We start from the raw sequence: 1153433 nt of genomic DNA on the forward strand, positions 1-1153433 counted from the left end.
ATAGCTTTAAATCAATGCAACTTCTGAATGCTAACAAGGCTTGAAGCAGTGGCCAGAAAGTGACAGCAGAAGTATCTGTGGTGGTTTACGATCTGTTTTTCCTCCCATTCCCTCCCCTCTCCCTCCTCTCCAAGCTGCTAGGTACTCTCTGACTGCTCAGGATTGATGCACCCATTACAGAGACTGTGGGAAAGGTTGGGGAACCTCTTCTCATCCCCATAGCACACTCAACCAGGTGTAGCTTGGACAGCCATGGTTCCCTATGAAGTTCCTCCACTGCCCAGCTGGATCCCTTTAGGAAACAGCCCCCACAAGTCACTTTTCTGTGCAGGGGAAGCCCCCTCGGAGCACCCCATCCAGTGCAGCTGCTGGGTCACTGCTTCAAAAGCCGCCTAGTAATTGTATTCATCAAACTCTGCATTGCAAAAAAGATCTTTAAAGTACTATGTTTTGCACTATTGTCCTTAATGCCGTTGATGAGACTGGGTGGTTTTGGGTGCAGTCTAGGGCAGTCCACAGCCCTCTGCACAGCGGAACCAGGGGAAACAACCCACTTGTGTTGGAGTTGTGGTACCACCCAGATCATCAAACAGAAACCACTGCTCCACCAGGGATGTCACCGTCTCAGCACACACCACGAGGAGAGGGGTGATGACCTTTGCTTTGGAGAAGAGACGCCAGAGCCCGGACCTCAGTTACACTTCTGCAATACAAGGAAACCTTCTGCGGGTGGCTGAGTCAGTCTGTGAACAACCCGCCTGGCATCACCCAAGAAATCAGCTGCAGAGTCAGGTGCTGAAGCCTGCTTTTCTGCGCACAGCTCGGGTGCTTGCAGACACTTGCAGGTGCGTAGGAGTGAGCTCGTCCTGGGAAAGAGAGACCAGTGGACTTTAGATGGGAGAAAAACCATGGCTTGCCATTGCTCCCACGTCCTGCCTGCTCAGGGCAAAGCAGCAGCCAAGCTGGCTTTCAAATCCAAGGCAGCTCCTCTGCAAGAAAGGGAAAGAGGCCGAGAAGAAAGGAGAACTGCATTTTTAAAAATGTTTGCTCCAAGTAACCCCTCCACCTCGGGGTCTCGGGGCTGAAAGGCAGAGAAAAAGGGCTTGTTGACCTGATGTTAACCTTCAGCTGTCGGCCCTTCAGCTCTCTGGTCCTCACATGCGGCTGCTTAATCCGGGAGGAAAAAAAGTACAAAGCCTGCCCAGAGCCTGTGCCGTCTCATTAACATTTGGCTGAAGTGAGATTTTTATCTTGCACTGTGAGGACAGTGGCTCCAGTTTAAATAGCGCTTTCCTCTGCCGTTGCCTTTCTGGGATGTCCCAGCGGTGTAGGGGTTTATCATGGCTTCTGCAGCGCCGTGCTTCTGTGCTGGGGTCCCTGAGGTGATCACCAGCTAGCAAAATGTAAGCCAGGCAGAGGCATTGGCATTTTTTTGGCTTCATGAAAATTTGAAAAGATCTGTCTGTGAGGTTGCATGGTCCTTCTTTTGGCCATCTTGAAGTGGTTCCCAATAGGCACAAGACACAGACCAAACACGGGTTTGGCTGGTGCCTGGAACCTCTTGTTGGGGTTGGCGATCCCACAGGGCCATAAAAGCCAGACTGCAGTGTCCAGCTTGCCATCAACACCCCTTGTCATGTGTATCCAGAAGAAGGGAAGGTCAGAGGGACGGTCAAGGAAGACATCATATGGGAGGGACAACGAGGAGCACATGGCCATCTTGAGCTTCAGCCAGCTGTCTCCTGCCCCCACGCCTGTGCAGACTTCACTTCATTAAACATTAAAGCTCTGCAGTTGCCTGAGCTAGCAAATATTACATGTGGTTCAGCACACATGAAGTTGGCAGGGGGACCTGCTGCCCTGGGGGTTGGCATGGTGCTGGCAAAGATTTCCTCTTCCCGGCTGGGAGCCGGCACTGGTGAAAGCATGTTCCTGTCTGATGAGCGGGTTGGAGTAGGGAGGTAGGCGGCTTTATGCTCTGTAACATGAGCGGTGTGCTTTTGGTGGTGGAGAAACATGGCTGCAGGCTGAATAGGGTTGCATGAGCTTGGATATGGAGCTTCAACCCTCTAAGAGATGGATGATCTGTAGGCTTGGTGGGATTCTTCAGTGGAAGGACCTCTGTTTCTGCTGAGTTTAACAAATCACCCTTTAGCAATAAGTTGGTTGAGGCTGCGGCTTGGTTTCTTTGATGTAGGCTAGCAGCTGAGGACACGCACTACAGGGAGAAATCACTCGCTGTCAGGCTTTCCTGGTGATAAGCTGTAGGACAGCTCTGATCCTGGGAGACCTAATGGGGCAAGACCGGGATCCATGTGGCTGCTTAGCCACGAGTAAGGAGAAACTCCTGTACTAGGTCAGACTAAGGGTCTGAGTCGCTGAGTGTCCTAGGGAGCCTTCAGGGAGCAGTAGGTGCTCCCATGGGCATGTTGCTTAGCACTCCCTCAATTCCCACCCCTTGTCATCTCCTCCAGGAGTGAGGTCCACCTGGGCAGAGTGTGGCCTGTATGTCCCTTCACCAGTCTCTACTAACACAGGTTAAGAGCACAGCCTCACATGCTTCCTAAACAGCATGTGTCTGGTTTTTGTAATTCAGATGATTTTTTTTCCCCACCAACTTGTCCAGTCTCATCTCAAACCCATGTAAATGCTCACAGCTGACAGCATCCTTGGGCAAGTTGTTCCCCAGCTCTGTCCCCCACTGCATGAGGACCTGCGTGCTTTGAAATCAGCTCCAGTTTTTGCACTGGGAAAAGGCAGCAAGCCAATCCCTATCAGTCTTCTTTGGGCCATGCATGATTTCATAGCCCTCTACCATAACCTCTTCAGTCATGTCTTTTCCAGACTGAGGAGTCCTGGCGTGCACAAGTCCTTGCTTGCAGGGAAGCTCCTCCAGACCTTTGATCCTCCTTCATCCCCTTCTCCTTGTTGCCCTATTATATTTTGGGTTTGAGGCTGCAAAGAGGTGCCTTTTGGGGCACAGGTCAGTACGATGGCTTGGCGAGCATGCCTGCCCTGCAGCTCTCAATCCCTCCAGATGCTGCTGTTTCTTGGCTGCAGGCTCTGCCAGCTCCCGTGATCCTGTTTGCTTAAGTAATTGGCACTGCATACCATGCATAACCAGCTTGTTATTATATTTATTTTTTTTATCCAGGATTCTTTCTCCTCTGAAGGGAAGAGGTGGCGTCTGGGTGTTTTTATGAGCATTGGTCTGTCTCCTGACCGCAAAGCTGTCCTCCCAGTGTTAAATCTGCTTAGTTTTCCTGCAGAGACCCACAGTGTGTAAGGGACTGTAGGCAAGAGCCTGGTGTTGTCTGAGAGCTGAAGGGAACACGTTTAGTGCTGTACCAGCTCCTTCCCTTTGCTTTTATCCCAGCTAAAATGTATTTACAAGACAACATAGAAAAGCAAAGCAAGCAAACAAACCTCACTGTGGTCAATTGTCTCCTGGCTTATTTCACTCCGGTAAGCCAGTGATGGACTCAAACTGGAACTTCAAACTTCTTTGAAGGCATTCAGCCTATTATAAAAGCAAGAACCAGTTGCACAGTTTGGGTCCCGAGATGAACTTTGCTGCAGGTGAGGCTGTAATGTGAATCTGTCTTGAGGAATAATAACTCTTTATTATTTTTTTTTGCTACAATTTTTCCTTCCTCTTGGCCTCACCGCAAATCTGTTCTCACCGCTCAGCTCTAATCTTTTCTTTGGCAGCTAAAACTGTTATCTTTATTTTTTCAGGGCTTAGCTTCTTGTGTTAGATCTCTTAATTGGATTTTTACTCTCCTATCCATTTAGTCTCTTCTATGCGTTCAGTAAAACCCTTTAACCCTTCGGCACCCCTCCACCTCACTAACCGGTTACCCTTGAAGGTGCTCCTCTTCCCACAGCACTCTGATTTATCTCCTCTCCCTGATTTGCATGGGTATGGCTTTCCTAAGCAACAGCTGTTGTCTCCAGTCTCACTGTAGATAACATGCTTCATCACCATCTCCTTCACTCTTTGCAGGCTGCAAAGACTTGTTGGGTTTTTACCAAGAATAAGCAAAAAAACCCACATCACCCTTTAAAAGGAGGTCTGTGGCCACTCTAGGGCCAAAAATCATCCACAAATGATGACATTTTAGCTGTGGCTAGCAAAAGGCTGCTGCTTCATCCAGATTCACCTCCCACCTCAGAGGAGATAGACGTCCAGTGAGACCAGGTGTCAGTCCCATATTTCTGTCTGTCTTAAGAATATTAGCAGCCGCCAGAGAGGTGATGTAGCAGTGGGGCTGCATCCACTTCTGGGTCTGCCGTGGGCATCTGGGCTGACCGTGGGCAGGTCGCTCAACCCTTCTGCTCCTCTACATCCTTTTTGGAAAATGCAGATCATAAAATGTGCTTTATTCCACCTCCCATCAATCTTGCCCCTTTGGCTTGCAAGCTCTGCTGGACAGGGTCTTGCCTGTGCAGTGCCTCATGTAACAGGGTCAGGGTCTTCACTGGAGGCTTCGAGCATGCCAAGAATGATCTGATTGCATGGCAGGTGCTTTCTGTACAGCTGCAATGATCTCTGTCCTCCGTACCAGCAATGATCTCTGTCCTCTCCATGAGTAAATCAGTGCAAACCTGGGAAAATAGTGCTTTGATTTATCCAGCCAGAAGATACACCTAAAGCCATCCTTTGAGCACAGGTAAACTGGCAATGGGATCTGGTATGGAGGGGACCTGGGTACCCCATATCCAAAAAAGGGGCTGTTGGGCCATGCGGCTCATCTCATAGGAGGAGGATGGAGCCAAGGCAATGGCATCACGCCACTGGTCTGCTTTTTCGTCATGCTGCAGTGATGCAGTGCTGTGATTTTCAAGCAGCCAGGGTCTTCGCTTGTAACGTATCTTTATTACAACTCAGGGCACAATGAAGCAAGCTCTACTCCAGTCAAGCCCAGCAGTGGCAAAGGTGGTGGAATAAGACCTCTGCTTAGCAAGATGCTGAGATGTAAGTACAAAGGGAGGAAAAAGGGGGATAAGGGATACCAACATCCCTACCACCTGGCTGCTCAACCTAGGTCCAGGTAACTGGGTCTTGACAGGCCTTGATGGACCTGGTGCCTCTCCTCCTTTCATGCTTTTTTCCAGCCTTTTTACAACCTCAGAGCTGTTGTGTTTGTAATGCTGGAGTGTGTTGCCATGGTTAAAGCTCTTATTCACAGCACGGTTAGCATCTTACCTGTGAGACAGATAGATATGGAGGTGGAGATGTGCGTGAATACACGTGTTTACCCTCATTACAGTTCCCACTGGGCACGTGGAAAAACAAATCTGATGGGGAATGAAAACCCTTCAGGGGGAATGGGGAGAGAGGGAGAGTGCCACCTTGGAGGAGTTTGTCTGAGGAAGACATAGGCTAAGCCAAAAGTATGGGAAAGAAGAGATGATCACCTGAGAGCAGGTGATGTGGGGAGGCCAGAGATGGGCATAGGTTTGTGGGAGGTATTACTCAACCAAGAAAATACACAACTTCAAGCCAAGTCTATTCTAAGGGTGTAGTGTCCATGTGGAAAAGTGGGGGTCATGGTTCCTTCCCTGTACACCGTTCCCATGCTGGCAGTGCCAACACAGCCTTCCTCCACACCCCCGGCATTTTCCTGGGCTCTGGTTGCTCTGAATGCTAAAGGGGTTTGCAGGTTTTCTTTTTTCCTTTTTTAGATGTGCTTATCAAATATATATATATTTTCTTAATTTTACTTTACTCTTATTTTATAATATTATTTATTTGAGGTAGGGGGAGATGGGGAATCAGGTCTTTGGCACGTTCCCGCAGGGTATTCTTGTCCAGAGAAAAGTGATAGCAAAAACTTTGGCTTTTAGCCTCTTAGGGTTTTTTGCTTTGGTGTATCAGGCCAAGATCATTTTATTGTTGTTACTTAGAGACTGATTCAGAATAATGAATCTGCTAGGAAAGACGGACCAAGTTCCTGAGTTTTGTGGCTAATGTTATTATACAAGTTTAAACTGATGGGACAGTTCTGAATCGCTTCACTCAAACATGCATCAAATGAAGAATTGAATCAATAACTGCTGGGCCCTCTTCCAGCCCCTCCAGAAAGAGCTGATTGATTTCTCTCTTTCCACCAGCCCACCAGCTTTGGTGGTGGCTAGCTGGTGATTTTGGGCAGCTCCCAAAGGCGTAACCGCTTGAAGGGAAATCACACTGCGATGCTGCATCCAGATACAGTCTTATCCCATCGTGCCACTGCATCCGTGCATGTGATGTTGTATGGCTGTGGATGGGATATCTGCACCGATAACAGTCAGAGCAGCTCTTGCTTGGAGAAGCAAGAAGGGGCAAAACTGAGCCACTGGACCCTGGAAAAGACTACCTGCTTGCTGCCCTGGATGGTTAACTGGTTGAGTCCACTCTGCCCCACCACGGTGTTAGTTTAGCACTTTTCATTGCTATCTTTTAGCCTTGTCACATGATGACACTCATAGTGACATGGTGGAGGAGGTTTCTGCTGGGACCCTCTTCCATTATAATCCTTTCAAAGGGTCCACGTTCAGATGTCCCATCTGTCTGGATGAATGTCCATTGTCCAGCGACACAACAGCTTTGCTGACAGCTGGGCTGCAGGAGAGCTGTGCAAAAGCGGATTTTGTGCTCCTTCCCCATGCTGGCAGCATCTTCAGGTCTAGAAGGAGCTGGTGAGTCTTGGAGGAGGGAGCTGAGCTCACTCGCCCCATCCACCAGCGCGGCCCATGCCTGGACAAAGTATCTCACATCCGTTGATTTTGCCTGGAGGCAGGACACATCTCCCATCTAACATGAGGCACTTGACTATGCATGGTTACACCTGGCTCCTGCCTACGTGGAGGAGGGAGATGGCACCTCCAGCCATCTAAGAGAGAAGTCGCTCTCAAGTGTGTTTTTTCCATTGACTGAAAATCTCCCCAGGAGACTGAGACCCAAGATTAGCTGCCTACATTAAAACCTGAGATAAGAGATGGCGCGCCAGGGGGCTGGAACTTCACTCCTGGCTCAGGTGGGGACAGATGGATAGAGGATAAAGGGGAATGCTTCTAAATCATGTGCAAGAAGTGCAGAAATGGCTCTTTCTCCACCAGAGGAATGCCGGTACAACCCCAGCTCGGTGTTTCTGACAAGCCCCACCGCTGGCCAGGGCTGGCCATTTGCCTTTGCATGGGTGCAACATTGCAGCTCACTGTCATGTGCTGCTACACCATGGCGATGCCCAGCCAGCCAGGTCTTACTTACAATTTTGTTCAGCCCTCATAACCTGCTGTTAAAAGCACTAACAGCACTCGTGGGTATGTCCTTTCCTATCCACCTGGCTCCGTGCTGATACACACCTGTTCTCTTGCCATGTTGTCTGTTCCCTTTGGGAAGACTCCCAGAAATACCCTCGTTTTCTCCCTCCTGTGCTGTGTGTGCCGGTGGGGCTGCAGCCCTGCCTGACATCTGTCACCCTCCCCAAGCTTTGTAATTGGGATGATGGAGCTAATGAGTAGGTGAAATCCATCCCATTGCTTTCTGTGATTGGCGTTCCCCTTATCCTACATTGAGTCAATGGAGAAATCTGGTATCTGAGCCAAACAAGGGACGTCTGTAACCATGGTCCTACTAGCACTGCTGGAGGCTGATGCCAAGGATGAGCAGAGCAACCTCAGAGCCACATGGACACCTCCCTGTGCGTTTGTCTACTCCATAAAGTCACCACAAATTAACTGTAGGTATGTCATGAAAATGAATGAGTTAAAGTCCTTTACAGCCTTGCGTGGGCCATCTTCTGCAGAAACAGTGCCCTTAATTCAATCATACCTCATTTGTGAGGTGCTGTGTCGAGCCCGAAGGCAGGGAATGCAGTCTGGGTGCCTGGCACTGTACAGGCAACATGCGGGTCTGCTGGGAAAAGGCTGCTACAGCTCATCTGTGTCCCCCTGCGGAGCGGAGTGGGGTGAAGACCCAGCCTGGATTCGTTAATTGCTGCTGGCACTGGGTGGCAAGCAAACCAGCCCCAAGTGCTGGCCGCAGGAGTGGATTGCACCTCGGCAGCGTAGCTAATTGATGGAGTGAAATGAGTGTTTGGGAGGTGGTATAATGGAGAGGTGAGTCAGGCACGGCAGCACACGTAGCTGATCCTACGGTTCCTCCCTCCAGCATGCTCAGACCACGCCTCAGGTCTTCTTCTCCCAGGAGCTGGCAAAACCTCAGCTGCCTTCTGCTGGGGAGAATAAATGACAGGCAGCAGGGTTAGCAGAAACCAGGTACACTTATCCCAGCAGCTCAGCATCTGCCCTGGGCATGGAGGATGTTATCCTGCGACTTTGTTCCATGAGCAGGAAGGACATGTGCATAGATGCCTGGGTTGGAGAGTCTAAGTGGCTCGAGGGGAGGAACTCTGCCAGGATACCTGGGTCCCTGTTGTCATCCCTGTTGTCCATCCCCCTACCACCACCACCAAGGTGACATGGTGGTCTCTCTTCAGTATCTACCCAGGCACCTGGACCTACCCCACCTTGGGAAGGAGCCTGGTGGGTCTAACCCTCCCCAGCTGTGGAAAATCAAAATGCACCGGTTCCCACCACTAGCACCAAAGGCACAAAGATGATGGCTGCTGCTTTCACTTAGGTGTGCACCTTGGTAGCAGCTGCACATGTTTGAGCAGGGAAGCCAGCATCAAGGATGGTCCATCTGCATTGTGCACCTGAGTCCCCAGTGCTCATGAGGGGCTTTAGAGCTCCAGTTCTGGGCTCTGTAGAAAACATCTTGCAGGGTCTGGCTGGGAGAAAAAAACACCCTTGCAACTGCATCTGAGCCAGAAAGCATCCCTGAAGCTGTGAGTCTGTGGGTCCATGTCCATGCTGCATGGTCTGGGGCAGAGCTAGGCAGGTGGAAGCAGCCGCACGAGGAGCACCCTGCCAGGGCTGGGGAAGCTCCGTCGCTCCCAGGCAGAGGTGAACCGGGCGCTGGCTCTCCCCGGTGAGGTGACCACCAGGGTCTGGGCTGAAGCCAGGAGGTGGAGAGGACGTGCAGAAGAGCCCAGGCTTCCAAACTCGGTTTTGGCAGTCAGAGGGAAGAGCTCTTTTCCCTTCCCTTCCCTTCTCCACGGCTCTTTTGTTCTCCGCAGCCCAACAGAAGAGGCTTCCAGTAAGCGGCAGGGGTGGGGGCAGAGCCCACCCGCACAAAGGCAGCTCCCCATGGGCTGTGTGACCGCTGTCACGCTTTTTTGCTTAAATAAATGCCAGCAGCAGATGACGTGGGGCTGGTGCTCCCCAGCCCTGGGGCTGATTGGTCCCAGCTCAGGTTTGAACGCCAAGGTGTCCTGGCAACGAGAAGCAGAGGAGCCAGACTTTCCCATCCCCGCTCCTCTCCGGGAGCGCAGCGGGTGCTGGGAAAAGGCGGGCACCGCAGAGCAAGGAGCGGCGTGCGGGTCACCGGCCCTTCCTCCAGGTACCCAATGCGCGGTCCCGGCCTGTAGCCCAGCCCGGACTCTGGAGCTGGGATGAGTTCTGCCCGGTGTGGGTGTTGGGTGTTCGCCGTTGGTGTTGACTTTTCAGGGCACTCAGTCAGCACCTGCACAGACACAGCAGCAGAGGAGCTTGTTTTAAGTGGGAGGACAGCAGGGGAAATCACTGGGGTTTTGGGGTTCTTGAAAGTGACTGTTCAGTGGGGCTTGCGGGAGGGCTGCTTGGGGAGAAGTTGCGTGGGCAGAGGGGAGTCAAGGGGCCTTCAGACAGTTGTGTGGTCAGCTGTCTTGCCCCAGGAGGACAGAGCAGGTGATTTCGGGTAGGTTTGGGTTCTCCTTGCTAATCAAACTCACAAAAGCCCTGCAGGGCACCCAGGGCTAGGAGCTGTACTAGAAGAAGGTGGCTTTAAATTGAAATGAAAGCGCTTTTCCTGCTGATAGAGAGCTGCTCTGCTTTTGCCTCAGCGTGACCCACCTGCACGCCTGTCCCCCTGGAGCCAGGGGAGTGAGGAAGGAAGGGCCCCCAGGGCTCAGCTGTGTGCAGGGAAGTGAGGGGCATTGGGGGGGGCATGCTGTAAAGAAAGGGCTTTTTCCTCCACTTGGGAGATAGAAGCAGAGATGCGAGGAGCTGGCAGGGGGAGGACACTTGCCTGCACAGGGAGGCAACGCTCAGCACAGTGCATTTTTGCACCCATCAAAACCAGCAGAGCCACACGTGTGAAACCCTGTGCCAGCCATTAATGATGGGGCAGGTCTGAACTGTCCAAGATGAGAAACCCCCTCCACAGGGTAACATCCATCCCAGAGGAGCCTCCTGGCTCGGTGGCAGGTCACAAACTTGCAGAAGGGCTGGTGTCCTGCACGGATTCAGTGGGATGCGTTGAAAAGCAGCGCCACAACTCAGAAAAGTCTTGGTGCCGTAATTGGGGGACAGAGTGGGCTGGCAATGCTAAGACCTTTTGGCTCACGGCTTGTGTTATTTATCAGGGCACAGGGCTGGTGGCTGCCTGAACAAGCCTTTCCCATACACCCAAAGGCACTGGGAGACTTGGAGATCCCTCCTAGCATCATGCTTGTAGCAGAAGAGCAGTTCCTCAGCATCCTGGTGGCAGGGAAAAGCAAAGGGCCATCGCAAAATGAGCAGAGAGGGTTTTGCTGACAGCGTGTCAAGCAGAGCTGGAGCAGGAGGGGGATCCTTGGGCTGAGGGGGCATATTTGATTTGCCCCATCCCCGAAACAGCATTTGGAGGCTTTGTCCAGAGATCCCTCGGGAGCACACCTGGCACAGGGCACATGCTTTGGCAAAGTGACTGCAGCCATACAGCTGTTTCCCTCCAACTCCCCAGGCAGATCACAGCTGAATCTGTCCCTGGAGTGGGGTGATGGAGCATAGGAGCCATCCCAGACCATCCTCCATACAGAGGCACAGGGACTTTGGGAGCAGGACGTGACAAGGTCTCCTCTGCCAAAGGAGTCGCCAAACCAATGGTGCAATCACCAAGCAGCCTCATGATGGGAAGCAAACTTCTGGTTATTGCTGACCTGGATTTGCACAGATGACCTGGGGGTGTAAGATTAGCACAGCCAGCCCATCCCAGGGCTGTGGGGGGATTAGAGGGAGGGAAAGGGTCATGCCTGTTACATAGATCATTTTTCACTGTTTAAATGGGAATATGTAGCACAAGTTGTCAGTTGAAAAAAAAAAAAAAAAATCTTGCATCATGCAGTGTTGCCAAAGTTTACAATTTTAGAGGGAGCCTTACAGCAGTATAGGCTTTGCCTAGAAGACCCAGTTGCTGGATCTGTGAGACCAATGATGCTTTTTGTATCTAAATAAAAGTTAAAGAAAAACTTCTGTCTCCTGTAATTAGAGGAGGTTTGACCTAGATGAACCTGGAAATTCAGAATCCTAAAGGTGGATGAAATGAATTGGGTATTTTAATTACTTATTCAACAATCATGGTTTTAGAGCCAATTTTTAAAGTTCAACAACTTGGGACTGGGCGATGCTGCTCCTACTTGGACCAACAGCTCTCCCTGCTCCAGTTAGTTCAAATGAGCCTTGTTTTTGTGAATGGTTAAGCCAACTACATTCTTCAGGCTTTATTAAACCCATGAACAGTAATGTCAGTCTGAAACCCAAGAGAGAGGAAAACACACCCACACCTTGCAGGCCATAAATAGGAATAAATTCAGCTCTCTCTGTATCTCCCCAACAGTTCTGTTGTTGCAGTTTATGACCTGAGAGCTCTAGCCTCAGAGAAGCAGGACTTTCCCAGATAGTCATTAAATAACTTGTCTTTCCTGGTGTTTTATGTGGCTCTCTAATAGCACCTGCTTTTAGTTGAGTGGGATCATATTTTATAACAATCCTTCTGCTCAGTTTGCATGTTTGCAATGACCCCAGCAAGTAAGCACTCTGTGGCTGGTAGTAAATTCACTCCCAGATGTTTAATGATGGTATTTACTGTTGACTGTAGGAGCTACCAGTTTTAGGGCTGTAGTGCCGATGTAGTGATTAGGGTGGGTTGATGGGACACAAGGCAGTTGGGTAATTGCTAGCAATGAGCTAGTGAACTCCCAGGTAATTGCACCTTACCTGGAGAGGTGTGTTGTCATGAGCAGTGTTTTAAAGGCAAAGCTGTGAGGTGTATAAAGGACAGTCATTGACTCCATATGATGGTGCTGAATCATGACCAGGAAATTATCCCTTCTCCCTACCAAGAAAAATAATGCTTGATCTGTTTTCTTTCCTCTTGCTTTCTTAAAGGAGACACTCATGGTAAGACTTGTGTGCCTGTCAGTCCTTGCCCCTTCCTTCTCTTCATACCCCTTAAACACTGTTGAGAAGTAGAGATGCTCTGCTTCGGGACTCCTACAAGTGTCCCAAAAATGGGTCTTGAGGGGAAGAAAGAGAAAGACGGACTCACTCACTGCCCCTGTGAAGGTCTGGCATAGACAGCAGGGAGTCCTCGTAGCAGAGGGGCCCTGGCAAAGCTCACTCACCAGAAGGCTTCAGCATTAGCTCGGATCTCTTCCATAGACACAAGCCCTAAGCAATCCTGGATCCTAGGAAAGCAGACATCATTAACGATGTTATTAAAGGGAGACATCAATTTTACTTTTTATGAATGTGGGATCTGCAGGAGTTCGCACGGTCACTTGCTAGAATCCCATTGGCCCTTAGGCAAGATTTCCCAAGTCCCAGCCATCTCCACACGTGTTTCGGCTACTCAGGATTACTCAGCCTGAGCGTATGCGGAGCTGGTCGTCCTCACCTAGCCCTAACATCTGGGGCTGTCTCCAGCTCTGCATCACCCCAGCACCTGCAGTGTCCAGCCTTGGCACTTTGCGTTTGTTCACCCTGCATAGCCATCAGTGGAGAAGCCAAAATTGCTTTGCCCTCCCTGCTCATGGAGGAGAGGGCTGGAGACTCGATTCCTATAATGCCACCCTCTCCTACCCTGGAAAGGAGTAATCCCCAAAGCAATGATGACACTAGAGTCCCCTAATGCTTCTGGAGTCTTCATCAGCAGGTCCTGGAGGGCTTTGGGAAAGACGCTGTATGCATTATGTCTATTTTATGGCTGGGAGTATGGAAGCAAAGCAGCGGGGCAGAGCCTTGACACACACTGCCAGGAGGAGAGCAAATGGCAGATTTAGGTAGGGGCTTTCCCAGCAGAGCCAAGGGGCTGATAGTGTTGCTCTCACCTCACCCAAGGGAGCAGCTCGTCAGGTGGGTCTGGTACTGGGAACACTCTAGTTGAGTGGCTCATTATCTGCTAAAGCCTTTTCATTTTGCCTTGTGATTAAGAGACAAAGACAGGGAGTGTGTCTCTTCTCTCCATTTTAATGAGCTTTCCTCTCCCTCTGTAGTAAGAGAGAAAAATTGCAGCAAAACCAGCAAAACAATCTTCAGTACAACATTGTTCCAGTGATGGGGAGAATATAAGTAGTTCGTGGGCCCAGGACCACCCAGGAGGGGGGCTGCTCTTGGCCCAACAATGATTTAAGGGGTGTAACAAGTCAGGAGTGCTGACAGTAAAGCTGTGGCAGAGTTATCAATTTTGGGCAACCAGATCAGATATTTCCAGGTACAGGCTGATATAAACAACAGTGCTGGTCCAGGTTGCTGTAGCTCCATTGCCATGCCTGAAGCTGCTCTACTGCTATGGTTAGCAATGGGAAAAGTGGCTTAAGCTGTTCTCATCCCCCAGCCTGATCCAAGCACTCAATCCTCCACCTTCTCTTTTGCTGGCATGAGCATTTCCCTGACTGCCTTATGCAGAGGCACTGAATCTGGCAGAAAAAAATAACTGTTTTCTCCCCTGGGGTTTTTCTACCACTGGACCAGTCCTTGATGCAGTTCTCTGTACCAAGAGTAGTGCTGACGTGATGGAGGGGGCAGCGCAGGCTGTCGGGCCACGACTGCCTGCTTTAACCAGTCCAAAATACCAGCTGAGATGAGAGGTCATGGATGGATTCTTTCCGGTGGTGCTGTTAAGGGACCTACATGTTGATTGTGGTTTTACCAACCACTGCCAGATGTTTGAAATTATTTAGTTTAATCATTGGTCCAGGACCACTCGGTCCAGTGGCAGTGACCACAGGAGCTCTGAGCTGAAGCAAATCCCTTGAAATCTGCTCTCTGATACAAAGATGAGCACCAGGCTTCACAACACCGTTTTTGAACCTGAAGGTAGTGAGGCACAGGCAAAGATCAGAGCACGGGATTCAAAGGCAGGAGCTGCTGAGTGTTGATCCTGGCTCTACTGCCGACTCTTTTTGTCCTGGGGCAAATTATTTAGCTTTCCTTTGCCCCACTCCCATCCCCTTTCCAAAACTTTTGTCACATGAGGGTTGGGGAGAAGCTTGCCAAACGCCTGCTGAAGTGCTTTGAAGATGGAAAGCAATATGCACAAATGGTAAGTTGTACAGGCAATATAAACAAACTGGCTATACATCTCCCAGGCTAGATGAGGAAGAAGGAGGGATTAACTGGTGGGTGGCACCCACCTCCTAATTACAAGGCTTGTCTCCAGATCCCTTCAGTGTGAAGCATCCTCTTGGCTGAAAAATGGCTGATATAGTCACACCTGAGCAGAGGTAGGGGAGGAAAAACTTGTCACACGAGTGAACCGGAGTGGCCAGAAATTTCCTTTGGGAGGAAGGGGGTGAGCAGTGGGTGCCAGCAGTGGGTTGGAGATGGTCTCCTGGACCACCTCCAGACCTAAGGGTCCTGCTCTATCTCCTCTTGCTTCTTGTCTGGTGAGTTTTTCCAAGTGATTGCAACGTGGTCTTGAGGGTTCCACAGAATCTAGGGAAGTCCTTCCTGCAGCTGCTGTTAGACTCCATTTATCCTCTCTGACACCTGATTTAGCAGGGGCGAGCCTCTGGCCTTTTAGTACTCTGTTGGTCCCACGCTAGTTTGTCAACTCAGCAGCACAGCCCAGAAGTGTAAGATTGAAGAAGTAAATTGTGGGTATGCTTTGCTTTCTGAACCTTTGCAGCATTTCTGGGTCACCCTTTGCAGCATTTCTGGGTCACACTTCTAACATGTCTTCACAACAGCAGGAGTTAAAACCTGATGGTGCGTGTGTATGTGCTAAGAAAAGTGAGATATCCACATAATCAGCTACTGTTGGGGTGACAAGAAACACGGCAGATGCCGTGAGGGCTGATGGATCTTCTGAGATCAGCCCCAGCCAGGTGTCTTGGTCCTCTTCCACAACGCCCATGGCTCTTTCCTCACTGTCGCTGCTTGCACTTCACACGTGCTTATGACCTTGCCCTAAGTCTAAGTCATTCTTGCAGGCATAGCACCCTCTGAAGAGCACGTGGGATAGGTTTGCAGGTCTGGCCCCTTGTTTTGGCCGAGTACGACAGCAGTTTTCTGCACAGGCAGGGAAGTGCAGGTTTAGCAGCCTGGGACCAGGGAAAGCAGTTGTGATTTGTGCCTCTGCCTTTGATGCTTTGTATCTTGGGCAAAAATCAGCCCGGACCAGTTGTGTGAAGACATATAAGTACCTAAAAATGCAGGTTGATCATAGAATCATAGAATGGTTTGGGTTGGAAGGGACCTTAAAGATCACCTAGTCCAACCCCCCTGCCATGGGCAGGGACACCTTCCACTAGACCAGGTTGCTCAAAGCCCCATCCAACCTGGCCTTGAACACTTCCAGGGATGGGGCATCCACAACCTCTCTGGGCAACCTGTTCCAGTGCCTCACCACCCTCACAGTGAAGAATTTCTTCCTTACATCTAATGTAAATCTATCCTCTTTCAGTTCAAAGCCATTACCCCTTGTCCTATCACTACACGCCCTTGTAAAAAGTCCCTTTCTGGCTTTCTTGTAGGCCCCCTTTAGGTACTGGAAGGCTGCCCTGAGGTCTCCCCAGAGCCTTGATATCTGCATGCTGTTCATTTTGCTTTTAAGCTGGCTCTGAGAATTTGGTTCTCCATTTGGGAAATAGGAAGATGTCTCTCCTTTTAATAGTCTTCTCCAGCCTGAAAGCCTCTGGGGTAGGAGATGTCCCCGTATGTGTGCGAGTGCATGTTGCAGGCCCTGATCTCAGCTGGAGACTTGTACTGAATCACACAAAACCAGCTCTGGAGCTGAGCAGCCCAAGATGCTCTTTAAGCCTTGCAGAGCTGCATGTAGTGGAGGGTATTTTTTCCCCGCTGAGCATTTGATTCCCGCAAAACTATGTGGAGAGTGGGATATCTGCACCACCTGGGTGTTCCTCCACCGCTCGCTGGGGCCAAGCAGCACCCATTTGCAACCGATGCTTCACCTTGGAAACCCCTGAGGGGTGCCAAATCTATCTGCTGCCTAGTTTCTCTCCTAGTCTGCATTGTAACAGCCTGAGAGATTATTGCCCCAACCCATCCCACTTGCCAGACAGATGTTAGAGACAGTGATGGATATATCTGCTCTCAGATTAAAAAGCTGTTTAAAATGCATCCCCAGCCAGCTGTGGCCTTCTGCCCTGTTAGCTTTTCAGTGCTCTCTTGAAAAAAAATCCTCTTTTTTCAACTCAGCCCTACCCTTTCCTACAGTCTTCTCCTGCTGTTTTCTGCCTGGCAAAGACCCAGCAGCAGCCCCCGAGCAACGTGGCACGTGTAGTGGAAACGACTTTGGCTGACTGGGATGCTTTTGCAGGGAGCCCAGGTGCTGTACACAGTACAGTGGGGAGGAGAAGACGCCTCCGGATGGAAGTTAGAGATCTCCTCCTCCTCCCTTTTTTTCTCCTGGATCCAGCAATTCAGCGGTTGTGTCAGCATAACTCAGTGGCATGGGGATAGGGAGGAGCTGGACCCTCCATAGCATCAAGCAAAAGCTTTGCTCTCAGTTGCCTGTTGCAGGCACCTATTTATGTCTCCTGGTTATGGAGGGAGAAAAGGAGCTGCATGAGGAGGACACCACAGGACAACTCCTTCAGGGAGAGGGTGGACACTTTCTCCTCTGCATTGGACGTTTGTATACCAGCTTGGCCTGCCCCGATGTCTCTTCATGGGCAAGCTCTCCCTCGGCATGGATTTTCCTGCCTTTCCCCAGGGACGCTGAGAGCTAGTCGTCCCTGGGCTGCTTTTCCAGGGCTTTTCATCCTGCCAGAGACTGTAACAGCATGGGCTGTGGTGCAGGTCTCATTCCTTCCATGGGTTGCCCTGCAACAGTGGCAGCAAGGATGTGCTGGTGTCCCTGCCTTTGAACTAAAGGCGGCAGGCTGCCCTTTTGCCAAGGTAGATTTAAAAGTCTAAGAGCAACAATGCTCAAAAAAATACCTCCTCCCTTGGTAGGAGAGCTGGGTGAGAAATTCTGGCTCAGGGCTGATGTTGTGTTGGGACAGGGATGCTGGGATGGCAGCGTCAGTGGGAGAGGGGTGGTGAAGGGGAAATCCTTAACCCGGAAAAGGAACATGTAAATTATGTGTGTTCAGTAGATAGATAAAGCATTACTTCTACCAACACTGTAAATTAAGCCTTTTCTCCCCACCTCCTCACAGATTTTACCAGCTAAACTGGAATTTTCTGTGCAATATTTTTTTTTCCCTACTAAGACTTGAAGGAACTATATTTGCAAGCAGCCAGTGACTTCTTTTTTCTAAAAATCTCAATTTTCCCCTGAAGTCAGCTCAGAGCACCTGTCTCTTGGAAAACTAGGCCCCTTTAAGATGTCTCAGGCTGCTTTGAATCACTAATTGCTTCTGAATAGGCAGGCCAAATGTCTTATCACTTCAAATTCCCATAGCAATGCAAATCTATACAGCTGAGAAGCCTCTTTCCATGCATGGGGGTGATGGGTATAGATAAGGTTTAAAAATGGAAACAAATTCAGCTTGGGATGGGGGTCCTCTTTGTTCCTCCCTGCCCTCAGAGGGGTTGCCAGGGCTACATTTGTTCCCCTGCATCTTTTTTGGATGGAATCCAGCACTCCTTGAATGCAAAGGCAAGAGGTACAGTGGCTGGAGAGGGCTGGATGAGGTCCTAGGTACATACATATTTCATTGCCCATGCCAGGCTCTGTATTGTCTTCTTTCTCTGGTTTCACAAAGGTGGTGTTTTCTAAAACTCCCCCTCATTGAGGGCATCACGCTCCAAGCTTCATCCTGTCTAAAGTTTCTGGCTGTTCAGTTGTTTTCTGCTTTCTCTGAATGCCAGCCAGGCATATTTCCCATGCCTGGTGGGAAAAAGGGGGGTGCTTGGTAGGAAGAGCAGGACCCACCGGAGAGCCCTTTGGAGGTGGCAACATCTGCCATGGCATGTCCTTCTCAGAGTTGTTAAGTGTGTTTTGGGGCTATGCTAGCTCACACAAGGTGTGGGACATGAGCAGCACTTTGAGAGCCTCATCGGTGCTGGGTTGCCTCTGACTCCTTTAACTAACCCACAGCCTGAAGGCAAATCTTGACTATTAAGAGGTGAAAAATCTTGGTGAGCAAGGGCAGCCTAAATCCTCCTTTTTGCTTAGATCGCCTGTTATTAGAGCTGCCTGCCATGTGCCGAGTACGACCGCGCTCAAAAATTGCCAAGAGCTCAGCATTATGGAAGCGAAAGCCAATTTACTGACTGTCCAATAGAAAGGAAGATACATGCTGAATGTGCATCTGTTGGATGATATTTCTATTTCAGGGGTGCTGCTAACATACAAATGGAAAAGGAACTTTGTCTGCATGATTTATGTAGTTACTAGAAAACCTTGGGTTAAGAATACAGTGATACTTTGTAGGCATGTGGTACTATTTATTCTTAGTACAGTAGGTAATAAAAATCTATTTTCTCTTTGGCTTCCCAAGTGAATTCCAGTTGACTGAGATACGTTACCTAACCTACTCAAGTACTCTGGACATGGAGAGCAAATACAGTATCCTAACAAATAATATCTTCATGCAAAATCAATAGCTAATAAGAGATTAGTCCCTTGAAGATGATAACAACTTATCTTTAAAATTAAAAGAAAAATGGCAAAATTTTGTCAAAGAGGAAAAAAACCAAAACTCTGCTCCTCTTTATTTAGGTGTTATTCTTTCTGTGTTTCAGGTGCATATAGGACCCACTTAGGACTTGAAGTAACTAAAGATAACTATTGTTATCTTCATTGTACTTATATAAGAGACAGCTGCTTGGATGCCTTCCCACCAGACCGGGATTTCCAGGGAGGCACAGATGAACTGAGAGGATGTGCCAATGCCCCCCCCCCCACACACACACACCTGGAGCGATTTTAGGCCTCCATTCATCCCTGTTCACCAAAGAGCTTTGACTCAACGGGACCAAAACCCAGGCTTAAATCCTGCAGGGGTTTAAGTCTTTAGTGATGGATTACAGCCCAGGTGTAACTATCTTGCTGAACTGGGGTCTTCATACATAACCCTGGTCTTCCTAGCTGGGGGGGGGAAGATGGTTTTGAGTATAAAAATAACACAGGACGATTAGAAACTAGATAACTTGTCTGTCCTTTGCAGGCTTGTGTCTAGAGGTGGTCTTGGATGCCCAAGTCAGTACCCAAAACAATTCAGGTTTGGGACCCTCCTCATTTCTGCCTGAGGTCCTCACTCGGGTACCACCAAGGCACAGAGCTGCTGCAGGACTGTGCTGTGCTCTGACGCCTGGCACCAGCAACTGCAGCCAAGCAAGGCCATGGGAGAGGAGCTCGGGTTTTGGTGGTGGAGAGGGCTGTGAGGCTGGAGGTGCGGGGCTGGCTGTGTGCAGCATGGGGGTTTATGAGAGCACAGGCTGGCGGGTGGCTTCTGAGGCACGGTATTGGAAAAGCAATTTGCGACCAATGGGAATAGCATGGGTAGAGAGCAGGAAAAGGTGTCCCAAAGGGTGGAAGCCATGCTCCTCCCCAGGCTCCGGCGCCCTCCCAGTGCGAAACTTGGAGCCCAGGCAGGTAAGGAGGGGAAAAGGCAGCAGTGAGAACCGGAAAAACCTGCTCATGCCAGCCCAGGATTCACATTACTCACACTGGTTTAAAACAGGTCAGGTTCACTTTGGCTTCAAGGCAGAGATGGCCAAACTGCCTAAAGGCTGTTTTCAGCCCAGCTTAGAGCAGGTCTGAGCTCCCGCATGTCTGTTTGCTCTGTCACTGCCCCCATGCTCTCCTAACCCACCACCAGTGCAAGGTCTTACCAGGGATTTAAGTCTTTTTAAGCAAAGGCTGGGCTAGGGGCATGCACACGGGCATATTCCCCAGCCTATCTGAGGCATGATAACCATGAGCAGTGGGATCGCATCCGGGCGCTTGCACCTCCTGACCTGCAAAAGGCTTTGAAGATGCTCACACAGCAAGTTTGCTGGTTGAAGCTGGATGGGAGTTGGCTTCTGGGGATGCTCCGATCGCAAAGGAAGAGTGGTCTGCCTCCCCCAGATGCTATCACAGGTGAGAAGCTCGTGGCAGTGGTGCAAGTTGAGGCTGCCCTGCTGCAGGTCTCATCCGTGCTAGCTCCAGGGCTGGCTGCCCCACGCTGCTTCTTCCCACCAGAAGATGGGCCAGATGGGTCAGCCCCACATGATTTATCAGGTTATTACAGTCAACTGGGTGTGAGTAGTGGGGGTGAAACCACACTCCTGTTGGGAAGAAGGAGGAAAAAAGAAGCTAACAGAGTTAGAAATCAGATTGTCCGAGGCTAATGACTGTATCTGCTTATTAGGCAGCAATAACAATAATTTACCTTGAATCGCACTAATCCATCATAACGCTTTGCACCTACCTCATGAATCCTCACCGCTTATCTCACCCCTTTTGTTTGGGGATCTGAAAGCACTTCATAAACATTAATTAATTATTCCTCCACACCCCTGCAAGCAAAGTAAACATTATCCCCATTTTGCAGCAAGGGAAGCTGAGCTCACCTAAGGAGATAATAGCTGAGCAGGGATGCAGGAGCCCAGCGAGCATGTCCCTACCCCAGCTCCCACCACAAGCACCTTTCTGCAGAGGACTCTGCAGCATGGGCATCAGGGGCATAATCTGGGGCAATTCAGACCCTCACCCATGCACGTTTCTGTGCTTACCACCATTTTCAAGTGGCAGGAAAGGTAGAAAATGGGTGAGGGCTGCTCCTGCCTTGGAGATGTCTGCAACACAGAGCTCAGCACTACCTCACCACCTTCAAGCCTCCAACACCAGGACCAGGCACCTGCCAGTGTGAAGCACCTGTCATTATTCACAGTAGGACTCTCCCTTTTTTAATGACTACATTAATGACCCTAATCTGTTGGTGTGAATGTGGTTAATCCCACAGCTCTAGGGACTGGCAGTTCAGAAACTTTTCCTCTCCGCCTCCTCACACCTCGCTTTGCATCTTAACCTAACACTTCAGCACCGGGATGAGCTGGTGGGACTCGTGCAAAGCAGAAGGCACCAACCCCTGTCCTGGCTTGGAATTCTGGCTGCTGTGAGTAAATATTCAGGATACAACAGTAATGAACAAGGCCATCCATCTCCAACCTCTCAGCTTGGGGATGTGACGTGCGTAGTGCCATCCCGAAACAAGAGGCTTGAAGTTAAACCTGTGCTCAAGTGCTTTGATGGTTCTTGGTCCTTGAGGAAGAGGGAGTCTGGCACCATGGATACAGTGTGTGACAAAGGTGTAAATTAAGGGGAGGATGTCCTCTGAAAATAATGAGCCTTGGCAGCAGAGAGGAGGATGAGACCAAAGGTCCATGTGAGGCCAGTGGTAGCCTGTTGGCAGGGGTTTGGGTTTTTTTTTTCCAGAAACCAACTGTTGACTTTTGGAAGCCAAACAGATGCCAGCATCAGAGCGGGAGGAGAGTCGTGTTTCATAGACAAGTCACGGTGGATTAGGTGTAAATGAATCTGCAGCTTGATGGACAAATGGGATCAGTGCCGGGAACCCCATCTCCTGGTGGGGGATGGATTAGTAATGGGTACTGGTGCATTTGCACACAGGGAGGGAATGAATGGCAAGGCAGGGAGGTTTCCAGCATTGCCCTGCCTATAGCACTGCAAGAAAGAGACATCTCCAGGCTCAAAGAAGAGAGGTCAAGCCTAGATAAACACTAGCTTGGTCCCCCATCAGAGAATCACTGAGGCATGAAGAAAAACTTTAACAGCTGCAATGCTGCTTTTGAACCTCCTAGTAAAAGGGAGGGTCAGGAGGTCAAAACTTTCAATGCCTCTGGGAAGGAGAGGACTTTTCCCGGCAAGCCTTTGAAAAACCCAAACTAAATTAGCATGACCACGCTGCTAAATGCTTGGGAAACCCGGGCGGCTTGGGTCGCAGGCTCCCCCAGCAGCAGAGTGGCAAAGAGCTGTTGCATTCTCATACTAAACAGCCATAATTAATGGGGCTATTTCCTACGCGAAAGGCAGATCTTGAGAATCCTACCCAGCACCTGGATGGGAAATAAAAGCTCATGGGATGTGCCCTGGGCATCCTCTCTCCTCCCGACACTGTTGTCCTTTCCCCTTTCTATTTCTCCCATCCCATTTTCTCTCTCTTCACTTCCATCCACCAATGTTTTGGCTGTTTCTTCCTCCTCTGTTCCCAGTGTCGCACAGCTCAAGTCGCTGTTGAAGCGGGGAACAGCAATGAAGCTGTAATGACCCAGCCGTACTCTCCCCTGGGGCCACAGGATGGGAACGCAGGAGCTCCAATCTGATTTTTTTTTCTACTTTTTGTTGCAAAAGGGGTAAGCGAGAGCCCTGCTCCTCATTTTGAGTTATTCACTTCTACTTTGAAGGTAGATTTTGCTGGTTTGGACCTTTTGCAAGAGCCATTCTAGCAAAGAGCAGGCAATGCAGGTTTCTGGAGGATGTAGGGACCTGAGATTTCTGGCTCTGACCCCATCATGGATTTTTACAATGCTGCCGTTCCCCTTGGCTCCCATTCATCTGCACTGTGAGTTTCCCAGGCACCACTTTTCACGAGACCCTTTGCAGGTCATCTCCCTTCACAGCTCCCACCACCGTAGGTCTGGAAAGTAGATAGGCATACACAGACATTGCAGCTGCTGTTAGTGTTTTCAGGAAAGTGCTGTATGCCTACGAGGTGCAATCCAAATACGTAAGAAGACCAATGTAGCCCAAAAGTTTATTGTCTAGGGCTGCAATCCTGCAGGCTGCTGTTGAGCATCCCCATTCCTATTACAGCTGCAGGAGACAAGCGCTCAGCAACTTTTGCAGGCTTGCTGCAGAAGGAGAATGAATACTTCATTGAATAAAACAGGAGGACAGGAAATATATCAAGTTTCAGAGGCCAGAAGGCCTGCCCTTGAAGGAGAACGCCTAGTCTTCCCACCAGACCAAGGTCTCTCCTTCCTGCAAGCCCTAACCCAAGCAGGGCCGCGGGTGGGACTGGTGGGCTGTGGTCTGTGGTATGCTGGCAGTCAGCTGCAGTGGCCCTGTGGTGCTGAACCCCAATTTGGCTTTCCTGTGATGCTGCAGCATCTTTTCTTTCTCATGTCTCTTGTTGTCCTAGAAACAGAGGAAAAAATCCTTCCAGACAAGCCCTTTTGTTACACTTGAGGCAGCATCTTCTGTCTCTTAGCAAAACAGTGTACGGTTGCATAATAAAACCCTTGCCAGAAAACCAACGGTGGGTTCAAAACCTTCCAAAGAAATCTGGAAAAGCTTCACACCCTCCAAACTTTCCCAGTCCTAAAAGTGCTGGAAGGGTCAATAGGCACTTCCCAACCCTGCTACAAGTATATGGGGAGCAACAGGAGGCAGTACTCCTGTATATATATTATAAAAAAAATGTATTTTAATCTATATTTATATATGTGCAATTATTTATATTTTTTTATATATATAGATATATGTACGTCCTCACTTCTGGCTTTGAATTACAGCTCTTGATGTAGGGGGGTCTGCTGAAGAGAAAGTCAACATGCCATGTGGTACCAGCCACTTTTCTCTCCCAGTGCCAGGGCTTCCCTGGAAATGCTGGGATTTTGCCTTTATTTGAGAGGGAAGCTTGTCTTCTGGGGGAAACATGCCCTTCTGTGTGCTGACCCAGGCAAGGGATGCGCTGCGTAATTTCTCAGTGGCACATGAAATGTCATGGCTGCGTCGGGGAAGGATGGTGACTGACAAATTTCCTGAGGCTCGCGGGGTCTGGAGGCGCGTTCCCAAGGTCTCAAGGAGTCCACAGCAAGGGGAGAAGGAGAGGAAAGCACCATGGAGACCGTGCAGCCCTTGTCCCCCAGAAGGAAGGGAACTGAAGCTCCTGCCTCTGGCAGTGCCCAGTGGGAGACGGTGAAATAACAGATGACCTTCAGGCCAGCAAGAAGGTTTGATAGCCCTCATGATGCTGACTGCATCCAGCTCCTGTGGAGACCAGTGGATGCGGGGCACCTCTGAAAATCTGACTTCTCACTCTTTCCTTTTGGAGATCGGCCTGAAAAAGAAACTTTCCTCTACTCTCCCCTTCCAACAACAGCGCAGAGGGTTTTGGCTTTCAGCACAAAGCCAAAACCCAACAGCTCTGCAGATTCCAGTGCCTCAGATACCTATTTCCCCTCATCCCCCACACTGACCATGCAGTGCTGTGCTTGAGCTGGCTTGGGTGACCATCTCAGTGGAGATGTGCTCTGTTAAGAGGAGGTCACCAAGAGATGACCTGCTGCTAGCACACGGTACATCTGTATTCATGAGGGGGTTTTTTTGTGGAAATATATTCTGTGTCTTAAGAAGCCTCAGAGCAAGGAGTCTTCTTGTTGCATTCCTGAGCACACCAGCAAGACAGCATCACCTTCGAAACTCGGATAGGGTTACTATCTCATCTGCAATAGGAAGGCTGCTGGAGAGACCGAAGGACCTGCTTGGTTATAATTCAACTGCTCAAGATGCTGAGATAGCTCCACTCTCCTCCCGAAAGCAGCTTGGCTGCTCAGTGTACAACAAGCATGCGACTTTTCAAAACTTTAAGACGCCTCATTAGAAAACCCAGCGAGGAACCAGCGAATACAAACCCAAAAATCAGTTTGGTCGCTATTCCTGGGTCAGTCCCTGAAGACGGCCTTGGCACTGCAGGAGCTTCTGAGCTTTGGAAATAAACCTGGATGTGGGCTGAGACACCACAGGGGCTGGAGGAGGTCGTCCGTGTGTAGCCAGTCTGGAAGAGCTCACCGGTATGAAACTATCCCCTGGACACTTTCATCCATCTCGGTTGATGAAAGGCATGGAGAACTCTTTGAAGGGTGGGGGATCAAGGGATCACTCAGACGTGCAGGTGCAGAGTTGGAAGTTTATTTATTTTTCGCTGTATTAGCTTTACCTTTTCAAGTGAAAAGGGATTTCCAATCTTTTTACAAGCTGCTCTAGGTAGAAAGATTTAAAACTCAAAATCTTTTTATTAAAATGAAGACAACCATCCTCACTAGTCGCAAACGAACCTCTGCTCAGTTTGTGTCTGATTAGGATCTCAGAAGAGTATCCAAGCTAATAAATAAGATATGTATCTCCTGAGAACAGCTTTTGTTGTTTTCTTATATAGATCTTTGTTCCTCCTGCGCTGTAAGGTCTCCAGGGCATGGCCTGTGTTACAGAGCGCCAGATGTATTATCTGATTTTAGGAGATCATAATTATGAGGAATATGTCAGAACAACAGAAAACTTCATTTAAAAACCCAATTAAAGCTGCCGAGTGACAGCTACATACTCGCGTGTTGCATCACCTCCTAATCCCAGCAGCTCGGATGTGGAGAAATGAAGTTAAGGGTGTCGTAAACCTGAGGAGGTCCATGTGAGATGGGGATTTTTCTGACTATAAGTGAAAATTAATGCACATTTCGTGATGGAGCAGCAGCCCTGAGATCCATTTTAGAGCAGCCACCTCGGGACCCATGGTCTGATGGGTGGGTTATCCTTTCTCCTGAGCAGTAGGACATTTCACAAGATCTTCTGGATAAAGAAATATAAAGTTAACTGTGTGTCCGCCCCGCTGTGGGAGATGCTTGGCACCGGGGTTGCACCAGGCCCAGCATGGCTGGAGCACCCTCGCAGGTGGAGACCCCAGGGATGGGATGCTGAGGCTGATGCCACCACAGTCATCCTCATTGCCTGGCGGGCCGTGGAGGAAGGGCATCGGCATGCAAGGTGGGGGGAGCTTTCGGGTGGGGTTTTTTGGGGAGCTAGGATGGGAAAAGGAGGCGGAGGGAGGAGGTGAGGAGTTTCCAAAGCCTCCGGCGCGGCAGCAGGCACCTGCTTCTTCCCAAACCGGCTGAACCTGTCTCCCTCCCCTCGCCTCTCTGCGGTTTTAGGGTGTTCGAAGCCCCCCGGCCGGCTGAAGGGCAAGGGGCGTGGGGGCTGCGCACACCTCCTGGGCCAGGCCAAGCTCTTCCGCTCCGAAAAAGGGGTTGTTTCCTCCATCCCACCTGGGGACCTGCTGGGGCAGGTGGAGGTCTGGGACCTGCCATCGGACAGGCACAGGATTTTAGGTACGGCTGAGCGCTTCCAGCAGGGAATGAGCCCACCCGCATGGCCCTGCGGCGCTGGGAGCCTGGCATAGAGAAGTACAGTGCGGTTTTGTTTGGGTTTTTTGTTAAAAAAAGGAGAATTTAAGACTTCTTTTAAAAAACGTGATAATGATTTAAGACCTTTTTTTTAAAAAAGAGAGTTTAAGACCTTTTTTTTTAAATAAAAGGAGAATTTAATACTTTTTTTTAAGAGGTTTTTTTTTAAGTAGAATTTAAGACTTTGAAAAATAAATTAAGAGTTCTTTTTAGAAAGAAAAACAAACAGGAGAATTTAAGGCCTTTTTTTTAAAGGAGGATTTTAAACTTCTTTTTTAAAAAAGGAGAATTTAAGCCTTTTTTAAAAAATAATTTAAGGGGTCTTTTTTAAAAAAGAAGAATTTAAGACTTCTTTTTTTTTTCCAAAAAAGGAGAATTTGAGACTTCTTTTCGTAAAAACACCGCGGAGACTAACACTCTGGGGCGCTCGGGGCGGGGGGAGGGGCGGCGCTCACCTGGCCCGGGGGCGGGGCTGGCGGGGGGGCGGGGCGGCGGTAGGGGGCGGGGCAGCAGGTCGCCGCGGCTCCGCGCTGCGGAGCGGAGCGGCGCGGCGGGGCCGGAGCCGAGCGGCCGCCGCCGAAGAGCGGACCCGCACCCGCAGCAGCCGCCGTCGGCGGGCCGGCGGCAGGTGAGTGCGCACCGGCGCGGTGGGGCCGGGCCGGGCCTCCCGGCAAGGGGCCGCCGCCGCTTTGCAGCACCGGGGCGCGGCGCGGCCCTGCCCGCAGCCGGGCCGGCACCCCCGGGAGCAGCCCCAGGGAGGGTGGCGGCTGCTGCTGCTGCTGCTGCTGCTGCTGCGGCCGCGGCGGCGGGGCCGCTGGCCCCGGGTCTGCCCGGAGCGAGCCGCCCCCGGGACAGCCGGCGCCCCGCCCGCCTGGCAGGGCCCACCGGCGGCGGGGGATAACCCCGTTATTTTGGGGCTGCGAAGTGCGACGACCCGCTCGGGCGCACGGAGTGGAGGAGGGGACTTGGGGGCAGAGTGCTTGCAGAAAGCCCAAATCCCTTAACGAGAGCCCGGGCTGGGGTGACTGGGAGCCGCTCTCGGCAGCAGCTCGGCGAGACCCCGAGCCCCTTTGCCGCCCGTGCTGGTCGTGTCCCAGTTGGTCGAGCACTGGGAGGCTTTGCCTCCTGCCTGCCCGGGGCACTGGGAGCTGGCACCGGCAACCCCAGCAGCTCCTGCCACCAGCGTGGCCCACCGAAGCCCCACTGGAAGGAGCGGCATCGTGGTCCCGGTTAGCACTGAAAATGCTGGCCAGAGCCCACAGCGGAGGAGCGGCCGAGGTGATGGGGGCTCTCGGCTACCCGTGCCAGGAGCCCCCCCCTCGCAGTCTGCATCCACGGGACAAAGCTGTCCATCCGTCCTCCCTTCAGAGACCTCTCGGGCAAAGCTGTCTGTCCGTCCGTCCTCCCTTCAGAGACCTCTCGGGCAAAGCTGTCCGTCTGTCCTCCCTTCAGAGACCTCTCGGGCAAAGCTGTCCGTCTGTCCTCCCTTAGAGACCTCTCGGGCAAAGCTGTCCGTCTGTCCTCCCTTAGAGACCTCTCGGGCAAAGCTGTCCGTCTGTCCTCCCTTAGAGACCTCTTGGGCAAAGCAGTCCGTCTTTCCTCCCTTCAGAGATGTCGCCAGGAGAGGGGTTAAATTCCTCGATAAGAGCCTGGCTCCTCGCTGCATACTTCTGATGCCTTCCGTGAACTCTGCCGGCAGGTTGTTTCGTAACTCCGCTTGTGGCTCGCTGCCGATGGGAGAACAAACTCCTCTCCCTGTTTTTTCCCTGCCCTGCAACAGTACTTTGTAATTGCAGGTTAAAAACCCAAACGTGGGTTTGAGAGTGGTATTATGTGGAGGAAGGGGTCACGGCTGTGCACCTCTCACTCAGAGTGGCTGCCTCCGGTACAGCCTGCAGCACTCCCCTCAGGATGGCTGATTTCGGGAGAAATTAGGAAGAGGCAGGTGGAAACGGGTGAGAAATGATCCTAAGAGGCAAGACGGGAGCTTTGGCTGCTCCTTGCAGTAAGCCAGGGCCGGCTCCCAGGGATGCCGGTGCTAATGGTGCGCTTGCGGGCCCTGGCTCGGTGCTCTGCCGAGACTTGCCAGGCAGGCACCGGGCGCCGGGAACGTGTGGCAGCACGAACGCCAGAGCTCACCTGTCAAATAGCAGGGTCGCTGGATCCGGCCAGGATGGAGCAGCAATGCTACACTCACCTGTCCGCTCACCTCACAGGGTAGCTGTGTGGGGTCGCACTCCTCATGCAGCAAGAACTGCAGCTCTTCTTAGGGAGAAGAGAGCAACTGTGTGTGTCCACGTGCTGTAGCTGCAGTGGTTACGAGCAGGAAGCGTATCTGAACACTGCTTGCCTTCCCTACTGAGCAGTGCCGGCGGTGTCTGCTCGGGAAAGGGGCTGCAGGGGAGGGGACATGCTCTTACCTTCTGCTGGTGCTGCTGGAATGCCAGGAATCCTCCGGCACCCTGGTTATCTGCCCGGAAAGCCTGAGCACGGCGCCTGGCCTCCCTCTCAGCATAGCTCTGCTGGCTTCCCTGCAGCCTCTGGAAAGAAATAGCATGGAAATGGAGAAGCCCCCCCACGTGCATACATCTTCCTAAAGCCTTTCTTCCACCTTTTCACAGAAAGCTGCAAGGCCGGGGAGCATGGCTTGCAGCACCTGTGGGTGCCCGGAACCTTGCAGCATTGAGCACTGCGGGTCCAAGGGTCCTGCCCTCTGAAATTTCCTGGCAAGGGGATGCCAATTGCTCTAAAAAATACAACTCTTTGCAAATGGGTGCTAGAAAGACGTGGGAGTTACCTCTATCCAGGGCTTGAAGGGGGGACCTGAGCAACAGTCTGACCCTCAGATAATAAAACAACTTAAGAATGAAGTCTGATTTATTTTAATTTCTTTTTTTTTTTTCCTTATGCTTAAGAAAAGCGAGTTACAGCTGCGCTTGGTAGCTTTGGATACCCGCAGGCCCCAGTGAGCGTGCTGGGGAGCTTGCCAGGCTTGACCAAACTTTTTGGCAGTGGGTGGCGGCTGGCCGAAGCGGTGCAGTGACGGCCGGTCTGAATCATCCCAGGGTGCTCACTTCCCTGCTCTTTGAAATATGACTTGACCAAAAAGGGTAGTGTGGTGTAATTGCTGAAGATACAGGGATTTACTGCACCCAGGCAAATAGAGGAGCTTCTGTGCCAAAGTATTTTGGGGACTGGATGTAAAATGGGGTTGGATGAGAGCTGGTGTGCTCCGGCAACATGCATGCTGTCCACCTCCATAGTGGAGACGTGTCATGGTTGCCTTCACTGTCGCCACGTGCTGCAGAGAAATATTGCCTGAGTGCATCTGCTAGGGTACCCACTGGTTCATGTCATCCATGTTCTTTCAACATGTCTCTGCCCTGTCCCATTTGTGTCTTCTGCTATGGGGAAAACCCTCCAGCGGTGGCTTGGAAGTGACCCAAGCCCATGTTATGCTGACCCCCGTGTGCCGGGGGGGGGTGATGCTTTGGGACCAAATCCAGACAAGGGGTTGATCCTCCCTGGCTTGGAGGCCATAATGTGCATGCCAAGGCTTCAAGAGCAGAGTATTTCCTCGAGTCATGCGATGTTGGGTGCTGTGGTGAGCTAGGAAGAAGGCCGGGTGCTGCTTGACGATGGGTTGCTCTGTGCCCGAGTTTAAATAAAGGCGTGAGAGATGTTTTAAGTATTAGCTCTGCGTGTATGCGTTGGTTTTAAGAGCATCTTTTTAAGGGATGTTCCTCGATCTGTCCCAGCTTGTCTATGCCCTTGTAAACCTGCGTGGTCAAATTAAGGCATAAGCGTGTCTCCACGGAAGGTTTTTAACAAAATCCTATTATTGTAAATGATTGCTAACAATTTTATGTCCTTCCATTTTTCAGATGCCAAGTTCATGAGCTTCTAAAAGCAGCTGATTATCTGGCTTTTTGTGGACTGGAGTCAGCACTTTCTTGAGGGCTGGGGTGCTTCCAGCTGCCCCAGGCTAGTCATCTAGAATAACTCGTTGCTTAAAAAAAAGGAGAAAAAAAAAAAAAAGCCCCAAACCCTGCAACACTACTTACCTGAAGACATGGGTGAATCAGCCCTGAGCTGGAAACTTTGGGGCAGTTGAGCACTGCCTGAATTTGGGAAGGCTTCCCCTGTTGCAGCGCAGGACCTGCTGGAGCTCTTGGTCTTAAGAGCCGAGTGTTCAAACGTCCCCATGTCCCCCCAGGTGCCTCCCGCATAACTGGGAGGACCAGTGATGGGATGCCACAGTGCTCTCAACAGCATTTTAGGGTCCAGTGTCCCCTGTGGAGGTCCCCCATGATGTTAGACCTAGCACTGTGCTCCTGAGCATGGGGAATTTGGAGGCACCTATAGGATCCTGTAGGAGCATAGCTGGGTCAGCAGAGAAGCCCAGTGAGCAACAGCCTCCCCTTTGCTCCCTGCTTTTCCTGCCAGCCCGGGGAAGCCATTGGCAAGAGGTGTGAGCACCCAGCTGGTATTGTGAAGCTGCCTGGCTGAGGGATCGCGGGGAGAGCATTTTTTAGGGTTCTTGCTGGTTTAATGATTCCTGCTAGGAGTATTGCTTTCCCTGGGAGGTGCGAACGTGTGGCAGGGAGCTAGTCTCTGCCTCTGGATGCTTGCCTGAGGTGGCTGCTGGTGTGCAGGGGGTTGGATGAACACCACGGACATTTCTAGATAAGAATAAAGATGGGTTGGGTTGGTGTTTTTGGAGGCTTTGTGGTCGCTGGTTTCACTTGCTGGTTTTTATTTATTTTCTTTTCCAAGTTCTGGCAATGTTTGGAGGTGGCAGTGTTCCTTTCTGCAAAGAGCCACCCATACTTGTGGTGGGAAGGCTGGGTGGACCAGGCAATGGGCTTTTACCTCTTTGCATGTTGTGATAGGTGCTGGCTGGTTCCTGCAACATGAACCCCGCCCTGCTTCTCTGAGGGACAACTTGAGCTTAATTAATTGTCAGAAAGCAGCTCATGGTCTCCTTGGGCTCTTGGCCAGTATGCCCAGGTCTTTGCTTAATGGATTGTGCCTGTAGAAACTCAGGTGTTTCCCAGGCTTGCTCTGAGAATGTCTCTCCTTCCTTTCCTCGCTGCCCTAATTCCTCTGGGATGGGGCTTTCTCAGGGCAGCTCGTCGAGTCCTTGAGGCCCCATCCCAAAGGGGTAGCTCTGCGGGGCTTTCCCAGGGCTAACCCAGCCTGGGCACCAGGTTGTACCATGTCATACCTGGTCCAAGGTATTCCCACCTGCCCCACCATCAGTGGGGAAAAATGCCGTATCTGCACAGGGATTTGTACCACAGAAGGGATTCCTGTAGGGTTTGGTTGGTTGGTTTGTTTGTTTGTTTTTAAAAAAAGGTCCTTTTCTGTTGCTTGTTCTAGTCTTTTAAAAATCTTATAAACTCAGCATCTTGTGTCGTGAAGGGACGTTTGCTCTACCACTCTGGTAGGGAAATATCCCTGCAACCCAGGAGTGAATGCACTAGAAACAGCATTGCTTTGCATCTTTGAGATGCTGCACACCTAGGACTGGTTGTCTATCAAATCTATTTTGCCTCAAGAAATTTTTGGAGTGTTTTAATGCGGTTTGAGGATTGCCCAGGCTGCGACGTTGGACCTGGTGCTGTCCTCTTTGAATTCGTTTGGCTTTTTAATGACCTGCTGGGAATATAAAGAAGCTGGGGTAGGAGGTTCAAAAGGCTGAGTTTCCCCAAAGTGACCCCAGGTGAGCATGAGTTGCATGAGGATTAAGCTCCTAAATGCTTCTGAAAAACCAAGATGTTTTTATTGCATCTCCCTCTCTGTGCAGGCGGGAGGGCTGGCACAGTCCCCGGCACCAGTTCCCATCCCATCTCAGTCCTTCGGGTGTCACTGAGTGCCGGCGGAGCCCTTGACCCCCAGCATTTGAAAGGAGGACACCTACGTGTGGAGCAGGAGATGGAGCCCTTTGCTGGCACCAAAACCTTTTCAGCCAGAGGTTCGCTGCCTCCCAGCAAGGCAGTTTGGGGGATTAAAGTTGGTCACACAGCCGTGATCTCCATCACTTGTTGAAGAACAGTGACTGGTACCCCCTGATGAATGGCCCCTTGCATTTTAGTGCCAGATAGGGGATTGAGTTGCCTCTCCAGAGATGCGCCTCCATTTTAGTGCTTTAAAGAGCTTATTATCTCTGGGTGGTTTCAGGCAGGGATTGATAGCACCTCCACCTAATTAATCATGTGCCAGGTAGTGTGAAAGCAGAGACTTCTAAAATACCCAAGTGCCTTATCAAAGGTTTCAGCCTGGATTAATTCTGGGTCTCTTGTGTATTTGACTCTGCATCTGTGTGTGTGTGAGAGAAAGAAAGGAGCAATTTCAGCTCTCAGCAAATGGTTGTTAAAGGTCTTTTTAATCCTACAAAGTTATAAATAAATATCCGTGGCAGCATGCACCTGCATATTCATCAGTGCATCCTCTCCTCCGGAGACCCAGCAGTGTGTCCTTGGCATGTGGCCGCTTTCCGAAGCAGGGTAGGAAACTGCGAGTTATTCTGGAAATGGAAAATAAAATCTGGAAGGTTTATCCCCAGTTTTGCATTTGCTAATTTGTTAATTACCCTCTCCCCTAGGATGAGAATTGGAGTGGAAAGAGGATTGCTGGTGGCTGACGCCAGCTCTTCTGAAGGAGGGTGGAAGGCAGGTTGGGGGGAGAATATTTGGAGGTCATTTGGCTTTTTCATGTCCCTGGTCCTACTCGGAGGAGAGGTGCAGAGCCTGAATTTTCCTGTAATCCTATGGAAATTAAATCCTTGATCACTCTGAGATGAGACGGGGAGAGTGGCAGGTCAGCGCCTGTCTCTGCTTGCCTTGTAGGTGGTCAAGGTGCATCTCATCCTCTGGGCTGGACTGGGTGAGCATCACGAGGAAGCTGCACTTTGAGGGTCGTTTCTGGCTCTTCTGGAGGCATTGGGAGAAATAGCTCGTTGGTTGTGTTTTCCCCATTTTGGTCTCGCCCTTGTGGGGGGAAAAAATGGAAATTTGGAGGAAACTGAAACACTTCTCCTCCTCTTTGGCTAGGGAGAAGAAAGCAGGTACTTTGGGTACTTCAGAGTATTTCCAAGGCTTAAACAGGCTCTTGCATCTCCAGATTTGCAGCATTCCTTGTGCATCCCGCGTGATGAGAAATATAAGCTATTTTCTGACTTGGGCAATGGGCTGTGTGTAATAACGGGAGAACAGTCACAAATTGCATCGTGCTTTCACTGATGACTGCTGTGGAAGGTGAACGTGGTGGAGATGCTGGACCTGCTGGCAGATGCGTGCTGGGGTTGTGTTTGTGTGTGGATGGTCTGGCAAATACCTCTCAGAGCTTGGCTTTTAAGAGCTGGATTGTGAGTCATTGCCCAAAGACAATGGGCATTTGAGCATCCTGGAGCTGCTGCGCTGGGGCTCGCAGCTGGGCAGCAACTGCAGGTACAGCAGTGCCTTGGCAGCTGAAGAGCAAGCACCATATTTTTTTGTGTTAAAAATAAAGGCAGTAGTTTTAGGGAAAAATTAGGCATCAGACTCAACCCTGAAAGATTTTCAAGTCCAACCCCTAATCCTCAAGGCTGATCTAGGTCAGCCTAGAGCCCAAGGGTACCTAGACCCAGCCTTGCTGGAAGCTGGACACCTAAATACTTCCCCAGCGCCTCTTGGGCTCGGCATCCGGACGGGTTCAGTTGCACGAGAAAAAAGGAGCGTGGCAGTTAAAGAGCCTTTCCTCTTTCCCCTCTAATCTACATGTTGTTGCTAATTTTGCTTCGCCCCCTTGAGAAGAAACTGTGAATTTACTCTCAGCTGCTTTCATGAAGTTGCTCTTCACTTGCGCGTCTGGGGTTGATGGTAATGGTTACAGCAATAGCAGGTGCTGCTAATGTTTCCCTTGCAAACCTTCATCTTTACGGCAGACTTTACTAGCCAGCCTTGCCAGCTCTTCTCCCCCCGTGGACGGTAACCATTAGTGCTGCAAGGGAGAAATACGATGCGTTAAGGTGAGGAAGGTGATCCTTCCCCTTCCAGGCTGAAATGCTGTAATGTGAGTGTGTGCAGTAGGTGGAGGGCTTTTTTTTCCTTCTTTTAATTTATAATGAGCTTTCGGTTGGTTGCTCATCTGCGGGCTGGACTGGCTAGTATACATCCCTGAAATGTCATTGCTGCCTGTGATCCTTGATGTTTCAACGTGGCTCTCAACGCTGGCCCGCCATGACCACAAATCTTGGCTTGTTTAAGAGGAGAAAAAAAGTTCCCCGGCTCCTTCCCAGTGCTGTTTCTGAAGCCTTCATGTGGGTGCAATGCTGTAGCAGACCCAAAAGGTTGGGTGAAAGAAACGATGAGAGAAATCCCCGCAGGTGGAGCTGGGATGGGGTGAGCTTCTTCCGCATCGGCCTGGGGTGGGAGCCTCCCTCCCCTAAATCCTTGCTGAAGGCCATCACCCCAAGGCCCATCCCCATCCCATGTCGCAGCCCTGGGCAGGATTTGTCCCTGGCTCTTCCCACCCTGCCCTGCATTGGCCAGCCTCACCAATACACCCCAGGCATGTTAGCGTGGGTCTGTAATTTTGGGGAGGAAGTAGAGCAGAAAATCCCAAAGCCTCTATTTTGCTCTTAATGGGGGATTGCTGGCACGGTGCTTATGGCTCTCCAGAAGTCTGTCTCTTTGGGCAGTTCCTGCACAATCCTAATGTGTGGGACATGTCCCCCTTGGGGTGCCAGGGGAATTCAGCAGTGGTCTGTGGCTTCAGGCTCAAGTGATGCTTCAGCTCTTGAGCCATGCAAAGGCTACAGGGCTTAGGTTCCTGGTCTTGGCCCTTCAATCTCCTTTGGGTGCAAAAAGCCCTTGAAACATGGATGTAACTTCTGCAGATGCCGAGCATGCATTAGGCATCGTAAGGTGCCCCCAGCAGAAGTAGCTTGCTATTGAAGCCCAATGGAGCCCAGGGGTGTGTGTAGGCTGGGATCCGTCCACACATCTCTGGCAAAGGTGCACCTTCAGAGTACGTTTGCAGTGGTTATCCTTGTCCCCAGCTGGGGTTTCTCTGGCTGTGAAGGAGGGAAGAGCAGAGTCCGCCAAGCCCTCATGCGGTTTTGAAATTACTGATTTCAGTAATTTGCTGATTTTTAGGGCTTGCTGTCAGGTGCACCATGGCAGAGCAGAGAGCTGGACGGGGTATGATGGGTGGAACAAGGATGTGGGGACTATTATGGCCACCCCTAAATAAGCCACTTGGGTGTGAATTAGAGCCCCGTGACTGCTGCTTCCTTGCTCCTGGGTGCTTGCGGCCACCTTGCGTAAGAGCTAGTGGCTTCGATAGGCCTGGGGGGTGAGTAATGCTTGCACACCCTCCCTGTGATGGCGGAAGGATGAAGAACTGCTGCTGTGACCACTCTGGTAGGACTCGTTTGTCAGCTCTTCAGCTTGTTTAACCCCTGTCAGCTCTTTGCACCGGGATGAAGTAACCCATTTGCTGCCTTGGGCTGGAGCCTGTGTCCTGCCTGCACCCTGCTGGCCCCCATGCTGCAGGAGAGGACAATGACCTCTTTGGTAGGTGGCCCTCTTGGCTGCTTTCCACCAGGCCAGGTGATGGTGTCCCTGCAGGATTCTGGGGCGAGCATCCTCAGGACGAGCATGGCACCGTGGAAAGGTCCTGCACCACGTGGCTGCAGGCAGGGCTTTGCCTGGTGCTTCCTGCTGAGGTGGCAGTGACCATTGGTGGTCACCAGAGTCTGCTGCATGGACAGCTCGTTCAGAACCGTGGATGATCATCTCCACCCAGCGTTGGACCTGCCATCCCAGGAAGAGCCACAGCATCAAGCCTTGCCAAGGCTGATCTCTGCCCAGTGTTGGACCCGCCAGCGGCATCAACCCTTGGCCACGGCCTCAACCATGGACTGTGGCATCACCTTCTGGCCTGGGATGGACACGGCATGGAAAGCCCAGCAGAGCTGCTCTATCCCTGCAACACCCCAGCCAAGGGCAGGTGATGCTGCTCCAAAAGAGGGACCGAAGGCAGGAGGACACTCTCGATGGGCTGGAGGGGAGCCTGGACCATGGCCCGTCCCTTCCAACCTGCTGCAGGATGAGCGCTGTCAGGAGGCTTCGGTTCCCCATGCATCTTCTCCATGTTGGGTCACCTCTCCACACCTGAGTAACAGGAAGGCTTCTGTCCCACCAGAAGGTTTCAGCAGGTGGGCAAGTACCATCTCTTCCCTTCGGTGCCCAGGAGCTGGGCCTGGTGCTTCGGGCAGGGAGGGACCTCAGGAAGCATTAAATAGCTGATGGATGCGTCATGGCAGCAGCTGATCTGTGGCGGTGAGTCACGGCCAGCCTGCCAGCACTCCGGCATGCAGGATGGCAGCACGGGGCCACTCCTCCCTCACCACTTGCTCTTTGCTCATGTATTGGGTTTTGTTTTCTTTTTTACTTGTGTGTCTGCATGCAGCTGGGATGATCGTCCTCCCTGGCGTTGGGCGGGAGAGGAGTGAGAGGGTCAAGTTCAAAGCAGGAATGAAATGACCGAGAGCACCCCAGCATCTGCCTGGAGCGCATCCAGAGGGACGCAGAGCTGCTGGTCCCTGTGGACACCTTGGTCCTCCTTGGATGGTGGGCTCATCACAGCCTGCTCTCAAGTACAAATACATCTTTATTTATTTATTATGAGCCTTTATAACTCTACGCCCAGCCCAAACCCTGACCCGAAAGGTTAGTCTGCTGGCTTTTTGCAGTTTTAATTAGGCTTGCTGGGAAGCTCTCCCTGTGCCACTGCTCTCCTGCCTGCCCAGCCCCATGCCTGGCTCTCTGCCGGGGGGGGATGTAGCAAGGGAGGTAAGCAAACCCCCAAAAATGGGTGAAACCTCAGCACTGGCAGGATGCTTGGCTCAAAACCTTCATGCTGGTCCCAGATGGTGCTTGTTGGAAGCTCTGATAGAGGCATTTGGGTGCAGCTGGCCTTGCTGTTGGGTGCAAGATTGTTGTTCTTTTTCTAACCAGCTTTTTTTTTTTTTTCTTGTGTGTGGCAAAATGTGGGAAAAAGGCACTTGCAAAGTGTTTGCAATCCTTGGCTGGAAGGTGCTGTCTCAGCTTCTGAGAGTCCCTGTGGGGGACGTGGCAGGGGGTCCCTGCAAATCAGTGGCAGTCCTTGCTTCTGTAAGGAGGGTGACTGGCCAGTTTTCTTGGCTGGCCGTGTATTATTTCAGGTGCAGGGAGATCACCGAACCCTTGTGAGTCCTGGCAGCCATCAGGATGGCGGTTTTCAGGAGCTGCACAAAACGTGCATCCTCCCACATGTGCAGAAATGCTCCTTCATCTCCTCTTCCTTTAACCCAACAGCTTCGGGGGGGCTGGGAGATGGCAGTGCCAGGAAACAAAATAAAGTGCAAGATCTAAGATTGTTAATTTTTTTAAAATTTTTTTTTAGTGTCAGCATTTGAAATTCCAACTCCCAGTTAGGAAATTTGTTGAAGTCGTAGTATGAATCATCCCTACCCTCAATTTTAGGACCCATCGTGCTGGGAAGGGAGCAGAAAATTAGTCACTTTGTTAATCTGCTTCCAATAAAAATGATTTAGAAATCCATAGTGGGGGAGGGGAGAAATAAGAATAAAATGAGAGTGACTTTTGGGAGTGACTGTCATCCATCCTGGTGCCCACAGCCACCTGCTCACTTCCCTGGGCTGTTTTCAGGGCAGCCAGCAGGGCCTGGCAGCTGCCTGCACTTCTGGTTCATGATCAAAGTGACCTCCTAGGGCAAATACATGCAGAGGCAGCTGGAAACCGGCTTCCTGCTGAGAATCGCTCCTTCCCCAAGAAAAGTGATTCTCACCCCAAAAAAAAAAAAGCCCTTTTCGCTACCTGGTGGTGTAACAAAGGCACCCAATAATTAAAGCAGGCAGCAAAGCTGGGGGGTGGGTGTCATATTTGCAAGCAGAGCAATGAGACCTCCCGCCAGCTGCTGATTTTTTAATGAGTGATGGTAAAGAGCTGGGGGGGCTACAGCAGAGGTGATGCTGGGGGTGAGGTGGAAGTTTTGGGGTTTATTGCCTGGTGGCTTTTAGGGTGCTTTGTTGGGTTTTTTTGAACCAGGGTGATGCTGGTGCAGTGGGATATTGGGACGAGATGCTGCGTGCAGGTTGTGATGTCCCCCCACCCCAAGCAGGGACGAGGAGCATCACTGGTCCCCCCAGATGAGGATGAGCTGCCTTCATCCCGTCAGCTCTGCCGTGAGCCCGGGGCTTTGGGGGAAGAGGGACAGCCAGGCTGGTTTTGAGTGGGCTGGGGGGGCTGATCCTGCCCTGGGAAGGGGCGAGGAGGGAGCAGCCCCAAGCCCTATTTACCACCCCCTTGCGAGGGGCAGATAACACCCTGTATCCAGCAGTGAGCTGGGGCTGGTGACCCCCAAAAACCCCAGGGGTTGCGGCAAGTGATCAGTTAACAGGCACCCCCTGCGCTTGCAAGGATTTAAGGAAATAATAATAAAAACAATTGGATTTTGGGGTGCTGGGGGATGCGGCAGGGAGAGATGCAGGGGGAAGGGATGTGCAGGGAGGGAGGGATGCGCCGGCTGCTTTTTGGGGGGGTTGTCCCCTGTATCAGGAGAAGAGCTGGCTGCTGTCGCTCCCAGCTTTTTGGCGGTAGTGTGCCGCGCACTGGCTGCTGGTAAATGATTGCTGGGGCAGCTGGCCGAGGCGGGGCTGGAGGTTGGTGCCAGGTTTGAACCCAAACAGGTGCCTTGGACTGGCATGCCGGCGGCCATCCCGCTCCTGCACTCGGCAGTATTCGGCAACCACTGGATTTTTTGGGCAAGGTGAGGCTGTGCAACGCGACTCACCCGGCTGGGTTATTTTTTCCTATTTATTTTTAAGCTCCTGGCCTCCCCATGGGGTCGGGGCAGGGGAAGAAGGGTTCGATGCTAGCCAGGTCCCTGGCCAGGGTGGGGGCGATGCTCCCCGGGATGCATTGCCACCCCAAATTTGGTATTAGGGTGCCACAGCAGGGTTGGGGACGGTGGCTTCAGGGTGAGCTGGGTGGTGCCGCGGTGGCACCTGGACTTTGCTCCGTACCGGGGGCCGGTTGCAGCCTTGAATGCGCAGGGTGGGGGGAAGCAGTGCCGAAACCCAGCTTTGAAATGAAATTGGGCTAAACCTTGCAAATTTTAGTGGTTTTGGCTCACAGGGAGGTCGGCCGAGCCCAAGGTGCCCTTCACCCCCACCGGTTTTCCCCGGCCGCCCAGCCAAGGCAAACATGAGCTCAGCGCCAAGGTATTTGTGGTGGCTGCTCCGTGCCCACGTTTCAGAGGTGGGCAGGGGGGTGGCACCAATGGGACGCAGCACCCGCGGGGAACGGCCTCGCCAAACCGTATCTTCCCCAATTTCTCCTTGCCTTTCTCACACTGTGGCTAAAATCCCTCATCGCTGGAGGTGGGACCCTTCGAGCTCTTCCTTTGATTACTCAAGCAGGCAACAAAAAAATAAGCAAGAAGTGGTGTTTAACCTGAGGTTGAGCTTTCTCACAGCCTGGCTGCAAACTTGGGAGGGCTGGAGCTCGGGTGGAAAGGCTGTGACCAGCCGGTTTAGGTTGGGAAAGTGGTTTGGGACCCTCTGGACAGAGAGCCTGGAAACTTCCCATACATGTTCCTCCACCCAGGGCTTTCAGACAAGCCTGATGCTAGAAAAAATAGTGTTATAGGGGAAAAAAGACATATCTTTGTTTGCACAGTGTTTGAAAACACCGTAAGCTCAAATATTTGAGTTGTTTACAGCTTGTGCTTAATTTTTTTTTTTTTCGTTTTTTTTTAAGGCTGTCGCAGTTGTTGAGCTGCTGGAAGAGGCAGGATTTGGGTGTACCCAGGCTAATGGGTGTTATTTTAACGCAGGAGAAGTAACCACCGGGTGGGAGTCGGGCTGGGCCCCGGTGTTGGACAAAGCATCCCCCGGGAGCCCGAGCTTTGCCACGGGTGTTCGTGCCTGGCTCCCCTTCCCAAACCCCACCTTTGGTCACATTTTTGTGCAGAAAGAGGCTATATTTTAATTTCTTAATCCCCCTCTGATAAATTGAGATGGAGGTAAATAGATTAAAATGTGCATTATCTGCACCTTCTCTCAATATCCAGTTGCAAGGGTGGGCAGCCGGCAGTTTCTCCACCTTTTCCAATATTGTTTGGAAGATCCCCTGGTGCCGTGCTGCCAAATTGTCAGAGAAATCGCAGTGAAAGTCCAGCAAACGCATTAAAAGTCTGCACTCGCAGCAGAAATAACCTGGGCATTGTCTTCTGAGCACCGTGTAGGCGTACAAACCCCATCATTTCCCACCACGGGAAGATTTGGACCTGCTGCCTAGACATGAGGGGAAAAAAAAAAAAAAAAAATGTTGGGGGGTTTTGTGTGTTGGTTGTGTGTTGGTTTTTGGTTTGGTTTTTTTTGTAGATGAACGTAGTGTTTTAATAATATCAACAAAAATGCAATCCGTGCACAGGGAGAGATGCAGAGATGGATGGAGGGCAGCAGCGAGCAATTGCTTGGTCCTAGGATACACCTTACGGGATGCTGACATTAAAGATGATTTAATGACGCGGCTCTTAAAGGCTCTCGTGTTCCTCGTTAGCAGTTTGGGATGGAAACCTGGTTTCTTTTCTCCCTGCAGGCAGCCTGTCCTGCGATGACCCAGCACACCTGAGGCCCGGCAGCCGTGGGGATGGAGCTGAAGGTCTGGGTGGACGGGATCCAGAGGGTCGTCTGTGGTGTCTCGGAGCAAACCACCTGCCAAGAAGTGGTCATCGCCTTGGCACGGGCCATCGGTGAGCCATCTCCATCTGCTGGGGGGCTGCCCCTTTGCGGGTGGAGGCATCTGCCAAGGGGACGACCCATCTGCAGGTGCTTCCTTGGAAGAGGAGACCTTGGGTGGGTAGGGTCCTGCTCTGGGGTGGTGGGGACGTCACCAGCTGCTGGCCATGGGGCGGCAGCCTCGGCGTGCGGCTGCTGGCCATGGCTTTCCCCATCTGATGTGCTCACCTCTTCCTGGCAGGTCAGACGGGCCGCTACGTGCTGGTGCAGAAGCTGCGGGAGAAGGAGCGGCAGCTGCTGCCGCTGGAATGCCCGTTGGAGTCCCTGGCCAAGTGCGGGCAGTATGCCAACGACGTGCAGTTTGTCCTGCGGCGGACGGGCCCCAGCGTGGCCGAGCGGCCCTCCTCCGAGGGCACTCCCCAAGCCCCCGAGAGGACATTCATCCGGGCCAGCTTGCCCATCAAGCCCAGGCCCGCTGGCACAGATGCACCCCGTTCGCGGGAGCCGAAAAAATCCATGACCTTCAACTTGGGTCCTACGGGCCCTGGCGACCTGTTTGCTGTGAGCCGCTGGAGGCAGCAAGCACGGGAAGGGATGGACTTGGAGGGCGGTGGGGTCGTCCAGCCCTCCAAGGAGGAGCTGTTTAGGAGGGTGCTGTGGCAGCAGGAGCAGCTGCATTCCTTGGAGGCCCACGGGGACACCCTGGAAACGGACCTACGGCTCTGGGAGCGTGGCCGGCTCGCCGGCCAGGAGGATGAGATCCTCTACCTGGAGCACCTGGTGCGGAGGAACGAGACGGAGCTGGGCGAGGAGGAGTTTTGGCAGAGCGAGCTCCGGCTGGAGAAGGAGTGTGAGCGGGAGCGGCAGGAGCGGGTTAGGAGCTTGCGGGCCAGCCTGGAAGAGTACACCCAGAGGATCTATGAGCTGAGCGCCCGAACCGAAGCCCTGCAGGAGGAGATCCAGTGGGAGATGGCAGAGAGGGCCAAGAGAGGGAAGGAGACCCCTGCGCCCAGCCCCACAGAGCTGGAGGACATGGCCGCCAAGATGAAAAGGGACCTGGAGACCAAGGTCAAGCAAGGCACCCAGCTGGAGAGCAACCTGGCCAGCGTGGAGAAGGCCCTGGAGGAAGCTGAAAGGAACCTGCAGGTAGATAGGACTGGGTTGAGCAGCCCCATTGGGTGGTGGGACCTTCAGGAGGGGATGGGACCAGCTTTCCGGCGGCATGGGGCTGATGGGTTGAGTGGGGTTGGTCCTGGCCCACCTGGCCGGCGAGCGTGGGGCGGGGTGCACAGAGGTGGCTCAGCGGCGGTGACCGCTGTTCGGGGGGACACCACCGCTCTTGCCCAGCCGGCACAGGGTTCCACATCCATCACTCTGCGTGCAAGCTGCGTCTGGGCTGGGGTTCCTGCTGGCTGCTGCGTGGGGAGCACAGCATCACCACACTCAGGCACGGACGATGGTGCTGGAGCAAATGGTCCATGTGTGGGGTCAGTGGTGTTGGCGCAAGGGTCAGTGTCATCTTGGATAAAGGAGTCACGGAGTGGGATAGCGTAGGGCCCTGTGGTGCCTGTGCATGAAGCCTTTTGACCATGCAAGCTGTGTGGGGGCTTGGGCTCATCATGGGGGCTGCACAGTGCGGGGCTGAGCCATGATGCCCGCCCCGGCTCACCTGTCCTGGCTCCCCCTGGCATCAGGGGGTCCAGGCACTGCGTGTCACCTGTCCTCCACCCACCGGGTCCCCTTTGGTGGAGCAAAAGGGAGAAGCTTTTGCCCAGCCAGGCGGTGGTAGCCACCCTTCCCCAGGGTGGCCATGCTTCCAGCATCTCTTCTTGAGCATCTCGTTTGCGTCTGGCATCAACCAGCACCGCGGCGGCCGCCGTTTGGTGGCTGCTCGCACCCTCTTGTGGAGATGCAGTGAAGCAGGGCTGTTCCCAAAACACCACCTTCCTCATCCCCGCTGCCTGGGCACCCTGCAGTACCCCCGAGGTCCCCTCCGCCGGCTCCAGTAGGGTGAGCCCCAGTTGGGGGAGCAGCCCCGGGGGGTGTATGCCAGCTGGTTTTGGGGCATGGGGGGGGACATGCAGCTCATCCTGTCCCCCTCCTTGGTGTATGTTTTGCAGGCCCAGACCCAAGAGCTGGAGGAGTTAAATAAGGAGCTGAGGCAGTGTAATTTGCAGCAGTTTATTCAGCAGACGGGGGCCACGGTGACCATCCTGCAGGCCAGGTCCGAGGAGGATGCCCAGCCGGAGCCGAGCCCGCGTGAGCTGCCAGCCTGCCGGAGAAACGGAGGTCAGCATGCTGCTGCCGGCTCGGCCGGCGGGGCTGCTCCGCGGGACCCCTGCCTCCTCCCTGCCTCCCCCTCCAAGGGGGTCAGCCCCAAAGCCTGGCCAGTTCTGCCCTGGGTGCTGAGGTTAGGCAGCAGGGATGGGGTTTTGGTGCTGGCATGGCAGTCGCTCACCACCCCAGGGGTGTCTCTGAGGCTTGCCAATTCTGGGGCTCGTTCTTCCACCCCATTGAAGCGTCGGGGCTGCTCATAGCCATGGTCAGGGGTTGGATGCTGCATTGCTGCTTTTGGGGCCAGGGCGGCCGCAGGGAGCTTTCCTTCGCAGTATCACTGCATGCCACCACGGCGGTGGTGGCAAAAAGCAGGTGGCCGAGGGCCAGCATCAGCCCCTGGGGGCTGTGGGCTGGTGGGGACAGGCTCTGGCCACCGATGACCTCTTTGTGTTTGGCAAGGGAAGGGTGAGCATGGTGCCCAGGGCCACGTCCGCATCATCACAGGGATGAGAGGAGGTGGTGGGGGGCTTTCATGGAAGGAGATGGGAAAAACGGGGACCCAGCCATTTCTCCTTCGGAGCACCTGGAGAGGGTGATGTGGCTGCCCCACGGCACTGCAGCGGCCATGCCCGGTAAGCACGGGAGGAGGTGCAAGTGCTGCCTGAGCCAGGTGTTTTTCCCCATCCCATAGGTTTTCCTCCCACCGCCAGTGCCGACTCACCTCCCCGGGCCAGCACCAAGCAGCTCCTCAGCCATCCCAAGACCCTGCCGGAGCCCCTGGTGTCCAGCCTGAACCCCGAAGGTGTGTATGTCCTCACGGGCTCCCAGGAGCGCAAGCTGGTCTGGGGAGGATGTGTGGGAAGCAGGAAGAGGCTTTTGCTGCCCAAAACAGGCTGCAGAGAGTGAGCGTGTGCTGGGAGCAGGAGGCCGGAGCTATTTATAGATGCCATTAGGAAGAGCAATGCTTACACCCCGGCAGCCTCTGCTCTGCTGCCAGGGGCTCCACACACTGGCCGTCCGGCTCTCTGCCTGCTAGGAGCTGTGGAGGATGCTCCTCATCCCCTCTCCTGCTGCCCCGCATCCCCCGGGGCTAAGACCTTGCTAGGCTTAAGATGGGGAGGATTTGGCTCCCATCTTTTACGGGAGTCACTTCTGCTCCATCTTGGGGACCTGTTCACCCCAAAACCCTTTCCACCTCCTGTGACCTTTTTTCCACCTTGCACCGCGTTTTTGGGTGCAGCAAAAGCAAGCTGTGATGTCCCTGCCTGCCGTGGCGATGCTGCCTGCATCCCAGCATCCCATTCCTACCCATGCCACCATCCCCTCAGCAAAACCCTTCTGCCATCCTCCTCACGGCCGGAAACGTCCATCCCCATCTCACCAGATGCTGCGGCATCTGCATGTCCATCTCCCAGTCCAGGCTTTGCGCTCAGGTATGTCCCGTTTTCCATTCCCCTTTTTGCAAGCGCTCGCCCACCATAATGGAGTTGCTCAGGTTGTTTTTGTCTTGTCTTACAGTCGTATCAACCAGGCAGAGCATCTGGAGGTAGAAGGGCCTGGCCAGCGAAGGATCAATTGCCTTGCAAGTGTAACTGTATAAATAAACCATATTATATATATATATAATTATTATTTTTTTTTACTGCTTTATATCATGAATGGATGTGGACGGCCAGAGTATTTTTACAGACTGTAAAATAAAACCAGAGACTGATGACACAAAGCAATCCTCTTCCCCTGCGGATGGAAGCGACCCCCTTCTTCTATTTTTTTAAAGTGCTTTCTATATTCAACAGAAAACAGAGGCGCTCCCATTCCACATAGCCTCCTCAGAAGACCCATCCTGCATTCGGAAAAGTCCTTGCTCCTTTGACTAGGGGAGCGAAGCTGAGGTGGAGACTTGCCTGGAGGCTCACCTGGATGGAGCAAGTTAATGGGTTTTACAGCATCTCGCAGCAGCAAGCAGGGCCGTGACAAACAGCCTCTTCTCTGGCTGCAGGGAAGGCACAAGAGCAGCTTTAAGACAAATTTCTGCCCCCCTCTTTTTTTATTATTATAAGAAATCTGTAGTAGAAACCCCCTTCCCACAGTGCGACAGACCAGGCTTCAAGGGAGCAGGGAACACACAGCGGGGGCTTGTTTTTCTTAAATCCACTTAATTTTTCAACTTGTTTTTAAAATAAAAAAATCACAGAATGAGCCCTTCCCCAGTGGCGGCTCAGGTGGGGAGCAGGACTGAAATGCTCTTGGTGACATTTCACTGATTTGTTTTTGGTTTTTTTTTACTTGATGGCCAGTAGTTACTCTTGGTTTTTGTTCATCTGTCCCAGTGGGTCGCCTTGTATTTTAATTGCGAAACCAAAGCAGTTTGGGGAGGGGATGGGTTTGTCCAGGAGGTCCTCGAGCCTGTGTTCAATGCGTCGTATGCAAAAAATGTGACTCGGGCACAGTGTTCGCCGTAAAACCCCACTTTCCCCATACAAATGTAACCCTGCGTGCCGCAGTTTCAATTTTCAATAAATCTTTGGGAAAGGATTTGAGCAAAGTGAGTGTGAGCGTGCTGTTGTGGCCCAGGGCAAGCCGCCCCCACCGGCTCCTGATCCAGTGCCCGACGGGCACATCCGAGCGGTTTGCGTACCCCGCAGCTGCCTCTTTCCTTTCCAAGCCATCTCTTTCCATTTGCCAAATTAAAGCTGTAAGTATTTTATGACCGAATGTATCTTACACACATGCTGCTTTTTTTTGTTGGTTTTTTTTTTTCTTTTTTTTAAATCGCAAAGTGCTTTACAACCAGCAGATGAAGCTTGTTTCTGGTGAGAGGGCGGCCATCTCTGGGATGAAACATGGCAGCGTTTTAATAATGCACAGCAGCAGCTCGAAGCATTTTAGGACAGGAGGCAAAGGGGATGGTGCTCAGCTGCAGGCAGGAGCAGGTAAGGGGGAAACCTCCCATTCACCTTCAAGCCCCTCTGTCTGCACCTGGATAACCGCAAGCGAGAACATCAGCTCTCGCTCTCCATCAGCATCTCCCGAGACTCTGTTGGGCTCTCGTCCCTGGGGACATGCCCCTCTCAAAGCCAATTTTCGAGGTGCCACTGCAGCTCAGCAGGTTGGTCAAGTGGTAACAGAGGAAAGTTTGCTTTGTTGGGAGAGCGCTGGCACAGCTGCATCTCCAGATACGACTGGAGAGCTGCCACAGCAGGGAGATGCAATTCGAAGTTGTCTTTTTTGAATCTGGGAGTGGGAGGGGTGTGGGTTTGGGGGTTGTTTTGTTTTTTCGGTTGTCCCCTCTGCAAACTGCATATCTTGGGGAAAATGAGTTAAAAATACATTTGCTCCATGCAGCCGCATTAAGGAGTTTCTCCTCTGCTTGCTTGATTTTTGGGCTTCTTGTGCTCCTTTTCTGGACTCCCTTGCTTTTAAAATGAGACTCCACCTTGCTAAGAAGAGAAGCAGAGGGTGGTGGAGGTTGTAAAGAGTGTTTCAGTGCTGCTTGGGGGGAAAAACACCCAAAAAACACGTTCAGAAAACCCACTTGCCTTGAACATGCCCAGATTTTGGGATGTTACGTGAAGTCTTCTGCGTGCCCTGAAAAACTGACTTCCGCTGGTTAAAAACTGAATCTTTCATTTTTGGAAGCTACATTTGTAGCTTTGCCTTCTGCAAAATAAATGGGTATAAAGAGAAAAGGGTCATTGCTTACAGCACCTCCCACTGGGAAAAACAGGGCAGAAAATTAATTTGAATCTCTGATTTTGCATGGAATTTTTTGCCCTGCGCTTCTGCTTATATATTATTTGATTATTATTTTTGTGGGTTATTTCTGTTCAGCTGTGATCTGGCAGGCCAAACCAGCACCACTCTTTCGTGGGAAAAAAAATAAGGTTTTAAAAAATGTATGTCACAGCAGATTTTGACCCTGCAGCTGATGCCCCTTGGCTGGGATGCAGGATTTGGAACAGCTGCATGGGATGGGGGACAGTGTAACTTGGCCATGTCCCCCACCGAGGTCTGAGAATCAGGTGTGGGGTTAGGGAGAACACCATGGTCGGGGGCTAACGCTGTTTTTTCAGCTCAAGGCTGTGACATTTTGCAGAATTTTTTTTTCATTTTGTGTCCTACAAACCATCACCCAGCTGCTGCAAAGGCAGCAGTGTTTTCTAAGGTAATAAATTACTTTGATTAACGCCTCTCCCCCTGCCATGGTGCACAGTGCAGTGGGGGGAGAGGCATTAATCAAACTCATTTATTACCTTGGGAAACTCCCCACCCGCAGGTGACCTATATTCCTCCCGGCGTGGGGGGGCATGCAATGGCACAGTGAGCATGCAGGTCCCCATGCGTTATTTAACCGAGCAAGGCTCGATACCCACTCTGGCTCCCCCGCCTTTCCGCTTTTATCCGCTCTAAAGGCTGTGTCAATAATACATTTCTGCCATTGAATATTTTATTGATGGTTTGACTTTTTTGCTGCTCACAATTCCCATTTCAAGGCTGCATGATTGTTCCTAATTAAAATTTTATGCCCTGGGAGAAGCCTTCTTGCTACAGTGGAGATGATGCTGTCCTTTTCTAGGCCACTACAGAGCGGTAGGAAGGAATTACTCATTGTTATGAGATTAAATCAAAGCAAATAAATTATTGTTTTTTCCCTTAAAAAACAAACCAAAAGCCCAGCGTACGGCGCGTACTGGAGAAGGAACAACTGGCTCGCGGGCAAGGCAGGGATCCAAGCATACCGGGTGGCTCAAGGATGCTGTGCCTGGGTGAGCAGAGAGTCGTGTCCCCCCCTGTCCCTCAGGCGCTGCGGGGCAGCTTCTTCCTTTCCCGCAGCAGGCAGGAATGGGCTTCAGGGCCTCCCCCACTTCGGATGCTTCTCACTGCCAGCTCCAGTGCCACCCAAAAATGATGAAGCAGAGGATATACCTGTTTTTCACTGGTGAACAGTCCCAGCATTTTTTTTTTTCTTTCTAAATAAAACCAATCTGCAGGCTCTGTCAGCGCAAGGCACCATTCAGGAGAGTAATTCAGCTGCCTCCAGCCTACCTGGGGCTCTTCTCCTCTCTGCACTATCTGGGGGTTTTTTGTTGTTTGGGTTTTTTTTAATATTGCATAAGAAAAATGGCTCCTAGCTCCTCACCCATCTACTCTGGACTGTGTCAGCTTGTTAAGCCAGGCATCCTCTGCAGATGGTGGCCAGGGCACCAGTGCTGCCCCAGGCCAGTACAGTTTCTCAAGGGCAGCACAGCTGCAGACACTTGAAACACCTCCAATTCACAGTTGTGGATTTGTACAAGTTCCTTTAGGTTTCGGTTTGCCCCTCAAATTTCATCTAGAGTTCTAGAAGCATTTGTGCTGCCTCCCAGCCCCTGGATTTGGCAAGCAGCTTTTAAAGCACATGCTTCAGCACCAGTTACATAAGGAAAGGTGTGAATGACTGGAGGAGAAAATGCCTGTTGGTTTTGCTCCCCAAGTGGTGTACAGATGCTCTGCTGCTTGCTCCTGGACACGCAGTTTCTACAAGGGTAGTTCACTGCAGATGGAGAGGAGGAAGCTATCTGAACTGGCATGCATGTCCGTGCAGGGAATGTTGTCTGCTCTCCCTATGATGGTTTTCCTTTCTCTGTCTCAGGGTAAAGACTGAGTGCATTCTACCTTGCCCTGGGAAAAAAAAATATCATAAAAGCACTAGAGGAGGCTGGGAAATTTTCTTGTTTATGGATGAGCAAGTTTCTCTCCCAACGGAATCTCCTGCCAGCAGAGTCTGTCTTCTTTTTTTTTTTTTTTTTAGGATGTATTATATAAGTCCCTGCTTGCATTTAACTGACTGACTCCACTTAAACAATTTATGTACTCCTTCTATTCCTCACAGACCAGCTTGCTCCTTCGGCAAGGCTCCCCATGTAGGACCTGCCACTGGCACATCTTATAGACAGAACACGATAGGTGCTTCCTAGCATGGTGCTTCAAGCGTTACGCCTGCTCGCTTCTCTCTGCGAAGCACTGAAACGAGAACAAAACCTTTGAGGAGCACAGAGAGTCCCTTCAGCTTAACGGGCCTGACATTCAACATCTCCTCCTCCTCCTGTAAGGCACACCCCTGCCTCTCCCCAAAAATCTTACAGCATCAGTTCTGAGCAAAAGCTTTTAGCACCCAGCTACTTGTTACCAGACTAAGTATCACCTTATGAATTTATTAGCTACTGAAAAACATGAAATTAATGGGCATCTTAGCCCTGGTGTATTTTCTCATTGCTCAGGAGCACTCTGGGGCTCTTGGGCTAGGACAGGGGTGAGGGCACTGATGCTGGGGTTTCTGCTTGAGGGACATCCAGGTCGCACCCTTCTACTCTCCTTTTCAAGCCACCTTCACTGGCTACAGAGGCAAAATAAGAGATGGGAGGCACAGGGCATGCAATGCATGTCAGACGTGTCGCTGAGAAGGCACAGCCTTCCTCTACAGCTGGTCTGGCACCTGGATTACAGTAATAAGCACCCAAACACTGGTTTTGCACTATTTATTGAAGACTTTAGGTGACAGCACAGCAGGTTAGTTTTGAATCATGCAACAAGAATGTTAAAAACAGGAATCGAGCTGTATGCTCTCCCCCACTCCGCTTACTGGAGAGACAAAAAAAAAAAAAGCAAAACTAAACAAACTTCACTTCAACCCCTTGCCTTTGCTGACTGGAGCTGAACAGGATGGTTCCGTAGGTAGCAGGAAGTTGGAAGCATTCATACCACGGTGCTGCTCATGGGAACTGGGACAAGTCTTGCCAGGTGACCTGCGGAGCTGCTTCTGCCAGTGGCATCTCCAGGGGTTAGTCATCAGGCAGCATAGTCCCAAATGCAGGGCTATTTCTTCAAAGAGAAACAGAGCACCTTCATTTTCAGATACAGGTTTGTTACATGTGTGGTCACCTATGAAATGGGGTGGTAGGGGACTGCAGGGCTTCAGTTTCAGCTCGCAGACACACTTGTACATGGGTTTATTTTGCACCAGGTTCCCCCCTCTCCCTGCTCTCCATGTGGCTATGGTGTGCTCCTGCCTGCTCAGGACCAGCCATGGGAAGATGCTGTAGGTGTAGCTAGGGAGGAGGCAAGCCTTCTGGGGCTGAGAAAGCTGCAAACTTGTCCCGTCCCGCCCCCCTCCCCCATCAAAAAAGGCCCATTTATCTTCTGAACAAGCGTGAAAGCAGCTTTGGTAAATTCAGGTGGTTTTTCTCTCTTTCCAGCATGTTTGAGCACCCTGGACTCACCCAGTCTGCGCAGAGCACAGAGGGAGCTGATTTTTCTTGTGGAAGAGCAGATGCTCCTCTGGGACCCAGACGAAGAAATGACAAATGAGCACAGGCAGGAGAGATGGGTACAGGCAAAATTTCTCCCTGAGAGACTTTATCCGTACAGAGGATGTTGCTCTGCCTTCTGTGCAGTTAAATACTTACTGACCAGAGCACTGCCGATTCCTTCGGTTCAAGCCTTTATGATGGTCCAGGGCTACACGTGAGCAGCTCAAGCAAGAAGGGGAATACCCGAGCCCTTTCGGGGAACCTTGGCAGGCTGCGGTGAATCCTAGCTGGCTGTTATGAGCTTAAGCTGCTGATAAAGCTGTGCTGCGCTTCCAAAAAGACACTTTTCAACTACCCAGCTTCTTCACCAGCCCAAAAATTGCAAGAGAGAACTTTGTATGAGAAGCAATCTGCCTCGTCACTTCCTCTGTTTCTAGCGATGGCCACCCTGGGCAGCTGGAGGAGTCCCAGCCCAGCTCGCCTTCCTGCTCCTCGGGGCCATGAAGTCAAGAGTCCCCTGTATGACATCGCAGCACGATCACACGAGGCAGCTCTGCCAATGCCCAGCCAGGGCTGGGGGGCCGACAGAACCCCGGCGCAAGAAGTGGAAAGTGGCAAGCAAAGGCAAGGGGTGGAATGGGAAACAAAATGGCAATGAAAAAGGAAAGTAAGGCTCGTTTCTGCTTTTCATGTAACAGACTAGACTAGAGTCTCTCTTTAAAGGTGACTCATCCAGGGCAATACCAGGCACAGTTTCTTCTATTAACACACCCTTGGCAATAGCAGTTCAGTTAGTCACTGACTGGGTATCAAGACGTCACCGGCTGGGATGAAGCGTCTCCTTTAACTTGGTATGGAGTCCACTAGCACTTATTTACTTTGGAGAAGAGCAGGGGAGGAGAGAGGGGGGCACGCCATCCCTCCTGTGCAACTTTACCACCGACTCTTTGCGCCCACGTGCCGGCACGGCCCGCTCCCCTCATCTCCGCTCCCGCCAGACGCACCGAGCCTTGCCGCAAGAAGCATTAAATCTTTTCACGCTCTGCCGTGCAGCGCGGCTAATTGCAGGGCACGTCAGGGGGTCTGCCGGGCCAAGGATGGGAAACCGCTGGAAGCAGGGCAGTAGCGTTGGATTGGGGGGGGGGGGGGGGGGCGACTCCTTTGCAGGCTGGAGCCCCTCACCTGGGTGGCAGGAAGGGGATGCAGGCGTCGTGGCGTCGAGGCGCGGGTCCGCGGAGGCGAGGTGGCCACACAGCGATATCCGAGGAGCAGGTTAGCCGCTGTCACACGCACAGTGGAGTCGCCGAGAGCACAATGTGCGTTAGTCAGTGGCTCACCTGCTCCTGGAGGGTGACGGGGGGGGGGGGCGGCGGGGCCCACCTGCAGCACAGGAGACACCGGGCAGCGTGAAGGATGGGGGTCGCGGCGCGGAGAGCTGCAGCTCCGCGCACCCACCCCCGGGACACGCTCCCTCGTGCCTGCCCCGGGGTCGGCAGCACCCCGCCGTTCCCGGGGTGGGGGTCCTCTCTTTCCATCACGGCCGCCGCTCACCTGCGCTCCCGCCGCTCCGCCGCTCCCCCCGCCGCCGCCGCCGCCGCCGCCGCCAACTTCTCGCTCTGCCCCGGCCCGGCCCACGCCGCGCGCCGTGGCCCCCCGCCCCGCCCACCCCATCGCGCCCGCCAATAGTGACGCCGCCCGCCCGCCCGCCAGCCCCGCCCCCGCACCGCAGGGCCCAATGGCGTCTCCGTTACCGCCCGCCGGCAGCGGCGGAGGGGCGGGGCGGGGCTGCCCCCCCCCCCCGTCAGTGACAGCGGCGGGCGCGGCGCGTTCGCTTCTGCACGTCGCTGCTGCGGGGAGGAACCATTTGTACCTGTTGAACCGCCGCCCGCCTCCCGCTCACCCCGCCCCGCCGACCCCCCGCCCTCGCTGTTTCCCCTCACGCCGGCGGCCGCTAGCGGCACCCACCTACCCCTCCGCCGCCCCCCGGGAAGCCCCTTACCCCACCCTCCTCCCCGTCCCCCCGTCGCCCCCCCCCCGCTCTCCCCCTTCCCCTCCCCTCCATCCCCTCCCCGCCCCCGCCGCGGCCCGGCCCATGGTACGGTCCGCCGGGGCCGTGCCATCAGGACAGTGTCGGGGCGCACGTAGGCGGTGCGCGCGGGAGGGGGGGGGGGGGCAGCCGTTGGCGGCGCGCGCCGCGGGCGGGTACGGCGGGGTGCTGCCGGCCGTCCTCCCCCCCTCGGCTGCCGCCTTCCACATCGTTGTATTAAATTTTACGTGGTTCTATTAATTTTATTTCTTTTTATATTTTTTTTAACGTTGTCCCCACCGGCCGGGTTGGATGCGCGGAAGACCGGTGCAGCCCTGGCAGTGCTGGGGGGTGGAGACGGTTCCTCACACAGCCAAGGGTGCTGGGGGTCCCTCAGCCTGGGAGGCCCTGCTGCATCCCGGGGCGGTGGCAGTGGCCTGGAGGGGTAAGGGCCCAGACGCCCCGGGAGAGTTCTTCCAGTAACTTCTTTTGCCCCCCAAAAAACGACGGGCAGTTGAAGGCCAGCTGGACGTTGTCAGTGTAACGGTGCACACCTTCCTATGGGGAGAGCTCGCTCTCACCCATCAACCCGCGAGCCGGCAGCCAAGCAAACAGTTGAAACGCTGAAACTTTTAGGGTGCCTCAGCGAGGATTTGCCAAGCACCAAAGATAAGTGCTTTATGGATGGGTGTGGTGCTGTCCCGCGGAGGTGACACACAGAGAGTCAGGCATCGAGCCAGCGGGCTGGCTCCCATCTGCCCAAAGCCACATGCCTTCCTCAAGCAGACCAGAAACCAGAGCACATCTAGGGGAGCAGGCACATTTGGTAGGACCCCCACTTCATCCATACTGCTGATATTCAGGAAAAAAACACTTTGGGTGCCAATGCGGCCACTGACCAAACAGCGGCCAGACACCACGTCCCTGCTGAATTGATAATGCATGCTGTCTAGCAAAAGACACAAGCTCTGCATCCCTTGTGAAAACTTCCTTGGCATCAGCCGTTGCGGCTCTGACGACCGTTTTGCAATCTGGTGCTCTTCTTGCAAGGTGTTTTGCAGGATTTGGAAGCAAAACCCAGCGCACGCTCCCTGATAGCTGGTGACGATTCCCCACCAAAAGGATTTCCCTGCGTGTTTTGCTGGAGCGCTTACCAGTCACCCATGGCTCTGCTGTCCCATTGCCACTGGGGAGGGGGGGACGCAGGGACAGCCCCTCTTCTGCGTGACAGCCCGCACAATGACAGCCTCTGTTGTCGTTTTGTGCGTGTGCTATGTGGGGTTTTTTTGTTTTCACCCAGCAGCTGTAGGGAAAAAGTCACGTATTTTACATCTTCCCCAGCACAGGGCTCGCGCCCGGATTGGAGTGAAATCGGCTGTGGAGCACGCTGGCCCCTGCACCCTCTGGGGTTAGCCAACACAAAAAGCGAGGCACGGCCGTGGAAAATACTCGCTTTGCTTAAAAACCGGTATTTTGTGCGGAGTAACGTGGCTGGGTACTGCCCCAACACCACCCTGCCGGCACCACTGCTTCTGCCTGGCTGCTCCGTGGGGCAGACGTGCCATCGGCTGCTGCGCTCCGCGAAGTCCCTCATCTCTTCCAGGCAGTGCCTTACATTCCAGGTTTTACTTTAAAAAAAAAAAAAAATTAAATCCTTCTGCCCCTGACTGTACACGCACAGAGAAGGACTGTGTTTCGAAGCGGTGCTTGCACAGCTGGCTGCCTGCACAGTCGAGCCCTGCGCATTGCTCAGACCTCCCCGGGTGCCGAGTGAAACCACCCGGTGTGGAGCAGGGCTGGAGGGACGCCAGCCCAGCGGTGCTGCGGTGGGCAAAGCGCTCACCCACAGCCCCAGCGAAGGCAGGACAGCCACTCGTTCCGGAGGTGCCGTTGCCCTGGCGAGGCTCTGGACCTGGGGGCTTTGTGGCAACGCTGGTGGGTGCTGTTTGCCCTCAGCCCCTGCTCCCCCTCTGGCTCCAAACGAGCTCGTGGCTCAGCCCTTAATCTCTGGGATGAAATTTCCTGCTGACGCGGCCAGTGCTGCCCCGGGGAGAGCCCCCGCTTATCCCAGCCCTGCAGCTCTCCCCTTTGTTCCCAGCTGGCTTTCGGTCCCCATGGCGCTGCCAGAGCCACGATGCGTGCGGTGATGGGGAACTGCATCTGCCCATAGCGGGAGCGCGCTGCCGGCTGCCCATCAGCCGCTGGCCCTCCTCGCCTGCCGGTGTGCTGCGGGGACCATGTGTGCGGCCCTGGGGGGGGTGAAGCCGAAAGGGGACACGTGCCCCCATCCTACCCCTGGGGGCCAGCGAACGCCCTACCAATTAACATGCAATTTAAAAGCTGCCCCTTAGCAGCACAGATCTTGTGTTTTCAAGCAGCAGGCACTTGATGTTTACTGGCTGCACCTTTACCAGGGTTTTCACGCCCACCCCGTCCCCCCTTGCCCCTCTCCCAAAGCCCCGAGCAGGCAGGCAGCAGCAAGGCCGGCGAAGGCTTTGCTCCGCTCTGTGTTTCCAGGAGAAGGACCTTGTTTTCTCTCTCCCCCACCACCCCCCATCCGATTCCTGACAATGACCCGAGTGTCTGCAAGGACACGCGCATCAGCTCCCGGTCACGTCCAGTCTGCGAGCCCAGAGCAGGGCTGCGAACCCCCTCCCGCGCCAACAGTGCCAGAGGAGGGGAAAAAACCATCCCTTCCTCCTTCACCTGCCTGCCATCGCGCCGGGGAAACGGGGACATTTGGGTTGGGGCCAGCCACAGTGGAGTTAGAGGCCCAGCCCTCGCCAGCCCCCCGCAGGCCTCGCAGCCTCGACACCCGCACGGCTCGGCGGCCTTTGCCCTCCCCGCCGCCCCCCAGCTTGGGAAGACCGGCCGAAGGGACAGCGAGCCCCCCGGGTATGTCGCCCCTGCTTCTGTGGGGCAACCAGGAGCCGCCGGGGCGGCGGCCGCCGCCCCCGGCCCCGCCCCCGCAGCCCCCCCCGGCCCGGCGCGGCCCGCGGGACCCCGGCTCCCTCCCCTCAGGGCGGTGCGGCCCCGCCCTCCCGCGGCTCCGCGGTGGTACAGCCCGGCGCACCCCTCCTCCAATGGTTCAGTCCCGCCGCCCTTCTTCCCCCTCCCCCGAATGGTTCACCCCGTCGCCTCGCTCCTTCCCCCCCCCTTCTCCCCCCCGCCGTACGTGCGCGCAGTGGTTCAGTCCTGCGGCCGCTCCCGCTGGCGCGGGCGCCGCCGCGACCAGGAAGTGTTCTCGAAACACTTCCGGGGTGAGGGGGCTTCCGGCCGTGCAGCCCGTTAGGCCGGTTCGGCCCGGTTATGTGAGCGTCGGGGCCTTCTCTTCGCGTGAGTGCCCGGCGACGGGGACGGCGACGGGGACGGGGACGGGGACGGGACGGGGGGGGGAGGAGGAGGGGCGGGGCGGCTACCGGGGCCTGCTTGGGCCGAGGAGGGCGGCGGCGGGGAGCGGGCCGGGCCGGGCCAAAGGGGGCGGCGGCGGCGGCGGCGCTGGGCCGCGGGCCGGAGTTGCGCGGAGCGGCCGTTCCCCCGCCGCGGCGGACTGCCAGCTCCGGAGGGAAACTGCCCCGCGGGAGTGTTTATATCCACTTAGTTTTGTTCTTATAAACGTACTAGTTTATTGATTTATTCTCTGAGCAGTCGCTGGCGGCCGTCGGAAGATGCGGCTGAACGGTGCCGCTGCGGGGGGGGCTGCCCCGGCCCGGCCCGCCCCCCCCCCCCGAAGCTGTTTTCCGGGCCGTCCAGAGCCGGACTTCTCGTGGAGACGGTCCCGCGGGGTATAAAGTGACCGAGCAGGCGGCGATGGCCTCTCTGCGCGGGGAGGACCGGGGAGCAATCCGGAGCGGTGGAGGCAGCTTCACTTGCTGCTGCAAAGGAGATTTGCTGAATAAAACAAATTCCTTCGCCCCTCCCCCCACTTCCCGTGGTTTGTGGTGCACGCGTGGGTGCATTTGAAGAAGTTGTAAGCTGTTTCAGTCTTCTACAGCAAAGTCAGTGGGCTTCTCAGCTGACAAACAGAAATGAGGTTTTCATGCAAGTGTTTTTTTTAACGCACGTTAGCTTATTGCAAAAGCGTGTTCAGGCTTAAAAACTTTGCCTTGAGGGACCTGTGTTTACTGACAGGTTTTTAAGCTGTGTAACTGGTGCCCTTCACTGGGTGCCCCATGTTCAGTAGCAGCGGGGTGGGTGTGCTTTTTGTGGTTGTAGCTCCTGGTTTTCCTGCTGGTTGTTGCGCGGATGCGTTGCTGGTGTGTTGTGGAGGTGGTTACTGTGTTATTTCCTTTCTGGAAGGTCAGTAGGTCTTGGTAGCTTTTGTTATGGCTGTGCACAAAAAAAAAAAATCATAAAAGCGCAGGAGGTTTTGTTTGGTGGTGTGGGGTTTTCTGGTTGGTGGGGTTTTTGGGGGGTTCCCCCCCAGTCATGCCCATAAACAGCAGGGAAAGCTGTAGTTAAAGGTGGGAATGGTGTGAAAGACTGATGCTGAAAGGGAACTCACTGGTAAGGGTGACTCTTCTTAAGAAAAGACGCCTGTTGAGAAAGAGAAGGATATGCGGTGTTGCAGAGCATTTGATTCACAGCTGGAAAAGGCGGCAGTGGTTCCAGGGAATTGCCGGATGGGAATTGCATAGAGCTTGGCTGCCGTTTTGCATGCAGAGGTACAAAATGCCCAACTGCTCCTCTGGGTAAGATGCTGCACTTCAAAAGTGCCTTTGCAGAGCCTGTGCGTTGCTTTGTTTGCATTGCAAACTCCCGGAAGAGTGCCGTGTCAGCTCCTGGGGAAGCTTCAGAGGACAGTTTTGGTCCTGGAATTTAGGGTGGCTAAATTTAGGGTAAGGCCAAGATGGGGTAAAGATAAGGACTTCCTTACCTACCCCGTGATTAATTTTCTGTGCCTTATCTGTTAGGTTCTTAGGCGCTTCCCTTATTTAAATCATTGCATGGGCAGTTCTGATAGTGGTATTTTAGGAGTTAATCTTTTTGTAACTTAAACAGGGGAAAGTTGGATCTAAATTTAGATTTAGAGAGCTTTTTTAAAGCTCCCTGTGCATGCTAGATTGGCACTGTGCGGCTCTAGGCTGTAGGAGTCTCATTAATCTGAATACTTTCCCTGCTTAGTTCTCTTACTTTTACCTTTGGAATGTGGGGGCGGCAGATACTAGTAACACCATATCCAGATGTTTTCCAACCAGGTTAAACCATGATTTTTACAACTCTTCTTTTCTCTTCTTTCAATGTAGCATATGAAATTGGAAACAAAGCCAAATGCTTTCTGATGTGTGATGTTGGTTTTCCAGAGGGAACTGAATTTTTTGGTCAATTTAGGGGAAAAAAAAAAAACAACCGAGAAACAAAACCCCAAAATCCCCAACAAACCAACAAATAAAGCGGATGTGCCAATGAGAACTGAAAGCTCGTGTGTTTGAATATTTAGTAGACTTAAGTTTAGTTATAAGTCCGCTTTGGAACATGACTGCTCAATAATTGCCCATGAAATGATCAGTATTCAAAACCACCCTGTGAGAAAATGCAGCTGACTTGTTTTCTTTGCCTGTGTATAATCCCAAATGTTGCCCAAGCAGATTAAAATAAATGCCTTGCCTAGTAGCTCTTCTGTTTCTAAAAAGTAGAAACTACTATAAGAAGTTGGTGATGGAGGAAATCTGTTGGTGCTAGAAAGGAAGGTGTGTACAACTGTGTATTGGGTTTGTGTGGCAAGGTTTTGGTAGCAGGAGGGTTACAGGGGTGGCTTCTGTGAGAAGCTGCTAGAAGCTTCCTCTGTGTCCGACAGAGCCAATACCAGCCGGGTCTAAGATGTTCCTGCCACTGGCCAAGGCTGAGCCAATCAGTGATAGCGATAGTGCCTCTGCGATAACATATTTAAGAAGGGGAAAAAAGTTGCAGTGGGCACAGAAACGGCAGCCGGAGAGAGGACTGAGAACATGTAAGAGAAACAACCCTGCAGACACCAAGGTCAGTGAAGAAGGAGGGGGAGGAGATGCTCCAGGTGCCGGAGCAGAGATTCCCCTGCAGCCTGTGAGGAAGACCATGGTGAGGCAGGCTGTCCCCCTGCAGCCCAGGGAGGTCCATGGTGGAGCAGATATTTACCTGGAGCCCGGGGAGGACCCCACGCCGGAGCAGGTGGATGCCCGAAGGAGGCTGTGACCCCATGGGAAGCCTGCCCTGGAGCAGGCTCCTGACAGGCCCTGCGGATCTGTGGAGACACGAGCCCACGCTGGAGCAGGTTTTCTGGCAGGACTTGTGACCCCGTGGGGGACCCACACTGGAGCAGTGTGCTCCTGAAGGACTGCACACTGTGGAAGGGACCCATGCTGGAGCAGTTAGTGAGAACTGCCGCCCATGGGAAGGACCCACGTTGGAGAAGTTTGTGGAGGACCTGTCTCCTGTGGGAGGGACCCCACGCTGGAGCAGGGGAAGAGTGTGATGAGTCCTGCCCCTGTGGAGGATGAAGCAGCAGAGACAATGTGATGAACTGACCATAACCCCCATTCCCTGTCCCTCTGTGCTGCTGGGGGGGGGTAGGTAGAGAATCTGGGAGTAAAGCAGTGCCCAGGAAGAAGGTGTTTTGAGATTTGGTTTTATTTCTCATTACCCTACTCTGGTTGATTGGCAATAAATTGAGTTAATTTTCCCCAAGTAGAGTCTGTTTTGCCCGTGACAGTAATTAGTTGAGTGATCTCTCCCTGTCCTTATCTCAACCCATGAGCCCTTGTTATATTTTCTCTCCCATCCAGCTGAGGGGGGGGAATGATAGAACGGCTTTGGTGGGCACCTGGCGTCCAGCCAGCGTTAACCCGCCACAAACTGGAAAAGTCGCTCGCTGTTGTAGGTGGCTGTGTTGGCTTCGTGTCAGAATGAGATGGAGCTTGAGTGTGTTTTGCAGACCGTGGCTCCTCTGATGGTCAGAAACCTGCACTTGCGTTCTAGCTGGAACATACTCAGAGTACATTAAAACACTGGGGTAACGTGTAAGGATCTTGGTTCAAAAAACTAAATGTTTACTGAAGGCTTGTTTGATAAACACTTGTTCTGCAGGAAATGCTTAATCTTCTCTGTTCTTAAAGCCAACAGAAAACCCTGTTGCTAATATGGCTTGAAGAAAGTACTTGTAATTGCTCTTTGATTGTACAATTAAAATTACTTAAGGCAGCTCAATGTAAAAATGTAATCTGTCTTAATAGCAAAGCCTAGGCTTTACGATTTACACTGCAGCAGAGCCAGTGCTGTGGTAGGCACAGAGCGCTTGGTGCAAACCCAACTTGGCCCTAGTGAGGTTGTGCCTTTGTGAAGGGAACCTGGGGCTGGGGAGAAGCGCTGGTGCACGTAAAGCGATTGAACACCTGCCATGTACTCATCATTTTTGCGGTTTAATGTTTTGTTAAAATATTGTGAGGTTCTAAATGAGAATTTGAAAACAAGGGGATGTTAAGGAGGATCACGGTGTCTGCCTTTAGTGGACCTAGTGTGCAACCTGTAATGCAAATATTGGATGTGCTGTGTGCAGACTGCAAATGTGTGAATGATGCACCTGCCTGGGGAATTGAAATGGGTTTCGCTGTAAGCGGTGACACCTTGCGTTAGTGGTATTGAGTCCAAAGACAAGGGATCTCTGTCCAGGTTACCCTGCGTCTGCGTTTGCGAGCTGCCTGCTGGGACACATCTTAAATTACTCTGAATAGAGTCTTCAAAGTGCGATGCCGAAGAGAGGATCAGCGGATGTGAGAGCCTCCACTGCTGAAGGGCTGTATGCAGGGTACTGCACACCATGGGATTTCCCAAGTGAGCAAGCAGTGAGGGGTTGGGTACAGTGGGGAGGGCAGGTCCTTGGCACCCCCAAAACTGAAAGCAGCTGAGGTTGCCTCAGTCAAATGGCCTTCGGCGATAACCGGTTGCTTTTTAGCAGTCTGGGCTTTTATGTTACAGAAGCGCACTGTTAATAAGGTTTGCCTCAGAGGGATGACTACAATCTCCTTCTTAATTAAACTTCTGGGTTTACCTAATAATAATAAAAATGCTTCCTATCTATTTTGTATCTGCTGGTTCCAGCTCAGGGCGGGGGGGGCGGGTGTTAGAAAAATTCTGATGTGGTAAGTGGTGGAATGAAAGCTGGGCTTTGGTATAGGTTGGTGAGCTGTCTCAAGTGTATCATGGATGTGTTTGTGTTTCACAGTGGTAATTTGTTTGAAATGTCTCCCATAAGAAAAAAAATTTGGAAGTGCTGCTTATTGTTCTTAAAAAAAATAGGAGAACAAGCTCTCATATTAGGTGTATAATCAACTTTGGTTTCCTTCTTTTTTTCTTAAGAGCAGCTGCCCAATTTGGAAAAGGTTGTTAGTAAAGTAAAATTTGTGGTGTGCTTTAAATTTCAAATTCATTTTATCTCACTTGGTTTCTCCTTGTCTGTTCCCAAATATCCACAAACCAGACTTTTTTAACTGACAGGATTTGATTGTTTGCTGCGATACCAGATTTTCCTTAACTCCCGAGTTTTGCCTCCGAGCAAAGTACAAGCTTGCATTTGCAGCATAAATATGTCAGTTCAGATTGTCAAGTCACAAGTGCTGATTTGTTTGCCTCTGTGCTTAAAGGATATCCTTCCGTGGGGTAGCAGGGTGAGAATAACATGGGTAGTTGTTTCATTCCACAGCAGTGAAGAAATGCATGCTGTTTGGAAATGTAGTTGAGTATATGTTGGTCAGAACTGTGGTTTGTGGGAATCGCTTTTAAAAATAAAAAGATCCTTTTCTCACTGTGCTTATTGCTTTGCTTTAAGGAGAACCAGGGAGCAGGGGAATGAAGGTCATTGTGGTAGCAAAGTGGAGGCTTACCCACGGTTTTACGCCTGCAGTGGCTTTTTTTGGCCTCTGTTGTCCTCAGTGGCTTGGGAGTGCCATAGCTGGCTGGACGTGGCAGTGGTGGGTCAGCAGGAACCCGCTCTATTCCCACAACCTGCCGATGGAGAAGTGATACAGGCAGAAAATCTAAATGCGCTATGTAAATTCCTGCTACGCACATAACAAATACACCTGCCACTGCCCTGCTATGGGACTGTCGTTGCCAGTCTCTGCCCTTATGTATCCTGGCTGTAGCGTTGCGTTGCTGTAGTTAATTTAGGTTTTGGGAGGATATTATGTAATTGAGTTTCAGTTTGAATAATTCATACATATGCACTGCTGAAACTTGAAAAATTCCTAGTGTTTCTTCCTATTTTTTTCAGTTACATCATGGAGTGACTGGCTTTCGATGAGTCTGCGTGTTTTCAGCCAACAATTGTTTTTAAACACACTCCTGTTAACAGCCACAAATTTAGCTAAAAGTTTAAACCTCTATTTAAGCAAGATTCTTGCTGAAGTTAGGAGAAATCTTTACCGAGAACTTGGTTGTGTTGAAGCTCGATCTCTTTTCTTTTTAGCTTTTTTTTTTTTTCCCTGAGGATTGAAGACTCCATTTGCAGTTTAGTCTGGTTTAGCAAAGCCTACATTTTTGAGGCTCTTAAGTGCAGAGCTGTGCTACGTGGCTCAAAAAGGGAGTGTGCAAGTAAAGATATGCATCAAGAGCACTTGAATAAAACATAATGTTTTGTTCCAAAAATTCTCTTAATGCGCAAGATATGTGGTGTGGAGCAGGGAGAGTGGGAGAAGAGCACCCAATTGAAACTTCTTTGCCACGCTTGTAGAAGAATCCGATATTTTTTCTTCATATGAGATATGACATCTAGCTTTATAAGTGTCAATTAATTATATTTTTCCATGACTTGCTTATAGAAGCTTTCAGGGATCTGTCTTTTTTTAATGCTTTGTAGTGTTATATATTAAAAGCTCTGGTTTGATTGTCATTATGAATTTGGATCATGAGACATCTCTCAGTATCTGTCAGTTTTATTGTCAGTCTGTGCTAATGCACAGCAATTAATGTGATTGCATTAATATGCACCAGATCAAGTCTCCTCCTTTCTGTGGAATAATGATTGTGAGGTCTGAGACTTTTCTATTTCATGACAGAGCTGTGAAAAGGCCTTTTTTTAAAAAGACCTAAAATATGGAATCTTTCTTTTTGTTTCTTTTCAATTGAGTGAGAGTATTTTGATTTGAAACACATATTGTCATCCCATTGGGCCTTGTTCAAAGGAGTCCCTTCTTTCAGTTTTGCATTTTATTGCCAGTCTACAGGATGGTTTTGGTGTTTGCAGGTTTTCTATTCCTATTTTCAGTGGGGAGTTCTGGTTATACGTTTTTCTGTCATCCAGGAGCCCAAGACAAAGCTGAATCTTTCACGTAAACTGAGTTTCACAAGTAGCTGGTTTCATCCAGCTCCGTAGGGATATGAAACTTCACATAACGATAACTGCTTACCTGTAGCCACCTCTGACCTGAAACTGGGTAAACTAATCGATGGTGTGAGGAGCCTTTGCTGTAGAGCGATGTCACTTCCACAGTTCACATCTCCGCAAATGCATTGGATGCTCTTCGCCGGGCTGATGCCTGCTCTGCTTGCAGAGGTAGTGCACTGCCTCACTGAAGTCTGCCTTCTTGCAGGGAGCAGATTTCCAATGTCCTACCATGGATGATGACAGCCAGGATGAGCTGATAAACAAGAACGCTGCGCTAGGCAAGGGCAAAAGACAGAGTCTTGCACTCCTCAGTGAAACAGGTAAATGCAGCCTCTGTGCACGTGCCTGTTTCTAGTTCTAGGTTGGAGAACCTATTGGTTTAACGTCCGAAGAGAAGTAAAGATATATTTGTGACCACTTATTTCTTTTTCCCTGACAATTTTTTCGGTTTACATCCTAAAATCTGTATCTCAAACTGCTGGTGTACTTCCCTTGATTTTCTCGGAACAGGCAGCTTTGATACCACTGAGGAAATCTGGGTTTTCACTTCGTATATAACCTCCTGAGCAGGAGTTCTGGTGTGTCCTTTGCTGTTCTGTCTGTCTGTCTGCATCAAATAGGTATTTCCTCTCTTCTTCTCATTTCAAGAAAGCAATGGTGGAAATAGCTGTGATTCAGATGATACTGGAAGTGAGGAGGAAGAAGATGACACTGAGGGAGAGGGAGGTGAGGAGGACAAGGAAGAAAGTGAAGATGAAGAATTAGAAGGTAGGTCTGTTAATGTGTGTTAACAGGCTTTTTTTTTTTTTTTAATAATTGGAGGAAGATGAAAGCTTTTCCTCCAGAAATTAACCATGAAATGTAAATCCACAGATGCTGCTGTGTCAGACCGATGCCTAAATCCTACAGTAATAAACAAACAAGTAATACTCCCCAATTCCTAAGTTTTTAAAGCATTGGTATGTTTGAAGACTATCTGCTAGCCAAAGTGGTGTAGTTGTAGTCAGTAGCAGTGAACTCTGCCCCAGCATGAGTAGAAAAAAAGTCAAAATTGCAACAATGGCTCATGCTGTTTTTTCACTTATGAAAAGTGTGTTTATTTATTTGCTTTGGCATGAGGTTCTAAAGTGAATGTTGTGATGGGGAGTTTTGGAAATAAATTACTATTGCTGTTAAGCCTAGGGGGGAGGGAAGAAGACTAATTTTTCTTTGAACAAGGAGTGTGGATGTTACTTGTTAATTTTACTGAAAACATACTCTGTAGATGCACGTACTTCTGAAACTGCTGCACTCAAATTATTATTTGGATAGAAAAAAATTTTTTTATCACATCTTAAAGCTTGTTGGGAAGGCAAGAGCACAGTTTTCCAAGTTACTAGTTAGACTGATTTGAAAACAGACTAAAAAGTTGACACCAGGTGCCAAAAAGCTTTATTAATCCATTGTTTAGAGTATTCTCTGCTATGTCCAGACAGGAGAATTAAATAGAAAAGACAGAAAGACAAGAAGTCCATTTTCATTATGTGTAAAAAAGAAAAAACAAAACCAAAAACAACAACAACGGCAGCCCCCCCCCCCCCCCCAAAATAAACCACCACCAAAAAACACCAAAACCCAAACAATGAAACAACCCAAAATAAGTGAGAGTGGGTTTTAGGTAACTTTTCACTGCTTCTTGAAAATGTCAACTTAATTCACAGGTTTTAGGGAAAGACTTACGTCTCTATTTTGTACTAAAATTAAAAACACCTTTCAGTAATGTGTGCTGAGTGTTTATAATTAATTTTACTCAAAACCAAGCTTCTTTAAGCAGCCTCCAGCTGGGCACCCAGATCCCTTGACTCTCAAAATCATGATTTACTGGTGAAATCTTTAATCTGTTCTGCAGCTGAGCGTATTGCTGCTTCTTGTCCTCTGGAGTGTCTATTTAAAAAAAAACAAAAACAGGGAAAAAAAAAAGTTGGGTACATGATAACTTTATTATAACTTTATTTTTTAACTTCAGTGTTCAGTGGTAGCCTGACATATCCTACTCTCTTGTTGTTTTGATAATCTGTTGTTTTTCTGCTGTCTGTTCTTTTAATCTCTTGCAAGACTAGTCACGTTATCAGGCTTTATTTTTTGCCAGAGTAATCTATTGCTTTTTAGTGAAGGGATTTAGGAAAAAAGAAAACAGCAAAAATTACTGCCGCAAACTGGGGAGGCTGTGCTTTGCCCTTGCAGCCCTATTAAAATAAGCTTACTTGGAATTTTCTGTGAGCCGGTACCCCATCCTACCCACCCCCTCTGTCCTCGCTGCTGAAGCCCTGCAGCACACACGAGTTGTTTTTCATCTCTCACTTTTTAAGATTGTGAAGACGATGATGAAGAGGAGGAAGAGGAGGAAGAAACTGAGGCCTCTGTGAGGGGAATGACTGATTCTCTGAAATTAGAGCCACACATAAACGGAGTGAACATTTCATCTGATGAGGATGGTGAAAACTGCCCCATTTGCCTCAACACATTTAGGGATCAGGCTGTTGGGACTCCTGAGAACTGTTCCCATTACTTCTGCTTGGACTGCATTGTGGAGTGGTCTAAGGTGAGCTGTTTTGTCCCTGATGTCCTGTGGCCTTCTGATGTGCTCTGCTCTCTCCCCTCTGATCATGCTGTTCTGCTGTAACGAGAACAAAACACTGTGATATTTATATTTGCTTTCTTAAGCTTTTTTACACAGACTTGGGTTACTGCTATATTTGGCAGGATTTGTGTTTGTGAAGTGTGGATCTGTTTTTCTTGTACCCATCCTGATCTGTCCTGTTCTCTGAAAGCTCTAATGTCATAAGCAAGTGTGTTTCTAGGCATCCAAATTTTTTTTTTCAAGTCAAGACACCAGTAATACTGGTTTTCTCTGTGTGTGTATGTATATATTTCTCTGTATATCTATCTCTTGTTGAATTCTATGTTGTGACTGTTGGATGGGGGTCTGTTGTGACAGTGAACTTATAAACATAGAAAAGATATAAAAGAATACTGACTAAATCAGCAGTTTGCTCTCAATTCAGTTTTCAGAGTTCTTTGCCACCTAACTGTGTGGTTCCCATAATCATAATCCAGGGTGAGAATTACAACAAAATTTACTGTGCATGCAGCAGTACCAGTGGTAATTAAATTTAAAAAAAAAAAAATCAAAAAATCACTCTTACTGAATGTATTTGTAAGCCATTTCCAGTTGCTCATTCATCCAAAAGAAAGAAAATGCCCTAAAACATGAACACTATTTCAAGGCAATGTTTGGAAGAACTTTTATGTTGTTTTGGCAGTTGAATAATAATTAAATTACCTCAGTATAATAAATGCTTTTCTAAAAATGTGTGTTTTCTCTGATGCAATAAGTTGCTTGTAAACCAGATAAGTCAGATTAAAGTACTTAAAATATCAAGACCAATAGCCGTTAAAATGATTACTACATTAATTTAATGCTTATTACATTCATAATTGAAGATCACCTTTTTAAAAATTGAATCAAGAGATGTGCTTATTAACTATAAGGGGAAATTTTTTCTTTCTAGAATGCAAACTCCTGTCCAGTGGATCGAATCCTGTTTAAGTACATTAGCATTCGAGCACGTTTTGGTGGTAAAATCTTAAAAAAGGTGAGCTTTCTACTGTAGCAAATAACAAGGCCAGTTGCCACAAAATAGCTATTCAGAGGTTTACACTTCTAGCATGTTTATCTGATATTTGGTATCTGGATGAATTATTTCTTTCCTATTTTAAGATTGCCTTTTAAGGAACTGTTACAATTTTTCTTCCTCCTTAACCATGTTTCCCACAGTATTGTGTGTGGATTGAAGTGTGGCATCATTTGTGATGGCAAAAAGGGTGGTTTTCATAACCTTCATGCCATTCTTGCATAACGGACATTTGACTCTAAGCTGTTCTGCATTGATAAGCCTGTCCACATGGGCAAAATGCCTCGCATACTGCAAGTGCTGTTATAATATGAATAGGAGTAATCTAGGTTATACATGATCTCTTCCTTTATGTCTTGCTACCAGATATACTGTGTAGCGGTTGGGTTTGTAAGGCAAGAGAGAGACAAGGCAATAGTAGAGCTCTTAAAGGCACAGGTTGAGTGAGCTACTAGTTTCTCACAAAAGAATATTGAAGGGTTGTCATTGCTCTTTATTAATAATCAGAAGCATGTTGGTTTTCAGGGGACATTTAGGAGTTTGATGCTCTGTTTTCATAAACTCATGGTTTATTATTGTTTGCATTTTTAACAGAAGTGCGATTTAACATTTAAATCCTCGGGGGGCAGGGGGAAGCTAAGTGTGCTCTATTCTCTTGTCTTGTTTGGGGTTTTTTTTGTTTGACTACTTCTGATCTTATTCTGGAATTTTGGTTTCACCTGTTTTTAAAATGCAGTTTTCTATAGTTGTTGGTATCTGACAGTAGACAAGTTCAGTAAATGTTTTCAAGCATTTGATCATGTCCTACATGTGCTGAATGAACTAAATGAAGGTTCTAGTATGTAGCAGCCATTTTGGTTCATTCACTTTCAGATTTTGCTGCAGGTGCTGTTGATGTGACAATGGATTTTAAAATTCTGCACACTCTGCATAAAATGTGAATTCCTCTTATTTAGATTCCTGTTGAGAACACGAAAACTCAGGGTAATGATGGAGAGGATGATCCAACCTTCTGTGAGGTGTGTGGCAGAAGTGACCACGAGGATCGCCTGCTGCTGTGTGACGGCTGTGATGCAGGGTAAGAAAGGTTGAAATAAATGTAGCACCTGCATGATTGCAGGTGGCAGTGCAGGGCTGGCCAGTGTTTGGTCCACAGGCACTATCTGGTCTGTAGGCTGCCCCTTGCTACTCTCTTCAGGCTCATCATGTGTCCAGACTTGTATCCATGTGCTTATAGCGCAGACATCCCCATGATGTGATGGATCCTTTTCTGGTCATGTAGCAGCATACATGTGGACCGCCCTGCACACATCAGTGCTGCAGACCACCGAAACAAGTGACCGTAGCTTCAAGTGATGAAGATGTTTGTGCTCATCCATGCAACATCTGGGTGCATGGAGGGTAAAAAAAACATACAGCCTTTATGTCACCTTGAGAGGGTTCATGACTTGTCCCAACTGACTGGGCATTAGTGCTGTGTGGGACAAGTGCTTAAGATTCACAATTTCATGAAATTTTGAGGGATTTTCTTTATAGCCACAGCTATTAAATGATTCCCTTACTCTTGCTTACTTCTGTCTCTGCCTAACATATTTTTTTTTCCCCCCTCCTTGATTAATAAAATAAGCGTTTAAGTAGAGGCATCAAGTTACTTGAATACAACTTTGGGCCTAGAGTCTTCTGCTAGAATTTAAAGCTCTTACACTGTTTAATCAGTCTTGCAGCATTATCAGTTTGATGATGTCAGAAGTTACCCATTGAACAAAGAGAGATACTTGCTAGCAATGAATATGTAAAATAATCTTTCAAAAATGACTTCTAGCAAGCTAACTAGATACCTGGTAAGTCTAGTTTTGACTTTGTGTTCTGTAGTATCCACATACACTGATTCACCTTCTGGAGAAGAGACAAACTCAGGAACACTAAATATTATTAAGCGTGTCATCAGAACACTGAGTTTAAAATACTTAACCAAAACTAGTGTTTCATAGGTCTTATCTGAAGTCATGTCTTTCAGTTCTTTCTGAACTTTCATAAGCATTATCTGAACTCAGGGTATTGCTTCAGATTTTCCTTCATGGTCTCTCAGTAGTTCCTCTGATTCCCCCCCCCCCCCCCCCCAAGTCTGATACAGTTTTTGATTTTTATCTTATTTTCCTAAAATAAATTCTTTATAAATGCTTGACTTCTAGAGTTAGCACTTCTGGAAGCACTTCCTGAAGAAAGAACTTGTTTTTACTAGCTCTCCATGGCTGAGATTCACTCTAGAAAAATGTATAATAGCTTGCTTCAACTCCTAGTTTTATTCCTCTACATTTTCTGTCTGACCTGACACTGGAGTGAAAATTTCATCAGTTATTTTTGCCAACAATTCTAAAGCCAATGGAGTCACCCTGTCTTTCTATTGCTTTTAGCTAGATGTGGCTTTCCACAATGTTTAAACTGTGTGGTATAATGCTATTATCTTACGAATTTAAGTTATGGCTTAAGTAATCAAATCTCTTCCCATTGAAACCATTTTCAGGTAAGACTTGTTGGAATGTGACTACGTAACTTTCTGAACTGTGTAGCAATAGCATTAAGATTGGTAGGAATACAAAAGTGCACATGTCTAGATACTTGGACAAACAGTAGAAAAAGGGTTAATTGCATTAGTGGTGTGGCACATTAATGTGTGACTTCACTGAGGTTACCAAGCAGCAAGAAGAGAGTAACACTGATATAGAGATAGGTGTCAAGAAGATGAAGAATAGATGTCATTTTTCTTATTGTTCATGAGTACTGAGACAAAATAGTGAAGCAGAAGCATCCATTCATTCCTTAAAGGTGCAAGAAAGAAGTCCGAAATCAGTTCTTCACTGCTAGTCGCAGAGCCCAAGAGATATGTTGAGGGCTTGTTGGCCAGTCTCTCTTGCCCTCTGTGTTGCACACAAATAATCCTGGTCAGACCACTTGGGCACATGGATTCTTTGTGCTTGTGAGTAGGTGGGTGCAAGAGTGCAAGTAAATGAACCTGAGAGAATGAGTGAGAGTAAAATCAGTTTACTTCGAGTTTTTCTGTAGAACAAGTATCACCTTATACTTCTGTAAGATCTGGCATTGAGTTTTGTTATGATGATTTTCCATGTGACGAGGTTCTTTCCCTATCCAGGGCACTCTAGATAGCTGTTGCAATAGGTTCTCCAGTGTCCAAAGTTTTAGGGCTGAAAGTCTTTGCTTGTCAAGTGGGTCATAACACGACTTCAGAACTCCCAGAGATAATTTGAAAAGTATGTAATGAAGTTCTGCTAGAAGTACTTTTGTTGACATCAGCCTGAACCTAACAATATTATTTGTCAGAATACTACTTTGGGAAATGATCTCATTCCTGGTAGCTGGCAGTTGGAGAACGAGCTCTCCTTTCCCAGAGAAGGAAAATACTTTGCTACTCTAATTTTAAAGTAATGTTTTATTGCAAACATTATTTTTCAACTTCATCTTAAATCTCTGAAAGAGTGTAAAATCTCATCTGCTAAGGTGTACTCTTTCATGCAAGAAGGACATGTTATTCCATTTTTTTATTGACAATTAATATATTTTAGTATAAACATAATATTGGCGGTTTTGACAGTTTAGCTGCAAATTGAGTTTACCACAACATGGTTTGGAACAGGTTTGAAAGACACAATCTGAAGTTGGGGTGATGGGTGGAAGGTAGATTAACAGCTGTAGTATCTCTGGGGTTTTTGTATTGCTATAAAATGGGATTAGAGTGTCAGATAGACGTTCTTTCCCTTTCCTTACTCTGTGGCCAGGCACTGAGATGTGTTAGCAGGCAGTGGATTTTGGCATGGGAAGGTGAAACACAGCGCTTTGCTCTTTTTCCTTTACTTAGTACAGCATTTAACTCTGAAATACATCAGAAATAACAGTAGGGTTTCCCCTTTTAGAAAAAGAACAAAGTTGGTCATAGAAATGTTGCTAATTTGAAGCTGAAACTCTTATTTGAAGGCTGTGGTATCCCTGTGTTCCATGCCTAGGGAACTTGGTCTAAGCACTTGGTTTTCATGGGAAGCATCTCATTTACTTGGGAAATCTGTTTTAATTCTTTTTAGCAGTGTAACTTGAACATGAGTTGCTTCAAAAATTCTGTGCTACTAACACATGTTGCTTTGGCTGGGTTTTAATTGCTGAAAATGGAATTGAACAAATTACAGAACCCAAGCTGGGTAATGTTGAAAGACTTTCCTGGGTAGCTTCTCTGTAAGTGGTTGGTGAAACTGTTCAGTCTAGCTGCTCAGCCTGTTGGGTAGAGAACACTTCAAAAGGCCTACCTAAGGGAGCATCATGCTCTCTTCTTTCCCTTTGAGATTTGATAAGGATGAGCACAGTTCTCAGTTGGATGGTGTTTGGAGGTCAGTTTGGTTAATCTCCAGTCCTGCAAGCAGCTGTATGAAGCCACTGACTGACCAATGCTCTGCAACCTAGCTTGTGCAGTTGTGCAGAAATCCTTATCACCAGTTGTCTTAATCATGTCAGGCATATGTGGGATGCAATGTGTTTATTCAACATAACAAGGCATTGCAGTTGACCTGTGTTTAGTCACGCAAAATAAAATGTTCATAAGTACCAGTAACATTAATACTATGTTGGTTTGCAGGAAACTGATGTTGCTTTCTGATTGCCTGTCTCCCTAGCACCTCAATACTTCTTCCTCTTTGCCACCATGAGTTTTGGCTCTGCACATTTGTTGCAGCTTGGGTTCAAATGGCAAGCAATACACCACACAGCGAGGGAAAACCGCTCACTTTTCTGGGCTTTCTGAGCCTAAAGTGATCAACATACCATCTAGAATTGAAGACCCTTATATAAGTATCAGGTAGCGTTGTTTCTCTGGAGATTGGTGGAAGCAGATGCATAGACCATAGTTTCAAGCTTAAGAAAATGTGTCCGCCTTATGTAGCATGTGGACAGAGGTAAAAGGTTCTCTTCCCTTGGTAAGGAGCACATTGTTTGATTTTTATTTTACTTTTTTTTTTTTTCTTTCCTTTTCTCAAGGTATCACATGGAATGCCTTAATCCACCTCTGAGTGAAGTCCCTGTAGATGAATGGTTCTGTCCAGCCTGTGCCCCCATGGGTGTCAGTGCTGCTGCAGGTAAGGATTTTGTGGTATCCAGTCAAAGTAAATATTTTTCTCCTGGCTTAGATGATGTGAAGCATGTGCTGTTTTGAAGAGATGTTTAACCCCTGGTTTTATCTGTTTTAAATAATTGTTTTGATAGGCATTCTCTCTTGAACCTGAAGAGTTGACTTGAACTCTTGACTGATAAGAGGATCTTGTTTATTAAGATTTTCATCTGTTGAGCTGCTGCTTATAAGCATTCTTTAACCTTCCTGAGGCAAGCCCAGCACCTTAGTGCAACTGCATTGTATTACATTGGAAAGAATTTATTAGTATCCTGATCTCAGATTGCCAAGGTAGCAGCAATTTCTGTGACCTAGAAAATTGTCTTTCTGTGTAACAGTCAGCAGTGGTGTCTGTGCTTATTTCCTTTTGAGAGGATTATGTCTGCTTTGGAGGTGACTGGTTTAAGAAAGGGCATACTAACTTTTTTTTTCGTCCAAAATTCTGGAAATGCTTTCACCTGTAGAAAGACAAGTGACCTGGGCATCTTTTCTTTCAAGATACAGATCATGTCAGTGAAGAAGAGGTTGCTGCCCTCATGGCTGATGTTATTCCTACCACCAGTAGACTACGCCCTCATGTCCGAACCCGAGCTATAGCCAGAACTCGGCAGAGTGAACGAGTTAGGGCAACAGTGAACAGAAACCGGATAACAACAGCGCAACAAATTCAGGTATTTAGGAGTATTTGCTAATGAGCCTCTGGAATAATGTTGTGGAAGAGTTGAAATAAGTCCCCCCTTAAGTAGCTCGGCTGTCTGTGTTGGCTGTCCACAGCACAGTGATTAGTAGTTGTGGAGCTCTTTTAAATTGGGATGTAGAACATGTGCGAATGGAGTGCAGCACATGACCAAGACTCTCTATTTTGAAATCTGTGGTAGCTTCCTCTCTTAATCTGCATTTTTATCACCTCAGCTGTGAGCAAAATTGTATTTTTATTCCCAGTGGCTGTTAATGCACAGTTTGTGCACCAGTTCTGTTTTTTTAGCAAGTTTTTTGCAGAGACAGGTCATGTTTATTTGACATTTGTGTATTTGCTTGTTTGTCCTCCTACCCCCTTTCCCATAGCAGTAGAACCTGTTGGCCACCTTTAGCCAAACTGAAGAGAAAAACTTCAAAATGTTAAGGTTTCTATGTTTCTGAAAATCAGCCTCTTATTGAAAAGAAAAAAACCAGATGCTAGTGTCCTTAATGACGTGGCAGTGTGAGTTCAACTACATTAACAGGTACCAGAGATTCTATGCAAGAAAGTATCCCAAATACCCGAAATCCGTCAAATCCTTTACTCATTGAACTGTTTACTGAAGATGACTGCAGCTGAGATGGTTCTGGATGTTTCTGTTTGCTGGGATAATTACGATCTTTTAGGTGACAATTAGTATGCTGCAAACTGAGAACTTTCAAACTTGGGGATCTCCTGCCTGCTCTGCCCTCTGGCTTTAGCCAAAGCACTCTACCTGTCAGCTACATAAATATAAAAAGCCTTAAATTGCACAGGAGCATATAGTGACTTAGTGTGTAAGCAGAACCTGTAAATAACCTCCATGGGACTAGTGATATGTTAGTTGGTTCTTCATTAATGCTGCTGTTGGATTTGGTAGAAACGTGTGAAATTCTACAACTTTTGAAAGGAAGAGGAAGATCTGGCTTGACATAAAATTGTTTTTCCCTTGGGGATGGTCAACCGTGGGAATAGGTTGCTTGGACAGTTTTTGAACTCTTTATCTTTGGTGGCTTTCAGCACCTGCCTGAAGAAAGGCTTAACCAACCTGGTTTGAATTCAATGTTGACCAGTGAACAGAAATGTCAGACCCTTCTGAGGGACACCCCAAGATCCTGTCCAACCTGAATTACTCAGTGATTCCATGAAAATAAACTTGGTTTCATTTGACAATAACATGCCGTTTTGATTGTATTAAGTCAGTTTTTTTCCAAAGGTAGGAAAATGAGGGAGAAGGGAAGAGTGGATAAAACTAAGTATTTCTTCAAGTTGGTCAGTTGGCTGTGTATTTCAGGTTGGGTCTGCTATAAAGGCTCTTCTTGGAGTGTGAAGCGCAGACTGAAAAAGACTGAGTTGGAGATGGAAGGTCTGACAGATTAAGCTTTGCCTTGTAATCCAGTTGTAAAGGTCAGGTGAGAAAGAAAAAGGGAATGCGCTTGAGATTGTGAAGTGCCTCACTTCATGAGCTACACTTCTATAGTCTGTAACTTCAGGCAGAAGAAATAAAGGTAAATAAAGACAGGCTTAAGGGAAGCAAAACAAAATGCCAAAATCTGGGGGGAAAAGTGGAGGTTTTCCATTATCTTACCTACCTTCTGGTTGGGAAGAACAGTCTATTGTTAATTAGCTCCCCAGAGTTTACCTGTTAAATTTCTCATCAAAATCAGTGGGAGGAGAGAAATTTGTAACAAATCGCAAATGATCTGAATTACAGCAGTAAGTACAGTTTGAAACAGGTGCCATGAATTAAGATCTAGCTTGCGTTAAGTTCTTGTCATGTTTTTTTCCCCTTGATGTAAGGACTTCCTAGAGTGCTTTAGCAGTCCTTAAATTCATTATGTCCTCCATGGTGGAGGTCATCTTATTTGGTTGCCAACCTCCCTGTCTCCAAACCCAGGCCTTTTAATTTCAACTTCAGAAGAGTTAATAAAATAGAAAAACTTGATGAATGATTTGATTGTTATTAATGTTGTTAACATTGTTGTTAAGCAATTACATCTGAGTTGTCAGGGCTATTTGTTGAAAAAAAAAAAACCCGTAGAGGAGTGTTGTTTGAGGTGAAAGGCTGTGCAAGGTAACTGCTAGTTTCTTTCTTTACCTACCTGTTGTTCTAGAAATAGTGTGTAGCTGTCTCCTGCAGATGAGAGGTGGTGCCTGGGGACTTTACCATTGCATAGTAGCGTAAGCCTGGGAGCCCACTACTTCCCATTCAAGAAACCATTCCTAGCTCCACTTCTCAATATGCAGAGATTATTACAAACTATACCTAGAAAGGCGCTATTACTTAGACCCTTTGTCTCTGAATAAAAGTGCATCTTATTCTAGCTTGTACCTTGAGTTGACTGAAACTTAATTCCACTGGTTAAGGAGTGTGTAAGGTGTTGTCCTCAAAGCACAGAGAGATGCTGATTTCAGATCTTTGGAAAGCTTTAGTATTTGGGGAGGCAGTTTGTTTTGTAATTCATCTGTTGTTCTGTAGGTGCCTAAACTAGTGGTGGTTAACTAGATGCACTATTTTAGGTCCTTCTAGAAAAATAAATATGTTTAGGCTAATGTTCAGAGCTCTCCTTACTCCATCCTGTTCTCCAAGTTAGAGAATCTTATGTAGTAGTTACTGGCACCCATGATACTTAAAACAATGGTGTTCTAATAAAAATAGCTCAGCAAAATAGTTTGGAGCCTGCATTAGTGACACTAACAGAGAAGCCTGGTGAAATTACTTCCATAGTAAGATGAATTGAAGCGTATATTTCTGTTGGTATATTCTGTTTTCAAACATTTTGCAGTTTGAAGCTTCTTTGCCACTGCAAGATACTCTAAAGCCATTCTTCTCTAGTGTTTGTGCCACATATACACTTTGTAAATGAACAAGGATCCAATGCATATGCTCTGGTAGAAAGTAAGCACAGTGAATAATCTGAAGCATCAGAAGCATCTTTCCATCTGCTCATATGAAACTTTATCTAATCTTGATGCATTGTAGTTGCCTGAAGAAAGGAGAGGGAGTAGGGACAATGTCCCTGCCTGTGGCAGGGGTCTTTAAAGGTCCCTTCCAACCCACAGCATTCTATGACTCTGGCATTTTAGGAATATGGTTGGTGTGGACATGGCCAACTTAACATACCTGTTGAGAGAAATCTGCTCTTAACCGTCTTTCCAACTGAAGGAAGGAACAAACCTGTGCTGTGTTTGCCCAGCAAGGAGGCTTTGAGTTCACATTCTGAAGCTGGTGGTTCAGAATCCATACACTTCAAATGTGTTTGTTTAAATGTGGTTGACCCTTGAGTATAGAGAGGAAGAGGAATTTGAACCTTTTATCCTGGTTTCAGCTGGGATAGAGTTAATTGTCTTTCTAGCAGCTGGTACAGTGTTATGTTTTGGATTCAGTACCAGAATAACATTGGTAACACACTGATGTTTTCAGTTGTTGCCAAGTAATGTTTAGACTAAGTCAAGGACTTTTCAGCTTCTCATGCCCAGCCAGCAAGAAGGCTGGAGGGGCACAAGGAGTTGGGAGGGGACACAGCCAGGGCAGCTGACCCAAACTGACCAAAGGGGTGTTCCATACCATGTGACGTCATGCCCAGTAGATAAACTGGGGGGAGTGGGGCTGGGAGGGATCGCTGCTTGGGAAGTAACTGGGCATCGGTTGGTGGGTGGTGAGCAGTTGCATTGTGCATCACTTGTATATTCCCATCCTTTTATTATTATCATTATTAGTTTCTTCCTTTCTGTTCTATTAGAGTGTTCTTATCTCAACCCGCGAGTTTTTTTTTTCTCTGATTCTCTCCCCCATCCCATTGGGGAGGTGGTGTGTGAGCGAGCAGCTGCGTGGTGCTTAGCTGCTGGCTGGGGTTTAACCGCGACAACCTTGTAGGAGCAGCCCCTGCTTATCACAATGAAGTGATGCTCTGGAGGGGGACTCACCTGCCATTTCAGTGAATTCCCTGAGGTGTGTGTTTGAAATGCTGCCTCTGGACATGTTTCACAGTATTAGGTAAAGCTGACCTAAAGAATGAGGAGTTTAAGACAAGGGATCTCTACTGCGTTGGCTTTTCAGTCTTTGCTCATTGCACTTTGCTGCATGATGAGCCAGAGGTCAGTTAGGTGGATTTGGGAAAGTTCTTAAGTGAACTTTTTCATTGAGGAAATGTCAGTCTCTGGGATTGTTCTAATTTAAAGAGTCAGTTAGGCGAGCCATGACTTGTAATACTGAGCAACGCTGAAGAGCAAGGTCATGTTCTCCTTAATATGACAGTCAATAGGTGAGAAAGGTCACATAATTGCTTAACTGGCAGCTTGGTCATATGAATCTGGCAGCTTCTCATACGAATCTCAAATCCATTTTTCATCAAATGCTTTTATAACTAACTTGTTGCTGACCTTTAGATACCTGTATCATGTAACTTTTAATCCCCCACACAGCACGTGCCAAGTTACCTCATGTCCTCTCTTCTGGATGAAACAATTGAGGCAGTTGTAGCAGGCCTAAACACAGCCATCTACCAGCGTCCTCTTACACCGCGGGCTCCTACTAGGCAAAAAAGAAAAACAGGTAAGGGCATCAGACACCTCCTGTGGTTCTCATCTGCAAGAATAAAAGCTTTGGGAAGATAAGCCTGAATCATACACAGTACTCCAGATCAGCTGTATGCTGCCACACCTGTGCAGCTACAGAAGTATACCACGTGTTTTCTTCTTTCCCCGTACCGCCTCTGCCCAGAAGTGTCTTGAAGGTTGCTTTTAAATAAATCTGAATGATTTTACTTTTTCTGCTCTGCTGGTTTATACTGTTGCAGCACACTGTAGGTCTCTGAACTGCCTTTGTGTGCCATGGGGGAATGAAAAGGGGAGTACAGGGTAAAATGCAGTGCCAGCACTTAGCCAGATACTTGGTTGTCTTTTGTTCCATCAGGTAGGAGAAAGAAAGTAGGAGGCAAAAAAAGAACTCAGACAAAATCTTCTGCTGGGAAGAAGAGTTCAGGGACACAGCTGAAGAGACGCAAGCATCTGATAAAGAAGAGAAGGGGGAAAAAGATGAGAGTAAGATCACATGTGAGTTTCTGCTAGTGTCAGTATCTGCCATTTTTCAGCCATCTGTAAAAGCACTATAACATGGGATTCAATGGAAAAAGACACTGTCTTATAATGATAGCAGATAACTTTTTTTCTGGTGGGGGTATGCACAGGATGTGTCCAGTGTACTCCAGAAAGATGCTGTATATGGAAACGAATTGCAACTTCCAGGCAGGCCTGCTGGATTTGTTGACAAATCCTGTTACCTGAACTGCAGGGATCACACTGTAAAGCGTGTCCTGCAGGCTTTGTGTTATGCCTTGCCATTCAGCTGTAGTGTTTAATTGGTACTGATGCAAGTTCAGTTAAAATTGCCACCACCTATTCTTTTTAATAGGCTATGGATGTTTGTGTCCGTGTTGTTGCAAACCCAGTTAATCAGCCATAAGGGCTCTGAAAATCCCTTTCAGTTGTGGATAGTGTTCTCACGTGAACTATACTGAATACTTTGTACCAGCTTGACTTTGGTCCTCAGCTACCTTAACTAGAGTTTACATCCTACAGCCAGAACTGTCCCTCCAGCCTTTATTATGGAATTGAAAATTTTGAATGACATTATTAAAGATTTTTAGAAACTTAACTTATCAAGTCACTTAAATCTGATATGTGCAGTCTCTTTATGAAGTGACATATAGGCCATAGTTAGAAGTTTTTAATAAATGCTTTAAAACAAATGTAGAGAATAAATGCACACCTCTTTTGCTACCAACAGTAGTAACCCGATGACTGTACTTAAGTGAAGAATTCAGGGCTTTAAACCCAGGCTACGTGCCTACCCTAATATAGAAATAACCCAATCTCTTTATCTGTGCAGGTGAAAAATGAGGCTACTACTCGCTCCCGTATTGCAAGAACTCTTGGTCTTAGTAAACCTCTGCGTGGAGCCTTGCTTCCTTCCATGTACAAACCAATGGAGCCCTCACTTGGTCTGATGAGAGCAGATATCGGTGCAGCTTCTCTGTCTGTGTTTGGAGATCCATATGAGTTGGATCCTTATGAAAGGTAAGATATCTCTGGATTATTATCAGGGACACGATAATTTCACATGCGTCAGGTTGTTTGTACATGCTACTTTTTGCAGAGTGTAGATCTTGTGTCTGAAGACAGCTTTGGGGACACAGTTCATAATAACACATTGGCCTGTTCTTTCTTTCCTTCTTGGCCAAGTTGCTGAGCTCTTAAAGAATCAGCCTTCTTTAAAGAGGTTTGCTGAAATAATAAGCCTCATGAAAACCTTTAAGATCTATGGGGTTATTCAAAGGCTAGAATCTGAAGGAGCTGGATCCTAATCAGTCATTTTCTATTTATTTTAAGTGAAGATAGCTAGCATATTTGGTATGCAATAAACAGTGACTTCACATGTAATTAAATGGACCTGTGGAATCTTCCATGTTTCTCCTTTTCCAATCTTCACTTTTCCAGACACTTCAAATTCAGGAGGAATCTTACTGTGCCATAGTTTGTGTCACTCTTTAAGCTTTGGATTTTGGGGAGGAGGCATCTGAAATTATTGTTGGTGAAATTTAATTTTCCACTTAAGTCTTTTTGATCCTTTCATAAAAGGAAATTACTCATTTAATACTTTAAAAATAAAAATCTACATTTTCATTTCTGCTAGCTGAATTACACTGTTCTATTTATGTGGCCACAGAAAATAAGTATATTGCACAAATCTTTTTTTAGTGTATCATAATAAAACAAACGATGCTCTCTAACCATACCTGTCCTCGTAGTATTACCTACTTCACCTATTTGACATAAACATTCAGATAATTTCAGGATTCTTGTGTGTGTTCTACCCACAGTAATGAAGAGGTTCCAGCAAATCCAGATTCACCAGTGAGTGCCAAAAGGAGAGTTCTCTCCCAGTCAGCACTGAGGTCTCACCGTCCTGTAGCTAGACCTGTTTCTGTGGGACTTCCCAGGTAAAAATCCATCAAGCTATTTATTTTGTTTAATTTTTCTTAATTTTCTAATGACCTTAACAAAAGAGCAAACTGGGTGATCATCCTGGTTTAACTCTTTTCTTACCCCATGTATTCTGAAAGAGTGTGTGTGTGCGTGCGCGTGCGCCTGCACATGTGTAGATAAATAACCACAGCATTTTATGCAAGAATTCTTTTTATTATGTTGAAGGGCACACACTTATTCCTTCATAATAGCTCTAACTATTGCATTGAAATTTCAGATTGGTATTTCCACCCAAATGTAGCTCTTCTTGCTTTCTGTTTTGGGATTGTTTAGTAACCCCATTAGTAAGTTTTAACTCCGAGTCTCATTAACCTTTAAAAAAATGCTTGCTTATTTGAGAGGGCTGGGGAATCTAATTGCACATCCAGAGGAGGAGGTGAGGGATGTACCCACCTCACCCAATTCTTCTGCCATTTGTTGGAGCTCAGAAAATTGAGAGAAAACTGTTTGTTTGATCCTGCAATTTAACAGTTGCTTTGCTGTCTGACAGATGTCTGTGTGCATGCAAATTGTGTGCTCCTGTGCCTCCCAGGGCCAGGGAATGTTGCTGGGTGCCTGCTGCTGGCAGCCACAGTGGGTTTTCAGGACTGGGGTGTAGGACGCAGTGCAGAGGAGCTGGATACAGGGAGCAGGAGCATGACAAGAAGAAAAGGAATGGGGAAAATGACTGATGCAGGTACCAACCAAGTTACAGAAAACTGCAAGGCTGAGGGAGCTGAAGACTAGGAGAAATAGAGGGAGCTCAGCTTAAATGAGTAAAGGTGTGAGAGGTTTACATGGCTGTCCTCTAACGCATCTCACGGCAAAGGCTGGTTTCTCAGAATTAAGATAGCATATTTCTATGATAACTTGGAATATTTCTCTACCTTTCCCATCTCAATCCCAAAGGAAGGCTTTCAGGAAGTTTTCCATGTCCTCCGAATTATTTGAGTAGCACATTGTTTAGAAGGTAGAACTGTTTACCTGAAATTCAGCTTTTCTGAAGGCTTGATTTACCTGGACTATAGTGAGTTTCCTGGTCTGGCCTGGGTGGCCAATTCTTTTAGCCTTTTCATTTTGTCTCTGTTGTATGTTATTACAGGTTTTTGGTGTACATTGTGTTTGGAAAGCTTGCTTTGTTGTTATACAGAAATGAAATATAGCTCCCTCAAAGATCTGGGTCTATTGGTCCCTTTTGAAGTTGGGGGTTTTTGTGGGTTTTGTTTTTTTTTTTAAAAAACCAAAGAAACAAACACCCAAATCCCACCAACACAGAAGCAAAGAAAGAAAAACAAAAAAGCCACACCCCAACACCAGGAACACTCAAACTTTTTCAGTCCATATTTCAAGAACACAAACCATTAAACCATTTTTGTAAGACTGAGTAATGCATAAAGGGGAGTGTTTGTGTTGTCCTCTGTGTGGGAGCATTGCTGCTGTTTTTCAGTGTAATTCCTCCTATGCCGTGCTCTTAGCTACCCTACCAGTAGGCACCTATGTGTATTCTGACTGGTGCTAAATACTGGTTCAAGCTGCATCAGTTTTTTTAAATAGCAGTGTAGGCCTGAGGAATACATTTGTGATCATGATTTGGTGGGGGGAAGAGAGGCAGCTGCAATGGAAATATCTCTGAAGTGCTGAACAATGGTTTATGCTTCAAAAATGCATCTTAAATGCCCTGGAAAGTTAATCTTGATACACAACACAGTGAGCACCACTCTTAAATAAGACTAAAAGCATTTGCTTACCAAAGGTTTCTGGTATGATTACACGCTTCCCTATCCTGTGATGTTCCTGTGGGAAGTCAGTAAAAGCTTCACCTTCTGTTTGTCAGAGGGAGATGGGGGCTGAATGACTCTAGTGAAGCCAAAACTACAAGTGGACTTCCCTGGCTGACCTCTGTTTATGCCCTTGATTTTGGTTTCTTTTTAATGTAATGTGTGTGTATAGAACAAGTGCTGTAAGAGTAAAGGAAATATAACCCCTCTGAAACATGCAGAAGCAGTGTACCTGCCTTGAGTCCTGATCAAGAAGCAGAAGCTGCCCCTGTGCCTGATCTGTTGGGAAGTATCCTGTCTGGACAGAGCTTTCTCATGATGAGTAGTTCGGATGTGGTCATCAACAGAGATGGTTCGCTGACGGCGAAGAAGGCAGGTAAGGGTTTGGCACTTCACGGTGCAGTTAGCCTCTTTGTTTCATCCACATCTGCCCTGGTCCTACAGGCTGCATGGTTTCAAGCATAGGGATACTCTTATTGAACATTTGAATATGTAGGACAGATTCAATAGTTGCCAGCAGTAATCCGTCTAATAAGATTCTTACGTATGCTCTGAAATAGTGTTACTTCTCTCTTAATTGCAGAGCTGAGATGTTACTGGAGGACTTTGGTTTTAATAGGTAGTTTTCTTCTTTAAAAATACTGCGCTGTAGTTTCATGCTTTGTTGCAAAAAATGGAGGACTGGATAGAGCAGAGGTGCCTTAATACCCAGTTCTTCTGGGATTTATCATGCATTGCTGCCATGCCTGTGAACTGTACTTTGGTTTGAAGAGCAATGTTGAGGGTCTTGGCAAGAAGTTTCTTTGCAAAAGTAGAGCTCTAGAATACATGCTAAGCATCTTCAGCTCTGTCTTCCCTTGGCGTGGTATTATTTGGAAAGAACCTCTTCAAATTTAATCTTAAAGCTTTATTCTTAAAATAAGTACCTATAACATCCTCTGTTACAGTAATTTTTATCAATCAGTGACTACAGGATAATAAATATGAGTCTGGTGATAGCTACAGAACAGGATAATTTATTTCCTAAACATTAGTGTTTACCTCAAAGGTGCAGTTGTCTGTCATTGAACCTTGAGCAAAAGAACTATTGGACTGCCTTATTACTGTGTGTTATGTCTGCAAACCAAAGTGGAACTTAAAATAATTATCTCAGTACTTCTTTTAATGTTGGGGGAAAATGTCCAGATACATACTGAAAAGCTTAATTGTTTGCTTGTATGCCATAGCTCCACTTCATAGAAAATCAGCGAATGACTCGAGAGTGGATGATGGTTCAGGACATAACACCCAACCGAGTACAGTGCACTCAGGGACCACAGCAAGCAGCTCCATTGCTGGACCTTCAGTTTCCTCAGGGCTGAGTACTTGCACCAGACCCTCCTCCTCAAGCTTGTTTTCATCGCCTTCACCCTCACTGAGCAGGATTGAGCCTGCAGCAAACCCTGCACAGACTACATCAGAAAAGGCAACTGTAAAATCAGAATATTCAATGACACCCAGGTCGGTTCAGACTCAGAATATAGGTACTCTGAGCAGGCATGGCTCCAAGTTAGATGAAATGCGCAGATTTAATGGAAACTCTAAAAACTTTGTACCCACTGACTTATCTTCAAAGCCCCTGAGCTGTAACTTGAATTCTGGCTCAAAAGCTGTAACTGTGAGGCAGCCATTAAAACCACCTCCCAAGAGAATTGACATCTTTGAGCTTCCCAGGATACCAAAGATTAAAAAGGAAACCAGCAGCAAGCAGGTGGAGCCCGAACCCACAGGAAGCCAAAGCTGTGACATTCCCAGCTCCTGTATAACCCAGCTGACTGGCAAAGAGAGCACTAATCAGCCGGGAAAGGGTAGCAAGGTGGAAAGTCAGAAGTCAAATGCCAAGGAATCTCAGCAACAAACATGTACAAGCGGGGTGTCTTTTTCTACCAATACAGGTGTGTATAGCGGTTCATCGCTGCTGGGCACTTCGAGGAGCAAAGGCCCAAGCTCTTTTGAGAGTTTTAAAATCAATATTCCTGGAAACACAGGGCATTCCAGCAGACTGTCTAATCCAGGATTTTGTAACACCTTCCGCCCTGTGGACGACAAAGTACAACAGAAAGAGAGTCCTTCATCTCTTTTCTCAGTTAAGAAAAAGCAGGTCAAAAGTGAAATATATGATCCCTTTGAACCAACAGGATCGGACTCAAGTTCAACAAGTAGCAGTCCTGAAAGGCTTGGCTCAGGGATCCCACTAACTAATATTACCAGGACTATTTCCATTGAAAATCCAAAAGTTCAAACATTTCAAACTGTCCGTCGTTTCACCCCTTACATGGTAGAAAATATATTTGGATCTGGGGCTGACTCTGACGTACCATCTAGTAACACAGAGTCTCGTGATGACGTAACAGTAGAAAGCAGAATTGTAGAACAGATCTCTGATACAGAGGAACAAGACAATATGGATGAGGAAGACTTTCTAAGCAGCCCTTGCACTTCATCTGCTGTTAAGCAAATTTCCAATGCAGAGTGTTTAAAGGAGGAAAACAGAGAGGGCCCTAACGTGTTCTTTAATGCTGAAGAATTTATTAGACCCAATAGTAATGTGAAACTAGATCCAGATAGTCCCTCAAAGAATGACAGGCAGCAGAAAGTCCAAAAGGTAGAACAAACAGAGAGGCGATCGCGTTCCAGATCCTGTTCCAACTCCAGCTCCCGAAGCAAGAAGAAGATGAAAAGGAAAAAGGCACTTGGCAAAGAGCATAAGAGATCCCGATCAGGGTCTAGGGATAGAGCACACTCAAGGGACCGAAGCTCCAGATCTACCTCTTGGTCAGGTGGAGAAGAGCATAGCAAAACACACACATTGAAACCCAAGAGCAGGAGGTCTTCTACTGACCGTTCTAGCAGTCACGAACGATCTAAAAAAAAGAAAATGAAGGATAAAACCAAGGATAAAAAGGCAAAAACTTCTTGGTCTAGGGAGAGAAGGAAATCTAGGTCACGTTCAGGTAGTCCTGGAAGTACTTCTGAGTTATATGAAAATAGGAAAAAGAAAAGACGGTCTCGATCAAGATCAAGACGGAGGGAACGTTCCCGATCGAATAGCATTGAGAGGACTAAAAGGCGGAAACACAGGAGAGACAAAAGCTATGAGAGTTATGATAAAGATAGTAGCTTGAGGTCAAGGGACAGAAAGAGATCGAGATCCAGGTCTCGGGAGAGGAGAAAGTGGAGGTCTCGGTCTCGGTCTGCATCTCGATCTCGAGAGCACAAAAGCAGCAAATCAAAGGAAAAAAGACCACAATCGAGATCACGTTCCAAAGAAAGAAAGCACAGATCAAGAGAGACCTCGCTTCCTCCTCCACCAGAAAAGGATCAAAAGTCTCCAGCTGAAAATGTGTCCAGGTGTCTGGAGCAACCCCATTCCTTCAAACAAGAGCCAAAGGAGGAACTAGTACTAGAAGAGCTTTCCATAACCATCCACCCAAATGTCAAACTTGAGGAAATACAGGCTGAGACCCCAGTTCAACTGAGAGAGGCCCAAGAAACTATAAAGGTAGAGCCCATCTGTCAGGAAGTGACCAGGGAAACTGCATTCCCTGTGCCAGAGATCACAAACATTTGTGTTCCAATTGGCAATGTGGATTCTTTCACTGAAACAGAATTAATGAGCAGCAGTGATCCAGCAGTGCTTGGTAGCTGTAGCAATACAAACCTTGAGATTACAGTTAAAATAGAAAATACTGCATTATGTCCATCTCTGATGGAACCAGCCCCAAAGAAGGAAGTGATCATGCACGCTCCAGCTGAGGCTGCACCAATTCAAAGCTCATCTAAAAGCAAAATAACAGATTGCGTGAAGGAAGTTGAAGATGAGTGCCTTGTGTCAAATGAGAAAACTGGTACTTTCAGTAAGCCTGAACTGGAGGTGATACCTCAGGGTCCTGTGTTGAAATCAAAAGCACCAGTGAAAAGAGTTACCTGGAATCTTCAAGAGGAAGAAAGCGGCACATTGTCTGCCGGAAAAGCTCCAAGTAAGTCTCTCTTTTGGAAGACAAAACAGCAGTTGAAGCAGGCTGTATAAGGCTTAGGGTTTCAGTGCCTGGCTAAACCTGGTTTTAGTGTAACACCTCTGTCATCTGAGCTAGGGTAATCCTGTGGTTTCCAATCCTGAGAACTGGCATTTTGCACTCGTTGAAATCGTGAGGTGAGTTGTGTTAATGAATCAGAGAGGACATGCTGTCAGCACAGCTCAGCTAGCCAGCGGCAGCTTGTTCAGCCATGAAGTGCGTATTGCAACCCGATCTCTGAACTGGCAGCCTGTGTTCCACCCTTTCTGCATTTAACTAGAATGGTTGTTTTGCCTTCAGAGTTTATAAATATTTCTCGGAACTGGGAAGCGTGACAAATCTCTATAGCTCGCTCCTGTGAGCTCTGCTAAGCCAAAGCTGCTAGAAGCAGTTTGGCTTGGGACCCTGTGCTATGTGTGTTGACAGAATTGCTTGTGTGGTTCTCGTTGGTTACTCTCATGGAAACCCAGTAAAAAGCAATTGCTCAAGGGGATGATAAGTCCTGTATTATCAGAAGCTTTAAAATGTTGATGACTGCTAAACAAAATCCTTTTATAGCTAGCTGCTTTGTAAGATCCTTTTTATTTTAATTTTTTTAAATATAAGTGGCTTTGAGTCTTTGACCCATTAGGTTTATTTTGGTCTTAAATGTTTTCTTTTCCTTCTCTTGGGGAACCTAGGGGTGCCATTTTACAAACTTCAGCGAGCAAAAGAAGGGGCCTGGAAAGCAGAGGACTTGAATCAAACGTTAAATCAGGTGCAGTTAAATGAGCCTCCTCCAACCAATTATATGATTCCTGAGCCTATGTTTCCTGATCTAGATTCCTCTCAGGTTGGTTCCTATTCTGGCACCCAAGTGTCATGGAAGGCATCCCACCTCATCTGTGCCCTCGTTGTGCAACACCCTCCTCTCATGGCAGAGTTCGCCTTCCTCTGCGTGTGGTACATTTCATATAGCCCATACACCTCAGCAATCCTCTAATCATTTAATCTCCCAGGTGGTCCTTACGGTTGAAGCAGCACATTTTCTTTTAATTCTGCTCTGTACATGAAGCTTCGGTTTTCAGTAGTAACCTGCAGAAAGATGGTGCTGTTTGAGAAGTTGTGAGCTTCTCCCTGATTGTGATCAGGCTGTAACAATTGGCCTGCTGGCATTGGTCCATGCCATCAGTCTGTGCTGTCCACCAGTTAAAAGGTGAATGGGGCTGGTGCTAGCTCCTGGTGCACGGAGACCTAGTTGAGGGCTGGGATGTTAGCCTCCCTGATTTAAACTGGTAATTACTTGCCTGTTTGAGTGGATAAACGGTGTTCTGAAAATCCTGATCTGATGCTCTCTCTTGTAAGTACAAACATTTACAAAATTCTGTTTCACAGGTGTACTGTCAAAATATACCTTTGACGCTGCCTCTGCCCTCAAGCCTTCCCCCCTATGCCCCTGTCAGCCAGCCCACAGTTCAGTTTATCATGCAGGGTAGTCTTCCAGCGCTTGGCTGCATGGCAGGACAGAGCCTGACTCCGGAGCCGGGCAGCTTGGCTACCGCATCTGAACCAGGAATCCAAGCTGCTTCTGTTGGAAATGCAGAAGAAAAGATCAAAGCACCCAAACCTCCAGTGGATAAAACAAAAAACGAGGAAGTGAGTGAATGCTATCAAGTAGCAAATGCGTAATATTAATGAGCTGTTTATTTGAACTTTTAAAGTTTGGGGTTTTAACTTTCTCTGTACTGTATTTTCCCAGCCCCTGTTGTCACTGTTGTTTTTGGTGACTGACTATGCTAACCCAGGAGCGGCAGGCAATCCTTTCTTTGAATTCTTTTGGGACTTACTCCGTTTGATGGTTCCACTTTCTACTGTTTCATCGCAATAAGACAGAGAGGAATTAAAGCATCTAAAATACATTCTTAAAGTTCTGAAACTTTCTTGCGTGAATGTTTGGAAGGGACTTTCCAGAAGCCAGAATGTCCAAATTTCTCTAAACACCTGGTTTTTTCCTTTCCCCTCCAGCTTTGAAATTAATGTCAATTCTCATAACAGTCCTATAGAGAGGTAGGACCATATCTTGCTGCTTATCAGCACTGAAAATGCAGAGATAATAAAATACTTTGGAGATTTTGCAGTGCTAGTCCCTTGCTGCTGAGTTTTGGGTTTGCTGTGTAGACCATCTGCTCTAAGCATAGTGGATGTTAAATGCAAGAACAGGAACTTCTTCACCAATTATTTTACTTTCTACCACAAAATGAAACAGTAAGATACTTTTCCCACTGAACCTCCATTTATGAGAAGCAGTTTTTATGAACTTGTTTTGATAGAATGTGTTCTGATGTTGTCTGTAATCCTTAATTTATAGGGAACTCTGCAATTTTCAGAATGCCTTTAGAGCTACCTGAAACTTTATATTCACAGCTATGACTTGCTGCTTTTAGAATCTGATGCCTTTTGATGGATGTATGTTTACTTCAGAGCTGTTGAAATGGAAGGAGGAGACCAAAATTAATAAGTGGACCTTGTAGTCACTTGCTTAAAACACATTATCCAAGACATAGAATAAATGTTACATAAAACAAGGGTTCCTTGTAGCACAAACTGATACTTGTTTCAAGACTGCAATTTACTGTAAAGGAAATCACTTTGAGGCTAGCTCTTGCTTGGGTCGTTGAAATTGTGGAATGAGTATTTTCATTGTTAGAGCATTTCTAAGAAAAATAGATTCAGAAACCATTCCCAAGACAGCACAAGGTAATGAACTTCTCCTTGCTGTGCAGTACATGAAGAAGCTTCACATGCAGGAAAGGGCTGTGGAAGAAGTGAAACTTGCTATTAAACCTTTTTACCAGAAGAGGGAGATTACAAAGGAGGAGTACAAGAACATTCTTCGAAAAGCAGTGCAAAAGGTAAGGTGGCAGTGAAATGGCAAAGAGGAGCTGTGCAGATTGTTAAATAAGTGGCAGTACTTTGGATTGCACTTGTCAGCTTCAGCAATTACATGCTGTAACCAAGTAGCAGATCTTTGGACTCTGACTCATACTCTGCAGTCTTGTGAAGCAGTAGTTGCTTTAAGCAGGACTGAGTGGTGCCATTGATGAGAGCTGTCAGACTGTTCCTTTTAGAAGGTGGTGGTGTTTTCAGTGGTCCAGAACATTGCTAAGCTTAAGCTGTCTGAGCTGAAATATTACATGGTATGCGCCTTGGGCGAGAATGGTCAAATCTCTCTCATTAAGAACTTCGTCCAGAATTGTCATGCTGTTTCTGATAAAGTGAGAAAATACTTTGTGCATTAATTCCTTGAGCATCTGTGGTGTCCCTGAACTGTGGAAGAGGGCCTTGCAATTTGTCTGATGTTGACTTTTGTCTCAAACCTTAGTGCTGACCAGATCGTGGCTAAAAAAGACCTGATCAGCAGGTAAATTTTGTGAGAGCAAGTAATGCTCTTGTGGTCAAGGCAGTTAAATGATACCTCAGAACTGTATTCTCTCCCTGCTCTGCATTCTTGCTATCACTGAGAAATTCTGTCATAAATCAAAATTAGTGAGAAAATGGCTGCAATTTCACATCTTCTCTGTGACCCATATGAATGTCAAGTGTGGTTTGTGGCAGAGCTGAGCAACACTAGTTGCTGCTAAAGTCACTGTGAACTCTTCTCTGAACACTGAAAAAGTTCTTTGTAGAGTCCATTTTCTTTCTCCCATATCTCAAAATGGGCCCTCAAAACTGCCAGATTCTTTTAATCTGAACATTGGTTCCTCAAAATCATCAGAAGAATGGGAAATCAACACTTCCTTGGTTACCATGTATTGTGTAAAACCGGCTGGACAGAAAAACCTGTAGTAAAAACAAATAATTATGCGTTCAGAGATGTTTCTGCATTCAGTTAGTGCTCAGTAGATAAGCCCTGGGCCATTTCTGGAATGCTTAAAGTAAAATACTACTCTTATCCTCATTGAGTTTTCTGCTTTATGTATCCTGCTATGAGACTGGAGGGCCTGTGTAGGAATCCATTCCCCTGGGATGCTTAGGTCTTCGCTATCATTTGTCTGTTGCCTGCCTGAACTGCTGTAATACTGTTAATTGACCAAATGCCTTTTCTAATCCCTTGTAGATCTGCCACAGCAAAAGTGGAGAGATCAACCCTATGAAGGTAGCTAATCTGGTGAAGGCTTATGTGGAAAAATACAAACATATGAGGAAACATAAGAAATCTGATGGCGAAGATACACGTGAAGTGGAAAACTGAGAGGAAGCCGCAGCCAGCATGACTTGGACTGAACTTATTCTGGCTGTGAACGCTATGCCAGAGGGAATAATAGATCTGCAGTTGCATCTCGTTGAAAATAAAGCACAGAGAAGCGAGATTATAATAGGACTTATCTGCGGAACCTTCTTCTGAATTGTTTCCATATGGGAATGAACTTGGGGGTTTTTTGGATTACCTACAGATGTAGAACTAAATAACAATCAAAAGCCTCAGACCAGCAGAGTAATTCGAGGGGAAACACGGAAGAGATTAATGTTTGGGACTCCTGGATTGCTACAGTTTTCAGGGTTACTTTGATCACATTTTTGGGCTGTGCACCTGTCTTGCTAAAAGTTTGAAACTAGACACCACTTTTCATATGCAGTATATTGAGAGCTGTATACTGTTTCCCTTGTGTTTATTTATCGAAATATGGATTGTCTTTAGAAACTTCTGATTTAATACTTGAAATGTATTTTTAGCCCATTCGATGGTGAGCGAAGCTTTACTTGCTCTGTCATTTGGGGATTGCAGAAATGAGCTAACGTTTATAAACTGACTTCAGAAACACTGCTCAAGCTGTGGTGTTTATTTACGTTCTGTTGGAAGTATCTTGTTAGTGAAAAGTTTAATTTCAGGGTGGGAGACTGTGTTGCACTTCTGTAAATAATGCACTGATGGCTGGTTTTATGTCTGCCTTTCAGGAGAAAACAAAACAAAAAGCAAGCATTGTGAATTTTCAGTAACAAGCTGGAGGGATAAGGTTGAACTGATGTACAAAGCAGAAATGTGACAGAATTTATAAAGTTATTTTGAATGGTTTTAGTCCTATAGCAGGTGTCATTTGTTTGTCTTACAGCTACCTCTTGCCCTGGCTGTTCTATATAAACCTGCACACTTGGCTCTTGGCATAAGGAATACTGTGTTTCTAGAAGAGGATTGGAGTTGGATAAGTAATTGTTCCTTCTCCTCTGTAGGAGGACTGGTTTTCGTATCAAGAAGCAAAGGAGTCCAGCACATGTACTTACTTCTTCCTTTCTTTAAAAGCACTCCTTTTCTGCATGTACTGCAGAGCAACTGATCTTTTAAGTGATCATCTGAAATACAGTCACTTACAAATATATTCGGCACCCTTGAACCTGCCAAAAACCATCATTCCCCATCTAACCATTTAACATTTAACAGGGAAGCTGAAGAGAAAACCATAAAGTTACAACTTATAAACTGGCTTTCCCTTCAGTGGGAACTGAATGTACGTGGCTTGTTGGACCAGATGGCAGGAACATGTCTTACGTGAGGGCTTTCCTAACCACTTAGAGTGCACTTGGAAACTGCCCTCTTTGAGGATAGGCTTGCTGGGTGTCTTCAAAGAGAAAATAGTTAGGCTTTCTGGGATGAGTTTTATAAAGCAAGTAACTGCAGGTCCCCCCCCTCCTTCTGAGCATAGGAAGACTCACAAATAGCAAGATCTTTGATTTCTTGCTGGCATTCCTAACTTTTCAGTGAACTCTGATTTTGATCATAAGATTTTTGTCTGCATACTATAATTTTGGCTGTGGTTCCAAGTAGCTGATGTGGGGACTTTGTTTAAATTTAAAAAAAAAAAAAAAAGTCCATATACCAGTACTGTCTGGACTGGCAAAATGCTTCATGCACATCATTCACCACCCTACAGAAGTGTTTATGGATGAGCATTTTGGAGTTGATCTTCCTTGGCTCTGTTTGCTTCCTGTATGAAAGCACAACCTGAATGGACTACAAGGGGTTGGTAACTTTGGGCTTCAGTTGAAGATTTTGGAACAAATGCTCACTAAAACTGCAAAAGAATAGCTGGAAGAGAAGCTTTAGTTTTAAAGCTAAACTTGTAGCTAGAATATATACCTTGCAGATGGGTGTGGGGTTGTAAATACAAAGACTGCTGATAGATTTCTTGACAAAGTTCAGAAACTTTTATGGCACTGTTGGTACAAGAACGAGAGAATGTGATCTAGTTGGGAATAAACTTAGGCTGGAAACTGGGGACCTTTGGATGTATCATAGAATCATTTAGGTTGGAAAAGACCTTCAAGATCATTGAGTCCAACCATCAACCATGCCCACTAAACCATGTCCTGAAGTACACCATCTACTTGCTTTTTGAATACCTCTAGGGATGGTGACTCAACCACTTCCCTGGGCAGCCCATTCCAATGTTTGACAACCCTCTCAGTAAAGAAATTTTTCCTAATATCTAACCTAAATCTCCCTTGCCTCAACTTGAGGCCATTTCCTCTCGTCCTCTCTCCAGCCACCTGACAGAAGAGACCAACACCCACCTCACTACAACCTCCTTTCAGGTAGTTGTAGAGAGCGATAAGGTCTCCCCTCAGCCTCCTTTTCTCCAGGCTAAACAGCCCCAGCTCCCTCAGCCGCTCCTCATAAGACTTGTGCTCCAGGCCCCTCACCAACTCGCTTGCCCTTCTCTGGACACACTCCAGCAACTCGATGTCTTTCCTGTAGTGAGGGGCCCAAAACTGAACACAGTACTCGAGGTGCAGCCTCACCAGTGCCCAGTACAGGAGGACGATCACCTCCCTGCTCCTGCTGGCCACACCATTTCTGATACAGGCCAGGATGCCGTTGGTCTTCTTGTCCACCTGGGCACACTGCTGGCTCACATTCAGCTGGCTGTCAACCTGCACCCCCAGGTCTTTTTCTGCCAGGCAGCTTTCCAGCCACTCTTCCCCAAGCCTGTAGCGCTGCATGGGGTTGCTGTGACACAAGTGCAGGACCCGGCACTTGGCCGTGTTGAACCTCATACAATTGGCCTCAGCCCATCGATCCAGCCTGTCCAGATCCCTCTGTAGAGCCTTCCTACCCTCCAGCAGATCAACCCTCCCACCCAACTTGGTGTCGTCTGCAAACCTGCTGAGGGTGCACTCAATCCCCTCATCCAAATCATCAATAAAGATATTAAACAGAACAGGGCCCAACACCGAGCCCTGGGGAACACCACTTGTGACCCGCTGCCAACTGGATTTCACCCCACTCACCACAACCCTCTGGGCTCGTTGGAGGAACAATTCTGGAATAACCTGCCTATGAGGAATAACCTGCGTGAGTGAAAAAGGGTAGGTGGTGTGAAAAACAAGCTTGACCAAATAATAGAAGCGACTACACTGTTGCCCAAGAAGATAATGTCAATCTGTTTTGTTCCTCAGCCTGCCTCACTGCTTTAAATTCTTGGTTAGTATTATCCTTGAATTAGCAGTGAAGATAACAGCCTGTTGCAAGATATATTAGGAATGCGTGTACTGTAAGGACTGTTAAATTTCAGTTACCTCTGCACCTGCCATTCCCTGGAAGAGTAATGAAGCTGAAAACTATACCTTCTGCACATGCTTTTCCCTGAAGTTATGTGAACAAGAATAGTGGTTCTTTCATTCTGTCTACTGTTAAAAATAAATCCATCAAATTGTAAGCTGCCCCTGGGGAGAGGCAATGAGAAACACCTAAAAAATGCCTCTTCTGGCATGTTTTTGTAGTATACTGTATATGCTACTTGCACTCTTCCCCTTTTCCCCTTCTTTTTGACCCTCTTAGATCAGCTGCTGCCACCTGTTTAACAGAAGAAATCTTTTTTATTCAACATGTGTGGTAGTTTGGTGATAGCATAACTTCTTGTGAGTGTCCTTTCCCTCCTCTGCAACAGTGGTAACGCTAAAAGCTTCTTTAGCAAAGGCAGGGATGCTACTCTGCCACCACCTTTGTTGGTAACCTCCAGAGCTGTTTTTGGGACACATGCTTGGCCCTGGTATCTGGCCAGCAGTGCTCGGGTTGTTGGGAGCTGCTCTGAGGATGGATGGAGAAAGAGAGGGTGGGGTTCCCGGGCAGAGCACGGGGAGGCGGGGAGCAAAAAAAATAGGAGGAAGTGAAAGAGGCCGAGTGACTGGGAGGATCCAGCCGGTGCCACGCTGCAGGGCCATGACCCAGCCCAGAGCCTGTGAGTAGCCGCCCCGGCTCTTCGCTGCTCTGGTTCAGAGCAGTGGTGGGAGCCCTTGGCTTGTCTCTCTGCTGGCGCCAGGGGAGGCACCGGGCATTTGGGAGGGGGTGAAAGCTTGCTTTCCTGCTGGGCTTGTTGCATGTCCCAGGTTTAGGTGGTGATGCTGAGAACTGACGATGAGTCGGTCCTGAGCAGGGTGCCTTGCGCAAGGGGATGCCGTGCTCGGTGTCATCTGGTGAGGAAGTGAAAAAAGGGAGAGGAAAGCAAATCTGACCATGTTTTGTTCTAGTATTGTGTGATCCCCATCCCACATCCCCTGGCACTCTTCTCACCAGCAACCTTCTCTGCTCTAAATGCCCTCCTTTTGGGGATGTTTTTGGCCGTCACCAAGTCCCTTCTCGTGCGCCCTGTCCTGTGGGGGACCCTACTGTCCCTGCGTTATTCCCCCAGTCTCCCAGGGCTGGGAGCATCTCTGCGGGGAATGGTAGCGTGCATCTGGAGCGGGGGGAGGATGTGAGAGAGGAAGTGTCTGAAGTCACTAGCCCTGGCCTCAACACATCTCCCTAGCTGTGGTCGAGAGCTGAGGGTGGACTGGGCGAGTTATTTGGAGAGCAGCTCTCCCACTGACGGCTCTGCCCCGCCAGCCTGCTGCTGGGATTAGAAACCTGCCAGTTTCGGGGTAGATGCATCTGCGGCTGGAGCTCTTGCAGTGCTTTAATGAGAGCAAAGCTGTTAATGTGATGCTTGGGCTACAGGCCAACATCTGGTGGCCACCGTTTCTTCCTGTGTCTTCAGGCCCAGCCGAGACCCTTGTGCCTCAGCTTTGGCTCCTCTCTTGAGAGGACATAGGACCAGCTCCTATGTCTTGCCTCTGCTTTTCCTTGCTGGCCAAAATGATCCCAAAGTCGTGCAGAGCTCAAGAGAAAAAATGTTCTGCAACCCAAAGGGTGAAAGTCTCTCTTAACCACCTCCCCTGTCCCATGTGTGCAGGTCAGGAGCAGGAGGATGGTTTGCGTGAAGTGACTCTCTCTACCCAGAGGCTGCGCGTGCTGCCACCGGCAGTCCTGAGCAACCCCGGGCTGGAGAGCCTTGACCTCGACAGGAACAAGCTCAGGACCATCACCGGCATTTCTAAGCTTTGCAACCTGAAGAGGCTGATACTGTCCAAGAACGAGATTGTGGACTTTCCCACTGAAATCCAGAGCCTGGTCTGTTTAGAGAAGCTTGAGCTGAATCAGAACCAAATCCGGGTCATCCCGGAGGGGGTTTTCTCCCACCTCCCCAGGCTTAAACACTTGAGGCTGAACAACAACCGTCTCGGTGCCCTCCCCAAGGACCTGACGGCATGTCAAGGCAGCCTCCAGTACCTCAACATCTCCAACAACCTGTTCCGGACCTTCCCCCAGCCTGTCCTGCAGCTGGCACACTTGCAGGAGCTCCATGTGCAGAATAATGCCCTTCGCCAGCTCCCCAGGGAGCTCTTCCAGGGGCAATCCCTGAAAATGTTCAAGGCTAATGGGAACCCCCTCCGGGAGCCACCCAGTGAAGTGTGCGCTGGTGGCATCCATCAGATCCGGAATTACTTCAACCAGCTTCAACACGGTTCGGGGCAGGAGGACAAGAGGGTCAAGACCATGTTCCTGGGGGCCTCGCTGGCGGGGAAGTCCACCATCTGCAAAAGCTTGAAGCAAGGGCAAACCAAACTGGTGCCCAAGGAAGAGCGAACAGTTGGGATAGAGATCAGCGAGTTCCGGATCGAGGACTTCACGTTTCTCTTCTGGGACTTTGCTGGCCAGCTGGAATACTACATGACTCACCATGTGTTCATCACCCCACAAGCACTTGTCATCCTTGTCATCAATCTCCACATGTAAATGCTGAGCTGGTTTGGATTCAGTGGCGTGCGAGAAGAAAAAAGGGGCTGGGCAAGCTTTCCCCTGTGTGGGTTCACACCATTTCCATTGGACCTTGATGCCTGGTCTTCTCACTGCAGGAGTAGCCAGCTCTCCCTCGCCCCCTTTTTGCAGATAACTCTTTTAAATAAGCCACTAGATCTGTGATCACCTTACCAAAGTCCTCTGTTTTGAGGGGTTAGATGAGCATTAACTCCTTATGTGACTTTGCTTTCTGCCTTGGAAATACGTCTTCGAGCCCTCCTATATCTTGTGGTGCTCCCTGAACATGGAGGGAGCATCAGGTTTGGGCTTTGTGGTACAGAGGGATGCTCCCATCCATAGCAGGGACAGACTCTGCTACACCCCATAGCTTTAACTGGCTTAGCTTAAGGATGGGAAACTTACGGATGAGCTTGGATATGGCCCGTGACAGCTTAGGACATCTGAGCTTTTCTCCAGTAAGCCCCTGGGACAGCATAAGGTGCATGGTCAGGCCTGTGCTGGTGGAAGTTGGCTATAGAGCCGGCGGGTTAGATGTGAATTTGGGATTTTCTTTCTCTCCCTTCCCAGGTACCAAACTAACGACAAGACTTTCAAGGAGCTCGTCGGTTTCTGGATCAACAACCTGTCCATGCGAGTCCCAAACTCAGTGGTGCTTCCTGTGGGAACCCACGTGGACTGCTGCCGGGAGGAGGAGGTGGAGGAGAAGAGGTGTGACATCATGGCCAAGATTGCAGCCATGCTGATGGAGAGAAAAAGCAACCTCGCTCACTTCATCGACAACCTGGAGGGCAGCGAGGAGCCCGAGTTTTACGTGGACCAGTGGGAGAGGCTGAAGGAGATGGAGAGCTGCACATTAACAGTAGGCCTGAGATAATCGTGGTTCTTTTTGCTGTCTGTGGTCACCCTGTTGTCTCTGGCAGCCCGGCATGCTACTGGTGATGGTGACCTGGTGCTAATGCATCAGGCTGCTACTGCAGCCACTACCTGGGGCTAGGGTGGATGTAGTAACCCTTGGCTGTGACCTGCTGCGTCCTTGTCCCTGCTCAGCGGTGAGCATCTCCTCCTGTGGCTTGTAGCAAGTGCTTGGGGAGGCATTTACCATCCCCAGGTGATTTTCTGGGAACTGCTGCAAAGCAAAAGTGTGAAGGAAGTGCCCTCTGAAGCTGAGCCAGTGGCGTGTCCCGTCCTTGGTGACCTCTTTGGCATTAGGTCCCTCCTTTACCTTGCAGGCTAAAAGACTCCTCTGGATGTGCTTTTGGCAGGTGTGTGCTTTCTTTCTTCCAGATCTTAAACTTAGTTGCTGTCAACTGCACAGATCACCACGATATCAAAAAGCTCGAGGCCACTATTCTGGAGCATGTGAAGAATGAGGAGCTCTTCCCTGAGGTCGTCAGAGTGCTGCCACCCGTCTATAGGCAGGTGGAAGCTGCCATTGCAGATATCGCACAGGGCGAGGAGATGGCAGACCACGGTGAGTGGTCCATGACCCCCAACGCACCTTCCTGGGAGGACCTGCTGTCCTATGGCTGGGATGGGCTTTCCAGTGCTTGCTGCACCTTCTGGCCCCATTCATGTGGTGGTGGGGTCGCTGCTGAAGACCTTGCAGTGTTATAGCTGGAGCATTAATTGCTACTACCCAGTTCTGTCATTACGAGCATCTGCCTCCAAGGCAGGTACCTAGGGAAAAGCATAGGAAAAGGCCCAGTGTGTCTTCACCAGGAGGCTCTGCCAGCATCTACCAACCTGTGGCTGGAGGTACCTGGACCTGGCCATGTTGTCTGGTTTCTTTCTTTCCAGTAACATTGTTCTTTCTCCCCTTTGCCCTATATAAGCAATTAAAAAATCTTGCAGGAAGGAGCTCCACAGTTTTAATGCTTCTGTGTGGTTTCCAAACCTACATCCCGCTGACTTTATTTAATGGCCCCTACCCCTCCCTAGCCCCTTCTCCGTGTCTCCTGTGACTTAGCAGGACTAGCAGGCAGCCCCAGCTCCTTGCTTACATACCTAAAGCAGGTAGGAACACCACCAGCACCAAGGGTGTCGTGTCTGGCTTCCCTGGCCACTGTAGGATTAGAGGATGAGGAGCAAATGCTTTTCTTTTGTGGAGATAAGCCAGGTTCTGTTGCCTGTCTCACTGCATGACTAAATGACAATATCTGAGGTTTTCTGGCTGGAAACAAACCTGCTCTCTCAAATGATGAAAAAACGCAGTATATTAGCCTCATTTTTCAGCTGCTCTATTGAGGTCCTGGCAGGCTGTTGGCACCACTGAGGCAAGGCAAGACCATGGGAGCTGCAGGATGGCAGTGGGACAGCTGAGGATGGGCAAAGCATTTTGGACCGCAGCCACCAAGCATGGTGCTAGTCCCAGCTGCTTCCCCAGGGATGGCATGGGTGACGTTGGGTGCTGCTGGTGTTTGTTGGCTCTCTAAAGCATCTGCCTTGGAACACTGGTGTCCAAGAGATGTGTGCTGAGCTCCTGCGTCTCCCTCTAGGCATGATGGACCTCCAGTACCTGCTCAGCAAACTCTCCCAGTGCGAGCACCTGGCTAACCTGGGCAGAGAGCTTCTCCAAGACATCTTGCGGTACCTCCACCGCGTCGGGCTTGTCGTGTGGTACGAGGAAATCAAGCACCTGGAAAGCACTGTTTTTCTCCAGCCTACCTTCCTAATAACTATGTTCAAGGTGAGCATGGGGATCAGGACTGTCTTCTCTGCAGGTTCCGAGCTCTGCAGCTTTGCTGGGCTCCTCTCATTGCCGCCTCTTCTCTCCTTCTCTTCCCACCCAGCTCCTTGTGAGGTACCGCCTAGTCCAGCAGCTCGAGAGCATCTCTGTGGACACGCTGATTGGGGAACACGCTACCATCAGAGACAGGTCCAACTGGGTGTGGACTTTCAAGTCAAAGGCAATGCTGTGCCACCGGGCTGTGCGTGCCTTGGTGAAGCACCAGCTCTGTTCAGAAGGGATGCGGGACGTCTTTGAGGAAATCATGGGACACAGGCCCCCCAGCAGGAGAGGGAAGCTCTTCAGCCTCCTGGAGCACTTTGAGCTCTGCCTGGAGGTGAGGCACGCCAAAGCGCTCAACCCACAGGCCAGTGAGTTTGTGCCCGGGAAGCCATGGGAGACAACGCGGGGCCAAGGCGAGTCCTGGTACTTGTTCCCAACCTATCTGAACCAGACCGAAGAGGTCTCTGAGGTGTGGGGAGGAGATCACCCCGAGGACCTCCACATCCGTGCCTACTTCTCACCTGAAATACCTGAGGGTTTCTTCCAGAGGTAAGCAGTGGTCTCCAGCCCTCAATGAGGCTGTGCAGTTCAGGGTTTGCTCGACACGGCACCAGTATGACCGACAGCAAGCCCTTGGCTGTCGAGACTGTATCAGCTGAGGCATGAGGCTATGACTCAGGAGACCAGGGTGGCTTCTCGGCTCTGCCACAGACATGTGGAGCCCTGGATGAACCATTTTGATGTTCGTTACCTGGATGTGAGCAAGGACCATGCTCCTTCTGCTTCACCTTTCATCTGGGGTGGTTTTTGGCTAGTCTGTGCCCATCCAGGCAGTCAGAGGTCTCCCAGTCCCACCTGAGGATGGTCCAGTTTTTACAGGTGCTGGGACTGTTCCAGTTTCTGGAAGGTCTCCTGGCCTTGTGGGGTTCTTGATTTGTACCCAGAGCTTTATCTGATGGTGTCGTGATTTAACCCCAGCCAGCATCTAAGCACCACACAGCCACTCACTCACTCCCGCTCCGAGTGGGATGGGGAGAGAATCAGAAGGGTAAAAGTAAGAAAACTCATGGGTTGAGATAAGAACAGTTTAATAATTGAAATATTGTAATAATAATAGTAATAGTAATGTTGTAATGAAAAGGAAAATAACAAAAAGAGAGAGAAATAAAACCAAAGAAAAACATGTGATGCAAATGAAATACAATTGCTCACCACCAACCAACTGATCCCAGCCCGTTCCCAAGCAGCAGCCTCCTGGCCAGCTTTCCCCAGTTTATATCCTGAGCACGATGTCATATGGTCTGGAATATCCCTTGGGTCAGTTGGGGTCAGCTGTCCCAGCTGTGTCCCCTCCCATCTTCTTGCACAACCCCCCCCCCCCCCCCCCCAGCCTGCTCGCTGGTGGGGTGGGGTGAGATGCTGAAAAGTCCTTGACTCTGTGCAAGCACTGCTCAGCACCAACTGAAAACATCAGTCTGTTATCAACATTATTCTCATCCTAAATCCAAAACACAGTACTATACCAGCTACTAGGAAAAAAATTAACTCTATCCCAGCCAAAATCAGGATAGATGGCCAACTCTGGAAGCAGCTCTTGACTTAAGAGGCTGCTCCTGCTGCTTGAACTTTCAGTAGGGCAGGGTCCTCATTTGGTGTCTGCCTCTGTTTCTACTGAAATTGGGTTCATATTTTTCAAGTCCACCTGCTGCCACACTTCCTCCCAGTGTCAGAGATAAGTGGGGAGGAGAGTGGTGAAAGCTGTGGACGATCTCCTTGCAGGTTCCTGGTGAAAGCTTGTTCCTTCTACTCCACACACTGGGTGGCCAAGGCAACCTGCCTGCTCATATGCAATGGCAAACCTCTGCTGATCAAAGAGAATAACCAGAGGGCCTACAGCTACCTGGAGCTCCGATGCAGAAAGCCGGCAGGAAGGACAGGTAAGGATCCTTATTTCATGACTCCCAACCACATGTCTCTCCTTAGCTGCCACCTCCACTCCTCTGGGCAGAGCATCCCAGAAGCCTCTGCCACGTGTCCTACTCTGGCCAGGGTCCACTAGCAGTTCAATTAAAGATTTCCCCTTTCTCCATGCAACCTGGTCAGGATTCCTCTCAAGGTATCACATGAAAGTGGAAAGTCAAGTTTTCAGTATTCTCATGGAGCAAATGGGTCATCCTTCCCCATAAAGTCCCAGCAGAGTATGGTCTCAGGCTGGGTCTCCAAGTGATAAACAAAAGGGCCATCTGAGTTGGGAAGCGCTTCCAACATATCTTTCAATTCCCTTTGAAGGCTGGTGGGCCTTGGTTAACCTGAGAAACGGAACTGGTCAAGCCATTCTGGCTGTGGTCCGGCAGGCTGGAAGCGATGCGTGCATCACCACAGCATCTCCTGGGCTGCCACGGTTGGGTGGCTGTGAGTAAGGAAGATGTTCTCCTTTTGCCTGGAAGGTTTCCAGTTTGCCTGGGACTTCCTCATGGCGGTTGTCTTCATCGTCCAGAAGCTCGCTGAGGAGTGGCCGGGCCTGCACGTGTGCGTGAAGACGCCCTGCCGAACGGCTGGTTGTCCTGCGGAGCTCATCTGGCCAGACTTGGATGGCACAAGTGCCATGTATGTATGTGCTGCACCGCTCCAAGCTGAGGGCTGGAGCTGGGTGGTTGGTACAGCAATGCTGGTGGGGCTGGTCAGCTTCCAAAAGCCATGTGAAATTAGTTGCAAAACTCACTGGGCACTACGTCGCCCTTCTCCTGACTGTAGTAGCCTGTGTCCCATGTGGTGGTAGCATTTACTTGTGGGGGAAATTCAAGCGTGGAAAAAAAAGGTGAAAAAGTCAAGACTCTGGGGCTCAGGCACATAATGTCCACTCTGGACAGGTGCCCACATGTCCCCCGTTTCATGAAGAGCTGAAGGTGCTCAGGCACCTGGGAAGGCAGCAGCCATCCCACCAACGGCAGGACCTCATGTCAGGGTGGAAAGAGGGAGCCTCTTCCATCGCCTTGGCATTGTCTTCCATGGGAAGTGCTGAGGGCAGCTGCTGCTCCTTCTTCTTCTTCTCGGGGCTTTTTCCTCCACAGGACGAAGGAAGACGTTAAAACCTGTGGGACGTGTGGGCACTGCTTTGGCGCAGAGCTGCTCCTGCCCAAAGGTGAGCCTAATGGTCCTAGTTTTGCGCCGCAGCAGTGCTTGGGGGGGAGGAGGGCTTGAGGGGTTCATGGAGCTGAGGTGCTGACGGTGTCTCCCCATCCCCACAGTGCCCAGGCAGCTGGAGGAGCCCCCGGCGCAGCCCTCTGCTCACTATTACGTGACAAGCTACGGGACCACCACCTTTGGGCCCAGCAGCATCCACGTCAATCGGCAGGTAAGGAGGCTGCCACCTCCCCTTGCTCTGGGTCCAGCATTGATGGCCAGGCTCATCCTCTCCTCTTGCTCCTGAAATGAGGGGGTGCTGCTGCTTCCAGCCCGGGGAGGGGACACCCCATCTTCAGGCAGTGCTCTGGTTACCACGCTCCTCCCTGAGATACCACCACCTCTGCGCCTCGGAGCTGAGCTCTGGGTGCTTCCTGTTGTAGTTACTGCCTTATTTTTCCAGAACATCTCAAGTGAGTAACCCTGGGCCAGCGGGGAGGTGCTCGCCGAAGAATTATTTTTCTTTAGCCAAAGCCAAGCTGTCCTCAACGCGCTTTGCTCGCAAGTCATGTTTGCAGCCTCAGTGCATGGAAATAAATGCATCGATAAATGCATGCCTGCATGCGTGGGAAGTCACCTCATTTACACAAATGTTAACGGGGAGAAGGTGCTGACAAGCGCTCCGCCACGAGCCCTCTGCCAGCAGGGGCTTTGCTGGGACAAGGCTGGCCACGGACCCCCATGGTGTTGGGGGATGGCGGGGGGTGAAAGTCTCAGACTGATAGTGGGGGCAGATGTCCAGGCAACATCAGCAAGCAGGAAGCACCTTTCCATACATATATATTTAAACTTACAAAACTTAAGAAAATAAATCTGTCAATGACCACACTCCACAAACGCACACGTTAGCAGCTGATGGAGGGGTAAAGCAACGTGTCAGCTCCGGGATCAGCCGGTGAAGCTGTCCTTGCCGGGGGGGGGAGAGCGGAGGAGGAAAGGTCCCCACCATAGGCATTCCACCACAGCATTCCTGGGGGGATGCCGGTTTGCACGGCCTCCGATGCCCGGTGGTCCCCCGCCAGCGGGTGCCTGTCCCGGGGGTCCACGGGGAGCAGGGTGGGTGGGAGTCAGTCTATCTGCATGTTGCACTGCTCAATGAGCTCGAAGAGGCTGAAGGAGTCGGAGAGCTGCAAGCTGACGGTGCCGCTGTCGAGAGAGGAGGCTCCCTCCCGCAGCACCTGCTCATACCAGTACTCGCAGAACTTGGGCACCAACTGTGACAGCAAACCGTCAGGGTTATGGGCAGGGTTAGGGGCAGCTGCCTGATGTGGCTGCAATGCCCTGCATGGCCCTGTCCTCCTGCAGCAGAGGAAGGAGGTGTGCGGGGCACCCTATAGCTCCCCCAGACCCTGAGGGTCCCCATCCCTGGGCAGCTGCCTCCCACCCCATCCTGCCCAGCCCCCAAGGGTCCCCTTCCCAGGCACCAGCCCCCCCCCCCCCCATATTTCCCTTGTTCCCCAAGGCTTCCCTTCCCTGGGCACACAGTCTCCCGTCTCCCCCAGCCCCTGAGGGCCCACCTCCTCAGGCACCCAGACCCCCCCTCTCCCCCAGACCCTGAGGGTCCGCCCCCCCCAGCTACTCAGACCCCCATCTCCCCCAGACCCTGAGAGTCCCCACCCCCAGGCCCCAAGGAACCCTCATCTCCCCCAGACCCCGAGGGTCCCCCTCCTCAGGCACTCAGAGCCCCATCTCCCACAGACCTCCAGAGTCCCCCTCCTTGGGCACCCAGACCCCCATCTCCCCTGGCCCCCCGGAGTCTCGCCCTCCCTGGGCAGCAGTGGTGGGTGTTGGCCCCTGTACCTTGACCAGGATGAGCTTGGACTCCTTGGGCTTGGCCTTGGCGAAGGACTGCCCGAAGCAGAGGTAGATGGTGAAGTCAGGGGACCGCTGCCTTTGGCCGTTGCGGAAGTCCCTCAGCTCTGCACAAGGAGACAGGGCTCAGTTTTGGGGTGAGCCCGGATGACACAGAGGGGCTGGGAGGTTTCAGATGCTTGTGACATCCTGGAGCTGGCTCTCACAAGCTCCAAAACCAGGATGGGGGGGATGCCCCTGCCCACCTGTGCAAAACTCATTGAAGTCAAAGATGGGGGTTTCCTGGTCCCGGCAGAGCAGGTTGCGTGGGGGGTCCCCGACGCCCTCGAGCTGCTGAGACAGCGCCCAGAAGACCTTGCACTTCTTCAGGCGGGTGGCAAAGAGCTTGCGGGCACGTTGCTCCAGCTGCAGCCCTGCGTTGCCCAGCAGCTCCTCGGTGAAACGCCGCTGCTTGCTGTCGGCCAGCTCTGCGGGGCTGGGGAAGTGCACCAGGCGCCCGGGGCGCAGGACCACCGCTGGGTCAGACGACTGGTACGCCAGCAGGCACTGGCTGCCCCCCACCTCCTCCTGGTGGAAGAGCTTCCCCCGGTAGTAGATGCTGATGTCCAGGATGGGGATGATGCCATCTGTACCAGGCAGTGATCAGCAGCCGCATCCCCCCAAACCCAAATGGTACCCATCCCCAAAATGTCTCCCTGGGCATTAATAACTATTAATAATTACACTATATTATTTATTATTAATAATTATAATAATTATTTGTAGCTATTAATAATTAATAACCCTCACCTGTGTTATCCTGCGGTGGCGGTGGCAGCGGCACAGGGCTGGTGGCGGGGGCGAAGAGCATCGCCTCCCCTGGGGACAGCCCAGGGACCGTGATGTCTGGTGGGTGGCACGGCAGTGGCATGGCCCCTGCGGCAGGAGACGGGCAGCGTCAGCATTGTGATTTGGGGGTGCAGCAGGGTGGGAGGGGTTGCTTCAGCATGGGGTGCATGTGGCAGCACCCTGTCCTCTTCCCGCCCCATTATGGCAGTCCCACGCGCAGGGCTGGAGCCTGCCCCACAGCACCCACCTGGCTCCTCCAGCAGCATGGGGTCTGTGGGGCTGTAGGCACCCAAGGGGGGCTGCTCCGCTGCGGGCACCCATTGCTGAAATGGCGGCGGGGGGAGGCAGTTGTTTTGGCTGGGGTCTGGGTGAGGCTGGAGCAGGGTGTCCTGGTGAGGAGCATCCCCTGCAGAGAAATCACCGGTGGGAAGGGGCTAGGGTCACCCACCCATGGGGTCGCTCCCCACCCTGCGCCCCACGAGCGGGGTCGGTCTCACCTGCAGTCCCCCAGGATGAGGTCGGGTGGTCAAGGTCACGGGGGGAGATGTCGCACTGCTTCAGCACCCACTGCAGGGCCTCCAGGTCATCCAGCGTCTGGGGCTGTGCGGGGTCAGTGCTGCCTGACACGGGGCACAGCAGGTGGGAGGTCTCACAACCCCAAAACCAGCCCCAGCTGAGCCTACTGGGGTTCCCCCCCCCCCAAAAAAAAACCTGGGGAACCAGCACCTACCTGGGGGAGCAATTTCTGGGGCCACGTCTTGGGGGTTAAGCTCCAGCTTTGAAGGGAAGCGGGATGGGGTCTTACTACTGTGGATGGGGGGGCCCAGCCTTCCCCTGCCCCACGTTTCAGCCGGGTGCTGGGCTCCAGCTCAGGAGCACCCCAAGGACATGGGGGTGCAATGCCTGAGTGGCAGCAGCGGGTTCTCGCCCAGGCCACCATGCCCACCCTGTTACCTGTGGCTGCTGGTGCAGCGGCAGCTGGTCCACCGCAGGGTCAGGGCTGCTGAAATCTCCCTCCTCACCACGCCAGAGCGCGGCTGGAAGGAGAGCGGTGTGAGTGGGGTGCCCTGAGATCGCCCACCCCGCTCCTACCCCCAACACAGCCCCCCCCCGGGGCCAGGCTCACCTGGGGTGATGGCAAAGACCTTGTGCGGGTCGTCACCACAGGTGGAGCGGTCATCCACCAACATGAACATGCGGGTGCTCCTCAGGGCGCAGCGGAAGTTGGTCTTCCACTTGGTTGGGTCCTCGGGGCACCCCTCATACCGCCCACTCGCCTTTGCCCAGGCCTGGGGGGTTAGGGCGGGAGGGGGTGGGGGTGAGCATGGGGACCCTGGCTCCATGAGTGTGGAGGTTTCAGGGATGCCTGCTCTCCCCCCCGTCCCCAATTCCCACATCCCACCCACCTGGAACACCTTGAGCTTGCTCCTGGTCACCCTCATCCCACCCACCTTGACAAAGAGCCTGAGGCTGCTGCATCCCCTCCAGACCCCCACCCTGAAGATGCGAAGCTCTCCCCGGTTGCCCCCATCCCACCCACCCTGAATACCCCGAGGCTGCTGCACGTCACCTCCAGCCCCCCCCCCCCCCGAAGATGCGAAGCTCTCCCCGGTCACCCCCGCCCCCCCCACCTTGAAGACCTCCAGGTCGCTGCTGGTGATGTCCTTCCTGGCGTTGTGCTTCCAGGGGACGCGGAATTTGCTGCGGGCCGGGTCTGTCCAGCGCAGCCCCTGGTAGCTCCCGCTGCTGACGGCGCTCACCAGCCAGGGCCCGAACCGCAGCTTCTGGGCCTCCCTGCGGGCGCGGGGCCGTCACCGGGGGCGGGCGGGGGACGGGGGACGGGGGGGACACCCGGGGTCGGCCACCCGGGAAGGGCCGGGGGGATGCTTACCCCTCGCTCTGCAGCGCTGCCATGGTGCCGTCCGGTGCCGTCCGGTGCCGCAGAGCCCGTGCCGGGGGGGGGGGCGGGGGTGTCACCTCGGCTCGGGGCGCGGCCGCCTCCCGCCCGGCCCTTTTATCCGCCCCCGCCACCCGCTCCCGCTTTCCTGGAAACCACGTGACACTTCCGAAAATGAAAGCGTCGCCGGGGGCCGCCGCCCCCCGCCGCGGGGTGGGGGTGGGGGGTCACACGCACCGGTCCCCAGTGATGCACCCGCGGAGGCGGGGGATGCTCTGGCCCCAGCCTGGTGCACCCTCCCCCCGGGGGGGATGCTGGCCGCGGAGCCCCGCACAACCCCCTCCCCAAATTAACACTAATTAATAATAATAATCTAGACTTCCACCTTGCCCTGCACCGGTGTGGGACGCAGACCTTGGTGGGCAACGGGCAGGATCAGGCCCCCAGACTGGGGGGGGGGGGGGGCAAAACGCCTGTGACCCCGCGCTGGGGTTGCTCCCCATGGGCTGTTGTGGCCCCCAAAAGTGCTGGTGTGGGACAGCTGCACCCCGAAATTAAGCACCGCAGATGAGCAAAGGGGCAGGGGGGTGGCCGGGACACCCCGAAACACTCGGGCTGGGCCCGAAAGCAGCTGCACCCGCCACCGCCGGGGCTTTCCAGGGTGCACCGGTGGCACAGCCCAGGCACGCGGGGCTCAGCCTCAGGGCTGGAAACTCCCGCGCCTTTCTTATTTATTTCTTATATTTATTTTAATCCTTCTTCCTTCACGCTGCCTTGGTTTCCACGCTAAGGACATGCTATGACAAGATGAAAAAAATAAAAGCAAAACCCAGGAGGGCAGTGGGCGCTGGCCTCGCTCCCCGCCTCCGGGAGCTGGTTTTCCCGGCTCTCCCTTTTCCCGTAAAGGTGGGGTGCTCCTGTGGGCCTGGCACTACTCCCAGCACCACGCCCGCTCTCGGCTCCTCAGGTCCAACATCCGCAGAGGTGGGTGGCGGAGCACCCCACCGCCCTTGGCTGCGGCAGGAGGGGGGCCAGGAGCTGCTGGGAGGCAGTTTTTGTGCCTCGCAGCTGCCGCGATGGAATCTGGGGACCGCTTAGGATGCTAAATGGGCATCACTAGCATCACCTGGGGACCGCTTAGGATGCTAAATGGGCATCACTAGCATCACCGGCGCTGCTAGGCAGCATGGTGGCACCGCAGTTTCGTGCAAAAAAAAAAGAAAGGAAAAAAAGGAGGAAAATCAACCCTGGGGTCGTGCATCAGCCCCACGCGTGCATTTCAGGGCTGGCATCACCCTTGCAAAGGGATGAACCCTGTGGGGGTCCCCACCAGCCATGCCAGGCCCCAAAAGCGAGAGGGGGAGCGGGCAGAGGTGGGAGCCAGGTCCCAGTGGCCGGTGCACGGCCGCAGCCCGTCCCCCTCCCCCATAAATGGGAAGCAGGGCCAGGCTGGGGCTACAGCTGGTTTCCAGTAACACGGGTCCCAGGCACGGCTGGCCGTGATAGAAAATGGTCAGCCTGGGCTTCGGACCATTGCGGTGCAGGTTATGTAGATTTTTGCATTAAATTAGAGGAAAATTAGCAAATAACCATGATATGAGGCAGGTCACGCCCAGCCCAAGCATGCGCTCATCCGTGTTGCTCTTCCTTGAGCCCCTTTGAGCTCTGTGGGCAGCGGTAAAACAAAACAAACCACTCCGAGATTTGCAGGAGTTTTACAAGTTTATTACCCAAGGACAAGAGTGGTGGCTGTCAGGGCTGAAGCACGGGATTTTGCCCTCTTCCCCCCTACATTTCTTACTTTTGAGGAAATTTCCCCTTCTCTCCAGGAACTTCTCCCTACTGCTTACTAGGAACCCCTGCACAGTTCTCCCAGACATGGCCCTTTGTTTTCTAAGAAATTTCCCCCTTCCTTCCTAAGAAATCCCCCTATTGCTTTTGAGGAAATGTCTCTGTCCCTTTGCAGGCTATTTCCCTCCCCTTGCTTCCTCCCTTGCTTCCTGGCAAATTTCCTTGTTACTTTCTAGAGTCCTCCATTGCTTTCTAGGAATCTTCTCTCTGCTTAGAGGACTTCTATTGCTTTCCAGGAAATTTCCCCATGACTGTTGCTCCCTGGGAAGTACAAAATTATTTCCCCAAGAAATCTCATTCTTCCTGTCCAGGAAATTTCCCTTTTGATTTCCAGCAATTCCTTCTTTGCTTTCTGAGCAGTTTCCCCTCTAGGAAATATCACTGTTACTTTCTTAAGAAATGTCACTTTTGCTTTTCAGCAAAAAAGCTTTTGGTTTTTTTTTTAATTTCCTCAAATATCAGCTTTTTGCTGGTATTTGAGGACATTTCCTCCTTGCTTTCTAGGAACTTTCCTCCTTTGGTTTCTAGGTTATCCTCCCTATGGCCTTCTAGGAAGTTCCCCCATTGCTTTCTACAGCTTTCCAGAATATTTCCCCCTAGTGCTCTCAAGGAAATTCCTACATTGTCTTGCAGTGAATGTCCCCTTCATTTTCCAGGATATTTTACTGTAGCTTTCTAGGATGGTTTCTCTTTGCTTTCCAGGAACTCCCCTACTGCTTTCCAGGAAATTTCCCTTTTGCTTTGTAAGAATTTTCCCCCAGGGCTTTAGGAAATTTCCTCTTTGCGTTCCAGGAAATTCCACCAGCCAAACCCGACCCACCTTCTGGAACCCGTGGCAGGGGCGTACAGCACCTCCACCAAAATGTATTTAAGGGCAGTAAGCACAACAAAACCCAAACAAACTGGAACCACAAGAGCCATAGTCAGGGCAGGAGCAAGGGACAGGACTGACACGTGGGACAAGGTATGACCAAAAAGAGCCTGGGGTCAGCAGAGGACCCTATGCCTGAGGGACCAGGTAGGACACATGAGGAGTTGACCCCACGCTGGCTGTTGTCCCGTGCCCTGGGGACAAGTGGCACCCCCAGGGAGGGAAGCAGAGGTGTGGGTCTCTGAGTGTATTTATTTACTTTTATTCCTCAATAGTGCAATCACTGCTTAGAGGTTTCTGTTAATCAGGGATTAAGTTGATGGGAATTCTCCCATTTTAAACTCTTATTTTTTTGGCCAGTGGCACCCTGCCTGCCTGGGGGGGCTCTTGCGGGGCCATAGTCACTATCTCCTGCCACCTCCCCAGGTCCTCCTGACTCAGGGACATGTCCAAGCAGCTAAAAATCAGCCCCATTCAGGTCACCAGCTCCAACATGGTGGAAGAAGAGCTGGAGATTCCAGGAGGAAGAGTCAGTTTTACAACAAAGTTTTTTGAAGCATCCAAAATGACAAGGAGACCTTTCCCTGAACCTCACCCCTTCACTGCACCAAATTTGCCTCCAAACGCAACCCCACAATACAAACCTGCACCCCACGCACCCCCCTGCAGCCGCCAGTCCCCCAGCTTCAGGGGGCAATCCTTGCAGGCAGAAGGGCAAGCAGAAATCCCACTACTTTTATCAGCAAGGTTTCTTTTGGGGACCCTCCTTGTAAATCACAAAGCAGCAACGAACAGGGCACCTTACAAAAAAAAAAAAAGAAAAAAAATCTCTCTTTTAATCCACCCAAGGGAAATCCAGAGCAAGAGCAGCATCACAGCACTACACAAAGCACAGACATCTATCACCATCTTTGCACAGATTCCTTCCCAGATACATGGATAAGTCATTAAGAAAAATAAAGAAAAATATTCACATGTGCAAAGTGACAGGTAACAACTCAGCCACAAAACAACTTTTTCGAAGAGAAAAAGGACGCATCAAGGAAGAAGACCCCCAACATACAGGTTTTGCAAAAACCTAACCCAAGAATGTTGAAACAGAGGTGGTTTTCTTTTAAACATTAAAAACAGGGATTTTTTTTTTTAATTAATTTAAATATACATTTGAAACACAAACACCAAGCAAGCATGTGGAGAATAAAGCGAAAAGAAGAAGGAATGAAAAGTTAATTCAACCAGTTTAATTTAAACACCAAAGTTGGATGAATTGCACCAAATGGAATAAATAATGGAGAAGATCACGCTGGGTCAGCAGATCTCACACTTAAGATCATTTAAACTAAAATTAATTACCCAGCCCAAGAGAGTACTGAATGAGGAAGTCCTCTGACAAGTGATGTTAGCTGGGGCAGTGTCCCTCTGAGAGCACAGGTTGTAGGTGTGGATTTGCCCTCTGCCACCCAACAACGATCACCACCCCAGAAGCAAGTGGGATGACGAGTTTTTGTGGTCCAGAGGACCTGACCCCATAATCATGTACACGCAAACACCTCCTTGCTCGGGGTGTGGGAACCCGCTACCTCTTCAACACTGGCTGGCTCCAAACACGCCCAAGTCAAACACCAAAACACAACCAGACCTTGTGTTTTCACCTTGCAAGGTGAGCACACAGGCGCGGCATTTCTAGCACGGCTCCCCAAGGTTGGGCACCGCAGAAGCGGAGCAGGCACCTCCTTTCGCGCACCTGGGGCCAGGCTGGAAAAATAAAATTAATCAGCTAATCTACACCTGCGGCCACTGCTTTATCACCCCAAGGGTGGGCAGGCTGAAGGAATGTAAGTGGTTTCTTGTTGTTTGGTTTTCCCTCCCCACAGCCCCTGCATTAAAAAAAACAAACAAACAAACAAACAAAAAAAAACCCTGAAAAAAAATAACTTGATCCCAAGTTCCTCTCCCTCCCCTGCCTGTAGCCAAACAGTGAAGCACCTTCAGACATTCATGTGATCCCACAGACACGTTCCCTACAGAGCAGACATCTCATCTCTGCACCTCACCCGGCTGTGCCTGTGACACCTAGTTAGGAGGGACATCCCTTTGCTTTAAAATAAAAACGATTACAAAATCAATAGTAGTGAACCCCTTTCCCTTCCTGTGACCTCCAAGAAGTCATCTAAGTCCAACTTGTTTTTGAGAAAGGGAAAAGGGAGGGGTGAAGGTTTCCAGGCCAAGAAACTTGCCAGATCCAGCATCCCACCCGCCGTGCCTCCAGCGGCGATGAGATGAGCCCCCTTTGCGCAGTGCCTGCTCTCGACCCGGGGCCAGCAGAGCCAAGGAGGGGCTGAGGGGACACAGCTGCCCCTCCAGCTCCTCCTCAGATAGCTGTCCCTCCAGCTTCTCCTCAGATAGCTGGCAACTCCAGGAAGAAAGAGGGGGACTGGGGTGGATGAGGCTTCAAGGTTATCTCCTTCCCATCCCTCTTCCTCCCCAAGGCTGGGAGGAGACTTCTGCGTCTGCAAGCCCAGCCTGTGCTTACCAGTGTCCTTAAGAATGACAATTTAAAAACCAAAAAAAAAAGGAAAGGGAAAAAAAAAAAAAAAGAAAAAAGATATGCATAATTGGGTATTGTCCGTGGAAGGAGCAGGAGGGGGCAGGTTCCAGACCGAGACAGAAAAGGGACTCTCCCCCTGCCTGTGTTTGCTCGTCTGGAAACCACATCCCCTCGGCGTCCCTGCGCGAACTCTTTGTGCTGTTGCTCTGACATCAGTCGACATGGATGATGAACACGGAGATGAATTCAGCGCTGCAGAGGGCGGGAGGGCACACACAGGCGTGCCGGGGCTACGCTCGGTGCTTGGGGAGCATGTCCAGCAGGAACTCCGCAATGCCGATGAAGTAGACGACTTGTGCGATGCCAAAGAGAGGAGCAATGACCAGGGCTCGGCAGTATGCCCCTTTCAGGAAGGCCATGGGCCCTTCCTTCTGCCAGATCTTCCTGGGGAGAAACAGGACAGACAGGTAAGTGTCCATTCCACCCCTCCACCACGCCAGGAGAGCCTCTGGCCAGGCCCTGGCTTTCAGCCTCCCTCCAGAGACTAAACCCAGGCAAGCGCTGTCACCTGGCACTGCCTCCATGGCAGATTGTCCACCATCCCCCATGTGCTCTGCGAATAGCCAGGCAGGAACATGCCCTATCCCTACGAATGGCCAGGAGCAGGAGCCTGGGTCTGCATGTAGAGCTAAGACAACTCCATGCTTGCATCAAGAGGTCCCCCCCTGTTCAAAAGTTGGGGCCGGCTCCACCCTCAGTATGGGACACAGCCAGATGGCAAGCGACTCTGGCTACAGCAGCAATACACAAGCAGAGCGCTTGTGTTTTGAGACTCCCTTCATGTTTTGAAGCAGCCAGACCACAGTTTAGCAAAGGGTCAGAGAAGAGTGCGACTGGGGACAGCCCACTCAGACAGTGTTCCTGCAGCCGCTGTTCAGAGTGGTCCCAGGAGGGATACGAGACTTAATGCTGTAGGATTTTCAGACAACAGGGCCTTGGGAGAGACAACCAGAGCATTGCCTCCCTTTGCAGAAATAAAATCTTAAGTGTTATGACTGTTGGGGTTTGGACAGAAGCATTTGAATATAAATGCTATATTTACCTTACTCAAAATAGGAAGAAGTTCCTTTTTATGTACCTATATATATGAACAGTATATAAATCTGGTCATATATCTGTATATCTATCCGTATAGATAGATAGACAAAAGCACAGGTTCAGCAGGAACCTGAAACAGAGAAGTTGCTGGTTGGGTCTAGAAGCTGCACTGACTGCCCGGCAGCGGGCAGCAGATGCCATACATCTGATGTGGTGGCCTGCTTCACAAGGAGTCTTACTTGGTGCAGTCCAGGATTCCTGAGTAGGTGTCCTCATTCACACCTCTCTGCAAGGACTGTAGCCGCGTTTTAATCACTGGAGAGAAAGAGAGAAAAGAGACAGTGGTGAGCACTAGGAATGCAGCATGCTCTTCAGCAGGCAAGAGCCACCCTGAGAGTAATGTCTTTCAAACACAGTCAAAATGAGATCACCAAGAGCACAGACCATTTTCATATATTTATCAGCAAGACTGTATGAGGTTCAACAAGGCCAAGTGCTGGGTCCTGCACTTCTGTCACAACAACCCCATGCAGCGCTACAGGCTTGGGGAAGAGTGGCTGGAAAGCTGCCCGGCAGAAAAAGACCTGGGGGTGCTGGTTGACAGCCAGCTGAATATGAGCCAGCAGTGTGCCCAGGTGGCCAAGAAGGCCAACGGCATCCTGGCTTGTATCAGAAATAGTGTGGCCAGCAGGACTAGGGAAGGGATCATCCCCCTGTACTGGGCACTGGTGAGGCTGCACCTTGAGTACTGTGTTCAGTTTTGGGCCCCTCACTACAGGAAAGACACTACAGAAAGAGGTGCTGGAGCGTGTCCAGAGAAGGGCAACAAAGCTGGAGAGGGGCCTGGAGCACAAGTCTTATGAGGAGCAGCTAAGGGAGCTGGGGCTGTTTAGTCTGGAGAAAAGGAGGCTGAGGGGAGACCTTATCACTCTCTACAACTACCTGAAGGGGGGTTGTAGTGAGGTGGGTGTTGGTCTCTTCTGTCAGGTGGCTGGAGATAGGATGAGAGGAAATGGCCTCAAGTTGTGCCAGGGGAGGTTTAGGTTGGGTATTAGGAAAAATTTCTTTACTGAAAGGGTTGTCAGACATTGGAACAGGCTGCCCAGGGAAGTGGTTGAGTCACCATCCCTAGAGGTATTCAAAAAGCACGTAGAGAAGGCACTTCAGGACATGGTTTAGTGGGCAGGGTTGACGGTTGGACTCGATCTTAAAGGTCTTTTCCAACCTAAACAATTCTATGATTCTATGAAAACAGGGAAAAACAAACCCATTCCTTTACAAACGGATAAAAGAAAAAACACAGCCACCCAAATGGCAACCCCCTCCCCTCACTGTGACCAAGGTTTCCAAGGCTGACTTAAGCTTTAAACGCTTCCAAATTCAGATATCTTTCTGCAAAGTGGGAACTGATTTTCAAATACTCAGCTCCTTCTGGAAGAAGTATCTAAAATATACGAAGCTGCTCTTACACTTCTTCACAACTTGGAGAGTCTGCAATGTTGGAGAGGAAGGAGTTGCTTTCTGGTGTTTTTTACAGCAGAGAAACTGAGGTGGTATTTAAGGCAGATGCTGTGGAGCAGGAGAAAAGGCCCCACACAAATCCGAGGCTCCCCCTGGCTGTCCATGACCATATGCACATAAATGGTCTGCACGCTATCACTCCACACAGAAACGTGCCTTTTCAGGAGCATGTTCGCAGCCATTCCTGCGAAGAATGACTGAAATGAATGACACCCTCTTCCTGACCTACCTAGCAAGTACTGCAAAACCTTCTGTAAGCTGTGGCCAAAGGTAGAGCTCAGCTGAAGCAAACATCATCCGAGCTGAGGCAGCTCAGACAGCAGAGCTCCCCTCCTACAGTACACCTCCCTGCATGCTCATGCTGCGAAGAGGCTGGCACGGTCGCCCTCCTCCTCACCCAGCTCACCTGTGGGCCTCTGACTCCTGTCACTTGGCACCAGGCCACCAGCACAAGCTACTCAGGACTCACCATCGCAAGGATTGACAGCCACCGCAGCTGTACTGCCAGCCACACATCCGGAGAGGAATGATACGTAGAACGGAGCCTTGACATTGGGGTCTTTCTGGCCCAGCTTGTTCAGGTTTGCAAACAGTGGGAAGTACACAATGGAGAATGGGACATCCCTGCGGTGGGGAGGGAGGAAGAGGAAGAAAGAAGAACAAGGATGAGCAAAGTCAGAGCAGGACACCAACAAACTAAGCATCAAACTAAGAAGGGCTGCGAGCATCACGTTGGCAGCACAGCCACAAGTGCAACACAGATATCCCAGCTCTGTGATCTGCAATGCAGACAGGAGCCAAAACTCAGCAGGGACAAAAATGACTGCACAAAGGACAACAGGCCCACAGGAGGCATGCAGCCCTGCAGAGTCAATGGCCTCCCCTTGATTTTCCAACACTCAAACCAAAGACCCCAGCACATGCAGAGGTGAATCGTTTTGTCCACTTTTGCTAATTACAAGAGGTTTCCACTCTGCCCCCCATCCCACTGGGCATTGCTTTAGCTCTGCCTTTGCTAAAGCTAGAGGAGAGTCACTCTGGGAAAGCCCAGGTAAAGAGTGTCAGAGTGAGCACCGGTCCTTGCATCCAACACGCTCCATGGGCCAGAACCCGTTTCACACTCTGGAGACTCAGGCTGACGGTTTTGCTTTGCTAGCTCACAAGGACTTCTCTACAGTGTTAAAATATGGACCATGGGGGAGACAAAAACCTTCCACAGAAAGCAGCAGAATTAAATCTTCCAGTAACAAAAAGGCAGCCTCCCTCACTCCCCTGAACTTCCCTTCTTTAATGCACAAAACCTGTGCATGAAAACCAAACCAAATCAAACCCACACCCCCTGAAGCCAACACCTCCTTTGCAGGCTTGTTCCCTGGATGGCTGGTGCTTTAGGTTCAAGACTGGGAACACCAGTGCCCTGCGCTCGAGCCCACGCCATCCTACCTTAGCAGTGTGGCTCCCAGGCCCTTGTAGAGTCCCGCAATGCCTTTGCTCCGCAGCAGCTCCCTTGTTATTTGTGTTGCTGTGGTGCGCCTTTCAACCGCTGGCTCAGCCGACCCCACCGCAGAGGAAGAGGACAGCTGGGCCTGTGCTGCCATCAGCTTCTTCTGTGCCGCTGGGGAGAAGCAGAGAGCGCACTGGTCTGCAAGATGCTCAACAGCAGTCTCTTTCTGCCCAGTGCCATGGGACAAGGAGGAAGAGCCAGACCTCCAGGTGCACCAAAACATGCAGACTAAGGCCAGCCAGGTGCCCTGCAAGCTTTTGCTCCCAGTCTGCCCATCTCCTTCAGCCTGAGACAACCCAGCTTGTCCCAGTCTTGGAGCTGGCTGCTGCCACACCACAACGCTGTCTGCTGCACTCTCCTACCGACTGGTTTTACCTAAGCAGGAGCAGCCTGTCATGCACAACCTCCGTGGTGCAGAGAAAAGGAGCTGCCGTGAGCAGGCAGATGACAGAACCTGCTTCCAGCTACATCCCTGAGCCCCAGCTAGGACAAACTAAAGATATTCACAAATGAGAGAGGTTCAACAGTTCTGTTCTTTGCTTCCTTCCCTTGAAAGCAATCACTAACCTGGGGAGTTCCTCAGCCACATTTATAAAAGCAACCTGGTTTCTCCCAACCTTTTCAAACTCATGCATTTCTGCTCTTTGGCCACAAGATGGAGAGCACATCAACCTGTTGGGAATCCTTAGGCTGCCACGGGCACACCACAGGTCTCTTGCCACACAGAGAACAGGCTGTTCACAGCAGCAAAAACCTCTTCCGAACCCTCAAATCATGGCTTAATTCCTTCAAACATTTTAAAATAATACGCACAAAGAGGATAAGGTCTGCATTTAAAACGGCGAAGAGAGGAAAGAAAAAGTAAATCTGTGATTATTCAGGAATGCCACATCAAAGGAGAGATTAAAGGACAAATTAGCCCGTTTTCCAGGAAAGACCACAAACATGGTATCTAATGGTGTCATGCAGGGCTCCTGAGGAACGAGGTCATACCCTGGGCTGACCTCTGGAACAGATTAAGGCGATAGCAAACAGTTCTTTCCCCACAGAGTCTCCATGCCAGACTCTGGTCCCCATTCTCACCAGAAATGCCCCACAGTGTTTCAGCCAAAAGGCTCGCACTCCCTCCTGCCTCTGCCTGCCAGCTCCTGCCCACAGCCCCAAAAGCCTGACCCCAAACCTCTTCCAAATCCAGCGTGCCAGGAGAAATTTTATTTACTGTTTCAGACAAGACAACTGCTGCTTTTGTCAGGAAGAAAAAAAGAGAGAGTAAGAGGGGAGACAAGTCATTTGGAAAGGACACATCCCCTTGGGAAGCTGTTGGGGAGGTGCTACAGGGGAGTAGAAGAGAGAGAATAATCAGAAAACAGAGAGATAGAGGAAGGACCACAGGAAAAGCACTGGAGCATGCTAATCCCTTCCTGGGTACCTAGTAACTAACAAGTTTTAATCGTTCACAAGCTGACCACCCTGTTATCTCTCCTGTCTCTCTCCATCCACCAGCAGCATTTGCTGTTTCACTTGCCAAGCCTATTGCTTCAAGCAAAAAAAAAAATCATCACCTTTTGTAATTGCAAGGGCCTCTGCAAAGCCAGGTGAGCAAAGGGTGGGGGTAAGTGACCTGGGAAGAGGAGGAGAAACTTCTGCTACAGCCTGAGATACCTCTGACTTGAGAGAGCAGGGGGAAGGAGAAGGGTTTTCTCTGCTCATTCCCTCCCCCTCTGCCTTGACAGCCCAGTCCCAGCTCTTTCCCCGCTGCCTGCTCAGTGCACAGGGAAGAGAAGCCCACGTACCAATTCGCCCTGCATCCTGCAGCTGGATTTTAAGCATCTCCATGGGAGTGGTGACAATCACCTGGCAGGTACCCGCGCCGCAGCCCGCCAGCATCTCCCGCAGCAGTGTCAGCTTTTTCCTGCCCGAAGAAAAGAGAGAAAGAGTCAGTCGGAGGATGTCGCCTGGAGTAACACTGGGGCAGTTGGGTGCAGGGGCTCAGGGCACACCTCTGACCCTGGGGGTTACAGGAGAGGCAGCCCCCAGGGACAGGGGAACCTGCTTGGCTTGACAGTTCAGCATAGCCCAGGCTCGGCATTTCTGCTGGCATCACCTGATCTGGAGGAAAATACCCATTTTGGGCCCAGAAACAGAATATTCAGAAAATGCCACAAGGCCGGCCAGAACAGACCCAGACGGGAACACACAACTCTCTCCATCCCCAGACAGATTGCTGCAGCTCTCTTCCAGCCCGGCATTGCCCCTGGTCGGGGCACAGCTTTCAGAAAGGGTATCGCTTCAGAGGGCAGCAGAGGACCTGAGCATTAAGGGGGATAAGCAGCTTTCCATCTGCCAGCCTAGTCCTTTAAACACCGTCAACATCCCCACAAACAAACAAACAGAGACCACAGGGCAAGGAGCAAGGGGGGAAAATATTCGAGTTGCTGCTTTGGAGTTCTCCCACAAAAGCAAAATAAACAAACAGTGAACATGAGAGTCAGGGAGGCAGTCCCCCTGTTCCCCCTGGTTAGGAGGGGAACCTTCTTCACCTCACCAGCCTCTCCAAACCTGAAAAAGTAGCCTTTGCACTACACTGGTCCTGCCTGAGGGACAAGGGATGGGATGGACCCGCAGCACTGCAGCTTTGTGCATCTTCTGCACGGAGAACAGGGATTATCAGTGATATGTTCTTGACTAACAAAATGCAGCATTTCACAGCTCCCTCCATCGGAAAGCCATGAAACAGCTTAGCTAAGACGAAAATCACGTACTCAGGATGCAAATGCTCAGAAAGCCTCAGTTTTCAGAAACTGATGAGTTTTTGCCCTGTAAAAAATCTCACCCCTTGGCACCAGAAAACACTGACTGGATTAAAAAAAAGAAGTGCCTCTGATCTGCTCTTATCTAGATGGGGAAAAAAAAAAAAAAAAAAAAAAGGCAATTATAAATCACACAGCCAGAGGGAAACAGCCTCCTCTTTTTTCTGTTTTAAATGCAAGTACTATTTTTACTCCCCCCAGCCCCACTCCTGCAGCAATACCTCATCTTAACCTACCCAAGGCGAGTCCCCACACTATGGCAAAAGCAGTCCCACAATGATAAGCCCTATTCCCTTGCAAAAACAAGCCACGCTCCCTTACTGGGGGTTTCATACGCAAGCACATACAGCACAGTTGTGGCACTGCAGGCCAGCAAAGAAGTTTCAATGCCAACCCTAAAGGAAAGGGAGGGGAGATGCGCCGTAATCCTGCTGGCCCACCATGTCAGCTGGGCCGTTTTCTCCACCCCTCATCTTCTCCAGGGAGGATATCAGAGCAGGGGATTAGAGGCACAGAGCCGCAACGGAGGTTACCAGCGACTAAATATAGAGCTCTCCTGTGAGGCTGAAGGGAGGAATGTTTCACGGTCTCCCCTTTCCAAATTCCCCCACAGATGAGAAGCTGCAAAGAACAGTCCCTCCCACGGAGTTACCCACACAGGCGCTGAAGTGTGTGCAGCAAGCTTTCCAGGAGGTACGCAGGTATCAGGGTGTGCAAATCCAGAGGTCCCCCCTGGCAGTGACACCTGGAGGCAGCCAGCTTGTGCCTCTTGGGCGGCCTGAAGCCTTGGGCACCAGTCTCTGTGCAGCTCAATACAGTCAGCAGCAAGGCTGTACAACCCCTAGTCCAGCCGTGGGAGGAAGCAAACCACCCAAAGGAGCTGGCTGCCAGTCCCTCTCTATGGCACAGCAGAGCACCTCACACTTTAGCAAGAGCCCTGGAGCATCCCTGGAGTACTTGTCTCCTGGCTTTCATCCAGGGCAACCGCTTTGACACCCAGTTCAAAAGATCAGGAAGATTTGCCCTACATGTTCGTTTGTGGACCATTATCCCAGGCAACAAAAGCCGGCCTGGCTTGACTGAACTCCATGGAGCTATGCCAGTGTGACCCAGTGAAGGATTTATGTGCATGGGTGTATTTTAGAGATGTCAAACAGGTACATCAAAAGCATCTAGAACAAGGGCTTTCAGCTTTTGGTTTGCATATCCTGGGAACTGGGGGCAGTCCAAGAAAAAAATAGCCTAAGATAGGCAAATCTTTTGTCAGGAGGTTTAAAATTTGCCATACAGGGGTCAAACTCCCTTTGCAAAACCTCACAGGTCTGCATGTAAAAGGAGTTTGAAAACGGTTCATCTCTAGACGACAAAGGAGTTTAAATATTCAAGGCACCACAGGCATTATCCTCCGTGGTTTAAAAATTGGCACACCTCAACTAACTTCAAAAGCTGCAACACCAGCAAGGATCTGGTCCTACAAACACAGAAACCATCTTTTATCACAGCAAGAGGGTGTTAAATATAACATATACACAATAGCCCCAAATTCTGCACTGGCAGAAATCAGTCATTCCACTTTAACTGACATGCAGTTAATTAGTGACAAATCAACAATGTCAAATGGGAAGGGGAGAAGACTCATGCTCCATCTAAATTAGAGTTTCAAACTAGAACTGAAAAATAAGAAATTCATAAAGCAGGAATGAGAAGTTTATGGAGGGCTTTTCAAGAGCAACACGCCAGTCCAAAGTTAGGATCTCTGAAAGCATTGGTATATCGATGTCACATGGAAGCAGAGTAAGATTTTTTTCAAGGTTCTGAAAAATCTTGACCATGTAGGAGTTGACTGTGCTTGGGCAGGGACCAAAACCAGCCATTCTGGCATAAGGATGACCAGATTTCCAAAGACAGGGAATCTTTGACCTAAGGAAGCATCCATACAAAGCTATATGCTTCTGTTTGCTACCCAAGAGGCTACTGTCCCCAGCTTGGACATCACCTTCCTCACTCATAAAATAACCTCTGCCTCTGTTCTGACAACCCAACGGATTGTCAAAAGCTCCCCGAGAGTTTCAAACCGGAGAAAGTCAGCTGCTTTCAAACAATTTAAATAGTGGGTCTTTGATATGGATTAGAGGACCAACACACAGGAGTTGTCCTTCAAAGGGAGGGCAACCTGTCTGTCACAGCCATGCAGGGACATGCACGCAAACCGCCAGTCAGTCTCTTTAACCCCAACCCCTGATCTTCCAAGAGGGAACAACACGCTATTGCAACCACACTTCAGAAAAGCTGGAGCTATGATGCTGGGAAATGTAAAAGCAAGAAAGTTCATATCACAAGCTCCCTCTCACTTCTGGTGCCAGCTCAGAAATGCCTCAGACAAGCAAAACAAAGCACTGATGTGGGACAGATCCACCTCAAAGGAACGCCACCAGAATAAATGTTGCTCTGGCAGACGTTACTCTGTAGGTTGTATGGTACAATCTACCTCTGGCTGCAGGAGCTCTGTTGCATGTTTGGACTAAGTCAAGAGGAAGGTGACTCTGCCTGCACCCATTATATCAGGTTTGCCCTGGCAGGAGATCCCAAGTGTTTTGTTCCAATACGAACGTCTGTGGAAGTGAACAATGGACAGGGCAACGCGTCTGGGCATGTTGAACACAGACACAACCCATGTTTTGTCCTAAGACATGCGCCTGGAATGGAGACAAAGGCAATACTCCTTTCATGGGTGTATTCTGTGATTAAACAGCCCATCTCTAGCTCCCTCTAGATTAACAGTTGAAAGTGCATTTACTTGCTGGCTGACCTTTGATGTCTACAACCTCAACCCACTGTAATTCCCTGAGCCTCTGTGTGCTAAATAAAAGAGGCCCCCCCCCCCCCCCCCCCCCCCCAGCTATCCCTGAACAGGCACAGTGAGATTATCAGCTCTTAACTGGCTCTTTCTCTAGGGGAAGGGCTGGACTCCCCCACCTACAAGTGTCGGTGGGTTGGATGAGGCTTATCTGCATTAAAGAAGTGCTTAGACATCCAGTGGATAACTACAGGAAAGGCTGCCTTGGCCCACAAGGGTTCCAGCCCAGAGAAAGACCAAAGCGCAGTGTGTACAAGGTGACACAGCAGCTCAGCACCAGGACTAGCAGCATCCCTCCTTCCTAAATCAAAAGCCTCACTTTACAGCCTGTCTATGAGCATTTTGCAGCTGAAGGATCAACCAGGCTATGCAATGGCTACTTAACCAGATGCCACAGAAAAGATGGTCCGAGTATTTTAGGACAGCCTGAAAGAGAAGCAGATGAAGGAAGGAGCCCTGGGGAGACGTATCAGCTGGGAAGGCAATGGAGAGCAAGCTCCAGTCTCCCCAGCTGCATGGGAGAGAAGGAAAAGTGACTTGCTTGTCTCAGGATTACAGTTGGCTATTTCTTTTCTCTGAGCAAAGCTACAAGGCAGGGGAAAGCAGAAAGGAAGAAAACTTGCTGGCATCAGCAAAGACACAACTAATGCAATCGTGCTGGTCTTCCTAGGATTCCGAGCTGCTAAGTCAGCAGATTGCCAGCCTCTGCTCCAGAACAGCAAACAAAACGAAGGTCAAGATTAAAGAGGACAGAAGACATAAGGGAATAACACACCTTGGAGAAGAGCAGCAGGAAACTCATCTAGGGGCACTGGCAAGTTTTTATGAGCAAGAAATCACTTTTATAAAGAAGCCATGAGACACTTTTTACTGCAGCCAGGCAGACTATTTAACTAAGAACTGAAAAATGAACAACAAAACCTGGCAAACACATGCCAAACACAACAGCTGTCTGGCACTCAACACTCTGGAGATAAACATGAAACCTTGGACACTTTAAAGGGACTGGTTTTTAATGAAGTGTTTAACACCCAAATTCACAGAGGACATAAAAAGTAGGCAATACTTACATGTATCAAAGAGGCCTCATTCACTGAGCACCCAAAAATCAACAATGTACTTTAAATGCATGCTGGTGTACTACCAAGTTAAATTGCTTTCTTAGCTTCATACCCAAGTGCTTCACTTAGCCCTAGTGACTCCTCCCTCACATCCTCTGCTCTGGACAATGAAGCTATTTTAACGGAAGCTGTGAGATTATGGGTCTCTCAACACATCCAGCTTCAGAAATCCAGAGGAAAAAAAAAAAAATCCCATCTGTTTCCAGCAGCCTGAAGGTTGGAAGTTTCCCTTCTCTCTTGTGTCCTCCCTTCCCCCAGCCATGTGGTCCAGCCAGCACAGAGTGTCACAGGAACAAGGACCTGCCTGAAGACTCTTCCGTAGGTCACCTCTTCTACTTCCCCTGGGAACTGCAGAGACCCTCAGGCCAAAACCATCACAGGACAATATTTGACCCTTATTGCCTTTCTCAGCAAGGTCATGGGGTGCCCTTGAGGTTTTCCAGTACCTTGGTTTTCTTCCTTTCCTTCACGGCATAGCAAGGGGATTTCCAGCACTCACACAACTCACGCAGGCCTCCCTTATTCCTAAATGACCAGGACAGCCTGGGAGGACCACCAAAGTTTTGTTCCCTCATGAAACAAGAAGCTGTAGCAGTAGGCTGTCATAACCGTCTCAACAGCAAAATAGAAACAGGCAAAGAAGCAAAAATCAAGCCCTGCTAGCCTGTGAGCACACATCCTTCCTGCACCAAAAGGAGGGGAAAAGCATTGTACGGGCAGGAGTGCCCCGCTGAGCTAGCCCCAGGGTGGAGAGGGCTGCAGGAAAAGACATCTCCAGCCTCAGGGAGATGGGTGCACCAACAAGGGCACAAGGTGCCACGTGAGGTCTTGCTGCCCCAGTACTCCACCTCCAGCAGCATCCAAGAGTATGGCCAGGGAAAAGGGAGTCTAGCACAAACCTGCAGTGATACATCCTTGAAATACTCTTCCAGCAATTTGCAGCCAGGAGCTTCCTACGCCACAGGTGGTGTTTTCAGTCTGGCCTTTCAAAAACAAGCTTTATGCCACCTTTTTTCCTAGCAGTTTAAAAGCAAGTTCATTTCAACAGTAAGTTTTTTCAAAGGATTAAAAAAATATATATATTAATGCACACTAAAAGTTGTTGTGTAACTTGAAGCTATTTTGGGTCATGCTGGGTTTGCCACACTCTCTCTGGTCCACACACGCTTCTTCCACTTGCACATGGAAGACACACTTAGCATATTTTAATCAGCAACTACTGACAGAACATGCACATTTTATCAGACAAGGATCTCCAATTCATGCAACACATTTCAAGCAAGACAAGTGCTAGAAGCTTAGCAACAAAGGCATTCAATGTCAAACAGGTCTAGAAGACTTTTGCAGCTCTGAGTCAGAAAAGCACAAGAGCATCCTTTGGGATGCTGGCCTAAGAGCACACTGTACTATGAATGTATAGCAGACAGTCTGGCTTGTACAAAAAGGATGTTGGTGGAGCTGAACCAAGATCTTGGTGGCTCACCATGAAAAAACAGGCCCCAGCCTTACACTGAGCCTAACTCCCTCAGCTGTGCTTTAGACCATATAACACCTTGACTGTTGCAATTACATATCTAGAAATGAAATCACATCGATATGCCAGGCAGCTTGAATTTTCACCTTTCTAATCCCGGGCTATTTTGTTGTTCATACCTAGGCTTTGACTGGAGTTGTGAATAGGTGGCCCAGCCTTGCTATGTGCTAGTAGGTATTGTACCCTGTTTTGCCCTGGGTAGGTGTCCTAGTTTCAGCTGGGATAGAGTTAACTGTCTTCCTAGTGGCTGGTACGGTGCTATGTTTTGAGTTCAGTATGTGAAGAATGTCGATAACACTGATGTTTTCAGTTGTTGCTAAGTAGTGTTTAGACTAATGTCAAGGATTAGTTTCTTCTATTATTAGTTTCTTCTTTTCTGTTCTATTAAACCGTTCTTATCTCAACCCGCAGGTTTTGCTTCTTTTTCCCGATTTTATCCCCCATCCCACTGAGGGGGCGGGGAGTGAGTGAGCAGCTGCGTGGTGCTTAGCTGCTGGCTGGGGTTAAACCGACAGTAGGAGAGGTATTTGGATTCCAGCACTGCTAATCCTGCCCTGTCTTACAAAGACAACTGGGGAGGAGGGGACAGAAGCATCTTAAGGGAGAAACCTGGAGACTGCCAACAGCTCAGCAAGAGGGAGCAAGAGCAAGGCAAACCCTTGGGGGACACACAGCTTCATGATTCACTGAAATGACTCCTTGACATCACTCCTATTTGCCACATGTGCTACACATGGGAAAAGATCCTGTGACCTACCAAAGGCAAGGTAACATGCAACCACTGCAGCATAGCCAGGCACAACGCCCCTGGCAGGTTACATACTCCACCCCCAGGCCTGGGATTTCCCTAGCATGGAGGACAAGGATCCCATGATAAGCAGCTGCCCTGCAGTTTCTAAGGGCACTTATCCTCACTGGTAATGTCATGGCCTTTTCCATCACCCCCTGCTCCCCAAGCAAGGTCACAGCATGCACCAGACCTTCCAGCTAGATCCCAGGTTCATAGCCTATACCACCCACAGCCAGCCTGCAAGGCCTTTTCTTTCCCATCGCATCTTGGAGTGACGTTTCTAGTTAGAAACACCTTAAACCATCTATCACAGCAGTATCAAGGCTCTGCCTCTCTGTCCAGCTCACGCTGGCTACCATCACGAGCAGAGCTGACCAGATTTCATTCATCCAAGCCATGGTGGTTGAATGAGATGAGTGACCCCGACTCCATGTGCTGCCTAGCTCTTGTCGCCTAACTGTGGCCCAAGCTTTCTTTTCTCTAAAGGAGTTAAGAATGTTTCATGTCGAGACACAAAGGCTCCCCACTACCTGAGTGGCATCACACTTCTCCTCCAGGTCACTGTAGTGCCAGTCCCATCAGCACATATGTTTTAGGATAACATGGTGTCTTACTCTTGGCAAAACTCTCTAGCTCCTTTATTCTGAATCAAGCACAGCACATCATCTACGTCATGTGTGGATCAGCCAGGAACCCACAAGTCAAACTAGAAGAGGTCTCAGTAAAAACCTCAGCTGCTTGTGAAAACGGCTGCATCCCACTTACCCAAACACCTGCTCAAAGCCTGCCTCAGCACTGAGAGGCAGACACACATATTTGTCCCATGAGGAAGTCTTTACCTCTCATGGTGCAGGACATGGTACTGACAGACATGTCATGTTTTAATGGCTGAAACATCACAGCAGTGATTGCTCTCAGAGAACACCAAATATGTTGCAGTGCTGGTCTGACTTCTTCCATGGGCCACTCTCTCACTGGTGGTACAAGGTATGGCAGCTTGGCACCCTTTTGTCTTCCCTGTACAATCTGCTAAGACCTCGCTTTGTAGGTGCTGGCAAAGAGCTAGCTGTGCTCCTGTCTACTGCAGTAAGCCAGGGCCCACCGTGTCATCTGCTGCAGGGATCAGACCCACCGCTTGGTAGAAGTGAGGAGCAATGAGGACATCATTACCTCCCACTGTCTGAGCAGAGCACAGAAGAGACATTATTTGAAGAGACAGAAAATCACAAACAGCTGCTAGCCGATGAGTCACACAGACGTATGTTAGCTGCTACTTCAAAAGACTCCAGAACAAAAAAAATTAGGTACATGAAAACACTAGATCCTCAACCTGTGTCAGTCCACAATCTCCACGGAAGTTGTTAAGCCACTGATCTGCAGCAGCCAAGACTGACGTGGTACATTATAGGAAGTCATTAAACCAAGTAATTGTGGCAGAGCTTTGCATCTTCAGTAAGGCTCCACCCCATCAGTGCTGATGGGAAGAATCAGGATCATATCCCAAGCAGGGTGTTTTCTAACTACTGTCACTGAGGACTGAAGACAGTGCCCTTCACTGGCTGTCTCTGGAGAAAGGTCTCAGTCTGAAGGGAGACACAAGTGTTCTCCAAATTGCAAAGGAAATATCTTGGTGAAAACAGCATTAAATATTCAGGGTCCAGCCTGTCTCAGCTGCTTAGCTAGCATCTTTTACTCACATTTAATTCACATGAACCAACCCCCACTTGCAAGCTGAACAGGTAATTTTATTCCTTCAGCATTTATTTGAAGGTCAGCTGCTGGGCAACACTGCAAGTGCCCTTTATCAATTCAGATTCACCACCTCTCTAAAACTATTTTCGAGCTACACAAGGACAAGAGGGATGCTAAGTTTGGGGTCTACAGAACTTGACTTGCCATCTGTTCAAGCCAGAAAGAGCATAACAGCATCCAATAGGATGCTGAGGACAAGGGTCCTCCCAGCAGCTGTTTGAGCAGTGATCAGTGCCATTGGGTTCCTCTCAAATATTTTGCCTATAAATTCTGGATCTGCTAACCTTGGATTAGATCTGGGACTATTTTTAGAAGCTTGAACAAAAAGCAGTCATCCAGTGGAGTGCTTTTCACTTCCCATTTTAGACATTACATCCTTAGCCCAAACGTAATCACCCGCTGAGCTGTTCAAGGTCAACTCCCATTTCAGTCATCACATCGCCCCATTCCACCTTTGTCCTGACGTCTCGCCAGTCTTGTCCCAAGAGCTGGTGTTGTTTAAGTTGAATGCGAAATGTCTGCACCTCTTACTCACCCATCTTTGGAGAGGTGATGCCGGAAGAAGTCATTGGCTGCCAGTTTTATAGCCTTTTCTGGGGTCACTAGAGTCAGGTTCACTGCAGCCCCTGAGCAAGGAAAAGAGGAAAAGGCCATTGGAGAATGAGAATAAAGGAACCGTTAACTGGATCTTTCAGGAATGCATTGTAACTCCTGCTCAAAACCAAGGACTGATGAAGGAGAGCTCTCAATGCATCAAAGGGGTTTAGAAACGTGAAACACCACTGGAAATTAATAGGATTTCTGCCTCCCAACACCTTAGGCTTTTGAAAACATCCCCTGAAGTGTTTCTACTCCATTTGCAATATGTTTTTTGTAATTTCTTTAGCTTTACTACCACTTCCCACCATGCATACATGCATCCTCTTCTCTCATCCAAGGATGCATTCCTACAAATCCAGAAGGATGCAGATCAGACCTTCAACAAAGGAGTATGAGTTGGATTAATAACCAGTCCCAACTCCTTTGCAAATACTTTGTGACGCTGAGAAGCAAAAGCCCCCTGCCCCACCTTGCTAGTGTCCCTGCCCCACCATCACCAAAAGCAGAGCAGCTCGCTTACCAGGCAGCCCAGAAAAGGCAGAGCCATGGAAAGACCTGGAGGTTGGTTGAAAGCTCATCTGCACAGAAGTCCGCCAGCTCTAGAGCAACCCTTGGAGTTAAGTGGCTTCCCTTGTCTATCACCACTGGGTGTCACCCTCAGAACAGCCACCGTTGAAGTGGCTTTTTGTCCACCACAAGCTGCAGCATGCAGAAATTCCCCTCCAAGCACCGTGGTAAGGCTTGCTGGGGGACCTGGGGTGTAAACAAGCATTGGCTCCCCAGCACCCGCTGGAGTGGCCTTTTGTCAGGAGCAACAAACAGCAAATCCCTGTATTGTGCCTGTACAATGAAAGGTCTGCGTGGCCTGGCCGGCTGCTGCAGGCCATGGACACCAGCATTAGTGCAACACAGTGGCTGGGAGGCAGCTTTCAAGCTGCCCTGGGGGAAATGGGGTGAGGGGAGGGCCAGTTTCTTCTGAGCGTACTGGGTTTTGCACCATCAGATTAATGCTCCAGAATATTCTCCTCCCTTTAAATCTTATGGCTCAAGAAGTCCTCCAGTGGATGACCGCAAGCTCTCCCTGCCTGCACTGAAGCATACTGAGCTCCAAGCCCTCTGGAAGAGCTTCGCTTGAGACTTGTTAATGGCCTATAAATACCTTTGCAAGGACAAACACAAATACTAGGGTATACCTTTTGCATTTATGCTTGCTGTAGAGATTTAAACAACTTGTCCCAAAGCTCTGTTTTCCAAAGTGAAGCAGACAGAGAAGCCTGTGCTCCCACTAGGCTCCGAAGACCTGGCAGGGTTCATTTTCAGGAGGTTTGAACACAAGTTGACAGGAGCTATTAGGGCTCAACACACCTAAAGAAAGGCAACTCAATCCTCTGTTCCTCAGGATGGACTCCCCTCCCTCCCCAAACTATTAAAGAACTCCTAAATTAGACATGGAAAGACATAGGTTTAGGGGGACTTCCCTCAGATTAGGAAGCAAAGTTGCATCCAGGACTTCTGGGACCAGTACAACTGGGACCAGGACATGGGAATCCTTAGCTCCACATCCTCTGCTCAGAGGACACATTTCCATCACGCAGGAAATCGCAGCAAGAAAACAGACAGCCTTTGCTGGGCAGGGCTGGGCAGCCCAACGCATTTTCCCCCCTTCCAACTGCCATGTTCAGATTTTGCAGAAAATAGAGTAACACTGCCTTGTAGCAAGCTAAGCCAATGCATTCGTTCCACACTGGCCATGACATCCAACAAATGCCATCGTCTTCTACAGAAGCCAAATTAACTAGCCTGGGAGCAGGGCAGCCTTCTCACACTCCTGGGTTTTTGCAAACTTTTAAGTGTACCAGTGATTGCACTGCTTCAGTGTGATGTGCTTCCTACACATCATGTCCCCCTGCCATGGCTCTTGCACATGATGAAAAGCCACACAGACATGATCCTCACACTCTACCTCCACCTTTTAATGTCAATCATATCAGGATCTACAGAGCAAATCCACACAGCCTGATTTTTAAGTGGAAGTGGTTACCCAGGAAGTGTTTCCTCAAATGCCAAGTTGAAGACAACTTCAACCCCTCTCCTAATGGCTAGAAAGTAAAACACCTGTACATCACTGACATGCAGCATGAATAACCATTTCCTTGGAAAAACAAGGAGAGAAAGAAAAAAGAATAAACCGCTACTCTAACACCAGTGCAAAGGGTTCATTGAAAGAAAGAAAACAAACTCCAAACCATCAAGCAAGAAATGTAAGCAAGAAGTATGCTACTACATGCTGACCTCCTCCAGGAGCCAAGAGGCTTTCACAGCAATTTCTCCTTCAATTGCAAATAAAGCAGAAGGTAAAAACACACAATATACAGAGAAAAGCTAATGAACCTGCGTTTTCTCCTACATCTTTGGTATTTTCAGTAAAGCTGCTTAGCAGAGAATGGATAATCCCTGTCCTCAATAATCCCTAACAGCTTCAATTCACTGGAGGAGGAGAAATTAGATACTTCAGCTGCTGGCTGTATGCTTTCCACGTCGTTTTCTACCTTTTTATAAAATCTCATAGCTCTTCAATTCTAGCTATGCCAATGAGTCTATTTCCCTAATTAAAGTTAACCTTGGCCTATAGGCAATGCTACGTATACCAGAAGCAATGACAGACAAACAGAATGCAAAAATAAATTGCAATCATTAAAAAATATAAAGTATTTTGAAAAGAAGTACAGAAGCACTACAAAGAACAAATCAAGTAGAGGCAAAAGCAGTTGCTTGCCAACTGAACTCATAACTGCCGTCTTCTCACCGAGCCTTGGGTTTTGTTATCAAAATACATTTCTCATAGAAGCCCTTATATACCACCAGCAACCTACATAACAGGGGGATTGAGTCATCCCCAGTGCGGCACTGGTGCACGTGGGAGGTATCATTAGCAGAGGCCAGGGAAGGCTGCCACACTACTGTAGCTGAACTGCAGCTATTCTCCAAACCTCATCAACAGCAAAGGGCATTCCTGCAGCCTGATTTCCTCAGGCTTTCCTTTGGCTCCTGCCAGCTAGGCTAAGCAGCTGGTCTGCAAACAACAGCGGGACTTTCCAGGACATGTGCTGGGATCTATAGGTGGCTTCTGGATGGACTGTAGCAGGGAGCAGAGAGAGCACCTCTCCAAAGTCCCCTTCCACTGGTGTCCACATGGTCCAGGAGCCCACAGGCACCATGGATTCATTCATGTCTGAAGGCAGTACATGGTCATACCTTGAGCACAGACAGGGCTAGACAGCACCACCCAGCTTTGAGGCACTGCTGCTACCTAGACATTACAGAAAAAACATGAGAAAAAAAACTCCTCTTCTTCCTCCCCCAAACAAATCCAAGAATCCCTGTAATTTTTTGGGAAGAACTTGAGAGAAATGTTGGGATTGCCTTATATATCACACAATTCACTATGGGCTACTCACACAGAACAAGGACTGTCTGCCCACACACACCACTTAAGAGAGAATTTGCAGAAAAGCATCCTACAAGCTCGAGCCTCTCTCCTGTCTGCACTGAGGAGCTTTGATTCACACGCAAAGGAGACATGAAGTCACAGAGTGGGAATGGCTGCACCCAAGCAGACCCTTTCTGTCCTCCGACTGAGGCCAAGTGCCCTGCAGGGACAACTGACACGCTTGTGACTCCTCCATGGGGCACAGCAGCTGCCACTAGCACGTTAACATATAATCCTCCCGATTTCATCTTAAAGGCTGAAAATAAGAGCTTGTGAGTCATATAGCAACTTCTGCTGGGGAACTGGGACAGATGGAGGGAGCAGGAACCAATCCCACCATCTGATTTCCATCTTCCTGTCTGCAAGGCTGAGCCGTCTCTTTACCTTCTTCCCACAAAAGTACTCACATTCTTCACAAATCTTGGATGTATTTTACCCACCCGTCCTCTCCCCAAGAGGGAGGGAAGGGCTGCTAATGTCAGCTCACAGAACTGAGGCACAGAGACCAGGATTGCTGTACTTGGAGGACTCACCTTTGTACCCTGGCCATGCTGAAATATCTATGAATTTCTGGAAGGAGCTGGAGCTATTCACAAAAGCCCTCTCCAAACCCAGCCCCCCATTTAATAGTCAGAGGTGACAAGTAAATTCAAGCCACTATCAGCTCCGTGAACACATGGTGTACAAAGTTAGTGGGACATGGACCAAGCTGATGAGACTCATTATGGCTGGTAAAAGCAAGAGCTATGCAAAACCCTCTGCACCCTTTGAGATTTCTGCTTGGGAGTGAAAAGTGGCCTGGAGATGCACATCCCTTCCATGACCTTACGCCTTACAGGACTGAGCTGTCTCTCCCAAAATCCCTGATGGGTCCTACAGTCTCCCCTGTAAGTTTCCAGGAACAGCTTCTTCCTTCTGCTCCCCAGCAAGCAGCCTGCCACTGCATATTTACAGCCAAAGTAAATGCAGGCTCCGTTCCTGGCTAGGAACACAGAAGCAGCCAGCTTCCCAGAAAAACCAAGGGGTAACATGTCACCACTAGCATCGAAGATGCAGCTTGCCAGGGTTCCTCGGGATTATTTGTCTTGTTGCCTGCTCCCAGAAAAGCTGGCATGAAACAGCCAATCCATCCCCAGCATCCACCCCACTTCCCCAAAACACCCACCAGCAAGTTGGGCAAGAGACACTGCCTCAACAGCCAGCGCCTGCTCCCAGGCAGCAGTGTCTGTGTTTCCACAGGAGCTATGGAAGAAGTGGCAAGAGACGCTACTGCTGCCAACAGCAAGGTGCCGGCACCTCCGGACTCCCACTTGAAAAAACAAAGAGTAAGGACTCACTTAATCAAAGTAGTACTTTAATCAGGCTTTATCAGTGAATGAGTGCCACAAAGAATGCTATCTGAACACCTCAGAGATAAAAACTGCATATTCAGGCAATTGAATACCAGTATATAAAATAATCAGAATTCAGTGTCGACTAAGCCAGTTTCAGCCTGTGCTGAAAGCCAAGAAGGTATTCCACATTTTCCTCTGCTACAAGTAAAGTCAGAATTTGGCCTGCTGTTCCTCTCTCCTCAAAATCTTTAAAAACTTTCAAGGATTTTGAAAGGTATAGAAAGGTATAATGTCAACTGAGGAACTCACTGCTGCAACAAACAGCCTAAGCCAAGGAGCCAGGAGATTTCTAGCAGGTTAGCACACAACAACTAAATAGCTGAAGCTCCACCATGAGCCAACCTCTGATTTTCTTACCACCCAAAGGAGTTTTTTCTGGGGGTAGGTTATTTTTAAATATTTTTTTAATTGTAGATTGTCTTAACACTTAAACAAAGCACTCGGGCACACTTGAGAGACAGCTGGTTTTGGAGACAAGCTACGAACTAGATGGGATAGCAGGCCTGACCATGTTGGTGGTGGGCTTTGACATAAATTCAATCATCAACCACAAAGTCAGACACTTAAGAGGTTTGCTACTGACAAAAGTTACTGTGCCCAAGCTGGGAAACACACACATACAGTCCTGAAACGAAGTTCAGCAGCTTCACTTAAACTGCTAGTAAAGATGAACTTCAATAAACGATAAGGTTTAACACCAAAACAGCTAAAGGGAAGACTCAAGCCCTCAAGGTGGAGAGCTGAGCAGACACCTGGCGTGGAGGAGTTTATTTTCAGAAAGAGCTGCACCTTTCAACATCTTAGGATATTGCTAGGTTATTGCTTTATAAACCAGTGAATATGGGCTTTTCCTCCAACTTACACACCAGTGCTTCCAACGCAAAAGCTGCACCGTGCCCGACTCAGCTTTACTTACCTCTGTACATGCCAAAGTAGCCTTCCGACCGAATTGTTTTAATGAGGCAGTCAGACCTGCAAACAAAACAGAGAGAGATAAGCCACAGGAGCTCAAAGGTGGGTGAGAGCAGAGAAAAACAAAACAAATCTCTTGGAATGGTTTTCATTTACAATCTGTCAGCAAAACCCTGAGCCGAGAAGGGAACCGTGTCAGTCGCTGAATGTGCCATTGTTCAGGCCTGAGTCCAATTTCAGCCCCTAATTCACAGGGGCTTTGAAACCTGTGGCTCACCCTGCACGTGCTGTCTGCTTTCTAGAAACACAAAAGGGAAAAGTGTCACTGCAAGGGCTGTTTATCCAGGGTCCCCTGTGGCAAACAAGCATGAGATGTTCTAAAAGCATGAGATGTTCTAACAAGCAGATCCCCATGCGCATGTTTTTAAATCAGCTCTGGAAGGGAAATGAGGGGGGCCAAAACCCCCAATGCTGACTTGCTTGACTTACTCGGTGAAATTCGACACAAGGCACACAAACACTAGATGACCTGAACGCTCAGTCATCTGTGACCTCCCACGCAGATTAAAGCACTTACTTTTAATACCTCGGGTCCCACAGCAGGCAGCGAGCTCTCAGGCTCTCACCCTGGGGAGAGCATGGCAGGGTGCCGCAGAGGTCTGCTCCGAGGGGAAAACTGTCACTGCCTTCGTTTCAACTATATTTACTGCAAATAGGAAAACTGTGCAGAGCGCCAGAATGGCTCAAAGCCTTTCGAAGGCACAGCCGCACACACCTAACAAACCCAGAGGCGCAGTTCAGGAAGGCAGCACAGATACCCTGGCAGAGTTTCCCTCTCTGGACCATGGCTGTGTGAAGCCCAGGCACTGGCTGAAGGTTGGTTTGCTGTCTTTGGGAAGGGACGGGTACCTCCTATGGCCACAGGGGAAGGGAGAGGTGTGCATGCATGCGTAATTAAGGAACAAAAGGCTCTTTTAAGTAGTAATAAGGGAATTGTACCTTATGAAAACAATTATACAATTCTAAGAGATTTGGCAACACAAGGAGTAAACTTCAATCTCCGCTCTGTAGTAGTGCTGAGGTGGGAGAGAAGAAAATACAGAGTTCCCTCAAGGGCTTTATGGCCCTGCTTGGGTCAAGACTGCTCTAGGGTACCCCACGTTATTTGTGAAGAGCCCATCCTGCATGCTGCCAGTCATGGCAACGAGTTTCCCCTCTCTCCTGGGACACCCTGCATTCTTTGGGACCCCATCTTTCATGCACCCTGCCCCAGCTCCTGCAGCTTGCATGCACCCATCTTGTTCTTGGGAGCAGCCCCCCAATTTGTAAGCCCCAGACATCTCAGGGCACCTTTCTTCTATCCCCCCATCAAGCTCTTCCACCACAATGCTGGAGGCAAGGCATTTTTCCTGAGCCAGCGGTGCTGCTCTGAACAAGCCACAGCAGAGAGGGAAGCAGGAAGAGCTGCTCCCCACCATGCTCAGGCAGCCCTGCTACCTCACCGTAAGGCTTGCACGTCACTCCCAGCCCCTCAAGCTGCAGCAGAGCAAGATGGAGCCAAGGCCATGCCCAGCTCCTTCCTCTCCCTGGAAAAAGGGAGCCAACAGCCAACTAAAATTATACATGACATACCTGGGGCAGTGCAGCCCAAAAGCCCAGCTCTCTCCTGCCCTCAGGGCTGCTCCCAAGTGTCTTTGTCTCTTTCAAAGGAAAGGCTCCCCTGATGCCAAAGGTCTCTTGAGCTGAGCAGAAGCAAGGCATGACAGCCAAAATTTTAAATGAACTTGCTGCCTTCCTGGGTGTTCAGCAGACACCTTTGAGATCTGGTATCGATGGGCATACGGTATTTCCCAAAAATAAGCCCCTGTAACTGGGGAGCTCAGACAAGCCCTCCCAAATCCCTAGCTTTCGTAAGGGTGTCTCTCAAGACATGCTCCATGCATGGTAACAGCATCCTCTTAGTGCCTTTCCCTTGCTTGCTTAGGTAGGACACAGGATGGCCTGATGTTGTCTAGAGAATGTGTTATCCCCATTATTTCCTTGTCCCTGCTGGCCCCTCAGCCCCCAAAGACCCTTTCGCTTATCCCCACAGCTGCTGCCAATGCCAGAGGAACACCTCCAGCATTACTCATTCACATCCAAGCTTTGTCACAGACTTTTAGGAGGAGCCTGCTCAAATATACAGGGTAAATCCTGTGTATTCCCTAACGGCGCCTCATCCCACAACAACTCCTGGCTACGGAGCAGATCTGCACTCGACTGCTGGAGGTTAAAAGCCTCTCTCCTACTGAGCCCCCTCTCCAGAGATGAGGCATCCTGGCACACACTCCCAAGGGGAGCCTACAAATCCTCCACCCTGCCCAAACTCCTGTTGCTGTCACCTATCAGGTCAGGGGAGAAGCGACACTCAGGGAGGAGAAGCAAATTGCAGCAGCGGCAGGAGCAGGACACAACAAAAAGGAGAGGCAAGGCAAGATGGGAGGCCACGTCCTGCCAGCACACCTGGGCACACAAACAATGCAGGGAGCAGAGAGCACTGTAACTGTCAGGGGAAGCACCAGTCTGCCACGGCACGCCAGAGCTCATGCATAATTACGTGTCGTCAGCTAGAGCAAGGAGGCCCGGAGACTAAAACCATCAACATACAAAGCATTTCCTTCCTATTCCCACTCTGTCTCAAATTCTCCTGTGCAGGAAAGAGGAAAGTATTGGTGTGGAGGAGCAGGGAGCAGATAACACTACTTCTGAACAATGTGGCAGGAGGACAGGACACACATCATCAGTCCCAGTCCCTTCTACCCCCTCAATGACACCAGTACTTTTGGAAAACTAAGGCCTGACTCCAGTTCCTAGGATAAAGCATCTTGTGCTGAGTGTGGTGCACATTCCCCCAGCAGATACACAGCCCTAAGCATCCTACGCAAATCCCAGGTGAATTTGGTGGGCTGGATATATTCACACCTTCTTTTTCTACAGCACCTCATTTTTTTTGACATAGGACTGCTGGGGTAACTACAGCATGTGTCAACCTGTGACCCTTCAAAAGGTCTGCATGCAGTGCTCTAGACTGGGAGTAGGTGACTGCTTCCTCTTTTTACAACTGACACAGCAAAGGAAGCACCTCCAATATGAGAGCCATGGAAAGAGAAGAGAGGCAGAAATTCCCTCATGCACCTGATTGTGGTCCAGCAGAGAACCAAACAGGGCTCCTTGTGTTTTGGCCCTGAGCCCTGATAGCAGTGAACACGCTGCTCCCAAGCAAGGCATGCAAACAGAAGTGTCCTCTGCAGAGATCTTGCCTGCTGGGCTCAGCAGCCTGAATAGCTGCTTTATTTGCTTTGTCTGCTCAAGCACAGCTTGGTTCAAGATTGTCCCCCAGCTTTCCTGGGGACAGCCCAGTTCCTAGAAATGCTGAACACACCTGAAAGAGGTAACAAAGTGGAAGGACTCCCCACCAAAAGTCCCTGGGAATTCTGCCCATGCGGGTGGTACTCACATGCTGGTGTACATCCGCTGGCCATTCTGCTGGTTCTGCAGGCGAGTTTTTGCCAGGTCAATGGGAAATACACAGGTGACCCCAATCAGCCCAGCTATCCCTCCATTGATCAGCTTGGCAGGTAAACTGTAAGGGGACGAGATGCAGAGAAACAGATGTCTTAGCACTGGCATAACGTCAGGGGAGGGAAAGAGGAAAGAACAGAGCTCTTTTGCATGTCCAGAGTTAACACATCACTGTGCAACAAGGCTGCCCCCCCTCCAGCACGAAGGGAGCTCTGCCTCAAGGCAAAGCGTGGCCCTTGCCATACATAGAGGGGAGGAGGGGAAAGCAGCACATAGCATCAGGACAAACCACTGATGAGTGGAGTGGAGCCAAACAGCTAAGCCACACATCACTAAGAGCAAGGAAAAACCCTGTTTCCCAGGACCCAAGGGTTTCTGTTGTCCCTAGAGGAGAAAAGACAGAGTGCTGGACTGTCTACCACACGGATTGACTTCAGTTAGGGCCTGATGGTATCCAAGCCAGTAGGTTTACTGGCAAATGCTTCTCAGCACCACAATCAGATACACATCTAATGAGAGGTTCGTGACACGTCAGCTGCTACCATCACGTGGGAATGAGCCCAGCAGAAGCGCCCAGCTGGCAGCCAAGGAGCAGACGGCTGCAGCTCCAGGAAACTATTTCCAGACCCACCACCCGGAGCGAGGAGAACACACACAAACCAATAGTCTGGCAAAACCACTGGACTGGCAGCCTACACGGCCGTGATGCAGAGACGTGAGCTCATACCTCTCAGGGAAATCAAAACCTGGCTGGCTGAGTGTGCTTCCAAAACGCAGGGCTTTCTCTGCTTGCCTTTGTGCTCCTACAGGGAATTCTTGCACGTGGAACTGAGTGAAAGCCAGATTAGCCAAACATGGGTTCCCAGCAAATTCAATTACAAAAAATGTCCAGCACTTATATGCTCAATAAACCACTACACAGAGAGACAAAGGAAGCCTGTTTGAGTCAGCTCCCTCCAATAAAGCACAGGATATGGCTCCCTGAACACAGGATGTGTCAGATATTAAACTGACGGCTGACAGCAGTCCTAGATTGCAGCTGGGTGAGCTGGTGAGGCTGAGTCCTCCCACAGCGGGAACGGACATGCTGACTTTCACGACAGTGACTTGATGCTCTGGATGGGGGCACAGGCTGCATTACCCAGTGGAAGCAGCAGCGGTGAGGCTGGCCATGGCATGCTGGGGTGAAGCTCTGCAAACACGCTCTCCCCCAGCGGCATCGCAGAGCGCTCTGCATCAAGGGGCAACTGCAGAGAGGATCGTAAGTGGCCATGCTGAAAGAGCTGCCTCTCAGCTCCAGGCTCAAGGGAAAGGCAGGATATGGAGACTCAGGGTTTCAACTTGAGGTCTCCCTGGAGGAAGCAGACAAAAGAGAGGTGGAAAAAAAATAAAAGTCTTTGCCCACAAGTGCTAAGCATGACCTTGACACCCCAGGGAACTCCTTTCAGCCTCTGCTCTCCTGCAGCCAGAGCTCCTTCCTCCTCAATACCCACACCAACACAACACACACATGCAGCCCCAGGGCTGGCACAGCTGGAAGAAGAGGTGCCAAGGACAGGCAGACAGACAGACCTGAGCTCAGTCCACATCCCCAAACAAGACTGAGATTAAATAAAGCACAGCACGTTAGGAAGGCAGGCCCAAATCAGTGCATGAACTCAGTGCAGGGCCAAGACTGCAAGATCTCACCAGCTTGAGACTCGGTTGCCTCGGGGATCTTTGCACCGCAGCCTGAGAAGGGAACAGATTTGCCTGCAAACTCCTACGCTCAACTTGTGCTCAGGACATGGGAAAATTCCAAACAGTAAGCTTCACATCATGGCGCTCTCCTTATTTAACCCATACTCACACTGAAAGAGGAGGTCAGAGACCAGATAAAAGCGTGTCAAGATGGAGGCACCACTGGGAAGGAGGGTGTTTCAAGGCAGGATCACATCAGCCTCCCCACATTCAGCTCTGAAGTCACTGCTAGCAGGTCACAGACTGCAAGGCACAACCAGTTCCCCTTTCCAGCCTCAGCACTGTCATCACTTCTCTAAGTGTCCCCGAAACACCCAGGGCAGGCAAACACTTGCCTCTCTCAACCTGTTCCAATAGTGAAATCATCACAGGGTTTATATCAGGTGGAGACAGACACAGACACGTGGCAAATATCTTGCCTGCTGGCACCCTAAGTGCAAAAGATTCCATAATTTCAGCACAGACCCCAGCAATAAAGGGGAATAGCCTGATGTGCCTGTGCAAGCCAAAAATTTGGGCAACGTGGGCTGCAGAGAGCCTCTCACTCTGTGGGTGAGAAACCCTTGCTCAACACCCCCATCACACCTGAATCCAACTACCCAGGTTCCCCCATGTGCATGCACTGCAGAGGGAGACTAGTGCAGACAGATTACATGGCAGTATCTGGCAAGATGCTGAGATCAAGTTCCATGTCCACTGCTGCAGAAATGCAATGCCCTTGATCTTGCTGTGCAGCAAACCACTGCTGTGGATTTTAGATTTTTGGTAACAATCTTATTTTGCTAAGGGATGACAAATGCACACTGCAAGCGAAGATGGTTCAGTAGATCCTCCAAGCTTAAACAGATCTCCTTGGCTGGCTGCCTGTGACCACTGCAGACTTGTGGGCGCACAGACAGAAGAGATGACCTAAGCGGGAGACATGAGGGATTTGGGGCACAGAGAAGAACCTGCGACAGAGGGCACTGCACCCAAGTCAAAAGCTTTTTCCCTTGGGGCTAAGTCATCCCACTTTTCACCTCAGTGCTCTCTGCTCTCTCATGGGATGAGAATCCACTGTGCCTGGTCTCTCTGTCCTATTTAGCTTCTGCACAGTTACTGCCTCTCACTATCTAGGTGCGCAGGGCTTAGTGAAACAGGGACAACACAGGCTAGCATACAAATAAAGCCATTTGCTCAGTTTAACACGAGAAGGGATAGAATGGCATCCCAGTTCTCCTAGTGCTCCTCCTCAGCCCTTTTAACTAGTCCCTGTAGCCAGCAAGCTCCTGTTCACACTGCCAAGAGCACATTGGAGGGGCTGGGGGAGATCTTGGAGGACACATCTTCCCTTCCTTGAAAATACCAAGCTTCAAATGGCCACGGACATCTGGTCCTTTTGCTCTGCTGAGGCTATCAGGCACATACACCTGTCAGGCTCCATGGAGGTGAATCTCACCATGCCCTTCATGGGTGTAAAAGAAGAGTGCCAAGTGCTCTCCAAATTGGGTAACTGATGATGGGCAAATCTAGGCACATAAACACACCACAATGCTGTCTTGTTATCAGTGCAGCTCAGGACTGTTTTCATTTGCAGAAGGCAGGCATGCAGAAAGATACCCTAATCATGGCAAACACTAAGAAGGGGCAGCCCTCTTGCCTGTAGCATTCAGGCATTGCCAAGTCCTGGCCCTCTGTCACCAGGTTTCATTCACCCACTGACCCCTCCTGTCCTGAGCTGGTAACCTGGAAAACTAGATGTTAGAAGAGGACCACAGAAAAACCCACAGGAATCCCACAGCATGTAGGAGTCACTTATCTGGGGCAACTTCATAAGCAGCAGAAAGTTAAACCCACATGCAGGACTGTGCAGATCCATCTGACACAACTCTTAGGAAGCTACGGGTATTACTGCATCTTTCCAGAAAACACATCCCAATTCATTTCCAGAAAGGACTCAAATCCAGCCTTTGTATATGCCAGGATCAACGCTCTTAAGTTCCTGCTGTGCACTTAAGTGTCACTGATTATTGTTGGTACTTCACGTTCCTGCAATCACTCAAGCATTGACTGGCTTTAGAAGAAGGGCACAAGGCTGCATCTACGTGGACTTTGTAATTACAAGCACTGCATCCCCTGGCTTTGCTCCCTTGATGGCAGCAAGATGAAGTCAGCAGGTCAAGCTGACCTTTGAAAGAGGAAGCAAAAAGGAACAGACTCATGCAGGGTAAAAAGCATAGGGCAGAAAGAAAAAGACAGCAAGAAAAAAGAACTGAAGAAAGCAGAGATGTGACAACATGGCAAAGACAGAAAATAAGAGAAGGTTGAAAAAAAGCAGGTAAGAAAGGAGCAGAGATGGAATCAGAACTGTTTAAGGCCAGAAGAGATGATCAGGTGATTTCCTCCAACCTCCTATATCACAAAAGAGATTAAGTTTGAAAGACTTTAAAAGAAAAGTCTAAAGCACAACCAACAACTCAAAAATTTTTTAAAAAGTTACCTGATCTGTTTATCAGCCATTTAATTCAAACTTGATCTTGTTAAGAAATGAATCTGTTCCTTCAAATCGTTCCTTAATTTCTTTTTCAGTCACTTCTTTTTCACTTCAGTTTCTTCCTGGGAAAGGAGAGAAAGACACCAAGGAGACAAAGTTGAGACACACTCTTCCTGAAGCTCAGGTCCTACTGGGCAGACTGCAGGGTGAGGCCAGCTGAGGAACAAGTGACTTAAGGGAGCACCTGGTCACCTCAGAGAGGAGACTGAGCTCCAGAGGGAGCCTTATAAACGTGTGTGTGTATATAAATATACAAGCACATATGGAGGGAAGAGCTGCCAGAGTCATCAGGCTCCAGCAGCATGTGAGGAAGCACAGCAGCCAGGCAGTGCACGAGCTCTGCCCAACGTCCAGGACAGCTGTACCCATCACAGCTCTCTCGAACTTCAGGGAGCGTTTCACACAGCACCATGTGGACCTCCGACTCTCTGCAGGTCCACCCAGCCACCCCAAGACAATCACGTGTCATCGCGAGACCCGTTCAGGACTTCCCTCCAACACATACATGCTGTTTCTAAAGGACAGTCCTCAAAAACCTGCTCCTCCAGTCGTTACAATCCTTCCTCTATTTCCCAGCCCAAACGGACAGCCCATGCTCCATCTTGTGCCAACATTGTCTTTTAAGTAGTGCCTCTCCCTCCCCAAGCTATTGATGTGACTTTGCCCTTTGGACCACTCTTTTGAGCTCAGTGTCTACTGGCACAGCGCTGAAGCTCCAAGTCTGCAGGAAATGGTTCTCTCTAAGACTCCTAATTGCTCCTGTTTAACGAGAGCTGGTAGAAGTCACTACACGAAGAAATCTGGACTCTGGAGAAAATTTCAGAAGTGGCCACAACCTTCAGCTTTCTGGAGGTGTCCTTGTCTCCTCCTCACTTCCAACCTGGGAATCAGGTGCCCCACGCTTCCATCAGGCATCTCAGCAGCACTCAGCCACTCTCCTCCTTCTGCCCTTCCAGCTGCCACCTGGGTGGCGAGCCAGAAGCAGAGGAGATATCTTTGCCCTTTGCCTCTGGAATGAAATTTGCCCCTTAATTGCAGATTTCCTAAGCCACACAGAATCTCACATCCAACAAGGTGGCTTTCAGGCTGACATTTCTGCTCTGGAGATACAACCTGAGGGCCAGAGGCATTCCTGAGAATAAAAGGTCCCTGAAAGTGTAAAGAGCTGCTGGTGGTGCAAACAGATACGGGAAGGAGAGCGGGTGAGGTTACACGCAGTTCAGCACTGACCTGCTCCCCTCCCTGTCACATTAAGTGCCAAGGACAGGGCAGCCTGAAAGCACTTGCACAGTCCCATGCTTGGACAACATGAGATTAAAACTGCTTTTTCTGGAGTCCCACATTCAGGTAAAGCCATGAGACCAGCACATAGAGCTCGCTAAGGAAAGGGGCTCCTCTCCAAAACACTGCACACAAACCTCACCCACTACACTACAGTATTACACCTTCCATCCCTTCCGTGACCCCTCTTCAGACAGTTTACCTAATCTGTGGAAGCAGACCTTAAAAATCTCCAGATAAGCTAAGTCTGCACTTTCCGAGTAAAAATCACTTACACCTTTGGCTGCATGTGCTTTCATATGCACATCCACAAGAGTAGTTTGTTTCAGATTAATCTAATTCTCTATCAATTTAACCACAACAAGACCAAAATATAAAAATATAGGAAGACCAGTTGCTGAAAGCCTGTAACCCTGGCATAAACAAGCCCTGAACCGTGAAAACTCACTTGATAATGTCTCTACTCTCAATAGGATATTTCTGTTTATTGAGGCAGCAGCTCTGCCAAAATACATGCACCGAGTGGTCCTGACACCCCACTCCAAGGTCTGGCAAACTCCCCCCTTTGCTGCCTCTGCTGCAGTCTTCCCTGCGGACGGGCATCCAGGAGGCCAGGCACCCATCGCAAAGGGCAAGGCAAGAGAAGACAGCAAGGCTGATGTTCACCACTGACAGGTAGCTGAAAGAGTGAGAGACTGATGGACACACAAATGTATCACAGGGCTGCTTCACACCTGCTGACACAAGTAGGGTGATGGGGGTGGGAGAAGATGCTGCTGCACCGAGAGGAACTTGGGACAGCTGGGTTTAGCTCTCTGCTCTCTTTTTTTCTTTTGACTTTTGGCTTCAGCTCTCCACCTGCCTGGTAACTGCAAAGCCCTCCCCAGCTGTCTGACCCAGCTGGAAAACTGCTGCTGCTTCCCACCATGGAACAGATGCTCCTGCTGCAACTGCACAGCAGGAAGGGGTAAAAACAATCTTCCTGAGTTTAAAACCAGGCAGAGTTACAGGTTTCCTTGGTGCTGGCCATAGGGCCAGCAAATGCTAAGACTAGTATCATCTCCCCTACCAAAAGCTATTCAACTCGCAGACAAGCAAGGGGAAGAGAACGATGTGATCATTTTATAGCAGACACCAGCACTTGATAACTGTTTATACAGCACCTGGCACAACGGAGGCCTGAATGTCCATGGCCAGGGGATTTTAATGCATTAAGAGATTTTAATGCACTGAAGTGGAAAGCTTATTTGAGCTCTGTTTGTTTAAACAGAGCTCCAGCAAATGACCATTTGCAAAACAAACCCAAAGTCACTGCAAACTCCATCTGAGCACTTTGCTGTAATCTACAGAACTCCCTGAGTCCCTTAGAAGATGGTGAATGATTAAGCCTCCAGCGCCCTGGCCAGGGAGTTCCTGGGGAGAGCCGGATCCCAGATCCTCCCAGGGCAGGAAAATAGCTGCAGTCCTGCAGCCTGAGAAGGAAAAACACAGGCTGGGAGGAAAATGCTCGTAATTTTATAGGATATTAAAACAAACAAATCCAGAACAACATTATACATTTAATCTAGAAAGGAAAGAGATTAAGTAAAGACATAAGTATATCTCCCCAGGAACACAGTGCTCTCAGGAGCCAAAAAATGCAAACAAAAGCAGACAAGCAAAGCTTCTGCAGCCAAGCAGGGGTGTAGCTCCAGGGCTTCCTATGGGAGTAGGGTCAGGGAGCAGGGTTTGCATCTTCTCAGGAAACCTCCCATCAGCACCTGCATTGGGGCAGCAGACAAGCCAGCAGCACCAAAAAGGTGCTGACGCCTCAGAAAGTCTTTGTATGGTTAAACTTCACAGCCAGGTGGACAATGGCACTGCTGGAACTGGGAACCTGCATGGCACGAGGAGCAGAGGAGCCAGGAGGAAACTGGTAGCAGATGGGCAGGGGAAACGAGAGCTGCCAGAGACCCACCTCACAGCTGAAGAGGCTGAGCAGCCTTCACAGAAGGGAGTTCCTAAATCAAACATCCCATAACTAAGAGAGCGAGAGCTGCATGGGCAATGAATTATGTGGCGTTAATTCCTTCCTAGAGTGCTGTTAACACAGCTAGGCATGGATTAATGCCCCATTACTCACACACCAGGACGTCCCTTCTACATTTATTAAAATGATCAAGCAAATTAGTTTCAGAGCAACGCACACACCACAGCACAGGGAATCGCCTCTGTGCTAGGCAGAGAAGCAGTGCAAATGGCCCGAAGCTCACACTGCTACACGTAGATAGCCCAGGAGCCTCCTCAACCCAGCCTCTTCCTTTTCCCAGCTCCCAAAATCCAGCTCCAGAGAGCAACAAGAGCAGCCAGATTGGGGGTACCACAACGCAAACCTAACCAGCTTTGGATGTATCTGGTCCTCACAGCCTCAGCCACTGGCAAAATGGTGCTATTTTGCTCCCCTGCCTTGCCACACATCACACACACTCATCCACCTACGCTACACAGATGGTAAGGTTTTCTCCAGGATGGCCAACCTTTGCACACTGCAAACCTGCGGCACTCCTGATCAGCCTGGGACACGGCACTGGACTCTTAACCTTCGGTTCTTGCCTGACCACCTGAAGGAAAAGTGCTTACCAGAGAATCACTGCCCAGCCTGGGGCATGGAAGGGGGCACACGGTTTCATCACATGCCATGTATGCCACCAGCAAGCTTGGATGGAGATACAGGCATCCAACATCTCCACAAGCTGAGACATCATGGGAGAAGAAACAGATTAAGCTTACCCACACCTCTTTGACCACACTCAATGCATTTATTGCCACTGCAATGCCCTATGGCTGTGGTTTGCCACCTCTACCTCCAGCTGCCACTGTTCTGCCCACAGTTTGACCCTGGGGGTCCCCACAGCTCAGCACCCTCAGCACCCTCCTTCTTGTCCTACTCTCCCTCTGCCAGGCTGCCAGAGCCACCGCTGGCATCCTCCAAGCCAGCTACGGGCTCCCAGTCCACCAGCTCCCCCAGTCCTGCCAGCAGCCCCACCCCAAAGGCTGACTCTTCGCTTCTGCCCTCCACCAGCCCTCAGGCACAGACCGTTGTACATGCCGATTTATCTGAGCGCACGCAGGCTGCCGTTTTGACAGAAGACCTTTAGCCAACATCAGCTGTCGCTGCAGCCGAAGGAAGCAATCCCATCCTCTCCCTACACCTAAACATGTGTTCCCATGCCTGCTTTTTTGCCAGCACAAAAATTTGTGTAGAGCGGTCAGACAGGGATGAGACAGAACTGGAGGCCAGCAAATGCTGGAGCTGTCACTGAAAGCATACATTCAGACTACAACCTTGACTTGAAAATAAACAGCAGAAGGGGAAGACAGGACTCCCTTCCACACATTTCCATTTGTCTTGAGAGCAGACAAACTCAGTGCCCCAGCCAGAGAAGCCGACATCAAGAAGTGGGGCTCAGAAGCTGCACCAGCATCCACTGTGTTGAGAGGACACAGCCATGCAATGGCTCACAGTCAGAGAAGGAGGAAGGGGGAGGCAGCGGGGGAAGCCATCAGCAACTAGTACCTGCTGGGAGAAGAGAAACCCTCTGGGATCAGCACACTGCTTGCTTTCACAGCGCAAACGCATTTGAAGGTATGGACACCTTGCCAAGTTTTGCTAACGACTGAAGCAAAGCTGCCATCGCAACAATAAGGTTTAAGGAGTGCAAAGTGAACTGCAAATATTTCCGGAGAGAAGCTGCTTTCTAGATGTGTGCCGGGCACAAAGCGCACAAGGGAGTTGGCACCAGGAAATCTCACCTGGGGAGAAGCTGTTGACTTGGCCCTTGCCTGCTCAGGACATTTCAGGATAGAGGGGATGGAGGCAATCAGCAGCAGTTTCATCTCTGCTGCTCGCTTGCCCTTCAGCCCTCAAAAGCAGGGACTGCCATGAATTTCCTTGCAGCACCAGGCACGGTATTAGTCCTCAATAAAACAAAGCAGCTCTCGAACACGCTGGTGGACGCTCCCCCACTGTCACAGACTGTCACCTCCCCGGCTGTGCAATGGGACAGCATGGACCCTTTGTACCATTCTGCCACCAGGCAGAAGCCCCGGGGCTGCAGACGCAAACTCACCTGCCTCACGGTCAGCGGCCGACTGTCCCCGTACGACACTGGGCTTTGAAAGCACCAAGCCCAGGGCAGGTCCCCCCCTTGCCTCAGGTGAAAAAAGGCCAAAGTCCCAGCGGGGAGGTGCCACGCCACCTGCCTGCACCATAGGCTTGCTCCCACCCCTATGGGGACAGGCTCAGTGGCACAGCGCCCACTCAGCTTGCAAGAGAGCAGGGATGCTGAGCCCCCGCACACAGGGCGCTCACTCCTTTTTCCCGACAGCCCCCCACAAGAGTCCACAGTTCCTGCAGTCCTGTCTGTCCACCAAAACTTACCTCTGCCTTGTGCAGCTTCCCTCCTGCTGGCTGCTCGGGATAGGTGTCCCCCAGCACCCTCCCATCTACAGCCAAAAATGCCAGAGCACGTTCACAGTGAAAACAGTCAGGCTGGCACCCTTGCAAAACAGCAGGCAAACTTTGCCCCCATATCTGGCCTCCATGCTCCTTACAAACTGGGCTCAGTCTGGGGAGCCTTAACTTTTCCATGCTGTGAGACCTTGTGATGATAGAACGCCTCAAAACATCTCCTTCATGTCACAAAGAAATAGGCAAGTTCCCTGGCGGTGCAGGATGGTCCCCAGGCTGAGGGCATGTTACAGAGACGTTTGGCTTTGCAAACACAGGTAGTGGCAGTACAGATTTACCTGGATGCCCACAAAGGGGAAAAAGAGGACCAAAACTCCTGATTAGCAGCAAAGGCTCCTGAGGTCTCATTCCAGCTCCGTCGCTGACTTGCCCGTTACCTTCAGACAGGATTTCCAACCAGAACTGGCAGTCTGAGGAACACCCTGCTCCCAGACAACAGTCCAGCTTAGGAAAAAACAAGCCATGAACAAAAATAGTCCAACATCTTATTAGAGGCACTTGCCCACCACATCCTTTACCCATCCGGAGCAGTGTAGTTACCCATAATGTTGTGACAGGACAGGAGCCACAGCAGGGCCATGGTGGAAGTGTCACAGGGGACAATCCTGCAAGCCCCTGGGACTACAGCAATGTCCTATATTCTGGTACTGCATGAACAGTATTGCAACTATCCTCTCCCCCAGGATTTATTTGAGATTACAGGAAATTCAGAGACCTCATTTACCTTCACACAACAGCAGTCAAGAAGACAAAACAGAGGCAGCAGAGACTGGCCTTGGAAACACAGCCACCTCCACTACTCTCCAAGGAGGGAGAGGGCTCAGCACTCAAGAGCTTCTTTTGAGCTGGTCCAACCAACCCTCCCATCTCAGGGACAAAAGTCCCACCATGTGCTGGAGGCAGCTCTCTCTTTCACCCCCGCCCCAATTTGCCTGCTGGCCTCAGTCAGCAGGACCACCTTGATGCAAAGCAAAAGAGTTCCCAAAGCCATCAGACAGACACTTTACTGCACCTAGCAACAGTCCCTCTGTCTGCTTGGCCTCAGCCACACTGGGAAAAGCCTACCTGGCTGCCAAGTCCAAAGCAAGGATCAGAGTGAGTGGAGCAGCAGGTATTACTGGAAAGGAAGGGGGCAAAAGAGCAGGGAAGGAGGTGGGGATCTTCCTGCCTCTGGGCAGAAGGAGTAGGAAAAACACACCCAGTTTTTCTCCCCTCTGGGCTCTCCGTCCTGCTGGAAGCAACAGGCTGGCCCCCCACTCCCAGTACAGCATCATGCGACTTTGCCTGCTTTGCTGAGAAACCTTAAGCAATAAGTCAAGACAACAAGCATTTTCCATCACCTCTGTGAGAGCTAAGGCTTGGAGAAAGGCCTCCAAAAGGCACTGTGAGCAGCAAGAGAAGTGCCTTCCTGACCTGCAGAGCTTCTCCAGGCCAAATAACCAGCAACTTGCTGAGATTAGTACAGAAGCCGTTTGCCCTGTTGCTTAACAGGGGGAGTCCCATGGAGGCCTCTCCTCACATCAACATGATCTCTCTTCCAGACGAGTCTCCTACCCCTCAGCTCTACTCCAGGACAGCTCAGGAAACAGGGTCCAGTTCGTAAGTCCTTGCACCAGATCACACTCCAGTTACCAGAGCACATCCCACTTCAGCCTGGCAGAAAGGTTTGCAAGGGGCAACTGCTCAATGCCAAGCCATCTGCATTCAAGTCAGATGGAAAGACTCGAGGATAAGGCCTGTGCTGATCTGGAACAAATGCCAGATACGCCCTTTGACTTTGCATGTTGTGGGAAACTGCCCTGGATTGAGAGCCAGAAAGTTGACGCTCATCATGAAACTGGGCTGGGTATCAGCACTGCAGCACACCAAGAGGCCCCAGCACAGATCTGGGACCTGTTATTTTAGGGGTTGCACAGACCTTCAGTCAAGGACAGTCCCTGTCCTGGAGGTTTTGCAGCTGAACTGCAAGACGGGATGAGTGAGGACAGCCATTAGAAGGAGAGATGACTCACCCAGGGTAAGTCTTGCTGTCCAAGACATTGGGGCTGCCAAGCTGAAGGAACCAGAGGGAAAGTTTCAGCAGGACAAATGAGCTTGCAGTCATCTCACTGAGAACACATAGCAGAGTCCTACTCCATAGGAGGGCAACACATTAAAACATTCTCATCAGGCAGTAACTGCAGTGCCTTCCCTCACAGGAGAGAGAGATAACAGGTCTAAAAGTGCTCACAGCACCCCTGGCAAGACGGAGGGGAGCAAAGGAAACCCGTGGGAGCTGTTGGTGCTCTCCCCATCTCAACCTGCCTCTTCTCTGAGTTCTGAAAAAGGCAGTTGGGTCTAGTGGATGACTTTCAAGAGACCTGGCTCCTCTGCTCTGCACAAATGCTGCATCAAGCATGCGACAGCCCTGCTCCCCTCTCATTCCTCTGAACACTTACAACACAAGTAACATGCCTCTGAATTATGGACAACTACTCATGCTCAAAGGCAAACTCAGTCTTGGCTCTCCATGGCTTCTACAGAAACATGGACCAAGAGGTGTAGGAGCCAGAGGGCCAAAACCCCTTGCATCTCTTATCATAAAATCTTCAGTGATGTGGTGATACGAGGTCGGAGCACGGCCATAGCAGAAATTCAGGCCCGGCATTCTGCTTGAAAATAGTGGTGGGCTCCCGCCTTTGGTCTGTAGAGACCTGCAAGTCCCTGCACCAATTCAAAGGGATCTGTAAAAAGTAGCTACAGAACAACTAATCCATACACAAACACAATGAACTATATATATGTGGCAACTTCTAGAGAAAATTATTATTTAAATTAAATTTATAATGGCCTATGGTATTTTGCAGCTGAAGAGCCAACAGTGGAAACACAAGCTAACTGACAGATAGTAAAATTGCCCACACATGATCATGCTGGTGTACAAGCAAGTTTGCAGCTTGGACATCTTTGGATGACATAAGTGGGTGCTTATTGCCAGTGATGCCCCTTTCCAAGTGCCACTTGAGAAATCATGTAGTCACACATCAAACTGGTGTGATTCTAACTATTTTTAAACCCACCTTCCTCCGGATCAGTTCTCCATACCAGTTTTTATGAAATTACAGGTTCAGAGACAGGCAGCATTAGCTGGACAAAGAGGACAGCTTCACTGAGAAGCTGGGAGTCTGGCAGACGGGAGACAGAGCTGGGAAAACAAACGAACTTAGAACTTATATATAGCATTTCCTCTTCAATAATCTGTGGTGGTCCAGAAAAAGCAGAGCTAACTGACGGTGACAGACAGACCAACCCTTTGATCCAGAAGGACTTACCACTGAGAAACTAAATGGTGCAAATCCCTCACTCGGGTGCTCTGCCAAGAGACTGGCAGACTAGAAAAAAGGTTCCCCCCTCCTAATTTAAAATAATCACCATGTACAAAGCAGTAATTAAAAAAAACAGCCAAGAAGCCCAAGGGAAAGAGAGGGTTGGATTCTAGCTCACTAGGTAGGAATGAGGCAGAGCACTGAGTTGAGGTCCTGGGGCGTGAAAGGGACCATTCATTCCGCACCAGCAACAAAACCAAGACTCCTGGCTCTCAGCAGACCAATCTCCTCTGAAAGAAAAGGGGTGCCAGCAGCCCTGCTGGGAGGAATAAGCACCTTTTTGGGCCAAATTGCAGCAGTACCTCCTCAGAGCAACACCCAAACACCCACAGAGCTTTTCCTATTAGATGCCTTGAAGTGCATCCTCCTGGGACGGTGCCGGCTCGCTGCGGCCAAACCCAAGGCTGCAGAGGGGAAGGACTGTCAGGGCAGGTCAGTGCTGTGCCCCAGGTGGTCCTGCCTTGGGGCTAGCATGGGACGCTCAGGATGGACGTGATGCAATGCCAAGGCCTCCAGGACCCCGACGATGGCCCACAGGTCAGAGAGCGTGGCAGCAGCTGTGTCAAGGACTGACTGTTGTGGATGACCACCACCTTCATGTCACAAGACGAGTACAGTTTTTCTCAGAACACTGCATGCAGCCCTAGAAAAGGCTTTTTCTCTTTGAAAGGCAGGGGGGCGGGGGGGAATAGAAACTCTTCTTCTTTTGAGAAGAAACAACTCACAAATCCAAGTTTGTTTCCCCTGCCTTGTGTTTCTTCAGGTAGATGCTGAACAAGACACACACCAGAAATAGCCCCAACTTCAGCTACTCCAGGGTTACAAATTAAGCTCCATCCCCTCCAGCCCAGCAGCCAGCAAGAGGCCTGCTGAGCTGGCTCTGACGCATGGCTGCTCCCACAGCACAGCGCAAGGGAAGACCAACAAAGCTGTTGGGTTAAACTCTACTATGTCAAGGCTGGTCCTTCCTTCTCCAAACTCATCCAAAGCAGCGAACAGAGAAGAGAGAAGGGAACAAAAATCCTCACTGGCTAAAAAAGCTGGCCTGGAAAATGCTCCCGTCTTAGTGTGTGCCAAGTGGCCCACAGCTCTGAGCCAGTGGGCTGCTCTGATCCTGCACAGAAAGCCTCCTACCCACTAAGCCATGCAGTGTCCCTTCCTGCCCCTGAAACAGAGAAAAGAAAAAAAAAAAAAAGAGGAAAAAGAAATCACCACCTCCAGCCAGCATCCGAGGTACCTCAGCAACCATTTCTGCTCCTGCAGACTTCTTCCTTTTTTTTTTTTTTTTTTTTTCCTGCAATGCACCCGTTAGGAGCTGCACGTGGGTACTTCCATACCACCAGCACAACATATACTGTGGCAGCTCCTCACCCCACTAACCACTCACAGTACCTTCATCCAAGCATTGGGCTGTCCCAGGAACAGGCTCTAATGAAGAAGAAATAAATTTATCTGCTCCAACCTGCTGCAGAAGGACTCGTGTGCATCCCCTGTAACTCCATGGAGATCTCACAGAGACTTATTTTCCTATTGTGCCTCCCAGGAGGGCCAGGTCCTCAGCAGATGCAAGCCAGAAGAGCTCATCGTCTCTGCTGGAGCCTGGGGACTTGGTCCCCCGCCAGCTGCAGTGAGAGGGCACATTATTACAAGCACATACACACTTCTGTCCAATTTCATGGGGTTTCCTTGCCCGTCTGCCTGTAACAGCCTCATCTTCTCAATGATGATCCTGAACAAGCTCATGATGACCAGGAACAGTTCAGGCCTTGACAGCCCAAGCTTACTTGGCAAGGGGGAGAAATAGCAAACGAGAAAAGTAAAAAGAGGGAGGGGGACCAGGCAGGATACCTGCATCTCACCCAACAGCTAATTGCAGAAAACCTGACCAAAACTGTGTGAGCACATCACCTGCTTTCTAGCACCACTCTTCCTGCTCCTCCTTCCAGCTCATGTCACCGCAAAGAGCATGACCTGTGATTACTGTAGGAAGGAGAAGAAGAGAAGAAATGCAGGAAGCCTCCTTTGCATGTGTAGTGATCTTGGCTGAAAAGAGCCCTTAAAATGCTTAACTCACTAGTTTTAGAAGCAGTACAGGACCTTACTATCCCACATGCAGGACTACAGGAACAGAGACACACACCACCATCCTGGACTCGCAGGCTGCATCATTCCGGGGTGGTGGAGCACAAACTGGCATTCACCCCCATGACCTGCATCTTCTGGGGGAAAAAAAAAAAAACCAAAACCAAAAACAAACCAACAAAAAACCTGGTGGCAAGCATCTTGGCAGCATCCCACGGGACACTAAGCTCTGTGCGTGGCAAAACCCAGGCCAGAAAAAGGGACTGAGGACCATAGTACTGCAGAGAATGAAACTGCTTGCAACTATTTTTTGTCCTTTCACGAGAAGCTTGCCCTTTTGCAGTCTCGGTTATGAGCAGCGCTAGAATACGCCAGCCACTTCCTCTGCCCCAGGATTCACTGCGGGGAAGCAGGGTAGACAACAAAGCAAAACTACTATCAGTACCTAGTTCATAACCTGTTTGGAGCAGAGTTCAAGCATGGGTTGCTAAAGTTTATTTCTGTATATTTCTGCCTCCCAGCCTGTGTCACATCATGCCGATTCATTCTATAGATCCTTTTCTACAGACAGCACAGAGCATAGAAAATATCCAGGGCTGGCTGTTTAGCAAACCTGCACTGAAAGCTTCCTTCTGTCTGCTGCGCCTGCTGCTAATTCCCTTCACAGCTCTGCTCATTAATAAAAATACAACACAATAAAAGATAACCGCACACATATACACCTTGCCCAAATTCCCTGCATGCTGGCTGATCCTGAGTCACCACCAGCGATTAACTGTTGCCATGCACTGAGGAGGACACGGTTATTAAATTAATAGGGGCTGCTTAACCTGGCTACAAATATACATGAGTTCTTTGTGCCTTAGTGAGCTAATAAGGCATGTGCTAATTACATTAATTCAAACAAGCCCAGCGTGCCCTGAGGGCAAAGGGAAAGAAGGGCACAGCAAACCCAGGCTCTTTCATAATAGCTGTGCGAGAGCAGAAAGTACTTGCCTTGACGTGGCTTTCAAAGGAGAAGCAGAGGAGCGCTGCGGCTTGCACCCTACAGCTTGCTCAGCCCAGCTGCCTCGTTAACATGCAAGAAGCCTTGCTGGTTCACCCAGCCCTTGGTGCAACGATAGACAGGGGATCCCCTCTCCAAAGGGCCAGCTGGCTTGTCCCTTCCAACCTCCGTGGCCCAGAGCACATCGCAAGCCTCGGGGTGACACCCTGCTGCATTGGGACCATGAGCCTGGGACCCTGCAGGCAGCCCCTTTCCCACAGGGACCACGTGGCACCGGCAGCCTCCAGCCACGCAGCAGCACCGGGGGCTGCAAGTCACCCAGCATCCTGCCACGCGCCGCTTCTCACGCAGACCTGTCTCCTCCACGTCCCCAAAGTCAGCCAGGGACAGCTCGGCTGGACAGGCAGCACACAGAAGCTGCAGGGTGAGCTCAACCAAGTTAGGCAATCCCAACCGGCTCCCTAAACCTAACCTGGCAATGGAGGCAGGCGGGCAGGACTGTGTGCACCTCCCATGTCAAAACAGGAACAGAGCCTTCAGAAACGGGAAGGGGAAGGGACAGACTGCAGCAGGGAGAAAGACAGCAGGAAAGAGAGACACGCAATCCCAGCAAGGTTCAGATATGGTCAGAGAGGAGCCTCCCGTCTCTCCAGCCCAAGGGTAACCAGATCCCTCACCTCTGCCACCCCTGGCAAGGAGCCTTCCTCAGCATCAGCTGTGCTCACGCTGAGGGTGTCTGCTAGGCACTGCCACCATCTCTGGGCATGCAAGGGAGGGAGAGGAAGAAGAAAGGAAGTCGGTCATACTTCTTTGCATCTCCAAGGACACGTGCTCACCGAGCACTTTCTGAAGCATGTGCTTGTTCCTGTGAACACTAGGGGACTGTGCCAGAGCACAGAAAAGGCGTGGGGTTTTCTACCCTCTGTTCCCACTTCTTCCAATACCGCATGCATCTGGCGGTACACAGGGTCATCCCCAGGAGGCCTGAAAAGCAACCACCTTTCTCTGGCAGCAAGGACTATGCCATGTGAATTGCAGGGTATTTTAAAGACATGATGCTGACTCTCCTCCTCAAAGAGAGGATATACAATCAGGCACCAGGTGAGACCCAGGGCTGCGGAAGGGTAGTACAATGCAGTTTGTCCTGCACAAAGAGGCACTGGTACAGGCTCAATGCAGTCTTGACAGTGGGTTGGCAGAGAAGATGCAAATATTTTCATGAAGGAAACCATACTAGGGATTTTTAGCCCCTGGAAAGTGCATCTCTCTTAAGCCACATGATTCTCTTTCCCAGCAGAGGCTGTGGTTACTCAACCACTAGTCCAGCATAACTTCAGGCTACTGCCAAAATGGAGGGAGCTCTTCCTTCCCCCAGCTACTAGAGGAACTCATTTCAGACCAGGCCTATTCCCAGGTCAATGCATAGCTGTGAACACACATATGCTTGGGCCGGCACAAAAAGACAGAGGCAGGAGTGAGAAGCAGGGTTGCCCCTCTCAGCAGCAGCCTGCAGCCTGACTGCTGTGGGCACTGGGAAAAAAACCTAAACACCTAATAGACAACAGTAAAATAGAACGAGATTGCCTCCAGGGAAGCCTGGGAGATAAGGGCTTCTGGGTCCTGAACGAAATTATTTAAAAGACCTAGAAACCCAGAGCCCTGTGGGGCTGTACGTCAACTGATAGCTGTCACTCAGAGTCCCAAAGGGGGACTGCATGAGCCTGGCTGGAACAGCAATGTGTCCAGCAAACCCCACACCCTGCCCCTGTAGCAAAGCCGCAGTGCCCCGAGAGAGCCAGCCCCCAACGTGGGTGCCAATGCTAAAATACTGTAGGTTAATGAAACAGGACCCCAGAGTCTAAAAGGACGTAAACCCTCCTGTGTCACCCTCTGGAGTTAGGAGCTGGGCTCCGCGTAAGGCAAGGTGACAGAAGCATTGAGCAGTAGCCACCATGTAAGCACACAAACACTGGTGTACAGGCTGCAAGCTCAGCTGCTCGCTAGAGCCAAGACTGTATTTCAGGTGCCTTTTGTACAAGAGGCCAGACACGGAGAGTAGACAGGATAACAAAAGGACACCTCCCAGCCTCCCAAACACTTTGCAACAGCAGGTAGAGACCTTTCTGAGGAAGGAAGCTTATCTCATTACTTCCCACTGCTGAAGGCAGAATTTGATGAATGCTCCCAGTATGCTAGAAGAAATGCCAGTTAAATGTCATGTTCATCAATATTCCTTGCCTCTCAGCCACAGGAATGGTGATACACGACTGCTGCCGCCAGTCCCTTTGCTGTGGGGGTACATGAACGTACCTGCTCTGCTCCTGCATCACAAACAGCATTTCTCTTCTCCCACCTCAGCTGTTTGCTTACGCCAAAGCTGTTCAGATCACAACAAAATGGTTCCTTGCTAATCGTACATCAGCGGCCCCACAGGGGTCATGTTGTTCCTAAAGAGGTTAGCAGTTCCTCCAGGGAAACTCGTACATGCTCTGTGACAAGCAGAGGAATTGTCGAGGGGACTGCAACACTCAGGAGTCTGTGGGATAATCCATCCACCCGCTCCCTGCTCACCCAGAGCACTGTGAATCAGCAAGCTGCAAGGCAGGCAAGGTGTTCCTAGCAGGAAGACGATATATTTAGGAGGCTACAGGCAAATGAAAACACATGCAGTCCTGCTTACCTAAACACAGCAGAAGGAGATGGGTAACACAAGGAAGGAAAAGGAGTGAGAGGAAAAAAGTGAAATAAGTCGAACTTGGAAAGTCATTCTCTGGACATTAAATGTCTTACCTGGCTACTCTGCATGTGCAGTGCAATGCTGCTACCTGCCAGATGTATATACAAGAATTTACCTGACACATCAAGCATCCTCTGTAAAGCAACTCATCTTGCATTGCTTAAGAATTAGACCTCTTTTCAGAAAGTTTAAAAAAAAAAAAAAAAAATTCATCCCTGAAGCACACCTCACAGCCCTGCTCCAACTACCAGCCACCACTGTCTTGCCAAAGAGTGCATGGCAGGAACGGCAAATAACATTAGACACAACGAACTGTCGTGCCAGCGAGCAGTGTAACAGGCGCGTTGCATTGGGAGACTAACAGCAGTTTGGCCATGCAGGAACCAGACACAACGCTCTGCTCCAGAGGTCCTCGGACAAGGAATTCTGGGCTCCAATCCACAATCCCCATCAGAGCCAGCTGTGGCTACTGACCTGGGAATCTGCCTGCCCCGCGGCAGAGCCCACACAAGAGGTGGTGCAGCACTCTGCTGCTGCCACGGTTGGTGTCAGGACCCCAGGTCTGGTACCAGCTGGGGAAACCATGTTCTCCTTCCCCTGCAAGAGCAGTAACCTCATCAGGGGAGAGGGGAGGTTGGCCACAGCAGCCAGTTCCGCCAGGGTTCATCAGGTTCCCTGACCATGACACGTAAACCCCCTCCCATTCCATATCCTTTCAGGCTACCAGCAAGTTTGTCAGCTCGCGTATATGCAGAGGTGTGTCCAAACAGCACATGCCCTTTGCCATGGCTGATCTGTTTGCTTCCAGCTCCAGACCACCTCAATTAGCACTGTCACAGGTCCAGGTAACCACACCAGCGTGAGAGACAACCCGGTGTCAGATCATGCCGCGGCCTTCCCACAGTCTCACCCACATGCTGAGCAACGTCTCACAAGCTGCACGGCAGCTCTGCAGCCTCTCTCCCATGAGCTGACCCCGTGCCTCTGCAAACTGGCCACGGCTCACCTCCACCAGAACGGCCCAGCAAGCGGGCACAGCCAAACCTCACCGCAGGTGAAGTGGGAGCTCGCTCCACGCCAGGGACCTGGCAGAGCTGCAGAGACTGAGTCAGCGGTGTGCAGCTGCCTTCCGAGCATGTAGAGGGTGCCGGAGCAGCCTGCTCAGCCTCCCCAGGAGCATGCTGGCAGGCAGCACGTCGCACGGTGCACTCAGGCACGCGCCCACACACAGCTCAGCAGCAGCCTGGCATTTCTTCCCCCCTTTCCAAAGCCAAATTCAGACCATCTGTTGAAGTAGTTCTGCAAATCATCCCTCTTTCAGGAAGGGCCGGGGGCTGAGTTTAGTTGTTTATATAGCGTCTGGCATTTCTCTAGCGCTTATCACTTCAGTATCCAAGCTATTTCCTTCAAGCTCTCCGCTAGTTCTGAAGAACCAGAGTGGGGCACCAATGAATCTTCATTTTAAGTTTCTGGGAAAAAAAAGGGGGGGGGGGCATCAAAAAGACAACAGCTGCTCAGGTCATGCACACATTTAGCTGCTAACAAAGCGAATGGGACAGTTCAGGGGAAGGGGGTCAGGCCAACACAATGAGTTTTATGTCCTTTAACAGAACTACTACCCTTAGAAAATAGCCTTCTGCTCCCAAAGGATGAGATGAACCAACAAGTGCTCCCGTTGCCTTACAGAGAAGAGCTCAGCTTACCCAGGACATGGAAAAGGAAGCTACTCCCATCCCTGAGAAAGCCAACACAAAACAAAAAAGGAAAATGAAGCGCCCAGAAGGAGAGACCATTTACTACATCAGATCATATCTTCTGCAACAGCTGCCATTGCTATTGTGTACAAGTGCCAAAACCCTAGAAGTGCTGCCGTCCCTATTTGATTGTAGGGGACAGGGTCAGAGACAGACATTTTACTGCTTATCCAAGGTCATGCTCTGAATCTGTGGCAAAGGAGAAAGCAGTACCCAAATTCACAGTTAGCCCCTGACATATCCTGTCCATAAAACATCCTTCCTTCTTTTTTCTTTTTTTATAAATCCCTAACTATCACAGAGCAAAGAGCACAGCACTGAACAGGGCACCAAACAAGCTCCCAGTCTGCACATGGCCTTGGAGAACGTGTTTCCATCCCACCCTACCCAGCAGGCAACAGGGAACTGCCCTTGTCTCCTCTGCCAAGGCGTGCAGGCAGCACACCCATTAAAGGCAGTAAGGGGTCAGACACCACAGTGACAAGGACACAGTACTCGGCAGCAACAGAAATGGCAGATGCGCTGGTCCAGACTAACCACACCACTTGCTACCGCCTCCTTCCACGCGTTTATCCACACGAAGCCAGTGCTTGCCCTGGCTAGGAGCTTTCACATCACACAGCACAGCCCCTTGACAGAGCAAAAAGGATTCACTGGGAGCTGTGGTTGAATTCAGAAATGAAGGATCATGGCTACTGGACTGGCTTCTGGTTTGATCCAAACTAAGAGCTCACCCACACAGCATCTCTCTCCTACTAAAATGACTTGCTGGAAGTCCCACATCTTTGTGCTCTAATTAAAAAAGAAAAGCACACACCTCCTCTCTTCCCAAAGGCCTCCTCCAAGACAGTTAGTCACTCAGTGCAGCAGCACCGCTGTCCTGTATAAGAGGAGAAGTTTTCCTTCTCCTTCCCTCTCCCCACTTTGTCCATGAAGCTCCTCATATTTGGGACAGCCTTTAAATCGAGAGCATGAGCCTCAACCATGGAGCCAAACTTCAGGTGGGGCACGGACAGTCTTTGATGGGACTTCGGTCATCCCCAGCTGCTCAAATTCATGCCATTGTGGGAAACTCAGCTGAATCAAAATCAACCCCTCTCCTCCTGGCCTCTGGATAAATGCTGCAGACCCAGGAAAGAAAAAAAATCCAGACAGCTCTCCTGATAAGCCACACTCCAGTATCAGCACCAAAGTAAGGAGCAGGGCACAGGGAGGTTTGACAAGGCATAGCCACCCACCCACAACAGCACCACCGAAACAAGAACTGGTTATGAAAAGGTTTAACAAAATAAACTAAGACTGCATTCCTGTGAGCAGCTCACCACAGGCTGCATTAAATCAAGATCAACAGAGACCCCACAAATTAAATAAAGGGTACCCCATCACATTTCTCCTGACACAGAACAAGCATTGCTGCCCGGGTGCCTTTCCCTTCCCCAAGCAAATAATCTCCATGTGGGCAGCCCTCCCAAGACAGCAAGTATTCAAAGCTTTTATGTTTGCAGATGTGCAAGAGAAAACTGCCAGACAGAAATCCAAACCACCCAGAGTGACAAGGTCTTTTCACTGGGTTTGTCTGGGGTTTTGCCTTGTTTTCTAAAGCTTTTGTACGCCCTGTTACTTTATCTTCACAACAACTGAAACTACCCAGCAATCAATACTGCAAGGTTAAAGCAACACCCAGTTTTGCATTGGACAGCTCAATCCACCGCCTCCTTCCTGCTACCTTTGCACTGGAAAGCAAACAGAAGAGGACAGGAAAAAATTATTTATCTGCTGTTAGGATTAGCTGGAGCAACACAGCATTAGCTCTAGCAAGCCACTGTGCTGTTAGCTGGATATGGCCAAAAGACGGTCCCTGCTCCAATCAGACACAGGCCAGAAGACTCAGCCTTGCAGAAGGAGGAAGGCTTCATCAAATCACGGTGCCAGGAAAGCCAAAACACACTGTTCTGTTAGACCTCAGGCACCTCTTCAGCAGCGGAGAAGAAGAGGTGCTTGCAGTCACGTCCCACTGTCTCACTGCAGATAGACAAGGCAACTGGGTCCAGCAAGGTTAGAGTCCATGCAGCCATTTATGAGAAATGCACAATGAAACATATGCAGTGTGTATGATACATTCAAGAGTAAAAAATAAAAACAATGCACTGGCTTGCATAGGCAGCATCCGTACATAGCTCATTTGCCATGATAAGTAATTGATAATTCCAACTCTCCTAACCTTCTGGTAGTGCAGACATTTGGGTACTCCTAAGAAAGCCCAAATGTGCAAACATGGGCATCAAAGCAGACTTTTGCATTTCCTGAAAACACAGTTAAGGATTTAGGTGAACGCATACAGAGATGTAAAAGGAATAATAATCAGTCCTTATGTAACTGCAGTAGCAGAAGGCAGGATGCTGTGATAGGACAGATCCTTCCCCATCCTGCACTGCTGCTGTTGAAGGAGCAGAGCAGGCACTTGTCCACACACAGTATTGCAGATTTAAACAGAGGAGCAGAGGCAGCTGGGAGATAAGCGTGTCCAACCGGAAGCCTAACAGGACGTTAACAAACTTGTAAGTGACAGGCTAAAGAGGCTGTATGCCCAGGCTCTTCCTGTAGCTCGAGGGCTCCGACATGATGGCCCAACCTCAGCTGGTGCAAACCAAATTTGCTCCGCTGCCTCTGCCAGAGCAACTTACTCCAGTCAAGGGCCAAAGTGCACAGCTCTGGGACACCACTGACCTGCCAGCAGCTCTGCTGAAACTTCATTCTGGGGAAAAACAAAACAAACAAACAAACAAACAAAAGACAACAGGGAAAAAAACCACTCTGAAAAAGGACAGCCAGGAACAAGGCAGGCTTAGGAGAAATGCCTCTCTGTTCTGAAAGAGCCTAGAAAAGGGGTAACTGCAGAAACTCCTTTCACAGGACATGAGCATCCTACCGTAATACACATGAACTGCAGCACTCAGGATCACAAGGAAGCTCATTTGTCCCAGCCATTGCAAACCTGATTTGGTTACACATCATCTCCCCAGTGCAGGATCTCCTAACAATGGAACAGAAATATTGTGCTTTTTTCCACCCCTTTTCCTTCCCCCTTGGGGCCTACTTCAAAGCTCTTTTATGTCATTCTGGCAGCACAATATGATCTCAGGCAGATAGAAACAGCCTGTTAAGAGATACACCCTGCACAGGGCATCTTGCTGGCACTGGAAAGTTGGCAGTGCAAAACGTTTGCAGTTCCTTGCCCCAAAGTGAGCCCAGGGATCAAATGACAATAGAAAGCATCGCACTGGAACAAGGCAGATGTGCTGCGAGACAGCACCAAGGGACACGAGTCCCTCTGCAGCTATGTTCAACCTGCTGCTAAACTTTTCTTCTCGCCATACAAGCCCTTCACCTCCCAAATTTCACAAGGACATACCGCCTTCCAGCAGCCACTGTGAATTTGGCGATTGCCCCCCAAGAGCATTTTATTTCCACAGTGGGGCAAAAGAAAATCCAGAAGTTTGCCAGCACCTGTAAAACAAGTAACCCCCAGCCCAGCAGCAAACCCAAAGCCCAGCCCTTTGGAGGACCAGAGATGGAGACCACGCAGCCCTACACCACACCTAGGCGCTCCTTGCCAAGGGAGAAGGAGCAACTCATCAGTCACTCCTCTTCAAGCCTCCTGGCTGCAGATTATTTAGATAGAACCCAGAGTGCCAGGGATAATTTACTATTTTCACAGCATTGCATGGTCATCCCCTACATGGCAATGAGGGTGTTCCCTAGATTGGGCTTTACCCCTCACGGAAAAGCTGTTCTTAGGGGAATCTGCAAAACTGGGCCACCGGTCAGGGATGCTGGATCTAGACGTGTTTAACTCTAGCTAAACACAGCACAACGTTTTCCCACCTAAAAACGCTGCTGTCCTACTCCAGAAAATCTCTCCCTCCTGCTATTTTACAATTCTCAGCATGACAACAGTTACGCAAGAACAACTGTATAGGCACATGAAATGCTTACAGATCCTAAGTGACACTTTCCCCATTATAACATCCTCATCAGAGCACAGCTCCAAATCCTCACGGCTCCCAGGCTTTGAGGGACACCAAACCCCAGCCACTGCATCTCAGTCCCTTCTCTCCATCACACCTTTGCCCTGCTAGAGACCTACAACAAAAAACGCGATGCACAAGCGAGCAGGGGGACTACTTCCACATGTACGTGCTGCTGTCACCTTGGCCAGCCAGGTACATAATTCCCCCGTCTTGCACACTAATTTAAATCTTGGCAGGAAAAGGGGAGCAAATGGCGCTGACAGGCTGTCAGTGATTCCTACCTCCTAGTAACTTAATACAGCACACTACCCCTTCTTAAAATGGCAGCAGGAGGATCTTCTAGGGCACTGGCATCTTAGTAAGACATTAACAAGATTGCTGGGCATCAACCAAGACTGCAGACTTCCCTTCAGAGTGGTGCCAGGCTCCAATTTACGACACAGATTTGCTCCCTGTTCCAACTCGGCCATCCATCTCTGCCACTGATCACCATCGCCCTCAAAACGTAACGCTCCTTGCTATGAAGGGCACTCAGTGAACAAATGAGCCTCAGGGCACAGCACCAGGAGAAAAATTGTACCCGTGTGAAGAATGAGAAGCAGTAGTAGCGTGCAGTTAAAAATTCTACAGGCAAGACATTCAAAGGGGTAAACCCTCATTAAATACTGGAATTTATTTTCTGGTGAAGAGGTTACAGTAACTCCTCCTATTAGACCTCATCTATATCTTTATTTGTAACAGCCTGGAAAGCAAAACACAAGCCGAGGACAAGCAGACAACCGCCATCCAAGCGCCACGCTATGTATCATTATCAGCCGAGTACCACTCTAGTCCGATTGCCTTTTGCTTGCCATTGCCAAGAAGCGAGTTCTTGACAGGCAAAGCCACAGTGACTTGCAGTGATCAAAATCACTGCAGATACAGTCCTAACAGCAGCAGCCACGCCACGAGAGCACAGATCCTAACAACAGCGAGACTCTCAGAGATGAACGTGCTATGGTAAAAACACCGAGTCTTTAACTGTAAACACCTAATACCTAAAACATATTAGGCCAAAGAAATATAGCTGGGATCCTGCTCTGACGTTTGTTACTGACAGCCTGGCAAGGAGTAGAAACTAAAAGCTGAGAAGCCCTGCAGGAGAGAGGCCCGGGGCACTGGAAAATCCGATTTCCACCACTGCGCCCTTACCCAGCAAGGAGCCTGGCAGCTCCGGAGAGCGCAGCAAGAGAAGAGAGGATGCTTGGGGTCCAGTTCCCAGGGTGACCTTGAGGAGATCCCACAGCCTATCCACACCAGCATGTTCCCCATCCATGGGAGAAAGAGCACAATAACCTTGACCTACCTCAGAGAGGCCCAGATCTGGCTTAGTAGAGCCTGGAAGGAGCTCGGATGCAGGACGCTGCCCCGCGACCAGGGCGGCCAGAGGCTACAATCCTACAGATCACCCCAGCAATCAGGAGTCCCGGAGAAACATGCAAGTCGCTTTTGATATAAAAAGCAGCAGCTCCGGGGCACTAAAGGACACGGCTGAAACCGCACACGTGTCACCCGCGATTTCCCCGGCGAGGGCGGGGAGAGGAAGGGTGACACCGCTACAGCCCCCAAAGCCCGGCAAGGGCGAGCCCAGCAACACAGGGGGCACGGGGCGATCTCCCCCGGGCTCGGCTCTGACACACGGGCACCTGCGCCCCCGGCCCCAAATTCGGGCAGAAGGACTCCCACCCCCCGGGATGAGGAGGAGTGGCCGGCCGGGGGGACCGGCATATCCCAGGGTGAGGGGAGCAGGTGGGGGGCCGGGAGGGCTTACAACCCCCGGGGTGAGGGGGGTACAAGAGGGGGCCAGGGCAGCCCGCAGCCCCCGGGGTGAGGGGGGTGCATGGGGGGGGCCATGGCAGCCCGCAGCCCCCCGGGTGAGGGGCCGGCCCCCCAGGGACCAGAGGTGCAGGAAGGGGGTCCGGCACACCCCTGAGGTGAGGGGCCGAGGCGAGAGACGAAGGGGCCGGTGCAGCAGGGGCCAGGCCGGGGAAGGCGAGCGGCAGCCCGGCGGCGGCCGGAGGGGTGCCGGGACCCCCAGCGGCGCCTCCCGAGGGCCGGGGAGGGGCCGCGCCCGCACTTACCGGTCCGGGGCGGGGGCGGCGGCGGCGGGGTTCCCGCCGGGGCCGGAGGCCGGTGCGGCGCGGGGTGCGGAGCTCCTCGGCGCGGCGCGGCCCGGCCCGGCTCAGCTCTGCCCCCGCTGGCCGCGCCCGGCGCAGGAAAACCCGCCGCCGGCGCCGGGCCCTCCCCGCCGGGGCGGCCGCCGCGTCGCCGTGGCAACGCGGGCCGGGGCGGCCGGGCCTTCGCCGCGGCCTCCCCCGGCCTGGGCCCTCCCCGGGGCGCAGCGTGCCCCGGCGTCGAGAGCCGCGGGGGGGGAGCGGGGGTGTCCCTGCCCTCCCCTCGGACAGCAAACAGCCCTCGCCCCGCCGCAGGGCGAGGTGCGCGCTCCCTCACCCCGCCAGTCAGCCATCTTGCAGGCAGCCGGCGGAGCGGCACACGGGTGGGTGGAACGACGGGACGAGTGAAAATTGGGGGGGGGTGGGGAATAATAAATCCTTCATTCCCTTCAAAATAAAGACCAAGCCAGTTATGGGCGGTTGGGTCACCGTGCTGTGCCGCCTGCTGCTCCGCCGGAGAGCCTCCGGGCCACAGGCGGGCATCACGTTCAGGTTTAATAGGCTCCGTCGCGGTTTCAGGAGCGTAATGGGGCCTGAGCCCTCGCATGAGAACATCCGTGGAGACCGTTTCAGTGGGCTTTGGAAACTAAGCAAGAAGGCGAGGAGGACAGCGGTAGCCAGCCAGATCTCTGTGCCCCTTGGGATGGCAGCCACAGGCATGACACCACCGAGGGAAGAGGAAAAGATCTCCAGGGAGTGCATCTGTAAGAGCATCCCTCACGGCTCACGAGCACCGGGCACCACCACGCTATGACAGACGCAGCGAGCGTGGGGTTACCAGCTCTGCACCGAAGGCTCACAGGAGCCAGCGGAGCACGAATAGACAGCCGGTGCAATGAATCGGAGATGATCAGAGAAGAGCGGCTACAAGGGTGGTGGAGTGTGTCAAGCTAATGAGGAGACTGTGTACACGGGAGAAGCGACAACTGTATGGAGTCATGATGAACAGCCCGGAAACATCAGTTGTGCACACACCTGGAGCTTGTTATCACAGCCAGGGACCTGTAGCCCAAGGTGAGAAGAAGATGTAAACCAGAGGTCAGTGAAGCATCGGAAGCCAGTGCTGATGAGTTGGATGTAGGTGAAAAAGGGAGCAGCTCGTGCACTTTTCAACCTGGGCTGGGCAAAGCACAAGAAGATACAGCACAGGAGGTGACAAAGCTCACTCCAGAAAGGTGGTGCCTGACCGAGGAAGGAGACTTGTGCGTCACAGCCATTTTTTTGGTGTGTACTGGATGGGGATCATCACAGGAGCAAAATGCAAGTGCTGTGGGCAGGGAGCCACTGGCATAGTCTACCCAACCCCACAGCCTTGTCTCCACCACGTCCTTGGGAAGGCGCTGGCGGGCACTGACACAGGGCTCCCCTAGTTCGGGGAACGGGGCAACAGAGCGGGGGGGAGCTGTGGTCACCCCTTCCCACTCACCAGCGGCAAAAATCCTTCCTGCCCCCTTCCTTGGTGGTGGTGGGTCCCTGCTCTGCCCTGTTTTGCAAAGGCTTTGGTGGGTTTCACTGCGCTGTACCAGCTCGGACAAAAGCTGAACTGAACTCCGCGTGGATTGAGGGGGATAGATTTTACAATTTATCATAAAGTGCCATCCTATAGATGGTGCTGGTAGGACAGTACCATCCCCTGGCAAAGCAGAGGTTAATGCCATCCAGCTTTACGTTGAGTTTTAAGAGGACTGCAATCACTCATTTTTATTTTTGGTTCTGCTGCATAAAAACAACTGCTCTTTGTAACCTGCGTAGCGCAAAGGACCCATTTCTTCCAGCAGCCTTTAAGAGAGGGGATAAAAAAAGCAGAGGAAGAAAGTTCACATTCAGCGAGTGCCAGGTTGTCAAGGTTTCCTCTGCTCTCAGACACAAATTTTTTCTTCTGACAGACACAAGAGAGATTTAAAAGCGTTTGGTACAAAGTGGAGCTTCAAAAGCAGCAATGTCTGCGTTTGATACGAGGTGATCAGCAGAGCTCAGGACCTCCCGTACAAGGCAACATCATCATCATCATGGTACCTATGGGATCATTACACCAGGTTTGTGCTCAGTTTGTCATAAAGCTGCCCCTACATAAGTCTCAAAATCCGGCGCTGCTTTCAGCCCAGCTGCCAGAGAGGCCATTGGCTGGTTTAGCCCTGCCAAGGACACAGGTCAAGTTCAGTCTGCTGGCAAAGAAAGAAGCTTTCACAAGGTCGCGTTTTTCAGTTTCCTTCCCCATTTGTATTGCTTTCTGTTTTAATAAATTGTGGAGCGCTGTGAAATCCCCAAGTGCCTGATGAGTGTGGGTATTAAACCAACGCTTAAAAAAGCCAAATCGGACAAGTTTGGTCACTGCTCCCTTGGCCCGGTGGCCATCCTGGATGTGATTATCAGAGCGCTGGTAGATGATTTAATTGATAAAGATTGAAGAGGCAGTAACATATAATTAGCACTGGTCAACGTTGTTTTCTGGAAAAATCAATCATCTCAACCGAGCCTGATCTCGTTCTCCATTGGGACCACGGGATGGGTTGCCAAAGGTAACAGCACAGAGGTGATAGGGGAGGCATCCAGCATCCGACTCCTGAGAGTACAGCCAAATGGTATGAATAAAAGTAACAAATGTGGAACAGATCCACAGCTGGTGGTCAGCTTGGATGCCAGGAATCGCCCAGAAACCATTGACCCAGCAGGTCTGGTTTCATTTTCTGTGCAGACAACTTGACGTTACAGAAGTGAGAGGGGATGTGGATGCAGCCGAAGAGTGAAAGGGGTGCGGGAAGGGGACAGCTCTACCCCAAGCCTGGCTCTGTTGTCCCCAAGAGCTCAAGGCTGCAAGACTCTGCAGGTGAACCAGCATACATGGTCTGTCTGTCCCCTCTGGCCGTCACTCCTTGGAAGGAGGTTGCAGACATCTTCTTAGTAGCTACTTGATTTAAATGCCTAACAAATAGCGGGAGGAAAGTCCCTGATGCTCAAGGTACACAAGTGTTCCTCAATTCCCACCAGCTAACTCTCCTGCCGCTTTTCTCCAGCAAAAGCAGGGAAATCAAGGCTCGGCAATGTAATCTCTGAAAAAAAACACAGCAAAAAGCTTTCAGGCTTCCATCATTGATCATCAAGAAGCCAAAAAGGCATAACAGTAGAATTTTCTTCCCTTTGTAAGTGACTTTTAGAGCTGCAGTGTTGACCCTGGAGTGCTAACAGGTAATGTGTCATGAGCTGGCTCGCAAAACACAACCCACAGCGCTGGCGACCTCCAGTACACACCAGCATCTCGCTATGCCTAGCACCCATGGGGCTTCAGCTTCAGGGCTGCCTGACACCCAGCAGCCCTCGTTCCTGCACGCCTGTCCGCAGCGTGTCTCACCACAGCAGTGCCCTGGCTCCTTTGGCAGCTGATGCAGGCACCCACACTCAGCAGAGAGCGCAAGGGAAAGCAATGTCATGCCATGAATGCTTATCTCCCAGATGAAACAGCAAGGCACTTTTGTTTATTGAGTGCCGATGAATGGCGCTGTCTTGGCTGCGAGATCGGCCTCCAGATCCCACTCTGGGCACAGCTGCTGGCAGGGAGCCCACAGCTGCAGCTGCCTATTGCCACAGGAGCCTTTCAGCAGGGCTTACCCCTCATCCCAGGGAGAAATTGCCCCACAGCGTCCCACTATCTGCATCTGCCCCCATGCAGAGGTGGCGTCAGATTTATGGGGCATTGCAGGATAGAGAGCATCACTCTCCTTCCCTGGGGTGCGTGGCCGAGCAATCCCAAACGGTGACGTTTGCTCTGGGATTTTATGTTGTTCCCCACTCTCCACAGCTCGTTTGTTCATCTGCCCTTCCAGCACCAGCAAACAACTAAGGGAAATCTGCAGCCGCATTAACCTGCTTTGCTGTTTCTCAGGGGCAGAAATGTGAGATGGCTCCGTGCTGCCAAGCTGGAGGGTGAAGTGGACACCGAGGACACTGCTATCCTGCCATGGATGAAAATGAAATGGCCTGACCTGCAGGGAGAGTCATGGCTTCCCAGGCTTGCTGCCTCACCAAGAGCTGCCACCAGCTCCTTCAGGGACATGTTATTTTGGGACCCCAAAAAGCTGATGGGTCCATTTGTGACTGCCTCTGCCCTCCAGCCATCATTGATGCACAGCAGTTGTCACCAAATAGCCTGTTTGAGCAGCAGGATCTTCTTTTCCCTGCCCAGGCTGCGACCAAATCATCTGTGGTAAGGGATTTTTGAGGGGGGAGACACTGTGTTTTCTTGCTCCTCAGTGCAGCAGGATGAAAGCCTCGCTGGGATTGTCACTCCGCCTGATGCTCCTGCAGTGCATGAAGGATGTGCCAAGCCCCAGGAGTCAAACCTGCAGTCTTGGGAGGGAGCAGCTACAACCAGCATCACAACCTCTGTTTATTCTCAGCTCTGGCCTTAGGGAGAAGCTAAGAACCACGAGGATTTCCTTTTTCTCCAAGCTGGAGGGAAGAAAACTGAAAACATTTGTCCCGAGCCATTGCTGCTTCCAGAGGGAGTGAAATCCTCTGAGGACTGGGCTGAAGAAGCAGCAAGGTGAAGATTCATACCTAAGCTCATGTCCTCCCCCAGCTATCCTGTTACCACCTCCCTCAGCCAGCTCTCCTGTCCTACTTCTCACTGTAATGTAAAGCTTCTCTTCATCAGCCCCACAAAGCATAATTAGAAGCCTAGCCACCCAGGTTCATCAGCCAGGTCCCTTCTTCACACGGTGGGGAGAGATGGGTATCTCCGTAAGGGCTGCAGCCACCCCCTGCCTGAGCCCCACTCTCTCCTGGACATGTAGATTTGCTGTTTCTAAACCTGGTGATGCTAAACACCTCCAGAAGACCAGGTCTGGCCCATGGCAGAGACCTGGCAGAGCCGGCGTGGCTGGGACACATCTGGGGTTACTCAGATCACTGTGTACTGCCACCTCCTGTTCATACCCAAAACTTTGAGCTCTTGGTGCTGCCTTGGAGCTGTCCAAGTCACTCCCAAGTCACTCACTAAACTCACTAAATGTCTGCAGACAGCATCCCTCAGTCTCTCATATCCCGTTAGCTAAATCAGACCTGCCCAACTTCTCTGTGACATGTGAGGCTGTCCCATATCCTCTGTGACCAACTTACATTCTCTGGTGGCCTCCTGCGGCCCAGCATCTGATGGCCACACAGGGCCTGCCCCAAGATGTGGCTCCACCTGGTGACGGAGCGCATGGGAGCAAGTGCGTGGGACTTTGTGTGCCCAGCCAGGAGATGCCCAGAGATACCTCCAGCTGCAGCTCTCTGCTGAGATGCAGTGGAAACAAGGCGGAGCGGATGTTTTCAAGCTTAACATGTCCAGGGTAGAAATCCCATCTCTTCCTTTGGGCAGTGCTGCCTGGGTTGTTATGGGTCACCATTGAAATGCTCAATCCAGGAGCAAAGCTCGGCCACATGGCTCCAAGGGGTCCAGGCAACAGCCACCTCCAGTGCATGCAAGCATGGTCTCCCCTTATCCATAGGGCAGCTTCAGCTTCAGCAGAAGCAAGACTTGGAACCATCTTGCCTTTCTAGAGAAAGCAAGTAGAGATATCTGATCTGCCTCCTCTGCCTGCTTTGTTTCTCCACATACTCTGTTGCTGCTGTCTTTCTTATTCATCTCCTGCCTGAGAAAGGCAGCCCCAATCTCTCACTCCTTCCATGTGGGAATGCATTCACCTTTCCATATTCGTTTGTTTTTTAGAGGATCTTTTTCCCACCAATTTAACCAATTACTTTCTGAACACAGCATTTACATTTTGGCCTCAAACATCTCACAGCAATGAGTCAGTGTTAGAACGATGCACAGTGAGGAAAAAAGTACCTCCTTTTGCTTATTTGCAGGTGATGTTGGATTATTTAATTTGGTGCCACCTAGTTGACAAACAGTGGATGGCAATCATCTATTCACAGTCTTCGTCCTTTCCCAGATGTAATACTCTGCTGTAAAAAGAATTAAAAATACTCTGTAGTACTCATCTCTGAGCATCCTTCCTGCCCCTTGTACATTTTCCAGATCCACTATCTCCTGTCTGGAAAAGACGAGAACTGCACGAGTGTTCAATGAGCAAACCAAGCAGAAGGATCTTAGCCCCAGCCTCCCAAAGCAACCTCTGCATGGGTTCAACCTACAGACCTACTGCGAGGCAGGAAGGGTAGAGGCTAAATTTTCCATTGTCATGGTGCCTACCTGGTTTCTACCTTTCCCAGTCACTGAGTTCCTTCAAGGTGGCTGAGAACTTGAACAAGCATCAAACTCTTCCTGTGGATTTTCAAGCCACACAGATTTACAGAAAAAGTAGTGCTTTAAGAACATACAGTTCATTTCTGCAGTGTTCAGGAAATGGACACGTGCTTAGTTGTAGCAAAGGCTGTTTTCTTCATTTTAACAACATATAACTGATAAGCATGGTGGACTCACTTCAAGGCAGCCCTGGGCTGGGGCTCTGATGCACCAGTGTCTGAAAACCAGCCCTCCACCCTTCCCAGTGAAAGCTACTCTTGGCTTTAAAGGCTGAAAACTTGCTGTGATCCTCCTTTTGGGGGAAAACAGTGAATTTAAGGACCATCAGATTTCCCTTCCCTTTTAAAAGCAACAGCAGCATGACACTGTCGAGTATGGACACTGTAGGGTACCAAACAGCAGGAAATCTTATCAATTGGCAGGGTATCTTCTAATGCTCCCTCAGTTTTCTATCAAGCTCAGTAGGTTCATGGCTGAACCATCCAGTCCTCAACACACCACAGGTATCTCCTTTCCCTGATCAGAGCAATCCTATGGATGTGCTGAATTTTACGGTATTGTTGTCTGGCCACAGCAGACAAACTGAGCACAGCCCCCGTGGGCTCCCTCCCACCTTCCTATTTCCTTCAGGTCTTTTACTGGGAATTATACAGCATTTTACTGCCCGGACCGTGTAAACAGTTTAACCCCCTGCAGGATATAGTCAGGCTGTGCCTTGTGTTTTTTATAAACTGATTTCAGCTTTGCCCGGGCTTTCATTTCTCAGTAATTTCTTTTATTAAGGGGCTGGAAGCATCTTGCCTGAATTTGTCTCCTGGCAGCTAGAGGACTGGCGTGGTTAGCAGAACCTGGAAGTGGAGGATGGTATGTGGAAAACACACTGTTCACCTCCCAGGACCACTTGGTCATTCTGTTAGAGATCTGCAAGTTTGTGACGTAGAAAAGGGTTTAATTATGAGAGTTAAAGAGGTGCAGATGTTACAGTCAAAAAAGGAAGAGAAAAAACGTTCCCGCTCCCGAACAATTTCCCTTTAATTTTGAATTTTTTTGTAAGCAGGCTTTTCCTGGTTGAAATGTATTTGGGGGAACTTTGGACACATCAAGATTGTGCACAGTAAAAACCACAAAATCTTCCAGATCATCAGTAGGACACTGTAAGGTGCCTAATAGGCACCAGGAAAAGCCAGATAGCTGGAAAGGGACTACTCCAGTATGTGATGAATTCATGAAAGAAGCCAGAAAGGAAAGCAATCTTTTGATTCAAAAGATAAATGCCATGTTGGTTTTTCTTTGCTGCTTCAACCATCTACTGCAGCTGTAATCAGCGTTTCCTGGCCATAGCAACTACAGGCTTCCAAAGGAGTTACTGTGCCTCGAAGAGATTATTGATAAAGATAACACACCTGAAAATAACGTGCTTTCTGTTGACTCTCATCCAGCTTAAATATTTGCTGCCAAGTCAGCTGAAGGAAAGAGCAATCGGTCGGTTGCTCTGATTTCCTGCTAGCACCTCCGTATCCCCAGTTGGGTGCTTGCTTCGGTGTCACTGCAAGGAGAAAACCAGGTGCCAGCGAGGCAGCCCAGCCCAGCAGCTGCCACTCGGCAGTGAAAGACTGGAGATAACAATACTTGTCTGGGGTAGTTACTTTACTTTCCTTAAGTCATCGGCCCAAATCCTGAAGAGCTGTTCTACTGATAATACTGTCTAGGGTTTGGTACCTCCTATCGCCTAGCCTGGTTGTAGCCCATACCTAGAGTAACCTAAACAGCTAGCACTAACCTTCCTCTCTCCTAGCCCGATCTATCTGTTGTCTGGAAGAGCTGTAGCTCTGCCGATGCCTGGATGAGCCCTCCACAGAGTCCAGCCTACCCACCCCTTATTTTGGCATTGCCTAACTCAGCTGTTGCCGGGCCATCACAAACAGAAAGCTACATGCAGCCTAGCTTCATCCCGCTGTAGCTGTGGATGCTACCTTATGCTACCTGTAGACATCCTTAGCATAGCTTTGCCTAGCCAAAAGCCTCCTGCACCTTCACTGGAGGCCAGGCTAAACCTACACACTGTCCCCTCTAAACTAGCCTTGTTGCTTCCTAGACCCTAGTCATATGCTCAGCTAGTCAAACCCATGCCCCGAATGTTGTGTTTCCCGGCTTAGCCCCACAGCAGCCAAGCCAAGCTACAGGGATACCACTAACTCAGCTGCAGTCTGTCCTGCTCTTTGCAGCCAGCAGTACCCAAACAAGAGCTCTTCTCCCATTTCTGTGCAGCACAGCCAAGCTCACCCATGTCTTTCTGCCAGCAAGTTTAAAGGGACCTGGCTCTGTCTAATACCTCGAGGCATTTATGGATTAGCAGACCATGCTGTGAAACAGTTCTTATTTTATTCCCAGTGAGAGCAATATGCCCAAATGCATCTCTCCAAAACTGGAGGAAAGAACAAATACCTCGTTGGCATAAATCAAAATTACAGATGAGAACATATAACACAGACTACCAGAGAAAACGTACACTCAAAAGAGAACTGCTGACTTGAACACAACATGAGACCTGAGGGGCACCATGGCCTAAGAAATCAGAGCCGAGGAAGTCCCTAGGCCCAAGGTGACAACTCAAGTCTGCAAGTCCTTGTCCAGTGCTCTGGACCAGACGCTAATCACTCCATGGCCTGAGATGTTAGACTGGCCTTAAAAAAAAAAAAAAGCAGAACGATTTTATGCCTCTCTTTCAATAGTACTGATGGCAGGTCTGAAACACAGCATCAGGGAAACCACTGATGATTCTTCACAGGGGGAAGAAGACACCAGGATTTCTCAGACCTGTGGCTGCAGGTTGACTTTGGGTGTTGCAACCTGGCATTTTTATACAGACTTTCATTTTTCAGACTGAGAACAGCCCTTTAAATATTGCTTAGAGAGTTATGCTGAATCCAAACCTGTCTTGAAAGAACTGAATTTACGTAGATGACATTTCAAAAAGCTTGCATGAAATTTCCCACTGTCATTAATGGATTGAGGCCCTTTATGAGATGGGGAACAGGAAGAGAAGGGCACCTCAGTACTCAATGGCTGAGCAGTTAAAAAGCAATAAACACTTCCAGCCTTACGCATGATGTTCAGACTGCAAAACTGGGAGGTTAGCTCAGCACAGTTCACGCCAATCCCACAAGTGCCTATTTCACAGCTGGTCAGACCAGTTTTTAAAATGCAAATTTAAGACATGCTTTTCACCAAACTTCATGAGGGGTCACACCTTCACTACTACGCAGGCATATTTCACTGGGAGGATGTGAGGAATATCCCTTTGAAACTGCAAGGGAAATTTTACTTTCAAGTTAGAGTCTCTCCCAGAACAGCAAGGTTATGGATTTTTGTAAAATAAAACTGGAACTCTGTCAAAGACCAGCAGCATGTAGGTGTCATCTAAAAAGCCTGGCAGGTGCAGCAGCCTAAGGACAATGTGAAATTTTATTTGCTCCAAAATAGCTTTTGGAGCAAAACCAAAAAACAACAGCAATTTTGCTAGAAATTAGTTTCTTCTCTTTTCCCCACCAATACTTAGGTTTTGTTTTGGGCTTGAGGGAACTGGAAGAGATTTGGCAGAAAACAGAAAACATTTTCATGGGGAATACAGTTCACATTTTCATGTGAGCAAAACACATCATTAACAGAAATAGCTGAACAGTCCCCACCGCACCATAGGCCTTCATAACACGAGTGTACCTCCACTTTCCCATCAAGCACTGGAGCACAGACAGACCCAAATGCTCACACCCAGTGTTTCCAGCAGAACACAGTTTCAGGAATAAGTTACAAATAAATATACATAACATGAGTATTAATTCATTAAAGGCTACTTTAGCCACTACTGAACTGACAGACACTTCAGTCTCTGAATTTCTCCATGTTTCTGAAAGCTAAAGCTCAAGGTCAAGAACTGGAAGTACAGAAAAGGCTCATAAATACACTCTAAACTGTCTGGGATCGGCAGAAGTGGCATGTGAGTATAGACCCAAGAGAGCTCAGTAGTCTGCTCACAGGTAAATCAGTGCCCAGCTCCTTGGGAAGACACTGGCCCTTGAGGTGGGAGCAGTCCCAAGACATTGTCACTCCGGGTACACAGAGGTAACCCATATGAAACCCAGTTCTTTCTGCTAGGTTCTACATCATAGCCATTGCAGAGTCCTCAGTGCTGCTCTCCTGCTCCAAGCCCACCCGGCGGATGGACTCCCTGTATTTCTGCCGTCCCAGCTCAATGATGGTTTCAACCTCATCAGCAATGTCCTGGCGGCCACTCTCTTTCATGGCTGTAATCAACTTGTTCACACAGTCACGATCCTCCAAGTTTTGCTGAGCCCATGAGAAAAGCATGTCCAGGATCTGCTTATCAAGGTCCTCTCTGAAGAAAGGGGGAAGCACGGAAGTAACCAACATACTCTCCTGACTGGCAACCCAAAGAGGCCTTACCTGAGTCCTAGCCCATGACTGGAGCCCCAGAGAAGCCATCCAGACACACAAAGCACTGAGTGGGCCTGCCTTTTCCCCACCCATCATACAGGAGTTGCAGTTCCCGCACTAAAATCTCTCTAGAAAATTTCTTCCTAATGAAAATATCAAATTAAAGCATTCTGCTTCTGAATGTAAATTCCCCACAGGAACAGTACTTTGGTCATAACAAGTCTCATTCTTTCCTACTGCTCTGGCTTTTTGGTCAGACTGCATGTCCCATGACATGCCACAAGCTCTTTTTGAATAAAGATGATATTCACAATTAATGCCATAGACCACTGCTCATTGTCAGAGATGGAGTCTGGCCAGGAATCCAGATCACAGAACAAAACAGGAATGTGACTCATCTGAACTATAAAGCTCATCAGGTTTGTTATTTCCCAATTTTGTTTTTCAAACATAAAGGTTTGTTTTATAACAGCAAGAGAAAATAATCAGTTTTCCATAAAAGAAGGTAATGTTTTGAGAAGAACCATTAGTCAACCCACCTTTAATCCAGTGAAACAATTCCAGTGGGAAAACTTTCAACCAGCTAAGCATTAATTTATACTCTTACACTGCAGATAGATAGATAGATAGATAGACAGATATAATGCATCACTGTTGATCACTGTGTCCTATCTTACCTGTTATTGTATCCTATGCGCTCAATCTGCTGATAGGTCAAGCCCAGGTTCAGGCCGATGGTCTGCCAGTCAGCTCCCATGCGCCTGGCAATGCTCAGCAAGTTTGCCTGTGTCAGGTAGCCAGTCTCCGCGTTGCCCAGGTTCAAGGGAGGGAAGGAGAAGCCATTCAGGGGACCAGGGTTCTCACCCCAGCGGGGTTTCAATCGCTGTGTCACGGAGAAGAGAGAAGGAGAACATGCTAAACAAATTGTTTTTGTAGAGGACAGTGTCTGGCCATTCAGTCTCTACACTGAAACTTCCTTTCTCCTGCTGGGGAGGAAGGAAAATCTTGGGGATGAAGAGTCAGGCTATAAGAAGCAAGGAGCACTCACACTGGCAATGACCAGCAATGCTCACTGCCTCTGAAAAATATCAAATCATAGTGTTCGCAGTCATAGCTCACACTGGAAATTTCCTTTCTTGTCTTTACAGAGCATTTTTCAATGAACCATCTCCTCAAAGCATATTTACCTCACTGGTAAGAGAGCACTTAATCTAGATTTGTAGTTGAGGTTGCATGTTCCAGAAAGGGATGTGAAATCATGGCACACGATCTCAAGGGAAGCATTCAGCTTCTCAAAAATCAATTAAATTCCGTAAGCAAAAGTTGCATTTCTCACTGTAACATACAGCTAAGCCTTTAAAGGCCAGTGGCTCACACCAGAATACTTATACTTAACGCCTGTATTCAAACCCAGCCTAACTACCTCATCCTAGACCTTTCTTTTTTCCTGCTGCGTGAGCTGTGTGACTAAGAAATTTATAAACAAAACAGACGCTTCCCTTAATTACAGCAAGCTTCCTCCTGTCCTACATCCCTCATTCATTCAAAGGATCCACTCTCTCTGATCACCCATTCAACAAGCCTGTGCTTGACAGGCAAGATGAGTGGGAGAGATGGAGACCACTCCCAGCTATTCATGCTTCTCTTTTCAGAAGAGCTAGCTCATGGTGAGTAGGAAATCTCCATCATGACATGGTTGGGCAGCCATTTCCTGCAGTCATTCATTGCATCCGTTTTCATGGAGGAAGACAAAATTAGCTGAGCAGGAAGGCTGTGCTCTTACCCCATCTAGATTAATTTTTCTGTAGTAGACAAAACAACTCACAGGCAGTTTGATGGGCAGAGTAGCGAGCCAGAGTGAGTCTGGTCCTTTCCTCCTCCTGCTGGCATCTTCAGGGATGCTCTCAGGAACTGCCCCTCGGTAGAAAGAGACCTTTGCAAACAGAAAGCATGCAGTGAGGCTCAGATTCAAGCACAGTGGCCAAGCCTGTTTGCACCATGTCTTTTCTGTCTGGGAAAGAATGAATTCAGCATTTCTCACCTATCCTCAGTCCATAAATATGGCCTCCCAATTAAGTGCAACTTGGGAGAAGCACTTAGGTTCTGCCATAAAGGCTGGACTTACTGCCAACACCCCAAGAGTTAATGGCAGTAATGTAAGTCAGAGAGCTAAGTGATCAGTGATCCTTCCAGACTACTGTTCTTGTTTATTCAGGGTTTAGTCAGTGAAATGCAAAGCCAAGGGAAAGAGGGAAGGAAAAGAGTCATGCCCGGCACTCAGAGATTATTATGAGGAGCACTGTAAAAGTGATGATGATGATGATGGAGGAAACAAAAAGTCAGTGTAACTGGTTGCTCACCTGGCCTTTTACAGCTTGGCCTTTCCTGTCTACAGGGGAGGTCACATAGATTTCCTTCATGTTCTTCAAGTGGGAGTAAAAAATGAACAAGAGACGTCCATCCACACAGTCGGGGCGATCTGTGCAGAGAAGTAGCAAACACTCAACTTGTGCAGAAAAGCGTGCAGCCTTCCAAGCATGGCCTACAGCCCATCATCCACTAGCAGCCTCCATGCTACTATCTAGCTACTATCTACTCCTTCTACTCATGCCTGAAAGAATTGTAATCCCCACTTCCTCACTGGGTGATACACAAAACACTGGCTGTGGAGAAAGCATGTCCTACAGGTGAAAAAGGAGTATGGCCACAAGGTGGAGATGAAGTTCAAGAACGGAAGGCAAGGCAGGCCAAGACATTCAGATGGAGTCAAGTCCATCCTTGGCACTTGCCTCCCATTCTTGGTCCATTCTACCCCTTGGAAGGTAGAATCAGCTGCAATAGTATCCTGTAATGCACAAAAATAGGTCATCTATCTCTTCACCATTTCTGCAGTGGGTGCAGAAATAAGAATAGAGCTAAAGGGAAAAAATATAATCAGGCACAACATTCATATATTTAATTATCTAGAAATTAAGTTAGAGTCCAGCCTAAATCAGGACAGAGGGACAGACTCTGGCCTCATGAACTCCACTGAATGACCAGTGCCCTTTATTATTCTTCATATTGTTGCGCTTAATTTACACCAATAAAACTGAGCTGTATGTTCAGGTTTTGCAGAAAATGGCTCAGTTTGCAGCTGTAACAGGTCCAGACACATTGGGGCATAAAACATCATCTTGAGTTTTGGTCCTGCTCCCTCTTTCCTTCTCTTCTAATGGCTCCATTAGGGGGAATTCTTTGCTCTGGATTATTTCAGAAATACCTTCTCCAAAAAAATATCTTTATATGTCTTCTCTTACAAATGGGCAACATTAATTAGATCACCATGGGCATTTCAGTGTGGTATCTAAGATGCCAGGAAAAGGGCATTGCTGGCTGCAGAACCAGATCAGTCATAAAATAAACACACTTGGCTATTGCCCTCTGCAGGCTTCAACAGCATGAGAGGAAATGAAAGCCTGCAAACAGCACTTTCATAGGGAAAAGTAGACACAAACGTTGGGTGACCAGAGAACGTGCGAAGTTCAATGTCCATGGGTTGGCTGCTGTGAGTAGTGGGTGAGCTGGAGACAGAGAGGCATGCCATGGAGGAGTACAGCCCCCAGCAGAAACATGCCTAGGGATAGAGAAGCACAAGAGGCAGGAGCAGAAAGGAGTCCAGTACTACCATACCCATATCAATGCAGATGCCTCGCTCAAAAGCTGCAAAAAATTGCTCTCCCTCAAACATCTCCACCATGTCAGATGGTTCAGGTCCTCGATAGCGGTCCTGCAGCTTCTTCAGCACTGGGTCAACCTGACAAGGATGACAACACAGGACCCCGTGTTTGGTCTGAAGCATATCTGTCCCGCGACCCATATTCCTACACCCATGATGTTCCCTCTCACTCACTTTCAACAGGGGAAGTCCATTTTACACAGAAAGGATGTAGACAAATGAACAAACACCCACCTGCTCCTATCTCAGGTACATTCACTACAGACAAGGAAGTGGTGCTCTGAGTTTTGTGGCCTCCCTATTTCTCTTTTCAAGTAAAAAGCAGAAAAGCCTATGTGGACTAACAAAGATAGGCCATCCCAAAGCTTTCATTAAAAAAGCATTTTCAGCAATGTTTCTATCCTTTTAACAGGTCAATAACCTTCAAAGACAGGGAGGGATTTACTTCCTACCTTATCCCCCTCACAGTATGCCATTAAAAGACATTTTCTCTGCAAAAAGCCACATGCTACAATAGCACACAGCTGAGGACACCAGAAAGCTCATTTTGGCTTTGCAGACTGTGATCACACTGTCAGACCTGGGGTCTCAGACGCAGTGCAAGAGTCAGCCTAGAGCCGAGGTGTCTATTCTTCTTTCTATTTGTAACAGTAAACCTTCTCTCTCACCCCATGACCATCCCTGGCAGGAATACAGACACCCCCAAACCCCGATCTCACTGTGAGTGCCATTGCTGCCTCCTCTGGAAACAATTTTAGCCCAGAACCCAAGATATAAAGAATCCTTACAGATGTTTATGCCCACAGGTCATTTCAATACAGGAGAAAAAACAACAAAAAAAAGGAGCAACCAGACCAGAGCATTATGCAGAGAGTTGGATATGCAGCCCAGTTCTGGCAGTCTGATAAAATAACCCTCACCTCACTGAGCTGCACTGTCTGTCAAGGTACACGCTCTATAAACACAGATGCACACTTACTTTGCTATCACCTGAAGCAACATGGCTGAGGGCTGATACCCCTAGGGCAGAGGCAGCAGAAGAGAAGGCATGAGTGCTTCCCATCTCCTTCCATACAAAGTCAGCCAGGTTAGCTCAAACTAATAGCATAAACTAACCTCTTGTTGCACTGAAACAGATTAAGGAGGGCTCATATGTTCTGTTCCACTGCTTGAACTCTAAACAGCAAGGAACTTTGGGAAGAGTACCATTTCTAACCACTCCAGCTGAAACCAAAGCAGTGCTTCTGCCCACACTACTAGCCCACAGCATACAAGTGACATGTTAACTTTAATATCTTTGACTGAAATTTAAGCCAACGTGTTTTGCCTCATGTTCACTGGATGTGAACACCACACACATGGCCAGTTACTGTGGCTCAGCTGATTTTAGCAGCCCAGTCCTCAAGGTTCACAGGGCAGGAAATCACTGCGTGGCATCCACTGCTGCATAGAATTTTTCCTTCTTCCCCCAGCTCCCAGTGAGCTAGTGTCACACTACCAACACAGTGTGGTGACAGCATACCCCAGCCATGACCCTGAGGCAGTGAACAGGACCATTTGGTGCACTGCTGCCCTTACATCCTACAAAGGGAGGCCGAGGAAGCTCAGGAGCAAGGCAATGCAACCCAGATCAGACCTTGTGCTTGGGGACACACTGTAGCAGGACTTGCTCGGGGTCCTTCTTCCTCTGCAGGGCAATGAAGTTCACCTGGTACATACGCAGCCGCTCATAGACTTTCTTGGCAATGCCTCCAATGTAGGTCTTGGTGGTGTACCACAGCCAGTACCTGGCAGACAAGGAATTAAGAAAAAGGAGGGATCCTGCCTAGGAAGAGAAGCCAGCATCACACCCACAAGACTGTAAAAAATGATGGGTAGAGACAAAGTGCTAAGCTGGGCCTGATTTGCAAAGCAAAAAGGGAATAGGTACGGTTAATGGCATGACCCCTCGGTCAGAGTGTGGGAAAAGAAAGGCAGAGAAACATCCCAGCTTTTCCTCAGGACTAATCCTGCACTTACCAGGAGAAGTGGGTGACTTCAAACACTGCATAAAGATGGGTGAATTCCAGCACTACCTGACTGGTAATGTCATCCCAGGTTTGGCCCTCCAGGTCACCATGGAGAAGATGCAGCCTTGACCGATCTAAATTTAGCCCTAAAGACAACAACGATCAAGAGATGCTATATCCAGCAGAAGCCTTTATTCATGGCTTTACAAACCCAGCCACAGTTTTGAAAGATTCACTTTTTAAAAGCACCAAATTAAGGCTCATGGCCTTCTCTTCAGCATCCAGGACTGAACTTTGGTCAAAGAGCAGCAATAAAAGGATGAGGCTACTCTAATGCTTCCAGGATATTCTGGCAGAATATGCAGACTTAAACTTATAGTGTGCTGATTTCCACGAACAGCTTCATTAGACAATTCCCATCACCAGTATCTAGAGTTATTAATTAAGTTCTATCTCTTTCTAAACATACATCCCACAGACTTTTCAATCCTTATGCACTTCAGACATACAAATACCAGGTAGTGTTACAATGAAGGCCAAGCCACACCCAAAAAGATTTTACTTCTTCACAAGAAAGCCAGGAAAGGTCAAAGAAAATAGGAATTAGGAGACACAGGGTACTCAGCATGCAAATAGAGGAATCCCTGGCAAGGCTGAGGCTGTTTATAGCAGTATTCAGAGTGGGAGATGGCTTACTGTATGATTGTACACTTTGAACTGCAGTGGCTCATCACCTGATTCGTGAGCAAGGAATAGAGAAGGCAGACCCCTGGAGGCAGCATCTTCATTATCTGCTTCAAGCTATTCCCAATCATGAATCAAAGCGTTTTTACAAAGCATCTCCTCAGTTGGCAGGAGTGCCTCTCCAACCTGTCATACCAAACCCAGCAGTCTAAATATACATGCAGTTCGGCAGAGAAATCCATTTGCCAAGGCCATTCTCCCAGCTTGTGCTGCTGGTCTGTGAAGCCCAGCACTGGTCTGCTGGACCTGAACTACCTTCAGCTCACACCACCCCACACCACCACTCACTCAGCAGACATACCTTGCTGTTCCTCCACGAAAAGCAGCAAGCTTTATTATTAACAGGAGAGGCACACAAAACTCCCAGCTTGCCATTCGTGGTTTTCCACATACGGTGCTTCTCTTTGCCAATCTTGGGAATAAACTGACCTGTGACCCCGGGCGGGAGGGGCAGCTGAATTCTCACTGGCCTGAGAAAATCCACCAGGGAGTCCTGGGAGAGGCAGAGCAGGGGACTGGCTCTGCATCCTGCATCGGCCATGATTTCCTCTATCTCTTCTGCAGAGACTGGCAGCACCTGGGTGTGGAAGACAGCATGGTGAGCGGAGCAGCCAGGCACCCAAATTCCTGCATCACTCACTAGGTTCCCTCAGCACCCAGCAGGCAAATGCTGCTGCTGGGTCAGGGCCCAGTGAGAAATGGAAGCACAGTGAACTTTGGCGGAAGTCTGCTCTAATACTGGTGTCAACCTGGCAAGCTGGGACAGACCGAGGTATTACAATAGCATTTAGCACTATCTAGCAACTCTACAGAACAACTAATTTTAGTGGGGTGGCCTTAGAATTAGATCCACATAAATAATCCTCCCCAGTCTCACTCACTGAGCTGTTCTGCCAGGCTCAGTATGTTTTGCAAGGGAACAAGAGGCAAGATCTCCTTGTATTCCCTTCACAGCAGCCACCTGTTGATCTGCCAGAGGGAGCACTGGCAGATCTGCAAGGAGATCCCTTTCCCACACAGGGCAGCTTGGAGCACAGCCCATTTTGCAGGCAGGGAAGCTAAGGTGGAAGGTGATCTGAGATGGGTCAGCCCATGAAGCATCCATGTCAGACACGAATTATCCTAGGGTGGACATCTCACCTTCAGTTCCCCTATTTGGCATGGGACAACAGCTGCAGTAGGGCTTACCAAAGCTTGTTTTTTAAAGCATGCATACCTGCAGCTTGACACTGCGAGTCTCTTCAGTGACTCCAGGAGGAAAGGTCACTTTGATGTTTGGATCCACACTGGAGAAGAGCAATGTCCCCTCTGTTGGCACTTTGCATTCATTTTGCACAAGTCGAGACACAACAAGGAACCAAGAGAAGTGAAGGACACTACAGTGAGCCACATGCTTCTGTAAAGAAAACAGGGAAAAAGAGAACACATAACCATAACATAATACAATAAAGGCAGGAAAATAAATGCCAGTAACAGCTGAGCAGATGAAAGTACTAGAACAGGGATGAAGCATGGCAGGCTGCAACTCATCAACTTCAGGAGACACACCTCCATGAGAGAGGAAACCTGGAGCTTAAATCCACTACATTTTATAGCAGCTGGTCAAAACACAGCTCACAAGATCTTTCAAACGGGCTCACTCTTGGCTGGGCAAAACCAAAGAGGGGAACAGGAACAACGTGTGTCACTGGTCATTCTGATCTGCTTACCTTTGATTTTCTCTTCTGCTCCACTCTTGTTCTCAGATCACTCCAGCTCTGCCCACTGAAGGTCCGAACTACCACCTCACGCTGGTGAAGGGTTTGAGGGGAGGCATATGGCAGCCAGATCTGCACCTCCTGGCAAAAAAGGATTCCCGTGAGACACCAATAGAAAGGACAAAACCAAGCCTAGCTCTGCTCTGTGGCTTCCTGTGCAGACAAGAAGGGGGAGGGTGAAGCACAGCTTGTATGCAGGGAGTGGAGGAGGAGATAGGAACCTGCTCTGTCCTGCAGCCTCCAGGGAGGTGACAGGAGATGTCAGGTCTGCTATGTAGTGTAACGGCAGGAAAAGTTCAGCAGCTTGTGAGCAGAAAGGGCCAAGCAACTTTTGCAGTGAGTTGCTGTCAGCCATGATGGGGCTGGTGGTGTAAGTACTCACCAGCCTGAATGAAAACCACAGAGTCAGACTTTTAGGGAAGGATGTGAACCATTCTCCTTGCAGGCTAAGGTCAAATGCTGGAACAGTACTTATCCTCTGGCACAGGAGGAGGGTTGTGAGTGAGGAAGGTTATAGCTCAGCTCAAGCAGGAGCAGTGGGGAAGGCAAAGGAGCCAAACCAACACAGTGCCAGAGAAGCTGGCTGTGTCCTTTCTGAGTCTTTGCAGTGGGGCTTCTTTGAAAGGCAGTTCTGCAGCTACTTAAAAGCAGCAGTGATGGGGTTAGCTGTCTCAAAACTCCCAACACTCTCTCAGAAGACTCTGCTGAGCTACCGCAGAGGCACATTGATCAGGAGGTGGCCTGGATGTGTCCTCACCTGCTGGAATTTGACTCCATGAGGCTGCAGCTCCAGGACTGTACTTAGCAGGACATCATGGTGTCTCAGCTTTACCCACTGAGGATCTGGTGCGAGGGTTCGGAAGTAGATCCGCAGAGGGTCAGAGGCAGTCCCCGGTGGAAAGTAGAAATGGATGCCACAGGCCAGGACCACTTTGCAGCCTTCAGAGGTGACTGTAAAGCTTCCAGAAGAAATGCATGAATGTGTGACACCGTGCAATGACTTCAGCCCTCCAAAAATCAACAGCAGAATCTCCTACCTTGTGTTTGACTGGCCTACTGAGGCCATAAGCTCTTATACACACGTGCAATACCCACCATGCACCAATCTTGTCTGGGACCTTGTTACACCACTGTAATATAAACTCTTAATAACAGAGGCTTACCTGTCCTCTCCCGATGCAAGGAAGAGTCTTCGTAGCCCTCCAGCACTGGGTTCATCTGCAGCAATAAGAAGATTTGGGTAGGAGGAGGAGACAGAGGTTACTTAAACAAGGGTAGACAAGAAAGGCTGAACTCGCATTTCAGTTTTGGCTTAATCCTAATCTGACAGAAGTTGCTAACAGAACCCTTCTCACACTGCAGCAGGCTTCAGATCAAGCAGCAGCAGGAGGATGGGAAGAGGCCTAGGGGTCCCAAGACACACTGGAAATGCTGACTGTCCCCCAGGAAAACTTAGAAGCAGGGGGAATTAGAAAATATTTCAATCTACCAACCTTGCAGCTCTCAGGGCCATGTTTCATTGCCTGGGGCCACCCCTGGGAATCAGCGCTTGCTCTTCTGAACGTTAGCACCATTGGGAAACCCTGCTCAGATTCCTGCTCATTCATCACCTTCATTTTGGACAAAGAGCTGCTCCTCTGCAGCCTGGGAACCACAGGAAAGCAGGATGTAACTGCACAGCAGAATGACCTCTTATTGCTCTCTGTGCTTCTAGTATAAGCCACCACAGCCTTACGGCCATGCAGCAAGTCCAAGAACTGGTGCTCACCTCTGCTAAAAATGCTGGACCCCTTTTAGGGGCCTCTCCTGATCTGTTTCCTGTGAATCCCATTTTCACTTCCACTGTAAAACCTTTCCTAGCAAGGCCAATTCCAGGGACCACTCAGCCCTTCGGATGGGCCTTGGGCTCATAAAAACAGAACTAGTACTGTCTGTATCTTTACAATGTAATAATTATTCCAGACAAATAAATACTGATCTGATTCCCCCCTGCTTGTCTTCTCTAATCCAAACCCATCCACGCCATGCTGGGCTGAGTGAGGGAACAGCTGGGCAGAACCCACAGGAACAGAAGCCTTGCAATTACCAGCCTGCGGGGATGGCTCAGTTTCTCCTAAGGGATTGCCTTGGAGGCGCACGAATGGCGAGGTCTGGATCTCGGGAGGGACAGTACGGAGGCAATTGTTCTGCAGATCAAGTCTGGACAAGTTGGGCAGACTGGCAAGCGAGGCAGGGACTGTCACCAGGAGATTGCTGTGGAGATGCAGCCGCCGCAGAGACTTCAAATTGGCTGCAGGTTAGAACAAGAAGTGACCCCCCAACCATGCTGTTAATTGCATTGCACATCAGCTCTAACACCCCTGCCACTCTCCTCATCACGTGTACACACACACATGATAAGGCAAAAGCACAAGAGCCCAATATCTCTTTAGCTCACAAAATAAAGGGGTCCAGGGAATTAGCTGAGAGGCAACGCAGCCTCCTCTGTCCTCTGCTTTTCAGCACCCAGCTACGAGTATGGATGTAAGATGCTTCTGTAACAGCATTAATGACAACCCTGGGCACAAAGTAATACACGACCCAAGAGCCAGGAAGCTGAGCAGCAGAAGTCAGAGCCTGGTTCCGTGGACTGGTCCACACTGGACGGTGTGATTTCAAGCCCAGATTTGCATCCTATTAAACCCCAGCTCTTCTGTTTCCAGTCCTGGGTGCTACCCAAAACCAGCCAGGCAAGATCCTCGGCTATTGTAAATTGTATTGAAATCTTAGCAGTCTTGCTGATCCACAGAAGCAGAAAGCGTGATCCAGAGAGTCGTTAATGCTCAAAGAGACTGACTGAACCAAGCATGTTTCTTCTGGATATCCCTTCCATTTGGTTCTAACGTAACAGATGGTTTGTGCTAGTAACTCTGGGGACAGAGACCAAGGGCCTCAGGGGTCCTAGACTACACCAAAAGCTCAGCAACCCCTTGTCCTTCTTTTCCCCTAGAAAATACTTACCTAAGGAGTCTGGGATGCTCGATAAGCGATTGCCAGAGAGATCCAGCTCTGTGCAGTTGCACAGATTCCCAACTTCTTCTGGGAGGAATTCCAAAGCATTTTCTGAGAGATCCAGGTCCTGCAGCACTGCCAGCTCCCCAATGCTCTGAGGTAAGTCCTTCAGCTGATTTTTCATAGCAGAGAAGAAAGTCAGCTTGCTCAGAGAGCCAAAGTCCTCAGGGAGTGCCACCAGGCTGTTGTGGCTCACCAAGAGCATGCGGAGGCTGGGGAGGTGCAGGATGCAGCTGGGCAAGGTGGAGAGGCTGTTGAAGCTGATATCCAAGTGGGTGAGACACCTCAGGTTCCCAACATCTGGTGGCAAGCTTGTTAGGGAGCCATACTGACATGAACCAAACTCATCCCTGGCATGGCCACCTGGGTGTGGAGGGAAGTGGAGGAAGAGGTCAATATGCTACAGGGATACCTCACCAGCCTCACGTGAGACTCCTTAGCACAGAGACCCAGAAGATGGGGCGTTACTGATCACAATAAGCAGCACTGATTACAAAGTACTCATAGAGAAGTGGGGTTTCTGCTCCTTGCCTCAGTTTCCTGATCAGTGAAAGGGGTATAATGGTGAAGATCTGTTATGAAACCAAGAGATGCCACAGTCAACCAGTAGAGCTCTGCTAAACACATCTGGAGTTGAAGCTCATAAAGAGCCAGGCCACTCCACACATCTACCACCCTTCAGCAGGGTGGCCCATACCCCTCCAAGCCTCCCACTCTCCCTCCCCACCTCTTGGCCACCAGCACCAGTGGCCAACACACAACACTTTATGGACTAAGGAGACATTCCTCACTCTCCAGGCTTTGCCCATGCTGTTGAGGGACAAACAGCCCTGAGGACTGAGATCTGCCCTTGCAAGACTGGAGAGCAGACATGAGCAAAGCAGTGAAAATGTGGAAAAAAAAGCAGGTAATTCAGTATTGTGTAGGCCAGACAGCACAGAGAGGGAAGGATGCAAGTCCCCCACCCCAGCTTATGACACTTAAACTGGAGAAGGGCTGCACCCACTGAAAATAAGTTGAGCAAACAAAAGGAAGATTCCAAAACTCTCCATTTCTTCATCATTTCCTACTCTCCCTCCACTGTTGTCTGTTTGTATACACATACAGCAGCAGGCACCAAAGATTTTTTATACTGCATAATGGCAAAAAATAAAAACAATCAAACCAACGGACACATGGCACTTTGTATGTAAGAAAATCTTAGCAAACTATTTTACAGCATTTCAGGATGCTCAGGTTGTGTGTACATCTCATAAAACAAGCCTGATAAAAGGTACTGCCATTATCGCCACATTGCTAATGGGGGAAAAGACTAATGAAATTATTCACATGGGAAATCTGTGGCAGATACAGAAACAAACCTCAATCTTTTCAGTTTTCAGCTAGAACCCTGAATTCTGGGCACAAACTCCCCCTTTTTCTCTCATTTCTTTTTAAAATTCCACCTCCCAAAAGGCAAGTGATTCAGTCTGATACAGAAATTATACCATTTGTACTGAGATCCTCCTACAATAAAGAGATGAGAAAGTCAAAGAATGATCTAGTATTTATAGGTCTAACAGTTACTACAGCTTGCCAAATTACGTGCACACCCTGAGTCATACTTGTGATAAAATGTTGAGCAGCCTCTTCTGGTCTGTCTTGAACTCTGCTAAACCTATGCTCACTGATGCTAAGCAAGGATTAAGCTAGGATTGATTCAGATGGAAATGCAGCAAAGACAGGTCATTATACCCCCAAAAATGAAAGAGGGGCTGAACATTTACCAAAAATCCAACACCTTCCAATACCCCTGTCCTCGCATAGCTGTGCAAAAAATGCTCTTCTAGAGGATGGCTAAAGAAAATGTTGCAGCATCAACCGAACCAGACTCCAAAAACCTGTCCCTAGGTGGTTGTAGAAACAAAGGAAGGAAGTAAGAGTCTAGAAGCTGTATCTTGCTGAAATCTGCATGCAGCTCTGAGCAAGGCTAAGAACCAAAGCTGTAGTAAGGGGCACTAGAACATAACAATTCCAAGGGCAGTTTGTTCTACAGGTGTGGAGAGGAGGATAAAAAAAAGACCTGCGCCTAGAAAAGATGGATGGTGACAGGCCCAGGAATTTACCTTTGAGCACCAGGGATTTCAGGTGCTTCAGATGAGGAAGGATGCCCAGCGTGGTGCCAAGGAGGTGATCGTTGCTGCTGAGCCGGAGGAACTCCACCTGGACCACCTCTCCCCGTCGCCCCTCGAACAGCTGGAGGAACCGGCGGCAGCCGTCAGGATAAACATCCAGGTTCAGCCTGTTGTCTGCAAGGCAGGAGCCAGCGAGCACAGGAGCCCCTGAAGCCCCCTCCCCGCACTTGTCCCCAAGCCCCAGCAGCTCTGCCATCTTCTGCGTCTTGTCGACGGGGTCCGGACATGCTCTGACTTGCCAGGCAGGCAGGCACCAGCAGCACCACGAGGCAGCTGGGATGAGGAGGAGGAGGAAAGATGGCTCTGAAAGAGAACACAAGTGAACGATGAAGGCCACCTGCCCCAGCCCAGAGTGGCTGGAAACAGTTTATAATCACAGCAAGAGGGCAGGAGGGATTACATGTGTGTTACTGAAAGCTTTGTGGGCAGAAAGCACAGAAATGCAGGGTGACGGATGCCACGGAGGCTTCTCCTCCTAGGGAAAACCTCTGAGTTTTCCCTGCCAACATCTTGCCAGGGAATGGAGCAATTACCCACCATCAGAATAAATAGCAATATTAACTATAAAAGATATAAGTGTAAATGCCTATGCCTTATGCAGATTTCAAAGTGCCTTAGTGGGAAGCTTTACAAGTGGAGGAGAAAACCGGGGCAGGGAGAGCTGAGCCAGGAGCAGAGCTCAGAGGCTGCTCGCAGGCTGCGATGGGTCCTCATCAAACCCGGTTGTGAAACCGGGTGCCAACGGGATAAAAGTGAGCGTAGATGAAAATGGGCAAAGGGCAGCAGAGCAAACGTGGCACGGCCAGGGATGGGGTTAGAAAAGGCATGTCTGTGGCACAGGAGCACTGGACTGCACAGTGGGACTGGGGGTCTTCCAGATTTGCCTCCACAGGGATGCTTTAAAACAGCAAACCGGGCATGAAGCCATGGCCGGCTAGTTACCAGCTAGTCCTTGTTTCCTCCCCTCACAGCACCCTCCGTGGATAAAGAGAAAGGGGAAAAGCAGATCACATAGTGCATGCTAAGAAGGATTTAAACCTAAAGGAGCAGAGGTATGAAATTTGAACAAATTACTTATTCCTCTGCCTTCTTAGTTTGAAGAAGCCTTCATCCACCTAGGACTTTCAAAATCAGCCACTATCATCATAGCACACTGGTAGTGCAAAGATGAGCAGAGGCACCACGTTTGTTTTCATACCGGTAGTCACATTCTTCCAAGTTGCCCATTTCCTGCTCTTTCCACTTCCTTTATCTTTTGCAACTCCTCCTGAGCCTGGCAATTAAACTAGCTTATGGTGTGAATATCAGGAGTTCTTTTTAAACCCTGCCATGGATCAAATAGGTGAATAGAAGTTTCTTTTGAGTGAGTGATGCAGAACTACAAAAAACTTGTAACGGCTTAAATGTCCGAGGCCAGCAGAAGCAAGCTAATGCCCCTGCAACACCCTGAGGAGCAGTGCTTTTTACTGTTAACCTGTGGGACATGGCAGCACTGACATTCCCAAGGCACAGTCTGGGGGGGGAGGCGTCACACCCAGCTCCCTGAAAGAGCAGAAACCTTACGGACACATAAGGACAGGAAGAAAAGGTAAATGGAAACTGCTGCTTCAGTAAAAAGGTATTTCTTACAAAAAAGCTGTACACAACATATACACAGCTCTCTTACAGATACGCGTAAGCAAAAAGACCATCTGCTATAGCTTTGTAAAGCTATTGGTGATGAAGCAACCAGAGGGCAGCTCTGAACTGGCCAGGCTGGAGAGGCTCGGAGACCACAAATGCAGCCTCAGGCCTGCGTACGGGACACGGGCAGGCACCCTTGTGCACAGGCACACACACGTGCACAGGCACACACACGTGCACATACACACATGTGCACATGCACACACACACACTCGCGCTGGGCTGTCCTCACCTGCCCTGCCGCCAGCTCCTGCAGCCCCAGGCCCCCATTACCCCACACCCCACAGGGCCCCCGAGCCAAGGCGCAGCCCCCGGGGACCATCCCCCGCAGGACCTATGGCCGAGCAGCCAGGCCACACGCACGGTGCCCCGCTGAGCACGGCCACGCTTGTCTCACCCCCTCCGTACCCGGTCCCTGGCAGACAAAACCTGGGTCCCGAAAGCCTGGCTGTGGTCGGTTTGGTTCAGCTCAGCCCAGCACAGCTTGGCTCAGCTCAGGCACTTCCTGCAAAGTTTGCAGGCGAGCTGCGCTGCCGGGGCGGGACAAGCCGGAGGAGGTGCCAGATGCAGCAGGCGGCTCTGAGGAACCAGGCCCAGGCATCCTGCTGTCAAGAAAATGTCACAAAATTAGGTTTTCCTAACACCGCCACAGCCTCGGCACCCCAGCTGGTCCCGGTGCAGCTCCCCTGGCCTCAAATGTGAGCTCAGGCTGCAGGGAACAGGAGGCATGGCCAGCTCCTGGTGTTGTGCTCATTCGCTTCAAATTCAGGGATAGAAACGTAGCGGGAGTGGGGGTGCAAGCCTGGAAGGGCACAGGGCTGGGTGCTGCAGAGCCAGTCCTCGGTCCGCCCAGAGCCACGGGGCTCTGCCACTGCTGGGCCTTTGCTGCCCTGCGCACTCCGGGAGGGTACCTGCCTTCCACTAGCTGTCTGGCAGAGAGGGATGCCATTTGGTCTAACACTGCATCCTGGTGAGGCCCCACAGCATTTGTGCTACTCTCCATTTCGCTGAGAGGGGCAAAGCTGGGTTTTTCTGCAACGGCGAGTTTCCACCTGGTGCCTTGATACCGTGGCAGGGCACTGCTGCTATGTAAATGCCCTGGGAGAAGTGCCCTGTGCTCAAAGCTGAACACAAGCTGCACAGCACCGTGAGGGAAATCTCTCTTCCCACAGGGAGTAAGCACTAACCGCTGACCACTTCACTGAAGCACTGCCTCAATTATAAAACTGGGAGCCTGGTTGTTCTCTGGCAGCACCAGGGTTACGAGAGAAGTGGAGAGTGCTCTCACCTGCACAGGGGGTTTCTAGGGAGCCTCCAGGGTGACAAGCCAGGGTCAGGCAAAGCCTCCTCACAGCCCTGCTGCTGCAGCGGTTCTGGTTTATTTGGGTCCAGTGGATTTTGGCACAATATTAGCTTTCCACTTTTATTCATTTCCCTAATCCGGAAAGAAATCAAGCAACCCAAGCACAGGCGGTAACTCTCGTAACCTCGCGGCAAGACCTTACAGCAGGACTACTAACTCCCGGCCTCCCTGGAACAAGAGGGCAGGCGGCCGGCTCCCTCCTGCGGAGAGCTTCTCCTCAGCGGAGGGGCCTGCGCTTCCCGGGAGGCCATGGCCGCGCCCACCCCGCCAGGGCAGGGCAGGGCAGGGCGGCTGGCGTCACCCGGTCCGCGCGGGTGCCGCAATCTGGCGGGGAAAAAAACCAAACTGAAGACAGAAAATTAGTTGCTGAGGCGGATCCCCCCGCCACCCCCTCCCGGCACGCGCCGGACGTGCCCACTCTGCGCATGGGCCGCTGCCGGTGAGGAGGAGGAGGTGGCGGCAAACCCGCGGCTCCCCATTGGGCTGCCCGCTCCCTGCCGGCCTGGCCCAATGGCAGCGCGCGTTGTTGAGGTGTGACGGGAAGAAGGCGTTGCCGAGGCACCACCCCTTCCCTTTCGCCGCCGGGCTGCCGTCGCGAGCGCACGTTCCAGGCCCGTCTCCTCCGCCGCTGCCTCCTCCCAAGTAAGCGCGCGGCGGTCCCGTCCCCCCCATTCCCTGCGGGAACAGTCGCTCCCGGCCCACCCGTTCCAGCCCGCGGCCGCCAGCGAGACTTGGGCGAGGGCACTTGGGGCGGGGGGGGGGGGGGGGGAAGGCGGCCATGTGCTCTCCCGGCCCGGGCCTGGGGCAGGACGGGACAGGCGAAGGCGAGCGCCGCGAGGAGCCCGGCCGGGGCGGGGAGAAGAGGCGTTCGGGAGACCGCGGTGCCACTTCCCTTCGGAGAGGCGTGCAGTGCCGTCAGCGTTAGGCCGGGCCGGCTGCTCGGGCCTTGGGGCAGCCGCAAAGCCGCGGCGGCCGGCGCGGGGCGGGGCGGGGCGAGAGCCGCCGCGGCTTTGCGGCGTTTAATGGGCTGCCTTGTGTGGGGCCCCGTGCTGGCAGGAGACCGGTACCCGGCTTGGCGGGGCGTGGGTTTATGTTTAAATTTCGAGCAAAGCAGTTGTGGCCGGGAGGGTGAGGCTTGCTTCCCCCAGCGAGGAGGTGAACCTGCTCTGGACGCGGAACGGGACCACCGGCACTGACGACCCAGCTGTCTCGTTTTGCAGGATGCGTTACGTCGCAGCTTACCTTCTAGCGGTCCTGGGTGGCAACGAGTCTCCCACGTCAAAGGACTTGAAGAAGATCCTCGACAGCGTCGGCATCGAGACGGACGATGAACGCATGAACAAGGTGGCATTGCCTCTTAATTCCAGGTGGTCGTGTCCCAGTCAGCGTCAGACATGGGAGCCGTTTCCTTGGCTTCAGTGTTTCTTTGGTTGCCTTGATGTTGATCTAGTCTTACTTTGTTCAGGTGTTCGCTGATCGTTACACGTGTGATTTCTAAAACGCTGCTTAACCAGTCAGAGCTATTTTTACAACAGTTTTGTAGAAGTCTGGCTTTCTTATTGAACACCTGTCCTCTGCAAAGATCTGTGTCAGTTGTTGCTGACTTCTGACTGTTCAATCTAATAATTTTCAGTGGGATGGTGGCAGCGGATAAGTATGTGTTGAAAATAAGTTCTGTTCTGACATAATGTATAGTTTGCAATTAATGTTTAATTTTGGAAATTAATGCTGAAATGGTTGTGATGAAAAAAAGCTTTTTAGGAAGAGAGTGTCCTAATTAGAATGTTTCCTGTGATATAATAGACTTTCAGCCTCGTGGATTAAAAATAAATGGCCATAAAAAAAAAAACCCAACTAAAAAATGGTCTTATCACCTGCCCCATACCTGTATGCAGAGTGTTTCCAGAGAAGTGGAGGAAAAAGCAAGTTGCTTTTGCAGCTGGAGACAGTTTTACCACAGGCCCAACCAAACAATGGGTTGACTGAGCTGACAGCATCCTTGTTATGGTTTGGGATGTTGGTTTGAACTCGTGGTGCTCCTGTTTAAATGCCAGGTCTTTCAGCTTTAGCTTGTTTACATTTCTTTAATGCCTTCATAAATTAGTTGTTTTCTCTGATATTCCAATATCCAGAAAGCTTCTCTGGAATTTGTTTTGGTCATGATTAATTAATCCTTTTCTGTTTGCATTGGCTGTATATTAGGCCAGTGTAAATCTAGTGAAGTCTTAAAATCACCTTCCTTCCGGATGAAGCAAGCACACAGGCACAGCATGTCACAGATGGCATGCTCTGTGTAGGCAGAAGGTGCCTGTTGAAAAGCTCTTGGTTAAAGTCCTTTGGCTTTGGCAACTCAGCAGTGTCCAGCACACTGACTCCTGGTAGCAGAGACTCATCAGTAAGGTCTGTAGCATTCTTTTTTTTTTTTTTTTTTTATGTGCTTGCTTGCTTTGGCAGTTTTTGGTTTTGTGTTTTTCTTTCCTCATCCCGGGTTATACAACAATGGTAGTAAAATTGAAGTTTGGACTCTCTGTTCCAGTGCAAGGATACGATAGCCAGCTTGGCTGTAACATTTGGTAACGCTAGGAACAGGACCCTGTGGTTTTTGGTCTAGGGCCCAGTGCTTCAGAGCCTCCTGGTGGGGATTGAGCGAGATAGGTTAACAGTCCCTCAGTGACTAACAGACCATTAGTGGGGCTTCCTAACTGGCTCCACAACATCTGTGCATCCTTCTTTCTGCAAGTTCCTTGGATTTATTATGAATTTATTGTAACAGGTTTCATGAAAAAGCTTTCACAGAAAAGTATAAAAGACTTAGCTGAAGTTTTCATTTTAATGTCCTATTCCTTCCACTGAGAAATAAGGAATGTTGGGGCTGTATAAGCAGCAGGATGGAGGTATTGCACATAATGATTAGTCAGTACTTGTTTAAATGTAGCTTATACTCATGGAGTTTTGAAACTATTAATGTTCTAAACTTAATTTACACAGGTTATTAGTGAGCTGAATGGAAAAAACATCGAGGATGTCATTGCTCAGGGTAGGTACAGTCTCTGAGTGTCACAGATAATTGCCTCTACTACTTTGGTAACTTCGACCTGAGAGTGTAGAATTGCAGCCAATTCCCTGATTTATTCATCAGTTTAGCTTTGCGGTTGAGGACTTCCATGCTGGATCTTGGCTGAAATGACTGAAATCCAGGTCCATTCTAATTCCCTGCTGGTCAGTGCCAGTACCTGCTGGGTTTCGCTTGTGGACCACATTAAACCGGAAGAGCATGTATGAGCTTACTGGTAGTCTGCTCATGATGTAGTTTTCTGGACATGTTGATTGGAGAAAGAATTAGCTGTCCTCCAAGTTCTCTGGGAGATTTTTTTCTTTGTGTTTTACACAACTGGTGCATACAAGTGGGTAAATGGGAAGAACAGACTGTTAAATGTAAATAAGTGTCAATTCACATTAAGGGTACAGTTACACCCTCTGCCATTAATACAAGCCCCTCCAATACACATCTCTTCTAGAGCTCCTTGAGTCTGGCATTTCCTTTTCTCTCAGATAGGACTCTGAGTGCTGACTTCTGTAGAAGCTTGTGTTCTTACCTGCTGCCTCTTACCAAAGCTGGAACTTTAACATTAACTGACTGGGTCATAGGGCTGAAATAAAGCAGAGCTGAGGTAGCGCAAAGAAGTTTCTGATTAATTAATTTCTGGTTTTTTTGCAAGTGTGTAGGCACAAGGGAACTTTTAGGCATATATTTGCTTAAAGGTTGCCAGGACTTTGCCTGGCCTTGCTGTTATGAGCAGTAACTGGACATTTCTATCCATGTAGTCTGAAGACCTAAGAGAGCCATTATGCATGTGCTTACAACACACTTACGCTATCTCTTTCTGTAATACTTTTTCTTTAAATAAATTGTTTCCTAGAACATACTGACATGCATATGAAACATGTTTGTTTACTTGGCTAGTCTATTAGAGCTTGAAGTAACAGGGAATTATTTAGAAACTGATTCTCGGAAATTGGAATACAGGCAAACATACTGTGTACACAACCTCTGAATGCCATGGGAGCCTTGGTATGTGAAAAGCAGATGCCAGAGAACTAGCTAGCTTTCCAAAGATGAGCATAAATCAGAATTCAGTTTGCTAATCTCAAAGGAGATGCAATAGGGTTCACAGGGTGCTGGAGAATTTGTTTAAAATGCTGTACTCTTTGCCATAAATACATCTTTTGCCCCCTACCCCCTTTTCTCCTGTATGCATCCAGGCATGCCCTCACAGTTCTTTATACCATTAAAAAAAAAAGGGGGGGGGGCGGGAAGCCAGTGCTGCCTATATGTTATTTTTGAGGTATATTGAAATTATCAATTTCTGGGCTATTGTGCTGTATTCAGGAAATATATGGGTTTTCTGTATGTGTAAAGTTGGATATGTTTGCCACTATTTTTATATGAGAGTTTTGGAAAAAAAAATAGGGGACTGTGTACAGAAGAAAACTTAATAGTAATGTGCTGTCAGTGTTCTCAGGATAAGTCTTTGTGAATCTTAAACTCTGAGTTTTTTTCACAGAAGAGTTTATACTTTCTTGTCATGGGTGCAGCCTCTTGTTCCTTTCAGCTAATAGTGACAGGCTCAGTCCATGAAACATAGTATCTGTTTTTTTCTGCACTCTCATTTCTCTTCCTTTTCATCTTAGCTCTGTGCCCGCCATGAGCATTTAAATACTTTCTCTTCTGTCCCACTTAGGTAATGGAAAACTGGCCAGCATGCCGGCTGGGGGAGCTGTGGCCGTCTCTGCTGGAGGGGGCTCTGCCGCTCCTGCTGCAGCTGCTGCCCCTGCTGCCGGTAAGTATGGGTGGAGAGGCATTGTTACAGGGCTGCTCTGTTTTTCTCTATTAAAATCTTAAAAATTGAGTCCAAATTTCAAGGCTTTTCTACTTTGGCAGTTCACTATGTGACTGAAGTGTAAACTGAATGGTTACTTTTCCTTTGGGCAATCAGAAGCATTTGCTCTTTATCCACCTTAAGATTGGTCTGGCTTAGAACCGAGAGTCAGTCAGACTTCACTGTGTAAAGCACATCCCTTCAATAGCAGTGTCTGTGTCTCCTTGGTGTTTATATTTGGCTATTGAAAGGGAATGAGATGAACCATGGAGGCTGAAATACCAATAATATGGAAGCTGAGAACACCAAAACATGTATCTTGAAGATCTGTGGTGCAAAAAATGTAAATACTGACCATTGGCTTGGTCTTTTTTTTTTTTTTTTTCCTTCAGCTGAGGAGAAGAAAGAAGAGAAGAAGGAGGAGTCTGAAGAATCTGACGATGACATGGGATTTGGCCTATTTGATTAATTATTTGTTATAGAGAAATTAAAATTCTTTGTTTTAAATGTTTTTTGAGTTTATTATTATAACCATGCAAGTGCTGTTGGATTCAGACAGCTGTTCTTAGAATAGCTCTGAGAAAGCTTTGATTTTTCTCTCTGAAACTGGTATGTGAATTTTATGACAAGCCGTGGGACTGAACTCTCTTAAAGGAATTAGGAAATGGCTAAGCTATGTGAACCTGGATGCTTGTTTTGACACTGCTGTTTCTTAAACAGTATGTGGAAGCTGAATCTACCTGATGTTAAGTTCACCTTCTCCATACTATTTTGCCATCCCAGTTACTCAGGAAAGAGTCCCATCTATTCAGCAATGAAAGGACTTTATTTTTCAGGATCTGTTTAATCAATTCCAAAACATGTGAAATTGAATGGACAGCAAGTCTGAATTAGTCCAGAAACATTGTCATTTCAGAGCTAGTTACAGCAATTAGTTTTTGTAAATGTCTAAAAGCACTGATTTCACTGCTGTGTCAGATTTCCAAGATCTAGGGACAACACCAATAAAATGCTTGACTATGCTTGGATTTCATGTTACATCTGTATGTTTAACATAGAACCTGTAACAAAAAAAAGACTGCATCCTGTTCTGCATGGGACACTGAGATCATGCAAAGGTGCTCTTCATACCGAATGGCTGTTCTGGGGGTATCTGAACCAATAGGACGTGAATCACCTTGATCTGAACAAAAAGAAACTATTTTATGAGGAGAATGGTATTTCTGGAGAACTGAAACTGATCTCTCGTGTGCCCAGAAGAACACATCAACTTGGGAGAACAGTAAATTTTGCTTTTATAAAGTGTCTTCTGCTAGGAGGTGGTTCTGGAAGGCAGCTTACCCTGACTTCTCCAGCAGTCCTGGCTGTCACCGTAAGTAGGTAGAGTACAAGTAGCACATGCGATGATCTTCCCATGCCAAGTCTCCACAGGCAGTGTCAAAAAGAGGTGTCCTGGAGCAGTCTATACTGTGAAGCTTTTCTAACATAGTTATCTGGGGGGGTAGGGGGGAGTGCTAGCTGATACAGCTATGTTGGTTATGCGTCACTGGACAAGGCATGGCAAGTACTTCTGAGAGGAGAGAAGGGTGAAATCCAAGTAGGAAAAACTTTTATCTCCCTGTGGTGTACTAAGAGAAAACACCCATTACTTCACAGTAGCCAAGGGAGCGAGCAGTTGAAAGTTAGATCCTCGGACCTCAAAATGACTGTGATTTGAGCAACTAACCCTTGCTGCCCTTCTGTGCCTGCTGCAAGAAAGTTATGGGAGGTAACAGTGCCAATACCTTTCATCTACTTTGTCTCTTAAGTCCTAGCATGGTGATCTTTGTGGTTGTAATGAAAACTGCTCATGTTCACTCTAGTTCTCTGTCAAGACTCGTAATGGCTGTGGTTTGGCACTGGAGGGGGTGCAGGTATACCTGTGTTTCTTTCCTTGCTGATTTCTCCATTTCAGATCACTGAAAAAGAGTGATTCTTGGATGTGGTTTTACTGAGAGGTAACTCCTGCCACCCTGCAATATTGCCTTGCTTGGCTGCTGCAAGAGCCAAGTCAGTGTTTACACAGGAAGGAACTGCTCTGTCACACCATTCAGCAGGGTTTTTCCATGCACGAAGCTATTCCATGAGCTTTGCTGTGCCCAGGCCTGTGGGATGAGACTGAAACCCGTGGTGCCAGCTGTTGGCTGCTGTGACGAGGGGAGGACTACTACTTTCTTCCCCTTATTTATCTCTATCTTCTGCCATGACCTGTTAAACCTTGAGTTATGGACCGGATCCTGTGTTGGGTGTCCTCCTGTCACCTTTAAATTCCTTCCTGAAAGTGCATCATTTTGATGAAAACTGTTGCTCAATCTGCTTTGTGAAAGAGGACAGGTCCTTTGGTAAACTGTTTAGAGAAGAAACTTTTGGGGGCGGCTCTTGGAGAAAGCACTGAAAATACAGCATCTGTTACACTGCTACAGGGAGCCAATGTATTCTACATAACCACCCTGTGTAGGTATTCCTTGTGAAGGTCAGTGGACAGGTCTACTTCAAGATTTCACACACATTTTACAGAATTTGCTAAAACCGCTGCATGGTGAACGTTTCTTCCGAATGCAAAATCAAAGCATTTTAAGCTTTCTTCCCCTGTACCTATTTATGAAACAGTTGTCACCTGGTGGCTTTGTATATGAGCAGTGATGTGCCTGGAAGACTATTGCAGACTTGTTTGGTGCTCTGGATGGAGCTCACCACTCTGTTCTGCTGATCTCAATGAGCTTTAGCTATGAAGGAGTTGGGATCCCTGCTCCTGCTCTGTGGACACTGTTCTGAATTTTCAGGTGTCACTGATGCCTTTTCAGACTGGGCAATGATTTCCAAAGGCAAGGGTAGCAGTGTGGTGGATGTGTTGTATTCCATGATGCTCTCAGAGAAAACTAGTGCCTGCAAACACTTGGAGTGGTGGCCTAGTCTGTCCCCTTGCAGAATCAATTTTAGCTAGAACAGATTTTTCCTGATTTCATAAAGAAAGGCTCAAAGGCATTGAAGGGAAAGGAAAGGATAGCCTTGTGCTTGGAGATTACACTGGTAACTGATCATTACTAAATTGACGGTAGGGCAGAGTGATTTAGTTATAGGCTTGGCATTGAAACACGTGAGCTTTCCTCACTGCGAAATGCTGCGCCATCTCAAATCAGCTCTGACTGAAAATCATTCCTTGCAAACACCATGGGGCAGGGAGAGTGACATCTTTGCTACTTGGAAAGCAGGGAGAATGTCCTGGACACTACTGGAAAGTCATAAGCAATGGGTCCCTTGGGGCCACTGTCAAATTAACTGGTTTCACTCTTACTACTAAGGCCCAGTTTTGCAAGCCGCTACATGCTTGTACTCAGTAGGTTTTACTTACGTGGGGCAGAGACATCTGTAGTAGCTTTCCTAGAAGGAAAATTCAGTCCCAAGAGAGCAGGACAAGGGGACTACTCCATTGCCTAAGGAGATGCTCCTATGAAGCAAGTCTCAAGTCTTTGACAAAGAATTATCCGATATACGCAAACATCACAGGTAAGAAAAAGACATCACAGTCAGGCTTTGCAGTGATGTTAACGGAACTCGTGTTGGGCTTCATGACCTGTGCCCCAGTCTTGCTGACTACAGGCCAGAATACTAGAGTAACATGCTGAAGACAACAGTGTAACAGGCTGCTGCTCAGCTTCCCTTTAAAATTAATTCCCATTGGCCATCAACAACTGAGGTCTTACCTGAAAAAACAAACAGAGGTTGTTTGCTTGTATGTTATTATCTCATATGTACTAACTGCTCACCATTCATTAGACTGGAAAACAAATGCAACAAAGGGAGATTGCATGAGAAGCTGTCTCGGTGGCATCACAACATGCAAGGGCACAAATGAACTTGCAGTATTCTGATAGGACTTTGATACACATGAAAAGCTGCCATGTAAATCTTGCTGACCTGGTTTACTGCAGGATTATGAGCAATTGCAGAATTATGGCAGTGCTTTCTTATTGAGAAGAAAAAGATTAGTTTTGGGGGATAATTTATTTTTGAGAAAAACACAGTTGTTTGCCAGCCTGTTAGTGCCAGTACCCAGGCGGCATTCTGCAAGAGATTACTGTTCACATGGTTTATTTCATTAACCTGTTTCAACAGGGCAGCATTAACTTCCTCAAACAGGTAACTTTGAGGGTCAAGGCAGAGTGATATAAACAACTCAGGATGAGCTTGCTGTTGAGAAATCAAGTGAAACTAACCCCAGCATTGTCACAGCATTGTTGTTTCTATTTTCCAGACATAGTAGGAACCTTAAAGTTTGTGAAATGCTGAAAAAAGAGGAAGTAGCATTGGCTGGAGAACAAAGCTGTTCTTGTGGTTACAAGTGTTAGGGAGGTATCTGCAAACAAGGTTCAGCATTCAGTTTTGCCACAGATTTCTGCTAAAGTCACAGCCCATTGACTAGTTCTTCCGCAGCACGATCCTTGTTCTAGAAAACACAAGAGACAATGCTTTCTTTGTGTTTGGCTATATGGAAATACCTTTCTGTGTCACCAGAAGCATGGGGTGAAAGCACTATGATTGATTGTCTTGGTGTCAAGGGCCTTTAAGAGGGTCAAAGCTCAGATGTGCCAATGCTCACCTCTTCAGGTGAAGGAGATGAGGGCTGACAAGGGTTACGTAACCACATCAAACTTAAGGGAGGAAGGAAATTACAAAAGCAAGTAGAGGTATAAGAGGAAGGGAAAGAAGGGTGGGTATAGGGCATAAACAGAGGACTTGAGATCAACTGGGGTTAGTTCTTTAGGTGCTCCAGGATGGAGCTAGTGTGTATCAAGGGTAGTTCCTGGCAGCTCGGTGAGGTGGTGGGCTCCAGGGTAGGACGTGGAAGAAAGATAAGGCTTGACTCCTGCCTGTCTGATGGAAGGAAAGCGCAAATGTTTAATGAAAAAGCACTCTGTAGGGGCTGGAGTATGAGGCCTAACTTGAGCTCAAATATTTGATTTATATGAGGGTTACTTGCTGAGTTTGGTTGCTTCAGTCAGCTGTCTGTGAGGCAGTAGAGAGCTGTTCTTAACAACCTGGATGGCCCCTCTGTGGGGAGGGTACCAGCCTCCCTTGTATCCTGTGAAAGGACATTTGGAGTGGAAGGAACAGGAGAGGGGCTACTTGGATGACTGCCACTAATGTAACTGGTGAAATTCCTGTGGGAAGGAAGGCCTAGTTCTGCTTAGTTTGAGAGCTGTTAAGGACAGGTATAACAAGTGTCCCAAATGAGAAACTTCTGACCAGTTATAAGAAAACTAATGCAAATAGATTTATGCCAAGAAGAATTAAGCCTTTTTTTTTTTAACTTTGGTAGAAAGTGCTTTTGCCCCATGTTGAGTCTATTGAAAAACTACTTAAGCTTTTTGTTTTGTATCCCCCAAACCTCCCTCCTGCTCATCTTGCTTCCTCGCTTTGAGTTGAGCAGCTGCTTCTCTTGCTATGCTGATCATTTTGATGTCCCTGTAAACTTTCACACTTATCTAATTGTTTGAATGAATAGTCTGTATTGTTTATGACAAGTGGATCTTTCCAGCTTCTGAAATCTATTTTGATCTAATAGCACTGGCCTCTCACCCAGTGCTGCTCTGTGGTGAGTTGATATGCCGTGGGCTTGCCTGTCCTCAGAGCTTCTGCAGAAGGACTACTGAAAATTGTGGTTGCCCTGACCAAAGGTAAGCGTTTTGGTGAGCTTACAGGCATGTAGAGAAAACTGTTAAGAGAAGGGTAGCAAAGGTAAGCAACCGGGTGTATTTTGGTGAGTTTAGAGGCAGAGAAAGCTGTTAAGAGAGAGGGGTTGCCTTTCTCTCTGTTCTTGCACTATGCCTGTACTGAGCCTTGCCTCCCTCTGGCTCCCCAGCTTTTTATGAAAGAAGAAAGCTTTTCCCTTCCTCTCACGTTTTTTGCCCCTCTCCTGAAAAACAAAGGACTCTACCTGCAGGAAATGCCAAGAACTTGGGAGCAGAGGCCTTCAAGAGCAAGCATGTTTTGTGGGGGGAAGACAGGCTGCTGCCCCGGTACACGGCAAGGCTTGGGGTCCTTGTGAGGAGCTGTAATCCTCTCCTTTCCCACTCGCTCCTCGAAAGAACGGGCTTAGCCTCTGCCGCTGAAGGGAGGAGGCGGTGGTACGGCTGCCGTGCTTCAACGGGCGGCGAATAACCGCAATGACCACAGGGGCCGGCCTCCCTGGGCTGCGGGGGGGGTGGTGGTGTCACCGGAGGAAGGGTTGGAAGGAGGGGCCGGGAGCTTCCCGCCCTCGGCCGGCGGAGGGGCGATGCCACCGCCCCTCAGCTCGGCCCCTCCGCCGGCCGAGGGCAGGGCCGGGGCCGCCTCATATAAGCTTGGCGGCTGCCAGCAGCAACCCAGCGGCAAACCTCGCCGTGCTAGTGACTGTCTCCTTCCGCAGCAGCGACTCCCGGCTCTCTTCCTCCGTCCCGCCCGCTCCGGGGCGGTGTGATGTGAGAGGAGCGCCGCGGCTTCCCCTCCTCCCCCCCGCAACCCCCGCTTTCAGCGGGGCGCGGAAGCCATGTTCCCCCCGGATTCCACCTGGAATATCTCCTTCGCCGGCTGCGGCTTCCTGGGTGTCTACCACGTCGGGGTAGCCAGCTGCCTGCAGGAACATGCCCCCTTCCTCGTCGCCAACGCCAGGAAGGTCTACGGCGCCTCAGCCGGGGCGCTCACCGCCACCGCCCTCGTCAGCGGCGCCTGCCTCGGTAAGCGCGGGGCGGGCGAGGAGCCCTCGGCGCCCGCGGGCGGCCCGGGGTCGGCCTGAGGTGCCGGCGCTGTCACAGCGAGGCCAGCCGGCTGCCAGAGCCGAGCGCTCCTTCGAGTCTTGCCTTCGTAGTGAGGAATTCTTTTGAATTACAACAGCAGCGGGGGGGAATGGTGGTGGGAATAGCGCTCCGCCCTCCTCCTCCTCCTTCCCAACTGCGTGCGGCGCTTTGTTTTTAAGGCCTTTACCGCAGTATTCACACCCGGTTCCTCGCGGGTGGCGTCCGAGGGGGTGTCGGAGGCACCTCGGCCCCGTCAGGCCGTGAAGAACACGTCCAAAATGGGCACCTGGCTCCCGTGGGATGGAGGGCGGGTGAGTGGGTGCCGCTGTGCCCCGCAGCGCGGGTGTCCGCAGAGGGGACCGCTGCCCCACGTCAAGAAGGTATTAAGTCCTGGTTTTGATCCCCACCGTAGTGAAGTGGACTTGTGGGGGTTCGGTTCTTGGGTTTGGCTTGCTTGAATGTGGGGCTGTTGGTGAGGAGAGGAGCCGACCTCTCGCCGTGTGAGTGCCAGCTCTTAGTGGCTGCGAATGGGAGGCGAAGCGGCTGGAGATGGAGACGTCAGGCAGGGTGTTGCGTGTACGGATTAGAGTTGAACTCCGAGTAACTAGGAAATCTGTCTTTATTCTTTCTTAGCGTCTTTATTTCTGGAAGAGGGTTATTCCTTGGGGTGTAGGGCACTGGGAAATTTTACTGCCCTCTGCAAGAGCTACATCACCAGTTTAGCTAGATATTATCTCTGTTTTCAAGTTACAGAAGAAACCTTAAAAAGTTATCTCTGAAGCAGGCACACAAGGTAGTCTGTCCCTGCTTAGGGCATGTCTGGGAAACAGCTGAAGAGAATGGTGTGTGGTGCTTCCTGGTTTTTTTGCTGTTTTGATGTTTAGCCATTTTGCATATGGGGGAAAAGTAAACAAACACATGCTAGAGTCTGTACTTGCAAGCTTTTCTTTTATTTTGAGAAAAAAAAATGCAGAAAAGTATCTTAAACTTGAAAGGGGAATGTGGTGTGAGGGAATCAGGTATATCTGTTTAGTATCAGAGAATTACAAGCCTCTCCTAGAGCCAAGTGAAACCAGAGCTGTTTACTGCTTGAACTCCTCTCACCTTGATCACAGGTGTCTTTCCACGGCACTCCCTGTTCTTTGGGGAGAGGTAGAGTTTTGAGATGTAGCCTTCAGGTAGCAAAAGTTAGCTTTTTCTGTGTAGTTTCATCTGAAGTTTCTCCCTCCTTAGCATTTTGTTTACAGAAATGCCCAATGAAGTGTAACTGTTGCTTCTGGAGCTTGATGGGAAGCTCTTAACAGCTGTTCAAACCCCAGCCTGGGATCTCAAAGGCTGTAGTCATGCCATGGTGCCAGCTTTTATCATGGACAAGGGAAAAGGCCTCCTCTAATCCCTTTTCCTGCAGGGATCCATTTGCTGATAGCTGCCAGGGATTTGGTTGCTTTACTTGCTGTTGCTTCTGTTGGAAGAAGTGGCTGCCCAGTTAGTTCCCTAACTTGGGTGGTCCCTGTGCCACTCGGAAGTGTGGCATGAACATGAGACAGGCTGGCGGTAGTGCCCAAACCCTTTTCCTTGCTCAGATGCCATTATAGTGCTGAGCAAGTCTGTTACCATGTCTACCTTGTTGTTGCTATTTATATGTCCTGAGCATCCACGGTGTGCTAGGCATTGCCTTCAGGGAGTTACCCAGCCTGGTAGAGAGCTTTCTGTGAGTCAGGATTACAATAGGTTTTCCTGCTCCCTGTGAGGTACAAGGGGAGGCATGATAAAGAGGACTGAGTTACGGGTGACCTTCTAGGCAGCATTTACCTCCCTTCTGAAAGAGAGCAAACCATGCTGTTTAAAGCCAGCCAAGGCTTGGATCTTGCATTTTTAAATTCTGTCTGAAGTTTGACTTTTCTGGGATACTTTTCTTTTGACTCTGCTTGTGTGGCTGGCATATATATATCTTGGGTAGAGAGCAGCTCTAAGGCAACAGAGCTGACTTCTGGAAGTAAAAGCAAACGGGTGCTTGGTCGGGGCATGGCATCACTGCACTTTGTCCCTGTCGTAAACTCTCCTGACAGTGCAGATTCCAGGCTGAGGTCCAGGGTTTAGAATGAAATCATAAGGAAGAAGGGGACGGTGGCAGAAGGTACAGCTGCAGCCTGTACTAGGAGAGCAGTTCATCCTAGTACAGGCTGTTGTAGGATACCGAGTATCTGTGTTTGCCATGCAGCTGGTTTCTGTCTGAGAGCAAGTGTAATAGCCCATGGGCTTTGAAGCTTATGGCAACTGCTGCCCTGCACTGTCTGTTGCCCCGTCCATCAAATTGAAATGCTAAATAGTGTGTCTTGATGGATGACAAGCAGAGTGGAATTTTGCAGAAGCCTTGTTTATTTGGCTGTGTGTAGATAAGGCTAGTGCCTTCATGCATCTCTACGTGGCTCTGAACTCAATGAGACTCTACTGTGCAAAGATAAATACTTCCTGGGGAGGAGTGGAAAAACCTCTTCCTTTGGGGTTTTTCTTTGATTCTGATCCTTTGAGACCCTGATCGGAGAGAACAGGAATTTTCCTGGACTTTGGAGTGTAAGATCCCACTTAGTGGTTTCTTTTCCAGCTTTTTCCTTCTGGCCTTTGCACCTGTTCAGCTTGCCTCTGAGCTGATCCTGCCTTCTCCCCGAACTAAGACTACACTGTCGTCATTTGTATATGGCAGTAAGGCTTCACTATGGGCTAACGCTGAACTGAAAGCCCTGACCAAATGATATGCAGCCTTGAGAGCTCCCTGTGGGCTTCAAAGGTGCATTTGAGAATACCAAATAAAACAGCACTGGGCATGCATATTAGCTAGGCAGAGGACCTTATAAATAAGAGGCCAGGAGGTATTTATGGTCTAATATGACCTCACCTAGCTTTTGTTAAGCACTTTACCATTAAGGTGCAGGGATGTTGGATTTATTCTCCAGTGGTATTTTTTTAAAACAGTGGTATTGTCCCGCATCTGAGGTGCTCTCTCCAGCTTTGAGATTATTCTGTTCACTGGCATGAAAAAGCATTGCTATTTTTCCACTAGAATAATTTGTATGGCTATCAGGGTGCATGGGGCAAAGTCTCACATGTTTATGAGTTCCTTGATTGTGCATACTGCAGTGTTGTAGTATGAATCACTTTTTGTCCTGAGGGTTTCCTGGGAAATGGCCTTCTATCATGCCTGTGTCTTCTCTTGGGGCTGTTGGAGTCCAGCACACCAGGAATAGCGCCTTCATATGCCAAGCAAGTGAAAAGTCCTTTTGTGCTGGCTTTGTAGTCTCCTCCTTATGCGTACCTCAAATCCTTCAGCTTTTCACAAACTCCAGGCCTGGAGCTCTGAGGATGCTTACCTGTCTGAATAAATCCTTAAGTCACTGGCCTGGATGAGTAAAACTGGCTTATGTGACATGATGAGACTGTCCTTTTTCAGTCACAAGTAACGCTAAAATGCAGCTACTGTTGGATTCTTAAATCTTAAATACAGAGTAGGGGATATATTTTTGTTAAGGATCTTGAATCATCTCACTCTGGTAAGCTGTATGGGATTTGGTGTGCCTGCTTTGGAAGTGTAGTGGCCTGGATGGATGATGGAATGTGAACCTGTAATTGCTGAAAAACTGTTTTTGAGCTGATGCTAAGGTCCCAGACTGTGCTTGTGACTCATAGTTAACCAACATCATTTCAATTGTCTGTGTAGCATGTGAGTATTATCTTATACAGCTTTCAGCTGAGGGTGGGTTGGAACTGCTGAATTGCTGCTTTTTGGGGGGAAGAGGTGGGCTCTGCTGTCACAAGCAAAGCTGGCTATCAAACGCCTGTCTGTGGGAGTTAGCTGTTCTCCTAAAGCATGACAATGTCAGCAGAAAATGATAAAGCAAGCTGAGGGGATGCTTCTAGTACTAAGAATACAGAGAGGAGGCCATGTACCTGCTAGATTGAGTAGTGTTGTTTGGGGTGTTTGTTGGAGAGCTCTTCTTGGGTTGTTTACAGGATTTGTTTATTTATTTATTTTTAACTAGTATCTTAGCCAGGACTCTGTCTCAGGCTTGACCTGAGATGAAGTAACAGTTATGTGACATTCAGGTTTCCTTGCCAGCTGTCACCATGTGACCACCAGGAAATACGCTGCTGAACTGTATAGACTTTTTCCATTGAGTAGCAGGAGGAAAAAAACCCCAACAAACCAAACCCTCTCTTACCTTTTGAAATTGAGATAATGAACGATAGCAGCATCTTAAATGTTGTGCTCCTGAAATTCGATTATGTGCGTGCAAAGGCTTAAGGGCTGGTCACAGAGATTATTTTTTCTGTGTGTGTGGAGTCCAAGACCAAATCCCAGATTGAGAGAGGGAAATAAATCAGCTTAGTCTCTATGGAGTCCTCAGAGCAATGCCAGTTTATGCTGGCCAAAGCGTGAATCATGAAGCTTATCCTAGGACAAGTATGTATGATGCTGTGTTGTGTGGCTGTGTGAAGAGATCTGTAGATCTCCCCAGGTGCATGAAGGAAAGCTTCACAGCATCTGTGGCTTCTCAAAACTTGAGTCCCTCCCTGCACAGGAGATTGTCATTTGTATCTCCTGCAGAGGCCCTAGCTGGGGAAAAAGTTGTTGAGCTCAGCGGGCCCAGCCCAGTCAATGGAAGGAGAGGCACCCTTATGTACATACATGGAGATGTGGATGTAATTCATGGGGCACCTCCTGGCACTCCCTGGAAGCGGTAAAGCTGCTGCTTCTTCCTCTGGTGGAAAAGAGAGGTGGGTGGGGGAATGTTCTGTGCTGACATAGTTGGGAATGTTCACTGGCTTGGTGGAGAAGCTGCTGTGCCTGGATGAGTGCCATCAGCAGTCACAGGGCTGCAGGCTCTGGTGTCCACATGAGTGAGCTGGCAGCCAAGCAGCCAGAGCACCGTGCAATACCTTTTGCTGGGAGGGAGAGCTTGTTCCTATTGTCTGCCTGGCTCTAATAAGGAAGTTCCTGTGAGGAAAGGTGCTCTTGCAGGCATCATGTTGGATGAGTGCAAGGGAAGCCAAGTAGCCACTTTTAGCAAAAAACATAGTTGTAGCAATGCATGTGTTTATTCTTTTGTCACCTGACATAGACAGTAGGTGTGCAGAGCAGCTTGGTGCCCAGCCTTTCTCTGTCAGCCACAACAACAGCTGTGCAGTCTCAGTGGCAACAGCACAAGCAGTCTTTGCATGGTCATTCTTCTGACCCATAATTTCAGCATCTCTCTTGAACTTGTAGCATGTCCAGGCTGTTCCACTTCTTTCTGCCTCTTATCTCCCAAAACTCTTCAAGGCACCTGCAAGTCCTCCCTATAAAATATGAGATTATGTTTGGAAGTTGAGTTTAGTCCTGATAAATCAAAAACCTTCCTCAGGTTCCTTCCAGGTCCAAACTCCTGCTGCTGTAGTGGTTACAGCAGCTCTGCCTGCATGTCCGGTAGCTGATGGTGTTTGTTTCCTGTCAGAGGGCCGTGCTGCCTTCCAGCACAGTGGGCTTGGGAATGACTGTAGTTCGATGCTAGCCCCCTCCCTGCTCACTCTGGGTTTCTCCAAGTTTCCCTCTATGCCCTCCATGAAGCAGGGATGAAATGTGCACTGGCTTGGCTGGAGAGGATATTCAGCTCTGTGCTTGCTTTGTACTGTACTTGAAGAGGACCATGCAAGGGCTGGAGAAATGGTAATTTGGTCAGCATTCCTCCTTTCCAGAGCTGGAAATGGACAAGCCTCCTAATTCCAGGGCCTTTGCAAAAGCTCAGAAATCTCCTCCTCCAAGGAGCAGTGTGAGCAGGTGACTCCTGTCCACCTTGCTCTCCATGAGGCAAACCCTGCTGCTGGCTGGATTCCAAGCTGGCCACCACTATCCCATTGAGTCCTCTGCGCTTATACACTTCTGATGCCCAGCTCTAATACTTGGCCTCTTTCTTTCTCCTAAATGTTCCTGGGACTTGAGGTGAAAGTCAGGATGTGCCTTCAGGAGTCTGGGAGTTGAGGGAGCCCTTGTATGTGTATTTGCCTTAGGCTGTCTTTCTTGTCAGGCAGGCATAAGGCACCAGAGAGAGTAAGCTGGTGAAAAGGAGGGGTAGAGGAAACGACTCCATGCAGAAGGCCCTAAATAAGTCTATGTCCTTGGGAAAAAGCAGAATGTGTCCTGGAAGTGATAGGGTCTGGGGCAGTAGAAAATCCCTTCCAAGGAGCACATAGAAGGGAAGGAATTGGTGAGCCTTGGAGTGTAGAAAAGATGCTGGAGATTGTTGTAGCTCTGCCTGTTGTAGCTACAAAGGCCGAAGGAAGAGAGGAGAGAGTTTGGCGCTTACAATACAATAGCTGCTTGTGACAGGCCTGATCCTGTCCCTGGGGTTGTGCTGATCTGCAGTACAGTGTGGCTGGGAGAGCTGCCTTCGGTGTTCTGGAGAAAGGGACTCTCCCCAGCTGAAAGGCTCAGAACAAGCCAAGCTCCATGTGATCCCAGTGGTGATGAGTCTGGCTGGATGGCATGCACTTTGTTCTTGGTACTTGGGATACGTCAGGTGTGGAAGCTGGTAGTTTTACTAGAACCCAGGGCTTTGTGCTGCCTTCTGGCACTTGCCCAGACCTGAAATTGTGGTGCTTTCTGGTACAGAAAAAGACCAAATCTACACTGATGGCTTCTGTCTGAAAAGTCCTCTGGAATCGGCAAGCTTCATGAAGTGCCTTCTGCAGCTGTTTCCCAGGCTTTTGGCTATACTGTGCCTGGAGGATTTCTTCTGAGAAAGAACCATTCTCTTCCTCTTCATACACTGCAGTTTCTTTGGATGGATACTGGTTTTGGAAGCCTTTTGGGTTAGGGTTTAAAGGATTGAGTACCATTTTAGCATTGGAGGCTCTGGCAGTGTCTCTGAGCTGCCACTCCTGTGGATTATCTAGTGTAGCATCCTGAAGTAGAGGTGGCGGCATCTGAGGGTGTAAATGAATTAGGGAGCCCTTTACATACGTTAATAGCAAGAGCTGCTCTTGCCAGCTTCATTGAATGCTGCTGATTCAGGGCTGGGCCTGGCAAAAAAGTTATTCCAGTGTATCATGGAGGCAGGGTGTGGATTCAGGCTGCCATAGTTATGTCATGCATGGAGAAAGTTAGAGCCCTGTTCTTCAAAGTGGACTATCAGCACAGGGGGAGTTACACTGATTTATCTAGCCCAGCATTCTTATATAGTGGGATCGGTAAAAACTTCTTTATGGGAACAAACTAACCATTTAACTACTAGCCATAGTTCATTCTGTGTGTGTGAGCTTCAGGTGGACTTTGCTACATCTGTCTTGCTGGTCTCCTTGCTTGTGCACTGCTCAGCCTTGTGGGAAGGGTTGAGCAGAGGCTCTTCCCTTGCAGGGGTCTGTGCACCCCTCTGTGAGTATCTCCTGTCCTGCTCACGTGGTTGTTTTCAGAACCCCAGTCATCTTGATGCCTGGGAGTTGTGGCTCAGGGACCACTGTTGATGTCCGTGGAAGAAAGGTAACATCAGTCTCCAGATATTCTTGTGTCATGGCTCCCAAGGAATGAAGACTGCCTTGTGGTCTGCCTGAAGTTGCGTCCCAGATAAGCTGCTTCGTCAAAATGAGATTCCTTCTAGAGCAAAATGCCCCTGCCTCTCTTCTGAGGACTACTTTGAAATGAAGCTTCTCATTTTTACTTCCTTGCTGGAGCCTGCTCCGCTCATGCCTTGGTTAGTGGGGAAGAGTTCAGGGGTGTAAGGTGACACCTAGCATGCCTGTGTGAGATGGAAGGGTGAAGCAGGCACAGCAAGCAGCGTGCTTGCAGGTGCATGGGGAGGTGCTTGGCATGGATTTGAGCAGTTGTCTAGCTGTGCAAGCATGAGGGAGCTGGGCACGGTGCAGGCTGAGGGGCTATTCCTTTCATTCTGTGCCAGGGCTTTAGTAGCCACGCAAGTGTACAGTGGGAAAGGATGGGGAGAAAGGAGACTGGCTGCTCTTTTCTGCATGACAGAGCTAGCCCTGCCTCTGCTAACATCTCTGGTGAACACAAAACAATTGCTGCCTGCAAGCATGCAGGAGAGCATTCAGCAGGGGTTTGACTGAAAGCCACCAAAAGCTGTGTGGGGGCCTTGTTTTGGTGTTCATGAGCCCACTGAGGGTACAGGCTAGTGTGTGATAAAGCTGAAGGGGATGATGGAGTGGCAGCTATTTCTTCAGGCTCTGGAAGAAAACAATGATGACTGCTCACTCCACTTTTTATCCTTGTGGATCTGTGGTGCATGTGCCTGGCAAAGGTATCTACCGTCCTGTAGCACTCTCTCTTTTTCCGAAGCTTCTTGCCTCTATTGATACCTCCTGTGTGAAGTGAAAACAGTGCAACTTTTCCTTTTCATGAGCTGTTATACCATTTAATTTCTCTCTAATGCAATGAACAGAAATGCAGCATTAAGCCTCATATTAGGGAATTACAGTGGAGAAAGGTGAGGCTTGTGGGGATTGCTGTTGTGGTTGTGACAGAGGATGATCCTGGCTGCCTGAACTGAGCTGCCTCTTGGCCTTCCTATTGATTGTTTCACAGGAGCAGCTGTGCTGTTTTCTGATTTTTGTTGCAAAAATAAACATTCCTGTCCTGGCCGCAGAAACAAAGTGGGCCTCAGCTTGGAGAACATCAGTCGCCTGGTGAGGGTCTGGTGTGCCAACCCTACATTAAGTCTGGTGCAAGGGTTTAGGTTAGAAACGTAATCAAGCCTGGCAGCTCTTGTGCCTGTTCTCCAAAATCCTTTTTGCTTCTGTACAAAGCAGAGCAACCTGCCTTAAGGTGAGATGAGGCATGAATTGTGCATCTGCGCTTTGGCTTGCATGAGGGTCCTACCCTGTAGGTACCAATGGGCAGACAGGCAGGCAACAGTCACTGTGGGCTGCCTGGTGAGCTGCTCTGTGCAAGAGGAAAAAACTTGGGCAACTTAAAAGCAGATCTCCTCCTTAAGCTCCCCATATCCAGGACGTGACAATAATTCTGGTTCATCTGTTAACTGGTATCTAGAGCACACAAAATAACCATCTCTCTTGGCTCAAAGGGGGAAAATGGCTCCTTTTGGTTTGGCTTTTTTTAAACAGCTGAAGCGACCAACAGCTTTTTGCTTTTTTCCCAAATTTTACTTGAAATAGAAGAGCAAACATTTGGGGGACAAACATGTTAATAAGAGGGAGGCTTCTGGCTCTGAAGCAGTTGATGTGGAGACTCAAGAGACTGTTATAAACAATTATATTAATTGTTAATAATTGAGGCCTGTATGTGTAATCTACTGACTGTGGTGGTGTCCTTTCATCCTGTTTTTGTGTTTTGTATCTTTGTATCCCTCGATTTATGTTCGCCTAGGCAAGTTTAAACCCTTTGGTATGTAAGAAAACCTTGAGCTTTGTTAACAGTAGGCACAAAGAGATAAGAAACCTTGAGTTCTGCTGAGCTTCGTGATTAAAACTGGCCAGGGTCAGCTAACTGGGAGAAAAGAGATAAACCACCTGGGATGACCCACACTGCGCATGCTTTAAGAGAAAGGTCAAATAGCGGACACCGTGAGGAAGACTAGCGAAGACCACCAGAGGACGTCCGAAAGACCACCAGAGGCCTTAACACGCATGCGTAACGAACATTATAATATGTTAATGACTTCTCGGAAAGAGGATGAATATGTAACGTGTTTCTCGGAAATCTAATGCATATACATGAATGCTCTGTATTTAGTCTGTACACTAAAGCCTAACGGTGTGCACGATAGGTGGAGCGATCCCCCGTGCAACCAGCGCTGCTAATAAAGAATACCTACTTAATAGTTAAAATTAACTATTGAGTCAATGTCCTTTGAATCAATCTGGCGACCCAGGTGGGACTTTCTCTGCTCGGCTGCAGGACCCGCTGAGAACAGGACTCCCTAGGGTACCCCCGGGATTTTCCCGGAGGGGCTCCTCGCCTCACTCGGATCACTGCGGGAGCAGACAAGAACACCATCGGAAAGAATAAAAGGTATTCTTTAAATTATTAGTTGGGGACCGGTCATTTGGGCTGTCCATAAGTCATAAGATTTACTTATGCAGGATGGCGTATGCCAGGTAGTTGATGCTCTTGGTATACCTTTGGTTTTGGTTTAATACGTGTCTGGACATTTTTGTTGCAGTATACTCTGTATGCTGTTGTGCACTTTGCGTGCTTTTGGTTTAGTGCCCATACATGTATTTTGGTTTCTGGTTTAGCTTTGTTTCAGACCTTTTGGCTAACTGAATGTGGTAAACGACTATTGGATTGGAAACGGATTACGGAGATCATCGTGAGTTTTGAGTCAAAATTGTGATAAAATCGAGTATAAAAAAAAAAAAAAAAAAAAAAAAACGGTGAATTGAATGCTTGGGTGAGTGAGAGGCAGCTGCAAAGTGTGTGTGAAATTCCGATCCGCAGACTCGTATCTCCGTAGGAGGTACGACCGGAGATGAATGAAGTGTGATTGATTTACTGATGATTTGGGACGTGAACTTATACATTACTATTATAGTTATAACTTTGAGCTTGGTTATCTTATTAACCTTGTGTTGTTGTTGTTGGAAGAAGTTCCCTGTCTGGTGTATTCTATAAATGTGGGTATTTGAATGGTGTCTTCTGCATCCAGGAAATGAGTGTAAACCCGTATATATCCTAGAGTGTATGCGGTGTAAACAAAAGCTACAAATAGATTGTGGAAAGGATATTGAATGCCCTAAGTGTCGGGTCTGGGCTTCCTGGGACAAAAGAGAGAGAGTCACGTATATAGCAGGAATAATTTGTGGTTGGGAAGGTAAAAATCAGAGCAAGTAATATGGGAGGTAAGCAGAGCGGTGGAATACTGAAAAAGAGCCCCTTAGGTTGTATCCTAGCACATTGGAAGGAAATTGGGGGACCCCCAGGTGGGAATGTGGATAGAAAAACTCTGATAAAATATTGTAATCAATGGTGGCCCTTATATAAATTAGATGATGATGAAAAATGGCCCTTGAATGGGACACTAAACTACAATACTCTGTTGCAATTGATGCTATTTTTGAGACGAGAGGGAAAATGGGATGAAGTAATGTATGCAGATATGTTTTTCACTTTAAGAAATCATTCAGACTGGCAGAAGAAATGTGGCATTAATTTGGCCCCACAAGACCCTCTCGTGCTAGCGATAGAAAAAGAGCAAAGAAAGAGTACGGGAAAAATGAAAAGATGTTGCTCAGCATGTAGTATAGGACAAAGGTGTATAAAATTAAAGAAAAATGAAGAAAGGATGGAAGAGGACCTCGATCTCTCTCTTTCTGTATTACCTCCACCATCCTCAGAGGGAAATTCCATTGAGGATGCGGGTGCGGAGGAACCTGAGGAAAATACAAAAACAAAAGATTTAGGTTTCACACCTATAACGGCCCGTACTCGAAGTAAGATGGGCCCTATTATTCAGGCTCCTCTGAGACAAGCGGTGGGGGTTACTGGCCCCACTAGAATTAAGATACCATTTACAATGAATGATTTGGATTTATGGAGAGAAGTAGTAAAGGAATACCGAGACGACCCCGAAGGAGTTGCCAAAAGATTCGAGCTGATTGTTAAAAAATCAAGACCCAGATTGGAAGGACATCGATTTAATGCTGGATGCCTTAACTGAGACTGAAAAACAATTAATAATAAAGAATGCACGAACTCAAGTGCAAATTCAAATAACTGCTGGGGTTTTACCCGGTGTAGTAGATAACCACATACCGAGAACCGACCCCAATTGGGACCCTAATGATAACCATGATTACCGATTATTGAAAAAATATCAAGAATGGATAAAAATTGGTATTGAGAATGCAGTACCGAAAGCAGTTAACTGGTCAAGCCTGTACGCAGTAAAACAAGGTCAGACTGAAACTCCCACAGAGTTTCTTGACCGGTTAAGAGCAGCAATGCGGAAATATACTACATTAGACCCTGTTTCTGAGGTAGGGAAACAGCAGCTAGTCTCTTTGTTCTTGGGACAATCCTCAGAGGATATAAGAAGGAAACTTCAGAAATTAAAAGGGACAGAGATAAGGGATTTAGAAAAGTTGATAGAAGAGGCCTGGAGAACGTATCGGAATAGAGAAGGGGAGGAGAGACGAAAAATGGGAACAGCTATTGCCGCAGCTACAGTAGCCGCGCTGGGAAGACAGGATAACTCCCTTCGTGGGAGGGGTCGGGGAACTGGAAGGAGGGGAGGCTCGCGCCAGCCCCTAAGGTCAGATCAATGTGCTTATTGTAAAGAAATAGGTCACTGGAAAGGACAATGTCCCAAGCTGAGTGGAGCACAGGCTGTTGTAGCCAATATCACCTCTGGTCAATGAGGGGGACCGGGGGAATCCACCCTAGCGGATCCACTGGTTAAAATTAAGCTAGGGAAAATAGAACAAGAGGTGGATTTTCTTGTAGATACGGGGGCGTCCTATTCAGTGTTAAATCAAAAGCTGATACCGGAGGATGAAGAGTTTGTGACTGTAATGGGAGCTACTGGCCAGCAGAAAAAGGCTTATTTTCTAAAACCGCTTAAATATAAATTAGGTAAACAAATGGGAATACATAAATTTCTGTATTTGCCCGGATCTCCGAAATCCTTGTTGGGCCGCGATTTGCTAGAACAATTGGAAGCAGAAATTGTTTTTGAAAAAGGAAAAATGAAATTGAAAATCAAGGAGGACCAGCTAATTAACATTCTAAGTTTAGCATTAATACAAACTAAACCAAAATTTGAAGTGCCTCCAGAAATCATTGATCAGGTATATCCTGGAGTCTGGGCCTCCGAGGTTCCGGGAAAAGCTAAAAATGCAGCCCCCATAGTAATTAAACTAAAACCAGGAGCAGAGCCAGTAAAAATTAAACAATACCCCCTGAAATTGGATGACAGAAAAGGAATAAAGGAAATAATCGATAGGTTCCTACAGTATAAAATATTAATTGAATGTGAATCAGAATACAATACCCCCATACTGCCAGTTAAAAAGGCAGATGGAAAAAGTTATAGGTTAGTCCAAGATCTGAGAGCTGTAAATAAGATTACTGAAGATATACATCCAGTAGTTGCAAACCCATACACTTTGTTAACAAAACTAAAAGATAACCAAGTTTGGTTTACCGTACTGGATTTGAAGGATGCTTTTTTTTGCCTGACCCTAGCCACAGAAAGCCAGAATTTGTTTGCTTTTGAATGGGAAAATCCTGAAACTGGAAGAAGAACTCAGTTAACATGGACAGTATTACCACAAAGGTTTAAAAATAGCCCCACTATTTTTGGAAATCAACTGGCAAAAGAACTTGAAACTTGGGTACCTCCGGATAATGAAGGGGTTTTGTTACAGTATGTAGATGATCTCTTAATAGCTACTGAAACCAGAGAAAGTTGTATTCAATGGACTGTGAATCTTCTTAATTTTTTGGGTTTGAGTGGATATCGAGTCTCTCAACAGAAAGCTCAATTAGTCCAGCAACACGTGACCTACTTGGGACTCGTAATCTCGGGAGGACAACGGGAACTTGGGACTGAACGAAAAGAGGCCATTTGCCAAACTCCGGAACCCCAGACGGTGAAAGAGCTGCGGACCTTCTTAGGGATGACAGGTTGGTGTCGCCTTTGGATACATAATTATGGATTATTGGTAAAGCCATTATATGAGCTGATAAAGAAAAACCAGTCAAAATTAATTTGGACTGGGGAAACACGAAATGCATTTAAACAGCTCAAACGAGAGTTAATGAGAGCTCCTGCTCTTGGACTGCCGGATGTTTCAAAACCATTTTGGCTGTTCTCTCATGAAAGACAAGGAATAGCCTTGGGAGTACTAGCACAAAGACTTGGTCCCTATAAACGGGCAGTAGCTTATTTCTCCAAACAACTGGACGAGGTGAGCAGAGGATGGCCTGGTTGCCTTCGAGCTGTCGCAGCAGTTGTTATCAATATTCAAGAAGCCCGAAAGTTTACCATGGGACAGAAAATAACAGTGCTGGTCTCTCATACAGTTTCAACGGTCTTAGAACAAAAAGGAAGCCATTGGCTCTCGCCCCAGAGATTCTTAAAGTACCAAGCAGTATTGATAGAACAAGATGATGTAGAAATTGTGGTTACTAACATTGTCAATCCAGCCTCTTTTCTTAGTGGGACTCTGAATGAACCAGTGATACATGATTGCATAGAAACAGTAGAAGCTATATATTCCAGTCGACCAGACCTCAAAGAAGAACCTCTGGAGGATGCTGAAAACTCCTGGTATACCGACGGGAGTAGTTTTATAAAGCAGGGACAACGTAAAGCAGGATACGCAATCACAACCACCCAACAGGTAATTGAATCTAAGTCTTTACCTCCTGGGACTTCAGCCCAGAAGGCGGAGATAATTGCCCTCACCCGAGCATTGGAATTGGCAAAAGGTAAAAAGATTAACATTTGGACAGATTCTAAATATGCATTTGGAGTAGTTCATGCTCACGGTGCAATTTGGAAAGAACGAGGATTGCTAACTGCTCAAGGAAAACAAATAAAACATGCAGAAGAAATCTTAAAGCTATTAGAGGCTGTAAAGCAACCAGAAAAGGTAGCGATCATGCATTGTCGAGGACATCAGAAAGGAAACACAGATCCAGAAATTGGAAATCGACTGGCAGATTATGAGGCTAGGCGGGTGGCAGAAGAAGCGAAAGCAGAAACATTATCCTTAATACCAGACGGTAAAATCCAAACTGTAAGTACAAATCAAAAACCAAATTATTCAAAAGAAGATCTAAAATTAATTGAAGATTTGGAAGGTAAACTAGAGTCAGATGGATGGGTTCGTTTAGCGGATAATCGTATAGTAATACCATCCAATTTAATATGGACAACAGTTTTAACTGAACACAATAAGACGCATTGGGGAGCAGATACTTTGTACAAGAGCTTAAATCAGAAATTAATAGGACGCAATCTGTATACAATGGTGAAACAAATATCTCAATAGTGTGAAATTTGTTTACGTAATGACCCTAATGTGGCGAATAAAGTAAAGTTAGGAATAATTGGTAAAGGGAATTATCCAGGACAACAGTGGCAAATTGATTTTTCGGAACTCCCAAGAAAAGGGGGGTACCGATACTTGTTAGTCATGGCTGACACATTTTCAGGCTGGCCAGAGGCCTTCCCCTGCCGAACAAACAAAGCAAGGGAAGTAACTAAGATATTGTTGAATGAAATCATTCCTCGTTTTGGAATTCCAGCAACAATATCTTCCGATCGAGGCCCTCATTTTTGTGCCAAAGTAGTACAGCAGGTGAGCAAAACCTTGAAGATAGATTGGCAACTACATACCCCATATAGGCCTCAAGCAAGCGGACAGGTTGAAAAAATGAATCATTTAATTAAACAACAAATAGCGAAAATTGGTCAGGAGGCCAATCTAACCTGGCCCCAATCTCTCCCCCTGGCGTTACTTAGAATAAGAGTAAAACCAAAAACCAAGGAAAACCTAAGTCCCTTTGAAATATTGTATGGAAGACCATATCAGTCCCAATTTACAGGGGAGGATTTAACCCAACTAGGTACAGGACATTTGTATGACTACATGATATCCCTCCAAAAACAATTAGAAAATATAAATAAACAGATTTTGGGAACCAGGGCTAGAGGATTAGATCAACCAATTCATCCCTTTAAACCAGGTGACTATGTATATGTAAAGATCTTTTCAGGACAACCCCTGGAGGAGAAATGGGATGGCCCCTATCAAGTGTTACTGACGACCTTCACTGCCATTAAGATCAAGGAACAGCTGGCTTGGATTCACTATTCGAGAGTGAAGAAAGCACCTGAGAGGCCATGGACGGTCACCTCTACAGGACCCACAGGTCTGCGATTTTCCAGATCATGATAATAACTGAGTTATTACTTGGTCCAAATGAAGCTCGGTGGAACTCGAACTCACATTTCTCCTTGACACAAAACGTTTCCCAAATTCTGAACAGAACTGATTGTTGGATATGTACTCACATGCCAGAATATGGTGGAAAAGGGATCTCGCTGATTGGCATCCCGATACCAAGTAACCACTCCTGGGCCACTCTTTGGGAAAGTACCACATGGTATACTGGCAATGACGAAGTTCAGAAATTAGAAATAACTAGTCCTAAGGCCCAGGAGCCTTATTGCACGTGTGTACAGAGGTGTAATCCACCTAAAGGACTCGGAAAACTTGACTGCGTTAATGGGACGTATGTAGGGAATCACACAGTTTGTAATAAAACTATAGATATTGGAACTTCAACTTCCGTTAATACTACAGCATGGCCAGTGCCAGAGGGAAAAGGATGGTACTGGCTATGCAATGACACTGCCCGGAAAGTTTTACCAAAGAATTGGATGGGAACATGTACTCTGGGAGCTGTAGTACCGAATATGACTATACACAGTTCTCCACCAAAAGGATGGGTGCGAACACACTTTCACAGGTTTAGACGAGAAGTTGAAAATCCTTTAGTAAGGAGACCTACTGCCTTTCACAGCTTTGTCCGATGGTTCCTTCCATGGCTGGGAGTAAGTGAGCTAGAAAAAGCCATAGTTAATATTTCAGCAGTAATAGAGAATCTTGAAAATAAAACAATTGATGTAATAAAAGCCCAACAATTGGAGATATCCAGTTTATCTCAAATTGTACAACAAAATAGAATGGCATTAGATCTATTATTGGCCTCGCAGGGTGGAGTATGTACAGTTATAAACACGAGTTGTTGCATGTATGTGGATCAAAGTGGAAGGATATCCACTGACTTAGAAGAAATTTGGAAACAGACCAAAATACTACATGAAATAGCAAAGGATGACACTTCATGGGGATTTCAGGAATTATGGGATAAATTAACCTCATGGCTACCGAACTTTAAATGGTTAAAGCAAATATTCATAACATTTATAATTCTCATAGCCTTAGGGATAATAGTATGCGTAATGCTTAAGTGTTTCATGTGGTGTAGCCAGAACACCACCGAGAGCTATGAGAATTGGAAGCGGAATAAAATTAAACATCAAGTAGAAACTGGGAAATATTTCGCTCGGTCTCTTGAAAATAACGGAATTATATGATTGCAAAAGAATTTGCAAAGGTATAAAGAAAAGGGGGGAATGATGTGGAGACTCAAGAGACTGTTATAAACAATTATATTAATTGTTAATAATTGAGGCCTGTATGTGTAATCTACTGACTGTGGTGGTGTCCTTTCATCCTGTTTTTGTGTTTTGTATCTTTGTATCCCTCGATTTATGTTCGCCTAGGCAAGTTTAAACCCTTTGGTATGTAAGAAAACCTTGAGCTTTGTTAACAGTAGGCACAAAGAGATAAGAAACCTTGAGTTCTGCTGAGCTTCGTGATTAAAACTGGCCAGGGTCAGCTAACTGGGAGAAAAGAGATAAACCACCTGGGATGACCCACACTGCGCATGCTTTAAGAGAAAGGTCAAATAGCGGACACCGTGAGGAAGACTAGCGAAGACCACCAGAGGACGTCCGAAAGACCACCAGAGGCCTTAACACGCATGCGTAACGAACATTATAATATGTTAATGACTTCTCGGAAAGAGGATGAATATGTAACGTGTTTCTCGGAAATCTAATGCATATACATGAATGCTCTGTATTTAGTCTGTACACTAAAGCCTAACGGTGTGCACGATAGGTGGAGCGATCCCCCGTGCAACCAGCGCTGCTAATAAAGAATACCTACTTAATAGTTAAAATTAACTATTGAGTCAATGTCCTTTGAATCACAGTTGCAGGTGATCTGGATTTATTTAGCTCTCTTGCTGCAGGCTGTGTCTTGGCACTGTTTGTGTCTAGACTTTGCAATGCTCAGTACTGAAGAATCTGAGCCAGAAAGTGTTATGGGCTGAGCCCTTCCTTCAGCATCTGCCTCTGGCTGTGAGAGCTGGCCCTACTTGAAAAGCTGTCTTTTCCTCTTGGTGTTTCCACCTGCCCCACCTGTAAGGTCAGAATAGGTGTTGCTTACCATAGTCTGATAGGAATCCCTAGGAGTTACTCCATTACGGTGTGTATCAGTGCTCCTCACCTTTCAGCAAAGGGGGAAAAAGATTGTTATTTACAGCCGGTGGCCAGGCTTTCTAAGAAATCTGTTTTGCAAAATCATTTGTTTGTTGAGCTTAGGGGTTAAATCCCTGCACAGAGCCCCTGTTGGGAAGGGTTACCTGCCACAGGCAACAGCTGGTTGAGCAGTAGGGCTGTCTGCAGACTGAGTGGGTGTGTGTTGTGTGGTGAGTTGTGTTTTCTACCTATGTATCACCAAAAAGAAAAGAAAAGCTTCCTTCCTGTATCTCTTATCTGGAGCCAAGTCAGCTGAGCTGTTTCTTATCTGATGGCAAAATAGTAGGAGAGAAGGATTGAGTGAAAACCTTAAAATAAATATAAATTAAATATACCTCAGAACAACAAGAATTAGGGAAGTCCCAGAAGAACAGCTTGTTCTGGTACATGGAATTTTTCAATATTACTGGCTTACAGGAAGATTTGCACAGATGTGAAAAGAATTGTTGCCTTTAAAGGCTCCACTGCCAGCTGCCATCCCCCAGCCTCAAATGTTTAAAAATGGGCGGATTTTCTTTGTGTTAAATAGTGGGAGTTATACAACTCCTGGCAAGTGAGGGATAGGCATCCTTTCCACACTCAATGCTTTTAGGCATCTGTCCAGGTTTTCACACTGAAATTAAAGAGCTGTCACTAGCTGTGGGGTACACCTATCACCTGAAAATGTCTTATAAGGGCAGATCATAAGACCTCACTCTCACTTTATTTCCTGCTGGCACGAATTTGTCTTTGAGCCCCCCTTTGACATCCATCCGGCCTCACTGATAGGCAGTCGGAGAACATCTTGGGTCAGGTTCCTATTCAGGACAAGTCGGCCTTTGTTCAGCTTAGGTCAGCTGAAGGTCTGTCTGGTTCTTGCTCTCTTGGGACAACGAGTGGAAACCAGGTTGCTTTAGTGTGAGTGTGGGAAGAGGAACAGAAGTCCAGCCAAGCAGTGGAGTCTTTCACAAACTGAGGTCACTGTGTACAAGAATTGGGGTTGTCCTTGGGTCACTGGCATGTTGCTATGCACTGCTCCTTGGGATGAACGAACGGGCAGTTTCTGGCTACCTGTGAGGAAACATCCAGTAAAGTTCTCTGTTAATTATTTTCTAGGTGTCAGCTTGCAAACTTTTCTTTCGGTGCCTCTTGTTTACAGCTTTAAGTTTTTGGGCTGTTGACAGGACTGTGTTATAATTAGGACTGTATCATCTCCTGGGGAGGGCCAGGCAGGAAAAGCATGTGCATTGCTTACTCTCAATATTTGGAGAAAGGCAGGTGCAGGAGCTGTGTGTGCTGAGCTGCAGCAGCTTGGGGATTTGTGCCCAGGAAGAAAATGGGAAAGCTCTCCTGAAACCCATGCTCATCATTAGAGACTGGCTTTTAGCTCTTCCATGGATGAGGTACAGCAACAGCTGAAATAGCAAGGGACAGGCAACCAATCTAAATTAACCTTGAGGGAGATCATGCTAGTAAATTCCTTCTGACTCATCCTATTCCTAAATCCAGATCTGGACTGGGATCTACCAATGGAAGACACGAGAACGCTAGTGATGCTCAGCAACCATCTGAGTTGAAAGCAAAGTGTGATGATTGTAGTGAGGGACTCTTGCAGGGAGCATCTGTGCTGAGTATCACACAAACATCGCTTGAACAGATAGCTAAGCAGAATTTAAGCAGCTCCAGAATGAGGTCCCTGGTTACAGTACACAGGAGCTGGCTCCTGTCCTGAAAATCTTGCAGTCAAAATAGCTTGGTCATGCCATCCCAAACTAAAAAAGCATTGGGCTCTCAAGGTGCTGAAGGAATGTCAAAAGCACCTGCACTTCCTTCTGCTAGCTGGCTTCCTTTCAAAGCTTTTGGTATTGGTGTGTGTGGCCAGTCTGGAGCTGGAGGTTGGGACTGAGGAGAGAGAGGAGCGGTGCCTCCTGTGTTGCTGATGTGCAGGAAGGAGTCCATTGGAGTTTTTGTCGGTGTTGAATGAGAAGCAGGTTTAGCGAGGATCTGCACAGTTCCGAGCCTGCCCCATTAGTCCAGGTAAGGTATGGCATCTGCAGTCCGGGTGTGACCTCTCTGTCCATGCCTCCTACCAGCAGGGACAGGAGATGCTGTCCCTACATCCATCAACTGTCTGTGCCATCCTCTGTTCTCCATCCCTGTTGGAGAGCCTTTCTTTTAAGCTTGCATCCTGTTTACTGCTGCAGTAGCCAGGGAGCAGGAATGTCCCTGGCACAGAGGGTGATCTTTGTGCTGATATGGAGCTCTTCCAGAGGGAGCTGCAGTGTCATGGGTGAGCCGCAGTCACAGGAGCTGCTGGGTGGAATGTCCAGAATGCCTGCCTCCCTCCTCAGCCTGCTCTGCTCCTATTTTTGTTTGTCTTAGGCTTTTTTTTCCCACTTGAAATACTTTATTGGTCAACTGTCCTTTTGCTGGCTGGCAAATGAATATCAGTGTGGTCTAACGTCAACAGGAGAGCATCATGGTGCCCTTGGTGCAAAAGCCCTGCTGCTGAAGATGCAGGTCTGAAGAGGCTCTTCTTCCCCACTCATCACCCCTCCTGCCATAGGGTGTTTAACCTTTGCGATGGTCCTCATCCTTATGCACTGCACAGGCTTGAAGTGGCCTTTCTGTTTCATCTCAGAGCTCTTAGCTGTGCTTAAGCGTCTTCCAAGCAGCCTGGCTAACATCAGTTTTAGGTGATTGATCTTCAGCTCTTCTCCTTTTCTAGAGGCAGAGTAGCAGCAGGCTGCTGTGGCTGGAGGTGTTTGTATACAGTTATAAATAGCATATGCTGCTTGAATGCTTTTCACGTTAGAGAAGGGTAGTTTAGGGGATGCAAGGCAGCAAAGACTTAGATACTGGGTTATTTTAGAGTCGAGCATGACTGGTGGGGGTGAAAGCCAGTTCTTTAAGGGAATGATCTTGCTATGTCAATATGCTAATGTGAAGCTGGCTTGACATAGCTTAAAAATGAAATGCAAACTAGCAGCTGCCTTCAGGTCTTTTCCCATGGGTAACAGTAACTTGCCCCTTGTAGCCACTGCAGAAGGATCACAGGATGAACCAGCAGAGGTGGAGCAGCTAGTCTCCCTTGTCTGGCAAGGGACACGTTGGGGTGTTTTCAGGACACAGCTGTCTGATGCTCCTTTGCGTCATCACAACTGAAATTCAGATAAGGACGATGGCCCTGCAGTACTCGGGTTCATGTATAACACCACCCACTGGGGCAGTGGTGGGGGCAGGGAAGAAGGGGGATATGGCTTTTCTAATGAAAATGGAATATTCCACATATTAATATAATTTTTAGAGGAATATTGACTTAGAAAATCTGTATAGGGAGAAGTGTTGAATTAAGTGGTTGGTGGGAGAAGAATGAAATGTTTTCCCAGCAAGCAATACCAACTATTAGGGATTGTCTCTGCCCCTTGGTACATACTTCAATAAGGGAAGAGGAACTTAATTTAGCTTTTTCACATGATCCTGTGTCCTGAATCACCAGATCTGTCAAAAACCATGGGAAACTTTTCTGTGGACTGGAATTGGCACTGGACTAGTCCTAGTAATAATTGACAGCTTGTGGCTGACCCCCGTAGGACTCATCTCTCTTGACCACCTCTCATTCAGCTGCTCCCTCTGGCAGGCTGCGAGCAGAATTTGAGCTGGTTTTCCTGGAATAGCACTTCTAGTAGTAACAAAATTAAAACATCTCACCTCTTCTCTCTCCTCCCAAATGTATTTCCAAGAGGACTTGCCATCTGTCATGGAACTAGCTATGTAAATCTGAATCCTTTGGCTGAACTCTCAGCTAGCCTTATTTCCAAGAAAGCTGGTGGTGCTGCATATCACCCTGTGCCCCTTTCTTCCCACAGAGCTGTTCTGCACTCAGCTTTGGTACAAGGCAGCCAGCAAGTCCAACAGAATCACACGTGCCCTTAAATTGAAATATCTCAGAAGCTCCTGTGTGTATGTATGTATGCACACATGTATAAAAAAAAAAAAAACCAACCCCAAAACAACAAACACCCAGAAAGTATTCAAAGAATGAAATTACTAATGAGCAATAATTCTTATTTTGTCTTCTTGGCTGTGAAATGGTGATAGAGCAGGCAGCTGCAACTGAACTCTCCCCTCAAATGCTGAGATGATCTATTTCTTGGCATAGTTAGGACTTCAGTGTTTTGTTTTTCTTAAAAAACTTCCAGCTCACATTTTAGCTCAATCACAAGCTCAATTTAATTGCAGTTGTCTTCAGTACTGCTGTCAAATCTTTCTGCACACTGAAATGCCAAGTCTGGAAGCATCGTTCTCTAAGCACCATCTCTTGGGTGACATCCACACACCCCCAGCATGGTGTTTGCACACAGGGTGAGCTGCAAACTTGACACCCACCCCGCTACTGTATTTTTCAGCTAAGCCAGCAACTCCCTGCAATGCACTCAGTGCAGTGGAGTTTCCTGGGGTCGTGTGGCCAAGGTGCTGGGCTGGGATTCATATGGTTTTTGGCTCTGTTGCAATTTCTTTGTGTGTCTTTCCTCCCCTGGTCAGATGTGAAAGCGTCTTAGGGAACACTATGAGTGCTAATGTCATCGTGCTGATAAAATGTAATTTCTGTGAGGCTGACTTCCTTCTTGTTGGGAAGGATGTTGAACCATGTGGCTACTATCTGGAACAGGCTGGGCTCAATGGCTTACTGCTAATTGAGTAAGTAAGATCAGAATTAGACTGCTAAACATTGCTCTAGGACAGAGCAAAAGACTGGGATTATAGTGCTAAAAATTGCTTCAGAGGGGGGAACTTGGATTTTCTCCTAAGTTGCTACCTCACAGTGCCTAAAATCCTGACCCCAGAGCCTCTGGTCATGTTCCAAGGGTCCGGTTCTGTGTGTACTTGAGCTACTGGTGTTGATGGGTTTCCTAAGCACAGAATCGCATTCCCAGGCTGTGTTGATGGGAAACATGTCACTGGCACACATGTATTGCAAAAGAGTTGGATGTGTCAACATAGCATTGAGAGTGTTGTTGCTCTTATCTTCATTATATTTGTTAACCCAGGTCTAACTTGGGTTCTTTCATTCTGCTGCCTCCTTTCTGCAGTTGCAGGACTGGGTGGGAGAGCAAAATGGAGGGATTTCCAGTTGGCTTGAACTGTGATAGTCTTTCATCTTTCTCCAGGAACTGAACTTCAGTTTGATTGGAGAGAAGTCTGAATTTGTGAAAGCATGTCTCTTTTCTCCTGGTTTCTTTAATTCTTCCCCTCACATTCTTCTTGCATGCATATTCCACATGCCCCTGGGAGTGCAGCGATTGGCTGGTACTTAGAGGAACTGTTGACTTGTATCTCACCATGGCTAGGAGATGCATACAGAAGCAGCAGGCAGTGTGTGCAAAGGGCAGCATGCTGGGCACTGAGGCTTTGGCTTGGGTTGATGTTTTTGTTTTGTTTTCTTCCATCCCCCCTTTCCCACTGGAGAGCTCTGATGTTCTTGCCAGATTTGGCTCCTAGTGACGGTGAGATAATGGGCTTAGCAGATGCCTTCCCTTTTGCGCAGATGGGATGTCTCCTCTCCTCCAAACCCAGCTGGGTCACTGTGTGCAAGGGTAAAGCAGACATGCCTTCATGAGTTGTGCTTGCCATCAGGGCCTAGTTTAGTGCTGTGGAATTGGACACGGAAGGGACAAGACACCAAAGACTCTGCAGGAGGCACTAATTCCCTTATTCCCTAATGGAGCGTAGTGTCTGTCTTGCTCACCTGAGATGTGGCTGACATTCACAGCAGAGCTGGGATCACTTAGCTGGAAAGCACTGTCATTCCTGTTTACTGGCACTTTTGCTTGCAGGCAGATGACTTTTTTTCATGTCAGAAAGAAGAAGATGCTTACTAGAAAAGTTTTAGTGGAAGATGTTTTGAAGTGGATTTAGCCATAAGCTCAAAGCCGTTAAAACATCTCCCTTGTTTTCTTTGTTAGTCTGTGTTTTCACCAGCCCTGCACTGGCCAGTGAAACAGGATTAAGAAAAAGTGTGAGGCCTTAGCCAGATGCCTGTGATCTTCCTTGACTTTATAAAACATATGTAAGATGAGGGTAGCTCTTTGCAGTGGGGGAGTATGAGGGCCAAGACAGCTAACTTCCGTGACTTCTGTAACACTGCTCATATTAGCCTCTCATCTTGAGTTATATATCAGCCAGTGGGGAGAAACCTTTGAGTAAAGCTGTGAATGAGGCTTTTCTATGCCTTATTTATAAAGGAGAAGGCTGGTTTTGCTAGGTGCATTTTTCTTTCTCTCGTTGCAGGTGAGGCTGGTGCCAGCATTATTCGAGTGTCAAAAGAAGCCCGGAAGAGGTTCTTGGGCCCACTCCACCCATCTTTCAACTTGGTGAAGATCATTCGGATCTGCCTGTCCAAGACTGTGCCAGAGAATGGGCATGAGGTTGCAGCGGGACGTTTGGGTATTTCCCTGACACGGGTCTCTGATGGAGAAAATGTGATACTGTCAGACTTCAATTCCAAGGAGGAGCTGATCCAGGTGAATGGAACTTGCTGCAGAGGGCTATGCAGGAACTGCATGCAGCTTTGTTTTGCCTTAGTCTCTGATATCCTTAGTACTAGAGTATAATTGTCAGCACGTGCCAGTGTGGTGTTGCAAGAAGAGTAGTAGGTTCAGTGGGCTTTGATCTCTTCTTACATTCTGGATCTCTTTCTCCCTCAGGCTTGTGTCTGCAGCACCTTTATCCCTGTCTACTGTGGGCTGATACCTCCAACCTTGCGTGGAGTGGTAAGTAAGACTCTTAAGATGCTCCTTCATTAAATAATGCACTAATGAATAAGAAGGCAGAAATGCTGCTACTCAATTTTGGCAGTCTTCTTGCCGGTCTGCTGGCAGCAATTAGCCTGAAGAGGCACAAGAAATTCCCAAATAAACAACTTCCAACAGTGGATGTGTCTTATTTCCACTGCTGCCTGCAGTTGGCTGTAAAAGTCCCGAAGACTAGAGGATTTAACATGATAGTAATATATAGCAATCTGGGCAAGTGCTGGCTGACTTAGCAAATGGTTCTCCTGGCTGCTTGGTACAATGTTCTCCATCACTGAGGCTCCAACCCTCTGTATGTGGAGAGAACTTGGGTCCAGAATAGAAATCATGAGTGTAGTCCCTCTCCCATGTGCCTGATGCTTTCTGCAGGGTTTTAACTAGGGGTGCTGATATCGGACCTCTTTTCCATGGAGTTCTTCCTGTCCTTCCTCTGAGAATAATGTTCTGCTGCCTGCTAGAGCTTTCTTTAACATCCTGTCCAGAGCAATTTCTCCCTTCTGTGTTTGCATGTTAGAAATGAAAACATGTGAAAGCTGTGCAGACCTGGAGTGTCTCTGAATATTGCAGTCATGCTTAAGGGCCTCAGTTGAGCTTGGTCTCCCCTTGTGCTGCATAGGTTAATGCACATGTTAAAAGGCAGTTTGTTTGCAGACTAAATAGTCAAAAGGGAGAGGGAGAACCGCTATTAATGTATGTGTGTCCTGGTTTCCCGTAAGTGACCTGACCAAGATTCCTCAGTCTGTCAGAGCACAGCATCAAATCTGCTTCCACTGCTACCTGTGTCCTAAAAGTGAGGTCAGTTTTGCTCCTGCATAATACACAACTTGGCTGGTTTTGCCTTGTGCAAGCATGTTGGGCAGGGAAGTGACCTAGAATAAATGTCCATTGTCCAGCCCTTCAGAGAAGTGACAGAATCAGTAATTGTTTGGCATTTGCTCAGCAACTGCAGGCAGGGTTTTGGTCCCACAGCTGGTGGGAGCATAGCAGTAGCTCTTGCCTGACACATCTTTGGGGCTAGTTGAGGTCAGTGTGGATGAGGCAAAATCTCAAAATTCCAAAACTGTGTACTATGTAGGGTTTCTGGAATGTGTAGCTGCCCTGGCACACTTGAGGGATGACTTCTCATGTCAAGATTTCTCATGGGGAAAGGTGGAGAGGGAATATATGACACGAGGAAATTAATTCCTACCCCTTCCCTAGAAAACCATGGCTCTTTGTCTCTGAAGGGGGGGCTGGCAAGGGGAGATGTTAAATTAGGTTGGATATGAGCCTAGGAAAAGGTTTTGAAACAGGACTGCATGCTTCCTAGCATGCCTGTGATGACCATTTGCCACAGGACAGACTGACAGGCCTGGTGTGAGGACCAGTTTTCAAGGCAATATGACTGTGTGCAAGGTGTAAAATCCATATTCTGCCTTCCTGCTAATCTTTTTCCAGTGTTCACTTCTCTTAGCTCTGGTAGCCCCATGGAGTGGATGAAGAAGATGGGTGGGAGGAGCTAAAAAAAAAAAGGATTCTCAAATGCCGAGAAATGGAACGGTCAATAATGCTGTCAACACATGCTCTAGCTGTGAACTGTCTGCAGCACGTGGGTGAGATAAACCCCTAACAAGGGTCAACAAGCTAATTGTCAGTTCATGTGAGTGAGGGGCCCTGTGCACAGGGGGACACGATAAGGGAATGGAACTGGGCACCCCAGAAATTACCCCAGTCCATGAACCATCCCCAAAAGCTGCTGCTGCTCAAGCCTCCAGGCAGCTGGTGGCTGCAGCCTGTGTCTCTGTGCTGTTAGGGGCTTTGCAGGAGGTTGGAGAGTGGTTAGGCTCGGGTTGGTGGAGGTTCAGGCAAATCCAGAGAAGTGGCAGCTGATCTTGAGTAAGGAATGGTAATTGGCATTGGCTTGGGGAATGGTGGACCAGAGAGCGGGGTCTGCACGTGTATTCCTAGATTTCCATGCAGTGAGAAGGCTTTGCCTGTCAGCTTTGTTGTAGTTAAGCCTTTCTAATGGCATCCATGCACTCATGCTGCCACCCTCAGGAAAACATATGTTTTTGCATCCTTACCGCAAAACTAGTGTTGTCTTATTTAAGTGGCCAAAACACTTACCTCCATCTTCTTTAAACAAAGCTGGTCCTGCCTGCTTTGCTCTGTTCTCTTCCCACTCAGCCTGTCATGATCTCATCCTTGCAGAGGGAGTCAGCCAGACGTCTCCAGCTCTAGCTGTGCCTAGTCTGGCTTTCAGTGGAGCAGCTTTGGGGAGATGATGACAATGACAGTTTGCTATGGTTGCTTTTGGCTTAGGGAAAACTGATGCCCACTTTAAAAGGGGTGAGGGTTTAATTGATTTTTGGCACCTCTGTTGTCTAGAAAGCATCCTGTAAGCAAGCTGAATGTTACTGTTTCCGAGAGGGTGTACTTCTCCTTGAGTTTAATCTATCCCATCCTTCTGCTTTCTTCACTGCCCAAATTGAGGTGGTGCAGGAGTCTCTATGTCTATCTTGATACTGTGTTTGATGAACAAGGCCTGACATGAGGATAAAATCCCCTGTGCTATGAGTTACTGCTGCTGTAGCCTACAACTGTAATCACAAGCCATCTCCCTTGAACCTGTAGGCTGTACACAGAGGTAGCCCTGAGGTTTAGTTTGCCCCCAAGAAACCTGCTATGCAGTCCCCTCTGACCCTGTTGCCTCAATGGGAGCTGGACTCTTATAGCTGGATTTGATTGCTTTCAGCCCAAGAGCCTATGAACTGTTCCCCAGGCTCAGAGAAGCTGCTTGAAGAGGTCTCTGCCTGTTTGCCATCCAGAGCAAGAGAACAAAGTGCCAAGCACCCTCCAGGCAAAGCAGCTGGCCTTTTCCTAGGCATTGTGCAGCAAAGACCAATATCAGTGGTCAGTCTGCTTATGAGACAAGGCAAAGCATGACACAGAATGGAGTACTTCCTCTTCCAATCAGCATTTCCATGCTCTGCCTGGGTTCAGCCTCTGCCAGCTCAGCTCATCACCCAGCAGAGAGCTGAAAGATGTTACAGCTGCTGCTTATGGGGCTGTGTAGCTCCTGTATGATGATTTGCATTTGAACCCATCCAAAAGGAGGGATTCCAGGCAGCAAATGGCAGGATCAAACCTGGTACAAAATCAGCAGGACTCTTCTGTAACTGAGGTTCACAAGAGCTTGAGTTGCTCTGCAAAGGTCTCAAACTTCCCGCTCTTTTGGCATGACCAACATCCCCTTCCTTTTATCTTCTGCATGTTGCTTACTCTGCCAAAGGCCTGGGATAGGGATTGTCTTGCTCAGCTCCTCGTGCAATTATGGTATTCCAACAAGTACTTTGAATTGAGTACATGCTACTGGGGTTGCCCTTCCTGCAAGGGTAATGCAAATGTGTTTATGGTATGTAGGTACAGAACATTCTCTGATAAGAAGGTGCCCGTTAAGAGCAAAACCCAAGTCCCTTGTGCTCTGTTACCACACCACAGCAAGTAGATTCCAAATGTGTATGCATGTGTTTGGGCTTGCTGCTTGATAGCAACAAATCAGCTGGTTTTACTCGTAGGTAGCAAACCCTCTGCCAGTGGGACTCGTGTCTGAGCTTATTCATTTTAAACACAAGTGAAAAATGGCACAATGTCACAGTGTGATAGCTTAGATCAGTGCTAATTTGCACTGCAGGTGGTTGTTGGTGTGTCATTATTTAATTGGACAGCAGTCAAACCCCATAGGAGATGTAAGTCAGCAGTCACACAAGTGAATATGCCTTTCTCATTGAACATTTGTGACCAACACACTTGACCGTAGGAAGAAAGGGGGATTATAGACAACACAGCTGTGCTATCACTGTTTTTGACTCCTCCAGTGCTGGTGGATGTACTCCATTCTCTTCTGAAGTTGCTGGCACGAATATGAACAGGGACACAGAGTAAAAAAGACGCTTGATCAGTTACGAGAATGAAGAGTGCTTCATTTGTTTTGATTTCAGAGATATGTTGACGGAGGGATTTCTGACAACTTGCCACGATATGAGCTGAAAAACACAATCACAGTCTCTCCATTCTCAGGAGAGAGTGATATCTGTCCACGGGACAGTTCCACAAACATGCATGAGCTGAGAGTCACCAATACAAGCATCCAGTTCAACCTTCGCAACCTCTACCGCCTCTCAAAGGCCCTGTTTCCTCCGGAGCCGCAGGTGAGTTTCCTGACAGCACCAGAACTTGGGGACAGTAGATAGGCACTGGCTATACTGTGCGCTTTAGCAGAAGAAGATTCCAGACACTTTAAGTTTTGTATCTCTTGTTTGTCTGTCTTTTAACCTTGACATTATCAAGCCAGTGACGTGGCAAACCTTGACCATCAGCACAAGGTTATATAGGTGGCTTGGTTTTCTTTTGCTACTGGGATATCTGGAATTTAGGTGGTAGCAGTTGCTTGGAAAGTATTCCCTTGTCGCTCTCTCTAGAGTAGCGTTTGCCAGGAAGTCAGGCTTACTTGTAAACAAGGATGTATCAGCGATCAGAACTAATGTGCTCTTCAGTGTTTTAAGGTCAGGATGGAACTGCCAGCCTGCAGCCAGTGACTGTCTCCTAAAAAGTGCCAATGAAGCCGGTGGCACTGCAAACAGCTTTGCATGCTTCTGAGCAAATGCAGCCTCAGATAGCCCTGGCATTTGGGCATAATAAGCATGCATTCATGAGTTGAATTATTTGGAAAAGTTTTTTCCTGCCGCCTCTCTAGTCTTAGCTGGCTTTATCTGCAAATGCAGTGGCCCTTCGTGGCATCTGCTGGGAAGTACTGTGGGCTGCTTGTCAGAGTGACTATCTGAAGGCTGCCCACAGCAGCATCGCTTCTAGATGGGGAAATGAGGTGGCTGCAAGTCTAAGCCTGTACTTACGTAGGATTCCAGGTGTTGTGTCCCTTCCAGTCTGAATTATACTGGGATTCCCATATCCAATATATTCATGTTATACCTCCCATTCCTGCTCAAAGCCTGGGAAGAGCTGGCAAGGATGAGACTTGTCCTTGGGATAGCTCAGGAGTCAGGAGAATTCCTTGAAAGCCAGCATTGAGCTGGGTGTTTGCTCTGCTCAGCCAGACAATCTCCAAATTACTTGCTCTTGTCTTCCTCTGCCCACAGGTGCTGCGGGATATGTGCAAGCAGGGCTATCGGGATGCACTACACTTCCTGAAGAAGAATGGTAAGGCACTGGGTGTTTGTAGGGTGCACTGAGTTGCCTCTTCTGTGCCAGGCTTGGTGCCTTGGCTTTGAGGATAGTCAATGGTGCATATGAAAGGCAGACGGGCAGAGTTGAGCTGTGCCTCAGATATCAGAATATGGAATTTCCATTAATAAGTCTATTTTAGCACTTCAGGAAGCAGAGGTGGAGTGGACACCTTTCTAGTGCAATGCAGAAGGACTCTAACCACTCTGATACCAGAGTGGTTGTTTTGGCACAACTGAGTGTTGAAGCTACTTTGCACGTGCTCAGTGCTACACCAACACAGTTGTTAGGCACCAGTGCCATTTGGATATCCTGCAGATACCCTGCTCCTTTTTATGTGCAGCTAGGGTATGTCTAATGTGTAGCAGCAGTGCAGAGTGCAGGCACGCCCTCAGCAGCCCCCAGTGCCTAGCAGTTTGACACTACTGTTTCACTCTCTTCTACCTGCAAGCCCTGGACTTTCTTGCCTCCAACTGTTATAGCAGGTTGAGTGTGTGTTTGATGCCATCTAGTGTCAATTTACAGCAGATCAAGCATATTTGTTTGCTTTGTGGTGCATACCTTACTGGGATAAGAGCAGTCATGCAGCTGTGTTTGTGGATTAAGCTGCAGGAGGGAAATCTTGCCTGCAAGATTGGTGACTGGTAGCTTATAGCAACAAAACACTTCCAAACAGCACCCTGCTGTACTTAAAGGGGAAAAGTTGGGATTTCTGGTGGAGAAAGAGAGGATGATCTTAAAGCAGCAAGGTTTCTAACTCATTGTGGTAAGCATTACAATAGATGTAAGCTAAAGAGACTGGGTATGATGTCTGTCTGTCTGAGGGGGGTTAGGGTGAAGTGAGGACTAACACTATAAAGGCCAGGCAAGGCAGGGCAGCTAGTTTGTATCATCCTTATGGTATGACTTCTCTTCTCAGGTCTCCTTCATCGTCCAAGTCCTGCCCGTCCTCTCCTTGCCATAGAAGCACCCCCAGGAGAGAAGAAAGAGGAAGAAACAGAAGATGAGGACCAACTAGAGGACAATACTGCCCTTGCTGTTGTTGAAGAGCACATCTTCGAACACTTGCCTCCCAGACTGAACCAAGGTATGAACCAAAGGGAGAGAGCCCAGGCAATCTTCCTGTGCTACCTGGTCTGCTTCAGAGGATTACTGGGATGTGTGGGTATTGCTTGTGGCTGGGCTTGGCCATACCCAGGGATTGAACTGGCACCCGCTGATGGTTAGATGGAGTTGGGGCCTCTTAGGTAAAGTTGTGGCTTGCCCTGTGGAGGTTGAATTTGGAGAGTTTGACTCATTTGACAGTGTTCTGCATGGTAAGGAGAGCAGGGGATCTTGTTGCTTACTCCTTTCGGAGTCTGATAAAGCTAAAAGCTGCTGTTCTCAGCTGTGCTCTGAGAATTGCTACCCTGAGCAAGACTTCCTTAAGAAGTGGAAGGTGGAGAGGGAACACCTCAGGCTGGGTAACTTCTGGAGTATGGCAAGGAAGAAGGGATAGTTCCATTGGGGGGATTCAGCCATGTTCTCTTCTGTCTTCAGCTCTTCTGGAGGCTTGTGCCGAAAGAAGAAGTTTCTTGACTGGCATCACCAACATGCTGCCTATACGTGTTGCCACAGCAATGATGGTCCCCTATATGCTGCCCCTGGAGTCTGCAGTTTCCTTCACTGTCAGGTAGGCCTTCAGCTGGTTCCCTCAGTGGTGTTCTTCCCAGTGCAGTGAAGTGTTTGATGTAGCTGGTGGAGCATGAATGGACAGAGAGTAGGATCTTCTCTAACTCTGCAGTACCAGAGTTCCTGGGGAAAGAGTTCCTGCCACTTAACATACATATGAAAAAAAAAAAAAAAACCAAAACAAAACCCAAAAAACACAAAACCAAACCCAAAACCCAACTCAAAACTTTTCCTACCTTCATGTGTCATTTAGCTACAGCCAGTACTTCCAGCTTGAAGGAAGATGGCTGTGTGCTGGAACTCGCCCTAGAAAATGGTGATAAATTTTGGAGCCTGGAGAGAGACTTCTGAACTGGGAGTGCAGGGATGAAAGCAAGAAACCACACAAGAGGTGGTTCCCCTCTGGAGCGAGGGGTAGAGTAGTCCCAGCCATTTCCAGCTCTACACTTACACGGCTGGGAAGACAGGTCTGTCAGACTTGTTCTTAGTATGAAGTACTCTATGAAAAGTTTCTGGAAGGAGATAGCTTGTGATAGAAAGGCTTAGGGAAAAACACTTTCCAAATCTGAAAATGGATGAGAAGTATGGAAAGTGCAGACACAAAATGTAAAGATAAGTTCCTGGGCTGTTCTCGACCTTCACAGCTTCTCCCCCTTAATTCTGTGAATGGTAGTATAAAAGGCTTTTAATGCATTTGTCACCAAAAATAATGAGTAACCATTGATAGGAGGTAAAACTAGCATTCTTTTAATCCTATACTTTGTGTGGCCCAACTAATGGTTGTCACCTATCTCTTCCCAGGTTGCTGGAATGGCTCCCAGATATCCCTGAGGATATTAGATGGATGAGGGAGCAGATAACTGAAATCTGCAACTATCTTGTGAAGAAAGCCAAGAAGAAACTGGGCAGCCATCTTTCAGCCAGGTATGGCTGCTTTCCTCCACAGCACTGTTCTGGAGGAGCCCTCCATTTCCCCTTTCACCTTTGACTTCTACAGACTCTACTCCACTGGAGCAGAGCAAATAAGGCACAAATTGACCAGAAGGATTTACTGCCCAGCCTAAAATGCAAATCTGGTCCATGGTCTCTTGGCTTCCTTGGATAGACTCAGCACATGGTCTCCTTCCTTCTTTCCATTACAGGGCAGACCCTGTAATGAAGCTGTTACTACAGCAATAGGGCAGAAGATGTAGGTCTAATTAAAACAATATGCTAGCTTATTCCATCCATCTTCCCTGTAGAAGACAGAGGTGCTTGTCTGTCTGGCATTTGCTGCCCCAGGGTCCCCTAAAAGTTCCTTCCAAGAGGTATTTATGTTCAAGTGACCTTTTCTGCCTCGAGATCTAGGCCTGGTTTAGGGTGGGGAGGCACTAGGGTGGCCAGGAAACACCAGAGGGTTTCCAAATGAGACAGTGCTTTGGGTCTGTGTGCATGCCCGGGCTTCTGAACTGAACTCCCTGCAGTCGGCCATGGCTTGAGGCTGAGGCAAGACTGTATTGCTTGGATGAGGATAGGAAACTGTATTACAGTAGTAGGCAGAAGGTCCCAGCTGTGATTTGGATCCTAGTACAAGGGGGTGATTCTTACCCACGAGAGCTCATGGTCTGAATAATCAAGAAATGTGAGGGGGGAAGACAGGCACACACAGAGACTTCTGACTAAGGTCATGCAGTCAGTGGTAGAGCAAAATAGCTCTATGGTTCTGGAGCTCTGGTCTTGTGACCTGCTCAAGTCTTCCCATGTGCTGATTCTTTGCATGTGTTTGCCTTTCAGGCTTTACTATCACCTGGAGCTTGGAGGGCCCCAGAGCCTGCCCATTTCTTCTACATCGGCCTGTGGTGAAGCACTGCCTATGTGGATGAGAAGCAACCGTTCCCTCTCTGATGTCATGATGAAGTGGGAGGAGTACCAGCGCCAGCTCATGCTGGGCTTACTCTGCATCAATGTGGACATGCAGGCCTCTCTCTTCCCTCGGGAAGGGTTTCAGATAAAGCTTCCACCTCTAGACTGTGCGAAAGAGTGCCTGCCACTCTTCTGAGCCTGCTGCCGTGAGGGGATAAGGGTGGGTGGGAAGGGGAGTGGATGTAGGGTAGGACCAGTCTCATCTCTCAGCAGCGGGCTGCCCTGTGCTCCTGAATATGCTGCAAAGGGGATTTCCCTGGGATGGAGACTGGTGGAATTGACTGTAGCCATTTGTTGCCTGCTGGGCCAGGCAGGGGATCTCTGTGCTCAAAGACACACATGGGCTGATACCTTGCTCTAGACTTGTGTTGAGGCCTGGCCATTGCCCATGTCCAGGCTGATGCTGACCCAGCTGGGCTCTCCCAAATAATGCACTTTGAATTGCTGTTGGCTTTTTACCACCAAATAATCAGGACGTAGATGATGCTCTCACGTTCATACAGCTTTTAGCTTCCTTTGTTTTTTAGAGCATTAGTCTTGTTTTTTCTTAAATCATCTGATATCCCTTAGCTCTTTGTGCTACTGAAAGATGAAGTAGCCTCTTGCCAAACCAGTTTTTCTCATGGCTTCCAAATCTCCTCTTGACTTCATTCTTTGCTGAAGCCATGTCCTTTCCTCTGTCCCTTAACTGCATCCCCACTGGAAGCTGGAGCTGGCCCTGCTGCAGACTGCACTGGGACTGCAGAAATGTAGAAAAGTTATGTATTTATCCTGATTCATGTTGTCACGGTCTCTCCCTTTTTTATTTTTGTCCTCATGGCACTGCTGCAGCTTGAACTCTGAGTGTTAAGTAAGTCATTAAGCCTATTTAGAGAAGTAATTTAGACAGATTTTTTTTTTTCCAGGGAAACGTGGAATTTGAGGCCCCATTCCTGTCGGTGTGAATGGAATTAGTGTGGGGTTGCCCTGGAAAAGCTCAGCCTGACTATCTCGGGATCAGCTTAGCAGCTGAAGCAATGTGAAGTGCTTGTAGGAAGGTGAGATTGTGCAGGGCATGTTATTTTGAGTGGCTTGTGGTGGAGTGTCCCAGCAAGTGCTGGGGAAGTGGCTGCCTCTGACAGGGCTTGGGCTTTGTGCCTTAAGGGACTGTCCAACTGAAGGAAATTCCAAGTGGGTGATACAAAAGGGATCTCCTGCCAAACTCGGGCTTGGCTCTGTCTTTTGCTCAAAGACTTTGGATGTTGAGGCTTTGGAGTGAGAAGGATTTAGGCTTGTAGGTATACCAGCCTCACAGCTTGCCTGTCTCATGTTGTGGCTCACAGGTACACCTCTGCAGCTGGCAATAGCAGGAACATCAGAAGTGGAAGTGAAGTTAGGAGTGGTGGTGCACATGCAGCCCACGTGGAACTGGCTACGTTTGTCTTGTCCCTTAAAAGATCAGAGCTAGTGGGTTTGTAGCAGGGCAGGACTGTGCCTTGTAAGGTACTGCCTTGTCAGTGGTCTGGTTGTGACTTGCTGTGCAGAGGCATGAACTCTCTGTTCTTCACAGGGTGAGACATGGCTTCCTGCGGGAGTTGCATGTACTTAAGCTTAAGTCCTTGCACTATGACAGAAAACCAGCTCCTGGTATCTTTTTCTGCAGCGTGTCTAGCTGCATGAGGCATCTTCTACCTCTCCTAGTACAAACAGCATGCAACTGGCCAAAGCAAACATATGCTGTCTTTGCTGGGGAGCAGGACAGCTGCTGAAGCTGATTACATAGCCTATACATGGAATAGTGATTTATAATCGACTCTTTTGCACCTTTGATTTAGAAAGGGAAAATAACCCCAGAAGTTCTACTAGTAGCTGGAGAATGTAGTGAATCTGCTTGATTGCATCTGCATGAGCAGTGTAGGTGAGGTGGTGGGTGCTGCTTCCTACCAGTGCAATTGTGCACTGGGCATGGGTTTGAGTGTTTGTGGTGGAGACTGTGATAAGCATCAGGACTTTCCTGTGGTGGCTGTTGCAAGCTGGGAGGCAATAGACTGGGCAGCTGTGGTGCTAACTGACTGTTGGGGAGACACCAGTGCAAATACGAACTTGTGACTTAAGAGTATCACCTATGTAACACAAGGGCCTGCATAGCTTATGAAGCAGGCCTGCACTTAATGCAGTCAGATTTAGTCTTAAGCTTCACATAGTTAAGACAATTAGGGAACAGGGAAGTCACTACAGGAAGATAAAAAATAGGAGGATTCTGAAACCAGAATAGGAATATTGGATTATAAAACAAGTCAATCCTGTGATTGTCTAAAGCCTGCAGGAAAAGCTTACTGCTAGATGGATATAACTCTAATTGAAGTGAACCAGCAACAAGCTACTGTCAGGTAGTAGGAGCAGGATGAATTTAATGAAAATTGGAGTTGAGAAAAGGTGTTTATTTTCAGGTTTGGTGTGGGATTTCTTTTCTTCCACTGCTTTCGGCAACCTTCTTTGGGGCAGTGGCACGTGCACGGCTGCCTAGTTTGCCAAATGGGTCTCTCTTGTCCCTAATGCACACAGAGCAATTGGCAAGAATATATAGGTATTTAATGGCAAGAAGTGAAGGCATTTCATCCAGAAGCAAAACATCTTTGAGGGGCAAAGCTGGATAAGGAAAATCTTGTGCTTAGAAGCTGTAGCCCTTTTGACTCTGCCTTGTTTGTGTTAATATATGGGTGGAGAAAATGATGCAGCTGTTTCTTATCCCTTCTTCCTGGACTGTAAAACCACTGAGTGATTATGTAAACCACTAAACTACGAAACAAAATTCTCTTGGCAACAGAGTGCACTAAGAAATTGCAGCTTGGCACCCTTATCCCCTGTATCTCCTCTGTTCTCCTTTTGCATCAGAACTGACTGGGCTGGTGCCACTGTCTTCCAGTGCTCTGATCCAGAAGGCTTGCTGGTTCTGGTCCACGCATTTCAAGAGACTAAATGCTGTGCCTGATAAAAGGCCTGATAAAAGGCCTGAAAAAGAGTTTCATTCTGTGTTTCACCTCATCTGTCGTTTAGTTTATTATATTAACCTCTCAAAGAGAAGCTTTTGTACACTTATAACTGTAACCACAGACCAAAGCCTGGCTTTAAATATAAAGGTCTAACTCTTCAGGGAGGAAACTCCTCTTTTCCCTATGCTAATTTGCAGGGTATGAAGGGATACTGGGAAAGCACCACTCCGTATTAACCCTTTATTTGCCTGTGATTATTCCCCAAGTGATGCAATGGCTGTTGTGTGATAGCTTGTTGGCTTTATAGAGTTAAGCTCTGATGAAGAAACTGCAGATCTGTCAAAAACACCTCAAACTACCCTTCTCTTCCTTAAGAGAAGTTTCATGCATTTGCTTGAAATTCTTGCTGCTCATTTATCACACTGCAATGCATGAAGAAAGCAGGGAAGATCATCTTGCCCTCTGATGCAGAAAAAGGGCTGTGGCTGCTTTTGAAAATAGCTTTTTGTTATGCAGTGCTGCCTTATTTACATTAGACTCCACTTTGAAATCCCTGGAAACCTTGTGATAGGCTCTGGATTGGATATGGAGGGATTTATTGTGATAGTGCTAACTGGAGTTCTTCAAGCCTTTGTTCTATGTATACCTCATGGCATGCGTTATCTTCTGGGCAGCAGTTGCTGATTAATCTACACTTGTCAAGTTCATAGGAACAAGGTAATCATCTGTAGCAGTCAGTCCCTTCAGCAAAATGTGTGGCTGGGCAGCCCAGCGGGTAGTTGCCAGGGCCTTTCTGCTCTCCAGTACATGGTAGTTGAGAGGTCAGGTTCCTGGACCAAAAGTTCATCTTGCAGTCCATGTCCAACTGTCCTTGCACTCACTTGAACTCTGCAAGAGTCCCAACCCTTGCTGTTTCCACTGTTTCACATAAAGGGTCTGTGCATTCAGGAATCCACTTTTTTTTTCTCCTTCCTGTGATACTACTGCTGCTTTTAACAAGGGTTATGGTGAACTTCTTGTGCATCTAACCAGCCCCTAACCTGTACAGCACTGTAGAGTTGTTTTAGGTTGTGTGCAACAGTCTGTATCTATGGCATGCTCTGTAAGCCACAATTCGTGTGCTATGTTGGGTGTGGTTTGCTGCCTGCCATACTGTTAATACTGTTGCAAGCTGATTTTCAAGGGGTAGGAGAAAATACTTCACTTCTGACCACTATCTATAGGACCTAGGAATTGTTTTCTTGTGACTTCTTGGAGGGATGTGTACCTGCAACACTCAGATCAGAGAATAAAAGAGAATCTGCTGTCTGCCAGCACTGGTTTGTCCCTAGTACATATTGTGTATTCCCCAGTGGTTTTGTCCATTTTAAAAAATGAATCTAGTAATTCACTCTCTCCTCTGAGAGAAGAGCTCTTGCTTTCACCAAAGTGGTTGTGGGAGAAATACCTGAAACTCCTTGTGCGTGTTTCCCTTAGGGGTCCATTTCTGCTAAACTCATGCTAGATGTGGCGGGTGGCAGGGCTGAGCGTTGCCAAAGTCAGAGGGCCTTCCCAACAGTTTTCTCAAGCTTTGTTTCCGTCTTCCCCTTAAATCAATGAGAGAATGGACCACCTCACCTGGCTGCCACGTCAGCCAGTTCATTTGTGCCAAACATACCCTGTGCCTTTATGGTGGGTTCTGGCCTGCTTGCCCTCCATGTCCCTGCGGTGTCTGCCTTTCTGAATGTAGTGGTACTTGCTCCCCTTTCCTCTCCCTCCTTCCCCTTGCCTACTGGTGGGATGTCGCTCTGTTTGCAATCTGCAGGCAGGTTTGCTAGGACAGTCTCTAACTGCATCCGTCTCACTGTGTGGATCCGCATCAGTCCTCCTGCACAGGGAGGGGAAACCTCTAATTCCAAACAGATGGCTTAGAAATGTAACTTTGAAATAAATATCTCTTTCTTCTGGGATTTTCTCTTGCTCTTGAAAACAGCATCTAAAGCAGCTCTTTGAGCTAAATGTGTCCTGGGACTCCACTGCTGTCACTGAGTTTTAGAAGACCCTTAAGCACACAACGCGCATGGAGATCCTGTGGAAATTGCTGATGTTGGAGCAGCAACTAGACCAGCAACAGCCTACACAATTCATGTATTTACATGGCAATGTCACTAAGTAGTGTTCACAGTCACTTTAAAAGTTCAGTATTAAATTGTTAATGCTTTTTTTTCTCATGTTTCTTTTTTTCTAATGTTTTGCTGAAGAAAATGTAACTATTTATTTTAGCAGAAATATACCTTCTAATAAAAACTTTCTCAATATATTTACCTGGTTGTGTTAGGTTGCTTGCCTTGCCATTTAAAGGTTTATTAAATATTTTTTGAATGCACTGTATGATGTGGGTTTGTTTTGCTGGGCCCTATCCTGTTCAAAATCCTCTCAGGGTAAACATGCATCAGCATGCAACGCATGGGGTATTGATTGACCTGGAGGTGAAAAATGGTGCATTTTGGCCCAGTTCTGACTTCCTCAAGCCAAAATGCCCTGAATAATACTAGCCTCTGTTTTGTTGGAGCTTTTGGGTAGACCCTGGTTTCCAAGAGGAATTAAGCACCATCTTGTGGGAACTGCAGGTGCTTGGCACCTGTGAAAGAGTTAGGAAAAAGTTATTCTAAAATTTGAAACTTCTCCAATTCAGGTGCATCTCTTGGGGAAACTGACCCTTATCTCTCACGCCTGTTTCACCAGTTGGTGAAATAGATGATGCTGGCTGCTGTGTACCAGTCTGTTTCAGTCAGATACCGAGGTCTGCCCTGGTTAATCTCCAGCTGGGGCACGTGGAAGCTGACAGCCCTTGGACTCTGGGGTGCAAGCCTGCGGAGCCAGCCGTGCATAGCTCTTCTGGTATTGCTGGCTGGGCTGCGGAGCTGGGACCCCCAGGGACAGGGAAAATAACACCACATAGGTTGGGGTTTGTCACTGCAGGTGTCCAACAGGTGCTGCAGGGCTTGGGCTTCCCCCCCCCAGTCTTTTGACAGCAGTAAACTGTAGAAAGATACTTCTTTATGTGCTATCACAGGACGGGCACAAGTGCTGCGATTACTATTATAGCATGCAGCTGATAAAGCAAACTGCTTTTTCACCCCTAACGACAGCAAAAAAAAACCCAAACATCCCAACTCGGTGCCGTTAATCGCTGAGGCTGATTTCTCTTCCACAAATCAGCCTCGGCGCCGGGCGATGCCTGCGGCTTCGCCGGGGGAGCGGCTGCGAGCGGGGCCGGGTGCGCAAGCCCCAGCCTGCCTGTTTCGCGTCCTTTAGGGGATGTTTGGGGCCGGGGCGGGTGTTGCTGCTTGTCCCGGGGAACGGGGGGGGGGCGGCTGGCCCCGGGCGCCCCGCTCCCCGGCCCGGACGCCCGGCGGGTTTTCTCTCGCCCGCCCGCGGCCCCGCTCATTTCCGGGTCGGGGCCGCCTCCAGCGGTAACGGCGGCTCCGCTCGCCCGCGCCCTCGGCCAGGGCGGCCGCAGGTGCCCGCTCCGCTCCCCCCCCGCTTTGCCAGATCAGGTAAGCGGCGTGAGGGGCTCCCCGGGGCGGGCGGCGGCAGCAGCGGGGCGGGCAGGGCGGGCGGGCTGAGGGCGCGTTGTCCCTGGGGACGGGTCCCCTCACCGGGGCGGCTGCCCCCCCCGCCATTTTGTACGGCCGTTGGCGCTCGGGCAGGACCCCCTCAGGGGCCCGAGCCCGCGGCGGGGAGCCGGCGAGGACTCGGCAGGCGAGGTGTTGGGGAGCGGCTGCCCCAGCGAAGGGCCCCGGCCTCGTCGGCCTCCCCTGTCCCTCCCCTACGGCTGTGGGGAGAGCGGGGCGGAGGACTGGGGGGGCTCTGTGTGCTGCGGCGGTCCTTGCCTGTCCAGAGCAACGTACCTGCCTCATCCGCAGCTGCCGGTGGTCCCTTGCCAGCGAAGGACGGCTACGGAGACCCACGTTCCTGTGCAAAGCCGCCTTCTCTACCACACACCGCTCCCGAGGCGTAGCTGGGCCGTGGCCACGGGATGGGGAGTGCAGCCGTGGCCGGGTCTCGGCCGGGGAGCTGCCTTCCCGTCCACCTTCTCCCTTCCTCTGTTGCCCTGAAGTCTGCAGGCTCCTTTGAGGCGAGGTCCACGGGCTTTGGTCTTGTGTGCTGGACCTGAATGGAGATCTTTTATTTTCTCTTTTTTTTTTCTCTAGCATCCTCTGTTCAGGGAATGTTCTTTCTTGCCACAAACTAGGTGCAGATGACACTGCACAGTGAAGATGCCACAGGTCCATATGGCAGCTGCATTAGTGCTGCTTCTCCTTCTCTTTGGAAGGAGAATACCAGAGCTTTCCCTCTCCTAAGACTGCAGCGTCTTTAACATCCCGTGCACATGGGATGCACTTCAGTGAACTTGTGTGTTGAACCTCAGGTCCTTCCTGTAGGACTTCCTGAAAACAGCCAAGGGGAAAAGAGGCCAGTGATCGCCAGCCTCAGACACAGGGAGATGACTGTGCTCAGGAATATCCTGAGGAGGCAGGATGATCCAAACACAGCTTGCTTGTTTAGATGTGACCCGTTGAGTCCTTGCTTATTCTGATGGAGATGATGGCTGTTGTGCATCAAGGGGCTCTCAGAAAACCGGTAACTTCTTGCCTTGCCTTACCCAGGTTCAGGGGCAATTGCATCTTATTTTTCATGTTCTTGAGCTATATTTATTTCTGAGGATCACATAAGCAGGTATATACAGATGAATATATATATACATCTCCTGAGGGCTACAGAAATGGCTTTTCTAGATCAAACAGATAATCAATCTAGTCTGTCCTTTCACTGGCCAATTCAGGTGGTCCAGAGGAGGTTCTGAGAAACTGCAATGGGCTGGAATCCTCTCTTTGCCAGGGCATCCTCCGCACGGAGACTGATGCGGCATAAAATTTTTGGATCCTTCATAAGATGGTATAAAATCTCTCCAAAGATACCCTACTGGGCAAACAATGTTGTTCTCATTTTCCAGAGCATCACTTTTCTCTTGGTCTCTAAGCTGGGTAGAATAAACTGTCTGACTGGAAAGTCTGCTTGGCTGTTTTGTCCATCAAATAGGAAAATTTCTCCCCCCACCCCAGTTTGATGCATCTAATGAATCAAGACCCTACCATCTACTGATCTGAAGATTGTGTTGCAAAGGAGGACTGTCTTTAGCAGCACGCAGATAGGCTGGGGGTCTGCTGTTACTTGTGACTTTGCCAGGCAGCCTCAGAGAATAAACTAATGGGATGAGGACGATTGGCAGTAACATGAATCGTATGGGCACAGCTCCATGCACAATGTTCTTCATGGTCAGAGAGCTTTGCAGATATTGATCCTTATGTACAATAAACTAGGTTTGGTTTCCATAGTATAGCCCATATGTTACTTGCTGTCTAAATCTTTTTGATTTGATAAGGCTGCTCTGGGACCAAATCCTCCCACCTCTCCTTGGAGCTTATCTTGGATTTAAAGAGTGACAAGAAACTTCAGCTGTAGCAAATGTGTCATCTTCCACTGAGCAGAGCAGCATCTTCCCTGTTCCTGCCAGATGCCTTTGCTTGCTGTCCATATAAAGTCTGAGGTGGAGATACTTGGTTTACTTTGAACGCCTGAATCTTGAATGATCCCTTTTGTTGTTGCATCAAAAGAGCAGAACTGCAACAATTAGTAAGGCTTTCTGTCCTTTGTCACTGTGTATCCTTTGAGGTATGGATAGCCCAGCAGCTTGAAAGGGAGATGCTGTTAATGTTCTGATTACCCCTCTTAATATTTTTCTAGCAGTGTTCTCTTCTTCCCATCCTGCATCCTAAAGCTTTAATTTCTTGGCTGATGCCAAGAAGGATTTCCCTATGCATGGGCCTAACTGCACATTTTGCTAAGCAAACCTGACCTCTGCAGCTGTGCAAGGAGCACTGGGGTGGATCCACTAAGTATTCCCTGTGTGCTTCTGCTGTGGTAAGGTGCGCAATGTGCTCTTCTCAGGCCATATGTTCAAAAGTCTTGCCAGCCCTAGGCTTTTAAAAACCATCAGCCAGAGTTAAAAAAAAAAGAAAAAAAAAGGTGCCATGGGATGACATAAGTTGGGGTTTTTTGGTTTTTTGGTTTTTTTTGTTTTTTAAATGAGGTTCTTAATTTGCTTTTGCATGCTGATTTCTGATTGTCTTGGAGATTTCTGCATGTCTGTATGAGCTGCCAGGAAAGCTTGAATCTTGGTATTACAGTTGCCTGCAGGACCTAGGGCCCTCAAGTGGAATAACAAATATTGTGAGCTTTGCGAGGAAACGATGCCAAACCTCAGGTTAATAGCTGTTGTGGGTTGTGCGTAGATTGTGGTACTGTGAACTTTCAAATGAAGTCTGGAGCCATGGTGGGTTTTCCCATGCATCGTTTGGGTTGGAGTAACATACATGACTGGGAAGCCCTGTGGACTTTTTAAGCAGGTGTTTTTCTCTTAACCATGTGTCACAAAGCACTAAAGCAGGAACAAACACTCTCTTGTGCTCTTAGAGGCTGTGACTTTAATCATAGGTTTGTTTTGGAGGAAATAGGGTATGGTACAATGCCCTGGAAGGGTATAGTGCTCTCATCTGGTTGACATAACTGGAGGAAAATCTGTCAAGTAATGGGATTGAGGGCAAAGAGGCTTGTAACATCCCTGCTTTCTATCTAGTGAAGTGTCTGATTGCAGTTAATTTAGCAGAGATGTCATCTGAAGGAGGAGCTGTTGTCCCTGCTTCTGTAGGTTTAATCTCTGTGCTGGTACAAGACTTTGTATCACTTCTCTGCACCAGTTAATGGCCCCATCTGTGTGGAAGGGACTGCCTGGTTCAGAAGGATGTTTGAGGATTACATACACCTGAAAGCCCTGTGGGAAGGTTTGTGTTGTTCTGAGGATGGCAGGAGACCTCTAAAAATGTGACTGGGAGCCATGAACCTCCTGACATCTGCTGTGGTGGTCCAGCGCTGTCTGGGCATGGGGCTGGCCCGAGCTTGTGATGCTGGTAAGATCCCAGCAGATGCAAAGATGTCACTGTTCACTGCAGATGATATGTCATGGGCTGAGGCAACCTGTGTTTTTGAAGAGGAGAGTATGAATAAGGGGAGAGCTCTGAAGACCTCTACTACGGCTTTTTGAAAGAATTAGCCTTGAGCACATGTGCTGGATGAAGGCTAATGCAGTGAAAGCTTGAAAAATGTCAAGTCCATATGTTGTAGCTGTGCAATCAAGGTAGCAGTATCTAGCTGTTTATTGCTTCCTATCTCAGGCTCTTCAAAAGAATAACAGGCAGGATATCTGCAGACCTTTGGAGGAGTAGGACTGGTAGCTGTGGTGTTAAAAATAAAATTGCGGAATGTCTAAATATGTCATTTAGGCTATGGAAAGCAAACCTTTGGGGAAAAATGCAGCTATGTCTGGGCATAGCTAGGTGAGTCCAGCCTCTGGAAAAGGAGGGTTAGAAGCAGACCGCAGTCTAGCTCTAAGCCTTCGGCTGGGCGTAGTGGGAGCTTGAGAGAGGTGCAGGTGCGGGAAGGCACATTTAACACATTATACAGGAAAACTTGGTGGCCTTCACTGTTATAGTAGCTGAATACCTCTCCCTCTCATTCAGCAAAACATCTCTGAGTAAGAGCAGTGCTTTTATCTGCCTCAGTTTCCCCTCTGTAAAATGAAGAGGAGGAAACCAAGCTCATCTCCAGCTGGGAATTTAAGCTGTAGGTGACCTGTAGGTTGACAGCATGATGGATGTTGAAGTCTTCTCTCCGGACAAATGGTCTGACTCCCTGTAAAATAAAATTGATTGGCTTATCTATTGGCAAGGACTAGTGTGGCTGTACTATGTCTAGGGAAGGTGAGCTGTATGCCTGTGCTAGCAGCAGGTGAAAGTGAGATGAGATGTATAAATATTGCTGAGCCTTATTTTCCCCATAACTCTTGCTTGTGGACTAAATGCCCAGTTTTTTGTGGGGTGGGACAGGCAGGCCAGCAGAGCCATCCTGCTCTGGTGTGAATCGCTGCAGGCTGAAGCTCCTGGCCTCTGCCCAGCTCCCCTCCTTGGCAGGTGCAGAGCTGCTGAGCTTTGCCCAAGAAGGAAGATCAGCGTCATCATTGCTTAGATAAGATAAAACGTGACCAAATCCCTGTTACCCTTGGCAGGTGTGGCTAGATGCTGGCTGGGATTTGTGCAGCTCTGAGGAACAGCCAGGCATTGCAGCTGTGGGGAGGTTTGCAAAGCCTCTTTAAAATGTGGAGACTTGATGCTGGAGCCCAAAAGGGAAGGTGGGTGCACCTCAAGGGACAGTAACAGCAAGGGTCTGAGGGGTGTGAGTGAAGGAACAGCCATCCAGTAACCCTGTGGGCAGAAGGACTTCTGCTGTGTGTCCCTGTGCCTATGTCCTGCTGTGGACTGGGGTTGGTGTTGTTCCATGAGCAGCTCCATCAGCTCGGTGTCCTCTGAGCAGGGCTGTGTGGGTGTGCTGGTGTCTAGCAGGGCTGAGGACCTCTTCAGCAGCAGTGCTGCCAGAACCTGTCTCTTCAGCTATAAGGTTTTTGAAGTTCAAAGATGTCTGTTGTCCTGAAATGTGCCCTTCCATCTGAGATCACGGGAACTAGGAAAAGAATTCAGATTTATTGGAGGGAAAAAGGACACAAGTGGGTGTCCCCCCAAATGTACACGTTTCTTCCATTGCACGCTTTGCTCCTGTGCTTGAGAGCTGCCTTTGCTCTTCTTTACTCTCTTTGCCTCTTAAAGGAGTTTGCAAGATCTCTGCTCTATCTTTCCTTTCTCCCAGACATATAGCCAGAGAAGTAATCCTCTGCTCCAGTACAGATGCAAAACCCCCTTTGATTTAATGCATTTCCTATGGCACAAAAAGAGTCTTGCTTCCCATGCAAATCTGGTTGCTTAGTCAAACCTGCTAAATGCAAATGGACCACTTGTAACTGTTACTTCTGGGAAGAGTGGTGTGGCCTTTATGTAAAGCACGAAGATAAGACTTCAGGAGCTCAGAGAGCAGAGCAATACGCAGATTTGTGCTGGAGAGAGGTCAGCATGGCTGTAGTTCATTCACAACCTGTTTCCAGACTTGTGAGGTGGATACTAGGCAGGGGGATATTTCAAGCTGTCAGTATCAAAGAAATGAGCATTTATAGAAATGGATTAACATTTACTAGTTATGGGTGGGTGGGGGTTGGTCAGTTATTCTCTCCCCTCTCTCCTTACCACCTCCCTGCTGCATCCATGTGCAGAATTGGCACCGACTGTGATTTGGTGACTCAACCTGTTCTGACGCCTGGATCCCTTTCCTCTATTCAGGTTGGACAAATAATGTTCAGTCTGTAACCATGCTTGAGAGCTGTTGCTATTGCCCTAGATATGGGGAGCTGTAATGATGCTTAGATTGGCTTAATCCAATTTGATCTGAAAATCCACTTCTCTGAACAATAAATGTTGCATGTGGGGGGTGGTATTCAACTGTCTTTACTAAATCAAAAACCTTTTTGGCATCGGTGGAGGAAGCCCTTTTCTTTTCAACGTGTACCACTAAATGCACAGGATGTGCAGTATGGTTGAATTAGCATTACTATGGGAACTGTAACTTTCTGTGTTTCCTGACCTTTATCCATGTAACACTAAGTATTCATTAATGTGGCTCCAAAATGCTACTTATTTTTTTGTGTTTGATAAGCTTTTTTGTTCTGGTCAATACTAAGAGAAGCTTTGTAAAGGACCCCAGGAGGAGATTAGAGACAGGACAGGCTGCGAGGGAGCAGTTTGCTCCCTTTTTTGTGCTGTTCTAGCAGCATCCCAGCTGAGACCATGGTTCAGTGTTAAGCATCGCCTCTGCAGCAACAGTAAACAAAATGGTGAGTAAACTCTCCTGCTCAGAGGCAGGTACCTCACTTAGTATGGGTTTGTTTGGGGTTTTTTTGCCTCAGCTACACTGCTAGAGCCTGCCCTAAAGGATGTGTGGTCCTGGGGCTGAGGCAAAGCTGAGCCTGTGAGGAGTGGATCATCCTGGTCTGAGAGGAGCAGAGTTGCCCTCTGGCAGCACAGAGCCCTCCCAGACAGCTCAGGGGACCTCCTGCCCCTGTAAAACCTGTATTAATGACAAATGTGATGGTTTGTAGTAATCTTCATGTCCATTTTTTAGTCTGGGTTTTGAAATAACCATCTTAAAATACATGGGGAAGGGCTTGCCTTTACCTTCGCTTTCTGCATGTCCCATCACTTGCTGCTGGGAGGATGGGGCTGTTTGGAACTCCTCTGGTGGCAGGTTGATGAGGTCTCTGCTGTTCAGATACCAGCTGGAGTCTTCTCAGTGGGAGTCAGTGGAACAGTGGTTTTTGCTCTCTGTAGAGGCTGGGCTTGCCCACTTGTGACTTGCATGGCAAAGCTTGTTTGCTGGGCAAATATTATCCTTGAGGGCTGACACAGAAGCATTTGGGGCAGGGATGAGCAAAGGGGACAAAACCATACCAGGTGAAGAGCCAGCCTGCCAAGGTCTCAACATGCTCTTTTTTTTTCTTTTCTTTGTCACCTTCCAAGAAATCCTGAGGCTTAACTAGTGGGAGCTGACACAGCTGAGGGCAACTTCATGCTGCCTGGAGGCCCTGGAGCTGCCATTGAGTGACAAATCCCCATCAGTATCTCCAACTGTCAGTGGGCAGGGGTGGCTTTGCTTCCTTTTAGTGGTGCTGTAGGATAGAGGGACGCTTTGGTCAGTGGCAGGATAGAGGGTGGCATCTCTGGCTGCTTTAGTGAGAAAGTCCTGGGGTGTGCACCCCACCCCTGGGGTGTGTTTTATGGTGCTTTGGAAAGATGGCCCTTGCACTGTCATCTTATGCTTTGCCTTTCTTTTTTCCTAAGCTTCTGTGCTTCTCTTTGTGAAACAGGTTGCCAGCTATGTAAAAGTGGAATTAAACTTGAGGCAGGATTCACAGGGGTAGTTTCCAGCCCTGCCCTTGTTGAAATTGGATGGGAGGTAGGCAGAGAGCTACCTACAAGCACAGCTAGAGTTGCTCAGGGAAGGTGAGTTCAGCATGAATCATCTGCTTTCTTGCTACTTCTTCCCCTCTTGCCTAAGGCAGCTCAGAAACAAGCCCTTCTCCTTCACAGCTGTGCATGAGGCAGGATTACAAGGAATTTACCTTGGGAGCTTAATGGCAGGTTTTATAGTGCTGCTTTCTGAACCGATGGCTACTAGCCTATGTTGGAAAGGGGATGAGATGTGTAGGGAGCATTGCAAACCACACCTCCCAGCTTGGAGCTGCTCTGATACTCTATTTACAGTGGTAGTGTTCGTTCTCTGCTAGCTTTTTGCTGTGGAATATACTGCCGGTTCCAGGGAAGGGGAGTGATACTGTCCCGCCGCTCGAGGTATTTGGGGAGACCTGCAGAGAGAGAAAATGAGGTTGTGCAACAGGGTGGAGAGGAGGGAAGAAAGTCTGTCTTGTTTGGGCAAGGAATTATTTGAGAAGGAAGTCTGAACGAGCTTGCAAGTTGCTGTGTCTCAGCAGTTTCTCCCTAGGAACTTTCTGTTCCAACTTCCTGCTTTTGCTTTAAAGCAGCAGAGTAGAGCTTGCTGAGTGCAGTGGCATTGTATATCACTGCAGAAAATGGCTGTTATTCCTGTGATGGGGGAAGGAAGATTTATTGATTGGTTTTCAGGAGCTGGAGGTGCTTAATTAATAGATGGTTAATGCTTCAGTTTGGATCACCCAAAGTCTCCATGAGTGTTGGACTGAAGAAACTTGCTCTTGGTTCTGATGTGGTTCTGCAGGTTGCTTAACTAATTCTGGTGACTCGTCGATTTGGGAAACTGCTGATTTAGAATAATGGCTGCAATGGTTACATTTTCAAAAGTAAAGGGGAAAAAGTACATGCTTAGAATATGTGGGATTGTGATGTTTTCTTATGAAATGGATGTCTTGAGCTGGTTAGATTAAAAACTAAGGATTTTCTGCGGCATACTTTGTGAAGACTTAGAAATTTTTCTTTAAAAACATCTGTCAGGAAATTTTCCACTCTCTCTCCCAAGCATACCTACCCCCCCCCCCCCCATTTTCTGTAATCCTACACCAGTGTTGCTGCTGTGGGCTTCTGACTCAGTGACAGCTTTTGTCAGAGGGGAATATCCCCCCCTCCAGTAATTTCACCTTTCCCAGAACAGTTGTAGAAGTTGAACAGAAGCACCTCTCAGACAGCATCTGCTTCTGAGTTTGCATCAAATGCTGTTCCTTGCTTTCATTGCTCCTTGCACTAAGCTGTGCCTGGTATGCAGGGAACATGTGCCCTTCAGTTGCGTGTGCTATCCTCCTTTGTGGAGGAGCAGTTCAGGGCTTGTGGCTGCTCAAAACATTCTTTAGTTTTCTGTTGTGTAGAAATCTGAGGCTTTTAGTATTTTGCTGTGATCGTCCCCCTGAATGAGAAAGGGAGAGGATATTTCTGATATCTTGTACGAGATCCTGGAATTCTTGGACATCAGACTGATCCTCTTTTCTTTCAGGAGAGGGAGTGGGAGTGTCGACTCCCTGGATCCAAGACTTGACCTGTGGCCCCCTCAGTGGTCTGACAGACAAGAGGTGTCTCTGCTCAGGGCACGGATTTCATCCTTTTCCAGTGCGCAAATTACACTGGCATTTCAGGAAAGCTGTTTTGCATAGCACAGTCAACACCTCCTTAGCTCACAGGAAGGGATGAATCTTTACCTTTATACCCACTCTTATCTGGGTAGATCCTTAGATGAGAAGGTAACCAAGTGTCACACACCTGTGCATATGGACATTTTCATCTCTGTGAGGCAGAGAATGGGTTAACCGTCTTCTTGGAACTTGGCTTCACCTAGCTGCCTCAGCTCTGTTTGTTGTTTTAATAGCATTTGCAGAAAGGTCAAACTGTCCATGGGTCCCATACCTTGCTCCTGGGCAAAACCAATACAGCACCAGCTGTGAAGAGGCTTCTCCAGGGAGCTGTGGTGCCTAGAAATCCTCTTCATACTCATTCCTTGTCGTTAATCTGTGCAAACCATTTTTTTCCTTTAAGTGCATCTTGCAGATTCAGAGTAGCAAGGTAAAGCTTCTCCCCCTGGTCCCATTGCTAACGTGCAGCCCAGAAAAGATTATAGGGGTGAGATCACTGTCCAGTTCTCAGGATACTGGAGGTGAATTTCCTGGAATGTGGAAAAGGTGCTTGAACTTCATGTGTCCCCCCTGCAGTTGTAGCCCTCTGGATAAGGAGGTGTCAAGTGCTGCAGAGAACTTGCTAGCTCAGCTGAAGAAGAAATCACTGTCTATCACATGTATTCAGTAAGCAGTGTGAGTGGGTGCTTTACCAAAAAGAAGTTTCTCCTTTGAAAGGGGATTGAGTGGTCTGATGTTCTGGTTTGATACTTTATCTGTGTGTGTGTGTGGTGGGGGAGCTATTTGAGGATAACATAAGGCTATGAATTTTTGTTTGTATAAGGCTGATTTCAAGATCAAGGATCTTGATCAACAAAGATAAGGCTCTTGCCCTCTTCTGTGAGCTTACACCTGCAGTACTTCAGGTGAGATGGGATTGTCACAGGATTTTTAGCCTTTGCACAAAGAGGGCACTGAAGTGGCTGAGGAAAACTTGCAGCTGGCCAGGAGGGGCTTGAGCTCAGGACAGTGGGTGGCTGTTGGGAAATTTAATGAAGAAGTGACAGAACAAGATTGGGAGCCAAATAGAGGCATCAGTCAACACCTTTCTCGTTCAGCATCCCGAGGCTGGGTGGCAGAAAGAGCATGCTCATGAAGCTAATACCAGTTGTTTCTCTCTCTTAAAACAGAGGTAGGAACTAGTGAAAAGATGCCTAGAGAGGGTGACTGACTTAAACAGTGACTCCGCTGGATGAGTGTGCATAGGTAACAGCAGCCCAGGAGGGCTTCTGCTGAGGTCAGACAAGGTGCATGGCTGTCAGAGATGCAGATTCTTGTTGGAAAGGAAAATCTTTGTTCTTGTATTACATAGACAGCTAGAATCTGAGGACTCAAAGGGAGGTCCAAGTTGAGTTCAGCACCCAAGTTATGGGTCTGATAGCAGTGATGGTTGTGGGGAGAAGCCTGACCTTTGGCTGTTGGAGTATCAAGTCCAGTTCATAGGACTGTCCTTGGTGAAAATGCAGCAAATGCTGTGGTCCTTGTGGCGGAAGACTCTGTGTACTTGGTGGGTGGTTCCTGCTTGATGAGAAAACAGCCTCTGTTCATGCTGAGGAATGGCCAGGCTGAACCAGCACTGTGTCTCCAACAGCAGCGAATGGCAGATATCCTTGTCTTCCCAGCATAAATGTGTAATGATACTTCCCTAGTACACTCTTTTGGCTGTTTGTGGTTCAGAAAATGTTCACCAAAACAGGTATTTTGTGTGATAGTACTGTATGGACAAACTCGGGGAAGAAAAAAACGGCCACTTCTGCAGCCCGTGAACACCTGTGACATCCTCAGCATCCTGTGTCAGCGAGTCCCATGCTTTAATGGTTTGCAGAGAAGTGCTTCCTCCTGTTTGACATGTAACTGCCACCACCCAGTTTTATCTGAGGCTCCTGGATTCTTTTCTTAAAGAAGACTGTGACTGGGGACAATTCTTCACCATCTCTGCCATTCAGGAATTGGTTACACAGGCAACTCCACAAAACCCAAATTTTTGCATTTCAAGCTTTGTGCATCCATTAGAACCTTTTATCCACTTATTCAACAAAAGGCTGTTTCTGCATAATATAATTTTGCCCTTGAAGTACTTTGAGGACACTGACGGCGTGTGTCTAGCTGTCCATGAGCACAGCACTAAGGTGTGCCTCCTTTCAGCCTGAATTTTCTCTGCAGGACACCAAGTGTGATTGCATTCCCGGGGGCTGAGAAAGAACCTCACATACCAGTGCCTCTGCTGCTCTCAGGGTGTGAAAGGAGTCTCCACTGCAGCATTTCTGCTGATGTGTTCTTGGTGAGCTGCAGCAGCCAAGGTGGTGCTTGTCACGTGTTGAGTTTTCCTGGATGACATCTTAGCTGTTCAATAACTAGTGGCATGAGCCCAGCAGAAGCATGCTGACTTCTGATGGTTGTTGTCTCTGGTACAACCTGCTCTGCACACAAGTGCTCCCTTTACTAAAGTGGCAGTAAAGGCAAGAGGAAATTGCCAGCAATGTCCAATTAAACAAGCTGAGGAGCTGCCCTGGATTTATGTAATTTCCTGTAAAGACTATTTGAAGAGCTTTAAATGCCAGTTTAGGTCTGGAGCTTGTCTTCCTTATGGGTCATTCCTGCGTGCTGCACCAGCCGTTGGAAAAGAGCAGTAGAAGAGAGCAGGAATCTCCTTTGCCTGGGCTCCCAGTGCTCAGTTTTTAATTTGAATCAAAAATGATCCAGCATGTCTGATGTCAAATGCCAAGTCCTCTGTCTTCTCTCTTCGTTTTCCCACATCTGGGCTGGCAAAGAAAGTTTGTTTGCCTCCTGTCTACCTGCCTGGCCTGTAGGTATCACCAGCAGAGCAGAGCACACACTCTGCAGTTAACATGCTTGGTGTTATGTAGGTGTAATCTACCTACTGATTGCTGAACTCAAAGCAGCATCTACCTCCAACTTCACAATGCTGTTAGCGGTGTTCAGCTAATGTGAATAAAGGCTGTATTATCTCTTCACAGCTAAAATAATCTATCTTTCTCAGTTAATTTCTTGAGCTGATTGTCCTCTAACAACCGTGTATTTGTGGTAGAATATTAACAGCAGCGGCATCGGTGGGAAACTTGCTACTGCTCAGAGCCTTTTCTACTTGACTAAGTGAATGATGTTTACTTACTGTTGGTTAACCATGTCCTTTGTGGATGTGCAGCATGATCTCCAGCCTGTGAAAATACAATGAATTCTTCTTCTTGAAGCCAAAGGGTACACTATTGCTGGTTTTTCCATTCCCCTGCCACTGTGGTATGTAAGATGAATCCATATGTTGCATTGTATGAGATGTTGCAATGTTTTGTTCTGTCTCTTTAAAAAAAAAGTTTCAGGAAACCTGTAAGCCTTTATAAAGTAAAGGAATTTGTAAAAATTAGTTGTTTTTAAACTAGCTATTGCTATTTGTCATGTCTTATTGAAGGCATGCTCTTTATTTTCTGAAAAATCAGCTGTGTGCTAGTTATATTGACAGATCCAAGACCATTAGGTGTTTATGGAAAAATGTGGTTTGGATATTGGTTTTAATTGCTGAGAATTAACTCTTGGCCCAAATATTGTTAGAGGAAAAACTGATGCTTTCTCTCTCCAGTCCCCAAGCAAAACAACCCAACAAAGCCAAAAGCCCGATTAGTAGGAGCAGTTCCAGTGCAAACACGCGCCCTCAACGTTTGCAGTGCCAACGCTGTGACGCTGTGCCAGTGTGAGAGAGCTGCAAAGTGTCACTGGCTTGCGATAGGCATGGCTGGGGAGCGGTGTGTGGGTGTGATTTGTGGCAATTTCTGGGGGAAATAATATTGTTTTGGTATGTTGTGGATACCTATCTGTGTTGAAGACTTATTATATTGATGGTTCTTGGCACGTGTTGTGCTGTTGAGTTGTGAAGCATCAGTGAGTGCGGTTTTAAGAAGTTTATTTGTTCATCTCTTGAAATAAATAAGAGAACTGTTACTTGCAGATAGTTGCTTGCAGATAGGAGCATAGAGTCTGCATCAAACAAGTTTCTCTGTGGCCAGTTTGTTTAGCAAAGATCAAGAAGTTGGTATGCAAAGTCATAAAGAAGTGTTCCTGTTTGATGAACTTTGGTGAGGGAAACGGTAAATTGCAGCAGAGCAACTTTTTTAAGATGCTATTCAGAATGACGGAGCCCCTTCCAGTTCTCTGTTTCTAGGATATACCTCTGTATTGTACTGGCATATCCCATGATGAAGTCATCCATCGATATTGCAGCATGGGTTAGCTCAGGGCTATGGAGCTGGGCTAATCTCCTGCTGAGTAAACAACACAAAGGTTCCTGGATTCGTTCCTGTTTCCTTAAAGGGATACAATCAAGTCCAGGCAATTAAAAGAGAGAGTGAGTGAGTAAGTGAAGTGTAGCTCTAGATATTACACCTGATTTCAGGCTCTCTGCCCGGGGTGTGTATAGGTTTCTTACTTTTTTTTTAAAGAAAAAACTCTCACAAAACAATTGATGTTTTTCTAATTTTTCAGTGTATTTCTTTTCCTGCCATTCCCTTTGGGAAGGGAGAACCCAACAACCACCCAAACAAATTCCAAACAATGGAAACAGATTTCCTAGAGAAGGAAAGAGCAAAATTAATTTTGAACAAAGTACACTGAGAAATAACTCTCTTCTTTCTGCTCTCCTCCCAGCCTTTTCAGGCACCATGGCAGAGCCTTTTAAAACAATTTCCACCAAATGGGTGCCCGGTTCCTTTGAGCAGCTTTTGGAAATTCAGCCTGTGTGGAAGCCAGTTTGACATGGAGGTCAGCGTCATTCACTGGCAAGACTTCTGCTCTACCTTCACCTGGTCAGATTTGTATGGGTGTAATTTTGTCAATGCGTTTAGAATACATGCTTTTTGCATGCAGCTAGGATAATAATTGTCAATATGTGTATTTGATCACTGAATCTCACAGTACTATCAAACCTGGTATGTGTAGATGTAGACTGTGTCCTACTAAGAGCACTTTTTGTAGTAATTATTGGCTTTCAAAACATTGGGAGGGAAAGGAAGGTAGAACAAACAGGAAGTGGCATATGTTTGATATAAAAGGGTATAAGGAACTGCGGAGCTTTTATTGCCCTTGTCTTTTAATACATACCTCAGCTGCTCGTGAGTGATGCTCCCATTCCATGACCAAGCAACAAATGCTTTGTACTACCGCATCTTGGTGTGCTTTTGCTGTGCATTTGTAATTTGCTGAAGCAACAGGCTTCTGCTGCAGAGATCCCTTGCCCCAGCCCTTCATCTCCTTCTCTTTGTGTAATGTCTTCTCGTGCAGGGGATCAAACCTATCTCATCTAGCATATGTGTCAAGAGCGTGATCGATGCACACCTAAACACCCAGTGAATTCCATCCTTTAAAGTTGTAAGACTTTTTCTGCACCAGGAGTAGAAAGGAAAGGTTGTGTATTCTTCTGATCTGTTTAAATAAATGGCTTAAATATTTAGCTTTAGTATGGGGGTGGTTTTGTTGTTTCTAACAATATTGTCTTAGGCAGAGATACAGGAGGATGTCTTTTGGGAAACTTCCCAGCAAGTATCTGAGCACTTTAGTTTGTGGTGCACCTTGGACACCTACTATGTACCTGTAACGATTCTTCTTTAATATTTCCTTCCATTACCATGTCACCAAAAATTCAGTGGTATAGGAAAGCAAAAACCTGCCTTCCCTTATAGCTCTACAGGATCCAAATACTGGACTTGCTCTGTAATCCTCGGTAAGCCACTTAGCCAGTTGTGCTTAGTTTTTTCCTCCTTCATTAACTATCTTGCATTGGGGCAGGACTGCTAGGACTGCTGTGTATTCAGTGTGTGTACAATGCCCTGCAGTGACGGGGGTCATCTAAGGACCAGCTGTGGAAAATTTGGCTGCACTCCCCACTTTCCTTTCCTCCTTGTCATCAGGCTGTGGGGGGGGAAAAAAAAAAAGTTGTCATGTGCACATGGTGGTCACGGTCACATAGATAAAGGCTTGGCTGCTGATAGCATTTTAGCCATGACTTTTCTTTACCTCTTTAACACTGCTTACTGCCACAAGAAGAAGCTTTCAGAGACAATAAAGTGGAAACCATGACCCTGTAACGCTACCTTGAAAGTAGTATCTCCCCTTTCCAGGAAAAGTACCTTGGGTCTGTTCTTCTGTTTGTTGAAATTTGCAGTTTCTTCAAGTTCTATGTTCAAGTTTTTCATTCTTCAGCTTTGAGGCTTTGAAACTATTTTGATGCGTGAGTTTCACATGTAATTATCAGTCTCCAGGAACTGAGTCTTAAAATAAAGTGCCAGCTGTCACAAGCATCAGAACCAAACTGGAAGAGCTGACAATCTATAAGCATAGGCAGGTGACGTGACTTACCCAGGGCCATATGGCAAGCTGAGTCAGGATTAAAATGCAAGTCTTATGACTTCCCCAAAGAATGCCATGCCCATGGGATCCAGCTGACTTTCTGGCACAGCTTTGCACAGGACAAACTGCAGCTTATGCCTCACATGGTTAAAATACGCATTTAAGACTGGTCTGAGTTACCTCTGTGTAGAAATACAAGACCTGGTGTTAGCTGTCTTTACTGGCAGTCAAATCTCCTGTTCTATGCTGTGTCTGAGAAGATCTATGTTTGCTTTCCAGGCTCTGGGAAAGTTGTCTTGCAGAAGCAGGTGAACCTTTGTTTGCTGGGCCCCAGCACACACTGTGGCAGGAGATATCTGGTGTAATCCACAGGTCCTGAGACTGGCTGTCCTGGTTTCAGCTGGGATAAGAGTTAATTGTCTTCCTAGTAGCTGGTATGGTGCTATGTTTTGAGTTAGTATGCAAAGAATGTTGATAACACTGATGTTTTCAGTTGTTGCTAAGTAGTGTTTAGTCTAAAGTCAAGGATTTTTCAGCTTCTCATGCCCAGCCAGCGAGAAAGCTGGAGGGGCACAGGACAGAGCCAGGGCAGCTGACCCAAACTGGCCAACTGGGTATTCCATACCATATGACGCCACATCTAGTGTATAAACTGGGGGGAGTGGGGGCAGGGGATCGCGGCTTGGAGACTAACTGGGTGTCAGTCGGCAGGTGGTGAGCAATTGCACTGTGCATCATTTGTACATTCCAATCCTTTTATTATTGCTGTTGTCATTTTATTAGTGTTATCATTATCATTATTAGTTTCTTCTTTTCTGTTCTATTAAACCATTCTTATCTCAACCCATGAGTTTTACTTCTTTTCCTGATTTTCTCCCCCATCCCACTGGGTGGGGGGGGAGTGAGTGAGCGGCTGCATGGTGCTTAGTTGCTGGCTGGGGTTAAACCACAACACTGGCTTTCTCTTGAGCTCAGTATCAGGTTGTTCAGATGTTGGACACTGCCCAAATCTGGACTGTGCAATATCAGAGCTGACCTTGAGCATAGGCAGCCAGACTCCTGGGGTGGGGGAAGAAGGGGCTGCAGAAGAACATTACACACCAAGGCTGGCCAGGGCAATTGGAGCCCACTGGTGCCCCTGTGTCCCTGGCACTTCCGTCTTGCTGGTAGATCTCCCAGGCCCTGGGAGAGGGGTTTTTGGTCTTTGCCACGGTTCCCAGATGTGAAGGTGGCAGGAAACACTTGTTTGAGCTGAAGCTGGGACTCTGTCTCTTGTGGAACGTGTGCTGGTCAAACTGTGTACCCAGAGAACTGGAATAGTCCCGTGAAGCTTTGTCAGCACCCACTGATTGCAGCAGGCACCCCGTTTCTATCAGCATGTTCATGTGAACAGTGATTCAAAGGGAGGCTGGTCAAGTGTCTTGGGAGACGAGGGAGGAACCATGTGGCTCAGGAATTGCCCTAGGCTGACAGTGGCTAGAAGCTGGCAGATCTCTTCAGCAAAGCCTTCTCTGTGCTTGCCCTGCTGTTACTCTTCCCTCACAGGCCGTTCATGGCCATCGTTGAGGGTAAGATGCTGGGCTAGATGAATTCTGCCATGACCCGCTATGGATGTTCTTATGATGGAAATCAACAGCCCAAGAAACAGAGATTGTCCTGACTCCAGGCTAGGTGTGCAAATTAATTCTTAACTGGTGCTGACTCAATGACTAGCTTCCTCTGCCAGAAGAGACCTGGAAAAATTAATCCTGTCAGGAAGTTTTGGTAACAACCCTAAGCTTTGTCACTGGAGGTGGCTTAGCTACGTCTTGCTGGGAGAACCTGGCAGGTTTGCCTGACCAAAAGCATTAGGTGCCCATACCTATCTCCTCTGCCTTCTCCACTTGTGTCAGGCAAGCATGGCCCTTCCCAAGTTAATCTTTCTGCACCCAAGCCAGCTCTGCTGGCCTCAACTTTTGGGTATCAGTCCACAGTTCTAGTGCTCTAGTGACCTCAGCCTCATTCAAAGTTGTCCTTCAGTGATGTTCTGCATCTTGCTGATGAAGCTGCTTCCCCAGTAGTTTGCAGTGAGATCTGTAACTGGGGAAGGTATGACAGCACTTGTTAGACTGAGATTGGCTTTGTGCCTCATCTGCATTTATACTATGCAATGCTTTTACAAATGGGGATGGAGACTAAGAGCTTCTCAGTCAAAGGCCTCTGGGAGAGAAGTCCATGAGACCTGCTGGGGCCCTCTTATTTGCCACTTTGTTCCTCTGCAAATGCTCTCTCGCCATTGAGAGAGCCACATCTAGCTTGAAGCAGCTTGAACAAGAGACTCTGTGCTCCAAACACTGAATTGATGGGCTTGGTCTTCTGCATGTGAGTGAAATACTTTCAGACTCTTGTCCATGTCAGGCTCCCAGCTCTTCTCATTAAGAGGGTTTTAGCTCAGCCAACGTTTGGGAGCTACAGTACAGCTGGGCTTTTGATAAAATGAGGACATGCTAGAAGTAGGGATGTAATGGGTCCGATTTCAGCTTGCAAATGTGTGTCAGAGACAGAACAGAACATCCTCCTCGTACAACCTTTTGTTTGCTGCAGCAGAGCTGGGAAGACGTCTGCATGGGCTGCTCAGGCTTTTGAAATAGAAATGATGAAGCTGATAATAAGTAAGCAAGTTCTTTACTTCTGGGGACCTCGGTGTCTCTTAGGCAGCTAGAGGGATGTTTCAGAAAATGTATTTCTTATTTGTACTTTTTCTTATTCTGGCTGATTTCTGCAATTCTGTCGTGGCTCTTGCTTTGAACTCCTGTTTTGTTTCCTCCCCTGCTGCTGCCTGTGCTCACCTTCTGGTACAGGGTGCTGCTTGTGCTGAGACTGTGTCTTCGTGGAAGGAATGGGTCTGGCAAAAAGCTCCAGCAAGGTGGCCTGTAGCAGCCAATAATTATCATTCATTCATCAGTGTGGCTATGTGATTCCTCACTGTGATCACCTATGCAGCATAGGATATTTGGGTCTTTTTTCTTTTCTTCCAAGGCCAGATTTGCAACTTTTACTTGAATGTGAAAAGTAAGCTGGAGTTCTTTCCAACTTCTTTGTATTAACATGTACAGACTTGCCATCAGAAGCAAGCTGACTGTCCAGCTAATGGAAAGAATCAAGCTTTAGTCTCCAAATTTTGCTGTGTTGGCTCCATAACACACAAAAAAAAGCTTGGTAGGAGGGTTTGTTTGAAAAAGAGCAAGAGAGAAAGACACGCCTTGCCTTCTCGCTTTTCATGCTTTTTTCTCTCCTTTCCTCTGCAGTATTCCCAAAAGCTTGGGTCCAGCTCTGTGTCCATTGCTTGCCAGGGGTGTCTACTTGACTAGAAACGTATAATAGTAGGTAGTCTTCTGCAGAGTTTCAAATAAATATCTTCTCAAGTGACACTAAACGGAGGTGCCCTGAAAAAACACTGATTTGAAAGGGGGAGCAATGTGTTCTGCTTGTTCTTTGAAGCACAACCACCCTCTGGCTCACGAACCAGCAGTAATAAACGGAGTCAAATAGCGTGGTATATAATTGCCTTCTCCATTTGTGTCAGCTTCATGTAGTTCTCCCATGTGACATTCTTCCTGGCCATCATGCTCTTTATCCTCCCGTTGTACTAAGAGTGCAAACAGAATTAACTTGTTTGTTATCACAGCATCTGTACATGGCTTTTAATTTCTTGGAGACTGAAAAAAAAAAACAAACCCAAGCATCAAGCCTTCTTTGTCTAGCACAGTTTAAATCTGCTCTCAGCCTGCTTGCACAGCTCACTTCTGCCCTGCAATGCAGAATGCGTATCTGCAGAAAGGGAAGTCTAAAGCGATCAGTGCAACAAGATTAAAATGTGGTGGTGTTGCTGAAGAAAAGCTGTTGGAGGGTGTTACATGGCATTAGTAAGTCGGAGGGTAGGTTCAAGTAGGGATGTGTTGTATGCATCTTTACAATCACAATGCTGTGCTTAAAGGGGTGCTTTCATTCCTAGCCTTTTTGTTTTACGTTCTTGTAAGTAATGGGAATTATTTTCTTTGGCCTCTGAAATGTCTCCATAGTCATGTGGTTTCCTTCCTATAAAGGTGAACATTTCAGATTAAAATTCTGTTTGGCAGCTTATGAGGTCTCAAAACAGAGGCTGGAAGGCAAGGAGTGCCCAGGTTATTAAATTTTTCCCAGTGTAGAAATTGTCTGACCTTTCTTTGTGCTCTAGTAACATGAAAGGTGATGGAGTTACTATGTGGGAAGCGTTAACAAGAAAATGTCAGAGGTGGAAGGCCAGCCAGGGGACCTGGACGGGAGAGGGCTGGGAGAGACATTCCTTCTTCTCTTTCCTCTGTCACTTGCGCAGATTTTCCTCCTATCTGCCTTCATCCCGCTCTGGGTTCTTGCAGTTGTGATGCAGGTTTGGTGTTCAAAGGTGGCACAGAAAAGCAACAAGAGGAGGAAGAACACATGTTATTACCAGAGGAACCAAGACCAGAGAGAAGCATGGTGGTTGGGGCATCCAGGGAGCTATGCGAGAGCTGGGAGCTAGCCCTGCTCGCAGTGTTCAAGCCCCCTGTCTCAGCTAGTGTGGAACTATCACTGTGCTCTCACACAGATTTACCTGCGTGCTTTAATATTCCCTTCCCATCCTCTCATCCTTGCTGAAACCTTCCGTTGGCACCTGGCTTTCACCAGCAGAGAACTCTGACTGCCTTGTAGGTCTGAGCCAGAGGAGGAGAGATGGCAAAAGAGCATCCTTGCTCGGTGCGGGGTCTGGAGCCCATCACAGTGTGGAGGGTTATGGCTGTGTGGTAGGCTTGGTTGCACCCATGTTGGTGCACAGTGTGTACCTCTGACACAAACTCCCTCCCTTCTGCCCCACTCCTCAGTAACAGATCATAGAATCATAGAATAGTTTGGGTTGGAAGGGACCTTTAAAGGTCATCTAGTCCAGATATGGATGCTGAATATTGTTCTTTCAAAGCGACAAGGCATGTAACTAGATGTGTGGGGTGGAAGTGGAGGGTCATGTTTGACTGGGGTTTCTTTGTTTCCTGCCCTGCAGCTCTTCTGTTTGCCCCTGCCCTGGGGGAAAAGACTTTGAGAAGATGGAGAACCAGAGGGGAGCGCTCTTGGGGTACGTCCGCTGGGAAGGAGAAGCGGAAGGGGATGAGGAGGATGAGGTGGCTCCTGGTGCTTCTCCTTCCAACCAAATGAGCAAACTGGAAGATGTGCAGGTGGAGATGCTCGAGAAGGCAAGGGAGCTCTTCCAGCTGTGTGACAAGGACGAGAAGGGTTTTATCACCAAGGTGGACATGCAGGTGAGGGAAAAAGGCCTTCCCCTTTTCTGGGAGGAGCTGTAAAGTCATGGGTGGCAGAAGAGGGGAGAATATGGCATGTCTTTACTTTCAGCAAGTGTGGGGTGTGCACGTGGGCTCTATCTCATTCAGATTTCTAGGAGCCAAGCTCTGCCACAGCCAGCTGGTACGAACTGAAAATCCCAGGAGGGCCTTGGACCTCCAGGGAATTCCTGGGACAAGTGAGCCTGCAATTCCAAATTTTTAAGGAATGCATAAAATCAAAAAGTTTGCAACAGTTCCTACAAACTTTAAGCATGCAGTGGATGGGAAATCTGGGGGGAAAAAAAACTTGGTTTAATTTAAAAAAACAAAATAAAAGAAGAAACCTCCAAAAACCCATACAATCAACAACAAAAAAAATATCCACCAACCTCTTAACAAAAAAAGCTGTATAACTTTTTTTTGTCTTAATCATAGCTATAGCTTGATCTCAAAAACTCACTTTAGGCCTGAATTACAACTTTGCTCTAGAAAAATGTGGTTTGCTGCTTCTGTTAAAAACAGTATTTGTTAACAGAATCTCTATAGTTCTTTGTGAGTTTTGTTTTAATGGTTTATCAGGAAGGTTACATGTGGATTGTTTTTCTCCTGTCCCATCCCTCCCTCCATCTATAATTAACACTTGGCAGGTCCATGCTGGTTTAATTATTGACTCACTTTGTTTTGGGTTGTGTGATGCCTGATTTTCTATAGTTACATTAATAAATATTTATTAAACTTTTATCTAAATCTGCACGTTTAACAGACAGTAATGAGGGTTTAGCCTACACCTCTTGTTATTTGAAAGCTTCTTTGGGTGCCATTTCACGCTAGGTGCTCTGCACATGCATTATGAAGGGAAATCTCTCTGCTCCTTATCTGTGTTGGGAGGATAATGATACAGTCTCAACAGGCAGAAGATGACAGAAGAAAGCTAGCTCTCTGTTATGGACTGAACATTTTGTTTATGATCTGCAAGTTTTCCTGCAAGAGCTGGGAACTGAATCCAGACACCCACAAGTCTGTCCTCTGTCTCTGGCCAAAGAGCTGGAGTTGGTACCTGGTGTGCTGACAGAGAGCTCTCTTGGGAGCAGCAGTGGTCACAGGAGGCTGGCAGTGCCCCAGGGGGCAGCCACCTTTGGGCAGGGGTGGAGGGAGGCAGGCAGTGAACTAGAAGCAGTGGTTCTGAAGCAGGGGAGGAAGAAGGTTGAGCTCCTGCCAAACAAAATGACCCGAAGTTCCCTCTCTGCAGTCCTGGTTGAATCACCCAGTAATGGAAAGTGTCGCCGTATCAGTGAGTCCAAACAGGTATTTGTGTCATCACTCAGCTGTACTGGCAGACTGTTGCATCCCAGCCAGGATGCAGTGGTGAAAGGGCACATCGCTGTGGGCCAAAGCTGAGGATGGCAGGGACAGGAGCTAGTCACAGGGAGGACTTGAGTCGTGCCTTAATTTTATTTGTTCTTTTGTCTTTGCAGCGGCTCCAGAGCGAGCTCCCTCTAACCCTTGAGCAGCTGGAGACTGTTTTTGACAGCTTGGAACAGAACAATAATGGATACCTGACACCTGTGGAGTTCAGCATGGGACTAGGTAAGAACTGCACAGAGGCAGAGGAAGGAAAAAGCCCACCTGTGACATGATGTTTTATGTTGGTAAGAAAGTGCGGTGGTTCTGCTGAAGCTGTACCTGCTATGCAGGGTAATGCCCCATGCTTATGTGAGTATCACTGGAGAAGGTGTGTGTGTAATACTGCTGTCACCCTTCCTGAGGCTTTGTGTTGCCTTCTTCCACAGCTGTTACCTGCCTACCTGGTAGAGCCAGCTTCTGAACATCTCCTACTGGAGATGGTCCATAACTGTAGCCTGTATCTGGCTATGTGATCCACAGTTGTTCATCTGGATAATGACCCTCATTGCATGAGGGGACAAAAATATGCCTCTTGGCAACTCTCTCCAGCTGGTAGCTGTGCTGTTCAAGGATGTTAGTAGGAGTCCTGTTAGTAGGCTAGCACACTGGCAAATGAACTTTTGTTTTCCTCTTGCTGTTGTCTTTTCCAAACACTAGGAGAATGCTAATCCTATACCAGAGTCATCAACCAGCAGCACAAGCAGTGACAGGGATGTTAAGGAGGAGGAAAGACCATAGCACTAATAACCTTTGTGGGTGGGGGGGTGGCCCTTTTTGGTGCTTCAATTTGAATGGCCAGAAACAGCCACCCCTGAAGGGAGAATCTGTAAAGATTTCCTAGGAATAAACATGGAAAGCTGTGTCTTGGGCCAGCCTGTTCAGGGAATACCTTAACCCATTGAGTGCCTGCTGACAATGCCTGTTTCTGCCTTGTGCCCATGCCTGCAGGGGTCAATCCTTGTTGGCTGGTTCTGGTGCCTTTGCCAGAAACCAGAGTCATCTTGGGAGTGTGGGCTTTCCTGTCCAGCGCCGTGTAGAAGGTGAACGGGCACCATTTGGGCATTGGCATCCACAGTGCCCTCTGTGTTATGACTTGGTTATTCCCAAATCTCATTGTTTGAGGCCTTTGTCCCAGCCATAGCCATAGATGGACATCATGAGGGTACCTGCCTCAGTGTCATTGCTGGTAGAGGTAGTCAAGATTTCTCTCTGTGTCAGCCACCAGTTGTCAGGTACTACTCTCTGTTGGCAGCCTGGCTCCATGGGACTTGCTCCAGTCTAGGCAAAACACTTAATTCTGCATTTCTTTTCTTTATGGTCATTCTTTGTGTCCGGCTTCACTGAAATCCTTTTCAGACTTTGCCCCTAACTCAAGAGTTTGGCCTGGCAAATTGCTGTCTTCCTTCTGGAGTGTGCAGGGTGGAAATCAAGCGAAGCAGTTCAAGCTGCAATCAAGTCTGCTTCTTGGGAGGGCTCCTTGCATGGCCTCTGAGAGGTTACAGGGTGCATCTGCACAACTGATAAAAGCGCATACATTTAAATTGTTTAATTTAAAGCAATCTGAGATCCTTCTAGGATGTCAAAACAATCATTCTCTACCTCAATTTTCCCAGCTGTAAACGAGAGATAATGAGACATAATGACTCTTTCTTTAAAGCAGACATCTGAAGTGCCTAACCTAAGTCCATCTCCTTAATTAACTGTGTGAGCCTCACTGCCTGTATAACTTGCCACACTGCAAGTTTTTTTTACAGCACATTTTAAGAGCGGGAGAGAAGTGGCTAGATTCTGGACACATGGAGCTAAAAAGTGGTGGAGTTAAGTCACTAGAGGTACACAAATAGTGGATATTTTTCCCCTTAGAGCAGCTTCATGTTCTCATCTGTGCTCTGAACATCCTTGGCTCCTGGCCTTGTACTTGGGATGTCATTTCTGCCTTTTGAACCAAGCAGATATGTTTTGGAAAGGAAGAGTAGCTGCTGAAGGACGTCTGACCTCTGTATACAGGATGTAGGTCTGCATTTTGGATAGGATTGCTTGATTTGTTTCTTTGAGAAGAATTTGTTCCCAGGACCAATATTTGTCACATGCCTTGCATAGCATGAAGTTCTCATGTCATTAGTGTCTCAGCATGAAAAAGGATCCAGATAGCTGGGAGCCATCTGTACGTGGGATGGGGCAGGAGGGCATGCTCAGAGGGTGAGTTCATTTTGTTCAGGCACTCTACACAATCCTAGCAAGAGGCGGTCCTTGTCCTGTAGGACTTGAATCAGAACAGATGTAGCACAGGAGAACGGAGGGGTAATGATCTCCTCCTTGCTTTTTTCAAGCTGGGCAATTGAGGCATGGTGCTTTTCAGTGCTGGGCTTGCAGTCCCAGAGGGAGCTTGTGGGATCATTGGCAACTGAACCCACAGCACCGCTCCATGGGAGCAAAGTGACCTAATGCCGCATGCTTCACATGCTGAGAATCCAAGGCCATGGGTGGCAGATCATCTTCACGCAGATGTTAGCAGAGCCCTAACAGCCTGTTGTTGGGCTGGGAGCTAGTTTCAGTCCCAGCGTTGCAGACTGGACGCTGACATCACTCAGGATGTCAGAACAGAGGCTCTTTACTGAACAGGAGCTGCACTCTACAACAGCAGCGTGCAGACAGCTTCTCATGCAGGTCTGTTGGGCTGCCATTTAAATAGCTTATTAAATGACATCCAATTTTACTTTCTTTATTCTCCTTCTTCCCTTCTCCTTCCACCAGGAAAGTTAATAAGGATTGAATTGTGTCAAGGGGCTGGGAGAATGGATCACTCCAGACATGAGGAGACCTTTGAGTCAGGCTGGTCAGATGACTTGGACCCCACAGATGATGATGAAGAGAAACGATTCTGTTCCATGATGGAGCAGCTTGGAACAGCCCAAATGTTTGAAGAGTAAGTAGTAGAGTTGCATGGCATTACTTCTACCCTGTTTTGATCTTGCAATGCCAAAACTTCAAAGTACCAACAAAGACCAAAGAGGTGAACTGAGCTGTTTGCTCTCTGAAACACTACTTGGGCTTTCAGTACTGCTGTCTTGGGTTTTCATATGCCTGATAACAAATGCAATGACGTCTGGGTTTTCTCATCAGTTACCAATTACTTTTAGTGCAGTGCTTTTTGCAAAGAGTTTCCCAAACTAGAGTTCATACCACAGCTGTAAAGTGTAACAGTTTGTGGCGTGGAAGCCCATCTTTATGCAGCAAATGAAAAGAAGCATGTGAGGGTTAGACAAGGTGGGGAGGATGAGTGTGCTGTCTGTTCCAAAATGGTGTGTGACTGTTCACATATGTTCAGACAATCTTAGTTCTAAGACTCTCTGTGAAAGATCTGTGCTCAAGGGGCTGCTTGGGACTGGGCTGATCTTGAAGAGTGTGAAGGGCTAAACTGGGCAAGAGATGCTCACCTGAGCCTTTGTCGTGGTTTAACCCCAGCCAGCAACTAAGCACCACACAGCCAATCACTCATCCCCCAGTGGGATGGGGGAGAAAATCAGGAAAAGAAGTAAAACTCATGGGTTGAGATAAGAATGGTTTAATAGAACAGAAAAGAAGAAACTAAATAATGATAATGATAACACTAATAAAACGACAGCAGTAATAATAAAAGGATTGGAATATACAAATGATGCACAGTGCAATTGCTCACCACCTGCCAGTCGACGCCCAGCTAGTCCCTGAGCAGCGATTCCCCCCGCCCCCCCCCCCCCCCCCAGTTTATATACTAGATGGGACGTCACATGGTGTGGAATACCCAGTTGGCCAGTTTGGGTCAGCTGCCCTGGCTGTGTCCTGTGCCAACTTCTTGTGCCCCTCCAGCTTTCTTGCTGGCTGGGCATGAGAAGCTGAAAAATCCTTGACTTTAGAATAAACATTACTTAGCAACAACTGAAAACATCAGTGTGTTATCAACATTCTTCTCATACTGAACTCAAAACATAGCACCATACCAGCTGCTAGGAAGACAATTAACTCTATCCCAGCTGAAACCAGGACAGGCTTGAAACTTGATATTAATGCCCTTGCATGTGGCCCCAGTAGAGTCTGCTGGCCCCAGTGTCATCCAGTCATTTTTTAGGGCCTTCCCAAGTGAAGCATTATGCATAGCAGGTTCTTACTGATGCACATCTGCTGGGGCTGGGGTGCCCAACTGCATCTGTGGCAGCTCTTTTTTTCAAGCATTGTAGTCCAACAGTGTTGCCAGTTTGCAGGGAGCAGCCCAGGTAGGGGCAGGAGGTGGACAGGATTGGAGACAGAAGCTGAGAGTGAAGGAGTTTGCTGCTTTCAGAGCTGCATCTGTCATGAAACAGATTTTTTTGTCTCATTTGCATTGTGATGCAAAGCACCTGCATGTTTCTTTTAATGCTAAACAGCTTCTGTCCTGAAAAATTCTGGAAAGCTGTTATGCCTCAAATAATGGGCTGACACTGTGAAAGGCCGTATTACTGTTCTGGAAAAACGGTCTCTGCTGTGTATAACTCTGCTTTGAGAAGCATCAGGTCTTAAAGTGGAATTATCCTGTGTTTTATTTTGACTGCTAACTTGCAGTTTTATGCAATGAATTCAGTAGCTACTTCATGTCATGCCTTTGTGCCAAGCCAGCTGTTGTAAAGAAGTAATATAAAACAGAAGCTAATTGGGGTTGGAGCAGGAATCTGAACTATCTTCACTGTTTTTGCTAGAAAGAAATGGGTTTATTTATTAACGGGACTCAATATGTTCTTTTATCTAAAACACAATGTTTTGATGAAGTGCTAATAACTTTTTCAACTTGGGACAGAAAAAGGAAGCTATTGTGCAATGGTAGCAGGGGGAATCGAGCTTTTTGGTTGGGTTTTTTTGTTTGCTTTTTCACAAAGAATATTAAGGGAGACAAATACACAGACAAAGAAAAATATTTGGATAATGTCTATAGGTATAATTATTCTGTATATTTCAAGGCAGTTCCTCCAAAGTACATCATGGATGTAAAAAAAAAAAAAAAATATAAAGCTCTTCCATAAAAAGAATTGATATCTGCAGGTTTAAAGACTCTTTGGGAAAGAGTAAGTTTATAAGTGCTGTGTTCAAGTTGCAATGAATTAAGTGCCAAAACAGTGTTTGCAAACATTATTGCAGGTTCAGAAAAAGAAGACTGGGTTTCCAGGGCTTCTTACATTATTATCCTGATGTGACACCTGAGCAAATTTGCTGCTTTTTTTTGTCCCTCTGTTTCCAAACCTGTAAAATAAATAAATAAGAAGGACAGTAGCATCCACCGGTACAGTCTTGGTGTGAGAAAAACACCTATGTGACATGTGCTAAAATCCCTGGGCTATAACAGTTTGCTGCTTGACCATAGCTCACAGCAAATTTGCGGAGTGTTCATCTCTTTGAGTCTTGGTTTAGACACCAAATGCGTTACTCGTGAATACTTGAAAAAATAATCATTCCAGGTTAGCTTCCTTGATGACTTTTCTCTTTCAGGTGACTTCCTTTATTTTAACCTCGCAGTAGATCTCACTCCACATGCATGCTCCATCACTGTCCAACTTCCCTCTTTGCTATGATGGTGTGATGGAGGTCGTCACAAGAGAAGTGCAGTTTGTCTGTCCCAAGTGCGTGTTGGAGTTCGAATAACAGTCCATAAGATGACACAGAAACTCATTTGCTTTCCTTCTTTCTTGTATGCTTGCTCCAGTCCGCATGAGATTCGGGAGCTCTGGGTTCGGCTACGAAAGGAGCGTCCAGAGCTCTTATCCAATTTTGAAGAGTTTCTGTTGCGTGTTTCATCGTACGTAAGGGAGGTGAATCATGAGAAGGAGTCTATGGAACAGGCATTGAAGCGGTAAGGAGAACATCGTGGCCATTTGCTGTCAGGAATCCGCTGATGCTTGGATGCTGCCTCGAATGCAAGGAGAGACTGAGTTACAGGACGCATAGATTTTTCTTGCTGTAATAAAATGACTCTTTATCTTGATCTGATCCCCATGGCTTTGTTTTGGTCTGGTTAAAATCCCACTCAATGCCACACAGCTGTTAGGGGGATCTGTTTCCACCCTCCTTTCCCGTTTCCTTTCTGTATTCTTTCTCTCTCCTGACCTGTGTGCACCCTGCCTTTTGTAGGAAGGAGACAGACCATGACCAAGCAGTGAGGTGTCTTTACGAAGAAATGGAGCAACAGATCAAAGCAGAAAGGGAGAGGCTGATCTGCCAGGTACCTCATCTCTCTTGGCTGAAGTCAAACTTTCTCTGGTCTGAAGGAGGCGTGGTGGCTCATCTGGCTAAGGAACAGCTCTTACCATGCTGGGTGTTGTATGCACAGCTGTGTGTCTTTACCTCTGCAGGAAGCACTGAGACGTGACAGGAGTAACCTGCTCCAGAAGGAACTAAGCAGCAAAGAGCAGGAGCTGGAGAAAATCCTCTACCGCCAGAATAAGGTAACAGGACCCAAATCCTTTCTAAAGAAGCACTTGCCCTTCTACTGTCTTTCTGCTAAAGCCTTTTCTGACTGAGAATGGTTTTCATCTGCTGAGGGTTGGTACTAGCTAATCTGGTACTAGCTAGACTAGTTCTCTCCTGTCTTGGAAGGTGTTGAAGTGATTGGTTTGTCTTCAACTGTAATGTCTTCCTGTGAATGTTTTGTCCATGCATTTTCTTATGGGCTTTGTTTTCTCTTGGCACAATCTTCCTATCAGTTGTACAATAGGTATTTGGCAAGGAAGATGGGGTAAAAATTTGGAAGTTGTGAGTTTGGAACCTTTTGTGGTGTGTAAGAAAGCTGCGTATGGATGTACAAGAGCCAAATTTCTCTAGTTTGTGTTTTCTGGCTGCTCCAAAATAACCCAGAGTGAACAATTCTGTGACGCTTAGAGCGGTACATACTGTATATTTGCATTTCAGCACCTAATGACATACTGATTAATCAGTTACAGAAAAGATCAAAGCAGAAGCTTTCCTTTAGCCTGCCGTCCCTAGCATGGACATTTGTATGGGATGGTCCATTCTGGATGTCTTTTTCCTTTTTGTCTGAAGAACTGAGACATGATCCCCACAGAAACAAGTCATAGGAGGTACCCGTAAGATGCTGGCTGCTGGGGGTATCCAAGTTGGGTACCTAGCTGTGATGTGGATGAAACAGCACTTCTCTGAATTCATCAGCTCATTGTGCAGCAGCTGGAAAAGCCAGCAAAACTTAGGTGCCATCAGGAAAGATACTGAGAATAAGATAGAGGATGTAATTTTCCTGCTGCCCATGCCCTTGATGTGCCTCAATTAGTGTGTGCAGTTCTGGTCTCCTCTAACTCCACTGTGTCCTTCTTGAGTAAGAAGGTACAGAGAACTAGTATGATTAAGGAAATGGAATATCTGCCTTAAGAAGAGAAACTAGGAAAGCTTAGACTTGATTTTGGAGAGGAGGAGACTGAGGGAAGATATAACTGAGCTTTGTAGACTCAGGAAGGTGGTGGATAAGGTCCACATAGAACTGTTAATCCCTAAATCCTGCAACAGCAGAGGTGAGGGACACTTAGTGAGACCAGTATGAATTTGATTAAGAAGAACATACTTCTTTACACAGAGATTAGTGCTGGATTTTTTGCCATATGAGGCAGGCAGTATCAGCAGTTCAGAAACAGATTGGACAAACAAAGGGACAACAGGCTCGTAAATATTTATTAAAAGGAGTAGTTGAGGATGTGGTCTCTAACATCCCTAGTCTAAGGACCATAGATGCTGGGTGTGTATGAGGAGAATGGACTATAGTTAGGTGTCCAGGCATGCTCCTCCTAGGTAGCATCTCCTCTTCCCATGGGTCAAGGCAGAGTACTGGGCTACATGGACACTTACTCTTACTCGAATGGTAATTTCGGATACTCTTAACTCTGAGGCTTGTATTAAACTACGTGGATAATTGGGTCCCTCTTGTGGCATAAGACCAGTATTGTAATTGCGCTATTCTACGGTATCACTTCCAAGTACAGACAACATAAACGGGAGAGTTGTGTGGGATAGAGATTTCTTAGGGAGGGGCAGGTGTGCTTTACTTAAAGCCTGTCCCTGGGCTTATTGAAAGATCCAAAGGCTGTGGGCAGGGGTTGCTGTTTCTTAGTCTCAACTCCACTGCCTAGCATACATGGTCATGCTCAAATTTTCCCTGATGTCCAAAGGGCTGGAAGTCTCCAGACAAAGCTGGGTCTGACTTGTGCTTGTAGCCTCAGCGGGGAGAGATGTGGGGCTTGTGTTTCAAAGAACCTGTTCAAAGCTCTGTTCACCCCTGCTCACGGCTGTTGTACGCGTGTGCTGGCAGAGAGCAGGGTAGCAAGAAAAAAGCACTTTTATCTTCTGCCACAGTGTGTTGCTTTACGTTCCCTTTGAGAGGGAGAGAAGGTAGGCTGAGACAAAAGGCAAGCTGAAGGTATAAATGTGGAGGCTGACCCTGCCACCTACTACACTGGTCAGAACTGGTTCCTGCCGCTCCTCTCTGGTTGCGAGCATGGATTGTATACTTTTATTTTGGGGCTGTAAGTTCTCAGATGGGTGCCACAATTTCTGCATAGCACCAGCTTCAGCAGAGGGCCCTGGTTAGCTGATATGACTGGCTAGATACTGAAGTGTCAGTACGATTCTTCTTGCAGTGCTCTACTTGTCATCAGAGATGGGTGGGTTTGACTGCTGCATCTATCTTTGACTCCCAGACTACACCAGCCATTTGTGAGGAATCGCATCACTGCTTGAGTACATGACAGCAGGCTTTGAACTTCCCAAATCAGGCTTTTCAGTTGTGCTGGGGTCTTGTGCTGCCTAGAGTGCAGCTGTGCCCCAGTGGCATTTAAACAACATCTCTAGCCTGAGGTCCTGTCTCCAACAGTAGTAAAGGCCACCCAGTCACTTGACTTTGCAGATGTAGTGTGAGATACCCCTAGCACCTGGATATACCCCCTTTCAGCTGTCATGGGCTCACAAAGCCCCCAAACTAGAGGATGCATTTCAAAAACTGTGCTTAATAAGTCCTGACAGACACACCCCTGCTTCCGCCCAAATTTTTCCAGTCCTCCTTTGACCCTCATTTGCACACTGATTTCTACAATGCCTGACAGCAGCAAGCTCCTCACACTGCCTGTAGCATTTCCTCAGCTATGCCTGACTAATTGCATTGCTTGCTCCCCAGTGCTGGCATGAGGAGAAATAATTGCTTCCAATTCACCTTCTCAATGCCACTGGTGGTCCTGTAGACCTAAGTTATGTTTACCTCCTTTCTGCCTTGTTGTTTACATCTGCTTTTTCAGCCTGTTTTTACAGGCATGATTGTAGCACAAAACCCTTCCTCTCTATGTTTAATCCCTCCTCTTCTCCCATTGCAGCTGGAACATCAGCTACAGTCGCTGAACTCAGAGCAGCTGGAGACCCGCGTGCAGAATGAAAGGCTCCGGCACCTGAATGAAAACCTGCTGGAAGAGCTGGAGAAAAGCAAATGGGAGCTGGAAGCAGTGAAGGGGCAATTACAGAAGCTCCAGAAAGAGGCTCAGCTTGAGCAAGAGCAGAAGGACAGGTGGGAATGGACAGGGAAGGGGGTGTCAGAGCAGGGACCCAGGCAGAGAAGGAAGGGTGGCAAGTAGTTAAAGAATAAGGATCTCTAATTAGAAGCCTTGGTCTCATCAGGGGATTGCCTGTCTCTTCTTGAGGAAAAGAATTAACATCCCTGTGGTTTTATGGGCCTAAACAGGGAGTGATACTGCTACCTCCCACCTGCCTTTAGTGGTGTCGTGGTTTAACCCCAGCCAGCAACTAAACACCACGCAGCCGCTCACTCACTCCCCCCCACCCAGTGGGATGGGGGAGAAAATCGGGAAAAGAAGCAAAACCCGTGGGTTGAGATAAGAACGGTTTAATAGAACAGAAAAGAAGAAACTAAATAATGATAATGATAACACTAATAAAATGACAACAGCAATAATGAAAGGATTGGAATGTACAAATGATGCACAGTGCAATTGCTCACCACCCGCCGACCGACACCCAGCCAGTCCCCGAGCGGCGAATCCCTGCCTCCCACTTCCCCATTCCTATACTGCATGGGACGTCACACGGTATGGAATACACCATTGGCCAGTTTGGGTCAGCTGCCCTGGCTGTGTCCTGTGCCAACTTCTTGTGCCCCTCCAGCTTTCTCGCTGGCTGGGCATGAGAAGCTGAAAAATCCTTGACATTAGTCTAAACACTACTGAGCAACAACTGAAAACATCAGTGTTATCAACATTCTTCGCTCTGAACTCAAAACATAGCACTGTACCAGCTACTAGGAAGACAGTTAACTCTATCCCAGCTGAAACCAGGACAAGTGGGAAATGAGTATGTTCATTGATATTTGGCTGGAAAAACAGTGTAAAAAACCCACAGATGTCCCTCAGCCTAAAGAAGGCTTTTGCTCCATGTATTTTCCAGTTCACCATTGCGTCTATGAAGTTCCTACATATCCTCATCTAATAACTTGTGTTCCTGTTTCTGGGCTTAATCTAATAATATGTAGCTAAACATTGGGATGTTTCAGATCCAGATGGCACTGAGCATCCTTCCCATCTCTAGCAGCTGAGGAAACTGGAATGTGAAAGGAGAAAAGGGGTAGCCTGCCCTCACACTGGAGGAGAACAGGAGAGCTGGGGTACAACCCAGCCATCCCAGATCCTGCAGCAGTTCTGCTTCCTCCGAATCCTCCTAGCATAGGGCAGGCCCTTATCTTTGAGCAATACCATGAGTGTCCCCGAGAAAGGGATCTTTGCATTTCCTCTCCCATTAACTTATTTCCCCTTTTAAAATCTCCTTCACCCAGGGATGTGTTTAGAGTCTCCAAGAACATGCAGAAAGAGAAACAAAGTCTCCTTAGGCAGCTGGAGCTCCTCAGGTAAGAACAGGGCTGGGGGGAAATGCTGAGCTCTTGTGCATGTAAGGGGCTGAGGTTTCAGCACCGTACTCATTTTTCCCACAGAAAGCTATGGGAGTGTATTCAAGCAGTGCTCAGACACTGCTTGTTTTTCTAGGTCCAGACAGAATTGTGCAATCTGGCCAGCTCTGGTAGAGTACAGGCTGTGTTATTTCAGCAAGTAATCCCTCCACTGGAGGAATTTAGCCTTTCCTGCTGGCTAAGGGGACCATGTGGAGCCCATTACCTGAGCTGGGATACATGGAAGTCCCAACATGTCTGACAATAAATAACATTTTTATCTGTGTCCCAAGCTTTCTTTCTGTTCTAGCTTTCAAATGTTGGTCTTTACTCCATTTTTGACGAGTGCTTTATTGTGTCTCTCCTGTGTCTTCCTTTGGAGCAGAGAGATGAACAAGAAACTTCGAGATGAGCGAGACGCTTTTGAAGCCAAGAAGCTGGTTAGTCTAAGAAAGAAAATCCTAATTCCCAACCGCCCTCCTTTCATCTGCTGCTGTTGCTGTCACCACTCGGGGGCCTGTCACTTCCACGGGTGACAATGACCTGAGCTCACGAGGCCTGGCATGGTGCTTAATACAGACTTCACAGCATCTCTCTGCCCATGCTGGAGACAAGCTCTGCTGGTTGCTGTTGCCAACTGCCCGGGTTTAACCCAAGGCGCGTTAGCTTGTGACCATCACGCAGACCCGTGCACGGCTGCAGTGGGTGCTGCCTGCTGCACACGTGGGGTTTGTGCGTCGTGACAGGCACTGGGCACATGCAAGGAGGGGAGTGAAGCTGGATGCATCCCTGGAGCTGGGTGGTGAGGAAGAAGATGGATTCCCAGATGTGCTGCTGGCTGACTGGGGCTGGAGGGGCACAGGAAGGTTTTGGAGTTTTTCTGACCCCTTGAGTTTGTAGCAGATGTTTTCAGATGTTCCTCTGGGGCAGCTCCCCATTCCTGTGAACTCTGCTGGGGTGGAGGTGCAGCAGTGAGCCTTGTGTCAGAGGGCTAGGAGAAAGCAGGGGGCCTCTGACATCTGGAACAGTCAACGCCATCTCTGGCCTTTCCTGGTCTCCAAGATAAGTATGAATATGTGATCTATTTTTAATTCTTACTATTTTTTCATGGAAAAGTCTTTGTGTTCCCAAATGTCACTGGCAAGGCTGCTCTGTGCTCTTCTTGGACCCATCCCTGCCACCACGTGTCTTTGCCTGTTCTGCCACCATGGCCCACTTGAAGATCCATAAGTAGCTGCCTTGCATTGAGGACAGGCAGTGGTAGGCTGTGAGAGACTTTCTGGCTGATGTGTAAGGGAACGTGGAAGGAAGCACAGGGATTGTGCCCAGATAGGGGATGAGATGCCCTGCTGGGTGAGAGGCTGGAGTTCTTCTCCACGTGCAGCAGCAGCTGTATAAAATAACTTCAGTAACTGTTTTGGATGGAGGTGAGGTGTGTGTGCATGTGCCTTTGTGTGTGTGTTTCTGAAATCTGAAAGAAGATTCCAGCCCCCCCCCTCCATTTTTAAAGCTGCCAAGTATATGTGTGTGCACCAGAGCTTGGAGAAGTAATAAACAGTCACTCTGTAGCAGACTCCAGTGCAAGCAGCCAAAGAAAATGGTTTGTTCTCCTCTTCCCATGCATAGTGCTTCATAGCTTCTGGGTTCCTGTGGGTGGGGTGGGTGGCCTGTGGAGACCACAGTTCAGGTATGTACCTCTACGTGTGCAAAGCTTGTCTGCTTCTCTATTCTCCTCTCCTTTTCCGCCAGTAGGACCTGCTCAGGGCTGCTCTGAAACGTGACAGTTGCAGGTAGACCTAAGAGAGAGCCTAGCGGAGAGAGTCATAGTACAGAGGAGCCGCTTTCTTCCTTCTCCCTGTCTTGGAAATAGGAATGGGGCAGCAGGGTGAAATCCTCCTATCACCATTGCTCATCTGGCAAGGCCGTGTCATGCTGGGCAGATGAAGCCTGTATTGGAGGAAGGTTTTTTACTTTGTCAGCCAGGACATCTTGTTGGCCACTCTTGTTTCAGTGTGCAGGAAAGCAGGGCTCCAAGGGATTGCAGAGATGCTGCTATCGTCATACCCCTGCAGATCTCCTCTCCAGCCTGTCCCACTGTAAGCAGGAGAGAATATAGCAATAGTTCCCTGCAGCAGCAAAAAGGAGAGTCCAGCCTTCTGATGGGGATCCCTAGTGTGTGACACACTCTCTGCCAGAGACTGTCAGTGTTTTTACAGGCTAAAAAGAAACCCAAGGCCTGAATACCCTCTGTTAGTGCTGGGAAGAGTTGTGTTATTTCTGTGAAATGGAGGTATGATGAACAGTGGTTCTTTCATAGCAAAGATTTTGAAGTGGTTGGAAGGAGGAGCTGGGCTGTATGTGGCTGATAGCAACCCAGCCGCTGCTCCTTTGCACTTCTCAGTGCCCGGCTTAATACCTTGCTCTTTGTAAGAGTTTCCAGCCTTGCCAGGGTTGGCAGACCCTGGCCCCACAGCACTGTGGGGCACTGTTTTGCCCCAGTGGCTAGGTCACAGATAGCAATGTGTGGCTGTTGCTGCCTGTGTGCAAATCACTGCTGGTGCTTTTAAGACCTAGGGGTTGCAGGTTCAGTTTCACACCCATGACCCATCTGGCTATGGAGTTATGCTTGCATGCTGTATGTTGACAGAGCAAATTTCATGTCTGGTCATCATGAAGAGTGATTTGGGACTTTAATTACATTGGACACGTATTTGTATTTCACTGATAAACCAGAATTTTTCCTATTCCACTGATAAACCAGAATCTTTCCAATCCAAAATGCTTGTACATGTGCTGTTGTTGTGGAATCCTTGCCATCGTGTATTGTACAGCTGTGATGTCACGTCTGTCCCTTTACCATCCTGGTGAAAAGCCAAATGTTACACAAACCTGGCAGGCCAATAAAGCATGGCAGAACCAATGGCAAAACATGCCCCGTTGTTTCTCCTTTCTTACCCAGGTACGTACTCCACAGGCTGTTTCCTCTCCAGGTAAGGTGGTGCCAGAGCAGAATGCCTGGGTGTCCCTTTGCTCTGCAGGTGACTTGAAGGTTGTGACTCAGCTCCAGTGGGCTGTAACACAATCTCCTTGTCTCTGCATGTCTAGAGTGCCCTTGAGTGAACCTGCTCAAACTCTGAAGACTTGCTCCTCCATCCCTGCTGGAGAACCACTGGCTGGCTGAACTACAGCCTGATATCAGTGTTGACTGAAGGGTCGCTATGCTCTTGGGGGTCCTTTGCCTTGGAAGATACGTGCTCCACAGTTGTGAGCCTCTCAGTGCTGGATTGTTTCTGTGGCTGGAGCTTCTGTTGAACACCTGTTTTATATGTAAAAATGTTGGAGTTTGTTTTTTTTACCCCCCTCAAAGTTCCTGGTTGGGTGAAGCCCTCTGCGGAGTCCAGAGTGTCTCCTTTTGTAGGACTGCATCGCAGTAAAGGTGTCCTGGGAGCTCTGGTCAACAGAGCAGCTTCTTAATTTTTTTACTTTTAAAATAAGCAAGGGGTTATTGAAGAAATAATCTTTGTAGTCCTCCCCTGGGCTGTGGGGAACACGAAGGAAGGCCTGTCCAGAGCTGCCTGCAGGTGTTTGGTCAGTTCAAAACTGCTGCCAGAGGCAGATCTGGCAGGCTGCAAACTCTTTTTTCCCCACCTTTACCCCCAGAAATAACTTGTGAGGATGTGTCAGAAATCTCCAGACTTACAGAATGAGTACATCTCCCTTTCCCCCAGCACCGAGGCGATGGGCACCTTCCCACACTGTCTCTCCCTTTGTGTTTTGTGTGTGTAGCCAGAGCAGTTAGCCAGTCCATTTGGGGGTGAGGGGGAGCTAGGCTTTAGCATGGCATTTGGAGGAGCTGGCGGGTCAGTTCTCTCTCTGCCACAGGCTTTCCCATGTGGTCTTGGGCAAGTTGCTCATCTTTGACTCTGCTGGGGCTGACAAAGCAGATGTATGGGGGAAAGAGGGTTGCAAGAGGAGTTGTCCTGCTTTCTCCTTCTCTGGGTAGCTGGTAAACACTGGCTGTAGGAAGTGTGTAGTCTGAGGTAAGTAGGAGGAAAGCATGGAGAGGGATGTTCGTGTAAGGCAGAGCATATGCATTGTCCTTTGTGGAGTGGTCTTCCTTTCCTATGGTGCATGTGCAGCTCTGGGTGAGTACCAGTGTAGGAGGGGTACTAGTGCCTTCTGAGGAAGGGGCAACTGGTCTGTCCCACAAAACATCAGCATAATAAAAAGGCAGGTGGGCAAAGAGAGATTCAGCTGTGAGACCAAGTGGAGAACAAGCCACAGAAATAAAAGCTCTGGCTGTCTAGAGGAAGGGTTCAGTTTGGGGCACCACCGTTTTTGATGGATTTTGTTGCAAAGGGGAAAGCAGCAACAGTGATGCCTTCTTGCATGAGTGACATGAGCTGAACTGAGAAAAGCAAGCCCTGTGCTCACCTCTATTCAAGCCTGCTGCTGGGGCACTACCACTGCATGGTGCGGGGCTGCAAGGGCTCCAGCCTTGCCTTGCCTCCCCAAAGTGGTCTGCAGAGGTGGCAAGTGGTTGAACCGGGGCTGGTGAGGTTCCTGGGTCCTAATCACGTTCTTCATCCCTTCTCTTTTCAACTTCCAGGCGCCTCAGAGCAAAAAGCCCTTGTTGAAGAAAGGGTCGGTGCTAGGCAGTTACCTGCTGGACGACAAGCCAGTCAAACGGTTAGATGGGCGTCTGTGTTGTGTTCGTGGTGTCCGTCTGTGCCTGCTGGAGTACCCTGTCAGTCAAGCTCCATCCTGTGTCTAGTTCTCCCACCTTGGTGCTGGCTGGTTGTGGGAGCATGGGGGGAGTGTGCAGCTTGACTGTGGCTCTAGCTGCCTCTTGGCATCAGGTGGTGTCGGCTCAGTATGAAGCTTAGGATGCTGTTAGCTGATTTCCACAGGGGGGTGGTCCCCCTCTGGGCTGCTACTACATGCAGCAATGGGGGGGAGCAAACCTAAATGCCATCAGAAGTTACGGGAGGGTTCATGGGATGGGCATCACAAAGGCCTGCCTCTGACAGTCAGGCAGCTCCTTAAAAATGACTGGATCATCTCCCAAGTGTGCCAGTTCCTTCTCGGGCAGAAATCCTGTCCACTGGCGCCTTATGCCAGAGCCCATATCCCTGGGGCATGGGAGAGGGCAGGAGTTGCACAAGGCTTGTGTTCTCTCTGGCAGCTGGAAGCCCCAAGGAGAGGGCCCAGCTCCAGGTGGGTTCATCCTGCCCATCTCCCTCCGCACCTACGCAGATGCTCACCTGGCACACCAGGCCTCCCCTTCAGCCAGGGTAGGCCAATATGTCTGCGTGGCCAAGGCCTTTTTTTTTTTTTTTTCTTCTTTTTTTCACTCTACATGCAGACTGTGCAGTGGCTTCAGTACCCACATACATGTGCTTGCCTGAACTGTGCTGGCATTAAGCATCAGCCCTTGTGAACTAGTTGTGACCAGCACCCCTAGTTCCTCTGAGAGGCAGGGGAGACCAGCCCAGCCCTGACCTGGCTTGGAGCTGGATCTCCTCTGCAGCTGCTGGTGCCAAACAAGTTTTAAAGGTGGCATGCTTCCCTGTTTCCTACCAGGTCTCTGCAAAAGGTTCCCCTGCTTCCCAGTTTCTCTTGGTGCCAACAAGAGACATAGGTCTAGGCTCAGAGTTTCTTCCAGCTTCAACTTGCCCTTAATTCTTGCAGTTCTGGTAGTGGCATTTAAGAATTCAGCTTCAGGCTCCTGGGCTTGGGGACTGATGGAAAACCAGGTGAATTGCGGAGCAGGGCTGATTCTTGAGCCCAGGCTGGGAGGTTGCTTGGATAGGTCTGAGGCAGAATGGCTGTGTGACTGGCAGACATGCTATCCATGGGATCAGACAACCAAGCTCTCCCACCCTCCACAGCTATTTCTTGCAAAGATCCTGCTAGCTGCTCCTGGCATAAACCCACCGGAAAGGCTTAACAGGTGGAGAAGTCTGGCAGTGAGAGTGATGTGAGAAGGGGAGAAGGATTTGTTGGTCCTATCTCTGTCCCAGTGCTGTGTCGCACCACATTGCTTGAGAAACATGAATAAAGTCCCTTAGATCTGGAGTCACTGTTCAGAAAGTTCTGTGTTTGTGTGTCCCCCCAAAGAGGCTTTTGAGACTCAGTCCCTCATTGTTGCAACTCCTGCCAGCCCTGGGAGATGGGGGCCATTCCCCAGAGCCTGAGCCTGGGAGGATGTGTCTGTTTTCAGTGGGGAGAGGTTCCAGCTGGCCTGGCTCTGGGCTGGCATTTGGGGCAGATGCAGGGGAGACAACCAGGAATGCGAGCTCCCTTTCAGGGAAGAAGTGTAGGCATGGCAGCAGGTGAATTTTGCAGTCCTGATGGGCTGTACTCGCAGGATTGGGAGAGGAGAGTTGTTGCCTTGATTCCTGCACTAGTAGCAAGAGGAAAATGTTGCAGGGAGGTGGGATGTGCTCCTTCTGAAGAGATTGACTGCTCTGGTCTCTGTAATTTGCTTCCAAATGCAACCTGTTGGCCAATGAAGGCAATGGAGACACCTGTGGTGGATAAAGCCCTTCAGTTGAGTTCTAAGCCTTCTCACTCCCTTCGTCTAGTTCTTTAACCATGGAAAGCCAAGGCAGAGCTAAGATGCTGCCTTGCCCCTCAGCAATGATTCCAGTAGTTTAAATCAGTTATTCTAGCTGTTCCTTTGAACATTGTTCCTCCACTTGCCATATCAGCTCTACCCCCAGTGAACAAAGTGCGTCAGCCTGCTCTTGTGTAGGCACAGTCAGTGCAACACCTATTCCCCACTACCACTGCTTGGGCAGGGGTCCTGGGGATTTCTTGCCGTTCAGAGTGCAGTGTGGCTGGTTGGAAGCTTTAAAAAATAAATGTCTTTCGGGTCCTGGCTCCCTTACCTCGGGCCAGGTGTAGATGCAGGCCAGAGCAGAGCCAACACCAGGCAAAGTGACTCTGGTGTGAGCACGTTCACTGCAATTTGCACACCTGTGGCAGGTTTCTGCTGCCTGAACTCAGTAAACACTGCTACAGCAGTGTTTGGAAGTGCTGTTCTGGTTTCCTGGAGCATGGCTGTGTGCCTTCAGCAGAGGGCACTAAGAGGCGCGCACACTGCATGCAGCCTCCCAAGGACGAGCAGCCAGCCCTCGCCCTACTGCCTGCAGTCAAAACCCTTTTCACTAACCTGGAAACCTTTGTTACTTTTTTTCTGTGTGTTGTATTTGGTAACAAAAATAGAGGGGCGCTTGTTGCTGCTTCTTTTTTTTTTTAAAAAAAAAAAAAGCTTATCCTGTTGCCACTTTTGTATGCTTTGCCTTATTTTTCAGTACTAGGGGAAGCGGGAGGCAAAGAATCCTTGAAAAATCCAGAAGGTGGGAATTTTTTTTAATTAATTAAATATATGTCGGCACATATAAGTACAGCATAGCTCAGGTGAGCGGTCTCTCTTTCCCTAGGGGTGCTGCCGATGCCTTAGTCACAGGGAGTATGGGGAGTGTATGTATGAAGTACAGTTCCTGCAAGTGCTGCATATGCACTAATTGGATTGCATTGGTTGTTTTGGGAATTTGCAACCTCCTCCTCTTCCCCTCACCTCCTACCCTCCCACCCTATTTGTGGTGCCTGTGGGCTTTAATACAGACAACTGGCCTCTGCGGACCTTCCCTTCGCCTTCCTGGTGGATGTGGCAGTGGAAGAACCCAACAGAAAGAACTATAAATACTTCCCAGGCAACAGGACATGGCTGAAGACAGGAGAAGGAGGTGGCACAAACTTCAGAGAGAAGAGCAGAGACAAGGAGAGATGGTCATTGGCAGCAGATGCTGAGTGGTTGAAGATGACTTTGAAGGGTGATGCTGACTGTAGAAAAAATGCAGATGGATTAGATGATGCTCCATTGCCTCCTAGAGGACAGCCTGTTGGCACTGAAACCAGGGTGAGTCTAATTACTTGGGGTTCTTCCTCAAACACCTGCTACCAGTGACTTGAGGGTTTCTGACTCTCTTTCCATCTAACTCCAGCTCCATAGGTTTATAGTGCAGGGGTCCAATGCCTAAATCAAAGCACAGTCTGCAGCTGGGCTTTTCAAAACTGCATCCCTTTCTTCCATTGTAGCTCCAGGCAGTGGAACCAGCCAGCTGCTCCCCAGACCGCATCTTTAAAGTGGTGTTTGTAGGGAACTCTGGCGTTGGGAAGAGTTCCTTCATCCACCGCTTCTGCTACAACAGGTTCTTGGCTGAGCTCAATGCAACTGTCGGTAAGTGATAGGGTTCCTGGCTCATCTGGCTAAGAAGAGTGGGAAAGTCAGCCTAGACACTTGCTTTTTGCCCCTATTTTAGCCCAACTAAAGGTAAAGATGGTCTCTCGCCTAATTTCAAATCAATCTTGCAATTTCCCTGAACTAAATAGTGTTGATCTTGGCCATTGCAACGGCAAGCTGCTCTCTCCCCATCCTATCTCACGATCATTGTTACCTTCCTGACAGGTATCGATTACCAGGTGAAGAGTCTGATGGTGGATAACATCCAGGTTGCCTTACAGCTGTGGGATACAGCTGGACAAGAAAGGTAAGCGGTTTCTGTGAGGATGCCCTACTGCCAGGCTCAGTGTAGGAAGCAGGAGGAAAGGGAAAGAGTGTGTGCACCTGGTTTCTGTCTCTGGGGAAAATTTGTTAGCTTCAGAAGGACCAGAGAGGTCACAGCAGCTATTCCAGTGCTGAACCTGCAGCAAAGGTCTGTTTCAGAGATTTCTAGAAGCTGTGGCTGCAAAGCAGGGCCCAGGGAGATCGCTCTGAGGACTGACGGAAAAGTAGTTTTCCAAATGTCTGACCTGCACGCTTGTGGCTTGAGGTAGTCTATCCATAAATCACTGTATGGTGTGGGGTTCGAAGCTCCTCTAGCCCTCAAAGCTCTCCTGCATCAGCCTGCTTCTGGGAAAAGCTGCAGGACAGGGCTCCAGATCAGGACAGAAACGAAGGCTCTGGATAGACATCCTGTTCTTGGATTCAGTTGTGCTACTGCTGTCCCCAGCTGCTCACCACTACTTGCTATTCAGAGGGTGGAAGGGAGTGTGTGAACATTTCCAGATCTGATTCAGACAAAGCCAGCTGAATTAGCTTGACCTGTGGGGAAGGTGATTTGAACTACCTTGCCGGACTCTGTCAGTGAGGTTATTGGCCCCTTCCACTGTTCCTTCTGCTGATAGACTCGTGGAAGTGATAATCCTTGGTGGAGGGGCAGTGTAGCTTTTCGTGACAGTGAATATAGGTTCTCCATTTGAAGGCCTCTAGTTTCAAAAGCATGGGCCATCACTAGATGTTACCAGCACTGTTGGTGAGGACCAGAGTAGTAGAGGACACACTTAACCCTCATCTGCTACTAGAGATGAAGGCTCACCACTACCTTTGTGTAAATTAGATTTTATTTAGGATGCACTTTGAAGCTGAAGGTGAAAAGCTATTTCAAGGGGGCTGCCTCAAGAGCCTGGCAAAAATAAATACTGGGTATTTTGGGCTAAATATGTTATGGGCCCAGGCCTTCAGGAGGCAGCTGAGGTCATGGGAATATTATAATCCTAAACTGTGCCAACAGAGTAATGATGCTGTCTACCTCAGTCAGCTAGACTGTGCAGACCTGGTGGGAATGTACTAAGTAGGAATACCTATTGAAAAGCGAACTATTTCTTCCAAAATCAGGCTTCATGCTGAAGAAATAATGATTTTTGAAAGAACTCCTGTGGTTATTTCAGTGCTGAAGCTGAGCAGTAAGGGGAGTTGTTATGACATGAAATGTGGCATTTTACTGAGGCCAGATTACATCAGAGGCTAAATTCAAGATATTGTCTCTGCAGAAGGACCTTTAGGGTAGGCCCCTGCAGCATTAGCAGGTCTTAGACTTGCAAGAGAGAACTTGGCTCAGTGCTGATACCGAATAGGAGACCTGGGAAGAAGCAAAAACTTTTCGTACTTCTAGAGAAATATTAATTACTTCTAACTGGAGGTGTCCAACTGTGAATATCCTATGGAAGAGATAGAGGAACCCCTTGGAGCATGCAAGGAGAACTCCTTGGTAACTTCCTTGAGACCAGTGCATGCTACATTTGATGTTTCTTCTAGAGCATCTAGCCTGTGCTGTAGTTCCAGAGGTGCACCTTGACTGCCAAGGATAAAGTCTGTGCTTTCTCAATTCAGTAGTTGCCAGAATGTCATACCCTTATTGCAGTGAGAAAGAACATGCTTCAGGCAATCATCTGAAGAGTTCAGGAGGGCCAGTACTTGCTGTGGGTTTTCGTGGCTTTTAATAGAATAGGAGAGCTTGTTATCCTGTGCAGGGCTAAAATACACAGCTCTCCAGTGAGATGTCAGTATTTGTGTTGCATTTAATTCCATCAGTTTGCAATCAGTGTGGTTGTATCATGGCCCTGTCACAAACTGCTTACAGATTTTACGGTTTGGTTTTTGGTTTTTGTTTTGTTTTGTTTTGTTTTTAATTTATCCCCAAAATACAAGTCTGTGGTTCTAACTGGTACCCACAGGACAAAGTAGATATCTGGTGGAAGTTTCTCCTGAAAATTGTGTCTAACTGCTACTGCTAAGCAATGATGGCATTGCTTTATAGATTCAAAACTGGAAACAGACTGTACTGATGCTGAGATCTTAACTGCTGTTTTGGTAGCACTGGGGCAGACATTAGGCACACCTAGTTTATACTGTGGTACAGCTTAGTCTGCAGATTCTTCCAGACTCCAGAGAAAGGTCATAGTTTTTTCCATCCATTTCCTTTTTTACAGGCAATTACCTTTTCCTATCTCACTGTCACACCTAGAGAGATTCTTCTGTTTCTTTCTTCCTGACCTGCAAACATCTTCCTTCCTGCTTTCTCAGCACCATGCGTTTGGAAAGACTCCTGCTTACCCATGGCTGCCTGGCCTGCCTCAAAGGTGCAAGGATCTGACCTGTCTGTCACCAGCCTGTACACACCAGCCCCAGGGGACACATCTCATGCACAGGGGCTGCAAGGCCTTGCAGACAGCCTGTGCTCAAAGACAGATAATCCCATTCCGTTTCTTGTCATTACACAGCCATGGTTCTGAGAGTGCCTTTGGTTTCATTTGGACTCAGGTTTCGGAGCATTACCAAGCAGTATTTCCGGAAGGCAGATGGGATTCTGGTGATGTACGACATTACGGATGAGTGCTCCTTCACGGCAGTGCGGAACTGGATGAGCAGCGTCCAGGTGAGAGCGGGGCCTCGGCGCTCTGACACTGGTGCTGCCACTGCCTTGCTCCAGACCAGCTCCAACAGTCTGTCTGGGAGCGACATTCTCGGATGCCCCAGGAAGTCCTACTGACCTTGGGAAGATGGATTATCAAAGCCGATGCTATGGGTACTGCCTGTGGTAGTCAGTTTGGGACCAGGGACTTCTTGTCGAAGATACCAAAGCCAGCGATAGCCCATTAAATGAGGGAGAGCTGTTTCTATGGCAGACGGTAGTGAGACCTGCCAAAACAGTAGTGTGTGTTTGTAAGCAGCCCATGTGCATTGACAACGTCTCCTAAACGTGGTCATGTCACACCTGTGCTCAGGCAAGGAGATCTCCTGGTGTCCAGCCTATGCACAGGAAAGGGAGACGGCAGCCCTGGTGCATTTAGGCTCAGACCTGCAGCATGCATGCACAGCGCTTTGCACAATCACATCCTGACTCTGCTTTGAGATAAGACGGAAATATTAGGAATAGCTTTTTTTTTTTTTTCCCCACTTGCTTCAACTTTAACAGGTTTTTTTTTTTCCTTTTCTTTTTTAGTTGGTGACTGTGTATTAATACTGTAGTCTGCCCCCCTGCTTTTTATTTCCAAACTCTCAGTAAAAGCATTAATCTGTGGCTTGTATCCGCTTGGGGATACTGTCATGGTTTAACCCCAGCTGGTAACTAAGCACTACGCAGCCGCTCACTCAATACACCCCTGCACCCAGTGGGATGGGTGAGAGAAGCAGGGAAAAACAAGGTAAAACTTGTGGGTTGAGATAAGAACAGTTTAATAGAACAGAAAGGAAGAGACTAATAATGATAATCATAACAATAATAAAATGACAATAATAATAAAAGGATTGGAATATGCAAAACAAGTGATGCACAATGCAATTGCTCACCACTCGCCGACCGATGCCCAGTTAGTTCCCGAGCAGCAATCCCCCCAGGCCAACTCCCCCCAGTTTATATACTGGGCATGATGTCATATGGTATGGAATATCCCTTTGGCCAGTTTGGGTCAGCTGCCCTGGCTGTGTCCCCTCCCAACTTCTTGTGCCCCTCCAGCCTTCTTGCTGGCTTGGCATGAGAAGCTGAAAAATCCTTGACTTTAGACTAAACATTACATGGCAACAACTGAATACACCAGTGTGTTACCAACATTCCTCTACTAAATCCAAAACATAACACTGTACAAGCTACTAGAAAGAAAATTAACTCTATCCCAGCTGAAACCAGGATGGAGACAAAAATACCTGTCTGTGTAATTTAAATAAGTTGTGTGTAGGTGACTCAGAGCTGAAAGGCAGTTGTCAAGGGTGGGTTTGTTTTGATTGTGCCGTGTCTCAAAAACCAAGATCTAAGTGAAATGAATAAGCATAGGTTGGAGGTTTCTAATATTACTAACTTCCACAGGCTTGTTGGGGGGGGGGGGGGAAACGGTGACGTAGCTATTTCTTTAGACTCTAAAAGATCAAAGGTTAAGATTTTCAAAACTACCCAGCCTCTGAAAATCACGCTCGTTTCAGGAAGGTTAAACTGAGCATGCAGAAAATCAAAGCACCTGAAATCTGTAACTTTTAATAATCTCTCTTCTTGTCCTTTCCCCATCTTAGTATTTATCTTGCTTTGAAGCTGTTCAGGTACTGCAAGCCATCCAGGGCAGTCAAGTTCGGAAATAATTTTGCAGTCCTTATTCTGGTGATGTTCTAGTGAGCCAGTGGAACTAGAGGGAATTTTACCAAAGTTAATGGGCTCCAGGAATTGCCTAGGAAAACAGTTCCTACAGATACCCTATACAAGAGTTGAAAGTTGCTTAGCTTGCTTGGCCAGTGGATTTTCAGCAAGGGGTAGCTGAATTTAGGACAGCACAGACGAACAGTACCACACAAAAATTATTGAACTTAATAAGTAGCTCTGCCTGAACTCAAATTCCCAACAGCTTATGGGGCAAACTGCTTTCCTTCAGGGTTGTTATTTCCCAGAGAGGAACTCACGTCCTGTCTCCCCTCTCTCTGCATCCCAGCTGTACATACCAAACATTTGAAATACATTCCCATAGTTTAAGCTTCCTTCCACAAATCCTTGAGGTTATTTGAGGAATGGCTAAAGGGCCTGATCCTGCTGCCACTGAAGGTCTTGTTTTCATGAGCTGGAACAGGATCTGCTCCAAGATACTTCCCTCCCTCAGCTGAGTCTCTAGGGTGCTTTATTCTGTTTCTTTTGCAGGAAGGTATCAAGGATGGAGCTGTGGTCTTTCTGCTTGGAAATAAAATGGATGCTGTGCAGAGAGAGACCCGGAATGTGCCCAAGGTGGAGGGGGAAAGGCTGGCGAAGGTGTGACACTGTGGTCTGCTGCTCGACCTGCTCTGCAGCCTCCCTCCAGCTGTGAGCAGGGCAGCCTGGCTGGCAGGAAGCCCTTCTTGGAGCCCATTTCCAGTATGGTACCTTCCCTCTCCCCTCCTGCCCCCTGTTTCTCCAATGTAAACATGTACTGAGGTCCCTCTGGTACCAGGGAGGATGAGGTGGTGGCCAGCATGTGGCAGACAATGGCCCTTGTGGCACACTCACGTATTTCTCTTGAGGCTTGATGTCTCCTTGCAGCGATGCTCAGTCTTTCTGAGGGGAGCATGTATGGCTGTTTCCCATTTGAGGACTCCCCTAATGCATGCTCTGCAAAATCATCCTGCCTCCTTCCTCACTCCCTGTGTCTGCATGCCCACTGGTACCTTGGCCCCTGGGTGGGTGGAGGCAGGGTGTCAGAGGTGTTCCGCATCTTCTGGACTCTGCAACACAAAGGTAAGAGAATCCAAGTACCCTGGGCAGCTGTTTTATCTTCCCAAATAACTCCCCCTGTGTTCCCTTTTGGACACTCTGGCTGGGCCCCCAATGCTGAAAAAGCATCTCCTTTTCCTGGGTTGGGGAGCAGGGTGGTAACAGCCACCCTCCTGGCCCCAACTGCTCTCAGCAGAGTTCCCAGCGGTGAGGGTGGGCCAGCTCCCAGGGGTGTGGGTGAATGGTGGGGGAGAACTGGCAGCCAACATGGGTGCTTGCTGTGCTCTCTGGCAGGAATACAAGGCTGTCTTCTATGAGTGCAGCGCGATGACTGGCTATAACATCATGGAGCCCATGCTGCACATGGCCAGGTCAGTGAACAGGAACAGTTACCCTGGGACATTTCCCCAGCTGTAGGTGATTGGTGTGGGCTCTCCTGGGGAATGGGCAAGAAGAGGGGGTTGTCAGAGACTGACTTTCTGCCATGTCACAAAAAAGACCTGGAGCAATGTGCTCTTCCCCCTGACTCCAGGTCCTTGTCTTCTGTGCCTGGAGAGTACCAAGTGTGGACTGGACGTTATCTCATGCCAAGCTTTGTCTGGCAGAGCTGGCTGTTGAAAGATTGGGAGTTTAATTTGAATATTTCATCACAAAAACCTTGTGTACTATCCCAGATTTTAAGTTGGCATTTTCAGTTTGAAGTCTGCATGCATCTCTAAGGGTTTTTTCTTCCTTATGTTATTAAGCATTATACAGAATGTGGTATTTTGGTGGCATTATTTTTAAAGGGAGATAAGACACTTTGTAAGGCTGAAAGAAGTTTGCTCTAAGATTTTTAGTTTTTAAAAAAACAAGTCATTTTGAAAAAAGTCTTTGATAGCTTGCAAGAAAAATATCCTTTTGTTTTCTTCTATCCCTTCACCTCCTGCTGCATTATCTCTGTTAAATTCACAGCAGGACTTATCTATTCATTAACTGGGATGATTTACTTACTAGCTAGGTAAATCATGTCTCCCATAGCAAGTGCCTTCAGCGTTCTTTATTACCATGCTGCTGCCTGAGATGGCCCAGACAGGCAAAGCAAACAGTCCGGGATTCTGCCATCAATGCGGGAGCTTGGGAATAAGGCACAGACTGTTCAAGCCCTGGTCTGGTGCACTGACTACTAAGCCATGCTGTCCCCTCTTGTATGTGTCGTTTCTTTCCCTGTTCCCTGGAAATTCATGCTCATTTTCTGTGTGTTGTTTATCTAGCCCAGCTTCCAGAGAAGCCCGGTTGTTGGGCCAGTCACTTTTTACAATCCTAAATGTCTCTGGCTGATGGGGAGGAAAGGGCAGAGCCAAATGCCTTGGCAGGAAGATCTCAGTAACTGGGTTGCATTCTCGATCTGTGCTGCTTGTTCCAGGTTGCTGACAGTGCAAGAAGACAGGCAGAGGGAGAATGCTCTGCAGCTGGAAGATGTCAGCAGGAGGAAAGGGTGCTGCACATAAGGCACATCAGTGTGTCAGCAAGAGACATGTGCCAACACTGTTTCATGAAGCTGGTGTTCCTTTTGAGCAAGCTGAATCTGATGGTATAGGCTCTGCAGAGACTTGAGGAAGCTGCAGCTTTTCCCCATATGGGAATTTCAAGGCACTAAATCAGGCCAAAACGTGCATATGATCTGCACTGTTCAATTTCCCAACTCTGCATGTAGCCCTGGTCTCTGGAGGCCTCTGCTTCTTTGGGGGAATTTGGCTGGTCTTGGCTAATAGCACAAACTGGGCCTTCTGTCTGGAAAGGTCGCTTCCCTGTAGAAGGATGAAGTCTTGTTCCTTTTCTTTCCGGCAAAGAAGTGGCCTAGCAGCAGAGAGTGGAGGACACTGTAGGTGCTGTGTTAAATAGAATTTTAGTGTGAGAGAGAAATAAATTATTTTAAATTTGGGCTAGCTCTAGGTAGTGATCCATCCATCTCAAAGAGCAGCATCTCCTCTTGGTTCTGTAACAGCAGAGCCCAGCCCGCTCTGGTAAGCAGGAAAACCTCCATTGGTTCCTGTAAGATCTGGATCAGGCCGTGCATTTACTGTGAAACTTGGTTTAACTTGCTAATATTGTAGTTAACTGATTCCATATGTGGATATAGTATGAACTGATAAAACGAGTCATCCCGATGGCTTTCTTCACTTTGTTACCCTAATGGACCTTGTCACTGTCCCTCTCTTACTGTTTACAGAACACGGAGCAGTTGCCCTGGGACTCACAGGTGCTGGCACACGCTGCTGATTCATAACCCGTTGCAGGAGCTGTGCTGTACATAGCAGGGGGGCCATATATAGCCTGTTTTAAGGCTGGATGCTGCCTGTTTCCTCCCATTCTCTTATCCTTTCCTGAAGAATCTCCAGCAACTAGGAACTGACTTATCTGCAGTACTGAAAGATCCCACCCTGCTAGCTTGACCATAGTGCTTTCAAACGTACCTGAGCTGGAAGCATAAGGCAGCTGCCTGTGTGAAATGTACCTAGTGAGGCTTTTTCTCTTTGGTGGCCTCGTGCAATAACCTCACTTTCCTGGTGAAGGGCCTGAGAAAGAGCAGGACTGAAGTTGTTGCTGTTGCGCAGGGGCCTCCTTGTCACTAAGGAGTGGGGAAAGCAGGGTGAGGGGAGGCGCGGGCCGAGGTAGGAACTGGCCCCAAAAGTATGCCTCTTGGCATAGCTGTTGCCATGCCTGGGCATGAAGCCCTCGGTGTTCTATGGGGTGTGATGCTTTCTGTTGTGTAGCTCAGTTGCTCTTAAAGCCTTGTGGGATTAAGTGAGCTTTTTCTGTAATGCCCTGTTCCCATTCTTCTTTGAGTCTGTTTCTGCATGTGACTGACATTCTAGGTGCAAGATGTGACACTGCAGCTGTGAAGCAGTCCCCCCAGCCTTGCAGCATAGGGAAGGCCTATATTTATCCACTCTTTCCTCTCTTGGGATAAGGCAATTACTCTGAATGTCTGTTTATTGCACAAATTTCTCGGGAATCTCTCATGCAGGAAAAGTGCTCTGAGTCACCTACAGCCCATCAGTGTTACAAAGAATTTCCGTGGTTCCTCCCGGTGCCTTTTACTCCTGATAGGAAAGAGGAAGTTTTTCTCCAGAAGAACAGGATTCCTGACTAAAAGGAATAGCTAAAAGTAATAAGCTCCTGCTCAGTCCTTACTGCTGGCTGGCTGTGGTTCACGCTGTGTTTAACCGCAGTAATGCCTGCCAGAGACTGGGAATCAGAAAGTTAGAAGGGATCCAGAAGGAACCAGGGCAGCTGGTGTGGAGTCTAGAGTAACACCAGCAGTGCTGCCAGTGGAACTGCTTGTGTTTGCAAGAAACAATGTTTGGGAAGGGAAATCCTCTCTGTTTTCAGAAAGCACCTGTAATCTGAACACAGACGTGGCTTTCTGGCTTTCTAGTCAATGTGGCGTGAAGGAGCACAGACATTATCACCTGTTGAATAGGTCAAACCCACTACCTGAGTTGGGGGAGCTGCTGTCAATGATTTCTCTGCATCACCGTCCAGTTGCAGGTCAATAAGGAGTGGTGCTGACTAAGAACTGGCATCTTTGGTTGGGGCACATCAGTAATGTGAACATTTACTTACCCGCAGCAGCAGGATTTGGGAAGTTGCTGCAGAAGGAAGAGAGCAGTAGGGGGTCTGCTAATGTGGTCTGAACGCGGACCTCCCACACTGTGTACAGAGCACATGAAAGACAAAGGCGTGTGAGATACAGCTGACGCACAAATACAGGCCAGTCTGTGTATTACCTTTATCAGTGCTGTCATGTTGCAGCGAACGGCAAGAACTACCACGTGGGTTTTTTAAATGTACAACCTTAAGCATGTTTTCTTAGTGTGCAAGCAGAGTACAGGCAATAAAGGAATGCTGTCTTACAAATGGTTGTGTTGAGAGATTTCTTTTTTTCCAGGCACTGCAGGAGATTCAGCCTCCCTTCTTCAGTCGCTGACTGCAGTGTGACCTCCCCTTCTCGCCGCTCAGGAAGTGCTGAGAAGCCTGTCCCCCATGGTGGTACAAACAGGAGGTTTCTAAGTAGGGAGAGAGTTGATCAGGAACCCATGTCTCGGAGGCAGCACAGGAGCAATTAATCTCTGGTCTTATTTTTTTACCTCTTTCAAGCAGCCAGAGTTCAGGTGATCAGGCAAGGCAGAGCAGGGAGGAGAAAAAGGGGAGATGCTTCCCCAATGTTTGGGGGCAGTGTAGTGCTTTCAGAGAGGGCACATTCTCACCTCGTACCTATATTTGTAGAACTAAACATTTATTTTAATAATGTCCTGTTCATTCTTTTCACTAGAGTTAGGAATTTGGTTGCTTTTAATCCTTGTGCCCTGGCATGGGTCCAGCTGGATGTTCATGCATTATACAACTAATCTCTCCACAGCTTTGACCAAAGAAATTATCACTCATTTCCCCTGCTATAAATTGATAGCACAAGTAGCTCATTGTAACATCTTTTTTTAGCAGGAACAGGGTGGACTTTTGTTTCAACCATGACAAAGTGGCACAGAGTTTGAGCAGGTTGTGCTTGGACAACAGTAAGCACCAGGGTGGGTTTTATTACTGGATGGTCTTTTGTTGTCTCTCTGTGCAATATTTAAATGTCCTGTTGGAAGACCCAGACACTTATAGTCCAGAGGGGCAGTTTGTTGCTTTTTAAACGTGTCTGATACCAGATCCAAACTAGACCAGGCTTTCCACAAAAGTCCTAATTTTACTACATCCCCTTGTTTTTGTCAGAATCTCTTCTGCCTCTGAACAGAAGCCCAGGGAGCAGCCACCCTCTACGAGTGACTGCTGGAAATTGCAGCATAAATAAAAAGCAAATAATGGGAATATCCTGAGGTGGCATGAGACGAGGGAGGATGCAAAATAGACTCTGCCTGGGGGCTTGTTCCTGTGCTGTATTGGCTGCAGTCTTTTAGTGGACAGGTGACTTTTTGCATATCATCTGTAAGGCATTTTGGAATCGTATCACAAGAAAGTACTCTTCTTATAGCCTGGGAAGCCTTATCCTGGCACGTGCAACAGTGCAGCTATGTATACAATCCGATCTACAGGCAAAGGCAAAACCCCCAGCTGCTCTGATAAGCAACCACGGTCCCACAAAGCTCTGCACACAGGCAAAGGGACCCCACTCTGTCTTGGTTTCCCGTGTCTCTTTCATGTTAATATGCTAAAGATAACATAACAGGATTAGCCTGACAGCATCTCTTTGAAAGCCAAAACAGGGCTGAAGAGAGAGCATTAAGCCACAGTGCTAAGTTTAAAGCTTTCCCACAGGACAAATGCAAGAATTGCAAAGGTTTGGGATGTTGCTTTCTTCTACCTTCTTTATTCCAAGCAGCCTGAACTCCAAGGGACAGTTTCCATTTACGCACATTTAATGAGTTCCTGCTGTGGGGATCATGCAGTCCGTCACACATTTTCTGTCCTGTCACCTTCTTTGGTTTGTGTCTTTTCATGCTCTTTTTACTTAATTGGTTAGTCCCTATATAAACTGACCAAGTACTTAGGCTCCAAGTATAAACATATCTCATAGTTCATGCTACACCTTTAAATGCTCTATTTGGAAATCTGCTCAGTGCCGATAGATCCACAGTCCTGCAGTTCAGAGCTTCGTTAGCTCTTTGAGCCACTGTCGGTCTGCTCGTTACTTATCTGGCTGTTTATGAGTCACAAAAAATTTCAGTTGGCACTGCTACAATAATCCAGCTCCAGACCCTTCAGGCCTGCAAGGCATGCTTTATATGCATATCAAGCCATGTGGTTTAATAAGGCCCCGATCCTGGAAACACAAGCGTAGCTGTCTGCTGCTTCCGAAACGACTAGTCCACAGGAGACCTGACCAGGTAAAATCAGTTTTTTGAAGGTAAACATGTATCTCCAGTAAATATATATTAATAAGCTGAGGACTGGGAGGTGGGGGGGTGCCCTGTAGTATAGCCCACCTTTACCTACAGGGTTTCGCAAGCACATTAGTTGTGCCTAATCATGCCCATTTACTGACCCAAATCTGCCAAGGCGGGAGGTTACATTTGTTCCTATTTGTACACGAGATCTCTGGACATGGCAAGAAGGCAGCGGCCTGGTGCGGCTGGCTGCCCAGGGCTCTGCCAAGGAGGGCTGGGGCTGGGGGTAGGGGCCGGCATCTCTTGTTGCCTCCTGGCTCTGCCACACACTCCCTGCAAGAAACCTCTGGATGTGCAAGTGTGAGCCGGTCCCCTAAGGCTCTATTGAATCACTCGGCTCTCCAGGGGCTCTAAGCTAAAGCTTAGGTAGGATCCCCACGGGCTGAGGAGAGACGAGTTGGTTTACTCATTGGGAAGGACGACATGGTTTTTGAGTTGGGCACATGGGCAGGAGAGGTTAAGTAAGTGTCACAGTCAAGGCCAACACCCAGGAGGTCCTAAACCCTCCCTCCCTATGCAGATCTCCTCTCTTCCCACCCACCCCTAAAAAACCGTGCAAGGCTGCTCAGCTGCCGAGGGGAGCAGGTGAGGGTCTGTCTTCTGTGGCCAGCCTCTGTGCGGGGCTGTTGCTTAGCGCAGAGGTATTTGGGCTGAAGCTGAAATGAGGTAATGGAAGGATGAGGCAGTGTGCCAGTCAGGGCTTGATCTTGATTTACAGGACGTTTCATGGAAAACTCCTTAACCAGCAGGTCTGACGCCTAAAAAATAAAAAAAGAGAAAGAAGCTCCAGCTCGAGTCTGCTGTAACGTGCTGCCTGCGGCAACGGAAACGCCAGCCTGAGGCCCAGGTGGCGAGAGCCAGGGGCCACTGCTACCAGAGGCACGGTTTGGCGGGCTTGCACCGCACCCGCAACCCCCCCGCAGGCACCGCCGAGCCCGCACACCTCGCACACCGCCGGGTTTCGGGGCGTTTTGTTCGGCAGGAAGCGAGCACAAGGAGAAGGCGAGGGGGCGGGAGGAGGCCAGGCCACGCCGCCGCCGCCGCCGGGCCGGGCTGGGCGGGAGGGCGCGGGTGGCGGCGGGAGGCGCCCCCCGAGGAGGCACCGCCCCGCGGGGTTGGGCGGTGGCCCCGGCGGGGCGTCCCGGGCCGGGCTGACCGCGCCGCCCTCCTCGCCCTTCCTTCCTTCCTTCCTTCCTTCCTCCCTCGCTCGGTACCTCACAGCGTGGCAGGTCGGGGCGTGAGGCGGCGCGGAGCGCTGCGGTCCGGCGCGGCTCGCTGCGGAGGGGTGAGGCGGGGCGCCCCCGAAATGGCGGCCGCCTGGGGAGGGTGGGTGCGGGAGGGTCCCTCCGCGGCCGTGGGGAAGCGGGGTGGGGAGGCCGGGACGGCGGCGGGTGCCGCAGGCAGCAGCCCCCGACAGCCCGGCCTGGGAGCGGGGAGGCAAAGCGCTGCCCGTGGGCCCCGTGTATCGCAGCCGGGGTCTGGCGCTCTGCTCGCCCGCGGCGCGCCGGGCCGTGAGGCGACCGCCTGTACCTGGCCGCGGTCTGTACCGAAGGCCAGCTCCATTGCAGCACTGCTTTGCTTCAACGTCAGCGCCCGCTGGCATTGTGCACCTTCACAGGGGCTTGGCTTTTGCCTTTTTTTTTTTGTTTTTTAAAGTGTTTTAACCTGTTGCAGGGGGGAGGCGGGAGGTGACAGAAGGTTTGCGCAGTCCGTGCATTAGGAAGAGTGTTATGAATGTTGCCGTAAGCTTGCAAAACGACATTTATCTCCTTCTGCCCTGCGTTCTGTTAAGTCTCCCTGTTGAACAAGTAAGACTTGGCCTTTATGTTGGTCTCATAGGAGGACCCTTGGAGGTGGAGAAAGGGGAGAGCGAGCCCTTGTTTACCACAAAATCCAGGCGATGTTCCTTTTCTTTCATTTTCTGGAAGCTGAATCAGATGGGAAGCTGATGGCGATGGGTTATTGTTGCACTACGGTGTTGTTTGCCGTGAGGAATCTTTCCCAGTTGCCTTTGCTTCGTGTCTCATGAAGAATGTAAACTGCTGTAAATTTAAAAAAATCCTGACTCTTCCTGAGGGCTTTTGTAGTCAACCTGTTGCAGTATCCTATTGAATTTTAGCAAAGACATATCTTTATTTCAGGCTGTTCTATAGCATCCCTTAAATTACGCTGCTTCACTTCCTTTGTCCCCCTACAGCACTTCCTGGCTTGCTCTGAGAGTTCGCGTGGTGTCTGCTGGAACAAGGGTTAATTAAAATGGCATCACCCATCAGAGGTAATGCCCAGTGGTGGTCATTTTGTTGAAACAGTTTTGAAACAAGTCCCTTTTGCCAAAATGGGTTTCCTTTGCTATCTGTGAGGCATTGCCTAGGTTCTTAAGGAAGTTTTTGGTGTGATAGGATATCTACCGCCAGGTGTTGTTGAGGCTGAAGAGTCTCTTGGCATGTCATCAGTCAGACAAAGGTCCATCCCAGTCCTGCACAACTCTCACTGCTACTAAAGATGACTACCTGTGGTGGAGAGAGCAGAGCATCTGTCTCTTCTGAGCTGTTGCTGAGCTCAACAGAAACTAGAAAAGTCAATGCAGAAGTTTCAGTGTGTTTAGGTTCTCTGAAGGAGTTTGTGTGCCTAGGGCAGGCAGTTTCTGATCTGCAAATTGTTGGAAGCTGGGCAATGTTTGGGGCAGCATCGCTTATGCTTTACCTGAGGCATCTGGTGACAAGTCCCTGTTAAAGGCATTGTGCTGGGTTGCATAGGTGGATCTGGGCTCTGGTTTCATACAGCTGCTCTTAGGTGCCAGTACTTTGAGTCAGATGTCCTTGCTGAAAGCTTGGGTTGCAAGTCAGAGGAGTTGGCAGCTTTTGAGCTCCTCCAGATAACTATCCTGAGATCACATCCTTGCTCTGTAGTGTCCTGATGATGTCTTTGAGTTCCTGACCTGGATGTCTTTCTGTCCATATGCTGTATTTCTGCAAAAAGCATGTTTTATTCCAAACTGTTGCATATATTGATTGGCCTATGGCTTTTTTGAAATAATGGCTTATCTTCTTGGTGGAATCCTTCAGCAATGGAGGAGAATTACTCCCCCAGTTGCCTGGTAAAAGTCCTGGCAGTCCCTGCTGTGTGTTGACTCCAGTAAACCATAAGAACATGCCTTTTCTATGTGCTTGAGGTAATGTCCCACATATCTCATTTTACTCTGGAGTCTGAGGTGGTTATTCCGTCCTGCGGTACATTTTGTGGGAGCTTAACAGTCAAGTTTTCTTGCTCCTGTCTCAAGGCAGGTGTGTTAAAGGAGGATTTGTTCTTAGTGCAGACAGCAGAGCACTAAGAGGAACTTCAACAGCCCAGTTGGGGCTGTGGCTTTCCTCTTGAATTTAATACAAAAGCCGTCATCTGACTAAGCAGGGAATACCAACCCAAGAAGATTTTTCTCCAGTGCTTTAGCTTCCCAGGCCCCCTTGTGCAGAAGGGAAGTTCTTATGCTAGTTTGGAAGTGGGCAGGACTCTGAGGCTGCTCTCAAGTACAGTGAGGCACGCACAGCCAAAATCTTGGCTCTGCAAAGGATATTTTCAGTGCAGCCTCCAAAAGTTTGGGTGTGAGAGATTCTTCAGCAAGGGGGTGGAAAAAAGCTGCTGGTATTCCCTTGTCAAGCAAAAATGCTAGGTGGGAGTGGCTGATGGAGCGCTATCTATCCCTGTTAGGAAGTTTCCAGCAGGCGTGTTATATTATTCCCAGCTAATAAAGGTAGTAGCACAACTCTAGCTGTTGCCATTGCACATAAACAGAGCAGGCAACAACTCCCTTGCTGTTGAGACAGCCCTGAGGGGGTTGAGTGGAGAGCTGTGTCTCCTCTAGTTGAGTCATCCCGCAGGTAAATTCACTCATTGCTTTTACAAAGTTTGGCTTCTGCTCTAAGGAGTGTTTTGGGCTACTTGTTATGCATAGGAGGAAAATACATATTTACATGTATTCGTACATGTAACATCTCTGTCACCGTGTATACCTGTACATGGCAAACAATCCTTTCTGGCATTTCCAGGTGATTTGGTCACTTATAAAGCAATCATGCAGTCCCTCTGTTTTTCTTGTGCCTTTTGTTTAAGACAGAAGCTTAGGAAGATACAATGTGGATGGACTGACTCTGAAAACCAGAAACGGGGAGCTTTGCTTTTTCATGTCCCAGTCTACTAATACTATCCTCATTGACCTCATCAGTCTTGCTCTTGAAAGCTCCTGAGAAGATGCTCTCCTCCTCCCCACTTCTACTCTCTGCTCCTGGGCTCGACACTGGGTTATCTCCAGCTTTCCCTGAATGTGTGCACCAACAGTTGAGGTCATGGAAAGCCTGAGGGAGGGTGACTCCTGGAAATTACAGCTCATTTCAGCTTCCCTGGCTGTGAGGAACAGAAACCTTAGTCTCCCTGGTTGTTTCAAAACCTTCAAGATCCTGAAGGTGAAGACCAGGTCTCCTTCCGTCTCACTTGCTCATCCTGCCTTTCAGACCCTGAACATGATTTTCCTTTTGCCACAGCAAAGCCCAAATGAAATGAATGGTGTCGCTGTTTGTAAAATCGCCCCATTTTCCCATTCTTTTTTGCATGTGCACTTTGGCAGAGCTTTCCCCCAGGATGGTGACCATCTTCCCAACCTGTGAGAAAAGTGCTTTTCTCTGCTGCCCCATGCCTGAACCCAGGGTGTGGAGGGAGAAATGAGGAATGGCAGGGCTGCAGGATGGAGATGAGGTGTTTTGTCAGTTCTGCAGAGACCACCTCATACCATCCCTCCCCATGGCACAAAAACGGTTTGCTGCCAGGCCCTCTTGGCAAGGCTCAGCACTGTAATAGCAGCACTGCTGATGAGCATCTCCCTCGCCAGTGCTCTGCTCTGTCCCGCCTGCCAGACTCTTCTGCTTGTGATCTCAACAGCCTGGCATCCTGGGGAGTGAATTCAGTCCGTCCTATTAGTCCTGCATCCTGGCTACTGCACAGTAATAAAGCTCTTGGCAGAATGAGCAGGAGGATAATTACTATTTTGCACTCCTGGCGTTGCATGGCAGAATAAGAGGTGTGTTTTGGGGTCTGGGCTGCATTTGGATATGACCAACTTGGTCCATGTTTCTAACCCAAGTTCCTCTTGCTGGTCAGGTGGTTGTGGCTCTCCAGTCCGAGCTGGAAAAGTGCTGTACAGCTCGGTAGGTACATTTCAGGCAGTAGTACAATAAGCTCAACATGGGCCTAAAAGTGTAGCCAGCTCCTTAGAAGGATGCAAGCATGAGTAGCTGCCATGACATGCCAGCTGGGGTCTTCATAGAGTTATTGAGATAGATATATATATATATAGTGTGTGTGTGTGTGTATTTCATGCATAGTTTTGATGCCAGCAGTGCTGGACACTACTGGAGGCAGGATACTGGTTTACTGGGATAAGGAAGCACATCAGGAATTATGTTCTGTGGAGGTTAAGGGAGGGTCCTTGGCAGCTGTTTAAATTCATTTGGGTGTTGACCCACAGCCACTGTCAGCAGGGTACAGCCAACCAAATGCATTTTTAATTGTACAGTGAGTTGCACAGTGTGTATTGCCTGCATCCATGTAGGCTGCCGTGGAGTTGCTTTTTCTACCTGCTGAGCATGTACATAAGAGGTGAGTGCATCCGAGTGAGGAAGCATGGACGATGTGGGATATGGCACGGCCTCTTAAGAGAGCTGGAAATGAAAAGTGTGGGAGGTACGAGAGGGGATGTTGCTCAGACCCACCGGTTGTTCCTGGCAGTAGTAATGAGGCTTCTTTGTAAGGAAAAACTGAGCCAGAAGTAGGTGACATAAAATGTTTGGCATTGACTGTTGTTTCTTATCTATGCTGGTACCAGATCTGAATGCAAAAGGAGCAAAGTCCACTTTTCCAACCCAAGTTCTGTTTCCTTTTATAGGAAAGAAAACAGAGCGGCAGGGAGCTGGTTTTAAACAGAGCAGTGGGGAGCTGGGGCAGTGGAAAGAGTTATGAGGGTCCAAGTGCCTGTGTTTTGGTGGAGTTTGTCCCTGTAGCTGCAAAGTGAAAAGTGCACGCTCCTAAGAAGCTGTGGAGTTGGGCCGAAATCTGCAGCGTGTTTCCCAGATGTCTTTGCCACTGTAGGAGAGGGACAGGTTGAGAGGAACAAACACCTGGAGAGACTGTGGGAGAGAGGTCTGGCTGTGCTGTACAAATGGGTAGGGTGAAAGCATGTCTGATACCTCACCCTGGAATACTTCTGCCCCTGTGGGGGAGAAGCAGACCGGAGGAAGACCAAGCAGATGGTTACTATTTTGCACTCCTGATATTGCATGGCAGAATAAGGTGTGTTTTGGGGTCTGGGCCATGTTTGGGTATGACCAGCTTTGTCCGTGTTTCTAACCTAAGTTCCTCTTGCTGGTCGGGTGGTTGTGGCTCTCCGGTCCGAGCTGGAAAAGTGCTGTACAGCTCGGTAGGTGCATTTCAGGCAGTAGTGCAATAAGCTCAACATGGGCCTGAAAGTGTAGCCAGTTCCACTATGGAAGGATGTAAGTGTAAGTAGCTGCTAGTGGGGGCAGGATACTGGTCTAGTGGGAGGAGAAGGGGCAGTCAGGAATTATGCTCTGTGGAGGTTAATGGAGCATCCTTGGCAGCTCTTTAAATACAAGTATATGACTTACCAGCGTAGCTGGAGTACTAACAACAGATTCTTTGGCTCCTTCACTAATGAGATCCAGTTAAAACTGGGACCAAGAGTGGTTTGAGGCAGGAATTCCTGGGGGAGAGGTTTCTGTTTTGTGTGAAGCGGATCATGTTTTGAGCCTCGCTGGCCTGTTACCTGCCAGAGCAACAGCCACGCTGCCTGCGTGGTTGTACAAGTTTTCAGGGAGTGCTCTGACCCTCAGCGACCACCACACTGCAACAATACAGAAAATAGAGGAAGGACATTTTTGGTCAAATTTATATGCTAACAGAGCCAGCTGGCAGATGCCAGCCATGCTGGCATTTCTGGCATGCCAGCCAGTGAGCAGGACTTCTGGAGTGCTGGACCAGGCAGGTGTGAGTCATGGCTTGTGAATGTCAGTATTTCTTCCTAGCTTTGATGGAATCCAGAAGGGAGGAATTCATATCCCATATCTCCCCCTCACATTGCCCTGGAAACAGAGGTCATTTGTTCTTTTTGTCCGTGGTCACTGTAAGCTGCACGCAGAGCTCCTGGGGAGGTGGTGGGGAGCTGTGTGTGCAGTCACAGCGGTGTACGGTGAGTGTAGAAGCCGGGCACACGGACACATGCATGGCAAGCACTGCCTTGGAGCAGCCAGCTCTGGAGCAAGAAGGGGTCTCAGGTGTGTGCATGTCGAGTGCTGTGCGCAAGGAACGTGCATATGGGAAAGTGTTGGGCTTTGTGCTTGTGGGTTCGGCTGTTGTAGCATAGAAGGGATGAGTCCAGTCCTGTGTGGAAGTACAACTTGCTGAGGAGTTGAGCTGCCAGTGAGCTGGAAGCTGTGGTTAGTTGCAGGTCCCCTCTTGCTATATGGAGTAGCCCTCTTCTGTCTTTGTTGGGAGACTTGACTTAGGTGAGAGGTCTGCCAGAGGTGAGATGAAGGGTTTGATGTGGTCTCCAATTTACCTTGCCCACTTGGAGGGTTTTTGGAGAGACAAATTTCCTGTTATCAGGAGGACTTCTTTCTGTTTTTGGGGAGGAGGAACTGTCAGGCTGGTTTCTGCACCTTCGAGTCCCAGTTTGCTGTTTTTTTCCTCCTCCTGAGTAGGGAAAGAGTACAGGAAAGAGTACAAGCATCCCGCTGAGCTCCGGTGCTGTATGTGGGGAATGAGGCTGCACTCAGCCTCAGGGATGGGCTCTGAAGAGCCTAACAAAGGCCTGCTCTATCCATTGTGTGTTCCCCAGTGCTTACCTCCAGCACGTGCAATGTGTCCCGACACAGGAAAAAGGGAATTTAAACCACTGTGCTGACACCAGAAGAAAATCCTAGTTGCTGACTTCACTGGGCCATTTGCCCTCAGCGTTGGTCAGGCACTGGTGGAGCGTGGATCCTGACTCACAGGTGTGCTGCAAGAAGCCTGGAAGGAGGAAAAATCAGACACAGTTGCAGAGGAAAAACTCTGCTTTCACTGTGTCACGAGCTTTACTTTGGCTGCATCTGTCTCCATGTGGAAGAAAACCCCCTTTTAGGAAAAAGGGAAGCCAATTTAGATGAGAGCAGTGAGAGTATCCAAATTAAATTATTGTAGTTATATCAGCATAATTCTTATCAACAGTATATTTACAGTGTGTAAGTGGGAAGCAGATTTCCCTGTGTACGAAGGGCATAATTGCTGCAGATCAGCAGTATCCTCCCAATTTTTGATATGGATAACCATGTCTGGCCAGCCCAAGTCCCCTCTCCCTGTATCACCCTGACCAAATAGTCTTTTTTGTTTTCCTGTGTCTGTGCACACGGTAGTGGTTACCAAGTCAGATGCTGCTACCACTGCAGTGAGGAGTTTTCTGAGTGGCAGGAAGGTGGCCCTGACACCAGAGCAGTCAGTGCTGAAACACCCTTTCATCTGAGGTCAGTCACAGGAGGATTATTTTCTGTGCCAGAATTGCTCTGGTTACTTCCAGCACGAATTTTAGAGTTTTATCTAATTTCTTCAAAAGCAAGAAGTGACTTTTGTTTTCGGCGTTCCTCATCCTTTGATATCCTAGAGGGACCTCATTTTCACAGTGGGCATTAGTACTGACCGAAACTCAGGTCAAAGTGAAGGCAGTTACTCAGTTTCTTCAGAAACTTTTGGCTGTGTTGTTCCTGGATTTTCTCTTGAGTATTTTTTGCTTTTAATGTTTAAGGACTTAGTGAGTGGCTTAACCTACAAATGAACCATGCTGTGGACTGCTTTCCCCCTCCTGCTCACTAATGGCATGGGTTGCGTTGAGAGACGGATAATGAGTCTGCCCCACGCCGGATGTTTGTCATGTTCCTGTCTCTTACACACAGAGGAAAATGCTCTCCTGCTTTCTGCTGAGCTCAAAGAAGTAGTCTGAATGCTGAGTATGTGCCAGTAACGTTTGGAGAGGCTCCCGAGGGAACAAAGTATGTGGTTTCTCCCATCTCCTGAAGTCGTCTTGAGTCTTCCTGATGTTTGAGGGTTAATCCAGGGTGTCCGAGAGTTGTAGAATGAACTACTTTTAGCCTTTAAAATTTTCACCTTTAAAATGACAGGAGATCATATGAGATGATATGGTCCCTCTTGACTTGAAAATTGACCTCCACGGTGGGGGGAGGGGGGGTGGGGAGGATTAAGTTTCAAACTCCTTTTAGGCTTTCCTTTAATGAAGCTTGTTCATACAGGGCTAGGGTAACCTGAGGGTGGGTTGGTGGAGAAATCCTCTGCAGGATTTCCCAGCTTTGGTTGAAGTCCAGCTAGTTTATGCTGGCCTCTGTTAGAGGAACCCTTTCCCAGTTACTTATTCCTGCCCGCTCTAAATGAAGTGGATGATACGTTGAGGCAGACTTGCCAAAGTTTCTGTACTGTTCGTAGCTCTGTACCCTTCATGGAGGCCTGCCCTTTGCCTGTGTGTTTATTTGAAGCAGCGGAGAGGACCCGAGCAAGCCCAGCTCCCTGTTCCTCTGTGTGCAGGTCTGTATACAGACTGGTGGAGTGAGGTGTTTCAGGGAAGTGGTTGATGGCTTGGGGCTGGGGGATTTCTTTAAAGCTTGTTAGCATGTGGTCTGGAGTCAGGGACTTTTTAATCTTTTTCCCTTGCCCCCAGCCTTGGCAAAGGGCCAGCAAGTAATTGCCTGGAGGACAGCCCTTGCCTCCCAGTTATTTATTCACATGCTGATGCCTCCCTGTCAAGTTTGCAGGCGGGTCTAAAAACAGCTGCGTAAATGGTTTTGGTGGAGTCATTAAAACCTGCTACACAAGAGTGAGGCGGAAGAGGGAGGAATGTTTTATTTTTGGCTGGAGGTTGTTTAATTTTTACTGGAGGAATGGTCCTTTTCAAGGCAGCCTTAAGCAGCTTGGATTGAGCACTGTTTCCAGCATTGCTCCTATAGCAAAAGGAGACAGCTAGTTCCTATGAGCTTGGACTTTCAGCTCTGGGAAATGAAATGTCACTTAATTTGCCCTTGACTGTGCTTGATATTTGATCTGACTCTAGTAAAGTGTTTTTAGCTCTGGCGAGGAATATAACTCCTCAAAGCATTCAATGATCACTCCAAAACACCCTCAGAGACACAGACATCAGGGATATATAAGGACTGATGGTCAGAAGAGACTTCTTGGCCATTCCTGGTGCTGCTGTTACCGAAGTGGGTAATTCCAGGCACGAGAGTGTTCCCACGTGAGGTGGCTGTCCTGGGTAGGAAAGGAGGCTTCTGAAGATGGCACCGATATCTCTCTAGCTGCCATGCTGAGGTGAGAGCTGCTGTCGCCCTGTTCTGTGGCTGCATGATGTTCCCTTTTGTCGGTGCGCTGGGGTGCTGCAGGGTGCATTGCCCCATTCCTAGAACTGGAGGTACCATCACTATCACTGACATGCTGAGAGGTTTCATCTGGCATGGGTGGCACCAGCCCTGAGCTAATCAGCAACACGGCTGAAGCGGTAAGACCGCTAACCTTAGTTTCCACTGTCAAATCCCTTCTCAGCTGCTTTTAAAATGTGATTTTTGTGGAGTTGAAACTGAGGCAGGCAGCCTGGGAGAGACCTGTGGGCTGACTCCACAGACTTTTGCTTTGCTTGTTTACACTGCAGAAAGCACGAACAGGAACAGCCTACTCAAAGCAAAACAAGTTTTGTACAAAAGCTAAAGCTGGTGCCAGCTTTTTGTGCACTTCTTGCTTTGTACTGTCTGCAGTCAGGTGTGTCAGGCACAGGCAGGGCAGTGCTAACAAGTAGCTTGAAAACTTTGCGTTTTACAGCTTTGCTTTCTGCAATGGTCTTCCAGAGGACAGAACAGCTCAGTGGGTGGAGGATGGGTGTTGAGGTGTGAGGAGAGCAAATCCACCCCTTCTCTGTGCTGGGGGAGTCACTTGATCTCTCTGTGCTCCTATATCATGCTACCTTTTTTTTCTTTGTTGGGATGCTTTAAGGAGGCAAAGGGTCTTTCAGGCAGTGAGATTATAGAACACTGTGTCATAGAGAGGCTAGAAATGTACCCTGTGGTGACACACCAGCTGCCTGACCTCTCTTCCAAAAACTGCTGCACATATTTTAGACGGTGGGATTAAAGTCCCACAATTTGTTCATGAGCCCGGTGAGGTGAAGATGATGGCCTGCCATGGGATATGCACCTGATACTGTGGGTAGGTAGAAAATCTACTGGCTTTTAGCTAGTCACTTTTTCACTGCACAGATTTGTAGGGAATGAAACTGAAAGTACCTCTGCAATGAGACTGCAAACAAATTTTGAGTGACTGTGCACTAGCTACAACACAGCATGTGTTCTTAGGTTAGTATTTGCCCTGAGCTCAAACCGCAGTGTAAAAACCCCGCTATGTGTAGAGAGTGAACAAATGGTTATCATCGCTGCATTATTCGGAGAGCGCTTTTGTTGTGGTTTAACCCCAGCTGGCAACTAAGCACCACACAGCCACTTGTTCACTCCCCCCCCCCCCCCGTCCCGTGGGATGGGGGAGAGAATCGAGGGGGGGTAGAAAAGTAAAACTCATGGGTTGAGATAAAGACAGTTTAGTAGGACAGAAAAGGAAGGGGAAATACTACTACTACTACTAAGAGAATATACAAAACAAGTGATGCACAGTACAATTGCTTGCCACCTGTCGACTGATGTCCAGCCAATCCCCGAGCCACCATGCCCGCCCCAGCCAAATCCCCCCAGTTTATATACTGGGCATGATGTCACATGGTATGGAATACCCCGTTGGCCAGTTTGGGTCAGCTGCCCTGGCTGTGTCCTGTGCCAACGTCTTGTGCCCCTCCAGCCTTCTTGCTGGCTGGGCATGAGAAGCTGAAAAATCCTTGACTTTAGACTGAACACTACTCAGCAACAACTGAAAACATCAGTGTGTTACCAACATTCTTCTCATCCTAAATCCAAAACACAGCACTATACCAGCTACTAAGAAGAAAATTAACTTTATTCCAGCTGAAACCAGGACAGATTTGAACTGATGTACAGAATTGCCTGAGTAGGCTTTGTGGGAGCTGGGAGGATTTTTAGTGCTTGTTGGCTTGGTCCTAGTACTGGCATGGCTACAGGGCAGGGAGGTTTTGTGAGCACTCCCTGAAGACACTGAGGACCTAGTGGCTTTGCTTCTCAGAGCTGAGCTGAAAATGAATGTAATGAATAGGAAGGGATCAGGCAGAAAGCTGATTCTGCACAAACTGTTTTGTTTAGAAATGCAGTATAATGCTACTGGTAAGTTCTCCAGTGTGGACAAAGCCCTGCTTTAAAAAAAAAAACCACAAGCAAAAAAACCCCACAAACCCCACAATGCCCATGAACAGAGTTGGGAAAATAGAATTTAAAATGCCAATAGCAGGCTGCAGTGAAGAGTTTGTCTTGTCTGTTGGCTAACCCTGACCTATCTGAACTATTGTTCCTCGTCATGGCAAACCCTCATTGCTATGAGCTGTCTGCAAACACACGCCAGGCACTGATTTCTGGTGCTTCAAGAGAGAGAAAAGAGACGGTTATTGTTCCTCTCCTCAGTTCAATGACTAGTGAAGTGGTTCCTGTGTATAAATAGCGTAAAGTGCTTCGGGATCCTTCAGGATAAAGGAGGCCTTATGAGATACAAGAGGATGTTGTTTGATGCAAGAAGGAGTTCCCGTTGGTCGTGCAGTGCATGCTGGTCTCTGGCCTGCCTTCCAGCTCCCAATGGGGACTGGGTGCTTGGAGGGGCCATTTGCTTCCCTGGTCATCCACTTCTGGAAGCAGCAGATGGGGGCTTTCTGCTCTCAGGATGTGGCTGGCTGCATATGTTTTGTTAGGACCAGAAAGCCCTGTGAAGGGTTTTTTGTTTGCTTTGTAGTGGAACAGTGCTAGAGCACAGACACATGCAGTCCTGGGCATGCTCTATCACTCTTTCTTTCTCTCTAATGCTTTCTTTTTCTTAATGGTTGTGCAATTGGTTTTATGCTAAGGTCCCTTTTATCCTCAAGGATCCCGAAGTCAGCCACCACCTTGCCCAGGTTTGACTAACCCCCTCATAGAACACTTAATTCGCAGGTATGTGTGTGGTGCTGAACATGTAAACCCTTGCCGAGTCTGAAATGTATGCTCATTGTTACTTCAGTAAGTCCCTCCCCTGGGGAGTAAACAGTCTAGGAAAAATTAGCAGAAGGGTTAAGCGCTCTTCTGAGAGACAGCTCTTGTCTCAAAGAGCAGATGGCTCCTCAGGTGTATTAGGCACACAGTTCCTCGCTGGACACCTGACTCTCATCAAAATTAGCAGGAGTTAAGGGTCTACATCTCTCTTGAGGGGTCTATTCAAAATGCAGCAGCTCGAGCCAGGGTAGAAGAAAGGAGGGATTTGGCAAGCATCCCAAGGGGTGACAGCAGGACTGTGATGTGCCTGTGGAGATGATTCCTAGACCCAGAGGGTGTTGAGGTGAGATCCTCCCAAACTCCCAGGATGGAATCTTGCTTATCCTCTCTAAGTTCTTCAGAAAGGTGCTCTCCCCGTTGAGAGGTAGAGCCAGGCAGGGTCTGCCAAAGATGGCCAAGAGATCTTCCTTCTTGTTGAATGTAGGTGGCTTTCTAAGTTGTCTCCACTTCTCCCAGAACCACTGTGCACCTTCCTGGTAGGAGCAGGTGATGTGGCTGGAAAACATTGCTTTGTATTCCTCACTTCTGTATTGGCTTTGTGTGGCAAGGTTTTGGTAGCGGGGGGGTTACAGGGGTGGCTTCTGTAAGAAGCTGCTAGAAGCTTCCCCTGTGTTCGAGAGAGAGCCCATACCAGCCGGCTCTAAGACGGCCCCGCCGCCGGCCAAGGCCGAGCCAATCAGCGATAGTGGTAACGCCTCTGTGATAACATTTTTAAGAAGGAAAAAAAGTTGGGACGGCGGTATTCGGCAGCCGGAGAGAGGAGTGAGAACATATAAGAGAAACAACCCTGCGGACACCAAGGTCAGTGAAGAAGGAGGGGGAGGAGGTGCTCCAGGCGCCGGAGCAGAGATTCCCCTGCAGCCCGTGGTGGGGAAGACCATGGTGAGGCAGGCTGTCCCCCTGCAGTCCATGGAGGTCCACGGTGGAGCAGATATCCACCTGCAGCCCGGGGAGGACCCCACGCCGGAGCAGGTGGGTTCCTGAAGGAGGCTGTGACCCCGTGGGAACCCCGCGCTGGAGCAGGCTCCTGGCAGGACCTGCGGATCTGTGGAGAGAGGAGCCCACGCTGGAGCAGGTTTTCTGGCAGGACTTGTGACCCCGTGGGGGGCCCATGCTGGAGCAGTCTGTGCCTGAAGGACTGTACGCTGTGGAAAGGACCCATGCTGGAGCAGTTCGTGAAGAACTGCAGCCCGTGGGAAGGACCCATGTTGGAGGAGTTCGTGGAGGACTGTCTCCTGTGGGTGGGACCCCACGCTGGAGCAGGGGAAGAGCGTGACGAGTCCTCCCCGAGGAGGATGAAGCGGCAGAAAATAACGTGTGATGAACTGACCGTAAACCCCATCCCCGTCCCCCTGTGCCGCTGGGGTGTTGGTAGAGAATGCGGGAGTGAAGTTGTGCCCGGGAAGAAGGGAGGGGTGGAGGGAAGGTGTTCTGAGGTGTGGTTTTATTTCTCATTACCCTACTCTGGTTGATTTGTAATAAATTGAGTTAATTTTCCGCAAGCTGAGTCTGTTTTGCCCGTGATGGTAATTGGTGAGTGATCTCTCCTGTCCTTATCTTGACCCACAAGCTCTTTGTTATATTTTCTCTCCCCTGTCCAGCTGAGAAGGAGGGGGAGTGATAGAACGGCTTTGGTGGGCACCTGGCATCCAGCCAGGGTTAACCCATCACAACTTCTCAGCAGCCCCTAAAAGGCTTGGGGCGAGATCCTTCTGTGCTAGGTACCGTACAGTCAATACTTCATGCCCTCAGCAGCACATGGTCAGTTTAGACAACAGGCAGAAGGAGATAAAGGCAGTTTCCAAGCTGTGGTCTGGGGAATCTCATTCAGCAGTGCCAAATGAGTTGAGCTTCCATGTGAAGGGTCAGGGAGGAGTGTTTTGGACCAAAAACTATTCTGTGTGCCTGCCCCACACACAAGTATAAATGACAGTTCCTGAGAAGGAACTTTGTTGCCTCACTGGATGTCTGGCTCATGTTTTGCCTTCTCCCCAGCCCTAGAGGCATGAGTACTTTGACTTTCTAGCATGTTCCAACATGCTGAGATGGAAAGCAAAACATTCAGCTTTGCATCTTGGGTCGGCTTTCTCTTCTGAAAGGGCAGGAGTGGGGGAGCAGCATGAAGCAGATGGATAAATGGTAGGGCACAAGGGCTGCTTGAGGAGAGTTTGGGCCCAGCCTTGGGACTGAGGACGCTTCAGAGCTATTGCTTGCTTTGCAGGTGATTGTGCTGCCTGTGCCTTCCCTCCACTCCCCAGTTCCTCAGAAAGCTCCCTTGTCTGATCTTTAATTAATGATTCCAGGGCTTTGTTTGGCCTGCTTCTCAATGGCTCAAGTGCTGGATTTCCACTGTTTCTCTCGAGATGTTTTTGTGGTCTACTGTGGATTCACAGTAATGTGAATCAACAAGTTTCTAGCTCTTACCAGAGCATTCCTTTTCATAGGGAATGGAAGCAGGGGTAATCCAAGCTGATTATAAATGAAGGTGTGTTGCCCATACTATGCTAGGTAAAGGCCTGCAGGAACCTCCCCTTGAAGATAATAGGAAGTTAAAATGGTTATGAATTGTGTTAAATTTGATCTGCTAATAAAAAGTAACTTTTTTCTCTTCCCCAGTGGTTTGCAAACATCCCATTATCCCACCCAGGCAAGTCAGGAAGTATTACTGTTTCCATATCCCAGTACCAGCAATAGATAAGAGTTTAAGCCTTAGGCTGTGAAGTAGGTTAGTGTCAGGGTGTAGATCAAGGATCATTAATTCAGTGTCCAAACAGGTTAGGGAGGAAGAATTGCTGTTCTCCTCTCCATCCTGTTGCCTGCAATGCCAATGGAAATGGATTGCAGGGAGCATTGAACCTGCCTGCTGTGGGATGAGGGTGAGATGGCTGAGGATGTGGCAGCACAAACGACTGCAAAAAGTTTGGGACCCTCTATCTTAGAAAAGCAGGGGACAGAGGGGATGCTAGAGGCCATTTTCCAGTACAGCTGCCTTATGCAGCCTAGCTGCCTCCACAGAAATGACAAACCGTAGGAAGACACACCAAGGTTAGAGGGACGGGTTGCTAGCAAGGGCCCTCAGCCTGTTGCTCTGCAACGTGCTGGGTACACTGGAGCACACTTGAAGTCTTACAAAGAGGAGCCAGGGGCTCCTGAGGTAATAGGAGCCAACAGAGAAACACTGGTGAAACATGTCAAAGGAATTAGGGTGTGTTCCTCTAAAAAGATGACATGGCCAACAGCCCAGCTGAAGTGCCTCTGCACCAGTGTATGCAGCATGGGCAACAAACAGGACGAGTTGGAAGCCACGGTGCTGCTAGAAAGCTATGACCTACTTACCATTACTGAAACTTGGTGGGACAAATGACTGGAGTGCTGCTGTCGATGACTACAAGCTGTTCAGAAGGGGCAGGTGAGGAAGGAGGGACAGAGGGGTTGCCCTCTATGTCAAGAAATGGATAGATTGTGAAGAGCTGTCTCTGAAGAATAGCCACAAGCAGGTTGAAAGCTTATGGGTGAGAATTAGAGATCGAGCCAACAAAGGGAACCTTGTGGTTGGTGTTTACTACAGGCTGCCTGATCAGGGAGAGCCTACTGGAGTAAGTCTTCTTACTCCAGCTACAGGAGGCTTGCAGGCTCTCATCCTGCTGGGAGGCTTCAACCACCCCAACATCTGCTGGAAAAGTAGCACGGTGAGCTGTAGACAATCTGGGAGACTCCTGGAGTGCATTGAGGATAAATTCTTAAGCCAGGTAATAGACAGCCCTACCAGAGGGGATGCGTTACTGGACCTGTTGGTGACCAACACAAGTGAGCGAATCAGTGACATCAGGATTGGAGGCAGCCTGGGCTGCAGTGATCACGCACTGGTGGAGTTCGCAGTCCTGAGGGATATGGGTCATGCAAAGACTGAAGTCGGGACCCTGAATTTTAGGAAAGCAAAATTCCAGCTGTTCAAGGAGTTGGTCAGTAGGACCCCCTGGGAAACTGCCGTCAGTGACAAGGGAGCAGAACAGAGCTGGCAGATCTTTAAGGACGCTTTCCGTAAAGCACAAGAGCTCTCGATTCCCAGGTGTAAGAAGTCAAGGACGCCAAGAGACCCGCATGGATGAGTCGAGACCTGCTGGTCAAACTAAAGGGCAAGAAGGAAATACCCAGGCAGTGGAAGCAGGGACCCGTGTCCTGGGAAGAGTACAGGGACATTGCCCAGTTGTGTAGGGATGGGGTCAGGAAGGCCAAGGCGTGGCTGGAGCTGAACTTGGCAAGGGATGCAAAGAATAATAAGAAGGGATTCTGTAGGTATGTCAGCCTGAAAAGGAAGGTCAAAGAAAGTGTATCCCCTAAATGAACACGACTGGCAAACTGGTAACAATGGACGAGGAGAAGGCTGAGGTACTCAACAACTTTTTTGCCTCAGTCTTCTCTGGCAACCTCTCTTCCCCCACTTCTCGAGTGGATGGACCTCGAGGCAGGGACTGGGGGAGCAAAGTCCCTCCCACTGTAAGAGAAGATCAGGTTTGAGACCACCTGAGGAACCTGGACATACATAAGTCTATGGGACCTGACAAGATGCATCCCAGAGTCCTGAGGGAATTGGCTGATGTAGTTGCCAAGCCACTCTCCATGATATTTGAAAAGTCATGGCAGTCAGGTGAAGTCCTCGGAGACTGTGAAAAGGGAAACATTGCACCCATTTTTAAAAAGGGTGGAAAGGAGGACCCTGGGAACTACTGACCTGGCAGCCTCACCTCTGTGCCTGGGAAGATCATGGAACACATCTTCCTAGAAGCTGTGTTAAGGCACATGGAGGACAGGGAGGTGATTCAAGACAGCCAGCATGGCTTCACCAAGGGCAAGTCTTGCCTGACCAACCTAGTAGCCTTCTGTGATGGAGTGACTACACCAGTGGACAAGGGAAAAGCTACGGGTGTCATCTGTCTGGACTTTTGTAAAGACTTTGACACGGTCCCCCACAATGTCCTTCTCTCTAAATTGGAGAGATATGGATTTGATGGGTGGACTATTTGGTGGATAAGGAATTGGTTGGATGGTCGCATCCAGAGCATAGTGGTCAATGGCTCAAAGTCCAGATGGAGATCAGTGATGAGTGGTGTCCCTCAGGGGTCCGTATTGGGACCAGTACTGTTTAATGTCTTCATCAATGACATGGACAGTGGGATTGAGCGCACCCTCAGCAAGTTTGCAGATGACACCAAGCTGAGTGGTGCAGTTGACACACCTGAGGGACGGGATGCCATCCGGAGGGACCTGGACAAGCTCAAGAAGTGAGTGCATGTGAACCCCATGAGGTTCAACAAGGCCAAGTACAAGGTCCTGCACCTGGGTCGGAGCAACCTCTGGTATCAATACAGGCTGGGGGATGAGTGGATTGAGAGCAGCCCTGTTGAGAGGGACTTGGAGGTTCTGGTGAATGAAAAGCTGGACATGAGCCGGCAATGTGCGCTTGCAGCCCAGAAAGCCAACCGTATCCTGGGCTGCATCAAAAGAACCGTGGGTCAGCATGTTGAGGGAGGTGATTGTTCCCCTCTATTCTGCTCTGGTGAGACCCCACCTGCAGTACTGCGTCCACCTCTGGGGTCCTCAGTACAGGAAAGACATGAACCTATTGGAGTGGGTCCAGAGGAGGCCCACAAACATGATCAGAGGGCTGGAACACATCTCCTGTGAGGAAGGGCTGAGAGAGCTGGGGTTGTTCAGCCTGGAGAAGAAAAGTCTCTGCGGAGACCTTATTGTGGCCTTTCAATACTTGAAGGGGGCTTATAAGGAAGATGGGGACAGACTTTTTAGTAGGGCCTGTTGTGACAGGACAAGGGGTAATGATTTTAAACTAAAAGAGGGTGGGTTCAGTCTAGATGTAAGGAAGAAATTTTTTATGATGAGGGTGGTGAAACACTGGAAGAGGTTGCCGAGAGAGGTTGTAGATGCCCCATCCCTGGAAGTGTTCAAGATCGGGCTGGATGGGGCTCTGAGCAACCTGATCTAGTTGAAGATGTCTCTGCTCATTGCTGGGGGTGGGGGTTGGACTAGATGACCTTTAAAGGTCCCTTCCAACCCAAACCACTCTATAATTCTATGATAAATGTAGTAAGGTTGTAGAGAAATAACTCCTGTTAAGTTTGAAGGCACTTTCCTGTGGCTTCTTGCTTATCTGAGGGAAGTACTGTGTTTTTACTGGGAGGTTGAAGCCTTGCTCTAGGAGGGCTGGCAGTGGCAGATGAATTCAGGGGAGCTGTTTTCCAGCAGAGCCTGCCATGGTGCTTAGGACCTGTGTCTTGATTATGCTTCAGCAGGGACAGAGGCTGAAGAAAATGGTGACTTCTAGCATACCTTTCTCTACAGGGGCCCTGCTCTGTTTCGCACTCTATATCCTGGGGCTTGTACGCCCTGGGAGTAGAGGATGGATGTACACAATGAGTTCTGGTACTGTCTGCCCACCTCTTTCCTCTTCCTGGGCAGTTCCCATGGGAGGGCTCGGAGCAATGATCACTTCAAGGCACTAACACCAGCTAGGGCTTCACACTGCACAGAAGGGTCTTCTTCCTGAGCTTTCTCATGGAGTTACTTTCAGGCCTTTTGCACCAGAACGAGCTGTTGTTGTGGTGTGTACACAGCCATGACAGAAATGATAGCAGCATTTACAGGTTGCAGCAGTGAATATAAACCTCTTCTGACAGCTTCCTACCATCAGAAGGTCTTCACACCCTTCACTGCTGCAGTTTGGCTCTCCTCCATTACCCAGTGCACACTTTGCAGTTTAATCAAATGCATTCATAAGGTGTATTCTGAAATCACATGCTCTCTATTAAAAGGAGGACTTGATGGCAAAGTATATTATCTAATATTGATTCCCAAAATAATCTTTGACATAGTTAATAATTCTCTGTATCCTTTTATTTTCTTTTTCAGCTTTCTGCTTTCCTGAATCCAGCAGAGGACCAAAACCAGCAAGAAGAGAAGGGGTGGAAGAAAGCACTTGAAGAGGACTGAACATTTGCACTGGTGCTGTGAGCTGCTTTGGTGCTGAAAGGTCAGTGTCAAAACTGTTGATCCATGTTGGCTATTCATTTGGGGTGGATAATGGCACTCGGTAGTTTTGTAAATTGGAGCTCTTCACTTGCAAGCTTTAGAGTTCCTTTCTTGGGAGGGCTTTACTTAATGACTTCTGCCTGCTTTCTGGGCTGTGTGAGGCGTGCTGGCAAGTTGATAAGCAGCTGGAGACCTTTTCTGAGGATGTTCAGTGGGTAGGTAAAGAGGTGGTGGTAGTATTTTCATCTTACAGAGAGGGAACTTAAGAGAGGTCATGCTTTCAAAGGCTGGAGTTTAGCCCTGCTGGAGAATGAGTTTGCTGAAGATAATGGGTTATTGGCCCACACCTCCATTGGACATACCAAGGGGAGGATGTCTGCTTTGTTTGCTAAGAGCTGCCTCAGGGCCAGTGTTATCTGGGCCAGCTCAGATAGACTCCAGCATAGCTGAACCTTGCACTCCAGGCCAGCAGCGTGCCCACTGGGTGTGTGAGGTGGCTGTATTGGCAGGGGGCTGACGATGGTGGACTTGCAGCCCTTTGGGAGCTGCACTTTCATAGCAGCATAGGTGTAGCGCGCTTTTCCTGCAGCAAGTCTTTCTTGTGTGTGTTGGCAAAGATGTTAGAACTTATCTAACTTCTGGCATACAAGTTATCTATGAAATAGACGTCACTGGTGTGTTGGATACCAATTTTCTTGCTATCATTTAAAAATCAATACTCTAAAATAATGATGCTTTTAATGGCCTGGGAGCTATTTCATTTGCGTTGGCATTGTTTCTTCCCCATCCGTCAGATGCTGCTTTAGGGCAGGTTGTGCAGAAAAAGCCTGCAGGCCTGGCTTTCTTTGCTGTTTAATTACTAATTAAGTACTGTTACTGTGCAAGTTGAGGCAAAGGTACCAAGCAACGTCTGTGATGACTAAATGAATGTCTAGCCAGCAGGAGTGTGTGTGTGTGTGTATGCCACATGCTTTCTGAGCTGGGATGTGGGTGCATGCCTGTATGTGCCTTTGGGCCTGCAAATAAATTACAGTGGTCTGATGGGGGATAACCAGAGCAAGTCCTACCATTGAGATTTTAGGTGGCTCAGCACAACAAAACAGCTGTTTGTCCAGTGCTTGTGTTCCCAGGTGCTCAGCACCTGGAACTGGAGTCAAACTGCTCAATTTCTGATGCTTTCCCATTGTCCGGTTTGTCCTAAGGGTTCAGTTTCAGTAGGATGAGAGCCCAAGAAAATCAGGCCATGGAATGGTTTCACTTTTGAAGTGACCTCTGCCTTGCCTGGCAGTTGTTCACTGTGTGTTCTTACCCAGCTGGGAGGTTGTGGCTTGCAGTCAGGGCAGAATGAGCTCGCTCTTTTTCTTTTTTCTTTTTTATTTTTTTGAGATGTTTGAATAGGTGGGTCATCCTTTCCTTCTTGCACTTCATGTAGGTGCTTCACTATTACTCCATTCTCTTGTACTTCATTACTATAATCTTGCAATCTTCGATGTATTTGAGCCAGCATGCCTCGTAAATGGTTGCCAAAATCGCTTTACCAAGCAGTCCTCTCATTCTAAGTATGGATTTTACTAACTCCAAAAGAGGTTGTTCCAGTTCACTGGCCAGAGTAGCCTATACTGGCAAAAGCACTTTTGAGGCAGTGAAACTGTGGTGTTTTGAGGTTTTTGCCAATACACCAGTCACCTGGAGCCTGTCATGCCTTACAGCTGGCATTTCTCTGTCAGCAGGGGTTCTTGGTGCAGATCCTTACAACATCACTGGGTTTAGAGAAAGGTGAGGGTCCTGCACTGGGGAGGAAGAGGAGAGGCAAGGGACAGACTAAAGGACTTGCCCAAGGCCATGCATAAAGTCTGTGTCAGAGCGGAGAATTGGATTCAAGCTGTTCAACTCCCTGTTTCTTGAATTAATCTTCAAACTGTTACCCCTCCCTTTCATGTGCAGGTTCTGTTGCACTAAGTTTGTCCTTGTTTTTTCCTCCCATCTTTGTGCATTTTGTTTTAGTTAGAGCATTATTTCTCTTTGTCAGTTACATTGCAGTGTGTGTGGGCATAGTAGGAACCTGTTGTTGATTTCTGGTGAATTACATAAAAATACCTCTCTTCATTGTATGACTAAATTTCACAGCCTGTATCCCATGATTGCTTGCTTAAATTTAAGTTGCTGATGAAGCTACTGTCTATTGGACTTGACCAAGTGAACTTCATTGTGGAAGTGCTTTTGGTCTTCTAACCATATTTTCAGTTAGCAAAGCGCTTCCCATTATGAAGCTCATGTCTAATTAGTATGTTTTTATGCATTTGTAAGTACATCTCTGTGGCATAGCTCACCATTTTCTGTCCACTGGAGAGCTCGTTCGTAATTGTTGATGTGATTCAGAATAGACCTTTGCCTCGGTGTTTTAAAATAGAATATAACCATATGTGTTAATTAATGTTGCTGCTTCTTGTCTGGTTTCAAGGGTGATTTGTGTCACTTCTGAGGGTCTGTTATAAAGATGACTGAAGCCAAGAGACCCTGGTCACGTCAGTGAAGTCAGGATGAGGCCCCCCCTGTTCATCCTGGTGCTGTGGCACAGATCAACACCTCTGTGCTTTTTGGGACCACAAGGCTCACAGCCCAAAGTCACCCTTAGCCTGCAAGGCAGATTGTGGCTCCCCTCTCCACTGACGGGGCTCTTTGGGAGAGGCATTTCACTGGTGTCTCCTGCCCTCACTTGCTTTCCCTGAAGACCAGCATAGCTCTCTAAAGCCTGAACCTGTTTTTGCAGGCGACGAGAGACAGCAGGCCACCCTGTGTGAGGCAAGGAGCACAAACACATGACTTCCAAAAAGAGAATCTGGAGAGAGCTGCCTTTCCCTGAATAGCTCGCTGAGTGAGTCATTAAGCATGCAGAGGCAGCCAGTGCCATCAGCTCTGCTCCTGGCTAGGAAGGATAGATCAAACGGGACAGCCCTGATTGCTTTCTGATTCATGGCCTGCTGTCCCTTCGTGAATCACCGTGCTTTATAAACCTGCAGCTGTTCCCTCCCAGCTTTCTGGAAACAGACAGATCCTCTCCTCCCAGCGGTGAAGCCGAGCTGCCTTAAAGGCCTGTATGCAGCGCTCGGTGGAGCAGGACCTGCAGTCTTGAGGGGAATTTCAGACTGTCTGTCATCTGAGTGCAGGTATGATCTCAGCTGTGTGTCTGCCCCCAGAACAAGATGCAGCTTGGTCTAGGATTTCTGAGCTCTCAGATCAGAAGGAGGGACAAGTTAGCATCCCTCGCTAGGGCCCAGCACCTGCTGTATGGTGATATGTGGAAATACCTGTAGTGGCTTTTTTTTGGTGGGGGACATACTTTGAGGGGGAGGAGGAAAGGTTCCTGAAATCCTCTGGAGCAAGAGGGGAACTGGGCTGATGAGCCAGCCCAAGGACAGTAAGTATTGGTACTGTCCCCTGGCTATCAGTGATATGAACCAGGGTCAGTCTCAGCAAACCTGCGGTGCATTTTCCTCTACGTACAGCCCTGATGTTAGAAGGGGTGGGCAAAAAGCCAAGTGCAGCCCTTAGAATCTGTTACTGGAGGGCATCTCTCGGGTCTGGGCTAAAGTATCTGTTTAGGGCTGTGCAGGCGTGTGTGGCTGTGGGAGCCTGCCTCCCTGCTGCCATTCCTGTTCTGTGGCTAAATGAAGCCTCTGGGAGCTGTAAATCTGTCACCTTCCATGAACGTTGCATTCACAGGGCATCCTCTCATTGAGAATTTACAAGTCTGTTCAGTGCATACGGTACCACCAGCACCCATTCCTCCCCACTGCCCCAGGCCTTTTTGTGCTGCCACATGGTAATTAATCTGAGCATTGCTGGAGGTTCTGATCTCTTCCGAAGATAAATCTGAAAAGTTATTCTCCTTGATATATGCCACCATCTCAGAGCTGCTCCCTTTGCCAGTGAAACAGCCTGCTGCTGCCAACTGTTGTTGCCAGATGTTATTCTAGAGAAAAATGTTTTCCTGTGAAATGGTGATGGGGGACAGGCATGGGTGGCACTACTGGCAAGTTCTCACCCTTGCCTTCCCCGTTAGCTCCATTTATTAGTTCCTAAAGCACAGGCCTCGCTAGGGTTTTCGAGTGGGCTGGTGTGAAGCAAAAGGAAACAGTTCCCTGCAAATAAAATACAATTGTGCTGCAGAATGGGCAGCTGCTGTTCCCGGCCTTGGTTCATCTGGCTCTAAAGCCAGATGTTAGCAGTGTAGCGGCAAAAATAATACTGACTGACTGACCCAAACTGATAGCCGCTTGATGTGCGGCCTGGCTGTGCGTACCCATTGCTTGGTTTCTTTACTGTCAGGTGTTTTGCAGTGGACTTGCCAAGGTAGATGAGTGTACTGTGTGGCTGGATTGCAGCTGCAGTGGGTCCCCAGAGGAAACTTGTGTCACTTGTGGGCAGAAGTTTTGTAATCTAAGCAAGCAAGAACTCCATGCCTCTGGAAAAGGGGAGAGGCTGTTTGCCTGCCTGCTTCCAGGGAGATTGCTGCTTTAGGAAAGTGTTTTGCTCTGATATGAGTGCAAGATGTTTGCATTGTTCCCTGCTGGCTGGTAGTGGAGGAAAGGGATGATTTTCTAAATTGATTGCAAGAGAGGTGGTGCGGATTTTGTTGCACTTCTGCAAACTGCCTCACACAGGTGATGCTGGAAGTAATGCTCTGGGAAGTGCCTTTGTCCTGTCTGCCTAGTCAGGCAGTGGTGAGAATATTTTTTTGAGAGGTTCAGACCTTCTGGCATGAACAGGAGGCAGTGAAGTGACATGGAACTGCACTTGCTGCAGACCTACTTCTGAGAAACCTGCTCAAGAGTGTAGCAGATATCTAACACTGCACTGGGACTGACCCACAATGAACTCCCATTCATTAGATATCTGCAGTGGCGTTTTATGCTGTCAGATCATCTGAAGCCAATGGTTAGGTTTCTTCCTCTTAGTAGCAGGGATAGCTGCCCTAGGAGACAGCTGGCCAGTGAGAAGGACCATGAGAAATAAGTGAGTGAAGAAGAAAATTAATTACTCCAACATATTGCTGGGGTTCAAAAGGATACGGTATTTGAGTGGATAACAAGTACATTCCCAATACAGTTGTAAAGATTAAAAATAGCCCAGACTTAGAGAGGGATCTATTTAAGGCAGTTGTAACTAATGCCAGTGAGGAAAGAGTATTTTTTGGAGACTGATTACTCCCTAAATGTCAAAGACAGAGGTTTCTGTTGCTGCTTTCAGAAGCAGCAGTTACAGGCTGCACTCAGGAGCCAGATACCGGGATTTTCTGTTCTGGGATTTCATTTATTTCGGTTCAAACAGCAAGAAGTGAGCATGAACTATATTGAAATTTCCTCACTGTAACATTGATCGCAGTTCATGGTTTTGGCTTGACCACTCACACAATGGTAGCTCTGATGTGTCCACTGCAAGTATTGATCTAAAGGAAAATGAGTCTCCAGAAGTGACAGCAGGATGGGGAGAGAGAAGGAGGATGAAGGCAGTACAGCAAGGCCACATGCTGGTACTGTCTGCCTCCCTTTCACACTGTGAGGTCTCATGCTGTGTAGGTCACCCAAATGGACACAAGAGCTCTTTATCTAAGCAAGCACTGTCTAGCATCCCTGAGGTCAGTTGAATGGCTTGCTCACTGGCTTACTTCAGCAAAAGGTTGGAAGTTTGAGTTCTTGCAGGAGGAGAGTAGTAATGCCGGCCTTTTGGGAGAAGAGGTGTGATGACTGACTGACTCAAGCTTTTCTGATTTTTTTCAGGAACTTGCTGAGCCAGAAAGATGCGTGAGTATACGGAAAAGAAGGAAACATGTGGGACCATCTGTCTCAAGTACCTGCTCTTCATCTTCAACTTCTTTTTCTGGGTAGGAAACTTCAGTATATTTCAGAGGCACTGAGATGGCACTGCAGTTTTGGTGTCAGGGGTGCAGAAATCTTGGGCTTGATGAAGTCTTTGGCAAAAAGTGCTGATGTCACTAAGACACAGATTTCATCCTGTGGGGTGAAATCCCACCCCTTGGGCTTGCCTGCCCAGGCTGCAGAAGTTATGGTTTGACACTGTAGTCTCTTGCTCTTTCTAGGTCATGTTGCCAAGTATAGAAAACAACAGGGAACCTGAAAACATGCTTTGTTTTTTCACCTGGCTTGCTTTTTCAGGGTACTTGAGGACTCCCCTGTGTTGCCATTCCTCCTCTCAAAATGGCAGAAGGAGTCCTGGCAGTGGAGTGGGACAGCTAGAGCAAGGATAATAAACACCTTCTTGCAGCTGGGTCCACACTAGAGCTTCCTAGAGTTGTGCTTTTCACCAGAAAGTTACTGATGCCAAAGGATTGTTTTTTCCTTTGCTGCCTGGGACAGAGAATTGGAATGTCCAGGTCAGACCTTTAAGGAAAACTGTCTGAGCTTACTAGAAGCTGAATAAAACCCTCTGGAAACATAAGGCTTGCAAAGAGAGAAGGGACTGCTAGGAGTCTGGTTGGCTTCTCCATGTTCATTTGCTGCAAGGGTTAGAGTTTAACCAGCCAGGCTGTTTAGCTCCTTGACTGCTTTCTCCCCGGATGTATAGTCTAGGAAGGAGATATTGGGCATGGTTGTCATTTATTGGTAGTATTGCTCCCTGACAAACAGTGGAAAGCTTGCTGATGTAAAGCTGTTTTCTTCCCCTCTGCTGCTAGGTAGCACCCCAATAAATTAGGTGATTTTTTCGTATTTGTCCAGATAACAGTGTGGCTACTTTTGGGAAGGCTCTGGTCCAAGTATGAATTGCTGTGCACAGGTAGGTGCTTCAGATAGCTTGCATCTCAGGCTGTCTGGGGTGCTAAACTAGCCACCTTGAAGCCCAGCCCCACTCAGTGCACTGGGGCCTGCTCCCGGTCCTGGTGAGACCTCTGAGAGTCCTTCCTGTAGTGTAGATCATTTTTGGCTCAGCTTGTGGAGCCGAGGCATGTCCTGGTATCCCAGTCCGGTTACTCTGGGAAGTGAGAAAGTTCACACATCAGATGCCCTTCATTTGCTTGCTTCTATTTCTACCCAGCTGGCTGGTGGGGCCGTGATGGCAGTGGGCACCTGGACCCTAGCTGAGAAGAGTGACTACATCAGCCTGCTCTCCTCCAGCACGTATTCGGCAACTGCTTATATTCTGGTGGTGGCTGGGGTGGTTGTCATGGTTACCGGCATCCTTGGTTGCTGTGCCACCTTCAAAGAGCGTCGGAATTTGCTAAGAGTGGTAAGTTTTGCTTGGTTGTTTTGTTTGGGGGAGGATTCACCCCATTTTCTCTTGAAACATGCTGCGAGGTAGGGAAACATCTTGGTTGTGTTCTGTACCAACCTTATTTGTCCTAGAGCAAATACCACTAAGGCCTCCAGCTCCAAACAGCGGTGCTGCCCTTGTCCTAGGGGGCAGGTTCTACTGCAGAGCATTCCTTTCATCCACCCAAAGAATGTGCTTACCACTGTATGGTTCAAAAGTACAAAGTATAGTCATAATACGTATGCTTTGTGTGAGAACGTCTATTGAAACTACTCAAAACAAAATCTCATGGCTTTTCTCTCTTCCTTCTTTCCTGCCTATCCCATATTCTCTTTTGGAAAATGGGAAGAGAGAGGAAGTGAGAGACCTGTAACAAAACTGGCTTTTAATGACAGTAGATTCAAGCCAAATTAACAAGGTTTTTCACTTGGTTGTTAAAAATCAGAACATTTCCAATGAATGTTTTCTTTAGTTGCAAAAAAATTATTTTAGTTTTGTCTCCACGAAAAAAGGCACACTGTTTTGATAATGTGCCTCTTCTTTTACGCCTTTCCTTGTGTTACTTCCTGAACTCCCTGCTCACCTCCCTACACTGAAGTTTTTGACCAGCCCTAGGGTGTCTATTCCGCTTCCTCCCTCTCAAATCTCCCTCTCAGTGTGGAGTGTGGCAGCAGTTCCTTTTAGTATCTGGGCTACAGTGGTGAGTGCAGTGACTGAAATAACAAATCAGTGGTTCTTTGCTTTCACAGTTACAGAAAAGGATACTTCAGCAACTCTTCACCAGCTCCTTTGCAAATCCTCATTCACCTGACTGTCCCATTTTCCCTCTTTCATTTGGATAGAGGAACAGAAATAGGAGTTGTGAGCAAGCCTGGTGCTTGTACCACTGCTTTGAAGGCCTGGTAATCCCTGTGAGAGGCATGTGAGCAAGCCTGGTGCTTGTACCACTGCTTTGAAGGCCTGGTAATCCCTGTGAGAGGCAGAGTAGGGCTAGGAAGGGAGAATAAAACACAGAGGAGGACACAGTGAGTGCATTGCTAGTGCTTGTTCATTAGGCTCCTGGTCTGTAGCAGTCCATTTTGGCCTTGCTTCACTTACTCTCCATGCCAAAGAGATCTCCCTTTGTCTTTTTGCCACAGCCAGAAGCTATGGATGAAAATCCGTGGGGTTTTCTTTGTTATTCTGCCACAGAAAACTGATAATTGTCTCTTGGGAACAAAAGGTCACTCTGTCTCCTTATACCACGCGTCCTTTTGGAGTGGCTGGTTGTGACAGGCCTATTGTCTCTTCTTGCTTGTGCTCTGCTTTGCTTGCTGGTGAGTAATCTGCACAAGAGATAGGGCTGTGCTTGCCAGGGCTGTGTGAGCCTGGCTGAGGGCCTTTGCCAGGTCTGAGCTCAGACAGTAATCCTGACAGCTTCACAGTCAGTGCCCTGGGGTCTGTGCCAGCCTGTCCCAATTTCTCTCTGTACCAGAGGCCCACATAAATATGGGAGGGAGCACTGTAAGCAGCAATCTCCACTCTCCCCAGTGCCTCCTTGGTGCTTTTAAAAATCAAGTATCGACAGCTTTGGGTGCTGTTTGTAAAATGCATATCTGGGTTTTAGCTTGTTTTTCTGTTGAAGACTCAGGAAGCTGTGAATTTTTTTGCTGCCTTTCTACCTAACTATGAGTTTTATGGGTTCACTTCAAGGCTTTTCATAGTATTTCATTGCTCATCACTCACAGCTGTCCTACTTCTTTTGTGTCATTGCTTATTTGCCTTCCTCATGTCCCTCCTTAGCTGGGTGATCTGCTGAGGCTTGGGCAGCAGATGTGGAGTTTCTCTGGCTCCGTGAGCAGGCATGGCAGTGGATCTGCAGCCTGGCTGGCTGTGATGCTGCAGTCCAGCTCTTTACAAGCACACAAACCACTACTATCTTATGCTTAAGTCAAGATGCATGCTTTCATACACAAAAGTATGCAAGCAGGAGTCTTGGGAAAGGACCCATTGAATAGAAGACCTTGTATGTAAAGAAAGAAGGTGGCTTTCTTCAGGTTTGGCCCCTCACACTGCCACTTCTAGTTAGCTACCTTGGACAGGGAGAAGGCAACACATGTCGGTTATGATTTCTGTTCCTGCTGTTTTTCAGCCTGGAGCCCTCCCACTGAAGTGAGGTTGCTGCTTTAGGAGTATAGTTGCTATATATCTCTTCTCCAGGTAGTAGAAAGACCTCTCCAGAGAGTGATGTGAATTGTAGGGGGGTTGAACCGTGCTTTGGGTTATTCAGAGAAAACACACTAAAGCTTGGTGCTTCACTCAAACACTTGAAGCTGGATGGAAGAAATCTGGACCATGTAGGTCTTGAGGAGACACCAGATAGCCCTGACTCTGGCTTGGAGCCAGAGTAAGAGTAAATTTTGCTCAGAGCCCACCCAAGTCCAGGCATGTGTCTACTACAGGCCTTTGGGTGATCCCACGTTTCTGACTTGTTCTGCAGCCTTTGGGAAGTGAGTAGGGCATGTCCCTGCAGCTCCATGCCAGAGCTGGCCTACTCCTCCCAGAGCAGACCTCTGTAAGAAAGCCCTGCAACTTCTGATGAAGAGCAAGGAGAGCAGCCCTGTGCTCTGTGTGTGTCCAGAGTGAAAGCTGCTGCTCCTCTATGTCAGGATGATACTTGGAAGTGGCCCTGAGGGAATGATGAGACTGAGATAAGGGTAACGATGCAGTGTATCTGTAGAGACAAGTTGGATGCCTGGGTGGCAGATGCACTAACCTCCCTTACAAAGTTTTACAAGAGCCTTGTGACTCAAATTTTTTAAGGTCTGCTGGATACATGTTTGTTTCTATCCACTGTAAGCCAGCACAACAAGCCGAGCTGTGGTGATGCAACTCAGCTCTACCTGAATGCCTCTGACATGACAACACAGAGCAGGGAAAAACAAACAAACTTTCCAGTTCATTGGTTGTTCTTGGTATCCTGCCGCCCTCCTCGGCAGAGAGATGATGTCAGAACAGTTAGGGCATAACTAGGTTCCAACTAAAGAAAGCCAGCCTTTGTGTCAAGGCATGTCAATCCTTTCTTGCCCCCTTTCAACCTCCTGCCAAGTGTTGGGACCAGCCTTTAGCTATCCCTAACTCCACTGCGTGACTCATTCCCCTGGTATGAATGGGTACCTTGTACAGGCATCTGCAGAGATGGTCAGTGTTTGGTCACAGCGAGAGTTTGGGGCTGGGGAATGAAAGCCTGAGATTGTGTCCTCAGATTAAAGCCCAGTCTGCAGATAAAACCCAGCTGTCTGTCCTTCACAGCTGCTGAATCCCAACAGGAGTGAAAGAGGAAGCCTGAGTGTTTGTGTCTGTGTCATTTTACTCCTGCAAAGGGGCTTGCAAATACCTAGTGAAGAAGGGTGCACGGTGGGAGTGTAAGCCTTGTGCAACAAAAGGCATCCATGCTGTGTAGGTCAGCTTGCTATGTCCAGGTCTTCACTGTCCTTTGTGCCAGGGAGAGATGGTTTGATGTCCAGTTACATTTGCTGTTTGCTTCATCCCTTGGGAACAGCTGTTTCTTAAGGTCAGGGGTTGTGGCAGTACATCCCGCCCCCCCCCCCCATCCTGCCAGCAGGAAACAAAACTTCTCCAGGCAGGGAGAAGGGGAAGGAAACCCTGGAGGCTGCAGGTTGAAATTTGAACTGGCCAGTCGAGATGTGCCAGGTACACCGAGGTGACCCTCCTGGCCAATAGAATTAAATGACCACAGGTCAGATTCGACAGGGGTATAAACGGGGTCCCGCTGGAGGACACGTTGGCAGTCCTCCTCGGAGCAGCGGGTCTGCAGTCGGGGACTCCCCCTCGGGCCGGGGCACTGCCCGAGGTAACTCCTCGAGGGAGAGAGCCCTCAGCTTTTAGGTGAGTGATACGCGCGTTTTGAGCCATCGCTTTAAATCTTGGCGATTCTTAAGTCGGCCGTGTAGTATTAATTCTCTTTACATCATTGAGCCTGTGGTTTTATTAGATGTTACCGGACTTCTAACTAACTTTTGCTGAAGAATAAATCTGAGTTTTAACACCTGTTGGATTTTGGTTAGTCATGCATCCGTAACAGGGGTGAAACAGAAAATGGGAGATATTTTGTTTGTTCTGTGTTGGGGAGGCCAACTCTTACAGGGATTTAGCATGAGGTCCTCGTTATGGCTGGAACTGGTGTCTCTTCAGCTTTATCTACAGAAAGATTAATTTAATAGCAGTCATAGAACAGCCTGGATCTGTAAAGAAACTGTTCATTGCTGACCAGGAGCAAGGCAGGGGCTGTGTGTCAGGACAGGGGTTCTCCCTGAAAAGCTTGCTCTTCCTAAGGAGAAAGTAGCCTCTGTCTTCAGGCCTGCCCAGTGCTTTTAATCTAGTACATACATTCCTTCTCATAGGTTTGGCTTCCCTTCCTGTTTGTGTATAGGAACAGTGCTCCCAACAGTTTTCTGTACTGTCCATTTGATTCTCCTTGTGGTAAGCAGGGCACATCCCATTCCATTTCACTGCCATTAAGCCCTTTTAGGAAATACTCATTTTCTCCTCTTAGTCTTCTAAGAGCTCTTCTCTCTTTGGTTTTGAGATACTGAGCTTTTCCCTTTAGATCCTAGTTCAGCAGAACATACAGTCACAGTCCTGAGTGTGAATCAGTGCTAAAGTCCATCTGCTTCAATAGCGCCCTTCATCCTGTTGTTGAGCCCCACAGAAGTCACTGGGAACATAAACCTATGGTTTATGCTTATGCTTAGCTGGTCTGCTGTATCCTTGGTGAAATAGGCCCTTTGTTGCTTTATTGAATCATCATTATAACATATGTTGCTCCTTAGTAACTTGGTGAAATGCCCTAAGCAATATCAAAACAAGCAAAAGTTTCAAATTTTTATGTATTGATGTCAGAATCAGATGTTTTTTATGATATTGAGTGTAGTCATCAGGTTATCCAGCAACCGCTTTCTTTTGTCCAGTGATCTTATCTCAGTTGCCTGCACTTTTCCATTCTCTACATCCCTCTGGCTCTGTGAGTTAAACTCACACTTGCTGCTGCTTGTCTTCAGTTATCCTGTGGTTTGGGGTTGTTTTTTTTTTTAACCTGTGGGATTGTTCCTTTCCTACCCTATTCAGGTCTTAACCCCAGCCCCTGCCTTTGAACACTGCTGCAGAAAAGCATTGATGAAGGGAATCATGCATTTTACCAGCTAATGAAAAGCTGGCTCCCGGCATCTCCTTACATTCTGTTCTAATGTCCTACTTTTCACATTATTTTACAGTACTTCATATTGTTGCTGTGCATTTTTCTCCTGGAGATCATTGCTGGAATCCTGGCCTATATCTACTACCAGCAGGTGAGTGGACATTGGTCCTTAGAGACTCAAACCAGGGAAAGAAAACAGCTGGTTATCGTCTCATTTCTCCAGCCAGAATTGGGCTTGGAGGCTTGGGACCTAGGGTCTGGTTGTGGTTCACCTTTCCACATGTCTGTACTCACTCCCCTCCCCATACAGAAGACCTTGGATTATTTACTGTTTTTGACAAAGTGGTGGTGGTTACTTTAGGGAGGCTGCTCAGCCTTGCTGCTCAGCTCCTTCCTGTGGTTCACCTTTGTGTGCTGTTTTTCTGCAGAGCCTTGTAGAAGACAATTTTTGAGGCTGTGTAGATCTAGGAACTCTCCTAATGCCCTTCAAGGCATAGTGCAAGCAACTGAAATCACGTTAGTGCCACTCAGTATATTCAGGACATAGGAACAGTTCCTGCTGCATCCAGCAAGCTAGATGCCATGCTTTTGAACTGGCAAAGATAATGAATGGTCCAGCAGAGAGGTCCTTTCAGGTCAAGAAGTTTTTGAGAGCTTTACTTAACCAGGCCAGCTGAGGGGCTGGAGAACAGTACAGGCTCCCAACAGCTGCAGTTCTAGCTTGGCACTTTTTGCAGTTACAGAGAGCAGAGGCTTAAGTCATCATTTTGTTTTCAAAGGGAGTTTAACCACCAAGGCACAAACAGCCTGCGAAGTTGCTCTCATGTCTGGAAATTGATTGGAAATGGCAAATTAGGATTGTTGTCAAGTGGCTGTCTGAAAAGCAGCTGGACATCCCATCTTGTTGGCTTCACTGCCAGGTTTCCTTGCCATTTGTTTTTCTCTTAGGCCTTCTGTGCTTTGCCTCACTAAGATGGGCACTGGTGTTTTGCAAGGAGCCAAAGAACCGTACTGGCTCCTGCCGGGGAGATCAGTTGTATGAGCATTCATATTTAACAGGGAAAGATCAATCCTGGCAGGTGTGGCAGAAAGCCAGTGTCCGTCCATCCATCCATCCATCCATGCAAAGGGACGAGGTTCATATGTGACAACGGATGAAGAGGAGCTGATCCTTAGGTTGAAATAAGGGACAACATATTCAGAGCTGTACCCTTGAATGCTTTAGATCACTTGAGGGCATCTCTGATCAATAGCTGCACTTCCCCTTGCCCTCTGGCTGACAAGTCCCCCTTCTTTCTTGGTTGCAGGCTGCTTGCTCTGTTTGCCACTGTTTTTATTTCAGCTCTTGCTTTGGTGTCTAAGGCTTGCGTGTGTGTCTAAACTGTTTCTTTTGTTATCTCTATTCCATGCTGCAGTTCTTCCCCGTGAGCCCGCAGGTAACTGCTTTTCTCCCAAGTAATAATTCTGCTAATGGACTCCTCTTTATTTGCCTCTGATGCCTGCCAGCTGCTGAACCTTTTCCTTTCTTTTTATTACACTAAGTCCTTTGCACTTCTGTAGAGCTTCCCAGCCCAGGATCTCAAAGCATTTTGCAAATATTAGTGAATGAAGCCTCATACCATCTCTGTGAGGTAGGTGTTGTCCCCATTTGAAACATAGCTTTGGAAAAAACAGTGTATTTTGCACAGTTTAGGATAACCAGATGTTTGACTTCTCATTTAGTACTTACTGTGTAGAATAAAAGGTATATAGAGAGGCTACCCCCTTGTTTCATTCGTTGACCCCATCTAAATGGATGTTGACATTGTTTATTGGTATAGGAAACTTAGAATTTCACAGGTGTTGGACTAAGGCAGTGTTGCTGTATGAACCAGGATGACAAAAAAAAGATGCAGCTCTTTGGTGCTTTTTGGCTGTCACCTGGATGGGTGAGAAGAATTCAGCTAGATTAGAAGAGCCTCCACAGGAATAAATGTTTGAATCCTATCACCCGAACATGCCAGTGGTTTATGATGATGCTTTCAGAAATTCTGTACTTGCAAAATCAGACTTCATTTCTCTGTCACTGTTATCAGAGAAGCCTTGTAGTACTTTTGCAATTGCACACTTAATTCCCTCCTGTGGCATCCTTTTTGTTGCCGATACAAGAGCTATTCAAGACTATGTGGCTTCAGTCCAGCATGCCCAGGACTCTGATTTCTTCCTGCTTCTGGACAGAGTGATTTGTTTTTTAGTATTTTGTCACAGGCTTCAGCGGGAGAAGACTATACGTGGTCTCATAGGTGTATTCATATTTAAGCAGGCACAGTTTTGTATTCTCTTTGTTGCAGGCATTTCTTGGCAATATTACATATTCAAGGTGAGGACCCATATGGTGATGTGTAACACAGGCTGAAATTTGATCCTGAAGCACCTCCTTCTGGTTATTAAAATGGAGGCATGATCTGTAATCAATTGGGAATAAGCCTGTCTAGTCCAACCTTGGAGGACGATCTTGAAGGAAGCTGTAGCTTCCACTAGGCTCTCTGCTTTCCTCTTGGAGCAAAGGCAGTGAAACGTATGCAGGGCTCTGGGTCACTCTTGAGGGCTGAGTTTACCTTGTAATTTCATTGCACTTGTCTCTTCCATTCAGCTGAGCATGGAGCTGAAGCAAAATTTGAAGAACACCATGACCCAGAAGTACCGGAAGGAGGGAGAAGAGAGCGTTACCAGCGCAGTAGACAAACTGCAGCAGGAGGTGGGTATCTCTAGAGGAAGGGAGAATTAATGCAATTGAAGGGCTTAAAATCAAAAACACAAAAGCCATTATGGGCTCTTGACATCCAACATACATATGTTTCTTCTGTATGCTGAGTGTACGTTCTGCTCCTTCTGATTCAAGATGAGGTTGGGTGGGGTGCAGGACCTGGGCCATGCAACCGGCAGAATTGTGTGGTGTGACCTCTGAACTGCATACCCAGTAGCACTGGGGAAACAACATCTGAATTGCTCCCAGAGTGAACTGGAGCTGCCAAGTCACTCTGACAGCTGTTTCTACTTCCCACTTCAAAGCTTTGGAGAAATTGCTGACATTTTTCATTAAGCTCCTCAGTACCCTAGAGAGCAAGATGTAATGAAAGAAGAGCCTTCCTGCTGCTGTTGCTAGCTGTGCCTGGCTCAGGTTAGGGCTGCTGCAGTTCTGACAGGCTTTCTCACAGAAAAGACCCTTGTGCACAGGCACTTTCAAAGCATGGGGCCTACTGTACACATACTGCCATAGCAGGTGCATTTGTGGTAGTAATTGGTAATTAAACTTACCCTGTTATCACCATTAATGCTCTCCAGTCCAGTGGTTAAGAGCTGAGGCAGCTGCAGGTGCACTCTGGTTATGGTTCATCCCGGCAGTAACCAAAAGTCACAGCTGCTGAAAGATGGGTGAAGCTGATATTTAATGGCCATTTTGGGGACTCTTAACACAAGTCACTAATAATTATAGTAGCCTAAAAAAAAGCCTGTGAGATAGCTGGAATCTCTCTGCAAAGGAGGGTGAAGCCCAGGGTTTGGTGTGGGAGGCTGGAGGGAAAAGGTGGTTGCAGTGCTTGCCGGCTTCAGCCTTTGCTCTGTGTGCATGCAGTTCAAGTGCTGTGGGAGCAACAACTACACAGACTGGGCTGACAGCCTGTGGATCAAATCTCCAGAGGCCAATGGACGGAAAGTCCCAGACAGCTGTTGTAAGACAATAACCGACCTGTGTGGCCGAAGAGACCATCCTTCCAACATCTACAAGGAGGTAAAGAGCAAAAGGGCTTCAGGGCCGCCTGTCACAAAGTATATGAAGGAGGTGGGGAGGGAGTGAGGGTGTTAGGTTATTGCTGCAAACTGTTGGTAGGCTTCAAAGTCAGTAGGATTCCTTAGAAAGCAGAATTAATTTATCTAATTGAGCATTCAGCCATCTAGGCTATTATTTATATGTAGATATAGAGAAAAATAATGTATTTGTTACTACAGAGTATGCTAGTGATAGGGGGAAGTGGGAGAGGTTGTTGGTTCTGGCAAGAGACTTGGATGTGAGCCCTACATTTGACACAGCTTCCTGTTGTTGGAATTACTCAGTGAAGTGCAGATGGAGATATTTCTGTTCCTTGATTGAGATAGTGGGATTTGACCTACAGCACGAAGAAACAGTGTATGGGGAAGAAAGAGGGCCCTGTAGCAGACAAATTAGGCCAGTTCCAGTGGGCTGCAGTTTGGGCTGAAAAGAAGGCTGGAGTTGGGATAGAGGGGCTTGTCTCTTTTCTAGAAGAAGCAAATTGAATCCCAGACTAGCTGAGTAAGTAAAAGGTAGCTTTTAGACCATTTATTCATCCAGTTTGCATAAGGCTGGTAAAAGTTCTTGCATTTATTTTGGCACTCTCCAGTCCTGTCACGTGTCTTTAAGTTGCTCACTGTGATGCTCTCTATGGGATAGCATAGTCCTTTTTCTCATCAGGGGAACCAGCACCTTCACTGGCTGTATTGAGCCTGGGGAGCAGCAACTGGAGCTTTTTCCTTGTTCCTCTCCCCCTGTCAGTTAAGGAGGGCTGTGGATGAAGAGGTGGCCCCTTCAGAGCAGGTATTTCTTCTCACAGTCTGTGCTTTGAGCAGGACTCAGAAAAGGAGTGTGAATAACATCTGTATTAAGCCAAGCAACTCAAACAGCTAAAAGGAAACTAACCATCTATCTTTGTGGAATGAATAGGGAGATGAAGTCCAGTCTTTCTGATCTACCAAAGCCCCTCTTATGTCCGGCTGCTTGTCTGGGTTTTGCCCTTCAGGAAGAAGGCTTTCCCATAAGGTTTGTGCCTTCCAGGCCAGACCCAACGAGGAAGTGCAGAAAAGAGTCCAAGGGCTGATGAGGTGTTTCTGAGAGTGGAAACCCACAACCGTTTGAGGGGCAGGGCTGGCAATTCCTGTCCTTTCTCTGTACTGCGTGAAGCTGGAGGCAGCTGCCCAGCTGCATTATTAAGAGAGGCCCTGTAGGCTGCCAAGTGTATTGGGTTAGCTCTAGAGGAGAAAAAGCTGCAAGGGGAGGTTTGGATCCACAGTCAGATGCTGAATATCATGATATGAGGTCTTAGAGTTCAGAAAGGATTTTAGTGGCTTTGGAGAAGAAGAACCTAGAAAAGAGTCAGATCAGGGAACAGGAGTAACAGCTTCATATCAGGGCAGCTGGGGCTGACTCTAAAACCTAATGCTAGCATGGGAAAAGTGAGGCCTTTGCCATCCCTCCCTGGAGGGCTGTGTGCTCGCTCCTTCCCTCTGCCTGCATGCCTGTAGGTGTCTGCTCACTGTGAACTCCTGGGGCAGGAGGGCCCCCAGCACCCTTGGGGGCACCACTGTAGCCTACACAATAAATCCCCCTGATGTTACTACCATGGAAAACCTGCCTCAATGGATTAAACAGTTTAACTATTTAAAGGGAACTCTTCCAAAAAAAAAAAAACCCAAACCAAAAAACCAACAACAGAGAATGTTCTTAGTGATTTATTTTTGCCTTATGACAACACAAACTTGGGCCTGAAACAGGAAGGGAGGGGTCATGCTGCCAGCCAAGGATGCAGAGGCAGGCAGAGCCTGGCTTTCCAGGCTCACACTGAAACTCATTGCTGTCATAAATAGAAGTGCAAGGAATTTACCCTTAAAAGGCTCCTGTCATGTTAGAGTTCTTGGTGCTGGATCCACTTAGCTCCATTTCCTTGGCCTTTTGGCCTGACAGGAGTCAATACCCTCTCCAGGCATGTGCTAGGCAGCGAATGAGGGAATCTTTCTCCACATATCTCAGAGAAAAATGACATGCTTCCCTCTGTGTGATGTGGCTGGTTCCTCTTCTGCATTTCTCCTGCCCAGCTGGCAGCTGCCTTGGGTTTGTTCGATGGTTCCTGAGCCAGTAGGTCCAGAGCGATACAAAACATGATGCAGTGTAGCTTTTCCAGTGATGTCAGGGGAAGAGATTGCTCACGGACACCGCTTTTTATAGCGTTGCTTTCAAGGCTCACAACCATTGGATTAAAGTGAACAAGAGGTTAAAATGAAGCTGATTTTCCATGCCCCTCCTTTCACCCTGCAGAGCGGTTGCATTACCAAGCTGGAAAACTTCATTCAAGAGCATCTGAAAATTATCGGGGCAGTGGGGATCAGCATTGCTTGCGTGCAGGTAAAAGGGCTGAGTGGAGTTTTGGGGGTGCTGGACAGAAGTTAAAGGAACTCCAGAGCTGAGGGATGGAAAAAAATTGGATGTTTTAGACTCTTCCCTGCCTGACAAGAAGAAGTTGCCAGGTACTTCGGGGACCCGAGGATTCACTAGCTCCAAAGCAAAAGTCTCTTCTGCCGGTCTGTAAAATTTGCTTCTGGTGAAGGAGTGCAGCCAGCTGGGCAAGAGGGAGAGACTTCTGCTCCAGGGCTGTGGGAAAGGCAGTGCTGGCCATGGCAGGCAGTTTGGCAGCCTGAGAGAGACCTCTTGTGGGGATGTGCCCTGATTGCCCATGCAGCTGAAGAGCCAGTCTGGAGGAGTTTCCTACCCTGGTTCATTAGGATTATTTTAAATCATCCAGAATTTCTCCCTCAGCTGTGTCATATTGAAGAACAGCACTGCGGGTCTGCAAAGGATTTGGGAGAGGGTGATGACTAAAGGGGTAGGATATGGATGCCCCCTGGTCCCATTTTAGAGGGGAGGGCACAGGATATTCTTTTCTTCTAGATGCAGATGTCTCTGGGAGTTCCTCATCTTCCCCTTTGTTCTGGCAAGTAGCCAAATTACACCCCAGAGAAGCTGCTGGTGATTAATTAGGAGGCTTAGCACAGATTATGTTCTCTCCTGCTGCTTATTGCAAACTGGAGTGCAGTATCCCCAGGCAGGAGCTAGCTGCCACTCCAGTCTGGGTTCAGACTGTTAGTTTGCAAGCTGTTGCCTCCACTGCATCCATTTTGTTTTTTCATGCATTTCTTTCTTCTCTTTAAACCCTGTAGATCTTTGGGATGATTTTCACATGCTGCTTGTACAAGAGTTTAAAACCAGAACCATATTAATAGCTGCGGGAACTCTGTTGCTCCCCCTCTGCCACTTCCCTTAGCACCTGCCAACCTGACCACTCTCCACCACCACCACAGAAGTGTCTGTAACCTGAGGACTTGGCTCTGTAATTAAATGTCTCTTGAACCATGCACCGCCTTACCTGCCCCCTTTGGGGGAAAGTCACCCTCCTTGTTGTGTACAAGGCAGCCAGGAGTTCAGCGGGTCCTCTTCATTGTCAAGAAACAAAAGAGCTGTGGATCTTCTGCTAGAAGCTTTAGCAAAACAGTCCCTTGATATAACTACAAAGCAAGATTTATCCAGGGCCATTTCTCTTGAGGCTTTTCCTGAGCTAACATGAAGGTATCGGGATGCTATACAAGAACCATGGTTTGCTCTCTGAGAAGTGGCTCAGCAGCACCAGGCATTGACTGTGAGGACAGATGATGTTTCTGCGCTGAGCTGGAGCTAGAGCTGAGTCTCTCATACATGGAAGATTTCTCTGCCTCCTCCCAGGTGTGCACCAATGTCCTAACACAGCTGTTCTCCACCTGAGAGGATGCCTGCCTGGTTGCTTGGGGCAGGAGCTACTCTCCCTGCTGATCGGGAGCACAACTTGGTGCGGTTGAAATCTTGTCATGATTCTGATGTTGCCAAGATGTGGGTGCCTTAGGATTTCTCAGCAATCCTTCCTCCTCTACCTTGAAGCTTCCCCCAACACAGTGCCATTAGGAGCCACAAGAGGCCTTTTGCCTCCTAGCAATTCTGGAGCAAAGACAATGGACTACTTTCTAACTCTTTTAGGTCTAGTCTGTTTTACTGAGTGGCTTCCAGTGTGAATGAGAATACTTTGTTTCGCCTTACCGGTCCCCTGCTGAGGTTTGGTGAAGACCTGGTCTGTTTGTGGAGCTGGCATATCTTGCTCCCCGTTGGCCTGTTCAGTTAGTGGAAATACCTTCTCACATCTCTTACATGTTGAGAGATGCCCTTGGCTTGATTCTTCTAATTAAAACCTCTAGGCTTGTTCCTCTTGGGCAGGAAATTAATATATACAAATGTTTTATCAGCCTCTAAAGAGATCATTAATCAGCTGAGAGTTTTCTGGCTTTAATGAGATCTGGAAGCCCACTTTACTGGTTACTGCCGAGAAGGTCAGGAGAGTCAGATTCAACCAGTTGCCTCAGTGTACTTGGTAAAGTGGTAGTGCTGGGTTAACTGTCTGTTTGCTGCAGAGGAATAGGTTTTAATTAAATATTCCCTCTGCATTAGAATCCTGGATACATACAGGACATAGACATGACCGCTGCCATGGACTTAATGCTGTCGTAATGCCAGCAGGGTCTTAGCCTGAATTCATAGGATATTGTGTGCCGCTTGTCTTGTTCTCACCTTCCTGGTATGCCTGTTACACCCATGAAGCAGAAAGGGCTGTGGGGTTTTGGTGTTTCTAAGCAGTGAAGACAAGCCCTTTCATAAACAAATTTATTCCCTCTCCTGGCCTTCTAGTGGTGCCAGCTGAGCCCTGTCCCTTAGCAGCAGACAGTTAATGTGAGCAAAATCACCCAGACCCCTAAAGGTCTTGCAGCATTGTGGAGTTTTTAGTTCGCAGAGCAGAAATCTTGGACTGGCGCTAAAGGGTGACAAGTTAAAATTCAGAGCAGGTCAATCTGAATCTCCCCCATCAACATCAGCCCCGTGAAGTAATCCTTAACTAATGCAGAAAGAGAGGTGGAGGAACTGAGGTGTATCCTTGGTTCCACAGCAGTAGGAAAGAGTGGAAAGAAATGTAAGTTATTGTGTAATGAACTAAAGGATAAATCTCTAAATTATTTCTTGTTTTATAATCAAGTTCCTGACAAGTATTGACTACTAACTAAGAAGAAAATATTGAGCATGTTGCTTGAAGCAATATTTCCAGTTTCTTCAGCGTATCTTCATAGCTGCCTTCGCCCATTCCCTTCAAATACATTGTACAGTGTTGGAAGAGGCCAGGAAGAATGAGATATGAACAATAAGTTGGCTTGTGTCCATTGAGTTGTTTTATACTTTTTCTCTGTGTAATATTCATCGCTTTTTTTTTTTTTAACCCAGTTTAAGTCGCTGGCCAATAGAAAAATAAAGCTTAAGATTCTGTACTTACTCTTTGTAACAAAATGGAAGGGGTACCACGAGCTGGATGGGATATATGGATTCCTCAGATCCTGCTGCTGAGGAGCCAGTTCCTCAAGAAGAAGCTGGTCTGAGGGACCAGGCTGAGAAGGAAGCTAGGGAGGATCTGCTTTGCGTCACTGATCTTGCCAGCCTGGTTATGATCTGCTCCCACTGGGTGCTGCAGAGAGCTGAAGTCGCAGAACCTCAGGCTGTCGGGTATTGCACATCAGCCATGGTCTGCGTGGAGGCCTGCACACCCAGCACTGCTGGGTCTGTGGTACACCTAACTGCACTCACGGGGATATTTGGTGACCTCTCTTACCTTGTCACACAGGCTGTGCTTTCTCATCATGTGCAGAGTGCTGAGGCAGTCAGAACAGGACCTTTGCCACCGGGTAACTTACGTTCACCTTGCTGGCCAAGCTGCTGCCTGTAATTACCAGTCAGGTCTGCTTAAGAAGACCAGCTGAGGGTATGACTTGGCTCAGGGCTCTGCTGTGCCCTCCTACGCCCTGTTTCCACTTGCCCCAAATGTTTCCCCTTTCCATCTTGGCAATAAATACATAGATGGGACTGCAGCGGGGCTGCCTCTTCCTACCACTGTGGGACAATGGGGTGTGCGTGGGTGTTGGTGTGTGCTGAGTATTTGCTCTACGTGCTGTAGAGTGGCTTGTAGCCACCTTGTGTCACAGACATGGCAAAAAGAGGGAGCAGATGCGTGCCCTTTTTTATTACCCTTTGGGATTTAAGGTTGAAAATTACACAGTTTCAAATATGCCTATATCCGGCCAGACAGAAATGCCTGCCTGCAGCTAACGGGCATGGCCGCTCGGTGGCTCTCAGGGCTCAGCACAGCGCGCTGTGAATTTGGCTCCTGGAATTCAAGTGAGCGTAATTCAAGCTGCTGGGCTCTGCGGGCAGCAGGGCCGTGGTGTCACCAAGCCCCAGGGAAGCACAGTACAGGTCACGCTGGCGTTCCCTCGCCTGGAAAGGAAGGTCGATCCTTCTAGCCCCGGCAGCATGCCTGATTTTCATGCTGCAGCAAGGCACTGGTCACACAAGACTGAGGCTGAGGGCTTGACCTGGCCTGCGCTCGGCTCTGAGCAGGGACTTCTGCTAAAAAGCCCCCACAGATGTGTTGGCATATGTCAAGGAGACAGACCTGGGTGGCTCAGCAGTGGGGAGACGAGCCAGCACCACTGCTATGGGGCTGTTGTGGGGAAGGCGGATGCACTCCTGAGATGCAGTGGGTAAGACGGGGATGTGGTTACATCCATTTATGAGACCTTGTCCCAAGACCTGTGCACAGCTCTGGCTGCCCATTTTCAGGAGAGGTGAGTTGAAAGTGGAGCACAAACAAAGAAGGGAGGGCTCATCCTTGAGGGCTGTGTACTGATGTGGGGCTGGAGGAGCAGGGCAGGCTGGGCTCCTGCCCACACGCTTGCAGCGGGGGCACAGAAGGTGGCATGGATGGCTCCATGCTAACAGTGTCCCAAACGGCCACTGGGCCACCTCAGCTGTTCTGCCATGGCAGGAAGAGAAATGCCCGCAACTCCCCTCCTCATGCCTCGTCTCATTTCCCCCTGTGTCATTAGGGGTGCAGTGTGGCTCCAGTCACCCTTTCCCACCCCCAAAGGGAAATTAGCCCCCCTTCTGCAAGACTGGCTTGGGGTGGCATCTGTGAAGTCTGTGGCACAGTGTCTTTCAGCATGAAGCAATTGCTTAGAAGCAATTTCTCTTCTTGTTTTAATTGACTTCTTCTGCAGTGCCTGTGATCAGGGTGCAATTACAATCTTACCATCTATCCCCATGGGCCACGCAGCCTCAGGTCTCTGGGTGCTGCCATCTCTCTCGAAGCAGGAGCGCAGATTTCTCCCCCTCTGGACCTGGAGATTTGGGCTGTCCTAATTGCCCTTCACAGCAATTAGCACAGCTGGTGGTCTGCTCTCTTGGGGTGCCCAGGTGGTCAGTACAACTTGCTCAGGAATAAAATGGAGAACAGATGTAGCAGTAAATAGTTTCTGCAAGGGTCCAGCTTTGGGGCAGGTACCCTGTTCCCGCAGTTTCAAAGACGACCCAAGTATTTCACGCTCCCCTGCAGGGCTGCTTCTAACCCCAAACCAGTTAACAAACATGCCCTTTCTGCTCCTGCCGTTTGATTGGGAGGAATTTTGCCCCTGGGGGGGCCTTGATGCCCCTTTCTTTCACCATTTATAAAGCCTCCCTTTGGCGCTCGTTGTAATGTCCTTGTTTTCCTGCTGGGCTAAGGCTGAGCTGGGCTAGGGCTGAGCAGGGCTGCAGCGGTGGAGAGAAAAAGATGAGGAGCAGGCAGCGCTACTCTCCTCCCTGGTGAGATATGACAAATACACCCTGCCTGGGAGATGGCAAAGGGGAATGCTCTCTCCTTTCCTGCTGTGAAACCTCCCCAGGTTTCCATGTGTACGTGTGTGCAGGCACCCCGGGAGAAGATGCCGGGTGCTTGGTGCTGCACCTTATCGCACAGCACCGAGCAGCAACAAGCGATGCCTCAAGCAGCACTGTGGCTGAATTGGAACATGGGTGCACATGAGCAGAGACCTACAGCTTCTGGCATGGCTGGTTTTGCTGTGGGGGCTCCTGCGCTGGCTCCCGTGCTATTAAAGAGCAGCTCTTTGGGCTGCACCGTGTCTCCCCAGCAAGCTGCTTCTGCAGGAGGAGCGTGTCTGCCTGCCGCTTCTCTGCGCCAAAGTCCGGTCAGGAGGAGGGGTGGTGGTTGCGCCCGTGGCGCTGCCCGGCTAGCCAAGGAGGCAACGGGGAGCAGATTCACGTGGTGCCTTCAGAAATGACAAATTCCTTGCGGCGAGGGGGCATGATGCTCTCAAATGAGGTATAATCACATGAACAGCAGGGATGCTGGTGCCAACCAACTTCATTCAGTGACTCATTCCAGCACAGCAGATCATCAGGCACACTGGGGTTTTGAAGTCCTCTTACTCCCTGCAAAAGAGGCTGCTCCTCCTGCTTTCTCGGCTGCCTGCATTAGCAGAAAGGATGCTGCGCACACTGAAGCCATCAGGATCAGCAGCTTGCTCTCTTCTGATTACTGCTCCTGCCTGCAGAAAAGAAGCTGCTGAGCATGAAGCATTTTCAGGCTTCATTTTTTTGAGTAGTGAACTGTCTTGCTGACAAGGCAAGAGCAGTTTCTGACTACACGGTGTAGAGAGAGCCCAGTGCCCCAGAAGGGCCTGATCCTGCCAACAGCTGCTGTGTCACCCCATTGGGACAGCAAAACCCAACCCTCCTCCCTTGCAGTCCCAGAGGTGGCTTTGATGGCTGCAGCACGTGTCTCTGACAGCTATGGAGGGGGGAGCATGAGGGTCACACTGAGCCCCTTGCACCTCTCTGTGGTTAGAGGCCAACCCAAACCAGGCATTGACCCTGGGGTGCAGGATGTGTGGAGCGACACTTCACAACTTTGACCATATGTGTGTGTACATATAGCTGTATCTATGTATCTCCTCCTACCATGCTGGAGGATTTCCACTGCCTGCAAGAACTTTTACAGGTGAGATTTGTATTATTTCTTTGCTCAGAAATGCTGGAACCCCTTTCTCCCAGAAATCTGCTACCATAGTAATGTGCTCGGTCCTTCCAGAGTCGTTGTCCCCCTCTCCCTTCCCAAGGGAGGGACATCCTCTTCCCTGGGGGGTCAGCCAACAGCCAGGTATGCTCCCTGCCTGCCAGCAATCGAAGCCTCAGCCTCTCCTCTTCTAAAGGGCTTCCCAGCCCCAGATTAGCGAGGGACCAAGGTGAATTGTTGTACCACACAGCAAACGGCTTTCTCGTTAACCTAGCCATGCCCTCTTAATGTTCGGCTGCATGTCTCCTGCCTGCCGCTGGCTGTAAATAGACATCTGCCTAACAGCACCTTGCTGATGGCAGGAGGCAAGTGCCTGCATCCGTGCACGGCCATCATCCTCGGGGGGACACAGGGCAGTACCAAAAAGCTTCAGCCTCTTGCTTTGTTTTACAGGAGAAACTGAGGCAAGCGTTTCATCCATGCTCATATGGCAAGTACATGATGGATGCTGGGGCGACCCACGGCGTGGGGGTGTCTGTGCAGAGAGCTGCCCGCACCGCTCAGTAGCACGCTGTACTCATAGCACGTATTTTAAGTATTGACAAAGTCTCCTCTTCCCTGGGAGACCTGCGTGTTCAATCGCCTTTTAACCCTCCCAAGCAGTCTTTACTGACTAGTTGTTTTATACACTTTGATTTCTTGCTGCCTGTTTTAGGATGCAGCGTTAAGCAATGATGGCCTGAGATGTGAGGCACGGGGCTCAGGTTTTGGGATTGGGACTTCAACCGCTATCTCCACGCCTGGAGGATGTAAGCTCAGTTCCCCCCAGACTGAAATAACAGCTAATATCATGACAAAAATGACATCTGAAGGCATGTCCCTCCATGCCCAGTTCTTATGGCTCCTCTCTTGCCGTATTCCTCTGTTACATGCTGAGCATTGTCAGGTACGATTTTATATTTATCTAAATTAAATCTTGTCCCATTTAAACATGCCCAACTCTCTAAGATGTCCCAGGCTAATTCACATTTTGTCCTTTTTTGTGTTTTCCATCCCTCCTCCTCCATCGATCCACAAACATGATCAATGTTATAATTTATTTCCTTTTCCTCCTTTCACCCTCTCCCATGGCTCTGTTCTCTTCCAGGACTTTAATGAAAGTTTTTAATAGCAGTCAGCTGAAGGCTGACCTGCTCTTTCCTTTGCTGAATGCCTCCTGCTCTATGGACAGGCTCATGAATGATTCAGTTGTTTGGGTTCTAGCTGGCAGCTGTGGCAGAATTACTCAAAAGAAACATTTCTGAGGTTTGTCCACACTTCCAAGTTGAACAATCCTGAACCCCAGAGCAGGGAGTGGAGACCTAGATCACAGGACAGCAAAGGCGGCTGCATATTTATTAAATATGATTTTCAACCCCCAAAAACCCAAACCCTAATGTTATTCAATGTATTTTACTATAGTTAATAGCATTGGATGGGGCTATTAAAATCACAGTCCCAACAAATGTGGGCTCTTAGTGCTCTTTTCACCAAAAACCCAAGGCTGCTTTCTGGAAGGAAACTGAATTTCTACGAATGTGGGCAAGAAGAGGCAGCATTTCACAATCAGAGCAGTGGGTCACTGGGCATGCAGTTAAGGTGCTGACTGGGAATATAGGAGCTTGATGTTACATCCCCAGTTTGCCTGGAGGTTTGAGGACACCTCTTGTATTAGGGTTTTTGGCAGAGCTCAATGACCCCTTTAGCAAAGTGACCAGATGTTATCGGAGCTGGTGCTGGATGGGAACGGACAAGCACACAGCACCACAGGAGAAGTCTGTCCTGCACCTGCCTGAGCGAGAGCTGAGCGCTGCACCTGCGAGCCCGCTGCCAGAGCCTGCTAAGCACGGTGGACAAATTAATTCCTATCAGTGTTTCTTTTCCCCCTCTAATCATATTTTCTTTTCCTTGTCCCCTTAGATCGAAAACTTCCTTTTAGTATCTGTACAAGCTGTGCCAAGCCCTGGTTGCAGCTGTACCACTTAAATTCTGCCTGTAATCTAAGTAACAATAAAAATATTGCTCCAAAGGAGTTATGACCCTGCAAAACTGCTGAACTCTGGTGGCACTCCTCTTCTGAAACCAACAATGGGAAACACAAATCGACATCGAACTGCAGCCTCTGGTTTAGCATCAGCAATTTTTTCTAGTTTTGCGTAGCCTGGAGCTTCGAGTAAACTCGATTCTGCTCTTGCAGGCAGAGGTTTTTGGAACATGAATGCAAATAACTTCTGCTCTCCACCTAATGCTGGAGAGATGCTCTTGTTTCACCGCTTTAGGATTCAGAGTCCTTCCCGGAGACAGGGTCCAAGGATGCTTGTCGTCTCCCGGGGGGGGACCACGTGCTGCCAGCCTGTGGGTTAACTAGAAGCAGGAACTAGGCTAGAGCAGAGAGGGAGTTTAGGGTTTGGGGGGAGGGAGGCAGTCCCTACTTTACCTGCTCAGAGCCAGCTCAGGGGAACACATTCACTTTTCTGGCCCAGTTTTTAATGCCACTTTTCCCCAGGAAAGGGTCCTGGAGGGAGCAGGCAGGGAGCCACAGACCCCTCAGGTGCTTCCACTTGCCCCACACACAGACCCTGCAGGCAGGGGCAGCCCTGCTGACACCACCTCCTAGGCATGGGTCAGAAACAACAGGCTGTAATTAAGGCAATTATGCCTTTAATTAGGCATAATTAAGCTAATGGCTTTTTTTCCAGTCTACATCCTTTCTCCTGGATAATGTATGAGCCAAGCTCTGAGCTCCCTTTCAGGGCTAGTAGGACGCAAATGTTCACCCCTTGTTTCCTCCAGCTAATTAATCCTGTCCCCAGTCCCACTAGAGGTGGCAGGAGATGCCCCCAGTTGCTCGTAATGAAGCTGGGACGTGCATGAAGGTTATCTGAAGGCCTGAAGGGACTCCCAGGTGGCTCTCCCAGGTGGGAAGGCCGCACCACTGGTGTTAGCTCCAGCAGCTCTGCAACGAGCTCTTTCCTACGCAGGAGCTGCAGGACAAGCCAGGGATGGGGGATGCATCCTGCATGCTGGAAGCAAGGGTTAAATAAACCCTGCAGTGAACAAAACAAATGTTACATCCTCTCAGCTGTGGCTTGCTCCGGTTTTTATTTCCAAGAGCAAACCCAGCCCCACTGTTACGCAGGTAAGTGCTAATTTGGATGTCTCTGACACCAGAGTGAAGAGCAAGAGATGGTCTCTGGGCCAGAGCAAACATTGCTCCTGCTGGGTAAGTGATAGAGAAATGAAGAGGGAGGAAATACAGAGATGCTTTTTGCTTCAGCCATTTCACAGAGCTGTGCCCATCTCTGTGATGACTTTTTGCAGCTGGCCTCTTCTGCAGGCAGGCTGAAATGTCCACCTGAACTTGCTGTCGAGCATTTGCCTTAGGAGACTCATTCTTCCCACCACACTTGACTAAGAGAAAATGTCTGATGTCTCCCAGAGAGAGGAGCCCTCATCTTGATCTGTTCTCACATGGTGAGGGATGCCAACTCAAACAGGTCTGCGGAAAATGAATTGGAAAAGGGCAAATGGAAAAAGTGGGTTGCAAAGGGGGCAGCCAGGCTGGGGCGCGAGTGGGGTCTCCTCCCGACGGGGAGCAGTGCTGGCCTCTCCCTGTGTTTCCCTCCTGTCATTGCTGGGATACCTTGGGGGCCACTTGCTCTGCATCGTGGGCTGCAGCGGCCCAAAATTATGGGCAGGAATAAACCAGCAGAAACAGGTGGTATCCAGGTAGCAGGAGTGTGAGCAAGGCTTAAGGTGCAAATGGATCCTAGTAGTGCCCTTTGATAGAGTCAGGTGTGAAGTTGGGTGGCACGCTCCGTATCTCTGACTTCTGCTAAGCCAGAAGACCTCCCCAAGGCCAGGTGTGTAGTTAGGTGCAGACAGACATCTCTGCATTTTGAGCCAAGCGCCCTGAGGTCATCCACCCCTTGCTTTGGAGAGGTCACCTGACCTCCTGAAGCTGGGAAGATGCCTTCTTCCTCACCACAGGGGATGGTGTGTTGATTTTACCCATGCATACGCCCCATAACTCGCACCCACTGCCAGCTGCACGGCTGGACACCAGGTTGTACGTCAGCCGTTGCTCCCTGCTGCCTCAGCATGTGGTGGGAGAGGGGCAACCACCATCCTCCCCAGCCGCTGGGCTCCTACCGGTTGGGCCAGCCTGCAGGCTGAGATCCATGCTGATAGGGGCCAGGGATCCCAGCTGGCAGGCTTCATTTGGGGCTGTTGTTTGCTGCAGTGACAAAGCTAAGGCTGAGGAATTGCCTGCAAGCAAGGTCAGCCTTAGAGCTGGTGCTCCCAGCTCTGAGCTCTTTGCGGTGGCCCTGAGCTTGGTGGGGACACTGGCTTCTTGCCACCGGTAAGCCAGTGGTCCCTGCCCACTCCTGCAAGCCTGCTTCTACCAGTTGCAGTGGCAGTTCACTGGTGGCCCTCTGGGAGGCTCCTGCCTGCAGCTTTGGGGTGAGCGGCAGTGCCAGGATCAGGCCCATGGCATCTGGTCCAGCAACCTGTTCATGTGCAGTCCCTGCTTGTTGCTGAGGAGCACTGTGGCCACACTCTCCTGCCCTCGCGGGCAGCTCTCAAAGGCATCTCGGCGCTTTCTAGGCATCCGGCCCCAGTCATCTGGTGGGATTAAATCCAGCCTGTATCACATCTGCCTAAAAGATTCTTGGGGACCTGGGGCTCAGCTGCTCCCTGGAGTAGCATCTCACATTGCCTCTGTAACTCAGGTGCCAACATGACTTTAATACAACTTTTTAAAGAATGCATTTGTATCTAGTAAGCCCTTGAGTACAGCAGAGTCCCTTTTATATTGAAATTCAGGCTCCTCAATAACATTTTATTATGAGGCTTGCTATTTTTGGAATTGCTGCTACTCTGTTATGAGCAAGGAACCTAACATCCTTCGATATGAAATCATTAAGGGCACAGCAGAGTTCATTACAGGGGCATTTCTCTGGATTAAGAACAAATCAATACCACATACTAATATCACAGCCTGGTACCTGGCTTCGGTTGCAAATAGCACATCCAGAGGCAGATACTCTTCTTTTGGCCTCTTGTGCACTTCTTCCAGTATCTTATTTACTGTTTTCCCCCAAGCTGTTGTGATGGATTTATGAGCAGACAAAATCCAAAGGTTGTTTTTCCTTCAGCTACCTGAATAGCGTAGCTTTTAAAATAAAGAAGAAAGAAATAACCAGCTTAAGTTTGTGATATTGCAGTAACCTCACATGCAATATGACTTCCCTGCTTCTGTCGGCGGAGCCCCCTGGAAGCGGAGGTGTGGAAGGGAGCGAAGGCCTGAAGCTCTTTCCGGTTACGTTTAGCTGATCAGAGTTAGAATAAGTTTCAGATGTGTTGAGTTAGGAACACGCCTGGGGGAGGTGAGTTGGGAGGGAAAAAGGGAAAAAAGGATGAGGATAATTTATAAGAAGGCTCCAACAGAAGGAAGAGCTCTTGCTGATCAAGTATACCCTGGAGGAGTCACCTTCTTTTGGGAAAATCTGCCCTGGATTGAGATGTGGGAACAGTTAGAGTTTGTTGGCCTCATGGGCATGCTGCACTGGCAGGGAGTGAGGGTAAGCACCGCCATCTTGGTGGGACTGGGGCAGCATGGCCCCAGCCTCCATGAAGGACCTTCACTCGGGCAGTGCATGACCACCTTGATCCTGGGTGGAAGCTCCAGCTTTGCTCCGGACAATGCAGATCTATGTCCCGGACCTGGCCTGAAGCAGGTTTGCCCATCTGTGGTTTCAGACAAGAGCAGGATAAAAGAGGTTTAACTGTGCTCAGCATGGGGCTGCGGGGTGGATGGGGGATGCCAGGCTGTCAGGAACCACCAGCTGCTCTGGCTGTTGCTCAGCCATCAAGAGATGTGTCTCGAGATGTCTCCTGCTGTAGCTGAAACGGGAGTTTCTCCACGATGCTGCTCCCAGCTATTGCAGCACACAACGTTCATTTGGTTCGGTAGCAGTGCGGGTAGCTGACATGAAAGCTGCTGAGGCCAATGGCATTTGTTTCTCTTTATTTATTAGAAGTAATTATTCATCAGTGGAATTTAATTATTACTTTTTTGCCTTTTAAAAATGTTGCTTAATGGAGGAAAGCAGCCATTTGTCTAGGCTGCATTTAATGCTGAGTGGATCCAAAGGGGGTTTTCTTCAAGCTGTTTTGACAACAATAATAATAAAAAAAAAATCAAGTTGGTGAAGTGTGGAGCTGTAGGCCATCTCTGTAATGATCTGAAGCACTCAAGCCCTTATTAACTTAATGCTTTCATTTACTAGCTCATTCCTGGAGGAAGACCTCCTAGTCAAACTGCTATTGCTCCTTTAAAAAACTAAAGTTAGTAATTGCTTCAGCTTCACATCTCATTATGAGGAAAGGCCTACAGCTGAGAGCAGCACTCATCTTCTTGGTTTTGTTTTTAAATTTTCAGGGGGATGTTCAGCAAAACCTCTTGTTACACCTCCGGCCCAAGTGTTAGCTGTTCCATTGCTGTGTATAAATTTATAAAATCAATTACAGAAGTTCTGCATTTCCACTTTCTTTGGAAACGGGAGGCTTGAGAGTTTGGCTGGATTGAAAACTGTTACTGTATTGATGAAGAGCTGGGCAGATCCTGCCAGCTGGTGGGTGGTGGCTGATCAGTGTTGGTAGGAGCACATCCTCTTTCATCAGTGCAGCCTTTAACCCTGAGTAGTCGACACTGCTCTGATTACCATTTACCCCGCTGTTCCTTTAAGTGGATGTTTTCTCCCTTCCCTCCTCTAGCACTGTCTGGGAAGGAGCATGCTTTCACACACATTACCATAGGGAAGACTTAGTTAAAAAGAAAAAAAAAAAGGGGGGGGGGGTAGGGGGGAAGCACTTTAAGGCAGCTTTGATTAAGTAGCTGGCGATAATTGGGCTTTAGCTGTGTACTTGTACATTCTGGAGAACTGGGGACAGTGATGCTGCTGATCTCTGAATTGCTGCACAAGCTCAGGGAAGCAGCTTTCCATCAGCAGTTCCTGCACTGGGCTCTGCTTACAGTCAAAAAGCGCTTTTTTATCTATTGAAAGCTATTCCATTAGGATTTGAGGGCAGTATATGATAGGGGTCCTTGATAAAAGGGAGGCAAGAAGATATCAGGGGTTGGGTGAGATTAGGCTTTTCCTTGTTGCCCATCTCTGATAGTTTCTGAAGAGCAAGATGAGTGCCATCTCAGAGGTACAGGCAGGGAAACTGAGGCACTGCACCAGTGGCTTGCCCAAGGCTTGCGTAACAAGCCTGTTCGTTCTTGCCAAGGCCTGTCCCTAAATACACACCTTGGGGTGAAGCATTTTTCTGCCTTTGAAAGACACGAGCAATGATGTTACGTGGAGATGTGCAAAGAGAGTCTCCGTTGCTAATGTGACCAGTCTGGAGAAAGCAAAGAGAGGGTGGAATGGGATGGACCCGAAGTACACCAGCGCTGGAGGAAAAATTCCCACTGAGCTTCATCCACTTGCATCGGGTCTCTGGAGAGATGGTGGTAAGGACAGTGACATTTATGTTAATCTCTGAAGTAATTCAAAGCTTGTAGATACCACTGTCGTGAACCACTAGAAAATGTGGAAAGCAGCAGCTCAGGAAAGGTCAGCACCTAAAGGTGGGTGCTGAGCACAGCTCTCCTGCTGCTGGCACTGATTTCTTTCTTTTTTTTTTTTTTTTTTAAAAGCAGTTAATTTCTTGGAGTGCTCCAAGCAGACCTGGTTTTAAAAGAAGGAGGTCTGATTCGCAAAGGGCGGGTATTCAGTATTCATTCTTCCTAGCTCCAAATCCAGCCTGTGGGGTGGGGCATGGGTTAATTCAAAATCATCAGTGCCTACAGAAAGTCTTGACCACAGCCTTGGCTGCTTGCTTTGAAGTTTGCTGTTAACTGCCGGTTTCTTGCGCTCCCCGAAGTATACGGGCTTTTAGCTTTTTGTCTGCTGTTCCATGCCTGCCTTTGATCATATTTGTTCAGCTTCTGAAAGCAGGAAATAATGAATCTGTTTTCTTAAAACGCTTGCTTCGTGTTTGGGAGGGATAAATGAAGGACTTTCCTGCATGGATTTTCTAGCTTGGCTATTACAAGACACAGTGTTTGATACAGGAGCAGATGCATCAGGAAGGAAATTGTGGGGAAACTCATGTGGTGCTTGGGAGCTCTGTGTCTTGCCCCCAGCTACATGTGACCTACAAGCCCAAGACAAGGTGTAGGTCACCAAAACGGGTGACTGACAGAGTCTGGAAGATGTGCATTTGTGGAGAAGGAGCAATAAGATTGCGGCTACAAAACCTAACGCTCTCTGCATGTCTTAGCTTTACATCCCCTATATATTTCTGTAGGGGAGTCTCAAGGAGAAAGAGAAGAGGGTTTAAATGAGACCTACTCCCATGTAAATATTGTGCTGTTTCCAAGCGCTAGCCCAAAGCGAAGCTGGTGGCTGGAGTCGCTGCAGCCAAAGATAACTTCTTACCTGTTTGGTTTTTGTTTTTTTTTTTAATGGCCTTATGTGCTGGAGATGCACATGGCTGAGGTCTGCAGCAAGATCTGAAAGCTCTTTGAGTATCTAAGGCTTGGGCACCTCAAACAGCTTTTCTTAGTAGAACTTAACAAAATGAATTAATCCTGGACACTCGAGTGGTGTAGGGCACCACACGCTACCAGGCCATTTTAAGTCACATTGAAGTTAATGAAAAGACTCCCACAGACTTCAGTGGGCGACATATCAAACCATGCAGCACGGCAAAGCCGGAGTCTCAGCCACGTGCTTGCTCTTCTTGGGTTTCAAACATCTCTATTGTGCCGTCCCTATTGAACAATTAAAAATGCTTTCTCACTGGCTGGAGGAATTGAATAAACATTGGATCTGAAAACAAAGCCATGATGTAAATCATGGCACAAGCACACTGAAGGGGAAATCAAAGCTGTGTTCATCATCCAGGCAGTTGGAGACAGGTAGAAACAACATTATTTTGGAGATGTCTCAACTGAGAAGTTCCAGGAGTAAGAAAATCTCGCTGGCTAATTAAGCTCAAATGGATGTACAGGGGTCTGCTCAGAGAGAGGACTAAGAAGAAGTGCTCTTTTCTTACTAAGATCAGTACTACAGTTAGAAACTCTTTGGAATTAAACTGCTTTTAGAGGTAAATAGGCTATTTAGTTTTGGTGGTGTTTTTTTTTTTTTTTTTGGCAGGAGCCGGGGGAAGAATTGTTTTTTCCTGTAGAGCTATTTGCAGGGAAAGAGGCAGCTCATGTTCTGGATCCTCATAGTTTATTACCAATGAAATGTAGATTTGTAGCCACAGGGCTAGTTAGGCATCTCTATGGAAACATACAGCTGTGGGGTTTGTGCACTGGTTATAATCAGGGTTTTCAGAGTTTTCATTTTTCTTCATACAGACAAGAAGCATATACAAGAAGTCAGACTTTAGTATCCAATTCCAGGCTGCATTTGGGGAAAGGTCATGGGAAGAACAAAACCCCAGCACACACCTCTCAGTAAATCAGCCTGGGGTGAGACCCTCACAAGAGGTTGTTTTTCAGAGCAAAGCTCCTTTTGAAATATAAGGCTTGAGGCTTGTTACGGATAGGCAGAAAAGCACTTCACTTCCTTCCTGCAGATGGACTCAGAATTGTGATCAATAGGGTTTTTTTTTTTTGTTTAAAACTGTCATTTCAAGAACCATAAAGCTTTCCAAGCACACACATACCTTGGTGCTGATGCTCCAGGTAGAAGCAGGATGCTGGACTCCACAAGCAGATTCCTCTGCACTTTCATGACCCCAACTCCCATCATGCGAGTGCCCGAGTGCTTCTCAGGCACTACTTCATTATTTTTAGATGATAGTGATGTGTCCAAGTCCTGCTGGAGGCTGCCCTGGCCCCTGGGAGGCTGCAGCCTGGCTGACAGGTTCTTCCGTTACACTTCTGACTGTGCTTGCTTGCTTTTCCAATATCAGGTTAGCATGATCCCTGCACCAGTCTTTCAAAACAGACTTGAAAATTTTCCAAAACGCTTTACATATAAAATGAATAAACAACTGCAGAGAAGTGATGGGATTTTTGTTTTTTCAGCAGTCTTCCAATTGACAGACTTCTGCATGTAATTAAAGGCTGCATATTCAGTACAATTTCTCTTTTTTTGCCACTTCTGCCTATCTGTTACTTCTGCTGAGGGCTCCTTTTTATTAAGATTCAGGGAAAACCGAGGCTTGCTTTTTTTCCTGTGTATATGCATGTGTCTTTTACATTGGCTTTAAAAAGTATGGTTATTGTGAGCATATTTAATGGCTCTTCTCAAAGAGATCTGGCAGGTTAGAAAGCAGATCCAATACGCTTATGTTATTAACAGCTGCAGAAACAAGCACAGGGAAAATGACAGCGAAAAGGGAATTACTTTCCTAGTTACCAAAAAGCAGGGGTGAAAGCTGGGCTTTATAGACATCCATTGAAAAATTCACTGACTATGGAACAGGATTTAAGCTCTGCTTCTGCTCCTAACCCTCCCAAGGACAAAACTCTTGAGACAACCTTCCATATGAACATGATAAACTGTTTGCTTTGCCACATTACAGAAATGGCTTTTTTGGTCAATGCTGCATTTGCAGACTCCCAAGAAAAAGCTGCGATGCAGACAGGTTGTCATGTGTTGCATGAGCTCATATTAATGCCTTCTGTGACTTAGTCTTGCTACTCGGGTGTTTTTGCTGCTCCTTGTGTAACATCTGTCTGACGCAGTGATACCAGACTGTCATTGGCTTCCACTGCACCCTGTTTTCTGTCCAAGAAACAGCAATGAGAGCAACCAAGGTGGTTTTTCTTTTTCCTTTGAATTTTTGAATGAGGCCTGCTGTGTTTTTGTGAATTGCATCTTCATTGTAAGTATTTACGAGCCAGAGCTTTTTGCATCCGACAACTTGGCATCAGCTTTGAAAAGAAACATGTTATTCTAAAGCAGAAAACTAGATTAGAAAATTGCTTTTGCAGATAGAAACAAAGTACTGTCGGCTCATCTAATCCAGTTCTTTGGCACTGATGCAGGCCAGCTTTCTGCATGGCATAATGCATGGCTGCCTCTGCCAGACGTACCAGCCTGGGCTGCTGCGCTTTCTCAGTACAGCTCACGGAACGAGTGCTCGGCCTGGCATTTTGACCTTTCTGTGAACAAGCTGGCACGTATCTCCACAAAACGCTCCACTGTAACACGGAAAAGTGTCCTACAAGAGTTCCGTTTGGAAAGGTCATCCTATATTTCATAGTGTCCCTTTTAAAAAATAGCCTGAAAAAGAAATGAAGGTTGTTTGTTTTTTTTTTTTTAAAAGTGTGTTTAGCTAGCTAATACAGCAGGCATGCAGAACATAAGCTATCCAACCAACTATGAAACAAACACTAGAATTAATTGCTTAATTCTCTTTGCATTAAGATAAAGCATATGGTTTTAAAATGTCTTCAGTGAAGAACTCCTGAGTATGGGAAACATCTACTATTGCCTTGTACTAAACTGAAAAGCAAGTTCAACTGTAAAGATTGGTGGGGTGATAGCCAAAGGCAAGCTGTCCTGCAACTGATTTTGTGAGACAATCTAGTTTTAAGGTTTTTTACTCCAAGTTTGACCCAGTAAGCACATTAAATAATTACCATCTCTGGAAACCCAGGTTTTGTTCAAACCAATTTCTCTGTAGTTCTTCAGCTATGGAAAAGAATCCACAGAGCTACTTCTTACCCAGCAGCCGGTATGCAAGTGCCAGAAGTTTAACCGTACCAGGGAGTAACAGCCTGCAAGCCAAGAGATTATCATCTGTTCCAGCCTGTTTTCTACAAGGCTGCTGTAAACGACGATTTGTCCTACATTTGTGTCTGGGTTAACACCCATTTGAACATTTGAACAGAATCCTGAGCATGCACAGACGTAGGAATTGGCCTCCTTCATTTTCAGGTAAGGTGGGTGTGTCTGCCTGTGCACCGCCCCCCCCCCCCCCCGAATGATGCGTTTTCTGGATGTCAGAGAACAGTGTGAAACATGGTCCAGCTTTCAACCTGATCGTGTGACAGGAAGGTGAGACCTTTCGGCAGGGTCAGCGCCTGTCTCGCAGCGTAGGTAACCTTCACGAGCCCTGCATGTACAGCTGACCTTTCTGTGTTTCGTTCCACCAGGAGCACAGAGTGCTCTCCGTTGGGCCAGGCAGGACCACACCACATGTGCGGCACAATGTGAAGCCAATGAAATGACTAACAAGTGGAAAGCTTGACATGCGTAGCAGCTACAGAGGGGTGCAGGTGCTTGGCAAGATCAAGACTTTAATCCTGTTCACACCAGCATGCGTAAATTCTCACATCCAGTGCTTTCCATGGGAACACTCATACATGTTTTACCTAAATGAAGGGCACTGCACCATCTGATCCACTGTCTTTTGTAATACAGCAGCCCCGGTGTTTTGTAAGAACTGGGGTAGAGACTGCGAGTTGACTTTAACTGTGGTGGAAAGTGCACTCTGTTAGCTCCAGAAGCTTCCTAATGCCTCATTCCTACCAAACAAACTTACCCGCTTCCCTGTTGCTGGAACCCTGAGCTTCAGTCCCATGCTTCTAGCCCCCTTCCTTGCCTGCCTAGAGCAAAACACTGAACTGGTTACTTAATAGTACTGCTAACCTCAAAGTAACCAGCACAAGGAAAGGGCAAGATCCAAGCATACGCTTAACTCTGTCTAGAAACTGTAGGAAAGCTACAGGGAAAGACCTCCTTTATTTCAACATTTTTATGAAATATAGTAATTTTTCAACATGAACAAACATTTAGTTTTGCTGGCAGAAGCATCTAAAAGTTCACAAAACAACTCCAAACACAGATTTAAAATGAAGCATCTAAACTTTTAATCTCCATATCTTCATTAAGTGGACTTCATCTTTCCTTGGTTTCCTTGAAAGAGGTTACTGTCTCGGGGCAGTATTTTCTCCAGAAGGAAAACATCTCTCAATGGTTGCAGTACAGGTGGCTTTCATCCTTTACTGCCTGAAGTCCAGTTTCAAGTTTAGAATTAGAGATACGTTCCGCATGGCTTACAGCACGGTACTTTTTTCATCTCATTTCTCCAGGGGTGCGTAATTCAAAAGCTTCTCAATCAGATCCACGTGGGCTAGGAGCATTCTGCGGCAGCAGTATCTCTTCAAACCAAGGGCATCCAGGGCATCTCTATTAATGAACAGGAACAACAATAAAAAAAAAATAATGGATGAAGTGAGTCAGAACCACTTGTAAGTGTTCCTAAGCAACATACTGATGACTTTGAGCTTAGTCATAGAGGAAAACTTGTTTGCAGTTCAAACTAAGAAATAGAAATTTAGCATGTGCTGTTAAGGTTCTTTTCCATTTAATGCTGTTGACAGGGTGCTTGCCTGTTCTCTGGCCTGCAAGAGCACACAATCTTCTGTTGAAGATGGCATCTAGCTGACCCAGCTACCAAACTTTCAGAGGTAAGTCTGCAGAACTCCCATAGGAGCAGAACTGTAACAGACACAACTCTTATGAATTTCCTATTCTGAACTACCCCACTCACGAGGGCATATTTGGTCATGAAACAGCAAGGTTAAGTGAGATGCAAGTATTTGGGTTTTGGAAATAAAATTTTAGTCTTCACAGCTGGAAGGAGACTTGAAATATGGTACATTTCTAACCTCAATTATTTAGTTACAGTAATTCAGTCTTCCTTTTACAAGCACCAGTCTGTGGAAAAGAGGAGCTGATCTGGTTAAAAATCTGATCAATCAAGAGGTGTGAATGTGGTAACAGGAACACAGTTCTGAAACAGGGAAGTCTTTCCCACTCCTCTTAAAATCCTTGACAGTCCATAATTAAGCTCCTCCTAGTTGTATGGTAGAAGGTAGCACGAAAGCACCAGACAGTCTCCTGACACAGGAATAAGGAATAGCCTCTCTGAGCATTGTTATCCATGCTATTGTTAGCATCTCTAAGCACCGTTATAACACAATGTTTCTGTAAACTGAGGATGATACTTTCCTACTTCACAAGATAAATTTGTGATCTAAGCCACCTTAAAAGGGTGAGAGATATATAGAAACTAAAATAACTCACAATGCAAACTACCCCACATATGGACGGGATGCTAATCCCGAGGAAGGCTAAAATCCTTTCCAGTTCCCCTATCAAGGCATTCAGTTATACAACCTGTTCCCCACAAATATACAAATAAGGATGTGCAGACTGCTCAACAAGAAATTTGTGTTTTACAGTCTTTCCACTTAATTCCTTCTGAGTGACTGCTTGAGATTCTTACGGCTGCGTAGAGAATGTGTGAGTCATCCAAGCCTAAACCACTGCACGTCTTCTATGGCTATCGCTATCAGACCTCTTAAGGATAGGTGACACTATCCAAGCTCTTTAGCACCAACCTATTAACCATAAAGCCAGTCTGCTACTCCTTCAGAATTTGACATTCATGAAATAGGACTGATCTCAGGTCTTTAGATCTATATGATGCAGTGCAACAACCCAGCATTTGCTTAAAACAAATGTAGTGTCCTGAAACCTGTAATTCTCCTGTAAAAAGAAGCTGATTGATAGATACTTTTCTAATTACAAATGACTGAAAGGAAGCCTCTGCATAAGCTGGACCATGGTAAAAGGTTGTTTGGCTTCAAGCAGTACAGTCTAACTGCATGGAGTCAAATTCCAGCAGCTTCTCTGATGACGTCAATTAGTCCTTGTACCTATCAACAGTTCTTCAAGGGCTTAAATAGCAGGGCTATTCATTTTAGGACTAGCACTTGCAAAAGTTATTTAGGAGAAGTATATGAACACTGTATTTTTTTAAAAAGAATGTTTATAAATAATATCACATGATATCTAAACTTTCCAAAACACTTGAGAACAAAAGCATCTCATAGCTCTAAAAACTTACGTATCTACAGACATCTGGAAAGTTCTGAACCTTCAAATGCAGTTACCAGACATGCAAAATACTAACATTAATCACAACTTTAGTAGTCATACTATATATTTCAGCTAAAATAACTTCAGTTGCATTTCCCTTTTCCTCTAGCTTCCAAGAGCTTGTGGAAAAAGAGCAATTTTAAGGGACAAACAGAAAGGTGTGGGTCTTTTTTAAGTACAAATTGTTTAGACAAGTTTATTTCTTCCATTTTGTCCATCTGTTTCTTAAGCCACCATTAATAGTGATTCTGACGCTGCACTGTAAGATTTTAACTGTTTGATATCTGTAAACTCCGCTTCTGATGTTACAATACCACAACTGCATTAGTTTGAACAGGCATCCCAGAATCACACCAGTGTCCACAGCAATCGTTTTCAAGTGAGCATTTATCAATAACAACATACATACAAAAGCAGAGGAGTAATGAAGACAGGAAAAATATTAAAATGTAATACTTGGAAAGTAAGTCAGAAGTGCTACCAGAATAGCTCTGCTAAATTCCAGTATTAGTGAGAAATGATTAGCAACCCATACTATTTTAATGCTTTTAACTCTATAAATGAAATAAAAAAGATGGTTTTTGTAGGAACTTTCCAAATACCTTTAGTTTAGCAGCTGCAATATTCTACTTGGCTATGGCAGTTAATGTAAAATGCACATGCGATGTAAATGCACTCTAAAAAGGCCACTCAGAAGTAATGAGATTTAAGAAAAGTACTGAACTGGACAGTTTCTAATGAAACTGATAAAGGGGGTGGACGGGAGGGGGGGATGCGGGATGGGACATCCTTCCCCTGCAAACTCCACATCAAGCAGTGAGAAGTACAGAGAACAATCACAACTTCCTACAAGTTTAGATGAGGCTTAAAAAACAAAGCTCTCCTTCCCTGTTTGTTCTGTGCTCCACTGTTTAATGTTTGACAAAATAATATTCTAAAGGATAAGAATGTTTTCAGATTAACTTTAGAGAACCAGCAGCAAAATCTGTGTTGTTAATATATATTCTTCTGACAGTTCATAGACATAAGTCCATTAAAAAAACCTATTAGTAATCCTAACCATTTGAATGCAAAGCAAATACTCTTTTCTCTCTACTTAACAGTTTCAACATCACTTCAGGAAGTCCCTCAACTTCTAACATTTTTTTTTCCCCCACTCCTTCGAATTGCAAACATCTGTGGTTTTTTTCCTTCATACTTAAACTTGATGACAATGTAAATATTTCTCAAGAGTTACCTTCTCAAACCCTTCTGAAGTAGTCCCACCACAGCTAGACCCTCCCTGAACTACTAAAAGACAATTTTGTCTATGCAAAGCATGCATAGACTTCCTAAAATAGAATTGTTAGGACTATCAGTCAGGTGTCTAGAGCAATTAAACTTCCCCTTCCCCCTAGCAAACCAGTGCTTTCAAAAGAGGCTGGCAATTCTGGGTAGCCAATATGAAATGCTTTTAAGAAAACCTAAAATTGCTATACATTCTTAACCATGTTAGTTACTTCTTACGCTTGTAACTTCTTCTTTCTCTCCCCTTTAAAAAAAACCCACATTGGTGTCTAAGTTGACTGCTTGTTTCTTTCCTTCCCGTTCCATATGGAGTTAAATATTTGAGGCTGTTTTGGGTATAAAGGTTATGACTTGGCAACTTTCTGGCTACTACCCAGAAAGATTCAGTAGGGAAACAAGTACTTTCTTACCTATCATAATTTTTAAGCTCTGGTTAAATAGTTAGCTTCAGAACGTATCTGTAGTTTTCAGTCTCTTTATGGCTACTGAGTAATGCCACGATCCTCACTTGTGTATCTTATGCACTGTGCAATTGCATCTAAAATCTGAGTCAAAGGACATACAGAAATAATACCCACCCTTCTGTATATTCTGCTTGCAGAAGGCCGAGATAGGCTTCCCACTTGTTTCCAACTATTTTGCCACACGTGAAGCATCTGACTGGGATGATCATTTTTGCACTGTGGCTGTAACATTAAAAAATACAGTATCAGACCTCCGCAAAGTGACGGAATACTATATTCAAACCCCAGAAAGGAAATTCGCAACTTGTACAAATCTCGAGCGGCAGCTCAACAGGCTACGTGACAGTAAGCGAGACAAGAGGCCGCGTCACGGAGGTAACGGCTTAAGGCCGTGCTTCACCGCCTAACCGTCAGGCCCGCACCGCCTCCCACGCCGGGCAGTTCCGAACAGGGCGCTGGGCAGCGCCGCTCCGCCGGGAGCCGGAGGCCCAGCCCCGGGAGCGGGTTACCCCTGCCCCACGGGCCGGCACAAACAGGCCTAGAGGCGGCTGCAGGGCCAGGGGAGCCCGGGGCTGAGGTCTCGCTCGCCGGGCCAGGCCTCCCCGGAGAAGACAAGACCGGTCCCAGTTTCGCCCGCGAACCCCAGCCTGAGGCGGGGAGGAAGCCCGCGGCCCCTTCAGGCGACTCCTACCGCAACGGCTCCTCCGCGCTCCCCGAACGGCTGCCAGGGCGCTACCAGTGCGGCGAGGCGGGGGAAAGCGCGCCGACGCCGGGCGGACCGACGCGGCGGGCGGGAGGCGGCCCGGCTCACCCCCGTTTCTGCGCAGGGCGGCGAGATGGTAGCGGCCGAGGGTACGGCGTCCCGGGCGGCTCAAGGGAGTGCGCGCGCGGGGCGGGCTTGCCTTCGCGTTTCGCGTGTGGCGCGCTGAGTGGCAGCTGGGGCGCCGGGAGCGCGGAGCGGCGGCACCGGCGGTGCGAGCCACCGAGCGAGCGAGCGCGGCGCCGGCGCCCGCCCCCGCTCCTCCTCCTCCTCCTCCTCCTCCTCCCCCCCAGGCGGGTGGGCACTTGTTGCATTGCGAGAGGGCTTTTGCAGCGACGAGACTTCTCATCCCATCCCGGCTGAGGTACCGGAGCCGTCCGGGGCGGGAAGCGCAACTGGTAGCTGTAGCCCGGCACCCGCCAGCCCCTGTCCGGCGGGAGGGGGGGGCGGCGGCGGCGGCGGGCGGGAGGGGGACTCCGGCGGACAGGGCTGTGGGACCCCGGAGTCGGGGTACCCCGCGGCAGCCCGCCGGTCCGCTCCCTCACGGGCAGGGGCGCCGGTGCCCGCGGTAGCTCCGCGGCCGGAGAGCCCGTCTCCGCAGCGGGTAGAGCCCCCTCCCCGCCGCGGCTGAGGAGCGGCCGGCCGGGGGAGGCCGTGAGGGGCTCCCGGGGGGGCCGGCGGTTGGGACCCCCCCGACTGTCGCTGGCGGCGCCGCACGTCGCCGTGTCGCGCCTCTGGAAAGGCGGCGGCGCCGCGGCCCCCTTTTGGGGCTGTTTCTCGGGGTTTTTTTCCGCCCGCCCTCGGGCGGGAGCGGCTGCCGCCGGGGCTGATCGCCCGCCCCGCTTTCCCGCCGCCCGTCCCGAGGGGTGACCGTTTATTTCTCCCCGGTGCCCTGCCCGGCCCGGACAGCGTTTACTTCTGCGAAGGCAAACTCGCCCTGGAGTCCCGGCCGAGCTGTGGGCGCGACCGCGGCCGCAGGTTTGCCGAGAGTTTGTAAAGTCTGGGGTCAGGTTGGACTCGACGCTGTCCCGTTTAACTTTTCAAGTTGCTCCGTCCTGCCGTGCGCTGTGAACGTAAACCCGAAGCGGTTCGGCGGGGGTGCACGCTGCCCTCGGGGTACTGCCCGCTGTCGTGGGGCACTGCCAGAGACCCAGCCTGGCGGGATGAGCAGCGTTTTCCCGGTTTGCGAGGGACGAGGGAAGTTCCCCTCTCTCGGGGGCGATGGCCGGTTGCAGGCAAAGCAACCGATTTTATTGGGTACCCCAAGCCGGGAAGGTTTGGTAGCAGAGGATAACGCGTCTCGAAATTGTTTACTTGTGTTTCATTAATCTAAGGATTGGGGAAGCATTAGGCACAGGCTGTGTGTGCGCTTAGCAAAGGGAAGCATGCTGTGATGGCTACAAACTTTAGGGACAGACGCTGCTGTTCTGGAGACTCTGGGATGAAGCATTAGTCTGAACACTGTCAGTTCTTATTGTTCTCTTGTTACAGCGTTAGCGTTATGCTGACTGTCCTTGGGCAGAGCAGAAATTCTCCAAAAGTATTTTATTTTGCTGCTAAAGTATCTGTGAGTTGATACAGTGCACGGCGCAGGGCCATTACTGTCAGGCATATAAATAATTGTGTCTTAATGCACAGCTTATGTTAATACGTCTTTCGTGACTATTTTTTGAACGACTGGATTATTGACCCTCTGCACCGAAATGCCAGACCTAACTTGAACCGTAAAAGAGCAAATAGTTTTGTTTTGTTAACAAGTAAGGATTTGAGGTTGTTTGAAAGCATTTTTACAATTCTGACTGCTAGTGAAAAGACAGTAATTTTTGTAGTCCCAGGAACAATTATACGCAGTTGTGAACGGAGCGAATTGACTTGGCATGGAGGGTAGATGAATCTCCTGCGATCTCTAGATTATTATCGTTATTGTTATTGTAGGCTAGCAGGAGCCAAACTGTGTCTTTTCTTTTTCTCCTTTGATTTTTTTTTTTTTGGAGGGGTTGAGAATTTGGAGATCGTGCTTTGATGCATTTTCAGCACCTGGGCTCCAAAGTAATTTTCTTACTGAACTGTGCAGTGAAAGGCAGTTGTGTTTGGAGATGGAAATTTGCAATTGGGAGTGAGAAAGAGGGGCTGTCACAGGGGCTTCATGGCAGAGCCACATCATCATTAGATGTAGGTTAGCATCTTACAGCTGCCTTGTAGAAATGTGCTTGCTTATTTCTTAAAAACAAAACTGAATTTTAACTTTCAGACCTAGTTCTCGTATCTTTTCTTTGGAAAAAGATGCTAAGAAAAATTTACTCAGCTTGTTCTCACAGTGTCACTTTAACTTCGTTATGTCTTTTCTAGATAACCTGCTTTGGCTGGGTTATGGGCTTGGTTCACTAACAGGTCTTTTATGGTTGTAGCTTCTTTGATCCTAGAAAATGTAAGAATTTTTACGATCTATGACCTGGAGAGACTGCTACATACTGAGAACATTCTCTGCTCAACTTCACGTATCCTCTGCTTAATCTGACCGTTTGCCAAACCGCAGAAGTCTGTTTAAAAGAGTTGGGGGGGGATGTACGCAGATGTGACTATTAGGAATTAGAGTCAGTGTTTTATGGGTTTTACGTTTAATCAGCTCATGCTGATTCGGGTGACTGCAGAGTGAGCCATTTGTGGCATGCCACCTTTCAACTCCTCTTTTTCAGGTGAGCTGGGTACTACTGACAGTCAACTGTTGCAGCTTAGTATTTAGTCCAATTTGGTCTCTTCAGCCAGCCTTCTGAAGATGAATGAGGACTGGAAGAATAGGTCTCTTTAAGCATCCTTTGAAGAAGAATTGCAAGAGCTGGAGTCCTATCTCCTAGAACTAATCCTAGAACTGCATGGGTCTTTCTTGTATTAAGTTCTTGTCCCATTTCTGGTCTCTTGCCACCTTCAACAAGCAGCAGTCCCCAGACTGCTGATTCTTAGGGCCTTCAGACAGCCTGGTGGCCAGGAAACCCATTGGAGCAGTCCTCAGCATTGAGCAGAAGAGAATTCCCTAGAAATAGTCGAGTTGAAGTAAGTTTGAGAACTGCAGACTGCTTTTCTGATGTGCTTCTGGAGCAGCTTCTGTCATGTGATGCTTTTGTTGTGGGGTATTGCAGATAACATACCTCACTTCTTGGTTAATGCACTACAGGACTTCTTCCTGTGATCTGAACAACTTTTGAAAGTGTTCTGTCCTACCATCACTATTGGGTTGAGTCTCATTCTTGGCTTTTTTTTGTGGATTTAGACCTACAAAATACAGCTAGGCATGACCGCTCCATGGCATTGTTAGTGATGAGTACTGAAATCCTGGACTAGTGACTCAGGAGTAGATCCTGCTTCCTATTCTCCCACCCAGAAAATGTAGGGAAAATATTGCTACTTGTTTAAAAAACAACCCCCAAAAAAGTCAGTTAAGTGACCTGACTGACTGAACTACTCTTAAAATACTTTTATAGCTTGAGTGGCTGTATGACCTCCTGCAGCTTATGTTGGCAGATTGTGTCTTTTGTGACCTTGTCTCAGTAAGCAGGGCTGTAGGAAGGAGTCGTGGGATCTCTGCACTCATACTGGTAGCGTGAGAAACCAGTGGCTGAGAATTTTTTTTTTTTTTTTTTTTAACTTTGTGGGTTGCAGTCGGTCAAGTTTAGGTGTGCACCCTCACGAGTCTGGAGACTTTTCACCTTTCACTGCTTTTCACCTTCTGTGGTTGTTCCCTTTCTGACTTTGCTTGTTTCTGCATACAGAATCACCAGGACTGAAGACTTGGGTCTTCGAAGATCTGATTTGCCAGTTAGGTAGCAGTGGTGTTCAAGGGTAGTGAATTGTTATTTAAATTCAGGACCTTTTAGAAGAACTTTCAGTGAAGGATTGTTTTGGTACTATTGATCGTGACTTGCAACCTTCTATAGACCTGTGGATAGCCCTGTTGGCTCTGGAGTTAAAAGCTGTTTCCTGTTGCTTCCTGTGGTCATTTAGAGAAAGAATGTTACCAGTTTTCACTCTATCTCTGACTAACATTTCAGAATCGTGTACAAAATCGTGTGCAAAAATTTGTGGTACCATATTCAGTGTTGTACTACTCAGATCTCAACAAAGCCAGAGAGAGAAGAACCCTAAGAGAAAAAGACTTGCATGAGTCTTGAAATGAGTGATTAAATTGGACATTAGTCAGGAACTGAAAAGTGACATGGAAAACTTAACGAATAAATATATAGCAGTAGAGAGCCAGAGCAAGAGGGGAAGATTAAAAAAAAAGGCAAGATGAAAAGACAAAGCTCCGCTGCTGTTTTCTCAGGCACATTCTCCACTCCAAGTGTATTAAATCCTGCAGATTTACTGTTGGGCTTTCTCTAGTCCTGGTTAACTACTCAGAAGTGTGTCATTCATCCCGTTCCACAAAAGGGAAAGAAAAGTGGCTCCCTCTGGAGCTAGCTAGTGTGACTTTTGAAGGACTTCCCTCCTTTCCCTCTAAAGCTTGCAGGCTCAAGGAGCAAAGACTAAGCTGGAATCTTGATTTGTTTTCCCCTTGATTTTTTTGAGCAGGTGGCTTTCTGCCCCATTATGTGCCTGTCCCCTGCCCCCCTCCCCCTCCCCCAGTTGCATATAGCTTTATGTGTGATGGTAGAGAGGTGGGGAAAGCCAAGAAGGAGAGGCAGGGATGATGGAAGGAGGAAAGACTTGTCTACTCTGTAGAGCTTTGCATTGTTTAGTTGCCCTGCATGCTGTTTAATAGCTGCTCACGCCCCTGGATTTAGTGAAACAAATACAGAAGCTGCTAAGCAAGTAGAAACGAAGAGAAACCTCTCTAAGCTGGGGATGTGACTGCAGCTTCACTGTAATACCAGACAAGCCTGATGCTGCTGATTTCATTAAAAGCAACATTCAGGGCCTCAAAGCAGGGTTTAATACTTGCTATATTTTTTTTTTAAATATGCTGACCTTATCTGGTAAGCCTGTAATATTTGTTGCAATGAAGACCAGCTGCTGCATAAATACATATATAATATCAGTTGCCAATTCAGAAAGCTGTGCTGAGACTGACTTGTTTGAAGTGGGGTTGCTATTAAAAGGCAGGTGGCAGGATGTTTATTTTACACCTTGTTAATTGCTTGTTTTTCCTGCTGTAATTGGCTTCCTAATGGGGGCAGAATGCACTTGGTTTTGCACACAAAGCTTCATTAGTGACAACCGATGGAAAGGATTCAGAGGGTGGGATTTATATGAAATACATATAGAGAGAGTAACAGATGTCTTTGCTAAATAGAGTGTATGAGGAAGTCCCATAGATGCATCCAAAAATGCAAATGTTTTTCCATAAAACGATTTAAGGTGTTTTTGTGTTAGATGTAAAGATCACTGCCTATTACTTGAGAAGGGGGCAGAGACTTTATTTTGCTATTTTTGTGGGGCAGAGACTTTGTTCTGCTTCACTGGACAGGAGTTAGGATGCTGGGGTGGTGCTCTGCACTTGGGACTCGGACAGCGTACATGTATTCATAAAGATATCTTTAATGATCTCTGTGGCATATCTAGCGATTGCTTCTGCTATCAAACTGGGAGGAGATGGTGAGCAGTGCTGGTGTTTCGTAGCTTTCTAAGATTTGTGGAGCCTTCCCTGCTGCTTGTGTATGTTAATGCTGTTTCAGGTGTCCTCCCATTCACGCTGGGCCCTTGGAGGCAGGACATTGCTATGGAGAAGCATAGCTGGACCATCTGTACTTTCAGGGTGATCCCAGTTGTGCTTAGAACACAGCTGAGAGCTGAGGTGCTCTTCTAGCTACGGATGGGTGCTCCAAAAAGGCAGTTCTTGTTTTAAGAACTACTTTTTTTTATGTGGTGTAAGGTTCCTTAGTGTAAGACACTGGTCTAAGAATTGTCTGTTGATGGTCATCATGATGATCATCAGAGACCATTGTGTCTGATGCCATGAACAGAATTTTGCGCTGTTTGGTTTAATATGCTATTGTACCTGTAGAGGTTGCTGTAGGTGGCAGGTGGGTGTAGTTTCCTGTGTGTATTTGTACATTTATATGAAATTAATAATGAAAAGGTAAGATAGCCCTTCATGGAAATGGCTTATCATCCTTAACTCCCCCTACCCCCCCCCTTTTTTTTTTTTTTTTTTTAAAGCACTGAGATGGGATTGGAAAAAACACCTGTCTACTCCCTCACTTCTCTGCTTCCTCAGATGTCAGTATTTAACTAGTTTAGGACTGGTTTTATCTGTCATGTTTGTTCTCAGTAAGGTCACTTCAAGGCAAAAGTATAATGTTTGCTAGTCTTGGATTGACATATTTTATAAGAAAAAGCCTTTATTACATGAATATATCACAGCCTAATTGACTGTTTCATGTTGGGGGGGGGGAGAGTAATATCCTGAGGCAGCATTTTAATCGGAAAGATCACAGGAGCTGCCCATCAGTTCTGCTTTTCCAAGCAAGTGTCCTCAGATGACAAAATAATTCCCTTTCGTGGGATAATGCTTTTCATTTCTGCAGAATCTTTCCTTCCAGAGTAAAGGACAGACTGTGCAGTTGAGGTGAGGCCAGGACTTGTCAATTATTAATGCTTCAAGGGAGGAGCCCCAAGATGATGATATTCCATGGTGAGAGCAATATATGCATTCCCATTGAGCTCATGGATGTGTTTTTGTCTCTGATGTACTTCTTGTCTTTGGCTGGGAACTCTTCTCTCTGGGTGTATAAAGAGGTCCTCTCCCATCAAGATTTATCTCTATTTAAAGAGACTGCAGCGAGCCAGTCCTCTTGTGGTAATTTGCCCTGTGTATTGGTTTTGTGTGGCAAGCTTTTGGTAGCGGGGGGGTTACAGGGGTGGCTTCTGTAAGAAGCTGCTGGAAGCTTCCCCTGTGTTTGAGAGAGCCCATACCAGCCGGCTCTAAGACGCTGCCGGCCAAGGCCGAGCCAATCAGCGATAGTGGTAACGCCTCTGTCATAACATTTTTAAGAAGGAAAAAAGTTGGGACGGCAGTATTCGGCAGCCGGAGAGAGGAGTGAGAACATGTAAGAGAAACAACCCTGCGGACACCAAGGTCAGTGAAGAAGGAGGGGGAGGAGGTGCTCCAGGCGCCGGAGCAGAGATTCCCCTGCAGCCCGTGGTGAAGACCATGGTGAGGCAGGCTGTCCCCCTGCAGTCCATGGAGGTCCACGGTGGAGCAGATATCCACCTGCAGCCCGGGGAGGACCCCACGCCGGAGCAGGTGGGTTCCCGAAGGAGGCTGTGACCCTGTGGGAAGCCCGCGCTGGAGCAGGCTCCTGGCAGGACCTGCGGATCTGTGGAGAGAGGAGCCCACGCTGGAGCAGGTTTTCTGGCAGGACTTGTGACCCCGTGGGGGGCCCACGCTGGAGCAGTCTGTGCCTGAAGGACTGCACGCCATGGAAAGGACCCATGCTGGAGCAGTTCGTGAAGAACTGCAGCCCGTGGGAAGGACCACGTTGGAGAAGTTCGTGGAGGACTGTCTCCTGTGGGTGGGACCCCACGCTGGAGCAGGGGAAGAGTGTGATGAGTCCTCCCCCTGAGGAGGATGAAGCGGCAGAAAATAACGTGTGATGAACTGACCGTAAACCCCATCCCCGTCCCCCTGTGCCGCTGGGGGGTTGGTAGAGAATCCGGGAGTGAAGTTGTGCCCGGGAAGAAGGGAGGGGTGGAGGGAAGGTGTTCTGAGATTTGGTTTTATTTCTCATTACCCTACTCTGGTTGATTTGTAATAAATCAAGTTAATTTTCCCCAAACTGAGTCTGTTTTGCCCGTGATGGTAATTGGTGAGTGATCTCTCCTGTCCTTATCTTGACCCACAAGCTCTTTGTTATATTTTCTCTCCCCTGTCCAGCTGAGAAGGAGGGGGAGTGATAGAACGGCTCTGGTGGGCACCTGGCATCCAGCCAGGGTTAACCCATCACACCCTGGCATCTGTGAGTCTCTGAACTCCAATGAAAAGGAATGGGGGGATTTTCTAACTTATTTTTGAAGTCTTACCTCTGAGGCTCTCATAAGTTATGATGGATGTACGTGGAACAAAGAATTAAAGAGCAGGCTCTGCTGAAGGCTATCTTTGGGCCTTTTGGGGATGCTTATGTCTGTATTTAAACCTGATGCTTGGGCTTTTTCTTCTATCTGTCTTCTGGCAGGTCTTGCATCTTGCAAGCCTTCATGGGAGTGGGAATAAAAGATGGTTGTTGTAAGTAGGAGCAAAGATCCATCTTGCTCAGTACCTTGTCTCAGAGAGTGGCCAGTAGTGGCTACTTAAGGAAGCGGGTAAGCTTAAAGCAAGCATGCAGTAGTAATAGTGGGATGCTTTCATTTTACGTTTCATGAAAGTCTGTAACTGTAGTCTTGTTCCAGAACTGATCAGGTAGGGAAGAAAATGCAGGTTTTTTCTTATTAAAACCACTTGCTCAGCTTGGATGTGTCAGCCTGTTGTGTCCAGATTAAGGTGCTGTATGGAAGCTGGATGCCCTAAACCAGCTCCAAAGCTGCCCCTGCTATGTACTGAATCCTCGTGAAAGATAGCTATTTCTGGAAAAGACCCTGTTGGTGTGCAGAGCCTGAGACCTCCCAGTATATGGGGCTTCCAGGGTGGATGTGGGGAGGAGGACAGAGTCGATGCATAGGATATCATGTTGCCGCTCGGGTGACTGGGCTGCTGTGCACCTATCATTGTGCCATACACAGGGAATGTTCCATTGCTTTGTTTATTGAGCTGCTGTTTTTAAAATTAAAACCAGCCAAATGTTTCATAAAATATTAAGAGGCACTGCTTTAGCGTCTCTCATCAGATTAAATATGTCACTTTGTGTGCCCTTAGGGTGATGAAGCCAATCAGCTTGGTCATTCTCTCACCTTAAGGATGCATTAAGGTGACATGCTTCATCTCACAAGGGATGCTGAAGCTATCACACTGCAGAACTGGTAACTGTAGGGGTCCTGTGCTTTAACTGTGGATTCTCAAATGAAATTTTGCAGAAGCAATACAGTTTGCTTTGTACAAGTGAATTCCTTTTTGCTAGAGAAGTTCTTAAAAAAATATTAAGGTAATACAGTGGTAGACACATGCACAGTGACTGCTCTGCGGGAAATAAAGAAATTACAGCATGTTTTGTATGAAACACCAAGAACTGTTATATTTCAGTGGGTGAAGGGGGAGAAGCCTCTACAATCTTCAAACATTCTTTATGAATATGGATTTTGAAGCTATTTTGCTTGCAGGTGAGTTTCTTTTTTGTTTAAGAGCCAGTTCCAGCATTTTAATCACAACACAATGGCACTGGAGTAGCAAAGGGTTGGGAAACTGTGGGGTGTAGTAGTGCCAGGAGTAGAAAGCTGAGCAAGGGTCTCCAGCTTGCTGCAGAGAAGCCCTGAGGCCTGCACGCTGGTGAAACACAGTATGTTGGAGCTGGGACTGAGCTGTGGAGAGCTAGCTTTCACTGAGTTTTCCATCATCTCTTGCTTCTACCCAGCAGTTCTAGCACTCTTCAGCATGTGTAGAGTACTTGGGAATGCTGGAACATACTGGGTTAAATAGTCATGAAGCTTTAATAAACTCGAGATACAAGACCAACTTGATTTCTCAGTGTTCTGGTTGGTTTTGGTTGTGTTGCCTCTTTAAACTCAGTAAGTAATGGCACATGTGGCATGTTACTCTTGCATTCCCACTGCACACAGCTAAATCACACACACGTGCACATCAGGGAGCAGTTATTCAGGAGTCTGTTCTGAAGGGCAGCAGTTCCTTTGTCTGATCTGGTACACTGCTGCTGCTTTGCTTGGTGGTGGTGTCAGGGAATAATAAAATAAAGCCTTCAATCATATGACCTGATCAGAGAGGGTTGTCTGTAGTGATTGATAAGTCCTCTTGGTACAACAGGCTGCTTGAGCTGTGCCCAGGGACTGATGGGTTTGGTTGGGGTTTTGCATTCATTTTTGGCCTAAGTAAAAAGAACAGTGAGATCAAGGTTGCAGTTTTGTTTGCAGCTTGCCTTCAAATCCCTGCCTGATCTCAAATGGTACTTAACTGTATCTACCTCTGCCCTCCCCAAAGCTATTTGGAGAGCACTTTTCCCATCTCCTTTAGGATATGCTGAGTATGTTGAAGACCCCCAAACTATTTTGATTCCTTAAATTGGCTCTCTCCCACATAGGCATAAAACAAAGACATCTTTCCAACTTTAACCCTTGCGCCCCACTGGCCTGATGAGCAGCATGCTGAGTGAATGGACATGGGCTCTCTTCCCTGGGTCATCCCCCCAGCCAGGGCTTTTTTCTGCAGGCCTCTTCTATGACCTTGTCAAGCTACTTCACTTCTTTTCTTGATTTATGATATTTGCCATTCTTAGTAGAGAAGCTAAAAAGCTTAATATTCAAGAAAGTGCTTATATTCTGTGAAAGATAGCTTTTTCTGTTTGTATTGAGAAACCTCTGAAGATGGGGGTGTGTGTGTGTGTATTCTGTTTAGCTCTGTAATAACTGAATTGTGCAGTGGTTTATCTGTAACGTGGGTGAATGTTAGCCATGCACAGTGTTACACAAAGGATGGCACCTGTCTGCATCTGGGCCAGGGGTATATTTGGATGTATTTGCATTTCTGTAAAGGAGATGTATTTTTCTGCTTCTCTGTTGAACTACAGCTCCAGTGCGTGGGGTCAGTTTAAAGCAGAGATGCTCTATCTTCTTAAAATGCATGCTGAACAAATACACTTTCCCTGCTATCCTGCAGAACAAAATGGTATGTGGGTGAGAGAATGGCTTTCCCCCCAGCACATGTGCAGCTGCTTTATGGGTTGAGGAAGGGTTTGTGGAGCACAGAAGAGCTATTGCTGCTGTAGAGAAGTGCCAGTTTGATGCCCTCTTTCAAGCATTCCTAGCTTCAGCCACAGTGGTAGTGGGCTAGGGCTGTGCTGCAGTGGCTCTGCCTGTACTGCTACTGCTGCTTAGGCATTCTGCCTTTGTCAGAGTGAATCAGGACATCTGGAGGAAGGGGACTGTGGGATGACTAGGACTTTTGTCACACACATGAGAAAATTTCTTACTTGGAGAATGGATAATAGAATGCCTTTATACCAGAAAGCAAGAACTGCCCAGAAGATCCTGCTCCCCTGCTAGAGGTGAGGACATGGAAAGCTACACTCAGAAGTAGAAGAGGAGATTTCTTCATCTAGATGCAGTGGTAGGCTTGAGAAGCATTTTTTTTCTGAAAGTTGTCTGTGATCTCTTACTGTTCTATTGGGGTTTTATATTTCTTTGCTCTCTCTGTCAGTAAATGACCATTTCATTTTGGCAGTGCCCTACTGTTTTAATTATGGTTAGGGCCAGTTTATTGTGGACCTGTTTATCATCAGTTTTATTGCTTGCCTGCATTCCTGCTCTGCTGCAGGATTGTCATTGCAGTGCCTTTTGGGTATCCTCTTTGCTGTCAACTGGCCCGACTCTTAGGGCTTGAAAAGCTGTTTGGGGATTCCTCTGGGAGCCTAAGGGAGTTATTGGAAGGAAGTCAAATTCTCCTAAGTTCCTGAGCAAGCTGTTATAAGCCTTGTGGCTGCTGGGTTATTGCCAAGTCCTTTATTCATGGGACCCATGATGAGCCATTGCTAGACATTAATGGTTTCAGGTTCCTTTGTATTATATTATGAAAGGAAGACCAGTTCTGGGCCATTGTTTTGGCCAATGTAAGAACACACAAGATTCTCTGTATCAAAGTATTTACAGTTTAATAAGTCTTGTTTTCTGGCTTGCTTTTTTTTTTTTATTTCCCTACTCGGGTTCTTTCTCCATGCACCCAGTTTACCTGTTGCAGGTTCAGTCCTAGCAATGATTCATCCAAAGTCAGACTGCTTTTGCACCCTCTGGCATTTGGCAACTGGAAGCCCCATTGACCATGCGCAGTACTCATTCTGATGGCAAGTGCTGCTGTGGACGAGCCAACTGTCCTTTACTGCCTGAGTTATTTGTTACAGTGAGGAAAATGGTTCTGATGACCCCTCCTCATGGTATTTCATTAGTGTACACATAACTATATACGCACATACACACACACACACACACAGAGTGTATTAACCCTGCCTTTGCCTGTTGATGGCTAGTTCTGTTAGGCAGGCTTTTGTATAAGTTGCAGAGTTGGTCTGACCCTGCATATTTGCCCCATGTCCTCAAGGCATTTGGCAGTTTGTTATCCCCTTATCTGCCTCTGCAGTGAAAGGGGTGAAAGTCAGAACTAGCTTATTTGTCTCATGGACTTTCCTTTTTCTGCTGCTGGCTCATGGCTTTGTCGTGCTTCATGGTGGACAGTGTTTGGTACAACTGAATTTTGAATAGCTAGTGATGAAGTTTTCATTTCCCATGGGAAGGTCGTACTCCACCCAAACAGCTTTTGTTCTGTGGATGTGTGTCTTGGTGCAATCTTCTGTTTTAGTTTAGTCCAATTGCCCTACACTCTAACCACTTAGTAAAAATTGGGTGTATTAAAAAGTTATCCGGAATAGTACTGAAATGTCAAGAATGTGCATTCAAAGTCATTTCAAATACTTAAAAAGAAATGTGGTGCACTGAAATTGTTTGATACATCTCTCTGTTCGGGACTGAGCTGGGATGGAATCCAAACCAAACCATACCATGCGAGATCCCTGGAGGAAAAAGTGCAAGGCAAATTGGAGGTAGAGAAATCAGTCTGAGCTTTGGTTTGGCTTTGTCTTTGCAGTCTCTGAATGTGTGCCAGCTATGGCTGAACAGCAGTAGGACAAATATTTAGGTGCTGCTGTACAGCCTATGGAAGCTTTTATTCAGTGGCATGCGTTGCAGATTTCATACCAGATCTGAAAAATTGTGTTTCTGTCAGAACCCACACCACTTAATTTCAGCACAATGTTCTGCCAGCCCTGAAACGTGTCTGCATTTGCTCGCAGAGAGCTTGCTTGGATGCAGGGCTTGGTTCCGTCTATTTCTCTCTTTTCTTGGCTTGCCTTCTGCAGATACAATAATAGTAATAATAAAAAGCCCCAGAAAAATCCTCTCCAAAATGTTGCTATTGCAGCTGATATATTGATGATTTTAGCAGTTAAGTTGTTTGTGTTTGGTAGGTTTTTTTGTTGTTTGGTTTTTTTTTTTAATTTGGAACTTCTCATTTTGATTTGAAGTATTTGAAGATTTACATATGATAGCACTACAGTAGAGCTGAATATTTGGTCAGCTGCATGGATATGGGCAGACAAGTCAGGGGACGTGTTTCTGAGCCACAGTTTGGAAGAGCTGGGGTGTAAGGGACTGACTGAAAGCTGGAAGTATTAGGGAAAAAGAAGCTTTTCTGAAATCTGATATGCCAAGCTGCCTTAGTGCTTATTAAGTGTGAAGGGTCAGGGTGGACACAACAAATTTGAGGGACTGGGGAGGGAAGAACTCACAGAGGATGCAAAAAGCCAGGCTGGTGTTTAGCACCTGTGAGCATTAAGTGCATGTGTGTGTGCAGATGATGAGAGCAGAGTGTGACTGTTAATAGTTTTTTAGATTTACTGTGGAACAGTTTGCCTCACTACCGATGCACAGAAAGTTGCTGCTCACTAGTCTGTCCTTGACTTGTAATAGCTGCCTATGAGCCTTAATGTCAGCAAGGATCACTGGAGTGCTATGGATCTGGTACTGTTTATGCAGCACTCAGCCTGCAGCTTGTGCTGAGTGGCATGGACTGGTCTGGGTGTAACAAGGAGGACATGATGTCAACAGGGTGGGAAAATCCTCCTGTGACTTTATATGGCAGACTGCTGTGGAAATACGAGGGAATGGGGAGCTGAAAGTCATGAAGGAAGTCAAAACAGGATTTTATTTTGATGTAGCAGCACGTGGATGGTGGGGGTTGAAAATTCTGACTGTAAATGCTTCAGTTTATCTTCAGAAGTCAAAGGTTTCTCTTGAAAGGTTTCCTTCTAAGACAGGGTGTGCGTAATGTGCATACTGTGTTATGACTGTATGATGTACACATGTAAAAGTGCCTTTCACAGTGTACTGCTGCTGCAGAGCAGATCAGACTGGCTTTCCTTCTCTGCTTATGCCAATGATAACATGCCCCATCCTAACTTGTGAGGAAATCAGTGTTCTGTAATCCTGTGTATAAGGCAACTGGCCAACAGTGTCGAAAACAAAGCCAGCCCTTCCTGTGGTGTTGGATGCTGCTTCTAGGCAGGTCGGAGAGCCAGCTGGGCAGGGAGGCAGTGAAGCTGTCACTTCTGCAACTTTCTTGCTCATGGCTGCTGAAAGGGGCTCTTCTCTGAATTGGGGACAGTATGTGTTTTTTCTTGCCCCTTTCCTCTCTCCCCATCCCCTAATTACTTAAGACAGCCCTGTTGCTTCTGTCAGGGAAGGTGCTGTTTTCTTTTGCAGCTCACAGAACAGAAGAGGCATTGCACATGGTATTTTCTTCCAGACTGTCTTTACACCCCTCTGATTTAATTTCAGATCTGTTTTCTCTTTTTAAAAGCTTCGTAGAGCAAAAGATGAGGCGCTAACGATACAGGAGGGAGGGAGAAGGAACCTTCCCTCTTAATTTTTTTGCTGCTTATTTGTGTCACTGACAACGTAGAACATGGTGTGAGTGTCAGTGTCTCTGTACGCACAGTGGTGTGGAGCAAGTGCCTCGAATTTGAGTCCTATGGGGGATAGCTGAAAGGGGATTGCATGGGCAGGCCTGAAGGAGAGAGGCAAATACTGGAAGCTGGAGCTCTGAGCAGCTGAGAGAAGGGGACTGCAGCTGACCTAGCTCTGTCCCCTATCTGTCTCTTCTTTTCTTTTTTTTTTTTTTTTTTTTTTTCCAATTCTGATAGTAGAGCACAAGAGCAGATACAGTGTGATTTAAGGGGCCTAGCAGGATCCTGAACGCTGCCCTCTGCTTGCAAGAAGACCTCAAGCCTTCCAAGCTTGTTTGTGCTCTTTCATTTCACACTAGTCGTGCTGTTCTCAGTGATCAGCCTTGCCTGCTCTCTGTTTTCTCAGGTTTATACAGCTGCTCTGTCTGAGTTTTCCTGCAATACTTGGGATGTTTCCCTCGCTTCCTCTCTGCGTTCAGTATGTGTATTAGTGTCGGGGGTGTTGGAACATGAAATCTCCTCATACTGTTTTCTTTGTTGTCAGTATGCCATGATCAGCTTGTATTCTGAGAGTACCTACTGGTTATCAGTAATGTTCACCTGTAGGACAAACGTCTGCTAAAAGAGGGCTTATTTTATGGGATGTGAGAAGGGAGGCAGAAAGTGAGGTGCCCAGCAAGTCAGTGAAAGGAGCTATTGCTTGAGTCCAGGTTGTGCTGCCCTATTGCATCCACTTCGCTAGCTTGTGTCCTGTTTGATGCCTTTGTTGTTTCCCCGGAGAATCTGAGCTGATACTTGGTTGAACACAAGTGAGTCACCATAGTGTTTCTGGGTTACTGGTGCTGCTGCATTTCTGAGCTTTCTGTCAGGGAATGAAACTATTCTTAAGTCTCTTATGGTAGAATGATCACAGAAAGGTCACCCATTCATGCACTTGACCCATTACTTTTCCCTGATGTTTGTCCCTTGATACAATATAGTTGCTATTTCCAGAAAGCATTTTTTCCTTAGAAAAATGACAGTTTAATTCTAGAAGAGAGAGAGTTGTCTTTGCTGGAACTTGGCCAAAGGTTGCATTTGTCTTTGTTTACAACCCATACCACATGCACAAAGTTTGCCCTGCTGTTTTCCAGAAGGAGCCACAAAAAAGGTTAAGATACACATTTCTGTGTGTCTCTGGAGATTACTGTGCTTTCACCATTTACTTTCATCTGAATTGAGCATTGCTACTCAAATTTAACCATAGTGCAGGCCAAGTAAGGGAGCATAATATTAATCCTGTTTAGTTGGCCCTGTGTAATCCAGCTGTTCCTAATACACTTTGGCTTGGATTCACGCCACTTAATTGATGGGTCTAAAACAAGAAGTGGAGAGATGCTTATGTCTAGATGATGACTTCCATCTTAGTGGGAAGAGGTGTCCGTCTCTCTCCATTGACCTTAGAGGAAGTTGACTATCATCATCTGCCTAACTTGGGTATTTCACAAGTGCCTAAAACTGGGTTGGATGGAGTCAAGCCTAGCGTTGGAGAGCCCATGCAATGCATGGGTGACCCATTGTGCATGCCACCTTTTGCAGCTTTGCTGCTACTTGGGTTAAAGGAAACTCTGCTTATACTTTTGTAGAGCTGCTAAAAGCTTGGTTCAAGTTGGATCTATTTTCCTTCTCTCTTTTTCTACTATAGAGTCTGGTCCTATGCTGCTAGTAATGTGAAGGGTGATGCCTTAGTTTTGTTTTGCACATGTATCTTGACTAGTTGTTGTGGGTCATTAAGTCTCCTTTGAGCCAGGAAGTGTAGCTGCTGCTGGTAGCAGGTCAACAAGGAGCATTTAGGTGCCATTTGACCTTCAGTGTGGCATAGCGCTTGCCCCTATCTCAGACTGCAGGTGATGGTTACCCAAACTCAGCCAGAGACCTCAATTAAGGCAGAGCCTTGCCTGCAGAGACTCCCTCAGGAATGGCAGAGCACAGAAGGGCCAGAGGATGTCAGTAACATCTACAGGCTCAAGATAACGCTTGATGTGAAACCTTGCAGATTCCTCCTTTCTCTGAACTTTCTTGCCATTTATCACTCATTCAGAATCAGATCGGTCTCCTAGACCTCCCTATCCATTCCCACCCCCAGTCTGAGAGCTGGAGGTAAGCAGAGAAGCAATCTGAGATTGTGCTAAATATATGAACTGGTGGGAAATTAGGTTCTCCCTAACCTTTCCATTAATTATACGTGCTTGTGATGTACGATTCAACCACTGGGTGTCTCTGGGCTATGCAGAGCTCCAGGCAGCATCTAGTCTCTAGGAAGATGGCACTCTGGTTATGCTTGTTTTAGGTCGAAGCTTGTGGCTGCAGCTTTGTTCTGGTTTTGAAGGGCATTGTGTTCTCTTTTAGGTTGGCCACTCACAATGTGGCTTCCCCACTCGTGAAAATGGAGTGGGGTGGCACTGTCTGGTAAGGCAGTGCTGTGGGTTGCAAGTAGTACCTGTCTTGTCCTGTTCAAAGGGCAGTGATTTCCCCAGCCTGATTTTGCTTTACTGCTCTTTCTGAACACCATACCTCTCTTATTGCACTGAGCTGTGCAGAAGGTCTAAGGGAGGAGAATGTTAGCACAGCAGCTTTGCTACCTTTCCCTAACTGATTGGCTTTTTGCTTATCCCTTAGCTGTGGCAAGCTTACTCTTGCATGCACACTCAAGTAGATAATTAATCTGTCTCTCAACAGGGCTCTGCTAGCCACAGTATTTTCTTCAATTCCATGGAAAGAGTTACTTTTTCATTATGATGCTGGAAGGGTAAAAGGGAGCCTATTTTCTGCTTTAAAAATGCCATGATAGAAGGCAAAGCTTTCATTAAACATGCCTGGCTGAATTTATACACTTAAGCATCTGAACTGTGGCTAATATCTTTTGAAAGAGAAGGAAAGAACACAGCTGTAATAGCCAGCATTTTGTGTTTGGATGGTTCATCAGTAGTATAGAAAAATAATTGAATTAATTCCTTCATAGATTTAGGCCAGAAAAAACCAAAATATGAATGTCTGTTGCTGTAGGGTAGTTCTCCCATTCTTTCCATGTTACAACTGTTCAGGAGTGTTGACATCTCAGTGGTTCGGAGGTGGTGGTATCCATGTTGCAGCTTTCTTTGCTGTTTTAAATTACCTGGTAGAAGATTTGCAGTGTAATAGCTGGTGAAACAGCTGACTTGTACCAGGAGCTCTTTCCTGCTGACTTGGTTTTGAATGGGTACCTGGTTATGCTGAATGGTGTTTTGTCATTAAATACGTAAACTTGCCAGCAGCCCGACACATTGTTTGATCCCATCGCTTGCTTATGTGCTATTCGTCACAGACTTCAGTGCACCTTTATGGTGCATAAATGATGACACAGGATTTTGCCGGACTCAAGCTGGGATTTGAGCCTATCTGAGGTGGTATTGATAAGTTTTGGGGGTGGTCAGGATATTACTCAGTGCTTTGCTGAGGGATGTCTGGTGGAACAAGCCTTGGACCTGGGATTAACTGATTTTATAGATTTCTGGCAGTGATTGTAGTAAGATGAGCGAAGGTGGGTATGTCATATTCAAGACTGAATAATAGCAGTATTTTTTTTTTTTTGTCTGAATTGGTTTGGTGGCAGCACTCAGCTACTGCAGTGGATAGGAAAAAAAACACACTGCCAATCAGCTGCTGGGTAATAACTTGTTACACCATGCAGAGCAGCATGCTTTAACAATTGTATGGGAGCTGAAAGTTGTCTCACTCTATAGACATAAAATAATTCTGGTCAGCTGCTTGGTGGCTTGTGTACAGGGCTTAGGCTTGCAGCAACATAAACTGGAGCTCTGTTCATAAATTAAGTACTTAGCTGCGATGTGGGGACAAGTGTTATGTTTATAGCTGCCCCTGCCAAAGATTCATTACAAACTCAGTTACAAGTTGATATGTAGAGACTGCCATAGTGTTTGGCTTGGATAAATACCCCAGTTCTGGATCTGTGGGAGGGTTGGTTCTGTGGTTGCCCAGACCATTTGGATGTAGGATAGAAGTTCACAGTCTGTGGCAGAAGACTGGGAGCTGGGAATCATGACAGTGCTGTCATTTCCATACTATAAGGTCAGAAGAGGATGTCTGACCAAATTAGATGGGGCACCCAGGACTTTTGGAACAGTTAGGGTTGAAAATCATGAATCTGGCAATTGTATTGCAGTTTCAAAAAGATGTTTTCAAATCCGCCCCTTATCTTGGAAACTTTCAACACTCAACCGCATGCAGGCACTAATATGTGTTACAAGACCTGATGCTGGTTTCTGTTTATTCCTCCTCCATTTTCGGTCTATACAGGTTATTTCACTTCCACGGAGGCAGAAGCTTATGTTTTACTGACACCAACCCATGTGGCTGTCTGCAGCTGTAATTGGGAAAGGAAGAGTTATGCTGCTGGATTTTCTTGTCACCACTGCATCTCAAGTAAAGGACTGATTTGGCTGTTGGAAGGTGCAATATAAATTTTTTGTTTAGTTAATTGAAGATATCACATCATGACAAAGAATGTTTATCACAACAACAAAACATTCCTTGTTTCAACTGCCAAACCCACGGTAATGGAGTAGGAGCTGAGCTAAACAGGTCCGCATGGATGTAACGTGGATAAATAGCCACTGCTGAGGGGGTGAAAGAAAGGGGAACTGGGAAGGAATTTTCAAGGTACAGAAAATAAAGATCCTGTATCATTTATTCTCCGGTAATCTGGGTCCCTATTCAGCAAAGCACTGACAAATCCCTATTCAGCTAAGTATTCAGAGGTGCATTTCCAAAGGGTTTCAAGTCTATGAAGGCACAGAGAGCAGCACTTCAAAGGGCTTTCAAAAAATCTATGTGTTATAGGTGCCCTGTACCTACAGAATCTGTGAAGAATTTCCTCTTAGGTCCTGGCTAGTCTCTTTCCTTAAACACCTTGGCTCTGAGACCTGTCTTGCATCCGTCTGGCTTAGCTAAGGCAGAGCAGCACATGTCAAAGTATTTCTCTGAACTGAGGCCTTTATGATATAACAGATCAAAAAAAGAATGATGGGAAACAGTGACCAGAACAGGGTTGTTAGTAGGCCCAAATGACGGTGTAAGCACACAGATAAATAAGGATGCCCGCTGTGCCAGCAGCCCAAGCCCATTGCTGTCTGGTGGCAAGATTGCCCATGTGTTCAGCAGCTCAGGAGTTTGCACTGGGCTGGAGGAGGCAGACCCACGAGGCTGCTTTACTTTGCACAGACGTTCTGCATGAAATACACTGCAGAGATTTGAAGGTGTTACAGTGATTAACTAAATGGGAACTTGGATGACAAAATGATCCTGTTATGCTGCTTAGGCTTGGCAGAAGGAGAGGTGTCGGGGTGCTGCTGCAGTGCGTTTCAGAGCTGTGGGAGTTTGTGACGGAGCGGAGCAGGTGTGAACACTTCAGATCATGACTAAGTGATATCTCGGCTGATGAAGAATGCTGTTTTATTCCCTTCCCTTCAATGTTTTCTTGCAAATCTAATTTGCCTCAATTATGTATTTTTCTGTCTTATTTACGGTTACTGATGGCTTGTAGTTTTGTGTCAGCCTGTTCCTGTTGCAGACATGAAGAGGAGGTAATTAGTCTTTGCTCTGCTGGTTATCGGAGACCCTGTAGCATTAATCACTGCACAAGGAAGGAATGCTCCTGTCCTCGGGATCATGTCCTCTGACTGGAGGAAGATGGGCAGGGAGTGTCTCTAGCATACTTGGAGCTGGGAATGGAGCCCAGGTCTCCTGAGCACCTAGTCCGGCCTCCCAGCTACTGATGCATACACAGGCTTGTATCGTGCTCTTTGCTGGTGTGCTGATTTTTGATCTTTGGTATGTTATATATTTTAGCTGCTGCTGTCTGGAAACAGCTGTTCTCTTGTGGCTATTCAGCTGGAGAATTTTTGAACATGAGTGTGCAAATAAATGGAATGAAAGTAAGACCCCAGGTTCCCATCAGAAGCTGGGATTCTCTTCCTGATGCTTGTGGATGCCTGTGGATTGACACGAAGTCTGGAGGAGGAAAGTTTACAAATGTCTTGCTTAGGTTTCCAAAATTGCTCCAGGCTGCAGATTTGACTGTTTTTAAAAAATGTATTTCAGTATTGAAGTCTCATACAAAGGGGCCATTAATGCAGCTGATGTCTATTTTCCTTATGCCATTTAATAGTTAGGGAAAACCAGAAAAGAGTAGGGCGAGGAAGACCTCATAAAGGATTTTTCTTGCCCTTTTGGCTTACAACCACTTCTTTTGAAAAGTACCAACAACTCATTTCTTAATCTATGTAGGTTTACGGACCACTTCTCAAGGCATTTGAAACAGCTAGCCCAAGTCATTAAGAATATCCTTCATTATACTTAGAATTGGGATTTCCCACTGCCTCTCAAAGGTACGTGTGTATCCATAGAGAGGAGATAAGCTTTACTTCTGGATAAACAGAACTATACTGATTAGATGAAGCTTTTCTGTCATTCTTATCTTCCTCATCTAAAAATACATAAAACCAACCGCTTGCTTTTCTGAGTGTATTGCGTTTGTGTGGCAAGGTTTTGGTAGCAGGGGGGCTACAGGAGTGGCTTCTGTGAGAAGCTGCTAGAAGCTTCCCTTATGTCTGACAGAGCCAATGCCAGCCAGCTCCAAGTCGGGCCTGCTGCTGGCCAAGGCTGAGCCCATCAGCGATGGTGGTAGTGCCTCTGGGAGAACGTATTTTAGAAGGGGTGAAAAAAACTGCGCAACTGCAGCCAGAGTAGAGATGAGTGAGAACATGTAAGAGAAACAACCCTGCAGACCCCCAGGTCTGTGAAGAAGGAGGAGGGGGAGGAGATGCTCCAGGCACCAGAGCAGAGATTCCCCTGCAGCCCATGGTGGTGAAGACCATGGTGAGGCAGGCTGTCCCCCTGCAGCCCATGGAGGTCCATGGTGGAGCAGATATCCACCTGCAGCCCGTGGAGGACCCCACGCCGGAGCAGGTGGGTTCCCGAAGGAGGCTGTGACCCTGTGGGAAGCCCGCGCTGGAGCAGGCTCCTGGCAGGACCTGTGGGTCTGTGGAGAGAGGAGCCCACGCTGGAGCAGGTTTTCTGGCAGGACTTGTGACCCCGTGGGGGGCCCACGCTGGAGCAGTCTGTGCCTGAAGGACTGCAGCCTGTGGGAAGGACTCATGTTGGAGAAGTTCATGGGGGACTGTCTCCTGTGGGAGAGACCCCACCCTGGAGCAGGGTAAGAGTGAGGAGTCCTCCCCCTGAGGAGAAAGGAGTGGCAGAAAAAAGATGTGGTGAACTGACCCCAACCCATATTCCCCATCCCCCTGCGCTGCTGGTGGGGAGTGGGTGGAGAAAACCAGGAGTAAAGTTAAGCCTGGGAAGGAGGGAGAGGTGGGGGGAAGGTGTTTTTAAGATTTGGTTTTATTTCTCATTACCCTACTTTGATTTGATTGGTAATAAATTAAATTAACTTCCCCAAATGGAGTCTGTTTTGCCTGTGATGGTAACTGGTGAGTGATCTCCCTGTCCTTATCTCAACCCATGAGCCTTTCATTACATTTTGTCTCCCCTGTCCACTTGAGGAGGGGGAGTGATAGAACAGCTTTGGTAGGCACCAGCCAGGTCAACCCACTACAGTCCTTTTTGGTGACCATGAAGGGACCTCTTAGGGGTGGAGACTTATTGGGTCTGGCTGAGATGGAGTTAATTTTGCCCATAGCAGCCCTCATAGTGCTGTGCTCTGTACTGGTAGCTAGAAAGATGTTGATAACATGCCAGTGTTTTGGCTACTCCTGAGCAGTGCTCACACGGCATCAAGGCTGTCTCTCCAACATTCCCCCCTCACCAGCAGGCTGGGGTGGGCAAGATCTTGGGAGGGGACATAGCCAGAACAGCTGACCCAAACTGACCAAAGGGATATTCCGTACCATATCATGTCTGCTCAGTAATAAAAGCTAAGAGAAAGGACAATGAGGGAGGACATTTGTTATTACAATATTTGTCTCCCAGAGCAACTGCTGTGCGTACTGAAGCCCTACTTCCCAGGAAGTGGCTGGACATCACCTGCTGATGGGAAGTAGAGAATAAATCTTTTGTTTTCCTTTTCTTCTGTGTGCAGCCTTTGCTGTTGGTTTATTAAACTGCCTTTATCTTGACCCATGAGTTTCTTTCCATCTTATTTTCTCCCCTCCCTGTCCTGCTGAGGAGGGGAGTGATAGAACAGCTTGGTGGGTACCTAGTGTCCTGCCAAAGTCAACCCACCACGTTGAGGCATTTAGATTTTTCAAAGATGGATGTTCTTATTCAAGTGTGTAACTTAAGAAGCACTCCGTATGCTGGATCTAGCTGTTGTACGAAGTCTGTCCAGTAGACAGTGCGGACTCTGGAAGACCTGACCTTTGAGCATGGAAATAGGTACCTGATTTTCAGTTAATTTTGTAACACCCAATGCTATACATGTGAGCACAAACACTGCCCCCTATAAGTATATTTAAAAATATTTTTCCTGCTAACCTTAGGCTTTGGATAGTTAGGCAAGTGTATGTTAATGTTCATTTTTTGTCTAGTAAGAATGCACACAGAAAACACTAGCATTTGCCTTAAAGCCCTTTTTGGCAGAATTTCCTGTAAAGAACGCAAACAATATATCTTGGAGGACAGGGCATTGTATATTAGCATATACATCTTCGTGCTCGCCAAAGTGTTGCCTAATGCTGCAAATAAAACACTGGACTGGTGGCCAAAGATTTATCTTTATTCAGCCTGACTTCCACTTAATGTGCCTACTTATTTTTAACCTGATTGTGTCCCTTTAATGTGTTTCAAAAATGAGTACTTCTGTGTCTTAACTGTGAAAATAATTCAGATGCCGCTGAGGTAGAACAACTAAAATCTACTACTTGGTATAATTTCTTTCAGTCACTTTTGAACAAGCATTTTGGAAGAGATACCAAGCCTTTTGTGTTTTGGGCGTTTTCAACAGATACCTAACTTCTGGGAATTAGGACAAGATTTCCTTGGGTTCAGGTTGGCCCACGTTGCTTTCTACAGAGCATCTTGCATCTTCCAAGTGTGTAGTATTGGCCCCTTGCAATAAATGCAGTGTGAATTAGAGCACGGGCTTCTGTGTGTGCACTGATATTGGACAGTTAATTTGCATTAGGAGTGCATTTTTTGAAGCTAATTCTCCTGATTGTTCCACCTTACTGCACTTAATTTGAATAATGGAGTAGCTTCAGAGTGTGTATTTGATTCCTTTTTGGATAAAACTGAACTGGAAGCTGTGTTCCAGGGGCACATAAGATGCTTATAGTCTAGTCCAAAGTACCCCATCCCAAAATGCTAGTGATGTAGATGATGGGGGCCCTTGGGAACAGCTTATTTGCTTTACGGGTTTATTACTGTTGAGGTAAGGCTAGTGGTGCTCATCTGGGCTGTGTGAGAGGCTAGGTGAGGGGAAAGAAAGTGCTGTGAACAAGCAGTGTGTAGGGCAAAAGTGGAAGGCATTCTGCTTACATACATACTTGAAAACAAGGAAGGTTGGGGATATGGAGGCTGGGTACAGCCTTGGCCGCAGTGACCATGAGAAGGAGCTCAGGATCCTGAGTGGAGGAAACAAGACAAAAAGCAGGATCACAATCCTGGACTTGAAATGAAGTGCCAGTAAACCTTCCTGGAGCTAAGCAGGGTTTTGGTTATATGTATTGAGCACCCAGAGAACACTAGTCTAAAAACTAAATTGGCAAAAACTTAATCTACTGGAATATATATTCTTCCTTTTTAATATGTTCGTATTTGTGTGTAGTTCATAATTTTCTTGGGAACACTGTTCTTTTACTAATTTCTGCCAGAAAAACCTTTTAGGGTTTGGGACAAAAGATCTGCTTTATTGGGGTCAGGTGCATGTGAAAGAGGGTACAGACTCTGACTGTTGCTAGGTTACACTTATGTGCTCACATAGAAAAAGAAATCCCTGTATGTTGGGAGTGTCATATGATAGGTCAAAATATTTCTCTTGCTGCATGATGTCAGTTGCTGCTATTGTGTAATGAGTAGATTGTATGGTTAATTTTTCATGTGATTGGCATTCAGTGAACTCGCCTCTGAGTCAGTCTAATATATGCAAATCTTTCTTGATTCACACAGTGGAAGTGAATAATGCACTCTTCTGTGAATTTGCATTTCTTACAAACTACAATAGGAATAGTAGCAATTCTGAATAAAGCAGATCTGTTGTTATTTAAAGAAATGTAAATTGGATGTCTTGTTCAAAACTTTTGAAATGTGCTTTATAGAACGTGTGTCATTCTCTGTCCTAGCTTCAATATGAATCAGCATAGGAATCCTGTTTTTAAGCATATCCCTGTATTACTGCTATTTGCATCTCTATTCAGGAATTCAGACTAAGGCAAGGGCTAGCTTGTATCCTTTACCCCTGGCGAGAAGATGCAACAGTGCATAGAAGGCAAAAAGTCTTACAGTCTTGCCTCTGAATATTCTTTCATCACATGCTATTGTCCTTGAAAGTCTGTTCTGTGTAATCACTGGAAGACTTGCTAGAGGTTTAATCTTTAACATTCCAGATATTGAGGAGTAACTGAGCAGTCCTGCTCCCCCAATTGAAATGAGCTGCTGTTCTCTCAGTGCAAGTCTCTTGCTTGCACTGCGTAGGGATAACTCGAATGTCTTCCAAACATAACTTCACTGTCCATGTGTCTGTCCTGGGTGATGTCCTGGGAGAAGCCTGTGATTTCTCTGTGCAGTCTTGTAGCTTTTTTTATATTTGGTTTCAGCCCTGCAATGATGGTATTGTGCCATTTATTGCATGTTGAAGCTAAAAGCCACATTAGGGAATACCTATAGGTTATGCCACTGATAAAACAGTAGGTTTTACCTCCTCTGACACTTCTGGGTTTTTGTTCTGTTTCTGGGCTTGATGTCTGTCTGGCATCACTTGTGGTGCTGGGAGAGCAGTAATGCAGCAGGCACAAAACCGTTAAATAACATGGTTTTGTCTTACAAGGGGGTGTTTTAACTTTACCCTAGGCTGCACATCTTTTATTTTCCTGCCGCTTCTAAACCTGGTAGTGTTTTCTTGCTCTCAGTAATATTGTTTGGCTTTGATATTCACCTGCTGCAAGGCTGAAGCTGTAAGTGAATCTCTTCAGAAACTATCATGCCTCTCTCGTTCTTGCTTAATGCATCTAGTAAAATAGGAAATAAAACCCTGTCTAGGGAGCTGTGTATGCTGTGGCTCTTGAGCATGTAACTTCTGCCTTTGCTTGTTGGACTCAGCTGAGCCTTGAGGTGACATCTAGAAGATACTTCTTAAAGCCTTTCAGCTGAGAAATACAGTACTGCTGTGTTTGCCAATGAAGGCTCTTAGGGAGGTAATGAAGGACTGTTAGATGTCTTAAGTGCTCTGTGGCAAAATAGCAATGCCTCATGTACTTGAAGAACACGTAACCTAGAAGATCAAGTCTTTGCTGCCCCTGGATTTTTAAGGAGGACAATGAGCAGGGAATCCCTTAGAAGTTCAACACCATGAAAGAAAAAATTCCAGTCATTTCCCAGTCTTTTTTGAGGGTGATTGTTTTGGGTTTTTGCTTTTAAAAAGCTAGCAAGAACACTTTAAGGATGTGATCTCTAAACGATAGATATTTTTGGTAAGTAAGAATTTAAATCTTTAATTCAGTTTTCTCTAATTGCCTCCTTTTGGTATGGATAGAGAGAGAGTAAACTGACAGCTGTAGGAACTTGGATAGAAGTGACATTTCAAGTAAATTTTGCCTCTGAGGACGGCTAACAGCTTTATCCCCATGCATTGCTTGAGAGATAATGGGACTGTCACAATGTTAATATCTACTGCCGTTTGTTTTCATTGTTTAATGTGCATGGTCACTGGAGCTCATAATTAGAAAATAAGTTCCTTTTAGGAATATGCCTTATAAAGCAGAAGTCAAAATTAGTATTCATTATGAATGCCACTGTGTATATGACTCAAACAAATATGAGCACCTAGCCATTGTTTGCTTTTTTCCATTGCAATCATTGTGTTATTCCCCTTGTGGCTCTTAAATGTTGGCCTGATTTTGACTTCTGTAGATAATTGTCTAATACAATTCTTTGGGAAGGGAGGCTAACCACCAAGTTAATTTTGCTCTCTGAAGTGTTCAGCTTCTTAGGCAGATCTTTCTTTTAAAGAAAGCTTGGGTTCTTGCTGTAATGACTAAACCATTGGGGAATATTGCACACACAGAAGCAAAAACATTCACTCATTCTGATTAATCTCCTGTGTAAAGATGGATTTCAGAATGCAGCTTTTTGGTGGCTTTCATCCATCCACTTTTGTTTAGCATGTTACAGTGCTGATTTGTGCTTTGGTTAGCATTTGTGTAGACTAGACCACTTGGTAGTCTGATCTGTGTGTGTATGTCTGTATGTCAGCTCACTGGTTTTGCGTGTGTGGATTTTGACTGCTGGAAATTCTCTTGGTACAGGCATTCAAATCTACTGTCTTTCTTGCAATTACTATGTTGGCTCTTTTGATGAGAACCAAAGGTGCCCTGTGGGAGAAGTGTTGGCAGAAGAGGACTTTGAACGCCTGCAGCTGGGCTGTTTGTTGCCTGATTCCCCTCATTTCCATTTGATGGCACAGTACCAGGCTTGTTCTAAGACTTTGCTGGTCAATTAATTTGTTCTTTTCTGTTCCCGAATTGGAAACTAATTGAGTACTTGTGAAGGGTGCCAGATTAAACTCAGTTTTTTCTTGGAGTGCCAGTGAAAATGCCTTTCCCTCCTATGTTTCCTTAGGAAACTACACTTGAAAAAATGAGCTTACATGATCATGCTATGTGTGAGGTTGTCAGGCACATGCAGTCACCCCATGCTGACAATGTTTGACTCTGTCAGCCAATTTTAATCAAATTTGTCAGAAGGTGGAGGTCCCACCTTCCCACCCAAGTACCCTTCTTGTGTCCGTTAGCTTTGTGAAAGAGCTGACTAGTGCACTGGTGCTAGCATAGGAAACTTAATAGGCGCGGGTGTCCTTGTCTGTTTTGGACAGGAGAGACTCAAAGTTTGGCCTCTCTTTTGGACAGATCAGAGTCATGTTCCGTGAATGTGTGGTGTGACTTTTTCCCCCTCCTCTTCCTCTTTTCAAAATACAGTTCTGGCTGTAAGGAAGAGGTCTGAGGCTGCAGTTACTTGAAGCTCTCAGGCAATGCTTTTGCCAGCATTTTAACTTTGTTTTCTTTCTGCTGTGATAAAGATGAGTAATTTTAGACCGTGGTCTGGCACAAAAAGGGGGAAAACATTTTCTTATTCAAAACTCACACCAGGATCAGTCTGTGTGCCTTAATCGATGAAGTTTGTAAGCTATTTTGGTGAGTGACAATGACTCTCTTGCACTGCCTTGAATAAAATTCTCCCTCTTTGCTTGAGATAAAGTATGTTCTCTGATTTTCATGGATGTCAGCCACTACTTTCCTTTCTTCCAGACTAGTGGCTGGTAGGGCCATGGAACAACAGGCAACGTATATAGTCCAACACTACACATCAATGCTAGCCAGATCAATGAGGCCAAACAAACAGTTGAGGAATTGCAGGATCTGCATGTTTCCTAATGTAGGCGGGCCTGCTCCCTTGCAAGCTTCGTGGGACACACGGGAGTACAGACTCTAAGATGGGACTCTCTGTTATTCTTTGCTTTAGCAAAGTGTGGGATTTTGGTTTGCTTTTGGTGTTTTGGGATGAGAAGAGTCTAATAAACTGCAGGGTATGTTATTTTAGAATTGGGATACAGTCCCCCTGGAAAAGGAAACGCAGCCTTTCTAGGAGGTGGTGGGGTGTTGTAGTATGCCCCCACCCTTGCATCACAGAGGGGGATGGTTAGGCTTTCAGAATCTGATGGGTTTACGAATAAAAATCTTGCACTCCGTTAAATAGGCAATAGTTTCTCTTCTTTGCAGTATGTGACATCCCATTTCTTGCCCTCCCCCCACCCCCTTACTTGCATACTTTAATCTTTTTGCTAGGAAGTCCACGCTATTGGTTTTTTTGTTTTTTATTTTGCCCCCCCCCCGCCCGTAAAACAGCTTCCTGACCTAGATATTTCATTGCTATTACTTTATGAAATGCTTGAAAAATGTCTAAAGTTCCTGTTTGCCTAGGATTAAATGAACAAGCTGGAATAAAGAGGGTAAGTGCTGTCTTTCTGCTTTCTGAGGAGCACTGATACATTTTTGTATGTTTGTTACTTCATCACCAATACATGAATTCTGCATCAGCTGTCCAAACAAACCCATTGAAAATTTTTTGCACTAACATGTTTCTTCAATTTCTGGGCTCCTTTTCCTTTCCCTTGTGAGAAAAGAAGATTCTTTGTGCAGTTTTGTAACAGGAAAATGTAAGGGAACCCGAGAACTATTAGAAGAGGCAGATGTTTGTTAGCTTTGGGGATATCTGTATGTTGCTGCTGACTTGTGGACTTGAAGTTCAGTTTTAGAAGATTCTCCATGGGGGAGATGTATCCCTCCCCCCCTCCGCTGTCAGGTTGTCACATGCTAATGGCTGACTATTTCTTTACCAAGGCCCTTTTTTGTGGAGTTTAGTTACGGGGAAGATGCTAATTTTAACAAAACAGGAACACACAAACAGCCATGCGAGGGAGTGGTTCTGGGAGCAGGAGTGAGGTGCAGTGAAGGAAGGCTCTCTGCTTTGGATAGCAGTGCTGGCTTGCATTGGTACCTGGAACCTGCTACAACCATGTCTGAGTGGGATGTGTCTCGTGAGGAGCTGGTAAAAGGGTTCCAGGCTCCGGTAGTAGTAGCAGCTGTCTAGTGCTAGCTATGGTCCCTTTCCTATAGGATTGACTACAGGGAACTCCAAGTGAGGGTGCATCTTGCTTCTCTGGAGTTTTGAGATTGTTTATTTCCTTGACACCCACAGGTAATGCTTGCTTTTTTCTTTTTAAAGAAGGAGAGCAAGAAGCAGAAGCCACGGTGAAGGTATTGCAATATGACTTTGAGAAAGAAGGTGCCAGGGCAGTATGTAGTATCTCCCCTCCCCCAGCCCCTTCTCTCCTCTCTATTTCAGAGGTGATGTTTCCTGCCCTGCCTGCTGGGTAACTGGTATGGGATGGAGCAAGAGTAGAACAGAGCAGGTTCTGTGGAACTACTGACAGCTGGTGTCAAACACAGCAAGCAAGCAGTGATGCAGGAACAACCCTTCTGTCTTACGCGTTTCTTTTGAATTCTTGGATGTTGCAATGCTAATGCCATTTGTTCCTAATTCATGTGATTTTCTATCAGGCAATACAAGACATGACAAATGAAGCAGTAGGAATTTCCTTGAGCAGTGTTTATTTTAGTGACTAACATGCCCTTACAAACTCATTAATTTGCTTGCATATCTTGCTATCTAACTGCATTGGATAAGTCTGTGGTCATACAAAGTTCCACGCTATTCTGCTTTAAATAAGCAAATCCCAGTAAAGTAAGAAGGACTGCCATGGTATAACTGAGGAGAGCCTGGTCTTGTCTTATCTGATAGTAGGTCTGCTTTGGGCAATCATGACTGTACTGAGGACAGACAGCAGGAGCAGAACGGCTGGTTTTTGTACAAGTGGTGTACTGTTAGTTTTCTGGTTATTCCCCGAGGCAGACAGGATGTTGCATGTGCACTCTGACCACTCGTTCTTCGGAGGCAACTGGCCCAGAGTCAATTGTTGATAGCTGTAGTAAAAGTTTAGAGGAAGAAGAATCTGATACTTGGTGTATGAAAAGTTGCCCCTAGGAAGGTAGAACTGAACTCCCAAGTTGAGCGTACGTGCTCTATGCCTGACTTACCACTGATACAACAGGCATAATAATGAAACTGTAAGGGTATTTTGGTGGAATAGTTAGTATATGAAGCAGGAGCTGATGAACGCTAATAAATAAAGCATTTTGATCCATTAGAGCCTTTGCCTTCACTGGAAATATTCATATTCTTAAGTTCTTTGTTGGATTAGGGTAATACCCTCTAAATAACCTGGCTGACAGAATAAAGGGATGGAGCTTTAGGAAAAGTATAAGCAATCAGCAGAAATTGGAATTTACTTTTTTTTTTTCAATTTGCTTCTGAGGTTAAAATAACAGGAACCAGATGTAAAATAGCAGATACGTTCAGGACTTGAATTCACTTTGTGGATTTCCATGTCACAGCTCAGAGAGAGAACAAGGCAGAAAGACCCCTGTGTTCTGCCAAAAGGGCAGGAATTTTAAATTCTCTTCTGTTTCTCACTTCTGAGAAACTGAATCAAAAATACCTGTTGCTTGTGTAAGTATCTCTGGCTCATCTACTTGAAGATACTTTCCCAAAGGAAGGGTAGTGTTCATAGCAATTTTTGTTAGATAGTGTGCATTGTTTTTATCTACAAGTAATTGATCTATAAATGTTAAGCAGAGCAACTTTAGAAAATAATAGACAAAATACCCTTATTTTCAACAGAAGCCTTAAATAAAAGTTGTTTAAACTTCTAGGCTACTATTGCTTTTACTGTTACTATAATTAATTTGCTATTTCCTGCCTCTTTGCTACAAGTTGGAAGCTCAGCCAAATATGTTTGGAAGAAGAACAAAAGGGTTTGATTTGCTGAGAGACATAACTTCTTTTGGGGCAAAGAGTGAGCCATCACTTTCTGGTCTTTCTCCTGAAAACACTTCCTTCTCATTGCTATAGGTCTCACTCAAACTACTTTCCTGCCTCTTTCTGTCTTGCTAGAATCTGAGTTTGCAAATTATGACACTGTAATAAATCAAAGTGGGCTGGAAAGGGGGGACACTAATGGAGTTGTGTCTGTCAGCAGGATGTTGTGAAAATGCCTCTTCTAGGGCTGTTTATCTGAATTTTTAAGGGGTTTTCCATGAAAAGTATGATAAATATTCCTTACACAAAGACATCTTTTTGCATTAAAAATCTGTGATGCCTGTCATAGTGTGTACCCCACAGCAAGCTAGAGGTCAGAAAGGTACTGACAATGTAAGTATGGTGTTTTGTTTTGTTTTTAAATCAGCTCTTTTTCTTGGGGATCTCTGAGTTCTGATTAGACCAAGTTCTACATGAAATGCAGTTGCTAGCAGGTGGAAATGAGGATGACACAAACTTGTGTGTGTGGCAGTGAACAGCACAGTGATGTGGTGGAACAGTAAGTGCTGCCTCATTGCTTGCAGTCTAGTCATTACTGCTCTGTCTTCTCAAGCTGACAAAGTAGGAGATGTATTTCATTCCCTTGCTCCTGAATCAGTATGCGCTAAGGGAGCACGATGTTGTGTCATCCTGCAGCAGCTTAGGCTGGCCAATTAAGAAAAAGCATTAGTGAGGGAGCTGAAACTGTGAGATGAGGCATGCCCTTGGAAAAGGGAATTTGATGAGAGATGAGTGAGCAAAAGATGCCTTTGCTTTCAGGAGTGTTGGAGTCATCTGTATGGCAAAGGAAGGAGGAGAAGGGACTTTCCCTGGGCAACATCTCTGGGCTGACTACACCACAGTGTATCGACAGAGTGGCTAGCTCTCCAGTTGACTGAAAAATATGCAGAGCTTTGTTTCTTGGCTTCCTTGGGCTTCCATCAACCCAACTAGAAAAATTACAAAGCAGGGTCTTGCTGAGGAACAAAAAGCTGCTAGTGAAATTATTTAAGTACACGTGTTACAGTTAGGCTGCATTGGGGTGTGAGGGAAGGAGCGTAGCAAGGGTCAGTTCCTAAAGAGAAGTGCGTGCTCTAGTCTTGGAGATGACATGAGAGCTGAATCCCGTTCCTAAGGGAAAGAAATGGTGTCTTTCTGAATGCTATTAGCTGAAAGGAGGGAGAGACTCCCTGCATTGAATCAAGTTTGTGTTCTGTCTCTTCAACTGCAAAGCTACAGACACATCCCTTCCAATCTTATGTGTGTGTGTGAGATGGCTCTCTGGGGACCTTAATGTTGCAGTTACCATGGGATCCAATTCAAAGTGGATTGTCATGCCATCAGAACTAGAAGATATGTGCAAATTCTGTTGTAGCATTTTGCAGAGGTTTGGGATTTTGAATATTTCTTGCAAGAAAAGTATTTCTATTATCTACGTGGGGATATAACAGTTTTGTGTGCTAAGCATTTCTGAAATCAAACTGGCTCTGTGACAGAGAGGACAGCATGGCAAAACAAGTCAGACAGCCTGAAGTGGGTACAGGTAGAAGAATTTTAACTCGGGATACAAGTTTCGTTTCCCCTGGGAGTTGTTGGTTGTAGTGCTTTTGAGTTACCTCTATCCCATTCATATAGTGCACTCATCAAAATCCAAGAAGAATCTTTTTTCCTTACATATTTATATCTCCATCCTTCCCATTGCCCTACTTGTGTCGGCTGACACTTTCACCTGCCACAATACTCAAGAAGAGTCCTCAGCTGAGACTTGGAGGTGCTTGTTCTAGAGAAGACCACTGTGATAAGAGCAATGTGCTGTGTCCCTCGGTCTTGTTTTTTTTTCATCCATGAAAATCGGATGGTTATTCATGCTTGACCCCTACAGTTTAAAACATCTGCTTGTCACCAGAACTTGTTCAGTGACTTTGGACTTAACAGCTTGGGGGCTGAGCTCTAGACGCCCAGGATCTCTAGGTTCCTGTGCTGACAGCGCTTCTAGCACTCACAGCATCTCAGTCCACCAGCACAGTGGAAATGCCAGATGCGCTTCTTTGGAAACTTTTTTGTGTGAAGTTAAATCAAATCTCTAAATTTTAATTGCTAATTTCTTTTAGAAAGAACAGTTTGTCTCTGACCTACATATGGGACTCAAATGTGACTTTCTGGCTCTTAGAAGACTTTTTATTGTTGAAAATCTGAAATAGCATTTAGACTACAGGGATGCTGTTGTCTCTTGTAACTTTTTTTTTTTTTTTCTTTTCTGCTGATAGTGTGTTCTTCATGGAGAAGAAAGCTACATCAACAAGTGGAGAGTTAGGAACTGTTTTATTGGTTGCTGTTTGTAGATCCACTGGGGAATTATAGGAAACCTCTTTTTGAGCAGAACTGATTAGTTTTTTTCTTATGCTGTTGTGGTTTAACCCCAGCTGGCAACTAAGCACCACGCAGCTGCTCACGCACCTCCCTCACAGTGGGGTGGGGGAGAGAATCAGAAGAGTAAAAGTGAGAAAACTTGTGGGTTGAGATAAAGGCAGTTTAATAGGTAAAGCAAAAGCCGCTCACACCAGCAAAACAAAACAAGGAATTCATTCACCACTTCCCGTGGGCAGGCAGGTGTTCAGCCATCTCCAGGAAAGCAGGGCTCCATCACGCCGAACGGTGACTTGGGAAGACAAATGCCATCACTCTGAACATCCCTCCCTTCCTTCTTCTTCCTCCAGCTTTATATGCTGAGCATGACGTCGTATGGTCTGGGATATCCCTTGGGCCAGTTGGGGTCAGCTGTCCTGGTTGTGTCCCTTCCCAACTTCTTGTGCACCCCCAGCCTGCTCGCTGGTGGCGTGGGGTAGAGAACCAGAAAAGGCCTTGACTCTGTCTAAGCACTTACTCAACAGTAATGAAAACATCTCTGTATTATTATTAACACTGTTTTCAGCACAAATCCAAAACGTAGCCCCATACTAGCTACTATGAAGAAAATTAACTCTATCCCAGCCAAAACCAGCACGTATGCCCTCTCTGTAGGAATCTTCTTTTAATTGTTCTTGGTTTTTTGTCTTTTTCCTCAATACAGAAAAAATTCTGGTCTGTGTACAAGAATTTTTAGTGTTAGGGCCTGTAGATTTTGATGACTTGTCAAAAAACAATAACGAGACCCTGAAACACCTCTAGAAACCATTCTTGTCCTATGCAAAAGTTCTGCATTGAAAAATCTTAATTCTTTGTTGCAGTGTTATTGGAATTGTTTAATCTGTTTTGCTCATTTCTAAGGAGGAAGTGTTTTCTGTCCATCAAGTGCACAAGCTATTAAGAAAACTTAACTGTATAATTCCCTAGAGATATGGCATTTTCATAATAACATTACTTTTCAGGCAGTTTCATGCAGATTTTATAAAATATTCCGGGCAGGCCTGTTTCAGGAGCCGGATATAAGGATAAACATGTGCACAGCTGAAGAAGCCAAATTAGAGTGAGGAGTATTGCCAAGGAACTGGAAAAGAGTTGCTCTACTTCAAGGAGAGTATAAGCATTTGTTGCAGGTGACATGAAAATGAGAAAGTCTGCAAAACAGAGAGGAAACAAAGGCTGGCATCCTATATTGGGTAATAAACTGATCGTTCCTCTTATTCAGGGATTCCAAAATACTTTACAAGCATCAGCGAGTGATTTGGTTGTACAGTCATGGTACTTCAGCACTAGTGTGTGTCATTAAAACTTCCATGGATGTTTATGGTAGGACAGTGGTTGATGATTTGGCTTTTGGTTCAGTAGAACATTGTTCCAAAAGGATAAAGGCATTCTTTGCAGAAGAGGCTGTTTTAACGGAAGGCAGAGGAGGATATTTGCCCAAGTCTATGAAATGAACTTTCATTGTGCATGATGTGCCTGAGCCCCTTTCATTCAGGGCACATGCTTTCAGCTTCATAAAGAAGCTGTTTGTACCTGTTTAAAACCTATATTCTCTCAAAACAATTCATACTGCAGTGCATATGGTTCTCCCTCAGGGAAGAGAGAGAATAAACTGAACATCAGATATTAGCTGCAGCACTTAGTGCACTGCTGGGAGGCACTTGGATGTGACAGTGATATAGGCAGTGTCAGAAGCGATGCAGCACAGAAGAGAAAGTGTCTGTGCCAGCAGCTTATGTGTTTGATGTTCACTACAGTATTTCTCTAGAGCACAAGCTATGTTTAAGCACCTAAGCCAAAAGCGTTTTTGCTCCACAGCCCACAACTACTCTGTAAATACAGCTAGAGCACACAGTGGCTCCAGCAAATGCAAGAAAGTAGGGAGGTAGCTCTTTTTAAGACTGAGGCAAGCCGTCTCTGCCAGGAAAACTCACCTCAGCATAGCTGGCAAGCTCCTGCCATCCCTGTGGCGTTTGCTGATCAAAGAAAGTGTGAATTTGTGAACTAATACAATACAGTTTCTTGTTTGATTTTTATGGACAGGATTTTTCCAAAACTTTCTTTGGGATTTAGGAACCTACTTGTCACTGACTTTCCTTGGGGCATAAGCATTGATTCTCTGAGGCTATCTGCAGTGCGTCTGGATGCTGTTCCAGCATCCTTCTGAGGATGCTGGCAATGCTGTATAAGCAATTCATGAGGCCTTACAGGCAAGGGAGAGGAACGGTTTGCCTATGTATATCAACTGCGTATCTGGGGAGGTGGGGGGAAGGCGGTCTCCCCAATGCCTACAGAGTAGGCTATAGCAAGGGTTTGGGACTTGCAGTGGAAAGTGGTGCCAGCAGAAGAAAGCATGTTGATATTGCAAGGGGTGCTGGTGTCAGAGAGTGCATGCCTTGTATACCAGGTTCTTGGTCACTATTTTTATGGAAAAATTCATGTGCTTACTGTGAAATCAACTGTAGTTATCTAGTTTTTTGGACAGCAGGAAAGATGTTAAAAGACTATGGCTTTTCCATCTCTCTCTACTTGCCATAACAAAGCTACTCTGTTCAGTCCAGGCGTTTGAATTCATTTCTAAAAGGGTTTCCTGATACAGAACTTTATATTCCTAGCCATGAAAGATTGAGCTTTAGAAGCACTGTTTAATTTCAGAAACTTGATCTTTAAAAATGCTATGTCTGCGTGGTCACTTTATGTTAGCACTTCGGGCACGTTACTGGGCTGATTTCTTGTCAAAGATAGGCTTCTCTCTGTATCTTGTTCAAAGAGACTTTTACTTCTTTTTGGGGCCTGAAGCCAGTACTGTCATAAAATATGATAATGTCTTCAAACTGACAATTACCTGGAGATATTTTTCTTGGATAAATTCCTCTGCCTTTATTTTCCAGTCCTGTGTGGGGAAACAAGGCAGCAGTATAATTCTTGCCTGCTTTCTGTTTTGTTTGACCATGTTTTATGGAAACCCTTCTTCAAGGGTCACAGTCATGCATTTGAATTGGGACACCGTATGATCTTCTCTGCTGTGCTGGAAGGGCAACATAAAAATGACAGAAGCAACGAGACAAAGTGCAGTGTGAACAAGCTCCAGTAACTTAGTTTTGAAAAGCTTTGTTCAAGGCATCACATAAATATGACAGAAGATGGTTTTATGGTTTAAAAAATGAAGAGAGACTTATGTAGGTAATCTTTGCAACCTAGTAAAGATATCATATTACACAGAAATTGAAGTCTTACAGCTTCCTGTGATCTAAATTGGCATCTAATCTTAGTGAGTAGGTGAAACAACACTTGAGGATGTTGTTTATAGTGATTGCTTTTTTTATCACTTAAGAACAAAGTGGTGTTTTGAAAACCTTCATTATGTGAATCAGGCAAATAAGGCAGTTCAGGTAATAAGTAAAATCTCTGAAGCAATGAAGGAAACTCCATGCTTTACATCATATTTATAATTGGCCCAGACCTTTATTTTGATGTTCTGAATCTAAGTCTGAAAACTGCATTGGGGATAGGAGGGGAGGAGTAATCTGGTTATTAAGAGCAAAATCTCTTTCTGTTTAGAGCCTAAAACTGTATTTTGCCTATTATCTAGCTTTTTTTTTGTTTTCACATCAACAAGTTGCTTTTCCTGCAAAGGAGATGCTTGGAGCAACTTTTTTCTGGTCAAGATTAAAACCTTCAACTTATGTTAATTCTGTGTAACTAAAGCTGTCTAAGAATTAAACATCTAACCAGTCATTTAGGGTTTCCTTCTGCAGATGACAGGGGAAAAGAAAGAGAAAGGGAAGTTGGGGAGGGAGATTCATCCCACCTAAAATAGGGCTTTCCTTAAGATGGGCTACATTGGAGTTGCTGTTTCTTTCCTTTGGCTGTACAGGGAACCAAGATATCCCTCTGAGACTGCATCTGGTGGTTAAACGGCTCAAGTTGCATACAGGTGTTTGTGTGTGCAATTTGAATCCCAAGCATAGTCCTTAGAGCAACAACTGACTTTGTTACAGAAGGTGTACCTTGAGATCATGCAGCGTTTGCAACCAGAGACATTTTACTTTGGAGGCTGATGCTCAGTTTGTGGGGTTCTTATGCTGGTAGCTTACATGTATTTAGTTGAGTGTGATGGCAATTGTGTGAAAGAGACCCAGCTTCAGAACCTGCTTCTCCTGTTGGACAGAGTCTATTTGCAAAGACTCCACAACGTGCTTGGAAGAAGTTCAGTCTATTTGCTTGGACAGTTAACTGCTTACTGTAGTAACGATGAAAAAGGGTGGATTTTGTCAGCACGGTACAACAAAATTTTCATAAAAACAGAGGGAACATATCTTAAATGAAAAAAAGGCTCTTTGAAATAGGAGCTTATGTAAAGTCAAAAGTTTTGGAGCTGGGTGTCAACTCTGAGTTTTGGAGTGTGTTTTCCTCCCCCAAATTCACTGAGTAATTCCACTGTTGTCCGAGTTTTACTGGCCTTTCAGGGTCCAGCTGGCATTCCTTCTGGTAGTTTGTCATTCATTTGGAAGATCAGCTACGGGAGTGAGTGGTTATCTAGCCGTTCTACCATTTTTTGTCCATGTGGGTATATTCTCACTTCAAGTCTCATGTCTTGGAGCTGGTTAAAGAGTGCATGAGGGCCCTGCTGTGAAGACTCCAACAAGTTCAGAAGGGTTTTTTTAGCCTCTCATGGGTGGGCTTTTTCTTCTTCCATAATGGTGTGGTTTTCCTTTCTTCTCATCCAACTTTTTTTCCTCAAATGAATTTAAAAATGCTATAACTAGTAGATAAATAAAAGCAAAACTCAATCTCATGCAGTTGAATGTTGAGCTGCAGACTCACTGTTTGATTAAGCCAGCTTTGATTAAGCCAACTTGTCTGTCAGACCACTTACCTGTCTGTGAAATGAAGATAGCTATCTCCAAGGGGCTTCTGAAGGTAAGCACAGTCAGGATTTTGAGTTCATATACTCAGTGCCCATAGGAGAATGGAGAAGGGGAAGGTATTGCATGTTCCTGCATAACCAGAATGTGTAGTGAAAAGTTGCATACAGCCAGTCTTGCTTTCTTTTCTGCTCTCCCACTTAAGTGTTTTAGCTTGAAAGTTCTGAAAACATTTTACTGACAAATTATAACTTTGAACAGAGATAAGACTTCATTTGTTTTGCTTTTTCTGTTAAATTTCAAGGAGCATCACAGCATCGTATGCTGCTAAGCTGACAAAAAGATCAGTAGGAGAGCACATTTCTCCAGGCAAATTTCCTGACCCAAGACAAAAGCAGCAAAGAACTGTCAGGATATGTTTTTGTCACAGGAACAGAAGAAGAAAACTGGACATCTATCAACTGGTCTTCACAAATGAGTTGCTCTGAAGAAGCATGGTTCATTCCAGCTGGAGCCTGGGGTCCTGTGCTAGGGCTGGCGTAATAGCGGAGAAAGGATTGCTTTCAGGGACTGTCATATAATCCTTGCTGTGCTAGGTGCCAGCAGTGCAAAAAGTCTTGATGGTGGACAGAAATGTGATCTTTGCATTGAAATGACCAACAAATGTGATCTCTTTGCTAAGAGAAGAGTGTCTTTCTCTTCTCCTGGGTTTTTGATGGATGAATCGAATTTCTACAGAGCCTTTCCACCCTGGCCTGTGACTGTCCAGACCAGTCACTTGCTCATTCATGTTGCTACAGAGCTAATTCTGCTTCAACGATGGCTAAGATTTCTGCTGAACCTGCCCTTGATTACCAGCTCTGTTTACCACAAGGGAGCAGTTATTAATGTGCTCTCGTTTTTAAGCTTATTATAACTCCTTCACTTTGATTAATCTCATTGTGGAGCTCTTTACTCTTTTAGCCTGCATAAGATGTATGTCTGATTGTAGAAGTGCCTCCATTGTTTCCCTCCTAGCTGAGGGAGGAGGCAAAAGGGCTATTGATTTTTATATAAAAATGAGTTTAATGAGACTTGTGGGTTGGGCTTGATCCAAGGCTTACTGGAGTTGGTGGTGATCAGTCATTAGATTTCAGGCTCTGGTATCTGACTTACTGCCATGGTGTTTAGCTGTCTGTGTAGAAGGGGTTTTGCAGGTCTTCATCAATTGTTCAAAAGCAGCAAACTATCATGGTGAGGGAGGACAAGGGGATGCATGCTGACCAGATATTTAACAGTTGCTTCTTTTATTCTTGTGATCCTGTTGTCTCGTCTTTCTGTGCATTTCAACCTTGAATGTGCGGTCACAGTGCATATGATAACGAAGCACACAACTCCAGATAGTACAGCAGAGATTTAGCCACAAGCTTTCAGAGAGAAAAGATTAATATCTTTAACTCTGAGATGAGTTGTAATTTGGTAGGTATTAATACATATATTTTTTTAAATGAATATTGTAATGTGAAGACCAGGGAATCAGATAGAGATAGGAAGGGTATAACAAACATGTTATAGTGATGTAATTCAGAGGTTCAACTGTGTCAGCAATTTGGCCAGATCTGGTCTGCAGGCCAGTCCTGTTCTATTTTTCTTGCACACATGTGCAAGTGTTGATGCTTTGCTTACGAGCTGCTGCCTTTTCCTTTAAGAAGGAAAGATTTCTGTGACATGGAACAGAGGATGGCCCACTGCACTGCCCTAAGCCAGCTTGTGGCAGGCATCCCCAAAAGACTGGACCATCTTCTCAGCCATAATTCTCTCTCCAAATGACTGCTGCTTCATTTCTCTCCCTCTCCCTCTGCTTTTTCTCTACTGACTTTTGATTGATTGATAGGTCAACCAAATGCCATCAATTTCCCCTGATAGAAAAGTGTGTGAACAGTGCATCACTCTACCTCTTCAACCCCCAGGAGCTTGTTCTGTACAGAAGCAGGCTTTTTCTATGCCTTGTTACTGCAGATGTCATTTTTCAGGCTGCTTCTTCACTATACAATGTTAGGTAATGTATTTTCAGCTGGAACAAGTTGGTGTGGCTGTCCATTAAAGTATTATATCACCACAAGATGCCATTAATAGAAATGGGGAGAGGAGTAAGTTATCCATGCATCTGCCTTTGAAGGAATGCAGCTATTTCTAAGGTCTTTGTAAAGACAGATTTAATCTGTATGTCTAAAATGTAGTAAACCTAAAGAAAACAGCAAAATAGAGTATTGCTTCTTGGAGCTTACTCTTTTCTGTCAAGCACATAGAAGGAAGACATGGGGTTTTTTGTGTGAGAGAAGGATCGTGAAGTATTTATCTGCTGTGTTTACCGTTAGCAATGGAACTGTACAAATGAAAGGAACAGAGTTCACGTACCCTGTGAATGCTAAATGGAAGTAGGATCTGTATAACAGCTATTGTAAAACTCATCTATTACCTTTGCTTAAAAAGCTGCTGGTCACCCTCTCGGATACATCATTCAGTTTAGTGATAATGAGGATCTGTTTAAACTAATAGCTTTAAAATTCAGGACAGAATTAGCACTTTGTCCTTGACTCTGTCTTATCTGTTGCTGTAACACCCAACGAAGTTCCCACTGGCCTCTTCTCCCTGTTGTCATCAGGTGGCACGTGCAATGCCATCAATGGACAATGCAGCTGGCAGGTTTCTCTGAGACTATCTGCCTTTTTGAAGAGGCTGTCGTTACTCTGTACCTCAGTTTGGTTCAATCTGAAGTGTTATGTAGCTGCCCAGAAATGTACTGGCTTTTGTGCTCATTATGGACCTGCTGAATCTGTTCAGACAGTCTGATGGCTTGTACACACAGACTTGTGTTCGGATGAAATGACAATGTAAAGAGAGCTCCTTTTCTGTTGAGAGTAAGCTTACTGGGGTGGGAATTTCAAAGGCTCACACCTGAGCTTTTCAGTTTTGTCACATGGAATTTCAATGTGGTGCTACATGCCTGATAACTTTGTCTTACCATTTGTTGTTCCCAGTTTACAGGTGCAGTAACTCAGGCTAGAGGTCAAACTGGAGGAGAGGAGTGAGGCAGTGGTTGGTCTACCAAGGCCTGCTTGTGAAATAAACTTCACACACAACTTGTGAAAGTGAGATGAACAAGGAAGCTCTAAACTTTTTGCACGCTCCAGAAGGTGCAGCATTTATGTTTGCTTGTCATTTTGAGGCTTGCTTTAGTCTCATGCATTTTTGTGTAGAGACTGTATGTACCCTACCTCCTCCCCTCCGAAAGAAAAGAAGGTAAAAAGATTGTAGAACTGAGAACAGAGACAGGGGAGAGGGAGAATGCTGGCTCTGTATTTTTTTGAGTAGAAGACCCTGACTGGGAGAAGTAGAAGGCACCTGTGGGCACAGAGAATTTGTACATGCACTTGGGGATGTGTGCAATGGGTTAACATGCTAAAGGCCAACACCCAGTGTATGTAGAAACAGTTGTGCGCTGGTCATTTGTATGAGGGATGACTCTCCACAGAACTGTATGAGCGCTGTTGTCAAGACTCGATGTGTTTTCCTGTGAGTGTAAAGGGCAGCAAACCTGGACATGCACCTGATTTGCTCTGGCTGCTGTGCCTTCATTGAGAACTCAAACTGCAATTGTTCTGTGAGTGAGAGGGGGGAGTAGCCTATAAATGCAGTTGCTGTTGAACTGGGGAGGGGAGAACAGAGAGGAGGTCTGGGTGATTCCCTGTCTGCTCATAGGTTCCACCTTCTCTGAGGATGACCAGCAGCATGTGACCTGCAGGAAGACCTTGATTCAAAGAAACTAACTCAGTAGTTTGATTAACTATTAAGTAGGTATTCTTTATTGGCAGCGCTGGATGCACGGGGGATCGTTCCACCTATCGTGCACACCATCGGGTTTAATTGTGCAGGTTAAGTACATGTTCTACATACATATTCACTAGATTTCCGAGAAATATTATACATATTCATTAGTTTTCCGGGAAACTATTAGCATATGTAAATGTCCTTTACGCAGGCGCATTGAAGGTCTCTGGTGGTCTTCAGGAGTCCTCTGGTGGTCTTCCATAGTCTTCCTCACTTGCCCGCTATTTGACCCTCCTCAGGTGATTCTGCGCAGTATGGTCCTTTACATGTTTTGATACATCAGTGCTTGTTAGTGTTCTTATTATCTAAGTTTTCATTAGTAGTATAGAACCATTTGGCTAGTTTAAGCTAAATTATCTACAAGGACGAGAACAAAGGCAGGAGTTGTTATCTTTTCCGGCCCTATCTATTCAGGCAAGGCCTCTACTTGTGCCTTCTTAACAAGATCGTAAATTCATCAAACATTTAATTAAGTTTTGTGATCACTCATGGTTCCTTCTTACTCATCACTCCCAAGTACCAGTCTCTGACAGGCTTAATCCTTGACAAACACCAGTCCTTGGTATGTAAAGTTACAGAGAGACAATCATTAAGCAATAAGCAGTTCGTTCTCTATATCAGCCTTCCTTTCCATGCCAGCGTGGCTGCTGTGCAGCGCTGAAAGCCTTCAAAGAGAGAGGCCTGTGGCTGCTCCTTCTGCCTGAGCTGCCGAGACCAGCAGAAAGTTGTTACAAGTAACTGGCTGCTTGGTGAGTACTGCTGAAGATCTCTTAACTTCCAGCCTTCCTTGACTTTTTACAGTGAAGCTATTGGAGAGTAGGTTCATCTCGCTGTGGGATTTCCCCGCTTCCCTCATACATGACTACTGCGGACTTTTGCTCCCCCCCACTCCCCAGCACAAAAACAGTGGCAGAGGTCCTTTGTTAGTGCTCAGTTCTGTTTGTGTACAGTGATGCTCTTTGTCCTGTGGTGGCCTTGAATTTCAGTCACTATGAAAGTAGGAGGTGCTGTCAGGGCAAAATAGCTTGCTGCCTGTTTGGCCTGTAGGAAGGGAGGCAGATGGGGTTTGCCCACCAGCCGCTGCATGACCGAGTTTCTGATAGCTTTTTGCAGGCAGAGTGGTTACAGCACTGATCTGCGGGGCACACAGTCACTTCCATGGGGTGTGTTCTGCCCTCTTGAATGAGAGATTAAGCTCAGCTGCCTATACCCACCTCTGCGGTGTTCTAGCAGTGCTTTCTTCTGAAGGCTTCTCTTTGCCTTTTCCCAACAGCATGGCCCACCCAGCGGTGCCTGTGAACTTGGGTCAGGAAGTACAAAGTATTATATTTAAGAGGCTCTCCGCTGTTTAAAGTAGAACTTAAGTTTATGCTTGTTCTTTCCTGGAACTGTTGTAGGGAGAGGACACAAGGACAAAGTGTATAGGAGAGGTGTGAGTTAATCTGTATCTTGATTCAGCTAAGTGCTGGTAAGGTTGCAAGGTATTTACAGTGCCAGTGACCTGATCTGGTTGCAGAAGCGCTGTGCTGTCTAGTAGCTAGTTTTTCTTCAGAGTATGTTTTGGATGTCTGATTGAGAGAGTGCATCCATACCATCCCCACTGCCACTGCAAAGCTCTTACAGTGCCTGCTGCAAGCACGCACAATTGTGTATGCTTTACTGTGTATTGGGTCCAGAAGTGCCATGTGGGTGGTGGAAAAATTTCATCGTGAGGAGAGGCTTTTTGAAATGGCAGAGATGCATCTGTGCTTTTCTAGGACTTGCACTTTTAGTAACTGTGTAATTAATACTGACCTCCCAATTTTTATCTCTTTATGGATTTATTTATTAAATCCATTTGTACTTAGGTGGCAAGATGCCTCTGACCGTTCATGCTTTTGATATCTTTTTACCTAGTCAATAGAAGTAGAGATAAACTGACATCTGGAGATATATGGGAGCTGACAGCATAGAATAGCTGAAACCCTTTCTAATGGACTTGTGCTCTTCCTGCAATCAGAATTCGTGCACATGGCAGTGCTGCTGCTGTGCTTTCTTCTGGCCCAGTTTTCTAAGCGCCTTTGCCCATACAAATTTCTGAAAACTGATTCTTCCTGGGCCTCCACAAGTTGTGCTGTGAGCTGTCACAGAGTGTTTTGCTCATTTGTTCCAGGTGACTTTCCCAGGGTCAAAGTGAGTCGGCTGTGCTATGAGTAGAACTAAGAATATCGGATTCCTGCCTGTTTGACTATAGACATGTGGAAGCTGCTTTGATAGATTGCTTTTTCAGGTGGTGGATCACTTGGTATTTTGGATATATTGAGAAAACTTCCACCTGTGGCTTGTGGTACTAGCAAGTGGATTTTTTTTTTTTTTTTGTTTCTTTAGTATGAGAAAGATAGGTGGGAGGAGTATATATGATTGCACTGGGTGAGATTTTTTGGAGGGTTATTTTCCTTCCCTCCCCCAAGTATTATTCACCATATGAATAGCCCTTCTTTTTAAGAACAATATTATGCTTTCAAAGACTTATAGTCTAGACATAAATTAAACTATACAATGCTAGAAAATTTCCTTCCTTCCTCTGCAACCATTCACCACAAACATCTGTTTCCTTGCCAGTGAAGCCTCAGCATTGAACACTGGTGCATACCAAGGCTATTATTATAATCTGCTATTTGAAATGAATGGAATTTGTTCAGATGAACTACGTAACTGTGTAGTGTATTTTCTAGATTATCCTTAATTTGAGAACAAGATGCATGCTTTGTTAGTTTTCTCTCTTGTTCTGTGCTCTGATATTAACCAGATGAGAATATAATGAAACCATACTAAAGTTGTTGTAGTTAGATTTTTAAAAAATAATTTCATAAGTAACATTGAAATGGCATCTGAAATTTAGCATAGTTAAGTTTGCAGTGCAAGTTAAAAGCTTGGAGACTGTACTATAACAGGCACAATGTCAGGCTATGCATTTAAAAGATACTGTCAAAATTAAAGGCAGTGTATTGAGAGTCTGCCCCCAATGACTTGTATCTTTTGAAGTGTTTGAACTCACTGGTGCTTTAAGGCTATCTTTCTGTTACTTGAAAGTCGCCTGTGTGCCCCCCTCTTCTCCCCCCCGTTATTATTTGATAGTTTTCCTGCACTTCACAAAGATATTTGCTTTTCCAGTAACTGCATTTAAAAAAAAATCCCACTCAAAAAACCCCTCTATAAAACGCCACAAGAATTGATTTCATTTGTGTATAGAAAGAAGAGTGATTAAATGTGTGTGTTTAAAGGGAGAACTAAATGTCTTTTACTGATTTGGAGCTTAATTGGAGTACTGTGCTAGCTATTGAGTTTTACTGATGTCTTGAGTATGTGATAAAGGAGAAAAGGTTGCTTTTTATATTAAGGGCAGATGTATTTGAAGAAAATGAAGACGTTGCATGAAGTGGTGGCTCTGCTGAAGTTCGTGTTTCTTGGATTCCCCCTATAATTGTACATTTAAAGAAATTGCATTATTGTTTGGTTTTCCTTCCTTATCTGTATAGTATCTGAGCACCCGCTAGCATGTTAAGTGACATGATTTAACATGCAGCTTGGTGCAGTTTGTTCCCTTTTTCTTCTGTGTGTGTTTTATTTAACAACAAACAGGCAAATTGATCTTATGCCAAATGCCAGTGGGTGGCAACCCCTCTAAAATCAAATTGTCCTCTCGCAACTCATTGGGAAGCATTTGCTACTAGTGAAGCAGGGCTCTCGGGGGAGTAATATTAGGATTCCCAATAAGGAGCAGAAATATGGGAGTGTATCTTAGAAACATCTTGGGTCATGTAGATAAATAGTAAACATCAGAGATTATATTGTTTTCTCTCCTGTGTCTAAAACTAATGTGGCCTTATTCCAGATGACACATTTAAGAGATTTTTTTTTTTTTTTTGACCCAAGAAGAAAATGAGGGGTCAGCTGCTTAAGTGGTGTAAACACCCAGAGCTCCAGAGAAGACAGACGCTCTCAGTTTAGCCAAGCAGATAACTACAAATTTTGTGTTAAGTGTTTATATTGCCCTATTGGCTCAAGTGAGTGTGCTTCAATTTTTTTTTCATATGTGAGGATCTGGCACTGGAAATTCAATTTAGATTCTAATGGGAGCATGACTAGAGCTGCATAAATGACATCTGCCTCCACATTAGAGTGGTCATCTATGGCAAAGATAGCAACGTGGATTCTTACCTTGCAAATGAACATCCTGATGGCTGGCCATGCACTTGTGTTCTTCTTTCTCTCCTGTTTCCTCTGGCCACCAAGTATAGAGTTGTTTATGCCAAATAGCACAATTTCTCAGGGAGCAATTTTGAGGCTTGCCCCAAACTGCCCAGTTGTTAATGTGTTCCCCTAAATTGTGGGAGACTGGCTCAAATCCCTGCTCTGTGTTGATATGAGAAGGATTTGACCTAGATGTTACGACTGTCCTGGCTGTGGAAAAAGCATCAGCTCGAGCTTGGTTTTTGAGATGCTTGAGAATTCAACATAGGGAGGCTCTGTTGCCTGGGGCTTGTTTTTTCTAAGCAAACAGAACCTAAATGCATCAATAGTTTTGGGTTAGTCAGGTGGTTTTTCACTACCTTACTTTGGTGGAAAGTTCTTTGCCTAAAACTTGAGAGATTATGCTGTCTCGTACTTCTCTGGAGAGAGCTTCCAAGAAGACAAGCCCAAGGGGAATTAGTAGGAATTACAAGGATTCTCATCAGCTTCTGAAAAGGATCCTCCAAGATAATTTTCTTTCTTCAGGAGAGAAAGTCTGAACTTAACTTTCCAGGCAAGTAAAGAGATTGACAAATATGCACAGGGATGTGAAAGGTAATACAAATGTAAACTTATGAACGTATGTATTGCATTTTGTTACTGATATGTATCAGAAAATACTAGCGGAGGATTTCTATTTCTTCACAAATACTCTTGGTTTTTATTATATAAAAATAAACCTTTACAAATTTATAGGAAATGCAGCCTCATTTAATGAACTAATACAGGCTCCAGTTAAAGCAGACTATATTTTCACCTTTTGTAAACTGTGGGAAGTATTTATACTTTCAGGAGTCAATGCCTGATAATGAAGTTATGTAGTTTGGTTAGCCATACTGACCCGTAGCTGAAGAATTTGACCTGGGCAGCGCACAGAGAGTACCTCTCTGTGTCCTGTTCCTCTCTCTACCTGATCTGACCAACTAGACCACAAGGTATTTGCGAAGATTTGTATGTGTATGTGTGGTATGTTGGGAAATATGCAGATTATTTCTGACACCCCCCCCCCCCCCCCCCCCCCCGCATTTGCAAGTAATCTGTCATATGCCAAAAAACTCTCTGATAGATCACACACCAGATTGAAAAGAGCATTGCAGCGTTTGAGGAAGGGCAGGTCCTAGGGAACAAATTTTGGAAGTGAGTGTTGTCTCCTGCTGAGAACAAGAGCAGATGTTGGTGTCTTGGCTACATATAGTTCAATGAATTGCAGTGAGTTCCTTCACCACACCGAGGGATCTAATTAAATGCATAGAGCTCGTGGGAAGAGATGGAAGTGTTTGCAACAACATGGGAAATGAGAAACTTCCCCTGCTGTTGTTTTGGTGTAAATTGGCAGATTCCCAATGAAATCAGTATACCCCCAATAATTCCTAGAATAGGATCTGGCCTACACTGGATCTATGCACAGAGGGTGGTATGTCTCCGAGAGATTATGTAGTTCCTCTTTGTCGAAAGAAGAGTTTTTAATTGCTTTAATTGGTCTGGACAGTAGATATCTGATTCTACTAGTATGTCTGCTACTAATGAAATCTGTGGTAGGTAACTGTTATTTATAAGTAGTCTATTTTTAACAGTGCTGCTGTAACAACTTAAATGCTCTGAGCCCTATGTACAGCGCATAGACCCTGATGGGCTTTTTATGTGTGTTTATTAGATGGGAACAGCACGGTATCTGAGAAGACAATTTGTTACCAGGGTTTCTCTAGGTGGTAAAAGGCTGTGGCTGTTCCCCCTGACTCCTCTGAAGTTTGTTATGAAACCAGACCCTGTTGTATGCTATTCATAAGAAAATCTGAAGAGGGGAATGTTGTTCTCCTGTCTTGCTAGCCATCTCAGCCATTGCTTCTCTACAGGTTGACCTGGCATTGCGGGCTGGAGGGGATATGCTGAAGCAGGTGGCTGCTTATTCCTCACTCTTCTATTTGTAGGTTGTCCAGAGCAAGAAACTTAAAACATTATTTCCTGAAGAATGATAAGTTCTCTGCTGTGCTAGTTGTCCTTTGCACAGGGCTGTTACCTTCCCTTCATTCTGCTTCTGTGAACAAAGTGTTTAAATTGCAAGGTTGAAAAGCCACATTTGTAGATTCTCTTCTTGTCCTTATGTCAGCGTAGGGCAGTGTCTTCTTGTGTCATTTTGCAGATCTGGTGATAGCAAATGCATCAGAATTAGTGCTGTGTAACAAAGCTTGACTAAAAATTATAGCTGTCTAGTGTTAACTTGTGGCACGTGATTTATAGGACGTGGGGGAAGTGGCAGTATCTTCCAACCTTTTCGGCTGGGAGCTGTGTAACCACTTGTCCTTACTGCCATGAGAGCTGATCCTCCTGCTCTGCCTGCCTGGTGGCAGCAGATGCTACCGCAGGGCTTCTTACCCAACCATTCCTTCTTCTCTTCTTCATGTGAGTTCATAGGAATAAGAGCACCCCATCTAGAGTGCGTGACAACCCTGGGGCCTAAATAGGCATGTACAGGACAGAGTATTGTAATGCAGTTGGGATGCATGTGTTGTGCATTGTCTTGAATTCAAGAGACCGATAAGCTTTCACATGCTTCACCCTGTTTGTATTTTGTTGCATGCTTGCAGCAAGCACCCAGAAATGTAATGGTTGAAATTACTTTGGCCTTTGACAGGATTTTGGCTTTTCTATTACTACAGGATTTCTTCTGCTGGGTTTTGTGCTACCTAACGCATCAGCACAGAGGTCCTGACTGAAAGGCTGTCATTGCCATTCAAAGGCCTGTATAGACTAAATTGTGAACGGTTATTGTTACACACAAGTTTTGGAATGGTAACAGCAGGAGCTTAGCAGCAGTAAACTACTCCCAACGGTTTGGTTGTTTTTTTTTTTTAATTAAAAACCAACCAAACAAAAACCCAAACCACAACAAACTTTTCTAAGAGAATTGGGAAATAAAACATGTAAAATGCATTTGATTTTCTCTGTCTTGCTCCAAGACTTGTCTGAGTTCTTTTAAAAATGCTGGCTGTTATTTAAGGATGTTATTAAAGTGCTTGCTTTGGATAGTTTGGATAAATGTAGAATTTAATTTAATTAACCTTCAGCAGTCTGTCTTTCTGCATGAAAAGGTGACCTTTATAAAATGCCAATTACAAACCCAAGAGCCTGCTGCTTGCATTCTTCTGTGTCTATATATTAAAAAAAAAAAAATGTATATATGTATATTAAGAAAGGCACATTAAAACATGTTTAAACATGTTTTATGTATTTAAGGACCCTTTAATTTAAACAGTGGTGTTATATAGAGACATACATGGAAAAACTGTAGCCAGTGGTAGGCTCAGGTTGTTCTAAACATTATGTGGTTAACCAGATTCCCATCCAAAAATGGGTCTAGAGCTGGGGAGGTTTGAGGGCCATCGTCTAGAAATCAGGTTGTACGTATCTGAGTTATAGCAGTGCTTAGAGGCTTTGACAGAGGTCATGATGGCTATGGACTAGCCCCTGTATAGGTATATAGTAAGAGAGATTATTTGACCCCAAAAGCCTGTAAACTCACTAGGCTGAAAAATGTTGGGAAGACTGCGGCTCAGAGTGGGGAAATGACTGCCGAGGTCATGTTGCATGACTGCATTTCTTCTGAACCCCTGCTAAGCATGCTGTCCCCTAGACCAACCTGTCTTTTCTTGTTCTTAGATTCATCACTCATTCACATGCTCAATTTTTCCTGTTTTCTTATGCCAGGCAGTCTAGAAGAGAGACATCTAAAAAGCTTTCCTCAGCTAAGACAAGTGTGAATAAACACAGTTTTTTGGAGAATATGAGGTCAGGTATGCTTGTTAAGTTCCCCAGATTGAATTTGCCTTTAATATGCTCTTGGGGTTGGATTTCAAATGTATTTAAGTTTCTAAAGATGCAAACAGATGCTTAGTAAAATTTTCAAAGGCTTTTAACTTGCTTAGGTGCTTTTCAAAATCCCTTTAGGTGTCTGTGTGCCTTTAATCTCCTCAATGAATTTGCAAATCCTTAGAGCCTGTTGTTCAGCATTCAGGTCTTGAACAAGGTCTGGGGTCTCTGCTTTCTGTTCATATTTCTGTAGGTGTATTTATTGCAGCTGGGAGACTGGTATGCAGACTGTTACTGTGTAAATGCAATGGGTCCCAGTTTTAAATCTGACCCTTAATAGTGCAGGTGTATGATGTTCTCAGAATAATTGTTTTAGACACAGACGGCTTGTGGTTTTTGTAATCGGCATCCGTCCTGTTACAAATAGGGGATCCTGCTCTCATTCTTTGAGAAAATCCCTTCTTCAAATAAAGCTTGTATAGAAGAGAGGTTACTTGAATGTTAAAATATACTTACACTGATTTATAGCATCATACAGCTCACACACAATTACAACCTCACTTTCTGCTGCCAATGGAAACATGATTGTAAACAGATGTGTATTTTAGGGAGAGGGATTCACCCTAGTGTTTGTATCTGTTTCTTGCCTGCTAACTGAATAACTTACAATGGAGATGGATGGCAGAGCTAGTGAAAAAAAAAAAGTGCACTAATTTATTCTTGAAATCCAGCATGCACACTGAGATTACTCAGAAATGTTCCTCCATGGTTCAGAGCTGAAATCAGTCCTGTTGTGATGATAGGTTAGTGGTAGAGGGAAAGAGCTCTTAAGTTTCAGGCAGAACAAGAAGTTGATGGATTTCTTTCCCACAGTGTGTTCGGTTTGAATAACTTGCGTTTGGGCTGCTCATTTTAGACCTGACTCCATTTTAGAACCTGATTTTGAAGCCCATTAGCTCCAGTAAGCTTTGGAAGAGATTGCAAGAATAAATATGCAAGAAATACTGCATGCCAAGCAGTGAGTGTAACGAGGTTTGGTGTGATAGCTGGGAACTGGTCCGTTGGTTTAGGGAAGCTGCATCTCACATTAGAAGCTGTCTCCAGTGTTTCTTATTGCCAAATTATTTTTTTTGTCCTTTGGTAAATGACTATGAGGATGATGTCACTTAGGATCATGGAGGAAATTTTAGCAAACTTACTAATTTAGTAAATAGGGTAAAGGATCTCCACTTGTGGTCTGCAGTGTGAATTTTCATTTTTAAGTGGAAATGCTAAGGACTTCAGTGTCAAATGGAAGCAGTGTGTGGATAAATCTGTTTGAGAAAGCTAATCTGCCAGTTAAGTTTTGTTTTGAGAACCAGTTAGGTTGTTACTTTTTCCCAGTGATTATTTTTTCTTTTTGCGTTTTGCAGGACTTTGTTCATGTAATAAAAAAAATGACTATTAACCCAATGCAATAAAACCTTGCAAATGATGAAATGATTGCTGGGAAATAAATGTCTCTGAAATTTGTACCATACACTACTTATTTTGTTCCTGACGTTTGCTCCATCATGTTCTATAGGTGCTTCTTAGAGAAAATGAAATTTCCCTCAGCCAGCTAGCAGTAAAAAGTAATGCAATCCTTGTCTACAGTATGCACTAGACGATTAAAGGAGGGACCTTTGGAGGCTGAATTTAGTGATGCTGTAGCCTATTTTACTTCTGAAGTTCTTGGTATTCATTTCTCCACTTCCATTATTGCATAACAGTTCTTATCTCTAGTGTCCAACACTGGGACTTTTTGAGAGTCGGTGACAGTTTATTTTGACAGCTTTGGAAAAAAAAGGTTAAAGTGCCTGAACCAACTTGAACTTTCCATTGACCCCTGCCTCTGCTGAGCTTTGCATTAGGCCCTGGAAGGGGCCTGTGGTGGGACCACTGCCCTTGTTCCTAAGTTGTTGTGCAAGGTGGGATTAAATCCTGGCACTGAAAGGACTCTGTGCCGCTTAGACTTGTGCTGTCTCAGCTAGGTCTTGGGAGCTGTGTTACCCTTACCTGTGAAGGCAGGCGACTGTTCTACCATATGGTGAGGAACCGGGCTGGAAAAATGTCTGATTGCAAGGGGCAGTAAATGTAGGTCAGTGGAGGGAGGGAAAGAGGCTATGGGAATGTTGAGCCAGCTCAGTCAGATCTGTTGATTTTGAGTGGATATTTGTATCTTAAGGGTGACGTGGTATTTCAGTAAAGTCTCGGCTGATTTCTGCATGATGTCAGGTTGCTTGCAACTATTGCTGTTCCTGAGACATAGATAAGCAGGTTGCTCTGGTGCATGTGCAAAGGTATTACTTTCTCTGGGAGCCCACTCTTGCATAGCGGAGAGCTGTTCAGATCCTTCTGCCTCATGGTTCCCATGTTTCCTGTAGCCTTTCTGGTGAAAAAGGGTGATTCCCCCCACCCCACCCTCTTGGTGGAATCAGCTTCCTTCTACCTTGTTCTGCAGAGATGCCTTGACTTCAGATCCTGGTGCCAGGAGTACGACTCGGATACTGCACGCTGTCTCTAGTACCTCATCTCTGCTACATCAGCACCTTGCTGAAGGGGCTGGTCTTACTGATTGAGAGCTGCTGTTCTAGTTCATCTGCCTGGCAGTGCAGTGTCCTTCCATCCAGGGTCTTTTTCTTGGCTGCCTGCAGCAATAACTCGAGATCTGCCTGCCATCTGGATGACGCTTCCCACAATATAACCTAGCATTGATTTTTATGTTGGTTTACTGTGTAATGCTGTAAATACATATGGCTGTGTATATCTTTTGCATAACTGCAGCTGCAGCAGTGAGAATGGTGGTTTGCAGGGCTGAAGAGACTTTGAGCTCTGCTGCTAAGTTGCTCTGTGAACTAAGTTGTAGGATGCTTGATGTCTTTGAATGTAGAGGTTTTTTTAAGGCCCAATTTGAAAACTCTTAAATCAGTGGTGTTTTGGTTTTTTTTTTAAGATTCTCTAAATACGTTTTGAAAATGGGGCCCTCTGATAGCATTCCTCCTGTGCTACCTATCTTCATGTTGATGATAAGTCTTTAGGTGCAGCTGCATAACGTGTTTGTTCATAGTATGCCCAGAAATTCTGCATGTGGCCTGCAACACCAGAGAGAGATTTGTATATCTTAATCCAGCTGCAGATCAAGGCTCCAGCTGTGAAGTTGGGAGTGTTTCATCCCAGCTGGGTGATAGATTTACTGTTGGCAATGCTATCAGTCACATTCATGGCAGAGGCTCTCCAAAGCTGGCAGAGAGCATGGGTCACTGCATGTTTTACTGCAAGACACACGTAAAAGCCAAAATGCTTGTATTAACATTTATTAAGCTGTCTGTGTAGCTCTCCTGTTTTTCTGTTGTGCTAGGTTACATCCCAGAACACTTGGGGAACATGTGGTGCTCATTAAGTATTTCTCAATAGGTCACTGACAATCCCAAACTGGTGGAGGTCTGTGGTAACAAACAGAGGTTGCCAAATCACTAGTGTCTGACAAAGCCAAACTGTGCTTGCAGGGTGGGAGCCAGTGCACCTATCATAGTCCTCTGTATTGCCAGTCTTGGAGACTTGGAGATGACACTTGCTCCCCATTATTTTGAGATGTTGCATTTGTTTCCTCATCTCTTGGTATCCAGCTTGGGAATGCTGTCAGATGTCAGCAGCAGCAGCAGGGAAATTGCGGGGAAGCAGAGGTTCATTTGTGCCTAGTTATGCAACCATGGGACGAGAGCGTGATTTGAAAAAGGTAACTGTGTCCGATCCTTCCAGGATCCTTGGTTGACCTTAATTTTAATGTGAAACATGGCTGTTATGTGGAGCTGAGGATAATGATTCAAGCCAGAGACACAGATCCCTAATGGTGACTGTGATCTGTGTTGGCAAATGGAAAACTTCAACAACCCCTTTAAATCTTGTGTTGTATGCTTTTTTCAGTTAACTTTGCTGTCGGTTGCCATAGCCAAATTGATTACTAGTGATTTGAATACATCTGAATAGAGACTGAAATGACACCTATATAGTACTTTAATTTTAGTTTCACTTTAAACTTAAACTTATTCCCCCCCCCCCCCCCCCTTACATATGTTGAATGCAGATTAAGAAAAGTGGGCTGGGTGGAAGATTGATTTATCATAATGTGTCCTGCATATATCATTAACTAAATTTTTGAACAGAGCCGTTATTAGGTGGTTGTTTCTGGTCACTGGGAGCTTGACTTACAAAAAATATTTTGATGCTAAAAGATGCAGCTAGGCACTAATTTAAAGGAAAGGCAGGTCCTATGACATTTAGGCTTCTAGAACAAGTAGATTTCTGACTTTTCCACCTTGTTTGTAGCTGTAGAGCAGGAAAGAGAAACAAACTGTCCTCATTTTTTCAATTCTCTATTTTTCAAGTGAAGTATCGACATTTGGGGAAAATGCACATAGGGGCATTCACTCTTTGGTACTTACTGAAAGCAGTACTTGACACTGTGCTATATTTATAAAGCTCGAGTTAACCTCAAAAGTCAAAGCTGTATTATGTATGCAACTTTAAAAAGAACCTTCTAACACTGAAATTTGGGGTGGGCATTGTTCTCTGGAGTACTTGAAAGGTTATTTGAATGTCCTAAGTAGAATATGGAAGAATTAGGCTGTAACAGAATTCCTTTTAAAAAAATCCTCTTAAATTTAAAACTAGGTTTGCATTCTAAAAATAAGAATTAAGTGAAGATACTTCATGTTGCTTTAAGGAAATAAACTAACTGCTTTTTACTGGTCTTACAGTGAAGACCTTGTTTGTGTTTCAGTATAAGCTTGGAGGAGAAAGAATAACAAACGCCTCTGTCATGGCTTCACTCCAACAAGATACATGAAATCAACATTAAAAACCAGTGCATCAGTGCCTGTCACTGGTACACTGTTCTGCTGTTGTATGGCCACGCGGGGAAGATGAATTAGCTAAGTGAGGAAACGGGTTTCTAAGATATTTTTCTGCAGTCAGCAAAGTTAAGTGAGATGACAGCACTCAACTCATTTTGCTGTATTTAAAGTTTCGAGGTACCTAGAGCTTGAAATACTCAACACCCAAATATGCTTGGGAGAAGTTGATGTGTATTTTTTGGGCTCTATTAAGGTGTGCAGGGGAAAATCAAAGCCATGCTATGTAAAAGGTCCTCAGCAGGGACAAATACTTCCTTGTAATATACTTAGAGCACTTCATGTGCAATGGCTGTAGCAGGATGTAATCTGCAAAAGTTTCTTGTACTGCTCCAGTTCTGTAGGTCTCCTAAAAAATTGTTTGCTTGCATCACAAAATCTTGCCCTTAACATGCCAGTAGTGTGGTTTGGGATTTAATAATAATAACAATTCTGAGCTTTCTGAGATGTCAGACCTCGTTACAGAAAAATCTCCATCAGAAGGATCTTGTTTGCTCCTTTGCATAACTGATGTCTGCTTAGTAAAAATTATTTCTCCTTTTTTTTCTGCATATGTTAACTGGAGATTCTGAACCTGCCTTTTGGCATTAGAAATGCATAGCAATAAAAACGAGGATTGAGAGAGGCTTTGGAAAAAGAACAGGCCCTTCCTCTTGTACCAGCACACAAAGCAGCAGAATTTATTTTAAGACTTACTATCCAGATTGTGTTTGAAAGAAAATTTCATTCACCAGCTGCGTAAAATTGTACCAAATGAATTTAATTTGCTGCTTTCAATTATCAGAGTCTTTGATCTGGTGTGTCAAAATCTAACCTTTTCACCCCTCTTCTCAGAAATGTTCCTGTGTTATGGAAGTGGTGGTAGGCAGAGCTGCAGAAAGACTGATCTTCCACCTCAGTCAAGCACAACTAGTCAGACACAGGGAGTGCAGCAATATCCGGATCTAACTGCCAGGTGCTGTGTGCCCTCAGCTGCTTTCCTAGTAAGCAGTTTCTCTTGGCATGGAATGGATTTGAAGTGTTAAGTTTAACAGTATGCGACCTTCCCTTAAGTCACTTATTTTCGACCTAAGGCATGAGATGCAGGAATCGGCTGGAATCAACTGGCTCCAGCCAACCTGGAGGAGCAGGCTCCTGCCAGAAGGACTGTTTGGGCACTGCATAGGCCATGATTGTGCTGTGCTTGCTCTGCAGTTATTAATGTTTTGGATTTAATTTATAAATTACCTCTTCTGGGAGTACTTGTGAGCCCCAGCAATGTGCTCCATTAGCCATGTACAGCTCATAAACTATGGGTTAGACTTGTCATTCATTAATTTTTCTAATGGCTTTTAAGTTCTTGTCATCTGAATTGCAAGAGTGCTTAGCAGGTCTCAACTGCCATGTGTAAAGGGGCCAGTCCCTTCCCCAAGACAATGTACAGTTTAAGCAGAGAAAAGGTGTGGAAAAAGGTGTGAAAACTTATCCACAGTATATGAATAAAATGCGAAGAAGGGAACTAAGGAATTAGTGGTATGATTTGCAAAGGGGCTGGGTTGGTGGGGTACTTGGCTTTGCAGCACCACAGGGAGTTACACAGCAGAGAGATCACAGAGAGTATAATTTCCATGTGTGGGTGCAGATTTCGGTCATTCTTCCGGCAGCTCATGTAGGAACCTGGAAGGCACACAGTGGTCTCTGTGCACCACATATGATAATTAAATTATTAACAGAAGTGAAGACCACAAGAGTTGAACCCAGTCTGTGCATCGTATTCAGAGCCTTCTAAGGACTTCCTCATTTTCTGGATTAATTGAAGACACACATTTTTCTCCCATTTAACTTCAGCTTTTTTTTTTTTTTTTTGGTCTTATTTTGCATGGTATTTTTAGGCTTAGGTGAAACAAAATTTTCATGCTGTTACCTTTTTACCTTGCCAGAAAGTCCCATTTTCCCACAGTTCAGTTGTAAGATTTAGTGTAGGAAAAGTCAGTAATATTTTAACTTTATAATTATCAATTAATATGTTTAATATTGAGTTGCAAAGGGAAATCTTTTAGCTGAATTAATGACCAATGCCACTACTAATGCTAAACGAGTCCATCAGTATCATGTTGTTATCGTAAATGTCAGGAATTAAACATGATTAGGCCATTAATTTACAGTTGCTACTGTGTCTAATAGTTATTGGTGTTGATTAAAAGGGACGCTGGTAGGGCTGGCAGGTGAAAAGCTTGACCTACTTCTCAAATTTTTGTTAATCTGTTCAAAAATGTTTGACGAATTCCTGAAGAGTTTGAGTGCATACTTGAATTTTTTTGAAATCTGAAGTAGTGGCAATGACAAAACCAAAACACAGTCTATCACCAACTTTGAATCTGAAGTAATGCTTTGACTTACAGTTCAGATAGTAAGTTTGTACTTCACTGAATACTTGTATAATCTTATGTTTGCGTGCTTGGGTTGTAACCTTTATATATTAGGGACTGTGATGATTCTTCTTTATTATATAAGGTGTAGGTGTGTTAACTCAGGTATGAGAGCCTTATCTGAAGTTTCATATATGCTCTGTCTAGGACTTGTGTGACACTTGAAAATGTGCTTGGATTGTAGGTCCAGGGATTACTTTTTGTAATGAACTCAAAATGCTTTTGCAATGTACATCTAGAGTACTGTAGAAAGGGATGGTCCTGACTTCCTCTTGCCCGTGGCTGCGTTTTTCTCATTGTTTTCCTCACGCCAGATTTTTTATTTTTTGCAGAGTTACCAACTTCTCAGCTGATTCTGAATGCTAGTGTCAGCATGAGAGAGGAGACAGGTAAACAGCAGGCAGGTGGAGGGGAGTGTGAGCCAGATTGCGTTTCAGCAGCATCCTACACATCGAGTAAAGTGACCGTGGAACTGCCTCAGGGCCAGACTCTCCTGGCTGTGTCTGTATGCTCTTAGCTGTACCCAAGTACAACTGAGCTTGTTGGAGTATGTGGTTCAGGCTGGTTCTTTAGGTGATAGAGTTTGTACCAGCAAACTAGTGTGGCAAACCAGCATCGGAGGCAGTGTAAGTAATCAGTGGGTGGTCTACTCTGAGGCTGAACCTTGAGCCAATGTGAATGTGTCAATATATCCGTATTTTCTGGTCTTCATAATGATGAGAACCCATGTTTCACAGGTGAGAAAACGTGCGGTAAAGACTAAGATGCACAAAAATCATAGCTTGTGGCTGAGGCATGTATAAACTAACCCATGCATGTTAAAGGTGGACAGTTATGGTGCCTTGTGTGAAGGAGTCACGTTCTTCCTTGATACTGATCTACTATGTAGTACCTGTAACAAAGAAGAGATTATAATAATGTGCATGTACAAGTATACGCATGAACTTGCGCACTATCAGTTCACATTTCCACACTGTTGTGCCTGCTTTCCTCACTGCTATATGAAATAACTGATGTATTGTAAACTGAGGACTGGTCTGTGTTAGAAGCTGGTCTCATTGGAGCATGTTGCACCCCACATGCAGGACAGAGATGTCCTTTTATCCAGCGAATGTCTTTAACTGCTGGACTTCCAGAACTTTGCTTCTCCCAACGTGAAAGTTTTGTTCAGTTGAGAGCCTCTCTGGTACTCCTAAGCAGGGCTAGCTCTGCTTGGAAGAAGGTGCTGTTGCCTAGTGTAACACGCTTGGAAAATGTGCTGTGATGCATCTAAAGGGGGAGCAAAGCTGAAGCTGCATGGATATTGTCACAAAATCAGCTTGGCCGCCTTGTGAGCTGTTCTGAAGTCTCCTTAGTGTTGGTAGGCATTAGAGGATAGATGTCATCCTTGGCGTATGCTCCTGTAGTCTATATGTATTCAACAGAAAAATGTCACTTAGTTGCTATGCTGTATAATGTGCCTGATGCTGTCTGCAGGGCTTGCAGATATATTTATAATGCAAGGGGAACCAGAGGAGCCACCCACACAGCTGAAATGTTTTCAGGAGATAAAGGCTATTAAACTGCTTGAAAAGACCAGTTGGGTCTCTAGAGGGTGAAAAACCAATGTTGACCTTATGGAAACTCTACTTGCTGATCTTACAAAGGAAGTGTTAGCAGAAGAGAGAGATAAGTGTATAATGGAATTACTTTCTGCCTTACAAAATGTGCCCAGTAGCAAGATCTGCAAAAAGTTGTGTGCTCCTTAAAAAGAAAACAGGAACAAGAGGGTAAAGGACGCTTTCTTCTCTTCCCCAATGGCCACTCCTTTTGTGGAATCCAGCTCTTCACATCCATGCTGTTTAGCATTCCCTTGCCTGGCAATGGGACTATCTCACTATATGGGATGGTGATTACTTCTGTGTTTGAGGGCGAGGGCAAATACTTTACTGAATAGATTATAACATTTACTATCCCTGTTAGAGTAGCATAATTGTACTACTCTAACTTTCTCTTGTAGGAGTACAAACTATACTAGTATCAGGCATTCTTATTCTGGGATAATAATGCCAGTGGCTATGAACTGGAAAGCTTTTTCAGTAAAATGTTATTTTTCTGTAGTTGGACTGGTTCCATCACTGCAAAATCACTACCTTGATTAAACACTGCTTATTTCTTATCTGAAGGGAAGTACTGCAGTTTATTTGCTCTTGTTAAGATAGTAACTTTATTTAAACATATTGATGCTTTTCTGAAAGGGCTATTTCTTGCACCCATTGCAACCCTTTTGTTTCATTCCTGTGACTCTCCTTATTGAAGAGAAGAGACTCTTTTGTGTGCCTTTATTGGCACAGTCGTTAGATGGGCACAACTAATAGGGTGAGGGAAGTGTTCATTCAGAAAATATCCTTGTTACTTGATAAATTGGCCAGAACAATGCTTGCTTTTGTATTAATTCCCTGATGGACGCTGCTGACCAATGTAAATATAGTTCCATTTAGCAAGTGAGAGATGAGAGGAACTTGATGAATTTGTTTTTGATGTTCTTTCTCTGTCTCTCCTGGCTTTTAAACTGGAGTTTTTGACATGAGGGTAGAACTGAGGCATGTGAAGTGTCTCCAGTTGGTGACTCAGGGTGTGTGTGTGGACTGTTACTCTGACAAAGCCCCTAAAAAAGGGAGGCTCTGAAGAAGCACATTATGTTTTTTACATTGTACAGTAGGTGCTAACTGGGAGTTATGGAAGTTGTCCTCAAGTTTAATAATTTGCTAACTTTCCCATTTCAAAGTGCCTGTCATGTTCTGTGTAGAAGTTTATATGTAATTATGGCTAGCTAGAATTGCTGAGGGGCTCCTGGGTATGGAGATGAAGAATGTACTACAGCGCCTGGCTAGTTCAGAAGACAAAGTGGGGTGGCTTTTGTGTACCACAGCAAAGGCATGGCTGGTAAAGCAGGTTCCTTAAACTTGACTTTCTTGCAGGTGTAGGAGTGAAGGGGTCAGAGCTGTAGTTAGAATCACTTCCTCTTCCTTGTAGCATGCTGCCTTGCGACTGTAGCTTTATAGCATGGGATTTAGGCCTTTAGAGTACCTCTTGCTGCCACAGTGGGGGTTAGGGTGTGGAGGCATGAACCCTTGCAGTAGTGAAGTTGTTTTTGTGCTAAGAGAGCACAAGATGGGAAAAGCTGTCCTGAGATGGTGAGACCAACCTCCTGCTGCGTTCCATCAGTGTTATAATAAAGTGGCAGTGGGCTTCAGTCTCCTGTTCTTTTCTTGCTTGCTTGATTCTTCTACTCAGAAAGGTATCAGCCCTGGGCTCCCTTCAGGTAGCTTTCTCAGGGGATAAATGCAGGGCTTTCTCAGCTTGTTTTGCTGTATTCTTTTCCCACTCGCCCACCCTGCCTCCCCAGTTGGTTGTTTTTTTTCTTCTGCCCAGAACCTGTAGACCATTGGTTTATTTTATCTTGCAGACACAATTGAAGGAGTTTCCAAGAGGAATGGGTCTGCAGGAATTATTTTCACTAGTCCTCTTTCTTATATGTGCCTAAGGTTCCATGGATTGATATACATTCAAATCCATTAACTCACAAGGTAAAAGGTCAGGCAAATGAGTCTGGGACTCCACTGGAGTGTTTTTGTGAGGGAATTTCTTACAGTACTCCAGAGAACTGTTACCATCAGTATGAACAGGGCATACCTCATTTGTTGCAGATAGAGCCGTAACTGTTTATGTGTGTGACATTTACCTGTGCATATAAGTCATGAAGTCCAGGAAAACATCACTTCTCAGGTGGGGGAGAACGAGAGAAAAATGTCTGTCTGCAGCCGAAGTCCTTCCTGACCTCCCATGGTAAGAAATGACTGGACATACTGCTTTTGAAAGGAAAGATGTTACTGGAGTCATACTAATGAGTGGAGATGTAAGAGTTCAGTTCTTACTTCTCTGCCATAAACTTTTTTGTGTGATCATGAGCAAGATTCTTAGTCTCCTGAAAACCTATAAATGAGGTAGATTGTTTTTCTTCTCTCTCAGCCTCATCTGTTTAAATCGTGATGTCTGTGAGGCAGGGACAGTACACGTTGTGCAGATGTACAGGAGGTGAAAGGGCCCAAGCTATCCTGTCCTGTCTGCTCCCTTGTGCCAACTGTTTTGCGGTAGGTACAACAGCAAGGGCGTGGGAGAGACTGGAAGATGCGAGAGGTAGAGTGACGCTTTGAGGGCTGTAAAGAGGTATTAGTGTAGAGGGGCATAAAAGAATATCTTTAGATATTTAGTATTTGAGAGATTTCAGTTGGTGTAGGAAAACTTTTTTGTTTCCTCATGAATTCAGGCTATGCCTTTATTCATGTGCCTTTTAAAAGTGAGAGAAATGCAACATTATAAAGGCAGAAAGGAGAACCGGGTGGTTCATGGAGGAGGAGTGAGGATGTCAGGCTTTACTTTGGGGCTGATGAGGAAAGGAGAGTGTTTTTGAGTTTACTTTTACTGAAAGCAGTACATGTGAATTGGTGTTAGCAAAACCTTTACACTATGTCTATCGTTGCATTGTAAATGCTGGCAAGTAACACTTACAGACTGCTGGACTCTGTACAGGGCACTGATTTATAGATTTTTTTTTTTTTCCTAGTAAAGGACATCTCCAATGCTAGCTGTATTTAAAGGTGTAGAAAAGAGTTTTGAAAAGTTATGCACAGCAGTTGTCATAATTTACTGTAATACCCTGCTGTTAAGGATAACTAATGAGTGTGTCAATTCCTTGGATATGTTGAGCCAGATCATTAGTCCTTATAAACTGGCCTTGCTTCATGGAGCTGGGGGGAGTTTCATGCGTTTCAGCCCACTTGGGAACCTATGTCCTAGCAAGCATGGCAGGGCTGTGAAGGGCTGAGGGGAAGCTTGAGGTCCCTGGTAGCTTTGTATATGTGCTGGACTGGCACAGAAGAATCTTCAGGGTAATGTGTGCTTTCTTTGCTGTGGAGGATGGCTTCCAAGTTGTTTCAGTCTCATCCTCCTCTTTTCCCACACTCTTCCTCCTCACCATCCCCAATGGTTGGACTTCCCTCCAGGTGGAGGGGTGCAGGGAGGACACAGCTATGTGTATGTTTGTGTGGTAAAGAAATACCACTGGTTCTTTGTATGAGGAACTGTCATGTAATTGTAGGTGCCTTAGTCTATTTGCAGGGAAGTGGAAGGAAGTGGCAACAGGTAATTGTTGATATGAGTCACCTACATTGAGAGATTAAGGTATAGAAAGGAGATAGTATGGAACTGCTAGCTGAATTGGCACTGACTGGAGATGAAATTACGTGCCTGGCTTACTGTTGGGAATATTATGGCATTGGCATATCACAGAAAGCATGGACCGGGTACCAGAAACAACTTGTACTTCTGAGTTTGGGTGTTGTTTCTTAAGCCTCTCTTCTGCTCTGTAGAACATGGGCAACTTTTATCAGCTTATACTTCACAGCCTGCCCATGATGAGGAATTACTTTCTTCCAGCCTGTTCCAGACTTTGCTTGACTTCCTGTGGCTGACTTTTGGCTCTTGTTCCCATCCAGCTGTGAGGTATCATCCCTCTGCCTTATCCTCCCATGGACTGCCTAATGTTAAAGCAGACCAGAAGCGAGAGGATGTTATCTTCATAGCAGGAGTTTACTTATATCTTAAGTGATACAAAGTTTTGATACAGCCACAGCATATTTCTTAAGTATAGTCTCACTGTAGGTAGCAACAGCAGCATTTCTCATAGTTGAAAATTAAATATGTGCTTTGGTTGGCCGTCTGCTCAGGGCAGGAACCAGCTAACTCATGGGCTTCAGACAACCCCAGTGCATCAGTGATGCTTACAGCACTGTATGAGCAGGCATTTCTGTAAGGGGCCTGCTTGCTTTTGGGTTCTGGATTGAGAGGTGTTTTGTCTTCATTAGAGTAGTGCATGCTAGTTGTAATGGATGGGCATCAGCCAAGCATTGTGTTTGCAAGAGAGTACAGCACTAGCTGTACAAAGTGAATAACAACATGCATGTGAAGTGTAAACTACAGAGCAGTTTTAGACTGTGCCGGGCTGAAGATGAGACAGAAGAGCAAAGAGAGATGGCAGAAACTGCTGGGGAGAGGTAAAGAAAGACATTATGGTTGTTATTGACTTATGGGCCTGGTGCGGTTCTAACAAGAAATATGCTGGTTAGCCATAATGCTGGTAGAGCACCAGTGGCCGGTGAACAGCTGTTATCCCTGCAAGTTTAATCTCCACCTGTAGCATTTAAGCTGCCTGACCAACTCTTGTGTGATTGTAGCAAACCACAAGACAGAAGGACAATCTAAGTGAAATGCTTTAAATTTGGATTTTCCTGGGGATGGATGCTTTTTGTCTTCTATAAATTTCTGAAGCTCCAAGATGGGCTCTCTATCTTGTCATAGACTTGTATGGAGCTTTGCTTCCCCCCCCCCCCCCCCCCATATTTTTATATATATATAACATATGTATCTTTTTTTCCTGTTTTCCCCCATTTTTGTTAAGTATAAGCAGGTAGTTATTTGTATGCTGTACTGCCCAGTCTGCCCTAAAAACCCCAGAAATTTCTTGAGGTAGACATAGTAAATAGGTATTGTGAGAGATGATTTCTGCTATCAAAGGGCAGATTTTGGTCTCAATATGGACCAGTTAGTTGGAGTGTTCTTTCTACTGTGCGTGAGAACTGAGGGGCAGAGAAGTAAAGACTCGAGTCCCATTGATAACTGCTTTGCCTTTATAACATGGATCTGGAGAGGAGATAAAGAACTGCATCTGCTGTCAAGTTGCTTTAACTAATATGGTGCAATGCGGCATTATCGTAACTGACTCAGCACAAAACTTTTGAAAACCTCTAAATAATTTAAAGATGTTGATTCCGAAGCCATTTATGGTGTCTTGACTGAGTGTAAAATATGCCAAAATATCTGCAGTGGTTTAAGCCAACCTTCATTTCTACACTGGGACTTAAAGCAAACACAGAAAGCAATCTTGATTCTTCATGAGATGCATTGGGTTTTCCCAAGGTCTAGTGATGCTAACGATTAAAGGAGTTTCTTAAATCCTCCAGAGGGAAGGTGTTTGAGGTACCAGCAATGCGTATAGTTGTTTAGTATCTTTGGTATAGATACCTAGTGTCTAGTTACTGGTTTAGATGCTTTCTAAACTTTGCAAATAAGTGTGGGTTGGAAACTATTATTGATCCTGCCTGAAAGGTGATAATTTGACTCCTGTATAGACCACAAGTAAATTTTCAATGTATTTTGTGCAGTTATCCTATAATGAGCCTCTCCTCTTGTCACTGGGACTATGTGCTTGAGAGTGTTACCTGAGGCATCCAGATTTTTGCAGGATTTGAGAAGGGTAGGCCAGCAGCTTGTGAAGTCCTGGGGATGCTCTGTGACAAGAGGAGGGGTAAGTGTATGTCTAAAGGGGTTTGGCTGGAAGCAAACTGAATGTGAGTGCTCACCCCAGACAGAAGGGGACATGGGCTTACGAGTGTGTGCGGAAATCCAGTAGTTAAGACTGTCAGAAAGTTGCGTAGAGCAACACTTGTCAAAGTGAAGAACTCTTTGGACATTGTGAATGCTGCTGTCCTGGCCCAGATAGATCTGAATTGTGCTTTTGCTTCACCCACTGACTAGGTCTCATCCAGTACTCACGCTGTTGCCAAACACCAGTGCTCTTAAATTACTGCACAGCAGTTCTTCATTTACCACAAAGTGCCTGCCATAGCTGCAGTGATTCTAGCCCAGCAAGAGAGTGTTATGTTGTAATAGCTGGCTGAGGTGCTCACAGCCTACACTACGTTGCTCTGCCAGCACTGGGGCCTGTGGCCAGATCCAGTTACTCTGTGGCCAGATGGAAGATCAGAGGAGAGGGAATTGCTACAACCTGAGATGGAAAACTTACTTGGTTTGTGTGCTTTGGATTGTTGGTTTAGGAGAGCAAAACATCTAGACTTGCCTCAAAGTTGGGAATGCGTTGTTTTAACTCTGTGAAGTTACCACAAAGGGGAAAAGATAGGATAGGTATGTCTTCTCCCTGGAAATACTGTATTAAAAATTGTATGATGTAGTTTACTGCCTTAGAGATTTTCTGGGAGCAAGACATGTGTCTTGGTGTATCCGCAGCAACAAAACTAAGATAACAGTCATTTCAAGTCACTAGCTTAAAAGGAACAGCTGAAAAGCTTTAAAAGAAAAAAAAAAAAAAAAAAAAAAAGAGTGAGTACTTTGCAGAAATTACAGCACTAGAAAACTTAGTGCTGTATCCTTAAGTGTGTCACTTGATTGTTTGGGGTAGGAAATCAAATGACATAGAAACTCTTGTTGTTACCACCAAAATTTCCTTTGCCTACACTGGCTGATTTTCTGGCCTACTTTGCTCCTCCACAGGTGCTTTTCGGTGTTTGCTCAGGGCATGCTTGTGGGATGGCATTTACCTGGCTGTTGCTCACCGTGCAGCTGGGTGCTCACTGGGAGCGTGGGGGTACTTGGTTCATCTCCCAGCTCTGCGGCAGACTCCTTGGGAAGGTCACTTCTGTCTTCCTGCATGATGTCAAGTGTTGTGGATGATCTCAGGGCAGCTTGAAGTGTTGCTGTGACTCAACGTCATGACACAATATTAGGTGGGCCTCTGAAAGAGTGCAGTGTGACCCTGGACCTAGCTAGTAAACCATTAGTTTGCTCAGGCAGTGCTGCATTACCCTTGCTGAGAGAGAGCTTGGAGAGTGGGAAGATCCTGCTGTTGCTGGTGTTGCCCTCCTCATAGTGTCAGAGGGACAAACGTATGCAATATTGTGATACTATAAGTGATGGATCAGCTCTTTGGGAATCGGAGTAACTCCTTTAGAAAATACCTATGATCTCTACTTAAAGGCTTACAGTGAGAGATATTTGGCTATGTCCACTGAGAATATATTTCAGGAGCTAAGCACCTGTCGTATTTTAAAAACACCCTCTGTTTCCAAAAGTGCTGGAACAGTTTTAGGAATCACTGGGCAAGTATTGGAATCAATGCATTTAAACAGTGCTATGTCTATATTTCTGTGTGTGTATAATCGTATATACAAAATTAAATGTGTTCTCTGAAAAGAAACCTCTTCAATGGTGAATTTGAAATAACGACAAACCAGGTTAAGATTTAAACTTTCCCTAACCATTTAATAGCACTTAGATTAAAAAGTATTTACCAGTGCAGGTTTGGCTAGGGCTTTAAAGGAAAATGAAAGTGCTTGAACCACAGGAAATCAATGGCTTAATTGTCTGGAAAAACAGTTCACTGCAGTACCAGGATAACCTGTGAGAGGAGTAGCCTGTTCTGCAGGTGTAGGGAAAATACTTGTCATTTAAGTTTTACAGCAGTATCAGTTCCATGATGTGTAACTTGTGAAGTTGTGAGACTGATTGGGAGTTGAGAATGCCATATAGCTTGGGCTGGGGAGAGATTGAAGAAAGACTAAATGTAGGATGGTGAGATATTGTCTTTATTCTGGTAGAACCAGTCACATTTCCTTACTTTCTTTCACTATAGACAATAATATTTTAAAAACAATTTTAAATATAAAGTTTGTTAAACCTACTTTCTTCTCTTGGTGAGCCATCAAGTTGGGGGCAGTTTAGGTAGTAAATAAATGCTATTTCTGCAGATCTTATTTGGATTTCAATTTTCCTCCAAGGACAGCTTGACATACAGTGAAAATTAAACAAACAAACAAAAACCCCACAACAAAAAAGAAGAAACAAAAAAACCCCCACCCCAACTTTAGTAAAATGGAAATCCATCATTCATTCATCTAAAAATGGCAAAAATTGAAACTTGAATAAATGTATGATTTATTGCATAACTTGTTCGTTAAATGAATGGTGATGTATCATCTTTAACAAATTTGCAAGCTAAACTTTATGGGTATTTTAATCTAAACATCTATATGTTTTCATAGTTACTAAGCCGGGAGAATCAGCCCTTTTCCAGGCATGACAGCTAAAAATGAAAACCAAGTTTAAAACTGCTGACCTTAAGGTTTCATATTTTGGACTGCTAATCACTTTGATTTAGTTATGAATGTTGAAACTATTAAATTATTAGTGCAGGTCATAATAGTGTCTGAATTATGAATGAACGGTCAGCATGAGGCAGCCTCTCCCTTCCGGCAGGTACAGAAGGGTGTCGTGGGAGCTGCTCCTGTGCCCTCTGGTGAGATGTAGCATGTCCCACAGAGAAAGAACCTCTGCTTGTGTCGTGGTTTAACCCCAGCCAGCAACTAAACACCATGCAGCCGCTCACTCACTCCCCCCCACCCAGTGGGATGGGGGAGAAAATCGGGAAAAGAAGCAAAACCCGTGGGTTGAGATAAGAACGGTTTAATAGAACAGAAAAGAAGAAACTAATAATGATAATGATAACACTCATAAAATGACAACAGCAATAATGAAAGGATTGGAATGTACAAATGATGCGCAGTGCAATTGCTCACCACCTGCCAACCGACACCCAGCCAGTCCCTGAGCGGCGAATCCCTGCCCCCCACTTCCCCGTTCCTATACTGGATGGGATGTCACATGGTATGGAATACACCGTTGGCCAGTTTGGGTCAGGTGCCCTGGCTGTGTCCTGTGCCAACTTCTTGTGCCCCTCCAGCTTTCTCGCTGGCTGGGCATGAGAAGCTGAAAAATCCTTGACATTAGTCTAAACACTACTGAGCAACAACTGAAAACATCAGTGTTATCAACATTCTTCGCTCTGAACTCAAAACATAGCACTGTACCAGCTACTAGGAAGACAGTTAACTCTATCCCAGCTGAAACCAGGACAGCTTGTTTCCATGGTGGCTGAGGTTGGGTGGCTCTGTGCCACAAGCGACTGAGTTGGTGCTGTTATCTCTGGTTGTATGTCCAGTGCTGGGCGTTCGCAGAACTCCTTAGCCCCACTTGTGCAAGCCTAGGTAAGAGTGGTGATGTCTGGAAACCTAAATAAATTGTCTAGTGCAACACTCTGGATTTCACATGATTATTAAGACTCCTCAACAATTTCTGGTCTCAAAGTAACCTATTTTATTTAACAATATAGCACAGATCTCCTTGGGATCTAGTTACACTAGATACAAAGGCAGACACTGAGAGTTAGACGACAGTGATGGAAAGCAATGGCTGATGCAGAGGGGCTTTCAGAAGTCTGCAATGTTTCAGCCTCCCTTGTAGGTTTGCCTGCTTTGAGGAGTAACTGCCTTCTCAGGCTACACTGGGACAGTCTCATCCTACCCAAAGGATGGGTTGTTTGTGTTGCTGATTCCATCTAGAGTGCCCAGGGTACATAAGAACTTAAAGCCTCATCCTTCTGCTCTGTATTTGGGGATAAAAGTGAAATCTCTGCAGGAGAAGAGGGAACTTTCTCATGGGTCAGACTGAGACTTGGGAACAGCCAAAGGAGGATCACAGATCTTGCAGCTTTCAGTGCTAAGTGCTGAGCACAGATGCCTTTGCAAGCAGAAACACAGGATGCAAATATTTTAACAAAACCTTGTCAGGCTCAAGCGAGGGATTCAGAGTGCAAGTGCATGTTTAGGGCAGAGTGCTTGAGTGGTGATCTGCTGTTTGGACTAACTCTAATGGAAGTTACATGTGCTCATCAGTTTAAGAGCTGATATGCAAGTGTGCTATAGTCCCATATTCTGGACTTTGTAAGGAATAACTCCGAAGAGTACAATCAGTCCAGTGGTTTTCAGAGACAAGAGTGAAGCACATGTTGCAGGAGTATGGTTGTCAGCGTTAATGCTGATGTAAGGAAGATAAGAATAGTGTAGAGTTCAGGAAATCCTAAAATAGGAGTGGGAAGGGAGTAACTATATATATATATATTTATATATATAAAACATAGGGGAATCTAAGAGTGTCATTCATTCAAGTATTGAAGCTTGTGCAGATATCAGCTAGACATAGCTTATCTAGAAGATTTGTTGGGTTTTGAGTACATGGTGATGGTATGGGCACGGCAGGACAGTTGTAGTGTTTTCTGAGGGTGAAGAGACATCTTGCATCAAGCAATAGGAATTGAAGGAAGAGATTTCAAATAAACAGAATGATTGCAAGTGGTCAAGTGGAGTTTTGTTTGGGGGGAGAGCATGTGGGCAAGAAATACAATGTTACCTTAATTTTAAAACAATAAAATAAAAAAAAAAGCAGGGCTGCGTGGGAGACTGGTGGGTGGTAGTGCAGAGGTGAAACTTGCTGACATTTCTTTTTGGTATTTTTCTCTTAAAAACAAGAGCAAGCAGTGTTCATATCTGCTTTAAAATATATTTTCCACAGCCTCTTGTGTTTAGTAGGACTTCACAGAATAGCTTTTTTTTTTTTTTTTTTGTTACAGGCACTGTCTGCTAATGCAAGAGTACATACAGTCAGTAAATTTCCTAATATAGTTGCAGTAGTTGAAAGCAGAGCAGAGACTGAAAAATGTTCCTTGCCACTGGCGGAGGTGGCTGTGCCTAATCTGTGTGGCACAAGCAATTTCTGAGAGTTCTCTTCAAGACGGGGAACTTCATGAGTTCTACACACGTATGTCCTGTATGCCGTTGTGACAGAAATCGGGGCAATTCCCTGCTACCTGCTGTCCCTGGTAATATCTAGCCCTGGGTATCTGTGTGAGCACTGGCCAAAAGAGGTCACTTTGTAATGCCTCATGGGAAGACCCATGCAGCAAAGCCTTTCCTCCTTTTTAGGGTCACCATCGAATGCCATTGATGATGTCTCTGTTGATAATGGTTCTGTTTCTTGGGATTGCTGCCCAAATGGGTGCAGCTTGGTGTTTATCATGTTATGGGTCTTGCCTCAAAACAGGGAAGGTGAAGCTATTTTCTGGTTTAAGGGGTAAGAAAAAAACTGTTGACTGGGCTCAGAAAATTCAGGCGATATTAGCACATCATGGTACTAAGTGTCTCCTAACTGCTAAATTCACTCTTTGCCTTTTAACAGTCCAGCAAGTCTCACCTCTGTGCCCAGCAAGATCATGGAGCAGATCCTCTTGGAAACATGGAAAACAGAGAGGTGAACGGTGACAGCCAACATGGCTTCACTAAGGGAAAATTGTGCCTGACAAATCTGGTGGCCTTCTATGATGGGGTTACACCATTGGAGGATAAGGGAAGAGTGACTGATGTCATGTACCAGGACTTGTGCAAAGCATTTGATACTGTCCCACACAACATCCTTGTCTCTAAAATGGAGAGATGCGGATTTGACAGGTGGACCGTTCAATGGATAAGGAATTGACTGGATGGTTACATCTAGAGAGTAGTGGTCAATAGCTCAATGTCTGGTTGGAGATCAGTGATGAGTGGTGTCCCTCAGGGGTCTGTATTGGGTCCAGTATTATATAACATCTTTGTTGGTGACGCGGACAGTAGGATTGAGTGCACCCTCAGCAAGTTTGTGGACGACACCAAGCTGTGTGGTACGGTTGACATGCTTGAGGGAAGGGATGCCATCCAGAGGGACCTTGACAGACTTGAGAAGTGGGCCCATGCAAACCTCATGAGGTTCAACAAGGCCAAGTGCAAGGTCCTGCACGTGCGTTGGGCAATCCCAAACATGGATACAGGCTGGGCAACAAGTAGGTTGAGAGCAGCCCTGAGGAGAAGGACTTGGGGGTGTTGGTTGACGAGAAGCTCAGCATGACCTGGCAATGTGCTCTTGCAGCCCAGAAAGCCAACCGTATCCTGGGCTGCATCAAAAGAAGCGTGGCCAGCAGGTCGAGGGAGGTGATTCTGCCCCTCTACTCCGCTCTTGTGAGACCCCACCTGCAGTACTGTGTTCAGCTCTGGGGCCCCCACATAAGGAGGACATGGACCTGTTGGAGCAGGTCCAGAGAAGCGCCACAAAGATGATCAGAGGGCTGGAGCACCTCTCCTGTGAGGAAAGGCTGAGAGAGTCGGGGTGGTTCAGCCTGGAAAAGAGAAGGCTCTGGGGAGTCCTTACAGCAGCCTTTCAATACTTAAAGGGGGCCTACAGGAAAGATGGGGAGGGACTCTTTAACAGGGAGTGTAGAGGTAGGATGAGGGATAACGGTTATAAACTGAAAGAGGGTAGATTTAGATTAGATGTAAGGAAGAAGTTCTTCACTGTGAAGGTGGTGAGGCACTGGAAGAGGTTGCCCAGAGAGGTTGTGGATGCCCCATCCCTGGAAGTGTTCAAGGCCAGGCTGGATGGGGCTTTGAGCAACCTGGTTTTGTGGAAGGTGTCCCTGCCCATGGCAGGGGGCTTGGAACTAGATGATCTTTAAGGTCCCTTCCAACCCAAACCATTCTGTTTCTGTGAAGTAGCAGAAAGCTCTGAGAGATGTCCTGCACCTAGAAACCAGGTTCCTTGACAGTGTGCAGAGAAATACAAGCCCCAAGGAACTGCTGTCCTAGGTCACAGCAGAAAGTCACCTAGATCTATCTCTGACAGCAGTGCCCAGGGAAGAATGCAAGAGTGGGGAGAGCAAGTACTACAGGTGTTTCAAAGCAAGAAAATCAGAGAGCAGGACTTCTTGTCTAGCTCAGGTTGTCCAAGTTCCTGGAAAGCTGAGCTGTCTGTGACAGGTCTTTAATCAGACAATTTGAATTTAGGCATTAGGACTCAATTTACCCTCTGTTGCTAAGGTGTAGTTTCCCCCCTTAAGAACCTGTGAAATTATCCTGAAACAAAATCTAAACAGTTGGGAGTTGTCAGAGACTTCTCTTTAGATGGATTCCAGGTTGTGTGGTGCATGCCAGAGAGCCAGGAAGTGTTTGACACAAGCCAGGACAGAAAGATTAAACACATGCCTCTGGTCTCTGGAGCAGGCTGTGTGGTGTAGCTGGGTTTGAGGGGAGCCTTGTAGCACTAATTGGAGTTACACTCCAGCTGACATTCCGTATTAAAGTTAGTGCTTAGAGGCCCCGTTGTGCTCAGCAACACATGATAAAGAAATATAAACATCTTGTAAAAGATGGTCCCTGGTCAAAAGAGGAGACAAAAAAAAAAAAATCAACCTGAGAATGGAAGTGGGACACAAGCAGACAAAATGTTTTGCCTGGGGTTGTACAGCAGGTCATCTGTGGAGAGGGAAGTGGAGCCCTGGTCTCTCTGCTGGTGGTTTCAGCACATACTTTGCTGAAACTGGACTTTCCTGGGCTCATGTGTTGGATAGGTCAAGGAAAATCTGTGCAATGACTGTCATACTCAAAGATGAGGATTTTGGATGTCTTCTAGACTTGAACAGTAGATTTAGATGCAGCCTATTGAGATTACATCCTCACATTAGTGTAATGCTGCCACTTCTGATGGCAGTGACAATCTCTGTTTCAGCAGGCAGGATTGCAGTCTGAATAGCCATATGTGACGTAGGTTTCATTAACGTTGTTTAACAGGCATGATGAAGATATGGCGGTACCGGGTTATACACAACTGCACAGGCTCACTGGAGTCAGCGTTGTGTGCATGCTTCTGCATCTTCTCTGCCTTATCTCTTGAGCTGGTTGTCAGCTGTGTTGAAAGCATGCGTGACTGCAGTGTAGATACAGCTTCAGATACATACTTTCTCCTGCATTCCTATAGAAGAGATAAGCCATGAAATGTGTTCCTATGCATCTGTGCTTGTGTTTACTGTACTGTACTCTCTAGGGATGCAAATGAATGCTAAGACTGGGTCAGGCCCATAGTCTGTTTAGCTTGTTTTCTTTTTCGCAGTAGCCAAGAGCATCTGCTGAACCAGCCGACACCAGTCCACAAAAGTCACGGGGAAAGAAGGATTCATTTGCATTGTTATTATTAAGGCTTCTAGCTTGTTCTTGCTTCATGATTGAATTTGTTTTTCTAGGAAGAATCTTTGCTGTTATGAGTCACTCTGGCTTAAAAGAAGGATTTTGCTTTCAGCTGCCTTTTGCCTTAAAAGGTGATGTTGCTTCTGGTATTTGTCAAGTTTAGGAAAAATACCCAAATCTAAAAATCATCAGGCAGCTCTCTCTCCTTAAGAAACACTTGATATCTACACCCTTAGTTCTTTGTTTTAGAAAAACCAAAATAAAGCAATGTTTAGGGAATGCATTGCTGATTCTCCTTTGGGGCTTGCTTGATTTATGTGGCAGTGAAATGTCAGACAGCAACACTCCTGCACGTAACAGGGATGAAGCCTGCTTTCTATTGTGCTGAATTTGTAGACCATCTGGAAATTAGTGGCATTAAGCACCTGAAAGAGCAAGATAAAAAAAAAAACAAACCCCAACAAAAACTAGGAGTTACACTATGGCAAACCAGGCACAGTTGATCTACAGACTAAATGTCTTTCGAGTGGGTAGATAAACCGCAGTCTTGGTTGCCTGTGGTCAGTAAGGATATGGCAGTTCTTTTGTAAGGGTTGGCTTTTTAACCCTAAGTAATTTATGGTGGGGCTAATTGCATTGTGCTGAACTAAAATCTTTCTGCAGTTCCAAACTTAATGCTAAGGAGACGTACACTAGCAAAAATCTTGTGGCACAAAACAGTGGTGTAATTCGTTATCCACTATAACAATAAAGCTGCAATGGAAAAGGAAGGGGTTGGTTCTTTTGAAAAGGTTTGTCTACAGTACAGTCCTTACTGCTGCTTCTGTAGGTAGAATTAAACTGTTGGTTGATTGTGCATTTGAATGTTGCTATGCGTTTGAGTATAGCTATAACCTTACTTTTCCCTGTGCAGCATCACTTTGTGCAATTTTACTATTCCCAGCAGAAGGTGCTTTTCACTTGTGGGTATTTGTTGCATAAACTGCTTCCACCAGCTGAGCTTGCTTTGTTGGCATTTGTCAGTCTCAGAAACCTGAATGATTAGAAAGATTTATCAATTTTACTATACCTTGCCATAACCTTCTCCCTGCATAGGAAACATAAGCTTGTGCTCTCTTCTGAATGCTTTCTGTGCATTGTTCCCTGGGAGCAACAAAGCATGTTTCTTGTAATTTATGGTCCACCAGCATCCCAAGGTGCTGTTCCATAGGCAGTCTTTACCTGGACTTTCCTCTGCATGCCCAGCATGCCTTAGTCTCTTGCCATTGCATGTTCACTCCCACTTTATTAGTTTGTGTGTGGATTCAATGAGAAAAAGTCACCTCTTCTAAATGCTTTTTAATTCTGTATTAGAAATGTGCAAGAAGAGATTTTCTCCAATAAGTCAATCTTTATTTGGTGACCTGAGTTTCATTTTAGTAACAAACTTCGTTGAGGTTGAAGAGTGTGTGGGGAAGTACAGAAGGGAGGGGAAGGGGATTGTGAAGCAGGGAGCTGTAATCCTGGATTGAAAAGTGTGTTCCTGAAGTGACTCCTGATCACCACCTGCCTATTTTACTCATGAATCTGTTGTTTTGTGTTGTGCAGTGGCATCACTGAAGGGCCGGCTGTTATTGCTGTGGGAGATCAAAAGCTACTTCCAACTACATCTTGGGTGTCATCTGCAAAACCACCAGTCACAGTGAGTTTCTCCTACACACACTCACTTTTCGCCAGTGAGGATTTGTTAGCTGTAATCTGTGATAATAATCTTTTTCTTTATTTATACTTTGTCAGTTCACTTACTACTGCAAAAAGATTTGATTTACTAATCCCAAGCCAAATGGATACATAACTTCCCCCTCCTCACCCAAAAGGAGGAAAAAAAAAAAAAAGCTCATACTGGAAGCTCAGCATTGCAAACTCTTGTTTTCTGGCCACCTGCACACCTTGTGGTGGGGGGACAATGGAAGACTATGTGCTTTGAGTGTGTGTTCTGGTTATTCATCCAATGGCCAAGATGAGAAATTGACAAAATATTTTGTTCCTGAGAACAGCTTCAGAAAGAAAAAAACTTATTTAAATAAAAAGAGGAAAGAAAATTATTGCTTGGGCAAAGACTATTAAACTTCCCTACTTGTTCAGAGTGCCAGAAGCAAACACATACATGTGTGGCATCTGGTCATAGGCAGTGGCAGGTAAAAGGAGAGGATGTCTCAGTGCTGGAGTGTTCCTGAGCCTGTTCCTAGATACACTCTTAAAATGTGAGGCCAGAATTTTCTCAGTAGTGTAAGAGAGCTAGCTAATTCAGTGCTATTTGGATACCAGATGAAAACTCTTGAAAACCCTCATTCCCTCAAACTCTTAATTTCTACCTAAAAGAAATACAGTGAAGAAAATGCTTCCCTAACCCTACCAGCTATCTGTGAATGTCAACGTAACTTGCCTGTGATTCTTTTGTCAATAATTCTCTTCTGCCAATAACTCAGTAAAATGCACTCAGATTATTTTGATATTTTGCACCCTTTAAAACAATGGCATAACAATTGCTTGCAAAGCCATCTCTGGTTTTCAGACAATTATTTACCTGTCTTGTGGTGGTTGGAAGAGCTGAATACGTCAGTCATGTATCTTCTGTGCAGAATCCATCTGCAAGACTAGAAGGGCAGGAGCAAATCTATGCATGTGCAAGTGTTTGCTTTGAGAAAAACTTGAGGACTCAATGAACAAAAAAAAGTGGTAAGTGCTTAAGGGAGCGTAGGACACTTGTACAATTAAATGGCATTGAATGTTGAGATGGTGTAGATTTTGGTTTATGGGGTTGGGCATAAAGGAAGTAATTGTGCTCAGGTAACTGATTCTCTTAAGAGCTAATGGCAGTAGCAGGAGGAGGCAACGCTTTAAAAGGAAAAGGCCCCAAAATCTTTGTTGTAAGGATATAGGAAAGAGAATTGGACATAAAGTGTTTCTAGCCTTCGTCAATATTGTGGATACATAAATTATATATGACTTGTAAAATAAGAAAAGTTGCTTCTAGTGACCTGTTGTGTTTTGCCTGGAAGGATAGAGCCAGCTTGGAGCATATGTAGAGAATAGTACCTGTCAGAAATTGAATACTGAATGAAAGTAATCGTTTTAATCAAAAGTAGTTAAAAGTGAGGCTGAGTTGAAGGCAAACAAAAAACTGCTCAGCTGGAAGACTGCTTCCAGTGCTGCAGACATGCCCTGAGATGCATATTTTATGTATTAGAAATATCGATCAAGGCCATGGTTGTACCTTGCATGACCACTGTTCTTCCTGATCATTGTGATCAAGATTTCTTAACTCTTTGAATTCCACTCCTTTCTCTGTGACCAAGTACAAAGCACTTGGTGCTGGTGTGATGGGGAACTCAGCATTGTATGAGGTGGTTAGCTTGGCCCTTCTTTCCTTCTGATTTAGTATTGTGCAGGAGTGACTGTTTTAATCACAAAAAAGCTAAAAAGCCATGGTGAGTTCAGTCTCTGTACTCTCATCTGAGCCTGCGAGTGATCTTTGCCTCTGCTGAAGGTAGCATGATCTTGTCACAGAGGTTGCCTATGATTCCCACCCCCCCAGCCTCTTTCCCTGTTAATCACTTAGATCCTTGATCCTGCCTGCAGACATTTTCCCTGATGGATGGATCTTACTGTGGACCATTAATTTGGCTGGGTAAAATGCAGGAAGCAGAAATGGTTTAAGTGAGATGTGTGCTGTGTCAACTGACAGAGAACACTGCTCAAAGGAGAAGCTTCTTGGTGCATGGACACATATTCGGCTGAATCTGCTGGCTGTGGCAAAGACATGCTGGTTTATATCAATTAGCATTCCTGACAAATTATCTGTAGTGATTGTGGGTGTTTTCTTAAGAGAGTGATTGTAAAGGGGTGTCACTGGAAACAGTGACTGTATGCACAATCTGAGATACACTGAGCTTAGTGCTGTAAAGGAGCCCTAGACTTTGTGTTTCTGCAAAGAAACAGCCTAGGCTGCTTTTTGAAGTTTTTGGCTTTCAGAGCAAAACCAGGATTGCTTCCGCACACTTAAGCCTGCTTTCTATTCCTCTTGAGTCAATGTCCATTCCCTTCTGATTCTTTACAGTGCCCTGAGAAAGTTGAATCCCTGTTGAACCCACGGAAGCCACCTCTGCTTGCATCTGTTAAAACTAGTTGGCAGCAGAGGGTGAGGGTGCAGATGAGTGATGTTAAAGGCCTTTTCTGTGCCACAACATTTGGCTACTGCACCCTTGAGAAGGCAGGAGTCTGTGGTTGTACCTGCTTGAGCAAGGCTCCCTGGGGAGTGGGTCAGCCCTGGTGTGATGCTGGATGCATAGTAGTAGATGCTGCACCGGAGCCCTGCTGATGCAGTTGCTTCTAACCTTGACCCATACCACCCTTGACTTTCTGCTCTGACTTGCTTGTTCTTTTGTTTAGCCACTAGACTTTCCAAGTAAACTGCACAAGTACATGCTGGCTGGTATGCCTGTTGAAAGGAGAATGATCTGGTAGCTAATTTAGAGCTCTGCGAGTCCAGTTTCAGCTACCTGGTCTGCTTGCAGATTCCCTCTGAGAATTCAGTAGCATGACATAGTCTCTGTCCAGTTTCCTTTCTGTTAAAGGACACTTTCCACCTTGGATGGGAACTGAGGGTAAACACAGAGCCAGTGAACACTCCAGTATAGTAGTTGAAGAAGTAACATAAGTATTAACCAGGATGTCTTTCTCTAATATTTCTGCACAGCCCAAATAGTACCTCTGAAGTCTTTTTAGCAGTCAAAATGAGGTGATGACCACTGTGTATGGATGGGAAACGCAGGGTTGTATAACATGCCAGTGATATTGAGATGTGAGCATGAGATCCCAGCATCCACTGGGATCCCACTCTGATCACTGAGTGTGTCTCACCTCTCTGAGTGGAAGTGCTTTCTTGGACATGGAACACCAGAAGTTGCAAACAGCTTGGGTTCATGTTCCTCCTGTGGGGTTCCAGTGGCAGGTGCTGCTTTGTTCCTCATGTGGCTATGCCTTGTGTAGTCACATCTGCTTAACTCAGCTGGCCTGCCTGTTGTGTGTTGGCTTTCAGCATTTACTTTAGGGTTGCAGGAAAGTCTTTTACCTTGTTTTCCAAATGTCACCAGGTGAAGTTCTTTTCAGAGCTTGGCTATTTCATGGCTGTACAACCTACCTCAAAATAGTTGCTGTCCCTGTTCTTCAATGAATAGGATCTTGATAGGACTGACAGCTATAAAACATTCCCTCTGAACTCTGAGATGAAAGTGATGCATTTCCTTTCTCCTTCCAGAGGGCTCATCTGCTGTAAGAAGAGGTTTCTTTTTTAAAATGTAACTCACTCCAGGTATCATAGCAGTGTCTATAGCACTCCACGGCAGCATGCTGTGATGCCTCATGCTATGGGAAACTGGGAATATGGGAGTGAAAGGCAACTCTGCCAAGAGGCTTCTGTCTGCATTGATAGGATAGTACACGTGACTCTTGTGGCATTACCTGAGTCTCACTGCTGGTACAGTGGAAAAGGAATAGGGTAAAATCAAGTTAGGGTTCAAATATTCAGATTGCAAGGATACTCCCTGGGGTTTGATCTGCTTGCTTGCTAATGGTGTAGCGTAGGGAACAGAATAGATTAAAGAAGTTTGTTTGGCTCTGCACTGCAAATATATAAGCCAACCTTGCTTTGGCTGCCAGCCCAGGGTGAAAAGGATGGCTGATCACCATGCTCTTTCAGTGTTGACAGCTATTGCTGTCAGGGACAGGTGTGATTTGGGTCTAAGACAGGGATAACAGTGTGAGGGCTTTTTAGTGTGAAGGTAGATTTTAGGAGATAATGCAATTTCTCTGTTCCACAGTAAAGGGAAATAACAGAAATGGTTTTGTGTTCTCTTGGTGCACTTTTCTTAATTTTTATTCATATTGGTCCTAGGATGCAAGGATATTGCTCAAATATTCTAGTACTTAAGAATCTTGGATTATATCTTTGATTCATCCAGTCTCATAACCTGTTCCTCCTCATGCCAAAGCCTTGCAAGGAAGCAGGCAGTTCTGGGATACCACTGGCTCTGCAGAAATAAGTCTGTGTGTTTGGTCCTTATAAAAATGTTTTGAAGAACTGAACAAGAAAGCAGTGTAAGAATTTGGTGGGCAGATTAATTGCATTCCTGTTTCAGGCTGTTTATTCATAGCTTTAACTTTTTTAAGGCAAAAAGGAGGCTATTTTTAGCTTGCTTTTTTTTTTCCTCCATATTAACCCAAACAAATTTCCCTCACAGAGGAGAGGGTGGAGCTGGGAGGAAGGAAGGGTGGAAGTGAAACTGCTTCATTAAATCAGTTTCAAGATCATCAACACACAGTTTTGTTTTCACATTGCAGTTCTGAGCACACAAGAGTCTCTTTACACTTTCCAAAGAGGGGAAGCTTTGTGTACAGAGGGGGAAGGTGAGGGCTCTGAAATGATGAAGTAGTTATGGAAAGCTTATGACTTTTGCTTCCTGAATATTTTTTTCTAGTTACTTCTGTTAGGGTTCATCTGTTATTTCCAAGGAATGGTGCACCTTGGTGACAGTTTGCTCTCACAGCTTCCAACTCCCAGCAAATGCCTCTTATTGCAAGATAAAGGGAAGAATTCTGGTATAAGCAGGAAGGTCATTTAGATATTGCTAAGCCACTAATGATAGAGGTTCTCCCTGAGATCCCTGTGTATATCTGGTAAGAAATGGAACCTGACCTAAAGAGATGAGACGAAGGGTAGGAGGTGAACTGTCAGAAGGGTAACCAAGCTCTCCTGAGCCCTAGTATATATGTTTGGTGGTTTTATGGTAAGCTGCTTCTGAAGTAGAGAGAACAAGAGCAACTCCAACAGCTTCCTTAATAGGTTGATGTGACTTGGGCTTTAACTTTCCTGTGATTACTGACTTCAGTATGCTGCAGAAAGGTTTGCTGAATCCAGGGCCTATGGATCTAGTCTGTAGAAAGGATACATACTTTGGGATTGATTCACAACCTAGCAGCTGGTGCTGCCTGGCCACTGGAGAGCACTGGTTCTTTTTTTATTTCTCTGAATCTCTTGGGCTTTAATGTTGGTTCTTCAGTACCTGTTAGTTTCCACTTGCTCTGTTGATAAGAGCTGAAGGATCTTTACAATGGAACATCTGTGAAGTCCACCTCTGGTGGTGGTGGAGTGGAGAGCTGCTCATGCTGTCCTGTCTGACTGCACAGGCTACTGAAGGTTGGATCCTAAATTACCTCTTCTTGCCATGTGTTGGTCCTGCTGTGTGTTCTTCTGAGCTGTTGGAGAAGCGATGAAAAACAGAGGTTACGTTTGTGTCTAAAGAAGATAAAAACTTTTCTGTTTTAGAAATGAACAGCAAAAAAAACCCCCAAGTAAATCCTTCTCTTCCACTAATAACTGGTTACCAAGTTATTGAACTCTGTGTGTGAGCTCAGAGCTGGAAAGGACAACCTGACTTTCCAAGTCTCAGTCCCAGGGAAGACTCCCTGTTGCTGAGGGATCAACATGGGGTAGGAGCCCTTTCTGTGGACTCTCAGGTTCTCTCTTTATCTGCCTTATTCTCCTCTTCCACTTCTCCTACTGTGAAGCTGCTCCAGATCACAGCTGCTGCATACTCAGATTTTTCTGACCTCCAGCCTGGAAGCGTTCATAGTTGGTTTATCTCATTTCTGCACCAAGATAATCCTATGGTTTAAATGGCTCTTCTCGTTTCTTGCTGCTCCTGTCCTCAGGTGTATTTGCAGGCAGTGATCCTGTCCCTTATCAGGCTGTGTTTTGCCACCTTCAACAAGCCAAGCTCTCCTGAGATAGGCCTCTTATTCTTACCAGCACTTCTGCACACCTATTCAGAATTCAGTTAATCATCTTTGAATTTTGGTGTGACCAGAACTGCTCACATTAAGAGTGTCTGGGAAAGGGCTGCTTTCATTAACACTAATTTCAGCATCCAACTATTAACTGTGGCTTAAACTAGATCACATATTTGAGAACGATCCTCTGGTCTTGCTTTGAAGACATCAAGTAATGGTGACTCTTTCTGCTCTAGGGGAGTTCTGTCAATGGTTGGTTACTTTGATGTTTAAATAGGTACCTTAATTTGAATAGGCTACTTTTAGCCACTGCATCTTGAAATTTCTTTCTTTGTTAGTTTACAGAGGCTTTTATTGTCAGAAATCTGATTTTTCTTAGAAGTGCTCTTATAGACTATGTAAGGCAATTAGTAAATTAAGAGTTTGAATTTCAGAAACTGAGCACTCCTATTCCAAGAAAAGGTCCATTTTAAGGTATCTTTGAGTATCCAAAAATGGCTCACTATCAGCTTCCATCTCCAGATGACACTGGGCACTGCACCAGCAAGAGTATATGCAAAGAATGAAAATAAAGTCCATTATTTATGACCCTTTTTCTGAGCTTCACTGGCTTGTATGAGGAAAGTGGAACTACTTGGAAATACTTTGCCTCCCCCTGGATTTCTGGCTTCTTTGAAGGTTGTCTTGATCTTTGTGAATAATCTTTGGCTTATACATTTGATTTCATGCCAGCAAACTAAACCTTTCTATAATGCGCATTCCTTCAGGCTTTGTATATCATGAAGATCTGAGGGATTTCTACCACTGTTTGGGGTAATGCCATTTTCCTTCTACTGGTGTTGAAGAATAGCAGGGTGTGGTTGTAAGCAAGGCACAGCCTGCCATGCAGAAAGTCAGGGTTTGTTACCTGGCTGTGCTGCAGGCGCTCTGCCTGTCCGTGAGTGAACTGAACAATCCCTCCCTGTAACTGCCTTTAAACTGGGGGCAATGACACTTGGCCTGGCGCAGCTGAGCTCTTGTGCTTTCCTAAACGCTTCTGATGACACACTTACTCTGACTGCTTAGCCATTGGGCTTACAGTTGATGGTGGCACAGGGCTGCTAGTGAAGATCAGCTCATGGTTCACAAAACCCACCTGAAACAGTGATCTGGCTGAGCTTAACGCTCTCACTGTTGGGAGTGGTCACGTTAGGATGCTGGCCAGGCTGGCTATGGTTTTCTGTTTCATTCCTTGTGCTCTCCCAGCCTGGTTTTGGTTCCACACTTTTTCTTGTAATATAGTCTAATTCAGTGGCTTCTAACCTTTTTGGAACAATGGACTGTTGCCAAACACGAAGCTTCTGGCAGACTGAGCTCCTCATTTATCATACATCACTGTTCTCACATTCAGGATGCACTTAATTTTGCTTACTGGAGAGGCTACAAACATTTATTGTGGCCCTGTGAGCTGCTGCTGGGGAACCATTGTGTTACTCTTAGCATAAGGACCGTTTTTCTTCTGCTTCACAGTGCCTTACACTGAAGTCTTGATTAAAGGTGTAGTAATACAAATACATTTGTCCTAAAATCGATTGAGTGAATGCCCCATACCTCTTTGAAAAAACTCAAATACCAATGGATATAAGCTGCCTTCTGGATTTTAACTGAAATCCTACCACGAGAAAATGAATTGCTCTTTCCTTCCTCTTCTCTTAGAGTTTTAGTCCAGAGCTAAATGATTTTGGCAAAATACTTTCAGGAATTTGACTTCCATGATCGTAATTTTATTTACATTAATTAATAAATCCTTTCACAATGACAAGCTTTGGCCTTTGGAAAATGCCCGTGAGCTCCTCCCGCTAAATTACAGTGCCAGTATATGTATATAATTTATCAGATATGTATGTTAAGAAAGCACATATCTTTAAGCGCATTCATCTTCTCTGAGATGGCAGCCATCCTTGTGCTCTGGGCATCCTTTACATCATTTAATGTATATCATAAACTCAGCAATTAAAATAACTTGCCATACATGCTATTGTCCTTGAATAATTTTTCACATGTGCAATTATAGTGCCTTCTACCTTCTCTTTTGAAGTTTTTTTTGGGGGGGAGAAAGTGCTCTTCTGCTTTTAAAAGTATTCTTTTCCTGCTCTGTCACATATAGTGTTAGTTCATTGTGCAGTTCTCTTCTAGTCACTTGCTGTAGTCCTTTAAAAGTACAATTACATAATTTATATAAATTTAGAAGGGGAAAGATGAAGATCTCTGTACCAGTCTATTTTTTTATCCTCTGTGGAAGCTAGGATAAATTCAGGTGAGTGTTCTGGAAAGTAATTAGCATTTGAAATGGAAGTTAAGATTGGACAGTTTCTCATGTGTGCTGGAGGAGATGTTTCTGGAGTCCCCTTGCCCCTTGTCACTGGTAGGAGTAATCTCTCAGTTTTAATAAATGACTGCTGCTGAGTCCTGAAGCAGCTTCCCCATAGCTATTTGTCCTTGCCAAAGGAGAAGGTCAGTGTCTGGTTTACTTTGAATTGAGCGGTTAGTCCAGCCCTCTATTTAATCTTGAATGTGGGCAAGCAAACAGCCTCTGCTTTGGAATTTGGTCTGAATAAGGCTGATTTTATTTGTTTGTACCACAGCAGTGTTCACGAGCCCCAGCTGGCAGCTCATGCTATGTAAGCACTGTACAACTGCAGGACAAGAAAATGGTCCCTAATCAGAGAGGTTTCAGCCTGTGTGGAATAAATGACCACTGCATTAGTCAATGCTTCTGCCTGAATAGAGACTTCATCCTAGCTGTGCCTAACCCTTCCAGATGGAGGGAACACACAGTTTATTCTACAGGCTGGTAGGAGCTCTACTTTTTGCATACATAGTACAGTTGGCCTATCTATAGTAGTTGTCTAATGTTTCCCAGATGTGAACACGCACACAGGATGCTTCTCTTTGTGTAGCACGTGGAGAAAGATGGTGACCAGCAGTGGGCTGCTGGTGTCCTGGTGAAGATGACCCAGTCCTGCCTGTGGTTTTCCCAGAGAACTCCTTGTAAGTGAACAGGGAGAGGAGCTGTGGGCTGTGTGGATTGTTCTTGCAACCTGCTCCCAGCCACCTTTTGTTATGGGACAAAACAGCACCTGGCAGGAGAGGGGTAAGGGAACAGCTTAGGGTTCCCTTCTGTCAGGGGCTGGTCAGTTAGGGCTATATGAGTTGTTCTGCCACACCATGGATTTGGACACTTGCAGTCTACATGACTAAGTTCTACTTTAGGACTAATTTGCCTCGTTCGCTGATAAAAAAATAAAATGATGTTTTAACAGAAATCTGGGGCTTGTCATCTTCCCCTCTGCTCCTGGAAGCTGCATTTAAACCCAGGATTAGGAGCTGAGGGACAGCTCTGTTGACATGAATCTAAGGGAGAATTATTTTGTAAAAGCAAAACTGTCCATCTTGTGAACGTTCCTCTGATGGCTCTGTTCATGCTCTTCAGCATCGCTGAAGTCCTGTTTGTATCAATCTGCAGGCTCAGAAATAGTGTTGCTGCCACATGCATTTTGCTTGCATTTAAAAGGCTATCTCTGCAACTATAAGGGCTGCATCTTGATTCATTTCAATTGGTAACATAGATTGTATAGAAGCTTGGGACTTGTATTCTCCAGAGTAAGATTTCCAGTTGTCATAGTGAGAAGAAAGTGGATTTGTTTTTGCAAACCCCATGTCTGCACTTGAGTCTCAAGTGAGGTGCTGCAATCATTTTGATGCTCAGTGAAATGAGTCCACCATTAGCTGCAGATGCCTACAAACTAGCTGTCTGCATCTGCCTGAGTTATATGGACTCTCCTTCCGGTCAGGAAAGAGAAATAGATATTTTAGGACACAGTTCGTCTGACCCTGTTTTAGACAACTGCTTTAGAAACAGATGAATCCTGCCCTGCAGGTGCCTACTTCTCTCCATTGACTGTAGCAGCATTCCGGGTAACTAGCGCAGATGTTGATGTCAACATTTGCTCAAATGAATCCCATATGAAATATTTCCAGTTTTAAATTTAACTGATTAGGCATTTTCAGTAAAGCGGAGTCCCCAACCAGCAAACACGTTCTGGAGCCCAGGGAGATGGTTGTGTGCTGTAACTTTTTCTACTTTTATTCTCCAGCTCTTTATCTAGAGAATGAAAATTATTCCATCGTGACAGGAACGCTGGCCTTTAGAAAGCTCCTTTTATCTACACAAATACTTTCTGTGGTATTTTTCCACTAGTGTTGGCCTTTTGCTTATCCATCTTAGAGCTGGATTAACTTCAGAAAGGCAGAAGTGCCTTGTATGGAACTCTGAGGCACATTTATTTCTTTGACCAGTAAATCAGTATTATAGTTTCCTGGGGACTGGAAAAGAGGGTATTATTATGGAGTTATACTTCTAAGTCCACTTTCCTGATTGCTGAATTTCCAAGGAAAAGATATAAATCTCCTTTGTGAGGGAGAAGCAGCTATATGAAACAGACTTCAGGGGCCTTATTCTCTTTGTGTTTATGCTTGCTTGCCTCTCTTTTCTCCCTTCCTCCCTTTCCTCAGGTGCTATGGTATATTACTTAATCTCCTTTGAGGTAAGTATAGCTGCTTTGTCACTGTATGGAACGCATTGGTATTCAGAAGAGCTTTTTCCTGTGTCAGAGCCAGTATTTTGTTTCTTTGTAAAACTAACCTTCTTGGAACTCTCCAGCTAATGTTTTTCTTTTCTTCTGTCTTTTATTGACTGTGGTACATTGAGTGTTGCTTCCCTCACCAAATTTTGGGGGTTTTATTCATGACTAATACATCCATTTTATGCAGTAATGAAACTTATTTACAAAGGAGAGTGAAGCTGGTCGCAGGGGCTTGATGGAAGCGACTATAGGAAGCTCACGCTTTCGAGTCATGTTTGTTGTATAGATGAGGTCTAGCATGCGGCAGAGAGGCACAAGTTCTGTGGCTCTCCAGGATCCTTCTGGCTGTGTTCAGATGTTCTCTTCTACAGTTCGTCTGGGGAGGGTTGTGCTGAGGCTAGCTGGAAAAGGTTTAGCTGAGCAGAGAGGATGACGAACTGTGGTCCTGTTCTCCCTGCTGGTGCCAAAGGAGTGGAAATCCCAGCTGATTTGTCCCCTCTGTGTCTCTTTTTGTCCCCACCATTCTTTGACTGCTTGCACTGCAAACTATTTCAAGAAGAAACTTTATTCCTGCCATGCTAGTACAAAAGATAGTGCATGGAGACTTGCATCCCAATTTCCATGCTCCCCTTTCCCACCTTTTTTTCAATTTCCCTCTGTGTTCTACAGTCATTTTAGGAGGCACTGCTGGAGTTCCAGTAACTGAATCTAGTTTTCATGTTACTTTTCTTCCCTTTCCTGCCGTCATCACCTTAGTCATATAGTCTTGACACAATCTTACTGTGTGCATGTTTTAGAAGGCTAGGAATTCACGTGGCATGCAAGGGAGGAAGGATGGCTTGCCTGCATTGCAAGTAGTTATCAGTGTGTTCACGTATGGAAGCTCTCGTTTCATTTCTGCCAGGATCTTCTCATCCACAGCAGATTTTTGGACCACAGAACTAACATTCATGGGACATAATAGGCTGTGCAGGAGCACCTGGGTAGTTCGCTGGGGTGGAGAGGGGATCTTACCTGCCACTTTGGTTCTGGTCTGCACCCCCTGAAGTTCTAGGGAGTTAATATGCTGGGTTGCCTAGGTATTATGGTAGTGAGGGATTAAGAAAAGTAGACAGCTGATTGTGGCTGTCAGAAGAAACAGTCATTTTTGTTTGTCTAGGAATATTATTCCAGAGCCTCCTTGGTTTTGTCATAGATGAAATGTGATTGTAGGTTCTCTGGGTTTCATCTCATGTGCACAGGGCCTGGATGAAATGTTGACCTGTGATTCAGGGTTGAGGACTGGTGTTGTAAGTGTCTGTTCTGGCATCTCGTTAGCAGAGTTGTCTTGTTCACAGCTGGTCTCTTAAAAGATACAGCTAACTTGTCACATCCAGGCCACTGAGTCACTGGTTCAAGAGCTTTCTCAGTGCTGTTAGTTATTTGCAATGAAGTACAAAACACACCTTCAAATAACATTTATTTTTCAGCAATCCACATTTTGAAAACTCTCAGCCTTCTCTTTAATTTGTAGATAATCCAGTCTCAGTTTTGCACCTCCCTGTTGTTGCTTTCCTAGCCTTACAAGAATGCTGTCCAAGCAAAACTGGAAATGGTCACGCTTCGTGACCAGTGAGCTGTTCAGAAAGTTTTGATTCTCTGCCTTGAAAGTGCTGGAAATCTAGTACATAGATGGCAAATCCAGCTACCTAAGCAAACAACCAAAAACACTCAACACACCAGAATTTTTCAAGATGAAGTAAAGCTCTGACAGGAAGAGAGCAGTAGGAGAGAGTTGGTTGTGGGGAAATCTGACAATTTATTTTTGATGTTTTAATTGGATAGGTTGGGAGACAGGGAAAGAAAAGATGGTGCTGGCGACAAGAGTCGTGGAGTCCTGGGAAAGAGGGAGGGAAAGTAATTGTAAACATGACCAGCAAAATAATCTACTTCATGTGCAAAGTCCATTTAAATGTAAATTACCCAAAGTGATTTTTTTTTTTGTGGAATTTTTAGCAGCACGGAGTAGAAAGACAGAAGTATTTTTCCTCTTATTTAGATATGTGATGCAGACAGCTGTAGAGAGCTATAAACATCCCCCATCTTTCTACCTCCTCACACCCACATCTTCCCTTTAGGCTCCTTGGAGCTGTTCCCTGCAGCAATGCTTCCAGGTAGTTACAGTTAGGATGTTCACTTCAGTCACCAGAGCCCTGTCAGGGCCAATTAGCATCCTAATGACTGGCATGTACCATCTTGGTAACACTCAGTCAGTGCTCTGTACCAGGGGACCTAGCCTCTTAAGAACCCATCTTGTTTTATCTGGCCCATACCGGTTGTATAGACCTGTTTTAAAAAAAAAAAAAAAAAGAAAAAAAGAAAATTTCCATTTCATCTTGTCTTCTGAGTCCCAGGGGCTTCAGCACAGAACAAATATACCATCCTTTAGCTAGAAATGATGAATCTTGGCTTGGAGGAGGGGACTTAAATCAAACTGCTGCTCTTGTAGGTACTGAGGACTTTGGGACAAAGCTTCAACTGAGGCTAAGCAATGCAGTACTCATTCTTCAGACCTGTGTTGAATAAGAGCAATCAAAGACCCAGCTGCGTAGTCTTTAAATATTCGGTACCTGGCCAGTATGAGGACTAGAGCGGTGCTTTTCTGAAACTACTGCTACCTTTTCTTGTTTTGCAGTCTGCTGCAAAATCCACTTCATGGTGGACTAGCATCTGTGATCAAACTGTGCTTTTGTTGTTCAATCAAACCAGCGCTGAATGCTGTGCAGAGAACTTTTCTGTAGCACAGACCAGGGCATGCAGGTGAGGAGATTTAGGGGAGGTTTCACAGCTGCTTGGCAAGGTTGGAGCACGGTGGAGCATCCAGGGTGTAAACCTGCCACCCTTTATCAGCATGGAGATTCTCAAGGCTTTGTACTGTGCTGTGCCAGGCTGGGGGGGAACGTATCCTCTGGTAGTGGCGGAGTTAAATGCTGCAGTATGACATCACCCCATTTCTGTGCCGTGTTTTATTGTTCGGTGACAACATACTTACCAGAGAAACTCATGCATCTATCCTGATTTCCAGCCCTAAAAGTCAGTGTTCCTTGTTAACATGGCATTGCTGTCTAATCCTGCCACGTCCTAGCTCTTCAATGGCTTTAATGAAGTAGTGTGATGCCAGGGCCAGCTGGTTGGCACATTGTGTTACAGCTGGCACAGCCACACTGGGTCATCTGGAGGGAGAGGTCAACAGTTTAATGGTCCTTAAGAGGAGCCAAATCACCTGCGATGCTAAATCAGGCCAAAGAGTGGCTGAAGGGCAGTGTATTGTGGTGGTTGGACTGAAGCTGTAGTAGGGAGGATTTCAGTTTATGGGGCTGTGGAGGTGGCACCTTTCACTGGTAGTATAACCTTAACATTGTATTATTTGAAATGGCATTGCTAAGATTCTGAGGACAAAAAAAGTGTTCTTCCCCATTAGAGACAGCAAGTCCCAAGTGTGAGCTCTGAAGAGCAAGTGAGCAAGAATTATTATTATTTTTAAGTTCATAACTATTCTTGAAACACACACGCAAAAATATCCCTGCCATCCCCCAGCCCAGCCTGTGATGCTGAAAGACAGCACATTAACATATCCACATGGTGCATATGTTATTTTTAATGTTGCTGTGAGAATTTTGTCTTTTCCTGAATTTTTTGAATGGTGTTTGCATTTACTATCAGAATGCTGTCATATTGCTATCATGACTATTTAAATTCTAATCTTAATGTTTTGATGTGATCTTCTGCAATGTCACAAGAATTTGATGGCTAAGAAGCCTCCAAGTACACAGACAGGAGCACTGACATTTGGTCAAGTATTTGTGTATATGCATCTCTTGTCTCTTCTGGACGTGTCACCACAAGACCAAAGTTTGTGTCCTGGAGCCCCTTTTCAGAAGTGCCACTTTGAATGTCATGGTATCTGTTATAATCTGGTTTGTATGCACTGAGCCTGCTCTCATTGTGCATGAGGTGTAGTAAACCAGCAAGGCTGACTTACTGCATGCACACAAAGTGCCCAAGACTAGAAGCCTAAAATGGCCCAATGATTTGAACTCTGCCTCTTGTGTTCTCTTATTGTTCATGACTTTGTAGATATCTCTGAGGCTGAAGCCCTCTGTCCCACTCTTGTTGTCCCTGAGCATCCCCAAGTCTGATGTTATAGGCCTCACAAGATCACAATATGCTGCTTTCTCCAGGTCATCATGCATTAAGCCCTACTCAAGGTCACACTTAGTTTTTCTTTACAAACATGAAGGCCAAAAACTTAATCTAAAACATAACCTCCAATGAAAGAGTGGTTATTGTATAATGATCTGTCTTGAGAATCATAGAATCATAGAATCATAGAATCATTTCGGTTGGAAAAGACCTTCAAGATCATCGAGTCCAACCATTAACCATGCCCCCTAAACCATGCCCTGGAGTACCCTGTCCACTCGCTTTTTGAATACCTCCAGGGATGGTGACTCAACCGCTTCCCTGGGCAGCCCATTCCAATGTTTGACAACCCTCTCAGTAAAAAAATTTTTCCTAATATCTAACCTAAATCTCCCTTGCCTCAACTTGAGGCCATTTCCTCTTGTCCTATCTCCAGACACCTGACAGAAGAGACCAACACTCACCCTCACTACAACCCCCCTTCAGGTAGTTGTAGAGAGCGATAAGGTCTCCCCTCAGCCTCCTCTTTTCTAGACTGAACAACCCCAGATCCCTCAGCCGCTCCTCATAAGACTTGTGCTCAAGGCCCCTCACCAACTTGGTTGCCCTTCTCTGGACACGCTCAAGCAGCTCAATGTCTTTCCTGTAGTGAGGGGCCCAAAACTGAACACAGTACTCGAGGTGCGGCCTCACCAGTGCCGAGTACAGGGGAACAACCACCTCCCTGTTCCTGCTGGCCACACTGTTCCTGATACAGGCCAGGATGCGATTGGCCTTCTTGGCCACCTGGGCACACTGCTGGCTCATATTCAGCCGGCTGTCAACCAGCACCCCCAGGTCTTTCTCTGCCGGGCAGCTTTCCAGCCACTCTTCCCCAAGCCTGTAGCGCTGCATGGGGTTGCCGTGACCGAAGTGCAGGACCCGGCACTTGGTCTTGTTGAACTTCATACAATTGGCCTCAGCCCATCGATCCAGCCTGTCCAGATCTCTTTGTAGAGCCTTCCTACCCTCAAGCAGATCGACCCTGCCTCCTAACTTGGTGTCGTCTGCAAACTTGCTGAGGGTGCACTCAATCCCCTCATCCAAATCATCAATAAAGTTTAGGTGCTTAGTCAAGTGTCAAGTATAGATAAAATGGGGAGAGTTGGCAGAGCTGATGAAACAGATGGATGATAACAGGACAGTTTTTCCCCACATTAGTCTGCCCATATGCCTAATCCTGACCTAGAGCTATTCTACCTCCTCCTTCAGAGTAAGAAAGTAGCTAGGTTTCTGTGGCCTGTTTAACAAGTGGATAGTGCCCTGCAGCTTTCCAAAATGTGTATGAGAAGAGAGCATGTAAGCTCCCAGGCAAGGGTTCAGGGGCTCTGATACAGATTTTGGCAGCTATGCACATTTATCACCTGAAAGCCAGGGACTGGTTCGTTGTCCATGCTGCAGAGAGGGACAGAGCCATGGCATGAGCCAGTCCTCCTATACTGGTGGAGCTTCCCAGGCTTCAGAACCATCCGGTTTCTTAAGACTGAAGCTAGAAGCTGAGAGTTAGGGATTCAGGGCTGAGGCTTGAGAGTGATCCTCAACTGCCAGGAAAATATAAATCTCATTGGTGTGACTGTGGACATATCTATTGTGGCCAAATTTGCAAAAATTGTTTAGATCTCCAACTCCCACTGATCTCAAGAGGATTAGGTGTCTACATGGCTTTGTATATCAAAACTGTACCTGCTTCAGTTCTCCTTTTACAAAATCAATAAAATACTACCTCCTCTTTTCAACTCCCAGCCTGGCTGTGTAAAGATGCCAGGGATTTATCCTGAAGATTTGTTTTTATAACAGTGGGGACATGCTCTCATCACAGTGTAATTATTGCCTTATGTCAGAATACAGAACTGTCACTCAAAGGTTTCTGCTCAAGCACATAGTCAAAAGTCAGAGTCTGCAGCTCAAAGTAATGTGTGGTCAAATCAATAATCTGAACACTCTGTGGCTTTCTGTGGTGTAGGACAATTCCCAGAGATTAATGTAAATGTAAAAGCCTTTCTAGTGGAAGCAAACCACAGGATTGCGTGATTGCATTAGACATTTCAAATGGCTGTGTAAAGACTTGGCAACTACATATTTTTGAAACACATTTATTCTTGGTGCAGCTCAGATCCTAGCTCAGTGATGAATTACTTTAAACTTGAAAATGAACTTCTTGTCCTGGTGTCAGGATGGATTATAATCTTAAAGGTGACTTGTAAGAGAAAACAAATATGTATTTGGCTTGTGACTTTTTTCATCATATAATGGGTAAAGAGAGCACGAAAAGCAGATACTTCTTGAAAGAGTCAGTGATGGCTGAAGGACTATGAAAATAATGACTCTTCCTCAGCATTTCCAAATATCAGATCCATGCAGTTCTTTGAGACTTGTAAAATTTGCTTCTGAGTCAAGTTCCCTTTTTTTTTTTTCATGTCCACTTCAATTAAATATTCTGGAAAAAACCCTTTATTTGTTTCAGTGTTTCAGTGTCCTTTCCAGGTAAGATGCAAGAGCTTGCAATGTCTATTCAGAGGACACTTGTGGAGGAGACTTGCAGTTGGCTTTGCCAGTTACTAAAGCTGGCTGCTAAAGAGGTAGGAAACGGAGCACTTAGGGTTCAATTTAAAATTTCTTCGAATACTTGGAAGGAAGAAAGCTGCCATCACCTCACTGCTCACAAAACTCATCTTTTTCAGTTGCTGAGACTGATTTTTAATCCCAGTTGTGGTCCATATCCTTCGTTCTGTACAACTAGTTTTTTACCCAGTGACTGATAAAGTCTTGTCCCAGCATTGTTACTGTAAATTAAACTTAGAAACACAGTCTGATATGATGGCTGATTTTTGTCCCGAAGCAAAGTATCCACCCTAGCTTTTATGCTTTTTGAGGTATGGAGTAGGATGTTTTGCTTATTTCCCCCTACACCCCCATGCTTATTGCTTTTTTCACTCATTCTATATGTCTATTTGAAATATTTGAGGGGTTTTCATGAATCTCTGTGGAGTTAACTGGTGTACCTTGTTCTTGTTAGGATAAATGTTTTGTCATCAATAATCTTCAATATCAATAGTGAATTAATAACTTATGCTCGTGTCTTTTATTGAATTTGTCATCCACATCATTCCTGGTGTGGCATTGTTGCATGGTATTTAGACAAAGCTTTTTGAGGAGTGAAATGCAGCCTCTGTCTGACTTCGACCTTGGGCATGTTGTGGGTAGACCTGTGGTAGCAAATTTCTTGGTCTGCCCAGCTCTAAGAGTCCCTACATAGCTTAAAACTCCTGTGGTTGCAGCAGGTTGAGAGGACACGTGAAAAACTATTGTCAAGTACTATGACTCAGCTAGCGCACTGTAACCTGCTTGATTTACTGTAATACGCTGATGGATCTGACACCCTGACATATATCCCTTGGCCGGTCACATCTGTATTGTGTTGCAAGCTCTGGGACTACTGTGGAAACTAGTAGTACTGCAGTGGTTTTGCATGAAGTAGAAAACAGAACTGCATTTGGTTAGGTATGGAGTAAGCAACAAGTTCCAGTGGGTAGAAATGCTTTTCTATTAAAATATATTCATGCTCTGTTTTGAGTCTTTTCAATTGGCTGGGGATTTGTTGTGAAACAATTCGATGTACTTGTGGCCAGCAAGGAGAGGACTTCTGAGCTTGGTATTGGGATCAGTGTATAAGCTGGAGGTCTCTGTGCCAGGCTTCTGGAATAGGATTGGTAGCAGGACTGCCATGCAACCTGGGATCTGCTGATCTCTGGATGAAAAGCTGCCAAGATATGGTAGTCATGTCACTGATGAACAGCAGGAAAGACTGTACTTTTTTTTTTTTTCTGCTGTTCTTATGCTTCTTGAGCTATGTCTCATCCTGACCAAGGACTCTTGAGTTTAGTCAGATGGGCTAGTTCCTGTGCAGCCCTGGGTGGCTTGGGAAATGAATAGGGAACACGGGGGTATAGTGGCCAGAACATGAGCTTTGAGGACCATACTCTATTGTTGCACATTAGATGAAAGTAGGTTGGTTTCTCTTCTGTGTCTGGGAGGGGCAACAAAGAACTTAAATGCTGTCACTGGCTGCCTGGAAGGCAGCTGTGCCTTTCTGGTCCATTGTGGCTGGCTGGCTGGCTGCAAGCTCAGACAGAACTTTAAACGCAATTCTCCTAGGTTTTCCAAAGTTAAGGCTCCAGGGCATAGTTCTACAATGGTGATCTGCAGAATTTCTAGCTGTGCAGTTCATTCTAGTCTGTGTGGTTCCTGAGACAGTTAATTGTCTGTCAGAGCTGCATGTTTTTTCCCTGTTCCAAGAACATGGTTACAAATACTGTATTTCTGGCTTACTGCTTTCAACATTTTTTCTGCCACCTCAGGGCTTCCTTTTCCACCACCCAAGTGCAAAGCAGTTGTCTTCATTGCCAGCTCTTCGTATCATACGCCTGCCCTCATATCTTGTCCAGTGCAGCAGTGAGACATCACACGCCATCTGATCTGTCAGTCTTGAGTGCTCATTTGTCACGCATTTCCACAATGCCTCCTTCATGTTTTCTTCCATGTCACATCTGGCATCCAAGAGGAGTCCTGGTTAAAGGTCAGCAAAGCTGACAACTTTTCTCATTGTCAGTCTTTCCTTAGCTCTCTCCTCCAGCAGCCACAAGCTAGGAGATGATGAGACAGCCGCTGCATGGGGAATACCTGCAGAGCCAGCTCCAGGCATGGGCCTGGAAGCAGTTGCTCAAGGGAGAAGCTGCTGAGGGTGACAGAAGCTGTCCGTGTTCCCCTTTCTTTGCCCATGGCAGTACCCTGTTGCTGCCCAGGGAGGAGGGGGTGTGGTGGGTGGGAGAGCACTGCCTGGCAGGGTTGGCATGGTCCCGCCAAGCCACTCTGCTCCTGTTCCTCCAGCAGCAGCAAGGCTGCCTCTGCTCAGCTCTCCTCAGTGTTCAATAAGGGCTGCCCTGCTAAGAAGCTTTGAGCTGGCAAGTGATGCCATCATGACAGTCTCCTTCACACGCTTCCCTCGCAGTTGTCTGAATCTGTTCCTTTCCTGGGGACTTAAATGACAAGCCCTTTGGGGCAGGGGTGGTGTCCCCATAACTGTGTCCCACTGGGTTTGGTAAGGTGCTTAGCAAAATATGCAGGAACTCTGAGGTGCTGCTGTGGTTTAAATGCTCAACAATTCCTCCAGTACTTCTACAGCTGGTCACTATATGCTTCATTCAGCTCTGTCCTTCCCTCTTGCCCCCAAGAAGCACAGTGAAATTTAAATTTTGCATAAGAGGGAGTGCATGTTTCCTCATCAATGAGAGAAATAGTGCCAGCTGTGGTTTCAGTACTAATAGCAACCAAAGCCTCCCTAAAAGAGAGTTTTTCTCCCTTCCTCTCCCTTGGCAGACAATTTTATGGACTTATTTTTATCTCGTTATGTTTTATATGCCTCAGTTGTTTGTATACTTTATAAAGCCTCTAAAGTAGAATTATTGAATAAACACCCTAGTGTTGGACCCATGTGTTTCTCATGGCTGGCTTCACATGGATTTTTTTTTTTTAATCTTTGTTTACAGGACACAGTGTATTATACCCCCTCCCAATGCTTGCACTCACCCAGAAGAGCCAGCATCTGCTTCTAATGCTTTTTGTTTAGCTGACTGTAATTCTGTTTTAACCTGGGAATTATTTCTTTTTAGTGTGGCAAAATGATATATCCAGCTCTGTTATTGATATATGTGCATCACAACTGAGGGTCTGATTGAGAATCTGCATGGGACTGTGAATCTTTCAATTGATTTTTGATAGGTTTTGACTGTACCGCTAATTGCCTATCGTTCTCGGTGAATCTGTGCTGCTCTGTTTACTTTGCTTGATGAGATAAGGATCATTCTGTTACTTGGTGAGATGTATTCCCAGGAGTCTTCCTTTTTTTCACCTGTACAATGATCACTTTATATTTTAGCAACCTGATGCTAATAAGTGCTGCAGCATTAGCTGTGTCTTGGAGACAAAGCTGCTGTGGTGCAGAACCTTTTGTGCCCATCGGTCTTGCATGTTCTTCTTGGCCAGGGTATAAATGGGTGACTGTGGGTGCCCTCAGTCTACATCAAAACTCCTGCAATATTACTTTTGTGAAGGGATGACGTGTCACTCTGTCCTTTGCTTATCTTGCCTATCTTTTATGGTCTGTCCTTGTCAATTCCTAGTTACTATTGTGGGCTTTCTCTGTGCTCCCCTTTTTACCTCATGTCCCACTGATATTTTTGCAACTTCTTTTTGTGTGCATTTGGCCTTTCTGTCCCCATTTTTTTCCAGTGGTTTCTACTCCCACCTGTGTGAATGTCACTTTATACATTGCTCCTTGGTGGTTTATGGCTTGTTTTTATGTCCTGTAGCAACGGACAGGCAGCCAGCCCTCCTCTGTGGAGCTGAGTGGGTGATTTTGGTGTATATCCAGCTAGACAAAGATCATCATCTCAGTCTTCCCTGAAGATTACAGGAGCAGGATTTGTATCAGGGTGGTTCACTGATGTAGTCACAATTCAGGTACTTGTTAGGTGAGCGTTCACAGGAACAGATTACAGACTGGTGAGCCTGCGGAACCAAGCAGCTAGACCAAAAGCAATGATGCAGAACCAAGATCCAGTGACGTATGCTTTGTGGCCTTGTTGAAAAGTCCTTGCTCCTGTTTTGAACACCAGGCACTCACTCGCGTAACCCTCTACTTGTAGATAACAGTCTAGGTTGTGAAATTTTAAGTATTGAAAGCAACTAGCTATGTGATGACCTGGGCTGTGTGACTGCTTGCTGGAGCTCTGCAAATTTTCTGTCCTGATCCCTGAACAAATGCCTCTACCTGAACAAACAAACCATCTTCAGATACCCTAGTGTGCTGCTCAAGGTGGAAGGGCAGTGGCTGTGGTCATTGTATCTTCCAAATTGGCCTTTGTGATTCCCCTGTGCTGGCAAATCTGCCCATCGATGTCTGAGTGACTGCCCCACATCACAAACCTAGCCTTAGTGATACCTGATCCTTAGTTTCTCTGCTGAGACTTCGCAGTGACATCACTGCCTTCTGGAAGGGCTGAATGCTTGCCTGTGTGCCCATTTTCTGTGTTCTTGTCTAGGGGAACAACGCTGCATTGTTTGCTGCTTGGAGTCATGTCTGGAAAATACTTCTGGGCATCTCAGGGAGCACCTAGGAAGTCTTTATTATTTCTTGAGAAAGTTGAGCTGCTGCAGAATCTGAATCTTATCTGTAGCCCACATTAATTTATTGCATTTATGTATTGAGCAGACTGCATTCAGTATGTTGATTGAATAGAGAGTTGATTTAAAAACATGAAGTGTTCTGGAGAGAGATTAAACTGTTTTCTTGTTCAGTATTTCATATCTCTCTGCCTGCCATGAAAATTGAAACGGCAAAGATTAATAAATTAATTGACACATTTGCCAGTCTCATTGTAATGATACAGCCAATCCACAAGCAGTGAAATGATGAGTCATACCTTCAAAAGCAGGAGATATTTTTTCAAATCATGAGGTTATTTCACAGTGTTGGGTTTTGTTTTTAATTTGTCTTCTGCTTTATGAATGTTTAGGGTTAGTATTGCTAGGCTTTCTTCTGCAATCAGGAGGAGCAGAAACTTAGTTTAGTACTTTTGTTTTTTTAAAGGCAGGACACTTATGCTCAAGAGGAGACTTACAGTAATAGTAAGAGTTGACAGATCTACAACTTTCTCTGTATCCTTTCAGTTGTGATTTAAAGCACCTTAAAGAAACAGTTCCCTGTGGCAAGCAATGAATAATGTTAATTGAGGATTCTTGAAACAGATGTATAGTTGGCACTTTTTCTCCCATCTTTCAATTTTTTTTTTCCTTTTACCAAATTCAGAAGTTGTTATAATGCCATCAGCCACTGCTTTCTCAGTGTCTATGCACCAGGACCACAGTGCTTTGGACAGGAAACCTGAGCAGGGTAAATTCCAAAAACTTCTTCAAAGGCCCTGTTGCAATTCCTTGTCCTTGTTTGATTCTAGCTATTTGTGTGGGAGAATTGTTTACCTAATATTTTGATGGCTATGTTAGAGCTGTAGTACTGTACTAGGGCCTGATGCTAATAAAACATGATGGTGTTATAAAAATAATCAGGGTAGCCAGGTTTAAAAGCAGTTTGAAGTGTTGCAGAGGTTTTCTCAATACTGAGTGACCAGCTGATAAAACGACAGTTAAAATGCATCATCAGTGAGTGCAAAGTATTGCATGTGAGAAGAAAATAACCTTCTTCCTTCCCTACCAAAAACCCCACAAGTACTCAAGGTAGTGATGATGAGTCATACCTCAACTAACGCTGCTTTGGGAAGGTTGCTTCTAATAAGTCTTTGGAAGCATTAGCTCCGTGTGCTGAGATGATTAAAGAGGCAAATAAAATGAAAGATTTTTTTTCTACTGTGCATGAATTCATCAATTTCAAGACTTGTCAGCCTGGAAAAGAGGTAAATGAGAGGTCGTGGGAGACGGCTAATGAAATCATGAAGAAGGGAGAGAAGATAAATTAGGGAATGAGTGTTCACCTTCTCGTAAATCAGGCATTAGAAACCATCCAATGAAATAAATAGTAGTTTTTAAGTAAATGAAAATATATTTTCCTGCAACACAGAATGGAGCTGTGGAACTCATTGCTACATCATGTTGTTGAGGCTAAAAGCATACACAGACTAGAGAAGTCCATGGAGGAGAGATTCATGGGCTATTAAACAGAATAGTTCAATCCCAGCCCCTAGCTGAGGAGCCATAAGCTTCTAATAGTCAGCTGGAACACTTCAAGGAAAGGGATGCACCAGGATGAAGGTCATGCTACCTTCTCCTAACTTCTGACTCCTTCCATCTTCACTCTTACCTCTTCATTATGTGGGAGTGGATGGTGGGCTGGTTGCACTCGTGTATTCCTGTGGGGCTGGCTGCTTCTGTTTCTAGTTGCTTGGTTTGTGTAAGTCTATGTATCTGAGCAGCTTTACCAGGGTGGTAAGAAACAGCTTAGAGTCATGTGAGCACATTCACATTCCCCATGTCTTCACATATGTGTACACGTTTTTTCTGGAAAGCTTTTCTATGTAATTGGATTGCATCTGTTTTATTTCAAAGAGATAGGATCTTGATGCAGATTACTTCGTGCAGAGAAATCCACGGAGCTGCACTTATGAAAATCCCCACTAGTTGTCACTCGATCCCTATTTTAAAGCTGACTTCAAGACCAATTCAAGCTCTTTTTAGCTTTTGTAAAAATGGTGTCCTGGGCCCCAAATAACAAATAATCTGTGACAAATTTTGCCATGGAGCCTTTCTGAAACATGGTGATAGGAATCAGCTTAAATCCAAGAGGTGGCAGCCTCTGCAAGTGTTGTTCTGTTGGCTTTGGCTTTCTGAATAATTATTCTTAACAGCATGTTGTCCAAGGTCCAAACTAGTCTGGGGCCTGGTGTGTCAGTTGCTGTATGCATGCTGCGTGATAACTCCTTTCTCTGGAGCAGTGATGATCTCGATGGACATGTTCCCTCCAGGAGGAGGAGAAGTTAGAGCAGAATGAAAAAGCTATGGCAGTGCCTCAGTCAGCTTGGGTTTAGTTTTTGATCAATGTCTTCTTGAGTGGAAGTTAGCGAGACTGAAAAGGAGCGGTGGTGAAAGGGTGCCGGCAGTGATGAGGAGGAAGGGACTCTGTAGAGGTGTTATGCAGCTTATTCCCAGGATGGCTTCCTTTCTCTGGTTTCTTTCAGTTAAAAATCCAGGTGCTTGTTCACTGTGAATATAAACTGTTTTACAGGTGCATGTTTTGCCTGCTTTTATTTCTTTGGTACTTGCATTCAAAGCCAGTGTGAATTTGAGAAAAATAATAAATTTCATGAACTTGATAAGCATCTTATTTCTTTTTCCATCTTTAGCTCTGCCTGTCATAGGTTCATATTCAGAGCACGTGTGCTTTATTGTCTGTGTTAGAGGTAGTATTGTGTGAACAAAGCATGTTCTGTACCAGTTGGTACTTGATGCTGTGAAGTTAGGAAGGGAGAGACACTGATTGTCTTGAAGAATTTGCAGTCTGAGTAAATCACAGGAAAATGCAAACATGTCACAATTCAGGCTTTAATTCCTCATTATTTTAGCAAAATTTTTTTGCCTTTCTTTGTTTTGATGGCTGGCAAGTCTGTCTTGTGATTTTTCTCTTCTACCAGACTTGTGTTTGGCCTGCCCCACTCCACAAAGAGGTGCAAGCGTAAACCTGGGTAATAATACCTGGGGATGATGCAGATCATCATTGTCAGGAGAGCTGTGTCATCAGTGCAGGCAGTATTGGCTCCCTTTGCTCTATGGAAGGAGAACATGGACGAGGAGTTGCCTGCTTGGTAGGCTCATAAGGAAAAAGCATTCCCGTCTCTACATGCTTTGGCTTCAGTGAACATATATTATTTGAGGTAGTAGCCAATGATGGAGTCAGTGAGCAAGAGCAATTAGGGTATCCTCTACCCTCCTCTCACATGCTCACTTTGTCTGTAAGTACTGTTATGCGCTCTACCACTGGAATACAGAGCAAAGCAGCCTGTGCTATGTGGCTGGAAAAGTCTGGCATACATTGTTCCTATAAATCAATTGCTGTTTCCAGTCTGTCAGTGCTTAAGTAGTAGGTGAAGCTGTGTTTAAAAGAAAAATAAACAAACAGTGCCCCCCCCAACCCTAAAGAAACCCAAAACAAAACTAAAAATCCACAACCAAAACAAACAAAAAAATACCCCCCAAACCCACGCACAAAACCAAACCCCTCCCATTTTTCAGGATTTAAAGAAAAGGATTTTATTTTCATCAAAATTCCCCTTTTAATGTAATGAAACTGAAAGGATTTGTTTTTCAATGACTTGTTCATTGTAACAGTAAAAGTGTTGTGCTGAGTTATTGCTATAAAATTTAATAGAAAGTATTGTTCAATCCCTTCTCTCTTCTCCTGAAAAGGAGGAAAGAAAATCAGCTCAAACTGAATTGCTCTCAAGGTGTTTCTTCAAGGTTAGAGAATGTTTCCTGCTCCAGCTAGCCATTTCCTTTGAAATAATTATGTTTTGGAAATGCTGTAAGCTCTGGCCATCAAAATGAGTGTCAAGGGAACAAGGGACTGTTCGAAACCAATGGACAGGGCGTTTATGCATTTGTATCCCAGGACTTACTATGTATCATTTATATACTGAGGTAAAATGGGGATTTTTATTTGCATGAGAAACGTGTGTCTTTTTATCTCTATTGTATCAGTCCATAATTTGATTGCTTTGTTGAAACCTTTATTACACATCTTTGTCTAATATTTTCCCCATTCTTTCATTTTCTAGAAGCCATTTGAAAACCATGGAGATTGGGCAATCCCCTCCCCCATATCTTACATTTTAAATGTAGGGGAAAATGATCAGAAACTTTTTATTGCTCTTAATTGCCTTTTAATTATTTTATGCTTTAAGTCTCACCATTCCTCCTTAAGGGTATTGTTCAGAAAGTATTTTAGTAATCCTGCACAAGCAGCATCTGTAAAAGTTTTTGGTAGCTGTTGCCTTGGCAAGGAGGATTTTCACTAATGTAAGCAAATAGCACATGATGAGGTTTGCTGTCACCTGGGCCAGCTTCAGGGAGGCTATTGGGCAAAAGATAGAAACCCAAATTTACACAACACCTAGGAAACAAGTTCCTGAGGCTGGAGCAGCCTAGCCTGGAGATAATGATTGCACTCATAAAGTGACCATTTTCATGGTTTATGCTGCACAGCTCAGAATCTTTATTAGCCAGTTTGATGGCTTCCTTGATCCAAGCCATTTTGTAATAAAATCAGAGGTGCCAGACAGTGACTTCTTAGGTGCTTACATCATGTCTCCTGTGGTGGCAAAAAGTCTGAGGCAGGGATCAATGCATTATAATGCATGAGACAAGTTACACCAGCCTGCCTGCATGCATATGAGAGGAGGGTGCTGCTGCCAAGACCAGAACTTCAGGAGCTGAGTTAGTGCTCCGTGTGACATGGGTGTAATTTGATCTGGAGGGGATGCTTCAGCTCAGTCACTGACTCCTTCATTTTGACAGTTGCACAAAATTTGATCCTACCACAACCAGACCTTGAGCTCAAGTGAAAAATTCCTCTGTCACTCTAACATGAACAATAACGTACATGCTAAACTGAACAACTACAGCTGAGAGAAAGTCTGAAGTGAGGCTGCTTAACTAAATTTAAAGCTTAAGGATCACTTTGAAGAGGAATTTGAGGAGCAGTTAAGTTTTCCAAACAAGGTCGGTGCAGAGACAGCATCTAGATAACTTGGTAGCAAGGTGAGAGAAGCCTGGGAAGTTGCAGTAGCATTGAGGGAGGTTTTACCAGCTTGTCCAGTACACTGGATGTTTGTTTAGTTTGATAGGGCACCACTGCAGGATTAGTCAAATGAAAGTGCATCTTCATATACTGTAATTAAACTCTCAGTAGAATGAGCCTGTATCTCCCTGATTGACACACCTAAAGCATTCTGCTTTTGCAAAGGTTAGTGTTAGCCATAAGACCCACGTAAGTAGCTTAGCTCAAGGCATTGCTATGAGCATGATGTAATCTGGTTGAGTACCTCATGGTGATCAATCTCATATGGGGTCACTCCCCTCTCTTGCACAGAGAAGCAGAGATGATCTGCTGTCTTTGTATGCATGTCTGCAAAAAAACCAGCTAGTGTAGCACACTTCAGGGTTGAAGTTGTGTACAATACTGTCTTGACCCTAGTTGACATTTTGGGTATTCAGCTGTGAATTAATGAGAGTCTGCTATCAGTTCATCCGGGAATCTAGCAAATGAGGAACCGCAGTAATTAAAATCTTGCTGGTGTGAAATCCTACTGAAAATACTTAGCATCTGCCATCCAGCAATTTTTAAATACTTAACAAGCTTTTGACTTTCTCATGAGGAGGTAATCATCAATATCTTCCATTTTACAGAGGCTGGTATACAGAAGAGTCAAATTACTTCCCCTAGTCATATGCAATGAACCAAAGCAGAGTTCTTTGATCAAGATTTTAACATTAATGTTGGAGGTCTTTCCATATATGCAGTAACAGTTATTACAACTCGTAGAGCAAAGTCTTACCTGCTGTAGGTGGAATATGAGTTTTAGGAACTTGCCAGTTGAGGAGAGATCAAGTGGCTTTCTCTGGAAGAACTGAAGAGTCTTACGCTGTTGTGAAAGAGAAGGAGCTATGGCTGTAAATGCACTTCTTCCTCGTGCAGAGATTTTTGATCAGTAAAGGAGCAGAACTGATTGTTGATTCTTAACGAAAGTTTTTTCCTTAATCAAGAGTATAAGGGCACTTATAAAATACAGGTTAGAGCCTTACTTAGCATGTAAACCATATCAACATGCTGTTTGAAATGGCTTATTGTGGAAGCAGGATACTTGAAAGGAGTCAGTTCAGCAATAAAGTGTAGCTTGACCAAGATCTGGTTGAAAAGAATTGAGTAATTGCTGTACATTGTAAAGTATTTCAAGTGGAACATAAAAGACTCCTTTACCTTCATGGAAAGGTAATTGCATTTCACATAAACCCCTGGAAACTTGTAGCCAGAACCTGCCTTTAAGCCTAGGTGGGATGCCAGGGGGAGACATGAGAAAGGGATTTGGTGGTTGTATACCCCAGGTCTACATACTGATAGAGACTCTAAAAGACGATAGGCAAACCTGGATGAGATTGAAGAGAGAAGAAAAAATTATGAAAGAACTGAAAAAAATTTAAATTTAATCTTAACAGAAGTCCCTGCTACTTCAGTGTATTCTGGTATGCTTTTTTTGTGACATCCTGCTTACAAAGCTGTACCTGGAAAACTAAATCATGCTTAGAGATGTAATCTGGAGTTCTGTTATGAGTTTATCTCTAATTCTGACTAAAACATTTAGTCAAAGCAGCTGACAAATACATGTATGGTTTTCCTTATTCTGAGCTCTAGGTTTGCAAAACTCCATTGCAACACCATTACAAGATTCACAGAATTGCCATATTTTAAACATTAAATTGGCTTTTTTTCACAAGGAAGTTCATCATGAAGTCACTGAAATGTAGTTTATTTCTAAGATGGTATATTGTATGTTCTTCTTCATGCAGATGAAATCACTGATCACATACTGCGAGTATTAACTGAACCTGAAACAAAATAAATATAAGCCAATAAAATTTGTTTATCTTCCATTTGAAATGTAGTTGGGGTGGGGGGCTGTGATAATAATTTCAGATGATACAATACAAGTTTGAAGGGTGGGAGGAGGAAGTGATAAGACCCTTCTGTGAAACTTTAGGAAGACTGTAAGCACAATGGTTTTAGTGCCACGACAAGGAATTTGTCCAAGATACCTGCATGAAGACCCATATAATACATTTGTTATTATTTATAGTATTTTATTTAAAGATTCCACCTAGAGGTGGCTGAGTTCCAAGACTTCTGTTGTCCTTAAAGAGTTCAGTCTGGCAGTCAGAAAGTGTGTGGTGATGATTCATCAGGTGTAGTGAGCACGAATACATTTTTGACAGATGCAATTAAGCTGTGTGTCTTAGCAACATTTTTCTTAGCCACAGGTCAATGTACTCTCCGTTTATTCAGGGCTTTCTCTTAAGTGACAAATGGTGCAAGACAGCTGTTTTAGAAATAGGACTCATTTCAGTGTCAGAGGTGAGAAAACACTTTTTGGTGTGTGTAATGGAAAGGCCAATACCAGGGTCCCCACAGAAGGAGCTTTAGAAAGCACTGCAGCTTTATACTACATGGGAGAACTTTCCGTCTGTGAAGCAAGGGGTAGAGAGCACTCCTGGTTCTACTACAGACTCTGGATATTGCAGCTGCTTGGCATGCTGCTGGTGTTCCTGCAAATGCAGGAGTTTGTTCCACATCACCTGTGGGCACAGTGCCAACGTCATATAGCTCCTAACCTCTCTGCTCTGGGACAGTACCTACCTTTTATTCTAGCATGTGACCTGCTTTTACACCTGGCAGCTCTCTGCCCTGCCTTCTCTCCCATTGTCCTCCTGTTGCCATACCTGCTTTCTGGTTGCTTGGCGAGCCACCACGCTTACACCAGAGTATCTTGGGGTCGTAGTCCCCAGTATAGCCCTGAAAACCCTAGTCCAATTTGAAACGTGGAGCTCTTTTTTTTTATAGCCCTTTGGATACCAGACTGTTCGTCAGCATTTCTCAAGTCCGGTTGCCTTTCTTGCTTTGTACCTTGAACTGGAAAACCAGTGGATTAGCCCAATTCAGGGGCCGAGGTCTGCTTGAAACACTGGACTGGAAATGTATAAAAAGGTATACACTAGATTCTCTTGTGAACCATGGTAGCAGTTCCCAGACCTATAGGGAATGTTTTCTTGTGGGGAAAATAAAAAGTTCATCCTTCTTCCCTTAGTCCTTGATCTCTGTTAATAGAGAATAAAATAAAACAGGCATTCTTACAGCATGTCATCCCTTTATCAGGAGTTTATTTCCTGACAAGGAATAGGAAGAAGAACCTTCTTGTTTAGTCGGTATGCGTGCTGCCCCCTGAGAGTTGTAAAAAGCAGATTATTTCATATCTCATGATGGCTTTCAAGCAGTCTTATGTGCTCTTTTGTAACAGTCCTGCAGACCTGTATAAGTATGCAGAAGATGGCAAGGAACAGAGGAATGCATGTCTTCTCTGAGCCTCTGTGTCTCAATAGACATGTTCAGGGGTTAGCAATTGATGGATTGTCTCTAGTAATTATATTTGCAGCCATCTAAAGGCACAAAACATGATTTGGTGTTGACAATTGGAGTTATTTAAAATAACTGTGTTTAAAATGCCAAGCCTGTGGGAACCGTGTTGATTAAGAGAAAAAAATGCCAGATGTTTCAGGCATAGTAGATGTCGAGAAGGGATTAATTAATTATTTGTATAAATATGTATTTTCTATGACTAAAGCTCATATACTGAGAAAAAGTTATTATTTCCACGTACTAAAAGTTAGTGAGGAGAAGTTGTTGAGAAAGTGATTAATGAGTTTTCACTGCGTTGTTACGACTCTCAAACACAGTGACAAGCACGGTGAATTCCAGCTTTCAAGGTCTCATGTTAGATGATGCCCACAATGCCCTTCCTGTACTCTTTAGGTATTTATCTAAGAATATATATATTTACATATGTATATATAAAAAATAAAATAGAGCAGCTTCATAGATGTGGATTTGTAGAACAAAACAGTGCTAAAGGACTCAGCACCCATGTTTGTATATGTTTCAGGGGTGTTTACTTTGGACTAGCTCTAGCTGTGGCTCTGCTGACTGCCAACACGATGTGCTATCTTGCACTGTCTACTGAGATTACTTGTCAATCTGTGCGGCTGTAATCCATGTCTGAATGGGAGCAGTGACTGTGTAGGTGTGGTGTTTTCAGACAGGCGGGTCGTGATAACACAGCCGTGTTTCTCTATGGACGTTTATACAATGTGTATTTGGACAAAGCAGCAGCTGCTGAGATGCTTTTTACTAGCTGCAGTCCTAATTACTCAACAGCTGATGTAAACAGTCATGTCTGAGACAGACCAATTGCCATGTAACACAAAACTTTAATTTAGTTGATTAACTTTACTGTTTGTTGTTTTTTTTTGTTTTGTTTTGTTTTTTTTGTTTTTTTTTTTTTTAAATTTAGATTTTTCTTCTTGAACGTGAAGCATTCTCATTTCACAGTTGCCAGCTTTGATTATTTTGTTAAATGTGGCATTTCCCCTTGGAGCTTTCATGAGTTGCTCAACTTATGAAAGCTGCACACTCTGTCTTCTGAGCCTTGGATGCTACTCTTCAGTATGAAGTGTCTTTGTAGTGTTGTCTGTGTGAGTTCAATTATACCATTAGTTAAAAAAAAAAATCACCTTTAATTTTTAGATTTCTGGAATTTCTCCTTAATTACCTTTAGAAAATTTCTTTCTCTTGATCCTCATTTAAAATCAGTTGATGCAAAGGGATGTGGAAATAGCCTGGTGGAAGGCCAGTTTCCTCTGGCATCTGGAAATTTGTTAAGTATTCTGCTTCCAGCTGACTTGGAGCAAAACCTAAAAATGTTGAAAGACTCCACGAAGGAAAACTCCATAGCCTCACATGTGTATAGGGAGATATTTGACTTACAGTCTGTATTGTTTTGATTCATATTTCAAAACTGAAATATTTCATTTAGATTCTGACATCTGAAGTGTAAATGTAATATGGAAAAAAAAAGTACGGAATTTAAAATAAGGGAAAGTCATTTAAAAATGAAAAGTGAGCAAAACCCTCTTTCTTCTTTTCTTCTGGGAACATTGTGGGGTGGAATGAGTTGTATCTTTTTTTTTTTTTTTTAATATTTTCAACATTGTTTTGATTTTATTAAGCACTAAGATTTCAGCAGAAATGCTTGTTCTGATGAGTTGTGGATCTTTTGAAATGCTGTGTTTTTCTGTTGTTGCTGTTGCTACCACTGCATTACTGTGATGATTTTCACAGAGGCAGAATTTAGATTATGTTTTTACAGTGCTAACTGGAATCCTTACAATGAAGAGCATCTCAATAAGGTTAGTGTATTTCAACACACAGAGAAGCTAATCCTGACCCTGTTGATGTCATTTACAAAACCAAATGAACTTTGCCCAGATGAGGATTTCATCTGAATGCTTCAAGGCTTTGCTTTCTCTGCTACGCTGAAGCTCTTTGTTTTTGCGGCACTTGATGATGTGATTTTATCTGGGTTTTAGGCTTTGCTTTAGATACCAGTTTCTCACTTCTGTTACATATCTTTTTTCTCTTTCCCATTCTGTTGGGCTTTGTTCCTTCACTATGGAGTCCAAATGCAATGTGTGTAAGTCAGGAGGAGGCAGGAATGATATCTGGTTTAGAAATAAATTAAAATGATCCCCCCAATCAAGTCCACCAATTTCATTGACTTCCTCAGCACCATGGCAGAGTTAAGAGTCTGAAGCCTCTTCAAAGAGGCTGTCCTCTACAATGGCAGTTTTCAGCCCAACTAGACTATACTTAAAATAAAGAATAATCTCTGGGTATTATTTCTGTATAGTCAAACACTCTGGAGCTTTACAGGGGGAGTCCCTTTCACACAAGGTTAACCATTTCAATGTCTTTAGTGCCTAAATGCTAAAGAAAATGTTAATAAATCTATTGTTATAGTTCATGTTGTTTCTGGACTTAAGTCATTTTAGCCTTGTGGTACCAGCTGAGGCTCTCTGGAAGAGAGGAGTCTCTCTTCTATCCCAGAGTTCATTTTTCACATGGATTTTGCCAGTAAAGGGGAGTTCTGTTTTATGTTTGAGTTCTTTGTTGTTTTCCAGGGTGTACATTGTGTTCAAGGAAAGGGCAGAATTAATGCGCAATTTCATTAAGCCTGAACCATGAGTTCTGTATCCAAAACTGTGGCACGAAACTAAGCTGGTGCTGGCTGAAGGTAGTGCAGGATTTGGAGGTCACATTATGGTATTGGTGTCTTTACTGACAGGGCTTCATGTGCCTCACAGAAAAGTGGTGGTTTCCTAAGACTGTCTAGCTGTGTACATCACAGGTCTGTGGACATGGGTCTTTGCTAGGTGAGCGTGCGTGCACTCCTCTCCTACGTGGCACAGCCATCTCTCGGGTAACCTGTGGAAATTTCTCTGGCTAGTCTTATATGCTGGAGAGGATTCATGACCTTTGTAATTTTTGCAGCTGTTTGTCTTCTAACTGTATGTATTCTGTGCTGGCAACAGTGTTACACTGTGTCATTATATACAGGTATACCAGGCAGTTGTTGTTGCCTGTTACAGAGTCATGTAGAATTATAATTTTTTGTGTAAATACTCATGATTCCTAATTTCTAACTCTGCTCTATGAAGAGTCTGCTTATAATAAATGACTTCTTTGTGTTTCTTGCGACTTGTTTAGAAAACTTCAGTTAGAAGTGTATTGCTAAATAGCATTCAGCAAGTTAAATGCAGTTGCTGGCTCTTATTATCAGAGGCACAGTTATCTAAGAACAGTTACAAGATGCCTGATTATAACAATGTCTTCCATATTATCCATGCTTGCTCTCTGCAAATGCCAGTTTCTTCTTGAAAAGTGCCGTAGCATTTCATAGCACTCATACATGGTCTTAATGGGAGTGCAGGTGAGGCTGTCTGAATGCAGTGCTTATAATTAACCCTAAGATGTTTGGGCAAACACCTGGACTGTACAAATACACTCTAAACTGTAATTATGCACCTACACAGTTGTGAGAACTGGGTGATTCTACTGTCACTTTGACTTGAAGGCATTATCGTGCTTGCCATGACACAGCTTGATGGCCTCATTCCTGGTCAGGATCTCATTGCACTGTGCTCCCTATGAACACACTGTAAGTGATGTTGAAGAATTTAGCACCTAGATGGGTGAGACAGAAAGGAAATATCATTATACTCCTTTCAGAAACAGGACTTTAAAAATGGTAGGCTTGGGTCAGGTTTATGGTAAAGGAGGAACTGGACCCAGCTCTACATCTTAGGCAAAGGGCTGAGGGTCAAGGCTGCCCATCCTTTGCACAGAGCTCTAGGCTGTTCTGAGATAGGCATTTCCCCAATGTGTTGTTTCAGTGGTTATTTGCTTTTTCATCTTGTTACATAGCTTCAAAAAGTACTTGGCCAGATGGGCCGTTTGATTTGCTCAATGTTTCACTCTTTTATGTTTAGGTAAGTCAATATATGTCAATTTTTCAACTGTAAATCAGAGCTAAAACTTTCCTATTTAATATTGTGCTGTGAGGATAAGTTAAGAGGTTCGTTTCTTTTTTGCTGTGTCAGGAAGAGAGTTAATATAACTTAAAGATGAAAATAAATATTTTGGATCCGATCTTTCCTTCCTTCCTCTCTCCCAGTATTACACGTGTACTGTGTATCTGAAGATTTTGCTCACACCTACCCATTTATGATTTAAGTAACACACATTTTAAATGCATTATCCCTTTTGGATTGCACAGGGTAACACCTGCTTATTCCAACTTTCTTTGACCTTGTTTCATAAGTGTAAGAGGGGATGTTGCTCTTTGGAGGCAGCTTGTTCATACTACTTCTTAATTATTGGGAGAGTGTGTTAAGTATGATGTTGGGTGACTTGAGATCAGAAGTTAGGCTGTAGTTCCCAAAGGGAGAAAATACAATCTTGTGGTTAAGATCAACGGCTGCAGATCTTGCATTCAGTCCCTCTCTTTGTGCATCCTTCAGTATCCCAAAGTCATTAAGTGAGGGAGCTTAAATTTCCCTGTCTAGCCTAGGTGTTGTAAGAATAAATTAATTGCAGTAGATGAGTCACTTGAGTACTCTGGGACTATGGGTTATTTAAAAGCCTAAATTTATCATTAAGGCCAGACTTTTCTAAAGGGCTCAGCTTGGCTTTTAAGCTCATGCCAGTAGTTGTCTTACCACTGTCATTTAGGATTTGTATCACAGTTGTGCCTAGAAGCCCACATGGACATCAATAATGTATTACATGAAGGCTTATTATCCAGGAGTCCTTGCCCTAAAGAACTTGCAGTCAAGTCAGAGGCAATAAATGGATATGAAGAACACAAGACAATGGGGAGAACATGGCAGTGGAGTACACTATATATCTCTATCTGTATCTGCCCAGCCACTTACAGGTTGCTGTTTGTGGTTACTTTTTGGCCTTTCTACCTGATGAGATCTCTGATGCCAGGAGGGGGCCATGAGGATTTTTAACAGATATTCTTATGTGCAGGCACTGCCGGGGGAGAGGAGAGGACAAAACCGGTTCCTGAAAAGCTTTGCAGGTGAATGGTACAGACTGATTTTGGTATAGTGGAGCTGGGAGGTCAGTGTGTGATAGAGGATAAGCGTGGTGAGAAGCCAGGAGGGACCCTAAGCATTAAAACAAGTAACTGAGAGCAGGTGGAGACAGTCATAGGAGTTACTGTGATTGTAGCTTTAAGCTGGGGAGGAATCTCTACAACAGCATTTTAAACAAATGTAAGTAGCACGAGATTGCATTTATCAAGAGATGAGAGGCAGAGGTTTCAGTAGCAAATTTCCTAGCAAGATTGTTGCCAGATTAATGTGCAGAGACCAGTCTGTGCATTGCAAGGTGTATTTCTGCCCTAAATTGAATTATTTTAGCTGTCAGCAAATGCTTGATAATATAGTGAACTGTGCTTGGGAGATTCACTCTTTATATTAGTGTTGTATTGCATTCAGTGTTGAGGCTAGACAGAGCCACTCATCTTTACCTCATGGTCCCACGTGGACTCACTTAACTTAGTCATGAGTGGGCAATTAAATAAGAAGAGAGACCTTGTCAGCTCCAGGCATTAATATAAATCTTGGTGCTTCTAATACGTTTACATGGCTCCCCCAGGTCTATCTGGACTTATAATCATCTCTCTCATTCACAGATCTTCTGGGATATTGACTGCTCACTTTTGCTTTGTAGTTCTCTGAATCAGAATTTGGCCCAGGAGATAACCAGCAGTACATTTTTCTGACAGGCACTCAGTAAGCATAGACATTTGCCCACCTTGGTGTGCATAGGCATTGCCTCAAGTAACACTAAACACTCTGCTGGGGAAACAGGGCTTCATGCTTAACAGGCAGCAGATTTTACTCTCAAATTTCTCTTGTTCAGATGCATTTTACCTTTAAATGGCTTAGAGTTATCAATTCCCAATGGCTGATACAAGACCTTCATGAACAGATTTGGTGATCTTCATTTTATTTAGAAAGAGCACGTGTCTGCATCATAGGGCACTGAATGAATGAATGAGTGGTCAGTATGTTTGTTTCTCACAGGGATTTCAGTAAGATGCTCCTCCTAATTTCTTTACCTTAATCACCTGGAGATGTGTTAAGGGTATAAGTAGTAGTACTGTGGTCCTAAAGCAGGCATACTCCACTAGTTAAGATGGCTCATGTTATGTATAAGCCTTTGCTGATGATCTTGTGGAAGGTCCATGACCTGAATGGAGCTTGGAGTTTGATTTACCCTGGAGAAACATCTTACAGAAGGAAAGACAAGATGCAGACATGCTGGAACAAAATAGCAAAGAGCTGCTCTTTGTGCTGTTATTCTGGACAACCAGCAGTTTTCTGTATTCAAGTTGGTGAGCTACTGCCTATAAACATCACAAAATTGTTTATACAAAATCACACAGAAGCAGGGGAGGGTGCATGGCTGGAGTCTGGTATGGGGTTTGTTTTTTTTCTCCTGGAACCTTAGAAAATGCTTTTTTGATCTCAAAGTTAGGCAGAACTCTTCCATTCATTTCAGCACTCTCATATTACTACAAATAAATAGATAAATGCTGGGGCATAATTTTATAAGTAGTCTGCACTGGGAGGTGAGGACTTGAGCCTTCATACTTCCAAGTAGATGCACATTTTACTGACTTTTAGCAGGAAGATTGCCTGACTGCTGCAGAGCCTTAAAGCAAATGTAATTTCTGGAACTTCTAACCTTCCTCCCTTCCCTCCACAGAAAGCACCTTCGTAGTGTCCACCAGAACAGCTGATACTGTTGCTAGGTCCTTGCATTTCTAGCGTAGATGTGTTGTGAAATCCAAAATAAGCTTAAGAGATAACATTAGCAGAATCAAATATTGTCAGAGACTGATGTCTCTGTAGCTATATAAAGGGCATTGAGACTGTCAGTGTTTATTTTGACAGAGAGACATGGATGCTGTGACAAAGCTTTGTTAAGGTGACTCATTCTATTATACAAAATGATTGGTGTGCGTTTCCTTGCTTCAGCTGATGAATGTTGGTGCAGAGGCAGAAGCTGCCCACTCTGTATCTTCATTGATCTTCTGTTTTCAGATGTGTTTTGAGAACCAACTCATGGCAGGCTGCAGCCAGTGACAGACCAGCTGATGATGACAGTAGGTGACTGGATGGATGATAGCAGCTAGGTCTGGGCGGCCAATGTGTTTTTCAAATGTAGCTTTCAGCACTATGTGGCCGGGCATTTTCTTCGAGTGGCTGGCACAGCCATTCTGTATCACTTTGGGCTCGATTTTGTCCTCATGCACATGTGAACTGTTCACAGCGAAGATGATGAGTTGTGTATGTATGACTGCGAAGGCAGAATTTAGTTCAGTCTTGTGCTAACGCTGAGTGGCAGCAGTTGGTGAATGGCCTCAGTTGCTTTCTATTTTATTACCTAAACCACTGTGAGCTTGCTATGCTCCTTGCCATCTTTCCCTCACCACCTTCCCCTTCTGTTCATTCCAGGTGAGTGCTAATGCAAGCGCTGCACAATCTGTTAGAGCTTTGGGGTAACTCAGAGAAACTGCAATGTTAATTCAAGACACAGCATCAGAAGCTGGCAACATTCCCAACTGATGGAAGATTTATGTGTGTGCGTGTTTGTGTGTATATGTATATAGCCTGACTGGTTGATATTTGATTTTTTTTTTTTAATTCAATTTGGACGATGAACACAACACATCTTCTGTTTCTGCTACTACAGAGACAATATTTACAGCTGAAACTTTTATGGTGACAGTCCCTCAGTAGCATACGTTTCAGAATATTGCTGTGCTGCTGACTACAACCTTTCAAGTCTTTGTGGTAACAACCACAGTAATATTTTCCTTTCCTTTACTTAGGTCCATTATGCTTGAGGTCAGGTACAACCTTGTCAGCAGGTCGGAAGTACTCTGCCTTTCTTGTACTGTTAAATGGAAGGGAGGCTCCCGGCATGGTGCGAATAGTCTGCCATTAGTAAATGGATACAAATTAATTAAGCCTTTGCTCTTTTCTTGCTCATGTTTTATTTTGTTGTTTCCTACAGGAAGGTTTGTTGTTTCTATGCTGAATTGTCAGGCTCAGAGCTCCTTTTCAAGGACCATTTTGTTACTGAGCAGTTCTGAATCCCAGACAAGGAGTTTTGTGGGTGTGTGCAATGCAGACTAGATGCCACAGCAGGAGTTCACAGGGAGCGCCTGCTGACCCACAGCTCCTCACTCCATTTCTGGACTGGAGGTTGTAGCCAGCTGTCTCTCTCTGGAGAGGGAAGTTTCAATAATCACACTGCAGGTGTGAGTCTGTATGAGATTCTGATCTTCAAGACTATACTTATGCATTTGTTTTATCATGCAATTGCTTGCCCTGGCTCCCCAGGACTTATCCTTTTTTTCCTCAGCTAAGCTTCAATATGGTCCATACTCATGGGTCTGGTTTCCTCTCATGAGCAGTCCAGTTAATGGCCATAGAGGGTCTTGGCATTAAGCAAGCACATGAATGTGTGGAGGGCAGGGACTTGCTGTGTGCTTAAGCCCCAGTGTTAATGTGCCACACCTTTTTGTAAGGGATGATCTCAAGTAAAGGTGCTATCATGCCGATGCTGGGTAAATGGGATTTTTGTGCCTGACCCGTAAGTGAGTTGTCCCCTAATTCAGCAGAGATGGAAACAAGTGATGTAAGTTATAGCTAAAATGTGCAGGGAATATTTAATGTAATTAATTAATGTGTAATGTAATTTGAAGAGTTAAAGATAGTTTGCTGCCTTCATATTCCTTCTGAAGTTTTACAGCAAAAGAGGCTTGGTTACCTTCTGTCCTCCGAGTATTGGGCTTTGAATATTCATCCAGCCAATCTTCCTGATTGACTGACAATCCCAGGAGGCTGCATATACACTAACACCAATTCCTGCAGCTGGTTTCCTAAAGGCTGGTGCTGCCTGCCTTTATCTGCAGTGGAGTGGCCACTTGTCCTCTGGTGGAGATGGAGGCCCATATGAGTGACTTCACATCGGCAAAAGCGTAAGACACAAATTCCGTCATTTCTTCATCTTTATATAACTGAGTGCTCTTTTTGAGGTGCTTTGCCAGCAGGTTGCACACGAGTTTGTTGGCAGCAGAGAAGCAATAAGACTCAAGAAGCATTCACCCCGCTCAGGATGTGGATATTCACTGGAGCGCATGATTTATGCACTTGCCTGTTTTCCCAAGAGTGACCTCTTTTGCCAGATTATTCTTGTTCCAAGCCTGTCTTCTCCCAGTGTGGCCCTACAGCCAGTCAGGCTCCTTCCCTATAGCTCTGCTTCAGTCCCTGTGCCCTTGATCACTTAGCTTTTGTGTACCTTCAACCTACAGTTTCTCTCCTGACCCCATCAAATACAGTATTTTCTTATCGGTTTCCCTGCCTTTGCCCAGCCAGTTGCAATTTCCTGCTCCCCCCTTTATTCTTAAATCTTAGTTTGCTTTTCCCCCTGTCCTTGCTGCTCTGTACGAGGTTTTAAAAACGCTTGTGTCTTCATTCGCTTGCCTGTCTCTCCATGGCTGGTGCTTGACTCCTTTCCCTGGTTCATGTGCTGCTTTCTCTGCCTTAGTGACAGCAGGGAGAGCTCAGAGTACTCCCTTATGCTTCTTTCACCTTTGCAGTGTCAAGACCCAGGTATGGCTCAACCTGGAGCTGCTGTTGCAGAGCATCCTGCCCAGTTCCCCAGCCTGGTGTGAGCTCAGTGCAGCTGGACTTTTCATAGGTGTGAGATATCCTAAAGCCTAATGAAAGTTTGCAGAGCCTGTGCAGACTGCAGCACGCAATTGCAGGTGCGAAGCTGCAGTACAGCAGCTGGATTATTCCGGAGTGTGTAAATTAGTCATATTTGGGTGGTTTCTGGCTGCACACTGTCCCTTTTTAAAAAGAAAAATAAGCTGAAATGCTACATGTATGTAAGATGTGCTGCTGCCTTCTGAGACAATGCCGCACTCTGGTGTGTGCATTAGCACATTGTCTAATTAACACTGAAGTTCTTTCTCTCCCCCTGGCATTTGAAGACAGAGGGCCTGAGATACAGTAAATTGGTGCTTAAAATCATCTTTTCCTCCTTTGTTAAATAAGATGATGACATGATAGCAATTTTTTGAACAAGAAGGAAGATAATGTAAGGCTGAGTAGTGAAATCAGCTGATACTAGCCCAGTAGACAGAGCTTTGAGTACTATCCTAAAGGAAGGAAAAGTCAGAAATCAGTAAGAATGCTATTCCCAAGAAAAGAAATAGGGAATTGTCCTTAGCTATGGCAACAGAGAGGAAGGTCATGTGACCCCTTGTTAGCCTACGCAAAGGAAGGTGAAAGTTTACAGATTGCAGATTGAGATTTGCTAATGCCTGATATGTGCCTTGGGAATGACAGGTGAGGTATCCAAGTTGCTGTTGGTGTCCGTGGGTGTGTATAAGTTAAGGTTCTTGCTAGCACGCTTTGTTCTGGGGTGAGATGTAAATGATTGAGGAGAAATTTGTGATTGAAGGGCAGCTGCAACCAACCTCCATCCTGTCTTAGTGGCTGTGCACTGCAGTCAGGAGTGCTATTGCCATGGGAAGTATCCTAGAAGAGCATCATCAAGCCTTGACAGGCATCTTAGGGATTAGAAGGCCTTCTCAGCTGAAGTAATTTTCTTGTTCTTATAATCAAAAGTACTTTCCCCACTGTTTCCTCATCTGAGTGTATCAACAGTGACCCTTGGTGGTTAGAAAGACTCAGTGCCTGCTAGTCTGTCATGCATAGCCTTCCCTTATTCAACCCGTATATCTGTCTCCTGAGATCCTGAATAATGTGGGCTTTGGCTAAAGCATTGAGCATCTTATTTCACAACTGATCAAACTGCTGTTTTAAGACAAAAATTTCCTCTAGCCAGTCCAGTTTGCATGGAATCTTAGCTTTTAAATGGAGGATTTTGGCAGGACGCTTAAATCTCACTCTTGGGTGTTTGGGTCATCGCTGTGACACATAAATTCCACCACTGCTAATCTGACCATAGATCTATAGCATTGTCCTGTTCGAAGAAAAGCACAGGCACTGATCCCCCATCCCTCACTCCATACAAAGAGTTTTGGAAAGAGATATTCTTTAAGGCCCATTTGAATTCATAGAGACTAGCTCGGTGAAATTTGGCTTCAGGCCACAACCTGTTGTTGTCTGTGATTTTCTTTATAGACATCTGTCTGCTATGACAGACTTCCTTCCATCACCGTGTCTTGGTGTAACTATGAGGTGCAGATTCACAGTGAGCTGTTATTCTGATGGGTATAACTGATGACGATGATGATGCTATGTTTTTACAGTTCAGCAATCATTTCTATTCATTCTTGAACCTGGGCTGTGCTTTAAAACAGAATTTAAGTAGAGTCACCACATGTTCATTTTTCAGCCAGCCAATCTGCTTTTTTAATCTTTTAATAAAAAAACCCCTCTTCAGCAGAAGTCAATTTGTTTCCTTGGCTGGCATCTGATTCCTGGCTCATTTTCTAGCCGAGTGGCATCTCCTCCTTCTCCTCCTCTTTACATCTTTGCTTCCGGCTGCTCAGTGTAACACTTAGCACATGATGTGGCATCACTGGAAGCTGTGTTTAAACTATTTGAATCCAGCCGTAGTAGAGTGAGAGTGGAGATATGGACTCATGAGAAAAATTTGATTCATAAGGAGAAGGCATTTCTATGAACTTTTCAATTTGTTCCTGCTCTTCAAAAATAAATTGTTGTTAATTAATGTACATAATACATCTGTATGTTGCTAGACATTATACTAAATGTATACATAAAAGGCACAGACATAGTGAATGTGTATAATAGTGATTCCCGGGGCCATGATTTCTGGTGCTCAATTTCAGACACTTAAAAGGAGCTACAAAGGGGACTTGAAGTTCCTTGATGGAGTTCCAGGACAAGCATTTGCTGTTGCTGCTATTATTTGAGGATACAGTTTTAGTATATGATCTCTCACATGTACCTGTGTTTACATTGTCGGGGAGCTGGACAGAAAAACTCTTGAGACCTTTTCAACCCTCACCTTCAGTAGTGCTTTGGGTGTGCACACACATGTGTCAACTGTATATTGATAAAAAACTGAGGTTTGAATAAAAATCCATGTTTTCCCCTGACTTTCTTGAATGCTACTGCTGGCTGATTTTGGATGTAATACAAATTAGGCAATCATGGAGCTGGCCTGCATGTATCCACTCTTACTAAACTGCATTTAGAGAGAGCTTTGAGGCAGGTGAATGGTTAAAAAAACCCTCAAACTGTCTTTCAGACTGGTGGCCATGTGAGTAATTTGGGAAGGCTCCCCAAGAGGCTTGGAGATCTGCAGCCTTACCACTTTATAATTTGGTGCTAGCTTTCATTATTTCTTTTGCTACAGTTTTTTGCTGTAAACTCTCTCTGCTGGAGCTGGCTGCAGCAGTTGGATCATGGAGGAAAATCAGGAGTTTGGGGACTTTGCTGTCTGAGATTTGTATTGCAAGCTGCTGTGTTCCTCCATAAAATAAGTGTGTATTTGCTATGCCTCCAGTGCAGCGGTCTACAGAGACCTGTGAGGGTGTCCTGTATTCTGTTTTGAACTGTGATTTCCAATTGGGTCATTTGGAATTTATAATTTTGTTGGGTTTATTTTTTACATGAATTATGCTGTTTTATGGTAGGAAGCCACTTAACTTTCAAATCTATTGCATCTTAGAAATGGCACTTAGACCACAACTAAAATTAAATAGAGAATGGGTATGGGAGGAGTGCTTTCAGTGGAAATTAAACAAGATAAAATTTTAAAACCCTACAGTGATATAAAAATAATTGTCCATGTGCACTCTTAGGCTTTTAGTGGTGTGAAGTGCTTTCATAGGACAGTGCATATGTTAATTATAGAATGAATCCTTCGTGTTTATGTAATGCCTGTTGTCTAAGGCTGTAAAAACACTTAACAAAAGGTGATCAAGGCTTTTGCTCTAATTTTACAGAGATGTCTTGCCCTAGATCACAGAGCATGTCAACCGGGGTGGCTCTTTCCCTGGGGACACGTGGTCCATGCCCACCACAATTTATAACCCTAGGTAAAATCTCTCTGAGCCTTATCTCCCTGCTATGCTAAGGACAGATGACACGTGCCAGCACTGCTCCTGGCACCCCAACACGCTGGAACAGCAATCACACACTGCACCTGTGCAGTAGTTCTCAGTGGCGATCCCTACCAGCTAAAAAGCATTTGAGCTCCCTAATCTCCAGCAGTACCCTGCACTGTGTGGATATTAGTGAAAAAGCTTAAAATTTTTGAGGGGGAATAATCATAGAATCATAGAATCATAGAATCATTTCGGTTGGAAAAGACCTTCAAGATCATCAAGTCCAACCATTAACCATGCCCCCTAAACCATGCCCTGGAGTACCCTATCCACTCGCTTTTTGAATACCTCCAGGGATGGTGACTCAACCACTTCCCTGGGCAGCCCATTCCAATGTTTGACAACCCTCTCAGTAAAGAAATTTTTCCTAATATCTAACCTAAACCTCCCTTGCCTCAACTTGAGGCCATTTCCTCTTGTCCTATCTCCAGACACCTGACAGAAGAGACCAACACCCACCTCACTACAACCCCCTTTCAGGTAGTTGTAGAGAGCGATCAGGTCTCCCCTCAGCCTCCTCTTTTCTAGACTGAACAACCCCAGATCCCTCAGCCGCTCCTCATAAGACTTGTGCTCAAGGCCCCTCACCAACTTGGTTGCCCTTCTCTGGACACGCTCAAGCAGCTCAATGTCTTTCCTGTAGTGAGGGGCCCAAAACTGAACACAGTACTCGAGGTGCAGCCTCACCAGTGCCGAGTACAGGGGAACAACCACCTCCCTGTTCCTGCTGGCCACACTGTTCCTGATACAGGCCAGGATGCGATTGGCCTTCTTGGCCACCTGGGCACACTGCTGGCTCATATTCAGCCGGCTGTCAACCAGCACCCCCAGGTCTTTCTCTGCCGGGCAGCTTTCCAGCCACTCTTCCCCAAGCCTGTAGCGCTGCATGGGGTTGCCGTGACCGAAGTGTAGGACCCGGCACTTGGCCGTGTTAAACTTCATACAATTGGCCTCAGCCCATCGATCCAGCCTGTCCAGATCTCTTTGTAGAGCCTTCCTACCCTCAAGCAGATCGACCCTGCCTCCCAACTTGGTGTCGTCTGCAAACTTGCTGAGGGTGCACTCAATCCCCTCATCCAAATCATCAATAAAGATATTAAACAGAACAGGGCCCAACACCGAGCCCTGGGGAACACCACTCGTGACCCGCCGCCAGCTGGATTTCACCCCATTCACCACGACCCTCTGGGCTCGTCCATCCAGCCAGTTTTTCACCCAGTGAATAGTGCACTTATCCAGGCCACAAGATGCCAGCTTCTCCAGGAGTATGCCATGAGAGACAGTATCAAAGGCCTTGCTGAAGTCTAGGAAAATAACATCGACAGCCTTTCCCTCATCCACTAGGCGGGTCACCCGGTCATAGAAGGAGATCAGGTTGGTCAAGCAGGACCTGCCTTTCGTAAACCCATGCTGACTGGGCCTGATCCCCCTCTTATCCTGGAGCTGCCGTGTGAGTGCTGATCTCAAGAACTTGTGAACCATAGACCTAGTCAGTTTGGGAGCTCAGGTCAAATGTGAGCTGGTGATGTGACATCTGTCAAATGGGATGTTTCAGCCATTTGCGCACTTGAAATCACTCTGTGAATCTTAGCTTTCAAAGAAATAGGTAAATGATGAGACACACTGTAGCCTTGCAAGTCCTTTTACTGGGAGGCGAACTCATCATTTGGCCTCACGGGGACAAATTGATGCATGGGCTTTCGTAAAATTGATAGGGTGCCCTTGTAAGCCTATTGTCCTTGAGGGACTTCCTGCAGTTTCTCACCATTTTCAAACAGAAAGACTGGAAGAAGAAATGTCAATTAAACTGAAGCCCCTCCAGGGCAATGCTTTTGTTTATTACGAAGCACTGATGTATGAAATAATAACAGTGCTATAATGATCTGTAAATGAACCACGAACTAGGAGAACGTCCACGAGTATTTTATAACGGGATGTGTTGTCTAAAGTTGCAGTTGGCCGGAATAAATCAATAGCCCATGGAGTGCACTTTTATTTTAGACCTAAATGTGCAAAAGGCAGTTTTAAGTGGCTCTGCTTTTGAGAACACAGACCTTAAAACTTCCTGACTCTAGCTATTTTCAATGCCTTAAGTTGTGCACTAAGTAAGTAGTAATAAATTTCCTGAAAATGTAGTAGGCCTTTCATCTTTATCTGCTGTGACTTATTCAAAGGAGGAAAATAATTATGTCTCCTTGTTTCAAGGAGCATTGTTCAGTGTACCAGTGTTTAATGACTCTTTGGTTAAATACCATTCCCAGCTCATCACTTTTGAGCCATTTGTTGTTTGTCCAAGGTGCTTAAGAAGGAAAAATGAAAAGAATGAGGAAAAGTACAGGTAGCTGTAAATGTTGATGTTTCAACACAAAGATTGGACAGTAGAGGAATTACTAGTTTTGTTGCTTTAGACATCTGCAAAGAACTTGTCATATCATCAAGACTACAGAAGCAAAGAATCTCCTAAATACTCTTGTGGCTAGTGTTCACTTACCAGTTCACTGTCTCTGCAGGGTGAGTATCTTCTTACAAGCCTTCACACTTTTCTGCTTATTGTGATCTTCAACTGCTCCTTTCCCCCATCCTGTTCCTTCATGCCACAGATCGCTTCCCATAGCCGCCTTGGTCTCTGTTGATTCATCTATCCCTTTCCCTGTCTCACTTTAATACGGTCCTTTTATTTTGCATCTATTTGTTGCAAACCACCTTTGCCTAGGTTTAGTGAATACTTTCCTTTTGATTGAAAGTACACACTAGGCTCAGAATACCCTGCCCCACACCAAAATAATTCCTTCTCCCCGTGCCCTGTGATTCTTTCTTGGGCCAGTAGTCTTGCCCCCTGCTAACACCTCTCTGTTCAGTGGGAAGCTCCTTTCCTACAACCCTCTTTTCAGCAGAGAACTTCACCATCATCTGCTGAGACTAGCAGAGCAAGAGAGGATGATGTGTATAGCACATCTGCATGGTGCTTTTCTAGGACTAGTGTATTGTGGTCCTACATAAGCCTGCAAACCCTTGGTGACCACAGCTGAATTCACTGCCTAAAGCTTTTCTACTACAGAGTATCTGAGAGGGTAGGGAAATGCTCTACTTTGGACATCTGGGATGTTCAGTAGTGTTATATGCATTAGATTTCAATCAGCTAATGGAGGCTGTTTCCCTTCATGTTATTTGAACAAGGTCAGATGGACTTGTCTGCATCCATGTTACATCCTGCCACAGTCTCTTTTTTGTGTCTTGCAGAGGAAGCTCCTTTTTTTATTCAGAGCGGTGCCAAAGGCTGTCTCAACTTACCCTGTGCTGACAGGGCACCCGGTGCATGAAAGGCAGTCCTGGAGTGGTGTTGGGTAACTGCACTGGTCTAATGTCTTCTAAGCTCGGAACAGGCTTTGTGCTGGACTGACGTATGTGCTTAACACTGACAAGGGTGCAGAAGCGCACTTTGCACTTAAGAGTAGAAAACTGAGAGGCTGCAGCAGGTTTTCATTATATTCCTGGTATTGCTGCATACCAGGATATGAAATGTTTTTAATTCTAATGAACACTGTTTCATTAAAATGTTGTTTCATTGTTTTTAGTGAAACTGTAAGGAGCTCTTTTCATCTGCCTGTCTAGGATCTGCCTTTAACCAGTGGTGGTTCTTTCTTGGTTGCTGAGGTCTTCTAGTCCTTTTAAGGTTAAAGGTGTATGATGTTTATGGTAGAGGTGGTGGTGGCAAGTTGCTTCTTATCTAAACAAGTGAATTCCTTATATGGCATAGATTTGTTACTGCTGGATCCTCACTGTGAGAATGTAAGTCAGAGCAAGGTTGCTGATGACAAATAAATCAACTGATGACAGAGGCATTTATGGTCCATCACAGAAAACAGAATGGGAGCTGTGATTTATATATTTATTTGCTTTAATAAATATGAAAAAATAAAGAGTGACATTATTCATAGGAGCCCTGGTGGTGAGTGATGATGGTGCAATCTGTACATATCTGGCCAGTAGATGAGTCTTTCTTGGGAAGAAACTCGTGGGCAATGGGCAGCATTTTAAACATACAGGTGGTTTTTAAAAGTGTGTGTGGATGTGGGGGATGGTGTTTGTATGACAGTATACCTTGACAGTAAGTATGAGCACATATGAATAGGAGACAGGTCACTTGTTTCTCTTTCAGACATTTTAGGTAATCCTACTTGTTTTTTTGTTGCGTGGCCATTTGTGTAAGCCAGCGTGTTGTTCCTAGTCCATCCTAGTTCTGTCATTCCTATGACACAGAATCTCATCACTGATACATCATACCTGGACATTTAAGAGTTGACCAGAAAGCAGAGGAGGTAGAAAATTTTTTTCCCAACTTGCGATAAGAAAATTAAGTTGCTTTGATATCTAGAACACCAGATGGGAAACATGCCGGCTCATGGACACAGAGTACGTCTGGACTGGAGGGATTTGTTTGATAAAGCATTGTGGCAAGGTTGGCATCCTTTGGGGGGCTGGTGTGTGCACTCTGTGATGTGTTGTCATTGTGGAAGATTCTGGGGCAAAGCATTCCTCTTTGGGGAGAATGGCAGAATCGCCATCCACGTCCTTGGTTTCTGTTCTGGTACATGGGCAACATACCTGACTATTGCAGAGCAAGAGTTTTGGGGTGGGAAGAAGTAGGAAAGGGGGCTCCCTTCTCCTAGAAGGCTGTCAACCCCAAACGTATAGTCTGCTGCCTAGCTTTGCATTTTTGCACTGTTGCTGAATTACAAATGGAGAAATATCTGTGATACTGTACCATATCAAGAATGCATGACATGAATTCCCATCTCCAGCTGCATACTACGATTGATTTAAGTTCTTTTACCCAAGTTTCTTGGTAAAAATATATAGTATATTTAACCTGACTTTTCCTAAATCTGAGAGATTTTGGTGTTTTTTGGCTCATCTATGTTTATGTCCACATAACCTGAGATGGAAGAGAAGGTTGGGAAAGTTGTACGGTATGGAAAGTGGAGATCACAGAAAAATCATATGCTAGGAGTCACTCTACAAGTGTTACACAAAATCTAGGGCTTATTTCCTCTATGCTTAACTGGGATAAAGCAGTTTAGCTTCACTGATAGCAGCTGCAGTAGCAGTCAGTAATGATCTGGTCTTTTATTTGGGAGAGGGGGAAGAGGACGTAGAACAACGTTCATTGAAAGGAAAAGAGGATGCTTTTGTTCAAAGGGAATGATCTCAAAGGATAGGGAGCATTTCAATTGATGTAATCACATATTTTTGGGTTGCCTTCAATAGCTGTTTTCAGGTAATGATCACAGCAAATTCCCTCTGAGCTGATTCTGCAGTTTCTCAAGAGCTGCCCATCACAGGTACTTCTTCTTGGAGTGTCTTTAGCAGAGACATTAAACAGGATAACACATGTTGAGACTTTGCAGTCCTCCAGATGCTAATACTCTGCTGGTGTGGTTCAGCAGCAGGACTGATGTACTACCTCGCCTTGTCTCTCACTCGAGATGTGTAACCACTGAAATGCCTTTATTAAATAGTAAACAAAAGGTGGGGACTGGTACTTGGAGAGCAAATCAAGCCATGGGACCAACACCTTTCAGTTGTGACAGGCTCTCAGCACTGTCTACTGCAGCAGCCAGAGCTTTATCACACATGTGAGACCAACACATCTGGACCCTCCCCATGTATTTTTCCTCTGATGCCTTCTGGTATTCTTAGTCTTTATACCCAGCACCATTTACTAGCCTGCTGTCTTCTGGGCTTAGAGAGAGAAAACGTGTGCTGCCCCTCTGGCATGAAATGGGACATTTAACAGGGATGGTTTCCAGCGCTGATGCATAGTTTTATCATTGGCAGTGCAACTGAAGTTAGGGAGAGCGAGTGCTGGTTTTAATTCTTGATTTGCAACCATTTTGAAGGCTTAGGGCTTGTATTACAGATTTAACATGTGACTCTTTATAATAAAAATAGTGAGGACATATCTACCTGTTCCTTCTGTATCCAGATTTGGGCTGACTATATATCCTCTTTTATGGAGCACTTATTTCCTAGGGAATGATTTCTGTTATTGCTACTGTTAATAAGATAACTGCTAACTAGGTATCAGTCCCTCCTCTTTCCAACAAGTGCCCTGTGTGTATTACTGCATGTGGAAAATATGGATGTGAGCTTGGAGTTTTGAAAGGCCAACTCTGAGGTGCCCCAAAAGAGCTGATAATGTCAGCTTTGGGGCATAGCAAATGTCTGAAATACCTACAAGGTCTCTTAGGCACTAAAAATCAACACAAATCTTATTTATACATTTTGTTTTGTGAAATCTAATCTTACACACACTAGAGCACACATTACACTTGATTTGTTTGAGATGTCCCTGGACAACTCCAGTAAGGACAGCAATGGGTGAACTTGTTCATAGGCAAGCTGGGGCTCATGCTTTACATAGTGTGCTTAATGGAGGGATGCTCCCCTGCTTGCTATAGGAAAACTTTAAAATAGTGGAGTGGGCTCGCCTTGCTTCTACCTTCTGTACTAATTGAAAAGAGGCAGCTTCTGAATTGCATTACCTTTTGCAATAACGTTTGTAAAGTACTTAAATGACACATTTACAATCACTCTCTTCTTTAAATTTAAATCTTCCCCATTCAGATAGTCACAGCTCAAAAGTCCTGCTCAAGGCAAAAGCACGCCATAAAAACTTAATGCAAGATAAATGGGCCCTCCTGGCTGCTGAGCGATGAGGACTGGATCTATTTGAATAGCTCACACAGACTGCATTTTTCATTGCCTTTAGGCACCTCTTATAGATCTTTCATTCTCTTTATGTTCTTCCTTCTCATGGTTATTATAGTCCAAAAACAGTTAACCAACACTTAGCTAAGGTGCAGAAACTACTGTAGATAAGGATTTGTTGACTTTATACCAGCTTTGACCAGGGTACACCTACATATGTGGTTTAGTAGCTGGTTTTGCAGTTGATACCAGTTAGACTAACCTAGCTCCTCAGCGTAGGAGATACTAGCAATATAAAGATAGGTGTTGCAAGTGTACCTCTCTTTATAGGGAGAGTAATCTTGGAGATGATTAATGCCAGTAGGCTGACTGCCCAAGTTCACGTAGCTCCTCAAATCCGCTGGGATGGGAAGGTGAAGAAAGTTATTGTTGGGAGGAGCCAGCTAATCAGTGCTTTCCAAGCAGTGGAGAACTCTGCGTACACTTAATCTCTTTCTCCCCTTTAAATCTCATTTCATGCCACTATTATGGGGTGTGGTGGGTTGACCCTGGCTGGACGCCAGGTGCCCACCAAAGCCGTTCTATCACTCCCCCTCCTCAGCTGGACAGGGGAGAGAAAATATAACAAAGGGCCTGTGGGTTGAGATAAGGCCAGGAGAGATCAACTCAGCAATTACTGTCACGGACAAAACAGACTCAGCTTGGGGAAAATTAACTCAATTTATTACAAATCAACCAGAGTAGGGTAATGAGAGATAAAACCAAATCTCAGAACACCTTCCCTCCACCCCTTCCTTCTTCCCAGGCACAACTTCACTCCCGCATTCTCTACCAACACCCCCCAGCAGCACAGGGGGACGGGGATGGGGTTTATGGTCAGTTCATCACACGTTATTTCTGCTGCTTCATCCTCCTCAGGGGGAGGACTCATCACACTTTTCCCCTGCTCCAGTGTGGGGTCCCTCCCACGGGAGACAGTCCTCCACGAACTTCTCCAACGTGGGTCCTTCCCACGGGCTGCAGTTCTTCACGAACTGCTCCAGTATGGGTCCTTTCCACGGCGTGCAGTCCTTCAGGAGCACACTGCTCCAGCGTGGGTCCCCCACGGGGTCACAAGTCCTGCCAGAAAACCTGCTCCAGCGTGGGCTCCTCTCTCCACAGATCCGCAGGTCCTGCCAGGAGCCTGCTCCAGGACGGGCTTCCCACGGGGTCACAGCCTCCTTTGGGAACCCACCTGCTCCGGCGTGGGGTCCTCCACGGGCTGCAGGTGGATATCTGCTCCACCGTGGACCTCCATAGGCTGCAGGGGGACAGCCTGCCTCACCATGGTCTTCCCCACCACGGGCTGCAGGGGAATCTCTGCTCTGGTGCCTGGAGCACCTCCTCCTCCTCCTTCTTCACTGACCTTGGTGTCTGCAGGGTTGTTTCTCTTACATGTTCTCACTCTTCTCTCTGGCTGCCGTTTCTGTCTGTCTCAGCAACTTTTTTCCTTCTTAAAAATGTTATTGCAGAGGCACTACCACTATCGCTGATGGGCTTGGCCTTGGCCTTGGCTGGTGGTGGGTCCGTCTTAGAGCTGGCTGGTATTGGCTCTGTTGGACACAGGGGAAGCTTCCAGCTGCTTCTTACAGAAGCCACCCCTGTAACCCCCCCCACTACCAAAACCTTGCCACACAAAGCCAATACATGGGAGGAAGGTTTTTTGAAATTTAACACGAGTGGCTCCTTTATGGTTCTGTAAAAACTCTTAAGTTTCTAATTGCTAATCACTAGTGAAAAACGTGACCAGTAATTTTAAATCCTAATAATTGTGCTTTCCCCAGACATCTGTGTTCACAAAATAATCTGTTACAAAAACTGATTTGGTACCCTTAACAGATATTTTTCATGCACTTTTGTTTCATGTATATGTGACCTTTTACACTCCTAGTGCACACGTGGGTGCTTTTGATGAAGCAGGCAGCTGTCTTTGAACTATTTGAAATAACTGAACAGATGCGTGACTCTGCCACACATCAGCTCAGTGCAAGGCATCCCTCCTGTGCAGCATAAATCAGGAGACCTCAGGAGCAAATATAGAGTGCTAGACTTCTCATTTCTTCATTTATCTTTGCCACATTGTACCCCCCTGGGGGGAATAATATTTTGATGGGTGAATAAAGTACCATTAACTTTAACATTATGATCAATCATCATGACAAAGGAGGACAAGTAGTCTTTGTACCTGGTCTTGCGACTTGTTTAGTCATCAAACCCTTTGCAAAATGAGCGTAAAACACTACTTTATTAAGGCTGTGGTTCCGTGATACAGGGTTTTTGACAGCAGTACCCGTTTTAGCTATTGCTGCCGCTACCTTGCACCCCTAAGGCATAGCAGCATCTCCATCCATTGTTCTGTGCAACTGCACATGCTGCCACCCTGCTCAGGGTGCCAACCTGGCTCACCTTTTTAGAGAAAAAAAACAACAGAAAACACATTTTGGGGAGGGAGGTAGTGGGAGGGTAGTTTTTCTAAAGCTGCCTTGGTTCCCTGGTCCTGTTCACTACCTGGCTTTATGAAGAGCTGACCTGGCACCCCCTGAGAGGAGTGGGCTGGGCTGAGGACAGGCATACCTGTGGGGTGGGAGAAGAGGTGGAGCAGTTTTAAGCCACTGTTTTAAAAAGCGTCATGGTTTAAGCCCAGCCGGTAACAAAGCACCATGAAGCTGCTTGCTCACTCCCCCTGGTGGGATGATGAGGAGAAAATATAAAGAAAGGCTCGTGGGTCGAGACAAGGACAGTGACAGCACTTGTGGTCGCGGGCAAAAGACAGGTTTAATGTGGGGAAGAAACAACATCAATTTAATTTATTACCAATCAAATCAAAGTAGGGTAATGAGAAATAAAACCAAATCTTAAAAACACCTTCCCCCCACCCCTCCCTCTTTCCCAGGCTTAACTTTACTCCTGGTTTTCTCCACCCGCTCCCCGCCAGCAGCACAGGGGGACGGGGAATATGGGTTGGGGTCAGTTCATCACATTTTGTTTCTGCCACTCCTTCCTCCTCAGGGGGAGGACTCCTCACTCTTCCCCTGCTCCAGGGTGGGGTCTCTCCCACAGGAGACAGTCCTCCATGAACTTCTCCAATGCGAGTTCTTCCCATGGGCTGCAGTTCTTCACGAGCTCTTCCAGCATGGGTCACTTCCACGGGCTGCAGTCCTTCAGGCACAGAGTGCTCCAGCGCGGGCTTTCCCATGGAGTCACAGCCATCTTCGGGGGCATCCCCCTGCTCCGGCGTGGGCTCCTCCCCAGGCTGCAGGTGGGCATCTGCTCCCCCGCTCCCCTCCATGGGCTGCAGGGGGACAGCCTGCCGTCTCACCAGGGGCTGCAGGGGCATCCCCTCCTCCGGCGCACCTCCTCCCCCTCCTTCTTTACTGACCTCGGTATCTGCAGAGGGGTTTCTCTCACATCCCACTGCCCTCCTCTGCTGCAGGCTTCTCCTTCTTAAATGTGTTATTGTAGAGATGCTACCACCGTCACTGATGGGCATGGGCTTGGCCTTGGCCAGAGGTGGGTTCAGCTTGTTGCTGGGGAAGCTTCTAGCAGCTTCTCACAGGAGCCACCTCTGCAGCCCCTCCCCCACTACCAAAACCCCACCACACAAACCCAATACAAAAAAGCAGTGAATTGCATGGGGAAACTAAAGCCTAATTTGGTAACCTCTGTTAAGTGTTGGTAGGGCTTCAGCACCGAAGACGTAATCAGGATCCTTCGTTGACAGTGTTCGTAATAGTCCTTTTGTTTTTTCCTTGTTGAGACTTCTTCTTGAGGGGAGAAAATCTTAATGAGAAGCGGGGTGTGTTGCATGGCGGCAGGGCACAGTAAGGATGTGGGCCAGCACGGTCAAGGGAGTGTGAAGTTCAGGGGCTTGCTCTGAGTCTGCTGCCCAGCTGAGAACTGAGGTAGCGCCACCTAATTTTTATCAAGTATCTTTTTCAATAGTAGCCTTTCACAACGACGTAGTACGAAGAATTCTTCAAATATCTTTCCTCCTCTTTTTGCTTTCAGAAAGTCACTGTAGATGTGTCAGATTACAGCTGTGCTTTTCAAAGGGATTACCATACCTTGTAGAGGGATAGATTATTCACTGTTTTTTGGCCTTGGGTTTTCATTTTATTTTTTTAATTTGAACTATCATCCTGCCTCCTCCTCAAGCATAGCTTTCCTCTCCATGAAAGTGGGGAAAATGATGAGTTGATTCTACTGCATTGGAGTTTACTAAGTTGCTGCTTAGAGGCAATTTTCTTGCTTGCTCCTTGGGTGAATGTGGTACGATGGCAATCTTTAATCTAGTAGAAAAACAAAATGTCATACTTCCCCATATTTATTCCTGGGTAGCATTACTTTGTGCTCACTTATGTTCTCAATGTGCACAAACACGTAAGAGCCCACGTGGCAGAAAAAATTTCCAAAATAATGCCCCTTTATAATATGTTAGGAGTTCAGGTCAACTAATTTCCAGGAGGCCCCTGTGAAGAAGTACTGTTTACCTAGGTATATAATTTGCTTGTGTTGCTCACAAAGCTCATTCTCATGCTGAAAAGGCAAACAAGGAAAGAAATCCTTCTGTGGTAGTTTGGAAATTTTATAGACTATCCTAAGAGGACAAATAAGAAGGGATCTGGCCAAAGCAGAAGACAGTAATTAATGGTATAAAGAAGGTAAATAGGATGAATGCAGGCACCTGATCACCTGACATAAGGGGATGGTCAGTGAAAATAAGAAACTGGAAGACCATGTAGAGAAATTCATGGCCCTGCAAAGCAGCTGACCTCTGAAGCTCCTCACCATCACCAGACAAGGAGACCAATTAGCTGGGACTCAGGAAGTCACTAAACCATGCTGGATAAACAGGCATGTCAGATGATAGTGGGGAATGCTGTAGCTCACCAAGACTGTAGGAAGGGGTATAGTCTCCTAGGTTTCAGAGTCTGGGCTAAAGTCTTGCTGCTGTGAATTCAGAGGACCCTCCCTGGCAGCAGGTTATGCCCTATTCAAAGAGCTCTGGGATCTGCTCATGGTAGCTGCTGATGGAGGCAGAGTGCTTCCCAGGACAGAGGACTTCTCAGGATCACTTGTCAGCGAGCAGTGGGGTAAGGATGAAAAAGCCTGGGACCCATCACTTCCTTCACCGCTGTCTCGGACACAATCAAGGAAAATGAGTTCTTCCTTAGCTGGGGATAAGTCAAGCAAGAAAGTGAAGGAGGAAGAGGCTTGGTAGCAAAACCAGTAAGGTGACCTGATCTAACTGGACCTCCTTTGAGCAAGGGGTTGAGCTAGGTAACTTCCAGAGGTCCCTTCCAACCTAAATAGTTTCACACATCTGAGCCTATGAGTTACCACAATACCTTGGAAATGCTGTAGCTGCAACTGCTTCCTTGTGACTAGGTTTGGGCTTTGTTTTTTGTTTTCTTTGTTGTTCTTTGAGGGATACCCAACTTGGGTCTCAGATTAGCCAGGGAAGTCAGCCACCACATCTCCCTTGCCTCCCTGTGCTACTGAGGGAGAAGGGGTCCTCTGTTCAGTGTGAGGTGTTGAATCTCCTGCAGCTCCTTTCTCTGTGCTGATTGTAGAGGGTGTCTGAGGAAGGGAGACAGCTGGCTGAGAGGCCTCGACCTTCCCTTTCCCCTTCCCCTCCATGACTTTCTTTGCTTTTGATGTATGTTTTTGCTGAATGCTTTCTCTGAAACAGGAACATTTATCAGCTGAGCCATGTCAGACTTGCCATGCTCTTACTTTCTCCACACTTTTTGCTCCTCTCCCCCTTTTCCTTCTCTGTCCCTTCTAACCATGCTAATCCACTAAGTTAATATTAATTCTTAAATAGCGAGTGCTGAAATCTCTGTAATTGTCTTGTGCTGCTTTGTGTGTCTGGACAATGTGTTACAACAGCTGACCAGGTTTTGAAATCTTGAGCACTGGGAGTTGAATAGAGCACCCTGGTTCAAGGGAATGGTGTTAATCTGCTAGATGAGCACAGGTTGTAACCTGATGGCTTTGAGCAGCATTTTCCATCTTGGCTGATTAAATGTTTAAGAATTTACCCCAGAGAGAGGAATGGCTCCATGCCATTTCTAAAAAAATCAAGAGGGATTTGCATGCCCAAATGTGGATGTTTTAGGCACCTGAATTTCCATATTTAAGCTCATTGTTTCTGAATCAGCCTGCAAAAGGCCCTATAGCCAGTTTCTATCTGGCCATAAAATCCAGCCTTTGAAGCAAATTGTGCAGCACAAGATCCATCATGTGGTCTCAGCATATGGCAAGACAGAGCATTTTGCTGTTGCAAATCAGTATGATCGGCCCTGCAATACCCTGCTTCCTCCCTGTATAGTACAGTTTAATACACAGCAGAGAGGAGTTAGCTTCTCAGTGAAGATTTAGAAGAAAAACATTGGCCTTGCTGGAGGTGCACAGGCAGCGATCACGAAACAGAGCCTGGATATTTCTCTAGTCCTTTCTGCATGTACACTAGGGGAAAGCTTGGCAAGTGTTTGCCTGCATTGAGATTCTGAACCAGACTCACAGCCATTGCAAACAGATGATCCCAGTCTCTGGCTGAGCTGGCAATGATGAATTTAAGCCCTTGAGATACAAGACTGAGCAGATGCAAGTGACCTTAACTGACATAGAAATGAAGCCTTATCTGCATCAAAGAGGGGGTTCAGCTCATCATCGTCTGCTGTTATAAACAGCAGAAAAGGAGAAAGGCACAGAAACTAGCGCAGGTAAAGTTTACCAAAAGAAGGCAACTAGGAAGAAGACTGGCTAATTTTTTTTTTTTTTAAATCCAACAACCAGAATGCTAACAAACATTTAAGATGTCATGTGACTGAGGTGTGTTTTTTTAGCTATTCTTCCTTCAAGTACTCTTTCCCAAGGATAGTCTTTGCTCTCTGCCTGTTTGGGTTTTGTGCTTTTTCTGTTTTCTTACCACCCCCTTTCAATGTTTCAGCTTTTGCCTTGACCTTCTCTTTGCCCGGTGTGTTTAGTTCTGCATACAGATGGAGCAGTGGATCGTTACCCAGGTTAGTGGGTTGGTCAGTAAGTACTGGGCACTGAAGGCTATCCTTTATTCACAGGCAAGAAAAGAAAAACTTCCTTTTCCGTCAGCAGCATGCCTACCTTACCTAACAGAAACTAGAGCGATTCTCACAAGTTTCCAGGTACAGAAATTGTCTCTTAGTGCATGTGCCTATATTGTGCCTAGCAGAACAGGATGTTGAACTTTTGATTGGAGGTGCCGAGTATGATCAAGGTAGAAAATACTAAGTGTCACTTTTCAGGCCAGAAAAATATGTTTGGGACATGCATGTGGACTTCTACATGTTGGTGGAAGCTGTTCTTGAGTTTGCAGAGGGCGAGGTATGGAGACCAGCAGGGAAGCCTGGTTTGTGTCTTATTTTCTCTGCATGTATGTGAAAGAAGCAGCCTTGTAGGAATCACTGCAATACTAAAGCTGGAATGCAGGTAATTACACAGGGTGGTAACTTTAAATTTCTGGGTAGTCTCGTTGCCTTACAGAATCTTCCCACAGGCATAAAATTTGGCTCCGACATAAGGATTTGCAGGAACGTTCTTCTATTTAACGTGTACAGTGGAAACTGTAGTTTAATTTGTTCGTGTGGCTATCCTCCCTGTGGCCGTTGGAGACTGGTGCCTATTTCCTGATAGTAGTGGGACAAGCAGTGCTTTCCTGTGTTTCCTTGGATGATTGGCTTCCTGGCAAAGGCTGTTTGGGATAGTAGGTCCTGTGAAATGAGAACTCTTTCTTTGCTCTCATCAGAAAAGGCTGTACCTAGATGCTTGCTTCCAACAGAAAGAGAGGGAAAGTAAAGGATAGAAATGTAATGTGAACCAGACTGTGTTCGAAGTGGAAAATGTTAAAGGGCAGGAGTGTCAGGAAAGCACCATTTCCCTTGATGATTGATTGCTCTTCAGCACGCAGTCATGCAGGAGCATGTCTCCTGTAACTGTAGCACCGTGTGCTTTCCAGCGCCCTTGATCTGAAGACCTCAAAGAGCACTGTGAACTTAGATGAGTTAAATCTGTGGCAATTCAGTTACAGAGATGCAATCACCTCTGTTCTACAGACAAAACCGAGGAAGAAAAGTTCAGTTGCTTACCTAGAATCAGTAAGTCATTGACAAAGGTAGGAACTGAATGGGAGCTCTGACTCCAAGTCAAGTATGCAGACAGAAATTAGCCACAATGAAGCTATTAAGCTGGGCTCTGCCCTTGCTTATGTAGTTGAACAAATAAAACTGTTTTTCTTCTGAAGCCATGAGCACCCACTAGCTCCCATGGAAACCAGCTGGAGTGGTGGTAGTTCAGCTGTTCTGCAAATCAGACTCTTGAAAAGCAAGAGATGTTGTACAATTGGTTATGTTAGACCTATTGATCCTTTTTAAAAGAAATGTTGCGTTATGCACAATATTACACAGAAAAAATAGCCTCAAGGGGTTAGAGTATTGGCAAGCTTTCTGAGGCTATTTGGAGTGCATAGAGCAGAATAGGATCAAAGTTGAGCAGAAGAGGTAGGAGATAAGGAAATGACTGGGGAGAAGGTTAGAAGGGCGAATGAGAAATACTGGAGAACGGTGGCAGAAGAGGACAAGTTTGGTCTTAGTGCAGAAGATAGTGGGAAAGTGTGTGCATGATAGCCTGGAAAAAACCCCCAAACAACCCCTACCTTTAAGGAAGAACATGAATTACTTAGCAGAAGGAGAGTTTTGGTGAGGCAGCACAGCCCTAAGGATAGCAGGGCTACTTAGGAGCACAGGACCTTGCATTCTTTTGCCTCCTCTTCTTCCAGTGATGTACCACCGTTGTGCTCTGCCTGTATGCTGTGTGACGGTGCTGTGATCTCGGCTGAGTCCTCCAGGTACTGCTCCAATAAAGTAAGAACAGTCATTTTCCTAAATTTGCAATCAGCAGATTTAAAAAGGAGGGGAAAGAGTAAGAGGCAGGTGAGAACTGTGTAGCTTTGGTTGTGTTCTTTATTCACATAACCAAAATTTTATCCTGGAAGTGTTCCAGAAATGAATCCTTGTCAGCTGACGTAACTCAAAAACATCTTGTTCCCCATTCTTTCCCTTTCCCCCCTGCATCACTAATGTGTAGCAGATGTAAAAAGAAGACAGAATCATAGTGTTTCATGTTATACTGGGGAAATCGGGTATTAGCTGGTTTCAGGCTGTGTTTTGCCACAACCTTGGAAGGGTTGCCTAACTATCCTCTGTGAAGATTGTTGGAAAACTCTGGCTGCTTGGTTTTTTGTATTTGTTGAAAGAAAAGTAAGTAAATGTATCTGTGTGTGAGAGAGAGAGACTGGGTGAGTGCGTGTGTGGGGCGGAGGGGGACCTGAAACCTGTGTGGTTTGTTCCTGCTGGTGTATCAGGATTAGACTCCTGGGCTGTGATGGGAAGCCTGAAGAAACCTCCTTTGAGGACTTCCTATTGGAGAATGCACAGCATCATCATGTCATTGGAAATTTATCACTTGGATGGAAGTCCTGTGTTTCTGCCACACTTTAAATAGATCCTCTTTCTTACTTACAGTAGAGCTTTACTATGAGGGAGTCCCTTTGTGGGAGTTACTTAATAGAGAAAACAGCCTCAGGAGAACAATTGTAGTACTGGTGATGCAAGAACCCCAGTCTAACATTTTTACGTTGTCTCAGGTTTTCCCATATGGCCTTGAATAAGTCAAATAGCCTCTCTGTGCCTCAGGTTGCCAGGAATGAGATAAGGAAAGTGGTACTACGCGACTTGGTGGGCATAGGATGATAAGGTATTGAAACTGGTGAGGTATCCAAAGATAAAAGCCAGTAAGTATGTCTGCCCCCTCCCAAGATGCTTATGTTGTGTTCCTCATTTAAGGTAGCTGTGGAGGCTTTTGTAAACCAGTCCCCTGCAACTTATGGAAAACCCCAGCAAGGGAACAGAAAGCTGCTGAGTTGCTCCCCAGCATTCAGTCCTAGTGTTGAAAAAAATCCAAGAGTATTTCCTGTATCAGGATTTATTTTTGTGGCTCTTCACGTCGTGGACATGCAGTTTACTCTTCTGGTTACTCCTGGCTCTTTGGCTGCATCTCAGAAAACAACTGCCAGCATCAGTGATGAGTTACAAGGGAGCAGGATGGTCTACTGGTCATTTGGGTTAGAGATCAGAGGCTTCAAATGGCAGTGCACTGATCCGTGTTTATCCATGGATCAATACTGAGAGTGAATCCCTGAGCGTTCCCAATACATAGGTATGTAATTGTAGGTGACTTCAGTAAGTCCACGGTGAAATGCATGTGCAGCACTGCTTGAGTAACCCAGGACATGGGGAGCAGGCACTTCTGCAGATCAGGACTGTCTGATTTCATCAATCTGTGCTGGGGCTACCCTAGCTCTTGCTTGCTTTAAGCCTGTGTCTGACAAATGCTGTGATCTACTCAGTTATTAGAGAGCCAACAAGAATTCCAACCTAACATTTCAAGGCACTGAAAAATAATCCTTTGCCCTCATGAAATTAATTCAGGAGAGAAATTATCTTCCAGTTGACTACTACTTTGCACAGCTTTGGTAAGTAGTTGATCTTCATAAAATATGGGTGGATGTAATCTTTGTAAGTTCTGTTTCTTCCTAAAAAAGGACACAACCTAGAGTAGGGGCGTCCCCAGGGAATGAACCTGGGAGCTCTGGATCAAAAAGAACAAATCTGCATTGCTTGTGCTAAATGAATATGTGTGTATTAGCTAGAGGCTTGCAAGTGTCTGTGTTCAGACTACTCTCTAAAGAAGAATAAGGAGCCACAATGTGGCAGTTCATTTCTACCTTGGACTTGATTGCATCATAGTCTTTCAAACCTTCATCATCCTGGGTGCCACTACTTTGTGGTGGAGCAGATGCTGACCTGAGCCCTTTGAGCTGGAAGTTGGAAAGTGTTTCTATCTAAGCCAAAGTGTAGCTGGTGTGGTGACAGCTCATTCCTTAGCCCTGACATGTGTGCTCTGACCACGTGCAGAGAATGCGGAGCACGAGTGTTGGACTTAGGAGTGATGATAGGATCTTTTGGGCCCTGAAATGGCAGAAGATGCACTGGAAAATTGCAGTGCTTTCCAATGGGATTAGAGATGCTCACTACCTCTTAAGATCAGTTATGGATGAGTATAATGTTTGCTGGGTAAAAAACTGGCTGGATGGGCAGGCCCAAAGAATTGTGATGAAGTTAAATCCAGTTGGTGGCTGGTCACAAGTGGTGATCCCCAAGGCTCAGTATTGGGGCCAGTTCTGTTTAATATCTTTATCAATGATTTGGACGAGGGGATCAAGCACACCCTCAGTAAGTTTGCGGATGACACCAAGTTGGATGGGAGTGTTGATCTGCTGGAGGGTAGGAAGGTTCTACAGAGGGATCTGGACAGGCTGGATTGATGGGCCGAGGCCAATTGTATGAGGTTCAACAAGGCCAAGTGCCAGGTCCTGCACTTGGGTCACAACGACCCCATGCAATGCTACAGGCTTGGGGAAGAGTGGCTGGAAAGTTGCCTGGCAGAAAAAGACCTGGGCGTGCTGGTTGACAGCCGGCTGAATATGAGCCAGCAGTGTGCCCAGGTGGCCAAGAAGGCCAATGGCATCCTGGCTTGTATCAGAAATAGTGTGGCCAGCAGGAGCAGGGAAGGGATCATCCCCCTGTACTCAGCACTGGTGTGGCTGCACCTTGAGTACTGTGTTCAGTTTTGGGCCCCTTGCTACAAGACGTTGAGGTGCTGAAGCGTGTCCAAAGAAGGGCAACAAAGCTGGTGAAGGGTCTAGGGAAAAAGTCCTATGAGCAGCTGAGGGAACTGGGGTTGTTTAGCCTGGAGAAAAGGAGGCTGAGGGGAGACCTTATCACTCTCTACAACTACCTTAAAGGAGGTTGTAGTGATGTGGGTGCTGGCCTCTGTCAGGTGGCTGGAGATAGGATGAGAGGAAGTATTGCACCAGGGGAGGTTTAGATTGGATATTAGGAAAAATTTCTTTACTGAAAGGGTTGTCAGACATTGGAACAGGCTGCCCAGGGAAGTGGTTGAGTCACCAGCCCTGGAGGTATTTAAAATATGTGTAGATGTGGTGCTTAGGGACATGGATTAGTGGTGGACTTGGCAGTGTTATGTTACTGGTTGGACTCGATCTTAAAGGTCTTTTCCAGCCTAAATGATTCTATGATTCTATGGAATTATCTCCCCCTCGAAATGCTTGGTGGCCAGTGAGCACTGAGGACGAGGGTGCATGGCTCTTGTAAATGATAGTTGATCCTGCCAAGTCTTTTGTTTTTACAGGTGAATCGGCGAACATACCTGGACCTCATAATGATGTGGAGTGCATCCCTGTCCATCACCACAGATTGGATGTTTGTGCTTTCAGCTTCTGCAGTGTTATCAGGAGCTTGGGCAGCCTTTGTGAGGAGGAGGTCAGGCAGCTGATGGAGATACTGCAGGAAAGCAGAGCATCTCACAGCTGCAACATCAAGGCATATATAAGAAATCTGGATTTCCTGTGGCTAGGATCTCTGGCTCTGCTGCAGATCTGTCGTGCTACCTCAGGCAGATCTCTTTATCCCCCGATGTTTCTTTTCTCTCTTGTTTGTTCCTGTCTTACTGCTGGGAGGGGACTGCATTGTGCCCTCTCTTTGTACAGCACCAGGTTGTATGAGCAGCTGGGGTCTCCCAGCACATCCATCACGCTAATAATGATAGGAAGGAGGGCACCTGTCATAAAAGTCTCCCTACCTTTTAGTTATTAATACATTTTCCTTACTCTCTCTTTTTTCCTTTTTCTTTCTTGCTTGCAGGGGAAAAATAAGTCAGCTATCTTTTATTCCTTCTAAAAGAAATGAGTCTTGACAGGTCTGGAAATGTGTTTCCTGCAGTTAGTCTGTGCACACAGGGGCTGTGCTGGCTCATTTATACACCTACATACCACAGCTCAGACATTTCATTAGCTTGGCATATATGTTTTGTTTGCAGTGATAGGCACATGAAAGTACAACAGGAACAGGGCTGGAGGAGAGAAGAGGGGAGGAGAGGGGATGCATTGCTGCCTGAAAATTGCTGTCTCAATGTTTTATTCCTTACATGTGCAGGACAATCTTCTTTTTATTCTTCTTATTGTTTACTAGCAGTGCTTTCTGTGTACAAGAGCTGACATGGACTCAGATGAATGCACTGTGGCCTGGATGGCTGCTTGTGCCACTCAAAGAAGGTTGGTTTGTGATTTTGGCCGACAGAGGAAGGGAGAAAGGCATGTAGGGGATTTTCCTGTTGGTCAGGAGTGAGAGTGTACCCTGGAGAAAGGAGCATGAGGCAAATACTTGTCAAGCCCTCTCCTCCTCCCGAGTCTCGTCTCTGGTCACTCTTGCTTCTGGGTATCTCCTCCAAGCAGGAGCTGATGTGTGTTGGGCCCTGCATGGGGACTGATGGCTGCAGGGTGACAGGCAGGAGAAGAAGGTGGGGGCTGTGCTGCTGTCTGATTTACATGCCCACAGCAGGGGTTGTCCTTGGCCAAGCGCATCCAGGGTGTTTGTGTGAGAACGGAAATGCAGTTGAAGCTGGTTAGATCAGCATAAGGCTAATTTTAAATCCCAGATACGTTGTCAGTCTTGTGCTGCATAACTCCAGCCATCCTGCTCCCTTTCATCTTGCCACAGCTTCATCTTTACCTTTCAGAGTTGTCCCCCTATTGCTCAGTGCAACTCCTGGGCAACTGGTTTTTGTCCATAAGCCCATTTGTGTGCTTGCAGCTAGAGTGCTGGGAATGTTTGCCCTTGTCAGATCTGTCCCCCTCATTCAGCCAGCTACAGAGCCTGACAGATCTAGGCTTCCTGCCAATGCTTTTGTGGTGCTGTGGTCTCTCAAGCAAAAAGCCACTCTTTTCTGTAGGTAGCACAGGCTGACAGATGTTTTGACTTCTGCTTTTGTCCCTGCCTGGCTGTCTTGGAGACAGAAAAGGCACACTGAATCTAGCGCAGATGGGAGAGATGTCTGCTGGGACCTACCAAAGTTCACACGAAAACTGGAAGGAAGATATTAGTGCCATCTTTATTCCATCCCTACCTCCATCCCCAGCTTGACATGCTACAGGGAGGAGCCACTCTTGGTATGTCAGATCTTCATAATATAATCTAGTTTTGTTCTGTCCTGGCTCTTCTTTCTCTTGAAGGCTGTGTCAGCACTCACGTTCCGCTTGCCTGTGTTTAAACAGTAATCTTTGGGTTTTAGGGTTAGCAAGCTGCTCTGAGGAGCTGCGACTGTTCATGCTTCTCATTGCTTGGGGAATGACTGTCCACTTGGCTGACATCAGAGCTTGAACTCCAGTGCTTAGTGAGAGCCTCTGGTTTGAGCTAAAAAGACTGTGTTTTGCAGATAATTTTTGCTGGGGGGAAAAAACCAAACCACTAAAAGATCTGTAATGACCTTGTGTCTCCTGTGAATATGAAGGGACCTAGAACACATTCTAAAGAGCAGGTGTTCAGTGTTACTCTAGAATCATTGCCACAGCTCATGCTGGTTAAACAATTCAAAGGCAGTTTGCAACCTAATCCCTTTGGTTTGCTGAATATAGGTGAGATGTTTGGATTCTTTTCCTGGTGTCATGGATAGGATCTGCTGTGGAAAGCCACTTTTATGCTGTTGTCTTTGACCAAAAAAATTACTGACCATAAAATCAGCTTTATGGTGTTTGTTTGTTTGTTTGTTTTTGTGTGGTGGGTTTTTTTTGTCTGTGTTTTTTTTTTTTTCCCCTGGAAGCTTGCACCACAGTAAGGAAATTAATAGTGGTGTTCTGTGTGCAATGCCACGAATTATTTAAGGTGCTAATGCCTCTTCAAAGCTGTTGGTTAATTGAACATCACAGAGTTATAGGCCTGATCTGCCAAATGCAAACAGGGTAATAGTTTTTATTTATTTCACAGGATTAAATTCCGATCTTAGGTCTATTGACTGAGTATCTTGGGGCTCAGGGTTTTTAACATTTGACAGTAAATTTTTAGCATTATGCTGAGAAAAAGAGGGATGGGTAGGATTCTTAAAATACTTGTCTGTTGTGTCCTCATCCTTCTGCACTGATGGCATTTGCTTGTTCACCAAATGGTTGTTGTCGTCCTTGCACAAAAAGTATGTTTTCAGCAGATGTCTAGGCAGTGCGAAATTGTAGCAGGTCTGTTGCTCTTTGGTACTGTTTCTTCTTTAAAGTGCTAGACAAACGGTGCTTAAACCTTTGAATCAAGGAATGGTTTTCAGAAGTGCTTAAATGATTTAAGAGTGCAGTTCCCTTTGGCTTCTAGTCAGACTTTGTGCTCTTTAATCTTTTTAGGTGCTTAAAAGACATGCTTTCTTTCCCTCCCCCAAGGGTTTGCTGAATCTGTCTCTCCTAAGTACTAACATGGCCCCTTTTTAACTATAGTGTCTAAGTACTGTCCAGCCCTCAATATGTTATAGCAACAGCCTAGTACAGGAGAAGAGATCAGTGTCTCTATCTTACAGATGGGGAGTTAAGACATGAGGGAGACGGAGTGACTTGCCCCTAGCCAGACAGGGTTTTTGAAGCACAGATACCCAAGCCCTACACTAAATTCCTAAGCAGGAGACTGCTCGGCTTCTTTACAAGGAGGTGCTAAGCATTCTCTGCCATGCCTTCCTGAGTCAGGGCCTTGGGCTCTTCCTGACATGGTCTGTTTGTCCACACATACAAGTGCTTGCCAAAACTGCTGAGGTTTTGTTATAAACTAAAATGTTGGCATCAAAACCTCTCAGGATTGCACTCTGATGAATTATTCTATGTACTGAGAAAAGGAAGATAAGGAGCAGGTAGAGGAGAAGGCATTTATATACAGTAATGTGCATATATCGTTTGTCATTTCACTCATGATGTCTGACAGTGGAAGAACATACAAAGTACAAACTCACTGGTGTTGGGCTCTTTCTCTGGATAGCCCTTCCATTAATGGTGGCTCTGTCATAAGATCATGTTGGGTGAGCTTTGGACCACCTCTGCAGGGCTCACCTATACAGCTTGGGACCTTTGAGCATGAATGGGGATTATAGGGAATCTAAGCAAGCAAAGGTGGGAGTGAGTTTGAAAAGATTCTTGCTTTGAATTTTCTTAAGATGCTGCTTCTTTGGGATGCAGTGATGGTTTGTAATTGTTTGGAACAGCTGTAGCCTTGCTGTTAGGAAAGAAGTGGGGTTTCTGCGGAGAATGTCCTTTCAGGGACAGAGGGGGAAAGCCCCAGCACTGGCCTAGGTTTTATGCCTGGTGTTTTCTTTCTATGGAGACTGCTTCTCTGCAGCTATTACAGCTTGGGCTGTGAACAGTCTTCCCATGGGGAGGAGGACTGGGTGGAGCATAGGAACATTTTTTTCAAATGAGAACTTAATTAAAAATGTTTAGGAAAAAATAATTCTGAAAGTTAATTATTTCTTGGCAGCTTTTAACAACGAACGTGATAGTGTTCAGCATTTTGGCTTTTGTATGCTTTTTACCTTTCTTTTTGAGGTTTTGGTTGCTGCTGCTGCTGTTTCTTTCTCTTTTTTGTTGATAGGTCCTTGGTTAGCCATGGTGTTTTGTGTTGGCTTGACAATGGTGTGTGTCCCAGGGACCGTGTGTTTCAGTTATCTGGTCTGGACCAATTGAACAGCTGTATTCCTCTGGCAGATTGCGTTCCTGAAATGAAAAATATGGTTCTAAGTTATTTTTGTTTATTTTAAATCCTGTTTGGCAGTCAACACTTCATACTTACCACATTCTGATTATGGACAGTGGCAAAACTAGTTTTCTTGAAGTTTAAAAAACCTGAACTATGGTCCTTCATTTTCCTTTTTATTAAAAAAAAAAAAATTCTTACAGTTTTGAAATCTTTTAGAATGCTTTTTGATTGTCTATTTTATGTTGCTTTATTTGTATTTTATATCAAATTTACTCCCCAGAGATGTTCAGAGGAGCACTTGCACGCCAAAGCTGAGCCCATCAGCTAAGTTGGTGATGCCTTTGTTAAAACTTATTTAAGAAAGGGCAAAAACCACCACACAGGCAGAGGAGGAGGGAAAGAAGAGAGTGAGAAACAATAGAGGGAGCACCAAGGTCAGGGAAGAAGAAGGAGGAGGAGGAGGTGCTCCATGGTGGAGCAGGTATTACTTGCAGCCTGTGGAAGACCCACACAGGAGCAGATGGATATTCCCAAAGGAACTTCTGGCTGTGGAGAGCCCATGCTGGAGCAGAGGAAAGGTGTGAGAAGGAAGGAGCATCAGAGAAGAACTGTTACATACTGACCATGTATCTTCATCAATGACATGGACAGTGGGATTGAGCACACCCTCAGCAAGTTTGCAGATGACACCAAGCTGAGTGGTGTGGCTGACATACCTGAGGGATGGGATGCCATTCAGAGGGACCTGGACAAGCTCAAGAAGTGGGCCCATGTGAACCCCATGAGGTTCAACAAGGCCAAATGCAAGGTCCTGCACCTGGGTTGGGGCAACCTCTGGTAACAATACAGGCTGGGGGATGAGTGGATTGAGAGCAGCCCTTTTGAGAGGGACTTGGAGGTTCTGGTGGATGAAAAGCCGGACATGACCTGGCAATGTGCACTTGCAGCCCAGAAAGCCAACCGTATCCTGGGCTGCACCAAAAGAACCGTGGGTCAGCATGTTGAGGGAGGTGATTGTTCCCCTCTATTCTGCTCTGGTGAGACCCCACCTGCAGTACTGCGTCCACCTCTGGGGTCCTCAGTACAGGAAAGACATGAACCTATTGGAGTGGGTCCAGAGGAGGCCCACAAACATGATCAGAGGGCTGGAACACATCTCCTGTGAGGAAGGGCTGAGAGAGCTGGGGTTGTTCAGCCTGGAGAAGAGAAGTCTCTGGGGAGACCTTATTGCAGCCTTTCAATGGTTAAAGGGGGCTTATAAGAAAGACGGGGACAGACTTTTTAGTAGGGCCTGTTGTGACAGGACAAGGGGTAATGATTTTAAACTAAAAGAGGCCAGATTCAGGCTAGATGTGAGGAAGAAATTTTTTATGAGGGTGGTGAAACACTGGAAGAGGTTGCCGAGAGAGGTTGTGGATGCCCCATCCCTGGAAACGTTCAAGGTCAGGCTGGACGGGGCTCTGAGGACCCTAATCTAGTTGAAGATGTCCCTGCTCACTGCAGGGGGGGGTGGGGGGGTGGACTAGATGACCTTTAAAGGTCCCTTCCAACCCAAACCATTCTGTGATTCTCTGACCATAGCCCCCATCCCCCCCGTGCTCCTTGGGGTAGGGGGTGGAGTCTGGAGAAAAACAGTGAAGTTGAGCCTGGGAGAGGGGAGAGGAAAGGTGGTGGTTTCATGTTTGTCTTTTTGTTTCTCCTTACCTGAATCTATTTCACTTGGCAATAAGTAAAGTAATTTTCTTCAAGTCACGTCTGTTTTGCCTGCAATGATAATTGATAAGCAATGTCCCTGTCTTTATCTTGACCCACAAGCTTTCTTGTTCTTATTCTTAATATTTTCTTCACATCCTGCTGGGAGGAGTGAGCGAGCGAGCGCCTGGGTAGACATTTGGCTCTTAGCCGAGGCTAAGCCACCACAGTGAGCAAGAGGTTTAGTATCAAACTAAGCAGGACTCACACTTGCACACTGTTCTGCACTGCAGCTGTAAGCCACAGCTGTAGCTAAGGTGGCTCATTTAAATGAGGAACTGCAGTAAGGTGAGGCTCAGTGCTGGCTTTACGACTCCACCTGGTTGGTTGTCCAGTGTCCTAAGAAGGTTTTTAATGAAAGCAGCCTGCCCCTTCACCCTTATTCCCCTTTTCATAGCTAATGCAAAATACTTCTGACAATGTCTTTATCTACTGAGCTTTTCTTACAGTTTTCTACCATGTATGTGCAAACATTGCATTTCTTGCAAAGGTCTTATGCTGGATGCAAATGGGAGACTTGTAGTCTTTTGTACTTGCAAATAGGAAAGAGGAGCTTGCTGGCTTAGTTAGAGTCAGAAGGGAGGGGGCTTGGAACTAGATGATCTTTAAGGTCCCTTCCAACCCAAACCATTCTATGATTCTATGATCTCTCAGCCAGATATTTTGGTAAGATGGCCTCTTTGATATGAAGGAGGGTAGAAGATTTTCCTTGGTTACCTGGAGGCGGGAGTTGGGCTCCATACAACATAGCTGATCTCAAGAGATCAAATCAAACTAAATTGTGAGATTCTTAAATAAAATAAATAATTCTGAAGAGACCAAGCAAATATATCTTGAACTTAATTTCTCTTTTGACTTTTATGCTGTGTTTGCAGTGGGGGGAGATCAACAATGTGATTGTGAGTGCACGTAAAAATACATTCACTTACGTGTGTGCTGAGACAGTGACTCTTCCATTATTCTTTCTTCACCACTAAAGTAAGTGCTACCCACCTGCGCTAAGATCTTGAGGTTTTCCTCTCCTGCCTTTGCACTTTTTCTCCTATATAGCCTTTTGGTATGTGGAATAAAAAGTGATGCTGGAGGAAAACTGAGAACAGTACAGAAGTTGCAGAACAAGAAATGACAGAGCTTGAATGTGGTGGGCACAGGTGTGTTTTAAGATGAAGGAACAGATCTTTGTCAGTCCCTCATGCAGAAAAAAAATCCCCAAATCAGATAATTGGGGAGTATTTTGCTTCAGGGTCCTACACAGAACTCTGCTTGAATTAGCAGGCCTAAAAATAATAGAGTTGGAGGAGCTACTCACTTCACATCAAGGACTTTTGCAACGTCCTGCAAGTGCTAAATGCTGTGATCTATTATTTATTTGTGAGAGCTGGCAATGCTGTTACATGGTCATACCAGTCATGGTCTCTATACTTCCTACCACGCCTTCCAGATGTGTGTGACCCTGCTGTCAGGAGAAAGTAATTGTGTACATGATCCACATCCAAATACAGCTTTTTTTTTTTTTTCTTCTTTTCTTTTTTTCTGGTGAGTTATATTGATTTTGCAAATATGCACTCAATTAGCGCAGTCTGCTAATTCTAAAAATATGTTTATTTAGCTGTGTCCTTGTTGCTAATGCATACAGTATGACGTTGTGCTAGGAGTTGGGTGACCTTTGATTTTGTTTGTGGACTACAAATCCAGGCCGTTGTAGGCTGGTTCCTTATTTTCTGTATGTTAAGACAGCCCTGTTGTCCTGATGATAATGTACTGATTTATTTGGCAGGATTTGCTTCTCTTAGTAGAAGTAGACTATCTCTATCATCTAATAAGTACAAGCAGGCTTAACAGATTTCCAGGAAGAAGTGTCATGATCACCTAGGCTCCCTGGTTAACTTGGGCTGAAGACCCTCATTCAGCAGTTCTTGTGTCTAGCCCTTAAATTTTTACTTCTGCTGGAGTTTGTTGTCAGAAACCATACTGCTTTCGTTGAGGATCTGAAGTGACAGACAAAGTACCATGCAGTTTATTAATTTGTGGCAGTGGTTAATTACTCTTTGTAAGAAATTATTCAGCTTTTCTTCAGTTTGCATTTTGCCCAGCTTTAGCTTGAATGGTTCTCAATGTGCCCTTTCAGCTATTTTAACAGTTCCTTTCCATTACTGGAAATCATATATCTATATGTGATTATACCTGGTAAATTAGGCAGTTAAAAGTTTCCAGTATTAAGGTTCATATATAGGAGAATGTGTTCCATAGGCTTCCAGTAGGACTAATGGTCATCATTTTTGGGGGGTTTTTTTTGTTGGTTTTTTTTTAATTATGATTTTTTTTAAAAGATATTTTAAAATATATTTCACATTGGAGAACATGCCCTTTGAATTTCCTTCTAGCAGATTTCTATGCCACTCACCCTCTTGAGATGGTTGACCACAACTACAAGATCTAGGAAGACCTGAATGGCTTAAAACCTCCTTGGCAGCTGAACATTACAGATCTGGCTTTTTTGTGAGAAAAAAATGAAAATGAAATGAAATTACATCTATGAAAGCAGATAGTTGCTATGAGAAGGGAAGAAAGTAAATCTCTTTGGGCTCCACATCCTCATTTTCTATGCTGTAGCTACCTTTGTTCTTTAAGGACATAAAAGTCAGGCAGCTTGTTATATAATGTAGCCTTAACATGTGTGTGTATATATATATAGAAATAAAATATTTTGCCTTTTAACACTTTATAGGCATTGCCTTTCCTGGAAACCAAGCAAATGGTGTTAGTTTCCTTGATGTTCTCTGTTAGCAGCCAATGCTGTGTGATCTCACTGAGAGTTAATAGTCTGTTGCAGAAGGAGTATCAAGGCCTTTTGGTTTATCACCTTTACTTTCCTTTTATAACAAAAAACAAACAAGTGGAGAAGTATTTTGTCAAACTACCGCAAAAGAGGCTGATAAGGATGTAGGTGGCCTTAACATAGTGTACCAGGGGAGCAGAAACCGCTGTGGTGAGACTGCTGGCAGTCAGCCACTCTGTGCTGTGAAGTCAGTACAGCTGGGGGCATGTTTGGAGGAGAATAGAGCGTCCCTCCACACCATGCAGATGGACAAGGGAGGTTACAAGTGAGAAGACTTTTGATTAGACATCAAGTCTTGGCTAGCTCTGGTGTAAGGTGGAGCAACTACAGGGCAGCCGGGTGTCTGTGCTGCCATCGTCCTTATGCACTTGGCAGCACCATCTGTCATTCTTTAACAAGTCCCTCCTTGCAGATAGGTGTCTGGTTCTCCAGGCAATGTTCCTCATGCAAGGTGTCCAGCTCCTCCCAGACCCAGTTGTTGTGACCCCCTCTAAACAGCAACTCCATGACTCAAGACTCTTGAATAGCTGCTAAATTTGGATGCCACAGGCTTGCATGCCCATGTCCAGCAGCATCGTTATGTCTGGTTGTTCCTTAGTTGTTAGGTGTTTGGTAGATGCTGAACTCGGACCACGGCACTCGAAGTGAGCAGACAGTTGCAACCATCCCAAGCATGTGAAAATTCGCTTGCCAAGTATTACAGGTGCTTTTGTAAGACCTAAACACCTTGCATTTATGTTCTTTCTGTGAATATTGATGATTTAAATAAAAAAAAAAAAAGTCCTAAGATTTGCAGCTGATTAAAAGAGAGAAGGAACATAGTTGTTTAGATAACCAGGTGTACCCAGGAAACTCATTTACTGGGGTTAATTTTGCCCGTAGCCATGTTTGTGCTATTGGCAAAATGACAGACCTATCACAGGAAACAGTTTCTACTGAATTCTCACCTGGGTGCGGGAGCCCAGAGTTGCCAGCTGTATGAGAGCAGGAAGGGCAGGAGATAGTTTTCAAAACCAACATTTACAATGGTTAGGTGTTCCCACATTCTTCTGGAGTGGCTGCTGTGCTTTGTAATGCTGCAGAAGTGGCATGTTATAAAGAACATTGTGGTAATTTCTGTGTTTGTGGTTCTTTATTTTGTTTGGAATTCTAGAATTCTTTTAATACTTTCAAAATATAAGTGGCTATGCAAGTTGTTGAGTTGCACTGAAATTGAATGTCGTAATACATTTTAAAACAGTTTTGGGAAAGAAACCTAAAGTCACTCAGTGGATGTAGATATTTTGCTGCAGCTGTGAGTGCTGAAGCCCACCATGGCAGGGCTCATTTCATCAAAGTGGAATTCATCTCATCTGTCTCTAGCTGCCTATACTTAAAGCATCTAGGCCAGAAAGTGCTTCAGTCCAGCTATTTCGGGTGCCTATTTTAGGATGGGTAAGTCATGCTCGGATGATGTCTGTCTCTACTGGCTGCAGGGTACATAGAGAACTGGTGTGGATGCTGTGCCTGAGTTCACCCCTGGGGCAGTCCCACAGTCCAGGAGAGCTTGCAGCCTCATGATGTCATTTAAGACAACATTTGTGTGCTGTTGGTTGATACAATTTTTGCTCAGAACAGCACTTGGGCACCTCCTTCTCTTCCCCCCAAGTAGGCGTGTTTTCCTGGAATGAGGCCTCCAGCTCTTACCAGATGTCCCCTTCTGGCTCCAGCTGTGTCAGCTAGCTTCTCAGGGCCAGTGATGATCCCACAGGGATCCAACAGCAGGGCAGTCTGCGGGAAACTGAATCTATCAGTTTATTGTAAACACTTTGCAGCTTTTGGTCTGATCCGTCCTGATGGATTTTACCCCAAGCAGACCCAGCAGCACTTGGACGAATGCTTCCACCAGCAGAGAGAAGGCAGCAACCACTGGACAATACCTTCAGTGGCACTACAGCGTGTAAAGGGAATGTCTTTCTGCAGCCTGAACAGAGGAGATGGCGAGTCTCAGCCTGGTTTCTATCCCCTGGACTGTGCTGTTCTCTAGCTTGTGTCTCATCTTAAGCCTCCAGTGATGTTAAAACACTGTTGTCTCTCAGCTGTGGATGTGCGATAGTGTTGACCTCTCTTGTTCTGCCAAGCTGAGTAAGATGAACCATCAGGGAATGTGATGTGCTTTGGGGGCAGGTGTAACAGGTACCAAGGGGGACTTCAGACAGGATAGCCCTGAGGAAGACTACCTCTCTCTGATGTAGTGAGCACATATAGGTAACAAAAAGTTGGTTGTACCAGGGGGATTTGTGAGAACAAGCTACAAGTTTACTATGGGCATTAGCAGATGATTTCTGTGCTTGCCCATATTCCTGCAGAGTCATTTTGTTTTCTCAGGCTTTACAGTCACAGATGTGGTGAGGCTATAAACACTCTAATCTCTCTCCTTCTTAATTCAGAATTTGGACTCTTCCCTGCTCCATTAAATCCTACATTTAACTTTATTTTGAAGAGTTTTAGTCATAGGAACAGTGTTGGGGACAGAAATGGTACATTTAGTTCTGCTGAATGGATATGGTATTAGATTGACAGTCCCTGTCAGTGTGTAATTGCAGATTAATGGGATGTAGTATGTCATTATGGCAGCTCAATAGCACAAGTTTCAAGCTGCATGCAAGTCCAGGCTTTCATTTCTTGTTAGAGGGGGCTACTCTGACCTGCCTTGCACAATTTTCTCCTTAATCTGTTGTGGCAGAGAATAAGGATGTTTACAGTCCAGGTACTTAATGACCCCAGGAATATGATGCAAGACCAACAGTGTAATTTAAAGGGTGTGAGGAGATGGGGAAGAACTGATACAATATGGGACTGATAGAATCCAACAATGTGCTATAAGGAATGAGATATGTATGAAAAGCTTTATGTTGTGAAATGAGTAGACTTCTGCACAACATCTACCAGTGGATGTGAAAGTATTATTTGTGTCCAAAATGAATAGAGTTGTTCAGCTTTACTAACCAGACCATGAAGTCAAGGGAGGGACCATATTCATGGATTGGAAAGTGAGGGCATTCCATGAATGGGTTATTGAAGTAACTTTCCCAGTTATTGCTGAGTTGAGCCTCTATCAGTACTTTAATACTTCATGTCTTGCAGCAGATGCCTTATGCTGAGCTGGTTGATTTGAAGGTGTTCTCACTGAGGACCACCCTGAAACATTTACCTACCTAAAAAGTACTTTACACTGTGATCAGCCCTCCTTATGTCTGCAGATGAAAATAATGCTGTTTGGGAATTGAATAGATTGTAGTTTGGCCCTAGGGCAGTAGCTGAGTAAGGAACCAAAGAGGTGTTAGAAAGGGCTTCATCACTTTAAGACGTGATAGACCTCCTTCAATTTGTCCTTGTAACACAGCCTGCCAGTGTTGCTGTACAGGTTCCAGGTAAGAGCCGCTTGTTCTTGGACTCCACAACTGACAGTCCTGCTTGTGCAGACAGTGCAGTGTGGACTGCCCTAAGATAGAATGGGTTTTTTTCTTTGATGGGGTAGGGAAAAGGTTCCTGTGGGGGAGTGGGAAGACAAGGTATTTATCCCTCCCTGTCTGACTGGAATCACGTGGAGGAAATGCTAACCATCCCAGAATGAAAGAAATGGCTTGGAAACTTATGTGGCAAGCACAGAACTGCTTCCTCCTTGACAGATTTCAAGGCAGCAGTTGTAGTGCTGGTTAAAGGACACTGGGGAGAAGAGAGAGCGCACAGCTGGGGACATTCAGATGTATGTGACAGATCCTCTGGGAATTTTTCCCCATGCTATGAAAAGTACAGCTTCCACCACGTTTGCTTGTGATGCACCATTTGTTTATGCTTCCGACACTGGCATAAGTATTTTACATGTCCAGTTTGTTCTCTGCCATTGTACAAGTGGAAACTGGCAGGGCTTAGCAAGTCTTTACTCAGAGGATACCAAGTCTGTTGTTGAAGCTGCTGACACAGAGGGGCCAGGGATGCTTCTAGGCAGAAGAAGCATGTCTCTTAATAATCCGATATAGTATGACCTTGACCATGCTTCTGTGTGAGAGTGTTAGGGACCTGTGAAGAGCTCCATTGCTCCTGTGCAAAGCACAAATATACTACTACCATGCCCAAACCTCCATGTCAGAGTAGCAGTGCAGGGAGAGCATCACTGGAGCTGCTATTGCTTCCTGTTCCCTACAAGTAGGTGAGGATGCAGCAGCAAAGTGTGGGGCATGGGGTAACCAGGCTCTTCCTCCTCTCTCTGTTGGCCTGCATGTCTGAGTCACATCTGGGGAAAAGATTGTGAGGAACCCATCAGGGCTAGATGTAATGCCACCCATCTGGGAGCAGGGGTGCAGACTGCAGTTCCTCCAGGGCCCAGGTGTGTTCCTTTGGACCTAGCTGGACCGGGAAGGAGGTGACTGTTCACAGCCACCTGCCAAAGGTTACTGCCTGCCTGGTCTGTGGACAAAGCCGTGGCAGGGGTACCCCCTTATCTGCTCCAAGCACAATCAGGTTGCCTAGCTCAGGTCAACAATTTGTACTGTTTTATATTAGCACTGGTAATTTATTTTTCCTAAATGTCAGTAAGCAATTTTAACAAAAATAACTTTTCAGGCATCACTGTAAGTGATAGCATCCAGGAAGGAGTTGCAGTGAGTAGCTGGAAGATGTGAAACTCTTCTAAAGGTACATGGGGATCTAGGAAAGAAGTCTGTGATGGCCTCAGATTCATAACTCTCTGCCCTTTGCTCAGGGCTTGTTTGACAGAAATGGGTGAACTAAATATTTGTGCATTTCCAGTTTGCAGAAAAAAGTAAATTCTTAGACATAATAAATATATGTGGATAATACCAGAGAACCACCAGGCTACTTCAAAAGAGTGGTAAGATCCTAATAATGCCTTTGTTTAAAAGGACCAAGACACTAATTCACCCCTAGAATGGAGGAAAGTATTTATCATTAGTACCATGCTGCCAGCTTTAGTAGTATGAAAATAACGCAAACAGTCATCTGTAATGCAAATGTTGACGTCTGATTAATAGAGAAAATAACATGAGCAATTAATTCACGAGGGAATAGATCATTATAAATGTAAATTAGATCATCAAAGGGTAAGCCACACAGAAATAAAACTACCCCAAAACAAGATTAATTATTGAAATTCCAGTAAAAAAGGCATCTTTAACAATAGAGTCCTTGGAAGACATGTCATGTGATTCATCAAAATTCTGGACAGGGTTATTTTACAATCCCCAAATTCATTAGCTTCATTATAAATACAATGGGGACATTTATTCCACCCAAGATAGCATGCTGTTTTAGGGACAGAGCACAGCCTTAGCACTAAACTGACTCAGTTCTGATTTATGCACACTGAATTTTTGCTATAGCATATAGTTTGCTTGGGTAAGTCAGGAGGTACCTGCTTGCATTTTTTCAGGGAGTAACGTAGCTTTTACATTAATATATATTTGTTGCTGCATATGATCTTAATTACCCCAAGATACAGTGTTGGAGGAAAGATTGTCTTTCTCGTCAGGGCATACAGTTTTGTCAAAAATTGGTTTCTCTTTTTGCCTCTCAAAAATTTTCAGGTGACCTTGGGCAGATCACTTTATCTCTCTGTGCTTTGTTCTCTTCCTTGGTTTTGAATGCTTCAGCTTAATGATGTAGAACATGAAATTATTTAAAAGGTCTTCATTTCAAGTAATACTAGGAATCTACCCTTGTAAAATCCTGGTCACTTTTTAAAAGCTCAGTTAAAGATGTTATTCTTTTCTAACAAAATAGAGCTTACTGCTCTTCAAGTGCTGTTAAATACTTGAGTGACTTCATCCTTTGAAGATACACAGTATTTTAGCACTGTTTGTAACATTAAAGGCCAGGATCATAATCTGCATCTTTCCTGAGGTTTAATTTTAAATCTTGCTATTATTAGAGACCTACTCAGAAACTTGGCAGTTTTCCCCCTTTCTATTAAAACGAGACTCAATGTGCTTTACTGCAGTAGTTTAAGTGCATTTTGTATGGCATCATGGGAGTGTCCTGAACACTCTGCAGAACTGGTCATATGCAACACCTTGCTCCTTATGCAAAGCCAGTTGGAGTCTGAGATCTGTTGCTGGAATGAGTATTCGAAAGAGTGTCAGAGGGAGGAAAAATATGAGAAGCATCTCTGAAGCTGGTACTGGCAAGAAGGCCTATGGGCAGTCAGGGAATTACTTGTAGCAAGGGTCCAGAAAAAGCTGACAACAAACTTTTGTATACAGGACAGGTTGACAAGAACATTGAAACCGAGACAGAAATCCAAACAACTGTCTCTTGCTGTTCAGTTTCTTCTTTATTTGAGCAAACCAGATTTTCTAAGGATTATTTTGTGAATAAATATTATACAGGAAATGCCATATCTGTCCTTACTTTCTCTTCTTAATAGAAACAAGTCACATAACGCCAGTCTAGGTTAGCTTCTGGGTTAGAAAGTGTCTCGGAATAAGTTTTGCATACAGGTCTACTTAGATTTATATGCTGCTTCGTCTGTCCACATCTTTGTATTACCTTATGTATATGACACCTAGCAGAGAGTCCCAAGTCCTGGTTATGTTAGGAAGTCACGTGGTCACCTCTCTTGAGGTTCAGTTTTCTTTTGGTTTGGCACCTTACTTTTCAATTCAGTTTTGCTACAGTTTTTTCCCCCGCTTTGAAGGACAGGAAGGTTGAAGTCTGTGTAAAAGATGGGTCTCCTCAGGGCCTCTCAGCTGTTAACAAACACAGAGTGTTGACTGGTTCCATATGGGAATTGGCATCTCAGCTGTGGCTTGAAGTTGTTCTCCAAAAAGTTTGCCTTCACTACAAGCCACAGTCAGTAGTTTTTATTGCTCCTGAATATTATTTTCAGCCCTGGCAGGGTTACCTTTTGCAAATAGCACTTGAGTGCTGATGCTTGTGGTGCAAATTTCTGTAGCTGAGAAGGCCACCTGATGGTAAATGTTTCTGCTTCTTCATTCAGTCAAATGGCTTTGAGGCATTTCTTACAGGAATTTAGTTGGAATATTGTATTAGGTACCTTTGTGCTTTTGAGGCTCCAACAGCTAGATTTAAATGCTGTAGAACATATACAGAAAACCCAGGAAATGAGAAACAAATACCTGCCAGGAAAAAACACTTTTGCATCTTTATACTGTCATTACCTCTTAAAAACCAACTCTTCTGGCCTGACTCCTGTGTACAGCACTGCTGTATAGGAAGAAACTTGGCTTTGACTAACCTTTCATTTTGTGCTCCTGAACCTTTGGTGGTATCAGCAAGTCACTTCTACTACTGTAAGCATCCAACTTTAAATAGCAACCTTTTTAGCCTGTAATGGAGCTGTCCCACTTGGTCTTCTTCAGCCTGAGGAAGGGTGAGTGCAGTGCCTTATCCTAAGGACCTGGGAACAGTAAACAGAAATGGTAGAATATGTATTTTTCTGAGATCCCTTAGGGCTGTAGAGAGAACCCTGGAGGGACAAAGGCAGCTGAGAAGAAATGAATGTTGGTAAATGGTATTAAAAACTAGCAGACAGGGAGAGATATATGAGTGCAAGATACACAGAGTTGTTAAGTGAGGGAGCAGACTGTGAACCCAATTTATGCCAGTGGTATGAGGAATAAGACGAGAAAGGTGGCACTCAGTAGGTTCCCTTGGCTCCTCATAAATTTCAAAGTGGCTGCCTTTCCTTTTTTAGTATCCTGTAAAATGCAACCCTGGGAGTGTTAGAAGATGCGCTGGTGAAGGTGATAGGAAATGAGAGAAGAAATTTCCGCATTCTGGCCTTCATTTCCCAGATCTTCAATGATTTGTTAGTCAATTAACTGCAGGTCAGATGTATCTGTAGTTTGTTAAAGCGTTACACGCCAGTAGAGTATGTTATTCAATTTACCTTGTCTGCATCCTCAGAACCACACTTGGCATGACAATGTTTTGGGTTCACAGTGATGAAGAAAAGGATCTTAATTTTTCAGCACCTTCTGTGCTGAAAGACACTTATGCTTTGTATATTTCTGTATTTTTAGTAGGACTGTAAAGAAGTTGCTGTCTAAAATGAACACTTAGAGGCCAGCTAATTCCTAGAAATCATTTTAATTAAGGGGAAGAAGAGAAGAGGAAGGAGAGGCTGCCTTTTGGTGTTCCTACTGTGGATTAGTTGGCTTAAGTCTGGGGGGCCAATGACTGGTACTTCTGATGTTCCTCATCAGGATCCTCGTCCTCTCCCCAGTTATCCAATGCTTCCTCCACCAGTGTTGTCATCTTGTCAGGCCACAGACCCTTGGGGGCTGAGTCTTTTTTAGCTTTGTGCTCAGCACACGTGCAGTGCAAAACGACCATGTGCACCCAGAGAGCAAACACTAGCAAACACTAAGTGCTTGAGAAGTTACCAGTGAGGTGTGAGGAGTTGCTTTGCAAAGCAAGTAGTAGGAATTGTTTTTTAAACTTTGGAAGTCTCTTCCCACTTCGTCCTTGGACATGCAGACCTCTAAAAACTGAGGCCTGGATTCATTTGTCATTGATTTCTCAAGGCACCCAGGAGGCCCGTTGCAGCTCTGTACATTGTATGCTGTGATCCATCCTTGTAGAAAGGTGATGGGAGCCCCAGCATCATGTGTGGGTTTGTTCTGCTTGTAAATAGGCGAAGGTTGTGTCTTGTGATCTGGTTATAAATTCTCTGGAGGTCAGCAGAGGAGTTTGATAAACATCTTGGCCCTTCCATGGGTATCTTCACATGGCCAATAGCTCATCTGAAGTATATATTTTTGACCAATTCTGCATGATCCCTAAGAGTGGCCGTTCTGTTTCCTGGCAATCTGAATTCCAGCCAGATAAGGTCTCAGCTTCACATTGTCCTCTCTGTCCCTCATCTGAGGTAGCTGTTTTTCAAGAGGGTGTTTCTAAACGGTGTCTGCCTACACAAACCTGGCACAGTTATCTATACAGGGTAGGAGAAATCTTCTTAAAGGCATTTAGGAAAGTATTTCCCTAACAGAATTTATTAACTTCAGTGAACTGTCCTCAGTGTAGAGTGTATAGATAAGACCTCATTACCTTCAGGATTGCTCAGTAAATGATCCCCAGGCCAACATTAACTAGCATTCCCCTTTCAGTGACTTGCTGGATCAGTTACGTATGGATTGCCAATGCTTCTGGCTCTTCCATGCCCACTGGAGACCTCCCATTCCCCAGGCACTCTCTGTTTCTGGTTGCCCTGAGGCCATGAGGTCTGCCAGCCTTGCTGTAGCCTTCGGGCCTTGACGTACCTCTGTACTCTGCCCCATGAAATTAAGGGTTTTCATAGCCCCTCTTTATGGGAAACAGTGCGACAGTATAGGTGTCCCTGGCTCTCATGTCTGTACTCCAGAGGCTCTCCAGACCTCCAGGTCTGGGACTCAGGCTTCCTCCCAGGCTGGCAGTGTACCATCTCAACTCTCTGTCTAGTTGCAGACAATGACACCTCAAGCTGAGCTCTCCCTGTTTATTACGGAAATGGTCCAACTCCTCCTCAGTGGCGTCTGGTGATTGACCCATGCCATCCGGTTGTCCTCAGCTGGTCAGGAGAAGCTCAGTGCAGGGGTGTGCGTACGGGTAAGAGAACGCGCTGTCATGGGAGCAGCCGAGCTGCTTCGCCAGGAAGGGTCGCATGGCGTTGGCCAGATGATTTTGTGAGAGAGGCCGAAAGCTAGGAGTTGAGGACCAAAGTCACACTGCAGTACAAGCTTGAATGAGTCACTTAGGTCCACACTGATGCTATGGAGTTTTAGGCAAGTATCTGAAGTGTCTTAAGTTCAAAGCTTAGGTTGAGAGATGCTTAGGCTAGCCTTCTTCCTTCTCTTTTGTGTATGCCATCTAGTTCTGTACTTGTTAGAGAAAGTGCTGTCTCCGAGTGTAGGTGCATGTGTGAGGGTAGTCAGCTCTCACTAAAGTGGGAATGTCATCCTGGCCAGTACTATGCCCATGTTAGTAGTAGTCATAGTATTAATGCAGGTGGGGGAGGTGGGAAATATGTTATTGATTTCTAAAACAGTTAAACTCATTTAGTGTAAGGGCAGCTGTTTCAAAGCTGTATGCATCAACCCTCTCAGTTTCACTCCACTGGCATCACAGCTTTCTGAAAACGAAAGCCTTGTACTGTCTAGGGAGTTTTCTGCTGAACTTTTAATAGCTTTGTGATGAGGTGCTGTGCAATTCAGCAGGTAATTGGCCTGTGTGTAACCCAAAATGTTTCTACAGGAGTAGGTAGGTGAACAGCAGTTTGTACTAATTAAACAATTGCTTCCATTGAGCTGAACATAATTAATGCAACTTGGATAATAGAGAAAGGTAAGTTGGTAATTTAACCGTTGTGGGTTTGGGGCAGAAATGCCAGTGATTTACTCTGTGGCAAAGAAGGAAGCGTTGGGAAATATTGCTACAGAACAACTCAAATGAAAAAGGATCACCTTTGCAGTATGTGTGGCTGCATATTAGACTTGTGCTGAAAGCTTTGTATATTTCTGCAAGGTTGTATGGCAAATTATAGTTAGAGCTGGGAGGGAGTATGTTTGGGTTTTTTGTCTCAAGAAGCTTTTAAGACTTGGAAAACTTTAGTGTACTTACAAGGTTGTGTCATTGCCCAAAGTGCCCCAGCAGTCTGCAGTCTCTCCCCTACTCCGTCTAAGAGTTTTAACTGCCTGGGGTCAAGGCCAGCTCTGACTCAGGGCAGGTTCAGGACCAGGTTCCATAGTGCTTGGCTCCAAGCTCCAGCGTGGGCTGCATCGCAAGGGGAGGGGAGCCAGGAGCCGAGGACGACAGCAAGGCAGGCAGGGCAGTGCCCTTACCACCAATTTGGCAAATCCTGCTGCACCTGAATGAGAGGAACAGGCAAGTCCAGCAATGGTAACCAGGGCTGGCCAAGAGTGCAGTGATCCAATGCATAGGGATGAGGCATGTCCAAGATCAAGCTAGGGCGTTGCAGTCAGGAGCAGCAAGGTAGAGGGCCAGGCACAAGCTTGTGTGAACTCAGGCGAGGCCCAAGGGCTTTGATCTTAAGTGTAGCTCCACAGCAAAGGGGTGAGGGCCCTGCTGGAGGTATATCATGGAACTTTCTCACACTCAGCTGTTTCACAGCAGTCAAGTCTCAGCTTATGGTTATGTCGTTCTAAGGCTGGGCTTGAGTGTGGGCAGCCAGACCCTCAGGAGAGAGGGGAGAGGTTTCAGAGCCTCTTCTGCACCCAGGTTAAATAAAAACAAAAAACCAAACTTCTAAGATTTTCACACACAGAAAAAGAGAGCTGCAGCCTTTTCACCTAATGTTGCCAGTGGCAGGCTGGCCAGGGCACTTTCTGGGACTGAAATAACCACATTCAAGACTTTGCTTGTCCTCCTCACAGATCTCAGCTTGAACTTGTCTCCTACTCCCAAAATTAATATCTTGCTATTCCTGAGATGAATATCTCACTTACCAGGGCTTTGGTTCTTCTTGGCAGGGATTGTTTTTTTCCTAGTTCTTTTTTTACACATGAAATTCCAGCGTGGAGCTGGAAAAACTTTATGAAAGCCAGGCAAATGACAAAACCCTCTTTATTTTAATTCACCTCAATGTTTGTAGGTGTTGTGTATCATCATAGGAAAGAGCGTGTTCATCCGTGGTGTGGCACTGTAATGCCAGTGAAAAATGTGCATTCAACCATATGTTGAAATTTTCTGTGTTTTAAATGCTTGTATCTAGTCCCAGAGCAAAGAAAGCCCAACTGAAGCAGGCATATCTGGAGTGGCTGGGGCAGGATGAAATCTTTATCACCAATCTTGCTGAGCAGAGGCCAGCCAGAAGGGTATCCCCCAGGCACAAGCAGAAAGCATCACAACTCCTTCATTTCACAGGGCCTTGTATCTGAGAAATTCCCTGAAAACTCCTGTTGCCAGCAGCAGTGCTGGGTATTGTGGGACTGATGCTCAGTGAATTCCTGGTAATTTTGTCCTCGCCACTGCTGCTGTTGGGGATGAATCACAATAGTTCAGTTGTCAGTGGAAGCTGGAGAGGAGGGCAGGTGTGGTCCTACACTAATTTCCTCCTTGTTATCACCTGGGTATCTGTCCCTGCTCTCAGAGGTCTGAAGTCATGTGCTGGAGTGCAGGATTTACCTGCCTTTTCTTGTTGTTTCAAATATCTTCTAAGTATCAGCTAAGATCAAAACACCTCAAGTGTTCTTTAGATAAATGGCTTGCTCTTTGTAAGCAAAAGCAAGGATTGAATTGTCTTGACATTTTATAATCCTTCTGGTTTTGCATGTTGCAGCTTAAATGTATTGCAAAAGGCCCCTGTCATTTCTCTGAAGTCTGCTGGATCTCTGCGGACGGGAGTAATATCCTCACTTCCTTGCAGTCTCATTTCTGTACCTGGTCCTGCGACCTTAAGGAGCCTGATGTAAGGTTTTGTTTTCCTCAGGACCGTGATGGCTTCTTGACAGTTTAGGCATACCTGTTACTAAGTTATATCTGATGAGGAAATATGAAAAGATCAAATATGGCTTTATTCTCTGGAATACCTCAGCTACATGAGTTGCTTGAGGGTAGAGCTGGGTGACTTCTTGTCAATTGATACTGTCCTGTTCTCCATGGTACTGCATCTCTGTTTGAGCTGCTGGAATTTATTATTTGTGTCATGAGTTTTCCAGCCTCTGCTCTAATCTTATTTAGTTGTGAACAATCTGTATACAGCATTGACACAAACCGTTTCTATGCCAAGTTAATATGCAGTGCAAGGGAAAACACATATTGATGGCTGTGTTGAATTTGGGAGCCTGTGAAGCTCATCATTCCTGCCTTTTCTTATCAAATAGTAGACTGCACCATCAGGGGCAGATGTATTTCTGTCAAGGGAAAGAAAGAAAATTCAGTCCCTTTCTCTTTCTGCTCTGGTGCTCCAGGAGATGCAGAGAAGAGAAATGTGATCCCCGAGGATCTCCGCAGATAGCGAGAAAAGAATATATAGAGAAGGTGAAACTCAGCTGCAGGATGCCATACCTTGAGGAATTCCAGATTCAATTGACTTTTGATACCTCAGGCTTTAAGCTGTCTTTTGGTAGTAGGCATTGTAGATGATGCTGTCTTCAGGCAGCAGACAGCACCATGCAGGCTCTTCCAAGAACACAGGGGGTGTGTGTGTGGTGTGATGTCAATGGGCAGTCAAGTTCTTATACCAAAATGACTTTTTTGATAGTCACTTTTTTCCGCAGAAATGCCAGAATTAATGATTATTGATGGTAGAAGCATTTTGTCAATTGTTCCCCCCTTGAAAATAAAACAATCCAATTAATAATGCTGCAAGGAAATGTTTCACAAAGGACTGGAAAATGTACCCATTTTGAATCTTGGTGAAAAATAGAGCTTTCAGTGTGCCAGTATTTTTTTAAAAATCGTTTTCTGACAAGGATTCTCTTGGTAAGGAGTCTCACGTATCAGGGGAGGTGAGGAGGTAATGACTATCTGGCCATGGTGTTAGAAGTGTCTTTGTGTGTGAGAGACTGGTGGTGGTGGTACATAATCCTTGCTGCTTAAAACACTCCCAGGTGGGAGTTACCTGCAAAATGCTGCTAGTTAGAGCTTCTCTCCAGCTGCAAGGGCAAGGACTGCGGCTCACGTGGCTGGTGTTCAGGTATTTCATAATCCAGGTTTGGAGTGTTCCCCATTCCTTTCAGTTGCCTCGCAGTTCCCATCAATTGGCTCAGACCTGCTCTTAATCCCGAATTTTGGCCAAGGCTGAACCTTGGGTACCAGGGCAGGGAGGCCTTGAACTAGAGATGCCTTCCCTCCCAGGAGACAGAGTGCCCTGTTAGTTGTCTTTAGGGCATGATGGAAATATCATTTGTTTAATCTGATCTGTTTAACCTTGGCTATACTGCCACTGCCCTTCAGATTTCTGGTTCACATTTGTGATACTTTTTTCTTTCCCCTGGAAACGGAGCTTGCTTCATCAGTTGGAGTGGCTGCTGAAGAGCAGTGAATTCTGCCTTTGTACCAGGCTTTTAAAGAAATTATTTATGATTCTAAGATGATTGGATGTGTTTCAGTGTCAGCACTGGGTATGCATTTTTAAGAATGTTATTGAGACACTTATACAAAAAATCAGCTAAGCATGTTCCTAGGATGTTATTTTATAGTGTTAAAGAAAATATTGAGTGCAGTAGTATTAAATAAAACCTTTCAATTAATTTATCAAAACATTTTTCAGTGCTTTCTTCTTTCCAGGACAGGCAGAATTTAAACAAACACCAAGCAAAGGAAAGGAAGAGAAACATTTTTTTGACCTTACATCTTACATCTCTTTTGCTTTAACTGGGACTAGTTAGGCTGAATACATAATCATAAGCTCAGAGGCTTAATTTCTGTTGAAGGGAACCTCTGTAGCAGGAGTTTGAAAATTCACAGTGTGATTGATGTCAAGCAAGCCTGAAGTTGCATAGGCTTTGAGCTTATTATTTGCAATAATGTGAGTTAACCTCAGTGAACAATCAATGGCCATAGTAATGGGCTAACAGACCATCCAGATTTAAAAAAATGTAGATGATGACAACAAAGAGATCTTGGTTTTTTTACACTTTGAAAGTTAAATGAAAAAGTTTAAAGAAGAACTTTCTGATTAATATTTTGATGGGACCAGTATGGTTTTAAAATTCTTCAACAGAATGGATGCTGACATTCCTTATTAGTCTGGTTTTCTGGCAGACATGAAAAAACAAGTTCATAAAACAAAAAGATTAAAAACAGTGGAAAGGGAAGAAGCCATTTTAGTAATGTTGCCTATAGATATGTTTCATTAGGTGGGGAGTAGAGCTGGTCCTCTGCTTCAGGCAAAAGTCCAGAATTTATTTCTGGGCTATGTGCCTGGTCAGTTGTATCTCTATATGTAGATCTCTGTGCTAGAATGCAAAAGGATTTACAGCAGAGGAGTTAAAGTTGTGGTGGTCTCTAAGAATATAAGTAAAGCAAATTCAGTCTCTAAGAATATAAGTCAAGCTAGATAAGTGATACATAAAGAGAGACAAGCACTTTCTTGGATTGGAAACAAGGCAGAAACTTTGGATAGGTACATTGTAGAAACAATTCCTCCAAGTTTAATTTTACTCAATTTTTTGTTGGTTTTGCTGCTTTTGCCATTTGAAACTGGAACAAGCATGGAATTGTGTTTGTTCTAATAAGCTGGAAATGAAAATAAAGGCACATTTGTCCCAACGAGGTCCTTTTTAATATGTAGAGTTCTCCCAAGGTGTCCTCCTGTTCATGCCTCACTTCTGTAAAATCCTCTCTTGAGAGCTGCTGGGATATAGAGTTTGGACACATTTTTCTGGTTGTGAATAATCTGTTCCTACACTAAGCAGATTTTGTATCTTGCATAGCGCTTTAAGCTCTGTCCTCTGTGCCTGATAAAGTAATGCTGGTTTAAGCAGCAGAAGTGTTCAAAAGTGGGTAAAGACACATCAGTGCAGTCAGTGGTTCATAGTCTCCTTTCTCTTATAGGATTACTTCTTGAAAAATCTAATGCTGTACTTGAATTCTTTAATTTATGCAATAGATTTTTTTTTCCTTCTTGGGACTTCTGAACTGAGAGTGTGCTTAAATGGGAAGGAATGGCCCTATTTCTTCTGTCTGTCTAATCTAATTAATCTATCTCATTTATTCAGTAATTAGAACATACAGATTTTTTTAATTATTTTTTTTTACTCATGAAGTAGAAGACGGAACTGCTGAACATCCATGTTTGTTCCTGTAGAGTCTGTCTGGTTGAATAAAACACATCCTCCGGTGCCATCCTCTTCACTTGAAACAGGTGTTTGAAGTTCACCCTTTTGCATGACTTTGAACTGAGGGCAAGGAAAGCCTATTGGGAAAATAAACTTCAAAGGCCTTGTAGGCCTTTTGAAAGAGTTAAATCACTCTCTGATCTCACTGGTTTTAGTCAGGCTATTAGGTCTTTAAGCATCTTGTCTTTGAGGATTAGTCTGAACTCTTAGTTGTCCACGCCTGATGGCTTCTATCACTCCAAGTGCGCTAATCCTGCCCTAAGCAATAACTAAGGCAGTCATTGCATTGGCATAAACACTCTTGTTATTCTCCTTATAACATTCTCCACTTAAAAGCTTTCCCTTCAAAGCCTTTCAGCCAGTCCATAACTGGGGCGATGGGGGGTGAGGAATGTGGTCAAAGCTGAGCAGAGCCATAGCACTTGATAAATCGCTTGTACTCAAGTTCTCTGGGCTCCTGGAGGAAGGGAAGTGTCACCAAGACACCTTTTGACTAAAACCTGCTGGTAGCAACCTGGCAGAGTCTTGATTCCCAGGCAGTTTGTATTAGAACGGGATCTAACATCTGCACCTGCCAAGTGCCCTGTGGGCTTTGAGAAGACTTCTTGTGTAGTTTAGAAGCAGTATGCATTTGTATGTGAGTCTTATCATGAGAGAAGTGAAGGGCCACAAAGACGATTAAGGGACTGGAACATCTCTCGTATGAGGAAAGGCTGAGAGAGCTGGGACTATTCAGCTTTGAGGAGAGAAGGCTCGGGGGTTCTTGTCAATATATATAAATAGCTGAAGGGAGGGTGCAAAGAAGATTGGAGCCAGGCTCTTTTTGGTGGTGCCCAGTGACAGGACAAGAGGCCATGGGCACAAACTGAAACACAGGAGGTTCTGTCTGAACATCAGGAAACAGATTTTTGCTGTGAGGATGACTGAGCACTGGCACAGGTTGCCCAGAGAGGTTGTGGAGTCTCCATCCTTGGAGATACAGAAAAGCTGTCTGGACACAATCATGGGCAACCGGCTGTAGGTGGCCCTGCTTGAACAGGGTGGTTGGACCAGATGACCTCCAGAGGTCCCGTCCAACCTCAACTGGTCTGTGACTGTGAAGCTAAGTTTTAATACAGAGCATCACGCGGGCAATGACCTGACTTGGGATGGAGGTTTAATTTTCCTGCTGTCTTGTGTCCTCCAGTGCTATGTGCAGTCATCTCATTCTTTTGTACAGTATGGTCCCACTAATGACACCTTTTGCTGTTCTGTTGATTTTTTTTTAAAGTTTTTTTTTTAGTTTATTAAAAGAACCTCCAGTTTCTGTATGCATGAGATTTTGGGGAGATCTCAGCTTTCATTTAAAAATATAAATTAAAAATTAGTCTTTGTGGTTATAGAGAAAAAGATCAAAAGCAGAACTTTCTAAAAAGCCAAAATATTGGGTAATAAAGAGATTCTAATGCTCAGTGTTTTATGAAGACATTTCAATTTTAGGAAGCTGATTTTTTATTTTTCTTTAAATTAACTTGGCAGTGTTAGTTTCTTGTATTTTCTGTTCTTCAACAAACTTTTATTCCCCCAGAAATAATGGATTTATACATTACATATTCTGGATGTGTAGAATTTATGTATGCATCTTTTTTGAGTCTCAAGTCCATGAACTGCTCATATCTGATCCAGTGTTTAATGTGATTCAGATTATGCAAAGAAGCTGATAATGCTACCCTGTTCTAATTAGGTGCTTGAACAAGGGCCTAAGTGGAAACATGCTGTGTGGGATGTTCAGAAGTGCCCATGGGAGAAAGGAGCTTAAGCCCCATTGAGAGTGAAGAGCTTGATTCCACCAGCTTGAGAACGTGATGTCTCCCCCATGCTCTGCTCCCGCTGCTGTCGGCAGGTGTTGTCATTCTGATGACTTCATGAGCCAAGCTATGAGTTTCATGCACCATCCCTTTACAGTCACACTAATGAAAACTCTTATACCTTGCCAGGTTTTTCTCTATTAGGTTTCAATCCAGTGATTTCAGTCCAGTTAATGAGGGAGTCTCTTCTGTCCTTCCCAAAAGACACAGTTACAGAGAGTTGTTTTCCTTGTATTTTGCAAAAGACATGTGGCTTCTGACACACAGGCTTCTGTTTTGCAGGTCCCTGGTTTGCTGGTTGTGGAGAGGCCACCTTGTCAACTGGGCTCGCGTCAGGTGCTCTGAGCTCCCATTCCTGCATCAGGTACGTGAGTGGCTGTGATCAATTTATTGATCTAAAATGAAGTTCTGGGTGGATAATTGCATTTGAACTTAAGGCCTCAGTGGATGGGTTTTTGAAAAGTAGAAAAGACAATCTGCAGAAGCTATTATAATTAATATAATTGATCAGGCTGGTAACAGAGATGTTGCTTACTGCTGATGTGGATTGTGTTTCCTTGTTTCCCTCAGAGTGGGATGGCCTGGAAAGACATTGTGCTGAGCCCTTTGGGTGAGGGGACGGAAGTGGGCATTGAATTATTATCCCAGGATCCTCTTTTTTCTCTTAATATTACTGGCAAACTAATCTAACTTCAAGTGATGTGGGTATTGTTTACCTGAATACTGACAGCAACTCTGTTCTTTCCAAGCCGGATCAATTTTTTACATTAATGATGAAGGCTGATACATTATGAGACTTCACTGTTTAAGAAAAAATAATAATTAAAAAAAAATACTGTCTACTGAAGTCATGCGTGAAATCTGTCCATCTTCATTCTTTCCCCCTTGAACCTGCATCTTTTGTGCACAGTCTATGTATTTTGAATAGGGAAAAAAACCAGCCCTGTCCTTCCAATTATATATGGAATTATATATATGTCCTTCCATCTTATAAAAACGGTGGAGGTGTTGAAGAACATGTTGTGGTAAGGGAAGGACAGATAAACAGATTAAAAAAGAGGTGCTGCAGCATCTGGCATAGTTGCTGTAAGTATATAGCTGATCACCCAGCAACAAATGACTAAGACACCAAGATGTATTTAGGAGAATGTCACAGAATGCTGTCCCTGAAGTGGGGAGAAAGGAAGAAGATGATACATTGGAGTTTATGTTCAGTTCCCTCTAAAGCCCTGTAGAGAAAAATATTTCTGAATCTTCTGGAAACATAAAGCTACAAGTAAAACACTGGCTGGATCCGAAGCGGTGAAGCATTTAAATGGAGGGGTACTCTTCCCCCTTTCTTTCATTTATCTTAAATACTTCCTATTTTGGTCTCCTTTAAACTGTTACAGTGGACACAGTGACCAGCCCCAACCTCCAGTTGAAAATCAGATTTTGTCAGAAATCTGGAAAGAAAAATAATTCCTGGTTTGCAGTTGAAACAAAAATCAGCACTCACTGTTGACAAGCTACTGGAGACACTCAGAAAAGCAATCACCACTGCATGGTGTGCCTTTTAACTGGGAGTTACAGGTGATTATTTAAATCCATGTAGTCTGTGGACTTCTGCAGCACATGCAAACTGAGGATTTGACCAAGGTCTGTGGTGTGAAGTGGTATTGAAGTTGGGATTCTGATGTTAATTGATATTAACTTTTGACTCAGCTGTTCTCATACTCTTAAAAGCTGGTGTCTATCAGGAATTTTTATGTTGCTTGATTTTCAGTGACCCTTCTCCTTCAGCTCCTAGCTGTCTGGTTCTTTGCAGGAAAAGGTATTTTCTTTGCTTTTGTGTGTATCTATTGACTTTGATGTTAGTTACAACTGGAATTAAGATCTGTGCTATATAGTCAACATTACCTTGTGTCCATTGAATTAAATCAATCAAAGCTCAGCGATTTATGCTAGAAAATAACTCTCTTTGTCACTTTTTCACACCTTCTGTTTTCTGCAAAGACTAAAATATCTGTTGTTATTACAGGCCCCTCAGAAGGGCTATTCTGTCCATGTAGGTTTTACAGGTAAACGGAGCAGGTTAATTTGGTAGAGTGGCCATAATTTACCACCTAATAGAGTCTGTAATTGGAGTAGGGGTTTGTTTTGTTTTCTGAATTACTGTGCCAAAACTTGAGAAACTTTGCTTTCAATTCTGAAACTGAATTATAGGTTTAGGCCAAGGAGATGCAGCAAACAGGCTTTCAGCAGCTGGACTGACCCAATTTTCTGCATTGCCAGTGATTATTTTGTTGGTTTTGTGTGATTATATATTTAACTCAAGCAGAGCTTCCAATAGGCAAGGATCAGAGAAGAGTAGGAAGCTTCTTTGTTTGCTTTGTTACTGTAAATATTCACACAGCATCACTGTATAATTTAGAGGATACAGCTCTGAGGGCCATATTTAATCCCTCATCCTTACAGCATTTTGCACAGCTCTGCCGTATAAAGTGTGCAGGAAAAAACCCAAACAAAATCTGTTTCTTTGCAGAAAATTTTTGTATTGAGTCTTTAAGATTGTCTTTACAGACTAAGGATGACCGCTTTTTTTCTGTGGTGTAAGGGCTTCTAGTGAAACACGGTGAATAAGTGCTGGGGGCATCTGTTTGGGCTGATAGCGAATGTATTTGATTATGGATATAGTAAGTGTTTGTACTTTAAATTATATGAAATAAGCGTGAGTTTCCCAAGTAGTATTTCACCATTGAAATTAGGGAATATGAATTGTCATCTCAAGTGCAGCTTCACTGGGAGGTGAGATTTAGCCAAAACAGTCACTTCTGCTGTACAGACGAGGAGATGGAGCGGTGGAAAAGTGGCACACTGTCGTCTTCCTTTCCCTGGCAGAAAGGGAGGAAAATGTCTGCCTATGTCTGTGCAGTACTTATACACAGACAAGGAGTCTAGACCAGAAGCTGTCAGGTTGTAGACTCTGAGGGATTTAAAATGATCTTTGTGCCATGAAAAGACTTTTTGCTCACGTGCCTGATGGTAGGAGTGGAGTCATTGTGGAGGGGAGTGATGCTTTGCTTTCCCTACCAGTTTTTGGTTTTCCTTAGCTCTTCCTGCTTCTTGCCTCACTTCTGACAGGGAGACTGGTTTGCCATGCTAAACACCTTGGGGCTGACAGGATGGAGAAAACCTACAGGCTCCTTTGACAGCTGTAATCAATAAGCAGTGAAAAAATCTCACTTTGAGAGCCCTTTTCCAACTATAAATGGCAACAAAAGTCATGAAGGTGAAACCCTGATTTTAGACCAAACTGTGAAAGCAGAGGACCAGGAATCTGAGCCCAGGGAAAAGATTTGCAAATGTAGAGTTTCTCTGCTCATCTTTGTGCACCTCAGTCAAGGAAGGAACCACACTGTGCCAGACAGTCCTCAAAAATTCCTTCCTCAGACAGCTCATAAACTGGAGCTTTGCTTAGCACATCCCTGTGCTCTTAGGGCAGAAACAGGGCTTGCTGCAAGAGCTTTCATTATCATATTGCAATCTTCTCTGAAGGTCCCACTCACCTTTTGAGAGATGCTGGATTTCTCCAACTCTTGTGAGAGTCACAGGGAGATGAGGAGACTTCATTAATAACATCTAAGCAGAAGCAGGGATCACAATTAGCTTTTTAACCTAACAAGTCTACTTTATTTTAAAAAACAAGTTAATTGTTTCTATGGAAGATAAAAAGTTGTTTCTTTCCAAATAGATTTAATTGCCAGCAAGCCACACTGAAAATGGGAATAACAACTTTTAATTATGATTAGGGATAGACAGAAATTCCTAGAGCACCTGGTTAATCAAAAATAGAGGCTGAGGAGCGCAGTATTTTTCATGCTGTTTTATGGTGACAATGGCAAGACATTCAGAAAGCATAATAGGGAAAGTTAAGTCTAACTGATATGTTCTTGTTTTGTGATGTTGAGTAACTATCAGTATGGGCTCTTACTATCACCTTTGTTTTGCAGGAAGCAATGCATATGCATATATGCGAATAAATATGGCTGTATGCCATATGGCTGTTTTACTCACAACTTAGCTGCTTATTTGGCTGATATGGAGTTTTTATTCCCTTTATCTTACGGGTGCAGCTAGGGAATTTGGTGGTAATAAAAATACAGAGCTCTTGCAATGAGCTTTGTGCTGATAGATCTCAGTGTTTCATGAAGTATGATTAACCTCTCATTGCAGATATGTAACAGAGAAACAAGTTTGCCCCCGTGGTCACTTGGGTGGCAGGAGAACTGGGATGAGGAACCCTGCCGTGGAGTCTCAGCACGGGGCTCCCACTGTCTGACTGTGCAGCCTCTGCTTTGGTTTGTTAATAGAACTGTCAGTGGTATCATTCCTTCTAAGGATGCGGGGAAGGTTTTAGGTTCCCCAGATATTAATCAGGTATCTTTTTGTCAGCACTAAATTCATTTTAAAGAAGAGATACAAAAATAGCACATCCTTTTGTATCAGCTATCATATGTCCTCTGGAAGCATCTTTGCCAAATGCATAAAAGAATGCAATTAATGGCTACCCAAGAGATTTATTCTATTATCTTGACTAGCTTATTTCTAAAGTAGTTTGACATTTTATTTGTCTGACTTATCTGTTGTTGTAGGGAGATTTTGTTTTATTACCCTTGAGAAGGCTGAAATGTTAAACAGGAAATATGGGAGTTCCTTTCATTGCTTTTTTACTATGAAATGTGAACTCACAGACTGGAGCATCAGCTCTGCAGTAAAGGAGAAATCTGGGCTCGTGGTTGGGACAAAATGGTGCTCAGGAGATTTAGATTTGATTACAAACAGTATCCCAGACCCCCTGTGGTAAGCTGCTTATACCTCAATCCTACAAAGCAGTTTTAAGCCCTGCACACCCTACCTCTCAAATGTGAAATTCAGATTGAGCTTTGTCTTCCTCTGGCACCACCAACATCCCAGTGTCTGCAGTCAGCGTGAATGGGCACTGCAGGGAAGGAGTGCACTGGAGTGAATTCGGGTTCCTGCTCCCAGAGCAGACTTAGCTGTAAACAGTAGGACAGATGTCATTTAAAATACCCACTGGTGTTGCTGCTGGATGGGTACTGTCGGTAATGTGAACTATAATGGTAACTATAATACGTTAACAAGGAGTCCATTTACCTGGAGGAGCAAGAGCCATTTTTATGTGGTTGTCTTTTAAACTGAATTTGTTTCTTCTTCAGCCAGTCTAGACATGCTTGACATCAGCTGAAATCTCTTAAATTTAATGGCTGTGGCGTGTTTTGTAATAGTATTCTGGTGACCAGTCCTCTCTGCAGTGCTTCATGATTTCCTGATTCCACCTTCATACATGTACACACACTCTCCATTTGGGAACACAAGTTAAATATTTGATTTGATTATGATCTTTGGGAGGCACTGTAAGTAGGAAGGTTTTTTTGAGTGGCTAGGAGAAAGCTCAGAGAGTCAGATCAGAAGCAAAGAAAACCAATTGAGAGTGGATTTGCAGTTTTTCTGTGTGTGAGCGCACTATTTTAATTTGCATGGCCATTTTGAGTCAAAGAAGATGAAAAGCATCTGATTAATAGAAGTCTGGATAAAGAGATGTGCTGTTATAGTGTTTTTGGAGCCCTGTAGACCTTGGGTTTGGCACACAAAAAACCCGTCCCTTTATCAAGGAGCTTTCTTCATATTGGAGAGAACTGTAAGGTAAATGAAACAAGCAAGTAGAGCAGGCATATATTATTAAGCATGTTTTGTGTGAGTATATGAATATCCACAGTTCTAAAAGGAGTCTAAAACTGAGCTCTGCAAAAATAACTTGCTTTATCTTACTAATTTTTTTGAGAAAAAAAATATAGGAAACTTTAGACCTTCTTGAAGCAAAGATAATTGCACTCTTGCTTATTTTAGTTACATTATCTTAAGTAGGTCACTCACATACTTAAAACCGTGGAAAATTTAGGAAAGCTTAGGAACCTGTCATAAGTGCAGAACCGGGGGACCTTGGTTCCAGTCTCCTTTTACAGATCAGTCCCTGTATTGCTCCAGCATTTTAGCATGGACTGCCTACAGTCAGGGAGAGCATTTACTTGTGTTTGTTTTTTAATCCAGACCAGTGTTAGCACTTCTTTTCTGGGTTGATTGATTTCATTACAAACATGTTTGTTGCAGTCAAGCTGTCTTGTAGCAGCAGTGATGAAAAGATAAAATCAGGCTTCTGAAAGCAATGGTGACAAGATTCGCTCAGAGTGGATAAAGAGGCTGAAAACAGGAACAACTTCATATGGTCAGAGATGGTACTCAATATTGCTTTCTAATTTAGGGTGTGGTTTATGGCTCTAGAAGAATAAGATAAAAATTACCAGCTCAGTTAATTCCTAATTCCTTAAATGGGTGGCCCTGTCTTCAGGTGCTTAGGATGCTACACGTTGCTTGTGTACTGAAAAAGTCTGACCTTTAGTGTCACCTCAGGAGCAGCAGCACTCCAAGCATGTTTATAAACTGCTCTTCCCCTCTTCAGCTGCCTAAGTGGTAGACCTGAGCTCCTCTGAAGATTTGAGTAAAGGGCTCTCTTGAAAATATTTGGCTGCAAAAATACAATGTGGAGAGTACTAAAAAGAGGACTTCTGTCTGAACTGGCTTTGCCCTACTTCACTAGTGTAGATACAAGCTGGTCTTTACACTCCTTGGAGAACCCCAAGAAATATGGTTTTGAAGGTGATGCTAATGGGTATAATACATCTGGAAAATACTAGTATTTCTGAGGTGATGGGTTTTCAGGCATGGCCTATGTTTCCAAAGGCAGTTAAGTGGGATTGCAGTACACAGAACATCTGTTTCAGAATCTTTAGCCTCTGCTAAAGAAAAATCTTTAGCCTCTGCTTTTTGTGCATCTTCTGCTGCTTCCATACCTGGTGAGCTATTGGAAAGTTGGGTGAATTGCACAACCTGATCAGTGTTATCACTGTTATATTTTTTCTGCTTAACTCTACAGTTAATGGACAGGTCATGAAAACTTTTTCCTTTAAGCAAAGGGGCTGAGAGAGACTGCTTTGGACCATCACATGTTTGCTAGCTGGAGCTCTGCCAGTGTAACCCGAGGAGGTTGCAATGGTGCGGAGTCTTTCCTGGAATTCAGGAAAAGATAAGGGAAGAAAAAGAGTTCTGTGCTGTGAGCAGAGAAGTTTGCATAAAGCCCACTCTGTGGTGGAAACAAGTCATGCAAGGTGGTTAGCAGCGTAACTAATTCTTCCTCTCTTCACTATGAAGCCCAGCCTGCACCTCTCTTTAAAAGCAAATGGCAGTTACTGGCAGCTTGAACTTCTCAATGGTGCTCAAAGTAATAGGGTTTTATAAGCACAAGGTATGATGTTTTCCTTCTGTTACAATAGCAGGTAAGCTTTTTATGCCCTTCAGTTTGGCCAGGAGTTCACCAGGCACAGAAAGGAGGGAGCAAGGTAGTAAAGAGGTAGAACCTCTGTTTTTTCTTCTTGGCTGCTGGGTGTAGACTCACAGTGAGGGATAGGAACCACACTAAAGTCCTGATCCACAGTCCTTTCAATTCAAAGACCCTCATCTATTCCAAGAGATTTCAAACAAGCTCCAAGCCTGTCTCCTTCAATCCAGCTTGTAGTATTGTTGGCTGGCCAACTTGGAAAAAAAGAGATATTAAAATAATATCCTGGAGCATGCCCCTTCAGCAATACGTACCCTGTCATCTGCTTGCCTGGTGTTCAGCAGCACCGAGTGGTAGCTATGTTCATTAGCTCCTTGCCTGGTGTAAGGAGAGATCTTCCTCTAGTTTCAACCCACAAACTGTTATGGCTGGTTGCCGGAGGGGGAAATGCTGTGTTCTTTTTATAGCCCTGCCTGTTCCTATTCCTATCCCTATTTCTCCTCAGTGCACTGGATACTTTTGCTTTTCTGGTTTCTTCTGTAAGATCACAGGTTGTAGTGGAAGTGACCCAGGTAGGCAGTAAAGACTTGAAACAAAGTTGAAACAAAATGACCAAAGCTATAGGGAAAGTGAATTTGATTGGGAAGTTTCCTCTGTGTGATCAGCCAAATCCTAAGATCTGTCTACTCCTAGGATAAACTATTTTAAGTTAATTATATAGATATATTCCCCTACGAGGACATTTGTTCTGGAGTAAGAGTGTCTATGTAGAAATTGAACTCTTGAAACCACTTGAAAGTATTTATTCTGCAGTAGCTACTTTGATTAATTTCTAAGCATACCAGGACCTACAGTGATTACAGTTGGCATTCTTCTGTGCTTCACTGCTTGCTTAAAGTAGCTTAGAGAGTGTCCCTAGTAATGAGTCAAGTTCAGAATTGTGCCCTTTCCTTTTATTTAAACTAGCAGAAGCAAACAATCTTCTCGACTCTTCATCTAAAAATGTGTACCACAGATTGAAACATTGCACTGCGTATCTGTGTGCTGACTCCACAGAACTCCCACCCTTTGCCTCCATCTCTTTCTTAACAGTAGAGTTTAAATGTGGAAACAGTTCTTAAGTCGGACAAGGATATTTGGCTCCGAAAATGAGAGGAGGAGGTCAGCGAGACATGAAGGGGATGAGACATGTCTAATGGAAAACACTGGAAAAAGTCAAGGGAAGAGTACTGAGGGAGAGAAAAACAGAAGCAAAGGGAGTGGAAGCAGAGGAGGAAAATGCAGGGAGAGGCTGCAAGATCCCGATGAAATTAAAATGAGTTGTTAATACACAGGAATTGCTCGGTGACTTTGGATAGGCTGGGCTCCCAGCTTTTCAGAGCTGGAGCTCTGCTGGCTTCCCTGCTATGCTGTCCCAGTTCGCTTCAGCAGAGAACTTGGCCTTCATCACCCAGAGGTTGCCATCTGTCACAGCCACCCGCTGGCCTGTGAAGTATTTGTGCCTGTCTAAAGGCACTAACTGCCGAATGTGTGAGCTGTGCTGTCACTCTACGATTGATGCTGTAGCTCAGCTGGGGGCCAAATGGTAGAGTGTCAGCCTAAAAAAAGCCCAAAAGCAGCTCCCACAGCTCTCTCCAAGGTCCCCAAAGGAAGAGGGCAGCCCTCAGCTGCGCTGCAGCCAAGGCCATGGGCAGAGTACCAATTTTTAAAACTGTAAAAAATAAATGCTGTTCATCTCTGTGGTATCATTCATCTGAGGACCTTACAGTTTTATCATTGTCTGGATGAAGCTTCACAGAAATTTGATGAGATAGCTCAGCTATTTCCAACAGGAATGGAAAAAGATACCAAAGGCAAATATCTACAGAATAAACAAGAGCTAGGGATAACCTTCAGCTTGCCTGAGCACATGGGCCCTGCCACTTCCCCTGGGCAGTGTGCACAGTTGCTTCTCCATCAAAAAAGTCTCTCCTCTGCATGGAGCTCATGAACAGCCTTGTGTTCTTTGGTATGTTGGACCACTGCTTCCTTATGTTCTTGACAATCTGCTTACTTTTGGTTCGTTGTCTGCAGTTCTGGTGAGCTGGCATCTTTTACTTGGCCAAGAGCTGACTGGGCTTGGCTGTGTGCAAATGCCTGTGGTCAGTTCTCAGAGGATCTGCTTTGATTCCAGCTGGAAAATGGAGCACTTAGTCTCTCACTGAAGGTCTTGGTTTCAGGTCAGCCCCAAGAGCTTGATATTGCTCCCTTTTCTGGGGTCAACAGAAATTAGTTAATCCTTATTTGGTCCTCATTGCTTCAGAAAGTCTCCCTAGTCCAGGACTGTTTGGCTGGATAGGAGATGGTTAAAACTAACTGCCTACAAACAAATGTGAGTTCACCCTCACCTTCTGTTTATGCTAAGAAAGACATATCATACATATATTAGACTATAGCACTGACCAAAATAACTCCAACACTTTGCACCCAGTGAGCAGCTGATGAATGTGGTGGTCTGTTTAGATGTCACTGCCTTCCTGCAGCCACTGTTTAGAAAAACAATGACAGAAACACAAATAAATTCCTGAAATCAAGAAGTAGTTACAGGTCATGAACAACACAGGGTCAGATTCGAAACTGGTGGAAGTTACTATAGCTTCATTAAAGTTTCATTTATTTACGCCTGCATTATTTTAGCTGCCTGCTTTCACAGCTCTAATTCAGAGCATGGCAATGCAAGTAACTGAATCAGCTAAAGTAAGGTGGCAGTGGACTCTGCTGTGAGGAGAGGAGAGTTGCACTGGGGGGGAGAGTTAGTCCTCTTAAATCAGATATGCTGTCATTACATAGTTATGTGGAACTACAGCCTTAATAGAACGATACAATTTTATACCAGCTCCTGAAATGACTGGTAAATTGTAGCTAAACTTTAATTTACCCACCACCCCCTGCTCTTCATGCTGAGTATCATAATCATGAAAGCTCCTCTCATCTGAAAATGGTCTTAAGAGTTATCAGTATGAGGGCACTAAAGGTAGGCCAATAGCAAGTCATACACTCCGTATCATGAATTCATAAGCTAGTTATCTCCTGCCAGTGGAATTATAAAAGGAAGTTAGCATTCTGGAAGTCCTTTCCATAGTGCAAGTGCATATTGCATTTCTATTAATTTAATAATTTAAGCCTAACTTTTAAGCCTAACCTTTAATAATTTAAGCCTAACTTTTCTGAAAGTGTGGAGATGCTGTTTGTAATGGTTTTGGAAGATGCAAGGTCTGTTTACAGGCTCAGTCTCAACATGTCTTTCTGTTATAGAGCTGTTTCAAATTTAGTTTGAGGTTAAATCTATGCAATTCCTTCAATACAACTGAATAATGCTTCTAGTTCCTCTGAGCTATAGGATTGTGGGGGGTTGACCCTGGCTGGACGCCAGGTGCCCACCAAAGCCGTTCTATCACTCCCACCTCCTCAGCTGGACAGGGGAGAGAAAATATAACAAAGGGCCTGTGGGTTGAGATAAGGACAGGAGAGATCACTCACCAATTACCGTCACGGACAAAACAGACTCAGCTTGGGGAAAATTAACTCAATTTATTACAAATCAACCAGAGTAGGGTAATGAGAAATAAAACCAAATCTCAGAACACCTTCCCTCCACCCTTTCCTTCTTCCCAGGCACAACTTCACTCCCGCATTCTCTACCTACCTCCCCCAGTGGCACAGGGGGACGGGGAATGGGGTTTATGGTCAGTTCATCACGTGTTATTTTCTGCTGCTTCATCCTCCTCAGGGGGAGGACTCATCACACTTTTCCCCTGCTCCAGTGTGGGGTCCCTTCCACGGGAGACAGTCCTCCACGAACTTCTCCAACGTGGGTCCTTCCCACGGGCTGCAGTTCTTCACAAACTGCTCCAGCATGGGTCCTTTCCACGGCGTGCAGTCCTTCAGGAGCACACTGCTCCAGCGTGGGTCCCCCACGGGGTCACAAGTCCTGCCAGAAAACCTGCTCCAGCGTGGGCTCCTCTCTCCACAGATCCGCAGGTCCTGCCAGGAGCCTGCTCCAGGACGGGCTTCCCACGGGGTCACAGCCTCCTTTGGGAACCCACCTGCTCCGGCGTGGGGTCCTCCACGGGCTGCAGGTGGATATCTGCTCCACCGTGGACCTCCATGGGCTGCAGGGGGACAGCCTGCCTCACCATGGTCTTCCCCACCACGGGCTGCAGGGGAATCTCTGCTCTGGTGCCTGGAGCACCTCCTCCCCCTCCTTCTTCACTGACCTTGGTGTCTGCAGGGTTGTTTCTCTTACATGTTCTCACTCTTCTCTCTGGCTGCCGTTTCTGTCTGTCTCAGCAACTTTTTTCCTTCTTAAAAATGTTATTGCAGAGGCACTACCACTATCGCTGATGGGCTTGGCCTTGGCTGGTGGCGGGTCTGTCTTAGAGCTAGCTGGTATTGGCTCTGTTGGACACAGGGGAAGCTTCCAGCAGCTGCTTACAGAAGCCACCCCTGTACAGCCCCCCCCCCCCCCGCCAAAACCTTGCCTCACAAAGCCAATACAAGGGGTTTTTTTGGTTAATTTTGCCAAATTTGGCTATTGCTTTATAGATTAATACAATCTTCCTGAAGGACTGAAGGGAGCTTCAGGTAACAGTATTTTTAAAAATTTTGATAATGTGCAAGTGAAAGATACTTTATCTGAGATGAAGGGTTGTACTGGTTTTTGGTGTTTAGTCAGCCCTTAGTTAGGATTCCTGGACATGTACATGGCAAAGATTTAGATCTTCTTTGCCATTTTGAATTTCTTTAAATTTCTTTTGACTTCAGCAGGTACTAAATCTAATAAGGGCAGGCATGTCACTATAAAATTGAAGCAGAGACAGGAAATAGGCATTTGTCATACAGATGAATTTCAACAAGCTTGATTTCATATTGCTTTTTGAAAAGCAGCCTGGTATGATAAATGACAGCAAATGAAATTCTGCTTAACAGTTGCTGACCTCTTTTGGGGTTTTTTGGGGTTTTTTTTTGGTAGTATTCTGGCAGAAGACACAATATTCAAACCTAAATACAGAAAATAGACTGCAAGCATGTTATGAAGCTTTCCGTGTGTATGAAGAGTGTTCTCCAAAGAACTTTGAGTAACAAGGTCTTGCTAATTACGAGCGATTTTGCCACTGTGTAGTTCTGTTACAAGTGCAGAGGGATAGAAAAATGGAGATTCTCATGAAAGATGTTAGCCATGTCCCTTGATGTACATCTGGAAAGTCCTTGGACTTAAATTGAAATGTCCTCATAGACATTAACATATGTTGGTTGGTCACTGATTCTCTGCCCCCTCTCTTGCCAAACACATAAATAATAATGTTTATCTCCTGACCACAATGGGTAATTTCTATAATTTTATAAGTATTTATTGCAAGGTCAAAATGAAGTGGCCTGCCAGCAAAGCTGAAGGAGGGGAATAGCTCTTCTTTGGAAGGAGAGAAAAGGATGGCCAGATTATTTAGCAGGGAGTGTTTAATGTTGGCTGTCTTCATACCATGCCTTCATTCCATGACACAGAAAAGGTCATGGAAGGGAAGACTTTCACTGCTAGGAAGTCTTTCCAGCCATGGGAGAGCTCTCTTGCGCTGTCTGGGTTACAGAAGATACACCATGTATAGAAGGGTGCAGATTGTCTCATCTCACCTAGTGCATGTGAACAATGAAATCAGAAAAGGTAATGCATAATCCGTGGAGAGCAGCCCATGGAGCTGCTACTGCCAGCTGAACCACCTCCTTTAAAATATTTTTGGGGCACATTGTTAGATGTACATTAACAGAAATACATTTATTAGTATAAGGACACAGAAAAACCTTTGAATGTACTCATCAAGATCAGTCATTCTGAACAGGGAGAAGTCCCAAGTATTCTCTCTGTCTTCTTGTTCTATGGGAAGTCTGTGATAGAGCTAACTGTGAAAAAAACAAGTTTTTAACCAATTTGATATCACATCTGGAAAAAGGTCAAGATACTTTACAGCCTTATTTGTAGTCAAGCAAGCATTGTGCAAAAATTTGCATAAGATGGCATACTCTCTTCATATTACATTTGTATTTATGCATGTGTGTATATATGTATCTTTATTCCTGTAGAAAAGCAGACTGTGAAAACATGATGTTCATTTCTTAGAAACCTCCAGTACAGTGGTCCCTCATATACCTTATGGTTTCTGAGTGTATTATTCCTGTTTTTTTCCATACTCTTTTGTGCCTCCAAGGAAGAGGACAAAGGCCAACTTTGGCAGCAACCACTTTCCTTTTGAGAACCTCTGTTCTTTGCTGCGTTTCAAATGGTGTTATGGGATAGTTTCTAAACCACATTAGCTGAGTTCAAAGAAAGTTCCTAAGCTTTGCAGAAGCTGTCAATTTGCATTGTTTTTTTCCTTTTTGACACAATCTAGTGTCAAAGAGAGTTCAAACTCCAATATGACAGCACGATGGGAAGGTGTTGTGCCTTCTGTCCAATTTAGAAGAATTGCTTTCTGAGTGGGAAGATCTCCAGCATCTCCTAGTGCTGTGAAGAATGCAGCAAGTACAAAGATGCTTTGCAGTAAATGTCTGCAGGAGGCCTGGTGAAGCCTGAATTTGAACATGGCTGAGCAAGTTGAGACCCTCCCCCATATGAAATGCCTCTCAGGGTGGGACTACAAAGAGCCAGTAATCTGCTGTTCTATCTAATTTACTAACAAGAAAACCATGTTTGCTAACGGTTAGTGACTTAATGACTCAGGGAAAGCCCTGAATATGAAGGGAAATACAGTTCCAGATAGCACATTCTGGCTGATTAGTTCATTCCCTTGGACACAGCTGCAGAGTTGCTCTCTCTGTGTATAGTATTAATTCCTACCTCTTGCTTGGAGTGGGGTTTAGATCTCTCCCAGGGTGCATCTCCTGTTCATCCCTGTCCACCTACAGTTGTTGGTGTGATGAGGCATTTGGGCATAGTTAGGCTCACTGAAGGAGTAAATAAAGCTTCCTACAGGTTTTGTCAGTCTCTCATGTACCCTCCACAAGCTAACTGCTCACTTGACAGTCTCTAGACAATTTTGAAATCCCTGTGGCTTCAGATCTGGGTTTCAGTGAAGCTGTATATGCAATTTCTTAACCTTGAACTGTTGTTTAAGCATGTGCTTCCCTAACAGAGCACAAAAAGAGGCACTTAATTTTATGAACATGCTGGTAGGCTTGAGTGCCTATCAAATCAGATTGAGTGGTGTGTCAGTTTTAGGAAGAATTGAAGGGCAGATTTTTACTCCCCCCCCCCCCCCCCATCAGTATCTTGAAAGTATAAGACTTCTTACTAGACTTAAGGAAAAGTCATACTTTTCTAAGAGTTTACATTTCTGAGAGAATAATGGTGGGGTAGGGGGGGAAGTTTTGGGGTAGGGGGTGGTTGCTTTTAATTTTGCTTTTTAACTTACCTCTTCCACTGCAGGATTTAGACTATAATGACAGAATCCATCAGGCATAATGAAGTACCAGCAGGTCCCAGCTTCTGCATTTACCTCATGTCCCATTGTGCTGGGTATTCTGGATGGTGCAGAAGCTGCCATGTAAATCCTTGGCTTGGCAACAGAAATGCCATCCAGTTATCTCAGTGACTGGTCTTTATTATGCTCCATCTAGTTTCCTGATTTCATTTCAGGTTTGCTAACACCTGGTCTGCAAGTGGCAATGACAGCCATAGGTGTTTATAGGCATGTAGCCATATATGTGTGTTTAAATGCACATATGTATACACATTAAATGCTTACACAATTCTATTGCATTATGAGTTACCATCATCTATGGGAGTGGGCTACCAGTGTTTTCTTTCATTGCATTGCTTCTCAAGGTGCCCTAAATGAATGAATGACAATGCATCGACTCAGCGCACATTCTAGAGATTGTTCAGAAGTGAACCAGTTGACTTGACAAGTTCAATTTTGAAAGCAATCTTTTTCAGGGCACTGAAAGATAACAAGTGAGAAATCCTGCCCAGGAAACAAGAGAGACTCAATTTACCAACTGTCAGACAAGTGGCATTAACTTTGAACAAAATGAACACCAGATTCTCTGAGGCTTGAGGTTTCAGTGGAGCCCAAAAGTCAGATACACATATTTGAATGATGCAGAGCAGTGGCCTTTGTGTGGCAAGGTTGTTTTTATCTCCTAAAGTAAAATAATGGCATCCATAAAGGTGACTTTGCTACAGGGAGGACTTACAACCTAGATATTGAAGCAAATATCTTGTAAGATGTGGAGAGTGATGAATTTTAACTGATTGCATTCCTCTGTTCCCTGTGAAAACCTCCTTCTACATTTCATAGCCTGTTTCGGTTCAAATGCTGATCCTATTCGAGGGTGTTTCCAATTTTGTTTGAAGAAAAAAAAGGAGTGATGAGTGTTGAGAAAGATAGGATGTGTTGAGATGTAATATTCTCTCTTGTAGCCTTCATGTAGTGCTTTGAGTATTAGAATTAAAACCCTACAAGTTTGGAAAGGTTCATTAACTTGTTGAGCCAGAACAGGCAGAAGCAGCAGTCAAAGTTTACAAACATGATAGCAGTTTTGGTTTTTTTGGTTTGGTTTTTGGGGGGAGGGTTTTGGGTTAGTTGGTTGGTTGGTTGGTTTTGCTTTTGTTTTTCTTAAAGCATCAGCAGTCTGGCTGCTGTGTTGGATCTGCATCAAAAGCTTTTTGGATAAACGGACACATTTATACCTCCCAGCTTGGAAGCTGGGTCTGTACCGTTTCCATCAGTTAGGGGATTTTGAAGAAACTGCCAGGCAGGTACTTTGCAGAGATGCAGGAGATTATGGCTGCAGGGGATAGCACACCGCAGGTAAGAACAGCTGCAGAATGGCCCTTATCTCTTCCTGCCCGCTGTGTCCGGCGGACGTGTTGCTCTCGCTTTGACCCAATGGTCCTGCTCGCAGCGTGCGCCAGGCCTTGGCATGAGCTGTGTGTTAAGCCAAAACCTGAGTAGGAGCTGAGTAAATAGTCACAATGTGCCTTAAAAAAATCATGCAAGCACGCTAATTCTGCCAGTCGCATTCCTTGAAGTATTGACTTCTACGATGAAATGAGAGGTTTACCTACAAAAAGCCAGATTGGCCACTACATATCTGCACTGAGGACGATTGTGCACCAGCGTGTGCTTCCTGGGGGCCTTGTCCCCAGTGATATCCCTGCATGTAAGTAAGGAGTAATTACTTGCAATGTGGGTGGTTTCATTTCAAATTCTGATAATGCTTTAAAAATGATATTTTACAAGATTAGATTTTAATTAAAAAGTCAAACCAAAGCAGAGAAGTACAAAGGGAGAGAAATGGGGAAAAAAAGCAGTGTTCAGTGGAAGTTTAGATTATGTTTTGATTTTGATACGTTCCTCTGTTTTCAACAGGAAAAACCTCCTCCTCACTATGGGGGAAGGTGTTTTTCAAGCCTTGTCTTGCAAGTTGGAAATTTAAATGCAGCACCATTGCGGGTGCAGGTGACGCTGAAAAACTGGAACAGGACTTAAAATACAGTTATAAAAGACCCTTTATGAAGCAGATTTAGGTAAAAAGTAAGACTCCAATCCTGTATGCTGCCACTTTGATCTTCCTTCTGATGGAGATTACACCCAGCAAATTCAATGTCAGGATCAGATTATAATCTATGGGTTTTTATTTGCTTTACTGTTTAGCATGTTGTGCATCTTAAGCATGGCGGGTCGTTCCAGTTTTGATGTGAATATAGGAGGTACAAAATGGGCTTGTTTATTAATAGGCTAAGAGTACAGGATGAGAGAAAGAGGGAAAGCTATTGATTTGTGATACATGGGAGTGTGCTTGAAAGAGGATTATATGAGGTGCTTTAAAAAGTGGTTATGCAGTCTTCTGCTGGTTTCCTGTGAGGGTTGGTAAATATTTACAAGGTATGGGATAGCCACCACAAATCAGTAGTAGATTCACTGCAACAATTTAAAAAAAAAAAAAAAGTTTAAAATATTTGGTGTTTCTATCCATTTCTCTGAGAATGGGTTTGGGTAGAAGGTTTGTGATAAAAGGCTGTATTGGCTTCTGGTGTTAGGGATTCTCACTAGTAGCTCTTACTGTGCCATGTTGAAGAACTGTTCCTGTTGTGTAGGGACTAAAATCTGGGGATGCAGCTGCAGGGAATGACCTGTGTTGGTAGGTGGGAGGTGAGGGAGGTGGCTAAGTAAATAGAAGCTTCTTCTGCAAACAATATCTTCTCTCCCAGCATAGACACTAAAGACAGTTTGGGTATTTAGAATACTAATAAGATAAGAAGCAATTTTTTTCTTCTGTTAAAGCTATGTGATCTCTAGAATGAAGGACATCTCACTGTGCTCTTGAGTCTGTATAAGAACCTGTCAACTTTTTAGCCTTTGACCCTGTAGATTACAGACAGCTGTAGCTCCCAACTGTGCTAGACACTATTGTACTAGGGACGTACAGACATATAGTTATGGAAGAACACTGCTTCAGAGATCTCATTTTGTGAGCAGATTAAGGCACTCACAAAGTGAGTAAATGCAATTGGTATCTAATGCTATGATTTCCTGGATGCCTGCATGATTTTGAACAAGTATCTTAAGTTCCTGGATCAACAGAATGGAATTCATCTGAGCCATCTGTATAGCCTCTGCCAAAGTAAGCAAGCACTTTGTTCAGGATGGTTAGGCAGGGCAGGTGAGGTGGAGGTGTCACATACATGTACGGGAGAGGTTTGATTGTACAGCCCTTACAGTTAGCAATGATGTTGTTGAGAGCCTCTGGGTAAGAATTAAAGGGATGGAAAACAAAAGAAATGTTGTAGTGAGTGTCTACTACTGATCGCCCAGCCAGCATGTAAGCACTGATTACTTATTCTATAGGCAATTAGGAGAAATTTCTGGATCGGTAGCCCTGTTCCTTATGGGAGATTTCAACCTCCCAGAAATCAACTGGGAACATCATATTGCTGTGACGAGCAGGTCTTGGAAAGTCTTCAAGTTTGTAGGAGGTAACTTCTTGTCACAGGTACGCAGTGAGCCAACTAGGAAAGATGCCCTCCTAGACTTGCTGTTTGTGAATAGAGCAGGACTTGTGGGGGATGTGAAGGTAGGTAGCTGTCTTGGCCTCAGTGATCATGAAATGGTGAGTTTAAATTTTTCAGTGTAATAAGAAAGAAGGACAGCAGGGCTACTACTCTGGACTTCAGGAGAGCAAACTTCAAGCTATTCAGGGAGCTATTTAGCAGAGTACCCTAGGAATCTGCTTTTGAGGGCTTAGGAGTCCACGAGTGCTGGTCAGTCTTTAAGAACCACCTTTTAGAATCATAGGAGCAGGCAATTCCGCTGTGTCGTAGATCAAGCAAGTGGGGCAGAAGACCAGCTTGGCTGAACAGGGGACTCCTCGTGAAGCTCAAGAGGAAAAAGAAAATGCAAGATCTCTGGAAGGTGAGGTCAGGCTTCGCAGGAAGAGCTGTGGTTCGCTTATGCATGGAGAAGACACGAAAGGCAAAAGCTTAGTTAAGTCTGAAACTGGCCAGTGTTGTTTCACATAATAAGAAGGGCTTTTTAAAGTATGTTAATAGCAAGAGGAGGTCTAAAGAAAACATTGGACCGATACTTGTTGAAGATGGCCATCTGACTAATAGGGATGAAGAAAAAGTGGAGGCATTCAATGTGTTTTTTGCCTCAGTCTTTAATAATACTGATAGACCTTGGGCTGCCCAGTCCCCTGAGTCAGAGGACCACGAATGTGGGAACAGTGACTTTCCATTTGTGGACACTGAAATTGTAAGGGATCAGCTGTATCAGCTGAATGTTCACAAGTCCCTGGGGCCTGATGGGATTCATCCCAGAGTACTAAAGCAGCTGGGTGATGTTATGGCAGAACCCCTCTCAACAATCTACCAATGGTCTTGGGAGTCCAGGGAGGTCGCTGCTGCCTGGAAGCTAGCCAGTGTTATTCCAATCTACAAAAAGGGCGTGAGGGAAGACCCAGGGAACTACAGACCTGTTAGTCTAACCTCAGTTCCTGGAAAAATTACGGAGAAGATTATACTGGGTACTGCTGAAAGGCATTTAAGGAATAGCACAATCATCAGGCACAGTCAACATGGGTTCACAAAGGGAGACTCCTGTTTAACTAATCTGATATCCTTCTATAATAAGCTCACCTGCCCAGTGGATGAAGGGGAGGTGGTGGATATAGTTTTTCTAGATTTTAGAAAGGCTTTTGATACTGTCCCTCACAGCATCCTTCTGGACAAGTTGCCCGACTGAGGGATGAGTGGGTTCACAGTGCGCCTGGTGGAAAACTGGCTGAAGGGCAGAGCTCAAAGTGTTGTAGTGAATGGGGCTACATCTGGCTGGGGACCGGTCGCCAGCAGTGTTCCTCAAGGTTCAATCCTAGGGCCAGTGCTGTTCAATGTATTTATCAACAATCTGGATGCAGGAGTTGAACGCACCATTAACAAGTTTGCTGATGATACCAAACTGGGAGGTGTTGTTGACTCCCTTGAGGGACAGGAGGCCTTGCAGAGGGTTCTAGATAGATTGGGGCATTGGGCTATGATTAATGGGATGAAATTTAACAAGTGGAGACCAGTGATGAGTGGCATTCCTCAGGAGTTGGTGTTGGGACCGGTGCTGTTTAACATCTTTGTTGGTGACATGGACCGTGGGATTGAGTGCATCCTCAGCCAGTTTGCCAATGTCACCAAGCTGTGTGGTGCAGTCAACACGTTGGAGGGAAGGGATGCCATCCAGAGGGACCTTTACAGGCTTGAGAGATGGGTCCGTGTGAACCCCATGAAGTTTGACAAGGCCAAGTGCAAGGTCCTGCACATGGGTCGGGGCAATCCCAAGCACAAATAAAGGCTGGGCAGAGAATGGATTGAGAGCAGCCCTGAGGAGAAGGACTTGGGGGTGTTGGTTGATGAGAAGCTCAGCATGACCTGGCAATGTGCACTTGCAGCTCAGAAAGCCAGCCTGGGCTGCATCGAAAGAAGTGTCACCAGCAGATCAAGGGAGGTGATTCTCCTCCTCTACTCCGCTCTCGTGAGACCCCACCTGCAATGCTGTGTTCAGCTCTGGGGCCCCCAACATAAGGAGGACATGGACCTATTAGAGCAAGTCCAGAGGACAGCCACAAAGATGATGAGAGGGCTGGAGTGCCTCTCCTATGAAGACAGGCTGAGGGAGTTGGGGTTGTTCAGCCTGGAGAAGAGAAGGCTCTGGGGAGACCTTACAGCAGCGTTCCAGTACCTAAAGGGGGCCTACAGGAAAGCTGGAGAAGGACTTTCTACAAGGGCATGTAGTGATAGGACAAGGGGTAATGGCTATAAACTGAAAGAGGGTAGATTTAGATTAGATGTAAGGAAGAAGTTCTTCACTGTGAGGGTGATGAGGCACGGGAACAGGTTGCCCAGAGAGGTTGTGGATGCCCCATCCCTGGAAGTGTTCAAGGCCAGGCTGGATGGGGCTTTGAGCAACCTGGTTTTGTGGAAGATGTCCCTGCCCATGGCAGGGGGCTTGGAACTAGATGATCTTTAAGGTCCCTTCCAACCCAAACCATCCTATGATTCTATGATTCTAAGTCCAAATGCTGGATCCTGCACCTGGGACAGAGTAACGCCAGGCACAAGTATGTATTGGGAGAGGAGTGGCTGGAGAGCAGCCCTGCAGAAAGGGATCTGGGGGTGCTGGTTGACAGCAGCCTTAACATCGGTCAGCAGTGTGCCCTGGCAGTCAAGAGGGCAAAACGCATCCTGGGGTGAATCAAACACAGTATAACCAGCTGGTCAAAAGAGGTGATCATCCCGCTGTATTCAGCGCTGGAGCAGCCTCACCTTGAATACCGTGTGCAGTTCTGGGCCCCACAATTTAAGAAGGATGTGAAGGTCCTTGAATGCATCCAGAGGAGGGCAACAAAGCTGGTGAAAGGGCTGGAAGGCATGTCCTATGAGAAGTGGCTCAGGACTTTGTGTTTGTCTAGTTTGGAGAAAAGGAGGCTGAGGAGCGACCTCATTGCTCTCTGCAGCTTCCTGAGGAGGGGAAGTGGAGAGGGAGGTGCTGAGCTCTTCTCCGTAGTATCCAGTGATAGGAATGTTTCAAAGCTGTGGCAGGGGAAGTTTACAATGGGCATTAGGAAGCATTTCTTCACTGAGAGGGTGGTCAAATGCTGGAACAGGCTTCCTAGAGATGTGGTTGATCCCCCAAGCCTGTCAGTGTTTAGGAGGCATTTGGACAATACCCTTAACAACATGCTTTAACTTTTGGTCAGCCCTGAATTGGTCAGGCAGTTGGACTAGATGATCATTGTAGGTCCCTTCCAACTGAAATAGTCTATTCTATACCCCTTGGATGTTATCTCTCTCCTCTTACAGACAGTATTGAGAACAGATCAGATGAATTGTCTGAAAGGTGCTGACAAGCGGAAGGGGAATAGCAGGGAAAAGCTTAGACTGGACATCAGAAGTTAGATGACAGGAGACTCACCCTATCTGTTTTTGAAACGCTATTGAGATGGTCAAAAATGGGAAAAGAAAACAAAAGCAATGAGGCAACATGCAGAGTCACCAAATGAGCAATGGTTTGAGAGAATATGGTCTAGTGTTTTAATCCTTGAAACACGCTGTTCATCTGGAGAGTCACCCAAATGCCTTACAGCAGCTGGGCAATCCTCTTCAAACCATAAGCACATGTGAAAGCTATGCCAGAGGAAACAGCAAATGAATTGTCCAGACACATGTCCTGACTGAGTGTAACACAGAGACATGAGAGATCAGTTTCTTGGAGGAAGGTATCTTTTGAGCCATTTTAATCCTATATGTTCAGCAAATGTTTCCAATAAAACCCTGTACTCTCCCCTTTTCTCCTCCATCAATATTTATTTTAAAATCCATTTTCTAGAGAGCTATAGTTCATTGTTTGTTCTGCTGTATGTCTTGGCATTGGCTAAAAATCCTGTGATTTTAGTGCAATGACAAAGGTAAAGGAAGATCTGTGGAAAGATCTGCCAGAATTGGACTGAAATGTGAAAACACCTCCATGCCCTGTAAACCCAAGCTTATTGATACATGGAGAAGTCTAAGAGAGATGGTGTCAGCCGGGAGCTGGAGAATCATTACACCTTAATCACTCTTTGGTTGCTCTGGGGAGAAGAAACAATTCCTCAACTGGTCATCAGTTTTGTTTAACAATTTATTTTAAAGAAAAAAAACAGAAACAAAAAGAGATCCAAAATTAAGGGGGAAATAAGATTTTTCAAGATTATTCAGGTGTTTGTTGGTTTGGGGGGGTGTGTGTGTTTGGGTTTTTTGTTTTTGTTTTTAAAATTAGCAGTATTCTAGAAGTAAAAAGAAATCCTAGCCCAGAAAGAGTTGAATAAGCACAAAGTTGTTGTTGAGGCAGGGAAATGCTTGTGGCTCAGGGTCAGGTTTTTGATTATGGACCAAAGAATCTTCTCTTTTTTATTAGATGAATGAGGTTAGTGTGTGACAACTATGGCATTGTTTTGTGAAATATAGCCCTTAGACTTCTTTTTGAAGGGAGAAAAAAAAATCCTGCTTGATTTATGGAGAAAAGAGCCTTAAGCTGTAGGTGACATCAGCAATGAAAATGTCAGGCTCTGTAGTGTGTAATACATGACTGTGCTGTGATTTCACTGTATTTAATGTTATGGGACAATAACCAGGACTTCTGCACTTCTGATTACTCATTTTGAATCCAGCTTTTCGAAAGAGAGTGACAGTTTCATATTCCTATGGAACAAAGTGCAGCTACCTTAACTACTGCAAACTTTGGCCTTCCTCCACAGAATTCAGCAGGATTTACTCATCTCCTATGGGAGAACAATAAAACCTTAAGAATATGCGTAAAGAGGGAATTTTCAGAGAAAACTTATTCTATTTGCATCAGCTTAGTTACCAAGCTATCTGCTGGAAAGCTCTTCTCTGTTCCTGATTACAAGGGATATCTTTCATTTTCATCCAAAATCTGTTTACATCCTGCACAGATATTTTGTCCTTCCACTTCTACTCTTAAAAAAAAAGAAAAAAACTATATCTATATATATATCTATCTATATATCTCAAGAATGAAAGCTCTCAATACAGGGGCAACAGAAGGAATACTTTACACTGAGGAAGGATGACTATGGCATTCACAAGTGCCTTGCATGATTGACTTTTTTTGCATTGCATGTTTTCACTTTTCAGCCCCTTCTTACATTATGGCTGAGAGAGATGCTGCTGAATATCTTTGTTCTTATTCACCGGTACATCAACAAATGACGAACAATAAAAATTTGTTTTCCCTGGGAAGAAGTCTCCCTGTTCTTCAGCAAGGATTGAGGTGGCTGGTGCGGATTGAGTCATTACAGGACCTCACATTAGGTTAATAGAAGATCATGGAAGTGGCTTAACACTTCAGCAGTTTTAATACTGGAATTGCAGAGCTGAATGTTCAACAGCAGAATGAGATCATCTCAGCCTTACATTCTGCCTCTGCATCCACTCAGAGGTAGCAGAACATCGGCAAGAACAGGAGAAGCTGCAAATGGATGTGCCAGAATTTCATCATAGCCAAGAGGTGGTGCTTATGTAGGAACAGGCAAGTGACAAAAATAACACCAGTATGTAATACTGGAGTGACTTTTTGGAGTTGCTTCTGACTATCACCTGCTGACTTCATGGAGGTTAAACCCATATAATGGATGGCAAGTTACATCCAGCTGACTCTGCTCTACTAACTGGCCTTGCTGCTTTAATTTTTAGCTATCCCCAGTGTCTTACATGGCTGCATAATTACAGTAGGAAGTGTGGTCCAGTTGGTTTAATACTTTTGTATAAGGTAGTGCACAGAGTTACCATTAAATCTGGTTTTATTCCTGTTTTTTATTTTTGTATTAAAACACGGAAACACTGGTTCAATTCTGCTCATTCGTTAAACTCTGTTGTGATACAGGAGCTGAGTTCTAACGAGCAACTTGGCCGATACGTTTGCAGGCACCTTTTATGGGAGGAAAATGTGAGTTGGAAATAAAATTTCAGTCTCAGGCTGCCACGGGCCTGTCATTATAAAGACAGTTTAAAAATAATGAAAATATTCTCACTGGTTAAAAGTTTTGAATGAGCTATGTGAATTACAAGTGTTAATGCTGGGTTTCCAAAGTCACTTAGGATCAGTTTTATGAAGATACTGCAGTATGTAAAGTTGCAGGTAGATATTTTGTGGAATTAACAAACTTAAATATCATTGAGGGCTTCGAAGATGAGATTTAAAAAAAAAAAAATTTGGCACTTGGCCTGAATCTTTTTAATGAGACCCAATTTTCTAAGGGAAAGGAAATAGCACTTTTGAAAGTTGAGCTCTGTAAACTCTTTGAAGCTGTACATGAAGAGTGGCAAGACATATTACTGCTGTACTTGTTTCTGAAAATGGTACATTTAAGGCACTTCTGAAAAAGGAAAAGGGAAAATTGTATCCAGTTAGAATAGTAGCAGCAAGTTTAAGACCGATGGGAAAACTCCCTTTGATGTAATGAGGAGTAGTGATATGATCTGTGAAAGTGGGATATGGATGAGATTTCCTTATTCCTTTGACTAAAACAAATGTTTGGATTTCTTCTTATTTCATTGGTTGAGCTGAAAAAATGGAGACTTTGCTCTTGTTGCATTTTGGCTCAAACTATGTAGCAGAGCCTCTGAATGGAAAGTAAAATAATAAAAATGAGAGCACGCTAAAAATAAAATTAAAGTCATTTCCAGCTAGCTCTATATAAGCAGTAAAAACAGAAATAAAGGAGATCTCATAGTTTCACCATAGCATCCAGCAATGAAAATCAATCAATTTGAACCAGGTTCATAGTATTAAAACAAACCATCAACTCATAGTAGGAAGTAAAACAAGAGGTGCAACATTCACAGTAAGGAAAGCAGATGGAAAGAGTACGCAGAAGAATGGGAATATTTTAAATACGTTTTTGTGTGTGTGTCCATGATCTTTTATTACAAGAGAAAATCCCGTCAATTAAATTTATATTGTTCATTGAAATCCGATTACATGTACTACACAGTGGGAACGTGTGGTGGATTGACCCCAGCCAGCAACTAAACATCCACCAGTGAATTGCTCACTGCCCGCTGCCCCCCCAGCAGGATGGGGGAGAGAATTGGAAGAGCAAAAGTGAGAAAAAATCAGTTTAATAAGTGAAGCAAAGCTCTGTGTGCAAGCAGTGTGAAATAAAGAATTTATTCACTACTTCCCAGCGGCGCGCAGATGTTTAGCCACTTTAAGCATAGTGCTTCCTTGGGAAGACGAACGCCCTAACAGCAAATGACCCACCTTCATCCTCCTTTCCTTGAGTTTTTATTGCTGATCATGACATCATGGGGTACAGGGTATCTCTTTGGTCACTTGGGGTCACCTGTCCCGGCTGTGTCCCCTCCTGACTTCCTGCCCAACACTCAATGAGAACATTGCCGTTCAAGCCTACTTTGCCTAGTTTTACTCCCAAGAGTCTAGCTGCTGCTGGAGTTCCTATGCCTAGTGGTTGCCATTCATGCTGGTCTGAAGATGGTGCTGCTAGTGTCTGCAGCTGCTGGAGGTTTCTGCTGTACCTTGTCATTCTCAAGACATCCAAGGGTTTCACTTGGCCATTTTGCCAGACTACAGTTTCACCATTTTCTCGGATCAGCTGAATTCCGTAATAAATCCTTCAAGACATGTATCTCTTTGGTCACAACTGGAGATGCTTTGTCTTTTTAACTGCTGGAGTGGCTTGATTTTTGTTGCTAATTTATTTTTACCAGCTGAAGTTTTGGAGTTTTGTTAGAAGTTAGTTCCCAGTGTGTACATTGCTAATATGGGATGGCATATTCATCCCTTCAGCTGTCAACAGAGGCTGTCTGGCTGGACTTGAAGTTAGTTTAATGCGTTTTGATTGCAACAAAGGACTCTAAATCCTCAGCATCGTTGTTTCCTTCATTTGGACATGCTGAATTCCACATGCATGTGAATCTCATGTTTTGGAATAGCTTAATTTTGGGAGTTATAAAGATGCCCTGTCTCTTAAGTGGTGGTTGCCACTTAAGATAGAACTGGACACTCAGTGTGGCTGGGTACTTTTGTTTCCAATGCATAGGCTGTGGCTGTGTCCAAAGCACAAGAGTTAGGGCTTTTGATCAGTACTGGAAATATGCAGGAGGCAGCTCTGAGTTGCACATCAACATTGCATTTAAATGAAGCATTTGCTAATTTTTCCACTACTGCTGAAAAAGCCCAACCCTAATGGTAGCTTTGGTTTTAAGTGTTTGAATTTTTTTTCCCCTGTAATTACACACTTCTGTAATATATCTATATCTATCTATTTTAAATTGAGCGGACACCTATGCATACCTTTAGCTTACTTCTTCCTGAAAATTCTTGGTTTAGAATGATAAAAACAAAGAATAAACAGACATTATTCATAATTGGTACAGAATATCTCCCAGAATACAAGAAATATGGAGCTCTTGAGAGCTGAGAACTGTCTTTATACCATATCCTTATTAATGTCTTACCCGTCCCCACTCTTTTAATGGAGAAGATCTATTTTTAAAGTTTAAAAAATGTGTTTAAAGTTGCTATTTCAGTATACATTTTCATATTTTCCTTTGCCTGAAGCAGCTGATATCCCCCTGAATCCTGAACAGGATATTTGTCTGTGATATTGAACAAGCCTTATAGCTCTACCTGTGTAAACACAATTCCAGTTGCTTCTGAATGCCCTAGCAGTGTGTCAGAGTTAGGTAAATAAACTAACTACATTAATTGCTCCTACATCCCTTGAGTGCTTCCACTTTGTGGGTTTTACAGTAATGTTAATGTATTGTAATCCATTATTATCTGCAAAATTAAAATTTTCTTTCTTTGCCTGCATCTGCCACTGTTAATTCAGAAACTCTAATAAATGCATTAAAAGAGGGAAGTAATAAGCAAAAGAAAGTCCCTCTGGGAATGTATAATTTCACTTTTACTCATGACTCTTCATGCTGGGTTAGAAGAAAATAAGCAGTGTAAACATGCAGTGTTAGCACACCACTAAAGTGAGACTACAAAGCAAAGTTGTAAAACCCTTCTGTAGCTGTTGCACTTGCATTTATTATAGAAATGGGTAGAATGAGACTACGTAAGTGCAGTGATGCGCTGAAAGCAGGTCTCAGGCTCACATCAAAGGTCTGGGGCTCATGTGGAAGCTGTGAGCAGTGTCATGCATTGGAATGGGAAACTGGGTCAGTTGTTTTTATCCGGGAAAATGATAAACCATCAGAAAGCTGAGATCATCAAGGAAAGAAGGAAAATCCCACAGGGACCTGTGTGTGGACACAGCATATCGGTAAGAAAAAAGGTGGCTGAATGGGCAGATGAAGCTTTATCAGTCCCCAGTAGTTTTGATTTGAACACAATTGCCTTACCACCATTTGGGAGCTGGCCGATACTAAACATGCATTTCTCCTGCTAATTTTAATTGCCAGAGGGCATTAGGAGATGTCAGACACAGGTATTTAGTTTAGCCATTGTCTAACTTCAAAGGAGCAGGTGAGCATGAGACAGCCATGACACACTGAACAACTCGAATAAGAGAGAGATTCACAGAATTCCAGGCAGAATAAAGGAAGAAATCAGGATGGGAGCAATATGGTGAAAAAGAAGGAAAGAAAGTGGAGGGGAAGTGGATGTTTTGGGAAGCCTTTATATTTAAAACTTTTTTTGCAAGGCTGGGCTTGGTCAGAAATAGAAGCTGAACTGCCTGGAGCAGAAGAAACATTTGAAAGCAGCATGGCCACCCAAGAGGACCCAGGAAGATAGCTACGTATAGGGTATGTACAGGGAAGCATGTGGCAGAAGCAGCAAATGTGCTTAATTCCATTTGCCAGCGTTGTACTGTATCCTGCTGGGGATTCAGTGGGTCTTCCATGGCCTTTCAGAGGAGATGCTGGTTCAACACCTCACTGCAGATGACACATCTGACAATTGCAATCTACTCAACAGCCTGTCTCGCAGCACCCTGGCCTCGCGGGGGTTCTTCTGTCTTCTCTGCCAAGGAAGCAGCTACAGGAACGCTTGCAGGCTGAAGTGCCAGGGCACAAGCTGTGTAGGGCAGGTAAATAGCAGTCCAGGGGATAGGCAGTGGGCCTTTCCCAATGGGTAGGATGTGGCAAATGTCCTGTTATTTCAATGAGATAATCTTTGCCATTAGTCTAATCACTGTAATTAGTCATGCTGTGCTCCCTGGTGATGTCCCCTGGGATGTGTTTCAAAAATTTCCTCCTGTTATGTGGCTGGAGGGTGCTGGATTTGGGAGTAAAGAACAGCAGCACTGTTACTGTTATCCACCATAACAGGAGAGATCTGAGCAAGGAGGCAGTTGCCGAACATGACTTTCAGCAGCCACAATAAAAAGATATGCATGGGGGAGTGTGGGTGAAAGTTAGGAAAGGAATAAGCTCATTGTGCCGGATGGGATGTATATATTTATACAGGGGCAGGTTAGCCCCTGCTGGGTTGTTTGTCTCAGGGGGTTTCCGTCTTTAGCATACATTCTAGAGGAAGAGTGTCAGTCTACAGCTGCTAGGGTACTTACAAATCCAGGAACAGGCATGTAAAGTTCAGTGATAGGGTTTTTATGCAGACATAAAGCAATTGCAGTGAAATACAGGAGGTTCTTTAATTTCATGAGGCTTAAAAATGGTGATGGCTCACAAGGCCGTACAAATCCCTCTTGATTTTCTAATGTGCAGCAACATTGGGCTTTGCAGAATAAACGGAGCTAATCATTTCTAGGAGCTGGTCTGATCCATTGCTTGAGAAGCTGAGAGCTAGGGCTTGTTCCCTTGAGTCAGTAGTAACTCCTTTCTTCTGTCTTAAAATGTTAATAAACAGAGCCGTGGAACTTCATGGGTGTTTGTAAAGCTTTGTGAATTGCTGCAATGAAAGATTGTCCTATATAAAGTATACAGTATTATTCTTAGACTCCTGTGGGGTAGAGTACCCTCTTGTGTGTATTGGTCTTGAGGGCTGAATAGTAATTGTTGAAGCCTTGAATATTTACAGTGAATTGTGGAAGAAGATAAACTTTCCATTAATGTAGGTAAAGAAACAGATATGCATTTAGTGAACATAAATGTGTATTTGCCAGCCTTTCAAGAACGTAAAAAATGCTATTAAAGTAGAACAAAGCAACTTTAACATTAAGTAGAGCTCCTCTGTAGGAATAAGATAAATATCAGTCAATAAGTAACTGCAAAGCCCCTCAGAAAAGCAATGCTACAGAAATACACACACTCGTGTCCCACATTTCATTAAAAAGCATCAAATGCTGTGAATGTGCTATCAGCAACATCTGTTTCCTGAGTTCTCATTAGGAGATGCTGATCTACATTTAGTTATATTATTGTCTCACTTCCAGAAACCTCAGGTTTCTGCTCCTTTGAAGAGTGTACCAGCAATGCTTTTGGTTTCAGAGCAGGTCATCATTCTGTAGTTTCTCTACTCCTCCCACTGCCTTGTACCTATGAGGCAAAATATTTCTTGCATAGTTCAACAACTATGCTGGCTTATGTGCAGACTGAAGATTTTAGTAGGCAGAGGAAGTGCTTCCAAAGAGGAGCTCTGATTTTTAAAAGTATCTGCAAAAATGACAGCAAGATGGTCCATATTTGTTGTCTCCCCATGATTTCTTAGTTTAGCCAGGAAAAAAGAAATATACTCTCATCCTTTTAGTACATTATAAAAGTTTTACACTAACATAATTGTAATGAAATCAGTAACAATGCAGTGCTGTAAAATAAGTATAATATAATGGAAACAAGCATAGGGGTCCTACTTACCAACTCAGAGCTAAACTTTTAGTGTGAGCATCAAGTTTGGTATTTTTGGTCCATCAATGACAATATTTTGTGTTTAAAACTTTTAACATTAGAGTACTATAAAACCACTGTGACTTCTTTTCATATCCCTGGCATTGCAGAGATCTAATGCTGGTGTCTAACTGATGAATTAGACTCTTCTACATCATCGTTATATATATACCATCACTGGTGCTGTATCTGTAAGAGTAATTCTGGTAATAAGCATTAAGTGATATCATCACTCTTCCAGACAGTCTCAGGAGAAGCTAAAGGATGATGTCATGTCTAAGCAGTCCTTTAATCCTAGATGTATCTTTTAATGTCCTGATTTACATGTGTTTGTGCAATAGTGTGAAGAATCACAGTCTACACTGAAGCTATATGTTTTTTTTTTTCTTGGGCTGTCAATTTTTCCACGTCAGCAGTAGAAACAAATACTTTTCAAGAAAAATGATTTTTTAGATCAATCTCTATATATCTGCATACATATATAGATCATACACATGTATGTTTGGTTTAGCTTTTATAATTTGGCTGGTTTTTTCATACCCATGTCCTAGTCCTAGAAAAAGCTTAGACGAGATTACGTCACAAAAGTTTCTTGGATTGAGTGAGCTTTGTTGTAATTTGTTGTTTGCTTGTTCATTAGAACTTTCCTGTACTAATATCAGCCTTAACACAGTTGCATTTCTATTGCCAGAAATGCTTTTGCCCAAAGAATTGAGTTTTTTTTAAAGTCTACACACTAATATAAATCATACCAACAAAAGACAATGTCATTGCTATAGGCTGTGCCTGTGATAGAATTAGTTGTTTCAGTTGTGCCAAGATGGGTTGTACATGCATAATGATACCAGCAAACCATTTCTGAAGTAGACCTTGCCTGAGGCAGACGTTTAACTTTACATACTGCAAATAATTTCACTGATTTCAGAAAGTAATTGTAAGACAAAATCTTGGCCCCCGCATTCCACAGACTTCAGTGGAGCTAGAAGCCACCCATGGGGTATAAAGCATTTTCAAACTCTGGACTACAGCTGATAGAATCCCTGGGGCTACAACAGAGGTAGAAATTGATCTTTTGATATTGAAGAAGAGGTGAGAGAGACTTGTGGATAAACTGTGGAAAACTTAGCAACAATGCGTAACTTATTATTGATGTGAAAGAGAGAAGGGAATGAACAGAGGCTTGCATAGAAAGTAATAACATTGCCAAAGGGACGGTCTAGGAAAAATGGCCATTAAAGCAGCATTTCGGCTAAATAGCTCTGGAACAAGATTGCATTTGTCAAGAGAGTTTTATCTCTGCAGATGATAGGATGCTATGGATGGCCTATTAGCGACACTATGGGGAAACCATCTGCCAGGCTGAGGTATAGCTTAGGTACAAGATACAAGAATCAAGAGTGAGCTCCAAGATGATGATATTCAAGTTATGGGCTGGTGTAACAGGAAGATGCTGTTATTATTCACAAGTCATGAGGAAAGAAGATAATGGGCAGGAGAGTCTTGGGAAGAAAATTAAGATATCTGCTTTAGCCATGATAACTTCATAGTGATTGCTAGACACATACATAAAAATATAAGAAAACAAGCTGAGACTCCCATTTGAACAGAAGGTGTGTCATTTTGTAAGTCATCAGGATAGCTGGATTTGTGTTTGCAAATGAGATGAAATGTGGAAGGGAAGGAGAAGGAACAAAAAGGCCAATGTAACTATAGAAGAAAACTGAAAGGTGTGGAGCATGAGGAGAGTTCAGTAGAGGACACACTGAGGGAGCACTCGGAGAACTCGGAGAAGGATTCAGGGAATGGTATCTCTGAAGCCGTGAAAAGAAACGGCACAACAGCAGGAGCGTGGCCAAAACTACTGAAGGGCCTAACTAAGAAGTTGTAAAGGTATTGTTAGAAGTCGTTCCCATTTAGTGTAAGAGCATAAGCAAGATGTTTCTAGGCTGGATTTGTTTGAAAGGAATGCTAATTACTGTAGTCATTTCAGAGTGGCTTATGTGTTTTGGCATGGGTTTTTCAAGGTATTTGAAGTTTATTTGTATTATGAAGGGACAAGCTGGAAGGAGGGAAGCTTGGTTGCAGGGGAGGTCCAAGAAGAAGAAGAAGAGATCACCCTCATGAGCAGAGTTGGTTAGAGGAGGAGACCCTTTTCTTGCAGTCATCAATGAATGATCCCTTGCACAAGAAAATCAATGACTTGAACTGTAAATGAGACAGTGACATTGGACTAGTCATGTAACCCTACGGTCTACAACATACATTTAATGAGAACTTGGCTCTATAAGTTTGACTACTTTTTGTGATCTGTTTGAGTGAACGTATGTCTAACTCTGGGTGCATTTGAAAGATGTTTTTTCTGGCATTTGGAAGGCGTGATGGACATGTACATGAGATCCTGAGGGCTAAAGCAGGGTGAGAGCAGTGTCTTCCTGATGTCATGCATCAAATATTGCATGGGACAGGCTGAGCTGCTGCAAATGCCACATGAAGCTCTTAGCCATCCAGGAATTATTCCATGGCTTTCTGGTATCTTAGGCATGCGTTCATGCCTTAGCTGAGAATGCTTATCCTGTGCCCCAGGAGACACATGCTCCTGGTTCTTCTCAGCCAGTTTTGCACTCTCTTGTGCAGTTATCACTGGTACAAGTTAGATTACTTATTTTGCTGCTGTTGTCCTTCTTAAAGTATATTTTGCAGAGATTTAATGGAAATTTTCATCACCTCTTAATACAGTCAGGTTGCTGTGTTCAGATGGGCCAACTGAGGCATTGCATTAATACTGATACAGATGGGGACTTGTTGAATGATGGTATAATGTGAATGGTTTCAGCTAATTAGCACCTGTGTTTCTGTTCCATTTTATTTTCTCCAAGCGAATGCAGTAATGGACTGTCCCTGAAGTTGTTGGAAGACAAGTAGATGGCAAGGGTTTCCTGTCCATAAACACCACTGTGAAAATGCAGTGACTCTGTTCTGCTCTTCCTGAGTATGCTCAGCGCCCGTTAGCATTAATGGGACTTACACATGTGCTGCAAGTGCAACGTGCCCCATAGCCTCTGGGTAGTAGAAACCCTTATCTTGCATTTCCATATTGTGGGCATGGAACAAAAGCTATTGTAAAAACAAATCCACCCCATCCCCCCATGGGTATTTTTTCTTGCTTCTCTCCTCCTGAGAGCTAATTTGCAATGAGACAACCCAAGGCTGACAAAAGAGAGCTTTGTTACTTTCTGCTAGCTTAAAGAGAGACAAGGGGAGACTTCTTGACATGCTGCCATCACTGTCCAGACCTTTTCTAAGCTTTATATTCTCCATCTCTAGAGTTTGTGAGGTGAAAATCACCTCTCCTGAAAATGCGTATAGTTTCCATAGGATGAAATCACTGCCTGCAGGTTAGACTGTAGATCCTGATTTACGAAAGTGTCACTGTATCCAGGTGGCTTCAGACATCTCTGAATTATAAAAGCTGTGATAAATACCGGTATTGGCAAAGAAGCCAGCCAGAGCACTTACCTGCCCTACAGTGCTGTTTGCTGCCCTACCAGTTGCGCCAATGTGATTGTAAATGGGGCTGCACCATGAAACTAGAATGTCAAAATGATGGAGAGTCAGAAATGTGGCAGAAAGGGGAAGGGGTCTTTTGGTCTTTAAGTGACACAGTTTATCACATGGCCCCACAGACGTTTATATGTGCATAATTAAGGTGCTAAGTTGCAGCACAGGGAAGTTAATGAAGGAGCAGGGACTTAGGACAGCCTCATAGTGCCCTTAGACAAATAGCAGAACAACTGATGGATGGATTTCCTGTAGTGCTATTTAATTCCTTTAGGGGGTTTCTGCCAGCATCCTCAACCTTGTGAACCACCTAATTCAGGAGTCAGGTTATTGCAAGTACTGAAGCATGCATTTAAAACCCTAATCCCTGCACCTCTCTTGTACTGTGGCTTGGAACCCAAACTATTTTTGTAACACTGCAAGGTGTAAGTATCAGTAAATGTCATCTGTAAAAAAAAAAAAACCACCTGACAGAATCCCCTGCAATAAAAATTCTGTACTTTGTGGGCGAGGCTGCAGAAGTTGCCAATGTCTGTATAAATTCTTGGAGGGAATTGCTTTGGAGAAAGTCTCTTTTCCTTTACATAGGGAAATCAATCCTCCAGTAATTAGGCATTCAGTGTGGTTGTGACTCCTCCTCTTTATTCTGTCTACTGACAGTCTCTTGAGTCTGAAACATACCACTTGTTCACCCTTTTAGTATCAAGGTGTACATCACACTGCTGGTTTTCAGAATGAGGGAAGAGACAGGGGGCAAAGGAAATGTTTTCCTTGTAGGTGTCCCTGTAGGAAAGAGCCATTATGAATGTCTTTGGTCTTCCCTGGTACCTTCCATAGGCATCTTGGTTGCACAGTACTTCTCAAAACATTTCTAGGTCAAATCAATCTTTTTTGTAGCAGCTTTGACCTCGCTGTTATTTATATATATGAGCAGCTGTTCTCAAGATAAGTGATACAAAAGAGGTAAGGAAAGGAGAGAAAGAGCAACGGGAGGGAGCAACTACTTTTCTGTCTCTACCACGACTGAGAAAGAAGGAGAGAAAAAAGGGAGAGGAGGAGGACATGGCTGTAGTTGCTTTCCCCCTCCCATTACTCCATTGTGCAGCAAATAACCATTTGTACTTCCCCCACTAACTAAGCCACTATTGGAGATGATGATAGCTGATAGGAATAGTCGGTCATGACTGCAGCTAGCAATATTTCTCTTTCTCTCCTTCCCATTGCAGGGAGTGGAATGGTCCATAGCTGTGCAGGGTCCTGCAGATGCTCTCGGGGCAGGGGAGGGGGGGCGGGGGTGGGGCAGGCAAGTGATAACTATCCTTGCCAGCCATTATATTCTTGTAGCTGTACAGGCATGGGGTGATCTCGATGCTTTTCAAATGTTCCCCTTATCATACTCTCATCAGACAGGTACGTCATGCTTCCAGTTTAAGAAATGTGGTTGTAGTGCATGGTCTCTAATCCACGTTACAGAACCATGTTCCTTCTCCATCTTGTATCCTTGGAGAATATACCTTGGAAAAAATGTCCACAGTTACCTCTTATAGACGTTTCATACAAGTTTGGTAGGGGTATTAATATGTACACTGATAATTCTTAAGATTAGAGCCATCTATTCATGATGGTCATTTTAGCAGGTGAAGTGGATGAGTATCACTAGCAGTCCACAAAAGTGCAGGCAGCTTCAAAAATGTCAGCTACTCTTTGTGGATGGTGAAATTAGCCTCCAGAGAGCTATGTGCTGCCCAAGATCATTTCTGGTATCCAAACTATCCTACCCTATTCCCCAAGTGTAAGAAAAGGAAATAGGATTATCGTGACTTTACGGATTAGATTGGAAGCAGAGTAAGTGTCAGTTAAATGATTTACCCAAAGTTAGAGAAGTGGCTTGTGTCAGAGCCAGGGTTTGAATCATAATCATCTGAATCTCAGACTGGGGCTTTAGCCTCCAAAGTAGGCTGTTGTTCTGGAGAAGAAAAGCCTGCAGTCAGTCACAGTTGCAGCTTTGGGGAAGCGACTGGCCAGAAAAATGAGTGTTAGCCAAATGTTTTTCATTTTTGTGTTTGTGTGAGAGAAGCCGTGCGTGCTCTAATTTGGTAAAAATTCAATTTCATCTCTTAATTAGAAGTTGTTGTTATCTAAAAACTTTGCAGCACACCCACATTTCTCCTGACAGCTTGGGCTGTGTGACACAGACAAGCTAGGATGGCTTTAAATGTCAAAATATGCTTTTTATTCTTGTGTGTGTATATATATCAAGGCATTATCAAGTAAAATAAAACTCTGCAGTGTGACAGATTACATTTATTTAATTGTCATCACTCTTTAAATGAATTTATGGCTGTCAAGAGAAATTTGCACTTCTAGAAACATTGGAAACCTTGAATCATCTAGGCTGAAAAAAAAGCCAGGCCTTGCTCTGCATACCTCTTGCAGAGGTACATTGCTGGAGGTGGCTGAGCTGATTGGAATACATTTGGTTTTGAATGCTTTCTCTCACTTTGCTAATTATGTACCAGGCTGTACTTCATGCAGAACTCTGACCATTTTCCTCAGCTTTATCAGTGACTTTTGTTGTTTGTGGGAATAAAGAAGTGGGAAGCTTGTCTCCTGAGAAAGCTGGTTCTTCACGTTGTCCTGCTGGGTGGCCTCTGCTGCTGTGATGTTTGTGGAGCAAGAAGCCTGTGCACCCTGGTGAGTTAAAGAAGGTTTGTGTTCCCTGTTCAGAGGTGGGCGTGAGATAGCAGTAGGCTGGAGCTGGGAATCTATTAGATAAATTGTGCTTAACCTGGACAACCTGGACCAGCTTAGCAGAAGTTGAAGGTGCACTGGCTTCTCCTGGAGGCCACTCACAGGTTCTTGTCCACTGGGCAGCTTTCCAGCCACTCTTCCCCAAGCCCGTAGCGTTGCATGGGGTTGTTGTGACCCAAGTGCAGGACCCGGCACTTGGCCTTGTTGAACCTCATACAATCTCTTATAGGCCTCAGCCCATCGATCCAGCCTGTCCAGATCCCTCTGTCGAGCCTTCCTACCCTCCAGCAGATCAACACTCCTGCCCAGCTTGGTGTCATCTGCAAACTTACTGAGGGTGCACTCGATCCCCTCATCCAGATCACTGATAAAGATATTAAACAGAACTGGCCCCAGTACTGAGCCCTGGGGAACACCACTTGTGACCAGCCACCAACTGGATTTAACTCCATTCACCAGAACTCTTTGGGCCTGCCCATCCAGCCAGTATTTTACCCAGTGAAGAGTATGCCCGTCCAAGCCTTGAGCACCCAGTTTCTCCAGGAGAATGCTGTGGGAAATGGTGTCAAAGGCTTTACTATAAACAATATCCACAGCTTTTCCCTCATCCACTAAGTGGGTCAGATGACACAGTTTGTTTCAAAATGGCACTTTTTTACCACTAAAAATAACTTCCTGTAGTAAAAACAAGAGTCTAAGCCCCAGATGTGCTCAGGAACAGTTCTGTGAAACCTTCACAGGTTTTCAGGCCCTTTCTCTGTTTTGTGTGATACATGTAGGTGTACCTAAGGCCTATGGCTAGGAAAGCTTCTGCACTTTAAGAAAACTCAAATTAAAGACACCAGACAGGCAGGCTGCAGCAGGACCAGGCTTCCCTGAGGGAGGGGAGCCAGCTGGCGGAGTATGAGCTGGCAGTGTGCCCGGGTGGCCAAGAAGGCCAATGGCATCCTGGCTTGTATCAGAAATGGTGTGGCCAGCAGGACTAGGGAAGGGATAGTCCCCCTATGCTCGCACTGGTGAGGCCGCACCTCCAATACTATGTTCAGTTTTGGGCCCCTCACTACAAGAAAAGACATTGAGGTGCTGGAGTGTGTCCAAAGGGCAACAAAGCTGGTGAAGGGTCTAGAGCACAAGTCTTATGAGGAACAGCTGAGGGAACTGGAGTTGTTTAGTCTGGAGAAGAGGAGGCTGAGGGGAGACCTTATCGCTCTCTACAACTACCTGAAAGGAGGTTGTAGTGAGGTGGGCGATGGTCTCTTCTGTCAGGTGGCTGGAGATAGGATGAGAGGAAATGGCCTCAAGTTGCACCAGGGGAGATTTAGATTGGATATTAGGAAAGATTTCTTCACTGAAAGGGTTGTCAGACATTGGAACAGGCTGCCCAGGGAAGCGGTTGAGTCACCAGCCCTGGAGGTATTTAAAAGATGTGAAGACATGGTGCTTAGGGACGTGATTTAGTGGTGGACTGGGCAGTATTAGCTTAATGGTTAGACTCGATGACCTTAAAAGTCTTTTCCAACCTAAATGATTCTATGATCTTTTCCCAGTTCTCTTGATTTGGGATTTCTATGGTTCAGCTCATGGAGAAAGAAGGATTTTTGCCAAAGAGGCTTTCAAGTCAGGGGTTTGGCCTATGAAGTAAGTCTCCGAAATAAAGGCATTTCATGAAAGATGATGCCCTTTGGTGTCTGTCACCCTCTGCATTAGGCAGGAAGGCATTGATTCCCCTGCCCTGCTCTGAGGTGTAAGCTGTAGCTGTTTACAGCTGTAGGACATGGCAAAGGATGTCATTGCAATTATTCTCAAACAGAGCTGGAAATGCAGTATTTGATACACAAATGCAAACTGGGGACTGGGTCCAAATGGCCATAACTTTTAAGTACTTTTCACGTCAGTGTAGATATTCAGGTGTACAAAACTTAAACGTATATTCAGACCTGTCTGAAATTTTCTTATGTGGCATATTGTTTATTTTTGGTGTCTTAAAGTTCTTTTTAGTTTCCCCCTGTCCTTTTACAGAGGTTTGCACCAAACATATTGCAAGGCATAAGCAAGCAGTGGAAGCAGAAGTGAATATTTTCCCTTCCCTTTGATAACGTATGCCTTTCTAGCTCTTGTCTTGATTTGATATTTTCTCTTCCTCATTGTTGCTTGTTTGGGATAATGCATAGTTATCAGAACCATCTCTACCGTAGTATGCCAGGAAGATGGAAAGGCATCTCCTTGAAAATATTCACAAAGGCAGCCCAGCATCTGAAAATTGATGCTTCTCATACAGTAAGAGCTGCAGGTTACATAAAATCTTGTCTTACCAAAGCATGCCTGTGTTAACTAGGTATCTGTAAATATTTCAGATTAATTTTGGGGGAAAGTTTGGAATTTCATGAATTCTGGTATAAAAAAAAAGAAAAAGGTAGTATGGATCAGCTGTTGCCAATTTCGAGAAGGTAGTGGGATAACAATAGTCATATGGCAATGTCTCTGACTATAGAATGAAGAGCATATTTCGAGGCTTAATCCTGTGTTGTGAGGGATCTTTGCAAGTTAGGAATCTTAAAACTGGTTGTATTATTAGGCTTTGTAGTATTGCATTATGCGTGTGTTAGGCAGGCTAAAGAAATGTATGCGCATCAGCTATGGATATATTATTACAAAGTTGCTACTAAGAACCACAGAAGAATGTGAGAAGGGGAACAAGGGAATAAACAGAGGCAAATTGAAACCAAGGCAACTCATCTGATGCCTTAAACATGAATGTCACCAATAATTTCTAGCTAGGCAGAAACAACAACTGCTGTTCCAGTTAGCTTTCCTCCTTCCTTTTAAAATATTTGAGTTTTGTTTACTCTGCAGGAGCATCCTTCTGTGTGCTGCATAGATCCAAAGTCGTATGTTGTCATTTAAGGGTCCCCAGCAGGGATACTGGAGGTGCCAACCTTGGCATTAAATTTTTTACTGTGATTAACAACGCTCAGACTCTGGAAATCTTAAAACTGTGTGGCCTGCTTGTCAGCTGGATCTCTGGGTTGAGAGATGCTGTTCAAATGGAAGTTGCAGGTAGGAAATTACAGACAGACAGCAGCAAGGGCTCCAGCATCACCTTGAGTTCCACTTAAATGTCTTTTTCTGCAGCAGATGTATCACATTAGTCAGGGATTGTTGTACTTTCTGCCTTTTGGTTTCCTCAGATTCATTTACCTGGTTAGGTGCTCTGTTGCCTTGAGAGAAAATCTGTGAATTAAATGCCACAGATAGAATTGTCTTTTCCTTGTGCTGCCCTTCTGGATGCAGATGGGTGCCTTTTGTACACTCACAGCAGCAGCAGCCAGCCAAACTGGTAGGTCACAACACTTTTCTTCAGCCTAAAATGAAGAAGGGGAGACTAGTTCTGATTAAAATGCAGCCAGAGCCTCTAATACTGTAGTATTAATAGCGATGCTGGCCTTGACAAAAATAGCTGTTAAATGGAGAGTAAAAAGCTTTCCATGTTTGCCAAAGTTGTAATGAAAATGGTGGAGCTGTTACAAATACGATGTTCTTAGCTAGAATGATTATGGCTTAACAATTTTCCAATGCATTGCATGGGGTTATTTCCAGCACATTCAGATCTTGGTGTTGTAAAGGTTTAACAGAAAATCTTGACAGTGAGTCTTTATCTGTGCCAGAGGAAAAGGTAAGCAGTGTTTATGAAATCTTTACATTCTTTACTTACCACCTTGATGTTGCTCCCATGCTCATTTGTTGTCATCTTTATATGTGTCTAAGATCCAGCGTATGGCTGTGGATTGCTAAGTTCGGTTGCTGGTGTGATGCAAACTACGTGAGCCTAACAATCCTCATAGCCTTTAAATACACAGGTTGACTCCTCAGCAGGGATAAATCCATGGCGTTCCACAGAAGTGGCTGGAGCTGTGCCAATCTACAGTGCTTGGAGACTGAGCATAATGATGCATCTTTGACGTAAATTGCTACTTTTAGGAAAAATGAGTGTTTACAAGGAATCAAGCATGCATGGGTTAATGCTGAACCGTGAAGCAGGGCCAGAAGTTACATCTGACAGATCTTTGTTAGATGCCAAGGAACTCAGGGAAAATTTAAATACCAGCCCCTGTGATAGTGATAGAACAATAGTAGTTGACAAAATGCACAGAAGTATTTTATGCCAAATGGCAAAATGACTAATGCTGTTCATTTATGATCCACACAGTGGGAAAGTGCATTTGCCTCCGTGTAGCTCTGATTTCAGTTTGTAGCAGAAACTTGGCTCAGTAGCAGAAACATTAACATTGGATGGCTCCAGCTTTCATTAACTGTTGATTCTGTTTCTTATTTCTCCAGAATAGGGGCTGAACATTCCTTGGCATGTTTTCACTGATCTCTAATGGGCTTTGTAAGTGGAGGGAGAAACATGCATGTTTGGAAGTTCTTCTGCTGGCCTGCAGGAATATTGCTTTCTTTTAATTTTTGTGTATTGTGAAGTAAAAGGGGAAGGATAATTAATTTCTCCTGAGGCCAAGAACTGCACAGAACCTAAGGTGGCATTATGATCTTTGTAACTGTAGAGAGCATGTTTCTGAGTATGCAGGACACCCTAGAAATAGTGGACTGCTAATACTTGATAGAGGTTGCTTGTTTATCTCATATTAAAGAGAGCAATTTGGTCTAGAGGAGCATTCCCACTTGCAGTTAGCCAGTGTACCAGGAAATATCCTGCTTTTTATCTTTGGGTGTCTCAGTTGAGGAAAAAATGCAGCATAGCCTTGGCTAGCCTCATCAGACAGCAGTAGAGAGCCTGCTGATTCTCACCTCTTGTTTTGCAGGACTGTGTATGAGATGGGGCTATTGGGTTGCTTAGTTAAGTATATGCTGAAGTGCCTTTCTGAATCCATAGCCTTCCGTGCAGATTATTTTTATGAAGAAATAACAGTAATAGTCATAATAAAGTATTTTCTGCACTCCTGTGAAAATTATGTATTTTTTGCAGAGAAGGTGTATGACTGCACAAAAGAAGAAAGAAATTGGATGTGTATTTTATTGCCTGTTAAGTCAGTGGCTTTTCCAAAGCCTGTAAGTAAGCTAGATACATAATGCCTTTGGAATCCCTACGTTAGTAATAGTGTTTACTACTAACACCTTAGTAATTGTGTTTTGGTAGCTTTGGTGCTCTAAAGACATGCGTGAGGGAAGATTTACAGGGAAGGGTGTTGTGTTTTAATAAATCAGCTGATACACCTACAGAGAACAGACAATCTCTGAGAACTAGTAAACTTCAGGAAAAACAAATTTGTGGAGAGTAATTGCAACATGAGCACTTTCAGAAATTGTCTCCTAAGAACAATTTGATGCACGTGGTAAACACTTGGAAGACAAGAGCATGTACATACGTACATGTCAGAATAAATAGTGTTGAAGCTGCTGTTTTGCTGGTAGCTGCAGTGTGTGTCTAGGTAAGGCTGTCATGCCCTCTAACTGTGTGGGGTGTGTGCAGTGATATTAACCTTCAGGTACTCCTTCCAATATCTGCCTCTCCCATAGCTGCCCTTTTCCAGGGACCTGGTGTCTTCAGGGAGCAGCTGCCCATCTGATCGCCTAAACGGACTGCTCTTGGATCTGTGTTGAATCTCACCTCCAGGTGATCAGACTTTTGCAGAGGCATGCAGATTGTAGGAAATGTCTCAGATTTCTTTCTTGGGTAGTAAGTGTTACATTGTGTGCTGCTGAGAGACTGGTGGGATGCAACCTATCCCCTTGGAGAGATACCCTTTCCAGATTTGATCTATCAGGTAAAAGATGTCTTGTTGTGATTACTCAAGGCTCAGCTGTCTCCTTTGATGATGGCTTCAGTTATTGATCCCTATGTCTATGCTGTACATAAACCATTTAGCTTTCCCAGGTAAGAGCATCTTGCACCAGCTACCGTTCTGGTACCCTTTGGTCAGAACTGAGGGTGTTAGCTGTCCTGTTTTAGAAGCGTAGCTGATAACCCACGAAAAAGTGGCAGCTTTGAGCTAATGCAGTAACAGCTGTCCTCAAGTCTTCTAGCCTACTCTGAAAAATACTGGGCTAACTCCATGCTACTGTACTTACTGTGCACACTGGATATCGTTAGGACTCCCAGATGTGTGGCAGCCCTGGGTAAATATGAAATATTCCACTGGATTTACCTGGGGAACAGTTCAAGTATGGAAATGCTATGCTGAATCAATGGCTGATTCTCACAAATACAAAAAAAATATATTGCTTTCTTAGTCTTCCTCTCTGGAAAGCCTGGAAGTGCTGAAAAATGTTTTAGCATAGCCACTGCTAGTTATAAAAGGAAACTTTATGGTAACGAAGGCGCCTGCTACAAGTCATACAAGCTAAATAGCATTTTTTACATGTACTGCTCAAAATTGGATTACCTGAAGAAGAAGATTAATTTTGTTTGTTTGTTTTTTGTTGAATGCTGCATGTGTGATTCCATTTAGAAAAGTTAAAATGCTGACCATTTATGTTACTGTCTTGTTATGATTGTATTTGGTCTGCCATTTCCTCCCAATTTGCATTCTAAGGAACTGGACTAGGAGCAGTTACATGAATGTAGTAACACAGGAGATTACTAATTCCTTATTTGTACATATATTTTTACAGAGGTTGATGACATTTTAGCTCTTGATCTAGGAGAGTGAAATAAAGAGAGGGGATAAGGGAAGAAATGAAGAGGGAAAAACCAGGCTGTGATCTAAGAAAGAATTTAGGGAGAATATCTACAAGAATTTCTGAAAGAAACCCCTGATTTGATGCATTTTGCATTATCTGACAAGTAACACATAACAATAAAAGAAGCCAAAATTAAAGGTAAACACATGGGAGGTGGGCTTCAGTACTGAATTTAAAATGTTGGCATTTTCTGTTGCTGATTTGATATTTTATTGTTGCAGGGAATTTGGTGTTTCTGTTGCGAGTAGAATAAAGCTTTCCTGCTAACATATGCAACAGCACCACATGCACACCCTCAGATTTCATTGGCAGACAATTCTTTTGTACACAAAAATGAGCGCCCTTAATATTACAGGCATGTTCACTTTCAATAGTTGCACCTCTTTTTGGCAGTACATTCAGATAATATATATATTAAATAGCTGTGTTGCAAGGTCTTGAGTTCATGAAGGAAGGCAGTTCTGAGTCAGAGCAATGTTAGCACAATATCCTTTTTCAACAGTAGCTCGGAGCAAATGCTTTAGGAAATGGTAAAAGAAATAAGACATATAGTGATAATTCTTGAGTGTCCTGACTACTTAGAAGCCATCGAGCAATATGGCTGCATCAGTGCAAGCCCTAAGCAGAGGCTGAGAGATACTACTTCCAGTTTTCCTCTTTGAAACAGGAGTAAGTGCAGATGTCATAACTTGAGCTTTTCCTTGTTTGCAGTCTGGATTTGCATCAGTGCAGGTGGATCAGTTCTAGGCCTCTGCCTCCCAAGTGGGGTTGATTCTGTAAACATCTCACCCCTGTGAAGTGGGTAAGACTTCTTATGGCACTGGGCACAACGTTGCAATGACATGAACAGAAATTAAGCCTGCAGTTAGCAACTGTCCCACACTGTGATTGCAAACCTGGCTCTTGGTAGCTGTACAGGTGTTCGTCTCTCTCATGCATGTGCATTTTGGATGGATAGTGGTGATAACTGTTCATGATTACTTGCACTTGAGGCTGCTGAAGAAGAGGAAAGAAATGCATGTTTGTGGGTGCCTTGTCGTGTTTGGTTTCTGTCTGCATGCAAGTGCAAAATGTTTATCAGGCAGTTAGCTTGGGATCTAAGCTAGAAATACACTCCTTTTTAGGAATCTCTTCCTTTCCCCTCCTTCCTGTCCAAACTCCCCAGAGTGGTGCTAGGAAGTGGCAGCAATTGTTATCAGCTGTCGGGTCATTCCCCTCACTTTCTGTTTAAGCAGGATCCACAGCCTGGCTGTACTTCTTGAACAATAACAGCAAGACCTGGAGATGCCTCTGAGTTTCTGCATTATAACTGCTGTTTATAATAATTTTATATTCTCCCTGAAAATTGAAACTATTAAATTGATGAATTGGTTTCGGATTCCTTTTTCTGTTGGTCTTCAGTTGCATGGACTGTTTAACACCAATGATCGATAGTTTCACTCTAGCTCTTCTCCTAGAAGCATATAAGATCTTTATGAAAAAGTGATTTGGGATTTCTTCATTATGCCTGAAAATGTCTTAAAAGATGCCTTGCATGGTGCTAATTCTCAAAAATGAGATGAGTAGTGTGGATTTTCTGGGAGAACAAAAACTTTAAAACTTGTTGGAATTTGACTCCCTAAATTGCTACTTTTTTCATTTGGTTCCTCGCCTTCCTGCTTTCTTATATATTAAAGCATCTCTGGTAATTGTCATGGTGACTGCTACATTACTTTTGGTGATTTCTTCTTTTGGTACCTAAAAAATGTTTGTGTGCTTTGTGTAGGGTTGGTTGTTTTTTTTTTTCTTTTTCTTGTGACCATTGATCCCAAGCCATTTCCATATGGCATAAAATCAAGGACAGAGGGGAAAAGAATGGCTTTTGAAAGCAAGTGTGTAAATAAATACTTTAAACTCTTCATTTAGAAACAAATCAGCAAATGTTGAGGCCCTCACAGATGGCCTCATGTTGCTACTCCCAGTTTTAGACACTCCTCTGACCGTCCTGCAACATCACTATGTGAACCAGTGAGTTCAGCTGGGAGAATGGTGAATAATTTCCTGTCTGGTGTTGACAGTCTCCAAGGAAGCCTGGTTAAAAATTCATGGAGGCTATCTTGACTCTTCACCTTTGGGTTTTCAAAGAGTTTGAAGCTTGCTGAATAAGGTATTAAAAGCAGAAGGTATTATCAGACAGCTTCAGGTTTGTATTAGTGTAGGGGTTTTTTCCCCTTTGAAGTCTGTTTGGTAGTATGCAAGGGGAACCTTAAATATTCTACTGGAAAGGAATGGGTTTTATACCAGTCCTTTACACTTCCTCATATTTGTGAGAGCCAATAATTTGAGGCACTGTCTGTTCTTGAACTGGTAATAATTTAGCAGGTAGGAAACATGTACTTCCTAATTCTTAGGTGAGAAGTGATAGAAATGGTGAAGCTACTTGCACAGGGTTTTTGTTAGCTAGACTCTGTCTTGGCCTTTTGTAGCTGATGGGGTTTCTGGTGTCTCACTGCAAATGAAAGGGACTTATGGAGAGTCAGCTCATTGCAGAAATAGCAGAAGGCTGTTCACTGTGAATAATCTCTCATAGAGACACAAATTCACAGCAACAGCATTTCTTCTGCTTTGTTTCCCACAGCACTAGGCTAAAGTGGCTCAGCCTTCCGGACACGACAAGCTTGTATTGCTCTTTTATTTGTTTAACACTTTTTACGAGCTTTAGGTCATTGATGGCAGATCTGGCCCACTTAAAGCATGTTTCATGTTCTTCTACACACTGTAATCGCAGCTTTCTCATCCCCCAAGGGGTCTCCTTCTTTGCCATTTTCCTTGCACTCCTCCTACACTTTCTTCATAGACTCTCTGTGAGTATGAAACAGCAAAGGATAGATTCCTAGTACAAGGTCATGCTTAAAACGGCCAGAACCTTCAGAGCTGCAGAATCAGTCTGCATTATGCTAGAGGTTCTCAGTTGTGAGTGATCTGAGAAATATTCCTGTAATTATTCAGTTACTTTTTCATAAATGGAGTACCTCCAGAATGCCAATTACCACAGCTTTGGGTATATTTGGTCAAGAATTTGTGTTTAAGTTACCTGTAGTGTTACGGTTACGCTAGGTATATGTGTATACCATAGGTTCCATTGCAGCTGCTCTTTGAAGGGACCTTATAGGGGTTGCTGCCCCTAAAACTCACTGGGAAGCTTGGTAGGTTATGGCATCTGCTGCTTAATGGTGATCGTAGCTGTCTTCCTATGAACTTGGCAGTCTCACCCTTTGCATGCTATTTCTTTTATCATCCTGAAAACTGTAGATGACGGGGACCATTTTTTAATATAAGATGTGATGTTGAGCCGTTAATTCTTACCTGAGCCTCCACATGCTTCCACAGGGTAAGAACTAATAATTGACTGTGGTCTGTAGTTCTGAGTTTTGTATCGTGCCTCTTGTGTTTTAACCACATATTTCTGAGAAATGCCTACAGTTATTTTTCATTGTCTAAAGCAACATATGAGCAAGTTAAGTCAGTGAGTCTGCTGGTTCTTAGGTATTTGGACCCCTTATGTACGTCCAACTACGCACTTGCTTGTGGACTGTTCTCTGCCACAGTGCTTGTATATTGTGTTGATTATAGTTGATGATGCAAAAATCCAGTTAGTTCTTTTTTATTGTTATTTATTCCTCCACAGCAAGATGAGATTGCATTTTTTATTTCTGAAGTACTCTTGTAGAATCCTGTAGGTTCAAGACAGCACAGTTGTAAAAGTTTCTAGTGGTCAGTATTCTCTGTATGATCTTGAAAAGTTAGTTCAGGTGTCCAGCTCTGATTTGTTGCTAATTATTTATTAAAGACACTTCCACATTTCTGGTTGTTGTATATAAAAAGCCATTGTTGTCCGTTTTGTGAAATTTTGGGGGGTTGCCTTGGCCTTGTGGTTTTCCTTAAAACATGTAGTGATTTCGTTCGACATGTAGTGATTTTTATTTGTGTCTGCAGTCTGTCAGTTAGCTGAAGATGTTATTACATATTCGTGAAATGCAGGCTGGGGTTGGTGGTCTACAAGACAAACCATATAGACAGTCATTGCTCTGAGCTAATCTTATCTCCTGGAGCAAAGCATTTCTGAGGAATTTCTAATTTTGACAACTGGGATCAAATGTCTGACTTCTGAGGGCTGACAATAATGCCAGGGGCTGAGCTGCTTTGTCCTGTTGATAGCAACTGCACAGTTTAAAAACCACACTAAATGCCAGGGAACCATGCATCTTAGCTGGTTAGGTTCAGGGTGTGTTTGTGTTTAGGGTAAGGCATTAGCTTTAGAAATCTTTATGGGGCAGAAATGCTGCGGCTGCTCAGGGGTAAAAATAGTTCTGGGTTTTCAATGGCTGCATTCCATGGCTGGAGCCTGAAATCATGAATCAGGGCTCAGCTCTCGGTCTGTGCGAGACCAACTGCGAGAGCTCTGCAGACAGACACGGGAGGGGAGCAGCTAGCCGAGATGAGTCCGAGCCCAGCACCGCTGATACTCTGGGAGGGACCTGTGTTGCTTGTACACTCTCAGCAAGGTATCGTACGTTAATATTTTGATTTCCAGTAGGAGTGTAGTTACTTGAGTGTGAATAATTAAAAATCTAGTGAACTGTGCAAAATTTCCTACTAAACCAAAGATGACTTTTAAAAAATGTCTGTTCTGAACGAGTTCAGCTTCACAGAGACTTGTAGCTTCACACCTTACAAGCTTCCAGAGACCTGGGATGATATATTGTGATTGGAAGGACGTGCTGCTCATTCCTACCTGAATACTGTTTTGTGTGAGTGTTTGTCCTTGATTTTTGCACGGCAGTTTTTTTCCAGAAATTTTCTAGCTTGGAAGTTCCTGGGAATTTAGATACACAAGTCGTTAGTAGTCTTTTGAACCCTTCCTGCAATAGTGCTTTTTAAAAACATGGATACTTAACTCAAAAGATCTCTCTCAAACTTCCAACTCTGTCAGTGTTGCAGCATGAGACCTATGCAGGTTTAAACCCCGTTTTGACAGAGTTCAGGTGATTATTCTCAGTCGTTTAAAATGTGGCAGAATTTCATGGAAGAGTGAATTTTGTACTTACAGTCAGGACTTTTTGTTGAAAGGGTTGCTAGGATGCTACCAAAGTTTTTGTGACCAACATTACCTTTGAAAGCAGTAAACAAACCCCTTTTTGTTTGGTTGGTTGGGGTTTTTTTTTGTCCCCGAGACATTTCAAATGTGTATCTTCCAGGCCATCAGCAATAGGACTTTGAGAAATTGATGTTCCTGCAGTTTTTGGCATGCCCTGTGAGTTGAGTAACTGTACGATCCTCCTTCCAGAGTGAATTGCTAGATTTCGTGTTGCTAGAAGTACACACGCCAGCCGCGTGTGCAGATTGTCTGGTCTGTTAGTGCCCAGGGCAAAACTATGCGAATCCACACGTGGCAACCTGGCAGCCGGGCACAGCGTTCAAGTGCATTCATCTGTTTTCTTTCTAGGCCCTGGGATGCAGCCGCGCATGCTTGTCTGACACTCTCGGTATATCTACTTGTGCTGATCGCTCGGTGCTACCCCTCCGTGCCCGGCGCAGCTGCAGGCACCTGCCTTTTGCTTTGCTGGCACTTCACACGTAACACAGGCACCTACAGCTGTGCTGTCCCCACGTATTGCTGGGCTTGTGTTAGAAGAGCTTGATAGCTTCGCATGGCGCTGTGTACCAGTGATCTTGCTTAACAAACCAACTGCCAAAGCTATTTGCACCTCGTTTTTTTCTCTTATAGTGCGCTGGCTCAGCTTACTTCCCTAAACATTGCTGGTATTCAAAGTAGACGATACTGTTTTCTCATGCAGCTCCCACATTGTGAGGCTGATCTGTAACAGAAAACCAAAGTGAATTTGGGAAACCTCACATGGAAAAACAACTTTGTAAAGTGAGAAGCACATTGCTCTAAGGTAAGGAGGAAAACTGCAGAAGTCAAAGTAGTTCCATGCAGTAAGCTAAGTTAGTGAGGTGTTAGGTACAGCTGTAGAAGATTAGCAAACAGCAGGAATTTTTAAATCTATATCGTTTTATTTTACTTGAGACATCTTAGTGTGTAAGGCACTGGGCTCTGGTGCAGGACCTGGGTTCTATTTCAGCCTTGCAGATGGAATTGAGTCACCTAATTTTCTTGCTTTTCAGTTCCCAATCTGTGTAATAAGGATGATTTTATAATAGAGGTGTTATGGGAATAAAAATCTATTTAACATGGATGTAAGTGCTAATGCCATCTTTACCCCTTTAATGCTGCCAAATTAACTGCCCATGCACCACTCCTGGGAGGCCCGTCCCGCTTCTGAAACAGGAGTTTTGTGTTCTTCTCACTAATGCCATTTTACAGAGGGTGAATATGGACTGTGGATAGTTTAAAGGATTTTCCAAGAGTTGTATAAAGTCTGAGGACAAGAACAGATGCTGTAATCCTGCCTAGCCACGTCCTATGTGCTGGCCTCACTGTATGTTCCCCTTTTGGGAGGTTTAGTAAGAGTTAGAAATATGTTGCGGGACATTAGGCTGGTCATCAGCACTGCACAAAAATAGTTGAATGGGTATTTCAAAGAAGTGACATGGCAAAACTGCTGGTTAATTGTCCCAATAGCAGAGCTGCTTAAAATAACAAGAACACGAGAAAGTCCTTTCTAACTGCAGCACTTTATCTAATGCCATTTTTGCCTACTGTGGGTAAAGCAATGAGAGGTATCTCAAATATTCAGTCAGTGGTCCCAGATATTATGCGCCCTTTGTGTTAGGAATTACAACACTTCAAACTATCTGCCAGAGTTGTCAGCTAAGGTGAATAACTGAATATCTGGATGTTTGCCCAAGCTGTCCGGATTTAATTATCCTGTGAAACCTCATTAGAGATGAGCTGCACCTGTGATACGAAGAGGGAACTATTTTGAAGGTAGTTCAGACCCTGATTCGTAGCTCAATTTAAAAAATAATCTTTCAGAATGTGAAAGTTTTCGCATCTCTGTGTACTTTGTTACAAGTAACGTTCAGTCCTGATCTGATTTTCTGAGGGGGCAGGAAATAGAGAAGATGCATTTGGTAGCCAAAATGATGTTGACTAATTGGAGATATAGCCTGAAAAAAATTGATAAATGCAATATATTTCACTTCAGAAATAATTAACTGCATAAGTACAAATAGGCCTATAAGAGAAGATCTGGGGCTTATTGTGGTTCACAAGGTGAATTTAAGTCAGGAATGCTGTGTTGCTTCAAAAGGCAAAGCCATCTCGCAATGCAAAACCAGAACATATCGCCCATGAGACCTGTGAAATGATCCATCTCTTTGGCACTTAGTACAGTCTCAGCTGGGATACAGTTCAGATTTTAGGAGCTGCAGTTGAAAGATGTAGATCAGCTGGACAATTTGATACGAGTGCAGTGAGAATGATCAAGCTCGGAATAAAATCTAAAGGGAAAATTGCAGAAATTGGAGTTCTTTGGTAAAGAAGAGATTGCTAAGGATCTTTAACAACATTTTGCAAATCTGTAAATGGCTGCTGGAAAGAGGAAAGCAAGAGCTCTTCTTTGTAGGTGTAGGGTAAGAAGTAATGGGCTTCAGTCACAGAATAGAAGATTCAGATTCATTAATAGATGAAGTAGATGTCTGTCTGGGGTGACATAGATATGACCTGTTCTACTGTCATCCATGTGGTCTTTTCAAATCTCTCCCAATTCTGTGATTCTATAATTCTGCATGATTGTATGCTTTCAGTTGGAAACTGATGTCCTTAATCCTCTGCATCAGACAATGTGCTCAGTGTCTCCCAGAGAACCTGTTCCTGCAGCTAGGGCTGATGCTATTATAGATAATAGTTGCAGGGCAGAGGGAAGGGGTTGGGTGGATATGTAATCTTTTGGCAGTTGTAAACAACGTGGAGACACGAGTCGGGAATGATCACTTATTCTCAGTTTCTCATGGTATTAAAGCTGTAGGAAAACCACTTGAATTGTCAGGTGGTAAATGCAAAACAGGGAAGGACTTTTTCACACTGTGTTTAGTTAACCCAAGGAACTTACTGCTCTTAGATGCATTGAGGGCTGAAAGCAATGAGACAATATCGTGCCAGCAAATCTGTCAAAAGCATGTAAACATAAATATACCAGTGCCAGCTCAGGAATTTCCTGAGACACATGTTGCTGGAGGCAGGGATTGTATACCACGGAGGCTATCACCATGTTTGTGCCCTGTTCTTTTACTCTTGGCACTTGCAAGTGGTGTCTGTCAGAGTTTGAAGGGAGAGCTGGGTCTAAAATTTTTTGAAGGAGGGTTTTCTCTTTCTCCAGTCTGCAGTGCACAGCCTGTGGAGGCATCCACATGCCTGATAATCAGCACATTTAAAATAGCCTTTTGCCTGTCAGGATCTGTGAAGAGGCTGACCAGGATGACTTCTGTTCCCATCTGATAAGTATTCTGTCAGCACTCCCACTTTAATCCGAGAAGCGCAGTGGAACAGTTGGGGTGGAGTGGGAAAAGGCAGCAAAAATTCAGTCCCAGGCATCAGGCATTGTCATGTCTTTGCTGGGAGTTTCAGGGCATGTGCTTCCTAGATTATTTCCAGCCAGAGCTGTGCTGTGAAGTATCAAGTCTTTGCTGTTAAGGATAGCTTCAGAAGCCCCATCATTTCTGAGTACGAAGCTTGGCACAGTTTATAGGAGGAATTGGAAATAGCCAAGAGGTATGTGAGCAAGGTCAAATGAAAACTGCGTAGATGTTATGTGTCAATTTTTTCTCTCACAAAATTGCCCTGTCTTTAGCAGGATGATATTATGAATGATCCTAAAATAATTTCTGTGGCTGACATGCTGCCATTCTGTTAGGATTATGTGTTGTGAGGATGTGACTATGTGGGATTGATATGCCAGGAGGTGGCATGCAAGTAGCAGACTCTTGGTGCTTTTCTGCCTATAAGCTTTCCTCTGCCAACACTAAAACCACTGTGTTGACAAGAGTAAGCTATGAATTTTACCTGTGGGGCAAACAATTCAAAGTGTTGACAGAAGAGGATTGAGTACCATGGCAGAAGCTGTCTGGTAAAAGAACACAAGGCCAGAAAAGGCCATGACAAGAGCTGAGCACCTCTGGTCATGTTCAGCTTGTTACAGAATAAGGTCTGGATCAACCTGCTCGACCACATTGTTAAAGGGAATATTCCTGGCAGACAGTGTGCAGATTGGTAACAAAATGGAAACCAGGCAGAATAATGTCCACATGAGAAGTCCTTAGACCAAGAAAATGCAAGCTGTTTTGTACCCAATAAGACATACACTGATATGGAAGAGTGTCTTCTAGTTCTGGAGCACAATGCCTTGATCAGTGAGCAAAAAGACTGGTGTTTAGATTTGGAAAGGTATTGCGGTAGCTAGCTCTTTTATTAGGAAGCCAAAAATACCTTTACAAGTCTGGAACAAAGCTATAGGAGGCAAGAGTCCTTTGAGGGTTGGCTGCATTGTAGGGCAGTTGTACTTGGCCTAGAATAATCGTCGAAATCATTACTGCAAGTCAAAAAATTGTATACTTGTGAAATCCTCCTCAAAACCGTGTTAATGTCTTTCTAGATATTGTCTCAAGATCCTCTGCTCTGTTTTTCTAACGTCAAACCTGTTAAGACAAAGCAAAAGTGTCCCATAATCTACAGACCCTGAAAAAAGATTCCTCAAATTAAAATTGAAAGAAGAAAACTTCACTATAACATTTCTTCAGCAGATTTCACTGCAGGTGATTCCCAAATAATTTTATAAGTCTTCTGAATTAAAAGGCAGGAACACTTTCAAAAGGAGCTATACTTCGTAGGCATGACAAAAAATTACCGCACTAGGCCAAAGCATTGACCCAACTTATCTGGACATTGGCCAATACTGCATAGCATAGAAGCCCCTCATGTAGTGGTTAGTTTCTCTCATCTTTTAGAAGTAAATTTGGAATCCTGTTTAACGTAAGTGCCAATGTTCTTATGAGCTGTATAGAAGTCCAACCCTAGTGCATATCCTGCAGGGGTCTTGGGAAGGAAGGCCCTTGATTGTGATCAGGCGGTGTAACTATAGCCAGAACTGATGTTACACAAAGAGGAATTTTTATCCTTTGCAGAACTTAGAGCCGCCTGCGAGCTAATTTAAATTAATGCTGTCTGAATTAGTACCTGTAATGGCATCTCATCGTAGACTACTTGAGTCAGCACACCTGAACAGCACACCCTTCTGCGGCCGACCTGGCTGTCCTTGCCTATCCCTGCCCTTAGCAGCCCCTATATCCATTTTGGACCATCTATACCAGAATGATGCTGTCTGGGACAGAATGTGCCTGATGCTGAAAGATCCCCAACTTGTTTTCATAGCAGCTTTGTAGTTGCTTTGTGTATTCTGAACAGCCAAAGCAGCCAGATGAGGAACCAAATAACTGACCTTTTATGTTGCTGTCATGTGCCCACCTTAAAAAAAATTCACCCTGAAGGTTAATAAAATAAAAAAATAAATAATGAAAAAATAAAGCATTTTTATGCAGCACTTTTAAATCCCTTGATAGCCGTTGTGGAAGTGACAAATATGCCCTCAGGGTTTGCAGTATATATTGGGTGTTGCATATACCTTATAATGAATATTCTAGTGGCTATTCTACTGTAGTTATTTCTGAAGTTCCAACTGGAATGGGAGATTTTTCTGCAGGATGTTGTACTTGGTGCACGCTAATTCCTTCTGAACTTTTGATCTGCTTTGCTGAAATGAATTTCCCTGCAGAAGAATTTGCCTTCCTGTTATTGAACTAATAATATGAATGTGTATGTGTTTCCATTTGAAAGGGTTGGTAGCCACAGAGCACAACTCAGTTGTAATAATACTCAAGTTATTATTGTGAAATACGTCAGGTTTGTTTTCTTTTTTCCTGGGGCTGTATTTAATGATGTTTTAAATACAGCAAATTTCCACTCAAAAAGAAGAACAGCTTCTCTCAGTGAAACATTAAGGAAATTCTTCCTTATATTCTCTGTTTCATTACCAGGATTTCTGCAAAGTTTATTTGGAGTTGTTTGTCCCCCAAAGCTATTTTATTGATGCCTATGCCAAAGCAAAAATCATTGGTCAGATGAGAGGAAAAATACATATTTGTAGAGTGACATATCTGCAGCGATATCATCTGCTTTATGGAGAAATGCCTTTTACTTCATCTTGTACATCTGTATCCTTAGCAGCAGGTGCCACTGCCAGACAATTCATCAAAGTTAATGCGATTGCCGAGAAATACTGAAGCCTTTCTTTTTTATTGCTGTGGGAGGTGGTGTAAAGAACTGTGTACTCTGTGGGAGGGGGAAGAGGCTATGCTGACAAACAAGCTGGAAAGGTGGACTTTTCAACTCTACTTCGTTGAGGATTAAGCGTAAAAAACACAAGAGTGTCCTCTCCACGGCTTGTGATGGGGGAGCGAATGTGGGACACCTTGTCTCCACAGGAGATGGGAGCACAAGTTCAGCGCAAAGGGGGCCATCTGGTAGGCAGCGTGGAATACACTTGCAGGAGGGACAGAGATGAGAAGAGAATAGGGATTTTTTCCAGCTGAAATGCTGCCGACTTAGTCATGCTGTCAGCAGAGGCTGGACATTTGCATTCTTCCCTTGGCAGGCGGCTTTGAAAGCAGCGCACGCTGCTTCGCAGATTGGACTGGGCGACTGTACCAGCCTACCCCACCAAGTTTTTGGCTTTACTACCCATAGCTGCTGATGCCTACTAACTGGTGAGCAGCAAGATTTGCTGAGATTTTATGTCTGTCTGAACTTTTGCCCCATGTTGACAAGACTGGTCTGGAGACCAGTGGAAATTGTGAGTTTGCATATGTGTAGCTGGATAGGAAGTAGCCAGGTTTGGGAGGAGGGAGCCTGGAGCTGTAGTAAACAACCCCGAGGAGCACGTGTGCTAGTGCTAAAATGACAAATGGCTAAGAAAGGATGCTCTATGGCACAAGAGGGTGGAAACATTAGCAAAGAGCTAATCTACAGGAAAAGAAAATGGTGCAAAGCAGACAACGATAGAACTAACAAAAACAAATTGCTAGCAATAGATGTTATCATCAGCAGGCATGGAAATGAGGATGCAGCCTGCAAGTATGAATGGAGGCATGCACATACACAGACAGTCCCTTTGATTGGAAGTAGACAGTGCTCAAAACCAGGATAGATCCTAATGCTAAGATGGATGCAAGTTTAGGAGCTGGGAGGCTGTGTCTTTCCCTCTCAACATGCAGCCACACACGTAAGAAGCACCTGTGTTATGGAAAGGACAGGTGGGTCACCTTTTCCTTACATCAACACTTCTATGCACAGAAGACAGCAGCATTGAAGCATCTGAGAAGTTGAGCATGAGCTAATCATACTTGGTGGCAGAACAGCGATGCTGGCTAGTTTGGAGAATGCCAAGCAGGGAACAATTTAAGCCAGATAGTAGGACAAAAGTGACCATGAAATGGTGAGGTCTTACAAGTATTTCATGGGACAAAAAGCTAGGCATGTATACAGTAATATAATTAAGAGCTCAGGACCTGCAGTATGATTATATTAGTAAACCACGTAATTGGCCTTCACAGAAAATATGTAAACAGTATCACCTTGTGATTCTGCCACACTCTCTGTGCAAGGCCATAGCTGAATTAGGAGTCAGCTTAGTCTCAGGGCACCGGATTTAAATCCTATAACCCAGTTTAATTGCTGTTCAGAGCCAAACTTTGTCTAAATTCTACAGTGATGCCAGTGCAATGTTCTTTTCCTTGTCCTTTATATAACCTTTCCTGGTCCTATTTGAAATTGGGAAGTCTGGGTAATATCTATGGAAATTGTTTGGTTTATTGATTTTTTCATGCCCTAAAGTGAAAGGGCTATCAGCACAATAACTTGGATTTATGAAACAGAGATTTGAATTCTAATTTGTTCAGTATTTTAGAAAAGTTGTATTTTCCTTTTTGTGGCCAAGTTCTGACTGTGTTTGAAGCACAGGATCCCCCGTAGAATAAACTTTGACTTCCTCATTTCTTTGTGCTTTTAAGTAGTTTGAGGTGGTTTAATGCTTACCTAAGTGATAATAGTCTTTGTTGTTTTTTCAGGAGAAAGTTTTGTTTCCTGAAATGGCCTGTAGCTGGGATTTTGGACCCAGGAGTCCAATCTCAAAATGTTGTTTTCCATAAAGGATGTAAGTGAGACAGCGCCTTCTTTTGGCAGAGGAGCAAGAAGTGACTAATCACCGTTTGCTGAAAGTGGACCATTATTTATGAAGGCTGCTTAGAGCTTCAAACATGGTGGTCTTGTGTTCAGTAGCATTTGCTTGTGCTTGTATATACCATTCTTCCCCCAAGTTCTATGAATGACTAGATTGAACTGGAAAAGGATCAACGTCTTTTCACTGAGTATCGAATATTAGGGATGTCTCATTAAGGCAAGTAACAGCATTCTTAATGGTAAGTTCATCCACAAGGTAGGACAGGTTTTTATCCATCCACTGGTAGAATCTGACCTTTACAGAAGTTCATCTTTTCAAGTATTGTATGTGTTACAAATTCTTCTTGAGATTCTCATTGGGTTTCAGTTTTGCCCTACATTAGATTGCATGTGAATACTGACAAGAGTTTGGGGAGCTTTGTTTTCCTTTTAAATGGAATCTTATGGCCAAATAAAGTAACATAAACAATTTGAAATGCAGAAAGCAAAGTAGGGTTCGGAGATGTAAATTCAGTTCCCTGGTATAATTTCAATAAACAACCCAACCAACAAAAAGTCCCGTAATCTAGTTCACATGAGCGGATGTTTGGCAGGATTCAGCGTGGTGGGTTTGCAGTCTCTGCTTATCACAGAACCAGGACTGCATGCACCACTGCCACATGCTTCTCTTTTCCCTTCATCCCAGGGAAACTAATTTTGTCAAGAAAAGAAAGTGGGAGGAGGAAATGTATCATTCCAACACAAGCCAGATACCATTCCTGTGCTCAAAGTTTGTTAGTGGAGGCTGGGCTGGGAGATGTCTTATATCCTTCAGCCATCCTATTGCAGATATGTATTTCAATGTCTGGTCTTCCTTTTAGTGTAGATTTTTTTTTTTTTTTAACATGTATGAATTATAAAGCTATTTTCTTCAACAGGCTCAGACACTAAAATGTTTGGCACTGCAGCATCTCTCCTTTGTGTGGCATATACAAGTGGCTCATTAACTGTTCAACTGTAATTTCTTTTTTATCATAAATGAAGAACAGAAGAAACAAGTTGACACCAGAATCTTCCTATAAAATGGAAAATTACTTTAAGATGCCTAAAATTATCATTAGATTTGGAAGCATTTCCCTTTTCCCCTAAGTGGAGAAATCTTCTTTCATTAAAGTTTCAACCATGGTAGTAATGTGGTGAGTGTTAGTATAAATAGTTTTTCAATTGTTATACAACAGTCTATCCTGTTAACCTCCTTGGACTAAATGTTCAGTCCTTACTACCTGAGCTGTAAAAAACAGGAATTCACATGAAGGGTTGCAGTGCTTTTGATGGAGAAGTTTCCCACTTAGGATAACCTACAGAGAGTCTGTGGTCTGAGCAACTCTGAGAGTGGTGAGGTGCTGTGAATACAGGGTAGACAAGCAGAAGAGTTTTAATTTATGAAGGAAACTTAAATGGGCTCATCCTCTGCTGCAGTTAGGGGCTGAGTATCACAGAAATTGTGGGCGTGTAGGGAAATCAGCGTAACAAAATACAGTGGGATATCTTATGGAAGAGGAAAGTAGTATTTATTCAAAAAATCTTTAAATAAGTTGATTTTACCTGCCGACGCTCTTGTCATAGATTTCATTCATCTGCATACTTGTACCCACATGCCCGCAAGCACCAGGAGGTGTATGTCCAAGTGGTCTGGCAAGGATCACTTGTTTGTGACTTAGAGGACAAAGGATGCCAGATGTCAAGTCTCTGGGGTTCTTCCTGATGTAACAAGCGTGGTTTTGGACAGATCTTTTGTGCCCTTTAGGATTCAGCAGCGGTTGCAGGGTGGTGCTTTGCTGCAGAGCCTTGCTTACCCCATCTTCCATAAATCTTAGGCCAACTTGCCACCCATTGCCTGTTTTCCTCGTGCACTAAGGAGGATAGGGCTGGTGGATGTGACACTGCCACAGCCTCGGTGTGGTCTTCGTTAGCAATACAGGCCCTTCTTTTAACCCTTTGTCCTTCTGTTTATTTTGGTGCTTGCACCTATACGTTTCTGTTCAGACTGCATTTATGCCTGTCTTCATATTTCTGTAGTAAATCTCTCCAGGTGAAATTTTTAAGTACACCTGTTGTCCAAACTCTTTTTGCACTGAAGTTAGTGGTAAAATTCTTGTGGATGTCAAAGAGAGAGAGTGAATTGTGTCAGTGCTCAGTAGTTTGGAAAATTAACTCCTTAGAAATCCAGTTGTATACCACCTCTCCCCAAATGGGGGAGGCTTCCCCAACGTCAAGTATGGACTAGATAGAATAATGTTATGACCCTGCTGTAGTTCTAGAAACATAGTGTTGCCTGACCACAGAGAAGCAGTTATGCTTTTGCCTAAAACTGAAAATACATTTTTGTGTGGCAGTGTTTCTACATGGCACCTGTTTTCAGATTTTTGTCACGTGAGAACAACTTTATTTCTTCATGCTTAGCAGAAAGATTTAGACCTCCAGAAAAGTGAACTTTGCGCTGGTGTTACTGTGCTGTCAGGGCTCAGCACCAGGTTGCTTATACATCCCTGTTGTTCTGCATGGTTGCTACCTCTTGGTCACCTTTAGCTTTTGTACCCCTTGGCTAACCTCAGGAGATGACCTCACTTATCTGAAGTTCCAGACAATAACTGGAAGAGAGAGTACTTTGATGCAGGACAGCAATGCCGAGAAGAGCTACTCACATAGCTCAAGAAGACTCTGGTTCCAAGAATCAGTTTAGACTCACTCATGCATACAGAAAAGAGGTACTGACCTTGGGCTTCTGGGAAATTTTCTGTACCACCCCCCTCTTCCTCCACAATTTAGTGTCTCTTGTGGTGCATTAGAGTTATTAATACTAAGTTTATCTGCACAGTATAGTTAGTAGTCTTCTGTGGAGAGTCCCTGGTGATTGCGTTGCATTAGTACTTCAGCTTTTGCACAGCATATGTGAGTTTCATGCGTCGGTGGCTTTTGTCACAAGAGTGCTTGGTTATTGAAACTGTCAAATGAGCCTACCTGCAGTGATTTGAATGCTTGATTAAAACTTGATTTGATTCCTCTATCTGAGCTGAATATTCAGCAAAGAGTCCAAAACACCCCAGTGGACTGAGATGAGGGGAAATGGGAAGGGAAAAGTGGGGAATGAGGGTGGGAGCAGAAAGCAGCTGCTAAAACATTCTGCAACCACTTAGAACTACAATTTAAATTCAGTATCATTTCCAAGCTAAAAACAAGCTTTTGCAAAATTCTCAACTTACGCTACTTGTCGTGGGTGGCTATGAAGACTATTGCCTTTGACAGAGCTGGCAGTGGGGTTTGGCAGAGGGGAGGATATAGAAAGCAAACTGGTTTTGCATGCAAACCCAGTGTTGATGAGGTCTCTGTAACACAACTATAGTGGAAAGGATTAAATAAGTATTTGAGATACCAACTTTGAGGTGGGGTCCTGCGCTAGACTACCAGATTTGGGGGAATATGTGCATGACTCTCTTTTCTCCACAAGCTGAAGAAGAAACCAGAGGCTGTGGAAAAAAGAGTGGGAAAGGAACTAAAAATGTTATGAGTGTTAGAAGGAAACTTCCTGCTCTTTAGCACAATATCCTTGAATATATAACACAGTCTGGAAAGAAATTCAGTTGATACTCAGGTGTCAACTGTCTGGGAAGCAGCAAGTTTCCGAAGTACTGAGGAACAGTTTGGGCCTTAGCCTGTGGCAGGATGGGTGTAAGGACTCTGGCAAGCTCTAGTGAGTCGTTCTAACATCAGCACGGAAGATCCCAAAGCCCACAGAGAAGAACTCAGTGAGCTCTTGTGTGAAATTTCACCCATGGTTTATTATGTGCTTGCAGCTGTCTGGCTTTTTCACCCTACTGCACTCTCTCCAGGTGTTTTCCCGGGACTCACAGTGCAGCACCAAAGGAAAATACCACAAGAAGATCACACAGCTGTATCTGAATAAACCACTTTTGGGGGGTGGTGGACAGCAATGAAATCTTATGACACCGTTAGTAGTGAGCCTGAAGCATAACAGCCAAGCCATTGTGCTGTCAGGTCTTCAGAGGTCCTGGGAGCAATCCTGGTAATTGGTTGTGCTTTGTCAGGTCTCTTACAGAGTCTGACCTAACTTGGTCTGCCCTCTGGATGAACTGGAAAATCTCAGTCAGCAGTACCAAGGAGCTTTGGTTTCCTTGGGAACTTAGTGCTTACAATGTGGGATGGATGCTTGGAGCAGCAGGGTAGGGAGAGCGTGTTATCAGACTGCCCGTCACCTTGTATCTTGAAGTTGCCAGCACTTGGGAGTGCATCACTGAGCGCTGATGGCAGGGACAAGCCAAAAGGCTGTTTTCTTAACTCCTGCTGTTCTTCTCCTGCATCCCCCTCTGTGTCCATCATGTGGTGAAGTTAGCAGATGGGCTTCCCCCCAGGTGACACATGCTTACCTGCAGGGAAGAGAAGCTCTTGTACCAAGTCCCTGGTGAAAGTGCTGCTGCTGGTAGACAGGCAGCTCTGTCACTTGGCAGCAGGCCTCAGAGAGAAGATTACTTTGTCCTTGTTCTTAGTCCTGTTTGCCAGGTTCCCTTCTGATTGCCAGGCTGGTAATGCATGGGGGAGATAACCCTCATTCAGTGAGCAGCAATTCAGTCTGTCATCAAACAGAAAATACTTGGGCAGAATTAAGAGAGCCATGTGCCAAGCTAATTTGGTATCAGGCTTATGGGTGTGGTTCTTTTTTGTTTGTCTTTCTGCAGAGAGGACTGAAATCTTCCATCAGAATCTCCTGCTGTCCCTTACAGGCCTGTTCCCAACTTTTGTGGTCCCCCTCCACATTCTTTACCTCCAAACTAAGCTGCTGCCTCTCGTCTCTCTCCAACAGGCCTCCCAGCAGCAGCGGTTTTGTTCCATTTTCCCCAGCTCACCCATCACCAGCTCTGCAGACAGGGAGACTTGTTTGTGCACTCATTCTCCATGGCTTGCTGAGTTTCCCGGACACTTCAGGTAGTCCTGCCGGTCCAGTCCCATCCCTCCCAACCCCTGACCTCCCCCAAAAGAAATATATACATCATTGCTTCAGAGTGATGTTCTTTTGTGAAATTGGTTGCTTTCTTTGTTGAAAAACAGGATATATCTTTCCTGTTTTGATTCTTGTCTTCTCATTTTCCCCTCCTTCCTCGCTGTTGCTAATGGCTTTGGCTGTGTCTGAGTGTGGCTCCTAACCCCAGAAGGCATAATTGGTTGAGATCCAGGTCACAAATAACACTTGTGTTCACAGGATCTTGTCTAAATAACCTTCAGTGCAGATTCCTGCCATATTGCTTAGTATGCAATGCTAATGTATGCAATACCTGCACAGGTATTAAGACTTCATATATCTGGGAACCAAGATGTCTGTGGACTTCACTTAGTAATATAGCTACAAAGGATCTCTTAACCCACTTTACCATGCAGGGATTCCCACACATACTTGCAAGCATTGCATACCACCAATTTTTTTTATTTTCCTATGACAGAGCAGACGTCATGTCTCTGTTACTTCTTGAATTACTTTCTTGTCTATCTTCTGTAGTGAGTATAACAGGTGATGCACACACGTGTGGGTATATCCACCTAAACCATTTGTACTCTCTGGCCAGAGTATCTAGCTGTGAAATCACTGGATTCATTATTTGGTGCAAGGGCCATGAGAAGAATTTACCATGATACTAATGTGTTTGGGATTTACTAAGCAGTAAGTGCAGAAGAAAACCCACCATTTTGTTTATTGTCCATCTTAAGTAAGCTTCTGAAAGCAATGTTTTCTCCAGTGTTTCAACTTAAGATACAAGTTAGCTGGTTTGATGTTATGAAGAAGTCATTCTTCCCTCACCCTCTGCTGTAGGTATAAAGCGGCAAATGAAGGGATAAAACTGGATGCAGAGGAATGTGAAGCAGTTATGATGGCTGCATGGGGCATGATAGACAGCAGCAGGGTTCAACAAGGAGAGAGGTTTATAGCATTACAGCTGCTGGCTGCATCTTTCCAATGCCCAAACCTGGGTGGAGATCTCTCTATACACTCTAAGGTCTTGCTGTTGCTGAACTTCAGGAAGGCATCATGTTCACAAATGCTTTATTTATATCCACACACCAGGCATACAAAGGGGATGAAATTGCTAGTTGAGTGTGGCTGTGTCAAAGCAGATCTTGCTCCTGTACTTCTTCATGCCTTGGCAGCCTGATACTGGGGTTTGTTTTGTTGCTGTTGCGTTTTTCTGTAGCCATTTGTTGCTGAGTTGTGATTTCCATGTGTCTGTCGCAGCAGAATCCTCAGATGCACAAGGGCCAGGATTTTCACTCAGAAATGTCACATAGGAGATAGTAACCCAAGCACAGAGCAAGGGTCCTAGGCAGTCACAATTCTCCTTGTTACAATCTGCTCTACCCAATAATTTTCTATTTTGGCACAGAAACAAATAAAGAAAACCAGCCAGATTCCTTCTATAAGGCATTGGCTCTATTTGGCGTGTTTTAATACGCAGCGATAATGGTGACCGCTCCGAGCTGTGCTGGCTGGCCTCTGCAGCGTGCTATTCTGTTCCTCTGCAGCGGACACTGCAGGTAGTTTTAATGCTGTCCATTTGGTTAGTGTCTGGCTAAAACATCCCAGACCAAGAAATCAGGCATTTTCACCTTTGTGAAAAATAGTATGCTTTTTCCTTTAGTAACTTGCTGCTGTCTGCTCTCCCATGCAGCTACTGCTTACTTGCTGTCACTGTTCAGCTCATCCAGGGTGACATTGTCCTATTGTTTTGACAATGACCTTAATCTATTTGTGCAGTTTGAAGTAAAGGCTGTGTGGCCAGAGATGGAAATGCATGCGTTTAGGCAGCTTATAATGAAATACAGAGTTTTCACTTCAGCTGCTTTGAAGCCACTGCAAATCAGTTGTTGGATTTGATGTGTCTTCAGGGATGTGAAATGAATTTAGTGGCTTGTAGCTGGTTGTAGTGAATCAGGTGTTCGCCTCATGAAATGCTCCAATATAATCAAGCTTCGTGGGTGGCAGGCTTAGCAGGTATGCCAGTGACTATATCAAACTGGATGTAGCTTCCTCTACCAACAGGGATTTTGATAAACCAAGTTGGAGGCAACTTAACAGACAGATCATTGAGTGGGAGCTTCCTGCCTTGGTTGCCTGTACTGTATGGGTTGTGGACACAGAGGATAGGAGGACTTTGAGTAAATGGCACTGCAGAGCTCAGTTAGGTAGTAGGATCAATAATTTCCTGTTAGCTGGTGTCTCTTAGTGCTGCTGGGGTGGGGGAACAGCCTCAGTACAATGTTAGCATTGTGAAAAATCAAAGTCTGGGATGAAAAATCAATCTGGTGCCTTTCAATAGCAGTAAGTTCAAAGTGGCTGCACAGAAGAGCAGATAGCAAGTTACTCAAGAGAAAGCAAACTATTTCTCATGAATTTGAAAACACTTGATTTGCCCTTGGGAACACGTCATCTGGCTGGAGTGCCTTCCCAGAAAAACTTGTCCCTCGTGAGAGCACTGGTGGGGGGGAAATGGCTGCAAACTCTCCCATCATGCCACGTACTGTCAGAAGTGTCTGCTGAGAGGATGGGACTGGAGCAAGGCACATTGCTTATGTTACATGGATTTTTAGATCAATAGTGGCTCTAAAATGTAGCTAGTTGTGTTATACTTTGTAACATGCTTTTGTGGAGATCCTAGGACTCTGACTTCTTAAATGGAAGTAGCTGTGCACCAAGTATTAACACCAGAAAACTCTTGTCAAAGCCAGCAGATGCACAGTATTTTGCCCTTGCCTGGCAAATTTGCTTCCTTACTTAATGCCAGAAGTCAGAAACAGCACCACATTCCTTTCCTTTTGCCTTTTTGGGCTTGAATTGTCTGGACTCTGTAAACTAATATGTAGCTCAGCATCTACTTCCAGAAGTCATACATTTCCCTTGATTTACATTGTTTAATCAGTGAGGATGTGGTGGATGCATATACTGTGAACAAGATGATCTTTATTGCAATCACTTTTCTGACTGCAAGCCTCAGCTTTCAAGGCAATTAAAAGATAAGCTCACAGGTATGTAAAACTGCCTCCTGCTTGTTACAGTGATAGTGTTTGCTTAGGCTATTTTCTGTTAGTCTCTGCTGTCGTCAAAGCATTTCCTGCTAGCAGTTCCTGCTAGTCACCAGAAGCTTAGTTATATAAATTCCCCTCCTTCTCCTTCCACTGATAGTAGTCTAAGCCAAATCAAGAGGGTTATTCAAGTTCTGTCTATGGATTAATAAGAGTTGAACATCCTGTGGTGGAAGCTGTTCCTGTGTTACAGGAAAAATATTAAAAATAAGGAGTTGCTTATCTAGTGTGGAGCTTTTCAATATCAGTGTAGCAGTGGAGGGAAGAGCCTAGTCATATGGGAGATATAATCAGTATGCATTGGATGAAATATAAATGCAACTTTAGCAAGCTGAAAAAGTAAGCTGTTGTTGAACTGTCTTCAGTCTGTGTTCTTTGTGGATCTACACTGATGACGAAGCGATGAATGTGTGTTGACCTAATGAATAAGGAATGCTGCTGAGGTACAGGGGACTGACTCCATTCCTATCTTTCTCACTGCTCTGCTGAGTAATCTTTCCTTATTTGTGCTTCAGTGCCTTTATGTGTCAGATGGCAGTAACGGTAATAATCTCCATTTTAAAGCTTGTTGGGCTATACCAGTGAAGAGCATACATAGGATCTGGACACAAACGTTTTTTTATTTTCTTCACCACAGGCCAGGAGTGAGAGAAGGAAAGACATAGTTGCTACCTGAAAGATGAGCACCAGGGACTTTAAATGCCTTCTGGAGTATTTCAGAGCTGCCCTGTCCATGGTGCTTTTTGGAGGACTTGAGGTCAGATAATATACCAATTTGTATTGTGCTACTGTGAGACTTCCCAGAAGATCTCAGTGCTTTGTAAGCAACTGTCATTGTGATTTTAGGCCCCCAGTCAGTCACATCTGATGGCCTTTTCTTGTGTTTTGAATCACTTTCTTCTCATCAAGGGGAAGAGGAGAGTTTGTGATGAAATGTTCTCTCTCTTCCATTTCTTATGGTCACTGTGTCTGGTCTTTTACAGTTGCTTCAGGAGTGGAAATGACTGAAAAACCCTGTGATATTTGTATGCTCTTCTCCTCTACAACTCTTTCTGATCTATGGTGGTATTACTTCTCTGCTATTTATAGGTCATACTTTTGCAGAGCTATCAGTGCACAATACTTCTAACTTTGTCAGTTTGTACTTTATATACATCTCAGGTCAACTAAAGTACATGCATTTGTAATGTGATTGATAGTCCTTTGGGCCTGGCCCCTCATCCTACATTCTGGGTGTTCAGCTTTTCAACCATATATCTTCTTTTTTAACATAACTGTGTAAATAGCCTGTGCCTGTGTGGCCATACTTAAACTCTCTATGTCCCTTCTGTGACAAGCCACTTATAATTTGTAATCATGTTTCCATGATTTTTTTATAAAAAGTCTCCGTATACTTTTCCCCTACTGCTTAGGTCTGCCAAAGTATCTCTTCTTGTCTGTCAGGTGACTTACTCTCAGTAAAAATATATTCCTCACTTAAAGTTTGGAATGCAATCCAGACACAGTAGGTCCATCTTCCATCTCTCAGGCAGCCTGTTGTCTTTTCATGCTCTTCTTCCAAAACACAGCGATTCTTGTAGTGTTTCACCTCCTGCCTTGCTCTCAATATACAGCTTGTTTGAATCCTCACTGCGTTACACAGCCCTAACTTTCCTGTAGATCACAGAATTGGAGAATAATTCATGTTGGAAGTGACATTTAGAGGTCATCTGGTCTGGTCCCTTGTGTCAAGCAGGGCCAGCTTTGAAGTTATATTGGGTTGGTCTCTTAAGTTTTGCCTTCGTCTCCAAAGATGGAGACTCCCCGTGTCTCGGAGCCCCTGTTCCAATGTTGGACAACCTCACCGTGATTCCTCCTTTCCCCTTCCCCCCAATATCTAGTGAGAATTTCCCTTATTACAAATTGTGGCCATTCCTCTCCTCCTGTTACTATGCAGCTCTGGAGAGACTGGCTTCATCTTCAGTATACCTTCTCTTTATGTAGTTGAAGCCAGCAATACCATCCCTTAACCCTCTGTTAAGACTGCTCGAGCCCAATTCTCAGCCTTTCATTTATCACATGCTTCAGCTTCTTAAACATCCTGATGCCCCTCTGTTAGCCTTGCTCCAGTGTGTCCATGTCTGTTTTGTACTGGGGAGCCCTAAACTGGCCCCACTACTGCAGACAAGAGTCTTGCAAGTGCTGAGTGGAGCAAGCTAATCACTTCCACTGATCTTCTGCCTTCCTTTCTTTTAATACAGCCCAGTATAGAGCTGATCTTGACCCTTGAGGGCAATTACTGATTTATTTTTAATTTATTGGCTACCAGAACCCCAGCTCCTTCTCCACTAAGCCATTTTCCAGCCAGTTGGCTGGAAAATAATGTACTCTGGTAAATTATACAGAATATAATATGTTTTATGTATTATGTGTTTATTGTCTTAACTGTATTTGGGGTTTTTGAACTTTGTTTTCAAGAGATTAGTATTATCTTCCCATGTTCCTTTTTTCAGTATTTTCTTTATATCTTCATTTTTAACCCAAGGCTTAGTAAATACTTGTAATATCCAGAAAAGTTGTTATCCTCATATAAATTATTTTAGAGTCTTTATTTTCCAGGCACTACTAATCATTCTGCAAAGCTCAGTATCAGGAAATACCTAACTAATGCTTCTCAATATTTGGACCCCAATGTGAGACAACTTACCAGGGCCTGTTTTTCAGAATATGTAAAAATGTCCTGAAGGTACAGCATTGAATCTTAGTGTCAGGTTTTATTGGAGTTTTTTTCCCCCCTTTTGTTATCACTGCAGAACAAATGGAACTAGAGGAGTGAGCTGTATTTTGGTATAACTTGTGGTTCATTTCCATGTTTACTTCCTAAATTCTAATCTGCTACTTCTGTGCAAGTCCCTTGAAATCTTTTAGCAAGAAGGAAAGAACCCAGCTGGAGTTTTGGGACTCCCACAGTGAATTTACAGGATTTGGGGAGTAAGATATTCTTTCTTGCAAATTGAGGCTATTTGATTTGAAATTCCATGAAGAGCATCAGCAAGAGAATACCATGGTGCTGCTTTAGAACTAGCTTTTGGATGAGAAGGCTTTAAGCAAATGTTTTCTGCAGGCTTTGGTCTGAACTCTTCTTTTGAAATGGTTTTTCAGTGCTCCAGTTCTCGGTTCAGTCTTTTTTCTAGGGGCTCTCCCTGTGTTGCTTGTAGAGATGTAAAGCTTGGAAAGCTCCAGGTATCACCATGCTGGGAGGAAGACTTGACAATGCAGCTACTTTCTTAGAGGATGTTATTATTCTGCTTTACCACTGGTGTATTTACTGAACTGGAATGTATTTTGGAAGTGTCAAAATGAAGGCATGCTGCTGTTGTCATGTTGAAGTGCCAGCTCTTCCTCTCCTGCCATCCCTTGCATCCTGACATTTCCTATGTCAAAACCCAAATGTCTTTCTAGTGTCATGGTAATGATTAACGGGTCCTATTTGACCAGAATGTGGAGGTCAAGTTGATTTCCCCTCTGGAAGCAAGGTACCCTGCAGGTTTCTAGAGCAAACAGAATTATTTCCCTATCCCATCCAAAAAGCACTTAAATGTAAATATGACAAAGGATGACAAAATTAAAATCTGTCATCCATACAGATGCCAAACTAGTGCAAAATCAAAAAGGTAACCCAGTAGTCACTGTATCTATTCCACATGAATAACAATAAACACTAGGCTGAAACAGCTTTTCATGGATGGCCTGAGTTGTGTTTTTTTTTAAACAGCATTCCCTACCCTACAGATCAACTGCAAGAGCAGAAATCACAGTCTGCAAAGATACAGTCAGCTCCTGGTCCTGAAGCAGTGGCAGGCTAAGGTGATCTGTCATCAGGAGAGTCACTCATGTCATGATACATTACATGAACAGTGTTTTTATGGCTGTATCCATGTTGCTAAACATGGGACCCACATTTACTGTTAGAACCCTCTTTTCTGGCTTAACTTAAGCTGAATTCTGTGTGCTCTAAAACCCCAACCAAGTTTGGCAGAGCTGCAGTGGTGATAAATTATGGAAATTAAATTTGCCAGCCTAGAGACAGCTGTAAAAACAAGATGGCATGTTAACAGCCCTGTTCCACTAAGGCCTGTGTCCATAACGGATAGCCCCAAACTACTTTATTCCATCGCCTACCTACATAGGCAGAGTTATTATTAAAAGCCTTGTTTAGTCGTGCAGTCAGACTAGTAAGAACAACATGTTCTACTGAATATATATTTCAGTTAATCTGATATGGTTCAACAGCTTTGGTCTTCTGATTCATAAGCCTTTTATAGGCTCATCAAAGATTTCTTAAACGTAATAAATGCTGTCCTATTAAGCTTGACTTCATAGGTACAACACCAAGAGAGGCGCCTCTTTTTCTGACTAAGTAGTAGATGGCAGAAATGTCATTACTGAAGTTTGCTGCTGGGTGGGAGAGCGCTGGAGCTCTGTCTCTATTTGCCTGCAAAGAGCAGAGGAAGTAAGGTAAAGCTAACAGGCAAAGAATGATTAAAATTTATTCCTCCCTGAAAGCAAAAACGTATCCCTAGCAAGGCATCCTCCTGAAGTCCCGTGGTGTTTCAGTAAAGGGAGCACAGAGGAGCTCACTGCCAGCAAGAGGACCCCGAACCACAGGGTGTAGTTGCTTATTCTTTGTCCTAAACCAGAACGGTGCCACGTCCGTCCTCTTCAGTTCATAAGTGCAATGACCATTGCTTCATGAAGCAGGTTTCAACATTTTTAGCTAGTGGTGTTTTATTATATGGTCCCTTTTTGTGCACATTGTGAGGGGCAGAAGTGTTCCTTCTCTTCTCCCAGCAGCACTTGTTAACAAACATGCTTGAAATGCTTTCATCCCTTAGAGTGCTTCATGGAAAATAGGTTGCTTTGTCAGGCCTGTGCCTTCAATAGCTACCCCTGTGAGTGAGCTCTGCAATGCAAACACATAATCATCTCTTTCAAGAAGTCAGTGATCGCTCCAGGATATGTATTCCTGATCTGTATTATTAATTGTTGGTCTCTTCTAATACAACGGCTTAGTTGTTAACATGGAATTGAAACATAACTTTAAAATATCATCAGACACAATGTCCTCACGTAACTGAAAGGTAATAGTGAAGGAACAGTAATTCACAGCCAGAATATCAAGGAACTGTAACCTGGCTTTCTTCTCTACCAGTTCCTAATGACTTTTTCAAATTCCTAGTGGATGGTTAAGGGGGATGTTGGAAATAAGGTGGTCATTCCATCATGCTTGGAAACCCACTAGATCCAGGTTATTTTGGGCAAAATGGGGAAAATAATTACAAAAAATGCCTAGCACTTTGTTCATGCTGTTACAGCTGCCTAGCACTTCGTTCATGCTGTTACAGCTGTAGCCCTGTACTGCATCCAGTGCTGGGGGTCTGGTGCACGTGGGGAGGGGCAGCCTTGGTTGCTGTGGCTGTGTGATTGTGACTGTGCGTTAGCTACGGTGCTCACTGTGGTGGCTGTCGCTGTGATGGCTGTGCTGGGTATTGTGAGCCAGTACATCACTGGGGTGAAAACTCAGCCAAGCAGTCTGCTCCTGGATCCCGTGGCAGGAGGATGGCTGGGTTCCTACAGCCCTAGTACTTGGTGGGAAGGTAAGAAAAACTTCATAGCAGTTTCCTGAAAAGCAGCTGGTCAAAATAATAAGGGTGATGATCCCTAGAAACTAGTGGATTTGAAAAAATTTTTAGACATACTTTCCAACTAAAAGACAATCTACCCATGATGTTTACAAGAACTGCAGCACTTGGGGTTCTGTTGTGCTTGGTTAAAACCAAGCAAACTTGGGCATTAAAGCAAAGCTGGAAGAGCTAAATTTTGTAGGGTAAATGTAAACCCAGGATATCTTCAAATGATAAACCTTCAGAATTAGTTTTCTGAAAGGCTAGTTAGGAACAGGGTGAAATCCTTGGTAATACTGACAGGTGCCAGCAGAGGGCATTTGGAAACTTGGCTTTTCTGCTCATTTATCTTCCTACAGATTAGACCTCCTGTGCAATTTCTGTGTGAGGCTAATGTCCTGCAGTGCTGGTGGCTTCTGTGTTGGTACAAGCCTATGGTGAAGGCAAAACTTAGGGTTTGGGTTTTTTTTGGTTTTTTTGTTGGTTTTTTTTTTAGTTAACATACAGAATATAATCAATAAAATGTGTATTTTTGAGTAATTTCCAAGTTAGCAGAAGTATTGAGCCAGAAAGCTCTGGCTTCTATCAGGAGGCAGTATTTGGGTGTGAGGTGGATAAAAGGTCAGGAGGAAGGAAGTGAAGAAACAGTGTATTCTCTTTGTTTTTTTCCAGTGTTTGTTACATGTAAATTAGCAATCTAAAGTGGAACCTGATTGCTTGATATGAATTACCATATTTAGATATTATTTACACTTCTTCTACTCTACCTACTATCATTGGCACAAGGCTCTCAGCAGTGACCATTTTAGCCCAATACTCTGTCTTGAGTACCAAGAAAATTACACAGGTAGGCATAGTAAAAAAAGACCAAATAGCAACTCTTTGTATTCATGACCAAAAATCCAGTTGCATTTCTGTCCATCAGGGCTTTTGTTACTTGCACTGGGGTATGTAATGTGCAGTACAGAACAGGGGTCTCACCAGCAATACCTTTGGAGAGAGCTGTTGTTAAAACCCAGATCACTGAGTAAATGTGCAAAGGCATTAAAGCATAAGAGCATTTAATAATAATGCTTTTCTATTCTGGGGCTTTGGATCAAGTGATTCCTGTCCATCAGCTTTGAATCAGGCTCTGGCAGCATCTTTCTTGAAGAGGCTTTCACCAGACTTTTTAGAAGACAGTCTCAAGGCGTCTAGTAAATGAGGGCAGGATTGAACCTTGAGACTGGTTTGGCCCTTTCTGTTTCAGTTCTACAGATTGAGGTCTGAAGAGATGGAAACAGATCTAGCTTAGGTCTTAAACCCATATACACACAGGAAAATTTCACTGCATTTTGCATAAAGCCTTTAGTAAAGAATGTAGCAGAAGTGGCAGTAGGACTTAGATCTCTGAACTCTACATGCTCAGCTTTGTTCCACAGTCAGAAATTAGGCTTCATTAGTTTTCTTTGAAAGCTAAAGCATACTGCTAAAATGTGGGGTGTGCTTGTGAAACCAACTGAAGTGCATTTCTCACCTTTGCAGTATGATATATGGCTCCAGCACTGTGAGGCTATGAAGGCTTTCATCTTTTTTAGCTCTTTAGAAAAATGTTAATGAAAATTAGGGAAAGATATTTTTTAAGCTGTGTAAAGATGCATTAAGTGGACCTGTTTGTGGTTCGTTTGCTATCATGCATGCTAAAATATTACAGATGTGAATTTTAATATCAGGGGTGGCTTTATTGCCTATGCTAAGCAACTACATTTGGAGATTATTTCCTCTAAATCTCGTTTGTGGTAAGAGATGATTTATGCTGCCAAATATGATTTATTAAGTATGTCTTGATAAAGTGGATGGAACAAGATCTTTCTGGGAGCCAAAAAGATATTGATTTATAATATAAGTGTCAGTAGCAAAGACACAGTAAAAAAAAGAGGAGCTGAAGGGTATATTTATTGATATATATTTCATATGTACTTTACTTGCTGTAACATCTGCTAACAAAATCCACCTGACACATCCTTATATTTTGTTGTATCCCTGTGGCAGAGCTTTCCATTGGCCTTTTGAAAACGCTAGCTTGTTTGTGAGTGTTAGTTTGTACTGCAGTACCTACCTACATTGCATTGTGCTTCTGCATGCACATGTTATAAAAGAATTCATTGACTTCGTCTGAAATAACTTGCAGAACCCCTAAACTTGATTATTAACATTTGGGTGGTTGGTTTCAAAGGTGTTTACCTGCACCTTTTCAGCACAGATATCTATCAGCTATAAAAAGTTAACTCTTCCTTTGTGGAGACTTGTCATTGTGGCTGAAAAACAACTTGTACCCTTCTTGCAAACATGCTTGAATAAGTTGAGAGAGGGGCTGTTAGAAGAGGGAAGGGAGAGCAGGGCTTGGGGTGGGCTCTGTTCTGAAAGGAGCACAGAACAGTGGAGCAGTTTACTCAGACCTTGGACAAGTGGGTCCTATGCTGTAGTTTTGCATCAGCACGATGGGAATGCAGTGGTTACCACTATGGAAAAGCTGTATGTTTAGGAAATGCAAAGCTGTTCAGTACTGCATGCTCAAATCCAATGAAATTCTTGGCTCCAACTGTGTGGCTAGCAGCTCCTTTTGGTATGTAAAATGTGATTTCTTTAAGCAAAGCTAGAATACTCCCTATGTGATGACAGTGTGTCTCCTTTTCACTATCACCACCTGTCCATACAGTATTTCCCCATTTCTGTGTTGTCTTCCCTTGCTTATACTGAGTGCTATCTGTTACTGAACTACTTCAGGACAATGCCAAGATTACTAGAAATGTGGCAGACCTCCATTTCCATTTGCAGACCTGTCTCAGATGAATCAAGTCAATACATAGGTCATAATACTTGTTCTGGTTGAAGTGAGTTTTCATCCAGCCAGTGTAATGATTGACCACAGGGTAAGTAACATTGGAATGACTAGCCACTTGTAAATTGCTCTTCTAGAAAAAGCAAAAAACACTTTAGTGAAGACTAGTAGTTGTTATAATGGTAATTAACAGTAAAGTTGATCTCTTGCTCAGAAAAGCTTTTTCCTGTTACCCACTGATACCATTAAAAAAGCATCTTAGCATGAGTTATTTATTGATGAGTTCATGTTGATGTTCCTTGTACTCATAGTTGGATTTCAGGTTTGTATTGGGTACCTCTTCCTTAGCATTACCATTATGCTCTTATTACTACTATCATAGAGCATGTCCATTGCCAGTAGTGTTGCACTGATAGCTAGAAACCTCAACAAGACGGTGAGAGATGGTATAAAAAAAAGCCGCTGGAGGGGAAAATTGAAGCACAGAGATTGAATGACCTACCCAGCTCTGGAGGTCTGCATCACAGGTGGAATGGAACCTTAATTTCTGGCTTCAGTCTGAAAGCCTACTTAATTTTTAGGGACAAGTCTTAGTCCTTCTTCTTGTTTCATCTGCAAAGTAGACTGACTCCCATCTTTTGCTTCCTTCTAGCAAAAGGCCAGATCTAATCCTCTTGTTCAGTACATCAGGAGGCACATCAAGTTTTTCAAACTCTACAGGCTCAGTGTAGAAGGGCAGCTGTCAGTAAAGTAGCTGCAAATGTCTGGTATTTAGCTATTTCACGTCTACAGGAAGACTGCTTTAAATTATTTTCTAAATGAAAAAGTTTCTCAGAAGTTTGCCTCTGTGCTCTTCAGACTCATAGGTGGACCTCCCACTGACTTCAGTGGGCGCTGGATTGGCCCACGCAGGGAGAAGGAAAAGAACATTTGAATTTTGGAATAAACACTAGCTGAGCTGATAAATCCCAGTAGCTTTCTCATTGCTATGGCTGCGTGGGTCCCTACCCCAGAGAACCATTCAGCCTGCTCATCTCCTCTCATCTGCTTTAGGGAAATTGCCATGCAGTATTGCGCTGTGCCTTTGTCCTGTGCAGTCTTCATTCAGACCATGCATCTTCCAAAAACACTTTGAAAAACATAAAACAGGGCTATGATGAACAGCCTGATACAGACTAAACTATGGCATTCAGCAGCAATGGGAGGCTATAACAAAACATGTATTTGTCAGCAGTGTCCTGCTCCCCCTTTGCCTGCAAGGAAAAATAAATTTAAAAGCCAGATTCTCAGATGAAGCTGGCTTGGGTACGTGGATTGGCAGGTATCAAATAACACTGTGAGGTGACTTCTGGCCCTTACTGGCTGCTCGCCTTGAGAGAGAAAGGAGCCAGCCGTGCTCCCAGATGGAGGAGCAAGAGGGAGTCTAACATCGCGACGCGTGAGGTTCCTCTGTAGATGCTGAGGCCCGGCTGGCAGCCGGTCCTCCAGCAAGGCTGGTGACAGCATGGGGGAAGGGCATCTCACCTGTGCCATAGCAGCATAAACTACGAGAGTCGAGCCTTGGCATGCATAGCTCAACTGAATCAGGAAAAGAGAGCCCCTACTCAAAGAAAGGGGGAAATGTAAGCAAATCCCAGGGCGCAGTTCAGAAATGCTGCTGCAGATATTTTCCACAGCAGCAACAGGAATGAAAAGGCAGCATATACATGGGGGAGAAATACTTCAGCAGTGATGCTTGCCTGAGCGGAAGCCTCTGCAATTTTAAGACGGTTGGCTGGGTTCTCAATTGGTGTAAACCCATCCAGTGCTTTTGATTTCCTTGTAGTTAAGTTGTTTTGCAGTGGCTGAGAATCTTGCTTATATGTCTGAATCATGACTGAAGAGCATGAGCCTCTGAGGAATTCATATCAAAACCCAATGGTTAATTAGCATATGGTGTTAAAAGCAGATCTAGTTTAAGTGAAGAGCGCTTCAATGCACTTATCTAGATAGAGATTTGATCCTTGATTCTAAAGAAGAAAGATGAGCTGGCAGGTTGCAGCTCAACCCTGACAAAGCCCAACCCAAGAATAAAAAGTTTTAAAATAAACATAAAACCCATGAAATTATCCATTTATCAGGGGTATCAGTGAAGTTCTTAAGATTCTGATTTTCTGTGAAAGTGTATACACTGACACATGCTTATTAATATATATATAAAAATTAATCAGAAGTGTACATAACAGAACCGACCTCAAACCTAAAGGCCCAGGGAGTAATCCAGTCAGGGAAAAGAAACTGCCGGCTAATGCAGGTAATAATATCAGAGAAGAAAAGCAAATTGTGAAGCAAATACTTGCAACAGCATTTTTTGTGACAAATATGTTTGCAACAGACTTGTGAAGAGACAGAAGATTTTCACGTGTATAGAAGGTAAACAGGCACCCAGCTTCCACTGAAACCCATCTTCCCTATTTAATAGATTCCCTGATCCTTTTTTTTTAAAAATGATATACTGTTAAAACCCGGTCATCTCATAGATGATCTGTAAATGGTAACGTAAGACTTTTAGTCACCGCTACATTCACAGTAATTGGCTGCATTGAAAGTCTGCCTTGTAAATACAAGATCATAGTTTATTTGTTGTGTAATGAGTTGTTTTTTCTCCTGTGATGCCAAAAGCTGTTGCCATGAACACTATAAAGTGCTGATTTACTTGCTGTCAAGTCACTCTGGTTATTTACTATCCTGAAATCCTTGCCTCTTCATCTCTTCCCTTTGCATACAAAGGGAGAAAACTGAGAAAGTGTTGTTTTGTTACCCAAAAGAGGTGAGGGCTGTGCGAGTGAAACACTGATTTCCATGAGCAGCCACCAGAGAAATCTGCACAAATGGTGTGCAGCAGCAAAAGCCTTTTGCCAAAACTCCCCTTCAGTGATGAGGCAGAGGAGCAGCAACCGTCAGGTTGCTTGGAGTGGATATGCGGGGGATTTTGGAGGCAGTGCATTTTTCAGTCTAGCCGGTGTCAAGGGCACTGGGCCTGCTATCACACCGTACGGGGACTGGCTGTATTTGCAGGCCTGCTGGTGACCTCTGCCCCATGTGGTGTGACCAAGAGCATCTCCTCCAGCCCCATTGAGAGCAGGTGGTGGTCCCACCTTCCCTTGTTGCTTCATGGGGGCCAGCTGTAGTCTGGAGAAGACCCAAGCCCTCCTCTGTTCCAGCTCTCTTGGAAGGGGGGGATGTCCTGATGATGGTCATGAGGTATGGGTGCAGTTAAACAGGTCCTTTTCTCCCAGGATCTTTTCTTTCTGTTGCAGTCGCAGTTGTGAAGCCTGTAGGGCTGTCTCAGTGGTGTTATGCTTTCCTGACAGCTCAGACTGTTATGACAGTAGCACTGCCTGTTCCAGAGTTTCCCCCTTGAAAGATCCTTATTTAAAATCCTAGCCATCAAGCCGTCTAGTTAGCTAATTGTCAGAGCTTGTCATGCCGTGTAATTAATTTTTGGACAGCATTCAGATGCCTCTTCAAGAGTGTGTAAGGGTATGTGTGGAACTGCATCTCTTCTGCCCTGTTACCGCAAGAATTGACTTACACTTCTTGCTGGTTCAAACAGAGCTGCAGACATCATCACAGGAGGTTTGGTGGAGGATTTAAGATTAGGAGCTTCTGTAACCTGATCCCACAGAAAAATCCTAGCTAACCTTGCTGCTAGTGCAGGGATTTGTTCTCAACTGGCTGGGGGATGACCAAGGGGATTCTTTTAGTCTCATCAACCTGCTGTTAGGAGCTTGCTTATTAATAGTCTGATAACTCTGTCCTGGAAGCACTGAGATGAGACAAGCACCCCTCAAATTAAGGTCTCTGTCTTGGATAGGAAGGATAAGGCTGCAGCATCGTGGATTTGAGAGAGCTGTGCTGCTCACTACTTCTAATGCACAAACACAGTTGTTCGGGTAAACAAACTCCTTCTCATGCCTAAGTGTTCATGCACTGTGAAGACCAGCCTGTCCCTGCCTCTGGCTGAGTGAGGTGGGAATAAGCCCCAGAGCTTCACTGATCTTGCAAAAAATAAAAAGTGCCTGTGTGTATACACACACGTATATATTTTTTTTCTGGGAAAAATGCCAACGTGCTGCTTCTAATTTTGAGGCATTGCCATCCTGGGTACAGTCTATTGAATTCGGGGGTTGTTTTGTTTTTAAAGCTGTGTTATAGAAATTAATGTCAACATAGAAAGTGGTTTTTTGTTTAGAGCGTAATAACAAAAAAATGTCTTTGAGGTTCCCTAAATGCTCAAGCATTATTGCAGCAGAATGTTTTGCTTTTAAACTCTGTGTGCAGCACCTGTGCTGTGCTGATTCATCCCAAGATTTTCAATAGCATCCTGGTGGAGGCAGAATAAAGCATGGCTCTCACTGGGGCCTCTCTTCTGTCAGAACTCAGCATGGTCAAAAAATAAACTTAAATCATGGCAGAGTTGTTGAAGCCAATTCCTTTGAGCTGCTCTCAAACTGGGAGGAAATAGTCCTATAACACTCAAAAGAAATCTTCATCTGCTTTTATGGTACTTCAAGAAGTGTAGACAAGCAGAAATCCAGGACTGAAATGCTTCTGTTAGAGGAATGCAGACACGGTCAACAGAGTCCTTGTGTGGATGAATAAAACAAGATTAAAACACGCCAGAATTAAACTAGTAAAGCCTTGTAGTGGCTTCTGAACACAGCCATTTCTGTTTTTAATGCACATATCAGTAAATACTGGCTCCTGTGCCCATAGCTATGTGCCCTTCTCTGCAGCCCCTTTCAGGACTCAGGAGGCCTAGGTGAGATGACCGCTGAGTTATACACTCTGCTCATTGCTTCTGGTGACAAGAGCTGCTTGTCTTGAAATTCTGTTGTCTTCATCTAAAGGAAGCGACCTCCTTTCTCTTGATTGCTCTCCAGCGACCTCCTTTCTCTTGATTGCTCTCCAGCAATCTCTGATTGACCGCATTTCAGACAGGCCCGGTGACTCTTGGAGTTTTCTTTTTTTGCTTTTGATTTGTTTTAAGAGAGCACCTAGAAGTGCAGTTCATCTTCCTAGGTGGTAAGTAAAAAGGGAGATGGAAGCAGGCTGTGCCCTGAAAAGTGCAAAATGTGGATATGAAAGGCAGAGGAAAAAAATGCTTTTCTCCGTGCTAAGAACTAGGGCCACAGAAAGATTTACAGCTATGCCGTGTAATTACAGGTGGAGTCTGGCAGAGGGCCAGCTGGATTTCTGCAGTGGCTCCCACTGATACAAGGCTCCTGGTCTACCAGCAATGGCCTGTTCTTGTTCCCAGTAGGCAACGGGCTTCCCCTGTCCCTCACTGCTTAGTGGCTTTTTGTGGCTCCAGCCCCAGGTAGATCACTTCCCAGCCAGCTTTCCCTGCCATTTGTGCTTCTCCACCACTTCTCAGGAGCTCGGGACATTATGGCCTGTCCTGGGTTCAGCTGGGATAGAGTTAATTTTTACAGGAACCTGGGAGGTGGAGGGGGGCATAGCCGGGGCAGCTGACCTGAACTAGCCAAGGAGCTATTCCATACCATGTGACATCATGCTCAGTATATAAATGGGGAGCGGGCCGGGGGGAGGGCTCTCGACCTTCGGTGGGGGAGCGTCGGGTTCCGGGTGGTGAGCAGTTGCACTGTGCATCACTCCTTTTGTATATTCTTTCATTAGTACCGTTGTTGTTGTTGTAACCTTTTTTTGTGTGTTGTCCCAGTAAACTGCCCTTATCTCAACCCTCGAGGTTCCAGTTTTTTTTCTTTTCTCTCCTCCGTCTCCTCCCTATCCCACCGGAGGGGGGCGGGCGGAGTGAGCGAGCGGCTGCGTGGTCCTTTGTTACCGGCTGGGCTGAAACCACGACAGTCCTTTTTGGCGCCCAACGTGGGGCACGAAGGGTTGAGATAACGACAGATCTGGCCAGAGCGTGTTGAAACAAATTTGTCATACGCATTTCTTATATTAGATAAATAGATGTTAGTCACAATGTTGATTCATTTGTTTACATGGTGGCGTTTTGTAAGTTCTTATGTGCTCCATGTATTGCCTGTAGTTACGTTTCTCACCTCTGGGAGAGTGATTGGGATTATCATTTTGCTGTACTGGGCAATGTCGACTTGTGAAATGATTACATCACTGGTCATGAGGTTAAACTGGTATCTGTATGAGGCAGTGATATCATTTCCATACTTGGGGCACCTTCTATCGGATTTTATTGGTAATTACACTCAATCCATGGGGAAGTTAGGGGGGGATACTTCCCCCCGTCCGTTTGCCTCCCTTCTCTCCTTCTGACTAATTACAACAGCTTTTGAGAATTTCGAATATCCTTGGGATGCGCAAGCCAGTGTGCTGTTAGTGCTATGCCTCCTGAATATGTTTCAGGTCTTGTTTAGGGCTACAAAAAGGCTCTTTAAGAGTACCACCCAGAGATCTGCCCCAAAGCTGGATATTCATGGGTGGCACAGCATGTGGGAGGATATGGGCAGGTATCTAGAGAACTTCTCACCTCCGGTGGCTTGGAAGTTCACTCCCGAACAACTACAGAACCCTCATGAAGTGGTAGAATATTTGAAAGAAAAATGCTGTGGCTATTCCAAAGACGTACAAGTCACTGCACTGTGCTGGGCCCTGGCCAGTATCTACCAAACACTACTTGATATTAGGCAGCACCCTCAGGGGGAAAAGGGGGAAAAGGTGGAAAACAGGACAACAGGCACCGTGGCTACCCCAACCCCGACAACAGGCACCATGGCTACCGAAACCCCAACAACTGGCACCGTGGCTACCCAAACCCCGACAACAGGCACCGTGGCTACCTCAACCCCGACAACAGGCACCATGGCTACCCCTACCCCAGCAACAGGCAGTGTGGCTACCTCAACCCCGGTGACAGGTACTGCAGCTAAACCAGAGAACCAACCTGTGCCAGTATCAGTCGCCCCTGTACAGAAAAAGAAACACACAAAGAAATCAGTTCGCTTAGTGAGAGATGAAGATGAACCAGGGTCATCGCGAGAACAGGAGGAAGAGGCAGAACCTGAAATAATTACCCGATCTCTATCCCTGAGTGAGTTGCGTGACATGCGAAAAGATTTTAGCCGCCACCCAGGTGAGCACATTGTTACCTGGCTGCTCCGATGCTGGGATAATGGGGCTAGTAGTGTGGAATTAGAGGGTAAGGAGGCCAAGCATTTGGGATCTCTGTCTAGGGAAGGGGGCATCGACAAGGCGATTGGGAGAAAAACACAAGTCCTCAGCCTCTGGAGGCGACTTCTGTTAGGTGTAAAGGAAAGATACCCCTTCAAGGATGAAGTTACATGTCACCAAGGCAAGTGGACCACCATGGAGAGAGGTATCCAGTACCTGAGGGAATTAGCCGTGCTGGAGGTGATTTATAATGATCCAGAAAATGCGCAGTCACCCACAGATCCAGATGAAGTCCAATGCACACAACCGAAGTGGCGGAAGTTTCTACGAAGTGCACCACCAACCTATGCCAACTCATTGGCAGTAATGTCCTGGAAAGAAGGCTATGGACAAACGGTGGATGAATTGGCTGTCCAACTCCGGCAATACGAAGGAAGTCTCTCTTCCTCCCTACGGGCCTGTGTCTCAGCTGTAGAGGAATTGTCCCGAGAGTTCCAGCAATTCAAAGTGGATATGTCCTCCTCCCCACCTGGTCAGGCCCGCATTGCAGCTATTGGGAGTAAGCACTCCTCTGCCCAAGAGAGAGGAGAGAGAAAGTACACACGATGGGCTAACCTGTGGTTTTACCTGCGTGACCATGGAGAGGACATGAGGAAGTGGGATGGACAACCTACCTCAGTCCTGGATGCACGGGTACAGGTGTTGCGAGAAAAAGCAACCAGAAAAGAGGATTCTTCTTGGAAAGCTGCTGCTCCAGTTTCCCGTGAGCAGTCCCCCAGATGCAGTAGATGGGCTGATCCCATTTCTGATCCTCTTGAAGGGACCTCTGATTCACGTGTGCGAAAAGTGAGTAACGGATATTCTAACCAGGATTAGAGGGGCCCTGCCTCCAGCCAGGTGGAGGAGAGGGACAACTGAGTCTACTGGACGGTGTGGATTCGATGGCCTGGCACGTCAGACCCACAGGAATATAAGGCTCTAGTAGACACTGGTGCACAATGCACCCTAATGCCATCAAGTTATAAAGGGGCAGAACCCATCTGTATCTCTGGTGTGACGGGGGATCCCAAGAGCTAACCGTATTGGAAGCTGAAATGAGTCTAACCGGGAATGAGTGGCATAAGCACCCCATTGCAACTGGCCCAGCGGCCCTGTGCATCCTTGGTATAGATTATCTCAGGAGGGGGTATTTCAAGGACCCAAAAGGGTACCGGTGGGCCTTTGGTATAGCTGCATTGGAGATGGAGGAGATTGAACAGCTGTCTACCCTGCCTGGTCTCTCTCAAGACCCTTCGGTTGTGGGGTTGCTGAAGGTTGAAGAACAACAGGTGCCAATTGCTACCACGATGGTGCACCGGCGGCAATATTGCACCAACCGAGACTCCCTGATCCCCATCCATAAGCTGATTTGCCAATTGGAGAGCCAAGGAGTGATCAGCAAGACTCACTCACCTTTTAATAGTCCCATATGGCCCGTGCAGAAATCTAATGGGGAATGGAGACTAACAGTGGATTATCGTGGGCTGAATGAAGTCACACCACCGCTGAGCGCTGCTGTGCCAGATATGTTAGAGCTTCAATATGAACTGGAATCAAAGGCAGCTAAGTGGTATGCCACAATTGACATTGCTAATGCATTTTTCTCCATCCCTTTGGCAGCGGAGTGCAGGCCACAGTTTGCTTTCACTTGGAGGGGCGTCCAGTACACCTGGAATCGACTGCCCCAGGGGTGGAAACACAGCCCCACTATTTGCCATGGACTGATCCAGGCTGCACTGGAAAAAGGTGAAGCTCCAGAACACCTGCAATACATTGATGACATCATTGTATGGGGCAACATGGCAGAAGAAGTTTTTGAGAAAGGGAAGAAAATAATCCAAATCCTTTTGAAGGCTGGTTTTGCCATAAAAGAAAGTAAGGTCAAGGGACCTGCACAGGAGATCCAGTTCTTAGGAGTAAAATGGCAAGACGGGCGTCATCAGATCCCTATGGATGTGATCAACAAAATAGCAGCTATGTCCCCACCGACTAATAAAAAGGAAACACAGGCTTTCTTAGGTGTTGTGGGCTTTTGGAGAATGCACATTCCAAATTACAGTCAAATTGTAAGTCCTCTCTACCAAGTTACCCGGAAGAAGAATGATTTTAAATGGGGGCCTGAGCAACGACAAGCCTTTGAACAAATTAAGAGGGAGATTGTTCATGCAGTAGCTCTTGGGCCAGTCCGGGCAGGACAAGATGTTAAAAATGTGCTCTATACTGCAGCTGGGGAGAATGGCCCTACCTGGAGCCTCTGGCAGAAAGCACCTGGGGAGACCCGAGGCCGACCCCTAGGGTTTTGGAGTTGGGGATACAGAGGATCCAAGGCTCGCTATACTCCAACTGAAAAAGAGATATTGGCAGCATATGAAGGAGTTCGAGCCGCCTCAGAAGTGGTTGGTACTGAAGCACAGCTCCTCTTAGCACCCCAACTGCCAGTGCTGGGCTGGATGTTCAAAGGGAAAGTCTCCTCTACACATCATGCAACTGATGCCACGTGGAGTAAGTGGGCTGCACTGATCACACAACAAGCTCGCATAGGAAACCCCAGTCGCCCAGGAATTGTGGAAGTGATCACGGACTGGCCAGAAGGCAAAGATTTTGGAATGTCGTCAGAGGAGGAGGTGGCACGTGCTGAAGAGGCCCCGCTGTATAATAAACTGCCAGAAAATGAGAGGCAATGTGCCCTGTTCACTGATGGGTCCTGTCGCATTGTGGGAAAACATCGGAGGTGGAATGCTGCTGTATGGAGTCCTACACGACTAGTCGCAGAAACTGCTGAAGGAGAAGGTGAATCAAGTCAGTTTGCAGAGGTGAAAGCCATCCAGCTAGCGTTAGACATTGCTGAAAGAGAGAAGTGGCCAGTGCTCTATCTCTATACTGACTCATGGATGGTGGCAAATGCCCTATGGGGGTGGCTACAGCAATGGAAGAAGAGCAACTGGCAGCGCAGAGGTAAACCCATCTGGGCGGCCGCACTGTGGCAAGATATTGCTGTTCGGATAGAGAAGCTAGTGGTAAAAGTATGTCACGTAGATGCTCATGTACCCAAGAGTCGGGCCACTGAAGAACATCAAAATAATCAACAGGTGGATCAGGCCGCCAAGACTGAAGTGTCTCAGGTGGACCTGGACTGGCAACGTAGGGGTGAGCTATTTATGGCTCAGTGGGCCCATGATACCTTGGGCCATCAGGGAAGAGATGCAACATATAGATGGGCTCATGATCAAGGGGTGGACTTGACCATGGACACTATCGCGCAGGTTATCCATGAATGTGAAACATGTGCTGCAATTAAGCAAGCCAAGCGGCTAAAACCCCTGTTGCGTGGAGGGCGATGGCTGAAATATAAACAGTGGGAGGCCTGGCAGATTGACTATATCACACTCCCACGAACCCGCCAAGGCAAGTGCCATGTGCTTACAATGGTGGAAGCAACCACTGGATGGCTGGAAATATATCCTGTGTCCCACACCACTGCCCAGAACACTATCCTGGGCCTTGAAGAGAAAGTTTTATGGTGACACGGCACCCCAGAAAGAATCGAGTCGGACAACGGGACTCATTTCCGAAACAACCTCATAGACACCTGGGCCAAAGAACATGACATTGAGTGAGTATATCACATCCCTTATCACGCACCAGCCTCCGGAAAAATCGAACGATACAATGGACTGCTGAAAACTACATTGAGAGCAATGGGGGGTGGAACTTTCAAACATTGGGATACACATTTAACAAAAGCCACCTGGTTAGTTAATACTAGAGGATCCACCAATCGGGCTGGCCCCGCCCAACCAAGACTTCCACATACTGTAGAAGGAGATAAAGTCCCTGTAGTGCGCATGAGGAGTATGTTAGGAAAGACAGTCTGGGTCAGTCCCCCCTCAAGCAGAGACAAACCCATCCAAGGGGTTGTTTTTGCTCAAGGACCTGGGTACACCTGGTGGGTGATGCAGAAGGATGGGGAAGTTCGATGTGTACCTCAGGGAGATTTGATTTTGGGAGAGAATAGCCAGTGAATTAGGCTGTATGATATTTAACTGCTAAATAACCTGCCAATGTATGTCATTGTATCTATAGTGTCTATATGCCATATCAAGGGTATTACTGTAAGAATTACCCAAATGACTGAGGGGTGGACTTTGAAACTGAGCCAAGTACAACAGTGATAGAACTTGAACTGGTGCCCAGCAATTTCCTCAAGATCAGCCTCTTCGACCTGCAGGCCAAGGGTGTGGGTTGCACCAAATGTACCGGTCACAAGTTCCAGAGGCAGCATACAACAACCTAACACCTCACACCATCTCTCTTATCCTGAAGAACTGTTACAACAGATGGAGCCCCAAAGTCATGGACTAAATAAAATTGATGGACACATTGGAGGGATAGCCCATCGACTAAGGGAATACTATTGGTGTGTGTGTGTGAGGGGGTGTCCATATACATATATATAAGACAAGGAAAGTGGTAGTAGTTGATTGGAAAATGTAAGATCTGGGCATGATGTAGATGGTATAGAATAAGGGGTGGATAATGTCCTGGGTTCAGCTGGGATAGAGTTAATTTTTACAGGAACCTGGGAGGTGGGGGGGGGCATAGCCGGGGCAGCCGACCTGAACTAGCCAAGGAGCTATTCCATACCATGTGACATCATGCTCAGTCTATAAATGGGGAGCGGGCCGGGGGGAGGGCTCTCGACTTTCGGTGGGGGAGCGTCGGGTTCCGGGTGGTGAGCAGTTGCACTGTGCATCACTCCTTTTGTATATTCCTTCATTAGTACCGTTGTTGTTTTTGTAAGTTCTCTTTTTTTGTGTGTTGTCCCAGTAAACTGCCCTTATCTCAACCCTCGAGGTTCCAGTTTTTTTTCTTTTCTCTCCTCCGTCTCCTCCCTGTCCCACCGGAGGGGGGCGGGAGGAGTGAGCGAGCGGCTGCGTGGTCCTTTGTTACCGGCTGGGCTGAAACCACGACAAGGTCACACACACTATTTTAGCTGACTGTTTAGTAAGAATCTTAACATTTTCCAAACTTGGATGCAAAATAGCACGTGGGCTCTGTGCATTGTTCTGATAGGTGGGGCCAGATGATCTTGACATAATCTCTCTGACAAGGTGGGTAAATCCCACCTGCTGTTTGGCAGGAGCAGAGGAAAACCTGCGAGCTGGTATTTCCCTGTTGGGGAAAGCAGCTGTAAGGGAACACTGCCAGGTTGAGCTCAAACTAGTTATCTTATTATTGAGAACCATTGGGACTCCATGAAGAGACGAGGATGCTTTTGAAGTCAAGTCTGTCTGTTTATGAGCTTCAATAAGCAGCAGAGACCAGACTGTCCCAAGGGCCAGGGAAAGGGGAACCTCCTGTGTAATTCCTCTGATCTGCAGGTTTTGTTATATGGATTTTGTGATTTGTAGTTTAGGATTAAAAAGACCAAAGACCTTTTAAGTATGGATTTCATTCTGCTGATTGTGTCATCGTCCACAGATGTGGAGCCAGCCAGTGTGCAGCAGACCCTTCATCAACTAATTAACTCGACTTGTCAAGCCACAATCAGCTGCTCTCATACTAAAATAATAATGATAAATTCCTCTCATCTGAAGCTGTCAGATTCCAGCTGCATGAGGCATGAGTTTGCAGGATCTGTAACTTACTCCGTGAAGGAAAATCTGATTTGCACCTCTGTCTGGCCAAAGCCAACTTTGGCTTGGTTCCCTTTCTAGTGGAGTTTGCTGTTGGAGGAGCAGCTAAGGCCAGGCCAGGATTATGCTAGGACTCATAGTGGGGCTAATAGCTGCCACCAGACTGCCAGGTGCAGCGTACTGCAGTGGTGTGAGTCCTGTTCGTTTCCCAAGGAGCGTAGGAGTGGAGAACGTGTGCCCTCACTGTGCCAAGCCAGGGGAGTTTCACACTGCTAGAGCTTTTTCTAGTTTCAGTTGCTTATTGATAAGCAGATGTTTGTTAGTTTCTTTTGGGTTGCATTTTTAAAATTTGTCTGAAAGGGGTATGTTTCTGTTGAAATTCTTTCTGTGGTTATTTTATGAGGCAAGAAAGGTGCTGAACATTTCACTGTAGGACAAGGTCTAAGACCTGGCTGAAGGAACAAGTGTCCAGAATGCCTTTGGGACCTCTTCTCTGACCCACAGAGCTGGCAGGCCAGTAGGGAGCCCTCGCAGGCTCTGGTGAGGTTGTCAGCCCTTCTCCCCTCCCAGTTCTTGCAGCTTTAGTGCCTTGTTACATCTGTCCTGTCATACTTATCATACCTATCCTGTCTTAAACAGATCAAGAAAGAAATCCCATTACACAGTGCTGAAGGGAGTCCTGGATTCAACCCTTCTGCCTCTCTGTCTTGCATAAAAAAATGTAATGCCATCTTATCTGAGTATGACCAATTTATAGCAGTCCTGCTCACAACAATATCCAAGCATCAGTGGGGGCAGAAGCTTGCTCCAAGTTTTACCTGGACTAAGAGCAGTCAGACTTTAGAGGTGTTGAGATTGGAAGAGCACCTTGCAATGATTTCAGTGTGGTTTGGATCAGGCTCCAAACACAGTATGCTGTTTGAGCCAGGCAGTGAGTATAATTATCTTCTGGGTATTTTTACTTTTTGCTCTTGCAAATACATTCAGCATCTTGATTCTTGGCACTTGGAAAGCAGCAGTGGTATGGTTTTGGCTTTGTAGTGTTTGACCCCTATAGGAATTGGTAGAGTTGTGTTACAGTTTGTTTAGCTTTTCTATTTCCAAGCAAAATGGAAGCAAACAAAAATGATTGTTTGCTTTATCCAGACAGACTTTGACCAAGGAATTTGTGTAGTCTTCTAAGAAATAATAACTAGCTTTTACTGTAATGAATCTCTTTGCACAGTGCCAACATAACAAATAGAAATTAAAAGTACAGTTTACCCTACAGCATAGGTTTGGGTGACACTTGTAAAAGGCTATAAAGTGTCTAATTAAAGTTTTATAGGCTCATAATTATGCATTATTTGAGAGAAATATCATTAGCAATACCAGAGCTATGCAGAAACTTAATATGGTCTTCAGATACCTGGAAATATGTGTAAAGTAAAGATGTTTCTAAGGATGTCCTCTTTCCCCATCAAATAAGAAATCCTGTCTAAAAGCAGAAATGCAGAATACAGAAATCATGAGAGCTGGTTCTTCTTTCTGCATTCCCTGCCATTTCTGAAAACCATCATGGAATAGATACCCTTTTTTTGTGGAAATGCTCCTAATCACCTTTCAGTTGGCTTCTTGGTGATCTGATGCAGAAATAATTTTTTAGTATATAAATCTGCCTTCATAAAAACCCCTCATAAATATAACACAGTAAACAAACTGCTTGAAGGTCAGACCGCAGAAGAGGTTGACCTTGCATTTTTAGCAGTTTCATGTATGCTAGGGCTTAGATTTAGCAGGATTAAATTTTGCAAAGGTCCTGTGCCAAATGTTTCTTACTGAGTAGGAATAACTGAAAGCCTAGTGCAAACCAATAGGAAACACTGAGCACAAACACTCAGGTAAAGTTTAGGCACAAATTTGTTTTTGATTAAATCCAGAATCTTAGTCAGTGTGCAAACCAGGTGATGACTTTAAAGACTAAACAGATACTTTGGAAGTACCTTCTCAATGAGAGCGTCTAAATTCAGGCACTGATTATCTTTCATTCTTTATCATTAAAGCTCTAAGTTAAGTCCTTATTTCTGTCCAAACAAAGCCCCACCATTAAAGTTAAATAGCATTAAGCGCCTTAATAAGTAGGGGTGAGTTTCTCATTTTTTTTAGACAACTCAAATTTGCTGAATTAGGGCCTCTGTATTATCTTTGGTAACTGAGTTTAGGTATGTTTTGCAAAAAGGGTATCACATCTGTGTGGCCTTGAAATACAGGTGCCTCTTCCTTCTGTGTAGATGTACGTTTCTTTATGGAAATGAACTTATTTACAGATTCTGACAGTGAAATATAAAAAAAAGACAGATTGTGATGATGTGAACAAGTAAATACAGATGTATGGTTTCCAGTGCAGGTGATACTCTTTCTTCCAAAAGAGCATTTTTATTTCAAGCATTATCACTATTATACTCACTAATATGTCTTTTAGGAGTGTAAATCCTAGGCTGTTGTTTGAAATTGTTTACCTGTATGTGTTATCTGTTCAAAAAATATATTTGAAAGTATGTCTGCTGGTAGCACTTCCGAAGTTGTTTTTGACTGTTCACTGTTATGAATGCTCAGAATGGCAAAGCAGAAAGCCAAAGCTTGTGCTTCTACCCAGATTTGGGGGGTGGGGGGGGTGGGATAGCAGAAGCTCCTCTCTTTTTGCTTGAATGGTTACAGAGATGTCAGGGATAAGAGATCCACTGCTGTTTACTTTTACTTTGTGGGATGATATAAGCCCTGTGATTCCTTACAACATCAAGAAAAGGAATAATAGCTGATAACTTAATATATAAAACTACATATAGCCAGTTGCATTTTCTTCATACAGGTCCATTGCATTTTAATGTCAGTATTTTATCATTACCTCGTGTTTTTGTTATTCCCTTTCAAATACTCTTTTAATTTGCTGCAGGCTCTTTAATACTTCAGTTTTAGTTTTAAGCTCTCTCCAGTACAGCTTGCATTGTAAGAAATGCATTGAGTTAGTGTGACAGAACTTCCATGTCATAAAAAATAATGTCCATTTGCTTATTCCAAGAAGTCACTATCTTTCAAGATGAAAAGGACATGTGTTGCTCCCTTAGGGGTTTTATTTTCAGTCCTTTTTTGGAAAAAGAAGTATATTTATCTTTAAGCTAGGATTTTAGAAGGAACCTAAGGGAGCTAGGAGCAAATTGAGGTCTTTTGGTTACAAAGAGAAAGACACAGACCCAGCAAAGCAGCAGCAGAGGATCACTTCTCTGGCCTGCCCTGGGGTCTTGGTGGGCTCGCCCACATCTGTTGACTGAGTTGCTGGTAGGATTGCTCCTTGCCCCATTTCAAACCACCTGAGCTAACTTTGCTTGTCTTGGCTGAAGGCACCTCCCAGCTAGCTCTGCAGGTAGATCTGCGAAGCAGTAGCCTCAAAGATGCGTGCTCAGGGAGTAATTCCTTCCGCTACAGCAGCTGTATACAGAGTCCAGCTCGATCTGCAGCCTTTTAAACACTGCATTTCTCATGCTTATGTACAATCCCACTCACAATACCATTTAAGTGTGTGCTTTACTATTTAAGTACATGAATATCTCAATGCAGTGAAAACTGTGGTTGAGCACTTGCTGAAATGGGCTCTCCGTGACCTGATTCTCAAAAGTGCTGAGCACTCGGATCCCTGTGAGGTCAGTGAAGGCTGCTGGGCCTTCAATTGCTTTGGAAATGGAGCTGAAATATGGTTATATGAACTTTGCTTCATGCTCATATGCTTGCAAAACCCTAGCCCTGTTTTTAAGGATGCAAGACAAGAAGAGAATCCATTTTGAATCTTCAAGGAAAAGTCCATGAAGATGTTAGAAGGCAGACACTATTTAGGGAACATAAATGAATCTTTGAATTTTTCTAAGTCATTGTTTTGTTTTGTTTGCTTCTGCTTTAAAATACCTGCTTTCACAAACTATCAGAACTGTGTAATTTAAAGAGTTTCATGTCTGATTGATTGCTTTATACTTGACAGAAAGATCCTGAGTACCACGTGTATGTTTGAAGTGGTATTTCTTTGAACGTCAGCTGATCTCTCAGGTTAGAGAAAGTAACCTGATTTTAAGAAAACTAGCACATAAATTGCATTCATGCTGCTAAGACCTGCTGACACCGCAAAGATAGGTCTTGACAAAGATTTTCTTTGGGCCACAACTCACCTTGTATAGGATGTCAGATGGATTCTTTATCTCTGTTCTTTCATTCTTTATTACTGAGGGCATTGGCAGAGGAACAGGGCTTCTGCTTCTCCAGGAGTTCAGTGACTGGCACTGCTTGTCTTTCATCTGCTGCAATAATCCTCTCTGTCCAGGATTTAAATATGCAGAATTTGCTGGGGAAACAGGGAATCTCCTTACTTAAATTTTTTATTATTGGACAAAAGAAATCATTAGCAAAGAATAGGATGACAAAAGCCCAGAAAGCACAAATAGCAAGGGAGCTCTGTGGTGCACAGGGGTTTGGGGCCCAATCCCAACTCATTTTTTAAAGAGGTTTTTTTTGTTTAGTCTGACTTGGCACCAGCTCTTCTGCATGCATGTATGCTCTCGTCACTGTTTGAACATGTAGATGCTCAAATATGGGTGAAGGAAATGCTTTCAGTGTGAGTAGTGCACGTACCAATACCAGTGTTTCTGGATGCACAAGCAGAAGTGATGAAAACTGTTATGCAGATCAGAGCATGTAAAAAGCCGTGAGGTTTCTGCAAAAGTAACCTGTGCACAGGCTTAAATAAAGAGTATTGCAAATCATATCCAAAATATTTTCTCTGTGTCTATGATTATGTTATTTCCATAGCAACTAATTATGCCATAAACCAAAGATCATGACTTCAGGTGGCATGTGAGCAGAAGGAGATGAGCTATTAAGTATTGAAGATCCTTTTTTTCCATGCAAATTTCCTTATTTATAAAGAAAAAAAAGAAAGAAAATGAAAAAAACCCCAACCCTGAAGTCTGCTATATAAGTGAAATTGCTTCTGACTGGAATATTTTTTCAAAGTTTTGTTGGAGGCATCAGTAGATCTTTAAAGGAGTTGCAGGTACAACTGTGAATATCAAAATATCTTTGTGTTAGCTGAGGAAATCTCTAGAACATCTGACTTTCTCCTCCTGCCCATGCAATCCAGGGCTCAACCACTTCCCAGCAAATATAGCCTTTTACAGATACTGAAATTGCTAATGGACAAGCAAGGACCCTGGAAATAAAAGGGAAGGTGTGGGATCTTCTTAGGTAGGCGATAAGTTTGAGGTTTCAGTGAAACATCCTCTCTTCTGCTTGACTTGTTAAAAAAAAATGCATATTTCTTTCTACAATAAAAGGTTCTTGAGAGATCCTCAGCTTACAGCCCCATGGTAATACTCCTTGAGCTGGGGAACCTGCTGCCCAGAGTAGGATTGAGAATTGTTTGGTTTACCTGTTTCTTAGGGGGCTGCTTTGACATGTCTTGCTTTTGGTTCAAGAACTGGCTTTATGGCTCCAAGTCTGACTCACTCCTGCCTCTTTTAAAGCCTTTGGCAACACATGACAGCACAGGCTCTTTGCACCATGAGAATTTTTAGGAGAGAGCAGGATTTAGGGAGGAAACCCTTTGGTTGCTTCTTTGCTCTGTGTGGGCTGTCAGAAAGAGGGTTGACATGCAGGGACACTGTCACTAGATTTCTCCATTGCTTAGCCTGTGGATGGAGATGCAGAGAGGTAATTGTACACCGCTGGTTCAAGACCTAGGTCCCCCAGTCACGTTCATAGAATCATAGAATGGTTTGGGTTGGAAGGGACCTTTAAAGGTCATCTAGTCCAACCCCCCTGCCACGGGCAGGGACATCTTCAACTAGATCAGGTTGCTCAGAGCCCCGTCCAGCCTGACCTTGAACACTTCCAGGGATGGGGCATCTACAACCTTCCTGGGCAACCTATTCCAGTGTTTCACCACCCTCATCATAAAAAATTTCTTCCTTACATCTAGCCTGAATCTGGCCTCTTTTAGTTTAAAACCATTACCCCTTGTCCTGTCACAACAGGCCCTACTAAAAAGTCTGTCCCCATCTTCCTTATAAGCCCCCTTCAAGTATTGAAAGGCCACAATAAGGTCTCCCCAGAGACTTCTCTTCTCCAGGCTGAACAACCCCAGCTCTCTCAGCCCTTCCTCACAGGAGATGTGTTCCAGCCCTCTGATCATGTTTGTGGGCCTCCTCTGGACCCACTCCAACAGGTTCATGTCTTTCCTGTACTGAGGACCCCAGAGGTGGACGCAGTACTGCAGGTGGGGTCTCACCAGAGCAGAATAGAGGGGAACAATCACCTCCCTCAACATGCTGACCCACGGTTCTTTTGATGCAGCCCAGGATACGGTTGGCTTTCTGGGCTGCAAGCGCACATTGCCAGCTCATGTCCGGCTTTTCATCCACCAGAACCTCCAAGTCCCTCTCAACAGGGCTGCTCTCAATCCACTCATCCCTCAGCCTGTATTGATACCAGAGGTTGCCCCAACCCAGGTGCAGGACCTTGCATTTGGCCTTGTTGAACCTCATGGGGTTCACATGGGCCCACTTCTTGAGCTTGTCCAGGTCCCTCTGGATGTCATCCCGTCCCTCAGGTGAGTCAACTGCACCACTCAGCTTGGTGTCACCTGCAAACTTGCTGAGGGTGTGCTCAATCCCACTGTCCATGTCATTGATGAAGATATTAAACAGTATTGGCCAAGGCTGAGCAGAGACTGCAGACCTACAGCAGCGTGCGGCTGTCAGGTTAAGAAATCGTATTTTCACTCCCTTTTGCCTTGTGCTTTTAGCCATTTATGTTCATGCAAAATGAATATACAAAAGCAAACAAATCAAAGACTCTGTCACGAGGTTTTTTTCCTCTTAGCTGAAACAGCCATCCTGGCCCTGAACTTTGGTTCACCCTCCATTCAGAAGAGGTAATGTTTCTCTTAGTCTTTGGAAGAGGTACATTTTTTACATAGCCTGCATTGCTGAGTCAAATGTAACCAAACAGGAGCTGCAAAGAGTGCACTGAGGGGGGGAGAGAAGGGATTGCTCACTAGGCACATTGCTGAAGAAGGGGACAGGCAATGCCAAACAGTTTTGGTTAATGCTTTTATGTGGTGATCTCTGTATGTACATGAAATTAAGAAGTTAACCATTTGAAGTGTATTTATCAATTGATCACCCTTAGCTGATTGTAATGCTGTGGTGTGGAACAGAGTTAATAACCCGCAAAAAGCTCCCTCTATTATTGTAGTAATATTTGATCGTAGGCATTTTGTTCGCTGAAACTACTGGGAAAGACTATCACCTCTCATGTGCATGCCTTTGCACACTCCCCTGTTGCAGAACAGGAGCAGTTGTCACATATATACCCTGTGTTTATATAATATATTTCAGTAATAGCTTCTAGCAGGATTTTTTTAAATTTGTTTTATTTCGTGGATCGTTTCTTAACAGTTTTTATGAGATGCTCGCAAACAGGCTACTGAGGTTAATGCAAAGTGGGTTACTTCATTAGGAGGATGGAGCAGGTGTGCAGAGTTTTGAAGACAGTGACAAGAGACATTAGTAGACAGAAAGCCGGTGCAACCATTAAAGGGCTAATGAGACTGAATTAATGAGGGGGTGAGTTAGTGGCTGCATTTTGTGTGACCTGAAGGGGCTGGCACGTTGTGATCATGAGAGTTAAGTCGTGGAGCAGGAGAAGAAAGCAGTATTCAAAATGGATAAAAGGAAGGCCTGATCCAAAGCGGTATCGGAATACCCATTGGTTTCAACTGATGGTTCTTTTGGGTCCAGAGGTATCGTGCACAGAGCAGGGCATGAGGAGGGGAAGCCCTGGACATGGAACAGGGAAAGCAGCAGCGGGCTCTGGAGAGACACGGTGCACCAAGAGGAGCCAAGGTAAGCAGGGGGCCGAAGAGGCCTGGAAAGCAGCTCTCACCCAAACTACGGGGACAGGCAGGTTCCTTAGGTGTCCTCGGTAGAACGTTTTGACACATTGGCCATCAGTCAAGCTCGGAGTACCCACGCAAAGCTCGCTCAGGCCTCGGCCACGGCGGGGACCCGGGCCCAGCAGCACCGCCCAGCCACCGCCCCACCCAGTGCCCACGTGCCCCTCTTCCGCCACGTGCCTCACCCTGACTGGCCCCGGCGCCCGCGACCCCTTCAAAGGAGGAGCGGGGCCGTGAGCAGCCCTCCCGCGGGTAATGGCCGCCTGCCCCGCAAGGCGGGGGAGCGGGCGCGCAGGTCACGGCGAGGACAAGTGGCCAAACTGGGAGTAGATGTGGCGAAGGGAGGTAGGAAGTGTGGCGTGGGGCCTGCGGTGGCTGCAAGCGCGGGGTGAGGTGGCAGGCGGGAAGCATGGGCTGAAGAAGTAGGTGTGTGCCTTCAGGTGGTGGCTGAAGCCTTGGATGAGGCTGTTCTGAGAAGGGGTGTGAGGGATAATGCAGTTAACAGATCTGTTCCTGATGCCCAAACCTTTTACGGTTTCTATCTATTGCCTGGAGCTCATCTGACATCATTAGAGTGCTGCCTCTCCTCTTTCAGCGCCAGGGTTTTGGCTGGAGATGTTGAAGGGTTACCAGCCCTCCACTCAAAGCAGCAAGGGCAGAGTTGTTACAACATAAATGGTAGCATGCCACCAGAATCAACACAAATTGAATCTCTGCCATTGAGACTGCAGTGCTTGCTTTCTTGTGTAGAGGAATCAGTATGAATTGGCCACAGGATGGGAATATACACATGCAGTTGGGGAGAGAAAAAGTAGATGCAAAGCTGAGGTGAACAGAGGTCACTAGGTCCGGGCTGTGATTTTAGCCTCAGTCATTAACAAAAAGTTTTGTGAAAGCTATAATTCACCTGCCCCTTGAGTAAACCTTGTGGGCATAATGGCCCAGTGACACAACACTTCTCAGGTTTATTCTTCTTGGTTCATCTAAGTATTACTTCATTGTAATGGCTTAAATATTGATATGGGTCCCAGCATGTCCCTGCCCCTCTCATCCACTTTCCACCAGGGATGGACAAAAGTAGAGTACATAAGCCCTTCTCTTTTTATTGCTTTTCCCCAGTTCCCATGCAGGGTCTTGCTCCTTCATATAAGCATGTCAGCCAAGCTGTGGTTAGCCTGCTGGTGCAATGTTGCTATCTCAAGGTTTTCCCATTTAGGCTAGTGACTCTGGGTTTCCTGGTGTGGAAGAGTTAATAAAAGAATGATTCTAGAGATGTATAATGCCTGTATCCCAAATGACTCTTTCTAATTAGCTGTTGATATTGGTGTGAGAAAGAAGAACAGCGATGACTTGAGAGCTAAATTTTACACTAAAGTGCCTTTGAAAAGTTGTCATTTCAATGAGGTGTGCTAAGGGATGCTGCTGAAAGGAGGCTGGGGTAAAAGTACCCTTTATTGTAAGGGTCGTGTGGGACCTCTGCCTTCCTCATGCATTTTTCTGCATCTGTCTGATATATACCCACTGTGTGTCAATGTTTATTATTTTTTGTTTAAAAGCAGCTTTTAGAAACTCTCCCTTCTACCTCAGATCTTGGCTTTATAAATTATTCCCCCCATATTAAGGACTGAATTCTCTTGGGAACTGATGATTTCTTGCCTTAAGGGAAGGTGAAATCAAGTAATTTCTACCCCTTTTCTTATCCAGATAGCAGTAAGTGAGCTGCTTTTGAGCCTTCAGATGTCTAGTTTACAGTAAATATGCCAAACTGGCCTCTGTTACGTGCTTGCAATACTGTGGGCACCCTTGTTAAATAATGATTATCTGACTTGACACTGTTTCAACATAATCTGTGTACAGAGCTGTACCCAGTTTTTCTTTTTACCATTTAATATAGAGCTTTGTGCATAGGCATTTCTGTATACTGACAGGGGACATAGAAAATATTTGAGTCACCTTTGGGTTTCCATTGCCAAACTGGTCAAGTTGCCATACAGACAAGGAGGAAGATTGGAGGCAGAACTGTTAGTTGCCATAGGAAAAATAAATGGTGTATTGGAAACTCAGACTGAGCACAGACCTGCCTGCATGGGACTATCTTCAAGTCCTAGGAAAGGAGAACTTCTTTCTGGGGACAGAGTTTATACCGTGCAGGAAAGAGAGGGAGGAAGAGTAGAAGAGCGAGCTCCATCGTGGCTATGAAGTATCTCTGTTCTTAGAGGTAGGGAAATTAAAAAGTGGAAAATTTATAAGTCATCCAAAGTTGTTGAAACAGATGGCGCAGGAGTTATTACTCTTGTGTTTTGTGCTCAAGTTCTTTCTCTCTAAAGCTTGCACCAGGTATGCCCAGTATATTTATAGTTTGCGGAGGAAATGAAGGGAAATAATTAGACTTTAGCTCTGCAGTTTGTAAATTAGCAGAATTAGAAGTTGGTTTGCAAGGGTGAACTGCTCAGGCTGTGTGCAAAACCAGCTCATTTTACTTTTACTAATTTGTTCTTTAATTAATTGGTGCCTATGTCTCTTGATTTGTGCTGAGACTGGCAAGATGCTTCATGCAAGAAACCTATTTTCATCTTGATTAATTCTCTGCTGGGGCAAGGATTTTAAAAAATATTAGCCAGCCATCTTCTCACTTAGCTCCAGGAGCTTACAGTCAAAATCATAAGGCAGAGAGAGGATGAGAGAAGGAAGGCAGAGGCAGGCCATCCCATCTTACTGATGAGGAAGTGGCACGTATGGAGACGAAGTGAGTTACTCGCACAGAGAATTTGGGGCAGGGATGGTAAATGAGTCTTGCTTTCCTGACTATTAATACAGTAATTACCACAGGTTTGGTCAGATTGTTCCTTTCTGAAAAAGTTGTGTGTGGCAGATTTTCAACTCTTTCCTGGCAGTGGGAGTAGCCAGATTTTAGGGAAGTGCTCCCCACCGGTCGGAGTATGATGCCAAGCAGTGAGCTACCGGACAGGGGGAGATGGGCTGCTAGGGAAGCAAATGACCTGGCCGTACATTTTGCTGAGCGATGAGTCCGTGGGACTGAGCGAATTGGGAAAACCCTGGCGACGGATCCGCAGCGGAACGCACGAGCCTTCCGGCAAGGGAAGCACGGCCCGTGCTGGGCCCGCTCCCCCGCAGCACCCCGAACGCTTACGCCTAAGAGATTTTTACAGCAGTTACTTATTCCCGTCTCCTTCGGCAGCACTGCCTGCGTCTCCGGGCAGCGCCTTTTAACGCCGACCGCCCGTCAGGCTCCGTCTCCGTGCTGAGAGTTTCGGAGCCGGCGGAGGGTTGGGCGGACCGCGGGCGGGCAGAGCCGGGCGGCCCCGAGACCCGCCCCGGGCGGGGGCTCCCGCCGCCTTCCCCGCCGGGCCGAGGCTGCGCCCGCCGCCTTCCGAGCCCGAGGGGAGGTTTCTTACTGCAAAGGTCGGGGGGGTGCCGGAGGGGCTGCGAGAGGCGAGGGGAGGGCAGGGGCGGGCGGGGGGCGCCGGGCGAGGCGGCCCCTTCCCCGGCCTCGGCGGCAGGCGCGGGGCCGGGCCGGGGCGCGGCGATGCGGGCGGGCGGGGAGCCCGATTGGCGCGGAGCCTCGGAGGAGTGGCGGCCGCGCTGTGAATGGAGCTCGGAGGCTGGCTTGCCACAGGCTCCCTCCGCACGAAGGGAATACGGGGATCCTTAAAGTGAGCCGAGCGTCTCGGGGCAGAGCGATGGGCCGAAGAGGAGGGGGCCGCGGGAGCTGCTTGCCTTCTGGATAATCGCTGCCCTTGCCCACGAGTCGTGTGCAGCGGCACTCTCTTGTCTGCGTGTGGCCTGCGGAGCCGGGGTTTTATATGGCATTTGCGAGCCAAGCAAGGTCACACTTCCTTTTTTTAAAATTCGTTGCTTTGGGTACAGTATATCTCTCTCTCTTTTTTTCTTCTCTGGTAGCGGGGTGGGCCGGGAGGGACGATCGTGACACCGGAGGGAATGTTTACTTGTGCAGAAGTCTTTCTCATGTGGAAGCACGCTGCTCCCTAACTCCTGGCTAAGCAGACTTCAGTTCACCAACTTTGCTGCCGTACAGCACGTGTAACTTCCTTGACAGGATGGCAGACAAAAGAACAGCTGGTGCAAAGCAGTAGGGGATTTATAGCAAGGAGGAGGAAAGAAAATCACAAACCTTTCACCCACACCATTGACAACCAGCGATTGTCAGAGCAGCAGTTGCGACGGGACAAGCTGAAGCCACCATGCGCAGGTCTAGCACCGATGAGTCGACCTATCACAGGAGCCCTTCCCTGGACAGCAAGGATTACAGTTTCCCAAATGGCGCCTTTCGTCGCTACAGCAGCATGTATGGTGGCCAGTTTGGGGCCACCAGCAACTCTTTTTTTGGATTCCACACCAACCCAGGCCCTAAGGCCACCAAGGCTAAGTACACGTCCCCCAAGGGAAACAAGTACGTTGTCTTTTACCTGGATCTCTCATTTATTTTTCTCCTAGAACTGAAGAGGTGCAGCATGGCTCACAACTGCCTGCAGTGTATCAAGTACCTAATGTTTGTCTTCAACCTCCTGTTCTGGGTGAGTACATGTTTGAAACTGAAAGATGGTTGTGATTGTGTCTGCTTAGTAAGATGGAGGGTGAACTTTTTGCTGCTTTTAAACTTAGAAGTTTAAACTTGGAAGTTGAACAAAGTGGTGCCTAGGCGACCTTTTCTGTGGTCTCATTAATTTGTGTGGACAACCTACTGAGGGTTTCCTTCACCCTCTTATTTCCTGGCCTTCAGCTGTGTTCCAACACCGTGATACAAGGCAAAAGAGTTATAGAGGCCAGTTGCATGAATGCCTTCGTCATTTTGTTCCAGTGAGAGCTGTATGCTCGTTTTGTTGCCCTGATCTTTCATTCTCGCATGTGCTTGCCTCAGAAGTCTTGCACAGTCTTAGTGAAATCACTGAGGCCATCCATGACTTTAAGGTCAAGCACATGCTTACATCCATTGCTGTATCATGGATGGCGCACTTGGTACATCACAACATTAAAGCCCGTATTGAGAATCTCCAGGTGATCATTCTCTGTCCCACTCAGTGATGGGTCCTAGCATTGACATTCCCCCCTGAAGATGTGGCTCTGAAGGGTGGAGGGAGACCAGAGCCCTTCTCACTTTTGGGGCTGCTACTCTATGGCAAGAGCTTATCAAATCACTACGAGGCATGTGTGTGTCAGCAGGACACCGTGATGGGGACATAAGGGTGTGCGTCTCCACATCATCTTTTTAATAAATGACGTGGCTCTCAACAGCAGGGTGGTTGGGCATTTCACTGCCATGAAATGGAGCACAGGCTGTGGACAGAGACTAAAGAAGCTCAGTGGGGGGGGTCAGGTTACAAATGCTGTTTGTCCTGTAAAAAAGGGAGTAGCATGATTGCTTGGGGAGGGGAGGAAGTGATTTCTAGTTCAAAGTCTCCCGTCCAGATTCGTATGTGGGAGGGTCTGTTGCGAGGTCCTCAGAAGGTGCCTTTAAATGCCTTGTTCTTCCAGAGTGGTTTATTAACATGTTGAGGGAAATAAGGGGTATTGTGAAGTGACACTACTTCTGTCCTGGCACTTAAGGAGGGGGTGTGTGTTTGCAGTTGGATGTTAGCATGTCTGTATTACTGATTGTCTGTGCTCTCATGAATTGTCAGAGATACATGGAGGGTTGCGAGTGCGATGGAACGAGCTGTTCTCTAGTGTGTGCTGCTGTACAGCTGTTTGAAACCTGGCATGCTGCAGTGCTGGTGCATCAGAAAACACAAAGTGCAGGCACCTTCTGCTGACCTGAGTCATACCAAGGAGTCATGATATGATAAACTAGGACAAGTGCACTGAATTGGCATGGTACTAACCAGAGCTATGAAACACAAGGAGGGTGTTCTCTTTACACCCTAGTTAAGCTGGTAGAAAGAGTCTTGGTAAGACTGCAGTCTGTCTTTCAACTCTGACTCTGGTTGCTTCTGCATTCCTAAATATTGTCTAATATTTATTGCAGTTTACTCCAGACCTTTCTGAAAAAGACAAACACTATCTTTCTTGCTCTTTTAAGCCTTGTGCCTCTACGGACTGTCCCTGGTTGAGATTATAGCACTGACAGCTGGTTGAAGTGTGCGCTAGAGAAATGCAATAGGATGCTGGCATTAATAGAGCTTTTCAGGGCTGTGCATGGCACTGCTACAAAGGATACTCAATGCATTCTGATTCCTTTTACAATACTCATCTTCCACTGAAGCATATGCATATGATAAGAAGAGGTACTGCTGTAATTAATGTATGTGTATTTACAAAGGCAAGATGGCCCATAATAATATATCTTTGGCATGCTTTTCAGTAGGAAAGCCTTAGTCCTTTGAGAGAGAAGGAAAGGTTTTTGTCTTTCCCCTGAAACCATCAAAGCTATTCTCAAATGCTTAGAGGGAGAAAAAAGACAGGGGTCCCAAAAAGAGAGAATAAGCATATGCCAACTGCGCTCTTCATGAACTAAAGCATACGAGCAGGGGAGTGGGTGGTGTCAAATACTGCAGCACGATTTCTGTTTTGTTTCCCTTTCACATGCTACCTGCACAGCAGGAGTGATTGATGATGATCATATCCAGATGAGGTTTACACAGCATGTAGTTATAATAGATGCAGCTCGTCACCTTCTCACAGTGGAGACAGTAACTAAAAAGAGATGATTTTTAAAAGTACTGGCTTAAGCTGACCTATCTTTAGTAAAAGCAGAAAAAAATTCCCATTTCTAGTGATCAAAAATTTTGGAATGATTACAGGTTGATGATGATGCTGTTCTGTTTTTCAAGTTGTTGTCCGTTATCTGTCATGTTTTACTTTGTGAAATTAAAGGAGAAGTATCTCTGCAAGAAGACAGGATTTCTCTTTGCATACATGTTCACAGAAGTTTTGCTGTCTCCACCTTTCCCCTCCACCCTTCTCTAGGTAGTTGGTTAGTGACAGACAATAGTAAGTAGGAAGAGGACTTGTTTTTTTCATGCTTTGATCTCCAAATAAAAACTGCAGTTATTTCCATGTATAGAGAACAGTCATTGCATTAAATGAATTAAATGCCTATTATAGGTTGTTCCTGCTTTTTATTGTTTTGAGCAAATGCTTTAATTTCCTTCAGAAATCATATTTTCATTTTCTTCTTCCTGTTCCTATTCGTTAACTCCAGTCCATTTAGTGCATCCCTACAGCCTATTTCCCAGTAATTTCAGCTATCTTTCCCACACGTGGCAGGAAGGTAGTCCTCAGTCCTGTGCAACTCTTGTGGGATTGGTGCTGCATTTCTGGGGAGAAGACCCTTTTCTTATAAGTCTGGTGAATTTATAGGAAACAAAATCTCAGAGACCTTGATTTTAAATGTTCCTGGTAAACTTTATTAGACTAGGTGCTGTGTTCATGCTGTAAAATTTGTAAAAGCTGTCATGTAACTGTGAAAACAGAGCAAATTTCTCCTCCCCTTTCTGGCGGTTGAAGGGAACACAAAGCTCCTTCACAGCTGTCAGAGGCTGAGGTGCCTTGTCAGTGTTGGTGCTGAATCAGTCCATTGGTACAACAGACTAGCAGCTATTAATGTAGAGAAAAAATTCTGATAGTCCTAGAATAGCTCTTTTCTCCATGAAGAGTCCTGCACAAATTGCTTGTGGTGCATTTGCAACTACTTTGGGGTATTAAGGTACTGAAACATGGGCAAAATATTATTAGGCAGCAGCGCTGCCGCTCTAATGGGAATTGCCATTCAGAGGCCATTTCCTGGAATAATGCCAGACGCAGAGGAGCCATCATTGTATCACTCCACTGGTTTGTAAGCTCCCGAAATAACTTTTGTCACCTGATACATAATACTTGCCTGACTTCATTCATTTTTATGGACTTCGATTTTCTTTTGTTGAATTGCTGAACGCTTGAGACTAAAGATCACCTCAGATGATCGCAAAGCAGAATATTTTTATTTCATAATGAAATATTTGTATTTCACTGAAATACCCAGGGAAGAATGCTTGTTTTCCACATTCTGTCCTCCAAACATCCAGAGTTTCTTTAGGACAGTCAGTAAAATGAACTATTTTCTTTCTGTGCTTGTAATCCAAGGCTCTGCTTGCCTTCTCTTTTTTTGTTAAAAAAAGGTAAGATATATCCTAAGGGCTGAGAGAGTGCTATAGAAAGAAAAATATCATCTCCTTAATCCCCCTTGGCTTATGCCACCATTCCCACTTTCTTTGACTTCTAACTCCCAAACCTCCAAGGCTCAAAAAAAAGAAATGCACAGAACTGTACTTGGGTTTCTAGTAGCTCTTGCTTTCCTGAAGTGCTACAGAAAACTAGCTAGATTGGTAGCGATTTGCTCACCAAAGAACAGAATACCTGTATCTGACTCTTCAGGTAATGCTTTAACCAACAGAGAAATTCAGTAGAGGACAGAATTTGCAAAATGCTGTTGTTAGAAGACTAGTTACAGAGAGGAGACAGCAACAAAAAGAAAGGAGACAAAAAAGTTTATTATTTATCAAACTTACCACTAATCATTTCTGTGTATGTGTCTCCATTGTTAAAACATACTAAAGCTGTATGCACTCTAAAGAAGTCAAAGTCTTCAAAATGGCATGTGAAGACTCTAATTCCAGCAGGTGGGCTCCCAAAGACCCAGGGAAGTATTCTCTTGTAGCCTGAAAACTTGGGAGTTGCCATCTGCTGGACACACTATGGCTGGGATGAGCAGCTGGAGCTCTGCTTTCCACCTTCCTGCCTGAAGAGATGAGGCAAGGCACTTTGCCATTTGGTTCATATAAAATTCCCAACTGATACAGCCCTGAGAATGATGTATTTGGCTTCTGAGACACAAAGTGCAAATCTGAAATGTATGGAAACACAGAGCCAAGGAAGTGGCTGGTAGCACTACTGGATGCACTAGAATTTGTGTGGAAAAAAAACAACCCAAGAACCTATTTAATCTGATTCCAGGGATCAGCTGTGGGTCTCTTGCTCTGGCTCTGCTGCTGTTGATGGTTCGTGGACCACAGTTTGGGAAGCTCTGCACTAATGAGTGCTGCTGGCCTGGTGCACTAGTGAGTGATACTGCCAGCAGTCCACCTTTATTACTTGGATGTAATTGGAAAGGAGGGGGAAGTGATGAAAATGAGAAATCCCTCATTACTGGCATAATTTTCCTTCCTTGCACTTCAGCTTCAGTGGCACAGATATGTCTTGTAACAACTATCCAAATGTTTATAATATCTGGAAGACTGATTGTGCAGGGCAGCTGGAAAAAGGAACAGCTTGATCTGAAAATGCAGCATGGGGTGTTGGATGGTCTTTGAGTGATCCTGGTCAAATTCAGCCAGAGGGTGGAGGTAGAGGGGTGTCTCTTCATTTCTGTGTACCTCGTTGGGAAACCATCTGACATTGTTAGCTTGGGGGGAGCTGTTAGCTGAGCTTATTCCCAAAGCTGGGGAATTTTGTGAGAGAAGCAGCTGATTTTGTTGAATTGGATTCCTTGTCCTCCATCTGCATCCTCCATCAGTCAGCTAAATGAGATTGATGGCTAAAACAGCCAGAAACTCTACAGATTGTTAGTGGCTGAGGACAGCAATCATTTTGTAGTTATACTTGGCTGCAGTCTTAAGTTGGTGGAAAAAAAAAATTACCAATAGAGCAGTAAGCCATTTTAAAAGCAGGCCCACCATCTCATCATCATTATTTGTGCATGTTCTCCTCTGATGGGCAAGGGCTGCCACGCATCCCATGGAGCTGAGCTTATCAGTTGGAGCTGCTGCATGCTGTTCTGCAGGGAAGGCAGTCACATGTCTACCAGTTGGGTGGTGCTGTGAGAAGACAGTTTGATTAGAAATAAGACAGGCTGTGTATTTTCACATGTATAACAGGTGGATAATCTACGACAAACAAAAATTTGATTAAACAGCAATACAGACTTTGCTTCTGTGTAATTAAACCATGGGAAGTTTACCCAGAATGTCATTTTCTCTAACTGCCTCTGAGTCTCTAATTCTCCTTTGTTACTTACCTCCTCCAGAAACTGCTCAGTCTAATTGACATCTTATCTCTGACTCTGACTCCGTGAGGATATATTTTTAAGGAGCATTGCTTTTAAAGAAAGGAGAGCCATTTGATATGGGAATTACAGACTTCAAAAAATGGCATTTCCATGAGAAGTGGAACTATTGAGGGCTGATACCAAGTGTGAGAGAGATTATTGTATTACCTGATGTCTGATTTATATGGGCACCAATTAGAGCTTTTCCCCATAGCGGTGCCATTCATACAGTCTCTTTCCTGCATGGATTCTGATGTCTAATAGGGGTTGGGGATCATGCTGGAGTCTTATCTTGGCATTGCTAAGGGCTACATTTGCTACCTAAATGCATAGCTTCTGAAAACCTTTAGGAAGTTAATGACTTTGAAAGGGTGCATATCTGTCAAATCAGGCTAACAGTGACAAATGGACTCACGAGTTATTCGTGGGATACTCAGCCAAAACAGTTCAATTTCATAATCTTCTTTTCCTTAGGAAATCAGGCTCAGAAGGCTCTTAATAGACGAGAAAAAAAATTGCCTTAAAGTTGACTATATAATAGATACCATCTTGAAATTGCTCGCTGTGGGCTAGTTCCTGCCTCCGTTACTCATGACAAAGAGTAGCTTCGTTGCTTTAGGTGGGTTTGCTAACCTATTGATATGCTTTTTGGCCATGAGTATTGGCAAGGACCAAGCACCTTGCCTTATAAGTTTTGCTGTCAAGTATATCCACTGTACCTAATTCAGACTTACTTGTAGTACAAAAGACTGAGGAAACCCACCAGTGGATAAACCCACAGGATATGGCACGTTGCAATTTTGGAGAGATTGGCCTTTTAAAAGCAATGAGCGAAACAGCTGCAAACATTATTCCCTCTTCTGGACAACGACAGATACTAAATCTATTGCAGCCAATACTTTGAACTATTCAGAGGAAGACAAAAGGCAAATGAGATAATTTCTGTCATTATTCCTCCTCCTCCATATCTTGGCTTGAAGATTTTTGAAGGCTAGCCAGTGCTTCTTTCTTACATGTGATTTCTCATCATGGGGGCTATAATCAAAGTCAGAGTAACTGCTGCAACATACGCTGTCACCTCACACTTCATTCTGCCTGTGTATTAGATCCTTTTCCACCTCCTTTTGGCCTTTATTTTAGAATATGAACCTTTTGGCCAGGCAGCTGTTTGCAACTCTGTACCCACAGAGTATCTAGAAGAATAAAATCCCAGTCTCAGTTTGTCTCCAGACACTACTGTTTCAAACATGATAGCTATTAATACTGCTATGTGATTTATTTATTTAGAACATAACTTTTGGCTAAGGTAGCAAATCTGTACAAGTTACTGTATGAATAATGTACAGTATCTATATAAAATATATAAAGACACTTCTCTCTGGTATTTATAGAGTAAAGTGAGCACTGCTAGGTCAAAAATGAAATGTGGAGTTGGATGGAATGACTTCTGCATACTCATGCAGATTGGAGACAGTGAATTGTATTTCTTAGTACTGTCCTGTAATTGTTTCTCCAGGAAATGTTAAACCATCACAGGATGCAACAGAAGTAAATGAAATTGAAATTGCAGTCTGTAATTAGACTGTCATACTGTAACACATCTTAAATCTGTCTTCAACAGAAAAACTAACACCCTCCAAAAAACCCTCCCAACCTGCTTCAAGTGTGAATGCATGCAGAACCTTATAATTTAACATGATTCAACTGAGACTTGTTCTAAAGATGCCATACATTTGAAATAGTAGTTTGGATGAGACAGAAGGTTGATGTACAAGGACAAAGGACCAGAATGACTCGGTCTTGTAAGTTTTTATATGAAGACTTTCAAGACTTTTGGGTGTTTGTTTTGTTGGGATTTTTTGTTTGTTTGTTTGTTTTCTGCTTGCTTTTCCAGATTGCTGATATAGCCCTTTTTATTCTTTCCTTGGCCACGATACCTTTGTTTGCTCTCAAGTACTTTCAAAATAGTACAGCAGCAGCTATTGCTCTATGTCATCTTATTCTTGGAGTCCCTCTGATCTGTACAGTTTAGGGGTGGCTGTAAATCCAGATCAGCTTGATCCACACTGGCTTATTATATTAATACTTTGTCTACTCTTGTTTCTGCTCTGCACGTTATGCCATACTTGATTATCTGCTCTTCTCACAAGCAACTTTGTGTTTTCACCCCAATCTATCCTTTATGGGAAAATCCTGGTTACTAAAGCTTCCCTTTCCCCTCCGGCTGTATTTTGTAAACTCCTTTTTCAGAAGTCATCCTCTGTGATGCCTGTAAACACTGCATCTGATGACCACGAAATGATAGTGATTTACTAGTGCTGATTTTGTTTGTTACGCGTGTTCATTGTGCATACCAATTAATCTGTGCTGGCTCTTATTTAATGCTTTTTCTCCTCCAGCACCCCATGCTTACACATTTCTTTACATGAGGTGTTCAGGGAGGAACTTTTTTTTCTGTATATCATTCCTGGCTCTATCCATGGGGACTTTGATAATGTAGAGGCCTCTGGATATAACTTACAGTGGGAGTGAGCTTTCTTGGCTTCCGCTTGTAGTTATTACTAGATGCTTTGTTGGTAAAACTATCAAGTGTCTGCTCCCACTCCATTCAGATAGACAGCAGGCTTCCCCCTGTGCCTAACAGGATTTAGTTTGAGACTTGGAGAACAAGGAAGACAGTGCTGTGAGGAAGGGAAACCCAAACAACCACCTGCCCTTCATGCAGGTGTCAGTTTGCACTTTATTTTTCCGTGTGAAGTTCACTTTCTTTTTTCCTACATGGCTTTTCTTTGTCACAGTGACCAACTTTAATGATGATCAGCCAGCACGAGGTGCAATAGTTGGAATTAAACAACTTAAGTCTCTTATTTAAAACAGGCTTAGCACTTAGGAGCAAAGAACTTAATTGACTTAACAAATGACACTGTGGCAGGCCTATGGTGGGATTACAAAGCCTTTGCGTAAACTGCAGTTACACCAGCAAAATTGTGCTCGTGCCAAGGAAGCTTGTTTTGTTCAGAGGACTGGTGTAGGCTGTAATGGCAAAAAGTGCTTTTGCTAGTATTAGTTGTTCCCCCAGTAGGGGCTTTGCTGGAATAACATGCTGACAATTTTTTTTTTAGCCCACAAGGCTTAAGAGTGGCGATGCTCTCTCTGTGCTGCCATCAGACAACACTGAACCCCAAGAGACCGAATGGAGCTGGGAAGAAGAAAGGCGAATGTTGCCTGAAGGAAATGAGATTTTGTTGTTGCTCAGTGGTTGTAGGCTTTAAACTATGCAACAGCACGAGGAGGCACTACCATCTTAGCTGTGAGCAAGGTGCTTCCCTCAGGAATAGAAAGGAGGGGTGAGAGCTTAATCTCTACGGAAAGAGAGCAGCCAGCAGCTGCTGTAGCAAAATTAGGTAGTTTCTCCAGCTTGTTTTATATCTCCTCCTTCCTTCTTTAATTGCCAGTTGGTTTGCCCATGCTGTCTACACAATATTTAGAAGGGAGAGCACAGAGAAGGAGCTAGATTCTCAGTAAGTATGTTCATTCACTTCTCTACAAGCACCAAGACCAGGTACCCCTGTGCTGCTATGCTTGGAAAGTCTCATCTGATGGCTTCCTCCATAGGAAACAATCTCATGGGCATCAAACCTTCTGAGGGGTTCTTCACCTCCCATGCTGTGGTCTCCCAGTAGTGGTAGCTGCAATTTCTTGTCTTGTTGAAGTTCCTGTGACAACTTGGGAGTCAACCTAGTAGCAGCAAGAGTACAAGTCTCCTTGGGAAACACCATATGTGAGCGTGTTTGGTTCTGTTGAGCATCTGGATTTTCCTCTAGGTCATCTAACTATAGAACATTTCTGTGACATTGCTGATGTTCTTTATTCCCTCAGTATTCACCACTGGCTATTATGAAGGTATATACTGGGTGAGATGGATTTACGACTCTTTTATAAAACATAAAACAGAGCTCTAGTTTGTCCTGAACCACTCAAGCATTCAAAAAACCATCTTGGTTATCTTTCAATAAGAATTTTTTAACACCCCCCACCCCCCGCCCCCAACCCCAGTGAAAACTACACTTTTAGATATGGTTATTCGTGGCCATTTTATTACATTACTTTTTTCTGAAGTCCCTCTACAAATTGACCTTAAGTTATATCCTATCCACCACATTGCTGCTGTCAAGTTTGTAAACATTTGTAAATGGACTGCCTTCATATTGGCCAATTGAACACTTGTACTCTTGTTTTGTAAGTGATGTTTATCCAGGGTTGTAGCACAAATTGTTTACTTACGTCTGAAGAAATCTTTTCACTAATCCATTTGTGGCAGCCTGCAAAGGAGCTGAGGTGACAAGTTTGATACAATTTTCTACCACAAAACAACTGGAACTCCAGATGTGAATCGAGCTCCACTGCCACTTGCAATCTGTTATGACCTCCCATCCTTGAAGACCAGAGTTTTTAACACATCCACCATCTTTTGTACTTGTTATATCCATGCAGAATACTTGGTTGTTTTAGAATGACTTTGCAAACTAGAATAAAGAACCCAGAAATGGTCTAATCCATCCTGTATACACATGCTGCCACTACCAAAGGATACACTGAAGCATCTTTGGGCATGAAAAAGAAGACATCGTTTTGTTGTTTATTCATAGGTCACTCCATGACTTCCAACCATGAGACTTTTTCACTTTTGTACCTTACTAGTACTTTTCTGATGTTTGCAAGCCCCAAATGTTGTAGCAATAACAGTCTGGTGCAGCTTTTTGGCTGGTCTTTCAGTGCAAAGAAAACCAGGAACAATTTCAGTGTGCATGAGTCTGTTCACTGTAGCCCTATGTATTACAACCAGCAAGAGCTCATTTTCAGTTTTTTCTTGTTCTATATCTTTTGCCAGTGGTGGGATTCACTTTGTACTGTGGAGAACATGCTGATTGTATCTTGTGCTGCTTTGGTGCCCTTGACCTCCTCTCCCAACGGCAGATGTGATAAAGGATCTCTATTTGCATCTTGCTTGGTGCGTTAGAGCTCAGTGTCACAGCGTGGAGCACCCCGGGATACTAATCCTCTGTAGTCAGGCTGTTGCCTTCCTGGTGCTCGTTACTACAGAAAGTTGAAACTAGAGCTATATATGATCACAATGTTTCTGGTAGCCAAAGTGAGAAGTGTCTAACACTCCCGGCTAAACTCTTGTGTCCCTTTTCCATGTCAGCATGGCTGCGTTCTGCAAAGACACATTAACATGGCAGCAAAACAACAGGCCTTTCAGGGGGATCATCTGGCGGGTAAAATTACTGCTCCAGTGCCACAGGGAGCTCTCAGGTTCAAGTCAGAGGCAAAGAAACAGCATAGTGAGTTAGGATCTATTTATTTGAAATAAACATAATTGAAATCCTATGTGTAATTTATGACAACTTCCATTTGTATTCCTTGGGTAAATTCACTCAGGACCTGAAATATTTTTACCATGCTCTTATCAATCTGTCTTTTTGAATATGCTCTTGTGTGTCAGTTACAACATGTATCCCTTCTCAGGCTCCAATTTCCGTTTGTAAATAGGTTTTAGGTATATAATTCTTGGAGAAAAATCGACTAACAATCACTGAAAAAAATGTCCTGTTCCTAAGGAGAGTGAATGTCTCCACTTATGGTACTGGTTAAATTGTAATCCTGAAAAAACACAGACTGGATGGTCCCATTTTGTAACATTGCTGACACTAAAGGGATGTTTCATTAGCCTAGAAAACCTTTGATGAAATTCTGGCATTTTTTAAGTACTGAATTTCTGACTGCCTTCATTTCTCAACAAATACTCCATAGGCTTTTCAAAATTAAGGAATAGGTCCTTCTTCAAGCACAGGTTTTGTTTTCCTTTGCTTTCTTAGCTGCTGGTACCTTCCTCTAAGATTCCACTTGCTCTCCAAAAAACTCCAAAAGTTGCAGTGAGTTGTTATTTTGTGGCTGGAACTTGGAAATACTTAATACTTTGTCACTGCAGTTGAAATTTCTCTCTCCAAAACAATACCCAACCCATTCAATTCCCAGCTTAGTATTTTTAGCACAAGCTTCTTACAGTTACGTGTCACTTTCTCTGTAATAGCAGTGTGGATTTCCCTGTGCATGTGTTAGGAGTGCTCCCTTTTGCAACCTAATCCATTTTAGTAACTTGGTAATTCTGATGTGAAATTATGAAAACAGCAGAAGGCCCTTCATTTTAAATCTCACCCCTACTAGCTGGAGGAGTATCTATCTATCTATCTAGTACTTTGTTGTCCCCTATGCTGGGCACTTGTACCCTATTTTCCATGGACTCCAAACAGAACCATCCAACTAAGAAATCTGAAGTTCTCTGGCACGTTCTTCTTCAAACTGGTTGTACTTTTTCATGTCACACTATTTATTTGTAAAAGAACATAGTTTTCCTTTTTGTTTAATGAGGTTTTTACAAATTCTGTAAACATCGCCATTTTTCACAGTCCATATGGGATTTACCTTTGACCCGGGGTTCATTTGGATTCTGAAGTTGTTTGTGACACCAAAAGCATACCCTTGCATCGTTTTCTCTCTGGCGTGCCTTTGTTCAGGAAACATGCATGTAAGGGTGGGCATATTTCAGTGATGATATTACAACTCCCTGGCATGTATGTAGGATGAAAAGTTACTAAGGAGAAGAAAGAAAATGAAAGTTGAAAGCAGTAAGTGGTGTTGTACTGTATACCATTTGGTGTAGCATATGCACTTGCCCTCCATCATGTGGCCGAACAGCTGCACAAATGCTCCATCCTGCTGGTGAGATCTGAGCCAGACCTTGATGCTTTAGAGTCACATTTGGTCCCATCAATACCTGGTTTTGTAGTGCTTCCCTTTGCTTACTGCTTGCGAGTTAATCCTCTTTGTGCATCATCCCATTTTGTCCTAACTGGCAATGCTCTGTTAATTTATTTTACTCCAGCCACATGTTGAGGTTTGGGTTTTTTTCCCCCCGCTTTTATCATGTCTGTAAAAGTGAAAATGCTCTGTGGCCACACAGTGTCTGTGAGCTGGGGACTCTGTAAGATTCACACAGTCTTGGCACATGCTTTGCTGTCTGCTGGTATAATAGGAGCTGTTAGGTTGCACAGCAAGTTATAGGCTTCGGTCCCCATTATGCTCAGTAAAACAGCCATCTTTTTCTCATCACAGATATCATTAGCTATTATGTACTGTTTCAGTCGTTCAATAGAGGTGTCAAATCTTCCAAAATTACCAAACAGGTCCATTTTCCCCAAACATCAGTTCAATTTAACCCTTTTTCTGATGACGTGGCAGGTTGCTCTCAGGTCCAGTGCTGTACACAGTAGTTGTAGTTTGGTTTTGGTTTTGTCCTTGCAGATACACCCTGCTTTGTTCTGTTCCCAAATTAAGCTTTCACCCCTATTGCCAAATGCTTTGTCCATTCTTTCTAAACAATGTTTGTAAGGTGGGGAAGCTGCAGGGGCACAGTTGGTTTCCCAATAGCTGTGGTGTGTTAATTAGATGCAAACCTTTAAGCCTCAGCTACCCATGGACTCTGCTGCAAAGTTTATGTGGCTTCTGCTGCAGAAGATAGGGCAGGCAGTGCCAGAGGGCTCAGATGGTGCTTAAAAGCCTGTCACTGTGCTGCACTGGCTTGTCCAGCCTGTAGCTTCTGAGCCACAGGTGCAGGTGCCTTATAGTTTCTACTGCAGGGGTTGTCACGGGGCAGCAGGGATGCCAGCATTGCTAAAGTGGCTCTGGGACCCCTATAATACCCTCGGCTCAGCCCCAGCCTCCAAGGAAGCAGTGGGACCAGGTGGAAACCCGTGCCATTGCTGTGGAAGGGGGTATATGTGCTGTGGCTTTCAGGCTGGTGCCACATCCTTGTGCCAATTGATACTGATTCCTCCACACAGGCGATGGTAAGAAAGGAAGGAAACAGAGCCTCCCTGTGGTATTACAAGGCTTCATAAGTGTCCTGGTTTCAGCTGGGAATAGAGTTAATTGTCTTCCTAGTAGCTGGTATAGGGCTATGTTTTTGAGTTCAGTATGAGAAGAATGTTGATAACACACTGATGTTTTCAGTTGTTTCTGAGTAATGTTTAGTCTAAAGTCAAGGATTTTTCAGCTTCTCATGCCCAGCCAGCAAGAAGGCTGGAGGGGCACAAGAAGCTGGCACAGGACACAGCCAGGGCAGCTGGCCCAAAGTGGCCAACGGGGTATTCCATACCATGTGACATCATGCCCAGTATATAAACTGGGGGGAGTGGGGGCAGGGAAATCACTGCTTGGGGACTAACTGGGTGTCGATCAGCAGGTGGTGAGCAATTGCACTGTGCATCATTTGTACGTTCTAATCCTTTTATTATTACTGCTGTCATTTTATTAGTGTTATCATTATCATTATTAGTTTCTTCTTTTCTGTTCTATTAAACCATTCTTATCTCAACCCACAAGTTTAACTACTTTTCCCGATTTTCTCCCCCATCCCACTGGGTGTGGGGGAGTGAGTGAGCGGCTGCGTGGTGCTTAGTTGCTGGCTGGGGTTAAACCACAAGAAGAAAGTAAAGCAGGGCTTTATAAAAGGCACAGTAAGAAGCTTTTACAAGGTTATCAAAGCCTTAGATGCATGTTCTGAGATCTCCAGAGCCTTCCAAAAGACTTACAAAAACTTTGTTATGACATTTCAGTGCTGCTTCTGACTTTGTCCTGAGCCGGAAAAGGAGATGCTTAAAAAAATGAACTCTAGGAAACAATAGTTGGGTGTTTACCCCAGACATGTTTTGTGTGGAATGTAGAATCATTTGTTTTATCTGAACGGTTTCATTGCTGCATGTATATGTGTGTGCATGTGTATGAGAGAGTGAGATAACTGAGTTTTTGTGAGTGGGTGTTCAATTTTGGCTAACAAGATCCTATTTCACTTAGAATTTGGAATAACAAGTGACAGCTGTGGGACTTAAAGATGTATTGGGTTTGGAAGTTATAATGATGTTACACCAGAATAGTAGGTGTATATATTGGACAGGCATATTTTGTTCTAGGGGGGAAAATATACATCAAGTTATATGAATATTTAGGGATATTAAGAGAAAATCCTATCAATTTCCTTGAAATAAATAGTACAAGATAAGAGATAAGAGTTGCAAGAGACGCTGTGTATATAAGAGGGATCCAATACAAAATAATTACTTTACCAAGATCCATAGATCATGGAATAGAAAGTCTCAGTAGACTTTTTTGGCAGGTTACCTGTTAGGGAAGGAATTCACAAACCAGGCTATTTACTTACTGTGGAACTATATTTGAAACTCTTTTTAATAAAACAGATTATCTCTAACATTACTGGGGAAGTCTCAAAAGATTTGAAATAAACAATTTCCCTCTACTATCCAATTAAAAACAATACCCGAGACATGGGAATAAATACTTTTGTTCTCAGAAAACCGCTTGAGCAATATCATCAAAGAAAATCCTTGTTTCTATATAGTTGCTTTAAAATCAATACGGTGAGCTAGGCCTCTGCACAGCCAGCATCACTGGATTTGCTTGTGCTGCAGGACCCAATGCTCGTCTCCCTCGCTGGAGAGGCATTCAGCTTGTGTCAGATAGCTTAACTGCATGTCATTAGGTGTGAAAGTGTAAAATTGTGTTGTCTAATACAGATTTTTTTTTAAAAAAGTTGAAGGGGGATTAAATAAAAATGAAATACTGTAATATTTTAGAGTGGCTTTACTTGTAGGATTTTCTTAATTTACTTTTCTACTTAAAATTGAAGACATGATTTTAAAAAATTTCTTATATATAAAATGTGAAAATATTCAGCAGAGCAGAAGTTTTAATCTTTTGGAAAACAACATCCCCTTACAAACTCAGTTATCTAATAGCAGCCATTCCAGGCTATTAGGTGGTTAATAGGTGTGCCAGAAGAGAAAATACATTGTCAAATATTACAGCTGGAAGTGAATTCTGAAAGAGTTGTGCTTTTGGGTCTATGACATTTAGAGTGTATAGTTATATACACATGGTAGGAGGAAGGAAAAAAGAGGATGCTTGAAGAGCCTGTGTGTTTCTTAGCTTTTTCAAGAAGTGTCCACTACTTAGCCATTAATTACTGTATAATTTGTATGATTGGGAATGACTGAGTCATCTGTACTGGGGAGATTTGCTGATACTGACAGTTTTGAGCCTGGTGTGTTCAAAAGGACTACTATGACTTAAATATCCATGTCCTGTTGAATTTCCATTATAGCATCTTTTAGGTCCTTTGAAGTTTTACTCCAAGTCTCTCTCCTCAGACTCTTCAGTCAGTTACAACTTCTTCCAATCTCTACCCCCTACTTCTGCCTGCAGAAGAGGAGAGGAGCTTTGCCCTTGAACAAGGCATCTCTGACATGGATCCAAGAAAGCGGGTCCTCACCTCTCATCCTCCAGACTCATGTGATTCTCTTAGCAAATGTCAAGACTGAGCAGAATTGTTAACCATGTCGTGTGTTGTGTCATATAATCCAGGATTTACATGAAAGGCAGAAGGCTGAAGTAATTTCAGTAGTCTTAGATGCTCTGCTTCTAGTTGTCTGATCAAGTCCTTTTTTCCAAGGGAGGGAAGCCCTAAGAATGGCACAGCGAGACTGAGTTTTCTTGTAGCACTGTGATAACCTTTGTATTGGGTTTGTGTGGCAAGGTTTTGGTAGCAGAGGAGCCAGGGTTAATCCACCACAACCTTTTAGCAGATTGCATTTAATTTTCAGCTTATACCTCTGTGGCTACTGCTGCACCTCATACTGGGGTTGTTTTTTGGAAAACTAGAAAATAGGCTCTGCTTAAAAAAACAGCTGCAGAGGGTTTGGGCTTCTTGTGTCTTGAATAATTTGGGTAACTTTTATAATCTGAGAAGAATAGATCTGCAATTTTACAAAATGACCTACAATGGAGAAATACCACTTTTGTACTGCTTCTGTGGGTGCTGCTGGGCTGGCAGGCTTCCATATGCCCCTCCACATGTCCCTGCTTTGGGACTTGCCCTTTCTTGCTCTTCTGCCTCTGTTGGCAATATATTCTGTCTCTGGAGTTACCCATGCAGGTACACACTGGTGGGTTCATTCTTTGGATGAATGTTGCAATTGTGTAGGTAGTGTTGACAGGGATTTTCTGGTTTTCTTTTTTCTTACTTCATTTGTATAGACTGTACTTTCCTGAGTCTTCAGAAGAAGAACCTGGGGCCATTGAACCAGAGGACCTGTGTATCCCCAAGAGGATTCTGTCACCAAGGAAGTGTTAGTAATGAGCTGTCTCTTAAGTCTTCCACTCTGCCCTGGTTGTTTGTCTCGGTAATTGGTAGGTGCACTCCTCTAGGAAGCCCTAAACTTGCTGTCTGCTTCTTTTGAAAATGTTATTAATTAAGCAGGAAGTTGTATTATTGGCTTGAACTTTATAGCTGCCCTTGACACTCCAGAGGGTTTGTGCAGTGATCTAGATATTGTTTATATATGGCAGTCTTTTTTAATTACCTTTGATCCTAAGTTTTTAACAGTTCCTTCTAATCTACTACCTGTAAGCCTGACAGAAGGATCATGCAACTGGGAGAGTTTAATTCTAGTATCAGGCAGAGCTGAATAAGCTATTAAAAATGTTTACTCATGAGTTATTTGATCAAATTCATAAAATGTGAAAGCAGCTTTACAGAAACAATGTAAAAATGTAGCATAAATTTAGAAATCTCTGCCCTTGCTGCCCCCACTTCAAATTGACTGTTTCAGAGGAGCACGTGCCTGTTAAATAGCATGACAGAGGGACAGAGGCAGCAGCACTTTTGTATTTGGTGCAAGTCTCTAACAAATGCGTAATTTTGATCTTTTGGCAGCATTTGATGTTAATAGACTGCAAGGTGCTTTTTTTTCCTGCAAGTTAAAGTGGTTGGTGATGTGCCTGGGGCTGCTTCCATCCCTCCCTTCTATGTGATTTGTGTAATTTTTAGCAGCTATAGGTCACTTGGTTGTGAAAGGCTTGTCTTCAAAGAGTTAAACATGCCAGTTCTTGTGGAGCATTCTTCCTGCTTCTTTTAGTGAGATCGTGTCTGGGTGGAAGTGCCATGGAGAGGACTGTGATACCAAACCTTGCTCTTGTAGTTGCACATGTGATGCATCTGTTGATTAGTGAGAAATTATGTCACTAGCTAGGGCTGCTGGAGAGAGACCCTTTTGCCATCACTCGTTGCCCAAAGAAATTGTGGGTAGCAGGAAGATCTCATGCATGTACAGACATATGTGTTGGGGCAGTGAGGGAGGCCAAGAGCACTAAGGACCTGTGTGAGAATTTGCATGTATCATTCACAGTCAGAAAGTGTAACTTTCATTTGTATGTCTTACAAAGCACTGTTCTTATTTATCATTTCCAAACCTCTCATCAACAGTACTTATCACAGCTCTTGCCTGCACGGTGATTTCCTCTCGACAGATCTTTAAGCAGCACAAGTGCTGCTGCTGGAGTCTGCTTGGATCCCTTGATTCTGTGAATTTCCTTGATTCTGTGTCTTTTACCCAGCATTTTCCATATTGACTTCAGCTTCTCCTTATCTTCTTTAGGGAAAAGATCCTAAGGAAGGTTTGCTACTGACGCTGCCTCTGCAGAAGTGGTCACCCATCTCAATGTCTCCCTTCTCTTTGTCTGGATGAGTTGATTTAAACATTTCCTCTGGATGGTTTTATTGCAACTGATTTTTATTATTGTTATTATGATCATTCTGAAACCACATCAGCTATATCCTCAGGCTTTTTTCTTTTATTTATTTGGTATTCATTTTTCATCACACAAGCATTACTGCACTTGATCAGACAAGCATTGTCTAATCCGGAGCTCATGCCAGACACCTCAGGAAAAGGTGCTGAAAACCTAAAATGGGCAATTATTCCAGGTAATTTATGATTGACTTATCTGGGGATGTTAAGACCATGTATGTAAAGCCCAGAATGGTGTTCCAGTGCTGTTGAAACCAGTGTGAGAAGCTCTACAGGCTCCAGTAAGATGAGGATTTTGTTGACCATTTGTACCAGCTCTGGAGGTTAAGATAGTAGTTTTTTTAGAAGACATGTACTGGTATAGCTTGGAGACTTTGTAGCGTTATAGTTTTGAAGATACAGTTCCCTCTGTTCAGTCAATACAATACTGTCTTGGTAGGTTACAGGGATCTTTCAGTGGAGTAACCTTCCCAGTGGTTATGACCTAATTTGTCCTTCTGGAATGGCATTCCATCGATTTTTGTCACTCTGCCATGCTCAGGAAGTGCCTCTTTTGTCAAAGCCCTCTTTTACTGGCAGGTATTCAGACTCATCTGTTTTAGCACTTGAGCTTGTCATATTGGTATACAGGCCCTTATTGCTTCTATTTCTGGGCTCGTGCCTTTTTTGCATGCCCACCCCCAACCCCCCCACCCCCCTTTTTTATTCTTTTTTTCAATTCAAGACCTGTAATACCCCGAAAGTATCCAAAATGTACTTCTTCCATTTTGGTCTGTTTTTCCTGGAGTTCACTCATGGGTATTCTGTCCTTGTCTTCAGTTATCTCTTGATTATTGGTTCAAAATTTTAGAAATTGTCTTGTCTTTAACATTGTGCAGTAGGGAATGTTTTGGCAAACAGGACAGTCTACCCGTAAACCCATTCAGATATCTTACCAACTTGACCCTTAAAAGTGAGCACTTGCCTGTGCTAGGAGGAGTTTTATCAACCCCTTAATAAATGCCTGTTTTGCTGGTATCCACAGGAACTAGTGCCTGAGTTATCTGGCAGAAGCATCCTTCAGTTGGTATAATCAATTGCTACATTCCATACCTTCAGACTAATCAGACCTGATTTGACATAAACCCCATGTGTCTGGAGTCTAAATCCAGGATGCACATGAGAGGTCAGGGAAGATTGTCCACAGCGGGTCTGATTAGCACATGGTTTTTTTAGCTTGGTCAGCACTCCTGATTTTGTAACGGGGGTCGTGATTGATGTATTGTAGTTCCCTACGTGTAAGAGAGCTAGTCCATGCAGGCTTTTATTGTCAGACTTTCCCTGCTATCATCAGATGTGGTTTCACTAAATGTGCTCAGTTATAGTGAAAGATGCTGGGTATTAAAATACGTTTAACCAATGTTTATGTTCAACTCTGCAAAATCCAAAGACAGTTCCTTATGTTTGCCTTTTCCTTTCCCACATCTCCACCTTCATTAAATATCACTGATTCATGTCTATTCAGGAAATAGCAATTAGGTACTTTCATCTGGTAAGGCAACAAGCTCCTGATCAACAAAATGCTGCACATCTGTGAAATTCCAGGTCATACAAGGACTGCCAGTCCATGATGCTCCCGTGGTGCTGTTTGCTGCCTGCTCACATGGGGGGATGCAAGGGCTGCTTTCCTATGGTAGCTGCCAGTCCACATCACATCTCAGTCTGTAATGAAACTGTGTGTCACAGAGCACAGGAGTGTTGCAAAGGGTCCCCAAAATTTTGCAGGACAGACAACCCGAGGTGGCAGAGCTGCCTGCAGCCACAAAAGGCAAAAGGGAAGCCCCAGACTCCTTCTTTCTTGCTGCTCTTCCACAAAAGTGATTCCACCTTCTAAGAAGCCCTGGTGTTGTCTTCAGCTGTTTTTTTCTTTTCTTTGTTTGTTTTTATTTTTTTCCCAACTTTATCAGTCATTCTAATAAAGGTTGATATTTTTGCTTACATTCTTGCCCCAGTTACGTCCTTAGGCTATCATGACTACATTTTAGTATAGTAATACCTCTACTTCTGCATAGATATATAAGTTTCCCTGCAACGTAATTTTCCTAAATTGAAGCCCCCCCCCCCCCCCCGGGGACTCATCCAGGTTTGCCAGAAACACATTTGGCAGCATCCTGGAGAGGGACTCTCATTTTCCCTAGATTACTGCCTGAAGTATGACGTAAGAAAAACCTTGCAGATGCTTTGTGCATTAAATAAGGAGCTTTCCCCATGAATTTAAATCTCCTATAGCTTACTTTTTATGATTCAATAGTGAGTTATATTTGCTTTATATTTTGTAATTAGAGGGCAGAACAGATGGCAAACCCTCTGTTTAAAGTGAAGTGTACTGAGTAACCCACAGTGCTGGGTGCTTTGTATCTTGCTAACCAGAATTCGGAGAAAAGTTGTGCTCACTTTTCTCAACCTTGCTCCAAGAGCTTTACGTGGAAACAATGTTAGCAGAAACATTCACCAAATCTCACTTAATAGCAGCACCATTTCTGCTGCTACTCAGGCCAGCAAACTAAATCTGGTTTAGAGTAGCTGGGGAGGATGTTGGGAAACATCAAATATCATGAGCAGAGGCATCCTTATGAGACAGACACTATAAAGTGTCCAGTTTGGCAGCTGGGGAACAAATACGTCATTAGAAGTAAAGGCTTTGGCCAAAATATGAGACCAGCTTAGAAGAGTTCAAAGATTCTTAAGTGAGAGTCTTTTAGTAAAAGAAGGATCTTGATCCTTGATGAATTTCAGTATACAGTACAGCTTGACAACTTCAGTATCCTTGTATCTTTCAATGATATAACAGAATTTTTCATTCCTTTTGTGTTGCTGTGTTGATTTGCTTCATGGAATAGGTGCAGGCAGGACTCCATTTCAGGTGTAGGTAAGCTGATACTTTCCCTGCTTCAGAAAATTGTTAGGAAGCTTCTATTAATGAAATATTTGCTTTTACTATATTTGCTTTTACTTCTGCAGAGAAAGTGTAACAGAGCTGGTAGGGTATTGGACGCTGCAATACCTTGGCTTTGCTTTTTGGAAGAGGTGCCAGATGAACACTCATTCCAGATATGTAGGTACATTCCTTTTCAGGGTAAGCAGGAGCAAAGAAGTGGGAGAAGGCAGTGGAAAACATGTGATTTAGAGTTCCTTGGTGTTGACTTTCTGAGATTCCTTTCCCTTATCAACCATTTAGAAAAGAGTTTATCTGATGTCAGCTGTAGGTCTAGACAGGTGTAGGCACTAGCTGGCAGGTAGGAATTATTACCAAAGATGCTCCTGCATTCAGACTTTACCTATGGGATAAAATAAAGGCCAGTTCAAAGCTCTTCTTTCTCTGACTCTTTGAATTCTTCTTTTTTTTTTTCCTGCCCTAACATTTATCTGGCTGTTTCACCATCATCCATCTATTCCCCTGCCTACACGCTGCATCTTTTTAGCAGCAGTTGTGGTCTGTGAAGTCTATATAGTATCGTGGTGAGAATTCAGAACGAACCAGTGCTATTCTGTACTCTTTTTTCTACCCCCCCCCGCTTCTTCTCCTTCATTAAATTCTCGTTCATTTTCTTCTTTTCTTCTACCAGTGTTTCTTTTGCATCCAATTTTCCATTTTGCATCTAAGCTGGTCCTGCTTTGAGCAGGGAGTTGGACCTGGTGACAATCTGTATCATTCTCTTCACTGAAAACCATCCTTTAAATTGCAGAGTCCACCACCAGCATTGCTAATCATAATGCTTTTATGTGGAAATACCCACATTTTCATGTCACTGTGTGGTGGTCCTATTAAAAGACAAAGCCCCCCATACCTGGAATTTGTCTTATACCTAGGTGGCATCTTGGATTAACAACAATAACGTTAGTTTGATGCTATGCATCAGCCTTTATATCATAGCAGTATTTGTATGTCTCTGGTTAAAATTTAGGCCTTTGATGCACGATTGAATTACCATGTCAGCTGAGTGCTGATGATAGTCTACATATACACTTATAATCCGTGATATATTTGAGGTAACTCTGCTTAGCTTCAGTCATAATGAAAAATTCATATTTCTTGAAGTTATTGGTGCTGAAAGCACACAGGCAGTGTCACAGCAGATGAATTGACAAGTAGTAACCATTTAAACCAAGGAAATCTTACTGCGGGTTGAGACCTTAGTTCAAAGGTTCTGGGTTATGTATTCTGAATCGAGCAGGGTTAGGCTTTGAGTGACCGAATTTCTGTGGATAGATATTATTGTTCTTATCTGCATTGAATAGTGCTGTGTTCAGTTGGTAGCCTTACTGATTTTTGTGATTTTGTTTCTAGTGTGATTTACTAATCTATGTGAAAATGCATCAGAATCTGGTCTGATGAACAGAGGACAGCAGTAGAGGCTTCCCTTCTCTGCCCGCCCCCTCCCGCCCTTGAGTTCAAGACTGATGGCACTTTCAGCAAAGTGCCATCAAAGTAAAATATTTGCTGTGTTTAAGATTGCAGTTCTTCCAGAGAATCCTTACTCAAACTGCTTGGTCTTGTTACCTTAAAGCCCTGAGGCACTTACTTAATATGCATTTTTAGTGAAAAATCTGCCTCTGAATACACTTAGCCTTGGACAGAAAGCTTCAAGAAACTCATAACAGCAAGTAGATGTGGCTTGGAAGCTAGGTGACATACTCCATAATCCCATCCCTTACAAAGCTTCAGTAAAAACGTCCCAGTTGTATTATCGTGTTCACGAATTGTACTGCTACTGCCAGGCAAATATACTTTTCCCCAGCAATCTTGTGCTTATTATCCTCTTTTTTTCTTTTTTTTTTTTTACTTTTTTTTGGGGGGGGGGCGGGAAGGAGGGGCAGCAAGGGGAAAAGGTTGTAGCAGCATTTCAGTCTGACATTCATGCAGCTCTAAGAACTGTGTTTTGTCAACTGCTCTCTGAGCTCCACTCTTTTTACATAACAGATTCTCAGGTTAAGAGAAGCTGGGGGAACAGAAGAGTGTTTCAATGATTAATACCACTGCTGGGCACCAGGATGTCAGATTGCTGCTGCAAAAGAGATAAAAAAAAAAGAGATTGAGGCCAATTTTCTGCTGGATGCCCAAAGGAGAGAAAGTCAGGTTTTTAAAGGTGTTGAGGAACCAAAATATAAAGTAGGTATCTTTATGTCTGCATGTATCTTTAGGTGCATAATTATTTTCAGATAAGCAACCCCTTTCTACTCTTGAAAGATGCTTATTATCCTATAGTGATTACAGAGTTAAGTAATACTTTTAACTTCAAAGAAATCTGTTCCTTTTTTATGGTGAGGAATCAGCAAGGAAAAAATCCCTATTATTATAGAAGTAGGCAAAAAATCCTCAGATGTGGACAAAGAGTGTGAGGAGCCAAATCCCTAGCAATATGCACAGCTGTAGTGGTCTTGAAAGCAGTGATGCTCTGCTCTGAATTAGTTGTGAAGGCTCTCATGCACAGTGCGAGGAAAATGATGAGGCCTGTTTAAAATGGCATCTTGCAGGAGTACACCACCTGTGTTTTCAGTGTTTATCTGTGAGAGGGCAGATGACTAGGAGATGGAAATGGACTTCCATGCTCAAACCTTCTTCCTATAACAGCACATTTCTGCAGTATGAAGCGGTTAAAGAAGTTGGAAGTGACTTTTATTGATGTCTTCTATTTTTAACAAGTAATCAGAACCAATTTATTCTCCTTGATAGGGTAGTGTATAAGAAAGCAGAGGAGAGGCAGCCTAGGGGGATGTGAAGCGTCTTACTAAGGATGTTTCCCCTGATATCTCAAACAAAATTTATTTAACTGTTTGGGGTGGTGTTTCTATTTCCCTTCCTTCACTTCATTTTGTTAAAGCCATGCTATTAAATATTGCTACTGATCTGGATGCTGTTAGGATCAAAAGTATTGTAGGCTGCAAGAATGTGATTACGACTGCATCCCGTAAGAGTTTTCTGTGACACCGTTCTCTAAGGCTGCTGTTCTGGGAGGTTGATCTAACTTCCAGGACAGGAAATCTATACAGGTGACAAATACTCAAATGACTCTTCAAGGTGTTTATGTAGGAGTATGATGCCTTCCAATTGCTTAATTAACCAGTGAACACCTGTAGACACCCTGGTGTTTTCTTCCAGTTGGAAACTATTCATGGATGGGAGAAAGAAAATGGCTTGTACTGCAGTTTTGCATGGATCTGGAAGGTGTGGGGCTGCTCAGCTCTCTAGAGGAAAGGCACTGTTCTCTGCTTCATTACATTCATTAAACTTCATTACAGACCTTAAGTGTCTGCAGCAATGCTAGGGAATCAATACTGCTCTGCGTTTCCTCTGCAAGAGTCATTTTCTGAGCTCTAGTGCACTCTGTGGTACCACTGACCTAATCCAAAAAGGGTAAGAGATACTTAATCCAACAGCTTCTTTATCTTTGTTGCTCCCCACTAATCATGAAGGCCAAGTTCACTCTCAGGTTAAAGATTGAGCTTAAAGACAATTTCTCTGGGAATCCAGCCATTGCAAAGAATTGATTTCACCTGCCCTTCCAGAACCCTGGGCTTCGCCTGGGCACAGCCATCCTTCAACCCTGGCAGAATTCCTCCTCCTCCTCTCCAGCCTCACCTCTCATTGCAAAGCTCTTAGTTTCTATGATAAATAGCACTGCCCACATGCTAAAGTTTTCCCCTATCCGTCTGATAAGCAATCACTTATTGCTGATGACAGAAAACTGCCTACAGAAATCGATAGCTGATGTGTGGCAGCCCTCTCTTCAGGTGAAGGCAGCAGTGAATACAGATGAGGAGAGCAAGTCCCTTGATATGAAGAGGATTTACAGCCTATATTCATGTGGCTAGAAAAGAAAGGGCTTAGGAAAAGCTGATATTTGGGGTGAAAAGATGGGATTGTGGATTTCAGTGTCAGTAGGTGTAAGGGCTAAACAAATAAGGCAGTGTAGATTTGAATATGTAACCACCTAGCATGTGAGACTCAATGTTTTATTTAAGAAATTGTTACAGAGGAGTTGGCATCAGTCTTCTGGGGTATAGGTGTATGTGAGGGTATGGGTTTGGGTAAGGATTCTGGGGCAAGCGCTGGAATGAATTCAAGAGGTGCTTGCTTTCTTAGCACAGCTGGCATGGTGTCTGTGGATGTGAACATTGGAGAGTACAACACTACTTGTTCCTGGTGTTACACATGAGTTCAGGTTCTAGGTGGTTGTAATGATCTGGTCTGACCTTTAAGAATAAATCTCTGTGTGCTCACTGAAATAACTGTTTAAGATACCGGTCAGCCAGTGTAGAAGGGGAGGGGAGCTAGAAAGCAGTGTACCCCTCTGATAGAATTGTTTCTATTGATACTTTGATGCCATCGGATTATTTCCATCTGGTTGAATGTTTGTTATTGTGGAGGAAAAAAACTTTAAATCTCCACACAAAGATGCATTCAAGCCTGCTACTTTCTTAGCTCACACACTAATTCCCTTATTCCTCCAAACTGACCCTATCATGTTTGACATTGTTGGATTTTCTTTTCCCAATACTTTTTCTCTCTCCTCCTCTCTAAGCCATTTCCTCTCTACTTATCCTGCTGTAAAACTTCATTGTTCCCTTAGATTGCGATTGACTCTCTTGCAGCAAGGTGATTTACAACACTTAGCAATGAGCATGTTATATAAAAATTAATTGTATTCTGTTCTACTGTCTGGATTGGGTGGGTTTTTTTGGTTTACTTCCAACTTAACATTCTTCCTTCACCTTCTAACCTATTCTATTGTACAAAAATAAATACTAGTATGAGTGCATATTATCCACTCCAGATAAGATCTTGTGGACTTTATTGTGGACTCTGGCAAACTATTTATTTGTTCTGTGCAGTGTGGATTGATTTTGTTCTTGTCTCCTAGATTTTTCCTTGACTTAGGGATCAATCTAATCTCTAACTTTTCTGGTACTCTGTTCAGTTTTTTTCCAGTTCTCTGATTATATCTGATTGTGGCATTGTTTACAGTGACACACTGTAATTTCATACTTCTTTTTTTTTTTTTTTTTTCCCCTCCTGAGATACAGCATAATTTCCTTTGAGGTCTTCACAAGTGATTGCCATGCTGTGAGCCAATAATTCAGCTGGTAATAAGAATGCCCTGGGCCTTCTTTAATGCATATTTTAACCAACACAAGGTCTCACAACATACCAAGAATTTCACTAAAATTTCATCATCTCTATCTTAGATTTTTATTTGTTCTTGTTGGTTAGAGAGATTGGCATGTAAATATTTTCAAGTCCCTTGAAAGCACTTTTCCTCTGTGATATTACCAACGAATGTACTTTGAATTACCTTGCGGTAACTGGAAGCAGTTGGGACTGCTCTGTCAGATTACACAGGCTCTTTAAAAACTGTACTGCATAGTTTAAATGCACGGGGTCTTCTCCTTTACCTGGCTGTGCAGTTTCAGGGAATGGGGAAGATCACAATGACTGTATTTTACTTTATGGCCCACACCATTCAGTGCAGGGCTTCTCTGAGCAGCTCTTCAATGGCATAAAGCAGTTAGAGCAGAAATATGTTTCCTCCTCTTTTTGGCTGTGCCTGGCTTTCAGGTGGCAAAACAGCAGATATGGTGCAGATCATTGCAAATTATCCTCCTATCTTTTTCCTTTTTAAATTATATACAAAACTTTGTCAAGAATGTTTTTGGTTTTGTTTGCATTGTGCTTAAAGCAGTGGGGTTTCGTTCTTGGTTGGTCCTCAAGCACTACTGTAATGATCCTGATTATTAGGAACAGTAAGATCTAAAAAAGCTAAGCCTCATCAAAAGCCAGTTAAAGCAATTGGAAGGAAGCTGACTTAATTAGCTTTACAGCAGGCCCTTCTCCAAGTCTGCCTATCTACTTAAATAAGAAGTGGTAGGGAAAAGCACTTACAGATTATTTTGTTCTTTTCTCTCTTTTGTTTTGGCCACCATTTGCAAGTGCCTACCTGTCCCAGCTGTCTGTTTTCTCATTGCCACCTCCTCTCAGTAGGATTTACAAACCACACACAAACTTGCAGGAGGTGTTTTACCTTTCTTTTCCCCCCCGCTGAAACCCTGCAAGTAAAGGCAATGTACACTATATTCTCCTTCCTTTACATGGTCCTTCCCAAGTGCACAGTGAATACTTCAAAGACATTTGTTTCACTTAATTGATTTTTCATATATTCTAGAACTGCTGGAACAAGTACATTAAAGGTTTTGATCCTGCAATCAATAAAACTAGTTGTGTGCTTGCACACTTCCATAGAACCCAGAACTATCAGGGCCGGTGAGAGAGCATCTTCTCTGCCAGCAGGAAGGAAGGATTCTGTTTCTTGCACTGAAGTCTCAAGGAAGTTATTTTGGGACCTAGTGTTGCACCACTGATTTCAAGGATTTTTCTCAAATGCTTCAGTGGATGCACAATTACACATAGCCTTTAGATTCCGTTTTCCTGCACTTCAGAAATCACTTACACCTTTTAGTGCCTCCCATTATGACAGTACAGTTCTCCTAAATAGTGAAAAAGGGCATGAGTGGGCATTTGGGGATCCTTACCAGCTCTTGAAGACCTTATGATCTCATTTTAAATGAGGTAGATTACATTTTAATATTAGGCATTTTTTGGAGTAGGATTATTACAGGAGTAGGCTCATTTGGTGGAGGTACACATTTTCATGGTACCAGTGGGATGACATTTTTGTCCGCTGTGACAGTTTTGCTTACAAAATTGTATTCCTAATGTCTTTGTCATCAGAATGCAGCTAAGGAGTTGTCAGAAATTTGTAAGGCAGAAAGAAGATCCTCTCACTCTGAGAGCACTATATTTAGTTGTGCATTAATGCATGTAATGAATGAAGACTTGTTTGCATCTGAGAGGTAAGCAGAGATGCTTCGAAGATGTGCATGGAGCAAGCATATGCAATTGCTTATCAAGAGTTAAGTCCTGTTATTTTCAGTGAGGCTCATGCAGTAAATTACCTGCCAGCGTAAAGCAGATTATTTGATCCTCCCAAAGCATGCAATGTGTCTTTCTAGATGTGAGAGTAGAAAAACAGAGCTCCAGGTGAATATCCTCCACACAAAACCAGAGACTGGCAAGTTTCTATTGTTGATAGCAAATTGACTATTCTCATCAATACTTGCCTCTATCAGAGAAAAACATGTTTCCAGTATTTCACATGCTGACCTTTTAGTGGATGTATATGCAATCTCTGTGTGTTGTTCAAATTGTTGTCACTGACTGGATCCTTAGAAAAAAGGATTTGAGAAAGAGCATTTGGCTGACATCGATAAGAGTTAGTGTATTTTACAGTCCTAGAGTGCTGCGTCTTGCAGTGTCTTTGGCTGCATGAAGTAGCTATCATGCTATCATATCGCGTAACAAGAGTTTTCTACTTGCAGCTCTCACCATTTTCAACACTCGAAATTAATCAGGCTGGGTAAAACACTGTTGTAGATGATTTGAGAAACAGCTGAATGAAACCAGAACTCTCTAAAAATGCATTGATTAGGTTGGCCAAGATCTGCTTCACCTTAGTGACTACAGAGGGAACATCCCTAACAGAAATGGGAAAAAAAGCCTTTTAAGTTTTTGGAATAGCAGGTTCAAAAGGATTGACTTGTGGGAGGTGATGGTGTTATGCAACCCTGGAAGGCACTGAGCAAGAAGGTTGTGCCAGGGCAGTGTGGACCACTGTCTAGTACTTCAGTGGAAGGAGGTAGGATGGCAAAGACCATTTTCACATGAAGAGAGCAAGCCTCATCTAACTGCTTTGAGACAAGAAATTATGTTGCTTTCAGAGACTTATTGGTGGAATCTAATTAAACTACTGCAGAAAAGGAGCTAAAAAATTCTCCTTAAGTGGATTTTTTTTTCCTGGCAATCTGATATGAAATCAGGGGACTAGGAACAGATGATTAGCTCTTTTTTTTGGTTTAGTTTTAAGAGATTAGGAACTACAAAATGCATAATACAGACTTTTGGCATCATTAGCAATTCCTTCAGCTTTATTTTCCCTGTCACTCTGTAATGAGTAATGAACTAAGCTGGTATTAAAGCAAGCTTAACAAGCTATTGCTTTTTAGATTGCAAGTCTCCCAATATGTCCCTCTCCTTGTTATTAATTTTAAATAATTCTCATTTTTGTTGCTGCCTTTCTGTTCCTTGTGAATTTTGCATAACGTTTGTATTCACGTACCTTAAGTCCTCCCAGCAAAGATGGAGTGATTAGGCTCTCTGTTACCAGCTTCCAGGACATAAGAACAAAAGACATTCCCAGGCAATGAAAGGTCAGAAAAAGTATGATCGAAGTCAGAAGTCTACTTTAGAGGCAAGATAGTCTGTGAAATTCACTACTGCATTGAAGTTGCTGAAATTCCTGAAAGGCACTCAAAATTTCATGTCTATTAACAACATTTGTAATTGAGCTGCTGAAAATAGTGGTGAGAGTAAGCCTGAAGTTTATCTTCCTTGAAAGCTATCTCTGGCCACTTGTTTGTAAGGAGGCTGGGGTTGAATCACTGGTCCTGTTCAACTGGCATTTCCATCCAGGTCAAAAAGGGTTTTATTGATGAATAATGGAGATTACTGAGGTCAAAAGACATTCTGGCGTGTGAAGAACTTAACATAGTTTGATCAAAGAAGGTGTGGCAAGTGTAGGACAATGAGGAATGCAATCTCATGTGCTCCTATTTTCCATTTCCCATAAAATAAGAACAGATGATGTCCAGGAAAGGTGGAGGATCACTTTTTCAATGATAAAGGAAAATACTTGGAAATTAACCTACTTGCGCTTGTTATCTTAATGAAGATAGAAAAACCATTTCTAAATGTGAAATTTGGGATCCTGTGTTCCTCTTTTTTTTTCCAAAGACTTTGGCACTGAGGATGCTTAGGTTTCTTGATTCTCTTCAATTGCTGAGTTTCCTGCACATAATAAAAATCTAAATCTTAATGTGTTAAGAATTAAAACACTTACGGGGTTTGGAAGATGGTTGCTACGTGAAATATATTATTTCACTGTGTGCTCTAGAATTTACTCTGCCTTCTCTGAAGCGTCTGCCCCCGTCGGAGATAAGTTACAAGAATAGGTGAATTGCTGGTCTGATTTGAAATTTTCCTATCTAAAAATATAGTAAAGCTAGCAGTGTGAAAAAAGTGTCTTTCTATAAATACAAAATGAATTAAAGGCCAAGATTTTAAAAACAAGTGATTTTTGGATGCTTCTGTTCTGTTGTGCTTAACCTGTGAGCCTCCTTTGAAGGGCATTGATGTCTCAAAAATAAGACACTTGTATCTTGAATGTTGTGTAAAGTTCTGGTGCCTCTCATCTCAAAAAGCCTAGAACAACTGTAAAACATGCTGTGAAGGGAGATGGGAGGATCAGAGCTAGGGAATAGCTTCTAGATGAGGGGTAGTTAAACAGAGTCGATCTCTTCAGTCTAGGAAACAGGTGGCTGAGGATGGACTTGACAGATTTTGTAAGCATAAAATTAAGGGTTGCATGGAAAAGGGCAAGTAAGGAACAGTTTCTTGAAGAATATGTGGCTAAGTCTGTGGATGTTGTTGCTACAGCACATACTGTGGGCAGCATGAGTTCAGAAATGAGAAGATCAGGAATAAAACCTATTAAAGGCTCTGAAATATCAAGACACTTCAGATGCAGGAAGTGCCCAAGAGCTGGAGCCTGAGGCAGGGCTCTGGGGAAGTGTTCCTGTGTGCTGCCTCTGTCCTTGAACTTTTTCTTTCCTCTGGTGTAGGATGTGGTTAGAGATTCACCACTGTTCTGGATGGAAGCTTGTTCTGACTTGATGTAACCATTTCTGAGTAAAATATTTGGCTCTCACCTCCTGAGAAAGAGGCTGTGTAAAACCCTCTCCGTTTAGGCACAAAAAAATAGATGGTTTCAAATCTCTCTTTGCACTTCAGGCCATAAAATGCCAGATTTCAGAGCATTAATTGTAAAGAATGTAAAGAATATCACCTTGCTCTGTGCCTGACCCCAGGAATATGGGATAGCTTGTAGATTAAGGTATTATTTGCTGCAGGCACAAGGATTGGAATTTAGCCATTATTTGAGTAAAAGAGACTACTTTTATGCCAAGTGACAGTGTTAGGTGAGTGATGCCATCTTATTTCTTGATATGAGTGTAAGTGCAATCCCATCTAAATATGGTTCTACATGATAGAGCTTAACAATTTCAGAGAGGAGTCATTACAGACGATCAAGTAAATAGAATGTATTTAGAAAGAAAAAAGCCCAAGAGCTTTAATAGTTATTTACCTGAAGGCTTAGTGCCTGTAGGCAGAGGAATGGTTATCCTGTCAGACTTCTTATGTACCTGTCAGAGTGTTTTCTGCTCCACAGTATACATATTTATACAATCAGACCGAAGACTTAAATGCGAAGGAGCTATTGCTGGCTGTGATATGTGTGTGCTCTCTGATGACAGCAATATCTTCTGAAATAGAAAAGCAATTCCTTTAAAATATGCAAGGCACAAACTTGTTTTGTCTTCACACCTTTAGACAAACACGAAAAAGGAGAGGTGGGAAGAGGAGAGGGAGGGTTACTGTAGTTCTTCTTGGGAGAGCTCCCAGCTCTGTTCAGCCTGGTTTGCCCTCAGGCTAATGGAGCTTTCCCTGTGTAGCACCCAGGAGCCAAAATGCTTGGGAGAGTCAGTCTGTCAGCAGTGCCTGCTCAGGAGATGGACCCTTGGACTGTCATCTTACTCAAGGTATCTGGTTCCTTCAAATGTCACTTTTTAAGATGGGCAGGGTAGCAGAAAGTGTTTCATGTGTCTTGGGGTTCAGTTGTTGGCCTTTCACTCCATTAGGAGGGTTATGCCCGTGCAGCGCAGTACCTTCTTGTGTTAGAAGCAGACTCCACGCATGGAGCAGATCAGTTTAGAGTTGTTTTTTTGTGCATTGCAGCATCACTGAGGTGTCTCAGCTGAAATTGGTACAGCACAAACACTTAGGAAGAGAATTTCTGCCCAGAAAAATGTAAAAAGGCAAGAAAAATTAAAAAGGGGGTTTTCCTCGCAGGGAACTGAGCCCCGTGAGGTTAAATAACTTGCCTAAGTGTCAAACAGGGAGCATGTTCCAAAGACAGCTTTAATACAAATTTGAGTGCGATGAAAAAGCAAGTGCTTGTTTGACGTTTGCTGCTGGGTGTAGGCAAAGTAACCTCGCTACAGCTGAACCACTTACATTAGAGATCTAAGCACCAGCATCGATCCCAAAGGCTCTAAGCAGTGCTTGGCCTGGTACCTCTCCTTGCATCATTTTTCTGCACTTTCCTTAGGTCATTTGACAGGTTGATATGACTCACAGTCTCTGCTCAGAAGAACCTGAAGTGGTAGGAAGAGTTGTAAATCTGCACTGAGGATTGTCAGCAGGGTTGTATTTACAGCCCTGCACAAACACTTCTCCATGTTCCATCTGGGTACAGCACCTCTGGCCTCAAACTTTGCAGAGCACTTAAATTCATTCCCATAGAGAAAAATACGCAAATGAGAAACAAGAAAAAGCATCTACTTATCTATAAATAAAGTCAATGGGGATCATTAGTAACAACAATTTGGCTTTGAAGTTGCTGTGATGCTGGCAGAGGCAACCTCTTAGTTTCCAACCTGGATCAGAGTGGATCCGAAGGCATGGGGCTGCACTGTGGGGTGGCAGTGACAGCAATCTGTTGTGTCGCTGCCTGGGCAGTGTAGCTGAAAAAAGCAGCCTTAGAGGCGCACATACTGTGTCCAAACTGGCTTCTGCCACTTTTACCACCTGCCACTGTTTCCTGTTATTGCACAGGTGTGTTGATATTTGTGTTTATTGACTTTCTATCCAGATATTTAGATATTGGTACAGTCTCCCTTCAGTGCTGCTATCTCTGATGAGTTACGTGCTATATTTCAAAGATTTTTAAAGCCAGAGAATATATATTTTAAAGTGTGGTTTTGATCAGGGAAGTGACTAAGTAAAAGTAACTCCAACCTTATTTCAGAATGGTTCCCTAGTGTATTTTCAAGACATTTGATTATTTTGACAAATACAAGTCTTTATGCTGCTTCTCCCTGCAGACCTTGTAAAACTATGGAAGAGTGGCCTGCAGTCTTTTCTGCCTAGAGCATCTGCTACTTTAACTCATAGGCACAGCCCTGAATATGCAATTCAGGGTCTTTATTACCTGTGCTGCTGTTAGAGACAGGAGAAATGTAGCATGATTTTTCCAATCTCAAAATGAGATTTCTGAACTGTCAGGGGAGAGAAAGCCCATCACTGAGTTGTAAACTGAGCAATAACAGAATGAATGCAGTCTCTCTGCTGTCACTTCTTTATAAACTGATTGCTCCGGTGGTGGGCCTGTTGGTGCTCACAGGGTTCAGCATGGACCCACATCAGAAGATAAGGGTAAAAGGTACGTCTTATCAGAGCAGAGCAGTGCATAAAATATGCATCTGTGGTGAACAATTTGCTTCTTCCTCCATGTGTTATCTTCTCGCTCCTGTCACAGAGGCTGGTATTTCTGTGCCTTATGAAGTCTTGTGCTTCTGGAGAATGAGCATCTGTGTCCAGCGGTTATACTGACAGTAAGCAGAGCAGGAGACTCTATACTGTACTCTTTTTTCACTCCTACCACATGCTGCTCAGGCATGCTGAGACTTAGCTGCTGCATTGCTGATTCGAGATGGAGCTGAAATGTAAAATCGTAGTTTCAGCCTGGATTTCAAGCCCCAGGAACTCAAGAGTCCCTTGATAAAGGGTTTTGTTTCAGATCCTTGCGCAGATGTGATACAGCTGTAATGTCCAAATGGTTTCTGGGTCTGAGTCTTGGCATGGCCCTTCTGCCAGTCTGTGAGCAGGAAGGCAGTTGTCTCCTGTTGGCAGCAAACTTGGATCCAAAACTTCCTGGAACTAATAACAAGTGCTCATTTAATGTGTCTCTGATAACAGAAGCTTGTTTTGGGGGGGGGTTGGGTTTTTTTGTTTTTCTCTACTGATTTAGCAAGTTGCTGCTGAAAATTTTGCAGGGTCTGGAGGAAAGGCAGGGCTGTGAATCCTAATGTGGATGGAGCTAACTCAACACTAACTGAAAGTGCAAACCAGAGCAAAATGCTGTGAAGTTGATATGGAGAGGAGCTGTTTGTTTTAATTTTACCTACCGTGTTACCCCTAGACTCTGAACTCTGAAGCTGGTTGGCAGCTTGTTCATCGGCATTTGGAGATAATATGGAGAGAATCCATGCCTCTTGCACCATCTGAACTCCCTCCTAAGAAGCGTTTGCTAGAGCAGGTGAGGAATGGGGTTTTGTTCTCATGAGCAGTCTCAATATAGATCAAACAGCTTTTCGTTTACATTTTCTTTCTTATGGTTTTCTTTTGGAAGAGGTGTGGGTAAAGAGGTTTTTTGTTAAAAAAGGAAGCTTTTAGGGTTTGTTTAGACTGTGGATTAGTGCTTTGCTGTATTAAGATACAAACTAGTAATGAAATCTCCTATACAATTTTGCTACCTTCCTCATATAGATGGACACTCCTGTCCTGATACTCTTGCATCTATATGGTTGTGAACACAGAGCCACTTCAGACAATTACTGAAACAGAAGTTCCATCAAGCTGAGATGCATGCTCATTGTTTAACAGACATTTAGTTCTTTAGGGACTCTGACTGTGTCCTGACGCAGGGATTTGGAAATCTTTTTCTGGGAGGAGGTTTCCAGGTCTCAGCATTTGGATGACACTTAATTCCCTGTAATCATCAGTGCTACCTCAGGGAAATGACCTTACCGATTTAAGCTGTATTCAGGGAACAAATTTATGAAAGGAGAATGACCAAATAGAAGGCAGTATTTTCTAAAGAAGCCTCTTATTTGGGGTGTTTATTTTGCCATGATCATTAACAGCCTGTACATCAGCTGCTCACAGGTTCTTTGGCTGTTAGGAAGTGTTGGATCTTTGGAGAAATCAAACAGAAGACAGTTTCACTCATATCACTCAATAAATATTTAAAAGCAAGGGGAGAGAAAGAGTTAAAGGAAAGAGAAATGATGTCACAGATTTGATTCTGTCACTGCTATTAGCTGGTATATTTTTACTGATAGTTATAGAGAGTCCTTTTCAGTTTTGTACCATTTGTTTTAAGGTGAAAGTTAATTTAATGGCAAAACAAAAATAACCTGAGATATCTTTGATGCCAACTAATTTGTGAGTGTTTTGACAGTTGCTGAAAACCCCAGTCAGAGACCAAGACCTCCTCAGACCCGGCTTTCTGCACCTTTAACAGAAAATCAGTCCTTAACTCAAAAGAGTTTGCAGTCAAAGTGTCAGAGGAGAGACAACTGACAAAAATGACAAAGGGATGGGAGGGTGTGCAAATAAACAGCAAGCCAATTAAGATTAGCATAATAAGCAATGCAATGAGGTTATTGTAATGCTCAATAATTACACCCAAGTAAGAAACTGATGGGTGGTGAATTTCTTATTTTCTGCTTCAAAGTGATTGAGTTGTTTCCTGCTGTTCTCTACTGTCTGTGTGCAGGAACGTGTATTTTCAAAGCCCTTTCCTACTTTTCGGGTGTGGGAACTTCAGTGCTTGGGCATGTTTCCTTGGGCTGCCAGATACTCAGTTTGATGGAAGCTGTATCCAGAACCGTGGGTGTTCTCAGCTTGTGGAGAGCAGTTCCCAGGATGATTTCAGACATTCTTTTGAGGCTTATGTTTCAATCTCTGCATATTGTGCCTATTTGCGAGTCAGTGTTAGTGAACATACGAAGAGTCTGTTACCACTGGGAGAGGAGTGAAATACCTAGAGTGATCCAGAGATAAAAGCTGCCTACTCTGAATGCAGCCCTCCTTTAATGGTCACATTTGGTGGTGTGATCTGCAAGAGTGATGCTCTGCTCAGAAGGCAGCACATCCAAGAAGGGAAGTCTGTCCAGTAAATGAGGCCAGGCATGTGGGCGACTGCATTCAAAATGTGCTCTTTACTCCACAGACAGCAGGACAGATGGCACTGAAGTTTATGAAATCAGGTAATAGGCTCTGATGGAGAGAAGCATGTTAAACATGTCAATCAACCACAACTTGGAAAGGCCCCATTTGACTACTTGAATAATCAAAGCAGGTTCTCCCAGTGCTGACAAGTTGAAGGTGTGTCATCTTTTCCTCCAGGGCATATAAAATACATAGTAGCAACAGACTAAGAGGGCAGGTTTTTAGGGAGAAAATGAAAGTACATTGATACTCCCTTTGATAGGTATGGCTGTGGAATGAGTTTCCTTATGTCTATATGCTCTGCTGCAGACCCAGCAAAGCCTGACCCCAGAAATCCCAAGTTCCTGCGTTCAGGTTTTAAGTTGACCTTAGTTCCTTTGAAGTAAGGTTGACCTGCACTGGGTTAGAGTCTCTGAAGATCTGCTCCCCAGTTTGCTTGGCTATGCAAAATGTGCAGCTTGTAGCTGTGTGCTGGAAGAGCATTTTTTGAAAGAGGGAAGGTTATCCTCTCTCTTCTTGGTAGTATTTTTCTACAGCTGGCTAATGAGTCCCAGCTCGTGCAGTTGTTATAAGAGAGACCTGCTCAGCTGGAACCTCTGTCAGCTTCTAAGCTACTGCTCTTCATGAAAAGGAATGTATTCTGAAGTTCAGCAAAGTCTTAGAGACAACAGGAGCTCTCTAAGGAAGCTCCGTTGTCTCCAAAGCATGAGTAGTTTTCTCTTCTCTGGCAGTAGACTGTGTCTCGGCTTCAGGTAGGTGACTGCCTCCCTATCAACTCCCCGCAAGCCAGAGAGGAGGGACTGTTACAGGAGAGATGCAGCATAGAAACTTCATAGGACAGAGTGATTTGAGAATTTCCTTCTAGTGCAAAAATCACGTCTGAAGCATACTGGAGGTTTTCTTTCTCACCTCCTGCCATGTGAATGTCTATTTTATCCAGTTCTTTTTTAGCACACGGCTTGGGCTTGTTTTGTTCATGTAATAGATAAATTCAGGTTATGTCACCTCTGATATGAATGTTAGGGTGCAATGAAGGTCAGCTGTGCTCCTTAAGAGATGAGGGTCCGGCACCTGAGTACAATAACACGGTGGGCAGGGCAGGAGTCTGGCTGGCCAGGGTGCATCTCCATTTTACCCCAGCAAGGCAAGCAGGGCCAGGCTAGCGATGGCAGTCAGGGTCACGTGAGAGTCCAGATCATTAGACACATCCCTAGTAATGAGGCTGGTCCAAAGTCAAGCTGAGAAGGGAAGTTGGGGTGAGGACCTCATCCAGTGACACCAGGCAGGTCCATAGTGGTGAGTGAGGCAGGTCTCAGGTCAAGCTGGGAAGTCAGCATGCAGAGCAGAGTCCAGATCAACAAGGTCCATTGCTAGGTACAGGCAGGGCTGGAGCTGGAGACAGACACATCTCTACAACAGCTGAGGCAGGGACTGAAGGCTCAGGGCTGAGCTTAGAGCAAGCCCCTTGGGCAGAGGGGCTGGGGGGAGGCCCTAGGGGAGTCAGGGTGGCTCAGACCTTGGCCTTGAACTTGCATTGCAGCATTTTGTGTTAGAAAAGCTGAGTTTCACAGTTTACATCACTGTCAGGGGAAGAAGAAAGGTTCAAAGCACACTGTGGGGCCTTTGCAGTTGGTACAAACTCCACAGTGGTGTGGATGAGAGGCAAATGCTACTCTCAGATTGGGGCGGGGATCGTTCCCTTACACAAACTATGGGCTGGCCCCATCAGGGAATTGAAGAGCTCTGCTGGCTCTTGAGATGGACCTCGCATTGTCAACTGGGAATTGACATAAGCAAGGGGCTGCTGCTTTCATAGAAAAAAAACCCAAAACAACAAACTACCTTCCAATCTCTTCTCTTGCAATTGTTGGGATAGTGAGACCAGCAGAGCTCTTGTCCAGACAGCTGGGGTTTGAGGGTAGCTTTGGAGTGTCTTCATGTGCTGCTGCAGCAGGAGTTTAAGTTGTTCCTCCATTTCCATTCATCCTTCCCTCGAATGAGTAGTTCAGGCTCCGTGCTAGCAGCCGAAGCAGCATTTCTGTTGTTCGCTTCAGGGGAAGTTGGTAGGCTGAATGGAAGTGTGCATGTGTGCTGCCTCGTTGGGGATCTTCAGTAGTTTCATGCTGCTTTAGATGCTGATGACTATTTTGGCTGGCTCTGAAGGCTGATGGCTTTAGCTTGAATTTTTTTTAGAGCCATTCAATATCCTCATCCTGTTCAATCTCTCAAGAAAGGGAAAACATGCACTCCAGATAAGTGGTGTGTGGCAGAGATAAATCAGCTATAAATTGCTTGATTTCCTTTCAGAGAGTAGCTGCTTTTGCATAATTTTTTCAAAGAATCTTGGAGGGGCATGAAGAGGCAGGGAGTATACCACGCTGTTTCTGTAGCACAGAGACATATTGCCCTTTTTCAAGACTGAAATGCCGACATGCATTTTGTTGTGCATTGCTCAGGAGCTGTCTGCACAGGTTTTACAAGCCTCAGATGAAAGGAAGCAAACTACAGTCAGACGGATGACCTTGAAAGAGTCAGTCAGCAGCAACTTCCTTTGTGCTACCTACAAGTCCGTGGTTGGACTACATTCACTACTCTTCATTCTTAAAAAAGTTACAAGGGTCCCCAACAAATCTCATTTGCCTTCAGTGTTTTTTTGGATGTGATTCAAGGGGCAGTGGGCAAATAGAGGAGCTTAGGAAAAGGGTGGTAGCCCATTGCCTGTGAGCCTCTGCTCTTCAGGGCCGTTGCTGAATCTGTCCTCAGGGTTACCAAAGCAAATCACTGTTTGGTTTGGGGTTTTTTGTTTGTTTGTTTGTTTGGCTGGGGTTTTTTTTTTGGGGGGGGGGTGGTGGTGGATGTAGAGACTTGTCAGCTAGAAATCTGACCTGAACCAATAGTTCATTTCACCCAATAGATACTGCACAGCAGTTGGTATGCTAACTATCTGAGCCTGGTGACAGAAGTCGAAAACAGAGAGTAGCCCTCCATCTGCCAAGAATACAAGAAGCAGGGAGAGAACCCAAAGACAAGCATCTGCTGGCATCTAATGCAGAGATGGAGAAGGAAACTGGGAGGGATCCATGGATGGATCTGAGAGTTGTTTTCTTGCATTTTACAGATGTCTTTTGTTAAAGTACTTGTGTAATGAAGTCTACCTTGTGTTAGCTCTAACCTGACAATGAATAATGTTTGGCAGTGCAGTCATGTTACAGGTACAGTCACAGGGCAGGTTGCATTAGCCATAAGAATCTCTATTCCAAGTCTAATTTAGCTATTCATTGGGAATAAAGAGCTAAAACCACTTCCCTTTCCATAGCTACAGTTTAAAATAAAATGTCTGTTAAAGAGGGATGATGTTGAATAAGAACTCTACTTGAACCATCCCTATTCCTTCAGGGTCTTGAAATCATACTGGTTTAACTGAATAATTCTGCTGTGATCCAGTGCTTTTATCATCAGTTAGTGATGGTTAACCATTGCATGCCTGTTGGGCTTAAATTGGCAGATTCAGGATGGCAGGCAAGCTCTGCTTCTTTGAAGACCATCATGGGAAAAGTATGTCTCTGTGAACCAAAGTGGAATCAGCACTTTTTGTTTTGTTGATTACAGTTGTGGTTTACGCCCAGCTGGCAACTAAACACCATGTGGCCACTCGCTCACTCCTCCCCCCACCCCAGTGGGATGGGGAGGAGAAGCAGAAGAAAAAAGTAAAAACTTGTGGGTTCAGGTAAGGACAGTTTAATAGGACAACGCAAGGAGAGAAGTAATAATAACATTAATACTAATGAAGGAATATACGAAGTGAGTGATGCACAGTGCGATTGCTCACCACCCAGAACCTGATGCCCAGCCTGCTCACATGCTGCGATCCCTTGTTCCCCCTGGCAAGCTCCCCCAGTTTATATACTGAGCATGACGTCCTATGGTATGGAATATCTCCTTGGCTAGTTCGGATCGGCTGTCCTGGCTGTGCCCCCTCCCAGTTTCTTGTGAAAATTAACTCTATCCCAGCTGAACCCAGGACAATTACCTCAGAAAAAAATCCCAAGGGAAGTGTCCTAAAATGCAAAGGGTTAGACAGTGATGTTCTTTCAGTTTCTAAAACATAAGGTTATGTTAAAATTATTTGCATAGAACATGGCTTGAGTGGTTTCAGAAGGAGGTGCTACTTGGTTTTGCAAAGTGCAAGATACTGTGTACTTGTGGAAAGCTAATAGGCAGGCCTCTGATTCTTTGGAAAAGAATGCTAGAGCTTATCAGCAGAAACACAATACCTTTTGGGAGAGGTTCTTTAAAGCTTCAGAGGCATCCCAAACCACATTTTAGATACCAGCTGCTGCGTGTGGCTTTTTCTGCTTTATAGCATGTGTCATTTGAATTGGATGCTGAATCTCCGGCTAGATGTATGGGAGAGTTTTTCTGCCTTTTACACAGCAGCAATATTGCTATCCCTTGGGAAAATAACTTTCCCTTCAAACATTTGCTCCTGAGAAGGATGCTTGAGGCACTTAATGCCTCAAATTTGGGAACGGTAGTTATACTGCTGGAGCTCTGTTATTTTCTTTGGAGTGTGGAACCATTTTTTGAAAGGAAAAGAAAAGGAAAAGCTATAGCTGTGACCAATTCCGGTTGCAAAGCCTGAGAGATAAAAACTATGTTCTCCTGTTGATGGTATGCCAGAGGGAAGAGTTTCAGTCCAGAGGCATCTTCAGAAGCCTGAAGGTGGTCTAAGGGAGACCCCTTAACAAGAACTGCAAGGTTCTGCTCTTGCAGCAGAATAACCTTGTGTATCTGTACAGGTTGGGAACCGAGTGGCTGAGTAGCAATCCTGCTGTCAGGGCCTTGCAAGATGAGGGATGTCAAGCTGAATCTTGACCAACAGCGCACTCTATATGTGAATATGGTGAACTACATGCTGGGCCACATTTAGAGGACTGTGGCTAGCAGATTGAAGGAAATTGTTATCCCTCTCTATTTGAGACTGGTGAGGCTTTGCCTGGTATGCTGGGTCTAGTTTTGGGTCTTCCACTTCACGAAGGATGTCAAGAAACTGAAGCAGGACCCGCAAAGACCAGCTGGCATGGCTAGGGGCTGAGCACATGAATTATAGGCAGAGTTTGAGAGAAATGGGTTTGGGTACTCGGGTGAGGGGAAGCAAAGAGGCCATCAAATAACAACCTACAACTACTTGAAGTGAGTAACAAAAATGACAGAGCCAAACCCTTCCCAGTAATTGCAGGTGGTGTGTCAAGGGTGCTGTGGCCAGAAGTTGCAGCTTGGAAGCTTCACTTAAGAAGAGCTTTTTCATTTGTTTGGTTCTGCAGCTCTGTAATAAGGTACCTGGAGATGATGTGTCTCCATCCTTGGACATTTTCAAGCCTAAGACCAAACCATGGCTGAGCTGATCTAGTGTTGGCAGTAGTCCTCCCTGCAGAATGACATTGGGCTAGAGACCCGCGGAGTGCCCACCAACACTTCTGCAGGTCTGTGTAAACCCTGACCCCTGGCCAGCCCCCTAATCTAGAGAACTAAGGTGAAGTGGGGAGCAGCATCACTGGAGTCATGCTCAGTTTGGTCTCAGAGCACTGAATTGATTGAGGTGGGTCATTGACTCAGTTGGTAACAGGGTAAAGGTGTGTGTTTCTCTCTTGGCATTTCTCCCCAGTTTATTTGACACAAGCCACAGTTGTTGCTGCCTCTGGATGAGACATTATTAAAAACCACTGAGCTAAAAATAGACTGTAGTGAACCAGACTCCCTTGGTTCATCTGACAGCATGCCCTGCTTCCACCTCTTGCCATCAGCTGTCTTTTTTCTTTGAATTAAATCTGGTTTTTTATCTTTTAGAATTTTCTTTCTATTCCTCTTCCCCCCCCCCATGGATTTCATTTCTGTACCACAAGGCTGAGTTTATTCTGGGCTTTTAAAAGTATGGAGTTGTTAGCTGATACGTAGCAATTTCCACTGGCCATGACAAACTGTGGTTTCTGTGATTCAGTCTCTAAAGTTTCCTGGATTTTTAGTGTTTCTTGAAACTTCCAAGAGACTGTATGGTTCAAGGATAGAGCTAGCAGAATGCTTTGGCTTGCTTTATTATGGTTGTGCTCAAGTATTTAATGGTGCTTGTGACCAGCAATTTCAGCTGAAGCAAAATGTGTAGCTGTCAGTTGGTTAGACTACTAATGTACTGTAAGAAAAAGTGTATCTGTAACAAAAATAAATAGGACCATATTCTCAGCTTGGTTAAACTGCCATAGCTTGCTTGATTTCAGTGAGGTCATAATGGTAAAAATTGTATCTTCCTTTTAGGTCTTTTTAACTCTGTATTGCATGTTGGATGGCATTAGGGGGAAAAAAACCCCCAGATAAATGTATCTTTATCATAGTGGAACAGTTGTTAGAGTACTTCAGACAGGACAACTTGCTACATTGTTATTAGTTTGATTAAAAATTGTAGAGAGAAATATAGGTAAGTGCTAATTAGCAGAAGCATGGAACAACTTAGATCTGTTGTCTTCCCTGAAGTTTTCCTATATTCTTAATAAAAAATTTGTTTTATTTAATATCTGGCAGAGTATTATTTGGAAGTTCCATTAACTATCTGGAAGAAGTGATAAGGAAGATAAAAGTTGTGAGGTCCCCTGAATAGTAAAGAAGATAAAGAAATGTTCTAAAGAAACTTGGAAAGCTGAATAGGGGTAGGAATAAGAATGAAATTCATCGTGGTAGAAATCAAGAAATATGTCTTATAAAATAATTTGCACTGATGTTTGAAAGAAACAAGTAATTTCAGAAGTGGTAAACAGGATATATCAGACTGTACATGTCTACAGCATGGTATGGCAATAGAAAGCACAAGCAGGAGTGCAGGCTGTTTTTGTTGAATAAATTATGTCCTATAACAAAGAGATGACAAATTCTTCTTTACCCGTCTTTCAAATAAGATCTATCAGATCTGGTTCTGAATCTTCTGATACCATTGGGGCTTCAGATAGTGTGTGTAAAATTAAATGGGAGAGTCAGAAAAAGCATGGTGGTAGCTGCGAGCAGCATGGTTTTAAGAATCTGGCAGAATATAGTGGAGGAAAACAAGTATGATAACGTGGAGGGTAAAATGAGAGAAGAGGGCAAGGAATTCTTTAACAGTAAATGAACGATTTTTAGAAAGGATAAGTTACTGGGGGAAAAATCTCTTTTTAATCTGTGGAAGTCTTGATGGTGTCACCGTGGTAACATGAAGCTGGATGACTAGGAGGTAAAGTGTACTTAACAATTCTTCAGTGGCTGAGAAGTTACTTAGGGTGAATTAAATAGCTTGCACAAAGTAAGTTCAACAGTAAAGTTCAAAATGAAAGTGGTAGAGAAGAATAAATAAATCCAAGATGTGTACCTTGCTATCTACATATAAGAATTAGTTCTGAATTGAGTCTTTATTTCTGACTTTGACTTGAGGGCACTGGGTCTTGCCTTTCCATGAAGAGGCAAAAATAATTACAGATAATTGTCCACTCTGGAATGCTGTGACCTACCTTCTATAGATCTGGTAACTTAAAATTTAACTCCCAGCTCATTGCATGCATTTTAGTGCTGTCCCAGTCTGAGAACACTTTGCGGTCTCCACAAACTCTGAAGAGGTACTCTTGCTGCTACATTAAAAACATCACATTAGCACTTGCATTTATCCTGAGTTCTGATGAATTTTCATGCAGTAAAAAATGTCTCTACTAAAAGTATAAATACTTTTTAATAAAAACAGAAAATGTGTTACAGCTTTGCTTCAGATAAACTCTTCCTCCACACTCTTTAGTTAGCGTTGTTCAGAATGAATGTGAAAGGAGCTAAGAGAATTTAGCACCTATTCTTTATGGTTTCTGCATTCACATTTTCAGTTTATAATATTCGGCATAAGTTTTTTTTTCACACATAGAAGGTTTAGAATCCTACATTTTTTGCTCTGTCAGAGAAAAAGTATATGTAAGAAGTTTGAAGTTGAGAGTCATAATTCAGGCACTATATGTAAATTCTTTCATTTCACATGTTGGGCTTCATTCTGTCTTATGCCTATGAGATCTTCAGATTTTTGTATTATTATTATTTTTGATTTTCCACCCAATTTTTGAAAACAGTTTTGTTATGTTCAGTACCAGCAGATTTCATAGTCTTTCCTATTCAGGGAACCAGATCTGGGTCCAACTGAATTCCGTGTGAGGCATTGAATGACTCCAGTAGAATCCGACTTGAAGAATGAAGGCAGTCTCAGGACCTCCATCAACACAAATGACAGCTGCTTTCCCCTACCGAAGTAGTTGCATTGCCACTCTGAAGCTGATTGCTTGAGGAAGAAGTGCTCTCAGCTGCCTTGGACTGTAGAAGAGCAATGTCAGATAATCAATTGCAGAATCAGAACAATTTGGGTTCAGAAGGATCTCTGGTGATTATATAGGCCAGCTGAAAGGAGGTCTCACTAGATTGGGTTGTTCAGGTGCTTGTCCAGTCAAGTTTTGAGTATCAAGGATGGAGACTCCTCAGTCTCTTTGTGGAGAGTCCTCTTCCAGTGGTTGACCACTCTCAAACACGTTCATTTCTCTTTCTATTCAGTAAATACATGACTACAAAAAGAATGATGTAATGGAAAAGCTTGGTCTGAGACATCTGAAAATCTAATCGGAACAGAATGACTTTTCTTGCTCTCATTCCATATTATAAACAAGTAGTAACAAGCTGGCTACGAGGCAGTGGGAAATGTCACAATATTCACAGTATCTTCATTAATTCATTGCTGCAAAATGGTCTTTTTCTTCCATCACCATTTAATTGGATGGAAGAGTCGAGAAAAGGGCTTGAATGATTTTTACAGTCAATATATTCTTTTCCCATCCATTCTACAGAATCTCATGCGTGGTTAAAAGAAGAGGGGAAAGCTCTTGCAGCTTATACCGATGAGACATATTCAGCAGAAGCAGAATATTTTCTTCTTCACACTACAAGAACCTTCCCCGTGATTATGGGCAAATCACTTAACTTTTGATGTCTTAGGTTTTTCATGGATGACATGCTGCTTGGAGTTCCTTTGAGGTAATTGTTGATGGCTTCATATCTACCGAAGTAAAAAATGAACAGTGGATCATCTAATCTGATCTCCTGTATATCCTACCTTGAGGAATTTCACCAAGGTAGTCTGGCTTTAAGCTTGTGTTTCTGTAAATTAGCTGTGAAGTGCCTTGGGCAACGTGGTGGGAGGCCTTCTAGGAGTCTTGCATTTCCAGTTCCTCAGTGGTCCATAGGAACAGGGGGTGCCTGATCTAATATTCTCAGTCACTCTCTTTTTTTATTGTTCTCATTTAGCCGGTTCAACAACTTGCTTTCCCCTTCCTTTGGAGAATGTTTGACAAATCCTGAAGTCTTTGGCTTTCCCTTACATCTCCACTTTATGTAAAATGACCTTTCTTTTCACACAACTTAAAATAGATCTGCTTGCAAAACTGTTTAATTATATTACCTGTTAAGCCTGATTAATAGTATCTTTAGCTTGTGGAATTACTGGGGTTTTGGTCTCATGTACAGCAACTTTATTGGCATGCAACTTTTTGTCTGAACTGACAATAAGCCTGTGTTACAATGGAGAAGGATCCAGTGTTGTTTCTATGTGTCATCCTATGCAGCATAGTCAATGTTCCCAGTAAGATGGAGACAAGAAACCCACAACCAGAACTGAGATATGGAAAAACTGATGATGAACCTTATCGATACTGAAAAATAGTCTTTAGGGGCCAGGTTTCTTGCTGGCTGATGGGAGGGGGAAAATGAACCATGTGAATAGAAAATATGAAAAATCTTTAATTAAAGCCAATAACAAAACCAAGGAAAAATCCTTGAGCTATTCTCTCTGATTTCTATATATGCTTTCTCATATGCTTTCACTTTATTTTGTTTCTAGGATTTCCCCACTGCCCTTACTCTTCAGCAAGATTTTTTTTTTTCTGAGATTTGCATTTAGAATTAAATTTTGCTTCCTTCTCCCATGTGCATGCAGGAAAGAAAACATTTTTATTGCTATAGCTCGTGATGTCTGCTCATCAGTAGGATGTGAAAGGCCTTGCATATTTGGTTTGCTATTTTTTGTTTCCCCTGGTGCCTTTTCTCTGTGAATGTCAGACTTTCAGATGCAGAGCGGGCTGGTGGAAGAGAGGCTGCTTCAGGGAGTTGTGACGTGGAGTAGGATTGAATTCTGTGTGCTAAAAACTGACTATCCTGCAACCCTGCAAACTGAAACCCCAGGTGATTTCCACTTCTGGAGTCCCTTCCCTTCTCTACTGCCAAGGGTAGTGCTGGAGGAGATGGCATAGCTGATAAAACTAAATGTGTTCTCCAACTCATACAGGGTTTTGAGATTGTATTTCTGTTCTGGAAAATAGCTGTGTAAAAGGTGCATGGCTGTACTTTTTGGACTGTATTGCCCGTGGCATCAGAATTTGAGGTGCTGAATACAGAGAGACGTTCTTTTTTTTTTACTCTTGTTATTCTTACAAGACCAATGTAGCAAAATGACAGTGTTGTCCTCATGGAATTTTCTTGTGGTACTTAACAATATTTGCTATTTTTCCTAAAATCCTGACTTTTATATTTATGTTGGTACTTCAGAATATTCGTCTTCATTTTTCTGTGAGCACATTTGTAACTTCATTTTTCCAGAGGAAAAGGTGTCACTCAAATGTCACACTTTCCAGAGTCACTCAAATGTTCTGGAAGATTCAGACTCCCAATATTTAACAAAACAAGTGCATCCTGCATTGTAATCCATCTTCACAGTTTTAGGAGTTTGATTCCTGATTTCTGTATGCATAAGATTAGCAGTATTAAACTGAGCTGGATTTTATTTCCTTTGTATCTACAACACGCTGTTTTAAGAAATACAGTGAGGTGACTCAATCTCAGTCAACTATAAATCAGAAGAAACCATGAGAGGTAGCGGGGTAGCCCAAAGATCATTCTGGGAATAATGGGAAATTGTCAGGGCTCTGTTTTTACTACTTTGGGTCAGCTACATGACTGATAATGAGAAGGATGATTGGAAGGTGCTATTCCTTCTTAAGCCTTCAAGGAGAAAATGCCGCATCTTCTGGAATAAATTGCAAACTGTTCTCTCAATTAAGAGAAGTTGGGACAAATGGAGGGGACATTGTGCCAGTTTGCAGCATCATATTTCATGACACAGTAGCAGGCTAACAGATCCCCATAGAGTTTGGTGATCAGTTCCTTCTTCAGCTATAACCTTTCTCACACATGGTGGTGGTTGGAGTCAGGAGACAATAAATTCAAGGAAGCCCTTTCTTGACACTGAACTTAAGCATACCTAAGTGTTTTAAGTAGAGGACTGCATTGCACCTGGGTCTGAAGTGAAGTGATCGGGTGCCTTGCTGGGTGTGTTCTTTTACACCTGGTTTTACCTTTCTCTGGCTCCCTTGCATGAAATAAAAATTCTCAGCCTGCTTCTTTTCTTCCACCATGTGATCCCTAGCTTAGACTAAACTGTTTCAGAGATGTGTTTGATCTCCACTACAATGGTTAGGATCCTTGAAAGTCATTATGACAAATTAATCTCTTGGATTACCCATATGCCTTGTTGCTTTTGTCCTGCCTTGACTAACAAGTTTTGACAAGTAAATTATCAGGTCAATAGCCCTTGTCAGATGAGGCTGATTGAGAAAACGGGAAGCAGCTTCAAAGCACAAATGGTTTATTGTCACAAGAAACATAGCAGATCTTCAGGGATGTTGAACCCAATTATCCATATCCTCCTTGGATAATGCCAAGCTGTTTCAAGCTAATTACCCAGAGTTTAGACCAATCTGGATATGAATCTTGTCTAGTTCTAATGAACTTTTATTTTTTGGCTTTGCTCATCTCAACTGCAGTGAATTTCACTTTTGAGTTAATGTTTTTGTTTTAATTACATTGCAGTAGACTAATTGGATGGCTCGGGACTAGATGCTTAATAACTTGATGTTGCATATTATTAGTGCTGTCATTTAATATTAGAGGATGAAAGAAAGTTATTACTAAGTACAGAGGTTTTGGAGCTTATTCTTCCAGGAGAAGCAGCTTGGATTTTTCCACTTCTTAGTTCAGTCTCCTTTGACTTAGTGACTGATAGAGCTCTTAGTAAGGTCTATAAAAAGATTCCCATTGATTTGAGTGAAGCTTTTATAGATGCTGATTTAGGTCTCAATTTAGAAAAGTACTTTAGCAGGTGAATAAATAAGTTTCCCTATCAACAGAACTTAAGCACATGTTCAAAAAAAGTACTGAAGCGTGAATCAAAACTTAAAAAGGGTAATTTATTCAGAAATGCTTACCTTCCAACTCACCAGAAGAAAGTACTAAATCATTTTAAGGGAGGGCTAACCTTCTACTATTCACCTTTCCCTTTTAATTTTGACCTTATAGTCATGACTGATTTATCTTTCCCATTTTTGCTTTCAGCTAATTAGGGAGAAACCTCAAAAGCTTATTTCCAGTTTGTCTGCTACCTCATTCACCAACAGCTTGTATTTTTCAGGTCTGCTTCTGTTCTCCCTTACTTTTTTTTATTTCAGTTGAGTGTCATTTGATCCATCTAAACTGAATGGGAGCATTACTACTTAATTCAGAGGTGTTGAGATTTGTCCTTCTAACTTCAGAGAGATGGCTTGTGTTACACGGTTTGCTGTGAGATCAGGATCAGGTCTTTGTGGTACTGTGTCTCCATTTGAGCACTCTGTCTTGCATTCAGCAAAGCACTGGCAGTGAAGTGTACTTTAAGAAGCACCAGGGAGGTCAGTGGGACCGTTCACCTCCATTAAATTCAACATGCAAAAATGTTTTTGAAGACAATATTGTCTTTACGGAATGGGACTATATTCAGTGCCTGATTTTTTGCATCTCCCAGATCATTTCGTGTCCTCTCATGATATTCCAGTGTTTGCTGCTTCTGGTAAGGCATGTAATTACATACCTAACTGTTCCACTTTCTACTTCAGCATCTCTGTGGAAAGTGCAGATGGTCCCAGGGAAAGAAGCAGGTGAGAAAACTAACAGTTGCACATCACTACACTCTCGTCTTTGTTTCTTTAAATCTTAGGTGGAACTTTTATGGTTTAAATGGAAGTTCTTATATTAAAACCTATTTATTACAGTTATTATATTAAAACTTATTTAGGTTTTAGAATGACTGTCTGCATTACTAGCTGTCATTAAGATATTGTTGGAAAAAACCAATTTTTTAAAAAGTTGCTCTGCTGCTTTTCTTTCTGCACTTTTCTTAGTCTAAGATAATAAAAGGTAGTGGGTCAGTTACGATTTTTGTGTCTCACTAGATTGGCACAGTGCAATTTATTTGGAGTTCTGGAAATAGAAAGACTATGCATTTTGAAAAAAAACTCTGTTCTCACCTGGAGGAAAAAACGTTAATGTTTCTAGTCATATGAACTTTAATAACATTTCTCTTAAGTTCCAATCTGCAGCTTAAAACTTACAATGTGTGTTGAGACCTGAAGACACAGCAAGTGGAACTTTAGGTCCTTTTATACTTTTCTGCTTGATGGAATTTACATTTAAACAAGGCTGGTCACAAGCTTGCATTGCTGTTTCTTTAACTTATGGTGATGAGCAAAGGCTCAACTTGTTTGGGGAGTCAAACATTCTAGTCTCTACCTAGAAAATTATGAGCCTTTAACAGAGATCTGAATGCTTTTGTTCACATCTTATTTTGTTAAGTCTTAAAAATCTCATATTTTCTAGCTATTCTTTGAAACCATGACCATGAGTAATTGTTGTTGTTAGCTGAGACTCTGTTGTTATCCAGGCTTCCAGGAGCTAGAACTGTAAGGAAAACACTAAACAGATTGCAGATGTTAATAATGCAGATAAGCTGCAAGTACTTGTTTTACAAGTTATTAGAAACAGGGGGAATTTGTATTTTTACACAGGTATATATGCCAGCCCTGTATTGTCTGTGGATCCCTTTACGTTGTAGTGCCTTTGTTATAACTGACTCTGTAGCTGTTACACTGTTTTCTGCTGGCAATGTCATCTGTACCTAAAGAGAGTATCTGAACCTGTATTTCTAGACCTAATTGAAATTATTGTTGTTTGGATGCAGTAACATAATGGGGAATGTGAATAAGATATCCATTCAGACCCCTGCCTTTCCATGTTCGGGTGCTGTTAGAGTAAGAAAGGTTTGCATGTAGTGCCCCAGAGCTGTGACTGAATAGCAGAGATGGCTATTTAACTGTCCTCTTAAAAAAAACAACAACAACAAAAAAAACCAACTCACAGCGTCATGGTTTAACCCCAGCCAGCAACTAAGCACCACGCAGCCGCTCACTCACTCCCCCCCACCCAGTGGGATGGGGGAGAAAATCGGGAAAAGAAGTAAAACTTGTGGGTTGAGATAAGAACGGTTTAATAGACAGAAAAGAAGAAACTAATAATGATAACACTAATAAAATGACAGCAGTAATAATAAAAGGATTGGAATGTACAAATGATGCACAGTGCAATTGCTCACCACCCGCTGATCAACACCCAGTTAGTCCCCAAGCGGTGATTTCCCTGCCCCCACTCCCCCCAGTTTATATACAGGGCATGATGTCACATGGTATGGAATACCCCGTTGGCCAGTTTGGGTCAGCTGCCCTGGCTGTGTCCTGTGCCAACTTCTTGTGCCCCTCCAAGCTTTCTTGCTGGCTGGGCATGAGAAGCTGAAAAATCCTTGACTTTAGTCTAAACATTACTTAGAAACAACTGAAAACACCAGTGTTATCAACATTCTTCTCATGCTGAACTCAAAAACATAGCCCTATACCAGCTACTAGGAAGACAATTAACTCTATCCCAGCTGAAACCAGGACACACAGGCATAAGCAGACTAGTGTAAATGAGTTAAAATGCTGCACTGCAGAGTTATTTCAAATAGGAGGAAATATGAAAGACTGAAATGTAATAATACATCGCCAGAATATTCTGTCTTAGAGATTCTTGGCAGGTAATGCACTGAATAGAGTGCAAATAAATCTGTTTTAAATAGTAATCAATAGATTATTGTGTTGCTGTAGAACAAATTTACTATTTGGATCACACATGGTGATTCTGTACTATGTACTCATTACTCTTTAGAAAACCTTCGGCAAATGCCTACTTCAAGACAAGAGGTCTGCACGCAAATGTGTATTGCAGTCACACCCAACATACAGCTAGACATACATTTTGTAAAGAATGTTTTTTATCAGTGTCTCCTCAATTGTAGCTAATTTTGGAAAATCCTTGCTTTTTGAAATGATCCCAGTTACTTAACATTTATCCCAACTCATTTATGAAAGCAGCATTGAATATATGATTTCAAAGGGGTTAAGAGCTGTCAACTGCTGTAGAAACACTCTTGTGCCAAACAGGTTGCCAGACAGTGGCCGTGTACCAGGTGGGTTTTCAGAAGGGCCAAGAGGCTGTGCCCATGCTGTTTGACCCGAGTGAGCCAGCACTGAGAACATGCAGTTGGCAGAAACGCTGGGAAATGTGAACACATGCCCTGCATTTTGATTTTGTAGGTGATGTCTTTTGTGGAGATGGGGAAAGAGCGTAATCCAAGAGATAGTTTGGTTAGCATTCATATGTATAAGCTATATGGCTGCTCAGTAAGGATGAAAGAGGAATTAGGTAGAAGATAACTAGAGTGATGGGTGAAATTCCATATCCAACAAAGTACAGGAAATCCATAACAGTCAAATATTAAGCCCTAGTTTTAATTTTCTGAGTCCCCAAGCCAGTTCTCTAACAGCAAAATATTGTTAATGTCACCACAGCTAGTTTTATACCAGGTAGACAATATTAGAAATTATTCTTGTGTAGCATGTTATAGCATGAGTAAGAGTGAAGCCTCTAAGACTTTTTTAATATGCCTTTCAAAGCATAATGGGAGCAAGAATAATTTTCCAAGCAATTGTAAATTCACTGCTGTTACTTTACATTTCTTTCAACTCTTATTGCTACTGAATTTGGGGAGGGGAGGAATCAAACCTTTTCTCTACTTTTTTTTTCTTTTTACAGTATGAAGCAGCAGTAGCTATAAAATATGTGCACTAGTATGAAAAAACACCCCAATGTTTTAAACAGCCAGCAAGGAATCATAAACTGGACTGGAAGTTTTGTACTTCTGAGAAGGCAGTTATTATAAATTAAGTCAGTTTTATTTATGAGACTTATTAATGTGAAATATAGAATCAGTGTGCTATGGTTTTCACAGATGGCTACTTTCTTAAGAGACAGAGTAATTATGGTCGTAAATATTGTGTGTAATCCTGATGGGTAGAAGGAGGGGAGGAAGGGTTGGAAAGAAAGGGCTGTGAACGGATTTTGAGGGGGCATGCTGTTGCCAGCAGGGGTTAGCAGTCTGGCTGGAAACCTGATTAGAAGTATGAATGCAAAAAAACCTGCATCGCCAGCAACTGATTATCACAAATTTCTTCTTACTAAGTATTTGGGGCAGAATAAGATGTTTGAAATGAGTCTGCTTCACATGAAGGCAAGGTAAAAATTACGTTGCTCTTCACAAGTACCCTTGGCAAGCCTGATGCCCAGTGAAGGCTTGCAGAGCCCCTCTCTGGGATTGCCCGGCTGGAGGCCAAGTTGCAGTGTAGGTTCCTTGCAGAGTGGCACAGCAAGCAGTGGCCAAGGCCTGGTGCCCTGCAAATGTAATACAATTTTCAGAAAATCAGGCAAGTTTGTTCTGACATGGCTGAAAGCAATAAGGACAATTACTGAGCAGCTAATCCAGTAACTCCAATTCTGGTCCCACTGCTGCACTTGTTGCCTGCTCTAAACAGAAAGCTCAAAATCATAACACACCTCTTGGTGTGTGTGCAAAACACGGAGGGAAGCATTTAAAATAACTCCCTGTCACATGCTGTATATACATTTTGAGACCAAAGCTTCTATATGCCTGTGCACAAGGCATTTGGGTGGGTGCAGGGAGCACCAGGAGGCTCTGCTGGCCCTGGCCAGCCACCCAGCACCATTTTGGCTGGGGCTGCCCCACAGGGAGGCCAGTGTCCAGCCCAGGACCCAGCTGACTGACTGGTTTTCATATCTGGAAGCTGGGTTTCCTGTACGGGTGCCGTTAGTAGCAGTCCCCAGTCCTGTCTTCAGTGTAGCCCCATGGCGTGCCCTGTCTTCAGCTCATCTCCTGCAGGTCCTGAGTGGACTCCCTGAGCTGACCCCAAGGTTCTCTCATCACCTCACATTGTTGGCAATAGCCAATGGTGCCCACTGGTGTCCCCAGCCCGCTCTGCCCACCTCACTGGGATGCGGTGGGATGGCGCTGAGGGCAGGGCCTGGCTCCATTTGGGTTGCCCAGGTCTCCTGGCCAGTGCCAGCTCATGTTGCTCAGCACCCTGCTGTAGTGGGTGCACCACAAACCGCCTTTGTTGTACTCAATAAATGTCATACTCAAGAAACAGGTGAGAATAAAGTTTGGCAGGGGTTCCTGTCCGTGTGTGCATACATATGTTTGTACTTCTGTGGCTCTGACCTTTCAATGATCTTCAGACATGGGAGATAGCTGTTGTGTTCAGGTGTTGCCTCAGGTGCCTGTCAGTAATTAGCGTTGCTGTTACAGCATCAGAAGGGCTTATTGCTGAAAGCCTCCCTTTGTGGCTGTCATGTTGTTTAACTGTACTGCCTGCTATGTAATAATGGCACGGTTGTTTTCAGGAGATGCATTTTTCCACCCATTTGCCAGAAAAGTCTGGTGACCACGTATTGGGAAGGAGTGGGGGCTACAAATACATCAGAGTAAAGCTATACAGGAGAATGGGTGTTGTAAAATAGAAGTATTTCTGTCAGAAAGTAGCCAAACAGGAGCTGCTGTAAGTCAGACTTGTAAAAAGAAGAAAAGGGAAGTTTTAGCAGCCCTTAAAATTTCCTACAGTAATGCCGCCTCCTTCAGAAGGAGGTTGGTTTTTTTCCTTGTTCTGCTGGTGAGATAGCTTTGCTATAGCTGGGCCATGATGATGTGGTGGTCCCATGTGCTTTATCCTTGCATTAGTGCTGCTTTTGGATGGGTGTTTAGTTGGCAGTGAATAAATGCTTCATACAGTATGACTTAGTTCTAGCAAGTTTCTTACAAACTACCAAATAACCTTCAGGGGATAACAGAGACTTTCTGCTGCTTTAGACTCGGGATTTAGTTTGACCCGGTAACCTGAAGGTGAGTGGCTCCTGTCTTTATCAGCCTGATTCATGCCTTTCCCCCAGACTTTTCAAAAAGGTAGGGATAGAGTAAAAGCCACTGTTGGCTCTCACGAATTGACTGCCTCCAATTTCAGTTCATTGCTTCTCCAGTCCTCTCATAGCTTATGCAATGCCATTTTGTGTTGGATGTTTTTTCACAAAAGGTGAATGTGGTCAGTGCAGCACAGCTAGGTTATAATATATGAGTAAATGGAGATAGGGGAGCAGTATGCTTTCTTGTGGTGCTTCCTGAGCACAGCCTGTCAGCAGTAATGTGCAATGAGGAACCTGCCACACAGCCATTAAAATCCCAAAAGGGAAACTTCCTTCAGCCAGGTGAAAAATTTTCCCTAAGCTGCTAAATGTATGACAGGCTATTAACGGCATTGTCCCCCAATGATGCAAACGTGTATAAAAGTGCAAACCTTAGCACAATAAATATTTCATGGCATAATCTGATTAACAACTGGGATCACGCTGAACTTTCCCACACAGGTTAGTATTACACAGGACTGTTTGACATAAGGTAGTGCAATAGTGGCTGACTCAGCATGCTGACACTAGTGTGGGCAGTGGTAAGGATGCAGGAATAAGGATGACTGGAGCTCGTATACCTCATGGGTAACAGAGGCAAGGCCTGATTCATTAGCATGATCTTACCTTGTGTTCTGCCAAAATACACAAAACAATGGCAAATTCTGTTCAACTTGCTAAATTTACCTGTACATTATATAGGTTGCATAACCATACAGAACTGAATGGGCTCAGAGTGCCCCTGTATGATGGTATTTGCGAAATGGGCTATGATGCCAACAGTTATCTTTCATCCTTTTCATATCCCTCTTCTGTACCTACCAAGGGGGGGTTAAAATGCCACACCACCTCCAAAGCCATGCTGGGCAGCAATTTCAAAGTAAGCCACGACTTTCTGAGGATAGAAAGCTCTGTAGAAGATGGGACTAAACACTGCACAACTGAAAGTTTTAGAGTTTTTCACTGTGATATGAAAATTACAACTTTGTATTTCAGTCAATGTGGCATCAAGCTTATCACCTTTAAACACTTGTGAGAACTAGCAGGGGTCAATAAAGAGTGTTTAACGTAATGTTTAGGAGCATCATCGTGAAAGATAGCGATTAGCAGAAGCTCTCTGTTCTCTACATGTAAGAGTAATCACAGACTGCCTCTGGACATGGTGGAGTCTGGTTAGCTCTTAGGAACTTCTATTTAATGCTGAAAGATCTTGTGCTATTAGCAATGTGGGGACTGGAAAAGATGTGTTGCTGGCTTGGGGAGCTGGCATCCCTCTCTGCTTGCCCATGAGAAATATGTAGGGTTATTTTCTTCCCTGAAGTCAGCACTTGAATGTTTTGTTAGGAACACAGCAGCTTGTCACCATGTGGTAGCTGCCTACAGCTGCTCCTGGCTCCCTAGCTGCATGAACTTGACTGCGTGTCACTGTTGCATGTTTGTACATACCAAGTCAATTGGTTCCTGAGAGAAATTCATGTATGTGCATGGGACAAGAAGGGAAGAATCTACCTAATGCAAACAGAAAAGCATGTCTCAATGAGTGGTGGTGCATGGACAGTTCAGAAGAGGAGGATTTGAGTGTTGTAGTTTCACCGAAATTTGTCTTCGTTGTCTTCTGCAGTCCAGGGGAACTATGTGATCATAATTTTTCCATGTAAGTGTTAGTATTTGTTTACATGGATCAATGTTAATATGACTCATTAATGTGGCTTGATCTTCTATAGATGGCCTGCTGACTTCTGTCTGAACTTGGTGCCTTGATGTGTCCATATACATTTGGTTAGCATCTAAATAGTATCTCTCCAAACTTCACTGGAGGTATTCACATTTCGGAAAATGGAGACTTTTTTAAAGAAAAAATAAACACAGGAAAAGGGCAAATTACTCTCCTTACATATGACTTTATGGTTGCCTTTGAAATTAAAGAAGGGAATTAACTGTGATTATAGCTGGGCAAAATCTGAAGTTGAGTTTGTTCCAGGTTGGTGCTAAAATGTGAAATAGGACATTTTAACGTAGTGGGAATTCCGAAACACTCCATTTGACTTTTCTTTAATCAAAATGAAATATTTTAACATTTTCCAGGTTGAAAATGCTAATTTCTATTATTGATTGGTTCTGCAGTATTTCATTTTGAGCCTGTTTAGTATTTAAGCTACATAGAGGATGGGGATTGTAGTTAAGACACATGATGTGTTTTCCATTCTCCCTTTTGGGTTGGCCTGCTTTTCTGGACTACATCTCTAGGGATTATTCAGAATTATGCAGTTTCTGTAATATATCATACAGATCCCTCAGAGGAAGATCTGCATTGCATTATAGGGAATGTAATCTTCTGGGCCATTCAGTTTATGTTAGAAAATGTGGGCCCATACTTCAGTTTACAAAAATCAACATGCTGTTAGGGAAATGCAGTTTAGTAATTTCTTAATCCAAGTTCAAGGAAACATTTTGGGTTAGTTCACACTAAAAAAACCCTACAAACACCTTTAGGGAAAAGGAACTCTAATGTATTTCAGCTAAATTTTTCTTAGATGGTGATAGTATTTACTATTTTTCAGCAGATCGGTTTTTCAGTGGAAACTACTGGTTTTGTGAAGTTGCATATTTGATTAGCAATCTCTAGTATTTCTAAAACTTGTATTTCTACAGATTTTATTCAGTGACTGAGGCATTCCCTCTGCTGATGACTGTGGAATATCCAAGTCAGACCCTGTGAAAATTTGTTATAGAGCTTCTGTAAGTGCTATCCAGTTTCCCATTGCCTTCCGAGATTTAGAGGTTACTAAGATTCAATAATGGTTTGTTTTACAATTGTCAAATCAAGAAAGAAGCAGCTTAAAAACCCTGCTGAACAGGTTGTCGGAACAGTGAGCATAGTCCTAACCCTCCATCCCTGCACTGGACATGGTTTTAAAGTAATGAGAGCCCGGAGACAGACTGGTTAGGGAAAAGGCTGGAGAAAATAGCTACCACCTGATTAGGTATCTGGTATCATCTAGTTCATGTTAACCTTGTTAAGCAGCTTAGCTTAGGTATAAGGATAGTCAATCCTATGAATGTATCATGGGAAGTATTTGGGGATTTCTTTAAAATTTTTGTACTTCTTTTGTATATGCTGCTCTTGAGTTCTCTCTTTAAACAAGGCACTGGCCAACCCACACAGAGGGTATGGTGGATAAAATAATCCTAACAGCTTTTCAGTGTGCCATAAGTAATTGGGATGAGATTTCCCTTAACTAGCTGCAGTCTAGTATTTTCTGTTTAAAGTTGTCTTTGAGCGTTGTGCTGACACCGGTTTTCAGACGAGATTAAGAGGGCTTTAATTTGAAATGAAATGTGGTTGTCACTGCCTGTGGTGGCAGAGGACTTCCTTCTTGTTCGTTTTTTTCTGTCTTCTGAAAGCCTAAGTTTGAGGAATTTCTTTCCATCACCATTATGTCACAGGTATGCTTGTACTTGTGCATAGTCACTTTTTCTGAAGGTTGTCCAAGGTCAGTGCTCTCACAAGCTAAACAAAAACTTACTGTTTCATGCTGTATGTTTTGGGAAGGATGAGGGATGCTTTGCAAGCTTCCTTATGTTACGAACATAACAGGAAACAATACTGCGTTAATGTAGACTTTGCCGTATTGAATTAGCTCATTACCTCCTGTGGTGTATCAGCACACTGCCTGTAACAGCGATGGAGGTCTATCAAGGTGACCCCCAGCTCCTTTCAGTAATTTGTCTAATCAACTGTGCAGTAATTTACTTCAGGTTGAAAAGGCAGAGGAGTTACTTCATGACCTTTGTATCTGCCAGTTCACACTCCGAAGTGTGATTTTTTTTTTTTACTACCCATTTTATACGAGGTTGCATAATGATAACACTGGGTCCTTCTTAAAATTCATTACCTGCACCTGTCTTTAATGAATGCTAGCAATTACGTATTCCATGAACTCCCTCTGTGTTGCCTTAAGAAGTCTGCCTTTGTATTGATTTTTAATTCACTGCCCTTTAGCTTTATTGATGAACCTAAATATTTCAAAATATAGAAATGCAGATTGTACCACCCAAGCATACATAAACCTTATGGTAGTGCCTGAGAGCACTCTTGTTTATTGTGTCTGAATAAATTTGACACAAGAGTGTAACTCTCAGTGACTACAAAGGCTGGGCCTGACAATTGCATTAAAGTCATCTTAATGCATGGAAATGTGTAGTCCTGAAAAAAAAAGACCTATTTTACTAATTCTTCATCTTAGAATTAGCAAAATAATAATTTTCCAGACTTCACTAAGATCCCACATGCCACCAGTTGTACAAGTGTCATTAATCAGTAAGCTAGTGTATCTACCTGAACAAATTTTCAAGGCTCAGTTTATTAAATTAAGGGCAGTTCACAAAGGGAATAAAAGGCTAGTGTGATGATGAAACATATATTAGAAATACAGAGATGAAAGCAATATTTTATACTTCATGAAGTATTTTATACTTCATAGCTTGCACTTACCAAAATCTATAGTCTGGGCACATCTCAAATTGCATCTGGCAGGCATTCTGGGAACACACCCATCAGAGAAGTCCAGCACCACCTGCTGCTGGTAGTGCCTCTGCAGCCCTTTCACCCAAGGGCTCAGTGGCCACAGCTCCTGCCAAGGGTGCCGAAATTCAGTTCTCTTCTGCATCTCAAGGGCTTTGGGTGTGCCAGTTCCTGTGCTATGGCAGGTTTTATGAGAAAGGGCTGTTAGAAACTCATCTTTAGGGTACTAGGGTGCTAGTTACCTCACTGCAACTTAAAACCTCTTACTCCTCATGGGGAATAATGTTTCAGCTGTACTTAACATTTCTCATTGTTCAGGCTGTGTCCTCTCTACTTGGCATCGAGTCCCATCATGAGGTGGTTAGGTGTCATGGTATGCAGGTGACCAAAAAATGGTGTGCAGACTCTGCAAGTGAACACATGCCTAAGAACCAGTGTCCCTTATGACTGTGTGTTAGGTAATGGGATATGCCACATATACACACTTGAGAAATTGTATTCCTTACAGTGTAAAATATTATCCCTGTATGTTTATCTACTCTATTCCACCAAGTACAAAAAGCTGGTAATGAGACAAAATAGGCTCATTTTTATACAACACATAGTCCCTTAAAAGTAGCTATGGGTACCATCTAAGTACACTGTACCATCTGAGTAATGAAAGACGGGGCTCCTGGCAATAGTGTATCGTCTTGTAAGGAGTCATATGTGCTCGCTGGAGAGGGCAAAGCAAAACTGCATAGATTCAGAGATCTTGTGTTCCCTCAGAAGCACAATTATTACAAGGTATTGTTCAAAGTTCTTCAAAAGTGCAGAGGGGCTAGGTCTGGTGCAGATCTGTCAGGTCAGGTCCTCTATTGCCTGGCAGACAGGACACAAGTAAGGTTTTGCCCCCTTAATCAGTTCAGCATAATAAAAATGATAGGCTAGTCTAAACAGAAATAAAAGTTACCCAGTGAAGAATAGTCACTGCCCAACCTTTTATAAAACAGCCTTTTTACTTACTTGAAATGTTTTAAGAGTGTTTTTGTGCCTCTTTAATCTCTCCTTACCCCCCTGTCCAAAGGGGAGTGGCTGTGGACCTATGTATAAATACGGGTGATGGACAGGGCACTTAAAAACAAATGGTGGGAGAGAGGAGAGTATACATCTTGGTTCTGTATTGCTGAAGAGGGCCAAGTAATTTGAGGCTTGGGAAACGCTATGTTAACCACAGCTCCTAACCTTTTCATTAGCTTCGTTCCTTCCAATTAGAATATATTAAGCGAAAATGGGAAACAAAGTTGGTAAGTAAAAGAATGCCTTTGTTATGAAGTTCATCTCTGTCTTCTGACTGTACTTCCCACGAACTTGCCCCACTGTTGTCTCATTAACATGAAACCTTTTGCTTTATAATTTTTGAAAGGGTGCAGATAGCTGCCATAACCACAAACAGCTGTGCATGGGCAATCGTGCCATGTTTCTATTTCTGAGTTGCTCAGAGGCACCAGGCAGACTCTGACATTGATGTAGTGTAGTACAACATTTAACGCCTTCATTTTCACTTCAGACACGCTCCCACTGTCCATTATGGCTGGCTCCAGCGGTTTTTGTTATGATCAGCATTAGCACCTCATTTCCTCCTGCCCTGTCAACCTCCCTTCAAAGCTCCATGAAATCCATCTCATCTCTGGTACCTGACGAATACTTCTGGACACCTTGAAGCACTGTCTTGTGAGGAGGGAAGCAAGGCTCAGGTGCAGCTGCCTCTGTAAGTCAGCTAAGGGCAGCATTAACTCAATATAAAACCTGTGAATGTGGTATCCATCTCTCCCTCCCTCCTCTTCTCTGTTTGTCTTCTTCATTCAGTCCTTCCCTTTGTCTTATTGCTGATGGTTTTTTCCTTGCTTATAGAGCCTAAGATGCCAACTGAACTGGGCCTCTGTGCATTCGCAGAAGCTAAACAGCTCCTCTCTAATCTGCTTCGATTTGATTTGTCTCTGACAGTGATGGGGACCAATGTCCTTAGCAGTAGGGAAGCTGTTAGTTGGATGTGACGATCACTGCTGTCATGAAGAGGAACTGCTCAGGCTATTTCAAGGTCTGAACATATGTTCCTATTAGATTTTATGCACTGTCTCTTGCAAATGTTTGTGAATTAAAGGATTCCTGCCTGTGTATGTAGGTAGTGGTTAGGATAGTAATGAAAGCAATATTTACAGGTCTGTAGAAGGCAGGAAAACTTCACTTTAACTGAATTTGCACTTACTGGCTTTCTGACTGTATTTGCCTCTTAAGAGGTTTCTCTGTTATGCAGTCGGCAGGTGGCTGAGTCTTTGCTGCAGAACTTTCTAGTGCTCTTCCTGCACATCTATCTCAGCTTATTCCCTCCCTGCTGTTCCAAAAACCTCTGTATTATTACTGTAATTACTTATTTTTATGGTCTTAGTGACTGGAGATCTGCAGATAGTGTCACATCAGGCTAAGAATGTTAGGCAGACATGGGTTTGTAGAGTAAGTGTGTGTTTCTACCCAAAGAGGCTTGCAACCTGATACATTTTAAGACTCATTTTATAATATCTTAGCCTATGAAGTTGGTTTGTACTTAGGATGTGCTTCCTTCTGCTCGCTGTAAGACCCATCAGGAGTAATGAGGGTCATATATTTATGATGGCCTGAGTTTGTCTCTCCATCACTTTACCAGTGTTTGATAGCAACTAAAATTCACATCAGTTGCTTCATCCTCTTGTGCCAGATGCTATTGATAGAGTTAATTTTCTGCTGAAACAGAAAGTACAGATGGTCTGGAGATAGGACAGCTTGAAAGCAAAGAGGTGGGAATAGTCATGGAGCCTATGTCTTGTTATTTTAATGGTGTACGTACTATGTATGGGAGAGGAGGCAACAGATGAGTGAAGGAATAGAGAGAAGGAAGCAAGGAGGCTGACATAAAGATTAAATTATACAAGAAAATTATGTCTAGACTTTTACTGGTAACATTAGCCTGTTGACTTTACTAGTGTTCAGGGTAGCGATAGACAGCTCATACGCTGCTCAGCACCTGCTCTTGGCTAATTCTGCAGAAACCTCGGCTGTTTTGGAGAAAGTGCGCTACTCCGTTACTCTTAGGGCGCAAGAAAGGCTGCTGCAGACCCAGTCTCTAGTGAGAGAGAAAGCTGCTGTCACAGACATCTCTCTTTACTGAAGTCTGACATGAGGGGAAAGGAGGTCTTTCTTGCTCCAGCTTCTTTTCATTTGGAAATCTGTTTAGGTCTTAAGATGCAAACTAGGTTGTTATCCATTTTGTTGAACTGTTTTAGCAAGCAGATTTACATTTTACCTTTCCAGTTGCAGACGAAGAAGTGGAATTCTCTGTATACAAAGTGGTGGGTCTGTGTTAAATCTTTGAATAAGTTGCTATGTACAGGTATCCTCTGGATTTAGTACTGGGAGAAGGTTGCAGGGGTTCTGTGATTCTAAATTAGATCTGAAAATGTGTAAATGCTGTTTAAAGTAGGATAAGACTGACTGGCTTCCTTCAATACTCTGGATCACTCAAGGTGAGGAGCCTCCAGCAACCAATTTAGAACAGTAAATCGAAGTACGTTTGGAGGTTTGAAACTTGCTATTGTCTGCTGTGATGTATGTCTGGGAAAGAGGAAAGCAAATCCACGGTCAAGTAACATGGTTTAGTGTAAGCATAGGTGAGAAAATTTCCACCCTTCAGTTATCTTAGTATCTTAGCATCTTACCTGTGAAAAAATGTGGCTTTCTCCTATGCTGTTGTTTTAAATCCAGCCTTGTCAACTAATCTCAAGAAAATGAAAAGTGTGCAGCTCCTACAGAACGTCAGTAACATTTGGACACTTAGTTCCCTTCATCCACTTTGGAAATCTCAGCATAATGCAAAGGCATTTTGCCAAGTCTTCTACACTATGCTTTGAAGGGTGTTTGAACAATTAATGCCTGTTTGTGGAATTTTGTTGGTGATTTTATTCCTAGGGATTCAGAGAATTGTGCATTGTGTGAGCTACATTTGCTGTAAACGGAACTTAAGAATTAGGATAGCTTATAGGGTAGCAGATTAGGTGTATGCCCGTCTATGGATGACCTTTTAAAAAGCAACCAAGCATCCACCCCACCTTCCTAATGCCACACAGGAATTATGAAAAACATATTTTTTCACTTTTTTAATGCTGAAAACCCATTTGTCTTCTGTGTCCTTAACCAGACCTACAGAAAAAGAGATATAACTTAAGCAATTTACTTTGCAAAATGAGGCATTAGCAATTTACTTGATTAATGACATGTACTAGCTTTTGCTCTGAATTTGAAATTCCACAAAAATAATTTGACCTCTTTTTACAATTAGCTCTGTAGTGACAAAGGAAGCCAAGCCAGAAAAATGTGTGCGGTGTTCTTGAGAGTGCCAAGGGCTCCAAGGAAACTTCCTGTTTCTGCCTAAGACAGCTGACGGGTCTGGATGAGCCAGGCATATTTCTGCTCAGTGGTTGCCTTTCATATTATGTTTTCTTTTAAGATTGTAATTGTCTGAGCCATTTAAAAAACAAAGTTTAGATGTTGCTTGGATTTGTCTTCATTAATTAGGTCTGCGACAAAGTCGTGCCCGAAAGAGTGCTATTTTATCTGTTACTAAGCTTGTGTTTGAGTATGCTGTTTTGTGCCAGGAACTTTATAATCTAATTAATTGAATAGAAACAGAGCAAAAGTATTATTTTAAATAAATACAAATGAAAAATACTCCAGGATGTTCCAGAAGAGTGAGGTTTTGCTCTGTAGAGGTTTTCAAGGACTCATGATTAATAGTTTGGACCAGCAGTTCAGACCAGCAATTTGGCTAGTGAGCTGATATGCAGTACAGGTCTAATGGTATCATGCTATGTACTTCTGCTGTTTTCTTCAGTTAAGGAATATGCAGGTCCTGAATTGAAGGAGGCTGCTCTAAAAGAAAATAGCTTGATTTTATGGAAACAGAGATCACAAAGGCAAAAACGCTATCTCTGTTTTTCAGAGGGAACTTTGTTAGAGCAATTGTATGTCTGAGCCAGAGAGCAAGATCTATAAGGCCCTGTGCTTCTGGCCAGGGAAATAAGAGTTTCCAGATCTTTCTGCTTTTTCTTCCTCAAATGCTGACTTACTTGCCTGTATCTGCTTTAGGGCTACCTCTGATTGTTTCTAACATGCATGTTTCCCCCTATGTATTTGTTTATTTCGGCATATGTGCTCTAACTTAAGTAATTCAATTTATTGGTTTATATTTCATATTCATTATCCCATACTTAATTGGGGCAGATCAGGAATTAAGATGCTAGAACACCAGTTTTAGAACTTTATTTGGTTTAATTGTCTTTGAAGTGCCAGAGTACCTTCCAGCTTGGAAGTCACATGGGCCTTGTGCTCTGCCTAATTTTTCCATATCAATAAAAGCAAAATTGCTAAGGAAAGCCATGTAAAAGTAGTAGTCAATAAGGGAGGACTTTTAATCCCAGGTAACTACGTATCCCCCAAAACTTAAACTGCGGCTGAGGTTTGTAGGGGTGGATTTTTTGTGTCATTCGTTTTAATGACAAAATGTCCTTTCAGTAAAGTAAGGAGAACTAAGTGCCTCCACTTGGAAAATCAATAGCAAATCTCATATCCCATCAGCAAGTGCACAAGAGGCTGCTGTTGGTCAAATCCCTTTTATTTTCACCTTTAATGAGGTAGAAAGTAATTCAATTGATATATTGTGCCCTGGCCTTTTCCCAATAATTGACCTAGACTGCTGGGCCGTGCCTTAATAAATCTGTTGTTTGAAGGGAGGGAGGGAAGAGGAGAGGACCAGTGAGTTTGGTCTAGACTTCTCTTGGAGCTCTAGGTTTCCTCATTAGTAATTTCAAGGATCCTTCTTGTCTTAACAAGTTTACTATCATAGCATAAAACTGACCGAAGTACAATCTGATTTGACATCTGCAATAGAGTTTTGCTTTTACTGAAATTGCTGTATATGCAGGGCAGCAGTTAAGGTCTTCTTGATGATACAGTGAAGACAGCTATTTATGGCAAAGGACTGTTGTCTGTCTTCTCTTTAAACTCACTTTATATATAGGGGAGGAAGAGTCACAAGGCTTTTTCCATGCTTATAGATATCCACATTTCAGGGTAGAGGACTGTTTACAGGAAAGGTAGGGTTTGTCCATACGTTTTCAAACAACTACCTAACTGGATTGGCAGTGAACACACTGCTTTACTGCCTTCCTCCCTAGAGCTCAGGTGTCTCTTTGTGGTTCCAGTTGTGATCCCAAGCTCTCTGGATCAAACCATAATTGATTCAGTTTCCAAATTTGTCCTGGTTAACATTGTTCATCGGGGGGGCATCAAAAAACTGGGGAATCTCTCCTGTCCTTCAACAGTAAGTAACGTTTCTTCTCAGAAACTCAGCTGTTAGTCAACTGTAGGTGTCTTTCCATACTAAATGAATTGCTGTAAAACCATAGGTTTTGGTGTGAGCTTTTGGATGTTGATTCCATTTGAAAACCAAGTCAGCTGTATTTATATACCAATGCAGAGACTACAAGAGCATAACTTAAGCACACTAGGTAAGTGTTTTCAAAAACGTGTTTGTAACTGAACCACTTTGATAATTTATATTCCTTTGAATATTATGTACTCTATTTTGAAGATCTTTGTTAAAGCATGCTTGTTTGAACACATAAGGTAGGAACAACATTTAATCCAGCCTCTCTGTTTCAAAATAAGCAATGTCTACATTATAAAATATTAGTCAGTAGCTGCATAGGTACGTTCAAGCGCTGAATTGTCAGTGTACTTGCAAGTGTTCATATACACATGTGGAACCATAAAAGTACTAAGAAGTGCTAAGGGCTGCCTCAAGATTGGAAGCATGTTAGAGGGGACTTGCACTTCAAGTCTCTCTAAAAGTTAGTGAATTGGTTATATCTTTTTTTTTTAAAACTAATGCATAAATGGCAATTTCAGAATGTGGCATTGTTATTGTTTCACACCTCCTGCTCTTAAAGCTTTCAGCAGCTGCATCTTTCACATTAGCTGTAGGTGTAAAAACAGTAAATGCTGGAGTACGTGTGGCTGGCACACTTGAGAAATTGGGTGCCAGACACCAGCAGATGAGCTGGAGACAAGTCAGAGGTAGCCAGTTTTCCCATTTTGTAAATACTTGAGGAAAAACACTACGATCTTCTGCTCCCATAGTTTTGGTTTGACCGCTGGGTTACGCTTCAGTCCTTTAGTTGGTTCGTTTCCTTTCTTTTGAACTGGAATGACACTATTTTTTTGTGAATATTCCCTGTCTCAGATTAAAGGCAAACAGAATTATTGACATAAAACTGCATAAATACCAACAATCTCCATGTGTATTTATGTGACAAAAAAAATTCCCAAAAGATTCTTAATAAAACTGTGAAGTGCTTTAAAATAGGAAACATCAGAATTGGAGTAACCTATGTAGCATTAGTTTGGCATTTCTGTGTTAAATGACTTATGGTGAAGATTCAGTATTTACATCCTATAATAATGGCAGTCCTATCATGTATTAGTGAGGAAGATGCTTCATGTCACCCATCAGTAGTCTGCCAATTTTGTTAATGGAGTAACTGAAATAATAGTAGATTGGGGTTTTTAATGGAAATCGGAATAAGACATACATTTTCAAATACGTTACATAGCTATTTAATAACAGGAAGGGTATTTCTGAAATGTTGAGATTCAAATTTTAGATTCCATTCCAGGCTTTCGAGGTCCATGGCTTTTTTTAACATGTAAGAATGTTTCCTTATCTCATCTTCATAAATTTGGATGCTTCTCTGCTTTCCACGCTGACCACCTTTTTGTGCCATTGTGTACACCTTTACACCGTATGGTTTTTTTCTCCACCCTGCCAGAGAAACAAGAAACTGTTTATGTACTTTGGATGCTGAGGCTGAGTGAGGAATCTGCATTTGTAGAAAAACCTTGGCTGGCCTCCTGCAGCCCTGGCTGCAACCTGCCCAGGGTGAATGGAGTCTTCAGCAAAGTCAGCTGCAGCAAACTTGAATATCTTTGCTAAGGAGGACTTGGCTCCAGTTTTTCTAACGGCTTGTGAGCTGTTATTCCTGGAAAGCTATTTCCTTGCCAAGTTGCACTTCTACACTGCAAATCTAGAGCTTCTTAAAGAAAATATTTTTTTCTTTTGTTTTTAAACATGAGCAAAACAATGTATTTTTCTCTAACCTCCTTCTGGGAAATCTCTGAACTGTTGAGACTGACATTTTCCAGAACAGCATAGCTAGAGATACGCTCCTAGTATGTTAAAGTCTCTGGGATTTGAATGTTTTCTGCTTTGGTGCTAGAAACAGTCCTGTCCTGTCCATCCTAGCCTTTTAAAACCTTTCAGCATCAGTTCCTCTGAGCTTACTGCTGCTGACATTGTCTGTCAGAAGTCAACGTGGTAGGGCAGACATAGTTTAATAAAGCAAATTCCGTTTAGTTAAAGTTGTTACTTGTGCGACTGTATACCGTTATAAATATGTAAGGCTAAATATCACATTGGCCTTTTACAGAAAAGTATCATTTTGGCCTTTATTGGTTCTCTGTTCCCCAAGACATTTATTGTTTGCCAGACAGACCAGAGGTCTTGCAGAGGGTGTAAGCAGCCAGTCTGGAATTAGAAAGTAATTTCCTGACCAGAGTATGCAATGCACAGTGAAATCAACAGGTGTTATTAGATAAAGAAGCTCTAAGGTAGAGAAAGGACAGCCATAACTATTCTGAAATAATTTAATGTTTCCACCATCCTTACCTGCATTTGTTCTACTTCTTTTTTTTAGCATTGCATTATGTTTATTTCGTAGGCATTCTCTTCTGTGTCTTTTCTGCTTGAATTCATCAGCTGTACCATTTACTTGGAGTCTGAAAATTCTTCTGGCTTACAGAGTGACAATGCTTATTTTTAGCTTAGGATTTTTTAGGGTTGGTTTTTTTTATCGTATCAGTACTGATTCTCATATGTGAGCTACAAAATTTGTATTTTCTTATAAAATACTCTACAGCTTTCCTTTGAAAGGAACTACTGGACTGTAAGTGAGGAGTTGTGCTTGTGGGAGCATTCAGAAGAAGAAAGTTTTAATAATGAGTATACTCTAGGAACACAGTCCATTTTCATTCCAGTCTTTCCAACACAATCCTGTGTATCTCTCTGTATAGCATTATTACCCAAGCATAAAGAGTGACATTAAAGTTTTCTTCTGCCCATCTCTGATTATATAGCTGTATTTTTAACTTCGTGGAATGCATCAAGAAAGTAAAATAACAATATAGGTGTCATCCTGCCAGTCTTTATCCAGTCAATGAAACAAACTGTAATGTCAATAAATCAGTTTCAATAGAAATTCCATTAAATTCAGCTGAGTAAAATATACTTGTTTATATTAATTACAGATCTGCCCCCAACTGTATCTGTTCAATGATAACCTACATCGGAAAAGAATTTGTATGAACAGCTATAAAGATACTTAATTTGTTCCATAAATGCATTTTGAAATGCATTACTCTGAAGTTTGAATGGAGCACTGTCAAGTAAAATAAAATTTAATTGTGTGCCACAGGCAGGGATGGATTCATAGAAGTACAGATTGCCCATAAGCTGTGCCTGCTGTGGTAGCCTTAGTGTTTAGTCTGCTACATGTTTTTCTCAGCTCTGCCTTTCTGAGCTTTTCCTAAATGTAAGGCATCAATTCTGTGCAGGACTATTTTTTTCTCTTTTCAGGAGAGGGTTTTTTCCTTGGTCAGGAGCTACAGACATGTGCTGAAAAGTGATGTGCAAATGTGTATAGTGATAGCAACAAAAGCCTCTGTGCATTAAAAGGTGAAGTAGATTAATAAATTGGGAGTAACTTACTAAACTTTGTTACATATAAGAAACCCAAGCTGGATATTAGAACATGTTGGTAGTGATTAGATAATTTTTGATCCAGTGATCTCTAGTGCTGGTGTGGCAATGTGGTAATTCTTGGTGAAGTGTTATAGTAGTTATCCCTTGTTGAATTGGGAGTAAAAAGAACTCTTACTTCTTCAAAAGGTCCCCAAAATTGAAAATTGTCTTCATGATTTTTCTGAATCCAGTCTGATGAGGTTAATTGGCGCCCTTAGGTGGAAGGCCAAACCGATGTCTGTGTTTGCCTTGCATGCTCAAAAACCAGTACAATTTGGGACTTTGGTGGCTTGTAAATTTTGTGGTGGTTCTTCTGAATTCATTTAAAAGTGAATTGTTAGTGTTGTAGAGAAACAGAAAAGGTGTGGTAAATAAACATGTATTTGTGTAGGTATCCTGTATTCAGAGTTTATTCTATCTGTTACCATCGGTTCCTGCTTGTGGGAATTGGTATTGTGACAAACACTAACATATTTTTGTAAATGTAAATGACCACCTACTGGTCTTCAGGCATATTCCACCTAACAGCAGGAAGCCCCTAAATCTCCATTATCATTTTCATCCATACTCAAGATTCATTTTAATAACATTTTTTTTACCATAAGGATTACTCTGTGGTTTTGTTACTTCCTTGTTTAACTTTTCTTTTCTCTACTACCTGAAAATTCAAGATAATACAAGATAGGGGGCTGGAATCTCAGTGTGCCACATGCATCCAGCCAGTTGGAAAAAACATCTGTTGATTTTTTGCTGAGTAATGGTACAAAGACTGTTTTGTTGCAACGAAGGCAGTTTTATGTTACAAACTCCTATGAAGGCTGTGTTCCTGTACGTTACATATGTCACCTACATATTCAGAGTTGGGGTTTGGCCATTCTAGAGTCAATATGATGTGAATATTTTCATAAAGAATTAATGGATTTGGGGTGAGAGAGAGTGTGGTGGGTTAACCTTGTCTAACAGCCAAGCTCCCACCCAGCCACTCAGTCCCTCCTTCTCAGTGGGAGTGGGCAAGAAAATAGGAAGAATAGGAACAAGAAAGCTTGTGGGTTGAGGTAGAGTTGGGGAGATTGCTTATCAGTTACTGTTGTGGGCGAAACAGGCTCAACTTGTGGAAAATCAATTTATTGCCAATTAAAATAGATGTGGGTACTAAGAAACAAAAAGACAAACATTAAAACACCTTTCCCCCCCCCTCTCCCAGGCTCAGCTTCACTCCTGACTCCAACCCCTCTCTGCCAAGCAGCACAGGGGGGCGATGGGGAGAGTATGGTCAGTAAATAGTGGTTTCTCTCCGCCACTCCTTCCTTATCACACTTTTCCTCTGCTCCAGCATGGGCTTTCCACAGGCTGCAGATCCTGTCAGGAAAATCTGCTCCAGCACAGGTCCTCCACAGGCTGCCAGGAATGTCTGCTCTGCCATGGAGCTCCTCCTCCAGTCTTGGTGCTCCCTCTGCTGTTGCCCACTCCTTTTGTTCCCCCCACCAGTGCCCATGCTTAAATGTGTTTTCCCAGAGGTACCACCACCTTGGCTGACGGGCTCAGCTGTGCCCTGTGGTGGGTCCATTGGGGAGCTGGCTGGAACCAGCCGTGTCCAGCCTAGAGCAGCCCCAGCCTCGCCTCACACCCCCCCACTGCCAGCACCTCTCTAGGGACACCCAGTACACATGCAGGTGACTGTGAAAATGGATCTAAAAGCTTAAAATATTCAGGACCCCAGTCATTTATTCTTACAACCAATAGTTGATGTTTTATACCATCTGCATTTATATGATTTCTGAGCATTAGTGATTTAGCAAATAAAATTTGGAGTGATTTTATATACGCTAAGTAAATCTCCATACAGTGCCTGCCTGTCAAGTGGGTGGCTTGTGTGTGTGTGAGAACTAGGCTGGAGGGTAACAGAAGGCTCTGCCCTGTCTCAGGAGACCACATCTGATAAAATTCAGAGCTAAATGCATGGGTTTTGGCTATCCAGCGTGCACATTATATGTACATACTGATTAGCTGCTGCCAAAAAGATTGACTAATGGCTGTTTTTCTTTCCTTTCCTTCAGTGCCACCACAGGTATGTCTTTCTCTCCTCTTCACAGCTGTGGGTATATACAAAACTTACAGGAACTTCATTGTCTTAGAAACATCTACACTTGCTGTCTGAATTTGACAGACAGAAAGCTCAGAAAGTGAATGGATTTAGAAATTGCTGGGGAGGAGGAACAAAGAGGTACGTGGATGGACAGGTAGATAGTGTGGCCACTGCATAAGCCTCATCTTCTTAGGAAACCAGGCTGACTAAACTGTGGTAATTTAATTACAAACTGTTTTGTAAATCAAATGGTTTTCATCTCCTGACCGTAAGGGGTTTCATCTGGCAGTTTTGACATCTTCTAAATGTACATAACATGTACTTTATTCTGGCCATAGATTACATTGTACTGCTGTGTCAAGCCTCCTCTTGGGTATCTAGCTGTTTATGCTAAAACAATTATTCTACATTCATTTTTACTTTCGTATAGAAAATCTTACAATCCAGTTTCTGCTGGTGTATTTTAAACCACAAAGACCTGCTTTAACTTCTTGAGCTTCTTTCGGTTGTCCTTTGCCTTTTTTTTAGTACAGATCTTCGTTAGAATATATGAAGTCTTTAGAGACGACTACCTCGGTGTGTCCAGTTCACTTACCTTAATGACACTTTCTAGAAGGAATTTACTTGTTTAGATTAACCCTCATGTTTAGTTTATTAATAAAATATTTTTTATTTGCAAATGTATACATCCAGGGATCACAAGCATACCGTTAAACAGAACTAGGATGTTGACAGTTGCATTTGGCTTTGACATCACCTTTCAAGTTGATGAATAACAGTGTCTTTGGGAGTGGAAACAGTGGAATTGCCTATTTCAAGTCATTCGTTCTTCAAATGGAGAACTTTAGACTTTAGAAAAGCTGATCAGGTTTACAACCAGCCATTCTTTCCCTGCATCATGTCATCACAACAGGACATATAATGTCCTTCTGGAGTACTTTTCCTAATGTGCAATTCCTAATATCTGTGAAGCTATATAAAGGCCATCTTGGAAGAGCCATGTTTGTAGTTTAGCATCTTGTGCCTGGCTCTGGATCCCCACTGGTGGTTAAAACAGTGCTCTAGATTATATGATAAAAAACTTCTGTTCTCAAATCTACATGACTTTTGTGACAGAGGAGAGGAATGGGTGAGCCAACGTGTGTCACACCAGTTGGAGTCATTGGTGGTAGTTCACCATCTTCCCAAAACCACCAAGTTCTTTCCTGACACACCTGGGGAATTGCTTATTTCTAAACCTGTAGGACCTACAACCTGACATACGCAATAAAATAAAAGTAGAAGAAAATTGTTTCTGTCCTACAGCATAGTTACCTCAACATTTGTCAGTTCTCTCCTTCATCTGCCAGGATACTTTTTTTTCCTGTTTCTCTCACCCTTCCTCTTTGGCAAGAAGTACATCATCATTTCTGAATCACCGTAACCTTGTCTGACTGATGAGGACAGAACTGCTCAGTATTTTCTCCTCCTTGGGATGCTTCAGCCTAACATTTACTGAAAGCATAGCTCAAAGGGAAGAAGACCAGGATGCTTCTATGGTGAGGAAATCTTGCTCTAATGGGGCTGCATCAGCACTTCTAGTGCATTAATATTTTTGTTGGACTGTATAGTGAAGTACTGGGAAGTAAGTGCATTAGTGTGGATCAGCATTTCTGAGTTATGGTTGTGTTTTATAGAGGTTATCAACAAGACAGTGCATTTGAAAGCTTTGTAGATCTGGATCAGCAATTCAGTGCATTATTGATTCATGCAAATGCTTAGGCCCTGAGACCCAGGAAGAACAGGAACATGTTGCTGTGTGTCACTAATCCAAATATTATTATTAGCCTTTGGCTTGAAGCTGAAGTTCAGAATTTGATGAATACAGATTATCAGATGAAAACTTCCTTTTTGTTTATTTTATAGTGAAAATAGGGGAATGTACATGGCAGTGAGTGATTGTTTTTGCCTTTGAAATTTAATTTATTAAACAGGGAATCTTTTTGGAGGAAGGTAATATTCAGTTCTAATAGCACTATAAAATTCCACTCAGCTTTTAATGGCTGTGTGGCACACTATCAAGTGGAAGCAGAACCAAAAATGCAAGAAGAAATGTTTCCATTACATTGAAACAGCAGTATAGACCTGATATAATCTCTGGGCTTCCATGTCTTGTCCCTGTTGCCACTTTTTGGCTCTTCTGGTTGTCCATCTGAAAGCACTTGAGACAGCTCCGTTCTTTTCTTCCAGTTGCTTGCCTTCTCATGCCTTGGCTCCTCCTGACCTGATGGGTTTTCTGTATCTCCCTGGTCATTGTTCCCTTTGGGTTGTAACTACATTGGAGCTAGAAGAGGGGTGAGCATCAGAAACGGAGACCGGGGGAGTTGGGCTCTGGTCTTGAAAAGGGAAGAAAAGGGATAAAGCAGCACAGGTAAAGTGAGTGGAGGAAGATACCTGAAGTGAGTGAGACAGGTAGTTGTTAAGGTCTGAAATTGAGGGACAGGTGAACTGGGTCTTGAGTCTTATTTGTCTAAGGTTAGAGAGAAGATGCAGAAAGGAGCAAAATCTCAGTAGACAACTGAATATAGGGGAGGAGACAAAGGTGAATCCTATCTAAAAGGAGTCTGGTTTTAATTCACACATACAGTATGATTGTTTACATCCAGTAATAAATATATAATAAAGTTGTAATCCTTTTTTTTCAGCCTTTGCAAAGAAATGTGGTCATATAGGAATGGGTACTTGAGACCAAGAGAAACTCAAGTAATTTCTGTTTTCTGATGCAAGAGATGCACTGCACTGTTAGGGATTCAGGGATGCATAGCACTGAATTCTGTCCCCAGGTATGGACATGATGAAGGTCCTGTTAACAGGGGTATTTTTGTTCATATCCAAAAATTGTTTAGAGATTTTTAAGAAGTGCAGTGGTTTGTTCTGCTTTTGCTAATGGCTTTGACATATTCAGTCCCAGTGAGCACCACATTGGCAGAATGTGATGTGCAAAACAATAAAGTCCACTGAGGGTGAGTGGTGAAGATCCTTCACTCTTTGCCTACCCAAATGAGAGGGGATGCACTTGCAATTTCAGTACAGATTTTCAACAATGGAAAAAGAAAGAGGAATTAATTTCCATTTCATTTTATTCCTTCTTTTTCAGTCAGCTTTAAAGGTAGCATTGCTGTATTCTATTTCTTCAGAATTGCAATACAGTTTCACCTACACGCCATTTCAGCTTAAGTTAAAGTCCCAGTAGTGTCACAGGACTTCAGTATGAGTTTTAACTTAAAACATGCTCACAGTGTTTGCTCTGGTTCCCTTTATCAACTCTCTTCCTTAATAGCTGCCTATTATGTTATTTCCATCCTTCCTTTCAACACCCAGGCAAAAAAAACAGAGTATGTTGACTTCTACTTTGTCCATAGCCTGTTAGTATAAGCAGGTGCACAAGCTTTATGTTCTTTTAAAATTTTTAAGTTCTTGTGACACAGGGGAAATGAAAATGTGTAGGCTGTGTGAAGAAGACGACTGGGCAATCAGGTAGGCTGCATTTTGAAGTGGTTGCATTAGTACTACTAATTTTCCTCGCAGTCTGATCCTACTAGATACAGATTAACTTTGTGGATCATGACCTAAAGAGGTACTTAAGAATTGACAAGTTACTAGTGGAGGTTTTGGAAAGTTCTTTCTCAGAAATTTAGATGTATTGCTGCTTTGTGGAAAACAGAGAGCTGATCTGACGGTCTTGGCTCTAAAGCAGCTGTCATCTGTGCGTGCTTTTCCTTTTCATATCACCAGTCAGAGTAAGCAGCAGCAATAGCAATAGCAGCAACACTGTCACTCAGTCTTTTTCTTTCTCTCGAGCCCCTTTTACTATGCTTTTGGGATATTATTTTCAGATACATATTGGATATTCAGAGAAAGATTATACGGCTGTTGGCGTGCTGCTCAAAAAGGTAGAATGAACCAATGCACTTGCCTTCATATGTCTGTATCGGCATGTTGCCTGACTCTGTGTTGTCAAGCACTGAACAAAATAAGGAGTGTTGTTCTCTGGTTCTTCTTTGTAGCCACATGAAGTGTCTGGTTGTGATGCTTATCATTTTAATGTGCTAGCAAATTGCTTCTGCAGACTGAGAGACTTCTCTGTTACTTTCCCTCTAGTGGGTCACTTCTGTTTGGTCATCTCTGTGTGCAGAGAGACTGTGCAAGCAGGATATATGCAATTTAAGAGTACACAGTGATAATTTATTGGCTAATGCCTATAGTAGTCAGCTAGGACAAAAGTGCTACCAGGCTAGCAGAACATTAATGTGTTCTCCATTGCAGATAATGGGTAGTGGGTTAATTGCCAGTTCGTCATCAGTCAGGTGGGAAAGGGCTGGCCTCTGCTGCTCCTTCAGTCAAGCTGATCCTTGTCCATTGAATTGCTGCCTTTGATTCTCCATTTTTTTCTTAGGACTTTATAACTTCTTGTGTCAGTGTTTTTCTCTTGAGTCACTGACTGGTACTATCTCAACAGTTCATTTCTTTCTGCATTTCTGTCTTGCTTGGCTTTAGCTTATGGATTGTCTCACAACTCAATAACCATTTTTTTACAATAAAGCTGAGCCAGATTCTCATGGCTGTCCTGCATCACGCCAGGTATTGGGTCTCAGGCATCTCCTGAACACCAGCGGATGTGGTTGGTCTTTGGGGAAGTGCTGATAATCATCTATGATGGTGCTCCTTTCCTCTGGAAAGGGAGACACAAGTGGGTTAGAACAAGTTTTCTCCCTAACATAATTTTAATGTTTTGGTAGAATGGAGATAAAACTCTTTTTTGAAACCAGAGGTGTCAGTGAAATGACCTATTGGAGGTGTGCCCACCTGTGCAAAACACAGCTTCTGCTCTGCAACTTGACTAACAAAACTGTCTGACTGTCTACTTGCTACTGCTATCTCATCGCATTGGAATTGTAAAAATGCCCCTTTTTCTACTTGTTTTCTCACATTATGTGTTTGGCGGTATGTGGGGGTAGAGTATTCTTTTGTCCATTGAAATGACTTCCTGGTAAGTGTGTCCTTGTTCTCATTCGAAGTGAACTACATCATCAAACCTTTTCTGGTGTGCGTGGAAGAACTGGACTGAGTCTCCACTATGAGCAAACAGGTGAAGGTATAAATGGCATGAATATCAATAATGGGAATGAAGGAGTGAAGTTTAGCAGATCGTGGGCAGTCATGAAAAGGGATGCTTTAAAGTGTGCATAGAGCAGTGGGACTGGAAAGAGCCTTTAAGCATCTCAGATAGCAGGAATCCATTGAAAGTGCTCAAAGACTTGAAAAAGGAAAAATACTTAGGGTCCTGTGCTTGCAGGAGAAAAGTCTGAGTGAAGGCCTCCAAATACAGAAATCAGAGTCAAACCTTACTTCTATCTCCTAGGTTTTGCCTCTCCTATCTTGTACTTTAAGAATGAAAAAATACAATGTCTTTTGTGGCTGGAGGTGACCCTGAATACTTAAGCTCTTTAGCATTCTAGTTTATCTTTGCCATCACCTGCACCTTGTGTTTTTTCTCCCAGATTCATTTTTTATTGAAGCAGGATTTGCATCTTTTGAGCCAGGATTCCCTGAAAAGCTGTTTGTCTTTTCTTTTTGGTCCCTATACTGTGCCAGTGATGAGCGCAGCCTTCTCTTTCACTACTGTGGAAATGTCAGCTTTACAAAGGCAGCTCTCTGGGGTCTCCGCAGGTGAGAGCGTTCCTGATGCTGCTGCACTTAGGAGAAATGTTGCCAGTCAGTCAGTCACAAGGGAAATGATGACACAGAATAATCTCCTGATAGGAACTCGTATCAGGAAAGCATGGCAGCTACAGAAAGTGTGTATGAAAGAGACACTGAGATCCTGAATGAAAAATAAAAATTGAACCCTTAATTTGTACAGCCTGGTTTTGGCTGCACTTAACCTGTCTGTGATAGCTTTGAGCTTATCGTTTGGCTTGGTGTGAACTATAATGCTGTAGCCAAGAGTCCGAAGCTCATGTACATACATGTAGGCACAGGCACAAATATATGCGTGTGCGCACATGCACTAATTAATGTGAGATGATTTTATACTGGCAGACTGTAGTTAATCATGTTGGATATACATAATTACAAGACTAAACTTCAGCACTTGCATGTGTAAAGCCAGGCAGTGTGAACAAGCCTGCAGGCAGACCAGAAAGGTCACAGTGTTTCAGTCTGTAGGCTGTGAGTATGACTTACAAGAAAAAAGGGACTGTCAGCCCGCAGAAACAGATATACCTTCCGGACTTGTGTGATTGGTATGTCAGATAGGAGTAGCTGCTCCTTGCTCTTCCTACACACTTTGTTAATACAGAGAACAAATAAAATACACAAAAGGAGGTGGTGGCTAAATTGAATTGTGAAACAGTGATTCTACTCAACCCAATCTGTTGTCTGTTTTTCATGCTGTCTGTATAGTAAATTGAGTTTTATTTACATGCTCAAGAGCACTAAAGGAAAAAGAGACAATAAATATTATGGTAAATAATTTTGTACTCAGATGGTCAATCAGGCTTCCCTATATTAAGGCCAAAGACCAGGTTGTCTGAGGAGTTGCTTTTCTCAGGACATTAAATTATGCTCCTGGCAGAGAGCAGCAGAGATGAGAAACATAGTAATTGAAATACGTCCACATGATTCTAGCAGGCAAGCTATGCACTATGCAAGGGAGATAGGGGAAAAAAATCTACTGAGGCCCTCAGAAAATTCCTTTTCAACTTCACATCAAGTGATCTGCATGGTCTTGAGCAACCAAGTAACACTCACCAGCCAGCCCTCAAGAAAAAGGACTGTTTCATATAGCACAGCAGTAGCTCTCCATTCAGTGCCCACAGCTCTGGCTGCAGCTGCTCTGGTGCCTCGGAGAAGGAAGAAATATTCAGACAAGGGAAAACCGCCAGTGTGCCTGGTCAAGCATGCATCAATGGAAAAATCCTTCCTGATTCCAGCCACAGAGCACCCAAGGCTGTGCAGTGGGATTTGACTTTACCCATGCTGCAATATAGAACTACAAGATGAGGACAGTGGAAGTAAACTTTGTCCACTTTTGGGAGAGGATTTATAGAGGTCAAGGTCGGGAGGGTTCTCCTGGAACCTTTAGGCTAATTTCCTTCTCCTCTTTCCCAGCTGTCTAGGCCATAAAATTTCTCCAAGAAGCCGCATTAAAATATATATTTTAAAGTCACCAGATCCAGGCAAGCCTATCACCTCTCCTGGTAACCAGTTTTAATACTTTTACTTTCCCTAAGAAATTTTGCCTTATTTCAAGGTTAAATCTGTCTCTTTAGCTTCCAGTCCGTGGATCTTGCTGTGCTATTAACAGCAGGATAAGAAAGACTACAGTATCTGATCTCTTTTCTATGAAAACAGTGTTTCACAGTGTTCACAACACGTCTAGGTTTATTCTTAAATATCCTAAATACATCAAAATCTTCTTAGTCCTTACATTGTCACAATTAATTTGTCAGTTCCTGGGACACTTCTATGATCTTCCTTTGCACTTGCTTTAAGATGCCCACAGCCACCTTGGTACATATAGACCAGAACTGCACACACCAGTCTAATAATGATCTTTCCAGTGCTGCACACACAGAGCCAGGAGTTGCTTCCCTGGGTCTTACCCTCTTTAGGGCTGAAGTTGCCCTTTTTGTAATTTAGCTGTTCTTACAGGTTGTTGTCTAACGATTATCTATGAAAACCACTGAGGTCTTTGCTTAGTTACTATTTCTGCAGACAGTCTCTCATGATATAGGTATGGTTGTATTTGTTGTTCCCATATGCAAAATCTTCCCAGAGATTCACTTTAGTCATGTTGAATAGTGACTATTTATTTAGGTTAGGGCCAACTGAAGGCTCTCAGCAGTCTGGGCAAAATTACTGCCCCAAGAAGGCGGCCTGTGCTGAGCTTGAGAGTGAAGGGAAGCATGGAGAAATAGAGCCAGAAAAACCTCACTAGAATTGAGGCTGGGAGAGTTGTTTGCTTTCCGCTATGCCTAGAGCAGGGCTCCCTAGCAGCTGGCTTAGGTGAGGCTTTAACTGGTTGTTCTGTGTTTCTTCCAGGACGAACGTAGGGAATAAAATATAGTAAGGTTAGAAATACAAAGCAACACACACCGTAAGTCCATAAACATAAAGAAAAACTGCATTTGCATGATGCTTGGTAAGGCTATCTTCCAGAATATATATATAACTTATTAAAAAATAGATTAAATAATGGGCAAAATAGTTGGGATGAAAAGTCATACCCATTTGCAAATCAAATATTTAAAGGTTTAGCAGATAGGAAAAATAATCACTGCTCAAATTCACTTATCCAAAACTGTAAGCATCGTTTATGCAATGATAACACATGGTTGGAGTCAGTGATGAAGCAAAGACATAGTTTGCTAGATGTAAACCAAACATTAAGCAAAAAATTTCTGTGCTAAGAATTTTTTGATCTCTTCATTATGTGATAGTGGGAGACAGATAGTGGGAGATATATATATATTATGAGATAGTGGGAGATGGTCACAGGTCTGGAGTAAAGCACTGGCTGAGCTAGTTCATATTCATCTCTGAATTTTTAAATAGGGAACAGGAGGCACTATATGGTTATTGCTAAACCCACATATCCTCACATGTTTACCATGCCATCCAATATTTGTGGGTTTCTAAAGAATTGCAGGAAACTGTAGCATAGTGCTTTTGTAAATCTAGTGAGGATGCTTCTTAAATTATTACCTAGGGAAAATATGCTTATTTTGCTTTTTTCAAAAGTGGCGATCATTTAAGGAATTAATAGGTGAAGCGCTTCTGTGTAGTAGACACAGGAATTCTGGTTTGTCGCATTTGCAGTCTTAACTCACCCTCTCTGTGCTCATGCACTATGATACAGTCTTTAATTAGGTGTTCACATACTTTTTTGTTCCACAGAGTGCCTTCCTCATACAGGACACACCAGGAAGTTGCAAGGCTGTGCAGGGAGTAAGTCTGATCTTCCCAGAGCCCAAACTATCTTGTTTGGAAACTATGCAGCGAATATGGCCAGGGATTGCTGACAGGCAATGGATAAGCCTGTGCAATGCCAAAATACTCTGAGCTGAAGTTTGCACATTCCTAATTATGCGGGTACTTGGTAAGGATGTATGTTAGGCCAGATTTGCATAAATGCTGAGCATTCCCAGCTGCAAGTATGATGGCTTGGATCTGTGCTCTGCATGTATGGGGGGCCATAAAAATGATAAGTACTTTGGAAAATCACACTCTCGGGATCTCGAATTTGTTCCTTAAATGTAGAGTTTTAGCTGCTTCAGCCCTACTCATGGCTAGCTTTAGTTTCATGTCTGCCAAAAAAAGATTGTAATAATGCCAAACGTTGTAGCAATATCGAGGCAAAATGAGAAATTTCCTGATGCTAGTTAGTGTTAACAAAGAAAGGCTTGGAAGTGTGATGCAATCGGGATAGGGTTTATGGGTGTGGTGCAACGTACTGAATGTGGAGGTTGAGAAGAAATACCAAATAACTATAGAGTTGCTAAATGAGCCATAAGTTCCATGGAAACATGGTTTTTGGCAGTGCGTTCCAATGCACATGCAGTGGAGAGAGACCTGAAGTGTGACAGGCAACCTGTTATTGTCTGGCTTTGCAATCCTAGCTTTCATGTGCTGGAGGGTTTTCTGGTTTGTTTTAAGTTAATAAAAATATGTCATTGCACTTCACTGGCTATTTGTTTGACAGGAAATAAAGACATCTGAGCCATTAATGCCTCAGGCGGGCCAGGTGCAGCGATGTGAGGAGGTCATATTTCTCTGTGAGCCTAATGAGTCATTCAGGGAGATTACTGTACACAGTGTCATTCAGCATCTCTGCTGATGCCTGATGGAATTAATAATACTATTTATATCAATAAGATTAGCAGCAGATAGGTTCAATGTTATTAATAGTATAATTAGCAACTATAAATTTGTATTGATGTTGTGTAGTACCTTCTACATTAGCACATCATAAAAGCTATCACTGTTAGGAAGTAGATGGCAGGTGCTGAGTCAATGAAACACCTGCTTACAGATAATTGTAATTTAAGCAGCCACATTTAGTTTGGTGAATATAATCTTTTCTCTGTCTAGGGCTTACCCTAATGTCATGGATAGAAAAAGTAGGACCAGAAAAGACACCTTAGAAACATCTAGTCTAGCTCCAGGGATCTTGCAGGTCTGCTCAATGCACCTTTCCCACTAGTATCTGATTTTACCTGTTCTTGAATATTTACAGTAATGGTTCCTAGCCAACTTCCCTGGAGACACTATTCACTTACAAGTTATTCTTTTCCTTAACTTATACTGCCAACTTACCTACCAACTTCTGAGACCGAGTAATTCCCATCTTTCATTTATACATTTATGTTATTGCCTTGAAGATATTTATAGACTGTGATCATGTTGCCTATGAGTCATCTCTTTTCTAAACTGTTAGTTCCTCCAGCATTTCTGCATGTGTGACCTGTTTGTCTAATTTTCTGGGTCACTGATGGAGAAGGGTAGCTGCCTACAGTACCTAAATAGAGTATGGGTCAAAGGAGAAGAGACTGTATCAGAATTCTTCTAAGTGTGAGATACCTGAACTTCCTATCTCAAACCTTTTTTTTCACTCCCTGCTGAAACTGATGTAAATTTAACTTGGTAACTGCTGGTTCACACTCTTGGTTCTCAATATAGCAAAGTAAAACATTAGATGAACCTTAGTCATTTCAGTTAATCTGTATTGAAATAGGTGTCCACAGCCATACTGAGTAATTATCTTATTAGCTTATCACCTGCTCAGGACTTTAATTCAAGAGTTAACTTTGAACATATGCCTGTTGTGCTACGGCTGTTTCACATTACAGAAACAATGTAGTATAGCTGGTATGTACCTGAATAAGCTTCTTACTAGTTAGCTTGGTTGCCTGCTGCAATTGATCTCAGCACAAATGAATTATTCTAGAGTGAAGGTATACTACACATACATATATATATGTACACACACACTATACTATAACTAACTTGGTGTTAGCACAGAGTGTTTTGCTGAAAATAAATGCTAGTTATCCTATGTAAATAAAACACACAGAGGGAGAGGGCAAGATCTATTTGCCTTGTAAAAATCAAATTTTAAGGGCAGATATTTTAATGTTTCAGGATATGCTAATTTACTCTGGCATCCTTTCATTGTGTCTTCACTGTATGCATTCACTATGTTCCAAATAAGATCAAAGCAAAGCAAATCTCCATCATCCTTCAGTTAAATAAATATTTAATTTCAAAAGAATAGGACAAACAGTGCATTAAGTGTGTCATTCAGTCTGAATCTGATGACCTGACCTAGTTCATTGTTTGCACAAAGTTCTACTTGTGGAGCATCCTAAATTACAAATATTCTTTGCTTTGGAAGATTCAGTGGCAGTATCATATCAAGTACAATAAAATAATACGATAGCTCATACGAGATGATACTGTCTTCTGGGGACTCGTAAAACAATGTCTGCCATAACATTGATGTATTTTATACACTGCCTGTTCTTCCTTTAGTTCTAATCTGCTCTTGCAATAGCCTACTAGAAGATCAAGTGGTTGTGTATCAGCCAAATAAGTCACAACCTCTATTTACAGATGGCTCTTTTGAAATGGCTGCTTCAGCTCATGCAACTTTATCTTAGAAGATTCTCCAAGTGATATTTTCTTCATATTTATAGCAGAATATAAAGTAACTTTTTCAGCCGTGGCTGTATAAAACATTTCATGCATGGTAGAAAAGCTGTCTCACTTGTGCAGTAATCAGCATTGGGCATTACAGAGTGTCATAATCCCAGTACTTGTGGTGTCCCTCAGGCAGAAACAGCCATTGCTGTCAAAACCATTCTGAATCTACAATATGTACATAGAAAACTAAATGGCTGGTAACTGCCCCAATAAATTTTATGGTGATTGTCTTTATGGTTGCAATTTAACGTAAGGGCAAAAGCTCAAAATACAGGAATCAACAGCTTTGTGTTTTGTCAGTTTTTTATTCTAGCACTTGGTAGATCCTCAATGTTGTTTCTAGACAAGGTTTTGCTTCAGTCTGGTGTCCTGCAGAAGTTGGACCTAGCCTGGATTCTGGCTTGCATATAGACTTTACAATTGGTATTTCTGAATCACTGGTGAAAGAGAGAGAAGAAAAGAGTCCTGTGAGGACAACATCAGTGTAGGAATGCTGTTTGTGATTCATTGAGGCGACCTTTGGGGATTATCGCTAGGGAATAAAGAGAAGTGCTTAGTGAAACAGCAGTGTAACTAGAGAAACTTTCAATTCATTAATCAATATACTAGCAATTTCCACTTCCAGAGAGGTGAGATACTAAAATATGGAGCCAAGAAAATCAATCTGCATCACCAGAACACTTTTAAAATAAAATGTTGCAAAGAACAATGGATTTAGACTCTCCTGACAAATCTTGTAATGGAGTTTACTTTTAACTGAAGCATTGATCTTCATTTCCTTAGGTATGAATTGCCACAGCCTAAAAGTATATGTAAGCATGAATGCCATTATTGTCATCAGTGTGTATAATGAGAGATGCAAAACGTACTTCAAAAACAAATGCTGTGTACACCCTCCAGATTCTACCCATTATGTATTAACTTCTTTTGCCTATTAATGCTATTTGTGTCCTGATTACGAGTGCAACCTCATAGGGATTCTTACATAGGTTAGGATCAGTGAGTGAGAAAACTCCACAGACACTCCTCACGACATCACACAAAATGATAACAAGCTTCCCGTACCCTCAGAGCAAGAGTAATATCATAAAGCTTAGCCTGTTTCTATGGATGTTATTCATAGAAAAATATCACAACTCTTCACGCTATGTTATTTTCTGTGTATGAAAACATACCTATTTTAATTTAGATTCTGTCCTCCTCTTTCAATCAAAGGAAAACTAGATTTTCTTTGAGAGCCTCTTCTTTTTACCTGCTTATTAAAATACATTAGCAAACTTTAACACTGTTATAAACAAACACATTTAAGTCTGTCTTCCTTTGATAAGGATTAACACATGCCAGGCATTCTTTCTCTGTTTGTAGCTGCCTGAGAAAATAGTCTGTGTGGCAAACCTGTAAAACAGTGATTCAGGCTGCAGTGTGCTGTACCTCACACTGCATGATCTGGGAGTCTAGCCTGTAAACCCATTCCTGCTTCTGCAGAACTATAGCAGGGGAGAATCATCTTTAAAGCTGAACAAGGCAAATGTATTAGCAGCCAAAGCCAACAGAAGAATTCTTGAACAAATTAATCCAAGCAGAGCACAATTATCTGGAAGGTAGCACAGATCTAGGGACCTGAAGGTATAATGGAGACTCTGCAGAAATATCAACAGGTGGCTTGCCTCTGAATGAGCTGAAATTGTTGAATGGCTTTCATGTGCAGCACATTGCAATGATTATTGCAGTCAATCATTGACCTTGTCAGTGCTGCAAACAAATGGTATTGAGGATGCAGTACAGCAAGGGAGTACCTGAGCATCTCAGGCAATGCTACTCGTTCGTTAAAATGTGACTAATGGACTTAAGCATTTCACATAAACTAAGCCTTGATATCAGTCAGCCAATGCAACATTTCATTTCCATATTGTCATGCAAGTTTCAGTATCCCTCAGCACCAGCAGAGAGGCAAAGCACTGGAGGAGTTTAGAGACTGTGGGCATTCTCTGTTGAGGTAGAAAACAGTGAGGTGAGCTGAGTCATCTTTGTAGCATCAGTGCTATAGCAGATTGGCCACCCCAGGGAGCCAGAGCTCCTCCATCACTGTTGTTATGCTCATTCTGGAAAACAATCCTGCTCAGAAAAAAGATGGAAAAGGGGAAGGCGAGGAAATAGCTGGGAAATTTTACCAAGTGCAGTTCATTCTATGCTGCTTGATACTAACAGGGTAATGACCTGGAACTCCCACTCAGATGTTAACTGTGAGCAACAAAACTGTGCACTGCATCTGTATGCTGGCGGAGACATTAATGGATCCACCATAATTTCTTGGTGGATTAAGTACCAACCATAATTTTTGGGAATCTTAAGGAATAAGATCACTAGGGGCTTTCTCTAAGGTTCCTTTATGGTGCTTTTCGATATTTTGAAGTTATTAAAAGGCTTTTCAAGCCAAATACCCTAGAGATGCATCAGTGAAAGTACAAAACCAGTAAAAAAAGGGCAAAAAAGTTGGTTGTAATTACAAGTTGTAGTGAGGAGGTAACAGGCTTACATTACTTTCTGAACATCATTGCTTTTATATTGAGCAGACAACGGCCTCTTAGGATGAGGGGACTCCAGTGATGATTTAACTGTACAGGAAAGACTGAAGCAAAGGGTTCTATGCTGTTTTACACTTTGAAGAAGTGTGTGATAAGTCGATGGTTTGGGAAGAGAGTGCAATTATCAGCACCAAACTCTCAAAACCTAGTTCATCCCTTCAGACCATTGGTTTCTTTTGGTGTAACAGAGGGCTCCTTGTATTCAGTGTCTTCACTGGGGGAAGTTGCAAAGGGGCTAGGACTAGTCCAAACAGCCTAAAAGCCTCATGCATGGACTGAGGGACAAGGAGCATAGAGGCTACCCCAGGGAAGCATAGCTAGCAGCATTCAGCAACATGGCTCCTATGAATGCAAGGAGGATTCCTTGGTCACTGTGACAGCAGCTCACAGCAGAAGGCAAAAATTGAGGCATGAGAGTCTCTTTGTTCACTGAGCAGATGGAAATGTTTGGCCACTTTGTGGATTTCTTCTTGCCGTCTGGACTGGAATTGCCCTTGTTTTCATACCATCCGGCATTAACATTTCCCAGAGTTGCCCCTTAAACAGAGCAAAAATACTCTACAGCATATTAACAACACGAGCATATCACAGTAAATGGCTTTATACATAATACAACATGGTCATTAGCCAGCTGTGCACATAAAGCACCAAGCGGAGGCAGTGGGATGTAAACCAGGTTCTTCAGCTCTGAAGGCATTAGTTTCCACACAGAGAGCTAATGGAGGTCTCCAGGCCTGCACGTTGCAATGGAGAGCGCTGTTCCATCAGCAGTAGTTGTCCTTCTCTAGGGTGTTTTACACCATTTCAAAATGCCTGTAAGCCATGGGCTAGCTCAGTGAGAGCAAACTAATTACACAGCAGGCAACAACTCCTGTGTGATAATCGTGGACCTGTTGGCCATGATAATTTTTAAACCTTTCTAACCTACTGCCAGTCACGTTTGGACAGGTTTATATCTTGTGATTTACCACAGTTAGAAGCATCTCATACTGGCCTAATGTCTGTATCTGCCTGTTCATCATATTACTGTATTTCTATATAATTAGAGAAAGAGAAAATATTTGATGATATAGCATAGGTTTTTATTAGCAAAAGTTTATGGCCACAAGTTTTATTGGCTAAAGTTTTACATCCACACCAAGTTCTGTATGTCATCCTTAACAAGTGCCAATAAAATTTATATTGTGCCACATACACTATCTCATATTCAGAACATACCTCAGGACCACCATTTCTGCTTTAGTGTCTGCATTGCCTCTTCAACAGCGGAAACACAAGAATGGGTCTGATGGTCCTGAAAGCTTCCCCTGTGGGCTCTCCTTCAGAGCTGACACACCTCCGCTGGTGAAAACCAGAAGCAGGAACTGGTGTGGGTTCCCTGTTCTCTTTGCCACCTATGCACCTTGAAAGTCTCAGAAGTAAATGGTAAGGACTAGTATATTCCATATGAGGGTGAGGTTGAACACTGAAGATGTGGCTGGCTGGTTCCTGAAAAGTGAAGTGGTATTTTCTGTTACCCAGTAGGAGGATGGAACTAGGCAGGTAGAAAAGACACAAATTATGATACTTGATAGACAGATTTTTCAGCAATGTTTTGGCTTGGTCAGTTATTGCTTACAGAGTTGAACTGCAGAGAGTCAAGGAGAGATTTTTTTTGAAAGCTCAGTGTAAATTCAGTGAGCAGATGAACAGCAGAAGCAGGTAAACATCTTTAAAGGGGCAAAAATGTTTCCTGATAAATACCTGTAAGCAGTAAGAGTGGACCAGTTTTCTATAAGGGCTAACCTTAGCTACTGTAAACGAAATGAAGCAGAAGCTTTTGTGGTTGTTTCATTTAAAGACTAGTGATTTGCCCCTCTCACTTTACAGTATCAGAGCTTGTGCAATGCAAATTAGAGAGGAGACAACATCAGATTCAGGTTTCTGGAGCATTTGAATTCTAGAGTTTGCTCTAGTCTGAAATGAAGGTAGAGTTTCCTAACCCTCTGATATGGAGGTGCACTTGCTTTCACACCTGAACTGCAGTGGAGTTAAGCTGGATGGAGTATTTAAGTTAATCTCAAGCAAAGACCTCTCTTTGTCTTGGGGGGAAAACCCCTTAGAACTGCAGTTCCACGCTACAGTCTCCGAGATACCCATGCTGTATGAGATCATTGTAAGAGGGAGAAGAAAACAAAACAGGAGCTGGCTCAGAGAGAGATTAATCAAACAACAGCAAGCTGCCAAATGATCATTTTAGTGCTGCAGTCGTTTGCCTCTGCAAAATTTCAAGGACACCCATCAGAAAAGCTTGCTGGGGAAAAATCCTTTTAAAAAGGGGCGTTCTGTGGTGGCAGTTTCAGTTTGGAAGAGCTGTGTTTTGAGACAATGCAGTACTTCTTTAATAAGAGAAAAAATGCAAATTTTATAATAAGCAGTTCCTGCATTTAGTCTGCTACTATTACATCACCTTTTACAAAACACTTCCATTTAGGGTTATGTCATACCAGTATGTGCCTAGTAGCTCTACAGGAGCCTGAGATGAAGTTTACTGTGCATTTGCTGTATTTTTGTATCAGTTCTCTCTTCCCTTGAAAAGATGCAGACAACAGTGAGCGGCTTCACAATAGCAAAGCTGTTGTGCTTTCTCATTGTAATGAAAACAGAGGAAAAGCAATCAAGAAGGGTAAAACAAAATGCTTTTTTTATTTGAAGGATAGTGAATACATTCCCCTTTATCAGTGGTAACAAGCATGCTTAGAGAGGTTTCCAAGTTGAATGGTATGTTTCCAAAGGACATGAATACGACTAAGGTGTAAGCAAGTGTTCCCTGAAAATGCCATTCAGCCCACAGGGTTTTATTGTTGTTGCTGTTTTGTCCTATAATACCTCCCCTTTTCCCAAAATTGATTGTTATGTTCCTATCTACCTACACCCCCTCAAAGCCTGAAATCATCTCACCAAGCAAATATTTGTGGCCAAACCATTTCATTTCAAAGAATTTGTATGCAGTTTCATAATTCAGCCCTGGTTCACTTGTGCTTTGGCTGCGGCAAGGACTTTTCCCAAAACACTGTCTTGAAATGAACTTGGCTTCCCTCAGTCCTGCGTTTTTCAGGTATTTGTTCTGATGCTGTGACCTCTGCATTAGTTAGTGAATGCTGAAATAGAGCAGAACTAATGTGGTGCTTTACTGTAGCAACTTTACATATAAACATTGTACATTCAGTTGTATGATAAGTATATGCTCTTGGAGATCTTTCTACAGCAGTCCTGATGGGAAAGGGGGGGATGGTATTTTTTTGTTTCATTTTGTTTTTCCTGCAGCTATGGAATTTACACTATAGGACAGAGTAGTTTTTCAGATACCAAGACTACATGTTCTTGGTTTTGATTGCATTTGTGGGAAGGGAATTGGAGATTCTGGGGCCAAGGACTACAAAAGATTTGATTTGTGTTGCGCAGAGTGCAGTCTTTGCTATTGATCTCAGTGCAATGTCCTTGTTGGCAAACTAAGAGAATATAAATACCCTGCTTTCTTAAATAAGGTATTGCATTGGGTTAGCTCTGCTTAGTACCATTGGATGAAAACTCATGATCAATTGTCCTCTAAACTCATCGTTGCAATGTATAAGCATTGGCTTGCTACTGCTAAACTGCTTAACCATAAATGAGGAATAGTCTGGGTAAGAAAGCTTACAGAGGGCACTGCCATCCTATTTTATACAGCTACAGACTTCTGATGCTGGAGAAGGAGCAAAGACTCCCAGCTGCTTTCTCTATAAATTCTGGGACTTTTGCTATTCAGACCATGTCTGTGCCCCATCACAGTACACTCATTTTTCCATGTCACAAGGCTTGTTTTTGCCTGGGCAGCTACTTCGGCATGCAGTACCTGTCTCCATTCTGCTGTGTTACCAGTCAGCATAACCAAACTTCTCCTCATACCTAATTCTGCCTTTCAGGGGTCAGGAGCTGCTGCTGAAATATTCTCTCATAATCTTTGATATCCTCTTATTACATCCCAGTGTACTAACAGTATAGCCTGGGGTTTTTGCATACTGAGCTTGCTGACATACCAAAAACAGAGATCATGGGGTACCATGTGGCAGTGACAGCAGTAGTGGCTGCAAATAGCTTTTGACTCCATATCAGGCAATGTACAGAGGCAGATGGCTAGTTGTTCAGGCAATACCCAGTCTTCTCAAGAGAAAAAGATGGTCATCTTGATTCCTGTTTATGTACCATAGTTTGGGAACCTTTCACATAAGCACAAGCACAAACAACTCATCACAGATCCTAGAGACTTGGATTGGTAGGGGCTGGAGTTTGCAAAAGGAGTATTACAATTTGTCTCCGAAAATCTTTCCTTGGTAAGTCGATGATAATGGTCTATTACATTTTACAGAACTTTTGGTTGCTGCCACAATGCTGTATTATTGACAATACCCCAGAACAGCTGTATTTTGTGTCTCTGCAATCCACCTCTCAGCTCCAGTTTGGTATAGGCATAGGCTGCTAATTCATTAGCATTATTGCCAGATCTGTGCAGGCCCAGAGTCATCAGTGATGAGGGTGTAAAACAAAGCAGTCAGGCAAATTTCAAATTCTGTTTTGGGGGAGGAATAAAAAAGGTGAAGCATGTGTTTCTTCCTTCCTCCATTACAGTATTTTACATAAACTTTAATAACTGCCTTTGCTTTTTTGCCACATCAAGTTCAGTAATGTAGTAGAGATGAGTACCAGGCCCAGTGTGTCACACTGAAAGGGGAAGGGTTGTTAGCAAAATAAATTAACTGAAGTTTCTAGTCATTGGAACAACTGCTATTACAACCAGACTGAAAACTTTGAAGTAACATCTTTTTAAATAATGGAAAACCATCCTGAAGTGCTCAAAAATGTCCTGTGCCTGAGATGACATTCTTTGTACTTGATGGAAGATTGAATTGAGTTGGATAGTGCTGGTGTCTTCTTTTGCTTGCTTTAAGAGTAAACTCATTTATCCAGACCATTTATAGTTTGCTCAGGAGTGTGCTTGGCTGACCCTTAGCAGTCCCTTGTTTTGAAGCAGCACTTACTAAATCAAGTGTGTTTCTATTAGAAGCAGAATATTTAGACAAAACGGCCCTTGTCATTAATATTCCTGTTCATATGGAGCATGCTTATTAATTTTGATTGAATGGATAAGTGCTCATTTTTTAAAATTACTATCATTAGTCTTTTTCTCTATTCTTCTGGTATGGGGCTAGTGAGGAGAGGAAGGGCATTATTTTCTGTGCTTATACAAGAAAAGTATTTTTGTAGATACAGAGAAAACTGTGCAATGTTACTGTTTTTAACTTGAGTTGTTGGAAATGAGAGGCATTATCCACATACTTTTCAAGATTTACAAAACATGTGGATCCTTTTCCTCAACAATGAATTAAACATTGGTAATATCTGTCTTGAGCAGATTTTCATCTGCAGATAAGACCTCAAAAAGCAGCTAATACCAAATGCACCTTTAAATCTCATTATGCAAGACTGAGGAGGGTAGAAAAATAGATGCTGAGAGCAAAAAGAGGTAGTAGTCAGCTCTTGGAAGTCTTCTTGCTGGTAGCGGTTTCTCTCAATCTAAAATGTTTCTTGTTCTAAATGCTTATTTTTCTGATAGGTTAGTGGTGTTATTAGTTAATCTTTATAAATAATTTAGGAATTAGCTGATACTAACAATAGAAATTGGGAAGAATTAATTCTTGTATAGTTGAAGAGAGTGAAGTACGTGAAACAGGCTGCTAGATTTTTTTGTTTTGTATTTTGTGGACAGACGGACAGTTAAGTAAAATGTTTCCATATATTACATTGCACGGGCAGTTTCCTCCCCCCTGCATATCATTGAGTAACAGAGTCTTCCAAATCATGAGGCAGACTTCAGTGGGCTTCAGATCGAGCCACAGAGAGTGACCAGACCTGATGGAAAAGAAATGAGCAACAAAATGGTAAAGACACATCAAAATAAAATTAAAATTAAAAAACATATAAGGCTGTGAACTCTTTGGGCTGAAATAGTTTTTGGATAGCTACTATCTAGTAGGAGGTCCTATGCAAAGCAGAAGATCCAAATTACAGTTTCTAGTTGATGCCCTGTTGCAGTTGTTTTCTGTTTCCTTTTGGTGTGTTCCCGCTGTGATGTAGGGAAAATGGTTGTTGAAAGAAACCTAAAGATGTGACTGCCTTTTTTCATATTTCAAGATACATCCCTTGTCTAGTTCAAGTTGATGTAATTTACCTAATGCAGTACAGTAATACCTGTTACTGTCAGGCTGAGACTGTAATCCTGTCTGTAAGGGAGATACTTTTCCCTCTACAGCAAGGCACTAGAGATAAGATGCAGGACAATGATGACATCTCCAGCTCTCAGCAGAAGATGAAGTCTTGACAAAATAAGTCTTGTTAGGGTCAGGGAATGTCTTTGCAGGGTATTCTTTGAATGTGATGAGCAAAAGGGGGAGATGGTGTTAGAATGATGCTGTTTGACAAGACACTTCAGGGAAAGGTGTAACAGAGCTCTGTATTCCACTTAGCTCTAGGAGAAGGGATAAGGCATTTCACAGTGTGAGCACTGTTGTGTTAATAGCATGAACGTTATTCCTTTGAATAATGTTTAATGTTGCAAGCAGCAGCATATGCTGTCATTGCAGCATGCGGGCAAACGTTTGCATGCAAGAGTACTATTTTGGAAGAGGAATTGCCTAGAAAGCCCAAGGTTGTCCTTGTAGGTTTACTGGGACACATGGTTGATGAACACTGCATGAATATTTAAAATTACTGACATGAAATCCTTTACAAGCTTCACTGAATCTGCAGATGGGGAGAAAAGTGGTTTTGGATTATATATGCTAACCTACTCAGAGTATTACATACCAGTCTACCACCAAGAAAATATCATACCTAAAGTCAACAGATTTTCTCACCTGGTCAGGCAATAGGGTTTCCTTGTATCACTGAGCCTAACACTGTGCTTGATAGTCGTCGTTTTCCTCCCCTGGCAATTCAGAATTAAGATACTGCTGTGATTTAAGCATTCTCTCCTGTTTCTCTTATCACTTCTGTTCAGACCCTTGCCCCTGCTTAAATGCTTTCTTGCATCAAAGGTGCCATGTAGCTTGCAAAACCGGTCACATTGCAGCAATGTCATCATTTTGACGGAAAAGGCTTCTCAGCTTTTTTTATTGCCCTATGTAAGGCTTCTTGCACGCTAAGACACACAACAAAGGCGATTTACTCCTCTCCTCCTTGGCCTTGTGAGAAGAGGAAGGTTTCAATGTGAGGTTGCATTTTGAGTCCCATGAAGTTGCACCTGGCTGCTGGCAGTGACCGTCACGTCACGTTCTGTGCGGTGGTCTCCATGTGCTGGACATAGCTAGTCAGCAGAGCCCATCAGCAGCACTGATGCAGGATATCTGGTAGTAGGGCACTGCACTGAGCTGCCATTTTCCAGGCACCAGATAATGGAGCCACAGAAAATGTGAGACTTTCCAAGCCTCGAAGAAACATCTTCATCCCAAACTGGCCCGCAGTACAGCTAGGGGGGCTCAGAAGTCTGTCATTGCTTTGGTATTTTAGTACTGTGGCTGCAATTTCCTTGTATCCATACATGCTCTGCAGATATTAGTTATAAGTTTCCATGTTGGTTGCCAGCAGCACAATCTATTGCTGCCATAAATTGCAGAGCTATTAAACCAGTGGAGAAGGTCATGGTGATGAGGCCCAAGCAGTGCTCACTGGGGAATAAAGTTGTCATAGGCTACACTGCATCATTGAAAATGCCAATATCGGATGACAACATATTCAGACCCCATGGGTCAAATTTATTTGGATTTTCACTGTATTTCTATTTGCAAAAAAAGACCCCTGAATGCTGTCTGCTGCACAGCAGACTTTCAATAGTTGTTTGAAAGAAGCAGTCAAGACTTTCCACTAATTTCCCAGGATAACAGCCTGGTGATCATGCTTTGTGACAGGCTGTGTGTTTGACCTGTGCAGTCTCAACTGTTTTGCTCACGTTCCTGTAAATGGGATGGTTGAGACAGGCGAACCCCTTGGGCACGGGAGGGACATCACCCCTTCCCTGGACACCAGCTGAGAAGGAGCAAGGGAAGGGACTTTCAGAGACATTGAGTATGGGAGGTGGAAGAGTCACTGCATGGAGCTGAGAGCAGCCACTTGGACAGAGAAAACTTCTTAAGGACCGTGGTCCTTAAGGACTTAAGAAGTGGGCACAGTTTGCTGCAGAAAGTGACCGATGGCAAGAAAAAAGCTTGGGGGTAAGGACCTGCTTGCAAGGAGACCATGGGTGAAGGGAGTATTGGTTATAACCCATTTTCATTTCTCTTCTTTCTGCAATAGTTTTTTTTCCAAGTTTTTTTTTCTTTAATTTAAATGTTAACTATTCTGTTTTATACTTTAGCAAAGCCTGGCTTTTTCCATTTAAAAGCCCTTTGGTCTTTTTTTGCAGAACTGTCTATAAAGAGAGGGCTTTGGATCTTTTTGCACATTAAATATAAGCTAATCCTTATCTCCATCCCTGCCTTCTGCCACATAGAAGTACTAAAGGGCAAGGTGGTAAGGGATAAAGGTCCTTATGCTGGAAAAAGTGAAACAGCTTTGACCTTATGCTCAGTAGCTCCCCTGAGCACATGGACTGCAACTCAAAACGCAAAAAATCAGCAAAGCTATTAGGAGTGTGCACGGTTAAGTATCTAGCAGCTCCCGCGAGGACAGAGAAATTCAAAATGGTGTTCAGTGCTCAAGGACCAGTTAAGCCCCAGCAGGCCTGTGCTACTGGAAGTGGTGCTGCTCAGCCATTGCCTGCAGTGGGCATTGCTGGAGAGCTTCCTGCTGGGCAGGGCTCTCTGATTTAAATGCCATCCCATTTGCATCGTGGCAACTCAGCACCCTATACACAGCACCGGATATGCACAAGATTGCATATGGATGTATATATAACTGCAAATACATTACATGTTAAATCCATTCAATGAGTTTCTGCAGTTGTTTGGAAATGTTAAGAGAGAGTTTCACAAAAAGCAAGGTAAGTATTACCAAAGTATTGCATTTTCCTTTTCTGTTATCCTTATCACCTTAAAAAGCTGCAGGCCCCATGTTTCTGTGTTCTGTTAGATCTCGGAAGGGTGTAAATGTTTGCAAGAGATCCCTAGAGACAGGACAAAACACTAAGGTTGTAAAGTTGTGCTGTTTTAATTTGAGGAGGCAGAAAGCCAAGTTAGATTGACAGTTTAAGTACCAACCAAATAATAAACTAAATGCAGATTCTGTGTCCAAGCCTCTTCTGCTCTCAGTTCCCACTGGGACACTCTGTTCCAGTGCCCTTGTTCCATTCAACTTTCTTGTAGAGGAATTGGAGAGTATCCAACTTTTAAAATTACCTCAGCTTTAATTTATTCTGCTTTTGATGTTCATAGCACCATATATCTAATGGTCCCCAAATCTTTTCCTTAGTCTCTGAGGCTATAATTTACCTGCCCAATGTCTCAAAGGCAGATACCACTTACTTTAAAAGTTATGTATAATTTTAATATCCATATGTTTATATAACATATAGGAAGTTTGTGGGGTGAGTGAGGAAGGGGGATGATTTATGTTTCACGAGCATTTACAGCCATTTAAAAGACAAATGAATTTCGGTTTTACAGAGGCACCTTAGCAGAAATCTGTACAGGTCCAGCATATTTAATGTAACTTACACTTGGCAAAAAAATGAACAAGCTATTCTCCCTTAGGACTTAGTACCAACCTCATAGAACTAGGCATGATCCAGCTAAATGCATTCCTTCTCCATGACAGGTTTTATAAAGAAAAACACTGAGACTGGGGGATATGGGAAAAAGGCACATGAATTAAGTAGCACTGAATTTTATATGTCAGGATTTAGAAATAGAGAGCTCGATTCCAGTTTCCACTGAGGCACCTTTATGTAAACCTGAAAATGCAAAGGGAAATCAGTGAAGCAAAGCTGTAGCACCTGTTAAGGCCCCTTTTCAGAATAGGTTTTAGGTATTTAGGTAAAACTCAGGTCCAAAGCCCTGTTTCCCATGTGAGTGCAGGGCTGTAGGAATGGGAGCTATATATATAAGCAGAAGGGAATTCTGGTGAGAATTAAAGTCTGAAGACTGGCCATGTAAGGGCGCAGAATGGCTCAGAAAAGGAAATCTGAGCAAGATGTCCCATGATTGCATCGCAGCTGATGAAAGTGAGCTCCGGTCCAAGGTGAGCACTGATTCCAGACCCCTGTGGACACTCATGCACTGACTGCCGCATCACATCTCTTGGCTCCCTGTGGCTGGCCAGGGCAGAGCACGGATATTGATTTCCTCCTGCATGTAAGCCTGGTATGATCTCTGTGCACTCTCGCTGCTCTCTTGGCATTACGGAGATCAGACATAGTGGAAAAGGAGATTAGCCAATTCACTGCAAAGCTAGTTAATACAACTTCTGTCACGCATCTACTAGTTTCAAATATATCATCTCCTTTTATTTTCACCTGCACGTATATGGTCAGGCAGAGCCAAATGCTCACGTTGTTCATGTTGGTGTAAGTTTCTTAAAGCATGGTGGAAGCAAAAGAACTATAGAGATCTGGAACCATATCTGTCTTTATGAATTCCAATTTGAATAGAGAGGCAATGAGTATAACTTAGCATCCATTAGCAATAGAAACATAATCCCTCCTAAGAATCAGGCAAGTATCTTTATTTCAGTCTGTGCTTGAAGCAACTGGTCAGGCTTGTGAAACAGGTGACTTTTCCTGTTGTCCAAAATTGACTGTTTTTTTAGGTGAAAGAGGGCACACAAAGACACTACTTGCATCATATCTGCGCTGCCCAATAGGTCATCCTAAACAACGTGAAATGTTGTCTTGTTTCTTTCTAACAAGTTGTTTGTTCCTTTTACTTGCTCCTTTTCCTTTTTCCTTCATAGGTGATGAAATAGATTGGCTCCAGCTCTCCCCTCCTGGCATGCCATATGTGCTGTGTGATGCCCTTCTTTGCTAGATTGTTCCAGCCTTTGGGGAGGTGGGAATTTATTCCTGGAATCACTCCAGTGTCCATATCACTTTCATTGTCTTTATTAGTATGGACTGCAGCCCATCATCATTGAGGAGAGCAGTTGGTAGGGAGCATATGAGATAATTGCCTAAAATGAACTCTACCTCCACGGGGCACAAAATCACTCGGTGGCATTGCAGCTTTCTTGTTCCGGCTTGAGTCACCTTCCTCCCTCTAGGCAGTAGCTGGTTCTTACATACGTTATGGGGACCATATGCTCAGCCTAGACCCAGTCCCAGGCTTAGACAGTCTGCCTGTAAAGCAATATACGCTCTCTCCTGCAGACCTTTCTAGGTGGCATCCGCATCCTTCAGGTGCAGGATGGCTAGCAGCAAAATGGCCTCAAGTTGAGGCAAGGGAGATTTAGGTTAGATATTAGGAAGAATTTTTTTACTGAGAGGGTTGTCAAACATTGGAATGGGCTGCCCAGGGAAGTGGTTGAGTCACCGTCCCTGGAGATATTAAAAAAGTGAGTGGACAGGGTACTCCAGGACATGGTTTAGGGGGCATGGTTAATGGTTGGACTCGATGATCTTGAAGGTCTTTTCCAACCAAAATGATTCTATGATTCTATGATTGATTCTATGAAAAGAAATCAGCTTTTCTCTGTGCTCACTAACTGAGCAACGCTCTGTGGGTCTAAAGGGTCAAACTCTTCCTGTCTGCTCATTCTGAAGCCTGGCACAGCTCTGTGTGGTAGGGCCAGCCTCTCCAATATCACTGCACCTCATGCAAGGGTATATGCCTTTCATAGAATCATAGAATCGTTTAGGTTGGAAAAGACCTTTAAGGTCATTGAGTCTAACCATTAAGCTAATACTGCCAAGTCCACCACTAAACCATGTCCCTAAGCGCCACATCTACACGTCTTTTAAATACCTCCAGGGATGGTCTCAACCACTTCCCTGGGCAGCCCGTTCCAATGCTTGATAACCCTTTTGGTGAAGAAATTTTTCCTAATATCCAATCTAAACCTCCCATGGCACAACTTGAGGCCATTTCCTCTTGTCTTATCACTTGTTACTTGGGAAAAGAGACTTATACCTACCTCGCTATAACCTCCTTTCAGGTAGTTATAGAGAGTGATAAGGTCTCCCCTCAGCCTCCTTTTCTCCAGGCTAAACAAGCCCAGTTCCCTCAGCTGCTCCTCATAAGACTTGTGCTCTAGACCCTTCTTGTCAGTTTAAAACAGTGACGCACTATTTCATGTGGGCTTTAGGTTGGTGATGGGTCGTGTGTGTAAGTATGGTCCAAGTCTCTGAAGGTTCCCTTTCCTATATTTGTAATCAGATGAACCAAATCCCAGTGTTTTTTTCTCTGCTGGGCTTATTGAACAGACCAGGTGGTGTACCAGAAATGGTTAAGGATGGGCCTTGCTACCTACCCAGCTGGAACCAGTTACCTGATGAGAACTAGGGGCTGCAAACTACCAAGGAGGAGGTGAATGCTAGGAGAAAGCTGGAGGTGCAGGTTTTGGAGCTACAGACTGAGAGGAACTGTCCAAGGAAAAATGTAAGAAGGGGAGGAGTAAAACCAGTTAGGAAGATTCATGAGGGATGGGTAGGACCATTGGTGCTTAATGCATGGTTGCTGGGCTGGAGGCCAGAGGAGGGGCTGGGCTTCCCATTCCCTGCAGAAGGGGAAGAAGCAGCCCTGGAGGCAAATAAGCAGCAGGAAAGGGAAGAGTCCAGTGCTGGTTTATATAGTGTGAGATTTTGTTTTTTGGAAGAGATCGTGCTGTAGCCAGGCAGAAAGATCCTGTCTGCCTAGTATAATGCTTGGATTCCTCCAAGTCTGAGGCACAGGGAGTAGTATGGTTGTGGTAGTAAAATACTTCCTCTGGGTAACTTTGTTTTCCTAAAAAACAGGCTATGTTAGCCTGATTGAAGTGCTGTAGCAGTGTGTAGCAGGCTTCCTATGCCTGTATTTTCTCACTGAAAGTTAGCTTTGCTGAATTGTACCATGTAACTGCGTACAGGGTGTTGAGGGGAAGATATTGTATTAGCAGGCACGATAGGCACTTTATCATCTGTCTTGTGGTGACTTACAGGATATCAGTGTTTTTGAAATTTCTTGTCAAGTGGAGTTTTCACTTGAGGTTGCTTCTTGGTACCAATATGGTTTAAGCAAAGATAAGAAGCAAAAGCTCCCCTCTCAGAAGCAGCACAACCCTGCAGCAGCTCGTCTCTGCCTTGGAGCAGCTGTGTCCCATCACAGCTCATTATAGCAGCTGGAGGTCCTCTCTTGACCCTCTACGGGGAAGAGAGTTTGGCTCTTTGTTAGGCTTTGTCTGCCCTCTCTTGCTTGAATTTGTTGGGTTGGTGTGGAGGGGAGAAGGCAGTAAGCTCTTGCATTCAACCCATTTCTGGACATTAAACTGTAACCATGGCCTGAATTAGAAGTATCAGGACAAGAGCAAAACCTCACAAACCGATGACCTCTTTTACAGCCTGCTGTAAGCATTTTTTTTTTACCCTTCTAAAGGGAAATAGCCACACATCTCTTCGCCACTTCAGCGAGCAGGAGGCTTTATTAGAAAATGTTTCCTTGTGTTTGTGTCCTGCTTGGTTTGTTTGGTTCTTATTAGTTAGTAATTGTTTCGTTACTGTAGAAATAGATGTCATGTTACTCTTTCATGTTGGTGTTGGGTTTTTTTTACACCCTGTTGTTGTGTGAACATTTCTTACAGTTATTTGCTGTAGGGAAAATGTGAAAAGGACTGTATAACAGTAGGCAGAAACTGAGAAATTGCCTTAGCTTTGGAAGAGCCTTGCTCCTTGCCCTCAGCTGGCATCAACAAACCTGTCAATATTAAACTCAGGTGTGAGCCAAAATGACCCAGCTTTACAATTACAAAGGAAGGGGTGGGGGGAGGTTGAACCAGAACAGATTAAAAGACTGGAGAAGAATAGTCTGGAGGTTTGTGCAGCTGACAATGCACCAGTTTCTAGTCATTACTGGTTGAATCAGGGAGGAACGGCAGCCCTGGTGTGTTTTATGGGGTCCTTTACTCCATTTACACCTTTACATCGTCAATTACTAATGGTTTCTGATCCATGGATCTCCAGCAAGAGTCTTTGACAGTTGGCCCTGCCTCTGCAGCAGGGTGGCATGAGAAAGCAGCATCAATGGGCGTATGTGAGTGTAACGTTGTTTACAGAGTGGCATCAGTGCTACTAGATTTCAGTGGCTGAAAGAGGCTGGCATTAGCAGCTAGTCTGTGCAGCTGTGTACCAGAAGCTGTAGATCCTGGACAGGAATGGTCTTCTGCCATCAGCCCCAACTGCAGTGCTGGTAAGACACGTGTGGTTTTATTTATGGTGAATAATAGAACACTAAATAGTTTAATATATCATGTGCTGATCCTGGAGTGATGGAAATTTAAAGGTGTGGGGTAGGGGTTAGAGAGGACTTAGCAAAGCTGTCCCTTCCTCATCACCCCACAACCTCAAATTTTCTGCAGCAACTGGGAGGAAAGAGACAGAATATTTAGGGCTTTTGGAGGAAATTTATTTGAAGGAGAGGTGTGGAAGAGGTGTTGGATGAAGAACTGGAGGAAGCTCCAGGCTTTGCAGTTAAAGGGAATGGGAAGACTGTATGCATGTGAGGGTAGCCATGAAGATAGTGTGCCGTTTGGCTGGGGTGGAGCAGGCGGGTAGAAGGAAGCAGTTAGAAATTGTCAGTTGGCTGTGTAGGTGGTTAGCAAGTGTCCAAAAGCAGTCTGAGACTCTACCAAAGGCTAAAAATAGCTAAAAGTTCATGGGGGTCTTTATGTGCACAGTACTGTCATGCAGTAACTCTGCGTGACAATATTGTTCCAGTGGAGCCTTTAGAAAAAACACAGAGCATGCTGCTGGGAGTGCATTGCTCTCTCCTTTGCCCTGTGTATCTTGACAGCAAAGGCTTTCAGGCTTAGGGCTTTCATGAAGGATTGTTTTTTTAACAGAATTAAGTGCCAGGCAGTACAGCCACAGCTGTATTTCCTATGGCAGAGTTTGGTCTTATATCCCTGTGACCTTCTGGGGCTCTGTCCCATCCTGGACCTTGGGGTCATGGGGACACTGCTGATGCTTTTGTTTTTATGGTAAATTAAAGAAGCCAACAGGCACTTTAAAATTCAGGTGTCCTCTTAATATTTCAAGCAGGGGCTGGACGGACACCTTTCCCCCCCCCAGATAACTTTAATGCGGAGAAAAGAGCTTCAGAGGAGAGCTTTGCACATCAAGGAACCTGATGAATTATGCATGAAGCATAGCAGCCTGGTATCGGCAGTGCCTGCTTTATGAGAGGAAGGGAGCGATAGTAACAATTTATGCCATACGCTAGCTGTAGTTTTTCATACTGAGGCAGTAATGCGGGCTGCTGGGCTGAGAATGAACAATGTGGCTCCTTCTTTGAGCCCCTGGGGGCTGACGAAGGTTATTTGGCGGCAGGGAGCAGAAGACCTGTTTTGAGCAAAGTGCAGAGAAAGGGAAGAGAAAGCAGGAAGGACACATCAGCTCCGCAAGGTGCTTGGCAGAGCTGTGCTGAAGAGTGGTGGAGTTGCTACCAGGTTGACAGACCCAGCATGTGCACGTTAAACTCTGCCATGTAATGGGACAGTAAGACTGACGCTGAAAGCATCGTATCAGGTGATCTGTGCTGCCTGGGCTCGCTGTCCTGCAAAGCAAAGGTGGAAAGAGGAAGCAGTGGTTAAAAACAGTCTTGTTAAGGGTAAAGGCTGACTGCAGAAAAATAAAGGGATAATACTCTGCAGTGCTTTAGTGTGAGGTCTGTTGCTGTGCCTGACAGCAGACTTGCAGCGTTACTGTGTGTCAGAAGCTGTGGAGGTAATGCTCTGTAGGTAACTGGTTCAAGTGACTTGCCAGGAAATGAAGTGCCCTAGAAGGTCTCCAAGTCCTTGTAATGCAGCGGCAAAAATAAATTTCTACACTTGCTGGTGAGTTGCCACTGCGTATTTATCAGGTAGCTACTTGTTTGGTAGTGGCAGTAGTAGGAACTTGGGTTTCCTTGTAGTTGTTCATGGTTCTCTCTCAACCGGATCTGCATCTTCCATTGTTCTCTTTAGGTTTCTTTTTTGGCCATTCATGATTTTGAACCTTTTATTAGGAAGAGCCAGTCCCTAGAGATGTTGAAAGTGGGCTGTATTGCTATGAGGCATCTGAATAGCAATAATGACAATTTTTCTTTTTTACAGTGTTGGTTATTCTCCCCTTTCAAAAGAGCTTTGCAAACAGCAAGGAAGCTGTATGCTACTCCTTCATGATGGGAGAATATTTTCATGCTTAGTTTGCAGATGGGGAGGCTGACACGCAGAGAATTACAGTCCAGCATTTTCAAAAGTGTCTTGTATTAGGAGGCAGACATTTCCCAAGATTTTCAGAGATGCTGATCATGTGGAGCCTCTCTGGGCATCAACTAAAGTGCTTAGCATTTACGAAACTGGAACGCATTTGATACTGGACAAAATCCAAGGCTACTCTGAAAAACATTGGCCTAAGAGACTTCCTTGGGCCAGAGGGTCCAATAGGAATCCTGGTCATTGCTGCGATTCCTACTTCCCTGCTGCTCTACCATAGCTTGCTCTTTATACTTTTTATTCTTTAGATGGTGACTGTGTTTGCCTTGGCCCTGTCTTCCCAGTATCTTTCAGAATCCTTTATGTGATGAAGTTGTGTATGAGTCTTGCATTTTGGAGTTGTTCTGACTAACCTGAACCATGAGCAGCACAAACAGATTTTGTTTTACTTCAGCCTGTCATAGGATACTGTCGTGGTTTAACCCCAGCCAGCAACTAAACACCACGCAGCCGCTCACTCACTCCGCCCCACCCAGTGGGATGGGGGAGAAAATCAGGAAAAGAAGCAAAACCCGTGGGTTGAGATAAGAACGGTTTAATAGAACAGAAAAAGAAGAAACTAATAATGATAATGATAACACTAATAAAATGACAACAGCAATAATGAAAGGATTGGAATGTACAAATGATGCGCAGTGCAATTGCTCACCACCCGCCGACCGACACCCCGCCAGTCCCCGAGCGGCGAATCCCTGCCCCCGCTTCCCCGGTCCTATACTAGATGGGACGTCACATGGTATGGAATACACCGTTGGCCAGTTTGGGTCAGGTGCCCTGGCTGTGTCCTGTGCCAACTTCTTGTGCCCCTCCAGCTTTCTCACTGGCTGGGCATGAGAAGCTGAAAAATCCTTGACATTAGTCTAAACACTACTGAGCAACAACTGAAAACATCAGTGTTATCAACATTCTTCACATACTGAACTCAAAACATAGCACTGTACCAGCTACTAGGAAGACAGTTAACTCTATCCCAGCTGAAACCAGGACAGTATCCACCCCTTATTCTATACCATTGACGTCATGCACAGTTCCCATACCTTTAGTTACATCCTGATCAATCATCACCTTTCCATCCCTTTAAGACATATGAGCAATGATATATATATATATGTATACACACACAGAGATATCATTCCTTTAGTTCATGGGTCATGTTCATAAAACGTTCATTGAGTTCATTTAGTTTCCGACTCTGGGCTCCATCTGTCATACCAGTCTTTCTGGGCAGGAGGGATGGTGCAAAGTCCTCTCAGTCGGTAGAGCAGAATTGGGCTTCAGTGCAGTGTGACAAGCAGGTGACATTTGGCGCAGCAGGAGGATGGTGTGCACCGTTGGATTGTTGCATGCTGGAGTCAGTTCTGGTTCCATCACTACTGCGCTTTGCTCAGTTTTATCACAGTTCTTTTCTTGCTTGATCTAAGTGATTCTTACTATAGTACTATGGATATAGCACATAATTATAGTAAGGATAACATACAGTAGCAGGGTTATATAGCAACTAATATACAGTTTAATTCTGGCTGTTCTCACCTAAAATTAAATCCCCTTGAGGCACACATCGGAATTCCCCATCTTTTCGCATCACCCACCAAGTGCACCCAGGCCCTTGAGCAAAAGCAATCCCACGAATGGGTTTACCTTTGCCTGAGGCAGGAGTAACCCAGACTGTCTTCCCTAACATATTTTTTATGTGCCCTACAGGGACTTTATCCCCTTCTACAGTATGTAAAAATTCTGACTGGGCAGGGCCACCCCGATTGGCAGATCCTCTGGTGTTGACTAACCAGGTGGCTTTTGCTAAATGTGTATCCCAATGTTTGAAAGTTCCACCCCCCATTGCTCTCAATGTAGTCTTTAACAGTCCATTGTATCGCTCAATTTTCCCAGAGGCTGGTGCATGATAGGGGATATGATACACCCACTCAATGCCATGCTCTTTGGCCCAGGTGTCTATGAGGTTGTTTCGGAAATGAGTCCCGTTGTCTGACTCAATTCGTTCTGGGGTGCCATGTCGCCACAAGACTTGCTTTTCTAGGCCCAGGATAGTGTTCCGGGCGGTGGCATGGGGCACAGAATATGTTTCCAGCCACCCAGTGGTTGCTTCCACCATCGTGAGCACATAGCGCTTGCCTTGGCGAGTTTGTGGGAGTGTGATATAGTCAATCTGCCAGGCTTCTCCATATTTATATTTCAGCCATCGCCCTCCATACCACAGGGGTTTTAACCGCTTGGCTTGCTTAATTGCAGCACATGTTTCACATTCATGGATAACCTGTGCAATAGTGTCCATGGTCAAGTCCACCCCTCGATCACGAGCCCATCTATATGTTGCATCTCTTCCCTGATGGCCTGAAGCATCGTGGGCCCACCGAGCCATAAATAGCTCACCCTTATGTTGCCAGTCCAGGTCCACCTGAGCCACTTCAATCTTGGCAGCCTGATCCACCTGTTGGTTGTTTTGATGTTCTTCAGTGGCCCGACTCTTGGGTATGTGAGCATCTACATGACGTACTTTTACAACCAGATTCTCTAGCCGGGATGCAATATCTTGCCACAGTGCGGCAGCCCAGATGGGTTTACCTCTGCGCTGCCAGTTGCTCTGCTTCCATTGCTGTAGCCACCCCCATAGGGCATTTGCCACCATCCATGAGTCAGTATAGAGATAGAGCACTGGCCACTTCTCTCTTTCAGCAATATCTAATGCTAGCTGGATGGCTTTCGCCTCTGCAAACTGACTCGATTCACCTTCTCCTTCAGCAGTTTCTGCAACTTGTCGTGTAGGACTCCATACAGCAGCTTTCCACCTCCGAAATGCAGGCTTGTAGGGAGGAGGAGAGATTTTCTTCGTATTGACGGAGTTGGCGAGCCACTTCATCCACTGTCGGTGCCTCTTCGTCTTTCCAGGTCATTATTGCCAGTGAGTTGGCATAGGACGATGGTGCGCTCCGTACAAACTTCCGCCACATGGGTCGTGTGCATTGGACTTCGTCTGGATCTTTGGGTAATTGTGGGTTGTCCGGATCATGATGAATTGTCTCTAGCACAGCTAATTCCCTCAGATATTGGATACCTTTTTCCATGGTTGTCCACTTGCTTGATTGACATATAACATCTTCCTTAAAGGGGTACCTTTCCTTCACACTTGACAGGAGTCGCCTCCAGAGGCTAATGGCTTGTGTCCCTCTTCCAATTGCCTTGTCAATGCCACCTTCCCTGGCAAGCGATCCCAGCTGCTTGGCTTCCCTACCTTCTAATTCCAAGCTATTAGCCCCATTGTCCCAGCATCGGAGGAGCCAGGTGATAATATGCTCACCTATACGGCGGCCAAAATCTTTTTGCGTATCCCGCAGCTCACTCAAGGATAGGGACCGGGTTATTACCTCTGGTTCTGCCTCTTCCTCCTGTTCCCGTGATGACCCTGGTTCGCCTTCATCCTTCGCTAAGCGAACTGATTTTTTTGTATATTTCTTTTTCTGTACGGGGGCAACTGATACTGGTGCAGGTTGGTCCGCTGGTTCAGTTGCAGTACCGCTCGCCGGGTCTTGGATAACTGCAGTGTCTGTTGCCAAGGTTTGGGTAGCTGCCGTGCTCGTTGCCGGGGCTGGAGGGGCCGCAGTGCCTGTTGCCGAGGTTTGAGTGACCGCAGTGCTCATCGTTTTGTTGTTAAGTCCAGAGACCTTCTCTTCCCCTTGAGGGTACTGAGCGGTGTCGAACAGGGCTCGATAGGCATGGGCCAGGCCCCAGCACGTTGCAGTAATTTGTATCTCTCTGGAGCTGCCGGGGTGACAGCATACCTTTTCCAAATATTTTACTAGTTCTTCTGGATTCTGCACTTGTTCAGGGGTGAATTTCCAAAACACTGGAGGTGCCCACTTTTCTAGGTACTTGCCCATACTACCCCACACACCCTGCCACTCATAATTATCCAGCCTTGGGGCAGATCTCTGGGTGATTTTCTTAAATAGTTGTTTAACCTTAAACGAGAGCTGGACCACATTCAGAAGCATGCTAATTCCTAGCAGTAGGGCTAGGACCGTGCTGGTCCCAACATCCCAAGAGTATTCAAATTTTTCAAAATTCTCAAACACCATTGTAACTGGACTGAAGGAGAAAGGAGAGGGGAAGAAAGGTATCCCACCCATAGACTGGTTTTCCAAGGAGGAAAGGTAAATGGTATAATTATTAATAGTTTCCCACAGATGGCTTCCACAGTATAAAGGTGACAATGCTGAGTGCAAGTACCGGATTAATCCCACAGCCGACGACTTTATCATACCATAAACCAGTGTTGTACAATACATCAAAGCGAAAACCTTAATCCACCTCCCACGGATGATAAGCAGCAGAAGAGGGACTACATACAGCAAGCGAGGTGATACATAACAGAACTTTAAAAACCAGAGCAACAACTCTAAGAACACATAAATCAACATAATGACCAGCGACTATTAGACCGATATAATGAACGCTTATAACAAATTTGTTTTAACAAGCTCTGGTCAGGTTTGTCGTTATCTCAACCCTTTGAGCCCCACGTTGGGCGCCAAAAAGGACTGTCGTGGTTTAACCCCAGCCAGCAACTAAACACCACGCAGCCGCTCACTCACTCCGCCCCACCCAGTGGGATGGGGGAGAAAATCAGGAAAAGAAGCAAAACCCGTGGGTTGAGATAAGAACGGTTTAATAGAACAGAAAAAGAAGAAACTAATAATGATAATGATAACACTAATAAAATGACAACAGCAATAATGAAAGGATTGGAATGTACAAATGATGCGCAGTGCAATTGCTCACCACCCGCCGACCGACACCCCGCCAGTCCCCGAGCGGCGAATCCCTGCCTCCCCACTTCCCAGTTCCTATACTGGATGGGACGTCCCATGGTATGGAATACACCGTTGGCCAGTTTGGGTCAGGTGCCCTGGCTGTGTCCTGTGCCAACTTCTTGTGCCCCTCCAGCTTTCTCACTGGCTGGGCATGAGAAGCTGAAAAATCCTTGACATTAGTCTAAACACTACTGAGCAACAACTGAAAACATCAGTGTTATCAACATTCTTCACATACTGAACTCAAAACATAGCACTGTACCAGCTACTAGGAAGACAGTTAACTCTATCCCGGCTGAAACCAGGACAGATACTCAGATGCAGAAGAGAGGAGAAATGCCAGCACTCTGAGAGAGAGCTCTTTGCCCTTCTCTGGGTTCTTGGAGAATTTCAACTCACAGCTATCCTTGATGTTAAAAATGTTGATTTAACCGTTTAACAAAATGGTTAAAGAACACTGATCAAATTAGAGCTCTATTGCCAGTGAATTGGCAAAGCCTTGATTCTGACTATGTAACATCTCCGGTACACACATGATGTTGCAGTATCTCATTACTGTATTTCCAAGCAGCGTTCACTGAGTTGTTCTATTTTGTGTTTACTGGTGCGGGTATGCACGAAAAATGAAACCACCCTTCTTAACTGTAAGCAGTGACATATGTATTGTGCTTTAATTGTTTTCATTTTTGGCAGAGCTACTTTATAATACAATTATGTTTGTGCCCAGGGGCATGTGGGATTGAATTACCGGGTATACGCCTTCCAGCACTCACTCTCTTTCAGACACCCCGTACTTAAGTTATACGAATCCTTTGGGAATCAGGCAATTATGTAAGTGTTAGTTAGCAAAAATCATCTGAAGTTGCATGCAAACATACTTCTCTCCAGAGCCATTTTGTAGGTAACTTTTCTTTTTATTAGTCTAAGTGCTTTGAATATGGGCTTTAGATTTCTGCTCAAGTGACTTCTTATGAAGATGTTCTTCTGTGTGTTAGGACAAGAGACATCTAGGGAAAATGTGAATCACCTACTCTAGCCAAACATGAAAAAAGGAAAAGGGGAAAAATAAGTCTTTTGGGGAAAACAAGTCTATTAGCTGAAGTGCAAGCTCTGGTAATCCTTATTCAGACAAGGCTTTTGTTAATATTCCACAAATAATCTTCTTTGTTTGCCTATGCTTTTTTTGTGTTTTCTTTTAATTTTTTCAACACTTTATGGGAGATGAGGTGTGTCTGATGTTTTTGCAAAGATGCCTAGGCAGGAGCTACTCATTGCTGGGGAAGAAATGAAGGCCAATATCGTATGCACCTTGTGTCAGTTTGGCTAAGATTTTATTTTTTTTTTTTAAGTATTCATAATTAAGCAAATTTTGCATGGCCATTCTTATCCTGGCTTGTCCCTGTTTCTCAGATGATTTAAAGTGCTATAAACTGTTTAAATTGAAGTAAGTGCATGCACAAAGGTGTTTACAAGAAGTTAAACAGAGTAACTTTGAGCCAGCTTTAATGTGAATTTACTCTATAAATTTACAGTAGTAATCTGTAAATGAGGGCAATACACAAAGGTTTGATGAAAATTCTGGCATCTCTGTACCTTCAGCTAAGTTGACTGATGTAGACGTTTTCCATGCAAAGACTTGATTTGAAATCTGATCCAAACTGTCGTGGTATGTTCCACATCCTTTACTGTTGTAAATGGCTGCAGAATGTGCAAGGGAACAGTCAATGCATACCCAAATTTCTACAAGGGAGATAGACACAAATATATATAGAGATATATAGATAGATAGATATAAATCCCTTCTCCTCTAACCAAAAGAGACATGGACACTGCTTTTGTGCTGGACCTTCAGATTCATTTTGTATTATTGTGTAGCAGTTTACTCGCCTTGTTTCCTATCAGCTTTCAAAGATCTTAGTTCTTGTTTTAAATGTAAAACATCCTTGCTCCATGTATCTTTAGAGTATGCTCCTGGTTACTAAAAAGTATCTATTTCTTCATAAGCCAGGCTGATGATTCAATCTCAAGATTTGTTCATGTCTTGGGCAGAATTTTTCCCTTCTGGTGCTGGTCCAAGCTGAGTTTCTATGGCTGAATCTTTGCTTATACACAGAGATGCGCTTGTGGTTGCTGAAATTACACTTGGGTGTTTACCTAAGGATAACAATATGCACTCTGTGTAACTTCTTCCCTTGGCTTTTATTTGAATACTAAGAGGAGAGAAATGATCTGCCTGAAGAGGTTTCCTTTGTGTTCCCCCTCTCACCCTCTTCTCTCTTTCAGAGGGGGGAAAAAAAAAAACCAACCAAACCCAACTGCCATGTTCTCTAGCTAAAACCCATTCAAACAAAAGAAGTCCTAAATCCATATTAATGACTGCCACCTTTAATTTTTCAGTCACTGCTTGATTAAATTGCTGCCTAGATTCATTCTTTCAGTGATAGGGCCTGGTGAGTGCTCTGCAGTGAACTCAAACAGAGAAGTAATAAAGTGTTTTCTGTCATAGGCACTCCCCAAAGTGCCAGACACAACACAAGTTATTAAAAAAAAAAATCAAAGAGTGAGGTCCTGTAAACTGTGCGGAGAGGAAAAAAATGATTGTCCAGGGAAGGTGAAGAAGACTTTAATTTCTCATCTGCAATTATGAAGGCAAATACATCTCTATAGAGGATATTTCAAAGTTGAAAATAAATGAACGAACTCGAATAGTTGGGCCTGTGTCAAGAGCTAGGTTTTACCACTGTCAAAAGGCAACTGCCCCCTTTTTTTTTTCTTTCAATATAATTGTCAGCATAGAGACATCTATCAGTTGTTAAACTGGCATTGATCCACAACCACCTGCCTTTAAATCTTTGCATCAGGAATGCAGATGTTCCAGCTCCAGACATGCCCTGATTCTAGTGAAGGTGAGGTTCTGCTTAAGCCAGCTTACATTGATGCACAACCCTCTTCTGATATTCCACAACCATTATGAAAATGGTTTATGTTGCTATAGGACTCAACGGTAGGCCTGTGGCTCTTGAGCCACCTTCCACTAGCGAGCAGTCAAGGTGCTGTATCCATGCTGGGCTGTTGTTTGGAGTCTAGTGTTGGCACTGAGGTTGCTGTGTAGCCTGACAGGTCTTTCGTGGCCACTGTTCTTACTCTGGAAGTGAGTCATAAAGTTGGCTTTGGTGTTGTGTTATGTTATGATACAACTGGACTTCCATGTGTTATGGGATAACTGCTCTTCAATGCACATTAAGTCAGCATAAACATCTCCTAGTGGCTTAGCACTTGGAAACAGTTGGAGTAGGGTATTTTAAGAAGTGCCTGTCCTTCATCTGAGTGTGATAGCTGCCAGCACAAACGCTGATTATCCAGTAAATGCAGAATAAAGTGGACAAACCGAAGCAAATGGCTGGGGCCAAGACCGCACACATTTGGCTTCCCTGCCTCAGCTGAGGCGAAGTAACTCCCAGATGAAGTGGGTTATTTTCTTTAAAATACGGTCTATGAATCTTTTGCAATTACATGAGCATCCTCTTGGCTTTATGTCTTGTCTTTGACAAATCTGTAAACCTTGATGTTGATAAGACCATATATTGGCCACCCTTGTTCTTCTTGTTAGGATGTTTCACAGGACATGTTGCTGCGTTCTGACACAAAGAACACTTTTTTTTTTTTTTCCTTCCCTTACTGTGGCCACAACGTGAGTCAATAAAGAGTCAACATAAGCTAAATCATTATAAGTCAATTTTAAACCAATTCAGGAATGTCCACATTGGGGTTTGTGTGGACAACAATTTAGTGAAATCAATTGAAAAATCAATGTTAGGCATCATCTCTGTCAGTTTAACTAGCTTCCTTCCCATTCAGCTCCCAGCCAGCTAATAGCTGGCAAAAAACTGCAACATAATGTTATCTTAGGCTTACACAATCTTCATTGGCAAAAGGATTTCAGAGGTTGACCTTACTCCCACAAGTTTGTATTGTGCACGTCTTTACCCAGCTAAGGGAGTGATGGAGGCAGCCTGTTTCATGCTGAACAGGCCTGTAGCTACAGCTTCTTGAGAGCAGAACAGCCTCGTAGACAAGATACCAGAGTAGGAATCAAGAGAGCCAAGTGCTCATTTCTACCACTTCTACTTTATCTTTCTATCTTCTCCCTCCCCCATACAACAAATCTTGCATGTGGTGTATGGGGCTTATGTTCATTCATTTGTTCTTGGGAAGATTTTTAAGAGTCAGTGATTACAAAGGTAATAAAAATACACTGATTGTAGTCACTGGATGTTTGCAGTAGTGCTGGCACGTTAGTAATACTCAGCCATCGTGCCTGCTTGTATTAGTGTGCTCTGATGAAAACCTGGGGCTGCTGTTGCAGTGATGACGCTGGTCTCCTGAAGAAATCTGTCATCACACAAAGCTTCATCTAATTATTTAGAAAGTGCCTTTGAAACTTCACAGCTAAGCATGGATTCCTGCTGGTTAATAAGGATGTGATTTCTGTGGAAGATACATTTCTTCCCTTAGTTTTCTTGGACTGTTAAAGGTATCCTGCTATTGCAGTGGTTTTGGTGCAGTGCTGACCATGATTGCAGAAGCAGCATTGCCTCCATTAGAGCTGCAAATTTGAAATAGGGTCACAATGTTAAAAGTCCTGCTTTCTGTTGCTTACCTGTTGAAAGATTCAGGAGTGAGGTGTATTTCTATACTGTGGTACCTGTACACATTCACTGGTTGCCTTACATCAGGCTTTATGGCCCTCAGCTAAAGTTACCGCCAGTATCTGTAGTGTAGAGACAGGGAGCTAGGGTGGGTAATTGCTGTGGTATCTTACTGCATAGCGATGTATGCACCCTGTGCCTCTCCTCAATAAACACGTCTCATGTTGCTCTGCAGGAAAATGCAATCATCCCACAATGAGCAATAACAATTCAAAAGCATTTCATAAACATTCTGTTTTAAAAAAAAACAAACAAAACCAAAACAACAACCCACAAGACAACAGTGGTATTTCATTTTCACAAAACAACTTGGAGAGCTCTTTGTGGACTGTAATGGAAATATTATTGGAGCAGTGGGTCTCAGCCTTTACTTCCCTGCTGTCTTTCCATTTAGCATCAAAATACATTTGGGCTTCCTTCTCTGCTATAATACTATTGTTCGCAAATCTGTTTCTTGTTTACACTCTGAAACCCTTACTGAGATAGCTTGTGCTGTCAGCTGCCTGCTTGAGAACAGGATCCAGGGTTGAACCCTTCCAAAAGGCAATAGAATGGATGTTGAAAATGTCAGCCAGGCTATCGGTGTACTTACCTCTGTTTTTCAGAACGGACAAACACAGTTTTTAATTTCTGCAAGTCCCTGAGGGAATCCTACTAGAAAAAGCTGATAAGGGAAATTGCTTCTAATTCTGCAGCATTCTCTATCACTTTACTCATCTAGTTATTATAGTATTGTGCCAACAGTCTTGATGACACATGTTCATTGCTCCCTTGTCCCATCATGCGCTGCAATTACTTCAGACATTTCACTAGAATAACACAACCACAATCGTCATTTCCTGGAGATGCAACGTCCTGAGATACCGAGGTCTTTAGGTAGGCATGGGGTTAACCTTTGTATCCACTGTAATTATTTCAGCTAGTGGAAATTATTACAAGACCTGAGACACGAGCTTCAGAACAGACAAGCACCTGTAGCCAGCATTTTTTGACCTCTTGGGCTTATCCCAAGCAATCAAGTATCTTATAGCCAAATGACAGATGCCCACTTTGTCAGTGAGTAATTAGTTTAGCAGGAGCATGGTGTTACAACACATATGACTTTTTTACTGTATGAGCAGAGTAACTTCTAATTTAGATGGGTGAATGATTAAGGGAAAATGAGCTTTGATAGAAGTAAGGTCATTTGTTTTCAATCATAAAAGCTGGAGTTATAGCATGGGTCAAGAAGGGCGCAGCATGCAGAAAGGTGTGGATGTGTTGATCCTTCAGGCTTAGATTGATTTATCTCTTTGCTTTCCTGACCCTCCTGTTGAACAGTTTTCTTCCAGATAAATTCAGACAGATGAAACTGTTAGAAGTAGAGAAATTTGCAGAGCAAGAAAAGAGGAATCTGAGGATTTTCATCACGAGCACACTCACCCATGAAATGCCAGAACAGCAAGTTCAACCAACAGTCTGATCATGCTATAGAACATCTCTGCTGTGATCTGTCGAGTTATGTGGCTATCTTCAAATGGCCTTTTGGGCAGAGCAAGGGACTCTGTGGAGAAGTGCTTTATCACAATATAGCATTGGCCAGCTACAGCAGGCTGATTGCTCCAAATTCCCAGAAATTACTGTTCAGGGATAGCATTCCCTTACATCATATGTGATCACTATGAAGAGCAGCAGTTTCACCTTTTGCATTTGCTTGGCAACCTTTTGGCTTTACAATTTGGTTGATAACAAATGCTGGAGTTTTTTAGGAGAACATAGGCTGTCAGCTTTGATTGGCTTCCTTTGTAATTTTGACAGACAATGTTCCCTAAATGTATGACACAGAGGATTACTCGGTGAACGTTCTGTCACGTACTGGGACAAAGGGATTTTAAGAAGAGTAATGACAAGTAAACATCCATCTTTGGTGGACTGTTCTTAAAATCCTTTGAGAAGATAATTCATGTGAAGGATGTAATCAGAGTTTTGAGAATTGCTGACATCCAGAATGAGGAAGGGTGAATATGACTTTCAGTGAGTAAGGCAATTAAAGATGATGCAAGGGTTTGGATTTTTTTTGCCCCCCCCCCCCCCCCAATTGTTTCCTAACAGAGGAGGGGGAGCTGAGCAGTGCTGCAAGGAAGATGCAGGTAGGATGAAAGAGTTGGACAGGATGCAGAACAGCCAAGAGGCAGAGGGTAGGGAAACAGCCAAGGAGATGACAGGGAAAGGTCATTTGTACAGCTGGGAACTGCTCACTTAGATGGACAAAGGAAAAAGTATGGACTTGGAATAGAAACCTTTAGTGAAGGCTAGCTGATAAACAACGGTGCCAGACCTAGATTTGATGAAGTCCATAGAGCTGTGTGATTTATACCTGTGGAAGATCTCGCCTGTTATGTATATCTTTTCTCTTTTGCCCATTTGCACACACATGAAGTTCAGGTTTCTGTTTTTGATGTCATACAGGTTTTCTCCTACTTGTTGTCCCCCTTCAGTTGGATTTTTTTTTTCCTATATTTATATGTTGTTAAGTATTGAAGGATATCACAGTTATTTCTGGCTTGCTAGTTTCCATAATATACCATGAGAGAGTTTTTTGAAAGCGTGGCATTCACTGAATGGCAGACAGCTTTTCCAAGGCTGTGAAAGGACCTTTGACTCACTCAGCTGTTACACCTTTCTTCATGTAAAGCTGCATACTTTGGAGTTCACAGCTCTGTGACACTGGTGTCTGTCTTTAGAAACTTGGGTTGTAAAACTTGGGTGTGCAGAGAAAAGCTGCATCTCAGCTTTAATTTTGGTGAATTCTGTTGCTATTTTATTTCCATGTAATATTCTGTGAGCTGCCAGTTTTGTCTTTTTTTTTTTTCTTCATTTTTTAAAATGCCATTGTTGTGGCAACAAAATGAAAAAACCCTTCTGCCCTTCCTTACTGAATTGTACTTTTTCCCAAAGGGAAATAAAATAAGTATTGGAAGGATAATCAACAATAGTGAAAATACCAGATAGGAATAAAATCACGTGATTGTTTCCTTCTTTCTCTTTCCCTCAACAAAAAGGTGAACCAAGGCTGAACAGACTCTGCCCTGCTGTGGGGAGGCATGGTGGCCTTCTGGGCCTGTCTGCTTTTATAGCCATAGTAAATGGTCATAAAGTGCTTGAACAGGGTGTATTTATGTGCAGGTAGGTTCTGTATTCAAATATGACAAGTATTTGTATGACAGTGGGAGTACTCATCATAAACTTCAGAGGAGCCTGACTGTTCAGTTATCTGGAACCATTTCTATGTCTGAAAAACAGCCCTACCAGCTGAAAATGTCTGCAACAGCAGAGGGAAGGCAGGCCTTCAAGCAGTTTTCTTCAGAACTAAGGAATTTCTTCAGAATTAAGGAATTTGTCTTCAGTGTCACCCTTTTATTTTTAAAAAGGTTGCTTTGAAAATACTACCTAGTGGTGTTAGGACCCTAAAGCATTGCTAAGGTTAAATGGCTGCACCAGAACTCTTTGAAATCAGAGAAAGTTTGGGAATGGCCAATGGTCATTAAAAGGGCAAGGAGTATGGCATTGGGTAAGAAGGACACACACGCATGCACAAAAAAGTATGCTCTTAGCATCCCTCTTCAAAAACCATGTGTTTAATCGCAGCAATAAAATTTTACAGTCAGAATTTCTGTAAGCATGTCACTGTTGCCATGCCAGTCAAAACTAAGGCCTCTGCTACAAGGTTTTGCAGCATGATACAAAAGAGACCTGAAAGTGGCAATGTTGCCTTTTCCTCCCTTCCTCTCTTTGTAATTCAGTAATTTAGTTGGAGGCACAATTGGTGAAAAGCACCGAAAAGGTTTGTTTGTACTTGCACTCCCTGGCTGGCTCAGATATGCTATTTGTGTGTGTGTCAGTTTTTCACACCTGCTTTGAAACAGCAAGGGAGGATAATGTGAAAAAAGAGAGAACTGCCTTATTCTTTCCTTTTATACAAATGCTCTGGCTAATCCAAGCAGGAGTCTTTCAAAAGACAAAACTTTATCAAGAGCCAGCCTTGCTGTTGCTTTTACACTCAGCATTATAAATTGAGCCTCTGTTTTGGATTGATATTCTTCGTGAACAAACTCACAAAGTGGAATTTAGAAATAGAAAAAGGGATTCGATTATTTTAGCTTCATTACACTTCATCCTGCTGCCGCTCCTCCCCCTGGAGAGCAGTGGAGAGACTCTCTTGCCATTCCAGACTCTTCTCATTTACAGAGTGCGATTGTATGAGTTGACCAAATTTTCCAAACCACTGATCTCACTGCAAATGCTCTGCTGACTTGTTTCTGGCTTATGTGCAGAAAGTTAGCGAGCTGTATGGAATTGCCAATAGTTCTTTTAATTGAAGACAGTTAAGGGGTCTGTATTTTGCTTTTCTAAGTTACTAGCTGCTATGTTGCCTACGCATCAGGTGGAAGGGGGAGACACACCGTATGGGAAAAGGTTCTGCATGTTTACATAGCTTCTTAGAAGTCTGTAGGTCTGTGCTGTTTTGTAGGAGCTGGATTTGGCTGTCATGTGACTCATGCTTTTAGGCAATTGAAATACTTTAAATTACATCAGAGATTTGGCCACTAGGAGTGTGCGTTATGTATCACGTGCATGTGAATAAGCATGTATGAGGGTACGCAGCTTGTTCTTTTGTTGTTGTTGTAGCAATTCTTTTTCCTCTCCCTTAATTTCTGTTGTATCATGTGGCTTTATCTGATGTGTTCTGCAGCCCAGACAGACTTAAACTAGTTTCTTTCTTTCTCTCTCATCTGCTCTGCCCAATTGCAGGTTTACTGCTTTATAACACAGACAGCAGAGACCATCAGTAGCAGATTAGGATTGGATAAACTTTCCTGGGTATGTTCAAATCTTATCATATACCCATTATAAAGCAGCTGCAGACCCAGGGAAGAGGCATTTCATTGATCAAAGTCTACCTAGCAAGCTCTGAACCTTGCGGTCTGTATATATATTAATGCCACCACATTGGCAGCTTTTTGCTAAGTCTAAGCAGAGAACAGAGTGTGTGGATGCAAAAAGTCTTTCACAAACTCCTCATCTGCAGTTGGTCCAGAGAAGACACTGTGGGGATGGAAGGTATGAGCAACACCTGTGTGGAATTTAGCTGTGAATAGCATGCTTGTAAAAAAAGCTCTGGCTTCAGAAAGGTAGATGGCATGTCTTGGTGCAGAGCATTATGTGTAAGTGGTTCTTCCCTCTCGCTGTGCCCATCCGGCATCACATAGAAATCACCTCCTCAGAGCTGAACCTGTTGAAGTGTCTCAGATGGGCCAGATGAGGCTGGAATTGCTGCAGACTCCCTCTATCTGCTGCCTGGCTGGTATTTTTCTCCCAGTCTATGCAAGAAGGACTTTGGCTGCCCTTGCATCATTCTGTTTGCTGTAGGACAGGTGGTGGTAAGCCATTGTGGCTCCCAAGTGTGAGCTTTCTTGTAGCCAGTTGTAGTGAGCATTTGTGGAGGTACAATTTAATGGTTGGGGCTGGATATTGCACAGGATGCAGCGGAAAAGTCTTGTAATGTCCCCAAAGCAGCTCAGGAATAATAACCTTAAGGCCTGGGGACAGGCAACAAGCACTCTTCAGTTGGCACTCCAGCTGCAGAGCTGGAACAGCGTCCCACTTCCCTGTGACCATTGCTTTGCAAAGGGTGATGCTTGGGGTTTGCAAAAGGGTTTGGCACCTGTTTAACCCCACATCCAAATGCTTCTGCCTTAGCTTCTTGCAGAGCTGTTGTATATGTCAATACTTTGAGGGGCACCTGGAGAAATGTTGGACTCTCTTTTCCTGTTAGAGCCTTGGAGGGTCCATTTTACAGAGGAGAGCAATAGGGGGGTGATGTAAAGAGAGGAGAACCATTTCTTGTTGGCAATGCTGAGCATTTCTCCTTTTCATACAAATATTGCCACTATTTAATTCTGCAGTTCGAGTTGGCAACAGCAATAAAGTCAGCAAGCAGATGCTTTGCAGAGAGAAATTATTTCTCTACTGTTGGTTTTCTTGTCCTATAGCAAAGTTTTATTGTGAGTCGATTGTGTCTGTAATAAGCCTGGCTTTCTGAGAGCCACTCTTGGGTAGGAGACACAAAAGTTTCACTGTGAGCCTCTTGTCCCCTTTGTCAGAGTTAATTTCCCATTTCTAGCTGGCTTTAAGGTAATGGTATACTTGTTTTGTCAATTTAGTAGTGAGGGAAGCCAGAAGTTTTCCTTGTCAAAAGCTTTTTTAGGGGAAGGCCCTGAAGTGTTCAGTATGCTAAGTGCCAAGTGCTGTTGTGCGACCGGTGTCGCTGGAGTTTGGGGATGTTTTAGCTACTTCTAGCCATTGCAGGTTCACTGTGTGCTTTGCCCTGGATTGTATTGGTTTAAAGAGAAAGGATGTGAATTTGAATCTATTTAGAGTAACACAAAGCAGCAGGATTCCTGCTTGAGCCAGGGGTTTTCCTCTTCAGTCTGAAAAATGTTACATTGCCTGGAAGCCTCTGCTGGACTTCTGTACTGAGTTAAAGCAAGCGTGACAGACTCAAAGGAGAACTTCTTTCAATGATCTCAGCAATGGCTGGGAAGTCGCTTCTGAAGAAGAGGGTCTCACTGCAGGGCAAACCGTTTCCGCTTTCTCTCTAAAATCTCTTCTACTCTGCCTCTTTGAATGTGTTAAGTTTGTGCAAGCATGTCGAACATGCATAATTGTACTTACAAAGCTGTCAGGGTAAGCTTGACTGTGCTTTCCTTGGGCTTGGGAGAGCAGGACAATATTTTATGTAGAAAGCCTGAAGACAGCTGACTTTGATGCAGCACTGAGCTCGCTGAAAACAGTGTCATACTTTGATCATGGCTCCTTGGAGGTCCTGACAGGAGTATTTATTTGAGTATTTCAGATACTAGCTCTAGCTGCTTGCACCAGCCATGGCTATTAAAGATTACAGCTGAGGATAATTATTCTTTGTAAGAACTAGTTTTTATTAGAGAGGTCTAATACACAGCCCTGGTAGTGCCGTGCATGTCTTGGTGGTGCTTTAGCACTTCCTCGTAATCATTCACACTAAAGCTGCCCAGCTGAGCAAATCCCATGGCCATTTCATCCAGATAAAATGGACAAAATGGATGAGCTTTTCACTGCCCCTGGAAGGCTGACAACAAATCTCAGATTCATCAGACCAAGAATGAAGCAATTACCCAGCAGCAGCTTGCCAATAGCAACTTTCTCCCTTAAAATAAAGGGGCACAATGATGGCATATTTTCATCAGCTGTACCTGTGCTGCTGCAGTGAAGGGAAGGCAGAGGCTATGTCTGAGAAAGCTGTCTTTTCCTCCAGAGCTTTCCTCTAACTTTTCTCCTTCTAAATATCTGCTTGCTTTCTTATGGTATGTCCTTCTGCCTTGAATGCACTTTATTCCCTGCCACCTTGTTCCAGAACAACAGAAAGACAGACATTCTCTTAAATTTCATGCTGCTTTGGGCAAATTCATCTGCACTGGCACTTACACTTTGTTTCCTGCTCCATCACGTCTTGAGATCCAGCATAGAACAGCTCAGACACAGGGTATAGATGATGCAAATGGCATCTGAGGGAAGTGTTTTGTGATGGGAAGAGAGGTACTTGAAAAATAAGACCATGCATCCCATATATGGTCACTCAGAGTTAAGGTACCTGAACCCAAAGAGAGAGCAGCATGCTTGTCAGCAGCTGTGTAGAGAATGTGTCTTCACCAGCAGTTGTTTTGTGAATGAGATAGATAAGAAGACTGTTAGCAGGTCTGTCTGTCTTGGAGGCTGTCCAAGTTAAGTTGAAGGATGACTTCCAGATCTCTTCATAGCATATTAACTCACCATTTCATGATCACTGTGGCCAAGACAGCTGCCTACCTTCACATCCCCCACAAGTCCTGCTCTATTCACAAACAGCAAGTCTAGGAGGGCATCTTTCCTAGTTGGCTCACTGCGTACCTGTGACAAGAAGTTACCTCCTACAAACTTAAAGACTTTCCAAGACCTGCTCGTCACAGCAATATGATGTTCCCAGCTGATGTCTGGGAAGTTGAAACCACCTGTAAGAACCAGGGCTACTGATCCAGAAATTTCTCCTAATTGCCTGTAGAATAAGTAATTGGTGCTTACATGCTGGCTAGGTGATCAGTAGTAGACACTCACTACAACATCTCTTTTGTTTTCCATCCCCTTAATCCTTACCCAGAGTTTCTCAACGACATCATCACTAACTGTAAGGGCTGTACAATCAAACCTCTCCCTTACGTATAGTGTGACACCTCCACCTCACCTGCCCTGCCTATCCATCCTGAACAGCCTGTAGCCCTCCATCCCTGCACTCCAACTGTGGGACTCATTCCGCCAAGCCTCACTAATACCAATGATATTGTAGCTCTGGAAGCTGACCAACACTTCCAGTTCATCCTCTTTGTTTCTCATACTGCGTGTGTTGGTGTACAAGCATTTCAGATACGCTCCTGAGCCCTCCGTGCTCCCAGGAGCAGTGCAAATGTTCCCACTAGGATTGACGCCCTCTGGCGATGCCATGCCAACCCTCAGCTTACATATTGCAATCCTGTTGGTATCCCCTTCCCCCATCAATTCTTTCATTCCCCCTCCATAAGCAAATCAGAGGCTGCAGTCATTAAGTAGAAAGGAGTTTTTGTTCAGTGAACACAGAAAGTCTTCAAATTAGGGATGAATGCAGAGGTCTGGCAGAATAACAAAAATTGCTGAGATAGCGTATCTCAGGATGAAGGTCAAGGATGGAGAAGGAACATTCATCCAGATCACTGAGTCTGGAGGGAACTACTTAAGGAGAGTAGGCTATTTACTCAAAGGATTTTCCTACATGTTTCTCCACTTTATCTTTCCACTTTCATTTGAGGACTCTTCATTCATGCTGCTATGATTTCCTCCCTTGCAATGTTTCAGCCGTGTACTTTTGATACCTGTCTTTCTCTCTTGGGAGAGAGCATCTTCCTAATGGCCAGTCACAGTCTTAAAGAGCTGTGGGAAAGGGAGGAGGTGGACTGAAAATTGGATGCTTTTTTGTTGTTGTTTTTGTCCTGGCAAAAGCCCATTGCGGTAGAATAGTTCTTGAGATGTGCCACATGCCAGGTAAGAGCTCATTGTTCTAGACTAACCACCAAGCATTGCTGTTACTTGATAGACAAAGCTCACTTGCCATTGGCAGAGAGAGAGACCATGCTGGGACTGAAATGCCAGAAAAGATACTGAAGTGAATGCCTCTTGAGGATTCACTTCATTGTCTGAAGACAAGCTGTTAAAGGCAGGCTCCGATGACAAGAGCTTTCTGTCCCTTTGATTGTGTTTTGCCTGTTAAATGGTTAATGGAATGGGAATGGAGACTGCTGAAATCATCTTGAGATGTTTTCTTGTTACTGAGCTGCTCGTTTACAATTTGAAATCAGTCATTTAGCTTTAAGTGGCTATGGGTCATTAATTATGAGCAGGTTCTCTACAGTACAGCTGCAGACTGTAAGTGGCCTAATGATGAGCTATTAAATAAGACTTTTCTCTTGATTCACAAATAGGATTTTTAGCCTGAACTTAACTGAGAGATTTCATACTGAGAGTCCCATTGCCACCTTCCAACTTCCTACCTAGAGAAGCTAATTTTGTAGTTAACCCAAGAATATGGTTCACTATCCAAAATATCCTCTTGTTCTTGTTTGGTTTAAGTTATGCTTCTCAATGTTTGACTTCCTCTTCTATCCCACTCCCATGTCTGTCTCTGATTGTATTCTCTAGTCAGACCTGTCCCATCCAGCACACGCACATTGCAACAGTCTCTGCCCTGAAGCTCATTTATTCTCTTGCCTATTAAATTTGCATTAAATTCCACCATCTTGTTTTGGGGGACATCCTAGAATTAGTATGCAGCCTGGTGTCATGAGGCCGTTCTCTAGATTTTCTCTCTTTGCTGAAGGCTGTAACATTTATATTTAAAAGCTTTTTATTTTTCCACCTGTGGCATTTGAATTGCAATACACCCTGTGGACATTTCAGCTTTGTCAGCTTGACTGTTATTAAGCTGTAATCATTTATCATCATTGGCAATGATTTTACGTCTGGTTTTTTTAGCACGTATTGCAGAACATTTATTGGTAAACTGCTGTGAGCATGCAAAGACTTAAGATATATAATTTATAAAGCCATATTTATGTAGTAGTGCTTTATGACGGAAGGTTGTGCTGAAAAAGCATTTGAGATGACGATTTATTTTTAGATGAGCTAGAAGTCTTTGTTTCCATCTTATTTCAGGCCCCAGCATAGAATGATCGAGGACCTGCAGAAACCCAAAAGCTTTTTCCCTTCTAATGGCAAGAAACAGTGTGTAAATAAAACTGACAAACATAAAAATACAATAAACTACAACTGTTTCATGAATTTATAACGTGAGGGGGCAAAGTAATAAAAAAGCAATGAATTCGTGTCAGTCAAACTCCTTTATTAAGAGCTACTAACCAATACACGTAATGGGCAGTGCAAGAATCTAAGTGGAGCTGAATGCTTTCTATGAGCATTGACTGGAAGGGACTTGCTAAACTGAGATAATTTGATTCTTCATGCTGTCTGTGTGTATTTGCACACACATGGGGTTTTAATATCTATGTGATACCATGTTTTTATCATGAGGAAGGAAAAAAGCAATATGTAATTTTAATTAATAAGGGTAGATGAGTTAATTTCCAAATTACCTCAGGGAGGATTGTGAAGTTTCATGACCTGATGTTTGGAGAGAGAATCATCTTTTCTGTCTTTTAGGTCAGAGGGTGAGGGAGGGATTTTATGTTTTAAGTCTATGCGGTTTGCTCCGGCTACCCTGCAGTCACTGCATAGAGCAGGTTTCCCAAAGGGTGATTTGTCCTGGATGCACATTCTAGGATAGGCTGGAGTGACCTTTGGAGATGCCTGTTTCTATCCAATGACAAAGGAAGGAGAGTCTGGGCAGATGGATTTCAGCTGGGATCCAGGTTGTCCTAACTCTAGGCGTCTGGGTTACTGTTGCAGTCAGGGAAATTCTGGTCAATGCCATTAATGGTGTCTAGGGAGCTATTCAGCTGACCAAAGGCAGGCTTGGACTATGATGAGCCACATTGATTTCTAGACACCACTAATAGCATTGACATCTAAAGTTAGGTTACCTGAATCCCACCCTAGATGTCTAAAAGCTGGTCGTACAGACCTGAAGTTAAAAGAAATACTTGCAGTCTTTCTGTGTTGTATCCTGTAGTATTTGACAAAAGAAGATAGAGTTTAGTCCAGAAATCTTCTGCAGTTCGTAAGTTTCAACAGTACTTATATGACCAGAGAGGTACTTGTAGGTAACCCTTAGTGTAAGCTCGTTGTTTGGACAGTCCTAGTGGGAATACTTATACTCATTTTTACTTCATGGTATTTGCGCTCATTTCTGCAGATCCCTGAAACAGAAAAAGCAAAATAAAATGTAAAAGCAAGGGATTCTGTGGGCTCTCCTATCTGTGCATTGCACTGAAGCTGCTGATCACAGATCTGTTTAACTAAATGTGTTTATTCAAAAGCACCTGAAATGCTTCCACAGCAGATATTTGGTTGGTGATAAGAAAGGACTGTAGTGTTTCCTTTGGGGATAACTAGTGCAGAAAAAAAGATTATTTGAGGTGGCATTCATTACTGAGGGCATACTGCCCATGCTTGGAAGTGGCTTGGGATACACGCAATTGTATATAAATAGAACTAGTAAGAGTGCAGAAAAGCCTCAGATGTGCTATTGCATAGTAAAGCCTAATACAAATAAACAATCATTAAAAATTGCTAACATAAAACAAGGGAATAATCTTTACTTTCTCTTGTACTCTCACCCAATTAGAATAGTTTTCTTGACAAGGCATTTGAACTATTGAAGTGAGAGATGCTGTTCCAGTCATAATGCTGGTTTTGTTGCAAGGGAGTGCTTACATGGTATTGTTAGGCAATTGCAATGGTAGTAAATACTTTGTTTGCCTGTACAAATATTATTAACAATCCATTAAAAAGAATCCATAAAAGATTCAGAATGTGTTTTGCTCAGCTTTCTGATGGTGTTCAGTAAAAGAAGATGAGCTTTGTGATGTGAGGCTGCTTGTTATTAGGGTGTGATTATTGCTCACAAGTCTGTTATTGATCAGGGGATCGATACTGAATGTCTTAGAAACCCTTCCGATGACCATGTGAGCTGCTTATTGATGGGACTGTTTAAAAAAGGCTTCTCATTAAAAGTCAGTTGTGGTGTACAAGTTTGGGTTTTCTCCCCATCTCCATGGAAAGCTAAACCTCAGAAAAGGAAGGTCTCGCTATGTCTTAATGTATTTCCCATTTCATCATTAGTGTTGCTATTGCTGGTATGCTTAGCTGTCCTCCATGGAGCTGTGTTTGCGTTTCCATCTTGGATACCCCAGTTGGCTTTGGTGTGTATTGGTTTGTTTTAATACAGGAAAGAATATTAAGACAGTGAGTGATCATTTTGCATGTGAGCTCCTATGGCAGTCAAGGGGTTAAGTTGCATCCTAGAGAGTAATAGGTTTTCACTGTGAAATGTGGCAGAGAGGCTGGCAGTGGGGAGGGAAAATAAAGATAAAAGGAGAGGGTGGGAGATTGTGTTGGAGCGATCTGAACCAGTCTTTCATTGCACAATTTTCTTTTATTTGTGAGGTCTCAGCACCCTCACCTTGTACTCCAATTGTTTGCTTAGTTCATTTTATTCCCAACACTAACCTCACACCTTATGTTACTTCCATTGATTGATGCGGTAGTGTTGTTATGATATGGACTGGAATGTGCCTTTAGCTTTACTGGAAGCATGACTGTGAAGAAGCCTCTTGATAATTAGAAGGTAATTAGAAGGTTTTCATGCCTGTGACTCATTCACATAGGAAGGTTGTGCTGGAGTCATGTCCCACAGCTTTCTAGGAGCTGGGATATTGTGTAAAAGTCCTGCTGCTTCCCCAAACCTTCCTGTCCCTGCTGGGGATGGGCTTGATTCCTGAGCAGGGCTTAAGCTCCTCAAGGAGAGAGTTGGGCATGCCAGGAATTGGCCCGAGAGTCCTGCGCTTTTTGGGGACAGACTTAGAGAATAGTGGGAAGGGACTTGCTGTGATACGGAAGATTTGTCTGTCCTCAGGTGTTGCCAGCACCTGGTCAGAGAGAGCAGGTTGCAGGCACAGTATCTGTGATGGGAGTGAGGGAAGGGAGCGCTGTATTGCTGGTGTTCCCACTGGCCCTTACCTCCAGCCCTCTGAGGTCAGCTGGTAGGTGTGAGAGCAGTATTTGATGGTGACCCTGTATATCCTTTTGACACTGTTACTGGCTGCTGAGTGAACCTCAGAAAGATGAATGAGAGGGGAGAATGTGGCATAGCTGCATTGCTACTGGAAGAATTGGAGAACACCTGTTCTTATCGTGTAGACCGTACATTTGCAAAGAAAACCTATTTCTCTTTGAAAAGGTCTCCATCAGGAAAATTAACCACAATCACAGTGGAATCAGCACAAATTGGGACCTGGGGGAAGCATGCTCTTAAAATCAGCCTTGAGATGTAAAGAGTCAAACACATTAGTAAAAGCCACCTGCCCCCTCATTCCAGGACTGAAACCAGAGACTCGTTTTGTGATCTGACTCAACTTCCAGAACTAAGTTCAGCTTCTGCCAGGGTGCATTGCAGGAGATTCTTTGTTCAGACTATTTAATCAAATATTGGTTTATATAGTATAGACTCTTATTTTTTGAAAGCTTTTGTGAGGGAGGATATCAGCTTTAGCTGGCTTTTTTCACAGTATCAGCAATTTTCTTTTTTAGATACACAACTAATTTTGCATTTCAACTATAGTATCTATATTCACTATGGATGTTTCTATAGCAACCAACCTTGTGCTATCTACATACCTCTATGGATGGATTAAACATCCAATATAAAAATGTTTTTCATTTTCTTTTTCTGCAGACTCTGCCTGTTAGCACATGTTTTAAAAACTTTTTGAGTAATATGAAAGACCATCTCTGTCATATCTGTACTCCTTAAGAAACCTGTTTCTTTATCTTCGCTTTTTATGCGACCCCTATCATACTATTTCACTACCTCTTACTCTAAACCCATCCAATGCCTCTAGGGGAGAGAAAAGCACTAAAGACACCAAATAATCTGGATTTTATCCAATGCAAGAAATCTGTGGTAAACCAGGGAACTGAGCTGTGGCCTCTGGAGTCACGATTTGATGCTCATTATCCCCAGTTTCTCTCAGCACCTCACCAAATGATTTAGGTAAAATTTCTGACAACAGTCTCCTTTACAGAAATCACAGGTTTTGTGTTGTATAAAAGACCAAACTTCACCATTTTATTTGCTTATATTGTTTCCAGTATTTGGTGCTAATGTACCTGACAACAGGTGACTAAAATTGCATCTAGAGCTCCAGATCGGGTCTTTTGCCAGTTTATGCTACAAAGTCATTTAAATAAGTTGTGTACTGTTTTACGGATGGGATAGAACAGGGACTCCAGAGCACACCCAGTTTTCTTCCATTTCTGCTTCTTTTTTAAAAGATTTAACTTCATTTAATGGATTCTGATTCCAGATCTCATGCATATATTCCTCTTTACAACTGTATCGATTTCATTACAGTCATCCCAGGTGGATTTAGAAATTACATTTGAGGAGCAGATGAAAAAGCTTTAACACTTCTATTTTGGCAGCAGTTAAAACTAGAACCTGAAAAGAGACGTATTCTGTTCGTTGTTGTGTATTCATTCCCTTCCCTCTTCTAATTCATGCATTTACTCTGCGTTTCAGTGAGTTGTCATTAACTCAGTACTTTACTCATAATCCTTAATCTGTATTAGAGTTCAGGCAAATTTCCAAATTAGCTGCTTGTGGCACTGATAATCACCATTTGTTAATATTTTGTGATCATGTTTAATCTTTTATCAGCAATGCTGCCTTAATAAGTCATCCTCACCTGTTCTATTTCTGCAAGTTTTTGCACCCTCAGTGATATGACTTTGCAGTATGGGGCAATTAAGTGTATTACAGAAGTGACTAATTAAAGTCAGTGGCAGTTAAGCACATGCTTTAAATGCTTTGCTGGATAAGGATGTGATTGAGCATGTGTTCTAAGTGTTTCAATGAATTTTGAGCCCGTGAAAGGAAAACATCACTTTTAGATTGGGTGTATTAACCCATAACTGTTGCAGTTCTGTTCTTTTGTAACTGTAGTTGATAGATAACTATGATTTAGAGGAGCAAGTGCATAGGAGAATGCTACTCATAAAACAGCAGGGATTAACTGAATGACTTTTTATTCACTTCTCCATTAGTGGGGTGTCAGCATGATACTCTGTCTTTTGACGTCTTCAATTGTCCCCAAATTTACTTTAGTTGTATGAGACGGCAATTTAGTGGTGGAACTCAGCTGGGGAAGAATAATGAATTTCGTAAGACTTAAGCTCTTGAGGCTCAATCCTCACCAGGGTAACTGAAAAAGCAGCGTTTTGTATGTTTCTATTATTGACACTATGAAAATGAATGCCCTTCTTGTGATGTTTCTTTGCCCACCTTGAGCTCCAAAGTCCTGTCTGTAGACTTTCTAAGCTTGATAAAAACGTTCTTGGTATTTGTCAGGCTCACGCACTGGGTGGAATATCCTAAAACAAAGCCTATTTATAGGAGAGAAGTGTCTAAAAGGAAAGCAACAACACAAGCTATTGAAATGTGTTTCTTCGAACCTGTGACGACTACAGTGCAGTTAGAGGGCAGCGAGGGTATGAATCCCAGAATATCATGCTGGCAGGCAGAACATGAGTTAGGATTGTAGCCCTCAGCTACCTGTGTGCGTGTAACAGTTGCTTGCCTGTCATGCAGGATATCAAGTTCAGGCCCGTGGAAGGTGGCGCATCACATGTACTTGTACAAAATCATATTGAGCGCTATACACTGTGTTGCACCACTGACAAGACAGTGGCTTGTAAAGGAGAGGCAGACATCATGTTAATCAATTCATAAGAAGTTGTCTAGTATGACATTCAGGCCAGATCCTTGGCTGTTGTTGATCAGGGTCGTGACTGATCAGTCATGTTGGTTGACACCAGTAGGGAATGTAGGCCTGCAGCTCTTGGAGGTGTTTGGCTGCTGCTCATGTACATGATGACCCATATTGCAAGGTGAGATTTTTGTATTTGAAACTAATTTTTAAGCAAAATGAAAGCAATATGGGATGCAAGGCCAAACAACTAGTTTCACAGAGCTTTTAATTTTTAACTGCTTATATGCAGAGCTGAAGAGATTGGCATTTGAAATGCTTCGTGCTTTACTCAGTTGTGCTCTTTTAAAGCATCTTCCTGTAAGTCATAGAGATACTAGTGAAAGAGTTCAACAGTGGAATTAAATGACACCAGAAGAAAATAAAATTTTTGCTTGAGAGAATATACCACAGTGCATAGATGTTGTTCTAAAAGAAAGTGTGGAGTCTGGGAGTAGAGCAGCATCTATTTGCGCTGTGTAATTTATGGGGGATAATGTCTGTCTACAGGGTGGAGCTAGCACTGGTTAGGAGTTGAGACTGGACGTGTCTGTCTGAGAAGCAATGCAACTGAGACCCCCTCTGAATTAGATGAGGAAAGGATTTCCTGAGTTGTTCCGTTCTGTAGAGGGGCTTTGCAAGACTGCGGGCTTGGGCTTTCTCTTTCTTTTCTTTTTTTTTTTTTTTCTTTCTGTACAAACCTTGTGATGTGCCCTACTGTTGAAATCCCATGTCTCAACAGACTTTTGAGGTCTATCCCAAGACTTGATAGACTGGAGACTTTTATGCTGTTATTTATGCTTCTCTGAAAAGATTTCTTCAGGGGACTGTGCTGACTCAGCCAGCCTGACAATCAAGGTGCTAAAGATGTGTGGATGGAGTATGGGGTGGAAAGGACATGCTAGCATTCAGCCAAGCTTTAAAAGGCTGCTTAGTCCCTAGAGTGGAAAATCAGGGAGACTTTTTATGATGATCTAGAGGATCTGTAAGCCCAGTTCTCATTGATTTTTTTGATGCAAATTATAAGACAGCTCAAGTGCTCTGGAGTGACGACAGCCGAGAATTTGCTGGCAGCTGCCCAAATTCCATAAGCAATACTGAAAACCTGGGCCATGGCTGCAAGAGCAGAAGACAGCACTACAGAGAAGGAAGTGCATGTGTATGAAGAGCTGAAGTGGAGGTATCCTTATTCTGCTTCAGAAATACAGTTAGATAATTTAATTAATTTTTTTTTAATGTACTATAGCATAAGCACTGTGTTGTTTCTAGTGTAGCTATTGATTGCACCAACACATGAGTCTGTTACATGTGGGCATAAGTTCTAGGATTTTCCTGCAACTATTCTATATCAAATAGCAAAAAATCTAGTGGACTGGGAGTGTAGAGGTTAGCAGGTCTTACTCCAGATTTGCTAAGGCTGAGAGAGAAGAGTCGGGATAGGATCCGTATGCCCACTGGAAAGGAAATACGGCTTTTATAGGTCCAATGGATCTGAGGGAGAGAAAGATTTTTAATTTCTTTCTGAATTTGGTGAATGAACAGATCTTTAAATTTTGGTTTGATATAAGCTATGCTTTCATTGATACAAAACCAAGAGTATGCCATGTAGGTAAGGAGAAACAGGGACTTAACTCTTTGATTGTTGTCTGTATCTATAACCCTGTCTCTGAAAATAGGCTGATGCCAAGCAAAGCAAGCAAGCAAAAAAATCAAATTCAAACTGTAAGTGAACATCATTAAAAATAGGGAGGGGAAGAAGGTGAAGTAAGGAGAACATACAAATGCACATAATGTTGAAAAAGTTTAATCTGAGTACCCTATTTTTAGTCATGGTCACTCAGGGATGCTTAGAGAGAATATAAGAAAAAAGGAGAGCTAACACAGGACGGTTTTACCAGCTGCTCCAATTAATGGTTTAAGGTCTTCCCCTGCAAGGGCTGCATGCAAAATATCATTTTTAATAAATTCTAGGATACATTGCCCTCATTTGATTTGTGTAATCCCTTTTTGAACCTGCTTATATTTTGACATCCACAAATCTCTGTGGCAATGAATTCCAGAATTTAATTAAATGTTTTGTGAGAAAGTACTTGCTTTTTCAACCTGCAGACAAAATAACCTCTAGGTTTTTTTATCGCAAGAAAAATTAATAATGATCCTCTACCTTTCCCATCCCATGTTGGCGTTTATTGACTGCTACTGTTCCAGTCTCTTCGCTCCCAGGAATATGGTCCCTACTAACCAATCTTTTTTCAAGTATTTTTTCCTAGTTCTTTTTAAATTGTTGCTAAAAAGACACAGCTCAGATTATGGCCATTTTGGATGAGGTTTGCGCATACCCTTCAGTTCAGCACTGCAGAGCTCTAGAGTCTCAATACGCTAAGGGTAGAAATATGCTTCAGTTCCCCATTTACTACTTCATTTTACTTTCTAAAATCAGAGGCACAAAGAGATTAAATTTTATACCATCCTTTATTTGTTAAATTTCCACATACCATCCCATGTTTGTTAAATTTCAGACCTCTTACTAGCGAAAGAAATGCAGCTTGTGCTACACTGAGGTGATACTACTGGTATATGTCACATGAGCTCTGCTAAAATGTCCATGCATGTGGTGGGACACCATCTACAAATTCAGTCATCCTGTGTACTGGCTGTCGGTAGTGGTGGTGTGGTGCAGATGGATGTCTACGAGGTCTTTGGTAGTTTAATGACCATAAACTGCCAGCTTGAAGGGGTTTTCCAGAAGTGGCCACTCCTTCCTCCAAGATGGGCAGCAGCTACACTGACAGGTTGTTTGCATGGGCTTGTATAGAGTGCTGTGGTCCCTGCATTAGCACACATGCTTCTGCTTTTTCCATGTAAGATTCTTGATTCATTTGATCCTGTCAATGTATATACATACACCATTTCCACCTCCTCTATGTGTCTAGCTGAAAGGAACACTAATTTAAGTATGCCTTACGTTACAAGAACATTTGCTGTATAATGTTCACATCACTACTATTAATACTTTGATGTTGATTTTTCCATTGTATACTCTTACTCCTCAACTAGCGTGGGAAGCATATTCACACAAGAGTAACTGGATAGCAAGTGGGATTGAGAAAGCCCTTCTAGTTTAAATATGTGGAGACTGGGGGAGGAAAAACCCTCAAAGTGAGTTAGTTTAACTACAAAACAACTGGTCATACTTCCCACTTGGATTCTGTTAATCAGTGTATTTTTTAATACAGGAGCAATTTTTTTTTTATCTAAAAGAGGAAGTATGATGAGTAGATCCTAATCAGATACAATATGAGAAGCCTTGATTAGATGCATTTTCCATGTAATAAAACCAATAAAAAAACCACTTAGACACCAACACCAGTAGCATGAACAATGAGGCAATTTCTCCTGCAGTATTTTAAGTCCGTAGCTGTAACTTCAGAAAAATTTTCTCCAACAACTTGCATGTATCGGGGGCTGTTTGGGATTACTTTGTTTACCATACTGTAAGATCAATTCTAAATGTATGCACTAAAGTCTGAATAATTTATTTTCTAGCCCATTAGAACAATTTGGAGGATCTAATTCTGGAGGCAGCTTTTCTGCCAAGAGAATGAGCGTACATGTGTCTGTGTATCTCTTGGGGAAGGAGAGACAGACTGAATCTATGCTTTTAGAGTAAGCCACCTGCTTTACTGCTTGACTCTGCTGAATAAATGCTTATGAGCAATTTGTCCTGAGCAGAATAAACTGCTCCTTCCACAGCCAATTGCAAAGTCCAGGGCTTGCAAAGAACCCACTACTCGTGTCTTTGTACTCATGATTTTGCAATTCAGGCAGAGACATACTAAACAGCCTATTCAAGATTTACACTGAGGTCTGTCCTAGAACAGATGCTTAACTCAAATTGACGTGCGGAAAACAGACTCCACAATCAGTGAGATTGTAAAGTAGGTACGTTCATTCAGCGCTGGGCCGCACGGGGGGTAGTCCCACCACAGTCGTGCGTGCCTGACTCGGCAGTTTGTCTCAAGTTTATACAGTCAAGTGTTACATATTCACAATACGCCTATACATATGCATGACCTATCCCCGCTTCATATTAAAATTAGCTCCGAGAGGTCATTTCCATAGTCTCCTCTCAACTGCGCTTGCGCAGGGCCTCTTTATGGTGGTCGTCTGGTGGTCGCAGAGATGAAGATAGATGTGACTCCTCTTCGTCACCACTAGTAACCTTTTTTCTTGCGCAGGCTCAGTGATTTCTTGGTATTCACCCAAGCTGCAAGACCAGTCTTAGCTGGCTCTTGGGGCCTGCTCCTGCTTCTTATCAGGAGCTGTCTCTACCTCATTGGCTGGTCCTTGGGACTAGCTCTTCTTATCAAAGACTGTCTTTGCCTCAGCTAATTTCAACAACGTAAGTGCTAAACATCATCCTTCATCCCCCCTTATTATGTCTACTGAGATTCTTTTGACTCCCCTTGTCTCAATCCCCCCTTTTCTAGAAAATAGTAAATTCTTTTACTATATCTAATCCTAGTACTTCTAATACATTGTTTCCCTATCTAGCATCCTCTCAAAGTATTTGTTGGTCTCGAGTTTTCGTCGTAATTGATTCTTTTTCCATTCACTGTAAGAGTCTCCCCAAATATTATCAGTAATATTTAAGCAACGGCCAGTAATTAAGACCTCTTTAGGGTCAGGTACCTCCAGATCAAAGCTGGGTCCCTGCTGGGTATTTCCCTTTCCATAAAGGCATAATCCATTCCTGTCTGGCCTGTCTTTAATAAGAGATGTCCAATTTCTGGTTGGGACTCCTAAAAAGGGGAGTTCCATGTTCCCCTGTGGAAGGGGATTACATACCCAACAATCTGATAAATTTAGTACTTTCGAGATACTCTCTGTCATATTTAAATAAGTATTTCGATCCCAAGCCTGCCCCTTAGGCAAGGTCCAACTCAGGAGCATGATAATCAATGTCTTACAAATTTGAGCTTCAAAGGTCCCTTTTCTTGTGAAGTCCATTGTCCTTTGGGTGCCTTCTTCACCCTAGTGTGATGGATCCAAGCGTTCCGTTCCTTGATCCTAATCGCGGTGAAGGAGGTAAGTAATACTTGAAATGGTCCTTCCCACTGCGGCTCCAGGGTTTTTTCTGTAAGAGACTTTATATACACATAATCTCCTGGTTGTATATTATGTACAGGCCCATCCAAACCTCTCCCTCGAGTCTCTACACATGCTTCCTGATTTTATTAAGTTGTTTACCTAATGCTACCATGTAAGAAGTCATAATTTCATCCCCCGCTTGTACAGACACCCGTCTCTGTATCCCATAGGGTTGTCCATACAGAATTTCAAAGGGGCTCAGTCCTTTTGCCCTTGGTCTTGTTCGTATACGCAGAAGGGCTAAAGGGAGAGACTGAGGCCATGTCAAATTTGCTTCTTGTCCTAATTTCACAATTTGCTGTTTGATTAAGTGGTTCATTTTTTCCACTTGACCACTCGACTGGGGGTGATATGGAGTATGAAGCTGCCAATCTGTACCCAAATGGCGGCTAATTTGTTGTACTATTTTTGAGACAAAATGTGGTCCTCTGTCAGAGGATATGGTTGCTGGAACCCCAAAACGTGGTATTATCTCTTGCACCAGTATTTTAGTTACCTCCCGAGCTTTAGCCGTTCTTGTTGGGAATGCTTCTGGCCAACCTGAAAAGGTATCAGTTAATACCAATAAATATCGATACCCCCCTTTTCTTGGAAGTTCTGTAAAATCAATTTGCCATTGTTGTCCAGGCCCATTGCCTTTTCCAATCTGGCCCATTTCCGGCTTGGGGGTATTCTTAGGATTAGTCTGGAGGCAAAGATCACACTGTTGAGTCACCTGTCTCACCGTGGTGTATAAATTTCTAGCCACAATTTCTCTTATCAAATGATTATACAGAGCCTCTGTTCCCCAATGTCTTTTCCTATGTTCCTCCCGTATCAAATGCCATAATAAGCAAGAGGGAACGATTAGCTTTCCTTGTGGGGTATGAGCCCACCCCTCTTCATTATATGACCCTTCTAAATCTGTAATGAGCTTCTGATCTTCCTTGGTGTATTCTGGCTTACCTTCTAGGGAAATCTGCCTATCAGGTATTAAGGCCCCTTCTGTTTTTACCTTTGTTTTGGCCACTTGTTTTGCCTCTCTGTCCGCCAGCTCATTCCCTCTTTCCAAATCTGAGCTCACTTTCTGGTGTGCCTTAATATGCATAATTGCTACTTTCTGAGGGAGCTGGGCAGCTTCCAGTAACTACAGAATTTCTTCTGCGTGTTTGATATTTTTCCCTTGAGAACTCAATAGTCCCCTCTCCTTCCAAATTGCTCCATGTGCATGTACAACTCCAAAGGCATATTTTGAGTCTGTATAAATGTTCACAACTTTGCCCTGGGCCAATTCCAGGGCGTGGGTTAGAGCAATTATTTCTGCCTTCTGTGCGGAGGTGTTCATAGGCAAAGCCCCTGATTCTATTACCTCTTGGCTGGTGGTGACGGCGTATCCCGCATGTCGATTACCATTTAGGACATAACTGCTTCCGTCTGTGAACCCCGTTTCCCCGTTTTCCATGGGGCTGTCTTTCAGGTCCGGGCGACTGGCGTATGTTGCTTCGATGGTTTCCAAACAGTCATGATGTACCGGTTCTCCTGTGTTCCCGCTGAGAAAAGAAGCTGGGTTGACAATGTTAGTGACTACAATCTCCACATCATCCTGCTCTACCAATATAGCTTGATATCTCAGGAATCTTTGCGGAGAAAGCCAATGTCCACCTTTCGCTTCCAGTACTGCTGATACTGTGTGAAACACCAAAACAGTCATTTTCTGGCCCAGAGTAAACTTTCGGGCTTCCTGTATATTCAGTATCACAGCCGCAACTGCCCGCAGGCATCCAGGCCAACCTTTTGCAGTCGTGTCTAACTGCTTAGAAAGGTAGGCAACTGCCTGTCGATACGGACCCAGGTTTTGTGCTAATATTCCCAGGGCAATGCCCTGCTTCTCATGGGAGTAAAGAAGAAACGGCTTACTCACATCTGGGAGTCCTAAGGCCGGGGCCGACATCAAAGCCTCTTTCAGTAGCTCAAAGGCTCATTCGGTCTCCTTGTTCCACTCAAGGTGTTTCTGCTCAGTGGCTGTCAATGCATACAGTGGTTTAACAAGCAATCCATAATTATAGATCCACAATTGGCACCACCCCGTCATTCCAAGAAAAGTCCGTAACTCTTTTACTGTCTGAGGTCTCCGAGTTCGGCATATTGCCTCTTTACGGGCCTGTCCCAAAGTTCTTTGTCCCGCACTAATTTCATAGCCCAAATAATTCACTTTGCGTTGCATTACCTGTGCCTTTTTCTTGGATACCCGGTACCCCTGGAGTCCCAGGAAATTCAACAGACTCACTGTCCATGTCATACAATCTTAATCTGTTTTGGTGGCGATCAGGATATCATCCACATACTGCAACAGCTTCCCCTCCTCAGACGGGGCTTCCCAGGATTCTAAGTCTTTCGCAAGCTGATTGCCAAAAATGGTAGGACTATTCTTAAATCCCTGTGGCAACACTGTCCAAGTGAGCTGGGTCTTTCGACCACTCTTGGGGTTTTCCCATTCAAATGCAAATAATTTTTGGCTGACTTCATGGAGAGGGAGGCAAAAGAAAGCATCCTTCAAATCTAAAACAGTAAACCAAGTCAATTCAGGTGTTAATACGGTCAACAGGGTATATGGGTTCGCCACTACTGGGTAAAGATCTGCAGTTATCTTATTCACCACCCGTAAGTCTTGGACCACCCGATATGACCCATCAGGCTTCCGAACAGGTAATATAGGGGTATTGAATTCAGACTCACACTCTTTTAATAATCCCAACTGCAAAAATTTTTCTATCACCGGCCAGATTCCTTCTCTGTCTTCCTTCTTTAGGGGATATTGTTTAATTCTTACCGGCTTTTGGCCTTCCTTGATCCTAACTTCAACAGGTGGAGCACTTTTTGCTCTTCCAGGTGCATCGGTAGCCCATACCCCTGGGTACACTTGGTTTAAGATGTCCTCGTTAATGCTTCCTTCTAGGGGGAGACTGGTTAAGGTTAGGCTCAATATTTGAATATCTTGCTGATCTTTTACCTCCAGAGTAATTTCTCCCTTTTTGAATACAATTTTTGCTCCCAATTGTTCCAACAAGTCCCTTCCCAAAAGTGCCTTTGGGGAGTTGGGCATATATAAAAATTTATGAATGCCCTACTGGTTTCCTAATTTATCTTCTAAAGGTTTACAAAAATATGCCTTTTCACTTTGGCCAGTCGCTCCTTTCACCATGACATAATCATCTCCCAGGGGCATCAAAGCTTGATTCAGAACCGAGTATGTTGCTCCTGTATCTACCAAAAATTCTACCTCTTGTTGTGTTTTCCCTAGCTTAATTATAACCAGTGGATCTGCTAGGGTAGATTCCCCAGGTTCCCGTCAATCTCCCTTCACATGGGCTACCGTTCCTCCTGTTTGAGCCCTCTGATCCTCCTTGTTCCTTGGGCATTCCTTTTTCCAATGACCGAATTTCTTACGCAAAGCGCATTGATCCTTGCCTAGTGGGGGCAAGTCTCGTCTAGGCCCTCTTCCTCTTTCTTCCTGGATAACAGCCATTAATTTCCTTTGCCCCTGCCTATATCCTTCCTCTCTGTTACTAAATACTCTCCATGCTTCATCCAACAATATTTCTAAATTCCTACTCTCTGTAGGCCGTAATTTCTGAAGTTTGCGCCTTATATCCCTTGTAGATTGCCCCAAAAACAGGGAGACTAATTGTTGTATTCCTACCTCTGACCCAGGATCCAGCGGTGTGCTGCGGCACATTACATCCCTCAATCGATCCAGGAATTCAGATGGAGACTCGGAAGGACTCTGTTTAACTGCATATAAAGCTGACCAATTTATAGTTTTGGGGATTGCTCTCTCTATTCCTTTTGTAATCCACTCCTGATACCCCTGCAATCTTTCCATATGTGCAGATCTATTAACATCCCACTTCGGGTCTTGGAGAGGGAAATATTCCTTAATGTCCCCTCCTGTAATCTTATAATGATCTTCAGCAAGGTTCCCTGCTGTTTTTAAAATCGGCTGTTTCTCTGTCTCAGTCATATATTCCAATAATAGCTGTATATCCTTCCAATCAGGGTTATGCTGTTTTACAATAAATTGGAAATGCTTAGTTACACCTATCGGATCTCTCCTATAATCTTTTGCAACCTTTTTCCATTCCCCTAGGTCAGCAGTAGAAAAGGGTACTTTGATTAACATCGTCCCACCATCCGGCCCCACCGCCTCTCGGAGAGGTGCTTGTAAAGCTGTTGAGGTAGTTTTCTTCCTAGTATGGGAAGATACAGGGCTGTTTGGGGGGGTCGGAGTTCTATCCGAGTCTGCATCCTGTTCCTGTGGTCGAGGGGGAGCCTTAAACAAATCAGTTAGATATTGTTCTGGTGCCTGATGGATTTTATTTGTCTTTGTACATCTTTGTCCAATACTACATGCCGAACAACACCGCCTCAGTTTACCTCTAAACTCCTTGTTGTTTTCTCGCTTAAGTGCAAGCACCATGGGGTCCTGTGGGGTACCATTCCACAGTCCCTTTACCACTCCGGATGATTTTGGAGGGTGAAAAACATGTCTGCATACGAAACCTCATCCCATTTTCCTTCTCTCCTTAAAAACAGCATTAGTTGTAATAAAGTATTATAATCTATTGACCCATTAAGTGGCCACTTAGCATCACCTTCTAACTTATACAACGGCCACCACTGATTGCAATATTTAATAAGGTTCTTTTTACTTTCCGTACCTCTGGTCCCAACAATATCTTTCCAGTGGGCAATTACACAACCCAGAGGACTCTTCCTCAATACTCCTCCTTGATTGTTTCCCATTTTAATACTCTTCCTTGATTCTTAAGTTTGATTTTGGCTTCTCCTTTTAATAAGCTTCCATGCAAATCATTCCTTACACTTCTTTATAGTCTTCCCCCAGTTTCCCTCCCACACATCCCAAATTTCTGGAATTAAATTTTCCTTTACACACCAATCTCACTATTTCGGATTCTTAGTGAACTCTTTCCCAATCATAAAAGTGTGGAATTTGGGGAAAACACTCAAGGCAGTCTGGCTTCCATCTGCTACAGTACTACCTTCTCCCACAAGATTTACACTTCAACAAAACCCAAGCCGGATGCTAATTACTATATAGTCCAGTTACAAGCCCACATACAAAGCAGGGGATCACCCCTATCAATACGTAAAGACATTCACACATTAACAAACATACATACACCTATAAATTTCAACATATTTCCACACACCCACACAAAATCTTTAACATAAATTTCCAAACATTCACATCATACAATCATCGCTCCAGTTGACAACCTTTCAGCAGCTGCAAAAATAAACCAAGCACAATTGCGAGGGGGTCCTCTTACCCCATAAACCAAGCGCAACTGTGAGGGGGTGCGCCTACCCTTCTCCAGCCTCTTATATACCAGTCATCGACAGGTCCGTCCTGGCTCCGATACCGGGATACAGCAGTCACCCCGGATTTTGCTCGATCTACCCCCAAGATCGCTAGCGGCCGCTCTACCGGTCAGCAAATCCCCCCTTACCATACAGGGTACCCTCCTCCCATACGGGGACTACGCTGCACGCCAGACGTCTCTGCGCGATTTACCAGCTGCCCCAGCCTGTACTTTTACAGGCTACCTTTGTAAACATACTGTTTAGTCCGCAGCTTCAGGAGGTTGTCGTCTGCTCCCGTGGTGAGCGGCTGGCAGTGGAGGCTCCTCCGAGGAAAGTGCTCAGGGCACGCCTAGGGGCGTCCGCTCCGCATTCAGTCCCGCAGCCGAGCAGAGAGGCTCCTGCCTGGCTCGCCAAACTGACGTGCGGAAAACAAACTCCACAATCAGTGAGATTGTAAAGTAGGTACGTTCATTCAGCGCTGGGCCGCACGGGGGGTAGTCCCACCAAAGTCGTGCGCACCCGACTCGGCAGTTTGTCTCAAGTTTATACAGTCAAGTGTTACATATTCACAATACGCCTATACATATGCATGACCTATCCCCGCTTCATATTAAAATTAGCTCCGAGAGGTCATTTCCATAGTCTCCTCTCAACTGCGCTTGCGCAGGGCCTCTTTATGGTGGTCGTCTGGTGGTCGCAGAGATGAAGATAGATGTGACTCCTCTTCGTCACCACTAGTAACCTTTTTTCTTGCGCAGGCTCAGTGATTTCTTGGTATTCACCCAAGCCTCAAGACCAGTCTTAGCTGGCTCTTGGGGCCTGCTCCTGCTTCTTATCAGGAGCTGTCTTTACCTCATTGGCTGGTCCTTGGGACTAGCTCTTCTTATCAAAGACTGTCTTTGCCTCAGCTAATTTCAACAACGTAAGTGCTAAACATCATCCTTCATCCCCCCTTATTATGTCTACTGAGATTCTTTTGACTCCCCTTGTCTCAAAATCTCCTAAGTCTTAGGGCTATGACACTGTCCGTCCTTGTGTCACGCTGTTTTGGCCTTAGAATAAAAGATTTTACCAAAAAAATGCAACTTTCATTGGGAAAAAAATAATGTTAGAGGAAACTGCATTTTGTTTCAGATTTTGCCATGAGCTGCCTTGCTTGCAAGAGAGTGGGTTATCCTGAACAATTAGGCAAATAATGTGTTAAACATTTCACAAGGGAATTAAAAACAAAAAAGCTGTTGTCAGTAGCCTGACATCTTTGAGGGGGATTTGTTTGTTTGTTTGTTTGTTTTAAAAAAGTCAACCCTGCACTGATGACATGGAGTCAATACAGACTCGTATTTGGCTGCCAATAGATCAGGTGCAAGCTGTAGACTTCTCACTAATCTTTTTGGTTTAGTGTTTTCTCTTTTAACCATGCAGCTTCACTGTTTGCATGGGAGCCCCCAAATGTCAAGAATAGCTCTGTTAATGGTTTTGGTTTTGTTTAATCTCACATCTCAGCAAGCTCTGAAAGCTGTCAAGACTTATCATCTCATCACTCTCCTTCTGACTGTTTAGCAGAGACAAGGACTGGGGGTTGGGGATGGGGTAGGGAGAGAAAAAGTGGAGGAAAGGGAATATCATAAATAACTAAAAAAAATTATCCATAACGTAACAGCTCCTTAGATACCAAGATGAAGAAATCAAAACAGACAGGCAGCGTAGAACCAACTACAACAGTTTTCTCTGATCCAGAATAAATAAAAATGATCCCTCTGATCCCTGAATCTTAGACTGGGAATTAGGCTGCTGTTTAGTTTAGAATTGAGGGTGGGGAGCGAGCTCTCTGAATGTTTGGGAACAGAAAATATTTTGCTGTCATTGGAAAGGCTCCTGTGGCTTGGTGGGTCTTGGTTCCCTTAAGCATTTCCTTAACCGGGTGTTTGAGTGTTACGCTCGTTGGACAGAGACTTACAGGTGTGTGTCACTCCTTTGCGGAAAGGGGGCTTTAAAGAGCAGTTTAGTCTGGAGTTAAGGGCAGCCTCTGTTTCCCAGGGCCTGGTGTGGCAGCTTAGTGACTTTTTTCAAGGACCAGGACGGGACATTCTGGTGTGGGAAAAGGAACAGGGCTGAACTAAGGTGAAGCAGCCCTCAGTAGTGTGTGCTGACATTTCCTAAGCAGCACTCTGTGAAATCCAGTTTGAGCCAGATGGTTTAATGGTCAAAGGATCCCGTTGTGCATTTCAGGGTTTGGTTAATCAACGTAAGAAAGAGCTGTGCATTATCTCTTCAAAAATAGGAAGATAATGAGCTGCTAGACAGTCTGATGTATATTAGAGTATCTCTGAATCAAGGGCAACGTAGTGAGATACTTCTGCTGACCAACTGACCTGAAATATTCAGCCCTGATCTAAAAGGGTACAGCCACAGTCATGGCATTTTGCATGAACCGTCTCCTGGTTTTGTGATGTTTTGTGCCGCTGGTGAATTCCTAATTTCCGCAGACAATAATGACTTTGGAGGAAGAAGGCACTGGAATCAAATGTCCTAAGGGCAGTGATGTCTCAAGCATTATGCATTGTACATCATAAAGAATTGAATGGGCTATGGAAGAGCAGGCAAGCAGGTCTTGCCTTTATTGAACACAGCAGCATCCTCAGCAAGACCCACCTCACATAATACAAATGATAGTTGTAGGCGTCAGTGTCACTCAAAGCAGTGTAGCAATGCAGGGAGCACAAAAGGTGATGAAATAAGCTGCCTCTTATTGGTGCTGTTGAATTGCTTCAGAACAAAGAACTGATGATAATAGCTAAATGCATTGTAAGGTGAGGCCCCTGCTGCTGCTGGGCATCTGCCTTCGTTAGGCTTAATTGGGCCATTTGTGCGGCCTTACTGTGCATGTGGCTCCAAGGCTGATTTTGAGGCAGAAGCGCAGTTGTGCTTTCCATCCCATTCCTTAGCCAGTTTAGTGCTTTTCCTGACTGTATTTCAGCGCTCTGACCAATTTGGTTTTAACTTTGGTGTCTGCCACCTCTCCTTTGATGCTGTTCTGTAGTCCAGTAGACCTTCAGAGTTTTATTGCCATTTTAGGGAATTTATTCCTAATTTTTTTTCCATTTTTTTTTCCTTGGGCCATGTTGATAGCTTTTGTTTATATCACATCAGTTACCCTAAATGATTTTCTATGGGTTACCTTCTCCAAGTATTCCTCCCCCTCCTCTCCCCTGGTTATTCTTCAATCATTTTCAACCATGCTAAAGACCATGGTCTGTAAGTGAGAATAGAGGAGAGGTATTTCCAGTGTATATGGTCAGGGCATGGACTGTCCCTCCGTGGTGCTTGTAGAAGGTACTTTGCGAAAGGGTGAATACGGTGATATGGGATGCCTATATATGAAAAGGCTGCTGAATGAGATGATTTGAGCCCCTGTGTCCTGGAGTCTGCCTTCTCTCAGTGGAGACATGCAGGTTGATGCAGCTGAGGTACATTACAATGAGGTATAGTTTGGCTCCTTAGTTCTGAATAAAATAGACCGGTTTGCAACTGGGGTGAGGAGTCCTGCCTTGAGACACAGCCGCCTTTATTGTCCCCTATTGAGGGGGAATTCAGTGGCATGAAGAGGCAACCTCAGCAATTAACATAAGAAATTGCTTTGGCTTTTGTATTTCTTTTCTGTGTTTCATTTCTGAGGCTTAGCTCTGCCCCAGGATTAGTTCTGTCTTTCCTTCCCTGGTTCATGAGCTGCCTTATGTTCATCCACTTTATGCAGACATTTAATTGATATGCCTCTATGTCTAGCTTACTACTCTATGAACACGATTTCTTTCCTAGCCTTTAATTGGTTTGGATAAAAAAGTGCAATTATAAAACTCAGTAAAAATTGGTTATTTTAAAGGGAGAGCCGTAAAGAAAGAAACCTAAGTGATGCTCTGCTGAGTGACTGTATAATAATGCAAAATCCCCTTTGGTTTAGTTCTATTTAATTGCTCAGCTTTACTCAGATTGTTACAATTCTGCAGGCTTTCTCGCAATTATAAACAGCATGCTTATAAATGTTTGTGTTTTTTAAAAGTTCCTTGTGTATATAATAATTGTAAATTTTATGGTTTTGTGGTGGCTGTTGCCTGCATTGGCATCCTCCCTTCTCCTTGCTCACATGCCTGGGGAGCCTGTACGACTGTTCCCCTCTAAACTTTTCCTAAGCCAGCCAAGTACTCTTCTGAGGATTTAATTACCAAAGCAGTGGCCATCTTAGGAGTAAACATCTGTTTGGGTTTTTTAATGTTACAGGAGGTTTCTCCCTCTTTCTCTGGCCCCTTTACAGTCTAAATGCTCTCTTGTTTCCAATAGAGGCTAGACCTTGGACAGGAACTATCTAAGAAGAGGTGTGAGGTGTCCTACCAGGGGATGCTCTGGCAAGAGTTGCGTATAGCATGTGCCAGGGATGGGAGATGGTGTATTGGGATGGGAAGAACAGGGGATCAAAAGTGTTTCAGCCATTCTGGGCAGCTCTCTGGGGTACCTAAATAGGATATGGATTTTTTTCAATCCCTTTGAGATCTGAATCTTTGGGAATTTCTCCTTTATTCAGTTTCTGCTTTTTCACTAGAGAGGAAGAGAGCTGATATTTGAAGTTGTGTCTTGGATTTAGGAAATCTGGGTCTTTTTCTTGAGTGTTACATCTTACTGATGAGTTCCCCCTCTATAATTTTTATTTTCTTTCTTCTTTCTCTGTTTTCCCTACTGAAAGTGCCGTAGGGAGAGATCTTTTCTTACTAAGTGTGACTGCTGGGTTTACCCCAACAGAGCCGTTCTACTGCTGCCATATTGATATGGATTAATATCTGGGGTTGCTTGGATACAATAACTGAGTTTCTTTGTTTCTCTTTATTTTCCCAGTTGGGAGGCTGTGGAATCCTTGGAGTAGGCATCTGGCTGGCTGTTACCCAAGGGAACTTTGCCACCCTCTCCTCTTCTTTCCCATCCCTTTCAGCTGCCAACCTACTGATCGTCACAGGGACATTTGTCATGATCATTGGCTTCGTGGGCTGCATAGGTGCCATCAAAGAAAACAAGTGCCTCCTGCTGAGTGTGAGTATTAAGCCGCTATGCCGTTGCAGTGTTTGCTGTCTTACGGTGCTAGTGCTATTCCAATGCATGTTACAGTGTCCTGTATTTCAACAAAAGTTGCCCACTTGACATTTACAAGATGTGAGTGATGTTTGAATCAGTCTTTGATAGCTCTAAGGAGCTGCTAGATCATTCCTGACCATGCTTTTAACCTGTCCTTGGAGGATTAGACCTGCAAGAAGGGAATGGTTGTTGGTGGTGTGGGTTTCCTTGAACTCTTCAGAGAAGAGTGTGATGTTTGTGAAGACATCTTTTGCAGTGTACCCTTGAATTATTTTTTACTCTGCTTTCGTAGCTATCTACTCCAAATGTCTACCCTGGCAGGACTGATGATCTGAAGTCCTGGGTAGAAAGATCAGTGTAGGCAGGAAACATTATAAAGAGGTTGATTTTGATTTAAATTAGAAATGAAGTCCTTCAGATTTGGCAATGCTGGTTTTGCCAATCATTAAGTCTCAAAAGGCTGAGATGCCAGGAAGCAAAGGTGCCAGCACAAGGAGACTGCTGTGAAATCAGAGATTAAAAAGGTGCCAGCTGTCCATGAGTTAACAGAGGCTTGAGCCACATCCCTGGCGTATTTTATCAAAATGTAAGTTGATGCCACTCAAAGCTGGACTTTACAAGTAGTGAGTGCTTGCTGTAGTTGGTGTTAATATATATTTTGGGTCTTGTTCAGCTGAAGACCAGAAAGTGAGGTGATCCTGCTGCTCAAGTCCAGGACTTCACCGTGAGGTTAGGCAAACCTCAGAGTGAAGTGAAGCTGGCGTTTAGTTCGGTGAGCTGGTGATTCCTTTGTAAAAGGCTGTTCCTTACTGTGCTTCACATATTCATTTTGCTCGCCTGGGAACTGCAGAATGAATTGAGGCACATAGCCCCCAAGAAAAATTCACCCTCTAAAAATCTTTAAGTGACTGTGAATTTCCAAGCCTCAGTAGAGGACTCTTTCCAGATGCCTGCCTTAATCAGTCGTTTCTGCTGATTTTTAACTAGTAGAAGTTAGTACTAGTCAGTCTAGATTAGTAAGGGCTATTTATGTGGCAGGTAGGTGGTTTGAGACTAAAACGAACAACATAAATTGAAATTAAGGCAATTTCGTGAGTCAAAGTTTACACTGGGAAGGCTGAAGTCAGAATCTGAGGCTGAAAGTCCTTGACAATTTTAACAGTCTTATAAATACCCACTTTGTGGAGGAAGTGTCTGGCCAGCCAGATGTAGTTACTGGATTACAGCTTCAATGCCAATGCAGCAGGAGTCCACAGGGTGCTGAGTCTAATGGTATAGCTTATATGTGCAAAATTAATCACCTATTTTGTACTTTTTTGATTGAAGTCCTAGCTCAGGTGTGACCAGCAATGAGCGGTGTCTTCTTATGTGTCAGGATCAGGTCAGGATCTGGCAGTAAGTCCTTAGTACTGGAAGAGTTTCACCCTTTAATCTCATATGGTTTGTTGGCCCTCATCACTCCTTTTGGCAAGGGCAAAGTCTCCCTTGATCAGCCGTCATTGCTGCAGCTAGGGTGAATGTACTCAGCCAACCCTAGATGGGCATCCTCTTAGGGAGACGCAAATGTTTGCGGGTACTGCTCCTCCTAACACATACTGCACAATACTCAGAATCTAATGCCCTTTGGTGCATGACATAAGGACTGTACTTGGTGGATCAAGTTAAGTATGCAAAGGAACCCAAATTCATTTAGGAAGTCTTTGCATGGGTGAAATGAGAAGCTTGATCTGATTTGGTACCAGAATTTCACTCTGCCTGTCCTTACCTTTGTGTACCATAGCTATTCAGCATGGCCTCTCTTTTACTCGGTTTTCTTCAAAATTGAGTTATGTTAGAGCTGATTACAGCTACTTTAATTCTGAACAAGCCCAACTATAGAGAGTTGAAATACAGTTTCTTTAGTCTACATTGAATTCACTTTTTGTTTAGTCTAGAGTAACTTCCCACAACGTACATCGGTACTTACTTACCCTCATTAAATACCAGTGAGATTTTTGAGCTCTTGTGAGTTCTTCTGTTGAGTCCATCTTTTGGAAGGGAAAGGGATAGTGGTAGGAGCTTCTGTTTCTGGGAGCAAAGCCTTATCATGTAGGTTTGATCTTAGTCTTCCTTTCCCCAATTGCTGGTTCAATTTGACTAGTGTTTGAAATAGTGCTTTTAAGTTCAGGGCTGGGGCATTTGGTTTTGGCTAGCTCCCATTTTTCTAGGTAACGTAGGTAGCAAAATAAATGCTTGAATGAAAGAACTTGCTGAATATCAAACCAAGACTGTTCTTGGGGTGTGTGGTTGCTACCTCTCTTCATCCTTTTGCTATTTCATAGGTGTTCCCAACATTGTGTTCTGCCAAAATGAAGATAATCTCTTCCCAAAATATCTCTGTTTTTTGTTAAACATCCCTGAGAATGCCCCTTCTCTACTGCTTTTTAAGAGGACTGTTTTGTTGCAGCTGGGAGGTGGTAGGATTTACCATCTAAGTTGTAAAGGGAAAGCTACTAAGCATTGGCAACCTTGTGTGTATACGACACATACTGTGTTTAATAGTCATGGAAGGATCAAGTCCTTACATTCCTTTCTGTGTTTCCCAGGCCACCACTTAACATCTGGCTTTGTTCCTGGTAGTAGCTAAGATTGCTTTTTGAACTGAATTCCTGTAACTTATGTCTCTGGAAGGTATTACCACAAATGTGACAGCAACTCATGGAATAAGTTGTCTTGCTTATGTGTGATGTCAGTACCATATCTTTTTGTGCAGCGTTTGGTTTAGCTAAGTTTTCCTAACTTTTTCTTCCATTTGGAAATAGGAGCTTTGATAGTACACAGACAGAGAAACTGAAGTCTGGCTGCACAGGTGTTTAAGTTGGGTTGATGGAGACTATTTGATTATATGGGTAGTATATTCTGTTACACTACTCACTGGATAATGTATTTGGTTCTCTTAATTTGCCCACACTTCCTGATATTTGGCCAGCCCCAGCACTAGTCCAATAAAGAGGCAAGTGCTAAACAAACTTAGGGAACTGGGATGGACAGGATTTAGACAAACTCTGCAGGCAGTTGAAACAGGTTTGTGGTGGGCTTAAAAGCAATGAAAAGCTATTAACAGAGTACTAAAATGAAAGCAAGAAGTAAAAGCTAGGATGTTGTGTCCCTTGCATGTTTCAGTAGTCTGTATGCAATAGTTTGATAAAGTGAGGCTTGAAATGGACAGAAAGAAAAGAAAGTGGAATAAACCAAGCCGGAGGAGTACCCAGGGATGCTATCGTGGTGGGATGGCAGATACTCAAGTTATAACCTGCATATATGAGATCAAACATTGCTCCACTGAGCAGAACATTGCTGTGTATCTCTGAGTGAGTAGCAGGTTTCACTGGCACCCCACCTTTCCTCTGCTCAGTACAGTGTGAGAGAAAGTCTGTGATGTTAATTATGATCACAGACAGTAATAAAGATGATGTGAATGTCATCTGATTCTCCAGATGCTCTGCCTGTACTGTATTCCTGTCACCTCCTGCTCTGAATTTGCACCCTTAAGATCTCGTTGAAGACACTTAACGGCATTATAAACATACAGACCACATGGACACACCTGGTTTAACCAAGAACAGTTTGGACCTCTACTTGCTGTTATCTCCTGTAGTGCACCCCATCCTAATGATAGTTTGATGGTAGTCTTTAGACCTGCAAGGACTGGAGAGAAAAATTTCCGCTGCAACAGGAGCACCTCTTGTTCTGCCTTCTAAAAGCATAAGAAAGAGGAAAGGCAGTTACAAGTTGGGGAAGGATGTAGTTGGGAGGATGTGCTGCTGTTACTGGGATGGGTGGTTTGGAGGAAGACATTGGACATATTGCAGGAGGCATGGAGCACCACTGGGATCCTAAAATGGACTGGGAGGGAGCAGGGCACTAGAAGAACTACTAGTTCAACCCACCTGCATTGGAGTAGCAGAATTTTATGTGGTGTTAGACACAGCAGGATGTTTGTGTATGGTCTTGCCTTATGAATAATGCTACTGTTCAATGATGTGATAAGGGATGAGATTTCCTAAGGAGTCTGCCTGAGTGAATGAGAAATGAGCAGTGTCAAAGAGACATTTCAATCTATTTATATTTCATACACTAGGTTGCAGAGCAGATGAGACTCTGATCCTGTGTCTTTGTGTTCTCCCCATATGACATTTGTATTGGGTTGTCAGAGCAAACCTGTAAGCTCTTTGGTAGTAGGCTGCTGTGATGTTAGGTGTAAATGATAATAATTGCTTATCTTTGGCATTTGCCAATGACTTTTGAAAGAAAGGAGGACAGATGAAGTGTTTTAAGTAGCAGAGGACAGGTGGAGAAAGGAGGTCGAAAGTAGAAGTAAAGTTTAATTTGTAAATGAGATTTTTGCATAGCTGTGTGCAACAGTCAGGAATGATCCACGTTAAGTCTCTGAATAGAGTGTTTAGCCTAAAGCTTCACAGTGTTACTGACTTGAAAGGACTTACCTGGTGTCCACCAACTAAGGACCTGGCAGATATTCTTTATTCCGTAGCAATGTATAGCCAGGACAATGCCTCACTAATCTCTTAAGAAACAGGCCCATTCCTATCTCTCTGCATTCAGAGGAATAGAATAATATGAAAATCTAAAACAGAGTGTGAAAAAAAATTTAAAAGGAAACCTCAACCATCCTATGTGTTCTGCAAAAATATGCAGATGGGATGAGATGTGCAGCTGTCATTCTAAGATCTCAGTGAACAAAGAATGGATATTTGCAATGATTCTTATTTGCTCCAGCTACAACGTGAAAGAAGATAAACTTTTCCATCATTAGATTCCCCTAGAGAAATCAGAGCAACTAGCATTTCTTGAAATAAGTATACATCCTAGTGTATATAATCTTGCATCTGAATGTGGATGCAAATTGATCAGTGAAGCAGGCGAACAATGCTTTCTTGCTTCAGTAAGATTGCTTTGACATTTCTGCTATTCTTGTTGCTCAAGATTGTATAACAGAGGTCCCTCTGCTACAAGCTCGGCTGTAATTAGAAAATGCCAGCTTTGTTCTGATGGGTTGGGTCACTGTCCTGAATAGGTGACAGAAGTAATAAGCTAAGAGTCTGACTTGAGAAAGTTAGTTTATAGACTTCCATTGATTTTTTTTTTTTTTTCCATAGGTATTTGATCCTACGTTGCAGGATCATCTAGCTGTACTGCAAATTTCTATAGGCTATCTTGAAACAAAATTAGGAATCTATTTTTGCTCCCTTCCCCATTGCAAATGTGTTATAGTTCTAATGTCCATCAGAGCTGTTAGCCATATCCATCATCTTTGTGAATTTTAGCAAAACGTTTAGCTTGAGTGCTCTTAACCCCATTGCAATGCATGTGCTTTTCAGCTGAGGACAGGTCCTTGCAGAAGCTGAGGCAGCAGCTTGGTGTACCACTCTAGAATGATCAGTTATGATGAATTGATCATAGTACTGACTTTAGGCAGGTGCTGTATGTGCATGTGCACATGCCATTGCTCTATGCTAAAGAAATTTATGCCTGATTAAGTACTTTTTTGTCTTTCATGCTCAAGTGTTGACCTAGCTGATCCTTAAGTATCTGTTTAAACATTGTCTTTTAAGTTAATTGCTCAAGATCTATGTTTGAGAAGTGAAATTGCTTGAATTCTCTTTCATACATGTTTAGCAGAGGTCTGTATTTGTAGGCTTGTACTGAAAAAAGTCATTATTCCATGGACAGTTCAGGTTAAAAATCTCAGCTCTGGAAGTTAAATCATGATGGATTATGTTATTTATTATCTGTATTAATAGTATCTGCTGCAGGCAGCCCATGAGATCAGAATGCTTGTTCTGTATAAAATTCCTGGTAAGAGGAGGTCCCTGACCAGTAGAGCTTACCATCTAAATAGATAAGACAAATGGAAAGTATTCTTATCCTCATTAGACAGATGGGGAGCTGCAGCAAAGTGAAACTAAGTGCCTTGAGTAGGCTGCACTGGGAGATTGTGGGGGAGCCATGAAACAAACCCAAATTGTCTAAATCTCAACTCAGTGCCTTTGTCATCTTTCTCTGATTACAGCACAACATGTCTAGCTGTCCTGTGTGCTACAATGACCTTTAAGAAGTATTTAGTCCTTGTTTCCATAATAGTAATGACAATTTTGATTTCTTTCATTATATATATTATGTCCAAATGATAAATAAATATCCCAAAGCAAAGTTAGTTCTCAATTTTTATTTTGTTGAAAGTGCCTGATTGGGGCAATTAGGTGGTTTCCATGAGCTCCACTGCAGGCTGTCCCAGCTGAGCTGATAAGCCTAATTGCAATATTACCCTCAGTTAAATGGGAAGCAGGACATTCAGAGAAGCTGCCAGAAAGGGCATGTGAACATGCTTTAATGCAAATTTTTTTCAGATAGGAACTTACTTTTGGTCCAGGAAATCATAGTCACTGGTAAAAACTAGTATTGGGCCCTTTGTGAAGGAAGGATTTTTATGTCTATTTGGTTGTTACAGCACATGTGTGTAGATACCATGTTTCCAGACACTTGCAACTTAAATAATAACCCATGTCCTAGAAGGAATTAAGATCCATAGGCAGTTCTTTATTCCAGCCCCTGATTTTGTGACACTTTCCCCCCCCCCCCCCCCCCCCCCCAATTATTTGGTACAAAGAACACATTCTTCTGCTCCTGGTTGGGATCTGCAACATGGCCAATAACCCAGTCAAAAGAGGTAGAGGATGAGTCTTGCTTGTGTACACCTTAAGGCCTAAAAAGGCCTTAAATTTTGATGTAGGGGATTCTTCACCACGTATTGCCTATACAGGAATATATTAGAAAGCAGAAAGGGCTTCAAGTGGACAAAATGCTGATTCCTTTCTGATTCCCCAAAGCCAGCTGCCTTCTTATAAAGCACCAAGGTTGGGTATGTTCCATCAGGTCAAGGATTAGATAAGTAAGAAGATGGCTTAGATATGCCCTCTTTCCCCTTATTCCTGATTTGTGGATAAGCCTGATTTTTTTTTTTTTTTTTTGTAGAACAGCTGAAACAATGATTAATGAGAAGGGGAAAGAAAACAATCATTAACAGACATATCTATGTGTTCAGCTTAATTTAAATGAGGACCTCATGTTAATAAGCAAGGAGTTCATCGCAGTTGCTGGAATGAATGAGATCAGAATTAAACCTTGATACTAGGTCAGGACTAGCCGTGGAAAGAGCTGGTACTCTATATGTATCTGAATGACTATCCAGACATCAAAAGGCTCTTATTTATGGAATAGTCCAAGGGGAAAATGAGTGCCCGTGATGGTTTGTACTGTGCTGGTGAGTTTTTTCTGAACTTCAGCCAGCTCATCTGTAAGTGAAATAACAATAAAGAAAATGAGGAAGAAGTTAATGAGTAGGAAGAAAAGGAGAATAAAAAACCCTACTGTTTTCAATAGTGTCACTGGATCCAATCAGAGAGCTGACAGATGAAACTCCATTGGTGACAGGGAATTTATTTCAAAGCAACTAAATCGGAAAGAAATAGCCCGTGAATTACTTAATCTCAGTAATTTAATGCTACAGACTAAACAGTAGATTCTCATTCCAGCTTAGCACATGAGTTTGTGTTCTTTTCACAATCTGAGTAGCAAAATCAGGGATATCGTGGCTGCAGCCACAGGAGCAAGTGATGCAAAGACCAGGAAGATACAATACACACAGCCTGAGAGCATTATACATCACGTACAACACTTCTCTGTGTAGTACTGTGTTGCATATGAAAGCCCTAACTTTGCTACCTGTTTGGACTGCAAGTACTGAGCACCAAACTCCCCTAGTTTCGTTGCCTCTCCTTTACTGTTAAGAATCTGCTCCTCATTGCCTTTCAGTTTTTAGCTCCTTCCGCTTGGCTCATACTGAAACTCAGGAGTAAATGGGACCTGAGTCCTCCCCTTCCTCCCTTCTTTTCTTCAGCTCTTGTAGCTGTTAATCAAAGGACCTGGGAACAGAGGAGAGAAAGAATAAAACTGTTTTCCTTCCCTCCTGTTTTTAGACTTGAGCTTAGGCTTAGAGTGTAAGAAGGGCCTACTTCATAGGGTAGTATTTATTTTTCTAATATGGACTGATGCAATACCGCTAATGCCTGATATGCTTTGAATCATAGAATATCTCAAGTTGGAAGAGACCCATAAGGATTATCGAGTCCAACTCCCTGCTTCTCGTGGGACTGCCTAAAACTAGACCGTATGACTAAGAGCATCATCCAGATGCTCCTTGAACTCAGACAGGCTTGGTGCTGTGACCGCTTTCTTGGGGAGCCTGTTCCAGTGATCGACCACCCTCTCAGTGAAGAACCTTTTCCTAATGTCCCTGTTCCTTTTTGTATTGCCAAGATGCTGCTTTATGGCAGTCAAACTGTGTGACAGCACTGTGCAGAAGTCAGTGGAGCTATACTAATTTATGTCAATTGAAGGCTTAATCTGTTTGTCTAAATGGCTATCAGCTTTTCCAAGTTCCTAACTCCTGGTTGATTAATCTATTATTAGTTGTTAGCTGTGTATTAGCAACATCAGCTTCTCTGACAGTCTATGCAGGCTCAAGATCCCCTGTCACTTATAAAGCCTCCCTCACCCCATCTTTTGTCTCAGCATTCAACCAACTCTCACATGCCCAAGTTTCCTGAAAAGAAACCTGGCTCTGAGCCATTTGAAAAGGTGACCCAGAAACCAAGCCTCATCTTGCCCTACTACTGTCTGTAAGGACTTGAGGTGGGTCTCAGTTACTTCACTGCACATCAAATTACCAGGACAATTAAGTAATCCAATGAACCTCACAGTGGAAGAGCGGAGCATCAGACTACATGGTGGTCAGGAAAACACTTTGAAGGAACCCTTTTTTCTGCCAGAGCTTGCAGTCTCTGGGCAGATGTGTTCATTGTCTGATCTGTAAGACTGACCTCTGCTGATTTTGATGGGCTTTTCCTCCAGACCTAGGGTCACCTGCAAGATCTGGTATGCAACAGAATTACTCCCATTTTGAAAGTAAAGGACAGGTAACCTGTGTGCTCCTTGCCAGCTCAGACATTCATGTCTCTTTTGAGCATAACATTTGATAATTTTTTTTCCTAACAATAAACTTATCTCCTCAGATAAAAGGCCATAGGCTTACCAAAGCAGCATGTGTGCTTATATTCCCAATCATTCATTTGCTATTTTAGCAACCTTAACACTGCTTCTTAAATTAAAGAGCAGCACTGTCTTTTTTCTTTAAGGGTTAGAATTACCTGAACCTCAGAAAAATCTAACTCTGGAAGTAAAGAAATGGAGGCTAGTTTGTGTAAATCAGTGATGCCTACAGAAGGTGTAGCCATCGCTGATTTGATGCTATAAACATTTCAGTTCCCCAGTAGGAGAATATTACCAGCTAAAAGACAGAATTAGATAAACTAAATCGACTTGCTGTTCATTTTTTAAGCTACTGCAAGACTGACCCATGTGCATCTGATGCAGCAGCCTCTGTGTAGCACATTTGGGAACAGAAAACTGGGGAGAAAATCAGCGGTAGAATTTAAATATAGACAAAATACTCTACCTTGTCCTTTTTTCCTCTTCTTGACCATCTGCTTCTTACCATTTCCTTCCCTTACACATGCAGTGCAGTTTCTAGATGCTATTTTGAGACTCCTAGAAATAAGAGAGATTTTCTGTTGTTATAATTAGCAGGTGAGGTCCCATTGCAAGCTTAGCTCAGGGTATGCAAATATGTGTAAATGGAGAACTGCAGAATTTCAGAGTTAATTTTTTTCCCCTTCAGCTCATCATAAGTCAGCTGAGCAGCATGGTCATGTCATTTGCCCTTATCATCTTGGGGGAGCTTCTGTCAGTTTGCCCAGCACTTGGGGTCAGCCAGATGTTTGTTGTGAACATGAGTGTGAAGCTAGCCCTGCCGACTCACTCGCTCTCCAAGCAGGGGGTGTGGGGACTGCTTGCTGCTCTCCTCTCCTCCTCCGCTCGGGACACCGAGCTGTCCGATCACATTTCATGCTGGAGCTCCAGATGACGAGAAATATCCTGGGCATGGTAGATTCAGGGAAGAAGCTCTATTTACTAAGTGCACAGGTGATGTTAAAGTCTGAGTAAAAGGTGTAAGTTTAGACGCTAATTAACTTTGTATGTCTTTGCCATAGATGGAGAATATTGGATTAACCCCAAGCCAGAGCCTTTTAGTTGTATTTGCTATTTCCATTAGCTATGTTAGATGGACACAAGCAACTGCTTTGTTATTAATGGAGTGGCACAGGGACTTTTAAGAGCTAGTCTAATGTTTTAGTTCTTCTTCAGCCGCATTGTACTTCACAAATAGGATGAGTTTCTGTCTTGACTAGGATAAAGATTGACACCAGATAATGTCACACCTTTGCATTACGTTTGCAGAAGAGATGAAGCAGCCCTTAAAGAGAGTCAAAGGCCAGCAAGACCTTTATTTGTGCTAAGGAAAAATAATCTGTGATCTGTTAAATGGGCCTATACCCACCTACTGTTGTGATGTGAGAGTGATACCTGGCTAATATTTGATGACACTTCATTGATTTTAAGTCAGGTTTTGGAGAAGATGGAAAATGACTGGAAATGCTGTAAAATGCCAGTTAAAATCCTGTGACACACAGTATGGTGTCGTGGTTTAACCCCAGCCAGCAACTAAGCACCACGCAGCTGCTCACTCGCTCCCCCCCACCCAGTGGGATGGGGGAGAAAATCGGGAAAAGAAGTAAAACTCATGGGTTGAGATAAGAATGGTTTAATAGAACAGAAAAGAAGAAACTAATAATGATAATGATAACACTAATAAAATCACAACAGCAATAATAAAAGGATTGGAATGTACAAATGATGCACAGTGCGATTCCCCGCCCCCACTCCCCAGTTCCTATACTAGATGGGACGTCACACGGTATGGAATACCCCGTTGGCCAGTTTGGGTCAGGTGCCCTGGCTGTGTCCTGTGCCAACTCCTTGTGTCCCTCCAGCTTTCTCGCTGGCTGGGCATGAGAAGCTGAAAAATCCTTGACTTTAGTCTAAACGCTACTTAGCAACAACTGAAAACATCAGTGTTATCAACGTTCTTCTCATACTGAACTCAAAACATAGCACTGTACCAGCTACTAGGAAGACAATTAACTATTTCCCAGCTGAAACCAGGACATATGGGAATGTCAAGTCTCTCAACTCTCACTTACTAATGCAGTAAGACTGAATGATTCCAACTGAAAGCAGTAATGAGACTAAAATGAAACACTGTTTATGTGTTAAAACTGCATATATTGTATATCTTCCCAGAAATAATTACTGCAGATTTCTTTGAGCCTTATTGATCAGCAGGAGTTTTTGCACATTCATAAAAAATATAGTCCAAACATAAACAGAGCTGTACTATATATCCAGCAGGCATAAAGCACGCACGACTTTGTCACAGTCACAATGAATTAACTATTAAGGCTTTTAGAGAATAATAGCTGATGAACCAAATTTAGATACATGCCATTTTCATAATGGAGTTTCTGTTCATAAGTTTGCTCGTATACATTACTGCCTTTTTACAGTTTATGAGCAAACTTATCACTTTTATGCTGGGAAAAAAAAAAGATCAGGAGGCTAAAGAGATTTACTTCCAAGGAAGTATTAAAAGAGCTAAATAGGCACAGCATGGCAGAGAGAGGGCTCAGATGGGATGTAAGTCTACAAATATTCAAGGAGTCTAAATACTGTGGGCAGAAAGGAAGCATTCACGGTGCTGCAAAGGGCGCTAAGTAGGAGCAATGGTATGGAACTAATAAAAGGAGGAATTCAAACCAAGTGTCAGCAAAAACTTTTGGTACTGAGATGTAGAATCAGAATCCACTGTGATGGAAATTGATGGAAGCAAGCTGCCTTTTCCCTTTTGTTCTGAAGTTCATGTGGTAGATCAATTTATTGACTGTAATTCCAGTTACTGTTACTGTCTGGGCACTGTCCTGTCATTTCTCATTCGTTGCTCTGTCTCTTTCTGTACGAGTCTTCCAGGCTGCAGAAGAAGTCATTTCTAAGATGCAAGTACAATTCCCATTGCACTTTTTCTTCTGTTCTCCTCTCCTTGCTCAGTTCCTTGGAAAAGAAAATCAAAGAAAATTTTAAAATACTAAGTGAGCCTTTCATAATGTTCCTACTCCCTATGAATATGTCAGATCAAAATGCCTTTGGGGAATTATGTTAAACTTCTTGTGAGAACTAGTGATACATTAAACACTTTTGCTTTCAAAAGTGGAAGAAAGTTTCAATTTTTTTTTCTTTTTTGAATGCTGATAAAATCTGTACCATACCAGTTTTTATTCTGTGGAAGTCATGCACCAGTATGTAATAAAAAAGCTATTCTGGGAAACCTTTTAAAATGCTTGGGGATGATCTTCATATTGCTGTGCTTAGAAAGCCAGGGCCAACATTGGCAAACATTGGTAGCTGAAAGCAGGTACAGGACCCCTATAAAGAGTGGGTGGTTCTCCAGTAGCTGGAGTTCTGTTTTCCAGTACCTCAGCAGGAATTCTTGCATTGATTTTGACTTTTCATAGCTGGCTTGATTTTTTCCAAAGTGTGGAATCTGCAGTAAATTTGGCAATAGTTTATAGCATTCAGGACCTCTGACAGCATTACCCCTTTTGGTACTTGACTTTATGCATCTAAGTTTGTTGATGCGTCTGTTTTAATTTGGTTAGGCATGGGCATGCTGCACTTCTGCAGGGAAGATAGAAGATTTTGACAATGCCAACCATAGTAATGAGGCATCTGCACTCAGTCTAGTAGATATTATTTCAATATAAATAATATAATTGATGATAAGAGAACAGGAAAATTACAAAGCATATTAAATTCAAGGAAAGTTCTTCATTTTCAGGCAGCTTGGTAAAGTGTGGCTGCTATAAAATCCATTAAGTTCTTTTGACTTTAATGGAGCTCTGTGAATGTGTAGGTAAAGGTTTGACTTCATTTATTCAAAAAAAGAGATACTGTTTACACCTTCAGTATTAAAGATAAGATGCTATCCCTGTAGAGAAGGTTATGTGCAGAATGTGATGTGATTTTTTTGATAGTATTTCTGTTCATATCAAATTATAATCTAAAAATCAATTAAAAAATTGTTTTTGGCAGATAGTTTAGGCCTAAAGCACAGTAACACAATCTGATAATTCTCCTTTAACTGAAAAATAAAGGCCCTTCTCCTTTTGATCAGAACAAGCAGAGATCTTTCAAATGTGTGGAGAGCCTGCACTTTAATATGTGCCTTTGTCTTAGATCAGAATAAAAAGATAAATGTAATAATTGGGTAGTTTTGAGCCATACCAAGCCCCACATGCCCTTACATTTCTTGACACTGAGAAAGAATAAGATAAGGCTACGTTTGGAGTGCTTAGCCCAGTTTGGGGCACCCCAGTAGAAGAGACATGTACACACCAGAGGGGAAGGAGTCCAGTGGAGCGCCACTGTGATGATTATGGGGCACATGATGTGCAAGGACAGACTGAGAGAACTGGGTTGGTTCTGTCTTAAGAAATTAAAACAAGGAGGAGATTTTATTCATATCTTCAACTACCTTATGGTACAGTCTAAAGGAAATACAGCTTTTGGAAGGATTCACAGGGATCGGTCAAGAGGTAATAGGCAGAAGTTACAACAAGGGAAATTCCAATTAGAGATATGGAATATTTTTGTTATCATGAAGATAGTCAAATATTGGAAAAAGGTGTCCAGTGAGGCTATGGATGGCTGTCTGTCTTCATTCTTGGAGATGCTCAGAAGGTGACTGGGTACAGCTCTGCACAGCTTCATCTAGTTGACTGTGCTTTTAACAAGGGGTTGGACCAGATAATCCCCAGAGGTCATTGCCAACCTATATGTTTCTGTGATTCTAAGAGACTCTGTCTTCTAGCAGTCAGAGCAGGACTGCTCTTGAAAATGAAAGTTATATATGTACACATTAGGACTAGGCAGACAAATTAAAATCCCTCCCAGGCTATGAAGTTAGAGTTCTCTTCGAAGACCAACAATTTTAATTTTAGCCCAATGAATTATCTGTAATTTCTTCTACCTGAGGTGCTTATTAATTAGGAAGTGAAATGTAATACTGAAATTAAAGCTGATCAGTGAGGACTTGGTAATCCAGCCTAACTAAAAGGCAGAATGCTTGACTGTATCAAACTTGCAGTTGATGTTACAGAGGAAAGATTGCCTGTAAATCTTCTGGGGGTTTTTTGTTTGTGTTTTTTTTTTTTTCTCTTCATCCTGGTTGCTGCTGCAGACCAAGAGCTTGCTGGAGCACTTTCACAGGAGCAACCTGCCTGCTCATGTGTTTTACTTCATATTGTCTCTGTCAGAAAAGCAGCTAACTGTCCCGCTTGCAGATAGATTAACAGTGTAGGCACTACGTGATGGAACACAGCACAGGCTGACTGTTGAAGTTATTTGTCCAGTTTCTCTGGTAGGTTACGCTAATTTGTAGGCTGTTTGGTCTAAACAAATTATTTGCTAAGCCATGAACTTTAAAACTAGTTTGGAATGTGTCACTGGCTGGCTCTTGGGTCTTCCTACTACTTTCTTGCTGTTTGTTGAAGACGATTTGAATAATACTTTGCAAGAAACTTCTGTCTCCTGTCATTAGCTAAGTTGAGAAGAGGGTCTGGCACACTGAGATCTGACTGTCTCCTTCTGAGACAGCCTCCCATAAAACTAAAAGCATTACTTCAGGGATCAGTCTAAACAGAGCATTCTCGATTTTGCCATCAGTTATATCATGTTTAGTCTCATAGCAAAATGTTAGGAGACTAAAAAGATGATCACAGATTGGTTTTCATTGTACTTGGTCATTTTTGTCTTTGGGAGACTGAGAAGGTCAGCTATTTCTGACACGGAGAGACGGGCAATTTGAGCAACATCATAGAATGATGGAAAAGATTTGGGAAGGAGAGGCAGTGGGGAAGCAAAAGACCCAATCCTGTGTATTAGTGTGTGATGCTCAGTCATCATGCAGAGAGGCAAGTGTCTATAACATCTGAAAAACCAGAGGATCTTGTTTGTTTGGGAAGAAAATATAATTAACTTGTTGCTCTGTGCCTTTGTGAGCTGTGATGGAGACATGCTTTAAATGATGTACATAGGGAGCAGTTCTTGATTCTCCCACGGATATTAACAGGCTGGATGAAGGGAACCGGAACTAGTGGGTCAAAAGCCTAGCATGGCTCCAATGGGGACAGAGTTGCAAGTTGGGACCTCTTCTCCTCTAATACATTTTTCTCTCTCTGACATCAGGAGGGCGATGCATAGCTATGAGGTAGGCTTGATAGCAATTGCATACTTCCTTTTCTATACTCCTTTAATGGGAACCTGTGGGAAAGTCATGGCTTTGTAGAATATGAAGGTAACTGCTGAGAAACTGGCCTTAGTTTTCTTAAGGGTTGGAAATCAGCAGTGGTCGCTAGACAGAAAGGTGTCACCTTATCTCCCTTCTCATTAAAATTTCTGTGGGGTTATTTCAGGTGTAATTTATGAAAAGCTGTGCAGTGGGTACATCTCTAGTGAACCTCTACTAGGTTGCATCCCACTATTTAACAAGTAGTGTGGTAAAGCATCTCTCTGTACAAGGTCAGATTTATCTTTTGTTTTTATGGAGTTTTACATGAATGCTTTGCCTTGGGATTGTTGTTTCTCCATGCATAAATCTTTATTATACCAACAGCCTGCAGCCCCAGTGAACCAAAGCAAAATGCATTTATATTCTTCTCTGTATTTATCACCACAGTGAGAGAAGTCATTTGAAAAGAAGCTGTGAGAGCTTCCAGCAGGTGTGGTGGGGGTTTAGAGGCTGTGAGCCTTTAGTGGGCTTATGTTTCTCCCTTCTAAATTTGAATGGGATATGCCAAGCTGATTCTGGCCCCAGATTGGGCATCATTCCCTTTGGGATGATACTGAGAATGGAACTGAAAGTGAACTTTTGTTGGAAGGTGCTATGGGAATAGAGAAGCAGGTTGTGCATGCGTCCATGCATGCACTTTAGTCTGGTGGATTAGAAGATGTGCTGAAGTGTGCAGGCTATGCTTTGCAGCCAGCTCAGTCTGAAGCTCGATTTTTACTTTCTGATGTGTTGGTTTGGGTTCAGGTAGGGTTCTTCTTTAGAGGTGGGATGATAAATGTGCTGATGTGTAAGTGGTTGTAGCTTTTACCAGGTGGTGAATTTGAACCCTCCACCTTGATGTTGACCTCACGTGAGCTACCTTTACAATAAAAGATATAGTGCATGTCTCTACTGTCTGCACACAGTGGGATTACTAATACATATTAGTTATCTGTGATATAACAGTGTACTTTTTGTCAATGAACGCAAATAGTAAGAAAGATAAAACTAGAGATTTTATTTAAAAACAAAAGTATTTTTCTGTGGAGAAAAAGCATAATCCTACTTATCTAAGTTTTGACTTTCTGAACAGTGTACATTAATTTTGGTTCACTGTATGACTTCCTAAATCTGCAGTGCATGAAACCAAATTCCCACCAGTAACAGCTTGGAGGAGCCCCTGAGCCTGTGTAGGGAAAGACTTAGACATGGTACATAACCATCACTGAGAGGACTTTTATTCTGAGATGTCCTAAATTTTGAGTGCTTGACTTCACAATTTTAGAATCTTTTACAATGGCAACATCATACCTATTTCTCTAGTGTGAACTGAAAAAGGCAGGATCGCAACCATGGTCTCACCAGGAGGTCCACCCCACAGCCTTGTGCTGCTGGACACAGTGGCACAGCTGGCAACAGCAGCTGCCTGCTCCAGTCCTAAGATGGGGAGGTTTAGCAGAGCTGTATGACTTGGTGTTGCAGGGGAAAACACTCTTGAGTCATGAAATTTCACTTAATTTATTGCCAGTTAAGATAAACTTTTAATTACTGATTCTGGTATTGAGAAATAATGACAATTACACACTTGACAAAACACCTCAACTTCCCTCCAGACGCCTTTCCTCCCCCCTTGCCAGCCTCCAGTTCACTCCCTGCACATTGTACTCAGTCGTGGGGTTCTGTGCAGGGTGCTTTCCTTTTTCTGCCACTCTTTGTTTCTTGCTCTTTTTTTCCCACAGCTCCAGCACGGGGTCCTCCACAGGCCGCCATCCTCTCAAACATCCTCTCAAAGGCATAGCTCCTCTTAGGTATCCATGTGCATAGGCATCCCCTGCCACTGCGCAGGCCTTGCGTTTTTCTCTGGTGTCTCCTGCCCTGATCGGCTACTGCCAGTAGGTCCAGTTTCTCTAAAACTGGTAGGCAGATCGTATCCTAAGCCAAACCATTCCCCATCTGTTGTTCTTCCTCAGGTTCCCCTTTTTCCTGCAAAGTCATTCCCTGGCTTCATCTGTACTGTCTCAATGCTGGTGAGTGCAGAGAAGGGAGGAAAATCTTTCCCAAGAGCACAGGAAAAACAGATCCCTGAATTTTACTCCAGTTCCTGGCCGTACCTGCTGTTCCAGGTCATGTCCTGTGAAGCAGGACTGGAGGCCATTGGCTCTGAGGGGATGTCAGGAAGGCATTTGCGGACATGTGTGGGCACCACAGGAGCGGGGAAGGTGCTCTGTGGGATGGTTTGTGAGTTGTCTGGTCATGCATGAGCTGTGGGAAGGACGTGAGTGGGCTTTTAGTGGTTGCAGTTTTTGAAGGTTTTAGCTGCTGAGTCCTCTCATCTCTACCGGATGTGTGAAATGCATTTTTTTGAAGGCTAATAACTTTCCCACAAAAATCCACTTATAGTTGGGTAAGGCAAAAGGCACGTGCCTGAAATGGAGCTGCACTTTGTTTCAGGTCCCTGCTCTAAACACCGGAGTGTGAGAGGACTTCAAATTAAGCCACCTGGGCAGAATAACATACTTCGCCCTGCTTCATCTTAGAAGTAACCAAAGTGCTATTTTTGAAGTTCTTCCAAAAGCTTTTATCCTTTAGACAGAAACAAGCTCAGAATATATAAGCATAGACAATGAAGGTTTGGCAGTATTATAAGCTGATTAAATTGGGGTCCTGTGGTAGGAAATGCTGATCACTGTTTACAATGGGTACGAGTCCTTCCCTTGTTCTAGAAATTGCCTAATGTAATCCAGGCTATGCCAGTGAATTTCACAGGGAGACAGTGGTGTTCGCATGCACATTTTAGAAAAGCCATGCTTTATGGATGAGCAAAAAAGCACCCCACAGCCAAATAAAATATAGCAAAGTGTCCGTGCCTCTTTGCAAAGAGTGATACGCTTTGTCCTGTTTCAATTAATGCTATGCAGCAGGCTAGAATTGTAAACGTAAAAAATAAGCAAGCTGCACCAAGGCTGGTTTGCAAAGCCATACAGAAGGTCAGCATTGGATGGTAATGATATGGAAATCAGCTTGGATCACGAGCGTGAATGAGTTCTGTGATTCACAACTGGGCAGTAATAGGATCTAGTATTAGGGTCAGGCAGGTGTGAAGATACTAATGATGAAGATTTAAAAGTAAACTTTAATTTAAGACTTGCAGGGCAAAATGCAATGAGTTCTGTAGACAGTGTAATTGTACTAGTGGAGAAAGGTATTTTCTCCTTCTTGACCTTTGTCCTCCATTCAATCATAGAAATCCATAGGTTCAAACGTTTGGTTTTGACTTACCAGGCAGTGAAGAAGCTCTGATAAGGCTTTGTAGCTATTAAACTTTCATAGGTTTGCAGACTTGTCATTGAAGCTAAAGAGATGGTAACTGTTTTTTTCACTTGGGGATGGGATTTCAATTAAGTTAGTGTTGCTCAGTATTAGAATTCCAGCCTTGCAGGCTGCTAAGCGTATGGAGTTTGTGTTATAGGGAGCAGGACCTTTGCCTGAGCCTGAAAAGTTTCCAAAATTACTCTCTCTCCTTTACCCATCTTTGCAAAACCCAGTTTCATTTAATGCTCTGATAGCACTTGTTCTGAAGTCCATGCAACCGCTGTGTTGATGCTGGTGCAGATCTGTGTTGCAGACCCATCCAGCATCTCAACAAAAAGCAGGAGATACGGTTTTTCAGAAGTGTTTGGCATTGCCAACAATTCCTCTCACTGAAGTCGATCAGAGCTGAGGGCTTTAGAGAATCTACCTGAAACCCCTGTGTTAGAAGTTTTTTATCCACTCCTTTGAGCTTTGCCTACTTGGCTTTAGACAGTTCCGTGGCTTATGAGGAGAAAAAGAGATGGACTGACTTTGTTTTGATGTCTTCAGTACAAATCAGCCCCTTCCAGTTGAAACCCATGGGTGATTTTTGTAGCTACCCAAAACTGCTCGTAAAGCTAACTTGGTAGACAAGATTTTTGGTGTGCCTTTCACTTCTCCCACAATTCCCCTTGAAAGGAGCTATGACTTTATGGTTTATGGACCAGGCTACCTTCTGTTGCAATGGGAAATCTAAGCTGTGGATTTCGCTGGTATCTTGTTAATTGGAAAGATCTGATGGGGGGAAAAAAATAAAGAAAACCTAGCCTGGGAAGAGTCCTCAAGGGTTACTGTCAAATAGAGCACTGGCCTGCTGGGGAGACAGATCTTTGAGGGGGTTTATGCTGTTACTACTGAAATCAGTGATATAAATGAGCACACGTATGCCCAGATACTGTTGTGTTTCCTGATTAGTCCTCTACCTGCTTTTTTAGTTGCTGCATGTCGCATGCCTTCTGCTCTGCTGTAACACAGCAGCTTTGCATCTTGCTGCCTGTATGACTTCTACTCCCCATTCTGCATGATCTGCTGAATGTACTTATTGTGATTCCAGAAAAAGCTGAAATAGATGTTGATGGTTTTTGCTTTTTGTTTTTTCCCCTGTCCCTTCTTCTCTTGACAGTTTTTTATCATGCTGTTAATTATATTTCTGTTGGAGCTCGCTGTTGTGATTCTGTTCTTTGTCTACACCGACAAGGTAAGTCAGATTCTTCATTTTTCTTTCCCCTTCAGCAAATTTTTATGCCCCTTTTCCCTATAAATAAATCATGAAGCACTTGGCTTGGTATGCATGTCATGCTTCTGTCTTCCTTGAGACACCCCTCTCAGAAGGAGCTCTCTCAGAATGCATAAACAGCCTTGCAGGACTGGGCTCACTTGCTTGCTCATGTGTACAACTCAAGGTCACAGATATTGCCAAGTGCATCTGCCATTTAAAGAAAAACCAAACACCAAAAACCCTCACAAAAAAGCAAAGAAGCCAATGATCCTTACTAGGAACATGTAGGAAGAGACACCCATCAGAATGAATGGTATTTTTAAAAAATGTTTGCAATTTAAGAACCACATTAATGTTATTACAAAGGAGGTGTCCTTAGCACAGGCAAAGGCACGCAATCTGTTATCTTTCTAAGCTGCTCCTTGCAGCATATGTGTACTTAGAATTTAGTGGAAAGCCAAGGTAAATGTATAAAGGTTTAATAAACAAAGCTTTTGGTTTTGGTTTCAAATTTTACTTAGGTTTTACCTTTGTTCCTGTGCTCCCTTGGTATTTCTGTTGTGCCTAGTTGAATTATCTTTATCCTTAAAATAATTTTTCCAAAAAAAAAATCTTACATGAATAAACCCCCCAAAAGGGCATAATTGTGCATAACATGCCTATTCAATCAAAATTGTCAAATAAAGTCTCTTACAACTGACGACTAAGGGAGCTTGAAAATCACAGGGTAAGTGGCAAAATTTTGCCATGAATTAACAGTCATCAGGTAAATGACCAATAAACAGCTTCCTCTAGAATGGAAAGACAAAATAGGAAAAAATAAATACAAATTAAAAATAACTACACAAAATGTCAAAATAAAATGAAGATTAACAGCAGCCCTAGTTATATTCAGTATGGTTAGCAATAACCTGGATGAGGAGTGGATAAGATGTCAACATTACTTTCTAGAAAGGCTCCAAATTTAATAAATGAACACTGTGAGTGATTGTCAGGTGCACTTCTGAAGGACTGAAAAGAGCTAGGTTGCTGGACGGCATGCTGTAGCTGGAACATGGAATTAACTTGCAAGGTAATTAAAGCAGAAGGGGCAATTTGCATTATTGGATTCTGAATTACTTGTAACCTCTTGGGAGAAAGATCTACACGTCATACATGACAGCTTACTACAGGCATCTACTTAATATGCAGTGGGCCTCCAAAACCTAAATACAACACTTGGCTATATTTAGGAAGGGAATCAGTTAGAAAATATTATCATGTCATTGTATAAATTGACGGACTCACTTCACTGAATTTAATGTTGAGTTTTGGTTACAGAAATGATTAGAAGCACTAGAAAGGTGAGAGAGAACATGAAGAGGGGTTATGGAAACTACCCTGATTCAGTTTGGGAAGGGAAAGAGATCTTCTGCTTAAGAGATCTTAAGAAGAGAAATGATAGCAGTTTCTAAAATACTGATATACTAAAGACCTGTCCTGAACACATAAGAAATACTTGAAAATATTAAGGAGTAGGTTTAAAAGAAATGTTTCTTATGCTCCACGTCATCATCTTGTAGAATTCCCTGTTGTTGGCTGCTGCTGAGACTGATAGTTCGATAAATGTGTGGGTATGGAGGGAAGAAAAAAACCAAAGAAACGTTTTTATTCATAAAACAATCAGCACTGTTATGTTGACAAGTGTGTTACAGAATGTTGGTCCTCACTTTTCAGAGGTAAAAATAGTGGAAAAGTGTCAGGAGGGATTTCCTCCCTCCTTCAGCCTGTTGGTTTGCAGTGTTTTTTATTTGTTCTTAGTACAGAGATCAGGAAATTTAACTTTCCTCTGAGTCACGTACTGTAGGTTGATGCAGGAGGTACACTACAGTTGCCTGTAAGATCAAAACAGAGTCTAAAATAGGGGCTCTGGTTCAAGTGCAGTTAGCTACTGAGTTAAGAAATTGCTGTAGTCTGTGTATTGTGACTGATCAAATTTGAAGCTCTTAATGTTCCTGTATGACTTTAAATCCATGGTCTTATACTAAGGAAATCAATAGTTTGTGTTACAATTACAGTCCCGCCTACAGAATAAATAAAACAGCAGCAGCCTAAAGCTAGTATTTTCATACAGCATGCTTAGAATTTGTGTGCTGGCTTTCCCGATGTGTAGGACAATATTGCCACGTGTACTGGTATGGGGAAGTAGCTAACCTAGACAAGTCCACCACAGTCATTCAGTTAATGCAGTTCCTTGGAAAATCAATGAAGGAACAATCTACACTAACACTTGCACATCAGAAGAAAGTAACGTTAATTTTGTGTGCAAGAGCAGGAGAGGACTCTGTATGATCCATATATATATACACACATATAAAATCAGAAGTTTTTTCAACTACCTGGTAGCTTTCTATTAATTAGGAGTGCATGTACATGTAAAATTCTTCCCAGGATAAACTGGGGGGGGCAATTGTTATTTTCTCTTTCTGGCTTGAGAAGAGGTTGAATAATGGATTCCCTTGCAGTTTTCACTTACTCCTACTTTGTGGAGTGGAAGGACTTTGAAGTGGATACTTTATCCCTTGCTACAAAGTTTAATCAATACTCTCCTCTTCCCCTGAAGGAGGGCCGTGTTATTACCCTATTTAGGTGGAGAGGCAGGAGCTGAGAGAATTGCCCAAGACTCTGCAGGCAGCTGGGGCCAATTCTAAGTTTAGTTTTGGCTGACGGCAAGGGATGTGAGAGACTGAGCTGTGCAGATGGCAGGGCTGGGTATTGCAGCTGACTTAATAGCACTTGCCCAGTGAATGATGTCCATTTTGTTCCTTCTGCTGTAGAATGGGCACAGTAGCAAGCTGGTGCTTGCACTGCAGTATCAGCCACAGGGTGGGTGTGCATCCAGGGGAGTGTGGACACAGCACTCACAAGCTGTGAAGTAGTTTCTGTATCCTTTGCTGGGACTGTTGCTTTAGTAGCATGTTAGTTACTAAAAAGCATCAAGACAAAAGGTCTTTACAGCCATTCACAGATAGGTTTTTGGCACAGCGCTTTTATTCTTTTGCTGTGGAAGAGTGTGCAGCTGTGGAGGTGGACAAGACAGGCTGCTGGGACTCAAGGCAGCCTAGACTGACCCGTTATCATTCATCAGCTTGGGAGAAGCCCCAAAATTGCCTCTGCCTCTCATTCTAGTGACTTGGCAGCAGCCTCTCTGAGCTTTTAAGCAGCCAACTTGCTCCTGTGCCCTAAAATGTCGTCTTCCCATGATGGAGAAACGTTTGTCTTGATCTCATGAGGTAAATGCTGCCCTGGACTTTACAATTCTTTCTCTGAAATGCCTATGTAGTCTGATATTGTAAAGCAAGAGGGGCTTAGAGAAAGCTCAGGAATACATAGTATGGGAAGGAAAAGGGGTAATGCCTTGCTTTTTGGAGCTGGATTGTGGATCTCTTTGGCAGGGCCTGAGCTCACAACTTGTTCACTATTCCTCCAACTGTCCTGTCTGGTTACATTGCAAAATATGAATCCTTTGAGTGCTACAGAAGTGAAATGTGGGCTGTGTGGGAATAGGATAAGGAAATGCATTCCTATGGGATAGTTGTCAGGAAAAATATATAGCACTTTTATTTTGTCCTGGCTGTTCACAGAATAGCAGAGTGACTGGTTTGTAGGCTGTCTTCAGCTCAAAGTGGGCACCCGAGGGACTTGGGAACTCCTCTTGGTGTTTGTGCATGTCTGTATGCAAGTTCCCAAACTGTAGCTTTTTTTTTTTTTTGAGGGCAGAAATATCAGCCCAAGAGATGTGGGTATTGAATGGAGTTTGTGTGATTATGAGAATTAAGGCAGGTTGTTACCACTCTGAGAGCACTCTTTTTTCAGGCTAAATTTGTGCCCCCATTTGAAGTAGTCCAAACTCCAGTGACACTGCTAGAGTCAGGTGAATGGTTATGTGAATGGCCACCCATCTATAGCTTTTGAACAGTTTCTTTAATATGTTTTATTTTGATTCCATTAATACAGAGCAGCATTTGACATTTTTATAAGTTGATCATTTCTATGTGAGGCTCTATATGTATTTGTAAGAGATCCATGGGGTACTGATAGGGTTAACCATAATTTTATTGTGATTAAGAGAAAGCAGCAGAGCCATATCCTGTCAGAGGCTGGATACTCCTTATATTTCTCTACACCAGATTGGACCCTGTTAGAATATAAATTATGCTAATAAAATGCATAGTCTTGTACCAGTTCTAACTTGTATAATCCTTCTGGTTTTAGCATCTGTATTTATTTTTACTGTGATGATTCTCCTAGAGGCACAGAAAAGAAAGTCCATATTTACTTTTTTGCAGCTGTAATACATGATTTTTTTTCAGTAGGTTTGTTTGTTCAGATGTCTGCATTTTTTCTGATTTATGGGCAGAGCTATGGTGCCGCCATTTAATGCCCACAAATGGAAGAACATTACTAAACCACCATAATGTGCTTTTTTTTTCTTTTCTTTTTGAAATGTCAAACTGAGTAACATAAGCCAGTTTAAGAAACAAAAGCACTGAAGGATCACTGACTATGATATTTGATTATGGGAGCAGTTACTGCTATTGGCAACTCAAAGTTAAGACCGGAATTTTCAATAACGATTAGGCCATTAACTCACTTGGGGTCCCTGTGAAAATTACAGCCTAAATTCCTTGCCTGCTTAGCTGCATTGAAAATGGCCCACAGAATGATAGAGGATTGAAAAATAATGGCTACTTCTGTTTTTCATGAGATGTGTGAAAATGTTCTTGTTTTCCGTGTCGCAGTAAATTGTAATGAGTTCCTCCATAGCATTTACTGCTAGCTTATAAAAAATATGGTCTGTAGATTGATGCATTTCTTGCTTAGTTTCTCAAAACATTTTACAAATTATTGTAATTCCTGATTGATATTTTGCCTGGTCCCATACAGATTAGAGACAGCAGACTGAAATGTAGTGGGTATGATTTTAAGTATAGCTCAGTCCTCACAACCTCTTTCACATTTGGCTTTAAAAACAAAGTGGAAAAACTGAATCTCTTCCACCTTCTGCACTCATGAGCAGTTGCTCACAGAAATTATCTGATGCTGCTGAGCCGCTGGCCAATATGAGGAAGGTGTTCACAATCAAACTGAAGAAATTATTCATACAGAAAATTTAGTTCAAACCTACTGCAGAAACTGTTGTTCTGATTGAGCTTCAGTCCAGAGAGCTTAAAAGTTTTCCATGTTTGTCTTCAATAGAGCTTCAGGGGAGCAGGATGTCTGCTCAAGTAACAAAATGTCTCATGTTCCTAGTCAGCCTAGCACACAGGGCTGTCCAAGGTGCACCCACAGAAGTTGTTAATCTTTTTGAAAATGGAGGAATGGCGGCTAAAGTGAAGGGACAAGATCATCCAAATTGTGTGTGGTTTACAGATGGTCTTAAGGTATTGGAAAACAACAGGCCTTGGAAAATCCTGCAGAACTGGCAGGGTGGTCACTCTGCACCACTCTTCCGTCAGATGGCCTGCCTTTTCTACCAGTGTTTCTTCATCAGCATTTGACTTTACCTACACCATCCCGTTGTCATACATTTTAAAACTTCTTATTGTTGAAACTTTTGAGTGGTGGTAGAAATATTGGGTCCCTGTATCCTCCTTTGCCACAGTGAACATAGCGGTTCCTGCTGCTGTGCAAGGCTGGGAGAATTTCAGAACAATATCTCTGTGGGTAGTATCTATGTTTGTCGGCATGCAGAAGGCTCTCAAGAGGACAAGGCCATTTTTAACTCTCCGTGGTATTTCTGTAGGGATATGCTGCATTAACATAACATGCTTCAGAGCATGCAAGTCCTGGTATGTGTATGCAATGGTTTCTGAGCAGCCTGTGTGTTAATGCTTTATTTTTCAGTTAGAGTTCCATTTGGGTTTTGGTTTTTTTTTTAAAGAGCTCTCCACACATTGAGCAGTTCCTGGCACATAGCATCTCTCTGGCAGTGTTCTGGAGTTAGGGTTTTGTGTAAGTGCTGACATAGCTAAAAGCTATTTCTCAGATAAACAGGAGTAGCACTGCAGGCGGATGTGGAGGAAGCTATAGATTGTCTCCTGGATTGTGATGCACTGCAATTATTGCTCTGTGAGACTGATGTGTTAGCCCTGGTCAAGTATTATATTTCTCTAACGCAAATAATGTTTTATAAATGGTGATATAAAATAAGAAAAGACAAAAGTGTCTCTGTGGTTTATTTTACTTGGTAATAAGCTTAATTTTAACTAGTTTATTAGCATATCAGTACTAGTGTCACACAATAGGGAGTTGCAGAAATTTCATCAAAAGAATTTAATTATAACCAATCCATTTTGGCTTCTTTTCAGCAAAGCATTCAGGCATAGGTTTAAATCTGTCCCTATTCAGCAGGTAACTCGAGTGCATGCTTAAATCCATGTGACTGGCTTAATCATATACTGAAGTCTTGTCAAAGTTGATATGCTACTTTTGTGTCTTTCCTTTAAAAGAAATATTGCTAGGGAAATGCTAATGACAGTGAAAAATTCTGGAGATTGTAAAGATGCATCACATCTTTCACTCCATAGGGAATTTAGTGAAAAATGATGAATGTTTGCTTTAAAGCATTATTGGTTATCTTTTTCTATTTGTTCTGAACAGCTTTCCATTTAGTATCTTGAACTCCAACACATCGCTTTAACCTTTCATTAGGCAGGAGGAGGTGAGGGGGATGGAATTTATTTGCCTGTGTGGCTGAAAAAAGGAAACACACCAAAGGAAATCCTGATAGTTTCACTAATTCATTTGTCAAAGGAGGATTTCATTGAAAGTGCACCTCCAAAATGCTATTAACAGGCTTATTGAAGGATAGCACAGTATTGATGAAAAGAATTAAGTGCATGCTCAGAAATAGGTGTTATTTAAGAACAATAACTGCAGATGAAATGCATTAGGGCTCCCCACTGGGAACTCCTGATCAATGGTTGATCAAGGCCTAATTGATTCCTTGAATAAAGTGTTAGCAAGGGAATGGGTGCAGGGAAAGGAAAAAATCAAACTTTCCTAAATTAAGCTCCGTGCCTAACACAAATACTCTTTCTAAAGATTAGATAATGCAGTAGCCTGTCAGCTCGTTATGCCGCATATCTTCCTATTTTGGCTGAGATCAGAAATGAAGATGAATGTAGGTGTCTCATCCTAGTCAGTATGGATTTTTGTTCATCTTGCAATGAGTACAATATTTTTCATATCATCCTGCTGCACAGTTTGGCGTAGTGCTTTTTCTCAGGAGAAATCCAGTTCCAACCTCCAACCTGGCTGACTGGGATATTAATTCCCAGATCTCTATAGATTAATCGAACACAGCTGCTGCTGCCATTATGTCTGGCTTAAAGCCAGCCAGGTCTATTTTTTATTTCCTGACATCACTAAATTCATCTGAGGATCTCCTGATAAATATTTGGCAATGTATCAGTTAGCCTACAACAGAAAGAGATGTATCTGGGCTTCCTTCTTACTGGTTTGTAATCCCTAATTAAAGGTTAACTCAATCTCAGGAGCATGTCAGAGTATATCTTTGTTGTGGGAGCACTTTTACAGTGATTTTTTTTCCCGTGCCCATGTCTCAAGTTTCAGGTTTCATAGTAGACGAATATAAGTGGTGCAGGTCTTCAGCCAGCCTCTCCAAAGGAAAACTCTGGAATACAGTAATGGTGGTTATTACTCACCACATTAACAAGTGGTGAGTAAGTAGTTCAGTTCTGCTTTTGCTGACTGGGAGAAGTGATGTTGAAGGCTAAATCCTGAAGGTGCAGTGTCTCCTGGGAAATACTTAGTGCTCTCGTGTCTGAATGAATGTAATGGGACCTTACTATTCCAGAGGACAATTTTTTATGTGACTCATCTGTGGTCAGATAAGAAGCTATTTCAACATCTAGGTGGATCAGGACATGGATGCATGCAGGTATTCAGTGCTGATAGAACTCAAGTGGAGGGCGCTGGTTTACATACACCTGATCAACACTAGTTTTAGCTGGTGACTGACCCCCAGTTTTGCATCTTTTCTAACTGCTGGTACACGTTTTATACAATTTTATTTGAAAAAGGGAAGAATAGCAGAAAGAGAAAAGAATGTTTTAGAAAGGTGATAAAATAAATAATTAAGGCAGCTTTAGACATTTAAATATAGGCAACATCAAATGCAGAGGAATGACTGAGGTAGTATATTGAAACAGACAGCACATTTTTTTATTCATTCTATGAACATTTTTGATGTGTCACAATGTATTTCAGACAACATTAGAAAATGACAGTAAACTAAATGTTAAACATCTTTTACATATACAAAAAGAGAAGGGAAGATGACTTTTTGTGTTACCAGACTGTAAGAAGGCCAATAGCATACAGTCCTTGTTTTGGATTTGTCAGCTGCAATTGAAGAATAACATGGTGGGTAGACCACTTTATTAGGTATAATTTGCAGCTGAAGTTCTTTCAACTCCTTCCTTTAACTGAGCAAGGGTATACACAGAATGACTCTTAGTTGAAATGAGGAAAGACAGATTGCTGATCAGCAGCTCTAAACCATTACTAGTTCTGGGTTCTCTTAGGGTGGAGTGTGTTGACTTTAAGGCCACAAATCATGTTCATGCTTTATATTACCCAAACTCCATGACACATACAAGGCATCCACTGTATAGCTTAGCTTCTCATTGGAAATATTGCTGCACTGCAAGACAGTGTTGTTTTGCCGGCTGATAATTGTGGGTTGAATCCTTGCTGTGAAGTTTAGGTGTAGGAAGGAGGTGCAGCAAGTGTTCTAGACACCAGCCATTGTATCTTTTGAAATATATTCCCAAACTTACAAAACCAACATAATCAATGGGGATTACCAATCAATGGTAATCACCAATCAATGGTAATCAATACCTGCTTGCTGTTTTACTGTCTGTGCCAGTAAAACAGCAACAAGGTATATCTGTAATCATCTTGAATACGGACTAATTATCTGTAATCATCTTTAATATGGACTAATTATCTTTAATCATTTGGAATCTTGGACTCCCTGAATCTTTTTCCAAATGAGCACTAAAATCAGTGGTTGACTTGACAATAGGAGATGACAGAGCTGGAAGAAAGAGAAGTAGATTTTGTGTAAAGGGATATATCTTAACAGGAAGCAGAGAGAGAACTTTATTTTACAATTTCTGAGTGCACACATTTCCTGCTTGATGCTTTCAGTGCCTCTGATAATTTGGATGATGGTAGTATAACACAATTTCGCCACAGTGTCCTGGCATTAGTAATGAATGAGGCACATACAAAGATTTTTAACCATGGCACAATCTTAATTCACTTTGATGTACTGCAGTTATTTCGCATACTCTCTTCGATGCCTTTAAATTGCAGGGGAAGCATCCTTGAGAACAGAGAATTCTCATATAGGTTCAGCTTTTTCTTGTTGAAACCCGTTCATCTACTTACATTCCCCTGCCTGCTACTAATTGTCTTTGGTACAATTTCTTAATGATTTTTTCTGTGATAGATTATTGAATTATTATACAACAATATATGTTTTGATGTTCTTGCTTGCTCCATTTTGCACTTTACTGCCATAAGCCAAGGATGATGTTGCTCTGCCAGACGTTTTTGCCATCTGCACCTTGCCACTCTGAACCACAGGAAAGCAGAACAATACATGTCATCATCTTCAGCTGTGCTGATGTTGCCTCTGTTGACAAAGTCCTAACCTCAGCATTTAGGAAACCTTTTCAGAGGTCACCTTGTAGGGCATATTGAAGTGCAAACTGAATGGCATGTTAAAAATTGGTAAATTATGTAAATGAAGCAAAATTGAAAAGATGCAAAAGACCGTTTGAAGGTATTTAAGAAAACAACTAAAAAGTCTTTCTCTAGAGAATAATGAAAGTGGAAAGTCATGAAACACGTAAGAGAAAAAGATTTTGATTCAAAACCAGATGTTTGTTAGATTTATCGCACAAGACATTTAGTTTTTCTTCAGGACCAAAGGAGTTGCAATAAGATTTGAATTAATCAGAATTGTTGAAGGGATATTTAAAAGCTGTGAAGAGAATCAACATTACTGTCTATAGAACATGCACACACAGGAAAACATCCTGCAGATTTCTTTCAGGTCCACCTTTTTCTCGATGAATAGGGAGTGCATTGTAGTTGGCAGAAAAGCAGCTGAATACATTCAAACAAACAAAACCAATGGTGTTTTCGAGGTCAGGTAGCTTGGGGAAAAAAAGAAATTGATTTTCTTTTGGAGACTCTGAAGAAAGCAGGAGGAGAATGTGTTGCATACCTTGAAGTGTGTTGAGATCAGACTAGTATTTAAGTAAATGTCAGTGGAGTGCCCTTGCTGCTACCACCACTGCTGGTGGCTATTCAGTGGCTGGGAGTGGCTTCCCGTGGCTGAGTGTTCTTGATGGAAACCTGGTTTGTGCTGTCTTTGACACTGATTTATGTACAAATGGCAGAGGCAGCTTATTCATAATGACTGTTGTTTTTGCAGAAAAGCACTGAGCAGTGAGAATTGCTTTTCTGATTGCCTATCATAAGTTTTCTCTCCTTCAACTCTATTCATGTAAGTGTCAGTTTTCATGTAAGAGCATCAGTGAGAGATGATTAGATGAGTAAAACTAGGACACTGGAATGGCGCTCTGCTGCTGGATAGCACAGTTTTACCACATCCATTTTAAACCATTTAGGGGTTTAGTTACATGATACAGTATCAGGTGTCAGGACAGAATGAATACACAAGTTACCACTTTCTATATGGTAAAATCCTGGCCCCAGTGAAGTCAGTGGGAGCCGCCTGTTGTCTTCCATGGAGCCAAGCTATTATCCTTATTTTTAGAATTTTTGAAATCTCTTTTCCATTTCCCCACACAGTGATCCAAATAACACTCACTTGAGTGTGTGAGATGGTGTATTACGGTGGTATAGGAGATTCCACTACATGGCAACTGCAATAATCAGGGGTTCTGTTCTCTAGCATAATGCCTCGATCTTGCAATGTAGAATGTGTGGGATGCTGCTGCCTGCTAAGAAATTGGATGAACTTTGGCTGCAGAAAAATCACACGTTTCCAGGAGAAATTAAATTAACGAAGTCTAGATTCCTGTGGGTATTTGTTTCCAAATCTCTGATGTGGTAACTTGGCTTCACCATCCGCGTTCATAATGACTGTCTAACAACCTTGCTGTGGTACAGAATCGCAGAATTGTTTAAGTTAGAAGAGACCTCTTGAGATGAGGTAGTCCAACCACCTCTTCAAGCAGGAACAGCTACAGCAGGCTGCCCAGGTACGTGTCCAGTTGGGTTTTGAGTATCTCCACAGATGGAGACTCCACAGTCTCTCTGGGCAACCTGTTGCAGTGTTTGACCACCCTTACAGTAAAAAAGTGTTTTCTTGCATTCAGATTGAATGTCTAGCTTTTTAATTTGTGCCCATTGCCTCTTGTGATCTCAGTGGGCACTACTGAGAAGAGTCTGATTCCCTCTTCTTCATTCCTTCCCATCAGATATTTATACACATTGATAAGAATCCCTCTGAATCTTCCTTTCTCCAAGGCTGAGCAGTCCCATCTCTCTCGGTCTCTCCTCATATGAAAGATGCTCCAGTCAAATCATCTTTATAGCCCTGTGCAGGACTCACCCCAGTAAGTCCATTTCTTTCTTGTACTGGGGAGCCCAGAATTGGACACAGATATGGCCTCACCGGTGCTGAGTAGAGAGGAAAGATCATGCAGTCCAGGATACTGTTGGCCTTTGCTACAAGATTGCATTTCTGGCTCATGGTCAACTTAATGTCTACCAAGACCCCAAGGTCTTTCTCTGCAGAGCTACAGGTGTCAAAAGCCTAAACTCAAGGTAAACAACATCCACTGTTCTCCCCTCATCCACAGAGCTAGTTACTATATTGTGGAAATCTGTCATGTTAGTTAAGCATGATTTCCCCTTCGTAAATACATTCTGACTCCTCCCAATCATCTTTTTGTCCTTCACGTGTTTGGAAATGGTTTCCAGGATTAGTTGCTCCATCACCTTCCTAGGAATTGAGGTGAGAATGACAGGCGTGTAGTTCCTGGATCTTCCTTATTGCCCATGTTGAAGATAGGAGTGGTATTTGCCCTCTTCCAGTGTTCAAGAACTTCTCACCATCCTCTAGTGGGACAGAGTCCTCTCTTGTATGGTATTGCCATTTCTTGTCCAGTACTTCCAACCACTGCGCTGGCAAAAAAACAGCCCAAGTGCTGAATGGCAGGGCACTGTATATTCTAGAGCAGACAAAGTATGTATGTGTTACACTCCCATTTCAACCTTTTTTTCTCATTCTGGGTACTGATTTTGGGTATCTGCTGCAGCTAGTCACCAGTTTTCACAAAAATTACAGAAATTGAGTGTATCTGAAATCTGTGTGTCTACCAACCATTTGACTTCATTTTTTTGCTTTGTAATTATTTGTTGAAGGCATATAATGGCAAGAACTTCCCAATGACAAAATGCTCCCACTGGTGCATGCCATAGGTTTGCAGTGATTAGACAAAAGGAGAATATTTGAGTTAAAGGTGAATATGCCAGCTAAAGGTTTTTGTCAGTGATACTTATTGGAATGAGTGCTTTTCCAATTAGCCTTTCACTGTCATTTATTTGAAATGACTTTTTTTGAATACTTGCTTTGAATTCCTGGAATGTGCTAGATATCAAACTGCTAAGGGGCAGCGGGGAGATACCTCATTCCACACTGAGCTGGACTTTTTGAGGATTTAATATGTCCCTTTGCCATACGCTCGTTTATTAGATTTTGTGATTGGGTAGGGTTATATTTTTTGTATTCATCCCATAAAGATCAGCTAGTGCTATGTATGGTAAATGGAGAATGTGGCTTTTTGCTTCCACATCTTTGGTGGGGCTGTGCAGATTCCATAGGAATCAGTTTCTGGATTCCTTGGGCTCCTTGCTCCTGATCCAGGGGCAGCTCCTAGCCCATTCCTTAGATATCACAGAGCTGTCAACGTTACTGTGTAGCTCTTTGAGGAGATTAGATCAGGCTCTGAGATGCAAAACTACTCTTCTGCTTGATCTAGGAAATACAAAGGCACTTTTCTGATCTAAAGAGCTTCCTCCACCCATTCCAGACATGTTTTGAGCGATATTCTGCTGGAGTAGCTGGCCATTTGGAGTAGACCTGTTTGCTGTGTGCCTGGAAGAGCTATAGCCTTCCCTGTGAGGCTGGGGTGACACTGTAGAGAGGCTTATGGCATGTCCTGGTGTGAATTTGCCTGTATGTGGTCCCTGCTATGTCCTGTTTAGCAGATAGATGCTAACAGCCAGGTTTAGAGATGGACAAATGAATCCTTTCCACATGCTCTTATGAAACAATTTCAATGCAAATGAGCAACGTGATATTTTAATTACTGTTTCAAAGACTGTGTGTTTATTTCTGGTCTTAGTAGGGTGCCATGCAGAGTTATAGCCAGTAAGGGTCACTCAGTAAGTCCTTATCTATTCCACAGCTTTTATGTTTGAAGTTGATCTATCTCATTAATCTCTCTGGGTTTTGTTGTTTTTTTTTAATAGCATATTAATTTCAAGGATTCCAATATCACTCTTTCTCAAGATTTTTCCATGTGAACCTTTCTAGAGGAGATTAATTTATCAGAGAAGGGTTAAGGAGTCCCGCTATATATAGATTTTTGTGAAAAGTAGCACATTTGGGGACTGAGAGACAAAGCTGATGAGGCATAAAATGCACTACTTGAAGCGTGTTTCTTCAGTCGCACAATTATTCTTTTTCTCCTCAAAGACTGTTTGCCTCGTTCAGCTTAACATCATGAATCCACAATTCAAGTAGCATAAATAAAGAAGATCAAGTTTCTGATCTCTGAAAGCTTGCAGTACCCTGGTTACTCTAAGCTTCCAAGAGAAGAGGACACTGAGATGTCCCCATGTCAATTTTGACTTGCCAATCACTTCACCTTCTGCCTTGAAATAATTATCCAGTGGGAATTTCAGGTTGCACGCAGACAACTCGTGTTCTTATTGAACAGAGTTAAGTGGAGTTAAGTAGGCAAGAATTTGACACTTGTTAGAGAGGTTGTTCTTACGCAACTTCTAGGTGCTCTTTTAAGTGGTGACAGAATCTGATAAAGAGAAAAATTAATGCTAAAGGAAAATGAGATTTAACAGACAGTTAACTACATCCTGCATAATAAAAATGTGGTTTTAAGCCAAGAGTGGTTTGGGTGTCTCTCCCTTGATGACCGACTTTGAGATAATTTAGAGAGGCTTGAAATTTGACACTTCACGAAAATTAGACCTGCCAGGATGTGAAGTGGGGTGCCCCGAATCCCCTCTCGTGTCTGCAAGTCATCTCCAAGGTAGAGAGACACTGAAGAGCAGTACAGTGATGGGACATGGTTCAGTGCGCTGTGTCCTGCAGCAGCACACTTTACAAGGGAAGAATACCTTAGGTAAGAATGAATCTTAACATTCTCCTTTTTGTGGCCTATGACCACAGTGCTGAGCCTCTCATATTCCCTTTGGAATATGGTTGTGCATGGAGGGTAAAGATGCATTCGTATTAATAAGCATATAGGTTTGGACCACTTCCTTTGGTTTATCAGGAGCTAGCAGCTCACCTGGTCCTCCATTTCAAGCTGAAATGGAAGAATAAATTGAACAAGTCTTTTATCTCAGCAGATTTTTATAAAAGTGAGTGGGGAATGAAAGGTAAATTGTATTTTATAAAGTAGGAAATTAAATTGTCCTTATCCTCTAACTCAAAAATCTAGGAAAAGTCAGGAAATGTTCCTTGCTTTCTGGATGTACTAATATCCCTCCCCAGGTCTGGGCTGTCTCAGAATGTCCAGGAAGGGCTTTAGGATTTGGGAAGAGTGGCTGGGTGTGTCTTTTCCTGCATATAAAGCTATTTCTTGTAAGAAGTATGTATGGCACCTGAAAGTGAATTTGTTGATTTGCAAGAAGAGAAGAAACACCTAGATTGATCCTGCAGTGCTCTGTGGCTTCACCTCACCCACAGGGTCTTCCTTTATGGTCCTTATCAGGGATGAGTTCCCTTTTCCGATCTCTACAGTCAGCGACTCTGAGCAGCAGGATTAGGTGGGGGGAAAGCAAAGGTTTAATGCTACTGCTTTATTCTCAGGGAGCACAGGCTGCTTCACCTTCCCACATCATGCCTGGATCAAAGATTGGAGTTGCTGATGAAGGAATTGAGTGAGGGGCTATACTCTTTGCCAGAGATTAATATGAATATGATTGGTCCCCAAGCTGGGAGTAATGTTTATGACTAAACGTTACACAAATTGTGGCAGAAATGGCTGTTCAGGATTCTCCTGGCAGCATGTGTTCTCTGGCTGTCCCTCTATCCTAAGGAATGCAGTCCAACAGCACGAGTAATTTAGTGTGATTGAACGCTAGCCCCCAGTGAAAGGAGTGATGAGGGAGATTCTTTACTTATTCCCCATTAGTCCTGAGCAGGCTTGCTTATGAATCCTGTAACCTTGGCAGCAAGAGAACCTCCTTTTGCTTTGCTATCTGCAAGGAAATGAATTACACAAGCATAGAAATTCATGAACGCTGAATACTGCAATTAATTTTGTTAAAGTCTCTTTATATATTTAGTTTGGGAAGAGGAAGGAAGGAGCAGCTTATCACCAACTATGAGTCTGAAGTCACAAATCTTGCACAGCTTTCACTTTGAGATAAAAATGAATCTATAAGGAATCCAAAACCCCTTTGTTTATTTTATATATTGTAAGAATGAGAAATGATGAAGGCAGTAATGTAGAGTAGTGTTAACATCACAATGTCCGTATTGAATTGATTAACATGGAGAAAACACGTTAATAGCTTTCTTATTACCAGTCTGAAAACTTTATAATGGCATTTATTGGAACAGAACTGAAATGTGAATGGCAGAACTTTATAAATCTCAGCTCATACGTGCTGGCCTCAACACTGTGTGAAAATATTTTTTAAAAAAGAGTCCAGACTTTGAACCTTGCCTGGTTTTCCCATTTAATCTTTCATTTGTATATACATATTAAGCAGGCAATCTTATTGCAGAGAAGTTGGATGTAAAGCTGGATGTATCGGATGTGCAAATTTTCTCTCTTTATGGCCAAAACAGGTGCATGTAAATGTTTCATCAACACACCCATTAAGTTTCCAGTGGTAAATTTAGCCACAAGCATTTGAGAGGTGCTTACTTTGCATTTAATTTAGATCTAAAAAAAGAAGTAGCAGCTTTATTTAAAATGCATTACATTCAGCTTATTTAATATTCTTATTCTCATATATTCTTATTCATTATGTATATATAAAAAATAAATGAGAAAGTCACAGAAATACACACAGCCCAAAGTGATGAGGGTAGTTGTTCTAAAATAGGTAAAATCTGGCTTAGCAACCAGCCAGTCATTTCATGAACTCTGTTTGAGTGAACTTAGAAATAACCTCACTGAAGTCAGAGAGCTTCTCCCAGGCAGAGCAACCCCTTTATCCTCTCTTTTTAAGTTGCACCAGATATTCCTAATTTTTCATACTGCTGCATAGTGCGAGCACTGTGGGGAGTTGTGGTTCTTTTTCATCTTTCTTTATCCTTTCTCGTGGGTAGTGTCAATCAGCTTGTTAATTGCAGCATGCTCACATCTGATTGCAGTGGAGGTTTCTTTGCCACTTACTTAGAGACTATACATTGTTAATTCTTGCTGTGGCACAGCCTCACTCTGCCATAGGTAAGATGATGCAGGAACTTCTGCTTGTACGTCACCCACCCTTCCATGACAACAGTGCTTTGCACTGCATCAGGAGTTGTATTTTCTTTGGGAGTTGCATTGAAGTCACTTAATGTATGAAATGTATTTTTTTATCACATCTGTTCAAAATGGGTGGCCAGAAATCGTAATTGCTGGATGAGGGGAATGATGGTATGATAAATAAAGTACAGTAAATAAAACTGCTATCTGGAGTATAAAAAGAAAAATATCCCTGACTGTCTGGCAAGTTGCACTGAAGGGAGATGGCTACAAAGCATGAAGGAGATTTTTCTTGGTAGGATCAGATATATACAGGCCGCTGTAGATATAACGGGCCTCTGAGAAGTGTACTTGAATGGCATTTGTTTGAAAACTATCTACTTGGTAAAGTTTGGACTAACTATATACTAAATCCTTAGTATCAATCAAAATATAATCATCATCTTTCTACTGTTTCAACATGTCCTCAGCCAGAATCACGGGATTCAGCATGGTGAGGGATTAAACTGGTAACAAATCTCTGGGGTTCTGTGTTATATTTTACTTGCTTTGGCATGCTTCTGTTTATTCCCTTCTCTTTCAGAGGATGGAGTTTTACTGCACTCCATCCTTAGAATATCTCTGTAAATAAGAAGAAAATGGAAAACTTATTACTTAGACTTGTTCTTGAGCTTAGCTTGTAACTTCTTACCCAAGCTTTAGAAGATAATTTTAACAACTTCAAAAACTCTTCTTAAATTGCCCATGGGGGGGGGTGTGTGGAGAAAAACTAATTTTTTTTCCCTGCCTGATTTTTTTTTTTCCTGACAAAATGGTCTTTTGTGGCAGAAGGGAGTACATTTTTCCACCCTCATCCCTTCCTATCTTGTTTTATCACAGGTCACACTCCATTAGAGTCCTAATGTTTCTATCAATAAATGATGGATTTGCCAATGGTGATTTAAGTTTAAAATTACTTGCGAAAACTTAATGAAGCCTGCAAATCATGAATTGGATTTCAAAGAAATTGTCTCTGACAGTTAAAAACTACAGCACCAAAGTAATTTCAAGGATAGCCTTTTTTCCCCTTTATAGATTATGTATCAGGTGAAAATGGAGGTGGTTCTGTAGGAATTATTATTATTTTTTAAAGCAAATCACTATTTGTCTCTTGCTGTGGTAGCTTTCTCTTATTGGTGTGTATCGCGGTGGGTGACATGCTCCTGCAGAAAAAAATTTCTCTCTGCTGCAACTAGCTGTTGTGAGTGCCAGTCTGCTGCTGATCTCTTTGCCATGGGTTTGAGCGACGGTTTCTAATCCCGCTTCCCAGTTTCGTGCCCTCATTACTAGACTGCTCAGACTGCTTGTCTGCTGTGAACAAAAATGGTACCCTGAGGCTCTCAGCCACTGTATTTCTAAATGGGGTTATATTTTTATAACCCCAAGTGTTCTTTAAAGGTTTAAATTGTCCCTTTTGGCAACCACTTGCCTGTGTAGAAGAGGATGCCTGATGCTGGTTTGCAGTTTCATGAGGAAGATAATCCCTTTACTCAAACGTGCACGTGGGGAACTTGCTGTTGCTTCAAGCATATTCATTTAGTTAATTAGATTTGCAAAAGATAATAAGAAGTTTCCTGTCCTAAATTCAGAATATTTAATGCAATTTGGAAACAGTTGTAAATCTGTCTAAAATAACCAGAAGGGCTGTTGTTATCCTACTGATTCTCTCCTGTCTTTCTTTTCCCCCAAATCCAAGGAGATAAGAGTAGTAGAAACTATTTCAAAACTCCCCCTGCCCCCACCGCAATGGGACGGGGTGAGGAGGTGGGGGGGAGGCGTGGTGGGCAGAGAGTAATTCTAATGCTTTAATAATTGTGCCCATAGACTTTATTTAGGTTTGGTGATTTTGTCTGAGCTGCATGGTAACAGTGGTAGTCAGCATGTTTCTGAATGCTGTCAGTCTCCCATTTGGTGATGGGAACTACAATTTTACAGACTTAATCTAAAAAGCTTTCTAATATAGCTAAGAAACAAATAGGAGTTATATGCATTGTTTAGATGTGGCGTAAATAGATAATACAAATTCCTCTCCTTTCTGTTAATTTTGTTTGAACTGACCCTGCAAATTAACCCTTTTTACATCAAACTTCTGGTGCATCTTTTCCATTATTAACGTTTACATTGGTTGTTTCGGAAATTGTGGGTTTTTTAAGCCCGTACATAGTTTTGGTCAAACAGTCATCTGCTGAATACCCAGCTTTCACAGTTTTCCACTATTTTTTTCTAACTAACTTGTTAAATGATTTTTATTTTTTTTTGCCATGTGTCTGCATTAGCTGTCTTGGGAGGAAATTCAGCCCTGGCTGATTAGTCTAAGCATTTCTGTTGTCCTGTTCATGTTGAAGGAAGAGGTGAGTGCAATGGGTTTACTAATTGAAACTTGTTTCAGTCCTCTCAGTTAAGGATGCCAGGACTCATTTACTCCATGTATGCTGGGTGTCATTTTTCATCTGCAAAGCTGCTTTATGCAAAACCTGAATATCCGGTGCTTTTGATTTGCATGGTTTCAAGTCTGTTTCTAAGATGAGATTGTCTGTGGCACATTTATCTATCAACAAATTGTTTGTCTATGTGATGAGACATTCCCTTTTGCGAGATGGATACTATTCTTCATAGCTCACCCTCCAGCATACAGCACTTGTGATTCTTGACTGAACACTTATCTTGCAGACTGCTGTGTGGATTTGGCTGTAAGGTTAGTTGTTACCACTAACGTGAGGTTAGCAAAGAAATCATTACTGCTCAGTGAAATCTGTTCATGAGGATGTGGCCTTTGCAGTTTCAGAACAATTGAAATTCAGTCCCTGTCTCAAGACTTTCTGTAGTGCTATTGTGGTCCTCATCTTTTTAGCTGTGCAAATCTCGTGGTGGTGCTAATGAGCTCTGAAGGACCCTTGTCTGTGTTGACAGCAGAGAGCACTGTCACGTTTCCCCTTCAGTGGAGCATTTTGCACTTGCATGTTTGCATGTGGTGGTCACATAGCCAGTTTCTCAAAGCCTTTCGTCCTTCAGGTACACTCTTGACTCCTATGGTATTTATGCCCCAGATTCCATCTTGGTGATTTTTGAGTTTTTCCTCCTGTCAGAGTTGGTGTCACCTTGCTCTTTTGACACAACACAGTTTGAGAGTTGTGGCTTTTTTTTTTTCCATGGTTAATATTGCTGCAGCGCTTCCAGTGACGCTGTGTTTCACCGTTGTTAGTTGTTGTCGTGGTTTAACCCCAGCCAGCAACTAAACACCACGCAGCCGCTCACTCACTCCGCCCCACCCAGTGGGATGGGGGAGAAAATCAGGAAAAGAAGCAAAACCCGTGGGTTGAGATAAGAACGGTTTAATAGAACAGAAAAAGAAGAAACTAATAATGATAATGATAACACTAATAAAATGACAACAGAAATAATGAAAGGATTGGAATGTACAAATGATGCGCAGTGCAATTGCTCACCACCCGCCGACCGACACCCCGCCAGTCCCCGAGCGGCGAATCCCTGCCCCCACTTCCCCGTTCCTATACTAGATGGGATGTCACATGGTATGGAATACACCGTTGGCCAGTTTGGGTCAGGTGGCCTGGCTGTGTCCTGTGCCAACTTCTTGTGCCCCTCCAGCTTTCTCACTGGCTGGGCATGAGAAGCTGAAAAATCCTTGACATTAGTCTAAACACTACTGAGCAACAACTGAAAACATCAGTGTTATCAACATTCTTCACATACTGAACTCAAAACACAGCACTGTACCAGCTACTAGGAAGACAGTTAACTCTATCCCAGCTGAAACCAGGACAGTTGTCTTGATGACTTCCAAATCTTCCAAAATCTGGAGATACAGACTCTGACCACTGACCTGATCAGCACTCAGAAGAGTATTTCATGAATTTATGTCCCAAAGCAATACTAGATTGGATGGGGTCTTCTGAAATTACATAGTCAACATCTTTTCTGTGTTAATTAGAAAGGTAAGTGGAGCTACTGGCTTTTCTTTTTGCTCTATTTGGCTTCACAGATGTGATGGCAAAAATTTCAGCAACGCTATGTCAAGAAGTTTAGTAGTAGGGAAAAAAAACCTGATACTGTAACTTTCTTTTCTGTTTTGGAAAAGTTATCACAGACAAAGAAACTTTATCACAAATAAAGAGACTCTAATAACTTTTTTATTATTCCATTTTCCAGCAGTCAAACCCAAGAAAGGTGAAAGTTGGCATAGCAAAGACTTCCCCAACTGTTCCTGTCAGACTGTGTTGCATAGTCAAGCAGTTCTTGTGTTGACCACTGGAGAGCTGGCTTCTGCTGGTCACAGAGGTACACAGCTGAGAGGATGTGGTCGCTGCCTCCTGTAAAAGTGGTCATGCTTTGTTGAAAAATGAGATTTGAATAGGATCTGATTGGCAAAAAAAAAATCACAGGTGTATTGTAAGAAGGAAATGGTCTTTAGTAATTATCGTAAGTGCCTTTTGATGCTCAGGTGAAGGCACTGTATATCCAGTACTGGTTATTTTGTTAGATTCTGAACTAGTATAAATAGTCTAAATAGCTACTGTTAAATAGTCATATCATCAGTCCGTGGAGCTATGCCAGAGCTTTACCAGGGTTGAGAAGCTGCCAGTATTCAGTGTATGAAGTCATGCAAGCAAGGTAACATTGGTGGTGAGGCAGAATGACAAATACAGCTCTTTCTTCTTACTAAGGGGATGGGGGAGGGGGGGGTTGCCTTTTGCTTTTTAATATTTTCAAACTTTTAGCATAAACCATGAGGCCTCAGCATTTTATGATAAACCCTTCTTTAATAAAAGCCAAAATTCTCAACTATAGCTGCTGGATTCAGTAGCTGGAGTATTATACAAACCCCCATGCAATTACTATGTGACATCTCAAAATACCCCAGAAGCTGGCAATATTGGTAAAAGTACAAGGTTGCTCCTTTGGAGTAGTGACTCCTGTGCAGACTAATCGTAGCCTGCAATTTCTTTAATGCTGCTGGTTTAGTTTGGTTTGGGGTTTTTTTTTTGTTACCTACAGGTTTTTCAAATCGCATTCTCTTTGACTCTTTGCTATTCAATATTTAGGTTGTGCAGTTTGTCATCCTGGTGAAATAGGATGTTTTGAATTCCCCTGACAGAATAAAGAAAATGTATTAAAGGAAAATGATCAATGGTGAATAGTGAATAAACAGCAGAACAAGTCTTAGACAGATTTTCATTCTTGCTAAAACTGCCTTTTCCAGCATTTATAAACATTGTTATGAACTCCTCACAGCCTTTCAGTACCTCAAAAAAACTTCACAAGGCACAAGAAACTGCACTTCGCGCTTCTGTGTGTATACATTTTATTTTCACTACAGCAACACCTGGGGGCCTCCGCTGTTGTTTTTAGTCCTATAGGGTCATGTAAGGAAAATTGTGATCCCAGCTCCAAACATCTTTGAATCCCATAGGAGATTTATTGCTATTGATCCAGCACTATCTATATTAAGTTTTGAAATAAGTATGAAAGCATGTCACAGTCACATCTTAGTGAATGTAGGCTTCTTCTGTGTTTTGGGTCACGAATGGCAGATAGTGTCACTGCAGCTAATCATGGTGCAATGTTTTCTGAAATGGTTACAGTTTAGATGATGAAAGTTTTTCAAGTAAAAAGTTAATGGGATTCTGAATAGCAGGGCTGCACGCAGTGTCCTTCTCTAGAAGAAACTGCAAAACTAAAGCACCGATAGTGACTGCAGCAAACTTCACAGTGTCTGGGGCTGTAAGTGGCCTTTGCTGCTGCGCTCTGTTCAACACGGCCCTGTCTGTGTAGACTGGGATTCAAGCCAGATGCCCTGACTTTATGAGTATTAATTGGGTATAGACTGGAGATGGACCTGGCAGTGCTGCACCCTGCCAAGCCAGTGCTGCAATATCTCAGGGAAGTATCTGGGAGGACAGGTAAGGGACGGAGTTGGTTTTACTACCAACAAAATTAAAGGAACCAAAAAGACTCAACTGTTGGGACTGACAATCATGTGGCATTGATTATGGAAAGTTATATTGAAGGCACTTTTTGCTGTTTATCTAGGAGTCCTGACTTTATGTCAGAGGGAATAAGATGTGTTTGCCTGTACCAAGGGAGTTAAGGCAGCACAGCTTAGAGCTGCTCACCTGTGACTCCTTAGGCTTCGCCTCTCCCGTGTATGCCACCACAGTACTGGGTGACGGCTGTTGGCAGGCTCTCACACTGCACCATGTGAAGCCAGGGAAAAGCAGCCTCTAAGATGAAAGCCGTGAACGTGCTGCCGGGCAAAAGAGCCTGCGTGTGGATGGTGACCGTGGAGCAGCTGGCCTCGGTAGCTTGGATGACACATTTCCCAGAGGACCCCTGCTCTGTCGCACAGTCAGCAGCAGCCCATGTGATACTGCGACCAGCACTTCTGAGTGTTGACATGGGTGAGGAGATGTGGATTTGGCAGATAGGGAGCTCATTCAGAGAACTTGGGCTGTGATCTGGGAGAATTGGTGCCCCAAAATCACCAGTGCCAGTTTAAAAGGAGCAAGGCCTGAGTCTCCAAGATGAGATGTGCTAAATAGACCTCTATGTTTTATATCAACTTTTCTTTCAGGATGGATTTGAACAAAGTTCAAGGTGCAGGGCATAAGTGACATAATGTGGCATGAATAACAAAGTCCCTATCCTTGGAAAACCTTGTAGCCTTCTGGAAAGATTTATAAATTTTAAGACCAGATGAAATAGTTAAGGTCATCTATGGTCCATAGCATTTCAGTCGGTATTCTTGTCATCAAACTAATTACAACTGAGTTATAACTTTGCAAAATTCTTGAGCCTTGATTTAAAGACAACATTGACTGCACCTCATTTCTCAATAATTTGTTCAAGGATTTTTCTTCTTCACAGCTAAAATTATGCCTTGTTTCTATCTTGTATTTGTCTTGCTTAAACTTCTAACCATTAACTCTCATTATGTCTTTTTCTGGTAGATTAAAGTGGTGTCTACTGTAGAGAATTGCTTCTCCATGTAGGTATCTGAAGACTGCAATTAGGCTCCTTTTTAACCTTGTCACTCTAGTTTATCCAGGAGTGTTAGTGACGTGAAGCATGGTTCTCAGTGATTGGCTTTTTCTTGTAGGTCTTCTCTAAAATCTTTTCAAATTTTCAGTAGATTTCTGAAAACATGGATATCAATTCTGCAGTGTAGAGATAACAACTCAACCTTTATGCAGCTTATGTTGAATATACCCATGGCTGTTTCCTCTGTAAGTTGGAAATGTTGCCCTCAGAGCATGTCCGTCTCCATTTCCTCAATCCTTCCACAGATTTCCTGCTTTCCAGAATATAGTTTCCAGTCTTGTAGTGTGACTTCTTGTCTTTGTACCTAAACATCTGTTCTGGTATTTGGCTGGATAAGCTGCGAGCCTCTGTAACCAAGCAGGCCAATTGATATCAGCAGGTTATTTAATGCACAGCAAGTTTTGTGTGTTATCTACAAAACTTCATTAGCAGTGATTTTTATACTTCTTTCCCTAGCAATGAGAAAAATACCAAATAAATTTGGGTCAAGAACCCACTAAAAACCCCACTGAATGAATCCCCTATTATTAATAATGTTCCTTATCTGTAAATTGTACTTTTTAAAATACATTCAATGGGGCTGCACTGACTTTTCTTTCTCTTATGCCCCCATAAACCTTGAACCTGATAGCAAATTTCAGTCAAATTTGATCTCTAGAGGTGTGTCAAAAGCAGTAAGTTTAGATAGGTGGAGAGACCCAGATGAATGCCCCATGGAAAAGGTCTCAGAGCTAGCTCAACCAGTATTATTAGACACCAGAGAATCCACAGGGGATGAGAGGGAGAAGACAGTTCCCAGCTTTAAGAAGAGACTTGGGATCAATGCTTCCCTTTGGCAAAAAATCAATCTCTTAATTAGGAAAGAGGGACTCGTTTTGAAAGGTAGAAGCAGGAGCAATAAATACAAAACAAGCAAGAGGCAGCTGAGGAGCATCTTCAGAGGTGTTCTTGAGACCATTGTCATATGTGGCAGATTTAACCTTTCACTTTGGTTTCTGTTTCTGTCCGAGGGATAACTCACCCTTCTGACAGAGGCTGTTTCTGAGTAAACTAGATCATTGTTGAGGATTACTTAGTCTGCCTGGATTACTTCCAGGACCTCGATGCCATTTCTAGAAGGTGTGTTTGTGTACGGCAGAAACTTGTTTCAGGTCCTGAATGTTTTAGCTCAAACACCACCTTTTTGAAACAACAGCACCTCTTCTAGAAGGCTCCTATATTGGGTGAAATCAATTGCATGAAAGCAGAATACGTGTAAATTACAGCCAAAAAAAAAAAAAAGGCAGTGTTTTTGTTCCTGACAGAAAGCTTTTAAGACTTGAGGTTTTGTGGAAGAGAGACAAAGGAGATGGATTAGCATAGCAGGTTGGTAACAGGATACAGCCCATACTGTAAGCTTATACTGACTACGGGGTGGTGGGGGCAGGGGGCGGGTTGAGCTGTACTTGATTGACAATAAGTGTCAGACAATTCACACATTTTTAAAGGCAATTCTGGACACTAGCTACATGTTTGAGCCAAACTAATACTACTGTAGTTTGATCTCAGAGGCAAACCAGAGGTGTTTGGAGGTTGTCCAAACTAATCTTTGCAAATGTGTCAGTGACCTCTAGGTGACTGGCAGTCAGTTAAGTCAAGGTGAAATTATCCAGTGGAGATAAGCCCTTTAAGGATCCTGATTAAGATGCAGCTTGTGCTTAGAACTGATTAAAAGTGACTGCCATCTGAAGGAGGTGGTAGTGTGACCAGCACTTATTTGATTGAGTCTGGATTATTGTAGACAGTTCTCTATATACTTTTAGCTGTGACCTTGTTCAGTTCTTGTGAGGAAGACAGGCTGAGAGGGACCAATTCTGCAAATTTCCTTCCTTTTTCCTAAACAGTGGCTCCTTTGAATTTGGAATGGGACTCATGTCTGTCACAACATGGGTGTCCCCTTTCACTGGGGAGTCTGCTTACCTCTAGTCCAGCTATATGTGGTATGTGATCTTCAAACACTTACTAGTATGTTGGTTTTTATAGGGTTAGGTGAGGGTGGCTCAAACCATAATGTCTGTCGGGTCCCTTGCTGCTCACATGAACAGTGTGTGTGTTTTTTATGCTGGCTTTTGTTGACATTTCCAGTTGGCACACCTGGGTGTCCTTTCCCTTCAGTCAGGACCACCAGGCAGTTGAGGAACTGAGACTCCTTGGCCTCTTTTGACCCTACTAACTGTCAATGGAGAGTGGATGGCCACTGACATCTAGCTATACAGGCTGTGTGTCACCATTTACATGATGATGCAATTACAAAAGAAGTTGGCATGTGCCCTGCGTGGTTTGAAACACTGCATCTGCCACAGAGCAGCGGTACTGATGCTCTCCTCCACTGCTCACCCTGATGGGGTCTGGGAGGGGAGCCAAACCTCTCACCAATTTGCAGCTGGGTTTGGCAGCCAGGATGTGCACGTGTCACATTCTGGGATATAGGAGGACTCCCCAGGTAGCAGCAGTTTGAGGTGAACCTTTCTTCAAGATATCTGTTTTCTCCTTTCATCCCACTTTGCTGCCATTTAGCAGGGTGTCTGCTGTTCATTTGGTAAATGCCACTTTTTATGCGAAAAAAGAGCATGTATAATTCTGTTCTGTATGGAAATAATTGCACTCCTTCAGCACCTCGCTCAGTGAAGGTACTGTCACTTATCTGTGTTTAACATATAGGGAAACAACAACGTTTCCTTCTCCATTCAACTTGTGTGACTTCCAATGAGAAACGTGGCTTTTTTCTGACATTATTAGAAGTAGAGAGGGTGTTGGAAACTTGCATTTTGTGCCATGTAAGTGTGAGTGGCAGTTTGTTTATTTGCTTGTTTTCTGTTATTATGGAAAGCAATCTCCATGTAGTTTGTTTATTTGCAGTGACTGAATCCCAAATCATTCCATTCACGATAAAATCTGTTTTCAATGAAGTGTGGTGAAGAGCCGCAATTGTTTGTTTCATTAAAACAAGGGAGGCATTTAATAGTAGTTACTCACTTCTGTTGCTTTTGTTATCTACTAGCTTTCCAAGTCATTTTATTTACCAGTTTATAACAACTCCACCAAAAAGCTTAGCTGAGGATTAAAAACAGTAATTCCAGTTGCTGAAGATCAGAACTCCCATGGTGTTAGAGATGTTGTTTTGGAGAGGGAATCGTTTACAAGCTTGTATGTACCCTAATAGAAACATGGTTTTGAGCCACTGGAGACGCCACGTGATGATGCTAAGTTGCTAGAAATGTGGGCAACTCCATTGGTTTTAGTGGAGCCAGGAAGATTTCTACTAGCTGAGGAGCTGGCATTTAGCATAACCTGTGATTCTTGCAAGTACACATCTATGTGATTGGAAGAAAAGAATGTATTTTCAAGAAAGAAAATATGGGTAAGGAGATAATTACCTTCTCTGGTGTTTAGCCAGGAGGATATTGAGATCCTGTTGCATTTTCTTCAAAATAAAGCCAGGCAACTCTTCCAATGGTCTTGCTGAGTTTCTGTGAAGTAGCCAGATGTTCCTCCAAAGCCCTCTGTCTCTTTCCTGGATCTATGATTCATGCTGCCCTCTCTCTCTGGGGGTGCATTCTGCACTTCTCCCACTTTCAGGCTGAGCAGAGATCACCCCGCGGTAGGCATAAAGTGTGCCGTAGTGAGCCTGACTTTGCCTGCTGGTCTGTTCCCTCCAAGGACAATGGTAGTTCTCCTCACAGCATTATTTATTTAAAATGAGTTAATTTCAGAGAAAGCATATCTTAAGAATAATAAAGCAGGCTGTGTGCAAATCTCACTTTCCCCTAAGGATTAATGTTCCCTAGATCTAGGAAGACACAGCTTCTTCAATCTGTTTCCAGAGAATCGCTCTTTACAGACAAGTTTATCCAGGTAGAGTAACAGATTTTAACCCTTTGGTGGGCTGGTTTGGTTTTGTTTTTAATGGGTCTTTTAGTTCCAGCACATAGAAAGGTGGCTTATCAGCACACGTTTGTTCCCCTTGTTCTAAGGAATCACGAAAATTCCTTCCCCTGAGGACATGCTTTAACCAGCCCTCTCCCCCGCTTAATTTACAGCTTACCCTCCTTGTTACTAGTTGCTGGTGGAGCTGGCAACACTGCGTTCAGTAGAGCAGCTCTGCCACCAAGAGGTGGCAATGCCGATGCCTGTGATTAACCATGGGGAGCTTGTGTGCCTTTCCCGCCGCACCCAGCAAGGTTCAGGTGCCACCAGAGGCCTGGTCTAGTTAGGGTATAATTGTTTTGACTTTTGCAGAGATGCATTTACCTTATGGCAGTGGATGAATTCTGTATTTTGGCTTATATTTTCCTACCAAAGTCGTGAATTTAAGAGGAAATGAACTTAAGTTACTTGGATAAATGGATTTGCAAATAGCCCACACTTACATGGTTTGTGGGACTCATTCATCTTCTCTTACCACAGTGGGAGCATAGGGTGTGGTTTGCCTTTGCTATCCCTCCTCCCTGATATTTTAGTAGAGCTGTCTCTTATTTGAAAGCTCTCATTCACCTTTAAACTAAGTAAATGAGTATTGTAAATAATTGAAGTAAAGGTTGATCCCATGGGGTGGCTGCAGCAAATGACTTTGTGGGCAAATGGCCGAGTCCTTCATCTCTGTGAGTAAACTGCTGGCTTCCCCTTTCCCAGCTCACAGCATCTGTGAAGGACTCTGTGTCCAATGTCACTGTTCCGCCTAATATATAATCACACAATGGTCATTAGTTCCTACAAGGAAAAGTGGCTTGTCTCCCTGCTTTGATTTGCCTCTGCACGTCCTGAAGCTTTTGTGGCAGCTAATTGGATCTCAAGCTCTATTGACATGTGCATCCCTAGGTGGTTGGGGTTTTTTTGGTTTTGTGGTTTTTTGGTTTTGGGGTTTTTTTTTGTCTGTATAGATGGAGATAACAGGTTGTTAGCACTTGAAACACAAATGCAACCCACCTTTCTTGTGCAAACAAAGGCTCAACAGCATGTATCATGTTAATTAGCATCCTTCCCAATTTACTTATCTGAGGTTATACTGATGGTTGCTGAGGACAAATGAAAGTGATTATCTTTTTTTTTTTTTAAAAAAAAAAGGAAAAAAAAAAGGCAAAGATGCTGAATACAGATATCCTGGGAATATTCTCAACGTAAGCATAGGTTTTGACAGAATGGGCATTTCCCTTTTCTGCTGGCCTGGATTCAGTGTACCTGGGATTTCAATACATGAGCATAGCTCAGAGGAGTCTTTATACCCTGGCACAGGTGTGGTCCTGTAGCCACTAGAGATCAAGGCAAAATTACTGTTTACTGGGACATGCAGGAAAGGAATGACTCTTACAAGACCATGTCTGGGGAAAGATGATTCAAGTGAGTGAAGAATGGCACAGGAAGGAGATGAGGCCTTTGAGGATAAGTTGTGAGATCTGTGGGACACAAGGCTGATGTGTGAAGACAGAAGAGCATTGGTAAGAGCAGCAGTTGGTGGGATACATAACTGGAGAAAGGGGACAGAAGCTCTTTTGTGTCAGTTATCTTTGGAGCAAGTATATGGAGAAAAGCTGCGACAAAGGGAGTTTCCTTCTAGAAAAGAAATGGCAATGTTAGGTCATGATGACACCCGACTTTGCTGGTGTCACTGCTCTTGAGGACGTTAGTATCATTTTTTCTCAACCAGCTTAAGAATCTGAAGAAGAGCTTATTTATATGTAAACAAAAGGTTCCTTCTACAGAATCAGCATAAGATGTCACCTGAATGCTGTATAAATAATTAGGTATGTCACAAAAAACATGCACTTCAGTGTTCATTCACCTGAAATTCCTCCAAAATGATGGTGAGGCTTTTGTCACTCAAAATGCATAATGCCCAAGAAGAATTGATTTAATATCCTGGTAATTAATTTGCAGTGTCAGCCTTTTGTGTATATAATTGATCTGATCTACCTGCCTAGTTTTACCCAGCCCTTTCCCCATGTTTGCTACAGCGTTCAAACTCCTTTGAAACAAGAAGCAGCAAGCCAAGAATTCATGTTTAAAGTTTTTATTCCTAGGTTCACTAAAAAGAAACAAGATTTGGGGTTTTTTTAAGGAGGTCTAAGAGTATCTCGTTGGGAAGTGCCTGTGCACAGGGTGCCATACAAGACAGAGAGCTGGATGTACACATCCTCTTAAGTAAGCAGTCAGCTGTGCTATTGGCTTCATTCTGTATGCAAGCAAAGAATGTGCATAGCTGCACCTTAACATTTTGAGCCCGTATCTGAGCTAGTTATGATGTACTTTATTTAAACAAGCTTGGGGACTTGATGCACAAGTTAGCTGTTGCTGTGCATAAGAACACATTAGATGGCAGTGGCCTCTCTGGCTACAGAAAAGAGTACTTTCCCTTATACCAGCAATGATAGGAAGCTAAACATTCACTTTATATGGAACAATGATAAAATGCCTGTCTCTCCCCTAGACTTTAAAGGAATCATTTGGACAAAATCAGGTGCAGTTTGCTGAAAACATTTGAATTTGCTCTTACATGAAAAATTTTGAGTTGCAGAGCCTAGTGACTTGTCATACTTGTGATCTCTCGTTTAAAACAAAGCGGCACTAAAGCTGCTGTTGGGATTCATTGGCATTTTAGTAGTATGAATAGTATGGGAATGTTTCAGTGGCTCCTTTCTTGCAGCCTCAGTTGTCTGCTGCGTCAGGTGCCTTGTTGCCTGCTTTTGAGCACAAGCAGGTGCTTGTGGGCAGAAGACAGTGACTGAAACTGCAATTAATTGTATGCACAAACCATGGACCCACGAAAAACTGATTTAAAAACCCAAGTTCTCTGACTTTCTTATTAGGTTTTTGTTATAAAAACTATTGCAACTTCTTGCTTCTTGTCAGAGCACGTGCTGGGAGACTCTTTCTCTTATAGCTTTACCAGCTGCCTGCTCCAGGCCAATGCAAGATGTACTTGTCCTTCCTTTTGCTTCCTGATGAACCTCAGTTTTTCCCTCTCTGTGCCAGGAGGGTTACTGACCCTCTCAGGTTAGTAACTCCACTCCTTGTCTCAGATTCTGTACAGGGCTTCATGTCCCACATTGGTTTTGGTATTCAAATACCTACCAGAAACTATATTATTAATTTTATGGCATGAGCGGAGTCAGGTTATTCCTATTCTACTAATAGAGAACTGCACAAGAGAAACAGTGACTTTTCAAGACTATGTAGGAAGCCTATGGCACAGCTGAAAGGTCTCACCTCGGCTGACCCAAGCCAGCATGTTTCAGAAATGTTCATTCTTCTTCCCACTCCCAGACCATTTCCTACGATCTTTTGTTCCTGTATTCTCAGCTTTTCCTCTGAAGTTACACAGCCAGTGCCAGTGCATCTCTCTTGGTATCAAACACTGCTAGAGCTAATAAGCATTTTAACTAACTTAATGAAGTTTGGAAGAGCCATAAAATGTTTGACTCCTGACATAGGCTTTTGGAGTCAAACAAGGAAAAGAGAATTCACTAAGCAAGTGGTTTGCTGTGTTTAAGGAAGCAACTACAAAAAAATGTTAGTTCCTGCAGTTGCTTCACATTTGGGAAGGAAGTGAGGAAGAGGGAATCCCACAGAGCTGAGCAAAGCGTCCTGGAGATGCTGCGTAACACTGAGGACACTGAAAAGAAATTAGTATATTGTCCCTTAACTGCCAAACTTCAGCAAAACTCATGCAATGTCTCTTACTTACTAAAATCTTACAAGATTTCTATTTATAGGCAGATGGTATAAGGAAGATTTCAGTGGTAAGGAGAGCACGTACTGCTCTCAGCTTCTTATGGACAGGCTTGGGGACATCTCATTTAAAAAAGCTTTACCTGTTGGTATAATCAATCTCATCTCTTCTTAGGCAAGAGAGCTCCCACAAATGACCTTATAGATTAGGCACTTTCTGTTTACATTCAATTTCCCACTCCCTGCTATTTGTAGAGAATGATTATCAAGGCATTAAATTAAAAGTTTTGCCCAGTGGGAAACCATTGGATATTTTGTCATTTCCTTACAGCTTCTCCTGTTGTGGTGGAGAGGCAGAGAGGTAGGGGAAACAATCACCAGAAGGGTCAGGAATATTTACTTACCTATATTGAAACACTGCTGAGAGGCTTTGTCCAGTTTAGGGGGCTTGTTGGGTGGAATTTTTGTTCATGATGTGGTAGGGAAGCACTGAGGCTTGAAATTAAAAGTCTCCATTTACCTGCAGGTTAGAAAGCTGGGGACGCTGCTGCCATTCTCTGGCCTTTGCCTAAAGGCTATGCCTTAGAAAGTGACATCTCACGCTGTCAGCAAGTTGAAAAGCAGTTAATAAGGATCTCCCCAAGAGCCTTCTTTTGGCCTTTCTTCCAGAGAGGATTACAGCAAAGCTACCTTCCCTCTCGGTGTGCTGGGACAGTGGGAGGACTTTGTCTCTTCAGTATTTGTGTAGCTTCAGTTTAATCAAGGTCTTGCATCATATTAGCTGTAAATATTGATAATACCTGTGTTCTGCACAGATACAACTTTCTTGTTTGCCCAAGAAATTTTCCTCCAAAGCACTTCCTCCTCCTCATCAGCAGCAAAACTACAGGACTGGGCTTCTCAGGGAACACTACTTGTCTTCCGTTTCATGCCTTAACAGTAAGCAGATAAACTCCAAAGCTTTTCATTTAGACAGAAAGTGAGACATCTGTCAAACCATCCCCAGGAACTGAGAAGGCTACTGCAATCCCCCATCTGTAATAGAGAGATGGAAAGAATTATGAGCCTCACTGGGTTTTTGCAGCCAGAATATTTATGTAGTACTTTCAGCATGTCTGTGCTAAGCAGGGTTTTTGTTGTTGCTGCTGTTACACAGTCTTTATCTCGGCCTCAATTATTCCTAGTTTGTCTTTTTCGAGGAGGCAAGGTGGAGTCTGACAGCTCTTGGTCCTCTTGAAGGATGCTGGCTTCTGCAGCTCGGCTTGTCAGCCAGCCAGCCCCAATTCTGCTTGGAGGCTCTGGATTTCTGAAGTAATAAGGGGACAAAGCTGACAGTAAAACAAGCCTTACATGTAAATTGCTACAGCTTAAGTAGCTGTCTTGAGGGAATACAGATTAAGAAGGAACCACTTTTTAATTTGGCCTGAATTTATATGCAGGCTTAAGTAAGATTTTTTTTGTTTTTTTTAAAGGGATGTTTTGTCACAACTGTAGTTTAGATGAGGCTCAGATAGATCCCTGCCCATTCTCTCTCACTGCGCCATTTCCAGCCACTTTTCCTGACCTCTGTGGCAGTTTCTCTTCAGTCCTGCTGCATCTCTCATAGCTTTCTCTTCTCTAGTTCAAATAGTGAGTTTCCTTCATTGCCTGAAACTCTCTGCACATGACTTGCCTACCTTAGAATAGTATGTTTTTTAGAAAATCTTTTTAATAGGACAATGAGAGACTTAAGAGCTGAATTAGGGCCTAACGGAAGTCAGTGAGAAAGTATTTGTGCTCATTGCAGTGGGAACAGGATCTTACCTTAGATAAAGTGCTAGTAATATGCATACCCCACTCTAAGAAGGGGTTCTTTTGCAGTCATGGATTGTAGTGGGTTACCACACTAAGCAACAGGACACATTTAACTTAGGTTAGTAGAAACACCACTGAAATCTGATGGCACTGGTAAGCATGAGCAAGCCTCCAATGTGTCTGGAGCCAGAAGTCATAGCAATTGATGTGGATGGGGTGCCAGCTTGAAGCTTACACCTCTCCTCTGTTAACCAATGAATTCCAAGGAGGAAAAGAATTCTTCTCTGCTTCACTTCCAGATTGACAAAAGGTTCTTACTGCCTAACCTTTCAGAAACTCTTTCTTCTAAGGAGATCTCTGGTGTTCCACATGACTAAAAATAGGCATCTCATTGAGACTAACGGTTTGCCTGCTGAGAGTTTTCATTATTCTTCATTGTGCTCCTTCGCTAGATGGAGTTGCACTTTATGAAGGGCCTGGCTTGAATATGGGAGAACGCAGCAGATGTAAATTGCAGAATATTTAATATAGTACTTACAGTCCCTGTTTTGTGATAGACATTTTGCCTGGCTGAGGACTGGTAGCACAGAGACAAATAAGAGAAGCTGACAAATTGGTGAATGCTGGGTGGGATCATTTGTCAGGAGACGCGGTGAATCGCTGTGGTGTAGCATTTCATTTTCAGAAAGATCATTTTCTGAAAAACTCAAATTGAAGGCAGAAGAGACAGCTGGGGGTGTTTGTGAGTTTTCATTTAAATCAAATATGCGATTAGAATAAAGGCATATTGAAAAGTTCCTGCTATTCTAAAAATATTTTGAGGAAGAAACAAAATTGAGGTTAGCAGGAAACAGAATGACCTGGAGGAGCATTTGCTGGCTATGTTCCACAAATAGGTGCTGAGTTCTACTTACCCCTCTCTGGTCAAAGCCAGAAGGAATCATATGTCTAGAGCTTCAAGCAGTGCTTCAATTAGGGGAAAAAGTACCAGTCTTCTAACCTTGTACACAGGTTATTCAAGCAGAGGTCAATGTGCTTTTAATAGGACCGCACATAGACACTGAACTCCTTGCAGCCTGAATGAGAGAAGTGATCTTGTTTACTATCATCTACGCTCTTAGAAGTCCAAGGTTACTTCTGCATCAAGACTGATTAATTCATGCAAGATAACACATTAATAAAAAAGGCTCTGCGTAACTGGCTAGAAACAGGGGTGACACAGACGGTGGGGACTTCATGCTGGTACCTCAGCTGCAGACACAAGTGACAGGAGACTAAAGGCTGATGCCTGCTTCCCCTTTCTCCTGGTGCCAAAGAGCCACAGACTCAGTTTTGCTGTAAAAGGTTATTTCTAGGTGATGATGAAGACCTTTTTGACTCTAGCATAAACAAACAAGAGAGTGTGAATGCTTTAAGGAGTAGCTCTGTGAAAAAGAGGTTTTAAATCAGATGATCTTAAAAGAATAGCACTCTTCGGTGCAGCTACAGCATGCTTGGTTAGATGATCAGTTAGAAAGTTTGGTAAAGGAGAACTATGTAAAATCCTACATTTACAACCACTCAAATAAATATAAAGTTCTCTCTGTGTGTATATATATGTATAAAACTCTGTGAGATTTCCCGACACCTTCCCATGTCAATGGACATGAAAAAAAAAAATTACAGAAATCTGGAGATACTGTTTCACAGCATGTGTATGCCTCTTTCAAAGTTGCAACCTGCATAGAGATGAGAGAGATAAGGAAATGAGACACCCATATGGTGTGGGATTATAAAAAGTTTATATCCTCTTCCAAGCAAGTGTCATAGAATCATAGACTGGTTTGGGTTGGAAGGGACCTTAAAGATCATCTAGTTCCAAGCCCCCTGCCATGGACAGGGACACCTTCCACAAAACCAGGTTGCTCAAAGCCCCATCCAGCCTGGCCTTGAACACTTCCAGGGATGGGGCATCCACAACCTCTCTGGGCAACCTCTTCCAGTGCCTCACCACCTTCACAGTGAAGAACTTCTTCCTTACATCTAATCTAAATCTACCCTCTTTCAGTATAAAGCCATTACCCCTTGTCTGATCACTACCTGCCCTTGTAAAAAGTCCTCCTCTGACTTTCCTGTAGGCCCCCTTCATGTACTGGAAGGCTGCTATAAGGTCTCCCCAGAGCATTCTCTTCTCCAGGCTGAACAACCCCAACTTGCTCAGCCTTTCCTCATAGGAGAGGTGCTCTATGCCCCCGATCATCTTCGTGGCCCTCCTCTGGACCTGCTCTAACAGGTCCATGTCCTCCTTATGCTGGGGGCCCCAGAGCTGAAGGCAGTTCTGCAGGTGGTGTCTTACCAGAGCAGAGTAGAGGGGCAGAATCACCTCCCTCAACCTGCTGACCACACTGCTTTTGATGCAGCTCAGAATGTGATTGGCTTTCTGGGCTGTGAGCGCACATTGCTGGGTCATATTCAGTTTTTCATTCACTAATACCCTCAAGTTCTTCTCTGCAGGGCTGCTCTCAACCCACTGATCACCCAGCCTGTATTTGTGCTTGGGGTTGCCCTGACCCATCTGCAGGACCTTGCACTTGGCCTTGTTGAACTTCATGAGGTTTGCGCAGGCCCACCTCTCAAGCTTGTCTGGATGGCATCCCTTCCCTCTAGTGTGTCGATGGCACCACACAGCTTGGTGTGGTTGGTAAACTGGCTGAGGGTGCACTCAATCCCACTGTCCATGTCACCTATGAAGATGTTAAACAGCGCTGGTCCCAATACTGACCCCTGAGGAAAACCACTTGTCACTGGTCTCCACTTGGACATTGAGCCCCTGACTGCAACTCTTTGAGTGCGACCATCCAGCTAATTCCTTATCCACCAAGTGGTCCATCCGTCAAATCCATTGCCTCTCAAATTTAGAGATAAGGATGTTGTGTGGGACAGTGTCAAATGCTTTGCACAAATCCAGGTAGGTGACATCAGTTGTTCTTCCCTTATCCACCAATGCTGTAACTCCATCATAGAAGGCTAAGAAATTTGTCAGGCACAATTTGCCCTTACTGAAGCCATGTTGGCTGTCACCAATCACCTCCTTATTTTCCCTGTGCCTTAGCATATTTTCCAGGAGGATCCACTCTATGATCTTGCCGGACACAGACGTGAGCCTGACTGGACTGACTGGCCTGTAGTTCCCCAGGTCTTCCTTTTTTCCCTTTTTAAAAATGGGGGTTGTTTCCCCTTTTCCAGTCAGTGGGAACTTCCCTGGGCTGCCACAACTTCTCAAATATGATGGATAGTGGCTTAGTCACTTCATCTGCCAGTTCTCCCAGGACCTGCAGATGCATCTCATCAGGTCTCATGGACTTGTGCACCTTCAGGCTCCTTAGATGGTCTTGAACCTGATCTTCTCCTACAGCAGGTGGTTCTTCATTCTCCCAGTCCCTCTTTGCCTTCTGCAACTTGGGCAGTGTGGCTGGAGCACTTGCCAGTGAAAACTGAGGCAAAAAAGTTGTTGAGTACCTCAGCCTTCTCCATGTCCCAGGTAACCAGGTCTCACGTTCCCTTCTGGACAGGGCCTGCATTTTCCCTAGTTTTCCTTTTATCACCAACGTACCTATAGAAGCTTTTCTTGTTGCCCTTGATGTCCCTGGCCAGATTTAATTCTATCAGGGCTTTAGCTTTCCTAACCTGATCCCTGGCTGCTCAGACAATTTCTCTGTATTCCTCCCAGGCTATCTGTCCTTGCTTCCACCCTCTGTAGGCCTCCTTATTGTGTTTGAGTTTGTCCAGGAGCTCCTTGTTCATCCATGCAGGCCTCCCGCTGTTTTTGCCTGACTTCCTCTTTGTTGGGATGCATTGTTCCTGAGCGTGGAGGAGCTGATCCTTGAATATTATCCAGCTTTCTTGGGCCCCTCTTCCCTCCAGGGCTGTATCCCATGGTACCCTATCAAGCAGATCCTGGAAGAGGCTGAAGTCTGCTCTCCTGAAGTCCAGGGTAGTGAGCTTGCTGTGCACCCTTCTCGCTGCCCTAAGGATCTTGAATTCCACCATTTCATGGTCGCTGCAGCCAAGGCTGCCCTTGAGCTTCACATTCCCCACCAGCCCCTCCTTGCTGGTGAGAACAAGGTCCAGCACAGCACCTCTCCTCGTTGGCTCCTCCATTACTTGGAGAAGGAAGTTGTCATCAACGCATTCCGGGAACCTCCTGGATTGCTTGTGCCGTGCTGTCTTGTCCCTCCAACAGGTATCAGGGTGGTTGAAGTCCGCCATGAGGACAAGGGCTTGTGAACGTGAGGCTGCTCCTGTCTGTCTATAGTGGGCCTCATCTGCTCGGTCTTCCTTGTGGGGTGGTCTGCAGCAGACCCCCACTATGATGTCACCTGTTCCTGCCCTCCCTTTAATCATGACCCATAAGCTCTTGGGTGGCTCCTCATCCATCCCCAGGCAGAGCTCCGTGCACTCCAGCTGGTCATTGACACAGAGGATGACACCCCCTCCTCATCTCCCCTGCCTGTCCTTCCTAACGAGCCTGTATCCTCCCATTCCAACACTCCAGTCATAGGAGCCATCCCACCACATCTCCATGATGCCAGTAACATCATAGCCCTGCAGGCATGTGCACACCTCTAACTCCTCTTGTTTATTCCCCATGCTACTTGCATTTGCATAGAGGCAGTTACGCTGGGCCCCCGATGAAGCTGACTTACTGGCTGGAATTCCTCTGTGCTGCTCTTCAGGTGCTCTCCTGCTGACCTGTGATCCCCCTCCAGGCTCTGGGCATCTGTTGCTGGCACTGGCATCAATCTGGTGCAAGTGGGATGGGTTGAGGTTCCCCTCCCCTGGCAACTTTAGTTTAAAGCCCTCTTCACCAGCGTCGCAAGCCTATGACCAAAGATGTTCTTCCCCTTCTCTGACAGATGGACCCCATCTAGACCAGGTTTCTCAAAGTGAGTCCCATGGTCTAAGTAGCTGAACCCCTGGCTGTGGCACCAGTCCTGTAATCAGGCACTTTCCTGTAAACAGGCACTTTCTTTTTAAAACGACAAATAATAATGGGTCATACAATGTGCAGGACTTGATGTTGAGGCTTTTTGAAATAGCAGAGAGAGAACTGGTCACATAGTGCCTGTTTTCTTGAGTAATGCTCTGCTGTTTACTCAGTTTCTGAAATATGGAAATCTGTTGCCAGTTATGTTCCCAGTATAAAGGTCTTGCGCTCTTTGTGCAGGCAAAAGTGGTTAATTTTATGAGGAAGAGAGGATTTGCTTTCATTTTGCCTCAGCAAGTTGCTTGCTAGTGCGTCTTCTGCAGGTTAAAGGAAGAGCAGGAATGCTTGGTAAGGCAATCTCCTGAGACCATGTTAGAGCACACGTGGACTAACAAAATATTCCTGATCTTGAAGTACTTTATAAATGTTGATTGTAAGTTATTAAATTATAATTTATTATTATTATTCTCAAACAGGACATGAAGACTGCATTAACAAGGGCAGCCTGTGAGCCCTGGTAAAAAGGATTATCATGCTGAGACACTGCATTGGTTTGCAAAGCAAAATTTGAGTGAGGGAATGCAAACTTTGCATTTTGCATCCTTTTGGTAGCATGGTATTTGCCCTTCAGATAAGCACTGCTGTTTCATTTGACCTTATCTCCTTTGTTCCAGATTAGTGGTGATATGAACTGTAGGCTGATGCATAGCTCTCACTTTACAGGGCAGATTTTCTCAGGTGTGATAGATTAATATTCCAAATAGACCTTTCTCTTTTGTCTTCAAGGCAACAGATCTACTAGCTAGATTTCTGTCCCCACCTGCCCTCAGCTATGCTGTTCCTCCTCACCTCTGCCCCTTTCTGAATAAGAATTAGTTTTTCAACAATTAATTTACCTCACTACCTCTGTCAGACACTAACTAAATTTCAAAGCCTCTCTCAGACTAGCAACACAACTGTGCCCTTCCATCCTAATTGATGGCTCTGCTCGAGACCACAGTAGATCCAGTTGAGACACAGGGAGCTGAGGATAAGTTAAGAGCTAAAACCCAGTTCAATTTAATTCTTAAATGAATGCTAGGAATCCCCCATACATCTAAGTTTATCATTTATTGTCTGTAATTTTCTTAACTGATTCCAAATTTAATGATAGCTTTCAGCTTTGGTTTTCTCTTCTAATTAACATACCACTGACTATGTATGATCTGTGTGTAAAGTCAAAAGCAGCTTATGTGACAATTACAGTGGGAGCACAGCACCTACTGTTCAAGAGAGTCATCCACAAGAAAGTGCTTGCATGACAGTTAAGGTGCTGAGATTGAGTTGTACATCTTTCTTGTACTGTCCCAAAGCTATTTTATTTGTGGCTCAGCTTGATGGTGGTAAACTTTCAGGAGGGAAACAAAAGAACTGGAGAGACCAAGCACAACCGTTTGCACATACAGCAGAGATTTCTTGGATGTGATGAACTTTTGAGGTCATAGTTTTTCATGGAGTCATATTGTTGAGTAACTTTACATTTACCCCATAATGATTATGATGTAGTGGGTTGAAAATTCCTCTTTCACACCATGGAAGATGCTTTGCATCCACTTTTTTTTCCAGGAGCAAATGAAAACAATTCTGACTGAACAAAGCAGAAGGAAAATATAAGTCTATGGTAGAAGCAGAATACCTTTGTTCCCTCTGTTAACTCAAAATTAGCATTGGTTACTTCATTTTAGACCCCCCCTCAGCTGGAATGACTAGTGTCAGAGGGGCAATCACTAGAGAATACACCATGTCTGTCTGTTGTCCAATATGGAAGAGAGTATGTATTAACTTAGGCTGTCCCCATGAAGCAAGTTGTGAATTTAATTTTGGTTTTCTTTTTGACTGTTGCAGCAGAAAGATCTCAGAGTAGCACTGTATTTTGCAGTTAGATTTATAGCAGATTGATGGAGAAGAAAATGGGACAGGTCTGCTCACCCTTCTTGCTATACCTCTGATGTCAAACAGACCACTAACGTTGCCAAGCACCCAGGGGAGGGGGGAATGTACAGGCGTATTTGAGCAGTGCTATTCAGTGCTTTTCATTTACAACAGAAAAATCAGGTTAAACCACGAATATCCATTTATTATTTACTTCCTTTTTTGTGTTTGCTTGATTCTGTAGAAATGTGTATGTATGGTTAGACTGGGAGAGGGGGTTTTGCAATCATTTTGGATACTACCTGGTGGTGACCAGTGGATCGAACAATAGCCTGCTTTACCAGCAGAGACTCTCAACAAGAAAGCACCATCTTCAATTGCAAAAGCTTTGACGTGCAGAAAACAGACTCCACAATCAGTGAGATTGTAAAGTAGGTATGTTCATTCAGCGCTGGGCCGCACGGGGGGTAGTCCCACCAAAGTCGTGCGCGCCCGACTCGGCAGTTTGTCTCAAGTTTATACAGTCAAGTGTTACATATTCACAATACGCCTATACATATGCATGACCTATCCCAGCTTCATATTAAAATTAGCTCCGAGAGGTCATTTCCATAGTCTCAACTGCGCTTGCGCAGTGCCTCTTTATGGTGGTCGTCTGGTGGTCGCAGAGATGAAGATAGATGGCTCCTCTTCGTCACCGCTAGTAACCTTTTTTCTTGCGCAGGCTCAGTGATTTCTTGGTATTCACCCAAGCCTCAAGACCAGTCTTAGCTGGGCTCTTGGGGCCTGCTCCTGCTTCTTATCAGGAGCAGTCTTATCTGTCTCTACCTCATTGGCTGGTCCTTGGGACCAGCTCTTCTTATCAAAAACTGTCTTTGCCTCAGCTAATTTCAACAATGTAAGCGCTAAACATCATCTCTCATCCCCCTTTATTATGTCTACTGAGATTCTTTTGACTCCCCTTGTCTCAGCTTCTAAAGCAGAACTTTATACTTTCATTAAATCAACAAAAATGCATTTATTTAAGAGAAGCTCCGTTTAGTAACTAAATTCTTAAATCCTGTCCTGAATTTTGGATAGCTCATTCCCTGCTGCTTCAGTATAACTATGTTCATCCTGCTGTAAGAAGTGGGGTACCCTGGCTGATATAATGAACACAATTCAAAACATCAGTACAATGTTAATGCTGCTGTTGATCTCCCAGGAAGCATATGGAAGATGCTGAGGGGTACTTGGTCACAGTTAAAGATACTAGCCTAAAAGGAAATGCTGTGGGTAGATGAATGTTTTCATATATAGGCCTCATTTGCAAAAAATGAGTGATTAAACTGAATCGAGTCTCTCTGTAGTACTTTGGTGGTTAAGTGAGAAGGGAAAAGATGTTCTGGAGGTCTATGATGGAAAACATGAACATTAAAACAGAACAGGAACTCCTCGTGTTCTTTACAAAATGCAGATACCTGTAATAGATACCAGCTCTACAGGAGAAAGGCTTTAGGTAATGTCAGTTAACTTTTTATTCATTGCATTATAGGACTGTTGTCCAACATCTCCCTGCTCCGTGCACTTTGATTCTGAAATGTGGTACTCAGCAAATTTTGAGTTTTGTGTCGTCTTTTTTTCGTTTTAGATTGACAAGTATGCTCAGCGGGATCTGAAGAAAGGGCTTCATTTGTATGGGACAGATGGAAATATTGGCCTAACTAATGCATGGAGCATCATTCAAACCGACGTAAGTCTGAGTTGTTTTTTTTTTATTCCTCTTTACCCTCTGGGTTCTGTAACAGCATGTTCTGGGTGTGAACCTAATTAAACCTCCAGATCCCAAGACAATCTCTTCCTCCCACCCAGTCAGCGCATTAGCAACTAAACTCTCTGCTTATTGTAACAAATGGTAATTTTTATTTATTTCTTCTTTGACCAGGATAGCTTATTTCTTTCAAAAATTTATATTGTGTTGACACCTAAATATCATATAGTTCTGTGCTGTGTAGAGAGTGAAAGATGGCCAAGAGGAAACAAGGAGTACCTTCTCTTTAAAGTCAAAGGGACAGCTTATGTTGGAATAAAGAGCAATAGTGTAATAACAAAGAACCACTTCTGTCTCCTTTCATTGCTATTGTTGTTTTCCACTAGTGTAGTCAAAATGGAAACCAGCCATGGTGTTTACAACTTCCTCCTACAGTCAATACGTTTTTCCCAGCAGAATTCATTTATCCCCCATCGCAGATGGGCTGGGGATGCTTTTTGCTATGTTGCCACTGCTGTTGCATCCTTCTCATTCTCTGACAGCACTCCGCCAGTGTTTGTCTCATAAGGACTGGTGGACACTATAGCTGGCTTCCTCCTTTTGTCCTTGTTGGGCTTGCTGAGGAAACACCATCACTGACAGTTCACGTTTATTAGCTCTGCCCTTTCTCTTTTCATACTCAGTTCAATCAGTTCTCTCGGGGGTGATCTTTCTGATTTGATTTTCTTTGCTTCTTGAATGAGGAAAAGTGCTCCAACTTTTCTTATGTTTTAGGAAGAAACACTTGCACTGCCTTGGCTTCACTCAAAAAGCTTTCTCAAATTCTCTTCCAGAGGTGCTAGCATGGTGCAGATGGGCAGGGCTTTAGTCTTGCCTCTGAAGTCTTAAATTGGCCAAAGATGATAACCTCTCCTGATGCTTCCAAGGTTATATGAACTATTTGAGATGATGGATGGGCTACCTACCACATTCTGATATGATAAACCTGTTCATTTACCCTTTACTTCCTCTATTGCCATTTGGGCTGAAATCCTGAACATCTTTCAGTCTGGTAGCGTCAAGATTCACATATACTTTTCTGTACGATACAAGGTAACAGGAGCAGCAGGCTGCTAAAAAAAGGTCTGAGAAATTAAAAATTTGTGGTCACTAACAGAACAAAAGAACTGGTTGTCCAAACTCCATGTGCATCTTTGGGGCTGCAGGAGCTGTCTGTATGGAGTGGCTTAGGTTGACAGCAACAGTACTGTGTGTACAAGACAAATAGCTCAGCAAACAAGCTAATAAGCTTTCCAGTCCTGCATCCTAACAACTGCATGTGGAAGGTTCTTTCAGTTACCTTTGAAAGGCTTCAGCATCTTGCAATATTTTTAATATTTTTCTCTTCCAATACTATGATGAAATATGAGAAGGTATCAATTACTGACAAGAGAAATGCATTTTATGGTGCTAGCCCAAGAGTATGCTGTGTGAAGTATAGATAAAATTTTTAATATCATTGCTTATATCAAACAGTATTAGAAGTTTTACTGTTCTACACTAACTTAACTCTGCTTAGTAAAAATTACTAATACTAAGATGTTTGCAGTAAATATTAATCTGGTTTCAGTGACACCCCAAGAACTGTAAAAAGCATGTAGCAAAGGTGGGGGGGGAAGCATTATTTGGAGGACTTATGGGATATAAATCCCATGCTTCTGCTCCCCTTTCTGTAAAATAGTTGTAACAATATATACTATGTCTAGTTCACCTAGTCGCATTTTTTCAAGATGCTCAAAAGTTGGATTGGATTCAGAAGAGAGGTAAAAGAATAATGAGAATTTTGGAAATTTACATTATTGTGAGAAATTTGAAGAGCTTTATATAACCAGGAAAAGATGAAGTAGTGATGTGATTGCACTCCTTAAAAAGAGAACAGGAAACGAAAAGGGTTTTGAATTAAAAGGGCTCTGTAATTGATCAAAGAGGTAAAAACTCAGGATACGGATATCTGATGGTAGGATGCCATTATACAGCAGGATGGTGGATTCTTTTTCTCTGAAGTCAAGACAGGGTTTTTTGTCTAAAAGAAATGGTCTTGTTCAGTGACAAGCTTGGGTTTGAGGCAAGACTCAATAATAGTCTTTGGTCTGTGTAGTGCTACAGATCATGCTTGTCGTGGTTTAACCCCAGCCAGCAACTAAGCACCACGCAGCCGCTCACTCCCCCCCCCCCCCCAGTGGGATGGGGGAGAAAATCGGGAAAAGAAGTAAAACTTGTGGGTTGAGATAAGAATGGTTTAATAGAATATAAAAAGAAGAAACTAATAATGATAATAACACTAATAAAGTGACAGCAGTAATGATAAAAGGATTGGACTATACAAATGATGCACAGTGCAATTGCTCACCGCCCACCAACCGACGCCCAGTTAGTCCCCAAGCGGCGATCCCCCCGCCCCTGCTCCCCCCAGTTTATATACTAGATGGGACGTCACATGGTATGGAATACCCCATTGGCCAGTTCGGGTCAGCTACCCCGGCCATGCCCTGTGCCAACTTCTTGTGCCCCTCCAGCCTTCTTGCTGGCTGGGCATGAGAAGCTGAAAAATCCTTGACTTTAGTCTAAACACTACTTAGCAACAACTGAAAACATCAGTGTTATCAACATTCTTCTCATACTGAACTCAAAACATAGCACCGTACCAGCCACTAGGAAGACAGTTAACTCTATCCCAGCTGAAACCAGGACAATGCTCGATTGTCTTAATGATTCCTTTGGCCTTGAAACCTATTAAAGTTTAAAGAGCGTCTTGTAAGTTTCAGATGAAACTGCTCTAGGTCTTAGGAGCCCAAAAGATAATAGGAAAGTACCATCTTGCAAGCCATGTACAGTCATGTTACATCACTCTCTTTTCCAGCATGGCAACTATGAAATTATCATAGACTCATAGAATAGTTTGGGTTGGAAGGGACCTTAAAGATCATCTAGTTCCAAGCCCCCTGCCATGGACAGGGACACCTTCCACAAAACCAGGTTGCTCAAAGCCCCATCCAGCCTGGCCTTGAACACTTCCAGGGATGGGGCATCCACAACCTCTCCGGGCAACCTCTTCCAGTGCCTCACCACCTTCACAGTGAAGAACTTCTTCCTTACATCTAATCTAAATCTACCCTCTTTCAGTTTATAACCGTTATCCCTCATCCTATCTCTACACTCCCTGTTAAAGAGTCCCTCCCCATCTTTCCTGTAGGCCCCCTTTAAGTATTGAAAGGCTGCTGTAAGGACTCCCCAGAGCCTTCTCTTTTCCAGGCTGAACCACCCCGACTCTCTCAGCCTTTCCTCACAGGAGAGGTGCTCCAGCCCTCTGATCATCTTTGTGGCGCTTCTCTGGACCTGCTCCAACAGGTCCATGTCCTCCTTATGTTGGGGGCCCCAGAGCTGAAGGCAGTTCTGCAGGTGGGGTCTTACCAGAGCAGAGTAGAGGGGCAGAATCACCTCCCTCAACCTGCTGACCACACTGCTTTTGATGCAGCTCAGAATGTGATTGGCTTTCTGGGCTGTGAGCGCACATTGCTGGGTCATATTCAGTTTTTCATTCACTAATACCCCCAGGTTCTTCTCTGCAGGGCTGCTCTCAACCCACTGATCACCCAGCCTGTATTTGTGCTTGGGATTGTGCTTTGGTTTTCCTAACCTTCCATGCACTGTCTTGACAGTACCACAGCGTTAAAGTCTCTGTGCTCCCCATGCTGGGGATTAAGGAGAAAAGCAAAGAGCTCCCACAGATCCATTTTTACCGCTTTACATGATTGGTTATCACATGTATCTTTCAAAACTATTTAGGAATAGACTATTGCAGTGGTGCAGCGAACACCATCCCAGCATGGTTAATTATGTAAAATGCTTTGCAGTTGAATAGCGCTATGTAAATGCCAAGTATTATTTTTTGTGTTCAGTAATAATCATTATCCCTCACATCCCTAATCAGTAGAGTGTAATCACTGAGAGGAGGATTAGGGCAATACAGGGGACTTTCTGAAATGAAAGTCCCAGTCTAGGCTTGCTGTTAGCATTCTGGCTCCTAAAAGACGACTCTCAAAAAACCCCCACATTAGATCTAACCACGTTGCCATACAGGACAGTATCTCAGCACTGACTTTTCTAATGGGGCCAGCAGACATCAGTCATTGGTTGAGCTATGGGCCGTGTCTGTATGCGGATATAAAACAGCAGCCTCAGAAAAAAAGCGTGACATGTAAAAAACATGACAGTAACAGAAATCATAATGAGTTCTTCCTCGTCCTCTCTGCATTCCCACTCCTTTCTTTGCAAAAGTATTTTTCAGATCTTGAGCAGAAGGATGGCACCATGGTTAATGTAGTAGGCTCAGATATGAGGCATCTAAGCTCTGGCATAGTTCTTCATTTCTCCTACCATTAGCTTAGATAGAGACCATCCCCACCCTGCATTCCCTAAGTACGACTGTGTATGGCAACTTTTGCTTAAAGAAGGGGAAAAAAAGGTTTTCCAGAAACAGAACCACATTTAGATGGCATTTGATTTCTGTGGGACTGGCTGGTCACAAATCAGAGGGGAGTTTTGACCGGGAGTATGGATACCCAGTGTGCACACAGCAACTTGTGAGTGGTGATTACTGTATTTCTTCTTCAAGCGTGAAAGACCTGAGCACCTTTGTGCCTTGAGAAATGGTTTTTCTCTTTTTAACAGAAGTATACAATTCCTAAGTAACTGGGAACAAGTTAAAAACAGGGTCCATCAGGCCCGTCTTTAAGGAGGAAGTTGCAGTTTTGGTCCATAACTGATTTGTTCAGATTACCAATAAAGGAGTTGGGTTGAGCTGCATACATGCAATGCATGTTAAAGGAAAAGCACTAGTCTCATTTTGCAGTTGTATTAAACCTCTAAGTCAGGGAGCCATTTCAAATTAGAGCATTTCATTGATTTCTTTTTAATACCTTCAGCTAACCAAATCCACAACCTTTCTCAATAGCATTTCAAACCTTAAAAGGATCAGAAACACAAGCAGGTGACTTCTGCGTGTTGTGACTGAAGACTATGAAAGCTTACAAAGTGATTTTAAACATGACTAAAATGCTAATAGTTTAGGATCTAAGTTACCCTGAACTGCATTACACTCCTTACCAACCAGGACTGGTTAAAGTTACGGGTGGAGATCATTAGGAAATGAGAAATAGGCATTGATTTTTAAAATGTTGCTTCATCCCCTGCATTTTTGTGATCAATATTTGAACACTTCTCCTTTTAACTAACCAGGCAGTAATTTGAGAGACATGCAGAAAACGCATTAGCTTCACTAAAGTGAGCAAATTCAGCTCACTGTTACTGCGGTGTAATGCCTTTCATGTCTACTTAGACCACTGTAACTGAGAACAAAATATGGCCCATCTCCCTCTACCCCAGTCATTGGTTCTGTTAGATCAAACTATACTTTAGGATTACTGCTGAAGTAATGCAAACCACCCATTAAACATGATTTTAGAATGAAACTATCTTATTCACTACTTTTTACAGTGATGGAGGAAAAAGGCATATAAAAGGCACCCTACCCTGTCCCTAGTTCTCAGTCACATTCACAAAATTGGAAAACCAGCAATTGCTAAAACCTGTCTGCAACAAGGATTGGGTGTCTAGTTTTATGACCTCTATCCCAGCCTGGCTGATTTTGCAGGAATTTGGCAAAGAAAATAGGGCCTACTTAGCCTTCAATACTGGGATTGCCTGTAACATACGTACAAGAATCCATCTCCTTATCATTTCTATAGCACTAAGATAGAAACTTTGTGTTTAACATTAATTACCAGCCCTAGATACCCTATGCTAGAGTAGCAATTACTTGTTAACACAAAAATTAAGCTACTTGCAAGCAGTGTGGCATTCCATATATACAGCACTGAGACCTCAGTGCTGTTTGGTGGTGCTTGGCTGGGAAAAGCACAACCAGCAGCATGACCTTTGACTGCATCGTCGTGTTGAGCAGCCCCTGCATGTTCTGAGCTCTTGGGAACTGATAAGCCACTTCAGAACCCCACAGGTAATCAATAGGGGAGTGACTTATGTCTCTTTAACAAAGGAGGGAAAAAATGCGTTTTGACATTTTGGGAGGCAGAGCCTCCCTCCCACGTGAAACAAACAGCAGCGTATTGTCAGTATTCCTGGAAATGTGCAGCAGCAGGAGCTTAGATACTCAGAGGCACCTGACAAGCTTTTGCTTGTTTAAGGAAATTTGCCAATCACTGTACAAGTGTCCCCAGCACTACTACCTGATTGTCACCTTATGCAATAAGTACCCACATTTGTTCATGTGGGCTGGCACAATTGCATCTAACCATGCATGCTCCTTCACAGCTGTGAGCCCTGGAATCAAGTGACCTGAGGTGTCCAAGCCAAGGTGTCTTAAAGTTACTGTTCTTCAAGACAGTAGCTGACATTTTTAATAGATTACCCCCTTTTAAAGTGTGTTAGTCTGGGTACCCCAAAATAAGCACTGTTAGTTTGTAATTGTTTCTAAAAAACCTAAGTGTATTGTTCCCTGTTGAAACTAGGAACAGAACTAATCAATTAGGCAACCTTGTCTAATTTTATCACTTAACTAGTGAAGGGAGCAAGACAGGACTGTAAATGTGACCAAAAAATGAATGTGGTTGTAGCAAGAATCAAGTCTGCAATTGCTTCATGGCAGTCAGGCAGTTTAACTTTCTTGCACTGGCAGAACATCAGCCCTGGTGAAAGAACATGAAGTCTGGTATAACTGGCTACAACAAACTGCTGGTGACAGAAATTATCCTTCACGTGACCTGAGCTTTCTCATCCTCCAAGTGTAGGACTGTTTCCAAGTATCCTGGCTCAGAAGCCTTGTAAATTTTAAAAAGAGAACATTGCTCTCAAATCTAAGAGGACTCTAAAAAATCCTCTTATTTTGCTCTTTGTCCTCAATATTCCCCTTTCTTCTAATAGTCCCTCATCTCTCTCAACAATTTGGCTACTTATCGTTCAGCTTCATGCACACAGGATAAATCAGTCACTTGTAACATGATGCCAAATCATTCCCACACTCTCTCTTCTCTACTTGGGCCCCCATAATGAAGGCTCTGAATTTACTGAGCTCTCAGCTTATCCATCTTTTTGGCTTCTAGCTGGACCTCTTTGCTGAATCTAAACTGATGAGCCATTCAGTCCCACTGCTGCTTGTTTCCTTGGTCTTGCCTCTCTGACCTACTGCCCTGGGTCAGTGCCTCTGCTCCCTAGAGATGCCATTCACTGGACTTGGTCTTCACTGAACACTGCTCGCTCACTTGCTCGTGCGCCCTCTGGTCTCTGTGGTGGTAGTATATTCTCTTCTGTGTTTGTCACCTCCTCTCCTTTAGGATTGTGCATCATCCACTGCTTAATTCCATCGCTCATCCTTCCTTTGTCTTCCAAAGACATGGCATCTCTTCGAGTTACAGTTCCAGATGTGATTTCTTCCAGTCCCAAGACTGTTGATCCTCATGCTACTTCATTCTTTTTTACCCTCGATCTTTTCTCAGCCCTTTCTCCCATTGCTGGGACTGCCTCGTCTGCTAGCAGTGGCAGGCAAGTATCAATATTTAATCCTCTGCTCTTGTACAGTACACAGAGAATCTGCATGGGCAGGCAATGTGTGTCCAAATGCAGCTTCTCTTTGCAACTGCATGCCCTCCAATTTCCACCTTCTGGCTTACCAGGAAGTTTTACTCTTTGGAGTCCCAACCCTAGGTCATGGCCTAGCCACCTTCTGCTTCACAGGCTCCATAGGAACAGCTGTCCTCAACCTGTTAGTGAACCCGTAACTACAAAACCTGTACTTCACCTCCTTAGTCTGTCAGACTTTGACACCCTCAGCCATGCAATATTATGGGGAGAAGGGGTCTTGTCCCGATTTATGCAAACTTGTGTCACTTATATTTGGCCAGAACATCACTCAAATGTCTCAGCCCCTACTGTTGCACTCTCTGCATCACAGATGAGCCACATTTTCAAGGCTTGGTATTTACAAGCTGTCACTTCTCACTGTCTATCAAAGAGCTGCCTCCTGACTGTAATGATGACAGCCTGCAAGACCTTCTTGTTAGATTTCCAGATAAACCAGCTTTCCTCAAATGCATGCCATGTGTTCCATGCTGCTCCTATCTGCTTTTGGGACCTCTTACACACGGAGCTCCTGTCTTGTGTGCAGGAACATAGAGGAAAAAAAGAAGGTCACAAACTTTTTTTTACTTTCAAGTCAGTTTGTAGAACATGAAGCCTGTAAACTCAGAAATCAAACAGTCACAAGCTAACGATTTATTCCTGCCATGGACCAAATCAGAATTCTGAGCAGAACCTTGTGGGGATAGATGTTAGTCTGGGAAAGATTTCTGACTTTTGCTTGGCAGAAGAAAAACAGTGCTGTGAGCACTGAAACGTCTCTATCGCAGACTACTTTCTGCGAGGGCTTGAAGCAGCTTATGATGCACAAAGCAACGCGTGACGCCTCTGCCCTCTATTGGTTTTGAATGGCAGATCTTGTGTGTGCAGCAGGACCTGAACACGGCTCTCTGGGCCCACAGACTCTACAGTTATTGTATATATAGGGAAAACTCTCGCTCAGGCCACTGTAAACATCAGGATCTGAATTAGGTCCTTGGTCCTGGTGATGCGGACGTCTGCATGCATGATTATGAGTCTATCAGAAACAAGAGAAATTGTCTCTATAGGGATGCAAAAAACACCGTATAGGCTTATGTAAAATCACATTTGAAATGTAAGATCTTGGCAAGTCATTTTTGGGGCTAAGTAGGTGGCTGGCATAGCCTTGAAATAGTGTGAAGTACTGCCAATAGCAGAGAGCAGTTCTGCAGCCCAATGTCATCTTGTTTTACTCATTAGTGGTAAAGTGTCTAAATACCGACAAATTCATACTTTTGAGTTAGCATAGGAGTGACAGATAGTGTATACGTCCATATGGTAATGAGTCTTAGCTTATTTTGTATCACAGGACTATACCAGTTCCCAGAGGGGGGGGATGGTCACAGAGCCATTCCCTGTACTGTTACGTACATTTCCTATACCTTTCATCCCACTACCAAAGTAAGTCGAACAAACTTTCCGATTTAGCGCTAACATAGTCATTGTACATGGTGTCGTCATATGCAGACACTTAAAGCACCACTATTTAGCAGCATCCGATGATGACATTAAGGAACTGCACCAAAGAGAGAAGAGGCGGAAATACATCTTTTCCTGTGTGACAAAGACTTTCAAAGGTGATCAGTAATTAACAGCTTAGAGAGAAATTTGCCTTGTTAACTTCAATCATGATTTCAGAAGTAAGTAGTGTTCCATAGAGATCCCAGTATCTTCATCTCCTGAGTACTGTATCTGTATCTTTATTTTTTTTCCTGAAAACAAGCTGCAAACGATTGTTACAATCCTGCTCAGTCACATCAACTCTTAACCTCACTGCTTGGCTGGGGTCGTCCTGTTTCAGCTCCTGCTGTGTCCTGCCACTGCAAATAGGTGCCTTTGATTCTTGTCTCAACATTTGCTACACACAAGGCCATATTTAAACATAATTAAAGAGTGAAGGAAATAGTCTATTTGGGTAAAGCTGAGGAAATACTGTATTTCTTTAAAATTTCAAGCCTCTGCTAGTGTAATTGAAATGCACTGAATGTCCAAATCCAGGAGGCAGAAGTCAAAGCGAGCAGAAGTCGGTGACAGATCATACTTAAGGCATCATCTCGGTTCTTCTTTTTCCAGTTCAGATGCTGTGGAGTCTCCAACTACACTGACTGGTTTGAAGTGTACAATACTACCCGGGTGCCGGATTCCTGCTGCTTAGAATTCAGTGAGAACTGTGGACTCCATTCCCCAGGGACCTGGTGGAAAGCGGTGAGTAGCTGGAGCTCAGCAGCTGCCTTGCAACCCAGGCAGCTAGTCATTTGCAGGGCCATACAGATGATAAGGTATGTTGTACCCTTACTCATCTTCTTTAATTAGGTGGTTTCAGAAGGCTCATGTTGAGCTGTGGCTTTTGACCTCCAGTGAAACCGCCAATTTAATTATTTTTATGAGCTGAAAGCTTTCCTTTCAGTAGGCTCTAAGCTGTTTGTTGTTTCACATTGCAGACAAGTACTATCTAACACTGATCTGCAGCACAGTCTAGCTAGATCTAACTAGGATGTGACAGGATTGTCCTTTTCAATGTCCGACCCACTGGAGTCAGGTAGAGATAAAGGCAAATGGCACACACACGCACGCACGCACGTGCCCTGGAGCAGCAGCCATAACTTATTGTGGCTCAGGGAGTCGTGAGGCAAGAGGGCTGTGTGAGCCTGAAGTGCTCTGCTCCTGCCACGAACGCTAACTCAGGGGCCTCCATTGCACAGTAGGAGAGGGGGAACTATTCTGCTGAATTGCCAGCAGCATTTTTTTTGCAATGAGTTTCTGCACTTGCCTGTAATTAAATTCAAAACTCCATGGGATAATTTCCCTACACTGTTCTTGGGAAGATCCTTCCAGAGCAGATAGTCAGAGCCTAAATTCTTCTGTGAAATTAGCTCAGCAATTCTTTGTGCTAATTATGGGTAGTGCAGTTACCCAGGAGGGGCGTGGAGTAAGGCCATCTGATCAAGTGGAATTATAAAGAAGTTTTGCTGGTTCTAATGGTTTGTGAAGACAACGAGTAAAGCTCTCTTGGCCACTTTCTAGTGAGATTTCATATGCGTGGATTGGCACTGGCAGAGACTGAGTTCCAACCAACCATGGCTCCCTTCTACCTCTCAAGTAGCTCCAAGTCAAATTTTGAATTAAAGGATTTAAAAGTTGTTCTTCTATTTTATTCTGGGTACCAAGATCAGTGCAGGTTAAGACCACGTCTTCTGGGGCACATTAATAGTTTTTTCCTTTATACACATGTGAAAGCCACTAACTGAAGGCTGACTGATTCTTGGCCATGTACATTTACAAGACAGAGGGCACAATTTTTGCACAAGGTTGGCTTACAGACATTATTTATTATTTACACATTATTTAAAGAAAGGTTTCCCTTGGGCCAAGTCTACCCTGCCCAACACTGGGCCAGGAACATGAGGTTACAGCTACTGCAGAATTTAAAGCAGGAAGAAAATAATGATGGAGCACCCATACTGCAGTTTGAAATGATGGAAAATGAATGGTATGAAATGGGCCTATGTGTAGCAGGTGTGGCTACTGAGCAGCTCTCACTGGAACTTTTGGGTTTGATTGTAATTAATATTTGTTTTCCTGAAACATGGAGAAAATGAAAGGCTCATTCTGAAGTTCTAACTGCTTCTAGCTGGTTTTTAGAGGGCAAAGAGGACCCAAATCCGTGGCTTGTTTATTTTTAGTTACTGGCCCAATTTATATGAAACAGTGCTCGTGCAGCATTTTGGAGGCACGCTTTTTTGTGTCATTACAATTAGTACTCCATGTTTAAGCTTCAACCCAGAAATACACGGTAGTTGCTCTAATGCCAAAATGATAATTCAGGCTACCTAGCAGCTTAATTTGATCTGGCTCTTTTCTAACTGTATATTGCCAGAGGAGTAGAGCTGTGTGTTTATCACTAATGCAATATTCTGGTGGTTTTTTCTAGCCTTGCTATGAAACAGTGAAAATATGGCTCCAGGAAAACTTACTAGCAGTGGGAATCTTTGGATTGTGCACAGCTATGGTGCAGGTACAGTTTAATATAAATTTTCAAATCCTAATTAATCGTAACTAAATAAGTAACTATAGATCCAGATATACTCTGCCCAAGCCTGTTTTAATAATTCCAAATTTTGCATGATGTTAGAGTAACACTGCAAAATTTAAGTCTTTTATGTTTTAATTTAGTTAAAATGCCATGTACAAGGTACAGAACTAGGAATACTACACGCATTTTCTGTTTTATGATGCACTGCAGAGAACAGGCACTTGATAAAGTGGTTTATCTAAGGCTTAGACTAGACTCAGTGGAGAGGTATTCCCTGCCATCCAAAGCCAGAAGCCTAATTAGGGTAGGGTGAATTGTATTTGTCCAGTCATTCTCCAGAGAGGACCACCCACTTAGGCTAAATATCTAACTTCAAGATAGCCTAAAGGTAGCTTGAGGCTTCAACCCCATCCTCAGTCCTAGGATAAGTTACAAGTTGCAATGTTGTTACCATTACTCAACCTTGCCAATAAAAACCATGTTCCTTTTCTATTAAATGCAGGGAAATTAGGTAAATAAGATTGGCGTAGACTTGCCTATCAGATTTTCGACCTGCAGTTATTTCCAGCATAAATTGGCTTAGAGAAGAATCAGATGTCAGTGTAGTACCTTGTCTCCTCCGTACCTGTGTCTTTAATCCAGCTTGCCATGGTCATGGTCATAGTGTAGCCCCAATGGCACAAACCTTCACCTGAGAATACACAGGTGAACGCTGTGCTGGAGCTCAGGCTGTTTCAGCTGTATGCCAACCCTCCTCCATTTATGGCCCAAAGTCCCATTCCTGAATGCAGTGAAGATGGAGCTTTAGTTTCCAGCTCCACCTCTCTCTCACAGTCAACATATAAGCAGAAACGATGGCATCGCCGAGCTAATTAATATCATGTAACTCCACATTAACCCAAGTTTGGGGGTTTTTTTTCAACTTTGCATGGTATACCACTAGCAGCAGCAAGAGAGCCTGGGATGAGAAATTCCGCTCATATTCCCACTAATGTCAGATTAAGCAGAATGGCATGTATCTTACCCTCTCATATGTCACATAGTGGCTGCAACTTATTAATGCAAATGCCTGACTCCTTGTAGGTGCAAATTCAGTAGAGTTTTAGTTTTTGTTTTCCAGTATAGTAAGCAGATAGGCTTAGAGAAAAAGATAAAGCACAAGATCATATAGCAGAGAGACCATGTAAGAGTGTTGTTAATATATTACCACATTTTAAAAAACAGCTTTTGAGCAGCTATTCAGCATTTAGAGAGTCTTTAAAAGATACATTAAAAACCCAGCAGCCCATGTCAGAGTCCTTCTCATAGACCTTGATTATATTTAGTGTATTAAAGAGAATAATATCTTATCTTTCTGACAGAAAGACATTACTAGTTTGCATGGGAGAAAACACATCAGACAATTTAAAAATGCTAATTGATATTCCTAGTAAATGCTGTGAAATACAGAGAAAACACCTCAGAACACAAAAGATTTTTAGTCTGTCTTCCAGCAGCCAAAACCAAAAGTTTTGATGCACTGTCACCTAAAATGAATTGGGCTCCCGCTATTGTTGCTGTTACAATGTTGTTCTGGCCATAAGCATGTGACAGCTTTTGTTTTTCACATTAACAGTGGTTATAGTTAGAATCATACAGTGACACAACTTGAAGAATATACAGCACATGTGGCAGAAGAATCTTCTTCAGTCATGCATGTTCAAAATTATAAAACAAATTCAGCCACCAAGATTTTATTATGCAGCTGTCCCTGAAGGTGTTCCTTTGCTAGGCACAGTGTTCAGGGGGATACTTCCAAAAGGTATGTGCTTACTGTAAAACAGCACACTAAAGCCTAACAATCTTACTTCACTGTGGAAGAATGGGAAATGAAGAAGAAAAAAAAAAAGTTATAAAGCTGTTATTTATGAGGTAGTATGTGTGTTACTCATGTACTCCTTCAAAATACTCATTAACAGGAACAACTATTTATGTAAAGACTAAACTTGAAGTGGTCAAATTAAGTGCTTAAAATTCATACAAAAAATTTATTTCAATGACAATTTTTACAGTGGTGTTGCAAAGAAATAGTAACAACCACTTAGTACGTTCATCTAAGTACTTCAGCTGAAAATAAGACTCTTTTCTCCATCCCTTTTTCTGATGAAGTAATCTACCAGAGGCAGCACAGTGGGTCAGTAGTTGTGCTGGGAAAAGAACCACCACCTCCCTGCTGCTTCTCTTGAATAGGCTGAGTAGAACGACACATACATTGTTGATGAGGCATTGATGGTTATGATTAATGCATGGACAGTCTCCAGTGATTCCCCCACAGGGACCTGTGCACACATACGCTCAGAAAAGTAAAGCACAGTAAACTAAACTACAGCATCCTTTGGGTCAGGGATGAACCTGATTGTCTTTTAAAGCAATAGCTGCAGAGATAACCACACAGCCCCACAGCTGTGGGTTGGTACTATAAAATATTTTCGAGCAAAAGACACCCAAACATTTCTTTTCGATATACCTCTTCCCAGTATCTGGTGGCTGCTTTTCATGGAGAAATCACCTCTCCCATGCTCTCATTGCTCATTCCGTAAAACAGCAATACAGATAAGGACAAAAGGCAGACAGAAACTAGGAAAGGAACAAGGACATGAACCAGCAGGAAAAGCAGTATGTGATGTGTCTTCCTGTGTGTGAACAAAACCAGTGTAAGCATGCTTTTCTGGCTTTTTTGTTTGTTTGTTTCAATAAATAGGATTTTTTTTTACTTACTGAAAAACAATTGTTTGTTTGTTTTCTCTTAGATTCTCGGACTCACCTTTGCAATGACCATGTATTGTCAGGTAGTCAAGGCAGACACCTACTGTGCATAGATACCATTCCCAATCTTTCTGCTCCTCCTCCAAAGGACACAGGAGAAATCTCCTTCATGCTCATTCATCTGACTTCCCCCCCCCCCCCTTTGTACTATAAACTGTGTATAGTGCTATCTTTCTGAAGATTTTGTGAATCACCCCACTTTACTGAAAGAGGAAGAAAAGAAAAAGTCAGTACTTGAACTGGCACAGGTAAGAAGCAGCCTTGTCTTTAAACAGAAGAAAACCTCCGAAGAGCAATGGTTCCTTTTCTATGGCCTATGGCAAAGCAAAGGAGGCTGCTTATGAGGGGCTGATCTGCAAACCAATGTTAGGAAAAGATTGCACTGAGGCAACCTCTGCAAAACCTGCCAGGTTGCCTTCCCGCATTTCATGGTCCAGAAGAGAGGGCATAGAAAATGAGTATTCTTCAGCATGGAAAGAAGGTACAGAGTAGCTAGTGCTGAATGCAATTGTAATTTTACTACAGTTTGCACTCAGCTAAAATGTCAAGATCAAGCAGCCCTGCCTCCAAGTGTCTCAAGATGATTTTGTAGCCATGAGAGGATCATCTTCAGAAATGTGTTATTTTAAAGGAGTATTTTTAATCTTATGCGCTGCAAAGTCAGGCTTTTAATCATAATCTGTACAGTGAGATCTGGCTGTTAAGGGAAAACAATATTGGACGTTGTCTCACTTATTAATTGCCAGTGGCATATAGATGCTTGACTGTATATGTAATATATATTACATTCATATACACATACTGTTCTGAAAGGAGGTGAAATACCCAGCATCTAACCTCAGAAAGAGGGAACCTTTCTATCCCATTTTACATTCCAACTGAAATAACCAAGTATTATTTCTTGTAGGAAGCACTATCACTTATACCTCTGGGAAACAAGTAATTACTTTCAGCTGTATCTTCATTTCAGTAAACAACTTGTGAGCAGGTTCTCTCTGTCATTCTACTATGGTTTTATTTTTTATCATCCCTGTTTCAAGTTAGTTTACCAAAAAATAACACTCATTTCCACACCTGAAGATCATACAAAGCTGTCAGCTGTTCCTTCCCTGAATGTGTCACCTTTTCATTAATTTACTTTGGGATATCATCATCTGCAGGTATGATAGAGTTGCCTTGTTGAGGAAAAATCTTTTGCACTTTGCCCATTTTTCTGGGAGTTATTAAGACTTCAGATGTTTTTATGCTTAGCTTTTTCCGTGCCCCCCCCCCCCAACTGCACGCTTACAACAGCCAAGACACATCAGTCTTTGTTAGAACTGGAGTCACCTCTCAGTTCTGCTTTTCAAACCCATCTTCCTCTGCCTGGCTGTTGGCTAGAATATGCCCCACACTTTCTAGAATTTGCAGAAATCAAAATCATAACTTTCCTTAGCCAGAAACAGCCACCAATTTCCCCACCCTGCATTGGTAACAGAAGTAATTTATGTAGCACCCTTCTTTGCACGCTCTCTCATCATGAGGTCAAGAATCAGATGTTTCCTATTGTTCAAACAAACAATTCCCCATCAGCAAGCAGCTGCAGATATTGCACATGTGACAGGGAGAAGCTGAAGCACCCCAGGGAAAGGACACAGCAGGGAAGAGGCAAACAGAGCAATGCAGCTGGCCTGCTCCCTGCAGCCAGCCCTTGAGGACCACTCAGCCACTGACGATAGGACCAGAAAGACAACCATGGTGCCCCTGTTTTCCCAGAAAGCTCAATGCAGCCATTCCTACTGTGACAGACTAAAAGCATGCATTAAGTTCAGGCAAAAAAAGTTACCCTGTACCTTTACTGCTTACAACAGCAGGACTCAGCTATGAGTGACATTTTGCTTACTTTGATTTAAAGGCAATGGCCAGCAGTAAAACTGGACTCACCAACTCACAGCCTATCGAACAATCTCCTTAACACCCGTTAAGTAACACTTTTCTGGACCTGCACCATTGACAAATACTACTCCCACTGCTTAGGTTTTGGGTTTGTTTTTTTTTCCTCTTTCTTTGCTGATTTCCTGCAGTCATCTCACCCCCTTAGGCTCCATGTTTTGTGGGGAAGTGCTTAGGACAGTCTGGTGTGTGAAAGAGCAAGTATCTTCCAAAATCTTACCCCCCACCTTTACACATCAACCTCTGTAGCATAGGGCATTTAGCTGTGTGGGCTAAGTTGAAAGTAACATAGTCCTTGCACACATTTTATGTGGCTTCCCAATCACTCACTATCACAGCAGCCACCACCACTAAAGGATTTTACTGCCATGCTAACAAGCCTTGACAAATGTTAACAGACCTCAACCCAAGACAGAGGTTAAACTGAGTGAGTAGCCCACACACAGGCACCCTGCACCCCAAGCAAGAGACACTCTGGGTGTTACAATCTCCAGTCTCAATGCTGTCTGCTTCCTCAGCCCAGGCTGACCTGGCAACAGTCCTGCTCTTCAAAAGATGGTGTAAGTTCATTCCTTCCCTCTCTCCACTACGTTCCTTTCTTACCTGCATAGACATGATTCCAGGTTAGATGTACCATTAGTTCTTGCCATGGTTTATAGTTTGTACACACAGGTGCTCCTGCTGACAGCTCAGAGCTTCCACCACTGAAAAGCAGCATAACAGAGTGATGAATACATTAATAAAACATCGATTTTTAAGAAAGATAAAAGGTAGACAAGTCTATTTGTAGTGATCCCTGCCATTAAAAATTAACACAGAGACAGCAGGCTGCTGATGGCTCAGCTGATAAGATTAAACCGTTGTGCAGCAGAGCTCCCGCAGAGGGCAACTCTCATCAATTTGCCTGGTGGTGGGAGAAGACAGCTCACAAACCTGCATCTTGTGATTCCCCCAATAATTATGTGCTGAGCTCGCTCTTAGAAAAGCCTGCTAGACTTCAGCTAAATCTACAGAAGAAACAAAGTGAGAAAGAGAGACTGAAGAAAAGTCACACTTTGTAGCTCCCTCTAATTATTTTCCACAGTTCAGGTGTCTTTACAACAAGATAAACATCGGTTTTCCAAAAACAGGTATCTATAAGGAGTATAAGCAATATTCATTTTGTAAATCCCAGTCACTGCAACAGAAACATACAGCACTAACTGCTGAAAAGAAAGAAAGGAGAAAAAAACCACCCAACCCAGAAAAACCCTGCAACCCAAAACAAACACCCAGACCACACATGGCTGCTAATAATTCTTTTTTTAAATACTACCCTTACACTGCCAACTGAGATGCTACTGCAACTTGTTTATAACTTGAACCAGACTATTTTGTATATTTGATGTTATTAACTCTGTACAGACAGGCCAAGCAGATGTTATGGTGCTTAAAGCATTACCAGCACAATCCAATTTCAAACCTCTGAACATACTGCATATAACAAGCCTCAGACTTAGCATATTTTCTTTTTAAAAGCATTGCATACTTTCTCTGCTGACAAGGACAGAATATTTTGTGGTATGTAACAGCAAGAATCTTTTTTTAAAAACCAAAAAAAGATAGTTCCATATTATGCATAAAACTTCATGTTGAACCAGTTGATTATAAAGAAATACCCTGTAGTACCTAATACCCATTTAAAGGCTGCTTATATCATATGTATGCAGAGCAAGACAGAAGTCATTCCAGTTGCTTCCACTGGCGTTTTGTCACCTTTAGTAAAAGTCTTTTATATTATTTTCACTTCTTATCTTTAAACATGAAGGAGGACTCGATATATTTAAATTAAAGACAGAACCAAAGGCAACAAAGACATTGAAGGACAGCACTCCTAATTTATACTCATTGCTCTTTCTGCTTAACAAGATGTGAAGGCACAGTGCACATGGCTGGACCTACTGAATCCAGCAACATCAGGATTTAGCTTTTAGATTCAGTCCACTACACTTCTGGCTTTTCATCTTCACAGTTATAATAATATATATATGTATATATATTTAATAGAATGATTTCTTTTCCTGTACAATAACTGTCAGTAGCAGCCAAATCTTATTGCTTGTACAAACTAGTATTATTTAGTTACACATCATGTAGTGCACAATTACTGAAATTCACTCCAGTTTCTGTTCTATGAATACTTCTTTGTTCTCCCCCTCAAATAATATAAATTTGTGAAGGTTTGTTATAAGTTTGGACAAAGGTCCAGGAGCCGACTGTGGTGAATAATTAGAAGTAATTTATTAAGCAAGCGGTAAATAGGCAAAACAGCGCTGGGCGGCCGGGGAGCCACTGCTCTACCAACAGCTCACAACCCCCCTTCCCGTAGCCACAGTTCTTACAGTCCTCTATTTCCGGTATATGTGTCATTTTCGGTATACGTATCTTCCTTAGTGTACTCCGCATCTGCGCCGATCTGTTGCTAGGGGGGTCTTTTTCTGCCTCCTGGTGATTGCTGGGATGAAGGCCCCCAAGTCTTCCTCCTGTGACCACCCTGGGCCCCTCACTTGACACATACATGTTTTATTACCTTTTGTATAAACACAAGGCTTGCACAAACATTGTTTACATTACCAGTTATCTGTAGTTAATGCAAGACCCCCTCCTTCCTGTTTTAAGGCCGACATCTGGTTTTTCTACTAACATAAGCAAGATTTGATTAACAAATGCTTATCTATTATCACAGGTTTATTCTTCCATTTAATAATTACCATTTGAATGCAGCATTGTATGATTTATAATATGGAGAGGAAGGAACTGCACAGAAGCTGTAGAAATATTTTATCTTGCATCAGTAATATTGCTGTTATGCAAATCCACCCAAACCCCTCACTTCCCACAAACTAATTAAGAACTGGTTACATCTTTCAGCACACATGGTTCCCAGCTGCCTCATTGATAGATAGGACAGGAGGTTGTTAGCATGGAGAAAGGTGAAGCCTTTCACTTAACCCTTAGCTTCATTGTTGTGCTATAAATATGGCACCAAAGGTAAGCAACAGAAACCAGGAGTTGATTGTAGCATTTATTTTAAAACCAGACTCTTTATTAACTTTGTCTGCAAGGATTCTTGCTAAGTGTGAATGATCTTCATAGATACCAAGTTAGACAATTCACAGTAAGAAAACACGTCAGGACTTGCCATGGGAAATTATGTTTGGATTCCATTGTGAATTCTCCTAGGTCGTCACCGATATCTTACCACAGTGGTCAGGTCTCCTTAATTCTTTGGATTTTGTCGCTGCAACTACAGTGATACATTTTTGTGCATTCATATGAAGAACAAAATTTAAGATATACATTTTATTTTTAAAAGTTATTAAATATTCTTTAAAGTTTACAACAGAATGTCTTTTGTATTCTTTACACTCAACTACACTACAAGCTATAGAGTATATACATACCCAAAGATGTATGTGTGCAAGTGCACACATACAGTATAGGCAATGAAAAAAAATAAAATACACAGCATACTTTTTTGTCATTTCTCATTATCTATCTTTGATTTGACCTATCCTTCCTTATTGATATTATTATTAATATTATTAAGTGGCTTACCATTCCCAGGTAAATTTACACCCCCTTCTGTTTCCTCTTAAGGGCAACCTGACATTGTGACAGTCAATAACAATTCAGAAAATACTGGGAGATCAGGTTTACAGTGTAACAAAATACTTACTTAGACCTGAAACCAGTTATTTTCTGTTTAGAACTTGTCTGTTACTGATAATTTTGAAACAAAAGGACTTCTCTCTCTGAGGTAGTTGCTTAGATTCAGAAATTACATAGAAAAACTTACAAAATAAACACCAGACTATGTTAAAATGGAACAACTCCTACTATGTCAGATCAGAAAAAGGTCTGGTTAGCCAGGTACCTTGTCTGAAGTCATGTCTAATGCTGCCTTTTTCAATACAATTTATTGTACCCTCCAGGTCAAACAGCTTCGCAAGTGAAATTGCCTCTAAACGGGGTGCATTCTGAGCAACCGCACAGGCATACTATTGAAAATGTAAGGGTAGATGTGGCCTGAAAGTGGAGACCCAGAGGTTTTAGTGGTTGTTGCAGGAAACCTCATAAAGGATAACCCAAACCTTTGGTGGAAGTTTCTTACAACTCGCTCAATTCGGTAGGCATGTTTATATTTGTTGAATTTTCTTCATCCCGTTAAGTGTACCACTAGATGGTCTCATTAACCACATCTATCTTTCTTTAATCTGTTTCCAATTTTGTGAAACTTTCCACTTCAGTCTTACATTGTAGCAGTGAATTTCACAATTTCATCATGCTGTATACATTTGAAAGAGCCCTTCTTCTGTGGATTTGAACATGCTGCCTATTTCATTTATTCACCATTGGTTCTATACTTCAGGAATGCTAACTTAATGATTCTTATAGAAATACCTGGGCACAGAGCAGTTGTATTACCTTTACAGCCTAATTTATCTTTCCACTAAAGCTTAAATGTGGGTAATATAGTACACTATTGATTTTCAAGATCTCATTGTTTCAAAAAACTAAGCCCAGCGTACCTTCCCCCAGCAGCTATCCTAGTTCAGTTGTCTTTGCTTTTTGAACTACATGTTAGTACAGACAGAGGTGTTCCTATTTTAATAACAACTAACCTAGTATTTCAGCTGACATCCTGCTATTTTTCTTGAATGTACTTAACGCAACTTGGGAATATCAGGCTTAGCTGATTATACCAGCTGTGTAATACAAAGTACTTTCTGTCTGCATGGTGATAATTTTCAAAGAGACTTAAGGGTAGCTGATGAAACTTCATCCAAAGTTTTGTCTTGACACATCAAAAGTGCAAAATACAGAGCCCTATATTTCTTACGTTCCCATATGTTAAAAATCCCAAACCAATTCAGAATCTGTCATTATTAACTCACCTAGTGAATGCAATTTGAAAGGCTGTTTTTTTGAAATCCCATCAGGTGCCTATGTAGGTCATTTTACGCTAGGCCTTGCTTCCCCGCAGCCCCATAAAACTGTTTCCCCATAGAAATACTGTACATTATTCTGTTCACTAGAAATCATATGTTTTTTGTTGATCTGCAAGAACAGCTTAGTTTACATTCTTCTCTCCAACAGCCAAAAAGCATTCACTATCAAATCTACACCAGTACATGTTAGACAGCTACACAGAGGGCCTACAAGTCATCTTGCAATGCATGGTTTTTTTAATGAAGAAATAGCTGATCAGTTAAACTGGTTTCTCAAACAACTCCCTGGTACCTTTCATGCAGAAATTGTTTAGGCAGAACATTTTGTTACTACAGAATTGCTTAATAGAGTTAATTCACTCTTGTAACCACAAGTACAGGAACTTGAAAGGATGGGATCCTTATCCACTATAAACATACCCTTACATTCCCACGGCACTGCTAGTACAGAGTACGGTTCAAATCACAGCCAAGAAAATAAAATATATAACTGTATATAATTAAATCTATATAAAACAAAGTACATCATAAAAAAACCCCAACTGTTAATGTGTATTGCTTATGTGTTTATTTTTCCATATGGACAGCAACAAGAGTTTCAGATGTAAAGCATTCGTCCTGAAGATCCTAAAAATTACTATAGAAATAAAGGGATTTCAGGAACTGGTTTGTGAAAGTCTATTCAGATGCACCTCATCATCTCCCTCCTCCACAAATACCTTTCCTTGGCTGTAAAGCTTAAGCCCATCGCTGCTCCAACCCTTCCATCTCTACTGCACCCTTTAAATCTGCTGTTCTGCACACAGGGACACCTGGTTAATCAAGGTCCCAGTCTGCCAAACGCAGAGGGGATTCAGTTATTTGTATTTTATAACTTTAAGTGCCCAAGGATAGACATCTTGCATGGCTTTACAAAGTTCAGGTTTGACATTGAGTTAGGAGACCATAGTCCCTACACAGCAGAGAAAAGTGAGTACTGTAACCAAGTAACTCATGTCAGCCTAGTTATGGACCTAACTAGTGACTAAATCTGAATTACTCTCAATGTCCTCTGTTCCCCGATGCAAACCCGCCAGTGGCTAGGTGAGCACTGTTACCAGCCAGAACTGTCACTAGTTGTTTAGCATTCTCCCGAGAGACTAATGCTGTAGGGATTTTTTTTCTTCCTTCTTTTTTTTTCTTTTAATCCAATTTACCTTGGAAACTTGTTCAGTGTTATTGTATCATCCACAGATGCAATTAACTGATTCTGATATTATATCTCAGCTTGGATAATAAGCACCCAGAATACTGAGCTAAAAAATGCCTCGGCCTAGAAACATTGCCATTGCTGTTCTTTTGAAATGCTCACATGCATCCACACTCTATTGAGGTGACTGGAGCAGCATGTGGATCCCCACATTTTGTACTGTGGCAGCCTAATTGTCAAGATAACTTCTACAAAAAAAAAAAAAAAAGGCAATTCTCAGTTCTCTCATTTCTCAAGGAATTGAACCCTCCCCTCAAGGGAGTTACAGCTGTTTACAAACTCAAGATGAAGCATTTGCAAGCACTCCAGGAAAAGAGCACTTCTCCATGGTGCTGTTTCTAGTGCTTTCTTGGAACCCCTCCTCTCACTCTATGAGCCTATACCAGATCGCTTATTGCAGTCAAAGTCACTAAAAGCTTCTTTATAATCCTCAGAGCACCACACAGCCCTCCTCCCTCCCCACCAATGGCCACTATCTTTGCACCTGTATTAATTTTATTTGAAAGTCATGTTGGCATTAGTTGAATAGGGAGGCTGCGTGGAGCTACAACTGAAGCTATTTGGGAAAATTCCTCATGCTGTGAGCTCAGCTGCGGGAACTGGACACATAAGTATGTTAGAAAGAGAAATGGGAATATTTCCCCCTAGAAGCCAGAGGTGCTTTGACTATTCTGGTGAGCAGCTAAGTTATGCTACTTGGTCTCTCAAGGACAGAGATGCCTTTAAACCTCATGGTTGAAAGTACTCCTACTTTGGGGGAAAGAACAGAAATTGTGACCTGTGCACAACTGAAGGAATTATGGATTTGCAAATGCAAACACAAGAGAGTATATAGACTGAATTGATATGTCATAATTACCAGCTCACTTTCCCTAAACAAAATAACTCACCAGCTTGGAAGTACAGCTTGTTGTCATGGAACTTGCTTGATATTTGGTGCTAATAAAAATTGAAGTTTTAAATCTCCTTCCTGTGAAGTCCATGCATTAAAGTTCTTCCCTATCAAACACCTTCTTATTCCTAACTGTGCACCACAGCTGGTTACCCTGACACAATACAACTTTCATTACCAAAAGGTCCTCTGAAATAAGTGCTTGCAGGTTTAAAAGAAGAATTATCACGTGAAACACTGGCACAATTAAGCGCTTGCTGCAAATCACACTCTCTTGTTCCTGATGGAATCAAGAGTTAATGTACATTCAGAAATCTATGTACATATGATGTTCTCAGAACTAGAATATTCCAATGCAAGCAATCTTTGCTATGGGTTACACAGGACTCCAATTTATCCAGACTTCTGCACCGGGAAAGGCAAGGAAGAAAAGGGAAACTAAAAATGACACGTATGAAAAAACATAGATGAAAAATATCAGAGAGGTTGGAAATGGACAAGAGACCTGGGCAGACAACACTGGGCACCTGAGCAGACTGTTTTTCCCCACTATAAGGTACAAAAATAGAGCAATATCCCATGAAATACACGGTCAGGTCATTCACAACAGACACAGTGTTCTTTTAGAAAGATGCTCCCAGAACTGAATCAGGGCTGCAGCGTGTATAAAGTCTCTCTATAAACTGTTGCTCTTAGTCTGTGGGATATAGCAGATTTAGGGGTTTTGAGTCTTGCGTAGATGGTGGTTCTCAGTTCTAGGACTAAAGCAGTCCTCTGTAGCATGCTGTGATTCAGATCTGTATGACAAAAGCTGTGATGCCCTACTGGTACTGCAGCCAGGGGCAATCAGTCCATCCCTTCGGTAGAGTCTTCATCTTACCACCCCTGGCAGTCATACAGGTAACTTCCTAGCAGAGGCACTGCAGCTGATACTGTCACCAGGAGAAGGGGGAAGTCACCAACCTTATCTAGCGTATACAAGGTTGAAGGTATGCATATAAATGTTCAGTGCGATTTTGTTTACCTTTTTTCCTTGGTCTTTCTTTCATCCTGTTCCGACTGCAATACCATCTACTCCCCTCCTAGGTACTGTGGGTTCATAGAGCTACTGAAGGACACTGGAATACCCAGATGATGAAAACAGTTACAAGGGGTACAGACACTCATTTATTTCTCTTTCAGTACCTCCAGCCTCGCAGGAGATCAATCCAGGGAGCAGTGGGTGTGAATTTATATGTAATTTAAACATTATCTGAAAACTGCTGAGATCCATGACATTTAAAAGAACTCAGCATGTCACAGCTGATGTGTCACTGGTCACAAGGAGCACAGTATCCTGCAAGTTAGAAAGCTTTCTTAATATCAGTGCAATTACACAGAACATAAGGGTGTTCAGCTACATAATCAGATCTCATACCGAAAAACTCAGTGCCCTAGCGCCTTATTTGCACAAGCAGCTTTGGTGAAGTATAAACAGAAACTTGGGACAACACTGCCATTCTCAGTGCTGACAATGCAAGCTTATTTAATTTTCATTTTAATTTAGCGAGCTCTCACTGAAAATTAAAGATTCCCTGAGAGCTTTATAGCATGAAGTGGCAAATTAAATTGAAATTGAGATAATCCCCAGAAATGTGTACACAAGTAAGTCAGCTCTAAGTCCAGACACCTTTCAGACCAGTAAGTTCTTATATAAATAAGAAAAAGCCATCTCCCACAATGAAAATATTCTCAAGCCTTTCAATTTGTCTGAAGGCATCCCAGAATGCATCACATTGTGTCTACACTATCATTGCAGTGGGACTACTCAGATCTCTATCAGACAATGAAGTACTATTGAAATGGGTTACATGAACCAGAAGCACCACAAATTTCACAGACAGGAGTTAAAAAAAAAGGCAGGCAGCCAGCCAAGACAGTCTTTTTCTCTGGCTACCTTATTGAGAGCACATATCACAAGCCTCAACATAATTTTCACTTCAGTATTTTCAAATAGCAACATTTGCTTATTTGAAAGTCTAAGCAAGATATCTGTTCAGGTAGGAAAGTTGCTCAGCTCTGCAACTGTTGTTTTTCAGGTCTGTGTAAAATTGTTCCTGTAGCAACAATATAGTAAGAAATGAAAACCCACAAGGAATGACACAGTGGGTATACAGATGTACACAGAAGGAATTTAAGCCCCAGGAATGAAAGCAGATTTGCCAGTAGGCAAGGTTGTGCTGTAGTTTCAGTTATGTCTTCAGTGGAATTTTTGAAGCAGAGAATATGATGATTCCCCAGGGAAACTGCACAACCACAATGCCTAAGCATATTTAAAGATTATCATTCAGGGCTTTTAAATCCAGCTCTATGTTTCCATTAATCCACTGAGCTGCCAGCCCAATCTCACATTGGCTGGCTCACTTGCTCTCTAACAATAGAGAGCTTATTAAATATTAAGGTCTTAAGATTAAGTACTTCTGTATGACTGAGAAATCCTAAACACTGCACAGAAGATAAACATTTTCCCACTAAATATATATACATACACACACATATACACACACACACAGTGGTATTAGATACAGGCAAATGTCCCCACACTAGCAGAATTGCGTAATAAATCCATTCATTTTAAAGCAGCCCATGTTTCCCTGCAGTCACATTCTCCCCCACTTGTCTCTGTGAACAGAGGTTCACAGGCTTACCTCTGAAGGACAAAAGCTCACTTTTCTCCTGCCTTGAAATGCCAGCTTAGTAATTAGAAAGAGGTTCATGGCAGGATTCACACTACTCTGACAATGCTGATGGGAAACACTACAGGAAGAGACACAGACAAACAGCTGGTTAAAGATAGCAGGACCAGCAGCAGATCTGTTATTTTATCTCTGCTACTTTCCATTATATTATTTAAAAAAGCATTCAGCCAAGATAGCTTCTGCTTAAAAATTAGGCTAACTAAAATGCATAAGCTGAATATGTATCCAATAAAAGATTTTCTGAAAAAAAAAATTTTCTACCTAACAGGGAAGGGGGGGGTGGGGGGGTGGCATCTAGTCAGATGGATTACTTTCCTCCTGTATTTCAGCTGGTTCACTTCAGATCTAGCACAGCTCGGGGTGGGGTAGGGGAAACCAGGAAAGCTTTTAGCTGAGATTTTTAGCTTTTCATACTGTTAAGGTGTTCCACTGGATGCAACAGTAAGACAGATGGTCTCCAGGAAAAGTCAGGAGCAAGAGAGGGTCCTGTTTGGCACCTCTCCTGTGGAAAGGGGCTGGGGAGTACCCACAAGGGTGCTGAAACCCCACTTGCCTCAGAGACAGAGGATCTGTAGTACAAGCAGTCCTGCTGCCCCCTGAAGCAGCCCTGTGAGCTCATGCGGAATGTGGCTTGCTATACTGTCAGAGGAACTAAGACCTTCCCAGATTAGATAATTCTTTTGTCTTCTTTCTCTGTGCCCTTCTCTCCAACCCAAGTTTTCTACTGCAGCCAGATCTGCTCCTCTCTGCACAGCTTCACCATTCCCCTGTGGGCTGACATGCTGAAACCCCTCTGCCAGGAATCAGAGGCACAGCAGCTTCTCTACAAACAGAAATATAAACTTGAATTTCCCTTTCTAGACTCTAGACAGGGTCAGATATCAAATGACGGTCAGATAGGCATTACACCCACAGTGGAAAAACTTGGATGTTGCCAAAAAATGAAAGAAAAGAAGGAGCTTAGAGTCTGTGTGTACACATGCAAACCTAGAGATGCATCAAAACTAGAATACTGGATTTAGTGCTGAGGTAAAACACAATGAAGCAAAACATCAAGCAGCTGCCTGAGGTTCTTGCAGCATTCCTGTGCCAGGGACCTCAGCACAGACTGGTGGAGGCACTGCCCTGCTCTGTGCTAGGGGACACCACTGACACATGGGCACTGCCATTCCCGTTATGCTATTTATACATGGACCCATGAGAGTAGTTGCAAAACCAATATACTCACAAAATTCTGCCATGATTTTGTCAGATCTCAAAATGCAAAAGTTACTGCTTGGAGGTATTTGGCTAAAAGTTCTGCTGAGGCTCAGCTTCGTGTTTCCCTGACCCACGTCATCTACAGGCCCATCAGTATGGAACAAAGTACTTCATTATTCATGTTTGAGGACCATGTTAATACTTCATAAAAACAAGTTCTGCAGGTACTGCAATAAAGTAGGGAGGTACTGAGGGCTAGAAAGCCCATAAGGCTTCAAAATCCTTGGAAGGGATAATACAGCATGCAGAATTATCTAAGTCGTTTTGTACTGTAAGTCAATCCCTTTATTAACAGGGGATTACAACAATCACAGTATTTGGTATCATTCACACACACATAACCCATGTATTAACTCCTATATATGCAAAACTAAATTCAATGATACACTCTTGCAGTGTACTCTTTGCCCGCCTCCCCCCCCAAAACTTTTTATGTATAAGAATGTCAGTACCTCAGATTTAAATTTCCAGAGCTGTCCTGGATTACTGCAGAGCATGGCCCTTCACAAGACCCCAGAGGAATGTGGTTTCTGCATTTACCCAGAACTCTATGAATCTTTGTCCTTCTTCCACTAGTGGCCCATATGACTATACCAGGGAAATGGTAAGGTCGGCAAAGTGACTAGTTTAGAACAAATAAACAATATTCAAATTCTGTTGTAAGACCTACAGGGCAGTCCTTGAAACAACTGCAGATCTGGTAATAAAATGATCTTCCACTTACCAGTTCTTTTTGTGTGTGCACTAGCTTAGATTGTTCATGCTTTATTCCATACTTGAACACCTATTTAATGAGAACAGTCTTTAGAAATACTCACTATACATGCTCACAAATGCTTCTTCATGCAGTAGTAACAAAACCAAAACACAATCATTTTAATGGACAAAATACTTGAGGTGCAAAACAGTTTGAAGAAAAATATCGTGTTACTTATGTAAGCACAGGAAGTAATTATTCTCATAACGTGCAGAACAATCCACGAGATGTTAAATAAAAATAAGCATTTCAGCTTCTTTTGAAATAAATTCTTTTATAATCTTCTCTCTTAATAGGTAAGCCAAGTTTGCCTTGCCATAAATTCGAGGTGCCCTAGTATAAAGCTTGGCAGACCTATCTCATCATAATTTAATTTCTTTCCTTCTTAATTCTTAAAGTTTAATTTAACATTGACAGAAATGAGCTGAAATAGTTCAAATTAAGTGGAGAACAGCCATTATTATGAATGCACATTTTACCAGCCAGTTCCAAATACTGGAAATAAAAGGGATTTATTCTCCAAAGTGTTACCAGTCCTCAGACCAAGATCCTGCAGACAGATCTATTAGCACCTAATCTGCATTTTGAGATAGACCATATATGGGGAACAGCCCATGACAGAGACTCAAAACCAGGGGTACTTTTAAAGGCAATTCAACACAGCACTGCAGGGATCTTTAATTTTGTGCAAATATTTGACCTCAGCTTCACTCTCCTAAATAACTTCTGATGTACATTTTCAGTAGTAGTCAGGCAGTTGGACTAGATGATCATTGTAGGTCCCTTCCAGCTGGAACTGTTCTATTCCAATAGTAACGGCAAAAGGATGAGACATTTATCAGGACACAGATAATTCTGACACTAAACCAAACATCCTTCCTCAAGGTGATGCACATTCAAGGGGCTACTTACAAAATCCTGACTTTCAGCTGAGCATCACAAGTTTTACTGTCTGAGAGCAAAGCTTGACAGTGGAAGAGAAGCACTGGATAGAGAGATGCCATTAGAGCACTCAGACAACTTACCAGGTGCTGCTCACTTTCAGCACTGCATTTCCAGACCACTCCAATACAATCAGAAATTCAAAAACATTTTCATGTGCAGTGAGCCATACCATTATCCTCCTGCTTTGTTAGTGGCTGCATTCAGCCTGGGTGACATCTCCCCATCATCATGAAGAAACTGCCCAAATTTAAGTGCCTGACACCTGCACTGTAGAATGCTTCTCACTAAGCAAAGCTTTCATTATTTTAGGTTTGCTCTGAAATTAGAAGTAAATTCAGATGCAACCATTTACTCCCAGAAAAGCCCCAAGTGAGTTATTTGATGCTGCCAGTGGAAGTACCTTAAAAAGTGAAAGGGTATTATTACAAAAGTAGCATTATCAAAAAAAACTGGCTGAGCTATACAACTTCACAGCATAACTCTGTTCTCAGAAGTGTTCTCCTTTTCATCACTCAGAACCACCATCTACTGTGCCCTTCCAAATAACCATTTTAAATTTTCTGCAGGACAGGGGAAAGGCACCATTACTTCTTTTGAGTCCTCCCATTCTCACTGAGTCAACACAACTGCAGGAGATGAAGCAGGATTATGTTTTCATTTGAGATTCATTAAAAGAGCTGCAATCAAGCTGCAGCTGCACTGCTAAATTCTGTTTTAATTATAAACAACAACAACAATCCTAGAAAACAAATGGGCTCCCAGACATGCAAGTCAGTGGCAAAATGGGGCCTGCAGAATCTTTAAGCAGCAATGGTGCCTGAACACCAACAAGCGCTTGAATGTCAACAAAAAAATATGCTTTCACTTACAAAGAAAATGGCTTGGCAATGAAAGTTGAGCAGCAGTTTGACTCAGACATCACACAAACAGAGACCACACAGTCACTGTCAAAGGAGACAAGTATAGCCCCTGAAGTGCATACACAAGCAAGATTAAAAAGCACAAGCTTAGCCATACAAGTGTGGTCCACTACAGATCCTTCCTTCCCCCCCCCCCCAGGTTATCCAGGTAACATGCAGAAAACGCCAGAAGTACCAAGGTGCTGGAAAAAATGTTCAAATATTGGGTGGGGGGGGGGGGGGGGGGGGGGGGGAGGAGAGAAGAGAAGATGCTTCACAGGAGTACCGATTTAGCTAATGGCAGGAGGACTAAAACACCATTATTCTCCCTTTAAAGCATATAATCAGTGATCTCATGACTAGGGAAACATTCAGGCCTTTTAAAGATCCAGCTACTGTCTGTGGCTTTCTGACTTACTGCAGCAGTTAATTCCTCCACCTGATTGCATGCTGTGCAAATTACTATTTCCATTTGTCCTTTGTGGAGTTACTTGTCTCTGCATCTACAAGCAAAGCCATTTTCCCTTTATCTGTGGTGGAGAGGGGAGGGACTTACCACTTCTCACAGTATCACTCAGAACAGCAGCACGCTCTGTTCACTTTGGCACGCACACAACCCCAACTTGTTGTTCACAGGTTGTTCTGCAGCAAATGATTTTGAGAAGACCCTCACACTGTCAGTGAGGCAGATAAGCTCAATAGCTACTGCCAAGGGGCGAAGATGAAATCTGAACGCAAAACTGGGACTTTGCTTATGTCAGATGTTTAAGCGCTCTATACTGGAGAGAACAGCAAAGTCTTCATTCTGGGGATGATGAATATTCTCCCTGCCACCTTACATATTTTTTTAACTCTCTTATTAATACAACTGAAAAATCTGTTTCAGTAAAAGCCAAAAATCTTAAAATTTACTGCCCATTCCTTCTTGTATCAAAGACAGTAATCCCAAATTCTAAAGCAAATACTAATGATATAATTTAACCCTCAGTGCTTTAAAATAGTCAATAAACTTCTAAACTGGGCTTTCAAGACATGAACTCAGCCATTCTCCTGTGTGCAATTGCATCCTCACATCAATCACAATTTCAGGGCTGATATGAATGAAGAAAGAAGGAATTAGATGGAATTTAAAATCCTGGCCCACTGTTTGACGCAGTAAGTTCATCTAAAACAATTCCAAGCTAACAGCAAAAGCAATTTAATTTTAATAGAAACTTCCAAGTTAAAAAGCAGAAGCAGCATGCAAAGACCTGATACAGCAGACAACCATTCAGTGCTGTGATTTTAAAGGCATCACTGAATAAAACACTTTCTAATGTTAATTCCAGCTAATGATACCAGCAAGCTACCCAGACTAAAAAAAGAAAAAAAAAAAAAAAAAGACTGATTTTAAGTTGTACCTACAGTTGCAACACATGAGACAATATATTTGTGAAGAGGGGTGCTTGCCATTTATGAAGAAACTATTTGTATAGTTGCCTTAGCAGAACTGGTCTGCATTAATTCTTCCAAACACCTTCACCTGGCTCATGACTAGCTCCAGCTCTAGTGCAAAACAAAGGGACTTTGACTTTCACTTAGCCAGATTTATCAGTTGTTTTAATGAGAGCAAAACAAAAAAGATTATTAGCACAGAGGTTTTTCACATAAGGACATGAAATAGCAGAGCAAAAATAGCATGTCTGCTTGTTTTACACAAAAGCTCCAATCACAGCAACTGAAACAGCACTTATGTACAAGGGGGAAATCAGCCCAGAGGTAGCTGCTAGGAGCAGAGCTGAGCTTTGCCACCCTACCACAATATCACTGTAGTAACTATAAGAACTAGAGAGCCAGCTTTGCAAATGACTCTCTCCTCCTCTCTCTCTGTGTGGTCACACAACACTCCCAGGCATCTTTCCCTCACTTCCACAGCACAAGAATGCTGACATTGCTACAGCTGGGCCTTCATCTACTCATGATATACAAGCACATCTGCTCACAGTATTTGTTTTGTTCAGCCCCCAAAAGGGGCAAAGGAAAACACAAAGAGGTTGCAAAAACTGTAATAATAGTCAAATAATCTACAGTAACTTAATTTTAATGTCCCACATGAGTTCACCTGAAAAATCAGGGGAGAAACATTAACGATTGGGTGAAAATGAATATACACAGTCCTAAATAATTTCCTACATTGGGCAGTAACTGCCTGCTGGCTATTCTTAGTCACAGTCCCATCCTCCACAACCATCAAGCAAAGACAATATATAGCAGAGTATACACTCTCCACTGTTGCACTAGAAGAAAACTCACTGAAATATATCAAAAGGCCTACCTAGACTGTTCCTAAATGCAGATCATAAGGAAGAATAGAAAAGTAATGTTTAGTGAAAATTGGTGATGGCTGTAAGGTTTTTTGAGCTGCTTTAACACTTGCAAACATATGCAACAAACAAAGGAAAACAAAATTCGATCTTACCTTTTTGAGTAGGATGAGCAGCAGAGGTAACCATAATGTACAGACTTTACATACTGGAGAAAACTGGTGAAACACCATAATCTTCTGACTTCTATTCCATGCACACTGACCTTTGAGAAAGGCGAGGTATATGACTCAGGCAAGCCCTGCTGCAGCCATACACATAGCAGGAACTTCACAGCAGAAGATGACAGAGCTGGAACATTGGATAGCCCTGCTCCAAGAAACTGTGCCTGGATTTGCAGAAAAATGCAACAATCCTGTAAGCCTTACAGCAAGTCACTTATGCAAAAACCACATGGCATTCAATCTAGAAATTGAAGGGTCTTTCTACCACCACGTGTATATCTGTTGTGATTAGTGGCTTCTGGTAAATGAAATTAGCAGAGTTAGGAAGTCTCTAGAAAGTCAATATACTGCTTATCTACACTTAATGTTTTCACATGAGCTTCATTACCCTGCTTCGAAAAAACAGGTGGGTGGGGTAATGCCCTGTGATTAAGTTCTACTCCCACCTGGGCAGCCAGCTAAGAATTCATACAGAGGGGCAGTTTTTTAGTTTATTTTGTTTTGCCTTCCTACACTAGACAATTGCTAAATTTTACCTTATTTAAACTCCACACAATGGATGGATCAAAATATGATCGTCTATGTGCCACATGCAACCCCTATGCTTTGCCCTCAGCACCTGACTGGAGAATTAGTTCTAATGTGTTGGAAGTTAGAGTAAGAGCTTATTTCATTAAAAGCTTGTAAGAAACATGGGGTTTTTGTTTCTATGAAAATACCGTACAGGTTTTCTACAGTATTTTTCCTAAAATATTTTTTAAAGTTACATTGTAACCAAATAAACATTAAAATATATCCAGAAAAGGTAACTAAGTAGGAATGTATAATGACTAATTGTTTTCAATTTTGAGTCTTAGATTCCATTCATCCACATTTATTTGCAAAATAACATTTTGTTGTAATGTTCTCATTCCAATAGAATACATTTAAAGGCGTATGTTAGCTTTTAATCTCAAAACTAAGTTACCCAACACTAAATTGATACAACTCACTCAACAATTCTTTATAACTAAGAAGTGGTTAAAGAAGCTGTTGTCCTATTGTCATGCTTCAGTCTACCTTACCTCTTCTCTATCACTCCCAACTTTCTTACCTGGAAGCTACAGTTAATTCTGGAGTTTGACACCTACATATGATAACAAAAAGGAACTGTAAAACAAGGTACCAAAGCAATTCTCCTTGAAGAAGTAGCATCTCACAATGAGACAAGCTAAACAATTTATTTTCCACAATTCTCTGTTAAAACAGTTTCTCATTACAAAGACTCTACAGCAGCTCTGGTTTTCAAGACAGATACACTTACCACAAAAGACACGTTTCCTGAGATAAGATGTGATGCTGTTATCCCAGAAGTATGGTCCATGTGATCCTGCAAGTAGTCAGATAATCCTCTTTTCTGTCTCGATAAGATACTTAGTTGTATACAGATATAAAAAACCCCTTTGCTAACTATTAAAACGATGTGTGTGACGGTAATTGACGATAAAAATACTAGCTTCATACTGAAGGCCAGCTGCAACAGAATCAGCTGCTAGTTCTTTTTCTCAGTGAATGCAATGAAAATTGTAACCCTGCGTGAGTCTAACCCAAAAAAGTAAAACATGGGGAAACACAAGAGCAAAGGTCAGTTGGAAGAAAGCTTTGCTTGGCATCAGGTAGCTAAAAGATACCTTTACATTCACAGCACCTGAGATCTTACCCTAATATACAGAAATTTTTCTTGCAAAAGAACTATAGAGCACGGCTTTTTTTTTTTCTTAAATGTATCTTAGAAAACTGAATGATGAAATATTCTGTTGAAATAAACACACTTCCATTTCACCACTTGCTATACTAGAGGTAAGCTGTTTTAATAGGAACACTAGATATTTCTCCCAGTCATACCCTCGATTCTGTAAGTCCAGTATCTTTGGTCTTGTCCTGGCAAGTACCTCATTTAAGGAGTACTTGTTTCTATGGAAGAACAAACACCATACTTTTTTTTTTTCTTTTGCTTTACAGAAAAATGTTTCTTTGCATTGTAAAACAGTGCTTTCAGTTCTTCTCAAAATGAGGGAATGAAAGTTACCTGCCATGGTCCTTACAGCAGTGCCACTCCAGCACTCCCACCCACCTTCTGCCTTCACTCAGTTTTCCCCACTTGTCTGAGGGAAAGTCATAAAAACAGATGCTCTGCAGAACCTACTTTCATACCAGCATCTCCTTTTCATGAAGGTGGTGAGGTGCAAATTTCAAAAGAAACCTGTTTTCGTGGTGGCTCACTGATGGCACACTGGTTTGTGGATTCTCTGATATCTAATAAAAGACAACCTGACATTCCCACACACTGAATAATTAAGTGAACACAAGATCAATCCATCAGAAGCCAATCTTCATTCATTGTGGAGCTCACATGCCTTTTGGTGCTCACTTTTTTTTTTTTTTTACCAGAGAACTTCACAATAAAGAATTATGCCAACTTTGTTTCTTTTGGAATATTATTTCTAAAGCAACAAACGTGTTTTGCCTTTAGAGACAAAAGGCAACATCCTTGGCCTCAAGCACCTATATACCAGGGATGACTCAAAATCACAATGTACTTCTCATCTGGTATTTATTTTTCATGATATAGCAAGGGTTAGTTTGATCTTTTTTACGCACAGAGGTATTCATTCTATCTCTAAGGATGGAAAAGACACTTCTTTCTAACATAGGTGTACTCACAGACAAACAGGCATCTTGAACTTCATAGAGAATCATCACAGAATATAAAAAAATTATTAAAAACATGACAAATTACATGTATCTCTTCTAGAGAGGAAACAACATGCTAAAAAAATATTCTTTTCTTCCCCACACCCAGTTTTGAAAGCTACCTACTAGCTAATACAAAAATGGATGCCACTTCAGATCACAACCCCTTCCATTTCTTACAGACTATTTTTTTCCTGAGATACTTTGGTTCAGTAGTGCCACTGAAAGTAGAAAAAACAGTGTAATAGAATTTAATTCTTGTGCTATTCTAGACACCACTGCCAGAGTGACTTTAAACTGCTTTTGAACAAACTAGAAAGTTCAAGTTAATTGAACACAAGGACTCATGTAGCAAATTATCTTACTACTAATGGTATGGAAGAAAGAAGCCTGATTAGTAAACCCTGCTGGATACCGGCAATGTGAGAAGTTGAGAGATGCCAGAACTAAATCAGAGAGGTGAAGATCAATAGTTCTTTAATCGATGGTGGATTACAGTGGGATTTATTCTGCTGAAAACAGCAGGGGCAGATAAATTCCCCACTGAGATTAATTACTGGGAAGGGTGGATGCAAACAGAGGAGTGCAGTTATCTTTGTGACAACTGTAAGTGGCAAGAAGAACACCAGTGGGAGTACAGAGCTATTGCGTGAGTCTCTGCTCATGACCAATGACACCCTCATCAAATTCCCAGCACCTCTTAGTTCCTTAGAAGAAACTGCCTTGAAGCCTGTGTATTTCTACAAACACAAATACTGTAAACAAAAAGCAGGGACACAATTTTTTGGCTTTGTTTTTAAACTGATGGGTTGTTACAGCTTTTGAGTTCATAAAAATTCTGTATTATGGAGACAAAAGCACCAATGTGTACCGCTAAAGAATGACAGCTTTATGCACAAAGACGCTGATCACATTCACAGCACCTACTTAAGTCTAGGGGTTGTCAGAGCTGCTCTGGGGCTCTGTCTATTGGGGCTATCCATGTAATCCATCACTATCATTATAGCCTTTGGTGCTAAACATTATAGTTCCCACAAACTAACCATTAATGCATCAAGCACTAGTGCTAAATACTGTAAACTGAGACACTAAGCAGGCTAGGCAGGAGAGAAATCACAGAGCACCTCCTGCAACAAAACCGATTTAGAAACAAGTCATAAATTGAAATTACTGTGACTTTGAACTACTTAAGGAATTTACTAACATGAAAAAACAGAGCTTAGCTTGTTAGGGCATGATTTTTCTGCCAGCTTGAAGGAAAGATATCTAATTGGTCTCACCCCTGACATTTTACATTGACTTACCTTATCAGAAGACAGCAAGATGCAGAGGGTCCAGCAGATATTAAATTTGCTGGACATAATCTGATGGATTTATTTGTTCACTTACTTTGGTTATTACCAGCAACTGTTTGAGAGGTCTCCGTCTTAAACTTTGATCAGATGGCATCAACTTGTCCATTTTATTTGTTGTAGGAAACATTTCAGAAAATATTTTCAACCCTGATGCCATCTCAGCTATGTTGGTCTATTTTCAATGACTCTGAATTCAGGGGCTTTAAGAGAAATTTCTGGGGTTTTTTTTTCTCTGAATTTTATCAGATACCAACAATCACATCTGTGTGGCAAATCAGAAAAGGTTCTTTATTGAGAAAAATGCAAGTTTAATACAGATATGATATAAATTACAAAAAATGTTTTAAAAATCACCTCTCCAGGATACCCAAATTAATTGAAGGTGGAGTCTCAGTGAAGCAAATAAAGTCTTTCCTAGATCATCTCTTATTTTAAAGCAGGTCATAAAAATAGTCCAGGCCTTGTCCCAGTTCCCAGATGGATATTCCAGTGCCCAATTCTTTTGCAAGCTCTAAGCGCAACTGGATAGACTAAGACAAAGACACATAAAGCAATTACCTTTTAGTCAGAGATATTAGACACTCCATGCTGTCTTCTCTTCATGCCATTATCAGACATTGTAAAAACATCTATCCTTGAACCAGATACTGAAGAACCTAGCCTATATTTCAAATACTCTCTGGTTAGCAAGCAATCATCCAGTATGAGATAGTTAATTGCACCAGTTAATTCAATGACCTAATAAAAGATAACCAGCTAGATAGACAAAATGCCATAGAAATAAATCAGATTTATGAACTATGCAAAGGACTATTCTAATTTTGGCTATCATTTCACAATGTACAGAAATTCTAACTCTTCCCAAAAATGTCTCAGGGGTAAAATAAAACTTTATCACTGAAGACAATTAGAACAACTTGTCAAATACCATCAAGATCTCTTACCTACCCTTGCCTTCTCCCAGGACAAAGTCACAATTTTCATTATCACAATTCTATTTTAAAGAGAGTCTGGGAGATTAGTATTTAAAAGTATTCCTATTTGAGCTCCAGCCATTGATTTAGAGTTAGTTTACCCATCGGTTTACAAGGGAAGCAATGCCATAATTCACGTTCTGCACTTCTTTCAGTTCAGACAATAAAAATAATTATTTTTCAATCTTTTACTTTCAGGTTTTCTTACTTTGAAGTGCAGCACTGCAATGTTTAAACTGCTCACACCAGGGATGTGTTTAAAACTCATTTCCATAGAAACAGAACATGTATCAGGGCATCATTAACAGATCCACTGGGCCCAGCGCTCATGACTGCTTTTAACTAATAATGCACAAACCTAAGTTTGAGCAACCTGCCAGTGATTATAACATTAAAAAGGGGAAGAAACACACTTGTCATGGAGTAATAAAATTAAGTGTTCCCTGACCATCTTGATCACATTACATGAACAACTCTTTTATTTGTGCCATCATACAAATCTCAAAATACTTCATTACTAGCTTGTTGAAACTGGAAAGAAAACCTGTTTCCATAAATTCACCAACCATCAGTTGAGTATCTGTTAGAGAAGAAGTAATGAAAGAAATGTGCAGGAATGAGTGTTCTTAACCTGGTTAGTACTGACAATAGCAGGGTGAAATCCTTCCACAAGGCGAAAGAGAACATAGCATGACAACATGCAGCACGATCTACCTTTTCTCTGACAGGCTCACAATGAAACTTTCTAACACTCTAAGACAGGTACTACTAGCAAGAACATAGTTAGATGTGGTAATCAATACCCCATATGTGCTAGTACTTCCACCAGTATTAGATTAATGAAAGGAAATATCCTTGTACTAATGGAGCTTAAGATAACAATCCTGTTCAGAAAAACAGAGCCTTGGATCGTTTCACACCAGTTTAACCATAGAAAATGTCTCTGTTCTCTGTTAATATGATATACTTTCACTACAGAAGCAATTCCCTTCCAATATTAAAAGCCAGCAGAGGCTTAACATACTGCCTTTAGCTTAATTTGAGAAAATCTAAAGATAGCTTCCTAGGAACTAAGGCTGCAAGTAACCATTTTATCCTGTATTCTGGTATATTGCAGACTATTGTGTAGACAGAAATTGTACGTCCTGCTAAAGGACTTTAGTAAGGCCAAATGCTTAAGTTTTCAAAACACTAAAATATGTTCCACAGAAACAGAACTGAAGAAAACGGGGTGATATAGGCTGCCAGGGAGAATCAGGACCCTCCTACAGAGGAAGGCAAAAGTTCCCCAAGCTTCCAGCCAACACGATCAGAAGGAAAATTTCTTGTCTCTTGTCTGACAATCAGCATGTCTGTTAGCACATGAACTGTGCATTCGAACAGATCCTCTCAGAGCACTGGTTTGCCCTAGTGCATCTTATCTCTAGACATGGCTAATCTCCAAAGATCGCAAAACCCCATTATGCATGAGATAGAAAAAACAATCTTCTTGTACAGGCAGCTCAAGCTTTGAATCATAACAACCACATGAGGGTAAACTTCTTTCACAAACATTTTCTGAACCGTCTCAATAATACAACAAGTCAAGTAAACATCTCTTTCCTCTTACAGCCCTCTGACATGAAAAAGTGGCACCGACCTTCAGTGTTGGGTAGAAGACAGCATGTTCTCCTCCTTTATTTCTGCAAAACAGGAAAACCAAATAGACACAATAGTTTTAATAGATTTCCATAGGATTTTTAGTGAGGTTAAAATTCAAAACGAGTTTTATTCCTTCACACTAAAAGGAAACAAAGACAGTGCTGAAGAAAACGGCCAATTTTATTTTGAAGAAGTTATTGCTATTAAAAATAAGATACGCTAGTGTGTTCAGCACATGAGCATTAATAAGCCCATATCAATGACAGAAACTACTTGCCATTTAGCACCTTGTATCTTTGAGATTTCTCACCCAGTGCTCATTCCACCCTGGAAGCTGAAGCACTCTGCCTCTGAAATAAGACACTTTTGCCATCAACTTCCATTCATTCCATACTTGCACTCCGGCTACTCTGTCTACTGAGGGCAGGGTAGGGCCAAAATCTTCTCTACTTCTCTTCCTTTTCTACTGCAGATAAGAGCTACTCCTGCCCTTTTTCTACTGTAGATAAAAACATCTCACAGCACATAAATCCAAAGTGGTGGGGGAAGAAAAGCCATTAAGAAAAGGTACACAAAACACATCTAAAAGTCAAGTATGCAACCGAGTCATTGTCCTGCAGGTATCAGTTACAGGAATATTTGTCAGAAAGGTCCTCCTGACAAAATAATCCTACTTAAACGGGCTTTGAAAACACTAGCAGCTGGAAAGTTAGAAAGTTCAAAACAAGACTGTATAGAGTCAAAGACCTGCTAGAGGAGTCTTTGTATAGCAATTGCATCATGCCACAACTACAACAGCAAAAATCCCTGGTTATCTACAGGATTCCTTAAAAGGCTTCACGATGAGGCCTTTCAAAACATCTAAGGAACGAAGCAGTTTCCTAATAACTAACACAAAGTTTGGGAAGAAATCAGGTAACTTTCATGATTAAGATGAAAGTCCCAAACTTTGGGCATCACACTTTGTCCAAGAACTGCTTACAATGAAATACAATACAGGCAGAGTCAGACAACATACTTATTTACCCCTTTAAGGAGGACAACTCTTAGAAGAGGTGAAAAGGCTGACAGCGAAAATAGAGGATCCAAGAGAAGATCTCACAACAGAGATGGTTTGAAACTAGATCTAAGTAAACACACTGAGGTATCTTGTTGCAACTGGATTATAAAACTGTCAGATAGTAAAAGACAGTTGCACCTACTAAATGCGCATCTGAAAAAGATGAAGACATTTGGTTGTCAGATGCAAACTGTGAAAGATTTTCCCCAAATTACTATCGTTCAGGTTAAATTAAATGCTAGCAGTATAAAATATACACACAGGGCAAGCTACACTGGGCACAGATACCAACGCTACATTTTAAACCCCAAATAATGAGAAGGATGAGTTACAAGTAGTGTCACAGCACCACTTTACCAGTTAGGCTAGGAGGAAATGCAGAGTGCATAGACAGACCAAGTAGGAATTGCTCCTAAAATCTCCCAACTTATGTAAGTGCATACTTACCTGTAAAGTGCACTGGGACAAGCACTGACAGACAACACATTTCTGTAACTATTTGTAATAGCCTCTGCCTGCTACATGAAAATCATTAGCTGTGCTTTGCTTAAAGATTCATGATTTGATTTCTCAGCAACTGCAGACATGCAAGATTTCCAGGTGAGATGCTTTACCAGTGAAGCATATTTCAGGCTTCGCTGCCATCCCCATCCAATGTAACTGAACCTTTGCAAACCAAAGTGGTAACTGAAAAAGGGTTCCCTTGAATAACCCTGGCAGCCACTGAACCACTGCAGGCGCACTGAGCCACATGGCTGCCTGCCAAGCACAGCGCAGCAAGTGAAGTTTAGAGTGATTTTCAGATCCAGTGTGCTTTATGCATCAAAAATTCCTCCAGGAAGCCCACAAACAAGAATCTCCAAAGATTGGCTTTCAAAGGCAAATGATATAGTACCACTGACAAGCTATCCCTTTCCCACACATTCAGTTTGCAAGGAGACGTTTAGAAAATGTGTTTCAGAAATTAATCCCAGAAGTATGCCATTGAAACAGAGCCCTCAGATGTACTCTTTCAAGAGCAAGTTTTCATCCGGCAGTCATTGTGTCTCCAATTGGATTGTGCATTAAAGATCAGTAAAACAAAGCTTCTGATTTATTCCTCTTTAGTTAACACAAAAAAACTTGTAATTGTTTGGCACAAAGTAATTTTCGACGGGATACCAAAGGATTAAATATGAAGGAACACAGACCCTGTGTTTCATACAAACACAGAAGATAAATTAAAACACTGCTGACCAACAGGTAAATTTTTTTTTTTTCTGATAAGAAATACACATTGCTGAGAAGTCAGGAGAAAATTACAGGCTGAGAGAAACCTTGAAAATTAAACTAAAAATATAAAGGTAGGACACTTTTACTTTTGGCTTGGTTTTTTTTTTACATTTAAAAATATTTAAACCAAGAAGGTATTTTGGAAATAACAAAGTAGTTCTGATCTTTTTTTTCTCAAACCACCATAAAATGTGTTTTACTCTTGTTTTCAGTGGTGTGTCTTCACATTACCAATGCATTGAATAATATACAAGGCAGTTTTGTAGAAGTAGTAGGTTTTTGTTTGTATAATTTTACTGTATTTTTGTATATTTGCATACAAAAATAGCAAATTATCACTGAGGCTTAATAGGATATTGCTGGGTTTTTTTTAAAATATCTTTTAAATGGATTTTTCCTAGCATCAGGAATCCTTTTGCCATGTCATGATGAAAAAGGAAGGACAAAGAAAGTTACTACCATTTCCCTTCATGTTCTGAGTCCTTTTAAAAACTTTATCTGGAAGTCACTTGATGTTATTCTCATTACATTTCTCTACAGTTCATTCCATTTAGTGGAAGTCTGTTGCTTGACCAATCTTATCACCAGGCCTTGTAAAACCAGGCTCTTGTACCACAGATTTTTCTCAGAACTATTTTTGGCTGAGTTATTGGTAATCACCCAACAGTTCACAGTACTAATCTCATAGCCTCTGATTAACTGACACTCAGCAGATAACTTTGATGGATAACTTCTAAAGATATGACTCATCAGGCTCTCTTCTAAAGATTGTTTTAGCTTATGTTATTTCATTAATCCTTCTCTGATTTACTTCTCTTGCCTGAAGCACTCTTTTATGCTGCAGCTCAGTGTTGACATAGAGATTACAAATTTCCATTTGCCGAATTCAGTTGCATGCTATAGTTAACTGGCAATTCATTGTGTACTGGGCCATGCCCTGCAGAACAGTAAGTTAATAAATGTAACTCACTTTTTGTATTCGAAGTAGTGTTCAGCAATTTGTTCATCCCAGACAATTTTTGGTTTGTGCTCCTTCAAGGTTTCAATGTACCTACAAATTAAAAACATAGATATGGAATTAACTTTTCTAAAAGGCAGTTATGAAATTACATTGCAGAAATTTCTGAAAAAGCAGTTGTACCATGTTTAGATGTTGAACACTGTATCAAAAATATCTTCTTGCTGAACAATTAATTTCCTCAGCTGCTTTACAATTAGCCATGTTCGCTTTTTTAGGCTTTTATTTTTAAAGCGATGAATTAATTAACGTTCCTCAATTGGCAAATCTATAAAGGCACATGAAGGCAGTGCTTCAATATTTCTACAGTCTGATTCCTATACACCAAAGCACAGGAACTGAAGTCATCCCTAGGCTGTACCTAATTGTGTCCTCCAAGGCTAATCAGTGCACTTCTTAATTATAAGCCACTATTATGTGATCAGAAAAGTTCTATAAAAGGGGCTTAGTTAATCTTCTAAAAATGAAATTTAAAAAGAGCTTGTTTTCAAGGAAAAGTTACTGCTAAGTAACTCTGTATGAATTTTCTCCACCACTAGCTTCTTGGCATTATTGTCTTGCATGGACATTTTGAACATGGAATGACCTACCTCACACCTACTTGATGCAAAGTGAGGACAGAATACTACTTGTACCCAAAAATCTGCATAGGGAACAGGTGTGGAATAGTTAGTATGCTCTAAATTCATGTTCTTGGTTAGGTCACAGTATCATCTCAGTGTAGAGACAGTGTCTCCTTGTGTCTGCATTTCTGACTGCACAATGGAAATAAAGCTGCTTGCTGCCTCATGTAAGAAGACCAGAAGATGGCAAGCTACTGCCAGTGATAGAGGCCACATGGGTGTCACAGAAATAAGAGAAGTCTCTATCACATGTTCCTCTGTCTCTTCTGCATCTTTTTAACCTGCATCTTTGTGGAGCAAGAAGGCTGAACTTAACTCTGCTGACAACTTTCCTGGCTAAACATCAGAGGGTTTATCTGGCCACGGACCAAGCACCATCAGTTTCTTTTTTTCCTTGGAGATTGTATCAGGAATTTGAATTCAAAGTCCCATTATCAGTACTCTATGTTTATCATGATTATATAAAGCTGTCACAGGCAAACACGGTGATCATAAGGTAGCATTAAAATTATTTTTCTGTTTTTGCAAAATCTATCAAAACCATCTCTTCCACAATATGTCTCATTCTTGCAATAATTTCTCTGCTTATGACAGCATTTACATGGAGAAATTTGCCTTTAAGTCACCTTATTTTAAATAAGAAATTTCCATCTCCTACGTAAAAGATGTCATAACTGATTTTCATCAGCCACTATCCTGACTCCATCAGTGCTGAAATTCCACCTCACTATATACTTCAAAAAAGAGAAAAAATTTGTATTTCTCAGTATGAAAAAGACTTATTCTCTTCTTCGGTATTATTCTAAATGCAATTACAACATTCAGCATTGCAGGGAATATCTTCTCTCTTTTGCTGTTGCTTGCTCATTCATATACTGGTAAATTGTTGCCTACTCCTAGCAGTTTTAGAAAAGATTTTCATTTTGTATTTAAGTCAAATGAACCCGAGCCAGGCATGCTATTTAAGTATCTATATAAGCAAACACATGGTAGCAGCTATTGCAATCCTCCTCAATATACACATGCCCTGTAACAATGCACCTTTTCAAATAATGCAAGTTAACCTCGGAACCTTTTAAGATATACAAAATTTTAAGTTGCCTCATGTCCTGGTTTCAGCTGGGATAGAGTTAACTGTCTTCCTAGTAGCTGGTGCTATGTTTTGAGTTCAGCATGAGAAGAATGTTGATAACACTGATGTTTTCAGTTGTTGCTCAGTAGTGTTTAGACTAAAGTCAAGGATTTTTCAGCTTCTCATGCCCAGCCAGCGAGAAGGCTGGAGGGGCACAAGAAGTTGGCACAGGACGCAGCCAGGGCACCTGACCCAAACTGGCCAACGGGGTATTCCATACCATGTGACGTCCCATCTAGTATAGGAACTGGGGAGTGGGGGCGGGGAATCGCCGCTCGGGGACTAGCTGGGTGTCGGTCGGCGGGTGGTGAGCAATTGCACTGCGCATCATTTGTACATTCCAATCCTTTCATTATTGCTGTTGTCATTTTATTAGTGTTATCATTATCATTATTAGTTTCTTCTTTTCTGTTCTATTAAACCGTTCTTAACCCACGGGTTTTGCTTCTTTTCCTGATTTTGTCCCCCATCCCACTGGGTGAGGGGGGAATGAGTGAGCAGCTGCGTGGTGCTTAGTTGCTGGCTGGGGTTAAACCACGACACCTCACTAGAGAAATATGCAAAGAGATCTAGTTTTGCATATTTAAAATTTAAGGATAGCTTTTAACACCTTGCCTCATTCCAGAATGGCGACTTCAGTAATGACAGGAGACAACATTCATGTAGAACATGGGACCAAGATGTTACAGCCCAGAAGACAAGAATAACCAGCCAAGACAGCCTGGCATGCAGTTTTATACCTGAACGTATGACTTCAAATGAGAAATCCTAATTTCACTTGCTAAAAATCCCAACACAATTAAAGAGTGTTCAACATACATAGGAACAAGCTCTAAATGCAACTTGAAGCAATTATTACAGTCTATTATATATAAGGTATATTATTATTTTAAAGCTGTCCAGGCATGCACTGCATTTAATGAGAACTGATCCTGACCAGGCACAGAGAATTTATTTTCCCTTCTCCTGCCTCTAGGCATTTATCACCATGGTATGTAAGAGCAAAGTTCATCTTCAAATCACGTCTATGGTGATGAGACTAGCACCAAGCTTGAGTTGGGGAAAAAAGAAATATTAGGCCCAAAATAGTCACTACTATCCATTAATTTTTGGGGACCTACTTGAAATGTATTAACTTGGTTCTTACATTGTCTCTATTAAGGACAACAAAAAACCAAAGTACAACGTTCAAAACAATAAGCTCCTGTTTACTTCAACTGCAACTGCGTACTCAACACTTCTGAAAGTCAAGTTTTGTATTTTCTACAGACAACAAGGTTGCTGTGAAGAGTCTGGAAGAGATGCAGCAACAAACCACAGCTGTTTCACATAGGCTTTCTACTGCCCTAACCTGGGAACAATCCATTCCCTTCCTGTAGTCATCTGCCCCAGTCACTATTCATTTTCTTGCAGTAAAACTTACAGCAGCTTTACAGGCAACATCTCCCAGATATGCCGTATTTCCCGTTATCTCTGTGCTATCCTACTATGTGCATCGTAAATGGAAGGGTTCCTGTGTAAAACTGCAGTGCCTGTATCACAACACACTTGCTTGACTCAAACTAATGCTTGACAGGCGCTCTTAACATATTATCTCCTAGCTGAGGCAGTACTTGACTCAACAAATATTGGATACGCAGTTAGTTAAATAAAAATTTTTAAAAAAGCATGAGAAGAGACATTTTCCATCACACTGAACCAGACAAGCATGGGATATCGGTATGACTGGGGTACCAGAGATCTAGATTCATTTCCAGTTTCTCAAAGAGGAAAAGGGATGGGTAGGGAGCTCATCACAGCCAGCCTTCCTTCTTCCTTCCACCTTTCAGCTCGCTCTTCTCCTTTTGACTCATATTTATTGCTATTTTTCTCTCCTCTCTTTCTAATTTATCCCTCTTTCTACTGTCACTGTCCCAGTTCACATCTACTTTTATACTCCTATCTAGACTAATTTATTTGCTTCCTCATCTGTCAGCTCTTAACTTACTAGGTTTCTTCTTTTACCAAGCTGCCTGAGCAGTTAAGAGTATGATAAACACTGAAAACTCAGCTTCACTGTCTTGCACAACGTATTTCCTGGGAAGTTTGTGACCATTTGCAGAGAAAGTCATGCTGTTTCTCTGGTCCTAGCCTGAAACGAGGTCAGCACGGATGAAGTATCTGAAGTGTTGATGCTAGTCTCTAATGAAGCACCAATGCGGCATGTAAAAATGATAAATTTGCATGGATTATCAGGAATAGTATCGAAAGGCAGATGTCACCTGCATGTCCACCTTGCAAATACTTGTTCTTAAACAGAGAACTGCCATTCTGGCTCATTTAAATAGGCCTTGGTTTAACTTACCCAAAGCAACCTTCTTATTCCCCAGAACGTTCCTGCTTGATAATAGCTAAGCAGCTAAAGTATCAATTCAGGTGTCACAACTGGGCTTTGAAAGTTTAAAAGTTACGACTTAGTAAAAACATGGCCACATAATACAAAAGTGTTTGGAAAAGATTTTAAGTCTGCCTGCCACCTTTCATACAAGACTTCAAATCCGCACTGTTTTACTGCAATTTACTGCCATATCTCTTGTTAAAAAGGACACTTCTTGGTCTACAGAGACCAACTGTTACTCTTACAACTCTGATACTCCTGGTTACAAACCCACTGGGCAGGGTTGGACTAAAACAAGCATTCCCTTCCACAGAGTAAATAAGAAGCCAAAACGTACATATTATGGAGTACCTGTAAAGTCAGTCCTGCCAAAGATGTGTATCTATGAACAACACTAATATGGCTACACCTACGCACTATTGCACTTTGCTGCACGTTAAACTAATAAATAAAGGATCCAGAAGAAAGGTTCTCAGGATTTATGGCTGGTGTTCCTTTTCTAAGACACTTTTCTTCCAGAACACGAAAAATGGTATGGCACTGGAATATGTTAAGGTAAAACCCACGATCTATAGTCCCCCTGAAGAATGTATTTATCTTCACGGATAATGCTTTTTCACCAAGAATATAAAGAAACATGTCTCTAGTATATCTTTTGCAACAAGAATATACCTTCTAGGAAAATATATAGCTTTATATAAAATTTTTAGAATAGGATTTATTTACGAAGGTTAACTTTTTTAATCCTCAGGTGCTTTGCTTTACTAGTCCTGAGTCGCTCTTCAACAAAAAAGCTTAGTGAAAAGGAAACCACTACTGAGCATATATCCCATTTTGATGCTCTTTTCTAACACCTTACATTTTCGCCTCAGTTCTCACATGAACAAAAGTCTGACTAGAAGCAACAGGTCTCTAATCAGAAGGAAGGATCATTTGCTCCTGCTGCAGCAAACTGAGCTTACCTTCCACTATAGCAAACTTGAGTGATTCAGTCAAAGGATACAAAATACTATTCAGCTTGAAAATCTATACCACACATTTTCTTTTCAGTCTGCTTCAGTTACAATAGACTTAACTTAGTTATTGAACCCTGAATCTACCAGGAATTGCATCTCCATAACTCACCATCAACAGTGCCTATGCATGGTAACAGATGTTTTAGACTCAACTAGGTAGGGTCCATCTTCCCCCTTTTCAGTGAGCCATATCTCTTAATAAAAGTATGAGAAATCACATAAAAGGCTGTATTCTAAAGCTCAAGAGTTTAAATTTCTGATGCAAAACAAATATACAGAAATACCTCCAAAACAGTTTTCATGGTAGTACTCTTAAGGACATTCCCTATGTTGGTACATATTTTCCAGACAGTACTGGTCAGTCTCCCCACTGCTCTGTGTACATCAGGACACTGTGTGAAAGGACAAATACGAATGTTTGAAACAAGATTTTTCAGCTGGGATATATGTATAAAATCTGTAAGTCAAAATCCCTTTTATTTAATGTTTAATTTCAACTACCATGACACTTCCACATCTCAGATGCTTAGGCTTTTCTTCAACTATTTCCTTTTTGGTGGGAAAAAATGTCAAGAAACAATATAATCTCTAGAGACACTTTTAAACTTTAAATTGAAAAGTTTTAAAAATGAGAATTTTTTTGACCTTCTCTGCTTTTTAGAAGATCATTTCTAAAGAGCAGCTGCAAAATTGCTGCATATACTACAAGCTACCAAATAATTCAACCATGAAACTAACAGTTTTGATAAAGGATGCCTTCAATGGTAATAAATCAAAACACAAAAGGATGAAAATTTGAAAAAGGAAAAAGATTATATAGAGAGATTTTGAGTTCTCACTCACTCGATCCCTAAAATTGCAGCTTTCAAAAGGTAGAGATGCCTTGCAATTTAACAATCTTTAGATATTAGCCTTTAAAATAGTTTTGTGAGCATGCATGAATTTATGAAAAGCCTAGCTGCAGAGTCACCAATAACATAATATTATATATGTGTGTAGATATATATATATAGTATTACATAGTGTGCAGTAATAAAAGTCAGTAATACACTGAACAATGAAGTAAGCTTTCACCACACTGGTCCTATCAGGATCACTTAAGCAACTTTTTACTTATGTCCTCTCAACATTCAATACTCAATAGCACCATATTTACAAAATATAAGTATAAACTTGCAACTTTAAAAGGTGGTAAAGTTGTACACCACTATATCCCTTTCTTGCACATTAAAGAATCTGTATTTTATTAACACAAATCCCACAAGTTCTTTCAAAAGCAAACAGGTTATCCAAGAAAAAGACAGCTACCTATCTTCTAGAGAATCAAAAGAACACACTAACTAACATTACAAGAGTTTTTACTTTGAGGATTTATGCATTTGAGTGGAGAGCACACTCTAGAAGCTTTATTTATTCTGTCTGCAGGGTATGTTATTAAAAAATAGTTCTGTTATGATCCTTAGATTATTTCATGTAAAACAAAACCAAATACAGTTTGCAGAGAGACACCAATCTGTTCACTTTCATTACTGTGGGGTGTCTTGGGTAAAGCTGTTGAAGTATCCAAGTAGCAGCCTAGGAATGAAAAATCTATAAGCAAGCATCATCTTTCTCTGTTAACCTTCTCTCTGTTGTTGCCTGCACCTTTGCTCTGTCAGTTTTAAATTGCAATAATAAGTTGCAATAGTAGGTGCAACTACTTTTTTTGTAGTTGCAATATTTTAAGTTGCAATAATAGTATCTTTACTATTTTAATAGTAACAGGTTTCCAACAGAGTAGTTTCTCTGTGGGTGTGCTGCTTTCAGTAAGTGTTATAGTCATTCTCACTGATTTTTCCACAATACTTCATCACTGACTTAACAGATGACATTTTTCGATGCTTCCCCACCAACCTCACACAAACCTATTGCTGCCATGATGCACAAGCCAAGCCATGATGCACCAGCCCAATGAAAATAAGCAGAACCTCAGCAACATTTCTACTGTTACTCCGGGCTCTTCAAAAGTGCACCTTATTTAGCATTCTCAAAGTAATTTAGAAACAATAATACTTTGGTGGACACAACTGCAGAGAGGCAGCCAAATATTCCCATTTTATAGAACTCTGGAGACACAGAAGACAATGTCAAGCTTTTCAGAAGCGTCCTCTTATTGCTCTTGTCTCAGGGAAACAATGAGCATTAAAACCTTTCAGTGCCTTACTACGGCTACAGAAGAAAGCACAAACATTACAGCATTTCTATGTATACAGGTTTTCACGTTAATAGTGCTCATTCCCATTTAACTTCACAGAGGTTTTACAAAGAAAAAGCCCCATCTGAGAGTGTACACAACGGTACGCTAGCAAATTACCCTAGCGAACTGCGAGTACAGCTGAAAGTACTCTAGTGTATGCTAACTTTTCTCAATACAATCAAAATGGTGGTTCTTTACAAAAAAGAAAACAAAGGTACAGTCAGATATTGATCAAAGAATAGAAGTACTCACAAGGCAGAAGAAGGTGTGAACATTTATATATTTAAGGTTTTGACTCAAACTGACAGATATGAGAAGAACATGTTAAAATATCCTTAAAGAAAACAAGGTATTTCTAAGCCAATAAATACTTCTCAGACAGTGGAGACATAACTAGATTGAGGCAGAAAGTTTGCATACCTGTTTGTATACCTTCAATAACACACTGCTGTTCCACAGCTCCATTTTATTTTGTAATGATACTTTTTTTTTTTGTTCCGTTCTTCTATTTTTCAAGACACCCGGGGCTACAAAATGTGAACTTTTTTTTCCAATGCAGATTATTTATGGTAACAGTTTACTAAGTTGCTTTCTGTTCATATGCATCAACTTTGCATATTTTCTATCAGAAATCTTTGTCATTCTTGACCATTGCCAAGTCTCAACTTTCTAGCTAAAGTATCAGCCAATCTTTTTGCTTGTATTTGTTCAGTTAGACAGATTTTTCTTTCCAATTTATCCAATCTAGCATGACAGGTCACTATCTATAGCGGGGTTTGGTTTTGGCAGCTTTTGCTGTCTTGAAAGAATGAGTTCGTTGCTTTAAAAGCCTGGTGTTATCATCTGGACTCCTCTTTCTGCTCTGGCCGAAGGGCACCCTCCTGTCAGGTGGAAGACAAGTTAATGGTAGAGTGCTAGAACAAAAAGCAGGATTCAGGCAAGCTCACAGAAAAGCACAAGAGAACTAAATGAAATAAAGCATACTGTTACGGACTACCTCAAGTAACTAGTCTATTTAGTCATACTAAAAAAAGTTTAGTTTTACTATGAGCTAGAGGCTAGAGGTTCCACAGGCAAAGGATTTTTTTTTTTTTTTAGTATTTTTTTTAATGAACTCCATATATTGGTCAATTTGAAGTCTTCAATTAAAACATCCTCATTTGGTCTTGATTGCCTTTGCACACACTTTAGAAAATGTGACTATTCAACAAAAATTTGATGTTGTCTTTGGTATTCATCATGGAATTAATACCAAGTAGGCATGCTACTGGGTAAACAAGGAGTAACAATATTCTCTCTTGAATTAGGAAACAGGTCACCTTAGGGTTAACATTTTTTCTGACTCACTTCAGTTATGAGCTATACCAGACAGAACTCTCCCTATGTGCTCACTTCTCAGCAAGAATCTTCCCCCTCCTCCCTGTTTTAAGTTGAAATTAGGCAGAAAAGAAAAAAAACAGCAGAGGTGTAAAACAGTCTAATATAAATAATTTAATAATTTAAAAGTTGATATGAAGTAGATCCTCCCCTCTCTCACACTTCTATTCCATAATTAAAAATGTTTTCATTAGCCATCACAACTGTCTCTGCTATACACCAGGGACAGCGTGAAAAGCCTCATTTAAAGCAGACTGTCAGACTATGTTCTGCAGCTCTAAAATGTAGTACACTGTGAAAACAAACTGATTTTCCTCCAAATTCATACCATCCACCATTCACCAACAAAACCCACAGATATATCTAACATAAAACCTACAGGACACACTAATGACTATCACCCCTAAAAAAAATAAGAAAACCCTTTTCCTCAATTATTAAAAAACATTGCACAGCAGAGGTTCTCTTGTCCACATGGCTTGATAAAACCACCATTGTTTATACAAGCACAGAGTACTCCATGCTGTCTCTGTTGACAACCAAGTTGATTCACCTGTTCTATATTGTCTAAATCCTACAATATAGCTTGTTTATACTACATAGGAAAGTGACAGTTTACGTGTTCGATTGCACCAGCACAATGTAGCTATTCCTAGCAGAGCCGATCAAAAGCCAAGTGCTATTTTGTGAGATATTTAACCTATGCATGCATGCAAATTGTCCTAAATAGAGTTGAAAACATATTGTTACCTTACTAATGAAAAGACAATTTCAACAAAATATGTAGACGTTTCAACAGTGGTACTTATTATACCACTGTATGACAAATCATACAATCTGCATTGAGTTATTAAAATACTGTAGTAATTTTATACTGTATTTTAAAATCAATGTAATGTTTCTATGATACTAGAAAAAAGTAGGAGAAGAATATCTCATTTTTATTAACGCCAGTCACAAAAGTATTAGGGTAAAAAAAGTATGAAGGAGAATACTCAGCACAAAAGACTTTGTCAGTAAAGTACCTACTTTCTTGCAGGATATAAAATTTGAGCAGAACTTCCCATTCTGAAAATGTCAGCTTTCTTACTTTTTTTTTTTTTTTTTAAATCACTTGCCTCTTTAGGTCTCTTTATAGATATATACCTGGGGGTTCTTTACTTTTCCTCTCTGGATAGGATTTATAACCTGCATCTTTTGTGGCATATGGAAAAAAAAGGACAGAATGTGGAGGTCTGTATCAACCTGAAATCTTTCTAGATGCCTCCATGTAGTCATGGATAACAGCACTGGGAAAATAACCCTCTTTTCACAATAAGCCTCAGACTACCAATGATGTTTCAGAATGATTACACCAGAAGATGCTACAGTGCAATGCCAGAATTTGCTCTGAGCAATAAAAGCATTGTTTACTCCCACCATCTACTAAGTTAGTTTCCACCATAATCCAGGATGAGAATCATCTCAACACCAAAGATTTCAGCATATGAATTTCCACTAGAGGCTAGGAGTAGTAAATGAAAGGTTAAATTAATTGTATTAGATAATAAATAAATAATTGTGCTGTCAAAATTAAATATACATAATGTGTAAGTTACCTAACAATCATCTATTATATGGAAGACAAGAAGCTTAGTCACAGAAATGTTATCCTTACAGAATTCTGAAATACTTAAAAGTGCTGCCAGGCTTCTATGAGAATGACTGTCTAAAGGAGAATTGAAAATATGCATTGATGAGAAGCCAACAGGTGATTCTTTCCTCAGTCAGGGTCAAACCACCACACTGACATTGCTGCAGCTTAATGTCCACCCTTTGTAGAAGAAACACAGGTCCTAATAAATTCTTATGAGGCAATGTATCATCATGTAATGGTAGAAGTATTAGTCCTTCCTAGACAGTTAACATAAGAGCTTAAATTCTGCTCCAGCTCACCCAATAATCTAGCTTACTACAGAATCTGGGACGAGACATAGTCTCTCTGCTTAAAACTACTTCTCAACATGATGAAAACTAAACAGGCTTGTTTCAAGAATGAGCAGGTTCGTCCTAAAAAAAAAAAAATCTTTGAAAATAAAACTGCTAGTTTAAGGCTACATTTTCTGAAATGCTTAAGTAACACTTGACTGAGGTTGAAGCGTCTTCAAACACATTACTCTAAGTACAATACTGTGTTCCATTCTTTCAAGAACTGACATAATAGCAATGTATATGAAAAAGTGAGGCTGTGTATCTTTGGATGTGAGGCTGAACAAAGTTCAGATACACTAATGTATCTGCTGTTCAGCTTCAGCTGTAAATAACAAAACCTAAAACTATGCTAGTTCTGTTGCATGTCAGGTTGGGTTCGTTGGGGTTTTTTACACACATCATAAAAGCTTTCCAGACTTTTCTCTTGCTCAAAATATACAAATGAGCTATATTCATCCAGTGGTACAAAGATTAGCTATAAAAACTGTGTTAAACTGGATTTGGAGCCAGTCCAGATTCAGATGATCTCAATTCAGTGTATAGGAGATGAAATTTGATCCACTCCAGCTATGAAAATGAAAGATGAGTGCAGTCACCTATTTTGATATTCTTAATTCTTCTATGCCTACTGCATTAAAAAAGGTAGATATAAAAAAAATCACATTTCTTTTCCATCCTTGCCTAAAAGGTCAGCTGATCTTAATGCCAGTGAACATCACTAACTCTTCCAGTTGCTTCTTGCATCTCCCTTCAACCATTCCTGAACTAAAACCATCCCAATACAAACACAAGGTCAACAGCAATGTCGCCGGCCAGATTTAACAACCATAAAAGCCAGCAGGAACATCTTTTCCTCACCTTGTGTCAGGAAAGGAGCAGCACAGTTGTTCCAAGCCCCCAACTCAGCCCTGTCTGACCTGCCTTTGGGGTACCAGGGGACAACATCTATGGTTGCTGCGAGGCCTGTGCCAGGTAGGTAGGTGCTCAAGCCCCCTGTTCCCACAGGGCTGCTAAAAGGTCCAGGCTGAGACAGATGGGCAGGGGCCAAGCCCCATGCAGGGCACAGTTACGGGAAGGTTACACTTTGTAGCAAAGGAGAATGGAAGGGAACATATGTTGGGTGCAAGCAGCAGAAGGCACCAAGGATGGGAGAAGGATGCTGTGACCGAAGGGGAAGATCTAGCACTGTAGCTCCCAGATGATCTTCTGTAGTCAGGCAGAGCACAAAACTTGCAGGCTGCAGGGCTCTGGGTACGTAAAAATGACCCAGGTCAGGAACAGCCTTAGGAGAGAAATGCTGACTCTGTTCTCTCTGCAGAAACAGGAGAAATAGTTGAGGCCGGACAGAAGCAGTGTTGTCTGCAAGGAACCAGAACTTCAGGTGATGAACAAAGCTAACTACAGTAGGAGACTGTAGCGTGAGAAAGCTGACCGCAATTTGGATTCCATCTGCTTCACAAAATGCTGCGAGTGACACGCAGACATAAGTCTCCACTTGGAAGTAGCCCCAGAAGAGTGTTCAGATTCCTTAGCTCACAATCATGTCAGGCCTACAATTTCCACTACCAGTATCTCTGCCTGCTCCTCCCTGGCCTCATGACTAGTGGGTTTTCAGTAAAACATGACCTGTGAATGCAAAGTTGATACAAAATGCTAAACCGTAGAAGTAATCCAGTTGTTGAACAGCCCTCTCCTTTCAAAGCAGTGGGAATCTGTATCCTTCAAATCTCCTGAAGGCAGCCTCTGCTACCGTGGCTCTGCGCTTCAGCACGTAAGACATATATAAAGTATATAAGGAAGAACGGTCCAAGAAGCAAGAAGGCAGCATTAACCACTGCCTTGTGCAGCTCTGCTGCAGATCCTTGAGATCCCAAGCATCCTGCTGAATGCAACAAATCAAATGCCTTTGAGAATGGTCTTAATATCAGCCCAACAAACAAATTCATGGTATTATTTCCTCCATCTGGGACACTGCCATACTGCCAGCTATCAGAGCCCTAGGACTGTAATTTTCAATGCTGCTATGACAAACAAGCACAAAATGTCCACCATTTACTTGTACCTATTTCTGTTCACTTGAAAAGTATGTAGCAAATGGTTTCAAAATGCAAGAATACTTATTAAAATAATGGCATTTAAATAATTCCTTAAAAAACCCCTTAATTCTGTAACAACAATCATGATAAACTATCTAAAAGAAGCTATGAAATTACAGAGTTCCTCAAGCTTTATTTATCTTACAGTGCTGCTCTAGTTTGCTGAGAAATGTTACCCATGGTCTCTTAGAACTAATGCATTTGAAACCTATTTCAGGTTATGCTCCTAAATGGAAGCATGCTGTAGTATTCTCTGACTTTTAGAGGCAGCCCAGACCAAAACCCAGCAAGTTTTGCTCTTACATCTAAGGTTAATCTGCCAAATTCTCATTGCTGACAAATCTGACTAAAACAGGACTTGCAGGTTATCACACACACCGTTTTTGAAAATTTTCAGGGTTCTTTTGTTCCAATTTTTACTTTAATTAGCTGACACGTCAATTAAATTTTGGTATTTCAACCTAGCTCTCACAAAGCAGAAAAATGTTTCAAACCTACTCCATGTCTTTTAATTATCACCTGTCATGTCTCAAGTTCAACCTCTGAAGACCTGAACACCAAACACTTTCTGTAAGATAAAAGAAACACAGTTCAGGGATAGTTTTTTGGCATGAAGTAGTTATAGATGTACAGTAATAAATTTAAATTATCAAGTGCAATACAGCAGATAGTTTTACCTTCATATGAAAGGAATCATAAATTCAATCCCTGACTGGGAGGATTGTAACTAAAGAAGGCAATGACACTAAAGGAAAATCCATGGCAGATCAGTAAACTCTACAAGCCTCCAGTGTCCTATGAAGCTATGAACTATATACTTTTTTCTACCTTTTTGGACCAAGCTAAGTGAGGAAAGAAGAACATTTCTGCTGACTTTTGAGTTCATTTTTCATACTTCGCAGAGGGATTTTTCTCCTCTCGATTGACCATGTTTTAGTCACAGTTATATAGATTTATTCTGGATTTACACCAATAGAACTAATATAAGACTTTCAGCCTTTGTTTTTTGAAAAGATAAAATGATGACAAATTCATGCAAATGACTATTAATCTCTCATAAATAATGCAAATCTCAGAGGGTTAGTACATTTTTAACATGCTTTAGAATAATCTGGATGGCATATAATTCCTCCATTTTTGGCATGACTTGAATTGAAGATGGGCTATGAAGTAATAAACTATGTTTTATCCAATGAGAGTAGAGATTTATACCCTTTCAAGAAACTATCTTCATCAGGGCAGTTAAGTAAATACTTGAGAACACGGATTTTAAATCTCTTGATATTTAGTTAAACTAATACATATTCATGTGGCAGTGTTCAGTTTTAAAGAAAAGCCTGGCACTTTTCATCATGAAAAACCAGCAGAAAGTCTTCCTTATCTTTGTTGTAACTCTGACAAATATTTGTGTATTTTTATCTGTTTAGTTTCTGCTGAACAAACATATCTGTGCCAGCTGCTAAAATTTGTTAAGGTTAAGACTAAATTTTAAAGGCAAAAACCAATATGCATATATATATTGGAAATGACTTCCAAAGAACTGTTACTTAAATCAAATGGCAGCACTTGGAGTGCAAATCAAGGGACAAAATGATGGCCACCGCATTTTTTTCCTTTTACCTGGAAATCTCAAAATGCAATACCATTTTACCTCTAACAGCTATGTATATATATTTTTTTAATCTTTAAATTAAACAGAACTACTTTTTGCAGTAACCATAACCATGGCCCTCTATCAGCTATACAGCCCTCTGTACACAAAGGATCTTTGGTTTGCAGAAGAAATTGTTGATTTAGAGGAACAGTGTAAAGGGGAATTATAGCCACAGCATATGTGGGATCTGTGTACATTCTAAAATTTTGTTAGCATCTGGGGAAGTTAGAAAATAAATCCTTTTGCTGTATTTGAATGATAGAAGTTTGCTTTTTGCAATTATTTGAGCAAATTCAGACAGTAAGTGTTAACAATTTATCCTACTAAACTGCTGAAGTTAAACAGCAGGGCATTTATGCATCTGAAGTGGTTCCATATGCAAATATATTAAATTGCAATAACACTTTCAAAATACTATCACTTTGCATTCCCTACACAAGTCATCCAACGCACGGAGTAATCACCAGTACAGCTGTGTAATTAGTAGAAGAAGGATGTCCTTTAAACACTTACTAATTGTAAATCTAAACAAGTTAAATATTAACAAACACTAGGATATGCATGTAACAGAAAGCAAACCCAGAACGCCCAAAGCAAAATTAAAGAGCAAAAACTCCTGCAAGGCATCAATTACTTAAAGCATAGTGGAAGAGAGACTGATACAATGTGGAATGAAGAAACAATGTCTTTTTTTTAAGGACAATTTAGAAACAACTGTTGGGGAAAAAAGGTTTTAATTTTCCTTTTTTCTTCTTATTTCATCGGTGAACATTGCCTTTTTCAAAGGCTCAAGAAAAGCATTTGATTGTTTTAATTTAAAAAATTGACTCCATTGAATTAAGTCAGGCAAGATACTGAATACGTTCATTGCCACAAAGAAGCCAACTTTTCTACCTTAAGGCAGGCCTGAGGGGAGAAGCAAAGCTTTACTTTTCATTGCAAAGAGCCATTTCAAAACCATATGGCAGAGGTGCCACCTGGGAATAACTCCCTGTGCCCTACATACCTAATTATCACAAGCTCCTGCTACAGTCGCATGCACAGAGATGAGGTATGAATGACCTTCATAAGTAAAGAAGACATAAAAAGAGGAGGATAGCAAAGCTAGAAAATGAAGAGAAACGGATGGAACTGTCAACTGTAAAACTGCAAAACCCTCCAATGCAAGAACATGAATAACATGGAGAATAGTGCTTGGATTAGATGAAAAAGTTCCAGCTGCAGTCACTGAAAGACTTACTGACCTATGTTTGGGATTGGTAAGACTTTTGCTGGGTATTATTTTAATGGAGCTTACTTTTACATAAGGCGGAGAGCTGTAATATATTTCTCTTTCATTTTCCATTGCAGCTATTGCAATAAACCTCTGTACTGCTTTACACACATTGTAGTCTACAATATCACTATTGCACCACTTCAGAAGCTCTTTTATTTCAATCCCCTCCGCAGGATGGCACAGTTTTCTCTTTAAGCAAAGAACTATTACTGCCAGATGATGGATTCTGTACTCGGCATCAAAAAATAGTTGGTGAATCAAATCCAGAAGTCCTGAAAAGAAAAATTACCTCCTCAGACAACGAAAAAAATAAGGGTTCTTGGCTTTTCAATAAGCTCTGATTCCATAACTGGGATCAGTTGAACTAGTTTTTCTGATTGATTTTGGCACTTGCTGACTTGAAATCCCAAATATTATGTTGTGAGTAATCTTTTCCCCCCCAAAGCTCTACATTTGTGGATTATGATGACTGCTGTCTTTGATCAAATGCTCAGAAAGTTTCCATGCAGAGAACCAAAGTAGGAGGAAAAACAAAAGAACCTGCAGCAGCACACAACTGACAGACAAAATACAGAGAAACACACCAAAAAGGCCAAAATGGATTTTATAGGGCTATTTTTCTATGTGGATATCGCATCAGAGAAGGTCTAAATACATCATACATGTTACAGGTTTCTTAAGCCGACAAGAAGAGACAAAGGGGAAAAAAAAAGAGTGGGGCCAAGAGCTAATTTTTAATCCATCGATGCTTCTGAGCAAGCAACAACAATTCAAATATGCTGGATACTTTGTTGGATCCTAGGGAATGAAGAGACAGGTTATTGGACCTATTAATTTATATTCACAAAATAGATTCCAATTACAAGTAGTTTCTGACTCTTTCTGGCCCCACAGCCATTGCAAGAACCTCTTTAATTACTTGCCTCTTTTGCAATAAAATACAATTAAGCAGTGCTAATTATTTGACACAAGATATTTTAAGTATGGAAGAAGCTAACCAGTTGCTATAACAACATAATTTAATGAACTTGACTGGCAGGTATTACAGAATGTCCTCCCATAGCAGAACAGTTTTGAACTGCAACCCCACTTTCAAACCTATCATCTTTGTTGCAAGTTGTACCTACAATAAAATAAGAACATATTGAGTAGTAGAGTGATGAAAGAATTCATAAAACCATCAAATTGTCACAGTATTTCACACTTCAGGATGATGCATAAACATTAAGCAATTAAGACAGAGGTGGGAAGGCTACTGATTAAAATAAAGAATCTATTTGGAAACAAATTCTTCCTCTGAAAGACAGAAGTCTGGGATAATGTTATAAATTAAACTAGACAAAAGCAATACCAATCCAGTCAGTAATTGTGGGGATTTTGTAAAATAAAAACGTCACTTCTTCCTACAAGGGCAGCAACTAAATATGACATGATGTATAAATACTTCTTCAGAAATACTGCAACAGCATTAGCAGATGTCTAGAGAAAAATAAATTAAGACAGATCTCTTGAAATTTCTTTACATGATTCCAGATAATCTTCATTGTGTCCCACAAAAGGATGCCTGGTCACAGAGGGAAAGTGAAAGCTAAGAAGTTACCAAGTTAACGGAAGAGCAGTTTTACGGAAGTATATTATATGACAAGATTGTGTAACTTCAGGAGCACTTTGCTCTAGCTTATAACTAATGCAAATTATACTGTTCGCCATTTGAATTTGGTCAATCATTCAGATTCAAATTTTATTTTTAACACAATGAAAGGATGAGTAATTCAAAAGGAATTCAGCAAGGTGCTCAATTTTTACAGATACAGAAACATCGTTCTGTAATGAATTGGTTCTATAACTTTGAGTGCAGAAAGACAATACATGAGCTTCACAGAGCCAGAGATACTGTTTCATTCCAGCAAATAGATCTATGTTGTTTATAATAAAATACAAGTAACATATCCAAGTTTTCTTACCTTTCCATTTGAGTTACTGGATACTCAAAATTAGATTTAAAGCTAAGACAGGGTATTCATGTTTGTTTTTACCCAGAGGCTAAATAATTTCTTGAAAAGGTTCAGCTCTAATAATTAAAATTGATGGAAATCACTAGAATTTTATAACTGTATTATTTGTCACTAACTACAACCTCAAACATAACAGAAAAAAATTCTTGACTGATGTCTAATATTCACCTTCACCTTTCTTGACCTTATGACTTCTTTAGCAAGTCAAACCAACTTGTGAGTCAACCCAAAACTCACAAGTGCTTTAGAAAGCCACACACACCTACCATTTTGCCAGTATCAAATCAATCATATCTCTCCTTCCTTGAACAAACTGGCAAAACCTACCTCTGCTTCTCTGCTAGTCAGTGTTAGCAGAACACAAATACTTGCATTTGCTTCCACAAATATTTCCAAAAGAGAATTTCGCTAAATCATAAATTAAGAAACTACTCAAAACATTAAGATATTTTATTAAGATTTAAGGGAACACAAAAATATAGAAATAAACCCAAAATGTTTATTTAAGAGTCAAAATTAGTTATTTTTCATTGTATATTCAGCAACAGCTTTTTTTTTGCTGTTTAATTTGATTTTCAGATACATCTCAGGGAACTTACAAGTAAAATTGTGTGTCCACTACTAAGCATATCATTCTGATTCTATAACAAAAAACATGTTCAAGGTTTTGCTTTGTTCTCAAAAGATTTTAAATATTTTAAAAATAAATCTTTAAAAATAATTCTTTAAAATATCGAATAAAAATCTTAAATAAAAATTAAATATTTTAAAAATAAATTTAAGCTTATTTAATTCTTAAAATGTATATGGAGTTTTAAAGATTCATATCTTAAAGTCTACGAAGTATTTCAGTATAACATACTTGAATATTTTCACATGAAAGCTCTTAGGAGGACATATTGTATGAACTCCTGCGGGTGAAAATTAGGGCACCATCACCACCTTTACCACTCCAGCATTAATATGGAAGAACAGCTGATAGAACAAGATTAAATCAAAATTAATCTTAAATCAAGATTAAGTCAAAATTAATCACGAGACTCGTATACCATATTTAAAGAAAAGAAAATACATGAAAAGGATCAAAGAAGTGTTTAAAAGTGTTTTGAAGAAATATATTAGGGATAAAAACAACTTATACCCACAAAACAGATTTTGCTAGAAACAGATGCATATGTGACATTACATTTTACCTCCAATGTTACTGCCATTCCACAGATGGGTAAGACAGCTACATATAATACAAACTTCTTAAATTTTTCCACACAGTACTGAAGTCTACTGGCTTAGGATTTCCACAACTATTTAAACAAGCATTGACTACTATTTGACTTGCCTCTTCAAATATTTTCAAAGGGGGATAGAAGACCATGTGACCTGCTGTTCAGTTTGATTTTCACAGCTACTACGAAAACAATACATTCATTAGTCAAGAATGGAAAGTCACATCTCAGAGGTGAGATCTGTTAGACTGCAGGATACTATTATTGATGGTACTCCACTCCATCCCTACATACACTGAAGAATATAGTCCTTATGTATGGAAAGAATCTTTCTGCATTGGCCAGTACTGAAAAATTGAAACTGGAGCTTTACATCTTTTTCTGAAAATAGCTAAGATGATGATTTTCATTAATGCAAGCAGAGAATAATTTAACTTCAGCACCTCTTAAACTTGACTAATTGACTGCTTAACTTTGCACTGAAAGTGTATTTTAATATAACTATGCAATCACTGTATGCAAAACATACTAATAACTTCCGTAATTTATGTATTCCAAAGCATTATGAAGGCTAATGAACCTTGCTGTTTTGATTTATCATGCAAGATAACCTGGTTAGACAGTTCGTCGTTAAGAAGCTGCTTTCTCGTAACACAAAATAGAAGCTTTCACTAAAGGAGAAAATACTATAAAATACATCTTACAGGTACATAAGGACTACTTTACTAATTCCAGAATTTTCTATAAAATTATGAAAAATTCAGAAGTGTGAACAATTATTTGTCAAAGGTCTCCTCAGATTTTTTTCAAGGACAGGTGGAATAACTCTTATCTTCATAATGCTCTGGCATCTTCTAAATGTCTCACTGGCATTATCCAATTAACCTTCTGAGTATCTCATCTTCCACACAGAGGAGAAGGCAGAGATGTTAACTTATGTCACCAGCAAGAGCGATGTATTCTAAATCATCACAGGAACAGAAGTCTGCCATTGTAAAAAATCATGGGTCTGCACTGGTAACAGCCACGGTTGTTACTAGATTCCAACTCAGAGAACAAGTTTATTTCCTTCTGTTGAAACTAAATGAGGATGAAGTTTCATAGGTGCCATGGAAATTTCAAGAGTCTGTAGTTAGGTTGGCATGTTCTTAGATAAAGTTATAAGCAGATTTCAATCTAAACAACAAAGTTGCTTAGTCTTTGGGTAAGTTTGAGAGCCTTGATGATAACTTGTAAATACACTTAGTAAAAATAAATAGATGTAGTAAACCAAATTCGCTGCAGAGGCCAAAACTAAAAAGTATTTGAAGTTTTTGCTTTATAGGTACAAAGGGCTGTAAATTTGAAGTCAGTTATTCAAGCCATACTTTACTCTTCTTTGGAATCCTGTATTAAGGGCAGGGAGGGGAGAACACATACAAATCTTAAAATTACTTGGAATCTGTGAACGTCAAAGGGCTAACTTGCTTTGATATATGTAGAAGATTACCGTGAAGTAATTTAGTATTTTATCTAACCATGTTCCAGAGCAGAGCTATGAGGGATGCCAAGTGCCTTGTCACCTTGTTCTTGTCATGAGTTGAGAGGCAAAGAGCCTCAGACCAAAGCTCTTGCCTTTCTTGGGTCTCCACCCCCCCCCCCCCCCCCAAAATGATTTCTTTACAAGGATTGTCACCAACACATCAACATCCTGCACACAGTTGCTTCAATGAAAAAATAAGACTCTTCCTTCCTCTGTGTAAATTTGTATAGTGAAATAATTAGTGTTGAGGATGCTCACACAGTGTGTGTTTCAGGAGGAGTTACTTTGGACTAGCCCTAATCTGGTTTCACAGACTCAAGGTTCACGAGGAGAGTGAACTAAATGCACTCATGCATCTCAGCTTCCATTTCAGCATTTTTTATATTCCAAGACTGCTCTACAATGTGAATTAAAATAACAGAAATGGGAGATGATACGGAAGACTGACTAGAAAGTGTATTCCAGAACCAACTAAAATATACCACACTATTTAAAAAAGTTTCTCACTAAAAGAATTATCAGTGGTGGTTTTTTGGTTGGTTTGTTTTTTTACAGTCTATATGCAGTGTATCTTTACCTTTCTTCTCCTTACTGCATTTTTAAATGTCCATTATGAACAGCCACACTATATGCCAAGTGTCAAGTCTAATTAAGTTATAATTATTTTGAGGAATTATTACCTGAATAATAACTTGTATCCCAGGAGATGAGTATCCTAAATATGCATATGTAAGAATTTGATTCTATTGCTAAACGGTGTCAGAATTCAAACAAAACAAAGCTGAAAAGTCAGATTTAGCTGCATTACAGGGAAGTGAGAAAAATGTTCACCTTTGGAAACATAATACACAGAACAATGATGATACAGTAGGACATCTGAAATACTTGCTTTTGGCACTCCAGTAAGTTCTATATTAATTCATAAATAAGAGGGACATTTTCAGTAAGCTCATAACACTTTCAAATTCTATGAAGTTCAGAACTTATATAGAAAATGCATGTGCTCACATACAATACAAAATACATATTTCACTTTTTTCACAGGAAAAATAATTTAAGTAGGTCCTGAGCCCACTTACTTGTTTTGTTTCAGAAAGACACACACTTTCTAATTCAGAAAAAAAGCTCCACAGAAAGGGTCAAAGAGTAATTTCAAAGAGTATTTTCATACTTACAAGAAGGCAATCTGATTTCTAGGAAACTTAAAACATCCAGAGCAAGCGCAGTAGTGTATATTTTAGATATGCTCTATTGTAAAATAAATGAGTGCATATACCACTGATTTAAAAATTAAGTTTATCCACTCATGGATAGAAATAATTTGGCCTAAATGTATTAGTTACCAACTTCATTCTGCAAATTAACTTCATTTGATAAGGGCCTTAATACATACTTGCTTTCATGCATCTTTCCTTAATTTATCCTGAGTTCTTAAGATTCCCGCAGTTTTCAGTCACCCAGTTCTACCTTTGCAATGCTTAAGTATTTTTGCTGAATTTAGAACTCCTGTTTATTTCTGCAAATCAAATGGGTATTTATATGAGTCACCATTTGCTGGTGCTTAGTCTGAGTTTTCTGCAAAAAAACAAAGTGAAATACGGCAGGGTACAGATGTCATTGTAATGGTACACTCCTCTCTCTCTCCTGTTCCTTCTACCTGTTTTCAAACAAAATCAAGTTTGATTCTCAGAACTCCAGCTACATTCTAAAGTATTCCATAAAATGTTAGCTTCTTGTCATAAGAATTTTGCTAGATCTCTTAAGGATTCTTCTCAAAGTGCTTTTCTAGTTTTAAAGAAAATACATTTTCTAGTTCTAAGAATGTGTGCGACGCTTCAACCTTATGTTTAAAATGATTGGGTTTTTTATGCTAAAATTCACAAATCAATAAGCATGCCTTGGGAAACCTCTGGAAGAACTGAAGAATTGGGAACATTAGTAAACCAAGCATGTATTAGAAAACAGTGTGACTGAATTATTTTGAGTTAAATTTTGCACGTAGTTAATTTTGAAAAAAATGTGTACAAACACAGAGAAAAGCACGGTACAAAACCAAGGTCATTATGTTTGTAGTAATCTAGGAGGGATTACTAGCCTGTAATCAAGGAGAGAAGAAACTCGTGGAGGGAGATTATATACGGCAGGAAAAGGAGGAAAAAGAGATCAGGAAAGGATAGAACTGGGAGATTGAAAATTGTAAGAATCTTCAGAACTCAGAATAGATTAAGGAAAGATGAACTGTATATAAGACATAAGGACCAACACAGAAACATTAGGATTGTAAGATAACTAAAATACCAATAAGCATGGTTATTAAAATATCAGTACTAAAAAAGGCAATATACATACATGCATGTATGAAAAATGGAGTACAAAACAAAACTATCAGTCTTCAAATTCTGTTTCATATCAGATGTGAACAAAAATGACTCAATTTACATTTGGATTATATTTGTAGAGACAGAAGAATAAAATACCCTTTTTCACTATACTACTCATAAGAAACATTAATACCTAGTTTGTGTGCTGAAACTTGCTGAAGTTCATGATGATTTTACAAGGCTGAACTAGATGTTGAGAGCAAGTTTTGCTTGAATGAGTTTAGTAAATCTTGAGGGAGCGGGATCTAGGAGTTAGCACATACGACAGCTATCAGAGTTAAACACTCTGCTGCTGGTTTGCTACTCCTACCTCTCTTTTATGGTTACAAGCAAGTCATTTGTGAACATGGAATATCCCCAGCAAGTTATACCTGCTTTTATAACACACATGGAAACTTCAGACTGAATATCATACCCACAGGAAGTACTTCCAAGGTTCTTTTAGAGGCTTACATAAAGAGACTCAGGTCTAACCTGTATGTACTGTTCATAAAGAAATTCTGGAATTTTTTTAACATAGGAAAGGACCACAAAAGACTCAGCAGAAATCCTTGATTGGCAGAAGTCTGATTTCACCCTGTTCTTCCATCTGTATAAGCCAAATAATTTAAAACTCCTTGCAGTATGTAAATGGCAAGCTAGCAACCATTAGAAAATACTCTCAACTAAGCAATGAAGCTGGTGAAGGGTCTGGAGCACAAGTCTTATGAGGAGTGGCTGAGGGAACTGGGGCTGTTTAGTCTGGAGAAAAGGAGGCTGAGGGGAGACCTTATCACTCTCTACAACTACCTGAAAGGAGGTTGTAGTGAGGTGGGGGTTGGTCTCTTTTCCCAAGTAACAAGCGATAGGACAAGAGGAAATGGCCTCAAGTTGTACCAGGGGAGGTTTAGGTTGGATATTAGGAAAAATTTCTTCACCGAAATGGTTATCAAGCATTGGAACTGGTTGCCCAGGGAAGTGGTTGAGCCACTGTCTCTGGAGGTATTTAAAAGATATGTAGATGTGGTGCTTAGGGACATGGTTTAGTGGTGGACTTGCCAGTGTTAGGTTTACAGTTGGACTTGATGATCTTAAAGGTCTATTCCAACCTACATGATTCTATGATGCTATTCTATTCTATAAAAACAGTGTGACTGATACTGATCTTTACAGAAAGGTTTTTTTTTAGTTTCCTTGTTGCAGGCATTCATTGATATTTACGCTTCAGTAAATCCATGACTTAGTTTCTTGAAATACCATCTACCTCCTTGAAACTTGGGAAAAATTCCAAAGGTAAAACAAGACATTGGAAAAATCAACAGTCAGGAAAGTCATGCTGTCTAATAAACATCAGCACTACCATCTCCCATTAGAAAGAACTGAGCAAACACTTGGGAGACAAAGAACAAGAACAACACTGGACACAGTAGTACTAAGATCAGTCTTCCCAGATCTGAGCACATTATAATATAACTCTGAAGTCCAGTTGAGCCAATAATTGACACATGGGAATTATTTTGGTTAAAATTCTGAAACAGAATCCCAGTATAGAAGGTTTAACAGAAAATAAAAATTAAATCTAACAATTTATCTGCTTGCACTGTGCTACCTTCTATCTTCTTTTCAAAGGCATTACGAATAGGTTAAATACCCCACAAAAAAGGCAAAAATTGTGAGGCACCTGAGGTGATGCTTGATGGTAAGATGCTTGATGGTTGTAAAGCTTTACAGTTTTTCTTTGGCCCCAAATAGCCAACTAAAGAATCTCTAAAATAAGCATTCAAGAAAAAGCTACCAACTGTTGATCAAGCCTTTCACAGCTGGAGTTGAACAGTAAAAGGGTCTGGTTTAGTGCACTTTTACAGCAGAGGGAAGGAAGTCTGATCCTCAGCAAGCCTCCCAGATGATGCAAAATAGAATTGGACAGCAAGAGCCTTGTTGCAGTACCTCAAAGTGGCCCTCAAGACATTCATTATGCACTGAATGTCAAACTCAGCTTTAATTCACTAACAGAACATTAAATACTTCAAAGAAAATGCTGATGAGTGACATTCTGGCATTGGCCATCCCAGAGAGGCATGTGAGCAAAGAGAATTAAGTGATTTGTGGAATGCTCCCTAGCTGAACCAGGTCAAATGCAGAAGAGAAGCCTGTAAAAGCAAATATGTGCTCTGTTAAGACTTATGTGTCAGACAGGGCAATGGTTGAATTTAAATATGATTTCAGGGGAAATAAGAAACTACTTGGGAGGACACACTGTAGTCTAGTGCTTACACTGTGTTAAACACTCATTCTGTGACAGCATTAGTTGCTGCATTTGAACTATCTGTACATCAAAATACTGGGCAGCTCCCTTCCTACAGTGACAGTAAATTGAGTGAAAGGAAGATTACTACAATTAAAAAAAAAAATAAATTTTATTAGTATTTCTTTGTGTCATAAAATCAGATGTACAGGAATAAGTGAACAAAGACATCTACAATGGTACAGGTTCTCAAAGTCCAACGCAGGAGAGAGAGGAACACAAGCACGCTGGAAGAATCTTGCTAACTGAAGGAGTACGCAGTTGAATCAGAAAACAACATAGTCTTGTTAAAAACAGTAAACAACAAAGTTAAAGTACAGTCTTATCTCCTAAATCCAGCAAAATGTCTTGCTAAGTTATTTCAGGCAAATCAACTGTAATCATCATGGATAAGTTTCAAATGAGTGGTTGTTGAAGCATATGCATGGTCAAGCTGGTTCATTTTAGGAAAAAGAGAGCGGTGGCAGGCTGCTGCAATGACAGCTCAGCAGGCTGAAAGAACTGTATCCTGTGGTTTGCAATTGACTGTTTCAAAACCAGTGTGCACAGCCTCCAAAGAACTGACTGTCAAAAATATCAAGTCTTTTAAATTGAAGCATTAGAAAACAGTGTCTGAAAGATATATGTGAGGATTTCTTTCAGGGAAAACCTGAAGTCCTATTAAAAGCAAACATAAACATCCCTTCATCTCACTTTTTGATTACTCAAAATGGTAGTCTGTGCAAATTTTCTCCACGTGTCTCGTTTAGATTGTCATCAACAAATGTAATTTATAAAGCATATAAATGGCACAAACCAAAATCACAGGACCTATAGCTGCGTTCATACAGGAGCCCCGAAAGAAAGTCAGAAGCAGTACATGGCTATTCTTGTTTATCATTTGGATGTAACAATCCAGATCTGATAAATCATAATTTATTACTGGTTTTTCTTAAATCTAAATTTCTATTCCACCATGTCAAATGTTCTTTTTAAAAAAATCCTCCTCATCAAAATACATAAATAAAATACTGACTATAAAGGTATATATACAAGGCCGAGAAACACAAATTGAATGCTTCTATCTCTGATTTGCACATGGCACAGTAACACAAAACTTGCATGCTAGGTCTGATCTTCTAATGTACTGAGCACTACCTTGCAGGTGGTGAAGCATAGATCCTCAAACATTTTCACAGGTTTCACTTCCATTAAGATCCTTCGTTACAGAAGACTTCAGTAAGAACTAAGCGCCCAAATGCTTTAGGCAACCTAGCTTGCAGACTCTAGAGCTCATATCTAAAGTGACTGGGAAAAGAGAAGGCTCAGGCCCTAAGAGTTCCAAATCTATTATATTTTATTTCAAGGGTTGGTAAGGGATGGGTTGGTCATCTATCATGTCATTTAAATATACCTACAAACTTAAAAAAGCATTGAAATGAATAATTAAGAAGATAATAAATTTTGCACTACCCACAAAATGAAGGTACTTTACGTTTTTCAAATATAAAAGAAATGCATATTTCATTACAAAACAACATGGATTGTTGGTGGGAGTAAGAGCTGGGTTTATGCATTATTCACTCATGAAAAAAATTCATTAATTCAAAGATTGCCTGATGGTGCTCATGCCCTTCTGCAGCGCTAAGCCTGAGGAGGAGTGAAGGTGTTTCAAACTCAAAACTTGTGCGTCACTTGCTTTTGCTGGCAGTGGAATGCTGGAAAATAACTGCACACCGTCCAGTCACTTCCAGTTCCATGTTAACCTGCAGTCTACAGAGGGATCAACAGAGAGAATATGGCAAAGCTACAACTGGTGGGCAGTGTTTCTCCAAGGTTCTCAGCCCGGCTCATATACAGGAAAGAGCTGCAGAAGTGTTGTGCGAGATCTGAGCATTCCCAGGTTCAGCCCCCAAGCAGGTATGCGATGTCACAAGAACTGTAATGTGTGGGCCCATCAGCCTACAATTTTCTGCTATTCATCTTCTGTCAGCAGGTAAATGGGACCAGAGCATCATGTGTAGATTTAATCGTGAGCAAGTCAAATTACAGAATTGGAAAGCAACAACTGCTTCAGCCTAAGGAGACAAATCTGTGTGACCAAAAGACATAGGCATGTATCTCCTACTAAGGGCAGTGCAAAGGCAGACCGCAAATAATATTGGGCATACTGATGCATCAATGAAAGGCAGAGCAGCTATTATATGAACTTTTGCCATAATTTTATATTTCTGACATCTCAGAAGCCTGGCTTTTTCTGACTTCAAACCCTCTCAAGATGGAAAGAAGATACCAGTAGGAATCCATAGTTCTACACTGAATAAGGCTTTTTCACCAAATTAGTAGACATATGGACTTTTTATCTGGCAATAGTAAGTGGTTGTTTTTACAACAGAAAGAAGTAAGCTACAGCATTTCACAAATATCTGTGTTGTGACCTTTGCTGTTCAATCTATATACATAAAAATCTGAAAAAGGAGCAATTAGCATGGGTGCAAAATTTGCTGATGATATGAAAATATTCAGAGCCAATTAAAGCCAAACTTGACTGAAATGAGTTGCAGAAGTTCACAATAATGAATTATGTGGCAGTAAAATGGCAACCAAAATCTAACGCCAATAAATGCAAAATAAAAACTATGAGAAAAGTACGGTGTTGGTTCTGAATAAACTGTTATCACCCAGAAAAATGACCTTGGTGTTTCTATAGGTGGCTTTCTGTTAGCATCAGCCTAGCATGCAACAGTTGTCAAGAAGTCAAACAGAATATTAGAAATTAGTAAGAAAGGACCACAGAAACATGAACTACCAGTGATAAACTGTTTCACTCACTTTATAAAGTATTTTGAATGCAGTTCCCAGTTCTAGCGCTTTGAAGGCTATGATATGTATCAAGTACATTTTAAAAAATCATACAGCAACATTCAACTAAGGGTCACACTTAACCAGACTCTGACCAAACTCAGCCAACGCCATTGTCTGCTACACATCCCCTTGAACCAAGAAATAAATAACGAACCAGAAATCATTTGTGTTACTTTGCCCATAAATACTGCAATCAGTTAGCTCAATGTACAATTTATCTTCGTTTGAGCACCTATTTCAATTTTGTTTTCCCACAGGGCAAGTAGATGCCATTGCAGTAGATGAGGGAGACATGTAGGAAATGAAAAACGTCTGGGGCACAGTTCCATTAGTCATGGTTTAATCTCCATATGGGAACAAGCACCAGCAGAACCTGTCAACCACCAGAAAAGTTTGTGGCCTGGGGAGGAATTAGAAAAGAGCAGATGAGATACCGAATCATATTCCAACAAGTGCTGATTTGGTGCACAAACCTTGCCAGAAGACATACCAAACTTCAAGGTAAATCTAAGTAAGCTTGTTAATTTTACAGTATTTAGAAAAGCATTAGAAATAGAACCAGGTTCTTAATTTTAATTGCAGCAGATCTGGCATCTTAATGATATAATTTGCCAACTTGATTGTACAATATACTTAAAGGATCAAGGGTTTTGAAATTTGGTAGAACGTTTGCTTTCTAGAAACATACAATGAGTCCAATAAAACAAACACTCTTCACTTTAGCTAGAAAAAGAAACCTACAGAGGGCAAAATAATGAATGTCTATGTATTTCTTATGGTTTTGATTTCCTCAGTAAGTATTATTGGAAGTTAACATCAGAGCCTCTAAAAGTTGATTATTCCCCTCCTGCACATAGTTTTTACTCTTGTGCTTAGAAAAAAAAATTGTCCCTTTGCTATTTTCTCCCGAAAGAGCCATTATTTAACCTCTCCTTTTATAATACTTTTCTCTTTTTGTCTCTCTTTCCCAGGCAGCTACAACATGCAAATATGCTGAGAAACATCTTAAAAAGAGGGTAAGTCCTGATTTATCATTTATATATCAGTTTTGTAACACTAACTAGTCATTAAACATGATCATATTTTCTTAAATTAAAAGTCTGTTAATCCTTGGAATTAACAGGAATTTAAGATCAGCAATAAAATGGCTGTTATTTTTAATCACTGTTATGGTATTTCAGCAAGTCAACTGCAGATAGAGATGAGTTACATTTTCTAATTGTTTGCTATTTTTTTCACTTCTCCTATTGTGAGCATTCCTAAGTTTCAACAGACTCGTTACCACTGAAAACTGACTCTAAAAAAAGTCAGTGCCAATGTAATATCAGTTGATACATAAACACATTTGTTACAATGATTTTAACTTCTCTCCTTTATTAAAAACAAACAGTAACACCAAAATTATTTTCCAAGTGGTGTGACAAAGAAGCAGCAAACACATTATTTGCAAAACTCCAAACATAATTTGAAGAACGTAATTCTGGCATACTAAAACTTTATTTAAGCAACTCAATATCATAAACGGAGGTGGTACTACAATGGTACCATGGCTGAACATTATGGTTGTAACTTCATTGCAATATGCTTCAGAGATTTCACAACTGCAAGATCATGAGCGTGAGTGATAATTCTTAAGATGATGCTGTGAAATCTGAGGATTCAAAAAAGATGTCCAGACTGATCAAAATTCTAGGAACTTGAAAGAGAGACTGAATGATGGGAATTCTTTACTTTTGCAATGAAAATAACAAAAACTCCATAAATAACAAACACTTTAGAGATCACAAAGCACTCATATTTCTTGCCACTTTGCAGTTTTGGGCTATAGCATAGGATAACCCTGGTGTTCCTGTAAATGTACAATCCCATGAAGTTTCCGTTTACTGTAATTGTTAATGCAACCAACATTTCTGGATCAGACATAAAACCATAAAATATTAAAAGTGTTTTCCCTGTCAAGATCAGGCTAATCCATCAAATGGTACATATTTAAATAATCAAAGTAACTAGCATGTCACAATTTAACCCCACTTTGTCATCCCTCCAAAATAAAAATACACCTATAGGACTGACACGGTTTTTATTGGCAGTGCCTAAATCAGTTACTCAATCAGAGTAAGTAAAATGGGCAAAAAGATACAGGAATCTGCACTAGGGTTTTGTCAGCATAAAGCTTTGCTAGTTGAGAGCATAATTTTCATCATTCTTCTTCCTAATATTTTAGGCAAATACCAGCCTAAACATTCTACATCTTAAACACCACCGAGAGTAACAATTTTTGCATCAGTCCTATCTAACTTGTGAAGATAGTGCAATGTAGGTAGAATAGGAAAAAGAACAAACTCAAACTATGTCTTATCTGTAAAACTGAAATATTTCAATGCAATTCATTTTCTCCATTTCACTACACAGGTGTAAAAAAATCCCAGTGTTTTAAAGCCACTTGTCATTTTGTGCAAGTGAAAAGAATAACAAAATAGTTAACTATGTAAACATAGAAAATAAGATTTTCAAAGTAGAGAAATAGGATTTACAAATGTAATCCAAATGAAAACCAGAAGTTGGACAATCCAGTGCACCTCATGTTTCTTTTCTGCTTTTGTAAGCACATTTTTGCTGTTTAATAGCAATTTAAAAACTATGATGCATGCAGTCTGTCTCCTCATAATGAAGTGCAATATTTATAGACTTAAACAGAAATGGATTCCAGAATCCTTGCATTGACAAACTTCATTTTGTGAAAGTAACGAAGACATGTCTTCGTTTGCTTCTTTCACAGCCATGCCTTTGCAAATACCATATCACTTTCATTTGCGTTAACAAACCATTGCACTACCATTCCATCCATGTTCTATCCAAAAGCAACATCGCAGTAAGATTTTCAGTATGTTTCCCCATTATTTCTGCAGTACGGGTCATAGAACATACCCCCCAATAAATCTTTTATATTTCTTTTCTTCAAGATGCATTTCCATCAACTACCTCTGACAATTCAGAGAATGTCACTAAGTTACAAATTTTGCTTAAGGTTATAAAAATGTCGCACCACTTATGGCCTCAGGGCGCACACACTCTGCAGTTCTCTATCAGAGCGGCACCTGGCCTCCCAGGTCAGATGCAATAAAGAAACATTTGCTGACCAACTATTCAGAGGGAGCAACCTTGGAGAAGGGCTCGCTATGCAAGACAAAACTCACTTTACGTTCAAATTCTAACAGGCTCTAAATATATGAATGAACTTTGATCCCCAGACAAGGCTGCCTGGGAAAGAGAGACAAAAAGAGACAAAGGATTATAAAAGGAGAGGTTACATAATGGCTCTTTCGGGAGAAAATAGCAAAGGGACAATTTTTTTTTCTAAGCACAAGAGTAAAAACTATGTGCAGGAGGGGAATAATCAACTTTTAGAGGCTCTGATGTTAACTTCCAATAATACTTACTGAGGAAATCAAAACCATAAGAAATACATAGACATTCATTATTTTGCCCTCTGTAGGTTTCTTTTTCTAGCTAAAGTGAAGAGTGTTTGTTTTACTGGACTCATTAGCAAGTCCCAGTGGGTATTTACTTGTTTGTTTTTCCTGTAAGTATCACAAATATCTGATAAGACAAACTGCAAAATGAAACTGTATAACAGGAGCTCAGGGAGAGTGTGTGCTGACAGTGAATTTGCAGGATCCATGCTCATCTGGGAACTTAAAGAAGCCAGTTAAAAGGTACCGTCCATTACCGGGAACAAACAAGGATCTGCCTCCAAAAAAACTATCAGGGAGGCAAGGAGAATGACAGCACTGTAACCAACCAAGCCCCAGCAAAGGTATGACCACAAGGATAATGTGAACTTCGAACCCAGCAATCTGCACATGCAGCAACAGAACCAAGTGGTGCTTGTGCCATTACTTCCATTGCTTGCCCAGGCTTTTTGTTTCCAGCTCCTGCAAAGAGTTTCCAAGGTAAATCCCAACTGCAGAAACTTAATTTTTCTGTGAAATCCCTGAGGAAATCTCACCACATTAAATACATTAATTAGAACTGCTGCAAGTGGAAAATAAACATCTCAACTTATTTCAAAGAGTTGGGTGAGCCGTTCTGGAGAACTTATCTGTGTACTCATTCTATTTCATAGGAACAGGCTATTACAGATGTATTTTTCTTTTACTCCACCTAGCCACTCATTCCAGTATTTCTTGGAACACACGCACCAGATAAAAGATTTGGTTACGGCTCACATGAAAACATTTAAGTACTTGACTGCACAGCAGATGGAACCATAATCACCAGCAAGTGTAATTTTACACGCTTTACTGTTTCGAATTTAGACTGTTTATAGTGACTTCAGAACAAAAAAGACCTGCTGAAGTCAACTGAAGCTAATATTTATTCATTTACCTACAGTCTCTGTATTGCTCCTGTTCATCCTGCAGATAAGTCTTAAGTTGTTGTAGTAACAGATTCCAAACTTCCAAACTTTTCTTAGTAGAGTGGCTTTTATTCATTATTTATTTATACCTTCAATTAACTCACTGCCAAGAAACCAGAGGTAATTTTCTAGAAACAATTGTAGCCTAAGTGCAGTTTTTGCTGGGACAGCCATGATGGTTACAGGTGTGATTCTTTCCTTGTTGCAGTATTTCTCATCTGATAAGTGAGGGGGTTTTTTGAGTAACACTGTCTTTCACATACTTTACACTGGGAGTGATTTCTCTGGTAGCTATACCTACGAATATTTTTAGTGCCAACTCCAACATTTGCAGACTGCAACAAATATTTATAAAGCATTCAAGCAAATACTTACAAAAATACTCTGAGATCATCAGTTACTTTAGGTGCAGAAAATTTCCATTAAAATGCTGTGCCAATGTGGAAGATAAAGAAAAACCCTCCAGGACATGAAACAACTCTATTAGAGACATCGTACAGTACATATGAAGCCTACATTTTTGTGCAAGAATTTCATGTTTGAACTCTTAACGTGTGGGCTTTATGTTACACTGAGGTAAGTGCTTTTCATGCGTAGAGCTAAAAAGAGGACATAAATTAAGGAAAATTATTTTCCATCTTTAAGTGCAGAACTGGATGTACATACATGCACACACATGGATCACAGCAAATCCCTGAAAAAAATCTGAATTTTCAGCTGAACTGACATTTCAGTAATGGTATCACTGAAATAACAGTGCTGGACTGACCACAAGTAAATGTGACATCAGAAATTCAAAAATGCAAACTATTAACGTTGACACTGTTTGGAAATTTGGCAAGAACCTCCCAAGAATTCCCACTTGAAATTCTAGGAATCCCAGTCAATTTAGCCTTTAGCAGTAAGACTGATTAAATATTTCTTGAGTTCTTTACTACATACGGTATTTCGAACTTTTTAGCAGTATCTTATCTGTCAACATTTTACTTTTTACAACTTCTTAATCATTAAATATCTCCCTACTAGCCTTCTATTTGTTTATCCTTAAAAAACCCAAAATGCCAGTGTGCAACATTAAATAACCATTTTGGTTGAGAAAAATAACATTCAGCCAATCAGATAAAAATACAGTACCAGGCAAGTAGTTACTAAAGTTACTTAAGCCCTGTATTTTTGAACAGTGTTTCCCTTAAAGATGGTTTTGTGTCACATGGAACTATAGAAACCACCACCCTATCCCCCAAAACCTGCCTGGTTTTCTTTATCAGCTTTTCTGTGATTGTACTGTAACTCCATGGCTGGAAGCCTCATTGTTGGCTTAACAACATGGAAAGCTAAAAAGATGCCCCCAAACCCTGCTTTTCAAAGAGATTGCTTTCTCTGCTTAAGTAGATTATAAATATTCCCTAAACTACCAGAATTTATTTGGAATGATGTCTCCACTCTTACATTTGGCATACAGTCCACTTACTCCTTCCATTCCCAAACAATAATGTTAGTTAGAACTAATAAGTATTGGTTATGATCCAGCCTGTTAATAGCAAGATTGATCCATGGGGTGTTTTATAGCTTGTTAAAAGTTTATTAGCTATCGTAGATCATCAATAAAAACTGTTTAATTGGCTAATTGCTACAGCTGCTGCTGTCAGTGATGCTTGTGATTCTTCCCATGTATACAGTAGCATCTACTCCTAAACACCACCTGTCTGATATTCCTTTTACAGGAGACTCTTATTGCAGTTTTGTACTCTGTGATAATGCAGCAGTTTTTACCTCTTAACAGCTCCTGTGAGAAACACTAGATTAGGTTACAGCTTCAGTCTGAAGAATCTTTTTAAAACACGTGGAAAATTAAAAAATTAAAAGCCTTTCAAGTGTCTTGGTTTCCTAAGTAGTGACCTCAGAACGTCAGCACTCTGATGGGCTAACTAGAGATTACTACAGCATCTTTGTTCAAGCCTTTATTGCAGCTGTTTCACAATCTCACATGGCTAAGCAAGTATTTGCACTGAAAAACATCTAGCAACCAAACATTTGGCCAGCTGGAATTATAAGAATGATGATATTTCACAATTATTGGTAGATATGATGTCATTTTATTTGAATTCTATTTCAAGAGATAAAATTATCATGTTTGACGTGCGGAAACTTTTCATTTTCTCCATAAACAATGTATTCTAATTGCTTGTAATATGAAAATTGTGTTTAAATACATCAAGAGTGTATTTTTGCTCACTAAAACAGCTCTTAACTGTTGCATATGAACAGCCTGACTGCCATGCTGTACTGCAGATGTCCGTATGAGACTGTCAACTCTTCCAATGTTCTCAGAGCAACCCAGAAAGTCAATGTGACATAAGGAATATCTTCAAGACTTTGCTTGTTAGAATCTGTTGAATATGGTATACATTTCAGGGTTTCAAACCTACACTAACCAAGTACAGCTATTTTGTCAATATGCATTCTGGACAGCAGTGCCCAGGCTTTCACCAGTGAGAGCACAGGCCAAGTATTCCTCTGAAACAGTGTTATACTTGCAGAAATTCCTAAGAAGCAAATGCATACAGTGTTTATTTATTTATTCATTCATTCATCTATTCCTTCTGGAGATATTCAAACACTATATGCCTGAACAGATGAAGCCCTCAAGCACTGCTCTAAAGTAGGTTTATATAGTAGGTCTATAGTACTCCTCAAAGGCTCTGAGTGAAGAGCAGTATCAGAACAGCTGAGAACAGCTTGTTATGCATGTGAATTTATTTATTTATAAGTGTGCAAGCTGAATAAAGGGAGGGGGGTGTTTCTAGCAACAAGTCTCTCTGGACCTTCCAATTATCCTGCTGCCGAAGGGTATTGTAAAACAGCAAAATATATGCACGCACACACAAAAGGGATCTAATTTCAGTTATTCTTATAGATCATCTAAGGTTCATTTTAAAACTGTCTGTCCCTTATGCAGCACAACTATGCATTCCTGACTTTCAAATTCTAAAGCCAGTGTTATACATAGCATATTCCATTTTACTTTGCCTTCCAGAACCCACTTGATATTAATACAATGCACAAATATTACACTCTGAAATCCAGCAGCACATTATCTTTGCTTGTGGAACAACAACAGTGCAGTTATGACAATCTTTCTCTTGTGGCCTTTCTCTGCCCTGGATTTGGTGAGATATAAGCACAATAGTTATGCAACAGAAAGTATTGTCCTAGCAGATTGTTAAATCTGCTTGCTAATTACACATTAAACGTTGATCAATGCTGAAAGTGAATTAATGCATTACAGATACATTACATGTATCTTAAGCTACCATTAAGGCTAGAGTCTTCTGAATAATGAATGAAGTAACAAAGAATTTTAACCACAGTTCAACAGGATAATCACATTTCAGAATAATAGTTTATGGTACAAAACCCTGAGTGCTTTAAGCCAGTATGAGCTTATCATGTAATAAAAAACTAGGTCAACTGCAATTCATATTACTGCTTTATAGTCTTACACATATGACTTTAGATCATCTCTACCAATAAATGTAAGTATTCAATTTTTAATACTGTTCCAATATTTCTTACCCTTCAAAAGGGCATCTTTTAAGCCTACTTACATAGAAGGGCAAGGGAAGAGGAAGAAAAGATGTAATAATTAGATATATGATTAGCACTGCCACCTATGAGTTGTAGATAAAAACACAGATTAATTTCTCAGTGCTGAGCTGCTGCTTCTACTCCAGACCCTCCTATATTCTCACTTGTTTTCTGATCATTTCCTAGAATTCCACCAGTGCAGTGTACAAATTTACGAACATCCTTACAATACTAATTCTGCATAGATGCAATGTATCAGAACCTGGGAAGAGAATATTGTCTACAGTTCTGCCTCTCAGATTTGAGAGAATTCACATTCCTGGATCTCAGTTCCACATTTGAGATAAACCAAAACTCTTGAAGCTCTCAGGAGCTGTGATGGTGGTTAGACGTAATTCATCCTGTGCATGGAACCAATGTCATGGGGCACTTTTTGACAGCTTTTGGGATATACCAGCCAATCAACATCCTCTGTTCTATCCAACCAAAATAACTGAAAAAAATATGTTGCGTAAGAGAATTTAAATCAGTATATATTTAAATCAGTATATATTTAAATCAAAATAAATATTAAGATAAAACATATCCTGAAGTTTCCTTTCCCCTTGTGCTTTGTTTCCAAGCCTTCTGGATATTCACAGATATGCAAAGCTTTAAAAAAAAATTTGAGTCTCAGCACCTGATCATAGCAATCAGTACTGGGATGCAAGTAATAAATTCTGAAGCAATATAACGGTCAACAGAGCATTCGTAAAGCCAAAGAAAGGTCACAGAAGATGTACAGCTACGCGACAAGGCTGAATTCAGAAAATGTCTAATTGCTTTGTGGGGAAATCTGAAGGAGAACAAAAATTGAGAAAAAGACGTACCTTCCATTGAAAGTTTTTCTTCTATGACAGAGTCAAGAGGACACATCTGCTACGCACCAAAGACTATGGGTAAGCTCAGAGCAGAGCATGCAGCCACTGACTGTGTGGGTTACACTGCAGTCTATCACCTGCCCTTTTAAAGCAAAAACTCTGACAGCTTTGTGATTTCCAATATCTTCTACCAGGGCACGGAAACCTAAAAACAAGGACCCTGACAGATGGCATCTTGAGACAGAACAGCCAGCCTTATGGTATGTGTCAGAATCATGGTTTTGTCAAACTTCAACTTTTAAGTCAAATTTCCTAAGAGCAAGTTTTGCCAAATAGGAAACTAAGCAGAGAAAATTTTCTCCTAAAGTAGCAGTCAGCAATTCTTATGAAAGACCATACTGAACCTCTTCTAATAGCATCTGTTAATACCAGATGAAGATGTGAGTACTGGGTTTACACTGGCAATCATTACTATGTTTTCAGTTGTACCTTGATAAACCCCACGTGTTGGCTAATGACACAGACTATCTGCAGAGTACTAAGTCCAGCTGGGCTGATTAAGAAAACCCAGCTAGAGAAGCAACTTTTTGTACCATTGTAGGTTTTAAAAGGCTACCATTTTCCTTTAATGCAGAGTACTAAAAGACCTAACAAGATTGGAAACAGTAGCAAAACCACAAGCCAGTATGAAGCAAAGAAGCAATCAAATGCATCAAGGTTTTGTTGTGATTGACTGAAAGATAGTTCTCATCTAAAACAATATATAGCTGTTTCACACACAAGATGACTGTTCAGACAGTCTTTTACCAAGAACTTGACCCATTATAAGGTAATATACAGCAGTTCTCCCTGGTGACTATCTGAAACTGGAAATGGCATCTCTCTCTCAAGTTTAATGAATATAGCACTGCTGGCTGGTACAAAAAGTAACACTGCATTCAATATGACTAGAGAAGTGGAAGAATCCATGGATTATGGAATAACTTTTTTAGCTATTAACTCCTGATACAAAGAGTTACTTGCTAGTACCAACCTTTACCTAGTGAAAGAGAATAAATTGTTACCCACTGTAGTATTGTCAGTGTTCTTCCCGTAAAATGCTTATGCTTCTGAAGATAATCATTAACCTCACTGACACCTTTACAACTTTGCAACATCATGACAAACAGAGCCCAGGAAATATATACATTCAACCCCCTGTAAACAATCCTTTTGGTGATGACAGTAGATTTGATATCAACAATTTGGTTAGAAATGTTAATGCAATACAAAAGCTGAATATAGATACAATGAATAGTGATTCTGTGAGCATGTTACAGAAAATTCTCCATGTACCAGTCTAGTAGCATTTAGAACCAAAGTTTAAGGTATGGTATTTGGGTGATGAATATTAACTAAATATAAAAGATTACAGTGTGAGAAACATCACTGTCATCTTTGGCTATCAACATAAAATGTGTGTATGTTTCAAAAAGTCAATTTAGATACTATATAAACCTCCAAATTACCCAGAAGTTTATTATACAGCCTCAGGATAGAATCAGCACAAATCATTTAATCACCTTGATCTAGAACACAGATGAACTCACATGATCTGTTCATAAAACCAGCAAACCTCATATGAATCAACAAGTTTGAATCAGTATTTTTTAGTCTGTAGCACTGCAACAGTTTTTGTTAGAATGCAAAACTATACTTTCACTTAACTGAAAACAGTCAAGCTGGTATTTTTCAGTTCATCAATCTAAGAGGCTTAGTACACTGGGTAAGAGATGAAATTAGCTTATACCAGTCATTATCTGTGCCCCAAATGTTTTTTTTTGTCATGCTTTTAACTTCCATATTACTGAAACCCCTTTCTACCTTAGAAAGTCTTGACGTCCTACATAGTAGGACAGTACCATCACCGCTAAATGATCATTGTGCAGCAGTGCTGCCATCAGCTTTGCAATACCGTCACATGCTAGAATGTCAGAGTCTTCACATCTAAACAAACATCTCAGGGCATTGGGGGTTTTGGTTTTCGTTTTTGCACTGAGGGAGAGACAGGTAACCCAACTTCATGCTCAGATGTCAAGTTCATAGCTGGAGCATGAATTTCACAAAGTTATTTGAGTTGGTTACAATTCCCTGTGCAAGCATATAATTTAAAAAATGGGAATAAACCTTGCTGTACAATTTGTGCCAGCACTTGCTTTAATTTCCCAGACAGCCACAGCCTCATTACCTCCAGATTTGTGCATCTCATTATGATGCTGACACTCACACTTGTGTGATTAGTGCTGAAATTACAGATTCATCCTGATTTAGTGTGGCCCTTATTGCTGTTAATTAGGCAATGAAATGTTAAAACTGTTACGGCATTTTAATTATCTGAATGCAATGAGATTTGTATACTAAAAAAAACAAAACAGAGAGAATGCAATCTTTTCTTTGAAACAGTTGCTGGCTTTGATGGGAACAGCTGATTGAGAGAAATTTGACAATTTATTTTGCTGCTAGTTGAGGTGACCCCTCCTGTCTGTATCTGCTATGTACAATTTTATTTTTTGCAAAAAGATCAAAAATGTCCTCTTATCAAAGGGCATCAAAATGTGCAGTAAAAAAACCTGGATGACATATGGACAGATTAACTGCTTAATCTAGGTAAACTTTTTGTATTATTTTGGCCAAGATTCTTCAAAAAAACCCTGCAGGAACAGCCACCAGTAGGCACAACTTACGTGCAGAAACACAACCTCAACGGAGAGACCTGCAAAACCCCAAGGAAAGAAGCACTGGAGTCTCACCCTTGTTGCTGGACCTAGGTTGAAGTAATTTTATATGCTGAGTGATCAGCATGACCCCACCCTCACCAGTTATCTCAGCCAAGATGGGTGCCCTCCTGCAGTCAACTGTCATGGAAGGTACACAGGAGTAGAACATCTCTGGTGTAGCCATAGCATGGGCTATACACAGCACTTAACTGTAACAAGTCACGTGTGAGTGAGGTATGTTGTCTGAGTGTGTCTCCTACTATTTGATCTTCTCAATGTTTAAATAAATGTTTCATTGAGCATTATTGCTTTTCTTCACTAGTTTTAGTTATTACTGGTTTATTAATTTTTGCTAACATACAGTAATTGATCGTCATAGCACACTGTCGTGGTTTAACCCCAGCCAGCAACTAAACACCACGCAGCTGCTCACTCACTCCTCCCCACCCAGTGGGATGGGGGAGAAAATCGGGAAAAGAAGCAAAACCCGTGGGTTGAGATAAGAACGGTTTAATAGAACAGAAAAGAAGAAACTAATAATGATAATGATAACACTAATAAAATGACAACAGCAATAATGAAAGGATTGGAATGTACAAATGATGCGCAGTGCAATTGCTCACCACCCGCCGACCGACACCCAGCCAGTCCCTGAGCGGCGAATCCCTGCCCCCCACTTCCCCGTTCCTATACTGGATGGGACGTCACATGGTATGGAATACACCGTTGGCCAGTTTGGGTCAGGTGCCCTGGCTGTGTCCTGTGCCAACTTCTTGTGCCCCTCCAGCTTTCTCACTGGCTGGGCATGAGAAGCTGAAAAATCCTTGACATTAGTCTAAACACTACTGAGCAACAACTGAAAACATCAGTGTTATCAACATTCTTCGCTCTGAACTCAAAACATAGCACTGTACCAGCTACTAGGAAGACAGTTAACTCTATCCCAGCTGAAACCAGGACACACACTGTGAAGGAATTTGGTTCATGGGCAGATGGCAGCTTTAAAGAGATGGAGAGCCACATATACTTGCATGCTGGCACCATGGCTGCCCTATGACAGCTTGCTGAGAAGGCAGGCAGCAGGACAGAGGACTACTGTTCTCACTAGCAGTCCTCCAGTGGCTGCGTACCTCTAGGCTTCGCTTACTAAAATGGTGTTTTAGGCAGACAGATCACATGTGGGCACTTACATGTACACACAAATGTACAAGTCTGAATCCTGAACTGCACCATGCCTTGTGTGTTTGTATTTCTGCAAATACTCTGTTACATCAGAGCCTGTCTTTACAAGCACTCATAAGAATGAAGAGCCTGGCAAGCCCGCAGACAGCTGCTGCTAAGACACGTGTGGAATTTGTAGAAAAGCACTGTGGTCCCACACTTTTTATTATAGACTCAAATTTGTAGGACATTATTCTCACTATACCCATTTAAATCTTTCTTCAACATGTAACCTATGCAAGTGTTATCTTATTTGATTATAAATAACTTTCTATACATAATACTTTCATTTTGATAACTCTGATTAAGCTCTGTTAAACCTACCCACTCCTTTCATCATATATTGAATAAAATTTTGTAGTTTTTCTTTTACAAGATCACACACACACACACACAAAATCAGTATTATGTTTACTTGCAAAAAGGGGATTGAGTATATCTATCTTGCGCATATGCATCCATCAGTAGTCCGTAACATTAAAATATAATTGGCATGGTGCTGTGCTGGGAACTTCTCTGATCTCTCATTCACATTCTCAATTTATGTACATTTTACATTTTTGGATTGGTAATTTTTTAATGAAGTAGCCAAGGAAAATACTCTCAAGTAAGACTATTTTTTACTGTTCCGTATGCCTCTAGTGAAACCAAATTCAAAACTTAAGTACTTGCATTACTGCTACTACAGACCCACTAACTTTCATGAGGTAAAAACCCAGCATGCCTTTATCCAGGTATTTAGTGTTCAGAAAGCATGGAAAACTGAGTGTTTCAGAGCTATTTCATCCATTGTTTCTCTCATGTAGATAAAATGATTAGCATCTTTTCTAGCAAAGAAGTCAGTTGCTTTCCATGAATGCTGATTAGGCATGAGGACCAAATTTTACTCCAAATAAAAATCAAAGGCCATTATTTTAATATTTCATTTAAAATCCTCCTTGAAAAATGGTATTCTTTTACTTTCAAGCTGATGTATTTCCCAGTGTGTTTCTGCAGTCATAACACATCACCATTTCCTTCCATTACCACATGCCTGTCTGGACATTCTGCTAGAAAACAGAAGCACCACTGTATTTGGAGCTAAATTCTGCTCTACTGGGGGGCAAAGTATGAGTATGTGAAAAAAATATGCAATTCCCTGCCTTCTACCTCCTCTCTACTTTCAATACCACAATCAGTCCCCTGAAAATAATTTGGCAAACTGTACCAGAAAGAAGATATTACTGAATTGAGCATCTGCCTGAGGAACTAAATACGGAAGAAAACCTAGACTGATGGGTTTAATATATAGAAATAAACATGAATTTATCCAGCAACTTTTCACTCTAAAGCTAGCTCACCCCAGAAGCATTATACAAAAATAAGTACCAACATTTTTCAAATACTAGAAACACAAATATTAGGCAATTTCCCAAAGGCTACACAAGTCAATAAGAGAATCATGAGCAGAGTCCAGATCCTCACTGAATTCATTAAACCGCTAATCAGTAAAGTCCTTAAAGTCAGGGCAAGAAACATGTATTACTAATATAAGTACAGAAATGATGTTGGCAGAATATATATAAATACATGCACACACTCACTGTAACAGTACTGCAGCCCCTTGAGCTTCTTGAAAAAGCAGACATCAAAATCTATAAAAGTAGAGTCGTCTTTATTTTATTTTCTACTCAAAGATACTGCATAGTTGCCTGTTCCACTTAAAGTGCTCAAGTTTACCCCTTCATGCATTGTTCCAAAGGATTTATCTTCTAAAACCCAGAAAGTAGATGAATTTGGTGCATGCATTCTTAATAAACATCCTTTTCCCCTTGTCCCTTAAGCATTACTGCCCTGGAATTATTTTACTTGCCAGCCAACCCTTCCTTTTTTTGACCATTCATTTGCATGCAAATAATGAAAAATCTCCAGCTGGATACACACTTCAGGGAAAATTTTACAGCTGTCATGGAACAGAAAGAAAATAAAGTATATTTTACCCATAACTTCATATGGCCTTTTTCAATGGCAACTAAGGAGAAAAGCAATGAAGTTATTCCTGCCCATACCCTTATTTTTTGGCTCTGTGTGGAGAATGAGACAGTGAACTGTTATTTCTCTGGCTTAAAATCAAAAGGTTGATGCGTTACACTGAAGTCTAGAAGATACTTCCCTCAATAAATTTGCAAGTTAATGGCTTATGTTTTCATAATCTAGCAGACTGCTATACAAGCATAGTTTCCATACAATAGTATCTAATTGGTACAAGATGGGTCATTTCATTAAATATTTTTAACTGACACAAGAATGGGGGCACTCACATGAATTCTAAAATAAGCACACTGAAATATCATGTTACAGTTGAAAAAAACCTACTGTACTACCTGGCAAAATTACATATATTACCATAAAAATGTATTCAGTACCTGAAAAGTCCCAGTGACACCTGAAGTAGACATTTGCTGTTACAGCATTCAACTTACCTCTTCTACAAATTCTGTCTTTGCACTGATTGTATGCAATATTTCAAGTACAAAATATACACAAGGTTCTCATCTCGTACATATATAATAAACAATTCAAGAATATCTTTTGCCAAGGAAATCAGTCATTTTATGAAGCAGTTTTCCATTAAGAAGAAAAAACAACAACTAAACTATGCCACCAGCAGCATGGGCTGCAAAAACACTCCATTACAGGGTAATACAATACATAAGGCAATTAAGGAACATCTGGTTACAAAAAAAAAAAAAAGGTAAATCACTACGCATTCACAACAGTCAGCTTGGGTTAATAATGTAAAAGTGGATTGTCACTCATGAAACACTCCCTCCCTGAGCTTGTATTTCTTATATTACCAGATACGAGGTTTCCTTCTCTATATTCTTTGCTTGTTGAGACTCACTGATTGTGACAGTATTTGGTACAAATGAAGATGGACAACAGAGATGTTGTACAGGAAACCTGTATGATGGAAGAAGTCAAATTTGCTGAAGAAACATCATAAAGAATTTAACTACAGTCTTCTGCTTAGTAAGAGCAACTGTGACTGTCTCTTGCAATAGCTCACCGAACTAGAGACAGTGGAACACTAACTTGACCCGAGATTACAAAAAGCTCTGCACATAGCTGAAATACAGCAAGGTCACAGCACTCCAACAGAAGCATTAAAAAAAGAAGCAAGCTGTATGCACTACCCTGCACTGATGCTGCAACTGAACACTGTAACAGTTCAAATTAAGTGTAAAGCAGTCCACTTTTAAGAATGGCTGTAAATGATGGTGTATACCTCTGTCCTTTTCCTCAGCCCTTCAACATTGTGCTTCAGCATCATCAGTACAGCACGCTCATGCATGGTTAATAGAGTACATATCATTCCATCACCCATCATCCCTGTACCCAGCTTGTATTTCCTCAGAGAGGAAGACTGCTTAAGAATCTATTTTAAATCCTAGGCATTCATGTTCTGCCACTTGTCCTCAGCCCCAACACAACTGCTACATCTTTCATTGTATCTATGAAATTTGAAAGGGGAAAAAAAAAAGAAGAAGAAAGAAAAAAAGGCACTTAAAGCCCATGATTTAAAAAGAAAACACCCAGAAGCAGAAGAGATGGGGATGCTGGTGAGAAGTAGTCAAGCATCAGTGCATTGCGCAATCGTTGCCAAGGCAGCCAAGAGGGCACTGAGAATACTGATAGAGCACAGCAACTACAGGGATGTAGTACACATGCATTCTTTGTTGGTGGTAAGCATCACCCTTAGATTATAAAGCAATGGGTAATTGTCTCCTGAGTCTTTTTATGAACACATTAAGTCACAAGGGTTGACTTACAAAAACCACTGTGTGACCATGTAAAACGCTTTGAATACCTAACAAGCATCAGACACATGAACAATGAAAGTCAAAATGTCCTAATGCATACAAAGCCTACATAAAATTTTGTGGCCAGTGTTATTCAAGGTGGTGATTCAGATACAAGCACTTGCTGTCTCCTGTAAACCAGTTATTACCCAAAGGCAAGCTAATTCTCGTTTTACAGAACTTAAAATACTATGCCTTAATAATACCTCTTGCATCTTGAAATACTCTCTTGATGTAAGACAGTTATGCTTCTGTTGGTCCCACACAAGGATTATGCCCTTCCACCTAGTACTGGCTCCTTGGCACCACTCAAGGTGACGCTTAACATCATTTAAGAAATGTTGACCCACCTTTCCCTGGATACCACTTCCAAAATTGCATCATCTTGAAAGAATACATAAAATGCCTAGTACACTCTCTGCTAAAAGCCTTCTGTTAAAGGAAGTATACTTATTATCCAGTGTAATTAGCTACAAGCTTCTGAATGTCAATTCACCATGCAGGGCTGAATGACAGGAGGGGAACAGTCAGTTTGACCACTGAGGTCTTTATGAATTGCAGACATTAGCAAATCTCAGTAAGAAAATGTCCTGAAGTGTGTATTTGCAATTTCACTGCTATTAGATAGTATTAAAAGTTATTCATACGCCACAGCTAGAATGAGACAAAAATAGAAAGCTTACATGAGCTTCTATTATGAAGAATGAGCACTGAATGTAAAAGTAATTGAAAATGAGATTGCTGGCAGCCACTGGAAGGCTAGACTTGACTTAGCTCTAAAAATACACAATAACGTATTTGCTGGTTAGTGGCTGTAAAGGACATACAGCTGATCCGCATCCATTTATAAACACTGCATGTGACCTGGTTACTGAGATAGTTACTGTATGCATATATGGATTTGGCTTAGTAAAAGAGCTATTCAGAACCTATACGGAACCATTGGATTAGCAACAATTGCCAGGTTATGAATCAATCATCCAGTAACCATCACTGTTGGAAATTCTGGACATCTTAATACTCCAAAGTTGCGAGAATTATTTTGCCAAATTTGGAAAGCAAAGATCTAAATGGCAGTAAACAACTAAGAAGTAGTCTTCAACTTTCAGCTAAGCAAAAAACATTGCAAGGGCCTGCTAAGCAATCACAGTTTGTACACAAGTAGATTACCCAACACTTGCTTTAAAAGCAAGTTCTCCTGCAGGTGAAGGAAGCAAGACTAAGTTTAGCAGAATCACTCAGTAAGACCAGAAATGGAAACAGAAAAGCAGCTAACACACAAGTCCTGACAAAGACATCTTCAAGAGAGTGCTTACTGTTATTTCAGGTAGAAAGTCAAGTATCCTGAATCTTCCCTTAGGAAACATCTTTTCTCTAGTATTAATCTTGTTTCCAATGTTCAATATCATATATGGATTCACTAGCATGAATTAGTCATACAGTCACTTAAAGTGTGCTGTGCAACTAACTTAAATGTCACACCTGTTAAGATCAGGGTGGGCAACTTGGGAGGAGCACAGGGACCTTGTTAGATCATACAGAGAGAAAATTAGAAAGGCAAAAGCTCAGCTAGAACTAAATCTGGCCACTATTGTAAGGGACAACAAAAAATGTTTTTACAAATATGTTAACAGTAAAAAGAATCCCAAGGAGAATATCTATCCTTTAATGGATACAGAAGGGAACGTAGCCACCAGAGATGAGGAAAAGGCCAAGGTACTTAATGCTTTCTTTGCCTCAGTCTTTAATAGGGAGACCAGTCATCCTCAGGGTACTCCACCCCCTGAGCTGGAGGGTGAGGATGAAGAGCAGAACATACCCCCCTTAATCCAGGAGGAAATAGTTAGTGACCTACTACGCCATCTGGACACTCACAAATCTACGGGACCCAATGGGATCCATCCAAGAGTACTGAGGGAACTGGCAGAGGTCCTTGCCAAGCCACTCTCCATCATCTGTTGGCGATCCTGGTCAACAGGGGAGGTCCCAGAAGACTGGAGGCTTGCCAATGTGACTCCCATTTACAAGAAGGGTCGGAGGGAGGATCCAGGGAACTACGGGCCTGTCAGCCTGACCTCGGTACCGGGGAAGATTATGGAACGGTTTGTCTTTAGAGCGCTAACATGGCAAGTCCAGGACAAGCAGGGGATTGGGCCCAGTCAGCATGGGTTTACAAAAGGCAGGTCCTCCTTGACCAACCTGATCTCCTTCTATGACCAGGTGACCCGCCTAGTGGATGAGGGAAAGGCTGTGGATGTTATCTACCTTGACTTCAGCAAGGCCTTTGACACTGTCTCTGATGGCATACTCCTTGAGAAGCTGGTGTCTCGTGGCTTGGACAAGTGTACTCTTTGCTGGGTGAAAAACTGGCTGGATGGCCGAGCCCAGAGGGTTGTGGTGAATGGGGTGAAATCCAGTTGGCGGCGGGTCACAAGTGGTGTTCCCCAGGGCTCGGTGTCGGGCCCCGTTCTGTTTAATATCTTTATCAATGATTTGGATGAGGGGAATGAGTGCACCCTCAGCAAGCTTGCAGATGACACCAAGTTGGGAGGCAGGGTCAATCTCCTTGAGGATAGGGAGGCTCTACAGAGAGATCTGGACAGGCTGGCTCGATGGGCTGAGGCCAAAAGGCCAAGTGCCGGGTCCTGCACTTGGGTCACAAAAACCCCACGCAGTGCTACAGGCTTGGGGAAGAGTGGCTGGAAAGCTGCCCAGCAGAAAAAGACCTGGGGGTGCTGGTTGACAGCTGGCTGAATACGAGCCAGCAGTGTGCCCAGGTGGCCAAGGCGGCCAGCCGTATCCTGGCTTGTATCAGAAATAGCGTGGCCAGCAGGAGCAGGGAGGTGATTGTTCCCCTGTATACGGCACTGATGAGGCCGCACCTCGAGTACTGTGTTCAGTTTTGGGCCCCTCACTACAGGAAAGACATCGAGTTGCTGGAGCGTGTCCAGAGAAGGGCAACAGAGCTGGTGAGGGGCCTGGAGCATAAGTCTTATGAGGAGCGGCTGAGGGAGCTGGGGCTGTTTAGTCTGGAGAAAAGGAGGCTGCGGGGAGACCTTATCACTCTCTACAACTACCTGAAAGGGGGTTGTAGTGAGGTGGGTGTTGGTCTCTTCTGTCAGGTGGCTGGAGATAGGATGAGAGGAAATGGCCTCAAGTTGCGGCAAGGGAGATTTAGGTTAGATATTAGGAAAAATTTTTTTACTGAGAGGGTTGTCAGACATTGGAATAGGCTGCCGAGGGAAGTGGTCGAGTCACCATCCCTGGAGGTATTCAAAAAGTACGTAGATGGGGTGTACTCCATAACATGGTTTAGTGGGCATGGTTGATGGTTGGACTTGATGATCTTGAAGGTCTTTTCCAACCTAAATGATTCTACGATCAATATGTTCTAGGCTTGCCTAATACTTAGGAGAGTATGTATGTAAAAAAAACATTGATCTGACAATTGTTTAAACTAAAAAGATATTTCCAAAGGACAACTCTTCCTTCTCAAACCTTTTAAAATATTTGTTATATAAGGGGTTGTGATGCCCACTCACATGTAAAGCAGAAACAGCTCGCATGGAAATTAATAACAGCTGATACAATGTGTGATCAGCAACCTATACCTTCACCAAATTACACTGCTTATTGTTTCACTATCGTCAGTAAAAGAACCTTCCTAGCTGCAACAAAGTGCCACTAAAAGAATGAGGTGCTAGAAGGAGAAAGAAAATTATGTGGTCCCATGATATTCAGAGGTCATGGCAAATTTCATCAGCGTGTGTTGCCATCCGTGCTAGATCCAGGAGTTCAAGCTATCTGGAGCTGAAAGAATATAAAATTAAAGCTGAACTGTGACTGAGCAGAGAGGTCAGGAACAACTTCCTTTCATTTTCAGTTGGCCTCTTAACAAAATATACTGTGTGTAATGGAGACCTTACCCCCTGAAGATGAAGCAGTAGAAAACTGGCAATTTTTTTTTTTTTTTTTTTTTTTTTTTTTTTTTACAGAATGCATTAAGGAACCCAGACATTTACTGCATCTTTTTAAGTGTATCACTAGTAGACACGGCCCCTTGTGAGAATACTCATTGCAATTTAAGAAACAAGTTATGTATTAATCAGTGGTACATTAGTTTGTTTCATATGAAAAAAGGAAAAAAACCTAAACCTCTAAAATCCAACAGAGAAGCACATCAACTTCAAAAGCATCTCTTCAGTGCCAAAAATACAGGAGTAGAGCACCAGCAGGTGTTTACAGTTAAGGACTTTGGAGACTTAAGGTCCTTAAAACTGTATTAGTGATAATGTCATTCAACATCAAATCTCAAGGAGCTTTAGAAAATTTCACCCCAAAATGCAGCACATGTCTGCAAATGAACACATTTAGAACAATATACATAATCATGTCAACCCTGGGAAAAAAACACTGCCCACATAATGCCACAGGATACTCTGTGTGAGTGTATCCTGGTTTCAGCTGGGATAGAGTTAATTGTCTTCCTAGTAGCTGGTATAGTGCTGTGTTTTTGAGTTAGGTATGAGAAGAATGTTGATAACACACTGATCTTTTCAGTTGTTGCTAAGTAATGTTTAGTCTAAAGTTAAGGATTTTTTCAGCTTCTCCTGACCTGCTAGCAAGAAGGCTGGAGGGGCATGAGGAGTTGGGAGGGGACACAGCCAGGGCAGCTGACCCAAAGTGGCCAACGGGGTATTCCATACCATGTGACATCACATCTAGTATATAAACTGGGGGGAGTGGGGGTGGGGGGATTGCCGCTCAGGGACTAACTGGGCATTGGTTGGCGGGTGGTGAGCAACTGCATTGTGCATCACTTGTATATTCCAATACTTTTATTATTACTATTATCATTTTATTATTGTTATCGTTATTAGTTTCTTCTTTTCTGTTCTATTAAACTGTTCTTATCTCAACCCATGAGTTTTATTTTTTTTCCCTGATTCTCTCCCCCATCCCACTGGGTGGGGAGGAAGTGAGCGAGCGGCTGCGTGGTGCTTAGTTGCTGGCTGGGGTTAAACAGAGTGGAAAGCAGCTTTGCTTTTCAGGCCCCATAGAAGCTCCTGGTAAACTGCATTTTCTAGAAAGTTACTAAGTAAGCCAAAGTTTCTATTTGTACATAAAAGTAGACAAGTAATATTAAAGTGTGGACAAGTATGATTTTTATATGTCATTATTTTTAAGCAATATGCTACATTACCTCTGGTATTTAGCACCAGAGAAAGCAGAAATCTCTTGAATTAAAACTCATCACAAATCTTATGGTAGTTCCACTTGGGCATACAAAGGCACATCTCACAGGTGACTTTAAAATCGTGCAGGTCAGGAATTCCACATATTGAAAAGCACACATGCAACAAAGAACTACCAGCAGACAGAAAAGACCTGTTCCTTTATAGCTATTCTACAGCTGCTCTTCGGTTTAACATTCTAGGAAAAAGTTTCCTGGCTTTTTTGTAAAGAATAATAGTAAAGTTACCCTTAAAACAAAGCAAAACAAAACAAATCCACCCAAGAGAATCCCCACTACAAACACCAAACTACTGAACAAAGAATTCTCTAGGTTGTGCACAATAGAACCTAAACATGTCTCAAGAACCAAGGCAACTGAGATGTATTTTTGTACTTTGCTGTGTTGAGACAGGTGCAATTTCTGCTGCAGAAATCAACCCTGTGTTGTTTGACAAAATCTATAAAACAAACTGAATTCCTGCCCTGCATTTTCTTTGAAGAAAGCTTCTCTAATATCTTAACTCTAAATATAGCCCAAACTTTTAATATTCTAACATCCACCTCTTCAAAATAAAACATTAGTTTAAATTGACAGCAAAACCCTAAAATTATACTGACAACAGTGTGTAATTGGAAGATCTGTATTTAAAACATTTCTTCTCTACTGAGTGCGATTCTGGAATCACTCAAGCATCTTTTGAAAAAGTATTTTAAAGAAATCATGCTGCTAATAACTTCTTATTCCATACATTGATCATTTTGTTTTTATTACTTTGATGACTGCCACTATACATAACAAGGACAGTTTAACTTCTCTACCACTATGTATCTTTATGATCTTTTGAGGCAATTTATCAGATGCTTTCTAAAAGAAGAAAAAAAAAATGTCCAAATACAAATGAAATTATTACTTGTAACACACCTCTTTCAAACAAGTCTGGCAAGCAAAAGATCACAGTTTACTCTTCCAGAAACTATAATGGCTATCCTTTCGTATTTTAAAAACCTATTTTTCTAGTGATGCTGATACATTTAATTCCTGTGGAAAACACTCCCATAAATCCACTACTTCTATGTTTTCCATTCAGATAGTTGATTCAGTCTTGCCCTTCCAAAGATACACCCTACTCAGTAATCTTGCTGAAATATACATTCTACATTGTTCCAGTGACTGAAGATAAAACTTCCTCAGAGCAGACTGCAGCGGTCTTGTTCCAACATGACTAAAACACACACAATTGCAAGACTGACATCCAGAAGGAGACCAACGCAACCTCTGGGACCAGGCGTCAGTGGCCAAAAGACTTACTGAAATACAGTGATGCAACACACTAGAAAGTGCCAAGTGTGCCATCAGTTGTACCAATGCTTGGTAAACAGCATTCCATAAATTCTATTAAGGGATACTGAAGTACTGACATAATCTCACATCATTCCCTTCTGTTGTTCTTACTTCATCCTATTCTACATTCAGTGCCTGCTGGTTTGCTCCCATCCACGCCATAACCCCAAGAAGACATGCCAAGACTCTCAGCTGTCTCAGAGCTGACTGTCACAGGGAAGTTAAGCATTACCAGCATACAAAACACACGAATCCCAGTAACACCTGATTCTCCTAACAGTATTCACAGATCTGATGAATATGAGGCACTGAGTGAGTCATGGAGAGCTTTTTATCTGAATATGAACACAAAAAGAAAAGGCTGTCTTGAGACATGAATTTATGGTGAAGATGTCACATTCCCCTAGACCACCAGGGACAAAAATAGTGCTCATGGACAAGCAAAAATATATCTGTTTATCAAAAGGTGGGAATGAAAATAATTACACATCAGTAGTGTTTAATCACCTTAGTCAAAACTTTGAAAGTCTACATTGTCCTACATTTCTTTGCCCTCTTTCAAAAACAACATCTGTTTGAAGTTTCATTTTTTAACTTAACTGGAAATGTCAGAAATACTTCTTTGCACAGTGAAATCCTGTGAGTAATGCTGAAATGTCTAGAGCAGTCTGATGAGCTTGCTACAGGCAAAAAAAACCCCCTCAGTGCCTTTAAAAGATTGTTCTGCCACCTCATTCATGTTTTAAATAAACAAATTATGAATTCTAAGTCAAAACTTGTATGTCTACCTCCACACCTAAGGGCTAATTAAATGCATCAATCATATAGACATGGTGCTTAGGGACATGGTTTAGTGCTGGACTTGGCAGTGTTAGGTTTATGGTTGGACTCTATGATCTCTACAGAGAGATCTGGACAGGCTGGATCGATGGGCTGAGGCCAACTGTATGAAGTTTAACACGGCCAAGTGCCGGGTCCTGCACTTAGGTCACAGCAACCCCATGCAGCGCTACAGGCTTGGGGAAGAGTGGCTGGAAAGCTGCCCAGCAGAAAAAGACCTGGGGGTGCTGGTTGACAGCCAGCTGAATATGAGCCAGCAGTGTGCCCAGGTGGCCAAGAAGGCCAATCGCATCCTAGCCTGTATCAGGAACAGTGAGGCCAGCAGGAACAGGGAGGTGGTTGTTCCCCTGTACTCAGCACTGGTGAGGCCGCACCTCGAGTACTGTGTTCAGTTTTGGGCCCCTCACTACAGGAAAGACATTGAGCTGCTTGAGCGTGTCCAGAGAAGGGCAACCAAGTTGGTGAGGGGCCTTGAGCACAAGTCTTATGAGGAGCGGCTGAGGGAGCTGGGGTTGTTCAGTCTAGAAAAGAGGAGGCTGAGGGGAGACCTTATCGCTCTCTACAACTACCTGAAAGGGGGTTGTAGTGAGGTGGGTGTTGGTCTCTTCTGTCAGGTGTCTGGAGTAGGACAAGAGGAAATGGCCTCAAGCTGAGGCAAGGGAGATTTAGGTTAGATATTAGGAAAAATTTTTTTACTGAGAGGGTTGTCAAACATTGGAATGGGCTGCCGAGGGAAGTGGTCGAGTCACCATCCCTGGAGGTGTTCAAAAAGCGAGTGGACAGGGTACTCCAGGGCATGGTTTAGGGGGCATGGTTAATGGTTGGACCTGATGATCTTGAAGGTCTTTTCCAACCGAAATGATTCTATGATTCTATGATCTCAAGGGTCTTTTCCAACCTAAATGATTCTATGATTCTATATACCTACATACCAGTTACTTCAAAGAAGCCAAGCACCCCAATGATCTGAGCATGTCTTTGAAACTAAAAATTTCACTTCACTTTGCAAACCAAGACAGGAGGCCCTCATTGATTAAAAAATGTCTGGTTTTGATTCTTATCAGGGTTTTGGTGTTTCTTATTTTATTTCTTAACGATTCTGAAAAACCTCATGAACCCCAAATACAAAAATCAGTCTTAACACCTAAACTTGGCTCCACAGAAATCTGTCTGCTTATTTTATAAAATAGGCTTCAAGAGTGATATAAGCCAATAAATGCAAATTCAAGCTTCCCCAGCCATTTTATAAATGACTTATCAAACAAGTTTCACATGTGGTTTTTTAAGAATATTACTTTTCATGTCTTAGTTTGGACTATAAAAACAATATACTTCCAGTGTGATATACTGTCTCTTTTGCTCTCTGCTGCTCTGTAGTAGTGAAACTTTGTTAACAGAAAACATAAAATGGTATTTAAGGTTGTTTAGCAACTTCAATGGAAATGAAATGTCCTGGGATGCCACTTTTCATCTCCCTTTTTGTTTAGCAGAGGTCTTGAATAGGCTACATCACCAAAAAAGTACAACCTTACCTTATCCTGCCTAAGGTGTGTGGTTGAAATTATCTAAAGTGCTGTAGGATTAATGCCAGGAACAACGGAAAATAAAGTGAATCTGCGGAACTGATTTGCTTTACATCTTCTGCAATCAACTTACATATTTTGGATTCCCTTTTTGTTAATACAGGAGGTAAGAGACCAATTATGTCTGCTCTTATTAGCAGCAATTTCTGAATCAAAGCGTCATGGTTTACACCCAGCCAGCAACTAAGCACCATGCGTCCACTCGCTCACTCCTCCCCCTGCCCTGGTGGGATGGGGAGAAGAATCAGAAGAAAAAGGTAAAAACTTGTGGGTTGAGATAAGGACAGTTTAATAGGACAACACAAGGAAAGAAGTAGTAATAATAACAATACTACTAATAAAAGAAAGTAGAAAGCAAGTGATGCACAATGCAATTGCTCACCACCAGAACCTGATGCTCAGCCCATTCCTGAGCCGCGATCCCTCCTCCCCCCAGCCAGCATGGAATATCCCCTTGGCTAGTTCAGGTCAGCTGTCCTGGCTGTGCCCCCTCACAGGCTTCTTGTGAAAATTAACTCTATCCCAGCTGAATCCAGAACACAAAGCTGGGATACAAAGTACATTTAGGTCCTAAATTCCTCAGCTGGCTATGGAAATTAAATTTTCATTTAATGATCTATATGGGTTATGCACAGCAGCATGTTTCACAGAACAACTGAGTTTGCACAGACTAAGGCATGCGTGTACTAATGAATGCCATATGCACATCAATACTTCGGTCCAGCAAAACCGCACCAGCCCTACTGACTTTTAAACATGTTCCTTTTAAGGCATTTCATAGAATCATAGAATGGTTTGCATTGGAAGAGACCTTTAAAGGTCACCCAGTTCAACTCCCCTGCAATGGGCAGGGACATCTTCATCTAGATCGGGTTGCCCTTCAACTAGATCAGGGCAAACCCCCTGCCTCTCCTTCCTCGCCTGTCCCTTCTGAACACCTTGTAGTCACCGACAGCAGCACTCCAGTCGCAGGGTTCATCCCACCAAGTTTCAGTAATGGCAAGTACATTATAGCTTTCCAGAGCACGGTGACTTCTGACTCCTCCTGTTGTTGCCCATGCTGCGTGCATTGGTGCAGAGGCACTTCAGCTGGGCTGCTGGCCATGCCACCTTTCTAGGGGAACACACTGTTGTGGAAGGTGGAGCTACATGAGCATACCCACAGGAGATGTAAATAATGGGAAAAGACTGTGAGGCTGTAATAGCACAGGAATGTATATAAATTATAGAGGCTGTTAATATGTTTTGGAGGGCTTTAAGGACTTTAACTGCTTACAAGTAGTCGTTCATGACAAAGCAGAGCTCAGAGCTTGCTTAATGCTGACCTATTCTCTGATCGGAGGAATAAGATTCAGGAAGCACCCGAGCCAGTTTGAGCCAGGAAAAGGAGACATAGTAACAACTAGCCTAAAAAAAAGGAAAGAACCCAGGTAGAAACAGAAAAAGGACAGACGACCCCAGACCTAAATATTACTATTGGACCAGACTATGGTGTGAGGGGCAGGAATTTAGATTTTAAGGGTATAATTGCACAGAGATTCTAGTGTTTGGGGTCCCTCTCTGGAGGCACCCAGCTCAAGCTGTCTAAATTTGTGCACCATCAACAGAATGAATTACGCTTTTTTACTTTGAAGGTCTTGATTAGAGATTCTGCATCGGGGAACCTAGGGTCAAGCTTGAGGGAAGAAGCTGCACCTGAGGGCGAGTGTGTGTGTGAGGAGTCGAAGTGGGCACCTGCTGGTTTACTGGAGTCACTGGCTGCAAAGGGACTCCAGTCCTGGCAGTTAAAGTCTCAGGTGGTCTGTGTGCGACTCCTTGATTGGTGTGTGAATGCTCGGGCAGCGGCTTCTCCCTTAACAACCTTAATTCCTTTGAGGTATTTCACCAGTGTTTCTCTGTTGGCTCCTACTACCTGAGGAGCCCCTGGCTCATCTCTCTAAGACTTCAAGTGTGCTCCAGTGTACTCAGCAGGTCTCAAAGCAACAGGCTGAGTGCCCTTGCTAGCACCCCGTCCCTCTAACCTTGGTGTGTTGTCCCATGGCTTGTCCCCCTCCCCCTTCAAGTCTGGTTTAAAGCTCTGTCAATCAGCCCCGCTAACTCATGAGCAAAGGTGAGTCCCATCTGACACCAGCAGGCCTGGTGCCATGTAGACTATCCCATGACTGAAAAACCCCAAATTGTGGCGGTAACACCAGCCACAGAGCCATGTATTAATAGACTGGGTCTGTCTGTTTCGTTCTATATCACTGCCCACAACTGGAAGGACAGAGGAAAAAAACTACCTGTCCTCCGGATTCCCTTACCAAACATCTCAGGGCCCTGAAGTCTCTTTTGATTGCCCTTCGACTATGTGTTGTGGCTTCATCACCACCCATGTAGAAGAGCAATAATGGGTAATAGTCCAAGAGCTGTACCAAGCTAGGAAATTTCATAGTGATGTCCTTAATCTGGGCCCCAGGGAGGCAGTAGACTTCCCTAAGAGGAGGATCAGTCTGGCATATTGGACCCTCTGTTCCCCTCAGAAGGGAGTCACCTACCACTATAACCCGTCTCTTCTTCCTCACGGAGGTGGTCGTGATAACGGGGGGTAGTCCTTTCTTACCTTGGCAACATCTCTGGTGTAGATGGACCATCATCCATATCATCAGTTGACTGACCTTCCACATCCAGAACCTCATACCTGTTGTACAGAAGCACCTGGGAAGGCGAGGTGGGCAAGGAGGGGGTTTGCCTGCCACCCTGAGCATGGACTTGCCTCCATTCACTCTTTTTCTTTAAGCTACTGCCTTCTGCCTGGCAGGGGGAGGATATAGGATCCCCTTGATCTTGTGTTTTTTCTAGTGGCTATTCCTGTTTCTGTCTCAGGCAGGGCAGAGCATGGTTCCACCAGTCTCTTTCTCATTTCCCTACTAATGACCCTGTGTTCAACTCTTACGTGCTTTGAAATAGCAGCCAAATGTCCTAATAATGGTGGCTGATAAGCACAGCTCTGCATAACAATGCGCACCATCTTTGAAAATACTGTTTTTGATTTCAAGGAATGACATTAAGTGATTCAAAAGCATTATTTCATGCTGCTTATAATAACTACACAAAATGGAAATTTCTCTTTTTGCTCACAGCAGCAGATGAATACACACAAAAATGTATTGCTAATAAAGGGTCATTTGCTATTTGTTTATGGATTTTAACTGGCATTCACATCAGGCTTAAGCAGAAGCTATGTAATATGACTGATGCAGAATGAATTCCATCTTACTCAAATTATTTTGCAGTGCTTATTCTCATTAGAGGAGAAAGCTCCTTAGGTCAAAAGGCAATGGAAAAGATGTTTCATTCCACCTCATACTCTGAACTCTATCTGGAATTAAACACAGTGCTTTAATATCTGGATGCATGTGGATCTGCTCAAATAGGATTTAATATCCTTCTATAAACAGCAAGTGCTGTCTAAGTTAAGATATCACTGGTACAGAGATAACTCTTGCAAGTGTTGTTATAGGTAAAATATATACCATTTTCTATACATGCAATACTCTCTATATACATATGTAGAAAATGTCATAATTAAACATATTTATACTGCAAGTGCTTGTATCTCCACTATGACAAAAGCTTTTTTTATCAAACAGTTCTGTCTGGATTAATAAAATTTCTGCTAATTCTAAAGGAAAAAGCACCTAACAAGTTACCATATCAATTAAATGGAACGGAGCCAAATGAGGAATCTACTATTAACTTCTGGAATAAGAAATGTTAATTCTTTTATGTTAACTGGCCTTTTGGGATTTCTAATAGACTGAATCTAGCATACTGTGGGATTTTAGCATTGACATGTTTCTAATGAGAGGTTAATGAATCTAATCTCTCATACCATGGTAAAACACAAGACTGGGATTCAGGGAGCCAGTTCTGACAGTGTTTGGCTGTGTTCCAGTTGAGTTCACTTATTCATGAAGAAGTTTCCATCAGATGCTCCGCTTCTTACTGAAACAAGAAGTGAGTTGGAAAAGAAAGGTCCCTGTGGTGTAAAAGTAACTGTCAGCAACCCAAGGAAAAGGCCAAATTAAAATTAAAATTCATTAACCTTAGCATCTGTCAAACAGTTTTGAAAGGAAGAAGGAAAAAAGAAAAAAAAAAGGGTGAATACAGTAGCCTGAGACAAATAGAATTACCACTTTTTACTCATTTGCCAGAAAACTACCTACTACATCAGTAGCCTTAGTTCTCTGAGAACAGTATCTTTAATAAATAAAAAAAAATGTAACCTAGCTAAGTACCATTCTTCACTGACAACTCCCTTCATCTACCTGAGATTTGAATGTGACAAGAACACCTTTTCCAGTCTTCCTTTTCCTGTTTTTTTTGTTTGTTTGTTTGTTTCCCCCCCAAACTCTACTTTTTCCAAATTCTTCCCTTAAGGAATGTAAAATCTATTAACAGTTTGCAGTTATGAAAGGTAGAGACCTTGTGGAAAAAATCACAAAATAGTTGAAAGATTACTTAGGGCTAGCGAAGCACCTATACAGGACCGAAATCATTAAGGGTGAGACAGTGCATTTTTAATTTCTACTCTGCTTATGGAGTCCACATCTGGATTTCCTACATGCTACTACAGTGCAAATACTGTATGACAGAACTCTGGCAAAAAATCTTTTGCTCTATTCAGAAATTGGTTTTTTAAGTTTTTGGTGGGATATAAAGATGAAAGACTATAAGGAGAAAAGCAAGACTTAGTGCTTGTTGAGAGAAAAATGAAGCAAGACCAGCACTACTAATGCAAGAGAAAAACAAAAGGCAGGCATAAATTTAAAATGTTTCCTCTTAAATGTAGTGATTATTAGATATCTACCTAATATTACATCTGTATCTATGAAATACATCTGCATCTATGAAATAAGCCATTTTAAAGACCTAATTCCCAAATGTGAGAGTAATAGTGCCTTAACAACAAGCTTTATAATTTAAAAACAGCTTTGTAAAGTAACTTGGCTTGTTTTGAGCAGAATTGTTAATACTGAATAAAATTTTATTTTTAGTCACTGTTGAAACTTTCATGTGGATAAACTAATTCTGCTCAGCTTGGATATCAGGAAGAGCTGACAGAAGTAATATATAAGGACTCGCTTCCTCAGGAAACAGAACAAGTTAGTGATAGCCATTGAAAGATGAAATCTGTACCCGATACAGCAGCTAATAAAGGAGGTTTCTGAGGTCATCTTAAATGTGATTACTGATACCAGTTACCATTTAGACAGGCTTGCAGATTTGGGTATCATTCTTGTCAGTTTAAATAGTATTAAGAAAATAAAAGTTTACAGACTTTGTTTCCAGCAGAATATTGCTTGCTGTGCTATTGACAGCAGATACACTTTTATCATCTTTTTGAGCATCAGGTCAGTGTAAAGCAAATAAGGTTCTTTTTCCCAAAGTTATGTACAGTCAAGCAGAAAGCATCCCACCAGCCAAGCCTACCCGTCAAAAAGCTGTTGCAATATTCCATGCAATCCACATCCAAAGAATCACAGTGAGAAATGCACAGACATAACCTACTCTAGCCCAACTAAGTACACAGTTCACAGCAGACAGGTGACCCTAAGTACTGAAAACAGTGACATTTCCTACGACTTTTCTCCCCCCAAAAAATCAAGGTCTACAGTTATAGCAAGCAATTCCATGCACAGCACAAGTCATGAAATCTGATTTCCTATCTCTAGCTGGATTTCCCTCTACCTAATCAAATGCAAACTTTTCCCAGTTGAGCTTTAGACGGATTCTCTGGCAACCAGCAACCAGGTTATGGTAGGAAGGCTTACTCTCTTCACAACCATAACTTATAATTTACAGCAATCCTAAGCCACCTGTATTCAGAAAAGTTTTCATATCTTTGAGAACTTCAGTCTTTGTCAAATTTGGTTTAAAGTGGTTCGTATATCCAAAAGGCACTGCAGAGAACAACTGCATGGACAAGCTGACCAGCAGAGACAACGTAAATCATAAAACTTAATTTCTTAAGAAATTAAGAGAAATAGTAATAATCTGGATGACTGAGTGTAGAATATTCAAGATATGAAATTTATCAAAGTAAAACCAAACCATGTATTTGAACACTAATATATATGAAACACGCATAGGCACCTTAAAAGCAAATAGAACTCAGTGCAACTTCAAGCAGTTTGTAAACAGATATTATTTTTCATTGCTAGTTCAAAAACTGCTCCTTGGTGTCTCAGTACATAATTTACTTTAGCTCTGTTCTCAAAACAGCCATTTTTTGCACACTGCTCTAATGAATACTTGGAATTTGGTTTTATACATTTTACATTTCCTAGCAATTGGAAGCACAATTCTGCAATTTAACAGTGCCATAGCATGGGTAAATAAATAAATATATTTTATGCAAGTTATTCAGCCAGTCTTACTGCTTTTCAAATGTTGTTATATTTCTACTATGCAATTGCAAATGATTAGCAACCCTCCCTCATCCCTCTCTGCTTAGGTTCCTTTTAGATTTGTTCTTGCCTAAAATAAAGCTCTTTTTCGATACAAGCAGGTCAAGGTGATCAAAAGTCCTGTAATACTTCAAATATTTGATTTATATTTCCAATTTATTTTAAGATTAACATGCTCTTCTGCCCCCCTCACTAGATCTTGAGTTGAATTTCAGATGTTAATTTAATTCACTTTCTTTGGGAACTCTGATTCCTTATTTGGGTTAGGTAAATTCCTGCTCTGGCACCAGGAACGTCCCTTTTTGGTGCTGCAACACCGGGAGAAGGTTTAAGCCACTCTGAATGCGACATACTCAGTATCAGCTTGAAGCGTTTTTATTTGAGAACTTCTTATTTCAATGTGTCAAAGTTTGTAAAATATGTAGAATTTGGAATTATAAACAGAATCACTTTTTTAAAATATGCTTTAGCACAGTGTAGGATAATAGATCATGCTTGGGTATGGTGAACTTTCCATGAGGTGAACATATAAATTAAAAATATGTGGTAGAAGTATTAAAGATTTTGAATAAATAGCTGAAAAATTGCACATCAAATAACAAGCCTAAATAGAACAACATGCCCAGTATAACAAGATTTACAGCACTGGTAGTGTTATTGGACTGTTACTTCTTTCCAGCATAGAAAAAAAACATTACAATGGGCCTCCAGTACTGCTACAAGACAGTATTGTATTTCCTTCTCTGACAAAGATTATTCTTTCTTGAATGGACAACATTCAAAACTTCTACTCTGTACACTAACGGGGGGGGGGGGGGGCGTGGGTAGCAGGGAAGGACAAATAACTTGGAATCTCCTCAAAGTCATTTCAAAGTAGGTGAAAATATTATAACACCCCCAGACCATCCTTGAACATATAGTTTCAAGACAATCTTCTCCTTCTACTACAAAGAGGACACTATAAAATTACCTTCCTTGTTTAGCTATAATGGAGGAAAATGCTACCAGTTAATATTGTGAAGAATGAGAAAGTATCAAATGTCAACATTTTCAAAAACACATTTTCAAAATCCAAACCAAGATCCCTTGTTCCACAATATTCCAGAATTATTCTTAATAAAGGCCAAAACCCCGCCATAATAAAGCAACTCACTTGCCAAACTCTAAACTTACTTCATTCATTTAAAGTCTGTAAAAAATGGTCAGAAGAGCTCCCCTTTAGCAGGCTATCAAATAAGGCAGAATATTCTATGACTTCCCTTTATTTATTCTCTCCCAGTAGCTCTGGCAACCATAAAGAGAAGGGGACAAAGGGCAGAATTGTTATCCACTGGAGGGCTGGAGAAAGGCTGAGTTCTCTGGCTCATTTCATGAGATGATTCTTGCACTGTCACTTGCATGATAAAAAATTATTTACCTGAACCACTGTTAGTATGAAACATGTTTAGGATGCAAAAGCTCAGTTTATTTCTCATGAGAGTGAATTATTTTTTTTCCCCATCTTTACAGCAGTCCTGATGGAGGTTTTGCTTGTTTAATATACTCCACATTTGCCTTTTTATTCTCCCTGTCAAAAATCTATTCTCCAGACAAATTGTCTGGAGACAAAAGGCAAAACAATTCCATTCATGAAGATTATATTTAGCAATAAACTAAGACAAACAACTAGCAAGAGTCTGAAGCTGCAGGGTACAAGGCAGTAGGTGAGTGTAATAGGAAGAGCCTTTAAGAGCAATCAGAAGAATCAGGAAGAAGAACAAGAGATAATGCCTAGGACTCATTAAATAACTGATTAAATGTATATGATTGAAGTAATACAAGAAACTGGAAAATATGAAGAGCTATTATCGGGTAAGGAAAAACACACCTTTGCTTTCAGTGAAAAGATCACATGTTCCTTCTAACACCTCAAAAAAACCCAAACCAAAACACAAGCATAGTCCAGTTAAGATCTCTAGCTGACACCCAAATATTTATTAAACTATTATTGCCCAGTGTTCTTGAATTTTGCCTTACCTATATTCACCATTGCTCTGAACAATGTACTACAGGGTTTTTTATGTTAAGTGGGATCTTTTCAATTTTAGATACAGAATCACTGCAAAAGCACAAACTGCATATTGAAATTAATTCCAACCTGTTTCATTTGTACTAAAAATCCCAATATTTGCCAAAGTTCAAATGCAGATCTCTTACTCGCAATACTCCTAGAACTAAAATACATACATGTTTACTTTTCTTATAGTTCAAATAAAGGGGAAGAGGTTAAATAAACTGTTAAGGTTTCACAGCAAAGTCAACAGCAGAATTGAGAAAGAAAATGAAAAAGAGCAGTTTTAGTTCTATTAAAAATTCTGCCTTTTCACCATGATATTCCTTTGCTTTCCCTTCAGAAACACAACCTTGAATTTTTATCTTGCTAGCCAAAAGAACAAGGGTCTCTCTCCATAGATCCCTGGCTGTTTTGAATAAGCTTTCCTATCATTTGCTTTCCAAACTCCAGAACAGTTCTAGTCTTGTATTAGTTTCCTTTGGAAGGGATGGGGGGCTTTGTTCCCCCCCAGCATAGCACCATTAGTTATCAGACATATTGACTGGAAATATAGATTTAGCAAAAATACAGCTAAAGGAAAGGAAAACATTTACACAGCACTGTTCTCCTCAGATACCATGTTGGCAGTAGCCAGTAGTGAAAGATGCAGGCCTCAGTCTGACAGTCCCAGCAAAAAAACATTCTGAAGGTGGAAAGTCTTATGTCACAAGGTCAGGTTGTTTAAAGGACGGCTTCAACTTCGAATAATAAAAGTTGTATTTAAACATAAATAGAAACTGTTCAATGGAGATGCAAAAGGCAAGGCAGACAATCTAGTTAAAAGCATAGCTTCAGGCAATGGGATTCAAAAGTTCTGGTCAAAGGTCACAAATGCATCCCTTAAATTAGATGGCTACTTCAGGACAAACTGACTATTTGAAGGTATTAATTTTTGTTAAAATAGTGGAACAATAATTCCAGATAAAGATTCCATTGATAATGATTGCTTTATTATTCTATTAAACTTGGAAACATGGCTACAGAAAAGTAGTCTGTACATTACAACGATTAAAATGGCAAAACACTAAAGGAAAGAGAAAACAAGGGAAACTGGGGACATTTTGTGCCATTGCACTAGAGCATTATAACATGGTCATCCACAATGTACGTTACACCTAATATCCTAATACTAAAACTACCTGGGTTTCATGCATCCTTAAGAAGATAATCATATTAAATGGCAAGATGCTCCAACCTTTAACAGCTATGAAAGATTACATACAGAGAATCATTGCTCCACATACTGAAATGAGGAGCTTTATAAAGATGTTAAATTCAGAATTTGAGCATTTTGCAGTAAATAAGTATATAATTCTATCACTTATGCCACAATCTCATGGGTTTTATTTCTTTCTTCAAGGCCAAACACCTGCATAGAAACAGTCAACCTACTTTTCTTTTTTCTTAAAATATGACTCAGACTTATTTCTGCAAGGATTTTTCCCCCATATTTCTATAAATATTGCTAGTTGAACTTACCTATTACTGGCTACCAGAGAATACAGACTGCAGAAAGTAAAATCAGCTTTAAAACTGACATAATAGTACTGAATAAATAAAAATACCAGCATTTTTCACATTATGCATTTATATAAATGAGGGAAGGTTAATTTCAAAAGCCTTCTCTCTCCCATTACTCTTCTTGCCTTTATGTCTGATTTTGTGCCAGCTGAGGACTCCTTGGATACTAAGGAGGTAGGGAAAAAAAAAATATTCTGAAATAACCCATTCTTAAAATTTTAAACCTTCTATAGGTATCAGAGTGAATTACACTAGACTGCTTCAGTGGTTTTTCTACACAGAATGTACAGAAATAACAGCATTAAAACTCCAGACATAACTTCCCATCAGATCTATGTGAACAGAAACAGTCTAATTTCAAATGAGAAGCTGTCAACATGTAGCAGAGCAGAGAGGGTGATCTTAATTTGTGTCCATTGCTAGGAAGGGAATTCTAGTAACTAACTGCAGTGAACTTGGAGAAAGTGAATGGAAAATTATTTAGAATGTAATTCTTAACAGCACATGTCAAAATATGCACATTAATGTCATTTGAAACAAATAGCTCCATGTCAGCTCTAGAAAACAAAATTTTTTCCATGCTCCAAAACTACTACAATTTTTGAAGATATTTACTTTTCCTTACTGCAGCTAAAAGACCACTTCTTTTCCTATTCAAGTACAAGATTACTAGGAGTCCTTCAGAACAAATTGTTTCAGCTGTTGCCACAGTCTCCCTACTGCTTAAATCTATCTCCTAATGCACTTGAAGATTTTATGTTCCTAATACACTCCTATTTATACATCTCTTTCTTACGGTACTATAAAACAGATTCTAACAAAATATTACTTATCCTGGAAGACCTTATTGTACATAGTAATGCATGCCATCACTCCTTTATTATGCAGCTTGATAATGACCATTTCACAAAAGACTAATGGCAAACAGTTTCTTTGCAAATTAGCAGTGTTTTACTTTAGGCAAGCTCATGATTTAATATCAGATTTTTGCTTTAAAAACCCACAGATTTTCAATTATTCTTAATACAGTTGCTAAATAAATGCTGCCTGTCATCTATAGGGTTCCAAGCATATCTTACGCTTAATATTCCCTTTATGGATTTTCTCAAGGAAGACTCTAGCGCTAATGAGCAGGAAGAAAACTCTTCCTTTTTGGAGGGGTATTCAGATCTGATTGAAATGTATTGGTGGGGCTGTCTGTAAACTTGACATACTACCACCGGTGGTACAAGGCTTTTTTTTTTATCTGAGGAGAGACTAAATTTACTTCACACTTATCAAGCACCTTAGTTTCTCACTTAAATTTTATAGGTTTTCTTAAGACAAAGCTGGTTTTGGTTGACAGTTTCCATCACCAGACGGATCAGTTTTCATGATTAGATGTGTGTGGAAGAATAAAAAGAACAGCTAAAATATTCTTGAGTATAATGGTTTCTAAATCAGAACAAGTACCACAAAGATACTGCTATACTTGTCTATGCTTTTAAATAGAAGCACTCTGTCTGCTGTCCTTATCAACTCATAGTTCTAAAAATCTTGCAATTGGCATCTTCAAGTAAGGCTTACAGAGACACTGACACTTATGATTTAAACCTTTGCAACATGATATCCACTTTACACATACAAACGCTTATAATACTGGTTTCCAGGGTCAAACGTAAGCGCAACTACAAGTGACAAACAATTTACCATTCATCCTTAACTATTCTACCCATTCCCCTGTCTTCTAATATATATTCCCAAGGATGCATACATCAGCAAAAAGAAAATTGTTCAGGAGGCCTTCAATGTGCAAACTCAAGTACAGAAACAAAACTACGGTAAACTAAACACTTCAGAATGCCTGGACCCAGCTAAGACTTAATGTCCAAAAAAAATGTTAAAAAACAGTGTGATCCCAATAAAGAAGAAATTAGATTTTTAATTTGTAAGTAAGCAGCAATCAAGGTGATATGAGACACCCACGTCATATTTATAACTCAAAATTTCAGTGTTAACTGCAGAGACACTATGCTACCCATGATGTTTTCATCACGTATTCACTGGGTAATGAGGGCTCAGCAATACCAGTTTGCAATGATCATATTAGTTTCTCAGGTTTGGTACATAAAAGGTCTCCCCAAGGATGCATGTCTCATTGATTTCTCTCCATATGCTCAAAATCCACAACTGCAAAAATCTAGGACCAATTCTATTGATTATTATTCCCAGTAGCAATCATAACTTCACTCACACTGTCAATACTAAAATATATTCCACTTCTATATTGAGTTTTCTCAAACTGTCTAGTGCCTCATTACTATAAAATACAGAATCCAATGAAAGGTAACTATATCTAAATCCATTAAAACTAATTCAAAGCTGTACGAGAATATGGAAAGTGACAGCTTCATTGAATTTACCGTTCCAGGTTTATGGCTCCAAGTGATCAGCATATTAAGCACAGACCTCTAACCCACAACTACTCCTCAGCTGGAAACACCTTAAGAAAATAAGTTACTGGGACTCAAACCCCAGGACTCAGGGAAATTTTACTTTCACTCAAACAGAAAAAAATTAATCTTGTAAAACACTGATGTCTCTAAATTTTGGTAAATACGAGGAAACACTAATGATAAGATGACCTCCTCTGGGTTTTAACCATTGTAGTAGATAATTTTATATTCAAGATTGCAAGCACCACCTGCCATCTATACCCCTACCCTGTATTTGAGGTTGGCAGTAGGACTATCCCCAATCTTACAGAAACTGGGTCACAGAACTTACAGACTCAATTTTAACCCTCTTGCCCGATCAACATCCTCACTCGCAAACAGGGAAGTGCACGTACCTGCTCTAAGCCTGGCAATACAGCTACCTAGAACTTTACATGAATACCATTCTAGAGAAATTTTCCTTCCCCTCCCCAACCTTAAAGGCAGGTAAATCACAAAAGGCAGAAGCTATTTGCAAAAGGTTTACAAAGATGTGGTATACAGAGATATTTTTACTTTTATCAAAGACATTTTCTTTCTAACATAGGGTAACAAAACCACCATTTGATTTAAACATGGAAATGACATACATAAAACTGTAAGAAAGAGGTAACTATTTAGGATATATAGATATATTTGGGACATAATCTTGTAAATTTCATAGAGTTTCCAAATAACTAATTTGTAATAATTTTCATAATACTGTATTTTTTTCCTAGAAGTAGGTTAACTATCAGAGTCTGCCTTGATTTCCATTTTAGCCATGAACAACACTATGTTTCAGTAACATTCTGAAATGCAACACTCCTATTTTTAGAGCACAAAATCCAAAAACTATTTTAGCTAAAATTTATTACTCAGTATTTCTAGATCCATTTTCCCCAAATATGAATAAACTAAGGGGGGGGGGGGGGGGAACCCCACCTCCCTCTACTTCCTGGTGTAGTATACTGAAATATCTCATAAAAATGTAAAAAAAAATTTATTGGACCTTATACTGTTACTGAATGTTATCACCAGAAACCTCATTCGATCACCTGCTGTATAACTCCAAGTGTAAACAAGCTGTTTGAACAAATCAAAAGCTGTTAATGTTGTGGAACATACTTGAAATTCTATTACTTCAAAGACTGTGTAGTTATATGCTCCGTTAGTATTTTCTGTATTACTTGAAGGCTTCAAGCCTATTCCTAAGTCTTAGTTACTTCCGTGCTGGCTCTTGACTCTGTTATCAAGTCCTTCCATCAGGAATTAGATCACTCTGCATACTTCGTTGCTGCAATTGCTACTTTTCTCTAGAAGTGTAACAAACATGCACATTTATTCTTGCCCTCTGAAACATCTGTGCACAACCAACCAGCCTTGAGAAATGTTGAAATATTTTTACATTTCAACTATATTTCCACTGCCTTATGCAAAGAGTAATCAGTATGTTTTGTAACTTTACCTTTTTTTTTTTTTAAATTGTACTGTTTAAAAGCATTGTGTCAAAATGAAAGGAGGCATTTAGATTGTATGATTCTGCCTACATCAAACTTCTAGCTCGCATCAGGATTGAGCTTTTACAAGAAAATATAACACCATACTTCGGTCTGTATCATGGAGCAATCTCAGAGTGCATGAAACAGATGCTTTTTTTTTGGCTGAAACAACAGCAGAAGAGACACTCTGACTGCTAATGAGTCCACAGGACCACACCAGAGTCATCCTAAAGAAAAAAGCCCCAAAGACTCATTGTCTAAGCACCGGGACCCCAGCACCACTTTTGTGCCAGCTTGCCTGACAGCATAGACATAACCAAGTAATGAAGACATGACTTTAGCATACCAGAAAAAAAAAAAGCAAAGAACTGTGCTTTCTCAGGACTTACCCTAAGTTTAGAGCTGGCTAAATAAAGCCTTGGAAGTGGTGCTCTTTAGCAAATGAAAGAATATATAATTGTCTTCCTATAAATCCAACCAACTGAAATTATATTTGAGTTACCAAGAAAGTTCATTCCAACTTTTACACCAATATTGATGATATTCAGACTAGTTTCCACAGGCCTATAAAAAGTCATATCTTGGTTTAATTCTGACCGCTTCCCCAACAATCATGGCAATTCAATTCACTGAACCGACTACTGTTTATATTAGGCAATAAGGATTGCAAAATCAGTTTAAGATAAGAAAAACTCCAAGCTGCTTTCTTTTAAGACTTAAAAGAAAAGCCTGTCTGTTTAAAAAACCAAGCATACACTACACATCAAACAATGCCCCTCCAACAAAATACAAATGATCTCATTACTGTCAATTTTCTAGTAAACAGATTAGACAATCAGAGTCTGGCTCTATTTAAGTTGCAAGATAAACAAGCCTTGTCTTACAGTATCTGTATTCAGAAACATGTATTCCATTATTTTTCAAGCCAGCCCAATTTTTCAATCATCAGACACACTAATCAACAAAAAAGTGGTCCACCTCATCAAAACCAATGGGGGAAAGTAACTTAGACATGAACCAGTCGAGGGGAAGGGGAGGATGGACCAAGAAAAACAAACATGCAAACAAAGAAACAAACCAAAACCCCAGGATGTATTTTTCTCAGGAAAAGGTCAAAAACTCTCCCAGGTTAGAAATAAGAGAAAAATATCCAGCTTCCTGGAGCCAACACTCTAGTCCATGCATCCCTGTCAGTGGTGGCTAGGTCGCAGGGTGACTGATAAGCTTCATCCAGGCTGCTGTCTTTTGGCTCAAGAAGAGTAGGACTTCTTCGGAATCAGAAGCTTCCCAGAGGAATCTATACTGCACACAATCCAACAAGTCAGCACAGTGCAGTTAGCCAGCTCTAGGCTAACTCGTACAAAGACACAGCATTTTCAGGAGGCCCTTTTCACACTCATCCTCAATTGATTTGCAGTTGAACTGAACACAATTAATATGTTGTGGGGGACAGTCACTTCCAGGCAAAAGTTAATCATTATCCTTTCAGCACTGAGAGAGGATGGGGCAATGGGAGCTAAGGGATTGATAGTGGAGGAATCTGGAAACACACATAGCGTTACCTGTTTTACGTTTATTAATCACCTTATATTTGAAGAGATTCAGTCAGGGCTAGGAGTGGTTTTAGGTCCACCACTAGTGATCTCACAAGCCCAAATAAGGCATCCAAAGCAATGAGTTTCTTTCACCTTACACTGGGTGCAGACACCCACATGCAAATCTATGAATGTAAGTAAATTTAACTTACAGTAAAGGTTTCTGGCTCTTCCCTTTGTTTGTTTTAAACCACAGAAATCTTTTTCCCAATTCCATAATGCTATCTTCTAATGGTTAGAGTACAACAATGAGACAGTAAAGAACTGTATCATTATTATTTTGTCAACATCTGACTGCCTAAACATTGCCTGTAGCAAATTTACTATTAAAAAAGATCCTGAGACAGAGAAGAGCACATCTCACAGCAATATGTCCACCATTTAAAATGTACGTCACAACTGACTACATGTTTTTTAAAACAAATGCACTGAGATACACGCACTCACCCACAGCCGATATGCCATTGTACTACTGAACTTCAGAACCAATCATTTTCATAACAAACACAAACCACCTTTCCCTCATTTCAAAAAGAAATAAGGAATGTGTTCTACATAAAAACCAATTATAACAGCTTTTGTATTTAACATCATATTTACAACTTGGACAAGCTGAAATATGATAATAATTTTACTTTGTAAGATGTTCTGTCTACTTTATATGAATTAACTAGTCTTTCACTTTCAGCTAACAGCTGCCACTCACCTTCCATTCCTAAAGGGAGGGAGGGACAGATATACCATGGAAGCCACACATAACAGAATATCGCAGAGGGAATTTAATAGAATAAACCTCTTGAAACACTCCTGAATTATTTAGACATTTGTAATATAGAAATAACTACTTTCTGATTCCAGCCCCAATTGTAACTTCCTCCTATCACCGCCATGATTTTACCATCTGACCCAGCAGTACAATTTAAGAAGAAAGAGCTTAATGGTTTCTCCAGTGAAGTGGAGAGGTGGACAACATATCAAGAGGATATTCAACCCTACAGAGCTAAACGGTCCATCGGTTTATTTGAAGTATTAGTATCTCCCCAATGTTACATAAACTATGAGCAAAATGGATTAAATCAGGAGACGGAATCCTGGTATGCAGGGAAGTAGTGGAAATCCTGAGAGAATTACAGCATGAAGAGAAATGTTGTAAAAGCCTTGACACTTGAAGAATAAAAGCATCCTTTGCACAAGTTTTTTTGCTACCTTCTGTAAGACAAAATCATGAGTCACAGCTGGCCCAAATCTTCTTAAATTGCTGCTAATAAAGACACCACCATGGTAATTCAGGGAAAAAGCTCACCTCTAACTGTTTCTAAGTACCACTTTTTATTACCTGCTCTTTACAGAATGGCAGGCAGCCAATAAAATTCTCACTAGAACTCTACATCCTCACACAGCTTGTGAGTCATCTTATTTTCTATCTCTGAATAGCACAATGCATTGTCAATTTCTCCCTCACTTCAACTGGCAATTTATTGTATCAATCTTCTTGAGTGTTTAAAAATTAACATAAAAATCTCTACTCAGACTCCTTTAAATAAAAGGTAAGCACACAGAGCATTGTCTCACAACAACAGAGTTATTCACATACCTATTTTCAACAGCTACGTTTGGAACAAAAGCAGCTTAGATGCAGAATACATTCAAAAGTTATATACAGCCAGGTGGAACATCAGAGATGTATCTTCCCTCTTTCAGCACTACACAAAAAAAAAAGGACAAAATGTCTTTAACACATTAAACTTAGCAGGGATGTGATAATAAAGAAGGCTGATTTATTAAACATAAGTGGCACCATTGCCACACGATAGCCTTTGATTTACATTGCTTTTAATTCATAGCTAGCAATGAAGTGTATCAGTTCCCTTTTGGCCCAGGTCATAAGGGCTACAGATTTTAGATGGCATGGAATGGAAAACACCACTGCACTGCTGTCTAACCTCCCATGAGAAAGCAGAAGAAAACAATGGGTATTACTGCAACTGAAATATAATGTCCCAATGATAAAGAGAGATTCTGAAGAGCAGATAGCTAAAGGTGAAAAAAGTACATCGGAAGTAAGAAGCTTGTGAGATTGAGGGGCTCGCTGACCTACTACAGGTCTCAAAAAGGACTCAAAGGTAAAGATTCTGCAGAAAGGCTAAACAGTTTCTTAAGCTTCAGGGTATACTGAAGAATTATTTACCCAAGACATACACATTTGAGGTGAAGAAGAAATACTGTCAGGTTGCGGTATCAATAGAGGACATGCTGGAACAAACTGATCATTAGAGCAACAAGTCGGCGACACCAGATGGTTATGTTCTGACAGGATTTTAATACAGTGGTAAGTTTTAATGACTGCATCTTAGCAGTTCGGACACCTGATACTTGACAGCCAGAGGGCAGAAAACATTGCCAGAAGCACTACAGGTAATTTGGGGAATCACAGGCACAATACCTTTATTTCAGGCTTAGCATTTCATCCATATTATGTCAGAACTAAATATAAACAGGAATGTAGCTTCCCAGCAGCTAAACAACAATGGTACTTGGTTGATTAAAGCACCAGAATGTGCTATAATCTCTGAGATTGACTCATTGTATTAACAAGTAATACTTGTGACCAAGCTGCAAGACGAACACATTGTTACTGCAAATATAAGCTGTAGTTCCTACTGTAACAACACCCAAAGACAAAATAGATTGTGCCGTAAAAGAAATATTGTTTTCATTTTATTTAATCCTGATATATATGTACACACACATGTACACAAGCACATACACATATACGTATTACTTTTTATGGCATGTATGAAGGAAAAAGGATGTTACATGGAAAGGTTGTGTATCTTTTCAGCAAAATGGTAACCAAGTACTTCTTCCTTTAGATTACATTCCACAATAAAAAAACCCACTGCCAGATAGTATTTTATGTGAATAGGAATTCTACTGAAAGTTATTTTATGAACTTCTGGACTGAAAAAATATTCAGTGAATGAAATCTACCTATGTTCAGAGCCTCTTTCAATCACATTATTCCTATCCTAAAGAAAAACACAAACATGAGACCAGCAAAGGTTTCTGCATTCTGCATGCAATCCTACGTATAAGCTATACTAATAATCAATTTAAGTGCATACTACATTTACATCAAACAACTTGAGAATATGCAGTTTGCTACTGTATATTTGCCAATTCTCCAGCTCTCTTATCAAAGATGATCAGATTCCAATGAATATGCTTCAACAAGACAGTGTGCACCTTACAGTGTGCCAAGGAACACTGGCATGTTGAAGACCTGTATGTGCAATAAGTTTCAGATGCAAAAACCTGAAGGAAAATCTAGAACAAAAAAGTTGATACCCACCATACTGCACTTACCTGAATAGATTTTGAATTGATTTTAATACCAGTACTTCAGCTTAATATCACTATCACTACAACATATGGATGGTGCTTTAAAGGAGCCACGACTCCATCCTTCAACACTTTTTCCAGGTTATGACTAACACTGGATTACAGTCACCAAGAAACTGGAAGCTCAAATTAACTAAGGAGCCAAGGTGAGAAAAATGAATAATCAAGCCATCCACTTCCACTCTGGACACAGCTTCTGAGCAGCCTGTTTATGTAGTATGAAGCAGATATAAAAATGAGAAGGAATAGGATCAGCCTCAGCCATGTGTCTTATCAGAGAACAAAAAAACCTGATGTAGCCAGAGCATTAAAAATGGAATAAAAGGGAAGCTTTTCTGTAGGGAGGGCGGGGAGAGCATCTCTGAACAAGCTGTGCCCATTCTGGGATTCAATTGGATGTGATAGTGATAGTTTTCAAAGACTCACAGATGCTAGAAACTTGGACTTCCTTACAAACAGCCTGTTACCAACTAAGTGGCAGAAAGCTTATTTTACACTAATAATCTTTTTTCTGTTTTATGTCAGAAGCTTGGCCTGTGATGAAGCTGGTTTACATTGAACGTATTTTATGATTACATTACTACATGACATATACAGCAAAGACTAATACATAACTGTGCATGCTCAAAAATATATTTCTGGAAAAATAAAGTTAACCATTGACCGATGTTTAATAGGTAAAGCAGCAAAGTGAAAATTAATGTGCTTTATGTATAAACTCAAAGTCTCTTAAAGACTTTGTCCAGAACCTTGCTTCTGGTAGATACCTGAAAAATTACAATATTGTGGTCTGCCAGTGAAGAATATGTTAACAGGACCATTCTCTGTATTAAAACATACTGTCCCATACTGTGCGCCAGTGCCCTACATACAGGTAAACATAGCCTCTTTTGGTACAAGTTAGATTAACCATACATAACTCTTGGCTAGGATATTTTTGCCATTAATTAAAAGCAACATGAACTAATACTATAATATAGTCCAGAAGAATCTATGAAAAGTAAAAGAAGATGCCATCCTAGTGTGCGGTATGTTTTCAAGTGAAAACTTCATTCCAAAAGTTGCATTTCAGAAAAAAAGCAAGATCTTTTCATTCTGCTAGATAGTACTATGCTCGCTCCTACCTGCAAAAGGAACTGTAAATATTATGGTGAAGCTACACTCATTGTGCTGAGCTTGTATAAATAGGCTTGTAAATCAACAATGCTTTGAATATTGAGTATTTTTCCTGCCTAACCACTACAACTAACTTTAGAGAAGCCATTCTGATATACTCACTATATACCTTTCACTGTAGACAATGGCTTTATTTTCCCCACCTGTTAGTCATTTTCTGTTATTCAGCCAGATTCAGACACAATTCAGCACTGGGAGAAAACTGTGTCTACAGTATTATACCCCTGCAAACAGCCAAGCTGCAGCAGGAAGACAGCAGAGGCAAGTGCAATGATGACAAAGTGTTTCTGTAACTGAAGGTATGGACATAAAAAATTCAGGCCCTTACCTTACACAATCCACCTCAGATAGAGATTGCTTGTTAGGCATTGAAATACTTACTATATTGAAACATCCTGGTGTAATGAACTTAGTAACCTGCGAAAGTGAGAACAGTCACCTCTTGTGCTTTAGGTTTGTTTCCACTTGGTTTGGTTCTATTTTACAAATTAATAACAAACTTCTGAACAAACCTGATTTTCCTGCCAAATTCACACCATTTTTCTTGCTTTTTCTTCTGGCTTGATGTACTATACCCTGACTGTGTTTCTACAAAGCTCACTGTTATTATAGGTGGTTATTACCCAAAACTAAAACAACCATTTTCCTCTGAGAATCAATATAAAGTTTCAGGCTGGCTTTGGAATACTTCCTTTTATCTTATTATAGGTTTTGTCTCCAGGTGAGCTTATTGCAGCTTTTTCTACTCAAAAGAAACTTGGTGGCATATTGCTGTTTGAAACCAACATCAAATTTCAAAGTAACAGGTAACAACTTCAGGAGCTGAGAGAAACAATCTTTAGGTCAACTGCATGAACCCCCAAAATGATACAGAGCCTAAGAGAATACTGCAGAACATTTTAACACAAAGATGGCAAACTGCATGTACAAACATGGATAGAGGAACAAGGAAAAACTACACAAATCATTTTTCCATAGGAGTTCTGACAGGATAACTGTGCCATCTACCTGCACTTCTGTACAGGGAAGAGAAGTTACAGGTCTTACTCTAACTGGTGAGCTACTATTTCATGTGCAGATTTATCACTTTTGCCATTTCTATGTTACTAACACATCCATATTTCTAAACAAGAATACTTGTGAATTTCTGAGTTTTGTGAGAATGTATCATACATAAGTACTATCCAGAGAAGTCTTACCTACTACCAAGGATTGGGTCCCCAGAGGCTCCCAAAGCAGAATAGTCCATGCCATAGAAATTCAGGCCTAGAAGTATTTTATTCCTCCATTTTGAATCAGGATCCAGTACTTGAACACAGGCTCGTACCCAGGGAAGAGGGGAATTCGGACCAGGTCTGTCAAGTTAGCAAAAATCAAACAGGTGGTCAGAAAAAGTATACATTTATTCTTAGTCTTCTCTTTTTGACTAGTGCAATTGTAAAGAGCAAACTATGGCACACAAAAATCAGTGAAGGTTAACCTACAATCCTATGAAGGTTAAATGCACATTCTTCAGTGGCTTGAAGTACTGATGCACAAAACGCATTTGTCCCACTCTTGACTTTGTGATTCATTTCTAAGGTGAAGGAACACAAAACTTCTTACAGTGGGTAAGAAAAGCTTTCCACCTAGCACATTTTCTCTGTCACTGGGCCTGGCACATTGCCCACACAATAATTCAAAACTCTGTATGACTTCAGTAGTTTTCTAATACCACTCTCAATTTTTTTTACTGTAAACTGGCACAACATACTGGGACAAAATCCACCATTTACTTACAGAAAGAACTATAAAATCAGTGACTGGTAAGCAAGACAGGTTTCAATGATTGTTTAACACTTATTTATGGATAAAATCCCAAATAGGCAATTACCTAACAGAAAGCTACATTAAGAAAAAGAGCAGAGCCTTAACACACAGAGTAATTGAATTATCATACATATAGCATCAGGATATCATGCTCATTCCATTGCTTTCTCATCAGAGGGGAGAGCAGGCTTAATTGCAAACTCTCACTAACGTGATAAAAGGCACTCACTAACATGATAAAAGAAAATGCATATTCTAGTCTTAAAAATATCAACGTCATCTACTCCCTACTAATTATCTGCCTCAAAGCCTTTGGGATATCTGCGCCATTAAAACTCAATGTGCTAATACAGTATAGGAATGTTGCTGGAAATTATGTGCATATTTTAAAGGCAAAAAAATTGTGAGAAAACATATGTATTATCCTGTATTTCATATACTCAGACCAACCAAAGCAAATTCAAGCAAAAAATATTTGAATTCTTTTTATCAAATCCTTTCTCAGACTAAAAAGCATTACATCTCAGAAACTAGATTTATTTCAAACACAACGGGTGTGAACCGAAGAATGCTTCCCTCCTCCTTTCAAGTAAAAAAGATTAGCAGCTCTAAGTCAGGTCTAAGTAACTTAAAGCACCAGTGGAAGCATAAAGATAGGACTGTACCATCACAGAACCTGTGATTTTAACATGGCATAAAGCATGATGCAGCTTCGCCACACAGGAAAGATGCAGCCTACAGCACAGCATTTCAAAATGCATTCAGGGTTCCAAATGGTTTTTATAGCCTGTACAAAAGCCCTTAGCATTTCATCCTCATAGATACCAGATCTACCTAGAGGAAAGCTAAACTGGCTATGTCTATGCTGCATATTCCAGCAGGAGAGTAAAAAAAACCTGTTCTAACTTCAGTACACATTACTGCCTATGTTTGTTCTCCCCTAGGTCGCTATGCTTGAAGATGTAGACACAGGCTTGGTGAGAGATAGGAAGGAGGTACATAAATTCTTTTCAGAGGAGACAAAAGTTCCTTTCTGTTAAACCTGTCTAGACATTATCAAAATGCTAATATACTACAGGTGACAATGGTTTTAGTGATGTAATAAACACAGAAATGATGCCATTTCTAAATCTGCCAGTTTACCACAAATACTAACTCTGGACAGCCAGCTTGAAGCAAGATATACAGAATCTCCTAGGAATTCCAAAAGCATATCCTTACCTTCAATTTGGAGGCAAAATGAACCAAGCTTTTGGAGAATAGTAACATAAACAGTCTCTGTAGAGTTTAAGGACCTTTCAACTACATTGCTGTTCCACTTTCACACAGTTAAAAACATTAATTAAGTTCCTGAAAATGAATATTCATGTACGAGAGTGGGGTTTTGTTTTATTTTTCAGTCAGATCAGCTCCCTGATCTGGTTTGATGAACTGATACATAAGCAGCTGTACCAGTACAAGGGAGTAGAAGGGAGGGACTAGTGGAAAAATGGAAAAAAATATTCAAGCATGTCCACATCAGCAGTGCTGCCTCAGGATAAAGCAAATGAGTTGTCAATCAAATAGTTGTCAAATAGGTTATTTGTGTACCTATCCTGCAGAACTGTGCTAAATAACTAAAAACAAAAGAACCTGGCCTGGAAAAGAATAAGTGTCATGGAACTAGTAAAAGGATAATTCTTGCTCTTCACAATATCTGGGTGCCAAATATACACTTCTATTAAACAATGTCCTGAGTTATTGGCTTGTTCAAAAATCACCTATCCTAATTACTAATCCAAAACTTTAGTATCTGATACAGTTAAAACACACTATGCACTTAACTAAAAAAATGAACACATACTGTGGATTTAATAGTGACTTAACTGGGAATCAGTTCCTTCAGCAATCTTCTTCTAATGTTAGATGGAGTCTTACCGTTGTGGTGTTGAATAGTCATATGTCATGAGACTGAAGCTGTCTATTGCTGAGGCCAACTGATCAAATTCTTTCTTTGTGAACATTCCTGGCTGGTTAGTCCTTTTAAAACAAAGCAAAACAAAAACAAGAGGAAGAGATAAATTGCTACAATAACCTGCCTTATTCTTTCCTTCAGGTTTCATACCATTTGATCAGGTAAGAAAAATCTTTCATTCTGAGGTGGCAAAAAGAGACATTTCAGTGCCATTTTTATAATAAATGTCTAAGAGAAAAACCTGTTCAATGCTACTTATGTTGCCAGTGGGAAGAATCAGACTTCACGGCATACTTACCAAATAAGCATTTCCAGCATGGTTACAATAGTGATTACAAGGGCTGTGGACTAATCAAATTGCCTTAGGTAGCAATCAACTGAACTCCAAAGGCTTTTACAAAACCTTTAATTACTTGGCCTGTCAAACTGGTTTTGATACTTATAAAACTAAGTTATCTCAGCCATACTTAAATAAATGGATGGGTGCAGCTGTTGATAAAAAAAACATAAACCAAAGGTAATTTTTTTATTAATCTCAAAAAGAATGATCATTTCAGCTTGTACTGTACTTAAGAAATTTTCTCTCACTGGTGAAAAACACTTTAGTTTCCTTTCATTCCCTTCCAAAGAAGTCCTAAAAAGCAGAATGCAAATACAACTGCCTGCTTTTAGCAAAAGACTATCAAACCTCTTTTCTTTTGACAAACACACCCCCATTTCTTTCTTCTTTGGTAGAGGGCAAAATCCATTCTATGACCTTCTCTAGATAAAAGTCTAGTTATGCCTTCTGCATATCGTTGTATGAAATATGGAACACAATTCTTACCTCTCCCTTTTTTTTTGCTTACTAACTGGGTTAATATCTGCCTTAGCTTTTTGGGTGAGGGGGTATATTTTTGCCAGTTTTGGACTCATAGAGACTACTGACTTCCTTCAACCATTCAACTCAGAAACAATGCACACAAGTTGCCTGAAAACATTGAATCTATTTCAAAGAGAATTTGTAACTTCAAACTAGCAGGACACATAGCAGAGCAGGGAACATAAGGCAGCCTTAAACACATTGCAAAGATGGGACTGAACTAAAAAGGAGAAGCTGCTGCCAGGAGAACCATGTCCTCAGCCACCGGGCTCTGAAGCATGTTAAGATGAGACAGGCAGGTAGAGAAGTAGCATATTGTTCTAAACAGCCTGGGAGAGCAGGGTGCATAGGGGAACATTATAAAATAAAAGAAAAAGAAAAAAAAGGTGGTTTAACAGCTACAAACTCTGTGGTGCAACTCTGCCACTGGAGAGGCATCTACAAGGATTGTACATGATTCCTCCAGAGAGTAGAGGAGAGAGACTGAAGAATCCAGACCTTCCCTATAATATCAGAAACCGCTACTTGATCCAGAAATTAGTAGACAGCCCCTGTCTAAACAAGGTACACATTAAAACCACTCACGTTCATCTTAAATGTAAAAAACAAAAAGATGCTCAGTGACAGATGCAAGTAATAAACTGAAGAATCACTTATTTTGACCCTTACCACTTTTGGATCAGTCTACAACTTCTCCATCCAACAATATGTGCTAAGTGGATCATCAGAGCATAACAGTGTTCATTTATCAGTTTACAAGGACACTGTCTGTTCCACCACATTAGGAAAGAGGTTAACGGAATACGGGTTACTAAGTGGGGCAGATTAAATCATTTAACATGCCTGTCATATTATAAGAGAGCAAAGCATGAATGATATTTGCAAGTCAGGCCAATGAACCTGACCAAACATACACTGGATTATGTGGCTGTAATCTGTATGAAGCATAGCAGTGTTCTGGAATTCTCAAGTTTTCAGAACCAGTGATACAGTTTTCATACTAAGGAGAAATCCCAACCCTTTCCTTCCAGGGTTTTAACAAATTAAAACAAATCTTCACTTCTGGAACCTATCGGTGGACCTCAGTTTTTTGGATAGTTGTCTGCTTGTTATTTATTGCAATTGCAAACTACAGTTGTTCTACAAGAATAAAGAAAATTAAAGACATCTTTGAAACAATGTCACGGCAACCTGGATGTCTGTAGGCAAAGCAATTCCCCAACGCAAACTCCAGCAAAACACATTTTCAGTAAATTGATTGTGATTACTCATGAAGGGAAAAGCATAAAAAGTAATTATAATGTATATTAGATATTAGGGCAAGTTGGATTGCTTTATAGATTATGCTGGGTAGTACTTTAATGAAATTTGAATATGTAACTTGCCCTCTACATCCATTTTTCATATACACTGTCAAGGAATATTAAAAAAAAAAAAAAAAAGGTTAAAATGGATATTGTCATCATTTTCTCCAAAGCAAGCTTGTAACTGAACTACTTCCGCTACAAAGGAATGCCATCTGAGGAGCAAGGTCATAAATTTCGAACTTGGAACAAACCCAGCAGCAATAAATACGCTTTGTCCTTCACCACCACTCTTCACAGGAAGCAAGCACCACTCACCAGCTCAATCAACACCACCAGTCAATTCTGCTCTAGTCACGCACTTCGGAAAACTGTCCACTGGAGCAAAACCAAGACTATTTGACTCATGCCTTCAGAATTGTTCTGAGTCAAGAAAACTGGCCCTCAAGGATAAAAACTAAATCTTTTTCAACAGCTATTATGCTTCTCATTTGAGGTTTTCCAATCATTCTGATATTTAATCGTAAACCTAACTCAAGGGCAGGTATGTTCCACTGACTACATCACTGAGAAAACCAGCACAGAGAAAGTCAAGAGACTTGGCACAAAATATGCAAAGTCCATGAGAATAGAAGTTTCCAAGTCTAAGCCAAAAGCCTGTCATTCTTCTAAGCCTTGAATACCGTTTCCAAAATATTCAGTGAAGTGGCAGAAACTTCATCATCATTTATCAGCACTGTACAATATACATACTAAGGACAGCTTATTATTAAACTGTCAGATGACTAAAACCTTGATGATTTTAACTGCTCACTATCAACATCACAAATGTGAAGGAGCAGAAGTCAGGTGTATGTATGAACATGAATAATAGGAAAAGCAAATTATTTAATATATCTGAAAAGTCTCTTTGCATGGAATTAACCCCAACTTCTGAACTGCTTCATTTGCTTTGTGTTCACCAAATGACACAGTTCAAAAATTACATCTCATTTGGAGTCTAACAAATGTACTTGTTAAGAGGGAAGCTGAACACTGAATACAAGTGTTAAAGAAGAGCAGTTCGGTCCAGGCGTCCGGTGTTAGTCACTCTCCAGTTCAAACCCTAGGTTTCCCAAAGCAGAGTCTCAGGTATTGAATCTCATAAAAATAAGTAATTTAATAGAGTGGTATAGCAGCAGGATCAGCTCAAGCTGGGTGCTTCCAGGGAGAGGACCCTGAACAAAGAAATCCCTGAGCAATTATACCCTTACAGACTATGCATCCATCCTCCACATGCCTCTCGCGCCTTTTGGTCCAATAGCAATTCTGGCCTGAGATCTTCTGACTCCTTATTGGATTCCTTCACTGTCTCCAGGCAAGCCGTTATCTTGTCTAGTTGCAGCTGCTGTTGACAGTTGTGCCCTCCTCATCTTCTGTTTTGTGCTGGCTCTGAAGGCCTTGTCTTGCTCGAATAGATACAAATTCGGTACAAGTTCAGCAAATCTGTGTGAAAGTTTGCAGCTTGCAGCCCAAGGCTTCAGCAAATCTAGCTACTCATGCTAAGTAAGTGAATAGCATACTAAATCACACAACATTATAAGTCTAAGCCATTCATTCTATTTAAAACTTACTTATTTAAGCTGATCAACTAATATTTCTTAACACAAGAGAAATCTGCTGTTTAAAGAAACCTGCTCCTACTGGCCTAAAAATATACTGAAATTATGCAACATGCACTATAAATATGAAACAATTTGGATTCAAGAAGTAAATTTAAGCAGAAAAGGGTACTCTTTTTATGTTAGCTTATACTAAATCCTTTTTATTGCTGTTCTAAGAGCCAGACACTTCATATGATATTTGCATTTGTATTTTTCTAACTCAATACCTTAAGCAAATGTCATTCAGTTTCCTTAACGTTCTGCTCAAATGCACTAGTGTTCTTACGTGATTCTTATATCACTGTTCAACATAGTTAACTCTGAAACTTACTATATACTAGCAAAATCCCCAAATAATCAGGTTTGGAAACAGCCATCTAATCTTCGCAAAATTTGCATCTATATGGACTGTAAAAGTTACTCCATGAGGAGAAATTCACCACAGAGATGCAATTTATGGCACTTTAAATGCAGTAAAAACACGGCTCTGATACTACATATACAACAAATCATTCGTTTCAGCTGAGGCCTGGATATAATGTCCATCATGATGTGTATAGGACATTATCCCAGGTGCTTGTGCTGGTTGACAGTAGGCTCAATATGAGTCAGCAGTGCGCCCTGGCAGCCAAGAGGGCAAACCGCATCCTGGGGTGAATCAAACACAGTATAACCAACTGGTCAAAAGAGGCGATTATCCCACTGTATTCAGCGTTGGTGCAGCCCCACCTTGAATACCGTGTGCAGTTCTGGGCCCCACAATTTAAGAAGGATGTGAAGGTCCTTGAATGCATCCAGAGGAGGGCAACAAAGCTGGTGAAAGGGCTGCAAGGCATGTCCTATGAGAAGTGGCTCAGGACTTTGTGTTTGTCTAGTTTGGAGAAAAGGAGGCTGAGGGGCGACCTCATTGCTCTCTGCAGCTTCCTGAGGAGGGGAAGTGGAGAGGGAGGTGCTGAGCTCTTCTCCGTAGTATCCAGTGACAGGAATGGTTCAAAGCTGTGGCAGTGGAAGTTTACAATGGGCATTAGGAAGCATTTCTTTAACTGAGAGGGTGGTCAAACGTTGGAACAGGCTTCCTAGAGATGTGGTTGATCCCCCAAGCCTGTCAGTGTTTAGGAAGCATTTGGACAATACCCTTAACAACATGTTTTAACTTTTGGTCAACCCTGATGTGATCAGCAGTCGGACTAGATGATCGTTTTAAGTCCCTTCCAATGGAAAATATTCCATCTTTCCTGTCCCTTTGTAGGGAACCACTGAGTTACTGAGAGAAAAAGCACTCTACTTTTTGAGCATAATGTTTAAGATACAGGAATATTTCTAATAAGTGACACAATCCTTTTCTTGTACAGAGAACAATAGCCGTCCCTGAGACACATCAACACTTTTGCTTTAGACTAGCCCATTTCCTTGAGAGGTGATAAAGCTTCCACCACATGCTTTTAACAGATGCATTTTCTTGGATAAAATACTGACTTTCCTGCTGAAACCTTGTTTATAAGGCCCAGTATTAATTTCTTCCCATTCTTAGCTATGTCACTTTTGACCTAAGAAGCTCCTTACTTTGTTGAGAGATTTGCTGTTTCCATTTGTAGGCTCCTGACCCAAATTTCTGCTAGACAACACAGCAAGACAGGAACAACTATTCCCCTGAGAACATAGGTCTTATTTGCACATATTTGCGACAATTTGTCAGTATTTTTTGATGGCACGCTGCCATATGTATATACAGAAACTATTATAGGGACGTCACAGACTTAGAAGAATCACCCATTTTCCTTGGTATTTCTGTACACACAGCTTAGAATTTCACAGTCCCTTTTTACCATTCTATCCTTTCATGTCTAAAATAACCACAGGGGAGTTTGTTTCATAGCCTAGAATGTCTATTACCTGAATCTTCCAAATAGCATATGGTCATATGTATCAAAATTCCCATTAGTGCTTTACTGATAAGTATTTCTATGAGGTTTTGACTTTGTAGTCTTTCATATTGAAAGACTGGAAAAAATACTTCAACCATGCAAGTCACTTTCATTTAGTTTCAAATGAATCTACATTCTCAATTACTTCTTGTCCCACTATGATTACTCTCAAAATGAAATGAGAAAAAGAAAAAGGTCTTGTAACTGACTGCTATTCCCTGCAAGTTCGAACTGCATTCTTGTTTGGTTACCTCACCTTCTCCCTCATAAAAGGGAAGTTTTCAGTATCCTGACATCTTTGAATAGTCTTTCATAATGGAAAACTGACTAATTTTCTGTTTCCTGTATATATTTCAGAAGTCATCTTCTCAGTAATGACTTAATTTTCTTGTTGTGTATAATTCTGTTTTCTCTGTAAAGCAACTGTTTGCAAATCTTCCCATCTTTCTTCACCATAAAATATTATTGGTTTCCATAGCTCCTTGCAGTTAACTGCACTAAAGTATAATGCTATTGCATTTTATGAACACAGACCACTATATTCAGCTAATGCACAATCACTGAATAAAAATTCACCATTTCTTTCTGTATCCAGTCTGTTCTACAGCAAATAGGGGAAAGAGCTAAAATCTCTACCCTGTGCACTACACAATTATTGGCATTGATAATGAAGTAGTGAAATGCATAAAGTTAAATCTGAAACCATTTTCTTTTCAGGAAAAATCCTCTTGGCAGTTTTGTAACTACTCTATTTCTTTTCTGGTTCTCCAGAACTTTGTAAGGATGACGGCTCACTGAAGTAATTCTCCACTATCAATATTTAGAAAACAGTTCTATGTGGATCCTGGTTTCCATGGATGTTTTGCAACTGGATTCTCTGTTGTCTTATAGATGTTCCACTTACAATGCCCTTTCACTGCTGGGTCTTGGGGAAAAAAGGTAGGTCACCTTCATCTGTCCAGCTGCCTATTTTCATGAAGTGGCAGGGACCTGACTAACAAAACTCTATGTCTGTGTCAATTTTGTTTGAAACTGGTCAAATGCTTAAAAAGCTTTTGCGGAAAGATGAAGAATGGAAGAGATAAAGCTTACAGACACCTTGTTACCTCAGAAATCGTGCTAAAAATAGAATTAAGGTCTGTCTGCAGTAGTATTGGATGAAGCAGGCAAGTCAACAACAGGACCTTGACACGATACCACTGTTCAAAGCCATGAACAGTAATTACAGATCTAATCCTTGCTGTCAAAAAAGAATGTGACCATACTGAATGATTAACCAAAAAAGAGAGATTCTCAGACAGATGTAATACATAGTAGGGGCTGAATTCCATGCAGTTGATTGGAGATTTTAAAAAGTACAGCATGATCTCCACCTCTGACATTTCTCCCTCAGTGATTACATCCTTGCAGACAACGTATCAAGGCTTTTACAGAGATGCATGTCACTCGTTAAGCATTTCTGAAAATGCACATGCTTAGTATTCAAATATGTTCACATGCATTTGTAATATAGCATTCTTTTTCATTATTTCCTTTCTAAGGACAAAAAGTTGCAAGAACTGAAGAATTGCATGCAATGATATGATCCAAATCTCAGTTAAATCAGAGCTTAAACACAGTATCCGATTTCATGGCCTACAAACCCAGATCAATATTACAAATCATGGACTGTACATTGCAAAACCAAAAATTTCAAGCTAGTATAAATTTCTTCCTTTTTTTTTTTTTTTTGACAATCTGTATGAAAGTCCTATTCCTCTGAAAAGAGAAATAAAAATCAAACTGAAAGGTAACTCCATAAAACCAGTGCGATCACCACTGCCCACATACACTCTTCCAGTCATGGCTTTTCATCTGGTTCTACTCTTAGAACACTCCCCCAATTTCACACACTAAAAATGTTGAGACAGATGATGGCAGAGACAAAAGCAGGAGGTTCCTTCCCCTCCCAACTAACTCCCATCTTCTTAACATCTAGAAATCACGTTTTGCTCATGTAATATGAAAGACTACCTTACTGTTAATAAGTCAGAGAAACATCATCCCAAGAGATAAAAATTATGAAAGAATAAGCAAATGAAGAAAAGGGGAATTTTAATGGAAACGTGACAATTTAGCGTTTCATTTCTAATGAGCTGGAACAGCCTGAATGTCCCAAGATAATTACTTTGGCAAGCCTGGGCAAGACATTAGGGAGAACTTTTTAATGGTGCAGGTAGTCTGGGAGCACTGTAATAACATTCATTCATTGGTAGATTTTAAGATCTTTTGGATAAACTTCTACCAAAAGTCATGTTGTTATAGTTTATTTTGCCTTAGGATAATGCACCTTCCAATAATATTCTCTATTATTCAGGATAGTAGCTTAAATTCAGAAATAAAAACCTGCAACCCTACTTGTGCACTGTCTTTGGCTGCTGCACTGATTTAATGATAGGAATGGTAAAATTCATATGCCTTTAAAGAGCATAAGGGCTATCTGTCAGTTGTCCACAGAAGAGATCACAATTTAAAATAAAAAAATATCTCCACCAAGTGCATCCTAAAAACACAAACCTGACTGATTTTATTAGCATTACTGACCATGTTCAAGTTTTCTTAATGGCAAGAATCTCTTTACCAAATTCTCAGATTAGGATAGGCATTTAAAAAACAACAACAAAACCTAGCCAGCTTGACAAGCAAGAAATTTCTAACCGAGTGCTACAGATTCACAATACAAAACAGCTGGGAGTGGTTACTTCACACAGTACGAGTGCTTCATATCACTAGGGGACTGTAAATGATAACAGACTGACAAGGAAAAACTTGCTGTATTTTCATCAGGAAACAAAATGGTATTTATGTACCAAATGAAATTTTTGCAGAACATTGAGGGCTGGCACTCTTCCTTAATATAGATATCCCATCCCAGCTGTTGCCTTTGCAGTACTTGCTCTCCAAATAGGGAGAAACACAGGATCTGTTCTTGTCATGGAGTAGCCTACACAGTTTTCATGAAGCCAAACTAATTACCTGTGGCCCATCTGGTTTAAACCGTAGCAGAAGTCAAGAAGGAGAAATATGCCAAAAATTATATGTCCTGAAAATAAAGTATGAAATCCCAGCGGACACCTAGGGACAAATGAGCCTGAAAACTGCTGTCCTTAGAGCTGAGGCATGCTGGCAGACCAGTCTGCACCACTTAAACTACATTTTTCAAGTACCTTAAGAATTTTTAGCTGAAACTCTTAAGCCAACATAAGAAATTCACCTGTTTGACAACAACAGACAATCTGAATACCAAAGAAGAAAAAGTTTCTTCTGATCCTTGTCATTGTATTTACTGTTTCCATTCTGGGGAGTGCTCTCCTTCAATGCTGTTTCCATTATGTTACTTCAGCCTCTTCAGAGGAGTCATTTAAGCAAGACTATGCATAAATGAACATCCACTGTGTCACCATTTGGTTCTCCTAATTTCCAAACTATTCTAGTGCCTTTCATGCCAGGGCTTAATGCCCAGGCAAGCCATGCTCCAATAGCAGAACATCACGCAAAACAAGCTTGTACCCTGGAGCATATGAGCCTAATTTAAAAACTCTAACACACCAAATGTAAGCTTAATTCCTCCTTGCAAAGATTAAAATGCTCTATTTTTTTTTTTTTGAAAGTTTTCCAACTTCACACTGAAACTTATGCAGTAATTGCTCTACAGCAGCTGGCTCAGAATTGGTAGAGCTACAAACACTAGACATGGTGAGGAATATATTCCACTCTTTCTTCTCTTTGACCATCATTAGTTGACCTACAGATTATTTTATTAATTCTCCCTAGAGGGAATTAAAAAACTGATGTGTACACCTGCTTCAGCATGTATCAGTGCAGTCAGACCTTGGCTGCATTAATTTTATATAGTAAGGCATAGTCTTTAAAAAGCCACTTCTAAGAATAGATTTGTTCCTCTCAAGTCCTTTCTGAATCTATACAAAATGCACTGAACCTTTCATGGCTGCAGTCAGAGCCATGCTCTACTGAGCTGGCAGCCCAACAAACAGCAGCAAAACCAGGGAAGTCATTGGCGAGGAAAACAGATGTAGTTTAGAGCCGTTAACAAGCATCCAGATTTACTGAAGCTAACAGAATTCCGTTTAAAAAGAGATGACTGCCATACCTATACTTTAAGCCTTTACACAGGGAAGCAACAAAACCCATAAGCCCAACAGCATGACTCTGAGTATGATTCAATAGTATTACTATGATTTGAAGAGGTTATTAAACTTTCTCCAGTAACTGTTACTCAGTAGTCAGTAGTCATTTCCTACCCAGTTTTCTGCTTCCCTCAATATAAACTCATATCTCAAGCCGTATCTTGTGATCCAAGTCACACGTATTTTACAGGTTCTCTAATATGCAATAAAAACTATTACGCCAGTCAGCTAGCCTAGACAGCCCACTTAAGAGTCATTTCTATGCCGCCTTGAGCAATGAATTTTATGCATAGAGCCCGATTTCAAAACCTCTTGATATGTAACTGTACTCTCCATATTCCTGACAGTGCCTTTTTTTTAGGCTACTCATAGGAAGACTGACAACTACAGGAATAATGGAGGGCCATGTGCTATTGTCAACTAGGCACAACAAATAGGAAACTGTGCATAGTTAATACTTTCCAGATTTTCCTTCCCAAGTCCCATTTTCTGTACATTGCTTGCCCAAAGGGATTGTTTTCCAGCAACAAATTTCTTTATTAGCAACAGCAAGCATGGGAGAGCATATCTGGTATATATACTAGCTAACTCTACAATGAATGCACACTGATCATTTTTAGAATTGCTTGCTTTATGTGACCTCATTTGTCAAACTGGATGGAAAAGTAAGAAAGATAATCAGACATGGAGAAAGATCAGAGAAGTGCAGCAAGAGTATTATTGATTCCAACAAAATATTATTATTATGGTCAGGTTTCTCACAAAAATTTTAACCTTTCATAACATTAAGTGTAGGTATTGGTAAAACAGAATTGTACTTAATAAACACTAGTCTACAAAGCTGTTTTTCTAGTATGCTGTTATTTGACATAATCTGGTAATTTAAAACTCGATCTGAAACAAGCAATAGGTTTCCTGCTGTTTGGATCCTTGGCATTATTTACTTACCAAAATTTCAAGGCTTTACATTCTGGCCCGCATAGTCCTGCCTGAGAATGATGTTAAAAGTAAGTGACAGTTCCCATTTCACTCCAAAACAGAGACATCTTAGAAGCTGTTTATAATTTAATTGAATTTGTTTACCACACATTATCATAAAAATTACCCTGTTGTTTACTTGCATATTCTGCATGAAAATTACTACTTGCTAGAAATGCTTCTAAGGAAAACAGTGCATATATACTAGAATAGTGAATCCACAAACATATCATTCTGTATACACAAAGTTATGGCAAGGCAATTGAATCTGCAGCAACTTCTAAAGATGACAGACTCCTGGTGAAAAACACAGATTACCTTAATAATTACAAGTATCCGTTCATAATCAACTTCCAAGAGACTAAAACACCTGTTTCCTTTATCACATATACAAAACACTGGTCAATTGTGGCATCCATTGAGCTGGGCAACTGTGAGGTCAACAAGCAATTTTCCATCATACTCTTCCTACTCTTCAGCCAAGTACATATGCGTATTTATAGGAAAGGACCATGACAGTATAAAGTAAAAGGAGGCACAAGTTGTCTGCCCTGCTGCCAATCTCTCCCAAGAGGTAGGGTAGCAAAACTAAGCTGACATCCACTGCTACTGGATAGCAGTAATGAAGACTGCATAGATTCTGGTAACTGTTACTGCACAGCAGCTCTGGAAAGAAAGAGCTGAAGCTAATAAGAGTCCTTCATGTCCACAAACTTTTTGCAGCAAGAATAAACTGAGTAGCTAAAAATCTTAATTTTGGAGAAGTGGAAGTTTAGAAGTGGAAAATACTGACAGTATGTACCTAGAGAAACTTTAACTAACAGGGAGAGAGGCTGTAGGTTTTTTTGTTTTTTTGGTTTTTTTTTTACTCTTACATATGGAAATACGAACATTCAAAGGAGCGTACATTATGTTCAAATATTTGAACAGAGAAAAGTGGTTTGGGTTCCTGCAGCTTTCAAATGAAAGCAGCTGCACTACTGCTGTAGCATTGGCTACAGAAGCCAATAAAGACAAACAAATTTGATACAGATTATTTGCCAAGACTGCAGTAGCTTTAATAGGCTCTTTTCAAAGCCTAGAATCTAAAAAAGTGAAAAACAAAAGACATGCTCAACTACAGATTTAACTGCACATTTCACAAGCAAGTAACAAGTTGTGAGCAAGACTGCTGCATAGCAGAGAAGTATTTTGCAAACTCTCTGAAGAACAAACAGGTATTAAAACAGCATTACAGTGGAGTAAGCTGAAGAATATGAACATCAAAACTTCTAGTTTGCAGGATATTTTGGCACAAATTGGAAATCCTGCTTTTCAGCCATCTCTGGTTCCAGCTGCTTAACAAGTGACTTCCATTAATTCAGTTGTCTAGCTTTCTTTTAAAGTTCAGACAGCAAACGTATATTGTTTGAGCATTTATCTTAAGAGATTATACTAAGTTTGGCATAACAAAGGTAGTTATAACTTGAACTTTAGCAAGAACATTTTAAAAAGATGAATCACTTCAAAATGCTGGGGGGTGTCCGGCCCCCAAATCCGTTGTTGCATACAGAACAATTCTAGGATTCCCCCTAATACAAAGGTGGATCTTGATCCATAAAACTTATAGTGAGGTCTAAGAGACAGCTGATTCTCACAACAAATGAAAAACACGAAGAAACATCCACCTATTCTGAACAGTCAACCAGTGGTCTAAAGGAAGAAAACCCTGTTACATAAATATCTCTTCATAAACAGCAGACACACTAGAAAAAGTTTCCCAATTTCTCCAGAAAAGTTTTCTCTTCACTTTCTACTCCACCAAAAGAATTTTTTAACACAATAATGTCTTGTTTTCCTGGAAATACAATTTCTTCCTTCCCAAAGAAAGGATTAGTATAGTCTAACCTTTACAGCCCCCATATGGTTCTAGAAGGATTTCAGCTATATGTTTTTAGAAAAGACTAAATATTTGTCCAGATTACTATCAATCTTGGAATAATTCTGCCTAAACAGCATGACGCTAAATAGGAATCTGTGTTAACTGCCTCTTTTTTTTCCCCAGGAATCTCCTCAAAGAAGTTAGGCTAACTCCATATATTCACATCTCACCATAGCAAACTTTCTGTTCAATGAATGAAGAATGCTATTTCAAAGCTACCAAACAAGACAGCTAGTCTTTTCATGACAAAAATACAGGAATTTAGAATCAGTCTTGTCCACCCTCTGCCCCCACTACCACAAAACTAAAGCAAAACCAGTACCGAACATTCCTCCTGACCTTGTTCAGGAATGTCAACAGATCCAGCTCCTAGAACAATGAATATACTATAATGAAGATTTTAAAAATAGTACTAACCACCATTTGAACATAAAATGCATTCTCTTTAATGGCTTAAATCAAAAACACTTTGAGGCTGAAAAGAGGAAAATTGCTGAATCACAGTAAAACACTGTCAAGGCTTTATAATCTCCCTACTCTAAAAACAGTGATACAGTAATGGCTCTTGAGATATTTTCAATTTTTCTCAAAGTCCTTTGTCTCATAATGCATATGTAAACCAAAAATATCCTCTGCCAGCAACTTGTCATTGCTTTTAAAAAAAGTACTGTCGAGAACACTTAACCTCAGCATAACCCAAATCAGTTACAAAATCTTAAGAGTTCAGACTGTGTGAAATGTAAGAAGTGCTATGATTTTCACCTTTTTTTCCCCAATCAAACAAGAGATCAGCCACAGTAAGAAGCAGCATTTTAAAATTATGTTTGGGATATAACTGCACTTAGTTGAGAATGGATGCGAAGCAGAAACACACTTAGAGATGCTGTGCTTCACATACAGATGTGGCAAACTTTTCAGAGCAAGGAGAAAACAGCCAGCACAGTATCTGATCGAAAATGTTTTGTCATAGGCACATTTTGTCAATTTTAGACAACTCATGAAAATTCACATAAGGCTATAAACTTAACAGCATGGGCCTCTTCAGTGCTTTAGACATTATTTTGGAAATGTTTACCTGTCACTTTAATTCACTGAGGCTAAAAGCAAGCTTATGAAGTCTCAATTTAAGAACAGAATGCCAAAACCTGACCTGGGTATCTTCAGCTCTCTCCATTCCTTTGCTGTGTCTGCCTCACCCACCCTTTTTTTAATCACAACTAAAAGAAAAACTTCCCTAGATTTCTAGCTTACCTAAAACTTTAGTAGGAAGGCTTAACAAAGAAAGCCTTCAAAAGTATCTATTAAAAAAAGAATAAGGACAGCTTGAGTCCTAGGAGTATCCCCTCACATGGAGCTACCCACTGCTCTTCAAGAGAAACAGGGGGAAGGTGTATTTGTGAATGTTTGCTTTGTTCCTGGAACAGAGGAAGAAAGTTTCACAACAGAGTGTACTCTTTTTCTTCTTTCTCCCACTGGCCCAGCTCTGCTTCCTTGCACTCTTCTGCCAAACAGGCATTTATGAAGCATTAATTCTGCCACCCAAAGAAATTAATAAAGGTGCTGCTCTCCCTTTTCTTCTCACACAGCTGTGCATCACCTGCTACCTAGATGTGAATCATCAAGTTTAAAATGCATATGAAGATTCCAAAATCTTCCTAAGTGCTTCTACAGTATTTTGCCATCTGACGTTATTATTTTTCTAGTGTTCAACCTAAGAATTCTTTATCATGAAGAGTATTTTTATCCTTTTCTTCCAAGCTGATGTAAAGACCAATGTATCACTGCCACTTATACAGCCCCTGTTGGCACATTTGGAGACTTATTATGTCTCCTGACACTTTTTTTCCTCTTTTTAATATACTAAATACAGTTCTTCAAACTTTCCTCAAAGGAGACATTATCTATATTTCTAGCCATTTTTCTTGCTTTCCTCTAAACACTCTAATTTTTCTACATACTCCTATAAATACAGTACCCAGACTGTTTTCCACAAGACCTGCCTAGCACTGAGAGCAGAGTAATTGCCTTTTGTCACCCTGAAAGCTCCCTGCCAATCATCTCAAAATCAAAGGTCTCCCTTTCCCTACATCTCACAGCACTGTTGCCTCAGCATTTTGAAACTGTCTGAGCCTCTTCCAACGCAGGTCTGCCCAGAAAGTTTCCATGCATTTCCATGTTTTACTTCTCCCTCCTTAAAATAATATTTTATATCCATCTTTACTTAATCTCATGGCATTAATTCCAAGTAATTTTTAATGCTTCTGGAATAACTTCAAGATCTGATCACTGCCTGTTAAATGTATACTTACCAATCTGGTATCTTCCACAATCTTAAAAACAATCCACCAGCCTTACTGTTTTAGGAAAATGCTTTAGGTCACTTTCATACAAGATATATTGCCCAACCACTTCTTTGGCCCAGATTTTACAGAGGTCCAGCAGACTCTGCAGAGGACCAGCAAAGATTGATTTTTATACTGCATATACAACAGGTCTAATGTATCAAGAATATACTAGACTTGCTAGGCATGTGCCACACAGCTGATCTGTGCTGTCCCTATACATTCTGCTCTACACCATATGGACGCATATTTCTTCCTGGAAAATCTAAGGGCCACGGCTTAAAATATATGGTTCAGGGAACCATATATTAAGGAAGATGTAGAAGATTTAGAGAAAGTCTAGAGAAGAACAATCCAAGGTCTAGAAAATATGACTCATACTAAAGCATTAAGAGACTTCATTTTATTTCTTCCATACAAGGTTTGCTGATGGGTCCCACCTGAAATGTCATCCCAGTCCGACAGTTGCACATCTGCAGAGTGGACTATCTTAAGAAAGCTGGTACTTACATCAAATTCATACTGAGAGCTTTTGTTTTAGAGACAAGGAACCATACTTCACATTTCCACTAATGCTTTACAGTCCTTCTGCCAGATGTGAAACTGTGAGGTTAAGTGCACCTTTTATCAGAGACAAACATGCTTGGTTTTAATTTAAATACTACTTTGATACATACTATCAGAAACCGGCCAGGAGATAACAATTTATTCTAGCTAAACTGTATGCAATTTACCAGTACTAATATTTTTGAGAATTTCATGAGGACAGTGATAGCTCCAATGATTTGTTTACAATGTTCTTCATTCTTGCCAATAATCCCAAACACTATGCCCCATAAGGTTAAATGAAAACATTTGTACTGGTAAGCATGTTATTAAGACACAGGTAAGAACAGCAGCTATTTTTCATACTATTACTTAAACCAAGGATCAAGGTCTGATATACATCTAGTATTATCATGCCAGGCTTGATAAAATTACTTAAGTATAAAGCTGCCTTGTGTTACCTGGGGCTTCTTAAACAACTGAAACTATCTGTTTTTAAAATTGTCTTCCATGCATTTTAAATATGAATGATAAATACAAAGTTTTGGAGGGTTTAAGCAGATTTTTTTTTTTCCCCCAGAAATGCAGCAATCACTACTTTAACAGGCTTTTCATCTGTAATTCTAAAACTATTAACAGTGACAAAGTAACCAGTGCTTTTTGTAGCTTCATCTTATGTTCAGGGTATGACAAAACAAGCTCTTAGTATCTTAAATGTAATCTTCCTTAAAAAAAGACCCCCAAAAGGTTCTCAATGGCATGTCAAATAAGTCGAGATATTTCACAGAATCATAGAATCATGTAGGTTGGAAAAGACCCTTAAGATCAAGTCCAACTGTAAACCTAACACTGCCAAGTCCACCACTAAGCCATGTCCCTAAGCACCACATCTACACATATTTTAAATACCTCCAGGGATGGCGACTCAACCACTTCCCTGGGCAGCCTGTTCCAGTTCTTGATAACCCTTTTGATGAAGTTATTTTTCCTAATATCCAATCTAAATCTCCCCTGGCACAACTTTGCTCTCATCCTATCACTTCTTACTTGGGAAAAGAGACTGACCCCCACCTCACTACAACCTCCTTTCAGGTAGTTGTAGAGAGCGATAAGGTCTCCCCTCAGCCTCCTTTTCTCTAGACTAAACAGCCCCAGCTCCCTCAGCCACTCCTCATAAGACTTGTGCTCCAGGCCCCTCACTAACTCAGTTGCCCTTCTCTGGACACGCTCCAGCACCTCAACGTCTTTCCTGTAGTGAGGGGCCCAAAACTGAACACAGTACTCGAGGTGCAGCCTCACCAGTGCCAAGTACAGGAGGATGTATCCCTTCCCTACCCCTGCTGGCCACACTATTTCTGATACAGGCCAGGATGCCATTGGCCTTCTTGGCCACCTGGGCACACTGCTGGCTCATATTCAGCTGGCTGTCAACCAGCACCCTCAGGTCTTTTTCTGCTGGGCAGCTTTCCAGCCACTCTTCCCCAAGCCTGTAGCGCTGCATGGGGTCGTTGTGACCCAAGTGCAGGACCCAGCACTTGGCCTTGTTGAACCTCAGACAATTGGCCTCGGCCCATCGATCCAGCCTGTCCAGATCCCTCTGTCAAGCCTTCCCACCCTCCAGCAGATCAACCCTCCCACCCAACTTGATGTCATCTGCAAACTTACTGAGGGTGTGCTTGATCCCTTCGTCCAGATCATTGATAAAGATATTAAACAGAACTGGCCCCAATACTGAGCCCTGGGGAACACCACTTGTGACCAGCCGCCAACTGGATTTAACTCCATTCACCACAACTCTTTGGGCCTGCTCATCCAGTCAGTTTTTTACCCAGCAAAGAGTATGCCAGTCCAAGCCTCAAGCTGCCAGTTTCTCCAGGAGAATCCTGTGGGAAGTGGTGTCAAAGGCTTTACAAAAGTCAAAGTAAACAGCATCCACAGCCTTGCCCTCCTCCGCTAAGCAGGTCACCTTGTCACAGAAGGAGATGAGGTTAGTCAAGCAGGACCTGCCTTTCACAAACCCATGCTGACTGGGCCTGATCACCTGGTTGTCCTGTACGTGTCGTGTGATGGCACTCAAGGTGATCTGCTCCAGCAGAACCTTCCCCAGCATGAGGTCAGACTGATAGGCCTGTAGTTCCCTGGATCCTCCTTCCAGCCCTTCTTGTAGATGGGCATCACATTTGCTAACCTCCAGTCAACTGGGACTTCCCCGGTTAGCCAGGACTGCTGGTAAATGATTGAAAGTGGCTTGGTGAGCACTTTTGCCAGCTCCCTCAGTACCCTTGGGTGGATCCCATCCAACCCCATAGACTTGTGTATATCCAAGTGGTGTAGCAGGTTGCTAACCATTTCCCCTTGGATTATGGGGCCTTCATTCTGCTCCCCGTTCCTGTCTTCCAGCTCAGGGGGCTGGGTGCCCTGAGAACAACTGGTCTTACTATTAAAGACTGAGGCAAAGAAGGCATTAAGTACCTCAGCCTTTTCCTCCTCCCTTGTCACTATGCTTCCCCCCGCATCCAATAAAGGATGGAGATTCTCCTTAGCCTGTCTTTTGTTGTTAATGTATTTATAGAAACATTTTTATTGCCTTTTACCACACTGGTCAGATTAAGTTCTAGTTGGGCTTTGGCCCTTCTAATTTTCTCCCTGCACAACCTCACGATATCCTTATAGTCCTCCTGAGTTGCCTGTTCCTTCTTCCAAAGGTCATAAACTCTCTTTTTTTCCTGAGTTCCAGCCAAAGCTCTCTGTTCAGCCAGGTCGGTCTTCTTCCCCACCACCTCGTCTTTTGGCACATAGGGACAGCCTGCTCCTGTGCCTTTAAGATTTCTTCTGGAAGAATGTCCAGCCTTCCTGGACTCCTTTGCTCTTCAGGACTGCCTCCGTCAACCAGGCCCCTAAACAGGCCAAAGTCTGCCCTCCAGAAGTCCAAGGTGGCAGTTCTGCTAGCCCCCCTCCTTACTTCTCCGAGAATCGAAAACTCTATTATTTCATGATCGCTGTGCCCAACATGGCCTCCAACCGTCACATCACCCACAAGTCCTTCTCTGTTCACAAACAAGAAGTGCAGCGGGGTGCCTTCCCTAGTTAGCTCACTCACCAGCTGTGTCAGGAAGGTCTCTTCCACACACTCCAGGAACCTCCTAGACTGTTTCCTCTCTGCTGTATTGTATTTCCAGCAGACGCCTGGTAAGTTGAAGTCCGCCACGAGAATAAGGGCTAGCAATTTTAAGACTTCTCCCAGCTGCTTATAGAATATTTTGTTTGCCTCTTCATCCTGGCTGGGTGGTCTATAACAGACTCCTACCACGATATCTGGCTTGTTGGACTTCCCCCTGATTCTTACCCATAAACACTCGACCCTTTCATCACCATCATCAAGCTGTAGACAGTCAAAACACTCCCTAACATACAGGGTTAACCCACCACCTCTCCTTTCCTGCTTATCCCTTCTGAAGAGTTTATAGCCATCCATTGCAGTACTCCATTTGTGTGACTCATCCCTCCATGTTTCCGTGATTGCAACTATATCACAGTTTTTCAGCTGCACAACAGCTTCCAGCTCCTCCTGTTTGTTGCCCATGCTGTGGGCATTGGTGTAAATGCACTTCAGTTGGGCTATTGATCCTGCCACCTTTTTTGGGGGGGACACCCTGATTCCTATGTGACTGTTCTCAGGTGCTTCCGTGGTTTCTAACACATCAATAACCCTTGCGTCTTTGCTGTCATGTGGATCTCCATCCCCTACCTCCACTGAGATGGCAGACCAAAGGACCTAGCTAGCACACCGTCCCTCAAACGTTGGCATGCCACTCCAAGGCTTATCTCTAGCAAGCCTGGTTTTATCCCTTTCCCCCTTCAAATCTAGTTTAAAGCTCTTTCAATGAGCCCTGCCAACTCCTGCGCAAAGATCCTTTTCCCCCTTTGACACAGATGTACCCAGTCTGTCACCAGCAGACCTGGTGTCATGTAGACCGACCCATGATCAAAACCCTCAAAATCATTCCAGTGACACGAGGTTTGGAGCCAAGTATTGATCTGCTGGGCCCTCCTGTTTCTTCCCTCATCATTCCCTGAAACTGGAAGGATAGATGAGAACGCTACTTGTGCTCCTGATCCCTTAACCAGTTGTCCCAAGGCCCTGAAGTCTCTCGATTGCCCTCAGACTTCTTGTTGCAACTTTGTTGCTGCTTACATGAAAAATAAATAATGAATAATAATCCGAGGGACATACCCAGGTAGGAAGTTTCCTCATCACACTTTTAACCCAGGCCCCAGGGAGGCAGCAGACTTCCCTTAAGAAGTGGGTCTGGTCTGCATATCGGGCCATCTGTTCCTGGCAGGAGAGAGTCTCCTAAGAAGGTGACACGTCTTTTTTTTTTTTATGGAAGCAGTTTTGATGCAGAGTGTAGGCTGACTTAACATTGGCAACTCTTCCAACCTAGATGAACCATCGTCCTTGTCATTATTCAGTTCTATTTGCAGACCCTCGTACCTATTATGCAAGGGCACCTGGTAAGATGGGGTAGTCAGAGAGGAGACAAGCCTGCAGCACCAGGCAGGTACTTGTTGCCATTGCCCCCTATCCCTTGAGTCACCATGTTCAGCCAGGTGGAGAGAGGATGGGGAATCCTCCCCGTCACGTGCCCTGTCTGCCTGACAGGCCTGTCCCAGGGAAGGTAGAATGTGACTCCAGTAATCTCTCTCTCTCGACTCCGTGATACTCCTCAACCTACTCACCTCCCAGTGTTCTGTCACTAAGCAGAAGAGTTCCTCTACCTGGGTGAACCTCCCACTAGTGTGCTCACTGCTAGGTACTAGCGTAAGAGTAGGGCACAGCCTGCAGCCTGACACCTGAGTGGCAGCCCGTTCCCATCGGAGCACCATCTGGGAAGCTGTGTCGGTCGTGGGGGGTCCAGAGCTTGGAGAGGCCATGGCTTTCTGCTGGGTGGATACCATTGCTTCCCGGTTGAGCTGGCAGAGCTTGAGCACCCTTCCTGCCCACCCTGCTGCGCAAACTGCTGCACAACCTGCCGCGCTGCGCCCTGTTAGCCGCACTCCTGGTCGCTAACACTCCTTAGGGGCTTGGGATGGGGGACAGACACGACTTGTCCCGTTGCTCCCGGCCCTGGCCGGGTCCTGCCAGCTGCTGTGGCGCGAGCAGCAGGCTCTCAGCGGGTCTCCCAGCTCCCCAGAGGTTCCCCGGTTTGGGAACGCCCCTGTGCACCGCGCTGGAGTGCTCCGCTGCGGATCCTGCCGGCACCAGAGCTGCTTGCCTCAGCAACTGAGTTTGTTTACTTGAGATTTTCCCTTTTCTCATTTTCAGATTCCAAACAACTTCAAGAGATAAAGAATCACCTGCTATTCAAGGAGCGGCTACTGTCTTTAGGTTACAAGACAGGTGTTTTAAAAGGATACCCATCACACAGGACAAATTGCTTGGTGCATATCCTAACCATCAAAATGCAAGTAAAGAGCACAGTGTTATATTATGAAGTGACACAGCCAATGCCATTTTTTATTGCTACTTTGTGCAAAGGGTTATACTGCAGGGGACTATAAAAGTCCAAGTGACCACCAACAACCTGTCTGTAAATACAGAGTTATTTAACACTGGTTTTAGCCAAACTAACCGCTTTTAATGACTCAGTGTATACCAAGCTGATCCTTAACACAGTTACACCATATGTCTAATGTCCGTTATAAACTACAAATGCCAGAAAGGTCGTGGTTATGCAACCACGGCTAGATTCAGAATCCCTGTGAAGATAATATCCTATCTCCAGCTCCTGAGAGCTTTTTGTCTGCCTTTGCTCTTTCTCAGGACAGAAGGAAACAGGAGTATTACTGATGCTCTTTCCAATAATAGCTCATCTAAATAAACTTAATAATTTTCTTTATTCATTGTTTTCTTCACAGTAACTGGGAAACACCACAGATAACATGGTTGCTGAACCTGGACAAAATATGTAATAATCTAGTCAGATTAAATTCAATTTAGTTGCAGACAGGAAAGAGTTACTATTCAAATTCAAAGCCTCACTTTTTGCCTTTGAAAAAGCACCCCTAACATATCATAAAACTTGTAAGTATAGAGAAACAAATAAAATAACGAACTCGGTCCCTGTGATTTACAGACTTAAGAGAACAGGTGCAACCAAATTTCAAGTTCCATTTGCCATCTTCCCTGTGCCCCCCCCTCCCCCAACAGCATATTTAAGCATAAAGGTAGTTCACTCCAGCACAGCTATCCTATTCAGAAAGAGGCTTATGATATCGGTATAAAAACACCCACACAGCTTTCACCAGTATAATTTCTGCAGTACAATAATCACTGAAGTGCACATATTTAAGCCAGGAATTTAACCAAGCCTAGGATTACTCAGCACAAATGGAGTTACCCCCCATCACCAATGGGCAGAATATGCCTGGCTACCCATCGCCATTTTAGAAACGGTACTCATATAGTTTATACATGCATCCATGCATCCATATCCATGCATGTTAAAAGCAGTAACACTAACATTTTGAGACAATCTGTTGAAAGACAGGCTGGAAGACTTCAGCAAACCATCTGCTCTAGCAACCATTTACATAACACAGCAGTCCTAGCACCTCTCTTCAGACATATGCAATCACAAGTCTCCCACCCCAAAGGAGAGTCACAGTATAACACACACACTTTTTAAAGCATAGCTTTGGCTCCTGCTGTTCCTCCCTCTTGCAAATCACTCACGTTTGCAGGAAAATCACGCAATTCCTGGACATCAGGTGGATGGAAATACTAACTATCTCAATCTGTGTTTGCCACCATGGAAGCTCTACTTGCATTCTCTGTGACAGCAAAGCTTGCTAGAGAGATTCCTACCTCCCGATCAGCCTCCACACACATTCCCACCCCTTGATTATGCCAGTGCAACTGTCCCTGGACAACGCTGTAAACAGCTACCTAAAAAAATGCTGTAAAGGAATATATAAAATATCTGGATTTAAAAAAATAAACAAATTCTTTTTCGAGCGAAGTTTTCTTTTAGCCCAGAACATTTCACAAGCAAACCAAAAACCAAAGGCTTCACGGATCCTTTAGCTATGAAAGCAAGCTTCAGTTAGAGGACAAGTCTCACTTAGTTTTTGTTTGCAAAAGCTGAATTTGAGAAGTTAAAGAGATGACCCACTACGTTTCCTTCCTGCATCATGTACTTGATCTCATGTGCAATGCTGCATTTTCCAGACTCTTTACCTAAGCAAACCAGTATTTTTAGCTCTAAAAAGTGCCTCCTTTCAGATAGCATTTGCTGCCAGACTGCTTTGATCTTAATGCATTCCTAAATAAACTGCTTACATTTAACTATGCGCTCTAAATTTTAATCAGGGTAAAACACAAAAGGAACAACGTTGCAGCTCCTAGCATCCCAACTGGTTAGGGTATTCCACACACAGATCATGTCTCCTTTATCAGACTTTTGCCAGCTGCTGAACTCTAAAATATTATTTGATTCTCGATGGTACTTATTTCCATGCCTTTTGCTGTATTTTTGATTAACAGTCTACAGCGATTCCAATAAATAAAGAATATAAGATGCATTAAAGCACACTTTCAACCATGTGTAAGTGTTAAAACCCAAAGTGAGTTTCAAGACATGAGATATTTAATACACAATAACAGCTGAAGCCTTCTTATCCTATAAATCCAAAATTTTTAAATACAGCTACTATCTAAAAAGTCAGGTACAGCAGAAAGAAAATTTCAGGATTCTGCTTATTGATATCATTAAATCCAATATACTTCTAAGCTTTAAAGCATGCATGGACATTGTGACCATTTTCAGATGTTTCCGTAACTTATGCACGTACCTTCAGCTACCTATTTACTCAAGAAGTTAAAGGTTTTTTTCTAGTTAAGGCAATAGGAAGACATACATGGAAGACACAGACAGGTGGCTTATATAACAGTATTAATTGAAAAGAATGTGACTAATGCATTCTCCTGAGCAATAAAGTTTATGAATAAATCCCAGAAACTTTAGGAATGCATAAAGAAACAAAATAATTGGTTTAGAGGAATGAGATTTTTGGATTCTTTCATATAAACTGCAGGTGTTATTTCCCACACCTAGAAAACAGGAATACTTCACTACTCCTCTGCAGATAAGGCCATTTAGGGACAGGCCTAATACATATTTCAGGTTAAAACCTGCACTTTAGATAGACAGCTCTTCCCAGCTCTAAAAGGGCATTTCTAAACCCCAGTTCAGAAAAGTTTTGGAACTGTGAACCCACTATCTTGTCAATATGCAGGACAGCAGCAGGAGGGGAAATAACAACACAAGGTCCAAACCTCAGTGTAGTGTTCGACTGTGAAATAGTCAAAGATACAGCTACCATAACAAAGCAAATTCTGGTCAAGGCAAAATGTGTTTAAGAATCCAGAGGGCTTATAGTGGCTTCAACTCTTGTTTCAGGATTTAGAAAAAATAGACTGTAGAGCCCCATGTGACTGTATATAAACAAAAAAGACTAAGGCCCTTCTGGCAACGAGACTGAATCTGGTAATGTCAATAGGCATCACGATGAACAGGAATCTTAAGGTTTGTACTATTCTCCACTTTCTCCCTACCACCAAAAGGAGCAAATGCACTTACATGTGAACACTGTTTACAGCAATTACTTAAATTCTGTCAGAGCATGCATTAGCATTTTTAAAAGCATCTGTGTGATGAAGTGACTGACAAAGCATTTTAGAAGAATGTTCTGAAGTGTTCTCCTTTGCTTTATCTGTAATAGACTAAAATTAATAGCAACAGAAAATTGCTTTAAAAAGGAACTATCAATTGGGATGAAATGTAGATCATAAGAGGGCAGCATGAAAGATTGGAATAAATGACAGAGAGGAGAGAAGACATAGTAATTTCTCATTATTTTTGACTTAACCAAAGCACAAGAATCTCAAAGTATTTGTTATGACCATTGAACATCTGTGTGTTGCAAAGGCATACCAGCCCACAATTTTCCAGACACATCTGCAAGAAATCAGAGTATTAGTGGTCTGTGAATGTTGCAAAGGTTATCTCATGAGCCACGAATAGATTTTTAAGGACTTAGTTTCCATGTCTTTATTTTTAAAGAAGTATTTTTAAAGTATTGCAGTTATTGCTCTGGGGTGCAATGAGTTAATACAACAAGGCATATAACACTTTGGCTTACTGGGAGCCGTGCTAGCATTTCAGAGGGCAATAGCTGAAAGCATGGTTCCGTTCCAGGAACCTTCCCTATAGTAGAAAATTTTACCAGCAAAGCCATCCATGCATTAGAAGAAGCTCCTAAGCATTTATATTCTGAAGCAAATCTGAGTGACTCTCAACCTTCTCTTGACAGAGAAAGCTGGCTTCCCAAGACTCAAGTATTACCAGCCACAAAAGTGGCTCTCAACAGCCATGCAAAGACATCCATGACAGTAAGGAACAACATACCTACCCTGTAGCTCTAATTACTTGCAACACATGTGACGCCTCATTCTGAGAAACAGCACTGATTAAAAGCTTCATCCTTTTGAAAATCCTCTGTGTCTTATGGCCTTTCTTCCAAATTATTCTTCCAAATAATTGTGTGGTGGTCAAGTGGGTACTGCCCCCAGCTCTAGGAATACCACATATGGAAAAGGTCTGACCGACCTGAGGAGTTTGAACAAATTTCAAACTTCAGCTGAGAGCCAAGGAAGAGGAAGCAGGCTGTGGTAGGAAAACATGTGAAATATCCCCAAGTGAAACCGAAGGCTGACAAAGACAAAACCTCCAGCATGAAAATGACACTGCTCCCGAGAAAAACCTCACCATGCTGATAACTCATCTTTCTGCTGAAGGAATACTGAGTGTCAACCTCAGCACCCACAGGAACAGTGGAAGGGTGAGCATAACACCATAGAAAAGGGGCGGAAAGTGGGAAGGCTCTGCATAACAATTCTAGCTGTAATGTTAATGAGGCTTTTCTGTATTACCTAGATAATTTGGACTATCAGACCATTAAAACACTAAGTGGACAAACAATAAATTCTTGACCTCATTTATATAGTGCATTCCTTTTTGCACATTAAAAGATTTGGAGTGTAGCAGCATGCCAAACTGCCTCAGCATTATAGCGTGTGTATTCTGACATTGGAAGACCATGGAAAATACAGAGCACAAGGAAAAGGGAACAAGCCACACCATGTCTAGAGAAAAAGAAACAACAGCATGTCTAGTGTTGTCCTGAGACTTGGATCTACTCCCTTAATGCACCAGAAATTAGTACTGTTCCACGAATAAAGTCTCTCACAAAACATGATGCAAAAACCACCAGAACTGAGGTAGAAACAGAGGGGCTTGAGTGATAGGAAGGAATCTCCTCAAAATGCAGGTAGGCTGTCAGAGCCCTTCAGTCCCTAAAGAAAAGGGCTCTGCACACATATTATTTTACAGGACTGTCTACTTCACAAATTTACATGGAATTGATTTTGTTTGCTTTTGCCATAGTCTTCAAAACACTGCTTCTCCCTCTCTGCCTATCAAAATTTGGTGGCCAGCCACACACGGAAGCAAAGGGATTTTTGCATTCAACTAGCTACTTCATTTTAAGGATATAAAACAGTTATACTGTGCAATAGAGGAAAATATAAAGCAACAAAAACCATCCTGAAGTACACAGTTTTACAGAAAATAAACTGCAATCAGATTCCATGCAGCTATTGAAGAACAAAATTACAGGTAAGTATTATTTTGGGCTTAAAATCCTAAAGTTGTAGAAAGTACATGTCCTATATTCAGGAACTGGTTTGGACAGGGTTACATCACTAACCTACAGAAGAGGCGACATCACAGTTATAGTGCAGACGCAAACTGATCTCAGCACGTACACAACTTTTTAGCCACCTATTATAGGGTCCCTGAATCTTTTCAGCAGCCAGCATTTAAGCTCTGCACAAATATCTGTAGGCAGAAATGCTTTGTTTCCCCCTCATGCTGTCAGACCTCCCCACAAAACTCAACAAAAACTTGAGACCATTGCAGAGAAAAGTCCAGCCACAGAAGAGACATTTACAAGCCTGCTCAAGCATTCCATTTTCTCAGCCTTTTTCGCACCTTGAAAATGAATGTACACTGAAAGATCGTGACAGCCTACAAGAAATTTAGGAGGTTGTACAACACCATCCTGAAACTGTGCTGTTAAACTGTCATAAACTGTAGTGGCTGTGAGCCTGTCCATACTGTTATACAGCCCAAAGTGAGAAAAATGAGACAGCGTAATATTTTTCTTTAGCTGTCTGCTAACTCTCACCTGAAAAATACCTAATAATGGCTCTCTATTTAAGATTGACTTACTATCCTGAATTTTCATGTGCAGGCATAAGGTTGGTAAACAGCTTGAAGGAAAAAGGAAACTTGGAAAAAAAAAAAAATCTTGCATTGCCAACTATGCAAATATTACAAGTCTTCCCCAGTTATCATTATCAGCAAGTCAAGCCCAGTAAGCCAAAAATACGTGCATAACCAGAAGATACCTATTCCATTAGGTAAAATTCAGAAATAAGGAATAAGCACGACATAGGATTAGCATGTGTGTCCCATCTGTCACCTATTCTGCAGTTAGCAGAACCCACTCCAACATACTCAATTACTTTATGAAGACTGTCTCGTGTATGTAATCCTCTACAACAGGTTATGCTTTATTATTCTGCAGTTCCATATGACAAGAGCACCCACCAAACCCCTTAAAAACAACTATATAGGGATTTGGAGCTTCTCACTCTGACAGTAAAAGGCCATCACCCATGACATATACATAACTTTAACATTTGGCCTATCCATAGTGTAACAGGGATGCTCATTACCTTTGAGAAGCAAGGAAAGGGGAGAGTAGAATACAGAGATTCAGAACCTGGTAGTTTTGGGGATAAGATAACCCTTATTACCACAGTTCTCTGAAGGCATGATGTATTCCTTGTAGATCCTTGTAGCACTATTTTATACCATAAACACTCTTCCACAAGGTAGTACAACAGATAGCTATGCTCACAATGCAAGCATACCATGCATCTTTTGACCTGGAACGGCATCATGTGAACAAATTTTACCAAATGACAGATGGATACTGGCAAAACTCTTGCTAATAAAGCCATATAGCATTGGTATGGCCCACATTTCAATTTGAAATTACAATAATGAAGTCACATCACTCTGCTGGTCTATCTGCTCACGCTCACAAGGATGTAATCACTGATTGATCATACAAAATCCTGAAGGACTAGATATAATCTCCCTGAAATACCGAAATACTGGAGAGCAATTTTCTTTCCAGAAGACGACCAGAGATATAGTAAAACTGTGATTTTTTTAGTTTTACTATACATCACTTACAGACAATGTAGAATCTTTTCCTAAAAATGTAAAAACTTAAAGAGGATTCAAATTCCTTCCACATATAATGAAATTTCATTCTCATTTTCCACATGGGTTTTGTTTTTTCAACAAATACAATCTTAGGAAGTAACTATCTCTCTGCTATAAACACTGAAAGATAAGAACTGCTTACTGCTGTTGAGCCAGAAGAGCATATAAACTGGTACATCTGTCAGATTCAAATCATTACACAAATAAAAAGAATCATTAACAATTCTAAATATCCTCTTACTAAATGCATTTTCTGTACATATGGACTATCAAGTCAAAACAAATAATTTTAAAAACCCACAGGCCTATCATAGATATAATTCCTTCCTGTAGCTCTGTTTTTCTTACTTAAGAAAATTCAACTATTATCTATCATAGCTGAAATTGTGCCCAGAGGCTCACAAAGTTCTTTTATATGCTACCTTTATGACACTCTTTTCACCCCTTGTCAACAAGTCATTAAGCTCCACAACTGTTTCTGCTCTTGTTCTCCTGGAAGTTCTTACCAGACATTTTGGGTTAACACCACAATAGGAGGTCCCTCTGCAAGTTATTTTGACATCAAAAGTTATGAGGTATGTATGAAAACACATAGTTGCGAAGACTATTCAGTGCAACAGGCATGAAGACAAGACTACAAAACTCAAACAATTTCTTATCCATTTAAGCTGCATAGCTATAAACAAAGCTTTGAATTTGTTGTATATCAGACAAGAAAGTATTTCTCATCTGGAACCTGCCATCTAAATAGGAATACTCACCCTGCTGCAACAGCAGGAGGGATGACCAGTATGAGTTTAAGTTGTGCTTCATGCAGAGCTTCAGAAAGGTGAATGAGCAAGTGAATCAACTCCCTGAAATATAAATATATTGTTAGAGGGAAAGACAGTAAAACTGGTGCTATACAGTGGCAAGAGCAAGTTAACAAGTAACAGTAGAAATAATTGAAAAGACGCAGCTGGCAAGATAGCCAAACAGTTTGTAGTGAATGACCATAGCAGAAAAAAAAATTAGGAAGACTTATCAGAGGTTTACCCTCTTCCAGGACTAAGAACACTGAACTGCTGTAGACAGTCTTAGTTTTATTGGAACAGGTGATCACCTTGGGGCTAAAATGTTTCCTAGTTTTATTTTAATCTAACTATGCATTGTTAGCATGTAAAACCATCATATCTCATCAGAGCAGGTCACCTCTTGAGATCATATTCAGTAAAAAGAATTAGATCAATAGAAGAACCAAACACTGTTCTGAAACAAGAAGCTGTTGAATACATTCAAGTTGCCACTGTATTACCACATATGAGGTCTGAGAACTTGTAAAGATGATTTCACAGCAAGACATGCAATCTTCAAGCGGTATTTCCGAGGCCTGTATTTAGAAACCTTTCTGCTGCTGTTTTTTTCTGTATAAATAATCCTTTTGTTTCTCAATATATTACTGTATAGCTACAAAATAAACATTTGATGGAAGTATCACCTTCCATATGCATCATTTAAAGACTTTCACAAAAACTGATTTTCATATCCATATTCTAAACACTTCAATAGGAAAATAAACTCCAAAATTCTCATGTAAACTGTTTTTAGTCTTCCTTATTTGAAGGGTGATGTTAATAGAAAATCCTTCAGAGACAGACTGCAGAAACAAAAAAGTTTAATGGCTATTGTTATCTTAAGAGGAGTCCAATATTACCTTGAATTTGCACTATAAATATGGGCCTTCTGTGTGCCTTCCTTAAGGCATTCTATTTTTCAGAACAAAGTCAACTTCCATATTTACCCACTGGCAGGGTGGATCCACAAAGGCAGTCAGACAGATGGTATTAGCACAGAATTCTAGATCTGTTCAGAACTATGCTTAAACCTGAACCAAGTAGAAAGCAACTTCACGACCCATCCCAGTAGGCTAAAAGTACTAAAGCAGGAAAGGTAGGATACACATGAGCAATCATCCAAGTTGTATGCTCCACTTAAACTGGATTAGACCTGAACTCTCAGAAACGACTTTTGGTAGTCATGCCTTTCGAGGCAGTATCATCCTAGAGATATTCTTCTGAAATCACTGATCTTCCAATAAAATTATCCATCACAGTAATGATGCTTGACTTGCACAATGTAGGCACTATCCAAAGGTAACCAAGTATTTTCATTTTCCCTGATATGGTTTGATGCCTGATGAAAACTTCCTAAGGACGCTACAAAAGCCATTACTCTCAAAATCCTGGCAAACAAACAAAGCAAGTATTATCACTTTCCCAGTACCATCAGTATTTTGTGCTTATGATTTGAGAGCTGGCTGTGCTGAACAGCTCTTGACAATAAACTGTCACAGTGCCACCTGTATTTCTGTCCCGGGGGGAGAAATGAGATTACAGGAATCAGCTTTTGGTCTGTCTGCAGCATGTACTTCTACCATTCTTGCTCTGGGAAAGTAACAGCTTTCCCTCCTATTTTCTTATCATATGCATTCAACATTAAGACTGTCACCATTCAGACAAATCAATTATAGCAAAGAAGAATCCTTTTCCATAGGAACACATTAAAAAATTACAACACTAAACTAAACAGACATTTATTGACTCCAACATACACATCACGGCTCCCACATGACAATCTTATCAAAAACTATAATCAGTATTAAAACTAGCTAAGCCTTCTTTCCCACTGATTTGTGTCTCATGGCTAAGTGACCTTTTTCACTAATTATGCCCAAACTGCAGTATGAGTGCACACTTTATTAGATGTCAGAGATGCTACATATAAAATAAATTTGACCAAAGAACCAATTCCTCTGGCATTGAGATTATTCTACACTGTTCATCAGCAGGGATCTCTCTTCTCTGCCTGGCTGCCTTTGTTAGCTCTAAGAACTTTGAGACATCTACACCATGCAAAACATTTGCTGACTTTAAATTTAATTATTTAAAAGGTGAGGGGATAGAAGGAGGGGCAGAATAGGACAAAAGAACCTAACATAGGTGCAGAGCAAGATAACATCTTTTTCATTTAGAAACAAGACTAACACCCTCGCTCCCACTCTGCATCTTCACGTATCAGCCTCAGCTCCTAAAATTTTTCTACCCAGATAGCAATGGTTTGAAGCATAAGAAGAAAAGCAGTTGGTATTATTTTGAACTAGATGCAGAGAAAAAAAAAATTCAAGTGAATATTAAATTCAAGGTTTCCCCCTTCTTCAGCAATGTCAGACACTGGTGGTTAGCCAGCAGAGGTAAGAATGTATCCACAAAAGCATTGATGCACCCACAAAAACAGTGACTGCACAAAAGCAGTCATTTTAAAACTAGAAAGGCATACAGCGTAGAACCACAACCTACAACTGTAAACAAAGGACAGGGATTTGTGGCCTGATAAAGGGGCAGGAGTGCAGTTTGGATTGCTGGCTTTATTTTGTAGCTAGCAGACAGAACTCTAACTAAAACCAGACTCCATTAAAACAGCCACTTCTCTCCTCCTGCCACCAAATCCAAGCAGTATAGCTCTGGCCAAAAGATAATTAGCTCCAACTTGGAGGAGGTCAGGAAGAAAAGGGCTAGCTAGACAACTACAGATTCTTGCTCAAGAAACTGAGATTAACATCTACTCACTAACCTGTCAAGCCAGGTCTCTGGGCCCTGAAAACTTTCTAGCAAATCAGACAGAATTAATGGTTAAAGACTTAATTTAGGCTCACTTCCATTTGTCAGCCAAGGCAGATTATATAAATCAAATGTGCACTCTTCCCCTCTCCCCCAAACGGCAATAGCAGAATGCTCATTTATTGTGCTATAAATTAAAACTTTAATGTGTCCCAACAGTGCTTTCCAGTGTTTTAAACACAATATTCTCCCATATTACCACTGGTAATTTTGAAAGAAAAGCTACTGACATTTTAAACATTATAATGAGGTGCAGGAAAGTAGGAATAGAATCAGTCTTCCTGAAAAGGCTTCATTAAATATTTACCAGAGACTTCACCATTGTCAAATTTAACTTCAGAGTAGCTACTACAACATTGACAGTTTTAAGACTCTATCTTGAGCGAATTAAGGCCTACTTTGTTCCTCCTATTTCAGGCCTTCTATTACTACCATTTGGTAGGTCAATTTTCCAAGTGTTCATGATTTCAAAGTATCTTGTCCCCTATAAAGTATGCAGACCCCCAAATTTTGATCACCCAAAGTTTAAGGGAAGCTTATTTTTTTAGAACTCCCATTTTCCAGCATTGCTAGTCTACTGTGTTTGGGACACCTTGTAGTAGTTTACTTCAGCGCACATGAGTGGGCTGTAGATGAATTTGAAAAGCCTAGAAGAAGACACGTAAGGCTGTTATATCCTTCCCTTCAGTTACGTGTCCCTTCAGTTACGTGTCCCTTCAGTTACGTGTCCCTTCAGAACTCTGCAACTTTCCAGCTTCAGCCACATTTTTGCACAAGCTGGTAGTCAGTACTCCCTAAAACGTATGCCTTGTCAAGAAAATGGGACAGAATAAAGCTGTCTACTTCAAGATGAAATTGCCCTTTTGTGCCATTTCATTGCCTAGTTAATACCAAGAAACTGGAGTGAATTATGGCAAATCTTTGATTAATAGATTAATTTTTCAGGTACTAACATGAAGGTTAGAACTGCCAAAGAGCTTTTTGCTCCTATACTCCTACCAACATTAGTAAGATGTCTGAAGGTCATCTGCATGATGCCAAGTGCCTGCAGCACGTGGTGACAACAAAAACAACCAAACCAAAAAAATAAATCACATTTTTCAGATTGATTCTGTGTGATGGCAGTGCCATCTGTCAGCTAATGCCAGATTGATCAGAATAACGTGTGCACTTTTATGTAATGCTGTGAGATTCTGGTGGGTACCTTCATGCCTTTTTCACAACATGACCCAGGTCTCCGGAAAAAAAACCCCACCAATAAACCCACAAATGAGATTAGTAAGAGAGACATCGTCCTGTCTAGCTGTTAACTAAATAAGCAGGAGAACCTTTGCTTGCTCAGTTATCTCAATATTTCTGCCATGCACATTTCTAAAATTAAATGCCACAGGATGAATAACTTGGAATATTTTATTGCAAAATCAGTCAAGAAAGTTTTAGATAAAAGATGCTTATTTAATTAAGAAGCAGGTTTAAACTATAAGAAGCGGGAAAACACATTAGTATTGAGGTACCAGCTGCATAGGATATCTTGCCTGATGTTGATTTTTGTTAGGAGACTAATTTCCTATGTTTTAGAATAAAAGATGGGAAACTGAATACTTTTCCACTGTGCAATGATTGTCAGCATGAGAGGAGGCAGCATCAGTTAGATGCAGTCTTTCACCCCACATTAAATTTGACCTCACTGTGATTTGTGTATCAATAATTCTATTCCCAGAAATCACAGGAAAGAAGTAGGTACCAGCACTATAGAGGGTACATCGAAGAATCTGTATTAGATGTCTACAGGAGCCTGAACTGGTCAGTATAAACCCCCTAAAAACTTAGGTACACACACACATATCAAGACAATTCAGGTTCTTCAGATAGAACCAGTGGTATTTTGGCATCTAAATATAAGAACCTAATGCCATTTTATATGTCCAAAGGTATACAAAGCATGCATACAGGATTGCTGTGTAAACTTGAGGCATCTAGGACCCTACACGAACAGCCAGAGACCAGGCTGCTTATGATATCTAACATGAAACCAGGCAGCTATATTTAGGCATGTAATTCTCTTGTATGAAATTTATACTATTGGTAAAAACAAAGTTTAAATGAATATGCAAAAGAAAGCAGCACAAAGGATTGATATAATTTAAGACTTTAGTCTGCTGAGCATTAAAGAGCAAGTCTAACACCAAACCAGAATGGTTAGAAAATTTTTTGCTCTTGAAAACAAACAAAACTAGATAAAGTTAGTTCTGCTTAAGAAGATGTAAAACAGAAGATACATGGTAAGCCTGAAACCACAGAATTTCATGTCTAAGTGGATGCCAGCAACATAACTTCTTAGCAACATTTCACCTCATCTGTAATGCCAGCTAGGATAAACAAGAAACTGAAGGCTCTTTTTAAGTAACTCCTCAGGCCTTGTAGGAAGAATTTTCATTTGTTTCTAATGTTGGAGTACTCAAAAAAAATCAAGATTTTCTAGAAACATGCAAAGGGCTGACAGAGAAGTGTCTAAATTTGCTCCATTTTAAAAATGCTCAGAGAGCACAGGTTCTTAAAGAAGCTGGTCACAGGATTTATGGGTTACAGAAGCTTTGCACAGAGCTAACACTGTTACCCTGTTATATGGAGATACTTACAAAATTTAATTGTCACAAGGTCTTTAGGTAATTCAGTGTTTCAAGCCCCAACATCCAGACAATGGGGAGAGCATGTGTTACGAAGATGTTATCATACCTCTTTAATCCAACCAAAACTCAGGTTCAGCTATTGAAAAAAGGTATCTCATGGGGATACTTGCTCAGCTGAGGTCTACTGAAAAGAAAGCTCCAGCTGCAATTAATCCAGCTTTCTGATATATGAAGTAGTGCTTAAATCAAAACCCAATTTATTAGTGAGTTAGGACACTAATTTGTGGGTTTTCAGATTCTTTTGTAGACTCACCCCCCTCAAGAAATATTGGTGCACTCTGCTAAAAAGTACCACTGCACATTCTTTAGAGAGTGGATGCTTTTTTCATAGCTGAAACACCATATCAAGCACAAATGTTCCATAAGCAAATCCCACTCTCTAGTCACTTTAAGTCTGATAAAGAAACGTGTGCTATATTAAATGCTCCTGCACCACTAAGGTAGTGCACTGGACAGGATCATGGAACTTTTCCACAACACTATTAAAAAAATAACAGGAATCATTTCCACAGCTTTCCCCTCAACACAGATACACAAAAGGATGCACCAGAATAACTGAGTGCCATTTTATTATTTATTAATTTAATAGCTCGGTATCCAATTACTTTAGGTTTTGAAAAATAAATACCATAATGATTCTAAGTGAAGTATTTCTTACTTAGATCCACACCACCACTGTGACATTTCATAAGGCAAGCTGGAAGCTGCAGCATATCCCCAGATAATTTCATGCACCTGTGTTGAGTCTCAATAACCTGTTGCTAACTGCTTCTGTGAGATTATCCCCTGTATTTCAGAAAAAACAGACAAACAAACTGATTTTTTATTTTCTTTTTAAACTGAAACATGTTCACACTAAATAATAGGAATAAATTGTATTAGCTAGGCAGGTCTCTTTGTATTGTCAGACAGCTCTGAAACCAATTTAAAGGCAGACTATCTGTTCCTAGGAGCATCATTATGATCTTTTGTTCCTTTACCTAGAAGTAGGTTAAGCTACTTTCAGGTGTTTGACCTTGAAGGATCTGAATCAGGAAAGCCTACACTATGTACCTAACAGTTAATACAGATGCTTTATATGGAGCATACATAATTGCTGTTCTATGAACGCTTCACATCTCCGAAGGATTAGGGGTCATCTCTGTGTTGACACCTACCTGTCAACTGACCCCCACCCTTCCAAGGTTAAGAACATGCTTTACTGGTGGTGGTTGTCACTTCCTGACAAGGAAGATCAGGTATGACTCATGTTACAATACTGCCACTCTGTGGGCTGAAGAGGTCACGGGCTGCTCCAATTCTTTTCTGGCAGGGACGAGCGAAGCACAAGACCATCCATGCTTACCCATTTATCAGGAATAACTCTGCTCTGCTATTCAAAAGGAAATTAACAGATCCCAAAGTAACAGCACTCAATGTGCAATAAAAATACAGGCTTGCCAAGGTGCTAAGTTCACTTAATTCCGCCCCTTGAGACCTGTTCAAAGCACTTGTTCACTCCAAAAAACATTGATAGGGAAAACCCCTGGGGCACTGGATACCCAAGCCATCCAGTTTTAGAGCAAGTGATAGAAAAACTGACTTAATCTCAAAATGAAGACACTGGTCCCATAACTTACAAGCATCATGAGACAAAATTTTAATGTAATGATGTACTTCTACTTTCTCAAAACAACTGTTACTCCACACAAAAGCCTAGCTTCAGCTTGCTGCCTAGATTAGCCTTATTCAGAATGCTTGTCTCTGAGGAGGCAAGCCCAACACAAGGTATTCTGCAACTTAAACACCCTAACCATTTACAGGGGAGTGGCAATAAAGGGAGGGAAAAAAACAGAGATGAGTTTACAATGAAGCACTTAAATCAAAACTGGTCTTGAAGAGAAGGAAAATCTGCAGTTCATAACTTTTGCTTCTATTCATGTTTTTCTGCCAAACATCATCTTTCACATCTTTAGTTAGATAATCCTAAAGCTAATCCTAAAGCCTTGTTCATAGGTGTCCACATATGATCAAACATTACTGACTTGGAGCAAAGGAGGCAGTTACCATTCTACGCTATGAGAATAACCCTTTCCTTCTCTGAAGTTGTGGAAAATACTTCTGACTCCTGTCTATCAATAACAGACAGACGGTGAACATATAAGTGGTGCTTCTATACTTCACCTAAATAACACTCAGGTACTGAAGGCTAGAGCAACTACACAGCAGTACCTCCTCTAGTACAAATAGTTCTTATCACACAAGAAGGGACAAGCAATGCTGTTTTGAACCAGCATTACTCCTAGCAGAGAGTAACATTTTTACCATGCCACAAGTAAACTCACCCTGGAGCTAATAAAAAGTATGCTTTGTTCATATGTGTCATTTGCAACACAGCACTTTGATGCTAGTGTGTTTAAATTGGTCTTCACTGAGTCTTAAAATTACAGTAATACAGTCTGTCTTACATTCGTGTAATTTAACTAATAGGAAAAGCATCAATTTTACTGAAATACAGTAAGCACAGTAGATAAACTGACCACTACACCACTACACCCAACTTCTGGCTGGCAGTTACTAATTGCTTAAATCACCTTGTTGGCTGTCTTATTAAGACATTGCAATAAGTTCAGAGCTCAGTATAAAGATCGTCTCTTAGGAACAACCTGGCAAATTACGTAATTATAAGCAAGAGCATCTAGCTTAAGGATTATTCATTCCAGTGCAATTGGTGGAGCCCCTGACAAGGCTACGAAGATTCTACAGTTTCAATTCTTTGTTTCCACGTGTTGATTTTAGAGGGGAAAGGTAGGACTCTGTTAATAGCACACTCAGTTCCAGAAGTAACTATTACATGCCAGCAGTCAGTAACATTTGCCCTAAACAGAATAACCTGAAGTAAACATTTTTGAAAGGTGAAAGTCTTCCATAATGAAGTATACATTCTGGGGAGCTTTCTTTTAAGCTATTTTCCCCCAGATATTTTAGGCAATGGAGAGCTGGTAGGAATACTGTGCTTGAATTTCCTGAGGGAACTAACACAAAATCTTCAGATTTCTGCACTGAATCATTTCATTTCACCACACGTTCTGCCTTCTCCTTCTAAACCAGCAGTTTGGAGCTTGGCTTACCTTGACTCTGTCCAAGGTGTTAAGACAGCCAAGGGGCTTTTGCTCAAGGAAAACAGATTACAGTACGTCAGGAAACAGCTTAATATGCATAAGCCCTTTAGTTTTAGCAGCTACAATAAATGCAGACTCACTGAAACTTCATAGCAGAGCTATCAAATGGTAGATAAACTACTCCAAAGTTTAAAGTATACTGTGCTTGCAAGAACTGGAAGCCAGTTTCTCCCTAGATTTGCTTCAGGTTGGGGATTTTGGTTTTAGTTTCAGTATGTCTAAAAAATCTCTATATAAAGGTTTGGAAGGTTTCCTAATCAACTCAAATTTGGTAGTCTTGAAAGCATCCCACACTTCCAAGCTTCACCCAGTAACCCAAACCAATGAATGTTAGGATAAAGGCCAGTGCCAACATCTGAGTAAGCATGCAATTGAGGTACCCTCTTCACCCTTGCACAACAGTAACATCTTGCAGAACTCAAATATGAAAGGCTAATGTGGTCTGCTAGGTCCACTGTGAAGATTATTATGTAATCTTTGAGCTCATGTAGAGTGGAGTAGACTCTTCTACTTCATTCTAAGGTAAGTGGAACAATCTTCAGTTGTCCTAGAATGAAGTGTATTTATTTATGACAAATTCAAATCAACATGGACAAATTAAAAAGATGCTTTAAAAGAGCCAATTTTTCAGAATTGCATCCTAGAGACTTATACTCACGTTTGCTTTTGATTTCCCAGCTGACTCCAAACTTCAACTACAAAACCATCAAAATTTTCATTCTAAATAAAGGGAATTGACAACAATATACAGTCAATCACCGTGCTTATTCATTATGCTTGTATCAGAGATGATAATACAATATCAAAGCACACAATTACTGTAGTTTTTCCTTGTACTATTACAGATTGAACATGCTTTGTATTCTTATACCAGCTTCACCTTTAATGCAGCATTTCATGAAGAAGTCAGAGAAGCACAAATTATTTAACAAACATGCAGAAGTTGAAAATCTCTATTAGTTATCCATGACTTCTACCCTTACAGGATAAACCACTATCAGATTGGGAAAATTCAGCCATTAATGAAAGCTGGTTGTTAAGCAAATCATTTGACACACATCTACATGTATATAGGGAAAAAACTTGCGAACTCTTGAGTCTAAAGATGTAAATGCTAACTCGGCATAGGCATGATTCCAAACATCTCCCACAATTAATCTCACTTGTGATAATTTATGTTTAGCATGATCAAGGATACTGTTGTACATGAGTACCCTTTCTTTAAGAGGCCAACTGTTGCTGAGGACCTAAAATTGATGTATCAGTAATAAATTTTAAGAAACTATTCAGTTTACCTCTACATCCATCTTCCTCTAGTGCACTTTAAGATTTCTTTACATCATGTAGCAAGTGAGAAAACTTATTATGACAGTAATTAAGCAGGCTGTCATGAATCAACTGCTAAAGTTGAATGTCTTTTGGGTGCAACTCGTCTAGTCCTACACATGCATAGCTCTAAAGCCATTAGCTAAGGGGCTGCCCAGAAAACCTTAGCAAACAGTAACCATTCCTTAAAGGAAATCCCCTTCTCCTCTCCCCAGCCTCTTAACATTTTAAGCAAACTGCTTTATCAGACCTGAGCAAAACTGTACAGTAACAGATATCAAGTGAGTTATTCTTGGTATTAGAAGTGGCTCATTAGCTCTAGCACACTGAGCCTGAATGTACTCCTGTAACACAGAAAACAGCGCTCGTTGCACCCATGACCCTTTTTCCGCCTATCAAAAAAATGCTACTAACCAGTTTAGCCCCTGCTTAATAGATTTATTTTTTTAACAGAGATTTAAAAGAAAGCAGTCTGCTCACCAGGCAACCTCCATGAGAAGTTTATCAGGTATCCACTACTGTGTCAGTAACATTCAGCCTGCCAGCTGTTTGGAACAGGTTTTATCAATCACAGGTTTTATCAATCACAATTTATAGCAGGCACAAGTCACCGATGCAGCTGCCAATGGTAACTTAACAAGGTTATATTGATCAGACTTACATAGTCTCACTTTAGACTTGTAGTTAACTGCACTTAAGTGTTGCTATACTTCGTATTTACAGGAAATGGACACACACCAGGACACACTATTAAGAATCCTGCCTAATTATTGTTTTAAGCAGAATTTTATTTTGTAGAATATAAAACTACTGGAAATGAGAAAACACCCATTACAAAAGGAATCAAATATCATCTCACGCTATTTTATAAGCATTAGCAAAAAGTCTTTTTACCTTGGCTAGGAGAACCATGTTCTTGGTAAGCTCCTCTATCTCATCCTCACTGCCAAAAACACTCTCAAAGTCCTGATAAGTCCAGCCATCAAACAAAATTCGAGGCACTATCAAGCAAAGTTGTCAATCAGTAGTGAAAATTAAGAATTTATTATCTACACTGGAATATTTCTGCAGAAACAGAATACAGCAGTTACAAGCAGAGATGCCACTAAACAACATATCCCATGACTAAGATCATTTGCTCTTTTACTCTGGTCAACTTCAGCAGCACAGATAAATTGACACTGTAGAACATTCTTGTTCATTTTATGTTTAGTTAAAGGTCTGTACTGATGCAAGTTTTATGAAAAGATACCTTCACTTGATTGAACAATCTTAATTGAACAATCACTTTGGGCCCCAAGTAGATTCTTAAAAGAACACCAACATGAAACAGCAATCTTTCTGTAAGCTGTGCATCTCTTCTACCACAAGAACAAGATAGAAAAGTTCACTTCAAACTCTAATTTACTCTTTTGTACACAGCCCTATATTATTTCACTCTTCTACTCATCTCAAGACACTATGACAAATTTTTATTTTGGAAAACATGGGAACTTGAGCTCACATAATTTCTTTTTCCAACAACACAAAACTTTAAAAACAGTCAGACAAGAGTCAGAAAAGCTGCTGTTGGAACAGTCGCCAGTCATGCACACTGGCAAAGCCAACAACTCATAGAGAGCTACATCTAAGCCCTTTCTAAGTACCAAGGATGTAAAAGAGTATTTTAGAAGAGTATAGAGAGATTTCAAAGGCTTTATCATCTGGCAGCTGAAGTAATTTAAAATATTTGACTGAGCATTCAATTTCTCTAATGCATTTCAAGTTTCATACTCCCTTCTGAATCAAGAAGGGTTTCACAGTTCCACAGATTCTTGCTACAGACAAATGTAAGAAGTCTAGCACAGTACTATCTCTATAGCAATGTTTACCATTTTCCCTAAAAACACGCACCGTGGCACATCCCTTGGGTTCCCAGCTTCAAGGGGAGAAAAGCCAAAGGAGGACTTTTCTACTATCATGCAGGAAAGTCTGACTGACTCAGATCTGGATTTTTTTTTTTTTCTTTTTAACTAAGCAGAACCCCTGAGCAACAAGTTTGAAGACTGCTCCCCCAGGTAAGCATGTAGTGTTATGGACAAAGTACCCCTCCAGAGAGGGCCCTGTGATCCAGGGTTTATCCAGAGACAAGAAGCTAAGGAAAAACATTAGGGCACCAACAGGATCAACACATCAGTTAACTTTCTATAGTTAACTGCTTTTATTTTTCTTCTCAGATTTTTTCCTTCATACAGCTATGCTAAGGTAACCTCCCTTTCTCCCATATACACCTGAACAAAGCCTTCTTTTGCTCTGCTAGCAGTTAAAGAAGATAAAAACCAAACATAAAACAGAGGCTCACCTATTTTGATGTTTTTGGAGGCTTTTCTGACATCTTTCATCCAGCCTGTCAAACAGTATCAAGTAAGAGAACAACTGTTAAAATATAAACAATGTTGACAATGACAATATATTTTCAAGCATTCTTCAAATAATGTAGCATAGTTTCATTATACCTATCTTCCTGCCACAGACTACTAGTTCATAACCAACACAGATGAAACATCTTCTGATGCACAGAATTTGAAGCTATTCAGCTCTACCACAGCATAACTAGCATTTACTACAATCTTACAATAGTCCCTACCCAACCCTGCCCTGCTGCTTACAGTTCTGCCTCATCACGGAAACTATCTTACTGCCTACTCAGAACAACACTTCTGTAAACACCAAGGATCACCTGGGAGGAATTTTTTTTTTTTTTTTTTTTTGAAGCTGGTACTTTCAAGTGTCCCATCCACTCCTCTTGGCAGTCACTGCACTAAAATGAATTTGTTAGCAGGCACCAACATGGTAAGAATTATAGCTGTTTCAAATAAGATTCCACATTCAATCAAGTTCAAAACCATAAACTACTTAGTTATTATTTAAGAACATACTAGCTGAAATCTGAACTTGCTACCAGTTTCTTGACAGGGAAGGGAAAAATTGTCTTCAGATCAAATTTATCTTCCATTCCCACAACAAATTCACCCAAAGGTTTTTGCAAAGGAAAAAAAACCACAGCAGGTAAACAACCGCGCAGTGCAAACACCAAAGACCATTTCTGCCTGTACAGATTCTTTGTCCCTTCTTTTTTTTAAGAGGGGCTTTGTAGACAGCCTTGTCAAAGAGCCATCTTTCTACTTATTCTTTAGACAGATAAACGATGTACACATGTGGAAGCACATGGGGACAGAAAGAAGTTCACTGAAGAAAACTCCCCCAAAAATGGAATGGATGAAAGTACTTCACCATGAGGCAGAGTCAGAAAAACCCACAGGCATATATTGCCAAAGCTACCTAGCCTGCAACAAGACCAGTAAGCTTACTTGCAATGCATATTCAAAGAAAAAGAAAATAACACCTTTATCAGCATCATGGAGCCCAGTGAACTGGAACCTTTCCTTCCCTCTCCTTTTCACTTGTAACCAGACCGGTGAGATTAGTGTAAATTTGTTTCCAAATATTTTAGCAATGTCATAGCCATGGCTGTTCCACTTGCAAAAGAAAGGAGAAAAAAAAAAAAGAGAGAGGCTCAAAAGCAAGATATACAGTTCACTTTACTTTTGACCAATACAAATTCTTTAGCACAAATGTAATCATTTCCTAGATCCCCATTTGTTAGTTTGAGGAAACCTTATGGGATATTATTTTTATTTAAATAAGAAATTACTCTGGAAACTGATAGCTACATGAAAGGCAATACTCGAATTGTGCAAATTCACCTGAACTACAGGAATTTGCATGTAGATTCCAACACACTTTTGAATTTACAGAGTCTGCATTTATGTTCAAGAGAACTTGAGAAAGGTGAAAATTTATAAGGCACCTATTTCTCTTTTGAGCAGTGTAAGACTGAAACAAGTGAAAAGCATCCTCTAAAGAAAAGGAAGAAACATTTATTATTGAAGAAAGAATGCTCTGAATAATAGTAAGACTGGATAGCAAAAGAGATCAGTTTGACAGCAGCATAAAATTTTTACTGTTTATTTAGAAGGTTCAAGTTGGTAGCTGCGTGGTATGAGGACACTTAGTAGCCCTTCTGTTCCGACTTTACTGCAACTTCACATGGCTCATCAAGGACAAGAGAATACTACCACCTCTGTTTGACCAGTGAGAAGAAAAACTATATGACCTAGACATCCTTCAAGAGATGGATGGGAGAACAAGGGTTTGAGACCACTTGAATCTCAAGCCTGCTCTCAAACAATCCTCTGGTTATATTTGACTGTATTTGACCAGAAGTTCCCATTATTATAAAAATGCTTTTAACACCAGGATGCAAGATTGCAGATTAGCACAACGTGCTGCATATTTATTCAAAGCACCAATTTTATTCATTTTATTAACTTACAGGAGTAATATATCCCAGAACATCTCCCGAGAAATGCCTTTCCTTCATCTTCTTGAAGCAGTAACTTCTGTGTTCCAGTATAATATCCTTTGCCTTTGGATCCACAACTACCAGTCCCCGCTCCCGCACATTTTTATCAGAATGCAGCGTCTGCAGGGAGAAGACAGTTTTCAGAACCAGCTATACAAAGCAGCCATTTTCAATAACAGACTTCAAAAAGAAAAAAAAAAGAAAAATCACATCATTAAACTCTGAGCACTCATTTTAAATGATGCAGAGCAGTTTGATTTAAAACTGAAACAGGAAACTGCTCAGAAATTATTTTCATCATCAGTAAACTTACTGTTTGCAAAGAAAACAACATATAAACAAACAAAAAAATCAGTAAGTGGTAAGATTAAAGAACATAATTCACCACAGCTGATGGTGCTCTGCTCTCTAGTCGATGCTTTCTGGCCTGTTACCCCCAAATGATAAAAAGGGGCTAGGAGTTCTTAACCAAGAATTTGAAGACAACTTCTAAACCGGATATATTTTAGACTGAGTATGCTGCATTACGGTTACCGAAGGCCCAGGTTCTGAAGACCTTTCTTTAAGGAAGGCCTGCTTCAACTAAAACAGCACAAAGTTTTAGCAGACAGAAACAGAGTGAGAAGGCCTAATAGAGTATGCATGGTGAGTATGCAGAAACCATCTATTGATTCAGTGTAAGGACTTTAGGGATAAGGCCTGTCTTAACACTTAGTATTATCCTTACTACCTGCAGACTAGATTTTCTTCCTGGTAGACATTGAGCAAGCAAAACAAACAATGACAGATGTATCTGCATAATAAAGGATTAACTATTCTTACAATTTAAGTAAGGGAGAGGATTTTTAACATTGTCTACTTTTTTACCTAACATGCTTAGCAACACTAAGTACCTATACTTGGTATATGCACTGGTAAATATACTTCCTCTCTGTACACACCCTTTCTCTTGCACTGCTGTGCCTTCTTGCAGTTTTGAAAGAAAACAGGCAGGAAACAAGAACATGCTCAGCAAGTTAAGAGAGACTTCAGCATGTTGGCTCTGCTTGCTCAGATTGCTACAGGACTCTGAATCATTTCTGCCTGCAAAGGAACTGCTGGTTAGAAGGCTCCTCAAACTCTTCTATCAGGATAGAGCCTTCCCATTGGCAAGGCTGAAAACACCTTCCCTTCCACCAGTAAATGACCTGGTGCTCTTGGCCCAAACTACTGCTCCCCGTCCCCCTTTCGAAAGCCATGGAAGTATGTCTCCTTTAGCTATGCAAGAGGGGACAAAAACTTCCTGCTTCTGCAGCTCGCATAGGGTATAAAGCTCCAGAAGTCTACATCATATTGGTTCAAGGAGTCAACCATTTGTGACACACATAAAAGCTGAAGGAAAGAACAGTTTCAGGTAGTCTTATTTGTGAGCATAAGCTTCAATGGAAATGCATGGTTGCTTTTAGCACAGTTTTGACAGAATGAGAGTCCATTCACCAAAGTTCAATTATTTGCTGCACACGTTAGATAAGATGAGCATTTCAGTTATTTCTCTTACCTTTTCTTCCAGTTTTTTTGTAGCACCTTTCTTTGCATCTGTTTTTGACAGGGTACCTTCAGCTAGCCAGCAAATCATGGTAAGAGAAAGTGAAGTACAGAGAAGCCTCATGGTGGTTTTCCCCATGTCAATTTCTCCTGCCCTGAAAACATAAGGATTCAAATCTCCGTGAACAGAAGAATATAACAGTTTAATTAAGTTTTCTTGTCTAAGAAAAGTCAGGCAATTGTCTTTTCTTCTTCCCTCTAAAATCAGAGTTATTAAGGCAGTACTGTTTTAATAGTGCTTTTGCTCTGGCAGCAAAATAGCAGAGTATTTTAAGAGATTCCTAGGCTCAAACATCTTTTTTTGTCCCTTGTTTTAATAAGCATATCACAGAGAAAGTGGGTTGGACACTTGCAGCTTCCCTTTTAAAGAATCCCTAAAGAAGTATAATGGTTTACAGCTAAAACTGAGATAAATGTCTGCTGCCCAGGACAATTATAGTACCACCTTACTTTTTCTATAGCAGATAAGAGATACCATTTGTTTCTTCTCCTGCCTAACCCAGTCAGCAAGTCACAAATTAATTAAGAGACAGAAGGAATTATAGTTATATGCTTACAGCTATGTGCCTGTAACAGGTGAGAACTTTGCTTTAAATTGCTTGCCAAGTCAGTGATACACACAGAATAAAAAAAAAAAAAAGGGGGGGGGGGGGCAGAATCCTTTTGGACTAGAAGAATGACTTTGACAGTTTGTCCCAGTTCCAGATAAAAGAATTGAGAATTAATAGAGAACAGTTCTGTTCAGTGCTATTTATCTATCATACCTTAGTTCTCTCAGAGGAAAGACTTTACAAAAAAAATTTCAAATACAGCCAGAGCATGTTATTCAACCTCTCCCTATCCATGAGTCACACTGGTTTTCCAGCCTAGTTCCCAGAAGTGGATAAGAAGAAAACAGAGAAAAAATATTTAGCATTAGGGGAACCAGGGCTAAAGGAGGTAAAATACCAGAATGAAGGAAAAGCAACCTGTTACTAATTCTGGAAGTCCTGAGTACCAAACTGGGACTAGCTTTCACCTATAATAAACTAGTGGCTCTAGGTACATATCAGGCTGTTTCTCATAATTAAGAGACGCTAATGGAGAAGAAAAAAAGGTTACCTTTCCCATAATTTTCTGAAGTTTTCTCAAACTTTAAAAATTCTCGTGCTTCCTGTATTAGCCTGAAGAATTAACATTTCTACCACTCACTTTAAAGACTTATGAGCTCATTTCTTCAAGTCATATTTACGAGATTTGTTGTTCTGTGTGCACTGATAACAAATGCTGCCCAAAGTTTGAGTATTTTGTTTCTGTACAAAGCATCAGGTGAGGGATCCCACAACAGCAGACTGAGCACGCCGAAGGAGTACTGTGGCAGTAACATGGTGGCAGAAGGAACCTTAAAAGGTTAAATGGAAGTGTACTCAATGAAACAGCAGCTTTTTGAGGCCAACAGTGGTAATGCAGAGATGAGATCAACAACCCAATAAACTTAAGCATATTAGGATGGGGCTCGCTTAGCAGTGAGGTTTTAAAAAGCAAAGATATTTACTGCAGGAGTTAGGGATTCTGCAGGAAAACAGAGAGAAGTACACGATTAGAGAACGAAGCACAAGAATGACAGCAGCAGAAGTACTTGAAAAAAACAATGCCACTAGCACCAAAGAACATAGAGCATCAAAAACCTCATGTACAAAATTATTTGAAGGCTTTAGTCAAGTCTTATAAAGACTGCAAAATAAAAGCAGAAAGCCTTCTAATACTTCTTGGATCCAGAGGGCAGGGTAAAAGCTAAACTGCTACACCATTTGAAATTCACTACTATTAAAAGTTAAGGTGCTATGCTTCTACTTTGCCTTCAAGGTCACTGGTAACCCCCTTGTTCTCCACATCCTAAAAATTAGACAAAGCAGGTTGCCCTTGCTAGCATCTACTCTGTTCCATCTAGCTTGGCAGGATCTATAAACTACTGCAGAGAGGAACAACGGAGAGCCTGAATAGTCAATACAAGTCTTAACTATTTGGACAGGATATCAATTCTTCCAGAAGCTGGTATATATTGATTTAGAGGTGTTTGATTTCACTTTCAGAAACAATTAGCTACAACATCCACTTCCCTGAAGAGAAGTTAACATTTAACAGCTGAAGAACAGAAGTTTAAAAAAAAAAAAAATCACTGAACTCTAATTAGACATCAAAATGTGCTCATTTCCATGACATGATCATATCCATCTGCCAATTATTAAGTCAACATCCACTCCTAGATCTATAGGAAGAACTGAGCCTGTGGCAAAATGGTTTCTGCCAGTGACAGTCCAATACTGACTCCTGGCTGGAACCTTATTTTAATAATTTGTTCTTTAACAACATCGGTTAAGTGAAAATTAAGTAAATAGCATCACTCTACTACATGAAGATGAATTAGTCAGACTTTAAATGCTCTTTATGGAAACTATAAGCGTGAATTTTGCAAGCTTTATGAAACTAGATCCCTATCAAGTTTTTCTTCTGCAAACCTTCCTGCACCATTTTTTAACTCTCCTCAAACTAATTAAACTGAGTAGAACTGTATGAGCTTGGCACTCTTGTTTATTTAACGTTACCACTGCAAAGTGCAAGCAAAATTGAAGATTGACTGTATGTCCTTGTTCAACTGATACTATGGACAACTTAAGGTTTAAAACACCTTTTGACAAACTGATGCGAAGCCCAGGTTTCTCTCTAAGCCAGGTCACAAATGTTGTTTAACCTGAGTCTCCACATGAGGTAACAGTCAGCGGTTTTAAATGCACCTTTATTTTTAAAAGAGAGAAAAGCTGGCATAATTTAGGCTGTCCCAAAGAAGCAACCAAAGAAACTAAATAATCTTGGAGGCTGGCACAGTAACTATCTGGAAATCAGAGTTAGTGTTTACACTTTATTTCTAAAGAAGAAACTAGATTCTAACTGCTGCTGCAGGAGTCTGCACCACTTAGTAAAGGAAGCCCAGGAAGCACTGTGTTGGTGTGTTTTTAAATTAAATCAACAAAAACTAGATTCAGGAGTAAAAATAAACCCGTTTCTAACCTGTGTAAACATTACTCTCTTTCCTCTTGTGAGGTGCTCTACTTTGACAGTAAAAATTGCCTCCCATATCCGTCTGACTCTCGAAATACGAAAGCTTTCCACGCAGACCTCGGGGACAACAGCCTGCAAGCCTACCACGCCAGCAGGCTCCCTCAGGGCAAGCCCCCGCCGCGGCCCACCCGCGAGCTCGTACCCCGTGGGGCCACCCTCAAGTGCCGTGTCACCCCCACCCCACCCCGGCTGCGGCGCAGGCCGAAGGACCACCGCAACCTCCGGGGCGCAGCCCTGCCGCCCGCCCCCTTCCCTGCCCCCAGGCAGCCCTCAGCCGCCCGCTGCCACCACCTACCGCCCGCCCACCGCCGCCGCCGCTTCGGAAGTGGAGGCGGACGGCACCGCCCCGCCGGCTGACGGGGCAGCGCTGAGGCGGCGCTGAGCGGAGCGGGGCGGGGCGGGGGGGAGCGAGCGAGGCCGCCGGGTGGCGGCTAAGAGCCAGCTGAGCCAACATGGCTGCGAAGCAGTGGCTGTTGCTTGCCGCCGGCTCCGTGGGGCGGGGCGAGAGGCGCGGGAGCAGCTGCCCAGGCCGGCCGAGCCCCGGGTGAGGAGGAAGAGGAAGAGGAGGAGGCTGGGCCGTCCCCGGGTGCGGGTTGCATTGGCGCTCATCAGTACCCAGAAAGCAAATGCTAGTCACGGTCTAACCGTAAATTCCCTTAAAGAGCCTCTTGGTTTATTCTAAGCTGTAGCAAATAGCGTAGGTAAGTAGGGAGTTTGGGCTAAAATACGTGCGCTGGCCTGGAGACAAAATGATAGTGCAGGCAAGGCTGCAGAGAGGCAGCAAGCAATATTCCTAACTCGAACTGTGCAGAAAGGAGGGGTCAAATCTCAGATGGCCATTAACATGCTTTAAAATAAAAGTTTGTTTTAAATTGAGGTTTTTATTATCTTCTGTTTTGTCCTTCTACAGTTCGTTTTTACATACAACATGGCTGTGCTACTACTATTTTTGCTGCAGTGGAGGTTTTTATGTAAGCCTGGTATTTCATGGGCTGCTTGCAGGGACTAAATACCATATAAAAAGACTTGATAAAAATGTCTGTGCTATGTCGTGATGTAGTGGCAAGCCTCACATATCCTGGTAGTGGACTTCCCAACAGAAGCCTTTCTGTGACCTGCTTTCTGTGTTGGTTACAGCTTGGTGCAACCTCCCAGAAGCTGAACTGAAAGGTTATCTTATTTTCTCCTGATCCGACCTCCTCTTTCATTCCCTCTTGTGTAATGAAGATCTTCATGAACATTCTTTAACACTGAAAAGAAAAATAGAAATGCTTTTCCTCTGAACAGAAGTCTGCTGGTGAACCGGCTGTGTGGTCTCTCTGGCCAGTGCTAAGAACGCGTACACTTTCTCTATGCACTAAATCACCCAGATTTAAATTCTAGCAAGGACTTCAGAAAGGAAGCTGGTACTCACTAGCACATTCGGACACACATGCTTACAGACTAAAGAGCAGGAAAAAGGAATGTCTCATCCCACTTTTTTAGTGTCACCAAAACACCTCTGAATCCTTCAGCTTTCACTCAAGAAGTGATTTTTTTTTATCTTATAGGACTGCTTGATAGGCATGTTTGAAACACATATATATAAGCTACCCCAAATTTAAAAGGTGCATAACTATAGTACCTAATTTACAATAAATGTGGTACTAGATTTTCTGTTGTTTCATAACATGCTGTTCGCTCTCACAAACATTAAATGCTTCCAGCTTACACTTCCAAATAGCAGGAACAACAGATAAGTCATGAGGGCATGAAAAACCAGTTTTGTTTCCAGTCTCTCCATAATGAAATCTATCATTTCCTGTCTTGCATTCCCATCATATTCTCCTATTGACTCTCTTGTAGCCTTAGCAGGACTGATCCAAAGGTTTGCTGCAAGTAGTTGACAGGGTACATGCTGCCATTGAGAAGACCTGTAGCTACCTGTAAGGGAATCACAGATCTTATCTCCTCTATGTAAGGATGCGCCCACATTTTTAACACATCTACAAGGTATTGCGCAGTCCCCACCAGAGGCTGACATTCCACTAACAAAGACTAAAAGATAAGGTGATCTTTATGCTTCTACATTTTCAATGTTCTTCAAAGAGACAGGAATCTGTATCTGTTCTGGGAATCATGAATGCATCTTGTTTAACTCCCACTGTCTACCCCTTGCACTACTTCCCAAATTCAGTAACTGAACTTGGCACTATGAATTCCTTTCCTTGAGCCAGGTACTTGAAGGCTGGATGCCACAACACTGGGCATCTCAGCACGTAAGTTCCCCCTATGTAATTAATTGTAACTCATTAAATTTCACTTTGGTTTCCCTAGAATTATATCTCACGCTTCTTAACTTTTAATTTTTTCTAGAAGTGAAAAGGGCCCAAGCTTCGAAGGTGAGTATTTTACATAAAATACCAGTTTTCTGTTTGGGTTTTTCCTCATGCTCTAACAGTTACTGATTTTGATTATTATTACTGACTATAAGTCTTTTGCTTTAATTCTATGCATTTGTGGCCAGCTCAAAGAGGCACAAAGAAATTTAAAAATGGGGTATGGTTGCCTGTGATAGACCATATCAATTTTATTTCTGTGTTTTCAGCCTGTACACTACTATTCCTCTAAAAAAGCAGTACCTTAGTAAAATATGACACCTGGGGCAGAGTAGAAGTGTGCTGTTTTCCTGGCAAGTAATTGTGCATACTCAGAAGATAAAAATGGTGTGGCAGCAAGAAATGAGTGGAAGCCTGTAGTTAAGGAGAAAGAAAGCTAAGAGAAATAGCAGAAGGACCTCAGAGATTAAATGAAAAAACCTCCCATGAACTAGAAGGAATTATATAGAGTTTATTGCAACTCACAAAGCCAGCAACTCACATTGCCAGCATGCGGGTAGCAAAGGAGATCTTGTTTGCAAAACCTTTATTCACCCTTATTTTATCTCATCTACTCTCTTAGGGTTTATTTTAAAGCTTAAGTATTCTATTCTACATTTTAATATAAACCTGGTGTTTTGAGTGTAAACCCCTTCTGGTCATTGAGGAGCTCACCGGAAAGAAAAGATCTAGGCAGATCTGTCCCAAATTTCTAGAAGTTTAGGGTTTCATGATAGTGATATTCTCCTAACTTTGCATTTCTTAATCTTGAAAGCAGCACATCAGATACTCTGACATGGCAGAAGGCATTGCTGATAAAACTGTGCTCTCTGTTAATAGACAATGAATGTTAGGTGTCAGGTAGAGAAACATGACTGAGTGTACATGTGGAGGAGCCACCAATTCTGTTTTCTCCTTATCTCTTTTTGCTTCCAGTAATGGTTAGAATGACCATGAGTAGCAGAAGAAAGCAATAACTGATGGGGTGAGAGACAAATTGGACAGAAGTAACAAAGGGAAAGGAACAATTCCCTTTTTGTAGTTCCCACAAATGGATACTCACCAGCTGAATCCATTCAGTTTAATGGTAATAGTCTTATGAAGGTCGGTGTAATTATTCAAGTCTTTGTACCAAAGTGCAATAAAATTCTGAAAATTATTAAAGCAACTAATGTATGACATGGGAAAGAAGGGATAGACATTGTGGATTTGTTGGCAAACAAATGTGCTGCAAAACATTTTGTGTAATAGGAAAGCATTTCTTGAGACTATTTCCCTTTTAATGCTGATTTTACCGTAATTAGAAATCTCTTAAAAAATCACAGCATCTTGGGAGGGATGGAACTAATGAAGTCTGTTTTTTTCACAGACTGGTGTTTTATAGATGCTAAGCTCAAACTAAACATTTTCCAGATTTATTAACTCAGTGCATTTGTAAAGGGCTGTGCCTAGTGCAAACTCTGTGCTGTGCAGTAACAGCTGAGGTTACACATTACAAAGTTTCTTTCAGGCAAGACACATCTAGAGACCATTACGGGCTCTTTCCTCTAGCTAACCATTTATTAACATAAAATTTGTATCTTCTCCCTGTCAAAACTGTCTGAAATGGTCTAATAAGTTCTAAATTATAAGGCAGTAAGGTCAGACATATACCTACACATTTGCCATAATTTCATAAGCCTTTGTTGAGGCAAAATGAAGACAGGGAGCAAGGATGAATATCGTAAAGCCTCAAAAGTGAGTCAAAGGAGGTTGACATAAAATAACCGGGGTACGTGTACTGCATGCTGAGCCACTTCAAATGAAATATTTAGCAGTATAGTTATAAAACTAGAGCGCTCCACATGGGTTAACTACTTGAATATTTAACCCAGTTCTCAAGCAGAATTTGCAGCTCATGCTTAACTTGGTACTGCCACAGCTATTCTGCTAGAATATGTTAAGCCACCGGTTAAAGTAAGTGTACCTGCATGACTTGCAGTTGCAGTATTGACTGGAATACAGCCAGACAGGACTGATACACTTAGCCTTTAGGTGTCACTGTGCTCTTAAGAGTAGAAATTAGTTCAACATTTTGGCTAGCAGAAGCTCCTACATAGTGACATCTTAAGTTTTCAGCTTCAAGGTAAATGGAAATTATTGCTAAGCATCAAAATCTGTTTGTAAAGCTACGTAAAAGATGAATTTTCTTCATGTAAGCCTACAGATGCAGAAGATCTGAGTTGAATATAAGACTAGTTGTGCACGACTGCTTGTAGTTGCACTTGGTCTACAAAATGGATCCGCGGGAAACGGATGTATGCCTGACTACCACATACTGTCATCTTGTTTTTCTAATAGATGCTTACAGAACTAAAAAGCGTTCATGTAACAATGTATCCTGAAAGCATGCAGAACAGACACTTCAGAAGTGACCTGAGGTGTACAGCCACTATCAGAGAGATAGTACCAAGTATTATGTAGTTCTTTATCTATGAGAGAAAAATGTATCATTAACTTAAAGGTACTAGAGCTTGATAAATTTAAATAAGACACAGGCTCTGAATGAGGAGGATTAATCATGGGAACAAACTACCCAGGGAAACAGTGAATTTGATGGTGTTGGATCAAGACTGAGTGCCTTTCTGAAAGATAGGCTGTAGCTAAAAGCTAGATACTGGGCTCAATTCAGGGGAAAAAAGAAAAAAAAAAAAAACCAAACCAAAATGCCAAACCAGAACACAACAGATGGAATAAAATGGCTTGAAATATACAGGGAAACAGATGAAATGACTGATTGATCTCCAGTAGCCCTAAACCCCATGATTCTACAGGTCATTATAATCCACTAAGTATACTAGTCACTTGCATTATGACTGAAACTCTCAGCATACTTACGGTTAGGCAGACTAGGCCAGTTTTGACACCATTTGAATCTATTTTCAGCTGATGAGATTAAATGCCCTGCACAGTCCTACCTCTTTGGCATGTTTAAGACAGTTTAACCTTGAAATATTTTCAGTCTCAGGAGTAGATGTGGCGTGGGACTGTGTCGCTCTGCATGTTTGCAGCCTTCATGAGAAACACATGGCCCTGGGTTTGCATGCCTGCACGCCCAGGGAGTCAGACGAGCATGAATCGCCACATGTGACGCAGAACAACTGCGTCACTTACGCAACCGAGGGCAGGCTCACAAGGGGTATGTGACAAAGGATGGCTCTGCATATAGTAGCTCTTGGGCCTGCAAACGTTCAGAGTGACTATGCAGGGTACGTGAAGTAGATCCCGTGCACTGTTTTGGGGCTGCTTTTGAGCTGGAGGACCAAGGCACAGCCTCCATCTGTCCACCCTGTGGAAAGCATGATCTCACATACCGTACCATAGAGAGTCTGTACCCCACTCTTCACATTTTAGAAGTAAGATCCTAGATTAACAGACTGCTCAAAGCTTACTGAAGAAGTGAAGTTTTCTTGTCTTCTGATCTGCCGTCCCTCTCCTTCTCCCTCAGAAGTTGCACCCTCTGAGGCACCTGCGAAGCCCGGTATTTCTCCTTCAGAAACATAAAGCTTCTCGATCATTAGGGGCACGGGGAGAGGAAGGGATTAGGCCGTTCCTGAGCAGGGAGCGTGCAGTGGATTCACCCGCGGATCCAGCGGTTGAAGCCACCCTGCCCGACCCCTCACGGGGAAGGACCGCCTGCCCGCCACCCCTCAAGTCGGCCTGGGCCCGTCTGCCCCGATGGCCGTGACTGGTAATCGTGACCCAGCAGCGGCACCGCCGATCTCCGGGGCCCAGCCTCCGAGCAGCCACCCCTCCCAGACCCCAGGATCGCCCGGGCTCCTGCGGGGATACCCGGGGAGAGGCCAGGGACCCTGCCGGACGCGGCGGCGGAGGGGAGGCCCGGCGCGGCCCGCAGCGCCGCCGCCTCCGGGCAGCAGGTGGCGCTAGAGCCTCGCGCGCCGGCCGCCCACGGAGGCGCGGGAGCCGTCCCGGCGCCTGCGCGCTGCAGAGGCGGCGGCGGTGGCAGCGGCCTGAAGAGCCCCGCGGGGAGAGCGGGCGGTGGCGGCAGTTGTGGCGGTTTGGCGTGTTGCTGGGCGGTCGTGATCGCGCGCCACGATGCCTGCGGTGTCGAAGGGCGATGGGATGCGGGGCCTGGCGGTCTTCATCTCCGATATCCGGAACTGTGAGTGGCGGCTGAGGCGCGGTGGGGCTGGGGCCTGGGCCGGGCCGGCCGTTGCCATGGGCCGTTGCCCCGTGGGGCCGGGGCTTCTTTCCTTCGATCCCCTCCCCAATGCTCTCCTCTTCCCTCTGCCCCCTGCAGCAGGCTGGTCGGAGCGCTCCCGCCTCACGAAATGGCGACGCGCCCTGGGGGGGGGGCGGCGGAGGCGGCGCGGCGCGGGGTGGGGGGGAACGGCCTAAGGCTTCTGGGCTGTGGGTTTGGGTTGGTTTGTGCATTTTGGGTGGGTTGGTTCGGGTATTTCCCTCTCTTCCGTCTCCCCGCCGTTGCGGGGGCGTGCTGGGTGTTGTGGTGGCTGCTCCGGTGGAAGGGGGTGCCGGGAGGCTGGTGCCCGCCGTCGTCCTTGTTTATAAGGCGCTGAAGCGAAGCCGGCCTGTGCTCGGGGTGCGGGTGGGTTTGTGGTGGGCCAGAGAGAAGCGTCTGGTCTGCTTCCAAATCCGTGAACGGCTTTCAGTTCAAAACGTCACCGATGGAAAGCAGGCCTCTGTAAGGGTGCCTGCGAGCAGGGCCTTCTGTGGGTATGCCTGGGCTTGGCTTAAATTGGCTTTAAAATTCTGTTTTGTCAGAAATCAGCTCTTAGGATCTGCGTAATTAAAAAATGGGATGGAGAGGGGTGTGGGTAAGCGCTCCCCTGAGGGATGAAGGGGGAGTATGCCTGTGAGTGTGCAGCACGGGGGGGGGGGTAAAATCTGCTGCTGCTTGGGCTGTGTGTGAGGGGGAAGGTGTATGTCTGGGGGCACACCTCAGTGCTCAGCTTTCCTTTTTCACTGAGAATTGCATGTGATAGCAGTTTAATATTAATCTGAGTTAGAGATCTAAGTGTATGATGTGGCAGGAATTGCCTGGGGAAGGGCTAAGGTCACTGTGGTTGGTGTGATGAAACAGCTCTATTTTGTCCACCTGTGTTTTGTCTGTAGATTACTTGAGGTTACTTTTAAAAGCAATGGCAGTAAGGTTTCCTTTCTGAGATGGAAGTGGATTTGGAGGATTTTTTAATGCAAATAATGATGATCTAACTAGGCTTGTATTGGGATAACCACACCACCTTGGAAAACTCTTCACGTTGATGACTTCTAGTACAAAAAGCTGGGGAGAAAATTATACTGCTAAAATGATACTGTGTAAATGCAGAGTTTTCTTAAACTAAATTTAGGTGATTTGGACTTCTAGTCATGTAAACAGGGGCTTTGTATGTAAAATTCAACATTGCTAATCTTCCTTAACAGCAGAAGCTGTCTCAATGTTTTTTTCAGAACAGAGTTGCAGGTCCTTATGTTTCTTCAGACTTTACTCTTGTATGTGTGAAGGTGGCTTATAAAATGTGTTGTGTATCAGTTCAAGGTTATGTGAATGCTCTTGTGCTTTGTTTGGTTGGCCCAACTATTTACTGAAAATTTTCTAGTGCCCTGGTATTCTATGCAAGCTGCATATGTAACATAGTTTCACCTGGTGTTGTAGCATTTAAGACTTGCTGTTGTATCTACTCGCCATTTTTTTTAGTAATTTTTTTCATTCGTTTAGCTAGAAGTAGTACGATTTTGTTCTTCAGTGTCTCTTATGTCTTGCAGTTGGTTAACACGTTTGTCCACTCTTGTTTTTGGTGAAATTCAGTAGAAGGGAATACAAGAGAAACATTCAAGCTCTTAGGTTCCTAACCCATGTTTAGAGATGTGGAATAACAAGGTTGAAGGTAGTAGGATAGAACAAATTAACTGCTGATTTCCTCATAAGCTTGCCAGTGCATAGGCACTGTGGGAACTCTGATGAAACAACCACTTCTCTGTCCAGATTGGACAACAAATCTCTCATGCTGTCAGTGTCAGCAAGAGTGGCAAAGATGTAACCTGGTTGTGAAACAAATAAAATGTTAACACATTCACTGTTTAAACAAATACTGATATTTCTCAAATGTTTTGTCCCTGTCCAGACAGCTATTTGGGAGCTGTAATTACTTTTGTATCTTTCTCATCTTCATAATGAAGAAAGTAACTACATCTTCCAAATAGCTGCAAAAGAGCTGATAGTTCCCACTAGTAGGTGGTCTGTGCAGCTTCCAAACAGGTGTCTAATGGCATTTGAATCTTTTTTCCTTTAAGGGAGCTCTGAGCGTTGCCAGCTAACCATGGGCTGGTGTATGGTGACTAAGATTCCCCAAAATACTTGAGAGTACTCTCTAGAGACTCTGCTTTGCAGGCACTGGTATTGGCTTAAGTTCCATCTTTCCCTCTTCAGAGTGGGGAGCTAGATATTTGTCAAGATCAAAATGTATCAGCTGCTTAGCTGAACAGAATCTTTTGACTGGTAAATCTAAGCAAATGTTCCTTTTTTGACATGGGAGGGAAGCTAGACAGCAAGTGCAGCTCTTAATCCAACTTTAAGGCTAGAAACAGAGGTTAAATATCTGACAGTTGCACTGATGTGCAAAATGCTTGCTGATATTCTTAATTTCAGTCCTAATTTTGGCTTTGTTGGACTCATTTATCTCTTTGTAATACTACCATAAGGGCCTGATGTTTTTAGTTTGCCTACAGCCCTTCCAGACTGAGTAATGGTGAAACATGGCCTGTGCTTTTTTCTGAAAGATTTTGCACAGGTAAGGAATCTGCATTATAGATGTTGTTGAAAAATGAAAATGCAGTTGTGTGCTAACTGTGCTCAGGTGGATGCACAGCATGTGATTTCAAGGTAATAAAATAACCTAAACTTCAGGGGGATACTTATGTAAATTTAGACTGTCTACCTTTGGAAATGCTTAATCTTCTTACATCAAGTCTTCTTTTTTGGGCATTTGTACCTACAATGTCTGCAGCACTAAATAATGCATCATTCTCTTACAAGTGTATTATATTACTCATTTGAGAGTGATGCTTGTCTTGCCTATCTGTTTTTACCAGTCTGTTACAGGCTTCAGAAAAAGTCTTAATTGATAGCAGTTTCCAGTGCTTAAAACTCTAGTTGATTGTGAGTGAACAAACAGCTCACACTGCCAGTCTGTCCTTAAAAGGTTGGTTTTCATGTCTGTGTCGTCTGGGTTATCTGTTAAACTTCTTGATCTGTGCATTAAATGCTTCTATGCCCCATATGACTTTGAATGTAAGAATTACTTTCTATGTGACTTTTAAAAGTCTGCTTAAAATATGCTGATTTCTCAAGTCTGTAAAGCTTTTCTTTTTAAATGAAAAGTCAGCATACTACTTGTAGCAGCAGTTGTAAAACATTTTAAGGGGCAAAAGTGCTGCTTGATGCCTTGGCTTTGCTCTAGTCTCTGTGAAACTGTAATATAGCATGACATTTTCAAAGCAAAATGTTCTTTATTCATACAATTATCAAGTGAATTTTCAAAATCTGGTGGTATAAGAAAATGAATTATCCTGCAGTTCCCGATGGCTCTCCAGGATTTTGTTTCAGGGCAGCTTCTTGTAGGTCTGTATTTTCTGCAATCTGCACTAAGACCTCTATACAGAAAAAAGAAGAGGTTTTTAAGAAACTAACTCTTTTAGATGCATGACAGCTTGCCAGTAGATGTATGGGCTTTTCTAGAAACTTGCTTAGTTGGATTTTTTATAACATATATGAAATAGTATGGCAAAACTTCTTAGCTTATCTTTCGTAGACACCAGAGAAGAGACAAGAAAACTATAGATTGATAGCTGAACTGAAGTATTTGGTTAAGATAGCCCAGTTAATTAGCACTTAGTTAATGTGGCCCACTGAGAAAATAGCAAGGTGTTGCTATGCTGTAAAATAGATTGTGGTAATAGTGGAGCTGGAAAGCTCTGAATCCTGTGGTTTGGTGAAGTGCCATCCAGACTTAGGAATTCAGGTCAGGAAGAGTCCTTGTCACTGCTTGGGTGAAGTGCTTTATGAACCAAAACCCAACAAAATCCCCATGTGTTATAAGGACATGGACTCCTGCAAGAAATACTTAAATAGTATGTTAAATCTTTTTTTGTGTATGTACTGCAGAGCTGCTGAAGTGATTTGGCTTATGCAAGATGCTGCTTTATAAACTCTCCAGCTGTCTTAGCTGACATACATCATCAGGAGTCTGTTTATGGCTTTAAGCTTATCTGGTGATGAAGTTGCTCTTAAGTCATTTGTCACTCAACCTATTCTGTTGCAACAACGATATTATCCGCTATTCACCCTGAAAACTAGGAAAGGTTGCTTTTCTCCTTTCTTTTGGAGGTGGCAGTGTAGAAATAGTTTCTATTACAATATTAAATGTACTACTGGTAACCCCCTCCTCCACTGTAAAATCAGGAAGTCATTAGTCTTGTGTTGATGAAATGGGTCTACGTAGAGGCAAAAGCTGCTTTTGCCACAGGCTTGGCAGACAAGACAGTTCTTCATTTCCCTTACTACTTTAGATGACTGTCTTACCTTTTCAGTGTCACCTTAAAAGTTGGACAGAGGGAGGAGGGATTCCTTTAGTTTGTTCTCCAAATGTTTCTGTATATGTTCTGTTCCAAGATACTGTTCCTTTCTCCTTTGGCTATATTTTTTCCTTAAATAAAGCCCAACAGATATATTAAAGGTCTATCTCTTCTCATAGAACTTAATGCATTAATTCTTCTTTGTACTGGACAGGAAGAGTGTCCAGAGGCTGAAGCCTCTTGAAGTCTGACTTCAGTACCTTTGCTTCACTGAATTGGGACTGGTGCATCAGGTTACGGATAAGCAAGTGGGGATTAAAAAAGGCTGGTTCGTGAAATTCATCATATGATGATCACCCTTTTGACTGGATGGTGGATAATGGAGTGTATTACCTGTGTTTGTGGGAGGGGCATGCACCACATGGGTATGTGTAGAGTTATTTGTTCTCCATGAGAACAGCCACACAGTAAAATAAACTTCACATAGGGTGAGTTGGGCACCTACAGCTTGTTTTAGTGCTGTATGTCAGTAATACAGCTTTCAGTGTGTAGGCTAAAGCTACTGCATTGCTCCTCTAAGGTATAAGTTATTTGCATTGGGTATAGTTTTAAAGTAGGACTTGAGTTACTTCTGTAGACAGTCTGTTACTTTTCATTACTTGTATTCTTGGATTTCTTATCTCTGAAGAAATTTGAAGGCAAGGTATCTTGATTTGCTCTCCTATTTCTCTTGCAAGGTTATGGCCACTCATCTAATATAGACAGTTTCTAGCCTGAAAAAGCTGCAAGAGCATGAGCACTAAGTCTTGCATCACTTGCTACTATTAGCAGGAGATTAATCTGAGGAGGATGTGTAAAACGAAACTAGTGTTCTGCCCATGGCTTCTCTGTCTTGGCTTTCTTCTGGTCTTTTCATGGAACTCTGAGGGGCTGTTTGTTGGGTTTTTTTGGGGGTGGGGGGTGTTTGGGGTTTTTTACACTTACTGAATTTGTGCATGTTTGGCTGAGAAAAAAGGAGAGTAGGCAAAGATGATAATTAATAGGTGAGAGGCAGTGAAGAGATAGAATCTTTCATGTGACATCCAACCTCTACATCAGATACACTGGAAAATACAATACCTGCTGAATTTGAAATCCTTTGGATAAAGGCTGCCCATCAGGACTGGTAAGAGGAAGCTAAGGACTATTGCAGAGACCATTACGTATCTGCATCAATTAATGAGCTGATACAGGATTTTTTTTTTTTTAAGGCCCCTGAAATACTAGTTTAGAAGTGGTAGTTAAACTAGGAGACTTTGGATAAGCTTCAAACTGTTCTTCTATTATTTGAATGTGAACTAAGGTAGAAGAGAGTCCACAGTGACTTGTACTGAATCAGTGTAAATACTGCCTTACGCTGCTGAAGCGAGTGTAACTGTACAGCATGAAAATACTGTTCAAGGAAATGACTACTTAAATGCTGCTCAGTCAAGGAAGAAAGAGCTGCTTTATGTAGTAGCCTAACCTTGCACTTCTGGTTTTGCATATCTTAGCTTAAAGCTTCTCTTTTGATAGGAGTCAATGTTCTTTTGTCAGCTAAACTGCCAAATAGATGTTCTATAGGTCAGATATGAGCTTTCAGTAAGCTTTCAGTTCATTTGGGGAAAGATCTGGTCTTAAGCTAGACCCTATTACCTAGCTAATCCTCAAACTCTTTCACAGTTTGAGCTGTAGTGTTTCTCTTGTGGTGCCTAGTTAGAAAAAAACATCCATGGTAGGCACCTAAAATTATTAAAACTGTATTAAATTGCTGCAATTAGAGTATCTGAATTGTGATAGGATTTGGAAGTGGCTATGTACTCTTTTGCATTTATTTCCCTTCCCTTATGAGGACAAGGAGTTAATGGATTACTGGATTACAGTAAAGCCTGTGATTCCCTGCTGTTTCGTAAGAAGTGTTGTTATAGGGGCAAATCTCTAGCAGCATACTGGAGGAAGAAGTCAGTTCTGTGGATAGTGGTTCACTTACTGTGCAGAATATTAGAAAATGTACTCTACAGAGTTCTTAAATGTGATCAGTAGGTCACTGATCTCTTTGTCTGTAGTGATAGATATCTAATCACAACGGGATGTCCCAAGGCATAAGTCTTCAACTGCCTTTGTGCCTTTCGTGATCTTCAGCATGACAGGCACTTCTTTCCTCTGATCAAATGTATCTTGTGAAAGGGCAGCATGTACTCATGTTTTTGTTCATAACAGGATGTTAATACATAATTAAGCAAAAAGCTTCTTGGTCTGCAGCCTTGAACTGGTCAATTTCTGAACAAAACTGAAGCCATACTACCATCTTGTGAAGGTACAGTATTTTATACTAGTCTCTTTAGATTATTTGCACAGTGAGTTTGTGAACAATAGCACCAGCATCCTCCTTCAGACATACTCAGGTGGACCTGGAACTTGCACCTCTATTGTAGTAATCTAGATAGTTTAGCCAAGTGAAGGAATTTATGCAGACAAACTCACATAATGTGAGGGCAGGCATACAGGAAACAGACCACGCTAATGTATTGCTGTGTAATGTGCCTGCCTTTTGGCCTTCTTCCCTGCTGTGCTAAATAAGTAGCTGAGAGATGAGAGGAGAGGTGGAGGATGGGTTTGGTGTTTTACTTCATGAAGCTAATGATCTGCATAGCAAATGGCTAATCTATACTCTAGACCTGTAACATGAGTGTCTGTCCTGCTGGCAAGTAAAAGTAGTGGTTTAATTTGCTGATATGAGATGTAAGTACTGTAAGAGCTCTTTCACAAAGGCAAGAATGGATGCACTGATTGCTTTTGCATGAATATGTTCTTATAAGTATATGCACCATTTTTACTGTAGAGATGTTAGTGTCCGTTTTGATTTGGGCCCCCTCTTTCAACCAGTTTTTCTCTGTCCCCCGACAACAGGGTTTAAGAATGCATTGTAGTCTTAGCATCATGCTTGTAGGCTGTTTTAGCAATAGGAAAGGCAAGGGTGTAATTTGATTGCTTTATGCCAGCTACAGTGTGTTTGGATGGTGAATGTGGTGAACTTGCTCTGTACCTCGTCATGTATTCTGCTGTCTTCTGCTGGTGTTATCACTTGTAGTAAAGCTGGTATGATAAATAAAGCAATCTTACTTTCAGCTGTTTGGCTCCCTATCTGACCTGCAGCAGTACAAAATAGTAGCAGGAATATGTGTGCCAGGAGGAAAGCAGTGCTGAGGAACAGTATGGAGTTGTTGTCTTTTAAGAAGTATAGCCTTGAATCAAACTGATTATGAAAATATATCAACATATTTTGCTGAAGGGAAGTTAGTAGCAGTTTGACTGTGGTGTCTGTCCCACCTAACTTACCAATCAGCTTAGTTGCTCCTAACCTAGAGGCTAATGAAAACTACAAAACAGAAAAATTCTTGTTTGGAAAACAGTGACTCACAGCTGTCAAGGAAAACATCTTAACAACATCTTTTAAATTGAGAATTTATCTTTTGTGTAAGGACTCTGTTCTTCCCAAGTAGGTGTTCCTAGCCACTATGGAGTTCAGGGGAGAAGCTGCTGCTCTTAGCCTTGGCAGTATTTGTATTACTGCTCTCCTAAACAGAAAACTAGAGTTGTCCTGTCTTCAAGGCCTGTTTGATAATTGAATGTGAACAGAGAGGCATGTTCTCTTAGACAAATGGTAGTGCCACAAATAGTAACCATCACTACTACTTGCCTTCAAGAAGCATGACAGAATGCTGGCAAGCTTTTTCTTATGCTAATAGAGCCTCCTACACAACATGCTTTATAGTTCTTCACTCTAATAATGGCACATCTATAATCATAGGATTGTCAGATGGCCACAGGGCAAGTAAGGCTAAGAGGTAACACAATATAACGGTTCTGACCTGTGCATAAATTCAAAATAAAGGAATTTTTGGGTGGGCTCAGTTACACTGGCTGCTGGCTATAAGGAGGTTGGTGCCAGATGAGTACTGGGAACATCTAAACTTTTCTGAAGCAATTTTTTTTTGCTTTAAATATTATCAATACACCTGTCTCTCAAGAACTTGCCTGCAGAAATCTGCTCTGCTCAGTAGTTGTGTAGACACTTGTATAGAAAAGTGCTTCTCTGTTCCTTCAGGAAATAATTGTGTAGACTTGGTAAGAAACATACCAGACTCTAAATGGTTTGTATGAAAGCTAAGAACTTGTAGCAGTTCTAGTTAACCAGCAGATATGCACTTTGTGCCTCTGACTTGGCTTAGGCAGTCTACAGTTAGTATAGCAACAAATTAATCCTGATGGAGCAGGTCACTATTTAAGTGAGTCGCAAGCAGCCCACTAATTCCGACCTTGAAGCACTCACACACTCTTGCAACCCTGCTGCCAAGTTAGTATTGAGGTATATCAAGTGTTCTCTTCAAATGAACGGACTTAACAGATCCCTTTCCTGTAACTTGTTCTCTCATTCTTCCGTAGATTGTGATACAAAACTCCAAACTGAGATACGGAGGTGTTATTCATGCAGTGCTGAAGCTCTGACTGTAGCCTGGACTACTGGGAGATTTAAGAATAGTAATTGGCTATCTGAAGAGCTGGATGGCTTTTGATGTTCCCCAGTCTTTGTTAAACAAGATGGTAATTAAAGATAATGGTGTGCTGCAGACTAATTTACCTTGCCTAATGAAGGCAGTAGGCAGCACAGTGGAGCCTGAAGCCTGGCAAACTGCCAAATATGAAGTAATCGCTTCTATAAGTGCCTTGGACAGTGTTGTGGCTGGGTATCTGTTTGCTCAGGTACTCATCTTGGAGAAGATTAACAGCAGTCATACACTAGGGCTGTAAGGCTATAAACAGTATATGACTCTTCTGCAAAATAGTCAAAGCTTACTGGTTTGCAATCACCTCTTTTAATAACTTGTTATGGATATTTAATCATAGTCTTGCTAAACTGGAAAAAGCTTGAATAAGTGAAAGTGAGAAGGATGTGGCCTGAACCAATGTGGAACATAATCTTGTGCTCTGGCTTAAATACTGGCCTACCCATCAGTTTGTATTCATGACATGACCTTTATTAAGCCTATCCAAGTTTAATAGCTTGGCTACAGCACATTTTGTTGGAATACAGCTCTGATTAACTTCTTCAAACTGGGAGCTGTGTAACAGCGTGGAAGTGAGGCAGAGCAATTGCCTTTGCAAGCTGTGAACTGTAAGCCTCTAGTTCTGCAGCACAGTACTCCTTCAACTGTCATCAGTAGTGGTCTTATCTTCCTTCTCAACCATCCTTAAGGTTACTTAAGTGTTTCTAGTGATGGTAAAAATCAAATATGCATGTAGAAGTTCTTCAGTGAGTGTTACCATGGCTGAGTAATGTGATGAAAACTTCTCAGTTAATCAAACACATTTTCTTTTAACAGCCCTGCTCCCCTCCCTACTCCCCCTTCCTTAGTGGGACAGAAGATCTAGCTAAAAATTGGTCCTTTTTTTTGTTTTTGATACTTCTATTTTCTTTTTCCCTGTACATGGAACAAACTGAAGCTACCTGCCACTGTGAGGTTTTGTTTTGCTTTGTTGTCCTCCAATGTAAACAATAAATTGAGTTTGAATAAGGTTACCATGCAGCATAACTGCTGGAGATCAGGAAATCTGTTTTTAGATAATTCAGCCTGGTTTTAACTCATGAGTTATCCTAAGCATTGTTACATGACTGTCCTCAGTAACATTCAACACGCAATGTACTAGTGCTGCTCTCTAAAACTCCAATTTCAGGCACGTGTAGACTGTAATGTGTTAAGGAGACAACTTAAGACTTAATCCTTCAACTGGATTTCCAATGTATGGAGTTAAACTTTTATCACTAGCTAGTTGCTATGCTATTTATGTTTGGTCGAGGTCTAGATGAGATTATATACTGTATTCAAAATAGAACAGCCTGAAAGAATTATTCAAAACAGGCTTTTCATATGCTGTGCAAGTTTTTAACTTTAAGAGAATAAGCTTCAGATGTGAATTTGCTGCTTAATATGGGTGTTCCTGTCAACTCACTGCTACAGCTGTGTGCACAGGGGGTGGGATTTTGCTTTTTGTGTTGCTGAGGCTGCAATCCACTTCTACCAAAGGTGCTGACTTCACAAATTCCTGAAGTATTTTAGTCAGGCTTCCCTTAATGCTCTGTTGCTTGCTTAGGACACAAAGAACCCAGTTTCTAGCAGTAACTGATAATCTGCGAGCATAATGGGTAGATAATGCTGCTTGAAAGGTTTGCCCAGAGGTTTTGGTGATTTAAAAAAAAAAAAAAAATACGATGGCCTTGATTTTTGTCTTGGGTTAAGAAAAACTGGCTGACATGTACTTACTTTTGTTCCCCCTTCCTACCACCATTTTTAACATCGGTGCTTATTGAGGTTAGAGAAACAGCAGCTAATAATTCAAAGTAAATATTGCAGTGTGCTTTCCTTACAAACAGAACCTAAAGATATAGAGAGCAAGGACCTAGCTTCCAAACTTAGGTAATTAAATACCCTACTTGGGTTAGCAATATCCCAGACTGAGGTCAGTGTTCTCTGCCCCATTAATCTAAACGAAGTACAAAATCTCCAGACTCACTGGTAACACTTTAATGAGATGCACTCTTCACTTGGTAAAAGGGAACAGAAATGAATAGTTTTAGAAATGAAAATTTTCATCTGGAGCAGATGAATTGCTGAAAATGAGAAGTGTTTTCAAGTCTTTTTCAAGAGTGCTAGTGTGATAGTGTACAAAATTGGAGTGTTGTTTATTTACATAAACACTTGCACCCTTTTGGCATATGTTACTGTGGCCCTCTTCATGGAGTGTGGACCCAGGAGCAAAAGCCTTGCTTCAGTCTAGTAGTGAATTCTAAACGCTGGCAAGTATCTTAGACATGAACACTTTGCTATCTCTGCCATGTGCACAGGACAAATAATCTAATCCAACTAAGACAAATCTAAAATCTATAGTAGAAGACACTTAAAGCCTCAGGTTGTATGAGCTGCTGCTTATTTATAGAGTAAATAGTGTTACTGCTTTAAAACCAAGTTACTTTAGGTTGGCATGTTAAACTAGAAGAAAACTCATGTTGCATAATATATTAGTGAAAACTGGTTAAACTTTGTGATCCCAACAGATACATCTTAAACTGATGGAAGTATACTGTGATCTCCACCTTGTCATTTTAGAGGTTAATTGGAGTTTCTAGGTGAAATTAAAACTGTGGACTTATCTCCTGCTTTATCTGAAACCCAAGATGCTTACAGATAGCAACTACAAGTTATGTTTCAGAACAGGTATTGTGAATTCTTGAGCTCTGCAAATGCTTAACTTCTTAAAAGCAGTAAGTGGACGAGTAGGTACAAGCAGTTTTTCAGTGTTGGATATGGGGGAAGTTGGGGTTCTTTTACCATGTGGAGCACCTGTCCAGGCACCCTGCACTTCAGTGTTTTGAGCAGCACCCCTTATAAAACAGTGTTGTAGAATGGAAAAATTCCATTTTAAGCAAATCTATAGGTATTTTGTTAAAATGACAAGGCAAACCCAAGAGTTGCTTCTATTTTGGGCCTAACTTGTTTTCATTTGTACAGCGTGCTAGTCTTGCCACATGTTTGTATTCTTGTGGCCATTATTATAGGCATATTAATACAAACCAGTTTTCTGGATCTTATGCAAGAGTTGGTTTTGGAAGTGCATAACTTCAGTTTCTTTTTTTGAGTCTAAATCAAGAAATTACAAAATCTGGATTAATTTGTATTTGGCATGGGATTGCCTTATACTTTGCTACTGACCTATCCTGAGGCACTTGTTTCCTTGACTTATTTAATCACCTTTCATCTGGCCTGTTGTCAGATCATCTTTGGAATGGTAAAGGGGTGATTAAGAGTCATTGGGTGACACAGGAGGTTTGGATGTGCAAATGTAGTAGGATGTTTAAATGCTGTGAGTTGTGTGGAAGAAAGGGGTGAGATCTGGAGGTGCTTCAGGATGCTGGTCCTGAACTGCTCTTCAAGCCTTGTCACATACCCTGCTTGCACTGACATGGCTGTAGTGATTGGAGTGGCGTGGGGGAAAGTGGGATGTGAAAGCAGGGCATCTGATCCCCACTACTCATAAGGTTGGATGATTTTCAAACGGGGCCAAGAAACTTTTATTCATAACCTTGTAGCCAAGTATATGTGATGAAGAGTAAAGGAAGTTGTTTTTTTTTCTGCTGCTAGTTGATGTTTTGGAAACTGCTTGAAAGTTTGAGTAGGTACAGGTCTGAATTTCCGATGCAATTAGATGGCTAGTTCTGCATTGCTGAAGTGGACTTTATTTGCTTCCTTCAAACTTCACGCAACTGAATAGAATGCCTGAGTTGGATATTTTACCCTACCATGCTCACTCATGTAGGAGATGGACCCAGACCTCTATAGAATCTCAATCGCCAAAACCTAAAATGCTAAAAAGTAATAAGCTGCTTTGGTTTGGACTATGCAAGTATTACTTGAATAAGCTTGCATTATCAGATTTTAAACTGCAGCTTATTTCTCTGGATATCTAACTTGAACTGGCACTAGAAATTCTAATAATTATTCTTGGAATCAAAAGTTGATATGAAATATAGACTGTGCTAAGAAGCCTAAGGTGGTAAAATCACCTAAAAAATGTGAATTTTAACTGTTTCTGGTTTTTCAAGTGACTTTCATGTGGCATCTTGGAATTCTGAACTTAGGCATGTATCCTATCTGTCTGAGGTCTTTTGAGTCTTTGGGCTACTCATAAGTTTACTGCTTTTCCTGTTCAGTGTCTCTTAAGAATGTTTTTAAAGCTGTTGAACTGAATGACCATTCAATAGAGGAACAGTAAATTGGTTTGTCCTTAAGGTGAGGAATAACACAAGCTGTTTGTTTGTAAGATTGTGTTTAGGAGACTCTTTCCTTCAGAGCAAACCTAGTAATCAAACTGTCAATCTAGTAATCAAATTGGAAGTAAAATTCAGTTTTCTCTTGCCAGTTTAAGGAATAGAAAAACTGAAGCATTTGTGAAAGTCAGTAATAAAGGCATCTCAGACTAATTGTATGCAACTGATACCATCTAAAGTCTGCAAAGTTTCTTGAAACAGGGAGGTCCTTTTAGCTTCTCAAATTCCTCTATAAAGCAATGCTTAAGTTACCTCTGTGATGTTTAGCTTCATCTAGTCTTACTACTGGAAAGGGAGAGTAATAATTCCTCCTGATGTTTGTATGTCCACACAGCGTCATTGGGTAGAAAGAAGCTTAGCATGACAGAGGGCTGTCCAAAGCACTGTATCCTGATATGTGTTCCTTTGATTTCAGGCAAAAGTAAAGAAGCGGAGATAAAGAGGATAAATAAAGAACTAGCAAACATTCGGTCAAAATTTAAAGGTAAGTGACTTGATCATACTAAACTATACATATGTCCTCATATGACATTTCTCTATGGGTTTTTGTTTTGTTTTTACATGTTTAGACTTTTTTGTCAACTGCTGATGGAAGCAAAATGCTAGAGCAGGCTGTTAGAATAACTATTGAAAATGTTCTCTTAACTACAGAACTTCTTGGCAGTCCTGTGATTCTTGGCCATAACAGAAGAAAAGTCCCTCCTATATCAAAGAATTGAGCTAGGGTTCACAAACTTTTTCTAATACTTTGCATCCTTACCATGTAACTACTCAGCCTGTTTTCTTCCAGAAGGCTGTGAACTAGTCTGAAGAAACATGGGTGGATGTAGTTATTTCTGGTAAAACAGTATCTGTTTAGACTTCTCCTCCTTCCCCTCTCTCTCTCCACTCCCTGCTCCTCGCTGACCCCTTTAGGGAAGTAATGGGTTAGACTATCTTCTAGCAGAATTAAGATAAAAATATGTAGTTGATGAAGCCATACATCTTGACCACTCCCACAAGCAACAGCAATACAAATTACTCATATGAAACAAAAGATATGCAGTGACTAATTCCATCCTCATGCATTCCAGGAGGCAGCAATTAACTTTTAAACAACACATGGTAAAACTCATGCTGTAACTGTATTCAAGTTGTGTATGTGGCCTCAAAGATTCTGAGGGGTGGCTGAAATGCTTTTGAATAGAGTTCTAGCAGTAGTGGCTGTGGCAAACGTTCCATTTAAATAGATATGGGGCTGTGTGTGTAGCTAGATAAGGTGTTGCGGTGTGGGGGTTGCATGTGAACACAGCAAATTCTGAAGCTGCATATTACACCTGTTTACCTTAATTATCTACCCTGACTTAGACTAGTGTGTCCATTTGGAAAACTCAGTGCATTAACAAAGCCTGAAAAAACTTTCCTGAACTTCATAGGGATCTGTTGCTACTTTTTAAGTGGTATGTCTCTTAAAGGCATATGAAGACCTGCAAAAACTTGAGTGTCAACAACAGCTTGGAAGGGAAAAGGTGACCACAGTGCAAGACACTCAAGAAAAGTTAAGAAATGCTTCTGAAGTAGAAGCCATCACATGCCTCTGTGCTAACATTTTTCTCTTGGATATCCAAATATGCTTTATCCAGATTTGTAACTTCAGTGGTAGGGTAACTGAGGAAATTTTAATGGCTGCTTTTCTAGGGTAAATAGAAAAAGGAACTTTTGTTTGGTCACCTCCCTATGCTGTCACATTGTTTTTCGATTCCTTTTCATTGCAAAGTTTCCATCTAACACTGATGTTGGTCTGATTTTTGCCAGAAGTAGCAGGCTTTGCGTAGTCTGTTCTACAGACTGTTCTCTGTCACCCTATCAAAGTCTAAAACTTGTGTCCATTTTCCAGACAGTGACCAGCAGATACTGCCTTCATGTGCTAAGTATGCATGCACAGTAAGCAACTAGCACATAGTTCAAGGGTCTGCTAGAAACCTGCACACAAGAGTAACAGCCATTTTTCTTAGTTCCAGCTGTGTGATCAAAGGGGATCATCTTATTGCCTAGTAAATATAAGCATAAAATTGTAACTTTTAAATAAAGCAGTTTAATCTCCAAGCCAGATCTGTGCTAGATGAATTAAGTATATCTTCCAGATAGAGACTGAGTTTAATTAAAAAGTGTTTAAGAGGTTTTTGTACACTTAAGAGGTTACTCCAAGTTTCATGTTACTTCGTTTCAACTAATTTCATTAAGTTGATTAATCTGGAAGATACAGCCACAAAGACTGCTTGTTTTCTCTTGGTCTGTAGATATATTAACAATTATTCCACCTATGCCCTTCTGTGATCAAGAACAACTAGAGGTTAATGCCTAGTTGGAAACCTTGCTACAGTCACACTAACACAGAAATCTAGTTCTTTCAGCAACTTAACTTCGGGGTACACCACCTTTTTTATCTTGATTTGATTGATGGGCAAGCTTTAGTTTGTTTGCAAAACCTAATCAATTTTTCACTAATGAAACTGGAACAGACTAAGTCTTCAGTTTGCAGTGAAGGTATGAAAACTTCAAAAGGCAAAAAAATTCAAAGTTATTGAAGCTGCTGTAGAACCTTGCTGCCTACTGTCTGTTCTGGTGTTCTTGAAGCATGAAGAAGGTTCTGTCAGACCTGCTCACTTCACTGCTGGAGTTAAACTTGCTGTTGTAAAGGAATGCAATAAGGAATTGCAGAAAAGTTCATAATGGTTAAGGCTGTTTGAGTACTGACTTGCAGGGATATAGTCCAGTTCTTACTGTTTGGCTGTGTTCATAAAAGCCTGTCCAGTTCTGTTCCTCAGTTTTGCAAGGTATTTTGTGGCTTAAATACAAAAATAATTAAAAGTACATGCACAGTAAATTCTTCTCTGGTTAATCATGATGCGGGGGAGAAATGATCATAGGAACCCTTGGCTGTGTAGAACCACGAATCAGGCAATGATCAGAGAATGGAGGTGCTTTCAGCAAAGTAGTGCAGTAACTTCAGCTTGTGTACCTTTTGTAGCATCTTTTAAGCACAGTTTAAATAGTTTTGAATAAATGTCAGTGTGTGCTCATTCAGTAGCTTCAGTGAAAGATGACTAAACCTTCCCATAAGCTGATCTTCATTATGGCCACTTAATTACTGAATTTGTATGGATTTTAGGTGAAAAATCTTACTTAACTGAAGACAATTTGATGTAGCCTGAAGGAAAACTAGACATAAATGTCACAATTTGGAAGAAGCTGAGTTTGGATAATGTGTGTAACTGCTTGAGGCCTTGAGAGTGTGAGGAGGTGATAGCTGTGTATCTTTCTGCTGCAGAAGTTCTACAAGGGCTTTGTGGTGCATGGTTCTTCCTTGCAGAAGGGCTGTATAAAAATAAACAGACCTTCATAATACATTTTGTTCTTGGTTTAAGTGAAGATCATTCAGTTTAACTCAGTTTCTTTTTATGTAGCTCTGACTTTTTAAAATGTTTTTAAATATTTTGGATTAAGACAAATGTGTGATTGTGAAAGTAAGATGAAGTCCCTTGCTAAATAATTATGGGGAATATTGGTGCCCTGGGTTAATTACCTGGCCAAAGATGCAGCTGTTGGACTGGCTGCATTGTTGTAACCAGGGAAAAGTCTGACTATAAGAAGCAAGGCTGGCAGTAGTGCCTCTTGACATGGATATGTTCTTGCTTGAGACTAGCATAAGAGACTGGAATACTACAAGTATCTTTCCCTTCCTCTGGACCTTTACACTCTTCAGCATACTCTGTTGCAGTGTCTAGACCCCCACCCCATGTAACTTGCAAGATACATTCTTCTACTGTTACAGACAGAGGCTAAGTATTTCTACTTTTGTTCTATCATGCAAGTAGCCGGCAAGTCTGTTACCTGCCTTATGTTTGGGTGACCTGCTATTTAAAGTACCCTTGTACTTAACAGGCTGGGATGAGGCTATGTAAAGTACCCTTGTACTTAACAGGCTGGGATGAGGCTGCATGTCTCTGGAAAAGTCATACTTTTCTTGAACTGATGGAATGTGCGCTATGGCTTTGGGTTCTGATCTGGTTTCTGTGCTCCAAGCTCAGAAGGAATCTAGAATCTCTGTACTTAAGGTGACTTTGTCTCTTGTTTCAGCATGAGGAAGCTCTATTTCTGAGGTCAGTGTGTCCTTGACAGTTGCTTTAAATGCTTCTGCATTAACTGAGATAAGATGCATATAGTAGAGAGAAACTACAGCAGTGTAATAAAGCAGAAGTTGTAGGAGTTAAGTGTGGAGAAATACTATTGCTTTTGTTTTACATGTTTAGACTGTAAGTTGATTTTACTCCCATGCTTGAGTCAAACTAGAAGTCTGGCTGTCATAGTAATTGCTTTGTAAATGAGTGGAAAAAAAAAAATGAAAAAACATCTGGTTTATTAACTTGTTGTGTCACTTTGATCTCTCAGAGCAGAATTTGTGTACTAATGAAACTGCCCACAAATCTATAAGCTGTTCCTGCAGTCAAAGGAAATTTGTTCCCTGCTTGATTCAGGCTTGTTCTTTTTTCCAGATCTGTCATTAGATTGTAGTTTTGTTCTGATTGCTTAATAGGGTTTCTGTTACAGATTTTTGGCTTGTGCAGAAGTACCCCAATGTCAGTTGATAATCTCTTAGTTAGTTGATAATCTAATTATTTTTTTACTTCAGCTTACTTGTTTTCACAAATTCAAGCAAGCCTTTTCTATTGTCCCAAACTACACAGTAACCCTTTGCAGGAAGTTCAAGAAAACCTCTAAATACCTGTTTTAAACAGAAGCTGTGTAACAGTAAATTGCTTTCCTGGCGGGCTGTGAAAGTGTAGTCTTTATATTTACAATGGGTCTGGTTAGTCACACTGTCTTCTGATCATCTAAGAGATGTTTGAAGGCAATCAGACAGTAAAATAATAAAGTGTCTTCACTGACAAAGTGAATTGTTGGAAGTGAAACCAAGCTTCAAATATCACCTGCGTTGTAGGACTGCTCTAGTAATACTCTCTTTGGTGGTAGTAGTATGGTAACTAAATACTTAGCTTATGGATTTGTATGGATTGTCTGCCACAAATATTCAGCCTTTCATTTAGAGGGCTTGGACTGTCACTCTTACGGAAAGACAAATCTTGTCTCAAGGTGTAGATGCATTCATAAAAAGCAACTTCATTTTTCTTAGCCTCTAAGCTAGTAGTAGGCCTTCTGATACAGTATAGCACTGGATTGCTGTCAACTGCATGAACATGGGTCAGTGTCAACCTAGGAAGGAAGCACACTGAATGGGAAGAAACACTTAAGGGTGTTGTCCGTTCTGTTTTGCATAAGCCGTGACTGCAGTTTTTAAAGTGAAGGTTGTCTTGTCTTTGAGATAGCAATCAACCATCTGGATGCTAGTGAGACTAGACTTGTCAGGCTTCCTTACCCTCTACCCCACAGTGAACATCCCACAGGACTAAACTGCCTTCTTTCCCCCTCTGACTGGTAGCAGGCTCTGTAGCTGTGCAGCAGGCTGGTTTTTGAGTATATGAATTAGTTACAAAAGCAGCTGTTGTTTTTTAACACATAGTCCAAATTAGAGACAGAAGGTGCTGCCTGGGAACCAAAGGGTCTCATAATGCATTTGTGCCTTATTTCTTCCTTTTTGGAAGGCTGTGTGAAAGAGATCTATGAGCAATGAAACCCAAAACTTCCCTGTTTAAACGGTAGAGAGGTGATGCACAGAAATGTGAAAGTAGTAATTCTTTCTTAATAATAGTACCATTTGCTGATCAGCTGTTAATAATTTCTTTCTTAGAAAAATGACTAAAACTTTCCAGGGAAAGCAAGTAGCCTTTGAAATGCCCACTGTGCTCAAAACCTGCTGACATGCATTCTGAATCCTTCCTGTTTCTGCTGACTTGATTTGCAGTACTTGCAAATGTTCCCAAAAACATTTAAAAATGAGCTGAGTTAAAAGAAATGATTGTGTATGGCAGTAAAGATAACAGAACATGTGAAACTTCCTTCTGATCTTATTTGGATGTTTGCTTGAAGCTGGGGGAAGCTGTACTATTTTAGCACATACTTAAGCAATGAGACTTGTTAGTTATGTTCAAAATGGAACCTTTATAACTCTTTGTAAATGCTACTTGGGAGGGAGAGGAATTGCATAGTTAAACTTGAAATTTCAATAAGAATCTGAATCAAAGACTTCTTCAAAACACAGCTGGAGGTAGGCAACTACAGTGAGACCTTTGACTGCAATGCTTTTTTAAAATTTCATTATTTAATTAGCACAGCAATTGAAAAAGACAATGATATTCTATTATTGCTGGGAACTAAAGGCTTTAAAGAAGACTTCTAGTAACTGTTACTTGGCTTAAGTTTATAAGATTGACTGTTACTGAGAACCTTCATACTGACTTCAGTTCTGCATAACAAGGGACAGAAGCTTTTGAAAGCAGTCAGTAAACTATTTTTTTTCTGTCTTAAGAAAACGTGTTTTCTGTCTTAAAAAAATCAGGTACTGATTTTTACAATATTCTTTGGTAGCACATGATGGAGAAAGAAGCTGCTTTTTCCTTGTTAAGTAGGATGGTGGTGTGTTTTGAGCTTGATTGCATGGAATAGTTCCATCAAAAATGCTTCACATACCCCAAGATCCAAGGACCTTGCTAATCTGAGCTCTTAAAATACTGGTATCTTGGAAGGATATAATGCTTTAAATAGCTGGTCCTAAACCTGAAAAAAGGAATTGCCAAACCATGACAAATGCTTTGTTGTGAAAGTTGATGTGGTTCAGAGTATACATACTTTCATCTGCTTATGTTCTTCATTAAGCAATTGGGTTGCAGTGTTCTATACTCCCTCTTCTCTTCTGATCTCACAAAGGCAACACCAGCATCATTTGAGAAGATGAGAGAATAGGGTTTATACTTGTGACTTTTGTGTATTGCTGATGGATTGTACGCTAACAGGCAGCTGCAGTTCAATCTCTTGGACTCCTAGGAACTCCAGTCTTGGAGACTGGTTGGGGTTTTCACTTATGGTAAAGTTTCTGTGAAAGCTACTTTCTGATGCCTTTTGGTGTATTTGTATCTCAGAGAAGCAACTAATGATATGAATGCTATTAAATACCATAGCAAGTCCTCAATTGTGTAGATCTCATCCAGTAGAGGAACACTGACTAAAATGGATTCAGCTTATTTAGTGTCCCCTTCTGTGAATCATAATAGTATCTGGTAATGGTATCCAGCATCACCTGTTCCTTTAGTCAGTCACCTGGAAACAGCTGTCATGTCATGAGTTGGCATGTTCTTATTGCTAAGTAATATAAAGCCCCCCGCACCCCCGGTTTGTTCACTGATTATTTCTTTTCCTTCCAGATCTTGTGCAGAAGACCAATTGAAAGTCAAATCCTAAGAGCTTGTAGAAACTTTTCTTAAGCAGCTGAAAAATGTTTAAAAACTAAAGCTGTCACTTTGCCTTTTCCTGTAATTTTTTTTTTTCTTGCCTCTCCTGAGGAAGGAAGCTATCTTTGATTTGCATCTCCCTACCATGATGGAATGGGAAGAAGCTTCTGCTCTTGAGTACCATTTTCTTGGGAAAATAATATAACAGGAGGTATTATTTCCCCTGTTATAAATACAGAAGACTTTGTTCATCTGCTGCTCAAGCCATAGTTTGAAGGCCACAGCAGATAGACTGGCATGGCTGAATATCTACTCTTCCCTCTGGCCATATTGCTTCCAAAGAAGGGGAAAAAAAACCCAACCCCAGACTTTCTCCCCCCAAATCTGGATGTCTCGCTCTGTTTTTTCCTAATGTTAATTCAGATGTCTAGTAAAGCAAACTGCCCTGGACTTGTTTGCTGGCTCAGCAGGAAAATAGCGTTATGGCAGCAAACTGTAAATGTGACTTAAAGAAAACATGTCTTTGGGCAGCTTTCTGCAGAGCTGGCTGTTGTCAGAGGATCCAGTATAGCAGCATTTCACTGTCATGAGTATCTTCAGTAATGCTTCCTTCATGTATCTAAGTAAAATGTGACGTGTATTGGCTTTGGTGGTACGGACCTGAAGGCAACTTTTCTTTGCGCAGCATAAAAATAGCTTGAAGGTAAAGCTGCTTTTTGTTGGTAACTGATATGCTGTCTGTGCTGGTTAAAAAAAAAACAAAACCCAACCAAAACCCTCAGACGAAGGGTGTCTAAAGACTCAGATTTGAAGGGTATCCTTGTCCATATTAAAATGGCAGTCATGTGCTTAAATTTTTCTCAGTTGAAATAAAACTAAATAATAGAAGTTTCTAGAGTTGAAACAGAAAGCACCCCCCCAAAACGCATAGTTGCAGCCTGTATGCATAACCTTTTATCATTGTCTACTTCAGTGTGCCAGTATGCTTTCTCTTAGTTCACTAATGTTACATGGCTTCACACATTGATGGTAGTGCTCATTCCTTCACAAACTATAAGCTTATAGTGATAAGGTTTCTGTTGGTTTTATACAGTCAGTGAATGTAGTGTGAAATCTATGGGAGCTGTAGATGCATGTGGCATGAGAAATCAAACCTGCTTTTGCACCAGTGGATGAGAAGGACAAAGGAGAAACTTCTATACTACTAAGATTCTGTATTAAATATTTAGCTGCATACTACATAAATCAGAAGTGTGGTTTGTTTTGTTTTGGTTTTTTTTTTTTTTTAAAAAAGCAGCTTTGAGCTTTTTTTGGTAAGGGCAATGAGTTAGGGATATCTTATTTAAGCTTTACTTTATGCAGTGCTATTCTGGCTGAACTTGCCCTTCACTGAGGAATATACACTGATCTGACAGACTAGTTATTCTGGGCCCAGAGTGCAGAGGCTAAGGAGCTTATATAGCCTTTTAGGCAGCAGCATCTATCAAAATTTTATTACCCTGACTGAACTCTCTAGCATTCAGGCTTGCCTGATTTAGTGGATACTCCTTTATCTCTTGATTTGGGGTAGGGAGAGAATGTTGTGCAAAAAGTATATGTTCACATGCCCTTTTCTTCAGGAAAAGAAGTCGTCTGCCTGATGAGCTGTAAGCTGCTGTACTGTTCCATGTAGCTTTTACAAGCTTCTAAAATACAGCAGTCCTACAACATAAGGCTAAACCTATTTAGGGTGCATTTTTCTTCTAAAACTGAAATAATTGTGAATACTTTTATTTTACAAATGCTTTAAAGCTCTCATGGTAATCTCATTTCATGTGTTTTTTTTCAATACTTTGGGATATGGCTCTACCATTCTATCTTTTTAAAAAGACTTGCTGTTTTTATTTTGTTGCTACTGAGTTCTTTACTGTGGTGCACTTCAGGAAGTGTGTTAAGACCTTTTACTGTGATAAAGGTTTGATAACTGGTTTAACAAGAGAACTTGTATGGCAGACATATAGCTGCTCTTAACAGAAACAGGAAAACCAAAATTGAGTAAACACATATGTACTGCCTCTTAGCAAGAAAATACTTCAAGGACATAGCAGGATAATTGAGGGACTAGCTGATAGCATTGTCATGACTGTCCTTTAGGATCTAGATAATGGGAAATGGAATTAATGCTAAAAGCTTCAGGTTTTGGTGGTTTTTTTCCTTATAAATTAATTTCAGATTTAGATAAATATTTAATCATGTGAATGTCTTGTTGATTCAGTAACAGCTCAGCTTTTTCAGAGTTACGCATTTTTCTGTCTCAGATCATTAGGAAGAGCTACAAGCTACCTGCATTGTATGACTGGGAATAATTTTTTTTAAAATGCAGGAGTTGTTTGATTCTGACACCTGTTGATGGTTTGTGGTAACTTTCATGTGTTTAGCACAAAAATGATGTGAAGACTTACAGTCCTTTAAGTCAGAGATAAGTGGATATATTTAGCTTTTTGCTCACTGTATAGTGAATAAAAGCTGAAATAATACACTTAAAATTTGTGAAATTCAAGTACGGCAATAGCTGAACCCTCAGTTTGTCCCTCGGTACAACTCAGTTTGTGCTAGGTACAGCTGTTAAGTCTTGTTACCGTAAGATATGATGAGGGTACCTCAGTGGAACTGAGGAGTGGGGGAGCCAGGTGTAGGAACAATATAGGCTTAATTGTTCTTTTCCTTGCTTTCCAGGTGACAAGGCTCTGGATGGTTACAGTAAGAAAAAATATGTCTGCAAACTGCTTTTCATCTTTCTTCTGGGGCATGACATTGACTTTGGTCACATGGAGGCTGTAAACCTGCTCAGTTCCAATAGATATACAGAGAAACAAATTGTGAGTAATTCAGTCTCTATAAAAGATAAGCTGTTCTGTCTAATATTCTGCCTCAGCTGGATAGTCTGTAAAGGACTTTGCTTCATTCCCCCGACCCCATCTTAAAGCCTTATTTTGGATCTAGCAGTGATTCTGAAACTTAACCACTTTTGTGCACAGGGAATCTTGTACTAATTGTAAAAGCTAATATGTGCACTCTGCATAAAATTATTACTCTCGTTAAGAAACTGCCTTGAGTCTTGCATTAAAAGGTAAATAACCTTTTAATTTTCAGAATGTCTCTTTAAATCTTTCTAGGTGAGGTTGTGTTTATCAGGTACATGTAACCTACTAGTGTCTGAATAATAAGCCAAGTTCTTGATTTGCTCCCATTCATTTAAAATGATCTTTTGAGTATATGGTGAAATTGATGGAACACTTAAAAACTGATAAATTAGGGTAACACTAAACTTATAATTTTTGTTTACTTCACTTAATCTTTCTAGCCTTCGCTCTGCTATCTAAATAACTGTTTCTGCCTAAATAGCTGTTTCTGCCATAACTGTATGTCCCAAAGAATTACATGTGGCATTAACAGAAAACATAATTTGTCAGCTAAATTCGATTTTCATTTTCCTTTTTCTGAATCACAGGGATATCTCTTCATCTCCGTACTAGTGAACTCTAACAGTGAGCTGATTCGCTTAATAAACAATGCGATCAAGAATGATCTGGCCAGCCGCAACCCCACCTTTATGGGACTTGCTCTGCATTGTATCGCTAATGTGGGTAGCCGGGAGATGGCAGAAGCATTTGCTGGAGAAATTCCAAAAATACTTGTAGCTGGGTAGGTATGACATGCCTCCTTCAGATATAACACCGATAAGCCTTTTCAGCAACTCTGTTCCATTGCAGCAGCTTAATCCATGCTTAAAGCTATACAGCCCTGGGCTTGCAGTACAAATAGTGACAATTTCCAGTAACTGCAGATAATTCTATATACCTGAGCATGGCATTGCTTGTATAAGCATACAAATACAACATGGAAATTAAGACTACATCAATATCTTGATAGGCTTTTACAGCTTTGTTTCGATCCTGTTTCTGTTCTGTTTAAATGTGTGACAGTGAACACCCCTGAAATGTGTATGTTTTACTTCCCTTATCTCTCCTGGTGAAAAGAACAAATAAATGAACCTAAACAGATGTTTACACTACAAATTTTGTTATAAACTGAAGCTCTTCTTTAAATGGTCCTGACTTCATAAGGAATGTGAGAATATTCTGTTGTGTGAGCTTTCTTTCTTCCTCTACTAGCCATGTAAACAGCAATTGCTGTAAACAGCAAATAGTCACCACCAACTTTCTGACTTTACCTTTGTATAGCTAGGAGTCTCTAAACAGATCTGGCAAACGTTTGGAACTCTAGTTAAGTAAATCTAAAATGAAACTTGTGATTGCAGGGCTAATTTATTTTGAAACTTAAAATGTCCAAGTGCAAACAGTGCATTTAAACTCTTATGGAGACTAAGTGTTTTACAATATGCATGGTTCTTGTTTTATAACAAACTAATGTCTTACATTAATATGAAAAAGTAACATGTTGTGCAAGAACTGTATTAATACTCTAAATGTCAAGCACTGGAGCTTGCAAACGTTGGAAATGTGCTTGCTTATGCAACACTAACTCTGACTGTGTCTATTGTGTGCACTGTCTGAGTTGGCGACAAGAGGAAGGATATAACGTGATATCTAGTTGTGGCAAAAGTCTTAGGAAAGACTTCTGAACTCTTGAAATAGTGTCTCTATAATGCCATGCTTGAACACTTACTATTTTGCAGAGCTGAAATGTAGTATGGGCCAGAAAAAGAAGAATAAGCAGCTAGCACCTGATGTTCAGTATGGGTCTGGCCTAGTAGAGGAAATGGGGGAGAATCTATCCCATAATTCCACCTTTCTTAGACATGGAATTCCCTATGCAAGGGCGCATGTTTAGAGGTGACATGTTCTGGAGCCCTGTCAGGCTTGTTGTTGTCCTGTCCTGCACTGCCCTTGCCAGGTGCTATTCTCCATGTAGCATGGTGGAAACAACACTGCCATGACGAGTCACGGGTTTTAATAAGCTAACCTTAAAGTTCCAAAAATTTCCCGTAAGGTTATCCATCATAGACAGAGCGCAGCACCTTCAGTTCAGACTTGTTTGAACTCTGAGCTGTGTTTATGTTCTGCGATCAGCCTTCAGGGCCTCATTCTTCTGCGTTTCTAAGAGAATATATATAAAACGTGTATGTGTGTATGTTATATCTAAGTGACCCATGCAGAATGAGCAGTTAGTTACACTTGCAACTTTAGTGTAGCTCCCTTTGCTTGAATGTAAATTGGAGGGAGGGAGTGGATGGGGAGGGAAGGAGTAGGTTGGTTTGTTTGTTTTAACCGAGGTACAATTGGATCTCATGGAAAACTGGTAAATTCATAAAGAATAGGTGGACTGAACTTCTACTGGGGGTGTGGAGGTTTCTGAACATTTAACCAAGATTGCACAGTATAAATTGCCTCTTAAAACTTTCAGTGCTAATGCGCCGTATATTTTTTAGCTGTTTGTGCAACATACAAAATGCTTAATTGACCACTTTGTGAAAGGGAGTTCACTGAACTAGAATAGTATCAGGCTGCTCTTAAAATAGTCCATTTCTGTGCCAGCAGCATGGATGGCAAGGTGAATAGAATTGTGGGTTGCATGCTTGGTGATAGCAAGCTGACTTGCATGCTGGCTGTGGGTACTGAAGCTGTTGAGCAGTTAATGATTTGTATCTGATACACAGGACCTATTAGGAGATCCAGCTTTGGTCACACGCATAATGTAGTGTACCTTAACTGTTTGACTTGAGTCAGTTTGGAAGCAGCTTGTTCTCGTGATTAGATGAGCTTGTGCTTATCTAATGATGAACTTTCAGTTCTGATAAAAAGATGTGAAATGTCACTCTAAGATGCAAAGAATCATTATAGAGGCTACTAGACATATGTAATGGTTGAAAACTTGGCTAGTTAAACTTACTGGACAAAACTAAGAAGAACAAATACTGTAACAAAGGAAGAATTTAATGAATTTAATGTTTCAACTTCTGTTGGAAAGATGCTACCTGGCTAGGGATGCTGAGTCAGCACAAAGACTAGCATAGTGCTGGCCTGCAAATATTGCTGTGACTTAACCACTGTATTTTAAATCCATATTTATGTCTTGCAGAGATACTATGGATAGTGTGAAGCAGAGTGCTGCCTTATGCTTGCTGCGTTTATATAGAACTTCTCCTGACCTTGTCCCCATGGGAGATTGGACGTCTAGAGTGGTGCATCTCCTCAATGACCAGCACTTGGTAAATCAGCTTTATTATGCTTCTTGGGCCTACTATTTATAGAGAATGATGTCACTTCTGCTGTTAAATACACTATTAATTTATTTGTTCTTGAGTCTTTCAAGCAAGTGGTTTGCTGTTTTCTTCAGGCTTGCAGAAGGAAATGGAAGGAGTTGCCCTTTTTAAGTTGCTATCTATATTAATTTTAAATAAAGCTTTGTTTACCTACCTTTTTCTTGGAGATGTAAGAATGGTACGCACAAGTTCTTCTGCTCTGGCTGTAACTAAATTAACCTTGTACCTTGTGATCCTAAGTCATATTGCATAGGTTTAATACTAATTTTCCTAGGCCTTTTAAGACTAGACCTGCACTAAAAATGCAAGGCCTGATTTGTTAGTGCTTGGCCTTCCTTGTCCTGTGGTATCCATGTTGTCATTCTTATCTTGCTGGTTCAGAAAAACCTGTTGTTCTAGATAAGTCTCTTGTTTTTTCCCCTCTGTCTAGTTACTTTATCAAAGTAAGGCTATTAAGACCTGTGCTTCAGCAGTAATAAGAGTGCTTTAGTCTGCAGTAATATAAAATGTTTGTGTTATACAAAGCCCTCTCTTCATGTTGGGTTATCAGAATTCTTTCCTGGATGATCTGCTGCATCCTATTTCTTCTACTCATGCTTCTCTTGTGTAATAAGACAATTTGCATCCAGGCTTTATTTAAATATAGCTTTCTGTTATTTAGATGTACTATCCAAACATGAGACAAAGCTAATACAAAAATAGCATTAAATGCTCTACAAGCATGGCAGTATCATGCTGTTGAAAATCCTGTTGGATTTTGAAGATGTGTAATTAGTCTAGCTGCTAGCCAAATAAAGGGCTTTTTAATGTGGGGCTTTGTCATGGGCATAAACTTAGTTTTGTTGTATATTAAAAAATACTTGAAGTGAAAGGTGGTAATGGGCAGCATCTTAAACTGGTACAAAGTCTAATGTATTGGTTTGGTTTTTTTCCAGGGTGTGGTTACTGCAGCTACAAGTCTGATAACCACTTTGGCACAGAAGAACCCAGAAGAGTTTAAAACTTCAGTCTCCTTGGCAGTGTCTAGATTAAGCAGAGTGAGTCCAATGATAACCCTGATAATACTTTACTGTCGCTTAATTTACCAGCTTTCTAGGTTAGCTTACTGTTGCTTATTTATTCAGCTTTCTAGGTCAGATTAGTTTAGTGTACCATTAAAAGTGAAGATTATTCAATTTCACTTCATATAGCTGGTTCAGTTAACCTTTTTAACACTTGTTGTTTACAAGGGTAGAAAACTGTATTAGCTTGCTCAAACTTTCTTGGTGTAATCCTTGCTATGCTCCAAGTTTATGTAGCAAAAACATGTCTTCCTCTCTCACCTACTTGTATTTGAAAGGATCCTCATGATGCAGTTGAGTATTTAATCCTCATTTTATGTTACTGTAGCACCAAAGAGTAGTTGGATCAAAGACTGATCCTGCAAACTTCTGCACAGAACCCTCAGAAATACAGCCTGTACTTTTAACTTTAAGCTTCTTATAAGATGAATCTTCTTCCCTTCTCCCTCTTTTGAGCTGCTGTGAGGTTAATAATCATAAGTATTTGATATTCTGTAAATGGGTGTAGGGGGTTAAGCAAGAGTAGGAGGTGCAGGGAGGAGTGAAGAGACATTTTTGTAAGTTAGCATCTTCATGCTGGAAAACTTATGTATGGTTTTGTTTGATTTTTGTCTTTTAGAAAGTATGCAAGATGTGGGAGGATAGTACTTCACAAATGTACTTTAGACCCAGATTTATGTGGTGGTATACCCAAAATTACTTGTAGTTCAGAGAAATTTAATTTCCTTTCAAATATGAAGATTTTGTCTAATACTTAAAAGCAAGGGAGTGCTGAAGGAAGTGCATAGCTGTTCTGTAATGGAGCAGCAAGAATTAGATAGTTTCTTTGAGCAAAGCCAGTGCCAAACTTAGGCTTATCCTAGAATCAAAGGGGGAAAAGAAATGCATGAAGAGGGGTACTCCGTCTGAAACCTAATCTAATACTTAGCACACTTCACTATGCATATAAACTTCTTCTGGGAAAGCTATCTGTTCTTTGCTCTGCAGTGTTGAATGTTACTGAAGGTGTCAGTTGGTCCTTCTGCTTTAGTTCAGCCTGTCATAGCATCTTGTGCTTGAATTCCAAGTTCACCTATCAGCAGTCAACTATAACACTGTATTTAGGCTTTCTGTTGGCTGAATCTATGAATTGCTGAACCAAAGAAAGTCAAGCTTCTGGTTAAACGTTTTGGTGTTACAAGATGGTAATCTTTGTTCCTAAGAAAAGCAAGTGTGCTTTCAGGAAGAGACTTCCTAGACTACTGTATCTGTAAAACTGAATTACTATTACTAGGGAACTTGATGGTATACTTGTAGTATGACAACTTGCACCTAATTGATCTATTGAATTAAACATTGCTAGTGACATAGTTTTGTAAGCCTCTGTCAGAGGTGACCTACAGTGTTCTTTGGCTCCTTCTCATGATTGCGCATCACTTAACTTCAGTGGCTGACATGCCGTCTGCTTATTTTACAGATTGTAACTTCTGCATCAACAGATCTTCAGGACTATACATACTACTTTGTTCCTGCTCCTTGGTTATCTGTGAAACTTCTGAGGCTGTTACAGTGCTATCCACCTCCAGGTAACGCACAAATCACAACAGTGGTCATCTCTTTTATGCAGTACACTATCCAAACAGCTACTGTGCTATAGTGTTACCATAACTTGAAGTGCAAGCACATTGTCTTGAAGACAAGGATGCTGAATTCTGTACTCTTGAGTGTTTCAGACTGTTAAAATTAAGCACAACATAATTCAAAAGGCCACATAGCTTAGAGCAAAGTGTCAAACCAGTGTGCATCTTAGAAACAAGTTGCAACTGCTATTTTAAACATTCTTTAATGTTATCAACTATATTAAAACCTTGAAATATATTATAGTGGGGATCGCATTTGGCTTTTGTTCTTACCCAAATAGAACTGTGGCTTAGAATTCTTTTGCTGACTGTATGTTGGGGGAAGGTGAACTGTTTTTAATGTATCAGAATACTTCAGTTTATTCAGATTTAGCAAGGTGGAAGGCCTAAGGTAGCGATTAGGGTGTTGAGCAAAATGAAGTTGTCCAACGGCTTGTTCTTCTCCAGAAGACCCTGCGGTACGTGGTCGTCTAACAGAATGCCTGGAAACTATTCTTAACAAAGCGCAGGAGCCACCAAAGTCCAAAAAAGTACAACACTCAAATGCAAAGAATGCTGTGCTGTTTGAGGCAATAAGTTTAATTATACATCATGACAGGTGAGCTGTGAGAATAATTCTATTATGAGAGGATTTTTTTAATGTGAAAAGCTGTGGCTTTGTCTTGAACACTAAATGGAATTTTACTGGAATTTTACTGGGGGGGGGGGGAGAGAGCAGAATATGAAGTTGCTCACTAGATTGGAACACATCCACAGCAATGGAACTGAACAGTATTAATGAACTGTGTTGCTGTCAGCATATTTGTTTTTATTGCTTTTTCTTGCTGCCTTTTTTTTTTTTGGTGTTTTGTATTGACCCTACCACTCTAATCCAACAAAGATTATTTGCTCACAGTGTCTGAGCAGGGCTCACAGTGTCATTTCACTGGCGGGGCATTCTAGCAGACACTTTGAGGCATTTTAAGAAATTTCCACTGCAGAAATAGTATTCTGTATCTGGTGTTCTCAAACCTGTTGCTTTTAACCCTTTCACTTTCTCTCCTGTTCTGTGCAGTGAGCCAAATCTACTAGTCCGTGCCTGTAACCAGCTAGGTCAGTTCTTGCAGCACCGAGAAACTAATTTGCGATACCTAGCACTGGAAAGCATGTGCACGCTTGCCAGCTCTGAATTCTCACATGAGGCTGTGAAAACACACATAGAAACAGTTATCAATGCATTGAAGGTAAATATTTAAGTGTGCAGTCTGTTTTGAGTGTTGTCTTCTCCCCTATCTCAATGCCCTCTCCCCCACTGCCCCAAGCCCCGTCCCCAATTAAGCTAATAACACTTGGGGACCAAACGAGTTATTCTCAGAAGTCTGCTTTAGGTTTTTAGCTTAATCCTGCAAAATCTTGCTGTGCTGGCAATGATAGAAGTCAGCTTCAGTTTATTTCTGCAGTTGACTAGTAAATCTGATACTTGTAGCTGTTGGCCCCTGTAACAATTTGGTATCTCCTCAAGCTGTAGACTGAAGATGAATAATTCTTTCAAAACATGGAATTTCAAAACAGAGAATGCTGGGAAGTCTTTGTTTTATTACTGTCTTGCTGCTATTGGACACTATTCCTTCACTGCAGTAGGTGATGGGGAGCAGTAGAGCAGATCAACTTCCACTGCAGAATCAGAAAGTCAAGAAACTGGAAAGACGCATTCCCAGGCCATGTTTATGTGAAAAAGCAGAAGTCAAAAGAGGAATACCAATTTGCATGTAAATTTACTTGCACACTTCAGTGTTTACATGTTTTCTTCCAAGCTCATGCTGTAGCATATTAATACATTTGTCTAACTTTAAAGTACCTATCTGTTCTAGCTGGGCTTCTGTTGATACAAGGCAAGCCCAACACTAAACCTGCAGGTAGCTAATTGCTCATTGGCCTGGTGACAATTTGACAATTTCAGCCATTTATTAGTGCATCTGTGGCCAGTGGTGCCAGTTACCCAGTGCATCACAAACTTATTCACCCTAGTTAGGGTAGTAGTGGAGTATTCTGTACAAACTTCTCCTTCCTTTCAGCACTTGCACAGATTTGAATATATATACTACAGAAAGAAAACCTGATGATTTGAATTTTTGTAATATTATCTAAAAGCAGGAAGCTGTCTGCGTCTCCAGTGACCTCTTTATGGGTGACTGAAAGTGAGAATAACATGAGAAACTCATAGCTTCTGTAAAGGGTATATTCAAGTTCATTGTGCATCTGAAGGATTATGAAAATGCATTTGTTTTGAATTTGACTATGGATTATAGTAAGTTTCATCTCTTCAGTAAGTTGCATGTGCTTTCCCAATAAAGATTAAATCATCTTTACCTTTTGCTGTGTGTCCTTTTGCAGACTGAAAGAGATGTAAGTGTACGACAAAGAGCTGTAGATCTCCTGTATGCAATGTGTGACCGAAGCAATGCCCAACAGATTGTGGCTGAAATGCTGAATTACTTGGAGACTGCTGATTATTCAATTAGAGAAGAAATTGTGAGATATTTGTGTTTCCTTAATTTTTTTCATAGCTGGCTTTGGCACCATATGTATAATTTATTGATTGGGATGCTGCATAGTCTGTGATAAAGATTCTTTTTCATGGTGGTTTAAAAAAAAAAAAAAAATCAAACAAAAAACCAAACCACACAAACAAAAAAAACCAACCAACCCCCCCACCCCCCAACCCTAAGTTTGTAGTCTAATAGCAAAGAATGTTCTTCATTTAAATTAAAGTAAGGGGGGGGGGCGGACCCCTTGGAAACTAGGAATTTTAAAAACTAATCTTGGTCTTAGGGCATTGCATATAGAAAGTAAAGTGAATTTTATCAATGCTTGAGCAAATCCAATCTCTAGATCTGAGGGTTATGTCCTACTCTAGTCAACTGTTTAATAGCTTCAAAAATTAGTGTGATAAATACTTATTTGTAGGTAGAACTTCATACTGTGTATGCTGTGACAACTTTCAGTCTAAGGATTCCCCAAAACAATACCTTATAATCAGCTAAAAGAGAGGCATGATAACTATCTCCTTCCCAGCAGGAAAAAAATGCAAGAGTTGAAATACTCACTTAAGAGCCTTCTTAGAATGGTAGCCAAAACCTGTACTTACGGTAATTATTTAGCTTAGTTAAGTGCTGAATTTTCTTGAGTGGAGGAGTTAACATAGAATACAGTGTTAGTTGAGTTACCTCTTGTACTGTCCTGTTGCTGTTGGCAATCTACCCTGATGTGGCAGATAATGTGAATTGCATTCTGTTAATTTACTACTCTTAAAAGAATAGGTCAGTATAAATGCAACTGATAACAAATTATGTGGATGTCTCTTCCTGTGCTGATTGTTTGCTTCAGGATATAGGAAAAAAGTCAGCTATATTTTGGAGACTCTGGTCTGTCTATGCTAGCTTGAGTTTCCACTCTTTTTCTTTTAGAGGTCTCCAGTTTCCTATTTGGTCCTGTCTCGGTGATGGTTTAGATGGTGGTTTTATAGCAAACAAAAAATGTTCAATAAATTGCTCTTGATTGCTTAGGTACACAGTTGAAAAGCCACAGATGCAACATTTGAATGCATTATGGGGAAAGCATTAGGTACCTGGCAACTGGTGTGTTCTGGCACAGAATTTCAAGGTTCATCTTTCACCTTAACTGTGGGAGCAAGTGAGCAAGCTGACACATTTGAAGCTGAGGCTTCTGGGCTACCGTGGGGTATCACTAGGTGTATATGAAAGTGAATGTTGATACACAGCTTATAGTAGAAGCTAGTCAACCTTTATTCTCTTCTATGTGTATTCAGGTTCTCAAAGTTGCAATTCTAGCTGAGAAGTATGCAGTGGATTATACTTGGTATGTGGATACAATCTTGAATCTGATTCGCATTGCTGGTGACTATGTTAGTGAAGAAGTATGGTATCGAGTTATTCAGATTGTCATCAACAGGGATGATGTTCAAGGGTATGCAGCAAAGACTGTTTTTGAGGTAAGAATAATTGCTTTCAATTCACTTTCAAAATGAGGTAGGAATTAAGTAAACACCACGTGATCTAGCAAGTGTGTGTGCTTCCCCATGTTAGGGAGGAGAAGAAATATGATCCTGAATATTTCACAAAATGCTGCTGAAGCTTTCTGTAAGACTAGCATCATAGATTTTCAGAGCCAACGACTGTATTAAGTTGAGAAGCTTATCTGGCTTATTGTAGACTACACCTGGTACTGTTCTGTTTTTGGTGAGGGAGGGCAGGGTGTGTTACGTTGGGTTTTTTGTTATTTTGGTGGATGGCATTGATTGGATGGCTTAGTAAGGAAATTACATTACCTGGAAAATTACTGAAATGTAGTAAAAATAGAAGCCTTTCACAGGGTGGCTTTTTTGCCTTTTTTTTTTTTAAAGTTTTCTGCATGCAGGAATCCAAAACACTCAAAATGATAACTTGATAATCCTTCTGGAAGCATATACCCATTCATTGTGTTCAGGATCTGATAAAACTGGAATTTGAGCTATTAAAGGAGAACACTTCAAATGTCTGGTCTTGTTGCTCTGACTTTATTTGGATTCTTCATATGGGCTTTCTACTTTTCTTAATTTCCTTTACTAAACGTTTAAGCTGACTTTCAGAACTCATGCCTGCTATGTGTTTCTTCATACTGAATAAAGACAGTATTTTTATCTTGGACAACTTCAGCACATTCTTGCAAGGTTTAAATTAAGTATATTAACATCCTTCTGACACCCCTAAAGATGTAAGGGTTAACCTAAGCAGCTGTATCTGTCCTCAGTAGTCCACAGTGCTGCTAGATGGGCTTAAGAGTGCTCTTAAGCAAGTAATACTTACGTTAGAGATTCTTCTATAGTCATACCACCTATCATGGTTTTCTCATAAATGCTCTGTAGTGCCTAGACCTATGGTCTCTTACAGGAATGTAGACTAGGAAACTGGACATGCAAGTGACAGAAAAGATCTTTTTTGATACACTACAGATTGATGACTCTTAATGTGTTCTTACAGGCCCTTCAAGCTCCAGCATGCCATGAGAATCTTGTAAAAGTAGGTGGCTACATCTTGGGAGAGTTTGGAAATTTGATAGCAGGTGATCCAAGATCAAGGTAAAACACCTTCTAAAATACTGAATTGAAGTAGTAACACTTTCTGTAAAGAATCTAATGTCTATTTAATATTCCTAAAGGCCAGTTAACAAAGATTCAGCTCTTGATAGTAATGCATTAAGAATTACCATGTCTATAAAAACTGAATAAATTATTTTTCTTCCCATCTTTTAAGTCCCCTCATCCAGTTCAACTTGCTACATTCCAAGTTTCATCTGTGTAGTGTTCCTACCAGAGCTCTGCTTCTGTCTACCTACATCAAGTTTGTGAACCTGTTTCCAGAAATCAAAACTACAATTCAAGACGTATTGCGCAGTGACAGTCAGCTAAAGAATGCTGATGTTGAGCTGCAGCAGAGAGCTGTTGAGTATTTGAGGCTCAGTACTATTGCCAGTACTGATATATTGGTAGGTATAAAGGTTATTTTTTTTAATTATGCAGAACTCTTTAGCTGTGTCTTTTGTGAACAAGTAAACTCCACTAAACCTTACCTGATTGCTCAGAAATATTATTGCAGGATTAGGGATCCATAATGTGGGCACTGATTCTTTTAGTCTAGCTGGTTCAGCTACAGTAATCTTTAATTTAGAGCTAAAACCGAAGTTGTTATTGCTTTAGTGGGACAAATGACTGTTGAAGCATGCTAATCTGGAGCTGGGAAGCCAGTGAAGGCTGATGTAGTACATGGTCCTACAGTACTCGGATACCAAAAAGCTAGTGCTCTGTTTTTGAGGGCTTGCTTGATAGTGGGCAGGAAACTTGTAATTGTGCCGATTTTTTTTTTTTTTTTTTTTTAATTGTCTCAGAGTTTACAGTGTTTTAACCTGATGCAGGTCTGGCCAGAGCATGGCACACTTAAGCATTCATTAGCTGTTAAGACTAGGTCTGACTAGATCCTTGGGTAATCTTCTATGGTTTCAGTCTGGGAGTGCTTGACTTAAGGACCATTAGGTCTACTATGATCTCTTTCTTTCTTTTTTTTTTTTTTTTTTTTTTAAATTTAATTTAATAGCACTGTACCAGAGAAGTGGTATGCTCCTGTTCTCTTAAACAACTGCTTTGGGAGGACTTCAGAAAGTTAAAAAAAAAATTTTTTTTTTAAAGCAAGTCTACTCCATCACTGTACAATAAACTGCGTAGTTGTCTTCTGTGTGGATAATTACTTCTGCTGTTTCCTTATGTAATCTATAAGGGTGTATCTCTTCAAAGACTCAGAAGCTGGTTTGACTTTTTCTGTAAGTTTAACTAATACACTTTTTTCTGTGATAAGGCTACAGTGCTGGAAGAAATGCCTCCCTTTCCAGAGAGAGAATCTTCTATTTTGGCGAAACTCAAGAAAAAGAAAGGCCCGGGCACAGTTACTGACCTGGAAGAGATCAAAAAGGAGAGGAGCTCTGATATGAATGGAAGTGCTGAACCTGCCTCTGTCAATGCCAGTGCTGTTGTGAGTTTAAAAGCTGTTATTTCACTAATTCAGACAGTGTGCAAGTGAGAAAAGAATGGTTTCCTTAAGGTGGCTTTTTAGGGGTTTAAAACTTCTCATCTCAAATTTTAAGACTATGGGTGTTTGCTCTAAAGTAGCAGGGGAACATACAGCTGCTTTGCCCTCACTGCGTGCTTGGATGCAATTTTCCTTTGGAAATCTTATGTAAATGGGGACAAATTATCTGCAGCCTAAAAAAATTGCTTTTACGTTGTTACTTTGAAATATACTGCTGTTAACTTAGAAATGGGAATTTCCTTGCTGGTGAAATTGCAGTGAAGGTGAGATGATAAAATTTAACATATTTAAAGGGAGTAACTTGAATTTCAAAGTATCATCTGTTCTGCTTTGTCTAACATGGTAGATATTTTGCATCTTGTTTCGGGTTGTTACTGTTTTTACTAGAAGTGGACAACACTTAACATAGGTGTCCTTAAATCTATGTAATGTTGTTACTGTTTATTTGACAGTGCTATTTGAGTTCAGTTATGGTAGACAAGGCCACCGTCTTGTTTATTCTGAGCTGAAACTTCTCATTTTGTTGTCAGTTAAAGCTAGTAGGATGAATTGCTCCCATAATGTAATACTTGTTTCTGGTTTTAATGACTAGCATAACTTGTAGTTACATTTGAGATGTAGTAGTAGACTACCTAAGATGAGGAAATACTGTAGCACACTCCCTGCCCAGTTTGTTAAAGCATAATCCTTTAACTCTTAGTTATTGCAGTGTGTAAGAGCAGATGTTCCAAGTGCAACATCTTTGAATGGACAGAAATACCTTTCCAGCAGAAAAGTTGCCAAATTTTCTTTGCATGCCAAATTGACTGAGGTGACTGGCAGTTAAAATTGCATTATGCTTTGAGCTTCACTTTACAATTTGCAGCCATGTAAAACTCTGTTACCTTCATCAGCGGCTTTGGTGTGACCCTAGCTTAGATGCCAAGAATATATATATTTCAAATTGGAATTCCAACTGTTTCTTTTCAGTATTTCTTACCAGTTGGCTTCTGAAAATTATTTTGCCAGGGAATTTTTTTGTTATACTGCATCAAATTCAGTCTTTGGAGTATACGATAACTTTGCGTTGTTTGAAATCTTTGGTTTTGTAAGCCTCAATCCAAATGCATCTCGTGACTTCCCTTCAGCATGTCTGGTGTATTGTAGGCTGCTAATGTCTAATACATGAACGTTTTGTTTAACAGTCTGTGCTTTGTTCTTGCACGTGACTTGGGCACATATATGCAGCCTCTCTTGCATGACTCTGTCCTGGCTACTTGATTTGTTCTATTGGGGGGGGGGGGGGGGGGGGAATTTTTTAAAGGTCTTGCCTCTACCTTTAGTGTTTGCAGCTTGAACTAGCTACAGGCTCTGCTTTTTTGCTGGTTAGGTTTTACATAGTTTCTAAGGTTTGCCAAGCTTCAAAAACCCAGGATTAAACTGATAATCAGTTTTAAAGATGCTGTGATGTTTTAATTTAGGTTTGTGTAAAAGCCACTGCCTTTCTTGCTGGATTCTTCTTGAAAGAAAAGCAACACATTTGAATTTTATTCCCTGCAGTACTTAATTTCCCTTGAAACCGAGAGGGAGAAAAATATTGTCGTCTTTTTTTCTGCAGAATCAGATTCTACACAGATGAACTGTGGGGTTTTTTTATTTAACTGTTAGATGGACATAACTCTCTTCAAAGGGAAAAAAGAAAGCCACATCTGTAAATAACCTTAAGTTGAAATGCAAGGTGATAACTGCATTCATGAAGCCTCCTACATCCATTCAAAGCTTGATTTGCGGTGGGGAGAGGCACTTTACCATAGCATAGCTGTCTAAGCAAAAGACAGCTTTGTTATAGTTTTGCTGTAGTGTAACACCAAAGTGTCTTGTCTTCCCTAGTCTACTCCTTCTCCATCTGCGGATCTGCTGGGTCTGGGTGCTGCCCCTCTCACCAATTCAGCTCCGCCATCGTCCTCTAGTGGTAGCCTGCTGGTGGATGTATTTTCAGATTCAGCTTCTGCAGTTGCACCTCTTGCTCCTGGTTCTGATGACAACTTTGCAAGGTAATTGAGTCACACTGTAAGGAATCTGAAGAAGAATTTGTCTGTTAAAACAGAGAAAAAACCACATACGATAACTTTCAGTTTTGTTGCAGCTTATTGAATGCATTCCTAGGTGGTAGTTGTGCAGCAAGAGAGGTGTTCTTGAACTCTATGCTGGATGTGCTATCTTTATTGAATATTTCTGCTCATGGGAAAACGGGGTCTGTAGTAATCAACCTGAGGATATTAGCCACACAGTGTTGCCTAGTTTTCATGCTGGTTTTGCTGCTTTGTTAAACTAAGCTGCTTGTGTATCTCAATATAACTTGAATTTGGGGGTTATCTGGCCTGATATGTTTATTCTTATACGTTTATAGAATATGTTTATTCTTATTTCCATAAAGTATTTTTGTGTCCGTCTGCTTACGGCAAGCTGATAATGGAACAGTGAGATGGATTATATCCAGAGATACTGGTGCTCAGAATTTCAAGATATACTTAAATTGTTCTGCTACTGTCTGACAAACAGGTGTGAAAAGGGGGAAAAAAACAAGTGCTTTTTTTTAAGGTGATTTGATACAAGTATCTTCCTAATTACATTACCAAGTATAGTGTAGGTGCAATGTGGTATTAATTCTGCTAATATTAAAAGTCACTGTGGCTACACTCAAATGCTATTTGGCTAAAATTTTGGAAATAAATAGTATAAGATCACAGAATGTCTTTAAAAATCTGTCATCTTACTGGCCAAATACTGTGTTACTATTGTTGAGGACCAAATTTTGAATGATATGGCAAAGTTCTGATGCATCTTAATATGAAAGACATAATTAGTGAAACTAATCTGCCTGGATTATTGAGACTTTCATAAAAATTTTATACTAGGCAATGCATTGTTGCAGGTTTGCAGGGATTAAGACTTGATCCTATGTTTCTCTTGGAAGGCAATAAGCGATGCTTAATTGTGCTACACAATACCAAGACTTCAAGAAGCTACATAAGCTTGTTACAGCTTTTTTTTTTTTTAAGAGGGGGGGAAAAAAAGAAACCAATACTAGTAGCTTCATAAGCAGAAGTTACCTAAAAAGAGTTTTCTCTTTCTGCAGAAGAAAGTTAGCATTGCCCAACCCCTTGGTCTGTCTATAGATGATGAAATGCTCCTCTAATGATACTGAGAAGTTGCCTTTTACAGTTTCCTTCCTCTTTTTAGTGCTGTTGTCACTTTTGTTTCTAATCTGTTACTTGGGTAAGTCATTCTCTGTGTGCCTGTATATTCTTGCCTACACTTCATACTTGTGTGTTTTTAAGAACTGATTGTGCAGCTGTAGATAGAAGTGCCACTGAGGTTGTTGAGACCTCTGCTTCAAAGCACACATTGGTAGTAGTTAATATACATCTACATTTATGGTTTTGGACTAAAACTTTTTTGCTGTCACAATTAAACACCTAAAAGGACTTTGTTCTTTAAGAGGTAGAAATTTAAGCTACTGAACACCTTCAGCTGTCTCCTGTCTTTGGGAAGAATTGCTGGTTCCTAACAATCAGGGAGGGGTGGGGTGGGGGAGAGAAGTGGGGGAGAACATTGCCTAATGCCTAAAACCTTTCTAGGTGTACTGAGCTAGGGCAGCTAATAAATTTTTCATGCATTAAACTCAGTAGTGCCATTTTTGAGGAAGGAGGTAAAAGAAATAACTAAGCACTAAGCTGTCTTTACTAACTCCTATCTCTGTCGCTACTGCCTTTCTTCCTTTGTGCTGCCTGAACTAGCCCTGACCTGGCTTCATCTGAGGTAGTTTCTGAGGAACCAGCTGATACTGTGCATGATGCTGATGAGCTTTTTCACAAGTAAGCAATACTAAAACCTTGCAAGGCTGGGCAACTTCCAGAATATAGTTATAAAGCAAAACTATATTGTGCATTAACGTAATAACAGCAAAACTAGAGAAACGTGTACTGTCAGACTTGTGACTAGAACACCTCTGTAGATGCTGTGGATTTTGTGACAAGCTCATAAATACATAGGTTAGAGTTGCCTTTATGAGCCAGTGCTGTCACACACTGCTCTAAAATGAGGCAATGTCAGTTGTATATTAAGTTTTGTAACTATTCACAAATAAAGGAAAAAAATAAGAGTAACTTGTCAAAAGCACTGAGATTTGGGAGTATGTTTTAAGTGCCTTGTATGCAAAAGGCTGATGTTTGCTGACCACCTCTTCTACTTCTAAGTGAAGGGTGACAGAAAGGACTGAAATCACTGCAGAATGGGCTTCCTCTCTCAAAATGGAAAAAAAAAATAGTACAGCTCTCAGTTGACTTATGTGATACAAAACTGATAAAACAAGGGATTCTTTTTTCTTTCAGGTTTAAACAGTCAAAGCTTCAAACTTTTCAATTCTGCACCAACCTAATGAGTTTCAGAAGTTGTCAAGAATATGAATAAGAAAAATCTTAGTCTGTTGCCTGGTCCTTTATAGATTCTGTGTGTGTGTGTATCTAGCATATTGTGGCTTCCTTCATAGTTTCTCAGACATCCTATCAAATAACTTCAGTTCTTTTAGTGTCCTACAAGTGGTGGTTTTGGTTGTAAAATTGTCTTTTTTAACTGCAGTTTTCTGCAAAGGCCTCTCTCAGACTGATGCACTCTAGGTTAACCACAATCTTCATCCTCTGTGTAAACCCTGAATTTTGTGGTTCTAAGTATTGTTTAACATGGCTCAATTTAAAACACGTTTTCCTTCTCTTCCCCTAGGTTTGTGTGTAAAAATAATGGAGTCTTATTTGAGAATCAATTGCTACAAATTGGATTGAAATCTGAATTTCGACAGAACCTGGGTAAGATCTTTCAGGCCAGGTGGTTAGCTGTCTGCATTATCAGTGGCAATGCCAGCATGATACTGCACATAGGACTTGCTTTTCAGCTACTCTGAGGGAGATGTGATTTCAGAACTAACCTGTCTTAAGATCTTCACTGTTCTTGTGTCCCTGGCTTCTGTGTGGGTTCTTGTTTCCTTAAACTTTTTGGTTGTTTTGGTAGCTGAGATGAAATGGGAGTGTTAAGTGGTACTGTAAGCTCCAGCTCTTCCTGCCTAGTTGTAAGGCTGGTACAGCCAGGGTTGTAAAGGACCATTCTCCTCAACTTTTGTATCCTACAGTATAGCTTATTGTAATATGATACACAAGACATTTCAGACATGTCTAGCATAGTACATTAATGCACAAGATACTAAAAACATCTAGGAAAGAGCTGGGAATCAAACACAGGCCAGCACTATGATTGATTACTTCTCCCCTTCAAGCTTTTGGTACCATAATAGCTTCTTTACATAGAAAGTAACGTTCTCTGGCAACTAAAAGACTTCTGCTGATTATTTAACTGCCTGTGTGATGGCTACTGTGGGAGAGGTCTGATGGTTTGTTTTATCTGTTATTTAATTTTGAACTGTGAATATCTTGGTAAGATAAACCATATAAATTATGCTTTGTTTTTTAAACATTGTTTTAAAGAAAGGTAGAAAGACAATGTATTAGGTACTTGAAGCACAAGTAGTTCAATATGATTACATATGACATACCTAAAAATCCTGATGTCTTTTGTTTTCTTTCTAGGACGTATGTTCATATTCTATGGTAATAAGACATCAACACAGTTCTTGAATTTTACTCCAACAGTAATCTGCTCAGATGACCTACAGTCAAATATCCTTAAATGCAGTAGCCCGTGTCTGTTCTTATTTGGGTTTTGTGTTTTATGCCACACAAAATTACAATAAAGCTGCTGGATCAAGGCATGGTGTCCTTGAACACGAAGAAATTATAAACTTGCTGATAACTGTCTGAAGTTCTTGTAGAAAGAGTAAGTCTTGAGCAGAGATAGAAGATTCTCTCCTTAAAGGTCTGGTTACAAACACAAATTTTACTGTTGAAATAAGGAGAAATTAGGCTGGACAAATGTGTAATGCAATTCTATAGCTTTCTCCACGGTCATGAAGTAGCAGGGGTATAGATGTGGTGTCCTTCAAGCCCTGTGTTAGCAGATAATCTCAGACTTGAGATGGAGGTAGAAGAATACATGTACATAAAGATGATGATACTTTAAAATAAGCTCTTAATTTACAGTTTGTCCTTAACGCTTGGTATTGCAAATTTAGGATTTCCGGGAGACCATGTAATCAAGCTTGTTTGACTCAAAGTGTCACTGTAATGTTCACATTGAAATGAGATAGTCCAGTGGTTTTTATTGTGAATTCAGTGCTTTCATAGCTTTTTGAGGGCATCTTTCTTTAAGAATATCCAAATAACTGAGAATTGTGGGGGTTATTGCTTCTGGGTGTGTCAGTATGGGGGAAAAAAAAACCAAAACAAAAACCAAAAAAAACCCCACCAAAACTTTTTTGCTGTACAAGAATTGAGCTTTGAATATTCAGTAGCATGTAGAGAATGAATGGACACGATGCTAATTCCTCTTGTAGCTTATTGGAGGATTTGCGGGGTTTTTTTAAAGTTATCAATTCATTGATCAGTTTCCTTAACCAATTCTTATGCCTGAATCTTCAGACAAAACCTGTTGACCCCACAGTGGACGGAGGTGCACAGGTTCAACAGGTTGTGAACATTGAATGTGTGTCAGACTTTATGGAAGCTCCACTCCTGAACATTCAATTCAGGTAAAACACAGGATTCAAATGCTAGTGAATTAATGAGGTGAAAGATGTTAGATTTGGTCTTGTCCTCTGACTGAAGCGTAGAATATGGACACGCAAAGCTGTCTTGGGTAGATGACTTACTTGAAAAATTGATCTAGCTAAGCTTTAAGCTACTAGGGGAGGTAGGGAATCCACTTGGAACAATGTGATTAAAAAAAAAGAAAAACTAATCAAGAAGCCACTACTGATAAAATGTCTCTGACTTCTTTTTCTACTATCTGTATAAAACAGCACTCTTCCTGTTTGCTTAAGAAATCTTGACAGGAATATATGCAGTAATGTCTCCCTTCTGGAAACCAAGAACACTTCTGCAAACAACGTGGACTGGAAATGCATGCAGCCAAATAGAATCTTGTTATGTCCACTCAGCATAAGCCTTTGGGGAATCCTGATTTCTGGGCTACATTCTGTTATTCTAGTCTAAACTGGTTCTTACTGGTATGTTTGCACAGGGGTGTGTTTTCACTCCTTTGATGGGTGCTATCTAGAAAGATAACAACCTACGCTGAAACTGAGAGAATCCTTATTAGGAGTTCTGCCAATTCACTTTCATGTGCTATCTAAGCAGAGCAAATAAATTTATTAAACAGTGGATTAAAACTGTATCTTAGAAATAGCGTTATCTGCAGCTGATGGATTTTAATTGTAAACAATTGCACCTTAGTGTTCATCCTCAATTGCTTGGTTGATTTATGCTGAGAGACTGCTGACACTGTGCTGCATACACTGTGTTCTTTCTATTCCTTATGCAGGTATGGTGGAACATTTCAAAACCTTTCGGTAAAATTACCCATCACACTGAATAAATTTTTCCAGCCGACAGAGATGTCTTCTCAAGACTTTTTTCAGCGTTGGAAGCAACTGAGCAAGTAAGACTTTGTCTGTACTTGAGCTTGGGGCTCTTGTGGTGGGCCAAGAGAAGAAAACGGGTATATTGTGAATGTAGCTGCTGCATGCCCCATCCCATACTTAATCCTGTGAGTTACAAACTCTCCCGATATAATTAGTTGCTGTTGAACAATGCTGTACATAATACAGGTGTTATACCATGTATTCATCTTGCCTTGTCTTGCAGTCCAAAACAAGAAGTACAGAATATCTTTAAAGCAAAACACCCAATGGATGCAGAGATCACAAAAGCAAAGGTGGGTGGTAGTATGGTATCTTTAATTCGTAACGTAAGGGTAGTGGTATAAGCAAACTTTGTACGTCTTGTTTTATATGGCAATTGGATCATCCTGTTAAAGCATAAGTCCATGTTGTGTAACAGACCCTTGGCAGTGCTGGGTTAAATGGACTGTTTCTCAGTGTGGCTTGAATTAGATAGTTTTCAATAGCAGCTGAAAACTTGAAGCTGTTTAAGAAAACACCAATTCGGTGCTTAAAACTGAATTGGAAGATACTTCAAGCCTTAATTTATACCAGAGTTACTAGTTGGAAATGAACCAAGTGACTTTTTGTACAACTGGCTGCCTTAGGCAAAACAGAAGTGACTAGTGTAAGACAGGAATGGCTTTATCAAAAACAGGAGAGACTTGGTGTTGAATTTAACTTATTTCTCGGTTGTTTTTGAGAAGAACCATTTTTTTTTTCCCCAGGAACAGTTCATTATCAGGGTCACTCTGTCATTTCAAAAAATCTGTTGTAATAAATTTGGTATTGGATAATTCTTTAATGTCTTGAACACTTCAAATAAAAATTAGTCTCCTACTTGTTTTGCTAGTTGGTGGTGGCTGTGCTTGGGTAGAATTTGTATTGATGTCCTGCTGTCCCCACATCTAAATCTTCTGGGCTTCTTTCATAGATAATTGGCTTTGGGTCAGCCCTACTTGAGGAGGTAGATCCCAATCCTGCTAACTTTGTTGGTGCTGGTATCATCCATACAAAAACTACTCAGATTGGATGCTTGCTGCGCCTTGAACCCAACCTCCAGGCACAGGTAATCTGTTTAAGTATCTACAGCTTAAATACAAGTTCTTGTCTGAAATAAATATCTGTGTATATCTGAAACTTCTTAAGGTATTTATTTAAAATCACTATTGCAATAGCTAATTGTGACTGCAGACTCCAACATGAAATGAAATTATAGCAGCTGATCCTGGCCCAGTTTGGTAAGCTGCTTCTTCATAGCAATTCTCTTTCCTGTTGGAAGACATCATTGTATTATTCCAGACTGTCTGTGGAGTCTTATCTTCTCTTGAAGGTTTGAAATGTTTAATGTTTCTGGTTTATGCACCTTGGGACAAAATTAAGTATAATTACCTTTGCCATTTTAAATTAATAAGAATAATTGGTTAAAAGAGAAAACATAAGCAAACAAAGACAATGCTAAGAATGTTTTTCCTCAAGCATTTTGATAGAGGTTTTGCCAAAGTTAACTGAGGACTAAAAATAAGTTTTGGGTTGGAAGTCTCCTGTCTTCTGAAGAAGTGGTGGTAGAGAGTGTTTAGACTTTTCCACAACATTTACTCCTCTTAAAGAAAAATTTTGAACAACACCTTGCAGTTAAAGCCTAAAAATTTTAGAACAATGGTAACTTTCAACAAGAGTTTGAAGGTGTGCTCCAGCTTATGGTTTGAAAAAGCTGTATTACTTGGCTGGCTGCCTCTGAATGTTTTAACTTGAGGTCTTTTTCCTACCAAATCTAACAAAACAAGTAAGAGGTAACTGGCAGCTTTCACTAGTTGACTCTGTGTTCATTTGATGGCAAACTGTGTTTAAAAAGTAAATAATATTTTATGTTCTTTTTCAGATGTATAGGCTCACACTACGAACAAGTAAAGAAGCTGTATCTCAGAGATTATGTGAATTGCTGTCAGAACAGTTTTAATATTAACCATGTCAGTTTGGGTTTTTCCATTTATATCGCTGTCATCATACTGCAAATAAATGTCTTGTACATCACTGTCTGAGTACTGCAGTGTTAACCAATACCGGCTCCCTGCCTTAATAGGACTTGACCCTTGTTTGAAATTAAGACTATAAAATGTACAGTACGGGGAAGTGACTTTTCCCATTAAAAATGGCTTTTAGTGTGTTACACAAAGGGTGGGAGTGCAGTTTTGTGCTTTTTCTTTTTGCAGAGGTCAGGCTTTTAAACTTGTTAAAGGGAAATTGATTTATATGTGGTAACCAAGGATTTCAACTGGAAATGGCTGGTAACATTCTCCCTTAGTGCCTTTAACAGGTACTCCCTCTGCTCTGAGCTGAAAGAAGCTGATGTAACGGTTAATTCGGATGTTAATGTAGAGTCAAAACTTTGTAAAGTTGAACAATGCCACGAGCCTTGTACTGGATGGAAGGGCAGATTCCAAGATGTGTTTGAATCTGATTAAAGTGAAAAGTATTAATCTTGTAATCCTTTACATCTTAATGTTTTTCTGATCTTTGGAAAGCGGACTGAACAGAAAAGGTATTCTTAATCCTTCTGCTTATCTCAAATAATGAGGTGAGCTTCTCTGGTAGGGGGTGAATGAGTACATGCTTGTCCATTGTTAGTCAAACTGAAGTTAAATATTCTGTTCTGTGGGGTTTTTTTTTTCTGTTTCCCATCAGATTTAGCAAGTAATAGTTCTAATGATGTGATATAACTAACTGCAGAGTCTGGTACTGTATAAAAGTGGAAGTGGGAAGAAATGGGCCCTTGAAGGGCTGTAAGGCATGCACTATTTCAGATGAAAATGTAACTTTAAATAATAGGGTTTTTCCCCAGTGCACAGTAATGTTAAAACTCGAGAGGTTGAATAACTGATATCTGAACAGTTTCCTGTCTGTCAGTGGTGGTACAAATATCCAACATGGTGTAGAAGACTTGTGTTGAGACCGAGAGTAGAAGGCCCCAAAATGTTCAGCTTTTATAGTGGTTTTTACAACCAAAGCCTCTGCAACTTGTTCCACATCAGCAAACTCTTTGCAGCCTCTTTGCAGAAATAAGTGGACAGAACTTTGGCTCACGCTCTTCAAGTCTTGAGGAGCAACAAAGGCTTCTAAAACAAAGCAGCTGAGGTAGTGCAGTTAGAAACTGTGGGCAGTTGTCAGCAAATACTGCAGGTCATGATGAATGAAGTCAGTTACTGCTGATATGAGACGTGAACCTCAGATCAAGATTTCCTCAAGGTTATTTAGAGGAAGCCTGGGATTGGTGTCTCACAGCACATACAGCCAAGCGTGCCCATGAAATAAACGTTTTGAGTGATAGTGATGACCTTGAAAATACATATAAATGAGGCTCCTGTCATGCTGACCAGTGCACAGCAGGGGACAGGATTCTACATGATTGAGTGTGCCTTGCTTTTTTCTTCAGTGCTTTGAGTTAAATGATGGAACTGGGTGATTATTAATTTGGTTTGGTTGAAGGCTAGTGATTGTACTTGAGTGCAAGTGAAAAATGAGGCACAAAGGTTTGGCTGTGGTGTGTGGATTTGGGGAGATTTTGTTTGGTTTTGTTTTTCCAGAAATGGCTGGTAACTGTGGATGTTATGACTGAAAACTTGGCTATAGACCTGGTGTTTCTGCAAAAGTTCTCTTGAACAATTGGCTGTTTTATGGTGTTTCAAGTAGCTAATCGAGACTCTTTGATCACACACATTGTCTTTGAAAATCTTCATGAGTAGTTCCTGCAGTCAGGTTGGGCAGTTGGCAAAGTACTGATGGACTACCTTATGTTTTGTCCTTTGGATGCCATATGTCTCTTTATTATTCCCGTTATCTTAATCGTGCTGTTGGCTGCTATGTTAAAAATCTGATGTGCTGAACTAAAGGGAGTCTTAGCAAAGACAGGGAGGAGCTTCTGTTTCATTTTTTTGCAAATCCTGTTGTGTATCTTGTCCCCTTGAAAATGTTCTGTGCCCTCATTAAAGGACACCTTGAGACACTGCACTACTTCAGTTCACTTTGCTTTGGTTCAAGCTGTGCTAAAATGTGCATTAAAAATATGGGAAGGATGGGGGTAAGGGAAAGTGTCTTTTCAGTGGTGACTGTGTTAAGCTTATGACTGCTCACACTTTGTATTAAATGTCAGCTCAATGAAGCCATGAGCAGAAAAGTGAACAAATTAAGGACAAATACTTGATTATTTTTTTTGTGAGTGATGGTTAACTTACCAAAGTGGTGTATTCTGTCAAGCAGACAATGTAATTTCTGCAGTAAACAGTGTTATTGTTTTTAAGTACAGTATTTTCAGGCATTGACATGTGAAAATAACTGAATAGCAAACCAGGTAGCATATGTTCATTCTTGACCTACACTCCAGTATGTAATACTTATGGTGATTGTCTTATTTGTATAAAACAAAGTTCTTGTCAAATTAAGTGGAGAATTTTCATATAGAAGACTATATATTAGACTATATTCATCAGAAGAACATATTAAGATTAAATAAATGATTAGAACTGTAGTGAAACTGTCCTTTTTTGTCTGGGGGCATGGAATTGTAAAGAATACTTGCGTGAAATGGTTGTTATGGAACAACAATTGATGTGTAACGGTAAATTCTTTTCTGCAAACTACTGGTGGGTTGTGTTCAGTTGAGTCTTATCTGGCCTGCAGATTTCTGCTCCCCCACTGAGTTTGTTTATGGCTTTTTGTTTTGGTGTGTTTGGTCACATGTTACAAATATGCTGTAAAAAAACCCACTTGATGTAACATCTGTCTTCCTATAGTGTTTAACAACAGTAAGTATAGTGCATGCTGCAGTAAACTGGTGTAACAGTGGGGTATAATTGAGGCTATGAAGCATGCACCTGTATTAACACAGGCAGAACTTGTAAAAAAGTTGATGTTGCTGTAAAAGAAGAGTATCTAAACTGCTAAATAACCTCACTCAAGCTTTAAATGTATGTTTCAGCTTCTTAGCACTTCTCTAAAATTTGCTAAAAGAAAAAAAAAAAAGCACCTGGGCACCATGAGCTTTTGTGCATTCATACAACTTTTTCTTCAATGAATTGCAAACAAAGTAGTAAAGAATACTAGCAGCAAGTAGAAACCGCTTGTGAGTGAGCCACCTGTGTCCTGTCAGACATGTATTGTCTTCGATTTCTTGCAGAGAAATACCCTGCAAATTTCTGCTTTGTCTGAAAGCCACTATATGTCTGTGTTGATGTTTCTGGAAATGTCCCACCACACTAAGGGTGCATATAGAAACCTCACAATTAGCTTTTGGTTCATGTAGTGCTTTGCTTTCTGATAGCAGCTGTGTATGGATGGCAAGCACAAATGCTTATGTCCACTTTAAAAGGGAACAGGTCACCTCAGTAGTCTCTTCTCCCAGTGAAGTAATGGGCTATTCGACAGGTCCTAGTTCAACTATAGTGAACCTAACAGACTATTTTCAGTTAAAATAATTGGTCAAATGATGAGAAATGAGTTAGCAAATTCAATTCCTTCTACTTTATTCAAAAGTCAAATTTCTATTATCGCACAGTGCCTAGGTCAGTTCTTATCCTCTGGTTAAATATTGCCCTGAGCAAGGCCAGACAGTCTGACATGGTCTTCCCTCCCAACCCCCACCCTGCCTGTTCTTTATTTTTTTTTCCTCCCCTGCACCCCCCAACCCCTTTCTGATCAGGAATAATTTTATCAGTTAACTTCATTGACACTCCAGGTAGCTGCTCAGGCAGCTGCACTGCAAGGCTATCCTGTGTAATCAATACAAGAGAACTCCCAGCAATGAGCAGTCACTGTGGAAGTGTTAAATTGTGATCAGTGTTTAATTAAAAAAAAAATTGGTATCTGAGGCCATCTGGAGGTCTGGCTAGTGTATGCAACCGTCAAAGTTACAAATACAGCCACCAAATACAATTATTTCTGTAATGAGCCTTTTTCCAGGGTTATTTGGGTCTTGGCATGGTAGTTGGAATTCCTTCTTAAGAAGTTGCAGTGGCCTACAGCAGCCACATGCTGTGTTGACCATCATCTTCTCAACATTCAACCTGTTTGGAAGAGAGGGAGGATCAGTTAGGATTTGTATACAGCATTTTAGGCTTGCAGCTTTTCAAGTATTTGAACTTTTTTTTTTTTTTCTTATGGTGGAAAGTTTAGAGAGAAGAGCACAACCCTTAGAGTTTAACAGTTCTGTCAACTACAGAACTACAAACAGAGCAGCAATTGACTCTTAAGTTCTCATGATGACTACTGCAGGAGTTCAGAGACTTTTCAAAGGTCTTAGAGCTGTTAGACCTCAGACCTTACTGGAAAACTAACAGGATTTGATTTCCCTGTTCTCCTTTTGCACTTCTGAAAATCATAAACTATAAACTTTTTTCAAGCTGTGCACTGGACTACTTAGAGTTTGCAAAAAGGTCTCTGGTATGATTTGTTTAACAAAGATGCTAAATTGTGCATGTTCCTTTTGCACAGTTCCTGGAGGAAGGAAAATCCCTTTCTTACTCTGAACTGTCAGCACCAGAATCTAAGCTGACAACTGCACAACTGCGTAATGTTGATTCTAGGCTGTGAGTGAGGTCAGTTAACAAAGCAGAAGTAGATTTGCACATATCTTGCTGAACTAACAGGAATAGGTTGGTGAAGTGATAGCTCGAATAAGCAGATGAGATTTAGATTCTCTTCTGATAGTACTGTTTTTCTGTTATACTGTTGCTTTTCTGACAGCATTCAGCCAACTGTGCTGATGGACTTGCTCCTATCTTTTGGGGGTTTTTTTGGTTGGTGGGAAGTTGTATAAATAGTTGTATAAATGTAGGCTAGAATTCAGCTATGGGAACAAGAGAGTTACAGAAAAAATATTTTTGTAAAAATCTCTGTAAAGGGGAGAAAAGTCTGCTTGGTTTCAATTAAAACAAAACTTTTTTTTAACCACAACTTTCTGTAAAGGGGAGAAAAGTCTGCTTGGTTTCAATTAAAACAAAACTTTTTTTTAACCACAACTTTCTTAGTGATTGTGGTGAACCTTAATAACTCTAAAAATCTTCCTCCAGGCTTCACAACCCTTTTGAAAACTCTCAAGATGCAAAGTCAATTACTCAGTCTTCAAAATGCTGGGGGATACCTGAACTCACTTTGAAGGGGATAGCTTTTAGCTTCAACATTAATTTAAATTAGTTTTTGCAAAAGCAAAACTCTTCATTGCTTTCCTATTCTTGAACATTGTAATTTGCTTGGATTGTTTGGAATATAACAATTTTAATTTTTTTTCCCAAATAACTGTGAACTCTGCTGCACTGCTGCAGTGACTTTGGTTTTACTGAAGCCTTGATTCTCTGAGTAGTCTCCTAATGACCAACCAGACATCACACTTGTAACTAAAATATCCCTGAGAACGTTATGAGACAACTGAAGTGACATTACGTATTTATGTGAGACAAATTTCTTACTTTGCTGCCTTGGCTATTTGAAAACAGGTATTTGTGGTCTAACTGACCTCTTCTGTCTTCAAAAACAAACAAGAAAACCCAACAAAAAAGCCCCCCAAAACTGCAGTATTGGTCCCTGTTTTGTTTTGTTTAAAAAAAAAAAAAAAACAAACCAAAAAACCAAAACAAACCAACTTCAAGTGAGACAACATCCCTTGTTTAAGTTGTAAATCCCTAGTACTAAATGACCTTATTAGTGTTGTTTGTAGCTAGCTGGCTTACACTGCAACATTATATTGCTGGATAGATGCCAACCACATTTTTCTCCCTGAATTACAAAGGTGTGACAGTTAACAAATACCACTACTTACAGATGGCCAAATAAAAAGAAACAATTTTAGTACTACACAATCTCTCAACTATCCTTACTTTGTTGAAGATGGACATGATCCTTCACATCGGCTTAAAGTGACATTTGTAGAACAGCCTTTGTAAGTTATTTTTTCTTCATATTTGAGTTCTCTACAATGCTCTGTCAAATGTAAAAAGAAAATATTATAGCAGAAATTTATCTTTGTCTTCTCAAGTAGCCTTTGCTGGATGCCAAAAGCCTCCATACTCGGGGTTTCATGGAAAACCATTCCAATTACATGGGACAATTAAGTCACAAGTGAGTAACACAGCAAGAGATGGTTTTAAACTAGGCACTGAAGGTGCATGAGAGAGTTACCCTGGAGGGCAACTAAGAAAATGCAGGTCGCTGGAATTACAAATGAGCAAAATACTCCTGTTAAGAATATAGTGTAAATTCAGTCCAGCAGGAAAAAACTCTAATCCACTGCTGAGAACACAAAGATGCAAATAAAACCACCAGCTGGCTAATTCTGGCGGAATTATTTCTAGTTACACTTTGTAAGTGTAATGGACTTTGTAATGGATTTTACTTACTTGAAAAAAGCTTAATTTAATCATTTTAAGGATTTATTTATTTATAGGCAGCCAGAAGTTCACAACTTAAATGCCTGTGCACAGTCAGTCTTTCCTCACTAGATGGAATGCATAATGCTCCATACCAGGTAATGATTATATGTATAGATCTTGCATTTTCTCCTGACTTGCAGGAAGACACTAAGCACTTTGTGAAGCAAAAAGCTGACTGCAAACACAGGTTTTCCAATGAGTTTAAAGATTGTGTTTGAAATTTATATTAAGGAGAACAAAGATGTTGAATACTATGAAGGCAATTCATGCACCTCTTGTGCTGCTCCTGTACAATGCTCTTCTGAGCACATTCAGGTTCCCTGCTTGAAAAAAAGGTTATGGTTGAAACTTGAATATTGTTTCAGGGAAGACTCAGTTAATACTGTAGAAGGAATTTGGGGATTTGTCCTTGGAAAAGAAGGCAACTAATAACTGGATGCTGGACTAAGGTACTATACCTGTATCTCATAAATGAAGAGCTAGACCAGTATTTAACTTATGTTTCTGAACTGAAAGGTACCAGAATGGCTCAGTTTAGGGCTGAAAAATGTGCAGAGAAAGGAGAAGAACTTGTTACCAACTTTCTGAACTCATGAAATAAATAGTGGGAGGTATTGCCTGTTAACTGCAAGGAACAAACCCAGTAATGGTATGGTTGGGAAGATACTGTTCAGAAGCACTTCTCTTAGAAAAAGAATGTGAACAAAATCTAAAGCAGGCACCAAAACCATAATTATACTGGGGAAAAATCCTGCTTATGAGAGTTCCTATGTGGATTCCTCTTCTGTGAGGTGAAAATAATGAGGATGCAGTCAGTGAAAGCAGGGTCCAAGGGAGTGGGGCAATAGAAAGAATCCCATCTCCTTAAGACAAACCGTGACTTCCTGACACTCACACAGTCAATTTGAGCCTCCTTTCTGCTAAAAAAAACCCTGAAACCAGCCTCTTTGGTACTGCATTACTTGTAAAACATTGGGAGGAAGGACAGACTGCATTCAGTCGCTTGCTCTGCAGGTAGATAATTCTGCCATGCCTTGTGGCTGAGCTGACTGACCTGTACGAGCTGCGCACTGCTGCCAAGGCTAACGGTGAAAACAGAGATGAAAGGTTCTGCTACAGGTGACTGTACCTGCTGTTATATATCAATTTTCACATCACCATTTGAGAGTAGTAGTTAACCACAAATACAATTTCCTTAGTTGACTATTTAGGACCCTTTGTGTAAATCAGTCTTCTGCAGTAAGACTCAGTAGGTGGTGTCTTGGATGACTTAAGCATGGTGTTCCTCTTTGTTCATTTTTTGTCACTGTTAGAGATAAGTTTCTAGTTCAGCTGATCTGATTGTAACAACGGAATGGAGGACTGTGTGTGAAGACTCACAACAACTAAAGAAATAGCATATATGTCTGGAAAAATTTTGAACAGGTGCTTCAAAGATAAAAAGATGCAAATACTTATTATTAAGCAGAGTAGAAAACGGCAGGCCTATTATGATGCCAGACATCCCTCCTAATTCTTGAAAAAGACAAGGCAAGCGAAGGCTGTAACTCGTTGGAGGTGAGGTGGTACCTTCTTTAGGAGTTAAACACACAGAAAAGGAGAACGAACAGTGAAAGTGGTATATGACAGTGGAGAAGGCAATAGAAAAGAAGGCAGTATGATATGGTAAAAGTACACTTTCCAGATTGCATTCTCTTTTGGGAGGGTTCAACAAAGGAGAAACTAAGTAGCTGAAATTGAGATGTTAACCAGTATTTGAGGACCCACAGAAGAGTTAAAACAAACAACATACAAAAAAAAAACACACAGAAAATCTACCTTCCATTCACAGATAAAACAGTGCATATGTCATTCTTGTTTATTCTTAGAAGGGTTAATCCATATCCTAGGAACTGTTGAATAAAACCTGTATCTAAACCTATCACTGTTTCTAAATAGGACTATAAAACTAGGCCTCTGCTACCTACAGAGACTACCGTTAAAAATTTATAGATATCTGCTGTTCAGCCACACGAGTGTTCCTGACTCCTATACTGTAGATCCTAAAGTAGGACAGTTCAATTTAAACCAGCAGAGAGGATGTTGCTTTGTGTGTGCCTCCCTTAACATGAAATGGTGCAGAAATTATAGAATGTGGTATTCCTTCAGTTAAAACGTATTAGGTTTTAATTATGCACAGGAGCCAAAAAACATCACTGTACCTTGAAAACTGAGAAAACAGTATACTGCAGAAGAGATACCAAAAAATGCTCAAGTGTGCAGAAAGAGTATATGAGAGCTAACAGAAAGACTGTAGGGTAAGTCAAGAGATAGCCTGTCCAAATAAAAGGCATCTTTCTTACACTGCTTAACTGGGATTTTAAGATTAAAAACCAAACGATTCTGTGACTCTCGTGGTCCACATCCTCTCAGCCTCCTTAACTCACACTTTTTAATGTTTACATCAGTATATAGCAGGGAACCTATTACAAAATCAAAGACTTTTGGACTCTACAAAAAATAACTGCAGAAAGGACAAAAAGAAAAGACGGCACCAATGCATACAAATGGTATCGTAGCTAAAGAATATGTAATGTAAGAATTCATACACTCATGAAAGGAAAGATGTGCTAAAAACAAAAACATGATATAGGAAATGACATGGATGTACTTTACCTTGGGGCACTGTTACTGGTACAAAAGAAGACAAGGATGTTGAAAGTCTAGAGGTGAAAGGAGATGATGCAGTGCGGGTAGTGGTTAATGTTGTCGTTTGAAAAGAAGTCCTTTCAACTGACTCTGTAGAAGCAGTAGTAACACTGGGAGCAAAAGCAATTGTTGTAGATAAAACAGTTGGGATCAAAACTGGAGTGGACTTGGCAGAGATACTGGTAGGAACTACTAATGAAGATGTTTTGCCATGTGGAGTTAATGTGGTGTTTCGAGAGGAAAAATATGTAGTACTCTTAGCAGACCTAAATGTGGAAGTAGTGCGGGGTGTAGGCGTTGGGCTGGCGGTTGGGGCCAAAACAGAAGAGAATGTTGATGTGGTGGCAGATGGCAGCCGGGTGCTGAGAGGGCTGCTGTGGGCAGACGGCGAGCTGGGACTCGGAGACGTCCTTGTCGGAGGGACTTCTGCGGTGCTAGCAGAAATCGCCTCCCTGGAGACAGAGGTCTTGGCGGTGCTGCTGGCGGAGGTGGCGGCGGTGGTCTTCTGCGTGGTCAGAGGTGGCACAATGTGTGGCACGGTTGTCTTCTCGTGGGTGACGGCTGCTGGGAGGAAAGCACAGGTTGACTGAGGGTGGCAAGCCAAGAGGGTAGGGTGAAGGAGATGGGAAGAAACCCTGGGCTAGGGCCTCGGGCAAGAAAAGCAGCCCCGTATCGCCCTGAGTCTTGCTGAGCAAGAGAGAGGATTGGGCTTTTGGCTTCTTCCCTAAGCCTCTCCATCCTGCTTAGACCCAGCTGGGGCCAGCGTGTGTGCCAGTCAGCAGTGGATTGACCCTGGCTGGATGCTAAGCACCCAGCCAGCCACGCACTCACTGCCCCTCAGTGGGAATGGGGAGAGAATCAGAAATGTAAGAGCAAAAAACCCCACACGTGTCCAGATACAGAGGGTTTTCAGAAGTGAAGAAACTAAAGGAAAAACAAACCCCAAACCATCCGTAAGATGCAAAGGCAATCACTTTGCCCCTCCCACCAGTGGCCAATGCCCAGCTAGTCTCTGAGCAACGGCTACTGGGGGAAAAACTCCACACACGCACCCTCCCCCCCATTTCACTACTCAGCATGACGTTCTGTGATACGTGGAGTATCTCCTTGACCCTCCGGGTCAGCTAATCTGGCTGTGTCCCTGACCATCTCCTGCCCACCCGTTGCCCACTCCCTATCAGGCAGAACAAAAACCAGAGAAGTCTTGGATGCTGTGCTAGCACTCCACAGCAATAGCGAAAGCGCTTGCGCACTATCAACACTAGCTTGGACGCACATCTAAAACACAGCACTAGACAACCTGCTAGAACAAAAATGAGCTCCATCCCCACCAGAATCAGTACACAGGCCCAGGACTGCAGCAGGTACCAGGACTGGGCAACGGCAGCAGGAAGGGAGGGCGAAGTACCAAAACAAATCTGGAAGCACCATATAGTTGTTGGAAGGAAGGAGGGATGAAAGGAAGGAAGGAAAGAAGGAATGAACAAGAGTAAGAGCTGGGAAGAACAGACAGAAAAAGCAGAAAGGGTAGGAGGAAGCCTTACAAGACTGTGAGGAGCTCAGCCGTGTTGAGGACACAGTTGAGGAGGGAGAAGCAGCAGGCGACGGCAGGGCGCTGGTTTTGGCTGTGGAGGGTGTGGAGGACTCCGGTGCAGGCGACTCTGTTGGAGCAGTCGTCGTCGGGGAAGAGGGCTTGGGCCTTAGGGTCGTAGGCGTAGGCTTGGGGCTGGTGGCTGGCGCCAACGTGGAGGAGACGGTGGAAGTGGCGGCAGATGGCAGCCGGGTGCTGAGAGGGCTGCTGTGGGCAGACGGCGAGCTGGGACTCGGAGACGTCCTTGTCGGAGGGACTTCTGCGGTGCTAGCAGAAATCGCCTCCCTGGAGACAGAGGTCTTGGCGGTGCTGCTGGCGGAGGTGGCGGCGGTGGTCTTCTGCGTGGTCAGAGGTGGCACAATGTGTGGCACGGTTGTCTTCTCGTGGGTGACGGCTGCTGGGAGGAAAGCACAGGTTGACTGAGGGTGGCAAGCCAAGAGGGTAGGGTGAAGGAGATGGGAAGAAACCCTGGGCTAGGGCGTCGGGCAAGAAAAGCAGCCCCGTATCGCCCTGAGTCTTGCTGAGCAAGAGAGAGGATTGGGCTTTTGGCTTCTTCCCTAAGCCTCTCCATCCTGCTTAGACCCAGCTGGGGCCAGCGTGTGTGCCAGTCAGCAGTGGATTGACCCTGGCTGGATGCTAAGCACCCAGCCAGCCACGCACTCACTGCCCCTCAGTGGGAATGGGGAGAGAATCAGAAATGTAAGAGCAAAAAACCCCACACGTGTCCAGATACAGAGGGTTTTCAGAAGTGAAGAAACTAAAGGAAAAACAAACCCCAAACCATCCGTAAGATGCAAAGGCAATCACTTTGCCCCTCCCACCAGTGGCCAATGCCCAGCTAGTCTCTGAGCAACGGCTACTGGGGGAAAAACTCCACACACGCACCCTCCCCCCCATTTCACTACTCAGCATGACGTTCTGTGATACGTGGAGTATCTCCTTGACCCTCCGGGTCAGCTAATCTGGCTGTGTCCCTGACCATCTCCTGCCCACCCGTTGCCCACTCCCTATCAGGCAGAACAAAAACCAGAGAAGTCTTGGATGCTGTGCTAGCACTCCACAGCAATAGCGAAAGCGCTTGCGCACTATCAACACTAGCTTGGACGCACATCTAAAACACAGCACTAGACAACCTGCTAGAACAAAAATGAGCTCCATCCCCACCAGAATCAGTACACAGGCCCAGGACTGCAGCAGGTACCAGGACTGGGCAACGGCAGCAGGAAGGGAGGGCGAAGTACCAAAACAAATCTGGAAGCACCATATAGTTGTTGGAAGGAAGGAGGGATGAAAGGAAGGAAGGAAAGAAGGAATGAACAAGAGTAAGAGCTGGGAAGAACAGACAGAAAAAGCAGAAAGGGTAGGAGGAAGCCTTACAAGACTGTGAGGAGCTCAGCCGTGTTGAGGACACAGTTGAGGAGGGAGAAGCAGCAGGCGACGGCAGGGCGCTGGTTTTGGCTGTGGAGGGTGTGGAGGACTCCGGTGCAGGCGACTCTGTTGGAGCAGTCGTCGTCGGGGAAGAGGGCTTGGGCCTTAGGGTCGTAGGCGTAGGCTTGGGGCTGGTGGCTGGCGCCAACGTGGAGGAGACGGTGGAAGTGGCGGCAGATGGCAGCCGGGTGCTGAGAGGGCTGCTGTGGGCAGACGGCGAGCTGGGACTCGGAGACGTCCTTGTCGGAGGGACTTCTGCGGTGCTAGCAGAAATCGCCTCCCTGGAGACAGAGGTCTTGGCGGTGCTGCTGGCGGAGGTGGCGGCGGTGGTCTTCTGCGTGGTCAGAGGTGGCACAATGTGTGGCACGGTTGTCTTCTCGTGGGTGACGGCTGCTGGGAGGAAAGCACAGGTTGACTGAGGGTGGCAAGCCAAGAGGGTAGGGTGAAGGAGATGGGAAGAAACCCTGGGCTAGGGCGTCGGGCAAGAAAAGCAGCCCCGTATCGCCCTGAGTCTTGCTGAGCAAGAGAGAGGATTGGGCTTTTGGCTTCTTCCCTAAGCCTCTCCATCCTGCTTAGACCCAGCTGGGGCCAGCGTGTGTGCCAGTCAGCAGTGGATTGACCCTGGCTGGATGCTAAGCACCCAGCCAGCCACGTACTCACTGCCCCTCAGTGGGAATGGGGAGAGAATCAGAAATGTAAGAGCAAAAAACCCCACACGTGTCCAGATACAGAGGGTTTTCAGAAGTGAAGAAACTAAAGGAAAAACAAACCCCAAACCATCCGTAAGATGCAAAGGCAATCACTTTGCCCCTCCCACCAGTGGCCAATGCCCAGCTAGTCTCTGAGCAACGGCTACTGGGGGAAAAACTCCACACACGCACCCTCCCCCCCATTTCACTACTCAGCATGACGTTCTGTGATACGTGGAGTATCTCCTTGACCCTCCGGGTCAGCTAATCTGGCTGTGTCCCTGACCATCTCCTGCCCACCCGTTGCCCACTCCCTATCAGGCAGAACAAAAACCAGAGAAGTCTTGGATGCTGTGCTAGCACTCCACAGCAATAGCGAAAGCGCTTGCGCACTATCAACACTAGCTTGGACGCACATCTAAAACACAGCACTAGACAACCTGCTAGAACAAAAATGAGCTCCATCCCCACCAGAATCAGTACACAGGCCCAGGACTGCAGCAGGTACCAGGACTGGGCAACGGCAGCAGGAAGGGAGGGCGAAGTACCAAAACAAATCTGGAAGCACCATATAGTTGTTGGAAGGAAGGAGGGATGAACAAGAGTAAGAGCTGGGAAGAACAGACAGAAAAAGCAGAAAGGGTAGGAGGAAGCCTTACAAGACTGTGAGGAGCTCAGCCGTGTTGAGGACACAGTTGAGGAGGGAGAAGCAGCAGGCGACGGCAGGGCGCTGGTTTTGGCTGTGGAGGGTGTGGAGGACTCCGGTGCAGGCGACTCTGTTGGAGCAGTCGTCGTCGGGGAAGAGGGCTTGGGCCTTAGGGTCGTAGGCGTAGGCTTGGGGCTGGTGGCTGGCGCCAACGTGGAGGAGACGGTGGAAGTGGCGGCAGATGGCAGCCGGGTGCTGAGAGGGCTGCTGTGGGCAGACGGCGAGCTGGGACTCGGAGACGTCCTTGTCGGAGGGACTTCTGCGGTGCTAGCAGAAATCGCCTCCCTGGAGACAGAGGTCTTGGCGGTGCTGCTGGCGGAGGTGGCGGCGGTGGTCTTCTGCGTGGTCAGAGGTGGCACAATGTGTGGCACGGTTGTCTTCTCGTGGGTGACGGCTGCTGGGAGGAAAGCACAGGTTGACTGAGGGTGGCAAGCCAAGAGGGTAGGGTGAAGGAGATGGGAAGAAACCCTGGGCTAGGGCCTCGGGCAAGAAAAGCAGCCCCGTATCGCCCTGAGTCTTGCTGAGCAAGAGAGAGGATTGGGCTTTTGGCTTCTTCCCTAAGCCTCTCCATCCTGCTTAGACCCAGCTGGGGCCAGCGTGTGTGCCAGTCAGCAGTGGATTGACCCTGGCTGGATGCTAAGCACCCAGCCAGCCACGCACTCACTGCCCCTCAGTGGGAATGGGGAGAGAATCAGAAATGTAAGAGCAAAAAACCCCACACGTGTCCAGATACAGAGGGTTTTCAGAAGTGAAGAAACTAAAGGAAAAACAAACCCCAAACCATCCGTAAGATGCAAAGGCAATCACTTTGCCCCTCCCACCAGTGGCCAATGCCCAGCTAGTCTCTGAGCAACGGCTACTGGGGGAAAAACTCCACACACGCACCCTCCCCCCCATTTCACTACTCAGCATGACGTTCTGTGATACGTGGAGTATCTCCTTGACCCTCCGGGTCAGCTAATCTGGCTGTGTCCCTGACCATCTCCTGCCCACCCGTTGCCCACTCCCTATCAGGCAGAACAAAAACCAGAGAAGTCTTGGATGCTGTGCTAGCACTCCACAGCAATAGCGAAAGCGCTTGCGCACTATCAACACTAGCTTGGACGCACATCTAAAACACAGCACTAGACAACCTGCTAGAACAAAAATGAGCTCCATCCCCACCAGAATCAGTACACAGGCCCAGGACTGCAGCAGGTACCAGGACTGGGCAACGGCAGCAGGAAGGGAGGGCGAAGTACCAAAACAAATCTGGAAGCACCATATAGTTGTTGGAAGGAAGGAGGGATGAACAAGAGTAAGAGCCGGGAAGAACAGACAGAAAAAGCAGAAAGGGTAGGAGGAAGCCTTACACGACTGTGAGGAGCTCAGCCGTGTTGAGGACACAGTTGAGGAGGGAGAAGCAGCAGGCGACGGCAGGGCGCTGGTTTTGGCTGTGGAGGGTGTGGAGGACTCCGGTGCAGGCGACTCTGTTGGAGCAGTCGTCGTCGGGGAAGAGGGCTTGGGCCTTAGGGTCGTAGGCGTAGGCTTGGGGCTGGTGGCTGGCGCCAACGTGGAGGAGACGGTGGAAGTGGCGGCAGATGGCAGCCGGGTGCTGAGAGGGCTGCTGTGGGCAGACGGCGAGCTGGGACTCGGAGACGTCCTTGTCGGAGGGACTTCTGCGGTGCTAGCAGAAATCGCCTCCCTGGAGACAGAGGTCTTGGCGGTGCTGCTGGCGGAGGTGGCGGCGGTGGTCTTCTGCGTGGTCAGAGGTGGCACAATGTGTGGCACGGTTGTCTTCTCGTGGGTGACGGCTGCTGGGAGGAAAGCACAGGTTGACTGAGGGTGGCAAGCCAAGAGGGTAGGGTGAAGGAGATGGGAAGAAACCCTGGGCTAGGGCGTCGGGCAAGAAAAGCAGCCCCGTATCGCCCTGAGTCTTGCTGAGCAAGAGAGAGGATTGGGCTTTTGGCTTCTTCCCTAAGCCTCTCCATCCTGCTTAGACCCAGCTGGGGCCAGCGTGTGTGCCAGTCAGCAGTGGATTGACCCTGGCTGGATGCTAAGCACCCAGCCAGCCACGCACTCACTGCCCCTCAGTGGGAATGGGGAGAGAATCAGAAATGTAAGAGCAAAAAACCCCACACGTGTCCAGATACAGAGGGTTTTCAGAAGTGAAGAAACTAAAGGAAAAACAAACCCCAAACCATCCGTAAGATGCAAAGGCAATCACTTTGCCCCTCCCACCAGTGGCCAATGCCCAGCTAGTCTCTGAGCAACGGCTACTGGGGGAAAAACTCCACACACGCACCCTCCCCCCCATTTCACTACTCAGCATGACGTTCTGTGATACGTGGAGTATCTCCTTGACCCTCCGGGTCAGCTAATCTGGCTGTGTCCCTGACCATCTCCTGCCCACCCGTTGCCCACTCCCTATCAGGCAGAACAAAAACCAGAGAAGTCTTGGATGCTGTGCTAGCACTCCACAGCAATAGCGAAAGCGCTTGCGCACTATCAACACTAGCTTGGACGCACATCTAAAACACAGCACTAGACAACCTGCTAGAACAAAAATGAGCTCCATCCCCACCAGAATCAGTACACAGGCCCAGGACTGCAGCAGGTACCAGGACTGGGCAACGGCAGCAGGAAGGGAGGGCGAAGTACCAAAACAAATCTGGAAGCACCATATAGTTGTTGGAAGGAAGGAGGGATGAACAAGAGTAAGAGCCGGGAAGAACAGACAGAAAAAGCAGAAAGGGTAGGAGGAAGCCTTACACGACTGTGAGGAGCTCAGCCGTGTTGAGGACACAGTTGAGGAGGGAGAAGCAGCAGGCGACGGCAGGGCGCTGGTTTTGGCTGTGGAGGGTGTGGAGGACTCCGGTGCAGGCGACTCTGTTGGAGCAGTCGTCGTCGGGGAAGAGGGCTTGGGCCTTAGGGTCGTAGGCGTAGGCTTGGGGCTGGTGGCTGGCGCCAACGTGGAGGAGACGGTGGAAGTGGCGGCAGATGGCAGCCGGGTGCTGAGAGGGCTGCTGTGGGCAGACGGCGAGCTGGGACTCGGAGACGTCCTTGTCGGAGGGACTTCTGCGGTGCTAGCAGAAATCGCCTCCCTGGAGACAGAGGTCTTGGCGGTGCTGCTGGCGGAGGTGGCGGCGGTGGTCTTCTGCGTGGTCAGAGGTGGCACAATGTGTGGCACGGTTGTCTTCTCGTGGGTGACGGCTGCTGGGAGGAAAGCACAGGTTGACTGAGGGTGGCAAGCCAAGAGGGTAGGGTGAAGGAGATGGGAAGAAACCCTGGGCTAGGGCGTCGGGCAAGAAAAGCAGCCCCGTATCGCCCTGAGTCTTGCTGAGCAAGAGAGAGGATTGGGCTTTTGGCTTCTTCCCTAAGCCTCTCCATCCTGCTTAGACCCAGCTGGGGCCAGCGTGTGTGCCAGTCAGCAGTGGATTGACCCTGGCTGGATGCTAAGCACCCAGCCAGCCACGCACTCACTGCCCCTCAGTGGGAATGGGGAGAGAATCAGAAATGTAAGAGCAAAAAACCCCACACGTGTCCAGATACAGAGGGTTTTCAGAAGTGAAGAAACTAAAGGAAAAACAAACCCCAAACCATCCGTAAGATGCAAAGGCAATCACTTTGCCCCTCCCACCAGTGGCCAATGCCCAGCTAGTCTCTGAGCAACGGCTACTGGGGGAAAAACTCCACACACGCACCCTCCCCCCCATTTCACTACTCAGCATGACGTTCTGTGATACGTGGAGTATCTCCTTGACCCTCCGGGTCAGCTAATCTGGCTGTGTCCCTGACCATCTCCTGCCCACCCGTTGCCCACTCCCTATCAGGCAGAACAAAAACCAGAGAAGTCTTGGATGCTGTGCTAGCACTCCACAGCAATAGCGAAAGCGCTTGCGCACTATCAACACTAGCTTGGACGCACATCTAAAACACAGCACTAGACAACCTGCTAGAACAAAAATGAGCTCCATCCCCACCAGAATCAGTACACAGGCCCAGGACTGCAGCAGGTACCAGGACTGGGCAACGGCAGCAGGAAGGGAGGGCGAAGTACCAAAACAAATCTGGAAGCACCATATAGTTGTTGGAAGGAAGGAGGGATGAAAGGAAGGAAGGAAAGAAGGAATGAACAAGAGTAAGAGCTGGGAAGAACAGACAGAAAAAGCAGAAAGGGTAGGAGGAAGCCTTACAAGACTGTGAGGAGCTCAGCCATGTTGAGGACACAGTTGAGGAGGGAGAAGCAGCAGGCGACGGCAGGGCACTGGTTTTGGCTGTGGAGGGTGTGGAGGACTCCGGTGCAGGCGACTCTGTTGGAGCAGTCGTCGTCAGGGAAGAGGGCTTGGGCCTTAGGGTCGTAGGCGTAGGCTTGGGGCTGGTGGCTGGCGCCAACGTGGAGGAGACGGTAGAAGTGGCGGCAGATGGCAGCCGGGTGCTGAGAGGGCTGCTGTGGGCAGACGGCGAGCTGGGACTCGGAGACGTCCTTGTCGGAGGGACTTCTGCGGTGCTAGCAGAAATCGCCTCCCTGGAGACAGAGGTCTTGGCGGTGCTGCTGGCGGAGGTGGCGGCGGTGGTCTTCTGCGTGGTCAGAGGTGGCACAATGTGTGGCACGGTTGTCTTCTCGTGGGTGACGGCTGCTGGGAGGAAAGCACAGGTTGACTGAGGGTGGCAAGCCAAGAGGGTAGGGTGAAGGAGATGGGAAGAAACCCTGGGCTAGGGCCTCGGGCAAGAAAAGCAGCCCCGTATCGCCCTGAGTCTTGCTGAGCAAGAGAGAGGATTGGGCTTTTGGCTTCTTCCCTAAGCCTCTCCATCCTGCTTAGACCCAGCTGGGGCCAGCGTGTGTGCCAGTCAGCAGTGGATTGACCCTGGCTGGATGCTAAGCACCCAGCCAGCCACGCACTCACTGCCCCTCAGTGGGAATGGGGAGAGAATCAGAAATGTAAGAGCAAAAAACCCCACACGTGTCCAGATACAGAGGGTTTTCAGAAGTGAAGAAACTAAAGGAAAAACAAACCCCAAACCATCCGTAAGATGCAAAGGCAATCACTTTGCCCCTCCCACCAGTGGCCAATGCCCAGCTAGTCTCTGAGCAACGGCTACTGGGGGAAAAACTCCACACACGCACCCTCCCCCCCATTTCACTACTCAGCATGACGTTCTGTGATACGTGGAGTATCTCCTTGACCCTCCGGGTCAGCTAATCTGGCTGTGTCCCTGACCATCTCCTGCCCACCCGTTGCCCACTCCCTATCAGGCAGAACAAAAACCAGAGAAGTCTTGGATGCTGTGCTAGCACTCCACAGCAATAGCGAAAGCGCTTGCGCACTATCAACACTAGCTTGGACGCACATCTAAAACACAGCACTAGACAACCTGCTAGAACAAAAATGAGCTCCATCCCCACCAGAATCAGTACACAGGCCCAGGACTGCAGCAGGTACCAGGACTGGGCAACGGCAGCAGGAAGGGAGGGCGAAGTACCAAAACAAATCTGGAAGCACCATATAGTTGTTGGAAGGAAGGAGGGATGAACAAGAGTAAGAGCTGGGAAGAACAGACAGAAAAAGCAGAAAGGGTAGGAGGAAGCCTTACAAGACTGTGAGGAGCTCAGCCGTGTTGAGGACACAGTTGAGGAGGGAGAAGCAGCAGGCGACGGCAGGGCGCTGGTTTTGGCTGTGGAGGGTGTGGAGGACTCCGGTGCAGGCGACTCTGTTGGAGCAGTCGTCGTCGGGGAAGAGGGCTTGGGCCTTAGGGTCGTAGGCGTAGGCTTGGGGCTGGTGGCTGGCGCCAACGTGGAGGAGACGGTGGAAGTGGCGGCAGATGGCAGCCGGGTGCTGAGAGGGCTGCTGTGGGCAGACGGCGAGCTGGGACTCGGAGACGTCCTTGTCGGAGGGACTTCTGCGGTGCTAGCAGAAATCGCCTCCCTGGAGACAGAGGTCTTGGCGGTGCTGCTGGCGGAGGTGGCGGCGGTGGTCTTCTGCGTGGTCAGAGGTGGCACAATGTGTGGCACGGTTGTCTTCTCGTGGGTGACGGCTGCCGGGGGGAAAGGAGAAATCAATTGTTGGCGATGGACAAGATGGGAACGTGAATGATGTGGGCTGTTCTGGGGTAGAATTTTTGTACTAGAATATAGGTAAGCAAGGCAGGATCGGTCTAGTACTTTTGGTTGTTTTAGTAATTAATCAATGGGCCCATGACCTCACATATGTCCCATCCTGTCCTGCTGCTTCTGAGAATTGCAGGCTGGTGATCATTTTGAAGCATGTCCTTTAGTAATTTCTCTCTGCCTCCTTCCTCCTGGAGCTCTTGAGACGGGAAGAGGTATCTCTACTTTCGTGTGCGATTCCACAGGTTGATAGGTAGTCTACACTTTGCCTGTTGGAGACTGTGCTGGAAAGGATCCATGGGAGGTCCGTGGCTATTGAAGGGATAGGCATTGGCCATGGATGGCTCTTAGCTCTCTCCTGACCAGAGCACTCACCTGTTACTACTTTACTAGTTGGAGTCTTAACTCTGGTTGGCTCCCTTGCTACAAAGAAAGGGACGAGAGAAAAGAATGGTTGAGTCTTGGGAAGGATTCTAGGGAAAGCATGTTGTGGCATCTCCTCAAAGGAGGCTGTCCAGTTCAACATCAAGGTAGTTCAGGCATGTGGAGCCCAATAGGTCTAAGTGGGAGAACTTTAGCCTGGATTTGAGTGTACACTTTCTTGCCCACTTTCCACTGGTGACTTTTTTGCACCCAGGGTCAGCATTGGCCAAGGAGGTGGCATTTGTTGACCCACACTTGTCATGGGTGTGCCAGGGCCTGGGCATCCATTGGATGGAGAGCATGCCTTGTGTTCTGTCTCTCACCCAAAACTGTCCTGAGGTGTAACCTGGAGATGAGTTTCCAGTTTCATTACCTTCTGTTCCCCACACTGTGCATTCTCAGGGCACCATTGTAAGGGGAGGGAGTGTGTGTTAGCTTGTCTCTGATTGCTAGTTGTAGGGCAGCAACTCACGGATGTCTGTACCCTGATAAAGGCCTGTGCCCCAGACCCAAACCCCTGAAGTGGCAAGGGAGGAGGATGCAGTCAGGGTCTTGTGCGGGCCAGTCCCAGGACCTGCCTGGGTCCCAGGTGTCCCATGGCAAAAGCAGTGGGAATTGAGAATGAATACCAAAACCGAAGCCTGTGTGGGATGTGCTGCTTAGGAGAGAATGGTGGGAGCTGGAAGGAGCAGTTAGAGCAGCAGGAAGGGCAGGAGGGAGCCTTACCAGGATGTGTTGGTCTCAACTGTGTCGACGACACAGTTGAGGAGGGGGAAGAAGCAGATGAGGCTGAGGTGGCAGGTAAAGAGCTGGGATTTGGAGACATCCTTGTCAGTGGGACTTCTGGGCTGCTGGCAGGGCTGGCCTCTCTTGGGACAATGGTGCCTCTGATGGATGTAGCAGGGGTGGTTTTCTGTGTGGTGAGATGCTGCACAAGGTGTTGCTTCGTTGGTCTTCTGTGGGTGACAACTACAGAGAGAAAAGCACAGGTTGATTCAGGGTGGCAGGGCAAGAGGGGAAGGCAAAGGAGGTGCTCAATTCCCAGGCAGAAGTGCCAGGGTATGAGTGGGGGTAAGAAAGGCAGGACCAGACCCCACTGAGTCTTACTGGGCAAGAGGGAGAAACAGGACAATGGCTCCCCCTGCAAAAAAATATGGGGCAAGAACTGGGCCTGAAGGATGCCCTCTGACAATTCAGCACCCCCTGCCTCTTCCTGGAGCTCCTGAAGGAAGGACAACCTCTCTGGATGTGTGTCTCCCCTCCAAGGCATTCCAGACTGGGCAAGAACATCATCTAGGAAAACTGGGGTAAGTAAAGCAGTATCTTAGGCCAAGGGCATCTCTCAGCTCCCTCTTACTCACCTACTGGGACTTGGTGGTGCAGAGTGGTTGCTTGGGTTCCCTCACTCTCTGTAAAGTAAGGAAGAATGGACATTAGTAATGGTTGGGAGCTGGTAAGGTTCCTAGTTGAAGTGGGTTCTGATACTTCCTTAGAGGAAGCTGTAATTGCTGGCACAAGAAGACCCAGATGTGTACACCCCAACAGTACTTTGTGGGAGACGCATGGATTGGGAGAGAGTGTACACCTGCCCTCCCACTACAGTAGACTTCCCCCTGCACACTGTCCCAGCGCCTGGTGTCAGTTGCTAACCTAGTAATTCATGTTGTCATACAGCCTCAGAGGAGACTGTCCTTGTTGGCATATGGAGTACCTGACATCCCAAAGTGTAATTTCCTTTTTTTAATATTTATTTTTGGAAGAATTTGTTACAATGGCTAGGGGGAACACATATTCTGCCATCTGTGAGTTTTCATGAACTTGCTTTGAAGCATAGAGATTTTGCCTAAATTTGGAGGAAGTATAGAGTATGGTCTTGAAGAGAAATGTTACGTTTAAGATGATATTTGGTTGTCAGATGCTTGCTCCATTGATAAGACACATAAATTTCCATTTTTGTCACACTTCTTCAGTTATCCATGTCCTTTCCTATCTATTTGCAATGTTAAGACAACTAGTAAGAATGCTTGGGTTTTTTTATAAGGAATACATTGATATGTGTCTTGTGAGTGATGGCTTCACCTGGCAGGTATGAAAAAGTGGTATTTACCTACTGTTGTCAGTTTAGGCTTGCTGAAAGTTGTGATCTGAGATGTGGTTTCAGTGGGTATTGAGGTGGTTGTCATTTCCTTTTTGATAGTGGTCTTGAAGGGTGGTGTGGTGAACCTCACTTGTTCCGTCTCTGTTGAAGCAGTGGCTGATGAGGCAGCAGGTGTAGGCTTTGGTTTAGTGCTCATGGTTCTTTTTGTTGAGGTACTTATGGAAGGGGTAGTGATGGTTGTAGTCATATTTGGCATAGTAAAAATTGATGTTGTATGTTCTTTCGGAGTAAAGGTAAATAATATAATGTGAATAATCAAGACATTGAATAATTAAAAGTAGATAAATTATAAACAAACTACCCATATTCCAGAGACCCAGTTTGCACCCTTGATCTTTTGAATATTTTCTGTGTAATTGTTTGTACTCATGTTCTCATAAGCTTGCCAAATCTTTCTCTACTTGTATTTGTTTTCTATTGTCTCATATCTTTCTTTGTTCTCATTTTCTGTATTTTTCTTATATTAGATTATTTTTTATATAATTTTTCTAAGAAGTTAGCTTTGTTGTCACTTATTGGCTAAAGTCTGTATGGGTTTTGCCCAAATGACAATTTCATTGGCTATTCTTATGTTCCAAATCAGCCACAGTTTCAGCTTTCTGTAATTTGTATTACAAAGCTAAATAACATCATACTATAGGACTTTCCTTGTCCCAGTGCACGTATCATCTGTCACAACGGCAGCCTTTGAAGTTGTACTTTGACTCCTGTTGGACCTCTTTTTAAGTCTGCTTTCCCTAATAGCCAGGGTCCAGGATGGCTTATTAGTTGAAATGCATGTTGGTGGGAAGCTACATGTTATTGTGAGTCCCCACGAGCCACAGAATCAGAAAGTAATTTATGCTGAGTAGTCATCCTCATGAGAGCAGGATTCTAGAATCCTAGACAAAGCTGCTGCACTGATACCTGTGTGATTCTGCTTTGGAGTCTGCTTACATTATTCAGAGTTAATAGGTTGGGTGCTCCTTGAATATGACTGCATAACTGACCCAGCTGTGGAAAAGAGGCTGAAGCTGAGCTAATATACCTAACTGGAGCTGAGCTGGCTCAATGCTTACAGAACTTCTAACGTGCTTCTCAGATGAGTCACGCAAGTGATTTTTCGTTGTATTTTTAACCTAGTGTCTATATCCTTGCTCTTTCCACACATTCAATCTACATTTCTGAACATTTCTGGTTTACAAACTCCTTTCTGGAAGCCACTTTGCCTACTTCATGATTTGGAGTCTTATGCTTGGATGTCAAGACAGCTTGCAATGCTTTCCTAGCAGAGTGATATCTCAACTACGTATAGAGTGGGTTTACTCTAATTTATTTTAGACAGTGACGATAAAAACCTACCAGTTGTTGACTTTATTGTGACAAGAGGTGATGCTGATGAAGGTCTTGGAACTGTGATTTTTGATGTTATTGTTGGATTTGTAGTCTCAGTTGATACAGTAGCTGCAGAAGAAGAAATACTAGGTAGTGTTGATAGGGTACTTGTGGTAGAGCTTCTTGTTACTTTAGGCTGCACTCTTGTTACTAAGAGAAAAAAATCAAAATTAAAGGATAAGAAATGGTTCTTGATAATCTATTTATAATATACCTATATAAATTGAAAATTATTTTTTTGAAGTAAAAACACTGTCCTAATAACTATTAGTAGTAACTACTACTAAAAACATTTACCTTTCAGATGAAACATTTGAGAGAAGTAAGCCATCTATTCCTTTGCTGTTATGTGCAGTGAATACATTAAACAGGAATTCTTGCAGAAGCTTTATACATTTTTCTTCATCACTTTAAAGTGAAATTTGCAGAAATACTTGTGCATAGCAGCAGAGATGGAATTGTATTTTATTATTCACACAGCTGACAGTGTAATGTTTTCCCAATACCATCTGTCTTCAGGAAAATTAATGGAATTTCTAACAAATTTAAGACCAGAATATATATAGATTCCTTTCCAGGATCAGGCTATAGGGGTTTGGTATACATTTCCATGAAGACCTTCTTAAATTGTCAAAGTGTTATGCAGCCAGTCACCACGAAGAACTGTGATGAAATTTCTGTGGGATTTTGTACATCATAGAATCATAGAATAGTTTGGGTTGGAAGGGACCTTTAAAGGTCATCTAGTCCAACCCCCCTGCCACGGGCAGGGACATCTTCAACTAGATCAGGTTCCTCAGAGCCCCGTCCAACCTGACCTTGAATGTTTCCAGGGATGGGGCATCTACAACCTCTCTGGGCAACCTCTTCCAGTGTTTCACCACCCTCATCATAAAAAATTTCTTCCTTATATCTGGTCCTGGTCTGAATCTACCCTCTTTTAAAACCATTATCCCTTGTCCTGTCACAACAGGCCCTACTGAAAAGTCTGTCCCCATTTTTTTTATAAGCCCCCTTCAAGTACTGAAAGGCCACAATAAGGTATCCCCAGAGCCTTCTCTTCTCTGGGCTGTAGAACCCCAACTCTCTCAGCCTTTCTTCATAGGAGAGGTGTTCCATCCCTCTGACCGTTTTTGTGGGCCTCCTCTGGACCCGCTCCAACAGGTCCATGTCTTTCCTGTACTGAGGACTCCAGAGGTGGACGCAGTACTGCAGGTGGGGTCTCACCAGAACGGAGTAGAGGGGAACAATCACCTCCCTCAACATGCTGGCCCACAGTTCTTTTGGTGCAGCCAGGATACGGTTGGCTTTCTGGGCTGCAAGCGCACATTGCCAGCTCATGTCCAGCTTTTCATCCACCAGAACCTCCAAGTCCCTCTCAAAAGGGCTACTCTCAATCCCTTCATCCCTCAGCCTGTATTGATACCAGAGGTTGCCCCAACCCAGGTGCAGGACCTTGTACTCGGCCTTGTTGAACCTCATGAGGTTCACATGGGCCCACTTCTTGAGCTTGTCCAGGTCCCTCTGGATGGCATCCCATCCCTCAGGTGTGTCAACTGCACCACTCAGCTTGGTGTCATCTGCAAACTTCCTGAGCGTGCACTCGATCCAACTGTCCATCAGAGACAAGTCCTTATTCACTAACAGATATTTCATTACTGATATCTGGAAGTGCCTAAGTATACTCAGGAAACACCGTTCTCTCAGTAATTTATTTTTTTAAGATGTCTAACAATTATTTCTAGGAAAATTTTTGTGGTAATTATTATACCAAGTTATTTTTCATTATTGCATCTTACACATGTGAAACTGGTGACACTACTATATCACACAAAAGAGGATATTGCTTACCTCATAAACATGTATCAGGACATATATCAGTGCGTAAGTACTAGTTTGGTCAACTAAAACTAACCTGTTGAAGGTGAAGATGTTTCAGGTGTGGTACTAGTGCTTTCATCTTCTGTTGTGTAAAGGTAAAACAGGTTAAGTTTGTAAATGAAAGCATATTAAAATATTCCAAATAAGGCAAATTTCAGATTGGATTCAAAGGATTGTGTTAATTAGTGAGATATTCCTGAAAATGCTCTATGTTACATATTTCAATGATAAACTTGACATCAAAGAACTTAAACAATGACAAAGAAATCAATACATCTCATAATAATACTGAACATGAGTAAGTTTTTGCTACCTTTCTTATGATTATTATGCTTAAGGGCACCTCACTTTTGAGGGATAATGGAAACATGTTTTTTGTATGTAGATAAGATCACTAACTGAGATCCTGGTTACACAAGTTAGAATTCTGTAATATGAGAAAAATTGTGCTTGAGGTTTTTTTACATCTGCATGAAAATCCAGACTGTGCAGCTAGAGTCTATCCAAAACATTATTTAATAAGGTAGGTTTTCATAGAAGTAAACCATATGGTAATAAACCATAAGTTAAAATAATTTTTTAAAAAATCTCTGAAAAGAAATTTGCTAAGTAGAGTCCATTAGCTAGGTCTGATCCTCTTCTATAGGTTCTCTTTTTTTTATGAAAGATGTTGAATATATCTGAGACCCACAGCTCTGCTGGGGCAGTCCCTCACGCAGCAGATCACAACACCAATACACTTTCAGAAAGACCCACATTTTGAAAAGTACTTACATTTAAAATGAATATAACTTTTCATGCTGCTAACTAAAACCAGTCAGGGTCATCCAGCTTCTGTATTATAGCATTCCCTACCCTAATCATTCTTTTAATTAGTTCTTTCCATTCCTTTATTTACCAACTAAAGTTTTACATACTAGCAGTACAGTAATAGGGTTACTTTGAAGGAAAGTTATGTTTGGATGAACACTCAACTGAGAGCTACTAGGAAAAAGACCTTCTTTGAGAATACACAAATGTTTTAGTATTGTTTTCCAGTTACTGTAGAGAAAGATAATGACTATATAGGTCACTGCTTACCACATGGCATGCATCTTTCCTTCTCGTGGTCGAAGTATTCATCATGAGAGCAGTTGTAACAGCCTGAAGAAAGGGAAGAGAAGTTCGTTTTACATTTCTCAGAGAACAGCATTTAATTTATACTATTATAATCTAATATCTTACATTTCTATTATTAAAAAAGTATCAACTGCAACATCATCTATTCAGGTAAGCATTTCCAATGTCATCCTCAGAAGAAGGGTCTGCCTATGTAGTAATTTTTTTGGTTTCTCCAGCTATATCCATTTATCTAATAAAGATATTAACTGCTCTCACCACATGTTTTCTTACCTAAGTACAGAGTATTCTTTTGATTTGGTGCAAGTCAGAGAATTTCTCTTCAAGATAGGCTGAGCTAGATGTAGTACAGGTATTGAATTCATTATATATTTAAAGCAGTAGTAGTAAGGTAAAGATCACCAAAACTGCTTCAAAGATAGCATCAATTAGAATACCATTACTTAACTGTGGCATGACTGATTTTAAAAACAGCATTGAAAATAATTACTATGTTACTGTTTCCTGCTTTACACTAGTATAGCTTATTACCTTCAATGTTGACATATTTGTAGTTTTGATTTGGACAATTACAAGGCCTGTAATGCCAGGTGCAGTTGTCATTGTTGTAGCCATAGGAATAAGCATCACCACTTCCTGTTTTTTTATGAGAATTGTAATACTCACAGTAGACAGCTAAAAAAGGTAAAAGCGAGCGAGAAATCAGAATTTTTCAAATTAATGGCATGTAATTTTCAAAGGACTAAAGGGAGGACAAAATTAATAAACAGTTTGAATAAAAAATTTTGTTACTGAAGTTGTTAGCTTCTGATGTAGATTGAAATTTATGCTCCAGTGAAGTCAGTTTCTTTTTTGCAAATGCACTATGCAGGCATTTCCACAATTTTTAATGCATAATATAGTGAAATGTTGAAAAGAAACCATCAAAGATGACAACTGTAGCACTGATTTATAACACACTCATCCTCTTTTTTTCCTCCATATACGGTGTTCTGGAACATCTTGATATCTCTTTCCTGATTTACAGTGTTCCAGCCAACACAGCTGTCTTTATTTCCTTGACATCCACACAGAAGGTGATTTCATCATAGCTAAAATGAAACATATTCTTTTACAATTTCATACTCCCTCTGCTGACTAACTGACAGTTTGCTATACAGTGGCAGCAGAAGAAACAATCTGCCTTCTGTGACCACATTATTTTTCTCTTTCATTACTCCATGGTAAAAAGAGATAGAATATTTTGGTTAATTTAGCACAAATGAAAACTACAGATTTCAAAACCTGGGTGACTGAAGTCAACTATTTGCCCATAGAGAAAATGCAACTTAGGAGGTGTTTATTAAGCAGTTACCTATGTTGCCATATTAATATACTCAGAGTAACAATAACAATCTCTTAAATCTGTTTAAAGAGAGCTTAAAGAAACTTACGACAGAACTCAGGGGTCCTCCAGTCAATGCAGATACCTTTATCTAAGCATGCCATAGCATATACTGCAATGGCATCGCACATACATTCACAGTCCCCTCCAATGTCACAACCACAAGAGTCTCGAACACAGGCCTCATAATAAGGCATACGATTCACCTGCATTGGAAAATGAAGTAATGAATTTTGTAGGATTCTTTTGTGCCTATTTGTTAAGAACGTGTTTTTCCCTGGGCTAAACAATGTGTTCCATTAAGTGACAGTAACTCGTATTTCCTCTGAACACTTGTGAAAGCAATTACAAACCCACTTCATACAAATCTTTTTTGCAAGAACGTAGGTGTCTCTACATCAACAATAGAAACTAATGATGTTTTGCCACATATGTATGTCTAAATTCATACTAGTCCTGAACATATTATGTATAGTCAGCTAAAAAAATACCGCAAACCCCCACATCCATTCAGGCACAAGTGTCTAAGTTTGTCAGCTGTACACCCTCCATGGATATGCATGAGCACTGCAGCATTATCCACATTTCTCACTTATTTTCACCTCCTGAAAATAGATATTTTCCTTCAGAAGGCTTGGTTCTGATGAACCTTGTGATACCTTCATTTCCCTAAAGTGGGCAACTTAAAACAAATAGGAAGGTTGATGATATCTTGCTCTTGGGCTGATTTGCATCTTCTAAGTAATGCTGTTGATTTACTGGTAAGAACAAGGGTTTTCAGGCTTTTCTTAGGCTTGGTTTTCTAACAAAGGCTAAATGGTTTCCAGAGAGTAAACACTGCATTGATCAGCATCAGTCATCAACAGACTGACAAATTTCTGATACTTAAGTCTTCATTCTTTTTTCACTCTGATATTTTTAACTAATCAGTTAATGCCATACTTAGCTTTTGTGCTTACAAAACCAGTGGTGAAGTGCAAATAAGAAAGGATGAAGATTAATGTAAATGAGGGCCGTAAAACATTTTATATATATTTTATTAAAATATTTTGGGGAAGAGAAAATCAGGTGTTGGAGTGTGAGCATTTTGGAAGAATACAGATTATGCCTATAAATAAAAAGAAGGCCACATCAATTCTTACCTTATTGTGACAGGCAGAAAAGACTTGGCTGTTGATGATGGAACACGTCTTTTCTGCCCATGCTTTACGATAAGGGTTCTTGGTACAGGGGTCCACTACAAAGTATACATCCCCACAGAGAGGATTCTCTTTCCAAGAATTGACAAATTCCAATTCATTTGATGCCACATACTTGCTTCGAGTTTCGAAATCATCCTTCATATTGCCATTATAGTTCCCACACAAACCGCATATAGTTTCCTAGATTAAATGAAAGCAGCACTGTCAGTTCAGCAAGTTACAATTACTTGCCTTCCCTTTTGCTTACTGAGAGTTTCTTGTGCTTTAGTAGTGAATGAGATCTACAAATACTCTCTTATGCATTCTTAGTGTCTTATGCATGAGGTTCTGTTCATCAGCAGATGTGTTTCTCCTCTAAACTGTCATCATTTAGAGATCAAACTCAACCATGCAGTTATAAAAAATACAAGCACTTAGCTCAAAAATTTCCTAAATGCAGTAGGGTATTCACTTAAAAATCAGCCTCTAGTGAAAATCTCTGCTGTTTTGGAGATGATGAAAATTAATTGCTAGTAGCATCTCTGAAAAACCTTTGCCATCATGGAGAGGCAAGCCAACTGTCATCAAATGCGCAGTTCAATCTGAACTGAAGGACAGTTCACTGAGGAAGTTATTCTGCTGTTCCATACCTGTGTTTCTCTGGAGATCTTGATGAAGAAGTTCATGTGCTTATTCCAGATAAGGGTCATGTTGTATTTTCCTGGGATAATGATATCAAACATCAGGTGAAGGGCATTCTTTTTCACTTTATATCGTACTCCAGGATTCTCCCCAGAAATAGTGAAGGTTTCATCTCGCAGTATGAATGTCAAATTCTGGAAGAAAATTTATCTGGATGTTATAACTTATCAAGTTTCAGTATTTTCCTTACTCTGTGTCACACTGCTGAATGTCAGATGCTGTGCTACTAGAAACTGTCTTGACATTCCCATTTATTTTTGAAAAGTCATGGCAGTCATGTGAAGTACCCAGAGACTGGAAGAAGGGAAACATTGCCCCCATTTTTAAACAGGGTAGAAAGGAGGACCCTGGGAACTACTGACCTGGAAGCCTTACTTTTGTGCCTGGGAAGATCATGGAACAGATCCTCCTAGAAGCTGTGTTAAGGCACATGGAGGACAGGGAGGTGATTCGAGACAGCCAGCATGGCTTCACCAAGGGCAGGTCTTCCCTGACCAACCTAGTGACCTTTCTATGATGGAGTGACTACATCAGTGGACAAGGAAAGAGCTACGGGTGTCATCTGTCTGGACTTCTGTAGGGCCTTTGACACGGTCCCCCACAACATCCTTCTCTCTAAATTGGAGAGATAAAGATTTGATGGATGGACTGTTTGATAGATAAACTTAGGCACTTCCAGATATCAGTAATGAAATATCTGTTAGTGAATAAGGACTTGTCTCTGATGGACAGTGGGATCGAGTGCACGCTCAGGAATTTTGCAGATGACACCAAGCTGAGTGGTGCAGTTGACACACCTGAGGGATGGGATGCCATCCAGAGGGACCTGGACAAGCTCAAGAAGTGGGCCCATGTGAACCTCATGAGGTTCAACAAGGCCGAGTACAAGGTCCTGCACCTGGGTTGGGGCAACCTCTGGTATCAATACAGGCTGAGGGATGAAGGGATTGAGAGTAGCCCTTTTGAGAGGGACTTGGAGGTTCTGGTGGATGAAAAGCCGGACATGAGCTGGCAATGTGCGCTTGCAGCCCAGAAAGCCAACCGTATCCTGGGCTGCACCAAAAGAACTGTGGGCCAGCATGTTGAGGGAGGTGATTGTTCCCCTCTACTCCGTTCTGGTGAGACCCCACCTGCAGTACTGCGTCCACCTCTGGAGTCCTCAGTACAGGAAAGACATGGACCTGTTGGAGCGGGTCCAGAGGAGGCCCACAAAAACGGTCAGAGGGATGGAACACCTCTCCTATGAAGAAAGGCTGAGAGAGTTGGGGTTCTACAGCCCAGAGAAGAGAAGGCTCTGGGGATACCTTATTGTGGCCTTTCAGTACTTGAAGGGGGCTTATAAAAAAAATGGGGACAGACTTTTCAGTAGGGCCTGTTGTGACAGGACAAGGGATAATGGTTTTAAACTAAAAGAGGGTAGATTCAGACCAGGACCAGATATAAGGAAGAAATTTTTTATGATGAGGGTGGTGAAACACTGGAAGAGGTTGCCCAGAGAGGTTGTAGATGCCCCATCCCTGGAAACATTCAAGGTCAGGTTGGACGGGGCTCTGAGGAACCTGATCTAGTTGAAGATGTCCCTGCCCGTGGCAGGGGGGTTGGACTAGATGACCTTTAAAGGTCCCTTCCAACCCAAACTATTCTATGATTCTATTCTATTCTGTGATTCTATTTTACAGGCTTTTTTAATCCCTTGGAATTATTTTGTATGCATATGCAAATCTTCACAGGAAACAAAAATATCTATCATTGTTCCACCCTCATTGTTAGGTGTGCTAGTGCCCTGACTGCATTTGGTGGAAGTAATATGGACATCTACATGCAGCCAGCATAGTAGAGGAAGTATGTTTTCATGTGTTCCTAAGAATAATCAAAAAGTTACAGAGAAAATAGCTTTCTGTCTTGAGCTCTTTTACTATCTCCCACTCTTATGTGTACTCTTACAACTTTACTCCTGCCATACTGCAGTGTTTCAGTCTCTAGATAATTAACAGAAAGGTTTGTCTGAAGCATGCATTCATGAAACTGGATCCTAAGCAAACAAACTTTTTCACCACAGCACTGACTAGCTGGAACTGCCACTATTTAGTCAGTAATTTGGCAAATGTGTACTGCTGTAGTGACTGTTTCTTGGGATAAAATCTCATGTGTCCATATTCTTCTCTCTGTCAGATAATGAAGGACTCTAAGATGATCTGATACTACTGGGCATTACTGTCCCATAGAACTGAGAACAGTAAAACTTAGCCAATTGTGGAAACTGCCACACAGCAGTGGAAATGAGCATGACTGCTCATTGCTGTAGTTTCATGGATATATCTCAGGTAAGGTCTGGATATATTTTGAATTGCAGATATTACCTGGACTTAGAGAAATTTGGGGAGATCTTGCTTATCATCCGTGATGAGAATTCCCCAATTTTATACTATTGTTTTCCTGAGTTTGGTGGGGAGGGAAATCAGTATCTTTGGACTGCACAATTCACTACTGAGTCAGTAAAGTTCAAAATTTGATGGCTTCTACGTAGGCAAGAACTTCGGGGACTGAAACATTGACATGAGAATTGAAAAAAAAAACCCCAAAAACCTGTTGGCATTTCCTACTAAAACTGAAGCTGTAGGTTTGGCACGCAATTTCGCTTACAAGACGTCACTTCAAAGACACAGCTAGAGCTTCCAAAAGGGAAGCAAACATAGGCTTAAAATAGTTATTCAGTTGGATAACAGCAGAATGAAGATCTTACCCCAAGGTAAATGCTGATGGATCTGGAGCATGTAACCCCTGATTTCCCACAGATTACATTCTCAGTAACAATTTTGAAAGAGGAAACAGGTCTATTAACACTGCAGCCATCCTAAAAAAAACCAAAACAAACCACAAAAAGCACAAAAACCCACTAGACTCTGTCTCTGGTGTCTTCCAACTTTTAAAACTTAAAAGCATAAAAAAGTAAAGAAAGCTTAAACATGTCATGACTCTGATTCTGCCAGTTTTGGGAGGTGATAACCTCTGATTTGGGAGTCAAATTGACATCACTTCCCTCAAAGATGTAGCTGGCTGGTACAGAATACATACATATCAATGACTATTTAAACATGTTATTAAATCTAAAATTGGTTGTAATTGCATGAAAAAACTGTGTTTTGAGAAGTAAAGTCTTTTCATCTTAAGTATTGAAATAAGCAGAAAATATAAAACCACATTGTTTATAAAGATTGAAAGTGGTCTATTGGTTATAGATGCATCTTGGTATTTTCATTAGCCATTTAAATCAAGCTATTTCTTGATGCTAAGACACTGCCAAAATAAGCAGTAAGAGGCAGATTACCATAGCTAATATGTATTCACAGTTGCCATCAAACACAAAACGCTGTCCATCAAAAGTGGTGATGTGGCCTTCTCCATACAGATTACACGTTGAGGAACACTTTGATTTCTGAACACATTTCCATTTGCCTTTTGTGCAAGTGCTGGGAGTGAGAAGAGAAACCATACTCAGATTTCAAAGAAATGCCACCTTAACCTGCTTCTTTTTAGATACATGCGCTTTTATAGATAAGATATTCATTTAATTGACTTGTGTACGCTGTGACAAAGTTACAATTAATGTAAGAACCATAACTAAAAGTTATGGACTGCCTAGAAAATTAATTCATGATAAAGAAGAAATCTTAAGTAATTTTTGCTTTCTTTTTTCATGAAAGAAATAATATAAAACTCGTTTATTTTTGCTCTTAATGAGAACAGATGTTACTGTTCTGTATAGTTCGGGTGGTGGTGGTTTTTTAATACCAGATTAGTAACTGGAAAGGGGATAAAGTACTTTGAGAATGCTGCTAAAGAAATTGAAAAAATTTTTTGGAGGGGTTGCTTTTATCTACAGAAAAGAAGGAAGATTGTGCCCTCATCTTTATTTAGGTGGAGCCGTTAATTCTTAACCTTATGTAGTTTACAGTTACAGGCCCTACGGAATGCCCATATTTCTGGATATGCATATGGCAGAAATTATCCTTGAAGCCATTACCATGACTCTTTTATCTATATATGTATACTGTCAACTGTTAAGCTTCTCTTTATCACCTCTGTGCTTTGTCACTGTATTCCTTTCATTCAACTGTTGCTGTTTCCTACTCTCCTGTCAGCTAAACGCTTTTGTTATGTAGTGGTACAGTTTACTGAAACAGAGGCTCCGCAGTGGAAAACTGTGTGATTCTTACCAGATCTCGCATTCAGTTTGGATCTGTTCACCTTTTCCATAAGCAAGACCACCATATTCACACGGACACTCCTCAGCTGGAACACACCTGCCATCGAGATTTTCATATAGCCCATCAGCACAGGCACAGCCTGATTCACATTTAGTGGGTATCTGGTAAGGATTGCAAAATGAAGAGAAACGTAAGATGCATTTTATCTTGTATGTGAATAGTGTCAAGAGTGAACCTGTGCTAAGTTCTAGTTTTGACCTGATTTCAGTTTTGTGATTTTTGTCGTACTAATACACTAGTCAATTGAACCAGTTTCACTGAAGTTGTAAGATATACCTGTTATATGAGATATTAAACATACTTAAGACTCTCAAAATTTTATCTTTCATTGCTACCAATCTTTCAGACAGAGTACAACAGAAGTTTCTTTATATCAAGGAAGCTTATTACAATTCTTCCAATTAGTCTGTTTCCTTAATATAAAGGCATAAGAAAACCCTATCAAGACAGACTAGAAGTCCGCCTAGCCTGCATCCTGTGACCATCAGCAGCAGATAGGTGGGAAAGAATAGAACAGGAATCACAAACCACATGTTCTATCAGTTTCCAGTGACATGCAGCTTATGGCGTACCTGAGCCAGAGGTGATAGCCATGTAGTTAAGAATCCTTAATAGATTTTTATTCTATTCATTTAATATAATTTAATTTATTAATTCATGCAATTTAATTCCTTTAATCACTTTTTTAATATATGTAAATTTTTAGAGTTCACAGCTTGTGGAGAGAAGTCTGATGTTTAACTGTATCACATTAGAAGAAATATCTCTTTTCATTTCACTAGAAGGAACATAGTCAAGTTCTAAGTAACAACTAGAACATTCTTCCTCTCTCAAGAGGATAAATATCCCAGAGCTATGAAACTCACACATTCAATTCCAGTAGCCAGCATCTGACAGGTAGGTGCACATGCAGCTCCATACTTGTTTTCTAAACTGTCAGAACATGATACATATTTCTTAGGAGCTTTGCAGCTTTCTAGGAAAAAGGAAGAAAAACAAACATTGGAGAGATTGTGAAGTAGCAATTTTACACATAGGGGAAAAGAGTATGTTTCTAAGTAAACCATATCAGACCCATACCTGCAGGATTTTGAGGTTTGCCTGTGCAACTTAGCCTCCCATTAACGCAGTAGCTGAGGGGGGGGAAAAAAAGAATTTCAGTGCAATTCTCTCCTAAGAAAGAAATTTTAATTTTTTGCAAAATGGCTTCAAGTTTCTCACCATTGGAAATGTTTCATTTATGTTACTAGCTCTTCCCCATCCTTCAAAATGGAACGTGAGTCAACTTGCCTCTCTTTACTTTTTGTAGTATACAGTAACACCAGTTTTGAAAATGAATAGTAGGCCATTCACTATTCTGATGGCCTATCAAGTCATTCTTGAGGTTTGTATATAGCTGCCCAGATGCGCTAGGAATAATCAGATCTTATGTATTATTTTCTAATTTTTTCCTTAACATTTCCAAGCTTAAGGTAAGTCAAATGCTTTCTGTTCATTTAAGAATCTTTGTAGTTTAGGAAAGGGCAAAAAAGATGTCTTAAAAAATAAACCTTTGCTATTAAAAATAAGGAGACTGTACTGGTTTTGGCTGGAATGGAGTTAATTTTCTTCGTAGCAGCTTGAGGGTGCTATGTTTTGGATTTGTGACCAAAACGGTGTTGATAACACAATGTTGTTTCAGCTATTGCCGAACAGTGTCAAGGCCTTCTCTGCTTCTTTCGCTGCCCCGCCAGTGAGTAAGCTGGGATTGCACAAGAAGTGGGGAGGGGACAATGCCAGGACAGCTGACCCCAACTGACCAAAGAGATATTCCATACTGTACAACATCATGCTCAACAATAAAAGCTCAGGTGAAGAAGGAGGAAGGAGGAATGTTTGGAGTTATGGCACTGGTCTTCCTAAGTAACTGTTATTCATGACAAATTCATTCTTTCGTGGAAACGTCTAAACATCTGCCTGCTGATGGGAAGTAGTGAATAATTCCTTACTTAGCTTTGATTGCACATGCCGCTTTGCTTATTAAATAAGCTTATTTTTGCTTATTAATAACAAAGTTATTAAACTGTCTTTATCTCAACCCACAAATTTTCTTGCTTTTGCCCTTCTGATTCTTTTCTGCATCAGGCTGAAGTGGGGTGAGCAAGCGGCTATGTGGTGCTTAGCTTCTTACTGCCGTTAACCCTCCACAGAGACACATGAAGACCCCTCATCTTCATTTTCAGTTTGTTAATCTTTAAACTTGACACACTTACCAGGTAATCCCACCAGTGACTGTTGACTGGTCAGGCAAGATGTATTTTCTATCTTCTAAATAGCAGGGACAATGAGATTTACGAACACACTCATTCTTGTGGTTCAAGTACATTCCTTCAGGACAATGACAGCCTTCAATAGGGATGTCAGTTGGATGACATTCCAGGGCTCGGTTGGAGAGTGACAAGCATGTCCTGTCACATGCCTGAGTGTTGTAGCTGAATGTTTGATTGCCAGTACAAGTAATGGCTGTAAAACAAGACAAGAGTGTACATTAAACTTAATTTACTTATCCTCTTCCTTGTGAAAGATAACCATGCTCATAATGTGCTGCATATATTGTGTTAACAGCTTCAATGCTTAATGCTTCCTATTGCTTCTCTTCCAGTGGATGTGGAGCTCTAACAAAAAGTATTGCAGAACAGGGGTTAACACCAACCATGTAGCTCTTTGGAAGGTTAAATATTTTACTGCTTCTTTGTGTATCTTGGAATAAAATAATGCAAAGAGAAGCTTTGCAGAAATACCAATGTATTTTTGAGTAACTGTGAAACCTATGCCTATGTCTCAGTTGCGTAAATAGCAAAATCACATCTGCAACCAGAGTTTTTCCTAGTTCTTTCTCATCTTACAGCACAGTATAGCTTTATTTATCTGTCTATTCCATTGCTCAGTTATCAAGTCCTGGAAGCATCCACATGCTCACCTTAAAACATATGAGTAATCTTTTTCACGTAGTCCTAAGGTAAAATCCTTTTCTGAAAAGGACTAGAAGGGTATTCAAAAGTTGGGTATCTTTTATCCCATTTCTGCTTTCCTCTTCTTTCTGTTCACTCCTTTCCTCATAACACTTAAGATGATTTGGACACTGTTTAGAATACTGCTTTACCATTTATGTTTTTTGTTGTGTTATGATACATCTGTGAAGTCAGCAGCCCCTGGGAATATAGCTTTTATACCTGCTGGTTGGCCTACTTGAGCAGTAAGTATTTATTTTCTAACGACTGACAAGTAGTTTTAAAATATGTTGTTGCTCTTATCCAGTTTTGTCACAGGTGAATCAAACATGGGAATATTCTAAATGGCAACAGATAGACCTGTAGGCATGCATTCATCTGATGGTAGACTATTAAGAGTTGGTTCGGTTACTTACTACAATTGTCCATACTGTTTCTCCAGTGCTCAAGGATTAAACCCATTGAACTGCATGTTCGTGCATATGATCCCAGAGCAGAACAAATATAAGGAAAGGTCTCTTCGTAATTACAGGCTTGGTAGACACATCTCTGAAACCCAACACATGGAGAGTACTCCGTTATGGGGGAGCAGACATTTGGAAGTCCTAAACCCCGGAGGTATTTAAAGGACGTGTAGATGTGGCACTTAAGGACATGGTTTAGTGGTGGACTTGGTAGTGTTAGGTTTACAGTTGGACTCGATGTTCTTAACAGTCTTTTCCAACCTAAATGATTCTATGCTGAATTGCAGAGGTAAGTCATGCAAAATATATATTATTGCATAACTAAAACTGATGAAAAATATCAGATCAATTGCCTGATTGACATGAATAAAATATACTTAGTACCTAAAAAATGCCTTTGTTTATTCACTGTTTTTAATTTTTAATTTTCAAATGTTTAGTGGAGATTGACAAATATAATGAGATCAATTATGCACATGGGAAAATCAATACTTTGCACAGTTAAAGTTGTTGACATGGAGAACTGCAGCATGAGCAAAAATACCTTCTGATTCATAGGGATGGGACTGGTGCTTATGAACAAACAGACTTTTAGTGTGATGGGGACATAAATTTCAAAACCACATTGTTCCTTAGCTTCTATGCATTGCTGATCCAAATGAGTGGGATACTGTATATGAGTACATTCTGGTCCATATTTGGACTCCCTCTGTACAATATCTATCATAATCTCCTACCTTGTAGAAAGGAATAGGGTTCACCACAGCATGGCATTTCTCGAACACTGTACCCTTCTTGGTAAGAATAGAGCAATGAGTCTCAGCAGATATTTCTAATGAAAGTAAATCATGGACATTAAACAGAGAAAGTTAGGAAAAAGAAATTAAAAAATGAAAAAGAAATGAAAAAAATCCTGGACACACTACCCTAGCTGAGCTTTTGGCAATGATGTATTGAATAAAAGGACAACTTCTTAGCTTGTTAGCTTGCAGACAATACTTTTGTTCAAACAGCTCAGTAAGGCTTTTTCTTTTTTTTTTTTTTTTTTGTTAAGACCAATAGCAATAGGGACTTGAGAAGGCAAAGCCTGGATTTCAGTCACAGCTGAGCAAGTCTAAGACATCCATGGACATTACAATTTCACTGGAAATATCGTCAAAAACCTCTCATTCACCATCTCAATCCCAGATCTCTAGAACGGGATCTGATAAGCTTTCACTAGATATGTATTCTGGAAATCAGAAAAGTCTTGTTGGTGACAGAATTTGTGATGTTCAATCGTCTCAGTCTCTGCTTCTCTGAAACTCTCTCATTCCCCTGGTATGGGCTTATGGAAGTGTCAGACAAAGCTAGCTGGAGAGATCAGTGACAACAAGATCATCCACTTACTGTTCAGTTGACTCAAAGCGCAAGGGTCAGTATCTCTCTCTAAAGCAGGATGGCAATTTCCTGCCCTCCAGGAATCTACAAACAGGGAGGCTGTCCCTTCAGTGATATCCATGCTAGTCATGAAGTCATCTGTAGTGTCTCCATTGTAATTACCACACAAACCTAATAACATCAGAAATGCAGGGGATGGCTGAAAATTAAAGAATGTGTACACAATGGTATGTGTTTCATTCTATAATAGTGAGAAAATTGATTCAAAAGTTCTACATGGAGTGTCACTGAATACTGTAGATCAAGCAGCCAGAGAATCTTGATTATGTACACATTCAGCCACTGAGCCTCTGCCTTATCAAGTTAGGATTGTCCACTTCTATTCAATGACAAATTCATACAGAAGTTTTTGTCTTGTTTTTAGAAAAAAGGCTTTTTCAATGGTTTTAAATCATGTAAAAGAGAAAGGCCATGAAATACGTCTGCAGTTAACACGTTTTTTCTTGTGTACATAAAATCTGTAATGACAAAGAATATACATTTAGACTTTTTTAAAAGCTAAAGCCTCTCTGTAATTCCCTATATAAATTAGAATGCAGGATATGTCTTTGTGGCTAATGTTGCTGTGCAATAAACATAAACATCTCCATCTGGTGCTTATCAGCTGAGAAGCTTTTAGATTCTTAGGGTCATTGTGTTTACAGTGATTGTTGTCCTGGTTTCAGCTGGGATAGAGTTAACTGTCTTCCTAGTAGCTGGTATGGTGCTATGTTTTGAGTTCAGTATGCAAAGAATGTTGATAACACTGATGTTTTCAGTTGTTGCTAAGTAGTGTTTATTCTAAAGTCAAGGATTTTTCAGCTTCTTATGCCCAGCCAGCGAGAAAGCTGGAGGGGCACAAGATGTTGGCACAGGACACAGCCAGGACAGCTGACCCAAACTGGCCAACAGTGTATTCCATACCATGTGACGTCCCATCTAGTATAGGAACTGGGGGAGTGGCGGCGGGGAATCACCACTTGGGGACTAGCTGGGTGTCGATGGGCGGGTGGTGAGCAATTGTCCTGCGCATCATTTGTACATTCCAATCCTTTCATTATTTCTGTTGTCATTTTATTAGTATTATCATTATCATTATTAGTTTCTTCTTTTCTGTTCTATTAAACTGTTCTTATCTCAACCCACGAGTTTTACTTCTTTTCCCGATTTTCTCCCCCATCCCACTGGGTGGGGGGGGAGTGAGTGAGTGGCTGCATGGTGCTTAGTTGCTGGCTGGGGTTAAACCATGACATTGTACACTGTGTTAAAAGAACCATATGCTCCAAGATGTAGAGACCACACAGACTAATTTGTTGCCCCTTCATTGTGTAGTAAAGCACATATTGAAAAAGGCATACATAAAACATGTGAAGAACAGTATTATATTACTAATGAAAAATGTCACCCATCTAATTTCTTTGACTAATTTTAAAGTTATTAGTGAAAAAAAAATTCTTAGCACATCGGTTTTCCAATGCAGGTATTTTTGTTGTATTTTCTTTGAATCTGGAGAAGAAAGTTTATTCCTTAAAGGATGAGTACTAAGCTTTCAAAATTACACTCCCTACATTTTCTCCTTCACATGGGGACTAGATTTCTTACCTAGGGTTCTGCCTTTGAATTGTGATCCAACTTTCACATAGGCCTGGAACACAGGTGATGTTTGAACTACAAGTTCCAGCCCGAAGGTTGTATACATCTGAATGTACATCGAGGACTGTCTGAAAATAGTGATGTCTCCTAAAAGAACAAGGATATTTAGAAAGAGAGATTTTGATGCATAGGATATTACAAAGTAATGATTATAATGTATATGTAAGTGTTCTAGCATTCTGTCTACAAGTCTTCTCCTTCCACACACAACTCTCTGCAGAGGGACAGATGCAATGGAAAAGATGTTAACCTTCCTCTGAAACCTCTGCTATTGGCACTGCAAGAGAAAAGATGCTGGGTTGTGTAAAACAGACATTTAATGTAATTTGGATTTTACATATATTCCCTTTTCTTTACCTGATCTGTAAGGTAGACGCTTAAGTTCATCATCGTCAGTAAGGAGTTCACTCTGAGAAATCACAATTTTGTCCTGTAAGAAAAGGACACGGAATCAGAAGTAATTATCTTACTGATAGTATTTATATGTTCTTTAACTTCAGCAACTGTACTGTCAATGACCTATATAATAGCGAAAGATTCATTCAAGCTTTTTCTCACGTTATTCCATACTGCTTTCAGTTTTCACTTTGAAAATACTCTAACTACTTGAGTTGATGTAGCAACTGAGATCTTTACTGTCTATGCATGAACTGGAACCTACCTTTAGTATCTATCCCCCATAATTTTTCATTTCAGGCTACTAGCAATGACTTTAAGTATTTATTTTGCTAATCTGGTTAATGAAATGCTGGCTAGAACCTGTGGAGGGAATACTTACCTTTGTAGATAGGTAAATTACAGCACTGAGTGATGTCTCAGAATTAGAATAACCAGACTTTTCATATACAGCCATTAGGGTTCCATTGTGTGGCAAGCTGGAACTCTGGAGGAAAATAGTGAAAAGGGAAGTCTGTGTCAGAATAACAATGATTTGTAGAATAAATGTATATCATAGGAAGACCTCAGTTTGTGTTCCAATAGGAAACCAAAGACAGACTAAAATATATCCATTTGATATGGTGTGTTTCTAGACTGCAGGAAATTACCTTCATAAGAACATAAGTGCAAACCCCATGGAACCTGTATGATCTAGAATCAAACGTGGTAACAAAGGAGCCTCCTTCCAGTGAACACCTTCCAGGGCAGGGCAAGTCTTTGCAGTTCCATTGACCCATTGTACATTTACTGAGGAAAACAAGAAATTCTGTATAAGATTATTCTCATACTAAGGTGCTGTTTACCAGCAGAGGATTTGATCCTCCTGTCTGGAAGTTTTGCTGTAGCCGATCAACATGCAAAATTGGTTAGTGAACACAGTGTAACATGCATATACATTCTGAACTTCCATTTCCATTGTTTTGAAATTTCTTTACATTCTAAAAACTCAGCTATTTCCTAGTAATGGAAGATGTAATTTGTATCATTTTTCCCCTTATACTTTCTATGCTTTGATTTTCTTTGTCTGTGTATATCAGTTGAAGTCGTTCATTTTAATTCAAAGTTGCTGAACTCTGGTATGGATTGTCAGTAAACTTTCCTGAATACATTAATCATGAAAAGTGCATTCATTGTTGCAGTTCTGAGGATCAAATTCCATTATTTATTAGAATTATGATAGCAAGAGAAGTAACACCAAAAAAAATTACTCTACTTTTTTTGGAAAAAAAATTCCAGATTTAAAAAATATTGTCTTAAGTCATTATTTTCTGTTGCAAAACAGAAATTTAGTTTTCAGCACTGATTTGATTATCAGAAATGCTGAGATTGCCAGAAAGAAATTGTAAATACTGGATATTTGTTTTGTACTAATTTTACCTCCACTTTCACAGAGGAGATAAAAATGCTACTGTTTTGTGTGGCCTGAAGGAGCATTTATTTTCTACAGATTAATCAGGAAATGAGACATCTACATCTTCATTTACAAATGTATGATTTGTGGCACTCAAAGGTGGCCTCAGAGATGGTATGACACATTTGCAGCTGGTATTGGGTTTGTGTGGTGGGGTTTTGGTAGCGGGAGAGGGGCTGCAGGGGTGGCTCCTGTGAGAAGCTGCTAGAAGCTTCCTTGGCTCTAAGTCGGACCTGCCTCTGGCCAAGGCCGAGCCCATCAGTGATGGTGGTAGTGCCTCTGGGAGAGCATATTTAAGAAGGGGAACCTGCAGTGGGGGAGGGGACGTGAGAGATGGGATGTGAGAGAAACCCCTCTGCGGATACCGAGGTCAGTGAAGAAGGAGGGGGAGGAGGTGCGCCGGAGAAGGGCATGCCCCTGCAGCCCCTGGTGAGACGGCAGGCTGTCCCCCTGCAGCCCATGGAGGGGAGCGGGGGAGCAGATGCCCACCTGCAGCCCGGGGAGGAGCCCACACCGGAGCAGGTGGATGCCCTCAAAGATGGCTGTGACTCCATGGGAAAACCCGCGCTGGAGCACTCTGTGCCTGAAGGACAGCAGCCTGTGGAAAGGACCCATGCTGGAGCAGTTCATGAAGAACTGCAGCCCATGGGAAGGACTCACATTAGAGAAGCTCATGGAGAACTGTCTCCCATGGGAGGGACCCCACGCTGGAGCAGAGGAAGAGTGTCAGGAGTCCTGCCTCTGAGGAGGAAGGGGCAGCAGAGACAACGTGTGAGGAACTGACCCGAACCCCCATTCCCTTTCCCCCCGTGCTGCTAGTGGGGAGGACATAGAGAAAATCAGGAGTGAAGTTGCATCTGTTTTTTGCCCATGACCATAACTGGTGAGTGATCCCTCCCTGTCCTTGCGTCGACCCATGATCCTTCTCTCCTCCCCATCCCATGGGGAGGAGGAGTGAGTGAGTGGCCACATGGTGCCTTGTTGCTGCCTGGGCTTAAACCGTGACACAGCCACCCTCTGAAAAGTTAGGCTAAACTTTCCAATCACTTGGTGAGGATACTCTCCATCCACTCATGAAAGTACCTGTTGCTACTCACCAGGTCCTGCAAGCTGCTTTCATTGTCTCACCGGGAGCATATGTTTTCCCATTCAGCGTACATGGACACTGCCCAATGTGAACACATGTTCGATTCTTTGAGATGTCATCCAGAACAGTTCCTGCAAAAGAAGATAAAATAAATACTTTTCCGTATCCTCACTTAGCACTAAAGCTATTATAGGTTGAATGCCTTCCAAAATCAGCTTGGAATGCTATTTTTGCACAGCTAGTGCCCATAGTTAGCGATATAACATGCAAGAAATTTTCTCTTAATTAAAATAAAACTGACTCTTTTCAAGTGATAACAGCATTTGGCTACTTTGTTATATGAAAGTGCAGACAATTGTCTTCATTTGAAATTTGAACTTAATTTGAAATAACAGTAAGCTTGAATGTTATTTTTTAAAATTTTTTTTTTTTTTTTGCTATGACACTCGAAGCTGGGAATTTTGAAGAATGGCCACATTCTATTTTCTACAGTACTAAGTCTGGTTTTAAATATGTAGCTCACAGCACATTACTTTTGACTACTATAAAATAGTGATGATATTGATGTAAATACCCACATCACAGTAACCTTGGAAGGTATTTCAGTTCTGAAATTTCAAGAAACAATGTAAATGATAGTCATAATTACAATTTTTGTAGGAAGTTCATCTTGAACTATTTTAAAGGGATTTTACAAAATGCCCATAATATTGCAGAACTTCTCTGAGGTATGCTACCTCTTGCTGGTGCCCTGAAAGGCTAGATACCTGTTTGGGATAGGAAATTAATTAAGCTTACTCAATGTATATTATAGTACAGAACTTTAAGCAGGTAGCATATAATTATCCCCTCATGTATCACGGTCTTGTGAGGAAAATGCTTTCACAGCTCTGTTCTTGCAAATAGTGATCTCGAAGGACCATGACTATTCAAGACTCCAGTTACATTATGTTACCTGAGAAATAGCAGTTCTAGCAGCACAATGCCCTGAAATGCACTGCTAGTTCATTATTAAAAAGTCTATTCCACTTGACTGGATATATGCCAAAAACATTTGTATGGGCCATTTAGGGTATGACGAATACAGAAATGATACCTTCTGGACAAAAGCAACCATAGGTACAGTGACTGGAACAGCTGTACTCTGGGTTGGAACAGGTTTTAATACATGGAGAACCACATTCCTCATAGATTTGGTTAGCAGAACATTTTCCCACAGCTGTAACAAACAGTGAAACTGTTAATATTTTTAAAGCGTAAACATAGAAGAATCTCTCGTCTACCACCTAGGATGGAGAAGACCTTGTGATTTCTGGCACTAATGTTCTCTTATCCTGCCTCAATACTCAATTCATCATCTGAATATTCATCATTACCATCATATTCACTCTAGCTTTTATTCATTTTTCATGCCCTATTTATTAGAAACTCCTTTCAGAAGCTTCAAGAATGGCAAACAGGGTATATTGCAGCCTAATAAACTATCACAAATCAGATTTCCTGTAGTACCCGAAGGATTTAAAGACTGTAACTCTTGATCTTCTTTATACTTCCTGCTTCTCAGACATTATCTGCTTTTCAGAATGCAGCTACCTAGCAATTCTAATATATGGAACTCAGAACATGTTTTATTACGTGATAAATTCAAGCAGAGATTTCTCCTTATCCGAAAGAGTAAAAATAAGTGTGGTAGGGAAATAGAGGTAGTTAGAGATAAGGCTGACAAAGAAACAATGAAGACTAAAAAGTTCATTACCTTTGTATATTTGGCATTTATTTGCAAATTCTTAGATTCTCAGCTTTGGTTTTTTGGGAAACAAGGGTTCCAATTCCCTCCTTTTTTTTTTTTAAGCTTTGCCTTTTATCACTTTACTACCAATCGTAGTAATGGTCTACTGGCAACATGAAAACTGCTATGACTTGGAGAAAACCAGGCTGTTATTGTACAGCGATTAGTAAGAATTATTATACAGTTCCGTGAATGCACACAGTGCCTGAATATTTATCTGAATCTATAAAATGCCTTGAGGAGTTTACAGTTTTGAAGGATTAAAACCAATTGCAGACCAACCAAAGAGTAAAATGGGTTACCAGTTTATGTAAGATGGATAACCTTGGAGAATAGGAGGGGAAAAATTATTTTAGAAAGAAGTACAATTTTATAGTGTCAGGGATAATAATGGAGCTTAGTAGGGAACGTTTTCAGTAAGTATGAGGAAAGAACGAAAGAAAACTCAATGTTAAATACAAAACAAAAAATGAAGAGTGGCACCACTACGTGAAGATCAAGAGGAAAATAGAAGAATATGGCACCAGAGATGCAGGGAGGGCAAAACGATGCAAAGCCCTGTAAGTAACAATGGTGAGATGATAGACTATGGCAAGTTAAACAATGACTTCAGGAATATAATTCAACTGGGATTTCACTATTCTTATGCTAAAATCTAGATGGTAGCCAATCTTAAAGATTTTTGAAACAGCATAAGAATCAAGGGATAAGAAGAAATATTTTCCTGTCAAAGCAATTTACCTTACAAATTTGCTACCCATAACCATATATTCATATAAAGGATAAATAAAAATATGATCAAATGATATGCTTCTTAAGGACAATATCATATTAAGCAAGGTCATTCTGAACGCTCCTCTTTTTTTTTGACATGAGCTGCATCTCTGGTAATTTAATGTGTGAGTTCGTATAGAAATAACAACATCAATTTAAGTTACTTTTGACTTTTTTTATGATCAGCATGTTCTCTTATAAAACAATGAATCCTGCTATATAACAGTGACTATAGATTGAAGTTTCAGGTGGATTCAGAAAGACTGCAAAAAGTGATTCAGAACTTTCATAACAAACAGGCACTTGAAAAAAAGTGTGTCTAGTCACATCAAGCTTGGAGAGTAATGGAAGATTTGCTTCCTATTTACTTCCAAACAGTAGTGGTAATTAAGAAGGCTGAGCACCTGAAAATGAACTACTGAAAATCTCCTTTGAATAAAAGGGGCTATGGCAATTGTTAGCAAAAATATTCAAAGACTTCAGAAGCCATTTAACAGTTCTCTCTCTTCACTGGATAATTTGCTAAGTACAGTAATGAAAAAACTGTACTAAGAGAGTAAAGTCTCCTGTTGAAGTCTGAGAAATTCAAAAGTTATCACTTGGTGAATGTTTCTTTCTTTTATGGTTACTGATCTAGGTGTAGGAGCTATGTTTCATACTTCCTCCTTCTCCTTTGAGGTTTCCATCCTCTCCTTACTGCTTTACCAAAGACCACTGTTCTCTTAAGAAAATAATTTGTTTGATTCAAGACAATAGAGACTTTTCTATCAGTTGATTTTAATTCCAGCTAATCATCATTCTCCCTTTATGTAAGATATAGCAAGGTTAAGTACAATATCCTATGAATGAAACATTTGAACTTACAGCAGAAGTTTTCAGTTCTCCAGTTGAACACCATTTGATGGGACATAGCACATTGCCTTGAATACTCTGATAGCGTAGAGCAAGTGCAATTGTTTTGTCCTGGCTCACTGCAGTCCTGCATATCAAGCTGGCAACGAATGACAAACCCATCCTTTGGCACACTGCAGGTTGGTGACACCAAGTTAAGTAGCTGAGAGCAAATAATGGCCTAAATAAAAAGAGAAGGAAAATTGTTCCTGGTAGTATTTCCCCCATGTGAAAACCACAATAGAATATCACTGCTAGTTATGATTTTCTTGTTGGTTTGTTTGTCTTTTTTTCCCCTCTATAGTTTAGTAATTTGTATTTGACTTAAAATGCATGAGAAATTCATGATTAGCGGGGCATATCCATCCATTGTATAATGGAAGGATTTTGATATGTTGAATTAGTTCCATTTCTCATTAAGTTGAAAATTAAGTCATTCTTTCAGTACCATCATTCCCCTAAAAATGGCTGAGAACATTACAGGCAGGGAGTGTGTTGTCTCATGGAGATTCAGTTTCAGGACAAACATCCCCAATGTGAAGATAGCAACACTCATTCCCCTTTGAGCAAACATTTGATTCATCTGTATTGCCTATCATGTTGCCTACTGCAGTATAAGGTCTCAACGAGAAACAAGTAAAAAGGCTAAACCTCGCAGCCAACAGAAGTTCTCTACCAGATTGTCGTGGTTTAACCCCAGCCAGCAACTAAACACCACGCAGCCGCTCACTCACTCCCCCCCACCCAGTGGGATGGGGGAGAAAATCAGGAAAAGAAGCAAAACCCGTGGGTTGAGATAAGAACGGTTTAATAGAACAGAAAAGAAGAAACTAATAATGATAATGATAACACTAATAAAATGACAACAGAAATAATGAAAGGATTGGAATGTACAAATGATGCGCAGGACAATTGCTCACCACCTGCCGACCGACACCCCGCCAGTCCCCGAGCGGCGAATCCCTGCCCCCACTTCCCCGTTCCTATACTGGATGGGACGTCACATGGTATGGAATACACCGTTGGCCAGTTTGGGTCAGGTGCCCTGGCTGTGTCCTGTGCCAACTTCTTGTGCCCCTCCAGCTTTCTCACTGGCTGGGCATGAGAAGCTGAAAAATCCTTGACTTTAGAATAAACACTACTTAGCAACAACTGAAAACATCAGTGTTATCAACATTCTTCTCATACTGAACTCAAAACATAGCACTGTACCAGCTACTTAGGAAGACAGTTAACTCTATCCCAGCTGAAACCAGGACACAGATCAAAGTAATTTTTCAGTGTGAATACAAGTAATATTTACAACGTTCTTCTTCAGAAAAGTATCTTCCTCACAGGACCCACAGAAACTCCTGTTCTTTATTCTCGCTCTTCTTGTTAAAGAGATACTACAAAAGGAATGTTTCTCTGTTTTTCTGTTCTGGGAAAAGGAGTGTCTCGGAAGGATTCTAGCTGGCTCTTCCTCTGTAGTATGAAAACTAAAATTTAGCAAGAGGAATGGTTTCTGTGTTCAAGCTAAGAGATTCTTGGGTTGCTAGAAAAATAAGATGAAACTATTAAGGAAAAAAGAAGAAAAATCTCCTATTTCAAGAGAAAACTTTTTAAGCATTCTGCTATATACTGTATACAAATAAGTACATGAGAATTGCAAAGTAAGATCATATTCTTGTGAGGAAGCACAAACAGAATCAAAGAGCGTGATCATTCTATGTAAAGAGAAAAGTTTTTTAGAGGATAGCCATGAGCACTTGCCATTAGGTATATGGTGACATTATGACCTCCTAGGTAGAAAAAATAACAGGTTGCTGAGAGAAATTGTGGAGTTTCCATCTCCTCAGCTTGGAAGATCCACCCAGGAGATACTCAAAACCTACTACAACATTGTCCGGGACAACCTGCTCTAGCTGACCCTGCTTGAGCAGAGGGGTTGGACTAGATGATCTGAAGAGATCCCTTCCAAACTAAACCATTCTGTGATTCTGTAAAATCTGTGTGGAAAAGGAAAATTCGAGCTTCCCCAACTTAACAGGATCATCCTAAGTAGGATTTGAGTCCTGTATCTGCAAAATCTAAGAAATAGAACCCCTTTTGCTCTTTGCTGCTACTAAGCTTCCTCTTTCAACCATAGTTACATGGATGCATCATGTTTCAGGTAAGCTGATTTTCTTTTCATTTAGGACTGGAAGTGATAGCAGTTGATAGTGGTTGACCCTGTTACAAATGCTGTTATCTGGCTGTATGTTTAAAGCATCGTTGAATGTCTTCAAGTCAGTACAGCTTATAATGTCAGGTCTCTAGTTGTTCAATAAAAAGTTCTTTAAAGCTTCACTGGTTATCATGAATTTCTTGTGGTGACCTGCATGAAATTTCAGAAAGCTGTGAGCTAAATGCTAGCAGGTTTATATAAGCAATATAAATCCAGCCTCAAAAATGCCCACGGGCCTTTTTCAAAATGTATTTTAATGCAGAGAACTCCTTTTCTTTCTCATATCATGCTATACAAATTTTGACTTTATCCATTTTCATGGAAGTCAGTTTTATGACACCACTGCCTCTCTGTTGTTGGTTTCTACCTTTCCACTTCTGTTAAGAATCATGCAACAGAAAAGCCAAGAAGATCTTTCTTACATATTTTTTGTGAGGAATGGTGGAAATTGGTATCTCCTCAGACAGGCAGATCTCTGATGGATCATCCATTTTTTGTAATGCAGCAAATTTATATGTATCCAGCAATTTACCTGTAAATTGAAGGGTTATAATTTGTCAGGAAAAAGCCTTTGCTATGATCTGGCAAAACTCAGATTCTACTCTTTGACTGTGAAAGGTCCTACTAATTAATCTTCCTGATGATAACAGCTACCTCTTTTGCCCTTTAACTGGAGTCTACTCAGTAAAGCATACTTTTATCACCTTGATCATTTCTCTGAGCTACTTCCTAATCTATCACATCTACTACCTTACATGATACCAGCTGCTACGATTTTTCTGCCAGCTGTATTATCTTTTGCCAGCTGCTAATTCATGCCTCTTCTCCTCATCCCCCATTCTTATATTTTCCCCTACATATGCGGTTAAACTCATCACAACCCCAAAAATATTGTATACTTTTTAGAACTCTTTTCTGTGATGTGTATAGAAAACTGCATCTGGCTGTGTTGATCTGAGATTAGTTTACTGTGCAATTTAACGTCTCCACACTAGCACTGTAGTTCAGATTAGCAGTGTGCTTTTAAAGCAAATCTCCCAAACATCCCCACGCTGTACAATTTGATTTCCATTGTGGAGTGGTCTTGGCATACAGTGTTCCTTTAAGATGAAACCAAGCTGGAAGATGTGATACAAGAGCACATGTAACAAGCTCCAACTGCTAATGGGCATTAGTTCAACAGACCAGATTAGAGTGACTCTGAAGTGAACCCCCCAAACCACATATAGCGCAGATGTCATGTCCTCAGCAGCAACTATTTTGTTCTAAAGATCCACCACTCTTGGGACACATTACTTGTTAATGTTCTTGTCCACTATGCTCTTTTTATTATAGCCTCATTCTTGCTTCTGCCTAACATAATAATTTCCCTCACCGTGCCTTGCTATGAACCTAGACTGTTCTGAAAGTTAGGTGAAAGAGTGTTTAGAAATCATCTATTTCTAAAATATGAAAGAGTCCTTATCACTTGTCTGAGGAACCCACAGTATTATCGTCATAGCAAATAATAGTGTGTAGCATAATCGTATGATATGTATGTTGGTGACTTATGGGAGTGCTTTACTCAATTCCGAAACTGAGTGAGCAGTCAGAGCAATATTAGTACAGTATGAAATTTCCACCTTGACTCAGTTTAACTAGTTCCCCTTCCATCTGACTTGTCCTTAGATCTTACCTTCACTCACAAATTCATTCAATTCATAACCATCATAATTTCCACACATTCCACAGGTTTTCCCCATATATTTTTTTTCAGTCAAAACCTAAAATAAAATAAAACAGAACATTTAAAGGGATCACCCTAAGTAAAATTATCTATACAGCATTACCTTTCTCAAACAAATTCAATTCAAGGATCCAATTAAAGGTGATCCTTCTCATTAATTTCAGTGACTTGATTGGAGGAGAAGTTTTAGAAACAGTTACTTCTTTTCCCAATAGGCAAATAGTGATTGTTGCAATTTTTTGATTTAATAAAAGAACAAGATTCTAAGACATTTGCAGAGAATTGAAGGGGGATAATATTCTAAGGAGCCAGAAAAAGTAGAAAATTATGCTGTTTCCTTGCTCATATCCTTGTTGACAGAGCACAAATTTCAGGTTTGTTCTCTTAAGAAATTGAAGGTTACAGGAAGAAAATCTGTTTTCAGAAGAAGGTTGTTCAATTATCTGTTGCTCTGGAAGGTGGTAGTATTACCACGGGCTACAATCAATGAATTATTATGAAAACCTTAGATCAGAGGAAGTAATCTGACTATATTTAGAATACAATGTGTACCCATCACAGTAGCATTTCCTATTATATGTGTGATAGTAATGCTGGTAAATCTCCCAGACAATTTATTACATAAGAATCTCCCTGTTATAGCAAACTTATCAATCTAGACTTCAGTGTCTTTTGTGACATTAATATCACAGTTTACACAGAGAAAATGTATCCCCTTCTCTAAAATATATCAGGGATTTTGGAGGGAAAACATGAAAAGATTCAGAAAAAGGAAAGAAACAAAGGAGCTCATAGGAGCAGCATATGTTTGAAACGAAAAGATGTCCAGGGGAAGCACAGTAGAACTGGCAAAACTATGGCATACACTATTAAATTCTACACAACTTTAAACAACTGCAACATCCCGTTAGCAGAACATCGTAGCTGCTGGAATAGTCTAAGGAAAGCTGAAAATCTGTGAAAGCATCCACAAATCTCAGCATTGGTGGCTTTAGTTAACTACCAATGTTAACTACCCATTAAGTCTAAAGAGATCTTGTCATTCCAGTAAGTCAGTGAGACTTTCCTCTTCTGCTTTATGAGAATACTTTACTAACCATGAGATAGTCAGCATTGTTCCACATGACAACTAGCTCCATCTCCCTCAGCTTGGCCACCAGACGAATGTTGCATCCATAAGGTGCTATTTGAATTCCATTGCTGGTGTAAGGCAACTTAATGACACTGTAATAAGGCGAGAAGAAAGACTGACATTCTCATACCAATATTATGCAGGTACTAGTTATCTTTTTTAGATATAATACACATACAATCTGAGTACTTGCAGCAACATGAAATAGATTTTTTTTTCCTTTGTAACTGTAAAATTTCAAGATACATTAAAATTTCTGTTGATTGAATGTCAGCAGTTTCACAGAAGAATCACCAGGAGATGGTTGCATAGGGATTATAATAGTGCAAATGTTTGCACAGGACTTGGCATCTTCACTTGGTTTGGTTTTATTAGGGCATAGTTATATGTTTCAAGAACTTGCAACAATACAGTTTGTGTGGTAGAACTATTGTTGATTATCCTGAAGAGCTTCTATGGACTACAGCCTGTTAATATAGGAATTACTGCTACAACTGAAAACTGCCAAGTTTAGAGAAACCCATAATAGGAATGTTGTAACAGAATGAGGTTTTCATCCTTGCGGCTGAATTCTAAAGCTACAGACTAACAACATTAAAGTACAAATATATTTTGCTAAGTACTCACTAAGAATGTGATACAATCATAGAAAAGTTGGTTGGAAGGGACTTCCTGAAGTTGCGCAGGCCAGCCTTCCACCTGAAGCAGGGCTATGTGCAACACTAGAACAGGCATAAACTACTAAAGGAAGTTTTTCTAAATACAGTTTGCTAAATTAAGGTAGAGCTGCAAGTTGTCTTTTTGTTGTGATGGTTATTGTACCCAGGTAACTACAATAAGATACAGACAATCCACAGTCAATTATTTCCCATATCTGCATGTAGTCACAGACAAAAAGTCAACACTGCCTATCTGATAAAAATGCTGAAAACTTTCCTGGAGAAATTTCCTTGTATGGGAGCAATTTGTCTAGAAGAATGAATGAGGCAGAACCCAAAGTTTCCCATCAGTGTAATTCCTCAGTAAAACAGTGGTTTTCTGGATGTAATAATCCTTGCAATAACATGAACAGTTAGTGGTCTCATAAGCAAGGACTTCTTTGTAAGCCCCTCCAATGTTTCTCTGTTGGTTGTATAGTTCATATATGTCTTATACCCTATGTATGTGTTATCTTTAGCACAGAGGGTTCAGAGTTATCTAAGTCTCAAATCAAATGAACTCTAAGCAAAACACAGGAATTTCAAGTAGTATCTACTAAAGGGTATAAGCCATCCCATCTGTGCTTGTAGTAGAGATAAACATAAGCAGACTGGTAGTATCTAGGAGACTGTAGTTTCAATGTGAGAACTGTTTTGGTCTGAGAAGGTTAGTTTATCTCTTGGCCTACACAAATGTACTCTAAGCTTGATTCAAGTAACTGCAAATGAAATACTTATCTAGAGAGTATGCTTGATAAGAAGAAATGGGAGTAGAGTCCAGTTAGGTGTGCTAACTTCCGTAATTTGTTAGTTTATTTCTGATACAAAATGGTCTTCTTCAGTGCAACTGCTATATAACTCCTGGCCTTCTTTAAACACTTTTCCCCCCATTCATTGCAGAATCTTACCCAACACTCCTGACAGAAATGCTGCCTTTCTCAACAATGACAACAGAAGGTCCCAGCTCAATAATGATCCTTGCAATTTTTTTGTCCAGCCCACGGCGGAACTGAATGTTGAAGTCTGGGCTGGTTTCATCACATACAGTTGCAAAGATATAGTTGCAGGTCCCAGTGAAGTCATACTGGTATTTATCAAAGGTTGAAAAATGCCCTCCACCCCAGGTAGAACAGGAATCCTTGCTCAAAACTATAAAAGTGAAAGAGAAAAATGGATTTAGGTCTCCTAACAGCATATTCGCTCATTCTGATTGATGTTTCAAATAAAAATAGCGTGAAAAGCTAGTAAGTTTCTACTCAGATTAATTACGTGAACAACATCCTAGCCATTTTTTTTCGTAACCTTGAAATTTTATCTCAAGTCAGGAATTGATACAATAGTTGGGGTCAGAGCAACATTCTTATTTACTGTAAGCAGAGGAGAGCTCCTTAGCTTCCTGGCTTGGGAAACACCCTTCCATCTCCTTTGTGGATAATATAAAGGTTTACCTTCTTATTTCAGTCTGCTCGATCTGTTTGCAAAGGTGACAGCTTGCTACTGCAGAGACCTTTAACATCTCAGGCACAACATTTACAAAGCTATCTATGGCATTACTGTATCATGATTCATTGCACAGTCAGATCATTAGATATCCAGAGACAGTCCTCAAAGCCCAACTTGTAAGTCCCCACTTTTTTGGCTCTATGTTTGTGTAACAAAGTTCCAGCCAGCTTTGTAAATATATGAAATGTTTTAATCAGTTTTCATTTTTAAAAAGTAATCACTTTTCTTCTGAATGGACAGATCTTAGGAGGTTTAAATGAATCATAAGAAAGAGATACAACTCCAGCGCTTGATGTTAGATATTTCTATACCTACTTAAAGCATTTGAACAGTCCCTCTGAAGTTGACAGAACTACTGAAGTAAGTAAAATCCTTGGTTATGTATTTCCAGACTCAGATCATTACTGTTCATTTTTTAATTATTTTTTGCTTATGGAGTTATATGAAGCTCAGGTACCTTAGAATGTATCTTAGAAGCACAAAGTATCAGCTAAGTTTAGCAAAGTCTACCTGCAATTTGTATTCACTGCTTTAAAGCCCAAACATTTTTTATTCTTTAAGAGTGATCAAATGACTGCAGAATGCTACTGGTTTTATTCAGGTCATGTAGAAAATACTGTTTTCCAACAAGCTGTTACCTGTTGGCAAAAAGTACTCCTCTTCCATACTTCTGTGCTGTCCAGATAGTCTGACTGGAAAATAGGAATCGGCTAATTGTTACCATTCATCCTTCATGCCCAATTCCAGCTATTTTAATATATTGTGCTTAAGTGATACTGACCAGCAAACCCCAGCTTTTTCAGAGCATGCCAATGAATGATTACCTGCAGTTGCACATGGTCAGAGTGCAATAGGTGCCCCTTTCTATAAATATAGGAGTGTCTTTAATGTACTTGTTTTTATTTAAATCTTATAATAGAAAAATAACAAATTGGAAGGTCAATAACTCAAGAAAGTTTAAAACTAGATTATAAATTTGTCTTCTGAGTTCAGTTTTTATTAAATGGCATCTAGGGATTTTCTTTTAATTTGTGTATATCCATGCCCTACTGTTCCTCTTGTAAGAACAGACAGAAGACAGAGATGAGTTGCTGAATATTTTTTTTTTTGGCTGATCACAAGTACTCAGCTATTTTTACCTTTAGGATGAACTTCATGTAGCTTTTCCATGCTTATGCTGAATGAGAATTCATGCAATTCAAGCCACTCTCTGTGTCTTCTGCCTAAAGAAATGCTTCTCATTATAATAAATTTGCATTTTATATCATTCTTTTTGTTCTACACCTCTGCATTTTCCCCAAACTAGATTAAGAACTTCATTGTCAACCACTGAAATGCAGCAACTTTTGGAGTACACAGAGCTGCTTTTTAACAGTATGCAACAGTAAAGCACAGTATTTTTACATAAAACATTAAGATTATGGGTTACTAGGAAGAATGTCTGTAAATAGAATGATACAAAAATTGTTCAGAATACTAGAACTGATATCCATATTTATTTTAGAAAGGTTCTAGTGAAAATTGTGTGTTTTCAGAAGGGTTATAGCCTTCTGTATCCTGTCTTAGCAGAGGAACAGCATGTCCTGTAAAATACAGTGTATCATGACAGCATGATGACATTTATTCATTCTTGTCATGGATGTGGAAAACTAAATATTTAATGAATGAAATTTAAATTGAAAAGTCAGCGCCTCACATTTCTTCAGAAAAGAACATGAAAAGTTGTATTGGTTCTGACCAAGGGTTGATGTAGCTTGGTATTTTATCTCCAGTAGTGATCATTAAGAGACTGCCCAAGGGAAGAGTCCCACCAGGTCAAGCATGAATACTTCCCCAGATATTCTCTCAGACTCCAATTATTTTCAATTCAGGGGATTTTGTGAGGCTATTGGGATTTGTCTGCTTACCCGCCTTGTGCTCTGGCTTCCAAGTACTTGTCCAGCCTCCTTTTAAACTGAAGTGAAATTTCTTTGTAACAGAAAATACCACAATCACTGCTGTCAAAAGTTACCATTTTAATTATGAGTTAACACTTTAGTGATATCTGCCTTTCTAACAGTACTTCTGATAGCTAGTATTTTTAGTACTTCAGAGCTATAATACGCTAATTATTTTGTGCTTTGGTGTGGCACACATTTTTATGCAAGTACAATAGTCGGATGTTACTATCTTTTGTATTTCTTAAGACTCAGAAGGACTAGCACAAATTTGCAGTAAGTAGGCAGCTGGAGTTAATTTTGCTTACAGATTTGGTTGCATACACACAAGCCATTCTTAGGAGTTAAGGGAAAACTTCTGGGAAACTTCCAGAACTGTGGCAACAATAGCTTCAGCTGGCACAGCTGGATGTTGAAGTGGAGATCTGTCCATACCCTGACTCCCCATTGGTTGCTGGCTATAAAGGCGAGGAAGAACTATGCCATATTCTGATCTTTCACTTGCACATAAATTTGTTTTAACCTGCAATCTTTAAAATAATCTCATAGACCTAGCCCATATGGACAATCAGCTTTATTTCATTTCCTAGATTTTGCAGTGTCAAAAGAATCTATTTCCTAAATTCTTCGATAATATTAGGCAGTAATCTGCAGGAATGAAAATCAAACAGATCACACAAACGACCTCAACAGCAAATTTCTAAATGTGGAAGGCTACTAAACTCCTCACAGTTTCTATCCTTAGGCATCAAAACCTCAGCATGGCACACTAAAGCACTTTCCATTTAGTGTAAAACTTACCAGAGTGAGACAATATATTATACCATCTTTTTATAGGCAAACTCTTCATTCAGAATTTCTAAAACTAATGCTTTAAAATGTATGGTCCTTGAGGCAAGGACTTATTTTTATTATGTGTTTTGTACAGTGTCTTCTGCAATATAGAACTGATACTGAATGAAGTTGTTATGCATAGTTGCAATGTGAACATTAAATACCAGGTCAGGCACTTACTTCTTTGCAGAGATTCTTTCTGTTTTTGGAGAAAAAAATGGGGCCAATAATCTCCTTCAAAAGCTGTGAAAGGAAAAGGACAACAGGAAGAAGTTATCCTCTGAGCACAAGGAAGCTGAATATTTGTATATTTATTTATTTTTAAATATCGTACAAGTCTAAGCAGGGTCAGCACATATGAATTGCATCCTGCCACACAAAACTGAATGGAAATTATAGTGGAAAACCCACATAATTCAGCTTGTAATAAAAAATTCTTCTGCAACCAGTAAAATGTTACCAAAAGCTGCCAGAAATCCTATGCAATGTGAGATTTCCTGTACTTCATCCACAAATCCGATGTTCCTCGTTAAAAAAATGTGGGATAAATCTTTCCTCATGTTTTTGAATTCTTATTCCACCATGTCCTGGTTTCAGCTGGGATAGAGTTAATTTTCTTTCTAGTAGCTGGTACAGTGTTATGTTTTGGATTTAGTATGAGAATAATGCTGATAACACACTGACGTTTTCAGTTGTTGCTAAGTAATGTTTAGTCTCAAGTCAAGGATTTTTCAGCTTCTCATGCCCAGCCAGCAAGAAGGCTGGAGGGGCACAAGAAGTTGGGAGGGGACACAGCCAGGGCAGCTGACCCAAACTGGCCAACAGGGTATTCCATACCATGTGACATCATGCCCAGTATATAAACTGGGGGAAGTTGGCTGGGGGGATGGATCGCTGCTCGGGAACTAACTGGGCATCAGTCAGTGATTGGTGAGCAATTGCATTGTGCATCACTTGTTTTGTATATTCCAATTCTTTTATTATTATTATTGCCATTTTTATTATTATTATTAATATTATTATTATTTTCTTCCTTTCTGTCCTATTAATCTGTCTTTATCTCAACTCATGAGTTTTACTTCTTTTTTTCAATTCTCTCCCCCATCCCACTGGGTGGGAGAGAGGGAGTGAACGGCTGTGAGGTGCTTTGGTGGTGGCTGGGGTTAAACCACAACACACCATCTGGGTAGAAGTAGTGGAGGGAACAGCCAAAACTGGGAAAATATGGGAAAAGTAATGTCCCATGTGTTCTTCACAAGAATCATGGGATCTGTAGCCAAAGAGTGGGAAATCCCCAGCCTTAGTTGTTGCTTTTGCTGCTCATGTTAAGGCAGAATGATGAAAGTTGTTACCTGCTCCCTTTCACACACCTCTTCACAGGGCCTATTCTGCTTATAAGAAGCCAAGGAATATTTATGTGTGTACTCTAAATGTGGAGTACAGTATGGTCCCTCTTCTGTCACAAACCCAGATCTCTGCATGTGCACAACTGCACCATGTCCTCATACATACCTAAAGGTTCTTTTGCCTAGCAGCTTGCTTCCTGCCCAAAGTGTGAAGAGAGTAAGACAGATGTTGAGAAGGGCTGCCACAGCCAATCTACAAGTAGCGAGCCCTGTGCAGGGACAGAGATGGTGCATGCATGGAGTGAGCTTTCATAAAGTCAATAGCTGGATGGTAACAACCAAAGCAATCTGTAAGAAAAATGACCTGGGGTACTTCAGAAATGTGCTACTTATTTTTAAAGTTTGTCAGGTCCAATATTTCTTAGATAGGAGGAGCAAATATCCTGTAGAAACCATATAATTCTCTATTATATGTTTAGGACCTTTTGCAACAGAGAAAATGTTACGGCACAAGGTTTCTTTAATCACATAAACCAGGCCAAGTCTACATACATATCTATATATACACTACAGGTCTGCAGGCTCTTCTTGCTTCTTTATATACGGAAGAGAGTAAAAGCTTCTAGGGAGCTCACTAACTGTAATAGACTCTCTAGCCAATTCCACGCTGTGCTGCTGAATGTGAGGTAATATTTATCATGTGGTATCTCAAGGATTGTAGGAAAATAAGTGAGGTTCTGCCTCATATGTGAGGCTAGATTAAGGCACAAGAGGGCAATTTGGAGAACAAGACTTTCAGCCCATGCCTTTGCTTTGGATCTGAGATCCAGACAACTCCAACTTCCCCATCAGTCTATGCCTCAGTTCTTCTCTGAAATAATACTTAATCAAAAAGATGTTATCTGGATCAACTAATCTAAGCTTTTAGGAGCTAAAATACTACATTGGTGGAATTATATACAATGAATATCTAGACAGAAGGGAAATAAATCAAGGATGTAAGCTCAGTGACAGAAATGCTCCTACCCCAAATGTTCTAATAGTTTTAACTGGCTGAGATGAATGTCATTTGTCTAGACTCTTTTCACAGGCTGTGAAAGTAAATACAAATTTGCTGAGTACAATTTGTCTGCAAAATATATGTCTATCATGGAACAAATGGATTATACACAAAAAATTATTTCTCTCCATTGGTGTAAAGGAAACCTTAGGTGACTGTCTGCAGTGTAAATGCCAAGGCAGAAGTTCAGTGAGATGTATTCCCTCTATCTTTCTTCCTAGATATTGTGTCCATTTCAGTGGGACAGTGCTCTACAAACAAAAAATGAAACTCAAGAGTACAATGTAACATATTTTTTCTAAGTTGGAGTAAGTTACCTGCGTAATAACTTCTTGACAAACTAAAAAAGAACATTTCTACAAGAAAGAAATAGCACAAAGTGATCTCATTAGCTGTTGAGTTGCAAGCTGCTATACTCACTGCATGGCCAGCACTTCAATTTCTACCGCTGTGTGACACACTCATCAGAAAATCATTGTAGATCCTACTCACACTGCCTTGTCCACTATAATTGGTCAGCACTGGCCAATAATTGTTTGAAATTTTGCCAGTGTTTCAGTACAACCTCCATGGTCAGCCTGCAACTCAGCAGGTGTCTCTAGAATACAGCATGCTTCTTACCCTGTCCTTCCAAGTTCCTAGTGAACCACACATCACACTAAGTACACCACAAAAAGTAATAGTCAGTTTATGTGGCTATCAAGCTAACACTCTTTACACCTAGAGTTGCTGCTGCCTTTTTTGAACCCCTTGGTTTTGGTATGTCCAGTAGTTCAATAATCTATTATTGTTGGTTTAACAGTTTTGCAATTGCTACAGTTTAATCCCAAACTACAAACACTACATTAATGGGATTTAAGAGTGTCTAACAGCTGCCTTTGGAGGATATTTGATTTGGAGGAACTGAAGATATGCCTAAAATTTTATTTCAAGTGAGATCTATCTAGACAGCTTGATGTAAAACAAAAAGTCTAATACTTTATGGACACATATTTTAGATCAGAACAGACAGTTTGGTTTACAAAGCTTATTTGTAAGCTTTTCAAACTCCAAATTCACAAGTCTAAGCATGCCAAACAGTTATAAAATGTTACAAATACCCTAGGTTTGGTATTTAGATTAAAAAATCGAATGTAATAATCATCCTGGATTATATGGAGGTGTGCAAGAGTTATACCGAAAATAACTAAGGATATGAAATCCACTTTAATGTTTTGCTCAAAGAATAGCTAGTAAAACAAATACAGAGCCATTTGCTGACTATCTGCCAAACACTCTGTATCCTGTTAGATCAAACTATTAAACAAATTACAGTACAGTAATTATTCTCAGCATTTATGTTCTTTTTCTCACATTTAAATCTGAAGAGATTAATAAAATCATCCTGGAAATGTTATTAACCATTCACAACCACATGAAACGGCAGATTGTATAGATGCAGCAAGTGCTGTGGCCCCATGCAGCAGTTGTATCTAGCAACCATTTAGGAATTTTCCATTGAAAAGGCTGTCCCAGTGGTAAATGAGATTTCTAAACTACTGAAATCTTCCTTACTGACACTTTAGTATTACTGCAAGTATTCTGTTTTCCTTTGAGAAATGAGATGATTTTGAGTTGACGTGAAATACTTGATTTTGCATTAGCTCAATAGAACTGTAAATAGACTTTCACTTTTTGTAAATAAAGGAAGTTTTACTTTCAATTCCTACTCTACACAAGCTAGCCCGACTTCCTTGAGAATTATGTCTGTCAAAATGCAGTTTCTGTGTGGTCAGTCTGTCTAGTTCGTGACAGCAATACAATCCAGACAGGGAACCTGACTTACTGTGAAGAAATAAGTAATTTTGTTCCTATGCTACAGTTACTATGAGACGTCCCTATGGGAAAATAAAATTTTATGTTGTAATGACTTCAATCAAAGTATTTTATATCAGCCAAATGAATGGAAACAAAACATTTCCATTTGATGCAGAACACTGAAATGAAATCTTTTTTGTACTTCCAAACAGAAATAATTTAGGATTTCTGTTCTGTAAAGGGTTCAGTTTTTCTCTTCTCATTTGGGACAAAAATAAATGTTGAAATGTCAGAAGTTCTGGAAAAGACAAGAGCTTTAAAATAAATTATATAAGCCTAAAATGAAATTTAACAGCAAGGGTAGTGCTAGAGTCATAGCTGTAATACTAGTCATCAGTTGTACATGTTCATGATGGTTTCTCTTCAATACGAAATTATTAACTCCCTTTGTCTCTTGCAAAACAAGACGGCTGAACAGCATAAATCAAGGTAACTTCCTAGTTACATACTCAGTAAGAAAAAATATCACAACTGTACACAAACATCCCTTAAGGACCCATGCACAGTTTTGACTATTGAAATAACTAAAGTGGTGAAGCCTCAATTTAATCAATGAATTGGCATCTCTTATTAAGTAGAAGCTAGAACTAACAGTTTTAATCTGGTTTTAAACTTCTGTAGTTTTTTTTTTTAATTGGGCTAATGCATGTATACTCCTTTTCTTGGGTTACCAAGGGAAAGAGGAAGTGGGTCTTCCAGTTTCCATCAGATTCTGCATCAAATATATGTCCTTACAATGAATGTTTTCTAGTTAGAGACAGACTCAAGGTATGGAATTTGGATGCAGATCCATGAAGAGTAGAATTTGAGTCCTTGCTTTGATTTAACTCATTCTAAAGAGACAAGACTTGGATCTAGAGTTTGAAACAATGAGCATCCTGCATGTCGGCCAGTTTTAGATCATACAGATCAACCTCTTATGGCTCAGATATGCCTCCAAAAATTGTCTGATTTCAAAATCTTACTTGACAGAATGAAATCTCTATTTATTTTCATAGTCTCCAACCTCGCATGGCACTCCAAGGCCCCAAAATATTGATACATCCCAAAGTGAGAAGACTGCTCTGTAAGAATTTTCTAGATCCTACTGTTAGGCTTTTATGTTTAAATTCAACTGAAGTGCCATCCTAGACAACAGACTCCTTTATAGATGAGGCCTTATTTGTAATTGCCAAGTTTATACATAAAGCTTGTGGCTGAGGAGGGGTTGACAGTAATTTTCCATTTGATTGCAAATATTAGTATTTACAGTAATACATCTACTCATCTACCATATGAAGTCATGTAGATTAAGAACTTGCAGGCATCTGCATTTGGGGTTAGGACCCATGTTCAGGTACTTCACTTGATCTTGGTTACAATGGTGCTCATACAGTGAATGGAGTTATACCTCATTTATAACAGTATAGCTGAGATTAGAAATTGGCTCTGAGAGTCTACAAAAGGGTTAAGTTGCTTATATTTTAATTTTTTTAGTGCTACAGTTTAAGTCAGTGATTTAAGAGTAATACATGTCCTTACGCAATTTGAACTATATGGTTCATTAAATGTAGTAAACACAATACAGAAGAAATAAATTTAACTTTGTTCAGACTAAAGCAAGTGAACTATGCTTTTTAGCAGCTTGCAACCTGTTCTTGAAACCAGAACTGTAACAATTGGTAATTACAGAGAATATACAGAAGAGAGAAAAAGAAACTACTATCTTAAGCAATGCCAAATCATGGCAAAAAAGGCTCACTCTCAAGGAATTTATTGAAAACACTACAGGAAGAGGAATGAGTAAGGCAGCAGAGTAGCTACAGAATCAATGATCTTCCTTGTCAGTCTTTTTTAAAAAATTACACAGTCACCTGATATTCAGATGGGTTGGATCAAAAAAGTAAGACAGAGCCCTTTAAAAGACTAAAGAATTATACTGAATAATATTTGGAGGAATACTTTAAGAGTCATGTAAAATTTTTAGACTGCTATCATTTGCCTGTTTTCCAGCACAGGATTCTTTCTATCACATCATTTTTCAAAAAAGTAATGCCATCACATAGCTCATACTTAATAATTTTTGCAGTTTGTTTAACAAAGGAAAAGGTTTTGATCAACACTCTACACAGAAGATATACAGCTTCCATAATGACATCACTAGGGCCTGGCATCACAAACATCTGAAAGATGCAGGCACTCAGCAGCTTAGAAACAAAATATAAGTCCATTAAAAAAACATTCCCTGTATCTAGGGAACCAGTTTTAGGGAATGATCCAACAGTAACTACATTTCTTAAAAAAGTTAAGAACAAATAGTTCTGTTTCAGTCATGTATTTATTAAATATGCAGTTGTGTTTTAAGATGCAGTGAGGGAGAAGGAAATGTATAAACTTAATTCTGATGGTTGTGGGAAAGGAGAGCAAGACCTGAACCTCATGTGTTGTGATATTATGATGGAGTCACACACTTTGTTTCAATACATGCATATTTTCTTTCAAATCATATACCAATAGGAAGACAGGCATCTTAGACTTACCGGCAGATTGCAGAAAACTGCAGAAGATGAGCAGTATTACTGTCGGAAACATGATGCATGCCCTAACTGGAGAATTTTTTCAGTACTCTCCTCTGTTTCAAATGGGCAGTGCCACTGCTGCAACTTTCTAGGCTTACCTCTTCAAGCTTGGATGCTTTATATATAGAATTGAAATGCCCTCCCTCATTCCCATGGCTTTCAGAAATTGCAACAGCAGAGTACCCGCCAAACAGGATCTCCTCTTTATCAAGTTCAACACACCTAAATGCCATTTAGAAAGAAAAGAAAGAACACAAATGTCCTCCAGTTCATTATCATTCTTACAAGGTTTTTATAATGGCTTCTATTTGTAACAGCTCAAACACATTTAACTTCATTTACTGAACAAATTTGGTATTATACCCAAAAGCAATATGCAAAAAGACAAACAATACACAAATTATGATCACCATCTGATAAAGAGAGGAATAATATTGGACCAGTACACAAAGTGGAAGAATGAAGTGCAGGAGTTTTGGAACTGCTGGAAAGAATGTGTGGATAAAAGATGGTAAGGCATGAATGAACAGAGATACACATCTCAGATTTTTTTTATTAACTCTTCTTTCATTAACTTTTATTCACTCTCCTGAGTGACTGTGTTCATGTCTCCCTTGTGTGACTTTTTAAGAAAAACAATAAACTTTGCCTCAGTAAAAAGGGCTGTCCGTGGTACAACTGCTTTCCTGAGTTTGCAAGGGAGCTAAGTAAGCTCTTGCCTACCACCTTAGCATTGTCAAGGGCAGAGGGCAATCTGTGTTACGAAATGGGAAAGGCTATTGCACTATAGCACTTTGGTAACTCTGACGATAATCTCCACCTTCCCACCAACATCCCAAAAGATCAATTCCAGTTCTGTTATAACACTCAGATCAGAGGTGAAACACTGAATGCACTGCATGTGTTCATTGTATCACTGCCATCACTGAACTGACACAATACAAGAACAGCTTTGCTTGCTTGGTCCTGTCACTTTTCACTAGCACAGTAATTACTTCAAGAAAATACAGTCTAATTAGAAGAGAACTTTCCTCATAAAATATAAAAGGTAGGCATTACCTCTCCATATGAATCTCTTCAGCCTTTCCTGTTTCACCTATGCAATACTTACTTTATGTAATTCATTACTTTCCTGGATTCCTATTGTTTTGTCCTTCTCTGGTATCATTCCTTTGCTTAAAAACTGGCTTCTCACCATGTTCTCAGAGTTATACCTTCTGAGTGGTGGGAAGAAGCACAGGAGAGACAGTGACTATCCTTTAATGTAATTTCAGCCCTGGCTCAACCTGGTTGTAATTAAAATAAAACCATTAAATTTTAATTGAAATGGAGGTCTGCCTTATTTTTTTCCCTTTTGTTTCCTGCCCCTCCCTGGCAACTGAAGGGCAAAGTATATGGTTGTTGGTAATAGAATTGTAACCCTAAATTCCAAAATTTCTGTTAAAAATTTTTTGCATCTGCCTTATAAGAAAACAAAGTAAAGGAAAAAAATCAAGAACATTTTTTTTTAGTGAGAAAAAAACCCTGTTTAATTAAACCCCAGACACTTAGGAAAGAATTTTACACCAAATATTTGACCACATCTACACAGAAATAACTTGTTATTTTATGAGGACATCCAATGATGATGTAAATACAATTAAACAAAAGCATCTGTCTACAACTACATTTATGTCAGGACTCCAGACCAAGAAAAAACCATTTGCTTCAGGACTATGAGAAGTGACTAAGTCCGCAGTACATAGATAATTATTTTATGCGGAAGAGCTTTGTGAAAAATTGTCTATCCAGCTGTAGTGAGAGAATGATGCCTCTAATTAATGGGGTTTTTTTCCATGTCATAATTATAACTGATTTAGTAACATCATTAATCATCAGAAACTGGCATTGTACAGATAAGCAGAGCTTATTGTGGCCATATACATTATCCAGTAAAAGTTTCTCAGTATTTAGGTATAGTTTAGTTTCCAGCATCATGTATACTTCTGGAAGATTTTGAAATGTCAAAGGAATTTATGTTAAGCCAGAAATTATGCATATTGAGAGAGTCATAACACTTTAACTAAGTAACAGAACACCTTGCACAGTTTAATTCATCTAGGAAATTATAGGTATACCAATCCTAGAGTATTTTGATGCTTTTATGAAGATCCCTAAGAAAACATTCCTCATTCCACTTCCATGGCCTCTGAACAAACATTTTAGAATATTTATATAGCATCATTTATGTACAATGAACATCACATTTAGTATGTTAGAAATGCTGTATCAGAATTAGGTAAAACAAGGCTTTTGAATACAACTGGGTTATCTTTATTCTTTATGACTTCACTATGACTGGCAGGGCAATCTCAGTTTCTATCTGCAGTCAAATGGACTGTAAAATTTCAGTAGGAAAGTTTGACATTCCAGGGAAACTTGTGCGGGGGTTTTTTTGGTATAGGCTGTCTCAAGGAAACCCTATTTATTTTCTATTAGCATACCTGAACTATATTCATATTTGAACATATCTTGTATGAATACAGACTTGGAAAGAAGTCTGAAATCCTTCAAACATGAAATTGGAAAATAGGATTGCCATATGAAGGAGATTTCAGGCCAATTTTTATCCAGTATCCTGTCCAAAAGAGCACTGCAAATTTGCCTTAGAAATTTCACAATAGGTATGACAGAATGTTTCCTTCAGTATTTAATCAATTTTTAAATCTTGGTAAGATCACATTGTGGAAAATTAAACACTGTGCAATAGTCACAAATGGGGAAGCTCCTCAGAAATATCTCACTTTCCTTAAAGAATTTTGCGTTTGATAAGAGCAGAAGCACATCCATATCACTCAAGATTTTGACTGAACTGTAGTATCTCTGCCGCATAAGGCAGAAACACTAAATTCCTATAGGGACAACTGAATGTACGCTGACTGCACCTCTCATGCAAAATCTGCAAATTATTAGTATAAAAAGAATTTAACTACAGACTGAACAAAGCTTTAAACAACAAATGAGTGAGAATTTTGTCCTGGACATGGACAACCAAAAAAAGAACCGAGTAACCTTTTCTCTGTACTATTGTGGAAAAAAGCAGCATATTTTTGATTCCTCCACTACAGTGGAAAGGAGTTAAAAGGAAATATTCCTATGCTGTAACACATACTGAGTATTTTATGTCCTGGTCTTCTGTTCTCACAAAAAATAGCTTAAGTGAAAAATTAAAGAAAGGTAAGTAGTCAGTATTAGGTATTTTACAAAAAACTCTTTAAATAAAGGCCAGAAAATTCAGTATTGTGAACACATGACAGGGAGGAAAAGAGGGTTGCAAGGACTAATCAAGTCAGAATGAAATGGGGAAGCATTAGTGCTTCACCTTACACAAGGTAATTTCATTACCATTCCACTACTTCAAAATAAACCAAAAGATTAACATAACAGGTGTTACTATGCTAAACATCAGAAAACAAGCTCCCATTTTGTCTGCCTGTTTCTCATTGTTATCTTTCAGGTAATATAGCCAGGGAGCAAAGGATCACATACACTGCTGCTTTCCAGGGGCTCCTGCCTAGTTGTCTGAGTAGCTGGCAGGCAATCAGGCAGGCACCACATAGCCAGCTGGTTGCCCCTGCTGCCAAGATGCTTTCCAAAGAAACTGACAGTAAAATAGAGACAGTAAAATATTCTGAGAATGTTCCAATTGTGGTAAATAAGAAATTTCCAGCTGAGAAATGGTCACAAAAACCCCATGACCAGCTATGCCCTTATCCTCAGCCTATGTGCTACCTTTAGAATCCCCTGATATTTATGTTCATTCTGTGTGCCTTTCTACCGGCCTCTCTTCATGCTTTTTGTACACTTAAACTTCTTCCCCAGACAGTACCTAAAAGAAGCCCAGTGTGATTGTGCCATCAGACACTAAATAATCCACCTTATGGTTTTAGTAGAAATCCACACTTCTTGCTTTCCTTTTGGTCACCAAAATCAAGAGAATTCTCTTTCTTGGTATCTAGAAAATGGTCTGGAATTCTGGATAATTCTGGATATTTGATAATTCTGGAATTTATCAGGTACAGCCTTCAAACCAGAACCACAAAAAATGCTATTGAGTAGACTGTTAGGGCAGCCATTCACTTGGAGCCAGCTCTGCTTTCCTTGGGTATCTGACAACAGGTAATTAAATGTAAAATTTCATTTAACAATGTAAATTATGTTTTGTTGCAATGTACAGAGGCAGTGGCTATAGGTGTTACGGAGGATTTAATTTCTTGTTTTACTGTGCATTTAGACAAAAAGTGAATACAAACAAAGCTATAACTAACGGCACTCTTTCACTGTTCCAAAAGTAGCACTCTTACACTGTTCCAAAAGTAGCGCTCTTACACTGTTCCAAAAGTACTTTTGTACTTAAATGACTGTAAATTCAAGTCTTTCCCATATACTTGTTAAGAAAAAAATGTAGAAAATTATTTAAAACACATGCCCCTAAGTGGTAAAGACTTCATCAATTGGTACTTAACCTTTAATTATAATTTGTTGGGGACAATGGCCCGAGACCTCCCCGTGTTGGTTTTATGCCTTTGGCATTCACTTTGATGAATATCTCAGATCCTATAGCTGTGGGGACCTCAGCGGGTGTCATTGACTCTTTATATCCTGCCAATGTGAGAGGCTGAGAAAGCCTGCCACTCCCACAGTTCTCTGAAGCATATCTGCTGCCCTGAAGACAAACTTGGACAACTTATTTGAAGTGTTTCTGGAGTAAAACATGGGGGGAGGAACCCTTACAAAACAAAGCAAGGCCTGTCACTGTCAGAGTGCGCTCTCACGTGATACCATGTTATCCCTTCTGTGCACAGGAACACAGGGAAAGCAAACTCTGCTCTCATCTCCCACACTCTCTTCTTCTGCTCCTGAATTCTATGTTGTTGATGCTGGACTCAAACTGGTTTGCATTCTGATCTCTGGAGCAGTCTGGGTTGCACAGTTTGTTCTGTAACACTTAATCCTAATTTCTGGTCATTTTAGCTACAGTGCTGACGGAAAAGAAAAGAATGATACAATTGTGGAAAGTGAAACCACAGAGGGAATGTCTCCTTTATTCATGTCTGTCTTCTATCTCTTGATACTTGTGTATGACTTTTTAATTAAAATTTCCCTCAAACACTGTAATTGTGAACAAATCTGTGCAGTATCTCTTAATGTCAAATTTATCTTCTAGTGATTAAGTAGTGTGTAGAGGAAGACTGATTCTCTCATTTTCATTTGCTTCTAGTAGAGAGAATAAAGGTATTCCTTCTTGCTATTTCTGGACTATTGATGATGACCTCATATCAAAGTCTAGAGACAGATTAGGCTTTATGCTGAACTAAATCCAAACTTGCTGTGCTCCTTTTTTTCCCAAATAGAAAATGTTGATACCAATTTTATTGTTTTTAATTCCTAACATATTTTTTTCCTCTGGGTTGTATTAGCATGGAGAACATCTATCCTATGAGCAAAAAATTGGGAAAGTGCGGGTCAATTTTTTTTTTCAGCTTTTGGGCTTTAACATTTAATCAGTATTCCTTTTCCAAGGGAAATTCAGGAATTACCCTGAATTATACGTCAACAGTTCTCCTGGGCAGCATGCATTTTGACTCCATACGAAGCAGCAAATGCATGGAAAGCATTATACATGAAAGCAGTCATGGTTCAAATGTTTCTAGCTTAGTTAGAACTTGGTTTGTTGAGTCATATGAACAGGAAGCAGCCTAAGTTCTCCTAATTGCTATACTCATAATTGCCATGCAGCTGAGCTAAATCTGTAGTTTGTAATTGATGTTCAAACCGGACTTAGAAAAAATAAAGTTATTTGCCACTTGTTACATCACAGCTCTATTAATTAAATAATCAGACAGATTTTATTACCAGATATGGAATGAAAAGCAAATATATTGTGTGAACCAGGAATCCATTAAGTACAAGCTTTGACCTCTACTGGCAAAGAAGAAAAATAAAACCTGTATTTACACATATATTAAGAGCTGGGAACAGGAAGTCAGTGGCAATCACATGTTTAACTTGTCCTTTAATGTGTGTGCATTTTAGAACACAGTCTTCAGTTGATGCTAATATAACATATCTGCTAAGATAATATGGTCAAGCACATACTTTTGTTTACCCTTTACTTGATACATTCTGATTCTTTTTCTTTTTTTATGTGTTTTCATTGACTTGGATTGAAAAAAAAAAAAAAAAAAAAAAGAGATATTCACTTTGCCAAAGCTCTTAGACTTATGAATCACGATAGAACAGGTTTGAAAAACATGACATATCTGGTTCTGAAATTAGAACTGGAAAGCTGTTTCCAGAAGCAATTAAGTTATTGTGAGAATGAAACAAACTTAAGGGTATAAAAACATGAAGGGATTAATGAAGGTAGTTTCCATGCATACGGTTCCAAGAACAAGGGACAGTATGGCTATTTTTCCCATGGCCAAGAGAACACTATGTAAGAAGAATGCATTCATAGAAATCATACATTCTCTTGCAGCAAGAATGAACAACCTGCATGTCTACTTTTGACTAGTACAAATATATGATGGAACTGCAGCTGCAACTTGCAACTGTTATTTATAGCTGCTTGGCCTCTTAGTCCAGACAGATGTATTTCTGTCATGTGTCTTTCTGTCAGCTGATTATTTCATGTATTAAGACTTCACTGCATGGAGAGACTGGCAGCCATTTTGTGTTTATTTTCCTGTAGAATAAAGATGTCAGCACTATATTTTCTCACAAAGATTTGACATTTTTGTCCCCATTTTTCACCCTAATACATGCTACAGTCTCAGACTGAAAGCTCTTTGCTTCTGTGTGCGATTAACTATAATCAAATCTATATGCTATTATCAGTCACACTATTGCAGTAAGAACATTTTTTCTCATAGGGAAAACCCCCCACTATTTGAAAGTTCTGTGTAATTAAGCGCACATGCACTTTTAAGACTCTGAGGTTCCTAAGGAAGATTAAACATAATAAAGTATAAAGAATCAGTTGGAAAATGAGAACTAAATATTAAATTGCCTTTATTTGCCAGTTTCAATTTGGAACTTTCATTTTTCAGTTTTTAAACTGAGCATAATATAGCACTGCATTGCTGCATTGTGCCAGGTGGTTATGTCTTTAATATCTCAAGCTTGGATTTTCTCCCCTTGAGTCAGGTGGTGGGTGTCTCATGCAAATGTACAGGACAAATATAAAGAACTATTTCACAGAGCTTAGGTAGGATCCAGACTTAACTTTAGTCCTTACACTTGTATGACTACTCCCTTATGCTCTTTGTTAAAGTAATTGCTAAATTAGTAGTAGGTACTCTCAATGAGTTGTTCTCCACTTTTTTTATTCTCGACTTTCCTTCCTTTCAGGTGCATGTTCCGCTACTTTAATTATTGATGTGAAATCTCTAGTTTCTCAGTGTTCAGTTTAAGAACAAGCAGAGGGAAGAATAACAAAAGCATGCATGTTATGTATCTACAATACGATATGAACAAGATATTCACCAAATGTATTTTCTAAAGTGCAATATGCTGATATTTTCCTAAGTAGTCAGACCATACATTGCTAAATGCATCTAAGATCTTGTCCAAATAAGCTAGATGACTTAACTATTATTAGCAGGTGGAAAATATGTTGAGTCTTGCTATACTTACTGTGTATATAAGTGTATATACATATACATATTTTAGGTATATACATACTGTTCTTTTGACCTTTTCTGGCCAGTCCAGAGAACTGTGCTGCTGTCAGGGATGCTGACAACTCTATACAGAACTGAAAACTTTGACCAATCAAAGCTCTTAATGTGGCCCAAAGCATGTGAAAAAAAATGCAGGGCCAGGTTTTGTTTCACTGATGTAATTCTGGTATGATGTCAGTAATTCCATTTGAGTTAACATCACAGTTGTTCCAAGGCCTGTGACTGCCAAGCTGTATATAGCATACTTATCTTAGTTTCTCAACAGAGAATCAGCAGAGTACTTGCTTGTTGAGAGTATGAGGTACATGAGAAATTGAAATTGCCTATGGGAAATCTGGCAAGTTGAACTGCTCCTGTATTTACATGTTTTTAATGAAATGAAACTAATACACCCATGAATGCTGGCAGTTGCTGAAGTCCATGATAAAACTCTCATGTACTTTAAAGGTAATATTCCCCAAGTCTCAAAAGCAGTGGAAAATTTATATCTGAGAAGTACCAGAATGTAAAGACAATTAAAAAAAAGTGGAACTTTAGCTTTTCTTTTATCATCTTTATCTATCTTCCACACACATCCAGGCAGAACTCAATTTATTTGTGTTTCATTGATCTTCCCTGAAAAGCTAGAGCTTACAATGTTTACATATACGCTCACCAATTACTACAACCCCTCACTATGTGGTGGAGTGGTGCCTATGTAAACGTGCAGATTTAAGGAAATGTCATGTATTCCTTGCCCTCACTGAGGAAGTGTAAGTTTCTGGTTACTCTGGGGTTTGGCAGCCTCTGCATTTTCAATAAGAAGCAGACATTGTAACGTCAGATGTTTCATACAGAGTCAGAAAAGAATGGGAGGACCTTCTTTGTGTTATCCTTTCTTCTCCTGCAAGAACAGCAAATACAGGTGCAAGACAGTTTAATTCTCAGAGCATCCTCATTAACTTCTGCTAGGCGTCATATAGGAAGATGGACTTCTCACACAGCTTTATTTTGAGGACTGAGTCAAATTCTGTTTCAAACAGCATATGCATTCCTACTAATTACTACTGCTATACCTATCTTCTGCTGTACCACATTTATGATCTTGCTTGAGTTTCTTCCAGTAACACATTGAGAAACAAGACTACATGTCTGCCAGGTATTGGTTCAATATCTTATTCTTTCACCAAGGTGAGAAAGATGTATGCAGCGGGGCTTTTTTTTAAGGAGTTGATTTATAAACACCATTAAATGTAATAGAAATGCCGAGGTCAATGCCTTGCACAGGATGCATGACAAGTAGCGAGCATCATGGCAGTTCTCTCTGGCTCCCAGGTAGGCTTGTTCCTCTTAAAGGTTAGCTTATTGAAAAGACTACCAATTTGCTAGAAGAGCATTTCTGATGACTACAGCTTTTTTCCAGAGCTTTCAACAGGCTTTTAAGAATACTGAATTCAGACAAGGGAGTCTGCTGAAGGTAAGGGCTGGGATTGGATTTGAAATTGTATGTAAAGGCAGTATAGATAACAAAGGACATATATCGCATACTTGTAATGGACTGCCGAGAAAGTGCTCTGCAGCATTTTTCATTGCCTGCCATTTCCCATATAGTGAAAACTTCATGTCCAGATGTATGCTGTTTCTTCCAGTCAAGCAATAAAAATGTCACATCATTGTTTGGAAAGATGTTTAGTAGCCTTATATCCTTATATCCAATGACAGACAATAGAAAGAATTGTTTGTAGCCAGTAGTTGCTATCTGAGAATACTTATGTAATACAGCCTATACTGACAAATGGAGGTAGTTTTTTCTGCAGAAAGGAAAACTTGAGGAGGGCTCAAGCTACAAACTGTTATATTAAAATGTTACTAAGCTAAAGTACATTAGTAACTGTTGAAACACTTCAGCTGGTTTTGCCAGAACTAATGGTATCTTCTGCTACTTTGTTATAATGATCCTGAATGAGACAGAGGAAATGGTCATTTCCAACAGTTTTTACAGTGGCTAAGCCCAAATGCAGTTTTTTTAAGACCTCTCTCCTCACATACTATTTGGGGTGCAAGTACAGAGAGTAAGCAATAAGAACAATGGAGCAGCTGCTGTTAGGAGATGGAGGCTTTCTACTGTTTTATACAACTTCATGTGACAATGCTAGAATACAACAAGGCACTCGGCTTAAGGCAACCTGTATCATGGGATTCTTACTTGGACAGAACTTTGTCTTGGAGCAAACAAGATAAACACTCCTGGCCATTCTCTTGACAATCTGTGCCAAGGACATTCATCATTTTTATGATCATTCATATACAATTGCTTTCGTAACACTAAGTCAGATAGGGAATCCACTGGATTGCTGAAGGCACATTTATTGCCTATAAAGCTTGTCCCTGCATGAAAGTTCTTTCCAATTTCACAGACGAAAGCAGCACACCACTTAGGACAATGCTGTCTGTACTGCTACACTGAGTTGCATCACTGAGATTATAATTCTCAAGATTATTTTTTTAACAATATGTGAAAAATCATATTGCATATGATGTTCAAGATTTAGCACTTTAATACTGTCTACTTGCTGAATCAAACCTTAAAGAGACTAGCAGAAGGTAGTTAAATGACCATGATTAAAATTCTTTTCAGCAAGCATCAAGCTGAACAGGTATCTCAACAATGACACAAACAGGATTCTCCACATCAGGATATCCTTGAGTGTTTGAGGCTTTGAAATATTTACAGCAACGTTCTCTAATGGATACAAATACAAGAATATACAAATGAAAGTTGACTCTGGGTTTTTGATTGCTTATTATCAGTGAAGATGCAACCCATCTGTCCTTTTCATGTTGCCTTTCCAAGTATTCAGCCCATTTTGAAGCATCTGGATTTAGAGCAGACAGGATATTGGTTCTGCTGAAGGAAATGTTCACTCACGGATAGTTGCAAGGAGGGAAGGATAAGAAACTCTCGTCATTACTAAAGTATGTACTGTTAAGTATCAGCATCTACAATGTACACATTATTAAAGAAGAAGGATTAGAAAAGACACATAATAGTTTCCCCATCTGTCTTCTGCAGACTTGGGAGACATAAAAGATCAACAAGGTAACTCTTTCTGGATCTGACAATAATGATGATCTACATAAAGACCAGTAACATACCTTGAGACTGGTGGCTAAAGATTGCTACTGAGTGGAATACCTCATTGAACCAGGGAACCTTTGTCTGATCACCCATACAAAATGGTATTGTAGTTGCTGTATCCAATGTAGCACTACAAAAGCAGAACAGTGTAAGAACTTGTGGAAATTATACAGGCTCTATTAAGAAGGTGGTTATAAAGCATCTGTGACTTCTGATCTTAACAAATCAACTTCTTGTTGCTTTTGCCAGGATCAAGTGTCCAAATGTGCCAACAACTTACCATCAGTAAAGACATGGCAGATGCTCATGAAATCATGAGTCTGAGACAGGCACCTCCAAATCAAAATTCCCATTTTAGTTGGGATTTTTTTTCCAGTACTCTTTGGAAACTGGAGTACTCCATATGGTACCATGTTTTGTTGATATCCTTACTTTGAGATCATGTGAGAAAGAAACTTCTGAGCAGCTTTAAGAAGTTTGGAGCTATATAGCATCCACCTGAGAGTAGACCAGATAAACTCAACTCATAATGCCCTGGAGTCAAAATCTAAACATTAGGCTTGTACATTTTTTTTATTGCTCAATTTTTACCAGGTTTCTACTTCAAATTATGAAAAAAATACTGAAGTTCTCCCCCACCTCTCTGACACTGAAGTTCTATGGACACCAATGCAAAAATAGGCAGAAGCATTCAAAAATAGTAAGAAGTTACTGAGATGTGATTCCATCCTTTCTAATATGACAAACCAAGACTTCTGGTGATTATCTGTGACATTCTGACATGCGACATTGGAGCTGTTCTCAGCCTTGCCCAACTTAGATGGACCTGAAGCACTGAAAGCCAATATCTAATAATATTGATGCTAACTGAACAAAAAGATACAGAAGCATTCATCAGTGGAATAATAAAAAAAAAAAAAAAACAAAAAACCAACCAAAAAAACAACAAAACAAACAACCCAACCCTGTAATTATGGCCATAGTAGCTTGTTTGTGTGGAGTGAAATACAGTGCAAAAGAGAACCTCTCTCTCTCCAATGACTAGTTAACTCTTCCATTTGGATGTCCCATCCTATTGAATGTTATACTAAATACTGATCATTCATTACTGGCTTACTTACAAGCCAAGATAATCAATCATAATTGTGCTGTGCTGGCTGCTGTGGCATATTCAGAGAGACTCAAGTCTTGAAAACTACTCTAAAAGTTCCAACAACAATGTAGGCTCATGCAGGCATGAAGGGGATGCCTGGTTAAGAAAACCATCTTGTGAGCTCAAACCATTTTAACTGATAAACTCATAATGAAATGCCTTTACAGCAGGCTATCCTGAAAGAGGTTAGCTGATCACTTTAGCTATGTTAAAAGCAGCACATTCAGCTACCATGCAAATTGAAACTGTTAGCCAAAAGTTATGTCTAGCAACTCAGAACTATTGCAAACACACAGAAAATGATAAACAAAATTACTACTCAAGATACAGTGAGTCACTTAATTTTTCAGTATTTCTCTGGAAAATGATCCAAACCCCATGGTCTAAGATCTCTATCAATTCTGGACTATTCATAGGCTCCTTTTAGCAGGGGGGGGGGGGGGGGGGGGGGGGGGGGGGAACCCAGTCTTACTTGGAATGACTTAAGAATTTACAATTACATTGCAAACACCTGCTGTAACATTCCCCATCCTTCAGCAATTGTTTGTGCTTCATAGGGTGGTGTGTTTGGTAATTGGAGTGCTTTCACCTCTTGGACTCAAGAATTTAACCAAAACCAGCTGCATTTGAACTTTCAATATTGCACTGTGGTAAGTGGAGTCAGACTGTGAAGGCCTTACAGCGGCCTTCTCAATAAAACAGTTTTCCTGAAAAACAGACTAGAACAATTACCATTTTAAACAATAAGGCTCTGAATGCTTTTAATTAAAAAAAAAAAAAAAGTAATAGGAGGGGAAAAAGGGGGAAGACTGTAAACACAACTCCACCCACAGCATCCTCACAGCACAGCCTTTTAACCTGGGGCACATTTTCCCCTCAGCAGACTTCCATGGCCTCAGCCACCCTGTGCACAGTCCCCTATGGGTTCTCAGTACTCTCACCTCTCAGAAGACATACCTGCTCCTTACTCTTCCCAGCAGCACCATGCAGGCTATGCTGCCTGCAGGCTGTACTCCCTCACAGCACTTTCCACTCAACTCTGCTGCAACCCTCCCTCCCCACTTCCAGAACCTTCCCTTCCCTGCACATGCCCAGATGCTCTCAGGGAAAGCCCCAGCCTCTCCTCAGGGCTGTACCTGATGCCAGAGGCAACTGCTATGAGGAAGGAGGAGGCAGTTTTCTGCTCTAGCACTCACCTGCCCTCTTTTAAGGCAGGATACTATAAAATACACACTAAATTGCAGGCAAGTGGATAAAATGTGTGCTGTGCCTTGTACTTTGAAAAAAATTGAGCGGGGAAATGGGCTGACGTGGCTTGCCAGGTACTGTGTTTTGTGACATGTCTTGTGCAAATACCAGAGAGAGCCTAGATGGCAAGTTTCATGGGGAAATGAGCTGAGGTACTGTTAGTGTTAAAATCCTCATCCTGTTCCTGTACATCTTGAGGATTTCTATTTTGTCAGAAGATAGGGAACTGCCTGAACATAAGTTTCTTTCGCTAGTTGCTGGAAGGTGTTCCTGGCTGCTGAAGGGTGAACGGGGTCTCCGTTGTCAGCAGGCCAAGAAAGCCATGCTCTGAAACCTCCCTGCAGCCATGGCCCTTTGGTGTATCCCTCAGATGCCTCTTTTGGAGTCAGTGATCACCCTGTGATCCATAATGCCTGTGGTCGGTCTGTTGGAGCTCCCTGAAGCCATCACTCAGAAGGGATACTTGCTGTAAGTGGTTCAAGGAGTGTGTGGTGGGACTGGGTGCACCCTGGCTGGCTGGTTACGGCATGCAGCAAAGTGGGAATATCAGGTAAGCACTGGGCAATACCGAAATTGTTTTACACCAAAGTATAAATGTCTGTCAGTGATGCTGACCTGTGTGAACCCAGTGGAGTTTGTTTTAGGTCTGGGTCTGTTTTTGTGATTTCTGTCTCAGTGTTGTGTATGTTGCCACTGCCTACAGCACTTTCATTTGTTCTCCTTTACGAGCATGGCAACCTGACTGATTTTTAACACCAAATTTTACTACTATGGTTTTAAAATCTGTTATGAATAATGAGAATATTGAGATGTCTCAAAAAAAAAAAATCATCTTGGTAAACATTGGGTAACTGCTGGTAGAAAACAAATTATAACAGCCATCAAAGACGGTGTTGTCTTTATAGCTGTCCATACATTGAAGGACATAACATCCTTGCATGTGAGTGAAAACCTCCCCCAGCCCTGTTTCCCCAGTTTAATTTGAACCTAAATCTTCTTTATTTGTAGCATGCAATTTTGAAACTCTCTGTTGAAGTACATCACAATAATTGAGATACTAATAAAACACAAAGGTCATTTATGTAGATACAGTGTACCAAATTGAATTCACCATGGGATTGGTCTGTTTTGTTTATTCAAACGTTAGACTTAATTTTCCTTAAATTCTTTGCTGTAGTTTATTCAAAAGTATATATGCTCTGCTTTAAAATCCAGTTACCAGTGAGGTGTCAAAAAGCATCATTTTTTGGATGTAAATTAAATCTAGCATGCTAAGAAGATTAAGTTCAGTTCATATGTTCTAGGCCAAGAGCAGGAAATTAAATAATAGGAATTTTTTTTTAAAATATTTTTTATTTTGTAGATCAGTAATAATTTTGTGGTGTTCGGGGTGGGGTTGTTTGTTCTTTAATTTTTGTTGGCTGTAAGTATTATTAGTTTAAATCTTAGAGGGTCAACAGGCACATTGCTATCTCTGGAATCCAGAATTCTAAGTAGGTTAATAATCTCCAGCATCACTTTTATCAAGGAATCTAGTAAAATTTAAAATATTTACTCTTAGCTGAGTTTCTAGGACTTTAACTACGCAATCAATAGATAGAGTATGTTTACATATTTTTAGCAGTCATTGAGTCACTATTTAGTACTTGCATTCAGTGATGATGTTTTTAATACCAGATTGTGATATCTCTGGAAGTTCTGTACGTTTTTTTCTTTACACTGCTGGTCTAACAGCCAAGTTTATCTCATCTTGTACCTATGGTGTCTAAAGAAATTTTCAGGATATTTGTATAAATTTTGTTCCAAGGGCCAAATTGAATCCTCTGAAGCAGAGCAGATGTGGAGAAAATGGCTGCTTGACATCTTTTGGTGGTATTTCTTTGGGGCAACTGCTTAACTTATAGGAGAGTTTTCAGAGTAAAGTGTTGCCTGTCTGAAATAAGAACTTGTGGTGGGTTGACCCTGGCTGGACACCAGGTGCCCACCAAAGCTGCTCTATCGCTCCCCCTCCTCAGCTGGACAGGGGACAGAAAATATAATGAGAGGCTCGTGGGTCAAGATAAGGACAGGGAGATCACTCACCAATTACCATCATGGGCAAAACAGACTTGACTTGGGGAAGTTAATTTAATTTATTACTAATTAAATCAGAATAAAGTAATGAGAAGTAAACCCAAATCTCAGAACACCTTCCCTCCACCCCTCCCTCCTTCCTGGGCTCAACTCCACTCCCCATTTTCTCTATAACCTTGCCTCCAGTAGCTCAGGGGGACGGGGAATGGGGGAGCAGCATTTCTGCTGCTCCTGCCTCCTCAGGGGGAGGACTCCTCACTCTTCCCCTGCTCTAGCGTGGGGTCCCTCCCATGGGAGACAGTTCTCCACTAACTTCTCCAACATGAGCCCTTCCCATGGGCTACAGTTCACAAACTGCTCCAGCATGGGTCTCTTCCATGGGGTACAGTCCTTCAGGCACAGACTGCTCCAGCATGGGTCCCCCGTGGGGTCACAAGTCCTGCCAGGAAACCTGCTCCAACCTGGGCTCCTCTCTCCATGGGGCCACAGGTCCTGCCAGGAGCCTGCTCCAGCGCGGGCTTCCCATGGGGTCACAGCCTCCTTTGGGCATCCACGTGCTCCAGCATGGGGTCCTCCATGGGCTGCAGGTGGATATCTGCTCCACCATGGACCTCCATGGGCTGCAGGGGGACAGCCTGCTTCACCATGGTCTTCCCCATGGGCTGCAGGGGAATCTCTGCTCTGGTGCCTGGAGCACCTCCTCCCCCTCCTTCACTGACCTTGGGATCTGCAGGGTTGTTTCTTTTACTTATTTTCACTCGTCTCTTTGGCTGCAATTGCTGCTGCATGGCAGCATTTTCCCCCTTCTTAAATCTGTTATCCCAGAGGTGCTGCCACCATCACTGATGGACTCGGCCTTGGCCAGCGGTGGGTCTGTCTTGGAGCTGGCTGGCATTGACTCTGTTGGACATAGGGGAAGCTTCTAGCAGCTTCTCACAGAAGCCACCCCTGTAGACCTTCGCTACCAAAACCTTGCCACGCAAACCCAATACAGAACTAATTAAAAGGATTTGGTTTTTTGGCACTTTTAATAGGTCTTACCAGTTAATTTGGGCTCTTTGTATCCAAGCAGGTTCTCTACTTCCATTTAAAAATAAGTGGGGAAAAAAGAATGCTATTATAGATATATTACTATTATCAGGCATTATCTAGTAATTGGTATGAGATTTGTGAGGATGGAAACTTTGTTTTCTTCTACAGTACAACAGAAAGTTTATATTCAGGGTCCATTCTCTATGAGTGGGATTAAAAAAAATCACTTTATTTTTGCTGTGAGAATGATCTTATATTTTCTTCATAACCTGCTATCCAAATAGGTCTTCATGAATAATCTTAAACAGTGTATCCTCAAATTTTTTTCTGAATTTCAGTTTGGCATGTCTCTTATTCCTTCCTGCTTTCATATTTTTCACTTTATTTCCTTCCTATTACAAAGGCTATAAGAGTAATGCTAGAAGGTGAATAAAAACATCTAAGAATCACAGAATCATTAAGTTTGGAATGGGTCCAACTCCCCTGCTCAGGCAGGGCCACCTAGAGCTGGTTGCCCAGGATCATGCCCAGGTGGCTTCTGAATATGTCTAAGGATGGAGAGTCCACCACTTCTTTGGGCAACCTGTTCCAGTGCTTACTCACTCTCATGGTAAAAAAGTGTTCCCTTATGTTTAGATGGACCATCCTGTTCTTCCATTTGTGCCCATTGCCTCTTGTCCTGTCACTGAGCACCACTGAAAAGAGCCTGGCCCCAATCGTCTTAACACCCTCCCTTCAGCTATTTATATACATTGGTAAGATCTCCCCTCAGCCTTCTCTCCTCTAGGCCAAACAGTCCCAGCTTTCTCAGCCTTCCTTCATATGTGAGATGCTCCAGTCCCTTAATTGTCTTCATGGCCCGTTGTTGGACTCTCCAATATGTCAATGTCTCTGTTGTACTGGAGAGCCCAGAACTGGATGCAGCACTCCAGGTGTGGCCTCACCAGTGCTGAATAGAGGACAGGGATCACCTCCCTTGACCTGTTGGCAATATTCCTCCTAATGCAGCCCAGGATATCATTAGCCTTCTCTGCTGTAATGGTGCATCTCTGGCTCATGTTGAGCTTGGTGTCCACCAGGACCCCCAGGTATTTTACAGAACTGCTTTTCAGCTGTGTGGCCCCCCCACCTACTGGTGTCTGCCACTGTTCCACCTCAGGTGCAGGACTTTGCATTTCCCCTTGTTGAACTGCAGGAGGTTCCTGTCAGCCCACTTCCCCAGCCTGTCCAGGTCCTTCTGAATGGCAGCACAACCCTCTGCCGTATTAGCCATTCCTCCCAGTTTTGTGTCATTTGCCCCATCATCCAGATCATTAATGAAGATGTTAAACAGGACTGGATCCAGTACTGACCCATGGGTTATTGTGAGAGAATGAAAGAGTTAATGTCTCAAACACTGTGGTGGGGCAAGTTCTGCTTAAAGACAAACCCTGCACAGCAGGGAACAAAGGTGAAAAGCCCATCAGCTCAGACATCAGCAACAGGAGGGGGAGGGCATGCTGGAGGGTGCGCAGCTCCCTGTTCTGATACAAAGATTAAACAATGGCCCTGTCTGCAGGGAAGGAGAAGTTACTCCACAAACGACCCCCAAGCCCAAAGGCTCACAAACTGCTCATTAACCTGATGAGTTTGGGTGCCCGCCCAAAGGAGGGGCAAGGATGATAAAAGGACACAAACTGAAGCCCTGGGCGCGCAAGCCCACCAGAACTGGACCCCTCGGCTGACTGGACGTCTCAGCTGACTGAAGCAACGCTGGACCCAGGTCCGGTGAAATCTTTCTCTCTTCCTTTCTCTCTCTCTGTCTTCTGTCTTTCCTTTTCCTTTTCCACAAGCCCTACACCTCATCCATTTCAAGATATAAACTGTTGATGAAGTCTGAGACTAAGAGTAGATCCAGCCGCCCCTGGGCCCTTCTCTGAGAAGGAGTCTAGAAAGCAAGGGGGTCTGCTCCGAACGTCGTGATTCAACGGGAGGGATCTCCTTATTCCCTGAATTGATGTATATGGTTACACAGTTTACAGAAGTAGTCTTATGCCAATTCCTGTTGTGAGAAACCCTGCCACCTACTACCACACCTCCCCAGTTCAGTTTGCTTTTGTCATGAATAAAATCTTTAATCGATCGTTTGGTGTCGTTTCACCTTAATTTAGCCCGAGGGAATTTTGAATTAAACACGACTCCCTGGTCTGTCCAGTCCGGGTCATGACAGTTATGCTGCTAGTTACTGGCCTCCAACTAAATTTTGTGCCAGCTTCATCAGCTTGTCTATGACGATCTTATGGGTGATAGTGTCAAAAGCCTTACTGAAGTCTAGGTAGCCAATATCCACTGCTCTCCCCTTGTCTACCAAGCCAGTAATTTAATGATAAATGGTTACCAAGTTGGTCAAATATGACTTCCCACTGGTGAATCTATGCTGACTACTCCTGATGACTTCCTTGTCCTTCATGTGCCTGGAAGTATCTTCCAGGATTAGTTGCTCCATCACCTTCCCAGGTATCGAGGTGAGACTGACTAGCCTTCAGTTTCCTGGGAGCTTCCCTTAGAGGAAGCACCAGCATCTCACCTGTATATCAAGTGTTCCAATTAGTTTGAAACAGTTACTTTCAAACAAATGTTGCTAACCTTCAGTTTGCTACTGGAAGAGCCTAACCCCTAAAAATCTCTTTCTGTGGCTTAGTGAAGTATTTTGATTCCTTAAGTATTGCTTAAAATACTAGCATCTCCAACTTTCAAAACATTTCAGGAATTATATTAAGTTGCTCTGATTTCTTTGCATGCCTCCCGTCAATTGTCTCTGTATTCTTCAGTAAGTATAACAAAAGTAGTTCCTTAAAGAGAATCATGACTATTAGTTAGTAACCATTAGTTGTTCAAATAGCTAAAACTAATTGCTTTTTAATCTAGTGATCTTCCCTTCCTGCTGTCTGAGGACATGACTTCTGGCCAAGATCCCAGCAATCCTCCCCCAGCTCTCTTCTCTCCTCCTCCCTTTCATGTGCCAAGGCCTCCCTTAGTTCTGGACCATGCAGAAATATTAGATGCTCTCTGCTACCGCCTACTGCGCAACTGCTCTGCCCAAATGCCAGGCAGAAGAACTGGAATCACTGGGAGGGTAGCAATTAGGAAAAAGGTTGATGTCTCTAGTCCAAGGCAGAGAAACTTTCAAGGCAGTCAGAGATGGTAAACAGCATTCTGTAGAAGGTTCAGACCTAGAGATCTACAGACCTTAGACTGGATTCCTAGCTCTGAAATCATGGGATGCAGAGGCTGTTTCTGTTTTAAGGTGAGCTTTTTCTGCAAGGCCTAAAATGCTATGACTATTCAGCAAGATCTGGTTTCTCTGCCTTCCACTGAGTTGTGCAGTAAAGTGACTTCTACTTTAGGGTAGGGAGCTATCGTTCAATCTCTTCTATTCCCCACTTGCATTATTAATTCCCACTACCACTGGCACTGTTCCTTTATAATTCCTAAGGAGCATATGGTTAACTCTGTTCTGCCAAGCAGGAAGAAACTTATTTGTGCCAACCCAAAGATGAGGATACTGGGAGAGGAAGAGAGAGCACTGGAACTGGATCTGGTTTTACTGATTGTTCGACTGACAGGAGTTTATGGCAGGACCTGTGTCTCTCAGGGTACCCCTAACAACCATTCACCAGCACAAACCGACTACTTCCTCTGCACCAGCCTGTACTATAGAAAACTAGATATGGGTCTATGGTTGTTTTACTCACCTTTAAAATTTGTCACTCTGAGTGACTGGCTGCTTTATCAATGCCAAAAGCAAACCCTGATCGAGCAGCCATCTGCTTCCAATGCTTTGCTTCTGTCACCTATTCCATGTAGCTTGGCATTGTCTCTGCTGTGTAGGCCTTTGTGTAGGCTGAGTAGGCACCACAGAGCTGCAGCCATTTCTCCTGAGAACAACTTTATGCTGCTAGAAAATAATTCCAACATCTTCATATGTGGTAACAACTTGGAGGAAATGTTAATCATTTTGAGGTTTGGTCCCTTTAAAGATAAGGAGGATGGCAGCCATTCTGAATAACATTTATCAATGGTGGCCTATTATCGTGTTTCTTTGGGGTTAGTTTATAAGAAAAGGTTGACATTAGAGCACTGCACAATTGACAAACCTGTACAGCATGTGAAGGCTAGGATGGAAAGAAACCAATCTGGTGTGCACTGCCCTCTCTGAAAAGCATCCCCTCTGAAGAGTATGTAATACTGTAGAGCTGCTTCCTCTCTGTGAAAGGAAACCCCTAAAAGTGCAGGAGTAGGAGGCCTGATATACCAAACAAGGAGGTAATTTCGAAAAAAAATCCTTTCGTTAAGCATAGCAAGTACATACAATGTAAAGGGGCAAAATATATTTTTACTTTCTGGTCTATTGGGTACAAGATAAATAGGTAATTAAAACAGTACTTAGTGACCCTTCAGATTCACATTAGCTCATATGTTTGGGGGTCTTCATTTCTGCTTCAAAGGCTTGGACAGGACTTTCCCTTAGCAAGCAGCCTAGGAGAGGAGTATCATTCTGTGTCATGGTAATTCATGTGAAAATGCTATCTTCAGAAATTTGGAGTGGAAATATGGAGATGACCTTCCACATACCTAATCATGTATTTCTGTGAGCGGAAGTAAAAACATTTGGTAAATGGTATAATAGCATATAATAGATAAATGGTGTAATAGCAAAATTTTCTCTTGTCTGGCTATAGGCAAAAGTTTCTCAGTTTCCCTCAGTGTGGGACCGGAAATCCGTTTCATCATACGGAGAATCCGTGTGCCTTGGCAGTCCTGCAGTTCAAACTTGATTGCCCACCCAGAACTCCCTATTGTAAACCTTGGGTAGACTTGGCTGCTTCTGTATGCACTCCACTGTGCCTTAATTGATTAATATTACTTCATTTATAAAGTTCCATAGGCAGAGGTGACATTTGTATGGTTGCATTTGGATGGGGTTTGAAATATTGCTGAGTACAGAATGGCTGTTGCATTTGACAGCACAGTAACAGCACTACCCATACTTTATATGCAATTGTGCAAAGTGATTTGGGCATTTCTGAGTTTGAAAGCCAAAAAATTCTTCTTCAATCCACATGCAAATTAATTATTTAGAAAAAAATGTTCACAAGTTTTCACTTTTGGCTTTACACATAGCAGGAAAAAATTGGACCTGACATACATAGACAAGCTCTACTGCTTCACAGGAGTCATTCCCTGGATTTACACAGGTGTAGCACAGCAACATTTATCTGCTTGTAAATATATATTTATACATATTGATATATTATATTTGTTGATGTAAGAACTGCACAAACATGACTAGTACACTCCTGATGTGTAGTAAGCAAGAGGTCACTGTGTATGTTATTGGCAGTTGAAGAGCAGGTGTGCCTAGTGATAGGTGCTTGGATTTTTTTGAATTCCTGCTTATACATGTGCAAGGAAGTTATCTGTAGACATTCCATCACCAAATCATTGAATTTGCCTGCAGTGAATTTACCTTATTTAATTTAAATTTACCCATTATTAATCAGGTGATAAAAGGAAACAAATAGCTGAGGGAAAAAAAGTAAATTATTTTTTCATTTTGCTTTAATTATTTTTAAGAAAAACAAATACAGAATTTCAGTGAAAGTTACCTTTTCCTGTTTTTTTTTAAGATTTTACATACTTAGTGTGATTTCTTATTATGATTTTAGCAAATGTCTTCTTAATATTCCCATGTTTCTTTATCTGACATTTTTAAAAGAAAACTTAAGAGCAATGAGTCAAGGCCTGTTCTACATCCAAATTCAAGTTTTGGCATCACTGTCCCTTCACTATTGGACTCTTGGACCCAGACAGAGCTTCAAGAGGAGGATGCAGCTTCTCAAGTCTGAGGCAGCATGGAGTGCCTGGGGCTGGAGCACTTGGTCTTCTGGCCTGCCAAGAGCTGTGAAGTTGTTGGGGAGCTGTGCCTCCGAGTGAAAGAGCTATGAGAGGAGGTCAGCAAACTGTGCAGAATCTGAAAGAATGAGAAAGCGATCAACCGGGACTTCTCTGAGACCCTGCAGCTTCACGAACCTCAACCTTCAACTGCAGCGGAGAGATGTGAAGAGCCTATGCCTCTGAGTTTGGAAGGTGGAAACTCCCATAATGGCAAAGGCTGGAAGCTGGTGACTTCTCATACCAGGAGGAAGGCTCCAGCTCCACCTCATGGCTTGCAGTTACAGAATAGGTTTGATGCCCTCATAGCTGATGAGGAGCTGGGATTGCCATCAAATGGAGCATCTCCAGTGGCTGACCCTGGGCCACTCAGGACCACTAGAAGCAAGTGGCAAGTGATCATGGTTAGAGACTCCCTACTGCAGGGGAAAAAGGTCTCCATCTGCTGACCTCATTTGTCATTTAGGGAGGTTTGCTGCTCGCTGGGTGGTTGAATTTGGGATGTTGTGGAGAAGCACCCAAGGTTCGCCTCACACTCCACCTACTACACCCAGCTGCTCTTCCATGTAGGTGCCAAAAATACTGCCAGGGGTGACCTGGGAAGTATCAGGTGTGACTGAAGGGCACTGGGGCAGTGGTCAAGTGCACGGGGATGGAGGTGGTATTCTCCTTGATTCTGCCACTGAGGGGAAGGGTCTGAAGATGGCTTGATGGATCCCGCGAGTTAACAACTAGTTGCGCAGCTGGTGTCGGCAGCAGGGCTTCAGTTTGTATGACCATGGGACCCTCCTTGAGGGTCCACAGCTGCTTGTAAGAGATAGGATCCAGCTGACTGAATAGGACAAAAACATCTTTGCCAACAAGCTGGCCAATTTGGTAGGCAGAAATTTAAACTAGAAACAATGGGGGAGGGATTGATTCCTCAAAAGTCAACTAAGGAAGTTAGGGAGAGGGTAGGCAAGCCAAGGGCCCAGGTGGTGGGAATTGAAGGGGCATAGCAATCAACAAAACAGAGCTGCAGTGGAATCTCAAGCTTAGACATGTGAAGAAGAAAGTGCCTGCAGAGCAGCCTTATGGTAAAAGCCGTCTTGCCTGTTCAGAGGAATCGGCATGCTTGGGCATTTGTCTGAAATGCCTCTGCACTGAAGAATGCAGCGTAGGGAACAAGCAGAAGTTAGAGGTCTGAGTGTAGTTACAGGGCTGTCACCTTGCTGGGATAACGAAGACATGGTGGGATAGCTCACATGACTGGAGTGCACCAGTGCAGGGATCCATCAAGGCAAAATCTGGCTCTTGATGCACATAATTGGCTCTCATAAATCCAGTATCTTCTCAAAATGAGTATCATCCAGTGCGATTTCTCACTGCTGTAAAAGGAGAACTAAGGTTATAGCAAAGATGAGACAAATGGTAATGATAAAGGACGAAGTGGCAAATTCAAGGTGTAAAGGATCAGAATTTGCCAAAGGCAACGTTAAGAGAATAACCTTACTCACAAACTTTTTTTCCTCTGTTCACATTTAGATATTTCTATTTTTAAAATATTTAGTGAACATCTTTAAAATACTATACTGAATGAGAAAAGTAAAACAATTTAGAGCTTGAAAAAGTAATGAAAAATCTTCCAGCCACACAGGAAAAAAACCCAACCAATAACAAACCACAATTAAATGCCACCACAAATAAAAGATGCTGAAGCTAGAATGCTAATAAACAATTAGAAAATAAGTACTCCGTAATATAAGTATAAATTGTGTACTTTGACATCTAGTAACATTAAAAACAAAACCAGGAATGAGATGCATACTTCAATACCAGCATCTGATTGAATTTAAAATAAACATCTTAATATATTTGTTATCATAAACAATAATAGTGTTTTAATAGTGTCATATTAATTGAGAAACTGCCTTGTCATCGAGTGCTCTGAATGGATCATCATCAGTTGCTGACTTGTTATTTTCTTTGATGCCCATTTATGGCAAGGTGCTACCCTTATTTAAAAAAAATATTGTATTTTCTCCATTGCTTCCCTGGGCTAAATAGAGATGAAAAATGAAATTAATATCTAATTTAAAGTAATACTTCAAAAACAAAGCCATATTTATAACCATGAGACCTTAAACAAATCTTAGAAATACGGTATGCTTAAATACCTGAATGCAAAAGTTGAAGTCATAATATACTTTTGGGAAACTAGTAGTAGAAGGAATTATAAACCCTTTTTTCATGTTTCTGGGGAAAAAACAAATGCTAGAAAGATATTTAATGAGTCTGTTTTCTACCGACAAAGTATCTTGGTATTCTTTTTTCTCTAGAATGATCAGTCACCCCGAAGCAAAGGAAGGCAACATTTCCATTTATTGACTTTATATCTACTAGTGAACTAAAATAGCATGGGGTTTATAGGGTGACTGTTAATCCCATTTGGGTTGGGGTAGGAAGTCACAGTCAATCAAATAGAGTGGAAGTTATATTCTGGAAATTCCTATGCAATTTCTGTTTCTGAGGAAGGATCATTTTTCAGGAAGGATGTGTGTATGACTAGTTGTAGAACACAGATGTTACCTCATTTAGTATGGTGTCAGAAAGTGCCCTGAGAAGTTGATATATAGTTCTAGTAGACCATCTCCATTAGTCAGATAGAAAAAATACTCTTTGAATTGCAGACACAATGATGTTACTTAAGCAAATCATATTCATGAACTGAGTTTCATGTCTGTTTTTTTCAGTGCCTGAAAGGTTTCTGTTAGGGAGCACCAAAATGATTTTTACAGAACTCAACTAAAACCTGCTTTTGAGCCACCATAACAGTTGTTGAGGCCAATGTGTACTTTAAAAAGAAACCCAAATGACTATTACCTTTTCCTTCTCACCTCTTACAAACTGGACTATAAAGCTATCACAGTGAATTTGTCAGCTTCTTGGCTAAAAAACAAAGAGAATGGTAGTGTAATGCCATCTAGATAGAATGAGGTATGTTCTAGACAATTGGATAGTACTGACTAATGAAGACATATGTGTCTATAACTTGTACACACCATCATGCAGAAGATGGGAAGTTTCTGTGTTAGGACTTTTCACAGTTTGAGCAGGTCTTGCATGATATCTGGCTAGATCCCAAACACCTGCTCTTAAATTTTTAATATCTGGTCTTATGTAGCTTTGTAATTGTTCATAAGTTAAGGCTTTTGTTGCAAGATATAGACTGCATTAAGAATGTCAGCTAGAAATATGGCTTGGGTTTTAAAAAAAATATGCTAGTAGTCTCATGGGTCATTTCTTTTTGTCATTTCAAGAGCTTAAAAACAACACTAGGTATCTGGAGCTGATATTGAGACAGGGTTTTAATCTCTTCCCCATGTGTTTATTTCTATTGCTTTAACAGATAGCAATTGTTCTGTAATCTTGGAGTCCAACATGATAAGATTCTTTAATTTTCCCTAACCAGCCTGGCCATCTAGCCTGCAAAGTCTGATTTAATGTACAGAAAAAATAAAAAAGGAAAATATAAGAGCTGTACTTGTTTTCACAGTGATCAAGTTTTATGGATACTCTTGCTGTGTGTAGAGTTTGAGTGAGCACACTCTATGTGGCACGTTTTTGTGGAAAATGGGAATGGGCTCTCCCCTGCCAAGCAATACAGCAGATCAACAAATACCCTGCTCATTTACCAGAGCTTGGAATGCAGGTGAAGGAATTTACAAGAAGAAATTCCCAAACACAGGCCAATGAGCAGTCTTACTGCACCTAGATTAGATGGGTCACAGATGTGTGTTAACACTTCCCTCAGTGTGTACCATATGCATAGAATACATGAGGAATGCTTAGTCTGAATTGAGCAAGATGCTCTGCATTCTTACTTAGCATTTTAAAAAGAAGGTAGTTTACAGCTTCTGAAAAATGTAGACTGCAGATTTCTGTCAGCTAGTAAGAATTGTGCTATTACGTATTGTCTAGAAACTATTTTGACGTTAACTTCAGCACAGCTGAACAGAATTTTAATTGTAAAGTTTTTTCTAAATAAAAGTAACAATATTCTGCTATTCTTGTTTGTGGTTTAATAGGTCCAGTAATACACCCCAGTATCTTATTTTCTATGCAATGACAGTTTGGGAATAAGGAAAAGAATGCAGGAAAAGACAGAAAAGATCATTTTATCCAATTACTATAAGGACCCCTAACAGATGACCAGAATGACTGTTCATAGTGTCAAGCAATGCCAGGCAATCTGTTCTGGGGCATCTTTGTTGTTTTTTACTGATGGGAACATTTGTCATTTGCAGTTGCCAGACTGTACATACGTTGGCATTGGATAAATTCTCAGTATGCTTCTTGAATACTTTCTGCCTACTGAATGATTTGTGGCTGAAAGCAAATCTGAGGAACTCCTGTCTTCTCTAAGTTAATTAGAAAGAGAGTTCTGTTCCCTCCTCAGCCTGTGGGAATACAAATCCACATCTCTTAGATTTCACCAGGGTGCACTGATCACCATTAGACTGCCTCCTGGTCTGTGCAGCAATACTCCTTTTTCCTGTCTTCCTGATGCTGTGACAATGTGCAGCAAGATTCAGGGGAACAGAAATAAAGCAAATGAAAAGGAACACAGTCCTGTAGCTTCCTGGGACAGGGCACTCATCTGGGAGGTAGAAAGATCTGTATATTTGGCCCTGCAAAATTCTAGTTTAGTAACTTTATATTATGCTGTCATTTAAACCCAGGAGTAATTCTGGAATTTGTACCTGTGTTACACTGTCATCAGCATTATTATAATTTCACACATACTTGGATGCAGTTTAAAAAGGATTAAATTGTATGTCCTAGTGGACTTCACATAACATCAGACTAGGGAGGTTCATCAGCAAGGTTCGTAGGAGGTTCGTGGCCATATTCCTGTGTTCGTTGCAGTCCTTTGCAAAGACAGAAGTACTAAATGCTTACAGATCTCAATGCTTAAAACCTGAAACCAATAACTTGAAAGATGTGCTTCCAGACTATTTTTTCCACTGTGGATGATTCTGAATGGAGTCAGTGTTTACTTCTATGTGCGTATCTGTTTTTCACCAATCCTTACCTCAGGAAACGAGGGCTACATTGTAAGAAATAACTTGCGTAATTAAATCAGTGCAGTTATCTTGGTGTTTTTTCTGTCATGGCAGATTTTACTGACTGACAAAAAGAAAGGGAAAACTTATTCCTGATAGTTATACATTATCTTGTTCTGTGTTATTTAAATAGTCCCACTGTGATCTTTGTGACTTTTACCTGTTACATGCCAGGGCAAGCAGCACATGCAAAAGTGTAGCAGAAAGTTGTCTTCCTGTAATTTTCTTCCCGTCTTCATTCAAGATCAGCTGTGTTGCTGCCTTCTACAGCTCAGTCTCTGAGCTAGTGCTGCATGCTCACATTGCTTCTAATTTTCTCGTGGTTTTTAATTATAACTTCATTGGGTGGCAGTAGAGTTCCTGCCCTTTTGGAATTGCCATTGTGTTGCTGCTCCAGGCATGTCATGATTCCAGAAAGTAAACCCTGTGCTTGCTTCCCTGTGGGAGTAGTAGTTCTTTCCTGTTTTGGAGCAAAGTCAGTCTCACCTTTAACCAGTACAGTAGCATCGCATGATTTTCACAACCAGCATTATTTGCTTTTACAGTTTGACATGTTTGCCTCTCCTGGGAAACAGCTATCCTGTATTTCTGCCTACTATGTCAGGTAGAAGAAATATAAAACCTTGTAGTCATCATTATTCTTCCATGTTTCTGGGGCAAAAATGCACTGGATTAACTTAAATACTATAATTTAAAGAAAACCCTCCAAATTAGATCATGAATTCTCAGTGAACGCTAATTAGGTGTATCTTGGCACTGAATCTGAAAGATAAATCATTACATGGGGAACTGTCTGCAAAGCTCAGTTCTGGATCCTTAATAGGCCATATTTGAAGCCATGCTGTTATTCTTATTTCAAAGAAAACTGTGTAAACCAGCTTTTCCGACTGGTAGTACCCCAGAGTAACTTCCTGAGATAGGCTGGTTGCTGGTGATTGCAGCAGGCTCCCAGCAGTTCTGTGGCTGTAGATCTGTGAAAAATGCCAGGAGAGAAAGTTGGTTAATAAGTTACAGTGCCCTCAGGTTAGTTTATTGTGAGTGTCCTGGATCATGGTGCATGCTTTACAATGCAGTAGTTCGCAGTGTCTTGTTTTGAGTGCCCACTTTGAAGTATGTTGGAATATATGCAGTGAAAAGCCAATGGGAAACCAGCAGCTCATGTACATTACTGCAGAAAAGTAAATAGCAAACTTTTGGAAGTCACAGACTGTTTTATTGCTTTTTTTTCAGTATTCAGGAATTTGGGCAGCACAATTGGCTGACAGAGGAGCTAATTAGAGGTCACACAGGGCATGAGACAGGCAACTGTCACCCTGCTGTGGGAACAAGCTTGGGTCTGTATTCTTGGGCTTGCCTAGGAATAAAGGGAGCAAACATGATGATGAACAGAGACTGGTATTACTGTTTGCAGACTTCCTGCCCTTCCCCCCTTTCTTTGGTCAATGAATTGCTATCAGGGGAATGTTCTTCCTATTATTTTCCATTTCCTGTGCAATGTCTCTATTTTTTCAGCCCCACCATACGTTGTCAGTGAATTTTGATGGGATGCTACTGCTTACTGTTTGTTCAAAGAGTTTCATCTTTGGAACACAGTATAAAGGTTATTTGCTGCTTGCACTTTCTCACAGGGCTAGGCAGGCAAGTAGTGTTAGTTTTGCTTTAAGAAATGGAGAAGTGACTCATCCAAGATTGCAAAGCTTGTTGGCATTACTGCTAGAGAGAGAGCTCTGTACAGAACTGTCTCTGAAAATGATACTTATAGGAAAGGAATTTGCCTTTTCTTTAAGAAGGTAGTGGTGTTCTTTTCAGAGTCACTTAGAATAACCCTTTCAAGCTCCTCCTCTCCTCACTAATCAACTCCATCCCCAGATGGTTGACAGAGTTAATCCTCTGCTGAAACTGAGGCTTCTGTCTACAGTCATGGTTTCAGTATTTGTCTTCTGTCAGTCAACCTTTTTATCCATCTTCACTTGCTCCATGTGCTCACTTTCTTCATATCTATTGAGATGAGGCATGTGCACTACAGAATAGGTAGCTGCTAGATGCGAGTGCTGGAGTGCATCAGGTGACGTTGCTGCTTGACCTGGGTTCTTGGAGATTGGGTGCCAAGCTGGGAAGAGCTTCCTTCCTCTTAATTTTACAGTTTAGAAATAAGGTTATGAATTCAGCAATTCAGTGTATTTGCCTACATTAGCTGATCTTTGAAAATCATGTTTCTAGTTTGAAGCAATATAAGGTAAAACTGATTAGCTTAAACTACTGTATAAATTGTAGAATTTACTGTATAAATTACTGTGTTTTACCTGCCCTTTCCATCAGTCAGTTACTGCAGCTTCACTAATTCAATTTATCCTGTCACCTGACATCTGTGCTTTGTCGGTCGTGGGTGTGGGAGAGATGGAAAAGCATAATGGAGCAGTGGTGACTGAAAAGCTGCCTGTGGAGTGAACACTGTCACGGTAAGAAGCTGGAAGCAGCTGCTGCAGCGAACACAATGCCGCAGTGAATCAGTGAACTGAGCACAGCTAATCACAGTGAACCACAGTGTTTATGGACTACACATGAAAATCCTTTCACTCGGCTGCAGTTGTTGAGGGACTTCTAGTTCTTACTCAGCAGAACAGGAAGCCCCAGCTCTTGCCTCCACCCGCACAGTGGGGCTCTCAGTTTGCAGAGAGAAACTGGGGTGGTTGCAGGAGAGTTCAGTTTGTGAGTCAGGAGGCTGTGTGGTTTCCGAGACCTGTTCCTTTAAGTGCCTCAGCTCTGGAGACAGCAAGTCTGTGGAGGACCTGCAGATACTCCCCTTCTGGTATGTGGAGGCAGAAGGAACTGATTGCTCAAGCACCTTTGGCCTGGAATGGTCTTTAAACATCGCAAATAACATGTTTTCTCTCTGAGTAGTGAATTAGTGTCCCAGTGTAGTGAAAAATGGGCCTGATAGGGTTCTGCCTTCTGAGGCATTGTATTCTTCTCTCGAATGAATCCTGCAGATGACTATACGTTTTCATATTACTGCCAGAACTGTTTTGTATTATTGCTTCTTAGGCTTAAATAGCTTGTACACTTCATATCAGATCTATGTTTCAGTGGTGGGTAAATAATCATTTTAGAATACAGGAATTGCTCCTAGCATGAAGTATACTTTTAAAATGTTTTCTGTCTTCCTTCTTGATAGTTATCCTAATATTTCTAAGCAAAAGTAGTGGCTGTAGTACTACTGGAGGAATTCCAGATATCTGGATAAAAGATAGTATGTAAATGGCTTCCGTTGAACATCTCTGCAGGAATATGTGTGTGTGTATATACATACACATACACACTTGTAAAGCAAAAAAAGTAATCTAGGAGCTAATCTAAAAACCACTTATGATGTCTCTTGTATTAGCTTTATTGGCCCCACCCAATGTTGAGGCATAGTCAGCAAAAAGGTTCATTGCGGTTGTGTGCATCCGGCTTTGGAAGTACATTTCTTCAGCTCCACACATGCAGACTTTTTCAGTATTGTACAGTTGGGAAATTATATCAGTGCTGAAAACCAGAAAGCTCTCTAGTAGTTTGTATCAGATCGAATTAGATGCAAGCATTAATATAAAATGTTTTTCTGGAGAGCGTAAGATAAAAGCATGGTTCTCCCACCTTTTTGTCCAGGCTGGCTGCTAGATTGTTTTTTAGTCTAGCTTTCAGGAAATTTGGCAGGCCCAGGTCTTCGCACGTCTTAGCCAAGTATTTGAACAGATCAGAACAGTATTATCAGTCAGTCATTTTAGATTGGCTTTGTGTATTTTCACAGGCTCAGTTCCAGTAATTTCTCTGTTCAATCTATGATAGAGGAAAATGAAATATAAGGTAGTAAAAGATGTGTTGATCTCCACTGGGTTCTGTTCTTGGAGATGGAGGGGGACTAAGAAGCAGCAATGTACATTTGGTATTTAAGCAATGCTGTGTAACAGCTCCTGAATATTGCAGGTATATTGTGAGGCTACGTCCCTAGCAAGACATCAGTCATTCCCAATGTTTGGCTTGGTCATCCTCTGTTGTCATTACTGAGATAGAGGATAAAATGTCAGAACTCTAAGGACCTCAGGAAAAAATGTCAGCTGACAGTCTGTAGATATGGTAGTTGCTGAAAATAAATAAGGCAGTTGAGACACTGGATTTTAAAACCAGGATGCAAAATTTGTGGAGATGTGAGCAAAAAATGTGTTTTTTTTGTTTTTTTTTTTTTAAACAGATACTAACTTGCAGGTAGTTTGTTTTTCTGTAATCACTGGTTACAAGGATAATTTAGGATTATTACCTCTCCCAAATCAAGTATATTTCTTACTCTTTCTCTGTTTGTCATCATAGACTGAATATTGAAGTTGCTGTACAGAACATCACTAAAGTTTACATAATTTTGTGTAGTGAATAAAACAGGAAATAACAGACTGATTCCGCAGTGGTACAAAAAATATGGCTCTGTGTACAGTATGCCAACTTTCAACTGTCTATTATTTTATTGTAATGTACATGAAAAGACTTAGAACATATTAAAGAATTGCTATCTATCAGGTGTAAGAAACCTTTGAGTTTCACATTGAGTGGCAAATACCTTTATCCTAATACCTGCAGTTATACTGTATCTTCTGTAATGTAACAGAGAAAAAACATTTTAAGCCAAAAATTCCAAACCAATGAGACAATTAAGTACTCTATGCACTATAGCCATTTTTTTAACCCAAATGATTCTGAGGTCCTATTTTATTTCATTGATACATATGTATAAACTATTCCTATTGAAATGTCATTTCTATTTCCCAAAATACTTTTCTAGTGTGCATCTCTTTATAAAATTGTTTTATACGGAGCCAAGCCTAGACATTTTCAATTAAAATTAACCTATACTAGAAGATTGTTGCAACCGTCTTTAGGTGTAGTGCACTGTACTTGTTTAATATGTAGATTAAATAGATATTAATACGTATCATAGAATATCTCGAGTTGGAAGGGACCCATAAGGATCATCGAGTCCAACTCCCTGCTCCTCACAGGAATACCTAAAACTAAATCATATGACTAAAAGTATTGTCCAGATGCTCCTTGAACTCTGACAGGCTTGGTGCCGTGACCACTTCCCTGGGGAGCCTGTTCCAGTGACCGACCACCCTCTCAGTGAAGAACCTTTTTCTGATGTTCAATCTGAACTTCCCCTGACGCAGCTTCATACTATTATGTATTATATAGGGGCTGTAGTTCCGTTTAATAAGATTATTCATGAATTATTGCATCACATACCACATATTTGTAGAAATAGAAGAGTTCTTTAAAAATATTGTGATTCAGGGCCCGAGTCCATCTGCATAGGAGGATTAAAAGAAAAAAGTGTACAAAATAGGTTTTGTATGTGAAAACATCATAATTATTCAGTATCTAGAAATGTGTATGGGTTTTGAATTAGATGCAGAACTATCTCTGCAAATTCTCTCTACGCACCTTTTTCACAGGCACAAGATACCAGATATTTAGTGTGCCATTACAGTGAGATTCAGTATTTTCTGTCTCTTTCTCTCAGCCTCCTGGTGCGGTCAGGTTGTGTATGGTCTTACTTTTGTCTGTCACTGCCCACTGGAATACAAAACCAGCACCTAAGGTAAAAGATTCTATTTTATGCGAAAATAAAAGAGCAAAAATATCTACATACTGGCCATAGCTTTTGCTGGGAACACGGATGTTTTTCCTTGATCCCTTTTCCTAAAGAGAAGTAATGGTGCCATCTACTGGCAGAGGACAGACCGCTTGTGGGACGTGATGCTGTCCTGGTTTCAGCTGGTTGTCTTCCTAGTAGCTGGTACAGTGCTATGTTTTGAGTTCAGTATGAGAAGAATGTTGATAACACTGATGTTTTCAGTTGTTGCTAAGTAGTGTTTAGACTAAAGTCAAGGATTTTTCAGCTTCTCAATCCCAGCCAGCGAGAAAGCTGGAGGGGCACAAGAAGTTGGCACAGGACACAGCCAGGGCACCTGACCCAAACTGGCCAACAGTGTATTCCATACCGTGTGACGTCCCATCTAGTATAGGAACTGGGGAGTGGGGGCGGGGATTCGCCGCTCGGGGACTGGCGGGGTGTCGGTCGGCGGGTGGTGAGCAATTGCACTGCGCATCATTTGTACATTCCAATCCTTTTATCATTACTCTTGTCATTTTATTAGTGTTATCATTATCATTATTAGTTTCTTCTTTTCTGTTCTATTAAACCGTTCTTATCTCAACCCACGAGTTTTACTTCTTTTCCCGATTTTCTCCCCCATCCCACTGGGTGGGGGGGGAGTGAGTGAGCGGCTGCATGGTGCTTAGTTGCTGGCTGGGGTTAAACCACGACAGGTACTTTCTTGATAAAGCTTGTGTCTTCCCCTGGTGAGTTACAAATCCTTTTATTTCCCTATGTTTAATTCATTGATCTCGGTCATATATACCACACCGAGGCAATTATTTCTGTGTGAGGTCCGTCAGCTGTGAAGAGTTGAATCAGTAAACCATGTACACAGAAAGTTATCCTTCCAAGTACCCTGTGGCCTTGCCTTAATAAAGGAGTTTAACAAAATATTAATAATATGATCCTTATTATAACTTAGTTAGTCAGTGAAACAGTGCTAATATAATTTTTCCTATGAAAAGTGGAAAAAATTTATGCCTTTGCTGTAAGGCCAGGAGGTCTTTTTTACTACCACCTGGATAGTAAACTGAATTTCCAGACTCTTCTAACCTCAATCAGAGGTCTCAGCAGTAGAGCCAACAGGAAATGACAACAGGTCCTTCAGACCCTGCTAGTCTTTCTTTTAATGCCTAGTTCATGAATTAATGTTGTATCATACTCTCCAGGAAGGTTTGACTATGTTGCTACTTTGCAAGGATGGGGACACCAGAACAAGATACTGATTCAGTGACAGTTGCCACATTCTTCTTTGCTATTGAAATATGTACTCTTTAGATATGCCTGACCAGTGGCATTGTCTAGAAAGACACGGAAAAAACATTACCATCTCTCTGACACTTTTAATACTCTGATGCCATATCTGGCAGGTTAATCCTAGGGGTTCTCTTGGTTTAGTTTGGAAGAGTAGTTCACGTTCCTCTTCACAGTTTGAGGCAAACGTCTCAAGACTGACTTCACTCTGGTTCACAGAGACTGGCAGATTTTAAATCTTTTCTGTCAAGCCACTGGCCCTTTGCAGAATGACTCTGTCTTTAACTCATTTTTTCATCATAAACTTTGATCAATTTTATAATCCCATTTTGCTTATTTCCCCAGGTATTAACTGTTATCTCAGTACAACAACTGGAAATGCAGAAAAAGTAAACAAACTGGTGAATGCACCAGAGTACTGTGTCGCCAGAGGACATCTGAAATTTTTTGTAGTGTTGTACTCACAGATGACCAGCTGAAATTGGGAAACATTGAAAGGAAAATTTATAAGAACTATATTAAAAAGAAAAGGATTCACTAGATTAAGATTTGTAAACAACCTTTTCTCCTTATCTGAAATACATTTTGCTTTATTATCATCCCTTTTGGCTTCTTTGCTTTCTGCCTTCTGAACACAAAGTAAATTATACTGTTCTTCCTCTTTTCAGAAAACCGCTGATCCTGAGGAGACAGATGGAGGAAGTTTCCTGTTTTGACCTTCCTTAATTTTACAGATTTTATGTAGGTCACAGGATGCTGGTGGTTGAAAGCCCAGGCCTTTTGAAGGCTATGGGAATGCTTCTTCATGAGTAACCACAGAGGGCCTCTGAAGGGTGTGTGATGTTACACCATTCTCTCTGAAAAAGAACAGTATTTCTGACGTTGATCATCCTCACCAACTGCAGCATGAAGCAAGGTGCATTTTGGTTGGAAATAGAATGTTATAAATTTCTCCTCTGTGTAAACAAATGCTATGTCTCATGCTAAGGCTATTAAGAAGTGTTTTATTTGTTGTTGGATATCAAATGCTGTGGACTAGAGAAAGCAATTGCTTTTTCATAAGATAGAAATCTCATTTGTATGATAAGGTTGTCTTACAGGATGGTGAATGAGAACAGCACAGGTGTCTAGAGAGAAAAAATTCTGACTTCCTGCAGACTTTTCTGTAACCTAGGTTGCTTCCTGTAACCTAATTTTATATTAAGAGCTCTTGTATTAAAATCCAAATCACCTTATTTCTCCATGTTTTGGAGAGTTGGTTGTTCTGCAGCCATGTTAAGTTTGAGTACTGGGGACTTGGGAAAAATAAAGATAGACCAAAAGAGTGATTAAAAACCCTGTCCATGAACTTTCTGTGGTTTGGGTTTTCAATAGGTTAGACAGACAATACCATGTACCTCTGTGAACTGATATCGCAACTGAAATCCTTGCATAGCCAATACTCTTATTTTCTGGTGATTACTTTATGGTTACTCCTATTTTCTGATGATTTTCTCACTGTCTCAGCTGGAGGCACAGCTGTTTTGGATTAGTGCTTTTCACTCAGGTTTGTTCAGTTTGTTTTCACATTCAAGCAAAGTTAAACTTTTAGAGACACTTACTATTAATTTACTGAAGGATGTGTGACCTTGTCCTGGTTTCAGCCCAGCCGGTAACAAAGGGCCACACAGCCGCTCGCTCACTCCTCCCGCCCCCCTCCGGTGGGACAGGGAGGAGACGGAGGAGAGAAAAGAAAAAAAAAAAACAAACGGAACCTCGAGGGTTGAGATAAGGGCAGTTTACTGGGACAACACACAAAAAAAGAGAAGTTACAAAAACAACAACGGTACTAATGAAGGAATATACAAAAGGAGTGATGCACAGTGCAACTGCTCACCACCCGGAACCCGACGCTCCCCCACCGAAGGTCGAGAGCCCTCCCCCCGGCCCGCTCCCCATTTATATACTGAGCATGATGTCACATGGTATGGAATAGCTCCTTGGCTAGTTCAGGTCGGCTGCCCCAGCTATGCCCCCCCCCACCTCCCAGGTTCCTGTAAAAATTAACTCTATCCCAGCTGAACCCAGGACAGACCTTAATATGAAGTCTAATGGGATTACTTTTATGTGTGTGTAGACAGGATCTTTCCAACAGTTAGCAGTGGTAATATTTTTTTACAGTAGCAATAACATCAGTGAGGTTGAGAACCACAAACTCAGTGAGCAGATTCCCCATATTAATCTTTTGAGATGGACAAACTATTGTGAGAAACAACCAAAATGTCTTCATATGAATGAATGACAGTTAAATCACATTACATATTTTCCTGTATTTTATCTTATATCTCATGTTAATGCTAGCAAAGCTAGGCTACATGCTTAAGCTTTTGGTTGGATTTTGCTCCTGTTTTGTCTGTGTCTTTCAGAATCATAGAATCATTTAGGTTGGAAAAGACCTTTAAGATCATCGAGTCCAACTGTTAACCTAACACTGCCAAGTCCACCACTAAACCATGTCCCTAAGCACCATATCTACATGGTTTTTAAATACCTCCAGGGATGGTGACTCAACCACTTCCCTGGGCAGCCTGTTCCAGTGCTTGATAACCCTTTCGGTGAAGAAACTTTTTCTGATATCCGATCTAAACCTCCCGTGGTGCAACTTGAGGCCATTTCCTCCTGTCCTCTTGCTTTTTAGTTGGGAGAAGAGACCAACACAGAAGTGAATCCATAACTGACATCAGCAGAACATGTTTAATACGTGGACTCTTCACTTACATTTAGAGGACACTGTACTCAGTAAAGGCAACCTTCGTATCATCCACTTTGCTAAAAAAACAGCATGGGAACTGATTATCACTTAAGCACAACATTTTAAATGGTTTTTTCTTGGCAGGCCTGTGAATAAGCTTATTCTCTTCACTGGAAATACTGTACTTGTTGGAGTCTAGTGCCTAAAGAGCTTACACGGTGAACAGCAGCGCCCAATTATACTCTGTTGAGGTTTGTTGTGATGTTATAAAATGGCATTAGAAAGCAGAGGATGAACTCTAAAATAGCACAAAGGCCTCTAAATGAGATCAGTCCAAAAAGTGCTGCCTGAAATGGTGTGTTGTGCCTGAGGTTTCCAGCAGAAAACTCCTGAAGTGCCTAAAGATACATTAATGTACATGCTTCATAATCAGTGATTTTGCTTTAAGCTAACTGTCTACATGTCCCATCTCCTTCCTTGGTGCTATAAATCCAGGAACTAAGTGACCTTGCATTTAAACTCCCTGAAGAAACTGGTATGTTTGGCATGCTCTGATGAACATACCTAACTCCACCTGACTGTGCTGAGTCAGACTTAGGTCAACACTGACTCCAAAAATGTTGCTGCAGCCTGAGAAGGTTTAAACATAAATTTTGAGACTGTATTCACCACCAAAATTGTGGGAATGTGGTGGTGGATATCCGTCTATTCCTGCTGAGGCTAAATAACTGTGAGAAAGTCAGCTAGTAAATGAGAGGGAACCCTGATGGTAAAGAGGGAGCCCTGTCAGCTGGGAAGTGGGGAAACCCTGAACACAAAGCTTATGTTGTTTTTTAGATCTAATGCCTCCTGGTGATTGTAATGTAATGCACAATAACTGCAAGTGCCTAAGTGAATCTATGAACCCATCAACACTGTGATTTATGAAAAATAATCTGAAACAGCTTTCTTAGTTTCTATATCAACTTGAACACATTTCTTAATCATATTAAATCTCTGTGTGTACCATTACTCTTCTCAGATAGTTAAAAGCAATTGTGTCCCACATGAGTGAGAGTTCAGTAGAAGCATAGCTGTGGAACAGTAAGGTTTACTTTACTCTGGCCCTTTTTCACAGGTATTTAATTACATTGCATGCAAACACTCACAATTTTAATTCTCTATTATGCTACCTCAAGCCAAATTCTATAGAGGAGTGATTTGAAATTGGCACTAACAGATTTTTTTAAAAAGTGGTGAAACAAAGTGGTAGAATCAGTATATGGCTTGTCAAGAGAAATTTGTTGCCAAAATTGTTACTCCTCCAAATGACAAATGCTCTTTTGAGAAGTTCCAAAATACGCTATATTTTTGTTAGGGAGATTTCTACCACAGCTCCTTACATGGCCTTAGATTTCCAGATTTCTTCTCTTGCTGTATTCATCCTGAATCTCTTATGAAGTTTCTCAGCTGTCAGTCTTGGCCACAACAGATAAACTGCCTTAGATAGATCTAACCAAAATACAACACTCATTCCTACTTCAGCAAAATAGTTTGTTCTAAAAAGATAAGATTTTTGCTGGATTATTTGGAATGTTATTTGGAATTATTTGGCTTTTTACTCAGTGGTGACAGTTGCCGTAAGATTAATGAGTTCACATTTATAATGAAAATATTACCTCTGTATGAATGCATTAACTTTAACATTGAATTAAAAGATCTTTGAGTTCAGGAATATAATTGAATGAGAGGTTATTTAGTGCTTAGTACAACAGGTTCATGTCTGGGTGGACAGATCTATGCTACTGCTACAAAATGGGAAAGCTAAATCTTTAGAAGTTCTTTGTCTTTGTCTAAGTCTGCCCCCAACAGATGTAGTTACAAAGCATTCATTAAAAAAATAATGGCAAATCTCCCATAAACTTAAGAATATAAATGATTTAAAATTAATAGCAATAAGGTACATAGATTAAAATGTTGGAAAATATAATATACTTATGCACTTAAGTATGTTAAGTAAAATGTATTTAAGTGGACAATATATTGTATTATCAAGCCTGTATGTAGGAATGTAAACTAAACAATATTGGCTTTTTTTCACATTTTAAAGTTCTGTTTGTAGCCCTGTTTTCAATCCAGGTGCTTTAACAGTCACTTCATTTCAGTATGATGATTATAACAAAATACACTGTGCAACAGAGTACGTGGCATTTTAACCTACGGTCACAGTCAAAACTCATTGACCTGCTCTGTTGCATACAAACATGACATAATATCACTATGTTATCATGTATGACAACTGCCTATTTTTATATCACAGGAAGAGGCTAAATTTTTTAGGAAATGGTTAGTAGAATCCTGTATTCATACAGTTGTAAGAAGGGCATTTGTTTACAAAACCGGAACTCCCTTTCCTTCCACCAGGAACTTGCCATAAGTCAAGTCACAAATGTGAAGATGGGTGCAAACTCCACCTGTATGTAATGTCATAATAGTTAATTTTTTATCAGCTGTGGCAAGCAGCTGTTGTTAATTCTTCAGCTCCTCCCAGAACGTTTATTATTTGTTCCCTTCAGAAACTGAGCAGAGATTAAATAATGTCTGTCTTTACTGGGTGTTTATCTTGGGCCAGGCAGCTACTTTAATGAGAGTGCTTTCTCTGTTGTAAAGAGTTTTCATTTTCAGTATCTCAGTATTACTACAGCATTTCGAGAATTTAAAACTACTTCTTCAGAACCATCAGCTTCTCTTCACTATTATTCCCCAGAGCTGGACTGAGTTTTCTCTGTACCAAACTGATCCAATTTCAGAGATACTTTCCTCCAGAAAGAGCAATCACTGACTATTTAAGGCCTTCTCTTTTGACTGAGAATCCAGTTAATGAAAAATAAGTGTGTTATGTTGAATAAATTGAAAGTTCATGACTGTGTTGTGATAAATGAAATATCATTCACCTGTTGAGCTGCATGTTAGTGCAGCTTATTACAATACAATTCTGGAAGGCAGAAATCCTTTGTTGAGGATAGGCTTATGGCATTTGGTAAGATAGTTGTACAAGCAACAGGCTGTATTTGTGGGATTGGAAAAACACTCAGTGCACAGAGCTGGTAATTATTTTCTAATTTTCACTGTTCTGAAAATAAATGTGTGCACAGAAACATGGTGTGAAGTATCTATTTTTAAATTGAAAAAATACTTAAGTACTTAAGGAATAGAATAAATTACTAAACCTGGGGGCATAAAGCACTTAATATAACCACAGAGTTGATATAACATAGTCAGTACCAGTTTGTGCTTCTTCACCCTGTCTCATCACAGTTTTGCTGATGCAGAGTGACCACTGGCAGTAGCGAAAAATATATGAATTATTGCTGCATTTGATTATGATTTGAGTCAGATGAATGCCTGCCTACAGAAGCTGGAAAGAAAAGAGCACATCTATATGCATACTACTACAGGTATAGTGATTTAACCTCAGTACCATTATCTAAGTTGTTTTTCAATTTCTGGCCAAGATATAAAAAGGGTCTAAATCCCATTAACAATTATTAAGAAGATTAATGGTCCACAGTGTACAGTACTATGCAAACCATGATACCTGTTTCAGGCTTCATGCTTTTGCTTCTTATGTGCAACCTTTCTCGGTATTTATCTTTTAACCTTTTTCCAATCATGTTTACTTTTATCTGTGATCACTAGAAAAATTGCCATACTTGTGAAAGTTTCTTTTCAAACTGGGTGTGCAGTGACTTTACTGTGACTTTAAGATGACATATTAAAGGAAAAGGCTAAGCTGTAATGACATGCTCTTACTTATTACTCCTTAAACTCTGCTTCCCACTCAATTGTTGCTTTAAAAAACTGAGGTCAGTACAATGCACTAGAAGGCATGTGGTACTAACGGTACCAAATGTGAAGGGACTGGTCAATCTATATATCATATATGCATATAAATGCATATATAATGATTGCAGGGCTTTTTTTTCCTAATAATGACTATCCTGTTGTAGTTCAGTCATCAAGGTATTTCCTTCCTTTTTTGATGAAGAATATTAGATTGCCCCTGACAATCTATTGCAATGCAGGTATTAATAATATATGTAAGTTTTGCTACTGTGAAAATGTATATGTTTATTACAGACTAAAGATGGCCATATATTTAAAAAGGGCATAACTATTCAGTGTACCAGCATGATTAACTCATTAATAAGGAAAAATTAGAACTGTAGACAGC

General features: G+C 43.4%; 15 protein-coding genes, 2 long non-coding RNA genes and 1 other non-coding gene across 63 annotated transcripts; 10 read left to right on the plus strand and 8 right to left on the minus strand.

The window, feature by feature from the left end:
• Window positions 1-9299: 9299 nt before the first annotated feature.
• On the plus strand, window positions 9300-46064 carry RASSF7 (Ras association domain family member 7). 3 transcript variants are annotated; one of them, XM_052811311.1, is made up of 6 exons: window positions 9300-9451; window positions 41103-41256; window positions 41484-42388; window positions 43363-43531; window positions 44211-44321; window positions 45038-46064. In XM_052811311.1, the coding sequence occupies exons 2-6, from the start codon at window positions 41154-41156 to the stop codon at window positions 45067-45069; spliced, it is 1320 nt and encodes a 439-aa protein (XP_052667271.1). In that variant the 5' UTR covers window positions 9300-9451; window positions 41103-41153; the 3' UTR covers window positions 45070-46064. The 3 variants fall into 3 exon arrangements, with proteins under 3 accessions (XP_052667271.1, XP_052667272.1, XP_052667270.1); XM_052811310.1 differs by lacking the exon at window positions 9300-9451 and having other exon boundaries at window positions 40951-41256; XM_052811312.1 differs by lacking the exons at window positions 9300-9451; window positions 43363-43531 and having other exon boundaries at window positions 40943-41256.
• A 3959-nt stretch (window positions 46065-50023) lies between these two features.
• Window positions 50024-52464, minus strand: LOC128152724 (uncharacterized). 3 transcript variants are annotated; one of them, XR_008238738.1, is made up of 3 exons: window positions 52360-52464; window positions 51991-52188; window positions 50024-51916 (listed from the first exon to the last, which is right to left on the minus strand). It is a non-coding gene; the product is annotated as an uncharacterized LOC128152724 (long non-coding RNA). The 3 variants fall into 3 exon arrangements; XR_008238740.1 differs by having other exon boundaries at window positions 51991-52088; window positions 52360-52404; XR_008238739.1 differs by lacking the exon at window positions 52360-52464 and adding an exon at window positions 52189-52352 and having other exon boundaries at window positions 51991-52088.
• A 3563-nt stretch (window positions 52465-56027) lies between these two features.
• PHRF1 (PHD and ring finger domains 1) lies at window positions 56028-90671 on the plus strand. Of its 4 annotated transcripts, none has more exons than XM_052810765.1 (18): window positions 56028-56170; window positions 63397-63511; window positions 63840-63959; window positions 65540-65772; window positions 66743-66826; window positions 67822-67943; window positions 71903-72000; window positions 72531-72703; window positions 77176-77305; window positions 77666-77805; window positions 78641-78828; window positions 79632-79751; window positions 81776-81930; window positions 82781-85573; window positions 86290-86441; window positions 86984-87244; window positions 88372-88500; window positions 89706-90671. In XM_052810765.1, the coding sequence occupies exons 2-18, from the start codon at window positions 63421-63423 to the stop codon at window positions 89838-89840; spliced, it is 5124 nt and encodes a 1707-aa protein (XP_052666725.1). In that variant the 5' UTR covers window positions 56028-56170; window positions 63397-63420; the 3' UTR covers window positions 89841-90671. The 4 variants fall into 4 exon arrangements, with proteins under 4 accessions (XP_052666725.1, XP_052666726.1, XP_052666727.1 ...); XM_052810766.1 differs by having other exon boundaries at window positions 86290-86366; XM_052810767.1 differs by lacking the exons at window positions 56028-56170; window positions 63397-63511; window positions 63840-63959; ... (1 more) ...; window positions 66743-66826; window positions 67822-67943 and adding an exon at window positions 68110-68266.
• A 2921-nt stretch (window positions 90672-93592) lies between these two features.
• Window positions 93593-102193, plus strand: LOC128152736 (malignant fibrous histiocytoma-amplified sequence 1 homolog). 2 transcript variants are annotated; one of them, XM_052811336.1, is made up of 11 exons: window positions 93593-93822; window positions 94813-95692; window positions 96288-96579; window positions 97005-97191; window positions 98216-98406; window positions 98510-98997; window positions 100228-100385; window positions 100896-101055; window positions 101520-101590; window positions 101697-101803; window positions 102035-102193. In XM_052811336.1, the coding sequence occupies exons 1-11, from the start codon at window positions 93621-93623 to the stop codon at window positions 102050-102052; spliced, it is 2754 nt and encodes a 917-aa protein (XP_052667296.1). In that variant the 5' UTR covers window positions 93593-93620; the 3' UTR covers window positions 102053-102193. The 2 variants fall into 2 exon arrangements, with proteins under 2 accessions (XP_052667296.1, XP_052667295.1); XM_052811335.1 differs by having other exon boundaries at window positions 101697-102193.
• Window positions 102194-102394: 201 nt separating this feature from the next.
• On the minus strand, window positions 102395-106234 carry IRF7 (interferon regulatory factor 7). 2 transcript variants are annotated; one of them, XM_052811337.1, is made up of 11 exons: window positions 106163-106234; window positions 105903-106065; window positions 105398-105560; window positions 105226-105308; window positions 105002-105047; window positions 104769-104891; window positions 104519-104677; window positions 104233-104358; window positions 103689-104069; window positions 103432-103550; window positions 102395-102845 (listed from the first exon to the last, which is right to left on the minus strand). In XM_052811337.1, exons 1-11 carry the CDS (start codon window positions 106183-106185, stop codon window positions 102699-102701), a joined length of 1533 nt encoding a protein of 510 aa, XP_052667297.1. In that variant the 5' UTR covers window positions 106186-106234; the 3' UTR covers window positions 102395-102698. The 2 variants fall into 2 exon arrangements, with proteins under 2 accessions (XP_052667297.1, XP_052667298.1); XM_052811338.1 differs by lacking the exon at window positions 102395-102845 and adding an exon at window positions 102865-102930.
• A 5039-nt stretch (window positions 106235-111273) lies between these two features.
• Window positions 111274-163657, minus strand: SLC25A22 (solute carrier family 25 member 22). Of its 4 annotated transcripts, none has more exons than XM_052810999.1 (10): window positions 163542-163649; window positions 140602-140717; window positions 136318-136443; window positions 132826-132881; window positions 126961-127051; window positions 117355-117473; window positions 115501-115672; window positions 114527-114681; window positions 112776-112851; window positions 111274-111882 (listed from the first exon to the last, which is right to left on the minus strand). In XM_052810999.1, exons 2-10 carry the CDS (start codon window positions 140619-140621, stop codon window positions 111729-111731), a joined length of 969 nt encoding a protein of 322 aa, XP_052666959.1. In that variant the 5' UTR covers window positions 140622-140717; window positions 163542-163649; the 3' UTR covers window positions 111274-111728. The 4 variants fall into 4 exon arrangements, with proteins under 4 accessions (XP_052666959.1, XP_052666960.1, XP_052666961.1 ...); XM_052811000.1 differs by lacking the exon at window positions 163542-163649 and adding an exon at window positions 162767-162883; XM_052811001.1 differs by lacking the exon at window positions 163542-163649 and adding an exon at window positions 156643-156661.
• An 8590-nt stretch (window positions 163658-172247) lies between these two features.
• PIDD1 (p53-induced death domain protein 1) lies at window positions 172248-191120 on the minus strand. The gene is made up of 17 exons (XM_052811753.1): window positions 190764-191120; window positions 189884-190080; window positions 187724-188095; window positions 185568-185981; window positions 184654-184857; window positions 183731-183785; window positions 183325-183526; window positions 182520-182648; window positions 182027-182206; window positions 181240-181387; window positions 180077-180212; window positions 179694-179844; window positions 178012-178135; window positions 176700-176818; window positions 176165-176272; window positions 175017-175222; window positions 172248-174280 (listed from the first exon to the last, which is right to left on the minus strand). Exons 3-17 carry the CDS (start codon window positions 187986-187988, stop codon window positions 174043-174045), a joined length of 2679 nt encoding a protein of 892 aa, XP_052667713.1. The 5' UTR covers window positions 187989-188095; window positions 189884-190080; window positions 190764-191120; the 3' UTR covers window positions 172248-174042.
• A 129-nt stretch (window positions 191121-191249) lies between these two features.
• RPLP2 (ribosomal protein lateral stalk subunit P2) lies at window positions 191250-196746 on the plus strand. Of its 2 annotated transcripts, XM_052811755.1 has the most exons (5): window positions 191266-191480; window positions 192059-192182; window positions 193827-193875; window positions 195581-195679; window positions 196111-196746. In XM_052811755.1, exons 2-5 carry the CDS (start codon window positions 192060-192062, stop codon window positions 196185-196187), a joined length of 348 nt encoding a protein of 115 aa, XP_052667715.1. In that variant the 5' UTR covers window positions 191266-191480; window position 192059; the 3' UTR covers window positions 196188-196746. The 2 variants fall into 2 exon arrangements, with proteins under 2 accessions (XP_052667716.1, XP_052667715.1); XM_052811756.1 differs by lacking the exon at window positions 193827-193875 and having other exon boundaries at window positions 191250-191480.
• LOC128153161 (small nucleolar RNA SNORA52) lies at window positions 194035-194162 on the plus strand. Its single transcript, XR_008238857.1, has one exon. It is a non-coding gene; the product is annotated as a small nucleolar RNA SNORA52 (small nucleolar RNA).
• Window positions 196747-202057: 5311 nt separating the features above from the next.
• PNPLA2 (patatin like phospholipase domain containing 2) lies at window positions 202058-238740 on the plus strand. The gene is made up of 9 exons (XM_052811754.1): window positions 202058-202473; window positions 226932-227164; window positions 227348-227413; window positions 231433-231642; window positions 232588-232648; window positions 233592-233759; window positions 234212-234344; window positions 235145-235267; window positions 236117-238740. The coding sequence occupies exons 1-9, from the start codon at window positions 202287-202289 to the stop codon at window positions 236379-236381; spliced, it is 1446 nt and encodes a 481-aa protein (XP_052667714.1). The 5' UTR covers window positions 202058-202286; the 3' UTR covers window positions 236382-238740.
• An 11690-nt stretch (window positions 238741-250430) lies between these two features.
• On the plus strand, window positions 250431-293862 carry CRACR2B (calcium release activated channel regulator 2B). Of its 4 annotated transcripts, XM_052811360.1 has the most exons (19): window positions 250431-250607; window positions 256565-256678; window positions 263319-263574; window positions 265071-265182; window positions 267754-267925; window positions 270710-270856; window positions 271135-271225; window positions 271356-271448; window positions 274371-274558; window positions 275837-275908; window positions 276333-276387; window positions 280557-280636; window positions 283580-283874; window positions 284054-284195; window positions 284424-284505; window positions 287058-287172; window positions 289414-289521; window positions 290254-290330; window positions 291365-293862. In XM_052811360.1, the coding sequence occupies exons 3-19, from the start codon at window positions 263362-263364 to the stop codon at window positions 291447-291449; spliced, it is 2127 nt and encodes a 708-aa protein (XP_052667320.1). In that variant the 5' UTR covers window positions 250431-250607; window positions 256565-256678; window positions 263319-263361; the 3' UTR covers window positions 291450-293862. The 4 variants fall into 4 exon arrangements, 3 of the variants coding, with proteins under 3 accessions (XP_052667320.1, XP_052667321.1, XP_052667322.1); XM_052811361.1 differs by lacking the exon at window positions 256565-256678; XR_008238747.1 differs by lacking the exon at window positions 291365-293862 and having other exon boundaries at window positions 250432-250607; window positions 289414-289628; window positions 290254-290299.
• A 3214-nt stretch (window positions 293863-297076) lies between these two features.
• On the plus strand, window positions 297077-338447 carry CD151 (CD151 molecule (Raph blood group)). 4 transcript variants are annotated; one of them, XM_052810949.1, is made up of 9 exons: window positions 297077-297177; window positions 316106-316226; window positions 322006-322109; window positions 323279-323470; window positions 328768-328842; window positions 331324-331428; window positions 332305-332460; window positions 334777-334863; window positions 335676-338447. In XM_052810949.1, the coding sequence occupies exons 3-9, from the start codon at window positions 322026-322028 to the stop codon at window positions 335733-335735; spliced, it is 759 nt and encodes a 252-aa protein (XP_052666909.1). In that variant the 5' UTR covers window positions 297077-297177; window positions 316106-316226; window positions 322006-322025; the 3' UTR covers window positions 335736-338447. The 4 variants fall into 4 exon arrangements, with proteins under 4 accessions (XP_052666909.1, XP_052666908.1, XP_052666910.1 ...); XM_052810948.1 differs by lacking the exon at window positions 297077-297177 and adding an exon at window positions 306183-306305; XM_052810950.1 differs by lacking the exon at window positions 297077-297177 and adding an exon at window positions 307075-307193.
• Window positions 338448-354209: 15762 nt separating this feature from the next.
• On the minus strand, window positions 354210-359012 carry POLR2L (RNA polymerase II, I and III subunit L). Of its 4 annotated transcripts, none has more exons than XM_052810446.1 (3): window positions 358876-359012; window positions 358299-358406; window positions 354210-354675 (listed from the first exon to the last, which is right to left on the minus strand). In XM_052810446.1, the coding sequence occupies exons 2-3, from the start codon at window positions 358391-358393 to the stop codon at window positions 354567-354569; spliced, it is 204 nt and encodes a 67-aa protein (XP_052666406.1). In that variant the 5' UTR covers window positions 358394-358406; window positions 358876-359012; the 3' UTR covers window positions 354210-354566. The 4 variants fall into 4 exon arrangements, with proteins under 4 accessions (XP_052666406.1, XP_052666409.1, XP_052666407.1 ...); XM_052810449.1 differs by lacking the exon at window positions 358876-359012 and adding an exon at window positions 358826-358848 and having other exon boundaries at window positions 358299-358400; XM_052810447.1 differs by lacking the exon at window positions 358876-359012 and adding an exon at window positions 358593-358788.
• Window positions 359013-359159: 147 nt separating this feature from the next.
• Window positions 359160-845462, plus strand: TSPAN4 (tetraspanin 4). 17 transcript variants are annotated; one of them, XM_052810435.1, is made up of 11 exons: window positions 359160-359308; window positions 434156-434249; window positions 524113-524194; window positions 622258-622337; window positions 656757-656873; window positions 765178-765369; window positions 785283-785357; window positions 827272-827373; window positions 837175-837306; window positions 839033-839116; window positions 841924-845462. In XM_052810435.1, exons 4-11 carry the CDS (start codon window positions 622275-622277, stop codon window positions 841990-841992), a joined length of 834 nt encoding a protein of 277 aa, XP_052666395.1. In that variant the 5' UTR covers window positions 359160-359308; window positions 434156-434249; window positions 524113-524194; window positions 622258-622274; the 3' UTR covers window positions 841993-845462. The 17 variants fall into 17 exon arrangements, with proteins under 17 accessions (XP_052666395.1, XP_052666401.1, XP_052666396.1 ...); XM_052810441.1 differs by lacking the exon at window positions 656757-656873; XM_052810436.1 differs by lacking the exon at window positions 434156-434249 and having other exon boundaries at window positions 359266-359308.
• A 10051-nt stretch (window positions 845463-855513) lies between these two features.
• LOC128152714 (uncharacterized) lies at window positions 855514-860159 on the minus strand. Its single transcript, XR_008238736.1, has 3 exons — window positions 860061-860159; window positions 855726-855785; window positions 855514-855623 (listed from the first exon to the last, which is right to left on the minus strand). It is a non-coding gene; the product is annotated as an uncharacterized LOC128152714 (long non-coding RNA).
• Window positions 860160-864484: 4325 nt separating this feature from the next.
• On the minus strand, window positions 864485-996052 carry CHID1 (chitinase domain containing 1). Of its 3 annotated transcripts, none has more exons than XM_052812071.1 (13): window positions 995853-996050; window positions 992758-992899; window positions 991191-991340; window positions 990201-990333; window positions 989157-989201; window positions 987710-987816; window positions 986148-986209; window positions 976744-976836; window positions 947816-947917; window positions 945289-945444; window positions 870135-870215; window positions 866831-866873; window positions 864485-864747 (listed from the first exon to the last, which is right to left on the minus strand). In XM_052812071.1, exons 2-13 carry the CDS (start codon window positions 992881-992883, stop codon window positions 864649-864651), a joined length of 1197 nt encoding a protein of 398 aa, XP_052668031.1. In that variant the 5' UTR covers window positions 992884-992899; window positions 995853-996050; the 3' UTR covers window positions 864485-864648. The 3 variants fall into 3 exon arrangements, with proteins under 3 accessions (XP_052668031.1, XP_052668032.1, XP_052668033.1); XM_052812072.1 differs by lacking the exon at window positions 995853-996050 and adding an exon at window positions 993569-993585; XM_052812073.1 differs by lacking the exon at window positions 976744-976836 and having other exon boundaries at window positions 995853-996052.
• A 6176-nt stretch (window positions 996053-1002228) lies between these two features.
• On the plus strand, window positions 1002229-1048320 carry AP2A2 (adaptor related protein complex 2 subunit alpha 2). Of its 6 annotated transcripts, none has more exons than XM_052812064.1 (23): window positions 1002229-1002422; window positions 1016170-1016238; window positions 1025855-1025997; window positions 1026630-1026823; window positions 1029221-1029350; window positions 1030340-1030441; window positions 1031922-1032030; window positions 1032532-1032682; window positions 1033139-1033307; window positions 1034458-1034595; window positions 1035893-1036075; window positions 1037103-1037200; window positions 1037376-1037607; window positions 1038471-1038644; window positions 1040571-1040734; window positions 1042481-1042558; window positions 1043463-1043545; window positions 1044320-1044409; window positions 1045254-1045377; window positions 1046169-1046285; window positions 1046492-1046561; window positions 1047221-1047355; window positions 1048169-1048320. In XM_052812064.1, exons 1-23 carry the CDS (start codon window positions 1002356-1002358, stop codon window positions 1048244-1048246), a joined length of 2898 nt encoding a protein of 965 aa, XP_052668024.1. In that variant the 5' UTR covers window positions 1002229-1002355; the 3' UTR covers window positions 1048247-1048320. The 6 variants fall into 6 exon arrangements, with proteins under 6 accessions (XP_052668024.1, XP_052668026.1, XP_052668027.1 ...); XM_052812066.1 differs by having other exon boundaries at window positions 1044320-1044399; window positions 1045244-1045377; XM_052812067.1 differs by having other exon boundaries at window positions 1032535-1032682.
• Window positions 1048321-1052167: 3847 nt separating this feature from the next.
• On the minus strand, window positions 1052168-1112172 carry MUC6 (mucin 6, oligomeric mucus/gel-forming). Its single transcript, XM_052812063.1, has 43 exons — window positions 1112121-1112172; window positions 1105519-1105581; window positions 1101973-1102213; window positions 1100332-1100458; window positions 1099184-1099271; window positions 1097931-1098040; window positions 1095276-1095483; window positions 1092945-1093067; window positions 1091859-1091979; window positions 1089959-1090097; window positions 1089691-1089795; window positions 1089270-1089342; window positions 1088862-1088999; window positions 1087230-1087391; window positions 1086578-1086672; window positions 1085793-1085925; window positions 1084639-1084888; window positions 1083467-1083519; window positions 1083253-1083362; window positions 1082336-1082487; window positions 1081447-1081588; window positions 1080862-1080972; window positions 1078067-1078252; window positions 1077378-1077617; window positions 1076285-1076441; window positions 1075383-1075526; window positions 1074813-1074875; window positions 1073767-1073814; window positions 1071819-1072001; window positions 1069681-1069728; window positions 1069046-1069288; window positions 1068272-1068319; window positions 1067388-1067823; window positions 1066933-1066934; window positions 1065989-1066427; window positions 1065461-1065462; window positions 1064560-1065003; window positions 1063161-1063604; window positions 1061762-1062205; window positions 1060539-1060806; window positions 1057362-1057696; window positions 1054155-1054257; window positions 1052168-1052345 (listed from the first exon to the last, which is right to left on the minus strand). The coding sequence occupies exons 1-43, from the start codon at window positions 1112170-1112172 to the stop codon at window positions 1052168-1052170; spliced, it is 7251 nt and encodes a 2416-aa protein (XP_052668023.1).
• Window positions 1112173-1153433: the final 41261 nt, after the last annotated feature.

Source organism: Harpia harpyja, chromosome 16 (genome assembly GCF_026419915.1).
Source record: "Harpia harpyja isolate bHarHar1 chromosome 16, bHarHar1 primary haplotype, whole genome shotgun sequence".
Taxonomy (NCBI): Eukaryota; Metazoa; Chordata; class Aves; order Accipitriformes; family Accipitridae; genus Harpia; species Harpia harpyja.

What these genes read in the sequence shown, in the direction of transcription:
- RASSF7 (XM_052811311.1), top strand. Translation starts at nt 41,154, where the DNA reads ATGGAGCTGAAGGTCTGGGTGGACGGGATCCAGAGGGTCGTCTGTGGT. An exon ending in CGCCTTGGCACGGGCCATCG is followed by an intron (nt 41,257 to 41,483) that starts GTGAGCCATCTC and finishes TCTTCCTGGCAG; the next exon opens with GTCAGACGGGCCGCTACGTG. An exon ending in GTCCAGCCTGAACCCCGAAG is followed by an intron (nt 44,322 to 45,037) that starts GTGTGTATGTCC and finishes CTTGTCTTACAG; the next exon opens with TCGTATCAACCAGGCAGAGC.
- PHRF1 (XM_052810765.1), top strand. Translation starts at nt 63,421, where the DNA reads ATGGATGATGACAGCCAGGATGAGCTGATAAACAAGAACGCTGCGCTA. An exon ending in TGAAGATGAAGAATTAGAAG is followed by an intron (nt 63,960 to 65,539) that starts GTAGGTCTGTTA and finishes TCACTTTTTAAG; the next exon opens with ATTGTGAAGACGATGATGAA. An exon ending in TAGGCAAAAAAGAAAAACAG is followed by an intron (nt 77,306 to 77,665) that starts GTAAGGGCATCA and finishes TTGTTCCATCAG; the next exon opens with GTAGGAGAAAGAAAGTAGGA.
- LOC128152736 (XM_052811335.1), top strand. Translation starts at nt 93,621, where the DNA reads ATGCTTGGCCCTGGTATCTGGCCAGCAGTGCTCGGGTTGTTGGGAGCT. An exon ending in TCCTAATAACTATGTTCAAG is followed by an intron (nt 98,407 to 98,509) that starts GTGAGCATGGGG and finishes CTTCCCACCCAG; the next exon opens with CTCCTTGTGAGGTACCGCCT. An exon ending in AAAGCCGGCAGGAAGGACAG is followed by an intron (nt 100,386 to 100,895) that starts GTAAGGATCCTT and finishes TTTGCCTGGAAG; the next exon opens with GTTTCCAGTTTGCCTGGGAC.
- IRF7 (XM_052811337.1), bottom strand. Translation starts at nt 106,185, where the DNA reads ATGGCAGCGCTGCAGAGCGAGGG. An exon ending in GCAGCGCTGCAGAGCGAGGG is followed by an intron (nt 106,066 to 106,162) that starts GTAAGCATCCCC and finishes CCGCGCCCGCAG; the next exon opens with GGAGGCCCAGAAGCTGCGGT. An exon ending in CCAAGCTCATCCTGGTCAAG is followed by an intron (nt 102,846 to 103,431) that starts GTACAGGGGCCA and finishes TTGCTGTCACAG; the next exon opens with TTGGTGCCCAAGTTCTGCGA.
- SLC25A22 (XM_052810999.1), bottom strand. Translation starts at nt 140,621, where the DNA reads ATGGCTGATAAACAGATCAG. An exon ending in ATGGCTGATAAACAGATCAG is followed by an intron (nt 136,444 to 140,601) that starts GTAACTTTTTAA and finishes GTCCCCTTACAG; the next exon opens with TTTACCTGCCAAGCTGATCA. An exon ending in CATCACCTCTCCAAAGATGG is followed by an intron (nt 117,474 to 126,960) that starts GTGAGTAAGAGG and finishes TTCTTCGGGCAG; the next exon opens with GAAAAAGCTGACACTGCTGC.
- PIDD1 (XM_052811753.1), bottom strand. Translation starts at nt 187,988, where the DNA reads ATGGCAGAGCTGCTGGGGCTTGGGGACAAGTGCGGGGAGGGGGCTTCA. An exon ending in TGAGCCATCCCCGCAGGCTG is followed by an intron (nt 183,786 to 184,653) that starts GTAATTGCAAGG and finishes TTATTGCTGCAG; the next exon opens with ATGAACCCAGTGCTGGAGGG. An exon ending in ATGGAGTCAAATTCCAGCAG is followed by an intron (nt 182,649 to 183,324) that starts GTGAGGACACAT and finishes CTTTTTTGCCAG; the next exon opens with GAGGTGCAGATCTGGCTGCC.
- RPLP2 (XM_052811755.1), top strand. Translation starts at nt 192,060, where the DNA reads ATGCGTTACGTCGCAGCTTACCTTCTAGCGGTCCTGGGTGGCAACGAG. An exon ending in CGAGGATGTCATTGCTCAGG is followed by an intron (nt 193,876 to 195,580) that starts GTAGGTACAGTC and finishes TGTCCCACTTAG; the next exon opens with GTAATGGAAAACTGGCCAGC. An exon ending in AGCTGCTGCCCCTGCTGCCG is followed by an intron (nt 195,680 to 196,110) that starts GTAAGTATGGGT and finishes TTTTTCCTTCAG; the next exon opens with CTGAGGAGAAGAAAGAAGAG.
- PNPLA2 (XM_052811754.1), top strand. Translation starts at nt 202,287, where the DNA reads ATGTTCCCCCCGGATTCCACCTGGAATATCTCCTTCGCCGGCTGCGGC. An exon ending in CGTCAGCGGCGCCTGCCTCG is followed by an intron (nt 202,474 to 226,931) that starts GTAAGCGCGGGG and finishes CTCTCGTTGCAG; the next exon opens with GTGAGGCTGGTGCCAGCATT. An exon ending in CCAAGGAGGAGCTGATCCAG is followed by an intron (nt 227,165 to 227,347) that starts GTGAATGGAACT and finishes TTTCTCCCTCAG; the next exon opens with GCTTGTGTCTGCAGCACCTT.
- CRACR2B (XM_052811360.1), top strand. Translation starts at nt 263,362, where the DNA reads ATGGAGAACCAGAGGGGAGCGCTCTTGGGGTACGTCCGCTGGGAAGGA. An exon ending in ACAGCCCAAATGTTTGAAGA is followed by an intron (nt 267,926 to 270,709) that starts GTAAGTAGTAGA and finishes TGCTTGCTCCAG; the next exon opens with TCCGCATGAGATTCGGGAGC. An exon ending in AGGCAGCTGGAGCTCCTCAG is followed by an intron (nt 275,909 to 276,332) that starts GTAAGAACAGGG and finishes CCTTTGGAGCAG; the next exon opens with AGAGATGAACAAGAAACTTC.
- CD151 (XM_052810949.1), top strand. Translation starts at nt 322,026, where the DNA reads ATGCGTGAGTATACGGAAAAGAAGGAAACATGTGGGACCATCTGTCTC. An exon ending in GTCGGAATTTGCTAAGAGTG is followed by an intron (nt 323,471 to 328,767) that starts GTAAGTTTTGCT and finishes ATTATTTTACAG; the next exon opens with TACTTCATATTGTTGCTGTG. An exon ending in TAGACAAACTGCAGCAGGAG is followed by an intron (nt 331,429 to 332,304) that starts GTGGGTATCTCT and finishes GTGTGCATGCAG; the next exon opens with TTCAAGTGCTGTGGGAGCAA.
- POLR2L (XM_052810446.1), bottom strand. Translation starts at nt 358,393, where the DNA reads ATGATCATCCCAGTCAGATGCTTCACGTGTGGCAAAATAGTTGGAAAC. An exon ending in CAAGCAGAATATACAGAAGG is followed by an intron (nt 354,676 to 358,298) that starts GTGGGTATTATT and finishes GTTCATTAATAG; the next exon opens with AGATGCCCTGGATGCCCTTG.
- TSPAN4 (XM_052810429.1), top strand. Translation starts at nt 622,005, where the DNA reads ATGCGCAGGTCTAGCACCGATGAGTCGACCTATCACAGGAGCCCTTCC. An exon ending in GGAGCATCATTCAAACCGAC is followed by an intron (nt 827,374 to 837,174) that starts GTAAGTCTGAGT and finishes TTCTTTTTCCAG; the next exon opens with TTCAGATGCTGTGGAGTCTC. An exon ending in TGTGCACAGCTATGGTGCAG is followed by an intron (nt 839,117 to 841,923) that starts GTACAGTTTAAT and finishes GTTTTCTCTTAG; the next exon opens with ATTCTCGGACTCACCTTTGC.
- CHID1 (XM_052812071.1), bottom strand. Translation starts at nt 992,883, where the DNA reads ATGGGGAAAACCACCATGAGGCTTCTCTGTACTTCACTTTCTCTTACC. An exon ending in CTCCAAAAACATCAAAATAG is followed by an intron (nt 987,817 to 989,156) that starts GTGAGCCTCTGT and finishes TTTGCTTGATAG; the next exon opens with TGCCTCGAATTTTGTTTGAT. An exon ending in CCTCCTGCTGTTGCAGCAGG is followed by an intron (nt 947,918 to 976,743) that starts GTGAGTATTCCT and finishes TTGTTTTAAAAG; the next exon opens with GACTAACCAGCCAGGAATGT.
- AP2A2 (XM_052812064.1), top strand. Translation starts at nt 1,002,356, where the DNA reads ATGCCTGCGGTGTCGAAGGGCGATGGGATGCGGGGCCTGGCGGTCTTC. An exon ending in CATTCGGTCAAAATTTAAAG is followed by an intron (nt 1,016,239 to 1,025,854) that starts GTAAGTGACTTG and finishes CTTGCTTTCCAG; the next exon opens with GTGACAAGGCTCTGGATGGT. An exon ending in TCCTCAATGACCAGCACTTG is followed by an intron (nt 1,029,351 to 1,030,339) that starts GTAAATCAGCTT and finishes GTTTTTTTCCAG; the next exon opens with GGTGTGGTTACTGCAGCTAC.
- MUC6 (XM_052812063.1), bottom strand. Translation starts at nt 1,112,172, where the DNA reads ATGTTTCCGACAGTAATACTGCTCATCTTCTGCAGTTTTCTGCAATCT. An exon ending in GAGAACTGAAAACTTCTGCT is followed by an intron (nt 1,093,068 to 1,095,275) that starts GTAAGTTCAAAT and finishes TGTTTGTTACAG; the next exon opens with CTGTGGGAAAATGTTCTGCT. An exon ending in GCGTCTACCTTACAGATCAG is followed by an intron (nt 1,089,000 to 1,089,269) that starts GTAAAGAAAAGG and finishes TTGTTCTTTTAG; the next exon opens with GAGACATCACTATTTTCAGA.